This window comes from Tenrec ecaudatus, chromosome 5 (assembly GCF_050624435.1).
Source record: "Tenrec ecaudatus isolate mTenEca1 chromosome 5, mTenEca1.hap1, whole genome shotgun sequence".
NCBI classification, from domain to species: Eukaryota; Metazoa; Chordata; class Mammalia; order Afrosoricida; family Tenrecidae; genus Tenrec; species Tenrec ecaudatus.
In genome coordinates, this window is record NC_134534.1 from 65,669,603 (window position 1) to 66,823,035 (window position 1,153,433).

Here is a 1,153,433-nt window from a genome sequence, read left to right on the forward strand (position 1 = left end):
GGAGCACTGCCCCTGTGGATTTCTGAGACGCCTATCACTCTGGGACTCGAATGCCTGGTCTCTCTCCCTGGAGCAGCTGGTGGTTTCACAGAGTGGATCTTGTGATCTGCAGCCCCACGTTGAAAGCACTGTGCCATCAAGGTCTTAATATACGGGAGCTCCCTACAAATAAGAGACTCTTTGGAGGCTTAGCGTGCAAAGAACATGTTTTCTCTAAAGAAACGCCAGGAGCAAGGTCAAAGTCATAATGTGCAGCTTTCACACCCACTCAGGGCTGCCGGCACGTCTGGGAGCTCCCCTCCCACTTCCTTCTTAGCCCTAAAAGGAGCGCGAACATTCCTCTCCATTGAAGGGGCACATTTCTATGGGATGGAAACGGCAGGCACTTTCTTAGGGCTCCGTGCCCTTGATTCTCCTGGGGACATTTCCCTGCCGTCGTGGGAGGTTTGCACGTGGGATGAGAGAAGAGTTTGCTCTAGAGATTCCTGCTGTCGCCGGAGAAGGTTATTTACCGTAAAAGGAGCACATTGCCTGCCTTCTTTAATGCCAGCCAGATGATTTTCCCCTTTTCATCTTTTCCCCGCTTTGCTTATAGAAATCCAATTGTTGATTAATTTTACCCAGGATTCCACTTGGCACCACTAGGAACTCTGATCAATGCAAACAATGTTTTCAAGGCATACGTTTTCTGGTTGTGCCTTGTCGAATGCCGATTTCTAGAGATCCCTCACATCGTTTATAGAGTGTTTGCGGTCTATCCCTTCACCGAATTTGAGAAGAGTCGACATTGACTAGGGCTTGCACACTAATGCTGTCCACATCCAGGCAGTAACTACGCTAGGCCGTGACGACCCGTATGTCTCTGGGCCGCAAAACATTCACCGCTGCCACTGCGCTCTGAAAGCAAGCGAGCGACAACTTAACTCACTGCCGCCGGCGACCCTGCCGGACAGGGTGGATCTGCCTCTGTGGGTTTCTGACCCTCTCACTGTTTCCAAGGGCAGCGAGCCTCATTTTGCTGCCACCGAGTGGCTGGTGGATTCCAAGTACAGCCCAATGCAGACTATTATGTCACCAGGGCTCCGGAAACCAGACTAGATATAAGACAAATTGAATGGGTGTGTGCCAATAAAACTTTGTTGATGGTCAATGCCATTGAATTTCCTGTGATTCTTACCTGTCACAAAGTCATGTTCTTCTTTTGATTTTCCCCACATTATATAGGTACATTAATTTATTATATATACTTACATATGTGTAATATAAAATGTAAAACACATTACACTTTCTCAGCTCACAGGCTGTGCAAAAATAAGCTTAATTTGGCTACGCCAGACCTAGATGATTCTATTCATCGAATCAGTGTTGGATTGGCCAATTTACAGAGCATCTCAATGCGCTTCGTTTAATAACTGAGACTCTAGCACAGAGAATGTAAACACTTGCCTCATGAGTGTATAGCAAGTGATGTATGGAGCTAAAACGAAAATCTCCATCTCCTGATTCTTAAACCAGAACTTTTTCCTACATCACCATTGCTTCCGTGACCTCAGTGACTAACGGAAGGATGCACATACATAAACTTCAATGACCGGCTGGCACTTACTCTACAGGCACACATGTCTGCCTCCACGTGAGCTCTCTGACCTCAACTTGATTTGGTCTCTGTGTAGACTGATTCATTCAACTGTGTCACCTGCAGCTTCTCTCTCATTTTTTTGATTAATTGTGTTATTGACCTATAGTTCACATATCATACAATTCAATAGTTCAATCTTGTGCAATCCTCATTACAATCAGTTCTAGAACATTTTCTTCCTGCTTGTATTCATTGCTACTAGGTTTCCTAATTTCTCCCAACCTCTCCTGCCATACCTCCAATAAGCCATTAATCAAGTTACTCTTTCCATGGTATACCTAGTCTGGATTTCATATACAGAAAAAGATGCAAACAAAACAAAACAAAAAACCCAACATAATAACAAAATAAACCAGAGAAACGTCCCAATTGAAAAGAAAGCAGAAAATATTTTTTTTAAAAACTAGAATACATTTTAAATGAGCCAAGAGGGAGATCAAATGACAAGTTGTACATTTTTAACCTAACTGCATTTGCAATAATATCCTTCCCAATGCACTCTGCACACTAGGAAGGCTCTTCATGTCCCTCGCCCATGGTCAGAGGGGATTCACCGAGGCTTAATCTGTGTGTATTTCTCCCTCACCTTTTTGACCCAACACTGAAACAACTTTAAAATATGCCAAAAGGGAAAGCACATGACACAGCATTACATTTTAACTTCTATACAACTGCATAATCAACTTTACAACTTTGTCGCGTGTTCTGTCTGTCAGCAAAGCTAACATCCATCTTCTTTGGATTTGGATCTTATTATTTATAATCCTGGAGCACACAGTCCGGGGTGCTGCTTCCAGGTGGATTTAGTTGATGCTGGACTTAGTTGGTTACTTGTTAAGACAAGCGTTTAAGATCCCAGCCATTCTTCTTCTTTTGTAGCCAGGCGTCACCTGGTTTCTTCACGACACTTAACTTCAGTCATCTTTTCAGGAGGCTAAGTATCGAGCAGGGCCCTGGCATCAAAACTAATTTCTCTTAGATTGGATGTCTCTCATAGCTTATTGTTTTTGTCAGGTGCCATCAAATTGGTTCTGACTCAGAGACTCTATCCAGACAGAAGGAAGCTCTGTGCAGCCTTACGCCATCGTCACAATCCTTGCTATGCTCGAATCCATTGTTGCAACCACGATGTCGATCCATCTTGGGGAGAGTGCTTCTTTTTCACCGACTCTATACTTTATTAAGCATCCAGGGACTGGTGCCTCCTGATAGCCTGTCCAAAGCCAATGAGACGAAGCACTGCCATCTTCACTTCTACAGAGCATTCTGGCTGTCTTTCTTAGTGCTACCAGAATTAAATATTAGAATTCGGAAGTTTAAAGGGTCCTTGCCTCATATTAACAACTTACATGGAGAAACTGAGACCCAGAAAGTCCAAGTGAATTTTACAAGATTACTTGGTGTCAGAGTCAGGAGCAGAAGTCAGGTCTCTGGCCTTCTAGAGCTCCTTCAATTGCACCTTATAGCCTGATACCACTCATTGCCATAAAGTCAAAGGTCAATTCTGACTCACTGTGACCCTATAGGACAGAGTAGAATTGCTCCTGGGAATTCCCTGGCTGTGCATTTTGGGGGGGGTGGGGTGGGGAGAGCAGAAGCCTCTTCTTTTTCCTGAGGAGCAGCTAAAGGGATTGAACCAATGACCAATGCATAATTGACTATGTCACCAATGCTCCTGTATAGCCTGGAATAGCAGTATGCTGAAGAGAATTTATTACCTATAACTAAAACATGTATGTTTTAATTACATCCCAGGACATAAATAATAAAATGTCCATTTGCCAACTCATTAAGTAGTAGACACTATTCTAGAAATGCACATATTCACCATAAATTAAGTGGATTCCTGCCCCTCCCCCGAAAAGAATTTGTTCCAAAGGACGACATTGACTCTGCAGCGCCGGGAGATGGCCATATCTGATCAGAGCACACGGGAGCAGACGAAGGGGCAGGAGGAAAGAGTGGAGCACAGCCTGGCCCACCAGGCCGTGATGATGATGTTCCTGAGTAGAGCAGCCAGTCCACAGAGAGAACAACATGGCTGGCCCCACTATGAGAAATGATGCCAATCAGTGACTAAGGGCGATACAGGGTTATGCACCGGAGACACAGTGTGGGATTTGCATCTGACCTGATCCCACCACACCGAGGCAAATCACTGGGGGAGTGCAGCAGAACAGCAAGGGAATGGAGTGGCAAGGTCCCCAGGGAATGCTGAAAGTGGACTTTGGGGCCAGGGCGTGGTGCCCCAACAGACTGGACTGGAAAACGCTCCTAAGGGCCAGCAAACGATCCCTGAACTAACTACAAGCTTTTCTCTTGTGAACTGTTTTGTTCTGTTCTTTGTCAGTGGTTTGTTTTTGTTGTTTTGTTGTCTGGTTGTATACTGTTGCTTTGTTTTCCTCTGTCTTGTTTTCGTGCATGTTAGTGACTCCACAGGTCTGTCTGAATAGGACAGGCTGGATGAACTATCTGGAGGAAAAACAACGGGACCGACAGTTCCGGGGGGACTTGGGGTGGGGGGGTAGGTGGGGGGTAAGGAAGTGGTGTTAACAAACCCAGGGACAAGGGAAAAACATGGGACCCCAAATGGTAGAGAAGGGGGAGTGGCAGGCATGGTGGGAAATGATCAAGGGTAAGGTTGCTTAGAGAAGAGGTATACTCTAGCCCAGGTGGCGATGAAGCATGGTAGTAGGGCAGGAGGAAGGTCAAGGGAGATGGAGGAAAGAGCTAGGAGTCAAAGGGCATTCATGGAGGTCTAGACAAAGACATATACATGCAAATATATATAGGAGGATGGGGAAATAGATCTATGTGTCTATATTTATAGGTCAAATATTAAGGTGGCGGAAGGACCTTGGGCCTCTACCCAAACACTCCCTCAATGCATGAATACCTTCTTTTATTAAATGGGAACTCTATGATGCTCACTCTCCCGACACAACGGCTGGAGCCAAAGTGGGTGAACAAGTAAATGTGGTGAAGAAAGCTGATGGTGCCCGGCTATCAAAAGAGATAGTGACTGGGGTCTTAAAGGCTTGAAGATAAACAAGCGGCCATCTAGCTCAGAAGCAACAAAGTCCACATGGAAGAACACACCAGCCTGTGTGATCGAGTGGTCCCAAAGGGATCAGTTACCAGGCATCCAAGAACAAAAAATCATATCATTGACAGCACACGTCCATGATAGGATTGCTGAAGACAAATGGGTGCATAAGCAAATGTGGTGAAGAAAGCTGATGGTGCCCGGCTATCAAAAGAGATAGTGTCTGGGGTCTTAAAGGCTTGAAGGTGAACAAGCGGCCATCAAGCTCAGAAGCAAAAAAGCCCACATGGAAGAAGCACACCGGCCAGTGCGATCACGAGGTGCCAAGGGACCAGGTATAAGGCATCATGCAAAAAAAACAACGATATAAATGTGTGTATGTATGTGTATATATGTGTATATGTATATATATACCATATTAAATGAAGGGGGAAGTGCAGAGTGGAGACCCAAGGCCCAAGTGACGGCCAATGGAGATCCCCTCATAGAAGGGTTTAGGAGAGGAGATGGGTTAATTAGGGTGCGAGGTAGTATCGATGAAGAACACAGCTTTCCCCCAGATCCTGGATGCTTCCTCCCACCAACTACCATGATCCGAATTCTACCTTGCAGGCCTGGATAGGACAGAGGCTGTACACTGGTACATATGAGGGCTGGAGGTACAGGGAATCCAGGGTGGATGATACCTTCAGGACCAAGGGTGTGAGGGACGATGCTGGGAGAGTGGAGGGTGAGTGGGTTGGAAAGGGGGAACTGATTACAAGGATCCACATGTGACCTCTTCCCTGGGAGAGGGACAGCAGAGAAGGGGGGAAGGGAGACTCTGGATACGGCAAGATATGACAAAATAACGAGGTATAAATTACCAAGGGCACATGATGGAGGGGGGAAAGGGGTGGGAGGGAAAAAAAACAAAAGAGGACCTGATGCAAGGGGCTTAAGTGGAGAGCAAATGCCTTGAGAATGATTGGGGCAGGGAATGTAGGGATGTGCTTTATACAATTGATGTATGTAAATGTATGGATGGTGATAAGAGTTGTATGAGTCCCTAATAAAATGTAAAAAAAGAGGAGAAAAAAATGATTAGGGCAAAGAATGTACAGATGTGCTTTATACAATTGATGTATGTATATGTATGAACTGTGATAAGAATTGTATGAGCCCCTAATAAATTGTTAAAATTAAATTAAAAAAAAGAAATGCACATATTATATAGTTTAATCCTTAGATTATTTCCATTGTATAGAGGAAGGAAACAGGGCCTTGAAGAGTTTATACTAATGTATTTCCTGGTACATAGCTAGTAAGTGGTAAAGCCAAAATTCAAATCCACTTTTATCTTTCAAACCCAAGATCTTTCCATTGTCCCGACTCCCTGGGTTGGGTGCTTTTGATGCAAATCAAAGAACTCACAACTGGAAGCATGAGAAGGGCTTATTGGGGCCAGGGACTGAAAAGCAAGAAGATCAACTTGAAATGTTTCCCTTGCAGCTCTGTGATCTCCTGACTTTACCTGCCCTGGTCTGTTGGCTGAGATCTCAGGCTGGTGGCACAGGAGCCAGTAGATGCAGCCTCGTTCACATTGAAAAGCCAAGCAAGCAGACAAACCCTTTGTGGCTGAGCCACTTCTGCCTTATGACCATCTCGTTTGTTATTTACAGAGAAGATTTGCTCCATAGGGGTTTCTGGGCTGTAATCTTTACCATGGCTAGAAGGTCCATAATAGGTAACTCACTGTACTGTGGGCCACTTTCTGCCTCTTTTAGCCATAGTCTTGTGATTCCCAAGCAAAGAGTGGGTGGGAATATGTAAATAAAATGCTTGTTACCCACCAAGGAGGTTGGATGCTAATGCAAATAAAGTATATGGGTGCCTTTGATGGTTAAGGTTATGCCAATTTGACTGTGCAATGCTTTTCTCACGCCATCTGTCAGTCACGTCTCCAATGTAGAACAGTGCTCTAGCAGCGCTCGCTCTCTTGATCCGGATCCTACATCTGCCTTATCATTGTCTAACCTTTATTCTTGGAACCTGAGTCAGCAGCCTGTAGTCTGACATGATTCAGCAACTTACACCATCTTGTGAGCCCATTGTCTGTCATCTGTCCTGTCAGTTTGGGTTGGTCAGCCCCTGCAATCAGGAATCAAAAAAACTTCCCTACTGACACCTGATCCCATAGATTTGGACCTTACCACTATAATCTACTGACAACTTGAGGAAGGGGTGGAGTCTAGCCTGTCAATCAGGTTATAACTTTATGACCTCGTTTGGAGGCACAAAGTAGATAAATAGCTCCCTGGGGTCCAGACACTCACTCTCTGCTTGTCTTCCTGCTGAGAAGCCACATGGAGTGATGCTGACTGTGCCAGAGCCCTGGAGCTAGAGGAGCCATGTGGAGATTTCTACTACCACTGCTGAGATGCTTCCACTACCACTGGATCAACAAGACTTTCCACCTGCATTCAGTGTCATTGCATGTGTTGTGTGAGTCTGAAGAGGAATTTATAGGCTGGTAATGGACATATAGGCTAATATCAGACTTATGGACTTGATCTGGTCTGGGCTGGGATGTTTTCTCAATATACAATGGCTCTTTTATATAAAGCTCCTTCTTATACACATGAGTGTCTTTGGATTTCTTTCTCTAGTCAACCCAGACTAACATACCAGCCAACACTATGGCATCATGTGACTTGTGTTAGGTGGTGTTTTCTAGAGAAGCAAAACCAATGCCAGTTTGTATGTGTATGTATATAGAAAGAAATTTGTATCAAGACATGGCTTACACAATTGTAGTAGTAGATAAGTCCACTCTGGTTCAAGACCTTTGGCCAGATGGAGACTGGCATTTTCTCTTGATTCATGTGGCTGCAGGGGCTTACAAATAAGAAGCAGGAAGTTAAAGCAAGAGGGCCACCAGGTGGTGTATGCAGAGCTGACTGAATGAGGTTGACAGTCCACTGTCATCTCCAAGGATTGACAGGGGATACAACAGGAGTTCAGCATGCCAGACAGGCTTCAGATCTTGCAGAAGGCAAAGGGACCAGAGGGAGCTCCGATCTGTCATTGGATAATCCTGGAACTGTTGCCCTGAGATGATCTTTAAACCTTAACCCCAAATATCCCCAGAAGTCATATTAACATTGTTCATTTAAGAACAAGGTGCAAGATTAGTTAGAAACCTGAGCGGGCAGTGAGATTAAGTGACCGAGGGAGGGACAACTCAGAGAAAGGTGTGAATGCCTGCCTAAGTTGAAGGATGATCAGTGGCACTAAATTATACATGAAAAAACTGTCGCATTGGTGTGTGTTTTGCTGTGTACATACTTAACAGCAGAGCAAGGAGGGGAAAAAAGAATGACTGTTAGCAAGAACCAAAATTTAAAAAATGTGTCAGTCCAGGTACACTAGAGCAAAAAATTCACAGCCACACATATGTGTATAAGAAAGAGGTTTATATATAAGAGCAGTTGAATATTGAGGAAACATCCCAGCCCAGTCCAGATCAAGTCTGTAAGTATGCTATCAGCCCATATGGTTGATGCTAATCTATAAAGTCCTCTTCTGACTCACAAAGCACATGCAATGATGCCGAATGCAGGAAGATCACAGGCCAGTGGGTGGGAAATCCTGTGGATCTAGTGGCGGTGGAAGCATCTCAGCGCTGGCAGGGGTCTCCACATGGTTTCTCCAGTACCCAGGGCTGCATCAAGGTCAGTCCAGGTAGTTTCTCCTCAGGGATGTCTCACAGGGAGTCAGCCTTGTCAGTAAAATCCCCAAGGGGGTGAGCCAAGAGAGTCTTCCACCTCCAAGGAGGAAATACAGGAGTTCCCAGAATTCTCCGGAGAAGGCTATGCCCACATAGAGGCCTCATTAGTTATATCTTGATTGACAGGCCAGACTCCACCCCTTCCCTTGTAGTCCTCTCAAACTGACACCAGATTATACAGCTACCACCATAAATGAGACGATAGTCAAGGAAAACACTCAGTGCCGTCGAATCCATTCTGACTCAAAGAGACCCAATCAGACAGGGTAGGTGTTAGAGACTGTCACTCTTTATGGGAGTAGAAAGCCTTGCCTTTCTCCCATGGAGTGGCTGTTGGTTTAGAACTGCTAACCTCACAGTTGACAACCCAAGGACTAACCCAGTATACCACCATGGCTCCAATGAATCGGATAGTCACTATTGTACGCAGGTTGATGCATAGACAAAATGAACAGGGGTGAGTATAGCGTTAAGAGGTGTATTGCGTTCAAACCCAGACTCAGCGCTGAGGGACCACCCTAGACTCTGTCAGGTACCGAGTGGGAATCCCAAGATTCGACCTGGGACAAGTTTTTATAGGCATAGCACACACAGGTGTCTTTTTTTTTTTAAAGGACAAGCTTTGCATTATCTTTAGTTTGCAAATTTTTCCAAAAAGCTGCTTGTACCAGCACGTGGTTCTTCTAAAAGCTACAGTGTAAAAAAGCAGAACAGTTTGCAGTGAGGCTGACATTTGCGCAAGCGTGGGCACATCCTGCCGTCTACTCTTATTTCAGACCCAGACTCAGTTTAACTTCCGTATCACATCCCCCACTGGTCTTGGGTCAATACTGAGTCTCCTGACTCAGTTGGACCTTGTTCTTCTAAAATTAACTCTGTATGGGAGCTGGAGGGAATCCAGGGTGGATGATACCTTCAGGACCAGGGGTGTGAGGGGCGATACTGGGAGAGTAGAGGGTGAGTGGGTTGGAAAGGGGGAACCAATTACAAGGATCTACATGTGACCTCCTCCCTGGGGGATGGACAACAGAAAAGGGGGTGAAGGGAGGGCAAGAGCAAGATATGACAAAATAACAATCTATAAATTATCATCAAGGGCTCATGAGGGAGGGGGGTGTGGGGAGGGAGGGGGAAAAAAAGAGGACCTGATACAAAGGGCTTAAGTGGAGAGCAAATGCTTCGAAAATGATTAGGGCAAAGAATGTACGGATGTGCTTTATACAATTGATGTACGTATATGTATGGATTGTGATAAGAGTTGTATGAACCCCTAATAAAATGTAAAAAAATAAAATTAAATTAACTCCGTGTCGTGTGTTGGTAATACCTCATAGTGTCACCTCAGGGCCATTCACTTCACTGCACTTACTCGTTCGTTCCTGCACGCACTTACAACACAAGGACCTAAATTAACAAGAGTTCAAGTGGCTGTTGGCCCTGCAAGGGCAGACAGGAGGACACATGACACCACTTTTCAAACCAGCTCTGCCCTTGTTCTCTCACTTCCTGTTTCTCCTCCCATTCTTTTCTGACCTCTGCCAACGTCCATCTCACAATCCCCATTTATTGGCATAAACCCAGCATTTTCCCCTCAGGGCAATACAAAGTCTTCCTTGGTTCAGGGGGACACTCTTCTTTGGACCATGAGCTCTGTTCCTGGTTCAGTGCCTGAAACATACGATATAAATCTCTAACTTTTTTCCCAAGTCCCACTCAGATACCTTTGAGGTTGGGTCATCCTTTTTGAGTTGAATGTGATATGGATTACATTGGGTTAATTTGCAGGCTTTAGTTACATTTGTCTCTCTGCTAAAAAAACATATATGGATCAGAGGGGAAACAGTCTACCCAGTGGCTTCTGTTACACAGCTCCGTGACACACAATGACAACTTCACTATGGAAGGAGTTGGGACCGGTGATGGGGCACACAGGCTTCAGTTCCCTGCTTAGACTTTTCATCTCTGAGATTGCTACACCCTCTATTGTGCTTCAAATACATTGTGTGCATTATTTTTCTGGCCCTCCCAGTGACAGCAGCCTATCCTGCAGCTAAAATCTCCATTTGTTGTCCGTGACCCATAGCTGGACCACAGCCGACACAAGTCAAACCTGGATCTGGGACATTGGCACCCCTCATAGGGAGAGATGACTCATACGCTCTTGGTATCAATTGGTGTCCACGAGGCCATCACTGGCTGGTGGCTGGTGGTGACTGGGAGTGGCTGCACCTGGATTCGGGAGATGGGGCTCATGACTGGAGGTGATGGTCGACTTTAGTGGGTCCTGACAGATGCTGCTGGACCCTCCAGCACTTGGAGGTGTCAAGAGGTGCTGGCTTTAAGGGGCTCCAGTGGATCTGAGGACAGAGTCATGCTACCTTAACAGCGGTAGGAAAGGACCGAACAACAGTGTAAGGGCCTGTCCAGTGGACCCAGGTCTTTTTACCAGAACCAGGTCTCCTCGGTTGTGTAACGGGAATGTGTCTGGAGGCTGCAGTTCTGGTACTCTGCCCTGACCTGCCTCTTATTTTCAGCGTGTACTAGGTGGAGCGTCTGCTGCAATTTCTGGATAAGAACTTGGTTAGACGACTTCGTTTGTGCAGCATCAGTTGGCAGGTGGACTTTGTCTAAGCACAATTTCAAATGGGGTTAACTGGGCTTTAAATGGCGGTGGGGGGCACAATGGACACGTAACGATGCTAAGGGTAGGAGAGCCACCCATCCAGTGCTGGTCTCTTTCAGGGTCTGATTCATCCTTTCAAGATTGCACTGAGCTCTCAGGGTGATAGGCACTGCGTAATTCCCAATTTGGGCCTAAAATTTTCTTTCCTGTTTGCATAGGAAAATCCAGGTCCATTGTCTGACCCAATGATGTCAGGCACTGCCCACCTAGGGTCTATCTCATCTAATAACGTCTTACCTACTACCTGACCAGTATCTTTCTTGGTGGGGAATGCCTCTACTTAACTTGAAAAAGTATCTTCAAAGACTAACAAATACCTGTAATTCCATGGCCCGGCTTAGTTTTTGTAAAATTGACTTCCCAGTGCTTCCCGACCTTGCATCCTGGCTCCCTAATTCCTGCAGGGTGTGGAGCACAAGCACGCAACTCGGGCAAGTAGCCACCACTTTTTTGCGCTGTCTAGGCGCGTTGGGGGTGGGGCGGATAGTCTAACCGGGCTAGTCCAGCCAGCTTATTGGAACCCAGATGTGTGTGAGTGTACGCTTGCCTTATGGCTCTTTTATTTTCACTTTCTGATAATACATAGCGGCCGGCAGCGGTGTTCCTGGGGAAATATAATTTTTTTTAGGGCTGTCAGTGAAGGAGGTTCAGGCGGGCTGATTGCGGCTGGTACCAGGTCCCTTCTGAAAGCGGTGGTTCTAGCTGCTTCATCTGACTTTTTGTTGTCTAGGGCCACTGTGTCTGTTCCCTCTTGGTGACCAGGGCAATGTATAACCGATACTTGGCTGGGTGTCCAGATGGCTTTTAACAGCTGTAAAATTCCCTTCTTGTTTTAGATATCAGTCCTTTTTGAGGGTAGCAGACCTCTTTTTTCCTATCTATTATCTCCTGTACATGAAGCACGGCAAACGCATATTGACTTATCAGTCCAAACATTTACCCTCTTACCTTCTGCCATCGGAAGAGCGTGTGGAAAGGCAATTCGTGCTGCCCGCTGCACTGGGGTCCCAGCCACTAGGGAGTCAGACCACCAAACAGGCTCGTCGCTGGTCACCTGCAGCTCCAGCCGTCTGGACTTGAGCTCCGGCTTCTTGAGCGGGTGTCGGTTAAGTCAGGCCGGGGACGCTGGGTCAGTTGGATTAGGTTGCTACACTCGTGGAAGCAGGGTGGCTGCATCGAACCGGAGTGCAGTTGAAAATGGCACTCCCGGGTGATTTAAAAACAGAGCAAGGTACTGAGTTAGGCAGCACTGGAGACCCACCGGCTGGAGGGGACCGCTGCAGGCTTTCTACCACAGGCGGAGTGCTGATACCCAGGTTTCAGCTGAACCACAACAGGAGGCACGTGGGCTGCAAGCCCGACGCTTCCGTCACCACCTGGGGAAGACTTCCCACATATGCTCAAGAGGAAGGCTCGGGGACTGTCAAAAGATAGCTGTCATTCAAGGGAAGAGTTACAGAGACCCGCCAGGGGGCTGCTTCTTCAGGCCCACCCAATGCTATTTGGGCCTGGTCTGGTTGAAAGCTGATCGCCCCCTGAAGGTTGTGCAGTGAATCTCTTCCTGGAAGAGGGTAGGGGCAATCTGGCATGAGGAGGAAAGAGTGTCAACCCCACTTTTTCCCAGGTATCTTTTCCTCCCTGCAGTCCAGAGACAGTTTCTAATGGGCCTGTTGCTTCTTGAACGGCAGTTTTCTGTTTGCTCATGGGGTCTGCTGCTTCCTTGGGCACTGAGTGGGCTGCTTCTATGTCTACAAGGAACATGACAGCCTTGTCCCCCACCTTCAGGGTTATCGTGAACTGGGGGTGGCACGGGACAGCAGTGCCCCAACCTCCCTATTCCAGTTCTAATACCAGATAATGGTGGGGTTTTTGTCCGGCAGGGCTGGCGTCCTCATTGAGGTAGCTTTGGGCAGTTGGATGTCCAATGTCTCTTTTTTGTTTTTCTGGAAATAGGCACATTGGTTTTTGCCCAGTGGTTTGCAGTTGAGCTCTGCTTTCCCGACCCTGGGAAGGGCCCTGCTCCCCCTGTGGTCTGCCAAGGACCCTGGCCGTTACTGTAGCCTGCCTCTCTTCGGGGGGGGGGGTCCCTATTATTATGTCTTTTTTGTTATTTTTAATAACTCACTAACATTTTTGCCTGCAAATCTTTCTCGTTTTCTAAACTTTTTTCCTGATGTCTGGAGCTGCCCGGGTTACAAAAGCTTGGATAACAGTTTTTGGTTATCTGGGGTCTCCGGGTCTGTTGAGGTATATAACCAGCAGGCTGCAAACAACCTTTCCAGCTAGACAGCCGGGCTCTCGTCCTTGCCCAGAACCACAAGTGACTTCTGACAGATTGGTAGGCGGTGTGCAGCCTCCCGGAGAACACTCATAGAGTCCGGCGTGCACATGGAGCCTCCCCCTACCTTCTGGGCGGTCCGGGTCCTAATCAAAACTGCGCAAAGGAAACACAATTTCCAATTCCTGGGGGTCTGTCTCCGGCGTCCATCTACCCCAGGACTTGCTTCAGGCTCTCCCTGCAGATTTGACTTTCACACCACAGTCATGGTTAGGGTTTTATGTTGTTTCCTTTTGAATCCACCCTCTATTTCATGTGGCTGCAAACCTTTCTGTAACGCGTTCGTGTTTTCATTTCCACACGCACTAGTTGCGGCGTGCGGCGCAGTCTTTAATGCTCTTGGTCTTCGCTCTATTTTGCATTCCCACGTCTCTTCTCCCTCAAGCATGAAGCAATGTGAAAACTTGGTAGCACTTCAGACGGCTTGTCCTCACCTGCATCATCACTGAAGTGGTTTGTATTTTTCAACATCTACAAGGCATGGGAAACAAAGCATCCAATTGTTACAACTACCTCCCGTTTCCAGTCAGGATGTGAACTTACTGCTATAAATGTCAGCTGTCGTCCTGACTCTGCCGTCCCTGCCGAAACGGCTTCCTGTGCGAGCGCCTGCTAGGGGAGGCTCATCTTGATGTTTTCAAGACACTGCAAGCTTGAACTTGCGCCCGGGAGTTTCTTCTAGTGTCGGTTACTCAGACACAAGCTCCCTTTTATGTTTGCTGCTAAAGTAGCCATCATTTATTAGTGGGTTTATTAGTGTTTTGAAACCGGGCACACACTACTTAAACAAAAACCAGTTGTCTTAAGTCAGTTCCAACTCAGGACTACTCTGTGCACTACAGAGTAACACTGCACTTCAGGGAATGTCATAGGCAGTGACTTTTGGGAAGCAGAATGCCATATCTGTCTTCCAAGGTACCTGTGTGTAGCTTCGAACCACCAACCTTTTGGTTTGTAGCCAAGCAGTTAACTTTATGCCATGCTATTAGATCGCCCAGGAGCCCTGGCTCAGTAGTGGTCACACACTGGGCCACTAACCACAAGGTCAGCCCTTCAAAACCACCTGCAGCTCCTCGGGCGAAGACGGGACTTTGTGCTCCAATGAAGAGTTACAGCCGTGGGCCCTCACAGGGGCATCTCTACCCCATCCGATAGGGTTACGAAGAGCCGGCGGTGAGTTTACCAGCTCTTTGGGAGAAAGATGAAACTCTCAGCTCCCAAGTATTTACTGCCTTGGAAACTCTCAAAACCGAAAACTCAAACCCACTGCTTTCAAATCCATTCTGACTCATGCTGGCCTTCCAGGGCACAGTAGAGTCACACTTGGGGGGTTTCTGAAATTTTTATGGGCGCAGAAAGCCTCATCTTTCTCCCTAGAAGTGTCGGGTGATTTTGAATCTTGTGATTGGTGCATTACACAACCAGGGCTTCTGTGCAGGGCCAGATGAGTCAGAATCAACAGGACAATAGTGCTTATTGAGGGTTTTTCTTTCCTTTTGTTAGACTCAACACTTTTAAATAGTCTGTTTTTCCTTTCAGTTGGATTTAGCTATAAAATATAGGCAGTACAACATTGATATGTATTTAGCACCCCGTTTTATGCTCAATGGGGGAGTGCTGGTGGCACAGTGGTTACGCATTGGGCTGCAAACCAAAAGGTCAGCAGTTTGACACCACCGGCTGCTCTGAGGGAGAAAGATGACGGGGCTGCCTGCTCCCATACACAGTTTCAGCCTCAGAAACTCACAGGGCCCTTCAGTCTTGTCCTATAAGGTCCCTATGGGTCAGAATTGACATGTGGCAGTGAGGTGCATGTGTGCTCACTTTAAAAGAGTCTTGGTGCACAGTGAGTCACATCCATCAAGTTCATGCTTAAAAGCTTACAATACATTGTATTACAAGTTAGGGGTCAGAATCTGCTTCAGGATACTAGGTTTTGTTCTCAGTTTACACCCATCATCTCCTATATGCGAATATCTTTAAGCAGTCTTAAAGCCTTAGTATTCTGTGTTTTCAGAGGAGGACACTGTGGCCTGTCTTGAGAGAGCAAGTGACTTCACAGAGATTGGGCAGCGTCAGAATTGGAACTAAGTTCTAAATCCAAAGCACAAATTTACCACGGCATAGACCCAAGCGTTTTCCTTGAGCTTTTGTTTTGTTCTGCTCTGAGGAAATTGAGTGTGATGGAAAGTGTGGTATAGATTGGAGACACAGAGTGGGAATTGCACCCATCTGACCCCATCACACAGAGGCGAAACACGAAGGGTGTGCAACAGAACAGCAAGGGCAACAGAGCAACCAAGTCCCAGGGAATACCAAAAATAGACTGTGCGGCCAGGGCATGGAGCCCCATCAGACTCGACTGGGAAACACTCCTAAAAGTCAACAATCAGTCCTTGAACTATTTACAGGCTTTTTATGGTCCTTGTTGTTTGTTTTATTGCTTTGTTTTGCTGGTTTTTGTGTGTGCATATTATTATTTCTGCAGGTCTACCTAGATAAGATAGGCTGGATAAACAATCTGGAGGATAAAACAACGGGACTGACAGTTGGGGGCCATGGGAAAGAGGGAGGCTGGGGAAAGGATGTTGACAAACCTAGGGATAAGGGAACAACAAGTGATCCAGAATCAATGGCAAGGAGGATGAGGAGGCCTTGCAGGGCTTGATCAAGGGCAATGTAACCTAGAGGAATTACTAAAACCCAAATGAAGGTTGAGCATGATAGTGAGACAAGAGGAAAATAAAAAGAAATAGAGGAAAGAACTAGGAGGCAAAGGGCATCTATAGAGGTCTAAATACAGGAATGTACATATGTAAATATATTTATATACGACAATGGGGAAATAGATCTATGTGCATGTATTTATAGGTTTAGTATTAGGGTCGTAGATGGACATTGGGCCTCTACACAAATACTCCCTCAATGCAAGAACACTTTGTTCTATGAAACTGGCATTCCATGATGCTCACCTTCCTGACACGACCGCTGAAGACAAATGTGTGCATAAGCAAATGTGGTGAAGAAAGCTGATGATGCCTGGCTATCAAAAGATATAGCATCTGGGGTCTTAAAGGCTTGAAGATAAGCAAGCAGCCATCTAGCTGAGAACCAAAAAAGCCCACATGGAAGAAGCACATCAGCCTGTGTCATCATGAAGTGTCGATGGGATCGGGTATCAGCCATTAAAGAACAAAAATTCATATCATTGTGAATGAGGGGGGAGTGTGGAGTAGAGACCAAAAGCCAATCTGTAGGCAACTGGACACCCCATACAGAAGGATTTAGAGGAAGAGATGAGTCAGTCAGGGTGCAGTGTAGCAACAACAAAACATACAACTTTCCTCTAGTTCTTTAATGCTTCCTCGACCCCCTCCCTCTTCCTCCCCTCCCCCACTATCATGATCCCATTTCTACATTACAAATCCTGCTAGACCAGAGGATGTACATTGGTACAGAGAAGAGCTGGAAACACAGGGAATCCAGGAAAGACAAACTTCTCAGACCAATAATGAGGGTAGCAATACCAGGAGGGTAAGGGGAAGGTAGGGTAGAAAGGGGGAACCAATCACAATGATCTACATACAACCCCTTCCCTGGGAGATGGACAACAGAAAAGTGGGTAAAAGGAGACATCGGACAGTGTAAGACATGACAAAATAATATTTTATAGATTATCAAGGGTTTGGGAAAATGAGGAGCTAATACCAAGGGCTCAAGTTAAAGAAAATGTTTTGAGAATGATGACAACAAATGTACAAATGTGCTTGACACAATGGATGGATGGATAGATGGATGGATCGTGATAAGAGTTATACGAGCTCCCAATAAAATAAAATAAAGACAAGCGTGGTGTAGGCGTAGGCATTTGAAGTAAGCTAGAATATCCAAGATATAGATATATTCTCTTCATTCCACAGCTCACCGTCTTTCATTTCCCTATCTCTTTGTGTTTCATTCCTGAAAATAAATTTGCCCGTGCATTTCCTTCCTTTACATCTTTCTGAAATCATTGAAGATTCCTACGGGGTTAGCAGACAGCTTTTGAGAAGGGCTGGAGGGGAACTTACATGGGTGACTTAGTACAAAGATGAAGCCTGCAACACGGGTAAGACGCAGAGTGTAATTTGCTGTCCAAAAAAAAAAAAAAGCTTTTAGTTGAATTACCAACTAAACATTAGTTTATTTAAACTTCCAAAGTAAAATGGAGGGAAAAAATTAACCCTGAGAATTTATTTTTGTAGGCTCACTGATGTATGAAAGAATTTCTTTTTTGGTGTTTAATGACTTTCCTTAAGTTATGAAATAAGAACATCACATTGGTCAAACTTCACTTCTCAAGAGAGTTTACAATATTTAAACTCAAAAAAATAAAATATATAAACTCAGATATAATTTTTATAATGTACTACATTTTTCATTTGAAAGCTTTTTGATCGTTTCTTTGTTATATTTGATTTTGTTTTGCTGTGTCTTTTCTTAGGACTTTATTTTTCTCTCTGAAGAATAAAGAAAATTCCTCTTGTATGAGAAGCAAACCAACCAAAAACTTAGTATCTGTAATTAATTCATGTTCCTAGCTTTCCATATGCAGAAAACATTCTACTCTTAGTTTCTCACACACCTGATTTATTTTTTGATTAACAAAAGGAGTTCTGTGCAGAGAATACACTTGGAAAGAGAAAGGGAAGGAAAAAAGTGGACATTTAGGCTTTTGCTTTGTGAACTCTAACTCACCGCCCCTGAATGAATGCCTCCCCACAGGGACCCTGTAGGGCAGGGTAGATCTGACTCGGTGAGTTTCTGAGACTGATTCTTTAGCAGTCTAGAAAGTATCCTCTTCCTCCTGTGGAGTGCCTTGTGGTTTCGAACTGCTGACCTTGAAAGTAAATGTTCTTTCTTTTTGTTTGGTTGTTTGTGTTTTGCAAATGTTATTTCTAAAACATCAGTTAGGCATTGGTTTTAACAGAAAGCAAAGAGCACCGTGTACATTTTAGTGACCCTTTCCTTCGCATTCAACCGCCTATTTAGCAAAGCAAAGCAGTATTTCCCTGAGCGGGAAAATCCCATTTTAAAAGGCGGCAGTTCTGGAGCTCACTCCTCTCCGCGAGGGCTCGGGGTCAGAGAGCTGATATGTGGAGAACCACCCTGGGTGGGTTCTCTGGGGCGAGTCAGGGCAAGCTTCAAGCGTCCGGTTCACGCCAAGGCCCCGCCCCTCCCCACATTTCAGCGTAGAAGTTCCATCCGCTTTCAAGGTCTGCAGTTCGAAATCACCAGCCGCTTCTCGGGAGAAAAACGAGGCTTCCTGGCCATATACCTTTTGGGGGCATGGCCAGCGCTGTCATCTCCTAGCTTGGCACGTGAAAAATGCCCTCGAGCTAACCTTCCCCCAGCCGGTGGGCGCCGTGGCCAGGCGCTGTCGCGGGGACCCAGCGCACCTGCTTTGTCCTCTCCCGGGGCGTTGCCCGCAGGGTGGCAGCCGGCAAGGGACTAGTGCCCGGAGGGCTGCCGGGTGCCAGGCGCGTCCGTGAGGAGGCCGTGCGTCCGGGGAGGGCCCCCCTCGCCGCCTCCACCCGGGGAGCCGCACCTACCACTCGGCGCCTGACGGGCGCGCCGCCAGGGCTCGGGAGGGGGCAGGCAGGCGGGGGCCGGAGGGCCGGGCTGAGCCTCGACCCCTCGGGCAGCTCCGGGCCGCTGCGATCTCAGCAGCCGAGCACTTTCCCGGGGGCCGTCGCGGGCGCGGGGGAGCGCTGGCCATGCGCGCCCTGTGGCTGACGCTGTGCGCGCTGGCGCGGCTGTGGCCCGAGACCCGGGCCGGCTGCACCGAGGCCGGCCGCTGCTGTCCCGGGAGGGACCCCGCCTGCTTCGCCCGCGGCTGGAGGCTGGACAGGGTCTACGGGACGTGCTTCTGCGACCAAGCCTGCCGTCTCACCGGGGACTGCTGCTTCGACTACGCCAGGGCGTGCCCAGGTGGGTGGCCGGGCCCAGGGCGGGGGTTGGGGGGGCTCAGGCCCTTCGCCTTCAGCCCAGCGGCACAGGGCCCCGCGCCCAGGTCCACCACAGTCCTCTCCATCCAGGGTTCTTCCAGGCCCAGCCGTGCCACAGGTCTTGCCATGGAAAAGCACCCCAGACCCTTCATCTGAAGGCTCTGCAGCCTCTTATCCAGGAGTCCCCAGCGCCCCCACTATCCAAGCACTCCCCAAGCCCTTTCCTGACAGTCCGGCAGACCCTCAGTTACTGAGATGGACTCCATATTCTCCTTCCAGACACTCCCAAGCTTCTGCTATGTGGGGTCTCCCAGCCCTCTTCATTCTGGCTACTGCTCCGAAGCACCCCTCCCCAAGGAAGGCATCTGTCCTTGTGGATGCGTTCTCTGATGGGATTGAAGAACACCGGCCTGGAAGACCACCCCCTGCCCAGGGGGATGGCACTGACAATCTAGGGACACCCTCCCCACCCCCCACCCCCCACCCCGCCCGGGGCCAGACACCACCAGTTTTGATGACATTAATCCTTGTGGGCCCTGCTCGTGGGTTGATGAGGGAAGGGTAAGCCTACTTGGTGTCTAGGGCTTGCTCTGGGAGGCCTCCAGGGACCAAGTTCTTTGAAGTGTGCAGTTGTCCTGGACTTTGCACCCCGGTATAGAGCAGAGCCCCTCGTCATATTACGTGTTTGATATGTTTACTGAATTCAATTTTATCTGTAAGGCACGAGTAGGATTTTTATCTCAGGCTTCCTACTACATTTTTATCGTTTTTCTTTCCCAAACTCAAACCCATTGCTAGGCAGTCACTTCCAAAGCAGAGCCAGCTGATGTTGTTGCTAGGTGCTGGCCAGTCAGTGCTGACGCACAGCGACCCTGGGGCCAAGCGCGAGAAGCACTGCCCAGTCCTGTCCAATCCACACCATCATTCCTGTGCTTCAGCCCATTGGTGCGGCCACGTGTCCCTTTTTCACTGAATCTCAATTTTACCAAGATGCCCTCCTCCACGGGAGCGGTCCCTCTTGATGACAAGTCTAAAATACAGGAGTCTCGCCATCTTCTCTTCTAGAGACTATTCTGGCTGTACTTCTTCTAAGACAGATTTGCTCCTTCTTTAGGCAGAGCATGGTATATTAATTTTCTCCTTTATCACCACAATTCAAGGACAACAGTTTTTTGGCCTTCCTTGTCCATCGTCTGGCTTTTGAGCGCATATTAGGGGATTGAAAATTCCCTGGCTTGGGCCAGGTGCACCTTAGCCTTCAAAGTAACATCTTTGATTTTTAACACTTCAGAGAGATCTTCAGCCACAGATTTGCCCAGTTCAATGCGTCATTGGATTTCCTTACTGCTGCCTCCTTGGACATTACCTTGACAACTTCATTCTTTCCTCCATTGCTTGTGATAGAACTTATTGGCCCAGCCATGAGGATGATTGTTTGCTTTATGGTGATGTGTAATCCATATGTTTTTCATCTTTAAACCTAGTTTAACCCTTAGCAAGGGCAAGAACCTGGCAGTTTAACCATCTGTAAACAATGATTAACCATAGTTCAGTCTCATGGTTCTTTGCCCCTAAGAAGGGTTCAGTAAATGTTTGCTGCATTAAATTGAAAAGTAAAGGAAGAAACGATGTGTCTAATCCTGAAGGGGAAGGTGAATCTGTGAGAAAGCAGCTCTAGAAATAAAAGTGGCCCACTCACTCATTCAGTTCCTCACTCACTGCCATCCAGTTGTTGCCGACGCAGAGTGACCCTGCAGGACCGGGAGAACTGTCCCTGTGAGTTTCTCTTTACGAGTAACACTTCATAAGAGTGGAAAGTCCACTTTTGCGAGGGAGCAGCTGGTGGCTTCAAACTGCCGACCTTGCGGCCTTAAAAGAAGCCTTGCTCCCTGTTAATCACATCATCCTCAAAGTCACACAAATGTCAGGGCCTGATCTCAAGGATCCCAGCCTATTGTCAGATTCTCAGCATCTTCCTGGAAATGTTCTCACAGGCCATTTCTTTAGCTGGGAACCTGATGCCCAGTAAAGAGTAATTCCTCTCTGCCTCCCGGGGGGCCTTGGGAATCACAAGATTGAAAGGGCACAGTTGAAAAACATCAGGATTCTCCCCCTCTTGGCCCAAAGCTAGTGATTTGCCTATGAATGTTGATAATATTTTTGATAAACTTCTATCCATATCCTGCTGCAACATCACGGCATTTTATTACTTGCTTTATTTTCCTATGGCTTACGTGACAAAATGCCCTAGTTGGGTGGCTTATAAGAGTAGAAATATATTGTTTCAGTTCTGCAAGCTTATAGTCTGAAATTGGGGCACTGACAGGGCCATGCTCCCTCTGATGGTCTCTCTTTGTCCTTTCTCTTTCGTAAGACCACCACACCAATTGGACTGGGACCCTCCCTATTCTAGTATGACCTCCGACGCACTAGCCATGTCTTCAAAGGCCCTATTTCCAAACCAGGCGAAGCTCACGGGCACCAGAGGACACGATTTTGACATGCATTCTTCAGGAGACACAATCTAACCTATAGCTCAACTAACCGGAGAGAGGAAGTATCGACTGCTTAGGAACTGCAGCAACCTGGAGTCCAGGGTCCTCAGCCCCTCCTCCCAGCTTCCTCAGTTCCTGCTTGGCTCAGTAACCTCATAACTACCCACAGTCCCTTTCCCTGGGGCAGAATCACTCTCTCTACGGGGGCTTTGCTTACATTTTAAAGATAACATCAAAAGTCATTTAGGCCAGGTCGGATGATTAAGACACAATCCGTTCACTCTAGGAGTTCAGAAACTGCCAGGCACACACTTACATGCAAACCCACTCGCTTCTTCTCTAATGACAGGCAAGGGGAGAAAAATTAAAAAGGAAACCTTCCCAGAGAAAGTCACCGCCTAGCCTCGTTCTGGGGAATGAATAAGAGGCCTCCAGATGGCATTTCCTCACAATGTGAAACATGAAATTATCATGTGATCCAACAATTCCACTACTCCTAGATACATACCCCAGAGGCTTAAACAGCAGAAGCTCAGAGACTTGGACACTGGCCTTCACTGCAGAGTCCGTAACCATGACCAAAAGGTAGAAATAATCTCGGTCTCTGGTCTCTACCAGCAGATCAGCAGAGGCGACACTGCAGCACAGGTGGGTACTTTAACAAGTGTGTGGACAATAGACTGAAGAGATAATGGAATGTTTCGAGGACATTTTTGAAGCTTTCTTATATACATAGTTATTCAGCTTTAGTGAGAAATCAACAGTCCCTGGGTATTGTAGGCAGTTCACTTGCTAGGCTGCTAAAAGTTTGGAAGTTCAAGTCCACCCGAGATCGAGTGGAAGAAAAGTCTGGTGATGCACTTAGGAAAAATCATCTGTTGAAAATGCTATGGAGCCTAGGTCTGCTGGAACTCACATGGGATGGCCGTGAGTCAGATGGATGTGACAGCAATGAGCCCTGGTACTTACTAACGGGAAATGACGTCCCGATGCGTGCTGCAACATGGATGGACCTGGTAACGTGATGAATGAATGGAATCAGATGCCAAAGGACACATATCAGATAATCCCACTTAAATGAAGTGTTCTGAATAGACAAATGCATAGAGACCAGAGTAGCCTAGATATATGTAACCATTGGCTGGGAGAAGAGAGGAATGGGGAATCATGACTTAAAGGGTACTGAGTTTCTTTTTGGGGTGATGGAAAAGTTTGAACCTAGACAGTGGTCTGGTTACACAATATTGTGAATATAATTAGTGTCGACAAGTAGCACATTTAAAAATGATAAAAATGACAATTTTATGTTACAATCATTTACCACAACACAGTTTTTAACTTCAAGCTTCAGCATCTCAAGGAGGAGAGAGGGATGCTAGGAGGGAGTCTATCACCCATTGTGGAGCACGTACCTAGGCGTCCAGCCTCTCCGCACTAGACTCTGCTCACTCCTGAGGCTCACGGGTGACCAAGTTGGATCGCTGGAGATGGAGAGACTCAGGGCACCCGAGAGGGACGGGGCAACCATTTGACAAAGGTCATCAGAGAAATGTGCCTTTTGCTTTCTAGCGGGAGCCAGAGCTAACAGTGCCCACCCTCTCCGGGTCTTTATTTGATCAAAACCTTTGGTAAGGTCTGGAAGGCCTTTCCTTTGGGCTGGGGGATTTCTCAGGTGGGTCAGAGAAGTGATGAGGGGGCTTGGCCATCTAGTGAAGAACTGGAAAAGAAACCACAGCGGCCACATGCCTGAGAGAAGAACTGCGCTAGTGGCGGCCAAAGCGCCATCGCCAGAAGGAAGTGGTGGTGGTGGTAATTGTTCAGATGACCACATTCAGGAGCCACTCCCCGGGGTCAGCAGAGGACCTGGCATGCCAACAGGGCATCAGGTTGCCAGGGTCGAAAGGCTCCCCGTGCTAGATTTTCAGCACCTCAGGCTTTCTGGGAAAAGGAGGAAGACAGTGGAAATCATTGGCCACGGGCCCACTCGGCAAGCCTGCACCTGTGCGTGCCGTCAGAGTGGGGGGTGAGGACAAGGGCACGGCCTAGCTGAGGTGCCCAGCCTCTTCCGCCCTCCACACACGTTACGACTTTTGGCTCAAGAGGAGATACCACAGCCTGCATCTGAGAGTCAAGTTTCTTGGGCTCCGAGCTAACTGGTTGGCGAGAAGCTCCTGGGACACAGCCTTCCCTCAACTCACAAAGTCTGCTTCCCTCCCCAATATTTATTCATTGGCATTTTTCTTTACAGAAATGGCGCATATGCCTCAGTGTTGCCCCTGAAGTCAGTCTGTCCTGACTCTGCCTTATGACTTCGGAGAATTTAACATTCAATTAGCCTCTTGAAGCCTAGGACGTCCCATTTCTGGAAGGGGGTTGATGAAAACACCACACAGACTGTTGAGGAGATACACTGAGGGAATGCCTGAAAAGGTCATTGCATGCCACCTACCATGTGGCAGCAGGCCTTTAGCAGGAAGCATACTATCATTGTGGACATTGGTGAATACTTTATATCTCTTTAATTAAATATTAACACAATAATTTTACAGCAGCACGGTGGTAGTTACACAATCTCATGTCAACTTGAGGATATTAAGAGTGAAGGAGTGGAGTCTAGCCTGTCAATCAGGTCACAGACTGATGATGCCTCCTCATGAGGGTTCTGGGAACTTCCTCTTTTTCCCCCTGGAGGAGGGCCACATTCTCTTTCACATTCCTGTTGACAAGCCACTTGGAGCCAGGCTGATGGCAGCCAGAGCCCTGGAGCTGGAGGAGCCATGTGGAGACTCACACCAGTATTGAGATGCTTCCATTGACACTGGATCCACAAGACTCACCACTCACTGGCCTGTGGTCTTCTTGCATTTGGTATCATTGCATGTGCTGCATGAGTCTAAAGAGGAATTATAGACGAGTATCAGACATTTGGGCTAATATTTGACTTATGGACTTGATCTGGACTGGGCTAGGCTGTTTCCTCAATATACAATTGCTCTTTGATATAAAGCTCTCTCTTACACACATACACACAAAGTCAACCCGGACTAACACAAACACATTTAAGTGTTTTGTTCTAGTAGACATTAAGTCATTGACCTTTTATATAACTTCTAATATGTGCCAGGTAGAAGGCCTGGTGATTTACTTCATAAAAATCAGCCACTGAAAACTCAATGGAATTCTATTCGATGCTCATGGGCTCACCATGAATTGCAATCGATTGATTCGGTGTCCACCAGTCTGAAGAGCCCAGCACGTTTGCACTTGATCTCATTTAATTCTCACATTTCTGTGAGAAAGGTACATAGGGTCCGCAATCCTTTATCTACAATCCCTCAATCCAGAAATGAACAAAAACATTTTCTGAGCTCATTGGGACTAAACTCACCTAAGCGAAACTGTTAAGTGCTGTCCAGTCGGTTCCAACTCACGGTGACCCTACGTGCAATAGGACAAAACACTGTCCGGTCCTGCGCCACCTTCACAATCGTCATTCTGTTCCAGCGCGTTGTTGTAGCCATGATTTCAATACCTCTTGCCAAGATATTCCTCTTACTTTTTGCTGCCCTTCTGCTTTACCAAGCATGCTGTCCTTTTCCAGGGACCAGTCTCTCTTGGTAACATGTCCAGCTACATGAGAAGTCTTGCCATCCTTGCTTCTAACAAGCATTCTGGCTGGACTTCTCCCAAGATAGATTGGGTTGTTCTTTTGGCGGCCCATGGTGTTTTTAATATTCTTCACCAGCACCATAATTCAAATGTATCGATTCTTCTTTGGTCATCCTTATTCAGTATCCATCTTCACATGTATATCAGGTAGTTGAAAATACCCTGGCTTGGGTCAGGCGTACCTTAGTCCTTGCTTTTCAACACTTTAAAGAGGTCTTGTGCAGCAAATTGATCCAATGCAGTGCGTCGTCTGATTGCTTGACTGCTGCTTCCATGAGCATGGACTGTGGATCGAGGCAAGACAAAATCCTTGACTTCAGTCTTCTCTCCCTTTATCGTGGTGCTATCTATTGATTCAGTTGTGAGGATCTGGGTCTTCTTTATGCTGAGTTGTAATCCACATAGAAGGCTGCAATCTTTGATCCTCATCAACAAGTGCCTCAAGTTCTCCTCACTTTCATCTGCATATCATCCAGGTTGTTAATAAGCCTCCCTTCAATACCATTGCTGTGCTTTTCCTGATACAACTCACCTTCTCTGATGATCTGCTCAGCGTACAGATTGAGTATGGTCAGAGGATCCAACCCTGACGCACACCGTTCCTGATCTTAACCCAGCGGCATTCCTGTGTTCTGTTTGCACAGTTAATTCTTGGTCCTTGTACAGCTACATTAGTAAGAGGTTATTGTCATCTCTGCTTATCTCATTTAGTGTGAGTATATTTTACTTAAAAAGCACTAAAGAGTTTTTCAAGACCCTGCTCCAGACCCTGCTGGAGGAGGGGATTCTGGCACCAGTAATGTATATTGGGCATTCCCCCTTTGTGAAATCTGAGCAGTTTTCAGTTCTGACACTCATCTTGCCCTAAAGGTTTAGGAGGCCTTGTTGACATATGTTAGTATTTTAAAGATAGAGAAACAGTTCTACTTTTCGCCAAACCCACATGGGGTTGTCATGGGTTGGAACCAACTACTCTAACAGTAGTCGCTGTCATGTGCCACTTAACAAGGTTTGCCAAAATAGAATTGGTTGACATGATATATCTTTTGCTGTGCATATTTTCACAATAAAATAAAATTTCAGCATTCAACCCAGCAGATGTTATCTGTAACATCCAAAGACACTCCCATTGGGGTGTATCCACATTTCCCATTTAAAATAATAGTTTCTTTTCCTTGGCTACAAAATATGGGGTGATGCAAAAGCTTTGGAAAATTCTACAAAGACACAGAGAAGAAAACACATCACCTAGAAACCTGCCCAGAAATGCGCACTGTTATGTGGCGGAAACCAGCCCCTCACAACTATGTCACGGGTCCGATAAGTGCAATTGTACGGTTAAAAAATATATAAAGCTTTTAGTAAAGTCATAGAGAATAATAGATGGGGCAGAGAGTAAAATGAAGGAGCCAGACACTTTTCCTGGTAGCATGCTCACCACCTGGACGGCCATGATCTCACCATCCAGGTCCATGCACAACACAGGCAGAGAGGGCAGGAGAGAGCTTTCATGAGGTTTTATTTCTAACCAAAGCTTATATCTTTAGGGGCATTCAAGCCCCCTGATCACAGATAACGACCTACATCACAGGAAGGGGTTGTAACGTAGGCAATGCAAGCAATAGGAAGGGGATAACCTAGGGGTGCACATGCAATAGGGAAGGGAGGGAATGGGGGTGTGAGATCTCTAGGGATAGATATACATACCTTGGTCCTCGGCTCCGCGTGAGAAAGGATTCACGCCGGGGCCTGGTTCGGGATCCAAGTGAGTTTTATGAGCGTTAGAAGCAGTCTCAGGTTTTCACAGGCACCCACAGGGCTCCTCCCGAACGTGCAGCCTGCCTGGAAGCTGCTCGCAGAGTCACGCAAAAGTCCTCGGCAATTCTCTTGGTCTACTCCGGGCTCCTGCCTTTTCAAGGATTCCGCGGGGAGGCATGGGAGACGACCCCTGGTTGACCCTGTTGGCTGAACTGAATTCACCTGGCCTAGGTGGGCCAATCTAGGTGCAACAGCCAGCCATGCGTTCCCGGCTGCAAACCTGAACCTCTGAGCATGTGCAGTGTGCCACTCCTTTGTTTCCGTAGCTCAGACCAATGAGCATGCATAAATGGACGTCCCAGCCCTGCACTAGCCTACCTACAGGGGTACATATGTGGTAAGATAGGAAGACCCCAGACTAAGTATAGTAGTGTTAGTCATCCTTGAGTGGTCCTGACCTTGCCTTCGGGCTCTCGTTCAAGGTAACAATCACGATCCTTGTTGGATGGGAGTGGCCCTACTTAGGGTGAGTCAGACTACAGTCTGGTTGCTCTAGATGACTGATAACCATTAGGAAGAATAGCCTTGGACTTACTTTCATTGGCCTCCTAGTGTACAGTCATTTACCATGTGTAGCGAGCAGCGTCTTGGGTTTGGCTTATATTTGGGGGAGACAACTTGGGAGAAAGCTTTCTGTATCCCACATTCTTAGCCTTTTGATTTCTACTTTTTTTTTCTTTTTCTGGGCTTAGGTAATGTATAAAATTCTATATTTCTAAAGAGGGAACCCATGGCATTGTCTTGCTATCATTTTATGAAATTATCCAATTAATAGCTCAAAAACAAACAAGCATAGGAACAACCAACCCACTATGGGCCAGAAAACATGATTTCTGTAAGAGGAAAAGGAAAAGAAAAAACAACACTTGACCATTTTATCAGTGTTTTTTTTCCTAAACACAGGGACCTGGCCAATGTATTCTTGTCCTTTAATTTTGACAACATATTCTTATTGGAATTTCATAAAGGTTTTTGACAATATTACGCAGAAAAGGATAACATATAAAAAGAGAAATGGGCAGGTGACATTTAAAATTGTGTCACCATGAGATGTGTGTGTGTGTGTGTGTGTGTTTCTGGGAAGGGAGGATGACTTTTATTTTCCTTCCATGGAAAGTTAAGAAACAGAGCTATACCTAAGTCGGTATTCCTGCAAATAAAACTCAAAAAGAATGAATTTATTGCACATGGCTGTTTGAACTGAACACTGAGGGAGAATGTACTTGGTTGTGGGTGGCCTTGAACTCAGAGGTGGCCAAGAGCCAGGCAGGCAGGACTAGATCACAAAGGAGAATCTGGCTTGGGTCTCGGAGATTAACCAAGGAGACACTGCTGCTTGTTTATAGGGACAAGGCAATCTATTTAAGAAGAAAATCTCCAAACTATATGGAAACAATGAAAGGACTCTACAAGACGGTGGAAGAGGTAGTCTTCTGGGTCAGTTGCTCCACCAAACCAACAATTAAACTGGGAAAGCAATTGGGATCAATGGTTCGGGAAGCCTGGAACGTCATCACACACGTGTGAAAGCTTGAGAGGTGGGAGTGTCTTGTGCACAGAGGCTGCTGATCTTTCCTAAGCAAAGACAGGTGCAGACCAGTGACCTTGTGGGAAAGGCAGCAGCAGCAGCAGCAGCAGCCAGACTTCCTGGCTGGCGCCAAAGTGAGCAGTGGGGATCCTGTCCTCCACGAATTTGAAGCTGCACATTTGGTTGTCCTGGCTATATCCTGAAGGACCGGTGCACACCCTTGCCTTGGGTCTGCCCCTCTCAACAACAAGACTTCTCCCACACCATCTCTTAAGGATGGAAAGGACCGGTGTTGCTGCTGTTCAGCGTGTCAAGTTGTTTTGGATTCATAGTGACCCTATGGTACATGGAACTGCTTCACAGGGTTTTCTTGTCTGGACTCTTCTTATTTTAATTGTTAGATACCTGTTTTACTGGTGATGTAGAGAGGGGGTGGTTTCCAGAGGAAAAAAACAAAACAGAAAACCTGCTAGACAAATTCTAAAAGAGCTGTAACTTGGCTGTACTCTCAAAAAAGACTTTTTATTGTGAGTTGGGTAAAGGTTTAAGAGTGGATCATTTGTTTTATATCCAACAATTTAAACACATTTTGTTTTATTTCACTCATTGAAATCCCCTCAATGTAACATTACACATCCCTCGACCTTCCTTGTTTCCAAATGCCCTTCTTTTCTAACCATTCTGACTTAGTTCTTGGGTAAATGCTGCCTTTTAACATCTTAACTGGTTGATTACTCTATGGTGTGCATACCTCAGTAGTGTCTTGTTTTCCTTATAGAGAAATGCAATGTTTGGCCAAAAATTGAGCCACAGGGATTCAGTTCCAGAACTGACTTACGATTAAGAGCCATAGTCTTGGAGGATTCATCATGGTCTCCTCGTTTGTGACTTTGAGTTGAGGTCCATATTTTCTGACCCACTTCATCCAGGATCTTTGAATGTGATCCCTTTCAGAGCATGTCAGCTGCATGCTGGAAAGCATCTAGTTCTTTTTTAAATGGTGAAATCTGTGTCAGGTCATGGAGTGACCATGGAGATTATGGAACAGAAATTTAGTGACCACACACAATTAAGAATTCACAATTAAAAAAAAGTCACTAAGCTAATGGACAAGTGCAGTTTCCATCAAGTAACAATATCAATGCTTAAGGAGTACACTAATCAGACTTCCAGGATGTCCAGTTTAGACTAAATTGTTATAAGTTTAAGATGTTGATTATAATCTCCAAGGTAATCCTAAAATAATAACTAAAAACCTAACAAAAGGAAAAAAGGTGATAAAAACAATACACTGTAGGAATTTCAACTGAAAATAATTAAAGTGGCAAAAATGTAACTGAGGGCCAGCAACGAAAAAAACATGTGATTGTGGTAGTTATATAATGTTGTTAATTTGAAAGGATTAGGAGAGAAGGGGTGGAGTCTAGCCTGTCAATCATTGTATAGCCAATGAGGCCTCTGTGTGAGTATGGCTTTCTCCTGAGGATTCTGGTAGTTCGTGTAATTCCTCCATGGAGGCAGGAGACACTTTCTCCATGTTCGCTCCCTGGAGGTGCCCTACTGATAAGCCACATGGACCTACCGTGATGCACCTCTGGGAGCTTGAGAAGCCACATGGAGACCCCTGTCAGCATTGAGATGCTGACAACGCCACTGGATCCACAAGTCTCCCTACCCACTGGCCTGTGACCTTCTTGCACTTGGCATTATTGCATGTGTTTTGTGAGTCTGAAGAGGACCTTATAGATTGGTATTGGACAAATGGCTTAATATCAGACTTATGCACTTGATCTGGACTGGGCTGGGATGTTTTCTCAATATTCAATTGCTCTTGAATATAAACCTTCTCATACACACGAGTGTCTCTCTGGATTTGTTTCTCCAGTTTACCAAGACCAACACAGTGACATACAGAAACTAAATAGGCAGATGACAGAAATAACTCCTTCTTCCCAGCAATCACTTTAAATGTTAATGGATTAAAGTGTCCTATTAAAATGCAGAACTTGGCAGATGGTTTATAAAACATGACCTATTGATGCATTGCTACAGTCAACTATCTTTATATACAAAGCCATAACGAGGCTGACAGGAAAAGAATCCTCTCTGCCATCAAGTACATTATGATTCACAGTGACTCTATGAGACAGGATAAAACTGCCCTGGTGGATTTCCAAGACTCTGTAGGAATAGAAAGCCTCCTCTTTCTCCTCAAAGGCAGGTGATGGTTTCTAATTGCTGACCTTGTGGTTTACAGCCCAACAAGTAACCCGCTATGCCACTAGGGCTCCTAAGTCAAGGAATGGAATAAGATATTCACTGCAAATAGGAACCAAAAGTGAGCTAGGGTGGGTATATTACTATCCAGCAAAATAGACAAAAACTGTTACAAGAGACAGAGGGCATTATCCCAACAAGAAGATATAACAATTAAAATACACACACAGAGCTATCAATATTGAGAGCCTCCAAACAAGTCTACATATGCTGTCATTTTCAATAGTCCGCATTCAATAATGGATCTAACAACCAATATGCAAAGAGGGAACACTATAAGAGAGTTAAACACATGTGCATAACACTCCATCCAACAATATTAGGACATATATTTTTCTTAAGTCTATATGGAACATTTTCCAAAATAGATCACATTTTAGGCCACAAAATAAGTTAATAAATAAAAAATTTCTCCTGTCTTTCTCTTTCTGAAGCCTCCTGTAGTACTTTGGTTTTTAATTAATTATGCGAACAGATGTGAGTCTGTTTCACTGTAGAAGATCACTAGGGAAGGAGAGGAAAGGGAGTTTACCTAATGTCATTTTTTGGTCCTTTAGTCATTTATTTAAGTGCAACCATCCAGGAGGGAGTTTAGATCTTGTTGAAAGCAGCCACGTCCATGGACTGCACATAGTCTTCAAAAGCAGTTATCTGTTCTTCCAGCATATCTGTACCAACTTTGTCCTCTTCAACTACACACTGTATTTGGAGTTTTTTAATTCCATACCCCACCAGAACGAGCTTGGATGAGCCCCAGACCAAGCCGTCTGCTTGAATGCTTCTGACGCACTCTTCCAATTTCGCCATATCGGTCTCATCGTCCCACGGCTTCACATCGAGTAAGATGGAGGACTTGGCAACAAGTGCAGGCTTCTTGGCTCTCTGTGACTCACACTGTGCAGGGCGGTCTTCTCTTAGCCTCCTTGCGTCCTCACTTGCCTCCTCCTCAGATCCAAAGAGATCGATGTCGTCATCATCCTTGCTGTCTGCAGCGCCACTTCCTGTGGTGTCTCCACATCAGCAGGGCCGCACTTGCCCACAGCTTTCTTGACTCCTGGCAAACTGGCCTTTTCCTTTTCGTACGACTTGATGTGATTATACCAACGTAGGGCATGATACAAGTCAGCGGTGGAGGGCCGGAGATTGCTTCAAACACTGCCGCATCTGCTTGCGATGGCACATACCCCTCGATGTAGCTCTTGCCGGCCAGGTAGGCATTGAGCACCTGAAGGCCGGCAGGGCTCTTCAAGTCTCCAAAACCCATGGCGCCAGCTGGACCAGGTGGGCGGCAGCAAAGCAAAAGTGGGTCGCAGACGGAAGGGCTACCTAATGCCATTTTACTCATTCACCCAACCAACATTTATTGGTCACCCACCATGTGTCAAGAACTACAAACTATCATAGTCCCTATGGGTGACACTCATAAACAAAACAGTAAATAAACTCACTACCCTCAAGTCAATACTGACTGATAGTGATCCTATAGGACAGGGTAGAATTTTTCCCCTTTGAGTTTCTGAGGCGATATATCTTATGGAATAGATAGCCTCAGCATTTCCCCTCTCTCTCTCTCTCTCTCTCTCTTTTTTAGTAGAATCTTTTTTTTTTTAATTCAGAAAAAAAAAACCCACAAAAAACAAAGTTTTCCAACCACACACAGGAGGAGGGATGGGTAGGGGGAGGTGCCTGTCCATCCAGCCCCAACCCCCACCCCATATGGTTTTGGCAGCAATAAGGAGTATGGGGTAATGGCCCCCAAAATAAAAATGGGTGTGTAGGGCGGGCGGGGGGATTGCAAAAACAGTAGGAAGTGGTGGGGGCGAAGGGGCAGACGAGGTCAGTACTGGGAACGCCACAGGTGGGAAGCCATTTCATAACATTTCTTGTTGATCAAAGCACCGTGGACCCCTTCTTTGGCCATCAGCAGGACTCGCGTCTTGGCAGCCATGGCGACGGTGAGGTTGAAGGTGGGGCTCCGCCAGCCCTCTTGGTGCAAAGATCCGTGGTGTATTCCCCGTCCAGCAGCAGTGAGCCCCGGTCACAGAACACTTCTGGCCCCCAAGTGTCAGCCCATTCACGAAAAAGCTTGACCAGTCTTTGCCAACAAGAACTCCAACCTCGGTTGGCGTGATGTTGGCGAAGGTTTTCCCGGGGACAGCGCCCAGACAGGGAGAGGGCGAGTCCTTACAGCCCACGATGGCCGCGTCCAGACAGGTCCTGTCCGCCATGAGGTTGTCGATGTAGGCGCTCCACCCGGCCATGGCGTTGCTACTGGGGCAGCTTCCCGGTGCTTCTGTGGGGGCACGGGCTGAGCTTGCACACGCTGCTGTCAGGACCGCGGCTCTGCTAGCTGTCAGCGTTTCCTCTCAAAAATAAATAAGCTACAACAAACTATGGAGGGGCGAGAAAGCTCCCGGCCACTGACCACAATGACAGTAGAAGGCAAGGAGCACTGAGCTCTGAGAGGAAGTAACTGAGTGGAGCAAGGGGCAAAGGACTGCTAGACCCCATAGTTACGCTGGCCATGGAATGGCCATCTGAAAAAAAACTGGCTCCAGTGGGAAGAGGTCCTCAGCAGAGGGACACATGCGCAAAGTTCTTAGGGGGTCAAGAGCTTGCTGTGTCCAAGGGTTAAAGAAGACAATGTCGATATCAGGGCGGTGGAAGGACAGGCAGCTCTGGTGGAAGTGGGGAGCAGCAGAGGCAGATCACACAGGACCTCTTAGGCCCCCACAGTGTTGGGGTTTTGTTCCTAATGCACTCATCAGTGGTACTACATCTTTCAAGGTCATGGTCTGTGGCTGTGATGGAATAGCCTTGTTCGCACACATTGTGCTATTCCATCATTCTGAAATAGATGACTTCCATCACCACCACCTCTACCACACCCGCTACCATTCTCCTGAGAGTTGTGGTAGGGTTCCCTGAGAATTACAAAGCTCTTGAGGAAGGGGGACTAGCTGGTAAACAGGAAGGGACTTGATTATTCCTTGAACTCTGGGTTTATTCCTTAGCCCACAGCCCCGTGAGCTAGAAGCCAGAAGTGCTTGCTAGACAGACAATAGGAACTTGGCTGTCTACTCACTGGAAGCGATTCTGAAAGGAAGAGACGGAGCCTTCTCTTGCCCAGGGGAAGCACCTGGAGCAGCGGGGCAGTGGTCCACACCACTGATAGCCTAACCGTGGCTGGGAGAAGCTGAGCGCCATGAAGGTGGGACTGGCTTTCATTAGACCATCGTTATCATTTGGTAAGCACAGAATAGCAGAGTTTGGGTACTCACGCACGTCGCCTGCTCCCTTACAGGGCAAAGGATTTCAGCTACAAGCACCATAACTCCGTCTGAAGCTCTTCTCTACCTAGCCGGGCAGGCTGGAATGCTTTGGTTGAAGACATGGGAGCAGCTCTCGAATACTGACAGTTCCCATGCTGCAAAGGAGCCCCAGTGGCATAGAGGGTTATGCGTTGGGTTGCAAGGCCAGCAGTTCAAACTCACAAGCATCTTCGTGGAACAAAGATGAGGCTTTTTACTCCCATAATGACTTACAGTCTTGAAACCCCACAGGAACAGTTCTATACGGTCCTATAGTGTCCCCATGAGTTAGAATCAACTCATTGGCAGTTTGGTTTGCATTTTGAGGGAGGGGCAACTCAAACGGGTTCCACAGTCCCCTCGCGCTCCTCAGTGGGATTGGTTCCATCACATACTCTTGATTGGCTTCCCTCACTCTGTCCCTGTTTTCCATTCCCTGTTGGTGCCAACAGGGATCACCTCTTAGATCGATTACCCAAAATCACATCTCAGAGTTTGCCTCTGGGAAAACCCCAGAGGAATATTACCCAAAGCCAACCCAGTTGCCTTGGAGTTGATTCTGATTCTGACTGCATGTTTCACAGTAGAACTGCTGCAGGGGGTTTTCAGTGATGGTGGCTGTTTGGAAGTTTATCACCAGGACTGTTTCCTTAGGCATCTCTAGGTGGGTTCAAACTTGCCACCTTTGGTGAGCAGCCAAGCACTTACCCATCTGCACCACCCAGACAGTGTGACTATAAGGTTGAGTTTAAACCAAAAAAAAGTAAAAAATATTTAAAAATATCATTTCGCATTTCCTGACTGCCATTCACTCTAGGCTTCATATCTTTAGGAGGTGTGTGTGTGTGTGTGTGTGTGTGTGTGTGATGTCATCAGATCCTTGTTACAAAGAAATTGGGAGGCTGTGACATGACTTGTCAATGAGATCATGCTGTTGACTTGATAGCAAACAGTTCACACGGCTCTATATTTCTCTCAAACTCACTGCCCTTGGGTCGATAACAGCCCACACAGACCCATAAAGACCCTACCAGACAGAGTAGAACTGCTCCTGTGGGTTTCTGAGGCGGTAAATCTTAATGGGATGGAGAGCAAATGCTTTGAGAATGATTGGGGCAGGGAATGTATGGATGTGATTTATACAATTGATGTATGTATATGTTTGGATTGTGATAAGAGTTGTATGAGTCCCTAATAAAATGTTAAAAAAAGAAAAGAGGAGAAAAAAAAGAAAATGATTAGGGCAAAGAATGTACAGATGTGCTTTATACAATTGATGTATGTATATGTATGGACAGTGATAAGAGCTGTATGAGCCCCTAATAAATTGTTTTAAAAAAAATCTTTATGGGAGTAGAAAGTCTCGCCTTTCTCCCTTGGAGCACTTGGTGGGGTTGAACTGCCAGCCTTGCAGTCAACAGTTCATTGTTTAATCCAGTAACTAGTGAAGCTGAAAAAATGACAAGTGAGGAAGTCAGATTGTAAGAAAGAATATTTGGATATGCTGCATACAGACTTAAATTAGATAGAGCAAAAAGAGTGTTAATGAGCTAATGGAATAGTTCAAAAGGAAATTTGTGTCCTGCGGCTGTAATATATGACGAGGTAATAAATCGGTCAGAAGTTGCCTGGACTTCCTGTAACCTCTATGACCAAAGACCTCTTGTGGTCTAAAATGAATTGCAATCTAAATCATCAAAAGTTCACAAGTGAGTCAAGAATAGAATCTTTTGTTCAGAGTAGGAACAAACACCTGATAAATCTCCCAGCTCAAAGATTTTGTGAAACACCTTTTTAGTCATAAAATTTCACAAACTTTCTTCCCTCCCTGTCCCATTTTACTTGCAGTTCAGTCATTGAAATGCTGTTATCCAGGGCTTGAGCTTTGAATGTCTTTGTGAAGATTTTAAAGTCATGGATTGGAAAAACAGAAAGTAGCTTTTAAAAAATAAAATAAATCTTCCCTCAAGAACCGCCTTCCCTTCTAGGAACAATGGCTCTGTCACTTGAGGGCTTTCATTATGGGACCAAACTAAACAGACAACAAGCAAACACTGGGTGTGACATCGCTATCCAGAGACACAGATGTTGAAGAAATACTGAGAACTCAATTTAGTTAGAAAACTAATCCCAAGGCCATCTTTGACCAGATGAAGAGAGTCTAACCCAAAGCCACGTCACTAAAGTGTGAATTAATGTCATGGCAAAATGTTACTTACAATGATGTACAAATGCTGATCTTTAAAAGAAGCGTATTTGAAAAACAAATCCATTGTTAAATATTGCTTGTTTTACTGACCAGGGAGGAGTCCCTAGATTGGTGGTGGTGGTGGCGGGGGTGACGGTGGTGGTGGTGGCGGGGGTGACAGTGGTGGTGGTGGTGGCGGGGGTGATGGTGGTGGTGGCGGGGGTGACGGTGGTGGTGGTGGTGGTGGTGGGGGGGTGACGGTGGTGGTGGTGGCGGCAGGGGTGACGGTGGTGGTGGCGGCGGTGGTGGGGGTGGCGGTGGTGGGGGTGACGGTGGTGGGGGTGACGGTGGTGGCCGGGGTGACGGTGGTGGTGGTGGTGGTGGCGGGGGTGACGGTGGTGGTGGTGGTGGTGGCAGCGGGGGTGACGGTGGTGGTGGTGGTGGTGGTGGTGGCAGCGGGGGTGACGGTGGTGGTGGCGGGGGTGACGGTGGTGGTGGCGGGGGTGACAGTGGTGGCGGTGGCGGGGGTGACGGTGGTGGTGGTGGTGGTGGTGGTGGGAAGGGGCGGCGGTGGCGGCGGCGGCGGCAGCGGTGGTGGGAGTGGGGGGTGGTTAGATGTCACAGAGTGGGCCTGACTCACTGTGACCTGACACACCACAAAACGAACACACTGTGGCAGCCTCACAACTGTCCTTCTGCGCGTGTCCATTGTTGCAGCCACTGTGTCAGCCCACCTTGCTGAGAGTCTTCCTCTCACTCACTGCCCCTCTGCATGACCAAGCACAATGTCCTGCAGGGCCTGGTCTCTCCTGACGGCATGGCCAACGTCCGTGGGAGGAAGTCTCGTCACCCTTGCCTCCAAGGAGCCCTCTGGCTCTACTTCTCTCAGACTGATTGCTTTCTTCTTTCCGAAGTCCGTGGAACGTTCAATATTCTTTGTCTTTTGTATCCTGGGTGGTACCAAAGGGGGATGTGTTCGGCGGCTAACCACCAGGGGAGGGGTTTGAGAAGGCCTGGCGTTGCCTGGAAAACGGTCTGGGTGACCTGTTCTGAAAACTCAGCCACTGAAAGGCTCTACTCTGACACGCACAGGGCTGGTCAAAAATCGGAATCAACTGGAGGGCAACTGGGTACCGGTAATGCAGCCAGGCAGAGCGAGCTGGATTCAGGCGCAGAGTCGTTGCAGGCAGAAGAGAGACTTCAAGAAAAAATACAGAGGACCTTCTCAACAGGTTCCCCAGCCAGGAGGGAGGATTGTGTGTGTGGTGTGCGTGTGTGTGCATGCGTGTTACTCTTTAAATGCTTGTAGTTCTACAGAACGGCTAGATCATGGAGTCATTAAAATAAAAGGGGGAGGGGTCAACAGGAGATGACAAGAACAAGAAATGACCTGTGACTGATTTTCCAGAGGTTATAGATACGTGGCGGATATTGGCAATGAACTCTGACGTGGCCTGTTCTTAGTTCTGTAGGTAATTGACATGGGATACCTGCAGGGTTTTAGATGATGGATGAAAGCATGCTTCAAAACAGTTATTACTTTTTGTGTGTGTGAATTACTGACAGATGTTTAAATTGTTTGCAACCCTTTCCACGTCCGGGGTAGTTATGAGCCGCCAAATGCCGCTTGTTCCCAAAGCCATGAACCCTAAACCGGAGCGTGCGGAGAGGCAAAGTGAGTTTTCAAATACAAGCTGTGGAGAGTGCAAATCAAGGCCTCGGGGAAGTCGGGGTGCTTTCTTGCCGAAACACTATAATTGGCAAAGATGAGGGCGACGGGGAAAGTGAGTCGCACTTTGTAAAAAGAAAACCCGAACGATTTGGGGCATCTACTCAGAGACTCGCTTTCTGCCACCTTCTTCTTCTCCTCCTTCTATCTTATCTCCATTCTCCAGGGCTGAAACGATTCCATTTAAAAAATGCATCCTAGTCTCATTAGGGTTTAAAGCCTCATTAGGGTTTGAAGCTGGAAAATTAAACACGAAACCACATTGATTTTACTGCCCTAGCCAGGAAATTGAGTTTTTGAATTCCATCTTTAGGTTTAGTCAGCAAACTTCACAATTACTGAGCCAGGCTTGACAAAGACAGCCATGCCCCGACTGGCTCCTGAGAGGCCAGCTGGGCTCAGATGCCTAGCTAACGTGCAGAGGAGCAAGAGCCATAGAAGGGGCTAGATGCTAGGGCCACTTTCCCACCCTGTCTCTGCCACATCATGCGTGACTCTGAGTCTCTTTACTTCTCTGTGCCCTGGAGGCTCATCTCTACAACCCACCTCTCAGGTTCAGCGTGTCTGTGAGCCACGGAATATTGGTAGAGACAACATAGGGCTGCAAGCCACAAAGCTACCTGTTCAAGGCCACCAAGCTCTCCGAAGGAGAAAGAGGAGGCTTTCTGCTTCTGTAAAGATTTATAATCCTACTCTGTCCTATTGACTCCATGCCAATGGGTTTGGTTTGCTAATGGTTAGGAGCCAGGAAGGAAGATAACTGAGCATCCAGAAGAAGCTCAAATTTGGAGGCTTCTTTGTGTTGCCCTAAGCCAACTCTCCTTAGGAAACACACTTGGTAACAAGATTTGACCTGGGAAGGTGGCCAGTGCCACTAGAATCACTGTCATTCAGTCCATTCTAGCTCACAGTGACCTTATAGGACAGAATGGAACTGCCCCTTTGGATTCCCAAGACTTTTTAATCTTCACCACCAGAGTTGTGACCGGAGTCGACAGCCATATTTGCCCCCCAAAGAGTGACTGATGAGTTTGAACCACTGACCTTGGGGTTAGCAGCCCCAAAAGCCCACTTCATCACCTTACAGGCTCCTTACAGTGCTCCTTAGGACCCTCAAGAGAGTAGCCTTAGCCCAGGGACAAAGCCCAGATGCCAGGATGGGACAGGAATGAAGGAAACATGGGAGCGGGAAACGCCTGGTACAATCAGTGTCAGGAAACAAAACATGCCCGCAGTGTTGCGTGGAAAACCAACTTGCTCCGGAAACTTTTACCGAAATCATGCTGAAAAGGTCTCTTTTGTTTGTTTGGTTTTTTCAATGACCTGGGTAGGTAATGGAATTATTGGTGCTTTTCAGACTTCCCTTTTTCCTTTACGTTTTCGGCAGCGAATGTGTGCTCTGTTCTAATACTAATAAACAGAGGCACGGGCAAGGCAGAATGAGGCTAACATCTGGAGAAAAACAAAAGCTAACTGGCCGTCCTTTGGCTCCTGGGACTATGTGCGGACGTGCCCTTGAAGGCCAGGATCTCACGACCCCGGTGGGACCCTGGCCCCTAACCACTTTCAGATCCCCTCCCTGCCTGGAGGAGAGGCGCCTGGTCAGCCAGCCATAAGCCTCCAGGGTGGCAGGAGCAGCCGGGCAGGGCAGGGCGGGCTGAGGCTTTGGTCCTCGGAATGTTTGTGGGGGTGGCCGCGCCTGCCCGGGGCTGCTGTGCTCAGGTCTCCCGTGCTGTTTTGCAGCTCGCCCGTGCCTCGTCGGGGAGTGGAGTCCCTGGAGCGGTTGTGCGGCCCAGTGCAGACCCGCGGCCCGCGTGCGGAGGCGCCCGGTGCAGCAGGAGCCGCAGAACGGCGGGGCCCCGTGCCCGCCGCTGGAGGAGCGAGCCGGCTGCCTGGAGTACTCCACGGCCCGGGGCCACGACTGCGGGCACGCCTTTGGTACTGCAGCTGCCCCCTCCCCTCGCTGTTCTCTCGGGTGCCTTTCCGCCCTGTCCCCCCCTAGGAGGCCACGGGGGTGGGGGGTGGGTGGAGGGAAAGTTCCAGGCGCTGCAGGGAGTGGGGTGGGCAAGGTCTGCCCAAAGGAGACAGGAAGCTGGGGAAACGCTGGCTGGGCTGTGTGCCTCCCTATTCCCGGCTGCGCCCCCCCTCCCCGCCATGGATCTCCCGAATGTGCACGGATGAGATAATGAGAGTGAGTGTATCGTGGTGCTAAGGGAACTCAGTCCATCGGTCTGTCAGTGCGGGACTTAGGGCCCTGATGTGGCGCACACGGTGGTTAAGGGTCCAGTCAGGCTCACTCTAAGGAGCCTTGCCACCCCACCCCCACCCTCACCCCAGGAGCTACTCCAGAGAACACCTAGAGGCCTGCTCGAACAGATATGAACAGATATTGCAGCCTAGAGAGCCCTGTGGCCCCAAGGGGTCACCCTGAGTTGACATTGACTCCAGAGCACCTAGCACCAAGGAGAGCTAGTTGATCTTCCACTGTAGTTCCTGTTAGGAGCCCTGGTGGCAGAGTGGCTGTGAGTGGAGCTGCTACCCCCAAGGTCAGCAGTTCGAAGCCACCAGCTGCCGAGGGAAGAGAAGGATGGGGCTTTCTACTCCCATAAAGAGTTACACCTGGGAAACTCACAGGGCGGTTCTACCCTGTCCCACAGGGGTGCTAGGAGGCCGCCTGGACTCGATGGCACTGAGTTTGCTGTTGGTGTTGGTCACGCTCATTAATTCCTGAGCTTGAGAGTTTGGGGCCCAAATGGCAGCCCTGTGGCAGGGGCCGGCGAGGTCTTCCGCTCTTGGCATTCCTTGGCTTGCAGACAGTTCCTCACATGGCCTCTTTTCCAGTGCGTGTCACTTTTCAAAGGACTCTGAAAGGATGAGGTTTAGGACCTGGTGCCTCAGGTTAGCCTCATTGGAATAACAAAGGAGACATCCTCATTTCCAAATGAGGGACCTACATAGGTGGGAGCAGGGGCTAGGATTCCAACACGTGTTTACCAGGGGAATGTTCATAACAGCTATGAAAATGAAGAGTCACTGCCAAGAAAGCCTGCTTTTTTGGGGGGGTGTGGGGGGAAGTGTGTGTGGAAGAGCTTATGCTGCGTGCTCATACCTCAGAAAGTTGGAGGTAGCTAATTACCCCAAAGGAGCCTGGGAGCATAGTAGTTACGTGGTGGGCTGCTACCCGTGAGGCCAGCAGTTCAAAACCACCGCCCAGCTCCATGAAAACTAGAGGAGACTGTCTACTCCCATAAAGAGTTAACAGTTTTGGAAACCCACAGGGGCAATCCTACTGTCCTCTGGGGTCTCTGTGAGTCAGAGAAACTTACAGCACAGACAAGCACTGATCAGTACTCAGAATTGACTTGATGGCAGTGAGTTTATAGCGGCTTACACAATCAAAGTCGTGTGCGTTGGAAGTTTGACACTGGTTTAAAATCAAGGCCTCAGCAGGGCTGTGTTCTCTTCCAGGGAGATAGAGGGGTCTAGGAGAGAATCACTTCCCTTACCTTGGTGGTGCTGTAGATTAGACACGGGCTTGCTAACAGCAATGTCATCGGTTCAAACCCAGCAGTCACTCCTGTGGAGAAAGGCAAGGCGTGTGGGCGCTCTCTAACCTCCAAACCAAACCTATGGCCATCAAGTCAATTCCAATTCTTAGCCACTGTACGTAGGGTTCTCGAGACTGTAAACCTTTATGAGAGCAGACAGTCTCAGCTTTCTCCTACTCCCTCCTCCATCTTCAAAACCTGCAACATTTCATCCCTCTGGTCAGAGTGCTCTCTGGTTGCTTTTTCAAAGGCCCCTCTGATTCCATTCTGGAGGCCTGGTGGTACTGTTGGGTAAAGCGCTAGACTTTTAACCGGAGGTCAGCAGTTCAAACCCACCACCCACTCCAAGAGAGAATGATGAGGCTTGGTCCTGTCTACATAATCCATCACGAATCTTCCTGTATTGTGGTCAGTTGAGTAGCAAGCTTTATTTAATCTCTGACCAGACGCCCCTTGACTATGTAAAGCAGGGGGAGTAGGACAGTCGCAGACACCATTGGAGGGTCATGGCTCTGGCTGCCACAGTATAGTAAACGGGGTTGTAGTTGAGGTCACTGGGGTTCACTGAAGGGCACTGGAACCTCCACCTGGATCTTTCAGTTCTTAAAAACAAAACAAAACAACCAATGAGGCTTCCCCCATGCCCCTTGACACCGCTTTGCTGCTAACCAGTCTCACTACCGCTAAAATTGCAATATGAAAGCAGAAAGCCCCACTGCCATACTGCCGTTGAGTGGATTCCAACTCATAGTGACCCTCCAAGGAACAGGGTAGAGCTGCCCAGGGGGGTTCGCAACTGTAGAAAGCCCTGTCGGCTCCCTCGGAGCCGCTGGTGGTTTCTAAGGTGGACCTGTGGCACGCAGCCCAACTCGTAACCAATACACCACCAGGGCTCCTAAAAAGATTTTTGCAGCAGATTTGGGGGATGGATGGAAAGAGAAAGACACTGCGAGGCCAGAAGGAGGCGGGGTGGTGCAGTGGTTAGATGCTTACCAGCTCACCCACCAGCCGCTCCATGGGGCGGGGAGGGGGGTAGGGGGGGAGTTTGCTTCTGCTAAGATACGCATTCTTAAAAATCCCAATGAATGAAACAAGACCAGTGAAGCTTTTTCACAGCTACTTTGTTGTTGTTTTTGTTTCATCTGTATCACAATATTTCATGATATCATGAGGACAATTTTTAAAAACCATATTATTGAATTGACTGCATTCTCACTGAGAATTGTTCATATGCACTGTCTGCCACAAAGGATATCAGTGCGCATTCATACTTTTTGCTTCCAAATGTGTTTCTTGTTCAGTTTTCACTTTATTCTCATCAGCATCTATCTACAGACCAAGAATCGGGGGATTCCACACCCGAGTTTGTGACACCCCTTGTGTCAGCAAGGAACCCTAGTGGTGCTGTGAGTTAGGCAGTGGGCTGCTAACCAAAAGGTCAGCAGTTCTAACCCACCTGTCGCTCCCAGGGAAAGAGATGAGGCCGGCAGCTTTTGGCAAGAGCCACTGTCTTGGAAACCCTGTAGAAGGCTGCTGTACATAGGAATCAACCCAATGGCAGGGGGCTTGGTTTGGTTCTTAATGTGTCAGAGGGCGTTAGGAAATTCTCAAAGGAAAACCAAAGTTTACTTTGATCTTCAAAGTAAGTACACGAGGTACCGTGTGGAAGTTCTTGTGAAACCGAACAATGGTGGCCTGAGAGGGCGCCAGGAGCCGGCACCCAGCCTGTCAGGGAAGCCCACAGTACGTGTGACTATAAGGGGGAAGGAAGGGAAAGGTACACTTACTAGGCCTCTATCCTGGGCACAGGCGGTGGGCTTCCAGCGTCTGATTAACCAAGAAGCAAGGGAAGTGCTGTTCTACAGGTGTTTATTTACTAATCTGTAACGAAACAGTTGTGACATCTAATCCAAAATGATTGTGAAACTGTTCACTACAGATTAGTGAGTAAACACAAATGATCCCGTGCTGAGCGGACAATCTGCCCCTGTGTGTGTCCACACAAAAGTAGACGCAGAACAGAGGAAGGCAACCTCTAAGTATAACTTAGAGATTGAAAACCATGGCCTTGTGGGGAATATTAAAAAGAAGTGCTGGTCTGATGACCTCAGGCAATCTGACGCCCAGTCTGATTTACCAAAGACCCTTGAAAGGGGCGGGAACCCTCTCCAGAGAGTGTGCTACCAACGCAAGCACCCTTCAGGGCCAGAGAGGGGTGGAGGAGACCAGGCCAGGTTGCTGGCTTGTTTTTATCATGCACTACAACCTCAGAGGCTTGAAACTGAGCACGATCCAACCCCGTTGCCATGAAGTTGGCTTGGAGTCAAGGCAACGCCATGCAGGTCCGAGTAGAGCCATAGTGTTCAATGGCTGCCGCCCCAAAGCAGATGGCCAGGCTTGTCTCTGGGTGCACTTGAACCTCCAACCTTCTGGTTAGCATCCAAGCTTGTTCATCATTTGCATCACCCAGGGACAGTGGGGCTTAAAAACCAAAGCTACCTTCTGTGTTGGAATTCTTGTTTAATTAAACACTTCCTATTTATCTCTTCTGTATTGAAGCTCTCTGTGTGTGTTTCGAGATGAGTACCATTGGGATAAGGAGTTGTGGGGGTGGCGTGTGGTGGGTTACACATGGGTCTGCTAACTAACTGCAAGGTGAACAGTTTGAAACCACCAGCTGCTCTGTGGGAGAAAGACGAGTCTTTCTACTTTCACAGAAAGTTCCAGTTCCAGAAGTTCTGCCCTGTCCTGGCCCTCATAGGGTCACTGTGAGTTGGAATCAATTTGATAGTAACTTTTCATTTTGGTTTTTGGAAGGTTAGAATAACACCCCATGGTGGCATAGTAGCCACTCACTGGCTGCTAAGAGCAAGGTCAGCAGTTCAAAACCACCAGCTGCTCTGTGGGAGAAAGATGAGGTTTTCTACCCCTATAAAGCACTACATCCTCAGAAACCCACAGGGGGTATGTCTGCCCTGTCCTAGGGCCCCTGGACAGCAGTGAGTTTGGTTTGGTTTATGCAGTGTTTGGGGAGATCAGTGATTTTTCTTTTTTTTTTGATCAGTGATTTTTCATATGAAAGCCCTTTGCTAACTCAGCAGGCTATAGACACACCAGTATAGCAATACTTGAAGCGGGAATCTCTGTGCCTACTGTTAGCAGAGGCGCCCCTTCCTGAGCAGCCTCTTCCACCTCTATCCCCCCCACCCCACCCTCCTGAGGGGACTCAGATGAGGTAGTTCCCTCCTTCCCTAAATTTGACTTCACACCAAAGGTTGTGATTAGGTAGAAAAGGAAAAATGAAACAGAATTTAAACATTCTCTGGGCAATACGTTGCATAAAATGGTGTAACTTTTTAAAAAGACTTTATTTTATTGTTATTCTTGCTGACAGTTTACAAAACAGAACACTCACCAATTCAAATTTCTACCTGTGTGATTCAGCGGCACCGATTACATGCTGCTTGTTGTGCTCTCGTTCTGACCCTCTGCTCCTGTAAAGACTTGGTGTTGGGAATTCTAGTCTGCCCTGTACGGTCACTGAGTCAGAATGGACTCTTTGACAGTGGGCATTGCGTGGGTAAACAGAATTCTCAAAACCAAACTCCCCAATTCCCCAGTCCATTGTAGTCATAATAACCCTAGAGAGCAAACCTTCTGAAACTGTAGGTTGTGAAGAAAAAGCGGGCAAAGTAAAAGGTTTCTGAATACACAAGGACCCAAAATTAATTCAAAATCAAATGCATAATGAACCCGAGGGGCTTGTGGCAGTGCTTGCATGTGCTGTACATTATTTCTCGGGCAAAAGGGGACCAGGCATGGACAAAGTGTAAGGAGCCTTGATGTCAGGGCTCTAACTCTTTATGGGAGCAGACAGCCTCATCTCTCATCCAAGGAGTGACCAGTGGGCTTGAACCATCGACCTTGAAGTTAGCAGTCCAACACTTACCCGACCCACCAGGATCTCACCAGGGCAGTAAGGTGTCAGATAAAAAGAAAGTGTGGGCACGAAGCGTCTACTTTGCCACTAGTATCCTTATACTGTTTACCATACTCTGTTGATGAATGACATCGGTGTCTCACCAGACAACAGCAGCTTGTAAAGGGCCCTTCCTGAGCTCGTTCTGTTTCTGAAACCAAGGGTGAGAGAGACTGTGGAGCTACCCCTGTTGCAGTATAGGAACAGAAGACCACAGGGGAATAGGGCCCGGGCACCTTGGAGGCATCTCCATAACTTCGTCCATTCCTGTATTGACCCATTCATCCACTGCCTACGATGCTGGCGTGTAGGCGTGAGAGGTGCAGTGATGGACAGACTGGTTTCCCAGAAACTTGAGGAATAGTTCACACTTCCCTCCTTTACTTCTCTCCTCTTTCTCATTTTTAATATTCTCTCTCTCTCAATTATATATATAATATATATATATATATATATGTGTGTGTGTGTATTTCCTTTTGATTTTTCTTCTGTCTCCCTGCCCTCTTTTTCACATAGTTTTCATCACTGCAGACAAATGTGCTTGTCAAAGGTCTGCCGGGCTCTTCTGTACCGGCGGCACGCACTCACATGGGGTCTTGCTGGACCCTGTCACTTAGCCCTTTCCCGTCTTGAATGCTCTGCCACAGACTCTGGACTTGGAAATGAGGGCTTTCTATAGGCATGTAGCCAAGTTTGGAAAATATTGTGTTGAGGACTTGAGTCTCCATGTGTTCTAAATGTTACTCTCCCCTCTCCAGCCCCTGCCTTCATAACTAGCTCTACATTCAACAAGGAGAGAACAAGACACAGCTCTTCACAGTGGTCGACAGACACAGAGGATCCTGGGTAACTTGGTCTTTTGGGGTTTTTTGACTTATGTATTTGGCCAGGTCAATACAAAAGAGTCCGTTTGGTTTGACAGTTGACTTTTCTCATTGATTTTAGATAAGACAGGACTCATCCTCACAGACTTGGGAAAGGATTTACCTCCTCCCTGTTTTGTGGTGGAAGACAGGTAGATTTATCTGTTTACGACAGTGGTTCTCAACCTGTGGGTCTTGACCCCTTTGGGCGTCAAACGACTCTTTCACAGGGGTCGCCTAAGACCATTGGGAAACACATAAATATTTCACAATATATAATTATGTATTGTTTTGTAATTACTAATCACTGTGCTTTAATTATGTTTAATTATGTTCTATTTATAACCATGAAAATACATCCTGCATTTCATATATTTACACTACGATTCATAACAGTAGCAAAATTATGAAGTAGCAACGAAAACAATTCTACGGTTGGGGTCACCACCACCACATGAGGAGCCGTATGAAAGGGTCGCAGCATGAGGAAGGTTGCGGACCACGGTCTCCGAGATCTGATTTCCAAAAAGGAGAGACGAACTCCTGAGCAATCACAGTTGGGATGCTCTCCGGGCAGTTTTCATAGGACTGGCCAGCATCGCCTCTGGTGACTTTAAAAGCGGTGCCCCCGTCGGCTCTGAGGATTTCCCGTGAAGAAAGACACAGTGGCACGGGCTGGTAGGAAGCCCTCACGCCCATCTCAAGTCCAATCTGACAGGCAGAACCAGATCCCCACGCTGCCCCGCCCTGACCATCATGTTTGGGTAACTGTCCCGCCTCCATGTTCTACCTTAAAAACCAACAACTAAGGACACTCTATCAAACACGTGGCGCTGTGGTCAGATTTGAATGAGGAAATGTCATCGAAGACATTGCTGAAGCTGGCTCAGGCTGCGCCGTAACATTTCCTGCCCCAAGACCTGAAAGCCCACTGCCATCCAGTGGGTCCCACCGCACAGCAATATGATGTCCACGGTGCACTCTATGTCACTGCCACTGAGTCCGTGCTGACTCCTAGCGAGCCCTGTGGGTTTCCCAGACGGTAACTGTTGATGGGAACAGGAAGCCCAGTCTTTCTCCCGAGGAGCTGCTGCTGGTTTCAAACTGCCAACCAGGTGGATCTCTGTCCTGTGTAGAACTCGTACACCACCAGGACTCCTTATATACTATCCATCGCACACTATACATTAGGCACCACATAGAGGAGGCCTGGAGGCACTGTGGTTACACACTGTGCTGTGATCTTAGCAGTTCAAAACCACCAGCCACTCAGAAGGAGAAAGAGGAGGCTTTCTACTGCCCATAAACAATCAGTCTCAGAAACTCACAGGGGCAGCTCTGTCCTGTCCTACTGGGGCCACTATGAGTCCGCATTGACTGGAGGACGGTGGGTGGACTATCACTGTCATTGAGTTGATGCCGACTCAGAGCGACCCTATAGGATAGGGCAGAACTGTCCCTGTGGATTTCTGAGCCTGTCACTGTTTATGGAAGTACAAAGTCCCATCTCTCTTCCCCAGAGAAGCTCCTTGGTTTCAAACCGTGGACCTTGCAGATCATAGCTCAATGTGTAACCACTCTGCCACCAGGCCTCCTGGGTGGAATATATTAATGATTGTATGCTACATTACTATATACCACATACCATATACGATATAGGACCTCCAAGGCAGACAGCCTCATCATTTTCCTGAGGAGTAGCTGGAGGGCCTGAACTGCTAATCTTATGGTTAACATTTAACCAGCCGCACCACCAGCGCTTCTTCCAATACCTAATTCACTCACTGCCATGCAACTGATCCCGACTCATAGCGACACTATAGGACAGGGTAGAATTGAGTTACTGAGACTGTAATTGTTTATGGGAATAAAGTGCCCCAACATTGTTCCTTCAATACCTAAAATTATCTACTACATAGAAGCCATTGTGTGGCTTGGCTACTAAGCAATAGGTTGATGGTTCAACTCTATCAACTGCTCCTTGGGAGAAAGATGTAGCTGCCTGCTTTCATTTCAACTATAACCTTAGAAACTCTGGGGAAAGTTCCACTCTGTGCTGTAGAGTTGCTATGAGTCAGAATCAACTCAGTGACAACAGCGTGTGTGTTTCTTTTCACCTAATGAATGTGACCTACCCGGTGGTGCTGCTGGCTAAGTGTTGGGCCACCAACTGCATGGTCAGTGGTTCAAATCCATCAGCTACTCTGAAAGGGAAATGAGAGGCTCTCTGCTCCCGTAATGTTTTGCAGCCTTGGAAACCTTATATAGGCTCACTGCGAGTCCGACTCAACTTGGTGGCAGTGAGTTTGGTTTTGGTTTTCTGGAGTCGTTATATAACGGGTTTGGGGTGTCTGGAGCAGTGATGTAACTACCCTAAGTGGTTGTTAGAGTGACATAATCTCCTGCCAACTTGAGTGAAGGGGTGGAGTCTAGCCTGTCAATCAGGTCACAATCATGCCTCTGTGTGGGCATGGCTTTCACCTGAGGATGCTGAGAACTCCTGTCTTCCTCCCTGGAGGTGGGACACACATTCTCTCTGCTTCACATTCCGGATGACAAGCCAGATGGAGCTGATGGAGCCAGAGCCCTGGAGCTGGAGGAGTCACGTGGAGAAGACCCACACCAGTGTTGAGATGCTTCCACTGCCACTGGATCCATAAGACTTTCCACCCACTGGCCAGTGATCTTCCTGAATTTGGCATCATTGCATGTGTTATGTGAGTCTGGAGAGGAATTTATAGATTGATATCGGACATATGGGCTAATATCAGACTTATGGACTTGCTCTGGATCTCTTCTTACTATACAATAATTATTCTTTGATACAAAGTTCTCTCTTATACAGATAATGAACATTGCTGGATTTGTTTCTCTATTCAATCCGGACTAACACAGTCATGTTTAAGATACTCAGCTTCTGGTCGAAAGGCTAGAGATTTGAAGCCACCCAGAGGTACTGGATGAAGGCCCGATGATCTGAAAACAACCAGCTGTTTGAAACACTAAGGACAACAAGTCTACTCTGACCCAAATGGGCCGCCGTCAATTAGAATCAACCCCATGGCAACTGGTACTGGTGTCATTGTGAAAGATATTCTTTGAAGCAGACCCTCCAGACACCTTCCACTTAACCTCCACGAACCCACTGCAGCGTTGTTAGACCCCCATGCACATCTCTCCTAGAACACGGGGCTTTTCCCTAGGCTGCTTTCCCGACGAATTGTTAACACTTGTGACTACAGTGATGACTCTAAACTGTCACCCAGGTCTGCCTGCTTGCCCGAGGCCTTCCGAGTTGAGCCACAGCCAGACTCTTACAGGCTTCTCATAGCTCTGCATCAGGTGACACTCCTTTCAGGATTAACGTGCGCCTGACCCAAGCCATAGTGTTTTCTGTTGCCTCAAATGCATGTGGAAAAGTTGGCCTAAAGAAGATGAAAGAATGATGCATTTGAATTACGGTGCTGGTGAAGAGTATTGAGAGTACCATGAACTGCCCAAAGAAGAAACAGATCCATCTTAGAAGAGGTGCAGCCAGAATGCTCCCTAGAGGCAACGATGGGGAGGCTTCCTCTCACGTCCTTCGGACAGGTTGTCAGCAGAGAGCAGTCCCCGGAGAAGGGCATCATGCTTGGTAAAGCCGAGGAGCAGGGTAAAAGAGGAAGACCTTCCACAAGATGGGTTGTCAGAGGGACGGCAACAATGAGCAACCGAGGAACCAGTGTGAGGTTGGCGCAGGACCGCCAGTGTTTCCCTCCATTGTATACTGTCAGGGGAGCCAGCCCCAACAAATGCTCACAGACCCGGCAGGCACAACTGTACAGCGATAATGATTATAGGAAAGTCATAGAGAATAAGAGAGATAGAGAGTAAAATGAAGAAGTCAGACACATTTCTTTTTTTGAAGTCAGACACATTATGGTAGCATGCTCACCTCAGCCCTGCTTGGTGGTCCACGTGAGGATGTGGAAGGTGGGAACTGTAGGAGAGAGAGAGAGCGGTCTATTACTAACCAAGGCTTATATATCTTTTGGGGGCGTGCAAGCCCCCTAATTACAGGTAAAGACATACATCACAGGGAGAGGTTGCAGTATAGGTAATGCAGTAACAAGAGGGGGAGATCTAAGGATATACACACAATAGGAAGGGGAGGGATTGGGGGCACACATGTGACAAGACGGGCAGATCCTAGATTCAGGAAGGCAGCCTCACTTTGGATGTCCCTGAGCAGGTTTGACCTGTTCTCTGGCTCTCCATGGAAACAATCACTATCCTTATCAGTAGGGTTCATACCTACAGTGGACCAGACAGCAGTCTGAATGCCTTCAGGGAGAATATCTCTAAGCATCTGACCTCTCACCACTGCTGGGAAACAGCCTCTTATGTTTGGCATATCTTTGGGGGAGACAAAGCTGGGGGAAAGTCTTTTTATACCCCACAGTACGTAGGGTCACAATGAGGGGACCCGACTTGATGGCATTTAACAATCAAAACAACCATTTCTGCCACAGACACTATGTCTCAGCTGCCCATTTCTGCTTGTATCTGTGATGCTCATGTGACTTTGGTGCTGGACTTCAGGGGGGAGCTCAGGGTCATTCCCACGTCCTGCAGGTTAGCCAGGTGGGAGTGTGGGGAAGGCCCTGGGGAGAGGGCAGTGGCCAGAGTGCCAAGGACCAGCCTTGTGTTGATTTCTTATTCAAGTTATCCAAGTCTTTAAAATGCAAGCAAGGGCAATCGGTTCCTGAAAACATGTTTTCACACCCCATCTAGTGGTGCGATTACAGGACAGAGGATAGGCAGGTTTCTGCCATGCATCATGTGGACTGGGTGATCCAATCAGGGGCTGAAGCACAGAGAAAAGAATCAGTGTCGTGGTCACTCCTAATCCAGGATGAGAGACTTTACAAGGTCTGCTGTGAAGAGGCATTCAATACCTTCTCCAGTCAGTCAGTCAGTCAGTCAGTCAGTCAGTCAGTCAGTCAGTCAGTCAGTCTTCAGACGGACAGGCTTTGCTCTAAATCAATAGCTAGAGAGCTGCCACCAAGTAAATTTCAACGGGGACTGTATGTACAACCGACAGAAATGTCGTTCAGTCCTACATCATTCTCATATCTGCCAGCGTGTTCGAGTCCATCACTGTAGCTACTGGGTCAGTCCGACTCACTGACCCTCACTGTCCTCCTGCACCAATCCCAATACCCTCTTCCAGCGACTGATCCGTCCTGATGGCATGTCCAAGTCAGGCAAGTCAGAATATGCTCTATTCTAATCCGTATGGTTTTTATCCGTTCACTGTCAGAACTAGACCCCTGGTCTACCATAAATGGCCCTGCTGGTGTTGGCATAGTACCCCCCCTCCCGCACAAACCACCATGGTGTACAACAGGATGGACGGACACAGTGCCGGCCACCCTGGGTTCAAACATAAGAACAATTGTGAGGTCGGTGCAGGCGGGGCAGTGTCTCGCTGTGTTACACATAGTCGCTATTGAGTCAGTGGCACCTAACAACAACAATAACAAAGTGGCAGGTGCACAGTGGACTAAAGGATTGGTCCTCAAATGACAGCAAGTTAAAATTACTTCTTTCTTCCCTCTAGATACTGTATGGAGTTCAAGACCGAGTCACTGACTCATCACTGTGCGATGGAGAACCGGCCCCTGACGCGATGGATGCAGTATCTCCGAGAGGGATACACCGTGTGTGTAGATTGTCAGCCTCCAGCTATGAACTCCATGAGCCTTCGTTGTTCTGGAGATGGACTGGACTCGGACGGGTAAGCGAGGGAAATTGGTTGAAGAGCTTTTCTTAGGACCCATTCTTGATGATCTGTCTTTCTCCAGGCCCAGTATGTACCGGGCCCAGGCATGGTTTGGGGGAGTTGGCTTTCTTTTAAGTAACCCTAGACTCCATGGCCCCTGGGCACACTACAGGACTCAGATACTTCACCTGCAGAGATGAATGGGTCCCTTTGGATTTCAGGTTACACCTGGTTCCCAAATGACCACCTCAAACTTGATTTTCCCAATGGCCACCTGAAATAGAATTTTTCCCAATTACAGTTCTGCAGGCGACTTGAATCCGAATGGCAGAGGGCAGTGGTTTAAAATCTGTAGATTCTTGGGCCTCAATTCAGGTTAATTGCATCAGAATCCTTGTCTTCAGGGTTAGATTTTTAACAATCTCTTTAGTCAAAGATCGGAGAACCTTTGCTGGAAAGGGCCTGATAGGAGTTGTTTCCACCTTTGCCAATGGTCCATCACAATGACCCACAGCTGCTAGCCTAGCAGGAAAGCATTCACAGATACTGCTTGTATGAAAAGAAAAAAAGAAACTGGCTTTGTTCCAATAATTATTTTTTTTGAACAACATATCATTTTCATGTACACGAAATACTCTCCTTAAAATTTTTTTCACCAACCATTTTATAATAAACAAACCTTTTCCAGCTCTCGGTCTGTACACAAGCAGATAGTGACTGTTTTTTTGGTCAGTGGGCTGTAGTTAGTACATACCTACCCAGGTGATTCACGCAGCAACATGGAAGACCCCCGGCTCAATAGAAAGGTCATAAACCTGTGAGGTCATCAACTTGGAAATCCGTAGGTACCCCGAAAGAATTGGCCCAGGAAACATTGTGCTTCTCTGCAAGGCGAGTCCAGGCCTGTTTCTGACTTTTCAGGTCAGGAGCACTGCTGATCACAAAGAGAAGAGTAGACGCCATGCTAGGAAGCTATTGGGCAGAGACCAATTTAGGTCATACATGAACTAATGTTTTAAATATGTCAGGTGGAACTGGTAAAATTCAGATTAAAAAGCCAAATAAGAACCTTTCCTGTTAATCATTCTCTTCTCCCCCAAGTTAATATGTTTTAATATTTAATATCTTGAATCTATGTTTATTAGTCTCTTGTGCCTAAAGGCCTCAAATACACGGTTTGAACAGTAAAAATGGGTAAGGAATTCCTATCAAAGCGAAACTTAATATTTAAATTTAATGTTTTTCTGAATACCTCATCCATATCTTGATTTTAAATGAATTTATAATTTAATTTGCACCCACTAAAGAACCAACTTCTGGCTTAGGTACCAGTGATCTTAACAATAACATTTTTAATAATTTGGCTTTTGTACTTCTTTAATTAGGTCCCCTCTCTCCGCCCCCCCCCCCCCACTATGTAATCAAAGAGTTGGAAAGGATTACAAGAGATCACTTAGGTCAAAAGCCTCTAATTTAACCATATGTGACTAATCAGCCCTTCCCGTTAACGTTTCCTTGTGGATCGGGTGAAGGTTTACAGGGCCGATCACCAGCCTCCCATTCAGCAATTCATACATCTTATTTACCCTCCCACTTCATGCTACTTTCTCTCAGCTTTGCTGCTCCAGTTCCTCTTCCTCCAAGGAGCAGAACTTACCGTTTGGGAACTTTCTGAAGTACCAAGTGATAGGCCAATGCTATGTAGTTTGTGTGTACTTTGAAGGGACAGAGGGAAAGCAGGGGGAGGAAGAGAGCTGACAAGTTCGTGAAAGGTCTAAACAAGCACCGCAGGGCAGAAACAGAAGAGTCACTTCAAGCAGTGTTTGAATACCAGCAGTTGAAAGATATGGGCAATAGCTGTTTCAAGAGAAAGAGGATCACCATCGCTTGATTCTCTGGTTCACATGTTCTCCCCAACCATGCTGACGTATGGTGACCCCACAAGACAGGGTAAAACTCCCCCGGGAGTCTCCAAGACTGTGATTCTTACAAGAGCAGAGCACCCTGTCTTTCTTCCATGGAGTGAATGATGGCTTCAAAATGCTGACTGTGCAGGTAGCAGCCTCTGCTAGTTTCGGTAGACTCCCATGTATATATGAGAGTTTTATATAACGGGTAAGTGTACATTCAGAAAGCATCCTGGGAGGGGAAAAATGGTGACCCGATAGGACTCACCGGAGCTCCTGCTGCCAGACCAGAAAATTGGGAGGTAAGGTGAAGGAAACGGGGAGGTGAAGTCCTGAAATTAGAACTAGGGTACCAGGGTCTCTCCTGAACCCCTTTTTGTGTGGGATTTCCACTCACAAAGCAAACCAAGAATGCTCTAAAGCACTCTGGCTTTGGCGAGCCCGTGGGCACCGGCTGTGCCCTTGCTGGTAACAGCGGTTTCTGCAAGTGGACGCCTGAGAGGGATCCCAGACACGAGGAGAACCCCACTCGGGAGCTCTCCACGTGGTTGGCTGCCTTGAGCTCATGGCCAGGAGAGTGGTGGCGGGTAGCCATAATTCAGAGTAGAAGAAAAAGTAGATTTTTACCTCAGGTAGATCACGGTGTGGGAGAAAATAGGCAGAAAGTCGGGAGTCCAGAGAGCGAATTCAGTTCCAATTGGCCAAGAAGGAAACAACCCCCTAATAAGCTGGGTCTCCCCCTCTGGGGTCAGCCTGACAGCCCCCAAATCAGAGCACATCACAAGCATAATACAAAAAAAAAAAGGGTGAAATATATATTATTGGTTTAAAACTGAAACCCAAGTCTGGTTGCTCCGCTCCAAGGAGCACGTAGGTGGGAGGCCCTTAACATAAATCAGCATAAGAAGAAACCAAGCTAAGGAGTGCCTGAACTCAGCTGCAGGGCCTGGCGCTTTTGGCATAACCAAGACCCGCTGTAGAAAGTGTCAGCTTTAAACAGCAAGCAGCTGCAGCCCAGACAATTTCAGTGATTTTATTCTAGCTGGCCAGGGAAGCATCTCAGCGCTGGCAGGGGTCTCCGCAGGGCTGCTCCAGCACCCAGGGCTGCATCGGGGTAGGTCCATGTGGCTTCTCCTCAGGGATGTCTTACAGGAAGTGAGCCTTGCCAGCTGAAGCAAGGAACTGCTAAGGCAGCTGCACCCTGGTCAGACCATCAGAGAGCAAGAAAACTGAGAACCAGAAAGGCAAGGTTCACCAAGCCATTTATCTCTCCGCCCTTCAGTTAATCCCACGTGTGTTTATCAGCCAGGTTGGCACAATAAACCTTAACTATCTTACACCCCAAAGCATAACCCCTCTGCCACCATGGCTCCTTCACATGCTCTACCTTCCACTTACCACTTGCTTTACATTCTACTTGATTCCCTTGATCTTTGAAGTCCCTGGGTGGTAGGTACAATGGTTAATGTGGTTAGCTGCTAACCCAGAGGCTGGAGGTTCAAGTCCACTTATAGATGCCTCAGAAAAGGGTTGGCTATTCCCTTTTATTTTATGGGAAATATAAAGAGCCATTGAAAAACCCTGTGTAGTTTTGGAAACGTTGGCAAGATATGGGCAAGTAAGCTTAATACAATTAAATGGTGGATTGTTGTAAGATTTGTAAAAGCCCCCAATAAAATGATTCATAAAAAAGGAAAATAGGAAAATCCTGCATAGCCCAGTTCTTCTCTGTACACGTGGAGGCCAGCAGTGTATAAGAGTTGATAGCGACCCGTGTGTAACAGTAGCTGGATGAACTTCTGTTCTTGTAACCCAAGAAGGAAACCTCAGCGTGCGATATCTTAAAGAACAAAGCAAAATAAAAACCACTTACATTTACAGTGCTTGAGATTCAAAGTTTCTTCCATTTGCTTTTTAACGCATCTTGTCAAAATATCGTTTCAGCAACCAGACGCTTCACTGGCAAGCTATTGGCAATCCTCGGTGCCAGGGAACTTGGAAGAAAGTTCGGCGAGTAGAGCAGTGTTCGTGTCCAGCTGTCCACAGCTTTATTTTTATATAGTCTGTGAAGTACGCATTTCCCAATAGGTTTGTAAACCTGTGAAAGATCACCAGGTAAAACCTAGCGCTTCCTAAGCTGGCAAAAAACTGACCACAGTCCTTGAACACATGGCATGGCTACACTAGCTCCAAAGTCGAGAAAGAACCCTTAGGGACCAGTTCTCAAGAAACAGTGTGTCTTGATTTTCACTGAGCTAGGGACTATCTTTCACCTTCCATCTGGAGCTCATTCACCAAGCGGTCCATCATACACAGAATACATGGTCTACGCTCATGCTCACACTGACCTTACCACACATGACGCATTTATAGGTAAGTTATCATTTAAAGGTGTCCACTCTTTGAATCTTGCATTCTTTCTTCAGTCTATAATCTTCTTGAAAGCTTTTCACTTAGTAAAAAGATATATATGTACTTTCACACATAATTTGTATATGTTAGTAGTCCATAATACTGAATAAATAATGCCAAGTAAAACTATCACAAGTAATTCTCCACAGGGAAGATTGCTTAAGATTTCAGTAAGCATTTTACAGTGAGAAATCAACAATTTTCCTAAAAATACTTTTTTGAGGGAAAAAAACACTTCTTTGATTAGTTGAAAAAAGCCAATCGTTCTTGGTCAGTAGGCATTCCTTCAAATATTATTTTCATGAAGAGTAATATTGGACTTAATGAATAACATAATAGCTTAATTTTGAAAATTCTACCATCTCAAGCATCTAAGATTATTTCTGAGGCCAATGCCAGATAGATGAGGGGACTTCAAATTTCTCCTGGAAAAATAGAATTAAAGAGATGATGTAATTTTCCTATGAATGCTTTGAAACCTCCTCATATTTTGTTCCATGCTATTGATTTGCTTGTGTTCGGCTCTAGTACCTGAGAGACAGGTAACTAAAGGGAGAGGGTATGGAATTTATGACATCTATTCTGATCTTTCTCAATGGCATTTTATTCTCCTTTGTTTTATGGCTGGAAAACCAATGAATGAAAGGCAATGTGGCTTGTTCTTAGGACTTAGGATAATGAGCCATTCTGCAAGTCAGCTGCAGACCCAGAGCTGCCGCTCATCCGGGACTCGGCTTCCATGAAGTGTCTTCCACACCAACAACTCTGTTGGGAACACGAAGCCCTGCTAATTTGGCAAACAGAGTTTACATTAGGAATATGTTCCTTGGAGAATTGAACCTCCACATTTAAACTAGGAAATTTTGTGTTAGTTGTAGAGGATATCATTCACTAACAAATTATGATAAAATTGCCTATTTCTTGGTACTTACCATGTAATCACGGGATGGCAACAACATGCTTAATTGTGATGGAGATGTTCCTGGTATTTCATGCTGACAGTTAACAGTGCATAGCCATTTAAATGTCAAAGTTGTTTTTGTACTTCCTCAGAAATTGATAATAAACCATGTTTGCATCTTATCAAGACTTACCAAGATTGGGAACTTTTACTTCAAATGTGGATCTAACATTTTAAGAATATTTGAAAGTTTGTAGATCTTTCTGAGTAAGTGAAAAAAAACCAAACCACTTTTTGTCATGAATTAGGTGGAGGGTTAGGAGCAGGTCATCAGTTGTCTATTCAACAATTCACACACTTTTTGTTTCAACCCATGTATTACAATCCGCTCAGCAAACCATCATTGATCCTTCCTCCTACCTGTGTTCCCTGTTTCCGTTCCTCCTCCTTTTCAAACCCTCTCTCTTTTCTTTGGCTGAGTGCTACCCTTTTAATCTTACAGGGTTGATTATTTCAATGCTGGAGTGAGTTCCGTCCCAGACCTGGAGACTCACTACCGCCTAGAACCTTTGTGGTCCCACCAGTCTGTTTGATTTGTGCTCCTGGTCTCTTAGGATTTTGAGTTCTAGTCCCCGTTTTTCCTCCCACTCTGTCCAGATGTTACTCATGCGATCCTTTTGAGAGCAGCTGGTAGTGGTAGCTGGGCACCATCTAGTTCTTCTGGTTTCAGGTTGTGCAGACTGATGTTCGCATGTTCAATTTCTTGATTGGGTTATTTCCACATTCTTCCTCCAGAGAAAGACTAATAGTTGCACCTGAGATGGATGCTTATGGGCTTTTTGCACAGCCACCACTCATCAAAGTAGGATGCAGGGCACTGCCTTTGTGAACTTTGTTATTCCAATTGAACTTGTCTATGGTCCTGATTCCCAGGTCCAGACACTCATTCCCTCAAGGTGTTTGGTTATGCCTGAGAAGTTTTCACGACTCTGTCCCCCTGTGCTCTTCCACACCCATGGACATATTTACAGCAGAGGTAAACAGGTATATGCAAATATCCTCTCTCATATCCATTGATGTTCTTCTGTATATTCCCACTCTCCCCCTCTCATATCTGTTCAACCTGAGTATCTACCCAAGCATTAACTCATGGGTTAGCACTATTACAGGAATATATATATATATATCTCCCTTTAATGCCCAAAATTTTAATTTTAGGGAAAATTTAATTTTTACCCTTTACTTTCATAGTTATCAATATATATTAATATATACATTTAATTAAATGTTATGAAAACATGCTCGGCATTATAGGGTTAAATAACAGCATTTGCCTGTTGCCATTCACTCACAAACCATCCAAATGTCTTCTGTCTCCATCTTTCTGTGCCAACCTCCCTCTTATTGTTTATTGCTTTCCCCTTTACCTCTTGGGTTACTTTAAATATTGCTTAAATAAAACTTCTGTTTATCTTTTTGAAATTGTTTTATTTGGTTGACAATAAAATAACTGAAATTTCCTGGACTTGTCAGAGAATGGACAGAATTTTATCAAGACAAAATAAAATGTTTTAGAATTGATATACAGAGGAACAATGACTAGCAGCGATGAAGCCACGGCGTATTGATGGTTCCAATATGTGATGTAACATGTTGCATATTTTAGCTGCAGAAACCCCATTTTTTTACCTTCTGCATTTGATCTTTGGTTCATGGCCATGAATTACTTTCATATTGAAGTTATATTTTTTGTTCTGGTCTTGAGGGGAATTTCATAGGCTAGAAGATTATTAAACGGTGTTTTTGAAAAGCTCTTTATTAATTCTAGCATAGCCCAAAGAAACAGTTTAGGGCTGAAACATGTAGTCCAAAATGATTAATGAGGAACCAAATGTTTTTTATTTTTAAAGTTAAAGATCAAAGTGTTTAAGACCTCCCAGGCATCCTTTTTTAATTAGTGCTTTAGTTAGGGTCCTTTCCGCAGGCACTTTCCCAAGGATTTACGGACTCTAGAATTATTGATAGCTTGATCGTCAAAAGTATCTGTGGTAGTTCCCGCTTTTTGGCTACCCTGATTGCTACAGGAGTCCTACCAAGTTTTCACTGACCTTGGATCCACTCGCCTTTGCACTTACTGGCCTGCAAACTTTCTGCATTCCGCATTGTTCATTGCGGCTGTTTGAGTTTGAACAGGGACTGATGGTCTAGTTCAAGGCTGATGGACGTGAGTTAAACTGGACTAGGATGTTTTCTTGATATATATACCATAATTACTTCTTGATATAAAGATCTTTCATATATATATTCATGTCAGTGGATTTGTTCCTCTGGCTAACCTAGCCTAACACAGTTACAAAACTAATAGGTGATAGAGTCATGACTTAAATGTAGGCTCTCTTCTAATTTAGAATTTCTTTCAGGACATTGTATCTTCCACAAGATTTTCCAATTAAATAAGGCAGCAAGTAAAAGAATTTTTTTAAAAAAAGTAACCGTGGTAAGCGATTTTTTTTGGGGTGGGAATCTACAAGAGATTTTAGGAAATACATATATGCTGAACACTATACATCAAGTTCTTCCATCATGAAAACACGTCCAAAGCTCTCTGGGAGTTTATGACAAAGCCAAGGCAGCGAGAGCCAGAGAAGTTCCACGAGTTGCTGTTGAGCCCATGATGACTCGTGTATGGCACGACTGCAGCACGGGGCTTCTCATGGGAGGAGGCTGCCAGGTCTTCTGTACGACGTAATTTGAACAACAGAAAATACACGAGCCAGGAGAGAAGGGGGCAACTATAGGGAACGTGACCATTAACAATTAAGGGGGGAAAACAGGGGATGGGTGGGGGAGGGAGAGTAGAAAAGGAGCAAGATGAAATATAATTGGCTGTTCAAAACCACCAGCCACTTTTCAGGAGGAAGATGAGGTTGTCTGCTCCTTTAAGGATTTACAGTCTCTTAAACCCTATGCCAGGCCATTATGAATCGAAACCCACTTCATGGCAGTGGGTTGGGGTATATTCTTCTTAGGGTCTTGCATGGGACATTTGTGTTAGAGAACGTTTTCATTAGGCATAAGAGGCAATTGGGATTTGTTGATCCACAGAGTGACAGGATCCTGGCCCTTTCAAAGTTGTAGAGAAGGTAGAATCAGAGATGAGAACCTTTCTTGCTGCATGAGGAGGTCCCACCAGTCAGCCAACAAGATGAATAGATAAGTTCCCACCCCTACAGGCAAATTGGCGAAAGTTCAAAGCGCTTAACTATTAGTCAACAGGCTGGCTATTCAAACCCAGTCAGAGGCACCTCAGAAGACAGGCCTGGTGATTCTCTTTGGAAAACTCTCTGGAGCCATTCTACTCAGCAGAAATGGGGCCCCTGAGTCGGAATCCATGGTGACCAAACAGCCACAATTTACATTGTATTCTGACTTAAAAACTCTTAACTAGCTACCTTTTCTGTTCATGCACACGCACAAAATGATTCCAAATATTAAAAATGTCTTCTGCTGTAAGAAGCTTCCAGCAAAGATTCCTGATGGCACTGTCCGGTAAGCATAGGACTGCTAACCAAAAGGTCAGCGGTTCAAACTCACCTACCCCTCTGGCAGAAGCCAGTTGAGGCTTATCTTCAGCTTCACAGCCTCAAACCCTGTAGAGGCTTGCTGTGAGGGTGACTCGATGTGATGGTCGTGAGTTATTTTTAGTGGAGCAAAAGGTTCATTACAAATCACTCTAAGAGCTGATTTAACGAGTAAAGCCCTGGACAGAATGACATCTATGCAATCAGATCTCTAGACGGAAACAGCATTCGCAGACTATTACCAATAGTCTGCTAAGTGCAGACTATTATTTTAAGCTGCTCGGCATCAGATTTACTGGGTTTGGGTTTTAAGATATGCTACTCAAAGGAATGTTTCTGGATGAGTCAAGTCAGGTAAGGTAAGGCATTCCTGGCCAGGGAGACACATTAAGAAGATAAGCGAAATTCTAGGTGGAGGTGGAAGGTCCATTTGTACCCTCCCTGCATCCCAGGATCCTGCAGAGGTGACCACTTCCTCTCAGAGGGAAGGGCTGCATCAGCACAGAGATTCTGAATCATTCTGAAGATTGACAGCAACTGGGATGTTTTGATCAGAGGAGTGTCGGGGCCCTGGCCCTTGCCAAGGTGGAAAGGTAGAGAAGGTGGAATCAGATGAGAGCCTCTCTTCCCGGGTGAGGAGGTTCCACTGAATAGCCAACAAGATGAATAGATTATGTTCCCTATCCTGACAGACAAATGGGTGAAATTTTAAAGCAAGGATTGAAAAAAACAACAAAACAACCCTTTGCCGAAGGAAAAACAAATGACCTAAAAAAGGAACAAGACTTTCTGGATGAAGGAGTGGATGTTTGAAGTCTGATACAGTAACGCCTTCATGCTCTACGTATAATTTTGAAACTAGTATTTCATGACTAATCAAGTGCGAGAGCAGAGGACAGACTTTCAGAGATGCCCAGATGGAGAAGGCTTATTCAACTAACAACCACAGCAAACAGCAAACAGCAAACCAAATGAACGCGAGTGGCCGCTGAGGTGGTTCTGACTCAGGCGTGTTAGAGTAGACCTGTGCTCCGGAGCATTCTCAGGGCTATGACCCTTTGGAACCAGATCAGGAGGCATGTCTTTCGAGGTGCCTGTAGGTGGGGTCAAACCACTAACCTATGAGTTAGTAGTAGAGTACAAATTTAACTATTTGTACCACTCTAAGACTTAAAGAAGTCATATGAAAAACAAACACAAATACCAAACCAGCTTTAGGGAGACGATTTTGATTGATGGAGATACTATCTCCCAAACCAAAAATCCACTGCCATCTAGTAATTCTGACTCATGGTGACCCCATATAATATCTCAGAAGCCGTAAATCTTTACATGAGCAAATCACATCTTTCTCCCAGAGTGACCGGTGGGTTTGAACTATCAACTTTCCAACTGACCTGACAAGATACCAGGCTCCTATAGTGCTGCTATAGAACTCACTACTGATTACATCTCATAGTGAGCCTATAGGTCAGAAGAGAACTGCCCCTGTGGGTTTCCAAGACTATAGCACTTTACAGCAGTAGAAAACCTCATCTTTCTCCCAAGGGGAAGTTAGTGGTTTTGAACTGCTGCCCTTGAGGTTAGCAGCCCAGTACGTAACCACTCCCCCTTCAGGACTCCTCAGTGATGCTGTATAGGACCTAGTAAGACTGCTCCTTAGGGTTTCTGAAACTGCAAATCTTTAGGGAAGCAGACAGCTTCATATTTCTCCCATAGAAATTTTATTCAGGAGCTCTAATAGTAACCAAAGTAGTTCAGGGGCTGACGCACTGGGCTGCTAAGTGCAAGGTCAGTAGTTGAAATCCCCTAGCTGCTCTGCTAGGAGAAAGATGAGGCTCTCTGCTCCCTCAAGGTTTGCTTTTAAATAAGACACTTATTGCAGTTTAATGGGATAGGCTGAATGCAGTTACCTCTTTTACTCCCCCCACCCCAGGGTTTTTAAAAGGCACACATATATAACCAAAAGGCGATCAGGAGAGTAAATGGCAGCAGAAAGTGAAGGCCACAAGATTCCAGGAGAAACGCGGAGGGCAGAAAGGTATGCCTTAGCTGAGACAAGACCAAACACAGAGGGGAAACTAGGTCACTGACTGATTCAAACCAAACCTGTGAAGTAACCATGGGGGATGAGAAGCCTATGTCTGGGTGGAACGGGTGTGTTTAGGGCGCTACAAACAGGAGACTTCAAACCTCATCCCACAGAGTGGGAGGTCAATCATGTCATAACACTCACATTGGAAAACGACCCACAGCAACATGAACATGTTGTTAATGAAGCAAAAAAAAAAAATCAGTACCCAAGAAAAGGGTAAAACAAGTTGAGAATGGTTGGTTGCCTTTGGCGGGGGGGGGGGGGGGGGGGGGGTGGAGGTCATGAAATGCTAGATGGGAATGATGTTTTCCATTAAAAACAAACAAAACCTTTTACCCTCGAGTCGGTTCCTACTCTGAGACCCCAAAGAACTGTTCCCTGGGGTGTCTGAGGCTATAAATTGTCCTGGGGCTGCTAAATGCAAGGTTGGTGGTTCAAACCCAACCAGGGGCTGGGAGGGGGAAAGAGGAGGCTCTCTGTGTTAGACAGGGTTCTCTGGAGAGACAAAACCAGACAGCTAATAATTATATATATATATATTTATAAAGATATGTAGATAACACGAGATGAACTGTTAAACTATATAATACAAGAAATGAACAGTTAAATGATAAAGCAGTACAAATGGCTCAGTACAACTCACTCCCGTGAGAGTTGTGAGACACTGGCAGTCCTTCAAGTCTTGAGGGCCGATCCACGCTATCCCAGCACAGGCAGCAAACAGCAAAGCAGGTCACCAATAGTCAGTCCCCAGCTCAAGAGATGTAAATTCCAATTGTGTGGCTTTAAAGGGACCTCAAATTACTATGACACAGCCACAGGCTAGGCGTCCCACAGGTAGTGTAGCTTGCAAGTTGAGGCACAGAACAAGCAAGGCAGCCGCACACTGGTCCGATGATCAGAGTGAGAGACAAGGCAAGGCTCACTGAGCCGTTCATCTCTCCGCCCTTCAATTAATCCCACATGTGTTTATTGGCCAGGCTGATACAATAAACTATTTCACTATCTAATCTTGTCCAGATTTACAATCTCAGAAATCCTTCACAGGTCACTATGAGTCGGAATTGTCTTGATGGCAGTTGGTTAAATCTTTACGGAAGCAAAAGCTTCATCTTTCCTCCCCCAAACTCACTGCCAGGTCACCTCTGACTCATAGGGACTCTATAGGACAAAGTAGAACTGCCCTTTCCGTTTCTATGACTGTAAATCTTCAAGGGAGCAGACAGTCTCATCTTCTCCCCAGAGCAGCTGATGGGTTTGAACTGCCAACCTTGAGGTTAGCAGTCTACTAACAGTTCCTTAATGGGGATTGCAGCCATGCAAAAATGCTAGTACACTCTCTGACTGAGACTTAGCAGCCTCTTTCATTAAGCATTCCCTTGGTGGCTTTACGGTGATTCAAATCCAGAGTAATGGGCAGGGTGGGGTGGGGGAATGCGTTCTCGCTCTCTGCCAGCTTAATGGATGCTTCCATGGAAGGACAAACCCTTGGCGTTCCCCATTCAACCATTTTTGGTAACGTCACTCTGTGTGATACTCTTGACAAAAGTTCAGAGGTGGCGGGCAGATCAGTAGCTCCCGGGAGGTTGGGAAGTAGCACAGGAGGGCAAAAAGGCAACACAAGGGATTTTTGTGGCATTGCAACTGTTCTATCGCTTGCTGTCAAGGTTAGGGCGTCCAGTCGGTTCCCAGAGACCCTACATACAACAGAGCAAAACACGGCCCAATCCTTCCTAGGTCTGAGCCATCACTGCAATCACTTTGTCAGTCCGTCACGTTGAGGGCCTTGCTCCTTTTGACTGCCCCTCTCCTTTACCTAGCCTGATGGCCTTCCCCAGGAAGTAGTCCCTCCTATTATGTCCAAAATAGGTGGTATGAAATCTAGCCATCCTCACTGTAAGGCACCTTATGGCTGGCTGCAACATGATTTTGGGTAGGTGGCAACATTGTTTAGTGTTTGGGTGCACACAGATGCATAAAACTTGTGGAAATCTGAATATATTGATGGATTGTATCGACACTAATATTTTATTTGGCAAAATTTTACCATTGGGGAAATCTGTGCATGATGTACACAGAATCTATCCATATTATTTCTTATTGGATGTGAATCTATAAATATCTCCATTGAAGTCAGTTAGGATGGTGCCCAGCTACCGTCACCATGTTTTAATCAAAGATTCTAAAAAGGAATTTCCTCTAAACCCAAACTCGCTGTCAACGTGCTCCCAAAGTTGATTTCATCTCAGTGATTCTGTAGTTTCCTTTGGACCAAATTATGGTTTATCTTTGTGGTAATACTTTTTATGCAAATTAATAGCAGACTAGTCCCAAGGAATTGGGGATCAATGATGTTCAAAATGTTCAACTCTTCCATGATGCTATTCTGCTCCCTTCTGCCCGCCACCACTCCTCCCTTGGTCACATTCCCTATTGAGCCGGGCTTTTGGGAATTGCTGCTGTGTCCCACAGAAACTCACCAGGCTTTTGAGGAATTGTCTCATGTCATGGTGGGTGCTGGTCAATCCAAACTCTGAATGTCTGGCTGGGGTCAAATGGAAGTCCAGAGCTGAAGCCCAAACGGGATACTAGTCACGGCAGGTCCTCTTGCTTCCACCATGGCTCACTCAGGAGTGGGAAGACTGGCTTCTCAGCTGAGGCAGTGAATGTGTGGAATTGTAGGGTGGCACTATTCATTGTATCTCTAAGGGAAACAAAGTGTGGCCTGCCTCACACAATCGACAGAAATCATTTTAACCTGCCCTATTAAGGCTCATTAGAGAAAGCCCTGCCAAATGGGGCTACAGCCACAGGCATATCAAAATCAGAATTCTATCACACAAGGAACTAGGGCTAGAAGGACCGTATGAATTGGATATAACTCAATCTTAGTAAGGTCTGCCTTGAGCATTGTGCCCCTTTAAGAACTATATATGGGATCAAATGGGTGACAGCAGCGCCAGTGATTCGATGAGAAATTTAGGGCCGTCTTACGTAATGGGAACACTTCAGGAAAGGAAGCTGATGGGTGCACAATTTGAAGAATGTAATTAGTGTCACTGACTTGTAATTGCAGACATTCTTGAATTGGTGTGTGCTTTGTGTATATTCTTAACAGCAAAATAAATTTTTAAAAAAAGTAATCAGAAGCATCAGACTGAAGAAACGAACATTTTAGGGACATGTTATCTCTTATCCATACTGCCCTTTTATCTACTTCTAAGCTATACATGATGTAGGAAACAGAACTGGGAAGAGAGTATGCAGGCAAACTCTCAATATCCATTAAGGGAGTAGTTCTCAATTCCTAATGCCATGACCCTATAATATAGTTCCGCATGTTGTGGTGACCCCCCAACTATAAAATTATTTTCATTGCTACTTAACTGTAATTTTGCTGGAATTGTCATGTAAATATCTGACATGCAGAACTTATTTTCATTGTTACAAATTGAACATAAAGCAGTGATGAATCACAAAAAATATATGTAATTATATACTGTGTAATATTTATTTCTAATGACAAATAAATGAAATTTTGTCTTGAAGCATGGTGTAGCATGGGTAGCAGTGTTCACACTGGGTACTCGTATCTGCATGTGGGCGGACCCGCCTGGAGACCATAGAGGAGCGGTGTCTTGGTTCCTAAAACCATCAGAAATGTGTTTTCCGATGGTCTTTCTAGAGCAGCAGTTTCAACCTTTGGGGGTCGAACATCCCTTTCACAGGGGTCACCCCATTCACAACAGTAGCAAAATTACAGTTAAGCAGCAATGAAAACAATTTTATGGTTGGGGTCACCACATGAGGAACTGTATGAAAGGGTTGTGGCCTGAGGAAGGTTGAGAACCACTGTTCTAGAGCATTTTGTTATGTATTTGCCTTCCTGTCACATGTATGCCTATTATACAACCCCTTTCTGTTACATGTGTGCTTACCGGGGCCTGCACACCCGAGATTACATATATTACGGTCTCTCTCTGCATGGACCTGGCTCCTGAAGTCATGATTAAGGTGAGCCCTTGCATGCTTGATCTTGTCTGATGTCTCTATAATTAACTCAATTACACAACGGCCCTGTTGGACCCACTCGGTTGTGACGGGCTGGTCCCTCACATATGACCAAAATCCAGGTTGAATAAATTTAAGATAGATCTTTTAATATGTAAAACAAAATTCGAAGAGAGTTAAAGTTGATGAATTTCTCATCTTTAGTGATATCTGAAAGGGCAGAGCATTGTACAATTAACAGCAACTTAATGTGGACTTTTAATACGTTTGCAATGAGGAGGGTGACGTGGGAGTTCACCTTGACTCAGGAAGCCAGCACTGTCACTAATCATCAAAACGCTGGTGATACAGTGACATCAGCTAATTGGGTCTAGGGTGGTGTCAGGGAACCATGGCAATTACCCATTTGTTTAGTACACATCTCAAGACCTTATACATTTAGAGACAATGGGAAAATAACATATAAAACTTTAAAAGAACAACCTACCATCTTTCGATTTTTAAGATTCTCAATAGTGCAAGAGTCTGAAGGGTAGGCTATTTATTCAGTTGCATATACAACTAGCAATGCTGAAATCATTCAAAAGCCCTATAAAATGTTGGTAAAAACTAAACAGAGGCCTATCATGGCCTTATCTAGCATTACTCTACAGGACACACAGGCGTGCCATAATGGCCCTCATTTCTAATGAACAGAACAGCTAATAATCAAAACGCATGCTTTAGGGAGAGATTGCCCTCTAAAAAAAGGAAGGGCTGTTCTTTGGTACCAGTAAATCTAGAATCTGTTGGGCAATAAATGTTTGCTGTGCACCACTTTCAATCTCCAGCTTGACTTTTGCTTGCCCCTTCTATTATCTGGCCATGCTATTTGGTTCATAGATATGGCTGCCTGGTTACTGTTTAAAGCAGGGGGAGAACTCAAGGCTATTTTCCCAAAATGTGACCGAGGTCTTGCTTGGATATGACCCAAGCCTGTGATGGAAGCGTGACTTCCCAGACTTGGTGCAATGACCACGAGGAGTCCCGTTCTTTCTGCTCATGCCTGTCCTGTTTGTTCTCTAATAAACGCCTGTGGGGCATTCTAGAATGAGCTTGTGCTCAGGTTGTCTTTCACTCAGAACTTATTGACATGAGAGTATTCCAGCTCATAAACTCACTGGTTTGCTCCAAATAATGAGTTTAAACATGTCTCTGCTATCAGTGGGTGGCTGCAGACAAGTTCTTTCAGTGATGGATTGGACTTATCCACTGAGGGTGCCTTCCAGAAAAGGACCCAGTTGGGACAAGTTTTCGAGGAGGGATCTGTTAAGCCCGCTAAATTCTATACAAAATGGTCACCTGTTTATGGAAAAACTGTTTTGGAGACTTCACAGGGATAATCTCGATCTTGAAGGATACAGGATGATCACAAGGGCTTAATATGAAATTGTTTTTATTAAAAATTATTTACAGAAAATGGAAAACTGCATTAGAAAAAAATTTCCCCATTCATTCTTTGAAAGGAGCATGGGGCTGTCCTGTGAACATTCCATTGGGAGGCCTTACCCCATGCACTCTATAGCTCTGATCTGGTCCCTTTAACCTGCCACCCTACCAAAAAAAAAAAAAAAAAGCCAAGCAAACTCACTGCCATTGAGTCGATAATGACTCATATTGACCTAGTAGGACAAGGTAGAACTGCCCAGTTTCCATCTCTCTACGGGGATTTTGGAACTGCTGACCTTCTGGGTCACAGCCCAGTGTGTAACCACTGTTCTGTGAGGGCTCACACTACCCTCCTCAGAGAGCATTTGAAAGGAGATTTGAGTCCCTCTTCCGAGATGCCAAAAATGCTATTTTGACATTGTGTAATTCAAAGTGTACAAAATTATTTTGGGGGAGTGTTGGAGAGACTGAAATAGTACATTCAGAAGTTTATAGACCTAGATGGAAGACTGTGAAATAATAGGTTTTTTAAAAAAACAAACAAAGGTTTCTATAATATTGTAACAATACTTTTTGGTTTATACTTGTACAGTGACATTGTGTCACCACAGATGTTAACATGATAGTGGTTAGTAACAATTCAAACATTTATAGATTACCAGATAGATAGGTCCAATATTACTGTATCAACTGAAAGTATCAGAGAACCTGATGTCTATGGGCCTGAGCCACAATGCAGCATTATTCAAAGTCGTTCTTGTTAAACTTTGAACACTGGAAGGAAAGCCAAATACAACAGAAGACTCATGTTCATCATACAATTTTTGTCTATGGTTATTTTCATATTTTTTCTTTGTAGGAAAATATAGGTACATTATAACTATTATTACCATGTATAGCATTCTATAAACAATTGTCTTGATCATTAAGTAGCATAAGGCCAAACAGCAAGTCATGACTTCTAAGTCAATGGTTTATTATTCAGTGACTATGAACATTCATTTTTTTGTGTATGGGGTTGAGGTCAGTTTATAGAAATAGAATACAGTAAATTTTTTTTCCTCACCTGGTTTTCCTTTTTTTTTAAAATTGGAACAGGTTTGGGAAATGGTTAAGGCAGTGCAGATCATTTTACATGTCATCCTAGTAAGCAGTTTTGTAAGAATACAATGGGAGCATGTAATTTTACTGCTATACCACAATTCTTAAATTAATTGAATGACTTTGTTTCACAGAAAAATACTATACTTTCAACAAAAATTTTAAGATGCATCAGTGACCAATGACGTTCAACAAGGAAACACAGTGATCAAAATCTTTTAACTGTCTGGCTTTTAACAAGCATTTAACAAACATATTCAGTCTTCACTGTCTGAGCAAATCAGCTTCAGTTTCTTCATAGTCCGCCACCTGTCTTTTAACATGACGCTTGTCCGGTTGTGGAATTTATAATGTAACAGTATTTTAGTCCAGTTTCCCTCTCCATATTTCCTCACACCAGATCTCAGATTCTTGTCTTCTTCCCAAAGCCATACCTTTTGATAAAGAGCAGAATTATTTATGATAGAACCAATTCTTTAAAAGTATCTCAATTGTAAAAGCAATTGTTTCATAATGACACTTAGCTTCTTATGAATGAATGGAATGGATTTCAAAATATGCTGTGACAGTCCATTTTCCATGTAAACACACTGTGACTGTTGCCACCAGCAACAGCTAGAGTTATGTGCCAATCCAATCTGATTTTCTACATTTGTAATTGATTGATATTATTCCGTAATTCTGTAACTCCTTGCACCTAATTGCAGATACTGGTCTGAGGGCTAGCTAGTCTTCAGTTTAGTACTTATCAAAACTAACAGTTCACAAGGGCTCTGAACCTATGATATCTCTAACATAGCATTCTATTCAAGGAATTGAACCTGAAAAATGAATGGGCACCAAACTTCAAACCCATTAGGCCATGATTCTCAATGTGAGATGTAGTCAACATGTCCCGTCTAGTTATAACCCCTTTTGTGATGTAAACTCTAGCCTTTATGCCAGTGGTTAGAATCTCATTTTGGAGGGAACTCTTTGTTATGGTAATGAACAGGCTTAGGGTGGGAGGTATTCTGAGTTTCCACCTTGAGGTGGTGGTTAAGTAACATTGAGTTGGTTCTGACTTACAGGGACCCTATGTACAACAGAACAAAACACTGCTTAGTCTTGTGCCATTATCACACTTGTCCCTGTGTCTGAGCCCAACGTTGCATCCACTGTGTCAATCCATCTCATTCTTACTAGAGGAGGTGAACCAGGCCAATCAAGGAATACAGCCAGCAGTGAAACACTATGGAGATCTCTGTCTGAAGTGGAGAACTAAGACTAGAAGTGCAAGGTGATCTTGAGACAGAACAGAGGAGCGGTGCCAAGACTATGAGACTGTGAAGAGGAGCAGAGGGCTGGTTTCCTGGCCCAGGGAACCATGCATGTAGCTGAGGACAGATGCTAAGGACCAATGACTTTATCTTTTACGTTTCTGGATCCTGACTTGTGGTAATCTGTTTACTTTCCTAATAAACCCGCTTATCATGAATATTGTGAGTTCTGTGCAGCACCTGCAATAGATGATTGAACCCAACAGAGATGTACTGAGCTTTAGGAGGAAAGGTTGGTGCCAGAATAATGTAAAAGAAGGATGGAGGCAGGTCTGTAGCCAGAAGTGATCAGATATGGCCTCTGTAACATTTCCTCATTGGAGTAAAATGTAACTGTCAATAGAGAAGATTATTTAATAGTTAATTAATAAGTAGTAAAAACCTTGCTCAGCTTATGCTGGAGGAGTCTCATACATGCACTTGCACCCCCCAAATCTAATCTAAAATAATTTTTCTAAACTATAACTAATTTAAAATAGTATTTGATTTTGGACAAAATCACCAGGAACTATAAACCAAGTTCATTGCGAATGATTGGAAATCAATTTAATACTGTAACATACATAGAGAAAAAAATTACTGATACACTGGAATTTGCTTCAGGTGATCAAAGACCAAAAAAATTATTTCTTCAACTGTCATACTAAGAGTGCTGAGCTGTACTTTGTGACTAGATTACTAACTCCCTGGCTTTTAAATTTTCTTCAAAAATTCAGTTTTGTGAAACAATGGGAAAAATCTCAAGGTGTCTTAGAGAAAATCAAGAAACGAGAACCATGTGGCTCAATTCCATAAGGCTAGCAGTGAGCACAAAAAGCTGTTTGTAGCAATTTGAGCGGCATCCTGCCCAACTCCCTTGCTATTGCCACTTCTCCTTAGGGACTCAAACCCGGCCTTTTCCCGACAGGTTTTTGATATGCTGTCTGTGAACACCTATCAGCTGATCCATTTCTAAACAGACAGAGCACCTCCCATGATCTTCCATTACCATGTTCCTCAGCTCATTTCCCTCAGCAGTCGCCTCTCCAGTAGAGGCCACACTGGCTGCTATGCACGGACCGAAACACAGGCACGTCAGCAGAGGGGTTACTAACGTTTGAGGTCCTATTACTCTGTGAGAATGTGATTAAAGTGATGAATTCACACCACAGAACAGCAGATATATCTAAAATTTTATTTATAGTTTTAAGAGGACCATAATTCACAAACCAAAATAAACACTGCTGTTGAGTTGATTCCAACTCAGAAAGAACTCTATAGACTAGAGTACAACTGCTCCATATGGCGGAACTGTCCCACGGCAACTGTTCTGAAGGAGAATGCCTATCTTTTGCCTGGATTCAATCTTTTGGACAAAAGCTGAGTCCTTTATTGAATCACCAGGACCTACCTATAATCCAAGCCAAACCAAGTTCACTGCCATTGAGTATTCCAACTCATACCGACTCTCCACCACTTGCCCACTCGTCTGTCAATTTGTTATACTGAGGCAACACCCGGCGTTGCTGTAGGCTATATTCACTGGCATTCCAAATGCCAGCAGGGTCATCCAAAGTAAGTAGGCATCAGTGGCGCTTCAAGACAAGAAAGAATTGGCTGCCCACTTCAGAGGAAGTCGCCACTGAAAATCTTATGCATAGCTTTGAAATGGTCAGATACTGAAGGCCTAATGACTCTCAGACATAATGCCAGAGGGTGGCCCGGTGGGTCAGGGGACACACCTCAGGTGTGACTGAGGAGGACCTGCGTTTACAGTGGAGTCGATCATGGATGTGAATGGAGTGGGGCCCGTGGGATCTTCATTTGCTGAAGGGGCATGACTCAAGGTGGGAAGAAACAAAACTAATGGTCGGAGATTGGATTATGTAAAGTATGAATCTAGGAAAATTGGAGGTCATCCAAAATGAAATGTAAAAAGATTGATATCCTAGGTATTAGTGAGCTGAAATGGATGGGCATTGGCCATTTTGAATCAGAAAATCCTATGATTTATTATGCTGGGAATGACACAATCAAGAGAAATGGCAACGCAATCACGGACTAAAATCAAAATCAATCTTGAAGTACAATGTCTATGACAGGGTTATAATATCTATCTGTCTTCAAGGAAATCCAATCAATACAACTATTATTCCAATTAATGCATTAACCACAAAAGTTAGTGATGAGGAAACTGAAGAATTCTACCAATGTCTTAAGTCAGAATTGACCAAGCATGCAATCAAGATGCATTGCTAATTACTGGCGTTTAAAAGGCAAAAGCTGGAATCAAAAACAGAAAAAAGAAAAAGAGAAACAGCCAGTAGTTGGAAAATATAGAGTTGGTAATAGAAACGAAGCTGCAGATAGCCTGATAGAATTTTGCTAAACCAATGACTTAATCACTTCAAATATTTCTTTTCAACAATGCAAACAGTGACCACACACATGGATTTCTACAGATGGAATACACAAAAATCAAATGGCCTACATCTGTGGGAAGAGAAGAGATGGGGAAGCTCAATATCAACAGCTAAAACCAGGCCAAGGCTGGTGGGGAACAGACCATCTATTTCTCCTATCTAAGTGAGGGTTAAGCCTGAAGAAAATGAAAACAAGTTCACAAGAGTCAAAAAACAACCTTGAGTCTACCGTCTACCCTACCTGAATTTCAAGAACATCTCAAAAACAGATTTGATGCACTGAACACCAATGACAGAAGACCTGATGAGCTGTGGGAAGACATCAAGGACATTAGAAAGACAGGAAATAAACCTAAGATCAAAGTAGATGTCAGGAAAGACTATGAAACTTGCTCTTTATCACAGAAAAGCTACATCAAATAGCAGAAAGGATGTCAAAGAGCTGAAAAGAAAATTTCAAAGGGTAGCTAGAGAAGACAAAGAAAAAGTAGAAGGGCAGCCAAAAGACAAGGTAAAATATTATAATGAAATATGCAAAGATTGAGAGTTAGAAAACCAAAAAGGAAGAATAATTCAGTATATTTTAAATGGAAAGAATTCAAGCCGCAATACTGAAAGATTCTATTGGCAAAATATTGAATGATGTAAGAAGTATCAAAGGAAGATTGAAAGAATAGTCACTATACCCAAAAGAACTAGTAGGCAGTCCACTATTTAATGAGATAGCATATAAGCAAGAACCAATGGTACTGCAGGAAGAAGTTCAAACTATACTAAAAGTATTAGCCAGAAACAATTCAGGAAATTGACTGAATAACAATTAAAATACTTCAACAAACTGATGAAGCACCAGAAGCATTTACTTATCTATGCCAGGAAATTTGGAAGACAGTTACATGGCCAAAAAGTGGAAGAGACACCCCCCCTTTTGTACCCAATCCAATGAAAAGTGACTAACAGAGCGTTCAAATGAAAAACAATCTCACTGATATCATGAGAGTAACATTTTGTTGAAGATCATCTAACCGTGTGCACAGCAGTACACAGAATGGGAGCTAGCTGCAAGTGACTCAGGGTGGATTCAGAAGAGGATGTGGAGTATGGAACATCAATGCTGATATAAGATGGCTCTTGGCTCAAAGCAGATTACCAGAAAGATGTTTACCTGTGCTGTATTGACTATGCCAAGGCATTTGATTATGTGGCTAACAAACTTGAGTCACTTTGAAAAGAATGGGAACTGCAGAATACTTTGTTGTGCTCATGTAGAACTTGTACAAGGATCAAGAGGTTGTTGCCCAGAAAGAACAAGGTACCCTCATATACGTAGAGTTGAATTGCCCACAGGGTCTTTCTTCATGGCTCTGACCTTCTGGAATTAGATCTCCAACTATGTCTTCTACAGTGCCTTTCGGTGGGTTCATACCACTAACTTACTGGCTAACAGTACAGCTCCTAATCAGTAGAGATAGTTTTATGAAAACTATCAGAAAGTATTCTTTCTTTCCTTTAAACTATAGAAGAATCTTATTTAATTGGACCACGTTAGAAAGATTTGAATATAAAAACATATGGCACTGTCCATTAAGCACTGGACTGCTAACCAAGAGATAGGGAGTTCAAACCCATCCGCCACTCCACAGGAGCAAGATAGGCTGGCTGCGCCTATGAAGATTTCACTTAAAATCAGAATCAACTCAACGGAGGTGGATTCAGTTTTGGGGTTTCAGTCAATGAAAAGACTTAATGATAGTTTCACAATAATTAAAAAAATACATTTTTAAAGTGGACATTAATACTAGACAAAGCGATTTTAAAAATAGAGGTAAAAAAATTAGAGGTAAAACATTTTCTTAGAGCTATGAATAGGCTTATTAGTCAATCAAAGATGGCAAAGAACATTTTTATATTATACTCAATTTTTTTCACTTAAAGTAATAGTTTTTAATAATATGTGTAAATCAATAATAATAAAATACCTGTTTTTTTCTAGATCGATTCTTTTCAGAAGGGGCTTGCACTTTATTTAAAAAAGATCTTGTTTCCATTTCACTGAATCTTCCATGGTCTGTTTTTCTTTGACCTAAGAGTAGAACAGTAACATCAAATATTACTTATTCATATTAAGGGACATAAAAAAAGGGGAGAAACTGTTTTTTTAAAGGTTATCATAACATTTCTATTTATTTTCTAGCTATTTCTAAAGAAAAATAACTCAACTTGTATAATTTTTGTGTTCTTCAAATCTGGAAGCAATTTAATATAGTGTAAATATCAAGCCTTTGAAAATCTGAAGGAATGTGTTTGAGCATTGATTCTCTTGAATTTCTTTCCAACAAATTCTCTCACTTCTCTGAACCTGCCTTTCATCATCTGCTAAAAAAGGAATAGTATTTCCTTTATAGGATCTTTGAAGATAATGTTAAAGAGAAGTTGGCAACAGATTAAGAGGCATACCACCACTTTCTTTCATTCCCTCGAATTCAGTAAGTTTCATATGATAATAAAAACAAACTGTAATTATTGAAAGATGATCTTTTAAAAAATATAACCCCCCTGAAGAACCTACTAATAGAATTAAGGATTTAGGGAACATGGCTGGATATGAGATCAATACACAAAATTAAATAATGAATTCTCCCCACAAATGTTCTAAAGACTGTGTATTTTGTTTGTCCAATATATGCATAGTTATGAGAAGTTTTCATTTAAAAGTTAGGCACAGTAAGAGATTTGACAACAATAACATTCTATAGCAAGTGATAGGTAAGTGAAGGGAACTAAACCGTGACAACAGTGTAACTGTTCTTTTGGGGGTGTGGGGAACAACTCATTTGCTACAGTGTTTTGCTGTTTACACAAAAAGTGCTAGGCCCTTTACCCTGGGGTCTTCAGCTACTGTAGTACTAGCACTCATCTGGGTGCATTGTATTGCCTCATGGGAGATGGACCAGGGGAATGCTCATGCTGCTTGCTATCCTGTAATAAACTATATTTGTCTAACCCAGTGTGTTAATCCGGGTAGACTAGAGAAACACAATCATAGGAATTTCTGGTAGTTACATAATCTGTTGGCAATTTGGGATTTGAGAAGATTAAGAGTGAAAGGGTGGAGTCTAGTCTGTCAATCAAATCATAGCCAATGGGGCCTCTGTGTAGGCATGGTCTTCTCCTGAGAATTCTGGGAAATTCTATTTTTCCTCCTTGTGAGGTGGAAGACAAGTTCTCTCTGCTCACTCCCTTGGAGATGCTCTACTGACAAGGCACATGGTGCTACGCCCTGGGAGTTGGAGAAGCCTCGTAGAGAACCTTGCCAGCACTGAGAGGCTAACAACACCTAGATCCACAAGACTTCCAACCCATTGGCTTGTGATCCTCCTGCATTCGATATCATTGCATTATTTTGTGAGTTTGAAAAAAAACTTTATAGATTAGTATCGGACATACGGACAAATATTGGACTTATGGTCTTGATGTGGACATTTTCTCAACATTCAATTGCTCTTATAAATAAACCTCTCTTATTTACATGAGTCTCTATGAATTTGTTTCTCTAGTATTCCTGGACTAACACAATACTCATATGTAAGAAAGAGCTTTATATAAAAGAGCAATTGTTTATTGAGAAAACATCCAAGCCCAGTCCAGATCAAGTCTGTAAGTCCGATATTAGCTCATATGTCCGATACCAATCTATAAATTCCTCTTCAGACTCATGCAACACATGCAATGCCACCATGCAGGAATATCACAGGCCAGTGGGTGGAACGTCTTGTGGATCAAGTGGCAGTGGAAGCATCTCAGAGCTGCTGGCAGGGGTCTCCACATGGCTCCTCCAGCTATAGGGTTCTAGCTCCATCAGCATAGCTCCATGTATCTTGTCAGCAGGAGAAGATGAAGCATAGAGAGACCCTGGGTCTTGCCTTCAGTGAGCTATTTATCTCTATAACACCTCCAAATGTGGTCCTCTAACTGCAACCTGATTCACAGGATAAAACTCACCCCATTCACTCTTAATAGTCTCAAATTGACACCAGATTATGTAACTACCACACTGAGTCTATTGGCACCCATGGAAAACTGGCAGGTTTACATCTTGGTGTTTCTCTTGAGGTTGGTTTTCTTCCTGACAATATGGATGTCTAAAACACCAAGAACATCCAAGATACTCTTGAAGAAGAGTAAGATGAAGGAAACTATTCTGAAGCATATTAAGTCATTATGAAACTACAAATCACCTAATTTGGTACTGTGCAGGACACAATTAAGGTATCACAGACTAAACACCTACAAAAAGTTTTTCTTGGTGTCTTGGTTTTTAGGCCTTTTCCTGTAGTTATTTGGGGAATTCAGAAAATTACATTGAAGAGTCCACATCAGCCCTAGTTTCTTAGATATGGCGTTCCACTGTATTTTCAGCTATTAAGCTATAATTTATTTATGATCCTAGTTATAAATATGAGAATTCAGACGGACAAATTACAGAAAAGGTAAGAAATGAAAAAAAGGTATTAAGGGACTTCTGAGGGAAGCTGTATTTGTATCCAGGGTGCCTGATGGTTACATACTGAGCTGCCAGAAGGTTTGGGAACCCAAAGGGGTTAGTAGTTTTTCTCTGTCCTATAGGAACACTATGAGTTAGCATCAATTAGATGGCAGTGTTTTTTTTGTGCACAGGTGGGTTTTGCCATATTTATAACAAGATTGGGGCATCTTGCTTTTAATAAAGAAGCTTGACCCATTTTGGGTATCAGAATACTGAAGTCACTATTTATTGAACCAAGCTCACTACAAGACAGTGATCTTTGAGGGCTGAATGGAATTTTCGAGTGGGTTTCTGAGGCTATTAATCTTTCTGAGAGCCGAAAGTCTCTTGTTTCCCTCGCAGAATGGCTGATAGCCTTGAATAGCTGCCCTTGCAGTTAGCAGTCAAACATATAACCCACTACACCATCAGAGCTCCTTATTATTTATTGTACAGGAACTCTTGCTTCTGGCCCCATATAAGATTTTTTTCCCACCAACTTTTTGAATTCCTCTAACGTAACACAAAAGAACATTATCTAATATAGTGCTGAAAGGAGTCTATCAGTTGGGAAGGCTCTGCAAATCCACTGGGAAAACAACGGCCTCCTTGATGCAAAGTCAATCTTAATTACAAAGATGGAGTAAAGCTTATGGGACCTTCATTTGCTAATGTTGCTCAACTCAACACAAAAAGCAACAGCTGGAAACATCCCTTAGTAATTAGAACATGGAATGTATGAAGTATGAATAAAGAAAAATCTAGAGCTTGTAAAAAATGAAATGAAGGACTGAAGATTGTCTAGGTGTTTGTGAGCGAAATGGAACTGGCATTGGCCATTCTGAATCTGGCACTCACACGGTCACCTCTACTAGAAACGGCAAGTTGAAGATGAATGGTGTTGCATTACTGTTATAAAAGTATTTTGAGATCTATATGAAGAACAATGGCGATCACTGGTAGGTTAATGTCAACACAACTAAGATAAGACCAGTTAATATGACTATTACTCAAATTTACGTAAGATCTACAAATGCCAAAGATGAATATATTAAAGATGTTTATGAACTGTTATAGTCTGAAATTGATCAAACATACAAACAGATTTTGCTAATTACTTGTAATTAGAAGGTAAAGGTTTGAAAAGATGACCTTGGTGAAAGAAATGCTGGAGAGTGCCTACTAGAATTCTGTAAGATAGTAAATTCATCAGAATACCCCCGGGGGGCGCCCCCCAAGAATACAACTGATGTACACAAAGTTCAGACCAATTACATAGGAATCAAATCAACAACATTTGTGGAACTTGACAAGGCCGTAGGCTCAATATCATCACTTAAGATACATTCAGGTGCTAAATGCAGAACTGAACATCAATTGTTGTACACAGTTCAATGTTTACCAATCAGTGCCTTCAAAAGCCAAAGGCCATTCAAAGATAGTGGAAAGCAAGAAAAGACCAAAATGAACATCAGAAGAGATTTTCAAACTTGCTTGAGTGGAACATAGCTAAAGGACTGAAATAAATGAAGCAAAATCTGACGAACCATTTTATCAAAGGACACATCGAGAGGTAATGTTGAAAAGTGAAACGATCTGGAGTTAGAAAATGTAAAGGAAAGAACATGATCAACATTTCTCAAGTTGAAAGAACTAACAAGAAAATTCAAGCCTTGAATTGCATTACTGAAGGACCCTAAGAGCAAAAAATTAAATGATGCCAGAATCAAACAACAGGAAACCAGCCACTGCAACGAGTCAATTGGTGCTCAGCCGCTTCAGAAGGAAGGAAAGGATTAAGAACTGCTGGTCTTGAAGGAAGACGTTTAAGTCCTTGGATGGAGCACAGCTACCTGACCAACAGATGAAAAGATCCATGTTTGTGTCCATTACAAGAAAAGTGATACCAAATGTGAAAATTATCGAGCACCATTACTGTTACATGTGAGCAAAATTTTGAAGATATTTCAAAATTGACTGCAACCATAGATCACCAAGAAACTGCCATAAGTTCAAGCCAGACTCAGAAGAGATAATAAAAGATATTGTTGATGTCTGAAGGATTTTAGCTAAAAACAGAAATTATCAGAAAAAGGCTTACCTGGTTTTATCAACTACACAAAACCTTTATAAATTGTAACACATTATGGATAATTTTACTGAGGATGGGAACTCCAAAACACTTCACTGTATTCACGGGGAATCTGTATAAGGGTCAAGAGGTAGTCAGTCATTTGAACAGAACACGGGAATACAGCAGTATGTGGCAGGGCTGGAGCCTTTTGCTTAATTATTCATTCCATATGCTATATAAATAATCCAAGAAGCTGCATTAAATATGTAAAAATAGCAACAGAACTAGAAGACTCATTTACAACCTGTGATATGCAGATGCTTACTGAAAATGAAGACAACTGGAAACACCCAAAGACTACTTATGAATTACACCTAAATGTGAAGAAAATGAACTAACCAACAAACAGTTTCATAAAAACAAAGAAGGAATTGAAGTTGTCAATGATCTCATTATATTGCATCAATAATCAAAGTCCATAAAAGCAGTAGTCAGGAAATCAAATGTCATAATGCATAGGACAAATATACTTCAAGACACTCTTTAGAGATGTAACAAGCAAAGATGTCACTTGATAACTAAAGTACATCACCTGACCCAAGCCATAGTCGTCTTGATCAATCTATGACTTTGGAAAAGCTTGACAATAAAAAAAGGAAGACAGAAAACAGATATGTTTGAACTGTGATGCTGGCCAAGCAAAAAACCAGAATGTTCCTTATACGGTCAGACTTTGTCACACTCACTTTGACTAGGTCATAAGAAAAGACCAATGACTACAAAAAGACTGCACAGATGGTGCAGTGCAGTGAATTATTTAATGTGGCTCTTCTAGCTATAGTTTATAATTGCCCCCAAAGGACCTAGGTAGGTAGGTAAGTTGGGTACAGATGGGTCTGGGTAAAAGAAGTGGGGGGAAGCTACTAATAGGATATAGTTGTCAGTGCTTGTGAATAGGATTCATTGTGATTGCCATGTGATTGGGTATAAGATAAGTTACTGCAGAAACAGGAGGGCAAGAGCTAGGTGTGGAGCTCATCCTCTGGACCCTTACATCCTTGTGCAGTTAGCCTCCCTGATCGAGCAGTCAGTTTTGACACCAGTGGAGTGACACAGGAGCAGCAACAGCAGAACCAAGAGTCAGAGTCGTGGCCTTTCTAGCCCACAGAGGAAGTAAAGTTGAATGCTTCTTGGCACGAGGCTGGTTTGTGGAGTGGGGTGCTTCTGGGCACTTAATTGGGGAGTAGGTTCATGGACCCAGGGAGCTTGAGCTGAATGCCTGTAGGTTAAGGCTTACAGTAGTGACTTGCCTCATGGTCATTTATTAGCAGCTCTGAAAACTGTAACATAATGAGAGAATAACTGTATCCTGAGTATTTTATTCCGCCCGAAGCATTTCTTACCTGAATTATCACCTGCTAACATACACAATATACTCATAATTATGAGCATTGCCTATTCAGTTGTATGGCCATTGCAATTAATTATAGAACCCTTCTGAAAAGTGTTGTGTGAGACAGAGCAGATGGCAGAGGTCAATGAAAATGAGGGAAACCCGTAGTAGGATCAGTTGACCCAGCAGTCTCAACAATGAACTCAAGCACCTCAATAATCATGCAGACGACAGAGGACGTGGCAGCACTTCATGTTGTTTCACACAGGGCGACATGAGCAGTGGCCAACTGATTAGCAACTAGCAATTCTTTTTATCTGAATCCAGAACATTTTAAAAATCCCTGCATTAGCATAATACTTGGAGCATTCCTTTGTTGAATGAATTCATATGTATTAGGAATTTATCAACAAATTATAATAGAAAATAACTCTAACTGGCTCTTAAGATTTTTTCATTGTTGCATGTTTTTAAAAAAAATCCAATGTTTTTCAAAGGAATAAATTATAACAATAAGGAAGGTAGAGAGAAAACATTAGTTTCAAAAGTTTATTGTTTGCAGTAGCTTTAAGGTAGTCAACAGTGTACTACAAAAGGAACTCTAAGCTACAGTCAAAATAATTATGTTTGTAATTTAAGCACCACTTCTAATTACACCTGTGCAGTCAATGCACTTAACCTCTTTGCACTTGAGTTTTCTGAAGTGTGAATTTGTGTGGACAGTGGAACTCTGCACTTCAAACATGGGACCAACAGTACTCACTTTGAGGAGACTCCATGCTCTCCGGCACACCAGGATTGTTCAGTTGGCCACTGTGGTTAAATTTAGACGAGAAGAGTTTCTGATGAGATCTACATAAAATGAAAAAGTCTAGAGTTAGAATTGGTCCCAGAATGACTAGTAGTTATAGAAAAAGTAGGACCTTCTTCTACTTTGGCCTGCTTCCTTTGGGCTCCCCTTTCTTAGAGCCTACCTTAACTTTTGGCCTTCTTAAATTTGTTGCCAGACTTCCCTCTTCCCCCCATCACAAATATATTCCTTCCAACCCACTTAGAAATCAATGTATTTAAAATTTCCATATAGAGTAAGAAAAAGGGTCCTCAGAGTATAAAATACTGAGTTCCACTCTCCCACTGGTTACATTTACTGTCAAAGAAAAATTCTAGAATTTCTCCAAAGGGCAGATATCATTTGGTTATCTTCACAGCTAAAAAAAAAAAGTTTGATAGAATTTTGGGGGGCGGGGGAGCATGATAAGGCTGTTTGAAAATATAGGTCATATACACTTGTTTACTTGTTTGATAACCAAGCAAAGTTGGGTTTTTTAAAATATCACAACCTTAAATATGGGCATGTATATATATCCCAGAAATGCTCTATGCCAGCAGTTCTCAACCTGTGGGTAGCGACCCCTTTGGGGGGGGGGGGTGTTGAACAACCCTTTCACAGGGGTCGCCCTAAGATCATCGGAGAACACAAATATTTCACAATATATAATTACATATTGTTTTGTGATTAATCATTATGCTTTAATTATGTTCAATTTGCAACAAGGAAAATACATCCTGCAATATCTACATATTTATCATATATCAAAATCTACATATTTGCATTATGATTCATAACAGTAGCAAAGTTACAATTATGAAGTAGCAACAAAAATAATTTAATGGTTGGGGGTTACCACAACCTGAGGAACTGTATCAAAGGGTCACAGCATTAGAAAGGTTGAGAACCATTGCTCTATGCCATCCACTAGCCCTTTCCCAACCTCTCCATTGGGTTCTCTAGAAGACCACCTTCAACCTCTTCACCAGTGCCTTTCTCTTAAAAATATCTCCCTTCCCCACCTCCAACACACAAGGAGGCTTCTCTCTTGGGTCCCTCTTAGTACAGGCTGATTTAATGTTTTACCCTACATGAACCACAGGATCAAAAAGGTGAGTTTGTGTGGTTTTTATTTCCCACCAAGTGCCACTTTCAGGAGCCTGCTTCCACAGAAGCTTCTGTTTCAGAAGATTTATGCTGCTTGAGGCATACTACCATCTACCATTCCATTCCACAGTCATTCACTAGCAGTTCACATCAGTCACAGACTGTTCTCTGCTCTCAAATGCCTGAAATTAAAATGAACTATTTCTGTGTTCCCATGGACAACCCATATAATATCCCAGCCTCTCAATCCTTCTTCTCCAATAACTTCCTTCACACCAAGTAAGTCAGTTCTTACCACAGTGTCAGAAATCCTGTATCCCTGCTGGAAGGATCTTTAAGTCCTCCATCCAGATATTCTAGTCTCTGAACATGCTAGGGCACAGTATTGCTAGATTAAATAGTTCTTCAGGTCATTTCAAAAAACTGGAATTGGGGGCTATTCGTCAGAAACTTTCTCCCATTCCAGTATCATACTCTATGATAGAAAACGAGTTTACTAAACATCTGCTTCCAAGGACTAACCTACACATATATTTCAAAAGTGGGGTTGAAGAAACATCGAACAACTTAAGATTCCAGATACAAGTCTCTGTAGGTAGGAGTTTCAGAATTAGCAGTAGATGTCACTCATCTATTATGACAGACAGGTCTGAGAGTCACCCAATCACACCATTTTTAAGGTAGTTATGAGAACATGTTTATATCTGCATGATTAATCAAAAGTTTTAAAAGCAAATAAGAAAAATGTTAATTTACTTCACCTCAATAAGGATACTGTACCCTCTAAGGATTCAGTTACTGCAAACTGTTTGTCACTAACACTTTAAAAGAAGAAAAACAATTGTGAGAAGTAAAAGAAAAAAAAAACCAACTTACTTTCCATAGTCAAGTCATATTCAATTTATAAAAAATATCTTTGGGAAAAAACTTTGGTAACATTAGGACATATACAGTCCATTACAAGGTTCACTTTTACCCAGATATGCTTACAAAAGGTAAATCAATCTTCTGCAACATAAATTAACTTTAGTGTTGTAATCCAGCATTTATAGTATCACTCTTTCAAAAAAATCTTGTATGGCTCTTTACTTCCATCAATTCAAATTCAATTTCTTGGCTTTTCCACCCTTCTTCAAAGGAACTATAAAATATAAGCCTCCTAATAATAAGTACATTATTAAAAAACAAAATGCTGTCGAAATGTTAGCCATACATACAACAGTATGGCAATGTAAACCGCCATGCATTCACTCTTCCTCTCTCCCGAAATGGTATACATTTCTGTACACCTGTAAAATACTTAGTTTCCTTGAAATCTATGTTCAATACCACTTACGCATTTAAGATGATCTCTAAGACCTTATAATAATAATGGGCTATATAACATTTGTTACTCTGGTTTGGGTTCCAAGGGAGTACAAACAGGCACTTTATGATCAGTTCAAAGTCTGGGGGTTTGAATCCATCTGGGAATGTCCAGACAGACAGGCCTGGTGATCTGCTTTAACAATGTCACACCCTTGAAAAAGTCAATGGAGCCATTCTACTCTGCACATGAAGTCACCATGAATTGGAAATGACTGACAGCAACTAATAACAATTCGTGTTTCACATCCATAACCCTTATCTCAAATAGATTATAAAGTTTCTCTGACTTGGGGGAACTGAATATAGGAGGTGATGGAGAACAGGATACAAAGATGCAGAAAAGAACATGAAGAGCACCATGTTAGATACAATGACTGAATCTAAGATACTTGTGTTGAGGAAAACATTTGAAATGAGTAGTAGTACAGATGAATGTGCGTAGTCACTAACAGAAGGAGGTCCGAGTTCACCCAGAGACACTTTAGAAGCCTGGTGATTTCCTCCCAAGCAACCAGTTATCACACACCCATGGAGCACACTTCTACTCTGACACAGATGGAGTTCCCATCAAGGGCAGCTGGTGGTACTGTATAAGAACAATATACACAAAATGTGTTCACCTGCCAAGAATCCTAAGGTTTTAATTTAACCTAATTTTCATTAAAGGAGTATTATATTGATCAGGAAGGCAAAACCAAAATGATGTACGTCTTAGTATTTATTAGTTTTATTTCCTAAATAAAATAATTAAGCCAATAAAAATGAAATGTCTTCTTTTAAGAAAGTTCTTAGGAAATAAGCATAAGAGAAATAAGACTTCAATATAGCCTTGGGAGGTGAACCCGGGAGGAACAAGCAGGTCACGTTCTGATAGAAACAACAGGAGGATAGATAAGATATTAAGTCTCAGCCCTAAGGTGCACATTTCAACTTGGATTCCAATCCTCACCCTCAATTATGTAACTAACATGAAGCCTCTTTAATTATCAAGTCACTTTCCCATATGAAAACAGTAACATATATTCATTGCCAAACAGACTCATCCAGAGAACACAGGGATTTGACTATTTGGACTTTGGATAAGGATGGAAAAATAGAGGGAATGAACCATGATCAATAGAAAAGAGAGTTTTTAATGGTAGAGTTGTATCTCCCACAGGAAGGTTACTTTGTAAAGTTGAGAGCAGGAGGTTAAAAAAAGAAATCACACCTGAAAATGCCCGAAAAATAAATCATTTGAGACTGAACGAGTGTCTCAAATTCATGCCTGACACAACCTGCTTTCTTCTAGCACTGGAGCAAAACACTATTCTTCAGTTCATACTGGAAGAAATGGTTAGTTTGTCTCTAGAAGACATGAAAAGATCTTCACAAAGTAGAATAGCTCTCACTACAGTGAGGAAATCACATAATCAGTATATGTGGGATCCAAGAACCACTGCAATACAGAGCTTACACACACACACACACACACATATATATATAAAATCTATATATAAAAAACACACACATACTCTAAGACAATTTAGTGAAGGGAGACATTGGACAGTGTAAGATATGACAAAATAATAACAATTTATAAATTATTAAGGGTTTATGAGGGAGAGAGGAGCGGGGAGGGCGGGGCAAAAATGAGGAGCTGATACCAGGGGCTCAGGTGGAAAGCAAATATTTTGAGAATGATGATGGCAACAAATGTACAAAAGTGCTTGACACAATGGATGTATGTATGGATTGTGATAAGAGTTGTACAAGCCCCCAATAAAATGATTTAAAAAAGAATTGCAAGTATGTTACTTAAATGGCACTTTCTTTTTTTTTCCAGTTGATTTATTCCTTTTTATTTATTTTATTTTAAATTTTTTTATTTTAACAATTTATTGGGGCTGATACAATTCTTTTCACAGTTCATACATATACATACATCAATTGTATAAAGCACATTTGTACAGTCTTTGCCCTAATCATTTTTTTCTCTTTTCTTCTTTTACATTTTATTAGGGACTCAAACAACTCTTACCACAATCCATACATATACATACATCAATTGTATAAAGCACATCCACACATTCCCCGCCCCAATCACTCTCAAAGCATTCGCCCTCCACTTAAGCCCCTTGCATCAGGTCCTCTTTTCCCCCCCCCTCCCTCCCCTAAATGGCACTTTCTATACTTTTGCTTCAGTTATGAAGTAACTCCATATATCCAAATGTACAAAAATTAGTGAGATTTATTCTTCAATAATCACGAGTATCACTTTTCTATAAACAAAGTACATTGATCACACACACACACACACACACACAACCATTTAGTGAATTTACTAACCTTTTGCTTATATCCAAATTAGGCGGAGTTTCCATTTCAGAATCACTACTATTAGATTTACCTGGAGAATTCAATGTTCTTGTTCTCTTACTTTCCACTACTTTTGCTGCGGCCTTAAAAAAAAGTGAGAGAAGGCAGAAAGGTAATAAAGCCATTTAAAATAAATAGCACAAATTAATTTGTTAACTTTTTAAGATATCTGGTCATAGGCCGATAAGGAGTAATGTTTTGCTATCTTAACAAATACCCAGGCACAATGGCACTGCCAGAAACTACCTTGCTATCTCGCTGGCTTTACAAGCATCCTGGAGGAGCTCTTTCCTGTCAAATGCATTTGACTTCTAAGGAACACTGACAAAAAATTTATACATTTTTACATGAAGCTGCCTCACATGAATCAAAATATTACACTATAATTACCTATGAACTTAAAACTTTTAGGTGAGAAAAAAATGTTATAACAGCTTTGATTAAAGATCCCTCAACTTTGACTTTCGTAAAATTTACTTAGTTTTCATTGATTTTTGTCATGCCTTCTAAGTAATTCTCCAGCACAATTTACTTTTTAAATCTCAATTTTTATTTTGAAAAGTTATAAAATTATAAACCAGACTCTGAATCTTAGATTTACTAATTGTAAAATTTTAGTGCATTCTTTTAAAAGACATATCAAAATAAAATTCTGATTAATTTGGTTCTAGAATATTTATATTTCAAATACTTTATTACAACTATTTTCCCCGAGCATTTTCAATGAAAATCATTTTTTATACCTTCATTAGAAAAGTTGATGATTTCTCAATAAGCACATAATTCACATAATTCTTAATTTTCTCCATCATGTGGTTGTAGCTCAAGTGTTGAAAGATGGAATGGAATGCATCTTTCTGAGAGATAATCGCAAGTAATTTTCTTTTTAAAGGCTAAAAGAAAAATCAACATAAAATAAATACATTACCACACAATGCACATAAAATTTAAATTATATTTATTGAAACTTTTTTTTACTAAAAATGTAATTCAGAGACCAATGAACTATTTTTAAAAGTTCTATATTTTAAATGGTCCGTTGACGTTTCCTTTTTTCCTGTGTACCATTCCCTATTTTTTAAAAATATGTACCTCACTATTTCAGGCACACATAAATGGATATTATGATCCTGAGTGTCCATTACCCATCTTAAGAACACAATATTAATAGCCATTTACTACCACAATCTGATTGCATCCTTTCCTCTATTCTAGGTAGTCATCATCCTGCATGTAGATTTCTCATTACACGCCATTTACACCAACATTTTATATATATGTATCCACAAATAATATGTAGTGTTGGTTAGCATTGTAACATCTTCTGTATAATGGTGTCAATATGTGCGTTCTTCTGAAACTTACTTTTAACTTACCTGTATGCTTATGAGATTATCCGTGATTTACTTATTGAAGTAGTGATTTGTTACTGAGTATTCCTTTGAACAAAAATATTATTGTTCTTCTAGCTTATTAAGGGCATGCAGCCTATTCTTTATTACTGCAATATTATCCTATACACTTTTCTACCTATTTCTCTGCACATAGTACATTTTCTTTGAACGTTACTACTTTCAATGCTTGCTGGACAGTAAGTTATAAGCATTTAAAGAAATTCTACCACTCAGGCTTCATTCCAGACCAATGAAAAAATCTCAGTGGATATTGTATCGTAGGGTTTTTTTTGGTTGTTGTTTATTTAGTTTTTCTTTAAGTTAGATGGCTTCAAAATGTGCAAAGTTTAAAGAGTTAATACAGGTTATTTAACTAAAAGAGGAATTGCTCAAGTGGGTTTCCCAAGCTGTAAATTTTTACAGGAGCAGAAACAGCTAAAGACTGAAGTTTGGCCACTAACATTTACCACAAAAGATATTACCAACGATCACTTAAGAACCCTCTTAAAAAATAAGTGTCATCACACCTTCTTCTGTAGATGTGCTGTCAAACAGGGTAGTCACTTAGTCACGTGTGGCTAAGGAGCCCTTGAAATATGGCTAGTTGAACTTATAGGGACTGTAAGTATTAAGCACTAGATTTTGAATAGTACAAAAAATTCACTGCCATTGACAAAAGTCTGATTCATGGCGACCCCATAGGACAAGGTAGAACTTTGCCCTTGCGGTTTTCCGAGACTGGAAAAATCTTTACAGGGGTGGGCAGCCTCATTCTCTTGCAGAGTGGTAGGTGTTTTTGAACCACTGACCTTGTCGTCAGTAGCCACCAGAGCTCCTTAGTACAAACAAAGGAAATGTAAAATACCTCAATTTTTATTTATTGCTAAAAATGATGGTTTGGGATCTCTGGTTAAAATATTATTAAAATTAACTTCAAACATTAATAAAATTAATTTCACCTGCTTCTTTTGCATCTTAAATGTGCTAGTAGAAAATGTAAAATCGCATGTGATTCATTATCTTTCTAAAGGACCACAATGTCTATTTGTTTAAGATTCTTTCCCCTCCCCCGCAATTTTATTTCAATTGTCCTCATTCAATATAAACAGTTCTTAGATTCTGATTCAAAACAATTACCGAATATGAATTCTGATCACTGAATATTCTTTCAAAGGTTTCTTCTGCTTCCTTAAAATCGCCATTTTCCATACATACAGCTATAGCCTGAAAGAAACACAGAGACAGACTTTAGCAGCTGGTTGAGGTGACGGATTACTGTTTGCTGATTCTGACCTGTAACCTATTACTGTCCCTAATACACCCCTTTAACCTTGAGTAGTGCCTGTGAATGCTGTGGCCGATGCAATGAATGATCCAATGCAGCAGAGATGTAACGTAGTTTGGGAGGAATGGTTGGTGTTAAATAAGTAATAGAAGGATGGAGCACGGAAGCTTGTCTTGACCTATGCCTTCTGCCAATAGAGAACCCAGGAGTTCAGATATGTCTCCTTCATTGCTTGTTTTTTTTTTTTTGCATTTATAATATTTAAAGAGAGGTTGGGGGAAGTACAAAATTCTGATTTTTAATGCTAGATGTATTTCCTAATGGTTGGTAACACTCGTAGCAATCATTAGTTTTATGTCAGGACTATAAACCAAAATTGTATTTCTGAAAGATTACATTTCTTTTACATGTTAGATATATATTTTTCCTACACATAGTTTGTAAGCTCAAATAATCATACCTGAACTTTTATTAGATTCTTTATTTCTTCATGAAGTTTGTCATGTTCCTTTTCAATTGAATCCCAAATATTCAGGGCTGATTCCAAGGGTGTAATCTGTTCATCACTTTCAAACTGTGCACCTTAAAAAGAATGAAATAACTAATAGAATAGAGCTTCCTTTTCATCATATTAAAAAGAAAAAAACACCCAAACAAAGCATTCATTTAAGTATTTATTAAATGCATAGTCTAGGTCAGGCACTTTATAGTCAATGCCAGTTTAGAGAAAAAAAAATTTCATTTTATAAATTAACATCCTTCCTCATTAACATTAGTTTTTAAAATAAATTAATGTGAAGAATAATACTACAAAACAATTGGAATTGTTTTTAGTTCAAGTATTGATCATAAGGACTAAAAAGTTAAAATGAAAAAGTTATTTACTACAAAGTGTCACAGAATTCTTAAACAGTTTAATTGCTTTGTAGTAAACACACTTATGGATGGAGTATAAACTAGTGCATTGATATTGAAATCTGGTATTTTACATATACTCTTTGGGATCTTTGTTATATATATATTACGGACAACTTTGAGGGTTTTTCTAGAAATTATTTCTTTGCCCAAACTCTACCAATAACTAAATTTGAGACACTCAAGAGTACTGCTTACTCCTTTTCTCACCACCTATCCCTCCAATTGCAATATAGTGTAAAAAGCCGTTTCTGTCTTCACACCCATAAAATCAGGAAACTACCTCATAGGATTTATGTGACTATTTAATTGTATTTTTTGCACTGTTCCACTTTCTTTTTTTTTCTTCAGCCAAGAAGATTTATTGTGCACATTACATAGAGCCACAACTTCAGGCAGAGCGAGTCCAGAATGTCTTAGGCCTGGGGCAAAGGCTCAAAGCCTGACCGGTTAGTGAGAGCAAGGTGGCGAGTCTTGAATGGCGACCGAGCGGAGCCGGTGGGTAGACGCGCAGTCAACAGCTTGTAGCAGTGTCCCGGCCTCAGGCACTCCCTAGTCCTGGCTTCGGAGGGGCGCCCGGTTGTTTACTTGGACCTCTGCCTCATCTTTCTTCTCTTGCGCTTCAGTCTGTGCATTCTCTTCATCCTCCACTTGGTTCTCATGGCTCAGAGGTTTCTAACAAGATGGCGCTAAAGCCCAGAGAGAGCCTGTTCCACTTTCTATAACACAATTTTAATCAGCTTGTTCTGATTAAAGATGAACACTGGCTCTGGACTCCTTACTAAAGAACACTCAAATCACAAAATTTAACACCCTTCTTTATGAATGCCTATTGTTTACTGAATGGATGTTTTAAGTGCAAGGACCTAATTCTGAACTTATAATGAACCACAACCAAAGCCAAACTCACTGGCAACATGTAAAATGTAATTCAAGGTGACCCTATAAGACAGGATAAAATTGCCTCTGGTTTTCCACGACTGTAGCTCTTTATGGGAGTAGAAAACCTTGTCTTTCTCCTTTGGAACAGCTGGTGGTTTCAAACTGCCGACCTTGTGGCTAGTAGCCAAACACATTGCCAATACATCGCCAAGGCTCCCTAATTTCCAGCACAAGGTAGGAGAAATATTCAGTAGATGTAGGACATTCAAATAAACACAACCTGTGGGGGAAGGTCAGATGCTTAGATAGCCTCCCTGGAGGCAGACTATCTCCCCATGCCACAGGGGTGAGGCTGCTCCCTGCTGCTGGAGACAATGGATTACTTCTCCCTAAGGCTTGGTTCCTATAGGTGGAGTTCACACCCTACTGATAATGGTCTCTATCAGTTTAGCCACAAGACAAGTCATACAGGCTCTGTGACATCTTGTCACATGTATACCCCCACTCCCTCCTCTTCCTATTGCATGGATCTGTATTCATCCTGCATCTAGGATCCGCTCATATTATCACATGTTACCTCCAATTCCTCCTCTTCCTATTGCGTGGATACCCCTAGATCACCCCCTCCCATTACTGAATTACCTATAGCACAACACCTTCCTCTGATGTATGCCTTCACCTGTAATTAGGGGGCTTACATGTCCCCAGAGAATATAAAAGCCTTGGTTAACATTAAAGATTCTCTCGCTCTCTCCATGTGGACCACCATGCAGGGCCGAGGTGAGCATGCTACCATGAAATGTGTCTGACTCCATTTATTTCAATATTTCTCTTCTATCTCTCAAGCTCTCTATAACTTTACTATAATCTTTACTTATTATTGCTGTACAATTGCACCACCTACCGGACTATAATGATGTGTTAGAGGCTGGCTTCCCCTGGCAACAACCTATTTGCAAACTTCCCAATTGCATCTTTGCTACACCTTGACTATCTCCCCATTCATTATGTATATGGCCTCAGTCTGACTGGAAGGAATCAAAAGATCCTGGCTATCAGTCATCTTTTTTCACTTGCCTGATATTTACCCAAAGCACTCCAATGCAGCTTCTCTCTTCCTTACAAGAGAACATCTCTGGGAGATGGGTCAGTTAGGGTGTGATGTAGTACCAATGAAGAATACAGCTTTCTCCCAGATCCTGGATGCTTCCTCCCCCCAACTACCATGATCCGAATTCTACCTTGCAAGACTGGATAGGGCAGAGGTTGTACACTGTACATATGGGAGCTGGAGGCACAGGGAATCCAGGGTGGATGATACCTTCAGGACCAGGGGTGTGAAGGGCGATACTGGGAGAGTAGACGGTGTGTTGGAAAGGGGTAACCGATTACAAGGATCCACATGTGACCTCCTCCCTGGTAGACGGACAGCAGCGAAGGGGGAGGGAGACTCCGGATAGGGCAAGATATGACAAAATAACAATCTATAAATTATCAAGGGCTCATGAGGGAGAGGGGAGCGGGAAGGGAGTGGAAAAAAAAAAACAAGAGAACCTGATACAAAGGGCTGAAGTGTAGAGTAAATGCTTTGAAAATGATTAGGGTAAAGAATGTACGGATGTGCTTTATACAATTGATGTATGTATATGAATTGTGATGAGTTGTATGAGCCCCTAATAAAATGTAAAAAAAAGAAAGAGGAACTATACAAATAACGCAATAAAAAATTCACACACACGCACACACACAAAAAGAGAACATCTCTGACAAAGAAAGTCTCCTACTTCCTTGAGTCTAGTGCAGTGGTTCTCAACCTTCCTAATGCTGAGACCCCTTCATACAGTTCATGTTGGTGTGACCCCCCCCACCATAAAATTATTTTCATTGTTACTACATAACTAATTTTGCTACCGTTATGAATCGGGCAACCCTGCGAAAGAGTTTTTCAACTCCCAAAAGGGTCGCGACCCACAGGTTGAGAACCACTGGTCTAAAGCCACAGCAAAGGATCCTCCTTCTGACATCCATTGCAAAAATGGCATGGTGGAATATAGTCCAAGTCAAAAAAGGTAGCAGGAAAAAAATAAATCTTCAAACAAAAAAGTGCACGCAAAAGGAGAAGGAGCAAAAATAAAACAGGCTGACAAAGCTAACCATGAAGCTAAAATTTATTTACCTGCCGAAAATGGAAAGACGAAAGTTGAGGCAAAACCAGCCTCTGATGAAGCAGGAGAAAAAGAATTCAAGTCTGATTGTCTACCATGTCTTATGAAGTGGGCCTGTTCTCTTCTTGTACAATCGAAAGGAATATTTTTTTAAACATTTTATTAGGGGCTCATACAACTCTTTTATCACAATCCATACATACATCAGTTGTATAAAGCACTCTGTACATTCTTTGCCCTAATCATTTTCAAAGCATTTGCTCTCCACTTAAGCCCTTTGCATCAGGTCCTCTTTTTTTCCCCCAACCTCCCCGCTCGCCCCTCCCTCATGAGCCCTTGATAATTTTAGATTATTATTTTGTCATATCTTGCCGTATCCGGCGTCTCCCTTCACCCCCTTCTCTGTTGTCCGTCCCCCAGGGAGGAGGTCACATGTAGATCCTTGTAATCGGTTCCCCCTTTCCAACTCACTCACCTTCTACTCTCTCAGTATCGCCCGTGACACCCCTGGTCCTGAAGGTATCCACCCTGGATTCCCTGTGCCTCCAGCTCCCATATGCACCAGTGTACAACCTCTGCTCTATCCAGTCTTGCAAGGTAGAATTCGATCATGGTAGTTGGGAGGAAGCATCCAGGATCTGGGGGAAAGCTGTATTCTTCATCGGTGCTACATCGCACCCTGACTGACTCATCTCCTCCCCTAAACCCCTCTGTGAGGGGATCTCCAGTGGCCGACAAATGGGCTTTGGGTCTCCACTCTGCACTTCCCCCTTCATTCACTATGGTTTTTTTTTTTTTTTTGGATGATGCCTTATACCTGATCCCTTTGGCTCCTCGTGATCGCACAGGCTGGTGGGCTTTGTTGCTTCTGAGCAAGATAGTCGCTTGTTCACCTTCAAACCTTTAAGACCCCAGACACTATCTCTTTTGACAGCCGAGCACCATCCGCTTTCGCCACATTTGCTTATGTACCCGTTTGTCCTCAGCGATTGTATCATGGAAGTGTGCAGCCAATGATATGATTTTTTGTTCTTTGATGCCTGATAACTGATTCCTTCAGGACCACGTGATCACACAGGCTGGTGTGTTCTTCCATGTGGGCTTTGTTGCTTCTGAGCTAGATGGCCGCTTGTTTATCTTCAAGCCTTTAAGATCCCAGACACTATCTCTTTTGTTAGGCGGGCACCATCAGCTTTCCAAAGGAATATTTTTATCAAATATTTTGTAAATACAAATTTTTAGCAGCTCTAGAAATATTTTTAGGAGGAAATCCCACTTCATTCCATTTTTAAAAAAGTGTAAATGCCTTCATTTTTTTTTTAAAGATGTGAAATAAATTACTGGTTGTTTCTTACTCCTCCAGTAAGCGTTAGCCCAAAGGCACTCAGTTCTCTTAAGGCTGACATGTATATTCTGCATGGCCTGAAATTCTTGCATTGTGTAACATCAATTCCTTTTGTTCCTAAGTATTAGGCCTCCCTCTTTCCTTATCTACTCTGGCTCTAGTCTGCTCCAGTTAGTCCTGGCACTATATCCAGACCTAGCTCCACCTACAACATAAGGCAGACTGTAAGAGCTATAGAGCTGGATTAGTGAAATGTCATGACTGGTGCTAATAAGCTGGAATTGTGTGTCTCGCTGCCATCAAGTCAATGCGATCCCCTATGTGCTTCTGAGACTGTTCACTGTTTACAGGAGTAGAAAGCCCAAGCTTTCTCCCGTGGTGTCCAATTGCCAACAGTACAGATCATAACCCAATGCTTAACCACTATACCACCAGAGTTCCTTGGGAATTTTGTGTACACATGTATAAAGAAGACTATCAGGCTAATCTTAGGAAAGTACTTTGCAAATGATAAAAACCCAACAAAATAAGTTATTTACATCAGTTATTGTTGGTATTTTTGTGTGCTGTCAAGTTAAATCCCAGCTCACAGTGACCCTATAGATTAGAGCTACCCCATGGAGATTACTAAATTGTCAGTATGTAGAGGAACAAGTTTCCAGTTGCTGACCTCTCAGCAGCCATTGTGCTATCAGGGCTTTTTCATCAATCAAACATCAAATTAAACCAGGCTTGTCCTTCAGAATCCTTTAGAATGAACTTTATAGTCACAGAAGAGATACAAATACAAATCACACTCTCTAAAACAGTAGTTCAAGTAAAATATTTTTATTATTATAGCTGCCAGTAAAAATGAAGTGTATATGATAGTAAGAGATACTACAAAGCCACCGTATCGTCAAATTTTAACTGACATAAAGTACGTTCCACAAGAGCCACATCATATTACCAGGTAGCTTACTGGAAATGTGAATTCCAGGCTGTACTCCCATCCTACTGAGTCAGAAATCTGAGTGTAAATAAAGCATTTCTGTGTTTTCAAAAGCCCTCTGGGTCACTCTGATGTAGGCTGGAATTTTAGGATGACTGCTCCCAAAAGACAGGGACTGTATTTATCTTACTTCTTTTAGCTATGCATTACACACACACACACATACACACACACACACACACACAGTATAATATGCAGCACAGAATGAAGCATATGATAAAAAAATATATTTACCAAGGTTTTTTCCCGCAGCAATTCTTGTTAAAAACTGGCATATGTATATTGTTCTCAATTGGTAAGCTGTTAGACTGGACAGTCCATGAATTATAGCTAAAAAAAGAAAAAAGGTAAATTTTATTAATGCAATAATAAAACAAATCAAAACATGATCCAGCAGTGTCACTGTGTAGTTTGTTGAGTAATAAGTTACAATCAACTTGTAACTTATAAAAACTAATTTACATTTAAGATAGTATGTTTTAAACATTTACAGATAGATTTTCAAAAAGCCCAACAATACTTACTTTTCTTGTAAACAATAAAAACATGTTACACTTGTAAAGTAGGAATGACTGGCAATTATTTTCAAAGGAAGTACTTTGGTACTGACTAAAAAAAAAAAGATTTTGATCCCAAACTGCAAAGCATGTCAAATCACTTGTTGGAAGTTTATTTTAAAATTATTATTTTAAGACATAGTTGACATTATTTCTAGTAACTTTTCAGTTGTGTTTTACTACCAAGTTTTATTTTCACTCAGATGCTATGTGAAGTAATGAGTACATACATACAGTGGTATCAAGACCTCAGAAAGTCCCAGTTCTCATTAACTTATTACCACATAGCAAGAAGACAAATAACTGAATAAAGTAAAAAATGTGGTAAAAAGATAAGAACAGATGGCTAGGGAAGTACCTAGAAAAAACATTTCATATTATGTTTAAGTTACCTTTTTGGAGGGAAGTGTCAAGAAAGGCTTCTGAAAGGCTTGAAGGTAAATGGGTGGACATCTAGCTCAGAAGCAACAAAGCCCACATGGAAGAAGCATAACAGCCTGTGTGATCACGAGGTGTTGAAGGGATCAGGTAGCAGGATCAAAGAGCAAAAAATCCTATCACTGTGTGTTTACCTTCCTGATACAATCACTGAAGACAAAAGAATGCATAGGCAAATGTGGCTAGGAAAGCTGATGGTGCCTGGCTATCCAAAGATATAGCCTCTGGGTTCTAAAAGGCTTGAAGGTAAACAAGTGGCCATCTAGCTCAGAAGCAACAAAGCCCACACAAAAGCATACCAGCCTGTGCAATCATGAGGTGTCCAAAGGATTAGGTATCAGGCATCAAACAACAAAAAATCATATCATTTTGAATGAAGCGGAGTGCAGATTGGGGACCCAAAGTCCATCTATGGGCAACTAGACATCCCCTTACAGAAGAGTCCCGGGGAGATGAGCCAGTCAGGGTGCAGGGTAGCAACAATGAAACATACAACTTTCCTCTAGTTCTTTAATGCTTCCTGCCCCTCACTATCATGACCCCAATTCTACTTTACAAATATGGCTAGACCACAGGATGTACACTGGTACAGATAGGAACTGGAAACACAGGGAATCCAGGGCAGATGATCCCCTCAGGACCAGTGGTGAGAGTGGTGATACCAAGAGGGTGGGGCAAAGGTGGGGAGGAAAGGGGTAAGCGATTACAAGGATCTACATATAACCCCCTCCCTGGGGGTGGACAACAGAAAAGTGGGTGAAGGGGACAGTGTAAGACATGACTAAATAATAATTTATAAATTATCAAGGGTTCATGAGGGAGGGGGGAGAGAGGGAAAAAGGTGAGGAGCTGATACCAAGGGCTCTAGTAGAAAGCAAATGTTTTGAGAATGATGATGGCAACAAATGTACAAATGTGCTTGACACAATGGATGGATGGTGATAAGAGTTGTATGAGCCCCCAATAAAATGATTTTAAAAAGAGGCTTCTGAGGAAATAAATAATGTTTAAGCTGACTGAAGGTCATTGTACTTTATCCAGGGCTTGGCTGGTGTATACATAAAAGCTACTTAAACAACTGAGTCCTGGCAGTGGTTCAACATTGGGCTGGGATCTGCAAGGTCAGCAGCAATCTGAAACTGAGGGAGCAAGATTTGGCTCTCTACTCCTGTTAACAGTATAATCAGAAACAGGGCAGTTCTGCCCTGTCCTCTAGGGTTGCTATGAGTTGGCATCAACTCAATGATAAAACAGTCCTTCAGCAACTTAGCTGATAAATGTAGGAAATAAATGGATTTATTCCATTTCTTCAAATCGTGAATTCTAAGACTCCATTAATTTTATGCTGTCTCAGAGATTATCCAAATATAGTTAAAATAGAATTCAAGAGCATTTTAAGAGCACAAAAATTGGCAATTTCTGGGGACATTTTTGACTGCCAATAATGAGAGGGATGTTACTAGTATTAGCCAAGGGTGCTCCTAAACAGCCTATATTACACAGGCAAACCCTCACAACAAAGAGGGATGTGGTCCCTCTCTGGCACCGAACGTTAAAGGGAGCCTGTGGGCAGGCTGAGATGCTTGCTAGGTGACCACCTGTATCTACTTATTGAGTGGAAATGGGAGAAATGCAGCAATAAAGAGACGGTGGAGTTTGGCCACTGATACCTGTGGATTTGGTTTACAGGAAGAAAATAAAAGAGAAGACGAGAATGGGTTGAATGGTCTAAAGTTCATGACCTAGCAGAGGGGGCTAGGCTTGTTGAGTATTGGTGAGAGCCCATGGGCTAAACGCTGTGACCAATCAGCAACCTGTGGAGGCTGAGCGAGGCAGCCCACATTGAGTTGACCACAACCTGATCAGTTGAAGAGATTTTTGAGCCTGTGAACTGGTGCATATTGTTGCTGACTTTATGGATGGCCTGTCCGGATTTGACTTTCTTATGGATGCAGACTTCACAAGGTTCCAACTGGAATGAAGATTCTTTATGTCAAAAAATATGACTGTCTCCTCAGAACACTGGATTGATGTAAGTGGGCAGTATATAAATTGGATACCCAAAATTGCGGGGGGGGGGGGGCGCGCAATAAAGGCATGAAGTGGCTGACTTACAGACTTTAATAGGTAGGGGGACATATTCACAGTATGTAAGATTAAGGTGTAAGTGTTACTTAATTGCAATTGTGAGGCTAAAGAATAATGTACTGGTGTCAAGTTGGCAAGGGGTACATTGAGGCAGTTAAAGATTATTGTGCCAACTGGGCCGATAAACACATATGGAGTTAATTGAAGGGTGGAGAGATAAATGTCTCAGTTAGCCTCACCTCTAGTTCTTGGGTCTCTTGCTTTCTGATGATCAGACCAGGGTACAGCTGCCTTAGCCAGTTCCCTGCTTCAGCTGGCAAGGCTCACTTCCTGCAAGACATTCCTGAGGAGAAGCCACATGGACCTAACCCGATGTAGCCCTGGATGGATGTTTGAGCAGTCGTGTGGAGACCCCTGCCAGCACTGAGATGTTTACACATTCACTGAATTGGCTTTCTTCCTGCAGTCGGCATCATTGTGTCTGTTTTGTGGGATGTTGGAGGACTTTGTGGATTGGTGTTTGACATATGGGCTACTGTTGGACTTGTGGGCTTGGGCAGCACTGGGGATATTTTCTTGATGTGCACCTACCCTTTAAATAAAACTCATATAAGAAGGAAGAAAAGCAAAATTTTTTGAAGTTGGAATTTTGAAGGGTGTGGGTTTGAGAGGAGTAGACGACAAGACCATGAAAATTAAAAAGGACAATGAATTGAGAGATCATATTCTGACCCGAGAAGGGTTCTCTATGCAGATGCTTAAGTCACTTAGGATAATGGCAAGTAGTGGAATGGATAAACTCTGAGTTAGCTATCCAAACATACAATTACAAGGGAGACTGTCTAAGACAGTAGTTCTCAATCTGTGGGTCTTGACTCCTTTGAGGGTTGAACGACCCTTTCACAGGGGTCACCTAAGATCATGGGAAAACAATTTCCCATGGTCTTAGGAACTGAGACACAGCTCCTCTATCTGTCTTTAGGCAGGTCCGCTCACATACAGATATATGCAGATATGCCCACATTCGAGTACCCGTCATGAAGACTGTTACCCATGCTACACCATGCTTCACAACAAATTTCATTTATTTGTAATTAGAAATAAATATGTTATAATACATAATTAGTTTTGTGATTAATCACTATGCTTTAATTATGTTCAATTATATCCTGCATACCAGATATTTACATTATGATTTATAACAGTAGCAAAATTAGTTATGAAGTAGCAACAAAAATAATTTTATAGTTGGGGGTCACCACAACATGAGGAGCTGTCTAAAAGAATCGTGGCATTAGGAAGGTTGAGAACCACTGGTCTAGGAGATCAGCAGAAGATGGCAGTCAAAGGAAGAGAAGCCAGAAGAGCCAGATGAGATGAGCACAAGAAGGTACATAAGAACAATTAGGAATAATATCTGGAAAAGGCACTACCCGAGGAAGGTAGGTCTGAGAACAATTCTCTATCTAAATGAAAGAGCTAAGACTTTTCTAGAGAGCACTGACATATATTTCTTTGGGTTAAAAATGCAACTAGAGATCACACTTTGGTCATAATTTGCATGTATCACTAATCAGCAGTACAACTTGCAAATTGGCTCACGATTCCTGGAAATGTGTTTTACTCTTGTCCTTACCATAGGATAAAACTTGTCTTTTTTAACAGGAAACTTGATTTTATGGACCAGTTTTAAATTTCAGGATGATTCTGAATAGAGGAGCATTCCATATACCCTGCACAGTTTCCCCTACTACTAACAATTTATAGTGACATGGTACCTTTGTCACAATTAATGAACCGATACTAATATACTTCATCAACTAAGGTCCATGTTTTATTCACCTTTCCTTATGTTTTCACAATGCATTTCGTCACCAGGTCTCCTCAGGCTCCTCTTGGCTGTGACCATTTCTTAGATGTTCCTGGTCTTTGATGGCCTTCACTGTTTGGAATAGTACTGGCTTAATATTTTGTATCAGGTCCCTCAACTGGGACTTGTTCATGTTTTTATTATTATTAGACTAGAGCTATGGGTTTTAAAACGGGAGGAAGACCAGAAGTAAAATTACATTCTCATCACATCCTATCCAGTATACACATCCTCACTAAGAAATTACTGCTGATGTTGACCTTGATCACCTAGTTGTGGTAATGTGTGTCAGGCTTCTCCACTTCAAAATTATTTTTGCCCCCTCTTTCCACTCTGTACTCTTTGGAAGTCTTAAGTACAGTCTACACTTAAGAGAATTAAAAAACAAAACCAAAGTCACTGCCATCAAGTTGACGCCGACTAAAACTCTATGAGATAGAACTGTTCCTCAGGGTTTCTGAGGCTGTAAGTCTTCATAAGAACAGAAAGTCTCATCTTTCTTAGAGCAGCTGGTGGTTGTGAACTTGAGACCACGTAGTCAGCAGCCCGACTGTAACCCAGTATGCCACCAGGGCTCCCAAGAGTAGAACAGTTACAAAAATTATTTGGAGTTCTTCTACTTACTTATTTACCCAATCATTCATGGACATTTATTTTATACTTTGGGGTATAACTTATTATTTATATAGTTTCTTTATAACTTTGGTTTGGGAGAGCTTTTTCAGTTGGCTCCTGTGTCCCTTTCATATATCCCAACTACTGTGAGGTTTTTTGTGGTTTAAAAAAAATTAAAACATCTTTACAATCTGGCCTAAGATGCTCCAGGTTTATCTTTCCTGCTTGAGTTCTATAATCAGTCATTCTCCATGGTTCCTTTTACCAGATGAATTGTATTAGAAACCAAAATCTGGGCTCAAGATGTGCTTATTGCTACTGGGATTTCATTGCTCCCATGCCTTCTCAGCTGGTAGAGCAAAGAAGTATGTGTACACTAACTCTTGTCTACACTCAAAATCCCACTACCATTTGTAGTGATTTGGACTCAGTGACCCTACAGGACAGACAAGGATGGCTCATAATTTCCAAAGTGGTAATCTCTCTAAAAGCGGACTGCCTCACCTGGAGAGACTAAATTTGCTGTTTAGTTAGCAGCCTACTAGCAAATCCAATGCCTCACCATGGCTGCAAAACATAAACAGGGCTTCAAAAAGTTCCTTGAAAAGTGGAACAGAAAGATAATGGCATTTCTCATGTAGTTTTTGAAGTCCAGTCATGCATTTCGATACAAAACCATCTATATTAGTATGAAATAAGTTAAACAGCAGTCCAGACTGATGCCTCACATTCACTGCCATATAGATCATGTTAGCTTCCTCCCCAGAAGTCTTTTAAAAAAATCATTGTAATTATAGGAATTCATCTAATTCTAAGATTTATTTTTCTAATCATTGGGAATTATTGAAGGCTCCAGTGCTATCTTGTGCTACAGAGGAAAGGTGCTTGAGTTAGAAGATAAGCTTTGGAGCACTCTTTTAACCAACCAGTAACTTAAGATACTGAACTAGTTTAGTCCTCTGAACTAAGAATTTTATTTGCATTATGAAAGAGATTAAATTTGTCCAGAAGGGCTTCCAAGAATTTTCTACTAAAAATGCTACGGGGCACAAGTGCATTTAATTTCCATTAAACATATGCCAACTGTAAAACAATACCAGAGCATCTTTCTTATCATCTTTTAAAAACACACACAAATCTTCTCCAGAGAGCCATAGCTTTGCCTATCAAATACATGCTGTCTAGGTAGATTTTAGAGAGCAACTTTTCCTCTGAGGATTATATGGAGCAAATACGTCAAATACGGTTTAAAAGCTCCCAAATCAAAGAAAGCACGGATGCCCGGATGTCCTGTCAGCCTGCGACTGCCGAATAACCACGACTAGAGAACTCTCTCTGCAGAACGAACCACCAAGAGGAGGCCAAATCAGAAAGTCTTGCGACAAGAGGTTTATTGCAAACGAAACCTGCTTCCCCGCCTCTGGGCGCAGACAAGCTCTCTGTCACACATCAGTTCCAACCGAAAGGAAGGCAGGCTTCCCGAGGCAACTGCGGCCCTTACATTGGGGCGGGAGGATGAGGTCGCGCGGGGCGGCCACTCTGGGCGGGAAAGGGTCCCCAGGCGAGCTGGCCTCAAAGGGCGGGGGACCCGGACGTTCTCAGACAACTGAAAACTGCCACCAGTGGGACAAGGGCCCGTGAGGAGTCTGCACCCAGGGACCTTGTTTCCCGTCACAGGGTTAGAGAGCGAAAGGCCGCCTTCGGACGCGTGTGGATGCAGAGGGAGCGTCGCTAAGTCGGGAAGCTAGCGTTACAGCTTAGACGCCTACGATTCTGTAGCATTACTTTTTGCGAGGGCGCCGATCTCTCCTCTCTCTCTCACACACACCCCGAGACGCTGCATTACATTAGATACACATTTCACGTCTTTAATTTACTGAGGCCTCGGTCCACTGTAAACAGGTATCATTACGCCCCTGTGGCTGAAGAGAAAAGTTGAGGGCACCCGCTGAAGGCGCGAGGAGCCCGGACCCCGCGGCTGTGCGCCTTCGCTTCAAACCCCACTGGGTCCGCGGGAAAGGGCGGGCTAACCCGCCGCCCCTCAGCCCTCCAGCGCCTCAGCGTCCCAGCCCCTCAGCGCTTCAGGCCCCCAGCGCCTCAGCGTCCCAGGCCCCCAGCCCCCCAGCGCCTCAGCCCCCCAGCGTCCCAGCCCCCCAGCCACTCAGAGTCCCAGCCCCCAGCTCCTCAGCCCCCCAGCCCTTCAGCTCCTCAGCCCCTTAGTCCCCCAGCGCCTCAGCCCCCCAGCCCTTCAGCGCCTCAGCCCCTTAGTCCCCCAGCGCCTCAGCCCCCCAGCCCTTCAGCCCCTCAGTCCCCCAGCGCCTCAGCCCCCCAGCCCTTCAGCGCCTCAGCCCCTCAGCGCCTCAGCCCCCCAGCGTCCCAGCCCCCCAGCCACTCAGAGTCCCAGCCCCCAGCTCCTCAGCCCCCCAGCCCTTCAGCTCCTCAGTCCCCCAGCGCCTCAGCCCCCCAGCCCTTCAGCCCCTTAGCCCCTCAGCGCCTCAGCCCCCCAGCCCTTCAGCCCCTCAGTCCCCCAGCGCCTCAGCCCCCCAGCCCTTCAGCGCCTCAGCCCCTTAGTCCCCCAGCGCCTCAGCCCCCCAGCCCTTCAGCGCCTCAGCCCCTCAGCGCCTTAGCCCCTCAGCGCCTCAGCCCCCCAGCCCTTCAGCCCCTCAGTCCCCCAGCGCCTCAGCCCCCCAGCCCTTCAGCGCCTCAGCCCCTCAGCGCCTTAGCCCCTCAGCGCCTCAGCCCCCAGCCCTTCAGCGCCTCAGCCCGTCAGCGCCTTAGCCCCTCAGCGCCTCAGCCCCCCAGCCCTTCAGCCCCTCAGTCCCCCAGCCCTTCAGCGCCTTAGCCCCTCAGCCCCCAGCCCTTCAGCGCCTTAGGCCCTGAGCGCCTCAGCGGCGCCTCGCGCCCAGCACTCACCCTCGGCGCTGTCGCGGGCGCGGTGGAAGTCTTCGAAGCGGCCGTCGCGGAAGGCCCGGCACAGAGAGAGGCACAGGAAATCCAGCATCCAGCCGGCGGCCACCGTCTCGGCCTCGGCCACCAGGCCCGCGTCCCCGTCCTCGGCAGGGCCCTCCTTCTGCCCCTGCCACGCCAGGAGCTCGTGACGCTCGAGCGGCTCCTCGTTGTCCCGGCCCAGCTCCTCCCCGCGCTGTTCGCTGGCTTCTGCATCCTTCCCGTCCGCACAGCCCCGGGGACTCAGAGCCCCTAAAACTGTATCTTCCGCCATGTTAAACCGCTCGCGCGGGCTTTCCTCCTTCAAGGGCCGAGCGCCGATTGGTCTGTGCAAAGGATGCGAAGTTTAGCGGGCGGGGCGGGGCTTTTGCGGGGATACGTGACCAATCATGTCGCTAGGACGGGCAAGCCGTTTCTATCTGGCTTTCTGATTGGCTGAGACCTACTCCCTTGTGGACGTGGAGACTTGCCCGCCTCCCGGGAAAGGTTGTTGCTGGGAGAGGTTGTGCTCACTGAGGAGAAAGTAACTGGGAACTATACTGACCTCGCTTTAAAAATGCGGCTTTGTGCCGGCCCCAAATCCAACTCCGTGAACTGGCGCCCCTCCCCCTAAAAAATTTACTTCCGAGGACAGCACTGAAGCTGCAGCTCTGGGCGAGGGACGTGTCTGATCCGAGCACACTGCAAGCAAATGAAGGGGGAGGAGGAGAGGGTGGAGTTCCTCCTGGCCCACCAAGCCCTCAGGACGATAGCCCTGCTCAGAGCAGCCAATGCACAGAGAGGATCTTAGGGTCCGCCCCACTATGAGATGCGACATCCCTCACTGACCCATAGCACTACTGGAGACAACACTGGAGACAGTGTGGGAATTGTGCCCAATCTGACCCCACCACAGGTGGCAAAGCACTAAGGGCGTGCTACAGAACAGCAAGGGGAGCAGAGTAAGGACGTCCCAAGGAATACCAAATATAGACTTTGGGGCCAAGTCTCCCCCATCAGACTCTACTGGAAAACACTCCTGAAGGTCAACAAATAGATCTTGAACTATTCATAGGCTTTTCTCTCTCTCTCTTTTTTGGGGGGTCATTTTTTGTTGTTTTGTTTTCTTTGGTTGCTTTGTTTTGCTCTGTCTTGTTTTTGTGCATATTATCTCTTCATGTCTATTTAGATAAGATAGGCAGGATAAACAATCCGAAGGAGAAAACAACCAAAGGGACCTACAGTTTGGGGGGAGAGTCATGGGAGAGGGAGCGGTGGGGGAAAGGAAGTGGTGTTAACAAACCCAGAGACAGGGAGCAACAAGTGCTCCAAAATCAGTGGTAAGGAGGATGTAAGAGACCTGGTAGGGCTTGATCAAGGGCAATGTAATCCAGAGGAATTACTGAAACCCAAATGAAGGCTGAACATGATAGTAGGACAAAAGGAAAGTAAAAGGAAATAGAGGAAAGAACTAGGAGGCAAAGGACATGTATCGAGGTCTAAATATAGGCATGTACATATGTAAATATATTTATATAGGATGATGGGGAAATAGATCTATGTGCATATATTTATAGGTTTAGTATTAAGGTAGCAGATGGACATTGGGTCTCCACTCAAGTACTCCCTCAATGCAAGAACAGTTTGTTCTATGAAACTGGCATTCCATGATGCTCACCTTCCCAACACAATCGCTCTTCAGCACAAATTTGTGCATAAACAAATGTGAAGAAAGCTGATGGTGCCCGGTTATCAAAAGATATAGTGTCTGGGGTCTTAAAGGCTTGGAGATAGACAAGCGGTCATCTAGCTCAGAGGCAACAAAGCCCACATGGAAGAAGCACACTAGCTTGTGTGATCATGCAGAATCGATGGGATCAGGTATCAGGCATCAAAGAACAAAAAATCATATCACTGTGAATGAGGGGGAGTGCAGAATGGGGACCCAACACCTATAAACAGGCAACTGAACATCCCCTTACAGCAGGGTCTCAGGGAGGAGATGAGCCAGTCAGGGTGCAGTGTAGCAACGACGAAACACAACTTTCCTCCAATTCTTTAGTGCTTCCCACCCTCTCCCCACCAACTATCATGATCCCAATTCTACCTTACAAATCTGGCTAGACCAGAGGATGTAGAGAAGTACAGACAGGAGAGATGATTCCTTCAGGACCAGTGGTGAGAGTGGCAATACCAGGAGGGTGGAGGGAAGGTGGGGGAGATAGTGGGAACTGATCCCAAGGATCTACATATAACCCTCTCCCTGGGGGACAGACAACAGAGAGTGGGTGAAGGTAGACGTTGGACAGTATAAAACATGACAAAATAATAATAATTTATAAATTATCAAGGGTTCATGAGGAAGGGGGGATTGGGAGGGAGGGGGAAAATGAGCTGATACCAAGGGTTCAAGTAGAAAGAAAATATTTTGAGAATGATGATGGCAACAAATGTACAAATGTGCTTGACACAATGTATGGATGTATGGATTGTGATAAGAGTTGTATGAGTCCCCAATAAAATGATTTTTTAAAAATGCATCATTGTACCAACAATGCAGTTTAAATAGGGAAGGCATTTCAATGGTAGCAAACTTTAAAAAGAGGCCATTAGAACTTGTCAGCAGTATTCTGATGTACACCATAGTATTCATAGAACATATAAACTATTCATAGACCTAAATTCTTTTCCAGTGGGCTAATTGCATGCTTCTCAAACTTGAACGCCTTCCCAAACTTAAAGGCACAGCAGCCATCAGTTCTGGGGCCTGTTACTACTCTGGCGTGCACCTCCAGAGTTTTGGTTCATTGGGTGTGGGCTGGGGTTTGGGGATTTGTATGTCGAACAAAGTTCAAGGTGATGGTAAGGACCACATTTTGAGAGCCACAACTCTGGATAGGGCACAGTACTATGGAAATGCATTTAAGTTCTACTCTGAAACTATAGAATACAACAACAAAGAATGCTTACTTTGAAATTTTGAAACTTATCTTAAAGTACCAGAAGGGATTCAGGGAGGCACCTTGGTCATGTTACTCTTTCACCGGTATGATGTGGGTGTAACAGGACAAGCACTTCATGAAAATTGACCATGATTTGTGCATTTTCTAGTATGTTATAATTGAATAAAAATTTCCTTTTATGACATTTATTACCTATTTGTAACACATCCAATTCTATCAAAGCCTTTATGTGTTTTAATTTCAGTTATACTTACCCGCTCTTTAAAGAATTATACATATGAATGAATACATGTACATCACTGTGAGGTTGATTTGGAGACAGAAAGAAAGAAAGCAAAGACAGGAATGAAAACAGTTTCAAAGGTTTATGTCAGAGCTCCCAGGTGAGGTTCCTGGGGCCCTAATTGGGCGTCAAAGAAGTTGTGCCACTGGGCAGGAAGGTGAGGAGTTTTATAGCTCAGATCTGGGGGGAGGGAGTAATAGCTGGGGACTTTTCCACTGCAACTTTGTTGTCTGCAGATCTGGAGCTAAGCAAGTGTTCAAAGTTATTTGTAACGGTTAGTCTTCTGCACCTGGGGCTGAAGGCCTGGCCTCTCCTAGCATCCTTGAAGTATTTTCCCCAGCTCTGGGTATCTCTTTGCCCGCCTGCTGTACCAACTCCCACTTCTGCCTGACAATCACCATCAGATTTATTATGTTATCAATATCCCTAATGGGAGTTTCTGAAGGAAAGGAGATTCTAGTAAAGAGATAACATTTAAGCAGAAGTACTTAATATTGACACAGAGGGAGAGGAGAGGTGAGAGACCTGGAGTGTGGACTGATTTTTTTTTAAGTAAGTTTTAGACACTGATTTTTATTGTTCTTACAAATGGCTCTCAATTTTGGTTGTATATGTGTGTATGGGGGGGGCATAGATGTCATGGCCACTAGATCAGAGTTTCTAGGGGCAAGACCTTATCATTTTTGTTTTTCAGAATTCCCCAATACATAACCAAGATTCCCCGATACTAAATGGCATAAATAAATGAACCCAATAAGTGCTAGATTGTCACCTGACTTTTAGATATTTATTATTGACTGCCACCAACTTGACCTCTGACTGCTAGGCCCACTTTTCTACTGTTCACCTGCACACTACCTTCCCTCTGTGCGATGTAGCTTATTTGGAGATAGGATCTTTGATGATATTATAAGTTTAATTATCATGAGGTCATATTGGAGTAGAACAAACTGAATCAAGACACTTCACTCCTATTTGCTCACTTGAATAATAATACCCACCTTTAAGGGTTTATGGAAGAATTACAAACTCAATACATGTTGGTGGTATCAGAATGCTCTCTTTCTATTGTACCAAGTAGAAACAGAATTTGTCACAAGAACATTTGCATACAATCTACGTCCTTCACTGAGAAGCTTGGTGGATATTGAATGAATTCATCTATGTAGTTTTCACTTTCATAGAATTGCTATGGGATGAAACGGCATGTAAGCCTGTGGATGTGCCCTACAGATCCTACCTACTATATCCCAAAGTGGAACTAGAGACAACAACAGATCACATCATTTGTGTTTTAAACACTAGTTGGAATTGTATTGATTATGTGCCCCTTTGTCAAAACCAGTAGAACTATATTTCTCAAGTTTGTTGTATGGAAACTATCCTCAATAAACCTGACTTTAAAAACCCATTTTGTTAATTCCTGGTAAAGTGGAAGTTACCACCAGGTTAGCAGAGTATAACATGCACTAAAGTGGATTATGAATGACTAAGAGTGAAATGTAACAGATGGCATGTCCCACAATGGGTCATAACACCTTTTTACTATTTTTTCACAGGATGTCTAGTATAAGTATTTTGCTAGCAAACACACTTCACTTCAGGGAAAACGCCTATAAACCGCTGTTCTTTCCCAACCTCCTTGTTTCAACTGAACTCTTCCTGACAACTTAAAAGTCATGATAAAAACAGTTGTGGGGAAAGCTTAAATAATTCAATAATAATGCCTCACCTACAAAATGAAGACACTGGAACTTAAAAAGCCAATGCAAGCCTCCTCTAAGTGAATGATACTAAGTGAATGACAGCCTGTCTTAGCTTCTCGGCGCTGCTGTAACGTACATGTGTCTCCTCAGGTTAGTCGGAGTCTACAGGTCTGTATCTAGGGCACCAACCCTAGGAGGAGGTCTTTCTTTCTCTCTCTGCTGACTCTCTCCCACCCCCTCCCAAGCGCTTGTCTCTTTTCATCTCTGTCCTCTGGTTAGCTCAAAGGTCATGGGCTTCAAACATGCTCTACACCAGGAGGCTATGGGAGGGCCTCACTGAGATGAGTGGACACGGTGGCTGCAACAACGGGCTCAAGCACAGTAATAATAGTGAGGGTGGCCCAGGATCAGGGAGTCTTTCATTTTGTAGAGCAGAGGGTTGCTATGGGTTGGTATTGACTTAGCATCCAACACAGGTGTTTCCCAAAGTGGGCAATACTGCCCCCTGGGGGCGCTGAAATGAAATCACCAAATTGACTACCATCAAGTCAGTTTTGACTCATGACAACCCTATAGGGCAGGGTAGAACCGATCATGTGGGTTTCTGAGACTGTAAGTATTTATGGAAGTAGAAAGCCTCATCTGTCTCCCTCATAGGGGCTATTGGTTTCAAACTGCTGACCTTACACATAACCACTACACCACCAGGGCTCCTGTAGAATGACCCAGGGGCCTACAAAAGCAGATATCTATACTTTATCTTGGATGATGAGTAATAGTACTATTTTTTTTTAATTGCCTGGGGTACCCTGAGTAATTTCCCCTCTACTCTGAAAAAGAGGCCATAAGACAAATACACTTGAGAAGTTATGCCCTACATTGCTAGGTCTCGTTAGCATAACACAATGTGCTCTTTCCAAGTGAGATTATATACACAGGTCTAGGGTTTTAGAATCACAACACTTTGTGGGGTGTCACAGTGCAATGCATTGTGCAGTCAGTCATTTTGAATTTCACTTTGGAGAGATCCTTTAATAGTCTGTACACTATGAAGGGACTCCAAAAGTACGTGGGAAAATGGGATTCATGGATTACACGATTTCCCCACAAACAGGTCAACCACCCTTATATAACACATTGACATGAAGTCAATTAAACTCACAGTGGCATGATAGAGAGGAGTAGAAAGAGTCCCTAGAGGTGCAGAGGCCTCAAATCTTTACCAGCGTGAAATTCTCATCTTTCTCCTGTCTATATATAAACAGATCAAAATTGTAAAGTGAGCTTTTCTCGCTGAGATTTGTTCCTTGCTCTCCAATGGCCCTTGTCACCTAATAAAACCTTTTAACAGTAACTGACTTGTTCCGATGTTTCTTTTAATACTGCTCTACAAATACCCTATATACTCGAATATAAGTCGACCCATGTATAAGCCGAGGTACCTAATTATTACCTGGGAAATGAGAAAAACTGATTGACTCAAGTATAAGCCTAGGGTGGAAAATGCAGAAGCTATTGGTGAGTTTCAATAATCACCACAAATGAAAATACAATTACTAAAATTTGAGACATCAGTGGGGTAATGTATTTTTAAATATTTATTTTAAATAAAAACATAAATAAAAGGACAAGTCATTTAACATTAGTAAACCAGCACAGTAAGTGGAAAATAGGTTCCACAAAAACAATAAGGTATCAACAATGATACCTTAAGAGTACTATTCCCTGAGCTCAATCAGCAACCAAGCTAAAATGTACAGAGTTAAAATCCTTCAAAACTGGATTCCTCATCATCATCCGTATCCCAATGCAGAGCTTCAGCTGCTATGAGGTCATCATAGACGCTGTCCTCACTGAGATCGCTGTCATCACCATCACTGCTGTCATTTTCATACAAAGCGCAGTCTTCACTGCCATCCATAGCATTACTAAACTATAGTTCTGGAAGACACGTCGCACCATGTCTTCTGGAATGTCTTCCCATGCATCTGGAACCCACTTTGCTATTAACTCTATGTCACCCTTCATGAGATTTCCTTCTTTTGCTAATCTGGCTGGATCAGATGACATCCATTCATGCCATATTGTTTGCACATGGTCTTTAAAAGGCTTATTCAAAGATACGTGTCATAGGACGGCTCTGATTGGTTAGATGTGAGTAAACAAACATTCAAAGCCCTGCAGTGTCAGCGGGGCTTTGAATGAACAGTGGAGAAACGGCAATCACCTGCGGGCGCTCATCCCATTACCTGGGGCGGAGGGTGGGTGGGGGTGGGTGGGGGTGGGTGGGGAGGGAAGCCCAGAGAGATGTTACACCTCGCTGGGTTACCACTGACCCGTGTATAAGCTGAACCCCAGTTTTTCAGCACATCAACTTATACACGAGTATACATGGGTAGGTGCAGAATCCAATGATTAAGATTATTTCAAGACTTCTAAGAATTACACATAGCCCTTGTGACACAAGGTGATACACGTTGGTTCAAGCAGAGAAAGAGGAGACTTCTGTAAAAATGTAGAACCTCAGAAATCCAATGGAGGGGTTCTACCCTGTTCTTTTTAAAAAAATTTTAATTTTTCTTTCCTGTTCTATAGCATTGCTATGAGTCAGAATTGGGCACTAGGTGTTAAGATGTGTGGAAAACTCAGCATCACTTAACACAATTGACCATGCCCTTCTCCATTTCTCCCTCTGATCTGCAGGATGTTTTCCTTTCTTGGTTGTTCTCACACCTTGATAGCCACAGCTCTGTTTTCCTTGCTAACTGTTCTTCCTGCTGCCAAACTCTAAATCATTGGAGTGTCCTAGACCATAGTATTTGAACCTCTTCTCTATGTCATTCCTTAATTGCTCTTCTCTATTTCAGTTGATTAAAGTCATTGTGTAGAATGTTATCTTAGAAATTTAAAACCAAGATACTTAGGTTTCACATGCGTACATTTGTTAACCTTATTGCAAAGTTGTTATGAAAGTTAAGACCTCATGATGTTCATTTAGTATCCAAAAAACAAAACAAAACAAAAAAACACCTCACTGCCAGCAAGTTGATTCTCACTGCCAGTAATCCTGTAGGCAAAGCAGACCTGCTCTGTGGGAAACAGAAGGATTTCTCCCAAGCTGTCTCTCCCAAATATATGCCAAACTTAGCTGCTTGCGAATGACTATACACTTGGAGGTCATCAGGAGCAGATCAGGGGTCATTCTCCCTAAGAGCTATCAGCCATCTAGACCAAGCAGACACCACTGTTTATCCACCAACAAGTAGGACCCACTTCCTTCTGATAAGGGTATTAGTTGTCTGTTTCCTTGTAGGAGACCCCAGAGAGGTCAAACCCGTCCAAGGATGACCAAGGCTAGGCTGCCATCCTAAATCTAGGATCCGCCCATCTTGTCACATGTTTACCCCCAATCCCTCCTCTTCCTATTGCCTGTATGTCCCTAGACCACCCCCTCTCATTACTGTATTACCTATCACACAGCTCCTTCCTGTGATGTATGTCCTCACCTGTAATTAGGGTGCTCGCATGTCCCTAGAGAATATAAAAGCCTGCGCCAGCATTAAAGATTCTCTCTCTCCACATGGACCACCAAGCAGGCCTGAGGTGAGCATGCTACCATGAATTGTGTGTGATCCATTTATTTCAATATTTCTCTTCTATCTCTTATGCTCTCTATAACTTTACTATGATCTTTACTTATTATCGCTGTACAATTGTGCCTACCGGACCCGTAATGATGTGTTAGGGGCTGGCTTCCCCTGACACTGCCCCTCTGAGGTTCTGAGGCTGTACACCTTTATGGGAGCAGACAGCTTCATTTTTCTCCCATGGAAGGAACAGCATGTGGGTTTGATCTGCTGACCTGGTGGTTAGCACCAGCCCAGCACATAACGGGCTACATCACCAGGGCTCCTTCATTTAGAACCAGAGGATCAGAATTTGATTATAATAATAGTATTAGTTCAAATGGTGAAAGTACCAAACTGTGAAGTTCAGGCTATTCACGTAACAGTAGGGCTGTGGAGGAAGGCATGGCCATGGCTTGAACTCAGTAGCAGGCCCCTCACAGCTGGGGTTGAGGCCTTTGGCACTGAGTAGCCTCTCAGACCCATTTCTGCCTTCTATCTGGAGGGAGTAGAAATTTGAGGTTTATATGTGAAATTGCCACTTTGGATCTACTCAGCAAAGGCCAGTGTCAATCAAAATGTAGTGTGTCAGGTTTTTCATTCCAGCTAAAGACCAGCTGAGTGACACAGCTTTTCTTTGAGAATTGGAGATTAGGAAAGTTATGCTTTCTTGTGTCCCACCATGCGACATCGAGGCTGACTTCTCCTGGCAGCCATTATTGATATAGAAAACGAACTTATTTCTAGCTGTTTGGCAAACCACCAACTAGAACCAGATCGGGCCCACAGTCACACACAAGTGTGACCAATGCATCCTCAGCCTGATGTTTTGAAACCTCAAGGCTGAGCACACACCTGCATCAATGCCCTGAACGTGAGCAAAATGCCATCTCTGTGACTCCCATGCCCATGAAGAGTGCACAGAAGGCGAGTTCTTGTCATGAGTTACCCTGTCATGAACGCCAGTCAGGTGCCAGTTAGCAGCACCGCAGGCCCTGATAAAAGACCCTAGCCCCAGAACGCAGAGACCCACCTTGAAGTTGTTGATGCACGTTCACTCCTTTGCTTTGCTACCAAATAAAGCTCCTTCTTTCACGTTCAGTCCTTTTGTGTCTCTTGTGGTGGCACCAAACGAGACTGGAGGGACCTCGGTCACATTCCTGGTGAGCTACTCAGGAGACGGCAATAACATGTACAGAGTGAGTGGAACGGTTTTAATGTCCTTTACATACTTCTGAGTCTCAGCTTAAGCATTCTAAATAATTTTCTTGTAACTAACAAGTTACTACTGACATAGAGCTCACATTAAAGAAACTCACAAAGGTGGGCATATTTCTATGTTTAAGTTCATATTATGAGTGGTGTTATATGCAAATTAAAGTCTGAAAGCACCATAGTGTCTTATACCTTACAGTGTTTGAGATCGTTATAGAAACATGTGGAGAGCAAATGATCTAGTATTAGATTCTAATCTAATTACATGTCCCATAATCAAGTTCACAGACAATAAACTGTTACAGACAATACTCTGTCTGTTAGCAAGGTCATTGCTTCTATATTCCTATATTAACCTAGTGGGTAGTATGCCCAAGCTGAGTCAACTGGCATGGCGGTCCAAAGAAGCATCTACAAATCAAGCGTTTCACTTCCCACAACCCTTTACTTCTTTCTCTTTCAAAACTCAATCTTCCATAAGTCTGGAACAATTTCAACAAATCCCACCCCTAGCACCGATGCGTAAACCACATAGAGGAAGCTATATCTGATTTCCTCTGTTTCCCCTGTTGCCATGAGACAGAGGTCACCCTCTATCCTACTTTACCCATCTGACACTAATCATTCCTCCCATGGCTCTGTACTTAACTGGGCTCGAATTGCTTGTAGTGGTCACCCAGAACTCGCAGACAAAACTCACAATTATGAAGGTTTATTAGATAATTTAACAGGTTACCACAAGTGAGGATCAATAAGCAGTATGAATACTTGCCAGTAACCAAGACTTCCTCTAGTCCTCAGCCTCCTAGGTGGTCCCTTAGTCTCTACCTCTGTGGGCCATGGTTCCAGCTCACTGCCTTGTCTCCTGGATTTATAGTCTTGATACTGCTCTTCTGCTCTGTCTCACATTCTCCTTGCCTCAGCCTCTGTTCTTGGCCTGGCTCCTTTGCTGTATGCCATGTCCCCTAATGACACAGTCTCTGGTGCCTCTGGCTGGGCCTCCATCACTTCAGACAGGAATCTTGAATATACTCTCCTCACCATCCTGGGGTTTGTCTCTAGTTCTGACATGGCTATGATACACAGAGGAATGGCTTTGATGAAGGTGTGGATTTTGTCTTTCACCAGATCATAGCTCCAAGAAACAAAAGGTAGTGCCCTGGTTCCTGGAGACTTAATCCCACCTTAATCCTGTCCATTGGCATAGCAGAAAACTCTCTCAAAAGTAGGATTATAGACACAGGAATAGAATCCAGAAATTATAATATAGCACATACAAGAAATTATAATACAGCACATAAAGGTCATATTAATTGAGGACACCATACCCTATATAGAAGTCATTATGAGTCAGAATTGACTAAGGCAATATGTTTTGCTTTCTTTCTTGTTATTTTATATATCACAAGTTTAAAATATCTCACTAGGGTCTTTTTAAATAATAAATATTTCATTTCATTGGATTGAACAATTCTAAAGAATAGATGTGTCCAGTGTTGCCTTTTTTAACGAATCACTTTCTTGACTAACACCACTCCATCCCCTTAAGCCCCTCCTCCCCAATCCATTGACATTGAGCTGGTTCTGACTCATAGTGACCCTGTAGTCAGAGCCCCTTTCAGTTTCTGAATCTGTAAACCTTTATGGAAGCAGACAAGATCTTCTTGCTCCTTGTCAGTGACGGGCTGGTTTGAACCACATTGAGTTGTGGTTCGCAACTGAATGCTTATCTTATATACCACGAGGAAAATGCACTATGTCATTTAACAGGAAGGATGGATATGAGGATCAATTCCAGAGTTGAGGGACACCATTCACCAACTCAGACAGAGTGTCTCTCAACATTACCCTGCTCTTGCTCTTTGAGAATGGCCCCCCTTATGCCTGGCTCCTGCATGGAACAAATGTTTAACATGCTTGGCTGCTCACTAAAAGATTGAGATTAGAGTCTACCCTGAGGTACCTCCAAGAAAACCTTGGTGATTTCCAAACAACAACAAATTGTTGTTGGTGGCGTTAAGCGTCATCGAGTTGGCTCCAACTTTTGGTGACTCTAGGATGTAACACTGCCCAGTCCTGTACCATCCTCACAACTGTTCTTATGTTTCAGCCACTGTGTCCAGCCATCTCGTGGAGGCGCTTCCTCTTTTTTGCTGCCCCTCCATTTTACCAAACAGGATATTCGTCTCCAGGAACTGGCTTTTCCTGACAACCTGTTTGTGTTAGGCCAGGTAGACTAGAGAAAGAAACAAATCCAGTGATGCCCATGTGTGACTGAGAAAGAACTTTATATCAAGAAGTAATTACATCGAGAACGTGTCCCAGCCCAGTCTAGCTCAAGTACATAAGTTAGATACGTGTCATTAAGTCCCTCTTCAGGGAGCAGAATCATGTGGATCCAAGGCTGGGAAAACATGGCAGCTCTCAGGGTGGATAGAAAGCAGGAAGGTTAAGGGGGAGGGACATTGAGGGTGGGCCCCTGCTTATAAGGCCACAGACCCAAGGAGACAGCATGAGGCTGTGAGCTGATTGACAGGGTTGACTCCACCCCTAGTCAGGAATATCTAGTTGACATAAAATCATCTTCCTACCACAATGTCCCAAATACATGAGACAAAGGCCCATCATCCTGGCCTCTAAGGAGCATGCTAGTTGCCCTTGTCATTTTGGCAGCCCATGGGACTCTCCGTGTTCTTTGACAGCACCGCCATTCAAATGCATCCATTCTCCTTCCGCCGTGTTTCTTATTCAATGTCTAACCTTCCATGCATACAAAGCAATTGAACATTCCCTGGCTTGGGTCAGGCGCTCCTTAGTCCTCAAAGTAGTCTCCTGTCTTTCCAACACTTTAAAGAGCGCTTGTGCAGCAGCTTTACCCAGTGCAATGCGTACTTGAGTGCTGGTTCCCGGTCAGTCTTTGAAACACCCACAGAGCACAGTTCTGCCCTGACACCCATAGGGTTGCCATGGATATGACTCTAGCAATTGGTTCCTGGTTGCAAGGTTGTTTACAATGGAGGGAGCAATTCACTTTTGCATCCCTTGAATGCCGTAAAGTGCAGAACCATATCTTTTTGGATGCTTTCATTTTCATTTTTGTGTGTGTCCCTTCCCCTCTTTGCCATCAAACACTTCACAGCAGTGGTTATTTTTAGAGAACTGCCTTGTCCTACTGGAGGTGAGCAAAAAGGAAGTGCTTGGGAACTGTCTGTCCTCTGGGAGGCCCTTGCTGACTGTACAAGAGTATCAAAACCCATTGTATTAGTCTGGGTACTGTAGGGAAACAAATCCATAGCAACTCATGTATAAGAGAGAGTTTTATATAAAGGTTAAGCGTGCATCAAGAAAACGTCCCAACCCAGTGCTGCCCAAGCCCACAAGTCCAACATTAACCCATATGTCCAACACCAGTCCACAAAGTCCTCCTCCATCTCACAAAACAGACGCAATGACGCCGACTTCAGGAGGAAAGCTGAGTCAGTGAACGTGTAAACATCTCAGCGCTGGCAGGGGTCTCCACATGGGTGCTCCAGCACCCAGGGCTGCATCGGGGTAGGTCCATGTGGCTTCTCTTCGGGGATGTCTTGCAGGAAGTGAGCTTTAGCAGCTAAAGCAGTTAACTGGCTAAGGCAGCTGCACCCTGGTCTGACCATCACAAAACAAGAGACCTGAGAACTTGAAAGGTGAGGCTTACCGAGCCATTTATCCCTCTGCTCTTCAATTAACCCCACGTGTGTTTATCGGCCAGGTTGGCACAATAAACTAACTACCTCACCCAGCATGCTTACTTGGGAAGAACAGCGCCGTGGTCAACCTTCAATTGTGGAGTTCTGCAGGCGCAGACTGAGCACTCTTGCTTGGTCTCTTCCCTGTCGTGTTTCCTCTGTTCTCGCACGGGTCACCCTCGGGAGCACTTCCCTGATAAGGCACTTGCTGAAGAGTTCCCATCTCAGTGTCTCTCCACGGTGCTCCTATGACAATTGGCTTTTTCTAATGAGAGAAAACTCTTGCCGAAGACCCTGTAATCCATAAGGTTGCATGGGAACTTGACAGGGCCAGAATTGTCCGTGGTTTGGCAGTTGAGACATCGTCATGCCCCCTCGTGTTAGGCTGACTTGTTTAGAGAAATGAAACCAGCGACACTCAGATGTGTACAAGAAAGTATTTTATATCAAGGAGTAATTTTACATCAAGCAGGCGTCTCAGTCTGTGGGAAACAGAATGGGAAGAGAGTCTGTGGGAAACAGAATCGAATGAATCGTTTATTCTCATTATTTTATGAAGCCTGGCAGGCTGAGTTTTTGAGGTGAAGGGAGGCCTTCACCCTTGTGAGTTGGAGATGAGTCCCAACCATATTCTCATAATTAACATTGTTCCTTACTATATACTGCAGTATATAGTGCTGCCTTAAAGTTACCTCTTATAAGCATATGGCTGATTGCTATCCAGCCAGCGGCTTTAACTATAGAAGCAGATATGTGCGATTGCTGCTAGGCTCTGAAGACAGTCATTCCCCTTATCTGCCCCCAGCACTAGTGCTACATTACTCCTCCAATGAACTCAGAGATCTTAAGGTTAGGGTACAACCCACTTTGTTACATATGTTGTTACCTATAATTAGGGGGGCTTGCACGCCCCCAAGAGTATATAAGCCTGTGTTAGAAATATAATCTCTTTCTCTGTGTGGTCCTGGTTCCTTTAGTCCTGACTTCACTGGTGAGCCCTTGCATGCATTATCTTGTCTGATGTCTCTTTAATTTACCCCTGAATTTCACAACCACTCCTTGGACCCATATGGTTGTGGGGGCTGGGACCCCAAACCAGCACAGTTCAATTCAGTGCCATGGGCTCATTGCTAGCCAGAACACTCTTCAGACTCAAATAGCTGCAGGCTGATGATGCAGAAAGGTGGGATGGGATGCAGGCAGATCATAGGCCAGTGGGTGCAGGTCTGTGTGGATCCAAGTTCAGCAGGAAAATGGCAAGTGACGGCTTCCAGGGTCCTGTGGTCCACCTGGTGCTGGCCATGGGGCAGATACAAAGTCCATGCAAGAAAGAAGGTGATGGGTCAGCGAGAGAAAGAGAATTTCCCAGTGTCTTTCTTATAGAAAGGGCCATTCCCCAAAGAGGCATCGTCAGTCTGGGACTTGATTGATAGGTTGGACTCCAGCCTTATACTTTCACCCAGGGTGAAGTTGACATAAAATCTAGTTGCCACACCCTATGGTGAGATGTGATATAATGTAATAATCTCTACAATGAGATCAGCTGTGAGCATTCAATCAATTTAAAGGGCATTTCCACGAGGGTCCGTCCTGCTTCTGATATATGTGGATGACCTGGAAACATTTACTTCCCCCCAACCCCTCTCCCACCCCCAGAAGTGGATCCTGTATCTGGCTCATCATCTGAACTATGGTTCTTTGGATTTGAGCCTACTATGTTTCCTGTCAATCCGAGGAGTTATCAGCAGTCTGCCATCTTCCCTACTGACTTTGGATTCACTCGTCTCTGCAGCCAGAGCCTGCTTGGACCTGACGGTATTGGGTTCTGCAGTCCCTACAGCTCCATGAGTCAGAAGGCTCCACCTTGACATATGACCCGTGGGTTTGGAATATGTCAGTGTCTGCAACTGTATGAACTCTGTCCTTGCAATAAAAATCTCTATGTTCATCTATATTATCTTCATTGGTTTTGCTTCTCTAGAGAAGCCAGACTACAACAGGCCTCCAGCACATCTTCCCTATGGGCTGTTACCCACAAGGTCAGTGGTTGAAACCCATCATCTGTTCCATGGGAGAACTATAAGGTTGTCTGCTTCCTAAAGATTTACAGTCTTAGAGACCCTATAAAGGGTTGTTATGAGTCAGAATTGACTTGATTGCAGTGTGTTTATTTTTGTTTTGTTTGTTTTCTCATTGGCCAAAGGAGTCACATATCTGTGTCTCAGCTAACTACCTCAAAAAGATAATGAGATTTCTGAGATTGGCGTAGTTGTCAATCATGACTTACCCCTAGATCTGAGGAGGTGTTCAGACCCCTTGCAGCGTATGCTGTGGATAGCTGAGGGAGGCAAGAATCATGTTTTAGGCTGCAAAAGGTTTAGGGAGGAAGAAAATAGCAAGCATGCTTTCTTCATTTGGGTTTGATTCACATCTGCATGAGTACTCTGTGATGGAAGGACCTTTGCTACTTTATGAATGAGAAAACAATTGCCATGGAGTTGATTCCAACTCATGGTGGCCCCATATGTGTCAGAGTAGAACTGTGCCCTGTACGGTTGATAATGCTTAGTTTTTCAGAAGTAAATCATCAGACCTTTCTCCTGAGGTGCCTCTTAATGGTCTTGAACTTCCAACCTTTTGATTAGCAAACAAGCATGTAAACCATTTGCCTCACCCAGGACCATATAATAGTTTCTCTCTAGTCAGGAAGGGAGTCTTGGTGGCATAATAAGTTACTTGTTGGACTACTAATGACAAGGTTAGCAGTTCAAAACCACCAGTCTCTCCTTAGGAGGAAGGTGAGGCTTTCTATTCTTTGGAAACTCACAGGACCAGTTCTACCCTGTCCTGTACAGTCACAATCGACTTGATGGCAGTGAGTTTGAGTCTAGTCAGGGGCCAATTTCCCAACGAGTAGGTGGTGCTAAGGCAGGACACTTTACTATAGTGAGGAGTGGGAGAAGAGAAAAGATGGCTCTTTTTCTAGTGACAAATTTTACCCAGAAATTTGAATGAGTTAATCTTAGTTAGACTAATTCAACTGCCAGAGAGAAGGAATACTATCTATCTATCTATCTATCTATCTATCTATCTATCTATCTATCTATCTATCAATCTATCATCTATCATGTCTGAAGCCCTGGTGGCACAGAGGCTATGAGTCAGACTGTTACCTGCAACATATGCAGTTTGAAACCACCAGCCACTCTGCCAGACAGATGAGGCTTTCTACTCCCATGAAGAGTTGCAGTCTCAGAAACCCAACAAGGCAGGCCTACCCTGACCTAGAGGGTCACTAGGAGTCAGAATTGACTGGAAGGCAGAGTTGGATTTTGGTTTTATCTAGCTGTCTATCAATCTATGCTTTTATACAATCTCACTACACACGGGATTTCAAGCAGACATGAGATAATTAGGTATTCTAAGAATGAGGCTAGAAAAAGATGATATTTTTTACAATGAAACAAAGATTCTAAAACATTAACCATGTGACATTCAGTGAATGGAGAAAATTAGTAATTGCAAGGAAGTATCTATTTTTTCACAACTAGACACCCCTGTCAAATAACACATGCACACACTGGCAGAAATGACTCAATTGAGTTAAAAAGTTCTGGTGCAGCATGCCTATGTATGTATGCACCACACATGCCTCGTGACATTTCTAGAATGAATTTAGGCCTTATTCACTCTCTTTGAGTAGTCTGACAGTGTCCCTCTTGATTGTGTGTATATATAATACCCACGACGTCATGGATCAAATTTAGGAGAACCCCAGTAATCAGAAAACCAACTACTGAAACAGCATGTGTGCACTGAGATGGTTGGAAGCCTGACTGGAGATTGGTAGAATTCTTTGTGGTCAGTTTGTTCCCAGGTATATCTTGGAGGAGACGGGCAAGAAGGTGGGGCAGAAGACTGTATATGGGACTGCCACCGCCCAAACTCAGGCTGGTCCCGAGATGGGCAGTTGTTGCCCACCTGTGTCCAGTTTCTGTGGTGCTGGCTGCGTGTGAAGCCCATGGCAGGATGGTGTGTGTTGGGACATGTATTGCTCTGACCCTGCACAGCCCCTAGATTGGTGGCAGGGTAATCCTCACCCAAGAGAGGCACAGCTACTCCACTGAGCCTGGAGCTCACACTAGTCCTGCAGCGCTCTGCTGGGCTGTCAAGAGATTAAAAGGGCCTATGAGTGGTGGCTGGCCAGCTGGACAACAGAGCCCACTATGAGTGGCTGTGGCATTCTCGCCTCACCCAGGGACTGCACTCTCTGGCCTGGGGTAGGCAGATGCAGGCACTATGTGGGCTGAGGCTGACCGCCCTGGTGTGGACTGTTTACAGGGTAGAAAAAGTGACATCTTCCTGCCTGCGAGATGCAACCCTGCTAGAAGAAGAACTGCTTTAGCAACCTGAAGGCTGGTTGCTGAGGGTCTGCTACTGTGAAACAAGCCTCTACGTCAACGGGCACCAAGAAAAAGACAATATTAAATTCATTGAACAGAAAGAAAAAAAAGGGCCAGCCGCACATAAAAAAAATAGTGCTTATGGAAAGAGTGCCTGGGAACTGTGTGGCATGCAAAAATGTACTCTGTGCACGTTATTTACTTTAAATTGCAGTATATGAAATTTAGAACCTAGTAATAAAAGGCGGTGATATCGACCAGAAACATCCCCCCAAATTCGAAGATACCAGCCAATGTAAAAACTATTCTAATGCCCATCACTGTTTTATTTAGTATGCCAACAATTTGGTGAAAGTTTCTTGGTATAAATTTTTGAGATGCTGTAATATAGAAATTCCAGGGTAGAAATAAAGGCCATTCTCTAAATTTCTTTCTTTTATTTCTCCCAGAGGCAAATTTATAGTGAAATTTTCCTCCTCTAAAGCATTAAAGCCACACAGTATGTGTATTGATTCCTTAAAAATAATATGGTTCCCTTGCAGATTGCATCTGAACCTTACATTTATTTCAGAAGTGTTATGACTGGATCAATAATTATCCTCTTGCTATACAATCTAGACTTTTTATTTATGTTTATTATGTTATTTCCACTGACGTGAGAACTAAAGGTGTTTTTAAAATATCAGACTCATAGGTGGCCACTAATACATTGGCACTAGAGGGCTTTCTGGTTTTGTTCTAGTTTCTAATTGAGAATGTTTAGAGAGCAGATCAGTTGTCCATTCAACAATGCATACACATTTTGCTTCATCTCATTGATTGCAATCCCTGCCAAGGCACATCACTCATCCCCCTTCCTCCCTTTGTTTCCTGTTTTCATTCCTCTTTCCTTCTCAGTCCTTATGGACTTTGCCCTTGTGTAAATACTACCCTGTTGAACTAAAGTGTCTCCTGTTTGGCTGAAAATTGAGCCATTGGGGTGAGTTACTTCCACACCTGAAGGATGACTGTCTGAGGGCTATCAGCCCAGGGTTTCCTCAGTCTCTATCTGACCAGTAAACCTGGTCTTATTTATGATTTTGAGGTTTGTTCCACATTTTTCTCCTTCCCTGTTCAGGACTTTTAAATGTGATCGTGTTTAAGGTCTAGTTCTCTATTAACTGTGTGACTTGGGAACAAATCTCAGCGTCTTTATCTGTAAAATGGGTAAGAAAGCTATATCTACCTACAAGAGTTGTGAAATTGTAATTACAACATATTTTTATTTCAATGTATGCCATGGTATAAATGTTGTTATTATTGTGTGACTTTGTGCTTCTTTTCTTATAGAGAATCGATGTTGGAAGGCCTAGAGGAGATGATCCTAATAGAACTGCTGTTAACAAGCAGCCAACGGTGGTCAATACAGTGTTTCTGGCCAAGCCATTTAGCCCCTGAAATTATATGAAAAAGTTCTAGTGGTCAATGATTTTAATTATAGTTCTTTTCCCACCTTGGATATGTGCACTAAACTCAACTAGAGCCCACCTCTCAGAGACTCTGATTCATTTAGCTTGGCATAGGGCCCAGGGGCAGGCCCATTTTAACAGCTCTCTAGGTGATTCTAATGTGCAGTCGGATTCTAAAATACTGAACAGTTATCAAAGGATTTTCTTGGACTGTCCCCATAGTCGTTGCTGGAATTTATTCTTGTGGTGACAACGAGGGCAGTAACAACTAGGGCTTGTCTCTTAAGAGAGGTATGCGGAGGTGGTTGAGGCAAATCCTGAGACGGTAGCATACCCACGCCTGTGGATTCAGTAGATTCATTTCTTCCTGTTCACGCAGCGGCTTGCATTCTTCGTTCTTCAACACGACCCTCTCACCTGGATTGTTCTCCTGGGGAGTTACACATGTTCAACTATTTCCAGTTTAGAAAACAAACAGCATGACAAAACAAGACCAAAAAAACCCACTTAGACCAGTGCTCTCAACCTGTGGGTTGTGACCCCTTTGGGGGTCTAATGACCCTTTCACAGGGGTCGCCCAATTCATCACAGTAGCAAAATTACAGTTATGAAGTAGCAATAAAAATAATTTTATGGTTGGGGGGATCACACCATATTAAAGGGTGATTGTGGCATTAGGAAGGTGGAGAACCTCTGACTTAGACTCTAGTTCCCTTTTCTGTGATTAGCCTACTTATTTCTCTCCTGACTCTATAGCTAGGAGTCCTGGTGTCACAATGGATTAAGCAATAGACGCTAACCACAAGGTTAGCTGTGCAAACCTACCAGCCACTCCCCAGGAGAACTATGAGGCTGTCTGCTTTGGTGTTCAGTCTTGGAAACCCTTAGGAACTCTATTCTATCCTATAGAGGTACTTTGAGTTAGAAGTGACTTAATGGTAAGTGGTTTGTTTGCTTTTTGGTGATCCCTATAGCCTGTTGGCACAGAGGTCAAAACACTGGTTGTTACCTGACAGATCAGCAGTTCAAACCTACCTGCCTGTTCATGGCACAAAGATATGGCAGTCTATGTCTGTGAAGACGTCTAGCGCCGGGAACCCTGTGAGGCAGCTCTCTATTGTCCTGTACAGTAACCACCATGTCTATTTTTCTTATATTTTTGCTTTTCAGATGATTTATTTATAGATCAAGTCTTTCTGCTGAAGCAACAATAGATGGACTTAAACTTCCAACCTTTCTGTTAGCATCCAAATACACAAAACTTTTAAAAAAATTTTTTTTAATTTAAATTAAAAAAAATTGGCAGTCTTGCTGTCAAATAATTCATGTGGCATACAATTCAGTGGCTGAAAAGTATTAAAAGGAGTTGTACACCCATCATCACAATCCTTTTTAGTGCCAGCACTTCTACGGCAGTGAGTAACCCTACGGCCAAGTCTCTAGAAGTCCCTTCTAACACACATTGCTCCCTTCATCGTCCCTTACTAAACTAGCTCCCACTAAACTCACTGGTAACTTGAAAAATTTCAAATACCCACTTAACAAGAAACTCAGAGGACAGACGAACGTGGGCAATGGTCATCAGCGTGGCTGTGGGGAATGCGAGGCAGCAACCAAAATGGCTTTACAAGGAAGACACAAACCCAAAGGAAAGAAGACAAACCTGTAGGCTCTGAAGAGAATCCAATGACATGTCAACAAATGGCCAGTTACAGGTCTTATCTGGATACCTGTAAGGCGCCTATCCTATCTGTGGTTATACAGGGTTACGAACATCTGATTAATTTTTAACAGTTTTATTAACATATAATTCACATGCTACACAATTCAAGGGTTTAAATATATTTTAAAAGAGTTGTGTAATCATTTCCACAATCAATTGTAGAAAATGCTTTTATTCTTGTACTCATTATTTATTATTAGCTCCCCATCTCCCTGCAGCCTCTTCTGTCATTAACCTAAGAAACTATTAATTTAGTTACTGTCTCGCTATATTTAACTATCCTGGAATTCATATAAGAAAAATCACACAACAAAACAAAACAGAAACCCCAACAATAGCAAAACAAAATGAAAACACAGAGAAAATTCTCAATCCAAAAGAAAATAATAAAAACCAAAATAAAATGAGTCAAAGGGTGAAGAAATGATAAATTAACCTAACTATATCTGTAATAATCCACTTTCCAATGCACTCTGTGTGATAAGAATGCTATTCATATCTCTTGCCTAGTATAAGAGAAGATTCACAAGAGGCTTAATCTATACGTGGACCCACCAAATGGATTTTGGGTTCCCAATGTCATCCATAGCCTTCTGCCAGCTGGGTACTCAGAATTTAAACGCTAATACAAATAAACGTCTGATTCATGGAAAAATCCTACTTGCCCTTTAATGATATGTAAATTTCCTCTCAGTTTGAAACAATTTAACTGTGGGAAACAGAAAGGTTTCTCTCAAGTGGTCTCCCCTAAATATATGTTAGACTTAGGACACTGCTTGCAACTAATGGTAAATGATTGTCAAGTTACCTCCCTGAAGGCAGTCAGTAGCCAGACTACTGTCTGGTCCCACCACAAGCAGTCCACTCCTTGCTGTTAAGAAAAATGGGCTACTTCTCCCTAAAGGCTTGCAGTCATTGGTTTGGTTCCTGTAGGTGGGGTTTACACCCTCCTGATAATGGTTTCTATAGAGAGCAGAGAACAGGTCAAGCAGGCTCAGTGACATCCAAAGTTAGGCTGCCATCCTGAATCTAGGATCTGCCCATCTTGTCACATGTATACCCCAATCCCTCCTCTTCCTATTGTGTGGATGCCCCTAGATCACCCCCTCCTGTTACTGTATTACCTATAGCACAACCCTTTCCTGTGATGTGTCTTCACCTGTAATTAGGGGGCTTGCACGTCCCCAGCGAATATAAAAGTCTTGGTTAGCAATAAATCTCTCTCTCTCTCTCTCCATGTGGACCACCAAGTGAGGCTGAGGTGAGCATGCTGCTATGAAATGTGTCTGACTCCGTTATTTCAATCTCTCCTCTATCTCTCATTCTCTCTGTGACTTTACTCTAATCTTTACGTACAATCGCGCCTCCTAGACCTACGATGATGTGTTAGGGGCTGGTCGACCCTGACATTTAACCACCTATAACTCAACACATTCTTTATCACAATCACCTTCACATACTGCACATACTGCACTGACCTTTATGACTATCTCCCCACCGGTCCTAGGGGGTTCTGGGAACTGCCCCTCCTAGCCTGAAGTCCATCTGGGGGGCTCCTCAGGGGTTTTGTGGCCTTGAATTGCTCCTGTTGCTGATCTGACAGGTTCCCTTCTTGGTTCACCCCACTCTTGGGTTGGTCAGACTGAACTCACTCCCCACTGTGTGTCCCCAGTATTGTCCTCTGTTGTGGTATTCTCCAGCAAGGGGACATCTATCTCGAGTTGCTGTCAGCCCTTCAGTCCTCTCTGTGCAGGACGTCATCCTAAGGACTTGGCGTGCTGGAATGGGGTCTAGCCCCTCGCTCTCTCTTTTTCCTTCTTGGCTTGTTTCTGAATGGGTGTGGCAGACTGGCCCCTCTCCCCAACCTGTAGGTTTAGTGGGTTTCCAAATCTATTATCTTTATGAAAGCTGACTGCCACATCTTTCTCTTGCTGAGCAGCTGGTGGGTTTGAACATTCAACCTTCTGATTAGCAGCTGATTTGATTTGGTTAACCACTGTGCCACCAGGGCTCCTTGCTGTGTATCAAAACCCAAACTCACTGCCGTCGAGTGGATGCTAACTCTCAATGACCCTAAAGGCCAAGGTGGAACGGTACCTTTGAGTTTATGAGACTGTAGCTCTTTATGAAAGTAGAGAGCCTCATCTTTCTCCCGAGGAGAGGATGGCAGCTGACCCTGCAGTTAGCAGCCCAACATGGAACCACTCATCCACACGCAAGTCATTTATTTCTTTATTCTGAATCAACACTTTCCAAAAGGAAGGCTCATTTCTATTCTACCCCAAATTAGTGCAATTCCAAGATGACACACTCCTGTGACAAGCAAAGGTGGTCCTGGCTGTTGGCTGGGAATACATCCAGAGCCATGCTTTCTCTCTATGTGACTCTCCCCACGCAGCCTGGGCTCCTCATTGCTTGGTGTTTGGATTCCAAAGATAAGGCTGCATGCAGAGCAAGAGTCCTAGGCGGAAACCATGTGGTCTTCCTCCTAGACTAGAAAGCACCAAAGCTTCCCTTTCCACACTCTAATACAGGGCTTCTCCATCTCAGCACTACTGACATTCTGGGCCAGACTATTCTTTGTTGTGGGAGGCAGTAGCATCACCCCCATGTTGTGACACCCATACGTATCTCTCGATGTTGCCAACACTCTAGGACAAATACTGTATCTAGGGACAGAATGCCCTTGGTGAGATCCACTGTTCTGTTAGCTGAGGCTGTCACAAAGCCCTCTCCAGGTAGAGACATAGCCTTCATCTCTTGGTGGGAGCAGACGCGGTTTTGAGAGGAGCATGGTGGACCATTTTTGAAAAATAAAAGCTGCCAGAGTAACCTTTTAAAGGGTACAAGTTTCTTTTCTTTGCATTTTTGGTGCTAATTATTAAAACGATTTCAGAGCTGTGGTCTCTGGCTCTAGAGACTTCCTGTCTTGCCTGATCTTATTAAAGAGAATGCTTCTCTTTGAATCCATTGTCTAGACAGCTTTGTTGGTATGTCACTTGTATGAAGCAGTACTGAAAGGGAAAGCCCCTAATCCAATTAAGAGAAATCATTTGCATTAGAGCCCAAGAAAATGACAGCATTTACCTTTATTATGACCAGGGTACATATTCGCAATGCATACATATATTTTGCCATCACATTCTCAATTTTGAATGCTTGCTTTCTCATTTTTAGAGCTTCCCTGGTGGTAGTACTGTGGGTCAGCAGTTTAAACCCACTTGCTGCTCAGCAGGAGAATGATGAGGCTGTCTCTTCTTGTAAAATTGATAACCTCATAACCCGATCCAGATGGTCACTATGAATTGGAATCAACTCAGTAGCAGGTAGCCGTTTCATTTCTGGAGTTCCTGGGCAGTACAAATGCTAAATCTGCTCAGAGCTTTGAGTCTACCCACAGGTGCCTCAGAAGAAAGATCTGGTTATTTACTTTTGAATTACCAAGAATTGAAATCCCTCTAGAGCATAGTCTACTCTATGAAAGGTGTACCGGTTAGATTTTGTGTCAATCTGATTGCGCCACAATTCTCAGTGGCTTGGCAGTTAAGGCCTCTGAATTGTCCATGATGTAACCCACCACAATGTAATCCACTCCATAATGAAACCTTCTATGAGCAGCCAAGCAGTTGTAAACAGATTTGGGTGAAGTACAACCCCTTACTCAGGCTCTTGCTGAGAAACAAAAGGGTCTGGGATTGCCTGCCACTGATTCAGCCAAAGACCGAGACCAGGTTGTTTTGAGAAATTCTAAATTTATTTCTGCAAGTGTTAGACAGCAGGTAACTGTGGGGCTTGCTACCTCCAAATGGCTTCAAATAATTCAGTTAGAACCAAACAAGTTATGTACCTTAAACTAGGTAACAGGTTCAGGGAAATAATTAACCAGTTTTTTAAATGATCAGAGAACCTCAAACAATGTGACACAGGAAGCAGGCTCCACAGGTAAACCGTCTCAGACACCCTGGCTTATCTAAATGGCCTTGCTTGTCTCCTTCCCGTATAAGAACATTCGAACTGATTAAGAAGAATTTTTACTGCAAAGGAGAGGGCTGTTAAATTTTGTATTTTTACCAAACTAAAATTTAAATTATTATATTTCTAGTATTTTGATTAACATTGGGATAACTCTTTCATCCCTTCAACCAAGGACACGATAGATCAGTGGTTCTGAACCTGTGGGTCATGACCACTTTGGGTCGACCCACCCTTTCACAGGGGTCTCCCAATTCATAACAGTAGCAAAATTACAGCTATGACGTAGCAACGAAAATAATTTTATGGTTGGGGAGTCACCATAACATGAGGAACTGTATTAAAGTGTCGCGGCATTAGGAAGGTTGAGAACCACTGTGTTAGATGGCCCTTGGCTGAAAAGAGAAACCAGAAAGATGTTTACTTGTGTTTTATTGATGATGCCAAAGCATTCAACTCTATGGATCATAACAGACAATGGATGACCTCGAGAAGAATGGTAATTCCAGAACACTTCATCGGCCTCATGTGGAATTCGTATATGGCTCAAGAGACATTTGTGTGAAGGGAACAAGGGAATATTGATTGCATGGATTACAATCAGGAAAGGTGTGTGTCAGGGTGTGTCCCCTCATCATACTTATTCAAATGCATGCTGAGCAAATAATCAGAGGAGCTGGCACGTATGAAGAAGAATGTGACATCAGGATTGGAGGAAGATTTATTAAGAAACTGTGATCTCTAAAGGCACTTAATGATGAAGATCAAGGATTGCAGCCTTCAGCATGGATTACAGCTCAAAAATCCTCACTACTGGACCAGTCGGTAACATCACGGTCAATGGGAAAACGTTTGAAGTTGTCAAGGATTTTGTCTTGCTTGGCTCCACAGTCAATGCTCATGGAATCGACAGTCAAGAGATCAAAAGATGAGCTGCATTAGGGAAATCTGCAGCACGAGGCCTCTTTAAAGTATTGAAAAGCAAGGGTTTTACTCTGAAGACTAAGGTGTAGCGACCCAAGCCATGGTATTTTCATTTTCCTCAAATGCATGCGAATGTTGGACATTGACTTGAGAAGAACGTAGAAGAACTGATGCACTTGAATGGTGTTTCTGAAGAAGGGATGGCTAAAAGGGCAAACTGATGTGTCGCAGAAGAAATATGGCCAGAGTGTTCCTTAGAGGCAAGGCTGGCGAGACGTCGTCTTACATACTTTGGACATGTTGTCAGGAGAGACTGTTCTTGGCGAAGGACGTCACGTGTGGTGAAATAGGGGGACGGTGAAAAAGAGGAAGACCCTCAAGGAAATGGATTGACACAGTGGCTCAGGCAGAGGAGCAACTGTGAGGGTGGCACAGGGCCATGCAGGGTCTTGCTCTGTTGTACATAAGATCGCTAACATGGAGGACATTGTCCTGATGGAATTGAAGGCAAGCTTCCTCGAAGTTGCGGTCTACTTATTTTATAAGGATGATGTGGGAAAGCTTGCTTGCTTTTTGTGGGTCTGGATCCTGCTTTCTGGCTCACCAAGCTCTGATTCTTTGGACTTGAGCCAATGGCCTGCCATATTGTCTGCTGATCCCAGGATGGCTTGCCATCTGACCCGCTGGCCTTGGATTCATTTGCTTCTACAGTCACAAGTCTGACTTGCTGACCTTCAATTCACCTACCTCTGCAGCCTGTGGTGTTCCTGCCAATCCTGGGTTCATGAGACCCCGGAGTTACATGAGCTAGGAGAAGCTTCCAGCTTAGCATCTTACCCACGAACTTGAAACCACACTGGATTCACCCACTCCTACAACTGTGAGTCACTTTCTTCATGTAAATCTCTCTCTTAGTATAAATACATGTAAGTGTCACTGGTTTGGCTTCTCTGGAGAACCCAGCCTAGTTTGTTGATGAAAATCATGCTTCAGCTCTGCAGCATCCAAATAAAAGTCTTATAGATGCCTATCTTCATAGTCACAAGAATGCTGAAGTTTAAAAAATCTAGTTTAAGAAGTAATTGCAAGTGGCATTTTTATTTTTTAAAGCAGAATTTAAAGCTTTGCCCAAAACTATTTTAAATGATCCTTTAAAAGTATTCCCTCCTACAGATGCATCCCATAGACATGCCCTATACCATTTCCTCTACTTTCTTCCAGTACTACCATGGCAACTCCCTACGGAAGGTTTGGAGGGCTAGGGAATGTGGGCTTTTCATTCTCAGTTTCACTTTATAAAAAGATTTGAAAAGAATGTGAGTTCATTTAAAAGCTTGTAAAGATGTTCCATAAAAACCTATCTCCTGCCTTTGGGGAAAAAAATAATAAAAGGCCGTGCCTCCTATACAGACTTCCTCATTGAATGTGCACAACCCAATGAGGTACTCATTATTATTATCCTTCGTTAACAAAGAGGAAAACTTCCCCTTGCCCATGAGTCCTAATTAGGGCTCCACACCACCGGTCCATTGCTGTGGCAAATGACTCTACCTCCTGGCAACTCCATGTGTGTCAAAGTAGATCTGGGCTCCAAAGGGTTTTCAGTGGTTGATTTTTCAGAAGGGGGTCTCCAGGCCCTTCTTGTGAAGTGCCCCTAGGTAGACCGAGCCTCCAATCTTGGGGTTAACAGAAAGCATGTTAACCATTTGTACTACCCAAGGACACCTAATGAACCACAAGCACATAACACCAGAGCCTGTGTACTTGACCGTTGCTCTATCCTCCAGCAACCTTAGCAGAGCCAGAAAACGTGTTACATTGTTAAGCTACATTGTGTGTGCCTGGATTGGTGGTTGGGTGAGAAACTGGGGAGCCAGATCAGACCATTCAGCCAGGTGGGTGAGGTATTTTTGTTTCTTAAATTATCCTTTATTAGGTACAATGCCACTTAAGATAGATTCAATTATGTTTTCTTCAAGGTATGTATCGAGGTTCCATCCTATGTACTTGTAAATATGACTTTGTTTGGAAATTGAGTTTTTGTTGTTGTTAATGAGTTTATACCAGTATAAGGTGGGTCCTAATTCAACCACTTCTCAGTTGTAAAAAGAGCAAATTCAAGTCAGATAGCCATCCGAATCATAGTGATCCTCTATAGGCTAAGCCTGAACACATGACGGCAGATAAACTCATCTTCCTCTGAGGTGTATTTGGTTGGTTCGAAACGCCAATCTTTCTGTCAGAAGTCCAAAGCCTACTTCACAGTACCACCAAGGCTTTATCTAAAAAGAGCATCATTAGAAAAATAGACGTGGAGAGCAAATGTTTTGAGAATGATGAGGGCAACGAATGTACTTTACACAGTCGATGTATGTGTGGATTCTGTTAAGAGTTGTATGAGCCCCAATAAAATGATGGGAAAAAAATAGACGTGGAAGCCCACACAAGGGAAGAGTGAGGCAGACTATGGAGACAGATGGCAGTGATTCGAAGCTGCAATAGACAAGGAAAGATCTCCCTCTTGAGCCTTGCCTTACAATGGGACTTCTAACCTGACCTGCGGAACAATACATTTCTGTACTTTAAAGCTACTAAATGATGGTGCGTTTTTTTTTTATTGTAGCAGCACTAACTAGCTCAAATACCATCCTAAATTTAGTGACTCGAACAGTAATTATTTCTGATGATTTTATTGGCAACCTCAGTTGTCTTGCCTGGAACTGACCGTTAGACTGTTGTGATCACTGGTGTAACAGAAGGTCCGAGACAGCTTCACTCACATGGTTGCAAGTGGAGGGGTCAGATTGTCTCCACGGGCCAGCTCATCCTTCACTCTTTAGGCTGGGCGTCTTTGCATCATGGTCGTCCCTGGGTTCCAAAAGTGAGAGTGGAAGCAGCGAGGCTCTCGTGGGCTAGGTTCTGGAACTTTCCTACTGCTTCTTCTGCCATGTTCTTTTGGTCAAAGCAAGTCACTGGCTTACGTCTCTTGATGGACACAGCAGCAGCATCACCATGCGAAATGGTAGAAGCAAAGGGAAGTCTGATCTTTGGAGTCACTATTGAAATCAGCTACTACACTATTCCTGCCTGCATCATAGATGACTGTATAACCATCCACACTGAAATTTAGAAACTTAAACCAATAGGCATTTTATTGCTTACAAATCTATAGATTGGGATCTCAGGACTGTTTTGCTAGGGACAACTTTTCTCCGTTCCACATGGATTGGTGGGGCTGCAGGATCCAAGATGGCCTCACTGCCAGATTTGGTGCCTTAGCGGGGATAGGTAAAAAGGCTGGGGCTGGCTTAAATGGGATGGGGCTGGCTTCCCCTTCTCATGGTGGCTATGCCTATGGGTCCTTCAATTTCCTCATGAATCTTCTCTTTCCGCAGGTCATCTCATGGTACTCTCCAGAGCCTCTCTGTCTTCAGTAACAAAGATTGGGCTTCTTGCCATGGAAGGAAGGCCATAAAAGAGCCACTGCTGTTGAATTTTGCCTGAACCCTGTGATCCTGGAAAGCAATGATGGTTAAAGATGCCCCCCCTCCTGCCCTTTGGAGTAAGGAAAATGCAAGGCTCAATGCCATTAAACTGATTCCAACTCATAGCAGTCCTATAGGACAGTGCAGAATGGACCCCTGTGGGTTTCTGAGACTGTGGATCTTTACAGCAGGAGAGAGCATCAATCTTCTCCCTTGGAGAGGCTGGTGGTTTCAAACTGCTGACCCTGGGGTTATCAGTCCAATGTGTAACCCGCCACACCATCTGGGCTCCTCAGCGAGCTGCAAATAAACATTGTCCTCACGCCACGTGGATAAGGCTCATGGCTGCTCTATGAACGTGAAGTAGTAACTGCCTCAGAAAGAAGTAACTGAATTGCTTGTTCCCACTGGTCAATCGATAACAAAGTACTTGTTAATCAAATGGAAGTTAAGCTTCTCTACTTCCCCCAAGTTCCTGATCTCTGACCTACCCTCAGTCTGAGCCCACACAATACCTCTTGTTGGCCCCCCACCCCCCACCCCCCGACATAGTGATAACCCAATAGATCTCAGAGTTAAACTGAACCAGAAGATTTCCAATGGCCGGTTTTGTAGGAGTTAATCGGCAGGCCTTTCTTCCAAGGCTCCCGAGGGCAGACTTGATCCTCCAGCATTTGGATAGCAGCCAAACATGTTACTTTTTGCAGCACCCAAAAAGCTTGTAAGGGAAAATAGAGTCCAGATGCAAGTAGACTTTATAGCAACTCCCATACAAATGGAAACTGTTTTGATTCCTCCGATGTGGACAGTCTGTCTCTTCATTGCAGTCTGTCTTTTGTCTGGAAGCTCTGCTGACACTTGTTCACTTTGGGTGACTCTGCTAGATTTGAAATACCAGAGACATAGCCTTCAGCACCCCAGCAACGCACAAGCCACCTCCATATGACAAATGGACGCACAAGTGGCGAGTGAGGAAGACCGAAGACAAATTGGTGCATTTAAACGACGGTGCTGGCCAAGAATATTGGAAGTCCCATGGACTGCCAAAAGAACAAAGAGATTGGTCTTGAAAGAAGTACAGCCAGAGTGCTACTTAGAGGCAAGGCTGGTGAGAATTTACCTCATGTACTTTGGACATGTTATCATTTATCAGGAGAGACCAGACCCTGGAGAAGGACATCATGCTTGGTAAAGTGGAGGGGCAGCGAAAAAGAGGAGGACATTGAACAAGACAGGACACAGTAGCTGAAACAATAGGTTCACCCATAAGAGCAATTGTGAAGGGTTTTGTTCTGTTTCACATAGGGTCGCTGTGGGTTAAATGCAATCCAATGACACCTCACAACAACCCACCAAAGACAAATCATCCAGATGATGGAGACCGTCGGCAAGATACCATAATGCTTTCCCCTGGATTCACAGCCACCTGGTTGATTCCATAGAACATGGAAGACAAAGGAAACTGTCACAGGGTCAGGATTGGTGGCATCGCAGGACTCCGGAAGTGGGACAGGGACCATGAATTGGATAGGTGCACGGATGCAGATTAGAGAAGTTTACAGGACTGGTTCTGGAGCACCATGACCACCTTGATCGAGGGACTTACTCATGACCAGGCAGCCCATGTGCCCCAATTCCCATTAAGAGCAAGGCTGCCACTCCCAGGGCTAGTTAGGGGGTTGGTCGTAATCCACTTTCAAACATACTCTGCCTGGGGACAAAGCTTTACACATGCTGGTCAATGGTCAGAAAGAATTCAGCGGAGGCTAAATGTGTATGGGCACTGAAAACGGATTTGGGGCTCCTAGTGTACATCATAGTTTCCTACTGCTCAGAATTTAATCTCTACCACAAGACTCAAAATGACACGCTAAAACGTAGCCCTCTGCAAACAACGTGCTTAGGATTTAAGTTCTAATACAGGAACTTCATGAAGGCAACTGCTGCCTTCTTCTCCATGCCTCAGAGTAGGCTGGTCTCAGTGCAAAACACTCGCATTTACTGTCCCAGGAAACCATCCCACGGTGAAGAGCCCACTCACCAACACCTACCTTCTCCCTACCTTGGTTACTCTTGACTTCTGCAAATGAAACCCCTGTCCTCAACAGCTCTGGAAGGCTTGCAGATATGATGGTTGCAATGTTCTCTCTCTTACAGTCTCCTCTCCATCGGTTATCACAATAGTCTTTTTTCTTCTCCTTCCTCCTTTCTTTTTGAATAAAGCTTTTTCCTCTCTGGGTCTGGATTTGCTGTTGGGTTTGACCGAACAAAACCAGAATCAGAACAGCACATGGTCACTTCCTCTGTGTCCTTTTGGTCCAGCCCCTTTAGACCACCTCACATTCAATGGTGGAGACAACTTCCCCTGTTGATAGGAGGGAGAATATGCTCCTGCAGGGATGAGAGGTGAGGATGGGGGTCATCTTGGCAGTGAAGCCCCAGTGCTTGATTCAATGTAGAAAGGGGAGAAGCCGGTTCAAAGGGTTCATCTAGGCTGGTGACCAACCAAATCTGGTTGTGCCTAATACCCCAAATGACTCAACCTGAGACAAGGTAGATGCATGTGAAGAAAACAACAAAGGTTTCCATCAAGCAACAAGTCTTGTAGACAAAGTAAGGGCAGTGGAGAATATGTTGTGTGCATGGAGTCCTTAGGTTACCTGCTGGTGAGGTAGCCAAACTGGAAAACTTGGAACTTGTACACCAGGGGGGTTGTGGGTGGGGTGGGGTGGAAGAGAGGGATGGATATTTAACTGTTACCAAGGGAACACCATGGGGGTCCGTGTTTCTTCTCTAAAGGCATTTGTCCCGATCCGACTACTGTGAACTTTATCCACCCACTGAAGGATGAGATCATAAAACACCCCTTCCATCACCACAACTTGGGCAGACCCCAGAAACAGATGGCCAGACAATATGGAGGCTCTAATTAGAGAGAGAAAGCTGCAGGGCCACCAAAATAGAAGGAGGCATCTTCCCTCCGTGGGAACGAAGCCGTGGTAGGCATTTTGCAGACTCTTGGGGAGGAAAAGAAAGTCTTGTTTTTGTGCTTCACAAAGTAAGTTATACAAGGCCCAGGTGGGCTCTCCTGCTCTTCTCTGGTTTTCTTAATCACACATTTCACATGGAAGTTATTTTTCTTTGTCAAGGTTTTAATCAACTGCTCATACTCCTGATCGTGGCAGAGCGGAAGGTGATAAAAAGCTTTCAATATTTGGCATTTAATATTCTGTAATCCATAAAGACTTGCTCTTCCTTCTAACAGCAGCAGCACTGGCAATACTAAACAACAGATATTTAAATAAAATATTTATCTTTTTCAAAGTGAAATTCATATTTTAAAAAAATTGGGGTGAAAACATACACCACAAAAAGTACACCAATTCAACATTTTCAACATGGACGATTCAGAGACACAGGTTCTGTTTTTGAAGTTGTGCAGCCGTTTTCAATTTAATTTTCCAATTTTTTTTCAATACTATTACCATAAACTCGCTGGCCTTCAGCAAAAACTCCTTGCTCTTTCCTTTCTACACCTGGCAACCACTAATTTTGGGTCGTGGTGCCAATTTCAGGGAAGGGTTGACTTGTTAACCTCAAAGGTACAGGTTCAAGCCCATTAGCCACACCTCAGCAGAAAGGTGAGGTGTCTGGTTCCGCAGAGCTTTACACAAAGCCTTAGAAACCCTGCTGACGTCTACTCATGACGATGCTGTCTGCACGGTGAGGTCCACCCTAAGACTTGGAATTGACTTGATAGCAGTGGGTTTGCTTTCATTTTTTGGTCGCATATATTTGCTTGTTTCGTATAAATGAAATCATATAATACTTCTTTTTAATAAAGTCTACTTTATTCAATAATGGCTTGTTAAATGTTGTTCTTTTTTAATATGCTAAAGGAGCCTTGGTAGCACTTGGGTTAAACACTGTGCTGCTCATCACAAGATTGGCTGTTCAAAATGCCAGGCTGCTCCACTGGAGAAAGGCGAGACTGTCTGCTCCAGTAAAGAGTTGCAATTTGTGACTGTGGGGATAATTGCACAACTCTTCTTGATATGTCTGGATTGCTGAATTTTATGCTATGTGAATGCAGTGCTGGTAAGACTATTAAAAACATTGCAATTTGGGGACCCTATGGGCCAAGTCCACTCTGTTCTACGGAGGGCAGTGGTGGGTTTTGTATATTTACTAAGGAGCCTGTGCACTGAGCGTCTAACCACAACGTTAGCAGTTCCAACCCACCAGTCACTCCAAGGGAGAAAGATGTGGGAACATGCTTCTGTAAAGGCTCACAGCCTTGCAAACCTGATGGGGCAGTTCTAGTTTGTTCTGTAGGATCACTATGAGTTGGAATCGATTTGATGGCAGTGGGGTTTTTTGGGTTGTTGTTGGGGTATATATGTGCTTGTTTCATATAAATGAGATCATATAATACTTCTTTTTAGTTGGCTGATTTTGCTCAACATAATGCTTTAAGATTCATCCATATTGTGGCATGCATCCGGGCTTCGCTTCTGTGAATGGCTAACAGCACTTCTACGTTCATTTTTATCTTTATCTAATTTTACCTCCCTGGTCAATCTGGGTCTCATATGACTCAGTTCACTCTGTGAATTAGGGGTAAGGAATATGAACCTGTGAAAACATAAAGAGAAGTACTTACCCTCCCATCAACTTCCTTTTAATTATTTGGGCATTTTATTATTTCTGACTCTAGTTTAAAAGTTCACTATGTATAATGAAAGCAAAAACATCATATTTGGAAGCCCAAATTTAATTAGAACCTGCAAATGCTAATTTTGTTCTTCCTCTAATGAGTCATTATTTGTAGATGTTCCAGTATGTGTCCATTAACACACAAAATGAAAAGTAGTGGCATTATTGGTTTAATTATGCTTAATATTTAAAACAATGTGTCCAAAGATTGGTAAGGTATATTAAGTGCTAATGAGTGTACTGCTCATTAGTAGATTTACTTATAAAGCAACTAAAAAGAGAGTTGGAGCTGGCCCTTCCTAAGTCTCTTCATCAGGAAGTGTGTTTGAAAAGACCCAAGGGTCCCTAGATTAAGGAACGTTTTGGGTTGGAGGTTCGAATCGGCCTAGAAGTGTGAGTCAAAAGCACAGAGGCCACATCTTACTTCTTTACCTTATTCTGACACCAATTGCCCCTCCTACAAAACTCAATTCCTTTGCTAGCTTTGATAATCTATTGAGTGGACACAGACAACATTCTCAATTATGGGTGGGGGTTATTAGGGAAGTTACCAGGTTACCACAATTCAGGAACAGTAAACAATAAGGCTACAGTCTTTTGTCCACAGCAACATCTCTCCTCAGCCAACAGCCAAGTCTCTCTCTCTAGTCTTGTGCCTCCCTCTCAATCATGTGGTCCCTTGGCTTCTCCCTCCTTGGGTCAGGTCCACCTGCTGGTCTACCTCATGGTCTCTGCATGCTTCTGCACTCTACCTCATGGTCTCCTACCTTTGACCTTTTTCTGGGCCCTCACCACTTCAAACAGAGATCTTGAATGTGCTCCATTGGTGACCCTTCTTCCTTGAGGGTGCTGGGATTTCTCTCTCTTCCTGTTCTGAGATGGCTCAGGTTTATGGTCAGGGGAATGGGCAACTTAAACTGACTAATCTTCTCTAGTAGTGTTACACATGGCCTAGGTGCACAGTTCCACCCAGTCATTTGATGGACATTATAATGAAATGGATTGAAGAACCATATTAAGAAATTCCACTTCAAAAAAAAAAGAAAGAAATTCCACTTCTCGGGGAACAAGGCACTAATCCACCAAAGGGGAGGGTATTGTTTATATCTCCACAGGGAAAGAGGGACCAGACTTACACCCTGTGCTCCAAGATGTGAATGCAATATGCCAGCATGGAGTAGGGAACCAGTAGAGAGGTCTGAGGGGGCAGGCCCCAATTCCAACTATGTGGACAGCTTCCCCTACCCCCACAAGAATTTATTTCAGAGGACAGCATTGAAGCTGCAGCTCAGGAAGAGGGACATGTCTGATCAGAGCACATGGGAGCAAAAAGGGGAGGAAGAGAGAGAGTGGAGCACATCCTGGCCCACCAAGCCTTGACAATGATATTCCTGCTTGGAGCAGTCAATCCACAGAGAAGACCATATGGCTGGCCCCAGTGTGAGACACAGCATCCCTCACTGACCCATTGCCCTACAGGGGACAACACTGGAGACACAGTGTGGGAATTGCACCCAATCTGATCCCACCACACCGAGGCAAAACACTAAGGGCGTGCAACAGAACATCAAAGGGAACAAAGCAACAAGGTCCCCAGGGAATACCAAAAATAAACATTGGGGTCAGGTCTTGGCACCCCATCAGACTTGACCAGAAAACACTCCTAAAGGCCAACAAACAGTTCTTGAACGAACTATAAGCTTTTCTTTGTTGTTGTTGTTGTATTTTTTTTCTTGTTTTGTCATTGGCTTTTTGTTGTCATTTTTTTGTTTTCTTTTGTTGCTTGGTTTTGCTCTATCTTATTTTTGTGCATGTTATTATCTCTGCAGGTCTGTCTAAATAAGCTAGGCTGGATGAACAATCTGGAGTAGAAAACAATGGGACTGACAGTTCTGGGGGGACGTGGGAGAAGGGGAGGTGGGTGGAAAGAAAGTGGTGTTAACAAACCCAGGGACAAGGGAACAACAAGTGATCCAAATCGGTGGTGAGGAGGCTATAGGAGGCCTGGTAGGGTGTGATCAAGGGTAATGTAACTGAGAGGAATTACTGTAACCCAAATGAAGGCTGAGCATGATAGTGGAACAAGAGGAAAGTCAAAGGAAATAGAGGAAAGAGCTGGGAGGCAAAGGGCATGTATAGGGGTCTAAATAAAGGCATGTACATATGAAAATATATTTATATATGAGGATGGGGAAATAGATTTATGTGCATAGATGTATAGGTTTAGTATTAAAGTAACACATGGACATTGGGCCTCCACTCAAGTACTCCCTCAATCCAAGAATACTTTGTTTTTATTAAACTGGCATTCCCTGATGCTCACCTTCAAAACATGATCACTGAAGACAAAGCGGGTGCATAAGCAAATGTGGTGAAGAAAGCTGATGGTGCCTGGCTATCAAGAGATATAGTATCTAGGGCAAGATATGACAAAATAACGATGTATAAATTACCAAGGGCACATGAGGGAGGGGGGAAAGGGGAGGGAGGGGGAAAAAATAAAAAAGAAGACCTGATGCAAGGGGCTTAAGTGGAGAGCAAATGCTTTGAGAATGATTGGGGCAGGGAATGTATGGATGTGCTTTATACAATTGATGTATGTATATGTATGGATTGTGATAAGAGTTGTATGAGTCCCTAATAAAATGTAAAAAAAGAAAAGAGGAGAAAAAAATGATTAGGGCAAAGACTGTACAGATGTGCTTTATACAATTGATGTATGTGTATGTATGAACTGTGATAAGAATTGTATGAGCCCCAACAAATTGTTAAAAAAAAAAAAGAGATATAGTATCTGGGGTAAGGGTACTCAAACTTTTTAAACAGGGGGCCAGTTCACTGTCCTTCAGACCCACTGGAGGGCCAGACTATAGTTTAAAAAAAACTATGAACAAATTCCTATGGACACTGAACATATTTTGAAGTAAAAAAACAAATGGGGCAAAAACACCCGGCGGACTGGATAAATGTCCTTTGCAGTCCGCGTGTGGTCTGCAGGTTGTAGTTCAAGGATACCTCGTCTGGGGTCTTAAAGGCTTGAAGGTGAACAAGTGGCCATCTAGCTGAGAAGCAACAAAGCCCAAATGGAAGAATCACACCAGCCTGTGTGATCCCAAGGTTTCGAAGGGATCAGTTATCAGGCATCAAAGAACGAAAAATCATATCATTGTGTGCTCATCTTCCAGATATGATCACTGAAGACAAATGGGTGCATAAGCAAATGTGGCGAAGAAAGCTGATAGTACCCGGCTATCAAAAGATCCTGGGCCCCTGGAGCAGCTCCTACACTCCATGGAGCCACAGCTGAGGGAGCTGGGTCTGCCCACTGCCCTCAAGAAAGGTGTGCAAGGAGAGCGGCATGCTGACATTGGAGCAGGCCTGCATCCAGAAGCTTTTTGGCTATGAGATGGCCGAGTTCAAAGTGACCATTAGGTACATGTGGGACGCACAGTCTGGAAGGTTTGCACAGATGGGCAACGACCTGCCAGAGAGTGCAGAAGAGTCAGCGGTAGAGTTGGCGGAAGTCAGCGACGATGACTGACCAGGTTGTCCACACGCACACCGGGCAGCCACAGGTCTCCCCTTGTTCCCGCAGCAGGATGTCCCCACCCCACCCCACCCGTGAGGGAGCAGCTATTTATTGTGCAACAGGATCGGGAAAGGACTGTGCTTTTATATAAGAATAAAACTTCATCCACAGGGTTCCTCCTGTGGGCATCAAAGGAAAAAAATAAAAAAGATATAGCATGTGGGGTCTTAAAGGTTTGAAGGTAAACAAGTGGCCATCTAGATTGGAAACAACAAAGCCCACATGGAAGAAGTACACCAATCTGTGTGATCACGAGGTGTTGAAGGGATGAAGTATCACGTATCAAAGAACAAAAAATCCTATCACTGTGACTGAAGGTGAGTGCGGGGTGGGGACCCAAAGCCCATGTGTAGGCACCTGGACATCCTCTTATGGAAAGGTCGCAGGGCGGAGATGAGCCAGTCAGGGTGCAGTGTAGCAAAGATGAAACATACAACTTTCCTCTAGTTCCTAAATGCTTCCTTCCCACCCACTAATATGATCCCAATTCTATCTTACAAATCTGGCTAGACCAGAGGATGTTCACTGGTACAGATAGGAACTGGAAACACAGGGAATCCAGGAAGGATGATCCCTTCAGGACCAATGGTGAGAGTGGCAATACCGGGTGGGTGGGGTAGAGAGGGGGAACCGATTATAAGGATCTATATATAACCTCCTCCCTAGGGAACAGACAACAGAGATGTCAGACAGTGTAAGATATGACAAAATAATAATTTATAAATGATCAAGGGTTCATGAGGGAGGGGGCGGGGATGGAGGGGGTAAAATGAGGAGCTGATGCCAGGGGTTTCCGTGGGGAGCAATGGGTTTTTTGAATTGATGAGGGTAACAAATGTACAAATGTGCTTTATACAATTGATGTATGTATGGATTGTGATAAGAGTTGTATGAACCCCCAATAAAATGATTTTAAAAAATTCCGCTTCTCACAAGGTGCCTTAGAAACAAGATCAACTCCCCCCTCAAAGCAGCAATTCAATATCCTGTGGACTACAGTTCTACTCTAAAACACATGGGATTGCCATCAATCTACGGCCAAGCAATAGAGGGTTTGTTTTTTTTTTTTTGCTTTTGAAATTCAGCAGTTGCTCTAGATTTGGGGTGCCAGTTTGTCCTGTGATCTTAATTCTGTGATGAGTCCAAGAAAAATCATTCATTCCTAGTTTGTTCAACTCTTTTTCTTGTTTCAAGAATGGGAACAATGACTTCCAAGCTCTTTACACATTGTAGCTGAAAAGGGAAGTTCTAGCTGTGACTGCCATGACCCTCAACTGACAGATGAGGAAAGTGAGATTGTGGGATATTGAGTCACCTACGCAAGATCACTCAGTTTACCTATGGCAGAACCAAGGTCTAGCTTAGGTCTTTCTGTTGCAAGTGTAGAGATCTTTCTCTCATCACCTTCATTGTGGCATAACACGCCGACTCTGCATTCCCAGGAGTTTACAACACAGCTTGGGAACAGACTTAGTTGATTTAGAAAATAAAATTACGAGACTTCTTTCTGGCTGGAGGGTAATAGAGTTGGCTCTAATTAGTATAAGATTTCAGATAACTAAAATTAGTTTTAGGTATCTTGGGGGTTTTTCTCTATTAAATGCTTTACTGCACTAACTTCTCTAAAAAAGACTATTTTAAATTTCAAGATGTTACTCCTTAGCATGGTTTGAATTAAATTAAGTTGGTCTCAAAAATATCTGAAAATATGAAAATCAATGAAATAGTATAGAAGCAACAGTTACATTTACTAAGGTTTTATATTATTTCACGAAACTTGGACTTATGAATCTGAATATAAGTATGCAAATGGAACATGACTCAAAATGAGAATAAATATCTGCAAACATCTATTAATAATCAGAATGTGAAGTATATAAAGTAAGAATATAGGAAAATTGGAAGTCATCAAATGAAAGGAACACAAAGCCCAATCTCTTAGTGTTTAGGAAACTGAAATGGACTGGGCTACTCTACAGATAGTCTTGTTGTCAAACAATTCAAATATAAAACGCAATCGTAACTACAATTCATATCAGACCATTTTCTTCTTTTTCACACTCGTTGTTAGCTCCCCCTTTCCCACCAACCTCCCCTGCTATCTTGTTGCTGTTTTTAGGTGTGTTGAGTTGATTCTGACTCATAGTGGCCCTCTGTGCAACAGAATGAACACCGTCTATTAACAGAACAAACCACTGTGCCATCCTCACAATTGTTTTTACGGTTGAGTCCATTGATGCGGCCACTGTGTTAATCCATCTCGCTGAAGGTCCCCCTCTTTTTTCTCTGTCCTAACTACGATGTCTTTCTCCAGGGACTGGATTCTCTTGATACCATGTCCAAATCCATGTTGAAGGCTGCAGTCCTTGATCTTCATCAGCAAATGCGTCATGTCCTCCCCGCTTTCACCAAGCAAGGTTGTTAATAAGCCTTCCTCCAATACTGACGCTGTATTCTTCATATGATCCAGCTTCTCTGATCATTTGCTTGGCATACAGAATGAATCAGTATGATAAGATTCAACCCTGACGCCCTTTCTGATTTTAAACTATGTATCATGCCCTTGATCTGTTCACACAACTGCCTCTTTATCTACGTACAGGTGAAATAAACACAATGATCAATACCTTAGCCTTTTGTGAACTGAAAGGGATGGTGTGAGCTGCTTTAAAAGTAGTCTTATGGTCATATAATTCAAATATAAAATGTAACGATGCATCACTTGAGTACAAAGATGTTCTGGGATTCCTATAGTTCTCAAAGACATCCACAGTTTGTTGGAGTCCACACAGTCAAATGTCTTCGCATAGTCAATAAAACACAAATAAATATCGTTCTGGTATTCTTTGCTTTCAGCCAAGACCCATCTGATATCAGTAATGATATCCTTTGTTCCATGACCTCTTTTGAATCCAATCGGAACCTCTGGCAGGTCCCTGTCAACGTATGTCTGCAACTGCTGTTGGAGAGTCATCAGCAGAAATGTACTTGCACGTGATGTTAATAATATTGTTCTATAACTTGTGCATTTCCTTTCTTTGGGCTGAGTACAAATACAGATCTCTTCTAGTCAGCTGGCCACATAGCTGTCTTCTAGTTTCCTGCCATAGATGAGCGAGAGCTTGCATGACTCCATCAGACAAGGGCGGTCCCCTCTCATGCCCCTAGGTATTTATTTATCCAGGTTACATATTTACCTATTATGTTGTTGCTGTTACATGCCATTGAGTAGGTTCTGACCCATAGTAATCCTATGCACAACAGAACAAAACCCTTTCTGATCCTCCCCCATCCTCACTATTGTTCTTCTGCCTGAGCCCATTGTTGCGGCCACTGTGTCCATCCATCTAGTTGAGGGCCTTCCTCTTTTTCCCCCACGACCCCTCCCCTATACCTTTGTCTTCTAGAGCTGCCCTTTGAAATGTTTTATTCAGCTCTTTGACTTCATCTTTTCTTTCATTTGCTTTAGCTACTCTACAATTAAGAGTAAGTTTCAGAGTCTTTTCTGACATTCACTCTGATCTTTTCTGCTTTCCCCATCTTTTCAATGACCTTTTGCTCTCTTCCTGAGTTATGGTCCTGATGTTCTCCCACAGCTCATCAAGTCTTCTGTAAGTAGTGTTCAACGCATCAAAGCTGTTCTTGAAACAGGTAAGAGAGACTCGAGGTTGTATTTTGGAACTTGCAGACTTGTTTTCATATTCTTCACCTTCAACCTGAACTTACACATGAGCGATTGGTGATCTGTTCCACAGTTAGTCCCTGGTCTCATTTTAACTGCTGATATTTAGCCTCTCCATCATCTTGTTCTAGAGATGCAGTAAACTTCATTTCTATGTAGTCCATCTAGAGAAGTCCACATATGTAAGACCCCTTCTCTGTTGTTGAAAAAAGGTGTTTGCTATGAATAAGTGCTTGAATTTCCAGCTTCATTTCTATCACCAAGGTAATATTTTCCAACTATGGTCCTTTTCTTTGTTTCTAGCTTTTGCATTCCAATGGCAAATAATTATGAATGCATTGTTTGATCCATTTTTGACTGAAGTCGTTGGTAGAATTCTTCAATTTCTTCATCACTTGCTTTTGTGGTTGGTGCATAAACTTGAATAATAATCAACAAACTGTGCAAGTATCATAGTCCTCCCATGGGTCGATCCACCATCACTGCGTTCTCAATAATTTCTGTCTGATAGGGCAAATGTTTGAGTCCCTTGCCTGTGGCTAGAGGGGATCTTCCAGGGGCTTAATCTGACTAGGTACTCTGCAATGAATTTTGGGGTCCCACTGTCCTCCATAACAAACAAATTGGGTGATAATTTATTGAAGGCAAATATCAGCAGGGTCATGTGATAACAATTAACATACTAACTGTTCTTGGACTGGGGCTGGAGTTAAATGGGAGCCTAGAATCCATCTGCTTATGAATGACTCTGGTTTACATCGGAGGTTACATTATGAGAAAACCACAAACCCACAGCAACAACAACAGCAACAGCCAAACAAACAAAAGACACAAAAGGCACAAAAACAAAAATCAAAGAAACAAAAAAAGAAAAACATTGTCAATCATCATCCCTCTGGGGTTTATAGGCAATTGCGTTGATAACATCAGTATTTTTTTCAATGACATAGAATTTAAGATACTGTTGATAGGAGGAATTTATGTGAGTATAATCCAATTGAGTCTAGCTACAAGCTATGAGTTTTTGCTTTGTACAGATTGATTTCTTAATTGATTGAGCTCTGCTTACACAGTATGGGGATTAATGCTAGGGGGAAACATCCTGAATCAAGTCTTACAAGTGCAGATCCTTGCCTAAAAGATTTAATCCTGTCATATTAATGCAAGGGGAGCGTATAAAATATATGGTGGCTCTGGGTCCCCTTTCATTGAGCACCCAATAAGAAGGGGTACCACCTAAGGTTCAATGACCACCATTTCCACAGTCTTGGGGTGGCCACCCTAAGGCCAAGGGCACAGAAGGCAAAACTTTCAATAACGCCCATTCATTCACAAAGGTAGAACCATGCCTGCCAGAATAATACACTGTCATTGAGTTAATGCTGAGTCAGTGTGTCTCCCCTATGGGTTTCTGAGACTGTAACTGTTTATGGCAGTAGAAAGCCCAGTCTTTCTCCCTCGGAGCTGCTGGTGGTTTGGAGAAGTTTAATGCGTAACCACTACGTCCCTGGGCTCCCATTACAAATCACACTTAAAATAGTGCATCTATTGTTGTCTGAGGCACCAATTCATTTGGCACCCTCAAAGTAAGAGAGCTAAAGCAAAGTGTAGCTACCACCAATTTCAAAACCTCGGGATGGCAGTAGTTGTGGGATTCAAATAACTTAATAACCGAGTTTGCTGCCCTAATGACCTTTTCACTATATACATAAAAAAGATCTACCAAAAGGTAGTTTACTATTTCACACAGCTAGTACTTAAATAGAAACAATAAGAGAACTACACAACGATAGATGATGTTATGAGTTTTAAAATATCAATGAAACATATTAAGTAATACCTGATCCCCAAACAATAAAACTATTATTTAAGGTATTTCCATACTGCTTCTCGATTGGGTCCTCACTTGCTATTTTCTTCACTTTTATCTAAGCCTCATCAGCTGTGCGATTTATCTCCGACAATCTTGTCACTGTAGGAGTTGGAGGTAGGCCCATTAGACCAATAATCACTGTGTTTGATATAATAGGGACAGGTGACTTCTCTTCTCTGAACATATTATATTCATCTTTGAAAAATCCCTTTCCTTGTCTACTGAACTTACTGCAATTACTCTGACTATATTTTTAGCTCTTTGAACATTTTCAGGAATTGCATAATTTGGGGAATTTTTTAGAAAGTTTCTCATGAAATTGCAATCATCATTAATATCAATTTGGTAATTTAAATGCCATTAAATACAAGTAACTGTTGTTTAGCTGCTTTCCATGAAACTAGTTCTCCATCTCCCACAAATTGAGAAATTATTTATTTTTATCTTGAAATTGGCTACAACCTGCTTTTATTTTTTTTTATTTAAAATCATTTTATTGGGGACTCATTCAGCTCTTATCACAATCCATACACACATTCATTGTGTCAAGCACATTTGTACATACATTTTCAAAACATTTTCTTTATACTTGAGCCCTTGCTATCAGCTTCTCATCCTGCCCTCCTCATAAACCCTTGATAATTTATAAATTATTATTATTTTTTCATGTCTTGCACTGACCGATGTCTTCCTTCACCCACTTTTCTATTGTCCATCACCCTGGGAGGGGTTATATGTAGATCATTGTGATTCAATCCTCCTTTCTCCTCCCCCTCTCCCCTTTCCCTCCTGGTATTGTTACTCTCATTGTTGGTCCTGAGAGGTTTATCTGTCCTGGATTCCCTGGGTTTTCTTATCTGTACCCCGTGTACATGCTTTGGTCTAGCCTGATTTGTAAGGTAGAACTGGGGTTATGATAGTGGGGGGGGGGAGTAGTGGGAGAAAGGAATCATTAAAGAACTAGAGGAAAGTTGTATGTTTCCTTGGTGCTACACTGCACACTGACTGGCTTGTCTCTCCCTTGTGACACTTCTGTGAGTGGATGTCCAATTGTCTGCAGATGGGCTTTGGGTCTCCACTCCACATCCCCCCTCATTCACATTGATATGATTTTTTGTTCTGGGTCTTTGATGTCTGATACCTGATCCCATCAACACCTCATAATCACACAGGCTGGTGTGCTCCTTCCCTGTGGGTTTTGTTGCTTCTCAGCTAGATGGCTGCTTGCTTACCTTCAAGCCTTTAAGACCCTAGATGCTATATCTTTTGCTAGCCAGGCACCATCAGCTTTCTTCACCACATTTACTTATGCACCTGCTTTGTCTTTAGCGATCATGTCAGAAAGGTGAGCATCATGGAATGTTAGTTTAATAGAACAAAGTACTCTTGCATTGAGGAAGTACTTGAGTAGAGACCCAATGTTCATCTTCTACCTTAATACTTAACATATATGTACATAGAGCTATTTACCTACAGTTATATATAAATATACTTACATATGTACATGTCTGTATTTAGACCTCTATAGATGTCCTTTGCCTTCTAGCTCTTCCCTCTATTTTCTTTTACTTTCCTCTTGTCCCACTATCGTGTTCTGCCTTCATTCGCGTTTCATTAATTCCTCTTGGTTATATTGCCCTTGATGAAGGCCTACCAGACATTCTAAGCCCTCCTTGCCATCGATTTTAGGTCACTTTTTCCATTGTCCCTGGGTTTGTTAACACCCGCTTACTTTCCCCTGCCTCCCCTTCTCCCATGGCCCAGCCCCCCACCCTGCCCCAACCATCATTCCCCTTGTTTTCTCCTCCGGATTGTTTATCCCACCTATCTTATCTAAACAGATATGCAGAGATAATAATAAGCACAAAAATAAGGCAGAGCAAAACAAAACAACAAAAGAAAACAACAACAGGGGGCAGCAGGGAGGGAGGGGAAAAAAAGAGGACCTGATGCAAAGGGCTTAAGTGAAGAGCAAATGCTTTGAAAATGATGAGGACAAAAAATGTACAGATGTGCTTTACACAACTGATGTATGTATGGATTGTGATAAGAGTTGTATGAATCCCTAATAAAATGTTTTTTAAAAAAGGAAGAAAAAAAAAAGAGTTGTAAGCGCCCCCATTGTAATGATCTTTTAATAAAATGTTAAGAAAGAATAAAGATTTCTAATAAAAAAAGAAAACAACAAAAACTAACTACCAAAAAAGAAAAGCCTATTGATAGTTCCAGGTCTGTTTGTTGACGATTAGTGGTGTTTTCTGGTTGAGTCTGATGGGGTGCCACGCCCTGGCCCCACAGTCTATTTTTGGTATTCTGCCGGGTCTTCGTTGCTTTGCTCCTCTTGTTGCTCTGTTGCACGTCCTTGGCGTTTTGACCGGTCTGGTAGGGTCAGATTAAACGTTAAAAAGGAGTAGGAATGTAAATTTGTGATCCCCATGTTTTGAGGCTGCCCAGCTGCTCACCTTAGAGAGAGCCCTGATTACAAGTGCTATTTTAACAACCAGTTCACTGAGCTCAACGAAAAATTAGTTATCAGTTCTGCCCAACTGGCGTGAACTGGTTGAATCCCACCACCGGGTAGCAATCATCTGCTTCTTCTCGTACTTGGACATTACAACTGTGAATCTAAGGGAGTAAGTCCGTTCTATAGGTGAAGTTTACTATAGGTGAGTTTGAGGTAAAGCCCAGTTTACTAGTTGGAGTTTTCACATAAGGTTCTTCTGACATGGCCTTCTGAAAGATGGTCTGAACTTTGAAAGTGCAGAGTCTAAAGTCTCAGCTTAGTACAAGCAGTCAGGGTCACCAAGGGCTGGAGGGAAACGAGGTCAAATGTGTCCAATTAGGAACATAACTAACATAGTCTCTTCTTGTGGTCTATATAAGTAATGTTCAGCATTTTCCCCATTGCTAGGTTGTCCACTCAGTTTACTCAGCATCAGAAGTGTAATCTTCTCCTCTGAGACAGACAGGTCTAGTCCCTGCCATTTCTGCATTTTTATTTCCAGTACGGTTCCCTTATCACTCTTGCAGGAGTATCTGTAGACGGGGGCGACCTCAAACAATGTTATATTGCAGTAACTGATTTGCTTTCTCTCTTTCCCCACATCTTGAGAAAAGGACCCCAGGTGAAACAAGGTCTCCTCTTTCTAAGTGGTTTTTAAGATGTACAAATAAAAGTGGGGGGGGATATATCATTAATGGACAATAGAAAGGACCACTGCCTAGTTGCTTGGGAGACCAAATTAGAAGATTACATGTCCTGAGAGAAGAAACCTACCTTCATCTTCGTGTTTTTCCTTATAGTAGTAGATTCACACAATACTTGTCCTTTTGTGATTGAGCAAATCTCTCAGTATAATGACTTTCAGGTCCATCCATTTCACGAGATGTTTCAGAGTTTCATCACAGTTTGTTTAAAGGAATGCATAGTCGTCTATTGTGTGTATTAACCAGTGTTTATCCACTCTTCTACCGATGGTAACTGGTGTTCTGTCTCTTACTTTTTGGGGATATATATCCAGCAGAGAGGTATTGCTGGGTCACATGGTATTTCTATTCTTAGTTGTGTTAGGTAGCGCCATATCACTTTCCACAATGATTGTACATTGTGGAAAGCCCAGCAGCAATGTATAATAGTTCCAATATATTTGCACCCTCTCCAGCACTTGTCATTTTCCTTTCTGAATTGTGCCATCATTGTGGGTATAAGGTGAGATCTCATCTTTGCTTTGCTTTGTCTCTTCGGGAGAGCTAGTGATCATGAGCATTTCCTCTTGTGTTTGGTAGCCATTTAAGCATTGGCCCTTGTGAATTATCTCCTCAGTCCTTCATCCACCTTTAATTTGATTATTTATTTCTTATTATGATGTTGCAGGAGTCTATAGATTTTAGTAATCAGGACCTTGTCCATTGTGTCACTGATAAAGATTATTTCCCATTCCGTAAGCTCTTCTTCTACTTTTTTTAAAGAAGTGTTTTGATGTGCATAAGTGTTTTATTTTTAATAGGTTCCAGTAGTCTATTTTGTCTTCCACTGTGTGTGCTTTCTTTAAAATATTTGGTAGTCTATAAATGCCCTGCAATGCAGTAGGGCCCTTAAGTTTGTCCCAATTTCTCATTAATGATCCTAATAGCTCTGGGGATTACATTTAGCCTTGAGCTCATTTTTGTGCATGGAGTAAGGTATGGGTCCTTTTTCTGCAGATGGAGATCCAATTTTTCTAGCACCAATTGAAGAGAGTGTCTATTTACCATGCAGCGTTCTTTGGTCCTTTGTTAAAAATCAGTTGCCTGTAGGTGGATGTTTTTTACTTTGGATCTTTCCATTCTGTTCCCTTGGCCTATGCATCTATTATTGCACCAATATCAGGCTGTTTTGACTACTCTGGTTGTGTAATAGCTTTTGAGGTTGGGAAACTCAAGGTCCCCTACTTTGTTCTTTTTGAGAGGAATTTTTTGCTTCTCTCGGGCTTCTTCCTTCTCCATATGAAGTTGGTAATTAGTTTTTCCATTTCTTCCTAGAATGAATTTGGGATTTGAATAGCAATTTTGTTGTATTTGTAGGCTGCTTTAAGTAATATTGACATTTTCACAATATTAAGTCTTCCTATTTGTGGACATGGGATATTTTCCATTTGTGGAGGTTTCTTGTAATAAAGTTCCGTAGCTTTCTTTGAACATGAAGTTTGCTTCTTTGGTTAGGTTTATTTCTAAGCATCTCATCTCTTGTGCAGCTTTCTCTATAAAATCATATCTTCTGCAAATAGCGAGAGTTTCACTTCTTTTTTGCCCAAATGTATTCCCTTGATATCTTTCTGTGGTCTAATGGTTCTGGCTAAGACTTCCAACATGATGTTGAATGAGAATGGTAATGGAGGCAATCCTTGTTTAGTTCCTGTTCTTAGGGGAAATATTTTCAGTGTCTCCACAATGAACTTGATGTTGGCCACTGGGTTTTCGTGGTATTGGCTTTTTTTAAAATATATTTTTAATTTATTTGGTATTGGCTATTTTGAATCAAACAACCATACAATTTATTATGGCAGGAATCATCAAAAAGAGCATTTTAAGATCTATCTTGAAGTACAATGTGGTCTGGAATAGGATAATATCTATTTGCATATAAGGAAATCCAGTGAATACAACTTTTACTCAAATTTGTGCACCAACCACTAAAGTTTGTGATGAAGAAATTGAAGAATTCTATCAACTTCTTCAATCTGAAATTGATCATGCAATAAAATTGGATTGCCAATGACTGGTGATTGGAATTTGAATGTTGGAAACAAAGAGAAGACCCTGGTGATAGAAATAAAGATGGAAATTGCATGATAGAATTTTGCAAGACTGATCACGTCTTTATTGTAAATACCTCCCCCACCCCCAACACCATAAACTGCAATTACACACATGGTCTTCTCCAGATGGAATACAGAGAAACAAAATTGACTACATCTGTGGGAAGAGACGATGGAGAAGTTTGATATCAGCAGCCACAACAATGGAAAGACTTGTTAAATATTACTTTGCTCATTGTAAAGTTTGAGTCACTTATCAGCGTATTTTATGAATATTTCAGGGCCAGCCTGAATGCTCTTCCTGGGAGCGTGCTGTGGAAGGAAACAGGAAGCAGGGAGGAGGACATCTGCTGACTTCCTGAGGCATGCTGACTTTTATAAATCTGCTCAGAATGAGCAGTAAACAGAAGACCAAAAAATGGAGGCTGGACGGCATCTTTGGCAAAAGCCTCTCCTTATGCCAAATGTGTTGTCTTAATCACTGTTCTCTCTTTTCCCTCTCTGGGGTCCAATATCCATTGCAATGGCTACACGGAACTCACAGGCAACATTTATGATGAAAGGGTTTATTACATAAGCTAACAAGTTGCAATGTCAGTGAGAAATGCTCAGAATTTATTTGTTGTTGATAAGATATGTCACAAAGTTCTTTCAGGTTCTTTCTGGGAATGAGTGCCCAAAGGGGCAGCCCCCTCTGTCGGAAGCCTCAGTCTGAAGACCCTCAGCTCCACTCTAGTGGGTTAGAAAGCCTAGAATCCCGAATTAAGTGCCTAGAGGCACCCCTCCTGCATAAAAACACTCAGCTCTACTTGGGTTAGAAGGTCCACAACTCTATTTCATGCTCTGACTCCCAGTTCCTCTATTACTCCTTTGATGTTATAGCGGTCTTATGGGTCCAAGAGATTTCTCAGGCAGGGATCTCAGGTCTATAGGAACCACTCCATCCCTGTCTCTTCTCTCTTGTTGGTGGTGAGATGCCCTTACAGCCACAAACAAAACATTCTTCCCAGATCTATGTAGGAAAAGATCATTTGGTAGGAGTTGTTGGCTAGATTTTGGGTACAAAAGCCATATTAAATAATCCACTCTCCCTAAACCAAGCAGCTAGTTCTTTGAGATCCTTCACAAAGGAGACTAACTCACACAAACTCTCACTGCCATTGAGTCAATTCTGATCATATGATTCTATAGGACAGAGATACTATAGCTGTGAGTTTCCGGGGTGGCGAATCTTTACAGGTGCAAGAAGATTCATTTCTCTCCCTTGGAGTGAACCTGCCAACCAGGTGGTTAGCAGCCCATTACGTACCTCGTTACACCACCACAAAGGAGACGAAAGAGCATTATTTGAGTCACTGGATTCAGCACTATCTAAAGCCAGCAATTCTTGGATTTTTGGATACTGAAGGTAGCATTTCCCCCACTCATCTATCAGTCTGTGGTACTGTGGTGACTTGCATGTTGCTCTGGTGCTAAAAGATTTGCCACCAGTATTTCAAATATCAACAAAGTCACCCATGATGAACAGGTTTCTGCAGAGCTTCCAGACCAGGAACAGAATAGGGAGATGGAAGAGGGAGTCTCCTTGGAGCAAGTATCCTCTGGAAACCTTACGAGTCGCATCACAACATTGCCTGATACAGGACTGCAAGCTGAGCCCCTCAGGCTGAAAGGAACTCAAAACATGGCTGGGGGAGAGCTCTCTCTTAAAAGGAATCTAAGTATGCCCACGGCCGTCAAGGGCACACCCAGCCAATTCCAGAAAGATAACCTTAGAAACCCTATCACTCACTCATTGCCATCAGGTGGATTCCCATGTATGGAGACCTCATAGGACAAGATGGAACTGCCCCTGTGGGTTTCTGAGACGGTAACTCTTTCTCCCTGGAAGCAGCTGGTAGTTTTGAACTACCAACACTCCTAGTCCGACTCAGGACCCCCTGCAGCACCACGACTCCTCTTCAAAGCCCGTCAGGCACTTCTACTTGGTCCATAGAGTTAGTATGGCTTGGAGTAGACTAAATGGCAATGTCGTTTTTTGTGTTTTTAGAATTCTTCATTTTAACTGTGTGCATCTAGGTTCATAGGAAAAATGAAAATTCTATGATCTTATTGAAGCAATATTTTTTCCTCATAAATTTAAATCAGCTTCAGTTTTTTGTTGATGGTGATTGTTAATACTTCAGGTTCTGGGATTTCTTGTCTAATCTTTAGGATAGTCAGGGGGAAAAAAGCAACGTAGGCCATTTTATCAAAGGGAAAGGAATTGTCCCACTATTGCCAGCCCCCTAATTTCCTGATTCACTATTTCCATCTTTAATGCTTTCCATGGCGGCTCATTTATAAAATGGTTTCCCTTATATGGACTCGGAAATAGGCTTCAGTGCTCACAAAGAGGAAATGGCTCTTTGGAGAATAACAGTTGATAATTTGTTCAGTGAGAGCAAAGTTTTCCATTTCTACAAAGAAAGATTTTTAGACTGCTTATGAAATTTCTTTCACTGCACCAATATGTGGGCGCTTACCAGAGCAATTACAAGCAGAGAAATTAAGAGAAAGTACAAGGCCCAAAGAAATATGCACAGCAGGAGTTCTTGGAAGCAAGCTTAGAATCAGGAAAGTCTCAATGGGCAGGCCAAGGGGAAGGAGGAAGTAGCAATTTTTTTCTTTTAAAAATAATTTTATTGGGGGTTCATACAAGTCTTATAACCATCCATCCATCCATGCATCCATGAATCCATGCATCCATCCATCCATCCATTGTGTGAAGCACATTTGTTGCCATCACCATTCTCAAAACATTGGAGAGGGAAAGGTTGGTGAAAGGAAGTGGTGTTAACCAACCCAGGGACAAGGGGACAATAAGTGATCCAAAGTCAGTGGGAAGGAGGGTGTAAGAGGCCTGGTAGGGATTGATCAAGGGCAATGTAACCCAGAGGAATTACTGAAACCCAAATAAAGGCTGAGAATGAAATAGAGGAGAAAACTAAGAGGCACAGGGTATTTATAGAGGTCAAAATACAGGCATGTCCATATTTAAGTATATTTGTATAGAATGATGGGGAAATAGATCTATGTGCCTCTATTTATAGGTTTAGTATTAAGGTAGCAGATGGACATTGGGCTTCCACTTAAGTACTCTCTCAATGTAAGAACAGTTTGTTCTATTAAACTGGCATTATACGATGCTCACCTTTCCGACATGATCGCTGAAGACAAATGTGTCCAAAAGCAAATGTGGTGAAGAAAGCTGATGGGGCCCTGCTATCAAAAGATATAGCGTCTGGGGTCTTAAAGACTTGAAGGTAAACAAGCAGCCATCTAGCTCAGAAGCAACAAAGCCCACATGGAGGAAGCACATCAGCCTATGCGATCACGAGGTGTCGAAGGGATCAGGTATCAGGCATCATCAGAACAAAAAATCTTACCGTAGTGAATGAGGAGGCGAGTGCAGAGTGGAGATCCAAAGCCCATTTGTTGGCCACTGGAGATCCCCTTGCAGAGGGGTCTAGGTGAGGAGAAGAGCCAGGCAAGGTGTGATGTAGCAACGATGAAAAATACAACTTTCCTCTAGTTCCTAAATGCTTCCTCCTCCCCTCCCCCCACTATCATGATCCCAATTCTACCTTGCAAGGCTGGCTAGACCAGAGGATGTACATTGGAACAGATAGCAACTGGAAACACAGGGAATCCAGGACAGATCACTCCTTCAGGGCCAGTGGTGAGAGTGGCGATACCTGGAGGGTGGAGGGAATGTGGGGTAGAAAGGGGGAACTGATTACAAGAATCTACATATAGCCTCCTCCCTGGGGGAGGGACAGCAGAGAGAGGGCGAGGGGAGATGTCGGACAGTGTAACATATAAAAAAATAATAATAATTTATGAATTATGAAGGGGTCATGAGGTAGGGGGAAGTGGGGAGGGAGCGGGGAAATGAGCAACTGATATTAAGGGCTCAAGTAGAAAGCAAATGTTTTGAGAATGATCATGGCAACAAATGTACATATGTGCTTGACACAATGGATGTATGTATGGATTGTGATAAGAATTGTTCGAGCCCCCAATAAAATGATTTAAAAAATAATAATTTATAAACTATCAAGGGCTCATGAGGGAGGGGCAGAGTGGGGAGGGAGGGGAAAAAATCAGGACCTGATGCCAGGGGCTTAAGTAGAGAGCAAATGTTTTGAGAATGATGAGGGCAATGAATGTACAGATGTGCTTTACACAACTGATATATGTATGGATTGTGATAAGAGTTGTATGTGCCCCTAATAAAACAATTAAAAAAAAAAAGAGAAATACAACTTTCCTCTAGTTCTTAAATGCTTCCCCCGCCCGCCACTATCATGACCCAATTCTACCTTGCAAGTCTGGCTAGACCAGAGGATGGACACTGGTACAGATAGGAGCTGGGAGTGCAGGGAGTCTGGGGCGGATAGTCTCTTCAGGACCAGTGGTGTGAGGGGTGATACTGGGAGGGTGGGTTGGAAAGGGGGAACTGATTACAAGGATCTACATGTGACCTCCTCCCTGGGTGATGGATAACAGGGATGTGGGTGAAGGGAGACATGGGATAGAGCAATGTAGGGTAAAATAATAATTTGTAAATTATCAAGGGTTCATGGGGGAGGGGGAGGGAGAAAATGAGGACCTGATGGGGCTTAAGTGGAGAGCAAATGTTTTGAGAATGATGAGGGCAATGAATGTACAGATGTGCTTTACACAATTGATGTATGTATGGATTGTGATAAGAGTTGTATGAGCCCCTAATAAAATGATTTAAAAAATTTTAAAAAGAAACCTATTTAATGATTCAACTTAAATGCCTCATTTACTATGGGCAGAAAATAGAATCTGTCCATTTCAACTTTGCCATAGTAAAAACAAAACTTCTCACATGGAGTGCTTATGGGGATCAGTTATTTAGTTAATTGATTTATTCAAACCTCATTTAGTTCCTGGAAAGACTTCAGGCAAGAAAAAGACTGCATATAAAATTTCCTTAATAAAGTGGAAGAAATAGTTAGAACTTTGGATTCCTACCCAAGAATCATAATACTGTTTTTTTCTCAATTAACCTGAAATGTGTATTTTGGCGTAGTTTAGCTAACTGAACAGGTGATAGCCTCAATACAAAAAATATCACATTTTGTTTAAATATCTTTGAAAGTCTTTCTGAAATATATTAAACCACTTTGCACATAAAAAGAGACATTTAATTTTTACTAAATAAAAGGAAGGTATAATGTAGATTTACTCTCACCATTTTGAATATTGCTTCTTTGGATCATAGTCTAGATAAGAATTTCTTAATAAGAAGGGATTTCCCTACGCCTCATCCTTCATGGATATTTGGCCATATCTGAATACATTTTTGATTGTTCCAACAGAAGGGATGCTACTAGCCTCTGATGGGTAGAAGCTAGGGATTCCATTAAATAACATAAATAAATAGGGAAATCCCAATTAATAAACAGTGATCTGTCCCCAAAGGTTGATGGTGTGATGGAGAAGAGATCTTGGTTCAGATTGAGAAAGATGGGGCTGAGTTGGTACCAACTATAGACTAGAGGTTGTGGTTACTGATAGGCGATGTCAAGTCAGCTCTGGCTCATACCCACCCCATGCACAAGAGAATCAAATACTGCCTGGTCCCTGACTACCCTCAACCATCTCTGCTCTGTTTGAGCCCATTGGTGCAGCCATCGCATCAATATATCTCACTAAGCATTTTCCTTTTGTCCATTGACCCTCTACTTTAACCAGCATGACGTCCTTCTGCAAAGACTGGTCCCTTCTCACGACAAGTTTAAAGGACATGAGATAAAGCCTTGCTATGCTATTTTCTAAGGAGTACTTCTTCTAACACAGATATTTTTGTTTTCTAGAAGTTCATGATATATTTAATATTTTCCCAATACTATCCTTCAAAGACTCCAATTCTTCACTCTTCTTTATTCATTGTCTATGAATAGAACAGAGGTACCCCCTCTGCCCCCACTGCCATTGAGTTGATTCTGACTCATAGTGACCCTATAGGTCAGAATACAGTGCTCCTTAGGGTTTCCAAGACTGTAAATTCTTATGGTAATCAGGTGCCTCACTTTTCTCCTGAGACGCAGCTGGTGGGTTTGAAACATGAACCTTGGGCTAGCAGCCCAGTGCTTAAAACACTGTGTCACCAAGGTTCCTTAGAACAGAGATAGGAGATGGTTGTTTCTGAGTTTAATGCATTCTGATTTGCTTTTTTTCCCTAAAATAATTGGGCAGAAATATTCCTTTCACTTGAGAATTCTAATTACTGGTAATTGAAATTTTATTGTATTATTAGCTCCATGACTCTGGTTGTTTGATCTGGCTATTAAGACTATTAAGTGTGACATTAGACTATTAAGACCATTCATCTTTTATTCTGGTTGGGGTGGTGATGGTGGGTGTGGGAAACAAGCAATAAATAAGTAGACAAATCAATGTGAAAAGAAATGAGACAATGAATCAGGATGATGCTTTATAGCGAAGCATTTCCGTTTGGATGGGCAGAAGTTCAGGGATGAGTGTGGCTCATGTTCTTAGCAGTGCCTTGCTTGTTCTATTGAGCTGCACACAAGTGACCTTGGATGATGGTTTCTTTGCATGGCCCAAGCCCTGGATCTCTTTATTGGCAAAGCAACTAGTGAGAAGACAACCATAGATGGGGATACACAAAGACTCGTCCTCTTGAACTGGAAACATCTCTCTGAAGTGGTTGGCACATGCCTAGGAGCTGGGTTGCATCTTTAAAGGGATAGAATATTCAAGACTCACAAAGTGCTAGATTTTATCTTCCCTTGAGGTTTATCCAAAATGCCATCCATAAAAAGAAATCTGGAAATAAAACCTTAAAATTCTATTGATTAAACACAGAAGTCTTTTTGTCGACTGCACTTCTGGATTTGATCATTTGAAAATTGCTTTCCCAGCTTCTACTTTTTCCTGTGTTCCATTTCTTCTTCAGCTTGGCATGTGCTTTGCTCCATTTACCTAATTTGCTAAATGGAAATGGGAATTCTAATTTATGTGGGAAGATTTATGTCAACCTTATTCTAAGTGCTGGTGGGGTTGGGAATAAGAACTAAATAAGTTGGACTCTGACCTCCAGACAGTGAATTTAATAATAATTAATGCTGATGGCCTATATCACTGTAAATAAATGCTGAGGAACCATTACTTAAAGCTGAAGAATATAAGGGGAATTTCTTATTTAAAGATTAAGGTTTTTTTTTGGGGGGGGGGCAATGACCACAGTAAGCATAATAAAACAATTCTTTGGCTCATGTCAGGTGCAAAATAAATTAGATGTGACTATTGATTTCTCCCTGTCAGAAGGAAAGAAGAGTGAAGAAAATCAAAGTCTCAAAGAAAACAATTAGTCCAAAGGACTAATGACCCATGTGAATCACAGCCTCCAGTACTTAGAGACCAGAAGAGGTAGATGGTGCCCAGCTACCATTACCTAACACTGTGGTTGAGACCAGAGAAGGTTGTGGACAGCCCGACAGAAAATTGCAGAACAAAATTTAAAATCATAACTATGAGCAGACAGACTGGTCTGCTAGAAATTGCTGGAAGCCCTGAGACTGTGGCCCCTTTATACACTTCCAACCTGGAACTGAGCCTGCCGCCAGAAACCTCCTTACAGCTGAGCAACAGACAGGTCTACACAGTGAAAAGTAACACTCTTGAGGGACATACTCCTTAGAATAAGTACCCATGCAAAACAGAAAGGGTAGCATTTGGTTCAAAAAGCTCAGAAGGCAGGGAGAGGGATGATCAAAATGGAGAACTCAGGAAGGAAGAGAGGAGTGTGGTTATAGTGAAGGAAATGCAATTAATGTTATGAAACAAAATGTGTATAAATTGTTTTGTGGAAAACTAAATTGCTGTACAAAATTTCATGCAACTCACAATGAACAAAAATGTCTTCCAGGACTTAGCCCCAAACAGCAACGCTGGAATTCCTAAAACAGGAAAGCATTGTCTATTGTTTTACAAGTATTTTTTGTTTGTTTTAATTTCACCACGTTTCTTTGGGATTTCAGAATCAGTTTGTTCCTACAAGTAATAAATGTTAATAAAATTATGCCCATTCTACAACAAGGCATTTCAGCACAAGTTAACTTATTCATCCAAGTTACAGGGATTTGAGAACTTGAGTTTCCAGGACTTAACTTTTGCCTCCTGCCCAGTGCTGGCTTGAAGCTAGATTTGAGAGGGCTTCGCTAATTTGGATTTGTGTGATAGCACAGAATGGAGATACGGAATTATTGGAAGCTAAAAAATATGCTTTTGCAAATTACTTGCCTCTCTCCCTCCCCCCTTTACTAATGTGTCATCTGTGCTAAGTGAATGTGGTGATGATTTAATGAATACAATTTACTACAGACTTTAGCAAAAAATAAATTTGACTCTGGAGCAGCACTAATGATAGCATCTCGGAAATGAAAAGGACACCGAAAGGTCATCTGATTTGTCCTTCTTCCTGCAGACAGGCTTTCGCTCCTCATTGCAGGTGGATGAGAATCAATCCTAATTCTGAAGTTATCCTGAGAAGGAGCTTTCACCAGCTCTCTCATTACAGCTAGTGCGAAACATCCATTGCTCATGGAAGATTCGTCTGAAGGACATCTAATTTCCCCCTACTGGAGTTCATTCCCATTTCCTCTAAATGAGTCTCCAGAGAGGACCACACAGGATTTCTGTTAACTGATCACTTTAGATAAATGGGATTGCATGAAGTTTTTAGAACACATCCCCCAATAACATATAGAGTAGATTTCACCTTAGATGCCATAATGATCATCATCATCATTATGACTAAAAGGGGCTAAATCATGGTGTTTTTCTATATGGTGAAATAGGAATATCAAGTGATTTGGGGATCATGAGTGCTGGCTGCCTGGTGGGGGCTGATTTGGTATTGCATCTTGAGGTTAAATTCTGGTGCAGTTGAAAGGAATGAATGCTTCATGGATGGCACAGGCAAGGCCAAGGGGCAGGGAGAGCATGACCACCTTTGTCTCAACTATGGCTGTAAGCTCTTGGAAGACCTCCTAGTACTCAACATACTACCTAGGGACAATCTATATTGAAGGAGTGACTGTAGCCTCTTAAAAAAAATCACCTAGCCAAATACAATCATGTACTACATAATGCCCATTTGGGCAATGTCTCATTGTATCTGTGGTCATATAAGGTTAGAATAGAGTTTGGCCACCTTGACTGAATAAGGGGTGCATAGCAGATATAACCATGCAATAAATGCAACCGCTTTCTGAATGCATCACAAATATCTCATGTCTCTTGTATGCAAAGCAAATGCACTGCCACCATATACTGGTAAAGTATATATACAACCTGTAACACATATGTCTTGATAATCATAATGATTTTTTGTATGAATGGCTCACATATGTATTGTGAACTTTCTATTACGGTTGTAACATGAAGTTTCCCTACTTACAAAAGAGCCCTCGTGATGCCATGGGTTTAATGCTGGGCACTAACTGCAAGGTCTGTGAGAGAAGATGAGGCAGTCTGCTTCTACAAAGATTCAAAGCCTTGGACATTTTAAGAAACTGGTCTCCTTTGTTCTATAGGGTTGCCATGAGTTGGGGTTGACTTGATGGACTTGGTTTGGTTTTGCTAAGCGTATAATATGGTAATTTTCCCAATATCTAACTAAAGTAATGTCCTTTTTCACAGGATATATGTTAGATGTTCTGTATCATAAAAGCATTGTTTTTGTCTTCCAGGATGGTGTTATAACTAAACTTTTTTAAACCTTGAACATGTCTTCATTTCTCAGGCCAATTTTCTTCTCTTCAACTTTCCCATTTAAATTAAAAACACTAAATTAACTTAAGAGGTCACTCTAACTTTCTTCTGATGGGGTTTTCAGTTCACACGGGCTATTTGTGAGTTATAAAAGCCAGAGTGAAATTCTGTGTCTGTGACCTTGAGCGTTGTGATGAGTTCTGATATTTCATACTCTGTATTTAGCATTCTAACACAAGGCTGCTTTGTCTTATGATGAAAGACAGAATCCAAAATCACGGGAGGTACCATAATGCTTCAACCAATCAGAGACCTCCATGCAAAATGCAGCTCCAATTAGGCTTGTTGATCACTTTGAAGTCTTCTTGCCAGAGGACTTTACAGACTGGCAGTGAAGTCATAAGGGTTGAGGAACGAAAGCTCTGGGGCTGAAATAAGGGACAAACTCAGGCTTGATCCAGCACCTCTGCTACACTGCAGCATCCGAGTCCCACTGACCCATCTGTTTGCCTAGAGTGAATTTAAAAGGTGAATTTAGAGACCAGAGGAAGAACTCTTTTCTTGCTTCTCTTCAAGTAGATCGCTTGCTATTAATCCTCTTTGCACTCCCATATATTTGTTGTGCCCTAACTCATGCCTTGTAGGATTTGTTTTTGAAGGGCTGAGGAAAGAGGGGGATAGGGTGGCCTGGAGCAGAAAGAGGAGACTGTAGGCATAGCTGAGAGTGTTGCATTCAGCCAGGTCAGTAACATGTGGAGACAGAGGCTGGCATTCCTCTGTTTCATCTAGATTGAATGGAATTCTAAGAAGGGGTGACTCCTCTCTTAATTTCTCCTTTGTACTTTTTCTCTTTGTTTTCTCTGAACCTTTAGAAAGAGAGGATTTGGAAGGGAGGATGGGTAGAATGAATAAGATTATATGGGAGAAGATTTATCCTTTCCTATGAGCCCTGGCTGTATATGAATTAAGCCTTGGCTGCTAACTGCCAGGGTAGCACTACCAAAGCCAGAGAGAGACAAGGAAGGAGCCCTGGTGGTATGGTGGTTAAATGACTGGCAATTAACAGAAAGATTGGTGGTTCAATTCCACCTGCCACTTTGATGGTTAAAAATTATGTCTGTCTGATTCTGTAGAGATTTACAGCCTTGGAAACCCAGTGGGGGCAGGTCTACTTCATCCTTCAGGATTGCTAAAAGTTGGAAATGACTAGAGAGGAATGGGTTTTATGTGAACGAATCACCGTTGCCTTGGGGGCTGTGGATCCTCTGGGAGGACTAAAGAATCCTATCAATGTTCGACAAATAGTTGCTCCTGGGTGGCACAGAGAAGTCTAGAAGTTGTGGGTGGAAATAGGTAGGCCCTTTGGGGTCCTTATCCCCTCATCTATGACTTTGAGCCTTGGATGCTGGCCCAGAGCAGAAGGGCTCTTCGAGACAGAATCAGCCATGAACAGGATGAAGCTCTTCTAATTCTCAGACTCTAGCATTGAACAACTCTACAAAACTAGCCCTAACCTCTTATGCCCCTAAAACGTTTCTTCCTCTTTTAAGTGAAATAACAACCGCAAGGTTGTGACAGGCTGTTTGTGTATCCTGGGTGCTCTTGTTCGACAGGTAGATGTGAGATGGTGTCTGGGCTAGGGAGGCAGAAGAAAGACTGGAAGAAACCTTTTAAGTGTCATTACCACCCAGCCATCTCCTCTGAGTGTCACTTCATTCCGGCTCTCCTCTGTGCATTTGATACTCCTATCTGTGTCTGGGTACAAACATTTTACTTATGAAATAATTGATGGCAATGGGTAGGGAAGAGTTTCACAAAGGTGATTTTCATACATTAAAGAAAAAAGGAGCCAAGTAAGGCACCTGTCTCTGTGGACTGTCTGTAAGGATTCATCCGCAAAGGAGATGCAGTCTTTCTTGATTTTGAATGATAATGGATATGGGTGTTTCATTCTACAACTCAACTCAGAGATACCTACCTAAAGGGTCAGGCATCATGGATTGTTGGGCGGTGGGCACGCATGCCATGCTTCATGTAGGGTGGTTTCATGCAGAGAACTGAAATTACACAGATGATTCATTTACATATTTATTGTCTATCTTAGTCTACCAGACTGAAATGGAGAACAGTACCAGCAATTTTATAGACATTTGGACACAGAATTAAACAAGTATTTTGATGCTGAACATTTGTACCGACTATTACATGCATATAAGTATGCTGATTGGTACAGAAATATAGAGCTGATCGGCAAAACTCTTATTATGAAATCACATTTTCTTTTCATGGAATTAAAATACAGCAGCGATGGGAACAATGGTAGGAACACCATCAAATGGGAGAGAAAGGCGCTACATCAATGGTGCCGGTGGACACCTGCACAAACATGAGTCTGCTAAGTTGTATCCCCTTTACAAAAATGAAGTCAAAGCATCTTGTTTGCAAATACAATGAAATAAAGCATGTTGCGGCAGATGAATGAGACTAGACAAGACTTATCACTATGCATTCACCCGCTATTGAGAGTTTGTACTGAAAGTATTTCAACAGACAATCTGATGGAAGTCTATTGCTATTATGTGTATGCACAGGACAGGGTAAACCTAACCAACCGAGAGAGCTGAAGAGAAGAATATGGGATTGTGCTTGTTTTGCCCTGCAGCATGTGGAGCATTCACAGACTAGTAGAAGAACCCCTACAACACCGAAGACTCTGAGAGTGATGGTGCATCGTGCAATGGTACCTACGTGCAATGGTACCTAGCAAGCTTGTACCACGTGTAACTTAGAAATAGGACACTGTCTGACTTCATATGCCCCGGAAATTTAAGAACTACTAATTTAACATTCAGTTTCTGATACTCTTATTTATTTAGTGTTTTTTTTAATCGTACTGAGTGGTTTTAATTTGGGGACTGTTTGGGACCATTAAAATGTCTGTGTCTTGAGAAAAAAGTAGGTTTTCAATCTGGTTTATAGGGAAATCACCCATGATTAGTCCCCAAATATATTTTATGTCATTGACCACTGATAAAACTGAACAATTTCAACATAAATTTCCTTACACTTATTTTGGAATCTTTAAAATTATGCCGAGTTTGGCAATAAGGTTTTAATTCTAGCATTAAAGACTGAGGCATGAGTTTAGGAGTTAGAGAATTGCTTGCAGCAGTAGTGTAATGGTAGTTCACAAAGAAGCGTGTAGATGTTAGGCTCCTCCTCATCTCCTCATGTGAATACATGTACACTCACGGGCACACACACAAACTACACACAAACACACACAACCTTCCCAAAGACCTGGTGTACTGAAATGCACACATACACACACACACACACACACACACACACACACACTCTCTATAAACTTCAGCTATGGTGTCACGCACATATACACTTGGTGACTTACCTTCTCTATTCCATTTTCTGACTCTCTCCCTTTTTCCTCTCTTCTTCTTCCTTTCTTACAAAAAATCTTGCCCTTTTAAAGTGTAAAGATGCTATTTTGTAGCTATCCAACTTTAATATTTGGATTCCATCATTAATTATACCTTTGAATACCAGGCATCACTAGATGGTTCCCTTCTGCAGAAGGTGCATCGTTGGAGCCATGAAAAGAGCTAACCTGCGCTAACCTCAGACAGAGAGGGAGGCCATTATTTACATATATAACCAGTGAAAGAAACCATTCTACATTAATAATGGTAAATAACACAAGCAATTATCAGAGAACATAGTAAATATTTTTCTTTAGTTTGCTAATAGGAGACACATCTAAAAGTAATTAGTTGGCCTATCTCAACTACATTGATCTCACAGATTTTCACTACAAATCTGAAAAAAGTGAAACATACTTTTTCAGTACTTATGGTAAAGAATTCACAGGTTGAAATGATTCAGTGCACCATTTGAAAACAAAGGCAATACTCAGCTCTGTTTTAGACTAGATGTTGAGTAGGTAGTTTACAGTCACTTTGTCCCATGGCCTCCATGCCTGACACCATAACATGAGGTGTTGGCATAGTAACATTAGACAGACATTCATTCTGGTAGCTTTTAAATGCTGTACCAATGACATCCAATGTTGAGTTTTTACATAAGCTATGGAGAGGTAGGTAATGAATACATTTAGTAAGCTGCTTTATCTGAAAACCTAATAAGCTAGGGACTTTAATTTTTTGAGGAAATAAAGAAGGAATGTAGTCCTTGTTAAGCTATAACTAAATATTAATGTGATCTTCCTTGTCATGCAATTATGCCTTAGAAAATGGATTTTTCAAGTGTTTTAAGTTGGAACTCCAAACTAAGAAGTATGTTAAAATTTTCATAAAATTACTAATTCAAAACAAACAAACAAACAAAAAAGAAAAATCCCCACATCGAATGAAACCTAATCCTCATTAAAATCAAAGTATTTTAAGCTTACCCATAGTGGTCACAGGACAGCCTGAAAGTGACAGTTCATTGTGACCTGGAGATTTCTTTGTAGGCTCAGTGATGAAGATATTACCAACAATCAGCGCTCTAGTATTAGTGTTAGCTACACCTTGTGGTCCCACAGTGACCACAGTGGTTTGCTCTAGAATCGTTGCAATAGGTGCAAGAGTTCTGGGTAGACAGGGCTGTACACTGTGGGACATCATCTGTAGCCTCTGGTCACCAGCCAGCTTGAAAGCTTTAGTAGGAATGGCAAGGACCACAGACACAGACAGACCCTCAGGTCAGGTTCTGAATTTGGACTTTCTAGCCTCTTGAATTGCAAGATGATACATTTCTGTTCTCTAAAGCCACCCACTTGTGGCATATTTTGTGATAGCAGCATTTGGGTACTAAGACTCATAGGGAATAAGAATTCTATATAAATTTTTATGACCCGGAATTTTAAATAAAATGAAATAAAAAATAAGTCTCCTCTTCCATTCTTATTCTTGGTTAATAAGATTTTAACATGAAAAGAAGAAGAAAAAAAGCCTTATCTGATGAAATCTGACTGCAAATCTAAATTTTTGCTCAAAACATAAAATTTAACAAAGAAATTCCCTTTAGCACTTATTCTTATAGCTTACTGTGGTAAATAGTAAATTAGGGTAAATGCTAAATTAGGGAGTGGAATGCTAAATTAGTTGTGAATTACTTTATAACATATGCCCTTAGGTTTACAAATATTTAGAACATAATGATGGGCCAACATGTGGAGTATTTAGATAATGAATGAGTATGCTTAATTTGGTGCTAATCAGAAGGTGGAAAAGACCTCTTGAAATATATATGTAAAGTCTTAGCAATTTTAGGAAACTGACTTTTCTATAGAAGAAACTGGCAATTTTCTATTAAAAAGTAAGGCATAAGGCAGCTAGGAATAAAAAAAAGACTACATTGCTTAATTTTCCTAGCTGATATTTGTCCAAATAATGTCCGTCCCAGTCTCTTTTGAAAGCGACACAGGGTAGATATGTAGCTGTGTAGCTGTAACTCTCTGTTGATCCCATGGACTTGAATGGAAAGTAAACGTTCAGAAAATAATGGTGATGACGCATGCACAAATATGCTGAATGCAAGTGATGTATGGACTGGTGATAAGAGTAAATAAATATAAATAAAAATAAAAACATCCGGAAAGTTATAATAAAATGTCCTCTATTTTAAGGTAACGATGATTGAAAACCTACTTATACTCACACGCACATATTTAAAAGCCTGACTCTTTAGGAAGCCACAAAGGAATTTAGAAGGCCAAGTAATTAGCATACAAATGTTATTGAATGATTTCTTCTGGAATATCTTTTTAAAGAAGAAAATACATACCCCCTATTAAAATGTCAAGCATTGTGCTCTGTGCTTTACTATTACCACATCATTCAATTGATAATAGTCTCGGACACTCTTATTTATAATAAAAGCACACACTGCCATCTAGTCATTATGATTCATTAAGACCTATAGGTTTCTGAGTCTGTAAAGCTTTAAGGGAGTGGATCGCCTCATCTTTTTCCCGTGGAGTGGCTGGAGGTCTCGAACTATCTACCTTCAGGTTGGAAGTCCTACACTTACCTGACAGCTCCATTAGGACTCCTTATAACAAAACCAGCAATCACCTGAAGATGCTTTTCCATAAAAGAGTTAAAAAAATTTTTTGTTCCAAGAACAAATGATTTGTAGTTGGGTATATGGTAAAGAATTTTTTTTAATGTGATTTTCTCTCTACCCCTAATATCTTTTGCTAAAGTTGTGATGAAATTACAGTTTTATCTCTAGTCATACAAAAATTATCAGAGTAACATCCATTTCCCTTATTGAACTGTGTGTTACAATTATACATAATTGAAGAGTACATGATTGGTATTCTTTGTAGGCGTCTTGCTCTGAAAACACACAGTTGTCAGTTATATACAAACACCTGGTACAGCATTTACTTTTCAAAGAAGCCTTCCTAACAAAGGACTCAACCAGATATCACCCCTTCCATCAGCCCAGCTATGTGCCTTTGAAGATGAAGAATTTAATCAAGATGAAAAGAAAACAAATTCTACATTGCTAACAGTGGGAGGGTTTCATTACACTGTTTTCTTGGCCATACCCAATTGTTCTGTTGTGTAGCGACAGTTTCTCTGTCCTGAAGTCTAAGTGTTCTGACCGACTGTATAGCCTCATGCCACTCTTGGCTTTGGACTTTAAGTTGCTATTGGTAAAAACAGCAGAAGACCTATTTGGTTTGTACTCTGATGGGCTCTTATTGGAGTCCTTGGATGGTGCAAGTGGTTCCTAGACCAGGCTGCTACCTGCAAGGTTGGAAGTTCAAGCCCACTCAGGTACCTGGTTAAAAAATCCTGGTGGTCTACTTCAGAAAAAGTGGCCATGGAGCATGGGTGTGCTGTGACATATCCAGGGTCACCATGAATCAGAATCAGCTAGATGACAATTAGTACTCTGGCCAGGCAACCCCCAAGAAGGGACTGATGTTGGGGTACTGCAGACAGGAGGGACGTGCACAATCCAAATGAGGATTTGAGATCTGAATTACCAACTAACCAACTAACCAACCAACCAACCAACCAACCAACCAACCAACCAACCAACCAACCAAACAACCAGTATCCAACCAGGTGCTGAAACTTCATAATGAGGTGGAAGGGAATGAGGGGTTAAATGATGTCCACTGTACCCCTGGACTCAGCATCCCAAACCAAACCCACTTCCATAAGCTGATTCTGACTCAGAGAAACCCTAAATAAGGTTTCTTAGACTATAAATCTTATGGAAGCAGACAGACTCATCTTTCTTCCCCGGGGCAGTTGGTGAGTTTGAACTGAGACCTTGTGGTTAGCAGTCCGATGCCTAATTTACAGCACCACCAGGGCTTATGTTGTAGAAGGAAAAAAATCTCCGTTAAATGTCTCTCCCACTTACCCCTACTTCTTCAAACAAAACAAGGAGGCCCGACATTAAACAAAGATTTTCAGATTGAAATTCAAGCACTAAGAACAGACATAGTTGTTATTTATGTAAATGTAAAGAATACTGAAAAGGTTTCAGGAGCCCTGATGGCATAGCGGATACTCATTGGGCTGCTACCTGCAAGGCTAGGTGTTTGAAACCACCAGCTTCTCCAAGGGAGAAAGATGAGGCTTCCTACTCCCTGAACGTTACTGCCTGAGAAACCCACAGGGGAAATTCTGCTTAGTCTTATAGGGTTGCTATGAGTCAGAAATGACTTGATGGCAGTGAGTTAAGTGGTATCTACTTAATAACTTTAAAATCATATTTCAGTCTGCATTTTTCATGGTTTGATATAATACCTCTTTAAAATTGTGTAAGTTTGAAACTGGGCAAGTGTATGACAAACATAGTGGTTTGCAAATTCTTGGTTTCTCTCTTTCCCTCTGGGCTTTGAATTAGATAGGAATTCTTGCCAACTCTTAAGTGATATTTTTATAGTCCATGTATACATTTTTGTTAATTGGGTAATATTAGTAGTACATGTTGCTTCCTGTGCATTTATTTTCCTTACAAAATGTCCTCTTACGTCCAATTAGATATTATGAGAACATAATTTTCAAGTTAAAAACATAGCCCACCCCATATGCTACAAATAAGAATGTTTAGCAATATCTTGGTTTAAAAATGGGCCAGAAATCTGGCTGTAATAGAATCTCTGGCCAGTACCCATAGATGCTTATTAAGAATTTAAAAACCACCTCTTTTTCGGGCCAGCATCAGTTCAGGAGTGTTTCAGGCTCTACGTGCAATCTTCCAGTCAAATGGAAACAAAACGTTTTGGAGTAAATCAGCCAAACAGATGTATCTTCACATGTGTGTGAGCCCCTCCCTCCACACCATGTTGGTGTCTCTTTTAGCATTCTACTCATGGCAGACAGAGGTCCCTGGCAAACAGTACTTATATTTGACTTGGTTGGCAACTGGAATCCACCTAGAGGCAATGCTTCTGTATAGCTCGCAGCCAAGAAAACCCCAAGGAGCTCAATTCCCCCCTGTGCCCCATGGGTCGTCAAGAGTTGGAATACACTTCTTGGCCACTGACGACGAGCGGCTTTTATTTTTCATGGCCGAGAGAGCCAAAGTGGCTTTTATTGTGTACCTAGAGAGTGCAGACTCCAAACCAAACTCACTGCCATCGAATGAATTCTGACTCTATAAGGCACCCTACAGGGCAGGGTAGCGCTGCCCTGTGGGCTTCTGTGACTGTCGTTCTTTATGAGGAGAAAAAGCCTCGTCTTTCTTCTGCTGAACGGCTGGTGGTTTTGAACACCTGACCTTGTGGTTAGCAGCCCAATGAGTAATCAATATGTCAGCAGGGCCCCTGAGTGCAGGCTAGGGCACTGCTAAATACTGAGCTAAGCCAGTGATTTTGAAGCAGTAGGTATGAATACTCATAATGTTCTGTGTGGAAGGGAGTAACAGTTTTACCGCATATTGTGGAAAAAGAGAAGAAAATTTGCACATACATAAGAGGAACAAGTGATCATGGGTGGGCGAGTGGGGGAATACCTGGGACACAGTTGTGATTTTTGGCTGTCTGCATGCATAAAGCAAGGTGGAAATGGTAGAACCTTTCTCTCACGTTCCAGTTACCTATCATACCCTTGTTTGGCAAGTAGAATCCCAAGGTCTTTCAGAGTGGCCACTAGAGGGCATTTGCCCCGGAGGTCAACGCATAAAGCAGTGGATGTAGCCTTTCTGAGAGCCTCCACTTAGCCACTGTTCTTACTCTTGTAGGTTTGGAACGTGTATTCATATTGCCTGGCATTCCAACATGTTAGATGGGAATGAGTCAAAAACGACTAAAAGGACACACACACACAAAATCCGATAATGTTTGCCAGCATTCCCTCTGTGGAGGGGAGGCAACAGGCACCCATCAGCAGATTGTCGAAGCTCCCGTCACAGAACGCAGGCTAGATTTTTTTCCCCTTCAACCACTTATGAGAGTACAAAAATAATGACTTTCAACATCAGTTTTGCTAGAACCATTTCTTGTTGGTGAAGTGGGCAATGTCTGTCTCATAGAAAGAAATAAGGCAGAATCTAAGCAATCTCATTAGGTCCTGGACCATGTTGTGTTTTAAGCACGGCTGTTTCAAAGGGTCTATGATGGTTATTTGGATTTAAGAGTAAAGAATGAACATATGCAACTCGAGTCTCAGTGAGAACAGAGCGAAGGCTATAGAAATTCTTGGACAACAAAAAATATCATTGTCCTTCTACTAGCTCGCCCAGAGGAATCACTTAGAAATACAATCTCTTTAAACATCCAACTTCTGGTAAACTTGAGGGCATGGGTTGTTAGCGTTGGGTACAGCGTTGCTGTTAGGTGCTGTCAAATGCACACTGAAGGGAATCATGCCCAGTCCCGTGCCAGCATCAACAGTCGCTGCTATGGTTGAGTCCATTGCTGGAGCCACCGTGTCAGTCCACCTCAGCCAAGCCTTTCCTCTTGTTTTCTCTAACCCGCTACCAAGCAAGATGCTCTTCTCTATGATGGATCCCCCCTGATAACGTGCCCAAAATACTGGACGAAGCCAAATCATCTTCTCTTTCAAGGAACATTCTGGCTGTTCTTCTTCCAAGGCAGATTTGCTTGTTCTTCTGGAAGTCCATTGTCCATTCAATATTCTTTGTCAAAACCACAATTCAAAAAGGCATGAACTGGTACATAGTAGACACTCCATGTTAATGAAATACAACTTTATGTTAAAAGTAATCTGGAGGGATGTTAGATGATTAAAAAGAATTTCTTCAGGAGAGAAAGTTGAAATGATGGCTTCGATTAAGAAATTTCATGGCAATAAGTATTTATGGTAGTTTCAGTTTTACACAAAGATTTACAATAAGCTGTGGTTAGGTGCTGGTTCTGACTCCTGAGGAGCCTCTGTCTAACACAGTGACGTACGGCCCAGTCCTGCCTGCACTCCACTGGACAATCGGTCATTGCTGCAGCCACCATGCCGATTTAGCTCAATGAAAGTCTTCCTCTTTTCAGCTGCCCATGTATTTTACCAAGCGTGATGTCCTTCTCCAGGGACTGGCTTCTCCCACAACATGTCCAAAGTACAGGAGATGTCTTAGCGTCTCCCCTTCTAAGGAGCGTTCTGTCTGTACATCTGGCACTCCGTGGTATATTCAATATTGTTGGCATCATGATTCCAAGACATCAAGTCTTTCCATGCCTTTCTTATTCATGGTCTAGCTTTCACATTGTATGAAACAATGGAAAGTAGTATGGTTTGGGTCAGGCATACCTAAGTCCTCAGGGGGACAGCTTTGCTTTCTAATACTTTAAAGCAGTGGTTCTCAACCTTCCTCATGCCGCGACCCTTTCATACAGTTCATGTTGTGGTGACCCCCCCCCACAATTATAAAATTATTTTCGTAGTTACTTCATAACTGTAATTCTGCTACAGCTATGAATTGTAATGTAAATATCTGATATGAAGGATGTATTTCCGTTGTTGCAAATTGAACATAATTAAAGCATGGTGATTAATCACAAAAACTATGTAATTCTATATTGTGAAATATTTATTTCTAATGACAAATAAATGAAATTTTGTCTCGAAGCATGGTGTAGCATGGGTAACAGTCGTCATAAAACAACAGTAAATGACATTGCTACATTTTGAAAGAGTATGCGTAAAAAGCCAACGTCACTGGGAAGGCTGAGATAGCTTCTTTCTCACCAGATCAGCAAATCTGCATGTGGGTGGACCCACCTGGAGACGACTGAGGAGCGGTGTCTTGGTTCCTATGACCATTAGAAATATGTGTTTCCTGATGGTCTTAGGACTTAGGTGAGCCCTGTGAGAGGGTCATTTGACCCCCAAAGTGGCCTTTTGCGCAGCTATGCCCCATTCTGAAGGATCCTTCGGGGCATAATGATTAACGTTCTCAGGGGCTGACTAAGAGGCTGGTGGTCTGAGCTCACCCAGTGCTCCATGGGGGATAGAAGTGACAACCCTCTGGGGGTAGTTTGCTCTGTTCTCTTGGAGAGCTAAGCGTCAGAACAGACCCAACAGCAATGGGTTTGATTTTGGTGTTGTAAACACGGTTTGATTTCTTGACCGCTGCTCCGTGGGTGTTAACTGCTGACCTAAGTAAAATGAAATCATTGACCACTTCAACACTTTCTCTATTCATCACGATATTGCTTACTAGCCCAGTTGTGAAGATTGTTTTCCTTTATGTTAAGATGTAATCCATATTGAGGGATATAATCTTTGATGTTCATCAGTAAAAGCTTCAAGTCCTCTTACCTTTCAGCAAGTATGTACATACATAACTTTCAGCAAGTAAATACAGACATCTAATATGAATTTCACTGTTATTTACTTTACTTACATTTTCTTAATTTTTCCTCCTTTCTCATCTGTACCTGTGTCTTTTGTTGGCCTTGTGTTGCCATATTATTAAAAAAATCATAACCCTATTACTATTTCTGTATATATTTATTGGTTAAAACCCTTTCATACTCAATAAGAAATTGGACATTGGTGGCAAAGATAAAAAGGGTTTATGTCATTAAGTCAGGAGCTTTCAAAAGGCACACAGAGGAAGCGGTCATTGAAAACACTGTAGAATAAGATTATATTACAATAATTGTTAAATTCAATATTAAAAGTTCACCAGGTGCCAGAGAAGGGCCAGCAGCCTGAGTACTGTGTAGTCGGCGCACCCAGCGGTGCCTCCTCCCTGAGACTCCTAGAACGTCTTCAGCTCACAGCAAGGGCCAACCTGACTTAAGCTCTCCCGAGATGGCCAAGCAGCCAAACTACAACCTGGAGAAAATTGAGAACAAAGCAGAACCCGCTGTAGACATGCTTCTCAATTACCTGCCAGCTTTCAAGAAGGCCCTGGCCCTGGTCATGCAGGTGTAAAAGCAGACCAACAAAGAAACCAGCAGCAAGAAAAAGCCCCAGTGATGACTCCAAACAAATCTGAAAATAGTGGAAGTTTCCCACAAACTTTTTGAAGCCCCCTTGTATCTATCTCACAACTTTTGCCTGTTCAGCTATTTACAGGTTTAAGCCTTATTGACAGCAATTATAAAAATCTGTTTGAAAGCTAACATTTCCCCCCCCCCCCCCCGAAAAAAAAGTTCACCAGGTTTTTGGTGTTGGGTCTTTTCCTTTCTTATTAGTGATGACCATTTCAAAATTTCCATTTTATATATTTTCTGTCTATCTACTTACTTGCAACCTCATAAAGGGTTTCCAAGGCTGTAAATCTTGATGGGAGCAGATAGACGCAACACGGCTGGTGGGTTTGAACTGCTGACCTTGCAATTAACAATCAGTCCAAAGCTGATCTAAGAGTGCCCACCTGGGCTTCAACCTACCTTTACGTCTTTATAAAATTTTACTTGAGAGAGGACAGTACCAGTGACAAAATAGCATCTATTATGACCATATTACTAAATAGTCTATTTTCACCAGTATATTTTCAAATCCACATAAGCCTAGAGAATAGATTCCTTGTGTCAAAAGATATCATTTTGGAGGCTTGCATTCTAAACATCTTCCATTTAGAAAGACCTTGTCTTACATACTGTGGACGTGTTGTCAGGAGAGACCAGTCCCTGGAGGAGGACGTCATCCTTGGCAAAGGGAGGGGCAGAGGAAGAGAAGAGGGCCTCAACGAGATGGGGTGACACAGTGACTGCCACACGGGCTGGGCGTGGGACGGGCCTACTGTGAGGATGGCTCAAGACTGTAGGGCAATGAACGTACAGATGTGCTGTACCCAACTGATGTATGTATGGATTGTGATAAGAGTTGTAGGAACCCCAGTAAAATGTTTAAAAAAAAAAAAGAAGCTAAGACAAAAAAATTAAAAAAGAAGCCAAGGGGAGAAAAAAAGAAAGCCTGTGCTGTGCTTCATTCCGATGGGAGGAGGGCTGTTATGGGTGGGGACCAACCGGATGGCACCCGACAGCCACGACTACAGAAAGGAGAATGGTGACATATGGCTCAAATGTTACAGACAGTCATTAGGAATTAAGAAAAATCATTCAAATGCTCTGCTTTAACCACCTAGCCATTGAACACAGTTGAAATATCTTTTAGATTTTTCCCCCCCTGGAGTTACATTTTGCTCCAGTTGTTTGTGATTGATAGCTAATTTGACAAGCAATATATCTCATTGAAAATGATTTTTCATTTTATCAGATAATAAGGAATGATAAGCATAACTTCAATCAATCAGGTTAAAAATTTATTTCAAGTATGAAATCTAAACTTTGACCCCAAAGTAATTACATATCAGACTTGCATTTTTGTTGTTTATCTACTAAGCATATAGGTCTTTGGAAAGTAATTTCACTTGCCCTCGATTTTTGTTATTTTTTTATGAACTCAGCGGAGACTTTTCAGTACCCCAAATCAAACTCCATCGGGCTTTCAATGGGCCGGGTTGTCCGTGAGGCCAAGGCTTGTACCTGAGTAGCAAGGGCTGTGCTTTGTGTAGATAACTAGGAACATTTTACTCGTATTTTCCAAGCGAATGGACAAGCAGTGAAATGACAATCAAATTTAATTAAAATGACAGTTTTAAACCTTGATGATAAGTATTTTTAAGTTCTACTGGTTTGTTTTTCAGTCAATCAAATGGCTTCTCACAGCCCTCTTCCTAACGATGCACTCTCAGATGCCAATGTTACACCACCAGTGATGACTTACTTCCTTTAACCCAGGAAAGTATATCTTATTGGCAAGATTGCAACTTGAAAAACGTGTGTGCAAAGGAAGTCAATGTCAATCAGCTTTCATCAACACCAAGTGGCATGATCTGCTGCTGCTTTACATACATTAAAAAAACCCAAACAGACCTCACTGCCGTGCAGCCACTGGCGACTCAGAGCGACCCCCCAGGACAGGGTGGAATTACCCCTGTGGGTTTCTAAAACTGTAATTCCGTATGGGGGTAGAAAGCCCCGTCCTTCTCCCTCAGAACGGTTGGTGGTTTTGAACTGCCGACCTTGCAATACCACGAGGGCTCCTGTAAATACACAGCACGACTATTAATGCACCTCTAACTTTATTTGCTTAATTTCAAATATTATTGGAGAAAAGAAAAAAACCCTTTAATGAAACATTCTTCTCTATGGTGTATTGGGATGTTGGACATGAATCCAGAGAGGTGGATGAGGTCAGTTCTATTTACTCACCAGTTACCTGTGTGAACTTTAGCAAAATACATAATCCCTCTGGTTCTTGATTGGTAGATAATACTTCATTTCGAGGCTTTTTTCAAAACTAAGATAAGAAAATATAAAGTACTCGGTATACATAAGGCCTTTCTGCTATGCAAATTTCAAGAGAGATTAGTTATATTGTTAATTTTTCTTGTAACAACTTGAGAGTGAATGAAAAGCAACATTTGGGGTTTATTCTCTTAGGGACCAAATCTAGTGCATCGGGAGAATCTTTGATAGAAACACTTGCTTCATAGCAATTGGCTGTGCTGAAACCCCAAATCCCAACGCCATGGAGTAGATTTTGACTCGTAACGACCCCCAGAGGGCAGAGTAGGCTACACATTTTCAAAAGAACATACTGCTTCGGTAGAATCGTTAGTGGGTTCAAACTACTGACCTTTTGATCAGCCTGTCACACACTCAGCCACTCACGCCATACTCACACACCTTTTTGTGTGGGAGAGTGGAGAAATTTCTAGTAAAAACATTCAGCGACAAATAACATCACTCTTGGAACCCACTTTTTTGGTCGCTCTTGATTACGTGGTCCAGGTCAAGACACCTGTTTGTCCTCCTATGATGGATTTCACTCTTTGGGCTAAAACAATCTTGTGGCCATTTCCCCTGGTTGTTGTTCCTGAAGCCAGAAGAATGAAAACAACAATTTCTGGGACGGTGTTATTTAGATTCATTCAAATAGTCCTTACTCGACATCTGTCCATGGTAACCGAGCTAGGTAATGATGAATGGACTCTCCTAGCAACATGCAGGTCTTAGGGAACAAGTCTATGTTCCTGCCACTCACTGCTTCACACACTGGGATGCCTTGTCATAGAGAACAAAGGTAATGTTTGAAATTATGGACGATTAGTTTTACTGGTTGATAAGTAACATTAAAACAAAAATTGTAAATATTAAAACATTATGGAATAAAATGTAGCATTTACATGAATTTTGAATGTAAAATGCTACACTTCCAAGGAACTGGGTGTTTAGTATGGCTTCAGATCATTCCAGACATATGTGGTCATTCTCTGCATTAGGTATAATTCATTAAAAAAGACTTAGCTCTGCACAAGTGCATGCTGGGAGACCTCAGTCCCCACATGGCCTGGCTAGGAAACACCAAAGTCAAAGGATTTTTTAAAGGGCCCTTTCCCCACTAGCTGAAGATTTTTAGCCAAGACAATCTAAGAAGAATTGAAAGATACGTTTCCAAGGAATCCTCTTGAACCTTTTTTCAAGACTAAAAAAAAAAAAATCCCATAGTTTGAAAAGGAACCTGCTTTAAGCAGAATGTTTCAGGGAAAAAGTTAGGGGAGGGCACGTTTTCTGATGTGAAGCATTCTAGAGCAGGGGTCTCAGTTGCTGACTGATAGACACGTGACAGGCAGGCATGAGTGAGCTGTCAGGGTAGTCAGGCAAGTTTGTCCACTCAGGAAGACAGATACATTTTAAAAAGTGAGGTTCATCAATACAGAGACACGAGAAAATAATTGCTTCATGAGATTATGTAAAGAAGATGATTTTCATATCTTATTTGCTATTTGTCTAACATCAGGTATTCCTATTTGACTTTGAAAAACTATATATATATATATACATACATACATACATAATATAGAAAATTCTAACACGCTAGATTTGCAAAACTGATTAACGTTTACTTATAGACATGGAAATAAATACAAGTAATGTCAATAGCAACAATGAAGGACCACAAGCTCTTAAAGGTTATGTTTTGAAACAAACATAAAAACCATTAAGAATTATAATAGCAGTGAAAGAAATGGTAAAACCTACTCTTAAAAAAAAAACAGAATTGCTTGGATTTCCACGAAAATAAACAGTCGTTTTCGTATCTGAGATATAATGACCAGATTTTGTCAGTAAAGAAGTGTTATTCCTTAAAGCCTTAAGTTAGATTCTAGCCCCCACCACCCCCGCCTTTAAAAAATAGAATAAGATTTGGAATTCTTTTTTCTTTAAACCAGAACTTGTGCGTGAAATTTGGCCCAGCATCCCCCTCCCCCAGCCTTTCCCTGAACTATATATACAGAGACATACAAAATGCATCGCTCCGAGGCAAAACCTGGACATTCCTGAGAGATGAAGGAATCATATTCATTTAAAATCTGGAGAGCTTCGAAATCACTTTGTCTCGGTTTTTGCAGGTGGCAAAACGGAGACTGAGAGAGGTTTCAGAGGCGCATTCAGGGCCACATGTCTGCGTACTGCTGCCTATCTGGAGATAGAGCCTTGATTTCCAGTGGGCTGAGGTGGTTGCTGACCTTGAGTTCTAGCACTAACTTCAACCAGGCAACCCTTCCGCAGAAAGACTGAACTCTTGAGAGTTTCTCTGTTCTCAGTGGAAAATACTGGAAGTGGTTTTCAACAAGGGTGATCAGATTTACTCCCTGGCCGGGAGGGGGCGGTGCGCTGTCGATTGGAAATGCATGAGGCTGTTTCTAGTTGTTGCAATTATTGGAAGATGCTGCTGGCATCTGGGGCTTGGATTCTGTAACGGGCAATTCTGCCAAAGAAACAACTCTCGAGAATTTGTCAAATGGCACATTCCACACCCCCCACCCCCACCCCGGCCTGTCAATGGAGAAGCACTGGGTGACCCACGGCCAGACCAGAGCTTTTTCTGGTACGTGATCTCCACTCTGCCAGTGAAGGGGCTGGGGATGCCATTTATGTGACTCAGCTCTTAGTTTGTCAAACATCACATTGTGGATCCCTCATTTTGGCAAATTTGAATTCTATTTTTAGACCTTTAGGTAGAAAAGGTCATGTTAGATTTCTGTGGAAAACACAGTTAGACTTAGATGGCCAAAGTGAACTAAACATCAAACAAAACAAAATAAATAAACAGAATTTTCAACTGTGGAGTGCCATTGAAAACGATAGCGGTTTAGCTGTACTATAGAGTCTTTAGTTATTTCCATAAAAACATTCATTTGTGCAATAGGCTGTGGCATACTAGGTAATCTATTGGCAAAACGTCACGATCAAATCCCCAATATTTTGATATCTGGCCATTAGATCTTGCCTGTTCTTATGATTTAGAAAAGAAGTCACAAGCGCCACCACTGAGCTGAAGCAAAAGTGCACCCTTATGAATTACATCACAATAAAGAAAAATACTGTATGCCTTGAAACAGATGCACATATAGGCTTTATGGCCGAAAGCAAAGCCAGTGAGATGGTTTTAGAAGAGGTTGCAATTTGGCAACCAGAAGTCTGTCCAATCCCTCCAGGCAGTAGCTGTGAAGGAAATCCCTGTTTCAGAAACTTGTTTCAACACGTTCTTGACACTTTTGCATCCCCGGCCCCATTATTTACAAAGTCAATGCATTTTGCAAGCTCAAAAGCACCTTGCTCCTCGTGGTCACGAATGCATGCAATGACATTTCACCCTTTCATGTGTACATTCTATAGTGACTCGGAACATGACGATTAAATGTTGGCCATCTGCCTATGATTTGAAATGAAAGGATGGAAAATGTCAGACATTGCAGAATACCGGTTCCTAATAGAGCTCTCTTTATTTGTTCACTGTTCTTCAGCCGTTTTGTTTGTTTGTTACAAAACGCAGTCTTGACTCTTTATTTAAACAGTACTTAAACTAAACTGTTCATGCCATGCAAAAATAACATTTTATGCATTTGTGTGTATGTGGGGGTGGGGTGGGGGGACTTGCCGTGTTTTAGTTCACAGGCAGCATTAACCGTGTTCTTAAGAAACGAGTTCGTTTTTATTGCTTTTGTAACTAGTCACATGCTGGTTTCCCGTGTGGAACAGTAACTCGTGTCTCCCGGGTTGGAGTGAATTTCTGGGGCAAACAAGTGGTTTTCCAGCTTGTACCCTTCTTGACTATTGTCCTGTTTCATTTCGCCCACAGCAAGGGCACTGTCTTGCTGGCAGGTGTGATCGGTGTTCTGAGGGGAGGGAGAGTCACCAGAGGCTTCTGCTCTTAAAGGGTCTCTCCCACTACTAGGCTTCTCAGCCAAGCAGTTTGGGCTGGCCCCTACCTGGATATCCTGCCTTGTCCCTTGGAGCTCCAAGAAGTCATCGTCTTCGCCCGTGTCTATTTCTGTAAAGCTCCTCCTCTCTCTGGGGAAAGGAAACTGTTTTTGCTTGGGAAACCGAGGAGACAACCCCCTGGCAGGCCCTTGACCCCGTGTGGCAACGTCTGCACCCAGCAGAGGTCTGTCCCCCTGGGGAGAGTTTTCTTCTAAGAGGATGGTGCTGATGTGCTGGGGGGCGGCGAGTGCAAATTCAGTCATTGTCACCGGCAGTGGCCTGGCTGTGCTGGGTGGGGTCTGGGGCGCACTGCCTCTGTTTTCCTTAAAGTTTACTTTGAGGGACCTGGACTTGAGGGGGTTTCTGCCCTTCAGGGAGCTCTTGGGGCTGTCGTTTGCGACGTCGGACTGCAGAGGACTGTGCAGTCCGCCTTGGGGGCCGCTGGGATCGAGGTTCACCGTGGCGTCGAGTGGAGCATATTCCATGGTGGCATCCCTGGCCACAGGCCCTTTCTCTCTGGTTAGGATCAGAAACGGGGGCCCCCTGGCTCTTGGGTGCTCCTCTGTGCCCGGAAGGTCGGTTGGGAACTTCATGTGCAGGTGGGAAGAAGCAGAGGGCGGCGGCAGGGGCGACCGCTCGGTCTCGGTGAAGTCCGTGGCGCAGCTGGTGAAGCTGTCGATGCTGGACGTGCTCTTCATGTCCATGATGCCCTCGCTCTGCGCCACGGCCAGCGGCTCCTGCGGACAGACCACCTCCTCCATCTCGATCTCTTCCTCATATGCGGAAGGCCTCTCGGGCTGCTCTTGGCCGTCTGCGTTGGGGTGAGGAGGGGGCGCTGTCTTGGTGATTTCGTTGTAAAGCATCTCCAGTTTCTGGGCGCTCAGGTGCTGAGGGCTGGACGAAGAAGCAGTGTTGTTCAGCTGCTCATGGGAGTCTTTCTGGCTCACCTCCTGGTACTTATTCTCGGAAGATTTGTTGGAGCTGGTTTCTGACAGAGCCTTCCTGGCCCACTTCCACCGGCTAGGGGACAGGTGCTTGTCGTCTGCGGACTCCTTGCTGTTGGCCGACTCTCCGGCTTTCTCCACGGCCACATCTATCAGCTCCATACTCCGGGCAAAGGCATCTTTTAGGTTCATCGACACGATGCTTCCGTTCCTTTTAGCCCGCTCCAGGGCCTCTCTCCTCTTAATGGCCTTCTCCTGGCGTTTCTGCTCCTTGTAAAACTCGGAGAAGTTGTTCACAATGATCGGGATGGGGAGGGCGATGACTAGCACCCCGGCGATGCAGCAGAGGCCGCCCACGATTTTCCCTAAAAGCGTCTTGGGGTAAATGTCGCCGTAGCCCACCGTGGTCATGGTGATGGTGGCCCACCAAAAGGAGGCCGGGATACTGGTGAACTTTGTAGCGTCCTCGTCTTTCTCAGCAAAAAAGACGAGGCTGGAAAATATCATGATGCCCATGGCCAGAAACAAGATCAACAAGCCCAGTTCGTTGTAACTCCGCCTGAGGGTGAAGCCCAGAGACTGCAGGCCCGTGGAGTGCCTGGCGAGCTTGAGGATCCGGAGGATCCGCATGATCCGGAAGATCTGCACCACGCGCCGGACGTTCTGGAACTGCAGCACGCTCTTGTTGGACTCCGTCAGGAAAATGGTGACGTAGTACGGCAGGATGGCCAGCAGGTCAATGACGTTTAAGGGGCCTTTGAAGAACTTCCACTTATTTGGCGAGGATAGGAACCGTAAGAGGTACTCCATGGTAAACCAAGCAATGCACACGGCCTCGACGTGCGCTAACTGGGGGTTGTCATTGAGTTGTCCGTATTTATCTTTCTCCTGCAGCTCCGGCAGGGTGTTGAGAGACAGCGCGATGGTGGAGAGGACGATGAACAGGATAGACATGATGGCCAAGATCTGGAAAAGAGAAGGAGGTCCAGGTTAGCCAATCTCCATAGTTGTTCGGGCAGCTAGGAGAGAGACAGCTTGGTGGATCTTTTTAAATGACATGGATGCTCAAAGAAGGCTTACCGACGAGAATTCTCTAATACAAACACATCCATCCTTTCGGAGTTCATTGCGTTTAGAAGACTCACGAATCATTGCTCGCTCGCTCACTTGCTCACTCACTGCCAAACAGTCCATGCCAACTGATAGCAACCCCACAGGATAGGGTAGAACTGCCACTGCGCGTTTCGGAGGCTGTAGCTGGTTACGAGAATGGCAAGGCCCACCTTTCTCCCTTGAAGCAGCTGGTGGTTTCAAACTGCCTACCTTGCAGAACCCAGCCCAAGGTGTAACCACCATGCTACCAGGGCTCCATTAGTATTTCACATTCTTCTTCTTCTTTTTTTTTGCCTTTTAAAATTTTATTTGTTTTTGTTTTAAACATTTTATTAGGGGCTCATACAACTCTTATCACAATCCATACATATACATACATCAATTGTATAAAGCACATCTGTACATTCTTTGCCCTAATCATTTTCAAAGCATTTGCTCTCCACTTAAGCCCTTTGCATCAGGTCCTCTTTTTTTCCCCCTCCCTCCCCGCTACCACCTCCCTGATGAGCCCTTGATAATTTATAGATTATTATTTTATCATATCTTGCCCTATTTGGCGTCTCCCTTCACCCCCTTCTCTGTTGTCTGTCCCCCAGGGGAGAGGTCACATGTAGATCCTTGTAATCGGTTCCCCCTTTCCAACCCACTCACCCTCTACTCTCGACTCATCTCCTCCCCTAGACCCCTCTGCAAGGGGATCTCCAGTGGCCAACAAATGGGCTTTGGGTCTCCACTCTGCACTTCCCCCTTCATTCACTATGTTTTTTTTTTTTTTTGGATGATGCCTTATACCTGATCCCTTTGGCACCTCGTGATCGCACAGGCTGGTGTGCTTCTTCCATGTGGGCTTTGTTGCTTCTGAGCTAGATGGCCACTTATTCATCTTCAAGCCTTTAAGACCCCAGACACTCTCTTTTGATAGCCAGGCACCATCAGCTTTCTTCGCCACATTTGCTGATGCACCTGTTAGTCCTCGGCGATCGTATCATGGAGGTGTGCAGCCAATGATATGATTTTTTGTTCTTTGATACCTGATAACTGATCCCTTCGGGACCACGTGATCACACAGGCTGGTGTGTTCTTCCATGTGGGCTTTGTTGCTTCTGAGTTAGATGGCCGCTTGTTTGTCTTCATGCCTTTAAGACCCCAGACACTATCTCTTTTGATAGCCGGGCATTCACTGCTTTAATCATATTAAAAAGGGTCGTGCCATCTGGTCCATTATCCTTAGATATGTGTGGAGTAACTTTGGGAAGTCATTATCATCGCCTCGCATATGTGTCTATGATTTTTCTTTCGTGTGTCTTTCAGTGACTCAGCCTGCATGCTACACAAGTTACCCAGAAACCACACTCTCTAAGTTTTATTCTGTGACCAGAAATATGGCTGCAAACCCCCACACAGAGAGAAAATATGACACCCAGTGTGAGGCTTCTCGTAAGAACAGAGGCTATTTATGTGGCAAGTATTGACCCCAGACCTATGGTGTGCACTCCCGTTCTGCACACGTGGGGGTGCTATGAGTCAGAGCGGACTACATGGCAACTGGTTTGGTTAAGTTTTGGATTCACAGCAGAGCTAAGTCAGGAGAGCCTTGAGGGTGGGGTGTGCGGACTTCTGACTAGCAACACGTGGGAAGATTCTGACCTAACTTCGAGCCCTGGTGGTGTGGTGGGTTAGGAATTGAGTTGCTAACGGCAAGGTCAGCAGTTCAGAGCCACCAACTGCTCCACAGGAGAAAGAGGAGGCTTTCTGCTTCAGTAAAGATTACAGTTTTGGAAACCCAAAGAGGCAGTTCTACTCTCTTCTAAGAAGTCGCTATGAGCCAGAATCCATTTAATGGCAGCAAATTTGGTTTTCAAGGAAAGTCGTGAAAGGTTTCATTAAAAAAGAGCTTGAAAAAGGTCAGTGGTGATGATCTGGGTGCAGGACAGACATTGTAGGCAGAGAAAGCGAAAGTTGAAGCACCAGGAGAGAAGACATGGAAGCAAAGAGGAAAAACTCATTAAGAAGCATGAAGAAGTAAGGACCGCACACCTTTTTGTGTCAGACAGCCTGAACTCCGTGTCTAGATATACTGCTTTCAGAGTGACATTGGCCAAGTTGTTGATCCTGTCTGTGCCTCGGTTTACAAATAATTGAATCATAGCAACAAGCAAAGCTACTCTCCAGGTTACCGTAAAGATTACAAGGCAGGCAAGCTCACTAAGTGAAGGGACGCTGCTAGTATTATTCGAAACTGAAATGACCAGGACTTCAGGCTGAGCCTTGGTGGCATTGTGGTTATGAGTTGGGCTGCTAACCAGAAGGTCAGCAGTTGGAACCTACCAGCCGCTCAGCAGGAGACAGACTTGGCTTTCTACTCCAGTAAAGAGTTACAGTCGCAGAAATCTACACGGGCAGTTCCACAAGTCAGAATAGAATCAATGGCAATGCGTTTGGTTTTGATTTTCAGTTTTAAATGGAATCCCAAGGTTAAAAATGGTTAATGTGCTCAATTGTTAATCGAGGCACCCCAGAAGAAAATCCTGGTGACCTATTTCTAAAAAATAAGCCATTAAAAACCCCGTGTCAGTTTTACTCTGACACATGTGGGGTGGCCATGAGGCAGAGTTGATCTGGCGGCAGGTCTTGAGTCTGGAAGGGCAAGGATGGCTGTATGGGAAATCTATAACCATCAAAGAGTAGACAGTCTAAGCCGGCTTTTCCTCACCACCACAATTGGGCAAACCATAAAGATTAAGGTTTGAGGGCAATGGAAGAAATTACTTCCTTGCTTAGTACATATTGTGGATCTGAACTGCAATAATCTAGATTGGGTATGGTTTGGTTTCCTTTGACCCAGCAACCTGGGGAGGTGACATGACATCAGTCTTAGAGATGATATATAACCCTGAGCCAAAATCCTTGACAATGAATGTTACACTTAGAGAGGACATTGTATCATTTCAAAGGACAATGTTAAAATAGCTTCAGGTCGCCCAGTACAGCAAACATCAGACTTGGAAAAGATTTTTTTATTTCTCACACACATTGGAGAAACTAATTTTTATTCCATTTGTTATTCTTTCTTATTCCATTTTCTTCATTTTGTCCCTTTACATTCCTGGTATGATAGCTAGGTTTTGAGTCAACTTGGCTGTGCCAGGAGCTCCAGTAGTTTGGCCATTGAAGCCTAACAATTTTCCATGTTGTGACCTAACAGAATGTAATCAACTCCATAATGGGCCCTGTTACAAGCAACCCGTTATAAAAACATTAGGGTGGACCGCACCATGGCTTACTTACATCACAGCCTGATGCAATTGAAAAGACCTTTCCTCAGGGGTTTGGTCAATTTCCTATAGAAGTGGATGTTATGGGAAAACTTGCTTGCCTTCCTGCTGAGTCTAGTTCCTGCATCTGGCTCATTGACTTCTGGATGATTTGACTTGCGCCAATGGCTTGTCATGCTGTCTGCCTGCCTTGGGAATCTTCAATAGCCTATCTGATCTGTTGAGCCTGGATTCATTCCCCTCTGTAGTCACCAAGCTGTCACTTTTCTGTTGTGCTTGGGTTCATCAGCCTCTGCAGTTATATGAAGCAGATGTCACCACCCTAACAACTGACCCAGAGACTTGACATATGCCTCAACGCAGATTTCACCACTTCTATAACCGTGTGAGCCATTTTCTTGGTATACATTTCTTCCACATACACATATAAAAGGTGACTGATTTTGCTTCTTTATAGAACTCAGCCTAACATGCCTCGGTTATTCTCCTCTTAGGCCCCCTTTATGTCTTTCATTTCCCCCTTCTCTTTCTTTCATTTCTCATCTCTCCTCTGTGATTGCTATAAAATATAACCATAGACTAATGTATTTCAAACATTAAAGTTTGACCACTCCTTACATGAAGACAGTGTATATGTATACACTTAAGTGCATTTTAGACTGTTCTTTAAAAATTGAATCGATGAATCACAACAGGAAAAAATAAGAGTTCTTCAAATATTTTGAAAAGGATGGCAACAAAAGGACAAATGTGCTTGATATAGTGAGTGGATGTGTGGGTTGTGATAAGAGTTGTATGAGCCCCCAATAAAAGATTAAAAAAAAGAAAAACAAAACAATAACAAAATAATAATAATAAAGTTCTTCTAATCTCTCAGAAATTGTGAAGGCTAAGAAGGACTTAGACTAAATTCATGGCTCATAGATACAGATAGTTTATTAAAGGAAAGTAAGAGACGATCCTTTCAAGTTTCTATCACCAGAGGACAATTACAGGGTGACATCTATAGTATTATTTTGTGGTAGTTATATAATCATTTGTCATTTTCAGAGGATTATGAGTGAAGGGGTGGAGTCTAGCCTGTCAATCAGGTCCTAGCCAATCAGGCCTTTGTGTGGGCATGGGCCTTCTCTATTCTAATAGGCCATTCTATTTTCTACTTATTGGCCTGTGATAGTCCTGCATTCGGTATCATTGCATGTGTTTTTTTGAATCTGAAGAAGAATTTATAGATTGGTTTCAGACATATGGGCTGACACTGTACTTGATGTGTACTGGGCTGGGATATTTTCTCAATATTCAGTTGCTCTTGTATATAAAGCTCTTTTATCTATCTATCTATCTATAAGTGTCCCTGGATTTGTTTCTCTAGTCTACCCAGACTAACGTGTATTTAATTAAAATATTTCTTAGGAAACACTGATTGGACTTCATTCATACATTCTCATCATAAAGACACAGGTCCTTCATTGGATTCGATACTTCCCCCAAATCAATGCAGTGGCAGTACTCTTGATTTCATTTATTTAAAATTTGGGGTGGGCGATGGGGTGCCTCACAGCCTTGAGCTTCCTGCCCTGGGCTGAATTGCCAGCCAGTGCCATCCCAAGCTGGGGCTCCTCAGTCGGCGGAAGATCTGCCGGGCCTGTGGCGATCCATGCACACAGACAAGTTAGAGAAGATTAGCGGGTAACACGTGTTATCTGGAACAGGCGTGGCATGAAGATTAAATGGATGAACATATTAAAAGTCTGCAACACTGGAAAGTATGAACTACCTCAACCAGATTCTGAACGCCAAAATGCAAAGTGTCCAGTTGGTGACTCAGAGGAAAATGGGGACTTTGGGCGACCTGAGCGTCTTAGATGAGACCACCTATGAGAGACTGTCCAGGACACCCTGGACTCCTTATGAGAGGTTTCTGAAGACCCTGCAGACAGACCCTACCCATTTGAGGACTATGGCATCTCATTTGGGAGTAATGCCTGAACAATTAAACTGAATGGAGACCTCAGCCCGTAATGATCAACAAGTGAACCCCCAACAAGCAGATCTGGCTGTCTTCTCCTTCCAGTGGGCCCAAGCGTTACAACTGGACTGGGAAGACCTCGGTGTACTCCCATGATGGCGAATCCCCCACCAACCTCTGGTCACCGAGCTTTCTAAAGCTTTAAAAACCAACCTTCCTTGGCCTATTTTGGAAACGGCTCTTGATGCCTTTTAAAGAGATTCAATGCTATAAAAAACAAAAACGAAACTTGGTGTATTTTACAAGAGGTCACACTGTTGCTTATGTGTTCGGAAGCATTTGAACTCTTAGAGCTGCTGTCACCAGTCTTATACTGACAGTCCGTAGCCTTTATTTCTCCTCTTTTATTTAGTTACCTGCCCATTTTGGGCACATCCTAGTGAGGTCAGCACCCCAAAGAACGAAGAGAAAAGTAGAAATCCTAACAAGCTCATTCTATTATCTTCCAAACTTCAAGTAAAGGAGAAAGCACATGCCCAAGGTGGACAATCTATAGGTTTTTTGTTCACAACCAGAATTAGATTATAGCTCCTTTTATATTCCGTGGCTAATTTTGGGAGGAGAAAATGGTACACTGGATAGCAGTACAGAGCTAGTGCTTTCTATAGTCCTGTTAACTGCAATTTAACCAATTTGGCAATCTTTTGTGTGTGAAGTACATTCCTGAAGAAAAAAAAATTACTACAGAAAAAAGATGGAACATTCAAATCCTTCACAACCTCACATTCCTATTAAGAAAACCATTATGTAGTGAAGTCGGTTTTTTTCTGTTCAAATTTGATCTCAGTCAAAACCTATTTGCTATCAACTTAGGAAATGCCTTAGCTAACTCATGGAGCTTGGCATTCTCCCAGAAAGACAACGTTTCAGACAAATTACTCCATTCGTGCTAAAGATGATGTGTGGTGCAATAAGGCAAGGGTTAGTTTATTGTCTTCTTGTCGAGATTCTTTTTTTAATTAAAAAATCACAGTAAGTATAATAAATGTAAAATGTTTCTCCAAGCTATATGTTATACTTTGAAACATGAACATGCATTGAAGTATAGAAAACTCATGGCACTTAAGTATTGATTTCTTTATCTAACTATGGACAAGGGTAGGAATTTGACTGATTCACATATTCAATTTCTGTCACCTTCAGGAATTGTGTTCTGGACGGGGGAAGAATTCAGATTTTCTCCTCCCTTAGCCCTAGTAAACAGACTTATGTTTGTTCATGTCAAGTGAGGTGGGCGTTTTGAGCATTTACTTGTGCAATGTTGGCCAACCTCTCTTTGGAGATTTGGATCAGGCCATCTTTAGCATTTGATGATTCTCTGCCAAAAACAGTTTGCCAATTCTAGTCATGGCTGCAAAAGAGAACAAAGACAAGGCACAACTGAACTTGTCCTTGGGGTTGAGTGGCCAAATAAAATTTTGTTGCTTCAGAAACAAAATTTTGAATGGGAAGACTTTGAAAAATATTGCAGTGAGTATGTCTCAAGCATTTCCTTCCTGGGAATGGCAAGTCTATCTGAATAAAGTTATTTTTCCCTCCAGAATCTCTGTGATAATTATGTGATTTTTTCACATAGACACGACAGTCTATGACTTCACAGTTTCCAAGCCTTGCTGTTCATGGGCTCTCAATAAAAGTTGATTGAATTGATTTCTGTTTGTGAGAGGAACCAAGATAGGTAGGAGTTTGCCTCAATTGTAACAACTGCTGGGTTGTGGGGGAAAGAACACAGAACAAGGAATTAAGATTCATGGCTCCACTCTTGTTGGCCAGTGTCAGGTTCTTCATCTGTAAAATAAGATGCCTCGGAGGATTGTTAAGGTTCAAACTAGAGCATGCACATGAAAGCAAATGATAAAATATGACATGTAGTACCAGGAAGAAATGTTGGAGATATGTCTGGAGTATGCCTTTGACCAGTCATGAGAAGGAATTAAAAACACTTAAAATGATGTATACCACACTTAGTACAACTCCAGATCCATTTACTGGCGCTATTTTTAAAATGTCTAAACACGTGTTTTTTTTTTTCGTCACCCTCAGCTCATTCCCCAGGCCCTTTAATTTTGTTTTTATTGTTGAGAATGAACAAAGCAAAACATAACACCAACTTGACGATGCGGCTATGCAATTTAGGGATATTGGTGGATGACACTCTTCAAGTGTGGCACCGTTCTCTGGGTCGGTCCTCCCACGTTCACATAAACTCATTGCCTTCTAAGGTTCTAAGCTAATCTCTCCAGTTTGACCCCCTGGAGATTGTTCTTAGAAGACCACAGTGAGCAGTCCTCGGCATAAGTGGAAGAGGGGGCAGACTAGCCCACTTGACCTCTGGGGAGTTTTTCCTGTTGCTTCTAGAGGCAAGAGCTATGGGGTGCATGTGAGGCAGGCAGAGTGCTGACTATGGGAGCCGACCCCACTCAAGCACAGTCTTTGACCTTAGTTAGAAGTGATATGTAAGACAACTCCAGACACCTGGAGCTTATTATCCTGCAGATTGAACCATCTAGGCGGCCAATATTTATCAAAAAGTTGAACAAATGTTGATTTATGTGAACTTGACCATCCTCATGTTGGTAAATATGAAGAGGGTCTTCCAATCTGGGTTCAAATGGAGGGGTTAAAGAATTGAATTTTACCCAAAGAATTTGGTCTTTGTTTTGGGTTCTTGAGAGACGATCCTCTAAAATCTTGGCATTTCTCCAGTGATGGAAGCTTGGTGACCACACTTAAGGGTTTGTGACTTCTTCTGAGCAGGGGCTGCCATTTCTGGATGAACCCCCACATGATAATAACTGCATGAGGTTTACTGAGTGATGTCAGCTGACCTCAGATGATGGGCTGGGTGGTGGCTGAATTCAATGTATGAGATATACTCTAGTCCTTGTTAACAAAGCAATCTCCAATAAAAGCTCTGGACGCTGCCTCTCCACTTAGCTTCCTGGTTGGTGAAAAAGCAGGCAGGTGGTGTGCCCTTTTCAGGGCATGGAATCTTGACATTGCCACTATCCCTGACCTTGCTTTATGCATCCCTTTTTTATGTTGGTCCTGATTTGTATCCTTTATAATAAAACTGTAATCATAAACCGCACTTTGCTGAAATCTGTGAGTCATTTTAGTAATTTATTAAATCTGAAAGAGTGGGGGGATCAAGTCAAAAGAGAGCGTGCTTAAGATTTCCTAGCTTGTGGTTGGCCACTGAAGTCTTGTTAATTTAGAGACCTGAGCCTTTAGTGAGGTGTGGACAGCATTCTCATCAGATGTGAATCATATCCAGAGAACCTTATAATCCTCTTGAATAGCCGGTTGAGAGTTTCACATGAGAGAAGTTTGATTCTCAACCTATACTTAAAAATGATGTCTAATTCCTATAGTACACAGAAGATATTTAGTATCATTTTGAATAAGTGAAATCATCAAAGAAGGGAGACATTCACAGGACTACAGAAGATGAAACAGAATCTTGGAAAAAATCAAGCGTTTTCTAATTACCCAGGTAGGGCAGTCTTTTGTTATTTTCAGTTACTTCCATGTAGTCCCAAAGTCAACCTAAAAGCTTTAACCAGTGATAGAATTTTAATAATAGAAATTAATATTACAAATAGCCCATTTGCGATAACAGGCCCACTTTACAAGTTATTCTGCACAGTCTCTTTCCAGTTTTATTAATCTTTGTCTTTTTAATTATATTGCCTTATGAAAATGTTAACCTTATTATTTGACAAATCTGCTTTTGACTATATTGACTTTGTATTTCATGTTCACATGAAATAAGAGATACATTAAGAGATACATTTTCTTAACGGATGTATTCATCTTGCACTGATTTTTTGGGGATGTTTGGGTAGGCTAAGTATAATTTGGAGTTTGTAGCCAGCCCAACCAGTTAGTAAAGTGATGGCTCAATGGATAACTCTGGGTAGATTCAGGCCTGTGTTATAAAATTTTAGGTGACTAAAAAGAGAAGAATTAATAATACAGGTTATCCACTAACTATATATGACTATAGGTTTATAAACAATAGAGTTATTTTATATATATCACTGACATGGATATATACATTCATGTGAATACATATATCCATGTGAATATATATATCCATGTGAATATATATATCCATGTGAGTATATATATATACTTATATATATATTCACTATTCCATATAATCAAAAGTAAAACCCCAGAGTCTAGTAGTAATAAATTATAAATTCAATAGCTAAACTATAAACATTGTCATACAAGTATAAATTAAGAATTCTTCATGTCATTTAGTATGACTGAAAAGAACCTCAGAATTACATGAGACATTTAATATACGTAGGGAACCGTGTCCCAGGCTTGATGACAAACTGTATTTTCAAAATGCAGAGTACTCTCCTGTGCTTAACTTTTATCATCCTTAAAAAATACCCTACAGAAAATATTTTTCCCCATGGTTAAACAAAAGCAGGAAGTCATGGCCTGTTCTCGAAGATATTGACACGCAGCATTATTAAAATTTTCCTTCACAACAGACCCCCAGAAAAGTCACAGTTTTGACTTGAGAGAGCAAGCAGTTTTATTAGGTCTCCAGACCAGCATGTCCTGCTTTGTCCTGTGATTAACATGTCCTTCCCATACCTGCATGTACTACTGCAAGCTAAGTTGGTAATCACAGACGCCCACCTCCATGTGACGCCCAAGCAGCCATCACATAGTCGCCCCCATCCGTTGGCTAGGTCCTAAAGATGAGTGGATGTGATTTTTGTGCCTTGGGCCTTGTGGTTTTATTTTTGCAGGCCATGTGGTCTCTGGTTCAACTGTACTGAACTTGTAATGAGCATGTTTATGTGTGTTTATGTTTTCTCTACTGCAAATACAAGTGTATTTACAAGATTTATGTGCTACAATACCATGTGTATGTAAATAAAATATCTTAGATTTTGGTGGAACCATAAACAAATGAGAAAAAGTCTCCATATTTTTTTGCCTTGGAAGTTTTCTAATAATTTCTTTCTTATTAGTTTTCTTGCATTTGAATTGTGACGCTGAAAATACCACGGACTGCTAAAAGGACAAGTCGATCTGTATCGGAAGAAGGATGGTCAGAGTGCTCCTTACAGGCAAGGATGGCAAGAGTTCATCTCATGTACTTTGGACCTGTTGTCAGGGGACCTGTTGACCTGCAGAAGGACATCAAGTTTGGTAAGGTGGAAGGGCAGGGAAAGAGAGGAAGGCCCTCAGTGAGAGAGATTGACACAGAGGCTGCATCAACAGGCTCCGGCACAGGGTGAGGCAGTGGTTTGCTCTGTTGTGCACTGGGTCTCTAAGGGTTGAAGCCGATTCGATGGCACCTAACAACAACAACAACATCAGTTTTCTAGTTCGTTGGAATTGTAATTCATGAACACCTGAGGGAGAAAATCAGATTTTGAACACAGGACATTTACAGTTATATCTGGATTCTATTACATTTCTTCTTTTTGTATCACAAAAATGTTTTCACTGCCTTGAATAATTCCAATAATATCCCCCCCTCCTTTTTTTTGGAGAAGGAAGGCTTACAATAAAAGTAGAAATTTTCCAGAAGAAAAGGGGATAAAAAGCATTATGGGCCAAGAAGGCAGAGTAGGCAAAGGCTTTGAAGACCTCAAGATCATGGTATGCTCGAAAAGTCCAATTAATTTTGCATGGGTGGGGATACTCCAGAAGGGGGTGTAGTCCTGGGGTGGTTAGGTGATGATTTCAGGTAGGATTGCTACATTACAGATTTAACTTGTTTGTATACTAGTGAAGTCTAGAGGAACAAATCACAAAGTTACAATTAATGTCAACGATGTTTCCATGGTTTGTGCAGTGCACAACCTGTACAATCAATCGCAGAAGCCTTGATTGTTAGAGGACTGAGTAGAATGGCATGACTGGATACTCCTAGGGGTGTGGAGAGGGGTGAGAGTCAGATACGTCTGGGAGGTGAAGCAGTAAACAGAGTCTTCAAAGTGGGGTCCCTGGAGCAGGAACACCAGCAGCATTATGTGACAATAATTATGTGGCCCGATTATCCTACTACACTCATTGGATCCACAATCAATGCTCATGGAAGCAGTAGTCAAGAGATCAAAAGAGCAACAAAGCCCACATGGAAGAAGCACACCAGCCTGAGTGATCATGAGGTGTTCAACATATCAGGCATCAAAGAACAAAAAATCATATCATTGTGTGCTCACATCCCTGAGACAATCGCTGAAGACAAATGGGTGCGTAAGCAAATGTGGTGAAGAAGGCTGATGGTGCCCAGCTATCAAAATATATAGCATCTGGGGTCTTAAAGACTTGAAGGTAAACAAGCAGCCACGTAGCTGAGAAGCAACAAAGCCCACATGGAAGAAGCACACCAGTCTATGCGATCACAAGGTGTTGAAGGGATCAGGTATCAGGCATCAAGGAACAAAAAATCATATTGTAGTGAATGAGGGGGAGTATAGATTGGGGAGCCAAAACCCATCTGTAGGCAACTGGATATCCCTTTACAGATGGGTCATAGGGAGGAGATGAGCCAGTCAGGGTGCAGTGCAGCAACGATGAAACATACAACTTTTCTCTAGTTCTTAAATGCTTCCTCATCCTTACTATCATGATACCAATTCTACCTTACAAATCTGACTACAACAGAGGATGTACACTGGTACAGATAAGAATTATCAACAGAGAGAATCCAGGATAGATGATCCCTTCAGGACCAGTGGTGAGAGTAGCGATACCAGGAGGGTGGAGGGAAGGTGGGGTAGAAAGGGGAAACCGATTACGAGGATCTATATATAACTTCATCTCTGGGGGATGGACAACAGAAAAGTGGGTGAAGGGAGACGTTGGACAGTGTAAGATATGACAAAATAATAATAATTTATAAATGATCAAGGGTTCATGAGGGAGGGAGAAGGGGAAGAAGGGGAAAATGAGGAGCTGATGCCAAGGGCTCAAGTGGAAAGCAAATGTTTTGAGAATGATGATGGCAACAAATGTACAAATGTGATTGATACAATGGATGTATGTATGGATTGTGATAAGCATTGTACAAACCCCCAATAAAATGATTAAAGAGAGAGAGATCAAAAGATGAGTTGCATTAGGTAAATCTGCTGCACAAAGACCTCTAGAGTATTGGAAAGCAAGGATGTTCTTTTGAGGGCTAAGAGGTGCCAGACCCAAACCATGGTGTCTTCAATTGCCTCATAGGCATGTGAAGGATGACATTGGATAAGGAAGACCAGAGAAGAAGTGATGCGTTTGAATTGTGCTATGAAGAATATTGAAGGTTCCATGGCCTGCTAAAAAGACAAACAGTCCCTGGAGAAGGACATTGTGCTTGGACTGCTACAAGGACAAAGTCATCTGTTTCGGAAGAAGTACCGCCAGAGTGCTCCTTGGAGGCAAGGAGAGTAAGACTTCAACTTACATACTTTGGACATGGTATCAGGAGAGACCAGTTCCTGAAGAAGGACATCTTGAAAGGCAGGGGAAAAGAGGAAGGTGCTTAAGGTGATGGGTTGACACACTGGTGGCAATGATTGTGCTCAAGCATAAGAATAGTTGTAAAGACGGCACATGACTGGTAGTGTTTCCTTCTGTCGTGCATAAGGTCGCTAGGGGTTGGAACCTACACCTAACAACAACAACACTGCACACCAACTAAAGGAGAAACTCTGGGGAGGGGTGGAGGAGGGTCAGCCACCTTTGTTTTCACAAGTTTTCTGGGGACACTAGTGCTTCCTAAAATTGGAGAACCACTGCTGTCAAGAGGCAAAGTCATAGAAGAATTTCAAGCAAGATGAGGACCTGCTCAGGTTGTATTTTAGAGAGAACATGGGGATGGACTGAGAGAGGAGTGTGACTGGGGACAAGAAGATCAGGGACTGGCAATGGCAGGAGAAACAAAGAAGAAGGAAATGGATGATAAAAGTCCTTACGAGGCAGACTCTCAACTGGGGCAGCCATAGAAAATGAAGAGCCTGGGCTTCTCCAACATTCATCGTTTAATTTACCAAGAGAATGGAACCACTCTGGCCAGCTTCCATTATTATTGCATGTAGAAAACCTCAAGCGTCCTCACTTAAGTCATCAATTATCTTTGAAACGAATATTTCCTCATGTTAAATAAAACCTCTAACATAAACTTTAGATTTTGAAATAGGAAAAATTCCCTTAGAGTTAAGTATAGTTTATTGGCCCATGGACACATTATGAGACACACACTGCATGATTTACCATCACTATTTTTTGGGGCAGTAAAATTTTACCTAAAGTATATATCCTTAAGTCACCCAGGTCAAGAAATCGTTCAAGAACCCATTTATATTAGTTGTTCCCTGAAAGCACGTTCATTTGTTAAATTATTTCTCACCCACTCACTCCAACTTCCAATTTCTGCAAAGAAGTCTTCTAAATTTCCAGAATTAAAGTGCCATTAAACACTGGCGTTGTGCCTTGGACACCTCATCGGCCTCACCCTTCATCAATCACCATTAACAGAGAATTGCAAGGATTCACTCCCACCAGCATCTGCCTATCTGAAGACCGCACCCCAGCAGCTTCAAAGAAAGAAAGAAAGAACACGTAGCTTTAACGCTATTTTTCCTTTCAGTGAGTCGCTGCAGTCACCCTCTTCTGAGAAGCACTTCCGGGGCTGACGGCTCACTAAGCCCACATTAGAGAATGCCACAAGTGGAAGACACACTCGGATCTCAGTAGCATGCAGCCGCTCTGCCCTGGGAGGAGAGACAGGAGTCAATCCAGCCACGACTGCACACAACTTGACTGGTTCATTTTACAGCTGCGATGAGATGACGGCATGATGCTGTCCAAGGACCTGGGGGCCACAGAATCGCTCACGGATACTACAGTGGCTTTGAGGACAGGTTTTCATCATGGGAGATGCTAGCCATCCGAAACAAGGGCTTTTAATGAGTCCCACCTGGCTGGTTTGGGTAGCCACCATCGGGACCAGGAACATTCCAACAGGCTCGAGCACTTCTGCACATACCAGCGATCAGACCCCCAAACCCCACTGCCATTGAGTTGAGTTGATTCCAATTCACAGTTGCCCTTCAGGGATGGAGGAGATACTGACTGGCCAGATGGGTCTCACTTTTCATCACTGTTTGATATGGGCCTTTTCTGCCATCACTACAGTATATTCTATTGTCCGCATGGAGTTCGTTCCTAGGGGCAAGTGAAGGTCTTACCAAACAAAATATGGTCCTCCTATTAGCAGCAGCACTTGGGAGCTCAGAGAACAGCAGAGCCCCCGCACCCCAATTCCAGGAATCAGGGCTTGCATTCTAACAAAGTGCACATTTCAGTTCAAGAAACACTGATCCAGGACACAGACACATGTCAATTAAAACAAATATCCCATGAGGTTTGGTTTTCCGTCAAACAACAGACTGGTCAATAAGGAAAACAATCCTACCCAACTTAGAATAATCAATCCTTCAAGATGCAAAGGACAACGTTCAGAGAAGGGCGAGGCAAGAAGGAGGAGTTCAAACAGGAAGCACGGGAGGATGTGGGAGAAGTGATGTTGCACTGACGGGACTGCAGTGAATGCGGAATTGTTGAATGTAAACCTGATGATCCAAAAAATCATATCATTGTGAATGAGGGGGAGTGCAGATGGGAGACCCAAAGCCCATCTATAGGAAACTTGACATCCCCTTGCAGAAGGGTCACAGGGAGGAGATGAGCCACTCAGGGTACATTGGAGCAATGATGAAACATACAATTTTCCTCTAGTTCTTAAATGCTTCCTACACCCCCACTATCACGATCCCAATTCTACCTTACAAATCTGGCTAGACCAGAGGATGTACACGGCTACAGATAGGAACTGGAAACACAGGGAATCCAGGACAGATGATCCCTTTAGACCAGTGGTGACAGTGGCAATACCAGGAGGGTGGTGGGAAGGTGGGGTAGAAAGGGGACACCGATCACAAGGATCTACATATCACCTTTTCCCTGGGGGACAAGCAATAGAAAAGTGGGTGAAGGGAGATGTCAGAAGTGTGAAATATGACATAATAATGATAATTTATAAATTATTACGGGCTCACTGGACATCCCTTTACAGAAGGGTCTTGGGGAGGAGACAAGCCACTTGGGGTGCAATGTACCAACGATGAAAAATACAACTTTCCTCTAGTTCCTAAATGCTTCCTCTCTCTCCCCCTCCCCCCCACTATCATGATCCCAGTTCTACCTTACAAATCAGGCTGGACCAGAGGATGTACACTGGTACAGATAGGAACTGGAAACACAGGGAATCCAGGACTTATGATCCCCTCAGGACCAGTGGTATGAGTGGCGATACTGGGAGGGAAGGGGGAGGGTGGGTTTGAAAGGGGGAACCGATTACAAGGATCTACATGTGACCTCCTCCCTGGGGGACGGACAACAGAAAAATGGGTGAAGAGAGACGTAGTACAGGGCAAGATATCACAAAATAATTTATAAATTATCAAGGGTTCATGAGGGAGGGAGGAGGGGGGTGAGAGGGGAAAAAGTGAGGAACTGATGCCAGGGGCTTAGGTGGAGAGGAAATGTTTTGAGAATGATGAGGCCAATGAATATACAAATGTGCTTTACACAATTGATGTATGTACAGACTGTGATAAGAGTTGTATGAGCCCCTAATAAAACGATTAAAAAGAAAAAAATTATCATGAGAGGGGGGGGCAAGGAGGGAGGGGAAATGAGGAGCCGATACCAAGGGCCCAGGTAGAAAGCAAATGTTTTGAGAGAGATGAGGGTAACAAATGTACAAATGGACTTGACACAATGGACGTATGTAATGGATTGTGATAAGCGTTGTTTGAGCCCCCAATAAAATGATTTATTAAAAACAACACCTGATGATCTGCTCTGTAAAGCCTCAACCAATTCACAATAAAAAGTTTTAGGAAATAAACAAAGGAAAATCATTTGAACCAATCACATGGTTCTAGGGGTGGGATGGACCAGGAGCGGTAGATCAGCTTTACTGTTCAGAGTTTTTGGGGTTGGTGGGTATAGTTAGGTAGAAAAAAGCCGAAGAGTCAACTGAAATGATCTTTACCCTTTGTAAGGTAGGACTGGGATCATGATAGTGGGGGGTGGGGAGGTGGGAGGGAGGAAGCATTTAGGAACTAGAGGAAAGTGTTTCCGCCCCCCTGTAGTGCAGATCTGTTGCTTTAGACGGTTCATTATAAAATTTAGCTGGTCATGAGAACAAATGCTAAACAAGGAGCTAGATGACCGGCTCTAGTCCTGGTCTGTGTTCCTGGATTAGCTGCACCTCCTTATCGAAGACAGGGAGCCTCTGTTTCTTCATCTATAAACCAAAAGACCAAGCAAGTTGCTGGCAAGTGGGTTTCCCCTCATGGTGACCCCATGCATGTCAGAGGAGAACTGTGGCCTATAAGGTTTTCTTTCTTTAAAAAAAGTCATTCTATTGGGGGCTCGTACAGCTCTTATCACGATCTATCCATCCATCCATCCATTGTGTCAAGCACATTTGTATATATGCTGCCATCATCAGTTCCAAACATGTTCTTTCTACTTGAGCCCTTGGGATCAGCTCATTTCCCCCCTCCCCCACCCTTCCTCATGAACCCTTGATAATTTATATATATTTTTTCATGTCTTATACCAACTGCTGTCTCCCTTGACCCACTTTTCTGTTGTCCGACCCTCTGGGAGGGGGTTATATGTAGATCATTGTGATAGGTTCCCCCTTTGTCCCTCAAACTTCCCCCTACCCTCCTGGTATCCCTACTTTCATTATTGGTCTTGAGGGGTTTATCTGTCCTGGATTCCCTGTGTTGCAAGCTCTTACCTGTATCAGTGTACATGCTCTGGTCTAGCTGGATTTATAAGGTAGAATTTGGGTCATGATAGTGGGGTGGGGGTGGGGAGGAAGCAATAAAGAAGTAGAGGAAAGTTGTATGTTTCATCGGTGCTATGCTGCATCCTGACTGGCTCATCTCTTCTTTGTGACCCTTCTCTAATGCCCAATTGTCTACAGATGGGCTTTAATTCTAAAGCCACCCCCTCATTCACATTGATATGATTTTTTTGTTCTGGGTCTTTGATGCCTGATACCTGATCCCATTGACACCTCCTGATCCCTCGGCTGGTGTGCTTCTTCCGTGTGGGCTTTGTTGCTACCCTGTAGGGTTTTCCATGACTGTTAGAAAGCCCTGGGGCATAGTCGGTGTGCATTGGGCTGCAACTCAAAAGGTCAGCAGTGCGAAACCACTAGTGGGTCTTAGGGAGAAAGACGAGACTTTCTACTCCTCTGAAGAGTTACTGGCTCGTATCCCCATGGGGCTATCCTGTCCTATAGGCTGCTGGGTAGTGTCACAATTGACTCAATGGCAGTGAGCGAGAGAGCGAGAGCGAGAGAACCTCTAGGTAGCTGATTGCCAGCCTTTTTTCCGAGGCACCCTTGGTGGACTCCAGGGCTCTCGTCCAGTCTGGGAAACCTCCAGCTGCAGTTTCTACTGGGCTCTGTAGGGTCGCGATGAGTTGGCATCACTTGCTGGCGGTGAGCTGAGTGAGAATCACTTGGGCAGTAGGCAAGTTCTTAACCATTTGTAGCCCGCAATGCTTCTTTGTCTGTAACCTGGGACTAATCATGACAATTTCATTTACATTACTAGTGCTGATGAAATTCTATAATGTGAGTGAAAGTGCTTTGGAAATGATATCATTCTATATCAATGTCAATTGATATAGAATAATAATAGAATTGATATTAGATAGTATATATTATATAGAATAAAAATAAACATTTATTTTTATGATAATAAAGTACTTCCATCCTCCTCATCCCCATATGAATGATGTCTGTTTGGGAAGAATTTTAAACTATTTGAAACTTCAGGGAGAAGAACTTTATTCTTATACCTTCCTGTTTGGAGCTTGCCTACCCTGCCTTTGCAGGCCATTTAACCCACTTGGGGGGGGGGGATGCCCTGGCTGATTTCTAAGAGGTTGGTGGAGACAAATGCCTGGTTCCATCGAAAGGCAGGCTAATTTATTCTTTCTGGGTATCAGAGCTAAGTATACTCAAGGAGGAATTGTGTTCCTTTCCAAAGCACATTTAAAGTTATTTGTAGGTTTGGAACTCCAGTCAGCAAGAAAAACAGTTTAATTGGAGAAACCAAGTTGTATTTACTGTTGGATGTAAATAGCTGCGCTATGTTAAGTAGGTAATTAACACCTGCATTGTATAGCAGTTGAGTGCAAGTTAGAACCAGTGGGTCCAGCCCTCTCAAAGTCACTTGTACCAGCAGGGTGGTCTTAGTTATCTGGTGCTTCTAGGGCAGAAATACCACACGTAGGTAGCATTCACAAACAAATTTGTTGTCTCAGTTTAGGAGGCAAGAAGCCTGAATCCGGGCACGGGTTCCACGGGGAGCCTGTCTCTCTTGTCAGCTCCGGGAGAAGTTTCTTGAAGTTGGTTTCTTGGAAACCTCCAAGTGGCATATGTATTACCACCTCCCGCTTGCCTCCCTCCCCCCCTACCACTGACTTTCAAGTTATAGCTCTTTCATATCTCAAAAAAGATGGACTCCAGACAACTTATGCCAAGCCTACTTTGTCAGCATGACAAAGGCAAATCATAAGCCTACAGAAAGGTTAGAACTGAAAATATGGATTATAGGGTGCATAAGTCAATCCTTAACAAGGATGTAGGGAAAGAAGCTAGAAGATTCCAGCATTCCTTGTGTTATGACTGATTGATGCTATGAACCAAGCCCTGTAAAGCTTATTATATCAGAAACGTGAAGCACAGATAATGGTTAGTAATAACAAATGGATGCTACTTTGCTGTGTCTCAAAATATTATTGTTGTTATTATGTTACAGATGTTTTAATGTATCAGAACATGTTTCTTTAATTTTTTTTTTTTGCTCAGGGATTGTTTATTTTATTGCTCATCTTTGCCAGTACGGACACATTTCAGGGACTTGAGAGGATCAAATGGTGAAGGTGCTGCCCATTGATTCCAGGAGAGAGACCTCCCACAATCAGGTCTTCTAAAGATGGGGACGGAAACGAGGCTCCTGAACGTGGATGCTGAGGGCCATCTCATGACTTCTCATGACAACTGGACATAAATAAAGGTCTGTCTCATGAAATCCTGCAGCGTCTGGATGCTGAGGGCCATCTCATGACTTCTCATGACAACTGGACATAAATAAAGAAGGTCTGTCTCAGGAAATCCTGCAGCATCTGGACACCGTGCACTTGGAACTCCATGACTGGTGGTTCCATCCACAGGGCCAAGCCTCGCAGCCACCGCCTTCCACGACTGGGCCCCACGACAGTGACTCGCGTCTGTCCAGAGGCGGTGAAGCCCCGCTCCAGCTGGATGAGGCTGCTGCTGTGTTCCTCTAGACGGCGAAGGTCAGCATCTGAGGAGCCAAAGATAAGCTCCTCCACCTCCTCGTCCACGTAAAACACCAGCAGATTCAGAAAGTTTTCTGGCACCATCCGCCACGGCTGCTGCGTCTCGGCGCTGGTCCTGCTGGTACTCATGATCCTGTTGAGTTCTGACCCGGTCCACAAGAGAGCAAGTTCAAATCTGGCTCGTTTCTTTAATTTTTAATGCATATAAATGGACACATTATATACTATATACTAACCCAAAGACCCTATATAGCAACCCAAAGTCACTGCCAACCAAGAAGCCTTGTGGTGTAGTGGTTACTTGTTGGCAGTTTGAAACCCCCAGCAGTAGAGAGACTGGTCTTTCTACTCCCATGAACAGTTAAAGTCTTGGAAACTCACAGAGACCACCATGAGTCAGCATTGACTCCAAGGCAGAGAGTTGGGTTTGTTTTTTGCTGCCAACTTGGCAGCTGTGGATGATCTCTAGGGGGCGGAAAGGTTTGGGCCTGGGAGAGACTGAATACTGGGTTTCTCACAGTATTGGAGTCATGTTTTATGGTTCTCGATTACTCATTTAACTTATTATGCTTATTTTATTGTGTATATATGCCAACTAGATCAGAATTCTTTAAAAAGGAGTTTCTAGGATATTTCCAAATCTGAAGACTCGATTCAAAGAAGGTCTATCGAATACATGTGATTTCTCACCGAATCTCATTTATGCAAATGCACGTCCCAGAAATACCACACAGAGTATAGAAATCCGTAGGCGATTTCCTCATAGGTTAAGCTTAAGAACTTGCATTCTAAGCCTCCATGTAAACCATCTCCCATTTGCTAGTTGGTCCGACTGCCGTGACTTATGTGAAGCTATGCCTCCAGTATTTCAAGTGCACCATGGTGGGCAGGGCTTAGTGGTGCCTCTAGGCTCAGAAAGACTAGAAAGAGAGGCCTGGGGATCTACTACTGAAAATCAAACAATGAAAATCCTATAAATCACAACCAAAAGCTATCCAATATAGTGCAAAAAACTCAAAACTCACTGCCACCAAGTCAATGCCAACACACAGCAACCCTCCAGGACAGGGTAAACGGCCTGTGCGTTTCTGAGACTATGACTTTACAGGGGCCGACGGTCCCATCTTTCTGCCATGTAGCAGCTGGTGGCTTCGGACTGCCAAGCTTGCAGATCACAGGCCTGTGTGTAACCACTACACCACCAGGGCTTCTGAGCTGGAAGATCAACCCCCTAAATTTGAAGGTACTGGAAATATACAGTGGCCTCAACAATTAACTTGAGCCTACCAGTGATTATGAAGAGGGTGCAAGCCTGGGGAGCATTTGTTCTACTGTAGATGGGGTTGCAACTAACCATGTCAACAAGTTAAGCTTTACACAGAAATGATCGCTTTATTCCTATAGCCTCATTGCATAAATATGAGGGGGTTTCAAAGTGGAATGACGACATGGTAGTTACCTAATCTGGTGTCAATTTGGGCCTTAAAAGGATTAAGAGTGAAGGGGTGGAGTCTAGTCTGTCAATCAGATCATAGCCAACGAGATTTCTATGTGGGTAAGGCTTTCTCCTGAGAATTCTGGGAAATCCGGTATTTTCCTCTTGGGAGGCAGGAGAACACCTCTTTCTCTCTGCTCACACCCTGGGAAACACTGCAGCCGACAAGACACATGGAACTATGTCAGTGCCCTGAGCTGGAGAAGCCACATGAACCTACCCTGATGCAAGCAGACCTCTGAAGCCAGAGAAACCATGTAGAGACTCCTGCCAGCACTGAGATGCTTACAATGGATCCAAAAATTTTCTACCCACTGGCCTGTGATCCTCATGCATTTGGCATCACTGCATGTATTTTGTGAGTCTGAAGAGGACTTTATCCTGCTCCCCTTTCCCCAGGCAAGTGTTTGCTTCTGAGGCTGTAGGTAGACCAGAGCACAAAGCAGTGGCAGACTGACTTAGCACTCCTGGGAGAGACACAACTTTTATGCTGCTTGACCTTTTGGCTTTAAGTTCTTAGCTGAATGATATGGTTGGGAGATTGTCATGTACCATATATTTGGCAGAAAAACAGAGAATAGCAAAATCCACAATAGACACAGGCCCAAAAGAACAAATTTGCTTTTTGCAAAAACCATGACTAGGTAGCTTGGCAATGAGGATATCAATTGTCCACCTGCATATTGGCATTGCAGGCCAGTCTCCGGGACACCATGGACAAGTTTCAGTTATTGTGGGTGCTCTTCATCCTGCACCCCCTTTCCCCTCTGTATCTTTCACATCCTTTCATATCTTGTGGGGCAAGGTTATCAGGCCTTTTGGGGGGCTGCTCAGTTTTCTCCAATGCAGCATATTCTGTTGTCACCTTCCTTTCTCTTTCCCATTGAAACACCTGCCAGAAAGCCTTTGCTTTGACCCCTGTTCCACCAGCCTGGCTTATCTATGGCCAAAGGCATATGTCCTGGCTTAGCTATGGCCAAAGGCGTATGTCCTGGCTAACATGAATACATCCACATAAGTTGCATTCTAGGTTACTAAGGAAGATACTTGGTTGTAGGACTTTTACATTATTTCACAAAACATTCACTAATATGCTTATTATGTATATCCACTGCCACAGAGTCGGTGCCAATTCACAGTGACAAGGCAGGGTAGAGCTCTCTTGTGATTTTCAAGACTTTAACTGTTTACGGAGGTAGAAAGGCCAGTCTTTCTTTCATGGAGTGGCTGGTGGTTTCATACTGCCGAACTTGAGGACTACAGTCCTACGTATAAATAGTACTCCAGCAGGGCTCCTTAATGTGCCTCCAGGACTGGGAATACATGTTTGGAACCATCATTTAAAAAAATTATTACTAAATGGATGGCATGCAATAATCTCATCTTTTTCCAATCTCAATTCCATGGACAGAATAAAAATTCTGTTGGAATAAAGTTTAAATACTTGGCTTCATTCATATAGCATACACCTATCGTCAAGAAGGCATTCTAGAGAGTTGATTTATTGACTATGTCTCAGGCTTTGAATCCTGGAATTTGCTCTTATTTTCAGTAGAACGACTGCTAAATGCCCATTTCGGGATAGCGTTAAAAAAGTTCCCATTGGCTTTCTTTGTTTTTGGCTTTGCTTTTCATCTGAACATTATAGTAAGGTTGATATCGCACATCCTAATGACTGCTGTTAGCCAACTGATTATAGTATTTACTCTCTTTCATTCCACTCAAAGGAAATTTGGTGCTAAATTCAACCCTTGGATTCTTGGTTTCTCTTAGCCATCAATAGGTTTATTTTATTTTGATTTATGTACTCTCTGAGCTGGTAAATCATTTCTTAACATCTTTGTTATAGTTAGTTGCCATTGAGTTGGCCCTGACTGACAGTGACCGTATGTGTAACAGAACCATGTTTCTGTCTCATCATGTGGCTATGCTGGGGATGCTTGAATCCATTGTTGTGCCAATAAATGTTGCTGATGGTTTCCCTAGATTTCTTGGCTTTGGGAAACCTACCAAATATGCTACCCCTTCCTAGGGACTGGTGCCCAAGGCAATCAAACTGATGCGTCATCACTTCTCAGGAGCATTCTTATTATGTTCCCTCTGAGACTGGTTTGTTGATTTCTTGACGTTCCACAGTGGTTTCTGTATTCTTCCCAACACCATAGTTCAAAGATATGCATGCTTCTTCTGACTTCCTGGTATCACAGTCCCAAGCAGATGAGGTGATTGAAAAGACTCTGGCTTGGAGCCCTTGCACCTCAGTCATCAAAGAGACATCTTTGTTTTTTAAAAACATTTCAGAGGTCTTCTCCAGCAGATTTGCCTGACACACTTGGTTTCTTGTCTGCCGTTTCTATGAATGTTTGCAGTTGATTCATTATTGACTTCATTTTCTTCTGCATTGATCACGATATGGTTTATTGGTCCAGTTGGGAGATTTTCATTTTCTTTATGTTCCAGTGTTGTCTACACTCAAGCTGGTAGTACTTGACCTTAGTGAATTCTTCCTTCTTCATATTATTTTTATTTTTGGAAAGCAAGGTCATAACATGTGCAAATTGCAAGCATATTAATAAATCTTCCTCCAATCCTGATGTCATGATGTTCTCCAGATAGCGCAGTGTCTTGGATTATATTCTGATTGAATATGTACGTATTCAAGTACAAACAGTTTGAATACGTAAGATGAAGGGATATAACTTTGTCATGCCCCTTTATTCTGTCCTCTTCATAAGCACTCATAGAGAGGTTTACCAAGAAATACTCTCCTTCTTAGTATAATAATGTTCAGTTCTTGAGCTATAGGTGAGGCATGGTACTTCCAACTGTAAGGCCAATGGTTCAAATCTCCCAGCTGCTCTGTGGGAGAAAAGTGAGGCTATCTGCTCCTGTGAATCACAGAGAGTTTGAGTCAAAACTGACCTCGTGGCAGTGGGTTTGGTTTTGCTGTGGCTTATTAAAGTCCTTTATATGACCTTGATCAATATCACGTGAGCGTGATTTCAAATGACCCCCTTAATATAAACAAATACTTCATGTGTATTTCCCAGCACTGAATGGCTTTCTAAGTTCCCTTTCAAGCTTTAAATGGTCATCCTATCCTATTCATTTGTGGGCTGCAGTTGCCTCTTTGTAGACAGACTCTACTCAATATACTACATGCATTTATTTAAGTAAGGCTCCTTAAAAGTTTTGATGGGTTGTATTTAAAGATTGTCATTTAGAACCCAAGTATTTTATATTCATAAAATGACAGGCCACGTGTGATTAAGGGTTGATCTAAATTTTTAGCAAAAAGGGGCTTGCAGAGGCTCTGAAATTTTCTTGGAGGGGTATGTCCCATGTTGTATTGTTGGTATCCCACCTCATTCCCTCAACTGGGTTGGTGTACATAAATCACAGGTGCTTTGAGGGTTGGTTGCTCACAGGCACATGCTCTCACCCATATCTAATGACTAACTGATGAATGCCTATGGGAGGTACTTCCCCTGTCCTGGCCTTAAGGTGGGACTTACTTATTATGCAGCTCTAGACCTTAAGGTAGACTCCAACTGAACAACATGCTTAGTGAGGCCCTTTCCCTTCCCTACCTGCTTCCTTATTTTGTTATACCCTCCTCCTCACTTATGCTCTCAAAAGACAGTAGTTCAATCCCCATTGTAGCCTTTGCTGCTGAGAAAGTCAACCTGAGATAGAGTAGAACCTTCTCAGAAATACATGCTAAAGGACATGCCTTCAAGTTGCATTTGCACAGTCAGTACTATTTATATTATATTGAACCATATCAAAAAAGTAATATTTAACCTATTTTAGCATATAAAAAAGAAATTTCATTTGATATAACATATCGCATAGATTGTTTCTAGGGAAACTTTGGGAGTGCTGGAAGGGATGGCGTTATAGTTCAGCTTTAATTTGAATCTATTCCCACTGATGGAGTCTTGTTTTGAATTTTTCTGCTCAAGAAATATTGGTTTGTTTTCAGAGCTAGCAGAACACCTTACATGAAAGCGTCTGTCTGGGGAATATAGGAAGTTCTTCTAGGACCAGATACGCTACTGTTCCCCACTCCTCACCCCCACCCTCACCTGCCAGCAACCCTCTGGCCTGACAGGAACTCTTTCTGGGAACAGGTGCCCTGAACCCTATGATTTTTTCTATAAGGATGGTCCAATATTATAAACAAAAAATAAAACAAAACAGTGCAATCTAACAAAATTCATGCTACACACAACTTTGCTGATAAAAACACTTGACTAAATATTAGTAGAAGGGAAATTATTCAACATAATTGGGTATGCATGTAAAAGCCACCTCCAACATCACTTTGTGGGTGAAGACAGAAAGTTTCCTAGTGAGTGGGAGCCAGACAAGGATACTTTTTACCACCAGTTCTATCCAGTATTGCACTCAAAGCCCAAACCAGAAAGGTAATTGAAGGTGTCAAATCTGGCAAATAAGAAACAAAACCATCTCTTTTTGCGGATCTCATGGTCCTATACGTACAAATCTCAAAGACTTAACAAGAATATTACTGTAATTAATCGAAAGATTCTGCAAAATGGCAGAGTGCAAGATCAATGTACGAAAATCACTTGGACTACTTATGCTAACTAAAAAAGTTCTGAAAACAAAATCAGGAAAATATTACCATTTACAATAATCACCCAAAAGATGAGATGCATAAAAATCATGTGACTGTTAGATCCCTCGGCTGGGAAATACCTTGATTCTCGGCTTCGCACACAAAGAAATTCATGCTGAAGCCTGGTTTGAGATCCAAGTGAGTTTTTAATAAAGGATAGAAGAAGTTTCAGGTTTTACAGTTAACAACACAGAAATGCACCCCCATCCCACACGTGGGTGGAGAGAGAGAGAGAGAGAGAGAGAGAGAGAGAGAGAGAGAGAGAGAGAGAGAGAGAGAGAGAGGGAGGGGGTGGGGTACAGCTGAGTGGAAGGCTGATGAGCAGCTGGAAAAAGAGGGCGGTGGTCTCCAGTTTCTGGCTTTTTAGCACTTTCCACTGGGAAGCATGGTTGATGGTACTGGTTGACCTGATTGGCTGAATTAATCCCACCTGGCTCAAGGGGCTGAATTGGCGCATGCCCTTTAGCCTTTGTCAGCTTCCAACTTCCTGTAGGGGCCCCTGGCATGGAGAGGAACAACCTCCTATCTTGCTACCTAACATAACCAAAGAAAACCATAAAGCACTGCTATAGGAAACCTAAAGAGATCTCTATAAATGGAAGACTATATCATGATTGTGGATAGGAAGATTTAACATTATGAAAATGTCAATGTGATCTTCAGATATAATGCAGTTCTGATCCAGATGCCACTATTATTTTTTATTTTTTAAGGGATTTGATTAATATAAACTTTGTGTATGGCCAACATCATTCTTTAAAGAGATGGAAAAAGATAGTTATAACTTATATGGAAAGGAAAGAGCCCCAGATAAGCAAAGTGCTGCTACAAAACAACAAAGTAAGAGACTTCACACTTCCTGATCTCAGAGCTTACTACCCAGTCACAGTAGGCAAAGCAGCCTAGATGTATGACAGCATATAGACTAACAGAACAGAATAGAGAACCCAGAAATAAATCCATCCACACATGAACAATTAACAAAAAGCTGTACCACATTAAATGGGGGAAAGATAGTCCTTTAAATAACCAAACCAAACTCCACTTACTGCCATCGATTCATTGCTAACTCTTAGTGAATACATGGGGGTTTCTGAGACTAGTTGCAGTTATTAGTTATGTTTATGGGAATAGAAAGCCCAGTCTTTCTCCCTTGGAGCTTCTGGCACTTTGGAATTGCCCACCATGTGGATCTTAGCCCAATGCACAACCACAACATCACCAGAGCTCCTTTTAAATGAACAGTGCTGGCATTAAAAAAAAAAAATCTCCCAAAGTAAAAAGATAACATATAGACAAAAAAAATCTTTTTTAGCAAAGACATATGGGACAAGGGATTAACCTCAAGAATTTATAGAAATGTCAATACCTCAAAAATAAATAGTCAAATGATCCAATTAAAAAAATAGAAGGAAAAACTACAAGATTCTGGATAGAGGGGGAGAACACTGTGGACACAAACTCACAATCATAAAGAGATCAGGCTTACCATGTGGATAATCTGGTGGAACCCCTGAGGTTATGGCCCTAGTCATCTATCAGGTCTAGAATTGATCTCAGCCCTGTGGCTCAATTTTCAGCCAAACAACAGACAGGTCTATAAGGAGAACAATAACACTATAGTGGTACTCACTCCTTAGAACAATCAACCATTTGAGACCCACAGGGCAGCATTTGTGCAACAACAAAGTGCAGAAGGTAGGAGGGGCTAGGCAAGAAGGAGGAAAGGAACCCGGGGGTCACAGGGTAGAAGTGGGATGAGGGATGCTACCTTGTGGGGACTGCAATCAATGATTGTTGCAAAAGATGTGCACTGATTGAACAGAAAACTGATTTTCTCTGCACATCTTCACCAGAGTCACAATAAAAAGTTAATAAAAGACAAAGTTTAGTAGTTAAAAAAAACCAACTACCCCTGTTAGTTTGGGTAGATTAGAAAAATAAATTCATAGACATTCATATGTGCCTAAGAAAGTGTTTTATATACAAGAGCAATTGAATATTGAGAAAGCATCCCAGCCCAGTGCAGATCAGTCCATATGTCTGATAACAATCTATAAATTCCTCTTCAGAGCCACACAACGCATGCAATGATGCCGTATGCAGTAAGATCACAGCTCAGTGGGTGGAAAGTCTTGTGGATCCAGTGGCAGTGGAAGCACCTCAGCACTGGCAGTGGTCTTCACATGGCTCTTCCAGCTCCAGTGTAGCTTCATGTGTCTTGTCCGCAAGAAGACAAGCAGAGAGCCTGTGTGTATCTGGCCTCCAGTGAGTTATTTATCTCTGCAGCACTTCCAAATGAGGTCCTCAAACTCCACCTGTCCACAAGTTGACACCAGATTATGTAACTACCCCACCCTCCAAACGCAAAGTTCTACTGTGACACACATGGAGTCCTGTGTACTCTGCTCACAGGCCCCATTCCTTTTAATTTGACATGCTGTTCTCAGCCCCCTGCAGCTTCCCCATCGCTATTGGTCGACATTTTATGATCATGAAGGGTCCTTAAAGGTTCCTTGGACACTGGGTTTCCACGTTTGTAAATGCAAATATGCTACTACGCATCCCACAGCAGGTGAAGTGGCATGTTGGGCATCAATACCAAAAGATTAAAGGAACTAAAGTCCTGGATAACATGGTTGAGTTGTCAAATCAACCAAATAACGCATACTTTCTGTTTTTTAAATTAAGATATTTCCTTAGCTTAATTTAGATTTTCTGCTTCTATTTTTAAATGCCAGAGTGGCGGATTTATTTTAAATCCCCAAGAAATGATTGTTTTTCTGAAGTATTGCTCAACAAGGGTTGTAAAGCACTTTCTAGTAAAATGAAATCAGCACCCTAAAAGAAAAACTTGGTTTGTTTAGAACTTTTTAAAAAATGAATTTGAAAAGATTACTTTCCTGTTACAAACTTAATTGAATGATAACTTCTAGGACAGTCTCTAAATAACAGACATCAACTATTGAAAACAAATCTTTTTAGCAGCTGGCTCAGTGTCAGCAAAATAGTCTATACTGAGAGGCCAGAATTATGTGGCGGAAGCTTGAAACGTAAGCAATCTAATTATTTGTCACATTCTAAAACGAGCGCCAAAGCTGCCTTTACTTTTAAATTGGCACCCTCCTTGGGAAATCTTAACTTATTTGGTCTGTTTATTTCCTAATTCCAACCTTATCAGCTTTTAAAGCTTCAGATACATACATCCAACCTTAATTTATTCATTTATTTGACCAACCAGGGTTTAGATTTTTGAAGCGCAGGTGCTAAATCAATGAAGTAGCTAAATGAGGTCCTTGCCTTCAAGGAGCTTAATTCTAGGGTCTGGGCTGATTGAGGGAGAAAGGGGTCCTAATAATAAAATAATGTTTTGTTGGTGAGTCTGTTGCCTCTTGCCCTTGGAGGCAGTTGTTCAGTCAATTCCTATTGACTCAAAATGAGGAAGAATGGCTTCGGGAGCCTTCTACCAAGCCCAGGGTTTGCTTTACCCAACACGAACTTGTTGATGCAGGATATGGAAAAGTTGCGATGGGAGCGGGGATCCTGAGTTCCTGTTGTCAAATAGTTGGATGCGATTTTGTCCTTTTAATATGTAATCTCCCAAAGGGATAATTTCATATCTGGATCAGCAATTAACATACTGCACATAACCAATGGTTAATGATAACACACCTTTACCCGATGATGGTAACAATGAGAACCACCATCTTTCTTAAAATGATCGATGCTGGAACTCGTTGAAGTGTGGCTTGCTCTCTCTCACCAGTAGGTGTCTCTGTTCCTTCATGCTCGGCCCCAGACCTGCCTGCCTAGGTTTCTGCTGGAAATATAGTTGTTACATAAAATGCACCTTTTCTTTGGAGTTGTTGTACTTTAAAGAGAAGACATAAAACGACTTCTCATTATATTTATATTCCCTTCAAATCTGAATTTGGTTCTGTTTTGCCGCACTGGCTGTTGATAACGTTAGGTATTTTCAAGGTAACTCTCCCTCCTCCACATTTTTTACTTTTTGGTACTTAAGTTAGCTTTGTTCCCAGACTTTCCTCAAATCAATGGTGCAGTTTGGTGCAAAAGAGCAACAACTAGCTTTCTGGGCATGTGAGGCTGTTGAAGATGAAATCTTTCTCCTACACGTTGCTTCCTCTGTCCCCAGTATAACCCTCTGAGTTGCCCATCCTCCCGGACAAAGCCTATCGGGCATTAGTTACTGAGAGATGATAACAGCATGGTGTTGAATAGGTAGCCTTTGGATGTAGACTGGGGTTCTGTTAGGTGTTATTAGGTTGGTTCTGACTCACAGTGACTGTAGGCACCAAGAACAAGCACTGCCTGCTGCTTCGTCATCTTCACAATCATTCCAGTGTTTGAGTCCAGGGGGCAGCTGTGTCAGTCCCTTCCACTAAGGGTATTCCTCTTGTTCACTGAGGAACAACTGGGTACTTTAGAGAAACAAATCCACAGAAACTCATGTTATATAAAGGGTAAGTGCGCATCACGAAAACATCCCAACCCAGTGCTAACCAAGCCCACAAGTCCAACATTAACCCATATGTCCAACACCAATCTACAAAGTTCTCACAAAACACACACTTTGATGCCGACTGCAGGAGGAAAGCCAAATCAGTGAATGTGGAAGCATCCCAGCACTGGCAGGGGTCTCCACACAGCTGCTCCAGCACCCGGGGCTACATTGGGTTAGGTCCATGCAGCTTCTCTTTGGGGATGTCTTGCAGGAAGTGAGCCTTGCCAGCTGAAGCAGGAACTGGCTAAGGCAGCTGCACCCTGGTCCGACCACCACAAAGCAAGAGAATTGAGAACTAGAAAGGCGAGGCTCACCGAGCCATTTATCTCTCTGCCCTTCAATTAACCCCACATGTGTTTATCGGTCAGGTTGGCACAATAAATTAACTACCTCACTCTACATTACCAAGCACGATGACCTTCTCTAGGAACGGGTCCCCTCCTGAAGACATGTCCAAAACCTGTGGCAAGAAATCGTGCCATCCCATCCTCACTTCTAAGGGATACTCTGACCATACATCTTCCAACACAGATTTGTTAGTTCGTCAGGCACACTATAATATAGTCAATATTCTTCACCAACATCATAATTCAAAGGCATCCATTAATCTTCATGTTTCCTATTCATTGTCCAGCTTTCCTGTGTATATGAGGTGCTTCAAAATACTATGGCCTGGGGCAGGCTCACCTTAGTCTTCAAAGTGACATCTTTGCTTAACAAACAAACCAGCAAAAACCCCCAAACATTTTAAAGATGTCTTTTGTGGCACAATGCAATATGTCATTTTATTTCCTGACTGCTGCTCCCCGGGCGTGATTATGGGAGTAAGTTAAAATGAAGTCCTTGACAACTTCAATCCCTTTTTCCTTAACTGTGATGTTAATAAGGCATCCTTGTGGCTTAGTGACATACCTGTTAGGCTGCTGACTGCAAAGTCAGTGGTTCCAAACCATCAGCCACTCCATGGGAGAAAGACGAGGCTTTCTACTCCCTTAAAGATTTTTAGTCTTGGAAACCCACAAGGGCAGTTCTACCCTGTCCTATAAGGTTGTTATGAGTTGGAATTGACCCAATGGCAGGGGAGTTGTGATGTTGATTTCTGGTCTAGTTGTGAGGATTTTTGTTTTCTTTACATTGAAGTGTAATCCATGTCAAAGACGCATCTCTGACCTTCATCGCCCAGGGCTTCAAATCCTCTTCGTTTTGAGCAAGCAAGTCATGTCAGGAATGTGTGGCTGGTTGTTTATGAGTCTCCCCCCCCAATCCTGATGCCTTGTTTGTCTTCATAAAGTCCAGTTTTTTGGATTATTTGCTCAGTATGTAGACTGGCTTTATGTGGTGAAAGGGAGAGAGACGAGGCTGTCTATTCCAGTAAAGATTTAAAGTCATGGGCACCCAAAGGGGCAGCTCTACTCTATCCTGTAGGGGCACCATGAGGCGGAATCTACCGCGTTTTTGTTTTTTTGGAGTTTATGTGCAAAGGCATACCTTGGAAAAAGTGTGAGTTCAGTTCCAGACCACTGAAATTAAGTGAGTCATGCATTTATTTTTATTTTTTCAGGGCAGATAGAAGTTATTGTTTACACTACACTGTATGAAACCCCTGTTAGCAGGAGCCCTGGTGGCATAGTGGCTGCGTGTTGGCTGCTAACTGCAAGGTCAACTGTTTGAAACCACCAGCTGCTCTGTGCGAGAACAAGGAGGTTTCTACTCCAGTGAACAGTTACAGTCTTGGAACCCCACAGAGGCAGCCCCACCCTGCCCTATGGGTCGCTATGAGTTGGCATTGACTGGACAGCAGTGAGTTTGACTTTGGTTTGGGGTAGCCTATTATGTGTTCAATAGTATTAAGAAAAGTCCAAAGTATCAAGAGAATTACCAAAATGTGACATGGAGGCATGAAGCTAACATGCTGTGGACCAAGGACGCCAATAGACTGCTTCCTGAAGGGTTCTCACCAGCCCCCAGAGAGGAAACCATGCGGTATTTGTGGGGTCTGAGAAAGGGAAACACAAGTCAAGGTCTGCGTGAGCTTCAAAGCAGGTTCATGAACAATAGTATTAGATCATGGAAGGTTTCCTGTGGATGTTTGAAAGCACTCTCGTATATGTTATATACATACACAAAGGCAAGTCAGAGAGTATTGCTATAAAATAAACAGAAAACTGTATTAAACAAAACCACACAATGAAGCTATTGTTTCTAGACGTAGCCACCACCTAGTGCTACACATTTTTGAAGATGATGTTTCAGTCTCTCACCCCCTTCTCTGAAGAAGGCTTCACTCTTTAATTCATACCATGTCAATGGGAAGTTTCGACATCTTTGAGAGACTCAAGTCGTGCCCTTTAAATTTTGGGAACAATGACAACAAAAAAGGCGGAGAGGGCAAGATCAAGGCTAGAGGGCAGATGGAGTAAGGCTCCCAGCAAAATTCTTGTAGGACAGCCCTGCTCCCTTTGAAGCATCAGTTGTATTGTCATGATGGAAAACAATTCAGTGACACCGCTTTTCTGGTTCCTTTTCCACCATGTAGTTTTTAATTAAAAATAATAAAACAAACAAAACTTCTTCCAAATAAGTCTCCCTGATAGTACTTCGTCCCTTGAGAAAAATCTATCAACATGATTTCTCTGCAATTCCACAATACAGCTGCCATGCCATTCTGAGCTGATGGCAGTGTTTTGAATTCAACTGGCACAGCTGTGCTTGGGCTGGACGTGTGTGTGCACGCCTGCACACGCATGAGTGTATACCCTAATGAGATTAAGACAAGTGTGTTACTGAGAAAACTTGTCTGCAGCCATTCTCTGACTGCAGAGATATGTTTAAGCACATTTTGTTTGGGGCAAACGATGTAGAAATGTAGAATAAACTTGAACCATCGTAGTAATAATTTTTTATTTACCCTTCTACGTAAGTCTAAGCATGCACATATTTAAATACAAGGGTAACTTTTCTCTCCCTGCTATTTATTATTTTTCTAAAATGTGGTCCTGCCATTTTCCTGAAAGTCTCAAAGATGAACGTCCATACGGAGCTCGGATAGAGAAAGATAATGGCAGAACTGCCCAGCTGTGTGGCACATTTAATTGTTACCCATTTAATCAGCTACCCATTCGCAAGTTATTGTGAGTAGGAAAATTTTGTGTTTATTTATTTTTGTACATTATAATTGCAAAATATTTTAAATGCATCGACTAAGGCACAATGGATCAAAAAACAAAACAAACACATAACAAAAAAATACCCCCAAAGTTGTGTTTTTATGTCTTTCTATACTTTAGTATAAGCTATTGTCATTTGCCAAGTGCAAGTCCACTCCTTTCACATACCTGTTATAATTCACTACGCACGTAAGTTTTATTTATTTTAAAATTTTAAAACATGTTTTATTGTGAATTCGGTGGAGTTCACATTTCAGATCAACAATTTAGTTTATTTCTTTATTTTCAACAGTTTATCTATATATATTTTTTACCAGTTTGTTTTTAATAACCATAGCTAAGCACACACAATTCAGCTCGCAGTGTCTTATCAGACACTCTTTAAGGTAGATACTGTCATCCCCAGTTCATAGAGTGGGAAGCAGAAAGGTCGAAGGTCTAAAGTGCTAAATATTAGACATATGTTAATATATGCTACCCTCACCGCTATTGTCACCCTCTGTACACAGTGAGAAACGGAGGCACACCATACCTAAGCAATTTGCCCATACTGACGAGTGGCAGGACAAGGATTTACACAGAGCCACTGGGCTCTGTTTAAGCCCTGTTAATCCAGGAATTAGTGTGGCAGTTCTCAGACTTGAGTCTGTGTCCTAAGAACCACTGGCTACAAGTCACCGTAGAATGCCACCGAAAACCGGAGGCTATTGTGATCTCTTGGAAGTGCTCGTTAAATGGCAGTTTTCATGATAAAAGTAACACTTCAATTATCGTACTATAAAGCTAAAGAAAGTGACAAGAAAAACTGAAGGACAAATGACCAAAATAATAAAATAACAACAAATGTATCGGACAAACCTAAGAGAAAGTGTTCAGGTTTCAACACATTCATTTTTAAAAATGAAAACATTTAAAAATAAATGATTCCATAAAAAGGTGGCGATGGCTAAGGTAAAGCATATTCAGCTTGAGAGTTGGCTCTAGTCTGGTCAGTGATCCCCCAGGACACTCTTGCCTATGGACTAATCATTTGGTATCTCCGTTACCTTGGCTGTGAAATGCTATTTCCAGGGGAAAAACTTTGAAGGATGTGTGTGTGTTTTGTACTTGGAAGGGAGAAATTTTGTTTGATGTGAAGGTAAAGACCCTTCCGGAGATCATGTGAAATGTCTGCATAAGAATGAATAAATTCCAAGTGCCAATTTGAAGATCTATATTTCTTGCTGTTAGCATCACTGGAAAGGCAAGGCTGGGTTTTAATCCATAAAAGTCACTGAGAAGACCCTGAAATGGGGCCTGGGATGCAAGCTGTCATCAGTTTCTGCACAGTAGAGACCTTATAATTCATTACATGGGAAAATGAACTCTTCAAGTGAATACACGCATGATGCAGAAAATCGCTACTGAGGCTATATAGAGTTTGACTCCTTTTCACCAAAGGCCTTGAGAACAAAATAAACACATTGTGCTTGAGTGGGGTAGTCAAGAGTCTCCACTACAGGGGAGGCTTTAGAAGGACTATTTTCCCTTTTCCTTGCCGGTGCCTGACAGTGCACGGTAAAGACCTTGAATGGGGCATCCCAGCCTATCCCTGAAGGTCTTTTTGTTCCAACTTGCAGCAGAGCGTGAAGAGAAACCAAATTTCTATAGTTAGAAAACATGGTAACTTTGCTCTTATGCCCCTGCCCTGCACGGTCATTAATAAGACGTGTTTGCCTATCAAATAGCAACCCTTATCTGGAAACTTTCCCCAACTTAGCTTTGTCCTTTACTTTCCACGGAAACACTTGTCTTAAGGGCTACTGACCTTGACCCTCCTTACCTTTCTTGACCCTTAGCCCATGGACTAGCTCATTCCCTTGAATAAACTGCTGCAGCAGTCTCTGGATTTTCTTCTTACCCTCCTGGCTACCCTCCTGGCTACTCAGTGTGCCTTGTTGATCTCCTTTATCTCGCTATGCTGGCGTTTTGTCATGCGGAATTTCCTTCTCATCATTTCTTCCAATGGCTCCACGCTCTATGTGTCTATACACTGATGAGTTCCTGATCTACAATGCCAGATTAGATGGCACTATCGCTACCAACCGTGCCGGCACCACTAAGAACAATAATGTCCTCTGGAACATTAATTCATTGATTTCTCCTGATTCATTCATTTTATTTCTCCTAATTTTAGTATCTTCATTATCTTTAATATTACTATCTTCTAATATTATTGCCCCATTTTATGACAAGGAGAGTCAATGTCAGGAAAGTCTAGTAATATAACTTGCCCCAGTCCACACAACACACCACTGACTGGAACCTGTTGGTATTACTGGCTGCTGTCAAAATGGCCCGATTCCTCCTGCCCCACTACCATTTTCCGACCCCACCTGGGCTACAGCTATATCTCTTCTCTACGCAACCTTACCCTTGATCATTCCCCACCAGGAGCATGGTAGTGGGGCAGGAGGAAAGTCAAGGGAGATGTAGGAAGGAGCTGGGAGTCAACGGGCATTTATGGAGGTCTAGACAAAGATATGTACATGCAAATATATATATGAGGATGGGGAAATAGATCTATGTGTATATATTTATAGGTTTAGTATTAAGGTGGCGGAAAGACCTTGGGCCTCTACTCAAGCACTCCCTCAATGCATGAATACTTTATTTTATTAAATTTGCACTCTATGATGCTCACTCTCCCGACACAACTGCTGAAGCCAAAGTGGGTGAACAAGTAAATGTGGTGAAGAAAGCTGATGGTGCCCGGCTATCAAAAGAGATAGCGACTGGGGTCTTAAAGGCTTGAAGATAAACAAGTGGCCATCTAGCTCAGAAGCAACAAAGCCCACATGGAAGAACACACCAACCTGTGTGATCGCGTGGTCCCAAAGGGATCAGTTAACAGGCATCAAAGAACAAAAAATCATATCATTGGCTGCACACCTCCATGATACGATCGCCGAAGACCAACAGGTGCATAAGTAAATGTGGCAAAGAAAGCTGATGGTGCCCGGCTATCGAAAGAGATAGTGTCTGGGGTCTTAAAGGCTTGAAGGTGAACAAGCGGCCATCTAGCTCAGAAGCAAAAAAAGCCCATATGGAAGAAGCACATCAGCCTGTGCAATCATGAGGTGCCAAAGGGACCAGGTATAAGGCATCATGCAAAAAAAAAGAATATATATGTGTGTGTGTGTGTGTGTGTGTGTGTGTGTGTGTGTATACCATAGTGAATGAAGGGGGAAGTGCAGAGTGGAGACCCGAGGCCCAAGTGTCGACCACTGGAGATCCCCTCACAGAGGGGTTTAGGAGAGGAGATGGGTCAGTCAGGGTGCAATGTAGTACCAATGAAGAATACAGCTTCCCCCCAGATCCTGAATGCTTCCTCCCCCCAACTACCATGATCCGAATTCTACCTTGCAGGACTGGATATGGCAGAGGTTGTACACTGGTGCATATGGGAGCTGGAGGCACAGGGAATCCAGGGTGGACGATACCTTCAGGACCAGGGGTGTGAGGGGCGAGACTGGGAGAGTGGAGGGTGAGTGGGTTGGAAAGGGGGAACTGATTAAAAGGATCCACATGTGACCTCCTCCCTGGGAGATGGACGGCAGAGAAGGGGGGGAAGGGAGTCTCCGGATAGGGCAAGATATGACAAAATAACAATCTATGGATTATCAAGGGCTCATGAGGGAGGGGGGAATGGGGAGGGAGGGGAAAAAAAAGAGGACCTGATACAGAGGGCTTAAGTGGAGAGCAAATGCTTTGAGAGTGATCAGGGCAAAGAATGTACGGATGTGCTTTAGACAATTGATATATGTATATGTATGGATTGTGATAAGAGTTGTATGAGCCCCTAATAAAATGTAAAAAAAGAAGAAAAAAGAAAATGATTAGGGCAAAGAATGTACAGATGTGCTTTATACAATTGATGTATGTATATGCATGGATTGTGTAAGAGTTGTATGAGCCCCTAATAAAATGTTTTAAAAAAATGGCCCGATTCATGGCAATCCCATGCATAATGAGGTAAGATTACTGTGGTCTGTAGAATTTCCACTGCCTGCGTTTTTCCCCCAGAAGTAGATTGTCAGGTTTTTCTTTCTTGTCTGTCGTAACCTGGAAGTTCCACTGAAACCTTCCAGCATTTAGTGACACCCAAGTCTCTCCTGTCAGGCAGGTGGTAGCTACACATGAGGAATATTGGCTGGGAATCACACCTGGTATTTTGCATGGAAGGTGAGAATTCCACCACTGAATCACAACTGCCCCTATGATTGGAACCTAGATATTCCTAAAGGCGAAAACCATATATTTATTATTATGACATATGACATATGCTGACATTTAAGAGATTGTCAAGAGTAATAGCAAAGAGGGTTACTTTTCTCTCCTTCCACCAACTGCCACCTGAGTATTTCCACTGGATGACTCATGGGTACATTTAACTCAGACAAACCCAGAACTGAAGTCACTGTCTCTCATGTGTCACTGAGATCTCTTCTCTTTAGTGTGTCACGACACAGTGAAAGTCACCGCATTCCCACCACGATATGAGCCCGGGATCCTTCTTCTCGTCTCATCCAGCCAATCCTCAACGGCTGACACATCCACCTCTTAAATATCTGACATATCCCTCGTTATTAGGCTTTCCTCGCCAAGATTAATGCCTCAGCTTTGGACCGTCTTTCCTCTCTGTCCTGTCCTTGAAGGTCTCTTTCACACTGAAATCCACAGCTTTCTCAAATGCATAGCATGTCCTCCCATGGCCCTCACCATGAAGCCCAGGTTCCTAATGACAAGTTGCAAGGCATTACATGACGGTGTCCTGACCCCACTCGGTAGCTTGCCCTCTCCTCTTGCCCCCTTTTGCCTCCTCTCTCCCATGTCATGCTTCTACAGGTCCTGTCATGGCCTCACATATCATGTTCTTGGTCTGAGTCTTTATACATACTCTTCCCTTTGCCTGGTATGTTCTTTCTCCTGTTCTCTCCCAATTAACTCCTCTCCTTAACTGCTTTACAGCTTTGGCTACATGTCTTTTGGGACAACATGTGCCCTGGAACTGAGATGGGGGCATGGCTCTCTACTGCCCAAAGCTCTCTAGGTCTTTTTCTATTAGACTACTTCCCATACTGGGCTGTACTGTTTGAATGCGTCTATTCTCAGTGCTTGGCAAATGACTGGTATTAATAAACTTCGGTAGACTGTCTATCTGTCTAAACCCGAGTTTTTATCTTCATGCAGCAATCTGAAAAACAGCCAGAAAGAAAAATACTAAATTGTCATTCTACTGATGAAACATTTGGACGAACCTCTGGCTTAAGGAAATCCTTGCGTTGTGAGTCCCTGGGTCAAGGAGATTTTGCAAGGCAGGTCCCACTGTCTGCAGGGGGATTCTCCTTTAGAGACGATTCCTTACAATCCTTATTAATCAGAACAAGGGTAAGAATTTCTGAGCTACCCTAACCCAGTCCCTCCTCTACTGATGTTTTTCAGCTGTTGCCTTTGTGTAACTCTCATCACCTGAGACCTGGGCCTACTGCTCTCCCTGCCTACGAACTCTCCCTTTCTCAGGCTACCTTCCAGGTTGATGCTGTAGTGAGCTTTCTGAAATCTTAAACCGACCATTGTTGCTTCAGTGTCTGTATTAGTTTCTCATTACTTAGAAGATAATGGCTCACCAAGGCCGCTATAATTTTACCCCAAACTTATCTTTCCATTTTCATTGCTTTCCATGCTCAGCAATGCTTAGTTTCCTATAATATGCCATCAGCTCGTGGAGAATGGAAGCTATTTCATACAGCAGTCCATTCATTCATTATCCATCAATGAAGCGAGTTAGAAGGGGGAACCGATCACAAGGATCTACATATAACCCCCTCCCTGGGGGACAGACAACAGAAAAGTGGGTGAAGGGAGACATTGGACAGTGTAAGATATGCAATAATAATAATTTATAAATTATAAAGGGTTCGTGAGGGAGGGAGGGGGAAGGGAGGGGAAAATGAAGAGCTGATACCAAGGGCCCAAGTAGATAGAAAATGTTTTAAGAATGATGGGTGGCAACAAATGTACAAATGTGCTTGACACAATGAATGTATGTCTGGATTGTGATAAGAGTAATATGAGCCCCCAATAAAATGATTTATATAAAAAACTTAAAAAAATATAAACAATAAATCATGGCTATAAAAATTGTTAAAAAATAAAAAGAAAGATCTTTACATAAAGAGAAATTATATATTAAGAAAACATCCCAGTCCAGTCCAGATCAATTCCATAAGTCCTATATTAGCCCATATGTCTGGTACCAGTCTGTAAATTCTTCTTCAGTTCAGACTCATGCAACATGTGCAATGAAGCTGAGTACAGGCCAGTCGGTCAAAAGTCTTGTGGATGCAGTGGTGGTGGAAGCATCTCAGCGCTGGTGTGGGTCTCCACGTGGCTCATCTAGCTCCAGGGTTCTGGCTCCATCAGCGTAGCTTCAAGTGGCTTGTCAACAGGGAGAGCCTGTATTTGACCTCCAGTAAGCTAGTTATCTCCACTGAGCCTCGAAATGAGGTCATCAAACTGTGGCCTGGCTGACAGGCTAGACTCACCCCTTCCTCAAGTTGACAGTAGATTATGTACCTGCCACAGGGACCAAGGATAGAATGGGATGGGGGAAGGAGTGAGGAGTCAGGTTTGTTTTTCTGCGGAAGTGGTGCCTGGGGTGAAGGATGAGTTAAGGTGGAGGAGTTACATTAGAAGATGAGTTAAGAAGATGAGGTGCAGAATGGGGAGTTATTGTTCCCTCATTGTCCAAAGGTCTCTCTTAGAACCTGGCACAAAGAAACATTCAATAATTTGCAGAATGAATCAGGAATGAAGTAAAAAAAATCCTCCAAAACTGATGTAAAACATATGGTAGAAAAACCATTAACCAGGTTACGTGGGTAATGGGATTCAAAGTCTTTGTGTTTTTGGAGTCTGTTAGAGACGAACTTAACATCGTCTTTGTTCAAGTGGAGGATGATAGTTCCTGTCGACAAATGTACAAGTACCAGTGGCTTAGGAGCCGAGGAAAAATATTCTTTAACTCAACTCAATCAATTAAAAAGATACAAAGGATCTGGGAGTTAAGTATAAGAACTTATTAATCCAAGTGGTGAACTTCACCATATATCATTCCCAGCATAACCGAAAAGTCTGAAATGGTTTTCAATGGCTGACTTTTCAGAACTAACTTGACAGGCTGTCTTCTAACTCCCTATGGGTGGATTCAAACCACCCATCTTTTGGTTAGGTGCTCCATTCTGAAGATAACAAAGTTAGACTGTCCAGTATGCCCATTTGGTTCTCAGACAATGGAAGACCCCAGCCACCTACTCCCCACCCAGCAAGGTGACTGTGAATCTAAATGACTAACTGTAGAATCATATAGACAGAGGCTTTTAGGCATCACCTTGGCTTAGTCTGATCCTGAAACGTTTTAAACACATGTAATGTTTTAAACAGATTTAATTTTCTATTTGCAAACATTTGGGGGCTCTAAGAATCCCAATGTACCTCTTGTTCGTGAGGTCAAATTCGTTTAGGTTTGCATGAGGTATATGGGTATATCCTGTGCTTTGGACCCACCTGATCAATCCATCGCCCACATCCTCAGTATCAAGTACAGTTTTATTTAAAAATATTTCACGAAGATTACAAGTTTGTTTTATTTATCAAGGAGACTTCACGGTTGGTTAAGTCTTTGTAAATAAAAGTATCAAGGGGCACGTACTTATCAGGAAGTACTTATTTTTACTTCCAAGCAAACAAACATTGATTTGCTTCTCTGCTAATAATGGAAACATTCTGCTGGAGGTACTGATTGTACCGCATTTGGGGACAGAATATGAAGAGGCACATCTTTGTAATTACAGACACCCGTGGTCATAATTGACTGAGACACTTTTCAAGGGTAGGTAATATGAGGTCACAACTGGCAGCTCTGGTGACAAAAGTGTGATATTTATAATGGAGAGCTTAACATTAATTAGAAAGCAATCAAGTGACAAGGCAGCCTTTGCTGTAGGGAGAGATGTATTTTCAAAAGTCAAAACATTGTCAGACTCTCTCTTACAATGCAATTCTCCACGCTGGCTCCACACCTCGCTAATTTGCAAACCAACTTCTACTCTGAAATGGTTTTCTTACACAAACCACCAAAGCAGTTTTCTTTCCCTATTCAGTTTGAATTCTACAGGCTCTTTAAAGGACCCTTTAAAACAATTGACTGTTTTGGTTGTGACCCGGACTGAAATAAATAGGTTTCTTAATGACAAATGATCTAATTTACTTTGGCTTAACTCCAGGACGGATGAAAGTGACCCAAGCATCCTCCCGGAATTGTGTTAGAAGCTGGTTAGAGTCATAAATTCTGCAAGGGAAGACAGAGTTAAAGATTCCTAGGGCTTCGCAGAATAGAAAGCCTCGAATGAAAAGAACATTATAAGCGGTTTGAGAAAATAATGTTTTTAGTGGGAAAGAAAGAGCAAAGGGCACAGGGCCAAGTTTTCAGTTTGCTTTGTAAGGTTCTCCTCCCCTAAAGCCTCCTTAAACGCAGTGACTAGTTTAGTGATGCGCAGCCACAGGCCTAAGGTGCCCACAGAAGAGGAAAAGGGCCCCTCCCGGGCTGCTTGACAACAGAAGAGAGTCTCCCAGGAAGGCACCGAGAGAATAGTGACTTGCTTCAGATGAGAGGATGCCTCTGCGTGGGGCCAATGGCTACTGCATTCATTGGCTAATAGAGGCTGGAAATCTCCCCAGAAGCACCTGGGAAGAAAGGCTTGGCAGTCCACTTTGACACCTGGCCCGTCGGCCACTCGTTGGAGCACCTTCTACGCAGACACGCTGGCATTCACACAAGTTTCAATGGACTGGATGCAATGGGAACAGGTCAAGGAGCTGGTCCAGGAGAATGGTCTTAGACTTGCCATAGATTGTCCCCTTCTGGGGGTGGTGACCTTGAGAGATGCTACACTGCCCAGGGTCACCCTTGATCTTCATCCCACAGATGCCATCTCACTAGAAAGTTTCCGTGGCTCTTGGTAAGCATGAAGTACTACATGAGTTCTGGGCTAAGCTGAACAACCAGTCTTGTCCAGACTCTTGGTGGAAGCAAGGTTCAAATGGGGCTCTTTGAAAAGACTTTGGTATCGGACAGAAAGCCTTTTTGCTAAGCAGGCACGTCTCCCCCACATGACAGTTCCGATGCTCTGTTTCCTGACGCCAACAGCAGTGCCTTGCAATCTCAGTGCGCTTTGGCCGTCAGAAGCAAAGGCAATTGCACTGAGTAGGTCCTCCGCCTGGAGTGGTGGCACCATGACTCTATTTCATTTTTTTTGCTGACAGGCTTCATCTTTCTATTCATACCTCTCATCATTAAAATTCAATTACCTTGCTAGCCTCCTTATAAATGGAGCATGCAGATAGTTCCCTAAAGTTCTGGCTCTTCCTCTTCTTTTCTGGGGCGCCACTGGCGAGTGCCTTTCCTGTGTGCCCAGAGTGAAGTAGAGAACTAGCTCTGGCGAAGCGAGGGACACGCTTGGTGGCCAGCCTGGAAGGTGAAGAGGGAGAGGAGTGAGTCTTTGATAAGGTCGTGCTAATGCGGCCTAAGAGTGCATGTCATCGCTTTGCAATGAACTTTTAAAACAATTCTCTTCGTGGCAGAAACCAAGATTACATGAGTTCTTGAGAAATTTTAAAGTTCTTGAGAAATTTTAAAGAAATTTTAAAGATAACCGTTACCCAGGCACCTTACTGGAATTTGGATTGGGGGTTGCTTCAATAAACCAGTGAATAGAAAATACAGTTGGAAGCCCATTGAGAGTGAGGTCAATATTTGGTTGGTGTTGCAGGGTGAAAGGCAGTTTTTCGTGCCAAGAGTACACAAGTAAGCAAATAAGGTCTGGTCTCCTGGATGTTGTCTCCCAATGGAAGAGAGGAAAGAGGAAAGAAAGCACGCCCAAAAGGAAGGCAGCAGGAGCCCAGGGAGACAGAAGGTGAAGTGATTTGAGCGAACGATTAGAATACAGTGTGATATTGTTTAAATATAAGTTTCCCTAAAGTGCATATGCCAGACCCAACTCCCGGCCACCCCGTCCATGCCACATGGGAACACCAATAAAAATCCATTTTTCTCCCACCAAACTTACTTCTCTCTCACTGTCACCAAGTCCCTGCAGACTTTTTGTGACCCTCTAGGACAGGCTGGAACTGCCCCTGGGAGTCTGAGTGCCTGAAGCCCAAAGCCCCATCTTTCTTCACCGGAGAAGCTGGTGGCTTGGAACTATAGACCTTGAGGTTAGCAGCCAGATTCCTAACCATCTTGTCACCAGAGCTCCTATCAAACTAGGGGAATTCAATTTTCTTTATCTCTTTCTCTTGTTGACTGGTTAAAGAACTTTGAATTACCCAGGATTGTTTCAAGATGCAGAACAAAAATGAGGAAATGTTAAGAATGTCTTATAGAAAGCAGACAATCTAGTTTGGATAACTGTCATAGAGTCGTCTCCATTTCTAAAACTGTCTCTGCATACTTAAAAATAGCAATGTAGTCATACATCTCAGAACTGCTTCACTTACCTGTAAGCACATCAGTGCTGAGTAAAAATAATTGGCAATACAGCCAACTTCAGTAGACAAAAACAAACCATTTAGGTAAAAAAAGAAAGCTGAAAATGGATAAGAAGATGATACAAAAATAATAAAATGAAAGATGAAACTGTCTCAATTACTCTCTACTTTTCACCACATTTCAAAAATAACACTGGGGTCTATTTTTACTTATACTACTCATGGGATTTAGCCTCTTTTGGATTCTGGTAACTTGTTTATATTTACACATGGCTTTATCTCCCATATTGGCATGTGGGCTTCTCACGGGCAAAGAGCTATGTCTTATGCATTTAAGTGCATTGTTTTTTTTCTGAATAATAATAATAATAATAAAGATTTAAAATACACACACACCAAACACATCCACAGACATTGAGTTGATTTCAATTATAGCAACCCTGAATAGTGTTTCTGAGACTGTCAATCTTTATGGAACCAGACATCCTAATCATTCTCCTGAGCAATGACTGGTTGGGATTGAAATGCTATCCTTTTGGGTAGCAGTCAAGTGCTTAACCCACTGTGCCACTAGGGACCCTTAGTTTCCCTTGAGTAGTTTTAAAAGGTCTGCTCAAGAATTCTCAGATTTACTTTTAAAACAATTTAAAACCAAAGGAATGAATAAATGAACCAAGTCCTATAGACTTATTAAAAAAATGTAGACTATGGAGAGGGGGAGGGGGGGGAGGAAAGGAAGTAGTGTTAACAAACCCAGGGTCAAGGGAACAACAAGTGATGCAAATCGGTGGTGAGGAGGGTGTAGGAGGCCTGGTAGGGATTGATCTAGGGTAATGTAACCAAGAGGAATTACTGAAATCTGAATGAAGGCTGAGCATGAGGACAAGAGGAAAGTAAAAGGACATAGAGGAGCGAGCTAGGAGGCAAAGGACATTTATAGAGATCTAAATAAAGGCATGTACATATGTAAATGTATTTATATATGAGGATGGGAAAATAGATTTATGTGCATATATTTATAGGTTTAGTATTAAGGTAGCAGATGGACATTGGGCCTCCACTCAAGTACTCCCTCAATGCAAGAATACTTTTTTCTATTAAACTGGCATTCCATGATGCTCACTTTCCCAAATGTGGTGAAGAAAGCTGATGGAGGCTGGCTATCAAAAGATATAGCCTCTAAGGTCTTAAAGACTTGCAGGTAAACAAGCAGCCATCTAGCTCAGAAGCAACAAAGCCTACAGAAGAAGCACACCAGCCTATGTGATCACGAGGTGCCAAGGGGATCAGGTATCAGGCATCAAAGAACAAAAAATTATCATTGTGAATGAGGGGGAGTGTGGAGTAGGGACATGAAGCCCATCTGTAGGCAAGTGGACATCCCTTTATGGAAAGGTGATGGGGAGGAGATGAGCCAGTCAGGGTACAGTGTAGCAACGATGAAGCATACAACTTTCCTTCTAGTTCCTCGTCACCCCCCATCCCCCACTATCATGATCCCAATTTTATTTGACAAGTCTGGCTAGACCAGAGGATGTACACTGGTACAGATAGGAACTGGAAACACAGGGAATTCAGGACGGATGATCCCTTCAGGACCAGTGGCGAGAGTGGTGATACTGGGAGGGTGGGTTGGAAAGGGGGAACCGATTACAGTGATCTACATATAACCTCCTCCCTGGGGGACGGACAACAGAAAAGTGGGTGAAGGGAGATGTTGGACAGTGTAAGATATGACAAAACAATAATTTATAGATTATCAAGGGTTGATGAGGGAGGGGGGAGGAAAAATGAGGAGCTGATGCCAGGGACTTATGCGGAGAGCAAATGTTTTGAGACTGATGAGGGTAATCCTAATTTTAGGGGGCTTCAATGTTCATGCACTATATTCCACTAGTATCTCAGCTTCTCAGCTTTCTTTGCTTCAATTTCCTTCTAATTGATCTTTTTACTTCCCACTAGGACCTTGCACTTGGCATTGCTACCTCTGTGAAACATCAAACATTAAAATTCTACTCTCTGAAGACTACCTTTTCTTATCCAGCCGTTCCATCACTCTGCTTCTACAATGACAATCTTTGACTGCACCACAGTCTTCTCTCTTAACCCCTTCCTGGTCAGGCCCTGCTTAGCTTCATTTCCTTCCCCATCCAGCCTAGGTTCCATTCCCTTGACAGGACTTCCAACTCCAATCTCTCCTTGTCCATCTGTGGACCTCCCTTCTAGCCCAGCCACGGATCTAACATCTGTATTAATCTGAGTACATTAGAGAAACAAGTCCACAGAAACTCATGTATAAGAGAGGGTTTTATATAAAAGGTAAGTGCACATCAAGAAAACATCCCAACCCAGTGCTGCCCAAGCCCACAAGTCCAACATTAACCCATATGTCTGACACCAACCCGCAAAGTCCTCCTTCATCTCACAAAACACACACTATGACACTGACTGTAGGAGGAAAACCAAATCAGTGAACGTGTAAGCATCTCAGCGCTGGCAGGGGTCTCCACACTCCAGCACCCACGGCTGCATCGGGGTAGGTCCATGTGCTTCTCTTCAGGGATATCTTGTAGGAAGTGAACCTTGCCAGCTGAAGCAGGGAATTGGCTAAGGCAGCTGCACCCTGGTCTGACCATCACAAAGCAAGAGACCTGAGAACTAGAAAGGCAAGGCTCACTGAGCCATTTATCCCTCCACCCTTCAATTAACCCCACACGTGTTATAGGCCAGGTTGGCACAATAAACTAACTACCTCACCATCTGTCTTTTTAAAGCCCTGAACATGGTCCTAGGGTCACTGCTGAGCAAATGAATTTTACTATGCTGGCTGATGTTAGGAGACACTCGTAGGTTCATGCCTTCAACATAGGCTCTCAACACGGCTAAATGTCGTCCTTCCTTGTGACTCCGATCCCTCTGCAGCCCATCTAAAATGTCTCTGCTTTCCTCAAGTCCCCAGCTCTGCCCCCACCCCTACTCTATTTACTGATGACCTTGTTTTCTACCTTAGCTGAACGCAGAAGCAGCAGGCTGGCAGCCTCTTAAATTCCTGTCACCTGATTTTTATTCCTGGTGGGAATGCAGTGTGGCACCAGCTCAAGGGAAAGACATTTGGCAGCACCCAGCCAAACGACATGCACCTGGACTCAACAAATTCACTTCTAGGTATCTCTCCCAAAGGCAAAATGGTGAAACCACCAGGTGACCTGTGCGTAGGGTGAAGAATCCTAGCAGGTGCTTGTAAGGAGGCTGGAAGAGACGCAAATGTCTTCAGCATCATAAGCTATGGTACAACAGTACAACCCCGTGCAGCTGTTTAAAAAAGAGAGAGTACCGCCTGTTCTAAGTGCACGAAGAACTCATACTACACTCAACACTAAGAAAACAAACCATCCAACCGAGAATGGGCAAAGCATGTGAACAGAGACCTCACCAAAGAAAAGATAGAGATGAAAAATGGGCCCAGGGAAACATGCTCAGTATCATATGCAATCTGTTGCTGGGGGGCTTCGAGTTGATTCTGAGTCATAGCCCCCTTATAAGACTGAGAATCCCCTTCTGGGGTTCCCTAGGCTGTCATTTTTATGGGAGCAAAACAAGTCTTTCTTCTCACAAGTAACGGGTTGGTTGTCATGACAGACCTCTTGTGTAGCAACAGAATGCATACCCATTGCACTCTCAGGCTCCTTCCGAAACCAGCAGGGAATTGCAACTCCAAAGAACAAGACACTAACTAGCATTTGTCTACTGGAAGGGGTAACATCCCAAACGCTGACAGCAGCCTGTGCTAACAGCCACAGGGCTGCAGGAACACTGGGGAGAATGCAGCATGGCGCAGGCACTTTGGAAGCCATCCGCCCGCTCTCACAAAGTGAAGGATGGCTTGTCCATTTGGGCCAGCAGCTGCACTCCTGGAGATTTACCGCAGCATTTCAAAACCTGAGCTTGCAGAAACCTGCACCTGGATGTTTACCACAGCTTTATGCATAACAGCCAAAGGCTGGAAGCCGGTTGAAGATGTCTTCAATAGAGAATAAATTGTAGTACAGCCATACAATGGAAACTTCTTCAACTATACAAAGAAGGTGAACTGTTATGCAGTGAAAAGACATGGAGGAGCCTCATAGGCACATATTGTTTAAGCAAAAACTCTAATCTGAAAGGCTCCCTTCGGCATGTGTCTCTGATGAAAAAGCACAACTAGAGAACCCCATTGGCTCATCACAATGCTGGGTCGATAGTTAATATTCATAAAAGTTATTGAATATATGTTGAATTAAACAGTTTTTGAAAACATAATATGTTCACAAGCCCATGAAGAAGCAACCGTTAAAAAATAAATTTCTAGGAAGCTCAGAAAAATTGGAAAGGAATATGAAAAAGCAACGGAAACTTCTGGTTTGGCTAGATAAGAGCCCTGACTTTATGTCAATGCATTTGCTAGGTATAGTTTCGGCTAATCTTGCTCTGGTTTCAGAAACACAGAATGAGGAGTAACTGTTCCCCAGGAAAGACATGGTCAGCTTTTCAATGTCAATAGCGTTTATTCTTTTTTGCCAATAGTTGCTACCTGTCAGATAGCACGTGGTTACAAAGGCATTGTATTCAATTTCCTCCAAATAATTGTTAGTCCTTGGGAGACATGCAAATCCTTTTGAAATCCAAAGAGACACAAATCCCTATTTTGAAATCGACTTTGAAGTTTGAAAAGAAAGACAGATAAGCCAGTTCACAGGGACCAGGGGCTGCTCTGGGAAATCCCAGGGAATCTTTAAAAGGTTACAATGTTAGAGAGTCTTTGTAACTACCTAGGGAGCCTCTCCCGCTGCCATCAAGTTGATTCCAACTCACAGTAAAGCTCTAAGGGTATTTAAGGCTGTACATTTTCCCCAGAGCACATAGCCTCGGCTTTCTTCTGCGGTGTGGCTGGTGGGTTTGAACCTCTGACTTTTGGCTGGTAGTCCAACACTTACATGGCAGGGCCATCAGGATGTTGGTGGTCCACCCAGAAGTACCTCTGAAGAAAGACCTAGCAATCTACCTCTCAAAATAAATAAGTAAATAATCAGCCACTGAAATCCCTGTGGAGTACATCTCTACTCTGAGTCACACGAGGAGATGTGGGGCTCATTCTCCTCCCCAGCATCTGGTGGGTGGGGGGGCTAGGCAGGAAACGCATGCTCCTCCCTCCAGCCGGTCTCCTCACCACCATCTGTAGCAGTTTCCTTTAAGACACACAGAATCCTCCTCATACCTGACACGTGCATGCATCCAAGAAGGAAATTAGCAAATGAAGAATAAAGTAGTTTGAAAATGAGAATTGCTCTTCCTGATAGGATTTTTAGTGAACTCCTCATATCTAGAATCCAGTTAAAATAGTCATCCTTCATCACCAAGGAATCGTGTTCTCAAGGGTGACATCAAGGCAGCCAAAAACAGGGGTGTGTGATAAGGATGAGTTATGAATTAATGAATTTAGGACAAGTAGACAATCAATCTGCATAATTAGGATCAGGCCCCAAGCTTTGGTTTTGCATGGTTGTGCAGTTCTGATCACGGAGCTAATTTTAAACGATTAGCTGCTACTGTCTACTAAATAGGCTCCTAAATAAAACACTTAATCTTGATCTATCATCACTCACACAAAACAAGGAGAAGGGATTGGAATATTCTGTGGGAATTCAAGTCGAAGTTGCCGCATATTGCAAATACTTGACGATTTTGCTAGGTGTCGGCCAGTCAGTTCTGACTTAGAGCGTCCCTCTTGTAACGCCGCCTGGACCTCGTGCCCTGCTCACCATCCTTGCCGTGTCCTCCAGGGTAGAACTTTCCCTGGAGGGGGGTGAAAACTGTAACCCCTTACAGGACTAGAACACCCTGGCTTTCTCTCGAGAAGTGGCTGGTGGTTTTGAACTGCTGACATCGCAGGGAGCAGCGCAACGCTTAACCACCACACCAACCATGGAGAATGACAGGGTTAAGTCTGCAGAGGAAAACCGGGCTTGGCCTGACTTGTCAACCTAATCAAGCACATTAACTATCAATAGCTACTCCGAAGAACTTCCTGAGCTAACTCTCTGTCATCCAGAACATTCAGCACAATTTCCAGGGTATAGGTTATGCTCCATCAGCACTCCTCCCAAAGATCCAAAGACGTTTACAAAGGCTTATTTTAGAAATTTGAGATAAATAAATGAAAGCTCAAGGATATCATGCCCTGCTAGTTTTATGAGCTGTAAATGACAACTTAAATGGTTATGAAATGAGGAGTTTTACAATTAGGAACGAAAGTCTATCTCTAATCAGGAGTAATATTAATTAGCCCCAATATTTTAAAATTTATACAGAAATCAGTCCAAAACATTCTGGTGCCCTGTATTAATGAGTTAATTTGGGCAGACTGCTTGTAATGAATGTTGGCCTCAAAGCTCGGGTTGGTTAAAAAAAGCTTTTGTTTGCTAAAAGCTTTGTTTGGTTTTGTCTTTATAGAGGTTTTATACAGCAGGGTTTTTTCCCCCTCCCCTCAGAAATCCTTAGTCTATGACGCTTGTGTAAGTTCATTCACTTTAACTTATCTCTATCACTTCTACTTCCTAACGTACTTCATGATGTGAACTGTCCTCCTTCCTGTATTGACATTTTATTGTTGATATAACAAGGCACCACCGATTACCTAGTGGCTTAAAACTGTGTGGATGCGGGAATGTTGTCTGTTATAATCCTAGAGGAAGATGGGGAAGGACCTGAACCTGGCAATGCTTTGCTCTGTTCTGTCACAAGAGTGGGAGCTGACTCTGTTCACCCGCCTCCCCCCCCGCCCCCGCTAGTGGCTTCTGGAACACAGATTTATTTTCTTATAGTTCTGTCATCCACAAGGCTGACATAGTTTCATTTGGCTAAATAAAATCCACTTGTTCGCTGTAGGGTAGCATCTCTTTCTTTTTTCCTTCTCCTGGAGGTCACCCACATTCCCTGGCTCACGGTCTCCTCCCTCCATCTTCAGATCCAGCCATGCAGCATGGATCTATACCTTTCTTCTGTAGTCACGCCTTCCTTTGTGTCTCTTCTGCTTCCTTTTTCCACTTCATAGGATGCTTGTAAGTATAGTGGATTCACCTAGATCATTCAGGGTAATCTTGCTGCTTTAAGTTAGCCGATTAGTAACCTTGATTGCCCTCTGCCATGCAATGTGATGCATCCAGAGCTTCCAGGGATGAAAGCACCGGCTGCTTTGCAGGGGATCTCATGCTGCCCGCCACATCCATCATAACAGAAGGCTGATGAGCATCACTCTGTTGTCTTCACTGATTGTTTCATGGCTGATGGTCCCTTTTTTTCCCACTGCTTTTTGAGGGCCTTGGAAGCAGGAGTCAAAAGTTTATTAGCTGAATACCCGATGTTAAGAATCAAGGGGGAATAAAAGAGAAAATGTTCAGCTGAATACTTAAAAAAATAAGACTCTTCTCAGATCTCCCCCCTTTAGAATCTGTCCCCCCCATAATATTGTGTCCTCACTGAATTTCCTGATGATCTAGAATATGCAAGGCAAACTGTTGTAAAGGGACATTAAAGTTCCCGAGAAAGGAAACATTTTCATGAACCTACAGAAAATGATGAAGAACTACTTGACAAATAGAGTTTATACCAGTCACCATCTACATCAAATATTTGACAGGAGCGATGCTGCCATGATACCTTCAAAAACAAGGCCTTGGGGATGCTGATGAAGCTGTCAAGGACGGCCTTTTTATGGCCTCACTGGAAGGGAGAGAGAGGTAAGCGCAGAGGTGATGTGACGTCATCCAAGTTGCTACAGCATACATGTCACTTATTCTCTCTTCCAAGAAGTCGTACATACACGCATACTCCAGAGGTGTTGTGGGCAGGATGATGGTTCGACATGTCAAGCACATGGTGAAACTCAGGTGAAAGTATTCACTATAGGTGAGAAAGTATGTAACGTCTGTGGTAGCAAACGCCCAATGGCTCATTATAAATTAGTAAGTAAGCACAAGTAAGTCTGTGTTTATCTGCTTCCTGGGTAACCCACCCCGAGTGAGTTTTCTTTAGTAGCCTAGCCCAGGCGCTTATTTTAATTCTTGGCATAGCATTTATTCCTCCTGTTTTTTCTTGTTAACAACCTCAGTAATGGACTCACTGAGAGTGAATTCCCTGTGAATGAACAAGGACAGGGTGGTTTGGCTTATGACCGTCCTTGGTGCCTGGAAGAGGATAACCCTAAACCCCAACAAAACCCAAACCCAAGCCCAAAGCCACTGAAGAGCCTCGGAATCATGGCAAGCTCGTGAGTTACAGAGCAGAGCTACTCCGTGGAGCTTCCCTGGCTGTCATCTTTGTGGAAGCAGATCGACAGGATTCTCCTCCATCACGTGGCCAGTAGGTCCAAGCCACCAACCTTGAGGTTAGCAGTGGAGTGAAAACCATTCGCAACACCCAAGGACCTTAGAAGAAGGTTGAGGCTAGATAAGTATGACTTGCATGAGAGAATTAATAATTGGGCCTATATATGACTTTATTATACCATTTGGTTGGCATGCCTTTGGGTTCAAAAGTGATTTTACAGTGTTTTATGATGTGCCATGTACTCTGTTTTCTTTGACTATTTCACTCTAATTCTTGGGGGGGGGGGAAAGATTTACAGAATAGATGATCAGTTTTACGTTCAAAAGTTGATATGTATTTTATCTCAACTCACCTACTGCAGTCCTCGCAATGTACCATTGCTTATCCTTCTTCCTTGCAGAGTTTCCTATTTCCATGAGTAAATGCCGCCTTTTGATTTCAAATGGTGGATTATTCTAACATGGGGCTGAATTCAGTTCTAGACCTGCAGGGCAGGTAGAGGTCACTGTCTTGGGGATTCTACCAGTCTCTAGCTGACCAATAAGCCTGATTTCCTTTATTATTTTGAGTTCTGGCTCCTGCTTTCCTCTGACTCTATGGAGGGCTTGCTAATGGGATCCTGGGAAGAGAGGGGAGAAGTGGAAGCTGGACACCAGCTGGTTCCGCTGGTTTTAGGGCTGCACAGCGGATGCTTGCATGGTTTCTTGAACTATTTGTGTTCAGTTTCCTCATAGTAAAGCAATCCAGTCAAATCATTTAACCTTTTAGTTAATATAACACCAATATCTAGACTCAAAAGAGAAATCGAGTAGGCATTTTGGTATTGTGTAGATATTTGAGCCTCGAGATAGTTTCCATGTATCATTTGCTAGGAGCAAAAAAAAAGAAGCTCGCATAACAGTATGATGAGTTGCTTTAATTCTAGTTGTTTCAACTACTTTTGGTAAGCAAGATTTGCAAAGATTGAATAAAACACTTATTTATAGAAAACACTTTGCGTAGCTCATTTAATGCTGTTATTATTTTGTGAGAAGTATGATGATTCAAGTTAAGACCTGAATTGTTATAATAAATGTTGTGAATTTTCTGTTAAAGTAGGCAGAAGTCCCCCCAATGCATGTTAGACATCTTAATGCATGAAATCTAGGTGATAAAACACTCAGCAGTGTTGGAAAGAATAAATCAAAGACCTATTTTCTGCCCTATCTTGGAAGAGAAAATAAATTCAGCAGACTAGTACTTGAGACATGAAATGTATTTATCATGCCCAGAAAGTGAGCTGATGAGTGTGAATTTTTTTTTTAATAAGCAGAATAAATGTCAGGTCAGATAAATCTATCACCAAAGCAAACAGAATCCCCCCTCAACAGTTAGTCACACTGAGCCACGGCTGTCTTGTTTTTGTCAACTTGCACAAATATCTTTCTTTCTATCACTCCTCCGATCTAATTCATCGAATTCATCATCAGGTCCAATAAAAATTTCCGGCTGTGCAGTAGCCCAGGGCAAAATTATTAAATAGTCCTCAGGGTTGATTGGCTGGCACTGCAAAGCCTATAGTTCCAGAAGTGAAATGTGATCATCGCCATTTCCCTGAGCATATTTGTTGCTTTTTAAAGATTATTTTGCATTCTTGTTTGGGTAGTAAGTTAATGGCTCTTTCTCATTAGAAGAGTAATTTAAAGGCCTTATTTCTGGAACAATGTGATGGTAGAAAAATTTCCACATAAAATAATTTTTTATAGGGGATTTAGAACAAAAAGATCTGAGTGAGATCTAAAATTAGGACAAGAGATAGGATAGAAAGGGGCCTAGGACTCGGGCCTGGGGGTCTTGTAGATGAGTTTGATCCTGTGTCTGCCACTTTCCAGCTATGTAACTGATGCAGGTTGTCTCCAGGAGCTTCAGTTTCCACCAACCTTTCAGGCCATTGGGGTTATAACAGTGTGAGGTCTATAAAACCCCTGACATGTATGGGGTGTCTGAGGGGCTGAGAAGAACCTGTGTCCCCAGGCTGACCGGGGAAAGGACAGACGGAGGTGTTTCCAGCAAGCGCTTTTCATTTGCTGCGCAGGTCACTGCGTACCTTCCGTGGATCGTGGGCCACGGGGAAGCTTCTTCCTCGTGTTGCCACTATGTGGGCTTCGAGCCCAGTCCTGTGGGCACCACTTTGAGAACTCCCTTCCACACCCACCCACTGCGCTCGCTCTCTCCTTCATGAGAAGTAACCGGGGGTGCCCTGAAACTGGTGCATTTACTTCTTGCAGAACCAAGGAACGAGAGTCCACTCGTGAGTAACTAGCTATTTTGACTAATTTCTTTGTAAGGATTTTAAAGTGGACAGCCTATATAAACTCCGGGAGCAACTGCCGATTCCTTCTCCTACCGCTCTTTTCAAATGACACTGGTCATGGAAGAGCAAAACTGAGGACATCGAAATGATGCCGCTGGGTTTCCCCAATGTCTCAAAACCCAAACTCACTGCCGTCACGATTCCAACTCCTAGAGGTCCAAACTCCGCACGCCTCTCCTTCCCCAAAGCAGCTCTGGCTTCGCAGACCAATGATCACACCTTCAAACTCTTTTGCCAGGCACCCAAATTTGAATTTCCCACTCAACACTTTCAGAACTTCTCAAAACTCTAATTGTTCCAACATCCATCAGTAGGCAGGCCGTTTAATGGAAGCATTCACATTACAGAATAAATACTCCATTGCCATCGAGTAGATTCCGATGCCCAGTGACCCTACAGGACCGAGGAGAACTGCTTCCTAAGGTTTGCAGGGCTATAGTTTGTTATGGTAGAAGACGGCCTTATCTCTCGCCCACAAAGGGCCTGGTGGGTCCAAATGGCTGACCTTTTGATTAGCAGCCCAATGCTTAACCCACTGCACCACCAGGGTTGCTACTAAAGGTGATGTGTTAATGGTGAAAGTCATACTTTTCTTGAAAAGGAAGGAATCTCCGGGTACTTTCAGGTAAGGCATCTCATTGCTTCTTTTGCTGAACCGGGGCCACAGCCTAATTAAGATGTTCCATGATACAAAGATTTGTGAACCAGAGAGAGATGGCGATGCGGATGGTTACCCTGGTGAAAGGAGACCATAGAATTGCTGTGACAGGACCCCAAGGGGCCACCTCACAAGCTTTGGGCTCTATGCATGCCAAGAGTGTGGCGGAGGAAGAGGAGCCAGCTCAAGAATCTTTCTATTAAATCCTAAAGCAAAGCAGAAGCGAACGAAGGCGATTTGCGGGAACAAATAAAATCATAGCTTGCGCCAGTCTTGAATTGACTAATATGCCAGAGAGCAAGATCCTATTGAAACAGCAGCTTCTGCAGGGGTCTTTCCTGGTCAATCCAGAAGGCCAGATGGTGGTTATTTTCAGAGGCTACCAGGAGTAATCGTAATAGATTTTCTTGAAGGATACAGGATGATCCTGGGGGTTTATTAGGAAGATGTTGTAAGAAATTGAACAATCGCATTGATGTGAAAAAGGCCAGGACAGTTGCCCGGGAGGCTATCTTTTTTTCATTGGGACAGCACAGCTGCTCATTCTCTGATGGGAGCAAGGGCCGTCTTCTGAGAATTTCTGGGAAATGCTGCCCCATCCATCCTACAATCCTGGTCTTGGTCTTTTAGACTTCTTTCTGCTCCCCCAAATCAAAGACTACTGAAAAGGCACACCGCCACTGCAACGCAGCCTTCGCTGGGGAAGGAGGGGTCAGAGAGACAGAAGTACTGCTTTCAGAAGTGGACAGACCCCGATGAAGGATAGGCTGAGACTCAATAGCTTCACAACCGGGATTTTGTTTCATAAAGGATTCTATAATTTGGGGGCAATACTTTTTGATTTATCCTCGCGTGCAACAAAATGTTTGCCATTTCAACACTTTTGACATATACAGTTCAGTGATCTTAATCTCTATGCTAGCATGTTGTTGAATATCATGCTTGCCCTTTGGTGGCAGAACTATATGCAAGACATGGTCCACACCCTAGCATCCATTCTGAATTACCTACAGCTATCCTGCCAATTAAATGGTAAACAAAATTACTTCCAGATTACATCTGTATGTCTTCAATCTGCTTCAGTCTTTCCTGCCTCATGCTGACATATGGTCATAATCTTTACAGTTGCCAAGAAAATAAATTTATTTTACATTAAAAATGTGTAAGAAGCATGTGGTTACATAACCAGTATGCTTTTTACATCGATGCCAGAACATGGTGCTTCCTCTCAATTGCCTTTACACATGACCTGCTAGACAGAAGGAAATAAGGGGGACTATGATCTTGGTCATTTCTGAACCATGCGTTGAACTATGTGCCACATGGGTTCAGTCTCTCCTACATAGTTGTATTGGCTTTGAAGATGAGGGGGCTTGTGAAAAGGGTCTCACAGTTGGAGGGCCACACTCGTGTTTCTTGAGGACACTCCAGCGCAATCCTAGCATGCGTGTCATGAGCCACTGCTGTTTAAAATTCATTTTCTGTCACTGATTGCTATCTACACAAAAAGTTTACACTTGAGCACACAAGAAATGAAAGAGTCCCTCCATCATGGTTGCTTACAAGAGTTATTTACTGGAAAAAAGCACAGGCAGGAACAGTGACACATGGTGGAAGGAACATGACCTTTGAGGTCTAAGGGACTCCCTTCCTACCGTTGGATAGTGGTGTTTCTCACCACCTCAGGCTTCAATTTTATCAGCTGGAAAATTAGATTCTGATTGGGTGAAATAAAACAGTCCCTCCTGGACTCCCACCAAGAGCGATTGTCTTAGAAACCCACAGGGGCAGTTCTACTCTGTCCCATAGGGTCGCTCTGAGTTGGAATCCACTCAACGGCAGTGACTACTGAATACATACTCTAAGCTTGTGCAGACTCACTTTTCCTCTGCAAGTTCAGAGTTGCCATTTCCTCTGGGGACTGGTGGGAACTGTTGGGTGCCGTGATGGGACTGGTGAGGGAACCAAGCTTCACAGATATAAAGACCCCTGGACTACTGGGTTGAGACTAACTCATCTTTTTTTCTTTCTTGGAATAGTGAAGTTCTGCCTCTGCCTGGCCATACTCTAGACCTTCCTCCACTGGAGCCTGGTTGTGGTCCACTGTGGCTGGTGGTATGTTTTGGTCTCCTCACTAGACCCCAGCGTCCTTCAAACCCCTATTCCCAACCAGTTGCTGTCCAGTTAACTGTGCCGCATGGTGACCCCATAAAATGTCAGGGTCAAGTGGCTATTTCTCAGAAGCAGATCCTCAGACCTGTCTGCGGAGCCACCTCCAGGTGGATTTGGGTTTCCAGCCTTTGGGTTAGCAGCTCAGTGTATAAAGCTTGCACCCCATTCCTCAGGGACAGAGAGCTGTATTTCTATCTCTGTAGTCCCAAAGTCTGCTCACATTGGAAACATGAATGGAATAGTGTTTGGGGCACTGGGTATTAAGGCAGATTGACTTTCTGGGGTCACTTTACTCAGGAGAATGCTTCGGAACTTTAGAATCTGACTCTGACCTTTTGGCAGATGATTAGAGTATGTGTTCTCTATTACTCTCCCAATGTCATTCCTAAGCCTAGAAATTAAAAAAAATTAAAATTGTGTATATAATATATTGTTGTTAGGTGCTGTCAAGTTCATTTACTCGTAGTGAGTCCACACGACAGAATATAACTGTCCCATCATGCTTTCCAGGCTGTAATCTTTATGGAAGCAGATTGGCAAGTCTTTCTCCCGAGGAGTAACCAGGTGGGTTTGAACAATCAACCTTTTGGTTAGCAGCTGAGAGGTTAACCATGGGGGCACCAGGCTCCTCGGCAGATATTGCCCCATTTGATTATTTTGCTCTTTTTTCTCTTTTTAATGTGGGGGCAGGCTATGTGAAAATGCACTCCTAGTTTACATTCCTACCTTAGCCCTGGGGGTGCTGGGATCCTAAGTTATTCAGCCTCAGTGAGTGGGTCTCCGTCGCTGTAAAGCGGAGGTAGCCCCACTCTGTGCTGCAGGGACTAGGAATGGGGAAGAGTGACGACGGATTTTCCAAATATAACATGTGGCTTCCTACCCAGGACTACGCAGCCACCAGCCTCGCTCCCCTCGGGACGCATCTGCTACTGCCTGTCAGCTGTTAGGGAAGCCCTACCGAGAGAATGTTCTACATTATGCTAAGGAGCTTTCAGAAGTAATCCAGAACATTCCCCCAGGTTACAGATCTGGCAGCAGATTTCCCAAGTCCCAGAGTTAGTGTTATGCAAACTGCAATTTGTGAATCCCAAATTTCATAAGAGCAGTAGCAGCAACAGATGGTGAAATGCATTTCTAATTCGTTTAAAATCCGCTCCAAGGAGTCAGTTCCCCCTGTTCCCTTTACACTGTTGTTTTTCTATAGGACTCTTGGACGCCTTCTAAATAAAATAATTATGAAGGGGAGAGAGACTGGTGGATGCTCTCCTCTGCTGAGAGGCGGCAGCGGTCGATGTTCTATCGTCTTATGGGGGAATCATTATACGAGCCTCTATTGCTGAGGAACAAGGAGCTTAATTTGGTTGTTTTTCAAATCTGAGGCTTTGGCAGTGGCGAGGTGCTAGGCATAATTTACCTTTACGTTTGTGGAATGGCATCTTAATTTAAAATGTGCAGCTGTGTCCAAATCAAGAGTCAGCAGGAGTCAAAAGGCCTAAGGAACTTACCTCAGCCTTAGCTCTCCAAGAATTTTATGTTATCCACAGCAAAATTTAGAAATTGCTTTTTTTGGACTGGGTTTTAAAAAAAAGCATATTAGTGGCCATTTAAGGGACAACTATTGTCCTCTCCCTTTCTGAAGCAAGGAAGACTGAAGGAAATCAGAGATGCTTGGAAACAATTTGTCCAAAGGCCTTCATGGGCCCAGCCAATGTCAACGTCCGTGGCGCAGAGGTGAGAAGAGCTGGAGGATGCCCGGCTACCACCTCCAATGACTACAAAAGGCATCACCACAGAGGGTCTTGGGCAGAATGGGAGAAAAAGGTGCAACAAAATCAGGGCGGATGAGCTCCAGGGCGGATGAGCCCTTCAGGACCAGGGGTGTGAGGGGCGATACTGGCAGGGGAGAGGGTGAGTGGGTTGGAAAGAGGGAACCGATTACAAGGATCTACGTGTGACCTCCTCCCTGGGGGACGGACAACAGAAAAGGGGTGAAGGGAGACGTCGGATAGGGCAAGATATGACAAAATAATAATTTATAAATTATCAAGGGCTCATGAGGGAGGGGGAGCAGGGAGGGAGGGGAAAAAAGAGGACTTGATGCAAAGGGCTTAAGTGGAGAGGAAATGTTTTGAGAATGATGAGGGCAAAGAATGTACAGATGTGCTTTATACAATTGATGTATGGATGGACTTTGATAAGAGTTGTATGAGCCCCTAATAAAATGTTTAAAAAAATCATAACTAAGGCCAGGGACTGTGGTCCTTACTCACCCTTCAAGCCTGGAACTGAACTCACCCCAAGTCTCAACTGTCTGCTCCCCAAATAGTCACTCCTATCAGTTGGTCAATAACACTAGGGAGGCTCTTGTCCTTGGAACCAACAACCACACAAGATTAAAAGAGCGCCGTTTGATGAGGATAAAGTCCAGAAGGCATGAGGGGAAAACAAACAGAGGAACTTGGAGGAGTGCTGGCACCTTAAGGAAATGTCTCTGAATGGTTGAATGGAATTATTTTGCTCTGTAAGCTTTCTTAAAAAGTTGTACAAAATGTGCTTTTTCTTTTCTCCCCCCCCCCCCCGCAAGCATTTAAAAATATTATCTTAACCTTGACACTATGAATCCAGGTTGATTAGAAAATTAGCTGACTGGAAATCAGTCAAGAAATCCTTATTAGGAGTTTCCTATGTATAAAATACCTGATTAAAATGTGTCAGGGCTCTTCTCTGAAGGAACTTAAAATCGTGGGGAGATAAAGTATAGTCGCAGGCAGATTGCTTATTTCGTTGGCATAGTGGTTATGAGTTAGGCTGCGAACTGCAAAGTCAGAAGTTCCAAACCACCAGCAGCATCATGTGAGAAAGACAGGGCTTTCTACTCAGAGAGAATTACAGTGTAGGCAACTCACCCAGAGACCACTCCACCCTGCCCTAGACCGTTACTGTGAGTAGGCATCCACTGAATGGCAGTGAGTGTTTTTCTTTTCTTTCTTTGTCTAAATAGGAGTTGTCTAGAAAGTTCTGGCTGATGTACCTCATATGTAGTCACCACCTGTTTTGTGACTGGAGGCTTGAGTGCTGTTTTGATGCTGAACAAGTTTCAGTAGAGCTTTCCGACTAAGCCAGACTAGGAAGAAAGACCTGCCAATCTGCTGCAGGAAGCCAATGAAAACCCCACAGATCTAATCCACAACCGATCATGGAGACGGTAGAGGACTGGACAATGCCATGCTTCATTGCACATGGGATTACCAGGAGTTGGAAGCTCACTCTACGCTAGCTAGCTAGCAACAATAACAGCAACGGTCTTCTGAATAGAGCACGTTGGGGAGCCTGGTAGCAGGATGCAGAGCGATTGTGATGGGGTGCTTCCTACTTTGAGCCAGTTCACATTCAAGCTTCTGTTATGGGGCAGAGAAGGTCTGGGGCTAGGCTGGCGGTGAAGTGAGAGAAAGGAAGTGCCGTCTGTCTATCACGATGGAACAGGGTGAAAGCAAACTCTTACCGTAGGTGCCCTTAGTCAGGTCCGAGAAACAAGGCGTTTTAGGAAATAGAGCCTTGACATGCCCTGGACGACAACAGTCAGTGCAGAAGGAAGTCTATCACCAGGAGCCTGCAGATCTGCCAGGCTGCGTCCACTGAGCCAGTACAGTGGGCAAGCTGAACCGGGCTACCAGGAGAATCGGGAACCTTGTCAGGCCTCACTTAAGTACTAAGTGCAGTATGTATTTGCCAAAGACCCTTCTTTCTGTACATTGAAATAATATTTTCTAACTTGCTTTTGGAAGTTCGTTCACTAGGTATTCAATATTTGTTGTTAGCAATAGCAACCTAAGATAAAAACAAACAACAAAAAGCAACCCAAATTCACTGCTATCAAGTCAACTTTGATTCATGAGGACCCTATAGGACAGAATAGATCCACTTCTGTGGGTTTCTGAGACTGCAAATATTTACAGGAGTAGAAGGCCTCATCTTTCTCCCTCAGAGCAGCTGGTGGTTTTGAACTGTTGACCTTCTGTTTAGAAGCCCAACATGTAACTATAAAGCCTGTTCTAATGGATTCTACTGCGTTACACAAACAGACTGCTCTAGGATGGATGGAAGAAGCTCTAGTGGCCCAGCGGCTACGTGCTGGGAGTTCACTGGAAGGTCAGTGATTGAAATATAGTACCCAATGACTCTACAGAGACCGGAAATCCGCTTCCATTAAACTGAGAGCCAAGAAAATGCTGTACGGTAGTTCCAGTCTCTCCCTGGTGTTACAGTGAGTCAGAACCGGCATTAGGGCCTCCCACAGCATGGGAGTGCAATGAGGCATTGGCTAAGGCTGTTTCATTTTGAGGCCACTGTCCGGATCCAATAACTCAGCTTCCTCGGATCACTTAAGAACAAACAAGAAGCCATAAGAAGTTCTAATGAGGCTGGCTTAAAACTCATCCCCCGCCCCCTCACCCAAGGAAACCCACTGCTATTGAGTCAACTTGGATTTGCGGCAATTCCATGTGTGTCAGAATAGAACTGTGTGCTTCATAGACTTTTCAATGATGGGGTTTTTCAGAAATAGATGCCAGACCTTTCTTTCTGGGCACCTCCCAGTGGAGTCAAACAACCCATCTTCCTGCTGGCAGTCTGTCACATTAATTACTTGTACCATCCAGGGATTCTGAGGTTGGCTTAGGAGGGCATCCACATAATCTCCTTTCACTAATACAGATCGACCAGAAACAGCACATGTCCTCGGGTGTCTTGGAGAGCCTGCACCAGGAAACAAATTGCTTTTGACATTGGGCAGATTCTCTTGGCCGCCGTTGTAGCTGTAGCTGTTGGAACATGCGCCGTGCTTCCTTGAAAATGAGCCCCCAGCGTCTGCTTAGTGTGACCTTGGTTAAGCCATCCGATTGTCCTGTTGTCTCTCTTCAGTGCGACTGCCTGGCTATTGATTAATATTTACTGAATGCTCACAATATGCCAGCTGCCACTCGATGAAAGTCGCTGGTTATCTATTTAATGGCTGTTATTCTGCTCAACAGAAGAGTTTGAGCTACTTGAAACTTTCTCAGGCAGGTTGCGGGTGTCACTGCCCAGAGTAGCATCCAGGGGGATGACTGGCCAGGCTTGAGGGCAGTTCACGGCACGTGGGATGCTGCTCAGTGAGCCCAGCTCAGCTCGCTCTCCTGTAAGGAACTTGACTGAGTGGTTTCCCGTTCTTTCTGGCTAGAGAAAATTAGATTGTGAGGATTGACACTTCTTTAAGTTGTTCTGTGTCTCACTCTTTAGGGGAGACAGGCAGACAAGGGAAAAGAGAGATCTTTTGAAGTAGAACTTCCTGTCTGCAGCCAGAAGACTGACACACACGAAGTGGCACGCTCCACCCACCCCTGAAGCTTTTTTATAATTGGAGAAGAGTCAGGTGTTCTGAGAAAGCAGCAATATGCCCATTCTACAAGGTGATTATGCTGTGCTGGTGGAATGGGAGTGGGGGGGGGGTGGTGAGCGCAGCTTCGGGACCCAGCTTTGGATGGAGTGAAGACGCTCACATGCTTTCTCTGAAGCTCAGTGCAGCAATGAAGTTGTAAGTTTCATCGTTGCTACCCTGCACCCTGACTGACTCATTTCCTCCCTGCGACCCTTCAGTAAGGGGGTGTCCAGTTGCCTACAGATGGGCTTTGGGTCTCCACTCTGCACTCACCCTCATTCACAATAAAATGATATTTTCTTCTTTGATACTTGATACCTGATCCCTTCGACACCTCATGGTCACTCAGGCTGGTGTGCTACCTTCATGTGGGCTTTGTTGCTCTGAGCTAGATGGCCACTTGTTTATCTTCAAGCTTTTAAGACCCCAGATGCTATATCTTTTGATAGCTGGGCACCATCAGCTTTTTTCACCACATTTGCTTATGCCCACATTTGTCTTCAGTGATCATATTGGGAAGGTGGGCACCCACTGATACATTTTGTTCTTTGATGTCTGAAACATGGTCCCTTCTACACATCGTGGTCACACAGGCTGGTGTGTTTCTTCCATGTGAGCTTTGATGCTTCTGAGCTAGATGGCTGCTTGTTTACCTGCAAGCCTGTAAGACCCCAGATGCTATATCTTTTGATAGATGGCATCATCAGCTTTCTTTACCACATTTGCTTATGCCCACATTTTTCTTCAGTGATTTTGTTGGGAAGGTGTGCATCATGGAATGCCAATTTAATAGAACAAAGTGTTCTTGCATCGAGGAAGTACTTGAATGGAGGTCCAATGTCCATTTGCTATCTGCTGCCGTAGTATTAAACCTATAAATGTATGCATGTAGATCTATTTTGGGGAAGGTCTTTGTACCCCAAATTGCAACATTGATATTTTACTCAGAGATAGCAAAATAACCTAGGGAATAGAGGAGATTAGATTCCTGGGAATTTAGGATTTGGTCTCTTACTATCCCAGTAATCAGTTGTAATTTTCATTGTAGAAGTTAGAAAATATCAGAAGAAGTTAACTTCAGAACCTCATGATGATATGGGTGCATGAAAAAGGAGAAAGTAAAGATGGAAGAGCTATGTGGGAAAGTAGAAACAATTACGAAAAAGTAAAAACAATATAGAAATTTGAACATGGATATGAACACAGATACTGTAGATATTTCTTTAAATTATAAGATTCTGTGTGGACAACTTGATGCCAATAACTTTGATTACTAAGCAAAAATGAAGGAATCCTGGTGGCACAGTGTTTGGCTGCTAACTGGAAGGTAGGTAATTGGAATTCACCAGCACTTTCACCGTTGAATTATGTGATGATCGTTTCTGTAAATATTACAACCCAGGGAAAAGCCCTATGGGCTCTGCCTGATATATTTGCTGAATCATAATCGACTTGATGGCAAAGGATTTTTAAAAGATTAAATGGATAGGTTGCAACTTCAAAGTCAAAGACGAAGGAAACAATGAGCCCAAAGGGCGATAGGTCAGGTGAACCACAACCTCCACTAGTTGGAGATGGAAAGAGCTACCTGGTGCCCAGCGACCACTGGTCTAGTCAGGAAGACAATGGAAGGTCTGCTTTGAGCAGGTTCACACTGCTCTGACCAGGATCCCAATAGAAGGTTCTGAACAGAAAGGGAAAAAAAGGTAGCAAATAATAATAAATCATAAGAAAGGTCTGATAGAGACTGGCTGAACCCTTCAGACTCTGCCCCTTAAATCATCATTCAAAGTAGGACTGGAAGCTACTCCTAGCCAAACAATGGACAGGTTTATCAAGTGAATAACAGCACCATAAAGAACATGCTCTTCCGAATGAGCAACCAAATGATTCTCAAAAACAAAGCTCTGAAGACTAGAAGAGGTAGAAGGATAAAGGGATACAAGACACAGGGGAAAATGTGGGAAGAGTGTTGTTACATGAGGAGGTGAACCCTGTGATGAAACAAAACGTATTTAATGTGTTGAATGGAAAACGAATTTAATTTGCAAACCTTTACCCACCCATGATAAAAAAATGAAATAGATAATTTTCTACCAAGAAAGAGAAAGAAGAATGATCAAAACGACTCAAGGAAAATGTGGAGTCTGAGAAAACCAGCAACCAGTAAAGCAACGGAGTGCATCGTCCAGTCTGACCTGGCCGCCAAGACACAAGGCTTAAATCATCGCACCGGCACTTTTTCTTTTCTTAAAAAAAATAAGGCGTGAATAACCTTGTGAGTGATGTTCAACAAATCTACAAGAGCAAGCACCTCCATTATTACATAAACTAGTCTAGAGAATAGGGAAAAAGAAGGCTACCCAATTCAATTGGCTGATAACCAAACGTGAATTTTGAAAAAGGTCTGAGAAAATCATAGATTAATTGTACTAATAAGTATGAATGAAAAATTCCTGAAGTATTAGCAAATTGAGTTCAGTAGTATATTTCACCAATGAGGGTTTAGTCAAATAACGCAAACATGGTTTAATATTTTAAAGTCTATTAACAAGCATGCCATTTAAAACAGATTTGAGGTGATTATGCCATAATAATCATATCACTAGAAGCAGAAAAAAATACTTGATAAAATTCAACACTCATTTAGGACTAAGGAGTCTTGAATTAGAAAAAGAAAGTTACTTAACCCAATAAAGTTAAGTAAACTATGAACCAATCTACAACAATATACTTTAAAGTTAGACTACGAACCAATCTACAACACACTTCCAATCAAGATCTCATTAGAGTTTCTCATGGTATTTGCCATTCTCAGCTTAAAATTCACACCGAAAGAGCCCAGTGTTAACCAATGTCTGTGTGAACTGCAACAGACAACGGGACTTGCCATCAGACTTTGTAATTCAGATATGTGATGTCAGTATGGTCACAAATTAAAAAAAAAAAAAAGGGAACGAAAATAGAGAGCCCAGAGACAGTCTCAAAAATATATGGAATTACATGCGAGAGATTGAAGCAATAGTGCTGAGTAGTGAAGACAGTTTTGAATGATGCTGGTAAATTAGTAGATCAGCATTCATGAAAACAATAGCCCCCAACATACACAAATTCCAGAGGATGAACAATTTAAATGTGAAAAGAAAAACTTTCAAATTTTTAGAAGAAGAGACATATACACACAAAAGTATTTATAGACTTAAGACAGGGAAACATTTCTTAAGCCAGACATAAAAAAGCCTAACCCTTAAAAGAAAATACTGGCAAATTGTACTACATTAAAATTTTACACTTCTGTAAAACAAAAACTCCCACATTAACAAACACACACTGCAAGGAGATATTTATGATGCGCAGAACCTTCAAAAGAATTGTTACAAGAATTAAAACTCGTGGCTTCCAATCAGAGGAGAAAAAAAAGGGGTGGTGGTAAGACAAGTTAATAGGCAAGTTGTCCCTTGGGAATCCACATGGTCCCCCAGTGGGAGGAGAGGTTAAGGCTGACTGTTTTTGTTAAGTTAGTTGCCATTGAATAGAGTCAACACGTTACAGAGTAGAACTGTTTCGTAAGGTTTTCTTGGCTGTCATGTTCATGCAAGGAGGTCACGTGACCTTTCCTTCCACATCCCCAGAGGTGCACTTGAACCACCAACTTTTAGGTTAGCAGTGAAGTCAGACTGTTTGTGCCACCTAGGGGGAACTTGGAGGAAGCGATAGGGAAACGGAACAGAAAGAATGGGCTGGCATCTCACCCTCAGCGCTTTGGCTCAAATGAAGAGCTTTGCCAATGTCAATTGCATGCAAGGTAGCACTCATACATTGCTACCAGGAGAGCTACAGCAAACCAGTCATTTCAGAGAAAACTTTGGCAATAAAATAAGGGGACCTTGTGTGTGACTCACAACTCCCTTTTCAGGTGTTTAAAGAAGCGCTTGGACATGTGTGTGACTCACAACTCCCTTTTCAGGTGTTTAAAGAAGCGCTTGGACATGTGTGTGACTCACAACTCCCTTTTCAGGTGTTTAAAGAAGCGCTTGGACATGCGTGTGAGGAGGCGAACAGAAGAACATTAACGACAATCTTGATACGACAATAAAGAACACAAATAATTTATTCTGTCTGGCATGAAAAGAAGATATTAAAACAAATCATGGTATAGATTGCAGTGGAATCCTACATGGCAATTGGAAGAACCGAACAAATGATTCTTAAATCTAAGAATAATAATTTAAATCATGCAACTCACTCACTGTCATCGAGTCAATGCCCATGCTGACTCATAGCAACCCTGTACGACAGGATAGAATGCCCAGGTGGGTTTCCAAGACTGTAACTCTTTACTGGAGTAGAAAACCCCATCTTTCTCCCATGGAGTAGCCAGTGGTTTTGAACCCCTGACCTTTAAGTTAGCAGCTCATTTCGTAACCACTACACAACCAGGGCTCCGTAAATAACACAAGGGAAAGCTAATTTAGGGTGGTATTCAATGGGAAGTTAGGGAGGTTAGGGAAAGAAGCTTCATCTACACTTGTATTATTTTATTCCATAGCATGAACAGTTCAGAAGCATTATGGTAAAGTACTAGATTTCAATAAAGCCAGGAAGCAGATGGGCTAGGTTGTTCTCTGCTAAGGAGCTGAAAGCATTCATAGAAAAGTTAAGGCACAGGAATAGCAACGATTGAATTGCCTCTATACAGTTAAAGTGAATGCTGAAACAAGGAGGTTTCCAGTCATCCGAGAGACAGAGAGCATCGTCGGAGACAGCAGTGAGGCCTGGCAGGGGTTCTTTCCATCGTGGAATGTTGAAGCTGAATGTTCCCGAGGGGGGCAGGAGCCCGAGGGATGCTCTAATGTAGGACCCACAGTCCATCAACCTGCGGAGAGATGAACTTTGAAACTTGTTTTCCTTTCAGTGCCTTCCTTTCTCTCTATTTTGAATCTGAAGTTCTGAGATAGAGTCATTTTCGTGCTTTGTGAACCAAGTGAAAGGGGACCTTCCTCGGACCATGCCCTTGATCACTTGGTAGTGCAGGGACAAGCTCCGACTGGTGACCCAGTTTTGCATCAGATTTTACAAAGGCATTGAAAACGTGCACCCCTTCCAGGGTCAGACAGGTAACAGTCAGAGGAGAAGCAGGGGTAGCACTTTACGGGGTTGGAGGCAGAAGAGCTAATGGAGAACAGGAGGGGGCACCTAGTGAGGGAAGGGCTACAACCTCAGCTGGGCATTGCCTTGTGGTAGCGAGGGCCTGGATTTTGAGAAGATGTCTCATTTCCTGATTTTTAAATGTTTCAAGAATCTCAAACACTTGTTAAAATACTGCGCCAAAATACCGGGCAAAACACAAACCACATACTCAAGCTATGCCTCGGGACCGCTGCCAGTGGACGGTCACCTTGCTTGAAATGGACACAGAACTCACGGGGGCGGGGGTGGGTGTGGGGGTCATACTCCTGCTCACAGGTGCAGTGGAACTTCAAGTGTAAGGTAGTAATGACAAACAAACAAAAACAAACAAAACCCCTCAAGATTTGGCCTGATCAAAATTTTCTAAAAAGCAAAATAAAATGACGACATGGTTTGTCCACTTTGGGACATCCAAATGAAAAAGAAAAAAACTAGACCAAGCCACGCCTCATAAAGTCAACTCTGACTCATGGGGTCCCTTCGGTGTCAGAGCAGCCCCATGCGCTGCAGGGTTTTCCATGCTCATTTTTCATGAGGTGATAGGCCTTTCTTCTGAGGAGCCACTGGGTGGACTTGAACTGCCAACCTGTGTGTTACTAGCCAAGTTAACTGCTTGAGCCACCTAGGGACTCCAACGAACGAACTGGAAGGAGCTGTAGAAATCAACTCCACAGTTCATCCAAACTATGACCTCATTTTGTGTTCTCCCTTTTCTGTATAGTCCCTTCTCCATACCCCAACCCCAGCCCACTCCTACCTCCTTCACTTGCATCATATGCGTCTGAGTTTTTTTCAAATGCAATTGAACAGCTTATTTGCAAAAGGAAACTGAGGACCGGAGACGCAGAAGGGACCCAGTGAGTCATGCACGACATTGCTGTGTGACATCTGGGGCCCTGTAACCCGTTAGAAGTATGACTGCTTTGTCAGGCACAAAACCAAACAAGCACACTCACTGGCGACGAGTTGATTCAAACTCAGTGATCCTGCAGGCAGATTAGAACTATGCCTGTGGGTTTCTGAGACTAACTGTGGGAGTAAAAACAAAAGTCCTCACTTTCATTCAGCAAGGATGCCTGATGGTTTCAAACTGCTAACCTTGTGGTTAGCAACTCAACTCGTAACCCACGACACCAGCCAACAGGAGTCCCTTAGCCAGGCACAGGTGTGCAGTAAAGGTATAAATAACACTGGAGAGCTTTATTTTTTTCCCTTATTTTCTTTGCTGAGCAGAGAAAATTGTAGATTCAGAAGGGGAAATTTAGAACTGTTATCGCGCGGCTCCTATTCGAAGTACTAAAATGGAACTCTGCATTTCCCGGTCTACTGAAATGATAACTGTAGGTTTATTTTTGGAAAAGTACTTTTCAACTTGTAAAAATTTAATGGCCTTTGAGTGACAGGGAAGTTCCGAGCGGTTTCACGGGCTCTTTGCAGGCTGCAGCAGAGGTGGGGGTGCTGGCCAGGGCCTCCCTGCTTAGTTCGAGATGGGTGGAGCCCCTCCCCCAGCAGTCCCAGGAAGCAAACCCCCACACCCCAACCCCCGGCCCCGGGCTGCTCAGTTGACAGGCAGTGGACACAGGCCTTTTCTCTGCTCCCTCTCCGAGCTGCGGGCAGGGCAAAGGGCCTGTAGTTGACTTGCTAATATGAGCGACACACTTCCGGGCAGAGCTGTGCAGGTTCCAGATCTTTGGGGGTCCCTCCATTGCGTTCTCTCTTCGGATCTGGAATGGGCAGAGCCTTCCTTCCGGGGTGGGGGAGGGTGTTAATGTAAAACGATCTTATATTAGAACATGAGACCTAGAGCGGGGCTCCTCCAACCTGAACATGCCTGGGAATTGGGGGAGGGCTCTTGGCAAAACGCACATTCGGATTCGGTGGCCTGGTGAGTGGGTCTGTGTGTCTGCACCAAACAGCTGTCCAGCTTCTGGGAGATGCTGATGTTGGTGCTCTGCGGGGAGGGCCTCGGGGCTGTGCTCTGAGGACCTGGGCGGGTTTAAGGATCAGAGAAGGGGAGGAGATGGGAAGGAGGAGGGCAGGGCTGGCCTTCCCACAGAGGCCCTGCCTGCTCTCTTTGTGCAGGATGAGAATGCAGGCTGTATGGGGGTCGGGTGGGAGGTGGACTGAGGGTGTGTAGGGGGGCCCTAGCCCCACTGCAGCTGATGCCGCAGAGAGAGCTCAGGAGAAGGTCCGGGAGACCCTTTTGTGAGAGCAGATAACAGCGCCGGCAGCCATTGTCCTCAGATGACAGCCCTGGCTTTTTGCTTTCCGGGTCTTCCAGAGCAGCACCTGCCAGAGGTTGGAGGAGGTGAGCCTAAGATCAGGAAGTGTGGCAGCCCCCTAGATGCGTCAAGAGCAGCCCCCTTCTCAGTTGCGGGTTTGCTTTGAGGCCATGGCAGGTCGGCCAAGCCAATGAGGATGTAAATGGGACTACTCTATTCCAGAATTTCTTCTCAGTGTAAGCTAGACAAAATAAAATGTAGCCCCCAAGTCCCAGGCCTTTTGGCCAGAGTCCCTGGCACACAGATGGTGACACAATCAGGACCCCATCCTCTGCTTCAGACACAGGTGATGAAGGCCTTGGCCCCATGAGATGGCAACACATGTTTGGTCCCGGTGGCTCAGGAAGAGCATCGTCTACACTAAACATTTCATCTGCGTGGCTGTTTCTCTTGCTGCTTTGGCTTCAAACAGGCATCTGTCTGTGGTCTTTGCATCACCTCTCCATGATTTAGATTCAGCCTCTGGAAGACATAGGCCATGGTGAACCCCCAAAGCTTGCCCATGCCTGTTCTTTATGCATAGCTGGAGAAGAGTTTAGACACTGGATAAGTGTGAACCAGACTCTCTGACATCCAGTCTTCCAGTTCCACACCAGAACATCAGGACCCCTCACAGACATGCTAGGAGAAGGCGTTTGTGGATTAATGTCCGTCAGTGGTTGGAATGGAATGGAATGTTCAGGCCTCATTTTAAAATACCTTCCCTAATTTGGGAGCGCCTCCATCGAATTGTGAGCAGGAGTCAGGATAGAGCTGCGTTACTAAGATTCTTCCTGCAAAAGATTGAGGGCTGGTAGAGGTCGTTTTAAAATGAAATTTGGGTCCTTTGCCACTTAAGACAAAAAATAACAATATGGGAAATGAATACTCTCCAAGTGACCAAGGAGCACAACTCCCTAACTTGTGTTACATTAAATACAGGAACGATCAGGACTGGACACGTCCATACTTGCATCTTGTTGCTGCTTCTAGAAACAAGAAAGAGATTGAACTGCAGGTATTCAGTGCATGGAACTATTTTTTTTTAAACTGTAAGAAACACTTGGTCTCCCAGCAAAAAGCCAGTGTTTCTGGAGATGTTTTTTTCTAGGTGCTGAGGAGATGCCTCAGTCTGTAGGAGGGAAGGCTCTAGAAGACCAGGCAGACGAGGTAGTGGATCTCACCCTGCGTGGAGAGTGGATACTGCTGACGGGCCATGACTTAGAGCAGTGACGTGGTTCCCCCTTCTTCCAAATGGAAGAGCCTTTTGGGGGCTGGATCCTGAGGGGATTGTGCCAACCAGGGGTCTGTGTCATCATTTCCTGGTGACCTCAAGTGTGTCTGTACTCTGTTGTGCTTTCCAAGGCTGACTTTTTGGAAGAGAGCCCCAGGTCTTTCTTCTGAGACACTTGTGGAGGGCCCTTGAACCTTCAGTCAAGGTAGCAGATGAGTTAACTATTTAAACTGTCCCAGGATTCTAGAGGATCCTTCATTTTTTTTTAACAAGAACTCAAAAAAACAAACCCCAAAACAAAAACCCATAAACAACCTCTGAAGGATACATATACAAGGAAGACAACCTTACCACCTACAATTGTCGGTTCTTATTTTTCTGGTGGTCAGCTTGGCCCTGCCAGAGATTCTTTTGGCAGTGAGCCCCATGGTGTGATAGCTCAGGAGGATGCCCCGGGCACCCTCAGGAATATCATGATACCGAATCCCCACTCCACTGGTGGTGGGGATGGGAGTGGTGTGGTTTTTATTATTCCAATTACGAGAAAACAAAACCTTGGAGAGGCCAAGGTATCACAATCATGTTGACCCGAAGACTGGTGTCCTTTCAAATGACCTCTGTCTACATAGGGGGTGGTGGTGGTGATGGTCTGCTGCATGTGTGTGCTGCCTTGCGGTCCATGAACACAGGAAGCAGCCTTCATTTGCACTGCCCTTCCATGTATACCAATAAGAAAGCATCCACTACATTGAAGTGTGGGTCATTCTGACTTACCTTTCAATTTTTGATTTTAATGAGTGAGGGATTTAAAGACAAAAGTGACCACCGAGTCCTCCTACTATGACATGAAGTGTGTGGTAGGGGTGGCGGGTGGATAATGTAGATCTTGACTATTCTGGACCCAGAGTGGGTATTCTTACGTCACTACACACAACTGAGCTCCTGTGATTCACCCTTTATTGAGCTCCTGCTCTGTGTCCTGGTGGGGTAATGGTTACACATTGGGCTGCCACACCCAAGGTTAGCAGTTTGAAACCACCAGCCACTCTTTGGACGAAAGATCGGGGTTTCTAATCCTGTAAAGAGTTACAGTCTCGGAAATGCACAAGGACAGTTCTACCATGTCCTACAAGTTGGCATTGGTTCCAGGGGAGTGAGCTTTTATTTGGGTGGGTGGTGGGGGGTTACTGGGTGCCAGACAGGCCTAGGCATTGGGGATTCTAGAAGAACTGTACAGAACGCAATCTTTACAGTGGGGGGGACATGACCCTTCAGACAAACTCCGCAAAGCTGGCCTGCACATCGCAATGGAAAAGTTGTGCTGGACGGAGCAGCTGGGTTTCCAGGGTGTTTGCGGTGATGTAGTGCTTGGGCTTTCTTCTTGAGTGCTGTACTGCTTTGTGTTAGTTAAGATAAGACCAGGGCACAGCGGAAGACCATATATCTGGCTTTTATGGCTTTTCTTCATACAAAGCCTAAGATTCTGTTTTGAAAATGTGTTTTTTCTTCCTCGTAGCAGATCTTGTGATCACTAACCCTACCACACCACTCCACAGCTTCCCAGCGACAGCCATTTCTAGTACAGAGATACGGATCACACCAACCTCTACAAATTGCGAGTTGATGCCAAAGCATTCCTTTCAGCTCCCCCCTCTCCTGCCCCAGAACTGAAGCTGATTAGCATCCAGACAGCCCCTCCGGGCTCTCCCACCTCACGCACAGCCTCGGAAAGGCTGAGTGGGAGACAGGGTTTCTCTGACAGAGAAGCTTTCTTTGCCAGAGAAGGCCGGCCGGTGCCCTTTCTACTGAGAACTTCAGTCAATTATTCTCACAGCTGCATGGCTGGGATGCCAATTTATACTCACAGGCTGCCAAAAGGGGCAATTAAAAAAATGCACTACAAACCATTCTCCAAAGACGCCCTCTATTGTAACAGGCAAGCGGTCAGAGTGTTAGGGATTCTGCAGGCTGCGCGAGGCTGACAGTGGGCATGAGATCTCTGTGCGAGGCTGACAGTGGGCATGAGATCTCTTTCTGTGCTGGCACTCTGCAGGGGAGTATGTGGCCACCCTCCAGAGCCGAGCAAAGAACGTGCAGGGCTGGCCCATCCATCAGGACCCCCCGGAGTTGGTCTTGATTCTCCCTCGAGGCGCAGTGGGCCAGTAGGATGGAGACTACTCATTATGTGGAATTCTGGTCTGACCAGATTGAGCTTCAACCTCTGTCTCGCTTATCATACATTTGTATATTTGCTCAAGCACCTGCTACTTGGATGCCTCAAAACTCAGTCTCACCGCCATCGAGTAGAGTCCAGTTCACAGCCGCTCGGTAGGCCAGGGCTGCCTGCTCCTGTGGGTTTCAGAGACGAAGTTCTCAGGAGCAGAAGAACCTGTCTTTCTCCCACAGTGGCTGGTAGGTTCAGAGCGCTGACCTTGTAGTTAGCAGCATCACCTGTAATCCAGCAGGTCTTCTGCTATGGCGAGCACGCATATTTTAAATAAATGTACAGTGGATAATGGTTTCATTTAAATAGTATATACTCGGAGTTCCTTTTTAAGACAGAAAAATAGTATGCATCAGCAGTTTTCAAATAGTACACAACAGGGCTTCAAAAAGCTTGCCGAAAGGTAAAATGAAAAAAATAAGGGAATTTTTTGGATATGCCCTTTGAAGTCTCTTGCATAGTAGTAGTTTGTGTTAGTCTAAGACACAGATAATGAGGGAAGAGTCTTGGGGAAAACAATGGCAACAGCAAAGTTTCCGTGGGAAGAGACATTAAGATTGATGCCAAGAGAAAGTCATATGGGATCAATTAAGTCAAATTCAATCTCCAAGCATTTGCTGAGAGCCTGTTGTGCACCTAGCCTGGGAGGGGCAAGGCTGGGGATACAAAAATAACAAGCGGGGGTGCCCTTCAGGGACTCGCAGTCTCAGACATGCAACATGTCAGTGAAATTTATGGTCCCGAATGCATACTTCTCATAGTGAACATTTGCTACTTTTGTCCTGGGATGCTTTATTTTAAAGTTAAATGAAAATCTTAAAACTTTAAGTGCATTACTGATATATAATTCACATATCATACTATTCAGTGGTTTAAATATGTTAAAATGAGTTGTGTAATCATTTTAGAATATTTTCTCTCACTCTTATGCTCATTATTATTAGCTCCCCATTTGCCCAACCATAGTAATAATAATAATTTCTGCTACATAATATTTTTAATGATCATAGACATGCTTCTACATATCCATTAACTCCTGCTAATTTAACAATCCTGTGAGATTGGGAGGGCAGATATAATCACAGATAAACTAAGACTCAATAAAGTTAAGTACCTAACTCAAGGCCACATTGTGTGTTAAAAACAAACAAACAAAATCCATTAATATAACTATGGTGTATATATGTCTTTGGATGTTTTTTTTTAGTTCTTACTTGATTGTAGCCCTTATATAAGACCAATTAGTTCTTGGGACATGGCTCTTGTCTGGTACTCACCCTCATGAAATCCCTGAAGATAAGAGTCTCATAGCAAAGTGTGGTGAAGAAAATTAGATGGTGCTCAGCTATCACGAAAAATAACATGTGTGGATTTAAAAGTTTCTTAATAAAAAAAACCCAGCCATCTACTTAAGGGGTCAGCTAAGTGTACACACAATCATCACACCAGCATGTGTGATCCAAGAATGGTTAAGAAAAAGAGGAATGGTGCTAGTGCCTAGGAACGGTAGGGAGGAATGGTGCTAGTGCCTAGGAACGGTAGGGAGGAATGGTGCTAGTGCCTAGGAACGGTAGGGAGGAATGGTGCTAGTGCTGCCTACATCCTCAACACCTGATTTGTGGAATGCTATGGACAGTAGAAGTCCAAACTGCATTTGCAGGGTCCCTAAGTATGTTGGATTCCCAGTGAATCCCCACCACACACAGACTAGAAATGTGAATAGTCCCAGTATTAGACAAAAATATCATAAAGAGATTTTTTGCAACTGTACTTAGACTGGAATGTAAAAACGTAACACCTTGTCATTAGCTCTTCCTTTGGGCCCACTTCCAATTTATCCTAGAACTCTCACATTGCTTACTTTTGCTTAGATTGAGATCTATCACTGTTTTATATGATCATTGTTGCTGGCTACCCCCACAGCCCCTTCTTTATCCTTGTTTCATATGTTTTCTGAATAAGAAGGCCAGGATTTCTTAAGACAGGAATTGAAATAGTCATTATCTGGGGCACGTGGGGGCAATGGGGATTCACCACCAATGGGTCCCAGAAGGAAGGTAATGTTCTGCAGTGGATGGTGGTGATGATTGCACAATGCTCCTCAATTTGATTAAACTCTTCAATTGTATGATAAATTAATTACAGCTCAATAAAACAAATTAAAATAACAACACCCAGCAAACAAAATAACCCCTTGGATTGGAAGCCATCTCTTTTGATTCCTTTTCAAGCATTTTTCTATATATCATAAAATTTTGTTCTAATAAGAGCTAAGGAGACCTGCTGGCACAGGAGGTCATGTGTTGGGTTGGTAAACACAGGCCCACAGCTTGAAACCACCAGGTGCTCTGTAGGATAAAGCTGAGGTTTCCTACATCTGTAAAGATTTGCAGTCTTGGAATCCCACAGGTGGAGTTCTACTCTGTTCATTAGGGTTGCTTTGAGTTGGAATCAACTCTGGGGCAGATTAAGTTTACTATGGCGGTTACATAATTTCATGTCAACTTGTTAAATAAAGGTAGGGGTGGAGTCTAGCCTGCCAATCAGGTCACAGTCTGATGCTGCCTCCTTGTGAATATAGCCTTCTCCTGAGGATTCTGGGGACTTCCTCTCTTTGTCTCTGGAGGCAGGCCACACTCTCTCTGCTTACCGTCCTGTTGGCAAACCACGTGGAACCACACTGAGACTTGCGAGAGCCCTGGAGCTGCTTCTGCCACCACTGGATCCACAAGACCTTGCATCCACTGGCCTGTGATCTTTCTGCATTTTACATCATTGCATGTGCTGCATGAGTCTGAAGAGGGATTTATAGGCTAGTATCGGACTTATGGGCTAAGTATCAGACTGATGAAGTTGATATGAACTGGACTGGGATGTTTTCTTAATATACAATTGCTGTTTGATATAAAGCTCTTTCTTATATAGATATGAGTGTCAATGAATTTGTTTATCTCATCAAGCCAGCCTAACACAACAACCATTGATTTAGTGCTGTGAAAACAGGTAGTAGGCAAAGCATTTTGTAAACATTAGCTCATTTCATTAAATGCAATGACCACTTACAAGGAAACCAAGACCACGGAAAGTTAATGTGCTCAGTCGCATAGCGCATAAGGGAAGAACAGAGATTTGAACCAGTCCTCGCTACTGCTTCCCCTCATGGGACACCATGTTTCCTTTTAGATGATGAGGTAGTTCGTTTATTGTGCTAATCTGACCAATACACACATGTGGGGTTAATGGAAGGATGGAGGAAGAAATGGTTCGGTGAGCCTCGCCTTTCTAGTTTTCGGGTCTTTTGCTTTGTGATGGTTGGACCAGGGTGCAGCTGTCTTAGCCAGTTCCTTCCTTTAACTGGCAGGGCTCACTTCCTGCAAGACATCCCTAAGGAGAAGCCGCATGGACCAATCCCAATGCAGCCCTGGGTGCTGGAGCAGCTGTTTGGAGAACTGGCAGCACTGAGATTCTTATACATTCACTGATTCTGCTTTCCTCCTGCAGTCAGCATCATTGCATCTGTTTTGTGAGATTGGGGAGGACTTTGTGGATTGGTGTTGGACATATGGGTTAATGTTGGACTTGAGGGCTTGGGCAGCACTGGGTTGGGATGTTTTCTTGATGCCCACTTAATCTTTATACAAGACTCTCCTGAGTTTCTGTGGATTTGTTTCTCTAAAGTACCCAGACTATCACAGACAACAATATAGGATGAAAACGATTGCAGTTCGCCCTGTGTGTTAGTCTCGGTAGACTAGAGAAACACATCCATTGACACTCATATGTGTATATGACAGTTTTATATAAAGGGTAATTGTACATTAAGAAAGCATCCCAACCAGTCCAGTCCAAGCCCGTAAGTCTGATATTAGCCTGTATATCTGATGACAATCTATAAAGTCCTCTTCAGACTCATGAAACACATGCAATGACACCGAATGCAGTATGATCACAGGCCAGTGGGTAGAAAGTCTTTGGATCCAGTGGCGTTGTAAACATCTCAGTGATGGCTGGGGCCTCCACATGGCTTCTCCAACACCCAGGGCTGCATCAGGGTAGGTTCAAGTGGCTTATCCTCAGGGATGTCTCGCAGGGAGTCAGCCTTGTATCTTGTCTGGGGAGTGTCTCCAAGGAAGTGGTCAGAGAGAGACTCTCTCCTACCTCCAATGAGGAAAAAACAGATTTCCCAGAATTCTCAAAAGGCCATGCCCACACAGAGGCCTCATTGGCTATGATCTGATTGACAGACTAGACTCCACCCCTACACTCTTAATCCTCATAATGACAGATGATTATATAACTGCCACACCCTGGCAGGGCAGACTTGTCCATTAGGCCCTATGTCCATTGTATCCAGGGTCCATGATATTTTAGGGGGCAATTGAAATGCTTTAATTTTAAATTCCTTTAAAATCAGAATAAAAAAATGGAAATGAACAAATATAATAATGAATCCAGTCTGGTTTATATTTGCATTTATACCAATGCAATTATAAAATAACCATTTGAATCTTATTTTCTTTTTATTGGCGGAAGAGGCTCCTAAAGGCACCAGAGTCAGGGCCCATGAAAGTTAAAAAAATTGCTCAGTTCCCTTGCCCCTCTCTTAATATAGCTCAGCTCTCAAAGAACTCTCCTTGTATCTATTTCTCCCCTCAGCTGGTCTGGAGGCACACTACCTTCCTCCCAATGCCACTTCAACACGATGCTGCCGTCGCTCGCGTGTGGGATGACCGAACTCCACTCCATTCTGACCTCACAATGCTGCCTCTTAGCTGACGGCTTTCTCCTGTGTGGTGGGGAGAGAACTAGTGTTGGCTGGGGCTGGAGGATCATCTACCCGGGTAATGGCACCGACCCTGCTACCCTCTACCGGCCAGTTCTGACCATCTGATTGGTTGATGAGTGAGAATTTGGAGACAGAGACATTGGCCAATTGGAGTGTTATTTGGTTAGTGATGGGTGGGGGTAATCTTGGGATCTACGTTCAGCCCTATTCCATTCTTTTATGAGGTGGATGGATACTGATGTGCACTTTTGACCCAAACATTGCTCTTCTCCTGACATTCCATCACGTGCTCTACTCTGAGTACTTCCATTTGCCAGACAAAATCAGTTCAGAACAATTGACTTTGTATCTTCAGTGCTGGGATGGAACTCAGGTAGTTAAGGTAGGATTTTAAAAATGTGCCCTTAAAATAGACAGGCTTCAAAGGGTTATTTTACATAATAAGGATCATTATTAGAATTAGAAACTATCCATGTGATGTAACTTAAAACACAACACTTAAACCCAACTGCACTGCCTTGAGACTATTATTTTAGTGAACAATTACATGGCTATTGGCCACGCTTACACACAGACATTCTCCCGTGAGTGCTGGGGAGGTAAAGGGAGCAAAGAAGGTAACCGCCAAGGGCTGTTGAAATGTATCTCGAGCAAGAGGCCACTCTTCTACTGTTCGCATCTGGCAAACACCCGTGGTGACGACATCTTCGTATGACGCAACAGAAAAGGAGTTTTTGGCTGGGGGACACTCACTAGATGAGTGGTTCAGGACACACTATGTATGTGGTGGGAAAAGAAGACACTTGAGAATTTATAGGGCCTGACTCACCAAAGCCTCAAAAAGCCGAAGCAAAGTTCTGTCCTGACTCATTATCTAGTCATGAAATGTAGTCAGTGACCTGTGCCACTGTGAGCTATTATTACAAAGGTTTCTTTCTGGAAAACAGGCTCATTCAAATAATTTAAGTCTAACAAGTGTACTGATGTTTTATCAATAAGAAAATCTCTGACCTCTAACCCAGATCTTTAAGACTTGCTCAACTCAGTGTTGCACAGGAGAAAGCTGCGAATGCTTTCAAGACAGCGTTTACATTTGGGGATAACTGACTTCTCAGGACAAGCCATGTAAATACATGCATTTATATGTAAATACACAATATTGTATTTACAAACAAACCAAAACACAGAAACTCGCTATCACTGAGCTGATTCTGACTCATAGTGACCCTGTAAGGACAAGGTGTAACTGCCTCTGTGGGTTTCTGAGACAGTACCTCTTTACGGGAGTCAAGAAGCCTCATCTTTCTCCCACAGAGTGGCTGGTAGTTTCAAACTGCTGACCTTGTGGTTAGCAGTCGAACTCAGAATCCTTACACTACCAGGGCTTCTAATGTGTGGTATTTCATGATATAATAATTAGATGTGACTTGTGTAGACAGAATGATACCTCACATAGCAAACAATTCAGAAGGTTATAAATGGCTAAGCAATTGACTAGCATCTTGAAGCAATCCACCACTCATTCATTATTATGGATTAACTTCTTACTAAATGCCAGGCAAACTACTAGGCATAGTCATATACTTAAACTCACAAACCCCAATCTACTCTTATTGAGTCAGTGCAAATCTTCATGAAGGCTGACAGACTTAGCTTTCCCCCATGGAGCAGCAAGCAGCTTTGAATCACCCACCGTGGGATTAGCAGCCTAAACCTTATCCCACAATGTCACCCAGGCTACTTCTATCTAGGGTTTCTGAGACGCTACATCTTCATAGGTGCAGACCATGTCTAGTATCTCCCACAGAATGGACGGTTGGTTTGGACTGCTAACCAGGAGGCTAACAGACCGGCTCTTATCCCACAGGGCCACCAGGGCTCATTAGTGACCTTAGGTAGCATTTCCAAGATAGGAACTACTGTGATTTCCTTCTTTCTCCAGCCTCGTCTTTCTCCCCCAGAGTGGCTGATGGGTTTAAACCACCAGCCTGGCAGCTAGCAACCCAACACATATAAATTCCTTGGGACTCAGAGGTGAAGGACAGAGGATTTTGGAGTAGTGTGGGCTGGGGTTCCTTCTGGCAAAGGTGCCGCTGGCTCCACATTGTTTTCTGAGGAGGCAATTACTTTAATTGGAACCCCTCTTTGAAACGATGCTTTTCTTCTCTGCTTTACCGCATTACAATAAATGAGATGAGAAAGATGCTTTGCTTTCAAAAGGTAATTCATAAAGTAGGAGGTGCCAGTAACAGCAGCAAAGGTTGCTTGCAAGAAGCAGACCCGTTTCTCTGAATATCCCCGTAAGTGAACCCTGAGTGGTCCAAAATGCTTATCTTCACATAAGTAGATTACAAAAAGAGTGGTTCTCTGTGTAATGTGTTCAAGCAGGCTAAGTGTCAGGAAAGCATATTCTGCGAGCCTTCTGTGCAAGCTTTTAAATTCTTGAGTCAAGTGCTTCTGGGATAATAAGCATGATAGAGTTTGAGGGTGCTGTGGAGCCCTCGGGGGGTAGTGGATTACACATTTGCTGCTAACCACAAGGTCAACGATTCAAAACCACCAGGCCCTCTGGGCGAGAAAGACAACGCTCTCTATTCCCAAAACGAATTCTACTCTCTGAAAAGCACGGGGCAGCTCTACTCTGTCCTATAGGCTTGTCTGAAGTCGGAGTCAACTTGATGGCAGGGAGTTCGGTTTTGGTTTGGTGGAGGCCCTACTGTAAGGGTGTTGGTTTAAACTGCTCAGCTGCTCCTTAGGAGAAAGACGAGGCTGTCTCTTCCTGTGAAGATTTCTAGTGTCAGAAACTCTAGGAAGCAGTTTTACCCTGCGCATCAGGTGACCAGAAGTCAGAATCCACAAGCACAGGGCATCAGCGAGGGTTTATGTTGTAAGTGTTACACAAAGATCTTAGTAGGATTTCGATTGGCTCATTGTGTCTGAGGTAGAATGAATTCTCATTTCCACGACCTGAAGGTCAATGGGCCCCAGGTTGACAGAGATAAAAAAATCAATGGATATTCCTCAAGAGGGCATGAAGTGGCAAGTCTTGTGCAGGAGCTGGGCTGTGGTGGTGAACACAGAACATGGTGGCCCTGCCTTCCTTCATGGACCTGAGAGTCTGGCATGAGAGGGATCCGCTAACACAACTCCCCACAGATTATTATGGCTAGCACTGTGGACCGTGAAGAAAAGAGATAAGGTCAGATTCGGATAAAAGGGGGACTGAGCCCTAATAAAATGTAAAAAAAGAAAAGAGGAGAAAAAAAGAGAAAATGATTAGGGCAAAGAATGTACAGATGTGCTTTATACAATTGATGTATGTATATGTATGGACTGTGATAAGAGTTGTATGAGCCCCTAATAAATTGTTTTTTAAAAAAAGAAAGTAAAAAAGAAAATTAAAAAGGGGGGACTGAGTTGGGATGGGAAGGATGACCTTCCCTGAGGAGGGGAGGAGAGGGCTTAAGAAAGAGGCAGCTGGTTGAAGAGTTAAAAGACAAGTAGTCCACAAAAATGGAATCAAATATACAGGAAGCATGAAAGGGTTCACTGTTCTGATTTTGGGAGTCAAAAGTTTTTAAGAAGGAAAGCTCTTTATCATTGTGGGACCCTGAGAAAGGGAGAAAACTGACCTTTATTTGGAAATTTTTATGTGCCAGGGACTATAGTCTAAGTGAACCAATGATAATAACAATATATAATTATTATGTATCAATTCTGTAAAAAGAGATATTTACTCTTTTTTTCCCTCATGAAATATGCACAAGTAACAATCCCCTTGTCGTTCAAGGGGGAACTCCAGTTCTGAAGGAGAACGGAAAACAAACTCTTACTACCACTGGAATCAACTCATAGCAACCCTCTAGGATAGAGTGATCTTTCTCCAGTGGAAGGACTGGTGAGTTCAAACTGCGGACCTTGCCACGTTTCGTGCGCCACCTGGGCTTCTCCAACAGCAAGGCAGAGAGTGACTGTGCCTGGCCTGTGGTTAGCAGAGGGGTGCCCAGAGGAAGGCACAGAATCTGAGTCCTCAGGGGTCAAGAGATGAGTAACTGTTGGCAGCAGAGATGGGAATGCGAGCTGGTGTGGTGCAGGGCCTTCAGGCATTTCTGAGCAAGGGCCAGAGACACTTACATCGTTTTGTGGTAATAACTCAGCCAACAGTAGGACGAATTAAAGGGAATGGTTGGGCCAAAGTGGTCCACAGAGGTCAGCCAGGACCTGCTATAAAATCTCTGGAAAGAAATTGGGGAAGCCTTTGCCAGAAGAATGACAATGAATGGGAGAGAGGGGGGGAGGCAGGGAAGAGGCACTGGGGACGAACTTGGCCAGGGATCAGAAGGTTTGGAAGGAAGATGATGACATAGATCAGCGTCATAGAATTTGAATTGGAGGCATCAGCAGAACAAATACATTTCATAAGTATTTAAAGCCAGTACTGAACCCTCCTCACACCCATGTCATTACACCAAACAGAATTCCTCCTGTGAGATTTCATTAAGCAGTGCTCTCCTAGAGCCCGGACGGCAGGCAAGTCTTACTGCAATCCAAACGCTCTGAAAGAAACATCCGCTGGCTAGTCAAGGTGTGCAATGGAGGGGGGTATGAGCTGGGAATAGCTCCGCATCACATGCTACATAGAGAATCTCGTTACAGTTGTGTATCTGTATTGATCAATTACATGTCAGGACACATCTGCATTCACAGACAGACAGCCATGCAAATCTCCCTTATCTGATCCTTGATCATGAGCTCATCGCTCACACTTCTCTGACACAGGCGCACTGTAGGTAATACAGACTCTGGTTGACCCTAATGGAGACTCAATCAATTATTTATACCTTCTCTATAGCAGGCGGAAGGGTTTCTACTCAAAAGGAACTTACACGTTTTTTTTTTTTTTTGCTTTGCCTTTTTGTGTTCTGTTTCTAATAAGGAAAATATAAAAGTCTGAAATTATTTTCAGAATAAATGACCCTCTCTAAAGGTATAAAAGATGGACTTTCTAACTAAGTAGTTCATCCATTCATATTTCCACCAGAGCCTGATTTTTTTGGTAAGTCGGGTCAAAGGTCAACATTGGCCTTTGTGCACAACGGCACTCTTCACCATGATGGTCATTACTCACCTAATGAATTCCACCTCGTGTAAATCCTGTTCCCACAGTCTCACCCACAACACAGCCATTCTACCTCTGAATGAAAATGTGTCAGATCGGATCAGTTGAAGTCACTGTGCCAGAGGGTGAAATTCTGTTTTCTCTACTTTGCCACCCGGATCACTGCGTGAGAGACTGCAGGCTACACAGAGAACCGTGGCTCCTCCCAGGAAAGGAAGTGTTTTCAGTGTGCAGATCTTGGAGACCTACAGAGCTGTGGCCGCTAATGATGGCCTGGTGGTCATCAGCAATATGGGTGGACAGGGAAACTGATACCAAACATTAATCAACTTGTTTCTTGGGGGAAGGAATCTGATATGAATTTCCTAATCCATGAAGAGATGCAAAATCCTAATAAAAATTCCACTAATGCAAAATTTATTATAATTTTGACAGGCCCAAGCTGGGTTGGCTTATTTTTGCTTGGTAAACTCTTCCTTAATAGTGTAAAATTAATAGTGCAAACCAGATTGCAAAGGGAATGTTTAAAAGACTTAAAGGACAAATTGTTTTCAGCATTGACAAACCCTGTAGGAGTGCTGTTTACATAGAAACAAATGACATGCTGCTTATTAACCATTGAAATTTATTAATTAAATCCCAGCTTCCCTACTAGGCAATATTGGGTTGGCTGAATTTGAGTTATTGTATGCTTCTTTTTCTAAAGAGGAAAACATATTGCACTTCTTAACATTCTATTGTAATTAAAAACTAAAACCAACTCTTTGGAATAGTACAAAAAGCACGAACTTTGGAATCAGAGAAATCTGCATCTGCTTTCCCCTGATTCATCTTTGTGAAGACGGACCAATGGCGTAATCTCTCTGAATTTATGTTTTCTCATAAGGAAAGCAGATTTACTTTTTTGGATAATGTTGTAAAAGAGCAATTTATAAAGTCCCCTCCCCCTTGTTTTTATTTTTTTTAAATCAAAAGTGAGTGGGTAAATTTAACTCATTTCTTACTAAGTAGTCCACTCTTTTTATTCAGTTAGAAGGAGCCCTGGTGGTGCAGTGGTTATGTGTTGGGATGTGATCCACAAGGTCTGATGTTTGAAGCCACCAGCCACACCTCAGGAGAAAGACAGGGATTTTTACTCTGGTAAATAGGTACAGTCTTGGAAACTCAGAGGAAGTTCTACCCTGAGCCACAGTCACTATGAATTGACATTGACTTGATACTAGTGAGTTTTATTTTTTAATTCACCGAGGAGCTCTGGTGGCATAGTGTGTTACAAATTGGGCTGCTAAATTTGAGGTCAGCAGTTCAAAACCAGTCCCCACTCTGAGGAAGAGAGATGAGACTTTGTGCTCCTGAAAGTATTTCTTGCCTTGGAAAGCTCACGGAGCCGTTCTGCGGCGTATGAAATGTGCCATATGAGCGAGAGTAGACTCAACAGCAGTGCGTTTGTGTCTGACTTTGCTTTTTACATGTCTGCTTGTTCCCTTGACAAGTTCCTATTCTCTGACCATGCTAACTGCTAGAAGCAGCAAATAACTAAGGTACTATTTCTCTATGGTCAAACCTAGATATGAAAGAAATACACCACCAAGAAGGCAGTTTCAACACAGCTACAGTGATGTAAAATGACTTTAAGAAATAGTCCTTTCATGACAATGATATAGATACAAGATCTCAAGGGAAAAAATATCATAGACCTCTGGCTCCTAGCTAAATTGCTCCAGCAGTTTCTACAGAAAGAGCTTTCCCTGGTCTATTAAGTCTTGTTACCAGTTCTAGCCCCAAATAATGTTTATACCAACTGAGACATTTTATAATCTGTTCTATAAAGTATACTTTATACATGCATTTTGTGATTAGGATAATCAATTTTCTAACCTACCCATGTATAGACACAAACCCATTGCCACAAAGTTGATTCTGACCCATAGTGACCATATAGACAGGATTTCTGAGGCTATAAATCTTTGTCAGAGCAAAGAGCCTCATCTTTCTCCCTTGGAGCATCTCCCTGGGTTTGAACAGACATGGCCGTTAGGAGTTGAATACTTACTCAACAGCTCTGCCAGGGTGCCTGCCTAAACTTACAGTGGGCTTTTTAAATTCCATGATCTTTTAATTCAATTTTCCACAAAAATTTTGCAGCTCACTTATATTTAAGCATTTGTATCATGAGACGCCACCCCTTCCTTTACTGTGATCTCAAAAAAACTAAGCAATCAACGATCACATTCCTTTATCCTCTTTGTTACTTGCTCTATAGCTGCCCCTGCCCAGGAACCACTTTGTGGATTCGCCATGTCTTCACCAACAGAAGCTGGTGGTTTTCCACTCCGATGTCTCTTTATGCTGAATAAGTTGTCTGCATTCAATTACGGTCTGGCTATTTGACCCCCTGTGGCATGTGTGAAGCCACCCGATAAGGCCACTAGGAGGGTGCCCAGCACACAAGGATTCACTAATGTTTTCATCAAGGGCTCCTGGTGGCGCAGTGGTTAAGTGGTCAGCGGCTTATCTAAAAGCAGATGGCTCAAACCCACCAGCGGCTCCATGGGCGAAAAGACCTGGAGACATGTGCCAGTCAATGATACAGCCTAGGAAACTCGGGCAATTCTAGTCTGTCATGTAGAGTCACTGTGAGCTAGAATTCATAGACCTAGAATTCACTGTGAGCTAGAATTCATAGACCTAGAATTCACTGTGAGCTAGAATTTGTAGCATACAGTGAAGACACAACAACAACAACAAAAGCATTCCAATTGAGGTACACTTTTGACTGGAGAGGTAACAATATAACACCCACAGAAATATGACACCCAAACACCGGCTGCTATTTAGCGGATTCTGACTCAGACTGCCGTCGGAAAGTAAGCGAGCCTACAGTCCTAGTCAATGATTGGTTTGCTTGTTTGTTTGTTAGGTGCCATCCAGTCAGTTCTGTTTCATATCCACTCTGTGCACAGCAGACTGAAACACTGCCCTGCCCTGTGTCACCCTCACGATTGCTATCTTGGAGTCCATTGATGCAGCCACCGCGCCAATCCATCTCATCAACAGCCGTCTTCTTTTTCACTGCCCTTCGACTTTACCAAGTACGATGCCACGTTGAGAGACGGGTCTCTCCTGGTAACATGCCCAACGTACGAGAGACAGTCTTGCCATCTTGCTGCCAAGGAACATTTTGCTATATTTCTTTGAAGGCCGATTTATTTGAGAACAAACACATCCGGCCTTCCACCATACAGTCAATGTTCTTCGCCAGCACCATAATTCAGCTGCATCAGTTCTTCTTCTGTCTTCCTTAATCAATATCCAACTTCAATAAGCATTTGATTGAAGACACCATGGCTTACTCCTCAAAGTGACATCCTTGCTCGTCAGTGCATTAAAGAGGGCTTGTCTGTCATTTTGTCATATTGTGGTGGCTTACATGTTGCTGAGATGCTGGAAACTATGTCACCAGTATTTCAGTCAATGATGATGATGATGATGATCATCATCATCATCAACATCATCATCATCATCATCATCATCAAATAATGGCTTTAATTTACTGGGTTCCAGCTATTAAGACGGAAGCACCTGTCCTTTTTCACATTAGCACTACATCCAGCAACTTATATTTAGAAAAAAAAAGGACCCTTCATGAAAACATTATCTCAAAAACATTAACATCTATGTGATGCAAACATTTTGCAAATGGCCATACGTTTTAAATAGTTACAAACAATTATATTTTACAGGTCGCATGCTTCATATAGAATATGATGAAAGGGATTCAGTGTGTAGCTACTGGCCACGTTTAACTTATGGCCACCGCTAGCAAAATGGTGGCAGGTTGATGGCTTGTATATCCAATTAAATAACCAACCAACCAATCTTTGATTTAACTAGTTAGACATAAAAATGAATTTTGTATTAGTTTTTATACTTTCAGAAATTTAAAAAAACAGGTTATTTTTCATTTTACAGAGCACTCAGTGGGCATTAGAAGTCACTGTATGAACAGTAGGCAAACTTTATCATGCTGTTAGGAACCTTTAAATTAGTTCTGACTCATAGCCACTGTGGTAGTTATATAATCTGGTGTCAATTTGGGACTTGAGAGGATTAAGAGTGAAGGGGTGGAGTCCAGTCTGTCAATAGGGTCATAGCCAATTGAGGCCTCTGTGTGGGCATGGCCTTCCCCTAAGGATTCTGGGATTTCCCATTTTTCTTCTTTGGAGAAGACACATTCTCTCTCTGCTCACTCCCTTGGACATGCTCTACTGATGAGACACATGGTGCTACGTCCTGGGAGCTGGAGAAGCCAGCTTCTCTGGATCTACTCTGATGCAACCAGACCTCTGGAGCTGGATAAGATGCGTAGAGACACTCCTGCCAGCACTGAGCTGCTTACAACGCCACTGGATCCACAGATTTCCAACCCACTGGCCTATAATCCTCCTGCATTTGTCACTATTGCAAGTATTTGGTGAGTCTGAAGAGGTTTTATAGTTTGGTATCAGACATATGGGCTAATATTGGGCTTATGGACTTGATCTGGACTGGGCTGGGATGTTTTCTCAATATTCAATTGCTCTCGTATATAAACCTCTTTCCTCTACACATATGAGTCTCCCTGGATTTGTTTCTCTCGTCTACCCAGACTAACACAGCTACCCTATTACAACAGAATGAAACACTGGCCAGTCCTGCGCCATCCTCACAACTGTTAAGTTTGAGCCAGTGGTTGGATTCAAGCAAGTTAACAACCAGTTTTCTGCCCTCGTGACTGTTATAAGTATATAAAAAAAATATACTGTAAGGAAGGTTATTATTTACCTTTGCATAGTCAAGAAAATACAAACAGCTTTCTGGTATTTTCTGCTTGCAGCCCAAACCCATTGACACCAGCAATGATATTCCTGGTTCCATGTCCTCTTCTGAATCCAGCTGCAGTTTCTGGTAGCTTCCTGTCAGTGTACCGTTGCAACTGTTGTTAAATGATCTCCAAAAAGGGTTTACTTGAATGTGGTATTAATGATATCGTTAGAGAACTTCTGCCTTCTGTGGGGTTACCTTTCTTTGGAGTGGGGACACATACGAATCTATTCCAGTCGGTTGACTAAGCAGTTCTCTTCCAGGCATCTCGGTCGGTATAGGGGTATGAGCGCTTCCAGTGCTTCATAAGCTGGCTGACGCACTTCAGTTGGCTTTCTGCAGACTCCTGGAGTCTTCTTGCTTTTGGCTCATGCCTTTAGGGCTGCTTGGCCTTTTTCCTTCAGTATCCTTGGTTCTTGATCATCTGCCTCTTGAAACGGCTACATGTCAACCAGTTCTTTTTTAAGCTTTAAACATGACATTTATTTCCATGAGGTTAATGATTAAAAAAATACTTTTATTGGGGGCTCTTACATTTCTTATAACAATCCATATATTCATCCAGTGTGTCAAGCACATTGCATATATGCCACCATCATCATTTTCAAAGCATTCTCTTCCCACTTGAGCCCCTGATATCAGCTCTCCATTTCTTCCCCCTCCCTCCCCCCACCTTCCTCATGGACCCTTGATAAGTTATAGATTATTATTTCCCTATGTTACATCATTCTCCATCACCCCTCACCCACTTTTCTGTTATTCGTCCCCCTAGGAGAGGGTTTTAGGTAGATCCTTGTAATCCACTCCCCCTTCCCCCACCCATCCCCTAATCCTACTGGTATCTCTACTCTCACTGTTGGCTCTGAGGGGTTTATCGATCCTTGATTCCCTGTGTTTAGGGCTCTTATCTGTAGCAGTGTGCATGCTCTGGTCTAATCCAATTTGTAAGGTAGAATTGAGGTCATGATAGTGGGGTAAAGGAAGCACCAAAGAACTAGAGGAAAGTTGTGTGTTTCATTGGTGCTATACTACACCCTGACTGGCTCATCTCTTCACTGTGACCTCTCTTGGGAGTGGATGTCCAATTGTCTACAAATGGGCATTGGGTCTCCACTCCATGCCCTCCCACTCCATTCACCTTGGGTATGATTTTATACTGGTCTTAGATGCCTGGTACCTGATCCCACTGACATCTCATGATCACACAGGCTGGTGTGCTTCTTCCATGTGGGCTTTGTTGCGTCTGAGCTAGATGTCCGCTTGTTTACCTTCAAGCATTTAAGACCCAGATGCTATATCTTTTGATAGCTGGGCACCATCAGCTTTCTTCACCACATTTGCTTATGCACCCATTTTGTCTTCAGCAATCATGTCAGGAAGGTAAGCATCACAGACGCTGGATTGTTAGAACAAAGTGTTCTTGTATTAAGGGAGTACTTGAGTTGAGGCCCAATGTCCATCTGCAGAGATTAATGAATTTTCATGACTTGATTTTTTTTTTTTTGGTTCAAGAGTTAGTAAATGGAGGTTTTCTGCTTGACAACAAACAGCCTAGTTCTATTGCAAGTTGAGTGAGATGTCAACAGAGGCCCTTTAGGAAGGCGCAAGGCCTAAATCTGATTGGACCCCTTCTACATTCTGCCATTCTAACACACCCTTGGCTCATAACAATCAAGGCCTAATGCTCTTCATGGCACGTTACAGCCAGTGCTGTACCCATCCTTCAGCTGCAAGGCTCCTTTGGTGGAGCTGTAACTACTTAGCGAGATTAGCAAGCAAGAGGAACTTGTAAGTCTTTCTTGGCTTTAAGTGGCATTGAATAGATCCAATATGTTTTTACCAAAATTTCATCACAATGAAATATCTCTAAAAATCACAACATTTTGTAAATTTGATCATTTTGATTTGTTTCTGTTGGGGAGCATTAGCAAATGCGTTGGAACTCAACATTTATAATGGGAAGTCTGTTTAGACAAGCACTTACAGCTGAGAGGCAAGCAAAGTCACTCTCTCATTGGTACCTTACTATTTTGAGGATGAGAGAGGGATAGCACATAGCAAAGAGCCCTCCTGTGCTCCCCAACTCCTGGAGATGTGTTAATGTGCGCATTCCTCTAAACCAGACAATTCATTTACTCAAATACTTTTTTATAAGTAGCTATTGAATGCTCAATCTTTAAAAAATATTTTTAAAAAGGAGACTTGATTCTTGATCTGTAGTAGTTTATGATACAGTATAAATAAACTTACATGTTTCCTGGGCACAGACAGTCTTATTTTTCTCCTGAGGAGTGACCGACTGGTGAGCTTGAACCACCAATCTTGCAGTGAGCAGCTTATTAGTCCACTATGCCATCAGCCCAAAACTCATTGCCATCGAGTAAATTTCAACTCAAAATGACATTATGTAGTGCTTCCAGGGCTTTGTAAATCTCCAAGGGAGCAAACAGCCTCAATTTACTCCCACGGAGCAGCTGGGTGGGGAGGTGTTTGAAGAAGCCAGACCTGGAGCTTCAGGTCAGTGGTCAACACAGAACATTATACTGCATGGGAGGCAGTTTGGTGCCGCAGTCAGGCAAGCTGGCTCTGTAACCAGCCTGCTTGTAAGCCCTGCCACTGCCACTTCCTTGTGGTGTGATCGGCCAGCATATTACCAAATGCATTTGTACCACGTAGGCTGCCTGCAGGATTAATGAGTTAATATGCGCAAAGAGCTCAGCACACAGCAAATGCGCCGCAAGTGTTTGCTATTACTACAATAATAGCATAATTAAAATTACAGATGAGGAGCATTTCACACACATTGGCAGAGACATCTTTGTGGTATGTGGGCCTGGTAGCATGCTGAGGACGACTTCAGGAGGGTGGCTGCTGACATCCTGTCTCTAGACATGTGTGACCTAACATAACAGAGGTAGTTAGTTTATTGTGCCAACCTGGCCGATAAACACATGGGTTAACTGAAGGGCAGAGGGATAAATGGCTTGGTGAGCCTTGCCTTTCTAGTTCTCAGTTCTTTTGCTTTGTGATGGTTGGACCAGGATGCAGCTCTAACTTAGCCAGTTCCTGCTTCAGCTGGCAAAGCTCACTTCCTGCAAGACATCCCCAAGAAGAAGCCACATGGACCTACCCTGAGGTAGCCCTGGGTGCTGGAGCAGCTGTGTGGAGACCCCTGCCAGCACTGAGATACTTATACATTCACTGATTCAGCTTTCCTCCTGCAGTCAGCATCATAGTGTGTGTTTTGTGAGATGGAGGAGGACTTTGTGGATTGGTGTTGGACATCTGGGTTAATGGGTTAACGTTGGACATCTGGGTCAATGGATTAATGTTGGACTTGTGGGCTTGGGCAGCACTGGGTTGGGATGTTTTCTTGATGCATACTTAACCTTCATATAAAACTCTCTTTTATACATGAGTTTCTGTGGATTTGTTTCTCTAAGGTACCCAGACTAATACAACACACACACACTCACACACTCACACTCACACACACACAGCATGATTCAGATCTGGGTGCAGTTTGGGAATCAGTGGCTTAGAGTGACTCTGTGTAGGTCACTGAGTGAAGTCCACTTCCTTGGCTGGCGTCACCCAGTGCATGGCTGGGCTTTCTGGCACACTTGATTTGTAGTGCATCTCCAGGAAGCCAGGCCTCCCACCTACTTTCCTAACACATGTAAAGGCATTTACAGGCAGAGATCTAGAAGCAGAAGGGAATCGGAGAGAAAGACAGACAGGAGACCGTCTGGTGGTGTGGAAAATACACTCCACTGGAGGAACTAACACGTGAGTGCTGGTTCCTTTTCTCTTCATGATCTTTCTGTTTCTTTTATTTTTTCATCATTTTCTTGGGGGCTGAGGCCAAGGGCTTAGGTGGAGAGAAAATGTTTTGAGAATGATAAGGGCAACGGATGTACAAATGTGCTTTACACAATTGTTGTATGGATGGATTGTGATAAGATTTGTATGATCTTCCCTGTGGAAGTCAACTCCTTTTAATGCTTCCTCATTTGTAAGATGGGAGTAACCCTGGCAAGGCCACTCTAAGCAGAGAGACTTAGTGGGACTATTTTTTTTTTGTTTTAAACGTTTTATTAGGGGCTCATACAACTCTTATCACAGTCCATACATATACATACATCAATTGTATGAAGCACATCTGTACATTCTTTGCCCTAATCATTTTCTTTTCTTTCTTTCTTTTCCCTTTTCTTTTTTTACATTTTATTAGGGACTCATACAACTCTTATCACAATCCATACATATACATACATCAATTGTATAAAGCACATCCATACATTCCCCGCCCCAATCATTCTGAAAGCATTTGCTCTCCACTTAAGCCCCTTTGCATCAGGTCCTCTTTTTTTTTTTCCCTCTCTCCCGCTCCCCACTCCCTCATGTGTCCTTTGTAATTTATACATCGTTATTTTGTCATATCTTGCTCTATCCGGAGTCTCCCTTCCCCCCCTTCTCTGTCGTCCCTCTCCCAGGGAGGAGGTCATATGTGGATCCCTGTAATCAGTTCCCCCTTTCCAACCCACTCACCCTACGCTCTCCCAGCATCGCCCCTCATACCCTTGGTCCTGAAGGTATCATCCACCCTGGGTTCCCTGTGCCTCCAGCCCTCATATGTACCAGTGTACAACCTCTGCCCTATCCAGCCCTGTAAGGTAGAATTCGGATCATGGTAGTTGGGGGGAGGAAGCATCCAGGATCTGGGGGAAAGCTGTGCTCTTCATCGGTACTACCTTGCACCCTGAGTGACCCATCTCCTCTCCTAAGACTGTTTTGATATCCCAGATTTACCCATTCATTCATTCATTCCGATAATCACAATTTGAGAATTCAAGAAATTCCATTGAGTGAGACAGACCAAAGAAGAATTGCACTGGGATTACAAAGGACCATGGACTGACAAAAGCGCAAACAAATCTCTCTTAGGGGAAGAACAGTTTGAATGTCACTTAGAAGTGAGGAGAGAATGACTTTTGTTTCACCTATTTTGGACAGGTTATTAGGAGAGAGCAGGCACTGGAAAAAGACATCGTGCTTAACAAGGCAGAGGGGCAGCAAAAGAGAGGAAGACCCTAGACAAGATGGATTGACACAGTGGCTGCAACTCTGGGCTCAAACATAACCATCGTCATGATGGTGCAGGATCAAGTAGTTTCCTGTTGGTTTACACAGTGCGGCTCTGAGTCAGACCTGACTCGATGGCACCTAACAACAACAACAGCAGCAGCAGCTTATGGGGCCAATGTGGTAGAACACTTTCCAGGAGCAATCACTTTAGCATTTAGCATGTGTAATCCTATATTTGTGATGGAGGAAAACAAGCTTAAGAGCTCCATTCTTGAAGCCAAGTCTAATTTGCATGAGGTAATGGGTGCAGAGAAGAGAGAACATTATTACCCCTGGAGAACTGCATTTATTCAGGGAAAGTTACCAGGGAGAGGAGCAAGTCTTCGTGATCTAAGACACAATGCACAGAGGAGAGGAAAAGCAACAATAAAAGCTAGGATTTGCAGGTGGTCTTATTCGGTAGACACTTTACAAGACCACTAGTAATTGGATCGCCGGTTCTAGTGGAGAAGCATACCGATTTCTACAGTTAAACATATCTTCAAACCTCACGTCCTCCCTACCTGGTTTCCAAGTCTTTTCTTGTTATGTTTCATTTTATTACAGGGCTGCGGAGAAACGTAAAACAGTGTGACGGTTTAGCTCTGCACCACAAGGAACTTCCTGCCTAGTTGCTGTTTCTTGGCATCTTAGAAATGTAGTTTGGGAAAAGGCCTATCTCCCACCAAACAGCCCATGAGTGCTGACCTTTCTGGTGCTTTAACCGCTGTGCCACCAGCCATCCCCAACCATTTTGTACACAAACCTACCGCTATCAGAGTTGATTTACAGTTTTCTCTATAGGGTTTCTGAGGCTGTAAATCATTAGAAGCAGACAACCTCGTTTCTCCTGTGGGGCAGCTGGTGTGTTTGAACCACTAATCTTGCAGTTCACAGTCCAAAGCTCACCCAATTGCTGCTTTGGTCATCTCATATGTTCCTCATAGGCACCTGCAATTTCAATAGTTTTGTTTTTGTGTAATGACCCCTGGCCTTCTTCTCCATCCCCACTAACTCGCCATCCTAGCTCTTCAGTTCCACCTTCCCTGCCTAATGGACTCGTTAAGCTTCAGGAACATCCAGTTCCAGACTACCAGACTCTCTTTCAAATTTGAGTCTTCTGCATGCTGTTGCCTCTGCTTGGAATATCGTGGCCCTTTAGAGTCCACTAGCCCATTCCTACACTTTCTTCAGTTCTTACCTGAATGGCCCTTCCTTGAGAAGTCCCCCTGTGACCTCTGGGCTACGTCCCATCCTACCAGGGCTCCTTACAGTGACTCCAGTGTCTTGTAAAAAATATTTTTATTGGATTGAGATGGCTCCTGGTTGAGTGTCCTTTCTACCTTCTTTCCCATTTCTGCTCATAGCTTCTCTGGGCTATAACTCTCAGCTTTGATGCCTCTTCATACTGTTGACCTTGTGACATGCTGGTTATATTTCCTCCTGACATGGCTTTGCACATGCTGGTCTCTCTTCTTGGAAAGCCCTACCTCCTTCTACTCTACTCTACCTTCCCATCACTGTCGGCTTAACAACCACTTCTTTGGCAAACCTTCCTTGAGGGGAATTGTGTAACTTCCACTTCATGCATCAATCACAGTCGCTTACTTAAATGATGCTCTGATAAAAGTCAATCTCACTATCTATGTGACTATTAGAGAGGGCAGATATAGCTTTATGCTTCCTGCTCACCACTGTACCCCACATTTCAGGCATAAAGTTTGGCAACTGTGGTAATTATATAATCTGGTGCCAATTTGAGGATTAAGAGTAGGGGTGGAGTCTAGTCTGTCAATCGGGGCATAGCCAATGAGGCTTCTGGGCGGGTATAGCCTTCTTCTGATGATTCTGGGAACTCCTATATTTCCTTCCTGGAGGCGGGAGACACCCTCTCTAGGCTCACTCCCTTATAGACTCTCTACTGACAAGGCTCACTCCCTGTGAGACATTTCTGAGAAGAAGTCACATGAAGCTACCCTGACGCAGGGTTTTGGAGCTGAAGGAACCATGTGGAGACCCCTGCCAGCACTGAGATGCTCACAACGCCATTGAATCCATAAGACTTCCAACCCACTGGCTTGTGATCTTCCTGCATTCAGCATCATTGCATGTGTTTCGTGAGTCTGAAGAGGGCTTAATAGATTGGTATCGGACATATAGGCTAATATAGAATTTATGGACTTGATCTGGATATAAACATTTTTCTTATTCACATATGGGTCTCCATGAATTTTTTTCTCTTGTCTATCCAGACAAACACAGCAACTCATTGGTACTTGACACCTGTTTATTAAATGACCAAATACATTTGCAATCTTGAAGGCATTGTGGAAATATTAAAAAAAATCACTGAGTCCAAGCCAGTCCTTATGAAACATCACAGCCCCAAAACTATAAAAACTAAATTTAAAATAATCCCCCTCTAACGTTAAAATATATATATAATTGACAGTTGCATATGATATCTCGGCTGCTTTCTTCCTTTTTGTGTAAGAACATGACATTTTAATTTTTCCTTTGTTAAATTGCTTTTAAAGTTAGTTGTATATATGTGTTAGTCTGGGTTGACTAGAGAAACAAATCCAGAGATACTCATATGTGGATAAGAAAGAGCTTTATATCAAATAGTAATTGTATATTAAGAAAACATCCCAGCCCAGATCTAGTCCATAAGTCCGATATTAGCCCATATGCCTGATATCAATCTATAAATTCCTCTTCAGACTCATGCAACACATGCAATGACACAACTGCTGAAAGATCACAGGCCAGTGGGTGGAAAGTCTAGTGGATCCAGTGGCAATGGAAGCATCTCAGTGCTGGCGAGGGTCTCCATGTAGCTCCTCCAGCTCAGAGCTCGGGCTTTATCTGTATAGCTCCACGTGGCTTATCAGCAGGAATGTGGAGCAGACAGAGTGTATGTGACCTCCAGTGAGCTATTTATCTCTGTTGTGCCTCCAAATGAGGTCATCAAGCAGCGACCTGATTGACAGGCCAGACTCCACCCCTTCACTTTTAACAGCCTCAAGTTGACACCAGATTATGTAACTCCCACAATATACATAATTGCAATCAGTTTTAGTGCTTCCTGTCCCTTCCCAGATTCCTTGTGTGCTCCCAAGTCCCCTCCCCCTCCATAGCTCTCACCCTCCCCCCACATACCTGATAAACCATTGCATTGGTTATTATCTCTATGCATCTGCTTCTCTGTGTTCACAAACTGGGAAACCCAGCAGTAACAACAAAACACAAAAACAAAATAAAATGGCAAGAAAAATAATAATAATTTAAAGATAAAAATACAAATAAAGAGTAAGACGGAAAAGACCAGCATTAACATTTTAAGAACCAGGGAAGGAATTTTTGTCATGGAACAAGGAAGAACTACTTGAGCCTAGATCAAATTCAGGTTCGATCAAGAGGGAGGTCAACTCATTTTAAAAGTGATTCAATCATGGAAGTGTATGATATGTAAATATTGTATCAAGAAAACCACTTAAAAAAGAAAGGAAACAATGTCGATATAATGTGAAAAATGTCGCCAATGTCACAGAACAATATGTATAGAAATTGTTTAATCAGAACCTAATTTTCTATGTAAACTCTCAGCAAGTAACAACAAAATAGATTTTTTTAAAATGAGCTGATACCAAGGGCTCAAGTAGAAAGAAAATGTTTTGAGAATGATGATGGCAACAAATGTACAAATGTGCTTGACACAATGGATGGATGTATGGATTGTGATAAGAGTTGTACGAGCCCCAGTAAATTAATTGAAAAAAAAAAAGAGATAGAAAGAAACCTGAACTTGACCAACAGTTTCCATGGGTAATAAAGAAGGAGTTGTTGCTTAGGGAGCATTGCATTTATGGTCATGGTGGTGGGATGATTTGAAAAGGGATTCAATAAAAGTTGGTTGTACAACCCAAAGAGTCTAATCAATGGCACTGGATTATACATGTAAAAGTTGTGGAATTGGAGAATGTTGTGTTGTGTATATTTTTGCCACAACTGGAAAAAAATTACATGGATAGCAATGAGTACAAGGAAGAAAAAATGTTATAGAATTGAACGTGGTGATAATTGTACAGTTCTTACTGATATGATCAAATGATTGAATTGTATGACTTGTGGATGAAGTGCTAATAAAACTACTTTTAAAAATTAAAAAATTACTTATTTTGATTTTATTTTATCTGTTTAATAATAATTACTCATATTTTTAAAAGTACCAGGATCCACTCTAGGGCATCTGTGATAACTTTCCTGATCAGGATGGACTGGTCCAGGAAACAATTAGATGCTTTAAATATATGAAGGCAGAATCATCCTAAATGGTTCCGATCTAATTGGGAGGAAATGTCCTAGACTTACAGATGAGTGGTTGCCAACTTTTAAATTTACACGCAGAGGAGAATAATATCCAGTGGACAGTGATGAGGGTGTGGTACAGGAAAGTGGAATATTGCAAATATAACTCTTCAGTTGCATGGAAAAACACTACTTAAAATGGAAATAAATAGACTTTGAGGAAACTGGGAATTTTCCATTCCAAGTCAGACTTATATGAAGGTGGGCAGAAAAGTTTGTCATCCTGAATGCACCAAAAATGCCATCTATGACCTACTTTTGGAAAGTAAGAACAGCAAGCCCCAGAGAATCACACACATTAGCTTATTATCATTAGTCTTAATAATAAGACTGAAGATGGAAATACATAACATTTCATTCCTTTCAAGTTACAAAACAACTTCTCCATACAAATCTATCACTTAAATATCACAACAATCCCATCGGTCAGTTGTGACTCTTGTTTTATAGATAAAGAAATGGAAACCCAAAGGTTAAGTGTGTCTGAAGTAGGTTCCTTCAAAAGCAGAGCCTGAGACAGGGATTCGTGTACAACAGTGGTATTGGAACAGTGGTTCTGGAGGAAGAGGAGGGAGGAGAGCAGGTTGGGTAAGGGAAAGAGCTCTGTGAGAAAGTGGTCGGAACCAAAGACCAGCTTTTGGTGATCCATGGAGAGTATGGAGCATGAGGTGCACCATAAGTTGGTCCCATCTTGAGGCAAGAAAGTGGCCTTTTACCTTCAGTGGCAGCTTAGTCAGTGGCTGCAGGCTGATGTCGGGGGGATGGAGTGGGATGTGTAACTTTCTAAGCAATTCAGCTCCTCTTTGACCTTCCATGAACAACTGTCTACAGAAGGGACTAGTCTGGTTCTGATAACCACGAACACGCAGAGAAGTTGAAGGATGAGTGTATCAACTTGGTATAGGAATTGTCTATGATAACACATGACAACACAGGTAAGTACCAAGTGTTGGTGCACCATCCCACAATTGGTGTGCACCAGGCCACTGTGATCCATAGGGTTTCTCTTGGCTGATTTTTAGAAGCAAATCACCAGGTCTTTCTTTCCACTCCATCTTAGTCTAGAAGCATCATCGAAACCTGTTCGACATCATAGCAACACACATAGCTTACAGATGTGTGGGTGATACTGCATATGAGAGACATAGTCTGGGAATTGAACCTAGGCCTCTCCTGCATGGAAGATGAGCTTTCTACCACTGGACCACCAATGTCTTCTTGATTTCAAGTCTAGGGCACTTTCACATACCATTAAATAGAAACCAGTGATTTTAGTTAAAAAAAATTTAATGAGCCTACTTCTGTGTCTCTCGTTCACTGCCATCGAGTCAATGCTGACTCACAGCGCCTCCCCGTGGGTTTTTGAGATTGTAACTGTTTACAGGAGGGAAAACCTGGTCTTTCTCCCTCGGAGATGCTGGTGCTTTCGAACTGCTGACCATGTGGATTGCTGCTCATTGCTATGTGTGGAGGTGACATTTATGAACCATGTGCTAGTACGAACACTCTCCAAATAGTCAGTGGTTTGATGCTATCAATTGCATTGCTCTCATAGGATAATTCTATGAGCATGGGCTTATTTTCTGAAGTGTATGTGAAACACAGAAGCAAATAATCCACATCACCTGAAGAGTTCTCTTATGTAATAAAAAGTTCTCTTTGATGAGTGATAAAGGACCAAACCTAAAAGATCAGTCTAATTACAAAAGACTAAACTAAGGTTTGCCTGACCCAAGCTATAGCATTTTCAATGACCTTTCAATATATGGGAAAGCTGGGCAGTGAATGTGGAAGATGAGAGAAGAATTCCTACATTTGAATCATGGTGCTGGCACAGAGTGCCGGTCGACTCTACTGTGGACCATCAGAAGAACAGACAAATCCACCTCGGAAGAGGTGCCGCCAGAATGCTCCTTAGAAGCAAGCATGGCGAAACAGTCTCACACCCCGCAGACATGTTCTCAGGAGTTACTAGTCCCGGGAAGGGGACTTCCTGCTTGGCAAACAGAGGATCAGGTAAAACGAGGAAGGCCCTCAAGAAAATGGATCGACACAATGGCTGCAACCCAGGGCTCAAACATAACAACTATCGGGAGGGCGTTGCAGGATCGAGTGGCTGTGTGTGGGAGTCAATGGTACTCAGCAACAACAAGCTTCTAATGTGACAGGTGACTAAAAACCTGGTTCATCCTTCTTCATGGTTGCTGTCAATCATGAGGGGACAGCCTATTAGCTTAATTACCCTTTTAAAAATCACTGTAAGTCAATTAATAATACTTTGAGTGTTTCATTAAGGATCTTCAAGAGAAACATACAAATGGCTCCTCCGTTCCGTTTTGAATGAGCAGATAGGAAGTTACTGTGAGAATAAGATTTTAAGATGCAAGGTAACCATTAAGGTTTGTAGATAGAATGAATGTCACCTGTTTTTTTGTTTTCTGAAAAAAAGTCTAAAAATAAAGAGATTTTGTGAAGCTGAAAACCTTCTGGAATAAATTTCTATACAGATTTACATGATCTAAAACATAACTATTTGCTTGAAATATAATGTGAGCTACAGATGTAGTTTTCAATGCTCTAGTAGTCACATTTAAAAATGAATAATAAATAGATCAAATTAATTTAAATAGTATACTTCACTTGACATCATGTTAAAAGTATTACCATTTAAACATGTAATCACTACAAATTTTATTAAAGAGATATTTTACATTCCTTCTTTTGAAAAAAAACTAAGACTTCAGAATGAGTCCAGTGTGCATTTTACATGTGTAGTACATCTCACATCAATGGGAATTAGCTGCATGTATGCACTTAGTAGTTATGCTGCTAGTGGGTACTATACTGCTTTCTCAGAACAGGCCTGTCTTAGGCTGGGCTCTTTAGATAAGTGAAACCAGCATACTTATATTCACACATATATCATGAAACCTTCAAAATGTGTATGAAAAATGAAATAAAAAGATAAGGGGATTTTCCCACAAACTTTTTGAAGTTTGTATGTATATACATACATAAGTCTTGTATATATCCTTATGCACATAGTGATCCTTGACTGTAAATCTTGACATAGTAGAAAGCCTCATTGTTCTCCCAAGGAATTGCTGGCGGTTTCAAACTGCTGACTTTGTGGTTAGCGGATGAACACATTGCCCATGTTGCTATGGGTCAGAATTGACTTACTGGCAGTGAGTCTGGGAGTTTTCTATGTGTATATATCCATAGAGGTATTGGAGTGATGGGTAATGTGTTGATGTTATGGGTAATGTGTTGATGTGATGGGTAATGTGTTGATGTGATGGGTATGTGTTGATATGATGGGTTATGTGTTGATGTGATGGGTAATGTGTTGATGTGATGGGTTATGTGTTGATGTGATGGGTAATGTGTTGATGTGATGGGTAATGTGTTGATGTGATGGGTTATGTGTTGGTGGGATGGGTAATGTGTTGATGTGATGGGTTATGTGTTGATGTGATGGGTAATGTGTTGATGTGATGGGTTATGTGTTGGTGGGATGGGTAATGTGTTGGGCTGCTAACTGCAAGGTCAGCAACTCAAACCCACCAGCCACTCCTAAGGAGAAAGACGAGACGTTCTGCTTCCATGAAGATTTAGAGTCTTGAAAACCCAAAGAGGCAGTTCTCTTCTGTCCTACAGTGTTGCAAAGAGTTGGAGTTGACTCTACGGCAGTGGGTATTTTTAATATATTATTTAGATCAAGTAAATGGCTCATATCACTGTGGAGGCTGACAAGTCCTAAATCCATGGGTCAAGCATCTAACAGGAGGCTTCTTCCGACTCACCCAATCAGCAGGTCAGATGGGAAGCTACTGGCTCACAAGGCTGCAGAAGTTAGAACTCTCCAAATTGGAGGTCAGAGGATAGGTTGCTAGCTCAAGTGCCAAGAACCAGAAGGTGATGTGCTGGATGCAGGATCCAGAGCAAAGGAGAGCTTCTCCAGAGCATCCATGTACACATCCTAAGTTGATTCTTAATTAGAAGGACAGTGCATTGATTTTTCTGAGACGTCACAGAAGCAGGGAGTCTCATCTTTCTCCTTTTGAGGAGGTAGTGGGTTTAGCTAGAGTGGCCCTTGTGGCTAGCAGCCCACGGCTCAGCCCACAATGTCCCCAGAGCCCTTTCCATACACACACGTGGGCTTGGAAAAGTTCATGGGGAAATTACATTATCTTTTATTCCAGTGCCTCCCATGAACTTTTTCATCCTTGGTACACTGGATGCAGTTCACACTCTCTTACATCAGAGGTGACTCGAGTAGATATGGGACTTGAGTGTGCCTTTTGTAAGGCTGTGACTCAAGAGACACCCCCACGAACCCTGCCTTATGTAGCGGTTAGGATGCACAGCGCATAAGGATGAAGGAAAATTCTAGAGTATCGCAAAATGGAGGATAATGCGAAATGCAGGACCACCGCACAGCACCGGGAACCACGGCCCAGCCAAGTTGACACACAGCATTAACCATCACCAGGTCTAAGCGAACAGGAGAATGACATGCCAGAAGTAACCTACAAGAGCTCTTGTCTTCCTTCCCACAAGAACACGCACTCACCATGCATTCTTTTACTTCAATGATCAGAAAGAAAGCGACTTCTTAACTTCCTATTGGCCCTTTACCTACACACCAGATTGTTTCTCTTATTTGGTCAGGGGTCTGGAAAGACAGTGGAGGAAACTCTGAAATTGAGCAGCGTGCTGCTTTCTACCAGTGTCTACATTTCAAAACAAAACAAAACCCCCTGTGTTCACATCCATTCTCTTCTCCAATGGTGCTGTGTAGCAAGTCTTGCCTGCTGAGCAAGTCGTGCAGTAGAAATGCGGACATCTCTTGTCTCCTCATGGAGAGCTGCCCGGCAGGGAAAGAGTTGTGGAAACTCAGTAGGTGGTGTTTAGTAGGGTAGGGACCCAGCTTGGGAGAGTGAACATGCCTGGCTTGAAAGGGTACACCTCACTGCCTAGAAAGTGATGGGAAATTCATCTGAAAGGTATGCTGGGCTTAGCTTTAGGAGGAAAGCTTTAATGCTGGTCTCTATGTCTACGTCTCCAACTTCACCACCGCAAAATTCATTTTGCACCTCAACTGATAAGAATAATTGCCAAGTGAATGAAAAGATGGACTTACATGTTAACTACTGTCATGTAAACACTTTATCGCTTATTGTCCTGTCAGCAAATTGCTTCAGATGGTAGAATGTGTCTACCTAACTAGAGGTCACTGCAACCCACATTGCATCCAGATCTCAGGGTGAAGCACACAAAGGAAGCCAGGGCGGCACTGGACGGTGTAAGCGAGTGGGGCAAAGATAGGGTGGAGATTAGACATGGTGGAACTAAATGAAAGCAGAATTTTCTGTATGACGTTCTATCTATCTCATGCCAGAGACAGAACCAGGACACGGCTTCCTTGATAGGCTTTGCTGCATTAGCTTCAGCCTCTAGGCGGATAATCAAATTTGGTGATCATCCGCTCTTTTTATAGCATGTACTTCGCTGCTTGTGTTTAGCTGCCACGTTTCAGGTATTGCCAGTCACAGAGGAGAGTAATTTATCGTAGACATCGATTGGAGGATGGTGTGCGAAGTACATAATTAGACACAGTCACACAAGCTGACTCCTAAAATGACTGTACCTATAGTAGAAGACAGTAAGAGAAGGGATCTTAAAGTTGACAATCAGAAAAGTGCTGTCCGGTAGTATAATTCATGATACAAGATATAGAATTATGGGAAGGGACAAAAAGGGAATTCAATAATTAGCTCTTCCAATTCCTGCCATGGGTTAACGCTGTGCATCTCCTTCAGCAAGGGCTGTACAGTCAGGCAGCTAAATTTCACCCTCTGGCACTAGCACGTTAACAGAAGGTTGGGGTTTATAGTATTTTGTGGGGATTATTGTCCACCATAAAGTTCCCCCTTAAATAATTCCACTTATAAAGCAGAATTCGAGTGTTGCACTGTAATTCCCCTTGTCCCCTAGATGTCAGAATGGTGCTAGAGGTGGGGTCACGAAGCAGACTATGTATGGCCCCGTCTCTCATGATATTTTGGATGGGTGTTGTGGATCCCAAGCCCTTGAGTGGACCTCTGATGGCATGGTGCTGATTACCCACGCACAGCAGTTTGGGCAGTGGGTTGAATCTGAGGGTTAGGGGAGGTTTCCCAGTCTTAAGATTCACGGCAGTGCTTATAGGTGTCTTGCCCTATTGAGGAACTATTGAGAAATGGTTATTGGCAGCACTCCTGTTTTTAAAGCACATTTTTGGCTAGCTTTTCACCAAAGCAATAAAGACACTTATGTTTTTCACTTAAAAAAAAGTAAGCGGAATACTGATTTATATTATCTGTTTTAAATGGTGACTAACAGACTCGGTAAGCGAGCTCGTGTTCAGGAAAAGTGGATTTTATTGTCACATAATTTGGGAGTTGAGCTTTAGAAAGAAGACTGGTGATCCCAATGTTTAAACTACAACGCAAAGAAGATGAAAGGGAAAGGCATTACGATTTATAAAAGATTAATTATACGACTAGCGAGGAAAACAGTCTTTCGGTAACTACAGAAATGAGAATTGACAGCGTTGTTAGCAGCCGCCCAGGTGGTTCTGGGTCATTGCGATTCTTCGTGAAATAGGACCAACCCTGCCTGGACCCTTGCCGGCCCCACGTGGGCCCTAGGTCTCTGCCCACTGTTGGAGCCTCTGTGTCCATCCGTCCTGCTGAGGCTTTCCTCTTTCGCACTCATTCGCCAACATGATGCCCGGAGGAAAGCAGTACTTCCCGGGCCTTGTTATCTACAAACATACGCATGCGCAGGCATACACATCAAAGGTGAGTACAGAACCAAAGACAAAGCGGTGACAGTTTAAAAGCAGGGTCTGATTTTATGATGCTTGGATTTTAACTGCCAAATTTTAGGGCATTTCCATAAAAGCATTTTTAGTTGGGTATAAGTTCCCTGAGAGTAATAAAAAGTGGGTGATTTTCACCACTGTATCTGCAGCATCTAGTGCCTGACTCTTGTCCTGACACTTGTTACGGAAATAAGTGGATTGATGAATGAATCACTGATCTGGATAATACATTTTGGGATAAAGAAAATGTACCTAGCCTTATTTAGACCTATTATGTGCTTTGCCTTCCCTTGTGTTAGGTGCTTTACATAGTAAGTCACGGATCAACCCTGGAAAGACAGCACGAATCAAAAATAGTGTTCACAGACCCGTGACCACCTGAGAATGGTGTGTCATTGATCTGTGACGAGTACAATTCACTATAAAAGGAATGCTCACAGCTGACCCTCAATTTCTGTTCAGGTCACAGAGCAATAGCATTGCTATAACAACCAAGAGCATGGTGGGCTCACATTGACTGGTGTTTTATTGTTGTTTACAAAATTATTGGTCCACAACAGATGAGAAACTAAAGGACAAAGAAATAAATAGAAATCTATAAAGGGAGCAAACATTTCCGGAGGCCCTGCATGGTGTGAGCAGTTATACCCTTGGCAGCTCATGGAAAGGTTGGGGGTTTCTGTTCACCCAGAGCTGCCTTGTGAGAAAAGGCTGGGGATCTACTTCTCAGTCATTGGTTATCCAAAACCCTATGGAGTGAGTCTCGAGAAAGTCTTGAAGATGTTGAATACAAAAGTGAGGCTTTGACATTGTAACCCCCCATCTAATTCGCAATTTGAAAAACCAAAGAAAACAAACTCTACCATTCTACTTTGCCATGCATGAATCGACCTGATGGGAACTGGTTTAACTGGCTTACAGAAGATGCTACAATCTATAAACTCACAGACATCAAATTGACTTTGTAATCAATTATGACTGACTCGTAGTGACCCTCGGGAACAGAGAAAGAACTGCCTGTGGATTTCTGAGGCTGGAAATCTTTCCAGGAGCCTAAAGCTTCATCTTTCTCCCAAGGAGTAGCTGGTGGGTTTGAACTGCTGACTTTGCGGTTAGTGGGACAATACGTCACACACTATGGCTCTGGGGCTCATTCTACAAGCTATGAGATCCACTTCCCCGAGGAGGGGAATGAGGTGAATAAGTCAAGCAGCTAGGCAGGACTCTGATGTGGAACCCTAGAGCCCCGAGCCCTTCCATGTTTGGAAAACAGATATATCTTCTAGCAGATGGCTGGGTTTTAGGACCTATTCCTATTCATAACATGAAATCATTGGAAAGCAGTGGGCTATGTTTCCATATTCTAAATGAAAAGGGTGCCTCCCTGGTGTAGACAAGAGCCCCCCGCAGCAGTGATACTTCGGATTCATGCCCAATGCAGGAAGGCACCCTCACGTGGAATCCACGGAGTGGGAGCTCCTGCAATGGGCACTGTGCTGGCTCGTGATGTACAGCAAGGAGAGGAGTGGCCAGGGAGAGGGAATTTAATATACTTCCCGCAGAGGCCTCCCTGCCACCCCAGCTTCCTGCTGAGGCAAATACCGCTCGGGGAGGGCTGGTCTATTTAAAATGAGATGAGAACTGAGCTGACTCGCTGGATTGTATGGAGAGAAAATTCAGCCCCTGCTCCCCTCTGCAAACGATTTACCTGGAATCTCTCAGAGATGGTGGTAAACCTGCTGTTTTGTGGCGATCACTTTTATTTTGCATTTTGATTCACTTTGAGCGGAGAGAAATCCTCCTCGCGTCTAAGGAAACGAGGGGCTCTTGTGTAGGTAGCAAGCAGAGGATTCTATCATTTGAAATGAAAACCCTTTACCTATTCAATGTGCTCTCCCAATACTGGCTGGTGAGCTAGACGCATCTGCAATACATGATCTCGTGGTAGGATACTTGCATTTTTTTGAACGTGTCAGTGAGTAGCCAGGAACCCAAACAGTGAAAGCACGAAGTGATGGCTGGACTCTATAATCCAAAGGGTTGGATCTCAGTAGGAGGAAGCACTGTCTGCGGTTAGACATTAAGATACAAAGACGCCTGGAAGGTTGGGACCAAGCAGGTCTTACACTCAAACACAGGCTGGAAAACCACTTGGGGACAATATTGTAAAGGGCGCTGGAGGCCATCCACCTCCTGCCCATCAAGCCAATCCACAACTCACAGTGACCCTATGCGATGGAGTGGGACTGCTTCTTCGGAGTAGTGGGGTTGCTTCCAGCCCCACAGTTGCCCTGGTGGCTCCTCGGTAAGCACTAGACAAATGCAAAGTTGGCAGGTCACACCCACCAGCCCTCTGTGGGAGAAAACGGAGCCTATTTACAGCTCACGAACCAATACGTGGGCCTCCACTGGATGGCATAAACATTTTATTGTTTCTAGCCACAAGGAGGAGCCCTGGTGGTGCAGTGTTTAACGCGCTTTGCTTCTAACCAACAGGCCAGAGATTTCCGCCCAGCAGCTGCTCCATGGGAGAGAGATGTGGTAGTCGCTTGTGCAAAGATTGACAGCCTTGGAAAGCCTATGAGGGCAGTTCTACTCTGTTCAATATGTAAGGAAAGCTATGCCTGTTGTGATAACGTTGTAAAGAACTCCAAAACACTTAATTTGACACATGTAGAATATGCATGTAGATCAAGAGGTTACTGTGTGGTTTATAAAAGGAAACGGTAGCAACATTTTAACTTATTCTATTTTTATGCTGAACCCAGAATCCATGAAACTGACTGCATGGTCTCAGGTTTGTGAGAAGACTCATAAATGCACCTGTGATCTGCAGATGACACAACTTTGCTTGTTGAAAGTGAATAGGACTCGAAGCACTTCCTGATGAAAGCCCAAAGACTATAGTCTTCCATGTGGATTATGGTTAATCATGAAGCAAAGGAAAATGTGCCTAACTGGATTGATAGGCAACATTGTGTTAAACAACAAAGAGAAGGAAATTGTCAAGGATTTCACTCTGCTTGGATTAACAATGAATGGCCATGGAGCAGCGGTCCAGAAATTAAACAGGTTATGCTTGCAAGTGGGCTCTGAAACATCTCTTTAAACTCTTGAAAAGCAAATATGGTAACTTGATGACTAAGGTGTACGCGACCCAATCATCTGTACACGACCCAATCATCTGATTGGAATACAAAAGATACAAAAGTTGCGGTGTGTTTAAATTATGGTATTGTCAAACAATACAGAGTATATGATGGACTATTTAAAAGGAACTCCGAAAGGGACCTTGGACTAAGCACTGGCTGTTAACCGAAAGGTGACTGGTTCAAAGCTACCAGCCACTTCATGGGAGAGAAATGAGTCTGCCCCTGTAAAGATGTACAGTTTGGGAAACCCTATAATATAGTTCTACTGTGTCCTACAGGGTCAATATGAGTTGCAATTTACTTAAGGGCAGTGGGTTTTGTCTAAAAGAAGGAACAAATCAGTCCTAGATAAAGTGCAACAAGAATATGCCTTGGACAATCTGTGATGTTCACCTTCCCAACACAATCGCTGAAGGCAAAATGGGCGCCAAAGCAGATGTGGTGAAGAAAGCTGATAGTGCCCAGCTATCAAAAGATAGAGTGTCTGGAGTTTTAAAGGCTTGAAGAAAAACAAGTGGCCATCTAGCTCAGAAGTAACAAAGCCCACATGGAAGAAGCACACCCGCCTGTGTGAGACAAGGTGTTGAAGGGATCAGTATCAGGCATCAAAGACCCAGAATAAAAAACCCATATTGATGTAAATTAAGGGGATGGTGGGGTAGAGTCTCAAAGCCCATTTGTAGATAATTGGACATCCCCTCACAGAAGGGTCACAAGGAAGAGAAGAACCAGCCATGGTGCAGTATAGCAATGATGAAACATACAACTTTCCTCTAGTTCTTTAATGCTGCCTACCCCCCACTATCATGATCCCAATTCTACTTTACAAATCTGGCTACACCAGAGCATGTACACTGGTACAGATAAGAGCTCGAAACACAGGGAATCCAGGATAGATAAATCCCTCAGGACCAATAACGAGAATGGCGATATCAGGAGAGTAGGTAGTGGGGAGAAAGCAGAACCTATCCCTTGGAGGGGATGAGCAACAGAAAAGTGGGTGAAGGGAGACATCAATCAGTATAAGACATGAAAAAAAAAAGATAAATTATCAAGGGTTCATGAGGGAGGGAAAGTTGGGGAGGGAGCAGAAGAAAGAATGAGGAGCTGATACCAAGGACTCAAGTATAAAGAAAATGTTTTGAGAATGATGATGGCAACAAATGTACAAATGTGCTTGACACAATGGATGTACGTATGAATTGTGATAAAGGCTGTAAGAGCCCCAATAGAATGGTTTGAAATAAAAAAATATATCCAAAAAAGAGAAAAGAATATGTCTTAGAAATGAGGATGGTGAGACTATGGCTAATTTATTTGGACATCATGTTTGGAAGAGGGCCATTGAATTTGAGGATGATGAGACTATGGCTAATTTATTTTGGACATCATGTTTTAGAGAGGGTCATTGAAATTGAGGATGATGAGATTATGGCTAATTTATTTTGGACATCATATTTTGGAGAGGGTCATTGAAATTGAGGATGGTGAGACTATGGCTAATTTATTTTGGACATCATGTTTGGGAGAAGGTCATTGAAAGTGAGGTGGACTGGCACAGGAGTTACCACAATGAACTCTAAACATATCAACAATCACGAAGATAGCCCAGGACCAGGCAATATTCAAATATATATATATGTTTGCCAAGAGCCTGTGGACCTTGTTTGGAAATAGAGTTTTCTTGTTCTGTTAATTAGATCTCATCTGAGTGCTGTGATTCCAGATCTAATCACTTTTGTTGTTTTTGTTGTTGTTAGGTGCCATTGAGTTCGTTCCAACTCTTAGGGACCCCTCTGTGCACAACAGAAGGAATCACTGCACGGTCCTGTGCTGTCCTTCCCATGGCGCCTGTGCCGGAGCCCATTATTGCAGCTACAGTGTCACTCCCTCTCCTTGAGAGCCTTCCTTGTTTTCACTGCCCTCCACTTTATGTGATGTTCTCCTCCAGGGACTGGGCTGCTGACAACATGCCCAAAGTATGTACGGCGAAGTCTTGCCGTCCTTGCTTTAAGGAGCGCTGTAGCTGTGCTTCTTCCAAAGCATATTGGTTTGTCCGTCTAGCAGTTCATGGTACTTTCAATATTCTTGCCCAGCACCACAATTCAAATGCATCTATCCTTCCTCTGTCTTCCTCATTCAATGGCCAACTTTCACATGCAATAGGAGGCCATGGAAATTCTCATGGCTTGGGTCAGACACACTTTAGTCTTCAAAGTAACATCCTTTTCTTTACACTGAGTTGTAATCCTTCCTACAAGCTGCAGTCCTTATCTCCATCAGCAAGTACTCCAAGTCCTCCTCACCGAGGAATCCTGGACCTACCCACTGGGAAGGAATCAAGACCCTGATTTGGGCTTTTATTCCCATTCACAGTGACCCCATGGAACAGGGAAGAAATGCCCCTTTGGATTCCCAAGATTTAAATATCTAGAGGAGTAGATAGCCTCATCTTTTTTCCTCAGGGTGGCTGGTGGATTTGAACCTTGGACCTTGTGGTTAGCATCTCAGTGTGTAGCCCATTATGCCACCAGAGCTCCTTTTTAGCTTCTAGAATTTAGAAAATAAATCCCTGTTCTTTAAAGCCACACACTCACGTTACGGTAGAGTTATACTAAACGACTAAGATAGGTTCTAACTTATTTTCATAGAATTAGAAACAATAGCTAGAGGAATTTCCAGTCGTTTTTAAGTTGAAGTGCTCACTGTGGAGAAATGTGCTATTGAAGTCTACTTTGAAGTAGAAGTACAAGTCCTGGTGATGTAGTGGGGTATAGATTGGGCTGCTAACCACAGGGTCAGCACTTCTATGGGAGAAAGATGAAACATTCTGCTCCCATTAAGATTTAAAGCCTTGGAGACGCAAAGAATGTCCTGTAGGGGTGCTATGAGTCAGAATCAACTCAATAGCAGTGAGTTTGGAGTTTTAGTGGCCAACAGGCGAAAGCAGCTGCTTATGTATTGAAAAGTGAGAGTGGAAATATGGTTACAGAGAGGCAACAGAGGAACATCCATATTCCTTTGCTTGTGTTAACTGTTTGGGAAAGGGATGTTTTGTCTGTAACATTTCTAAAGGACATGGAAAATTCCAAGAGGTTGGAGCCAACGTAAGCTGGCACCCCAATTTGCAACAAGGACCCGACTGTTGAGTGTCCCAGGAACAGACATGTCACAGCTATCATAAAAACACTTGAGATTAGTCATTGGAGGCGTTTTCTAAAGAAACAGCTGGTTTTTCATTGTCATTACTGTGCCATTTACCATAAGCTGATGAGAAAATAGACTTGCTTTAAAATAAACTTACTTTGCATGTTTTAGCCAGTATTTTTCCTTTTAGAAGCAAAGTTAGAGCAGCAATGTAAAAATGTTGGCACGATCTCTTGGGGTGAGTCTTTTCTGAGTGCGGGGTACAGGTACCCCTTTGTGCAAGTGCTTGAAAAAACAAAAGATGAGAAACAATGGCAGGAAAAGAGAAGAAGTGGAAAAGATGCGGTGTCAACACTTAAATTTTAAATGTAGAAAGCTCTGATCTCTCATTGACTGTCACTATACTCCTGAATTAGGAGTCCGGGCGGAGGAGTGGTTTATGTGTTGGCTTGCTAACTGCAAGGTCAGCAGTTTGAAACCACCAGGTGCTCCATGGGAAAAAGATGAGGCTTTCCGTTTCTGTAACCTGTTGTTGTTAGGTGTCACTGAGTTGGTTTGGATAGAAAGGCTAGGGACAACAGAATGACACACTGCCCAGTCTGCTCCACCCTCACAATTGTTCTTATGTGTGAACCCATTGGTGTAGCCAGTCCAGAAAACCCAGAAGGATATTTCTACTTCGTTTTGTTTTTTTCCCCAAACAGTGAGTTTGGTTTACATTATAAAATTCATAAAGGGCGGGACCTTAAATATGAGTTGTTGAGAAGAAAAAGAAAAGAGCAGCCACCTGCAGCAGACAAGCTGAGGAAAGGCATGTTTCCTCCAGGACTAGAATGCTGAAGGAATGAATGAATGAATTTTTGAATTCTTGAATGTTTTCTAGAAATGAATTTGCAATAGCTCCAATAGGTGGACTCACTGCTACCGAGTCCATTCTGACTCACAGCAACGCTACAGGGCAGGGTAGAACTGCCCCTGTGGGTTCTGAGACCTTTACCCTTTACCCCAGTCAGAGGTCTCCTCCTGAGTGGCTGGTGGTGTTGAACTGCTATTTTTGGGATAAGGCAGGCCAAAGATAGCCCCCTATACCCCCAGGGCCCAGTGTAAAAGGACTTCATGCTTAGTAAAGTAGAGGGGCAGTGAAAATGGAGAAGACCCTTGACAAGACAGTATAAGGGCAGTGAATTATTTAATGTAGCTCTTTTAGGGAAAGGCTCTAACTCCAACCAAATATTCTACCAAACAACTATTCCCTGCAAGGGCCTGGAAAGAAGGTGCAGAAGATAATGATATGATTCACCTGTGGGTCATTTTGAATAGGATTTCCTGCAGTGCCATCTTGCTGTGTATAAAATGAATCTTCTGAGAAGCAAGAGGGATCTCATTAACAGCAAGAGCCAAGAATGGTGTGAGTCCTCTGGACCCGAGATCCCTGTGTAGCGAACCTCCTGGATCCAGATGACATCAAAGAAGCCGAAGCAGGAGCTGGAATATGGAACACAGAGTGATGAACTTCCCAACACACGGAGCAAGAAAAGCAGGAAGCGGGCTTGTGGAGTGGGGTGCCTCTGGGCACTTAATCGGGGAAGTTGGACTTGCTGACCCATGAAAAGTAGAACTAAGTTCCTTCAGGCTGAGTTTTACTGGAATGGGTGACTATGGGCGCTTAATTCAAGGAACTAGGTTTTCTGACCCATGGACCTTAAACTGAATGCCTTTGGGTTGAGGTTTATTGTAGAGTGATATGCCCTTTGTTATATGTCCTGATAAACAACGCAAACCCTGAATATTTCTCATCGCCACCACAACCTGATAACTCCCTCCACACGCCCTTTAATCGTGAATGCTGTCTGCGAGTTCTGTATAGATACTGCAGTAGCTATAGAACCTACAGAAGTAAATCAGCAGACACCAATGACGCCAATACAGATGGACTGACACAGTGGCTGCAAGGAAGGGCTGGAACATGACAGTACGCGTGAGGATGGTGCAGGGACCAGGCAGTGTTTCCTTCTGTTGTCCATAAGGTTGGAACTGACTTGATGACACCTAATGACAGACTAGGAGGAAAGGTGCCCTCGTGATGCAGTTGGGTTAATTGCTCGGCTGGTAACTAAGCAGCCAGCAGCTCCAACTGCTCCGCTGCTCAGGTGAGTCTGCTTTCATAAATGTGTAGACTTGCAAACCCTACTGAGGAGTTCTACCGGGTTGCTCGACAACAGTGGGTTTTTGTTGTTGTTTGTTTGTTTAGATTAGGAAGTAGGTGGCAGGCTGGTTCCGTTGTTTTTGTTTTAACTTTTTTTGGGTGGAGAATATCTATGCCCCCTCCCCCCCAATTTTCTATTTCAACATTCTTCACACATCCAATCCAGTGACTGATTATATTCATCTTGTTGTCAAGCCACCATCACTATCCTTTCTGAACTTTCCATCATCCTTAAAGGAAAGTTAGAGAGCCCCTAAGCAACGAGCCCACCTCCCACCCCTCTCCGATAACTCTCAGTGCTAACCTTAAAAGACAGGTCATGATCATGAAGCCTTGGCAGGAAGGAGAAAGCAACGGAAGTCAGAAAGGTAGCGAGTCAAGCATCAGTTCCAAGCTGCTGAAAGAAAGATGACTAGGATGTGAGGCAGAGAGTTCTGGGAACTGTATTTTCTTTCTTACAACGCTGGCAGGATAACTTATAAACGAATCACCTCTGTCTTTTAAGGCTGGCTCTGAGAATTATTGGAACTGAACTTGATGGGACTTAGAGTACTTCCAAACAAAACCTGCACTTGTTCTAAAATTTCCTGTGCAAAGAGCTCCCAGGTGTATCATTCCCGAGGCCCTGAAGGTGTAAGCAAGGTCTAAAGTACAAATCATGACCGGAAGTACAGTGATGCAGGTTAACATTGCATAATTATCTAATGAGATCAATGGAGATAGCCACACTAGCTAAGTCAGATCAAATACCTGTGTCAAGAATCAGCTAGCCATAGGGATCAGAGATGGCTTAGTTGAGGGAGGATATTGGAAGGGAGAGTTTGCAGGGGTGGGGCTCATTGCTTAGGGGGACACTGAACTTCTGTTAAGGGTGACGGAAAAAGGAGAATGGTGATGGCTGAATTAGAGGATGAACATAATTAATGGCACACCGAATGGCACGTGTGAAAAATGTTGGCACAGCGATTGTTCTGTGGCATATATACTCACTACAAAAGCAAAATCAAGACAAAGACAACAGGATCAGTGTGCCACGTACCTCTGAACAAACAACAAGAAATACCACTGCCGTTGAGTAGATTCTGATGCCCACCCTGCAGGACGAACGCAACCCTGACATGACTGTAACAAACAAGGGTCCTTAGCACAGCATTTGGCCAGAGACAAAGTTCCAAAAGCAGGAGGGGGTCGGAAGGGACGACTGGAATGAGGGCTGTTACTGTGGGAATTGCAATCAAGAGCATGAAACAAAATAGGTATAAACTGTTCATTAGAAAAACTGATGTACTCTGTAAACTTTTACCCAAATCGCAATAAAAGTTTGTTTTTATTTAAAAAGTAAAGAAAACCACATATATAGATATATATGCTATATAATGAACACACATATACATACATATACATATTCCAATTCTACTCTGTAGCACATGGGGTAACCACGTGTGGGCATTGATTTCAAGATATAAATTCTCTTTGGATGGGCACATCATGCAGATCAAGACCTATGGGTGAGGTGCCTATTTCCACGTACGGAGCTAAGCTGTGTGGTGACCTTCTGGATCGAGTAGTCAACTTTCTCCTCCTCTTTTCTCTTTCGCCTTTCCTCCCTGCCTTCTTTACTTCCTCCCTGCCTCCTCCTGCTTTCCCTCCCTCTTTCCCTCCCGTCCTTCCTTCTTCTTGGCAATATCCACAAAGATATCTTTCAGCTGTAAGAATGCCTGTTACAGCAACATATGTGGGCGGATGTCATTTGAAGGAAGGGAGAATATGAGGAAGTGGGTTGAGTTACACCAGAAGCAGAAGAAAGAGCAAAGAGCCGAAGAAAGAGGATTTTGAAGAATGGGCAATATTTTCAGTTGACAAATAGTAGCAATTTTTAGCGACCAATTATGGAAGAATTCTTTCTTAGAGGCAGCAGTTTTCCACCCCTCCTTCCCTTTCTACTAGTCTCACCCCTACAGAGAGGAAGACTTTCTGACACAATTTCTCACTTTCCCCTAGTATTTATTTATTTAAGGATGCACATCTATGTGATAATGGCCAAGCACAGAAAAGGAATCATTTGGATATTTTAATTTAAAGCTGATACTTTTTGTTGTTGTTTATTTTAAATCATCAAGTACTGACACAGGCTTTACAAGACCAAATGGAACGATCTCTTAAAAGCGAATATTTGGAAATGTACTCTCATAGAAAGCAGTCCTGATGGCTCTTTTGTTGGCTTTAGCGGGTTACTCATTGGGCTGCCAACCAGGAGGTCAGTAATTCGATTCCACCAGGTGCTCTGCAGGAGACAGATGAGCTACCTGCTCCTGTTAAGACTTCCAGTCTCAGAAAGCCGTATAAGAAACAGCTGGGCACTGCCCTAAAGGGTCGCTATAAGTTGAAAGCAACATGATGACAGTGGGATTTGGGTTTTTGTGGTAGAAAGAATGTGCACTATAGAAGCACTAAAATTGGATATAATTCTGAATTTATTATTTGTTAATAATGGGAACTAAAACAAATCCTGGTGGTATAACGGTTAAGTGCTCAATTAACACTTACTATTTACAGTTAGAATTCATCTAGCAGGAGGGGCCGGCCCCAATCCCAACTACATGGACAGCTGCCCCGTCCCCAAGAAGAATTCATTTCCAAGGACAGCACTGAGGCTGCAGCTTAGGGAGAGGGATGTGTCTGATCAGAGCACATGAGAGTGGATGAAGGGGTAGGAAGAGAGAGTGGAGTACATTCTGGCCCACCAAGCCTTGATGACGAGATTCCAAATCAGGGCAGCCAATCCACAGAGAGGACCATGTGACCGGCCCCACTACGAGACACGACATTCCTCACTGACTTATATCTCTACAGGGAACAGCACTGGAGAGTCAGTGTGGGAATTGTGCCCAATCTGATCCCACCACACCGAGGCAAAACACCGAGGGCGTGCAACAGAACAGCAAGGGGGAACAGAGCAATGAAGTCCCCAGGGAATACCAAATATAGACTTTGGGGCCAGGGCTTGGCACCCCATCAGATTCAACCGTAAAACACTCCAAAAGGCCAACAAACAGTCCTTGAACTAATGAGAATCTTTTGTTGTTGTGTTGTGTTTTTGTTTTGGCTTTTTCAATGGCTTTTTGTTGTGGTTGTTGTTTGTTTTCTTTTGTTGCTTGGTTGTGCTCTGTCTTGTGCATGTTATTATCTCTGCAGGCCTGTCTAAATAAGACAGACTGGATGAACAACCTGTAGGAGCAAACAACAGGACTGACAGTTCCAGGGGGATTTGGGACCGGGGGAGGTGGGAGAAAAGGAAGTGGCGTTAACAAACCCAGGGACAAGGGAAAAACAAGTGATCCAAATCAGTGGTGAGGAGGGTGTAGGAGACCTGGTAGGGCATGATCACAGGTAATGTAACCAAGAGGAATAACTGAAACCCAAATGAAGGCTAAGCATGATAGTGGGACAAGAGGAAAGTCAAAGGAAATAGAGGAAAGAGCTAGGAAGCAAAGGGCATATACAGAGGTCTAAATAAATGAATGTACATATGTAAATATATTTATATATGAGGATGGGGAAATAGATTTATGTGCATATATTTATAGGTTTAGTATTAAGGTAGCAGATGGACATTGGGTCTCCACTCAAGTACTCCCTCAATGCAAGAACACTTTGTTCAATTAAACTGACATTCCATGATGCTCACCTTCCCCACACGATTGCTGAAGACAAAGCGTGTGGGGAAGAAAGCTGATGGTGCCTGGCTATGAAAAGCGTTTGAGGTCTTAAAGGCTTGAAGGTAAACAAGCGGCCATCTAGCTTGGAAGCAACAAAGCCCACATGGAAGAAGCACACCAGCCTGTGTGATCACGAGGTGTTAAAGGGATGAGATATCAGGCATCAAAGACAAAAAAAATCATAATAATAATAATGACAAAATAATAATTAATAAATTATCCAGGGATTATCAAGGGTTCATGAGGTAGGGGGGAGCAGGGAGGAAAGGGGGAAATGAGGAGCTGATGCCAGGGGCTAACATGGAGAGCAAATGTCTTGAGAATGATGAGGGTAACGAATGTACAAATGTGGTTTATATAATTTATGTATGTATGGATTGTGATAAGAGTTGTCTGAGCCCCCAATAAAATGATTTAAAAAAAGAATTCATCCAGCTGTTGCTGTCCGTGAAAGACCTGGGTGCCTGCTTCTATAGAGATTACAGCCAAGAAAACCCTATGGGGCAGTTTTACTGTGTTGCATAGTCACTAGGAATTTAAGTTGACTCACTGATACCTAATAATCCATAAAACAAACAACAAAATGGGACACAAAGCAAGTACCTCTTCTCTGCAATTGTCACTCCCCCTACCTACAAAGTGGTACTTACGAGAGCTTCTTTTGTAGACTTGTGGAGAGAAACTCAGAGTTGGGGCGGGGAGGACATTATTTGGAAACTGTGAAGCGTTGGGAAAATATTCTTTTGCCACCTCCCACTATTATTCCACATACTGTGCCCCCAAGACTGGTTTGGTTGCATCAAGGAACAACTTTCTGGTCATCTGAGTACTCTTCCAGTCGTCTGAAGAGTCCTAACTACAACGTGCTTGAATGAAATCATTTCAGGTTAGGCTGTCTTTCTTCTTTAGTCTAGGCTGTCTTTTTTTTCTCCCTTGGTTTGTTCTTTTGGCAGTCTGCAGAATGTTCAGTATTCCATGCACAGTTGGATATTAATTACTTAGTTCAGTTAGATGTGAAATCGAGTGAGCATCTATCATGATAGAGGAGGCTGGCAGGAAATGGAGAGCTGACAACAATGAGTACAAGGAACAAGTGTCCCGGAACTGATTGTGCTGATGGTTGTACAACCCTTATGGATGCGTTTGAACTAACGAAATGTATGGTCTGTGAGTGTATGTCTGTGTGTCCCCCCAGAACTGGAATGTGCATCAGACCCCACCATGACACACCAAACCAGGAGGGCAACGTAACGTGTGGAGGAATCTATGAAAAGACTGGACTATATGCCTGGCCCCCACCAGAATCAGCCTGATCCCCACCATGGAAGGGTATGCCACAGAGAATGACAATAGACCGTCTGGTGAGGGAAAGGAACCGACCTATCATACCCAGAAGGAAGGGGAATCAAATGAAGGTGGAGGAAGGGAGTGGAGCATACCAGGGCCCACCAAGCTCAGAGGACAATAGCACTGCTCGGAGTGGCCAGTGTACAGAGAGGACCATATGGCCGGCCCCATTGTGAGATGCAACATCCTGCACTGACCCATGGTTCGGCATGGGACAACATTGGAGACACAGTGTGGGATATGTGACTGAGCTGACCCTACACACTGAGGCAAAACACTAAAGGCATGCAATAGAAAGCAAGGGGAGCAGAACAAGGAAGTCCCAGGGGAGTATCAAAAATAGACTTTTGGGCCAGGACATGGCACCCCATCAGACTTGACCGGAAAATACTCCTAAAGGTCAACAAGCAGACCTTGAACTATTAACAGGCTTTTCTTTCTTTTAGACTTTGTATGTCATTGACTTTTTTTGTTTGTTTGTTGTTGCTGCCATTGCCACCTTGTTTATATGTGTCACTTTGTTTGACCCTGTCGAGATTTTATGTGTATATTATTATCTCTGGAGGTCTGTCTAGATAAGATAGGCTGGAAAAACAATGTGGAGATGAAAACCACGGGACCAATGATTCCAGGGGAACATAGGAAAGTGGGAGGTGGGGGAAGGGAAGAGGTGTTAACCAACCCAGGGACAAGGGAACAACCAGTTATTCAAAACCAGTGGCAAGAAGGGGTTGGGAGGAATAGTAGGGAATGATCAAGAGGAATGTGACAGAGAGGAATTACTGAAACCCAAATGATGGTTGAGCATGGTAGTAGGACAAGAGGAAAGCAAAAGGAAATAGAGGAAAGAATTAGGAGGCAAAGGGCATACATAGAGGCCTAAATACAGGTATGTGCATATGTAAATATATTTATAGGTTTAGTAGTAGGGTAGCAGATGGACATTGGGCCTCCACTCACATACTCCCTCAATACAAGAACACTTTGCTCGACTAAACGGACACTCCATGGTACCCACCTTCCCGACACGACTGCTGAAGACAAATGGGTGCATAAGCAAATGCGGTGAAGAAAGCTGATGGTGCCTGGCTATCAAAAGATGAAACATACAACTTTCCTCTAGTTCTTAAATGCTCCCCCCCTCCCACTATCATGATCCCAATTCTACCTTACAAACCTGGTTAGACCAGAGGATGTGCAGTGGTACAGATAGAACTAGAAACACACGGAATCCAGGATGGATGATCCCTTCAGGACCCATGGTGAGAGTGGCAATACCCAGAGAGTGGAGGGAAAGTGGGGTAGAAAGGGGGAACTGATTACAAGGATCTACATATAACCTCCTCCCTGGGGGATGGACAACAGAAAAGTAGGTGAAGGGAGACGTCGAGCAGTGTAAGATATGACAAAATAGTAATAATTTATAAATTATCAAGAGTTCATGAGGGAGGAGGGAATGGGGAGGGAGGGGAAAAAAAAGAAAACGGAAGAGCTGATTCCAAGAGCCAAAGCAGAAAGCAAATGTTTTGAGAATGATGAGGGCAACAAATGCACAAATGTGCTGTACACAATTGACATATGTATGGATTGTGATAAGAGTTGTATGGGCCCCCAATAAAATGATTAAAACCCCCCAAAAACTAAACAGACTAATTTTCATGGAATATTGCTACCAGGGTTCTAGTTCCCAAGCAAGGGTCTCTTAGAAGCGAACCATGTTTAACCATGTCTCCGTGATCCACGGAGGTGACAGACAAGTCCCCTCGGAACACATTTGTTTTAGTTCCACTAGGGTGCTTTCAAATACAAGTTCAATCACAACAGTTTCTAAATAGCTGCAGAAAAGTGTTACGAAGGTCTAAGCCAGTCATTTATTTTGGATTTTTTGACAGATGAAGTGGAATTGCAGTGACTTAGGAGAGAATGCTTACATGAAGGGGACACCATGTTAGAGCCAAACAAAGACACCCTAAAGTCAACCTGGAGATCATTACTGTGCATAGCTCTACCCCCGTGCCTTATGGTTAGTAATAGTTTACGGCAATGGACTGAGGAAAGCAGGAAGCTCTGACTGGTTTAAATGGCTAAAACGTCTGGTTGCTCACTAAAAGGCTGGCCACCCATAGACTCCAAGGAAGACAGAATAAGTCATGGCCAACTCAATGGAGCAGAGTTCTACCTGACACATGTGGGATCCTGTTGAGTCATAGTGAACTTGAGGACAACCCTTTGGAGCTTAGTTCCCCCTGACATACCTTGAGCCACAGTCAACTTGAGAGCAACTGGTGTTTGTTTTCAACACTAGGAAAAGGGAATCAGCAAGATGAATAGTTTATGTTTTACTGAGGGATTTGGGGTTAAGTCGTCTGAGGTACTTTCTAGGCTCTAAGTACTTCCGAATAGTGAATGTGGCGTCTTCATTCTTAGAGGGTTTGGATAATGAATGATCGTAGGCTGCCTTGGGAAACTATAGAATAGAATATATTTTTAGCATAATAAATCTTTTCAATCCTTTCAAAAACTAGATCCAAAGAAAGAGCAAACAGATGGGAGCCCACGTACTGTTGTGTAACATGTCCAGGGTTTGGAAATTGGATAAACACGGAAAGCCTGCAGCTGCAAAGCTGTCCTTTCTGAAACCAAATCCCACGAGATTAGCAGAGCTGCTCTAATCAAATAGAATCCACGAACCATTGTCGACCATGCCGCGGCAGCCATGTGATAAATGGCCTAGAGCATGGATTTTTTATTGATGAAAATATGCTAGTACCTCTAGAATGCTTATGGCTACCACAACTCACCCTTTCAGGTTATTAGACCACACAGAAAAATTGCTGCTGGAAAACTCTAACTACAAGGCCATGTTTCCACACATACTCATTCCATCATTTAACAAGACATTGCAATAATTTAAGGCCATGCGTATAATTGATTGTATTTCTCAACATAATAATTTTGAGCTAACACTAAAGCTAATACTTCAGGAGCAAATAGATAAGAAATATACTTGTCTTTCCCAGTCTTCTTCTCTCATGACACATCTCCTATTATTCCTTTATGCCTATATGGCTGTCGTGAAAAAGACACTTTGTTGAAGAAAAAGCGATATTAACTGGGGTGTGAGTTCTCAGAACATAGACTGAGCTTGCCGTGGGAAGGTGTGTATTCTTTCTCAGGCCGATGATACCTTCAACATTTGGCACTGAAATCTATTTACTTATAAGTACCAAACTAAATGACACCCATTACCATCAAGCTGATTCTAATTCACAGCGATCCTTCACAGAGTTTCCAAGGTTGTAAATCTTTTCGGGAGCAGACAGTCTCATATTTAGTCCCCGAGGCAGCCGGTGAGTTTGAGCCAATGAACTTGTGGTTAGCAACCCAATACCTCCCACAGAGCCACTGGGCTCCTCAGTTATAAGAAGGCACTCAAGGAAGGTTCGCTGAATGAATAAGATTTGTGAATGGATAAAAGGCAGAGGTTGGGATCTGTTTACCCTTCTTTATAACTCGAGTGCTGCTGTAGCCAATAAAGGCATTTTCCTGGTTGTTCTTGATTTATTTACTCCTTTTAAGGTCATGGTTAGGATTTTTCCTAATGTCTTTTCCTAACTATGGCACAGCATAAAGCTTTAAAACATGCCCGGTTGGTGCAAACAGTTGAAGTACTTGATTGCTAACAGAAAAGTTGAAATCCACCTGGAGGTGCTTGGAAGAGAGTCCTACTATTGAAACGCCAGCTGCTGAAAACCTTACTGTCTGCTCTGATCCATGTGGGGCCAAAGTGAGCTGGATTCACTTGATGGCAAATGGATGGTTATGATGCATTTTAATGGGTTGATTTGGTTTCCTTGTTTAAAAAAATATTGAACTATGAGTGCTTGTTAAACTCTTTTTAGAAATTCTGGAGAATATTAGGATAGCTATTTATTCAATGAATTGTTACCAATATTTCCATGCTAGATGCAGGGTCTGTTCTCAAGGATGAACAGCTCACGTGCTCTCAAGTGAGAAGCTCAGAAAGAGGGGGAAACACTGAGAAAGAAGGGAGAGAACAAATTAATGGTGAGGAGGGTACAGAAGGCCTGCTAGGGCTTGATCAAGGGCAATGTAACTGAAAGGAATTAAGAGTTGTACGAGCCCCCAATAAAATTATTTTAAAAAGAAAAAAAAACAAAAGAAGAAAGAGAAGAGGTCTCTCATTCTGCTAGGGGACAACAGGGCTTCCATGACTCCAGAAGGTAGCACCAAGCATTAAAGCATACAGGAACGGCCATGGGAGAGAGCGTGGCATAGTCAGGAAGAAGACGTGCAGTGTACTGTGGCTGGAGGAGACAATGCATGTCTGTGAAAGAGGATGTTGCTGAGACAGAGGGGAGACAAGGTCAGACAGACATGCAGAGATCTGGATTGGAGGTGAACTAGTGGGGTGGTGCCATTGAACTTGACACGATTTTGGAGGTTCAATTTCCACAGCAATGAAAAAGTCATTATACTGCAGTGATATAGTGTTTTTAGGATGTGAAGGTCAAACCCCCAAGGATAATCTGGGTGAACGGACCTTGACTTTTCTAGAAGAGGGATGGAATTCTTCTTGTTCTTAGGTCAGCTCATACACCACTCATCTACTTCATATATTTCCTGAGGGAAAATCTCCATGTCAACTGAGCTGTCCAGGATGCACCATCACCTCTCTCCCTTCGGTCCCCCATTGGCAGTTGGTGTATGCTCAGTGGCTGCAAACTAATTATACTAATATCTGTCTACCTCCATTCTCCACCATCAGAAGAAAGTCAGTCTCTCCCTGTTTAATCAAGTGACACAGTCTAAACCCAAACAAGTGATCTTGGATTATCTGAGATTATAAATATTCAAGCCACATGCTTTCATAGTAAAGTAAACAGCCAAAGGCCACAATAGCACAAAATATGTAATGCTATTTGGATCATTTCCCTACAGCCTCAAAATATAAAACAAATATGGCAGGGAACTAAAAAGCAAAAGTAATTCAAAGGTGCAACTTGGCTTTTATTGCTACTTATATTTAGCTACCATAAATAGTACAAAATTTGAGAACCTAACTTTTATTAAAAAAAAATAAATAAATAGAGACGTTTACCAGCCATTCTTGATAACCTTGAGCCACATTCTCAGGAAATATCTCAATCTCTCATGCTACAATTTCTTTTTAAAATAATTTTACTGGGGCTCATACAACTCTTATCACTATATATATATCTCCATTGTATCGAGCACATTTGTACATTTGTTGCCCTCATCATTCTCAAAACATTTGCTTTCTACTTGAGCCCTTGGTATCAGCTGCTCATTTTCCCCTCCCTCCCATCCCTTCCCTCATGAACCCTTGATAATTTATAAATTATTATAATTTTGTCATGTCTTACACTCTCCGACATCTCCCTTCATCCACTTTTCTGTTGTCCATTCCACAGAGAGGAGGTTATATGTAGATCCTTGTGATAGGTTCCCCCTTTCTACCCCATCTTCCCTCCAACCTCCTGGTACCACTACTCTCATTATTGGTCCTGAGGGGTTTATCTGTACTGGATTCCCTGTGTTTCCGGTTCTTATCTGTACCAGTGTACAACCTCTGGTCTAGCCAGATTTGGAAGGTAGAATTGGGATCATAATAGTGGGGGAGGGGGAAAGAAGCATTAAAGAACTAGAGGAAAGTTGTATGAGTCATGGTTGCTATACTGCACCCTGACTGGCTCATTTCCTCCCCACGACCCTTATGTAAGCGGATGTGCAGTTGCCTACAGATGGGCTTTGGGACTCCACTCCACATTTCCCCTCATTCTCAATAATATGATTTTTTGTTCTTTGATGACTGATACCTAATCCCATCGACACCTCGTGATCACACAGGCTGGTGTGCTTCTTCTATGTGGGTTTGTTGCTTCTCAGCTAGATTGTTGCTTATTTATCTTCAAGCCTTTAAGACCCCAGGTGCTATATCTTTTGATAGCCAGGCACCCTCAGCTTTCTTCACCACATTTGCTTATGCACCCGATTTGTCTTCAGTGATTGTGTTGGGAAGGTGAGCATCATGGAATGTAAGTTTAATAGGACAAAGTGTTCTTGCATTGAGGGAGTATTTGAGTAGAGGCCCAATATCCATCTGCTACCTTAATACTAAATTTACAAATATATGCACATAGAGCTATTTCCCCATCATCACATATAAATATATTTATATATGTACATGCCTATATTTAGACCTCTATAAATGCCCTTTGCCTCCTAGTTCTTTCCTCTATTTCATTTTACTTTCCTCTTGTCCCACTATCATGCTCAGCCATCATTTGGGTTTCTGTAATTCCTTTTGGTTACATTACCCTTGATCAAGCCCTCCCAGGCCTCCTATACCCTCCTCACCACCCATTTGGATAGTTGTTGTTCCCTTGTCCCTGGGTTTGTTAACACCTAGTTTCTTTTCCCCACTCCCCCCCTCCCATGTCTCCCCTCCCTCCAGAACCATCCATCCTGTTGTTTCCTCCTCCAGATTATTCATCCAGCCTATCTTATCTAGATAGACCTGCAGAGATAATAATATGCACAGAAAAACAAGACAGAGCAAAACAAAGCAATAAAACAAAACAACAAAAAACCAATGTCAAGAGAAAAGTCTGTAAATAGTTTAAGGTTTGTTTGTGACATTTTAGGAGTGTTTTCTGGTTAAAGTCTGATGGGATGCCACTCACTGGCCCCAAAGGATTGAGCACAATTCTCTCACTGTGTCTCCAGTGTTGTCCCCCGTAGGGCTATGGGTCAGTGAGGGATGTCGTGCCTCGGAGTGGGACCGGTCATATGGTCCTCTCTGTCATGCTACAATTTAAACCTATTTCCTTTTATTCTTTCCTGAGAAGTAAGGGAACAGTTGTCCACAACCCTAATCATATACTTGGGAACTATTCTTATCACTCCTGTTTTCTCTTCTTCAAGATGAACCCTCCACTTCCCTTTCCTTACTGTTCAAAGAGATTGTTATTAGGTGCCACCACGTTGGTTTGGAGTCATAGAAACTCTATGTAGCGCATGAAACAATGCCTGGTCCCACACATTCTCACGTTTGTTATGTTTGAGCCAACTGTTGAGCCACTGTATCAATCCCTCATTGAGAGTATTTTCTGTCCCTCTGTGTACAAGCATGGTGTCATTTTGATAAAGTAGTCTCTCCTGATAACATGTCCAAAGCACATGAGACAAAGTCTTAGCATTCTCACTTCTAAAGGTATTTTGGCTATGCTTCTTCCAGGAAATATTTGCTTGTTTGTCTAGTAGTCCATGGTACTTCAGCTATTATTTGATAGCACCAGTATTAAAAATTCTTCTTTGGTCCTCTTTTTCAATATCCAACTCACAGCACCATGCAAGTCCCTACAGTAAGAAAAAATGACAGACAGCTGGTAGATTGGTTGTTCTTAGCTATGAGTGTTTCATCCCCTTTGTTAGGTTGGAAAGCTCCAAACTATGGACTGCTTTCTCCAGTCGGGCTTGTGTGACATGGATCCAGGTGGAGAGAGTGTGCTATTTTTAGTTCCTATATTCTGTGTTCTTGCACAGACAGGTACTAGAATTGGCCATTTCCTGCCTCAGTTTTGGCTGAGGTGTCAATAGGTTAATTATTGGATTTGAAGTAAGACAAATTTGCTTACTTAAAAATTTACGAGATAGGATCCAAAGTAAAGCAGACTTTCAAAATGGACTTTTAGTGTGGAAATGAAGAAGCTCTCTAGAGAAAGCCTGTCAGGGGGATTCCCAACAACCTTCCTCCATTCCAAAGGCACTACCTTCCTCACTGCAGGTCTAGTGAAAAGAGGGAGCTATGGACCTCAGAGGGCTTTGATGTGAATGTCCCAGCAATTGGGTCCCCATATTGAACCAGTACATCTAGATATGGAGAGATGTACTGATTTGGGAGTATGACCAAACAACTTTTGCTTTGGGATGGCTTTCAGAGGTTTATGGGGCAAACCTCTGGTCCATGGAAAAGAGAGTGCTGTTGTCAGATTTTTTTTAGATCCTACCCAAGAGGCTTGTCTTAGGGACAAGAGGACCTCATGAAAATGGCCTAAAGGTACAGAGTGGATGGCCATGGAAATGAGGGAATTGTAGGACATGGCCACCTTGTCACTGTAAAAAGGGAAAGGAACTCTAAGAGGCGGCACACAGTAGGCCACCTCCAGTGAGCCCTTGGACAACGCTTCAAGAGGGTCAGCTTTATGTATAACCCTGGCCGTGGAGCATGTAACCGGTTTATAGAGATGCAGTTCAAGGAAGAACTGCCTTACTACTTTACCGTCCTCTCCACTCTTGTGGGACATAGGCCGGAAAGGGTTGGGGATATTGTGACGAAAAGCAGGCCAAGTCAAATGATAAAAGGAGAGATGTAGCACTCAATCAAATGCTGAGCTTTGATTAATACTTCTGAATCTAAACTTTAATGTATCAATTGGAATTTTTTTGCCCCATAAAGTGGCTACTTCAAATTAAACAAAAGAAGGGAAAAAAAAGTTATGGAGCCTATAGAGGAGAGGCAATTCCTTCAGGAGAAAATGAAGATGATTTATACAGTATAGACCTTAAAGGGACTGTAGGTTATAGAAAGGAGCTCTAGTGGTGTAGTGGTTATAGGTTGGGCTGCTAACTACAAGGTCAATAGTTCAAAACCACCAGCTACTCTGCAACATGAAGATGAGGCTTTCTACTTCCATGAAGAGTTACAGTTTCAGAAACCCACCGGGGCAGTTCTACTGTCCTATAGAGTCCTATAGAGTTGCTATAAAAAGTAATCAACTTAATGGCAATGGGTATAAGGTACAGAGTCACTATGATTCAAAACAGATTTGATGGCAAAAGGTTAGAGTGACCCTACCCAATGGTGGGTGACCCTCCCCCACTCCCCCAAAAATCTGCATTTTGATCACCATCCTATTGTCAAGTGAGTTGAATATTGCAGTCATAAGACGGGAATTCAACTGGGTTTTTGAAAAACTGGCTTTCAAGGAAAACCTCTAGAGATGTAAGCGTAGTGGGTAGCCCTGTTGGCTGCATCACACCTTGGCTGTGTTACCTGGGACCATTGACTTAAATTCCTTGAGTTTTGGGTCTTTATTTGTAAAATGGCACTAATAATAGTATGTACCACCAATAGAAGCAGAACCTCCTCAGAGATAATGCCAGATGATGAGCCCCACAGGTTGGAAGGCACTAACAATGTGACTGAGCAAGACCTGCCCTCTCAAAGGAAGGTCAGCCTTAGTGATGTGCGTGGAGGATAGCTTTTGAAAGTCAAGCTTTTGAGACCTTCATCGCTGAGAGGGCAGAACTGAAAACGAGAAGAAACCGCTGCAAGCATTAATAAGTAATCGGAACCTGGATGTATGAAGTATGAATCTAGGAAATTGGAAGTTGTAAAAATTGAAATAGAATGCATAAAGAACAGCATTCTTGGTGTTAGTGAGCTGAAATGGACTGGCACTGGCCATTTTGAATCAGAAAGTCAAATGGTTTACTATTCCAGGAAAGACACAATCTAGAGGAAAGGTGTTGCATTCAACATTATAAAGGATATTCCAAGATCTATCTTGAAGTACAACACTGTCTGTGATAGGATTATATTTAGCTAGCTTCAGGGAAATCCAATCACTATAACTGGTGCTCAAATGTATGCACCAACCACTAAAGGTAGTGATGCAGAGACTGAAGAATTCCACCAATGTCTTCAGTCTGAAATTGATCAAACATCCCATCAAGATGCACTGATAATTACTGGCAATTAGAATGCAAAAGTTGGGAACAAAGAGGAAAGAACAGTAGTTGTATAGTCTTGGTGATAGAAACAAAGCTGGAGATCTCAATTTTGTAAAACCGACTTGTTCATCACAAACACCTTTTTCCAACAACACAAAGGGAAACTCTACACATGGATTTTTCCAGATGAACTACCCAGAAATCAAATTGGCTACTTCTGTGAGAAAAGACCATGGAGAAGCTCACTATTAGCGGGTAATACCAGGCCAGGGTAATCGCTCAAGTGCAAGTTCAGGTTGAAGCTGAAGAAAATTAAAAGATGTCCCCGAGAGCCAAAAACAGAACAAAGGAATGATTTTAAATCAGGAACACTGCGTGCCAGGGATGTATCCTCTCACCATACTTATTCAAGCTGTATGCTGAATAAATAATCAGAAAAGCTGAAGAAGTGCGTGGCATCAGGGTTGGAGGAAAGTTTATTAACAACCTTCGATATGCAGATGACCCAATGTTCCTTGCTGACAATGAGGAGAACTTGAGGCCCTTACCGATGATGAGCAAGGATGGCAGCCTTCAGTATGGATTACCACTCAGTGTAAATAAAGTCCAAATCCTCACAATGGACCATGATGATAAATGGAGAATGACTGAAGTTGTCAAGGGTTTCATCTTGCTTGGATCCATAATCCGTGCCCTGAAAGCAGCAGTTAAGAGGTGAAAGGACACATCCCGTCAGGAAAATCTGCTGCAGAAGACCTTTTTAAAGTGCTGAAAAACAAGGCTATTACTCTGAGGACTAAGGTATGCTTGACCCAAGCCATGGTATTTTCAATTGCCTCATAAGCATGTGAAATTTGGACATTGAGTAAGAAAGACTGAAGAAAACTTGATGCATTTGAACTACGGGGTTGGTGAAGAACTGCCAAAAGAACAAACAAATCTGTCTTAGAAGTAGAGTCAGAGTGCTCCTTAGAGGCAAGGATGGTGAGCCTTCATCTCGTGTACTTTGGCTGTGTTACCCAGAGAGATGAGTCTCTGGACAATGACATCATGCTTGGCAAAGTGGCCCTTGACTAGATGGACTGACACAGTGGCTTAAGTATCAGAACAGTTAGGATGGTACAAGACTGGGCCATGTTTGGTTCTGTGGTACACAGGGTTGCTAAGGGTTGGAATCAACTCCATAGGACCTAACAGCAGCAACAATCCATCCTTGATGAGCGTAAACTAAAGGAGGCAATTAAAGTAAGTACTTGGTAAATGTGGGCGCTACTGATTATTATGGGGAGGGGAAAATGCCAGCGTTTGCCTCTTGAGAACTTGGTGCTCAACAAAGAGCACCGTGAATGTTCGAGATGAAGTCCTGGCAACTTGTACTGGATGAAGGGTTTGGAAGCCCAGTATTGCAGCTATGCAAGTTCGGACTGAGAAGTGGGAAGATCAACTTTCACTGAGAGCCCGTACATAGCAAAACCCTTATTCGGAGCCTGTTTGGGGGCTGGGGTCAGTGTGCAGACACCTCAGGTGGAGTGAATAAATAGCATCCTTTCTGCTGGCTTCGCTTCGCAAAGCCTTTGCCATGGCAACGGGGAAGCACTTGCAAAGAGCTGCAGCTGACACAGGGAAAACTATCACCTGCTCTCAAGGTACTCGGAGCGGCACGGCATGACTCATGGTGACTTTCTCTTTCGGGTTATCTGCTGGGTCACAAATGCTGAGCACACAGGCATCATGAGGGCCGAGATGCAAGATTCACAAAAGGAGATGGATGGGGGCCTCATTCCTTCATCAAACACTCCCACCTGCTTTATATGTGCCTGGTACTGATCGAGGCACCAGGGAACAAGGGTGAAGCAGATGGGCAAGACACTTCACTCTCAGTGAGCTTATGTGATAAGGGGTAGGGGGCAGGAGGAGCACAGACCACACAGGCGTCAAGACATAAAGTGGAAACTGACCATGTTGATAACAGCCCTAAAGGAGAGTCTTGCGGAGAGGGCCAAAGAGTGAGGCAGTGGCATTCAGCTGAGACGTGAAGGCCTGCAAGTGGCTAGGCCGTGGGAAGCTTTCCGTGAAACAGTCCAGTCTCACAGAAGAGCTAGAAGTCAGCGGACAAAGAGGGTGTCTGACTTGTAGGACACCGGCATCAGGTAAGTGAGGACTGCTAATAGCTTGGCACATGGTTCTAACTCACTGGCCATTCTGTGGGAGAACGAGGAGGCAGACCTGCTCTTGCACAGATTTACAGCTTCGGAATTGATTTGACGGCCGTGAGTGTAGTATTTTGGTTTGTATTTGCTGTGGAAGGGGTCCTGGTGGCGCTACTGGAGTAAGCGAATCACCCTTGCAGTTCTGAGGGAGAGAGATGAAGCTGTGCACACCAAGGAGCTTCTCGCTCATCTGTCGGGTCGGAATTGACTGGGTGGAAGTAGGTTTGGGTTATTGGTTGGTAACAGCGTCATTATGAATTGGAACGGAAGACAATGGGGTTGGCTTACATTTGTTGTTGTTATTAGGTGTGATTAGTCAATGCTGACTCCTACTGGCCCCACATGATAAAGTCGAACACCTTATAGGATTATAGGAATTTTTTTTAGGCTGTAATCTTTATGCGAGGGGATCTCCAGGCTTTTTCCCATCAGAGTTGTGGAGTGTCTTCATCAACAACTTCTTGGTTAGTAGCCAAGCGCTAACCAAGTACAAATGACTGTACTTTAAGAACTCCTTTCAGGGCGCTATACTTAGTTCTAAAAATCCAATGGATTAGTCTACGGCCATACCACCCTGAATGCACCTGATCTTGGAAAACCCAATAGGTTGTCAGTTCACGTTCATGCAGAGAAACTCTGGAAGAAAGGCATGGTGACTTACTTCTCAAAAGTCACATTGGAAACCCTACAGAGCACAGTTCCATACCGATACGTACCATGAGCTGGAGTCGACTTAATGGCAACTCTTTTTTCCCCCTGTTGTTTAACTAAGTTTGCCACCACCCTTCTGTCAGTTTTTTGTACTGTGGGGGCTTGTGTGGTACTATGGTGCCAGCCTCAGCTAAGCCATCAGCATTGCAAATACCAGCAGTGATGGCTATGGTGGATGGAGCTTCCAGACTAACACAGACTGGGAAGAAAGCCCAGTGATCGATTTACAACAATGAGCCAATGGAAACAGAGGATCAGCACAGGACACTGGGTGACTTGCTTGCTTTTCAAACATCATCAGGCAGGATCGATCTATCGCTGGACAAGGGCATCATGTTTGGTGAAACTGAGGGCCTATGAGCATGAGGAGACTCTTGGAAACATGGATTGACACAAGAGCTACAAGGACAGGTTCAAGTATGCTGGAGATTGTGCGTGTGATACAGGATCGAGCAGTGTTTTGTTATTTCCTGGTAACAGGGTCATTATGAATTGGAATTTAAGATTGCCATTAGTTAGAGTTGATTTGATGGCTGCTATCTATCTATACTAAGGTTGAATTTAGTTCTTCTTTTGACAGGAAATCATTAGAGGTTTTCAACAGGGGAGTTATGTCATCTGATTTATATTCATTTAACGAAGGTCATTGTGGCTTCGGTTGGGGAATGAATAGGGTAGGAGGCTGGTGGTAGGGTGAGAGGGTTGAACTGTCAAATGATAAATGATGGTAGCTTAGACTCAGGTGGTAGAGGAACAGAGAAGAAAAGTGAGAGTATGAAAATGATTCCACTTTCTTCTTTCTAAATAAAATAAGACTCCCATACTCAACTCTTAAAGCATATAATCACGAAGTGCTCTTCATTCTTCCATGTCTCTTCCCAATGGCTATAATACCATTCAATACTCAGATACCAAGAGCTTGTCATGTCTGTAGGATTGATCCTTCCCCTAAGGAACTTATCAGTAGGAAGGAAACACAAGGCAAATACACAATTAATCATCACGCCATACAGATTGTGACAGTTGATCAGATTTGAACAAACAACCAGAGTCAGGCAAAAATGGTATCAATGACCAGTTATTATGCTGGTGCAGAAGCATAGGATGGGAGCGATACTGGGGATGGAGGTGGAGAAAAGTGAAGGAATGTGCTAACACTTTAGGAGGTAGAAGACACTGGATTTAGTAATCAGCTGAAAGTGAGGGGAGTTGAAGAAGCAGCAGGAGGATGACTTGCAAGCTTTCTCCAGCCCCCTCCTGTCCTTCCTTCCTTCTCTCTTCCCGCCAGTCTCCCTTCCTTTTTCTCCCTTCTTTCCTTCTTCTCACTTGTGTTGTGAAAAACAAAAACCAAACAAACCAATTTCTTTATTATTTAGCAATGACTGCTTATAGAAGTCAAATTGAATGAAAATACATTCCATAAATCATTGTCTATGTTTTCTAATTCCACACACTGTGGGGGTTTGACGTGTATGCTGTATGTGTATTTTAACTGAGTCATCAGTTTAGTCAGATGTAGAAACCTACTTGAAGTAAGATTACCAGTAGGTCTAGATCAGTGGTTCTCAATCTGTGGGTCGTGACCCCTTTGGGGGCGGGTGTTGAATGACTCTTTCACAGGGGTTGCCCAAGACCATCAGAAAACATATTTCAGATGGTCTTAGGAACTGAGACACTGCTCCTACATTCGTCTCCAAGCAGATATGTCCATGTATGAGTACCCAGCATGAAGAGTGTTAACCCATGCTACACCATGCTTCAAGACATAATTTCATTTATGTTTTTGTAATTAGAAATAAATATTTCACAATATATAATTACATGTTGTTTTTGTGGTTAATCACTACGCTTTAATTATGTTCAATTTGCAACAATGAAAATACATCCTGCAAATCAGTTATTTACATTATGATTCCTAACCGTAGCAAAATTACAGTTAGGAAGTAACAATGAAAACTAGTTTATGGTTGGGGGTCACCACCACACGAGCAACTGTACTAAAGGATCAGAGTATTAGGAAGGTTGAGAACCATTGGTCTAGATCATAAGCTTCAATTCTTAAAAACACGTTTGAGTAATATTTCTCATTTATGTGAAACTTTATTACATAGAAATTCTTATCCCTGGTTTGCCATGAGAATTCAGGCTCAAAGCAATTACCTTTCCTACCTAAGTTCATCTCTGATGAGGAACTGGGACCACGTCTTGACCTTTGGTCTTCACATTCTGAATCAGTACCTTCCGCTGCCCCTTTCACCGAGGCCACACAGATCTTCTTCACTGGTATGTTAGGATATTAGCACTGGCCTAAGTATGAGCCTAACCACCAGTTGTCATCAAGTAGACTCTGATTTATGGCCACCCCGTGGATGTCATAGTAGAACTGTGCTCATAGGGTTTTCAATGACTGATTTCTTTGGAAAGTAGATCAACACAGAGTTCTTATGAGGTGCTCTTGGGTAGACTAAATTTTTCCATCCTTTCAGCGAGCTGCTGATCCAGTTAACAGTTTGTACCAGCCAGTTGTGACGGGAAGGTGCCTCCACTAGAAAACAGAATGGAAAGGAGCGGCGACTAAAAGAACTGAAAGGACTTGATGGTCAGTCTTCACACGAGGAAGGAAAAAGAAAAGTCACTGATGTACAATACATCTTGGTACACGACAGGTATACCAAGCAGTGTCTGAGGAGCTGTAGAAGAGGGAAGATTTTTTTTAGGCCGCTGAAGGGAAATGTAGGGGCTGAAGATTAGCATATGATAGGGAAAGGAAGGCTAATTAGATAGCTTCTAAAATATCATCATAAAATATATTCATTTCATATCAATTAATTTGAAGAGTTACATCATTATTACCTAAGAGAATTCCCACCCACCGTGAACGGCAATGAGTTGGTTCTCATGACTTTGTACTTAAAATAGCAATGTATAAAGGAGGTATGACTATGTCCTTTCTAGGTAAGCCCCATGGACTTAAAGTCACATTCTTAAGGTCACAGAGCAAATCAGGAGTAGAATGAACACTTGTTTTTTGCATAATTATTCTCAAACAAATTCTTCCCTGAGCTGCCACGAAGATTGGACTTGGTAAGAATCTTAATGCATTTTGTAGGAGTAATAGATTTAAATTTAACAAGTTGTTTGAATGTCAGAAAGAAAAATCTTGACATTACTAGAGTGATTATATAATATTTTTGCAACATACCAGGGCTGTAGGCTATATATATTTAAAGTTTAAAACAAATTTATAAATAATATAATTTACCATTAATAATAATACAAATAATATATTTCCATTGCCTACCAGTTAGAGTGATTGCAAGAATTTTTACCACTTCAAGTTTGAATGAGTGGCACATTTTATGAATGAAATCCAAAGGCTATGAATCTTAAATTAAATTATGGGTCATTAACTCCTGTGGATATCCATTAATACCTTCCTTTCTTATATTTCTTCATCTACAAAATAACTCTATTGATGGTCAATTCTTTTTTCCAAATCAAATTTCTTTTTGATGACAGAGGAGAGAGACTTCCATGAGGCTATCTCGGTAACATTTTGTCGGTACACAGTTCAGTACAACATTGTATTTCATATTTGCTATGAATTTGGCTTAAAGACAACAGAGAATGTGCATAAAATATATCCACTTTGTTTCTCTCTGATTTCAAACTAATATACAGGTACTACTTTCAGAAAATAGAAAGATTTCTGCTTTAAGAAAATTTCAAAGCATTCTAATTAACTTCACTTATGTTACTTACAGAGGACTCCCCAGGAAAACGGACTTATTGTTGCTAATAATAAATCTAGCCAGGCAGCTCACCGAGGAATAGTAGGTTTGGCAATTCATCCAGGAGCTCTAAGAGAAATGCTTTTCTTGAAAACATTACTGTACGAAAGGTTAAATGTTCTAGATCCTGACTGACTGCAGCAGAACATGATGAAAGTTGAAAAGCAATGGCCGTGGAAACCTGATCAACAGGTTATTTGGTTTCACAAGTCTAAACTTTTGGAAACTTGAAAAGTTATATTACCTCGTCATCAAAAAGATGCAACCAGATGTTCATTTAGTAGTGAGAATGATGAGACCTAACTGTGGGCACATCATCGGCAAAGACCAACCGTGAGAGGACATCATGTTTGGTCACGGGTCAGTGAGAAGGAGGGAATCCTCAAGGAGAGGGACTGACACAAATGCCTTGGATTCAAACATCACAGTGATCACAGAAATGGAACAGGACAAGGCGGCACTTCATTCTGTTACACACACAGTCACTCTGAGTCAGAGCCAGCAATGGCCATGTCATGGCAGTTGTACTTGGGGGCAAGAAAAGTTTTCCATGGACATGCAAAGCCCTGGACCTTCTCTGAGCCATCAGAGGCTGTTTTTCCCATGAGCCTTTGGAGGCTCCATAGCTGGAGGTCTTGGGGAATGAGTCAGAGTTTGTAGACCACACGGTTGAAGGTCCATCCTCCACCTGATTTCTTAAAACGGAGAAAGGAACAAGCAACATATTTAACTTCAATTCTCCTTTAGAAGCAGTTTCAAAAATAAAGATGCTCTTAAAATCCCTAATGGAAGAAGCCCATTAGTAGGGGCAGGAGTTGTGATTCTTAGGGTGAACTTGGTAGGGTGTCCCTTGAGGAAAAGACATTATTCACGAAATCAGACCATAAAAATATAAAAATGTTCAGCACATCTATACCGTCTGATTAAACAATTTCAGAGGCACATTTCCATTTAATTCATCTGCTGCCAGGCTACTTGAGAAATTGCTGTATTTTGTGCATATTTTGGACTAACTGCTTCAGAACCTCGACAATATGTTTAGTTTGCATAAATCAGGCAAAACATATTTTGTTTTGTTCAGCATGCTCTGAACTTTCACAGTTACTTCATTATCTGTTCAGATGGTCCCTCAGCCTTGCTTCAACTGAAAAGGAAATTGTAAATGTTGTTAAAATAAAACCCGGCTGATGTCTTGGCAGCCGTGCAGCTTGCAAAGGACCCAGGTTCAGGGATCTAGCTTAAATCTGGGAAGCGTCTCTTCACCAACTCCTTGTGGTGATGAGCATGACTTATCATCACAGTTCACAGAAATCTGTCCAATCTTCCCACTTCAAGGAAATCTATTTTCATTTTAGAAGGATGAACCTTATCCCAGTTTCACATCTCGATCTTGGGTGTTGCTGATTTTAAGTTGTTTCCCTTCTTTATAAAATATTCTAAAATATGCCCTACTTTCAGTGGTATAATTTTGAATCACTTAATTATGATGACTCTGTCTTTCTTATTTTTCCTCCTCTCCCATTACTGTCTTTTGCATTCACCTCTTTCCCTTATTCATATTATGCCAGGGTTACTCTGTAACTTCCCTGAGTTCTCCTGGACTTTTCATTCACAGGTTTCAATTTCAAGTTGGTTTTAAGGAGCCCCGGCTAAGGGCTCTGCTGCTGACTGAGACAGCAGCCTCTCCAAAGACCAAACACTTGACAATCTACTCCCATAAAGATTACGATTTGCTATAGGTTTTCCTGTTTTGTGGTATATGAACCAGGACTGATGACCCTACATGTACAGCAAATAGATAAGGACTCCTGGGGAGGAAAGGGGAGCTGGGCTCAAGGAGTTCAAGAAGGAAGAACATGCTTTGAAGCTGATTGCAGTAGCAATTGTACAATACTCCTTGATGTGATCGAACTGTGGAATGATTTCATATCTCTTAGCTCCCAATAAGATGGTTTTGAATAAAATTAAATGCATTAAAAAAAATTACAGTCTAGGGCATCCAATGGGAACCATTCTGCCCATCTTGTAAGATTCCTCTGAGTTTGCATCAGCTTGATGGCACACAAAAACAAAAGCTCCAAGTTTTAGGGAATTTCCCCAGGCCTCTCTTCTGACTTTCCTCAGTAATTTTTGTTCTATGGTTTTGTTCATAAGACATGGATAAACTTGGTCTTCTTCTCTCTTGAGTTCTGTAGAATTCTAGATTCTAACTTTTTCTCATGGACAAGACATTTAGTATTATAGGAATCGATTTCAATCCTTACCCTTTTTATTTAAAAGAAGAGATATAAGATTTTTAGAGTCATCAGTGAATGGCAAAGGTCTTAATCTATACACTCTTCTAATTATTCATTCATCCCTGCCCTAAAATATGTCCTTAGTGATTGAGGTGTCATCATAAGAAATGGAGATACAATGGAGAACACTGCTTTGTTTTTTTCAGCACAAGTCTATGGGGAAATAGAAACAATGAACAGGCAGTAATACACTGATAAGTGTTACTAAAGGTGAAATTACAAGCCACTCAATTACATTGAATGTGTTACCTAACAGAAGTAATAGGAAAGGATAAAATAAGGCTGTCATCTCTTTCTCTAAGTACATTCTGGGCAAAGCTTGCACTAAACATGAAAATTTCCATTGGAAACGATTGTGGAAAGTTCCAGTTCTTTTCTCGCTGTGCTTCCATTGGCATTTAATTTCTTGTTCTGTAAAAAGGAGGGGGTCCGAGCTGTTGTTTTCTTGTGTAGACTTAGAAATGTCACCACCCTCACTTTCGCATGGGGAGATTTCGTTCCGGAGCACTGTGGTGGAGGACAGCCTACTCTGTTTAACATGCCCAGTTTTACCACTTCTTCTTCCATGTCTTCAGCTCATCAGTTTACAAGAGGTTTTCCAACTTCAATCATAACCATAAAAGTGCATTTTTCTTTGCCTCATTCCTTTTCACCTATTATGGACCTTCTGATTGACTTCTTTAGTGCTTCAGTAGCTACTACAGCTCAACCCACTGTTTTCTCTGGGCTGCGTACATTGGTCTTCAAGTCATGATCTCGCATTATTTATGTGGAAAAATGATCATTTCATATACTTCGAGATGCCATTTATAACAAAGGAAGTTGTAGCCAAGTTAGAACTAGAAAGAGTGGGGAGATCGGGGAGAACATCATCTTAACATGAGGGCATTGTAGTCAATGAAAATGAGTGAGAGGTGTGATTTTCTTTAATCCTCTGAGTGAAATGTAATCTCCAGCTACCTCAAATTTCCTACTTTAAAAAACAGCATTAGTTTAAAATGAATTCTTTAATAAAAATTAGCCAAGTGCTCACTCAGCATGGCACCTACCTTTCTCATCTGGGCTGCACAGAAGCACTCAGCTGAGAAAGATGGGAATCGGCAAGTATTGGCAAGGAGAGAGAGCAAAGAGAACGCTCATTCACTGCTCTTGGGTGTGTAGATTAGGACAATTGATTTTGAAAACCTGTTTGACAGTAGTGACAAATGCTGGGTATATGTCTATTCTATGCTTAGCAATTCTACTTCTGTGGATATGCCCAACCCCCAAACTCAAATCTACTGCCAGCCAGTTATGACTCTTAAAAAAAAAAACATTTTATTAGGGGCTCATACAACTCTTATCACAATCCATACATATACATACATCAGTTGTATAAAGCACATCCATACATTCCCTGCCCCAATCATTCTCAAAGCATTTGCTCTCCACTTAAGCCCTCTGCACCAGGTCCTCTTCAGTTATGACTCTTAAGGACCCTGTAGGACAGAGAAGAACTGCTCCAAGAGTTTCTGAGCCGGTGACTCTTCTCCACAGTAGATGACGTCATCTCCCTCCCGCGGAGCGGCTGGTGGATTTGCACTGCTGACCCCAGCACTCAACCCACTGGAAAGCCGGGGCCCTTCATACACCCAACCGTATGGGACAAGTGTATATTCCATAGAAAAGCCTGGATACAATTGCTGATCACAGTAGAGAAATTCTTAAATCCCTACAGCAACTATCTAGACACTCACCAGGATTAGGATGGGGAGATAAACTGATGTTTTTATATAAAACGTACCAAAATGAAGAGCAATGTAACTAAAGTTCACTCATGAGGGGGGTTTCAAATTGTCCAAGGGAAAATTCCATGATCTTTTAAAAAAATCTGTAATATGAATTAGGGAAAGGTTTACAGAGTGAGTTCAGTTCCAGACCTGAAGGGTGACAAAGGGATTTAATTCACTTTTACCACACATTTTTTTGAAGCTTCTTCATATGTGACAGAAGTCAGAGGACTTGAAGAGGGCATTTCAGGGACTTGATAGCAGGCTAGTAACACACACACACACACACACACACACTCACACTGGTCCTGAGTATGTTTAATCTGTGAAAATGAATCACCCTCTTTATTTGTGCATGATTTTGGGTGAGAGGAAAAAGAGGGAGAGATTCATGAAGCTCCATGAGTGTACCTGTGTCCTGGGTGGACAGCAGCAAATCAATAAGTGAAGTCTCCTCTCATAGGAAATGACTGGTGAACACGTACCCCTGAAAGCAATTTTGAAACAGAAACTGAAAGAGTAACAATTGAGAGGTCCCTAAATCTGTGAACAAGGTGCTCATGCAGAGACTCTGGAAGGGAAAACCAGCGCTGTCCAAGGCAAGCCTGGTCAAGTTAACTCGGCAAGAAGTACACAGCAAGACAAAGAGGAGATCCATCTATGAATATTCATAATTAAGGGTTGTCACATGGAAAATCCAAGAGCTTCGATGGGGAAAGTATACACACAATGGAAAAACTCAGTAAAAATAGCATTAATTAATAGAAATCTATACTCTTCATACGCTTATATAAATGTGACTTAGAATACAAAATGGAAGACTCAATTTATTGTAGTACTAGCAGAGATGTGACTGAGCAAGAAATATGGAAACTTATAAGGAAGACTTTAAAATGTTTTTCAAGAGCACAACATAAGAATTGAACAAATGACAAGATAACTGAATCAGAAAGTTGTCAATTCTCCCTAAGTCAATATATGATGTGTCATCCAAGCAAAATCAATGAGATTTTAAAATAAATGACACCAGTTGATTCTAAAGTTCATGTGAGAAAATAAGCAAGAATAGACACAAAAATTCTGAGAAAGAAATGAAATAAAAGGAGACCAGCCCTACCAAGGAGTTCACACATGGCACTGATAATTAAATATTTGGATGCTAACTGAAAGAGGCGCCTCAGAAGACAGGCTTGGCAATTGGCCTCTGAAAGACCACAGCCTTGAAAACTCTAAAATGCAGCTCTCCTGTACATTTGAGCTGGTCATGCGTCAGGATGCGTCAGGCAACTAATACCAACAGCACAGTCCTTGTTGTTAGGTGGCACCGAGTGGGCTCTGGCACACAGCCACCTTGTTAGACTGAAAGAAACACTGCCTGGTCCTGTGCCGTCCGCACAATAGTCATTCTGCCTGAGCCCATTGTTGTAGCTATGGTGACAAAGCTGCTCAAAGATGCTAAAACATACTAGAAAGCCTTGATAGTTAAACCAATATGGTATAAGCACCTTGCTAGACAGGCAGACTAAGAAAAACAAAATAGATCCCCAACACTTACAAGTCATTTTATATGATAAGTTTGGCATCTTTGAGACAAAGATTATTTAATTAAAAAAACAACTCCCTAGAAATTCAAAAAGGATGAAAGATATAAATGTTAAATTAAATAAAACCATAAAAGGTCTAGAAATACTTTTACAACCTTGGAATGTAGATGCTCATTTCAAATTCAGAGTAAAAATGAGGAAGGTTAATAATATCTAGCATTGTGTTTGACTTGTTTTAGATACTTAAAGCTTATTTCGTGAAGCAAGATGTTCACTGGAAAGAGGAATGGTTAATCAGGTAAGTAATACATGCAGATAAAAACACAATGACTGTGGCAGATCTTTGTAATAAGATGACAATGTCTTTGTTACGTTCTAGCTTCATAGTTGTGTTCGTTAGAGAACAAAGGGATCTATGATTTCAGCATCATCATTTATAGAGCTGATGCCATGGACCTTCTAGTAAATACCAGTTCTTCTAGTAAATACAAAAAGTATTTAGAGATAATTATATTAAAAGATCTTGTTTAAAAACGTGGAAATTAAGAACAAAATTCCGTCATTTTCTAAAAGCCACATTATAATTCATACTGTAATTATATTTTAACAGAATATTACAATGAACACAGCTTATCTGATTTGGGCTATCCAGGGGGGTTTGTTTGAAGACACTGGATGGGATAGACAAAAGACTTACCCATATTAGAACATTCACTCAAAGCCATTAAAACTGTTGTGGTTAATACAATGGGGTACCATGAAAAAACTGGAATTTTTTCAAAGCTCTGTATTTACATTGTTTTACAAAACAATCTTATCCCCTTTAAAGTACTCTCCATTACACTTAAAACGTTTGTCAAATCTGTGATTCCATTCTTGGAAACATTTTTCAAACTCATCTTTTTGGATGGCTGACAGTCCCTGCCTCATTTTGCTTCTTCTACAAATTCAAATCACTGTTGTTTTTTTGTCCCTCTTAATTTGAAGAAACAAAAAAGAAGTCACATGGAACATGGTCAGTGAGTCAGGTGTGTGGGGGTCAAGAGAGACATGCTGTTTTTTTTGCCAATAACTGGTGAACTGAGATGGTAGCGTGAGCAGGTGCATTGTCATGGTAGCAAAACCAGTTCCCGTCTGCCACAAATCAGGCCTTTTCTGTTGTACACGGTTACACAATCTTTTCAGAATCTCTAAATAGAAAGCTTGATTAACAGTCTGACCTGGTGGAATGAACTCCAAATGCACTATCCCCCTCACATTAAAAAAAAAAAAAGAGCATCATCTTGATCTTTTATTTCACTTGATGAAATGTTTTTGGGTGAGGTGGCATCTTCCACTGGCTTAATTGATGTTTACTTTCAGGGTCATAAGAATAGCACCATGTCTTGTGACTAGTGATGACCTTGGAAAAAATGTCTGGGTCTCCTCAGAGCTGTTCTTTCAAAGCATGGCATGTTTCCACTCAACGCTTTTTCCTGCTCAGTCAGAACCTGAGGCATAAATTTCACAGCAACCTTCTCATTCCCAAATCTGTTCAAATTTGCTGAACCAAGCTCCAAGATAGTCCAGACCATTTCCCCGTCTCTTCAATGATATGTCATCAGGCTTTGCGCACAAGTGCATGGATTTTGTTGACATTTTTGTCTGTTCAGGAAGTTGATGGATGAACAGAACGAGATTTATTATCAATCGATGATAAATTTTTTTTTGAAACGAGACAAGCAGTCCTACACTCGAGTGTTCCCATAGCCCTGTCCTTGTAAGCTGTGTTCAACATCACAACAGTTGCTGCGGCATTTTCCTGAGCAGGAAATGAAAATTTCACAGCTGCACACTGCTCTCTTAAATCAGCCATCACAAAAAAATGAAGTTTGAGTAAACCTGCTTTTATGAAAAAATTCACTGTGACCAGAGAACCTTCCCAGGAGATGCACTGGGTGCACTTACTCAGAGCGAGTTGCTTGATACTCGCCTAGCGGGAAATATGCATACTATGAAAGCTCTGCCCAGCGGAGGCTTTTTCCATTTTGGGGGGAGTACCCCCCTCTGTTTTCTACTTTCAAACATCTCTGAAAAACGTTCCCCATTTCATAAAGGAAGCATTCTAGATCACACACTAAGTTAGCCCAGGCATTAGACTACAATATTTTTTTTAGAGATACAGGAGTTAAAGATTAGCTTCAACACTTTTCATTCACGTAGTCTTCATTGACTTGTTCATACTGAGTATTTTATTGAGCTGTGGTATGAAATTGATCACTTAGTCATTTAGTCTTTTGTTGTCATTTAAAGATTTTAACTAGGGGCATTATGACGCTCCAGAAAAGGATGATGAGATTATTGTTACATCGATTCAGATGTAGTTCTGATCCAAGCATGTATGCTAAAATATATCTTCCAGAAAATGGCTGGTTGAGCTCATCCTGTGAGATGGTATTGGAGTTCGTCTTAGAAGGCTCTGTTTTAGGACAGACCTGGTCCCCAGTCACCTAACATTTAGTGAAATCAAAGAGAAGGTTATATGAGGAAGTTTTTTAAAGTTTATGGAAAAAAGGAATTAAAAGAGAAATGAATTCAATACTATAGTTTATCAAAATTCCCTTAGATTGGGCCAGACAGCTATATTGCAATGGGAAGATGATTGGTCTCTACAGAATTTCCTTTGAAATTTTTGGGAAGATTAGCAGGAGGCAAATTCTCATGGTAGAAAATCTGAGCAACTTTTTCAGTCCTTTTAATAGTCCTCTGCTCTCTTAACTGGAGTTGCCTTTGGGGTTTGATTTCCTGCAAAGTTCTTTCTCCATAGAAGATTTAGAACCCCTGTCTTCTTCCCCCCGGCCCTTATTGATACCTAGGTTCCTTTCTTTTGTTCTTTTCTTCATTGGTTAGTTCCTGAAGAATTGTTCCAAGCAAACTGAAACACAGATTTATTCTTGTCTGCCATCTCTGTGACATGGAAGGACTGCTTTCCCCTTCTCCATCGACAAGAAGATGGTGCCTTTTCACCCTGGAAGCTGAGCAGTTTCCTGGACATAGGGAGCAAGGCAGATACAAATCTGGTTGTAGTCAGCCATTAAATGTCCCAGCTCACCTTTGTGACGCTCGGAGCAGGCTCCTAAGTGAGGTTAGCTTGCTCTGGGCAAAGGGAAGCAGAAACACAAACAAACTGTGCTGCAAAGTGCCAAGTCTTGAAGTCAAAGTGCTTCCGGAAGCCACCAGGGAAGTCTGTATTAGTGGGAACATAGCAATAACTCAACCCTGCAGGGCACTTCCTGTTTAGATGGGCTTAAATGCCTGTCATGGGACTCTCATGAACATTTTGGGTCCCAGAAAACAGCTTGCTCTTTGTGGCTTGCACAGTGTATGGTAGCACCTCATCTAAAGAGCTCTTTTGAGAACAGACATGTTTCGAGATAGAGGACATAAGCTACACGGTCCCCGTGCTGTGAAACCACATAACTGAAGCTTCCAGAAACAGCTATTCAGTATCCACTGCCGGCTAGTGTATGCATATTTAGGCTGGGTACCTGATGTTAAAAACCCCAAATATTTTCTTGCCTTGCGATTTTAGCAGTAGGATGCTTTCTTTCTTGGGAACTCTCTCTCTCTATATATATCTGTGTGTGTGTATGTGTGTGTGACTGATATGTACTAATCTCAGAGGAAAAAACCCACGACCACCTTCTTTAGCAGTGTGAGACCCCTTCTGATAGTCTCTTTTTTCACTTAGTTGTTTCCTTAATGGCAATTCTAACAACTTGGATTTACGTTGCTACTTTATTTGTTTAAAGTGTGTCTCTCCCATCAAAATGTATGTTCCATACATTTTGTCTACCACTGTATCCCTAGTTCCTAGCAATGTCCTTGGTACAGATCAAGCATTCGATAAATATTTGTTGAATGAATGGGTATAATACTAACATTACTATATTAAAGATTTGCATCAATTACATCTTAGATTAGGACGCTATCCTTAATTACAAGGAGCTGGGCGGTGTCAAGGTTAACCACAATGTCAGCAGTTTGAAATCAGCAGCCTTTCTGACAGAGAAAGGAGAGACTTCGGACTCCTGGAAAGAGTTACAGTTTCAAAAACCCACAGTGGCAGTTCTACCCTGCCCCACACGTGGCTAAGAGTCAGCACTGACTCAATGGTAGTGTGTGTGAGTGAGTGAATGATCGTTAATTGGGGATCTAAAATAAGTACGCATTAACGTAGTCTACACTTGCCACTTTGCAAATGAAGAAGATGAAGTCCACAAAGTTGTGGTTTTTTCCAAGGTCACAGCCAGGACTAAGGAAGGAACCAGAGCTGGAGCCAATATCCCCTTCCTTTCCAGTTCAGTGCACTTCCCATCACAGCGTGACTGTTAATAGGGAAGGACAATATTTGCAAAAGGTTGCAATGATCAGTTCTCTTTTGCACAAAGGTTACCTTGTGGCTCCTGTGAATACTGGCTGAATGGAAAGCACTCTGCTAAATGGTACAAAAGCTCAAAGGGACCTACTGATATGAGTAGGGCCACAAGCCTTGAAAGCAAATACAGACATTTTGGTTGGTCACAGTAGTTGAAGAACTAGAATGAACATGGGCTTGACATTGAGAAGAACATTAACGAAGGTGGTTGCTGAGGGCGTGTGGTCCTTGTGCCACAGGATGAAACAGTGCTCAGTCTCCCACCAGCCTCCTAATGGTTGCTGTGCTAATCCCACTGTTGTAGCCACGGTGCCAGTCTATCTCGTTGAGGGTCTTCCCCTTTTCGGCTGCCGCTCTGCTTTACCAAGCATGATGGCTCTGTCCAGAGACTGGCCTCTCCTGACAGCATGTCCAACGTGCGTGAGCAATCCCACTGTTTACCATGGGCGACCCTGCTGGGATCTGGCATCCCTGTGGCATAGCCCCCAGCACGTGAACAATCCGCAGGGCACCAGAGTAGGGCAAGGTTGAAAACAAACAACAACAATCCTGAGAGGCCAAAAGGATCATTTAAAATAGCATCAGGGGTCCATTAACTGGGCTAATTCTATATAACTCAGCTCCCCAAGATCTACTTGGACCAAGAAAAACTTAAAATACAGAAAGGCAGATTCATAGCCTAAGATAAAATTCTTACGCGGCATTCTGCAATTCCTTTAGGGGGTCCTACAACCCTCCAGCCCCCACATTTCTTAGTAGAATATAGAGTAGAATTCTGAGCTATTGGGGAAGCAAGGACAACACAAATCTCCCTCATAGTTTCCTGATTTTAGATATGATTACTCTGATTAGAATTATACCACAAAGGAGAAAGAAAGTTTATTTCTGTTGAAAGAAGTCACTCTGTGGAAGACATTTATCTTTTACACATGATATTTTTGGAGTCTATTTTATTTTTCCATTTTTCCCTTTTAACTAGTTTGGCTATTGATCTTCAGCATCATAGTAACTGTTATAAGCATAAATCATAGCAGTACTAATGGATAACACTTACGGAGCAGATACAATGTGCAGGGCACTTCCTTGAGAACTGTGCACATCATATTAATCCATGCAATCCTCAATATTACCCTTGTGAGGTGAGTACCTCACTGTCCCAATGAGGAAACCGAGCTGGTCCAGGTAGGCTGGCACCATTGCTGAGAGTCGTAAGCACGACACTATCTCATCTTCAACCTGGTGATACGAAATTGATAGTCTCCCAGCAACATTTATTCTAATGAGTAAAAGCTTCACTCTGTGGCGAATCCTCTAGGGCCCAGTACTTCTTTTTCAATATTTCCACTTAACCCGATCCTGGTTTCTCTTTCTAGAGCTCTGCCCAGAACCTAGGAGCAGGCAAGTGCTATCATTTCGACATTCCCAGTGGTTCACCTAGTAGCTGACGAAAACTGATGACAGGTGTTCAAAGAGCGCTTGCGAAATGAGTCAATGGGCTTTCAGATTCGATTGCCATCTCTTTCACTGTATTAATACCATAGCAAACTCTCATAAATCCCTTTTATATAGTCTGGTTTAATTCTTAGTTAGTTTGCACTAAGCCTAGGGAAGGGCTGGGCTGGAGAGCAAGGTACTATAAAAGGAGGATATTGATGGGAATCTTTGATTGGGGTGCAATCAGACACTAAACTAAGAAGACCTGTATGAACACCATACTGTTTGATAAAGTGCTAGAAATGAGCTGATTAAACTGCACAGACAGAATGTTCATAATAGTATCTGATGCAAGTGCTAGAAATGAGTTGGAAAGTAGGAATGGACTTGGGCTGTGTTTTGCTCTGTTGTATACTGGGTCTCCTTGAGTCGGAGCTGAGTCGATGACAACAACAACCACAATGAGAGTGGACTGAGTGTCCACCGCCAAGACTGTAGAGTGGGCTGGTCTGGGGTCATTCCAGCATAGACAGCAATGGCCTCCTCTGACTTTCCCATGGCAGATACTTGTTAATTTGGGCTGCCCTGGTTTGCCATATGGCCTGCAAAATGAATGAAGATGATTTAGCCCCATTTATGTCCACAGGTGGCCTTCACAGACACAAACCCCCTCTGTCAGCGGTAGAAGTGTGCCTCACGACAGTAGTTACATTGTTTTTTAAGGTCACATGGCTTTACAGAGGTTTGGGTGATCAATTTTAAGGACATTTGAATAGAAATGACTAATTTACTGGATATAAATTCTCTAGGAAAATATATCAGCTGGTTTACAACATTGATAAAAAGATCAGCAACAACAACACACTCTTGTGATGTGAAAAAGATGGAGAAGGAAGCTGTTCACATTTCTACTAATTAGGTCATAATTACTTACCCGGGCCTGAACTCAAAACCAGAAATGAAAAGCATAATAGGTGTCCGGGACTGCCAGTCCCCATCAGGAGTGTCAGATACAGCACTGAACGACAGCAGCAGCAGCAAGAACATGGCTCCCTGAGAGAGGGGCTGGATTCATTAGCTAGACTTCCGAGTAGCTGTTAGCTCCAGACTTTCCATCTTTGCCCTCCCCAGTCGGAATCCAACAAACACGGGACTGGAGGGAGAATGGCAGTGCAGCACATCGCCAGACACACCAGTGACCTCATAAACTTCCTCTAAGTTGATTACAAAACCATAGCACATCTGCTTTAATCTAACGCAGCATCTAGGTAATTAAGACCGGTGTGATCTCGGCAAAGGAGGGGAGAGAACGCCAACACCTGGAGCGTATGTCAACACGGAGGTGATATTGAAAAGACAAGAGGGACAGGGTTTTTCTTTCCAGAAATGACTTTGTAGAGCAAAGATAATGCATTGTGTTTCTCTAGAGCAGCGGCTCTATGGGTCGTAACCATTGCTATCAATAATTAAATGCCACAGAACTACACATTGGGGATCATATATCACCTCAGAGTCCTGGCAAATTACTTTATTGCCTTATAAGACTGATATCACTACATCTATTGGCGAAGCACATGCAGCTGAGAGGTAGCGCATGACAGCTGTTTAATAGCAAAAACAACAAAACAAAACAAAAAAACCACACTATAACAATTGGAGAAAAGTGAAGTTCAATTCTGAACCCAATTAAATCTAGTGGGATAAATTAAGTAGGAGGAGTGTAATTAGCCAAACTGAGACCTGGGCAAGGCAGCTGGATTAATAACAAGCTCATCTTTTATAGAGAGTCAATAAAGAAGTCAGTTACTTGATATTTCTCTTAAATGTTACGTTTCTCCCTCCTTAGAGTCTGGAGGAAGCATCTTGAATGGGTCTGCGTTTGCTTCAGCCAATGCGTAAAATGGAAAATAAGGCCATGCTGTTGCTTTCATGCCTTGCCCCTGAGCTGTCGCTTAGTCTAGAAAACTTCTACTGTTTCAAGCCTAAATCCAAGCCAACTCTTTTAAGACACCTTTGCTCTTATCGCATCCCGATCCTGCTTCTTAGGGTACTCGTCACAACTCAAACCAAACTCACTGCCATTGAGTTGATTCCAACTCAGCGCTCCTTGAAGTTTCCGAGGGTGTATATCTTCACCGAAGCAGACAGCTTCGCATTTCTCTTGCAGAGCATTGGTGCGTTTTCAGATCAATGCTTAATCTACCATACTACTAAGGCGCCTTAATGCTTAATACTAACTGAGGTTTCACTCAATGTGCTCTAAGGGAAAAGATTATTTCATTCATTTTTATATACTTACTGCCTCAATTCATGCTTAAAAAATATTTTCCAAAATAAATACATGCCCTAGAAAAGAATTAGGGATACTGGCAAATATTAAGCTAACATATGATAAAAAGGTAAGTTATTTTGCTATCTGAATTTCTAAGGACTCAGTTATAAAATCTAATTTATAGTTGGCACACTATCCAACTTCCCAAGAGGGCTCACCAAAATAGAGTTCAGGGGAGATCAGTTCGGGGGAGAATTTTCTGTTCTTCTAACAAAACCTAGCAAAAGGGATACATTGAGCAAGGGTATCTCAGGACTTTGGGGCAAGTATAGAAAAAAGAGCGCTTAAGGTGATCCAATGTGCTATATAATTCCATTTCAAAGAAGTAATGGCATCTTCTAGGGTGAAAGCAGCCTCGCAGTACTTGGTATTTTTCTCATTCTCTCCAGGGAACAATTTAGCTAACACTGGAAGCAGCAAAGACACGACTGGGGAAGGAGCTGCCTCCTCTGTGCTCAGTGGACCTTCATGAATTGAGTGGAGCGCAGTTTGCGGGACTTTTGTTTGCTGATGTTGCACACCACGAGAAGAAATAGCTGCCCCCCCACCCCACACTATTCATCATTGGCATGCGGAAAGACCAGTCCTGGGGGAAGGATGCTGTGCTTCTTAAAGTAGAAGATCAGCCAAAATGAGGAGGACCTTCCACAGGATGGACTAACATAAGATCTGTCACAGTAGGCTTGAGAACGGCGACAATTGTGAAGATGATGCACGATTGAGCAGTGTGTTTCCTTATGTTGTACCTGGCTGGGTTGCTACGAGTCGGAACCAACCTCATGGCAGCTAACAATAACAACAACAACAAAGGGATTGGGGTAAACATGAATCAGAGATTGAAGTCATGATATATCATGTTTTGCATCACTGGCGAACTATCTCAAATAGAAAAGGGAATGAATCAAATGTGGTGAAAATTTTACCAGGAGCTTTTTGGCATGAACCTAAGTTGGCATAAGATTTCCATTTTCCTAGGAAGGCCGAATCTTCAAAGAAGTTTAACTCCCTGGCATTCTTCTTATGCGAAGCCTGACAGGAGGGCCTTAGGAGTCATTTTTCATGATTATAACAGTTAAAGCAACACTACTCAACAAATCTAATTTCAAGAAGACACTCTGAAATGCAAGCCGTTATAATAATAAAAACACCACCAGGCATCTCCTCCTTGCCTCCAGGGGTAGAGTGGAGCCAAAAGAGATTTTCAAGGTGACTCCTAATAGACAAATTTGACTTGTTATGAAACTGTAGGGTGACAATCAAATTGTCTCAAATACAGTCCTAGGGAGCTAGGAGCACCGAAAGTTGGAGGCACGAGACAGAAATGTCTAGCTAGCTTTCCAAAGGTCTTTTCGGGTGATCCTCTTTAATCTACGAACATATATCAAAAGTAAATTAAAAAACATTCACACACAACAATAAGCATGTACACACATGCACATAAACACCCCACACAAATATCCCATAGACATTTAAATACATGCCGACTTCTATACCACTACCTGTCACTTTATCAGAATGTGGTGACTCGTGTTATGCTTTAAGACTAAATACCATACCACCAGCACTTCAAATATCAGCAGGTCCCTCAGGGTGGACTGCTTGCAGCAGCGCTTCCAGACTAAGACAGATAAAAAAAAGACCTGCTTATCTCTTTGCAAAAAGTAGCCCGTGAAAACTTTATGGTTCACAACAGAATATTGTCTGATATAGTATTGAAAGGTGAGCTCCCCAGATAAGAAATTACTCAAAAATGCCAACATTCATGGAGGTGGCAAGATTGTGTAACATTGTGTTCTGCAGGGTAACAACCATAATCTTAGCACCACACGAGTCAGCGTGGGGTTGACTGAAACACGGGAACAAGTGGAGGAAATGGAAATGTAATAAACTGTGTGTGCGCGCATGCGCGTGTAGCACGTGAAATCCGTCCATTGTTTACCACGACTCTTCTAGCCCTAGGCTTTCTTGCTCCACTAAATGCCCTTTGTCTTGGTGTTTGCTGTGGGTAAGGAAATGAGGAGGGATACTGATTGGATTATTTGAGTCCATTCTGAGCAAAATCCTGCTGGGTATAAAATGAGCCATCTCAGAAGCAGGAAGGGGGAATCTCACATCAGCAAGAGAGAAGGGCTGGGAGTGGAGTGAATCTTTCAGCCCCTGTGATCCCCGTCCATTGAACTTCCTTGATTCAGGAAGACAGCCTCGACACCAGAGGAACAGCGGCAAAAGAGCAGCAACACAGAGCCCTGGACTTCTCAGCACAGAGAACCAATAAGCTGAATGGTTGGGGGCACACAGTGGGGTGGTGGAGTGGGGTGCATCTGGCCACTTAATTAGAGGAGCTACATTTGCTGACCGTCCAAGCTGAAGCTGAGTACCTTCAGGCATGGTGGAGTGACATGCTCTTTGGGCACTTATTGGAAGTGCTAAAAGAACTTTGTAACATTGCTCAAGCAGGGCTGAGGGCAGGCCAAGAAGCTGAGGGAAGTGAGAGGCCTGTCTGAGGGCATGAAAGAAACTGTCCTCCTGACTGAGCCACTATATCTTAAGTATTTCTCACATGAATTGTATGTAACTTATTAACTTCCTCAATAAATCCCACGATTATGAGTGTCATCTGTGAGTTCTGTGCGGCCATCACAATGAATCATCGAACCCAGTCTCAGAAGCAGACTGCCATGAGAGGACAGCTGGTGTCAGAGTACTGTGAAAAGAGATGGGGGATGGAGACGTGTCTGATCTCTGCGTCACGGCAATCAGGCTGGGGAGCTGGGGGAAGTCAGATGTGGCTCCCACACTGCGGATAATTGAGAGTGAGCATAGAAAGAGGGAGAACTTGCCACGTTTTTATCACTAAAAACGTCAGGACTTTCATGCTTGGGCTATGGGATAATTCACATCCCTTTTGAGTTACCACGTCTTTGAGAGGCAGAGATGATGGAGAAATTCTTTCTTTGTAGGCTACTCTTCATACACAAGTTAAGGACATCCCCAGGGGTATAAAGCATCTAGGTAGAACACACAGAGTTACATGACTGAAGCTATTTTCTTCAAACATCTAAAAATGAAAAGGAATGCAGGTTGCCTCACAGGATCAAGGGCAAATCCATAATAGCTGTGCCTCTCCTTGTTTTATGACAATGGAAATCCTAATGAAAAACTTAGAAGGGAAGGTGCGATGCATGCATATCAGGAAGGCAAAGACGAGAAAAGGAAATATCACAAAGAACCATGTTTGTACATGAAGAGTGGGATAGAAAAGGAGTCTAGGAAATAGACATAAAGACGTAACACTGAAAAGGTGCGCCATAGGAACAATTCAAAACAACTGGAAGATAACTCTGTTTTGTGTCTTTCAGTTGTTTGTCCACTCATTCACTCCCATCTTTCAAAACAAACCAAAAACACCCCATGAGACATGAAACAGTGGCATTGTGGAAAACCAGGTGAGAGTTGTCGCATATCCTCAACAGCTGGCATAATTATAATCTAGTTTAGGCCATGGTACTGTGCACCACAGGGATAACTGGTTTCACAGCGCTCAGGTGTGTCACCATTGGCTATCCCTGATGGATGAGAAATACTCAACTAAGCAGGTGCTAGATGGTAAGTCCCACAAAACTCATTTCACTTTATTAAATTACTTGCCTTTACAGCCCATTTTCATGGCGATAAAGTTGTGATGGTTAAGATTATGTGCCACCAGTCAGAGTATAATTCACAGTGGTTTGGAAGATATTATGTAGTAGTCCTCTATTCTGATGTGATGTGAGAAGAAACTCATTTGAAAGGGGAGTTTTCCAAAAAGTCATATCATTGTGAATGAGGGGGAGTGTGGAGTGGGGACCCAAAGCCCATCTGTAGGCAACTGGACATCTCCTACAGAAGGGTCACCGGGAGACCAGCCAGTCAGGGTGCAGTGTAGCACTGATGAAACATATAACTTTGCTCTAGTTCTTTAATGCTTCCTTCCCCTCACTATCATGATCCCAATTCTACCTTACAAATCCGCTGGATGTGCACTGGTACAGATAGGAACTGGAAACACAGGGAATCCAGGACAGATGAACCCCTCAGGACCAGTGCTAGAGTGGCGATACTGGGAGGGTGGAGGGAAGGTGGGGGTAGAAATGAGGAATACATCACAAGGATCTACATATAACCTCCTCTCTGGGGGACGCACAACAGAAAAGTGGGTGAAGGGAGACGTCTAACAATGTAAGACATGGCAAAATAATAATAATTTATAAATTATCAAGGGTTCATGGGGGAGGGGGGAGCAGGGAGGGAGGGAAAATGTGTAGCTGATACCAAGGGCTCAAGCAGAAAGCAAATGTCTTGAGAATGATGATGGCAACAAATGTACAAATGTGCTTGACACAATGGATGGATGTATGGATTGTGATAAGAATTGTGTGAGCCCCCAATAAAATGATTGAAAGAAATAGAGAGGAGTTTTCTTGGGAGTGTGGCCGGCATCCAATATATATGGATGTTCTGGCAAAACTCAGGCTCTCTTAATCCTGCATCTGAATTGTCATCCTCTGATCCCTGGTTCTTGGGATGTGAGCCTTCAACCTGATACCTAACCCTGCTCCTCTCCCCAATTTGGGGACTTGCTAGCCTCCATTATTACTTCATGAGATATTTCCTTGAAATATGTCAATATCTATCTATCTATCTATCTATCTATCTATCTATCTATCTATCTATCTATCTATCTATCTATCATCATCATCTATCTATAAACCTACACTTCATACAGTTTTGCTCCTATAGCTGGTTGTATTTTTTTAATACACTTACAGCAACCTTAAGTAGAGAAGAGCACAGTATCAGAGTCCTCCGCTGTTTTCATGACCTTCGCTCTGTAGAAACCCCTTGTTTTGGCTATTATGCCAACCCACTAACTGAGGGTTTCTCTCAGTTTTATTGACCCTCACTTTAGCAGGCTTGGTGACCTCTACTAGGGATTGGCCTTTCTACAGACTTGGCCAAAGTAAATCAGATTAAGTGTCAACATCTTTGCATCTAAGGAACCATCCAATTCTATTTCCTCGAAGTCTCATTTGCTTGTTCTTTTGAAATTCTTGGTATATTTAACAGTCTTCACTAACACCACAATTCAAATGCATGAATTCTTCTTTTAAGGTTTCTCCATTAGCAACTATAAATATTCATCCTCACTGTCCACTTGAATCATTCATTGAAAATATCTGGAATTCTCATTATTATGCTATCACCATTATTAATCTAGAGATATCACGATTATCACAATAAGTATACATTTATTTGTAGTTTACAAAGCACTTTGATATATTTGATTCCATTTGATCTTAAAATTTTCTAAAATCATTTCCAAGACCATATAATTACAAGCTCATTGTTGAGAAATTCACAGAAAATAGTTTTTTGGAAATTGTAAATTATAACTGAAACCTCCATGCCATTGATTATCAATTTAGTGGTAAATTAAAGTTCTCATATAGTCATTTTAGCCACAATAAGATCTATAATATTTTTGTGTTTCTCTAATCTGCTTGTTACAACAGGTCAAAAATATTTTCCTGGTATTAATTTTCAGGGGAGTTAACTAGGGTATTTTGATTTTGTGATTTGAGATAGCAGAAGTAAAGCTGATTAAATTGAATGGGTATATTAACCCCAACCTCATTCTCTCAACACATGACCTACATACTTACAAATTTTCCTACAGCACCAGTGAGAATCTGAAAACTATAATTACTTTTAAGTTTTCATGAATCAATTTCCTGAAATTGTTTGGAGGTCACAGAATAGGGATGAAAGAACTGATTTTGTTGTCTCTCTATTGGGAAAGTTACCAAACGGCTAGGTGTACACATTAGTCAGCTGCCTGTGTTACTATAAAAAGGAACGGGCATGTTTATTTCTGTTTCCGTTTTATTGCTAAGGCCCGGTCTTTGCTTTAGCTCTCATGTAGCTGCGATGGGAACTCCGGCACATACGAGACATTCTGGTTTGGGCTGTAAGGAGCACATTGAATCAGCGACATTTAAACCTGATTTTCCTGACGGCTCCAAACAGGTGGCCACCTCATATCAAACCTGAACCAACATTTCCTTCAGTAAACATTGCCTGGTGATAGAAAAGAGCAGAGATCACAAATGGGGCTGGTGAACGTGAGGCACGCCAGATGGCGCCTTCACTGGTTGACTACTGTGATCTACTTCATTCTGCAAGAGGGAGTTTTACTTGGCTGGGGACACATTTTCCTGGGTGCTACACCCTAGATTGCAGGCCGAATAGGGCCACTTAGTCATGTTTCAGTCTTTGGAATCAAAGACACACCTTCTTTCATATTCATTAAAATTATACAACCAGATCTAATGTTTTCTTTTCATCATTTTATTGGGGCTCGTACAACTCTTATCACAATCCATCCATCCATTGTGTCAGGCACATTTTTACATTTGTTGCCATCATCATCCTCAAAACATTTTCTTTCTACTGGAGCCCTTGGGATCAGTTCTTTTTTTTTCTGCTCCCTTCCCCACCCTCCCTTACAAACCCTTGATAATTTATACATTATTGTTATTTTGTCATGTCTGACACTGTCCAATGTCTCCTTTCACCCACTTTTCTGTTGCCTGTCCCCCAGGAAGGGGTTATATGCAGATCATTGTCATCTGTTCCCCCTTTCTCTCCCACCTTCCCCTTCCCCTACAGGTGTCAATACTCTCATTATTGGTTCTAAGGGATTTATCTGTCCTGGATTCCCTCTGTTTCCAGCTCTTATCTGTACCAGTGTACATCCTCTCATCTATCCGGATTTGTGAGGTAGAATTGGGATCATGATAGTGGGGAGAGGAAGCATTAAAGGACTAGAGGAAAGTTGTATGTTTCATGGGTGCTATACTGCACCCTGACTGGCTCGTCTCCTTCCCGTGATCCTTCTGTAAAGGGATGTTTAGGTGCCTACAGATGGGCTTTGGGTCTCCACTCCGCACTCCCTTTCATTCCCAATGATAAGATTTCTTGTTCTTTGATGCCTGATACCTGATTCTCTCGACATCACATCTCATGAGCACACAGGCTGGTGTGCTTCTTCCACATGGGCTTTGTTTCTTCTCAGCTAGATGGCTGCTTGTTTATCTTCAAACCTTTAAGACCCCAGATGCTATGTCTTTTGATAGCTAGGCACTATCAGTTTTCTTCACAACATTTGCGTATGTACCCTCTTTGTCTTCATTGATCATGTCGGGAAGGTAAGCATCATGGAATGCAAGTTTAATAGAACAAAGTGTTCTTGCATTGAGGGAGTACTTGAGTGGAGGCCCAGTGTCCATCTGCTACTTTAATACTAAGCTTACAAACATATGCATGTAGATCTATTTCCCCATCGTCATATATAAATATGTTTACATATGTACATGCCTGTAGTTAGACCTTTATAAATGCTCTTGGTTTTCTAGCTCTTTCCTCTATTTCCGTTTACTTTCCTCTTGTCCCACTATCACGTTCAGCCTTCATTTGGGCTTTAGTAATTCCTCTTGGTTACATTCCCCTTGATCAAGCCCTAGTTTTTTATTTTTATATTCATCTCTGGAAGAGACTTGGTTGTTTTCTCTGTAAAGAGTAACATAGATTTGCCGTGCTCTGTCATTAAAAGGAAAAATGAGTGAGCAAATTATTTTGGCTTTGCTTGCTAGGCATTCCAAGAATTTTGCATTATCTTAATTTATTTCTCACTGGTCCACCGGTTCGTGGAACATGTTAGAGTACTTGAGGGATAAGATTTTAGTTCTAGCTTTTTGTTTCTTTGGGGAGAGGTAGTGGCAGTGGTGGTGGTGAAGAAATGAGTTCTCTGATGAATAAACTGTCAAATTCCAGGGAACTGCAATCTCTGTCTGATTTCTAGTAGTCTGTGGATTAGCTGTCCTATTGAGTGGTACGTGCATTGCATGGTCCTTGAAATGAATTAAAGCTATTTTGAAAATAAAGTATTCAGGTCACATGATACAATCATCAATGGAATTTGCAAACTGCTAGTAAAAAACATTCAGACAATTTATTTGAGAGGTTTTGTTCAGTGCAGTTGCTCTTGTGTCCCATGCTAGGTCATTTTACTGATTGAAATTTCTAGCTTCACCCATAGCTGCTGTTTCTTGAACAGCAAACTCTCCTAATCCCTACTGAATTGCTAAAGGGAAAGGGAGGTAGACGACATGTGAAGTTTATGGAGTTGCTATTTGCTTGCTTTGAAAAGCACCCACTGACTCTACTTTAGAAGGAAATGCTATCTGCAGGCCATTTCCTGTAGTGGTGTTGACGCCCAGCATCTTGCTTACTCCTGATGGCCTGGCGCCAGCCCTGCACACCATCCCAGGGCTGTCCACTCTCAGCAGCCTCACCTGTGTGCTTTCCGTCTGGGCCTATCTTGTCAAAGGCTCCAAAGGCCTCACTAACGAGTTTCCCTTCTATCCAAACCCCTGTCAGTGAGAAAGAGATGGGGAGACGGAGAGGCTTCAGCTTAGAACACGCTGGATCCTAACTGTAATGACCTCATATATTTTTGGTTTCTAAATAATATTCTTTTGGGTCACTAGGCCTTTGGCAAGGACCGTCTATCACTTTATGACAAAAACCTTAATGTCATTACCAGCGTTGTATTTGCACATTCTGTTGAGAGCGGGACAGGGACGTTAACTCCTCTGTCTGGATGTTGCAGTTGCACGAGAAGGCTGCCTGGGGCCGGATCCATGCCTCAGCTCTCAGGCCTACTTGTCATCCTCTGTTTCCTATTTTCTAAAGGAGCTCCGGTGTGGCTGTCTGGCAAGTGTTGGGCTGTTAACTGCAAGGTTGGTGGTTCAAAACCAGCAGCCTCTTGGCGGGTGAAAGATAACATTGTCTGTCCAAGCTGCAGAAATGCTATATGGGGCAGCTATGAGTCAGAACCAACTGATAACAGTGCTTTATTTATTTATTTTTCTATTTCTCCAACTCTGTGACTCTGAGTAAATTTCATTCACTGCTTCTGGAAAACAGTATGATAACACTTTCCCTACCAGATTGTTGCAGATGTGGCTCAACACATGTAAAATCCTGGGGAATCTCCCTTTCTTCTCACCCTCTGACTTATTTGTTTGTTTATATATTGCATTCAAATCATACAACTCCTATCACAATCCATATATACATCAATTGTACAGAGCACATTTGTACATTCTTTGCCCTCATCATTCTCAAAACATTTCCTCTCCACCTAAACCCCTGGCATCAGCTCCTCATTTTTTTTCTCTCCCTCCCCGCTCCCCACTCCCTCATGAACCCTTGACCATTTATAAATTATTATTTTGTCATATCTTACACTGTCCAACGTCTCCCTTCACCCCCTTTTCTGTTGTCTGCCCCCCAGGAAGGAGGTTATATGTAGATCCTTGTAATCGGTTCCTCCCTTTCCAACCCGCCCTCCCTCCACCCTCCCAGGCCTCTGACTTATAAGCATATCCATCAGTTGCTCGCTACCTGGCATTCAAGCCATAGTCACCCTACAGGACAGGGAAAATTGCCTCCATGGATTTCTGAGACTGTAAACCTTTCCAGAAGCAGAAAGGCTTACCTTTCTCCCTTGGAGCAGCGGGTGGTTTTGAATTTCTGACCGTGTGGTTAGTAGCACAGTGTGTAAGCCACAACACCACCAGGGATCCCTTGACCTGGCATGTAAACCACAAAACCAAGCAAGTGGCCGTCAATTTATTTCTATGTATTAGAGTAAAGTTGTGCTCCACTGGGCTTTCAATGGCTGATTCCCACCCTCCCCCCGTCCCCCATAAAGGAGATCACCCACCTTGCAGTTAGCAGCCAAATGAGCTAAGTAAGTGTCAGCAGGCATGTGCCTGGCACCGAAAACCAAAACACTCACACGCATTGCCATCGAGCCTCCTCCTCCTCACAGTGACCTGGAACATAAAAGAGCTGCCCCTGTGGGTTTCCAGGACAGTTCATCTTTACGGGTGTAGGAAGCCTCCTCTTTCTCCAGAAGAGTAGTGGGTGGGTTCAAATGCCGACCTGGCAGCTAGCAGCTAATCCAAAGCTCCTCAGTGCTGAACTGAGGATAACGTTTACCTCAAGCTCTAACAGGTGCTTCCTCAACATCTGACTTCAAATCTTTCCATGTCCTCACTTTGCAGTGGAGCATGAATAATTCTTCAGGATTCCAGGACACATAACCAAGCCAGAGAAGGAGGAGATGGAAAATTCACATATCTTCTGGTTGTTCTCAAATGATTATCAGTTGGCAATTCATAGAGAAGACGGTGGGTGGCATTTTCGATGTTACCTGCTGGAACTGTTTTCCTAAAGGGGACTCTGCCGTTCTGGAGATAACGGCGTTCTGGTGCAGTCATCATGGTGCTTTGTCTAGCCAGCGCTCAAAAGTCTCTTTACTTCTGAAGAAATCCTCAGGGGAGGGTCCCTATGTGTCACAAATGGTCATGCCACTAACAGAAAGTCTGTGGTAGGAGCCCATTCAGAAATGTATCAGAAAGCAAAAATGGCCTCGTTCTGAAAGGTCAAGCTCTATGGCCACATGCCTGTGTGGAGACGCATCTGGCTGCCATAAGTAGGAGTTGACCAGGGAGGGCTTGGGGGGGGGGGCTTGTGTTTCATGGACAGGTAACCATATACCTGGATAGGGCTCTGCCCTAGCTCTTCTCTTTTACCTCCAGAATCTTCCTGTCTGAAGTTTAGAACGCGGACCTAAGTCTCCAGTATCTTGCCTCTCATTGTTGTTACTGTGTGCTGCTGGAACAGATTCTGACTCCTGGTGACGGGCCACGACAGAGTAGAACTCCACACAGAGTTTTCTGGGCTGTGATCATGGGAGCAGGCTGCGAGATCTTTTCTCCCAAGGAGCTCCTGGTGGGCTCGAACTGCTGACCTTTTGGTTAGCAGCGGAGACTTAACCTTCACACCACCAGGGCTCTTTTGCCTCACACTAATTCTTCTGAAAACTTAAGTCAAATTTTGGAGTGTCTCAGTCTCGATGCCCCAAGCATGCAAATCGTTAGGGAGGGTCATTTGGTTACTCTTTCTTCCCCACTCCAGCCTTTGCTTATTCATGGAGATGCTCACAGAAGATGCACTCTCTTTATTCTGTTGATCTGGTAAAAATAAATCAAATAGTACCAACATCTATATTTTAATGGACAGTGTCAGAAAATAAAAAAGAGCTACAAAGGCATTCTGACACTCTTTAGGAAAGGTTTTCGTAGTCAGGCTGAGTAGCTGCTGGAAAGAGTAAGCACAGGGAAATCTCAGATACAACTTACAAGTACAAGCAAATTGTATTGTTGCAAATGAAGTAAAACGTAACAAGAATGCCCATAAGGTTTTATTCTGAAAAGGACTTAAAGTGAAGATCTAATGTTTGATGATCAACTCCCAGCCATCAAGTTGGTTCTGACTCAGAATGACTATGTAGGACAGGGTCAAACTGCCTCTGATAGTTAGGGGCTTGGGTACCAACATGGCTTCCATAGGGACATGTGGGTGCAGTTTAGCCTGTCAATCAGGTCACAGCTTGAGGGAGACCGAGATAGATGGTTTGCTGGAGGCTGGACCTTCTTTCTCTCTCCTTCACCGTCCTGTTGACAAGCCATGATGATGGCTGCCAGAGCCCTGATCCAATGTGTATCATTGGTTCTACAAGACGTTGCACCCATCAGCCTGTATTCTGTACCATTGCATGTGGCTGTGTGAGTCTGCAGAGGGATTTGTGGATTTGTAATGGACTTACCGACTAATATCAGACTTATGGACTTAAGCTGGACGGCGTTGGGATGCTTTCTTATTATACACTTACTCTTTGATATAAAGCTCTTCTTACCTACGTATGATGGTCCGTGAATGTGTTTCTCTCGTCTGCCCAGCCTGACACATGCCTCTTTGGGCTCGGAGACTGTGATTCTTCACAGGAGGGAAAAACCTTATCTTTATCCTGTAGAGCAGCTGGCGGTGTTGACCTGCTGCTTGTGGTTGGCAGCCCGACTCCTAGCCACTGTGCTGCAGGCCTCCTATTGTGTGATGGAAGAAATCAGAAGCCCTAGCTTTAACGGGGAGAGGCACTTATTTGTTCCTGGATCCTATCTCCATGCTGGCAAGTGTCACATAACAATTTTTTCCCTAGGGGACCAAAGTTTGTGAAAACATAGTCTTTATTCAAGACCTTCATTTCCTTATCTTCCGTTATCCACTACGATATACTACACTGGACTGTATACGCTAAGGTCATTAGTGATCTCTTAGTAATTATCAAATTCAAGAGATATTTAAGAGTACTCATTACTTAACCTTTGGACATTGAATCAGGAAGACGGAAGGAGAACCAATGTGTTTGAATTATGGTGCTGGCAAAGAATATTGAAAGTACTATGGACTGCCAAAAAGCAACAACAACAAAAAACAACCCCAAACCAAACAACTGTCTTGGAAGAAGTGCAGCCAGAATGTTCCTTAGAAGCAAAGATGGCAAGACTTCGTCTCCTGAACTTTGGACGTGTCAGGAGAAGTCCCCCAGGAAAGGGACATCATGCTTGACAAATTAGAGGGGGAGTGAAAAAGAGGAAGGCCCTCAGCAACATGGACGGACACAGTGGCTCAACAACGGGCTCAAGCAGAGAACAACTGTGAGGATGCGCAGGGACGGACAGCGTTTCCTTCTATTGCGCACACGGTCTCCATGAGTTGGCACCCAACCGCAACCTTTGCTGTTGATGGCACTTGATGGCACCTAAAAGCAACCTCGGTGGCACTGCGATACTTTCTCGTATCCTCTTGCTTTCCATTCTGATCCTCTCTCCTGCTTATCTTCCTACTTTTCTCACCTCCCTAGAATTATTCTTCCGTAGGTTCTTCTAGGGCCTGACTTTGGTAGAGTTCTCCGACCCTGATATTCTCTCCGCTATCCTTTAGTTTATCGCCTTGTCCTGACCTGTGAAGGAGATTACCACTTCCCATCATCACTTCCAGCCCCGACTCCTTCCTCTGAGGGCTCAGACTGCATTTCTAGTTGTTAGAGTTGACATTCTACAAGGAATTAAAAGGGAGGCACCCTAAGTGGGACTTGATGGCCACCCTGGATCTCTGCATTGGATCATTCTGCTCCTGTCTCTCTCTTGCCTTCCCTCTCACTGCCACTGAATTGACTTCTCGTGACCCTGTGGGATGGGGGTGTGTGTGTAGATCTTGCTCCCGTGGATTTCTAAGACTGTAACTTTTTACAGGAGTAGAAAGCGTCACGCTTTCCCAAGGAGCAGCTTGTAGTTTCAAGCTGTGCAGTTAGTAGTCCAATAAGTCACCCCATTGTGCTAGCAATCTATGAGCCAGTACGCCTTTTCACTTCTCTCTCATATTCAATTAATGAAAGTCCTACTCCTTTGATCTATCTTGCTCAACATGCTCTCCAGCTTGGCACTCGTGTCCTAGTTCAGGTCCATCTCTTGCTTGGACTCTTGGAGCAGTGCACCGGTCTCCTGTTCTCTAATGTTGCAGCTCTCTGATACATCACCCTCCCAACTCACATAAACACCTGTGCTGACCAGAACAGTGACTTAAACCAAAAAGATGCTTTTTCTCATTTGATATTACTTTCTAGTTGAAAACATAATTCCAGAACTTCTTGTCATTTGGGGCATACTAGTCACATTTCTAACTATAGCCCCCTTGAACCTCTGTCCTCAAAGTGGCCCCAAAGTGGCTGTTCTCTGGTGTGTATCCTACTCTCCCTTCTTGAGGAAGCTGGTCTCTTCTATGTTTCTCAGCATCACTTCATGCCTTCGCCTCTCTTTTTCTCCATCTGGATAACTTCCCCTCATCCTTAAGGGTCCAGTTCAGTAGAAACGACTTCTAGTAAGTCTTCTTTGGCTCTCTCACAGAGTCTTAAAATATTTCTTTGGGCTTCTCCAGCCAAGAAAAAGTATGGATTGTGATTATAAAAGTGCCCTCTGAAATCATAAACCCCTACCACCACAATCACACACACATTAGACTTAAAGATAGATTTAGGAAAAGAATGCGCTCCTAATTAAAGGACTGCCTGTGCTTTATTGGTGGGAGGTGTGTGTGTGTGTGTGTGTGTGTGTGTGTGTGTATGTGGTGGTAGGGGTTGAGAAGTAGGCCAAGACATTTATTTGATATGCGCATTTAGAAATCTATATGATCTTTCTTTCATGAGCAATACTCAGAAAAAACATAATTTAGAATGTCTAGTTTTCATTCCGTCAAAGTCGAATGAGTCCTTAAAGACCCTTGGTAAGCAATCTGTGTGCAGGCTTTGTCTGGAGTTTTAGAACCTTTTCCCCAGCCTCTCCAATTTGCATACCCACACCGAATTCAAAAGAAAACAGAAACTGAGCCGCTCACTCTTGGGAGTCCCTCACTTTATTTTTCATAGAAGCAGCATCCACTTTCCATTACACCTATATTTCTCAGGTTTATATAATATGAGGGGGGCTGTTAAAATGTTGGTGGGAAATGGAATAAACAATGAGGCAATTTTCCAAGAATTAAAAAAATTGACTTTAAAACTTAAATTGCGTAATTACAACAGCCACAGCTGGCCTGCCCAGGTGGGAGACAAATGGAGTAGAGTCCTGGTCATCAACCACCTGGAGAGGAGAGCGCTAAGTGTGTTTCCTCTTAGCCTGCGTGTTTCGTACACCCTGGGACCCGTCAACGTGCTTTAGGAAGGCCGTGGTTCATCCGGTCACTGGGTGAAACAGCAGATATGGAGAACCATCGCGGCTGTGTTCTGTCCCCAGAAAATTGAGACAAAATCAAAATCACACTCGTAGTTCTAATGCTAGTGCTTTCATGGAAGCGCCTTCCTGTCTTGAGCACAGAACTTAACCTTGCATGTCAATGGAAAGGTAGGTTTTTTGGTTTGTTTGTTTTACTACGAGTAGAGGCAAAAATGACGAGTACTTCGTAGATGGGATGGAAAAGTTTATAGTTAGCAGATGATTCGTGTGGAAAGTACTAGCACGGAGCAGTGGGGTATGAGCCTGCGACACCGATTTCCTAGCACGGACACTTGTGAGTTTATATCAAACACTACGGGTGCAGCTTGAGATGGTTCCCTGGATCCTAGAAGGGGAACTGTGCACGCACAGTGAAGTCAAATGGGAAATAAGGCGTCTGTTCCCTCCTTAAGAGTCTCGTTTTCAAATGATTGAATGTTATTCTCTTCCACTTTATTACAGTGCCCGAAAGTCTATTTTTATCTTAGGATTGGAATCACCCATTTAGGATATTCGGAATTGCGCAGATTGAGACACCCACAAGGCATTCTCAGGTGCCCCTGGCCCTCATCTCCTTGGCTTGTTTGACCGTATAAATCAATCAGTCCGGCGAGGGCAATGGATATCAGTAGCACCATTTGGGTGACGATTCTCAGCCAGCGAAGTGGACCCCAGCTGAGTTTACCTAGTTGTACAGTCAGAGGCAATAGGACCCGTGGAAAAATGCAGTCCCTGCAAACTCTCAGCTAGGGGCCAGTTTTGACTTAGATTGTGCCTTAAAGTGGTGTTGAACCAGGATGACACAGGTGAGGAGAGCAAAGACCATGTGTCTTCTCTGGGTATGTAAGGACTGAGGTGTTGGTTAAATTCTTGAACATCATATTCTTCTTGAGAGCATCTCAAACTCATTCCACAACCTGTGATACGACATATATTTAAAATTACTCATTTTAAAACTAGAGCTAATAATAGACTTGTCAGGGAATGCCTTCAGGATTAAAGGGACTCATAAGCAAAATGCCATGCTCTATGTGTCACTACGGGTGAGTGCATACATTTTACATACAGCGATGTCAAATTCTACTCTAATATTGTTCTTTGTGCGTGTATGAACAGCCACAAAAATCTAGCATATTTTATGATTACATATAAACAGTGAACCTACTATGACGGTGTGAGCTAAGCTGTTTCCATTTTAAAGGTTTTTTTTCCTTTCTTTCTCTCGTCACATTTAATGATGAACAACTTTATTTTTACAGAAAACTAGTGACCTTTTTGTGTCTTCAAGCCACATTTCAATATGGAAGTACTTATGAATTTTAAAAATGGAATTGCCCTTTTCAGTATGCTGGTTATGAGAAAAGGTCTCATTAAATATAAACCCCACGACAGTGTATCACACTCAACACCTAAAACAGTGGGCATGCGACAATTATTAAATGAATGAATCACATCTTATACGTAAAATTGTGGAAACTGGTGAAATCACTGCCAACGGATAACAGATTAATGGAGACAAACTTATTTTGCCAAAGGAGAAAATAAACCAGAGATCTTGGAAGGATGCTAACCAGAGACTTATTATTCATGGCAGGTATCGCCAGTGACAGAAAACAAAATGTCAGATAAATGCCCCATTACATGGTAGGATCTTTCCTTGGGGCAACGAAACAAAATATTTTTTAAGTAAAACACCCTGCTAAATTTGAGCCATTTTCATCATGGTTTTATTTGAACTGATATAACTTGATTACTTTTGTTTTATTTGCCAAATAATAAAGGAAAAGCACCTAATCACATTTATTTCCTCTGCGAGCCTGCTGACCCCTGGGATGGATTAGGCAGTTCTAAGGAAATGCAAGAAACGCCCAATGCAAATTTAGGACGTTCTCAAGTATTCCGGGGCACCTTATTCAGTATGTCAGCTGCTTATAATTCTGTATATATTTCCTTATTTATAGTTTTGTATGAAAAGTACAAGGTAATCAGACTCACAATAATATAGTTCCATATTGGTTAGCAGTTTTGATCAAATGCTTTGTAAAATTAATATCTAAAACAAGGTTTGAGAGTTATCTGTCAATTTAAATTAGCTGTAACAACCAGTCAGATTATAAATTCAAATAGAGACACTGAGTTATAAAGGTGTTGTGTGCGTGTGTGTGTATGTGTGTGTGTGTGCTTCAACTTGAAGGTCCAGCTAAATAATTATTGGTAATGAAATGCAAACTAAGATACTAATGTTTTCTTTCTGTAGAATGCATGATGTATTTTGGCAACAAAGTTCATCAAATCCAGCATCTTAGGGTTCTCGGTCCTTACATTCATTCAGCAAAGTTTTATTGTTCTTGCCCAGGCTCCACATTATGAGCTGAGAGAACAGAGATGAACTCACAAATTCTGCCCTCCAGAAAGTATCAAATTTTCCCAAGAGCTTGACAACCTAACAAGGTGATCAGTATAATGAGATCAACTTCAACAGCCTTAGGGTGGTAATAAAGTGCTTGAAATTGGTTACTTAACCCAATTCTGAGGTCAGGGAAATCATCCTCAATTAGGAGGCCCTTGGATTGGTTTTGGAGCCCTGGTGGTGTAGTGGTTATGAGTTGGGCTGCAGTTCGCATAGTCGTCAGTTCAAAACCACCAGCAGCTCCATGGGAGAAAGACTGGGTTTTCTACTCCTGTAAACAGTTACAGTTTCAGAAACCCACAGGGGGTCACTATGAGTCAGCATTGACTCAATGGCAGTGATTCTGTTGTTTTGGGGTTTGGGGGGCTGGTTTTAGAAGATAGTGGTTGTCCAGATGTTCTCTAGACCAAGAAGAGGGAAAGCTTTCCAGGTAAAAGCTAACATATGGGCAAGGTTATGAGATCAACAATATCATGGCATAGTCATAGAAACAGTTCTTTGTTCCAACTTATAGTGACTAGAAGCCAATGTTATAAAAATCCTGGGTCATAATTTCCCACTTATCCAAGCTATCATAGATGGCATACAACAATGTCAAGGGGCAGTCTCTGCTCTATAGAGCTCATGGCTAGTGGGGTGAGGGTGGGTGGGTGAAGAGGCAGCAAAGAAACAAGCAACAAACAAGTAACTTCAGATAGTTATATATTTTGTGAAGAAGATTAAACAACCAAGGAGAGTGAGAATGGTTAGCTGTGGGAGAGCAAGATATCTACCAGGAGCCTTTCTGAGGAGGTGATACTGTGCTGTGTCCTGGACCATGGAGAGTCTCAAGGGAAGAGATTTTCAAGCCAAGCAACCAGCAACAGAAAAGCCTTGGGGGGGTAGAGGTAAACCTGGATCCTCAAAGATCAGTTATGGAAGGCTTGTCTGGGGAACAGCGAGAAGTGATAAGGGGAGAGACTGAATAGGAGCAGAGGGAGACTCAAGGTTAGTCTTGCAGCCCAGAGTACAGTGCTGGATTTCATAGGAAGTCACTAGAAGCAGAAGAGCCGTATAATCTAATGTATGCTCTTCAAAGGTCGCCAGGACTAGGGGGGTGGAAAATAAGTGAAAGGGGGTGGGTAGAGAGTGGAAGCTGGAATCCTGTGAGAGGCTAACAACTATAGTGGCTTGAATATCGTGTATGGATGTCTATAAGATGTTTATGTTTTTAGAAATACAGCAGGGCAATATTATGTAAGGCACAATATTGGAAGTATCTGTATTGCAGACCAGATTCAAGCATCATATGGTGTCATGAAAGGTAAATTTTAAAGTTACATACAACCCTAATTAGTTCTGAAACTATGATCACTCTGCTAAATAGTAAAAATATTCTCTCATACATTATAATGGCAATTGCCTAGGGGAGTCTTAAACTAAAGCCCAAAGTAAAATTAAGTGCATAGCAGGAAAAAAAAAAAAGATACACAGGGAAAAAAGCTTAAAATTCTACTAGCTAAACACGGTTTTGAAATGTTTAGCCGAAATCAACAGAAAATTTTCAAAATTGAATCAGACTTTAACTGGAAGCTCACTGCCTACCAGCAAGATAAATATTGGGTAAATTATCTGAAGGACGCAGGTCTTACTCAATTAAGTGTCATCATGATAAATGTAAAAAAGGTTGAAGTTGTCAAAGATTTCATCTTCTTTGGTTCTGCAATCAATACTCATGGAAGCAGCAAAGAATCAAGTGATGCGTCGTATTGGACAAATCTGCTGCACAAAAACTCATTAGCGTGTGGAAACTCAGGCGGGTTACTTTAAGGACTAAGATGCGCTGATCTAAGTTATGGTATTTTTAGTGGCTTCATATATACGTGAAAGCTGAACCTCGAATAAGGAAGATTGAGGAAGAGCGGGCGTGTTTAAATTGTGGTGCTGGTGAAGAATATTGGCAGGACCCTGGGCTGTCGAGAGGACAAACACATCTGTGTGTCTTGCAACAAGTACAGCCAGAGTGCTCCCTAGAGGCAATGAGAGAGAGAGAGAGAGAGAGAGAGAGAGAGAGAGAGAGAGAGAGAGAGAGAGAGAGAGAGAGAGAGAGAGAGAGAGAGACTGTGTCTGATAGATGGTGGACACGTCAGGAGAGACCAGTCTCTGGAGAAGGACATCATGCTTAGTAAAGTAAAGGGCTGGAGACCAAGAGGAAGGCTCTCGAGAAGATGGATTGACACAGTGGCTGCAACAACGGGCTCACGCACATGATCAATTGTGAGGATGCTGTAGGACTGAGCAGTGTTTCGTTCTGTTGTACACAGAATCTCTATGGGTCAGAACTGACTGGGTGGCACCTAACAATACCACCACTTGGTACTTGATGGAAAAATGATTAAGTCACAGAAGCAGTGGATCATAAAGGCACAAAAGTCCTGGGCTTCTTGAAGGGCGTGAGATGCCCAAGATGAAACAATAAAGCGTTCCTTGCTTACTTCTCCATCTCTAAAGCAGCTCTCAGTGATTAAATGGGCTGCCCTGGAATTCTTCCTAATACTACATGAAGGGTAGGCAAAAGGGATAAAAAGTTTTCCACACCTTTCACCAGCACGCTGCTTGGAAAAGGCGGGACTTTCAGTGTGATTGATACACAATGCAAGTCCTAAAGGGCCTAGGCCTGAAGGAACAAAATTGGATTTTTTTCCCCTCTGATTTGAGCCACATAACAAATAATTCAAACATTGAAACCGGTTAAAATCCAATTCGGAATCTGGAAAGCTGTTTAGTGTTGAAGAATTAAAATTTGCAGCTTCTTTCTACTTGCAAATATTAACATGTTTCCCTCCACAGCTAGCTGATCTTTGCAGTGATTTCATAGGAGAAATAGGGAAAAAAAACCCCAAAAAACAGCTCTCAGGTGTGGAAAGTGAATATTAACCAAATAATTTGAAAATCAAATGATTTTCAGATATTTTGGTATCATTTCTCAAACTGCTGTCGGATTCCCAGTCCCCTCTGAGCTTAGTGAGAGGTGGAAGGCGTCTTGCAAAGCATCTACGTGTCTGGGCCGAGGAAGGAATACACAGTACTGGCTCCTACATCTGCGCTTCCACCACCGGATCCCATGTATAGCTTTTGAGCATTACTACATAACATTTCAGAAATAGATGCTTTGATTGATAGTGAAAAGGCAGCTTTACAGCACAGCTTTATCAAGGGCCCTGGCAAAAGTGACAGGCCTATCCTTTCACCCAAATAGTGTATGACAAAGTGATCGGAAGAGGAGCGCTAGATAAATCTTCATAATGGTATTTTCAAACTAAGCCAATGATCTCCCAAAGCAGTGAAGGCTATTGAAATACTGGGGTCAATAGGAAGGAGCAGTCTATTTTTACAGATCTTATGCTGAGTCCAGAAGACAGTAATGCTCAGCTTGACTTCACCTCCGTATCAGCCAGTTAATCACCGAAGCTTTATAGCTGCTAATCTGACAGCTTGTCTTTTGCCCATCTGTAATTTTATTTTCACAAATGAAAATAGCTTAAAAACAAACAAACAAACAAACAAACAAACAAACAAACACCTACCCATCTACCCAACCAATCAACAAAACGGTCTACATCTATGCTGTAAGATCCTCTAAGACAGGAGACTTGCAAATCAAACCTATGAACGGAACTCTGGAAAGGGGCAGATGGAAAGCAATAGGATCAGAATTGGCTAATGATGTCAAGTTTGACTGACCACTCAGCCCACAGAAGAAGCACATTCCATATGGAAAGTACCCTGGGTGCCAATCTGTGGGTGGCGGGGATCTTATCCTTGGTTCTGATGGCCAGTCGCTGCGGGCTGGGGGAGTTGAAAGGGTGCTCTCTCTCTCTCAAGCAGCGATCATGGCCTTCATTTGCTGGATGCAACAATTCGCCAACAAGAGCTAAAGGAGTCAGAAGTAAGGAAAATGATACCGAATTTGACTCTGCAGGCAGAGGAAGCAGAAGACCTCTCTCCTTTTAAGCCTGCACTCCCAAAGGCTTGGCCTGCATCTGTGCAGGAAGCAACAAGCTAAACCCTGACTCAGCCACAAGGTGGGTGGGTGTTGGAAGCTTTCCAGGAGTGTGTGTACTTGCTGACCGGGCTGGAGGGAATCTCCACAGTGCACAGCACTCTAACGATTACGATTGGCTAATGGGGACTACCTGGCTTCTCACCGTCACCTCCTCTGCCTGTATGCAGCTTTTGCAGCAATGTTTTAAAGAGAACATGCGTCCCACCCCACATCTGGCTTTCCAAGTGACCCAGTGAAAATGAGACCAGTGTTGGCATTAGAAAATACTGCTTTGTTACCCCGGACTTTGCTGAATCTGAATGATTTCTAGAGAAAACTAAGACAGGTATATTTCTGACCCCCACCCCTCCTTCAAGAGGTGAGGGGACATAGAGGAACCTAGAGGGTTGGCAGGAATACAGAAGCCAAGTGAAATCATTTTCTCTTCATAAATCTCAATTTTCCAGGGCAGGGAAAAAAACACACACATACACAATAATATCTCTGTGTGAAAACTCACTCTTTGTTTCTATAATTGGAAAACTAAGCTGTGTAAGTGTTGGCTACAAAGGAGAGAGTATTAATTATAAATATCACACAGCGAGTGATGGTAGATTTATCATATGGGCCACCCACAGGAGCTATTAACTCTCCCAGATGCTATTTCAGACAATTCATTTTTAGTCTCACACTGGTTTATAAGCACTGTGCAGGGGACAGCAGCACTGTTGATAGCTTGTGCTGAAGAAAAGGGAGTGGGGGCTGGGTGAGGGGAAGAGCAACTTCCTCACAAATGTCTGGAATAAATTGGAATTATTTAGGAGGAGACTTCAAATGAAGCTCAGCAGCACTAGCTTTCCCTTAGAAGTGACAAAGTGCCCGCACTGTCACAAATCAATGGGTTTACACATTTCAAAGGACTGTGCCAGTCAACTTTCTGACGAGTTGTTTGCATGTAACTTTGTGTCAGTCAGAATGTCATCGTGTATCACTGCTTCCTCTTTTCTACTCTGACAGCTGAGTCTGACTACCAGTCAATCAGATATTTTAGACAAGTGTACGTGCATGCACACACACACTCTCTCTTTAAAATTCACGATGCTGGATTTAATTAAAACTTTATTTTAAAGTTTTATTGGGACACAATCCACGTGTTCATACAATTCAATAGTGCAACAATCATATCAAGAAAACTATGCAATCATTACCACAATCGATGTTAGAACGTTTTTTCCTTCTTTCTTGGACTCATTATTCTTAGCTCCCCATGCCTCCAACGTCCCTTTCCATACCCCAGACACGCTCCTCCCGTGACCCTGTCTCTACAGATTCACCCGTCCTGGACTTCACATACCGGGACACACGCAGGAACAAAAAGCCAAAAGAGCTAACAGCTACTTTTACGAATGTTTGTAATAATATGACAACGTGGCACATTCATTTCTCACTTTGAATGTGGGCTTCTAGAAATTCTTACACAGGGTGGCAACAGTGAACAACAGGATGACACTTCTGGTGACATCCACTTTGTCAGTTCAAGATTTGGATTCTCCAAAGCGAGAGACTTTTCTTGGAAGACACGTGGGGAGCTGGGGCCTCTGTCTTCCTGCCCTCAGCTGACCCGGCTACTGAGTTATCACAGCCCGACAGTGTCACAATCTGTACCACGTCCAAATCCAAAGAGGTTCAAGAAAACATCACCCCTCCCAGATCTCTGAAACTTCACATGACACCGGTTCCACAAAGGCCCTAGTAACACTTTACAAACATGCCGTGCTAGAATGACGACCTACTCAGTGTTATCCACCAGTCTGTTGAGCGGTATGTTCATGCAACGCTCGCGTTCCCCCCTGGGCACGAGGTTGCTGGTGGGACACTGTACTGCCCAAAGAGAGCGAGAGGATGCCACTCAAATGAACCGACTCGAACATCCTTTAAGGTCCTGGGCCCACTTATAAGTAAATAAATAAACATCTTCTTTATGATTCTTCCATTTCCTCTGATTTTGCTGGGTCCTGGTGGCAGAACTGGTAACTTGTCAGGCTGCTAACTGCAAAGCCAACAGTTCAAGCCCACTGGCTGCTCCCAGGGAGAAGAGTTTGAGGCAATCTGCTTTCATCAAGATCTGTAGCCTCAGAAACCCAAAGAGGAAACTCGATTGTGCCCCTTTGGGCTGCAATAAATACTAAGTTAAAGTCCGACTTGATGCAAGTCTGGTTGTGTGTGTGTGTGTGTGTGTGTGTGTGTGTGTGAGTGTGTGTATGGTATTCCATTTAGATCACATACAGCATTGGGTCAAAGATGAATGAATCCTAGCATTATAATAAAAACTGAAAGGGATCTCCAAATCTATCCAAGCCTTTCTCATCTCACAAGTCCTGAGGAGTGCCCATTGGACCAGCCTGACTGGCAGGAGGTTCTCCTTGCGGCCTTTAGGACGTTGTAGAAGGCTCTGCAGCTCTTGATGCCGGGACAGGACCTAGCTTCATTCTGCTGTATCCAGACAGGGTCTCTGCAAGCCTGAGCACACTCAATGGCATTTAACAACAACAACAACAGCAACAAGGTCTGTAACTGCTTCATAAAACCCTGGACAAGCACACTTGATGTCTGTACCGCTGTCATCCCAGGACCCTCTTCCTGGCTTCCTGGTCACATTAGATTCACCCACCTCCCCCACCCATCCACTCCCAGCCCCCAAATCCTCACCCCACAGATGTTTGTAAAGGACACTTGTTAGCAGCAGTCACAGAAACACAAATAAGATGCTGTGAACAATGGGTCCCGCATTGAACATCCTAAAAATATCCCTCCAGTGGAGTTGATAGCATCCTCCTCAAGATCCCAGTGCCCACACAAACCAAACATATGTAAATAGGGACGGGAGGATGAATAAAGAGCACTGTGTTTTTGAAAACACAGGAAATAATTAAATGGTTTGTAAAGAGGCGTCCAGCCTGGGGTTTGGGAACCTAAATTATGACCTACCTGACTATTCCTGTCTTACGGTTATTTTGTAAAAAGCCCATTCTTAATCCCCCTCCCATTTATTAATAAAAAAACGGGGTAGGGGAGGGGTTGGGTGAGGAGGCAGGCAAAGTGCTTTTTTTTGCGTTTGCTTCTGCTCTAGGCTGAGGGGTGTTGCTATTGGATTGTTTACTGTGAGTCACAGAGCGAAGTCACGCATCTGTGTTTTTTAAATATATATTTGCTTAGGGGGAGAATAAAGAGCATGCTTTTAAAAATATATGCATATCTCTTGTTATTGAAGGGGCAGCCACGGTTCCTCTCAGGTCAAACTGTTCGAAATCTTGAAGAAACTCCTTCCACCTTCTGTTTTAGGGTACAAAAGAGACCCCCGTTTCAAATATAATTTGAGGAGAACACTTTTAGGTCTTACAAGGGACAGCGACAGCACAAAGACACAGACACGTCATCCGGCTGAGGGAGGCCATTAGCACAAGGTCATACTGGCAAAGCAAACAAGGTCATATTGGTGGCAGATCAAGACATCACAATTCCAGGTATGTCTACTTACGTAAGACAGAAGAACTTACAAGATTGGTTCAGGGCCTTCCTACCAAGGTGGTCAGGGTAAGACAAGGCATGACTTCATGACCATGAGACCCTTGTATTGTCCCCAGTAAGATGATCTCCATCAAAGACACACCCAGGCAAGCCACGAAGAGAGACTGCCCTTCCCTGGATGGACTGGAGAGGGTGGAAGTGATTCATTTCCAATGAACTCTGCCTGAGGGCAAGGTTATTGACACACTTGCTTGATGTTCTGAAGGAATGCAACAGAGGCTTAATCTAAACGGGGACTTTGCTTGGGTTTTGAGTTTTCACTGTCATTTATAGATTTCTGAATGAGGTGCTTAGACTTTAAGATCTAATACACTAGCTCATTAATCCAGTGAGTTAGAGTGTGTAAAACTTCTCAGTATGGGAGGTTCTAAGAAGGGCCAAATATTGGCAGCGTGCATCCATAGTCTGGCCTAACATTGAAATTTGAATCTCTTTTAACATTATCTAGTCCACCAGCACCTCCAGCTCCCGGCTGGGACCGGTCCTGCAGGATACACTCCCAGAAGCTTCCTTTAGAGAGAGGGAAGGAGGATTCCCTTCTCCTTCCTCAGACTCAGGTGGCATAGAAGTTTGTACTCAAAAACTAACCATCTGGTTGGTTGTTTGAACTCAAGTAAAAGTATCACCAATAGAATCATTAGGAAACATCGTGATAAATGGAGGAAAGACTGAAATTATAAAGGACTTCCTCTTGCTTGGATCCACAATCAATGCTCACAGAAGCAGCAGTCATCAGATCCAATGATGAATTGCATTGGGTGCGTCTGCTGCACAAGGCCTCTCGAAAATGCTGAAAAAACAAGGAGCCTGCTTTGGCCACTAAGGTATGCCTGATCCAAACCATGGCATCTTCAACCGCTTCAACCACATATGAAAGTTGGACACAGAATAAGGAATACAGAAGGGCAATTGAGCATCTGAACCATGGTGTTGGCAAAGAATATAGAAAGTCCCAAAGACTGCTAAAAAACAAACAAATCTTTCTTGGAAGAAATATGGAGAGTGCTCCTTGGAGGAAAGGATGGCGAGACTTGGTCTTACATACTACTATGGACACGATGTTGGGAGAGACCAGTCCCTGGAGAGGGACATCAGCCTTGGTGCAATGGAGGGGCAGAGAAAGAGAAGAAAGCTCTCAAGGAGACAGATCGATGCCCTGGCTGCAGCAATGGGCTCACGCACAGGAACAACTGTGAGGATGGTGCAGGGCTAAGTGAGGATGGTGCAGGGCTAAGTGAGGATGGTGCAGGGCTAAGTGAGGATGGTGCAGGCTAAGCAATGTTTCATTCTGCTGTCCCTTGAGTCCTTTTGAGTTGGAACCTTCTCGATGGCACCTAACCACAATAGAGAAATCATGGATGTATGGCCTTGAAATGGACTGCCTCTAAAGATTATGGGAACAGAAAACCCTGCAGAGCTCAGTTCTACTCTGTGACACACGAACTGCCAGAAGGCAGCATCCAACAGAGTTCCCCTTTTGCCTGTTTGCTGTTTCTCAGCCACAGAGCTCTAGAAAGAACGGAAGACTGCTGAAGAGCCCTGCCTTGCTTGCCTCTGTCCTCAGGGGGATTGGTTTCATTTCAATAGTTTTATTGACATATACTTCATACGTCATACAACTTAACATTCAATCATATTAAGAAGACTTGCACATGCATCATCACAATCAATTCCAGAATATTTTCTTCTTGTGTTCATTATTGTTAACTCCCCATTTCCCCCTAGGCCCCTCTGCCATGCCCCTAGGTAATTATTAACCCAGGTACTATCTCTATAGTTTTCATATACAGATAATCATAAAAAATACCCAAACAAAACAGGAAGCAAACAAAACAATAATGACTAGACAAAACGTAGAAAAACCTCAATCAAAAAAAGCATAAAGTGCTTAAAACTGAAACAACTTTAAAATGAGTTAAAAGTTCAATCAAATGGTAAGGCAGTACGTTTTAACCTACCTACATCTGCCACAATCGACCTGACAACGATCTCTGCCTGCTAGCAAAGTTAGCGGTATCCTCAGGGAGGCTTTACGGTTGCGCTGGGCCAGGAAGTGACGGCGTGTCAGTGCTGGGGATGACCTATGCCTTGGCTGTCCCCTTGATACCTCTCTTTCTGCTATCACTTCTGCTCCGGGCAGTGTGTAATGGGCTGTTTCCCTGTTCTCTTTCCAATGCAAAGTGGGCTTTGGCTGCCGTGTACTTCTCGGGTCCCACATTGAGTCAATTCCTGGAGCTACACCAATGAAGCATTTTAATTGTTCTCTAAATAGGAAGTCCTGGAATTAATAGATCCTCACATAACCTTATTCACAGTTTGTTGTTTACCTAAACATGCAGCAAAATATGACTCAGGGAAACACAAATTTAGACTAGGTCTATAAATACATCTCATTTAGGTGTTATGATTAAAGTAATTTATACAATTAAAACAGACGGTGACAGAACTGTAAAGAAAGGCAACTGGTAAAACTAGAGAAAAGATCTTTGGTTCCTGTACAAGAGAAGGGACAGACTAGTGTGACCATGGTGAATGGCCAGACTGTCTGGTGAAAAACTGCTGGTTTCCCTGCCCACTAATCCTGTGACTGACTTTAAACAAGTTACTTCATTTTTCTGTGCCTCAGTTTCTTCATCTATAAAAAAACAACCCATTGCCATTGAGTCGATTCTGACCATAATAATCCCACAGGACAGAGTAGAACTGCCCCATGAGGATGTCAAGGCTGTAATCTTGAAAGTAGGTTGCCTCTGAGTCCTTAACCGCTGCGCCACCAGGCCTCCTCCATTTATGAAATCAAACCAAACTCACTGCCCCCGAGTCGATTCTGACCTACAGCGACCCCATAGGGCCGAGTAGAACTGTCCCTGTAGGTTCCCGATACTTAACTCTCTATGGGAGTAGAAAGCCACCTCTTTCTGGAGGAGGTGGAATGGCTGCCCTGGTGCCCTAGAGCATCTGGTGGTTTTGAACTGCTGACCTTGTGATTAGCAGCCTAACTCCTAGCCCATTGCACCACCAGGGCTCCTCACCTATGAAAGAGGGAATAATAATAATAACAACTTCACAGGGTTATGTATGTTTAGTGAGAAATCTGTGTAAAAGCTGTTTACATATAAATAAGCACTTTTCCCCCTATTATAATTACTGCTACTATTTAGTATAACTAATGACTTGAATGACACATTTTAAAACAATTTCAGAGACTTTACAAGACTAGATTCTTCAATGTCTCACTAATTATATCCAATAAGGAAATCGATGAGCAACCTGGTTTAGATTTTATACAAATAATTTAGCATATATTCCATTAAATTAGGTCTTAGAGTTCTTAGGCACAAACTTAATTGTGAAGAAGAACAAACCCATGGGAAATAAAAGTGACAGCTGATCAGTTCGAAATGGCTGATACATTAAGAGATTGTATCAAACAACTCAAGCAATATGCTTATATTATGATTGGATACTGAGAAGAATCATTTGGGAAGGTTTTAGGTCCACCTTCCCCCTAACTTCTGGCAGCACCCTCAAAGCCATTCCAGCACAACTAAGTAAGTGCTCAATACTTCTCCTGTGGAAACATTCTGGAGACATCTTGATGCAATGTATGCTATTAAGAAAAGGATCTATTTGTGTCCCACAAGCCAGCATCCTACACATCCCAGACGACTGCTGTTTCTCAAGTCGGGGATGGCATAGTCTAGTGCTCTCCCCACACCCCTTTACCATCAAACCTTTAAACATTCAGCGTGCCACCCTTGTGAGTAATCCCCAACCAGGTCAGATGGGATGCAAGTGCTGCCTCCCGAGTCAGACGTCGATACTCAGGATACTTTGGAGACTCGGTGGCTTCACTCCTATCACTGGTCTGTTGTGTTGGATGGTGAAAGGGTGTATGCATTGTTAGGTCAGTGGGACCCTGGATATGCAGCTCTGGAAGAAAGTGGAACTGGACTGATAGTTTATAGCATGTCATTCTCTCTATTTAACAGAGAGATTCCTCTGCTCTATGTCAGGATCCTTGTTAGTTTTGTAACTATCTGTATGTTGCTTGGTTCATTAATGATTGATATTTTCTTTTTGGTGTTTATCTATACAAGATAGGCAGGTTAGGCAATCTTATGGAGACAGTGACTGGTTGATAGGAAAAGATGGGGGAGAGGGGATAGAGGACACAGCAATGATGAGTACAGGGGGACCGTAAGTGTTATAAAATTGATGGTGAGGAGAGTGTAGCTTTTCTGATCCAGTTTAATCAATCAAATTGTATCTGAGAGGAATTACTGAGAGGTAGATGATGGACAAACATAGTAGTGGGGTAGGAGGAAAGAAAAAAGAATATAAAAAAACATGTGTATTTGTTTATTTATGTATGTATATGCAAATGAAACAAGGAAGCAGATAGACTCTGGGCCTCTACTTAAATCTCACCTCAGTTCAAGAACTGTTTGTTTTAATAATGCAGCACTGTACATTATTTACTTTCCTGACACAATTGCTGGAGACAAAATGGTGCTGAAGGTGCCCTGCAGTGATCCTGATCCCTCGGCCGGGGTCCTGTTGTGACCTGCGGTGGGTTCTTCCTGCTGCCAACTAATTTATCCTGTAGACATTTGCTTCATTTTCTTTATTCCTAGACCTTCCTAGAGACTATTGTAATAACTGAACGAATATGGGGACTTTTCAAATGTCAAGGTCTTAGATTTCTTTTATAACCTCATATATGTGCTGCCTGGCTTCAGGATTTCATCATGACTAGACTTTCCTGATGCTAATTATCTGCTTGTCTCCTTGAACTTTTTTGGACCACCCTGTGCTTGCACATGCTCGGCTCTGCAGCTGTCTGGTTTCTGTCCCTGCTCTTTCTGACTGTGCTACCAGGTACCGAGCCATGGCTATTGTACAACCTAGCGTCTCCTATCTCAAGCTTATTCTTCCAACATATAAAATCATTTAGCTGACTTCCCAGAGGTAATGTTGCACTACACAAAGGGCAAAGTGGGCAAATCTTACCTTCGCTGCTAGGATCAGCATGAAGCAAATCCCCAGAGTGTGGAGATAGAACCAGTCCTCACCTTCTGATTTCTCCACCTTACAGCTAGCCATTCACTGGCATTCTCTTGCTCTCTGATCCTAGCCACACAGCTCTGGGACACATCCCATGAGTCAGATGGACCAAACCCACAAGTCAGATTTGAATCTACCAGGTGCTCTGATGGGAGAGAGGAGGCAGTCTGGGTCTGTAGAGATGTACAGCCTTGGAGTCCCCATGGGCCAGCTCTGCTCTGACCCACAGAGTCACTATGATGGGTAGGAATCGGCTTCCTGGCAGTGGGTATTTGTTTAATTTGTACCACGCCACAGACCCCTTCATGGACTATCCTATGTCATCCTCACAACAGCTCTAGCAGGTAGATGTTACAATGGCCCCGGTTTTCCTGATAAGATTAGCTGCCCAGGCATCATTTCTTGAAGTCTAGCTACCTGACCTTAGGCTCAAATTCACAAGTTAGAAGGACACCTTCTTACAGACAATCAAAGAGGCAGATGCCTCTCCTCCTGGCTCTCACTGCCCCCGTGGGCTCATTTAATTCACAAGAATAAGTGTCAGAATCTCATGGAAATTGTACAATATTTACAATTTTCTTACTACCCCAAAAAATACACACAAAATGACCTTGAACAGGGTAAAGTCTGGGAGGTATGACAGCGTGAAGCTTCCATGTCCCAAAGAGAGACATGCTATCCTCTCCAACCAGCTCCTTCGGAGCCTTAGGGTTTAGGTCGCTTATCAACGTCCCACATAGCCTTGAGACTTAATCAACACCTGACATGCAGGTAGTCTCTCTTGGTCTGATCAGCTCCTCCTCATTAGCCTCAGCTATCATCTGGTTTTCCTGAACCCAGAACAAAGGCCAAATGACATAGTGACACCTCACAAATATCTATCAGATTTTGGTTTGGGTAAGAGCTCCGATGCTGTGGTGGTTATGGGTTGGGCTGCTAAGCACAGGTGAGCAGTTAAAAACCACCAGCCACTCGATGGGAGAAATATGAGGCTTTTTACTCCCATAAAGTGTTATAGTCTGGGAAACTCAGGGGCAGTTCTACCCTGTCCTAGAGGGTATCGATGCTTCAGAATTGACTCAATGCAGTGAGTTTCTGTTTTTCGATTTAGAAACTCCAGAGAAAAATCAGTTTCCTTAGAAATCACTTTCTTTAGTGAGACACAATTTTGCATGGTGATACAGTGAATGCTGAATTCTATAGCTCAAAGGGAAAAAAAACAAACAAACCCAGAAATCACGTTATTTGCAGATGGGTAAATTAAATATTTAAGAAAATGCCACAGCAAAACTGGATGCTTCTCCAGTGAGCAGTTCTGTGAAAGAAGTTTAACTGATGGTAGCAATTGGAAAGGTTAATTACACGCCATAATTCCCCTTCTCACCATCATATCTTTTCGGTGATATATCCTTTCCTTAATTATACATATTTTAAGCAATAATTGCAACCTCAGATGATTGGTTTTTTCTTGGAGAAAACCTGGACTTTAGGTAAAGTGAGTTCCTGGTCAAATCTCTCAGTCAGTAGGCAGGTTTTTCCTCCAACAAGATACATAATGGCATATGCAAATGTAGCATCCGGAGATACTTTAAAAGTATCGCTTGGCTAGATATAAGTAGAGAACAATAGCCTCAAAAGCCATGCATGTTGCTTACTGTGAAGACACATAGCTATGTGGCTTGGGCAAGGACTCCATTCAGAAGTTTCCCCACACAATCACTGTTAATTTTAGTGTACTGCTTATGTACCGATTTCTTGAGATGACAGAAGCCCCTCTGGCCATAGTAACAATAACGGTGAACTCTTATTGAATCCTTAATGTGTGGCAAGTGGGTGCTGGTGCAGCGGTTAAGGTTTTTGGCCGCAGTACAAAAGTCAGTGACTCGAGCCCAGCAGGTGCGCTGGTGGGAGAGAGATGTGGCGATCTGCTTTTGTAGAGGGTGATAGCCTTGTTAACCTGTAAGGCAGTTCCACCCTGTCCTATGGAGTCTTGGTGAGTAGGAATTGACTCAAGGGCAGTAGGTTGTGTTTAACTGGTGATCAGCAACAAGACCTTGCCATGGATTGTCCCATTTATTCCTCACAGCCTCTCTAAGAGGAAGGTGATATAATGATTCTTGTTTTACTGATCAAGGAAATGAAGTGTCAGGGAGTAACCTGACGAAGATCATACACCTGGTAGTGATTGAAACAAGTTTTATACCTAGGTGGTCTTACTCCAAGCTCCATCCATAGTCAACCATGATACTAGTCCCTACATACTAAATGCTAAGATTCTGTTTCTCTTTTACAGTGAGTAGCAACATATTCCTGCTTTGTTTCACAAATAACAGGGTCAATGTGTCCTCCATAAAGCATCAGGTGAGCAGTATATATTGTTCCTCAATGAGACTCTCTCAATTAACATACACATATACCCACAACTCCCCTATTAACAATACTACCCACTGCCATTGCAGTTGCCTAAGAGCACACTATAGGTGATTTCTGAGGCTGTAAATATGTATGGGAGCAGGTGGCATCATCCTTTCCCCACAGCTGGTAGGTTCAAACTGCTGATCTTGTGGTAAACAGCTCAGTTCATAATCCATTAAGTCACCAGGGCTCCTTGTAAAGGAGGGATGTCTTTTAACTGTGAGGGTTATAGGACTAATCTATAGAGTTCTTGATCTCATATAGTCTTGAGGGTTGCTCCCCTTCTTCACGACTAACGTCAAAGGAGACTGATGCCCAGGCTGATGAGAGTTGATTGTTCTCTGATGCCACACTGCAAATCTTTAGGCAACTCATTATTTTATATTGATATTATATATTTATTTAAAAATATCTCACAGTTCAATAATAAGACAAATTAAACATTCCTCTAGTTCTTTAATGCTTCCTCCCCACCACTATCATAAACCCAATTCTACCTTACAAATCTGCCTAGACGAGAGCATGTACACTGACACAGATAAGAGCTTCTAACACAGGGAATCCAGAACAGATAACCCCTCAGGACAAATAATGAGCGTATTGATACCAGGAAGGGAAGGGGAAGGTGGGGGAGAAAAGGGAAACCGATCACAGTAATCTACATATAACTCCCTCCCAGGGGAATGGACAACAGAACAGTGGGTGAAGGGAGACAGCAGTCGGTGAAGATGTGAAAAAATATATAAATTATCAAAGATTCATGAGGAGTTAGGGAGGGTGGGGGAGGGCGGGGGAAAATGAGGAACTGATTCCAAGGGCTCAAGTAGAAAGAATGTTTTGAAAATGATTATGGCAACATATGTATAAATGTGCTTGACACAATGGATGTGTGTATGGTTCTGATAAGGGATGTAAGAGCCCCCAATACAATGATTATAAATAAATAAATAAATAAATAAACAAAATTTTAAGAAAATTTAAATAACCTGATTAAAAACTGGTTACTCATAATGACCCCATTCAAGATTCGAGAGGCTGTCAATCTTTTTAGGAGCAGACAGCCTCATGTGTCTCTCAAGGAGTGCCTGGTGCATTTGAACTTCTACCTTTGCGATTCACAGTTGATGCTTACCTCGCCAGAGCGCCTTGGCACTATTCATGTTAGCCTCAAAGGAGAAACAACCCCAAGTTCCCTCAGTGGACAGAGAGATAAATGGGGTCTATCTAAGCCCTGTTGGTGTAGGGTTACACAGTGGGTTGTTAACCACGAGGGAAGTTGTCGGAAACCACCAGCCACTCTGCAGGAGAAAGATGAAGCTTTCCACTCCCCTGAAGATGGATCGTCTCCAAAACCCACAGGGGCAGTTCTGCGTGGTCCTAGAGGGGCTCTGTGAGTTAGGATCCACTTGATGGTGGTGGATTTTGTTTTCGTTTGCCATCTCTAATGAAACTCTAGTTGGCAAGAGAAAGGAATGCAATACTCTTGTCTAGGACATGAACGAATCTTGAAAATATCATGCTGTGTGAAAGAAGTCGGTCACAAAAGGACCACCTACTGTAAAATTCCATTGAACTGACCTAGTGATGACCTAGTGCTGGAGAAGGGAGATAGCGAATGCTAAATGTGCATGGATTTTTTTTGGGGGGGGTTGGGCATGTAATAAAGATGTACAGTGTACATTGTAGTGAAGGTTGCAAACTCTCGGAATATACCAAGAGCTATTGGTGTGCGAATTTTAAGTTCCCTTCTCACACCAGCTGAGTGAAATCAATCAATTCATTGAATTATCCATTCAGGTCTTTTGTTCCAGGTCTGTTGTGAAGCGCATCTACCTCTGACCCAGACGACTTGCCCCTGGATCAGACTTTACATAGCAAAGGGCATAATACCTTTTTTTCTCTCTGAAGGTTGGCATTGAATTATTTTTTTTAAATCATTTTACTGGGGGCTCATACAACTCTTATCACAATCCATACATATATCAATTGTGTAAAGCACATTCATTGTCCTCATCATTCTCAAAACACTTGCTCTCCACTTATGCCCTTGGCATCAGCTCCAATCATTTCCAATCCCCTCCCTCCCCACTCCCTCCTCCCTCATGAACCCTTGATAATTTATAAATTATTATTATTTTCTCATATCTTACACTGTCTGAATTCTCCCATCACTCACTTTTCTGTTATCCATCCCCCAGGGAGGAGGTTATATGTAGATCTTTGTGATCAGTTCCCCCTTTCCACCCACCCTTCCTCTACCCTCCCGGTATTGCCACTCTCACCACTGGTCTTGAAGGGAACATCTGTCCTGGATTCCCTGTGTTTTCAGTTTCTATTTGTACCAGTGTACATGCTCTGGTCTAACCATATTTCTAAGGTAGAATTGGGATCATGATAATGGTGGGGGGTGAGGTGGGAGGAAGGAAGAATTTAGGAAGTAGAGGAAAGTTGTATGTTTCATTGTTGGTACACTGCACCCTGACTGGCTCGTCTCTTCTCCAAGACCCTTCCGTAAGGCAATGTCCAGTTTCCTGCATATGGGCTTTGGGTCCTCACTCCGCACTCCTCCTCATTCACAATGATATAACTTTTTGTTCTTTGATGCCTGGTACCTGATATCTTCAGCACCTCATGATCACACAGGCTGGTGTGCTTCTTCCATGTGGGCTTTGTTGCTTCTCAGCTAGATGACCACTTGTTTATCTTCAAGTCTTTAAGACCCCAGATGCTATATCTTTTGATAGCCAGGCACCATCAGCTTTCTTCACCACATTTGCTTATGCACCCATTTGTCTTCAGCGATCATACTGGGGAGGTGAGCACACCATAATCCTTTAAACTACCAAGTCTGCCTAACACCTCAGACACCAGCCATAATTCTGGCAGCCCCATGATATGATTACTTCTGACTTGATGGCTGCAAATTTACATTTTCCTTTGTCCTTTTAGGATGCTAGGTTTTGGCAAAACAACTACAACAATAAACCAGCATGCCACTCTCGCCTCACACACCTTACTCATCTGATCTCACTCATTGTGACATTTATTGTTTCCTCAAATGCAGATGGACATGAAAGGAAAAAAAAATGAGGGAGGTGCTGTCAGTCATACAAACGGATGAGTTTGAAAAATGTTTCCAATAATGGAATATCACACACACACACACATACAGAATGGAATTGCAGATTTGGCAAATGTATTAAGTGGATATGTTGAAGGTGATAGGTTGTTTCGTAACACTATTTAAATACATAGCTTTGGAAAAACATTCAGGATTTTTTTGGGGGGGTGCCCCCTGTAAAGACCAACTTATTTGAGTAAAGTTAATCTCCACACCGTTTAACTGTATGTCTTAAATGGGTACATTTCATGGTACACAGTTATAAATCAATAAAAATGTGAATACAAAGAGAATGAGAATTAGAAGTGCTCCTACAAAGGAATGCTGGTGGCGTGGTGGTTATGTGTTGGTCAGTAGTTCGAAACCACCAACCTCTCTGAGGAAGAAGATGGGACTTCTATTTCCGTCGAGTTGCAGCCACAGAAGCTCACAGAGGACAGTTGTACCCTGTCCTACAGAGTCACCATGAGTTGGCATCAACTCGATGGCGGGCACTGAGATGAAGGCAAAGGGGACATCCTGCTCCAGATTATAAATAAAAGGCTTTCTGTTTCCATTTCCTTTAAAGATTCCTTGGAGATCTTCTGACCAGACCGTAAAATAGCTGCGACACTCCAGGTGACTCTCTCTTAGCCCTTGATGGGTCATATTCAGAATTGGTTAAAAATAAGTCTTCTTTCCAAAAAACAAATAAGGTGTGTGTGAATACAGCCACACACAAACAGCTGCACAGTATCAAGAGATGTTCTGATATGCTGAAGCCCATTTCATAGTGTCCTTGGTCTCAAGTCGTTTGGGGAATTCTGTGTGGAAGAGCCATGATGTAGCTCACAGTGATGTGCATGACCCAGCTTGGTGTCAAGCAATGAGCCTTTTTGACCTGGACATGCCAGGTCAAAAACAAAGCAAAGCAAACTTATAACATTCAGCAGAGATCACAAGTTTTCCTGATAGAGTTTAAGAAATAAAAAATTGGGAAGGAGCAGAGATCCATTCAATTGTTCCTTGCATCCTAAGTGATTCTGATGTTGGTGGTCCACAGACAAACTTCAAGCTTTAAGAATGGTTGAAACATTGGCTAAATGGTTGAAAGCACAATTCCCGAACCAGGAGCGATCAGCCCCACCCTGGAACTTGTTACAATTTCAAGTTCTTGGCTTTCACTCAAACGCAACCCAACCCAACCCAACCCAAAACTAAACAAAACAAAACAATACAAGGTGCTGTGGAATTGTTAGATCTCTCTGGGAGACATATACCTCAGTCCTTGGCTTCCAGGGAGAAAGAATTCGCACAGAAGCCTGGTTTGTGATCCAAGTGAGTTGTGTGAAAGAATCAGTTTCATGTTTTAGTAAATCAAACACAGTGTGAAAGAATCAGTTTCATGTTTTACAGTAAATCAAACACAAGCCAGAGTCGCAGCACGGCTGCAGGACCTCAGCCTGGCCTTGCTGCACAGTGTAGCAGGCCGCTGGGAGAGAGAAAGCCAGACCAAACTTCTGGCTTTGCAGGCCTTTCCCGCCCCTCACCCTGTTGGGAGGCGTGGTTGATGATACTGGTCGACCCCATTGGTGGAATCAAATTCACCTGGCCTAGATAGGCCAATCCAGGTGTAAGGTCTACCTAGGTGTGCCACCGCTTCCTGGCCAGGCGCTGGAACCTGGCAGAATCAGCTCAGATTCGTGTGGCCCACGCATGCCAGCGTAGAACTGGGCTCCACAGGACTTCTGTGGTTTATCATTCCAAAGTGGATCAGTGAGTGGCTTCAAACCACTCACCTTTCAAAGGGTAACCAAGAGCTTCACTATTTGTGCCACCCGGGGAACCTGCGCCAGCCCAAACCTACTTACTGCACGAGCAGCTCTGGGCCTAGGGCCCAGCCCTCTGGGTGATTCCGGCAATACGACTACAGACCGGGAAGCACTGAATACAGTGTAGAGTTAACTTCCCAAACCAAACTCACTGCCCTCGAGTCAACTCAGCGACCCTATCCGACAGGATGGAACTGCCCCTGTGAGTCCCTGAGACTCCTGATGGGCGCAGAAAGCCCGTCTTTATCCATCGGAGGCTGGTGGTTTCAAACTGCTGACTTTGCAGATCGCAGTCCAGGCTCCTAGTGTTAATTACAGAGCTATTTAAATAAAAGAGTAAGTACTATTGATTATGTAATTGGTTTGTCTGTGCTTTTCTCAACTCTAAAGATAGAGAGTTTAGATTATCTTGAAAGTAACTCTTTGCTATTAAACTTATTCTGACCTTCAAATTTGCTCACACTATGCACAACTGAAACTGGTACTTTTGAGGAAGAACCAGGTTCAAACTATGTGGTCTCAGGGACCCCGATGTGCATATGACGCCACTTAATCCCATAGGAGCACTAAAACAGACCTGCTGAACCCAGCAGAGAATTTGCCATTAGATTTGGCTTTAATAAAGTGGTAGTGGAACTAACAGCATATCTATCCAGACAACATGCAAATGGCAACCAAATAATTCCAATGTAAGGCTTCACACGGTTAGGTGCTTTCTCCAGCAGGTATCTTCTCAGTAGAACAAAGTTGTCAACACAAGCCTGGGTGAAAGTCCACCCTGGCGGCAGGTGCTGGGCTCAGCTGTCAGAGACACTGAGGGACAAAGGATTAGAACACCACATCCTACAGTGTGGCTTGGGTATTCGAAACCCAAAAGTTGCTAAGAACTGGATACAACCCCCCCCCTACATTATACAGGGTTAAGGAATGCTCTCTGACAGTGTAGTGGGTTGTGTATTGGGCTGCTAACCACAAGGCCAGCAGTTCAAAATCACCAGGCTATCCAAGGGAGAATGACAAGGCTGCCTGTTCTTGGAAAGATTTAGTCTCAGAACCCACAGGGGCAGTTCCACACTCTCTAAAGGGTCGCCATGAGTCGGAATCAACTCGATGGCAGTGAGTTTCAGTTTCTGTAACACCCTTTTAGTGTATAGATTCTTAGAATACTATGCAATTGGAAACTACTAATTTTATAAACTTTAAAAATACCTGCTGAAGGGGGAGGAAAGAAACAAAGTCCCCAAGGAATACCAAAAATAGACTTTGGAGCCAGGGCGTGGCACCCAGCAGACTTGACTTGAAAACACTCATAAAAGTCAACAGACACACCTGGAACTATGTATAGGCTCTTCTTTTTGTGCTGTTAGTGTTTGGTATTTTTAGTTGTTTTGTTTTCTTTTGTAGCTATGTTTTGCTTTGCTTTTTTGTGCATATTATTGTCTCTGTGTGTCTATCTAGACAAGCTAGGCAGGATAAACAACCGGGAGGAGAAAACAACAATAGGAATAATGGTCTGGGGGACAAAGGAGAGGGGAGGTGGGGGGAAAAGAAGGGAGTGTCAACAAACTCAGGGATAAGGGAAGAAGAAGTGATCTAAAATCGATGGCAAGGAGGGCACAGGATGCCTGGGGAGTTAGATCCAGCCAAATATAGCCTAGGGGAATTTCCAAAACCCGAATGAAGGTCAAATATGATAGTGGGAAAAGAGGAAAGTAAAAGGAGATAGAGGAAAGAATTAGAAGGCAAAGGACATTTATAGAGATCTAAATACAGGCATGTATATATGTAAATAGATTTACTTATAATGATAGGGGAAAAGATCTATGTACATATATTTATTTGTAAAGTATTAAGGCAGAAATGAAAATTGGGCCTCCAATCAAGTACACACTTAACCCAAGAATACTTTGTTCTACTAATCCAGCACTCAGTGATGCTCACCTTCTCTGATAAGATCACTGAAGACAAAATGGGTACATAAGCAAATGTGATGAAGAAAGCTTATGGTGCCTGTCTATCAAAAGATAGCATCTGGGGGTCTTAAAGGCTTGAAGATAAACAAGTAGTCATATAGCTAAAGCAACAAAGCCTACATGGAAGAAGCGCACCAGCTTATGTGATCACAAGGTGTCGATGGATCAGGTATCAGGCTTCAAAGACCCAGAACAAAAAATGAAGGGGAATACATAGTGGAGACCTAAGGTCCTTCTGTAGATAATTGGACATCCCCTTACAGGAGGGTCACAAGGAAGAGATGGGCCAATCAGGGTGCAGTACAGCACTGATGAAACATACAACTTTCTTCTAGTTCTTTAATGCTTCCTCGCCCCACCATCATGATCCCAATTCTACCTTACAAATCTGGCTAGACCAGAGCGTGTACACAGGTACATATAAGAGCTGGAAACGCAGGGAATCCAGGACAGATGACTCCCTCAGGACCAATATTGAGAGTAGCCATATCAGGAGGGGGAGGGGAAGGTGTGGGGAGATAGGGGGAACTGTTTACAATGATCAACATATGACCCCCTCCCAAGGGGATGGAAAAACAGAAAAGTGGGCGAAGGGAGGCAGTGGTCAGTGCAAGACATGAAAAAAAATTATCAAGGGTTCCTGGGGGGTGGGGGGAGGGGGAGGAACTGATCCCAAGGGCCCAAGTAGAAAGAAAATGTTTTGGAAATAATGATGGCAACAATGTGCAAATGTCCTTGACACATTGGATGTATGTAAGGATTGTGATAAGAGTTGTTCCAGCCCCAATAAAATGATTTTTTAAAAGAGTAAAATGCCCGCTCCCCCAGTCCCGTTTGGGTAGTTGTCATAGTTAGTCAGACTCTATCCTGCAGGTGAGTGCAAGTGAGACAGGTTGTTCCTTGCTAGGGGATTTATCCTGGTGAATTCGAGAAACACATTTCCTTCCAAATAGAAACTAACTCTGGTCTGTTCTTTCTGGAGAGAAAGCCCGGAAAACAAATGAGTCAGTGCTCCTTCTCATTACTTTGATAAAATAATCTCAGCTCTCATCTTCTCTTGGCTAAATATTACAACACTCTTTTTTTAAAATAACAATTTTATTGTAAATTGGGGGGGGTTACATTTCAGATCATCAACTTTATATGAAACAGTTGAAATTGTCTTATATCACAGTGCATAAATAAACAGGATCTGGGTAGAGTCATTCTATGATGATTCCTCTTTCATAATTTCTAAACTATGAGAAAGCACAGGTAAATGAAATTTAGGAATGCATGTGTGTGTGTGTGTTTGTATGTGCGTAAATATGTATCCTGGTAGCATACATACTTGCAGTGCGCTGGTTATGCAATGAGCTGCAAACTGCCAGGTAAGTTGCTCAAATCTTCTCCACAGGAGAAGGACGAGGGTGTCTAGTCCTCTGAAGCAGTGGCTCAACCTTCCTAATGCAGCGACCCTTTAATACAGCTCCTCATGGTATGGGGACCCCCCAGCCATAAAATTATTTTCATTGCGGCTTTGTAACCGTAATTTTGCTACTGTTATATGAATCGGGGGACCCTCGTGAAAGGGTAGTTTGACACCCAAAGCGGTCGTGACCCACAGGTTGAGAACCACTGATCTAAAGATTTAATTTCAGAAATCCACAGGGGCAGTTCTACTGTCCTCTAGGGTTGCTAGATGGAATCAGTTTGATAGCAATGAATACGTGCTAGGGAGGTACCTTGTATATAATCATCTCACTTGCTTCTTTTAAAGCCTCATGCACACTATTAGTATCCCCCCATGTTACTGAGGTCAGCGTCTTTACCAGGCAGTCTAACACTCAGCAGAGTTTGAAGAAGCAGGGAACCTGGAGGGGGTGGGAAGCGGTGATGGAAATGTTGAAAAAGGGAATTCTGAGGAGTGAAATCTGAGCAAAACACCCTTAAAAACATTTTCCCTCACAATGTTGAATGAGTAAGAAAAATGGTCCAAATAGATCATGTTTATGCGATTTTAACATTTTATTTAGTACTGACTGGGTGACAGTTTTTAGAGTTGATCATCAGTTTTACATTCAACAATTCATACACATTTTGTTTCATCTCATTCAGTGCAAACATTCCTCAATGGATCATCCCTCATCCCACTTGCTCCCTGTGCTTTTGTTTCCCATCCTGCTTCTTTCCTAACCTTTCTGAGCTTTGTTCTTGGATAGATACTGCCCCTTTCACCTCAAATGGCGGATTATTCTAAGGTGTGCATGTCCTGACTAGTGTCATTGCCAGACCCTTATGGACTTGTCTGTTGTTTGACTGAAAACTGAACCGTGGGGCTGACATCAGTTCCTTACTCAGACAGGATGACCAAGGGACATAGCTGTGCGGGTGCCACCAGTCTTTACTTGACCAGCAAGCCTGGCCTTTCTTACAAGCATGTCACTCTCTGACTGTTGATGTGATATCTCCGGAGGAGATGTAGACCTCATATCATCTATGCCTTGAAAAATTAGAATTTTGTCGAAGAAACTTTCATGGCATTAAACCCACAGGGCCAATCCCTTGGCCTCAACGAGACATGATCAGAAAGTCACATCTGCTGTAACACAGGTAATAAAGTGAAATGGGTTCCAGGCATCCCTGGTGGCATGACAGCATGTTTGTTGAGGGCAGGGGTATGGCGTTACTCAGAAAAATTCATTGGTAGCACAATATATTTTATAAGGAGCTTCATGCCTCTCAAGTAATGCTAGCTGAAAAGAAGATTTCTAATTTAACTCTCACTGCTAATGATCCTAAACATTGGAGTGGGCTGGTAAGGAAGCTGTTGTTACCTGTGGTCCCCAACTGATGGGCAGTGACATACCCTGCTGCCTGAGCCTGCACTCTCCCCATCATTGCTTGCAGATCTGACCACTGTGATCCCTAGGGTGTTCACTGGCTGATTTTCAGAAGTGGAACACCAGGCTATTCTTCCTGGTCAGTCATAATAGCCTCTATTGTCAGACTATGTGATCAACCACATCAGTTTTGGGAAACATGCACAGAACCCAGATGGGTGGAGGCTGGGAAAGAAGTGTATTAGCTGGAAATTGAATTAACTGTCTTCCTATGTACCCTAGTCCCTCACATGAATCCAGATTGCTTGCATAGAAGACAAGAATTCTACTACTGAGTTACCGAGTGAACCACCACTGGCCCTGTGCTGATAGACTAAGACCATTTTTTGGTGTATTATGGAGGGATATATTTCTGCAGGTCGATCTCTCCTGAGGCTTTTACAGGCTGTCAGCATGGAGATACTAGAGTATGATTTCCTCCTTTTGTAACAGCATTTTATTCTAAAATCAATGCCCAAGTTTCATAGCTAATGGATTTTGTTGGTAGGCATCCATCTGCTGCAGAGAAAATCATCGCTTAAATCAGGTTGCTCCAAATGGGATTGACTAAAGCAAGCAAGATGGTGTTCTTTTTGTCAAAGCCACCTCATATTCCAATTGACATAATGTATTTTAGTTATGACAGTTGAAGGCTAGACTTCTGATGAATCCATTATAAACACAATCTTTCTCTTCCCCGAAGGTTCCAGCACTCACTCTAGCAAGCGCTGAACCTTGGCAGAACAATGCCTCTCCTTTGGTGTCCACTGTAAGTGCGAGAGAAAGAAAGCTGGTTTTGTTTCCTAAAGCTCCTGGAGTATTGTTGAAAGGGGCTCATTTGTGAATGCATGTGTTTCAATAGGCTCAAGGTTATCTTTTGCTTTTCTCTTCTCTGGAGGTAGGCAGCAAGAAAGAGGAAGCAGGTGTGCAGTTAGTCTAACTTATGCTGACACCTGCGTAGAGTCATTTCAAAGCTTCCAGAGAGGCATGCCTCAACACAGCTCTGCCTAACTGGGGAGCTGGAAAGAGAGGGGCGATGAGGCCACTAGGGCCCATCTCTGCTATCTAATTATAGAGTGGACTGGATCCCCCAGGTAACACTGAAGGTGAAGGGTTAAAAGACATTTGTAGCCTATTCTCTGGGCTGTTGGTGTTGATCATTGTCTTTGGTTTTCTGAGGTTCTGCAATTCTTAAAGGCATAATTACTCACTGGCCAGATTGATAGGCAGTCATCAAACAGCATTTGGGAACCAAGGAAACAAAGGAGCTGGAAAGCGCAAAGGCTTGGTTTTTATGCAACTAGGAGGTGAGGAGTCCTGCATTTGTTTCCCAAACCTGATTAGGACATGTGATGGATCACCTAGTCTGATAGCAAAAAGAATGATTGAAATGACTTTTATCCACCATGTTCGGTACTTCGGCATTGAAGCAATGTGGATCCCACCTATCTGCTAACCTTGTACAGCCTCTGTAAAGTATGGATTGCCACTATCAGGTGACTCTTGGTAGGTAATATAAATCTGAGGGTGTACTCAGCAAGGACTCTGAAACCTCTACCTGTCATATGCTGAGTTTGTAACCTTATTGATAGAAATAGGCTAGTTTAAAGATCTACGTGTCTGTCAGAACCAGCCAGGGGTCTTGTCAAAATTACATTTCTGGGCCTTACAGAATCTGGAGTTTCAGATTCAGTAGGTCTGGAGGGATCCAATTTCCCAGGTGATATTATTGCTGCTGGTCTAGGTACTACACTTTGATAACTATTGTCTTCAGGTCTTTATTTACCCCATTTGAAAAACAGGACCTTCAGTATAGGCCTCACCATCAACTTGTCTAACTGTTTACTCATGAAAGGAAGGAGAAATATTTATTGATGTTTCAATAAATGACCTAATTTAATCTTCATAACAATCTGATAGGGGATTCAAGTCAGTTCAATCCACAGCTAAGAATATGTATAAACTGTAGATTCTGATACAGCATGTCTGGGGTGGATGTGCAAATTCCCAGCCATGGGATAAACTGGAATAAATGAAGCCCCGATAACCTGCCTACATCATAGGACCTAACATAATGAAACACACTGTAATGATTGGCTTGCTGGTGTGAAGGTTTAGGAGCAAAGGCTTTTGGGTCAACTCAGTCAGTTGGCACACATAGTTCCTAAAGATACTGTTTGATACCTACATTTGGTGAACAGTGTCTGCGGTCTTAAAGGCTTGTAAGTGGCCATCTAAGATATGAAAGAACTTCAAAAGTTTATGGAAAAGTTCCATGATCTTTCCATCCATTTTTCACAACATTCTTAACTCTCTTCATAGAACTACCAGTTCCTTTTCATATGGAACAAAGGAGAATGAAGGATACCAAAGACTCTGTAGGACTAACAGCCCACATGAAACAAGGCTAAGAGCAGAAGAACCATATAGTGTTCTGTTCCCACTACCAACTGATCTGACCAGAAACAACAAGAAGGTCCTGGATAGAATAAGAGAAAAATGTAGAACAAAAAAGAAACTTTTTTTTCCTTAAAGGAAGATTCATTGGTGGAACTAGATAGGAAATAAACCTCCGGTGAACTTTGTTGATCCACAATTGAGGAAAAGAAGGAAGAAGATCACTCAATGGGAGTGCATTGGTAAGTTGAGTATAGGAAGCATATGCCTGATCTGAGCAGTTAAAACTTTTCAGCAGATTCCCCCTATGATGCATGCTGGACCCAGTCTGGTATCCAAAAATCTTATGCATTTTGGGGTTGTTTTGGGTTAAACATATGAGGAGGTATCTCAGGAGTGTTATGTCATTGGAGGTAACTTTCTTGAAGTGTGGTAACTCTTTTCGCTTTTTGTTGTATGAAACCAGGACTGATGAACATACAGTCAGAAAGTGGAATGAGGGTTTTGGGGGAGGGGGGATACAGAGGTGCTGGTGGGTTTAAGGGGTAATGATGTAAAGAAGTACATCTAGAAAAAGAATGTTTAGAAACCAACTGTGGTAGTAAATGTACAATTTGGCTGGATGTGATTAAACTATGAAAGGATTTGATAAATTGATTAATCTCAATTAAAAAAAAACCAGACTAACTGGACTAATAGAGACTAATGGCACTTCCAAGAACACTGCCATAAGAAAACCTCTGATCTTGTAACTGAAGCCACCATTTTATTCAAATAATAAATTGGCTTCTCCACAAGAGGATAAAGTGGTAGGCCAATCCCATAGTACAACTAGGTGTAGGCAGTTCGAAGAAGCATTTTGATGAGTCTCCCAGAGAGAGCCCAGTGCTCTTCAACTCTCTGGAAAATGGCATTGGTCTCCTCTTAAATTTCGCAGTGCTAACAGCAATCAGCCCAATGACCTCAACAACAACAACAACAAAACCCAGGAGAAACAAAAGGCAGTGTCATAAGATGTCCAGAACCTAACAACATTCATAGAAGAAGCAGGCATTGATCTGCCACAGAAAAAAAATTTCAGAATGCTGTTTGGATATGAGGGCAACAATACAGAAAAAGGATGAAATGATAGAGGAGATAAAGACCATACAATAAAAGGGAAATACAAGAGCTTAGAGACACGATAACAAAAACCAGTAGCAGCCTCACAGACTTCACCAACTGACTGGAGGAGGCAGAGAACCACACCAGTGACCTAGAGGACAGCCAAGCAGACTTTTACAAATGCGAACAAAAGTCTAATAAGATCATGAGAGAAGCTGAAGAAAACCTAAGAGCTATGTCTGATGCTCTGAAGAGGAACAACATCAGAATAATTGGATTACCGGAGGAAGACCCACAAAGAAGTCAACTGCAAAAAACAGTGAGAGAATTCTTGGAGGAAAGCTTCCTCATCTTAATGAATGAAAACCAGGCAACCATTCAGGAGGCCGAAAGAACACCAGCTAGACTGAATGCCAAGAAGAAGTCACCAAGGCACATAATAGTTAAAACTATCCAACTTTGAGGAAAAGGAGATAATCAGGAGAGCAGCTAGGGAAAAACAAGCAGTCACATATAAAGGTCCCCAAATAAAATATGCTGAGACCTATTAGTGGACACTATAGGAAGAAGAGGAGAGAGTGGAGTAACATTCCAAAAATTGAAAGAAAATAACACAAACCCAAAGATACTCTATCTAGCCAAATTATCTATCAAGATAGATGGAGAAGTAAGAGTCTTCCCAGACAAGGAAAAATTCAAAGAATACATCAAAGAAATTCAGCCCTTTAAAAGATCCTTGCTGAACCTGTATGGGCAGAAGCACAGCACTCACACAGCACATATGAGATCGCCACATAGAACAACCCCAACCAGAGTGCAACAAACAGAAAAGAGCCCTAAAAATAGCATTTGCTTAAAGGTGGAAAGAAGTCAAGAATGAAACACACACACACACACACACACACACACACACACAACACATTGATAAGAAGAGGGAGGTAGGAAAAACCCAACACAAAAGGTATAAGATGACCTCACAGAGTCCACAGATGAATGTAATAACCCTGAATATCAATAGACTGAACTCAGGCATTAAAAGTCGGAGGCTAGCAGACTGGCTTAGAAAACACAACCCATCAATCTGCTGCCAACAGGAGATACATCTCAAGATTACAAACAAAATAGGCTGAGAATCAAAGGCTGTGGAAAACCATACAAAGCAACCAGCACTTCAAAAAAAGCAGGGGTTGCAATCCTAATCTCGGATAAAATTGACCTCAATGTGCAAACCATAAAAAGAGATAAGGAGGGACACTATATAATGCTCAATGGAACTGTAGACAAAGAACCACTAAGTATTTTAAAAATCTATTCCCTGAACGAGACCCACTAAATACATCAAACACTCCAAAAGATGTAAAAAGAAATTACAGGCTCAACAATTATAGTAGGTGACTTCAGTACGCCACTCTCTGAGAAAGATATATCACAGGGGTATAAACTCAACAAGGAGGCTACAGATCTAAACACTACAATTAGACAATTTGACCTAATAGATATTTATAGAGCTCTCCACCCAAATACAAAAAAATTCACATTTTTTTCAAGTCCACATGGCACATATTCGAACATAGACCACATGCTGGGGCATAAGTTGAATCTGCATAAATTTAAGCACATTGATATACAAAATTCTCTCTCTGACCACTGTACCCTAACGCTAGAAAACAAACAGAAGACGAAGAAAACAAGGATAGACAACTAGAGGATAAATAACTCTCTATTGCAAAAGGAGTATATACTGGCCCAGATCAGAGATGAAATTAGGAAATTTCTATAAACCAATGAGAATGAGAACACGTCGTACCAAAACTTATGCGACACAGCAAAGGCAGTTATCAGAGGAAGTTTCGTAACAATACATGCACACGTGAAAATGGAAGATAGACTTATGATTGATGTGCTGGCACAAAATTTACAGCAACTAGAGCAGAGTCAACAGGACAGTCCTACTTATAGCAAAAGAAAATAAATAATCAAAATCAGGACAGATTCGGGAGAAGAAAAATAAGAAAACTATGGGAAAAATTAATGCTGCTAAAAGTTGGTTCTTTGAAAGGTTTAAACAGAATTGACAGACGGCTGGAAAACATAACCCAAGAAAGGAAGGAACAGATTTCTATAGTAAAGATGAGGGATGAAACAGGGAACATTACAACAAATCCTAACGAAATCAATAGTATAATTACACAGTACTTCAAAAGGCTGTACTCCAATGAATTCAACAACTTGGAAGAAATGGACAAATTCTTGGAAAAACAATCCCTCACATCCATCTATCCCCAATGGATGTCAAGAATCTCAACAGACCCCTAGCAATACAAGAAATAGACAAGGTTATCAAGGGATTACCAGCAAAAAAAATTCCCTGGATCAGATGGCTTATCAGGAGAATTGTACCAAGCATTCATGGAAGAACTAATACCAATCCTATATAAACTCTTTCAGAACATAGAAAAAGACAGCAAACTCCCGAACTCTTTCTATGAAGCTAGTATAACTCTGATACTGAAGCTGGGCAAGGATCCCACAATAATTGACAACTACAGACCAATATCTTTAATGAATATTGATGCAAGAATCCTTAAAAAAATGCTGGCCAATAGGATATAAATAAAACAAATAATTCACCACGATCAAGTATGATTCATACCAGGGATGCTGGGATGGTTCAACATATGCAAGAACATTAGTATCATTTGCCACATTGACATGAAAAACTATAAGAACCACATGATAATATTGATAGATGCAGAAAAAGCATTCAACAACATCCAAATCCAATTCCTATTTAAGACACTCAAGAAGATAGGAATAGAAGGAACATTCCTCAATATATATAAGCTATATATGAAAAAAACCCAACAGCTAATCTGGTAGTCAAAGGAGAAAGGATGAACACAATCCCATTAAAAAAGGGGACCAGACAAGGATGCCCCTTGTCCCCACTCTTATTAACATCACACTGGAGGTCGCAGCTAACAGCATAAGACAACGAAAAGACATCAAAGGTATTGATGCCAAAGAGGAAGGAAGAAGTGAAACTATCACTACTCGCAGATAGGATTTTACATATGTAAAATCCCAAAAGCTCCACAAGGGGAGTACTGGAAACACTAGAGGAATATGGCAGAGTGGCAGGATACAAGAACAACCATCAGAAGCCTATCGGACTGCTATACACATCAGACTAGACCACAGAAGAGGAGACAAAAAAGGTGGTACCCTTCACAATAGCCAAGCACAAATTGAAATAGCTAGGAATATACCTGACTAAAAATGTATGGGGAAAAGTTCAGAACACTATTATAAGAAACCAAGAGTGACCTCAACAAATGGAAGCATATCCCATGCTTGCAGATTGGAAGACTCAATATAGTAAAGAGGTCAGTTCCGCCAAAGACAGTATGCACATGGATGCAACCAGACCTGGAAACTGGAGAAGCCACAGAGAGACCCCTGCCAGCACTGAGATGCTTACAACGCCACTGGACCCAAAGACTTTCTACCCACTGGCTTGTGATCAACCTGTATTTGACTCCTTTGCATGTGCTTTGTGAGTCTGAAGAGGGCTTTAGAGATTGGTATGGGCAAATATCGAACTTATGGACTTGATCTGAACTGGGCTAGGATGTTTTCTCAATGCTCAATTGCTCTTGTATATAAAGCTCTTTCTTATACACATATGTGTGTTCATGGATTTGTTTCTCTAGTCTACCCAGACTGACACAGATGGGAAAAATGAGGAGCTGATACAAAGGGCTCAAGTAGAAAGAAAATGTTTTGAAAATGATGATGGCAACAAATGTACAAACGTGCTTGACACAATGGATGGATGGATGGATAGATGGATTGTGGTAAGAGTTGTATGAGACCCTTTGCATTGACTATATACATTACTGACTCATTTTTTTAGGCAGAGGCTGACCAAATTCCAAAGTAGCCACCATGCTGAATCTCCTTGTTTCTGCCTACAACACTTGTTATGGTATTTGAATTCTGATGGCTTTGCCTTTGTACCTTGACTTAATCTCACCTCACTCAGGAACCCAGTCATCATTCCCTGTTCACCCTGAGAAGGCTCCTGTTGAATCCTCCCAAGCATGAGGACAAAGGCCTCCTTGGTTACCTGGCCTTGATGATGTCACTCAGAACTCACTTAAGGGCAACACCGTAAACCCAACGACAGCCTCGCTCTGCTGCCTACCTCCCAAACTCTAGTAGTCAATTCTTAAAAAAAAAAAACAGCGATGGTGATTTCACCTCTTCCAAAGATCCTTGTGGCTCACAGCACTGCAGAGCCGCCAAGCTAGTTTGCTAATTCACTGCACACAGATACAGAACTACGCATGCTCTTTGTAAGGTCCTGCACATGGCGCTTGCACAGTTTTGGGCCACTATGGCAGGAGAGAGAAGGCAGCAGGGCTGGGATTGAGATCCAAACTCAAAATCTGGAGGACCCTTTTTAATATTTAGGGAGTGTCTATAGGAGGCATGATCCTTTGCTTGTTTCTTTCCAGAATATCCAGGTATGCCCCCCACAAGTTCTCAGTGAGGGGTTTTACACCTTAATTTTCAACAGACATAAGGAGGTGGCTTTCCATATTCTGCAGGGTGAGCATCATTGTCCATGTTTTATCAGTCAGAAAGTAGAACACCGGAGCCCAGCACACGCAAAACATTCTATTAAAACGAAAACGTTTCAGAACCTTTCTCTTTCTAGCCAGCTCCTTTATTTGATAAACAGGCTCATTTTACAACAAGAGGGAGAGAAACCTTCTCTCTGCTCGACCAAGTTCATTCATCACAAGAGGGAGGAGTCCCGCATGCTCTTCTGCTATGACACCCGGCACGGCTCTTGTCCTCATGCTCCAGCTGCCCTTTAATTCACACGCACTGTTGTGCATGCCATAAGACAATTCCAATAAAGAGCACTGCCATAGTTTAAGGAAATATCAAACGAGGTTAGTTTGTGGTGTTCTGCTTTTTCTCCAATTATGAAATGCCCATGGGAAATAGCCAATATTCCACCTTCCCAAAATACAGACGTGTGGGCCCTAGAGTTGTTCAGTGACTGCCAATTCAGTCGCTACACCAATAGTATGTTCTCCTTGCAAATGGTCCTCTAGAACTTCAGCTGCCTCTTCTGTCAATCTGATCAGTATGGGGCACTGAGAGAAGAGAGTGAAATAGTCTCCCTCTGAGAGAGAACGAGAAGCAGAGGGCTGTGTCATAAAAACAGGCACAGTGCTCTTCTCGAGGGAAAGAACCAGGAGATTTTACTCTCACCAAGGGGCAAGTGCCACCCCAAAGCAGGCTTTGATGAGCTATTTTCCCAATGGCGAATCATTCATCAGCTACAGAATTACAGTTTGTGGAGAAAGACTTCCAGCATGCTCCTTCGAAGTGAAGATGTGGGTTCCACATGTTGTTCACTCACGTGTCATTCGCAAAGAACATTCCAAGAAAAGGCCCTCATAGTTGGCAGAGTAGAGGGTCTGCGAGAACAAGGGAAATCCTTCACCAGCTAGCCTGACAGAAAAGCCACAATGGTGGGCTCGGACATACCCACAAAGCTGCCCCCTCAAGCTGGTGCAAGAAGGGCCACGTGCCGCTCTGCTATAGCTAAAGTCTTCAATGTCTTCATGCGCCAGAGCCAACGTGGCAGCAGCTAGCAACACTCACCTCCACGTTTATAAACATTTCTGTTGCACCCACTTGACTCCTTCTTTCGCCAGCCTCCTCCACTGTCTGCCTCCTGGACTCCTGCCACACCTGCGAGGCAGGTCAAGCTCACCACCTTGCTTGTTTGCTACTACACCTGAGCTGCAAATCACAAACGGAGACAGTATTTCAACCAGGAGAATGGACGCCACTGCACATTTCTACTCTTCCATTTCACCCAAACCACTTTTGCGCTTGCCCTTGATCAGCTTCCTTTCCTAGCCTTCTCACAGGCCATCCCAGAACTTTACTATTCGCCTCCAGCGTCCCTACCTCATCCTCTCCTTTTGTTCAACAAAGGAGCCCTGGTGGCTGGTGGGTTCCACACTTGACTGCTAATTCCTGGGCAGAAGTCTGAGCCCACAAGGCACTCCATGGGAGAAAGACGAGGCTTTCTGTTCCTGTAAAGATCTACAGTCTCAAGAACCACAGGGTCTGTTCCCCTCTGTCCTACAGGGTCTCTATGAATTGGAGTTGGCTCAATGGCAGTGAATGAGCTGGCACAACAGATCATCACAAGTCTTGCTGTGCCAGAGCAGGAAAAGGAGGCTCGAGGCAGTACGCTCCCAGCGTCCTGCTGCGGTGCTCTTCTTGAAGCTGGTTGGAGCAGCACAGGCGATGGCTACCAAAGCCTAAGCTCCCAAGATTCTCATCCGTTGCCTTTCTCTTCAATCCTTCCCAAAGGGCACCTGCTCTTGGCAAAGTATAGGAATGATTTTGGTTCCACTAGTAACGATGAAGATGATGACCATTCTTGACTTATTCAACTTCACAGCTTAGCATGCCTTAGGCATACTGGTTCCAATTCCCTCCGTGGCCCTTTTTTTATTTTCCCTCTGCTGCTAAAGTCCAGACGTCAGCATCAGTGCCCAATGGATGAGCCTTACCCTCCTACAAGAAAGGTTCAAATAAAATATTTTATAACACACACATCCTTTGTACTGTGTATCTTAAATATCCTTTATCTCTAGATACTAAGTCCCCGTCCAACCACCCTCATTCAAGGGCACAGAGTGTGCCAGTTATCCCACTCTCTCATAAAAATTCAAACTTTTCCTCAATAGTCACTGTAACTTATAACATGGTAGGTGCTCTCCAGTCCGTTCCAATTCATAATGGCCCTGTGTACATCAGAATGACACCCTATTTGGTTATGCACTGTCTTCACAATCTTGGCTATTTTTTGTTGTTGTTGCAGGCACTGTGCCCAATCAATCTCCTTGAGGGTTTTCCTCTCTTTAAATGATCCTCTACTTTACTCAGCATGGTGTCATTCTCCAGGGACAGGTCCCTCCTGATAACATGTCCAAAGTGTGTGAGGTGGTCTTGTTAAGCTCAGTTCTAGGGAGCATTTTGGCTATACATTCAAGACAGATTTATTCATTCTTCTTGTAGTCCATGGCACTTGCAAAATTCTTTGGCAAGATTATAATTCAAACGCATCAATTTTTCTTCATTCTTCCTTACGTATGGTTCCGCTTCCGTAGGCTAATGGTGCAATCGAAATACCCTAGTAGCTTGGATCAGGTGCACCTTAGGCCTCAGAGTGACCCTGCAAAGAACTGCTGCTTGCATGCGCTTTCGTTATGGATCCAAGTACAATAAAATTCGTGAGAGCTTCAATATTCTCTCCTTTTGTTACAAAGTTGCTTATTTACCCAGTAGTGGAAAATCATTTATTTTTTCTATATTGAGGTGTAAACCATATTGAAGGCTGTTGATTCTGATGCTCACCAGGAAGTGCTTCAAATTTGCTTTCAGCAAGCAGTGTTGGGTCATCTGCATATCGGAGCATTGTTAATAGCTTTCAACCCGGGAAGCTCATTTTCAGGTACCGTAACCGCAGTGTTCCACTGCTAGGCATACAGTTTTCACTTGCTATTTTTTATTGAAATCAGATTGCTGGTTCCCTCTCCCTAAGCTTTCTTAAGCTGGAAGCTCCACTGAAACCTCTCTGGGTGATCCTGCTGGTATTTGGGATATTGGTGGCGTACCTTGAAGCTTCGAACAACATTCAACCATGATAGTATGACCCGTTGGGAGATGAGTGGTGGAACTTATGAAATATTCTGCTTACCCCAATTCATCTTTTCCAGAATTTTACATTCTTCTCCAGCCACCACCAAGTACCTCTTTCCATTCATAAGCAATTAAAAAATAAATAATATGCATGTATTCTTGCCCCATGGCATGTATCCCCAAAACCACTCTGCTAAATGGTTCTGTTCTAATTCACCAGTGACCTTGACATTGCCAAGGTCAGTCAATCTTATACTTGCTGTTCAGTACTGTATATGTTCTCTCGGTTCTGTCTTTCCTAGCTTTTCAGCTCACTCCAGGGACACCATTTTCCTCTGCCCTCCCTTAAAGTACATTGGTGTTCTCCAGGACTCTACTCTCCCCATTCCTCCTCTTCTCCTAAGAAAATCTCACTGACTTGCAAGGTTTTAGGTACAACTTGATGCCAATGACTCTCCAACTACATCTCTGGTCCATGATAGCTCCCATGAGCCCCAGAAACATACAGTAGTCAACGCATCCAAGAGCAAAATCATAACCTCCCTTTTCTTGCCTTACTTACAATAGTTTAATGAAGTGGTTCTCAACCTATGGGTCACGACTCCTGGGTGGTGGTGGGGGGTTGAACGACCCTTTCAAAGGTGTTGTCCGATTCATGATAGTATCAAAATTAAAGTTTTGAAGTAGCAACAAAAATAATGTTATGGTTGGGGGAGTCACCACAACATGAGCCGTATTAAGGGGTTGTGGCATTAGGAAGGTTGAGAACCAATGGTTTAATGGAAGCTGAAATCAAAGAATCATCCAGACTCCTCTTCCATTAAGTCCCTATGCAATCTCCCCAAGCTCTGCTGACTCCCACCTTTCACTGATCTTTTGAATCTGCTGAAACTCGTCATCTCTACTGCTCTTATCCAGTCTTTCCTGATTTATGCTTAATAACGTTCTAACTTAATTACAGGAAGGGCTAGATATTCTAGCTGCACAAATGACTCAGGTCCGTTCATGTGCTTTCATTTGTACAACATCAGAATCACTCAGAGAGCCTGCAGAAACTCTGATGCTTAGATCCCATCCACAAACTTGGGTAGTCGGTTAGTGTGGGCCAGGCCTACGCAAGAGTTTTAAAATCACACAGTGGTTACACATGCAGCCAAGGTCAAGAACCATGCCTAGTCTAACCCTTTGTCCTTATGACTGCTGTGTCCTGTACAACCCCAACTAACACGCATGCAGGGTATCACAGAGGGAAGACTCCCATGCTATGGAGTCAGCGCTGACTCATGCCACCCGACTGGTCAGGGTAGAACTGCTGCTTGATAGGGTTTCTGAGGCGGAACATCTTTCACAGGGCCACAGCCCTTTCCCCCATCTGCCTCTGCTTCACTTCAGGCACGGGGCTGTCGCCTGCCATAAGGAAAGAGCTGTGCAGGTAGCGGAACAGTCTTCCTTCTCACCAAGCTCTCACAAATGCTACTTCTGTTGACTCAAAGAAAGAAGAAATCACACACACACACACACACACACACACACACACACACACAGAGTCTTCTCCTTGTAAGCACACTGGCACATTGGAAACAAAAGGGTAACCATATCATGATCCAACTTCAGAGTCTGAGGAACCTTCTGGAGATGAGTGTGTGCTATTTACTGTTTCTTTTATACAGGCCCCTTCCCTCCATTGGCTTCCTCTTCTCGGCAGACAGCAATGGCCCTCCCACCCCGCCTGTGGTCTCTGCTAATTCTCCTTCAGAAGTCTGTTCAGAGATTTACTAACTCTCTCGGCTGATTGGGACACTACCTTATAAACAGTCCTAGCTATTGTCTAAACCTAGCTGTCAAATTGCTGTACTATGGCTGTTTACATGTTGTTCTGATGCTTCATACCAATCCCACGCCAATGGCATTTAAACTCTCAGCAGGGTTACCAATGGAGAACTGGTTTCAGCAGAGTGTCTAGAGGAAGAAAGATTAAGAAGAAAGGCCTGCTGCTCTACTTCCAGAATTAGCCAATGCAAGCCTTTGGCTCATAACAGAATACTGTCCAATACAGTGCTGGAAGTTGAGCCGGCTAGGTTAGAAGGCATTCAAATGGACTCAAGCATTTGGAAAGTGACTATGATATACACGGGACCAGGCAACATTTTGGTACATTGCACACGAGTTGTCATGAGCCAGCACTGATTGGGCAGCATCTAACCATTACTGTGTGGCTTATATGCACTGAGCCTCATATATACTATTAACTTCAATCTTCACACCAATCCTATGCCATGAGTAATACTGCCCCCATTTTTAGGCATATCAAAACTGAAGTTCAGAAGTATTAATTACTTCACCAAGGCAAGACAGTGGCTAAGTGGACCTTGAATTCTAGCCCAAGGCAACTTGACTTCAAAGCCTGTACCAAGTTCACTGGGCACAGTAACTTCCTCCAGTCAGTAACCGTGCAGACCTTGCTATGGGGCAAGTCAATGAAACGCTTTGAGCTTGTTTTCTTAGGCTTAAAATAGAATGGAACATAACCAATCTCACAGAGCTGCTGCGAGGTTTGATTAAAGCTCTCTATGACGGACAAGCTTCTCAGTTGGTTAGACCCTCTGCTTATGGGTTCTCATAATTTTTTGTACTGCCCTGTTCAAAGCTCTCACCCCATGCGGAACTCCTTGTTCAGTGACTGGCATCTTGATAAGACTATAGCTCCATGCAACTGTGTCTAATTCATCAATGGAATCTTGGGTCTTAAAAAACCACACACACAAAACACACACGCATAGTGACCCTACAAAGAGTTTCTGAAATTGTAAATCATTACAGGAGCAGGCAGCTCATTTTTCTTCTGAAGAGGGGCTGGTGAATTTGAACCCCAGACCTTGCAGTTATCAGCCCAGCACCTAACCCACAGAGCCACCAGGGATACATATTTCAAGGGCTAGTGAATGCTAAGTAGAGATTTGTTCAATTGCACTCTTCTACAAATGATGTTACTAAAGTGACCATTATATAATTAGGATGGCCCTCACACCTTGTGACAGGTCCCTAGGCAGTGCAGACTGCTTTCTTTTGACGATTAACCTAAAGGCTGTCCATTTAACTTCACCAACAAGAGAATGGCCTGGTGATTTGCTTTTATAAAGATTGTAGCTAAGGGGGCTCTCTGGGACAGTCCTATTCTGTAATATAAGTGTGTGGAAACATAAAATTAAAAAGATATTAGGCTTTTCTCATGACCTTTTAAAGCCCCCTCAGACATAGGGGATCCCTCAGACATGGGGGGGGGGGCTTCTTCCTGGTAGTAGTGTGTAGTCATCCACCTAAACTCATGTTTAGTAAGCCGAAGCAAAGATAACTTTAGGTACAAGGAAATAATTGTGTGAAGTAATGGAAATGCATTTTCTGGGGTGGGGGAGAAATGGGTTTTGAACAGGACTTCTACCAACTCAAATCATTACTCTATCTACTGATGCAGATTGGCTGGCTAGTCACTCCTATGAGGGGAAGTGACAGCAACCTTTAGGAGATTGCCACCTTCCTCGGCTCATCGGCTTGATACATTCAAGACAGAATCTCCTCTTCAGCTCATCCTATTTCGACTCATCTTCTGAGATCTTGGAGTCTGAGTAAAGTGGGAGCAAGTCACCGGAGTGTCAGCCCTAATGTTGTGATCTTCTAGAAGGGAAGTGAGTGGGAACACAAGGGCCTCAGCTCTCCTGTCTGAGTCCAGAGCACAGTGCCTTGGAAGTCCTTGAGAAGAGTGGGTGTGTGGCATCTTGGAATGATACATAATTGAACCAACTCCACCCTCCTCGCCCCCACCCCCACCCCAAACAAACCTATTGTCACGGAGTCACTTCCAGTTGATAGCACCCTACAGAACAGAGTGCAGCTGCTCCTTGGGGTTTCAGAGACAGCTCATCTTTATGGGCACAAACCACCTCATCTGTCTCTTTGTGGTTAGCGGTCCATTGGTTAGCCCACAGTGGCACCACGGTTTCTCGATTCCAACTCTTAGTGACTGACCCCTGTGGGTTTCTGCAACTGTAACTATTTATCGGAGGAGAACGTCTCCTCTTTAACCCAGGTGTGGCTGGTGGTTTCCTCAATTCTCTTGCCTCTCCTTAATTTTTTTTAAAGCTCTATATCATGGTTATGCAAGGTCAGTGGTTCAAACCCACCAGCCACTCATCTGTAAAGATGAATACACTTGAAAATCCTATGGAGTAGTTAGTTCTACTCTGCTTTATAGGCCATGAAGAGTTGGATTCAACTAGATGACAGTGCATGTGGTTTGGGTGTTATGTTTCCACTCACTATGCTACACACAGGTTTATCTCCTTCTGAAATGTGTTAGCCTCCTACATATGTATGGATTGTGACAAGAGCTGTATGAGCTCCCAATAAAATGATTCAAAAAAGAGAAAAAGTAGTACAACCAAGAAAATGATATCAATTAAAACTGACCCACAGAAAATCACCATCATCAATTGGCTTTGTTTCTTTTGTTTTTTTTCAAATCCTTTTCTCTCAAGACCTTTCCCCAGATATTGGAAATAAATGTAGTATACAATGTGCAATGCATAACAACACTGTAAACCTAGTCAGTGATGAATCCTACTAATGAATTTTGGGTGCACATGGCCAGCACAGAGAAAGGCTGTCAGTGTCTGTTGAGCCTTATCTGGTAGGCAATGTCATCATGACACAGAGTCATCTTACAGGCTACCTTTACTTTACTAGTTTTCAGTAAAAGACAGAACAATATGTCCCTGTTGTAGGTTGATAAGACTTAAAGAGATGAGGAAATAAAACATCTAGGATGTTTAAACAATTATGAAAAAACTTTAATTTCATCATTTTTAAAGGTTGCCTTCAATTTTTAAAGATAGTTCATGCATTCTCTCTCTCTCTCTCTCTTTTTTTTTTTAGCATTTTTAAAAAACATTTTATTAGGGGCTCATACAACTCTCATCACAATCCATACATATACATACATCAATTGTATAAAGCACATCTGTACATTCTTTTCCCTAATCATTTTCTTTTTTTTCTCCTCTTTTCTTTTTTTACATTTCATTAGGGGCTCATACAACTCCCATCACAATCCATACATATACATACATCAATTGTATAAAGCACATCTGCATACTCCCCGCCCCAATCATTCTCAAAGCACCTGCTCTCCATGCATTCTCTTAATCAGTGTGTTTTTCCTTTTAATTCTCTTGTTTACGCCTGATTTGCCTTCTCTGATCCTACTATCTTGGGGTGCCATCCTGTTCTCTCCTTTCCATTGTAATTTCACATTTGACCAAAGAACAAGGGCAGGGAACAAAGCTGTTGATATGTAAATAACAGCATTGAAGTTGGAAGCACCAGATTGCTCCTAAACAAATAATAAAAAAAAAAGCACTTGCTTTATTTGTGGAAAAGAATGTCTCAATATATAATTCCAATCCCTTTCTAAAATACCAAGCGTATCATCTAGGTTTGAGCTTTATATTTAGCCAGAGAATATCACAGTGGGCTGACAATCATCCAGAACATTTTCTTTACTTTTAGAAATAGGCTGGCTCTATAGTCTTCCGGGAAGCTGTTTTAATTTTGTGTTGTGGTTTCGAAGACTTTGGATTTGCAAATTCAACGGCTTTTATTTATAAATCAGAACCGAAGTAAAATCTAATCCGGAAACTGAGGTCCTTTGGCAAGGCACGAAGGTAGCCATATTAATAATAACCGGGTAGTGTCCTTTAGCGGCTCAATCGACCTATGCGGTAGAGCCCTTTCTCCTGCCAGTGGCATTTGTAGGTGGTCTTCGAGTAGCAATGCGGAAGATCTTCACGTGGAGTCCAACCACGCTTTGCTACTTAACAGTGTGGTTCAAGGAACAGGCAGTCAGTCCCCAGGTTATGAAAGAGATCCGTTTCTACCTGTGTCTTGAAGTGGCATTTATAGGAGAATTAGAATTGGTGCAAAAACAAACATGCAGTCAATGCCGACTCATGGTGACCTTACAGGGCAAAGGAGAACTGTCCCTGTGAGTTTCTGAGACTATAACTCTTTACAGGAGTAGAAAGCCCCATCTTTCTTCCTCTAAGTAGCTGGTCATTTCACACAGCTGGCCTTGCAGTGCGGAGCCAAATGTGTAACCACTATCCGACCAGGAATCAGTGCAGAGGGTTCTCTTTCAGCTTTACCTCAGTGCAGGAAAAAGGAGTCCTGGTAGCCCAGCCTTGGGAAACTACCAGCCGCCCCATGGGAGAGATGAGGCCTTCTCCTCCCGTAAAGGACAGTCCTGGAAGCCCACAGGGGCAGCTCTCTCTGGCCCCGTGGGTTCGCTGTGAGTGTGGATAGACTTGATGGTATCGAGTCTGGATTTTGGTTAGTTAGCGTAAGATGGAAAAGCGGGCAAAGGTTTGAACTGTTACCCACAAGATCAGCGCTCGCACCCCCACCAGCAACTGCGGAGAAAGATGGTGCCGTCTCCTCGCTCATGCACATTTACACTATTGGACACCCCAGGAAGCAGCGCTCCTCCGCCTTATTGGGCCGCATGTGAGTCGGATTCAGCTCCCTGGTAATGGGCTGGATTTTGGCTTCTGGGCCAAGACAAGGAGCCCTCGTGGCACAGTGGATACGAACCCGCCAGTGGCTCGGCAGGATAGGTGTGTTGTAGGGGAGTGCCTGGAAAGACGGCAGCAACAGATTGCTCCGCTGCGGCTCCCGAACCTGACTCAGGACTTCTGAGAGGACGCCGGAAATCTCCATTTCTATGCAGGTTCCTCCCTGCCCCTGTTGCTGCTGGCATGCGATGGACCGACATGCTAATAAACATTACTACAGAGCACTCCTTCTCACACTCCATGGCAGTCATCTGGGCTCTGAAAATACTGCAGTCTAACCACAGAGAAAGGAGCACCATGAGTTCAGCGTTGGTCTGTTAACCTCAAGGTTGGCGGTTCAAACCCACCAGCTTCTCTACGAAGGAAAGAGGAGGCTGATCAGTGCAACGCGTCCTTTTCTCTCTTGACTGCTGCCTCTGTGAGCGTTGATTGTGGATCCAAGCAAGTAAAAAATCCTGAACAATTTCAATCCTTTCTCTGCTTGTCATGATGTTACTTATTGATCCAGTGGTGAGGAGTTTGGTATTTACACTGAATTGTAATCCATACGGAAGGATGCAATCCTTGCTGTTTGCCAGCAAGTGCTTCAAGACCTCCTCACTTTCACAAGCAATGTTGTGTCGTCTGAATGTTGCAGGTTGTCAATAAGCCTTCTCCAAGCCTGATGCCACATTCTTCTTCAAATAATTCAGCTTCACTGACTATTTGCTCAGCACACAGATTGAATAAGTATACTGAGGGGATACAACCCTCATGCACACCTTCCTGATTTAAAAAAAAACGTTTTATTAGGGGCTCATACAACTCTTATCACAGTCCATACATATACATACATCAATTGTGTAAAGCACATCTGTACATTCATTGCCCTCATCATTTTCAAAGCATTTGCTCTCCACTTAAGCCCTTGGCATCAGGTCCTCTTTTGTTCCCCCTCCCTCCCCGCTCCCCCCTCCCTCATGAACCCTTGATAAATTAATAAATTATTATTTTGTCATATCTTGCCCTGTCCAACGTCTCCCTTCACCCATTTTTCTGTTGTCTGTCCCCCAGGGAGGAGGTCACATGTAGATCCTGTAATCAGTTCCCTTTTTCCAACCCACCCTCCCAGTATTGCCACTCACCCCCCTGGTCCTGAAGGTATCATCTGTCCTGGATTCCCTGTGTCTCCAGCTCCTATCTGAACCAGTGTACATCCTCTGATCTAGCCAGACTTACAAGGTAGAATTAGGATCATGATAGTGGGGGAAGGGGGGGTTTAAGCATTTAGGAACTAGAGGAAAGCTGTGTTCTTCATCGGTGCTACATCGCACCCTGACTGACTGACCTTCTCCCCTAGACCCCTCTGTGAGGGGATCTCCAGTGGCCGACAAATGGGCTTTGTGTCTCCACTCTGCACTTCCCCCTTCATTCACTATGGCAAGATTTTTTTTGTTCTGATGATACCTGATCCCTTTGGCACCTCGTGATCGCACAGGCTGGTGTGCTTCTTCCATGTGGGCTTTGTTGCTTCTGAGATAGATGGCCGCTTGTTTACCTTTAAGCCTTTAAGACCCCAGACACTATCTCTTTTGATAGCTGGGCACCATCAGCTTCCTTCGCCACATTTGCTTATGTACCCGTTTGTCCTCAGTGATTGTATCATGGAGGCATGCACCCAAATGATATGATTTTTTGTTCTTTGATGCCTGATAACTGATCCCTTTGGAACCTCATGATCACACAGCAGTATTGTCTTGTTCTGGTCAAACAGCTGCCTTTTGAAATTTAGACACTCAGGTTCATTCTGTGGCTTTGCACAGCTCCATCAAGTATGCTCGTGCTATATTAAAATTTTCCAAAAAGAATTTTGACACTATAAAAGTCATAAGGATCTATGACCATGAGATGCCTTCTTAACCTAATCCATTAAGATAACAGGCTGTTTTCCCTGGAACTGTGATAAAATATACCCTCCCTTGGAATAGACAGGAATGGTGGGAAGTTTAGACCAGCTAAACTGAAGCCCTATAGCAACAAAATTGAGTTAGAAAAAAAATTCTGCCTTCTACCTATACTCCCAGGGATTTGAGTGACTCTGTTTTGTAGCTTTCTATCCAGAAGTTAGCTGGCATGCAGCACACTGTGTGACAGAGTTCTGAGATTAGTGCAGCCCAGCAGCCTTGGAAAGATCGCCTGCAGCCCCTTTCACGAGTGGCGCAGTCATGTCAAGGCTGCACCCCACAGGTCCCGCACATGTATTAAAGCTGCAGGTTTTCTGTGAACTGATCAAGGTTGGCTGGAAAACCAGAACTCAAGGGCACACATCTCGGGGTTCCTGCAGTTATACATGTCATTCTCTGTAGCAGTTTCCGTTGAGTCACCCAGGTTATTTATTTAAGTTTTCAGGTATATTTTTATTAGTAGACAAAGGAAGCGTTGACAGCAGCCTCTGATTCTCAATGTTAAGGACATGGAGCTTCTATTTATGACCACTCTCAATTGGACAAGAGGACACGCTAGGGTTGTTTTCCATAATATTGATGTCATTTGCCCAAGGGAACATTTGCCAGGCAGAGGCAGAGGGCCAACTTGTACTCGCTGGAGGAGTGAGGCAGATTCATGGCACGAATCAGCTAGGGAGAGGCATGGAGGCACGCTGCTGGGGCAGGGAGAGCAGGCTGTGCACGGGTACAAGGCCTGTGCCCGTGGCACCTTTACAAGGATGTTTGAAGGCCCACAGCTCTAGTCTGCCAAGAATTCAGGCAACCTCGAACCTTGCTTTTCCTTACTGGACTGGACTCAGGACCAGAACACACAATGAATAATTGGTTACAGATCTCGGCTGGAGGGATCCCTGGTGGCGCAAGAGTTAAGCGTTTAGCTGCTAACTGAACCCACCAGCAGTTCCCTAGGAGGGAAGACAATCTGCTTTTTCCCTCCTGATTTCAATGATTTATTTAATAGTTATTTAAGGGGGAATTGAGGAGGGAGGGGAAAAATGAGGAGCTGATACCAAGGGCTCAAGTAGGAAGCAAATGTTTTGCAAATGATGATAGCAACAAATGTACAAATGTGCTTTACACAATGGATGTATGTATGGATTGCGATAAGAGTTGTGTGAGCCCCTAATAAAATGATAAAATTTAAAAAAGAAACCAATTAGAGGCAAAAATAAGTAAATTCAGTGATACCAAGAATTAATATTGTGAGCATTAAGATGCTTTAGTTATACTTTTTTCCCTTTATAGCTATACCAATCTTTATTTATTCTCAACCCATCTCTTTTCTTTATTTAAAAAAAATACTTCTATTGGGGGCTCTCACGTCTCTTATCACAATCCATACATTGCTCCAGTGTGCCAAGCACATTTGTACATATGCCGTAATCATTTTCAGAGCATTCTCTTCCCACTTGAGCCCCTGATATCCACTCCCCAGTTCTTTCCCCTTTCCCCTGTCTGTCTTACCTCATGAACCCTTGATAAGTCATAGATTATTTTTTCCATATCTTACATCATCCTCTGTCACCTCACCCACCACCATTGAGTCAATTCCAATGCAGTGTGACATGATCTAGGGTTCTGAGACTGTAAACCTTTACAGGAGCAGACAGCCTCCTCTTTCTTAAGAGATATGGTTGCTGGGTTTAAAACACTGACCTGGAGCTTAACCATCCAATGCTTACCCAACAATCCCACCAGAGTTCTTTCGATTACATCCCAGAAGCCCTATGGTGCGACCGAGTGGCTATGAGTGGTCTGTGTTAATGGTTACCATGTTGCTAACAGGAAGGATGGAGATTCAAATTCACCCAGAGGTGCCTGGGTAGAAAAAAAAATCACCCAGTAAAAACACTAGAAATGCAATGGAGCGCAGTGTTCTCTGAAACACATGCGTTAGAATCAAGTGGACAACAAGTGGTGCTTTTATGAATACCAAAATAATAATAATAATCAACCAAACAACCAAACTCGCTGGCACCTAGTTGATTCCGAATCATAGTGACCCAATAGCAAAGAGTAGAACTGGCCCTGTAGGTTTCCAAGACTGTAGGTCTTTACGGGAGAAGAAAATCTCATCCTCCCTCAGAGAGACTGCTGGTTTGGAACTGCTGACTTTGCAGTTAGAAGTCCAACACTTTGGACACGACACCAAAACACTCATAATATTCACTCTCTCTCATTCCTTCTCTCTGTATGAACACTGCAAGTATTTTTAGAACCGAACATCCATTATTGTGCATTTGTTTAACTAGTCAGTGCAGTTTTCAGCCCCGTTCATTCCAATTTTGCTAAGGATTTGCTTCGTGTCTGTTCCAAGGAGGCGTAGGGAGTTGGTACCAGATCTCTCTTGGCAGGGTAGGTAGGGAGGGGATTGTTAAATGTCTATTAAATTCAGAAGGGCAAAAAGAAAGCTGGGGGGGGGCAGCTGAGAGTCGGGTTCTTTTCTGCTGCGTTCCAGGTCTTTCGAGACTCCAGCCAATAGGACCCAGGAGCTAGATGCTGCTGGCCGTGGCTACAGTAGAAGGACTAGACTAATTGGGTCAAGTGGGTCAGCCTACCAAGTTTATCACAAGAGGCCATGATGTAGCTGTACTATTTAAGACAGCATCCCAGCCCAGTGGTTGGTTAGTTGTCTCAAAAGCAAACAAAACAAACAAAAAAACAGAGAGCAAAGGGTTTCAAGTGAATGAACACTTATCCAATTTATAATCAAATAAAAATGCCCTGGGCCCTTAGCCAAGAAATATTCTTGACTTGGAACTGGCTCAACACCCTAAATTTAACCAGCCAAACTCCTTTTTTAAAAAGTGCCATCCAATACAACCTCTTGAAAGAGAGGATGTGCTTTTAAAGGGAAATTGGCATTCCATCTGAAAGATGAATCAAAACCTGTGTGGGCTATTTATTCTTTAGATAAACAAGTGCCATTTGGAAAATAGGTTCAGGGTATTAAAGAGAAGGTGTGGGTCAGTTAGGACAGGCATACAAAACAGTCAAGTCTATTCCCTCTGGACACAACTCCCTGTATCGATCACCCAGAATAATCCCACACCGATCTTTTGTGCTATGTACAGGCATCAAGCCTGATATTCTGTGAGGGAGTATGCCAGAATCAGAGCATGCTAGAGCTAGAAAAGACTTGTCAGAATGTCTATTTGCAATTCAAAACCTTTGTCTTCCTGTTGAACAGACCCAGGTCTTCATTTTAATAAAAGCTATTCAGGGACAGAGCCCAGGCCTTGCATGGAATCTCTGTCCTCTTTCCTTTCTTACCCAGAGAACCACGGGCTTGTTTTTGTTGACAGTCATACCTGGGTTGGCCTCTGATGCCTGGTAATCTCAGGTCCAACAAGATGGGGGCATTTTAACCCAGGATTTTCAACCTAATACACAGGATTTTCGGTGGTTGTTTTTCCAGAAGTGGATGACCAGGTGATCTTAGGCCTGCAGTCTGGGAAGATTTGCGGAAACCCGTCCAGCATCTGCGCAACATCCAAACCTCCACTGACATACGAGTATAAGCAGGGCTTGAAGTGCCACGAGTCAGGAAGAAGACACACAGCAGCCAGTACCATGTTACAATCTCGGGAACATCTGAATTGAGTCAGTGCAGGTTCCATTCCAAACTCACCAGTGGCAAACGTTTATGTGCTGTAAAATGTAAGCTTCTTTGTATGTGTGTGTTTTGTTTGTTTCTAAACACAGCCAAATTAGAAAAAAAGAGGTTTGCATCAGATTGATGAAAGTACTGACTACAGGCCCCCCTGAGTGTAGGCTTGGATCTTCCTACAAGGATAGAAGACATGAGACAGAGCTGGAGGGAAGAGTCCTCTTAAAGTCAGAACACTGGCAGTAATGCCCTCCCCTGGAAAGGACAAAAAAGGAAGCTTCCGTCTGAGACGATCTGTTTTGTGTGTCAACTTGGCTAAGCTATAATTCCTGGTTGATGGGCCAGGTTGCTGTTAGAAAAGTCGTCGCCTATGTTAGTTATATGCAAGGAAATCAGCTGGCGTGAGTAGAGCAGACTGCCTCCCACAAGTAATCTGCTATAATGCCCGGTGCATTCTACTCCTGTAAAGAGCTACCGTCTCAGAAACCAACAGGGGCGGCTCTACCCTGTCTGATGGGGTGCCTATGAGTTGGAATTGACTCGCAGGCAGTTAGCTTGGAGTTACCTGTTTGGAAGGTCATGAAGGAGTTCCTGGGTGGAGCAAAAGGTTAAGCTCCCAGCTACTCATGGAAAGACTGCTGGTTTTAATTCACACAGGGGAAGCTAGGAAGAAAGGTCTGGCTATCTACGTCTGAAAGGTCACAGTCCTGAAAATGCCTCAGAGCACAGTTCTCCTCTGCAGCACAATACATCTGTTGTATGCATTGGAATTGACTTGACAGATACTGGGTTTTTGCATTCATGTAGTGTAATGTAACCAACTTCCATAATGTAATTTGATACCATCTCTCTGCCCTCAAGTCAAGTTTGATGTATGTGACTTTATAAGACGGGGGGGGGGGAGTGCCCCTGTGGTTTTCTGAGACTAACTCTTTATGGGAGTAGAAAGCTTGAACTTTCTCCTGTGGAGTAACTGGTGGTTTCGAACTGCTAACCTTTAGTACTAAAGTAGCCATTAGTATCCCAATGTATACACCACTATGCTACCAATAATTGAGTTGTGGGCTTGAGGGTCTTGGGAGCAAAAGGGAAGCTTCCTGAAACTGTCCTCTGCCTCTGGAGTCTACATTGACATTTTGGTACAAACTATTATTTTCCTCAGCCTGTGCTTGACCTCTGGATCTGGGAACCCAAGGCAGCAGGGGTCAGCCAGTTGTCTGGTTTCTGGATGTGGACTTGCCAGTCCCCACAATCACGTGAGCCAATCCCTGCAAGTAGATCTCTCTATATCCAGCTACCTCGATTTCCCTGGCGCTTTTTCTCTGAGGAACTCTAAGACACTTCCCAGAGAAGAATCTAAGAGGGTGTATTGATTGCTCAGTTATTGGGGGGTGATGGAAAGTTAAAGGTCACCTGGTTATTTGGATGTGGCCTAGGCAGAATAGCCAATCAGAGAGGCAATGGGTTATCTTAATTCTACCTATGGCAAAGAAATGTAGGGCAGATTGGGAGTTGTTTTCTGTGATTGATTAAAACCTCTAAGGCTGAAGCAAACCTGGGTTAAAGACTTCATGCATGTCAACCTTATCATTCTAGGAATGCTAAGCCAAGACAACTAACATTTAGTTAGCCCAGCTAACATTTTTTTCTTCAAGTCTGAGTAAAATGAAAACATTTGTTTGCAGAAAAAAATCTGTAAGAATTATCATTATAAACCTACACTTGAAATAGTTATTGAAATTGAAGGGGGAAAATCTCTGAACTCAGAAGGAACTACGAACAATCCAAGAACCAAGGGTAAACAAATACAGTTTTAACCAGTGTCCAAATCTAAAAGATCCTTGATTGAAACCATACTAACAATAAAATATAATGAAAAAGCACCACAGTCAAACTCTGCACAACTTGCTACATACTCACAGTTAAAGGCAATCACAGACGCAGATTTGAGGACCAAGAAAGAGAAGCTTCCTAACACAGGGAAACAATTAGTCCAATAGACTACTGGAGCATGTAAACATCAGTCAACACAACCCCGAGACAAGAAGAACTAGATAGTGCCCAGCTTACACTCCCAACTATTCTGAAAGAGACAGCTCGTTCTGGGAATAGTGGGAGAAAATGAGGCACAAAACTCAATAGCATAACTGTAACCAGGCCTAGTGGTTGGGCAGAGATAACTGGAACCCCTGAGCACTAGGGCCTGTAGTCACCCTTCAGCGCGGGGAGGGAACTCACTCCCGTGGCACAGAGTTAAGCAGGTGTAGTGAAGAAAAGGAAGGAAGGAAACAGGAACATGGGGAGGAAGTAGGCTGAGTGACTCTACCTGGAGGGCCTTTGTCATGAGTGAGCCGAAAGAAAGTGTGTCTGAATTGTTGACTGTACAACTGATGACGTGCTTCGTCAATGGTGTCGTCATTCACATTAAAATGTTTAAAATCCATAAAGAGATGATCCGAAGGCAGATGGAGAAAGATGAGGCAAAGTGCTTCCACAAAGATTCACAGCCTTGGAAACCCTATGGGCCAGGTCTACTCTCTCCTCCCGGCTTTCAATGAGCAAGAATCAACCCAGTGGCTTCCGGTTCATCATAGGATGAGGAGGAAGTGAGCAAGCGACAAAGGGAAGATGGGGTTGGCAAAGGCGAGGCTCCTAAATATAAAGGTCTCAGGCAGGCTCTGGAAACCTCAGCGCCGCAGGTTACAGGCCAGGTGCTCACTGGGGAGTGAGACAAAAGTGTCTGGGAAGACAGGCACTAAATCAGGCCCCCGTCTCTCTAATCGATGTCAGAAGAGTCAGCTTGCTCGACAAATCAGATGATGACAGAAAAAACTCCTAGGGGGAAATAGAAGCCACCTGGAACACAAATGTAATGTTGAAGATAATACCAAATGTCATCGTTTTTGTGCTATTTTGGCCTAGATGAGATTAAATGGTTATTTCACCTTTTCAAAGGACCTCCACTCACTTCCTTTCCCTCCATCCTGTAAGGAATTATTCTCTCGGAGACTTTATCCAGCTGGAAGGAAAACTCTCATTTATGGGAGTAATGCATTCCATTTGGATAATCAACTGTATTGCAATTCACAGTCAGGAAATGGGCCTGAAAAGTGTACATGTCTTGAGAAAAAGAAGAAAAAAAGAACATTACTCAGAAGCCACGAGGGACCTAAGACATCAATTAAAATATCTAGAATTAAGTTATAGCACTTAGGATGTGATAGCCCACTACACAATGTAGAATCCACATCCCTCTTGCAAATGCTACCTGTCTCGATTAAAAAATAGTGACATAAATTCCAGAACACTTGGTTTAGTTTGGGGAAATAACAGATGCAAGGTCTTGTGAGAAAATCCAGATAGAAGCATTCAGAGGAGAATGCAGGGGTGGCCAAGTAGTCGGTGAAGAAGGTCATGTTCAGGCTTCTCCACAATACCCTTTCCTTTCAGCAGGCCTTTGCTCATGGTCGTCTTATGTTTTCCCTGTGAGAACTCATTATTGGTAAGGATTATTTTGATGGGGGTTTGTAAACATCCTCACGTGTGAGATGAACAGTTGCTGTAGCTTAATAGCCTTATTCCTGCCATATTCATTTTATAGTAGGACATAGTAGCCTGCACATCTTCTGGAAGAACTTGAGGCAATGGGTATATTGTAGGGTGAATCTTCCAAACCAAACTCACTGCCAGTGAGTCAATTATGACTTATACCAGCCCTATAGGACAGGGTAGAACAGTCCTTCTGGGTTTCCAAGACTAACTACTTATGGGCATAGAAAGCCTAATCTTTTTCCTGTGGAATGACTGGTGGTTTCAGCCACTATGCCACCAGGACTGCTATTCAATATCTAGATACTTTCTTATCACGCCTAGCCATAAATTTGGTTCTGAATCTGTTTCTAAAAAATCGTATGACCTATCTGCCCTTCTGGATCAGTGTCAATAAAAATAGTACCTATTTGGTGTGATATCATTTCAAGTATCTTATAAATATGTTGCTGTCACCTTGACCTTAATTTAACCACTATTTCCATATTCGCCAGCCTCAGAGCGTGTCAATGTCAAACAAATGTAGACAGAGATGATGAAACACACAAGGTGATAAGGAAGTATCTTGTTTAATAGACAGCCTGACACCCTCAGAAGACTCTTATTACTCTCTAGTCAGTTCTGACTCACAGTGACCTGATAGGACAGAATAGAGTTGCCCCTCTGGATTTCCAAGACTTTAAATCTTTACAAGAGTACACAGCCTCCTCCTCCTCCCTCAGAGCAACTGCTGGCTTCAAACCACATCTTGTGGTTAACAGCTCAGTGTACACCCAGCTACACCACCAGAGCTGCTTCTCAGAACACTAGTGCTTACAAAAGAATACTCACTGCATCACTTACCTGGACTTAAATATAGCTATCTAGAAGCAGCTTCACATTTCCAATCAATCAAGCAATCAGCCAATCAGATTTTATTAGTCAAATGTCTGGTTTTTGTACAGGATCGTACATGATATAATTTGATGTAGTTTCTCTCCTCCATTTAGCTGGAGAGGCAAAATGCATACGGAAAAAGCAGGGAAAAAATTAAGGAGTCAGCCTGTGATGATAGAATTCATCGAAGACTGTGCCTCCTATTCCTTCCATGACCCAACTCTTCCTTTCATCTTGACAAAGTCCACCTTACACACACACACACACACACACACACACACACACACACACACCCCACTTCCCAGGTTGTCAATTCTGTATAGAACTCTGCTTTTTTAGGGGTTTCAATGACTGCCACTTTCCACAGGCTCTTTTCCAGAAGAGCTTTTGGGTGGCTTCAGCTTCCAGCCGTCCAGGTAGCAGAACAGACCACTCACTGTTTGCATCACCCAGGGAATTCTCTTATGTCTTAATTAAAACCAAGCTCCCGGCCTTCAAGTCCAGCCACCTCTTACAAAGTAGAAGGATCACCGGGGTTCCCAAGGCTACAATCTTCACAGAAGCAGCCTGTCCCTAGGAGAGGCTCAAACTGTCAAGTGGTTTTGAAGACCATTTTTCATCTGGTGTTTGTTTATTTTTCCAACCTTCCCTTTTGTCACTTTCACCCATGAACTAAACCTCCCAGCCCCACCACATCATATGCAATTTTCCAGACTCACCCACATCCGCTTTGGGCTCTTCAGCCTGAAATAGTTTTCACTCTGTTTCTCATTTCTAAAAACATTGGGTCCCTCCTCCTTGTATGCTAGTAGCCTTTAACTGGATAGAACTTTCACATTAGATTGAATTTACTGATATACTTGTTTAATTTATCCATTGCTCTAGTATTTTTTTTTTAGTGCAGGAAGCTTCTATATTGCATTTACATGTGAGTTCCTATTGTCTAACGTAGAAGAATAGATGTATTTGAATTGTGGTTCTGGAGAAGAGTATTGGAAGTACTATGGACTATTGAAAGGACAAACCAATCGGTATTAGAAGAAATCAGGCTAGAGGGCACCTTAGAGGCAAGGATGTCAAGACCTCGGCTTACATATTTTGGACATATTGTCAGGAGAGACCAGTCCCTGGTGAAGGACATCATGTTTGGTAAAGAGGAAGGAAGATGTAAAAGAGGACAGCCCTTGATGAGATGGACGGACACAGTGTCGGACCCAATGGGCTCAGGCATAGGAACAATTATGAGGATGGCACAGGACTGCCCAGTGTTTCTGTCTGTTGTGCATAGGGTATCAATGGGTCAAAGATGACCTGATGGCACTTAACAACAACTGCAATAATGACAACATTGTCTAACATGACATCCGAACACACAATAGGTGCTCCAGAAATATTTACTGATTAACTACAAATAAGTAGGGACAGTTGGAAGGTAACTCTTCCAACTCAGATCCCTCCAGATGGATGAAAGCTGTGATCATAAATGCAGACATTATAAATGAGGGAACCATGTGATGGAGTGACTGTGAAGGGTATCATTGAAACCCTACAGGAGGGAAATAATAAATGTATCTCATGAATACTGCAATCTGTCTCAAGCCAGGACCAATCACTTAAAAAGCAAATTTAAAGGAAGGGAAAAATAATCCTATAACATCATCCTTTTATCCTAGTAAGTAGTAGATTAGCATATATAAGTAGCTCTTTAAAGACGACTTACGTTAGAGTTGATTGCCCATAAAGAGTAACTTAAGGTGATATCCTTGACTTTCTACACTTGGCAGCACAGAGAAAACTACGTCCTTATGCTGTAAAGTCCCCGGGTGCCTCACTGGAAGGAACACTCTTGGCTGAGCTAAAACATAGATCTAGTAAATTGTGAGAAACTATTTTTAGTTTATTTTTACTCCCCATGCCTGACTCTAAGTTACAGAAGGATGCTAGAGCAAACCGGTCAGATACACCAGAGAGTAAGTTCATCTCAGTGTCATATGCAGACGGTGTACACCAACAGTAAATCAGCAAAGGGTCATTGAGAGAGATTTGCTGTTCTTCCAGGGATATGTGGAGGGCATACAAGGGCTTGATATGACTCTTCAGCCATAATGCATCTGTGTGTCCAATGGCGAGGCACTGGCTCCAAAACAGAGAAGAAAACACTCGGGAGAACTAGAGAGGATGCAGGAGAATTGCAGCTTGCAGGTGATATCTTAGAAGACAACTATCCTTTAAGCAGCAGGAAGTAATATTAGAAGTCCCCTTTGATAGAATGAGCCATCAAGTCAGGATTTGATGGCCAACTCCAAAAGGGACTTCTTGGCCAAAGTTAGAGTTCAAGGTGCACTGTAAAGTTCTTGTAATAAAAGACCTTGTACGAACTTGTAATAAAATATCAAGGCAGATATTTGGAAGTAGTTACTTAAAGGGCTGTTACTCTATATGGCAATGAACTCTAGTGCTGTAGTGAGTTATGTATTAAAGTTCTAATGAGTATCTATTCAATTAGCAGTTCAAGCCCACTAACCACTGCATGGAAGAAAGGTAAGAAAGACTTTCTGGATCTGTAAAGATGGAAGAGTCCTGGAAACTGTATGGAGCAGTGTGACCCTGCCCTTAGGGTCACAATGGGGGAAATCGATGTATGGGTTTCGTTTGAGTTAATCAACGTGGAAAGAAAGAGTCACAGTAGGTTATGCATTGCGCTACTAACTTCAAGATCAGTGGTTCAAGCCCACCATGGTTGGATGCTCAAGCTACTGCAGGGGAGAAACATGAGGTTTCTTCCGACATAAAAATGCACATCTCAAGAAACCTAAGGAGCAGTTCTGTTCTACTCTATGGAATTAGAATTCTATCCTATAAGTTAGAATCAGTTCGATGGGAGTGCATTATTTATTTATTTATATTTCTAATCTATACTGAGGATGGTCATGAGGTCTTGTGATTGAATGGGCATCATGGATTCTATTCCACGAAAAATCTTTAATGCCTACATATATTGAACCTTAATAACCTGTTCCCTGCCCTACTCTTCAGAAAGCCACTGAGGTAAAACAAATCTTTGAAGGTTATTATTATTATTATTATTATTATTATTAGTGCTTGGCAACTTTAATAATGGGACATCATTTTTCAATAAATATTCTGAAAAAAATTAAATATACATGTATATTATGAGTCTGCAGTGGTTACAGGGATGCCATTTTTAAAGTCAGAAAATCCCATATTTCACTAAAAATTTTAGTGGTGTCTCATATCTGATTGCTTCTAAATTGTAGCAAAAATATAATCAGAAGTGGGAATCTGAGAAACTCATGCCATGAATAAACAACTATGTAACCACCACATCTGTATTTTCTGAGAATACGGAACTTGATTGTTGCTTGTATTGTATCTCAACTATAAATCCCACTCCCACCTTACCTGCCCCACACAGTCATGTCTGTGTCCAACCAAATTCTAAACCAAACCAACTGTCATCCAGTGATTGCAACTCATATCAACCCTGTATAGAGTTTCCAAGATTCTACATCTTTATGGGAGCCTCATTTCTCTCTTGCAGAGTAGCTGATGCATTTGAACAACTGACCTTGTGGTTATTCTAATGCTTACTCAGCAGTACCACCAGCAAGCACTAATGAATTTAATAATCTTTCCTGTTGAAGAGGGCCCAATACTAAGGTAACCACACTTTCTACACTGTCATGAAGCTGGCAACTATTATAGTTGAAATTCAACACTGGAAAATAGCACAGAAATGATCTACATTCTCTTCAAATACAATTATTGGGAAATTTATCTTCAACTAATTTGCATTAAAGAACACTGGCTAAATAGACATGTTTACAAGCTGTGATGGTGTAACCTCACCCCATAGTAACTGAATTGGAGCCAAGACGTTAAGCAGAACAAGCAATTGATTTTGTCCATAAGGAGCATTCATTGTTTAATATAGTTGGCACATCCAGATATTATCAATCACAACTAAGGGTCCTTATTTGGAAAACAATCTCCTAGTTGTGTGTTTGGTTGAGGAATTATTTGAAAACTCAGCTCTAGCCCAAATGTCTGCTAGGAATCAGTTGGAAGCATCAATAGATTCTTTCATAAAGCATATCCTTAGAAGGATTTTAAAAATTATTTAAAAGTATATTCCAAATAACTGTAACTTCTTAGATGTTTAATCATGCATACAAATAGTAGACAACAACAATAAAAAATATACACAACTACACTTCAAAATATTGCACAATTGTGAAGCTGTGTAGGCAAATATGCAACTTGTGTAACTAGATATAAGGATACACACAGAAAGACAGACACCTTTAACGTAATCTCTGATATTAATCAGAAAGAACTCATTACGGTTAGTATCTATTCACTTGGATCATTTTTTTACATCTCTATCTTTGGCTATTATATATCTTTGAATTTCAATCATGGAGTTGAATTTCATGTAGCAGTTAGGATTTCCCCAGTTAGAAAATGAAAAATGAAGGGAGCGTAAAAGAGTTGGTTAGAAGATAAGGATAGTAGAAAAAGATCCTGAGATAAACATAAAGTAAAACTTTTTTTGATGGTTTCAAGAAAGTGTTTTATCAAAGACACGAAAGAGAACTCAATATTCACTAGTGAGCATTCATTAACATTTGTGTTATATCATTGATAAGAAGAGTTAGTCATTCTAGGTTTCAATAAAGAAATATTAGAAATGAAATACTGTGTTTAGAGATGGCAACTCTTGGGTCTGGGCCAATCTAGAAAGCGGTTAAGTTCACAATTCTCCACTATCAATTGGGAATGATAGAATTCTCATCCACAATCTCATTTCCAAACATGTTGGGGCCAGATATATTCCAGAAGTCAGTTGCTTGTTTAATTATACAAGGGTAATAGGGTACCAAAACCAAAAGGTCAAAACCAACAAAAACCCAGTTCGTTGCCATCAAGTCGATTCCAACTCATCATGACCAGTAGGTCAGAGTAGAACTCGCCCTGTTGGGTTTGGGAGGTGGTAAATCTTTACAGGGGCAGAAAGCCCCATCTGTCTCCAGAGGAGCCACTGGGGATTTGAACTATTGGCTTTAGGGTTAGCAGCCCAATGAATACTTTACTACATCAACAGTTCTCCTTAGGAGGGTACAAACACTATATACTGCATGACACTGCAGAAAGTGACACTAATCTTTCTGCAGTGAAATGTTTCTAAATTCACACTAAACTGTGTACTTTTACAAGCAGGGATGACTATAAATAGGCTCCCATCCATCCGGTCCAAAGTTTGCTGTCAAGGGAGTTTCAATGCAAAACTTCAGAAATCTTTCTGTTTTCAGTTGGAAGCTGCAGCAGAAAGGGTTGAGGGCCTGTACGGACATGCGGACATGGTTTCCCTAAAATATTCTCTCAGTAGGTGTAATGATCAAACAATTTGTGTATCAGTCTGCATAATAACTTATTGGAAAACTATTAATTCCTGTGAAATTTAAATTGTAGTCAGCCCTGCACAATGTTCTGGAATAAGTCTGTAATACAGCTTAGTGACAGACATTAGCAACAATTTTTGTGGGGGTATCTACACAAACCAGGAGATTAAGAGATTGGCAACCTGTTTGGCAAATGACTACCATGCATACTGAGTATATTCCACACATTCGAATATGAACATCACGCCGACTGTCCCCACAAGACAGGCTGGAATTGTTCTTCATCTTATAAAACTAAAAAAATAAAATGATCCTGATTCTGATTTCCAGGTATGCCAGGAGAACTCATAAAGGATACGGAAGCCCTGGACATGGGAGGAGGCCTGATCTCTGAAACTTTTCTAAGATCCCAGATGACTCCAGTACATGGTGAGGTGTCATATCCACCGAGCTAGTTAACAACTCTTTATGCTCTAGAAGCATATCTGTGTTATGTCTGGAGACCTTTACTCAGGCCGTGTACAAAGTTGACATACAGATTTCTCCAGGGGAAATTACTGCCCTTTTGCTGTTGTTGTTGCAGGAGTAAGTTGGTGTAGTGGTAACGAGTTGGGCTGAGGTTCACAACATCAGCAGTTCAAAACCACCAAGAGCTACTTGGAAGACTGGACTTTCTTCTCCCGTAAACAGTTCCAGTCTTGGAAACCCACAGGGGGGCGCTATACATCAGCACTGACTCCACGGCAACAAGTTTGGATTTGGGAAGGTAGACAACGACTTTATATGAATAAAATAATAAGGCTTGCTGAGGTACTTGAAAAGCTTTCATCCTTATCTACAGCAAAGCATAAGAAGTCTCAAAAAGTCACCTCCTGGTGACAAATTCCTATTTGTACAAATTCAAAATATTATGTTGGAAAAAAATGGAGCTGCACTCTGGACTGCTATTTAAAGTTGTGAAGGGAGAGGATGGTGCGTCTGCGGTTTAAATAGCTGGGTGGTAGAAAGTGACTATAATTTGACTATGAATCATGGTGATGCTCACAGGAAGACTGTGACAAGAAGACAAAGGGGCCCTGCTGTCCATTAGAAACCACTGAATGGCCTTTAGATAAATGCATCTTGTCCTCTGAGTGGAAGGCACCTATCAAATGCCCCCCCACCCCCACCCCAGTCACAGGCTTTGTTCGTGATAATGAAAATGCACTTCCTTCTTATAGGACAAGCTGCCTCATTCACTAGCACATGCTTTCTTGGACCACCTGCCAGGTTCCGGTCAGGAAGACTAGGGAACACAAAGTAGATATTTTTTTCCAAAAATATCTGACCTTTATCAAAAACTTGAAAACCTTCATTGTGGCTGTGCGGTGCCTGGTGCACCACGATCCAGGAAGCAGGACTGAGCATGATTTCTGATTAAGGAGGTGATCATATTCAATCAGGTCTCTGAGTGGTGAGAGCAGTTTGCCTGCTCATCTAAAGATTGCTAGTTCGAATCCACCCAGTCGCAGCACAGAAGAAAGACCTGGTGGTGTGTTTCTGTAGATTACAGCCAAGAACGCCCTATGGGGTATTTCTCCTCTATCACACATGTTGGAATTGACTCAATGACCACAGGCTTGGGCTTCATTCAATCTAGATGTTTGGGACTGAAGTCTTCTAGGGGAGAAGGGAATAAGTCTTGCTCAGTTCCCCTTCTAGTGTCTATCTACTCACACCTGGAACCCTCACCTCCCAATCTGCACTGTGTCCTATGGTTCAGGTATGGGAATGGCAATTGTGACAACAAGACTCATAGAAGTAACTTGCTCATATTGGCAACATAGAGAGGAAACATTTAGACCATTTGTTACACACTATTTGCAAAGCACCATATGACACAGACGTCCTACTTTGATACCAGACGGCTTTAGAGGACGTTAAAGGAACTCATCTAAGTGAGCACCGGTGGGTTCTACTTGGAAATGGGCGAGGTCAAGGCTCCAGTCTAAGATTAAAGAGGGTGAACCGCTCTGATGTGCTGACATGGGCGCATATTTTCACCAAAGCTGCCTGTGCAGGTTGAGCCTAGGAAGATGATCTGAAACCCTTTTGAAATGGTAATACGTGTTTGCCATTTTCATGGAGAAAAATAGCCGCATGTGGAAGCCAGGCGAGAGTTGATCATGAGACCGGTTTTACATCTCCAAGGAATAGCTAATGATTAATACACGTGTTGTCTCTTCCAGATCGCAGCTGATAAATACTCCAGAAGCGATCTTCCCACCAGGTCTGCAGCCAGGCAAAGGAGGGGAGAGAGTCGCCTTTAAGAAAAAACAGCCGCTATAAAAAGAGATGGATCCAAAGTCGACGCCCGATCGCACACCCACTGTGGTTGGGCTGACAAAAATAGCCACTTGCACGGATTTAGTTCACTTCAATGTCAGGCTTCCCCTTCAACCACCCTACCTTCTTCCCGGCTCTTTAAACAAGGGCCATGGTGAAGTCGGAGCTCATAGCAGGTGCCTTGCAGGCACGGGCACTCAGTTCCCAGCTACAGCAGAAGCTGTGACAGGAGGTGGCTGGCTTGGAATACCCCTCTTCCCTGAGGTTCCAACACCCACCTTCCCGAGGAATGATGGGGCTTAGAGCTCACACACAGTGCCAGCTACTGTACCGAATGCTTTACAGACATCAATTTATCACATCCTCCAATAGCCTGATATGTCACAGGCAAGTTTATCCCCACCTTACCGATGAAGAAAGGATGGCTCAGATGAATTAAGTCACTTATTCAAGGGCACACATTCAATCAGTGGTAGAGACAGATTCTGAACTGATTTCGGATCACAGAACTAATGTGGCCAGCTGTTATGCCATGCTGCTGTCTGCTTGGCCAAGAACCATGACTGCTGAGTGTTCTCTTTGGGTGGGCGTGCCCAGCATCCAGGACTCCCACTCCACCTACAAACAACATTCTTGTTTCCAACTGACTTCCAGTTTTAAAAAGGCAATGTAATGGAGAAGTACATCAACAAAAGGAAATAACTTTGCTAAAGAGTTCATTTATTAAAAACCTGAACATGGCATGAGGAGAGCAAGGCTGAAAGGTGATAACGTTTTAGGTCTGAATAGAAAATCTTCCCAGGTCAGAATCCTCGCACCATTTGCAGAGCCTTTCTGAACCCATTTATCCTTCTTCCTTCGATCATTTTTCTTCTATGATCTTTTCTCGATCATTTTTGCTTCCTGCTCTTCAATGCTTTCATATTACTTCATTGGCTCATTCATTTATCTGATCTGTTTATTTTAAAGACCCTTGTATGTAAGCCTACAAAGCACAGTGTTAGGTGGTGGAGATATAACAGTAAGTGACTTCTCACAATGTTGATGATTCAGTTAGGGAGACCAAATAGTCATCAGGAGGCATAAAAGGGCGATACATCCTGTGATGGAGACAGGATACCGAGTGTCAGTCATCCTAGCACCTGAGATGAGCAGGCAGTCGAGTCTTCAAGAGGTACAAAATGCTTTCCATAGCTCCTTTTTTTATATTAAGTTTTATATTTCATAGTAGCCCCCAATAGGGTAGGGAATCATTTAGCAGGTAAAAGTTACTCATATGTAACATCCAAATCGCCTGGATTACCAGCCATGGCTTAAACATTTCTGTCACAGTCTATATGGGCCTGATACAACTGCTAAGTACTACTTTACCTACCTGGCAGACTTCGCAGCTCTACTAATCAGATGATTCTGTAATAGTTAAATGCCCACAGCGTGGAAAGGGATGGGAACAACACTGTCAATGTTTCCTAAGAGTCTGTGGTCTATTCTCAGCAGGGGAGCTTCCCCCAAGGTCAGAGGTTTAAAGTATAGCTACCTGACCACAGGGTGTCATGCAAGGTTGGTTCCACCTCAGGTTTCCTGGTAAATTATGGAGTTCCCGGTGGACAACAGGGAAACTGTGGTTAAAGATCAGTCAGTCAGTCAGTCAGTCAGTCAGTCAGTCAGCCAGCCAGCCAGCCAGTCAGCCAGTCAGCCAGTCAGCAGGTCAGTCACTGACTCACTCACTCACTGCCATTGGGCTGATTGTGGATAGTCCCTTCCAACTAAAGATCTACGGTTTGACATATCCTAAGGTATCTCTGACGAGATAATTGTAGAAGGCGCAAGTACAGCAGATATTATGACAGCTCAACTCCCAGGAGCAATAGAATAAAAGAAAACACCCTTGGGAAAGCAACAAGACACTGTGTACCAGGCAGAGTCCTCTGAAGGAGTGTGGTAGGTGGGACTTCCAACTGAGGCATCTCTTGGCATCTCAAGGGGAAGAAGTCTCAGCAGGGAATTCAAATGGAACTGTGTACAAACGTCTTCCATTCTGTGAAGACAATTAGCTAAGCTCATAGGCTCTGCAAGGTGCCGCTGTGACTTCAATAGATGCCATCTCTAGGCAGCTGCTTCCCAGTCAGCCTAAGTGGTCCCAGACTGATAGGATCACCATGGCAGAGATCCAGCTTACCAGGCATGACTTTAAAGAATCAGAGTTTCTGAAATCAATGATCTGTTTAAACATCGTATACTTCTAGTAGAATTTCTATGACATATATTGACTTGTAATGTATTTTTCTCCCCTCTTAGTTCCTTCCTCATTGTTGCCATGAGACCGATTGACCTTATCATCCCACTCTGCCCGAGGGTACCAGAGGCTGAGAGAAGCTAAATGATGTTTTCACACTCGCATTGAGCTCTGCTTCTCACTTGTGCATCACCACCACCTGGGCTCACAATATTTATCCTTGAGCTAGTGGCCTTGCGGTTTCAAGCCAGCTCCTTCAACACGGGCCTTGTACACACAGCTTTCTGTCTTTGTGAAGTAGTTTTAAGAGCATAGTAACACTTGGTTAATGGGAAAACTCTCTTGGCAGATAGTTCCATGTTTAACATACAAGGATGATTGATGCTCCAAATGAGGATGGCATAATTCTGAAATGCCTCTGAATCAGTAAAAAGAAATTAAATTAGACCTGATATGGTTTGAATATTCAGTGTATTTATCATATATGCTAATTCTAAAGCCAACAATAAACTATATATATATATATATGAGCCCTGGTAGCATAGTGGGTTATATGATGGGTAAGGTTAACAGTTTGAACTCCCCCCCCACCCCACCCTCAGTGCTCCCCAAGAAAAAGATGAGACTTTCTATACCTGTAAAGATTTACAGTCTCAGAAACCCACAGGGGCAATTGTGCTCTGTCCTATAGGGTTGCTATGAGCTAGAATTGACTCAATGGCAGTGAAGATTCGATAGCAAACCATGTATCATTGATACATATATGAAGGGGCTTAAAAAAGTTGGTGGAAAGCGAGCAGGCAAAGACCAGGGGAATTTCCCATGAAGGTTTTGATGCCCCTCATACAATAGCTTCCTTGTAGGAGAAATGTTTAAGCAGCAAAAACATTTCCTCCTCTGAGATTAGGGGGTACCTTATGCACAATACAAGATGTCTGTACGTCTTACCCTCTCCTTTCCATGCCGCCTACCCTTCCATCTAAGGAGTCTGCAGAGCAGTGTCCGTCAAAGTCTGAATTTCTAACCAGAGTCCTCCCAGAGTCCCATCTCACACCTGGTGGTCATCTTACAGCAGGAAATGGGTGGCACAGAAAGAAGGGAGGAAGCTGGGATGACTGGCTGGCCAGGAAAGCTGCCTTTGTCCAGAGAAATTTCTTTCACCTTTGGAAGATAACATCCTCTCTTTCAGTTAAAAAAAAATCTCACGCTTGACTTAGAGTTCAAAGTAGTTTTTGTTTTGTTAGTGTTATCTGAATAACTTCTTGATTCTAAGAATCTGATAAATTGTTTAACTTGGCTGGTTTGTAAGAGTTCAAGCTTGATTATACCTGGTGATTTTGATATTAAAAAGATTTCCACGTGCTATCTATTATATCTCCACATTATATCTATTATATCTCTATTGTATTTGCCATAGATGATTTAACTCTGGCAAGTTATTTTCTCTGAAGAGTCAACGTGGAAAGTAAAAATATCTAAAGGAGTTAATTGCTTTTTATCCCTGCAAATTCCACTGTTCATTGATAAGGAAAAATGGAAAAAAGTGACATTGATTGTAAAGAAACTGGGCCAAAGGAATGATTGCCTTATTATAGATTCAGTAAGACTTGGTTGGATTTTAAAAAGCCAATCACAATAGGTAAAAATTAATAAATCATTAAGATAAGCATTACAAAACCATTTCTTAAAAATATGACTTTAATATTCAATTCACATTTAACTTGGAATGAGAACAAAGTAATCTAGATTGATCAAAGGGTATTGTAGACTTCTGATTTAAAATCTACGGAAATAAGTTTGGGACGGTGGTTGACTGTTTCAGAATGAGGACAATCTGCTGCAGAGATGTGCCCAAAGCAAGCCCATGGGTGTCTTTGGCAGTCAGCTGGTATTGCATTCATAGAGGGGTCAACTCTGGCTCCTGGGAGCCCATATTCCCACAGTTAAATTGCTCCTCGGTGTTTTAAGGCTATCACCTTTCAGAAGCAGATGGCTAGGCCAGTCTCCCAAGGCACTCACGGTGCCTGTGGACTGCCAGTCGTTGGTTAGTATTCACGCACTTAACCATTGATTGGTACACACTTCCTCCTTCATGGTCTAGGCCAGGGGTCGGCAAACTGCAGCTCAAGAGCCATCTGTGGTTTTCAGTGTGTACACGGGGCTTTGAAGTTCAATTGAAAATAAAATTATCATAATTTCATGAATACAACTTTTAAAGGACATTATTCAGATAATGGCAATTTCGTTTGTCAATCTATATTAATGGCTTTCGATTTTTAAAAAAATTGTGAGAGGATGGATTAGCTCTTTCGTCTCAAAGTTTGCTGACTCCTGGTCTAGGGAATTCAGAACAAGTGGCAGAGGGTCCTCCTTAGGAGCAGGTGGAATTGGGAGATTTCCATGGGGGGTGCTCCTAGTGATTTCTGGGAAGAACTCTGGACTAGACAAGAATAGCAGCAGCCGAAGCAGCAACAATCGCCCTGTCCCCCTGGAGCTGCACACACAAGCTACACAATCCAAAGTCTAAAACCCAAATATTCATAGGAGACGCAAGTCCTGAGCATTATAAGTCATTTTTATACTCCGTGACAATGAATTTACCAGAATCTCCTTCATGAGAAGAGATTATATAAAGGTGGGGGGTATAGTAGGTTCCAAAACACCCCGGCATAAAGTAAAACAACCTAAGTTCAAAATCCACTGACAATTTATTCATCTCAGTGGAAAGAAACAGCGTATCCATTGGTTGATTAAAATAATGGTCTTCATATTAGTTTGTACTTAAGAGTGTGTGTGTTCCACTTTCCCTTTTCTCGTATACACAATCCCAGGGCTGAAACCTAAATATTTGAAAATTTAAAATGGAAAAATATTAGGGTAAGCCAAACACTATTCAGGTAAAATCAAAGAAATCTTTATGAAAGAAAAATGTCAACGTGTGAAGCTGCTGATTGTAGACATAGCCTCCATCTGGGTCTCTACTCTTCAGAAAGCAGAGTGCCCATCTGTCTACCCCTTCCATCTGTCCATCGATGCACTAGTATAAAAAATCAAATTGGCAAAGGTTATGTGATAGATATATTTACAACAATGACCCATAGACACACACACAGTAACTGCTAAGACTGCTGATGTGTAATCACAAAAGCCGTCGGGGGATTTGTCTCCTTGGTTTGGTTTGGACTAGTCATGGTTTCATGGAATTCTCTATTGGTTGGCCTAATGTGCTTCTGTTCTACTTTCTCCTTCTTTGTGCACTCCCCAGCATCTTAAGTTTGCAAAGAGCCACCCAAAGCACACTGTTTGGTCTGTATTCTTCTGGGCAACAAAGGAAGCAGGAGAGCCAGGAATAGAAGAAGATAGAGACTGTGTGGTTAATGGCTTCCATTAACAACTACCTACTTTGCCATAAGACTGACTACCATTACTGAACATTTTTATGAAAAATTTTGTAGAATAATCCACATCAAAAGAGAGAAAAGCCAGAGCAGAATTTCAATTTATCATGGACTCTAGATGTTCTGGAGCCATTGAGTCTGGGTGAATCTCACAAACCATTGCCCTAAAATCCTATTGAAACCTTAAACCAAAACTACCCACTGAAGTCTTTGAAAAGGTTAACAGTAGTATGGCATCACCAGGAAAGAATGTCTGCCTTGAGTCCTGAGCTCTTTTAAGATTAACAAATAGCCAAGGCCAACTTGAAAGATTAAACTGGAACATTAGGGGACAGCGAATGTAGATTATTGGAGGAGGAACAATTCAGAAAAGAAGGGTAAAAATCAAGTCAAAGGATGTACTCAATCATATTGAACTGTACATGTAGACACTTGAATTGGGTATATTTTTGCTGTGTATACACTCAACAACAACAACAATTAAATAGCATATTAAAAAATTTATAAATTTTGACCCAAATAGATTCACAAAATCTACTATTGGACTTCTAATAAAAAGTGTATGGTTTGAGCCTACCCATTGATTTGTGGCAGAAAGATAAGGCAGTCTACTTCCTTTAAGACTTAGAGTCTCAGAAACCCCAGGGACCAGTTCTACTCTGTCTTGTACAGTAGCTATGAATTAGAATCAATGCAATGGCAGTGGGCTTGGCTTTCAATTAGTCCTCCCTTCCAAATTAAAATGTTAGCGTAAGTGTGGGGAGACTAGGCTACAGCCAGTGCATTTCTAGAAGCCCTAAAATTGGAATTAGCTTTTTGTTCTTCTGCCCAGTTTCTCAATTATAATGTGACTCAGGTAAAGGGACAATTATGGTATCGCATGGTTGTTTTAATTTGCATCTCTCTGATAGCTAATGAGTGGGAGTACTCTTTCATATGTTCATTGGCCATATGGGTCTTCTCTCTAGTGAAACTTCTTTTAATTTCTTTTTCCCACTTCCTCAAGAGGTTAACTGTTTTCCTCTTTTTGCAGGCCATGAGAGTATTGTCGATTTTAGTAATAAGCCCTTTGTCTGTTGTGTCATTGCTAAAAATGTCTGTGGGTTGCCTTGTTACCCTCTCATTGAAGTCTTTCAATGCACACAGGTGTTTTATCCTTAGTAGTGCCCACTTGTCAATTTCAGGTTCTCTTGTGCGTGTATCTTTCCCTATTGCAGTTAACCTTGGGCCAGGGCTCTTAGGCTTGTTCTAATTCCTTCCTTGATGGTCTTGATAGTTTGGGGTTTTACTTCTAGGTCTGTGATACACCTTGAGTTTGTTCTTGTGATCGAGTGAGATAAACCTCTTGTTTCACTTTTCTACAGGTGGATATCCATTGTTTTCAGCACAATTTGTTAAATAGGGCATTTACCTCCCACTTGATGTTTTTGGGACCCTTGTCAAAGATCAGTTGTTTATTTGCGGATGGTTTTATTCTGGGTTTGCCATTCTTTTCCACTGGTCTGAGTATCTGTCGTTATGCCAATACCACACTGTTTTGACCACTGTGGCTGTATAATAGGTGTTAAAGTCGGGTAAGGGGAGACCTCCAACTTTGTCCTTCTTCTTGAGGAGTTCTCTGCAAATTCTGGGCTTCCTCCTCCATATGAAACTGGTGGTCAGGTTTTCCAATTCTTTGAAGAAGATTGTTGGTATTTGAATCAGGATAGTGTTAAACTTATAAAGTGCCTTGGGTAAGATTGACATCTTGACTATGTTGAGTCTTCCAACCCATGAGTATGGAATATTCTCCCATTTGTGGAGGTTGCTTTTGGTTTTCTGTAGTAGGGTGCTGTAATTTTCCTTGTATAGGTCTTTTGTCTTTTTAGTTAAATATATTCCTAGATATTTCTATTTGTTTTTGTCTATTGTAAAGGGTACTGCCTTCTTGATCTCCTCTTCCATGAGTTTGTCCGATGTATATTACAAACCAATAGACTTGTTTATTGATCTTGTATCCTGCCACTCTTTCATATTCCTTTAACACTATCAATGCCCCTGTTGTGGCGCTTTTGGGATTAAAAAAAAATTTGCTCCTCCCCCTCCCCCCAACCACTTTTGGGATTTTCAATGTACAGAATCAGGTTGAAACACACAATATTCCTCTGGTTTCTTGAAACTTCCTTTCCCCCTACCCCCCACCATGGCCCCAGTGATGCCTCTCACTTCGGACTAGACCGGAGCATGCACACAGGGGTAGATACAAGATAAGAGTTCAAGACCCACACAATCCTGGGGCAGGAATGGGAGTAGTGATGCCACATGGGTAGGGAGAATGGGAGGGAGGGGGATAGGAGGAAGAGGGAACTGATCATAAGGATGGATACACAATAATGGAAACCATGGGGGAAGGGAGACAGTTGTCAGTGCAAGATAGGAAAATAATAATAATTCATAATCTATCAAGAAATCATGGAAGGTAGGGAGGGGGGAATAGGAGCTGATACCAAGGGTCTAGAAAAGAATGATGGAAACATATTTACAATTATGCCCAAGACAATTGATGTATGGATTGTAATAAGAATTATATGAGCCCTTAATAAAATGATAAAAAAAAGGGACAATTATGATTTTCTCAAGAGAGTGGCTGTTTTTCCTTTCCTGAAATCTGAACTTGTTTTCATGTTCCCCAACTTAGGTTAGCTTTGCTTGAACTTTTGGGAAAATCATCCTGGAATTTAAATAAAGCCTAGAAATGGGCAAAAAAATGTATTGGTGAGGTCATGACCTGTTCTGATGGTGCAGAATTTATGAGTTGGGCCGTTCACCACAAGAGCAACAGTTCACAACCACCAGCTGCTCTCAGGGAGGAAGAGGAGACCTTTGGCTCTTCTCAGGATTTACAGTCTCTGGGCTCACAGAGGCCATTCTCCTCGCCACATAGGGTCCCCGCAAGTCAGAACCAGCTCGAATTGGCTCCACGATGGTGAGTCACCAAATGACTCCTTGCAAGTCAGCTTTCAAATAGCGAGTTAAAAAAAAAGAAAAGAAAATCCATCAATCACTTTCTAAACATAATAGCAAATTTATTTCCTTCTTAGTGATCCTTGCCCCTCTGCAATCTTTGATAGTATGGTTTTCCAGTTGGAGTGTATGACATCTTGCCTGCTCATCTTTGTGATTTAATCTGGTATGAACTGGTGTATGACCAGCCATCTCAAAGGGAGTCCATGTACCTCAGCCATTGTTACCTTGCTTACGATCACTCTGCACAGTCTGTGACAATGCAAGGGGAGCAAAGAGACGCGAACCATGCAAAACTGCAACCACAACCCTCAGAAGAAGGCTCAGAGTTTGCCAATATTTCAAAAACGATATATGGACAGAAGGACTTCAGCTCTGCCCTTGGTTGGAAGGTACCTAGCAACTGAATTGACTGGCACGTTTACCTGGCTTTTGAATGTAAGTTATAAAAAGACTCCCCTTTAAAACAGCTGTAGCACAACTAGCAGCTGCACTATTATAATTACCAGCAGGACAAAAAGCAGAAACAGAGGAAGTACGGAAGTCTTGGTTAATGAGCTTACCACAATAACCAAAGGGAGATAAGGCACACACCACTCTTTCTGAGCTCATGGTGTAATTGCTTAGTTATTTGCTAGCTAGACTCATTTTCCAAGTGAGCAGAGTTTCAGTACATGGGTGAGTACACTGGGGATTTGAAGCCAAGCCATATGCCTCTGAAAGAAATCATTTAAAAAATATTTCTTTTCATTTTATTTTGATTTCAAAAGGTCTCTGTAGCTCCTTAATTTTTTTTCTGATTCTACTTGTTAAAGATTTTCTTGTTCCCTTTTAGCGCACTAGCTTTTTCATCCAGTGAACAAAACTATCCGGAAAATTGGCGAGTGCATAACGATGAGATAAAAGCCGATGGGGAGGAAGGTAGAGAACTTTTCCTTTAGGTGGGGTTCATTTTGTGACTGTTCCTTTGAAATATGTCTCAGGGTTACAACAGGAGGGACCTAGCTATGGCTGGGAGCTCTCAGCTAACATATGGGAGACTACTGGGGCAGAGTGATGACCACTTAGTGTCTCTTCCTTTTTAGTGCCATGCCTTAGCGTGGGTGTCAGTTCCACAGTAACCAGACAAAAATATTTTAATAGATTTTTTTAAATTACAAAGTAAAATACATTCAATGGCCAAACTTGTCAAATATGGTAACCATACAAAGAAAATTTAAGAAAAATATTCTCTGATTTTACCATTAATAGACAACAATTTAATAAAACCTGATGACCTTCCACTTTTTTGTTTTAAATATATATATACATATATATATACATACATAAACACACATTGCAAGAAGAAACAATGGAAAAGGAATCACATTAGCTGTGTACAGTTAACTCTGACACATGTGGCAGGGTAGAATTGTGCTCCACAGGGTCTGCAGTGGCTGACTTTTGGGACATGGATCCCTTGGCCTTTCTTCTGAGAAATCAGGGAAATGGCTCACATGGCTGTAGAGACTGGCAAGTCCCATACCCAGGGGTCAGATGTCAAGCTGAAAGTTTCTTCAGACTTGAATAGCTACAGGGGCTGATGAGCTAAAGATGAGCAGGTTATAGAACAGGCTGCTGGCTCACTGGCTGAAGAAGTTAATGAATTCAAGATGGGCAAGTCACACAGCAAGCTGCAGGCTCAAATCCAAAGATCCAGTAGTCACAGTCATGCGATGAAGAGGCAGATGCAGGAGGGTCCAGATCAAGCAATATGGAGGAGAGTTTTACTAGAATAGCTTCCAGAAAAGTGGATATACGAGGATGCTTCAAAGAGTCCACGGAAAAAGGCAATTGGAAGACAATGGCATTTTTATATGAACTTTCTGAAACTCTCATACATTAAAAGCTGTTCACCCCTCAGAGGAAACTCTCAAGTGATTGGCTGCTGAAAGCAGATCTCATCATGGACGCAATTGCATTGTATCAGATCACGTCATGAAGATATCTGCATAACCATCAAACTACAGACAATCATGGCTCAGTCAAGTTGACACACAACTGTAATCATCAGTAACGTCATGCACCAACATGTTAATAAGTAGTTGTCTCTCAACAGTGGAAATACAGTTTAGTTTCCCTACAGTATGTTCTGCATTAATGAAGAAGAGGAGTGACTGGTATTTTAGAGATACTCTGAGGCCTAAAGCTTTACAATGATTTTGCAGAAGTGAGTGTGATGTCTCCAAGTTTAAAAACCAGAGTAAAGCAAAAACAAAACAAAACAAATAACAACCCTCCAAAAAAGCCCTCAATGCAAGAGGTTAATTGGGATTTTGCTGGATTGCATAAAGATTTGATTGGTCGACAATATGAATAATGATATCCTTTGAGAAAAATGTCTAAAATATTCATAGGACATTTTACTACCCCAGAAGAATCTATTTGTCCTAACCATTCAGGCATAGCTGCATAGGTCTAGCTATACCATCTCCAGAAATGTGCCAGCAAAGAGGAATTCTTCGATGTCTTGATGTAGGTGGCTTTGAACTTGTAGTTATTGGAATTGATTCTTCAACTTCAACAACTGAAGTTTCTAATTCATCTTCACTAGTACTATCATTACTAACTGTGGGGTCTTCTAATTCATCCAATCAGAATAATCTGGCATATATTCACTTCCTATCATGGGAAAAAGAAATATTGTTATCTAAATATCATATATACTCGAATATAAGCTGACCCAAGTATAAGCCAAGATACCAAATGATTACCTGGGAAACCAGAAAAACTGATTGACTCGAATATAATCCTAGGGTGGAAAAGGCAAAGCTATTGGTGAGTTTCAATAATCACCACAAATGAAAATAAAATTAATAAAAATTGAGACATCAGTGGGGTAATGTATTTAAATATTTATTTTAAATAAAAAACATTAATAAAAGGACGTCATTTAACATTAGTAAACCAGCACAGTAAGTGGAAAATAGGTTCAACAAAAACAATAAGGTATCAACAATGATACCTTAAGAGTACTATTCCCTGAGCTCAATCAGCAACCAAGCTAAAATGTAGAGTTAAAGTCCTTCAAAACTGGATTCCTCATCATCATCCGTATCCCAATGCAGAGTTTCAGCTGGTGTGAGGTCATCATAGACACTGTCCTCACTGAGATCACCATCATCACCATCACTGCTGTCATTTCATACAAAGCGCAGTCTTCACTGCCATCTACAGCATTACTAATACTACATTTCTGGAAGGCACGTTGCACCATGTCTTCTGGAATGTCTTCCCATGCATCTCGAACCCACTTTGCTATTAACTCTATGTCAGGCTTCATGAGATTTCCTCCTTTTGTTAGTTGGGCTTGACCATATGACATCCATTCATGCCACATCCTTTGCACACGGTCTTTAAAAGGCTTATTCAAAGATACACATCATAGGACGGCTCTGATTGGTTAGATGTGAGTAAACAAACATTCAAAGCCCTGCAATGTCAGCGGGGCATAGAATGAACAGTGGAGAGAAACCAGCCACCAGAGAGATAATGGGCGCTTATCCATTACCTCAGGGGGTTGGAGGGGAAGCCCAGCGAGATGTCACACCTCTCTGGGGTACCACTGACCCGTGTATAAGCCAAACCCCAGTTTTTCAGCTTGGCTTATACACGAGTATATACAGTAGCTTGAATAGCAATACAATTAAAATTTTATATTGTAAAATCAAAATTTTAAAATATAATACACATTTTATTTACCAGTTTTATCCATATTAGCATCTGGTCCCTTGTCTGAGTCTGTACCGTTTCTATCCAGGTCATAAATTTGCTGTTTTTTTATAAAACAAATCACAATCCATGCTATCGTAATTTTTGTCACTGTCGATTCAAAAGATGAACCTAACGAATTCGTTACGTTTAGAAAAAGTGGAAATATATAAAAATGTTTTTTATGAGTATTACACCTTTGACATAAATACTACAGTTTTATGAACATATACAAATATATCAACACTAAAACTTCACTAGATTGAAAATTATCGTAAAATGCACTGAGCGCCAATGACCACTTAACCTCAAACGCACAATCAATCGGTCAAAACATGTGCCACTATGCAAGCATTTTGCAGCTAAAATGCATGGCTAGCAGTCTGCATTTGTAGTAGTAACATGCGATGATTTCGTCGACATCTTCCTCGACTCCAAAAGCTTTATAATTCCGGTACCAGATACGTTTTAATTAAATGTTATGAAAACATCGCGCTTCGTGTTATAGGGTTAGATAGCAGGAAAAAAAAACTCTGTCAGATGATTACTGATAAATTCCTAGTCATGGGAAGGAAGTAACATACTTATCATGTGTTGGGCATTGTGCTATATCCTCTCATTTACACTTTCTTAGATATTGTCTCTATTTCTGGCAGTGTTGCCAAATTTAGTAAGTATAATTATTGTCTGTGTTGAAATCTGAATTTCAGATTATCAAGAAAAACCTTTTTTTAAAAGTTAAGTAGTCACAAATATTTCATGACCTCTACTTATGCTAAAAACTATTGTTTTTCTGAAATTAAAATGTAATGGCGCATTCTATATTTTGTAGTAACCTCAGATACGATAATCCACCTTTTAGTGGATTCTAATCACAAAGAACTGATTAGAAATGAAAGAAAATAGAAGTGCTACTATTTGTCTTAAAAGAGCTGAACCCCACAAATTAAGTCACTAGTTCCTTCCAATATTGTACCTAATAATCTTATGGCATTTTGGGTTTTCTTTCATGTTTTCCACTTTGATTTAAAATTCTTCCAAAATGATGCATTCACTGTTTTCCATCTTTAAGCCAAGACACACATTAAATGGAGAAATAGCTCTACAACTGACATTGAAATATTAATTTGCTTAAAGATTGATTTTCTTGGCCATAACCACTCACTCATATTTAATTTACAGAACTGCAGGTACACAATAAAAATATGAAGCAGACAGCAACACGTAATATCCTCAAGTAAGATGATTAAGTATGGCCATAACACCATGACAAGAGGACAGAGTAAATAAAATGATAAGAGGCAACCTTGACACAAACAAACAAACAAACAAATTCACTGCTATTGAGTCAATTCCAATTCACAGTGACCCTATAAGTCAGGGTAGAACTGCCCTTGTGGGTTTCTGAGACTGTAATTCTTTACAGGAATAGAAGCCTTATCTCTCTCCTGAAGAGCAACTGGTGGTTTTAAACTGCTGACCTTGCAGTTAGTTTCCCAATTTATGTAGCCACTATGCCACCAGGGCACCAACCATATATTGATGCAAACACTGTATTTTTATAGACTGCACAACCTCCTGAAATTAGTCTCTGATGCATGCTATATGCATTATATGCACATGTTCATTATTTACATGGCTGTTTTATGTTAAAAATATATATAGGAACTGGAAGCAGAAAAAAGGAAGCTCTAATTCACAAAAGAAAGTCTCTTAAGCCATGAATACAGGAAAGGACAACAGACAAAAGAATGCAAGCACTGTAATCAGACAGAGGCGAGGAATATTCCCCATCTGCCCCAGTGAATTAATGCAGGAAGTGATAATGGTATAAACACATGCACATGCAGGACTCTACCTAACAAGTCGCAGCTAAGTGCCAAGCCTTCTAGGCTCTTTAGATAATTAATTACCAGTGAAAGAAATCTGGTTCAGAATGTTCCATGATCAAATGTCCTAGGATGGGCTAGGGACATTCTCCAACAGCTCAGGGTAGGAAAACCTAATGGTGACACTGGGGCTTTGGTGTTTGGGAGCCTGGATTGTGATGAAAGGGGTAGCACTCACACCTACCATTTGGTCTAAGTGTAGGACAGATACCACTAGACTGAGGAAGGACTGACACATCACATGCAAACTCAGCTACCCAAGGAAGAGACCTACCCAAGAGAATCCTTGGAGTTCCCCAGGTCCTTGATGCGATGGGGCTTCAAGCTGCAAGGGGACCTCAGTTAAAATCCCCTCCTGATAGTAGAGCATTTCCCCAAGGGTTTGGAGAAGCCACAATACCTGAGGTTTATAAAGGATAGTTTGATAAAAAGCACTTAAGAGATCAAGATGATTAGAAAAAAATCAATTCATTCAGCCAGTGGGGTTTTGTTTTAATGATGACAAATATGGATGCAATGAAACATTTGCCATGTCAACATTAATTACGTTCATCATGTTGATTGACCATCACATTTAACTAATCCCCAAATGTTCCCATCATTCTCAAAGGAAGTTCTACGTCCTCTAAGTCTTGGGAGCTTGACTTTGGAATGAGGATCAAGGCGTTCAGCTTCTGCAGGTCTCGTGCTGCGCTACTAGAACTACGTCTCGGCTCCGGTCAACGCCGCCTGCAAAGTGCGCGCTCCGCATGCGCAAATGCCATCGTTCAGATGCTCCGCTACCAGCAGGTGGGGGGGGCGGGGGGTGAAGGATGGAAGGGAAGGTGCACTGCTGTGCATCTGCCTGTCCAATTGCCGATCTAATTGACTAATCATTTCATAATCAAACAGTATTGAAAGCAAACATTCCAAATGATTAGACAGTATTCAAATGCAATGTTTGTCAGGCCTCTCAGGCAAATGTGAACTCTCCATGTGAGGACGTGTGCTTTCTAATGTCACTGAAGTTAACAGGAGGAAATTAAGCTAGCTCTCCTAAAAGCAGTTTAATTTTGGAGCGACTGATGAGGACAGAGATGGAGTTCTTGCTAATCAAAGATTTCTAGACACTTGGGTTAGGAGGGTGTGAATATAACATTGATCGCATATGTGTAATATCTGGTCATCTCCACTGTACATATGCAATGAGCTAGTTGAGTTTGTTAATTAATAATGTTGTAATACGTTTAGCCTGAGTTGTCAACAGATATTCAGGCAGGCTTACTTTCATTGGACTTCTTGACTGTTTTTGCACTGCCGAGCCTGCAGATTACAGCCCAGTGCGTAGCTACGAGACCACCAGGGATCCCGACTTCTTCACTGTTTTTAAATAACAGAGAGTCTTGGTCCCGTAACCAGGTCTACTTCAAAGTGTGCATGTCAAGGAGAATTCAGCATCTACCGTCTCACAAGTACTATGTTGGGTTGGACACCAGAAAAGGATCGTGGGCTTTTAGCAGCTGTGGCCTAAAGCCGGGATAGATGCCAGGTTAGTAGGCTGCAACTGTGACAAGTGCAGAAGAGGAGAGGCACACTGTGGGGTGATAGGTCTTCGCTGGTCAAGAAAGTGGTAAGAGCATTCTAAGCGGAGGCCACCGCATGCGCAGAGACGCAGGGAAAGGAAGGAGCATTGATGGCCCCAGGAGAGGAGGATGGTCCCTAGCATGTGAAGAGAGGAACACTGGAAGGGGTATTGGGGGAAGGGGTAGATAGCAGGTCTTGAGACCTGCCCGGATGTCTCTTAATTGTTCAAGTACTAAGAAGCCAACAAGGCATTTTAAGAGTGAGATCTACAACTCTGAAAATCATCCTGCCTGCAGACTGAAAGAGGGCCCAAGTGGAAAAAGCGGGCTCATGAAGAAGTCTGTGCTATTGTGGTGACAGCCATGAGGCAGTGTGGATAGGTGATGGTGGTAGAGGAGATGTATAGTGAGGAGGCAAGTCAAAAGATATGATGCTTGATGACAAGACTAAGGGAGGGATGTTTCAGGGGCACATCGGGGTTTCTTGCTTACACACTTATGAAGACAAGGCTGCTCTTTACTAGAATAGCCAACAGCGGAAAAGAAGCAAGCATGGATGAGGAGAGTCATCTGGATATTCCTAGGTTAATCGGAACAACTCGCAGGAATTTCCTTAGTAGGCTGGTGTCCATATCAGTCTGAAGCCAGAGAAGGGCCATAGAAGCCATTGGTTCATGTTCTAACGTCTATGTGTGCCACAGAGAAAACTGCACATTTGCTCTATGAGGCAGGAGCTAGCAGAGCAGGGTTTCATGTCAGAGGAGTGGATTCCAACTCCTGTTCCGCTACATGCAGGTTCCATGTCTTCGCTGGTTCCATAACAATGAAACTGCAGGGGAGGTGGGCGTAGGATGATTTGTTGTATAATTACCTTCTATGCTGTAGGGTCCTGTACCAAAGTTGAAAGGCTCCACACCGACCATTAAGCCAACCTGGTCTGTCTGTTCCTCCAATCTCAGACAGGTGTTACTCCTTTTGCTTCTTTGATTGACCCTATCCACTTGTTGAGTCTCACTCCTTGTAGGAAGCAAGGAACTACTGAGAAGCAATTTTGTGCCGAATATTAGGTCCAGGGAGGACCTAGCCTGGAACCGAGAGATCTCATGGCGTTTCTCATTCAAAGGGAAAGAGCCCATATGCTACTCATCCCCACATATGAGCCATCAGCAAAGATGGCAACACCTAGATTATGTCCTGTAGCGGAGGTCTGACAGAGCCCAATGCAGACATTCTAAATGGGAGAGAGACGGGACACAGTTTTCACACAGAGATAGCCTAATCCAGGAATGGATTTAATAAAAACCTTTAAAGGTGAGTGATGGACCTTCTCTTTGTTCACTTCTTTCTTTTTATTTCCAGTGGAGGCATGGCTTCACTTGGGGATCATTTCCAAATTCAAATCCGGGACCTTTACAAATTTGTGGCCAAGTTCAAATGGAATTTCTTCACCTTTCTTTTTCTTTTCTTTTCTCCTTTCCTATGAGGGTCCATTCAACTACTGTATAATAACGCGTGGTATCTATCTGTTTAATCTGTATAATCTATCTGTATCTGTCTGTACAATAACGCATGGTACTGATGGAACAGAAACGGAAGAAGAGATATTTAGAAAATTCATAGCATAAAGGTGTAGACATTTATGAGACACCCACAATAAAAATCATGTAGATTAGCCTTGGGGGTGTATTGTTTACATATTCGGTTATTCACCTCAAGGTCATCAGTTCAAGACCACCAACCACTCCATGGGAGAAAGATGAGGATTTCTCTTCTGGTAAAGTGTCTCAGAAACCCATAGGGGCAGGTCTACCCTGTCCTATTGGGTTACTATTAGTTGAATTGACTTAATGGCAATGAGTTTGGTTGTTGTTGTTTTCATAATGGGTGAACATGAGATTTCCTTAGATAAAACTGGCCCTGTGGGTTTCAATCAAAAGATAAAAAGAGCGGGAAATAAGCAGAAATCAAAGAGACCTACTATCACCAAGAAAGAAGATTCTAGAGTGGAGTTCAGAAACAACTTTGGTTCTGTGGTCCATAAACAGCAAAACTACTAGATCCAGGAGAAGATTGCTGTCCAATGCCATGAAGAGATCTACGGAATGCTACACTGACAGATGCTGAGAGGCAACAAGGACCCTCCACCAGAGCTGACAGACAGAAAGCCTTCCCTCAGAGCCAGCACTGTGAATTTGGACTTCTAGCCTCCTACACCATGAGGCTGTGATGTCAAAGCACGATATCCTTCTCTGGGAACTGGTCTCTTTGGAGAACCGGTTCATGTATGAGAGATTAAATGTGAAGGAGGTACATGAGAAATATCTCCTGTCCTCTGACTCACCTCCCCACTGGGTCTCAATACCTTGAAGTATCAGAACTTAAGGTGGTTGGAAGTTCCATCAGTAATAGCTCAATTCTGAAGAAGATGACATAAATTTATTTAAAAACAGAAGATACAGCGTAGGATACAGTTTGCTAAGGTTGAACTGTGGAATATGCAGGAATAGGAAACGGACAATAGCTCAGCCACAGCCTTGACTAGTGTGGACACCACTATACTTAGACATCAAGGGCCGCCATCTTGAATGCTTCAGAGCTTAGGGATGGTTTCTACAGAATACAGACTAGAACGACGGTTGTCTTTTCAACTGTTTTTTTTAAACCACCCTCTCTAATTCTGTGATATTTTATAGTAAAATTCATTTTCCTATGGTTTTCCTTTTGTATTTTTGGCTCATTGTTTTGCAATTAGAATTGAATTTTCTTTCTCTTTCTTTTCTGTCAAGCCACTAAAGTACTACAAATACGAGCTGCCACCACCCACTCATGACTTCTTCCTGACAGAATGTGACTGAGCAGCAGCAAAGGCAGACGTGTTTCACCCGCATGTCCCAATGCTTCTTTCTACTTTTCAAAGAAAATGAAATCTGTAGGAGGGCATTTAGAATGACTTTAGGCAGATAGAAAATTAAGGGGCAATTTGCATTAAAAAACAACAACTATATTATGGTGGGAAAACCCCAGCTACTCTGCCAACCAAAGCAGTAAGCTTTGATTGTTCAATAAAGGAATGCATTTTAACAATACAGACAACATACTTTAACAGAAAAGAGCTGAAGTGAGAGCAACAGCATGATCCTCTGCGTTTTAAAGATTAGCACATGACGGGCTTTTACAGTCAGTGTCCCCAAGAAGGTGTAGTTTGAAGGATTCAGAGAGCAGGGGCCGCATCTTCTCTGTGTGTCTACAGTAGAATCAGGAATCTGGGGGAGCTAAATTCTTCCTGATGGAGGTGGCTGTGTTCTGAGGTCACCTAGAGCCTGGGTAAAATGAGACTCCGGAGCTGTGATGGGGAGGCTTGTCCGTTGATGCCCAATGCATGGCGTGCTTCCAGGAGGTACAGCAACACCGAAAATGAGTCCCGATGCTTGGAGTCATGTGTTTTATTATGACTATCTCCATAGCCTTAATTTTAATCCTTTAAACGGTATTTTTAAGAATTTACCCCAATTTATGAGCTTCTGATTTGCATTCACCCATGAGCTCCAAGAAAACAAATGAACAGGAAATAGCCCAATACTCATCACCTTACAGATTTATTGGAGAATAAAATAAATCATATGAATCATTTCCTGACTTAATGGTTATTAAACATTAGACTATGGAAGCAAATTTGCATGATGCATGTTAACCTTTTACTGCCGTCTCTTGCGTGTAATAGCATCCAATCAATGAGTGCAATCGTTATAGTGTTATCACACAACAGAACCACATCATCCAATTAAATGTTAATCCAGGTGGCAAATGGAGTCTATGGAGGATCTTAATCTTCTGTGTTAAGCCACTATGTCAGTTGTTCTGAAGAAAAACAAACAAACAAACAAACAAATGTATCCGAAGATAAAAGAGACTAAGAATATCTGCCATTGAAAAAGAAGCATGTGGGTAATGCCCTGATACCCATATTGTGAGCAAGACTAAGGTGGGTGCTACCATCCAATTTAGTCCTTGGCACACCTGTAAAAGCAGTCTTATTTTTCTTTTTCCTTGGCGTAGACTTTATTTTTAAAATATTTATTTTAAAAATTCTTTAGGTTTACATAAAGTCTTCAGAAATGACAGGATGTTCCATTTACTCCCTTGCACCCAGTTTCTCCTATTATTAGCATCTTGCCTTTGATACGACTAATGGACTAATGTTGATATTGATCATTAGTAATAACTAAAGTTCATAGCTTATATTAGGGTTTATCCTTTGTGTTGGGTTTGGCAAATGCGTGTCATGCGTCCACCACGATAGTATCATACAGATACAGTACCATGCCCCTTCTTTCTTCCTCCTTTTTTTTCTTTGTGAGATGACATCCCATGAGATTGAACTTGCTCGTGAGTTTATAGGTTGAAACATGCTATGTATGACTGACTTTCCCTTTCATGGGTAGTTAGAAAAAAAAAGTTGCCATGGGGTCACTTCCAACACATGACAGCCCCAGGTGTGTCAGAGGAGAGCTGTGCTCCACTGGGATTTCTCTGGCTAAGTTTTTGGAAGTAGATCAGTACGTCTTTCTTCTGAGGAGCCTCAACATGAACTAACCCACTGACCTTTTGGTTAGCAGAAGAGGTAGCTAGTTTATTGTGCCAACCTGGCCAATAAATACATGCGGGGTTAATTGAAGGGTGGAGGGATAAATGGTTCAGTGAGCCTCATCTTTCTAGTTCTCAGTTCTCTTGCTTTGTGATGGTCAGACCAGGGTGCAGCTGCCTTAGCCAGTTCCCTGCTTCTGCTGGCAAGGCTCACTTCCTGCAAGGCATCCCCAAGGAGAACCCGCATGGACCTACCCTGATGCAGCCCTGGGTGCTGGAGCACCTGTGTGGAGACCCCTGCCAGCGCTGAGATGCTTCCATGTTCACTGATTTGGCTTTCCTCCTGCAGTCAGTGTCATTGCATGTGTTTTGTGGGATGGAGGACTTTGTGGATTGGTGTTGGACATGTGGGTTAATGTTGGACTTGTGGGCTTGGGCAGCACTGGGTTGGGATGTTTTCTTCATGTGCACTTAACCTTTATATAAAACTCTCTTATACATGACTTTCTGTGGATTGTTTCTCTAAAGCACCCAGACTAACACAGCCAAGCATGTTAACTCTTTGCATCATCTTAAACAGGAAAACTCACTGCCACCAAAAGCTTTGTCTTTCTTCCTAGGAGCAGCCGATGGTTTAGAACCTTGCAGTTAGCAGCCCAATGAGTAACCATCACACTAACAGGGCTCCTTTATAGAGAGTAGAAGTAATTAAATAAATAAAGACAAATGAAAGCATATCTGGGCAGTGATGATATGAGTAAGACATTAAACAAATGATCTATTAGGACAAAAGATAGGTTAAGCAAATTCTCTGAGAAACCCCCCAAGAGCCCACTGCTGACCTTTGCATATGATGTTCCCTCTGCAACATACCACCTTTTTGCTAGGTTGACACATATCTCTTCTTCAGGTCACATCATAAGCATTACTTCCTCTAAGGCCTGCCTGAGAATCTTCAAGTCTTGAGTTAGGATTCCCTTCCGACATGCTTCATGCATCTTTGGTCATGGACCATAATAAATATTTTGAAAGTTACTAGTTTATGTATCTGTGTCTTTGGAGGGTACCTGTGGACCACCAACGGAGAGAGTGACCTTGACCTCATGGAGAGGTCGTTGAGCATTGACCTCATGAAGAGCATGGTCCATAAAGGCAGCATGGTTGCCAGCGATGCTGTAAACAAGCATCTCTGGCCCTCTGCCTGCAAGCCTCTGGGAGGTTGTATTTCCTGGCCGTCCTGTGGTGGTGTACGGAATACAATGCACATTAGCTGGGACTGCAGTGAAGTGTATCACATCTGGGCCAGAGCATTTAATTGCCATTCCAAACGCTACAGTTCCTCCTTCTGCTGTGAGCGTCCAGCAACTTTCCAGATAATGGTTGCTTCATCAGTCTGGATCCTGGAATAAGAATGTTACTAGTAGAACCCTTTGCTTACCCATAAAGGACACGTAGCTTGAGAGAAACAATTCATTGGCATTGCACACCACTGAGAATCAGGAGTTGCTTGCAATTAAAATAATTTAGCCCATCTTGATAAATGAAATCCATTAGGATTGCTAAATGAATGAATGAATGAATGAATGATGTTCTATCCTACGTACTTGAATAGCCTTGAGAGAGGCTCTCACCCAGGGGTCCTCAAACTATGGCCCGCCAGCCACATGTGGCCTGCCTAGGATATTTATCTGGCCTACTGGGTGTTTTTGCCCCGTTTGATTTTTTACTTCAAAATAAGATATGTGCATTATGCATAGGAATTAGTTCATATTTTTTTAAACTATAGTCCAGCCCTCCAACAGGTCTGAGGGACAGTGAACTGGCCCCTGTTTAAAACGTTTGAGGGCCCCTGCGTCTGTTTTCAGAGAAGATCATATTCTGAATTTTGCTCTTTTTCCTTAAAGTTTCTAAAGATGATCAGGGGCACATTTGGATGTCTAACCAGGTCTTTGTTAGGAAATCCTTTGTATCTAACAAAGAAGGTGATAGGCTGGAGTGTCCTCAGTAATACTGAAGGGCCCTCATTCATTCTTATCAGTCCTGATGCAGTGGGTGCAGGATGCAATGCTCCATGTGAAGCTGTCACCACTGCTAACGCAGATAGCTTAGTTCTTCAAGTAGGTTCTCTTCCTTTAGGCTCTGTTACACACACACACACACACACACATACCCTCCCTATAATTAAAAATAAACCAAACCTTCATAATGACAAAGGGCAGATTCCTCCTAGCTGTTCCTTATTGGTTCTAAGAATCTGTGTCTCTGTATAAAATATTTATCATTTTCAAGGATCAGTTTCCCATTTTGCAGGTCATTGTGAGACCTGCAAGCGACAATGTAGAGGGAATGAGAGGCAAAGTAGAATATCCAAGTTGTCAGCCATCGCCCGTGGCATGTGAGCTGAGGGCAACCAGAGTGCATAGTTGCCCTCAAAGTGCCAACATTTCTTCGTGTTAGTGTTTCTTAGAGGCCTTCACAAAATGTAAGTGTGTCATTGGACGGAAATGGACTGGCCTAATCCATGGTTGCTCTCAAATCCCAGTCAGCTAATCCAATCCCGAGAGTACTAAAATACAAAGTAAAAAAATGTATTGATGGGGTAGAGGGATACTGCAGTATGTTCTCTGAATAATGAAGGGCAGACTGAAGGTCACGGACATGTAGGCGTGGGTTGTTGAGAGGGAAGGGAGTGACAGCGCCAACAGCAACAACTTTACCTTAGCTCTGTCTGGGATCAGTACAGCTATTTCCCAATGGCTGAGCCACTGCAAGATAATAACCGAGCATCTTTGGAAAAAGTATTAGTCTATTCTGGGTACACAGGAGCTACAGAGAAGTAGTTCCATCGCCATCAAATAGAGCCATACATGGAGAAGAGCTGAGAGACAGAACGAATCGGATTCTTTATTTAAGAAGGTTAACCAAATTTCAAACAATTAAAAATGTTTTGAGAATCTCCTTTTGTCCCTACTCCATGCCAATTAGAAAACGTTTTCATATGTCACAGTGGGGAAAAAAATAGAGACCGGGAAGGAAGATTTCCGCCCCCCCCCCCATTTTTCTATCAGTAAGAAAAAGTCCTATTTTATTTCTCTGCTTCTAGATATATTTAACCAGAGAGGTTAAGTTCAACCAGGATATATAAAGGAGAGATAAATAATGTTTATGTATAGAGAGGGCACAGCTACCAAAAGAAAAACACGTGTCACTGTATCCAACACCTGCCATTTTTTATTAGCTGATCCTTAACAACTTGTAACCAGCCCAGTTACAAGTGAAGTCACTAATGTCCCACGGAAGAAAGGTGATCCTAGGAGCGGCCCTTGCACATCACCGAGTCTGTGGTGGATAAAAAGAGGAGAGTGAGAGGAAGAACCTTATGCCAGGTTCTCATTCTTTAAATGATGTCAGACTTTTGGAAACACATTGCTCTCATTATTATAAAAAAATTGAGGCAGAAAGACACTCATATGTGGTCCAAAGGTAGGGACCAGGAAAAACCAGTTGACCACGTGCCTCTGGTATCAAAGAAAGTTTTCTATCTCAGTGGAGGTGCTGGATGGTAAGGGCTGCTTCACGAAGAGAGAGAAATCAAAGACTGAAAAGTCCTCACCCCTTCCACTCTTAAAGGATAAAATGTCTGAATAATTAACACTGGTGCAACAAACTCTGCCAGGAGATTTGAGGCTCGTCCCAGCCCTTGACAGGAGAAGCATTAAGCCGGAGATAATGTACCAGAGGATGGCATTCCCCCCAATCAATGGCAACTTCCAGTCCGTACTCAACTATTGATTCTTCAGTGTGCCAGGATAAGTCATTTTAAGTGACCTCAGCAAATGAGAACAAAGTTGGAGATTCACCTCCAGGAACACTTAGCTCTTTCTACGCAGTCTCACTGCTGAAATACTGTACTTTCCAAACAAAGAAGTCACTAAGCTGTAGCCAAAAAACTCACTGTCACCGAGTCCATTTCTGACTCAGAGTAGAACTGTCCCTGGGGGTTTCCCGAGGCTGTGCATCTTTACAAGAGCACAAAGTGTGTCATCTTTTCACCATGGAATGACTGGTAGTTTCGAACCAGTAACCTCGTGATTGACAGCCCAACTAGTAACCCACTCCACCACTCAGCTGCATGGTAGTGTTGCTAAGTGCCATTGAGTTGGTTCCAACCCATAGGGATCCTATATACAAAAGACCCTATACACAACAGACCCTATATATAACAGAAGGAACCACAGCCTGGTCTTGTGCCATCCTTACAATTGTTCCTATGCTTGACCCCACTGTTGCAGTCATTGTGTCAATCCATCTTCCTCTTTTTCGCTGCGCTTCTACTTTACCAAGCATGATGTCCTTCTCCAGGGACAGGTCTCTTTTAACAACATGTCCAAAGCCATCTTTGCCCTCAAAGCAGCATTCTGGCTGTACCTGAAATTTCACTTCTTGTAAGGAGCCAATTATTTTTTCCCCATCCTATGCTAGGAATTGTGCCATTGTTCCTTTCCCCTTGGGTTCCACTCTCTACCTCTCCCCTTATTGCCTGGGCCTGGCTTCCTCTTGGGATTGGCCAACAGTGTAGACGCGGGCTGTGGAATCACACTTCCTCCCTCAGACATGGCCTCAGCTCCTGTCCTGGGGTTCTACCTATGTAGCCCTCTCAGTGTCCGGCTTCTGATTTCCCCAACTCTCTAGGCATGAGAGTGAGAAACAAAGCCAAATAAAACCCAATGCCATTATCATCATGGAACAGATTCTAATAGGCATCGTATAGGATTTTCCAGACTGTAAATCATTACAGCCTCAGCTTTCTCTCACGGAGCAGCTGGTGCATTGGAACCCGACCTTGTGGTCAGCAGTCCAACACCTAGGCCACAGCGTCACCAGGGCTGCCTCACATGACAGCATTCCCCTTGGTGCCCTTTGGTAAAAACGTCTCTTTGCTCATTGCTCCTCAAATGACATTCATTTGAGTCTGCTATATGGTCTGTTTCCTGCCACCTGCGGCCTTGACTGATACTTTATTTGAAGGTGAATGAGTGTATTTTCCAGGCCACCTCTTGGTGACACTGAAAATGGAAGAAAAATAAACTGGAACAGGAAAAACAAACAAAGGAAACCCTCGTATCTAGTTAGACGACAAGCTGCTCTGGGTTCCTGAGGTCTGGACGAACTCTTTGTGGGTTTGGCTGTTGATGGGACTTTGTACGTGGGAGGGCATGGGGTAGGGGAGTTCTTGCTCAGGTTTTGATAGACTCTAGTTCAGGGACATGCCTCCTCTGTGTTCCACCTGCATTATGAGACATGGAGATTAACTAACAAAAATCCAACCAACCCAACTTGACAAAAAACCAAAACTGTGCTGGAAGACAATTTGAAAACGAACCAGGTAGTTAAAATGGAAGAGAAATATGGGGGGGGGGAGGTGCATTGGGAGGTTCTTTGGGAATCTAAAGGTCAGGGATTCAAACCTATGAACTGCTACAGTGGAAAGAGATGAAAGTGCTTGTCCTTGTAAAGGTTCACAGTCTGGGAAACCCTATCTAGAGTTGCTATGGGTCAGAAAGATGGAGCGACACAGTGGCTGCAGCCAGCTCCAACGTAACAGCTCTGATGAGGATGGTGCAGGACCGGGCACTGTTTTGTTATGCTGTAAAAAGGCCACTGTAGGTCTGAACCAACTTGATAACACAACAATAACAACAACAATAGCAACATCAACAATAATGAGTCAGAGTAGACTCCCTGGCAGTGGGTTTGGTTTGGGGTTTATAGAATATGAAGAGACTCCACCAGCCATTTTTCATATCTCCTAGACTCCTAAAGAAGGCCCAGAGGTGTAGCGGGTTACTAACTGGACTGCAAACCATAGATCAGCAGTTCATATGCCCATCACCAGCCAATCAATGAGAGAAAGACGCGACGTTCTTCTCCGAGAGCGTTCCAGGCTCAGAACCCCCTGGGGACAGTTCTACTGCAGCCTTTAAGGTGGCTTTGAGTTGGAATCAGCTCAATGACACTGCGTTTGGGGCTTCTAACAATTTAAGCTGCAGCACAAGGAACCTCTTAGAAATGCAAGAGAGAGTCATTTTCTGTCTGTCAAAGTTATGATTTTTAAAGACATGGGTATTCATTAATAAGGAAATCTGTGAAATGGCCTTTTTTCTGGATGATTTGGAAAGTTAGGTCTTTCCCTGTCTGGGGTGGTTTATCTCTAGCTCTCTGAAGTCAAGGCTTGAGATGAAATAATCTCTTAAGGACCTTTCTTAATGCATAAAGTACTTACTAATTAGAAAGCTACTTACAAGGTACTGGGCAGAATGAGGTATTCCAGAAAGCCAAACTCACGGCCATTGGGTCAACTCTGCCTCAGAGTGACGCCGGAGGGCAGAGTAGAATCATCTAGGACTGTAACTCTTTACTGGAGGAGAAAACCTCATCTTTCTCCAGAGGAGCTGCTGATCGTTTGGGAACTGCTGGTTTCAAACTGCTGTCCTTGTGGTTATCACCAGGGCTCCCTGAATAGGGTATGAGGTTGGTCTTAAACAAAGCAGTCTGTGAAGGCAGTAACCAGGGGAGTGGCTTGGCAGCAGATCCCATGCACACGGAGTAGGTAGCCCACCCCCTATTCATACACAGATACTTGAATAGAGATCAGAGCTCTGGGCAACACAAGGGCAAAGCAGCTTAATGAGTTACATTTTCATTTTTTGAGATGTATTCATAAAGCAATGAAGCCCAATCATGATTCGAACAAGCCTCTGACACTTTTGCCTGTCCCCACTCCTTCGAACAAGGCTTTGTAGCACACTAAAATTATAAGCACAGATATATGTTTTCACTATGGCTGAGACAATGAAAAGACTGGCCAATGTTTATTTTCTTTACTCTTGAAATATCCAGCACAAGCCCGGGAAGAGATGGGAATAATGTGGATCAGGAGATGGTGAGAAAAACGATAGATCCTTGTGTCTCATGTGTGTGAGCAGAAACCAGGCGCCATGATACTGACTGGCCATGGACACCTCTGAGGAAAGGAGACAGTCGTCTGGATGGCTGAGAGGATCGGTCACCTCAACGGAAAAGCATTTCATTCAATGGGAGTCACTTGTGGACAGCAATTATTTAGTTTTTACTTTAATTCATTTTGAAATTGCCATCAGTGGTTTCAACCAACACTTGAGATCATGATGCACCTCAGCCCCCAGGTCCATAACCAAGTATCAGTATTCGGATCCACAGCACACTGGGTTTCGTTGTGGCAAGTCAGGGCATTTGCTCATGGAGGAGAGAAGACTCAGTCTTCAGTAAACATTTAGGCTCATTTCAGTTGTTCTCCCTCCATTTGTTGGCCAAACACAAGTCTCCTACCTCAGAGCAGAAGGCCTATGGGGACCCTCACTGGTCCCCTGCTGGACACTACAGAAACACAGACTCAGCTTTAAATACCTTCTCCTTAGCCAGCAGCGCGGAGTCTGCCCCTTCCTCTTCCCCTTTCCAACATGCTCAGTGTCCTGCTGTCTGTCCCATGTCCTCTCAGTCCCCAACTCCACCCACCCAGTTCTCCTCAGAGAAGTCTAGCAATCTTTCTGTTTTGACTGGGGACCAGGGAGGTCCCTCTATGGGAATCGATGTGAAACATCATTCCCTCACGAGCCAGGCTTTCTGCTGTCTCCTCTCAACCGGGGACCCCAAGTTCTACAAGAAGTCCATGTCGCATGTACTGCCCAAGCCTCCAGAGTATATCCTGATCAGAATCTGGATTCCTGATTTGCCTCTGTGAGTCTTAATCTGTCTGATAAACTATCTAAGCACTTTTAATGAGTGAGCCTCTTCTTTGCCCTTCTCTGTCTCCCAGACAGTGTTGCGGGGCTATCGTTCTCTGCTGCCACACATCCTGGGGACAAACATTCCATGTTCCACACACCAGTCAAACAACCCTGATCTCTTTTGAAGTTCTTTGTGTTGTTTGTTTGTGACCTGTGTTCTCCAGATGACCTGGTCTATTGGCCTGACTGCTTTTCTCTATCCTCAAGCTAAATTCCAGTTTAGAAGATTCTGACGTTCTGCAGAGCACGCTGCACTATGCCCAACGTTATTGCAGATAGAAGAGAGGTGTCCACCATTAGAGACAGTGCAATGACCTGCCAATAAGATTTATTGCTTCCAAGGGACACTGTGTCAGGAGGTCTTCCTTTTCTTCTTGAGTCTCTCCACCAGTGAGAATTGATTTTAAGGTGAAGTTTTCTAACATACTATATTAATGTGCTTATATTCTATCAGGAAAAAATGGATCTGGGCTCTCCATGGACATCTTTAACAGAGCTGATGCTTATAAAATGTAGCGGATAGTCAGTTGGGTCATAGACAACCTTGAAAAGCTCCATGGACCAGAGCGTGGCTCTCAGTAAATAGGCTCAAGGGATAGTAAATCTTCCTCTAAATCTCTTCACTGGCAAGCAGAGTGAATTTCAGTCTCTACAGGTGATTAGGTAAAGAACATATTAATAACCTGAGGGGGCAAAAATCAAAGGAATTCACTGGTGTGAAAAATAAGAGTCCGTCTGAGCTAAGGTTTGAACCACATTTAGCTTTGTTTAGAATGATAATGCCATTGATTAGCTGTTTAATTATTGATATTTACTTATTCTTCTGAACTTCATGCTCCTCATCTATAAAATGGGAAGAGCAATGTCACTTATTAAAAGAGAAAAATTATGATAAAGTATCCCTTTAGACAATGAAGAATGAGTCAAATGTTACCAGTCATTGTCTTTATTCACTCTGGTGGTGCCCTACAATGTTGGATAAAAGGTTCTTTGCTCAACAAATGTCGTTGACTAAATGACTGATTGGGTAATTTGGGCCTGGACGCTCTTGATCCGCTCTCTTAGCAAAGGTCTGTTTCTCATGGTCACTGACATTATCCAAGAATGGGTCTTGACGTGCACCCTGAGAATCCACATGCAGACATCTGCCTTTGACCTAGTCCTAGAAACTTTTTACTACGTTAAAATTTTAATCATAGAATCAGAGGCAATACAATGCTAAGAATGAGGATAATAGGATGGTATCTGAGAGTATTATTGGCTCTATATGAATGACACGCTGTATAACGGAGTCCTTTCTCTGATGCCGGTCGTTTTCAGAAAGGAGCTTTGGTGGCATACTGGTTACAGAGTGAGCAGCTAACTGCAAGGTCTGCTTGCAGTTGGAAACCACCAGCAGCTCTGTGGGAAAAAGACAGGGCTTTCTACTCCAGTAAAGAGTGACGGTCTCAGAAACTCCCAAGGGCAGTCCCCCCTGTCCTGTAGACTTGACACTGACTTGATGGCAGTCAGTTTTTTTTTTTTTAGTTTACTGATGAGGCACTAGGGGAGTAGTTATTCATTGGACTTGCTAATGGCAGGCTCAGCAGTTCAAAACACGAAACACTCACCCTGTTGGAGAAAGATGAGGCTTTCTGCGTCTCGGAAACTGGAAGGGGCAGATCTTCTCTGTCCTATAGGGCTGCCATGAGTTGAAATTGATCAATGGCAGCGAATTTGGAGTTTTAAATGATATCAATACTCCTCCCCTGCCATCCCTGCACACAAACAGACTAACCCCATAACTATTTTAAATTTGTGGTTTCAGTCAGAATTCATTTATTTGTTTATTTTTGTGGCTATTCTTCATGGCTAAGGGGGTATGGGTCATGCGCCCAGAAGCCAGAATGATCGGCAGCCCATAGTTCTGGGCTGATATCCTTTCTGAGCATTGTCTGAGGCAGAAGAGAGCAACTTGGCCCAAGAAGACATCTCTGTTCCCAGGACAGCCCACATACGAGCATCGGCCATCGCTGGTCCTGTCGCGCCAACTGGAGGCGAATCTCAAGGCAGAGCGGCTTACCGCAGAGGTCCTGCGAGGCTCTGTGTCACAGCCCACCTTCCTCTTCTGCTCAGTCCTGCTCACCTCTCCCCCATGGGCATTGAGTGCCAGGACTCCCTCTTATCTCCAGAAGGTTGCCAGGGGGCGGCAATGAGTCCGAATCCATCCCGTGGCAAAGAGGTTTTGCTCTTTCTGGGGTGGGGGGCATGTTAGGAGCTCGGACAACTCAGTAGCGACGAGCTTATCTACTAATCGGAAGGTTAGTCGGCCTCATGCACCCCAAGGTTCCTGCAAGAGATACACTTGGTGACATGCTCAGGTAAGTGTTACAACCTAGGACACCCTGTGTGGCCAGGGCTGCTCTGTCTCATGGCTCTCTGTGAGTTGACATCGACTTGTGGGGCCCTCACAACAACTGGCTCCTGCTCCCGGCTTGCCTTTTCAGGGTCTGTACCTGCGGGACCCCATTCCTAAAGCCTCGCATCAGCAGTGCTGTCTTTCCAGTGGCACCACAGCTGGTGTCAGAATTATGCCGACAATGACCAAGCCAGCAAAAGAAAAGGCCGTTCACTTCCATACCCACTCTTCCCTGCCCTTCTGATCACGTGTTGATTGATATTTATATAAGAGGTGCCCGATGCTGCAAACAGAAAATGCTTCCCTCACAGAACAGGGCCGAGGAAGTGGTTCCTTAATGCTCCCTGTCATCCTGAGAGACAGGGCCAGGTCACCGTGAGGAAGGGCAGTCCAAACACAGTGCACAGGAAGCCAAAGGGACTGCATGGATGCAGGAAATGGATCCCTGGAAACCTGTGCGAATCCCAACATCACCCACTAGCACCTAGTGACTGGGTCTTTCACAGCTCCCCTTGAGACCCTTCTACTGGTTAACACGACTCTTCCTGGCAACTTCCATCAACGGGTGAGTCCACCCGGCTCGCAGGACACATACAGACACAGAAGATAACATTTACCAGCTCCAGATATTTTTTTTCTAGCCGATTCCTGGCAGAAGCTGGCTTTTAATGAAACAAACAGTACATCATGATTCGGTGTATCCACATTATTTCTTTGCCTCCAAGAGTGGGAGCATGAGCCAGGGAGGGCCTGATAAGGTCAGCCCTCCCCTCCCCTCTGATGTGCAGGGAGCCCAGGGCTTCTGAGCGGCCACTAGCGAAGCAATCGACTGCATGTCCTATTTTCAAGTCTCTGGAGGAGAACACAGAAAATGGAAATGAAACCAGGCTTCTCACCAAGACAGAACTGCAGCCAGGCCACATGCAGGTCATGCCACCATTTAGGAGACGGACCATGGGCGCAGGTTCAGACTTCAACTGCGGGTCCAGTTTGTTTGTGCTATTTGAGGATGTGCCTTGTTGCCTGTACTCATAAACTCACATCCGCCTTGGTTTCCATTGGGAGCTCCCGTGCAGATGACCGATTTAGGGGGTGGGTGGGAGAAGAAAACCAGTTACACAGAAATGACTGCGGTGCTGAGTGACTTCCTCCACGCTTTAATCTGTGAACTCTGTGAGGGTATGTTTGAGGTGTGTGGCAATACGAAGACATCATGTATTTGCTTTTTGTTCTTTTTAATACTGTATTATTGTTATTGAGCATATATATAACATGGCTTACACCAATCCAACTGTATCTAAGTGAGCCATTTGGGGACACTGATTATGTTCTTGGACTTGCGTGGTCATTGTCACCGCTTTTTCTGAGTTGTGCCTCCCCATGAACACAAATTCACTCCTCGCTGGGGTCCTGGTGTCAGTTTGATCCCATGTAGGCCGTTCTTAGAGCGCAAGGCTCAAGGCAAAGATTTTTACTAATCAAACTGAATTATTAGTTGGTTTTTAAAAGACTTCAGGGGATTTAGTTTTGGTTTAAGGGTTACATATTAGATAGTATGAGAAATTCATCCAAACTTCCATGGTTTGAGGATGTCTGGAATCTATAAGAATTTAGAATTTGGTTTTACACTTTCCCCCTTTTGATTAGGATTCTTTCTAGGGATTGCTGATCAAAATGCTCTGGACTGGTAGTTGGGCAGCATGGAGTTCTAGTCTGATGGCGAAGGAGAAAGTAATTCATGGACACAATTAGACCCACATTCCATTCTTCCTCTTTTATTCCAGGCAAATAGAGACCATCAATGACATGGATTGAGACAGCGGTTCAAACAATGAGGATGGTGAAGATGGTGTAGGATTGGACTGTTTTTCATTCGGAACCAAGTTGGCACCTTAGAACTATAACGGATATTGCTGATCCAGGCACCACACTTTGGAAACCACTATTTAAGAAGAATTCATTCACAAGAGCTGGGTGGAGCACTATCAATGGAGCCATGATTCAGCTTGTGGCTCATACTTGGAAGGTCGGCCATTTAAACTCAGCAGCTGGGACATGGGAGAAAGATGTGAGAGTTGGCTTCTGGCCAGATTCTAGCCTTGGAAACTCTCTGGACACATTCTCCTATGTCCTGTGGGGTCACTTAGTTTGGCTTTGGGACAGTATTATTTTTACTTAAATGTTATCTTGTATTTAAAACTTATCTTTGTGTGAATCATTGCTCCTTAAATGACCTGTTTTGCAAGTATGAATTTTCCAAAATGGAGTTGATTTTACTTGGAGCCTTGATGGTGTAGTGGGTTACTGTTGAGCTGCTAACCATGAGGTCAGCAGTTTGAAACCACCTGCTGCATTGTAGGAGAATGATGAGGCTTTTTATTCCCGTGAAGAGTTATCATCTTGGAAATCCATGGGGGCCAATTCTACCTTGTTTTATAGGGTCACTAGGAGTTGGAACCAACTTGTTGGCAATGAGTTCAGTGAATGAGTATTTTTAATCCAAGGTCCCCAGGAGGGGAAAGTGGCATAGGCCAGTTCTGACTCAAGACAATTCCATTTGTTACACAGGAGAACTGATCCATAAGATTTCCTTGACTGTCCTCCTTACAGAGGCAAGTTGCCAGGATTTTCTTCTGTAGTACAACTGAGTGGGTTTGCCTTGTCAGCCTCATAGGTTAGTAAAACATATGGCTACTCAGGCACCGCTTCTCAACTGAGAAACTGAGGTACATTTCACATGCTATGCAAATGAGCAGTGTCTCTAGTGATCAGGTGTACTAGTCTATTCATCCTGAACATGGACCTCTAAACCCAACCAATCCACTATCACTTTGTCAATTCGGATGCCACAGTTGGGAGTCTTTAGGAGGCGATAGCTTCCTCTGGCTTCTGGGGAGCCATCGGTGGATTTGAACCACTGACCATGAAGTAAGCAGTCTAATGCTTACCCAACAGTCACCACTGGGGCTCCTTATGGACTTGTAAATATTTCAATCATGGTTAAAAAAATGGCAGCATCATAAGCTTTAGCCACAGGCAGCACTGGCATTTACACGGTTTCGGTTGTAATCAATACTTTTTAATCTTCCATATGAAAGACCAAGTGACTTTCAGAGTTTCTTGGGAAGGTAACCCAAATTAGGTGTCTGAAAAACCAAACTCACTGCCATTGAATCGATGCCTATTCAAAGCAACCCTATAGGGCAGGGTAGAACTGCCCTGCGGGTTTCGGAGACAGAAACTGTGTACAGAAATAGAAAGCTCCCTCTTTCTCCCAAGGAGCAGCTGGGGGTTTCAAATTGTGGGCTCTGCAGATCACAGCCCATTGTGTAGCTGCTACGTCATCAGGGTTCCAGATGCGTGTAGGAATGATTTTAAAACAGATTAATTGCACAAATCCATTATTTTTGTATTGCTGTCCCCACAAATGGCCCAATATAGATAGAAAATATAACACTTCATATTAGATGGACAAGATAATTGATGTAAGACAGAGGAGTTACCCAATCCTCCAGGGGTTCTGTAAATCTTCTGAAAATCTATACTTAAAAGGAGATGTATTTTTTTCTTGAGATCTATAGCTTTTATCAGCTATTCTGAGAGATTCATGTTTTATTTAATTCCACCAAGACCAAAACTAAATTCTCCTACTTCACACAACTTGCATGCCACTTAGCATAAGCATTCTAGTTATCCCTGCTCTACATCTCTGCTAGACTATAAACTCCTTCAGGGCAGGATCAGGTCTAATTCACTCCTGAACTTTTGCCAAAGTACTTGGCAGAGAGGAAGCCCTTAATAAATATTGAAGGAAGCAAAGTAAAAGAGAGAAGGCAGAGAGGGAAGCATCAGACGTGTCCCGTGTCTCCTGACAAGGTTACAATAAACTGCCTCCGACAGATGACTGCAAGCGCCAGCTCCTAAATCGCATCAGAATAATCACATGCTCAGTGCCTTGGCCACAGCTTAAGATCCAAATCTGATTCTGTCTATAGATTACCTCTGTCCCTAATTTGGTATGTCATCTGGTACAGTTAACATCCAGCTTTAGAGAGAAATTGAAAAAACAAAACAAAACCTAAAAAACAAAAAACAGGCACAGAAAGTAGTAAGTAATTGAGAAAATTTAAACATTGCTGGAAAGACTTGGACGTATTACACAATGGCTAGAATCTGTCCACGATTCCTTCTGGGTTTCTGAATACACTGCTGCCACAAAAATCCATTCTGGGAGATACTTTAGATGAGTTGAATTAGTCAAGAACAGAAAAATTACACCGGAAAAAGAAAAAAGAGTAAGTTTATAATGCTCCTATTAAATGTGCCCAGGGCTCTGTCCCTGTCCCTTAAAGGAACCTCTCTCTGCACACAGTATCATTGCATAAATGGGGCCAAGGAAATGCCAACCAGAGCAAGAGGCCCCCGTGTTTTAAAAATGCAAATTTGCTATAAAAAGTTTTAAAATTCATCATATTTGATAACATTTTCCATAGTCTTATCATCATGGGAACATGGGGAAATGTATTGTTCTCTAACTAACACAAATGCTGTGCTTATATGAGTACTCGGTCCCTGTTTTTTATTGACATAGATCTTTTATGGTGAAAATAGAAAGAGGGAATTATTGAGGTAAACAATTTTTGGGGCCAAGAAAGTGAAGTTTCTAGGTAGAAAAACACAATTAAGCATTCTTCTACTTCCATTAAAATATAAAATTATTTCTCTTTGGAAATTGGAAGAGAGGAAGGGAGAGGCAGTAGAAGACAGGTCAACAGATATTTATAACTAAATAATAAGCCCACCAACAACTAAGTAACAATATCAACTTATATACAATGAGAATTTCTTCTTCTTTTTTTTAAGTTGTCAATGACTGAAGTGTGCCTGATCCCAAGCCATGGTAGTTTCTTTAATTAAAAAAAAAAACCGTGTTAGTGAGCCTTTTAACACATCATACACTTTGATAGTTAAATCATACGAAGAAAGGTGGGTGCCACAATCAACATCGGAACATTTTCTTCCTTCTTGTGCCCATTGGTGATGACCTATCATCCCCCCCCCCTTTTGTGCCCGCAGGTAATTATTACTTCAATTACTGTCTTCATTAATCCTGGCTTTCGTATACAGAAAACCACATAAAACAAGGACAAAGAACAGAAAAAAACAAAACAAAAGACCCAACAACAATGACCATATTAAACAGGGAAAGACTTGACTTCAATATAAGAAAAAGCAAATGAGGTTAAAAAATTAGGATAAACTGAAAGTGTGTCCAAAGAGAGTTCTAATTAGCAAAGCATTATATTCCGTTATAACTATGTTTGCTAAGACCTCCTAACAGGGCTCTTTGGCTGTTTACTTCCTAGTCTGTGGGCGGCAAGGATTCACTCAGGACTCAATCCACCTAGGGACCCTGCAAATGGATTTAGGCTTCCACTAGCATCCCTAGCATTCTGCAAACTGGGTACTTAGAATTTAGGTACTGGTATATCATTCCCTCCTCTGGATTTGGGTCTTTTTGTTTATAATCCCTGGATCACACATGCTGATGTGTTTCTCTGTGGACTTAGGTGACTCTTCAATGAGATGTCTGCTTGTTTTAAGACAAGCCTGAAAGATCCCAGACACTATTTTTCCTGATAGCTGGGCACCATCTGATTTCTTCACCATACTTTGTTATGGCACTCATAGCTTCAGTGCTGGTCAGGGAATAAACATTTACTCCGTGTCCAGAAGAGTTCTATAGACTTAACATACTCACTCACTGTCATCAAGTCAATTCCACCTCATTGTGAGCCTATAGGATAGGGTAGAACTGCCCCTGTGGGTTTCTGAGACTGACATTTTTGAATGGAATAGAAAGTCACATCTTTAAGTAGCCCAATGTGTAACCCAGTATGCTTATTTAGATTGTTTAATTTATTCCTAAAAACTGTATTCTACCTTGGGCATTCCACTAATCAATTTTAAAGATTAAGATAATAAACCTGCTACTATTGAGTTGATTCCAACTCATTGCTACTCTACACAGGGTTTCTTAGGCTGTATATCTTTATAGGAACAGATAGCCTCACTTTTGTCTCCCTGAGCGGCTGATGGGTTCGAACCACCCACCTCAAGGGTTAGAAGTCCCATGGTTACCCAACAGTGCCACCAGAGCCCTTTAGGTAAGAAAATAAAGGCTTGTGAATTTAATTATTAAATTCAAAACGATTAAGTTAATGAATTAACTGGGACAAAAAATTCACTCAGTTACTACCATCAAGTCAATGCTGACCCCCTAATGACTCCATGGAACAGCAAAGAACTGTCCCTATGGGTTTCCAAGATTGTAACTATTTCTGGGATTAGAAAGCCTCATCTTTCTCCCATGTTGCTGCTGGTGTTTTTGAACTACTGGCTTTTCATTTAGCAGCCGAATATGTAACCACTATGTCATCAGTGCATCTGGACAAAAATTTAGGTGTCCTCTTTTCAAGGGGAAATAGAACTCAATTTAAGAGCCTGAAATAGGGAGCTCAACAAGTTGAAGAAATAAAATAGATATTGGTTCAGAATTCGTATTGCTGTACTTTCCTCTTTTAATGAAATATGGTTACAACTTTTCATTTAAAACAGTGACTTGTACTATTTGTTGCTTAGTCCAGATTGCTAATATCCATAATATACCAAGTGTTTAAAAAATACAATCTCCATAGTATATTGATGAATTAGTATATACAAACCCATTGTTATCAAGCCAATTCGATGCATACAGGACATAGTAGAACTCTGACCCTGTAGGAGCAGCCTCACCTTTTCCCAGGGAGTGGCTGGCAGATTTGAACAGCCTAACGCATAGCCTACTCTACCACCATGGCTCCTTGACTTGATATATTCAAAATTTTTAGATATGGCAAAAAAATCTGAATATATCATATATTGAGTAGAAGCTGACCCGAATATCAGCTGAGGCACCTAATTTTACCACTAAAACAGCATACAAATGTGCTGTAAAAAAACTCGGCTTATACATAAATATATATGGAAAAAATATAAAGAATATTCTGTATTTTGCACATCTAATGAAACTTTAAAACACTATTTAAAAAAAATATCTCTGGCTAGTCACCATCTAGCCTAAGTCACCATGTTCTAGAACATTTGGATCAGTTTTTTCCATCTATGTTTGTAATGTTATTGAAAAACCACTACTGCGTGATGGACAGCTGTCCTGGTCCAACAGGTCAGCAGTTCAGCAACACCAGCCACTCTATGGGAGAAAGATGGGGCTTTCTCCTCCCAATCACAGTCTCTGAAACCCACAGGGGCAGCTCTGTCCTGTCCTTGAGGGTCACTATGAGTTGGCATCGACTCAATGGCAGTGAGTTTGAGAATATCTTTGGGATGTTCACTTTAAGGCAAGTTTCAAGATACGAGAAGACATCAGCGTAGGATTTAAACCCCGGCACTTCTGAATACTGAAAAAGGTTTGCTTTGGAAAGTCAGAAGGAAGCAGCTCTGTGTGTGGATGATCACACGTGGATATTTCCCATGTGCAAACTCTGATTTGCTTATGAAAACCCGTCTCCTTCCCAACACCTTATGTAAAACAACGGGCTTTGCATGCCTGCAAGAGGATATTTTAAGAAATGACCTTTGCAGAGTAAACAAACAAAAATTAAATTATGCCCAAAGGACTTCCATATCCTTTAATAGTTCATCATTTAGTAATAATGTAATTAGTCTCTTCCTCTCATGAGGACAATAGCTCTAACAATACACAAATTTAATATCAATGTTTTCCCCCTTGCCAATGGACACATCTCATTTGATTCTCAAGATAACATTTCTGTATTACATGTGGAAAATGGTCTTCAAGAGAGAAAAACCCCGGATGCTGAACTGTAAGTGAGGGTAGTGTGGTAGAAGAACACAGAAGTCTGAGCTGATTTCCCGTGAGGGAAGCAGAGGTGGTATTTCTTGAGTAGGAGGATATAGACCAGGCAATTCTGATTCTCTCCCTTGCTCAGTTCTAGCTCTCTTTTTCTTCATCTCTTGGAGAGTCAAGCCCAAAACGGAGCCCCTAGCTATTCGGTTTCCTTAGGTAAGGCGACACTAGCTACATTTCAGATCGCCCCAGGAATATTTGTGGAAGAGTCTGAACCTCCCACGTATTTCTGAACCTTAGACCAATCCGAAGCAGAATGAGTGACATTTTGTTTGTGAGTTGTTGCTTTTTTTAGCGCATAGAGCTTGCCCTCCCTTTGGCTGTGGGGTGGACCTGTAGGTTGACAGACAGGAGGATTTAGGTTCTCTGTGTGATGCGGTCTCTCAAAAGGTCCCAGGAAACCTGGGACAAGGACACAGGAAGGACAGAGCTCCACATAAGCAGGCATATTCCCAGAGCAACAAGAAGTGTCACAGCAGGCTGTTGTGAAAGGACGAAGAGGTACCAAGAGAGTGGTCTATCTCTTCATGAACAAAATACGTGCACGTCAGAAAAGAGGTCAGAAAACAGCTGCCGGAAGCACATTCCCTCCAGTGCGTCCACCTTCCCCGGAAACACGGAGAGAGTCACCATCCACAGTCTGATGCAAACATCAGGAAGTAAAGCAGAGAGCCCTCGGTTGTTGCCTCCGTTTAGATGAGGCAAGGGAGCTACGAATAGTGACCAAGAGATAAGTATCAGAAGTATGTACGGTAATCATATGGTGGCGTAGTGGTTATGCACTGGACTGAGATCCACATGGTCTGCAGTTTGAAACCACCAGTAGCTGGGTGAGTAAAAGGCTGGGCTTTCTACTATTGTAGACAGTTACAGTCTCGGAAACGCACAGGGAGTCAATAAGAGTCAGCATTGACTCAATGGCAGTGAGCTATTCTTGGTGAGACCCATGGGACCATGCCCATTCCTGTCCCCAAGAGAGAATCTTAAATGATCTATGGGAAAATAATATACTCTCCACTCCCCACCCCCCTCCATCTGCCTAATCCTTCCAAGATGAACACTTTTATAAAATACAGAAAAATTATTAGAAAAACAAATAAATAATTTAAATATACAAAATATAAACACAAACCAAACCAAAGCCACTGCCATGGAGTCAATGCCAACTCAGAGTGACCTAAGAGACAGGGCAGAACTGTCTCAGTGAGTTTCTGAGATTGATGCTTTACAAAAGTAGAAAGCCTGTCTTTCTCCTGTAAAAAATATTGCTTTTATAATTAAATGAATTTTGAGGGGAAACTAATACAGCATAAAATGAACCATTTTAAAGTGAACAATTAAGTGGCATATAGTACATTCCAAATGTTGTACAAACACCATCTCTACTGAGTTCCAAACCATTTCTATCATTTCAAAGAAAATCTTTTATCCTCAAGCAGTTTTCTTCTCATATTTCTTTCCCCAAACCCTATACAAACACTAATCTTTTTGTGTTTACCCAGAGTTGAATCCCCCAATGAGCAAGGTAAGCACAGACTTAGTTGTGCTTATTAACTAATGTGTAGCGAAAAAGTCCACATTTCTTCTTCTACTCCCCCGGCCCCTCTTCCTCCTCCTCCTTCTTCTAGCACAGCGAGGATTCTGTGTCCAGGTACAGTGGGCACCTGTCTTTCTCCCAGGCCCAGTACCTACCTCCAGAATATAGCAGCTTCCGACAGATTCAGAGCCTCTTCAGATTGGCAATCCCTGACAGAGATGGAGTATCGAGTAGGCAAGGTAAGCAGGAGTGGATTATTATTGCAGCAAATAGATTAGCTCCTCATGCGTGAATAAAATTATCAGCCATGTTCACTAGAATAAGTCTAGGGCTTGCCACTTCTGCGGTTGTAAGACCTGTTACTGATGGTCCACAGGAAGGAGCTGCCCACTGTGCAGTAAGATGCCACGTGTGCCTGCAAGTACGAGTTTTCTTTTTACTCTAAACCCAGCATTGACTGTTAGGAGAGGATTTGAGTTCATAGGCCATTGGTCCAAAGTGATAAAATGTGCTCATCCCATTTCAAGACTTCATTTTTATTCTGTGGGCAGGTGAGGTGCTCAGGGAGGCCGAGTGATGTCTGATGCTGGGGCTCCAATTAGAATCCGGTATCAGAGAGAGTGACAGGCACGGGGGAGACAGAGCCTAGTTTTTAAAGTGCCAAGTTATAGAAACTCTTACTTCAAAAGGGAAATTTCTTAGCCCGGAGGAGCCAAACCTTCCACTGCATCAAAAAGGGCGCCAAGTGGATCTGACACATGGCTCCATCAATGTAGCAGGAAGAAGGCCAGGTTCTGCTAGGAGTCTTTCGAAGCCGACAGGGATTTCGACTACTCTCAAGAGTTCCACAGGATCAGCTGCCTTGTTATTTCCAAGAAGCTGGAAATGTGCAAGTCAGCCATCCTTTCTCGGATTTCACAGGGAATCGGTGAGGTTTGTCTTTTACCTGCGGCATTAAAAGGCACTTACAGTCAGATGGTGCATGCTGCACGGGCATCTAACTGGAGGAGAGAAATGATGATCCAGATGTAATTGTAATTGAAATAAATACAGAGATGCCTTTGCCCACTTCATGAGAGGGCATGGTCATATGCATTTTTTCAGGTCATTTATCAAAAGTCCTCTCAAAATCTGAACTTGGTTGCCCCCAGAGTTGATTGTCATAGCCAAGGAGGACTTGGTGGCTGGCCTCAAGTAGTTGGAGTCTAGGGGGTGTGAGATTGTTAAAGTTTATTGTGCCAACCTGGCCGATAAACACATGTGGGGTTAAATGAAGGGCGGAGAGATAAGTGGCTCCATGAGCCACACCTTTCTAGTTCTTGGGGCTCTTGCTCTCTGATGGTCGGTCCAGGGTGTAGCTGCCTTAGCCAGTTCCCTGCTTCAGCTGGCAAGGCTCACTTCTGTGAGACATCCCTTAGGAGAAGCCACCTGGACCTATCTTGATGCAGCCCTGGGTGCTGGAGCAGCCCTGCGGAGACCCTCGCCAGCACTGAGAAGCTTACACATTCACTCATTCAGCTTTCTTCCTGCAGTCGGCATCATTGTGTGTATTTTGTGAGTAAATCGGTGCTGGACACATGGATTAACGTTTGATTTATGGGCTTGGACAGCACTGGGTTGGGATGCTTTCTTAATGTATGCTTACCCTTTATATAAAACTATCTTATATATATGAGCTTCTGTGGATTTTATTCCTCCAGCTATACCCAAACTAATACAGGGTGACAGATAAACTAAGAATTACAGGAAGTACCATGTGCTATGACACGAGCATGTGTTCAACAGGAAGCCAAACAAAAGGCAGAAAAAACTTCCCAGGAAACGAGGCCACTTATTTTTGGCTCTATTCCCCTAACAGAGGGATTCTCAATTGGTCCACAGACACTAAGATGATAGTTGACTTCACTGATGAGAGTTGGTAAGGAAAACAAATTGTTTCTCAGGAAAGAAGAAACAATAATTATCAAATCGTGTGGTGGCTCTTATGGTCTATCATTTCATCAAGTCCACTTTATAGAATAAAGATGCTGCTGCCATCCAACCATTTCCACAGAGGAAGTGGTTCCTAAGAGCAAATGCCTCCAGGGAAGCCTCATCTTTCGGGGTCAAATGAATGAAGGAAAAATGGGACAGGGTGGATTTACAAAAATCTTTGGACATAGCCCCGTACTGTTGCTATATAACCTTAAATCATTAAGAAGTTGAACTCTTCCAATCTCCCACCCAGAAAACCAAAAACACTGCCAATTCTGACTCATAGAGATTCTGCCTCATACTGACCCTATCTCAAGTTCCCAAGGCTATAAATCTTTACAGGATCAGATAACCTCATCTTCCTCCAGCAGAGTGCCTGGTGGGTTTGAACTGATGATTTTGTGGTTAGTAGTCCAACACTTACGCAAAAGTATGCTAGAACTTGCTTGGTATCTTTAATTCAGGCTTGTTAAAAACACTGAAGATTGAGACTTTGTTCATGCCTGACTATGACACTTACCAAATGTAATTTGGTTGTTGCTTTAGCATGTATTTACTTCTACTAGAAGGATGAGCTTTAGGGGACAGGTATGTGTCTCAATTTCTTTCTTCATCTGGTGTCAAGTATAGTATGAGTTATCTAACAGTTATTCAATACATATTTAATAATAAACAATGGACACGAATGAAAAAACTTTTAAAGTAAGTCTATCTCTACATCTATCTATCTATCTATCTATCTATCTATCTATCTATCTACCATTTATCTATCTATCTGTCTGTCTGTCTATATGTCTATCTATCATCTATCTTTCTACTTTAAAATAATATACCAAAAGTTGTTGGATGTCACTTGGAGGACTAAGGTGCACCTATCCCAAGCCATTGTATTTTCAATAATCTTCAATGCATGTGAAAGTTGAACAATGAATCATGAAGTCTTCAGAAGAAGTGATGCCTTTGAATTATGGTGCTGGCAAAGAATATTGAAAATACAGTGAACTGCTATCACCACAAAGAAATCTGTGTTGGAAGAAGTATGACCAGGATGCTCCTTAGAATCAAGAATGGGGATACTTTTTACATATTTTAGACATGTCATCAGGGGAGGCCTGTCCCTTGAAAAGAACATCATGCTTTGTAAGGAGAGGTCAGAGAAAAAGAGGAACACTCTCAATGAGATGGATTGACACTGGGGATGCGACAATGGGTCCAAGTATAAGAGTAATTGTGAGGATAGTGTACGATGGGCAGCATCTCGTGTTGTCACTACGAATTGGAACCAACTCATTAGCACCTAAGAAAAAGATTCTAAAAGTTAGAGAATTGTATATACTCGTGTATGAGCCGACCCACATAATAGTACCACAGAAACTCCATAAAAATGTGCTGAAAAACTCAGCTTATACACGAGTGTATATAATTTAAAATTTCCCTCTCACTTCCTTCCTCCTTTTGGTAATTATATTCTTAAGTAGTTAATTCCTGAATTTATTCAATACTAATCCAAATACTAATTACTGCACTTTGCTAGGCACTACAATGTAAAACAGTGGCTCTCAACCTTCCTAATGCTGTGATCCTTTAATTTATTAATTAATGTATTAAATAGTTCTATTAATTAATTATTATCCAATTAATTAATTAATTAGCCAGTTCCTGATATTGTGGTGACCCCCAACCATGAAATTATTTTCATTGCTACTTCATAAGTGTAATTTTGCTACTGTTATGAATCAGGCGACCCCTGTGAAAGGGTTGCTCGACCCCCAGAGGGGTTGCGACCCACAAGTTGAGAATCGCTGATGTAAAATAAAACAAACCTTGATCTCTGGCCTCAAGAAGACTACAGTGCAGTGGGGGAACAGAAATATGAAAATTAATTAGAATATGATCATAGTCAATGTTTTGAACAATGCATTGATCAAATTATTGCACGGGGGATATGATCATGATAACTGAACCAAGCCAAACCAATAAGGTGAAGTAGGAACTAGTCAGAAGAAGACTCAAGACGGCTGTCCCCTGGCGCAAAAAGCACCACAAGGAGGTATGGACCAGGCTGTGTAGTTGGAGAAGTAAGAGGTTTTGTGTGCTGGAGATCCAAAGAAAGCCACTCAGCTAAGACCCTCAGTGCTAAGCTAAGGACCTCAAAAAGGGTCTTGGGTTTTAAGTTACAGGACCCATGAAGGCTTCCAAGGTGGAAAGTGACCACCAGACATTGAAAACCTAGTGGAGTACAATTCGACTCTGACATACAAGGGTAACATGAGTCAGTAGATGTGACAGCAGTTCGTTACCTAGAAAGACAGCCAGATTGGTACTTAGGAAAGCCATTTATGTTTAGATGGTAGTGTGGAGACAGACAGGACATCCATCAGTCTCACAGGTGTCCGGACTTCACCGGCCTCTCCAGTGACCAGAACTTCATTTGGCCTTGGGCTGTTCTCCACTTTCTCTCACACAGCCTGGCCAAGGACTGGCCTTGCCCTGCACACAAGAACTCTAGTCCTACCTTTGGCTTAGCCCAACCAACTGCTTCCAATAACAGCCTCTCAGATGGTGGACAAGGGTGGTGCTGGGCGTCTGACACGGAACATGGAGGAGTCAGATATTCTATGTTAAGGGATGTTCACATGAAAGCCGGTGGATCAATGTCCCCATTTCTAAGGTTGGTTTTTCTAGAATGTGATGTTACTGTAGAGTCATGTTTAAGGTGAAAATGAAATGGACAGGGTTGTAGTTTGAAAGATCAATGAACTTTGGAACAATCTGAGACAATAGGGCTTGTAGCGATAGGCTGCAAAGCACAATACTTAGTAGCTTATTTTTTGCATTTTGGGCCATGTTTTCATTGTTTATGAGTTCCGACCCACTACCCTTCAGCACACTTACTGGAAACAGTGAAGTATTAATCTCCCCTGACAGCTTTCTCATCACTCACTCGGCAAGAAAGATGGCGATCAAATTGAAAATAGGCTAAGTATCTTTTACATGAGAAATAAAATTTTGCTTTCTTGAGAATTTTCTATTACTGTCGCTGGGACTATGTAAACATCTCCATTGGTTAATGATAGTGCAGCTGACAGCAAAGCAGTCTCACCACTCCTGCTCTTCCAGACAATAACCAGCTATGAGATAATGCCATAGACACAACGGGGCAGGGACTGAACCGTTTATATAACGTATGCTCTTTCAGGGACTGAGAGTCTGGCACGATGCTCTCGGAGCTATCACCTCCAGGAGAAGAGTACGTTGAATCGTATTCATTCAATTCAAAGACTTACAAAGACATCAACTTTTCTGTCAGTGAGAGAGAATGCATTTTATTATTCCCAACAGCATTCCCAAGGGGATTCACACACACAGCTTCCTAGGTAATGGATGCTCCCAGGTGAGCTCCGGTGTGCATCAGAATTCTCAAGGGAATTCTGTAGGGATCTCATCGACTCTTACACTCATTCTTTTTGGCCAGTAAGCTTGGAAAAATACCATGCTCCTGGAAAGTTAAATAATTTGAAGATAGGTATTTAGGAAACAAATTTAATTCTAAGTATTGATCGGGGTAAACATGATCTGGGTCTAATCTCTGCATTCTTTGCCTCAGGGACTCTATTTATAAACAAAGTACTCAAGATGAGCAATTTTGCCCTGGGTTGAGGAAGCCTTAGAAAACTATTTGATCACTCAGTGACAAGAAAGTTTCTTAGAGGTCACTACATGACACAGACCGATGTATTGTTTGAGTTAAATTTGTTTGTAGGTCACCCAACATGCCGCCATGATAATTTGTTGATCGTTCTCTTTTCAATACCCACTTGCTGCCCTGTAGATTTTCTTCCCAATCTCTTTCAATTTTCTCAGATAAGACATCACCAGTGAGAACGATGATATCCTTCTGATTCAGAGAGGCCCACATACATCATAGGGTTCATACCAGTACATTCGTGGAAGAGGCCACTCTACCGCAGGCTTGCTGTTCACACAGTAAAATGTTCTCTCTCTGATCTGGAGCTTCCAGGGGGAAGTTGAGGAAGTTTGTGTTTCTAAGGGGAAAACATCTTCTGACTTTAGCAGTTACCAAAAAAATTGAAGAAGAGAAAGAAAATGAATTGACATCCAGAGAACTCTCCTTAGATGCTGCGCTCTGGGCATCATCTTGGACTTCTTGTTTCAACCATCACCCCAAGGTCCGTCCTCTGTGACATCTGGACTTTGTCACACGGTTGCTCCCTCCACCTTTCTTTCTCACCCTGCATTGCGTCCTCAGCCTTCATCTTCAGGTCTCAGTTTACACCCCTTCTCCTCAGATAAAGAGCCCTGGTGGTGTAGTGGTTATGTACCGGGCTAGTAACCGTAAGACCAGCAGTTTGAAAGTACCAGCCACTCCTTGGGAGAAAGACAAGGCTTTCTATTCCCACAAACACTTATAATCTCAGAAACCCCAGGGACAGCTCTACCCTGTCCTATAGGTTTGCTCTGAGTTGGCATCGACTCAATGGCAGTGAGTCTCCTCGGGTATAATCTCTTTCACGGAGATGTTGTTAGATTCTTTTGCATATTCTCCCATGACTCCCTGAGCTTCTGATATCAGCGCACACACATTGCTCATTTTTGGTATGATGCATCTCTCTTTCTGGCGAGAACTGCAATCCTAGATGGTGAGAGCCGTGTTGTCCTATTCAACAGGCACCTCCAGCTCCTAGGACAAGACGTGGTAAAATGGCAACTTAATCCCAACCAAATTCACCGCCATCTAGTCAACTGTGACTCAGAGTGGCCCTGTGAAACAGAGCAGAACCACCCCTTTGGGTTTCTAAGGCTGTAAATCTACAGGAACAGGAAGACTCTTCTTTCTCCCACATAATGGCTGGTGGTTTTGAACTGCTGACATTGAGGTTAGCAACCAACGGGCAATCCAGTATACAACCAGGCTCCTTTGCAGTATATGGCAGGCACCCAAATAAGTATTTGTTAATAAATTAAAGACAGACCCAATTTTAATGAACCTGTATTTTATTTTCAGTTTTTAAAATTTGGAAGGAGAAAATCGAGATTGTTAGAAACACTTAAAACAACAACAATAAAGAGGCAGCACCTATTAAAGTGAGGTCTTTCCAGCACCAAGCCACTTGTTTTGAAATATTAAATATCAATATGGCCTGGGGTACTTGGATCTATATCAGAAGTCACTGATTTGAAAAGAAGGTGTATTACCTAGTAAGTCTATCAGTTGTGCTTCAGAGTAGCAATGAAGTCCTGTGATACTTCGAGGAAATGTTTCTTGCTTTTCTTGACCTAACTGAAATTATAGTATTTTTTTCACTGCTTGAAGTTCTCCTAAATTTGTTTTGACATGGAGAAGAAATAATAGCACCAAGGAGAAAAGGCAAGTGTGTTTACTTAGAGAGTAGAGGAATAAGAAAGGTGATAGTTAAACTATGCTGGTGGACCTAAAACGATAGAATTGAATACATTTGCACGCATCTCTCACCAGAGAGGAACCGGAGTCAGAAACACACTCAGTTCTAATTCCCACACTCTGCACACGTTCTGCAGTCCAGTTCTTAACAAATTCTAGTCCTTCTAATGATGGCTTGTTCAACTTTTGGTGACTGATGAAATAGTCTCTTTCAAAATTCAACAGACTGAAGAGTTCCCCTTGGTTCCAGGATGTACCGTTCTAGGGACAGTGTATGTGTGTGTGTGTGTGTGTGTGTGTAGTTCTTTTGAACACAAAAGGTTTAATTGGCTCTCTACAGATTAATCAAATCTACTTAAGGTTTAAGGGTGGGTAGGGCGGCAGAGGCGGCAGAGAAGTTTCCTCATGTGTTCACATCCCTTCTTTTTCCTCTTGCCCCTTTCTTCATTCCCAAGAATTCTAATTTTGCTCCTCTTGCCCCTTTCTTTCTCTCCTGGGGCGATCTTGCCTGCATCCAAGGCTTTGGCTATGACCTATATGCACCGATGACGGATACATCTCCAGTCCTGACCTCTCGGCTGATCTTTAAATCCTTTTGCACAATTGTCACTGGGGCTAACGTCACCTGGATGTCCCAGGGGAACATCAAAGTCACTGTAGAAAGCACAACACCTTATAATGTGTTTCTGCCGTAGTGACCACACTCAAGCCCCAAAACACAAAACCTGGAGGCTGATGTGGAGTCCTAAATCGCCTTCATGTTTCATGGTCAATCACTCTAGACTCCAGTTTCTCTAGAATCTGCCCTGTCCAACTCCCCGGGTGCTTCTTCTATGTTAATCCTTGTTAGCTCTCAGAGTTTGTGTTCTAACACTTGGTCGATCCAGTGCCTTATCAGCAAAGCTATTTTTCTAAAATATATGTTTTCTTACTCAAGTTAATGCCATCAAGTTAATACCGACTCATAGTGGCCCTATAGGACAGGGTAGAACCGTGGGTTTCTGAGACAGTAACTGTTCACAGGAGTAGAAAGCCCCATCTTTTTCCTGAGGAGCAGCTGGAGCAGCTGGTAGTTTCTAACCTCTGATCTTGTCATTAGCAGCATAACTTGTAACCACTATACCACCAGGGCTCCCAAAATGTCTTGTTTACATTAGCCTTTTTCAGTACCTACCCATCACCAAGCACAAACCCACAAATTCAGCATATAAAGTTCACTACGATTTAGCCCTGCCGAACTTTTCAACCCCATATTCCTCTACATCCTAACAGGAGAATTCCCTAAGTACTTCACCCGTGTTCTCCCAGCACCCTGTCCACACTTCTAATAAAGTGTGTCTCATAGTGAGTCATGAATGGCTACCCCCCTGCACTACCCAGTGTGTGTGTGTGTGTGTGGGGGGGGCGCTTCAGGTCCTCTCTGTAGGAGGTATTTACTCTTTTTGCCTGTGTATTTTCTCTCTTCTTTTCATAGCAGAACACTGGAGTTAATCAGGCCCCAGGGGTGGACCTATCAATTAAGGTCTTCAATGGCCAAGGAGGGGGCTCCTGATTCAAGTCAATCCAATCAGAAGTTTTATTTGGGTAGAATGATAAAAAGTGGACAAGAGGTGGAGCTGATTCACTTCAACAATAGTGTCTTGGTGGGACTGCCCACTAATTCTGTGAGCTAGTCCTAGGATGTATCCTCATTCTTGGCATCCTCCAAAATTCCTTTATTTTTTTTCCTTTGAGTTGCTTGCATCTTGAAAAACAAAAACAAAACAAAGCAAACCAAACCAACAAATAAAACCAAGCTGGAAAAAAAATGAAGAACTACAACGATCCTATTTTTGCTTGTATTCTGGTCTGGTACAGTGCCTAGAACTCAATATACATTTATTGAGTGGATAAAGGAATGAAGTAATGAATGAATAAAACTCTGGAGGTGGGGCCTGAAGAAAAGCATCAGAAGCAATAAGAAAGGCTGACAGGCAGTGCCAGCATTGTGCAATCCTGACAGCTGTTTGCATCCCTTTCCATCCCTGATGCCTATTTCCTATCTTCTCCATTCCAAAGGAATGCATGAGAGGGCTCGTTCACTGTATCGGGATAAAGGTTACTCACAAAAATGTGCCTTAGTATTCCAACAGCACTTGTCCATGCAATTTCTGATTCACTCTCCATTAGTACATCATGAATACTCAATAAATAGGAAACAATCACTATTTTTTCTAATATATTAAGCAATCTTACCCCAATAGATGTATTGCGGATGAAATATGCCCAGATGACAATAGAATTCACAGTTAGGGCCAATTCTGACAACCTGGATAATGAATGTTAAGAAAGGTTCTGAGCCGGAGCCAGGAAACAGTGAGAAAAAGGCCACAATCCAGCACAGTTGCTGGGATTGACTAGACTGGACTTTAGACTTTAAACAAATTCCTGTGTGAACACAATGATATTCATATTGTAATTAGAAACTCCTTTCCAATGCCAGTCACAGTTTTTCTAAATTCCAGGGGCACAGTATATTATTCATTAATCTGTTTAATGTAGGAAAGGTGGAAGTACTCTGCTATCCTGGTCTGTAACTAGCCAGTAAGTCACCCAGAAGCTCTTTCAGGACCCCCTGCCTGCCTGGAGCAGCAAACGGGACCACCAACTCCAGAAGATATTGATTGTGGCCTAAATCTTAAAAATAAAGTGTTTTCTATTTCCTGGTAGCAATTCAGTATTTTAAAAAGTTAATTTTAATGCATTACCTCAGGAAAATTAAACATTAATGTTGACAAATGAAGAAAAGTAAAACCATTCTTGCTCCAGCCTGGGCAATTAAATACCTTGATTAATTGAGCAGAGCTAAAACTTAAGAATCAAATTTGATTGATTGTGGTAAATCTATATCTCTTGGTAACATTTTCTATTTAAACTTTTTCTACATATACAATTTAATGACATTAATTATGTTTATCATCTTGCTCAACCATCCCCCTAAGTTGTTCACATGAACAAATTCTTAAGTGGCCCTTAAGCATCAATTACCTTCTTCCCTTCCCTCCCAGGCCTGGTCACTCTTAGAAAATTCTGGTTCCTGTATACCTGCTCCTGCCTGAAGGCCTGGAGGCACAGTGGTTACTAGTTGGGCTGCTAACTGCAAGGTCAGAAGTTCAAAACCACTAGCTGCCCCTTGGGAGAAAGATGGGGCTTTCTACTCCTATAAAGACTTAGGGATGGGAGGAAAGTGGTCACTAAACAGGAAGCTTGGGAGAAAGGAGTATAAAAGACCAAAGGTATACATCTGTTCCGAACAGTTAAAACTTGGTCAGTAGATCCCCTATGATGCAGGCGGAACCTGATCTGGTTTCCAAACTTTTCTGTATTTTTGGTTTGTATGGGTTTTGTTTGTTCATATTAGAGTGTATCTCAGAGGTGTTATGTCCGTGGAGGTCACACTCTTGAAATTGTGTTATATGCTTTCCCATTTTTAGGTATATGAAACCTAGGATTGATGAACCTAGAGGGACAGCAAGTAGAGTACGGGTTTCAGGGGGAGTGGGGTACAGTGGTGGAGTGGGTAGCAATTGTACAATTCTACTTGATGTGACTGAACTATGGAATGATATGTATTAAAATCCATCTCAATAAAAAAGTTAGTCTCAGAAACTCACAGCGACAGTTCTCCTCTGTTATAGGGTTGCTATGAGTTGGCATCAATTTGATGGCGGTGAATTTACTTTTAGTTTTTTTAGTACACTTGCCTATTCTTAGATATTTCATAAAAGTAAGATAATAAAATATAGATTCAAGGAATTTTAAAAGAGCAATAAGTTAAGGATCTAGTAACCCCATGTCTCTGTACTCTCATTTCCATTTTCTCTTCAGCTAAAGGGTTAGGTTGACATGATAATAGTCTGTGAATGGTTTAATGGTGATGGTTGAACAACAGGAATGTGATTAATGGACTGTACATATGAAGACTGTAGAAATGATAAATGTTCTGTTAGCACTATATTTCACACACATGCACACACCAAGTTAATGCTGTCATGGTAAAAGGATCCTATTTTTCAGAATACTGACTTTTGGTCAAGGCTGCTAGAGCAGGAGAAAAAAGCTGCTACCCAGATCATATTGCATTTCTGAAGACGGTGCCTCCACTGCCATGGAGTGGCTTACCTGCCTTTTCAAGATCAGGGAGCGTCCTGTGGAAAGTGCCGAGAATGAATGAAAGGCAGCCGGATAACTGAGAATGCAGGAGAGGGACCCAAAGAAGGACTTCAGCTCCAGGGCTTGGGAAACAGCTTCTAAACCGCGAAGTCAGAGGTGTAGCACGTCCATTGCAGAATCACTGGAGACTCTTGGAGAACACAACAGACACTGGAAAAAGGGTTGCATCCATCGCTGTGTGGAGGGAACCCTGGCTTTTGGCTTCTTCCTTCAACACTGTGCTAACAGAGAGCAAAGGATCCTAACTTGTAGTCAGCAGGACAAAATGGCTCCCGGAAAACTCAGCCTAACTGATCCATTGCTGTTGTCATCGGGTGTCATCACACTGGTTTCAAGTCTACAGTTTGGACGCACAGCACGTCTATTTAAACAGAATGGAGCGCTGTCTAGATCTGCGCCGCCCTCACCATCTTCCTTGTGTTTGAGACCCTTGTTGCATTTACTGTGTCAATCCCGCTCACTGACGTTTTCCTCTTTTCGCGGACCTACTTTACCCAGAATGATGTTCTTCTCTAGGGACTGGTCGCACCTGATAGCATGCCTGAATGCACGAACAACGAATTCTTACCATCCTTGATTCTAGGCTGCATTCTCGTCATACTTCTCCCAAGACAGATTTGCTTGTTCTTCTGGTAACCATGGTACTTTTCAATTTTCTTGGCTAACCCAGTCAATCAAAGGCCTAGTTTGTCTCCATTTTTCTTATTCATTGTAAAACATGCTTATAAGTGGATTAAAAATATGGCTTGGGTCAGGTATACTTGTCTCAAAGTAAATCTTTGCTTAAAAAAAACACTTTAAAGAGGAGTTTTGCAGCAGATTTGTCCAATATACTATGTCGTTTGATTCCTTAACTGCTGCTTCCATGAGCCTTTATTAAGATATAGTAAAATTAAATCTTTGGCAACTTCAATGTTTTCTCACTTTAGCATAATGATACTGCTTGGTCCAGTTGTGAAGATATTTTTCTATGTTGAGGTTCCTGGAGGCTTCCTGATTTTCATCAGGAAGTACTTCAAATATTCTTTGATTTCAGCAAGCCCAAGGAAGTGCCATCTGCGTATTGCAGGTTGCTAACACGTCTTCCTTGAAACCCGATGCTATGTTCTTCTTCATACAGTCCAGCTTCCTGGGATCTTTGCTCAGCACACATATCGAGGAAGTGTGACAAAATGATACAACCCTGACACACACCTTTCTTGATTTAAAAACAGGCAGTATCCCCTTACTCTTAGTCAACGTAAAGTTTCCATGTTAGCACAGCTAGGCATTCGGAATTCCCATTCTTTACAATGGCATCCTTAATTTATTTTGATTCACACCTTCAAATGTCTTTGCATTGTGAATAATACAATAAAACACAGGTAAGCAACTTTCTGTTATTCCCTGCTTTTAGTCAAGCTCCGTCTGAGATCGGCAATGATGTCCCTTGTTTCAAACCAGAATCTGGTTTGAAATCCATTTACTGTAGTAATCATTTAAAATTCTCTTCAGCCAAATGCTCTGGGAGTGAGATATTAATGATATTGTTCATCATGTCCTCATTCTCGGGGTCATCTTTCTTTGGAATAAGTATAGAGATGGATTTCTTCCAGTTGGTTGGCCAGAGAGCTGTCTTCCAAACTTATTGGGACAGAGAGAGCGTCCAGTGTTGAACCTGTTTGCTGAAACATCTCAATTGGTATTCTGGCAATTCCTGGCCTATTGGTTCTCGCCAACGCCTTCCTTCACTACCACAGGTTCATAATCAGATGTTACCTCTTGAAATGGTTGAATATTGACAGATTCTTTATGGTGCTGTGACTCTGTATTATTTCAATCTTCTTTTGATCCTGAATTGTTCAATAATTTGCTTATAGAATCCTTAAATATTGTAACTCAAGGCTAAAAGGTTTTATTCATTTCTGGCCACTTGATTAGGACTGAATGTTTTTTCTCTTTTGTTTTCTAACTAGCTCGTCACAATTTACACTATTATATTTTGTATTCTCCAGTCATCTTTTGGGATCTTCTATTCAGTTCATTTCCTTCATCATTTTTTTTCTACTCACTTTAGCTACTTTTGGTTCAGATGCAAATCACTCTTGAACTAATCCTTTATCAGATTGCATTTAGCCAGCTGTTTAGCGACATGGATCATACCAAACTACGGACAGCATTGAGAAGAATGGGAATTCCTGAACACTTCACTGTGCTCAAGTGAAACTAGCACATGGATCAAGGGGGAGTTATGCAAACAGAACACAGAAAGTTTGGATCTTCGTACCATACTTATTCAATCTGTATGCTGAGCAAAAGATCAGAGAGGCTGGATTATATGAAAAATAATCCAATATCAGGAAAGCTTATTAACAACCTTTGGTATGCAGAAGAAACAACTTTGGTTGCTGAATGTGAGGAGGACCTGAAGTACTTACTGAAGGAAATCAAAGATTGTAGCCTTCAGTAGGAAATACAGCTCAATGTAAAGAAGATCAAAATCCTTACCATTGATATTTCACATGAGAATAAATGGAGAAAAGATTGAAGTTGTCAAAGATTTCATCTTGCTGGGATGAATCAATGTTCATGGAAACAGCAGTCAAGAGATCAAATAAGATGCATTCCGTTGGGTAAATCTGCTGCACAAGATGTCTTTAAAGGGTTGAAGAGCAAGGATGTTACTTTGAGGACTAAGGTATGCCTAAAGCAAACCATAGAATTTCCAATCATCTCACACGCATGTGAAAGTTGGACATTGAATAAAGAAAATCAAAGAAGAGTAAGGTATATTTGAATTGTGATAGCGAAGAATAGTAAAAGTAGCATGGACTGTAAAAAGAACTAACAAATCTGTCTTGAATAAATACAGCCAGAATACTCCTTATAGACAAGGATGGCTAGGTTTCATCTCAAGGACTTTAGGAAGGCCCCGAGTAGATGGAGTGACACAGTGGCTGCAACAATGGGCTCAGGCATAAGACCAACTGCGAGGATGGCGCAGCACTGGGCAGGGTTTTGTTCTGTGCACAGGGTTAGTATGGGTCAGAACCAACCTGATGGCACCTAACAATAACAACATGATGTGTAACCAAATCAACGAGACTTAGCCACATCAACAACTCAAATGCAATAAAGTGAATACGTGCAGGGTCAGGAATTAATAGTAGCAAGATGTCATACCAAGCAGGGAATTCCCAGAGACGTTAAGGAGTGCATATTCGGGCCAAAGGAGAATTTAAGCCCTGCAGTGAGTTCCAGATACCCATTGCAAAGTTCTGCTCCTAGCATCTTTGAAGAGTTGGGATGGCATTTTGCTTGCATGATGTTTTGGTTTATCTCAGTATATCTCAGTTTATCTCAGTATATCTCAGTATATCTCAGTTTATCTCAGTAGGCATATGCATTGGAACTGTGGTGGTGGTGTGGTGCATTCCAAATCAGGCTGCGACCGGAGGTTATATTGGAAAGACCACCAGCTGCCCTGCAGGAGAAGGATGATGCTCTCTATTGCGTTAAGGCGTTACCGTCTCCAAGCCCTGGTGCTTCTCCTCTGCCGTGCAGGGTTTCTGTGAGTCAGAATGGACTCGATGGCCCTGCGTCTGAGGAGTCAGCAGCCCTGGGCGCCAGGTCATCATCCTCACTCTGTCGGTGACGTCCCATCACTAGGAAGCGGCTTCCAAACCCCCAAACTACACCCACAGTGCTGCATAGCTCACGCCTGGATAATGACATAATCTCAGAATACTTCACTCTTGATTATTCGACAGTGCCCCAGATTAGCCCCAATAAATTCTAATAAGATGCTACTCTAATCGCGCCACTTTTTGGAGCAAAAGCTTCCAATAGTGTCACTGCCCCATAACTGCATTACTATTTTTACCTAACACGTTCCCAACTTTTTACTGTGGTGTTCAAGGCCAAACGAGAAAACAGCAGGCAGCCTCCCTCGTTCCCTGGTCTTTTTCACCTCTCTGACTTCACCCCACACTAATCCATCAAATGGTATTTCTTCACCCAACCCCACCCTGTTCATTCCTCCATCCCATGGTTCCCCATCCGTACGCTCTTCCTCTACAGTGCCTCTAAAGCAGCGCTGCTCAACCTGTGGGTTGTGACCCCTTTGGAGGTCGAACGACCCTTTCACAGAGGTCACCTAAGACCATCGGAAAGCACTTATTTCTGATGATCTTAGGAACTGAGACACTGCTCCTCTAGCCATCTCCAGGCAGGTTTGCTCACATGCAGATACGCCCACATGCAAGTACCCATCGTGAGGACTGTTACCCATGCTATACCATGCTTCCAGACAAAATTTCATTTATCTGTCATTAGAAATAAATATTTCACAACATATAATCACATATTGTTTTTGTGATGAATAACTATGCTTTATGTTCAATTTGAAACAATGAAAATATATCGTGCATAGCAGATATTTACATTAAAATTCCTAACAGTAGCAAAGTTACAGTTATGAAGTAGCAACGAAAATAATTTTATGGTTGGGGGTCACCACAACATGAGGAACTCTATTAAAGGATTGTGGCATTAGAAAGGTTGACAACCACTGCCTTAGAGGATGGGCCTGGGTTAAATCACTACATGATTTAGAGTTTTATCTGTTTTAGAGAACTCTAGACATTTCAATAATTAAAATCTTATTGGGTATTTTTACATGATTAAATTCAGTTTTGTGCTAAGGTAGGTGACACTATTGTGAAATGTGGGTATGATATCAGCTTTCAGGATGTTAGCTGCCTTATTGATCTTGGCTTAAGATAACAGGATGAATAAAACAGGACCCATATTACACAGTGATGCATCATTCCATTAGAAATGGGGATTGGAGTAGACAGGAAGTTATCAGCTGCCAAAGCAGCCATGCAATCTGAGCAGCATTCATAGGCAGTTAGGTTGGTTCAATAGTTGCCAGTGCCATTTCTAATAAAGATGGGAAATCCTACTATTAACTAGGTATCACGTGGTGAGTCCCAGATGTCTAGTCCCACTGATGTCTGGAACCAGGGGCTACTCAAAGTCACAAAATAAATATAGGCATCTTCAATGTACTTTGGTGGATGTAAGACAAAATGTAAATAATTTAATTGAACATACATCATATTATTCTTAATGTCATAACATAAAAACTCCAAGGACTTACTATAGAGTAGAATGGAAAATTCCACAATATTTTTTAACAGACATGAGTCACTATTGAATTGCTGCTGACCTCTTTGCTTTACATGGGCCAACCCTTAGGAGTGCACATTGCTCTCCTCTGATATTAGAAGTATTTCAGTGGAAAAGCTTGAGAAATGCTGATGTCATGTGCTAAGTGTTTGGATCAAGGCCCAGTGGAATCTAGTTATCATGTGTTGAAAGTTCTTGCCAGACATAAAGAACATGTCCTATGAAAAATATGAAAAAGGGTAATGCGCTTCTTTTACAAGCCTATGTACAAATAACAAGATGAATACTGCATATTCATTTTCCATACTCCTGTAGCATGTTTAACTGTAGTTTCACAACGTATACTGGAAATTCCCAAATATGGCCTTAAGTGCCTCCTTTTGAAAGATGTACAATCTAAGTCTCATTGAAGCAAGCCTGCCATAGATGGAGCTAACTGAATAATCAAATAAACTTGGATCAGAATTATAGTTTAAGAAATTAGTATACATTAAGCCATTAAAAAACCAGTTACGTAGGATGGGCACCAATGCCCACACCAAGAGCATACTGTGAGAAAGAGAACCAGTTCTCAAAGGACGTTGCTCTAAGAACCCACCAAGGGCCCTAAGACATGGTCCTGGGTGAACTGAAACGCAGTACAGGCTTACATCAGTGTGCGCAACCGGGCAGGATAGGGGCGTCATAACACCAGGATGCATTCAGCAGCCTCACCTAAGCAGCCTGATCCCGGGTCATTCAGTAACTCAGATATGTAGGCATCAGAAGCAGCTCTACTGGACCATGATACAAAGTCAAGTCTTTAGATGATGCTGTGTTTTATAAAAAAAAAAAAATTAAGAGCTAGAGGATGACGGATTTTGTCAGAGAAGTCTCTCTGCTAAAAAAATAAGGCAATTTCAGTTCCTATCTGTACCAATGTACATCCTCTGATCTAGCCAGACTTACAAGTGAGAATTTGGATCATGATAGTGGCGGTGGTGTGTGTGTGTGGGGGGGGGGGGGGAAACATTTAGGAACTAGAGGAAAGTTGTATTTTTCAACATTGCTACATCGCACCCTGACTGGCTTGTCTCCGCCCTGAGACCCCTCTGCCAGGGTATCTCGAGTGGCCTGATGACGCCTGATACCTGATTCCTTTGACAACTCGTGATCACACAGGCTGGTGTGCTTCTTCCATGTGGGCTTTGGTGCTTCTGAGCTAGATGGCCGCTTGTTTACTTTCAAGCTTTTAAGACTCAAGATGCTATATCTTTTGATAGCCGGGCACCATCAGCTTTCTTCACCACATTTGCTTATTCACCTGCTTTGTCTTCAGTGGCTGTGTCAGGAAGGTGAGCATCATAAAATGCCAATTTAGTAGAAGAAAGTATTCTTGCATTGAGGGAGTACTTGAGTGGAGGCCCAATATCCTTCTGCTATATTAATACTAAACCTATAAATATATGCACATAGCTCTATTTCCCCATCTCATACATACAGGGAATCCAGGGTGAATGATCCCTTCAGGACCAGTGGTGTGAGTGGCAATACTGGGAGGGTAGAGGGAAAGTGGTTTGGAAAGGGGGAACCTAATTACAAGGATCTACATATGACTTCCTCCCAGGGGGGACGGACAACAGAAAAGTGGGTGAAGGGAGACATCGGACGGGGCAAGATATGACAAAATAATAATTTATAAATTATCAAGGGTTCTTGAAGGAGGGGGGCATGGGGAGGGAGGGGAAAAATGAGGACCAGATGCTAGGGGTTTAGGTGGAGAGCAAATATTTTGAGAATGATGAGGGCAATGAATGTACAAATGTGCTTTACACAATTGATGTATGTATGGATTGTGATAAGAGTTGTATGAGCCCCTAATAAAATGATTGAAAAAAATAAGGTGATTTTGACCACCTAATAAAAGAGCCTAGGTAGTACAGTAGGTTACACATAACTACAAGGGAGGTAATTCAAACCCCCCAGCTTCTCCACAGGAGAAAGATGAGGATTTTTACCTCTGTAAATATTACAGCCTGTAAACCCGTAGGGGGGAATTTGTATCATCTTTAGCGTTGGGAGGAGATGGAATCAATAGGATGGAAGAAGGTCGTAAAGGAGCATGCAAATAGAGAGAACTGCAAGGTCAAAGGTCTTGAGGTAGGGCGTGGTTAGTATGCCTGGGGCAGGCAGCAGTGAGATCAGTGTAGCTTCCAAAGAATGAGCAAGGCGGTGGGATGGAGGAAATGGTACGGTTGTAGGCAAAATCACATAGAGCCTGGAAGACATAACAAGGCTTTCAGATTTTATCCTGGGTGAGAGAGAAACCACTGGATTTGGTGGCATTATGGGTACCAGTGCTGTCCAAAATGGACAATAACACTCCCTGGGGGCATTGGGATGCTGGGGGGTGGGGTGGCTCTATTGTATCCTTGATTATGAGTTATACTACAAAAGTTTTTAATTGACAAGGGCTGCTTTATATAATTTTTTTTCTGAAAAGGGGGCCATAGGTCAACTAAGCTTGGGAACCTATGATTTATGCCATGTAAATGTTGGACTGCTGACCACCAGGTCAGCTGGTCACATAGTCAGCTGTCCCTCAACAGCAAGATGAGGCTGACTGCTCCAGGAAAGATGTATCGCCTCAGCAAGCCCATGTAGGAGTTGCTATGAGTCAGAATTAACATGGCGCCAGTGGGTTTGGGTTTGACGGTGGTACGTTTTGAAAATATCACTCCACAAGCTATATGGAGAACAGTCTGTCAGGTAGTTTTACCCAATGGAACTTTAGTTGAGGGGCCCTTGCGATAATCCAGGTGGAGAGATGATGAAGACTTGAACGGACTTCGGACAAGGTAAAAAGTGGTTGAATTCTAAACGTGACAAAAGTAGCGATAAGAATTTTTCTTATAGAATAGGTATGAATAGGTATTTCTGTGATTTTGGGTTCCCCAAGCAGGAAGTCTTTTTAAATATCTTAAATATGTAATGCTATCTAGCAGTGATTGGACAGATAACTCTTATGTTTAGAGATAAGTTTGGACATCTCCACAAAGTTAAATTTAAAGCCAAGAGGCTGGATATAATCATCTGTGAATGGATATAGATGGAGAAGAGTCTAAATAGGTCTGGGGACTGAGATATGGGGCCTACCAATGTTTTGTTTTTCTTTTTTTTGGGGTGGGGGAAGGGGGAGTGCATGCAGTCAGTGTTTGGAAGAGTAGCTGCCGGTGGAGCTCAGACTGTGGGGCCGGAAGAGAAGTGGTGTCTGCTCTGCAAGGTGTGGGGAGCACAGGAAGGCAGAGGTGCCAGCCCATGGCGGGGGGCGGGGGGCGGCGGGAAGGAGGAATGCGTGCATCCGGTAGGGGCGCGGCAGGCAATGGGGGTGGTTCCCTTAGTTCCAGGAAGGGACCCTTGGTTCACCATTGGGAGATCCGTTGACGCGTGCTAGGTACACTTGCTAGGTGGAGAGACTGCTCGGGGCGGTGAGCCCAGGGCTCTGTTTGTTTATTTATAACAGCTTTGCTGAGATCTAATTCAAATGTCAATGTATAATGGCAATGAAATAGGAAAAAGCAAAGGACACAGAGAAGGTATGTGGGGAACAAAGGAGAATAGCATCCTCATGAACATAATGTTTCAAAAATCAGAGAAGGACCAACTGTAACAGGTGCGGCTGAAAGGTGGAGCAGAATGAGTCTCATCTGGAGGCAACTGGACATCGCTTTACAGAAAGGTCGCCGGGAGGAGACGAGCCAGTCAGGGTGCAGTGTAGCAACAATGAAACATATGATGTTCCTCTAGTTCCTAAATGCTTCCTCTCCACCCACTATCATGATCCCAGGTCTACTTTACAAATATGGCTAGACCAGAGGATGGACACTGGTGCAGATAGGAACTGGAAACACAGGGGATACAGGACTGATGATCCTCTCAGGACCAGTGATGAGAGTGTTAATACCAGGAGGGTGAAGGGAAGGTCAGATAGAAAGGGAGAACCGATCACAAGGATCTACATATAACCTCCTCCCTGGGGGATGTACAACAGAAAAAAGGGTGAAGGGAGACATCGAACAGCGTAAGACATGGCAAAATGATAATAATTTATAAATTATCAAGGGTTCATGGGGGCGGGAAGCATGGAGGGAGGGGGGAAATGAGGAGCTGATATCAAGGGCTCAAGTAGAAAGCAAATGTTTTGTGGAGGATGAGGGCAATGAATGTACAAATGTGCTCGATACAATGGATGGATGTCTGGATTGTGATGAGGCCCCAATAGAACATTGTACGAGGCCCCAATAGAATGATTTTTAAAAAAAGAAAGATGTCCACATTGGGGCTGGCGGTGAGGAAGACAGAAAGAATGTTGAGAAGAGCCTGGTTAGAGGTACTCTAGAGAAAACGAAGGAGCAGAAGAGGAGACAATCTCTTCAGTGATTTTGCTGTCAAAACTCTTAAAACTCACAACAATTTTGTAATTCCAACTCACAGAGCCCTGCAGGAGTAGAATTCTCCATAAGGGTTCCCAAGACTGTAAGTTCTTACAGGCCTAGAAAGCCTTGTGCATCTCCCGCACATTGGCTAGTGGTTTCAAACAGCCCACCTTAAAGTCAGCAGCCGGACACATAATCACACCACTAGGTAGGGCTCCTTTGTTGTTAAGGGAAAGGACGGACATTGAGGCATGGCTGGCGGGAGTTTGCAGTACGCACGCGTGCTAATGGGACTGGTCTGTATGGATAAGACATTTCAAGCTGGAGAAAGCAAGGACAACAGTTGTGTGTAAGGGGCTGTGGTCTGAAGTTGATGGACTAATGCTTTAAGAGGAGAGAAAACAACCAATTAATGTAATTCCCAATCAGATAGATGGTTAACTGTGGTGTTGAAGTTATCTTCGGATTGCCTTTAGGGTTTTATTGAAATAAAAAAGCAACCTCATCAGCAACATCATCATCAGGTTGACCTGTTTGTCCCACTGTTGTGAACCTTTACTGAATACCGGTAAACCAGATTACAATTGAGTTCTACTATCTGAGTATTTCAATTGGAACCCAGTAGCCAAAAATTGTGTTTAATTCAGCAAAACTGGAACTCAATGACTAGGGTTTAAATCACAGTATGCTGCTAGTTATCGTTGAGTGGATCCCAAGTTAGCGCGACCCTGTGTGACTCACGGTAGCGCTGTGCTGCCTGGTATCTTCATAGCCGTAATCTTAATGGACGCAGAGCGTGGGCCGTCCCTTTCTGCTGAGGGAAATGCCGGTGATTTCAAACTGCATCCAGTTAGTTAAAAGTTATGAGGACACTTATTCCACCTCGGGACCTCAAGTGAAGCTTAAACTAAGGCCAAGTTTTAAGTTTCTGCATCTTAAACGCCCTCACAGATGATAGAAATGTCTCTCTCCCATTTACTTGTTTACATTTTAAGTACTTCCTATGGCCATGTGCTGGCTGTACTGCATTACACATTGGGTGTCTAAGCATAAGGGCAGCTGCTAGAGACCCCCAGCTGCTCCTCTGGAGGCAATTACCTTTTCCTTCCACGCAAGGCTTTCTACATTTATAGTCTGCTGAGCCCCCACGAGCAGTTCTACTCTGTCCTGTAAGGGCCACTATGAGTCACGAATGTCTCAATGGAATGCAGAGTTGAGATGGCCTTGCCCTAAGAGAGATGGGGAATACCAATCTAAAACTCTTTAAGGAATTATGATCTAGTGGGACATGTTAAAGTTCTTAATATCCTCCAGAATGGCAAGTTAATGAGTACATGAACATTAAATTATAGAGATAATAAGAACGGGAATATAGAAACCAGAGAGAGCAGATGGGAAATAGGAACACTCTAAAAAAAGAGAAATATGGTAGTCTTCCCCACATTGCTATGGGAGGGAAGAAATATTGCCTGTGGATTTTAATAACCTCAGAACAACAACAAAAGGAAGTACAACAATATTATTATTTCAAGGGAACTGCAGGGAATGCCCATTGCTTACTGGCCTCAATTGCTTTATGATTTAATTTAGCTGGTTTCAAGCTCTCCGTGCTCAGCAATTACTGTACTTGATTTTGCAATGGATCCCTTGGCAGCAGGAATGTGGATTTCCTTGCAACGTGGACTTCTGCTGGTAAAGACGTCTCATGCCTATGTGAAGACGAGGTTGGGAGGTTTAGATGAGCAGATGCACAACTTAAACAAAATCAATGCCACCAGTTTGAAATGTTTCTTATTGTTTTACTAAAAACAATCTTCCCAGGTTACAATTTTACAAAGTCTTAAGTCTTCCCCAATGCACTCACAGAATTGCTGTTAGCATTTTTGGGTGTCTTGAATGGGTAGCAAGGGATAATGGAGCTCTTATACTACATAGAATGATCTCATTTCATATCTAAAATTAAGACTGGAGATGGCCTTATTCCTGCAATGAGTTTCCACTCTTGCCAGTGGAAAGGATGATAACCATCAAGACTTTTCACACAAGGAAACAGAGGAAAACATATTATTGGAGGGCGCTTCAGAAAGCTCATGGACTATTCATGGCAACACTGTTCCCAATAGTAAGAAGATGGAAACAACCTAAATGTCCATTAGTGGAAGAATGGATAAAGAAACATTGGTACATACACCCAATGAGTACTACACATCACTAAGGAAGACTGATGGAGCTGGGAAGCACCTCATAACAGGGATGAGTTTGGAGTACATTATGCTGAGTGTGGCAGTTACATAGTCTCCTGTCAACATGCGAAAGGCTGGATTCTAGCATAGCTCACTGGGGGCCAGATACGCTCTCTGCTTGTCTCCCTGTGAGACATTCCTGTTGACAAGCCACATGGTGCTCTGCTGAGGGTAGCCAGAGCTCTTGAGCTTCAGGAGCCGCGTGGACCCACACCAGGGCCAAGATGCTTCTACCACCACTGGATCCACAAGACTCCCCACCCACTGGCCTGTGATCTTCCTGCATTCAGCTTCTTTGCATGTGTTGTGTGAGTTTGAAGAGGAATTTATAGACTGGTATTGGACATATTGGCAAATATCGGACTTATGGACTTGATCTGGACTGGGCTGGGATGTTTCTTAATATACACTTAATCTTTATAGAAAGCTCTTTCTTATACATATGTGAGTGTCTATGAATTTGTTTCCCTATTCAACACAGACTAGAACACTGAGTGACACCAGTCAATCACAAAAGGCCAAATATTGTATGAAATCATTGTTATAAAAAGAAAAAAAAACAAGATTAAAGTTTTTATATCCAAAGAAACACGCTCCAGTGGTAACCAGGTGGGGGAGAAGAGAAATAAGGGCAAGCAGTAAGCTAGAGGGTAGTTAGCTAATGTGAAGAAGAAGATTACTCTAGAAGAGGGAGACATGATAAAGGGCGGGGAGGGAGGGGGGACAACACCTAGGGTAAGCTATTGCTTAAATTGTTGAATTAAAAAATAATCCGTAATGTAAATCCCTACCTAATTCACAGTCAAATTTTTTTTTGATAAGTTCATGGAAAAAGTACACTATATTTTAGTTCAAATTGTCCAAGAATTTTTTGAAGTTCTCTGTATAGTCAACTAGTTCATTGCCAGGAAGTCCAGTAGCACAGTGGTTAAGCATTTGCCTGGTGAAAGTTTGGCTGTGGGAATCTACCAACTGCCCCGTGGGAGAAAGATGCAGCAGTCTGCATCTGTGAAGATTCATGACCTGAGACACCTTATGGGGCAGTTCGACTCTGCCTATAGGATCTCTATGAGCCAGCCCCCACGAGAGAAAAATAGGGTTGAGTTTGTTGCTTTGTCCATATTCTGGGGACCGACATGGAATTTTTTCTTCAATATTTCTCTGAAAAAGAAAGCTTTCGTTGAAATTAAAAAAACAAACAAAATAACAATGTATAAATTACCGGGGGCACATGAGGGAGCGGGGAAGGAGGGGAAAAAAAAGAGGACCTGACGCAGGGGGCTTGGGTGGAGAGCAAATGCTGTGAGAATGATTGGGGCAGGGAATGTGTGGATGTGCTTTATACAATTGATGTATGTATATGTATGGATTGTGATAAAAGTTGTATGAGCCCCTAATAAAATGTTAAAAAAAAAGATATTACCTTACATCTTAGTCATTTCATTTTCAAACTATTTACCTAAAAATAATAAAATATATCTACACAAAGGAAAAAAACTCTTGGCAAAGATTATTAAAGATTTTTTGTGAGGTTTGCTCTGCCTATGTATCTAGATAGACTACCATGCCTCATGATAGGAACAATCTCTTTTTTCCATCATACTGTTTTGTTTCAATCTGCCTTGGCTGGCATACTGTCCTCCACTCCTCATTTCTACCATTAGTGTTATGTAAAATGGAACCCTGGTAGTGGAGTGGGGTCCAAGGTGGGCTATTAACTGTGAAGCTGTCAGTTCGAATCAGCCACCAGCTCCAGGGGGAAAGATGGGGCTTTCTGCACTGTAAAGATGTACAGTGCTGGAAACCCCACGGGAGCAGTTCCACTCTGTCCCATAGGTCGGATATGAGTCAGGACCCACTCCAGTTGGGTGAGTTGGTGCGCTGTGCGAATGACTGAAAGAACAAATAGGACTCGATCTTCCAGCAGAGCGAAACCTGCACTTATTCTGGGGCGATTTTTTTCTTTCATTATTTTCTTTGTTATTTCTTGGAGCCACATAATATCATTTTTTCTTTCACAAAAGAAAAAAATCCTTAATTTTAACTTGCTATAATTTCATGCAATGCTCAGTAGCCGCAAAGGAGCATTTTTAACCTAACCTTTCAAATACGCCATCTCATGTGCTTCTATGCTAGAGGCACAGCTCAACAGCGACATGCGTGTCATTCTCAACATGAAAGCGCCCTGCATTAAGAGGTAGGGTTTTGTCATGCCATCCCAAACATGCATTTAATACTCTGTTGCTCGTGCCACCGAGTCTATTTACACGCGTAGTGACCCTCGAACACAGAGTAGAATGGACCCATAGGGCCCATATGATTGCCAAAGCTGTATTCTTTATGAGAACAGATCAACCACCACCAGAACAGATCCTCACCACCACCACCACCCCTGCCCCACAGAGCCAATGGTGGATTTGAAATACCGACCTTTGAATTTGCAGGTAAACACTTAGCCATGGTGCAACCCAGGTTCTGATTTAATTCTTAATATGCGTCACCTGCTAGGAATACAAAGACTAATGGTATTCCTCCTAGAACCAGTGATTTGAGCATACACTGTCCATTGTTATTACCAATGAAAGAAAATTACAGCCTTTATGATGATGATAGTTAAGCATCCTTTTATTTCATTTGAAATTTTCATTGGTAAGCTATAAATGTTAAGGAATGAAATATATCAGTAAATGTCTAACCATTGAACTCTATCTCCTCATGGGCTTAAAGCTGGAAATTAGAAATAATTAGATTAAAGAAGCCATTATACTCTTTGATAACTTAATCAGACCTTGATATGTCCTTGATTTTGAATGAAATCTACAACTTAAGATGTTTCCAATGTAAGTTGCTGTCAAGAAACCCAATGAAGAAAAATCAGAAGTCTTATTGAAAAAGAAGTGACATTTTTGAACTCTAAGATGTCTAGTTCTCTAAAAACAACCCTTCTTGATTCATATTATCATCGCCAGTTAGAGAAGAGAAAATTATGTCTAGACAAAGGTTAATTCGCTTGCCCCACAGTCATTAAGAGTTGTCTTTGGGGGTTAGTTAGCCTCATGTGTCTGAATTTATAGCCAATGCCCTTGTCGTTCTGATACCATGCCATGCTAGTTCTTCAGGAGAAGCTGAAGAGCATCCAGAATTCACAGCCGTTGAGTCAGTTCTGACTCATAATCTCCCCGTATCAGCCAGCGTAGAACAGCCTCTGTGGGTTTCCACAGCTAAGGAAAAATTCCCACCAAATGAGCACAGACTATATCTGATGCTACCAATTATTTGTAAAATTATAATGCATTAATCACAGGAGGTATGCATAAGGGTCATCCGTATTTCTTAATGGCCACTCAAGATCTCCTGTGGCTGAGAAGCAGGAGAGTTGTATTTGAGACTGAGATTTGAGTCTCTAAAGTGCCAATACATTTATGCCAAAAATCATTAATCTCATCTCATAAACAGAAGACTTTAGAGACCTTGGAAATAATTGTCATTAAATAAAAAGAACACTTTTGCTAACTTCAAGAGGCACAGTGAGCTGATTTTTCTATAGAGATAGTAGCAGTGAGTGGTAATAAAAGCAATTATCACCAAAAAACACAACAATCTTAATTTATGACAATTTTCCAAAGCCTCGTGGTGCCCCCAGAATTTTCTCAAAGGGCAATGTGTCAGTGTCAAACTTTATTAAATCATCCATTATTCAGGATGTGTTAGCATGTTGATAATTGCCTGTGTGGGGAACCAGTCCATGTTAATTTGCTACAACAGTGGTGAAAATGTCTATGCTAATACGTTTGAGAGAAACAGGCAGTTGGATCTTACCCTTTTATGATTCTAAATGGTAAAATTCTGAGATTGTCCTTGATACGTTTCTAGTCGAAAAATGAATTTCCCAGAGCATCTTTGATTATTCAATGGGTATGGAGTACAGTCATAATAGACTGGACATAATACAACTACCATGGCCTCTTAGGTACTTCGACAAACAGGGAATCACTGTCCTTGAGATCCTTGTCACTTTCGTGCTATGAGATTTATGGAACTGAGGATTGTTCTCCACTCGTGGTATCATTTGTTTATTCCCAATGTAGTGCTGACAACCCACCACGAGGCCTCAGTAGAATGCACTAACTATCCATTTAGCTCAGGCTCTGCAGAGCTCGGCTGGGCTTGCTCGTGTATCTGCAGGCAGCTATGGGTTGCTTAGGTGGTTCAGCTGATCGTGGCATCGCTTGTTCACATGTGCATGAGTCAGCAGGTTATAGGCTGATGCTGCAGCCACAACTCAAAAGATAGAGGGGGTTCTGCCAATGGGAAGGCAGGAGGCATAAACAGACAAGTGCTTTCAATCCGTTGCCTGTGTCCCAGATGCTAAGAAGCTAATATTACAATGGCCCAAGTTAAGGTCCTTGACCAAACACGGAGCGGAGGAATAGGAAAATGTACTGCCCCTTTGGAAGGGAGTAACTATAGAGTAGGATTTGTAAAGGATTGAATAGAGAGGGGGAGGTGAAAAATGGAACCCTTACTGCAAATTGTCTAACATACTCATCTTCATATTCTTGTGCTGGCATGGAAATTTATGCACAGCAACTTTAGAGTAGGGTTCTTTTTGTCCTTGGTCCAATGAGAAGTTTCACAACAAGCATCAATAAATATCTCAGGTGAATGCTTGTATCTTACCATTGTGTCCCCAGAATCTCAATCCCTGTCTAACCCAAAGCTGCTGAAGAAACATCGGATAAATGTGTCAATGAGAGTTTTGGAGATTGTGTTGCTATGTTGTGGCAGAAACTTACAACTTCAACCCACATAAGAAGGAATTGTGCATTGAAAGTACTATAATGGATGAGTTGAAACAAAATGTGTATGAATTGTTGAATGTATAACTATGATGTGCTCTGTAAACCTTCACCTAGTGCACAATAAAAAAATTCTAAGAAAATTTTAGAGAGTCAGATTCAACTCAATGGTATGTGTCAACAACATGTAAAGACTGGCTGGTCTTTAAAGACTAATGGGGACAGATGGTCAAAGCACAAAGGGAAAAGCCTAAATTCATTTACAGCCTGGAAGTGATCCAGGTTTGCTGGAGCAAAAAGTCAATATGGAAAACTAGAACAAGATATATCTGGAAATTTAGGGGTTGAATTATATTGTTTATGGTCTTGGCTAAAGAGTCTAAGCTTGTTTCAGAAGACACCGTGCTTTAGTAAGATTAATCTGATGGCACTATATGGAACTGCCTTTTGAATGAAGAGGAGGTGGGCAAAGAAGTCAATAGGTTATTGAAATAGGCTAGGTGAGAGATAATGAGGATATCAATTAGGAAGACGGCAGTGAGAATGTAAAGGCTATGAAAAAGAGCAGGGTGAGGATAATAGAGGAACAACTCAGCACCTTGCCCATTAAATCTTTTTTTATGGGAAGGCAGTCGAATTAAATGCAATAAAATGTCATATATTCTACAGTAAATGGTGGTTCTCGAAAATTTCCCAAAACTTTCTGTTCGAAGAATTTGTTCCAAATTCAATCAATGAAAGACAGCAACCTCTTTCAGCTTATTCTGTAATTAGCCTTGATCGCATCGCCCACGTCACTAGGAGCTCACATTGTTTTATCACTAAAACCATGAGAAACAGTTCACTGGCTACTCCCTTTTAATAGAGTGAATTGTCTACTTGGGTAGCCGAGCACAGTCTCATCTCTGGTAACTCCTGAGGTTCTCAAGACTATCAAAACAAGGCAGATACAATTCCAGGGCTATAGAGCTGGAGTGACTTAGAGGTCATCTTGCTCACCAAGATTTTACCAGTAAATGATAACACCGAGGCTCGGGGAGCTGGAGTCAAGCCATCTAGCAAAGGGGGGACAAGGTGAGGATCAGAAGCTCCTCTCCTCATAGACAGCCTTTCCATGACACTAGTTAACCTTCAGGCGCATCCTTGGCTCTCAATCATGGCCTCTTCAGGCAAGCTAGTAGCTACTTTAAGAAAAGGAACAGAAGGTAGTAAAATAAAGCTGACCTAGAGTAGGGAGAGGGGAGGAGGAGAGTCTTTGGGGGGTACAAATGGGTAGTATGTTGATCTTGATCCACTTTCCTCCCCCTGAAGTTAGATGAGTCTGATACCGCATCACTTTGTTTTTTAATAATGAAGAGTCTGTGAATGTAGCCTGACTCCATATTTTTAGAAACTTGAATGACAAGCCAATGGATTATTAGTTATGTATACACAGAATATGCTCTATATGCTCAGACTTACAGATAGAGAAAATGTAAAAACACAGAAGGTTTTTATGACTGTACTGCATTTAAAAGTACTATATGATCTGGAATTCTTGTACAAAATTTGAATGAAATGTATGTCACACAGTTGCATTACAATGAAGGAAAACATTTGCTGAAGATTGCCATGGGCAATTAGATTTTTTTTCTTCGAAACTTCAAAACTGAGAGAAGTTTCTGTTTATTATGGTGACATTTCCAAAATTACACATATCACAGTGAATCAGAATCTTTTGGATGTATTTATCTCACTTTTCTGTCAGGCTTCCTTAAATTGAGAAACATAGTCATTCTTTTTATTCAGTGGTTTCTAAAAACGTTATTAGTTAAACATTTTATTTAAATTCAAAACAGATATTAGACACGCTTTAAAAATCTGAGTATACTGTAACACATTCATCCTACCAAACTCACTGAATAACATGATGCTCAGTTAAAATTTAAATACCATAGACATGCAATTCACAATGAAAATGGTCAAAGGACTATATTGGACAATAACGATGGGCTATTTTTATTGAGTAGCCAAGAAAAGCCTATCTAAACTAAAACCTAAAGGATAGTCAGGCACCTGAGGAAAATTAGTAGAATAAAAAGAAATTGGCCTATTTTATGAACTTCTATCTGGTCAGCATGCACTAAAATATTACATCAATGTTTCTGATTTGTCCAAATTCTGTGGATTTGAAAGAAAAGCCTGTCCCTTGACCACTACCCAGAGATGATCTCCACGCCCTGGGAATAAAATGCCATCTAAGAGTAACTTGGCTTACTTGGGTCCCGAGATGATATCAGATAATTTTTTAAAAATTTATTTTTTAAATGTTTTATTAGGGGCTCATACGACTCTTATCACAATCCATACATATACATACATCAATTGTATAAAGCACATCTGTACAATCTTTGCCCTAAACATTTTCAAAGCATTTGCTCTCCACTTAAGCCCTTTGCATCGTCTTATTTATTTATTTTACCCCAGACACTATTCTTTTTTTATGTAAAATTGTTGACATCAATGATGTCTCTCCATATTCTTATCTGGGCTTAAGAAATACATTCTGTATTTTTCCAGATTCTTTGTAGCCTTTGAAAGATTTTTACAGTACATATGTCTTGACTGAGCTGTCCTTTCTTAATACAAAAGCTTGTATACTTTTCTTAACTTGTACAGTTGGTCAATTTTTTTTTACATTTTATTTGGGGCTCATACAACTCTTACCACAATACATACATATACATACATCAATTGTATAAAGCACATCTGTACATTCTTTGCCCTAAACATTTTCAAAGCATTTGCTCTCCACTTAAGCCCTTTGCATCAGGTCCTCTTTTTTTTCCCTCCCTCCCCACTCCCCTTTCCCTCATGAGCCCTTGATAATTTATAGATTGTTATTTTGTCATATCTTGCCCTATCCGGAGTCTCCCTTTCCCCCCTTCTCTGCTGTCCCTCTCCCAGGGAGGAGGTCACATGTGGATCCTTGTAATCAGTTCCACCTTTCCAACCCACTCACTCTGCACTCTCCCAGCATCGCCCCTCACACCTCTGGTCCTGAAGGTATCGCCCACCCTGGATTCCCTGTGCCTCCAGCCCTCATATGCACCAGTGTACAACCTCTACCCTATCCAGTCTTGCAAGGTAGAATTCAGATCATGGTAGTTGGGGGGAGGAAGCATCCAGGATCTGGGGGAAAGCTGTGTTCTTCATCGGTACTACATCGCACCCTGACTGACCCATCTCCTCTCCTAAACCCCTCTGTGAGGGGATCTCCAGTGGCCGACAAATGGGCCTTGGGTCTCCACTCTGCACTTCCCCCTTCATTCACTATGGTGTATACACACACACACACACATACATATATATATTCTTTTTTTTTTTTGCATGATGCCTTATACCTGGTCCCTTTGGCACCTAGTGATCACACAGGCTGGTGTGCTTCTTCCATGTGGGCTTTATTGCTTCTGAGCTAGATGGCCGCGTATTCACCTTCAAGCCTTTAAGACCCCAGACACTATCTCTCTCGATAGCAGGGCACAATCAGCTTTCTTCGCCACATTTGCTTATGCACCCGTTTGTCTTAGGCGATCGTATCACGGAGGTGTGCAGCCAATGATATGACTTTTTGTTCTTTGATGCCTGATATCAGATAACTTATGGTAACAATATCATTTGTGATGGGGGCCTTAGGTCATAGTTTATCAGTTTCATCTTTGAAGATACTTGAGATTGCATAACTTAGGCCAGTCATTGTGGCCTTCCGTGTCCACATGACAAACTCCCAGTAGCTCTTGGACACCAAGATGCTCCCCCTGATTCGTAACACTCCACGTGCTGTCACACGGCATTCCTGGGAGAAGGAAGGGCTGCATCCTGGGGAAGGACAAACAGAAGCTCATGTTGTGTTTTCCCTGCTTATGTATGATTCTGCTTACTTTGATGATTTTAATCTGCATCCTTATGCTGCAACAAATCTGTAAATGTGAGTAGAACAACTTTTCTGAGTTCTGTGAGTCTTTCTAGCAAACCATTGTATTAAGGGAACCTGATACAATTAGGGGACCCAGAGAGTGGTGAATGAGGAAGAAATGGTCTTAGAAATATCTACTGTGAAAGATTTTAGACTTCGTTCACATATTTCTCTGACTGCGGGGAGGGGAAATAACTGGGCGGCGGTGGGAGATGTATGATGGAGGGCAGAAGGGAGAATGAGTAGCTGCCCAGAGTGGAGATGGTGGTGGCATTGACGAGGCTGGGGTCAAGGAAGTTAGTGGAGAAGGAGAGAAATAAGCAGACTTGAGATTTATACTAAAAGTGAAGGAATCAGAAAAACGGTCACCAGGTTATAATAGAAGGGAAGCGATGGACAAATCATAAGTAATCCCAATGTTTCTGTATGAAATAACCGGGTAAAATGGAGAAGACTACAGGAAGAAAAGGAGTCCTGGTGGTGTAGTGAGTTACTCATTGGACTGCTAACCCCAAAAGTCAGTTGTTCAAATCCAACAGCTGCTCGTCAGGAGAAGACGAGGCTTTCTGTTCCCCACAGTTTAACCGCCTTAGGATAACACAGCGGCAGTTCTACTCTGTCCTATTGGGGTGCTGTGACTCAGAATCGATGCCGTGGCAGTGTGTTTATCAGTTCTTGGAGGTAGAAAATATTTATTGAATAAATATAATCCCCACTATTCAGATTCAGACATGTTCAATTTGAGAAACCTGAAGGAAATCTGAACTGTGAGGCCCAAAGATCTTAATTTGAGAGATGAAAGAAGATTGGTAAATGGGAATTTAGTCAGAGTAATGGATGTGGTAACCTGAAGGGCGCATGTAGAGGTTTCGGAGAAAGACTCAGATCTCTTCTCAAAGAGCCTGTCAGAATCAGAGGCAGAGTCCGACTGGGATGAAAGGCCAGCGCATGAAGGGTCAGGCCCAGCCGGGGGATTTCAGCCGTCCTTGCACAGGTGTGGTCAGTGATCTAGTGCTGCTAGAGCAGAGATACCACAAACAGATGCATCATCAAACAGAAAGTAGTTTTCTCACAGTTTAGGAGGCTAGATGATTGAGTTCGGGGTGACAGCTCTCGAGAACACTTCTTCTCTGTCACCATTGGGGGAAGCTCCTTGTCTCTTCTGAATTTCTGCTCCTGAGCGGTCTTCATGTGGCTTCACATCTCGCTTTCCCCATCTCTGCTCCACTGGCTTGCTTGTTGAGTCTCCATTAAATCACAATTCAATCCATAACAAAGCCCTAGGAGGTCATTAATCCAAGTGCTCCAAGTTATTGTCTCTCTCTCTCTCTCTCTCTCTCTCTCTCTCTCTCTCTCTCTCTCTCTCTCTCTCTCTCTCTCTCTCTCTCTCTCTCACACACACACACACACACACACACACACACACACACAACTATGTAGAAAAACCAGAGTTTAAACATCTGGCTTCAAAACCTATGTTCTTTTTTTTGTTGTTGATACTATTTCAATATCAAAATAGAAAACACAAACCAAATAAGGAACAAAGGCAAAACCAAATAAAAATGTAAGAATTTCTTAAGATTTAGTGATAATGTCCAGGGTCAGAAAACCAGAAAAAGAAAATAAAATGACTATCACTGGCGGAAAAAAAACACACACCTCCATTTGTCATGTGAGCGTCATAATAGAAAAGTGTCCACATTGCAGACAGCGGTGCGTTTGTCAGGTGTTGGGTGGTTGAGCCGCACTTGCTGTGATGGCAGTTTGCTTTTGGTGTCAGCTCGGTGGGACTCTTAGTACAAAGGAAGGAAACCCTGTCAGGCCCGGTGCCATCCTCCCAGTTACTGCATGGATCGTCGCATTGGCTCCTCTTCTGTTTTGACGACTCTTTCACTTTACCAGGCACGATCTCTCGCAGGGCCTCGCTTCTCCTGATAGCATGTCGAAGATGTGAAAGGAAGCCTTGCCACCCTGACCTCTAAGGAGCACCAGGGCTGTACTCTGTCGAAGAGACATCTATTTGTAGTGCTACTAGCCCAGGGGACGTTCGAGCTTTTCTCCCCCCACTTTCCTTCAAATGCTCCAGTTCTTCTCCAGTGGTCCTTATTCATTGTCCAGATTTCACATGACGATGAGGGGGTTGAAAATGCCCTTGGTCAGGGACACCTTAGTCCTCAAGGACACACATTTTCTCTTGAGCCCACTAGACTTGCCCATTATGAGATGTCCTTTGGTTTCTTGACTGCTGTCTCCCTGAGTGTTGATTGTGGATACAAGTACAATGAAATCCTTGACAACTGCAATATTATCTCCAGAGCGGGTGGATGGAAGGTGGGTAGAAAGGGGGGAACTGATGACAAGGATCTATATATAACCTCCTCTCTGGAGGTTGGTCAACAGAAAAGTGGGTGAAGGGAGATGTTGGACAGTGTAAGGTATGACAAAATAATAATGACTTGTAAATTATCAAGGAATGAAGAGAAAGGGGGTAACGGGGAGGGAGGGGAAAAGTGAGGAGCTGATGCCAGGGGCTTAAGCAGAAAGCAGATGTTTTGAGAATGATGAAGGCAACAAATGTGCAAATGTGCTTGACAAAATGGAGGTATATATGGATTGTGATAAGCGTTATCGAGCCCCCAATAAAATGATTAAAAATATTATCTCAACTTACCATGATGTTGTCTTTTGGTCCAATTGTGATAGTTTTTGCTTTCTTTACATTGAGCTGTAAAATCCATACTAAAGGCGATATTGTTTGCTTTTCATCAGTGAGTGCTTTAAGCCTTCCTCACTTTCAACAAGCAAAGTTTTATCGGCGGCTACATACGGCAGATTGCTAACGAGCCTTTCTCCAGGCTCTCAGATTATGTGTGCAGTAACAGACTGAATGAGGACGCTAAAAGGACACAGCCCTGCCCTTTTTCTGGATTTTAAACTCTGGAGTAACCCTGTGTTCTCCTTGAATGACGTTCTCTTGCTCTATGTACAGGTGCCACACAAACACAATTCGTAGGCCACACGCTGCCTGAAAAAGAATACCACGACACATTGCTCCCTAGCTTTCATTTGGAACTCAGTCACCGTTTGCCACTTTCCCTCATCTATAAAATCACAGGACACTCAAGCACACTGCCACTGAGTCAATTCCCACTCGCAGCAACCGTGCAGGACAAGGATGAACCGTCCCCCGGGTTCCCGAGACTGTGCTGCTGCTTCCGTGAGTAGAAAGCCTCGCCTTTGTCCTGAGTGTGGGCTGATGGTTTGGAACCGCCAGCGTATGAAAATTCCCCTTGATCATCTACTCACAAGTGCTTTGTGAAGTGTGATGTATATTGGTAATTAGATTTAAGTTTTTAGATAATTGAAAACATAACAGTGTTTGTATGTTGAATAAAGCAGGAGGACGTTGTCTCTCTTTTTTCAGAGCAGACAGAACACAAAGAATGTAGCTAAAACAGAATTTTCCAAGGGTAGGCCGCGATATCAGGGGTGTGCTTCTGGAGATAAACTAAGCCTTCTACAAACAACACTATAATATTTCCCTGCAATTATTATTGGGTTGTTTATTGGTTCATCAATAAAAGAAAGTTCAAAATGCCCACACACTTTTTTAACTAATCTCGAAAGAAGCACCTATTTCTCATTCTACTGTGAGAAAGAAAACGAACAAGGGACACATTCATGGAAACGGCAGAGCGGCAGAGATGGACATGGATCTCAAAGCCCTCTCTGTGTGAACGCGGCGCGCTGCTTCCGCCTCACTCCAAGTGCACAGCCCCACCCTCTCCGCTGGCTGTAGGAACCAGTTCATTTTCACAGTATGTCAGCAGATTCGGAGGGCAAAGATTTACTGTGTTTAATGATTAGCTTGATGGGAGTCTGTTTTGGCTGGGCCGGCAGTTGCTTTTTTAGTTGAATAAAAACATAACTAATCATTTGGATAGAACTAAGTTTTTGACTAGGGCAAACTACACCTTCAAATTTGTAAATACTAATTAAAAAAAAACCCACAGGAATGATGGAAGCAAACATACACATATGTGTTAGTTTCTGCAATGGTGAATTTGATTGAATTCTGTAAAAACCCACTAAGTCCTTGCTCTGTGCCAGGCTCATCTTAGGCTTTGAGGAATAAAGATGAACAGCAGATTTCCTCTCAGAGTAATCTAGTGATCTGTTTCTATAATATTATTGATAAGGTTGGTAGAAAACTGTACTCGGTAGTTACATTTCCGTTTTTTTTCAGAGATACGTTGTATAAGGCTTTCTTTGCCATCTTGATGGTGCACAAAGGATAAACAGCAAATATTCTACAGACATCTCTGCCATCTTCTTCCAAGTCTGGTCCTACTGAGATGTCCCCTTTGAAGGTAATGGCAGCTCCAGCTCCAGCTCCAGGCCTTCAAAGGCATGCTGATCAGCTCTCTCTCAAGACCCACACTCAGTCCCTAAGCATGTTCTTTCAGCTGTTCTAGGTGATCCAGAATTCATTCCTTTCTGGATCCTCTTGTTTGAGCTATCATAATAGATTCATACAGCCTCTCTGCTTCTTCCTTGTACCTTCCTGTCTATTCTCAGCACAAGTGGCCATGGTTTTAATCATAGTGAAACATGTCCCCTTTGCTAACCCCTCTGAACGGCTTCCTAGTGAATGCCAGCCCTTAAGGGTCCCCAGAGACCACAGGTTCCCACGTGGGCATCTGTTCTGCTCTTTTCCCTCAGCGCTCTGCATCGCAGCCTCCCTGTCTCTTCCTGGTTACTGAAAACTAAAGGCCTTCTTCTGCTTTTGTCTTTGCTGCTGCTTCTGCCTGGTTTGCTTCTATAGTCGCCCTGGTTACCCTGCTTAAACCTGCAATCCTACAACCATTCTTATCTGATTCCCTGCATGATTGTCCTCCATTAGAGTGATCATTTCTAATGTGATGATGTATTTCATTTACTTATTTTTGTCTATTTCTTCTCCCGGAAAAGCAAGTTTCAGAAGGGAAGTGGTTTCAGCCTCTCTGATTTATTGCTGGCTCTCCACTACCTATCCCAGTGTCTGGTTCACAGTAGTATGCAAAATATTTGTTGAAGGAACAAATACATTATATCAGGAGAGAGGTGCTCCATATACCCCAATTCAGGAAAGGATGTCTGTCTTTTGAAATAAGAGATTCCAGAAGAGATGTCCCTGTGATATAAAGAAGGATGTGCATGGCCAGGAGCATTGTATGCTGACCTTCAACAAGACCATTAATCACATCAGGGATGATGGGAACTATTAGAGCGACGAGCGGAACAAGTGATGGGTACTTGTGGATGCCATCCCTGAATGTGTTCATGGCGCTCTGTCCTCCAGTGCAGAAACTAAGGAACACTTGTTCCACCTCAAATTCACCCTGCGTACAAAATGCAGAAGGCCTCTTCCTTTCTCAGGTGCTCCCACTTTGCCTCTACCGAGTCCCTGGGCCAGGACTCTGACTGACTTGCATTGAGTACCCAGGGCTCAGAGATTTCACCATGGACAGAGTTCACCTGGGCTGCAGCTGCAGAGTAACAGAGTCAGGAGGCAGAGCTGACTCGGAGCGGAACCTTTAGCCACTGGAAAGACAGAGGCTGGCAGCTCTCCTAGCTCCGGGAACCTTGCAGCTTTGAAAGCCCAGGCGAGTCACATAATCCCTGCAGTGAAACGAATTCCCCTCCTCACTTTCATCTAAAGAAGAAAACTAGAGCATACGGAAAAGGCTAAAATGACCCAACGTTCACATGCCCAAGAATTTCATTGAAGGCACGGCTCCATTTGAAGCACCAAGGAGCAGGCCCATATATTTATAGAAAGCCTAAGGAACAACAACACTGCTCTGCTAAACGGATTAATTGAAGTTGCTGTTTGGAGGTAGCAGCTAACAATTAACTTTAATAATAAGAATCAGAACCCCGTGAAGCTGGTGGCATCATTGGTTACTCGTTGGGCTGCTGACCGCAGTTTTCAGCAGTTTGAACCCCCCAGTCGCCCCTTGGGGGAAGAGAAGGCTATTTGTTCCCACAAAGATTTCCAAACTTAGAAAGCCTGTATAGGATCATTACGAGTTGGGCCACTGTTGACTCCAGTGTGGGTTTGGTTTACTATCAGTATAATAAGCATCGTACATGAATAGCTGACCCTCGCTACAGCTTATCACTGCTCAGGGTTTTCCTTTCTCAAATATCATTAGTGATTTTTCATCGTATAAAAGAGTGGGTACATTTTTTATATTTAAGCCATAGAACCCCTTCTTAAAAATAAGTGTTATGCTGAAAGAGAGTACAAAGAAAAGCGGGAACAGTTTGGGTTAATTAGGGTGTGAGAGGAGAGCCTCCACTCCCCCACCTCCCACCTACACCTGAAACCTCACACATCTCTATTAGGAAACATCAGCTCTGTGGGACAACCTGCAAAACAATGGTCTGAATGATTGACTCGCCTCCCCCCACTCCTCTTTTCTACACAGGGAACAAGGTCTTCCCAAAGTGATGACCTCAAATTACCTTCCTTGTCAATATTTTCTGCTGCTGTGGTCAACATATGTCACATTCAACCAACGCGTTCTACTCATCGTAATATTTGGAATACGAAAGTTTCATCCTTCTATGACTTATAGCATTAAAAAATGAAACAGAAATCACACACTACTAGTTCTGCAAACATTAGGCAGATTATGGAGCCATTGAAAGTCTTTGTTTATCCACGCACCACAGCTGAAATAAATAGTACTTTCCTTGCAGTGGTTGCAAGCTAATCTCAGTGAAGAAGCTGATACCCCACTTGGAGTGTCTGTGCTCCACAAAAGCTAGCTATTCTTAGTTTGTCAGGATCACATCATCCCTGTAGCCCAGTACAGGAGGGGGGCTGCTGATCCCTCTAAGATGATCATTCTGTACACAAAGCCTGAAAGCATGCTTTCCTTGTTCCTAGTCAGACAGCACTTTTTAAAAAATGTGAACGCTACAAAAATCTTAATGACTTCATCTTCCTTTGTTTTAAAAGGAGACATGAAGGAAGAGACCACAACTACTCAGCCCTCAGTATGGCCTTGTGCGCCCCTCCACAAAGTAGTCAAAGTTGGTCAACCTAGAGAGAGATTGCGCCTACATTTCCTTTAACCTCGGTAGTTAGACCGAGGTACACAGGGCCGCAGAGTAACACAGTTGCTCATGAAAATGAGGGCACTGGGCAAGAATTGAGGATCCCTGGTGATGCAGTGGATAAAGCGCTCAGCTACTAACTGAAAGGTTGGCAGTTCAGACCTGTTAGCTACTCCATGGGAGAAACAGTGGCAGTCTGCTTCCAGAGGATGTACAGCATTCGAAGCCCTATGGGACCAGTTCTGTCCTACCTGAGAATATCACAATGAGTGAGAATTGACTCAGGGGCACTGGGTTTGTTTGGTTGGTCTCGAGTGTTTATTGTTGAATATCTTTGAGTCAATTCTGACTCACAGTGAGTGACTTCATACGGTATGTGAATGCCCCATACAGTGTTGTAGGCTGTGATCTTTGTGGGAAGGCCTCACCAGTTCTTTCTCTCAGAAAGTTTCGGGTCAAATACACATGCCCACATTCAGGTGAAGAACAAAGGGCTCGGGACTTGCAAATCATCCTGTGCTGAGCAACACAACTGGCTAGGGCAGTCACCCAGGACCTGGGGAATGGGAGCCATCACCCCTATTTTCTAGCAGTCTTCACCCAACGGTCCCAGGGTCATGTGATACTTTCAGTGTTCCAGGGTTTCTGGGTGTATGAGGTGTTGAGTATCACTGTCTTCCTTCCCAAGCTTCTTGCTAGAACTCTGTTCTGGGCCAATCATTCACCCCTATTTTCTACAAGCTGTTGTGGTCCTCAGGGATCTGGCAAGCAGAGGCCTCTCAGGCATGACTTCAGCAGCAATGGAGGTCCCACAGATGGCTGTGATATTCCGCATTATGCTGATCCTGGAAATGTTGCCAGGGTCCTTAGATCAGGTCCAGAGTCTCATGAATTTTTGTGGGAGTAGTGGTATTACTAGTCATGATAGGATTTTTTAATTATTGAAAACCTGCTGTATGCAAACAGGGATCAAACATACAAATGCTGGGTGCCGGTAATGAAGTTCTGAAAGACTCCTGTTTGGTACTTGGGTTTAAAATAGACACTCTTAGGAAAGGTCTTTGGGCAGAGACATCTAAATGTTCCTAACAAGTTGAGCTGATGTCTGACATTACAGGAAATATTTAATCTTTAGGAAAGGCATAAAAACTTATCCAATTTCAAGTAGCTGCAACCAAAACAGCTTTCAAAACACATCAGAAGAATGAAGAACATCTTTAGAGAGCAGTAAAAAATGCAATAGGTGAAATTCCACTATCTGGGGGAGCATAAATTTGCTTTCACTGGAGAGAGACTGAGGAGCAGAAAGAAAGAGTGAGCAAAAGCATACGGAAGAGAATGAAATGTTAGAAAACCCTCCAAGTCTTAAATGACAAGGGATGTGGGATGAAGCCTTTGGGTAATCACATGCTAAAGGAGAGCGTGGGTTGTTTTCTTAAAGACAACAATGTGGACCCTGGAGCCTTGGTGGCATGGTGAGTTACACACTGGGCTGCTAACTACACAGTCAGCAGTTCAAATCCACCAACTGCTCTGTGGGAGAGAGATGAAATTAAAAAAAAAAAAAGAAAACAATGTGGATACTGGGAACTTGAACTTGCAGATATAACAAAGGCATCCAAAAAGAGAGACTCTTGAGAAGATGAGATGAAAGGAGCTTGATATGGCTGAGTTATGTGTAATTAGGGGGAAAATGGAAAGTAAATATAAATATAATATTTATATTATATAAATACACTAAATTAATTGAGGAAGGAAAGATGTCCTTAAAGATGATTGTAAGTCTCCATAAGGAGAAAGGGTCACTAAAGTTATTGAAAACACAGAGACACAAAAATTGCAGTGGAAACATTAGGTCCTTCCAAAGTGCATTAGTAAAGAATTGGAAATAAAATTAATTTCAAATAACCAAGTTAGCAAAACTAATTTATTCCATAAAAACAAAGGAGAATCTAAAGCTAAAGGAAATATTAGCCACACACACACCCTTTTAAAAAACCCTTTAATTGTGATTTGGGGCAAAATTTTACAAAGAAATTCGTTTTGATTTAACATATACATTTTGTTCCTAAACATTTTGCTACATGATGTTGACTGTCATACCCACAATGTAACAACACTCATCTCACCTCCTCCCTATGCTTACCTTAAAAAAATCATTTTATTGGGGGCTCATACAACTCTTATCACAATCCATACATATAATCTATGTGTCAAGCACATTTGTACATTTGTTGTCAACATCATTTTCAAAACATGTTCTTTCTACTTGAGCTCTTGGTATTAGCTCCTCATTTTCTCCTCCCTTCCCCTCTCCATTCTTGATAATTTATAAATTATTATTTTTTTATGTCTTACACTGACTGATGTCTCCCTTCACCCACTTTTCTGTTGCCCTTCCCCCTGGGAGGGATTTCTATGTAGATCATTGTGATTGGTTCCCCCTTCCCCCCTCCTTTCCCTCCTGGTATCACAACTCTCAATATTGACCCTGAGGGGTTTACTGGATTCCCCGTGTTTCCAGCACTTATCTGCACCCGGCTCTGGTCGAGCCAGATTTGTAAGATAGAATTGGGGTCATGACAGTGGGGGAGGGGTGGGAGAGGAAGCATTACAGGACCAGAGGAAAGTTGTATGTTTCATCGGTGCTATACTGCATCCTGACTGGCTCGTCTCTTCTTTGTGACCCTTCTGTAAGAGGATGGCCAATTGTCTTCAGATGGGGTTACTTGGGTCTCTACTCCGCACTCTCCCTCATTCACATCAATATGATTTTTTTGTTCTGTAGCCACACATCTTGTAATTGCCCAGCAGGGCAATTACATCGAAGGCTAAACACATTTAAAAAATCTAAAATTCAGAAAATTATTGCAAATCACTGGCCATTATCAGAATCAATTTACTTCTCATGAAAGAAAAGCTCCTGAGAACAGTTTGAGAATTCTACTGGCTTAGAGAAACCTCAATAACTTAAGAAATAGCATATATCAGACAAACTTTATTTACAGAGTATCCTTATATATTTGATATTAGGAATGAGTTGTTAGACAGAGGCTTGAGAAGACAAATAAGGAATCCTCTAGATACAAGATTTCCAAGAAAATAAGAAGTCTAGTGTGATGGTGCAGGGTCCCAGGTCCGCTCCCCACCCCCAACAGGTGTCCCCTCTGGGAACAGAATCCCCTATGAAGCCACATCTATTCTGAAGCAACAGACCCCCTTCCTGAAGGCAGAGCTTCTCCTGGTGTTCTGTGAACTGACAGACAGTTGTGCCTTTCTTTTGACTCAGTTTTCCACCTAATCAATCACTAATCCAACCATTAGTCCTCTACCACATCCGAGATGGGCAATTACCAAAATATGGCACTCATATAGTGTTCTACCTATTCTGGAATGCAAGGATTAATCTCCTGGAAATAATCTTCACCAAAGGACTTTCTAACCCAGCCCACCCTCCATTGGCACACACCCTCCATCGGCGCACACCCTCCATCGGCGCACACCCTCCATCGGCGCACACCCTCCATCGGCGCACACCCTCCATCGGCGCACACCCTCCATCGGCGCACACCCTCCATCGGCGCACACCCTCCATCGGCGCACACCCTCCATCGGCAACAATAAGCATCTATGCCAAAATCTGGGTTTGCTCTTCCATCTACACAACCGGAAAGCAGAGCAGAGTCACCCTGCGAGTTGATGCTCATTTAATAAGCCTCTTGTATAAATTTGTCATCTTGTGAGAGCTTAGTGTTGCCACTGGTATTTCAGCAAGGTTACCCAGGGAGGAAAAGTTTCATTTGAGCCTCCAGACTAAGACAAACGAGGAAGAAAGTCCCAGTGTGCTACTCCCATAAAATTACCTGATGAAAACCTTATGGATCACAACAGAAAATTGGTCAAGATAGTGCTGGAAGATGAGCCGCCTCCCAGCAAGGTGGAAAGACACTCAAACTACTCAATGGCAGCAACAATGAACTGCAACATACAAACAACCATGGAGCAGGCCGGAGCAACGACTTCATTCTCGTGTGCATCGGATCATCATGTTGCACACAAGAGCCAAGTTTATGGCAGTTAACACAAAAATGTCAAGGTCTAAACACAGCAGATGCTTTCTTCCTGCGACTAAAGTAATTTTTACACCTTGTCTGGAAAGACCCGTTCCCGGAGAAAGACACCGTCCTTGGTAAAGTAGAGGAACAGGGGAAAAGAGGAAAGCCCTTAATAGGATGGATTAGCACCGTACCTGCAAAGATGGGCTCAAACATAGGAACAATTGTGAGGATGGCGCACAGCTGGGTGCTGATTTGCTCTCTGGTACACAGGGACCTTATGTGTCAGGACTGATTCAGTAGCAACTAACAGCAAAGTAACTCTGATGTTCTCCTCTAGCTTTATGGCCACTGAGTGACTGTATGATGGTTCAGATAGGAGCCTGATGAAACTGTAATTCTTAGGATAATGTTTTCTATCTGTAGATTATTGAAATGTGAAGCTTGTGTATTAATTGCTTGGATTCAAATGTATTCATAGGTAGGGTAAATAGACGGGTAAGTAAAAAATATTGCTACAAAATCACTAAAATTTTATTAGACAAAAATGTTAACTGTGAAGTTAATTTTTTTGGCATGACCTCCATCTAAGTCTATACACTTCTGAGAGCAGTGTTTCCATCTCTCTAAACCTTCTTGAAGAATTCGGCACCCTTCAATTGATGCCAGAACAAAAGGGTCGTTTTGACATCTTTGAGAAACACAAACCCGGTTCCTTTTCAGGGGTCTTTGAGTTTTTTTTGGGGGGGTGGGGATTGAAAGCGTAAGATCAGGGCTGTATGGTAGATGGGCTAAGATCTCCCGGCGGACTTCCCCAAGGGAAGCCTTGACAACCCTGGAAAACAAGCAATGATGGAGAACCATTTCTTAGGGTAACTGTCCTGCCCCTTTCTCACCGGGGCAGTTTTCCATCGTCTGAGAACATCTTTCTACTAAAGCCTTGGTGGCCATCCTATATCCTTTTAGAAAATCTTCCTAGATTGCTCCTTCGGAATCCCCCTGAAACTTGCCATAACCTTCAGAGTTGATTCCTCTGCCTTGAATTTAAATGGCCTTGCCGATCTTCTGAGAAGCCATTGTTTTTATTGATTTGGACTTTTTTTTTTTTAGAATACCTTAAGGCCTAATGAGGCTAACATAATTATATTATTGAGAGAATTTGTCTATAGTTATCCACTGATCACAGACACATTTAAACATGTTTTGTTTGAAAGAAACCTGTGCATGTATTAACTAGAACCTTAGTGCTGCTTTTTTACTTACCCATTGATAGTGTTTTTGTTATTGTAAACAAGTCCACTAAAATCATTCAGAAACACAGCCAAAGCTTTTTCTTTCTTCCAAAATGTTTTAAAATTTGTTCTCTGTTGGTATTAATGCTATTACTTTGTGACCATACAATAGTTCAGAGAGAAACTTAAGCGGACTTTAACTAGAAGAATGTTTTATACATATGTCAGTGTGAAACTTAATAGAAAATGGTTTACATCCTATTTCAATTTATTTACAAAGCAAAATATTTGTTATAGCTACTTAATAAGTCTCTTCTATTATCTAGAAGGGGAAATATTTTTGTCTCTCTTCTAAAATCATTTGGAATTCCTCTCAGTTAGTTCCACTGTAGTAGTGCAATGATTATACAATTGCTCAAATAGACACTGGATATAATCATCATTCTTTGGATAGTATTTTATAGACGTAGTTTACCTAAAACTGAATTCCATAAGTAATGCTTCCTTTTCTTCTATTAGTAGATAGCACAAGGGTAGTATTTTAACTATTGCTGCTTAATAATGTCTGTACAACATGAGTTGTACTAAGCATTTTTTTTCTTTTTTTATTTTAACAATTTATTGGGGCTCATACAATTCTTTTCACAGTTCATACATATACATACATCAATTGTATAAAGCACATCTGTACAGTCTTTGCCCTAATCATTTTTTTCTCTTTTCTTCTTTTACATTTTATTAGGGACTCATACAACTCTTACCACAATCCATACATATACATACATCAATTGTATAAAGCACATCCATACATTCCCTGCCCCAATCATTCTCAAGGCATTTGCTCTCCACTTAAGCCCCTTGCATCAGGTCCTCTTTTTTTTTCCCCCTCCCTCCCCAGTCCCCCCTCCCTCATATGCCCTTGGTAATTTATACATCGTTATTTTGTCATATCTTGCCCTATCCGGAATCTCCCTTCCCCCCTTCTCTGCTGTCCCTCTCCCAGGGAAGAGGTCACATGTGGATCCTTGTAATCAGTTCCCCCTTTCCAACCCACTCACCCTCCACTCTCCCAGCATCGTCCCTCACACCCTTGGTCCTGAAGGTATCATCCACCCTGGATTCCCTGTACCTCCAACCCTCATATGCACCAGTGTACAGCCTCTGTCCTATCCAGCCCTGCAAGGTAGAATTCGGATCATGGTAGTTGGGGGGAGGAAGCATCCAGGATCTGGGGGAAAGCTGTGTTCTTCATCGATACTACCTCACACCCTAATTAACCCATCTCCTCTCCTAAACCCCTCTATGAGGGGATCTCCATTGGTCGGCACTTGGGCCTTGGGTCTCCACTCTGCACTTCCCCCTTCATTTAATATGATATATATATATATATACATACATACACATACATATATACATATACACATACATACACACACTTATATCTTTTTTTTTTTGCATGATGCCTTATACCTGGTCCCTTGGGCACCTCGTGATCGCACTGTCCGGTGTGCTTCTTCCATGTGGGCTTTATTGCTTCTGAGCTAGATGGCCGCTTGTTCACCTTCAAGCCTTTAAGACCCCAGACACTATCTCTTTTGATAGCCGGGCACCATCAGCTTTCTTCACCACATTTGCTTATGCACCCATTTGTCTTCAGCAATCTAGCTCAGAAGCAACAAAGTCCACATGGAAGAACACACCAGCCTGTGTGATCGAGTGGTCCCAAAGGGATCCGTTACCAGGCATCAAAGAACAAAAAATCATATCATTGACTGCACACCTCCATGATAGGATCGCTGTACTAAGCATTTTACATAAAAAAATCTCATGATTCAAGACATTTGAAACCAAGAGTTTATTTATGCATATGTGGAGCTTAAAGTACCCAAGATAAATATACTTAACTAAATAAGTGTTGGTATAAGAAACTTTATCCATCTTTAATTTTTTATGTAAAATGATATCTTTTCTAGGAACTTGTTTCTGATTATTTCTAGGGAATTTATCCTGCCATCCACTCCTTGGGAGCATGATAAAGTTTTCTACTCTGGTAAAGAGTTACAGCCTCAGAAACCCACAGGGGGCAGTTCCACGGTCTCATAAGGTCACAATGAGATGCTATCAAATTGATGGCATTGAGTTTGATTTAAGATTTACACCAACTTCTGCAATTTAAAATGACCAAACATGCAATAAATATGCAGTGATAATTACCAGTGCCAGAACGAACAGTTGGGCCATCAATCACTCACATGCAAGTTCAAGTTGGAGCTGAAGAAAATTAAATAAGTCTAGCAGGGCAAATGGAAAGTCTTGAGAATAGCCTACTTGGATTCCCAGATGATCTCAAGAATCGATTTGAAACACTAATGATTGAAGAAAACCAGAGGCATTGAGCGGTGATATCAAGGACAGTTTACAGAGAGAAAGCAAATTATTTTTAAAAATACAAAAAAAGACCAAAATGGATGTCAGAAAACTTAGCAACTTGCAGTTGCACATAGAGTAGCTAAAGAGAGTGGAAGAGATGATGAAGTAAGAGTCAAACTGAAGGTTTCTAAAAGTGGCTGGAAATAGGTGCAGACATAGAGTTAGGAAACCAAATAGAGAAGTGGGAAAAAAATTCAAGTCCAAAATTGTGAAATAGAGGGATTTTGTATGAAGATGCTCACATACGTTAGATATATTACAGGGGGTGGAGGACTAGTCCCTGGAAAAGGACATCTTTTTTGGGGAACAAGAACATCATTGAAAAAGAGGAAGACCCTTAGTGAGATGGATTGACACAGTGGCTACAAAAATGGCCTAAAACAAAAAAACACTGGCAGGATGGCACAGGGCGAGGCAGTGCGTTCTTACAGGTATCTATGCATTGAAAGTTACTTGATGGTAGTAATGAAAATAATAGAAAAAATACTGAATGACTCAGGACGCATCAAAAGCAGATGGAAGGAATGCACAGTCACTATATTACAAAGAACAGCCACTATAGGCACCTTTTGGGCAGAGCCAATGGTTCTGAACCAGTGGTACCGAAGATGGAGGTACAATCTGCATCGATGGCACTGGTGAAATACAAGCCTCCAGGAACTCACCAGTACCAACTACAATTTTTCAACCAATGGATGCAACACGGAAAGTGCCCACTTGTCTATTACAGAAATTGGGATGACAGCTACCTAGCCTACTGACTGGAAGAGACACATATTCTTTTTAATTGTTTTATTAGGGGCTCATACAACTCCTATCACAATCCATACATACATAAATTATGTAAAGCACATTTGTACATTCATTGCCCCCATTATTCTCCAGACATTTGCTCTCCACTTAAGCCCCTGGCATCAGGTCCTCATTTTCCCCTCCTTCCCCACTCCCCCCTCCCTCATGAACCCTTGATAATCTATAAATTATTGTTTTGTCATATCTTGACCTGTCTGATGTGTCCCTTTACTCACTTTTCTGTCGTCCATTCCCCACATGTAGATCCTTGTAATCGGTTCTGCCTTTCCAACCCAACCTCCCTCTACCCTCCCAGTCTCATCACCCACACCACTGGTCCTGAAGGGATCAGCCGCCTTGGATCCCCTGTGTTTCCAGTTCTTATCTGTACCTGTGTACATCCTCTGGTCTAGCCAGACTTGCAAGGTAGAATTCAGATCATGATAGTATGGGGGCAGGGGAGGGGGAGGGAAACATTTAGGAACTAGAGGAAAGTTGTATTTTTCATCATTGCTACATCGCATCCTGATTGGCTTGTCTCCTCCCCGAGAACCTTCTGTAAGGGGATATCCAGTGACCTACAAATGGGCTTTGGGTCTCCACTCCGCACTCACCCCCTCATTCACTGTGGTAAGATTTCTTTGTTCTGATGATGCCTGATACCTGATCCCTTCGACACCTCGTGATCACACTGGCTGGTGTGCTTCTTCCATGTGGGCTTTGTTTCTTCTGAGTTGGATGGCCGCTTGTTTACCTTCAAGCCTTTAAGACTCCAGACGCTATCTCTTTTGATAACTGGGCACCATCAGCTTTCTTCACCACAGTTGCTTATGCATGCATTTGTCTTCAGTGATTGTATCATGGAGATGCGCACACAGTGATATGACTTTTTGTTCTTTGATGCGTGATAACTGATCCCGTTGGCACCTTATAATCACACAGGCTGGTGTGCTTCTTCCATGTGGACTTTGTTGCTTCAGAGCTAGATGGCTGCTTGTTTGTGTTTAAGACCCCAGACATTTTATCTTTTGATTGCCGGGCACCATCAGCTTTCTGCACCACATTTGCTTATTCACCCGCTTTGTCTTAAGTGGTTAGCGATACATATTCATGGCCATTTCCAATTAAGGTGATCCAATAGATTGTAACTGCAATTAAACAATAAATAGTATCTATTTCACACTCAAGGGTAATTTTGCTGAAGATAATTCACAATTGATTGAAGCAGTGCATACATGGGGAGCTGCTGGATCCTGAAGTGATATTCAAACGAGGAAGCAGAATGCAATACATTTTTGCTTATGTCAAACATATGTTTGTTTTTTTTTAAATTTATTAGGGGCTCATAAAACTCTTATCACAGTCCATACATATACATACATCAATTGTATAAAGCACATCTGTACAGTCTTTGCCCTAATCATTTTTTTCTCCTCTTTTTTTATTTACATTTTATTAGGGACTCATACAACTCTTATCACAATCCATACATATACATACATCAATTGTATAAAGCACATCCATACATTCCCTGCCCCAATCATTCTCAAAGCATTTGCTCTCCACTTAAGCCCTTTGCATCAGGTCCTTTTTTTTTTTCCCCTCCCTCCCCTTTCCCCCCTCCCTCATGTGCCCTTGGTAATTTATACATCGTTATTTTGTCATATCTTGCCCTATCCGGAGTCTCCCCTCCCCCCCTTCTCTGCTGTCCCTCTCCCAGGGAAGAGGTCACATGTGGATCCTTGTAATCAGTTCCCCCTTTCCAACCCACTCACCCTCCACTCTCCCAGCATCGCCCCTCACACCCTTGGTCCTGAAGGTATCATCCACCCTGGATTCCCTGTGCCTCCAGCCCTCATATGCACCAGTGTACAATCTCTGCCCTATCCAGCCCTGCAAGGTAGAATTCGGATCATGGTAGTTGGGGGGAGGAAGCATCCAGGATCCGGGGGGAAAGCTGTGTTCTTCATCAGTACTACCTCACACCCTAATTAACCCATCTCCTCTCCTAAAGCCCTCTATGAGGGGATAAATATTCAAATATATGGATCATCACAAACTACGGGTAACAGTGTAATGAATGGAGATTTCCTGAGCATTTAATTACTGCTCTAGTGGAAAATGTACATAGACCAAGAGGCAATTGTTTGAACACAACAAGGGAATATAACATGGTGTACAATCAGAAACTTTGTGTTAGCATTATATCCCTTCACCTTACCAATCCAATCTGTATGCTGAACAAATATTCTGAGAAGCTGGACAACCTGAGAACGAGCATAATAGGAAGACTCCTTAACAACCTGCAATGTGCAGAAGACAAGACTTTGCTTGATGTAATAGAAGAGGACTTAGAACACTTCCTCATTACACAGATGGCAGCCTTCGTATGGGTTACAATTCAACATAAAGCAAACAAAGATCCTTCCAACCGGACCAATAAGGAACACCGTGATAAACAGACATGCAGTGAGGCTATCAAGGGTTTCGTTTTACTTGTATCCATAATCAACATCCATGGGAGCAGCCATCCAGAAATCACATAGCACATCTCACTGGGCACTTCTTCAGGAAAATACCTCTTAAAAATGTAAAATCACAAACATGTCCCTTTGAGAAGCAAAGTGTCCCTGAATCAAACCAGGGTATCTTAATTGCATCATATGCATGCAAAAGCTGGACCATGAGTAAGAAAGGTCAAGGAAAGAACTGATGCCTCACATTATGATGTTGGCTAAGAATAGATGATAAGGTCATGAACTTCAAGCTGATTGAATAAATATGTTTTGGAAGGACAGCTAACAGCCTCCATAGAAGCAAGGATGACAAGACTTGTTTCTTACACTTTGGACATGTCATCAGGAGGAATCGGTCCCTGGGAAATCACATCATGTTGGTTAAAGTAGGAGGTCAGTTAAAAGGGGGAGACCCCTCAATGAGATGGGCTGACCCAGTAGCTGCAACAATGGACTTAAACTTAGGCACGATCGTAAGGATGTCCTGGGAGAGGGTGCTGTTCTACACAGAGTTCCAGTGAATTCGAATCAACTGGAAAACATCTGACAATAACATGAGCCCCCAAAATATGTGGTGCCTCTTCCATTGTACTCTATCATGCCAAATTCCTCTCTAATCTATCACGATTCCAATAGGCTGCAATTTCCTGTATGTGGTTAAGTACTAGGTTTCAATCTTTGTATTTTGCACTATTCTCAGTGTATATTTTGATTATAGGAACATCAGAGGTGATCAAGAAATATTTATTTAAAGTAAATTAAAAGCACTGTAAAGCTATGTTAATTTGAAAACATACGGAGTGAATTTCCATCCCAAGTAGCATACAGTCTGTGGGTAATGATCACTTAGAGGATGGAGGTTCAATCCCACATGACTGCTTAGAGAAAGGCATCGTCAGAAGATTGCTACGAGCTTTTCTGTCTCAGGCAGCACACAACCCCTCCTCGTTTATGTTCCCTCCTGCAGTCGCAACTAAGATGCATCTCACAGGAAAGTATCAAGGCCTTCAAAGAAACCCATGAACTCTACAGGACAGCTTTCTTTGTCCAGGTCCTCCCGTCTCCATATCTCCAAGCACAAAGGGCAATCTGTTTTTATTCTTTAATATGAAACTGCCTGCTAATACAATGTGACCATTTTAAGCCCGAATGGTAATAAAAGGTTCAAATTGTGAAAATCTAACATTCTCATTATAATGGTAACTTCTTTCTATTGCACATTTTTCATATAATGAAACAATATTTGAAGGTTTATCTAGATATTGAGAGAGATTAGAAGGACACAATTTGGATGAGTTAGCATCACAATGAAAGCCTTAACTTTTGTATTCCTTGGCATTTGTATGCCATTATTATTAGTTATGATTTGAACATTGACAGCCGACTCAGCATTGCATCAGCCGTAGAAGTAAGCCTGGCTTCTGCCTTGGGGAATTCTGCATGAATTACACAGGCAAAATATGAAAACTTGCCATTCTGGAGATGGCTCTCTCGAAGTACAAGTTGCTTTGTCTTTAAGACATTTGTCCTTTACTTTCTGTATTATGAATTTTTGTTTCAATGGGCATTTCTTGATTTGGAAAATATCATTGAAAAAACATGAAGATGCTCATCTTCCTAGAAAAAGAATTGGCCCAGAGATTTCCAGGCGAAAATACTTGACAGTATAGGGATGGAGAAGTAGAAAAAGATCACAACTAAGAGAATTAAACAAAGTCTAACATCTCTTCTTCCTTGATCGCTACGTCAAACATTTTTTTCCAAGTAGAGGCCTTCAATGCCCATCATGAGCCATGTCTATTGAAGTTGTTTGTCATCCCATCTGCCTATACACTCTTGGAGAACGCATTCTTCATGGTGTATCATTCTTCAGTGGTGAGTGCTCAATAAGTATGGGTAGTGGATGAAGAAACTGAAACAAGAAAGATTTTCTCTCAGAGCTTCTAGAAGGAGCCAATGTACAGAAATCTAAATTTCTGCTTTTTTGGCCTCCACAATTCAAGGAGAATACAGTTCAGTTGTTTTAAGCATTTAGTTCATGCCAATTTGTTTACATCGTTCTAGAAAATTAATACAGATAGAATTAAGCCTGGCATGCTCCAGGAACTAAAAAATGCATATGGCTAGAGCTCAGTATGTAGAGCAAAAAAAAAAAAAAAAGGCAGGGTAGCTCATCAGGATATACAATGGCCAACATGGCAGGGACAGGCACCACCCATTGAAGACACCGGCCAGTAAGCCCTGCCAGTGCACACTGAGTTAAATGCTTAACAAGAGCATCTTAATCTTGAGTTTTGAAGGAATGTGTCAATCTACTTACTAAAGCAGCATAAATAAATGTGATTAGAAATAATGCATACATCATATGTTCATACATACATGTATTCATGCACACAGACACACATACAAACACACTGACATGTGAGGTTGGAGGAAAGAATCGATCGGATAGTGATCATAACAGATATAAGGGTTGGTAGGGGATGCAGGGTAGGGGATGGAGGATAGGGAGGAAAGGGGCATTTCAGGGGTGGGGAATGAAGACAGCAGGCAGTAGAGAGCACTAGAACTGACTGATTGCACAACTAATTTTAAAGGCAATTCCACCATGAGGGGTGGGGGGGTATTCTAAAATTGATGTGGTAATGATAGTACGATTCTCCTTGATATGATTAAATGACTAAACTATTGAAGTGTATGATATGTAAATTATGTACCAATTTTAAAAAGAAATTAAATGAAAGACTGGATAGATAGGCAGGGAACAGATCACATTGGGATTCTAAGTGTGGATTTTATTATGAGTGTAACTGGGAAGCCATTAGAGGAATTTGATGTAAGATTTTAAAAACAGATTATGGATGCTCTGTGAGAAGATGACTGCATCAAATGTCAAGAGAGGAAGGAGGCCACGTTAGCTCTCGCTGTGGTCTGGGTAGCAGGTGATGGTGGCTGAATTTGGGCTGCCCCACGCGACTCAGCAGGTGGGCTCAGCCCAGTCCTGGAGATGCAATTCACAAGGTGAGTATCACAGAGAGTGTCTGTATTTATTACAGTAACTTTCCAAGAGAGGGGTAGTAAAGTTACTTCTACAGAGAAGCATCATCAGCATATTATTGCAATATTCCAACAGATGGAAGAAAAGCAGCGAAAAAAGTACCTTTTGAAATTTTGCATAAATGCCCAGCCTGGGCTAATGATACTTGGACTTTGGACAAGGTGGTGAGAAGAAGTCATATTGAAAGCATAATTTGGAGGTGGACTCGGTTAATTTGGTGTGTTTTCTACCATGAGTAGGGAAACAGAAGATGAGGATGGTACAATAGTGTTTTGACACTTTTCTGGATGGTATAATTAACCAACATGAGAAAGGGTTCATTTGGTGGCGTCTGGGTTTGCAGAAGGCCTCAAAAGTTCCATTTTGCCCTAGTGCCTTTGAGATGCTTAACCATCCAAGCAGAGAGGTCAACTAGGCAGCTCTACATATTAAGGTATGGAGTTACTATCTGGTAAGCTTTTTTCCAGTCTTCTTGTATCTTGACACGCACAATAAGCTGAGGCTACATGATTTTTCTCCTAATGATCTAAGTTTGACTGAATGGATTAAATGTCGAACTGATTGCCAAAGACATAAAAAGAAAGCCTTTCTCGAAAGGTGCTTGCTTTGACTATGATGCTGTAGTAAAATTTATAGAGGATGAACCACATCTGGGCCTCCTGCCAAGTCACCTGTGAGTCTTTCATCACGGGTCTTGTGACTCAGAGAAACCTTCATTGACTTGGGCCGAAAGGCCCTGCAGATGGTAATGTTAAGTAATCTTTAACAGTAGGGGTTTAATGAGTTGTTTTAGTGTTGGATGTCAGGACTTCAGATCCATAATTCCACTTCACACTGCCTTTGTTATCCAACATGATCTTAATTGAAATGCAACCTTTGAAAGAATCCCCAAGAGAAAATTGTTTATTATTCCTTTGCACAAATAGCTTCCACTGCCCCTGACTGAAAAATTATTTACTTAGGGAAGTAATGACTTGAATCAATTGTAGGTCAAGCTGGATATTCATAGAAATGGAAATTTTTCAAGTAATTATTTTTGAAGGCTTGTAAGAAATGGAGTATAACACACAACTGTGTCTTAAGACACATTTAAGCGAGTTTATATTGAAAGAAGATTAGTTATTAGACTGACGCTGTGCCTTCTTCTCTTTCCCTATTTTCTCTTTAGCCAAGTGTTCTCAATGACTGCGGCAGAGCACTTGAAAAGGCATGTTTCCAATGCTTCTCACAGTCTCATGACATGGTAATTTGAGGGTTGGAAAATGAATGTCAATTCTGACATCAAAGACTGTCATGAAGTTCCCCAAATTATCAGTCTACTAAATATGTCTTGGCTGTCATATAGTAAATAGAAAACTATATGAGAAGATGAGAGTCATTTTTACTCTAGTTCTTTGTCTGATTACATCTGTATCTTTATACCTCTATGTTCTTCGGAGTGTAGAGATACTCAAATATAAATTCCTTAGAAAGCATGTCACATTTTGAATTTGCTTCTACAAATAAGCAACAAAAATGCCTTGTAGGTCCCCAGACCACCCCTTTAAAAGTGAACTATTTCAGTTTTAAATGTATAGGAAACTATACATTTCCTCACCAGGGAGTGAGTACGTAGGTGATAATAAGGTCATGGGATAGGGGATGTTCCTATTCTGTATAGAGCACCCACAGGTCCTGGCACCAGATGCCCCGACTCCGACAAATGCTATTAATGTGATCCTGAAAGTGACTTACCTTCTGAACTTTGGTTCCTTCATCAACAAAATAGAGATTCTTTAGAAAATTAAAAGGGAAAAATTATACCAAAAGTATATATAACCAAGCTAGAGCTCCCCAACATCTGTTCTCATCTCTTTTTTGTTTGTGGGTAAGAGCAAACAAGCGGGAGCACAGCTATTTCACAAGGGTGGTGTCCAAGTGGGAGGTGGAAGATGACAAAGACATCCATAAGATTGACAAACTCTGGTTTGGGATTTTACAGCAGCATGTGAGCAATGGTGATAAGAAACTTGGAAAAATGTTGACAGTCCTGGTGAATTTTGAGTATCAACTGGAGTTTCTGAGTGGCACAAAAGACTCACAAGCTTGGCTGTCAACAAAAAAGTTGAAGTTCAAGTTCACCAAGAGGAACCTTGGAAGGAAGGGCTTGGGATCTCCCATCTGAAAAATTAACCCGGGAAAGCCCAGTGAAACACAGTTCTACTCCGACAATTATGAGGTCGGCACATGAGTTGGAATCGACTCAAGGGCAACTGGCATATAGCAGCTACAGGAGCTATTACTTAACTATCCATCCGTCATTATGCTGCACCATGATGATCTGTGTGTTGCTGTGATGCTAGAAGCGATGTCACCAATTTATCAAATTCCAGTCTGATACAGTGCTGAAAGATGAGCCCCTTAGGTTGAAAGGTATTCAAAATGCAAATACAAAGTAGAGTGGACCTTATGGCGAGAGTGAGCTTTGGGGGCCTTCACCTGCAGGTGTGGCACCACTCAAGATGAAAGGAAAGAGCTGCAAAGAAAGGAAACAAAACCTCACTGTTATCAAATCAATTCTGACTCATAGTGACCGAGCAGGACAGGGCAGAACTGCTCTTGGGGGCTTCTGAGACTGTAACTCTTCTGGGGAGTAGAAAGCTTCACCTTTCTCTCAATGAGCAGCCTGCAGTTTCAAGCCACTATGCCACCAGGGCTGCACATATCCATTAATAAGCAGAACATGAAATGTGTGCCATATGCATGTAGAAAAATTGGAAGTCCTCAAAAATGCAATGGATTGCATAAAGATCAACATCCTAGGCATTGGTGAGCTGAAATGAACTGGAATTGGACACGTTGAATCAGAAAATAATATGGTTTGCTAAAGGGAGAATGATAAATTAAAAGTGAATGTTATCAAATTTATTATTAAAAAGAACACTTCAAGGTCTAGCCCTGCTGGCATCGGATTGGTCTTGGTTGAAAGCAGGAAGATGTTCACTTGTGTTTTATTGACTATGCCAAGGCATTCAACTGTGTGGGACATAGAAATTATGAACAACATTGCAAGGAACAAATTCCAAAGAACTTTGTTGTGCTCATGTAGAATTATGTGAGGATGACAAGATAGCAGTCAAACACAGAGCAGCAGGGATACTCTGTGGTTCTGAACCAGGAGAAGGGGGGTTCAGGTCTTGCAATAATTTTTTAATCTCTATGCTGGATAAATAGTCCGAGAAGATGGATGACGGGAAGAAGAACGCAGCATCAGAATTGGAGGAAGCCTTGTTAAAAATCTGTAATATGCAGATGACCCAAGTCATAGCCTTTTTGAAAATCTCATGTGTATGTGAAAGTTGGATAATGAATAAGGTAGAACTAAGAAGAATTGGTGCCTTTGGACCATTGTCTTGGCCAGGAATATTAAATATCCCATGTGGTCCGTAGGTTTATTGTGCCAACCTGGCCAATGACCACATGTAAGATTAATTGAAGGGTGGACAGATACATGGCTTGGTGAGCCTCACCTTTCTGGTCTCTTGCTCTTTGATCATCAGACCAGTGTGCAGCTGCCTTAGCTGGGTCTCTGCCCAACTTGTAAGTTATACTACCTGTGGGACACCCAACTCATGGACTGTGTCACTATAGTTTGAAGTTCCTTCAAGACCTGCTTCACCACGCTACTAGAGTATACATCGCTTGAGCTGGGGACTGTCAGACCCTGTCATCTGGTTGATTGTTGGTGACCTGCCTTGCTGTTTGCTGCCTGTGGCTGAATTTCCTGAATTGCGCTACAGAGGACTCAGCTGTCTGCTTCCATGACTTGCACCAGGCAGCCCTCAAGATTTGAAGGCAGCCAGTGTTTTAGCTGTCTCACAGAAGTGAGTTGCACTGAGTAACTTGTACTGCTCTATAGACTAATTAGCTATTTATTTTTTATGTTGTATATATCTAGCTATATCACTATATATAAAATCATAAGTGTCCTGGTTTTGTTTCTCTAGAGGACCCTGTCTAACATAATTGGTATGAGGAGTGGTTAGAAACAAAATCATAAATATGAGCATCTTAAATTGGCTCTCCAGCCTGATTAGGCTTAGCAGCACTGATAATACTATCTCTACACCTAAGGGCATGATTAGTCTGCCACTCTCACTAAGCCATGGTGTGAAGTAGCAACGCTAACATCCACAGTATCACCACCAATAGAAGAAGTGCTGGGTAGAGGAGAGGATCTGGGTGATCATATGTTTTATATTTTCCAGTAGTTTTGTCAGGATGACAAGTATAGGGAAGCTGGTTGCCTAGTCCTCCTACAATGGAAAGTGTGATTAAGGAGAGGGATGGTCTCGGAACCTCAGAAGCGTGTCTCAAATGCCAAATAACAGACCTAAAAGCTTCTGCATGTGCTACAAAGGAGAGCCTTCCCTCTTCTAGTAATAGGGCTGACATTACTGACAACCAGGCCCGGAGTCTCATCATGTAAGTGGATGAATTACAGTGTCAGCTGAATCGCAGGTCTAGAGCAGTGTCTGATACTAAAGTAAGGGTACTGATAGGAAAAAGTGGGGACCCTGAAACATGGGTTGGGAACATTGGTTGATGATCCAGAAGGAGAGGATATTGAGTCCCTGGAAATGATTATGTTATCCCAGTCAATAGATCCACCCCTCCCAGCAGAGGGGATTAATCCACTATCAGTAACAATCCACACCTCAGCAGATTAACTAAACTGTTCAAGCTGACATGCCAGGTGGACTGCATCTGTAGCATTGCCTTGGGGAAACGCCTAACAGGCTATTGCTGAGAGCACCCAGGAAACACCCCCACCACCCATTATTTCCTCTAGATCTGTAACTAAAATTAGAGCTCTGAAAGCTCCCAAAGGTGAGGTTGAGGTGATTTCTCCGGAAGAAGCACACTATCCTCATAAAGATCTGCTAATACATACAAAGGGAATATCCCTGGGAAAGGTTACTAAGGGTGTGGGATCCTGGTGCAAGGAATATAACATTGGACCAGTCTGAGTTTCTCGATGTGGAGCCCCTAAGCACAGGTTCTTCCTTCCGTGTCTCAGCAAGAGAGGCTAAGAGAGGATCTAATTCTTTATTTAGTTGATTCACTAAAGCATGGGCTGCCAGACGGCCTAGATCAGATCAAGTCAAGGTACTTGACCTACCTTGGTACACTGTAGAAGCAGACATCCAAAAGCTTAGGGAAACTGGTATGTTGGAATGGATCTATCAGAATATTCCCATAGACCAAAAACAAAGGGGTGTCCTGAAGACATACCCTTCACCACAACCACAAGGAACAAGTTTGTGAAGTGGGCCCCAGCCTCTCTGAAGACTCCTATGCTTGCTATTTTCTGTGCACCAGGATTAACGGTGGGCACTGCCCTAAGTGAACTCCGACATTTGCCCACAACGGGGCTGATTGGGTCTGCTGTGATAGAGGGCAGGAGTCAGCACTGAATCCACAGAGACAGGGTGGGTGTCATAATAGACAGCAAGGTTTCCATAGTAATAAAAAAACAACCTGTCTTATGTTGACTTATGGCATTGGCTACTTAGCCATGGTGTCCCAAGGAGTGAAATACATGATCTATACAGGTGGCAGAATAGACAGTCACGATCAATTAATTCCCAGACCTGAGCCAGTTTACAGACCCACAACCCCTTGCATCAGAGGAAGGCCAGGTTTCTTTGAAGGAGGACCCTGCTACATCAACAAAGGTTTATACTATTATTCTTTCTTCCGGCTGGAAGACCTGTGGTCTTTCACAAAAGTGACTATTCACTGGGGGAAAGGCAATAGTCAAACTTTTCAGGATTACTGGACACTGGCTCTGAACTGGCCCTAATTTCAGGAGACTCAAAGTGTGTCAAAGGCCCATCAGTCAGAGTAGGGGCTTATTGAGATCAAGTTATCAATGGAGTTTTAGCTCAGTTCACCTCATCTGGGATCCATTGGGTCCCCAAATCCATCCTGTCATTATTTCTCCAGTTCCAGAATGCATCATTGGAATAGACATACTTAGTAACTGGCAGAAACCCCATATTGGATCCCTGAAATGTGGAATAAGGGCTATCATGGTAGGAAAGGTCAAGTGGACACCATTAGAACTGCCATTGCCTAGGAAAATAGTAAACCAAAAGCAGTACCACATTTCTGGAGCGATTGCAGAGATTAGTGCCACCATCAAAGACTTGAAGGATGCAGGGGTGGTGATTCCTACCACATCCCCATTTAACTCACCTATTTGGCCTGTAAAGAAGACAGATGGATCATGAAGAATGACAGTGGTTTATCGTAAACTTAACCAGGTGATGACTCCAATTGCAGCTGCTGATCCAGATGTGATTTCATTGCTTGAGAAAATGAATAGTTCTTCGGGTACTTGGTATGCAGCTATTGATCTGACCAATGCTTTTTTCTCAACACCAGTCCCAAAGGACCACCAGAAGTTTGTCTTCAGCTGGCAGGGGCAACAATACACTTTCACAACTCTCCCCGAGGGGTACATCCACTCATCCACCCTGTGCCATAATTTACTCCGAAGGGAGCTTGATCACCTGTCTACTCCACAAAATGTCACACTAGTCCATTATATTGATGACATTATGATGATTGGACCCACTAAGAAGGATGTATCAAAGACTCTAGACTCATGAGTACAACATCTTCGTGCAAGAGGTTGTAAAATTAACGCAATGAAGATTTAGGCACCCTCCACGTCAGTAAAAGTTCTAGGGGCCCAGTGGTGTGGGGCATGTTGATACAATCATACTACAGTGAAAAATAAGGTATTGCACCTGCCCATCCCAGCAACAACTAAACAGGAGGCACAATGCCTAGTGGCCTCTTCGGATTTTGGAGACAACATATCCCTCATTTGGGTGTTCTACTTCAACCTATTTATCAAGTGACATGAAAGGCCTCCAATTTTGAGTGGGGTCTAGAACAAGAAAAGGCTCTGTAACAGGTTCAGGCTGCTGTGCAAACTGCTTTGCCACAGGGACCATATGATCCAGCTGACCCAATGGTGCTAGAGGTGTCAGTTGTAGATAGAGATGCAGTGTGGACTCTGGCAGACCCCTATTGGTGAATCACAGTGTAGACCATTGGGATTTTGGAATAAGTCCTGCCATCCTCCGCAGACAACTACTCCCCCTTTGAAAAAGCTGTTGGCCTGTTAATGGGCCATGGTGTAAACTGAACGCCTCACCATGGGCCACCAAGTCACCTTGAGGTCTGAGCTGCCTATCATGAATTGGGTATTGTCTGACTCACAGTGTCATAAAGTTAGATGTGCTCTGCAACACTCCATTGTTAAATGGAAGTGGTATATATGAGATCGGGCCAAAGCAGGACCTTACGGGACAATAAGTTCCACGAAGAAGTGAAGAAGTGACCCAAATGCCCACAGTCTCCACTCCTGTCACAGTACCCACTTTCTTCGAGTCTGCACCTATGGCCTCCTTCCTTACCATACTTTAACTGAAGAACAGAAAAGTCACGCTTGGTTTACGGATGGCTCTGCATGATATGCAGGTGCCACTCATAAGTGGACAGCAGCAGCACTACAGCCCCTTTCTGGGATCTCCCTAAAGGACAGTGGTGAAGGGAAATCCTCCCAATGGGCAGAACTTCGGGCAGTGTACCTGGCCGTTCAGTTTGCATATAAGGAAAAATGGTCAGATGTGAGACTGTATACTGATTCATGAGCTGTGGCTAATGGCTTGGCTGGATGGTCAGGGAACTGGAAGGACCATGATTGGAAAATTGGTGACAAGAAGGTGTGGGGAATAGGTATGTGGATAGACCTCTCTGAATGGGCCAAGAAAGTAAAGGTAATTGTATCTCATATGAATGCTCACCAAAGGATTACCTCTGAAGAGGAGGACTTTAATAATCAAGTGGATAAGATGACACGTGCTGTGGATACTGGCCCTCCTCTTTCCTCTGCCAATCCTGTTGTCGCCCAATGGGCACATGAACAAAGTACACACGGTGGCAGGGATGGAGGTTATGCATGGGAACAGCAACGTGTACTTCCACTCACCAAGGCTGACTTGCCACTGCCACTGCTAAGTGCCCCATCTGCCAGCAGCAGAAACCAACATTAAGTCCAAGATACGGGACCATTCCTCGGGGAGATCAACCAGCAACTTGGTAGCAGGTTGATTACATAGGACCGCTTCCATCATGGAGGGGGCAGCGTTTTGTTCTTACTGGAATAGAAACCTACTCTGGATATGGATTTGTCTCCTGCACACGATGCTTCTGCCAAAACTACTATTCGTGGACTTACAGAATGCCTCATCCACCGGCATGGCATCCCACATAGCATTGCTTCAGATCAAGGAACTCACTTCACAGCAAATACAGTGCGGCAATGGGCCCATTCCCATGGGATCCACTGGTCTTATCATGTTCCTCACCATCTTGAAGCTGCTGGCTTGGTAGAACGAAGGGATGGGCTCCTACAGACACAATTATGGTGCCAGCTTGGTGGCAATAACTTGCGGGGCTGGGGCAATGTTCTCCAGGAAGCTGTATATGCTCTAAACCAGCGGCCAATATATGGTGCTGTGTCACCAATAGCCAGAATTCATGGGTCCAGGAACCAAGGGGTGGAAGCTGGAGTGGCACCACTCACTATTACTCCTAGTGATCCACTTGCAGCATGTTTCTTCCTGTCCCAGCAACCCTGTGTTCCTCAGGCCTGGAGGTCCTGGTCCCGAAGGAAGGAACTCTCCCACCTGGAAACACAGCACAGATTCCACTGAACTGGCAGCTGAGAATGCCCCCTGGCCACTTTAGGCTTCTCATGCCTTTGGATCAGGAAGGGTGTCACTGTACTGAGTGGTGTGATTGATTCTGATTACCAAGGAGAAATTGGACTGGTGTTACATAATGGTGGTAAAGAAGAATATGTCTGGAATCCAGGAGATCCCATAGGCCGACTCTTAGTGCTACCATGCCCTGTGATTAAAGTAAATGAACTACAGCAAGTCAATCCTGACAGGACATCTAATGAACCAGACCCCTCATGAATGAAGGTCTGGGTCACCCCACCAGGAGAAAAACCACAGTCATCTCAGGTGCTTGACGAGGGCAAAGGTAATACAGAATGGGTAGTAGAAGATGGTAGTTCTACCTATCAGTTATGACCATGTGGTCAATTACAAAAGTGAGGCTTGTGATTGTCAGTTTATTTTCTTTATGAGTGCTTATTGAATATCTTTCCTTTGCTCATGTATGATGTATCAGATACAATTGGACTCAGTGTGCTTTCATTTATATGTATGATAGATGTTTGATGTTAAGTGTAGGTGTGATTTCATTAACGTCTGGAAATTACATATGGGTAAAGAATTGTGTACAGGTGTCAAGTTGACAAGGGGTGGATTGCCCGATTTGCCCTACAGATGACTCAGCTGTATGCTTCCATGACTTGCATCCGGTGATTCTCAAGACTGGAAGGACTGCCAGTGTATTTAGCTGTCTCCCAGAGTGAGGTGCACCGAGCCATTTGTATTGCTCTAAAGATTGATTCGCTGTTTATTTTATGCTATATATATATATATATATATATATGAAATCATAAGTGTCCTTGTTTTGTTTCTCTAGAGAACCTTCTCTTAACATACCCCATGACTTGCCAGAGGAGGGAACCAAATCTGTCCTGGAAGCAGTGTAGGGAGGGGGCTCCTTAGAAGCAAGGACAGAGAGATGGCAAGACTCTATCTCGTATGCTTTGGACACCTTTGGAGGAAGAACCAGTCCCCGCAGAATGGCACTGAGAAATGTCGAGGATCAGAAAACAGAGGCAGAATTTTAATGAACGTGGCATGTTGACCACAACAATGGACTGGAACATAGCAGCGATTATGAGGAGGGCACAGGATTGAGCAGTGCTTTTGTCTGTTGAAGACAGCGTCAGCACGAGGAAGAGCTGACTCAAAGCACCTAATAATAAGAGTAACAGGCATAGGCAGTGATTTTTCCTTGTAACGCTTCTTTACTTATCTATGACTCGGAATAGCATGGAGGGTGTTAGACCAATCATCCAGCTGTTCAGAAGCACCACAGATGTGACATGATGACATAAAGTGGCCCATAGGGTCACATGGCATACATCCATAGGATAGCTCCTTAAACTGCAAATGAAGGAATGACTTCCGCATCCCACTTTAGCAGTTCTGGATTTGGTTGCTTGGCAAAGAGAAGATGGTGACCTTGGTAGACCTGGAGAAGGAAGCACTATTTAAAGTGATCTAAGACTTTTCAAGGTGTAATTGGCCACAAGTAAAAAGATCACTGGGTTGAGGTTCCCTGAGATCCTAAAGGAATGTAGTACACAAAGAAGGTTTCGACAGCTTTTTATAATATGCTACTCTACACAGTTCAACATCGCACAGTCTAGTCTCATTGAGGATCCCTGGGCAATGCAGCTTTTAAAGGGCCATGACTCGTCTTCTACTATCACTCTAGCAGCCTGAATGACATCAAATCCTGTAAGTGAATAAGAGGTAGTGTTCCAAGTGGAACAAAGTAAACAATGAAGTATGACTTTAAAAGTAGAACTTTAAAGGAAAAAAACCCCATATCTAAAAATCTGAAGTGAAAGCCTTCTGGCAATTAGGAGACAGAATATGTCAAAAAGTACAGTGAGGAATAGGAGTAAATAAATGTGTTTTAGGATGATGGATATGATGAAAACATCTTATCTTAAAGGAAAGCTCACTGCCATCGAGTTGATTCAGAAACAAAATGATCCTCGAGGGCAAGGTAGAACTGCCCCTTTGGGTTTCCAAAATTGTAACTCTTCCCGGTCATAAGCAGCCGTGTCTTTCTCCCTTGGCACTGACCTTGTGGTCAGCAGTCCAATATGCGTCACCGCGATGCCACCAGCACTCCTCGATCTTAAAAGTCGGTAAGGAGATTTTCCTTCTTAGAAAAGTCATAGATAGAGTTTTTATTGTGTATGTATCTGCAATGGACTGCTGGTGGTACCGTAGCGCATGGGCTTGTCTGCTAACTGAAAGGCTGGCTCTTGGAAGCCCCCAGCTGCTTCCTGGATGAAAGAGGTGGTCGTCTGCTTTCTGAAAGATTCTCACCTTCAAAACCCTACGGAACCCGTTCTACTCTGTACTGGGAGTTGTAATCAATGAGAAGGCAAGGTAGACAATGCAGAGGGAAAATACAATAAAATATTTTAAAACATTGCACAATGTAAGACATTCCAGTAGAGATATCATCTCATATTAATTTAGTAGCTAACATACTCTATGAAATATTACTTTATCTAGAAGATATTTCATATTGGTTTTTAGATATCATGACTTGTCTAGTGAATATTATAGCCTCTTATCTAGTGAAAATATGGGCTCTTTACCTTTCTGATAAGTATCATTCCATATGGATTTTCTTAGATATACTAATAAGGATAATAAATCTTAAATACTTCTTAATCACAAAATGTCTAGCATGGGAACTGAATGTATTACTAAAAAGAAACAGGCAATTTGTTAATATTTTCTCCAAGGTATGAATTTACATTTATCTACACAACATAGCAAGAATTTTAAAAATCATTTTATTAGGGACTCATACAACTCTTATCACAATCCATATATCCATCCATTCTGTCAAGCATATTTGTACATTTGTTGACATCATCATTCTCAAAATATTTGCTTTCTACTTGAGCCCTGGGCTTCAGCACTTCATTTTTACCCTTCCCTCCCTCATGAACGCTTGATAATTTAGAAATTATTATTATTTTGTCATGTCTTACACTGTCCGATGTCTCCTTTCACCCACTTTTCTGTTGTCTGTCCCCAGGGAGGGGGTTGTAGGTAGATCACTGTGATCATTTCCTCCTTCCTCCCCCACCTTCCCCTTCCACTCTTGGTATCACTACTCTTATTGTTGGTCCTGAGGGGTTTATCTGTCTTGGATTCCCTGTGTTTCAAGTTCTTAGCTGCACCAGTGTACGTGTTCTGGTCTAGCCAGATTTGTGAGGTAGAATTGGGATCATGAGAGTGGGGGCAGGGTAGGAAGCATTAAAAAATTAGAGGAAGGGTGTATGCTTCATTGGTGTCACATAGCAGGACTTTATCGGTGTTTCTAATGCATTGGATGCAACAATATTGTTATATAGTTTAAAAGCTAAATTTCATTTCTTTCGTCCTAAAAATCCAGACAGGCTAGACAGTACTTTGTGATTCTCATATTTAATGTGACACAAAACTGAGGCGTAACTTAACATCCAACGTTTATTTGTACTTCAGGACCCAGTGCTGTATCCCCTCCCCGCCCCCCCCCCCATGGATACATGCCACCCACAGGTACCCTGGATCCCTTGCCATATCTACTTAATGCACATGATTTTTAAAAGAAATTGAGGGGTAAAGTTTACTGACATCAAATTGAATTTTAAATTTCTATTTTAAAAAGTTCCAGACAACTGGAGGGATAGTATTTTTTTTTGAGGGGGGGAAATAATGTTAAAAATTACCCAAACAATTCAGGTTCTAAAAAACAGGATTTAGCCAAGAAATGACAACCTGGCTATTCAGAGGAAAGCTATTTCCTCAAGTTCCTTCCTGTTCGCTGATAGCTGTGATGAGGAGTCGGCGTTTGTGACAGAGCTTGCTTTGCCACCAAGGTTTTTAGAACTCAAAACCTATTTTAAGACGTGGAAGGTTCTCCTGCTGCCACCCTCATGTTGCCTGCCAGCTGCACGGCTGCCGAGAAGGATGTGCGTGTGTAGATGGAGACTCCGTGAGAGTCAGGGAGCCTCCGCTTCCATTTTTAGCTCTTTGTTTACTGAGTGATCTTGAGGCGTCTTAACCTCTTTTTATTTCGCAGCTTCCGTCAAGAAAACAGAATCATTAAAACTTTCCTTGGAAGATTTCAGTTTTTCTTTTTTTAAAAAGCCACTTTCTTAGAAATATGTACTATTATTTTGCACCTCTGTGACCTTTCTTTCAATTGAGAAGTGCTGTGTTTCACACCCTCGTCCCAGCATTTTAAAAGTGAGATCAAGTGTATCCCTCAAACGACAGAGGACTGAATGAGAACTTGGTTTCATCATTTGACTCACTCCTCCAATCTGCAATTCCTCCAGGTCCTGGGGATGTGTTTTAATTTGAGGGAAACCATAGGAGAATGATGGTTGGGTCTAATCTTTGAGGACGCTAGCTCCTGTCTAAATCTGATCATTGTGATTTGCACCACACACCCAAACCACTCCAGTAGACTTATAAATGATTTCTCCAATTCTTTGAAATGGTTTAATTCTATGGGGCCATCACTATATTCATCCATCAAACTCAAAACTAGTCCACTGCTATCAGGGCAATTCAGACTCTAACCAACTCTCTAGAGTTACACATCTTCCTGGAAACAGATGGCGCCATCTTTCTTCCCCAGAGTGGCTTCTGGGTTTGAAACACTGACCTTCAGTTAGTTAGCAGTCCAATGCTGACCCAACAGTATTGGAGAGGAATTCCTTTATTCATCCATAAGGTATGTATAAGGATGTTAGGGGAAAAAACATGGATTAGTTATATTTCTTATATCTATTGCAAAACATTAAATGCTGAAATATCACGAAATCAATGTGCAAAAACAAACAGTATGTGAAGTAGAAATCCGAATGTGTATATATTTAGCATATATTTTATATTCGAATACAGGCAGTCCTTGCAACTAGTTCTGTTCCCAAGTCTATCTTGAAGAATAATTTGTATGCAAGTTGGAACAGTAAGGCATGGTTCATATCTAATTCAGTCAAATGTTTGTCTTCCTATCGAGTACACAGTTCCATGCATACAACATGAAGGAAACACTTCTAGATGCAGTAAAGCATTTTTAACATCATAAGACAGTCATAATAGCCATGTTTTGATGTGCTTTGCCAAGTGGCATCCATTTGTTACAGTGTTAGGCTGGGTTGTCTAGAGAAGCAAAACGAGTGGTACTCATATATGCATAAGAAAGAACTTCATATCAAGAAGTCATTTGAGGGGGGAGCGGGAAGGGAGGGGAAAAAATAGGACCTGGTGCAAAGGGCTTAAGTGGAGAGCAAATGCTTTGAAAATGATTAGGGCAAAGAATGTACAGATGTGATTTATATAATTGATGTATATATATGTATGGATTATGATAAGAGTTGTATGAGCCCCTAATAAAATGTTTAAAATATATGTATATATATATGTATATATATGTATATATATATATGTATATATATAAAGAAGTCATTTGATATCAAGAAGGCATCCGGGCCCAGTCAAAATCCATCCCACGGGTGCAATCCTAGCTGGCGTCCTCTTCAGACTCTGATTGATTATGTGGAAGGTGAAGCAGAGAGTAGGGAGGTCACAGACGGGTGGGTGCAGTCACATGGATCCCAGGTCAGTGGAAACGGGAGGGTGCTGGCCAACAGCCCACCTGGTGAGCAGCCCCCAGGCACATCCCCTGGAAGCAGACACAGAGTCCCAGCAAAGAGACAGGAAAAGAGCAGAGGGAGGGCGAAGTTCTCGGTGTTTCTGAGGGTTTAAGGAGGCTGCACTTAAAGGAGCCACCATCAGGGGTGAGCTGCTGGACAAGAGGGTCTCCACGTCTGCACTTTCACACGGGTTAATTGACATAAAACCTAACTGCCGCAGTAATATGAACCCTTTTTCCCTTCTGTACCTTGAATTTTTAATATAATAGAGATTAGTTTGAAATTATGGGTTGTAAATTAAGCTGGGCTTTTGTAATTGGAGACTGCCTCGGTATTTTACTACTAGAATTTAGCTGTGATGTCTCTACCTAGAATATGTGTATGTGTTTGTGAAACGTATATGTACTTTGGGAAACAGTTAAAGTACCGTAGTCACATCACAATACTTCCTACCTTCCCAGGTGAATCTTTCCCCCTTTTCCCCTCCAATTAGTTGGGCTTTAATGCATGGATCACATCATTCCATATTCCAATTACAACTGCCGCCATCACTAGCGAAAACGCTGAAGAAAAACAAAAGATAACAGACTGTATACACTCGTGGATAAGCTGAGTTTTCCAGCACATTTTTAGTGTTTTTTTGTGCTGAAATTAGGTGCCTCGGCTGATATTTAGGTCAGCTTATACTCAAGTATATACGGTAAATTGGTATTTCAGTGACAGGTAAACCAATGTGCCAATTTATAATGTGTGCTACATGATGTGTATTGACTATCAAGTTAGAAAGGTTAATCAATACTCTTTCATTTACTAATCAGAAGGTGAAAGTATGGATCAGTACAGGTAGTCCTTGATATCTGAGGATGCCATTCTTTAGATTTCATTACGATTGCCTTTTGTTTCCAGCATCTTTATAAATCGGGCATTTCAGCGTTGTGTGCGTGCATATGTGAGAATAGTAGCCCCGGCACACAGCAAGCTGCCACACCGCACACCCTATAGATGGCGAATGAGAGGATGCAAAGGTCAGAGGTGGGTCCTTGTCACTCAAATGAGTCATAAGTCACGATGATTTATATCTGCAATTAATAAAGGCAGGAGGGTTGGTGGTTTTTCGGGAGTTTCTCTTCAACCATGCAAAGTTCAATGGACGCATATGTAAAGCCAACAACTGGAAGAAGCAAAAGGACATATTCTGGCTCTATTGCAAGATCTGCAGACAGTCCAGTTGCTTGGATTTAGAGTAGCCTCATGCCCCTCAGAAGTGCCAGCAAGAACCCATAACACACAAGTTACGCTGAAGCCCTGGTATCATTAAAAGCTGAGTCATGTGAATCAAATGGAGCTATATAAAATTTGTTCTTTAGGGCCACCTTCAGCAGTACAGGAAGACAGAAACTTTGCTATGAGGCTTTGGCAAAGACAAAATTGATGTTGTGACATAAAAAATGTATGCACCGGAGAACATAAAACACACAGCTACCATCTGCTTATGGAAAGAGTCTAGGAGCAACCTGATGGGCAAACATTCCTACCACAGGACCTACAGTCTGTAACCAAGAACCTGAAAACCATCACGAGAGATGCACTGTTTACATCTGGTACCTGAAAAGCCAAGTCTTGGGGATGCCTTTCTACTTAGCTGGGAAATCATCCCTGAATAGGAGATGGGTTCTTGGATTATAGCATCAGTGCATGTTACAGTACAACGTTAGGATTCTTCTCAGCGCATGTTACAGTATAACGTTAGGATTCTTCTAAGTGTTCAAGGGCAAGAGAATCAGCAACAGATCTCATCAGAGGTCCATGACTCAATTATATTCCATATATATCACAAGTGTAATTTTTCTAATGTTCTAATGAGATGCATGTGTCGGAAACCCTGACGATGTTTTCTTAAAGAATTCTGGGGTATCCTATCGTACTTCTTCAGTGAGAACCCAGGGCTGCCTGCAGAGCCAGTGAAGCTCCCATTGCTAGACTTGGGGTCAGCTGACCTGGATATGAGTCTTGATTTTAATCAAGAGATTCTTAGTTTTTCAGACTTAACACAACAGAACTATTGTCTAGTTCCCAGAACGTCTGCAAGTACCATCGCAGATGACACCTATCACCAGGGCAGTAATTAGCTGGTACAGCGAAAGTCTTCAAGTGACCAAAATTGAACTGTGAGCCGGTAAAATTAAATAGCCAAGAAAACACTTGCCACATTTTGAAAATGGTGGGTGAAGTGATAGCTATCTACTGCACAGACCAGAGTTCTGCAGGGCCTATGACACTCCAAGGTTAAGTTGATGTTCTGTAGGTAAATATGTAGGGCTCCGAAGAAGGCTGCCCCGATTTGGTGAAGCGTAGCCTAGTATTGCAGAAGCAGTGGTCGGATTGCTTTCCATATGGGATGTCACCACCAGAGTATATGTACACTGGACACATTTTCAACCCTGCTTCTTTCCCTTGAGTTTATAATGAGATCCAACTTGTACCATCCAGACTAGCCAACCGATGAGTCAATGTCGTAGAACAGGAATCTAGACAATGAGGTCCCTGGGGCTGCTGTAATAAAATTCTACAACTTGGGAGTTTGATGAGAACATTGATGTAGTGTCTTGCAGTTCTAGAAGCTAGGAGCCCTGGGCCATGATGAGTCCTTCGAGGGCTCTCTCCCAACTCCGTGCAACTATCACATCACGAGAAATGCCTCCCGTGTGTTTTCTCTTTTACAAAACATCAGTTGTATAAAATTAGTATCTGCCCTCCTCCAGTGTGATGTTTACCTAAATGATCCAATCTTCAGAAATTCTGTTTCCAGGAAAAGATCACATTCCCAGGTCATATGTGACATCTAGCCAATTTACACCACCCCGTAGCACAATTCAGGGGGAATAAAGTAAAAAGCCAACACAGCATTAACAACACCACTTCATTCATCTGATGCAAAGGCATATGTGCGTTTTGCTTTTCTTTCAAATTAGGGGGTTCTAGTATTTAAAAAGTAAGATGAGATTAATGTGGTTGGCATAGTTACAGTGCACATGGGTAATTAGGTTTCTGGTATCAATTATTATGTTCAGAGTCTAAAAACAATTGGTTCATGTACAGCACAAAACCCACTTTCGATGAACATGGCATTGTATGTACAAATTTAGGCTGCGGATTATCAGGTCATCATTGTCCACTGTACCCACCGATCAGAGAATGGAAAGTCATTCTTTCACCAGATATTGGGAAGCAGGATGACCTATTGACAGGCAAAGGTCATTTATTTGGATTTGTCCTATTTAAGCCAATTTCCATCATGGCACACATAAGAAAAATGTCTATTTCGACTCCATCGCCTCATGCTTACGCAGGGGTGTCATTTCCTTTGAGCGCGGTCGCTGACAGGCCAGCAGACTTCCCTGTACGTCTCAGCTCAGAGCAAAAGGGCTATCAGATGCACGCCACGCTCCCTCACACCATATACCGTCGTTTTCAAAATCACAGCTGTGTGGGAGGCACTCAGGAACTGGCCTTACAAAGAGCATCTTGCAAAAGCCCAGGAATCAACCTCATGGGTACCAGTTCAGAAGTAAAAGGTATGCAATAAAAAATAAAACCCAAGCAAACCCAAATTCACAACCATCCAGTCAATTCAGACTCAGAACAATCCTAAAGAGGATTTCTGAAGACTGTAAATCTTTACTGGAGCAGGTAATCTCATCTTTCTTTCACAAAGCAGCTGGTGGGTTTAAACCACTGGTCTCTTGCTTAGCAGTCCACTGCTTATCTATCAGTGCCACCAGGGCTCCAGAAAGGTTTATAAAACCAAAGTCAAACACATGGCCGCCGAGATCAGGCCGGCTCCTAGCGACCTTGCAGGACAAGGCAGGGTTTCCAAGACTGTAACTCTTTATGGGAGTCGAAAACCTGATCTATCTCACAAAAAAGATGACTAGCCATCAAAAGTACATACTGCCTTCTAATCAAAAGGTGGTGGCTGTGATGGCTGTATGGCGACAAGTTCACTTAGATCCCCAAGGACTCCATGTCAAATTGTAGAATCACCCCCGGGGAATTTCTTAGGAGTTGATGGGCAGCTTTTCTCCACCCTGCATCTCTTCGCCTCCTAGTACAGCCCCTCTCAGCAGAGCCCAGCTCACTCTGCAAAGTGCTCTTCCTCTCTGTGGGTGCCAGGGATCTCAGACCACTGGCGGTGTCAGACAGGCATATCAGACAGAAAGAAACGTCAGGGTAAACCCCACGTAGTCTTGGTCTGGAGCCGCTCTGCAGGAGAAAGAGGAGGCTTTCTACTCTCATACAGAGTTACAGTCTGGGAAACTCACAGACCTACAGGATCACTGTGAGTCAGCATTGTCTTGATAGCACTGAGTTAGGTTTTTCAGGATTTTTTTTTTTTGTGTTTGTTTCCTTAGGTTTTGGTTTGGGATGGAGCCCATCACGAATCTAAACAACAAACTCACTGCTATTGTGTCAATTGTGACTCATAGAGACCCTTCAGGGCAGAGTAGAACTGCCCCTACTCTAAATTTCAGAGGCTGTAAATCTTTATGGAGCACAAAGCCTCATCTTTCTCCCTTAGGGTGGATGGTGGGTTTTGAACTGTTGATCTTGCAGTTAGCACCCAGACCTCCACAGCTCATCACACTCCTTTTCAATTAAACACAGTGTGCCTAGCACAGTGCCCAGCACTCAGAAGATCTTAAATCAAAGTCCAGCCCATCCTTTTCCCCTTCCCATCCTTCTTTCTGTTCAAAGAATTAAGGTACAAAGTGCTTTGTGCTGACTGAATTTGTCTGGGGAGTGCACACATTGTGCGGTGCTGGAAATACAGCAAAAAAGCAAGCTCTTTAAGGAGAAGACGGAGCAGCCACTTCAGAATTGGCATGCATGAATAGGAAAATCAAGTTCGGGTAGACTGACATTTTGTTTCCTTGCTTTGGTAGGCTCAAAAGCCACCTATCTGAATATCAAAATAGCTATTTCTTGACAAGGCTAAACACTCTGAAGCTTTAAAATGTGCCTTTCAAAAAATTCTGCTTTCAAGTTCTGGTATTCAGGCTTATTTCACATCTTATCATCCTTTGACAAAGTGCTCCGAGATATACCTCAACTCTTTTGGCCAAAATATTACACAGACCAATCTGAAAACATCCTTTTCTCTGAACAAAGGAATCCCGAAGACAGCAGGGCCAACAAGGAGCTAATTCCCCTCCCTTTTGCCGTTTGGATATCTGATTCTGCAGAAAAGGCAAGTGGTATGCCGTCAATTTCTCAAACTGGTTGGGAAAATCCCCCTGTCATTCAGAGGGGTTTTCAGGGGAGGGCAGCCATTGATATAACCTTCCCCCAACCTCGCTCTCTGAGTCCACAGGTGCAACCCCTCCAAAGCCAATGCTATTGAGCATGCTTCATAAACGTTGCTTTGTTCTGCTCCTCATGAATATTTTCGTTGTGAATTAGGTGGAGATTTTATGTTTCAGACCATCGATTTTATGGTCATCAGTTCAGACTATTTCTCAATTCCCCATGATACTCCCCCAAACTCACCTTGGATTTCTCCTCTCTCTCCTTTTCTCTTCTCTTCTCTTTCCCTTCCCCTGAGTTAAGACCTGTCAAGTTGGGTCAGCAATTTTTTGAGATGGAAGAGTCAATCCTGTCCCTCGCAGCAATTTAAAACTTGGTCTGGAGCCCTAACTATATTTCTATGAGCAAATTAAATCACCATGATCTGATTGATAGTCTGATTTCATTGTCAATGTTTCCTCAGAGCCACGTGTACATCCTGGAAGAGCCGCATGTGGTCCATGGGAGCAGTTTGCTGACCCCTGGTCTAGCCGGTTGCTTCTTCTGTCTTCCTTTGCCCTCCCTCCACCATCTATACCACAGGGGTCTCAATGGCTGGGATTTGTCAGAATTAGATCACCGGCCTTCTTTTCTGAGGCACCGTTAGGTAGATTCCAACGGCAAAGCTTGCTAACAGCTGAGTATGGACTATTTGTGTCACCAAGGACTCCTACAGAAGGTACAGGTGGCACAGAAGCTACCATGTAACACAAACAGTCATATAAGGTACCGGGGGCTTTGCTTTTCTTACGTATTGGGCTGCGAACCTCAAGATGAGCAGTTTGAAAGCAAGAGCCACTGAGAGAGAAAGACACGGCTTTCTACTCCTGCAAAGAGTTACAGTCTAAGAAACTCACAGGGGCAGTTCTGCCCTGTCCTGCAGGGTCGCTATGACTGCAGTGGAGTTGATAGCAGTGAGCTTGATTTACAAGGCTACACATTCATTCTTTACTCTGCTCTCTGCTTTCTAATTTCATAAATTTTAAGTCATTTCAAATATTAGGCATAAAGATAACATAATTTTAAAACATTATTTTATTGGGGGCTCTTACAGCTCTTATCACAATCCATCCATCCATTTTATCAAGCACATTTGTATATATGTTGGCATCATCATTTTCAAAACATTTTCTTTCTACTTGAGCCCTTGCTATCAGCTCCTCATTTTTCCCCTCCCTTCCCCATGCCCCTCTTTCATGGACCCTTGATAATATATACATTTTTATTATTTTTAATTTTATTTTTAATGTCTTACAATGACTGATGTCTTCTTCCCCACTTTTAAATTGTTTGTCCCCTGGGAGGGGGTTATATGTAGATCATTGTGATCGGTTCCCTCTTTCTCCTTTCTCTTAGTAGCTCTACTCTCATTACTGTTCCTGCGGGCTTTATCTGTCCTGGATTCCCTGTGTTTCCAGCTCTGATCTGGACCAGTGTACATGCTTGGTAACATATTTCAATGTTAATGGAAGTGTCTGTATGTGTAGGGGTAGAATTTGGTTTGAGAGATCTGATTTTACTTGGATATACAAATCATCCAAGAATATACATGGACGCAGCAATCAAGAAATCCAATGTCCTATTTGCACTTGAAAAATCTGCTACGGAAGACTTCTTTGGAGTGTTGCAAACAAAGATCTCCCTGTGAAGACTAAGAGGCACCTGACCAAGCCGTGGTGCCTTTAACTGCCTCACCTGTATGCCAAAGCTGCACAGTGAATAAGAAAGACCAAAGAAGAACGCATGATTTCGAATCATGGTGTTGGTGAAAAATATTAAATGCTTGCCAGAGAAGGATAAAGCTAGAAGAAGTACAATCACAATCCTCCTTAGAATCTGGCTCGGTGAGACTTTGGACAGGTTATCAGGTGGGAACAAATCCTGGCAAAGAGCTTCATGCATGGCAGCGGGTTAGTGAAGAAGAGAGATATTCTCAAGGAGATGAACTGACTCAGTAAATGCCCAATGGCCTCAAGCACAGCAACCATGTGAGGTTGCTGCAGGATCAGGTGTTATTTTGCTCTGTTGCACGGGTGGCGCTGAGTTGAAACTAACTCTCCAGCACCTACCAACAACATTTTAAATTTGCCTGCTCATCTCACTGTAGCCAGTCCACATTCTTAGTGCTCAATAGGTACACACAACTAGAGCCTACCAAATTGAATAGTGTAAATCATTCTTCGTCTCCAACTATACCCTACTTAAACTTCAAGGTTCCACTCAAATCATGGGTTTAACACAAGTATGAGCTCAGTGTATGCACAGGTTTAATAAATGCTTGTAGATTAAATTCACTGAATAAATATTTTGGCTTATAGAGGCACATGAACTTATTAGTTCACATAGAACACCTGGACTTACCAGTTGCCATACATTTCTACAGCTCACAGTGAACAGTAGAACTGGCCTCCAGAGGATTTTCAATGGCTGATTATTCAGAAATAGGCCATCAGACCTTTCTTTCAAGGAGCCTTCGAGGAAACTCAAACCTCCAACCATTCAGTTAGCAGCCAATGCATTAATCTTTGTGCCACCCAGTGACTCCATCTGGAGTTAGAGTCAGCTGTTAACATCTATAAAGTCCTTGATTTGCCCCAGATACAGGGTGAACTACTTCACATGTTATTAATGACTACTTTAGAACTACCTGGGAAGCAGGTTCCCTTACTATACTCATTTCACAGGTATGGAAACAACCTTACAGAAGTGAGGCAGCCTTGCCAAGACCATGCACTGGGAAGTGACTGTATTGAGATGCAAATCTAGGTAGTCACAGCTGTCTGGCACTTAGCCATCACACACTCAAGCATCCAGCTAACTCAAGGAGGGTGCCAAGGTCTCTGGCACCTAATGATGAAGTGATATAAAAATGAAAGATAAATTTACAGAGTCTGTGTGATAAGATTAACTAAGCCAGAAAAGAAGGTCTAGGTCAGCCCATCTAATATCTTTTGCCTGACATAGAAACACACAATACACATTTCCCCTGTCTGGAAAGTAGAGAATTAATTACATGGCATTGGCGTACATCACCCCAGGAGTTACAGAGGAAGCAAAATAAGTATATTGGAAGGTGCTTGGTACGAAGGGACTTTCGGGATATTAAAAAGAAGAATACAAGTAGGGAACAATGCAGTCTATTATCACTAGTAGAACCATTACTATCAAAATAATAACCACAAAACTAAAGCATATGGATATTAAAGCTGGTATTAAACAGGAAAAAAATGACTGGATTTATAAAGAGGGAATCCCATTTATTTCCTGACTGGCACCGTTATACAAGGCAAGCCCTTATGTACCTCCTGCTCTGTCCCTCCCATTCATATTATCTTTTCAATTCTCTTGTATCTCCACAAACTACACCTCTCCTTCAGTGTTTGCAATGGTGTTTTAAAAGTATGCATCGAATGATAGACACAGGTATGTGCCACTTCACATTCATAATTCCAAAAACCAAACCAAACCAAACTCACTGCCATCAAGTGGATGCTGACTCATGACAACCCTACAAGACAGGGTAGAACTGCCGTAGTGCGTGTCTAAGACTGTACCTCTTTTCAAGAGTGAAGGCCCCGCCTTCCTCCTGAACATCCATGACAATTTCTATGAACACTCTTTTATATACTTAGCAAACCAACCCCTCTCCTCCCCCTCTACCCCCCCCCCCCGCCTGAATCAAAGCCACTGCCATCAAGATGACACTCCAATTCATAGAAGACCAGCATAGGGTTTCTGAGGAGCTGTGAATCTCTACAAGAGCAAATTGTCTCACTGTACTTCTGCTACACATCGGGTGAGTTTGAACCGCTGACTTTGAAGTTAGCAGTACAAGCTTACCCAACAGCACTCGCAGGACTCCCTGCTTATACTTAGCAAACAGACACATCTAAATCCCATACAAGAGCATTCCAACAGTATACAACCAGACAACAACAACAACAAAAAAAAACCACTGACAAAGAATAGAACAAAACAGTTCACAAGAGAAAAGCTTGTAGTTAGTTCAGGGATCGTTTGCTGGCCCTTAGGAGCATTGCTTTGTTTTCCTCTGTCTTGTTTTCGTGCATGTTAGTGCCTCCACAGGTCTGTCTGAATAGGACAGGCTGGATGAACTATCTGGAGGAAAAACAACGGGACCGACAGTTCTGGGGGGACTTGGGGTTGGGGGGTAGGGGGGATAAGGAAGTGGTGTTAACAAACCCAGGGACAAGGGAAAAGCATGGGACCCCAAATGGTAGAGAAGGGGGAGTGGCAGGCCTGGTGGGAAATGATCAAGGGTAAGGTTGCTTAGAGAAGAGGTATACTCTAGCCCAGGTGGCGACAAAGCATGGTAGTAGGGCAGGAGGAAAGTCAAGGGAGATGGAGGAAAGAGCTAGGAGTCAAAGGGCATTCATGGAGGTCTAGACAAAGACATGTGCATGCAAATATATATAGGAGGATGGGGAAATAGATCTATGTGTCTATATTTATAGGTCAAGTATTAAGGTGGCGGAAGGACCTTGGGCCTCTACTCAAACACTCCCTCAATGCATGAATACCTTCTTTTATTAAATTGGAACTCTATGATGCTCACTCTCCCGACACAACGGCTGGAGCCAAAGTGGATGAACAAGTAAATGTGGTGAAGAAAGCTGATGGTGCCCGGCTATCAAAAGAGATAGTGACTGGGGTCATAAAGGCTTGAAGATAAGCAAATAAGCCCACATGGAAGAAGCACACCGGCCAGTGCGATCACGAGGTGCCAAGGGACCAGGTATAAGGCATCATGCAAAAAAAAACAAACAACGATATAAGTGTGTGTATGTATGTGTACATATGTGTATATGTATATATGTATATGTATATATGTATATATATATACCATATTAAATGATGGGGGAAGTGCAGAGTGGAGACCCAAGACCCAAGTGTCGGGCAATGGAGATCCCCTCATAGAGGGGTTTAGGAGAGGAGATGGGTTAATTAGGATGTGAGGTAGTACCAATGAAGAACACAGCTTTCCCCCAGATCCTGGATGCTTCCTCCCCCCAACTACCATGATCCGAATTCTACCTTGCAGGGCTGGATAGGACAGAGGCTGTACACTGGTACATATGAGGGCTGGAGGTACATGGAATCCAGGGTGGATGATACCTTCAGGACCAAGGGTGTGAGGGACGATGCTGGGAGAGTGGAGGGTGAGTGGGTTGGAAAGGGGGAACTGATTACAAGGATCCACATGTGACCTCTTCCCTGGGAGAGGGACAGCAGAGAAGGGGGGAAGGGAGACTCCGGATAGGGCAAGATATGACAAAATAACGATGTATAAATTACCAAGGGCACATGAGGGAGGGGGGAAAGGTGAGGGAGGGGAAAAAAATAGAGGACCTGATGCAAGGGGCTTAAGTGGAGAGCAAATGCCTTGAGAATGATTGGGGCAGGGAATGTATGGATGTGCTTTATACAATTGATGTATGTATATGTATGGATTGTGGTAAGAGTTGTATGAGTCCCATAAAATGTAAAAAAAGAAAAAAAAAAGAGCATTCCAACTTGATTTTCCACCTTGGTGCTATTTATTAATCTTTGGCCTCACTCTCCAATCTTTAATTCCTTGACTGTCCCTTCTGTTTTCACTAGCACTGGTCAGTGCTTCATTTGGGAGCCATTGGGGACTTCACGGTACAGGGTGTGAAAGAAATTGAAGCAGAGACATAAGCTACAATACTCAAGAGACACACAGTATATGCATTTGAATGATGATACCTATGAGTTGAAGCATACACAGTTTCAAGTAAACTTTATTTATTTGCAAGTAGGAAAGTTCACATTAAAATAATGATAAAAAGTTCAGCCCATACTCCACGACAGTAACAAGGGCATTGAATGTAACGCTTAAGGCATCTGGGCAATGGGTTATACCCACATATGTGCTCTTATATGTTCTTATATGCCCGGCAGTACAACTACTTCATATTCAAGAGACATGCAGAACACTTGTGTGTGCAAGAAGATGTTGCAATTGGGCTTTCTGAACTTTACGATAACCTACGTGAGCAGGAACGCACATGCTGTCAGGGGTTGCCCAGATAAACGCTACGTGATGAATGACTGTCCATATTGTGCCTCCATCACGGATACTGCCAAATGCTCCAGCACCATGACCAGAAACTTGCTACTTCCTCATAATGATACCCTTCTCCTCCTCTCGCTTTGCCTGGCAACCACTAATGAGCCTTGATGTCTGTATATTTGCCTGTTCTACATCGGTCACACAAATGAGAATATGCAATATTTGTCCTTTTGTGAGTCCTGGTTCCACTAAGCCTAATGTTTGCATTCATGAGTCATCCATCCTATAGTATATACCAGGACTTGAATTTTTTAATGGTTTTATTTTCAACATTGTTAAATTCTTATTGTCTCTTTGCAAACTTCTACCCTCTACACACACACGCGCGCGCATGCACACATGCACACACACTTCCTATGCTAGTACAGAAACTTACACGAATCTGAGTTTCAAATTATAGCTTAGTAGGTACTATCATTTACAGAATGAGCACTTACTATGTAGATTTATAAGATTACAGCTGGGGGCTGGGGAGGTGCACTAAGGATCAACTTCTTTTACTTCATACCTTTTCTCAGGACTGGCTGCACAATTTGTCACACACGATTTGGCTAAAGCGGTAGGTGACAATCACATCATTGAAAAGAGCCCAGGTTTGGAAGATTAAATTTTTCACCAAAATCATGAAGAGTCATTGGCCTAGATTGAAGTCAACCATAGGAGAATATTAACAGTTTATAAACTAGGTATAACCAAACTCCTTTTTCCTAATATGTTTTTTTTTCCTTTTTAAACATTTTCTTAGGGGCTCATACAACTCTTATCACAATCCATACATATACATACATCAATTGTATAAAGCACATCTGTACATTCTTTGCCCTAATCATTTTCTAATATGTTTTTATAATGTTATTTCATGGACATTTTCTTCACACTTTTCTGTTTCAGATCTGATTTTATAGCACTTAAAAAGGGGTTTAGAAAGAAGGAAAACCTTTCTCAAAATCAATATTCCTTAGTTGTCTTTTCCAGCAGCAGAGTATTGAATGCCGCATGCAGATAACCACTGACAATACTGTTTGCTCAAAGGCCCAGGCATCATTTGCTAAAGTCCTCGACTCCAGTACGGCAGGCCTTGAGGGACGTCATTTCATTCGTTCATCCCTTTCTGATTCATTTGTTCTGCATGCACATGTTCAGCACCCGCCGTGTGTGTCTAGGCGTGGAGAAAGGCAAATTCTTATACTTAAGAAACCGCTGCCTTCCCGAAAGAATGAAGTATAAATAATCTGAAGATCACAGCAGCAGGCCAAAAAGAAAAGAAAAGAATGAGTGTTTCTGCCCACCGTCTCTGGAACAAAGCACAGCTATTCCTGTCTCCACTTGTGTCTAAGAAGACCAAAGATCTCCTTCAACAGGGGTCAGGGCCACCTTCCGGCCACCTTGGGGATCTACCACCGGATATAAGCAGTGATTCATTTGGCCAACTACCATGGAAGAGACTTTAAAAACCACTGTGTTCTTAAGCAGTCTCAGAGCTCCTTCCTCTGCTCTCGGCTCGGCTGTACCTGACTTTGCTCATCGCTCCACCGCTGTGACTCGGCTTCCCCTTCCCGGAGTTTCCTGTTGTCCTTTTATTCTCCATCACAAGGACACCTGTTGGAGCAGTTCCCACCCTTGGCTGTGCATTAACTTCCGTGGGCAGCTTGACAAAGAGGGGCCAGGACCTCTCCCCAGAAAGTATATTTCAACATAACGCATATGCTGCCGCCTCGGGACCTGCATTAGGATGCTTTTCATGAATAGACTTAATTGTAAATCATTCTGAGGGGTGTGAATGTGTTTTATGTGCTGAAAGTACAGAGAATCCCTGTGAACCTCTCCCTCCAACACACCAGGCTCACTGCTGTTAGTGTCAGCTCCCACTCCTGGTGACCCAGGTGTCGCAGAGGGCACCTTCTCCAACGTACTTTCTTGTCTGTGGTCTTGACTCAAGTAGATTGCCAGGCCTTTCTTCTGTGGCACTGCAGGGTAGGTCCCAACTGCCAAACTTTAGGTTAGTAGTTGAGCCCAAACCTTTCCCCACACATAGTTTTCTCCTATCATCAACATCTTGTATAACCAAGGTGTATTTGTTTCTGTGAGTGAACTGATACGGATGCATGCTTATTAACTAAAGTTTTTATCTACAGGTTCCCTTGTAATGATGTACAACTGTATAGGTTTTGATAAATGCATAACATCATGTACCCACCATTATAATTCCAGACAGATAGTTTTCATAGCTAAATTTCTCTTCTGCTCCATCTGTTCAGCTCTCCCCTTTACCCCTCCTGAGTCAACATGTTCCAAAGCGCCCTTGGCGATCCTGGGAATGGTCAGAGTTGCAAATGACGTCTCCAATCAGTGATCATAAAGCCTGACAAACACAGGTTAGAGCGGTGGTTCTCTACCTTCCTAATGCCACGACCCCTTGATACAGTTTCTCAGGTTGTGGTGACCCCCCCAACCATAACATTATTTTTGTTGCTACTTCATAACTGTAATTTTGCCACTTCTGTGAATTGGGTGACTCCTGTGAAAGGATCATTCAACCCCAAAAGGGGTTGTGATCCACAGGTTGAGAACCACTGGGTTAGATGAATTCACAGATTTCTTTGGTATCCCTGCACAGCCCTACGTAGCAAAGCGGATGATTCAGCAGATCATTTGGGTGAGAGACAAAAAACGGGAGGGCCAGTTAAGGAGACGTTGTTGGTCACGTAATAACACAGGCACCTCTCACAGCCAGGGGTGGTGAAGCCTAAGAGTGGGAGAGACCAATGTGAAATATTAAAGACATTTTAGAACAAATGACTGCATGAGAACTAGAAGTGTATTTCTCTGCGTGAAGCTTGAGAAGCTGCTAATCAGTAATATAACTCATGGATGTCTAATCGATAAGTGTAGACCTGACATGTTATACCTCTGCGTTTCCACTGCCGGTGGTAGAGCAGGCTTGAGAACTGTCCTCCTGGGTCAGGGACCCAGCACAGGTTCTTCCGATACAAAAAGGACCAAGGCACAGAAGGACACGTCCATCAGCATCAAAGACCACACCCAGACTCTTGTTGACCCTACCTGCTCAGGTATCACACCGGATTTGTGCACCATGAAAACAATCCTCACATTTAAAGACTCATTTCTTGTTTGCAACCTGTGCCGGCATCACCAGCAGCAGACAGAGCGCCTCCTCCACATGCTTTGAGAGTGATGAGGGCAACGGATGCACAAATGTGCTTGACACAATGGATGGAGGTGTGGATTGTGATAAGAGTTCTATGAGTCCCCAAGAAAATGATTTTTAAAAAAGAAAGAGCCTCCTCGTGGATAATGTGCTAACCTTGACTAGGTCTGGAAGCCGATCATGAGCGCTCAAGAAGTCAGTTATCTACGTGGTTTGGGGTGATGGATTGAACATGGTAGCAAGTGGGTTTGGGAAGCACTTCTTTCAGAAACCATCTTTTAATGTGAGTGGGCTTTTTTAAAATGTGCATTTCCCCCCGTTCGCTTTGGGGACAGAAAACAATTCAAAGTTGTAGGATAAAGCCTAGCCGTTGCCAGAACTACATGCCCTCTCTTGTCACCTAACCTCTCCAACAGAATCCCTTGGACAACTGAGCAAATCATGACCATCAGAGAAAATATTGAAGTTTTCATGGATTTAATCTTACTTGGAAACAGCAGTCAAGACATCAAAGGATGCACTGCATTGGGCAAACCTGCTGCAAAAGACCGCTTTGAAGTGTTTAAAAGCAAAGCTGTGACTTTGAAAGCTCAATGTATGGTCCTTTTAATCACCTGATAAGCACTGGAAACTGGATAATGATTAAAAAGCAAAGGAGAATTGATGCCTTTGAATTATTGCCTTGGCCAAGAATACAAAATATCATAGACTTCCATAAAAATGAACAACCCAGTCTTAGAAGAAACACAGGCAGAATGCTCCTTAGAAGCAAGCATGATTAGGTTTTGTCTCACATGTTATCCGTAAGGGACTAGTCCCTAGAGATGGACACTATGGCTCTTGGTTGTACATTTCAGAGCATGATTCTTAGCCAGGAGAGAGGTGGCATAGAATAAGACTCATTCATTCAATATCCAACTCATTCAGCATCTGTTCATTGGATGCCTCTTGGAGTTCATAAGTTAGATAGTATCTCTGACCTTACAGAACTAATTGTCCATGGGAAACATGGACAAGTAATATTGTGTCGGGAGAACAGCAGGGCTCTGAAGATCTTCAGAGAGGAAATGAAGAGTTGTAAATTCCTTAGCAGATACAAAGTTAACTGATTTTGATTTTTTAAGCTTATTTTCCTGTCTTCTTAATTTTCAAATTACAGAATATTATTTCAAGTTTTAAAATGAGGTAAAGTAATAATTGGGCAACTTATTTGATAAATTTGAACTGAAACATTTTATTACCATAAATTTCCTGGCCAGCCCAAACAAAAACATTTTGGACATAAAAAAACTAAGCTGGTTTTTTTTAAACTCTAAAAAACTTTTTATTTTATACTTTATGAAGCTAGTATAGATATTCTTCCCAATAATTTTATTGGCATATAATTCACATATTATACAACTAAATAGTTCAATAGCATCATGGAGAGTTGTACAAGCACCACCATAATCTGTTTTAGAAAATTTTCTTCATTCTTGCGCTCACCATTCTTAGCTCCGCAGTTCCCCCAACCTCCCTGCTATACCATATCCCAGGTAACCATTCCTCTGATTGCTATCTCGGTAGATTTACCTGTCATGGATTTCATACACAGAAAACACTTAAAATATACACAGACACATACACAAAACATTAGATTAAAAAAACCCCTAAAATAACTAGAATAACAAAGTAAAACAGCGAAAATCCTCAGTGGAACCAGTAGCGATCTTTAAAAAAAGAAAAATTTCAGTAGCATTAGAAGTCTTACATGCAGGCAAAGAAAGGAACAAAATTGAGAAGACAAGGAAAGACAAATTAAAGAGGATTAGGAAAACTATGGTATTTCCCCGCCGCCGCCCTTTTTAGTGTCTTTCTACTGGTTGTCAGTTTGTATGCTGTCTGGTCAGTTCTAACTGTTAAGGCAAATTAAAACTGCCACATACGGTCTGCTACACTGTCATCTTCATGGAAGCTGGTCACCAGGGCTGGGCTTCTGTAAGAGGCTGGTAGGCCTGAATCACCTACCTTTGGTTAGCAGTTAACCTTTTCAGTCCCTGTGCCATGAGGGCCCCTCCTCTAGTCATTAATAGATATTATTTCTACAACTCTCTTTGCTTTCACTGCTGAGCACACCATTTCAGAATTCATACTATTAAACTCTAACAGAAGTTTAAGTGGTATCCTTCCTGTCTTACTACTTCCTTTCCTGTAAAATGGACATCTTAATATTCACCTCCCAAAGCTATTGTGAGGATTAGACTGTGGTGTGTGTGTGTGTGTGTGTGTGTGAGAGAGAGAAAGATTGATTCTGTATATCATAAGTATAATTTTATAAGTATAATCATAAGAACAAAAGGATGTAACTCTAAGCTAATATATTAATATTTTGTAAGTTCCAACATATCATAAAGGAAAACTTCATGGTGTTCACTCAAGTTTTAGTGCAATGAGAATGACAAAAGGTGGGGGACAAAGATGACCTGACAGAAGAACAGGTTTGACCCATTTCTAAACTCATTAAGATATCAAATGTTCCCTTAAAACCCAAGCCAAACCCACTGACACCAAGTCAATGCCAACTCAAAGCAACCCCATATATGATTTCCAAGACAATAAATCTTCACACAAGCAGACAGCCTCAACTTTCTCCTGCAGAGCAGCTGGTGGGTTTGAACCTCCAACCTAGCAGTTAGCAGCCCAACATGAGGCCCCCAACACCATCAGGGCTTCTCACAAAATGTGCTTAGAGAGTTCTATATGACTGAGGCAGGCATCTCTAATTACTGTTACGGGGATGAGTAGGGATTATTCTGATAGTAGTTCAAAAATCTCAGCAGTAACACGTGCTACATGATCTCCAATTTCTCACTCAATCTTTACAGCTATCTCAGATTAGTATTAGCACACTTCCATTTTGCAGATGAGACCATGAGGGCTGAGCTAGCCAGCGTCTCAAGTTTGATTAAAGGAGGAGCCTGCGCATGGCCCCTCCATGTATGCCATTTTCTCCCATCCAAGTACTAACCATGCCCTACCAGGTCTGGCTTCCGAGTTCAGATGAGCTGGGTGCGATCAGGGTGAGTGGCTGTAGACTCTGCCCTTTCCTAATTGCTCTTCAATCTGTCTGTCCTGTGCACACAGAAGATGGTACAATTCTTTAGAGGCTTGAGGATTAACCTTCTTTTCAAAGTCAAGTGTATAACAATGCAACTCCTCTGTTAGATAAAATTTATATGAAAAGAAAATGAGAGAAGAGGGACTCAAAATTTCCACTAAGCCTTCAAAGAATTAGCTATTAAAAAGGAGAGACACAGAGCGGGCGGGGGATGATTTAATAGTAGCAGTGGCCACGGAGGCATATCTTTGTCGCATTAGCGCTCACCAGCAATAATGTGCACACTTCCTCCTTGTATATCCTTCGCTGCTTCTTCCTCGCTCCCAGCCCACATACATGCTCTGTGATTAGCTAACAGGGATCATCTGATGCAAGAGTGGTGTGACTGTGTCACTTTGAGTGGATGGATCGCTCTAATTTCCTTACATAAAAGATCTCAGCAAGAGGAGGAAAATGCTGTTCAGAAAAGCAATGGCCCAAACTCAGAAATGCCATAGTAAAACCTGCTTAGCAAAAGCTGAGCCTCCCAGTGTTATATCGGATTCCAGGACTAGCAGGGGTTTTCCATGAGATGCAAGGACACTCCAGTAACAGAATGCTGTGCCAGGGAAGACTCTAAGCACTCAAACTCCAAAAGACAAAACTCACTGCCATAGAGTTGATGCCGACGCAAAGCAACCCTTCAGGACAGGGTAGAACTGCCCCTGTGATTTTCCAAGACTGTAACTGTTTATGGGAGTAGAAAGCCCCATCTGTCTCCAGAGGTACAGCTGCTGGTTTTGAACCGTTGACTGTATGGACTGCAGTCCACTGTGCAGATACTCTTATTTCAGCTGTATGAAAATCCAAGGCCAGGGAGCCAAATCCCAACTCACAGCAAGCATACAGGGCCTCATAGGGCTGCTCCACAGTGTTTGCAAAGCTGTGAATCTGCACAGAAGCAGAGCATCATAGTCTTTACCTGCATGGTGGGTTCAAACCTCGGATCTTTCTGTTAACAGCTAAATGCTGCACTGTTTGGGCCACCAGTGAGAAATGGAAGCTGGCACTGAACATTAGAAACATTTCCACTCACACCTGCTAAGGCCCCAGGACTGGAAGCCAGCTCACTTCTTCCAGTGTTCCGTCCTGCCCAGAGCAGCCCTTGGATTTCCTCTGGGGCCTCTCTGTCAGCTGAGTGACAGGAGAAAATGCCACCAGGAAGATAATTCTTTCTTTCTGATGGTAACTGAACCTAATCTTGATGATTCAGAAGCTCACATACATTGAATTCGATTGCTTTAGAGGCGCACTCAAGTCCTTTCAAGTTCCCTAGGTGAAAGGCAGAATAAGAGCCTCACAGGGGGGTTGCCTCAGTCTTACTTCATTTAGGATTTGCAGCTTCCCAGGAAGTGGGGCACGGAAGCTTACTGGGTTCCTGCCTTTGTAACCAACACAGGAGCGGGACTCCCAGTGGACAGGCGGCTCTCTCAAGACATCCCAACCGTCCCATGGAGCTTCCAGCACAGTGGAGCGTTACAGAGAACCAGCTTTCTGCAGCAGGGTGGAACGTAGACTCTTTGCTACACATCTAGACCACAGCTGGAAGCAGTTACACCAATGTGAAAAGTTCAGATGCACACTGTCTGGACTAACTCTCAATTCGGCCGAGGTCAGCATGCTTCTGGGGATACCCAAGGAAGTCCAGGCGGCTGAAAAGCTACGTGGAAGAGGGAGAGGGGAAAGGGAATATTTCAGTTCAGGCCTGAGCTGTTTCTCTGTCAACCTAACTTGTTAGATCATGTTATCTCATTCTCCAAATTATACCTAATCCCCCCGCCCCCTTACCCAGACTATGCTTCTTCCAACGGAACTGGCCATTCCGCTCTGGGTACTGAATAGCCAACAGACCGTAGGGAGACATGGCTCTTGGTATACTTTAACAATATTAAGGAATCATCTAGCTAAGGTAACTTGGCATCAAAACCTTGTTCAGATCAGAGTTTCAAGTGGTGGCATCCTCTTATAAATGTATTCTTCCTTTTATCAGATTCGCGTTGATTCCAACTGATGTAATATTTTGTAGTCATCCTTCTCCTGAAGGTGGGGGGGCGGGGGTGGGGGGGGACCCCATCAAAATGACATCTGAATTCCAAGACCAAGAGCAGCGAGCAAAACCCAGTTACTGGACTTGACTAGTAACCTGAAAATATTTAAGCTAGAAATCACAATGAATTAGGATAGGAGAGAAAATATCCCATGGAAAAAGACACCATTCTTTGGTTCCGAATCTGAAATCTTGCCAGTGTGGCTCAGGAACTTTCAGAATCTGTGTCGGCAGGGAGAGGCAGCATAGAGAGAGAGAGACGAAAAGGAGAAATTTATTCCAGGCTCTAGCGGTCTCGCCATCAACATAAATCATTAGCCCATTGTCTCATTCTCCAATTAGGCGCTAGTTTTGAAGGAATGATCTCTCTGTGCTAAGCTGGTATCAAAACCTTTTTCTGGTCAGAATTTTCATGGCAGGCTCCATTCCCAGAGAACCAGAATCTGCAGCATAAATAGGATCCTTAGGTGATGTGTGAGGGCATTATACTTGGGAAGTTCTAATCCACACCCTCCGCGAGTGCTTGCCTCAGATATTACCTAGTGCTGCCGTACAAACACTTACCACACTCACTGGCTCTACAGAATTACTTTCTCACACTTCAGGAAGGAAGAGGTCTGGATTCAGGGTGTGGTTCCCAGGGGAAGTCGTCCCTCATTTATTTCAGCGGTTAGTAGCTTCCACAGGAAAAACAAAACAAACTGATGGACGAGTGGCTAAAGCACTCAGCTGCAAACTCAAAACAGTTTGGAAGTTCAAACCCAGCAGCTGCCTCCATGAGAGCAGATTGGTTCTGTAAAGAATTGTCACCTCGGAAACCCGACGGGGCAGTTCTACTCTGTCCTGTAGCACTACTGTAGGTCAGCACGGACACGATGGCAGTGGTGTTGGTTTGGGGGTTTAGTAGCTGCTACCATTAAACCCTGGTCTTGTGAGAGGTATACATTAGATTGCTAACTGCAAAGTCAGCAGTTCAAAACCACTACCCACTCCTCGGATGAAAAACGAGACTTTCTACTCCCATAAATCATTACAATCTTGGAAAACCCCACAGTCTACATGACATCTGTGACAGTGAGTATGGCCATTTGGAGCTTCCAGAAATCCTTGGCATTCCTGGACTTGCAGATGGGTCTGTCCCCATGGTCTGTATTCCTTTTCTCCTGTATGCATCTTTAGGTCTACTCTGCTTTTTCTATAGCTCGGAAGTGATTGGGTCTAGGACTCACTCACATTGGAATACACAGCGTTAAAATAACAACAACAAAATAAAACCTCCCACGTCTAACAGGGTTATATTTACAGTTACAACAGATAGAATTCCAACACATCTGAGGGAGAGGCATCAAAAGGTTCATGGGAAAATCCCATTTTCTCTTGATTTCATGTTTCTATGAATTTTTGAAGTCCCCTCAAACGTGAGGAGTGAGGGAGGGAACACAATCCACTCCCTAGCAGCACTTCTGCACTGTGATCATAGCCGAGGCATTAAAATCTTGGTCACCCAATACTTTTGCCCTTCACCTCCTGGTAACAATCTCCTTTCGTTATCTAGCACTTCCAAAATACAACGATAAATTTGGGCCTGGATTCCAGAATGCTTCAAGTCTTCTCATATATGGCTCCAATCCAAGAACAACTCCAAAGCTGATGTCAACCCTATTTAGATGGCTAACCAGAAACACTGGAGCACACAGCAGGATGATAATTTACCTATAATTTGAGCAGTCATGAAGACATGGATACGTTCCAACCTTCAGAGAGTGCCAGTGTTTTCCAATCTGACTCCAGTCTGAATGTGGTCTTTAGGAGAGAGAGAGAGTGAGGAACCAGAATGGAAACAGATCTCTTGTTTGGACCAGGGCATCAGGATGAGCAGGATGGGCACGGCCCGACCCTAGGGGCCACACTGACATACCTTGCATGTAGGAGGACGTTGTGTCGGGGAGCGTTATGAGAGGACTACAGAGAAAGGGGCTGAGCTATTGTCATTTTGCTGTTTAATTGTGTTGCTTGGGACTGCTCGAGCGATGGTACAGATTGGGATTAACTTGAAACTCTGGATCTGCTGAAGGAGGAAGTGGTCCACTAACGGGGGCTCTGAGCCACCAGTGCCAAGTGCTACGTCTAGAAGAAGAAGATCTAAAGACAGCAAGCCCGCTGCCATGGAGTAGATTCCGACTCATCGCCACACCCTGCAGAGTTTCTGTGGCTGTGAATCTGAAGCAGGGAGCAGATCGCCTCCTCATCCCCTCACATCGATGTTGATGCATAGCGACAGGAACGATCTGGCCCTGTGGGTTTCCAAGACTGTAATTCTTTATGGCAGTACAAAGACCCATTTTTCTCTCTCAGAGCTGCTGGTGGTTTCGAACTGGTGACCTTGCTGTTAGCAGCCCAGTGCATCACCACTACTCCACAAGGGCTCCTAGCTAGATGCATAATGCTCGGGTGAGAAAGACCAAGTTTATAGAAAGTATGTTAGACAGAAGAGCTACCCAAAGATGTTCAAACCTTCATGTTTAGAACGGGTGAGTATGTTATGTTATAGGTCAAAGAGGACTTTGCATATGTTATAAAGGTCATGGGCCTTAAAAGCAGGAAACTATTCTGTACATAATAGGAACAGAGGATAGGCGCTCAGCTGCTAACCAAAACAGTTTGATCCCACCAGTCCCTCTTAGAAAGATGTGGCATTCAGCTTCTGTAACAATGCAGCCCTGGAGACCCTCTAAGATTTCCCTAAAGGGTTGCTACGAGGTACAATCAATTCTATGGCAACATAAAGTCCTTGCAAGCAGAGGACTATTTCTAGCAGGAGAGATGGAGCAGAAAGAGAAGGTAGAGAGACTTAAAGCAGGAGAAGGACTTAATGTGCTGTTGATGGTTTGAAGGTAAAGACTCACAACATAACAACACTGACCAAAATCACCGCCATCAAGCTGAATGCTTCGAGGGAAACAACTGGAACCATAAGAAGCCATCAAGAGCGAGCAGCAGCTGCCTCTGGCATCAGCACCAAGATGGGGCTCAAGCCCGGCACCCACGAGGAGTGAATTCAGTCAACCTCCGGAGGGAATTTGGAAGTAGAGTCTTCCCTCCAAAAAGAAATGCGGCCTAACATCTTGATTTCAGTCGTTTAAGGCCTGGCTCAGAGGAAACAGCAGAGCCCACCTTCAGAGGCATGAGATAATGCGTTTGTGTTGCTTTAAGCTATGAAAAACGAGTTCATTTGTTTTAAAGAGCAATGAAAACAACTAACACAGAAGGGCTTGAATAATAATTTTTCTAAACCCCACCAAATTTAATTGAATCAAATGACCTCAAGATGAAAATTATACGAGGAAGTTATGTTTAACAAATAGCTACAACATACTGCCATATTGTTGGGGAAGCTGTTTAGCAGTTAACTTTGTCAATGAGATATTAAACATGCCCATTAGCAGTGTTGATGCAGTTTTCTAATTAAAAGTGTGATAATGAACTGTATGATTCTTCTTCTAGTAACAGATTAGGACAAATCATGATGATGTTATTCCTCTCTCAAACCCACATTACGGACAATTTATTTATTCATTTATTTATTAACTCTGTACTGTGATCTGGGTGAAGGGTTAGGGAGCACATTAACTTCCCATTCAACATTCAACACTTTTTGTTTCAGAGTGTTGCTTGCAATTCCCGTACTGTAACAGACTCTCCCTGCTTTTGTCTTGGGTTCTTCTTTCCCATGTGTCTATCTTTCCTGCTTTCCGAGGTTTGTCTTTGGGTTGAATAATGCCCTTCTGGTCTTACATGATCAATGGCTCTGAGACGTATGTTCCTCCATGCTGTTTTACTCATGATGTAGGCCTGTCTCCTGTTTGACAAAAAAGTAGATCCCCAAGGGCCGACTCAGTTCAGCTCTTAAAGTGGGTCTCAGGGCCACAGTCTCAGAGGTCCCCCCAGCCAGTAAGTCTGGTCTTTCTGATGACTTTGAATTTCGCTTAACAGTTTTTCTCCCCGACTCTGACCAGGAATTTCGACTGAGATGCTACTTAGAGTGGTGATCAGCGGTAGGTGGATATCGACTCGTTTTTTTCTGGTGTCAGGGTAGCGGAGGCTGGGGTTTTATATCTTTGATTTTCTTCGCTCTTCTTTGCTCTGCATGGGAGAAGCCAATGTGTCTTAGCTGTCCACTTGAAAGCTTCAAAGACCCCAGTAGGTTTTCACCCAAGTAAGATGTAGAACATTGTCTCTGTGGACTATGTGACATCACTTAACGTCCAGAGCCTCTCCTGAGTCCCCTGGCCCAGTGACTCATTTCCTCGAGGTGTTTGTTTATGGCTAAGAAGTTTGCAGAATTTTCCTTCTGATTATTCTTGTTGAATGAAAGCATCCCGCTCTCTGCCTCGGTGGGGTGGCTGAGACATCAGTAACAACACCAGTGAGCTGCGAGTGAGTTGGATTTCACAAAGTCAGCAACAGGAACGAAGGAACAGCCAATGTCTTTCAGCAACGGCCGCCAGCTAGTAAACATGTGCGGCTCTGAGTGGCAAATGGTTTTTGGCAACACTTGAACTCTGCCATCGACGTGCAAAAGTAGACACAGATAATGTGCAAATAAGTGAGTGTGACTGCCTTCCAATACATCTTACCAACAACACGGAATTTTGAATTTCATAGAATTTTCAGATACCATGAAATCTTCTTTTGATTTTTTTCCCCAATCCTAGCCAGGGAGGACACGTTCCAGGCAAAACTGAAGCGGTGGCAGAAGTTGGTTAATCCCTGTCCTAAAAAAATTCAAGCTGAATTTGCACAAGGGAGGCACAAGCCCAGACTGAAGGTCAGGAAGAATCAACACCCACTGCAGGACATTCTGAATAATATGAGCGTGAACTCGGTAGGACGATCTGTTTTAGAAAAGAATGATGTATTTCCTTATAAGAGCTCTGACGTGGCAACGCACACTTGGTTGTCTATTACAATTTAGCTGCCACGTCTCTATTCACCTGAGAATAAGTTGGAAAGAAAAGTCTGTGTTTATCTCCTTTGCCCCTTCTCTCAAAATAACTGCATGTTAGTAGAGAGGCAATGGTAACAACTCTTAGAGTTAAAAACTCGACGTACAGGATACTGGGTACCCAATTGGGTAGCTGAAAACATATCAGTCTGCTTTGTTGTTGCTGTATTAAAGAAAGCAGTATTAGTAAGGTCAAACCGGCTAGAATACCTATACAAAGTTGCACAATGTTTGACAGCTGAGCATGTTTCACACGGCAGGCAGTTGTTGGAAGGGGTCGGCAAGAGCACATTACAGAATCATAGCATCTGGATTTGGGCAGGGACTTCAGACTTTCCAGACACCATGCTGCCTCTGCCTAGCTGTGTAAGAGTGGACAAGGTCTAATGTCCTCCTCTGTGTCATTATTTGATGAGTGACCACGGTCACTGTCCACTGCTCCCAGGTTCAGGCTGAGTTACAGGACAGTAACCTAGTACTCTGGCCTATTCAGGTCTTATTCCCTTTCTGGTGATGGCTTCCAATTTGCCTGGTAGCAGAGTGGGTTTTGCATAAGACTGCTGACCTCAAAGTTGGCTGTTCAAGTTCACCAGCCGCTGTTCTTCAGAAGGACGGTGAGATTTCTGCTCCCCTAAGGATTTACTAAAACTTCTTGAGGACATGAACTTTCTCCTTATAACAAACCAAAAAACCCAAACTAATGGGTATGGCGTCAATTCTGACTCCTAAGAGACCCTGCAAACCCATACTGCCCCTGTGGGTTTATAAGACTGTCAATTTTTATAAAACCGGAAACTTCATCTTTCTTCTGAGGAGTGGTTGGTGGGCTTGAACAGCCAACTTTGAGGTCAGCAGCCCAATGCGTAATCTACTTTTTCCTACTAGGGCTAGGTTACCAATATTACTTTCTTTCTTTTTTTAACTCTGGGAAAGTCATATTTATTTTCCACTGTGGCTGCTGAGAATATAGGATTGGATTTGAGAAGGAGAGACTCTGCCCAAGAACCAGATTATCAGTTAATTTGCTAAACCACTGAGAGAACAAGTGTTTTTGCATAAATAAGACTTCAGGCATCCTTTCAGTATGCAGTCACAGGTATTCCGTCAGGCGTGTCAACGTGTGGGAGGAGAAAGGCTCAGTGCTGTCTGGAACAGCAAACCGGCAGAGCCGGACATGGCTATATCCCAGAAGAAGAGGCTAGGCGCCAAGCTGAGACACTGTGCTCCCGGAAAGAGTCACAGTCTCGGAAACACACCGGGGCAGCTCTACTCTGCCCTTTATGGTCACTATGCGTTGGCATCGATGGCACTGAGTCTGGTTTCCTTTGGTTTCCAAGGATCAAATTAACATAGTTTGCTGGGGCTACCTTCTAGAAACTCACCTAGGAAGCATTGTTTTTATGCCTGGTTCATCGTGCGCTCCTGGGAGAAAGCTGACAATCTACACCACTGAGAAGAAAACTGCTTTGATTCGGGAGAGAGGCTCAACAAAGCATCTGCCAGCTTTGGAATCCACACACCCAGGGACGATACAGTACGCTCTGCTCTCGCACTGCATGCACTTTCCTAAAAAGCACTGTGCTGCGAACAATCGATCACTAAACCGGCCCAGGATTTATAGGAAAGATGGAGTTAGGGACACCAGACCCAAACATTCTGGCTGCAACAAGTTAGACACACGGAACACGTATTGTAGGAAACCACGTATGTATCAAGATTGGTGCGAGGGAGGCGGAAAGGAGGACTCCCTGCTTGGAGACTCCCGAGCTTCCGTTACGGGTGATGAGAAAGCTTGGAAATAGATAGTGGTGGTGGTTGAACGACACGAGAGATTCCAGCAGTGTCACTGGAGGAAAAACAAAACAGCTTTGGCAGTGCAGAAAGGTTTGGGGAAGATTGAAGTCTAATTCAAAATGGGAGCATTCCTTGACTCACATTTTACATAGTTCATAAATATATAAATGTCGTACAATGATAAATATTGTGTCTTGAAAGAGATCCGCGGTTTGCTTGTGGACACGAGGACATGGGTACAGGGAAGATTACCACTTGGGTTACCACGTGGTGGAGGAGGACTGTCTGAGAGTGGACAGAAGCCTGTAACAGCAAATGTAGATCTACGTGGCTCAAAATACATGGTGAAAACCATGGCAGCTGGTGATTGAGGTGTGAGTGTGCGTGTTTTTGTGTCTCCCTCCAGGACTCCCTGTGGGGGGGGGGGATGGAGTTCTTAGTGTGTGCACATACTGTTCCTTAGAGACGAAACCATGCATAAGCAAGTGAGAAAACCACGTTATGTTAATACTGTTCCTTAGTGTATCGATGGCCTCAGAACAAATTAGCATTTTCAAAATAAGTATTATAGCAGAACTGATTGTACCTTGCTTTTTTACTATATTCTTTCTACTGTTTCTACATTAGAAATAAGGTGGTCCATGAGAGAAAATATAATTCAGCACTCAAAACAAACAACTTCACATTTAAAAACTCCAGGAAAAATGTAACATATTTAGGATGGTCTTTATGCTCTTCTTCTTAACTCATTAGTAACCTCTTTCTCTAGACTTGGGATCTGTTTTCCTAATATTTTTATAGCTTGTTTTCCATTAAAAATATCTGCTTTCTTGGGCCTCTACTCAAGTACTCCCTCAACACAAGAACACTTTGTTCTACTAAGCGGGCACTCTGTGATGCTCACCTTCCCAGACACAATTGCTGAAGACAAAGCGGGTGCATAGCAAATGTGAAGAAAGCTGATGGTTCACAGCTATCAGAAGATATTGCATCTAGGGTCTTAAAATCTTGAAGATAAACAAGCTACCATCTAACTGAGAAGCAACAAAGCCCTTATGGAAGAAGCACACCAGTCTGTGTGATCATGAGGTGTCAATGGGATCAAATATTAGGCATCAAAGACCCAGAACAAACAAAAAATCATATTGATGTGAATGAGGGGGAGGGCAGAGTGGAGAACCAAAGCCCATCTGTGGTCAATTGGACATCCCCTTTCAGAAGGTTCACAAGGAAGAGAAGAGCCAGTCAAGGTGCAGTATAGCACCAATGAAACAAAATTTTCCTCTAGTTCTTTAATGCTTCCTCCCCGCTCTCCACTATCATGACCCCAATTCTACAACTCTGAGTAGACCAGAGCATGTATACTGGTACAGAGAAGAGCTGGAAATACAGGGAATCCAAGACAGATAAACCCCTCAAGACCAATAATGAGAGTAGTGATACCAGGAAGGTAAGGGAAGGTGGGGGGTGGGGTATGGGGGTTCCAGGTTTTGCCTCTGTCTACAATGAGAAGAGTAGCTGGAACACTAGATAAATTCAGGCAATATGTTGGAAATGTGAGCCTGATGGATTTGGAAGTTAGTGACAGACTCAGAAAATGCATATGGGTTGTCTAGAGACCGTTTGGTTAGCAGCGTCCGAAAGTAGTAGAAAGAGGCTTATCAGTGAAGATGGTAGACCAAGGGTTCATGAAGGAGGGACAGTGGGGGAGGGGGAAAATGAGGAGCCAATATCAAGGGCTCAAGTAGAAAGAAAACGTTTTGAGAATGATTATGGCAACATATGTACAAATGTGCTTGACATAATGGATAGATGTGTGGATTGTGAGAAGATCTGTAAGAAAATGATAAAAAATTCCGCTTTCATGAGCATATGAAATAAACGATTCTGACTAGGATCGATATGAATGATAGGGTTAGGGGACTGGGAACATTTTATTTTGGGGTCAAAGCTTCAGGTTAAAGAAATTCATACATGCCTTTAGGATGTCTGGGTAAACATTGGGCTGCTAAGTACAAGGTCCATGATTCAAACCCACCAGCTTCATATGAAACTGTCAGCTTCCCTGAAGCTTCCAAGGCTATAGGTCCCAAAAGTCACTAGGATTGGGAATCAAGTGGACGGCAGTGGCTTTGATGCCATTATGAACTTGATCAAGAAGCCATTGGGAGCTAAGAGGTCATCTAAATACCTCAGAAATGCCTGCACACAAATAGTTACCTACCCAGAACCACAGTCCCCTGGGTGTCATTGATACTGCTCGTGGAGGAATGAGCAGTGACATTATCATGAGATTCCTGTTTACATCTTGGCTCCACCTGAAATTCAATGTTTGGAAGAGTCTGTCAAGGCCCCCTTCCCGAACTCCCAATTTCCTTTCCCATAGCTGTTAGGAGAAGCAAAAAAAAGAATATCCACCCCTGTCGGGTACCATGCTCGTGGAATTAGTGGGCAGCAGTGTGCATGGTGGTCAAAGATGACAGCCCAGCAATCAGGCTGGTTAGACTAAAATCTTGACCCTACTCCTAGTTAGTTGAGCTTCGATGTGTCCCTTAACCTCATAGAAAATGAGGGTCATGCTTTTTTTTTAAGTAATAGACATAAACATATGCTCACCATAATGTCTAGACATATCTAGAGCTCCAGACATTAATATAATTAATAGGAATTTAATTCAGTTATTGTTCTATGGAGATGCTCTGTGTACCAAAACACCAATGTTAGGGCATGCACACACACAATGTACATCTAAGCTGCCCACTTGTGTTGTGATTCTGGTAGCTACATAAATTCCATAAAAATTTCAACAGCTTAAATCTATTTCATAGACTGCGGCCTCAACTTGCTGACCAAAGCACAGACTCTGGGTCTTTCAATTGACTAGTGTCATATACCTGCCAGAAAGCTGTCCTGGGGGTGGGCTGTGGACGGTGCTTGGACCTTCTGTTCCTGCACGTAAAGCCAGGTAGCTTAGATAGAGTTCACACCGATGGCCTTGTCCTTGTTAGCTTTCCGGCCCTGCTATCAGAATGGATGCACACAGGGTTAATAAATGTGACTTCCAGTCTCTGGAGATGCAGAATGAATTCTAAATTTTCTTTTAGACAATAGCCGCTATAGAAATGGATTTGCTAGGCTGATTTTGAAATTGCTTTTCTATTCCAACGATTTCTGACAATTGTGTATGGAAGCTTCTAAGAACCTTTTTTCTGAAGTGGTTGCACACATGGTGTAGCCACATCATCCGTGGCTGCACGGTTCTGCGTCTGAAGCTGGAGTCTACGCAGAACTTTCTCCACAGCTGACAACGCTGGCTCATGTTCCTGTCTTTGAATCCAGTCACCTCGTAGTTCACTGCTGGTATTTGTCCAGCATTTTCATCCTGTTCTTTGGACCAAAGATTCAATCTTCATACATGAACTATTTAACATAGCTGAAATAAAGACTTTACTTTGGATTTTCCTCTCAATATGATGGTGCCTTTTACTGTGAAATAACATTTTATTTGAATGAAAGGTTCACATGTATGTTAGACATCTATCAGAAGGCAAGATTCTCAGGGCAGGGGCCTGTTTTCCACCACTGTTTCATCTTCAATGTTTACAACTGTGTCTGGAACGCGGGAGGTGCTTGTATGACTCTCGCATATGATTAAGTGCTTGCTGGTTGGAGATGCTCTGTGCACAGGAACACAAGTGTTAGGCTCATCTTTTGTAGAAACTACTACAAAATCAGTGACATAAAACAACGGGCGCTCGGTGTCTCATACTTTCTGTAGGTCAGCGGTTTAGATATAGCTTGGCTGCTCCCTGTAATGGTCCCACAATCAAGGCGCTAGCTGAGGTCTCCTCCGTGTTGCCCCTGGAAAAGGATGGGCTACTGCTGGCAGAGTTCCGTTCCTCAAAGCTTAGGACCCAGAGTTTCACTTTGATATTGGCTGCCAGCAGGAGGCTGTCCTCAGTTCCTGGGCTCTACCACAGTCCCAACTCCCAGGCGCTACCCAGAGACCACTCCCAGTTCCAGAGACCCTCCCCTAGCTCCCTGGAGCCAACGCAGCCTGCTCCTAGAGGCTGGTCTATGTTTCCAGAAGCCACCCTCAGCCCCCAGAACTCATTCTCAGCTCTTTGCCCTGGAGCCTCTCAATTCCTTCAGGCTGTTTTTTATAATGGGGAGAGACTGTAAACATGCCACAGAACATACGAACGAAAGGGTTCAAGCAGGGTAAAATCAAAATCAGGAAAAGACACAGAAGGAATGCTTTCTCTTTTCGGCTGTTCTGCCAGTTTTCTGAGCGTACAGACAATTGCAAAAGCTTTTCCCTAGAAGAATCCAATTCCCCATGTTTTGATTGAGAGAATAGGACTAAATCCAAACAGCGAAGATATTGAATACCCACGTGTCTTTGTATAATAGCTCATCTTTACTACTATGAAGAAGGAAGACCAGAAAATAAATGGGTGCACTTGACCTATGGTGTCAGCGAAGAAGGGTGAAAGCCCATGACTGCCAGAAGACCAAGCGCATCCATCTCGGGGGAAGTACAGCCAGAATGCCCTTAGAAATGAGCATGACCATGAGCGACCATCTCATGTAATTTGAACACGTCATCCGGAGAGACCAGGCCCAGGAAAACGGCATCACACTCCATAGAGGGTCAGTGAAATGGAGTGACCTCCGTAGAGGGTCAGTGAAATGGAGTGACCTCCGTAGAGGGTCAGTGAAATGGAGTGACCTCCGTAGAGGGTCAGTGAAATGGAGTGACCTCCGTAGAGGGTCAGTGAAATGGAGTGACCATGGCTGCCACCGGGGGCTCAAACCTAGCAACCACTGTGACGGACCAGCCGTGTGTCGCTCTGTTGTACACAGGGTCGCTGTGAGTAGGAACCAACTTGATGGCACTGAACAACGTCAACTAGGAATGAATACAAAATACACAGGATTGATTTGCGGGGAAGAGTAGTGGGTTCAAACATGACGGAGTATGGCTTTTATTTTTTTAAAATAAATAACGATAGGCCCTTTGGTGTTGTTGTTTGCACTTAACAAAAAGTTGGCAATTCTAGGCCCCCTATCAGTATTTTGGAATTGTTTATGGTCCCATATAATTACAGCCAAGAAAGCCCTATTGGGATCAGTTCTCCTATGTAACTACAAGTCAGAATCAACTAGATAGCAGTGGAATGTTGCTGTTCTCCTACGGATGCCAGGCTGCTTTTTAGATTGTCTACTTTACAGTCTGAAGGAATGGATGCTAAGTTGTTGGTAGAGAAGCCCCAAAGTCCATGAAAGGAAGAAGTGATTATGATTCCAAGTGGCGGCAGGGGGCTGGAGAAGACACTCTGCATAAATGATGGAAACCTGGTTCTGGGGCCAACCTGGTGGGTCTGCCCTCATCATGGCTGAGAGGCTCCGGGCAGCTTCTCTATGAACCCTTCTTCTCATCTATAACACAGGGAGAGAAATACACCTACCTCCACTGTGAGAATCTAGGACCTAGTCTGGAAGATAAGTGTTATCTGTAAAATTGAGTATTAGTCAAATGTGCTTGACACAATGGATATTTGTCTGGATTGTGATAAGAGTTGTATGAGCCCCCAATAACATGATTTTTAAAAAAATTTAGTAGTAGTTGAAAAAACAAATGAAACAGATGGAAATTATACAGCTGTGAATATGATTCTGAATGAATGTCCTTGTTCGTGGGAACATGAAAAACAACCACTAAAGCTCTTTGTGGCTTCATTTGGATGTGCTTAGAAGAGGGCGTTTGATTAACCATCGTGCTTACCTGCCGTTGGGTCCAGCCTTGATCCATGGTGACCTCGTGAACAACAGACACAGATGCCTCATCCTGTGTCATCCCCAGGACTGGTTGCAGAGCTGCCTGTTATGAATCATAGGGTTTTCCCTAGTTGATGCTCAGAAATATATCACCAAGACTTCCTGTCTATTATGTAGTCTGATCGGCCCCATAATCACACACTGAGAGATGGGTAGAGGCATGATGGGACTCAGATAATCTAGCCATCAGTCCACGACCCTAATAACCCATTTTAGTGGAATATATATAGTGAAAAGCAGTTCATTATTTTATACAGTTGATACGTAAATAAGAATAAAAAGGTACACAAACTAGATTATAAGATTTTTAACTATTATGAAAAAATATTGAATGCCTGTTGAAAACAATAACACTGTTATTTAAGATATTTACATATTGCTTCGTGATTGGTGTCCTCACTTGCACTACTCATTACTTTTGTCCGAGCATCATCAGCTGGGAGATTTATCCTGAGCCATCTTTTCACTGGAGGAGGAGGAGGATCCCATCCTCTTAGAGGCGGCCAATTAGACAGGAGTCCTTGTGTTTGATAGATTAGAAACGGGCGGCTTCTCTTCTCTAAGCATATTAGGTTCATCTTTGGAAAACCCCCTTTCTGACGCTGTTAAATTTTCAGCAATTGTTCTGCTAATACTTTAGCTTTTTGAACACTTTCAGGAATTGTATCATTCACTCATAATATCTTGTGGGGATTTGGGGCATAACACAAAGCTGAAACGAATGACAGACTATCACCCTCTGGTTAGCATTTTTTCTCTTTACATTCTATGTTTTTTTATGGAAGTAACAAATGAAAAGGAATAAAAATGTAGTATTTCATCAAAAATATTACCAGTTTTATGAAATGAACAAATAAATATTACAAGCATCATTCTGTCTCACTTTTTATACCTATGGACAGACCGAACATTACTACAGGTGCTTAGAATTCACTGTGGCACAGTTGAACATTAAAAAGGAGTAAGAAATGTAAATTTGTGATTTTCACATTGGTGGCTGACAGCCTCCCACCTTCGAGAGAACCCTGACTACAAGTACCATTTTAATAACTGGTCCACCGAACTCAACAAAATATTAGGTACAGGTTCTGCTGAACCAGTGTGACCAGCTAAATCCCACCCCTGGATAGTGGCTCTGCATACCCATCACTGGCTTGGAATTGCACCTGGATTAGCCCTGTGGAAGTCAGGAGCTCCACTACTAAGCCAAAAACGTCCGTCACATGAAGCATTACCAAGAGCCACCTCTCTCTTCTCTCAGAACCCACACAGAAATGCATATTCCGTCTTGAAATGGTACAGATGGGCGGTCTTTATTTTCCGGTCTAAGAAATAATGACTGGAAGTCTAAGCCTCAAACTAGTTCAACTAGTTCACAAAGTAGCGAGTCATGTCTCTCCTCTGACAACCTAGAGACCTTCTTTCCATTGGGGGGGGGGGGGGTTGTCATTGCTCCTGTGATGTGTCCAAATGGTTTGGATCCAAACCAAACCAAACCAAACCAACTCCCTGCCATCGAGTTAATGCTGACTCAGAGCAACCTGCGTGGGTTTCTCAGACAATAACTGTTTATGGGAGTAGAAAGTTCAAGCTTTCTCCTGAGATGCTTCTGGTGGTTTTGAACTGCTAACTATGAAGGTTGCAGCCCAATGTGTAATCTCTACACTATCAGAACTCCTTTGGTTCCCAAAGTCCTCTATCAGGTCATAGCAGACATCTGTCTTCCATTTCCTGCCCATTCTGTCTCCACACTCTCGGTTTCTAGCAAATGGTGTTTCCTTCTCATCCCTGACTCCTTCTCTGCATGCTCCCTGAGGGGGAAAGGTTCCCCCTGGAAATCATCTCCAACCCTCCTTCTCCTTAACGCTAAGGTGGACTATCTGTTCTCCTGGAATCATGTTGTACTTCAGAAGGTCAGATGATGAGAAATTCCCCCGAAACTGTAAGAGACATTGCGATGATCTAAGTGGGTAGGAGGAATTCATTTCCTGCCTTCAGCTTTGGTGATAACTATGTCACCTGATCGATAAAGCCAGAGGAAGTTAACCTCGCCATCAATTGCCTCTGGCTGACTGGAGCAGAAGTCTTCACAGCAGACATGCTGCAACCAAACACCATCACGATAACTCGGTCAAAGAAGACGCACCCAAAATAACTTTCACAAATCTCCCGTTTCCTTCTCTTTACACTAAATTCCAATGTCTGAAAACTCACAATGTGGAGACCACCTGCTTATTCTTTAGATGTTGAAATCCAAGTTCAGGAGGATTACGTGTCTCACTAGAGTCCGTATGATAGGTTTAAAGTACACACTGGAACATATCTCAGGGAAAGAACTCCTGCTACGCTGGCAGTCACGCTGTGGGACAATCTTGCAAGTTGATGCAGTCTTCAAGAAAGACTCACTGAGTATTAAGTAGATGGGGGTCCACAGTGAATCCTCTCACGTGAAATTCTGCCGAAATCCACAAATTATATGTGCAGAACACAATGATTAAACAGCAGGGTCTCAAAACAGATTCTGATTTCATCTTTAAGGTAGAAACACAGACTTTCTTGTAACGAAAGCTGCACAATGAAGCTTTCAGTCTCAGGATCACTCATATTCCTCTTCATTAGATTTCAGTGGCTTTTCAGAGGCTTACCTGAAGTCGCTGGATAAATACGTTGAACACTTTTGGAGGACTGCACTAGAGAAAATGAATTTCATCCCCATTTCATTGTGTAGGATTATGTTTCTTCAACTATTTGTCATTGTGATGCTATTTACTCGTAGACTTTCCATCAGATCATGAAGTTAACATCGCATTGTTTCAGCCGTTAGCTACGATGGCAGTTTATGTTTTCGGCATGTCTGAATGTCTCTTGTCATTGGAGGGTCACGAGATGTTGCAATTGATTTTCAAAACTTTGGGGTCATACGAAATGCGTGGCAGTTAGAGTTTATGTCAACTTGAAGCTGTGTGGAGGTGCAGGGGTGGAGTTCAACTCGTCAATCAAATGGTAGCCTGGTGAGGCCTCCTGGGGGTGTAGCTTTTTTGATAAGCGATAGCGAGAGATTCTCCCATTCCTCTTGGTGGAGGCTATTTTTGAGGCCCCCTGTGGGCCACTGATCTGGAGAGCTGTGGGCACCGTGCCCTGCTTCCACCAACTTTGGATCCACTTGCCTCTGCAATGACCAGCCTGTGATCTCAGTGCTTCCCATCTCACCTTTCTGCAGCATCAGCCTGCAGTTACACTCGTCTGAAGAGGACTCTGGTTGGTACCGGGCCCCTAGAGGACTCCAGCTAGCATTGACTTGAACTTGGCTGGGGCCTTCATTTCTAATCTCAAGGTCTTTCTTCTGCATAGATAAACATCACTGGTTTCATTTCTCTAGACAACTGAGTCTGACTCAGCCATGGGATAACTCTGTAGAGATTGTACATACAATTCAATACAGAATTGTAGGGGTTTCTCCTCTGAAATTGTTAATAAACCATTTAAAATCATTATTCGTGGGTAAGTAAAAAAGCTTTGCTACAAAATCATAGCAAACCTTTGTAAAGCAAAAGATAAAATATCAAAATGTGAAGCAATTGTTTCTTGATATAGCCTTCATCTAGGTCTATACACGTCTAAAGTGGTGTTTCCACCTCTGTAATCTTTCACTCCAGAATTCTGTGCCCTTCCATTTCCCCTAGTGAAATCTGCAGCTTGGGCATCTTCAAGGAACTCAAAGTGTGCTCCTGTTAGAAATGTTCTTGGAGTTTGCAGAACAAAGGCAGTTTTCAGGGGCAAGCTCAGGGCTGCTCGGTGCATAGGGTAAGACTTCCAAATGAAACCTTTGTAGGATAGCACTTGCTAGCTTCAAAGAATGAGCAAGTGCATTGTCAAGATAGGGCCTTGCCCCACCACTGTAGTTTTTCCTGGTCTTAAACCTTTTTCCTAATACACCTATGTCATCTTCCTGTGTCCTTTGGAAAAATCCATCAAGGTCTCTCCTTGGGGACCCTACAATGTCAGTACCCATAACTTCTGAGCTGACAGTCTCTGCCTTGAATTTAACTGGCCCAGCAGCTCCCCTCTGAAGCCACTGTCTCGATGAGGCCTTTTTTCAAAGGTACTCTAATAAGATTAAGATAGTCTTCCTGAGAGAACTTGTCTGCACCCACTGATCGCAGAGACATATTTATGTGGTTTTGTCTGAAATAAACTCATGCATGTCTGAACTAGAACTAAAGTAACAGTACTTTACTCATCCTATGTTAAAATGGGGACACCATTTGATTCTTGTGTTTCAGAACAAAACAAAGTTATTAGAAGAGTCTGAAAAATTATATTCTGTGTGCATTTCATTAGGACTGGAATGATATCTTATTGGTTGATTTATTGCCAGCACTTTCCACAGGGTTTGGCCTATAACAGGGGACTACTAAATGTGCACTAAATAAGTAAAAAGGGTTTATTAGACTAGAGTGCAGATGATTAGTAAAACACATACTTTCAAAGTTAAAGTGTTGACAATCAATAATGTTTCTACAGTCACGTGTAGCAAAGGAAAGAAAGCGGAAGAGGAGCACTACCTTCATGCGCTTGCGTTTGCATGCATGCGCTCATCAGAGGTGTTCAAGCCAGTGCCACTATTGCAGCTGGAGCCAACGTTCAAAAGACAGTTATATAACAGACCGATGACCTGAAATGGGACTCGCCATCTGACACATAATAAATGGTTTTTATAAAAAAGACAATTTAAATAATGCTTCAGACTTGATCAGACTCATATTTTCTGCAATTCACTGTAGACTTTAATCAACATTTATAACTAAAAAAATATTAGGTCTTTAATGTTTTCTTGTTGATAATTGCTCCCATGGTCCAGTGAATTCTGATTCACAGTGACCCCATGTGTGTCAGAGTAGAACTCATGCTTCCATGGCTGATTTTTCATGTTTAGAAATAGATCACCAATCCTGGCATAATGGGTAATGCCTGAAGGTCAGCAATTCGAAACCACTAGCTGCTCCACAGGAGAAAGGCTTTCTATTCTCTAAAAGAACTACTGTCTTGGAAACTCACAGGGGCAGTTCTATGCTATCTCATAGGGTCACTATGAGTCAGAATCCACTCTAAGGCAGTGAATTTGAGTTTAATTTATATTCAATCAGAAAATTTTGACACCACATATGTTAGACAGGGTTCTCTAGAGAAACAAAACCAGGCCACTACTAATTTTATATATATATGTAGACACACACATATATATGTAGACATATATATTTATGTAGACACACATATATAACATAAGAAATAAACAGTTACATATTTATGTAGATACATATATATAACATAAGAAATAAACAGTTAATCTATAGAGCACTAGAAATGGCTCAGTGCAACTCACTTCCGTGAGACAGCTAATACACTGGTAGTCCTTCAAGTCTTGAGGGCCGCCAGGTAGTCCTCTGTAGAGCAATTCAGGCAATCTGGCCACAGGAAGCAAATAGCAAGGCAGGTCACCAACAGTCAGCCAGATGACAGGGTCCAACAGTCCCCAGCTCAAGTAAAGTATACTCCAGTAGCATGGTGAAGCAAGTCTTGAAGGAACCTCAAACTACAGCGACACAGTCCATGGGTTAGGTGTCCCACAGGTAGTGTAGCTCACAAATTGAGGCAAAGAACAAGCTAAGGCAGGTGCACACTGGTCTGATCATCAAAAAGCAAGAGACCAAAAAGGCAAGGCTCACTGAGCCATTTATTTCTCCAGCCTTCAATTCATCCCACATGAATTTGTTAGCCAGAATGGCACAATAAGCCTACCTATCACACCACATTTTAAAAATCAAATATGAACAAATGAAACTAATTTTGCCGATATATTTAGCATAATACTGACAGAATATGATTTAAGCATGCAATCAATATAAACATGTATAACTGTTTTATTTTTGTATTATTGCCTTCAAAGTCTGGTATGTGTTTACCCTTACAGGACATCTCAATGCAGATTCCGCATCTCAAGTGTTCAATAGCTTATTGCTAGTGGCTACTATACTGAATAGCACAACTGAAAAGTATCAAAAGATACAATGGGGGAATAATTAAATCCATTACTTTACCAACACACACACGCGCGCGCGCACACACACACACACACACACACCATGGATATGCAGTTCATTCCAACTCTGAGAGCCCATACAAAATGTGTCTGAGACTGCAAATCTGTATAGGAGCATACACTCACAGCTTTCTCCCAATTATTCAAAAGTTTGTTTGTATTTCAATTTTAAAGACTATTTTGTCACCTGAAACCATCATTACTATATACTCTGAAAATGTGAAGTAAGCCTATCCTAATTTTCATTTTTTTGGTTGCTAAGATTTTTGAACCTGCCATGAAGTGAATTCTGACTCACAGCGACCTTGTGAACTGTCTCTGTGGGTTTCTGGAGCTGTAAGTCTTGATGGGAGCAGAAAGCCTCATCTTTCTCCTGTGGAGCAACTGGTGGTTTTGAAGTGCAGACCTTGTGGTTAGTGACCCAATGTATAAGCCACTGTGCCCCTAGGGTTCCTTTGTTAACCTTGACAAGCTTTGATAAGTTGAAGAAGATAAAATCATCTTCTTGAAGTGCAAAAGGGGTAAAGAAATTCCTGTCCCTTCAACTCCATCCCAGCTATCAATGATAAATCATTAGATCTTTAGAAGCCCTATGCTAATTTTTATGAAAATTATATTTTGCTACATCAAGCTTTATCCGTGAGATGGACGTATAACAACATCCCTGTTCTTTGTTTGTGTGTGTTTTCCTAAAGGTGTAGGCAGTATGGCTTGGTCTGAAAAAAATAAAAAGAGTAGAGAGTCTCCACTTTTGAGAGCACGGTCTGGTGCTCTCTCAGGTCCTCCACAGCCTCAAGATTCCCTTGGGAATCTTTTTGTGACACACCGTGTGAGGCTCACAAGGGCGAGGAGATCACGTCAGTCTCCATTACCACATTGGCAGGTATTTTTAGCCTCGCTGTCATACAGATGCAGCAACACACGGGACTGTCGGAGAAACAGCAGTGTGTGTAGGTACCAGGGTGAGTGGGAGGCTGCACAGCACCAGCAACTGCATAATGAAAGACTCCAAATGCCATTGCTGATGCTCGCTACAGTGAGCCCCAAAGTCATTCCTACCACGCATTTATGGCCCTCGCTGAAGCGCCTGAGAAGCTTTGATAATATTATGGTGTGTGTTTTCTAAAAAAGGCTGCAGACAGCACTTGCCAAACATCTTTCTATTTTTAATTGGTTGTTTATTTTATTTTTTGGAGTGGTGTGGGGGGAATCAAATGTCTGGGGACGCAGCTAAATGAAGAGGTTCGAAATGCGGGGAAGCATGGGACCCCATGGCTGAGACACAAAGGGTGAGTCTGGACACACATATGTGTAAGGCCAGGGCCAATGGTCTGTGCCATCCTTTCCTTTAATCTTGGAGCTAGGCAGCGTCCTGAGGTCACCTCTTGCCTGTAACCTGATTATGCTATTTTGGACCAATCCTGCAGATCCCACTCGAATTCCCTACCGTTTCCAGCCCTTTCCTCTCCCTGCCTGATCAAGCCTTACCTTGAAGCTTCGTTCATTGCCAGAGAAGCTGGTAAGAGAGTCATCAAAGAATGCAGGGTTGTGATCACCCCCATCCCCAACCTTCACTCAAGGGTAGTTTCTCCGTGGGCATCTGAACAACAGTTCCAGAAGAAAGCACTGCTATCTCTAATTCCAAAGACAAAGATGTCTGTCCAGATATAGTAGTTTTAGATGAAAGAGGGATAGCCAATGGAGTTTGGGTGGGAACAGGGAAGCCTCCTTTTAGCAAGACAGGGCATTGGGGTCGCATCAGATGGTGCTGCCCCCTCATGCAATCATAGGGAGACCGGAAGGACCCCTCGCCTCTTTGAATGACAGAAGTCAGTTTCTTACCTAGAGCTTTCCAAACGTATCCTCACCTACTCAAGCCCCCAGCTTCCCCAAAGCAAAACCACTGCTGTTCAGTCTACTCCGAACCAGGGCCGCTCTCTAGGGGAGGTAGATGTGCTCCATGGTCACTCTTCACCCCATCGTCGTCTCTCAGAGAGCCGGGGGGGTTGAATTGCTGACCTTGTCGCCTGATGCTTAACCTTGTGCCACCAGGGCTCCTTCACCTCCTTCAAGTGGAGTTGAAAATCAGTGTATTAGATCGGTCTAGACAAGTGGCTCCTCTTGACTACTGGGCATATTTATAATCAATCTTTAACAACACAGTCACTCTTCTACAGTCTACTTGCAACCATCGGAAGGAATCACCTTAGAGGAACAAGCTGGCCCCCCAGTATGTGGACTCCCGGAGCTTTAAGGAAGGAATGGAGTCCATTTGGTTACATGGATTCATAAGGGTTAAGACATTCATTTGAGCCCATCCAAATCCCCTCCAAGAGATTACTTCAGATTTAGGGGAAGGTCAGGCTCAGAGCGCTGAAATAATACCTTTATAAACATCTCCTGTGCAGACGTTCAGTAAAAACCTAGACAAGCAGCTTTCCACTGCATGTCATCTAAGGCATTAGGATCTGTAAGAGTGGTGACTCAGACAGAAATCCCTGTTCCCATAAGCCTTAAATTCTAGAGAGAAGTAGAAGACAGTAAATGAATGCATACGTTGATTGGAAATTTTTAAACTGTTACAATAAAACTGAATGATGGGATAGAGGGGTGGGGTTGATCTAGCTGGGGTACAGTGAGATGCGCTCGGAGCAATATTTGATATCTAAACTAAGACTTGAACAGAAAAATAAATAAATAGATAGATAAAAAGAAGCTTACGTGTTGGAGAATTTGACACTAGGGAATATTGAAACTGACCTGAGTTTGGAGGTTTAAAAATTTCAACAAACAGTGTAAAAAAAGCATGATTCAAGGAGCTCTTGAGATTTGTAAGATGATATATGATGTTAGCTCTCTCTATCTCTCTCCATAAATATGCCTTTTCTATATTGCTTTAAAAAGCACAGCTACAATCTCCTACCCCCCGTCCCCCCAGATTGAATTGCGTAGCTAATTTTACAAATAGAAGCTTGACTGGCAAGACATAGTCTTGACAACTATTCAGAAAGGTCCTCCACCTAACTTTGACAAAATGTATATACCCAGGAGGAAGCTTTTAATGAAAAAGTTAAAGAAAAGACAAGGAAAAGGGTGGTAGGATGCTCCTTTGAGACCTTGAAAACACCAGAGTCTCTACAGACAAGTCAGAAAAGCTTCATTCCCTTGTCAATACAGGGTCTTGGGCTTCATGAGTCTTTAGCTGCTGTCCGATCTGTCGATCTGTTGGCAGCCCTACGTAGACCAGAATGAAAGCCTGCCTGGCCTGGGCACCCGCTTTATGGTCACTAGTAGGTTTGAGCTTATTGTTAGGGAGAGTGTGTCATCGCAAGATTCCCAAATTTATTTGGCCTACTGTCCTTTTTCAGAAAAAAAAATTACTCTGTGATTCCCCCCGGCATATTATATTTCAGACAATAGTTGATAATCCAGGAAAAAGTGGAGGTATCTGCTTTTTCAGACTCCCTGTATCATCACAACAACCCCCAGCCCCACCTGCCCACCACAAGGGATGGCACTGCCCACTCGGGGACACGCTAGGCAGTGCCTTCCCACGTGGGAGCTCATCTTCCAGCACCAGATGGGGCCACCACACTTGATCATGGACTAGGACAGTCAATGATTGGGACATTCCAGAGCATGACAGTTGGTATTTCAACTGCAATAAATTATTTTCAGCGTGGCCGAAACTTTTGTCCACAAACTTCATAAAAGAAAAACCTCATATCAGAGTGAATTAAAATATCAAAGACGTGACACACATACTTAAGCACTGGATAACTTCTCCAAAGGTGGGCACCTAGAAGCAACCCAGAGTCACCTTGGAAGATGGGCCAGGCAACCTGCTTTCAGAAGGCCACAGCCTTCCAAACCAAGTGGAGGAGCTTGACTGCGCACGATGCTCACTGAGTACGAATCACTCAAAGACAACCCCACTACACTAACCCCCCGCCACCCCCCAGTAAACATGAGCCTGCTGTCTCCCTTCCTTCCCTCATCCATTTTCTTCATTTAAAAAAGACATTTGTGCCTCCTGTGGATAACTCACGCCAGCGAGTCAGTGCTGACTCAGAGTGACCCCCTGTGGGTTTCTGAGGCTGTAACTGTTCACAGGAGTAGAAAGCCTTTCTTTCTTGAATCTGCTGGTGGTTAGGAACTGCAACCACATGGATCGCAGCCCCTAAAGGAACCACGCTGCCACCAGGGCTCTGCCATGTGGACAAGGATGAGCCAAATCATAAGGTTAGAGAGTTCTATTTCTTTGCTCCTTTTAAAAAATCTTATTTGATGCTTTATAGTCTTTCCAAGTTTTAGACTCTCTGATAGGTTGCAGAGTTTCTAGCCTATATGTTCATTTATCCTCTACCTCATTATTTCTCAGGAATTCCCACCCCCCGTGTCCAATGGTCTGCCCCATTAAGGCATGGATTAGCAGTGTGTAGAATTTAGCCAATGGTCCAGCTTTATCCAACCACTCACTGTCGTGTCTGTTAAAACACAGGTTCCATGCTCTTTCTTGGGCCAAAGAAATGAGAAGCTCTTGGGGGCCAGGTTCTGAGATGCACTTTAAACAAGTACCCTTGATAATTCTTATGCAAATGAGACCTCAAGCTCTAGCGGGGTGAGTTTTATGCTCCATCCTGAGCTTTATTTGCTTCTTGAATTATGATTCTGTGGCCGTATAGAGGCGATACCCAGTACCACCGAGTACCAAGTACACTCATGTACATCTTGTTTGAGTCTCCAGACCATCCCTTGATGAGAAGTCTGATGGGTTTCCTTTCATAGATTAGGAAACTGAGGTCCAGAGAGAAAAATCATGTGCTTACTGCATGTAAGTAATCCGACAGAGTAGAGGCTGGACTTCAGGTTTCAGAAGGAGGAGTTCACTTTTCCCTTGCTGTATGCTGGGTTGCCATGGGTCGCCACAGGGCTGGCTCTAGGGCAATGAACAAAGCCAACAAGGAGTTCAACACCTCTATTAGCCTTGGTGAGATGGAGTGACAGTGGCTGCAACAATGGGCTCAAACATAAGAACAATTGTGAGGGTGGCGCAGGGAAGGGCAGGGTCTTATTCTGCCGTAAGCAGGGTCACTGTGAGTCGGAACCGACGCACAGGCACCTCACGGCTGACAGTGATCTGGAGTGGTCATCTGGTCCGTCACCGCAAAAGAAGACAACCCAGGAAGAGTTCATCCAGCTAGTGGTCTGTGGAAAGCTGTTCGGCTCATGGTGGGAATGGTCGAGGCTTCCCTGGCACTTGTGTCACTCCGTCATGGAGACTTGTCAGTGATCATAAATAGTCCCTTCTTCTTTGAGCTTTCTGGTCCCTAAAAAAAGTATTTCAGCATCTTATCATCGGAGTGCCATGTGCCACTATGTGGTCATAAGTTAAGTAGTGACACGTCTCTGGGTCTCCATGGGAACCACATCTCCTCTGAACTTTTCTTTCAGGAGAGAGAAAAAGACAGGAAATTATTTCAGCAATGAAATATTCAAGAAAAAGAAAAGATGTTTTCAGAGAGGACAGGCCTGTGGAAGGGAAACAAAGGCTCCGAGTTTCCAGCACAAGATGGAAGGCTTAGAGCATCCTGAAGCAACTGTCCAGGGAAAAGCAGTGCAAGATCACGTTTTATAAACAAGCATGCTCCAACAAGGCCCCAGAATAACAATCAGAGACCATTGTTTAAAACCAGCATCGTTGGCAGACACTATATTTTATGGTGTGAGCTTCTAAGGGCAAGGCAGACAGGTGGGGAATGTTCATTCAGCAGCAGAAACAGTTGAGTTTTTAGCAAGAAGCTTACTGACATGGGGCTATGAGGGCAGAACAAGGCTCTGAGCCCAACCCTTTCTGGTTTTAGCCTTTCCAAGTGTCCGAATAAGAAAAATCAAAAAGCTTGTGACCACTTTCATTTTTTGGATATGTATTAAAACATCAATCCAAACCCACTGCCATCAAGACAATCCCCATTCATAGTGCCCCCATGATGGCATTTCAAGACTATAAACCTTCCATCCTGTGACTGGGCACTCAGAGTCTTCGCGTCCCTTCTATAGGCCTGTCCTCTTTAAATATTTTGTTTAAATGCTCGAACAATTTCCTGCCATTATTCTGAGAGAAAAGCTCAGATGTGGTTTCCATAGAGATATATGACAAACTTATGACCACATAATGGCACATGGACCTTCATGGGAGCAGACAGCCTCATCTTTCTCCTTCTGGGCTTCTGGTGTTCCTGACTCTCAGATCTTGGGGTCAGCAACCCAAGATTGCCCCTATAGGGCCACCGGGTTCTTTCTGCTATGTATATAAATATTTGTATATATGAGGGCTCTTCAAAATACCTGGGAAAAATTCTATTTTCATTTTTCCAGAAACTTTTCGAAGGGCACTTGAAGATACAGACATACCTATTTTATGATGCCCCACTTATCCACATGTTCAGGATCCAAAGGCCAAGTCACTATGCAAGAATCAGCATCAAGGGAAAATGGAGGAGAACTACCTAAGAGCACAAAAATGAGGTTGATTGCATCACTGCATAATTATCACGCCACAGCGGATCGTGGCCTTGCCACGTTGGTGCAGCCTTAATCATTAGGGCCAGCGTGACCCTTGCCTCATAGCTCAGCATTCACTGCTGTCAGATTTGCAATGTTAATCTACAAAAGAGTTTCTACTAGTGTTAAAAATGTGAAACAGCAATGAAATCATTGATGAGTGAGATGTGCGTATGTGTATATATATGTAGATATGTATAGATATGTATAGACATACTTCACAAAGTTTATGGGAAAACTACATTATCTTTTAATTCTGTTTTTCATTAATTTTAAGCCCCCTCATACAAATCAAACCAAATTCACTTCCACTGACTTGATGCAGACAGACTCTTAGCAACCCAGTAGGACAGGATAGAATTGTCCTTGTGGATTTTCCAGACTGTAACCCTTTCCAGGAGTAGAAAGCCCTATCTATTTCCAGAGACAGGGCTAGTGGTTTTGCATTGCCGTCCCTGTGGATTGCAGTCCAAAGCATAAACCACCAGGGTGCCTATAGCCCCCTCATATAGACACAGAATTAGAAATCAATTATACATATACTACAGACATTGTGTGAATGCATATAATTAGTGTAACTTTCCATGTGACATTCCATCAATATCCAACAAAACCATGCTCACCCAATAGTCAGCTTGGGAAGAAGTGTGATGCTGTCAGAAACAAGAGCTGCTTACGGCAGCTTGTACACTCCACACTTTTTAAAGTGCCACGGCTTGGCATCCACGGCCTGACTTGCTACCACTCCTGTCCTTCTCACGAAGAGGCAGGTAGCCTTTTGGCAGGAGGATTACTGCCGCCCAACTAAAACTAGATCGTCCCCATGTATGCTTTGAGTTGGTCTCATTATCTCAGCATCAGTGTGGGAGCTTAAACCCGGAATCTCTGTGTATTGAGGAAGGATGAGAACCACTCTGAATAATTGGGAAAGAGCTCTGGGTGAGCTGAAGAAATCCACTCATCTGCATGGCTTCATCTGGGGATGAATGTTAAGTGTGGATTGTCAAATTTTACCAGCATAGGAAAGGAACTCTGCCAATTCCATGCACAGTGTACTAAATGACAGCAATTCACAAGGCCACTGTTTACCTACACCGTGATTTTCGAATGAGATATTATGTTAGACATGTACACGTGGCTGTCTGACATTACCGAATGGTGAAGACTGGCCAAAGTGGGCTTAAGTTTAGTCCCAGCAACACAGCCTTGACTGAGGGCTGAGGCGCCACCAGGCAGGCACAGCATCCAGATGGTCAGACTTTAGTATATAACAAAACGTGGATTCGATGTAAGAGGGATTTTATTTGTATTAATTTTTTTACACCTGCATAGCACAAACCACTCAGTGACTCGGTGTATCTGGGCTAACAGTGTGGAAATTATTGAAAGCAGTGTTTTGTTCCGGGAACAAAAATGCACAGTTATCACTGCCACAGAAGCAGATTCCCAAAGGACTTGCAGGGGCCAACTGTGACAGCCTGGCTTTGCTGGCTTTGCCTGTTAGAAATCGACTGTTTCCATGTTCAGTTTCAGTTTACCACTGCACTTTCAGAGTCTATCTAGCTGTAGTATGGAACACACTTTAACTGGTTCTCAACCTTCCTAATGCCATGCCCCTTTCCTAGAGCTCCTCATGTTGTGGTGACCCCCCAACCATAAAATTATTTTCGTTGCTACTTCACAACTATAATTTTGCTACTGTTATGAATCATCATGTAAATATCTGATATGCAGGAATTTCATTGTTATATATTGAATATCTTTAAAGCATGGTAATTAATCACAAAACAATATGTAATTATATATTGTTCAATATTTATTTTTAATTACAAATAAATGAAAAGTTTGTCTTGAAGCACAGTGTAGCCTGGGTAACAGTCTTTAAGCTGGGGACTTGTAAGTGGGCATATCTGCATGTAGACGGATTTGCCTGGAGACGGATAGAGGAGCGGTGCCTCAGTTCCTAAGACCATCAGAAATATGTGTTTTAGACAACGCCTGTGAAAGGATCTGTCGACCCCCAAAATGGTCATGACCCACAGGCTGAGAACCGCTGCATTACAATGACATGATGGGACAGAAAGAAATTCGTCTTCTGTGCTAATTTTACAGCCCACTGTTTGGGAGCTTTATTTGTGCCCCAGTATGTATCTGTATGAATGTGTGTGCATGCGTGAGTCCACGCAGGTGAGAACAAATGAACCTTGTGACTAGAAGGCATTCCCTCAACAGGGGGTTGTATCTTTCAACAAAGCCCTGGCCTTCCCGTCAGTTCCAACACAAGGTCACTCCGTGCGTGCAGAGCAGAGCCGAGCTCCGCAGGGTCTTCGTGGCTGTGGTCTCTATCAAAGCAGACGGTCATGTCTTGGTCTCTATCAAAGCAGACGGTCATGTCTTGGTCTCTATCAAAGCAGACGGTCATGTCTTGGTCTCTATCAAAGCAGACGGTCATGTCTTTCTGCCATGGGGCCACTGGTTGGTTTGTACCAACAGCAGCTGAGCACAAACTACCTGTGCCAACCATCACAATCCCCAACCCCACCAAACCCATGGCTACACAGTGGATTTTGACTCATAGCTACTTATAGAAGAGAGAGGAATTGTTCCTCTGGGTTTCTGAAACTGTCTCCGCCCCCCCCCCCCGCCCCTACTCGCCTTTTCTTTTTTTTCCAATTTATTTTTAATTGTGAGTTAATACATCTATCATTCCATAGTTCAATCACATCGAGTTATATTGTACAACTGATACCGCAGTTTCCAAACATTATTTTCCTTGCTGGACTCTTTGACACCATCTCCCTTTCACCCCACCTCTCCCCTCCCCTACTGCACCTACCTGCCCCCAAACACTTAATCTACTTGCTGTCCCTATAGGTTCATCGATCTTGCCTTTCAGATACTGAAAAACAGAAAAAAAAACATAGGGCAATGGCCCCCCAATGACATAACACATCTGAGATAAATCCTAATAAGAACAAACAAAAACCAAAATAAAAAATACAGATCATGTTGAAAACCAGATCAGGTCCAGCATGCCTCAGAGGAGGGATAAACTGATAAATTTTTCAACTGTCCCAGTCAGGTTTATCCCTTTGATCGTCTGTATTCATCTCTCCAACGCTCTCTTCAGCAGCCACTTTCCTCCCATGCCTCCACTGTGGCTTGAGGGAGCTTGCAGGAGGCTGACCGTGTTTCCTATGTACTTCCCGCAAATGAATCTTGGGCTCCCAGAGCATCCACAGCCTTCTGCAAACTGAATGCTCACAATTTAGGCTCTGTTATTAATCCTGCCTTCGAGTTTGGATTGCATGATTTATAATCCTTCTGTGACTGGTGATGGTGTGCTTCTTCCACAAGGACTTATAATCCGTAAACAGCCCACCTGGATGGCTGCTTGCTTGGAAACAAGCCTTTAGGACCCCGGGTGTGATGCTGTAAATCTTTATGGAGCAAAAAGCTTCGTTTTCTTCCCAGGGAGGGGCTTGATGGGTTTGAACTACTGACCTTACAGTTAGCAGCCCAGTTCAGAAAGACACAATTGTGTTGTTTTTAAAAAAACAAAACACACAAAAAAATTAAAAAAATAAAACATACTAAAATCCAAAGAATTTATCTTTCAACTCTTTTGGGAAAACAAACAAGCTCATTCTGGTTTATTCTCTTGCATCACATTTAATATTAAAACAATAATTCTTAGAGAATTAAAACTTTAATAAGCTTATGTGAATTCTGATGCTTCAAATCATACTAACCTCAGGGAAAATCGAATCTTGTGTCCAGCAGCATCCCCAAGCCCATTCTCCCCTGACAAAACCCAGGGCAACTGCTTCTATTGATCTCGCTGGAGACTTCACCCAGAAGAGTCTATGTCAGTGTCAAATTTTACTAAGAAGATGTGAACCAAGACCAAGTTTCCGGAGACAGGTGTTTCTAACTTTTGGAGCGTCTTTTGTTACATAATTTGCTTAAAGAAATGGAATATTTCAGGAAAGAAGAGAGTGGGGCAAACACTTTCATTTCTATTTAATAATGACGGTAAAGTGAACTTGATTTCTTACTCCAGAAAACCACCAGCATCTTCAACTCAGCTTCACTTTCTTCTGTTCTTAAAATGTATGTCACGTATGTCTACATGAACCAAAAGCTTAGTATAATTGAAGTCTAGCCACTTGTGGGCAGGTTTCCTATGACACTTCACCGAGAACCCAGAATTACTGAATCTTTCAACTTTAGAACACACACATGCATAGCTACGCACTGAGAAAGGTCACAGAACTGATTGATTATGAGATTCAAGTACATTTCTGGGTTTACCAGAGGAGCCCTGGTGGCATAATGGGCACCACATTGGGTTGCTAACGTTATGGTCAGCAGTTCAAAACCACTGGCTACTTCTGCAGGAAAAAAGATGAGGCTTTCTACTCCTATAAAGAGTTTCAGTCTCAGAAACCCACAGAGGCAGTTCTACTCTGTTATTTAGGGTCAGTATGAATCAGCATGAGTCAACATTCACTCGATGGTTGTGAGTTTGTTTTGTGGGGAGAGGGGTTGGCATGACAATTGCATGGGACAGGTTATTTGAAAGTACCTGATACAGGAGTCTTAGTGGGGTTGTAGGTGAACATTGAACTGTTAACCACAAGGTCAACTGTTCAAACCCATTAGTTGCTCTGCAGGTGAGAGATGAGGGTTTCTGCTTCTATAAAAGATTTACATCCTTGCAAACACTATATAAGGTCACTATGAGTCAGAATCAACTCAACAACAATGATTTGTGCTTTGGGATTATATACATAGATATAGTGTTTTTAGCATTTAGGTACACTATTTCCCATAAGCCTAATCATAGGTGAGCTGATATTGTTTTTCCTACTTTAAATTACAGAAAACATATAGTGGGATTTTAGCATGTGGCCAGTCCATATATTAGTTAATTAATCCTCATTTAATCTTAACCCCAAGGCTGCAAGTGGGCCGTCTAGGCTTGGAAGCTAAATTGGAAGGACTGAGCACAGGATACTCAGGACACTCTCCTGTGTCAAGTATTACAAATGTAAAGCAAACATTACAATTGGAAGCATCATATTATGGTCTTCATGTGCTACATCTTGGCATGTACACTGCAGTCAAATGTATTCTACATCACAGCTTGGAATATACTTTACAATAATGTGTATTCTTCCACGGTTCATTGCAAAGGGTATCTATCGTGTGCTCCACAGCAGAGCAACCTTCTGCACACGTTGCCTCTGCCACCACATGACGCTGCTTATGAAAACCACCAGTAAGATGCAGTTGTTGCAATCTGTAAGATGAAGTTCACAAGGCCAGGGGGTCTTTCTCACCAAACACACTACAGAATACTGAAAGATCCTCTCGCACTATATAAACGTAATTTGCGAAGAATACGAGAAATGCTGACATATTCAGATTATGTGGCTTCAGTAGTCAAGATCACAGAAACCCAAGACTGGCTAGCTTAGAAGCAGTGAACCCAACTGTAATTACATGGGAACATCTGGAAATAGAGTGATTCCATCCACATTGAAAAAATCTACTCTCATTAACATAAGCCCTTTATTAATGGCATTGGCAAAACTAACATCCAAACTCAGAAAACACTACCATCGACTTGATTCCAACTCATAGTAACCCTATAAGACGGGGTAGAACCTGTGGGTTTCTGAGACTGTAACTCTTTGTTGGAGTAGAAAGCCTCATCTTTTCCCTGAAAAAATTAATGCAGATATTTATTTTAGAATAGAGCCTTGGGAGGGCAGGGGTTAAGTGTTTAAGCAGGTATTTAGAAATTCAGGTGCTAACAAGCAATTTAGTTAAGGGATCAGCTGCTAAACAGTAGACCACTATTTCTAACCCACCAGCGGTTCCCCGGGAAAAGATGAAGCAGTCCGTTTCCATAATGATTATGGCCCTGGAAACCCCATGGGTCAGCTCCACTCTATCCTCCAGGGTCACTCCAGGTCACAATCAACTCCAGTGACAATGACTTTGGATGTGCCCAGGTTGGCTAAAGAAGTCTGCTGCTAATGGAAAGATTGGTGCTTTGAAGGTTTGAAGCCAGCCAGGGGCACCACAGAAGAAAGACCTGGCAATGTCTTGCCTTAAGGATTTCAGTCCAGAAAAGCCTACAGAGCAGTTCTAGTCTGTGACATGTGGTTGCTATGAGTTGGAATCAACGCAAGTGCAACCATATTTTGTTGTTCACTTATTCTGGACTAGCAACCCCACAAGAAAACTTTAATGTTTTAAGATTACTCACAGACATAAGTAACTAGGGAGCCTCAGTGGCAGAGTGGTTACACAATGGGCTTCTAACTACAAGGTCAGAAGTTGAAAACCACAGGTCAAAACTGCCAGCCGCTCTGCTGTGCGGGGAAGATGAGGCTTTCTCCTCATCTGAAGTAAGAGTAAGAGTCTCAGAAACCCGCGGGGGAAGTTTAATTCTGTTTTTTTTTTTAATTTTAGGGTCACTATAAGTCAGAATTGACTGGATGACAGTGACTTTTTTGTTGTTGGTTTTCCTGTTGTTGTTTTTCAAATGGCTTTGTTAGGCAAGCATTGGAAGGTCACCAGTTCACATCTACCAGTGGAGTCTCAGGAGAAAGTTGAGGCTAGAAACCCTAGAGAAAGTTGCTAGGAGTTGGAATTGATCCAATGGCAGTGGGTTTGGTTCATTTCTTGATATGCATAATTACCAGGAATTTACAAGAAAATAGGTAAGTATTCTGAGAAATGAAATCTGGTCTATGTTTTCACATTCATACCCATTACTCATGGTAGCGGGGGCAATTCCAACTCATAATGGACCTGTGTGAGCAGAACTGTCCACTGGCGGTCCAAGGCTGTACCTCTGTATGGGCACCAACTACCCCATCTCTTTCTCCCACGGAGCAGCTGGGGGTTGGAATCACTTGCTTTCTGGTTAGAAGCTGAGCACGGTAGTCACTGTGCTGTCAGTCTCCTTACTCTTCATGAAACGGGGACATATATGACTTTAGAGCAGGGGTGGAAACATGTGACCCCTGTGTAAGGCTTGCAAAACTACTACTACATCACACACCTCACCAAGGAGAAGCCCTTCCTGCCATCAGTCTCCCTGCCATCGAGTCCTAGTGACCCTACAGGACAGGGTAGAACCGCCTTGTGGGTTCCCAAGACCGGAACTCCTTGCCGGAGTAGAAAGGCTAGTCTTCCTCCACAGGGTGGCTGGTGGTTTCAAATTGCTCACCTTTAAGTATCAGTCCATCGCATAACCACTGCGCCACCAGGGCATCACACCAGGGGTGAGTTAAAGGAGTGTTTAGCAAAATAAAGCAGGTGAATTTTTAAGTTGATAATTTTGTGTGGCCTGCAAATAATGTTATAAATGTCCAAATAGCCCTTGGTAGAGCATAGGTTCCCCAATTTATGTGGCCTATTGGCTATCTCTGGGGGGGGGGCAAAAATCCTCAGCACCCTAAACTAAACTCAGGAGCAGTTTAGTCTATGTAATGAGCACCTAAACTCATTGCTATTGAGTCAATGATGATTCATAGTGAACTCATAATACTCGTACAACTGCCTGCTGTGCGTTCCTGACACAGTAACTGTTTAAAGGAGTGGAAAACTCTTGTCTTTCTCCTTGAGTGGCTCATGGTTTGGAACCCCCCATCTGCAGTTAGCAGTCCAGTGCATGGCTGCTAGGCAACCAAGGCTCAGCCTAGCAATTCAAACTTTTCCAGCATAGCCCATAATCCAGGATAAAGTGTAGGTATCTGCTTCTGCATCCCCCCTCCATAATGTCAGCGTCTCCCCACCCCCAGGGGGCAGTATTGCTCACTTTAGAAAACACTGCATCAGAGTAAACTCAGCGTACTACCCACTTTGACTCCTTTATAGCCCTGGGGTCATGAAGTGGTTACAAACTGGGCTGTGATCGTATGGTCAGCGGTTTGAAACCACCAGCTCCTCTGTGGCAGAAAGACTGGGTTTTCTACTCACATAAACAGTTACAGTCTCAGAAACCAGAGGGGGGTCACTGTGAGTCAGCATTGGATCAGTGATAGCGAGCTTTGGGGTTGTTTACGGAGCATTGTTGTCTATCAGTATCACTGTTTATCTTGTTTATCAGTGTCAGAGATGAAGGCACTAATCTGAAGTACATTCATCAGCCCGAGATCGGGCAGCAAAGTCATCCCCAATTTGAAGCAAACACCATTCATCTTACAAATCTCACTGTGTCCCGAGTCACCTTGCGACTCTGCCATGAGAAAAACACCTGAGATTCTTGTGCTTTAATCCCAAGTGCTGTGTAAACCACTCACCTTTTGAACCTACAGTGGCTGAATAATTTACCTGAACTTTCCTTTGCGATGGTCCTCGTTTTCATGTAATGATGCCTTGTGCCTCATCCATAAGATGGGGATTACAGTAGAATTACCACCTGGCCTCCATGGTGAGGACCAATGAATTAATGTACTTGTACGGTGCTCAGAACAGTGCTTTGCATATGCTAAGCGCTGCATAATTCTTGTTTTATTACTAGTGTTATTAACACTGCATACATAATATGAAACTACCTCCTAACCCAGGGGTTAAGGTGAAGGATGATTTGTCCAGGATGTTTCCATAAAAGAAAATAAATGATGCATAGGTTTTTAAATATAGTGTTTGCTGAGCACAAAGAAAGAAAACACAAAAGAAAGAAAATCAGAGCCAGGGAGGGAGGGGAGGAGGCAGGGAGCCTAGTGATCTCCACATTGGGAAGTGACAGAAATCACGCTGATTTAAGGAGCAGGATTGGGTGTGAAGTCATCTCAATAAGGGGATTATATTTCAGTGCATCTCCTTTTCAAGGAACGTGATCTCAAGTGCTTCACGAGTCATTATCTTTTCTTCAGCTTCCAAGAAGTTCCAGCTCGAATCCCCTCTGTTCACTGATGTGTAGATTTTTCTCCATAGCTTTAGCATAGCACTGTTGTTGGAAGTCAACAAATTCTTTTCAAATACTATTAATCTATAGTATATATATATATATATATATGTGTGTGTGTGTGTGTACACACACAAGTATATATGGGTGTGTGTGTATATGTGTGTCTATGTATAGTTATTTATAAAAGCCAAATGTTATCGGGTCAATTCTGACTCTCAGCAGCCCCATAGGACAGAGCAGAACTGCTCCCTGGGACCTCCAAGACTGTAAATCTTTATTAGGAGAGAGAGTCCCATCTTTCTTCCATGGAGTGTCTGGTGGAGTCGAACTGCTGACCTTGCGGTGAGCAGACCAAGAGGAAGCCCACAGTACCAGCAGCACTTGTATTAGTTAAACAACAAGAACGAAAGCTCCAGTCTGTTGCAGTGAAGTCAATTCTGATTCATGGTTGAGTCCAGGGTTCCACGGAGAACTAAGCTCCGTAGAGGTAGATTTCCTGGCCGCAGTCTTTCCAGAAGCAGATGATCAGTTTTTCTGCGGGTGCACCACTGCCTTCTCCTCCCCTGGGTCTGCTGGTGGGTTCCGGCCGAGGACCTTTTGGTTAAGTCAAGACCTGATTATTAGGAGTGGAAGCTATTTTAGTTACGCGGGGTCCTTTTATGGGCAGAGGCGGATATCCAGAGTCACAGAGTTAGCGTCTCCTGGGAATTCCAGACGGCCTGGTAGCATAGTGGTTCTGCTCTGGGCTGATTCTCGCAAGGTCAGCAGTTTGAAACCATAAGCCTGTTCCGCAGGAGGAAGGTGAGGCTTTCTACTCCTGGTACTGTAGTCTCAGAAACCCACAGGGCAGCTCGATCTGTCCTACAGGATCACCGTGAGTCAGAATTGACTCAGTGGCAGTGAAGTGTTGTTGCTGTTTGCCTTTCAGGGAGACCCAGGAGCACGTGATAGGGGAATAGTAGCTTCCGGACCACACTGTGGTGCGTGGATGTGGCCACACTGGCGATGGGAGATGATAATGCTTTACTTAATTTAGGAAAACTGACCTAGATAAATGTGCACTTGAGCATAATGTGTGATGGCTTGAAATGTTTCAGATATTCCAAGAACCGCAAATAAGATGATACTAAGTTAAGCCTAATTGGCATTATAGCAAAAAATAAGGTTATTTATTCGATGCCCTTCTGCTCAGCTCTGAGAGTTTGCAGTCCATTCCACTTTGATGGAGTCTGTGTCTACTCAAATTGGAATGCGGGCTGGTGGCATAATGGCTCAGTAGTCGAGAGTGCCAGGCTGCTAAACCAAAGGCTGGCAGTTCCAACCCCTGACCTGCTCCTGCCCGCGCCCGCCCCGCGGAGACCCCGCAGAAGAAAGGCGATCTGGTGACCTAGGAAATGCTGGGGGCAGTTGGACTCGGTCAAACAGGGCCCCACACATTGACATCACCTCAGCAGCGCCTGAAACCAACAACAAACCCAAGTCGACACGACTATTGTGGAATACACTCTCCTCCCATGCAACAACAACGTATTTTTAAATTTCGAATGCAGTCATCTAGTATACAAGCCGTTCACAACCTGCGGGTCATGACCCATTTCACAGGGGTCACCCAATTCATGACAGTAGCAAAATTACTGTTATGAAGTAGCAACGACAACAATGTTATGGTTGGGGGTCACCACCACATGAGGAGCCATGTGAAAGGGTTGCGGCATTAGGAAGGTTGAGAATCACTTTACTATACTAATGCTTTTGATTTAGAAGGAATAAATTTTTTGTTTTCTCAGAAAGCAAATGTAAATCACTTCCAAAGAGACATTTTGGAAAAGAAGTGTTCACTGAAGTTTAAGGAGTCAATCTTTAAATGCTCCAGCAAACTCAGTTATTTTTTAGCATTACTCTTATAATTTTTAATATAGAGAGTTTTATTGCTACATAGTCAAAATGCCATATAATTCAATACTTTGATCATATCAAGAAGAGCTGTACAATCATTACCACAAACAATTGAGAACAGCCTCTTCTTTCTTGTGCTCTTTCTTATTGGCTCTCCCTTTCCCCTCCAACTCTCCCGCCGTTCCCACAATGAACCATTACCCCAGTTACTGTCTCCATAAATTCACCCATGCTGGATTTCATACACCGAAAAACATACAGAAACAAAAACAAAGAATCAAAAAGCTCATAAAAATAAAAAATGAAACAGTGAAAACCCGAGATGAAAAGAAAACAGAAACTATTGAAAACTAGAACAACTTTAAAGTGTGTCAAAGGGGAGACCAAATGATAAGGTGCTATATTTTAACTTTCTGTCACCTGCCATTGTCACCACCTTTCCAATGCACTCTGCATGACAACAGGGCCATTCACATCCCTGGTAGGTGTTCAGAGGGGACGCACCTGAGGCTTAATTCTCATGTATTTCACCTTCACTTTTAAAAAATATATTTAATCTGGCTTTAGCTCCTATAAGGCAGCCCTAGTGGCATGGTGGTTACCTGTTGGGGTGCTATCCTCAAGGCCAGCAGGCCAAAACCACCAGCCGCTCCACAGGAGAGACTGGGCCGTCTGCTCCCATAATCAGTCACAGCCATGGAACCCCGCAGGGGCAGCTGTCCCCTGTCCTATAGGGTTGCTGTGAGTTGACATTGACTCAGTAGTAGCAGTGAGTGAGTGAGTGAGTGAGTGAGTGAGTGAGTGAGTGAGTGAGTGAGATCTACTATAATCACCTCTACACTACTCCATCTGATAACAAGACCAGTCACCTCCCTGCACTCTGGTCAGAGGGAAATCATTGGAGGCTTAATCTATGTGTGGGCCCTGCAAATGGATTCTGGACTTCCATTGTGCTCTATAGCTTTCTGCAAACCTGGTGCTCACAATTTAAGCTCCGATGTTTCCTCCTTTAAATCATTTTTAGGAGAAAATAATTAACACCTACTGTCAAATGTTCATGGTGTTCATATATATATTTATGTGTGTCGAAACATATAAGAGTAAGTCAAAAAGTCTTGCAACAAAATTATAGAAACTTTCTCTAAACAAAAATATCTAAGTGTATATTATTTTTTTACCGAGATCTATACACTTCAGAAGATGGTGTTTTCTCCTCCCTAACCCTTCCTTGCCCTTTTCAATTGATACCAGATCAAAATGGTTGCTTTGCATTCTTGCATTCTTAAGGGACTCAAATCATGTTCCCATGAAATGTTCTCTGAATTTTGGAGACAGAAGAAGAAGATGAAGAAGAAGAAGACATAGAAGAACTGGGCTGCAGAGCAGAAGGGTAAGGTTTCCCAATGAAGTTCTTCTATGATATCCCATGCTACCCTCAAAGAATGAACGGGTACAATAATCTTTTAAACAGTTTTTTTTCTTTTCTTTCTTTTAAAAAATCATTTTATTGGGGAATCATACAACTCGTCACAATCTATACATCCATCCATTGTGTAAAGCACATTTGTACATTTGTTACCCACATCATTCTCAAAACATTTGCTCTCCACTTAAGCCCCTGGCATCGCTCTTCATTTTTGCCCTGCCCTCCCCGCTTCCCCCTCTCTCATTAACCCTTGATAATAAATTATTATTTTGTCATATCTTACACTGTTCAACATCTCCCTTCACCCACTTTTCTGTTGTCTGTCCCCCAGGGAGGAGGTTATATGTAGATCCCTGTAATGGGTTCCCCCTTTCCATCTACCCTCCCTTCACACTCCTGGTATTACCACTCTCACCAGTGGTCCTGAAGGGATCATCCATCCTAGATTCCCTGTGTTTCCAGTTCCTATCTGTACCAGTTTATGTCCTCTTGTCTATCCAGATTTGTAGGCTAGAATTGGGAAAAGATATAGCATCTGGGGTCTGAAAGACTTGAAGGTAAACAAGCAGCCATCTAGCTCAGAAGCAACAAAGCCCACATGGAAGAAACACACCAGCCTGTATGATAATAAAGGACAGAAAGGATCAGGCATCAAAGAAAAAAAATCATACCATTGTGAATGAGGGGAAGTGTTTTGTGGGGACCCAAAGCCTACCTGCAGGCAACTGGATATCCCCTAACAGAGGGGTTACCGGGAGGAGATGAGTCAGTGACGGTGCAGTGTAGCAACAATGAAACATACAACTTTTCTCTAGTTCCTAAATGCTTCCTCCTCGCCCGCCCCCCCCCACCTAGTGGGGTTTTATTTCATACAATCCACTTATACAGTTCAATGGCTAATATCAAGAAGAGTTTTGCAATCATTACCATAATTCATCTTAGAACATTTTTCGTTCTTGTATTCGCTGCTACTAGCTCTCTATTTCCCCCTAACATCCCTGCCATACTCCCGAGAAACCATGAATCCAGTTATCTTTTCTATAGATTCATGTCTCCTGGATTTCATATACAAAGAAACATTTCTACAAAAAGCGAAATAACCAACAACAGTAACAAAACAAAATAGAGAAAAATCTCTCTCGAAAAGAAAGTTGAAAATATTAAAAACTACAACTTTTGAAAAATAACTCCTTGACACACCCTACAGGGGCTTTTTCTCATTTGTGTAGTTTTATATTGTCTTCAAACTTCTTCCTAATAAGTGGTCATGATCATCCTATGTCCTTTGAGAAAATCCATTAAGAGGGGGAGTGGGAGGGAGGGAGAAAGGAGGAGCTGATGCCAAGGGCTCAAGAGAAAGCAAATGTTTTGAGAATGATGAGGGTAACAAATATGTAAGTGTGCTCGACACAATGGATGCATGTATGGATTGTGATAAGCATGTACGAGTCCCCAATAAAGTGATTAAAGAAAAAAAGATGACCACTTTGGAAACAAAATTCCTTCAGAAACCCATCAAAGCTCCTTGGAAACCCTTCAGGCCTGAGCTGACTTCTCTGTCCCGAGTTTCATGGGCTCAGTAGATCTCCCTTGGGAGTTAGTGTTTGGAAGGTGCACTAACAAGTCTGAGACAAGTGTATGACTGAGAGAACTTGTCTGCACCCATCCACTGATCGCAGAGACATGTTTCAGTACGTTTTGTTTGGATTAATCTGTGCGTGTGGGCATTGGAGCCCCAGTAGCATTATCCTGGTACTTATCCTAAGAGGGATAGACCAGTGGTTATAACATTAGCTGTTCTACAAACCAGCAGTGTGATTTTGGACAAATTCCCTTTAGTATACCGGACACAGTTTTCTATAAAATAAAAGGCGAGTTAGATTATAACCTCTCGACATCTCGTTTCTAATCCTCTGAGAAACAATTCTATTCTTCACCATATCACTCAGGCTCACAGTTCTACTTCTACTAGAAGATTATTTGTTACTTACAACTGCACCAATTATGTGTCGCTGGTAAAATGGTTTGTTTGTACATCTGGCTCCTTCTTAAGACATAAAGGTGTGCTCTACTTTAATGCCTGAGATCTGTGTGATAATCATAAACTGGGCTAAGTTGTGAGGGTAATTTGCACAGTGGTGTCCTAGTCTTGGTCCTTGCATTTATGTCCCAGGCCTTTAATCCCGAAACACATTTGTTTCTGGGAGACTACATGCTAATGGTCACTCCTGACACATTACCTTTGCCAGCTTCTCTCATCTACTTATCCTGTAGTTCCAGCTCACTTCCTCTCTATCTATGCACTCAGGCCACCAGACAGACACCAGCAGGCATCTCTCATGCACATCTTTCTTTTTTTTTAATCGTTTTATTAGGGGCTCATAAAACTTGTATCACAATCCATACGTACATCAGTTGTGTAAAGCACATTTGTACATTCATTGCCCTCATCATTCTCAAAACATTTGCTCTCCACTTAAGCCCCTGGCATCAGGTCCTCATTTTCCCCTTCCTCCCCACTCTCCCCTCCCTCATGAAGCCTTGATAATTTATAAATTATTATCTTGTCATATCTTGCTCTGTCCAATGTCTCCCTTCACCCACTTCCCTGTTGTCTGTCCCCCAGAGAGGAGGTCACATGTAGATCCTTGTAATCGGTTCCCCCTTTCCAACCCACCATCCCGCCACCCTCCCATTATCGCCACTCACACCACTGATCCTGATGGGACCATCCCTCCCTGGATTTCCTGCACTCCCAGCTCCTATCTGCACCAGTGTACATCCTCTGGTCTAGCAAGACTTGCAAGGTAGAATTCGGATCATGATAGTGCGGGGAGCAGGGTGGTGGTGGAAAGGAAGCATTTAGGAACTTGAGGAAAGTTGTATTTTTGTTGCTACATCGCACCCGGACTGGCTTGTCTCCTCCCTGAGATACTTCTGTAATGGGGTGTCCAGTGGCCTACAAATGGGCTTTGGGTCTCCACTCCACACTTCCCCCATCATTCACTATGGTAAGATTTTTGTTCTGATGATGCCTGATACCTGATCCCTTCGACACCTCATGATCACACAGGCTGGTGTGTTTCTTCCACGTGGGCTTTGTTGCTTCTAAGCTAGATGGCCACTTGTTTACCTTCAAGCCTTTAAGACCACAGATGCTGTATCTTTTGATAGCCGGACACCATCAGCTTTCTTCACTACATTTGCTTATTCGCCCGCTTTGTCTTCAGCGGTTGTGTCGGGAAAGTGAGCATCAAAGAATCATGCACATCTTTCTATTGCTCCATCTCAAATTCTACTCCTCATCTAAACCACCAGAATCTTTCCGTTATCCTGCTTCAATAGCTTCCCAACCCCTCTGTTTCACCTCAGCCATCTTAGAGGTTGCTTTCCTCATGAAAGCCAGAATGAATTTTTCTTTACAAATCTAAATCAGATTGCATCATACCAGGGTTTAAACTTTCCAGTATTTGCCCATTTATATCAAAGCAAAACCCAGACTCCGTTCCCTGCTGGACATTGCTCGCTGTTACCTGCCCTCTGCCCACCCCTCTGTTGCTCTGACCATCTTCTTGTTGCTGGAAGTTCTAGACTCATTTCTACCTCAAGGCCTTTCCACTGGTTTTTTCTCACTGAGAATGTCTTCCCCCAGCATACCATAAATGTGCCCATGGCTAGTTCTTTCTCTGCAGAAAGTTCATTAGCATCACAATTTAAAATAGCTGTGTAGAAGTCTCTGCCACATCCCTGTACTTTAAATCTTTGAGGGGTTCCTTGTGGTCTAAAAAAACGCTCAGATATTTTTGTCTCTCGACCCCATGAGAATGCCAGCTCCATGAGTGCCTCCTGTCTGCTTGGCTCACAAAGGAATGGCGACTCTGAACAGTGCTTGACACGTAGTAAATGCTCAACAAACACTTGTTAAATAAAGGATGAGTGAACAAATAAATGCATAAATTCTTATCTTTTAACTTATTAACTCCATTTAAGTAAGTCACTTTTCTTTCACGATTACAAATTCCGTTCTTAGAAATAAGTATGTGATGTTTGAAATAGTTTCGAAATATAACACACTGCAAAAAAAAACAAACAGCATCAAAACTCACTGCCACCGCGTCGCCTGATGCACAGCGGCCCTGCGGAGGGCTTCGGAGGCTGTTACAGGAGCAGACAGCCTCATCTTTCTCCCACAGAGGAGCAGCCGGGTTTTAAAAACCAACCTCGCAGTTATCAATCCAAAACTTACCTAACAGAAGACTTGATTTATTAATGATATATTTATTCATTATAAGCATTTCACTTAAACAAACGTAATGTTAATATTTTATTCCTTTACTTGGGGACATCTCATTCACGTTCTTATTGAAACTGGATCATCCCGACACAAACTGCAGCTATGCATCTCCTTCAGTTTATAATAAATACACTTTTTTTCCTAAGACTAGTTACCCACGTGGAAAGGATAAAAGTCTTAAAAGACTAGAGAAAGCAATTTTCTACAGCTATATCTGAAGGCTAAAAAAATACAAGTTTTTTTCTCATTTTCTAAGTAGATCACAAACTATAAATCACATAATCATATTTTCTTGTTCACTGGATTGCTGTTAAGCACGTTAAGTGTTTTATCCTCATTATTCTTCATAGATTTCAATATTTTGCTTTTCCCAGGACATGCCAGATTGAGAATGTGGTGATGAAGAATGAGTCACTATAACAGAAACATAATTAAATTCTCTAGCTCAACCTAATAAATGCATTGGTGAAATTGTAGCCTTTCATCTTTTTCTCCCAAATAACTTTATTTTGAAATAAGGGGTCCCAGAGTGTCTTATAATTTTTTTTGAAAAGAGGGTTCTTTCTTCTGTATGAAATTTACTTTTCTTCCTTCTAGATCTCATAGACTCCCCATTTGCCTCTGTTTCTGCACCCCAAGCTCTGCCCATGTCCCCACCAAGGGCTGCGACTCCTCTGGCTGCCTTTCACACTTGTCACTCTTTTTAGCATCACCGCTCTGATGACAAGACTTTGGCTCGTGGACTTTGGACACGTTGTCAGGAGAGACCAGTTCCTGGAGAAGGACATTGTGTTTGGTAAAGCAAAAGGGCGGCATAATTTTTTTCCCTTTATTAATATTTTTAATTAAAATTTATTTATTTTTAAAAGTCTGTCTATATAAGACAGGCAATATAAACAATCCCAAGGAGAAAGCAATGGGACCGATGGTTCCGGGGGAGGAATGGGAGAGGTGGAAATGGGAGAAAGTGAGTGGGAGGCCCACAAATTCAGGGACAAGGAACAACAAAGGATCTAAAATTGACAGTGAGGAGGGTGTAGAATGCATGGTGGGATTTGATCAATTATAATATAACTGAGAAGAATTACTGAGAGCCTAATGAACAGTGAATATGATAGTGGGGCAGGAGGAAAGAAAAATAAAATAGAGGAAATAAGTAGGAGGCAAAAGCTATACAGAGAGGTATAAATATAGGCATGTACATATGGAAATATATTCATATATGAGGATAGGGGTAATGGCTATGTACATGTATTTGTATATTAAAGTAGCAGACAGACATTGGGCCTCTACTCAAATCATCCCAATGCAAGAACACTTTGTTCTAATGAGCTGGAATTCTGTGGTGCTCACCTTCCCAACATGATCGCTGAAGACAAAATGGGTGCATAAGCAAATGCAGTGAAGAAAGCTGATGGTGCCTGACTATTAAAAGATATAGCTTCTGGGGTCTTGAAAGCTTGAAATTAAACAAGCAGCCATCTAGTTCGGAAGCAACAATGCCCACATGGAAGAAGCACACCAGCCTGTGTGATCACATCACAAGGTGTCAGTGGGATCAGGGATCAGGCATCAAAGACCCAGAACAAGAAATCATATTGATATGAATGAGAGGAAGGACAGAGTGGAGATCCAAAGGCCATCTGACAATTGGACATCCCCTCACAGAAGGGGCACAAGGAAGGGACAATTCAGCAAGGGGGCAGTATAGCACCCATGAAGCACACACATTCCTCTGGTTCTTTAATGCTTCTTCCCACCCCCACCCCCATCATGATCCTAGTTCTACCTGACAAATCCTGCTAGACTGAAGTATGTGCATTGGTACAGATAAGACCTTCTGACACACAGAATCCAGGACAGCTAAACCCCTTAGAAACAGTAAGGGTAACAGCGACAACGTGACGAGAGTTGGAGGGGGAGAAAGCAGAAACAGATAGCAATGATGGATGTTGTATAACTCCCAACCCCTCAAGAGGGACAAACAACAGAAATGTGAATGAAGGGATCAGCAGATGGTGTAAGATATGAAAGATTAAAATAATATATAATTTATCAAGGGTTCACTACAGTGGGTGGGGGGTAGGGAAGGGAAAAGTGTACCTGCTAATAGGCTCAAGTAGAAAGATAATATTTTGAAAGTGATGATGGTAACCTATGTACAAGTTTACTTGATATAATTAATTTATGAATTGTTTTTTTATGAATTGTTATAATATCTGTAAGAGCCCCCAATAAAATGGTTTAAATTTTTTTTTTAAGACTATTGGCAAGATGGACTGAAATGGTGGCTTCAACAATGGGCATAGGAAGGGCTGTGAGGATGGCACGGGATTGGGCAGTGTTGTTCTATTATATGTAAGGTCCTATGGGCTGGAACTGATGTGATGACATCTAACAATAATACTGTTTATCTGCCCCCAGTACTCCATGAGGGGTAACAGAGGAAACCAGCTAAGATCAGTCACTGGTTGACGCAGGTTCCCAGGCCCTTCAGCTTCTTCCTTATCCAAAGCAATAACTCTTCTTTCAAATCTTCACTCTTAGCTATGCAACCTTGAGCTCAGGTGCCAACATGGACGGTCCATGTCTGCTCTCAAAGACACTGGATCTCATCTCTCCTGTAGTATCTGGCATGTTAGGAGAAGTAAGCTCTCCTCTAAGATTATGTGGCCGTTACATAAGCTGTTGTCAATTTGAGGCTTATATGTGTGAATGGGGTGGTTAGGCTGTCAATCAGATTGCAGCTTGATGACCTCATTTGGAGGTGCTAAGGAGATAAATAGCTCGTTGAAGGCAGGACACATGCTCACTCCATGAGTGTCTTTCTACTGACAAGACGCATGGAGCTATGCTGATGGCAGCAAGAGCCCTGGACCTGGAGGAGCCACATGGAGAACCATGCCAGCGCTGAGATGCTTCCACCATCACTGGATCCACACGACTATCCACTGACTGGCCTGTGAGCTTCCTGTATTCAGCATCATTTCATGTGTTTCATGAGTCTGAAGAGGACTTTATAAATTGGTATCAAACATATGGGATAATATTGGACTTATGGACTTGATCTAGATTGGCTTGGGATGTTTTCTCAAAAGTCAATTGCTCTTGTATATAAAGCTCTTTCTTATACACATATGAGTGTCTCTCTGGATTTTTTTCTCTAGTAAAATCAGACTAACACAGATTACGTTTCTCTATTTAAACTTTTAAGTCAGCCTCAAGAGAAGGCTACTTCATCTGCTGGTTAGCAGTTGCAGCAAGTGCTTACTTGTAGCTATTAGTTGGTGTATAGCCATTGAGTGATCTGTTTCTGAAATCCCCTCCATGGTACATCACATAGATCTCCATGAGAGTCAGATACTGGCAAAGCTCACCAACCCACTATCTCATAAAGGACTGACCCTACAGGTGTTAGGAACCTGCAACCTCACTGATGCTACTAGATTGGGAAAAGTAATGCTCCATTTGGTTTTGATTATAAAATAATAATGTTCATTAATATTCTTCATAGAATAATAAGTATCATTATCCTGCCACCCAGAGATAACATTTTGATGCCTTTTCCTATTCTTTAAAATATTTTCTGCAACCACATCATTTTCCACTACAATTTGCAATCTTCTTTTACTTAGATCATGAGAATGTTCATACAGCATGAATGGTCCACCAAAAGTCTAGATCTCAATGACTCAATAAGATCCCACAGCTCATTACCATCACTTAGCCATTCTTTTTAAATGTTCATGGTTTCTCCTATTACGATAATTCTGTGAGAAACAATACTCATGCCTAATACTGAATGGATTTTATTCCTTAGCACTGATTCCTAGAAATTGCACTACTGAGTCAAAGGGCATGGACATGCTGCCAAATTGCTTTCCCAGAAAATGGTACCAATTTGAGCCATTCCAGAGTGCCTGCTTCATTGCACACTCAAGCGTTTTTATGTCATTTTTTTATCTTTGCCATCATGGCCACCCTACGATTTGAAAAGCAGATCGCTGTTCCAATTGACACTTGGGAACATTTGTGTTCACTGTAACTTGTCTTCGAACTCCATGTTCTTTTTGTCAACTGTGGGGATTGGGTGTCTCTTGTTTTGAAAAAATCAATGCTGTAACATTATTCTGGTTTCTATTGTAAAAATTGTCTAAAAGTAATGATTTCTCCATGAATTAAATAAATTTAAGTTAGCACTGGGTCTATAATGTTATGCTCACCTGCCATTGTTAGCATCTTCACTGAGTCACACATCTTCCCAGAGGCAAGGTCCAAACTGGAAAAAGATTCATTTGAAATGTTTCTTTGCAATGAAATTGGACCACAACTAAGTTATTTTGTGTGGGGGACAACAGCTTGCCCACAATCTTCTTGATGCAGTAAAATACGGCAGTAAAATACACCACTGAAACAACATGTGGACTATTTGTACATAGACTGTTATTTGTATGTAGCCTTTTTTTATGCAGACAAAGTCTAAGAGAGAAAGATTTTATTTTCTTTATTTAGGATTTCAACAGTTATATTTTTAAGACCACATTAAATTTTGGTTCTCTTAAAACCATGTTCTCTTTTCCCCTAAGAAAATCCATTAAAGGCTTACAGTGGTTTTTGCCAATAGTTTAAAATCTTCATTTTGCAGACCTGTAGTAATAATACAGATTAGCCCAAAGGACAAATTTCTTGTGCTAGCTGGGTTCCCTGGAGAGACAGAATCAGCACTGCTTATATGTATAGATCAAGAAAGAAACTTCTACCCAGGAAGAAGTTCACGCAATAGTAGAAGTGGGTACATCCAATCTGGTTCAAGTCTGTGGGTCAAACGCTAAGCAGGAAGTGTTTCTGGACCCTGTAGCTGCTTAGGCTGACAAACCAGGAAGTAGGAAGGCCACAGACTGATGAGGTAGAGGCAAATGAATGTGAATCCAAGGTAACCAAGCCAGGTTTGGATGCAGTGTCTAAGGAATTCAAAGTTGTCAGGCAGTATGGCAGGCCACTGATCATTCTTAGGGTCAGTAAGCAATATGGCGGGCCACTGACTCAAATCCAAAGAGCCAAAGGTAGATCAAACGGAAGCAGGATACAGATCAGCAAGAAGAGACAAGTGTTCCCACATGGTCTGCTTAAATAGGGGTAATCCACAATCGCAGGAAATGTCCCTGCGATTTCAGAAGGGTTATGTCCTGAATAAGGAAGCTGTACTCCTTGCAAATTCTCTTACAGCGGCTCGCTTGTTCGTAGTAGATCACGTCATGGAATTGTTTCCATCATGTTAGGTCACATCATGAGGGCAGCCTCAGCTGCTAGACTCAGAATCCTAGCCCAGTGAAATTGACACAAGACCTAACTATCACAATCCCTAATACCTAATACGGAACCTCTGCTGTAGCCTAGACCCTAACCAGGTGCCAACGAGCGGACAGTGTCTTGGGCACTCTTGTTAGCGAGTGTCCAGCAGCCATAGTGCGTTAGGTTTGATAACAAGGTCAATGCCAATGTTATAGGGTCTTTTCTTTCTCCAAAAATCTCCCCCCAGTGACGATTCACGGCCTACCTTTACTAATTCACGCCATCTCCTTTCTCTGTGCTGTACATCCCGCTCAATGCCTATTTGAACAACATAAGCATGGTGAGCCATACTTAGGTTGATTGGCTGTCCTGAAAGTGACAGCACTAGAGTTGCAAAATAAAATATTCTGAGCTGACAAACTTAGGAGAACAAGAGGGAACCAAGTGGGCATCAAGATGCAGTCAGTCACGGAAAGCTTGTCAAGACTGTTAAACTCCCTTCCTCCTCCTTCGCAAAGCACCGGAGAAGCCATGATTGATGGATAGCTCATAAAATAATGAAAGACACATTTTTAAAAAATCACGTGCTTCTACTCAGCATGCTAATCCTTGATCGGGATGACCTTTGGAGTTGATGGAAAGGACACACTATGTTAAAGCACTAAAACTTTAGGGGGTGGGGAAAATGCAAACAATCAATTGCCCAAAATGGTCACTTAAATAGGTAACTCGGATTGATGTGTACATTCATCTGAAAAGCAGGGTTTTGTTTAGCGATTATTATTGTCAAGGTTCTTTGTTGAGTGTTTTTTCCCCCTTCTGGAAATGAGAAGATGCTAGTCCGCTACCTCTTGTGATTTGAATACCTGCTACGTGTCAAATGCATACCTCCCATCTTCTCCACAGTTCTGCAAAGGTGTATTATTTGCTTCATCTTTTATAGATAAGGAGGCTGAAGCTCAAGATTAAGTGATTTTTATTCCAAAATTGCATAGCAACTCGACAACGCACTGCTTCAGAAAATAAAGCATGAAAACAAATAAGGGACCATCACTAAGCTAGTGTTGAACACATGCATATTGTTGCTGTTTCTGTTATTATTAGGTACCATCAAGGCGTTTCTGACTCATGTACAGCAGAACAAAGCATCGCCTGGTTCTGTCTTGAGCCTAGTGGTGGATACAAACATAAACAACTATATTAGCACTTGTCCACACAGCTGATTGGAGCACTTATTGTACGCAGGTGGTGTTCTAAGCATCTATTACATATTGACTCATTTAGCCATCACAGAATCTCTGTGAAGTAGGGTTGATTACTATGACCATTTGTCATATGAAAACACTGAAGTACACAGAATAAGTAATTTGTCCAAGGTTAAACAACTAATAAATTGTGAAATGGATTCGCTCTGAGGCAGTCTGGCTCCAGGGTGCATGCACTTGACCGTTGGGCACCAGCACCTCTTTAACACACAAGAAATGAGGAACAGCAAATGAGTGATCTGCTCGTGCACTGGCTATGCAAGGACAGTGTGACATTTGAATGAAACCTTGCACAGGCAGGTGGCATTTGAATGAATCCTTGAAAGATGACTGGGCCTTCCATTTTTAGTAATTATGTGTGAACAGAAATAATATTCAAGGAGAATGCAACTGATAAGTAAGGTATATAGTTAGGCAAAGGAGTACTACATGTGGGGCTTTCTGTGGCCAGGGCATCCTAGAACTGTGAGGATGGTACAGGGATTGGTGAGAGTCCAGAAGGGAATAGCGATACCATGGTTAGAACGGAGATCAGAACACAGTGAAAAGGGGGCCTGTGTACTGGGATATGCTTTGCTTTGTAGAATACAGGAGCCCTGTTGCCACAGTAGGTTCAGACTCATGGTGCTCCCTATAAGGTCAATGGTTCAAATATATCAGCTGCTCCCCAGTAGGAAAATGTCTGCTGTCTGCTTCCATAAAGATTTACTGGCTCAGAAACCCCATCTTGGGTCACTATGAGTCAGAATCAACTGGATGGTGATGAGAGTGCTTGTTTGTTTGTAGACCATACGAGTGTGGTGATGCAGTGGGTTAAGCATTGGGCTGCTGACCACAGGGTCAACAGTTCTAACCTATACTCTGCTTAGCAGAAGAAAGAAGAGACTGCCTGCTCCCATGAAGGTTTATACTCTCCCAAACCTCAAGGAGCAATTCTACTCTCACCTATAGGGTTCCTTTGAGTGGGGATCAACTCTATGACAAAGGATTTTATAGATGACTGGGAACTTTTAATGAGCAGGGACACAATCCCACATATGTTAGGACCCTAATTATGCTAGTAAACGAGATGATGTAGTAAAGCTAGGCATACTCGTTGTGAGGTTATGCATGAGATGTCCAGAGACTTCATTGAGGAGATAGCCTCAGGCTGGCGATTTGAATAGTTTTAAGGAAGAAAACCCACCTGAGAACTGTTTGTGTAGAGATTATATATAGTCAAGGAAACCCTATCTTGTTACACTTCCAAGTAGGGCCAGGAAAGACATACTTCCCCATTTGGGAAATGGCACAGTCAGAACACACTGGGACCTGGAAATGGGCATGCGATGAGTCAGAATGTATTCAGAGACGATGTTTTGGATTCTGTGTGCTCCAGGAAAGGATTCAGTTGGGTTTAAATGAGATGTGGCTCCATGAGCATGGGGAAAATGCTGGCTTTCTTTGGAGTGCACACCCTCAGAAGAATCGAGTTGACTAACGTATCTAGGGCACGTTATATGGAGATGGCTATGAACTCGTTGACACTCACTCTATTTAGAGAGAGGCAATGTCAGCGTCCCCCCCTTTGGTTCAAAGTCTACACCATGGGTAGTGAAAAACAAAAACAAAACAAAACAAAAAACCCAAAGTATACACCATGATATCATGGAACTTCAAAGGCGAGACAACTAGAAACTTCCACTTGGATCTCTTGGGATGCTCCTTCTGGAAACTGACCTGCCATATAAGAAACTGATGACCCAAATGGAGAGATCCTGAGGGAGGACTTTGAGACTACACGGCAAGACAGAGTGGTCCATCGGAGTCCTGCCTTCCGGCGGCTCTCAGGAAGGTACCCTGCTTATGAGTGAAGACAAGGCAGCTACCAGCTGATTGCTAACATGTGACTTCAGTCACTACCCCCTGGGAATTAAAGAGTTGCCACATCATCCTCTGCCAGAATTCCTGACTCACAAAACTGAGTTCTGGTAAAATGGTTATTGCGGAAGCACCGACAGTTTGGGATGGTTTGCTATAATGGAGTCCATTGACAGAATGAACTACCATGAGTTCTTTAATGCTTCACTTGTAAGTCTTTCAAAACAAAACGAACAGTAATGTGGGTGACAGAAATTAGTTTAAAATATACACATCCTTTTATTAAAATTCAGCAGGCAGCAAACATACTAGCAGTCATTCAGGGGTGGATAACAAAGAAAAGTCTCTGGTCATGCACTATGCAACTCAAAGGAAAAGGGAGTGGGCAGAGAAAAAATTGAGGCCATCTCCCCAAATTTGACCTTGTATATTCCCCACAGAACACCTAGTAGGTAAATCTAATATTTTCAAATTAAAGGTCAAGGTTCATTCTCTCTTATAGTTTTAAAATGGAATGGAACTGCATAATATCAGTTATTAGTACAAAGAATAGAGCTTCTTGGCTAAATAGAGCATCTTTCATTTTAGGAATGGTCCGCTAAATTTTCCCAGGGCTTCACACACACACACACACACACACCCATCTACAACTACCAGACTCTTGACCAAATTTTAATTGCAAGTCTAAGACTGTGAGCAAATTAAAATCACACGTACATATGTGTGTGCTTGCGCAGCTGTTGTCCACACTTCTCATCCTCACTCGTTGCTGCCAACGTCACTAAAAGTTGCTGAAGTACTTTGGAGATACTGTCAAAATTAAAACAAACCCTTTTTCTTGTGATTGGAGTGAAAGCGTACAGAGCAAATTGGCTGTCCATTCAACAATTCATGCACATGTTGTTTCAAGACATTGAATGCAAGGAATTCAACAATGTCACAGCACTCTTCCCAGTTCCTCCCTTGGTTTACCCTTGTCATGCGTCCTTCTTACCTATTCCTTTCAGCCTTCTTCTGAGCAGCAAAGGCTGCCCTTTGATATCCTAAGGTTGATTGTTCTAGGCAGTGCAAATCTCTCTGGTGTTAATTTTGACGTTATAAGTTTCTCTATTGTTTGACTGAGAGATGAGCCCCAGAGGTGAGTGTGTTAGTCTGGGTTGACTAGAAAAACAAATCGGGGGAGACTAAGAAAGAGCTTTATATGAAGAGTAATTGTATATTAGGAAAACATCCCACCCAGTACAGATCATAAGTCTGATATTAGCCCAATATGTCTGATTCCAGTCTATAAATTCCTCTTCAGACTCACACAATACATGCAATGACACCTAATACAGGAAGATCACAGGTCATTGGGTGGAACCTCTTTATCTCAGCACTGATGTGGGTCTTCACGTAGCTCCTCCAGCTCTCAGGCTCTGGCTCCATCAGCATGGCTCCAGTTGTCTTGTCAGCAGGAAAATGAAGCAGAGTATATCCTGCCTCCAGGAAGGAAGACAGGAGTTCCCAGAATCCGCAGGAAGAAGCCAAACCCACACAGAGACGTCCTTGGCTATGACCTGACTGACACACTAGACTCTACCCCTTTGCACGTTGGCAGGAGACTACGCAATTGCCACGGTGAGTTCAGTCTCAGCTCTGAAGATTAACTGAGGATCACGGTCTCAAGGATGCCACCAGTTTTTAGCAGATGGGGAAGCCTTGTCTTTTTGTAATGTTGAGGTTTGTTCCCATGTTTTCTCCCAATCAATCAGGACTATCTATTGTGATCCCTGCTGAGCGGTCAGCAGTGGTAGCCAGGCACCATCTAGTTGTTCCGGTCTCAGGGAGAATGAGATTCACTAGTTCTTTGGATTGATTTTTTTCCCATGGGTCTTTGATTTTCTTTACTCTTCTTTGTTCCAGAAGCGGGAGAACAATCATTGCAATGAGATGACTGCTCTCTAACTTTTAAGACCCAAGTCTCTATCACCAAAGAAGGTAGGATATTGTCTTTGTGGTCTGTGTCTACTATTGATTTTGATGCTCCCTGTGTCTATAGTGCCGTGTCCTGAAAATCAGCGACTCATTCCCTCATGGTGTTTGGTTGTGGTAAAGAAGTTTACACACCACATGAACTAGCATGTAAAAATATCATCTGTCAAATCTACTGCCTGTGAGTCTAGTTAATCTCTTCACCTGCTTATACCTGTGCAGCTTGCTTCTCTACCTATGTAGCTACGTGTAGATTCATGGCTGTTATGACTGACCATGTCGGATTGTTAGGTAATAGTGTTTACGCTTTTCTGTGACATTTGTGCACCTCCCCTCGTGCTCCATTTCGTTAGGAACATTGAGTTAATCAACACTTTCTTGTGTATTGCCTTTCCCGTCACACAGGGTGATACCTATCTCCCACCGAGTGGGTTTCCTTCCGCTCTCATTCCTGGTAACCATCAGATAATTGTTTCTGTGCGCCATCCTTTCCTTGCCTTTTTTATGGTGGATCCATACAATACCTGTCCCTTTTTCATTGTCTTATTTCACTGAGCATACTGTCTCCCAGGTTCACCCACATTACTGTTTTTACAGATTTTTCATTATTCTTTAACATTGCATAGCATTCCAGGTTGTGTATGTACTGTATCTACTAATCCATTCATGAATAGTGGGTTTATTTCCAACTTTTGCTATTATAAATAAGACTGGAATGAACCAGGGTGCACATATGTCTGCTCCTGCATCAACTTTTATCTCTTTAGGATCGATACCGAAAGTATAAAGCAGTAGGATTGCTAGATCAAGTAAAATGTCTATTTCTGACCTTTGCAGGAAGTGCCATATGGTTTTCCCAATGGCGGTGCCATTTTCTAGGCTCACCTACTGATGATTAAAGTGACAGTCTCTCCACGCCTTGCCAGGATTTTTTTTTCTGTTTTATTGAACTTTGTTATTGTTGTTGCTGTGAGAATGTACCTCGTGGTTTTGATTTGCAGCTCTCTAATGGCTAATGGTCACAAGCATGTATTCGTGTTTGCCAGCTACCTGAATGTCTCCTACTAGGATTGGGTCTATTTCAAGTCTCTCAGTTCAAGAAATGACATCACCATTCATTTCACAACTCAAAGTTTACCTTTCTAGGATAATAGACGCATTTGCAGGAACACAGGGAGGGCTCCTCTTGAATAAGTAGTTGCCCCACAAGCTCACAGTGGAGGTAACTCATGAAAACTCCTGCTATGCAATAGCATAAAGACAAAACCACAATTAAAATGTTTCAAAGAACTTGAAGACAAATCACCAGTGAAAATATACAGAAGGTCAATAAGCTTATAAAAAAAGTCTGATGCTCCATCGTAGTCACTAGGGAAACAAATAAAAAGTATGATATACCATTTCATATGAACTGGATGGATATTATTCATTTTTTTCAAAAAAGGAAAATAACAAGTGTTGACAAGGATATGGAGAAATCTGAAACTTTGCACATTGCATGTGGAAATGTGAAATAGAGTCCCAGCCATGGAAGACAGTTTTACAGTTCCTTGAAATGTTAAGGACAATTACCACAGGACATGGCAAGCAAGTTCGACCCTAGGAACGTACCCCAAAGACTAGAGAGCAGGGACTGTAACAGTTAGCACACCAAACACGGAATGTGCACCACAGTTGAATATACAAATAACCCCAAGGTAGAATGAATCCAAGAGTTCATTGACAGATGAATGAATAAACAAAATGTGGTATGTCCTGGAATATTCTTTACCTACAAAGAGAAAGTAAAGTTCTGGTACCTTTTATGATATGGATGATCCTTAAGAAGTTTATGCTAAGTGAGTGCACAGAATGAATATTTGTGCCCATTTCAAAGAATGTGATTCTCCAGAATTCAGAACTTGCTGAAATATCATTACCATTGTTCAATGCTCATGGAAACAGCAGTGAGAACATCAAAAGGCACATTACAATGGGCAAATCTGCTGCACAAGACCTCTTTAAAGTGCTAAAAAGCAAGGGGGTTACTTTGAGATTAAGGTACCCCTAGCCCAAGTGGGACACCCAATAAGGAAGACCAAAGGGGAATTGATACATTTGAAATATGATGCTTAAGAATAATATTGAGAGCAGCATGGAATAAAAAAGGACAAACACATTTGTCTTGGGAAAAATGCAGCCAGAATATTCCTTAAAGGCAGGGATGGTCAGACTTCATCCCGCCACATTGCCAGGAGGGACTGGCTCCTGGAGAAGGGCATCATGCTTGGTAAAGTAGAGGGGTGTGAAAAAGCGGAAGAGCCTCCCGGTGAATTGACACAGTGGCTGCAAAGGTGCAAACAAAAGACCAGCTGTGAGGTTGGGACCGGACTGAGTGGCGTTTGGTTCTGTTGGACACAGGTTTGCTAGGAATCGGAGCTGACTCACTGGCACTTACAGCAACCACAGGAACATCAGGGATCTCACACACAAGTAAGCTTTTGCTGACGATATGATTACAGCTGCGCACTGCCAGGACTTCACACTCGAGTCAGTGGAGAGATACCCTGGCTGAGGTCATATGGATCTGAGTGGAAAGCAAAGAATTTGGGAAAGATTTTTTACCTGGGTTTTAAAGACTAGGCTAAGCAATTCAACTCTGTGAATCACTACAAAGTCGGGCTACAATTAATTGCAGAACATGTCATGTGCTCATATGGATTCTGTACATAGACTAAGAGGCAGGCAGTAGTTTGGAAAGAAAAAGATACAGTATGGTTTAAAATCAGGAAAAATGTGTGTCAGACTTGTATCCTTTCACCACACGTATTCAATCTTGCTGAGCAAATAATCCAAGAACTTACACTATATGAAGAAGAACATGGCGCCATGGGTAAAGGCAGACTCATTAGCACCCTGTACTATGCAGATGGCATGACCATGCGTGCTGCAGGTGAAGAGGTTTTTAAACATTTACTAGACTACAGCTTTCACTTTGGATTATATCTCAACAAAAAGAAAACAAAAATCTTCACAAGTGGGCCAATAAACAGCCAAGATAAACAACAGAGAAGAGCCTGAAGTTGTGAGGATTTCACACTACTTGCATATACAATCAATACCCATGGAAGCAGCAGTCAAGAAATCAAACAGCACATGGCACTGTGAAAATCGGCTTCAAAACATCTCTTTGACATGTGAAAAAGCAAAGAGGTCCTTTCTAGGACTAAGGTGTGCCTGATCCAAGCCATGGTGTTTTCATTCACTTCATACGCGGTGGAAAGCTAGCCAACGACTATGGGAGATTGAAGAGGAATTGATGCGTTTGAAGTGTGAGGTTGGCGAAGCATATTAAAGACATCCTGACTGGCCAAAGTGTGAATGAATGTGTGTTGGCAGAAGTACAGCCAGAATGCTCCTTAGACGCGAGGATGACAGACTACATCTCACCTACTTCGGACATTTGCCAGGAGGCCACCATTCCTGGAGAAGACACCATGCTGGGTAAAGTGGCGAGTCCGTGAAAAAGACCACCTGCGATGAGACAGCTCGACGTGGCGGCTCGCATAACGGGCACAAAAGCAATGGCTATGAGGACGGCGCCGAACTGGGCAGGATTTTATTCTGTGGTGCATTGGGTCACAGTGGGTTGGAAATGACCAGATGACACTTAACCACAAATGAAATAGCATACACATAAGGACAAGCGTTTCATAATCCCGCTTAGGTGAACTCTCTAGAACAGGCCGATGCTCTAGTGTCTAGAATGGCTATATCGCCAGCAAAGCAAACGCACTGGAATAGAACACACATTAATCGCTACCAGGGGTGGGGAGAGGGGCATGGGGAGTCACTTCTTCAAAGTGCTGAGTTTCTATCGAGAGGGATGAAAACTTCTTGGAATAGATAGCGGTGAAGACTGCACAGCTTGGTGAATGTAATTAATGTCACTGAATTGTACACTTAAAATAGTTCGTATCGCAAACATATATCCATATATATATATATTACTGTAAGAAGTTGACATGTCATTGGTGAGACTCCAAAATTACTTTCAACGGAGGAGTTTTACTCTTACATTGCCTGCTATGCCAGGTAAGCAGAGAAAAATGAATCAATGAAGAACCAAACGCACTGCCCTGGAGTCGATTCAGACTCATAGTGACCCTGTAGATGTGGCCAAATTGCCCTCTGCAAGTTTTTGAAAGTATAGCTCTTACAGGAGTAGAAAGCCTCGTCTTTCCCACAGACGAGCTGTTGGTTTTGAATTACAGACCCTGCAGTTAGCAGTCCGGCACGTCATCACGAAGCCACCAGGGCTGATCAAGCCGACCAGAGGTGTTCCATTCATCACTAATGAATAGAAGTAAGTAAGACCATGCTCACCGGAGTGCAGCAATGCGTTCATATTAGCTGACATTAACATTCACTCGCGGTTACATGTTGGGCTGCAAGGCCATCAGTTTGAAACCAGCAGCAGCTCTGAGGGAGGAAAATGGGGCTTTGTACTCCTGTGAGTCTCAGAAACTCACGGGGGACAATTCTGTGCTGTCTTTTAGGGTCTCTACTCAATGGCAGTGAGAACATTCTACGCAGAGGTTGTCTCTTCAATTAAAATAAAAAATGCACAAGGCCGCATTGGCTTCCTATGAGGTCAATAAACACAGCAAAGCTATTTGGCAGCCTGTGGCTCATTCCATATTTGTGAAATTAACCATAGCCCAGCAGACTCCGTAATTTCAGAGGCCATAAGAGTAATCTTGACAATTGATCACCACATCATCAATTCCGCCATGGCAGCAGATCCTGGCGTCAGATCAGGGAGGTGGTACTGGTAATACACGAAGGTCCGGGAGTGGTCTCAAATCCTGAACAGACACCACTCACCCGGCACACGGAAGTTCAAGATATGAAGAAGTCAGAAATTAGTTCAAGTCTTTCACTTTTCCTCCAACCTTATTTCTCTGGAAATTTTCTAACTATGAATACAGACGTGGAAGAAAAAAATAGTCATACTCATTTTCTTACAATCCACCTGATAAGAGACACGTTCTTTAAAATCATGTCTTTTCTTCCTTGGAGTTGAATTCTTAACACCTTTTTGTTTAGTGGTTTCAAAATCTCAAAGACTGTTTATTTCGCCTCTCCCATAACCCAATAGAGGATTCCACATACCGTTCTGTGTTGCGAACAAAATTAAAGAATTTAGTGGAACGCTGTAAGTCCTTTTATTTAGTACATCCTTGTACCTTACAAGGAGCCCCGGTGTTGCTGCCAGGGACAGGAGCCAGCCGAACGCTCCGCTGCTTGAGAGCACGGCTACACATTAAATGTGTCACCTCAGAAACCCAGAGGGAAAGCTCTACTCCGTACAGTAAGGTTTCTATGAGTTGGAATCATCTCAGTGGCAATGGGTTTGGTTTGCTACACTTTACAGCACTTCTGTCCAGACAGATTTTAGGGTCAATATTTCTTTCTAAATGTGAATGTTGCGCAAACTTGAAAAGCTAGCTATCAACCACCATGAATACTAAGTAGAGTAGTTGTTTTCCAATTGAAATGACAGCCACTAGACAGCCAGCATGCCAAACACTCACTGCAATCAAGAGAAGCTTCCACTTACATGCTGTCTCCTGTTCTGACAACTCTACACAAGAGGCTTAAAAAGAAAAGCCTATAAATTTTAGAGAATCTCAAATTCAAGGGCTTCTGTTTATTTTTCCTGCCTCAAAATTTCTTCTAAATGCTTATACAAGATAGACATGAATTGTACCCTTGGGGACACAAGACAACAATGGTATGTGAGATTCTGCTGTGGTTCGACAGGGTAAGTTGGGAGATGCTGCTGTAACAAGCAACCTCACAAACCCAGCAGCTTAATATACAGGTTAAAACGTCTCAATCCCATTCTTTATTGCATGCGTCAAACACAGGTCTTCCAGGTACTTCGCTCAACATAGACAGTGAGAGACTCAGACTGACGGAAGAAGTCTCAGGTCGAGACCCATCTCCATGTTCCCTGAGACACAAAATCAAATGCTTTAAATTATACATCCAGTGATGGTGTCTGCCCAGAAGTGACACTCACTACAAGACTCGCTTTTCATTGTCCAATGGAAGTCACAGGGTCATGCCTCATGCCAAAGAAATATGTGTCCTTTGAAGTAGATTTTCTATCTAGAAATGCTCAGCTACTCGCGAACCTGCTTGATGATTATCCTCGTGAGGAGCTCACTAAAGATATCGGCGCGACAGTAAAATGTGGTGAAGAAACTAGATGGTAATTGGCCATCAGAAAGAATAATGCCTGGGGTCTTGAAGGCTTGCCTTCAAACAAGCAACCATTTAAAACTTGTTCTAGTTTTTAATACGTGCTGCTTTATTTTTCTATTGAGGTTTTTCTGTTTTACTTTGCTGTTGTTGTTTGTTGAATGAATTCTAGAGTGCTTTCCTGCGTATGAAATCGAGGATAGGTCCATCTGTAAGAGACAGGGACTGAACTCATGGTTCCTGGATATGGCAGGGAAGGTTGAGGTGGGGGGTGGGGGAATGTGGAGCCAATAACAATGTGTACAAGAAGGTAGAAAATGTCCTAAACTTTATGTTGTTGATAATTTTACAATTCTTCTTAAGAGGGCTAATCCATTGAATTGTTTGATATTTTAATTATATGCCAATAAAACTGTTAAATTAAATGTGAATAAAAAAGAAAGAGAGCAATGATCAGCTACTAAAGGGAAGGTTGCTTTCGGTCCTGTGCAGGAACCTTGGGAGAAAGTCCTGGTGACCCCCTTCTGAAATATCACTGCCACGGAAACCCTGTGGAACCCCTTTCTACTCTGAAACCCACAGTCATCATGAGTGGCATCAACCTGAAGGAAATGATTTTGTTTTGTTCTGTTTTTTTTTTCTTGAGAGAGTAAGCTAGGTAAGGCTGTATCCAGAAACTAACCACTAGCATTCCATTTCTTTAAAAATTTATAGTTAGTTCACCCCTATATCACTTTCTATCGCTTTCACTCCATGTTAAATACTTTCAGTCAACCCAACATATAAGTATACAATGACAAATGGAAATAAATAAGGTTTTCTAAACATAAAGTTTTTCTTAAATCCAGCATCTGTATAAGGGTTTGTCCAGCGCTACAGGCAGGGCCTGGGTTACAAACGAGTCAGTTCTTCATGGTGCCTTTAAGTTAGATTTCTAAGTCAGTCAGAATGGCTACATGGCTATCTGGTTCTTATTGGCCCTCCTTTAATACAAGGAAAAAGTTTTAAGGCTTTTCAGTTATTTAAAAAATTGCAGGTAAAGATGATATGACAAGGGCTGTTATTGTGCAGCGGTACAGATCAGAGCTGGAAACACAGGGAATCCAGGACAGCTAAACCCCTCAGGACCAGTAATGAGAGTAGTGATACCAGGAGAGTAATGGGAAGGCGGGGGAGAAAGGAGGCACCGATCACAATGATCTACCTATAACTCCCTCCCTGGGGACGGACAACAGAAAAGTGAGTGAAGGAAGACATCGGACAGTGTAAGACATGACAAAATAATAATCATTTATAAATTATTAAGGGTTCGTGAGGGAGGGGGGATGGAGGGGTAAAAATGAGGAGCTGATACCAAGGGCCCAAGTAGAAAGAAAATGTTTTGAGAATGATGATGGCAACAGATGTACAAATGTGCTTGACACAGTGGATGGATGGATGGTTTGTGATAAGAGCTGTGTGAGCTCCCAATAAAATGATTTAAATAAAACAAAAAATAGACTATGAGTGAGTGTGGGGTCAGTGTAGTCTTTTCCAAGGGAGGGACAATTTCCCGAGCATGAAAGTGTAACTTTGTTGCAGAAAGACGAGGCATTCTACTCCCATAAAGAGTTTCAGGTACAGAAACCCACAGCGGCGGTAGCGTTACCCTGTCCAGCACCGTCTCCATGAGTCCGCGTGGGCTTGACCACAGTGAGTTGAGTTGGGGTCCGGAAGTCAAGAATTCATCGCTCAAGGGTTCCCTGTAGCTAACATCATTCCCCACCCCCCTCATTTGAAGTGAAGAAGAATCACAAGGTCACCCTGAACTGATATTTATATTTCAAAATTTCCTTATCATGAAACTAAGGGAGATGATAACATTGGGGTGAAAGTTACAAATCAGGAGGTTTCTGCATATCAGAACATGAGGCAGATGAATAATCCACGGAATCTTTAATTCTTTGCTCAATATAGCCTGAATGTATCCTGTATGTGAGCAGATGGACATAGCATAATTCAATAATAATGTGAGTCTGTGCTTCCCAAGCCAAAATGTAAATTTCTTATGTGTTAAGATTTGAATGTATAGTTTGATGTAGCTAAATATTCATTTCCAGAGATTATCTAGTGCTTAGTTACATAAATTCATATAAGATTATTCTCAGTCATACTATTCTTAAAATTGAAAAGACTAACATTATAATAGGAAAAACTTTTCATAAAATGGAACCAAAATTATTTTAATTCACCATGTCAACTATTAAGCACCATGCTTCCACAAGGGATCCCGAGTTCAATGAGAGAAAGTCAATCCATATAGAGATGGGTCTGATTAGGTATCCTTCAGGAATATTTTTTCCATTCTGTATTAGGATATATTTAATCCTCTTGTTTAAATCTTGTGAATTCAGACATATGCAAACAGGAAAACTTGGGGAGGAGCCAAGGAATAGGCTTAAGAAATAGAAAAACATGAATGAAAAAAATCAGTCAATATAGTATGTTCCTTCCCACATGTCTGGAACATCTAGACCGGGAAAATACGTAGAGGCAAACATTTATTAATGGCTAACCCACACGGGGTAGAGTGGGGATTTCCATCTCTTTTAGAAATCACCAAATCAATTTCCATAGGCTGTACATACCTGCAGGTCCACCAGCCGTGGGTGAGAGTTCCTATCTGACCATGGTCCTTCTAACACTTGTTGCTTTCTGATTTTTTTTGAATTGGGCTATCTTTGAGGGTGCTAGGTGGTATCTCATAGTTGGTTTACTTTGCATTTCTCTTCTGGCCAACGATCGAGAACATTTTCTCCCATGTTTAGTGGCTTAAGGGGTACTGATTTTCTAGTTGGGTGATGAAAACTTTTATAAATATAAAATGATGACAATTACACAGCATGGTGAATGTCATTAATATCACTGAATAATGTACTTTAAAATGGTTACTGTGGAATCTCTTGCTTATATTTACTGTCATATTAAAAAATAGAAATATAGAGTTTTCTAGGAATTGATAATTACACATCTGAAGAGATTCCAAACTTTTGCCATTAGAATTCCAAAAATAACTAATTTCCACTTTCATGGTGGATAAATTTCTGTCGCTTATTCTAAACTGAGCCTTGATATACATCTACCTTGTGCTATGTACTCATCAACTTCCCATTCCATCACAGCTTATCAAGATAGTCCTAAAACAATCAAACAAACAAACAACACCCCTCACTGCCATTGAGTGGATTCTGACTCATAACAACCTCGTAAGACAGACTATAACTGCCTCTACGGTTTCTGAGACAGTAACCCTTAACAACAGAGTTCAAAAAAATAAAAACAAACTCACCGACATTGAATGGATGCCAACTGGCCCTCTGAGTTTCTAAGACCATAACTCTGTATAGCAGTTAAAACTCTGTCTTTCTCCAGAGGAGTGGCTGGTGACTGCCAACTGCTGGACCCGCAGCTAGCAGCTTAATGCACAACCACTAAGCCCCCAGGGCGCCAACAGAGCCCAGGCTGGCTAGTACACATGTGAAAGAGCTTGTTAGCATGAACCCCTTTTTGTTTCCCTGAAAAGCTTCCGTCAGTGGCTGACACAGGGGCAGAAATCTGACTGGCCAAAAAGCATATGAGAAAATGTTCCCGATCGTTAGCCAGAAGAGAAATGCAATTTAAGCCAACTATGAGATACCACCTAACACCCTCAAAGATAGCCCAATTAAAAAAAAATCAGAAAGCGACAAGTGTTGGAAGGGCTGTGGTGAGATAGGAACTCTCATCCATTGCTGGTGGACCTGTAGGTATATACAGCCACTACGGAAATTGATTTGGCGATTTCTAAAGCAGATGAAAATTGAACCACCATATGACCCAGCAATCCCCCTACTGGGTGTGTGTGTGTGTGTGTGTGTGTGTGTGTGTGTGTGTGTGTATGTATATATATATATATACATACATACATACATACATATATATATATATATATATATATATATATATATATATATATATATATCCAGAAGAGGCAAGAAACAAACCATGGCCAGACATCTGTGCTCCAATGTTCATCGTGGCACAATTCAAAATTGCAAGGAGTTGGAAACAACCCAAATTTCCATCGACAGACGACTGGATTAAAAACTGTGGTACATACTTACAATGAACTACTATGGATCGCTTAAAAGCAGTGATGAACGCATGAAGCACATCGCCGCATGGGAATAACTGGAGGGAATTATGCTAAGCGAAGGAAGCCAAGAGCAAAAGGGCAAGTACAACATGAGTCCACTGAGGTAAGCTTTAAAAAAATGCACAAGGGGCACAAGGGAAAAGCTACTGTATACAAACATTCCTGAGGTGAAGTCAGGTAGTATGGCAGGGGCCAGACCAAATCCAGTGGTACATATGGTAGCCAACTAAAAAGGAGGTGGAGGGAGATAGAAATGTGTAGTGGGGGAACAGGGCACTAATCCACCCAAAGGGAGGGTATTGTTCATATTTCTACAGGGAAAGAGGGACCAGACGTCAACCCGGTGTTCCGGGATGTGAATGCAGCGTGCCAGCAGGGGGCGGGGAGTCAGTGGAAGGGTCTGAGGGCCCAGCCCCAATCCCAACTATATGGACAGTCAGCCCTTCCCCCAGAAGAATTTACTTCAGAGGACAGCACTGAAGCTACAGCTTGGAGAAAGAGACATGTCTGATCAGAGCACACAGGGCAAATGAAGGGAGGGGAAGAGAGAGTGGAGAGCATCCTGGCCCACCAAGCCTTGAGGACAATATTCCGCTCAGAGCAGTCAATGCACAGAGAGGACCATACGGCTGTCACCACTATGAGACCCAATGTCCCTCGCTGACCCATGGTCTTACAGAGGACAACAGTGGAGACTGAGTGTCAGGACTGGCCCAGTCTGACCCCAGCACACCGAGGCGAAACACTAAGGGCGTGCGGCAGAGCAGTAGGGGGAGCAGAGCAGGGAGGTCCTGAGGGAGTGCCAAGGATAGACTTTAGGGCCAGAGTGTGGCACCCCATCAGAATTCACTGGAGGATACTCCTAGATATCAACAAACAGACCTTGAACTATATAAAGATTTTTATTTTTTATCTATTTCTTTATTTTTTGTCATTGGTTTTTTGTTGTTGTTGTCATCATTTTGCTTTCTTTTGTCGCTTTGTTTTGCTATGTCTTGATTTTTTGTGCATATTATTATCTCTGCAGGTCTATCTAGATAAGATAGGCTGGATGAACAGTCTGGAGGAGAAAACAACGGAACTGATGGTTCCAGGGAACAAGGGAGAGAGGAAGGTGGGGGAAAGGAGCTGGTGTTGACCAACCCAGGGACAAGGAAAAAACAAGTGATCCAAAATCAGTGGCAAGGACAGTATGAGAGGCTTGGGAGGGATTCAGCAAGGGCAATGTAACTGAGAGGAATGACTGAAACCCAAATGAAGGCTGAGCATGATGGTGGGACAAGAGGAAAGTGAAAGGAAATAGAGGAAAGAACTAGGAGGCAAAGGGCATTTATAGAGGTCTAAATATAGGCGTGTACATAAGTATATTTATATATGATGATGGAGAAATAGATCTACATGCATACATATGTATATGTGTGTATATGTATATGTTTTGTATTGAGGCAGCTGATGGACATTGGGCCTCCACTCAAGTACTTTCTCCATGCAAGAACACTTTGTTCTATTAAATTGGTATTCCATGATGCTCACCTTCACGACATGATCACTGAAGACAAAATGGGTGCATAAGCAAATGTGGTGATGAAAGCTGATGGCGCCCAGCTATCAAAAGGCATAGCATCTGGGGTATTAAAGGCTTGAAGGTAAACAAGTGGCCATCTACCTCAGAAGCAACAAAACCCAGATGGAAGAAGCACACCAGCCTTTATGACTATGAGGTGTCGAAGAGATCAGAGACCAGGCATCAAAGAACAAAAAAATCATATCATTGTAAATTAGGGGGAGTGCAGATTGGGGACCCAAAGCCCATCTGTAGGCAACTGAACATTCCCTTATGGAAGGTTCGTGGGGAGGAGATGAGGCAGTCAAGGTGCAGTGTAGCAATGATGAAACAATACAACTTTCCTCTAGTTCTTAAATGTTTCCTCCCCACCACTATCATAATCCCAATTCTACCTTACAAATCCGGCTAAACCAAAGGATGTACAGTGGTACAGTTAGGAACTGGAAACAGGAAATCCAGGACAGATTATCCCTTCAGGACCAATGGTGAGAGTGGTGATACCAGAGGGTGGAGAGAAGGTGGGGGAGAAAGGGGAACCAATTACAGGAATCTACATATAACTTCCTCCCTGGGGGACGGACAACAGGGAAGTGGGTGAAGGTAGACATCGGACAATGCAAGACATGACAAAATAATAGTAATTTATAAATTATCAAAGGTTAATGAGAGAGGCAATGCGGGGAGGGAGGAGAAAATGAGGAGCTGATACCAAGGGCTTAAGTAGAAAGCAAATGTTTTAAGAATGATGAAGACAAAAAATGTACAAATGTGCTTGACATGCAATGGATGGATGTATGGATTGTAATAAGAGTTGTATGAGCCCCCAATAAAATGATTTTAAAATTTTTAAATAAAAGAGAAGAAAAAAAGAGAAATCCTTACTTATGTGAGTCACCCTAAATGAAACTATGAGAGCCCGTGACTGTCTAAGAAACCGAATCAGGTGGTGAGGAAGAGTCCCAGCCCTGGGAAAGCACGCTTAGCAGGGACCACGACTGGGTGAGCTTCTCAAAGAGAAATGAAAAGAGCTAACTGAACAAAAGATGTTTCCAAGTGAAACAAGATATCATTACCTGTCCTGAGGTGTGCTGCACACGTATCCACAGGTTTCCTATGCTTTTCTTGTGTAAGCTCCTTTTTCCAGTGTTTTAAATATAAATAATCAGAACCAACCATAATTAAAAGAATGACACGTGGCGGAGGATTCATGGTACCCAGTTGTGATGTTTAACTTTTGTTCATGTTTCAAGTTGAGCATGAAGGCAACTACAAACACACATTCTGAGAAATAGAATGAATTCCTCCTCCTCTCCCCTCCTCCCCACCTGCTCTCTCCCCACCCCCTCCGATGTAGGAAAGCTCACAGGAAGCTGGGACGTGCCGTTTCTAGGACTCCGTAGAATGAGGTTATCTTGTGCTCGCAGCATATGGTCCACTTTCATTAAGCATTTTTTAAAATGAAATGCTAGTGTTATCTCTTACCAAACTGGGTCAACACGGGGCGACATCACCGGCATCAACTGACTCACATGAACCTCAAGCGTCACCTTATTCTAGCCCTTGCTACACCAGCGTGAACACTCATTCAGCTCGGATACAAATTTATTTCTGAAAGGATTCATATTTCACGGGCCATGTGGCATGCATGTCATATGAGATGCTGGTTACCATGGTGAAAAATGAGCTTTTCTTTTAAAAGAAGTAACTCTGCCCTTTTGCTCAATGGTATTAGCTCCTTTTGATTCCAATGTTCTTTCAAAGAAGAGCTAAAAATAAATAAATAAAAGTGGGGGTGAAAATAAGAATCAGCTAAGGAACCTACTTCCATTCTCGTGTTGCTTTTAGATTTAGTGAAACTCACGCAAATGACAAAATGGGTAGATGGCATATTGTTAATTGGACCACGTGCGACTTGGAGTGGAGTGTTAATTCTCATGTGATTAAATTACCTGCAGTTAAAATTGCCATGTAATTGTGAAGAGGAAAATTAATGACTGGATGTTTATGGCGCCAAATGAAATTTAACTAGGAGATTCTCAGTTCCCTCATTCATAACACCTCCTTTTAAAACTATCATTTGGTGTGGTCTTGTTTACTACACTAGATGAAATTCATGGATAAAAAACATACCTCTCCCCACACACACACACAGACGCTTTTAAAAACTCCTCTGTAAAGAAGGGGCTCTGGTAACAGAATGATGATAAATTGGGCTGCTAACTACAAAGTCCACAGTTCAAAACCACTAGTCACTCTGGAGGAGAAAGACAGGGCTTGGGGCTCTGGTAAAGAGTCCCAGTCCGTGAACCCCCCCCCCCCGCCCCAGGGGCAGTTCTCCCCTGTCCTACAGGGTCGCTATGAGGGGGCACCTATTCACTGGTAGTGAATTTGGTTCAGTGTTGGTATAAAGAAGTTAAAAAAAGAAATTCATTCCAATGAAGTGGTCTGTATTTCTTTCTTTTTTTTAAATCATTTGATTGGGGGCTCGTAGAACTCATCACAATCCGTACATCCATCCATTGTGTCCAGCACTTTTGTACATTTGTTTCCCTCATCATTCTCAAAACCTTTGCTTTCTACTTGAGCCCTTGGTATCAGCTCCTCATTTCCCCACCTCCCTCCCCACTCCCCATTCCCCATGAACCCTTGATAATTTATAAATTATTATTATTTTGTCATATCTTACACCATCCGATGTCTCCCTTCACCCACTTCTCCGCTGTCCATCCCCCAGGGAGGAGGTTATATGTGGATCCTTGTAATCTGCTCCCCCTTTCTACCCCACCTTCCCTCCACTCTCCTGGTATCACCACGCTCACCACTGGTCCCGAGGGGTTCATCTGTCCTGGATTCCCTGTATTTCCAATTGCTATCTGGGAGTTTTCTTGCACCCTGAACGCCACAAGAGAGGCCCGGCATCTCTACAGTTCACATCATGAAGTTTCTTGTTAGGTTTGCTAGTGAGCCAGCTTGAATATTTACAATATAGCAATACAGTTCCTACACTGGTAACAAGAAAGCTGCCTGCCTGCCTGCCTGCCCTGATTTGCACCTCACGGGAAACTAGCAGCAGCACCAGGCGCGGTTTCAGCCTCTCCGAGGGCTGTGAAGAGCGCCGCTCTTCATGATGTGGGTTGTAGAGATGCCGGGCATCTCCTGTGGAGCTCAGGGTGTACGACGACGACTCACGTATCTTTAGATCTACCTTTCCGTTTTAGCACAACAACTTCTGTGCTCATGAAGCTCAAGCTTTCAGATACAGTAGCAAACTTAGGGGCTAGGTTTAGACCATCAGAACCAGTTTTTCACTTCTCTGACTTTTTTTACTGTGTGCCTTGCACGACTCTTTGCCTACGTAGTTCCCGGAGTGTCCTAATCATTGAGACAACTGCTCACTATACACAAAATCTCCCCTTGGGTTCTCACTTCCATTGAGAACTGCCGTTTCAACTTAAGTACTAAACGCAAAGAAAACCACATATTTACAATGCAGATCCATTTTCAGCTTTCCCATGCCACAAGGTTTAACTTCAAACAGGGCGGGACAATCACATAGCCTGAAATTAGAAATAAAACCTTCCAAATGATTCCAATGAATTGATGGATTTGCCACCTTCCTTCCTCTGCAACCCACTCGCGTGCGTTCCAGGGTCTCCTGCTACGTTCCAGCCTGTAACTCAGGAGCTTGGTCCTAAGCTGACCGTTCTGGTTAGCTCCTCCTGCTGTGTGGTGCTTAGCAACCTCTCCTTGTTGGCTTGTGGGCAGCATACTTTCCACACGCTCCCTCGGAGCACAGCCATCATGGGTCAGGCCATCAAGTCTGGATTCCTGCCAGGAGTTGTTCATCGTTTACCGGGGGTGTGGCTGACTCAGAGCCATTTGCTAACTTGTTTGTGCCCCGGTGTTCTCAATTGTCAAGTGGGATCTTAAGAAAGACCAACTTCATAATTCTGTTGTGAACACTGGATGAGTTAATCTGCTCAGGAGGGTAGAACAGTACCTAGAGTGTAGTACACTCATTGCATGTTGCTACTATCACCGGCTCCCTGGGAACGACTGGATTGGAAAGCTGTGGCCACGGTTCATAGCTCTAGTTCTAATGCAAAGACCAGGGCTTTTCAGTCAAAGTGTTGGACCAAAGCAGCACACAGGGCCCCAACATTGACCGGCTTCTTGAATGTGGATGGGTACGTCCATTCTCTTCTGAGTTTTAGGATGCACCACCTTAACAAAGTTAGTCGTAGCTCTAGCTCATAATAGCACACCCCACAAGGCTATATCCAGTCCTGCTTTAACCACTTCAACTAATAGGAAAGTGACTGATTATTATAATGTCTCACCTGCTAAGGGGTTTATATTATTAATATATACCCTAAAAGGTAGCATAATGGTGTTTGGGTGTAATGAGTGCGTCCATCCAGTCCTTTATTCACTGGCTCGCTATTAGCACCTAGCTACCATGCTCTCACCGCTCACAGCAGGAATAATGAGCTTTTCAAGCTTCCATCCCTGACTTCAGGAAGCCCACAGGGTTTGGAGGCAGGCAGGCTGGAACACATGGGTTATTGCCAGTGTGATAATGAAAAGGCGTCTACCTTGGGTACCAGGAAGGCGATACACAAGAAGAAGGAGCGTGACAAACCTGATCGAGAGGGGCAGACCCGGGGAGGAGTGCCGAGTGAAAGGGCAGAGAGGTAGATGCTGTCATATATACGATCCTGCACCAGGGTTACCTCCAAATAGATGCATAGATATACATGCAGGCTGAATGAGTATGGGGGGGAGGGAAAGAGTAATCAACAATTATATGTAATATATAATCAATATGTATGGTTGACAAAGGATATTTATACATGGGTCTTTACCTCTGCTGAAAATATATCCATGAATAATGTGGAGGACACAAAGTTATGAAAAACTGCTTAGACATAGCCAAACATCATAAGAGGATGAATCATTGGGCCTTGGGGCAATTGGCAGAACATAGATCACAATAGCAGTGTTCTATATCTTACATTGCTGAGTACTCAGAGGGTCTTAGAAGCTCACGAGCAGCCAACTCAAGTGCCACGATTGATCTCATCCTATCGGAGGAAATAGGGCTGATGAAAATCTAAGACACGTGGAAATAATTTGACCAACGAAACAATGGACCAGGAGAATGGCATTCTCCCCATCCTAGAATGGAAGAACAGGATGGGAAGGGTCTACCACCAACTGCGTTGAAAGGGATCACATAAGAAGACCCTGGATTGAGTGGGAGAAAATGTGGAACTTAAGAGACCAGGCTTACTGGTGGGACAGACTGGTAGAACCCCCAAGACTATGTCTTGGACCACCCTTCAGAACTGGAACCAAGCATACCTCAACTTTCAGCCAAGAAACAGATAGATCTAGAAGGGAAGCAGTAACGCAAGTAAGGGGTGCATATCTTAAAATACTCAACCATTTGAGATTAAAAAGGCAGCATTTATCAAAGGACTAAATTCAGAGAAGTTAGGAGAGGAGGATTGGAGACCCGAAACAAAGGAAGTTGGATAAGTGATGGTCCATTGAGGGGATACACAGTGAATGTGAAGAAACAAAATGTGACTTTTTTTGGTTGAACTGTTGAGTGTAAAACAGGTGATCTTTCTGTAAACCTTCACCCAATTCACAATGGAAGATTAAACAAGAACAAAGTAGCGATGCACAATCTGGTCTGGACACGCTGAGTAAATTCCAGGGAAAAAAGAAAAGAAAAGCAAACATTTCTTTCTTGACAGTTATGCACTGTAGTACTCACAAAGAGAAAATCTAAGATTTTATCTTTGCCTTCTATTTCTTCTTATATTTTAACAAGAAACTCTGGAACGCTAACACCAGTACCTTGTTACCTTGGAGAGGAAAACCTACGTTACCCCTCCTGCAGACATTAAAGGTAGTATTTTCTGATGGTTAGGAAACTGGACATGGGACTAGTGGACATGATCAAGGCCCTTGGAGTCTCTGAGGCTCAAATGAATGTGATTGGACCACAGCTTTCTTACCCAAAGATCATTCACACAGCTTTGACAATGTGGCAATTGGAAGGACAAGGCCTTTGAGTCCCGGTATCAGGATTTAGAATTTGGAAATGTCAACCATTATGTTACTGAACACCAGTGAGTGAGCTTGATGTCTTGTGGTCCAGAGTAAGAATGAAAGCAGCCACCTCTTGGGATTACCGGGGGACTGGAATTAGATAGCATGAAAGGAAACACGGTAGACGAATCCTGCTGGTCTCTTTCCCAGACAGCTCATCTTTCCACATTAGCCTGCTGTAACTGTGCACCTCGGTTTGCTTAGCTTTGTTTTTGAAGTGTTTTGTTTGTTTCTCTTTCCCGTGACTAAGGGCAAAGAATATGCAAAAAAAATTCAATGTATTTGTTTCAAAAACACATTTTCGTTGTTCGTGGATCCCAAGTGGCACAGTGGTGAAGCGCTTGGTTGCTGATGGAAAGGTTGGCAGTTCAAACCCACAGCTGCTCTGTGGAGGAAAGAGTGGCAGCTGCTTCCATACATAGCAGAGGCTAGGAAGAAGGACTTTGTCTTCTTTTGGTAAACATTTCAATTATCTGAGTACTTTTGTATCAACTAAGAGTTCCTTTTTAGTAAACATTTCAATTATCTGAGTACCTTTGTATCAACTAAGAATTCCTAATATACGGACCACCTAGAACTCTATCAAAACTCCCCAAAATGTTACAAATGGAGCAGAGTGGAGACACAGTGAGGGCGACCATTGGGAATTAGTCCCCTGTATTTCCAAGCAGTTGATTTTGTAGAAGTTGTTCAGTTCTGCAGGAAAGGACAGAAATGTTGTTGGGAGTTCATTCCACTAAGCCTATGGCATCTGACAGGGAGCACATTTTTTCTGCTCCACGTGGTGAAGCATCCGTACAGGACTTTTCAGGAACGCTGGTGGTTTAATCAGAGTCTACTCACAGTAGAGAAGAACCTAAGAAATAGCAATTAATTTTTGGAAGAGATCTGACTACATAGAAATGCCACACCCTTTAAAATGTTTCAAATTACTGCCTTTTAAAACTGTCGTTTTCTTTTCTTTTTGAAAAATATAGAGTTAACAAATGACAAATTCAAACAAATGTCAGCTGCCGCTATTGGGCTGAAATGCAGCATCTTTCCAAACCTGCTCGGAAAATCCCACTAGATCACTGATACAGAAAACAATTTAGTCATAATTGTTCATGCACAAAGTTCTTAGCTTTATTGTCTTTTCACCATTGATATCGTTTCTACTTTTAAAAAAAGCATGAAAAATCTATGCATTTACCGAGCATATGTTTAACTCTTTGTGCCACATTGTCAGCTAAAATGATTATTTCAGAGAGATAAAGAGGGAGAGAGAGAGAACAACAATTTCAGCCCTTTAAGGAGTTGAAAACCCTACTGGAGAAATAAATACACAGACGCAGTAAACTCCATTAAGAAGAAGCAATTGATGTATGTATGGATTGTGATAAGAGTTGTATGATCCCCAATAAAATGATTTTTTAAAAGGAGCAGATAAATTCAGTATGGTGGCTTAGAGGAAATTTTTATCCACTTATATATTATGAATAATTCCTTGGGGAATACGTCCAACTTTTCTCCACATCAATTGAGAGTTATTTATAAAGTTTGATTTCACCTTTTGCCTCTGCTCTGTCGTGACCAGGGCCAGAGAAGACTGACAACAGCAATGAAGGAAACCTCAGTGTTTAGTGGCTATAACTTGCCACGTGCTCTCTTTAGCCACATGATATGTTAAATCCACAGCATGATTCTGTTAGACAGAGACTAACCCATGCTACCCATGAAAAGCACAAGGCTTAAAAAGATGACTCTGTAACTTGAATGAGCATCCAGCCTGCCTGAGCCCCAGAACACAACCCACAAGGATGAGCTTCTAGAGGGTGTCTTTTAACTGCCCTGTTCTTGAAATAATCCAGAGTGGCAGTGCTGAGGGACTGATTGATTTTTTCTCGCACTCACTCACTCACTCACTCACTCACTCACTCACTCACTCACTCACTCACTGCTATCAAATTGATCCTGACTCATAGTGACCTTGTAGGACAGGTTAGAATTGCCTCTGTGGGTTTCCAAGACTAACAAGACAAATCAAAAGCCTCATCTTTCCCAGCCAGAGTAACTGGTGGGTTCAAACTGCTGGCTTTCGGGTTAGCAGCCCATCATGTAACCAGTACACCACCAGGGCTCCTGAGGATGTCCCTGGACAGTACAAACTGTGAACAGGCTTGGATACTAACCAGGAGGGGGCATGTTTGCATCTACTCAGAGGCACCTCAAAGTCAAATCCTGCACTCTATTTCCAAAAGATCACAGCCATTGAAAATCCTGTGGAGCATGGTTCTACTTTTGATACACACTGGGTTGCCCAGAGTCAGAACTGATTTACTGGCTAAAGGATGAAGCTTTCACTGCCGTAAAGGTCCCCATTTTTGGAAACCTACCGGGGCAGTTCTACTCTGTCCTACTATCTCTACCACTGACAATGAACCCAGTGGCAGTGAGTGGGGATTTGCGTCGGGTTGAGTTAACTGGTTGGAAGAGAGGGAGGTTGAGAGAGAAGAGGATAAGGGGCAAAGAGTTTTGCATCTTCTATATCTCCACATCTGGGAGTGAAGAGGGTCATTTTTATCAATAACAAGTGAACCACAAAGCACCTAAACAGTCAAGCAATTCCCAGGATTCTAAACCTTATAGAGGCAGAAGGTTGCCTGTTCCATATGGTAGAAGTAGCCGGGGTTAAGTTAACCCCACAATGCATCCAGATTACCAAGACGTACTGGTGCTCCTGAAAGGCAGTGTCTGTTCCTGAACAGGGGCGGGGGGAGGGTAGTCCTGAAAACTGTCCGGAGGTGGATCTGGTCTAAGTATTTTTAAAATATTTTTCATTTCCTGTAAATCATTACTGCCATTTATAATCATGAGGTCAGAAGAACTTGGGGAAGAGTGAAGAAACCATCACAAAGCCAAAGAGTAATTTAAGAAAAAGGAGGGCATCTCCGTTAAATTCAAATCAGCCTGAGGAAGCGGAGTTGTGCAAAGGACTTCAGGGGAGCCAGCCCTAGTCTCCTGCAGAGCGGCCAGCCAGGCAGCAGAGCCAAACCAGGGGCACAGCCTTCCTGACTGCTGGTGCTCCTGCTTTCCTGGAGTTCCCGCCTGTGCAGTTGTGTCTGGCACTGCCACTGTTTGCTACCGGGATTGTCTTCACTGGTAGATTTTAATTTGTTTTATGGTTTTCAAAACAACCCTCTTTGGATGTTTTTTTTAATAGTTGCATTGCCTCTGTATTTGTGTATGACTGTTTTACTACATTTTCTTTTTCTAAATGTTTCTACTACTTTTGAAGGACAACCCTAAATAAGGTTAATTAATTAAAGGACAAATTGACCATCACTGGCATTCTTTCAAAAAAAGTCATAGTTTTTCTGATGTTGAGACCTTTATTGAAACCTACATTTTAACAGGTAGCAATTTCCCCCTCACAATTAAAAAAGGGGGGGTACATAGCGAGGCATTGAGTTGCTAACTGCAAGGTCAGCAGTTCTCAACTACCAACCTCACTTTGGGAGAAACACCGGCTTTCTACTTCTGTGATCAGCTACAATCTTGGAAACTCATAGGACTCTGTCCTATCCAGTCGCTATGAGTTGGCATCAACTCAATGGCAGTGAGTAAGACGACAATATAAACATAAGAAAGGCCCCATATAGAAATATTCTAGGTGATTTCTCATTGATAAATAAAATACTCACTCATTCATCCTCTGTAGTTGCCCCACGTCAAGTGAATCAGTCCCTCTCTAGTATTTTTATAAAACCTTCTAACCTTTGTCTCCCTTCACCCACTTTTCTGTTGACATTGAACAGTGTGAGACATGAAAAAATAATAATTTATAAATTATCAAGGGTTCATGAGGGAGGTCCCAGGGAGGGAGGGAAAATAAGGAGCTGATACCAAGGGTTCAAGTAGAAAGCAAATGTTTTGAGAATGATGATGGCAACAAATGTACAAATGTGCTTGACAACATAGATGGATGGATGGATTGTGATAAGAGTTGTACGAGCCCCCTATAAATGATTTTTTTTTTTAAAAAGCTTCTAACTTTCATCGTTCCTTCTTGGCTATTTTCACACTGGAGCAAGCATGAGCCTGCTACACGTGAGTCAAATCACTACCCTCTGGTGCTCAGAACATGCCCCTGGTGCCCATTATCACTCAGGAAAAGACAAATAATCTGAAAGTAGCTTACAAGGTCCTGCAGGATCTGGACGCCATTGGCCGTTGATCATTCCTCTCACAGAGCTCCCTCTGGTTCACGTCACTGCAGAAGCCAAACCACACCAGATGCTGTGGAGTCAACACAGATCCCCAAGGGCCAGGGCAGAACTAGGTTCCACAGTGTTTTTCAGAGACTGGTCTCCCTCACCCCCAATCCCACACCCCCCTCCCAGAGGAAGGGCATCAGGTCGTTTTCCCAAGGGGCCTCTGACCACCGTGCCTGGCAATGTTTCTGTTAGTAACCACGTTTGTGCTGCCAGGGACTCCCCTTTGTCGTCGGCCCTTTGGATCAAATCGAGTCTTTGCTGGAGGTGAAAGATAATCTTTTGAATTATAGGATGTTTATCAGCATCCTTGAAGTCTACCCCAAAGTTGACAACCAATCAATAGTGCCTTTCCAACACACACACACACCCCTCAATGCCATCGGGGGGGATTTGGACTCAGAGCAGAACTTCCCTTGTGGGTTTCCAGGACTGTAAATCTTTATAGGAGTAGAAAGCCTCACTTTTCTATCTTGAACGGCTCACCTCGCAGTTAGCAGTCCAAGGCAAAGCCCATTGCGCTGCCCAGGCCTTGTTACCTTTGATTGAGAATCACTGGCTCCAGTGTCAACCTCCTTTTACCTCGGCCAGAAGCTCCCGCAGATATCCACAGGGCCCCTTCACTTCTTCAGCTACTTCCTAAAACGAACCTTCCCAGTGAGACGTCCCTTCAAAAATCTCTGTCAAATGGAATCCAACGCACTCTGACTTTGCTGTGTGTTTTACTTCCGTCCAGCTCATTTATCACTTTTTCTTTCTAACTTCTTAAATTGTCCTCCTTTCTTTCGTTCAGCATCCACCTGCCTCCTCTAGATGAAATGTCTGGTGGTGTTGATTTTTATCTAACCTGGTAGAGGCTGCGTCTCCACCACTTAGAACATCCCCTGGTGCTTCAGTAAGTATTTGTTCAGTAAATGAGAAGTCACCTGAATCGCCAACCACACGCTTTCCAGAAGACCCTCTAAATCAGGGACATCTTTCTTGGACGATACAAATTTTATGTGATGCTGTTCCTTTCTATTTGTGTTTGCCTGTTTGCTGTGGCATAAAGACTACTCAAAGTCAAATGTTGTCCCCCTGCCAACTATAACAGGTATAGGAAATTGTTAAAGGCCAATCTCAATTTTCTTTTGATTTTCCTACTCTGTTCCTTTTGTCTCTTTTTCAATCTATCTATTCACCCATTCATTCAGTCATTTGTTATACTGACATTTCATGTATCATTGTAAGCAGCTTTAAGTAAGGTTGGGGAAATTAAACCCAGTAATGTATGTTCTTAATCAAAAAATGATTTATCAAATGAGAATCTTGATTTTAAAAATCAGGCCATTTACCTTTGAGGGACTATTTCATTTAAACCAATTTACACCTCAGAAAACAAATGCTGTGTCTAGCACCTGCCTCAATATTAGATTCAGAAAAAATGTAGCTCTTCATGAAAAAGTAGCAATAAAAATTGTTTATGATCTATAAAAAAAAAACCATGTCTGACCAGTCCGTATTTATTATAGAATTTTAGGACAAACTTTGAGTCTTTGATGTTCAACATGAAAAATTTATGGCCAAGACTACATTTATTTTGAATCCAATTCTTCCTAAGCCAAATAATTATTTGCAATCAGATAGATTACAGTTAATGAATCATAATAACAGGGATTTAGAAGGTCAATGATCTGTGTTCAATTTCATACCTCACTAACATACTTAGATATGAAATATGGGCCAATGTGCCCAACAGGAAAGTGTGAAATGACAGTCTCATCACTTCCCCTTTTGAAGGCAAAGGCACTGTTTGTGAACATGCATAGAGCTATTAATAGCTGCTCAATGCCATGCAGTTATATTAATATCAGTGATTAACAGGATGGCAGCCACCCGGGAAACAGCGCTGAGCAAAACTGCTCTGCTGTAACCACACCTAGGAATGGTCAGCTCCTTTGTTTCTTTCCTTTCCCCTTTCCCATTAATAGAATCCATTCACAGGGGGCGGGAGGCATCTCTTTAGGATTTAAATGCTCATTTGCATTCCACATACCATTTATCTAAAGTATTATTTTCATGAATCATTGAACAAATCAATAAGCATTAATGTAACTAGCTACTGTCAAGGGGTTGGTTCTTAAATTAGATGAAAATAGCTTGTTACCTACACGCAGATATTGTTCTTTACAGTCTAGTAAGATTACTCAAAGGGAAACAGAGCACTAAATATTGAAGCAAGTTCTTCCTTGTAGTAGTTTGTAAGAGATTACATTGAGTAATAATGGTAAAAATAATGATGTGTCACTAATACTTTAAGTGTTTTTGTATACCAGGAATTCAACTAACTAGCTCATTGAATCCTCCCAGTAACTTCATTGGATGCATGTTAGTATCTTCTCCACTTTCCAGCGGAGAATTTAAAGCTTAGCAAAGTCACCAATCTGTGCAAGTAGGAGAGCCAGTCCTGGGTCCCAAGTGTGTCCTACTCCTGAGTTAGTCTCCTCACCACCAGGAGGTCTCACCTGCTTTGAGGCGTCTCATCAGCAGTTAACAGGTACAAGGTCAACTTGATCCAGAGGGCTTTATGCACAACCAAAGCCATTGCGGGTACTCACAACGCATGCCTTCTGCTTCCCACTACTGGGTTTCCTAGTGCGCCAACATTAAAAACACATTTTTAAAGTTCTTTTTGTCTTTTTTTTTTTTTTAATTAAAAGATCATTCTATTGGGAACCCTTACAGCTCTTCTAACAATGCATATATCTATTTTATCAAGCACATTTGTACATATATTGCCATCATTATTTTCTAAACATTTACTTTCTATTGAGCTCTTGGTATCAGCTCCTCCACCCCCCTCATGACCCCTTGAAAAATTATAAATTATTATTATTTTCATATATATCTTATACCGACTGCTGTCGCCCTTCCTCCACGGTTTCTGTTGTTCGTTCTCTTGTGGGGAGGGGATGGGGGTAGTGGTGGTGGTAGTAATGTGGAGATCACTGCAATCAGTTCCCCCTTCCTCCCGTGCTCTCCACACCTTCCCCCCTACCCTCCTGATATCGCTACTCCCATTCCTGTTCCTGGATTCCATGTGTCGTGAGCTCTGTCTCTTATCTGTACCTGTGTACATGCTCTGGTCTAATCCCAGTGAAAGGCAGTTCTGGGGTCATGATAGTGGGGGTTGAGGAAGCCTCAAAGAACCAGAGAAATATTGTGCGTTTCCTTGGTGCTATACTGCTGTGCCAATATTTTAAGTAAGTCCATTCTCTTTTCCTTTATTTTTCATCTTTAATGATAATTTTTCAAGTTAAACTCAGTTCATTCTGCTCAACCCTGCTGAGACTTTCATTTCCATCCCAGATAAACTGAATTAGACTCTACATTTAAAAAAATCATTTTATTGGGGGCTCGTACAGCTCTTATCACAATCCATACGTCCATCCACTGTGTCAAGCACATTTGTGCATTTGTTGCCATTCCCATTCTCAAAACATTTTCTTTCTAATTGAGCCCTTGGTATCAGCTCCTCATTTTCCCCTCCCTCCCCGCCCCCTTCCCTCACGAACCCTTGATAATTTATAAATTATTATTATATTGTCATGTCTTACACTGCCCTTTGTCTCCTTGCACTCATTTTTCTGTTGTCTGTCCCCCAGGGAGAGGGTTATCTGCAGATCATTATAATCAGTGCCCCTTTCTCCCCCACCTTCCCCTTACCCCCCTGGTATCTCTATTCTCATTATTGGTCTTGAGGGATTTATCAATCCTGGATTCCCTGTGTTTCCAGCTCTGATGTGTATCAGTGTACATCCTCTGGTCTAGTCAGTTTTGTAAGGTAGGAATTGGATCATGATAGTCAGCGGGGAAGAAGCTTTAAAGAACTAGAGGAAAGTTGTGTTTCATTGTTGCTATAGTGCACCCTGACTGGCTCATCTCGTCCTCACAACCCTTCTGTAAGGGGATGTCCAGTTGCCTACAGATGGGCTTTGGGTCTTCACTCCGCACATCCCTCATTCATTTTTTGTTCTTTGATGCCTGATACCTGATCCCACTGTCACCTCATGATCACACAGGCTGATGTGCTTCTTCCATGTGGGCTTTGTTGTTTCCTAGCTAGATTGCAGCTTGTTTATCTTCAAGCCTTTAAGATCCCAGACACTATATCTTTTGATAGCTGGGCACCATCAACTTTCTTCACCATATTTTCTTATGCACCTGCTTTGTCTTCATTGATCGTGTCGGAAAGGTGAGCACCATGGAATTCCACTTTAATAGAACAAAGTATTCTTTCATTGAGGGTGTACTTGAATAGAGGCCCAATGTCCATCTACTATCTTAATACTAAATCTATAAATATATCCATATAGATCTATTTTCCCCATCATCATAAATATATTTACATATGTACATGCCTGTGTTTGACCTTTATAAGTGTCCTTTGCCTCCTAGTTCTTTCCTCTATTTCCCTTTACTTTCCTCTCATCCCACTATCATGTTCAGCCTTCATTTGGGTTTCAGTAATTCCTCTGGGTTACATTGCCCTTGATCAAGCCCTAACAGGCCTCCTATACCCTCCTTACCAACGATTTTGGATCACTTGTTGTTCCCTTTTCCCTGGGTTTGTTAACACTCACTTTCTTTCCCCTACCACCCCCTCTCCCATGTCCCCCCGCCCCAACCGTCAGTCCAGTTGTTTTCTGCTCCAGATTGTTTATCCTGCCTATATTATCTAGATAGACCTGCAGCGATAATAATAAGCACAAAAGCAAGACAGAACAAAACAAAGCAACAAAAGAAAACAAAACAACACGAAAACAAGGACAAAATAAAGAAAGGACTGTAAACAGTTCAAGGTCTGTTTGTTGACCTTTAGGACTGTTTTCTGGTCATCTGATGGGGTGCCATGCCCTGTCCCCTCATTCTATTTTTTGTATTCCTTGTAGACTTCATTGCTCTGTTCCCCTTGCTGTTCTGTTACACGCCCTTAGTGTTTCACCTCAGTGTTTGGGGGTCAGATTGAGCGCAATTCTCGCACTGCTTCTCTAGTGTTGTCCCTCATAGCGCTATGGGTCAGTGAGGGACATTGTGTCTCATAATGGGGCCAGCCCTATGGTCCACTGTGTGCTTTGGCAGCTTTGAGCGGGAATATTGCCCTCCGGGCTTGGTGGGCCAGGATGTGTTCCACTCTCTGTTCCTCCCCCTTCATTTGCTCCCGTGTGCTCTGATCAGACACGTCCCACTCCCTGAGCTGTAACGTCAGTGCTGTCCTCTGAAGTGAATTTTTCCGCAGCAAGGGGAAGCTTAGACTACAATTTAACACGCTCCCAAGTGATTCTAAGAGAGTGCCAGGTTCTTATAGATGTACATTCTGATAAGTTCTTATTCTGGTAGATATAAGAATTATTTATATCCTTAAAGATCTCCCAGTGATTCTTCTAGATTCCAGATTTTTACAGATTTTGTAGAGTTCACTTTTGTTGGGACTACTCCCCCCTCTTGTAGCCACAACCTGGGAAAACCATGTTTTATCTCCTGTCATAATTCTTCAAAGGACTGTTCATATTTCTATCACATTTGTCTAAAATTTCTATGGAAAGCTCTGCTCTTATCTTCAGCTGATGTGAACACAACAATTTTGGCACCTATTGAGCAGAAAGTTTGCTTTACTTTATTTTTTTAGTCAAAATTGTGTATCCTGATCCAACTGAGATGTCTATGTCGGTGTCTGCAGTTGCTACTGCTATCAGCTCTCTTAATTAAGTTACAGGTAAGGTTAACTTTTCTAAGAAATTGATGCACAGGTTCTGCCTTTATGGGAATCATCTTCAACATTCCTTAAAATGATGTATCCATTGTAAATTGATGACTTCCTTGGGGCATTATCTTCATAACCTTTTGTAAAGCATCGTTCTTCCACCAAAGCTTCACTCTAAATTAGATGCTTGTTCTTGCTTAATTTTTAACAGAATTTATGTTCCTCTGACATAGGTTCTTTCAAACTAAATATTATCTTTCTTAGTACCTCAAATCAGATACCATTTAGACATGTTATTAGAAAAACTTAAAGTTTTCTTATACACAAAGTAGTTTTTAAACTATAATTTTGTGAATTATTAAATTGAAACAAATCAAAATCACTTCCTAAGTGAATAAGAATTTTAATATGGGTTTACAAAGGTTCTTATTGAAAACTAATTTAGGAAATCTCATCAGTACTATCTGATGACCAGTGATACTAAAACTAAAATACCAACGACAAAAATACTAATAAGTATTTTGAGGTTAAAAAAGTCCTAATGTCCATAACATTTCCATCTAGATGTTTCCAGTGTTATCTTTATGGGGCACAATGAAAGTTCATTTCTCGAGTTTATACTACTGCAATTCTTTTAAACCTAAAAAAGATTCCTGATCTTTTTCACATTATGACATGAAATTTTTATTTGTCAAACTCTTTTTATAACCTCATAGATGATAGCATTAGAGATCTATGTTGATAAAAATACTGGTTTATTCATATTCCAGGAGCCCTAGTTGCATAATGGTTATGCATTGGGTTGCTAACCACAAGGTCAGCAGCCCAAACCCAGTGGCCAATCCGAGGCAGAAAGATGATGTTTCCTACTCCTATAAAGACTGACAATCTCAGGAACCCGTGGTGGCAGTTCCACTGTGTCTGTAACGTTGCACAAGTGGGAATCAGCTCCTTGGTAATGAATCTGGAGATGACTTTTCCCGAGTGGTGAGATAATCCCTTTTGGACCCAATGTTCTCCAAAAAGAGGGTGATTATAGAGTTGGAGGACAGTATGCAGAGTGATGTGAGTCAATCACAAAGCAGCAAATATGATGAGAGTGATATGAAAACAAATATCTTTTTAAATGTTTCACAGTATAAGAAGCAGACTTAAATGGTTATCAGGGGGTGGGGGCAGGGAAGTGACAGTTTAGAGAGTAGACAGACATTAACTTGAGTGAAAGGAAAGATGATATCACAAAAGAGTGATCTGGGGGAGAGGGTTGGGGTGAGAACAGGGCAAGCCATGGGGAGAGCTGGTGAGTTATTTAAGTAGTTGGAGGCAAAAATAATGAACTGATATATAAACTTCTACCTAATTTACATGCAGAGAAGGTTTTTGTTTTAAAAAAAGAAATGGTCACTAGAGGTCATGGAAGTACTGCCTAATCAATCACTTTGCCCCCCCCTCCCCCCATGCACACAAGAGCTGCTTTCTCTATATGACAATAGTTTCTATATGTGACAATAGTTCCTCCAAACTACAGCTCACTGAATATACTGAGCAATCCTAGCAAAGACCAGGGAGTCTGCCTTCAGCAAGCAGCAGCCTTCTTTGCAGAAACCCTGAAGCATGCAAAGCAGCCTACACTGCTCTCCTAGATGGAGCATTTATACAAGGTAAAAGTGAAAAACCCACATCTATGGCTTTCAGCCTATTTCAGAAAACCAAAGCCACTGAAAACGAATAAGATAGCCAGATTGTTTAAGCTGCCTACAGCAAAACCAGCATTACTCAAATCTAATCACTAGGGTGAGATATTCTGCCTCTATTTGTCTTGCTTAATTTTCAGAGAGAAATGGAAATATTGTGAAACATTTAGACTTGATGTTATCTCCATTCTTCAGTTCCTTTTGGCAACAGATTCAGTTATTTGTCGGATGTCACGATCCGTGTTTGGTATCAGAACCGTAGATGGAGAGATATGGTCTAAGCTTTAAAGGGCTACAAGGAGGCTGGGGAAATAAGCAGAACAACAGCAGACTCTTCGGCTAAAGGTATGAAGACTTAGGTAGGCACTAACAGAGGAGGGAGGAGTACGTAGAAACCATAGACAGTTGACAGAGGAGCTGTGATTTAAGGAAAGGTGAAGAAGGCACAACTGGCTTTCTAGGCCCAGAAAGCATCATGAAAGAGTAACCCAATGGAAGACATGTTTCAGAAACAGAATTCTGTTGGTAACACAGAGCATGGATTAGAACTGGGGCAGCGACGTGGATGAAGTTAAAAGTTTAGTTCATGAACTACTCCATGTAGGAAGCAACCTAGGCTTAGACCATGGAAGTGGGTCCAGTGGTACTGAGATGGCGCAGAAAACAAATGGTATAGTTCAAGGCAAAAGAATGGTCACTCAGAACAAAGCATCACACTAATAGGACTAAGCCTGTTACACCTGTGGACTTTCAGTGTGGCCCCCTTGTGAAGATCCCTCAACCTGTTCAGATGGGGTGCCAAGCACTACCCAAAAAGTCAACATTCTATAATCGGGATTCCTCAGGGACTTCGTGAATTTGCTCCCATTGCTGGTCTTACAGACTAGAAGTTAAACAAGCAGCCATCTAGCAGGGAAACAACAAAACCCACATGGAAGAAGCCCACCAGTCTGTGTGATCATGAGGTATTGACATGAATAGATATCAGAAGTTCAAAAATAAGCACTCAAATTGATGTGAAGGAGCATAGACATGGAGACCCAAAACCTACCTGTAAGGTAACTGGATAGTCTCTCACAGACGGGCCACATGGAACGGATAACATATCCAGGTTGCAGCATAGCATTGATGAAACAATAACTATCTTCCATTTCTTTAATATTTCCTCCCCGTATTATTATGGTCTTAGTTTCACCCCATTAATCTTGTTAAACCTGTGTATGTTCATTTGCATAATTAAGAGTATTCGATGCATGAAATCCAAGATAGATAAATCCTTCAGAAACAGTAACAGGAGTGATGATTCCCCGAGGCTATGGGAAGTGGGGGAGGAGGGGAACTTGGTAGCAATAAAGACTGCATAACTGCACTCGAGGGGACCGGATAACAGGATTGTAGGTGAATGGATACATTGGATGGTGTAAGATACAGCAAAAAATAAATAATATATGACCTACTAACAAGGTTTCCTGGGGGTTTGGGTGGAGAGTGAGGGGATAAAGGAGAGCTGATATCAAAGAGTTCAAGAAGAAAAAAAATATTTTAAACTGATGGTAGCAGCATTTGTAGAATTATGCTTGATCTAATTGAATTATGGATCGTTACGAGATCTGTAAGAGGTCCCCAGAAAATGATTTTTTTTAACATGGTTGTAGGTCAAAGGGGAAAGCAGAAGGCTGAGTGGAGCTCAGCTCTCCAAAGGCAGAGCAGTTCTCTCCATGTGCTCCTAGAGCTCAGGACGTGGGACCTTCAGGATGCAGAAACTGGATTTATGATGAGTGGTTGTCCTGTGCGACAGCAAAGGGAATGGAAGAAAGATGATTTCCAGCCAGGAGTCTTCAGAAAATACCAGAGTGACAATGGTGAGAAAGAAATGGCAAACATAACTAGGCAGGGGGAAAGAACTAAGAGAAAAAATAAGTAAAGACTGAATATGAACCTCGAACTGCCCTACAGTGCATGCCACCGGACACAAATATATTTCTGCATCTTAGCTCTCTAACCTATATACTGGGATTAATGTCATTTGACATGCCAATGTAAAGTAACAGCCACCACATCAATGGCCCATGAGTCCAATCCAGCCTGTGTCGAGGTTTCTTGGACATTCGCTACATTCATTTGTGTTTTGTCTGTGACTGCTTCCACACAACAGTGGCAGAGCTAAATAGTTTCAACAGAGACCTTCTGTTCCACAAAGCTCCAAATATTTACTACATGGTCCTTTACAGAAAAAGCTTCCTGACCCCTATAGTAAAGGGTCAGTACACAAAGTCCCCAAACTCAGTGCAAGACCTGCAGTAGAGTCTCAGTAGCAATGCTTTCTCTACACTTTCATGAAGGCCATATGTATTATTGAGGCAAGAGAGCATGGCCTTTACTTCATGACCATGGGCATCAAAGAACAAGGCTCATTTTTATAGACTGAGAAGAAAGCAGTATTGTTAGCGAAGACCTGATCTCAGAATAACCAAGTACTGCCAAGCAGTTCTGATAAAGTTAGAACTTTATAGCTATCCTCACAGACCCAACCACTGCCCCTGAGGGGACTTTGACCTACATCTAAACTAAAACCAAACTCACTGCCATCGAGTCAATTCACAGTGATACTATAGGACAGGGTAGACGTGCCCCTCTTTAGGTCCCTGATACTTAAATGTTTACAAAAGCAGATAACTTCATCTTTCTCCTTCAGAGTTGCCGGTGGGTTTGAACCCCTGATCTTAGGGTTAGAAGCTCAATGCATACTTCACTACACTGCAGGGCCCCTTATTCCAATCCATGCCGGCCCTGTATAGTGTCTCTGCGGCTGTAAATCTTTATAGGAGCAGATGATTTCATCTTACTCCAGCCGAACAGCCGATGGGCTTGAACTTCCACCGACTTGTACTTTTCACAGCTTAGCCCAGAGCCCCATCGGGACTCCTCATACCTCACCGACCGCTGTGGAAATATGCACAGAAAGCGAACAGCACCTGTGAAAAGCAGGTGCCAGGGTATCTCCCCCGGAGTTGCATGCCTGCTCAAAACCGAGGGCTTTGGGAAGACCATCGGGCATTGTTAGACGCCGGAAAGAAAAGCCAGCTTAACTAGAAGGGCCAGACCTTCCAGATTAAGAGCTTGCAAAGGGTAAGTGAAGAATCAGATTCCCTCAAACAGAGAGCAAAATTCACGCGGAGATGCGGATTTTAAAGAGTCTACCTATTTTCAAACTCTCATGCATTAGGAAAGGGAAAACACAAAGCTTTGTTTCAAAACTTTAAAGACAAAACGACTTTTGGTGGGGGAGTATTTCTCTAGCTTCTGAAATTTGAACTCTTTACTAAGTAGATATCATCAGATGCCGTGCCCTGGCGGCCGAGTGGTTAAAGAACTTGGCTGCTAACCCAAATGTCAATGGTTTGAACCTACCAGCTACTTCCAGAGAGGAAGATGTGGCAGTCTGCTTCTGTAAAGATTTGCAGCCTGGAAACACCAAACTCTGGGGTCAAAGTCACCTCAGTGGCAGTGGTTGGGTCTATGAGGTGGTTCTGTTCTATCCTAGGAAGTCACCAGGAATCAGAATCAATGTGAGTAGTGGGTTTGGCTTGATGGGTAAATCATCTTCTATATAGAGTTAGAATCAGGCTAAAAATAAATGAGACTCTAAATCTTTATAGGCGCAGACAGCCTCAGGTTTCTCCAGGAGTGGCTGGTAGATTTGAACCATGGACCTTGCAGTTAGCTACCCAACACTCAACCCACCACACACTAGGGTTCCTTGAGCCTCCTTGAGCCTCTCAAGAAGAGAGAAAACAAGAGTGTAAAGAAAAGCACAGAGACGTTTCCTCATAAGAAGGCAACTGCAGGGGTTATGTGCTGGCCTGCAACCGCATAGCTCACAGACGGAAACACTGGGCTTTTCAGTCTGGTAAACAGTCTCAGAAACCCACGGGGGCCACTCTCCATCAGCACTGACTCAATGGCAGTGGGTTTGCTTTCCTTCAGTCATTGGTCGTAATAGGAGACCTCCGTGTAGTCTTTTCTACACGAACAGATTACCATGAAGCTATCCCATAGCACCCAATAAGAAGAGCTGACAGGCAGCACAGTGCCATCCTGTTTTCAGGCTCCCTTGTTAGATGCATGTATCCAAGTGCACCAGGGAGAAAAGTGCATCAAGGTTTTGGCATTTTTTGAGTAACTTCATAAAGACAAATAAACACAATCCAAAGTGATTTTTTCCATGATCATTTTTTCCCTTTAAGCACATGCATGTACTTTGTACATTGTAAAATATGCCTTCAACTCTGTTTCTCCCATGTACCTCCCTAGGTGTGGTCTTCCCTCCCTCCAACTATCTATGCTTCCACCCGTTTATTGCGAGACAGGTGTTTATTCTTTTATTCCTGGCGTGCTGATTGTACTTACCTCAGGGGACTCATGTTATACCTGTCCTTTTGAGTTTGGCTTACCTCACTTAGCATGATTCCTTCCAGCTCTTCTCACGAAACAAAGTGTTTCATGTGATCGTCCATGCTTTTCAGTGCTGCATAGTACTCCATTGTGTGTATGTGCCAGAGTGTAATAATCCACTCATCTATCGGTGGAAAATTAGGATGTTTCCAAGTCTTTGCGATTGTGAATTGTGCTGCAATAAACATTGGAGCGCAGATGACTGGTCATGTTTTATTTGTTGCTTCCACCGGGTATATGCCCAATAGAGGGATGACTGGGTCATAAGGTAGGTAAATTTCCATTTTCTTTAAGCATCTTCAGATTGCTTTCCACAGTGGCTATACAAATCTACATGTCTGGGGTCTTAAAGGCTTGAAGGCAAACAAGCGGCTATCTAGCTCGGAAGCAACACAGCCCACAGAGAAGAAGCACACAAGCCTGTGTGAACACAAGGTGCTGAAGGGATTTAGTAGAAGGCACCAAAGGACAAAAACCATCAATGTGTGATCACCTTCCCTACATAAACGCTGAAGATGAATGTGTGCATAAGTAAGTGTGATGAAGAAGGCTGATGGTGCCTGGCTATTGAAAGATATAACATCTGGGGTCTTAAAGGCTTGAAAGTAAACACATGGCCATCTAGCCCAGAAGCAACAAAGCCCGCATGGAAGCAGCACACCAACATGTGCGATCATGAAGGGCTGAGGGGACCAGGTTTCAAGCACCAAAGGTGGGGAGGAAAAATCATATCACCGTGAATGAGGGGAGCACGTGATGGGCATTCAATGCCCATCTGTAGACAACTGGACATCCCTTGCAGAGGGGTAGTGGGGAGGAGATGAGTCACTCAGGGTTCAGTGTAGCAATAATGAAACTCACAACCTTCCTCTAGTTCTAAAATGCTTCCTCCCCACAACTATCATGATCCTAATTCTACCTTGCAAACCTAGTTAGACCAGAGGATGCACAGTGGTACAGATGGGAACTGGAAACACAGGGAATCCAGGACAGATGAACCCCTCAGGACCAGCTGTGAGAGTGGCGATACCAGGAGGGAAGGTGGGTAGAAAGGGGGAACCAATTACACGGATCTACCTATAAACTCCTCTCTGGGGGATGGGCAACAGAAAAGTGGGTGAAGGGAGATATTGGGCAGTGTAAGATGTGACAAAATAATAAAAATTTATAAGTTATCAAGGGTTCATGAGGGAAGGGGAGGGGGAGGGAGGGGGTTGGGGGAAAAGGAAAATCAGGAGCTGATTCCAGGAACCCAAGTGGAAAGCGAATTTTGAGAATGACGAGGACAACGAATGTATAAATGCGCTTTGCACAATTGATGTATGTAGGGATTGTCGTAAGAATTGTGAGTCCCAATGAAATGCTAGAGAAGCAAAAATAAATAAATAATAGATAAATAAATAAATAAATGGCCGAAACTGGGGGGGAAATATCAAAACAGTTTTGTACCATTTAAGTTACTTTATGCATAATGTCTGTTACCTACAACTTTTTAAAACGTGTTTGAACACATAGCGTTCAAAATCTTTATGATGGCTCACGAGTTACTGTGAGAGAAGGGAAGAGCAAGGACAGAAAGCAGTTTTGCACAGAATGCTGATATTACTTGACTTCAAGGACACAATATGTTTCACACCTGCTGGATCCTTTTAAGAAAGAAAAGGTGATCATTTTGTGTGTGTGTGGAGCCGTACATCCATGTTAACCTAAACTCCAGCCCATTGCTTAGTTCCTTCTCTTGTGGATCTAGCTCTTCTCCTCTGTAACACAGAGAAGTAACACCTTTTAACAAAACGGGGTCTCTAGACAATGTCTTTCCGCTGCGAAGGTAAAAGCTGCGCTAACGTGGAAACAGGTTGTGCACCCTGCGGATCTGATGTTGGGCTGCTCCTCGTTCCACAAAGCAAACATGCTCATTATATGCATGACATGCATCCCACTTAAATCACACTAATATGTTGGTTTACTTCATCATGGTGACTGGTTTATTTTCAATCCAACCCAATTCTGATTGCAAGCACATCTCTGACATCACTGCAGGAAGGAACTTCAAAATATTTGTGGAGAAATGAAAAGATAATGGCACTTCTCTGTCATCCTTTCTTAAGCCCCCTTCACAGGTGTTGAAGACGCCTAGTGGTTGGGCCGCTCAGAACAAGGTCAGAACCACCGCTTCCCCCAAACCAGGGTTTCAGCTTCTCTGTAAGGAGTTACAGTCTCAGAAGCCCAGAGCGGAAGTTCTCTCCTGTCCTACAGGATCAGGGAGATTGGAATGGATTCATTGGCAGTGGGGTTTGTGTAGATTTTACAGTCAGTGCTTGGGAATGGAAACATGAGGAGGCCTGATCCCTGACAGCAGGGGAGTCAAACAGGTGGCCTGCGGGCCACATGCGGCTTCCCAGATAATTTTTGTGACCCGCAATGCTCTGAAATAAAATGAAAATAGAAAAAAATTGCTATGAAGAAAATAGCGCTTAGGGGAGATCGAGGCAATACCATACACAATTCCCCGTTAACCCTTTAACTCCTGAAGACGAGTAGACACGTGGCCCCGTGCCTTTCCCGGGGGCCTGTGGACGTGTATAAACGCGCTGACTCGGTTCTGGCGATGTTTAGAAGCGATATGTCTGCCACTCTCAGTGGCCCGTAATGTAAACAGATCCCAAGAGTGAGAAGGCTAAAATGAGCACTCTGGGTTGTGTACTGTTATGAATCATACCCAGCGGCAGCGCTAGTTCACATTGTTTTTAGAGGGAAGCCATTACGATTGTGCATCATGTTTGTCAGCTGTGCAACATTTTGTGTTTTTATTAGTTACTTTGTTATATTTTCCAGTCACAACATAAGAGATAAGTGAAAACTAGTAGGAGGAAAGGGCTGGCAAGTTTCCGGTAAAAAAGAATAATTTTAGTTTTATAAATACATTAAATAAAATAAATGTTTAAATAAAGCAATGGTATAGTGTTTTAATTATCCTAGCCATATTCCTGAATCCTCACTTCAAAACATAAGTTTAACAAAATTTGTAAATGTGATGTGGCCCTCATGGATTTTGCGCCAAATGGCCAGCGCTTTAATTGAGTTTGACACCCCTGCTTTAAAGCATGGTGTGGGACCTTTGACTGCCAAGAGCCATTTGACTATTTATAACATTCTTCTTGGCCTATACGGGTCAAACATTTAATTAACTGACCTCTAATGTGGTGGCATAGTGGCTACACATTGGGTTGTGATCCCCAAGTCAGCAGTTCAAACCTACCGGGCCCTCCAATGGGGAAATGGGGTTTTCTACTCCTGTAAAGAGTTACAGCCTTGGCAACCCACAGAGGCAGTTCCATCCTCTCGTACAGGCACCGTGAGTTGACATCAACTCGATGGTAATGAGGATGTGATGGCTAGGAGCCCTGTTGGTGCAGCCATTAAGCGAAGTGCTGCTAATTGGGAAGTAGGAAGTTGAAACCATAAGCAATTCTGAAGGGACAAACATGAGGCTTTCTACTCCTGTACATAGTTACAGTTTCAGAAAATCCACAGGGACAGTTTTACTTTGTCCTAGAGGATCACTGAGTTGGCATCGACCCAGTGGCAATGAGGTTGGCTTTTGGTTATTTAACCTGTGGTCCAGATATTGCTCCCCAAATTATATATGGAATTGCCGTGAGCTGGAATTGACTTGATGGCCATGTATTTGTTTGGTTCTTAATTTTCTAGTATCCTACACAGCCTTATTCACGATGTTGCCAGACAGGTGGATCTCTAAGATACAGACTAAAAATTGATTTTAAAAAATCTATATTTAAGGAATACATTCAGGGGATTCCTTAACTTATATGACATCAGATAAGACAACTACAGTTTAATATCCCAGATTGCATGCTGGGTTTTATATTAATTAAAGCTCAAATAAAAGGCTAACCCAAATTAAGTCCATTTACCTACAATGTACTGTTGACTAAGCCCTGTGCTGTTTACACAGGAGTGGAAGTTGAATGAACCCTGATTGTGGCTTCCTACCCATTTAGAGTCAGAGAATATTTTGATTCATGTGCAAATATCCTGGGGTTCCTTGAATGCTAAAACCAAGAGTCCCCACCTGGAGCAGCACTGGGGTTACTGGTCTGCCCTTGAACTGCGATGACTCAGACTCCACGCAGCTATTTAAAGTGGCATTTAACACTTGCGGTTGCCTCCAGGAAAGTGAAATGTTCAATCCCAGGTGGCAATGACCTCAAGTGTCCTGTCACAAAATCCTGGGAGACTAATGAAAATACTGCTTCCTGCTATTCTTGCACCACTAAAGCACTTTCCATGGATTTTCATCCCTGATCAGGTTTGTCACAAATGTTTATATTCGGAATGAGTTGTTTTACTTGATGTTTATATTCGGAATGAGTTGTTTTACTTGAATGGCAAGGTTGCAGCTACTCTTGGTTACCAAATACCAGTAGTTCACTGCATTTGGAGCAGGTGGGTTCAGTGAAATATGCACAGGAGCCTTGTGGCATAGAGGCTCTGGGCAACTAATCAACAAGGTGAGTAGTTCAAAACCACCAGAAATTCTTATTATCCATAATTTGTTTTCATCCACACAAATGCCTTTGGATAGTCATCAAAACCAAACATCTTACATCCATTTACTTTAGGTACCTTGCTTTAGTCATATTCAAAGACCTTCTTTTACTTAAAACTCTATAAAAACAAACTATGAAAGGGATTGAACTAAGAACAAAACACAACTCATTCATAGTAAGAATTAATTATGGAGTCAAGCATAAGTACACAGCCCAAAATAATCATACACAGATACAATGTCTGGCATAATTCTGATGTTAGCTTGTGGAGCAACCTGGAAAGGCTTAAGGAAATAAAAGTAAATAGCGTTCTCTTCTGCCTTCTGTCTATGTGCCAGTCATCTAGCTGCTCTGAGATACATTGGCTATGTCTGCATGTCAAAGCTGTCTTAGGTTGGAGAAAAGTCTATATCCTTAATATTTTTATAGCTCTGATTGTAAACCATAAAGTCACTATCAGGAGATGCGGGGAACAATAAAAAGTATCCAGAGACCAAGTATGGGCATTGTCTTCAGGGCTCAGACACTGGGTAACTTTCCCTCCTCTGGGACGCTGCAGATGCAGGAAGGCCTTTCTTCAGTGAGCACCCACCAGACTTCTGGAGGGCAGTTCTGCTCTGTAGGACACGGAGTGGCCATGGGTGCAGATCAATTGCGCCACCTCAGCTCCTTGGTTCTTCTGCAATTTGCTTTATTTCATTGACTGTATTTTTGATAAATCCTTTCATGTTGACTTTTTGTTACTAACCAATTAATCTTCACTTCTAGTATGTCATTCAATTTTCTCAATTTGAAAGGTGAGTGACGGGATAGAGTCTGGCCTGTCAATCAAGATATAACCAATGAGGTCTCTGTGTGGGCGTGGTCATGTTCTGAGGATTGTAGGAACTCTATAGTTTTCCTTCTTGGAGGTAGAAGAATTCTCTTTCTCTGCTCACTTCCTGCGAGACATCCCTGAGAAGAAGTTACATGGACCTACGCTGATGCAGCACTGGGTGCTGGAGAAGCCATGTGGAGACCCCTGCCAGCACTGAGATGTTTGCACTGCCACTGGATCCAAAGACTTTCTACCCATTGGTTGACCTACATTTGGTGTCACTGCCTGTGTTTTGTGAGTTTGAAGAGGACTTTATGGATCAGTATTAGGCATCTGGGCTAATATGGTATTTATGGGCTTGGACTAGACTGGACTGGGTTGGGATGCTTTCTTAATGTACAATTACACTTTATATAAAGCTCTCTCTTATACACACATAAGTTTCTATGGATTTGTTTCTCTAGTCTACTGGGACTCACTATATATATATATATATAAATTGATCTATTCTCCCTCTGATGGGCATTGGTCTACCAAGACTCACTCTCTCTCTCTCTCTCTCTCTCTCTCTCTCTATATATATATATATATATATATATATATATATATATATATATATAAAACTCTTCTCTCTCTGATGGGTATTGCTGTATATGTAAATATAGTTAACATTTTATTATGGTGCAGATGGAAGTTTACAAGGCGAATTAGTTTCCCATTCAATAATGTATACCCATCTTGCCTCATGACATTAGTTGCCATCCCCTCAATGTAAAAACATTCTTCGTATTCCCTCCCTGTGTTTCCTGATTCCATTTGTGCCCCTTTTCTGCCCCTTCTTGCTTTTGTTTTGAGACAAATGCTGTCCTTTTGGTCTTGTATGGTTGGTTGTTCTAAGGAATACTTTCTTCTCAGGTGTTACTATTCATTTTATAATTCTGTCTCATTGACATATAAATTATTTTTTGCATTATAAACATGTGACTCTGACCAATTATACTTTTTTAATTGAGTGCTAAAAGCTTTTTATTTTCAGATGGCACAATTGATGTAATATTTACTATTCAATAAAACATTCAAGCCAGCAGTAATCAATTAAACCGGCTAACTCAACATTCTATAACAATCTTACATGATGAGGTTCATGAAGGAGAGGTTAATTTACATCTTTATGCTATACATGATGTTGTCTCAGGTGCCATTAGGTTGGGCCTGACTTAGAGTGGCCCATGCACAAGAGAACAAAACACGCCTAGTCTTATACCATCCTGTGTAGTCCAGGTAGACCAGAGAAACAAAATTTATAGACACGCATATGTGTATAAAAAAGAGCTTCATATAAAGAATAATTGTACATTAAGGAAACATCCTAGCCCAGTCCAGATCAATTCCATACATCTGATATTAGCCCACATGTCTGATATCAATCTATAAAATCCTCTTCAGACTCACGCAACACATGCAATGACTCCAAATACAGGAAAATCACAGGCCAGTGGGTGGGCAGTCTTGAGGATCCAGTGGCATTATAAGCATCTCAGCACTGGCAGGGGTCTCTAAGTGGCTCCTCTGGCTACTGAGGTCTGGCTCCATCAGCCTCTCTCCAAATCTTCTCCACAAAGATGTCTTGCTGGGAGTCAGCAGAAAGAGGGTGTGTCTCCCACCTCCAAGGAGGAATCTAAGAGTTCCCAAAATCCTCAGCAGAAGGCTATGCCCACACAGAGGTCTCATTGGCTATGAGGTGATTAACAGGCTAGCCTCCACCCCTTCACTCTTAGTCCTCTCAAATTGACAAGTGATTACTTAACTGCCACACATCCTCATAATTCTTGCTGTCTCAAAGCCTCTTGTTGCAGGATTGTTGCTGTATCAATCCAGCTCATTGAAGACCTTCTTTTATGCTGCCCCTCTGTTTTACCAAGCATCACCTTTTTTCCCCAGGGACTGAGCCCTCCTTATAACATGCCCAATTGCTTCTCGGCCTTTTGGCTAAGATCGAGTGTCGTATCTGTTCGTATCACATGCCCAAAGGACATGAGAAAGTCGCACCATCTTTCCTCCTAACAAGCATGCTGGCTGTGCTTCTTCCAAGGCAGATTTGTTTGTTCTTCTGGCACTGCGGGGTATATTCAATATTTTTCGCCAACACCATAATTCAAAGCCATCAAATCTTCCTTGTACTTTGTAGTTCCTTATGCATTATATATTATGCATTGCATATTTCTGTAAAAGATAAAAGTAGCTAGGAAAAAGGGAACTATCTGTGATATATTTAATGTAGCATCTTCTCAAGCTTAGTTTTCATGAAAACGAACTACTATCTCCTATGCATGCAAAACCTGGACAATAATGAAAATAGCCACAAAAGAATACATCTGGCTTACCGTGTTGGCAAAGACCAGTGAACAGGCTCTGCACTATCAGAAGAACAAACAAATGGGTCTTGGACAAAATACTCTTTAGAAGGGGGGACGGTGAGAGTTTTTCTCACGTCCTTTGGACATGTTATAAGAGAGGCCAGCCTCTTAAGAGGATACCATGATTGGTCCATGAAAAAGAGGAAGCCCTTCAAGGAGATGGACTGGTACAGCAACTGCAACAATGGCTCAACCTACAATGGTGGAGGATGGCATAGGACTGTGTGGTGTTTCCAGATGTTGTACCACGGTCACTGTGAGTCAAAGCTGACTCAACAGTCCGCAACCCCAAGACCCACAACTGCGATTGCTATCCCAAATGGGCATTTGATAAAAGAAGGATGTTAATAGACAGCGATAAGAACAGCTACTTGCAATGCTGAGGAAAAAGTTAAATGGTATCCTAGAAACAAATGTTGAGGAAACAATGAGTTGCCATCTTCTTGAGGAATTAAAATAGTGATGGCTGTATTCTCTGTGATCATTAAGTTTTCACAGCAACCTTTCTCTGGAGAAGAAAAAGACTTGAAAATAAAAAAGTACGGGGAAGCTCTCTGTGATGAAGACGTATGTACAGTGAGGCTTTTCCTTACAAGTTCTTAGCATAGAATTTTTCTTCTTTTCTAAAATGAGAGCTACAGCACAGATGAGAACACTTGATCAGAAAACATTATTCAAACCCTTCTAGATCGTTCCAAAGTGTAGAGTGCTAAATATTATGACCATTCTTTCATCATTCTTATGCTTAACTAAAATAGCTGCTTTACTTAACAATGTCTCTCACTTGAACTAAAGAAAACAAATCTGTTAATAACCAAAGAAGTGAACATGAAATTTTAAAAACCAGAATATTTAAACATCGCCCATGTGCTATGTTCTGTGATAACATTGAGTAATGTAGAAAGAAGCCCTTCTCTCTTTTCACTTTGAAAATAATAATTACTTGGTGAGTTTAAAAAATCAAGCTTGGAAGCACTCTGAAAGTCTCCCATTAATATTAATGCAAATCAATGATCATTTTAAAAAGATGGAAAAACTTCTTGAAAATTAAGACAAGCCCTCTTTAGATGCCATCGAGGAGCAAATAGAAAATGAAACATGCATGATTCTGAGTTCTTTTTGTCCCCAAGAATATTCCCCATATTATATGTTGCCCAAACTGGAACATGTGTAAGAGTGATAAGAGGTACTTTATTAATAAGGCTGGATGAAGATCATAAGTCAGGGCTATCACAGAGAAACTGTGGACCTAGGTAAGAAGAGTCAAGATGTACAAGTTTTATCAACTTTTTCCAGTAGAATCAAAAAATTGCATCTTTGGGACATTTCACTAAAAGAAACAATTGTTTTCCATCTTCTCTATTTTAATTTTGCTCGGCAAAGGGAGAGTCATTGAAAACGAGCAAGACTCTTGACGAGAAAGACGAAAAGCAGTGGCTGCCAGCAACGCGCTCAAGCATGACAAGAAGACGTGAAGATGGCGCCGAACGAAGTGTTTACGTCTGTTGTTCTATTTCATTTCGAGTCCGGGCCAGCTAGAGGACACCTAACCACACTGTTTGACTGAATGACCCCTCATTTCTTCCAGGCTTTCAACCCTGTTCGTCTGCAGGGGCAAAAATATTTTTCAAAGGAAAAGTAACTGGTAGGTTCAAACCTCTCACCTTGAGGTTCCGAGGGCACTGGTAGAACACACACACACACACACACACACACCACACACACACACACACACACACACACACACACCAGTTGCCATCGAGTCCACTCCGACTCCAGGCAGCACGGTGGCTGCTCGGGGTTTTCAATAACCGATCTTTGATCGTCAGGCCTTCCTTCTGAGGCCAGTGAGGGTTGATTCGAACTGAAAATGTTTTGGTTAGTAGCGAAGCACCTAATGATCTGCACTACCCAGGGACCGCACACAAGTGGTTCCTATGAACAAATGAGAAGAATGAAGCGAGGGAAGCAGCGGGTATGAGGCTGTGTCCCCCACTCCCCGGCCCCTCCACAGTTGCTGGGAGGTTCTCGCGGTATTGATTCAGAGTAACACACATGCCTTTCTGTGGATATTCCCTTTTGTTCTCACCAAACAGAGGTTGCTTGCCATCTGGCTTCCTGACCTGGCACCTGAGTCAGCATGGGGACAGGCACGGTCTTGGGGCCAAGTGTCATGTTCAAAGCTACGTTCAGAGCCTTCAGGCATGCCTACGTGGGTTTGCCTGAAGACTGAGCTTGACCTGCAGATATTCAGAGAGAGGGCGCTGTACTGTGCTGACGCCTGCAGTTCCTTTCAGCCCTCGAGTGGCCTTATGTACTTCCCGTTGTTGGTTTCAGCCGCACGGAGGTTAATATTACATACCTGGGACTGATCTCCCTTCAATGCTCTTAGGCCAAAGTACTATAGGCAATATTTAACGGAGGAGTTACGGAAGTCCCTTTGGGAAGAAACCAAAGAAAAGAGAGAGAAATATTTCCATTCCAGAAGAAGACTAAATTGCTTTGGCCTGGAAGACATGCAGGACCAAGTCTAACTCCAATCCACTGTCCAGGAAACCGGCAGGCAGTTAAGCCTGTCTCTTACCATTGCACGTTCCTATGAAAAGTATACCAGAGTCGGCAATTCCATGTCATGGTAACCCAGATATTTGCCCCAGCCATCCTCTGGGGCCATTTGGCTGGACCCCACCCTCACAGATAGACTCCAATTTCAATTTTGTACATTATCTCTACAAAAGTTTATACAGACCGTCACGAAGACTTACTGAAAGGATTGAAAAAGGCCATTACATAGAGTTGGCCCACACCATGCCCTGGACAACATGGAAATCCCAACTTTTAACAATCCTACCATTCAGTTGTGAAAAGTGCAGTTATTCACGGTCTTCTATGTATGTGTAAAACTATTCAATTTTAACATTTGAAATATATCACAAGTTTTAACCCTTGTTTTGTTTTTCCTTTCAGTTATGAATACATCAGAAGCATCAATAAATGGAAGTGGCTCTTTCTAAGACACCTAGGAGAACTTTCTGTTGCAGCCAAATAGATATAGTCAGGATCAAATCTGAAAGCAGGGTCTGGCGGGTCCGTTGGTCTAGCAGTAATTTTGTACGTTATGAGAACAGTTGTTTTCTAATTGACCAGTGACCGAGCTTTATTTGAATCTATTGTAAAACATTTCACTTCATTCTGTACGAAAGCTCCAGCAAGTGCTCTTATAACTTTTATATTTTTTGTTATAAAATAACAAAAATGATTAAATGATTAACTAGAGAACACTAAATGATTAAATATAGAAAATAAATGATTAAATATAAAAGGGAACAAAAATGATACTATCCCATCATCTAGAGGTAAACATAGCTATTATTTTGATATTCAAGTTTGCAGAGTTAATTTTTCTGTCTAACTATTTTAATGATACATGTTCATATACTCATATGATATCAGATAAGGTAACCAAATGTAAGAGGTCAGCAATCAGATGTTCATCTCCAAAGATGTCTTAAATCCTAAGCAAGTAATGGAAAGAGATTGCAAGTAAAGTATTCTTTGCAGGCCTTTCTTATCACACAATCTTTATTTACTCATACTATAAACAATGTAGTGAGGGCCAGAATGTTATTATACTGCAGTTTTAATAAAACTACTTGTTTCTAAGTTGTGAACATATTATCCACACATATGAAGTGTGTTACCACTCCTTCAAGAATTATCTGAGAAAGAATAAGTTACATGCCTTGTGGAGATGCTGGAAAAGGTAGTGGCTTATATAAGACATCATAGAGAGCTAATTTTAAAAGGTTCTAAACTTCACACAAATGAACAATCCTTTCACTAACCAGCCATATAACTCAAAGTTCGCAATCTTCTCCATAAGTTTTTGCTACTCAGAGAGAGTGTATAATCATTTAAATAAACATCTATGGACTTTTTGTGAAAATTGGATTTAGGATGTGTTTAGATGAACACAGATTCTCTAATTTTGACTAAAACTTTGAAAAAATGTATTACTTATAATTACATGGAATTTGTCAAAAACCATTGGCCTTAACTACTAAGAATAGTTTGTGGGTAAGTATTTGATCTATACTTAGATACTTTGGAGCAAACTTTAAAAGTCTGGGTGACACATCAGGTCACAGGATGAATGGTATATCGTAATAGGTTGTTATACTCATCACCTCTTCAGAGAACCAGGAATGACTGGCTATTTCTAGAATTAAGAAATTCAGTGATTTCCTCCATTGGTACACTGTTCCATCCATTCTAGAAATTCTTCAGAATCAATGTATATGATTTCCCTTTAATACCATTACCTTTAGAAATGTGTTTTAAATGTTGCTGTGAATAAATAAACAACATGAATTTTTCAAATTTTCTTTGATGAAGCTGCTTATTTTTACATACTTGGGTAACTATGTAATTTTACATCATGGGGAAAACAGTGATTTATTCCTCAGTTGCCTAGTTAATTTATCACCCCAAATACTCACTTCAATCCAGAGTCTATCTCATTTACTTTTGAAATCCCCCTCTTATTTTCAGTCATAGTACGGATATGTAAGTAAACATTCAGCAGTCCTTCTTAATGAAAACAGACAAGAATAGCACATTTCTTCTATGTTAGAGGTGTAACAAAAAGCAAACAAATTATTCATAAGCACACACACACACACACACACGCACTAGTCAAAATCCTCCATTGCCCAGCAGTCTCTTATTAGGTTCAACAGCAACAGACTTTATTTCAGGTAGTTCCCTGTTCAAGCTAGAAAATAAGACGTCTTCAGAAGGCAACAAGACCCTAACTAGACATATCAAACAACGCAAGAAGCTCTTCTTTGATGTCTGCATTCAGTGGATGACTTAAATTATTGATGTGATGTCGACTGTCAGATTGAATGTTAATTTCCAATAAAAAGGCACACATGACCTATTATAATTCTGTAGTTATTGCAATTTAGAATATGTAGTTATTGCAATTTAGATAATGCGAGGAGAGATGTAAGTTATTAAAAGAACTCCTGTAAGGACACACTCTACTCCCGTCTCCATTCTTCATTCCACTTTAATCAAATATGCACAAATCATCCATTCTCTGCTCCTCCGACTAAAGCTGACTCTCCTGACTTTCTTAAGTCTGACTGCAAGACAGAACTCAACATGCAGGAGGAGAACCTGTTTGCCTAACACTCCAAACTCCAAACTGGAAATAAGAGTAGATAAACAGAATGCTGCAATTGTATCCAAGTTGATGGCAACTTTTGGCTTTGAGGTTCTGATACACATTGGCACAATGGAAACACCTGAGTTTCTTTCATTCCAAGCCAACAATACATGACTACTGAGATATGACACTCTCTCGGCGGCGGGAAGGCTGGGCACCTTTATCAGGGGAGGGAAATATATGCATTCTGGACATTGAGTCATGCATCCCCAGCTTACTTCGACAGGCCTACTCACGATGCGGCTGTCTAGTCCTCTGAGCTTCATCGGGCCTTGCCCACCTCTCTTCGCTTAAACCACCACACAACCACGCCAGGAGGCAAGCGCCTCATCTATTGCCGGTGACAGGTGTTTCCTTTATTCCAGATGCAAGACTCCGAGCCCCTTGGTCCTGAGCCAATGGCGCCAACACCCCATAGCACCGAGCCAACCAGACCTCTCATTTCACTCCGTCATGCAGCCTCCTCCCGACGGCTGACGCTCTTTCTAAAAGACTAATGCCATCTTGTGCCACAGGCCCCAAGCAAGGGCACCTGGAAGGGCTTTGGCTGTGTGGCCACATTGGGAGGGGCGCACGATAAGCAAGCCGCGCCGTCTTACCTTTGCAGCCACCGACGAGTTGGGTTTCTCCAGCAAGTCCCACAGTTTCTTCCTTTTCTCGGGGCAACACGTGTTGTCAAACTCCTCCCCCTCTCGCTCCCTCATGGTCTCCGCCTCCCGCCTCAGTTCCTCGTTCATTTGCTCCTTCTTCTGATGGTATCTGGCCTGGCAGCAGGACTCCAGGTAGATCTCATCGATGCCCCAGTAGTCCAGCTCTTGGCCAAAGGAGAGCGCGCACATTTCTTCCATCATGTGGAGTTTGCCGGTGCGGTAGAAATTTAAAATGGACGTGAAGGCGCCCGGGTGCCGGTCGAAGAAGTACTCGTTCTCGGCCAGGCTGTAGTCGTCGCACACCTCCAGGAGGCCCTCGTGCGTGTTGCAGTCCCGCAGCTTGCCCAGGCGCGTGCGCGGCAGCCGGTCCAGCGTGCGCCACAGCACCTCGTGGTGCAGGCCCCCCACGTTGATTTTCACTCGCCGCGAGCACGATTTGCTCCAAAGGATGTCCACCGGTTCCGGCGGCAGGGACAGCGTGGACCTGGAAGCCTTCCTGTTTAAGCCAGGGGGCGCCTTTTCTGCCATGTTGAACCAGACCCGACCGCAGATCCAGAGGCAAGGTCAAGTGGAGGAATGGTCCCCGGAGGCAGGCATGTCCTGGAGCGCGGCTGGAAGAAAGCAAGAACACCCCGTCAGTGACTTGCACGGCTCGTAGGGAATTTCTTACTGTGTGCGAGCGCCGCATTGTTTATGTATAACCAGAAGGGAGAATACTAATGCCCGCACATTTATGGGGATATGCATCTTTGTCTGCATCCATAAGGAGGGGAGGCAAAGACAGCACAGGGAGGGTACAACCCTGGTGAGGTGTTGTGTTTACTTTTAAACTACCTGTAGGCTGACAAAGGTTCCCTGGTTGCACCGTGGTCAGGGGCCTCAGCTGCTGACGGAAAGATCAGCCGTTCAAACACGCCAGCTGTTCTTTGAGGGGGGGCTGGAGGGTGGCAGGGAGATGTGGCAGCTTGCTTCCATGAACATTCACAGGCTTGGAAACCCTATGAGGCACTTCTACCCTGTCTTTTGGGGTCTCTGTGGATCAGAACCAATTTGATGGCCGTGGGTTTGGCTTTCTGTATAGGCTGACAGAGATCTCTGGGAGACACGCGGGTGGAGGAACTCGCCCCCCCCCCCCCCCGCAGGCCTGGTGATCTGCTTTCCGAAGATGACAGTCAGGAAGCCCCTGGGCAGGGGCTCCACTCGGCAATGCAAAGCGCTGCTATGCGTTCGAAGCCACTTGATGGCAATAGATCTAGGTTGAGAGATTCCAAACTTGTCCATCACTCGTCTTTTTCCTAGCTCCAGACTAAAATATAAATGTGCACATCAAATGTACCTAGATAAAGCGCATTCACCTTAGACTTAACTGAGCACATTCCCAACAGGCTCAACCAGTCCGTATTCCTCCTCCATGCCAGCAGTTACCAACAGGCTCACAGTCAGTCACTCAAGCCCTAAGACATCCTGACCTCTCCCACCACATCCCATACGTACCAGGTCTTCTCAATCATGTTTCCTCAATGTTGCTTAAATCCTCCACAGCCCCTCACCGCCTATTCCCACGACTCTAGTTACTAACCTGAGCTCTCTCTTTATATTCCCATAAAACATTTTCAACTAGATCAAATCTCTAGTCTTATCTACACAAACATGTCCATTCAGTGACTAGAATGATCTGCGAACGCACATGTGTAACCCATGTGCTTCAAAGCCTAGGAGTTTGTACTTTTACATCTGGTTACTCCTTCATTCTCAACTGCCATCTGTCCCTCCTGCCCTTATTCTCACAACTGCAGACCACATACAACATTCTATTGAAAGCTCCTGGCCTCCCTTCATGCTGTATCTTATACCCTATCCTTTTGCCTATACCTGCTGCCTGCTCTTCAAGACATGACTTAGCCATCACCTCCTGCAGCGCTCCCTGCTGGGACCACAAATCTCTCTGGGGGTACTGCTTCCATTTCATTGACCCACTTCCATAATGCCCTCTACCAAAGCACGGTGACTTCCAAGAGGACAAAGACTAGCTCATTTACGACTCTAGATCCTTCATTGACCACTGTGCTTACACATTAGAGTGGTAGGGGGTTAATAAATGTTAGATAAAGAATGAATTCTCGGATTGCATCCTGCAAGACTACTGGCCAAAGGAAGGTATACAGCCTCAAAGGGGGCATAAACAGGAGCAGGTGGGGGCTTCAGAAACTCACAAAAATTGCCCATTGTTTGTATTACTTTGCACTACAGATCTTGTGGGCTGAGTACTAACTCTTTATGACTTGGAAGCTCTAGGATTTCCTCTTGTTGATACATTATTAGGATCTGTAGCAGTATCCTCTTAGTTGATCCTCCCATAAAATGTTTTTTCATTTTATTTTATTGGGGGCTCCTACAGCTCTCATCACAATCCATACATGTATCCATTTTGTCAAACACATCTTTACATATGTTGTCATCATCTTTTTCAAAACATTTTCTTTCTACTTAAGCCTCTGGCATCAGCTCCTCCTTTTTTTCCCTCCTTCCCTTCCCCTCCCTCCCCATGCCCTTTAATAACTTATATATATATATTTTCATGTTTTACACCGACTGCTGTCTCATTTCACCCACTTTTCTGCTGTCTATCCCCCTGGGATGGGGGCCATATGTGATTGGTTCCCCCTTACTCCCCATCTCTTCCCTTACCCTCCCAGTATCGCTGCTCCCCTTATCTGTCCTGGATCCCCAGTGTTTTGAGCTCTTATCTGTACCAGTATACATGTTCTGGTCTAGTCAGATTGGTAAGATAGAATTGGGGTCATGAGGGGGGCAGCATTACAGAACTAGAGGAAGGTTGTGTGTTTCATCTGTGCTCCACTGCACCCTGACTGGCTCTTCTCTTCCTTGTGGCCCTTCTGACAGGGGGTGTCCAATTGACTCCTGATGGTCTTTGGGGCTCCACTCTGCTCTCCTCATTCCCACTGATATGCTTTTTGTTTGTTTTGGTTTGGGGTCTTTGATGCCTGATACTTGATCCCATTGACACCTCAAGATCACACAGGGTGATGTGCTTCTTCCATGTGGGCTTTGTTGCTTCTCAGCTAGATGGTCGCTTGCTTATCTTCAAGCCTTTAAGACCCCAGGCCCCCTAAAATGTTTTTGTCAAGAACTGAGGACCTTCAAGCACTGTATGCAAGGCACCACATTGAATGCAAAACTGACTGTTTTCCACGGCCCATGGCTAGATAAAAGGACAAAGCTTTTAGATTAAAGAAAGTCTTTTAACTAGATTTCCTTTAAGATACACACCAATTTTTGCATGCCTCTGCTTTCTCACTCCTATATGTTAAGTTTATTTCTGCATCTGGCCGCCAACTATCCTCTCAAATAAAAAAAGCCTAACTTTATGGGAAAAAAATAGATGGACCATATAAAAGTGCAGACAGTCCATGTCTTACAAACATCCGATTTACCTACATACAACCTACAGTTACGAACCAACCCTCCTCTCCCCACACCCTACCTCCTTGCTCACCTCCACCAGTGAAGCCAATTATATTAAAATTTTGACGCATATACAATGGTTCATAATAACAAACAAGTACTTCTTTACAATGTACATCAAAACAATATGATTATGATTACTGTAATGTTCTGTTTGTTAAAGATACTCAGTATATCTGGAGATATCTAATTTTTGAATCTATAGAAAGGTGTACCATATATTATATAGTAGGACAAACGTTTGACTTACTGACATAGATATGAAGCATATCTAACTATAACAGAAGCCCTGCTGCCATGGTAGGTTCCTGGTTGGGCTGCTAAGTTCTGTAGTTTGCAGCCACCAGCTGCTCTTTAAGAGAAAGATGAGGCTTTCTACTTCCATCAAGAGTTTGAGTCTTGGAAACCCACAGGGACATTCTTACTCTGTCCTTACAGGGTTTTTCTGAGTAGAATCCACTTGACGACAATGAGATAGCTAATTATTCTGATTTTAGTATAAAAATTCAACTTAAAGGCAGATTTAGGAAGGGGACAGCCTATATATCAAATATGGTCAGTGAATGAATTAGAATTTCTCCAACTAGATATTGACAGAAATGTTGTAAGCATATGGGTACACATTTTCTCACCCCCCAAATCAAACCCATTGTCATCCAGTGAGTCCTGGCTCACAGAACACTAACACAGGGTGTCAACAACTCTGCAAACCCGTGGAGGAGCCCTCTGTTTCCCCTCCCCCAGCAGACTGGCTGACAGATTCGCATTTAGCTGTCCAGTGCGGAACCCACAGATGGCAAAGTTGTCTCTTTCAGCAAAATAAAGAGGTAGTGCAATGACTGGGGAAGTTCAATTCCGTGAGCCTCATTTTCCTAATATGGACTAGAATAAGAATATTCATATTTCGTCCTAAATTTGATTCCCAAGAATTGTGGGAAAAAATGAAGTCCACAGCCATACCATCTTAAAAACCCAACTCGCTGCCATGAAGTCAATTACCACTCATAGCAATCCTGTAGCACAAGGTAGAAGCACTCCTGTGGGCTTGAGACTCTCTTTAGGGGAGTAGAAAGCGTGTCCTTCTCCCACAGAGCAGCTAGTGCTTCCAGATGCTGAGCTCATGGTTAACGGCCCCACCAGTAACCACTACAGCACCAGGATGCCTCAAAGCCATACCAGTGTCTAGTACATGCATGCTAACATTTCATTTTATTTTCTTATGCATATATTCTGTCTTTCCAACTAGACTGCAATCTGACCATATCAAGAATCTGGGGTGTCATCTTTTTATCTACATGAAAATGTCCCTGCAGTTCAGAGCTTGTATTTCTGGCCATGATGTCGGAGTCCAAATGTCCTACCCAAGTGACAACTGGTTATGTGTACAAAGTACACAGCAGCAACCAGGCAGAGGCAGCAGAACCTACTCAGAAACAGGATGATTCCAGTGGAAACGCTCAGTGACCATTCCTCGAGGGAGATGCTGGCGGATGACTCAGCTCTCAGCAATCCATGCAGAGCACACATCTCACCCACCTGGATAATAGGTTGCAAGGTTAATACATTTGTAATTTGGCCACAAACATAAACTAAAGCTACTCTTTTTCGAATATGCCTCCCACTATAGGAAGAAGATAAATGTTATTTGAGCTGATTATAAAATCAGCTAAGAGGTTCTCTGGAAAGACAGTGAAATTAAATGTGATACACATTTCTCATGCTTGTGGTCAAGGGCGTAGAGTGACTTGCTACCTTGGGAAAGTCATTCCTAAATACATATGCTATGCCATAGTTGCAGGGATGCCACCATTTGCATAAGTAATGTCATATTTGAGATCTATAGTGACTTTTCCTTTTTTTCTAAGGATGTGCATCTCAATTGAAGAAAGGTCAGAAGTCGTCCTACGGTAAGAAATCCAGTGCTCATTACAGATCGTTCTATAAAGGACAGAGCAAAATGCTATGTCCTTTCTCCAAGGCAGGGATGGTGACCTGAGTGTGAGACCGTAGCCTGTTGATTTGATTTCGGGAGATATAAAGATAATCTACTCTGATGAGTGTTACCCAGGCCAACGTTCTTATTTTCCGTTGGTAGAATACTTGGTTTCTTATCTGACAGAGTGGGCAGACTCAGAGGTTCTCAAGCAGGTGGAGAGCCATGGATAATATTAGGAGAGTTCATCGAGCTTTTAAAGTAGCAGTGGACAACACAGAGAGGGTGACTGGAAACCCATGATTCAGACAAACTACAAAGCATATTGACTGACCAACAGGGGCCCGGAGCCATGATGAGACTTTCTTTGCCTACCTGCCTCCCTCTTTGTAACTGACAGTTTTGTGCATATTTTTATTACTTTTTTAATGAACCAAAAGAAATTTAATTTCAGAAGATTACTTGAATACAAAAGATAACACATACAGCATGTCTTTATAGTTATATAGGCATGTATATATGATATAGAGAAACAAACATTTTTTAAAGATTAAAGGGTAAGACACAAGCAACTTTGTTTCTCTTGTAGATTTAGCTCAGAGACAGTACAAATGAAAACCTTGCTATGAAGGACTCTGTCTTTACTACTTTTTAAATAACATGAATAAAAACGAAAATATAAAGAAATACAATTTTGATTTCCCTACCACTATCTTGCAAAAGCGAAACCCTCTGCTGCTAACCTAAAGATTGATGGCTCAAACACACCCCACTGGAAGAAGGGCATGGCGATCTACTGCTATGAACAACAGAGCCTAGATAGCACTATGGGGGCAGTTCAACTATGTCACATGGGATCACTCTGCATCAAGACTGACCTGTCTGCACCTCACCACAGCAACACCAGCATTCTGCATTCATGACTAATCTCCTGGTAGTCAGTGTATCGAACTTGTGCAGTAACTACAAAGAAAGTGGCTAAATACTGTGGTTATTGTGAGTTGCCTTGGGATTGCTCCTGACTCATGGAGACCTTCCATGTGCTCAACAGGGCGGCTCTCTCTGGCTTTCAAGGCTGTGGTCTTTCAGAGACAGTTCACGAGGCTTGTCTGTCAAGGTACCTCTGTGTGGGTATGCAGTCCCAAACTTTCTGCTAGTGACTGCGCACTCTCTTCAGCTGGCTTTCTCAAGAAGCAAAACCAACAAAGAATATATGGAAATGGCTCATGTAATCATAAAGGCTGCCAAGTACCAAGTCCATGGGTCAGAAGTCAGGTGTAGGCTTCTCCTAAGTCCTGTAGTTGCAGGGGTTGACAAACTCATGATTGGCAGGTCAGATGACAGGTTGGTGGATCACAATCTTGAGATTCCTCAAGATTGGCAGGCCATTGGTTCAAGTCCCGTGAACCAGAGGACAGAAAATGATCATCATATTTCATCCCCTTTCAACTTCCTACCTGTCCCTTTTCTCCTTTGTTCTGCTGCTGCGGTTTTCTCTCTCATAAGCTCTTGTATCTGTTGGCCCACAGAGTTGCTAATCTTCCATCTGTTTCTTTCCTTGTCTTCCTGGTCTGTTCCCCTGTGCTATATGCACAGCCTCCTAACTAGCCACAAAAACCAAACTACCATTGAACTAGTATATGCTGCATGAAATTATCTCTCATTGGTCTGAATCCTAAAGCCTACTGAGCTGAAAATAGTATCTCTCACCCGAGAAGAGGAAGAAGGAAAAAATACCAAAAACCCAGCCCCACGGCCATGGAGTCAATTCCAACTCATATTGGCCTCACAGGGTTCTGAAGGTATCAATCCTTAGGGAAGCAGATAGCCTCAGAGCATTCACAAAGAGCAGCTGGTAGGTTTGAACCACCAATCTTCCAGTTAGCAATTCAACACTTAACCAACTGCGTCACCAGGGCTGTGTATAGGTGGGTATTTGGGATCTTACGTGCGCTCTGCTCTGAGGTGCAGGGCACTTGGTCCCATCAAGGTGGTTTCCTGTACCAGCCCTCTGTCTGTCTGGTTGGATTGCAGGTCCTCCTCACTAAACGAGGGCATTTCTATGCCAAAAGAGATTGATTTCCATGACGCTTGGGTAAATTTCCCCCTCCTAAGAGGTTTCTGGGTGACCTTTACCAATACCACTTCCTTCACCACCCTTATATTATTAATAGAAACAAACGTGTCATACACAGTGTGAATTTAAAACATATTTTCATACCTAGTTTTCTTTTAAAAGAAAAAGAGGTTTTCATTTCCATTTTAAAAACTCTTTATTATTTATCATGGCTGGAAACAGATTACCTTCAAATAAAACATAGTATCATTTCATTCATTTTATTCATTATTTAGTTGATCGGATACACTTTAACGTGTCATTTTTAATTGATGTGCTTCTTTGCCTAATTAATTTACTTCTAATAATAAATCCATCAATTCTCTTTATGAGGTGCTAGATCTTCCTGCTCTACAGAGTTTGCAGAATTTATGCCTTTAATTTTAGTAATTAAAGTGGATACTTTGCGATGCTTTCTCCTAGATCGCTTAGAGAAGTAAAAACACGTCTGCGACAATCATTTCACCTCGGAAGGATGAATCAGGGTATCAATGCAATATACAGCAGACTCATTCACTCTGGAAGCTGTGTAGATGTTAGCAAGTTATGCCGACACAGCGTATAGACATCGGTGGTCAGTTATGAACGGAAGGCACCTTTTGACGTCGGGCACAAAGCCTCAGTGGGTATTTGCTATGGGCTGAGGATGTTTTTCCACCTCGCTTGATCAATTGAAAGTCAAGCTTGCAGCAAATCAGTGGACCAGTGCAAATGCACTAACCATCCTTTCATTAGTCTGTTAGAGAAAAAAGCAACTCTTTAAACAGTAAACATCAACAAACATTCAAGTTGCGCACAGCTGCACCGTGCTCCTTCCAGCAGCGTGGAATGATGCTGCCACCCATTCTGGGCCGGATCTGACACAACACACCGCTCCGCGCCCGGCACGCCAATTATAGCTTGGGACTCCAGGTGTGGGGGAAGGGGAAGCTTTTTTACTGTCCTCTCAAAAGTACTAGCATTATGTCCTACATTTGGCACTTCCTGAGTGTGGCAAGATGGGATAGGTCACAATGTGCAATCTTGTGAAGATAAAAAGCAACTCTTTCTAAAGATCTAAGTGATCTTTAACAGCTCGTCTCTTGTTGCTCGTATACTCTGTGCTGGCATTTGCAAACAAACAACTCTGAGACCTATATGTCTATATTATTCTGTTTAGATCTAATGGTTTTCTCAAACCTCCACGTGTGATGTTAAGTAATATGCACGTGTATATGTGTACACACACATATGCGTATGCACGTATATACATATATGTGTGTGCATACAGATACATAGATACACACAGACACAGTTTCGGGTATTCTGTTCCAGCAGGACCAGATTATTTGTGAGTTAGTGGTTGAAGAGAAAGGCCTCTATTAGATCAAAATGTAATCTTTCTCTTTACTCAGTAGCTGCAGAAAAATTTAAATAGCACCTCCAACATTTAGTAGTGAGAGCCAATCACATACTTATAACATGCTAAACAAACAGATACAATTAGTTGAGGAGGGCTTAACAGGCCCCAGAAGCTTGCTGCTGCACTAAGAACCTCAACAAAGCTGTGTTCCTTTACAAGCTGAGTGGATCATAAACGTCCCACTGTGGGTGTGGTTATTTATTTTTAATATGTCAAGTTCTAGTAATACTGAAATGCTTCCCTTGTCCTTGGAAAGACGGAAGGTGGAATTTCTTTTGTCCAGTCAAACGCCGCTTCTGTCAATACGCTCCTCAATTTTAGCACAAATATTTAGGCTTGAGTTTAAAAAAAGAAAGTCAGGCTTTCATCCTTGATATAACTGATGCTTTTTTTAGGTCCACTCAAACAAAACCCTAAAAGCTTTGCTTTCAGTGGTCAAAGAAGTATTGTATTTCAGCAGAGAAGGGGAAGTGACAAGTAATCAGAATATGTAATATGAGCACCTTTCAATATCATAGATGTTTTCTTATAATCCAGCTTATAAATAGCTAATACTGTTTTATTTGGATAGATAATTTTTCTTCATCAGAATAGGGAGTCATTTTAAATAATAGACTATAAGTACAATAGCTAGATGTGCTTGCTATCATCAGTTTCCTTTAGAAAAAATGGCCTTAAGCTACAGCTGACAATGAAAATATTTCTTTGCTCTAAAATACACATATACAATACTGATGTTTTAAGCATCTTGATGTTCTAATGCATCTTGGACCTTTTATAAACTACAGAGTATACCTGGCTTGAGATTAAAAGAAGAAAAAGAAGAAGGAGGAGAAGGAGGCGAGAAGAAGGGAGAAAAGGGGAATGAGGAGGAGGAGGAGGAGGAGGAGGAGAAGGAGGAGGAGGAGGAGGAGGAGAAGGAGGAGGAGAAGGAGGAGGAGGAGGAGGAGAAGGAGGAGAAGGAGGAGGAGAAGGAGGAGGAGGAGGAGGAGGAGAAGGAGAAGGAGGAGGAGGAGGAAGAGGAGGAGAAGGAGGAGGAGGAGGAGAAGGAGGAGGAGGAGGAGGAGGAGAAGGAGAAGGAGGAGGAGGAGGAAGAGGAGGAGAAGGAGGAGGAGGAGGAGAAGGAGGAGGAGGAGGAGAAGGAGGAGGAGGAGAAGGAGGAGAAGGAGAAGGAGGAGGAGGAGGAGGAGGAGGAGGAGGAGGAGGAGGAGGAGGAGGAGAAGGAGGAGGAGGAGGAGAAGGAGAAGGAGGAGGAGGAGGAGGAGGAGGAGGAGAAGGAGAAGGAGGAGGAGGAGGAGAAGGAGAAGGAGGAGGAGAAGGAGGAGGAGGAGGAGGAGGAGAAGGGGAAGATTAAAAGAAGACACAAATATTTCTGTGATCTTTCATTCAGCCATTTGGCTGGTGGATTTTCTATTATAACAGTTAAAGTGCCCTTTACGCCACTCTGTTCTTTTAAATGTCTCCTTTTGCAAACGTCTTCTTGGAGTCACAATGGAGCAAGAGGATAAATAAAGATTAAGGTTTCTGAGGAAGTAAATAAGTCAACCAACAGAGAAATTATGGGTGCCAAGGAAAGAGATGGGAAATGGGCTAAAATATCCCAATAGAAGTTTACACACTTCTGTCACTACCAGTGTTCTTTGTGGATCAAACAAACATCTGAGTAGCTGATTTAAATTTCATAGTCCATCTGGATGTTTGACATATGGCAGATCCACCATCTACAAAATCCAGTAAAAAATGGCTATGTATGGGTGAAGGGAGACAGCAGACAGTGTAAGATATGAAATAATAATTTCTAATTTTTCAGGGGCTCATAAGGTTGGGAGGGTAGAGGAGGAAGGGAAAAAATGAAGAGCTGATACCCAGGGCTCAAGTAGAAAGAAAATGTTTTGAAAAGGATGATGGCAATATGGACAAATGTGCTTGACACATGGATGTATAGATTGTTATAAGAACTGTAAGAGCCCCTGATAAAATAATTAATAAAGAAATGTTCATGAACTATGGATAGTACTTAAAACAAGCTGCTTGGGTTCTTCCAATAACATCAGCTTCTGGTCCCTGGAATGACAGGTCTGGAATAATCAGTACTAAGATTCTTGCGTAAGGTATGTTTCTCAGTTGGACTCCGATCATTAGTAAAAATACCCTTTCTTTTCCAGTTAGATACTAGCCCTTAGTTCTCCTTAATCAAGTACACAAGAGATAATGTAACTTTTATTACAACGTTCATATACTGACTGTGATTTGAGGTCAGTCTACGTGACTTAAACATCCTACATTGATTTACTGACCACCACCTCCTCCCTTGACTTAAAAAAAAATCATTTTATTGGGGGCTTGTACATCTCTTACCACAATCCATACATACATCCATCGTGCCAAGCACATTTGTACATTTGCTGCCATCATCATTCTCAAAACATTTGCTTTCTACTTGAGCCCTTGGTATCAGCTCCTCATTTCCCCCCTCCCTCCCTGCCCCCCCTCCCTCATGAACCCTTGATAATTTATAAATTATTAATATTTTGTCATTTCTTACACTGTCTGATGTCTCCCTTCATTCACTTTTCTGTTGTCTGTCCCCGAGAGGGGGTTATATGTAGATCCTTGTAATCAGTTCCCCTTTTCTACCCTATCTTCCCTCCAGCCTACCGATATCACCACTGGTCCTGAGGGGTTCATCTGTCCTGGATTCCCTGTGTTACCAGTTCCTATCTGTATCAGTGTACATCCTCTGGTCTACCTAGATTTGTAAAATAGATTTGGGATCATTATATTGGGGGGAAGCATTTAAGAACTAGAGGAAAGTTGTGTTTCATCGTTGCTACACTGCACCCTGGCTTGCTCATTATCCCCCACCCCCCAAACCCCGTGACTCTTCTGTAAGGGGATGTCCAGTTGCCTACATATGGGCTTTGGGTCTTCACCCCACACTCCCCCTCATTCACATTGATATGATTTTTTTGTTCTGGGTCTTTGATGCCTGATACCTGATCCTATCAGCACCTTGTGATCACACAGACTGGGGTGCTTCTTCCACGTAGGCTTTGTTGCTTCTCAGCTAGATGGCCACTTATTTATCTTCAAGCCTTTAAGACCCCAGATGCTATATCTTTGGATAGCTGGCACCATCAGTTTTCTTCACCATATTTGCGTATGCAACTGCTTTGTCTTCAGCAATCATGTCAGGAAGGTGAGCATAATGGAATGTCAGTTTAATAGAACTAAGTGTTCTTGCATTGAGGGAGTACTTGAGTAGAGGCCCAATGTCCATCTGCTACCTTAATAGTAAACCTATAAATACATGTACGTATATCTATTTCCCCATCATAATATATAAATATATTTACATATGTACAAGCCTGTATTTAGACCACTATAAATGCCCTTTGCCTCCTAGTTCTTTCCTCTATTTCCTTTGACTTTCCTCTTGTCCCACTATCATGCTCAGCCTTCATTTGAGTTTTAGTAATTCCTCTCCCTCAACTTTTGAGACCAGACAAAATAAGGCAGAAGGGAACTGGGATATGATTCAGTTCCAAGCTGTAATTTACAATGTTTACAACTGAGATCCAGTGAAGTCCTGTGATCTAGCAGACATGACTGGAAGTTGTAGAACCTGGTCTAGACCACAGGGCCATGGATGCCTAGATGAGTCTCTTTCCATTAGACCCCACCCCATTATACTTTGCTTCTCACCTTCAAAGTCAAAGTTTTAACAGACTTTTACTTCTTTGTCTCCCGCAAGTCAAAATATCATTTCAAAATATGTTCAGGTGAGATGTGTTATCTCCTACATGTTGTTCCTTTCAGCAAAGGGTGATGACTGCAGTCAGGCTTGTTCATCGAAAGAGCAGTGCCCATCACAGAATCTTTCATGCTGCCTCTGCTTCTTGAACGCTGATTTCTTTTTCAATAACTAACAAATCGACCTCCCTCCCCTTGAAATGTTTCTTTCTCATTCTCTGCACGGCAGCCCAAATACCATCTGCTCAGGCCCAATTTTTAGAGATGTCTCTAGGGTAGTGGTTCTCAACCTTCCTAATTCTGGGACACTTTAATACAGTTGGGGGTGACCCCCCAACCATAAAATTATTTTCTTCTTTTTAAAAAAATCATTTTATTGGGGGCTCATATAATTCTTATCACAATCCATACATACATCCATGTGTCAAGCACATATGTACATTTGTTGCCATCATCATTCACAAAACATTTGCCTCTTGAGCCCTTAATATCAGCTGCTTGATGAAGGGGGAGGAGGACAGAGTGGAGCACAGCCTGGCCCACCAGGCCATGAGGATGATGGTCCTGATTGGAACAGCCAGTCCACAGAGAGGACAACATGGCTGGCCCCTCTATGAGACATGATGCCCCTCACTGACCCATGGCGCTACAGGGGACAGCCCCGGAGACACAATGTGGGAATTGCACCTGATCTGATCCCACCACACCAAGGCAAAGCACTGGGAGAGTGCAGCGGAACAGCAGGGAACTGGGGTGGCAGGGTCCATAGGGAGTGCTGTGGGTGGACTTTGGGGCCAGGGAATGGTGCCCCAACAGACTGGACTGGGAAACACTCCTAAGGGCCAACGAACGATTCTTGAACTGACTACAAGCTTTTCTTTCTTGATGTATTCTTTTTTTGTTTTTTGTCAGTGGGTTGTTGTTGTTTTGTTGTATACTGTTGCTTTGTTTTCCTCTGTCTTGTTTTCGTGCATGTTATTAATGCCACAGGTTTGTTTAAATAAGACAGGGTGGATGAACTATCTGGAGGAAAAAGAACGAGACCGACAGTTCCGGAGAGACTTGGGATAGGGGGTGTTGGGGGAGGGGTAAGGAAGTGGTGTTAACAAACCCAGGGACAAGGGAACAACATGGGATCCAAATTGGTGGTGAGGGGGGAGTGGCAGGCCTGGTAGGAAATGATCAAGGGTAAGGTAACATAACAAAGCGGTATAGCTGTAACCCAGGTGGGGACGGAGCATGATAGTGGGGCAGGAGGAAGGACAAGGGAAATAGAGCACAGAGCTAGGAGTCAAAGGGCATTTATAGAGGCCTAGACAAAGACATGTACATGCAATATACATGAGGATGGGGAAATAGATCTATGTGTCTATATTTATAGGTTTAGTATTAAGGTGGGGAAGGACCTTGGGCCTCTATTCAAGCACTTCCTCAATGCATGAATACTTTCTTCTATTAAATTGGCATTCTATGATGCTCACCCTCCCGACACAACTGCTGAAGCCAAAGCGGGTGAACAAGCAAATGTGGTGAAGAAAGCTGATGGTGCCCAGCTATATCAAAAGAGATAGTGTCTGGGGTCTTAAAGGCTTGAAGATAAACAAGCAGCCATCTAGCTCAGAAGCAACAAAGCCCACATGGAAGAACACACCAGCCTGTGTGATCACGTGGTTCTGAAGGTATCAGTTATCAGGCATCAAAGAAAAAAATATCATATCATTGGGGTGCACACCTCCATGATGCGATCGCTGAAGACAAACAGGTGCATAAGCAAATGTGGTGAAGAAAGCTGATGGTGCCCGGCTATCAAGAGAGATAGTGTCTGGGGTCTAAAAGGCTTGAAGGTGAACAAGCGGCCATCTAGCTCAGAGCAACAAAGCCCACATGGAACAAGCACACCAGCCTGTGCGATCACGATGTGTTAAAGGGATCGGGGATAAGGCATCATCAAAAAAAAAAAATCTTGCCATAGTGAATGAAGGGGGAAGTGCAGAGTGGAGACCCAAAGCCCATTTGTCGGCCACTGGAGATCCCCTCACAGAGGGGTCTAGAGGAGGAGATGAGTCAGTCAGGGTGCGATGTAGCACCAGTGAAGAATAGAGCTTTCGTCCCATTTCTAAATGCTTCCTCTACCCCCCCCACCCCCCACTACCACCACTACCATGATCCGAATTCTACCTTGCAAGGCTGGATAGAGCAGAGGTGGTACACTGGTGCAGATAGGAGCTGGAGGCACAGGGAATCCAGGGTGGATGATACCTTCTGGACCAGGGGTGTGAGGGGTGATACTGGGAGGGTAGAGGGTGAGTGGTTTGTAAAAGGGGAACCGATTACAAGGATCTATATGTGACCTCCTCCCTGGGGGATGGAGAACAGAGAAGGGGGTGAAGGGAGACGCTGGATAGGACAAGATATGACAAAATAATAATTTAGAAATTACCAAGGGCTCATGAGGGAGGAGGGAGCAGGGAGGGAGAGGAAAGAAGAGGACTTGATGCAAAGGGCTTAAGTGGAGAGCAAATGCTTTGAAAATGATTAGGGCAAAGAATGTACAGATGTGCTTTATACAATTGATGTATGTATATGTATGGATTGTGATAAGAGTTGTATGAGTCCCTAATAAAATGTCCAAAAAAAGTTTAAAAAAATATCGTCCGCTCATTTTCCCCTTCCCTCTCCACTCCCCCCTCATAATTCATATATTATTATTATTTTGCCATATGTTACACTGTTCAACATCAGGAGGCTATACATAGATTCTTATAGTCAGTCCCCCCTTTCTAGGCCACATTCTCTCCACCCTCCAGGCATCACCACTCTCACCACTAGTCCTGAAGGAGTCATCTGTCCTGGATTCCCTGTGTTTCCAGTTGCTATCTGTATCAGTGTACATCCTCTGGTCAAGCCAGATTTTTAAGGTGGAATTGAGATCACAATAGTGGGGGGGTGGGGGTGGGAAGCATTTAAGAACTAGAGGAAAGTTATATGTTTCATCGTTGCTACCCTGCACCCTCACTGGCTCATCTCCCCACAAACCTTTAGTAAGGGCATAAAGTTATTTTCATTGCTACTTCATAACTGTAATTTTGCTACTGTTATGAATCGGGAGACCCCAATGAAGCAGTTGCTCGACACCCCAAGGGGTCGCGACCCACAGGTTGAGAACCACTGCTCTAGGGCTCCCCCACTCTTAGGACAAACCCACTGCCACAAAGTCCATTGTGGCTCAATCACCCTTGGGACACAGCGGAACCGCTCCCTAGGGTCTCCAAGCTATAAATCTTTACAGAAGCCGAATGCTTCATCATTTTCTTAAGGAGCAGCTGTTGGGTTCAAAACACTGCCCCTCTGGTTGGCAGCCCTTGCTTTTGGGATAAATCAAAACCAAACCGATTGCCATGAAGTCTCTTCCAACTCACAGCAACCCTTTAGAACTATTCCGTTGGGTTCTGGAAGCTGTAAATCTTCCAGGTAGTTACGTTTCTCTCGTAAGCCGCCCGTGGGCTTAAATAATAGACCTTGTGGTCAGCAGCCAAACCCAGGGCACCAGCAGGGCTCTCAGAGCAGAGGCTCATCAAAGGCTGGCTATGCGGTGCTCTACTTGTCTCTGCAGTTGTGTCAGGTCCCGTGCTCCCCCTGCCTCTCTCTGCTCCAGCTTCTCCTTCCAGTTCTGTAAAAGTACCATTCTCCCTCTCACAGGAGCTTGCTCTCCTCCCTTCACCTTCATGTGTCAAGTCAAGGACTCTCTCCCAGGTAGCTCTCCTTGACAGCCTAACTATACCAAATTTTTCCTATTTCAACAACTTAGAGAGCAATGTATCTTTCACCTGACACTTATCACAGCAGTAGCTTTATATTTGTTGGGCTAATAGTTTTGAGCATTTTATTCGTATCCATCCTTGCCACTATCTAAGTTCCTCCAGGGCAGGAATAAGGTCTGATCACACTCACCTTTGAACCTGGCATGAAGCAGACACTAGACATAGTCATCGAATGAAAAAGATAAATAACTGGATTTACATCCTGGTTATTATTTACCTATGTACACAATCATTTTCTTTTGATATCAGCTACATTTGGATTACTCCCCCACATCGATATGACTTTCAGGTATGACACACCATTTTCCACATTCTCTATCTGATGAGCCTGAACTCATTCTTCAAGGTCAGGAACAAACATCTTCTCTGGGGGTAAAACATTCCTCCTGCCACAGTGTTTACATGTCTGTGATTTTTTACAATGCTTTTCTCGTGGTCTCATGAATATTTGCTTTCTAGCCTTGCTGCCTCATTCATTCATCTAACAAATATTTATGAGCCTTTAGGATGGACAGTAAGCGGGGTCCTTTAGGATGCACAACGAGGGTCTGACGTCATAAAGCTTATGGATTAGTGGAGACAGAAAGACAATCCAAACTTAGACAAGCCACTACCTACATGTGGGATAAATGCTACAATGGAAATGAAGAGGATGGTGCCGGGTGAGCTTAAAATGCGGAAAACATCTCCTTGGCTATGAGTTTTTCTTCAAGGATGAGAGTCTCTCATCCATACCTGCTCTGGTACGGGGGAACAAAGTGAGTACTTTTCAAATATTCGTGGACTACTTGAAATAGCAATGAGATGTCTGGCTGGTAGAGAGGGTTAGCACACTGGGAGGTTAACTTAAAGGTTGGAAGTTCGCATCCACCCAGAAAGGGCTTAGAAGAAAGGCCAGGTGATCTACTTCCAAAATCATCAGCCAAGAAAATCCCATGGAGTCCAGTTCTACTCTGGCACATATGGAGACACCAGGGGCCAGAGCTGGACTGATGGCAACTTTAAGCATCGGCTTAAATGCGAGTTAAGCACTGGACGACGGTCTGGCAATGACAGACAGTGAGTGACTGCATGCATGATGAAACCACATCTCAAAGCACTGTATCCTCCTTGTCTTTCTTTTCGTCTTGTCAGACGTTAATGCCCATCTAACACCGGTTTGTGTATTGTGGTGACCTTCCAACTGTTTTAAAGTTCTATTGGAAACTCCTTGCCAATTTTTAATGAGGCCTGGGGTCTAAATAAAAACTCTACTTTCTGTCACTGGGCCTGGAATGGGAGGAAAATGGGACTTTCTACTCTCCTCAACAGTTCGAGCCTCAGAAACTCACAAGGCTGTTAGCTGTACCCTGTCCTACAAGGCCATTCTGAGTTGGCATGGAATTGATGGCAGAGAGCGTGGTTTGTTTTTCAGAGGTGGGAGAGGGCCTTGGAACAAATGATAATAAACAAGATTTTCTCCCAACTATTGCTGCCCAAGAATGGAGTAGGCTCTTTCCAAACATCTCCCAGGTCAGGCAGCGCTCCTGCAGACCCAGAGGATGAGCTGCCAGGCGCACACAGGAGAAGCAACACTCGTGTGAGGGAGCCGACAAGATGCCCTGCTCCAGCCCTTTCTCCCCCGAGACTGTTATGGTTAAGTGATTCCAGAGGGAAAATTTCTCATTGATATTTTCCACTGGGAAGATGGTGGGATAGTAAAAGGTTAATGCCTGTCCATTTTCTTTTGTCTGAAATCTTACAAGGTGAATTTCCCATTTCTCAGCTTACACAAATTACAAGATGGCATTATCTTTTCACTCCATTTTCCCCACCAACTCTAAAGCTCACTCATACTCACTATCTCCCAAGAACAGATATTAAGACCATGGCAGTCTGTATATCGACATCTTCATCATTAAAGTATAATGACATAAAAATGTCATAGTTAATGAATCCAAATATTTTTTTCACAGGCTCATAATTTTCCTCTACGTGACAAAAAGTGTTACTCTCCACATTGAGTAAATTCTCACTCCTATTGGCCCTGAAGGACAGAGTAGAACTGCTTCTGGGGCTTTCCGAGGCTGCAAATCTCTACAGGAACAGAAAGCCTCGTCTTTCCCCCTCCATTCTCCTGATAGATGCGAACTGATGATCTTGTGGTACGGGGCCTAGTGTGTAACCTGGTACATCACCAGGGTTCCTATCTATTACTCCGAATACCCAAAATTATCTATAAGTAATATAATGGATTGTCCTCAAAGGAGTGCAAAGTTCTACCAAAGGAATGGCCCAATAATAAATATAAGCACAACGATATTTGAATTTAGAAAGTAATTTAAGTTGAAAGGTAGAAATCTTTCCAAATATATTAAGATCACAGAAGACCTATGGGGGGCATCTTTGGGGGCTCAAAACAGACAGTTGCCAGGATCTTTGGACCCTGTTTACCCTGCCCACAGGTCCCTTCTCAGATTTATCTGATTCCAGTGTTCTAGCTTCTAGAATGGAGTGTGTATGTGTGTGTGGGGGGGGGGTAGGTCTTCAATAGGGAGCAACAGACACGCTTTTGGTTAGAGACAAATAGTGTCCTGGTGAAGCATTCAACCCAGTCACTCCACAGCCAAGACCTAAAAAAACTAGTGAAACCCATGTTCCCTAAAATCCTGGATTTCTAGAGCATAAAATGAAAGTGTGTGTGTGTGTGGGGGGGGGGTATGTCATGTGAGGAGCTGGCCAAGGGTTCAAGTAGAAAGAAAATGTTTCAAAAATGATGATGGAAAAATATGAACAAATGTGTGTGACACAATGGATGTGTGTATGGGTTGTGATAAGAGCTTTAAGAGCCCCTAATAAAATTATTTAGGGGGAAATGGAGTCAGACACCAATTGACAAGGGATTCGCACCCAAAAAAGTGACTGTGGAGAGGGACAAAGTGAGGCCCATGCTGCGGGTGACCATTTGGAGATGCAAAAAGCAATGCACAGGAGCAGGGAGAAGCCAACTTCACAAAGCCCCCCATGGGAAAGACACATTGTGATCCTGCATGAACCCAGCTGTGTATTATCTGAGCCAGATGGGAGAGAAGATAGTCCAGTGGCGCGGGCAGGTGACATCCTGGCACTGGGACCACAGAGCAAGGAGGGAGCCAGGGAAGGAGGTGGCACCTGGGACCACGAGCTGAGCTCCTGCCTCCACCCACAGGATCAAAGGACAGTTGACATACCTGCAACACTCCATATGTGCTTTGTTTGATCTGTTTTCCTTTCCCCACTCCCTTTGCTCCCTTTATTTCCACTCCTTTCCTTCCTCCCTCTCTCTTCGCTGGCCTGCCCACTCTTTTGAAAACACTCTCCCTCATTCAATGAGAAGAGAGCATGGGTTACACACTCGTCAGGCATCCCTTCCACACTTACCACCTACCCAGCGGGCGAGTGCCATCATTCTCTCTGCACCGATGGGTAAACAGCGGCTGGTGAACAACACCTGTTCTCCCCACCTGCAGCTGCACTTCTCAGCCAGTAAGAAGAGACTCAGGGCCACATGCCCGCTGGTTACTCCACCCACCAGAGACAGGAGAGGAGTAGACCAGATGGCCCCAACTAGTGGCCAAATTGGCACACCTGTCCTGTTAGCCTGGATATATCAAAACAAAAACCAAAAAATCAGGGTGTAACAAACCAACATATACCAACAAATGAATGCAACTCTGAAACATCTCAGACACCCCAGACAAGTGCAAATCATGTTAAGAAATGGGACGGGGTGGCACAAGCACGTGACCAAAATGAAAAATGAGGCAACGCTGCCTCTCCTGTGCCACCTGATAAGGAATTCAAGTGCAACATACAGAGAGCCTTCCAAGAGCTCAAGGAAACTGCTGGAAATTTAAAGAAAACAGAGAATAAGAGCCAAACCCAAGTTCACTGCTAGCAAGTCGATGCCGACTCCAGGCGACCCTATCGGACAGGGTAGAACTAGAACCGCCCCTGTGGGTTTCTGAGACTATAACTCTTTACATTATTTTAAAGGTACAAACAGCAGAAGATCAACTAGATTACTGAGAGTTTCTAAAAATTAAATACTTGCCTGCATCCAAAGACTTCTCCAAAAGAAGGACATGAGGGTAAGTCTCAAAAATGTAAAGAAAACGCCAACATCCCAACAACAATAAGACAAACAATGCACTTGGAAAATGGGCAAAGGATATGAATAGACACTTCACACTATAAGACATCCAGGCAGCCAGCAAACACATTAGAGAGATGCAAATCAACCGACAATGAGAGATCGCACCAGCAATAAGAGCAAAGTTTAAGAAGATAGAAAAAACAAATGTTGCTGAGAGTGTGGAGAGAATGGAACCTTTATACTCCATGGGGAGAATTCTAAAGTGGTGCAATGGAGACGCTGATACCTACGGCTCGAGTAGAAAGATGTTTTTAAAATGCTGGCAGCAATAAATGTACAAATGTGCTTGACACAATGGATGGATGGATGGATGGATGGATGATGATAAGAGCTGTATGAGCCCCCTATAAAATGAGTTTTTTAGGAAAGAAAAAAGAAAATGATATGGCACTTCCTTAAAAAGTTGGAAAAAGAAATGCCATTTGAACCAGAATTCCCACTACTAGGTCTATATATTAGGAAAACATCCTAAAGAGGCAGGACAGAAAAAGATATATGCGTATCCATTTTACTGACCCGAGGGTAGATTGGTTTAAGCCTTTTGCTGCTAACCACCAGTCAGTGGTTCAAGCCCACCTCCTGCTCCAAGAGAGAAAAGTGAGACTGCTCACGCTACAATTTAGTCTCATGAACCCAATGGAGCAATTCTATGCATCCTACCTGGTAGTTATGAGGCAGATGAGCCAGAACTGTTTACATGCCAGTGAGGCCAGTGAGGTTTACTGGTGTTGCTATTTCAGCATTATACACACACACACACACACACACACACACACACGAACCAACCTCAGTGTCCATTAGCGTATGAATCGCTGAATGGACAAATTACGGTGCAGACACACAGCGGAATACAGTAAAGAACAAATTCAGTCAAAGTGTGACTGAACCTGGAGGACACTAAGAGAAACAAGTCACTCACAAAAGGGCAAATACTGTATGAGCTCACGACTGTAAACCAGGTAAGGGACGGTGTACAAACAAGGAAGAGTGATACAAATCCAGAGACATGTGTGGAAACGAGTCGAGTGGACTACACAGACTTCAAGCTCCACAGCCCTAATCTCAGACGACCTTGCTGGTGCCCCGTTCCCACTACAGGCTGCTCTGAGGGATCACATCAGGTCTTGAACAGAGTGGGAGAAAATACGGAACAGAAGTCAAGATCGTAACAAGAGACTGGGCTTATTAGCTGGGACGACAAAGGTAGGGACCCTGAGAGTGTCGCCTTTGTCATTCTTCTTGGAATTGAACTCACTTCCATGGCTCTACTTTCAGTCACACAAGAAACCGAAACCAAACCAAACTCATGGCCATCTAGCCAATGCCGCCTTACGGCAAGCCCCTCGGGTTTCTTCAAATGTAACTGTCTGCGCAGTAGCAAGCCCAGTCTTTCTCCAGCAAAGCTCCTGGGGGTTTCAAACTGCCAACCACGCAGATCAGAGCCCAACGTGTAACCACTACGCAGGCGGCCTTCAAGTTTACCAGTCACACCGGGAAGTATGCCCTCCTTTGAGCAATCAGCCCTAGGAGATTAAAAGGAAAAACAAATCCGTCTAGAATGAAGTATAGCCAGAGGGCTTTTTTAAAGGCAAGAGTGGCAAGCCTTGGACATCTTGTCAGTAGACACGAGTCCCTGGAGATGGGGGTCGCGCTTGGTAAAGTGGAGGGCAGTGCAAAGGAGGGAGGCGCTCAAGAGCCAGACTGACACCGTGCTTGCAACAACGGGCTCCAGCACGGGACCAGCGTGAGCACGGTGTAGGACCAGGCAGCGTTTCCTTGTGTTGTCTGCTCCTTAGGGATGGGGACCGATAGGATGTCGCACAAGGTCAACAAGAGGAGACCAAAAGGACCGCATTTTCCCAAAGATAAAGCTCAGAAGACTGGAACGGAGAGGAAAGGAGATCGAAGGAAAACCGGAAACACAGGGAGGAAATAGAATAGGGCTGTTAAGCTGTGGGCATTGCAAGCAATGTCACAAAACGAAATGTGCGAGTTGTTGAAAGAGAGGCAATTGCCCCGTAAACTTTCATTCGGGTCACAGTAAGAAGTTTGAAGGAAAAAAAATGGTTTCTAAAATACCAATGGCATCCTTCATTAACGGAATGAATTAAATAAAATCAGAATGTGTCCCAAATAATTATATGCTTACTTTAGCTATGTCCATGTTAGGTTACGCAAGGGAAGAGCTTCTTTGTACCACAGATGCCACATCTCCACAACCCCCATGAATTATGATTCCCATCCACCCTTGTCATCAGTGAGGATCATTAAACAGCACTTATTAAGCATCCATCTGTGTATCACACTTTATAAATATTCCTCTCGGTGTCCCTGCCCCCTCCCTCAATCTACCATGTGTCTCTGTTGTGTAAAATGCTGGGAGGCTACAATGATAACACATAATTCATGATAAGAGTAGAAGGCAGATGGACCCCATGACCTATGAGCATCTATGAATCATAGGATATTAAATTCACTACGAATAGTATGGCTCACCACAACTGGGTCAGAAGCCACCAAAGCTTCCGATAAGGAAAATGAACTTGTCATTTTCTTTCAACATTATCTCAGGTAAAATTAAGCAAAATGTAGGGGCTGCAGATGGATTGACTGAAGCCCTGAGTTCATGCGACTTGTACCAGATGAGACACTCTTGAAATCGTTCACTTAAAAGCCAGCATGGAAAAGCCCAAGAATTACGATCGCTCCGGGATAACATTACTCTGGACACTGGAAGAAAACAGAAAGAAAAGATCTGTCTCCAAAAAGCAGCTGGACAACCAGTGGCGAAAGTGGAGATGTTTGTTCCCTTCCTTCCAATTCTTCCTTGACGCTGCTGAGTGATGCTGTTCGTTTTCCTTCTTCAGAGAAGAAACTAATGTCTCAGCACACAACACGCTTTTTAAATTATTATTATTAATCATTTTACTGGGGGCTCTTACAAATCTCATAACAATCCATCATTCAATTGTCCTCAGCACACATACCCATATGTTGCCATCAACATTTCCCAAATTTTTTCTTTCTACTTGAGTCCTTGATATGTCAGCTCCTCTCTTTCCCCTCCCCCACCCACGTGAATCCTTGATTAATTATATATTATTGTTGTTACTGCGTGTCTTACACTGTCCGTTGTCTCTCTTCACCCACCTTTTTATTATTCCTCTCCCTGGGGGGTGGGATAAAAATCCAACCTTGTGATGGATTCCCCCTCCTTCCTCCTTCCCCTCCACCCCTCGCCCCACCACACCCTTACCTTCGTGATATCGCTACTTCCACTACTGTTCCGGAGGGATTTATCTTTCCTGAATTCCATGTGTCAGAAGCGCTTCTCTGTACCAATGTGTGCACTCTGGTGTAGCTGGATTTGTGAGGTAGAACTGGGTGATGGTAGTGGGGGTTGGGGGAAAGCATTCAGGAACTAGAGGGGTGATGTGTGTTTCGTTGGTGCTATACTGCACCCTGTTTGTAACCCTTCTGTGGGAGGTGTCCAATTGTCTACAGATGGGCTTTGGGTCTACATTCCAATCCCCCTCTTTCACATCGATATAATACACTATTGTTAAAAGATACAGATTCACAACTTGGAGTTTATTTCCGTTTAAGTTACAGTGTGCATAATTTATTTGTTTCTAGTATATTTCCTAGAAAGTAAAAATATTCTAGTAGTGTGGTGAAGGGAAAGCCATGGTTATGATCTCATATGTTTCCTGAATTTTCTCAACAATTAACATCATCACTGCCCATCAATATTAAGAGATTCTTACATGCTTGCATGCAGTTCTTATTGTACTTAGCATGTTTGATTCTCAAGATGGTCTGAGGACTGGGTGGCTCTGATTTACACGTGAAGAAACTGAGGCTGGAGTGGGTTACGTTTCTTATTCAAGATGACATCACTGCAGGATGATCTTGAATCCAAAGGCTCTGTGACCAGCTTCATAGGAAGCAGAGGCCTTTCCGTGAATGGGAGAAATAGATTCTTCAACTAAGACCTAAGTGAAACTGTATGACCAACACTGAACCATCTTCCACTATTCCTCTACCAACACATAAGTATGAAATCTGTACAGTGCTACATTACAGATAGAAACAGAACAGACAGCTGTTTTCATAGCTGTGCATTTAAATAATTGAACATACATTTTACTACAGGACTTTCAGCTATTATCCAATTAGTCTTAGTATTTGAGATTCATGGTCAAAACAGATGAATGGAATGACATAAAATGCAAATATTAAGAAGGGGTGCTTCCTAAACTGAGAAGATAACATTGGAAAATTTAATGACTCTCCCACGGTGTGTTCAGCATCAGGTCTAGAAGCCAAGTTCTCTTGCTACCTCGGTTCACCCAAAATAAATAGAAAATTAGACTGATGGGAAGGGAAGTAAAAAAATCTGACTGCCTCACAGTTAAATCGTTATACATACTGGTAAGTAAAACCTAATTATTAATGATTCCTGACTACAATATAGGCCTGTAATTTCTGCTCTGACAATAGTTAAAGAAACAAGCCTGTAAACTCTAAATAGGAAATAATGATTTATATCTGTTATTCTTTCCTCGTGTTCTTAGACAATCAATATACTCCTCGGCTGCTCAGCAGAAAGATGAGGGACCCATGAAGATTGACAGCCTCAGAAACCCCCAAGGGAAGTTCTACAGGGTTACTAGGAGTGAAAATCATGTTGGATTATGTTTAGTGTAGCATCCCCCAAACAGTTAATGCTCACCTGCTAACTCAAAGGTTGCTAAATTCAAGTCCACTCAAGGTACTTTGGAAGACACGTCTGGCTATCAAAACTCAGCCACTGAAAACCCCTAGGGAGCACAGTTCTCTCCTGACCCGCATGAGGTAACCATAGTCTCAGTCAACCGACTGCAGCTGCTTTTCATTGCTGTTCTTTGCAGTGTTGAAAATAGCCGAATTCTACCTTGCAGGACTGGTGCATATGGGAGCTAGAGGCACAGGGAATCCAGGGTGGATGATACCTTCTGGACCAGGGGTATGAGGGGCGATACTGGGAGAGTGGAGGATGAGTGGGTTGGAAAGGGGGAACTGATTACAAGGATCCACATGTGACCTCCTCCCTGGGAGATGGACGGCAGAGAAGGGGGGGAAGGGAGACGCCAGATAGGGCAAGATATGACAAAATAATAATTTATAAATTATCAAGGGCTCATGAGGGAGGGGGGAGCGGGAGGGAGGGGAAAAAAAAGAGGACCTGATGCAAAGGGCTTAAATGGAGAGCAAATGCTTTGAAAATGATTAGGGCAAAGAATATACGGATGTGCTTTATACAATTGATGTATGTATATGTATGGATTGTGATAAGAGTTGTATGAGCCCCTAATAAAATATAAAAAAAGAAAGAAAATATTGTAAGTGATGGGAATACTGCCCAGAGCAACCTTTGCTCTCAAAGAAACTACCAAAACCAACACCAAACTCCTCACCACCGAGTTATGCCAAGTCAAGGCAACGCTGCAGTGTGGGAAGAAGTGCCCCTGTGAGTTTCTGAGATTGTAACTCTTGATAGGAGTAGACAGCATTATCTTCCTCTTGCAGGGCCGGCTGGTGGTTTTGAACTGCTGACCTCACAGGCATCTTTTGTTCTACTTTAGCAGCATATATCTGACTATAAACTATATTTGCGAGGCTAGCAACAAAGTATTTCACTGGACCTACATCAAACCTGAAGGCTAGTTTAAGGAGTTGCTTCTTAATAGCTTTAAGCTTTCTGTGTGCACTTTCCATAAAGCCTAATGAAAATGCTCTCCTTAGATTTAGAAAAAGCCAGGATTCCAAATTTAAAATGACGTTTGTCTCAAAAGTAAATCAATATTTAATGAGAATCTGATTAATAATTGTGCTTTTATGAACTGAAGACATTTAGCACGAAAGCTCCTAGACACATCTGTTCTAACTTATACAGGGTAAGGGGGGAAGGTGTAAAAATGAACCGTCTTTTTGAAATTGTTACTTTACTATTATATTCCACAATTTTGTCTGCTAAGCGCCACATTCTCTATCCGATGTTACTTCATTGGCAAGCTTTTTATTTGTGAACAACAGGACAACAAAGTCAAGTGCCTCAAATACAAGGGAACTTTCACAGGATGAAAAATAAATAAATAAAATGAACTCTGATGTTATCTAACTAATTATTTCCTTCCTATCATTAATACCAACATTACTACATCTGATAAGATTCTCAAAGTGAATTACTTGGCATGCCAAACTCTCTCCCCTCTGCTTTTGATAGAAGGTTGCTATTAATTATCTGAATTACCTGTTTTTGTTTACTGGTTTTGAGTTTGTTTGGTGGTTTTTTTGGATAATAATTGGTAATCTTTCACTCTCATTGCCACCGAGTTGATGCTGACTCATAGTGAGCCTATAGGACTGGATAGAACTACCGATGTGTTTATGAGATTGTTTACTGGAGTACAAAGCCCCATCTGTCTCTCCAGGACAGAGAATTGCCAACCTTGCAATTAGCAGCCCAATGCAGCAACACCACACTATCAGGGTGATTTTGTAAATAAACAACAACAAACTCGAAACTGGTATGCAAAAACAAGGGAGCTTGTTAAAGCACACAGGGGAGTGTTGGCAAGTGAGAGGTTAAAAAGGCAGTAAGAATAAAGAAGGTAGAGGAAGGTTGGCGGTTCAAAACCCCCAGCTGCTCCTCAGGAGAAAAACGAACTTGTCTGTTTTCATATAATCCAAAGGCTCTGTGATCAATTTTGTAGGATGCAGGGGATTTGCGTTGAATGGTAGAATGATAGATTCTTCGAATGATAAATAGAAGCATGAGGCCACTATTGAGCAATCTTTCTAGTATATTTGTAAGAGCAAACCCCAAATAGTCCTTATACCATTATTCCTGCACCACCCAAAGTACCTGGATTTAGAGATGAATGTGGTGGTACAATGGTTATGCATTGGGCTTCAATCTGCAAGGTCAGCAGTTCAAAACCACCAATGACTCCTTGGGAGAAAAATGGGCTTTCTGCTTCTATAGAGTTACAGTCTTAGAAATTCACAGGGCACTTCTACCCTACCCTAGAGGGCCACTATGAGTCAGAATTGATGGCAGTGAGTATGGGGTTTGGAGGTGACCATGTAGAACACGGGTGGTCTCCTGGGTCGAGGAGTTCTTACAAGGGGGTAGATGGTTTGAAAAGATATCGTTCTGTCCAGAGCAGTAGACTGTGATAGACACAGCTGTTTAGAAAAGCATGCACTTCACTGCCATGAAACAAAATTGTTCCCGGGAAGTGACATCTCAGCTGCAGGTTATATATTCCAGTCTTCCAAAATATATAAATAAACACATAGCTGGAGCAATGTGACTATCTCATCAAGGAAATATGAATCGATGTAAGACCATCACCTCATATAGGTTCATTTTCTTCCAATACTGACAGTTCAACACAGAAAACATCAAGGCTCTGGGGGTAGACAGAAAGTGTCCGATTCCCCAAACCACCGTACAAAACACTCACATTAGACTCTCAAATGTGCAATAATAACAACCACAAAATTCTACTCACTGGAAGCACTGCTCTGGTCCAAGGCAGAAGTCTCACCTACTGTGCAGAAACCCCGACTCCAGGCTTCATCACTGCACCTAATAGACAGCCATCACCCGTTGGGCCGTGGGGGTTTGCGTGTTGCTATGAGGCTGAATGGGTTCCACTGGAGCTGCTATAAGCTAAGATGAACCAGCCAATGAAAGCCACATGGATCATAAATGGTTTGAGCAACAACCGATCCTGGGCATGGCACAAGACTGGGCAACACCTTGTCCCAATGTGCATGGAGTCACCCAGGGTCTGTCAAGGAGTCAACTTGACAGCAGCGAACAAGACCGACTGGATCAATCTCTGAAATGTGGAGAGAGCTCAATGACCTCAACTAGCGTATGGTTCTCCAAGAAGAAAGTGTGAAGCTGAGCTCCACTAGTATTACTCCAGTGGGGAGCTGGAAGGCTTAAGGACACTTGGATGGTTAAATACTGCCTGTGGGGACTCCAAACTCGCATTTCCTTCACTGTCCCTGTTTAGGGGAAGTTTCTGACCATATCATCTCCATATTTCACTCCAGAATCTTGATCAGTCTCCCAGGCAACCACCTTTCCTTTCCCTTACAATTCATCTGCCTCATGCTAGCTCAGAGGCTGAGTCTCCAAAGAAAGCTTTAAATGACCGAGCCATCTAAAACTGCAGTGGACTCCCCACTTCCTGGCCTGCAAGATAAGATGCAAATATGTTTGCATGGCAAACAGTGCCCTTCATGTAACCCCTTTTCCCACCTCACTTCCTATCACCTTTCCTCCAGCTGGCAGTGCTGGGTCCCAACAGCCAGCCAATCCCTTTCCATGGTACGCCACTTTGCAAATGCCGCCCCTCTACCTAGGATGCTCTGACTTTCCATTTCCGTTTTAATTTGAAGAATGATTACTCATCTTTTAAAAATCCACCCTAGATTTCATTTCATCTGCTGAATCTTGTCTGACACACCCACGTAGAAAAGGAACGTCCGACAGCGATGTGATCAGCTTTACAAGGCACGTTCACCCACCGCGCTTTACTCCCCGGGTCTCCAGAATGCACAGCAGTCTTGGAGGGGGTGGCTTGGTTGGTATTTATTTTATTTTTATTAAATCAGCCTCTAAAGTGACCTCCTTTCTAGAAACAGACTTCTCCCCCACCCCAGCCAAATTGCGCAACCTCACATTAGAATTGAATTGCTTCCTTCCATGAGAGAATACAGTCTTAATCAAAACCCCAAACCCATTTCATCAGGTCAACCACAACTCTTTATAGGGTTCCTATAACCCTATAGGGGCTGGAGCAGGTCATCTCCACTTTCCCCCATGGAGCAGCTAGCGGGTTTGAACCACCAGCCTTGTGGTCAGCAGTCAAAGGCTGACCTGACTGTGCCACCAGGGCTCCTGTAGCTTTAATTAGGGAGGGTAAATGAGATTCATGCAGTCCTTTTTGAATGTGGTCTCTAAAATTCTGAGTAATTGGTGAAGTAAGCCCAGGAATGCTGAGAACCCTGCAATGTGTGGGAAATTCTCCCTAACTCGTGCACATCTCATCCAAACCAAACTCACTGCCAATGAGTCGATGCTAACACATAGCGACCCTGTAGGGCAGGGTAGACCTGCTTCTGTTTTCAAGACTGGGACTCTTCTTTTTTTTAAGACTTGAACTCTTGTTGGGCGTAGAAAGCTCCATCTTTGCCCCTAGAAATGGCTAATGGTTTCAATGCGAATCTTGCAGTTAGTTAGCAGTCTACACCACTATACCACTAGGGCTCCGCTCACATCTTATCTGACACACATCAAAGTCAGACAGCCTACCTGTGATGCGATCCTAACCCTGTTGCACAGGAAGTGCCTAGGAATTTCCTAGAAATATACCTATCATATTTGGAAGTTAATCCCAGTTTGCTTCACATTTTTGAACCCCACATCACTGGCAATGCTGCTGCTCACATTCACTGGTTCACAACACAGGACACCTGTGCCTGTTTGCAACTGTAGCGGTCACAGCTGGTGCCTATATTTATTTAGCTCTTATTTCCGAAAGTCACCAATATTCAGTTGAATATTATCTTTTCCTAGATCCCAAGTCACTCATGTTTAAGTAGCACATGTGCATTTTATGATGTGTTCTAGTGCAGTTATGTCTGCATATATACACAATACAAAACTTACTACTTTATCATCAGCTGCTTAATTGTTACTTCTCCTTTCTATTACAGATAAGCAAGTATATTGATTTTTAAAAGTTATTTTCATAAATATGCTATCTATAAGCATAACTTGAGGAAAGTAAAATGGACTATATAGAATATTGCTTAAATGGGGACAATGGGTCTGACTGGGGTCAGCAACATGCCTCTGCACACCCAGGAACCCAAAGCAACCACATTCTCCACTCCTGGAATGGTTCTGTTCCATAAAATCTCACATTGAATTGCTGCCCATCCCCCAAAACCATGTACAATATTATGTTATGATTTAAGTGTCTACACGTGTAGGCTGTGAGTACAGCATGTCTTATTTCGTGTAAGTCCCATAACACCGAGCTTGGAGCTTGGCTCAGAGGAAAAGCTCAGTCGATAAGTTCACAATGACAAAAACAGAGGCGATTCCTGAGGGGACAGGCAGTCCCTGGATCTCAGGATAGAACTGTGGATTAAGTAGTCGACCGTCCACCTGTACCACATTGCAGAGCTTTCTTTTCCTTCTGCCTCACGCCAGGGTAAACCAAACCTACTGTCATCAAGTCCAGAGCACACAACTGCTCTATGGGGTTTCCAAGACTGTGAGCACTAAGGAAGCAGATCACCTCACTTTATTCCCACACGGCGGCTTGAGGATGGGCAGTGAGGTTGGACTGCTGACCTCTCATTTAGAAACTCACTGCTTCCAATTTTTCTTTGATTACTGGGTTGAAGAGTTAATTTTCTATTTTGTGGAATATGCCTCAAGCCCCACTCTACAAAACCCACACTCAAAACTCACTGTCATCGAGTCAATGCTGACTCAGAGTACCCTCCTGTGGGTTTCCGAGACTGTAACTGCTTACTTTTCTCTGTGGACCTAGATAATACTGTGTTCACTTCTTACTCCTAACAGAGCTTCACCGCTAGAGCGTGTGTGTGTGTGTGTGTGTGTGTGTGTGTGTAATTTAAGTCAACCTACTGCCAAGGAACACTGCTGTACATAAGGGTTAAATTTTTGGTACCAATAGTTGTAAAGAGGACTAAGGTGTGCCTGACCCAAGTCATGGTGTTTTCAGTCACTCACGTGCACGTGAAAGTTGGACAACCAATAAGGAAGTCTGAGGAAGCATGGGTGCATTTGAATGATGCTGTTGGCAAAGACAACTGAAAGTCCCTCAGACTGGCAGGAGAACAAATCTGTCTTGGAAGAATTAGAAGCCAGGATGGTAAGACTTCCTCTCAAGTGCTTTGGACATGTGCTCAGGAGACACCAGCCCCTGGCAAGTTCAAGGGTAAGTGAAAAGCGATGGACTGACACAGTGGCTTTGGCAATGGATTCACACACAGCGACAATTGAGAGCATGACTCAGCACCTGTTTCGCTAAGAAGCAAAACTTACTCAACGGTATCGGACAACATCAACAGAACAGTGGTTCAGAGATATCGATTAGAGTGTGTGGTATTTAGGGATTATGTTAACTAAACACTCCTGGCTAGGAGTCAAGTCGCAGTTGCTAATCAAGTCACAGCCTGTCAATCAAGACACTTTCTTAATGGCAGAAGGCTTTTGTAGAAGAGTGAAGGACGCCGGGAACGGCTCTTTCTCTGCCATTTGACCTTCCTCTTCACTTGGACTTCACTGGACCTCTCCCTGCTTCAAGAGGTGAGCCCACAGGGGAACCCACCTTTGAGAGCAGTTAGTACCCTGCATTCTTCCACCCTGCCCCTCTGGTTCACCATTCTGTGTCTCCAGACAGAGAATGTGGTGATGGGAATCTAAAAAGGGACTTATGGACTAGCATTGGACTTAGGGATTTGAGTGGGCCTGGGCTGGCATACCTTCTCGACCTATAAGTACTTCTTGATATAAAACTCTTTCATATATATATATACATATATATGTATATGCGAATCCCTGGATTTGTTTCTCTAGACAACCTGGCCTAACACAGAGGAGGTCCTGTGGATTGGTCTGGGGATCTAATCATCACTGATAGGACTGTTTATATGGATGAAATGTGTTAAAACTTCTAATGAACAAACTTTAAAGTGAATTTTTAAGATAAAATTCAGTCTTAAATTATCTGTGCAATGTGACTGAGCCTGAGACTTAACCTCTGTGTGAAAAATTAAAATGGAATCAACAATGAAAGTGAATACAAATATTTGACTGCATGTCATCTTTTAGATAATATGTGATCATTTTATTTTTCAAACTTAGTCCAGATGGTATTTTGCAAGTAAACAGAAGCAATGACTATTTAGAAAGAAACTTTGCTTCAAATATCACACTAACTTTTTGGGTGAAAATCTCAATACTTTATGATTTGATTCATTCTTTCATTATAGTTCTGTCACTTAATGAACAAATTTGTTCTAAGGAATGTATTGGATAGCAAACCTGTCATGTGTGTACATTTGCAATTTTCATGATAAGAATGAGAGTGTATCTAATAGGGGAAATGGGGCAAAGGAGGGGGGGGATTATCTTGCAAAACCAGTCATTCTCTCATAACCCTCAAATTTACCAGATGGTTCATCAGCTTCAGTCAGACATATCTTGGTGCTCACATGGGGACTTAATTATTAATGTCTCAGCACTCTGACAAAATTGTTCCCACCTCTTAACAATCAAGTCTCTCTGAGCAGTGGCTGCAACAACGGGCTCCAAGCTCAGGGGACTTGTGGGGATGGCGCAGGACCAGGCAGTGATCCTTCGGTTGTCCACAAGGCTGCTGTGAGTCAACCAACTCCAGGGCCCCGTCCAACCACAACAACGACAACAGTGAGCTACTTTTTCATTTCAAACTCCCGGGATAGAAACACAACAGCTCCTACATTTGGCCTTTTTCCGGCATCAGCCATGGAGTAATAAGTACGTCATCCTTTAGCAGGAAGATAGAAGGACAAGTGACATTCTTTCCCATGTTGGCCGAGATAAACATCTGAACACTTCCTCGTATCACATGCGACGGTGGTGAGGTCAGACAAACACCACACTAGCTCACTGGAGCCCCCAAAGCTGGGTTCCTGCTGAACTGTAGTGTGTACTATGCAAGCGACACAGAGAAGTGAGAAAAAGTCCCTGTACTTGGGTTGTCATATATATGCAACACAGGTAGTCATGATATTTACCGAATAGGGCAGTTGTAAGAATCAAAAGCGTTCATATTGGTTAAATGCTTAAAAAGTGCACAGTTCAAGTGTAGGTTTATGATCACTGTTACCCAACATTTCCCAAAGGCACAGACAGTGAGGCCCTATAACCGGTTCTCTCCAGAAATGTATGCCTTGATTCATTTATTAAGTAAAAAGTGATTAAATGTATTTCTGCAATGCCAGAGAACCCTAATTTAAAATTATAAACATAATTCTTTGATGCATTATTCATGCTTTAGACTCTATACCAAAATTTCTTGAGGGTAAGAACTACCTTCTTCTTCTTATACCAGACCCCGGGGTGGGGGGCAGAACTTAACTGCTATGGCATCATTTCTGACACATAAGAGACCCTCCCGATAGGGCAGACTAGAACTGACCCCCTCCATTTCTGAGACTGTAAATCCTTACTGGAGAACAAAGCCACATCTTACTCCTGCAGAGCCGCAGACGACTAACCTTGAAGTGAAGCGCCCAATGCTCAACCTATGACTCCACCAGGGCTCCCTCCTCCTGCTACATATTTAATAAAGAGCACGTGATTTAATGAGTGCATTAGTGAGCAGATCAACAACAACAATTTGCTGCCTTCAAAACAGCACGGACTCACAGCGACCCCTGTGTGACTTTCCAAAGCTGTAACTGTTTCAGGCAGTACATCACCAGGAGCTGCTAGTGGTTTGAACTGCAGATGTTGAGGATTGCCGGCCAATGTATAAACAACCACAACACCACCAGTGCTCATGATCCTAAATCAGCTAGGAGAGATAAGCACAATCCAATCCACAGGAGCAAAAAAATAATACACAGGGGGGTGCCTTACACAAAGCCAGCGGCCCCTAGCTTCATGCACTCAACCTTGTGCCTGGCGACCTGTGCCAGCATTAAAGGGCTAGTGGAACTTTAAGTCGCACACAGAGGAAATGAGCAATGGATAAGAACGGGCTGTCTAGGTCTGGAGTTTGCAGACACGTGTAGCAGATGATTGAAATTTTAAGACTGCACTGCAGTTTTGTTTATCACTTTGGGAGTAACATGGCCATAAACTTTCACCTTAAAGGAATACTCTGAATTTTTAAAAGATCCCACATAATACACATGTACTGTATACTCCTTTCCAGTCTTCGGTGCTTAGCAGACATCAGCATTGTCTGCAAATTGCACTCAAAGAAAAGCAAGTCTCACTATTAAGTGATGTTACATTCTGCACTAAATAGAACATTCTCACCATATATATATATATATATATATATATATATATATATATATATATATGCCTTAAAATGTCGACAAGATACCCTATCAGCTCTAGTTAAGTTCCTTACAATCGTTCTCTAATGCATAGCAAGCAAATTTTAGGAACCATCTCTCCTTTATAATTTATCAAGAAAAAATGATAATGCATTAGGGCAGAATGAAACACATCTTGTTGTTTGCTTAGATTTTAGAAATCTAATCCCATCATTTGGAGTACTTACAGCATGTATGGAATGTCATTTCAAAACACCAGCTATAGGTCCGAGAAAGGATGTATTGTAAATGCCTGGCGAAGAGGTTCCACTGACTTGTCCATTGATAGACAGACAGACAGGCAGACAAAACACCTGGACACAGATGCTCTTACTTTGCCAAGAAATGTGACTGAAAGTAGGTCCTGTTATATGTATATTTGGTTTTTTCTACAGCAGCCTCACTTTGATTGCTAGTTCAGAGTGGTCCCATCCAGTCTAGGAGGAAACATGTTTGAAAGTCAAGGAGTCAGGACCGCAGATGTCCATCGTTTGCCACAACCCTGTGTTGGTGATTCCCAGTAAACCAGCGTATCGGGAAAGTTGCACTGTGAGACTTGGAGTAATGGGAAATCAGAAGCCCTTTTCCTGTGATGCTGGATTGGTTTCTCTTAGAAAATCAAAGGAAGAAATAGAGAAAAGAAAGTTGTGCGAATGAAGCCTCCCCGAGTGGCAAAGAACGGTGTGTGTGTGGTGTCAGTGCAGGAGCGGTTGTGGGTGAGGGGGACCGGGCACGAAGAGGGGAAGGCTTGGGAAGGAGCACAGCAAAGAGAACTGCTACGGGATGCTCTCCTCCCTGCAAAAGTCTGCGTGGTGCAAGGAAAGGGCCAAGAAGGCAGTAGACAGAGTTCTGTTCCCGACAAACAAGAAATCCAGTCTTAACCTGACAGCAAATGGGAGGGGCCCCTAATGTTTACTTTTTGAAGACATGTGAATTCATTTAGGTAAGGAGGATGCTTTCAATTCAGGGAGGTTTATATATGAACTCTCAATACTCCCAGAAAGCCTATGCAGACCCATGAGCACATTAAAAACACCATCTCAAACAGCAATGAGTGCACGTATGCACACCAGCAAAATGTGCTAAACTACGAACTGTGTATGTTTGGGTTAAGAAGCGAAGAACATCCTTGTCTAAGATGTAGGGTCAGTTTTTAACACGCACTAAAGTAAGCTCTGAATAACTTTTTTAATTGGCATGCCTACATGTACACACTGACAATGTGAAGGAGACAGAGCAAAACTTCATCATCTCTACAGACGTGCACACACATTGTACACATAATGCCACCACTGCCCTCTTCAGAAAGCTTTCCTCCAAGTAATTCAGTGCCGAGAGAAGACTTCGAATGTTTAGGTGAAATGTCTCTCTTCCTAGGAAATACAGCATCTCGATTGATATTCACTGGTATACAAACCAAAAAGACCCTTGCCTCACCTCACAGAGCAAATTTGAAAAACTCTGAAGAATAAGATGTTTACTCTCCCTTAGGACTGGTTTTAAAGAATCAGATGATCAATGAAAGCCGTGTAATGGAGAAACAAACAAATACAAAACGTTTTTTAAAAAATACTGACATTGTTGCATAACTTGATTTAAATCAGTGTTGAACCTAGATGAAATTACCTAGTACCCATCTGCGCACCTTTCCGCCCAGTTAACATATTTATTACTGTTGTTCTAACATTCGTCCTGGGATCAATGCTGTCTACAAGCGACCTCTGTGCACACTGCATACAGTGGTTTTTTCTTTATGAATGGTCATGCATGCTTACAATTTGAGAAGATGAATTGCAGCATACTATTTCCAAAAAAAAAAAAAAGGTGATTGAGCATTGGAAGGAAGCAAATGATGAGGCAAATAAATTGTCGGTGTCTTTTGATGCCATTTCGGGCTCTTGTATTCCCCAGTCCCCTAGCAGTGCATGTTGCAAACAGCCATGAAGCTTTCCTGAGAGACCTGTCCTCGCTCCCAGGAACCGGGCTGTGGAACGGACCTCACGCAGCTTGCAGCACAAAACGCGTGCTTGTTTGGTGTTCTGAGGGCGGTGCGTGCATCAGACACACCACACTCCCAAGCCCGGTCCCACAAGTGTGTGCCTGTGAGTGTGGCATTTACCAACAAATAACTGAAGGCAACCAGAGCGCATCTCCTAGAAATAATATTCCCCATCCCTTCCCAGGCCGGCTGCTGGGAAGCTTTTCTGGGGCTAACACTTGAGTGCCTTCCCCGCGGAGCCTGAGCCTCACATTAAGGAGCCTCTCGGGGTTAAGTCAGCTTTGTGTGGAAGTCCGCCAGGCGCCATAGGGCAGTTTCCAATGCCTTTGGCAACTCAACTGCCCTCGCTCATCCATTAGGAAGGGAAGACCCCTTCCTTCTCTCTTCCTTCCTTGGGGCGGCCATGCCCCCCGCCACTTACCCAGCTCCCACAGATCCGCTCGGCGGGCTCCACAAAGGGCGGTGGGATTCCCTGCTCCCTCCTGGGCTCCTCCAGTGGAGACCGTCCCCTTCACCAATGATGTGTCGCTGGAAATCCCCCTCCCCTCCGCGGGGAGGAGGGTCTCCCCGGCCGGCGGGAGCTCCCTCTCTTTACATCCCGGACTCCGCGCCCTGGTCCGGAGGAGGAAGGCTCGGCGGAGAGGCGGAGGGAGGCAGCACCCGCATCCTTGGAAAGAACAATGTTGCGCGATCTTCAGCCCCGGCCCCGCGTGGAGTCCCCCATCCTGCGGCCACCGCCGCTGGGGCGGACGGGGCTGGGATCCAAAAGGCGACGCAACCCAGCGGGCTGGAGCTCGCCGCGCATCCAGAGCCGGAGAGCGAGCGGGCGGGCGAGCAAGCAGCGCCCGCCCTGAGTTGTTGCTCGCCCGGCTACCCAAGGCGCGGGCGGGGGCGGCGCGGGGGGGGGGTGCCTGGGGGGTGTGTGTCTGAGGCTGGGCGCTGGAGGCCTGGCGGGGCGGCGCTCTCTCGGGGCGCGGGTCCCCCACCCGCAGCTCGCCGGCCCGGCGCGCCCTCTCGCCGGTGGCTTCCCTGGCCTCCCGCTCCGCCTCCTCCCGCGCGCCGCGCAACACCGGGCGGGATCGGCGGCCGCCGCTGCCTAGGTCCCCCACCCTCCACCCAGGACGGCGCTCCGGGCTCTCGAGGTGGAAGGCAGAGTGGCCGGGCTGCGTGGCGGGCGAGGGGCGCGGGGGCTCGGCCTTCGTTCGGGGGAGACCCCCCCTCCCAGGGAGCCCGGGGGCGCTGACGCGAGGACGGACCCCGCCCAACCCCTCCTTGGGCGCCTCCCTCTCTGGCTGCTCGCAGACCCCTCCAGCCCCTGGCTGGGACCCAGACCCACCTGAGTCCCTCCAAAGCTCCGACCCCCGAGGGGCGGGAGGGTCCAGTGCCCCAGAGGCACCGTGAAGAGGCAGGGGGGAAGCCCTGGGGCGCCCTGCCGAGATGATGCGAGCCCCTAGGCTCCTCGGGATTCCCCCAGTCTGTAGGTTTCCGTTCTGGAGACCTGCCCCTAGCCCTCTCCTTACCCAACACTGACCCGGTGCTCCAGGCTCCGCGCCCCACCCCAACCCCTTGGGAACTGGGCATGGGGAACCTGCTCCTGCCTGCAGGGGCCAGCGAATTCTCCAGGGAATGGAGCCCAGGGGATGGGGGTGACTGGGAGCTCAGACGGGATCTGACTTTGCTTTGGGCACTTCAGGGTTGAGGCCAGCCCTAAGAACCCCACTTCGCAGAATCCAGGGGAAAGCTGGGTTGGTGGCCGCCTTAACTCTACCGTCCCAAGGGGGCGCTCTGCCTACCGGACTTTCCTTCCAGTGCTTGCGCCCCTGCCATCTGCAGGACTGACAAGCTCCTAGGCAAGGCTGCTGGAGGGCCACCCAGACCCTTCTCCACCCTCTGGGTGCAGTTAGGACTGGCTAAACGTGGAGAAGTACAGCCCTTCAAAAGCCCCTGGCCCATGTGCTTTTCAACAGGCATCCAATCCAGACAGCAGGCATCTGTACAGGAGCAGACTTCAGGAAAACAATGTGGCCTGACACAGGACCCAAGTGCTAATGATATATTTAAAGCTGGGACTCTATACCAAGTTTCCTCAGACCAAAAAAAAAAATAAAATAAACAAAAAGGGGTGGAGGAGGCTGTTGAAGTAACTCCAAAGATAAACAGTGTCAAATATTTGTCATTTAATTGTTGTCCAGGTGTATACTGGCTGGCCTTGTGATCTGCCCGTAAGTTCACTTAGACTTTGCAGCTTTGCCCGGCAGGTGTTCGGTTGTGTTGGGTTTTTAGAAGCGGCAGGTGTTCTGTGGCATGTTTGGTACGGAAATGGGTTGGCCCTTTGAAGGATGTCCCTGGACCGCAGGGTCTGCCAGAGACTTCTGTGGAGCCCGGGACTGATATACTTTCATGATGAACCCTGATCAGGGCCCAAGCGCCAGATCCCTTTTCCACACTTAGGTTTAAGTGTATGTTCAGGAAGTTCATATTTGTGCTTCCCCTAATTCCACTCTCCAATATACTTGAACTCCTTTCTTCAAATGACTCTTTCCAAGCAGAACCCTGACCCTACCATTTCCCTGTTCACAAATGCCTTGACTGCCAGCTGTTGTCAGGTGCCATCCTATCCTTGCCTCTCCAAAGGGATCCTATTCCCAATGGAACAAAACACTGCCTGGCCCTGTGCCATCCTCACAATTGTTTCTATGCTGGAGCCCATTGGTGCAGCCGCTAGGTCAGTTCATCTCCTTAAAAGCCTTTCTCCAAAAGAGGGAACAGATCACAATGATCAACATTTAACACCCCCCAGGGGGATGAACAACAGAAAAGTGGGTGAAGGGAGACACTGGTTGGTCTAAGAAATGAAAAACATAATTTATAAATTAGCAAGGGTTCATGAGGGAGGAGAAAAATGAGTTGATACCAAAGGCTCAAGTAGAAAGAAAATGTTTTGAAAATGATGATGGCAACGCATGTACAAATGTGCTTCACACAATGGATGGATGGATTGTGATTAGTTATAGGAGCCCCCAACAAAATGATCTTTTTAAAAAAAAATCCTTTCTCCAAGAAAGATGAGGCTGCTTACTCTCAGAATTTAGGAATCGATTAAATGATAACGGTTCAGTTCGCTTTTTATTTGTGTACATATACATACCCAATCGTTTCACTCTGTTGCTTGCATCCTTTACATTTAACCCTGAACCAAGTGTGTAGTAGACACACCGGATGTATCTCTTTTCATGTATTTATCACAAGCACTTACTTTGGCACCCTTGACATTGCCTGTTGGCTAAATGAATTGACTTGATACAATATTTTAAGTTTAGAAAGATTTCATATTGATTCCGGCTTGCTTACATTTAAGCAACTATTGAGAAATTCTTTTTTAATGTTATATAAAGTGAATTCCCCTTACACTATTCCAAAATTACTGATTACCCCAGTTAAAAAATTATTTAGCAAGGTAAGACCTGATTTTAATCTGAAATTACAATTAGATTTCAAAAATCAGAATTAGTTTACGTATTTTGTAAGTGGTCATTAGTCAGTAGAGAAAATTATTTATGAGTAAACATATAGTTGCGATTTCCATTTCTGGCCAGCCAGGGACTAACAATGTTAGGTGGTAAGCCTGAGTCCTATCTGAGAGAAGAAATCAATGATCTTCAGAAATCAACAAAATACAGTTCTATTCACCAAAGTTTCATATCCCAAAGGCACTTGGCAGCCCAACACTTAACCCATCATGCTACCAGATGCCTACAGGGCCTCTGTGAGCCAGAATCGACTTGATGGCAGCGAGTTCTTGAGCTGCATAGTCAGATATGGCGCCTTTAACTCCTTGGTTATGCTGGGCGCTATGTCACCAATATTTTGAATACCAGCAAGGTCATCCAAAGTGAACCCAGAGTTTTGGCAGAGTTTTCAGAATAACAGCAGATTATGAAGAAGAAATAAGCTGTTAGGAGAAATTAACCACTGAAAACCCTCTGGACTCCATTGAAACATTGTCAGATACTGAAAGCCTAATGAAGAGAAGCAAAACATTGTCAGAGACAGTGCCAGAGATGAGCCCTAGTTTCTCGACAGTGAGGAGGACTTGAAGCACTTACTGATAAAGATAAAGGACCTTCAGCCTTCAGTATCGATTACGCCTCAATGTAAAGAGAACCCAAACCCTCACTACTAGATCAAAGCAGCCACATCATGCTAACCAGTGAAAAGCCTGAATTTGTCAAGGATGGTATCTTGCTTGGATCCACAGTCAATGCTCATGGAAGCAGCAGGTAAGAGATCCAAAGACACATTGCATCGGGTAGCTCTGCTGCGCAAGACCTCTCTAAAGTGTGGAAAAGTTAGGAGGTTGCCTTGAGGGCTAAGGTGCTTCTGGCTCAAGCTGCGGTATTTTCAATTGCCTCCCTGCAGGTGAACATTGGATTTGAATGAGGAAAGTCAAAGAAAACCCCTTTGCTTAAACTATGGTGCTCATAAAGAATTTTGAAGTTAACATGGATTGACAAAATAACAAACTGACTTCTTGCAAGAAGTACAGGCAGAATATTACTTAGAGGTAAACATGACGAGACTTCTTCATAAGTGCCTTGGGTATATTATCAGGAGAGGCCAGTCCCTGGAGAAGGACATCAAGCTTGCTATAGCAGAGGGGTACTGAAAAAGAAGAAGGTCTTCAACAAAATGGAGTGACACAGTGGCTTCAACAATGGGCTCAGGCATAAGAACAATTGTCAGGATGGGGCAGGACAGGGCAGTGTTTTATTCTGTTGGACACAGGGGTTGCTATGAGTCGGAACAGATAAACATAAATATTGCTAGATATTCACACCCCATCAAGCATGTTCGTTTCTCACTATTTTTATTATCGTTGTGTAAAGTACTTGGAAATATTGGACTATCATCTACGTAGCATCATCACTTGACAACTCTTGCCCATAATGAGTTAGGATTTTTGTTGTCACTCTGACCTGCAAGAGATCCTCTATAGACAAATATGAAGCAGAATAGTTGGGGGATAAACACGCTTTAAAGTACACAAAAATAGGAAGGTCAGAATGCACAAATTGTTGGATACTGAATACCGGAGTCTATTAAGGACAAGACCGTAGATGAATTGGCTTGACACCATGCCTGCAAAAATGGGCTCAAAGAGAACACTGTTGAGTTGGCACAGGAATGGGTTGCTGTGACTTGGAATGGATTTGGTACCTAACAATATCAACAAGAGTTTTATTTCTTTATTCATGGTCCAGATCAAATGGAAAAGAAGAGTATGGAGTGAAATCAACCAAACAAAAATCGAGTGTCAAAAGAGTATTTCAAAACGATACATACCCTGGTCTTAAAGGAGAAAAAGCATTAACATATATGTAAATGTGGTGTGTGCGTATTCAGGAAGAACATTAACAAGCTAAAGAAATTACCTCTAAGAGGTAGGAGATTGGTCCCTTTTTAAGAACTCATGGTATCAAAAGACTGGTGGCTATTAATCTTCTTCAAGCCTCAGTGTCAGGCAGAGGCTGTGGCACATTTTGTAGAGTAAGTTAAGTATGCACAGAGGTCAGGAGAAAGCGTTTTTGGTTAGGGGTCAATGCTACCATGGTGCTTGTCGTCATTTTAAAAAGGAGCTACTGAAGGGTGATTAGACTTTATACGCTTACACCTAGAGGGCATGCTTTCCCCTTTATGAAGAAAAATGTAGGAAGGATTGAGCAATTTAAGCAACTCGGAATCTCAGGAACCACTGACAGTATTGCACATCACACTGAAGGCTTGAACAAGGAGGAGCCATCTGTGTGTTTTCATTGAGGTAAGCGCTATCTCATTAATCCTCTTGAGTTTTAGTTGAGACTGAGTTGGCTGTCTTTGGAATAGTGAAAGTAAGAGATAAACTCCAGACTAAGTGTATTTGTTTTGCTTTTGGTTTTCCACCAGTTCTTTTCTGAATATGATTTTTTTTAATGTCAGAAGACTAAACAGCTTAAACAGCATATTTTCTGCCCTGTAGTGGCATGAATCTAAGTAGCATGTTTGGATCCATCCTAAGAGCTACTTCCAGAATTATTACTCTCCAAACAGCCTAGTTTATACTTAGGAATCCGTGTGGTATGGAGTGAGAGGTTTCTGGGTTCAGTGAACTGGGGAACTGAGGATCAAAAGTTAAACACTGCGACTCTGGGACCAAAGAAGTCCTGGTGGCATAAGGGGTTCCCTATGGGGCTGGCAGCCTAAGGGCTAGCATTTTGAACCCACCAGACACTTGGTGGGAGAAACGTGAGGCTTTCTGCTCCTGTCAAGAGTTACAGCCTTGACCAGTGGGGAGAGGGCGGGTCCCGGGAGGGTGGAGGGAAAGTGGGGTGGAAAGGGGGAACCGATGACAAGGATCTACATATAACCTCCTCCCTGGGGCATGGACAACAGAAAAGTGGGTGAAAGGAGACATCGGACAGTGTAAGATATGACAATATAGTAATTTATAAATTATCAAGGGCTCATGAGGGAGGGGAAATGGGGAGGGAGGGGGAAAAGAGGAGCTAATATCAAGGGCTCAAGTAGAAAGGAAATGTTTTGAGAATGATGATGGCAACAAATGTATAAATGTGGTTGACACAATGGATGCATGTATAGATTTTTGTTAAGAATTGTATGAGCCCCCCAATAAAATGATTTAAAAGAAAAGAGTTAAAGCTTTGAAAACCCAATTGATGGTGGTAGGAGAGGTGTTTCTACCTTGTCCTGTCAGAACACTGAGTCAGAATTGATTTAAGAGTCTTGAGTTTCTTATTCTGGGACATGATCACAATTCTGGGACATGATCACATGTTGAAACATGGGTTTGGTTCCTAGTCTGATCTATTTATTTGTGCTATCTCATATAATATAAAGGCCTTATGGTATAATGGGTTATGCATAGGTTGCTAACTGTCAGCAGTTCAAACCCACCAACCACTCCACAGAAGATAGATGAGGCTTTTTGCTCCTATAAAGATTTACAACCTCAAAAACCTGAGTGTTATTACTAAGAATCCACAGTGAGTCTTGTTGTTGTTTCTTAAACCAAACATTGGTATTAATTCTCTCCATGTTTTGGTTAATTTAATCCTAACAATAACTTTATGACTGATTCTCTTAGTATAATTTTTAACAATAAAGCAGTAAATTAATGAGAGAGAATTTAAAATAATTTTCCCATGATCACACTGTTTAATGGCAGAACTGGAACTTGACAGAAGACACTGTGACGATATGATTTTCAATGCCATTCTGCTCCCTCCGCCCACAGGGATGCCACCTTCCTATCCTCTGGGTTATCCATCGCAAGTTCAGGTTAGAAGGTAAACTATTATTTCCAAAACTTTTTCATTTTTTAAAAAGATAGTCATATTGGCAAAGAATTCACTTATCGTCCAATTGAATTACTCAATCATAATATTTGTGCAATCATCATTAATTTCAGAACATTTTCTTCTCCTACTCATGGTTATTAGCTGCCACTTCCCCCGAGCCTGCCCTGCCATGCCCCTAGCCAATTATCAATGCAGTACTATCTATAGAGATCTACCTCTCATGGATTTCATAGAAAGAAATATTTCTAGATTTTAAGGAGGTAAGCCTAGTTCAGCTATATAGAACAATGATCGGATTTGCCTAAAGAAAACAAAACAATTTTTTGGTATTAAAATGGAGAGAGAACAAGTTTCTTTTTGATTCTTTAACAGTCCTGGTGACTTAACGGTGGTCGATTTAAATGCTCACTAATTGTCTACTTGATATTCATCTATAGACACCATATGACAAGACTGGACACGGTGGATACCACCTGTTCCCACAAGATAACCCTAAGGGTCCTGAGTTAGACAGAGAGGGTGCCTGCATGGACTCTGATGTATTCAGATGTTTTGGCTCCAGATTGTGAGCACATCACTAGCTTGATGGGTCAGACAGCTTCTGGGTCTCTTAAAATATGCAAATTCAACGCACTTCCTGGGTTTGGGACAATAAGAAAATGGAATAATCATCAAAAGTAAAGAAACTGTAACAGGTGGCAAATGGGCATTAATCCTCAACATCATAGGCTTTGAATCATTATGAGATAAATGGTTATAAAGGTAAAACCAGATAAGAAATGTATTGATCAGAAGCCAAGATCACAGCCATGGCAAGCAAAATGTAATTAATTACCCACAGTCTTTCTGAGAAATTTCCGAGTGGGCAGTGTTCGGTGAAGCACTGGGGTTTTAATGGGGACTGACACTCTAAGAGCACCTGCGTTTCCTTCTGAGAATCAATCATGAGTTAACAACATATCCAACAGACTCATATTATCCAGGGCTCATAAATGCTAAGATGATGGGGGGGAAAACCAATTAACACCCTTGCACCCTCAAAACTTTCTTTTCAGTATTTAAGTAGAAACATTGATTATTCCTAGCATTCGTAGTCTGACATTTATTATTTCCCACTTTTAATAAGAGTTATGATTTAATGTTTTATTCCAAATAAAATAAATTTATAAATATAAAATCAGTTTATTATTTTCTTTTTAGTATATTAGCAGTGTTCATGGATAGTACACTGAAATTACATCAAGAACTTAACATAATGATTTCTGAAAAGAATTTAGAATTAAATATAGATAACGCAAAACTCAATCTCACTACCATAGAGTCGATGCCAACTAAAAGCCACCCTTAGGACAGGGTAGAACTTCCCCCATGGCTTTCTGAGACTGTAGCTTTTCATGGGAGTAGAAAGCCTCACTTTTCTCCCAAGGAGCCAATGGTGGTTTCAAACTGCAGACCTTGCAGTTAGCAGCCCAGAGCTTAACCTACTAAGCTACCAGAGCATTGAAGATAGGGAGTTGTGAATAACTGGTAACACTTAATAACTCCTTGTGAGAATACATACAGCCTTAAGCATGGTAAATTTAAATCATAGTTCAAAAATAAGAATCATGTCTTTTTCAGTATCACTGAACTACAAGTAGTCTCATTATTATCAGTGACTTTTCCATGCAAAGAAGCCTGAAGGTACAAGGTCAGGACTATAGAATTGTTGAGGGAAGTTTTCCCAATAAAATTCTCATAGGACAGCCCTTGCTATAGTAGTAGAGCTTTATTTTCTACAAACTAAGTTTTCAAAAGGCTGTGAGCTCCAGGGCACGTCCTAAGTCCACTGATGTACCTCCACATAAATTCAGCCTTCTTTGAATCCCTCTGACTACTAACGAGCAGTGTGGCTAGCTTTGCCTGCACATAAGATACATCAGAGAGGGGATTACTGTCACCCCTCTGTCCAAGGAGAGGTGACATAGCCCTCAGGAACTCCCCTGGGTGCGCACTTAATGGAAATTTAAATTCTACGGTCCAGTGATCATGAGCCAGTCATATCCTAACTGCCGAAGTCAATCTTGTAAGCACTTCTGTCAGAGACTGTACATGTCCCAGCCGTGGTCCTGTTCTTGCTTCTGTAGGCTTACTGTAACTGTGCTGTATTGCTCTGTGACAAAGGTCATGCTTTGGGGGCCATTCCCTTTGCTCTCTCATGTCCTTTTTAAGTCTCCCAATCGGTGCAAAACTTTGGATGACATAATGAACACGAACAAATGGTCTTCCTCATCTGGATGATGTATCTTTGCCTTCATCTTGTTTGTTCCTGTTTAGGATTTAATAAGCATTCACTTTGAATTACACATGAGGTTAGGAGTCTCCTCTGTACTAGAAAATGACAACCCTGGAAGAATTAGCAGGGGCGCTGCCATGATGGGGGTGGGTGGGTGGAGAATCCTCTTTATTACTTTCCTGACCTTTTTCTCATCAATGCAGTTTTCAGATTTCTTACAACTTCCTTCTAATAAATCTCCATAATTGTCCTGGATCCCTGGAGAAAATCTATCAAGATTGCCCCTTTGGAGTAATAATAATAAAATTCATAACTTTGTGAGCTGGTCTCTCTGCCTTGAATTTAACGGTCCCTGTAGATTCTGTTAGAAGTCATTGTTTTGATTGGACCCTTTTGTTGAAGGCACCCAAGTGAGACTGAGAGTAAGATAAGTATATTACAGTGAGATTCTTTCCGCAGCCACCCGAGACGTGCTGCCACCTCTTTGGTTTGGGATGAACCCATACATGTATGAACAGGAGCGCTGGCAGACATCCTTACCCTTTTACATGACAACAGAATAATGTACCTACTACATATGAGTATATTTAAAGTAAACACTAAATATGACAGTATGTACAAGTATATAATAATATGTATTATCTGGAGGATGGTCAATGTGAATTTCAGATGTTTGGCTCTATTTGATCATCTCAGCCTTTCCAATGAAAGTATAGAAGACAGGTTTCAGAGAACATAGGAAATGATTTTACAACAGAAGAGCAAAGTGATTTTAACTGGAATTTAAAAGACAGAAATTAAAAAATATAAAACAAGACCTGAGACATATATATATATATTTTACCTCTACTCTGTGCACAGGTAAACAAATCCCAACCACGGTCATAGAATTTTGATATTTGATCTGACTCATTACATTGTGAGAAGAGGAAAATCAAACATGGGAATGCAGCCTAAATGGTTCTGATGAGCCTGAAACAGTCTGACTTCACTTTCTCTGCCTCCTCTCAAAGCAGTGGCCAAACTGCCACAGCCGTGGGCATTATGTTGATAGGTACTGAGCCTCCTTAATGGAGAAATCTCCATGAGCCTGGACTTGGTCATAAATCATTCCTTCTATTTCCAAAGGCAATAGAAAGCAAACCTCTCCTGCAGACAACAACAGCACTAGAACAAGCAAACAAACAGACAAACAGATGCATCCCTGATGTGGCTCATGGGAACTATGCTATGAACTTTTTCTTACATTCAAGGATTTCTTTTCATCTGACTTTAGCTACTTATTTTAAGTGTTCAAAGCTAGAGCCTGATAGGATAGGTGAGGTTATTCACTGCTACTATCAGGTGAGATTAGTTAGCACACATATGAATGAGTGCAGCATTTTTCATATGAGGGCTTCATACAGACAGATTTGCATGATTTTTGGAATTCCCCTCTTATTGGTTTGAACTTACTGAATACTATCAATATGACAACTGTATTTTATAACAGTTGAAACAAAACAAATCTGATATAAGCCTCATCATATTCTCTGTTACAATTTGCATTCATTTAAAATATTTCTCATACATGTGTTCTTTTTCCCCCTTAAAAAAATAAATCATTCGATTGGGGGTTCTTACATATATTATTACAATACATAGGTCCATCATATCAGGAGGACCTATACAAATGTTTCATCACCAATTTTGAAATATTATCTTTCTTCTTGAGCCTTCTGTTATTAGTTCCTCTTTAGTCTCTCCCTCACCCACCCTGCCATCCTCGAGAACCCTTTATATATATGCAGTGATTATTATTTATACATATCTTACACTGCCCATTCTATCCCTACACCTACTATCCTGGTGTTTGTCCTCCTCAAGGGGGTTATTCCGCCATCATTGCTCTCTGTGCCCCCTTTTCCTTCTTCCCTCCCCTCCACCCCTTCCTGACCCTCTTGGAATTGTTATTCCCATTACTATTTTTGAGGGGTTTGTCTATCCTACATTCCTTATATTGAAAGCTCTTGTCTGTACCAATATATGTACACCAGTCTAGCAGGATTTGTGAAGCAGGATGGAGATCATAACAGTGGGGGGAGGAAGGATTAAAGAACAAGCCAGACAGGGTGCAGTGTAGCACTGCTGAAACATACAACTTTCCTCTAGTTCTTTAATGTTTCCTGCCCCCCACCATCATGATCCCAATTCTACCTTACAAATCTGGCTAGACCAGAGCATGCACAGTGGTACAGATAAGAGCTCGTTACACAGAGAATCCAGGACAGATAAACCCCTCAGGACCAATATGGGAGTAGAGACACCAGGAGGGTATGAGGAAGGTGAGTGAGGAAGGAGGAACCAATCACAATGATCTATATATAACCCCATCTCTGGGGGATGGACAATAGAAAAGTGGGTGAAGGGAGACATCAGTCAGTGTAAGACATGAAAAATAATAATTGATAAATTATCAAAGGTTTGTGTGGGAAGAAGGGTGAGAGAAGGAGGAGCTGATCCCAAGGGCTCCAGTAGAAAGAAAACGTTTTGAGAATGATGATGCAACAAATGTGCTTGACACAATGGATGGATGTGTGGATGGTGATAAGAGTTTTATGAGCCCCCAATAAAAATGATTAAAATAATTTTTTAAAAAAGAATTAGAGAAGTGTTGTGTATTTTGTCGTCACTACACTGCCCCCTGAATATATGTTCTCTTCTGTATGGTCCCTCTGTGCGGGAATGTCCAATTGTCCATGAATAGACTCTGAATCTCTACTTGGACCACTTTCCATCACCTTGATGAAGTTGTACTTTTGAACTTCTGATGCCTGTTCCCAGCGACACCTCATGATCTCCCACGCTAATGTACTTCTTCCATGTGGGATCTGTTGATTGCCTGCTAGATAGCCACTTGTTTGTCTCCAAATTTTGAAGGCTGCAGACACTATATCTTTTAATATCTGTGCATCATCTGCTTTCTTCACCACATTTGCCTAAGCACACAGTGTGTCTTCAGTGATTGTGATGGGATGGTGGGCATCTCCCCAAACCAGATTATTAGAACCAATGAGGGAAAACATAAGTAAAGGCCCAAAATCCATCCATGACCTCAATGTATTGTCATATAAACATATGTACATAGGCAGTACCTTGATTTTATATATTACTATATTTACATATGTGTATGTCTATGTTTTTACCTCTAGAAATAGCTTTGCTTTCTAGTTCTTTCCTCTATTTCCTTTGACCTTCCTCCTGTCCCACTATCATGCTCACCCCTCGTTTTCCTCTCCGTAATTACTTCCAGCTAGATTACAGCTGTTCCAACGCTACCAAGAACTCTCCACTTTCCTTACCACCAATTTCAGACCCCCCGTTATTCTTCTGTCCAAGACGTTATCTGCTCACCACTCCCTTAGTCCCACCTCCTCTTCCCCCAATTTCCCCTCATCGGCCACCCCAACTGTTGGTCCCATTACTTTCTCCTCAGGCGTGCTTCTCCTGCCTATCTTTTATCGATAGACAGAACAAAAACAACAAGACAAGACAAAACAAAACAAAACAAGAAATCAAAGAAGAAAAATCCCCCAAACAACTAACTATACCTAGTTCCAGGTCTGTCTGCTGACCTTGCTGACTGACTCCCTTCCCACCGGTCAGGCAGAGCTCCAGCTGCTGTCCCTCTAAGTCTGAATTCTATTTTCAGGTTTCCTCAGGGGCTTCCTGACTCTGCTCCCATTGCTGATCTGTAGACCAGACTCACTCGCACTGTGGCCCCAGTATTGTTCTCTGGAGCACTTTGCTCTAGTGAGGGGACATCATGTTTCAAGCTGTTGTCTGCCCTACAGTCCCCTTTGGGCCTTAGCCACTATGAGCAGGGACATCTTCCTCAGGGCTCTGGGCACCAGAATGGGGTCTAGTCCCTCATTCTGTCTCTTTCTTTCTTAGTTTGATCCCATGTAGGCGGGGTAGGCAGCCCCTCTCCGACTGTGGCTTCTGCCTTGTCCTCTGTAGCACATTCTCCCAGGGATTGGGGTAGGCCAGCATTCCTCTCTGGTAATGGGTGGCTCCCTGGGACTGCATTGTCCCCCCACTTGGCCTGCCTTGATGAGAGGTCTGCACTCACACTCTCTGTCCTGCAGAGACATAAACAATACCCTCCCCAGGGGCGGATTAATGCCAATACCATTGGTTTAGGGAGTTTTTCCTCTTCCCACCTTCTCCCCTTCTTTAAGTTGGGATGCCATGTGCATCCTTCGGTTTGGCCTGTCTCCCATCCGAGTGCCTGCACCTCTGCCCATAAATCATGTGTTCAGTGGCCTTTCCTCTGAACCACTGTGCTGAGCGGTCTCACCTCAGTGGCCTCATGTACATGTATTCCTATGAGAAATCTTTAAGGGCGAGCATTTTTAGATGAAGTTCTTTTGAAAATTTGAAGAGGATCATTTAGATTTTGTACAATTATTTCTTGGATAAGGGTGTGTTTTTATATAACCTATAAAATAAAGTGTATAAAGTTTCCCTGTTAATATCTACAAGCACAGGAGAGATCCCAGTCATGAGACTTTCAATACCATGTCAGGCAACTAGCTTATGTAATCTTCTATATCACCGATGGCAATTACCAGTAGTTATAACTGGAGACAAATGCAGCGACAACAAAAAAATGTTTCTCGAAAAAGCGGAGAAATTGAATTAGTTAAATAGCTGGTGCAGTGAAAGGAAGAACACTTTTGTTTCTTGATAAACTCGCCAGCCTATTCCCTGAAGCATGAGATATGAGTGGTCATAGACAATAATATTGTATGGCTTGCAGAACTATAAAATAGTCTTGGCATGCCCATTTGAAAAATGTGGCTGTTGACATTTAAATGAGTCTGTTAAGATTTGACCTGGAAAATTATAGTCAATTCTATGCACTTTATTACTAGAACAATGCAGCCAGAATAGAGGGAGTTTGGAAAAGAGTAACACAAATGATTAGAGTGGAAACTAAAAAGAGGAATTTTAAAGTGGTATTACTGGAGTGAACGATGAGGAAACAGAATAAAAGAAATACTGTGTTTGAAGAATAAGGATGTAAATGTGGTGATAAAATTGAACTTACATTCAAGGGTTTTAAATAAGTAGGACCAAATGTGGAGATTAAAGATGACCACAAATTTTATTTTTAAATACTTTGTTTTACTTGGTTTTAAGTATCACATACAGTGAACTCCCTTCTTTAAAGGTATCACTTTGTTTTACTTGGTTTTAAAAAGGGAGCCTTCTAGACATGATGTCTTGTTAACATCTCATGATTTAATATCAGACATCAGGTTGTATCCTCTCACCATACCTATTCAATCTGTACGTTGAAAAACTTATCAGAGAAACTGGGTTATGTGAAGAATCTGGCATCGGGAGTAGAGGAAGGCTTATGAACAACCTGTGATATGGTTCAAGCTGCAGCTTGTTTGCTGACAGGCAGGAGGACGTGAAGAGTTTGCTGGGAAGATCAAGGAGTGCAGACTTCAGTATGGCTTACAACTCTCCATAAAGAAAACCAGACAGCCTCGCTATTGGACCAGTAAGCACCATCATGATAAAGGGAGAAAGGATGAAGTTGCCAAGGATTTCATCGCGCTTGGACCCACAATCAAAGCTCATGGAAGCAGCAGTCAAGAGATCAAAGGACACATAGCTTTGGGTAAATCTGCTGCACAAGACCTCTTTCCAGTGCTGAAAAGTAAGGATGTTACATGGAGGACTAGGGAGGTCCTGACTCAAGCCCTGGTCTTTTCAATGGACTCGTGGGTATGTGAAAGTTGGATTGGAATGAGGAAGATCTAAGAAAACTCGATGCATTGGAACTATGGTGCTGACGAAGAATATTGAAAGTCCCATGGACTGGAAGAAGTATAACCACGATGCTCCTTAGAGGCCAGGTTGGCAAGACTGTCTCACAGGTACTTTGGACATGTTGTCAGGAGAGACCAGTCCCTGGAGAAGGGCATCGTGCTTGCTAAAGCAGAGGGGCGTTGAAGAAGAGGACGGTCTTCAATGAGAGAGACGGACACACTGACTGAAACAATGAGCTGAAACACCTTTGAGAATGGCGCAGCCGCGGGCGGAGCTTCGTTCTGTTAAACACAGGGTTGCTATGAGTCGGATGACACCTAACAGCAGCAGCAACAGCAACACAACTAGTAAAAATAACTTTAAAAATTGAAATGATTTTAAGCATTATTTCTAAATTAAAAATGACTTGACTTTAAAAAAAAAAAAGAAGTCTATACAGAGTACTCCACTTTCCCCCAGGAAGCGGTGGCTTTAGAAAAGTTTTCTGATTTCCGACTTGATATTCATTCACAACATTCCTCCCTCTTTCAGTCACAAGACCACACTTCACGCACAAGTTAGTATCTAGTACAGTTGGACTTGCAGATACTGCCACTAACAAAATATGTAATCACTTCCACCACAAGTTGCGTGGGCTCCTACGAAGCCGCATGGGAAAGAGACAGGTAGGAGAACCAGAGTCAGAGCTGACCTCCTCCTACTTGACACTCCTGTCTGTTTCGCTCAGAAGTTTCTCCTCTGGGGCCATCCCTTCCTTTAGCACACGTATCCATATGCAGATGAATTCCAGAGCTATCTTTTCTAACCCTTCATAATGATAGTGTTATATTTCCAACTGTCTGCGGATCCTTCCACTTGCATATTATACTCTGTCAGCATCTCAACATGAAATGAGGTCCCAATATATAAATAAGGTGCCTTATTTAGATGATCAAAGAAAGGATCTGGAAAGATCATTTGGAAAGTTGATTAAAATATAATATATATAAAGATATCAACTATAGAAAGCATTCAGTAATAAGGGTGCATTGTTTTCTCTATATGTGGACTCAAGTGGATTACCTATAGTGGGGATTTAATTAGAATTAATGGCTTACAATATCTTTGGCAGCAGTTTAGATTTTTAAAGACTTAGAAAAGAGGTTACTTGGTCTCACTAGAACAACAGGCTAATGATGTCAGCTGGTACAAGACTACTTTTGATTCTCAAACTGTAGATAAAATCCCCCCACTTTCTCTGAAGTAAGACACGCTGAAACATTGCACCCAAGAGCATGCAGACTGCTGTTCTCTTTTAAATATGCAAAGGTAACACACGGGGAACCGCCCGAAGAGAAGTAGAGTAGGTACTATATAGATTTACACGTGCACCCATAAAAATTTAGGGCCTCCGAAACCCACAGGGAGAATTCTGACCTATCGTATCATTAGCAGTTGGAATCAACCTAATGGCAGTGGATTTAGATCTAGATTTGATTATATACATCCTATGGTTTGTAAATCTATACATTAAGCACTAAGATACATGTATATGTTTGTGGTTGGAATGAGTGTTTAACACAGAAGCATGGGTGGGTTGATGTCCACATTGGAGAAGAACAGCAGGCAGGAAGGAAACAGCAGCATCAAAGGCAGCGGTCTCTCTAAGACAGGCTTGGGCTGAGAGCTATTTGCATTTTTCCTGGTCTCGGTGCTGCTAGATTTCAAAAACATGCCCAAATTCTCTAAAACAGAGCAATGAAATGTATCTGTTTACTAAACGTATCAGACAACATTAACTACTAGGAAAAAAAGTAATAGGATTATATCAAATTAAACTAAGTCCAGTGGGCAGAAAATTGAATAGAACGTTGCAAAGGAAAAGTGTGCTGTTACTTGAGCCCTGAAGACCAAATGGACATGGTAGAGCTAAAGTCCCCATGGGGAAGCGTTGCTTTGTGCTTCTGTATTCAGGAAGCAGAAAAGATGACTGCAGTCCCTAAGCTGACTATGCTACTGTGAAGTTGGATACCAAGATAACGAGGCCCCAATTTTTGTAAAGATAATTTGATTCAAATTCAGAAATTAGCAGTCTGAAATTACCCAAAAATTGCAAACAGAATTAACAAGGAACAACTAGTAACCAGTTATATACTTTGTATTTCTTTATATCATTTAGCTATACTCATTATTGGCTTTCTGGTTATGAAATAGAAAAACAGAGTTATTTTTTTCCTTGTTGACAATAAGTAGCTTGAAACATTGTGTACAAGGAATTTATGAATGTTGAGGTTTCCAGGTTTGTTATATAACTATAGTACAACTCAGTTAAGTTAATAGTATCACTCATTTTTTTACTGAAAATGGACTTGGATTAAAAGAACATGAAAAAATATACTTATTATGAGGGTAAGTCAAAAAGTTTTGCTGTGACTCATAGAAACATTTAATAATACAAATATCAAAATGCAAACCGAGTGTTTCCTGTCATAGCCTTCATCTAGGTCTCCACGCTTCTGGATGTGCTACTTGCTATCTTTCTAACCCTTCCCCCAAAGCACTCTGCACTCTACTGCCTACCTATGTCAAAACTGCAGTTTGGGCATTTCCAAAAGATGCAGATTGTGTTCCTTATCAAAGTTCTTTGAGTTTGGGGGAACAGCAAGATGTTTGAAGGGGCAAGATAGTGGCCATACACTGCATAAGGCAGGCTTCCCCAAGGAAATAGTTGTAGGACAGCCTTTACTACCCTGGGATAATGTGAGCAAGGTGCACTGTGATGGGGGGAGGGGTTAAGTACCTGCTGCAACTTTCCTTACTTTTTTTCTTCTACTGCAATTAAAAAAAAATTAAACTTTTTTATACTAAACCCCATGGTCATCCTCTGCTCTTCGAGAAAAATCTCTGAAGATTACCCTTTGTGGGTCCCAACAAACAGTTGCCAAATCCTTCTGAGTTGATCTACTTGCCTTGAACTTAATTGGTCTAGTATATCTGCTTGGAAGCCACTGTCTTGATTGGATTTTGTTTTCTGGGTCATACGGATAAGTTCAAGTTACATCTCTGGATCCAATTCATTCCATAAAGCAATCTTCATTTGCTTCCATCTTGCTTAAATGACTGCTGGGAAGATAAGCTCTTGAGTTAGTTCATCTTAGCATACCAATTTTATCATACATCTAGCTGGAAGCTTGATGATGCCAAGACATTCACTTAAGTTGAAAATGTCAAACCAGGAGAAATCCCAACGTCAATAGCTGTCACATCAATGGTAATTCCAAGTCTCTCACCATCTTCTGGATATCAGCCACAGTTCTTCATTCATCAAAGTTGCTGGTCTTTCCTCTCTTGGCTCAGTTTTGAAGCATTCCTTACCTGATTTGAAAGCTTCTGCCGTCTAATAACTGTTGCTTTATGTGAGGCAACATTCCCATCGACTAATTGCAACGCTTCAATCATTGGGGAATAGGTCCACTTGAGTTTTATTGAAAATTTGTTTGTTTTCACATCACAAAGAATCCTTCATTCAAAGGCAACCAGTGAGACTGAGGACACTATTGTCACGGTGGATAAATCTTTGGGCCCCTAACTGAATTGCTTAGTAGTTCAAACACGCCAGGTGCTCTGTGCGATAAAGATGAGGCAATCTGCCTCTGCACAGATTTGCAGCTTTGGGAGCCCTCTGAAGCAGTCCATTCTGTGCTGCAGTGTCTGTATGAGTGGGACTGGACTGGAGAGCAGTGAGCTTGCTTTCATGGGTTGATTGCTTTTCCAAGGACACTAAGACAAGTGGATTACTTAAAAGACTGCTCTGCAGTCATCCATAGATCAAAGAGACATGTGTAAACATATTTTGCCTGGAATATCCCTTATATGTGAACTGGAATCCTGTTAGCTGTACTTTTTGACACACACACACACCCTTCCCCTGCCCACACGTGTGCACGTGCATTTGTATATACTTTAATTATTTCTGGTTTATATTCAGACCTTCATTCCTGGCCCTCTTCTCATTTAAAGTTACAAAGTGAAAAATCAAAATGCATAACATTTTTAATTAAAATTTAGGATAAAAACATATTGAGCCTTTTTCCTGAGGGGGCTGAAATCAGTCTAAATTTAGTGCTTTTGTTTTACAATTAATAATTAGTTTCATGTTATTTTAATATTTGGATCTATAGTGCTTGATTAGGAGGAAGTATTTCTTTTTTTCTTTTTAAAAAATCATTTCATTGGGGGCTCGTACAACTCATCACAATCCATACATTCATCCATTGTGTCAAGCACATTTGTGAATTTGTTGCCCTCATAAATAATTCTCAAAACATTTCCTTTCCTCTTGAGCCCTTGATATCAGCTCATCATTTTCCCCTTCCCTCCCTGCTCCCCCTCCCTCATGAACCCTTGATCATTTATAAATTATTATTATTTTCACATATCTTACACTGACTGGCGTCTCCCTTCACCCACTTTTCTGTTGTCCGTCCCCCAGGGAGGAGGTCACATGCAGGTCCTTGTAATTGGTTCCCCCTCTCTATCCCACCCTCCTTCCACCCTCCCACTGTTGCCACTCTCACCACTGGTCCTGAAGGGATCATTTGTCCTGGATTCCCTGTGTTTCCAGATCCTATCTGTACCAGTGTACATGCTCTATTCTAGCCAGATTTGTAAGGTAAAATTGGGATCATGATAGTGAGGGAAGGAAACATATAAGAACTAGAGGAAAGTTGTATGTTTCATCATTGCTACCCTGCACCCTGGCTTGTCTCCTCCCCGCAGCCCTTCTGTAAGGGGATGTCCAAATGCCTACAGATGGACTTTGGGTCTCCACTCTTCACTCCCCCTCATTTAAAATGATATGACCTTTTTGTTCTTTGCTGCCTAAAACCTGATCCCTTCGACACTTTGTGGTCACCAGGCTGGCATAGGAGGAACTATTTCATTGTTCCTAAGCTATAGCACAAAAAGAAAAAGGGACCCTTATTGTGGTAGTTACATAATTTTGTGTCAACATGAAGTGGAGGGGGGGGGGGAGTCTAGCCTGTCAATCAAGTCACTGCCTGATGGTACCGCCTTATGGGTGTGACCTCCACATAAGGAGGCTCCTTGGAACCTGCTTTCTCTCTCTGCCTTCACCTTCCTACCAGCACAGCAAGCCATGCTGAGTCCTGAAGCGAGCCCTGGAGATGCATCCACTGCCATTAGATCCACAAAACTTAGCACCCACTGGCCTGCGATCTTCCTGCATCATTGCATGCGGCTTCAGAAGTCTGAAATGGGATTTGTGGACTAGAATTGGATTTAGGGACTAGTAACAGACTAATGGACTTGAGTTGGATGGAGTTGGGATGTTTGCCTTACTTCTTGATATCAAGCTCTTTCTTTGGCGTTTACGAGTGCCTCTGGATGCGTTTCTCTAGTCAACCTGAGCTAACACACTTATCAAAGTTCAAACTCCTTATTGTAATAGATCTTTAGAGCTTCTCTTAATAATTTGATACAAAGAGCCAAGTAGTTAATGGCTCTGTAGCTTACAGGAGTTATTTAATTTTATATTTTATTGTGATTTGACTAAAAGTTTCAAGTTCAAATTGGCTTTCCGTTCAACTATTCTTACACATTGTGTTTCATGACAGTGATTGCAAAGCATACTGTAACACAGCATAACAGAAGTCCTCACACGTCCTCCCTATACATTCCAAACATAGTAATCCTGCTTTCCTATTCCTTTCCTGCCATTTGAGCGTTCTCCCTGGGAAAATTCTGCCCCACTTGTAGCAAAGTATTGTTCTAAGAGGTGCAGACCTCCCTGGTGTTTTTGTTCACCTTTTACTAAGGCTGAAAGTTGAGGCATGGAGTGAGTTCAATTCCAGTGTCATAGTTGGCCAAGGGCCATGGTCTTGAGGGTTCCACCAGTCCTTATCCATTAGACCACTATATCTGGTCTTCTTTATGACAATTATTCTGTTTCACAATTTACTCCCCCCTCTAGCCAGGGCTTTCTATGGTGATTCCTTTCAGAGTGGTCAGCAGGGGTAGCTTGGCATCACCTATTTCTGGTCTCAGGGGCACGGAGGCCACATTTTGTGTAATCGTTTAGTCCTCCCTCCCTTCATTGGCATTTCCTTGTGTCTTTGCTTTGGATGGGGATAGACCAGTAGTTCTACGGTAAATAGCCTCCTGCAAACTTTTAAGATCCCAGTCAACACACACCAAAGTAGGATGTAAACACTGTCTTCTTGGTGGAAGTGGACCATTTTATGCCAATGGACCTTGATGTCTTTTGTGACTATGAACCTAAGCCCCCAGTTCTGATGGCTGTAATGGGTAATTTTTAAATACCAGAAACAATCTTCATATTTAGCAGATCAAATATCTATACATTCTGTTTGAAACTATGTTTGTAGTTGACAATATAAGAGGGAGTCCACTTTTAAATTTTGGAGTCTGTGGTTGTTAGATATTAGGTCAGTTTGACAACCCTGGCTAGGGAAGGTTAATCCTGTCACTCAAGCAAGAGTTTGGTGATACCTCCTTTTGTGTGAACAAACTCAGAGATCATTCCCTCTCTGCCACGTTGCCATTCTCCTCATTGGGACTTCCATAGGACTCTGTGACTATTGCCAGAGGTGTCAGCACCCTGCCTCAATCCCTCGACCTGGCAGCCAGGTGACTCTGCACTGACTGACCTGTGATCGCTTTGCTTCCCGCTTCACCTTTTGGTATCATCAGCCTGTAGTAGTGACTCTGAAAAAGGCCCAGGTAACATTAGACCTATGCCCTTGAGTTGAACTGTGTTGTGGTGCCTTCTTGATGTGTAATTTCTTCTTGATATAAAGTTCTTTCTTGTACATAGATTTGTGTTCTTGTTTGTGTCTCTAGACAACTCAGTCTGACATATCTTTAATAGGCATGTCTTAGTTTAAGAAAACCTGAATTCCTAAAAGCTTGAGTGAGAATGAAACCAGACTAATCATTGGCAGGGTCTTCAGTAAAAAACTATTTCAACCTGGATCTATGCTTTGATACTGTAATCAAGTCTCAGGGAAACTGAAGAGACATTAGACGTTCAAAGGCATAAAATCTGTTCGTTAGACTCACACTTTTTAAGAAGCTACTTAAAGAAGTGTTGCTGTTTTTGTGATAAAGAGGACAAGATAGGACTCAGGAGCAAGTAGTTCAAAACATAGAGAACAGTGATATGTAATCTCCAGATGATGGCTGGGCTGAGGCTCCAAGCGTAACCACTCATGACGGGAACAAAGGGTCAGGGGTATCTCAATGCGGGTCTTAGATATAAAAGGGAATTCAGTAGATTTACTAAAGCAGAGGAAAGGAGAATCCATTTTAGTTCAAATCTTGTAAAGCACAACAATTTCAACATTGGACACATAGAAAGGAATTGTAATCGCACTATACCATTTGGCACTAAATAAAAGAAAATGTACATATTTATGAAAACATGGTTCATTGGATTTTAAATATTTTTTAAAATTAGCCCAAATACAAGTCAGAGATTGAACTGAACCACAAGAAAGAAATCTCTGACTTAACAGTGGGATGATTTTTTAAAGTATAATATATAATACAAGTCAGATATTTAAATAAACTCAAGAAAGAACCACCATTGTCTGTTATTTTGTTGTAGTGTGGTGGCTTATGTGTTGCTGAATGTTAGGTCCCTGGTATTTTAAAACTAGCATGGTTACCCAAAGTGAATAGGTTTGGAGGCTTCTAGATTAAGGACAAACTACAAAGAAGGACTAGGCTGTCCACTTCAGAAGAATTAATCACTGAAAACCCCATGGATAGCATAAAAATATAGTCAGTTACTAAAATTCTAGGGAATATTGTCAGAGAATGTGGCAGAAGATGAGCCCCTATGGTTGGAAGGCACCCAAAATATGACTGAGAAAGAGCCTCCTTCCCAAAGAGTCAACCCTAATGATGCAGCCAGAATGAAGGTGTCAGCATCCACCATAATGATGTAGCCAGAATGGAGGTGTCAGTAGTGAATTCTTGGGTCTGTCCTTTGCTGATGGGGCACAACTCATAATGAGAAGAAACAGCTACAAACATGGAATGTACAAAGTATAAATCTATAGAAATTGTAAGTCATTAAAAATGAGATGGAACACATAAAAATTGATATTGTTGGTGTTAGTGAGAGGAAATTTATTGGGACTGGCCATTTTGATTCAGAAAATTGTATGGTTGACTATGCAGGAATGACTCAAGCAAGAGGACTGGCTTTGCATACATTTTCCAAAAGGATAGTTCAAGATCCATCAATACTGTCTGTGATAATACAATAAAATGCAATCAATGCAACCATTATTCAAGTTTATTATTCATCACTTATGCTAATGATGAAGGAAGCAACATCTTCAGGTTGAAATTGATCAAACATGCCATCAAGATGCATTGATAAATAATGGTGATTGGAATGTAAAAGTTGGAAATGAAGAGGAAGAAATAGTAGTTGGAAAATATGATCTTGGTGATAGAAATGAAGCTAGAGATAATATGATAACATTTTGCAAGACCCATGACTTATTCATGCAAATACATTTTTTGAGCAACATGAACAGCGACTACATACATGGACTTCTCCAGAAATCACACTGGCTACAAGTGAAAAGACACTATGAAGAAGCTCAATATTAGTACCTAAAACTAGGCCAGGGTCCAACTGTGGTACAGCACATAAGCACATACATAAACTCAGGTTGAAGTTGAAGAAAATTAAAACAAGCCCATGAAAGTCAAAATATGATCTTAGGTATATCCCACCCCAAGTTTTGAGAACATCACAAGAACAGATGTGCTGCGTCACACACTCGTGAGAGAAGACTCGATGGCCTGAGGATGACCAAAGGGACAGCATACGTGAGGAAAGCAGAAAGGTCATTAAAACGACAGCAAAACAAGAAAAGATCAGAGTGGTTGTCAGACGAGACTGTGAAACTTTTCCTTAGTTGTAGAGTAGCTAACACAAGTGGTCGAAATTATGAAGTCAAAAGCTGGTCAGGAAATGTCAAAGGGCAGTTTGAGTAGAAAAAGTACAGTATTATAATGAAATATGCAAACTTTTTTAGAGTTAGAAAACTGAAACGAAAGAACACACTAGGCCCACCTTAAACTGAAAGAACCCAAGGAAACATTCCTGCTTCAAGCTGTAATCTTGAAGAATTTTATGGACAAAATGTGGACGATGCAGGAAGCAGCTAAAGAAGATGGAAAGACCACGGCCACAGCACCACAAAGAGCTGGTCACCATTCCTCCATTTCAAGAGACAGCATAGGAGAAGGAGCCAATGGCACTGAAAGAAGAGCCTAAGCACCCCTGGGAGCGTTAGCAAAAACCACGGCTCCAGGAACTGATGGAATACCAACGGAAATGTCTCAACAAACGATGAAACACAAGAAACCTTCGTTTGTCTATGCCATTAAATTTAGAAGAAAACTACTTGGCCATCTTACTAGAAGAGATCCATATTTGTACCCATGCTAAAGAAAAGTGACTCAACAGAATCCTCAAATTATAGAACCATATCTTTACTTTCACATGCAAGCACAATTTGGCTGAAGACCATCCAACAGTAGTTGCAGCAGATATCATTGCTGGTAACAGGTGGACCTTGGCAGAAAGTGAAGAATACCAGAAAGATGTTTACTTGTGTTTTTCCGACTATACAAAGACACTGAACAGGGTAGATAATAACAACTACACATAGTCTTGAGAAGGACGGGCATTCTAGAACACATCATTGAGCGTATGCTGAACCTGGAGCTAGACCAGGAGGCAATCAAACAAGTCAATACAGTATAGTTTAACATCGTGAACGATTTTCATAAAATGATATGCTTTCACCATACTTTTTCAATCTGTGTGTTGAACAAATAATCAGAGAAGCTAGATTGTGAAGAAGAATGCTGCATCAGGATTAAAGGAAGGCTTATTAACAACCTGTGGTATGCAGATTTACTTGCTGAAAGTGAGAAGAACTTGAAGCAGTATCTGATGAAGATCAAGGATTTCTGCACCTAACAGATAACATGCTGAGTTACAGAGAAAAGATTGATGTGGTCAAGGCCTAACTTGGATACACAATCAGTGCTCATGGACTCAGCAGTCAAGAAGTCAAAGGATACACTTCATTTGGTCCACATATCTGTTACACAAGGCTCTTTAAAGTATGGAAATGCAAGTATATTACTTTGAGGACTAAAGTACCCCTGGCCCAATCCATGGTATTTTTAATCACCTCATATGCATGTGGAAGTTAGATTTGAATAAGAAAGATCACAAAGAAAAATCAATGCAGTTGAATTATGGTTTTGGTGAAGAATATTGCAAATTATATGGATTTCTAAAAGAACAAACAGATCTTGGAAGATGTATAGCCAGAATGCTCATTAGAGACAAGGATGCCGACACTTCATCTTATGTATTTTTGGACATGTTATCAGGAGAGACTAGTCCCTGGAGAAGAACGTCAAGCTTGGCAGAGTGGAGGGGCAGCAAAAAAAGGGGAAGGCTCTTGATATGATGAATGGATCCTGTGGCTAAAACCATTGTGAAGATGGTGCGGTACCAGGCAGTGTTTCATTCTGTTGAACATAGGGTTGCTATGAGTCGGAACCAACTTGATGGCTGCTAACAACCACAATAACACAATAGAGAACGGAAAGGCTATGCTGTCGATGATACAAAAGAATTTGGGGAGACCATGTGGGAATGAAAGAAAGGGAGGAACTGAAAGTGGTAGAGATGTCCTGACCTTTTAGAGTAAAGATCAGTAGACACTGATGGTGGCTGGCAAGTGTTGGTTTAGCCAAGCCATGTAAAGTTGCAGACATATCCCGGGAAAGAACTGATGAAAGATTGGCGATGAAACCACACAGGAGTACGGAAAAAGAGCAGGTGAAGTAGGGTTATAGAGTGAAAGATATCCTCGTGTGCCTTGGAAAGAAGTCAGCAGGCATTGTCTAAAAAGGTTACAAAGAGAGTCTGCACCAAACGGATGGTGGGTTCACTCCAAAGAACCAGAGACAGCCATTTGCGGAGTTGCCTCTAAAGGGAAACTAGGGGATCAGAAAAATGGCACAGCTTTTTCTTAGAAATTCTTTTGTTTGACCCTTCAACCACATGCGTGTCTGATTTTTATAGCATAATATATAATACAAAATGGATTGCCAGGTAAAAACAAAAGATAAGATCGGAATAAAACTCATAAACTAGGAGTCATTTAGGAGGAATCATCTGATTAAGAAATATTCTTCCGTGTACTGAGGATTCAGTGATTGGCCTCTTTAAGCAGCGAGGATGCCAACTACTTTTCATGGGTCACCTAGATCAGACAATGCTTGATCAAGTGACGTGATGGAAGGAGGGTTACTGATGACTGGCTTTAAAGCTGCTCTGAAATTAAAATGCCCATCATTGTGGCAAATGTTTTCTTTAAGAAAAAATCAATTTACAAACAGATTTTGGTAAAGGGAAGGTGGGTACAAAATGTGAGATTGTGTCTTGATTGTGGAAGCGGGAAATGTTCACTCATCCAGAACTCAAGTATCTGACATCTCAACATAATCTGGAAAATGTAGCAGAATCAGGATATAATTCTTAAAAGATATAAAACTTGTGGTGCCTTAGCATTTTTCCCAAAGAGTTTTTAACTCCCACCCTACTCCAAAACCACCACCGCTTATCTGTCAAGTTTGTCATACTGTCCTGACTTGTGTGTTGTTGTGATGCTGGAAGCTTTGTCATCGGTATTTCAAATGTCGCAGGGTCACCCAAAGGCAACAGGTTTCAGCAGACTTCCAGCCTAAAACAGACAACAAAGAAGGACTTGGCTTCCCATTCAGAGGAAGAAGTCCAGGAAAACCTCATGCAGAGCTTTGAAGTGTTATTGGATACTAAAAACTCCAACAAAGGGAGCAGAGCATAGTTGGCCACACTGCCCGAGGATCAGCTCCTCAGGTCCAAGGCACTCCACATGTGGCTACGGAGGAACAGGACCATAGCGACGGGAGTCCAGTAAAGCCCGTGAGGGTGGAGTTTTGAGATCTTCATTTGCTGCTAGGGCAGGACTCATGGTAAAGAGATGCAGCTGTAACCATCTTCTAATGGTCAGAACTTGGAAGGTGCAATGTGTGAATTTAGGAAAATTTGAAGTCATCAAAAATGAAATGGAATGCATAAAGATTGATATCCTGGGAATGAATGAGCTGAAATGGACTAGTATTGGCCATGATGAATCAGAAAATCGAGTGATTTACTAAGCCAGAAATGACACAGTCAAAAGGTATGGCAGTATTCATTGTCAAAGGGATCTTCCTGACATCATGAAGTACAATGCTGCCTGTGATAGACATATTTATCTGTGTTCGAGTTCATCCAATCATTACAACTGTTATTCAAGTTTATGCACCAACTATAAAAGCTAGTGATGAAGAAATTGAAGAACTCTACCAAGGACTTCAGTCAAAAATTGATCAAACGTGAAATCAAGATGTATTGATAATTGTTGGCAATTTGAATGCAAATGTTGGAAACAAAGAGGAAGGAAAAGTAATTGGAAAATATGTTCTTGGTGAAAGAAATGAAGCAGGAGATCACATGGCAGAATTTTGCAAAACCAATGACTTGTTCATAGCAAATGCCTTTTTGTTTTCCAACAAAACGAACAGACTCTCCCCAAATGGAATACACATAACCAAATTGACTACATTTGTGGGAAGCTTAATGTCAGCAGCTCAACCCAGACCAGGGATCAAATGTGTGGAAGAGACCCTCAATTAGTCATATGCCCGAAGACAATTAAAACAAGTCTGAGAGGCAAAATATAACCTTGAGTCTACCCCACCTGAATTTTTCAAGAACAGATTTGATGCACTGAACACTAATAAAGATAAGTTGAGCTGTGGGAGGACATCAAGATCAACATTCATGAAGAAAGCCAAAGGTCATATAAACAGCAGGAAAGAGAGAAAAGATCAAAGTGGATATCAGAAGTGACTCTGAAACTTGTTCTTAATTACAGAGTAGCTAAAGCAAATGAAAGAAAAGAAGTCAAAGAGCTGAATAGAAAATTTCAAAAGGCAGCTCAACAAGACAAAACCTAATATAAGGAAATTTGCAAAGACCTGGAGTTAGAAAACCAAAAGAGAAGAACACACTCAGCAGATCTGAAGCTGAAAGAACACAAGAAAAAAAATCAATCCTCAAGTTGCAATTCTGAAAGATTCTATGGGCACAATATTGAATGATGTTAAGAAGCATCAAGAGAACGGAAATAATACACAGTTCCTGTGCCAAAAATAACTCACCAACATCTCACCATTTCAGGAGGGAGCAGATGAGGAAGAACTAAGGGTGAAGGAAGGAGATCAAACTGCACTGAATGTATCAGCCACAGCAAAACTCAAGGAATTGATGGACTATGCATTGAATCTTTCAGCAAGCTGAAGAAGCACTGGAAATACTCATCCGTCTATGCCAGGAAATTTGGAAGACAGCGACTTGGCCAAGTGATTAGAAGAGAGCCATATTTGTGCCGATTCCAGAGAAAGGTGATGTGATGTTACAGAATGCTCAAACCATAGAACAATATAATTGATGTCACACACAAGTAAAATTTTGCTGAAGATCATCCAAAAATGATTGCAGAAGTACATTGACAGGAAACTGTCAGATGCTCAGGACAATTCAGAAGATGTGCATTGAGAGATATCATTCCTGATGCCAGAGGGATCTTGACTCAAAAGAGAAAATACCAGAAATATGTTTACCTATGTTTCATTGACTGTTCAAAGGCATTCAACTGCATGGACTATATTAAACTTCAGATGGCCTTGAGGAGAATGGGAATTCTGGAGCACTTCATTGGGCTCATTCAGAACTCGTACATGGGTCAAAAGACAGTTGTACAAACAGAACAAGGGAATGCGGTATACTTTAACATCAAGAAAGGTGTGAGTCAAGGCTGTATCCTCCCCATACTTACTTAACCTGTATGCTGAGCAAATCATCAAAGAGGCTGGATTATATGAAGAGGAGTGGGGCGTCAGGATTGGAGGAAGGCTTATTAACAACCTGTGGCATGCTGATGACACACCTTGCTTGCTGAAAGTGAGGAGGACTTGAAGTTCTTGCTGATGACACACCTTGCTTGCTGAAAGCGAGGAGGACTTGAAGTTCTTGCTGATGCCGATCAAGGAGTACAGCCTTCAGTATGGATGACACCTCGATGGATGTAAAAATGTCCCAAATCCTCACAAATGGACCAGTAGGCATTATCATGATAACTGGAGAAAAGATTGAAGTTCAAAGATTTTGTCTTACTTGGATTCACAATCTATGCTCATGGAAGCAGGAGCTGAGAAATCAAAACACATTGCATTAGGCAAATCTACTGCATAAGACCACTTTAAAGTAGTGAAAAGCAAGGACCTTGTTTTAAGGTCTAAGGTACACCTGACTCAAACCATGGGATACTCCATTGCATCATGTGCATGTGAAAGTTGGACACTGAGTAAAGAAGACAGCAGAAGAATCGATGCATTTGGCTCATGGTGCTGCGGAAGAGCTCTGAAAATACCAGGGGCTGCTGACAGGACAAGCTGGTCTGTGTTGGAGGCAAGGATGGCATGACTTTGTCCTACATACTTTGAACATGTTGCCAAGAGAGGCCAGACCTTGGAAAAGGATATTGTGTTTGGTAAAGTGGAAGGGCAGTGAAAAAGAGGAGGCAGTGAGACAGATGGACACAGTGGCTGCCTTTCGGGCTAAGGCATAAGAACAATTGTAAAGATGTCACAGGACCGGGCAGTGTTTTGTTCTGTTGCGTGTAGGGTCACTGTGTATTGAAGCTGACTCAATGGCACCCAACAATAACAACTCCAAAATCAGAGGCCCCATTTTTCTCCTTTCTCCTGAGGGCATAGAAAACCCTGTCTTAAAGACCCTTGTTGGCACAGTGGTCGTGCATTGGGCTGTGGTCTGAAAGGTCAGCATTCTAAACCACCAGCCCCCTCCTCCGGAGGGTTTTCTACTCCCCAAAGAGTTACAGTCGTGGAAACTAGCTGGATTAGTCCTCCCAGTTTCCAGGGTCTCTTGCATAGGTCTCACACTGTGGGAAATACCTACTCATCTTTAAGACCCAGAAACAGAGGCATCCTACACTGTGTTACGATGTGTCAGACCTTCGTGGGTTTCCAAAGGAAACTCATTGTGCTCTGTGCAGACAGACACACCTCACAGTGTATGTAACCATGTATTACTCAGATTTGCATGCCTCCTACTAGACAGTAAATTCCTTGAAGGTACGATCTGTACTGTAATTGCCAGTGAGGGCTGCAGCATGTCACACAGTCCCAGGCACACACGATCTGCTCCAGCAGTGTTTACCGAGCAAACGAGTGGGCTGTGCAGGAGACGTTAAATTGCGTCTTTTAACAAGAGCAAAATATACAAATAAGCCATTCTCTCGGGCAGAGGGGAAAGGTGCTGAAAGGAAAATAAAAACAATAATGAGCTAGCATGTTTCATCCGTTCCATTGGGCACAGATAAAAACAAGATTGCTCTAGCACGGACGAGGATGAATAGCACTGGTGTTTTCCCTCACAATGGTTAAGGCAATCAAACATTATATCTGTTGTTGTGAACAATCTGCTAAAATGTAAAATGGTCTTTGACCCGGAAACCTCACTTCTGAGAATTTATCCAACAGAAATATAATTGCAAGCTCTGAAGATAAATATACAAGGTTATTTATTTCTGCATGATTTTAGGAGCAAATTCTCAACAAGAAATGCACAAACAATACTACCCTTGGAAGCCTCATTCTCCTCTATAGGGGGATTCGTGGATAACTTTATGCTAGATATACACCCTGGAATCAGACAAAGAATGAAGAAAAATGTGTGCATTGACTTGAGGCAATTGTTTACAATATGAATTAAAAAGCCAGTTAAGAAAAGTATGTACACTATATGTGCATTTTAAAAAGATAGCTACATTTATTCATGTACAAGCAAGGAAAAATATTGAAAGATTTTCTTGTTGGAAGAGAGAACTGATTTTGCTTTCTCTACTCATAAATTATTTAAATTGCTTTCTAATATTTAATTAATTATTTAATATATGGAAAGATACAGAAAATAACAGCAGAAAGCTGTTTACCCACTACTTAGATAGATGAAATGTTAATATTTTGACATATTTGCTTCAAACTCATTTTTCTTAAAAAAAAAAAAGAATAAAAGGTCACAGATAGACCCCATGCCATCCTCTCACTTACCTGTTCCCACTTGCTCTCCACTTGACCTCAGTGAAGGTTTTGCCAAGCAAGAACAAGTATATCAAAAGCATAGCTAAATCAATAAGAAATAGACAGCAAAATAGGCAAAGGATAAGAACAGGCCTCCCATGGAACTAAAAACCTTAATGGTCAATAAACCAAACAGAAGCACCAGTGCCACTGAGTGGATTCTGACTAATAGCAACCCTATAGGAGAGAATGGCGCTGCTCTATTTTCTCTATATGGGGGTTGTCGGGCGACATTGAGTTGGTTCCAACCCACAGTGACCGTATGCACAACAGAATTAAATACTGCACGTGGTCTCAAACCATCCTCAAAATTATTCCTATGCCTGAGCCCATTTTTGCAGCTATCGTGTCAAACCATTCTGTGGAAGACGTCCCTCTTCACAGCCCCTTCACTTTACCAAGCATGGTGCCCTTCTCCAGGAAAGAATCGCTCATAACAGCATGTCCAAAGTTATGTACCATATATACTTGTGTGTAAGCTGAGTTTTTCAGCACATTTTAAAGGCAGTTTTGTGGTACAATTAGGTGCCTCGGCTGATAGTCGGGTTGGCTTATACTCGAGTATGTACGGTAAGATGAAGCCTTTCCATCTTTGCCTCTAAGGAACAATCTGACCGTACTTCTAAGTCAGTTTGGTTAGTCATTTTAGCCATCCATAGTATCTTCAATAATTTTTCTCCAGCACTTCAATTCAAATGCATTGATTCTTCTTTGGATTTCATTACTCAAGGTCCAACTCTAACATGCATATGAGGTCATTAAAACTACCATGGCTTAGGTCAGGTGCACCTTGGCCCTCAAAGTAACCTTTCAGCTTTTCACGACTCTAAAGAGACCTTTTGCAGCAGATTGCCTAATGAAATAAGTCTTTTGATCTCTTCACTGCAGCTTCCCTGGGACTGATTGTGGATCCAAGCTAAAAAATAATCCTTGACAACTTTAACCTGTTCTCCATTTTCTATATAGAAAATGGTTTTTCTCTAGGGCAAATGTTTATTTTATTAACAGATTAAGAAGTGATCAATGTCACATGATATAGGAAAAATACTGCAGAATTGGGTATAGCAATTAATAAATCACAATTTTATGCTATTTTCCCAGGCTTTTTAATGATTTGGTATTTTCAGATTTTTTAAGTTAGAATATATTGGGTTCTAAAAATTATTCTAAACTCTTAAAAATTAAATATTTTACTCTTTATTGGTGGCATCTCCTATAACCTGTAAACTCCATAAAAACTGTGTCTACCCCTGGCTAAGATTTTATGGGTGAATTTTTTTCCTTAATATGTGGTTGTTTATAACAGTTTCAAATTTAACATCCTGTTCTCAGATTTGAAGATTAAGGTCTGCATTTATTAATACCCAATCTAATCTTTTCAATGACCCTCTCCCTCTCCATTCTCATTAAATATTTAATGGTCTCTCTCAGTAGCTGAATTCCCAAGTCGTTGTTGGTGAATTGACTGTTCAGCATTTGAGCAAGACTTAACTTAAAAAAAAAAATTAAGACCAGAAACGGTTACAGGTTTGATTGATGCAGTCCATCATTTATTCTGGGCAAGTTATTTATTGGTTAGCTATTGCCACAATACTTCTGTGTTACCAACAGCCGCCAAAGCCAGCATCCTAAAACAGCAATAATTTGCTCAGACAACTCTGTGGTGTGGATAGTGTGGTTCTGTTAGATCTCTCATGGGAGAGCTATACCTGGTCCTTGGCTTCCACGCGAGAAAGAATTCACGCCGAAGCCTGGTTTGGGATCCCAGTGGGTTTCTAGAGAATAGTAGCAGTTTCAGGTTCTACAGTCAATGGAACCCAAGCCAGATGGAGTCTGTGGCACAATTGCCGCACTGCGGCCTGGCTGCTCCCGGCTGTGCTACATTGTGTAGCAGGCGCTGGGAGAGAGAGAGTGCACCAGAGCAAAACCTCTGGCCTTTTCAGGGGCCCCATTGGGAGGCGAGGCCAACAATACTGGTCAACCCCATTGGCTGAATCAAGTTTACCTGGCTTAGATGGGCCAATCCCAGGTGTAACGCCTACCTAGGTATACCGCCCCTTCCTGGCCGGAAGCTCAAACCTCTGAGTATAAGTACAGGCAGGTTTCGGCTTGCTTCTCTTCGGAGTTTCCTGGGTTAGGGTGAGATTGAGGTTTGACTTCCCTGAGCAGCTTTGCTATCAATTGTACGTCTGAGCACTGACCAGTCAAAGAAAGACTGTGATCTTTGAATCTTTCTGTATCCTTGACCCCATGGTCTGAACCAGATGGTCTTCTCAAACCGATGGCAAAGATATCAAAAATAATCCCGGCTGCACAGCATTTAACTGACCTTGATTATGTCATACACACCAGCTTCCAAGCTCATTGGCCAAGCTCAAAGCCAAGGAGGAAAGGGACTGCATGCAAATGGAGGTCGAGAGAGAATGAGTGACTATTACTGGATGCTGGTATCATCTACCACAAGTGGCAGAGTATTTTATTCTAGATTATTGTGGGATGTAGAAGGGTTTTTCCCCAGGTTGTCCCCAAATATATGCCAAATCAAAGACATTGCATGCAACACATGGTAAATAACAGTCCACTTGGAGGTCAACTTCAGCTGCTTAGAGTTTATCTCCCTGAGACTTATCAGCCATCTAGAGTAGTTCGACTCTATAGTCTGTCCCACCCTAAGTAGAGCTCACTCCCTTCTCATAAGGATCGCGAATAGTCTCCGTGAAGGAGAGGCCAAAGACAAGGTCGAGCTAACTCAAGGAGGACCAAGGTTAGGATGCCATCTTGAATCTAGGGTCCGCCCATCTTATCACATGTGTACACTTAGTACCACCCGTTCCAATTGTGTGTACACCACTAGCTTGTCCCCCTCTGATTGATATATGCTGATTGTACAACCCCTTCCTGCTATGATGTAATTGGGGGGGTTCACTTCCCTGAAAATGTATATGTGCCATGCTTGGGAATATACCTGCTTCCTCCCTCTCTGGCAAAAATTCTTCTCTCAACCTTGTCCCACTTCTTCCCGAACCCACAAGGACAAGCAGATTTAGATTTCTAACACCTTCCCTTTGCATCTTCCTTCTTCCTGAGGTAGCATTTTAATGTCATTTATCCAACTTTATACTGACAGAATGGTTACCAGGGAAAATGATCTACTTGAAGAGAGATAGTAATGCTATGGATTGGGTATTACACAGCTAACCACAAAGTCACCAGTTCAAATTCACTCCATGAGAGAAGGATGAGGCTGTCTTATCCCATAAAGATCTATAGTCTCATAAATTATATATGGAGTTGCTATGAGGTATAATGAACTGGGTGGCAATGGGTTTGGGGTTAATTTAAGTATTTGCAAACTATTATGTTAGTCACATTGTATTTTCATAAACAAATTCCATAGTATCACTGCTGAAAGAAATAAAGGCTATGTGGGTGACATAAAATTACTTATAAATATTTCAAGGGCCATAATGTTGAAGAGGGAGTAAACTTGAGAGTAAACCTAAAGGGTTGAGAAAGGAGCCGTGGTGATACAATGGTAAAGTAATTGGCTATTAATTGCAAGGTGGGTGGTCTGAACCCATGGAGTGACTCCAGCGAAGACAAGATCTGGCAGTTTATTCCCATAAAGATTAAACCAAAAAGCCCAGACCCACCTCTGTTGAGTTTATTCTGACTCCTAGCCACGCTGTGCTGCAGATCGGAACTGCTCCATAGGGTTTCCGAGCCTATGACTCTTTATGGAAGCTCCGTCTTTCTCCCCCAGAGTTGCTGGGGGTTTTGAATAACTGAGCTCTGGGTTAACATTGCCATACTTAGCCCACTGCAACGCCAGGGCTCTATAGGGTTGCTGTGAGTTGGAATTAGCCTGTTAAGCACTCAAAGAGAAAAAGAACAAATGGTCCAACTGGAGTCAACAAGTAGAACTACTTGCCATCAAGTCAAGTCCAACTCGGTGCGACCCCAAGTATGTCAGGGTAGAACTGTGCCCTCTGTGGATTTCAATGGCCCATTAAAGACAATACTAAAAATGTAAGATCAAAATACAAATAGAGATTACGAAAGAAAAGACCACCATCAACATTTGAAAAGCCAGGGAAGACATCTTTGTCATGGAACAAGCAAGATAATACTTGAGCCTAGAACAAATTCAGGTTAGGTCAAGAGGGAGGTAAAGTGACCAAGTATCAAATTATACCACGTTCGGTCCACCAGAATCAAGTTTACAATAATCTCTGTCTGATAGTAAAGTTGTTTGAGTCCCTCTCCTGTGGCCAGAAGAGATCTGCCAGAGGCTTCATATTCAGCAGATGGATTTTGGGCTCCCACTGTCCTCCATAGCCTTCTACCAATTGGGTGTTCAAAATTTAAGCTTGACTCTTTCCCTTCATCATATTTGGATTTTGTTATTGTGGTCTTTGGATAGCGAAAGCTGGTGTGCTTCCTCCCTGTGGACTCAGTTGACTCCTCACTTAGACGACTGACTGGTTGAGTACAATCCTTTAAGACTCCAGACATTATTCCAATTAATAGCTGGGCACCATCTGCTTTCTTCACCACACTTTGCTGCAGCACTCTTATTTCCAGTGATTAAATCATGAAGGTGAGTACTAAGCAGAAATGGCTCCTTTTTATTTAAAAAGTAGTTCAAGGCTTTTCTCCTTGGACTCCTTTGGGTGAACTTAACGTAATCTTGCACTTAGAAGATGCACGCTTATCTGTTCTACCAGGGACACCAAATTGGAAACTAAGTGGCAGAATTTACTAAGAAGTTACTTGTAATGCAAAGTCATTTTGTGTGTGTTTTATTGACATGGGAAAACTTTATCCTAAAACATATTTTGCAATAGTTCAGTTCAATAATATTTTTGTTACAGTTCAAGAATATTTTAACGCATATAATTACATTATTTTAAGTGTGAATGTGATAGGCTTTTGTGCCAACTTAACTGGGTCAGAATTCTCAGTAGTTTGGCAGTTTAGACATAGCAGTACCCATGATGTTACCTAGCACAATATAATCAACTCCAGAATGGGATTTACTCTGAGCATCCAGTTAGTTGTAAGAAGATTAGGGTAGACTATAACCTGCTTACTCAGGTCACTGTTCAGATACATAGTCCAGTTTCCGCAGGTATGTAACCTAGTTCCTGTATCAGTGTACATTGTGGAAAAACTTGTTTACTTTTTGCTAGGTCTTAACCCTGTATCTGACTCATCAACCTGTAGTTCTTTAAATTAGAACCAACAGCCTGCCATACTGTCTACTGAACCTGGGAGTTATCAGTGGTGTGCCATCTGACCTTCAGACCTTGATTTCATTTATCTCTTCAGTCAAAACCCTGACCTTGGACTCACTAAGCCATCACTCTGCAAATATCAGCCTACCGTTATTTCTTCTAATCTTGACTTCATCAGCCCCTGAAGCTACATGAGTCAGGAGATGCCTCCAGCTTACCACCTGACCTATGGACTTGGAACCTACGTGGACTCGGACAGGATTTAGCTGCTTCTACAACTGTGTGAGCCATTTTCTTGATATAAATTTATACACACACATAATTGTCACTGGGTTTTGTTTCTCTAAAGAACTCAACCTAACATAATAGGATATCAAATCATGTAACAAAATTCCTATGGAATAGGATTATAATTAGATGGAAAAATGAAGAGAATTAAGGGCCTGGCTACCCAAGGATTCTCTTTCCCTATTCTTCCCAATACTTCCCATTCTCTTCCTCATCAGCTTTCCCACTTAAGCTTCACTCTGCTGTTAGCTCCTCCACAGATCTGATAGTGGTTGGGAGGGTTCAGACAGGAGCTCTGTGATGTTTATTCATCAGGAGGCTAACTGCAAGGTCTGCAGTTTGGAACCACCAGCCACTCAGCGGGGGAAAGATGAAGCTTTCTGCTCCTGTAAAAATGTACAGTCTTGGAAACAAACAGGGGCAGTTCTACCTTTCCCCATAGGGTTGCTATGAATCAGAATCAACTCCAAAGCAGTGAGTTTTGAGAGAGTGTTGAGTGTTGATAAAGATGTCAGTTCATGAAAGAGAGGCCATCTCAGGCTATGGCCCATTGGGACGGTCACTTGTCTTAGACCATCAAATCTATAAAATACCTTCTGTGACTGGCCCAGGCTAAAATGTGAGCAACAGGTGGTTTCCACTGGTCTGTGTAGTAAGGTCCTCAAGTGTCAATATGTAAAATTATGTGTGCATTTTCAGCCAGTGCCATCCAAAGCTAGAAAGATTGCCCTTTCCTCTAATAATCATGAATTTTAGCCTTGTACATTTTCTTTTCTCCTTCAAGTTTGCTTTTCTTTAAAAGATTGTTTTATTGTGGTAAACATACACATATAATTTACACATGCACTGTTTTTACCTGTCTAATTGAATGGTATTTATGACGCTCATTATACCTGACAAATATCATCACTACCCACTTCCAAATTATTCCACCACTGTTAACAGAAACTCAATGCCTTCTAGGTTGCTTCTGGTACTACCTTTAATAAAATATCTCTATAATGGTAATGTTGCAAGCGAGATGTCATGAGTTGTTCTAAGTCCTGAAGCTTGTGTATGAATGGCACCAGACCTCTGGTCTTGCTGTTCACGGCACAGTGTAAGGCTGGTGATTGTCTTTCCCTCCTTATAGATAAGCTACCCATACTACCTAATAAACCACCACCACCACCCCGCCCCCGCCTTAATTTGATTTGATTTTGAGTCATAGTGACTCTACGGAACAGAGTACAATTGCTCCATAGAGTTTTCAAAACGATAGGACTTTACAGGAGTCGATGGACTCATTTTTCTCCTTAGGCACGACAGGGGGGTTCAAACCGCTAAGGGCTGCTAGGGGTTAGAATTGGCTCAATGACAGCTGGCAGGGAATGATGCTAGAGTCCAGTGTTGCTAATTCTGTGAAAGCAGGTTCCCCTGATCAATGCAGCCACACTATCCCAGAGAACCAACCAACCTGCAAAGGGCTGGCCTCCACTGTGATTAAAAATAGCCTGAGTAAGATCAAGAACAACCTTAAGAACTTGACATACATTTTATCTCATGACTCTGCCATTGGTTAAAGAAGGCACTGCCCTTATTCCATCTCACATAGAATTCAGGGCTTAGAGAGCTTAATGTGCTCCCAAACTTCTAGAGCTAGGATTTGAAGTCAGTGTGTGTTAGAGTCTGAACATCCGAATAGCTGAAAGTACCAGAAGCAAACATCACCAACTTTGCTATCTTGCCTTGATTTTTGCTTAGCAGGCACATAATCCTTAGGTGTCCTCACCCCTCTTTCTGTGTAATAGGAGGAATAATTAATTTTTCTAAGTGCCTCTCTTCTCTCGAGTACTTCAAATTCAGTGGAGTCAAACTCTGGTTAAGCTTTCCTTGACCTCATTCTCAGTGTGGGAGTCTCTTGGGGATGCAAATGATCAATGCCTCAGCTGCTAACTGAAAGTGTGGAGGTTCAACTCTAGTCAGAAGCATCTTGGAAGCAAGACTTGGTAATATATTCCTGAAAAATGAGCCATCAGAAAGTATGCTCTGGCATGGAGGCCATCATGAGTCAGCTTCAAATTGATGGCATAGGTGTTATTTATCCCTCTGTTGGAATATTGGGAGTAGATATTGTCAGGGGTTATGGAAAGTAATACATCCAATATCTTTGTGAACTAGATGAATGGACATGTGATCAATTGTCACCAAACGTTAAGAGATACAATCAGTGGATACAATAGGTGGTTGTTTATTAAATTCAATAGTTTAGAATATTAATCACTGAGTTAGACAGAAATACCAAAGACCAATCATTCTATAGCCATTTACCACACTCTTTGCCTGTAGAAATAAGAGAGGGAGAATAAAAAGGAAAGATGCAAAGATTCTGAACATAAGATTCAATGGAAAGTGGCACAAAGGGCTTATCCTTAATGACTCTTTGAAAGGTTGGTAGTTCAAAACCACCCAGAAACATTGTAGAAGAAAGGTCTGGCTATGTGCTCTTCTAAAGAAAATACTATGGAGACCTTCCAGTCTACAATAAATGGGGCCACAATGAGTCAGTATCAAGCTAATGGTAATTAGTTTGGTTATGGACAGTTATACCCATTGCTGTCCAGACAGTTTGGTCTCATAGTGAATGTATTATTATTGTTAGGTGCCATCACGATGGTTCTGACTCATAGCAACCTCAGGAGCAGATTTTAACATTGGTAAAGCCGGACACGAGCAGAACACCATTGATAAAACTCATATCCTGGTAAAATAGCCACATGGCAGCCGAAAACTGGATACCCTAGTTTCTCGTGCATTCTTTCAAAAAACTGGGACTTTTTTAAAATGCCACGGGACTCGGGAAAAATTATTAGAAATCGGGACTGTCCCGCCAAAAGCGAGATGTCTGGTCACCTTACATAATGTGTCTAAAATACATGAGACGAAGTCTCTATGTCATAATGTGGTGGTTTGTATGTGGCTGTGATGCTGGAAGTTATGTCACTGGCATTTCAAACACCAACAGGGTCACCCAAAGGTGAATAAGTTTCAGCAGAGCTTCCAGAGTAAGAAGAGAGTAAGAAGAAAAAAATAGGTTGTCTCTTTTGAGGAATTAGTTACTGAAAAACTTATGAACGACAATGGACCGTTGTCAACTGTAACACCAGGACAAGAGCCCCTCACATTGGCAGGCACTCAGAGGATGACAAAGGAAGACCTGTCCCCTCAAAGTGAGTTGAGCTTCATGAGCCGGGAGGGGTAAGCTTTGAGGACTTTCATTCCCCACCACTCAAAAGGTGTAAAATCTTTGAGACAGCTATTAATAACTGTAACTGGGAATATATGAAGTATGAATCTGGGAAACATAGAAGGCATCAAAAATTGAAATTGACTGCATAAAGACCAATATCCTAAGGGTCAGGGAGGTGAAATGCACTGGTATTGGCCATTTGAATCAGACAATCATATAGCTTAAGATGTTGGGAGTGGTAAATTTAAAAGGAATGCTGTAATCAAAAAGGACATTTTAGGATTTATATTGAAGTATAATGTTGTGTATGATATTATTTATGAAAATATAAGGAAATCCAGTCAATTCAACTATTATTCATATTTACACACCAAAAGTTAAAGCCCGTGATGAAGAAATTGAAGAAGTCTACTGTTTTCCATCTGAAATTGCTCAAACATGCAATTGAGATTCATTGATCAGTACTGGTAATTGGAATGCAAAAGCTGGAAACATAGAATAAAGAAGGGTAGTTGGAAAATATGGTCTTGGTGTTAGAAGTGAACCTGGAGATCGCATGACAGAATTTTGTAAGCCCAACAGCCTTATTGCAAAATCATTTTTCAACAACCCCCCAAATGACTATACACAAGGACTTCTCCATATGGAATACAAAGAAATCCAGCTGGCTACATCCAAGGAATCATGTTCACACCTACTCACAGGTGAGTATTATCAGTATCTTGTGCCCCTCTTCTTACCAGACACGGGAAGGAAAAATGTTGTTTGGTGGGAGTTAGATTGGCCTTGCAGAGAGACAGTGAGAGAGAGAGAGAGAGAGAGAGAGAGAGAGAGAGAGAGAGAGAGAGAGAGAGAGAGAGAGAGAGAGAGAGAGAGAGAGAGAGAGAGAGAGAGAGAGAGAGAGAGAAAGACAGAATGAATTAGCAACAGTGACAAAAGTTCCCAGGAAGTGGTTGAATACCAATAGAAAATTTCAACCAGCTGATGAAACACTCACTTATTTATATCAGGAGATTTGGAAGACAGCTACCTGGCCAATTGACTGGAAGAGCTCTATATTTATACCCAATCCAAGGAAAGCTGACCCCACAGAAGGTGGAAATTAGAGGAAAATGTCATTAATATCACATGCCAGTAAAATTTTGCTGAAGCTCATCCAGCAATAGTTGTGGCAGTATATCAACAGGGAGCTGCCACAAATTCAAGCTGGATTCAGAAGAGGACTTGGAACATGGGATACCGTTGCCGACATCAGATGGCTCTTGCCTCAAAGTAGAGCTTCCAGAAAGATACTTGCTTATATTTAATTGACTACTCAAAGGCATTTGACCATGTGTATTGTAACAAACTATGGATAGCTTTGAGAAGAACAGGAACTCCAGAACACTCCATTGTGCTCCTTCAGAACATGTGTATGTGTGAAGAGGCAATTATGTGAATAGAGCAAGGGAATACTGCATGGTTACAAATTAAGAAAGGTGTGTCAGGGTTGTATCCTCCCCATATTTATTTAATCTGTATGTAGAGCAAATAATTAGAGAAGCTAGATTACATGAAGAAATGCAATATTAGGATTGGATGGATGCTTATGAACAAGTGTGATAGGCAGATGCTGTGACCTTACTTGCTGAAAGTGAGGAGGACCTGAAGCCCTTGCTGATGAAGGTCAAGCCTTCAGTAAGGATTATAACTCAAAGTAAAGAAGACCACAATCCTTACCACTAGACCAACAGATGACATCATGAGAAATGTTGTAAAGTTTGAGACTTTCAAGGATTTAACGTTGCTGTGCTTATGGGAGGAGCCATCTTGGGATTAAAGGACACATTACATTGACTACACGTGCTGCACAAGACCTTGAAAAAGTGTTGAAGAACAACAATGTTACTTTGAGGACTAAAGTGCTCATATTCATGTGAAAGTGAGACAGTGAATAAGGAAGACTGAGGAATAATGATTGCATTGGAACTGTGGTGTTGGTGGAGAATATTGTGAGTACCATGCAATGACAAAGGAACACATAATTTTGTCCTGGAAGAAGTACAACCGGAATGCTACGTAGAAGAGAGGGAATGGATATATTATCTAAGGTACTTTTGATATGTTTCCCTGGAACTAGCCCCTGGAAGATGCATTATTAGGTAGAATATGAAGAAAACGAAAAAGGGAAAGGTTCTGTGTGAGATGAATTGACACAGTGACTCCAACAATTGGCTCAAACATAACAACACATTTGAGGATTTCGCAGGACCGGGCAGTGTTTCATTCTGTTGTACATCGGGTCACCACATTGGAACTGACTCGATGGAGTCTAAGATTGATACATATTTGCTTGATCCTGTGAGCTATCAGGATCAACTGGACCACATAGGTTTACTTTCCTTTGGCGTATTTCTGTCTTTGTTATCCTTTGTTTATTTTAATATTTCCTTACTTTCTAAAAGTAATACAAATACTTCAGCTCATCTTGTATATTTTCTGCTCAAAACCTAGAATTAGTCACTTCTCCAAGAAGCTCTGGTTCTTTTTTATTGCAGGACTTTCTTCAAAACCAAGTTCTGGGCTCCTAGGTGTGTTTGTTGCTTTAGGAGTTCTCATTGCTGTTGCAGTTTTGTTGCTTCAGACCTTCTCCACTGACAGAGGAAGGAAATATGTGCACAACCATGTCCATGTCATCATATAGATTTTTTGTGTAACCATTTGTATCTGTATTAAGTGCTACCAGAGTTCACACTGATGTCTCCAACTCAAATCCATTACCATGTGCATCGCTCTAGCCTCGTCTCCTTGGTAATTTACAAGATCCCACTCCAACTGTAAGAAAACCTGGCTTCTGCAATCTGACATCCATTTACGGAAATTCCAGTCTGCATGTACAATAGTTTATAGTTTTCACTGAAAACAAAAGTCTTCCCGGAGTGCACTGTGAACTGCCAATGGCAATGGCAACAAACATCGACCCACTGTTACCAGTGCCATTAGTAGAGTGCTAAGAAAATTAAAATGAACTTTCAATATTTGTCTTACATGTATAAACATTCTGTTTGATTCAGCAAACATTTGCAAGGAGACATCCATGTGCCAGCCACTAATGAATGCATAGGAAGAGATCTTTCAGAAAAGAACAGCACATGGTGTTGACATTCATTAAGTGCCTACTGTGTGCCAAGTACCGTTCTGGGTACTGTGAAAATAAAGATGAGAGGGATCCATTTCCAGAATTTAAGGTACAATTGGGTAGGAGATAAGGAGCAGGTACAGAACTAGGGAGAGACATAGAGAGACACTAATACGTACTGAAATACTTGCTTAAGTGAAAGGGAGAGAACATGGGCACTGTTCTCAGAAAATCCTCACATCTATTACCATGGAGTGACATGTCTTGGTAGACCATAGATAAAAATGATTAATGGAAGACTGTGCTTTGGAAACACAGTGGGATTTATATCACCTGTACTATTTTCAGTGTGGAACAAACTGCAGAAGTGAGGGACTAATAGGGTCCTCAGAGAATTATCATCTTCATACAAAACGCACAGAGATTATGCCAGAGTAAGCAATGGAGTAACTCCATTTTATGGTATCTCTGGTTTAATGGAACAAATCACTTCATTTATCACTTGAGATTAGCCTAATGGGAGGTCTGTCACTGCAGAAAAGGGCCATTCACCAGGAGCTGTGGCTTTGGGCAGAGGAAAGCTATTATTCCCAAACCTTCACCAAGCATGGAATGAATCAGGACAAGCAATACCTTGGCTTATTTCATTTACTGTCTCTTTATCTACTGCAGATGCCTCCCATTGGCCAAGCTCGATTAAAAGTTAGAGACAGCAGGAGCCCAGTTGATGCATTTGAAGCATAAACAGGGCTGGAAAGTAAGTCTGAAGGGACAAAGAGTGAATAATATTCAATTCAGTGACTGATTTGGCAAAAGTTACACAAAATAAAGATTTTTTAAAGAAAAAATTGATAAATGTGTCTATAATTAAATCAGCAACTGTTGTACTATTGGGGAGGGATCGGACTGCTAACCAGGTGAGGTTCGTGGCTTCGATGAGGTGATACTGCTCATATAAAATTTACAGTCTTGGAAACTTTACACAAGGTCACTGTGAGTTGGAGTCAACTTGATAGCAGTGGGTTACAATATCTAATTTAAAAAGACAAATTTCAGGTGGAAACATATCTGCCATGCGAAGAAAAGAATTGATGGTAATATAAATGGGTGCAGCCATTGCATGGAGAGCAATTTGGCAATACTGTATTGGGATGTTAAAATTGTGCATACCTTATGATTCAGCAATTTCTCCTCTAAAAATAATGTCCAAATAAATTCTCACAAATGCACTCTAGGAAGTCAGATGCTTTAAAATATGCATTGCAGTGTGTTTTAGATATAAGAGAAAAATTGCAAATGACTAAATGCCATTTAGTCAGAATAAATACATTTTGGCATAGTTATATAATGGCATATCACATAACAATTGAAAATGTGAACAATAGATTTATTTTTGACAAGACAAATATATCAGAAATTAGTTAAAGGAAATTGATTTGATGAGTGCTTTAGTACATATAATATGCATTATATATAATATGCATTATGTTGGAAATATGAAATACAGTTTTCAGGATGTATGCTGCTTTTTGGAGCTCAGAGGAGTGAAGGAAATGGATTTGAAAGAGGGGAATTAAAAAGGACTTAAATTTTTAGCATTTTATTTATATTATGTAAAAATCCTAAGGGAACATTTTGAGAAAAGGTATGCCAAAATATTAATCATTTGTTAGAGTGTAGCATTTTAGGCAATATTATTCATAATTTTTATACTTTTCTCTTTTATTCAGATTTTCTAAAATGAATATGTATTTTCATTATTGCCCTTACCTTCCCAAATTTTAAAATTGTCTTCTGAGTTATGTCTACAAATGAAGCTTGTGACTCCTGTAAAGATTTACCATCTGGGAAACACACGGGGTAGTTCTACTCTGTCCTACAGCATCGCTCTGCATTCGAATTCCTCCGTGCCAGGGAGGTGCAACTAGGAACAATCAGGCAGCTTCAGTTTAGCAGGGAAAGCAGCATTCTTCTTGCGATATGAGGCAAGCTCTGTCATGTGCCTATACCGGATGTTCTTCTCTAGTTGAAAGAAAGACTCAGTGGAACGAAAGGAGATATACCTTAAGATGTTCAGATTCTAGCCATGCCAACAATCATCTCCACAATAAATACTGAACTAATTGAGAAAAGAGCATCTAAAATCATGGAGTCTACTAAAATTTTCTAAGGGTCACATCCAAGTTAATACAATCTATTGGTGAATCACAGATGTGTGTATATATGTTTAATATATGCCACCTATTTTTAAGCATGTTTAATAAAGATAAGTTTTATTTGTTTTCAAAAACCCAATGCATTGCCATCATGTCGATTCTGACCCTACAGGGCAGGGTAGAGCTGCACCTTTGGGGTTTTGATACTTTAAATCTTAATGGGCATAGACTCATTTTCCCTCCTGGAACTTCTGGTGGATTTGAACTGCTGACCTCATGTTTATCAGCTCAGTGCATACCCCTGGGCTCCTTTTTAAGTTTCTTCTTGTTGAGCTGTTGGTGCCTACTAGTTATTCCAACCCACAGAGCCCCTACGAACAACAGAATAGAAAACCATCTAGCCCATGCCATACATGCATGTAATTGTTGAGCACTCTTGCAGTCATCGCGTCAATCCATTTCATCAGGGTCTTCCTCTTTTTTCCTGCCCTTCTTACCAAACATGTGGTCCTTCTCCAGAGACTGGTCTGTCCTGGTACTAGGTCCAAAGTATAGGAGATGTAATCTCACCTTACTTGCCTCTAAGGAGCATTCTGGATGGACTTCTTCCAAGAAAGTTTGTTCTTTTGGAAGTCCATGGTAATTTCAATATTCTTTGCCAACCCATTGTTCAAATGTATTGATTTGTCTTTGGTCTTCATTATTCAATGTTCACATGATATAATTAGTTGGTTACTCTTCCTTGGTTTATTTTGTTCCTCCCCCCGCCGCTATATTCTCAAAGTCTTCTTATTCTTCTACAATTAGATCTCTTAAACTAGTGCCCCCATTTTCACACTGTCCTTCTCCTGCACCATTTTCTTCTGCCAAGTACTCATGTCCTGTGGATCTCTGGTGTTGCTGGCAGGGTCCTGTTGTCACTGTCTGCTGTGTGGGATCAAGATGACGCCATAAAGATTTACAACCTCTGAAAGCTCTGAGTGGGAACTGATTCAATGGCATTGGATTTGCTTTGGGGTTTTTGAATCATGTCCTAGGAAATAGCATTTCACGATGAAAAGAACACGGAACTTGAAATGGGAAACTCTGGATTTGAGTGTAGGCTCTAGGTTTGTATCGATTTTATGACACTGGGCAAAACGCTAGTGTTCTGAGCACCCGTCTAAATTCAAATTTTCACCACATGGACCTCAGGCAAATAACTTTATCAGAATAACCAGCTCCAAGTATCAATGATTTATGAACTCTTAATTTCCAAATTGATGGCTAACTAGCTCTCACAGACTAAGTGGGAAGCTTCAGGATATCAATGGAGTAACAGGGGGGAAGAGTTTAATCATATACTTGACAATCAAGGAGCTGAGAGATTTGTATCTAGACGTTCCTCTCATTTAAATACCAATCTGAGAGCACGCTTATAGAACGTGCTGCTACTCAGAAGATCACAGACCATGCACATCTCAGGCAGGACGACTGAAATCAGTGGCATTAGTATCTCATTGTTTGTTTCTTCTATGCTCTCCCTTCTTCAAACAGCTAATTTCTCTTCCATTCTTGGGCTTCTTGATACATGTCATGCATTTAATTGTAAACCGTCACATTTCCGATCCAATTGAAATGAAACAGAATTGATGGGCATTCAGGCATTCCATTTAAAAAATCATTTTATTATATTGTAGACAGTACTGTAGGTCCAGCAGTAAACACAAAGGGTGAAAACCCTTCCCTTGTTGAGAAGAAAAGGCAATACACAAAAGAAATAAATGATACAGAGTATTAGAAAGTGCTATGGGCTAAACAGAGTAATAAAGCTGGGAGAAGGCTAGAGAGTCAACAGTTGGGTTGTGATTTTTCTTAAGGTGGTGGAGAGGTCTGTGAGACATGCTATTTAGACTTGATGATAGACTCTGTATTAATTTCTATTGCTGCAATAACCCCACACGTCTTCGTGTAAAACAACACAAATATATTAGCTCAGTTTCTGCATCGGGCAAGAGATGATAGCCTTGGTCCGAGTGGAAGCGATGGATGTGTGAGCACAGACTAGAGTCTCAATACATTCTAAAGGGAAAACATCTACATTTCCTGAAGGGCTGGCACTGGCAGGCAAGCGGGAAAATGGAGACAAGATGAAGATTCCAATAAGGAAAAGAATAAGTGAACTGTTGTAGCAGTTTCGGGGAGGCGATCAGGAATTCTATTTTAGATATGCCAAGTTTGAGATGCTTATTCAACATGTGCATGGAGATAGATATCAAAGAAATGGTTGGGTGCAATTTAGGGAAGAGGTTAGGGAGGGAGACATAAATCTGGGCGCTGTCAGCAGTTAGATGGTGTTTAAAGTCATAAAGTTGGATGAGATCACCAAGAAATAAATGAGGCAGCAAGAACATCTAATAAAATTACCTATCAACCTGTTGTCACTGGCTCTGTTCTGACTCACCGTGACACTAAAGGTCATAGGACAAGTACCCAAGAGGGCATTCAAGGCTGTATCTTGTTGAAAGCATAATGCTACATATTTCTCCTGTGTTTTCCCTCTTGGTTGTTCCTTCTTCCTCCCTTTTGTTTTTTTCCCTCCCTCTCCCTTCTCCTTTTTGGAATCCTGTGCAGCAGACACCCCACCTCCTGTCACATTTCGCAGTGTCCATTGCTGTACCTCCATGGTTGGCAGTGTGCACATCACAGAACAGTCGTCATGGTGACTAGCTTTTATAAGGATATTACGCTGCTTCCTCTCTTCTCTTTATTATTTCTCACTTTTTAGTAATTTCCTATCCTTTAATTTTTAAAAAATGTATCCTCTCATCATTTAGTTGCCCCTCAGTCAGGTGCTAGTGACTGCCCAGCTATGCCCATTACACCTACTGTGGCAACCACTGGTCTAGTAACACCACTCACTGAAGCCTCATTAGGCTGATGACAGACCAGGTCCAGCAGATCTCTTCAACCACCCTGCATGATTAGTGGTTAGAGACTTGTATGCACATTCCCACTTACTACCAAATTCACCAAGGGAGCAGTAGTGACGATTAAATGCTGCCAATCTAGGTATTAGAGTAAAACACACGCCATTGCTCAGACATATAAAAAAAGGCAAAACAAAATCAGGGTGAACAATGAAATGTAGAACAAATTAATAGAATAACTCACCGATGTCTGGAGATCAGACTACTTCAATTCATACACAAACAAATAACAAGATGAATCTAGCAAGTGACCGAAATTCAAAGACAAAAATAATCATCTGAAGAAAGACATGGAACTGAAACTAACTAATAACCAAAGACAAAGAAAAATCCCTGAAAGTAGCTTGAGGAAAAAGAGAGTTATAAACAGAGGAGAACCAAGAAGACTGAGCACTGCTTCTTGGCAGAACACATGCAAGCAAGAAGGCAATGGGATGACATATATAAAACTTTGAAAGAAAGAAAGAAAGAAAACCCAACCAAGAATTATTTATCCAGGGAATTAAAATACAATGGTGTCAAGACCACTTCCAACCATGGGCCTTGACAAAGTCAGAGCATGGAGGAGGAGCATTTAAAGAAGGCTCCACCAAGGAAGTCTCTCCTGTGAACCCTTTGAAATTATTGACCTGATATCATTATTGACAATTGTAGCTGCTCTCTGGTTCCTGATAATTTTGATCACTTCCCCTTTTAGGAAACAACTGATGTCAACTGAGGAACATTCCTTAGAAGTTGAGGTTACTCCCCTTCCTATGACTTTGAAAGATCCATGTCCTGACTGCGTGCCAAGTGTATTGTATAATAAAACTAGAAACTGGAAGCCAGAAACCCCCCTTAAGGAATTCATGTTAGATCTTGAGCAGGCTGAGCTATTGCAACCGAAACTCACGGAAATTTCAGAGGTTTGTTTGGAAGCTTTTGTGCAAGACCCTAAAAAAGTTTATCATCCTCTTCCCACAGTCCCCCCCCAACTTTTTATTGGTAATCGCATAGAGGGTAGACTATGGTATCCCCTTCAGGATATAACCCAAAGAGAAATAGAGTTCCTGACCCTGACTTACCTTATACGATGGCTTATAATGAAAATGGCATAAGAATGGTTAACAAAGAAGGTGTACAAGTTACTTTTAGTAGTTTAAGTTTTATGGAAAGGTTAGCAAGAGGAGGGCCCCCGTGGTGTTTGAAGTCCACTGAAGCAAAGCTACCTATTGTGAGGCAACTCATGCCTTGGTACAGAAAGATTTTGGGGAGTTTAATTTATGGGAACTTAGTGGAAAAGAAAGAACAAGAAATGAAAACCCTAGAGGAACTGCCTAAGAAGGAACAGAAAGAACAGCCAAAGCCTTTCAAGTAATTTTTGTGATTGATAATTAAATGTATTAATGCTTTATTGATTTCATAGTTAGAACAATGCCCCCTAGTTGGATGAAGTGTGCTCAGCTATTGTTAGAAGGTTTATGTCTATCACCCTTCTGGTTAAGACAGTTTTAGTTTCAAGAGGTACTAATTTTTAACCAAGAATCATGATGTGATTATGTAACTTGTCATGGTCTTATGACCTGAGAATTTCCTGATGTATGACCTCAGGCCATAAGCTTTAAGTCAAGAAAAAGAATATATAAGTTGAAGCTTTGCATGAATAAAATTGGAACAATCACCTGCAACCTTTGAGTTGTGTGGTTTCTGTCTCACGCCGACGCCATGATCCACCTTGAGGGAGCCCTGGACTTTGCTGCAGCTGGCACAAGGGAAATAGGGTATTTCCAGGAAAAGAGAAATTAAGGAACTTTTTAATAACAAGATCAACTTACAAGAAATACTAAAGAACATCCTTTGAGCAGAGAACCAACAGTTAGACAACTTGAGAATAAGTTATATGACAACTTCCCCCAAATTAATCCAGATATAGAAGTATAAAATATCAAAATAAATCTACAAAATTAAAAATAGGGATTGATATATGTCAATTCTAAATAATCAAAACAATCTCACATAAATAAAATATTAGAAGAGAACTACGTGATGATATCAGTCAAGGCACAAACGCATTTTTATAAGAACTAACACAAAGTCCTAATAAAATTTTCAGCAAAATAAGAATAAAAAAAGTAAATTCCTCAACATAATTAAAGGCATATGCACAAAACCAATGGCCAACATTATTCTCAACTCAGAGAAAATTAAAACATTTCACAAGCAAACAGGAACCAGACAGATATGCCCCTAATTTCCACTGCTGTTCAACATTGTATTGGAAGTCCTAGCCAGGGGAGTAAGGCAAGAAAGTAAAATAAAAGCATCTAAATGATTAAATAAGATGCAAACTATCACCTCCTGCAGGTGTGATGTTTATATACACAGAAAGGCCCAGCAACTCAAAAAGAATACCATCGAAACTAATAGAAGGCATTAGAAGCAAAGTGGTAGGAGACATGAGCAACATAAAATCTGATAGATATTTCTACAACAACAAAGACAAGTCTGAAAAGGAAATCAGGGAAACAATATAACTCAAGATACCCACACCAGAAATGAAGTAGTTAGGAATATATCTAAGCCGAGATTAAAAAAAAGACCTATAAAAAGAAAACTACAAAACAGTACTGCAAGAAACCAAGAGACCTATAGAAATGGAAGAATACTTCAAGTTCATGGTCTGGAAGAATTACCATCACAAAAATGTCAATAATACCCAAAGCAATCTACAGATATACAATCACTATCTAGAATAGATTATACACTCATTCTTTAAAGACATGAAAACTTAATCAGCAGCATTATATAAAAAGGAAAGAGACTTTGGTCAAGCAAACACCACACTGAAGAAGAACCAAGCAGGATGCCTCACTGTCCAATCTCAAAGCCAACTATGCAGTCATGGTCGTCAGAACAGCAGGTAGCGGTACCACAGACAGACCAAAATAACAGTACTGAGAACCCAGAAGGAAACCCGTCTGCCTCTGAATAGCTGATCTTTGATAAAGGGTTGAAATCATTAAATGGGGAAGAGATGATCTCTTTGACAAATGGTGTCACCGACAAAACTGGAAATCCATTTGAAGAAAAATTAAGCAGGACCCTTATCTCTCACTATTTACAAGAATTAACTAAAAGTGGATCAAAGACCTAAGGAAGGTGTAAACTTAAACCCACGAAGCTTATCAAAGAGAAAATAGGGACAACCTCGGGGTCCTGATGCTCTTGTTGTTAGTTGCCCTCTAGTGGATTCCAATTCAAAGTGATTCTCTGTGCAGCAGACCAAGCTGCAGCTTGGACTTTGGCCATGCTCACAATCATTCCTATGGATGAGCCCATTATTCAGAGTTATTCCTCTGTTTTGGTTGACCATCTATTGTAGCAAACATGATGTGCTTTTCAGGGTCTCATGGGGTATGCGCATGCTGTGCAATCTCACTCTGGCTCTGCGTCTTCCAAGACATATTTGGATGTTGGTGAGAGAGTCTATGATGTAGTTAGTATTCTTTTATAAAATATTATTCCAAAGGCATCGATTCTTCTGATGTCTTCCTGATTCATCATAGCTTCCACACACACAGGGAGGCTCTTGAAAATACCATGGCTTTGGCAAGGCACCCCTGAATCTTCAAAGTGACATGCTTTCTTTCTGACACTTTAAAGAGGTCTTTACATTAGAATTGCCCAAGGCAATCCATCCCTTTGTTTTCTTACGGCTGCATCCATGATCATCTATTGTGGCTCCAAGTCAAATTAAATCCTCAAAAATTTTATTATTTTCTCCATTGATTATGAAGTTCCTTATTTGCCCTGTTGTGAGGAATTTTGTTACATTGTTTTAACCCATATTGAAGGCTGCAGTCTTTGATATTCATCAGTGAGTATTTTAAGTCCCCTTATCTTCCAGGGAGCCAGGTGATGTCATCTGCAGGTGTTCAGTGGGACTTCCTCCGATCCTGATGCTTCATTCTTCTTCAGATAGACGGGTTTCTTGGATTATTACTTACCATACAGATTGAACAATATGCGGAAAGTATACAATCCTGATCCACACTTTTCCTGATTTTAAGCTCTTCAATATCTACTTGTTCTGTTGGAATGGCTTCCTCTGGGGCCGTGAACAGTTTCTGCTTGAACAGAATTAAGTTTTCTAGAATTCTCACTGTTAACAATGTTATCCATGATATTTTTTGTTGGATATCTTTGCACAGTCAGGAAACTAACCATCTTTCTGGTAAGCTCTTCTTTAATCCAAGATCCAGCTGACATCAGCATTGACCTCCCTCATTCCATATTATCTTCTGAATGCACCTTGAATATTTTTTCTGTTCTCTGCCCATGTGCTGCAACACCCATTTTGGAATTATTGTTGGCAAAGTTCCCCTAGTATGTAACACTGATGATATTGTTTGATGTTTTGTGCATTCAGTTGGATTACATTTCTTTGAATGAGCACAAATGCAGGTATTTCCCAGTTGGTAGGTTATACCTTCAAATTTTCTTAGCCTAGACAAGTGGACATTTCTAATGTTGCATCTATTTGTGGAAACATCTCAATCGGTATTTGCTCAACTTCTGAAACCTCATTTTTTCCAATGCCTTCTGTGCTGTTTGTACATTTTGTTTTAATGCCTTTAATTCTCGCTCATATGCAACTTATTGAAATGGTTGGGCATCGACCAATTCCTTTTCATGTAGTAACGTCAACAAAGAAGATGTTATGCTGGCCAAAAATACACTTATGTTCATAGGCCATTCTAAAGATGTAAATTAAAACAACAATGAGAAAAAGTCCGACCGTAGTATTAGTAGAAAAGTTAAAAAACTAAAAAGTAACAAATGCTGATAAGTGTCTGAATAGACTAAAACTTACACACACTTATGTTGGGAATGTAAACTAGTGTAACCACTAAGGAAAATATTAAGGCATTTCTGTAAAATCTTGGAACTATTTATTAGCTAGATATCAATATCTATATATATTTTGTTGGAGAAACAAAAGCCAGGGTTACCCTTATTCATTGAAACATTATTCATAATAGCAAAAAAGTGGTCAAAAAACTTGAGAACTCATCAACTAATGAATGGAAAATCACTATTTTGTGCATGCATACAACGGAATACTGCCCACCATTAAAGAACAATAATAAACCTGCAAAACACAAATGAGCCTGGAGGACATTGTGCTGAGTGAAACCATTCAATCACAAAAGGACAAATATGACCACGAGTATAAGAAGTCAAGAGAATGTTCACACACAGAAAATGTTTAATGTGAGCAGGCATCGGGGGACAGGGAAGGAAGTGTAAATCACTAACTAGTACATACTTAAAAATGTACTTGCTTGGATGAAAGGAAAACATTATATATTAATGCAAATGATCAAGGCAAGGAAAGACACTGGTAGGAGCACAAAAGTTAAGGCCACAAAAAGTAAAGACCATTGCACCTCCAGTGCTTCAATTATAGTAATAGTAATAATAATCTAAAAGTAGATAAACAATAGATTTGCAAGCCAAACAGCTGTGAATGAGACTACACACTTGAATGACGTAGATTTGTCAGTAGATATTGCCAAAACTGTAGTTATAGGTGCTACAGATATATCCATGCACATGATAGAGCATACATGGGCAAAGTTATAAAAACTTCCAAATCAAAATCAAACCCCTTAAGTTGCTGAAGCTGGAGCTCAGAACCATGGACTCAGGGAACATCCAGGTCAGTTGACTCAATGTTTTTCATTGTATTATAATCAGTATTAACGGAGGGGAGTCTTAAAGCTTGTATATGGCCATTTAAAGTGTCCATCTGGCCAAAGCAAAGAATAGTGAAGAAAATGAAAGATGAGCGGAAACAATTAGTCGAAAGGGCGAATTGACCACATGAGCTCCCAGCTTCCAGGATTCTGGGATCAGAACCAGATGGCACCCTTTCCCGCTGCCAATTGTTCTGAAAGGGGTCACAAATAGGATTCCCTGATGGAGCAAGACACAAAGGTGGAACAAAACACATATCCTTCAAAAGACCAGACCTAATATTCTGATAAAGACTAGGAGAACCCTGGATATTATGACTCTTTGACATCTTTCAAGCCTGGACCCAAAGTTTCAGCCAAGAAATACAGAGAGCTGTATGGTGAATAATAACATTAGGAGGGATAGCTTCTCCACAGAATAATCAACCATTAGAGACCCAAAGGGAAGCATTTGACCAGGGATAAAGCTCAGAAGACAAGAAGAGAGAGGAAGGACAAATAGAAACAACAAAGTGAACCTAATGTTACGTGTGGGAAGGAACAACTGTGTCACAGAACAAATGTATATGAATTGTTGAATAGAAAAAAATTGCTCTGAAAACTTCTATCCGAATTGTAATTAAATGTTCAAAATAAAATCACCTATAAACATGTAAATGTATGCCACTCTCACTTGAATACAGATTCCCCCAGTATCCAAAAGTAGAGTGTTTTTATGAGACTGTGGGAAACCACAATGGCATAAAGCAAAGACACACCTAGAAATAACTTCTATATGATAGCAATGGTATAATACTGCTTGATGTGATTGAACTATGGAATGATATGATATCTATATCAACTCCCAATAAAATGGTTTTGGGGGAAAAAAACGAGAAGTAGCATAAAGTGGACTTTCAAAAAGTGAGGAATGCCTGTATCATTCGGAAAAAAAGTCCCAGAAATCTAACAATATCTGTATTTGAATTTCTGTGGTTCATGTTCTTTTTTTATTTTAATTTATTTAATCAGTTTATTGGGGCTCATACAATTCTTATCACAGTCCATACATGCATCCATTGTGTCAAGAACATATGTACATTTGTTGCCATCATCATTCTCAAAACATTTGCCTTCTACTTGAGCCCTTAATATCTGTTGCTCATTTTCCCCCTCCCTCCCCACTCCCCCATCTCATGAACCCTTCATCATTCATAAATTATTATTATTTTGTCATATATTACACTGCCTGACATCTCCCCCCACTTTCTTCTCTGCTGTCCCTCCCCATGGAGGAGGCTATATGTAGATTCCTGTAATCAGTTTCCCCTTTCTACCCCACATTCCCTCTACCCTCCAGGCATCGCCACTCTCACCACTGGTCCTGGAGGAGTTATCTGCCCTGGATTCCCTGTGCTTCCAGTTGCTATCTGTACCAATGTACATCCTCTGGTCTAGCCAGATTTGTAAGGTAGAATTCGGATCATAATAGTGGGGAAGCGAGATTTTATTTTCTAAGGCAGTATCAGGATTGGAGGCATACACAAGCTAGACTTAGCTCTCAAAGAGGAAGCCTACAATGAAGACTTTAGGACTCAGAAGTCGTTAAAGCACATAAAGGACAAGGGTTCAGGGAGGTTTACCTTCTGGAGTTTCAGCGGAGGTATATAATGGTGGTCAGTGGCCCCAAGAGTTTGTGTCATAAGAATGAAGCCTGGGTCACAACCTGCAGGGAAATAAATAAAAACAACAGCAATGAAAATAAGTCAGTCAACATGGGGAAGAAGACATTAAAAATAGAAATTTGTTTACATTTGTATCCCAAAGTTTCTTGGTATGCATGGCAAAAAGTTGTAAAGTACAAGGCATTGAGAAAAACAAAACAAAAAGCATATTACTATCTATGTCTAAGGTTAACCCAATGATCTCAACAATTCCTCAAAAGTTCCTCCAGGAATCTATGTATTTATGGAGATTGTATTTTGAAGCTGACTGAGGCAAGCACTTTAATAAAATATGCACTGTATCTCTTCATGTTTTCAGATGATTAATGTTATGCTGAACACCTTCATTAAATGCAATTTTTGTTTCTGCATATTGACAATAATGAATGATTATGTTATTTTCTGAAATTATCTTCTTCTCCTCGCCCATATTGATGACTTGTAGCACATGGTCTTCACTCCCTCTTTCCCTCCCCTTCCATGTCCTCCTTCATTCACCCTAGCTCAACCATCTTCATGATATTATAGCCCTTGCATCCTGGATTCTTCTTTCTCTTAAATCTGAAATCCCGAAAGCTCTCTTCTAAACACAACCTTCTACTTGTCTGTGCTCATTTGACTTACTGATTCTTTCCTAACAACTTTCCAAGCAATTCTGTCACTGATTTCTACTTTCATTTTCCTCTTTCCTCAACCAGACTTCATCATCAGACAGAGCGCAATTGCAATCACTCCCATTAATTCTTCCATTTTAACTTTACTTCCCTGGTGTCTCCAACCTTCCCTCCATACCTCCCTAGGATTCTTGTTAGCAAGCATCTCTGGGTAACTTCCACTGTCTGCTTTTCCTTCCGGTGTACTTTAGGTTTTCTACACTCTGTATTACAAAACTGTGAAACCAGACCGTAACTGCATCTTCAGGAGTTCTGGTGGCATACTGTCATTGAGTCCATTCTGATTCATAGTGAGCCTCAGCACAGAGTAGAACTGCCTCTGTTAGCTTCTGAGATTGTAACTCTAAGGGAGTAAAAAGCCTTGTCTTTCTCCAACAGAGAAGCTGGTGGTTTCAAACTGCTGACTTTGCAGTTAGCAGCCCAACACATAATCACTTCACCACCAACGCTCCTCTCTGGTGGCATAGCAGATGACTAAATAAGCTGATAACCACAAGGTCAGTGGTTCGAATCCACCAGTAACTCTGAGGGAGAAATATGAGACTGTGTCCTCTTGTAAAGATTTACAGTCTGAGAATCTCAAAGGGGCAGCTCTACTCTGCCCTATAGGGTCACCATGAGTAAGAATGGGCTCAATTTCAGCAAATCTTCTTTGGAAATCTGCCTTGGAAGAAATATATAGTTAGAATGTTCCTCAGAAGCAAGAAGGGTGAGACTTCATCTCATGTGTATCGGATATGTTTTCAACAGAGACTAGCCCCTAGAAAAAGATGCCATTCCAGGTTCCTTAGTAGAAGGGCAGTGACAAAAGGCAGATGGACAGATGGGTGGACGCAGTGACTACAATAGGGAGTCCAACACACCAGGCGTTGGCAGTGATTGCTTGTTACACACGGGATTACTATGGGTAAGAACCTACGCAAAGATATTTAACAACATATATGTATGAGTGCATGCATGGATACTTATATAGACATGCATACATGAAAACTTGAGAGACATCTTAATTTTTTTAGTTTTTATTCATTTTATTGAAGGCTCATACAGCTTTTATCATAATCCATACATATATCTATTTTGTCAAGCACATTTGTACATTTGTTGTCATCATTTTCAAAACATTTTCTTTCTATTTGAGCCCTTGGTATCAGCTCATTTCCCCCCTCCTTTCCTCACCCTCAAACCTTTGATAATTGATATATACATACTTTTTAATGCCTTAAACTGACTGATGTCTCCCTTCACCCACTTTTCTGTTGCCTGTGTCCCTGGGAAGGGGTTACATGTAGATCACTGTGATCGAGTCCCCTTTTCTTCTCCTACCTTCCCCTTCCCCTCCTGGTATCACTACTCTCTTTATTGGTCCTGAGGGGTTTATCTGTCCTGGATTCCCTGTGATTCCAGTGAGAAAGATATGTTTAAATCTTACTTCTCACTCTGAACAATGTCCACATTTTCCAAAACTATATTTACATTTTCCATATCTTGACTTCTCTGTACGCCCTCAGACAATGAAAACCAGCGATGCCGGCTATTATTTCAATCAGAGTTTCTGTTCTTCTACACTACCTTTCAGCCAATATGTACTTTTCTGAACTGCTCTAAACTGAGTGTTTTTATATAAAGTGTAGAATTTCCTCGACCTTGGTGTTTCTTTCTACTGTTTATCTTTTGATCAACCATTTGGCACATCATGGCTGATAAAAGGTATGCAATTGAGGGCAAAACGTTGTCAACTGAACAAAGAAGAAAGAGCATTATAGTTTTTCAAACCCAGGTTAATTTTTCTGGGCTTCTAAACATGTACAACCATTGTGGAAAGTGATATGGGACTACCTGAAAAACCGGGAAGAGAAAAATGACATGACCAGCAATATGTTTGCTGGGGGATATATCCCAGAGAAGAAGTGACATCATATGAAGAGATGTATGCTCTGCCATGTTCACAAAAACAAGAAGCCAGAAACAGTCCCAGTGCCCACCAGTAGACCAATGACTAAAGAAATTCTGGTACATCCACGCAATGCAATACTGCGCATCCCTAAAAACACAGCGTAAACACCTTCTGTCTGCCATGGATAGATTAGGTTGAGTGAAGCTAGTTAATCACAAAAGGACAAACACGGCTTAAGTACACTAATATAAGGATAAATATCAAGATAAAGGGAAGCTTCTGCTCTCGGCTCATGTACTTTAATCTGGTCTCCCAAGCAACCAGGTACTGAATCTGCCGTGTGCCCATGAACCTTATATCACCCCCTTCATTTGTTTACCTTAAACACCACTTCAACAGAGTAGGTTTTACCTCAACTGGGTTTCAGTTTCTCAAGATTCGGGCAGAGGGGAAAAAAACCAATCAGCTGCTGCCATATACCATTGTTCTAAAACTCATTTATTACCAAGTTTTTGCCGACTCATAGAAACCCTATTGCACAGGTTAGAACTGACCCTGTGGGCTTGATTTTTAACACTTCAAAGAAGTCTCCTGCAGCAGATTTACCTAATACAATGTGTCCTTTGATCTCTTGACTGCTGTTTCAATGAACATTGACGGTGGAGTTATGCCAGATAACATCCTTGAAAACTTAATCTTTTCTCCATTTATCATAATGTTATTTATGGGTCTGGTTGTGAGGATTTGTGTTTTCGTTGCATTGAATTGTCATTCACACTGAAGGCTGCAATCTTTGATCTTCACCAGAAGCATTTCTCGTCCTCCTTGCTTTCAGAAAGCACGATTATGTGATCTGCATATCCAAGGTTGCTAATAAACCTTCCTGGGATCCTCATACTGCGATCTCCTTCATGCAATGCAACTCTTTGGATGATTTTCTCAGCATGTAAACTGAAAAAAGTAGAGTGAGAGGGAACAACCGTGATCCACCTCCTCCCTGATTTTATTGCATGTAATATTCCTTTGTTCTGTTCACAGAACTGCTTCTTGTTCCATGTACAGTTTCATGTAAGCACAATGAAATGTTCGGGAATTCCTATTCTTCTCAAGACTACCCATAGTTTGTTATGATTCCGACGGTGGAATGCCTTTGCTTCATCAATAAGACAAGGAAACATCTTTCGGGTACTCTCTGCTTCCAGCCAACATCCATCTCACTTTAGCCACTTTACCCCGTTTACATGTCCTCTTCTGAATCCAGCCTGAACCTCTGGCTGCTCCTTGTCAATGTACTGCTGCAACAGTTGTTGGATGATCTTCAGTAATATTGTCCTTGCAGGTGTATCAATGACATTGTTTCTGTAACTTGATCATTCAATTGGGTCTCCTTTCTTTGGAAAAGGTACAAATATGGATCTCTTGCAGTCAGTTGGTCAAGTAGCCATCTTCCAAATTTCCTGGCACAGATAAGTAATTCCTTCCAGTGCTTTACATCTTGTTGGAACATTTCAATCAGTAGTTAATAAATTCCTGGGGTCTGGTTTTGGGCTAATGCTAACACTACAGCTTGAACTTCTTTCTGTAGTACCATTGGTCACTGGTTCTTCTCATACACTACCTCTTGAAACGGTGGAAAGTGGACGACTGCGTTCTTTCTACCTTCTTTTTTCCCCCTGTCTTGTTTTGTTTGAGATGAACTTGCATGTCACTAAAGACTCAAAATCCATTTTGGTTTTATTTTTTTGTTTTCAACCACTCAGGCCACTATTTAGGTTTGAGGGATAAGGAATCTGGAAGTTTTTTTTTTTAAAGAAACATACTGTATATATTGCACACAGCCCATCTCAAGAAATGAAATGACCAACAATATCTGTTTAAACCCTCCATATTTGTGGTTCTCTCCCCACCAACTTTCCTCCCTCCCTCTTCAGTAACCCTATCCCTCCCTTCTCCCTGTCACCACCCCCATTCCTGGCCTCCTTGTAGTCATCAGTCTTGTCTTTTGATATAAAACACGTTTTCTTTGTTTTTCCTTATAATAATGGTGTTATTAAGTATTGATCTTTGTAAGATTGACTAAGTTTGCTAAGCATAATATTCTCTAGCTGTGCCCAGGTCTTGAGGTGTTTAAGATAATTGTCATTGTTTTTTATTGATGCATAATATTGCATTGTATGAATGTACCAGAGTTCGTTTAACCATTCCTCTATAACTGGTGTTTAGGGTTGTTTCCATATTTTAGCTATTATGGAAATTGCTTCAATAAACATAGGTGTGCTTATGTCCGTTCATATTGTATTGTTTATTTCCTTGGAGTATAAGCAAACACTGTATTATTTTGATGCTTCCTGAATCATCAATATTTTGCCCACAGAATCTTTCAATGTTGCAACATAAGGCTTACATTTTTTCTTCAGTTATTTCAGCTAGACATATCTTGAGCATGTCCTTCCCTTTGGGTTTTCTAACTCTGTGTTGTTGCACATTTCAATACTTTACTGTTTCTTTTTGAGTTGTCCTCTGAAATTTTAAGTTCATCTCTTTGGCTTCATAATTTCCTCCATTTCCCGTGGCTGCTCTATGATTTAAAGCTGTTTCAGAGTCTTTTCTGACATTCACTTTGACCTTCCCTATTTCCCCTCCTTTTTTGAGGCATTTTAATGACTTCTTGCTTTCTTCATCTATGGTGTACTCGATGTCATTCCACAGCTCATAAAGTCTTCCGTCATCAGTGCCAGTACATCAAGTCTATTCTTGGATGTGTTCTAAATTTATGTGGTCTATTTCCTAGGTTGTATTTATGCTCTTATGGTTTTATTTCAATTTTCTTCAACTTCACCCTGAACTTACATATGAGCAATTGATGATCTATTCCACTGTCATTCCTGGTCTGGTTTTGGCTGCTGATATTGACCTTCTCCATTGTTTTTTTCTCACACATGTAGTCAATTTGATTTCTATGTGTTTATCTGGAGAAATCCATGTATATAGTCTTTTTTGTTTTTGTTGAAACAGGTTACTTGTGATGAAGTGGTTGGTGGTCTTGCAAAATTCTATTGTACAATCTCCAGATTCATTTTGATGATGAAGACCATACTTGCCAATTAGCCTTCCTTTATATTTCCAACTTTTGCATTAAAATTGCCAATAATCAGTGCATCTTTGATCAATGTCCAACTGAAGACTTTGGGAGAAATGCTCAATTTCATCACTAGATTTTGTGGCTGGTGTATAAATTTGAGTAATAGTTGTAGTGACTGGACTTCTTGTACATGGATAGACATGATCCTATCACAGACAGCTTTGTCCTTCCAGATGGATCGTGAGATGTCCTTTTCAAAAGTGAATGCAGTTACATTTCTCTTGATTGCATCCTTGCCAGCATAGTAAATCCTGTTTTTCTGTTTAAAAATGGGCAATACCAGTCCATTTCAGCTCACCAATTCCTAGAAAGTCAATCTTTCTGTGTTCCATTTCATTTTTAACAACGTCCAATCTCATACTTTGTGCATTCCAAGCTCTAATCATTAATTCGTGTTCTCAGCAGTTTTTTCTTGAGTTGTGGCTCATCAGCAAATGAACGTCCTGAAGGCTTTGCTCCAGCAGGCTTCTCTCCACCTTGTCACTATGGGCAACTGGTCTTTGTCGGTCATATTTTGAGTGTCCACCGACCTGAGGGGCTTATCTTCAGCCACAATCTCTGACAGTGTTTAGCTTCTACTCATTAGGTTTTCAGTATTGTATGTTGTTCTGTGCTGTTCATAAGGTTTTCATTGGTGAATTCTTCTGAGGTGGCCAGCCAATTCCTTCCTTGTAGTCCGATTTTTATCTGGAAGCTCTGCTGAAACCTGTCCCATTCGGACAACCCTGCTGGTATGTGGGATACCAGTGACCACTGTCAGCACCGCAGCAAAATGCACACCAGCAGACTACGACAAACTGCCAGACACATTATGGGGAAAACCGACCTATACAGGGATCATTTCCTTTTCTCAAAATTATTTTAAATTCTACATTCTTGGCTAAATTAAGGACACTAGTAATAGAATTACCTTATGCCCCAGAAGGATGCTTTGGAATGTTCCATATTATGAAATGATAGCGAAGTCTCTACGCTGTGGTTCTCAACCTTCTTAATGCCAATGCCCTTTAATACAGCTCCTCACATTGTGGTGACACTCACCCCACCATAACATTATTTTCGTTGCCACTTCATAACTGTAATTTTGCTACTGTTGTGAATCGGGCAACCCCTGTGAAAGGGTTGTTCAACCCCCAAAGGGGTCGCAACCCACAGGTTGAGAACCACTGCTTGAAAGGGAACCAGAGACATATATAAACCATAGATATATAAATGAAGTTGGGGCTAACACTTACTAGTAGCCTTGATTAATAACAATGAATTCTTATGACATGATTCTACTTATTATCCACTATTGCTGAATATATAGGTCCTATAGAAACATGAGGTGAAGAAAACATATTGTACCCAGCCAGCAGGAAGGAAAGTGTCTGAGGCCTTAAAGACTTGTCTTCAAACAAGCAGTCATCTAACCTTATAATGCCGAGTGCAACGTTTTTGTAATATTTAATTAAATTTATATATTAATATATAGAGATAATTTTGAAAGACGTAAAAATATTTTTCCTGATATTAAAAATTCAGGCATTATAGGGCTAAATGTGGTATCAACTGAGTCCGTCAGTCTTTGTGATACAAAGACTGTAAATAATAAAATGCAAATCTGAAGGAAGGGATGGTTTCAGAGCTTAAGTTCATAGACGCTGGCTTGCAGAAGGCCATATATGACAGTGGAATCCCCTAATGCATTTCCAGAGTCCCCATAGGGCTTCAGCGCTGTGGCATCCCTCTGACCATGTCATAGTGCAGGGACGTGAATAGCCTTGTCAATCAGACAGAGAGCTTTATAAAGTTGCTTATAGCTGGTGTACTTGGGTTAAAATGTAACCTTATCACTTTATATTCCTTATGACCCATTTTAAAGTTGTTTAAGCTTTTATTATTTTCTGTTTTCTTGTCAACATAGATTTTTCTATGTTCTGTTTTTCATTTTTTGGTTTGCTTCTTGTTTCTTTTTAATATAAAAATCAGGATAATTAAATCTATAGAGATGATAACTACATTAATAGGAGCCCAAGTGGCTAGTGGTTAGTCATTGGGCTGCTAACTAAAGTTCAGCAGTTCGAAACCACCAGCCACTCCTTGGAGAACGATGAGGCTTTCTAATCCTGTAAAGGGTTACAGTCTCAGGGGCATTTCTCCCCTATCCTATAGGGTTACTATGCGATGGCATTAAGCCAACTGCAGTGAGTCTGGGTTTTTGTTGTTGTTGTTGTTGTCACTTGGAAGAACATCAGGGGGAACTGAGGAGCTGATGAGCATGAGAAGGAATTGCTCTGAAATTGATTGTGGTGATGATTATGCTACTCTTCTTAATGAATGAACTATTAAATTGTGTGAATGTAAATTATATGCCAATAAAACTATTTTTAAAAATAAAGTTTTAAACTACCTTCAAGAAAGTTGTGCAGTAGTTGTGTTCTTTCTTTCAATGACAAAATATTTTGATGACAAGTTGCTTATGTAATAAATATAAAATGATTACTTAAGAGAAGAACAGTTTGAGAGTTTGGTACAGGAATTAATCAACACAAAGGAAGACCCTGTTTTCTTCAGGGTCTTTTTTTTGTTTGTTTGTTTTGTTTTAATTTTCCTCGATATTATCCTTTGCAAGCATTGCACTCAGACTATCTTGTTTCATGATTCGTGTTATGACTGAAACAGCTTCAGAGAAAATCAAGAAATAGCAATACTCAAATACATAAAAGGGCTGTCTATCTCAGGGCCCCTTCACTCTTGCTGACTCGTCACCACTTGATCTCCCGGCCACGACTGGCTGAGATTTGCTCAGATTTATCTTTGGAGTTGGAGATAGGGTTGGACATTTGAACTACTCCACAGGTAAATCTTCATTGGTCATTTGCATATTGCTTGCAACTATGATTGGTTCTAAGGTGTGAGGATTCTGGTTCTGGCGACCCTTCTTGCTACCTTTACAGTCATCATTGGTGCACAGGAATCAATCATGTGAAACTATCAAAGTCAATCTATCAATTCGCACTGGAATGGTTTATGGAAAGGTCCGTTGACATTCATTTGACTTGCAGGCCTAGGACGTCATCATCCTGATGGACGCTGTCTATGAGACAAGCCATGTATTCTTGATGGATGCTGTCTATGAGACAAGCCATGTATTCTTGATGGACGCTGTCTATGAGACAAGCCCATCTTGATCGACGCTGTCTATGAGACAAGCCATGTATTCACTTCTCTTCTTCTATTGCTCAAGTCAACTTCCCTCTCAGAAACTTCTCCACCCCTCGATCCTACAAAACTACCTGGATAGTGTGTGATAACTTGTCACCATCCACCCTTCCCTCATTCCAAATGGCACAGGGACCAACTAGTAGAGGCACTCCATATTTTCCTCTGAATTTGGTTTCCCACTCCTACTTTAGAAATCTTTATATAGCCTTAATGATCCTTGGGTTGATCATGGTATTATTTGCCCTGAATTCTTTCAATAATTAAACTTATGAAAATTAAAATTACAAATAAGTCTCTAGGAGCAGAAGTAGTTGACATTGAATTAATACAATCTTAGATAGCTCTATGGAGAGATTTTGAGAGACGCTTTAAAGGATAAGTAGGAATTTTGACTAAATGGAGGAAATATTAGAGGAGTACCCAAAAAGCTGGAATTTTTATAAAAGCTAGGTTTTTAAGTTTTTTCCTACAAAACAAACTTATCACCTTCAAAGCACTCTCCATTACACTTAATACATTTGTCAAATCTGAAATTCCATTCTTGGGAACATTTTTCCAACTCATCTGTTTGGATAGTACATCCCCTCCCCCTTTTTACACCTCTTTGAGTGGTCAAATCTCTGTCCTTTCATGTCCTTCTGCATTCGCTGAAGCAAAAAGAGGTTACACGGAGTGAGTTAGGTGTGTCAGGTATGTGGGGCAAGAGAAGCATGTTTTTTTTTTTTTTCCAAACAGTAGCACACTGAGATGACTGCGTGAGCAGGTGCATTGTTGTGGTAGCAAAACCAGTTCTCTGTCTGTCACACATCAGGCCTTTATTGTCATCCACCATCCCACAATCTTTTCAGGACCTCTAAATAGAAAGCTTGATTAATAGTCTGACTGGAGGGGAAAGGATTCCAAATGCACCATCCTCCTCGCATCAAAACAAAAAACAAAAAGAGCATTGTCTTGATCTTTGACTTCACTTGATGAGCTTTTTTGGGTGAGATGAAGATGGCGTCTTCTACTGGCTTGACTGATGTTTGCTCTCAGGGGTGTAAGAAGAGCACCATGTCTCCTCACCAGTAATGACCTGAGAAAAAATTCCGTGTTGTTCTTGAGCTGTTTTTTCAAAGCACTGCATGTTTCCACTTGAATCTCTTTCCTAGTCAGTCAGAATCTCAGGCACAAATTTCACAGCGACCTTGCTTACTCCCAAATCTTCCATTAAAATGCACTGAACTGAGCACCAAAGAGCCCAGATAACTTCCCCATCTCTTCAATGATCCGTCCTTGGTCTTCAAGCACAAGCGCATGAATTTTGTTGACATTTTCTTCTGTTCAGGAAGTTGACTGGTGGGCTGTCATCAACCGACATTTCATCCTTTTTGAGATAAGAAAAAACACTCGTACCCTTGAGTTTTTTCCCACAATGCTGTCCTTGTAAGCTGTATTCGACATCATAATAATTTCTGCGGCATTTCTTCCTGAGCAGGAAACAAAATTTCACAGTAGCACACTGGTCTCTTAAATCAGCCATCACACACACACACACACACACACACACACACACACACACGTTCCAGTGAAATTATTTTTATGAAAAAATTCACTGTGACCAGAGAGAACCTTCCAGGTGACACCACTGGGTGCACTATCTCAGAGTGAGCTGCCAGATGCTCACCTAGCAGGAAAATGCATACCATGAAAGCTCCACCCACAGAGCTTTTCTGCCTGTGTTTTTTTGGAGGGGGCGGTCAGCCCCTCGTAGGCCTAAAGAAAAGTTCCTGTGTGTGCAGGCATAAGGTTATGTAAGCGCATAGGTTTTCTGGAATTATTACTAATGAGAGCTGAGGCCAAACAAACTGGCAGAGATTTTGAGCATTTCAGTTTTATTGATGTGAGTATAATGAGAAATCACTGAAACACTCAGAACTTGACTCAAACTAGTACAAAATCTCTTCAGAAAGTCAGCTGGGGGATGACTGCGGGGGATGGGTAAAATTGAGTGACATAAGTCATCAGGAATCTATTATTATTATTAGTGTTATTTATTATTATTTTAAGGAAATGGAAAAGCCCCATACTTTGTTGGTGGTGGGAGAATAGAGAGATGAGAGTGATATAAGAGGAAGAATTCATGGAAATTGATGACTGATTTCAACATCCACCATCATTGCATCAATTCTGACTCAGCAATTCCATCGAGAGAGTTTATTTCATATATAAGAAAGAACAAATTTGGGGCAAGGCTGAAGTTTTTGCTTCAGTCAGTGGGTGATGGTGGTGCCTTTATAGATGTTCTTAGGGAGGAAGAGAAATACTTTATGGAGCATACTGACCAGAAGGCACTATCATTGGCCATATGGAGCAGGAGGAGCGGCAAGGCATTTGAGCTAGCTATAAATGTGGAAGCTATAAACAAGGTTATAATTAGAGCCTGTCGCACACATAATATTGTCCAGGAAGAATCGGGAGAGTGAGGAAAGGAGGGGTAGGGTGAAGAAAATGGAGAAGAAGAGGAATCTTGAAGACATCTACATAGGAGAATGAAAAGCCTACCAAGAATACTGAGAAGCAGCCAAGGAGACGAACCAGAGAGGGTCCTGCCGCATATTCCAGGGAAGAAGATAAAAAACTACAAGGCTAAAAATATTGATTTTTTTTAAAAGTTAAGAAGCTAATGGCGGTAACCTTAGTGATAGGAACTCGTTGAGAAGGGAAGGAAGAATGCAGTTTGAGTGGGTTCAGAAGGGAAGAGGAGGGGAGAGGCAGAGGCAGGAAATGAAGATTATTCTTTGAAGGCTCTTGTGCAAGAAGAACAAGCATGGAAGCCAGAGGGACATGCATAGCTGAAAGGAGGTCATTTTGTTTTCGTTTTTAAAGGGGAGAGACACTGGTCCTATTAAAGCGCAGGTAAGGAAGATTTACTGGAATCTTTAGATCATGTACAGATAATATACAGAAACCAGGTAATTCCATAGCAAGAGTTAAAATTTCACACCGTTGGATGATTAGTAGAGCCACATGACACCAGTACACACATTATACATACACATCCAGTTACATCTATAGAGTGTCTATGTGTATGTGCTATTAAACTTGAAATTGAAGAAAGAAAGCAAGGATAAAATATGCACATTTATATGCAAGGAGAAATCAAGGACTGCTTTTGTTAATGTCTAATTCAGAAAATGAAACGACTTGAATATTTAATATAGGGGAATTTTATTTTATTTATTTCCAAACCATTTTGGGGGAAATTAATACAAATATATTATTCCATCATTCAATCACATCAAGTAATATTGTATAATTGATACCGCAATCAGTTTCCAAACTTTCTTTTCCTTCCTGAACTCCTTGACATCAGCTCCCTTATATCCCCCCCCCCCGCTGCACCCCCAGAAACCATTATTCTTCTTGCTGTCCCTATAGGCCCATCATGGATTTCACAGACTGAAAACCATGGACAAAAATTCAAGAGAGTGACTTCCCATGACATAACACATCTGAGATAACCCTAATATGAACAAACAAGCCCCCCTCCAAAATGCAGAAAATGTTGAAAGCCAAATCAGGCCTAGCGTGTATCAGAGAAGGGATCAACTGACGGGCTTTTAACCATGTGAGTCAGCTTTACCATGCTATTCTTCTACAGTCATCTCTCCAATGCATGCTATTTGATAACCACTTCCCGCAACCCCTTGATTACGGACAGAGGGAAATCATCAGAGGCTTATTTTCTATGTGGATCCCACCAATGGATCACGGGCTCCCGCTGTCCTCCAGGGCCTTCTGCAAACCAGATGCTCAGGATGTAGGCTCTGATACTAGGCTCTCCTTCGATTTCAGATGATATGATTTACAATTCTTCAGTGACTGATGTAGGTGTGCTTCATCTAAGAGGACTTAGTTAACATCTCACTTAGATGGCTGCCTGTTTGGAAACATGCCTTTAAGACTACTATAGGGGGATTTTAGTGAAAGCAAATTTCTACACAGATGATGAACGAGTTAGAAAGTCAGGCAGAGAAAAGTAATTTCCCTCAGCGTAAGGCCAGCGGAACGTCACTATCACAAGAAGGGGACAGAGGAAGAAGACGGTGCCTCACTAGTTAGAGCTATTGAGTACAAGCTAGATCCACAACAGGATAAGATCACTCTCCGTGCAGAGGCCAATGTTCACCTAGAGAGTTCAAGACGCGTGTCCACTAGACGTGGAAGAGAAGCAGCTGTCTGAAGCAGAAGACACACACCCAGACTTTCTCTTTTCACTTTCCGTCTTTGACCAGTGGAATCCCTGCAATACAGTGAACAAATAGAGGAAAGAAATAAGCAGAGTGCAAAGGGGCCTCAGAGAGGAAGGGCTGTATTGCAACCTCAACCGAAGGACAATATTTGGAATGGTCTTTGAGGATGAAAGAAGGACAAGGGTATAGAGTCCGGGGCAGAAGCTGCTGTTACAGTCCTGAGGCATAATTTACAATATTCCACTTCCAGTTTCTCCTGGAAACATTTTTTGTTGCTGTCCTTCATTTTATCCAACATGATTTTGTGTAACACGTGTAAAATTCCCTGTAAGTGGTCCTTATTCTTTATTTTAAAACAGATTCAAAGAAGTTAAGGGTAAAAAGAAAACGATTGTATTGATCCACGCATTTATCATTTCCTGTGTATCTCATGCCTCCTCACTTTTCTCCCGGTTGTAGTTATACATTTCATGCTTCTTTGTACGTTTGGTCACTTTTGGATTGATTGCCAGGCCTTGTGACTTCTATCTTGTATTGAATATTTCTATTGAGTGGGTTTTCTTCTGAGATGCAACTATGTGACTCGGAACTGTTGAATCCTCTTACAGCTTGTCAGCCCTGTGAGAGGGGAGCTGGGCCACAATCTTTAGTCAGTCTTATTTTTCCTATTGGGGGGAAGATATGAGAAGCTCCAGTGGCCTGCTAACCACAGAGCCGGCAGTTCGAAACCAGCACTCTGAGGGAGGGAGATGAGGTGTTCGGCTCCCATGGAGATTTGCACTCTCAGAAATCCAAAGTGGCATTTCTACCCTGCCCTAAGGGTTGTTAGAGGTCAGAGTGGACTGGATAGCAGTGAGGTTTGATTTTAGGGACACAGCCTTCTGAGTGCTCGCACCACTGTATCGTGACCTAAGAGTTTCCCAAGCCGGCTCCGAGGACCATTGTCACTTCCCAGTCCTCAGTGAGTTTTGGGGGATTGTTAATTCTTATTCTTTCTGTTAGTTCCATACCTTGTGTTAAGCAGCTTCCTCACAGACATGCAGTGATCACTTCTCAACTGAAGTTGGGGAGCATTTGAAGATCAAGGGAGCTCACTCTGTATAAAGCTCTTTCTTCTCTGGTCCTTTGCCCTGAAACTCTGTGTTGATCTCTCTCAACTCCCAACGTAAGCTCCCCTTTCAGGTCATCCACCGGCCTTCTTCTGCTCTGCAGCCCTAAAGCGTTTCTCCAGGAGTCGGCTGAGGACACTGGACATCATCCCTTTTGCTCCCCATATCCCAGTGGTCACCATACTGGCCCACATTTAATGACTCAAAATCCATGGTTCTTGTATTTTGCCCAGTTTTTTCGTTGTCTGAGGGTAGGGAGTGAATATATTTTCTGTTAACCTCTCTAGGCTAGAAGTAAAATATGGTTCCTAATGGTTTGGGGTGCATATAATAACTGTGATGTCATCTATGTTTCACGCCATAAAACAAACCCAGCAAACAAAATAAACCGCACAGCGACCTTATAGGAAAGGTGGAACTGCCTCCGCTCAGTTTCCAAAACTGCAACTGTTCATGGGAGCAGAAAGCCCCGAGAGGGGTTGGTGGCTTCAAACTGCTGACCTTAGGATCACAGCCAAACTCATAAACACTGTGCCACCATGTTAGTATTTTTAGTACATAATGAAGGAATTAGTAGTGTTCCTTTTAATATTGGGAGCAGATAATACACTTTGAGTAAAAGAAAGAAAATCGCCAGAGTCTTTAGATTCTTAATAGCAGTATAGTTTTCCCTTTCTGATTAATGCATTAATTTGATGGAATATTTCTTCTCTGGTTTTTCTACAAAATAGCTGTACTTGAATTTTGCAATTTTAAAATATGTTACATAAATGATCACAACAATGTGAGTTCTAATAAACAATTTATAGGTATTGAGGATAATTTAAAACAACACTCATTAGTTATCACCATGGTGAGTATTCCTTAACAAGTCAGTTAATTATCATCAGATTTTAGTAATAAGGTAAGCTATGCTGAGGGATTGTAGAGTACTTTTACTTATCATATATGTATGTTTATGGCTTCAAACTATTGTATGGGAAGCTTACAATCATATGTCTACCTGGTCTGAGTTTCTGGGCAAAGAAGAAAGAAAAATATGCTGTCTTCTCTATAAGGTAAACATTTAACTGGGTTTACTCTGGTTTATTTGGATTCTTCTCTTATACATGATAGAAAACTCAAGAATACTAATTGAAGTTATTATACACTTTGGGGAATAGAAACAGAAAGAGTTCTTTCAATATTAATATTTCATATAAATGAATGGGAAGTTAATTTCATATATGACATGGGTTATAGGAATAAATCCTAAATAACCAAAACCCCAAACCAAACTCGGTGCCTTTGAGCAGATTCTGATTCCTAGAGACACTATGGAACAGCATAGAGGTGCCTTTTTGGATTTCTTAAACTTTAAATTTTAAGAGAGCAGAAAGCCTCAAATTTCTTTTGAGGAGTGACTGGTGGATTCGAACTGCTGCCATTGTGGTTAGCAGCTCAATGAGTAATTTATTAAGACATTAGGGCTCCAATAGCAAAAGGAAAGGAAAGAGTGAGTCATAGGGAGACCTGGTGGACATGGGTTTACGGGTTGGGCTGCGATGCACATGGTCGGCAGTTTGAAACCAGTAGAAGCTCTGGGAGAAGACCGGGCTTTCTACTCTGGCGAACTGTTATCAGTCTTGGAAACGCACAGAGGGTCACGACAAGTCAGCACTGTGTTGATGGCTGTGAGTTTGGTTTGGGTTTGAGTGAGTCATGGTTTAGACTAATATGGGCATTAAAACATGTTCACAAAATATAACCAGTGACCCGAGAAACAGAAAAAAAGCTTGAATGTTAAAAAAATGTTTCTGCTTTGGTGATTGCCGTGTGATTTGTAATGCTCTATAAAATACAGATACAACTGTTATTAATAGATACTGAAGTGGTTAAGAAATTTAAACAAAAAAAAAGAACAGAAAGAAATCTCAAAGTAATTACCTCTGACACCTACATTTAACAAACATTCTGCCACTTGCTTTTTGTCATGCTATGCAACACTGATATAGTATAGACAAGGGACAGAATTTTAACAAAAGAAACAGACCATTGTGGGTATTTACACACATATACAGTTGCTATTAAATTTCGGGCATAGATGAAAAATCTCTGACATGTAGAAAAATATGTGGCATGTATATATTTATTTCAGAAAAGGCTACTTGAGTTTTGTTAATTACTCTAGGAACTTACTGAAAATTTGTCAAGATTATTAAAGACTGAACTAAAGATGATTTACACTATAAATATTTGCACTGAATCTGTTAACAATTTCTTCAACCCTTTAAATACCTGTGAAAGGATATCAGTCTATAGGTAGATATCATTCTTTTTAACACAGAGGAACTAGAGAATAAATAAGAATTCCTCATACTATCTGGCATACTTAAAGTATTTCTTGGAAAATTACTTTAATAATTCACTGTGGTTTTATTTTGAATTTTTAATTTTTAAAAATCATTTTAATGGGGACTCATACAACTCTTATCACAATCCATACATACATCAATAGTGTAAAGCACATTTGTATATTCATGTCCTTCATCATTCCCAAAACATTTGCTCTCACTTTAAGCCTCTGGCATCAGCTCCTCATCCCCACCCCCCGCTCCCTCATGAACACTTGATAATTTATTATTTTGTCATATCTTACACTGTCTGACATCTCCCTTCACCCACTTTTCTGTTGTCCATCCCCCAGAGAGGAGGCTATATGTAGATCCCTGTAATTGGTTTCCCCTTTCTATCCCACCTTCCCTCCACCCTCAAGGTATCTTCACTCTCACCACTGGTCCTGAAGGGATCACCTGCCGGGATTCCCTGTGTTTCCAGTTCCAATCTGTACCAGTGTACATCCTTTGGTCTAGCCAGATTTGTAAGGTAGAATTGGGATCATGACAGTATTTGGAGGGGCGGGGAGCAGGAAGCATTAGGAACTAGAGGAAAGTTGAATGTTTCATCGTTGCTCCACTGCGCCCTGACTGGCTCATCTCCTCCCCGCAACTCTTCTGTAGGGGGATGTCCAGTTGCCTACAGATGGGCTTTGGGTACCCACTCGGTACTCCCCCTCATTCACAATATGATTTTTTTTGTTCTTTGATGCCTTATAACTGATCCATTCAGCACCTTATAATCATACAAGCTGGTGTGCTTCTTCCATGTGGGCTTTGTTTCTTCTGAGCTAGATGGCCGCTTGTTTATATTCAATCCTTTAAGTCCCCAGACACTATATCTTTTGATAGCCAGGCTCCATCAGCTTTCTTCACCACATTTGCTTATGCACCCACTTTGTCTTCAGCAATTGTGTCGGGAAGGTGAGCATCATGGAATGGCAGTTTAATAGAACAAAGTATTCTTGCATTGAGGGAGCAATTGAGTGGAGGCCCAGTGCTCATTTGCTACCTTAATACTAAACCTATAAATATACGTCCATAGATCTATTTCCCTATCCTCATATACATATTTACATATGTACATGCCTCTATTTAGACCTCTATAAATGCCCTTTGCCTCCTAGCTTTTTCTTTTTCCTTTGACTTTTCTCTTGTCCCACTATCATGCTCAGCCTTCATTTGGGTTTCAGTAATTCCTCTATGTTACATTACCCTTCATCACACCCTACCAGGTCTCCTACACCCTCCTCCCCACCGATTTGGATCACTTGTTCCCTTGTCCCTGGATTTGTTAACACCACTTCCTTTCCTCCCACCTCTCCTCCTCTCATGTTCAATTTTTAATTAAAAAATAATTTTATAGGGGGCTCTTATAGCTCTTATCACAATCCATACATCTATCCATTGTGTCAAGCACATTTGTACGTATGTTGTTATCTTTTTCAAAACATTGCCTTTCTACTTGAGCCCTTGTATCAGCTCCTCATTTTTTCCCTCCCTCTCTCACCCTCCTTTCTCATGAAACCTTAATAATTAGCACCCACAAATCATACAACTTACTTCTACTTCTTTAATGCTTTCTCCCCCTGCCGTAACTATTATGACCTCAATTCTACCTTACAAATCCAGCTAGACCAAAGCATGTAAAATTGGTACAGATAATAGCTCACAACACAGGGAATCCAGGACAGATAAAACCCTCAGAACTAATAATGAGAGTGGCGATACCAGGAGGGTATGTAAGGGGAAGGTGAAGGGATATAAGGGGAACCGTTCACAATGTTGGACATATTAATCACCCCCCTCCCGGTATAAACAACATAAAAGTGGGTGAAGGGAAACACCAAATGATGTAAGACATGAACAAAGTAACTATTTTATAAATTATTATGGGTTAAGGTGTTTTGTTTTTAAAAGGGTGCCACAAGGCTGTGGCTTAAAGTTATCCTTCTCACCCGTGATTAAGGCCCTTTCCAAAGACCATCTTTGAGCCAAAACATACAAAGGCCCATGAAACAAACAATAAAACCCAAGAATATCAATCAGTTTATGAAATAAAAAAGCAGACATTGCACAAAAGCAAATACTAACAGGGCAAGGAAGGGTAGAAAATCAGATAAAAGAAAATGGAGAACAGAGGGTGAAATGGAGAGACTGTAGGTGCCTTGTGGAAAATGCACCTATTTTTTGACATTCCCTAGAAATCATTGTTTTCTCTCAAAACTTTCACCTAAGCACACTAAAATATTTTAGAGCCTTCCCCAATAAAATTCATTGCAAAAGGAAATAAAGATATTGTAGAGGGAGTAAACAGAATAAAAAGTTGGTTCTTCAAAAATTTCAATGAAATGGAAACACCAGGGGTGAAATTTAGCTACAAAAGACACAAATCACATTGGACGAGAGTGTCTATACATACGGATTTAACAGAGATTAGAAAGATAATGAAATACCATAAAATGATTTTATTCTAGTAATTATGAAAAAGTACATTAAATGGATTTCTTTTTAGGGGAAAAAAGTCAGTTACCTAAAGAGATTGAGGAAGAAATAAAAAATCTGAAGACACAAAGGTAGGCATTAAAGAAATTGAATCAACTCCAAACTGTTAGGGACATCAATGAGGGAAATGGGACAAACCTGAGAACTTTTGCCTCAGGGAAGACAGAGAATATAAGAAATAGGGAAGGATATAAACACAGAGGAGGCACAAATGACAAGTGGAATATACTGAATATGAAACACTTGTCCACATCACAAGAATTTGCCAAGAGAGTAATAAGAGAGCTCACAGACTGGGAAAACATATTTAGCAATGACATATCAGACAAAGGCCTTATTACTAAAATCTACAATACTCTGATAACTTACAATAAGAAAAAAATCTAATTTCCCATTAAGGAGGTGGGCAAAAGACCTAAACAGAAGTTTTATAAGGGCAGAAATCCAAATGGTCAATAAATATATGAGAAAATGTTCATAATCATTAACCATAAGAGAAATGCAAATTAAAACAAATTTGAGATACCACCTAACACCCTCAAAGATAGCCCAATTAAAAAAAAATCAGAAAGTCACAAGTATTGGAGGAGCTGTGGTGAGACAGGAACTCTCGTCCACTGCTGGTAGACCTATAGGTATGTACAGCCATTATGGAAATGATTTTGGCAAAAGCTAAAACAGATGAAAATTGAGCTACCATACAACCCAGTAAACCCCCTCATGGGCATATAACCAGAAGAGGCAAGAAACAAACCAAGGCCAGACATTTGTGCTCCAATGTTCATTGTGGTGCAGTTCACAATCGCAAGGAGTTGGAAACAACCTAAATTTCTATCGACAGACAAATGGATTTAAAACTGTGGTACAGTCTGAGGGTCAGCCCCAATCCCAACTACATGGACAATCCCTCCTCCCCGCAGAGGAATTCACTTCAGAGGACTGCACTGAAGGAACAACTCAGAGAGAGGGACCTGTCTGATCAGGGCACATAGAAGCAAATGAAGGGGGAGGAAGAGAGTGGCACACTCAAACCCTGAGTATGACATTCCTGCTCAGAGCAGTCTATTCGCAGAGAGAATCATAGGGCAGCCCCACTATGAGACACGATGTCCCTCATAGACCCATAACACTATGGGGGACAACACTGGAGACACAGTGCAGGAATTGTACCCAATCTGACCACATCACACCGATGTGTAACATTCAGAATGCACAACAGAACAGCAAGGGGAGCAGAGCAACGAAGTCCCCAAGGAATACCAAAAATAAACTTTGGGGCCAGGGCATGGCACCCCATCAGACTCAACCTACCAGAAAACATCCCTAAAGGCCAACAAACATACTTTGAATTATTTATAGGCTTTTCTTTCTATGTCATTGTCTTTTTGTTGGTGGTGATGTTCTGTTTTCTTTGTTGCTTTGTTTTGCTCTGTCTTGTTTTTGTGAATATTATTATCTCTGCATGTCTATCTATATAGGCAGGATAAACGATCTGGAGGAGAAAACAACTGCACTGAGGGTTCTGGGGGGACATGGGAGGGGGGGAGTCAGGGGAAAGGAAGTGGGTGTTAACAAACCCAGGGACAAGGGAAAAACAAGCAATCTAAAACCGATGGCGAGGAGGGTGTTGGAGGCCTGGTAGGGCTTGATCAAGAGCAATGGAACTGAGAGGAATAACTGAAATCCAAAAGAAGGCTAAGCATGATAGTGGGACAAGAGGAAAGTACAAGGAAATAGAGGAAAGAACGAGGAGGTAAAGGACATTTATAGAGGTCTAAATACCTGCATGTATATATGGAATTATATTTATATATGATGATGAGGAAATAGATCTATGTACATATATGCATAGGTTTCATATTAAGATAGCAGGTGGGCATTGGGCCTCTACTAAAGTACTCTCTCAATGCAAGAACACTTCGTTCTACTCAATTGGCATTCCATGATGCTCACCTTTCTGACATGATTGTGGAAGACAAAATGGGTACATAAGCAAATGTGGTGAAGAAAGCTGATGATGCCCATCTATCAGAAGATATAGTGTGTAGGGTCTCAAAGGCTTGAAGATAAACAAGCGGCCATCTAGCTGAGAAGCAACAAAGTTCACATAGGAGAAGCACATCAGACTGTGTGATCACAAGATATTGACAGGATCAGGTGTCAGGCATCAAAGACCCAGAACGAAAAATCATATCAATGTGAATGAGGGATATCATGGAGTGGATACCCAAAGCCCATCTGTAGACAATTGGACATCCCCTTACAGAAGGTTCACAAGGAAGAGACAAGTCAGTTGGTGCAGTATAGCACCAATGAAATATACAACATTCCTCTAATTCTTTCATGCTCCCCTTTCCCCATCATGACCCCAATTCTACTTTACAAGCCTGGCTAGATCAGAGCATGTACAGTAGTATGGATAAGAGCTGGAAACACAGGGAATCCAGGACAAACCCCATCAGGACCAATAATGAGAGTATCGATATCAGATGGTTAAGGAGAAAGTGGGGCGATATGGGGGAACCCATCACAATGAGCAACATATAACACACACACACATACACACACACACACCCCTTACCAAGAGTGACAGACAACAGAAAAATGAGTGAAGGGAGACGGCAGTCATTGTAAGACATGAAAGAAAAACATTTATAAATTATCAAGGGTTCATGAGGGAGGGAGGGTGGGGGGGGGGAAATGAGTTGATACCAAGGTCTCAAGTAGAAAGAGAATGTTTTGAAAATGATCATGGTAACATATATATAAATGTGCTTGCTTGACACAATGGATGGATATGTAGATTGTGATAAGAGCTGTAGGAGCCCCCAATAAAATGATTTTTTAAAACAAATTGAATCAATAGTTAAAACTCTTTCCACAAACATTAGGTTAATATGTTTTTATGGATGAATACCATCATACTCTTGAGATACACATCTTTTAGAATCTCCTTCCAATGTTTACAAGGTCTTCCAAAAAAAAAAAAAACAAAACAAGAAAGGCGGATTTCAGTACTGTTGTTAACTTTCCCTCCCTAGCATACGATGTATCAGATAGCCGTAGTATCTAGTATAAGATGATAGAGCCTCATCCTGAAGCACTGTCAGGAAAGCATTGTCCGAACTTCGAGGTCTGGGGTTAAAACCCACCAGCGGATCCATCAGGGGAAGATGAGGCTGTCTGCTCCTGTGCTGATGTATAGACTTGGACACCCATATAAGGTCGCTATGAGTAGAAATCGACGGACGGCAGTGCTTTTGTTTTTAATATATATCCACTAGGCTTTCTGACTGACGTCAGAGTTGCCGGTGTGATGATCATATGCAATGAGTGACTGCTCTTTTGGCCTGGGTAGAGCGTAGCCTAACTTTGATGCAGCTGGCCGTCAGACCCATCATCAGATGTAAATATTTGCTGTTTGAGATCCTTAGATTTTGGTAATATTTGCTACCACAACAAACACTGACTACCATACTTTCCAACCAATTCTATGAGGTTTGAGCAAGTAGAATAGAAGAAAATCATTTTAAATGCATGTAGCAAAACTCCTAAGCAATTCAATAAGCCTGCAAAGGTTGGGATTTGCATAAGATAGAAACTGGCCACCAAAGGAAAACTCAAATATTTTCCACTAATAGAGAATGAAGAAAGGAGTCCTGGTGGCCTAGTGGCTACACGGTGGTCTGCTAACTGCAAGTCCAGCAGTTCGAAACCACCAGCCACTTGGCAAGAGAAAGAGGAAACTCTCTACTTCCTTAAGGAGTTAAAGTCTCAGAAACCAACAGGGTCAACTTACAATGGAATTGATGGCAGCAAGTGGGTTTAGAACACAAAGATCCCTGGTTACATAGTGGTTGCACCCTGAGCTGCGATCCAGAAGGTCAGCAGTTCAAAACTACCAGTAGCTCCTTGGGAGAAAAATGGGGCTTTCTATTTTCTCAAGAGTTAAATCACAGAAACCGGAAGGGGAAGTCCTACCCTGTCTTACTGGGTTGCTATGAGTTGGAACCAGTAGGTGAGAGAGCCACAGAAAAGTGGTAAAACTTTGCCCATTAAAGGCAGAACACTTGCTAGATCTGGAAAAACAAGGCGATCAGGCCGGTTTCTGCCTTCCCAGGTTTTACTGTGTGAGCACTCTGCAACGAGGTGAACGGTGGCCCTATATGAAAGTCTAGATGGAGCATGAGAACGTGCTTTTGTTTGGAAAATAAAAAAGTTCTTTGGAATTTATCCTATTGAAAATAATCATGCCCAATCTTACCACAAGTAAAAAGCTGAAGAAATTGAAAAACAGCAATTTTTAAAGATCCATCAGAGAATTACAACCAGAGAGCAAATTGACACCTTGAAGACTGCTGAAGAGGTGACTGTTGGGAACTACGGATCGCTGGGAACAAACGTTGCTGCAGCCAGGAGCTGGAAAACAGCTTACACCGTAAGTGATGCACTGCTGGAGCAGGACCGTGGACCAGCTGGGGAGTCCAGTTGACTGGCGTCCACACTTCTCAAGTGTCAGCCCCAGGACCCTCACCCGCTTCACACAGTGGAGACCAGAGAAACATCTCTTTGTGATTCCAGAAGGGAGGGTGTGTGTGGCAGGCAAAGTAACCTCTGTGAAATAATCTCAGAGTCGTCTCTCTGCTTCCTGCCTGCCCTCAGGGGAACTCCTTAGCAGAGCCCAGTCAGTGTGAGGGCAAGGACATGGACTGTGGTTTATGGACGGTAGCTAGTGAGGTATCCATATCAGTTCATCAGTTATAATCCACCTACCAGCCAAATGCAAAAAGCTAATCAGAGGTGAGGGTAAATCAAACTCTGCATTTAGCTCTTCTTCTTGAAACCTGAACCTGCTCAAAAATGAGAATTTTCTCTTACAAATTCGAAGGCAAATAAATTCAAAATAAATGAAAAAAATTACTTCTGAAAATTTGGGGATTGGAACATATGTAACTAGTTATTCAAAGTTACCTCTAATTAGGCAGCTTCTCTGAATGGGCCCCCTTCAGAGTTAACAGCAGCTCTGAAACAGCTCTCAGAGGTCCGTAAATAAACAATGGCATGACACAGTGGTGGGTTGTTTAATCTTTTCCAGAATCATACCGATCTGATCAGTAGATTGGGGACTTTCTCCATGGTAACATTACCTTGAATACAAGAACTCCCAGCTCTCTGAAAGCAGTCACTCAGGGATGCTATTCCTGCCAAATCCAAATCCTGATTGATTGGAGCCTTGAACCAAAAAGAGTGCCACAGAACAAGTGAGATCTTGTGTTCCATTTACTGATGAGATGAAAAGAAGGCGCAAACTGTGACCTGTGGATCTCTACGTTACAATTATTGGTATTAAAAACGGGTATATAAAGTCTGTTCTGAGAAAAAAAATCCCACATGTGGCAAACATAGTCTTTCTTTTTTAACTAATTAAGCATATTAGAACCAATTGATTCGTCAACCTGCTCAAAGATTCTGTGCAGTGGACTTGCTTAAGAATGTGCAATTTAAATGGATGATTATTATGACCACTACCTGTCTGTCAGCTTGTTGTACTAGAGCACCTTATAAATTCCTGATTCCCATGACACTGCTATTTCAAATATCAAAATGGTCACCTATGCTGGACAGATTTCAGCAGCGCTATCACTAAAACAGATTAGGAAGACATATTTAGAGATCTAATTCTGAAAATTAGCCAATGAAAACAGCCCCATGAATCCATAGCAGTGTACTGTCCCACACAATACTGGAAGATGAGCACCGTAGTTTGGAGGCAAGCCAACTAGTTTCTGTCCAGTAAGTTCCAACTCATTGTGACCCCATATGTTTTGGAGTATAACTAGGCTCCAGAAGGCCTTCCAATGATTTTTCAGAAGTATATTCCCAGTACACTGGTTGTCTGTCCATGTGTTGTGCTGCAGAAGCTTGCGTGTTGCTGTGGTGGTGAAGGTTATGTGACTAGTATTTCAAATCCCAGCAGGTTCCCCAGCGCAAACAGGTTTCAGCAGAACTTCCAGACTAAGAACAGGCAATGCAGAAGGCAACCTTATAGATAGCATCGCAACATTGTCAGTTAATGAAACTCTAATGAATAGAAGAACATTGTCAGAGATGATGCCAGAAGGAGAGCCCTTTTTGTCAGTGAACACTCAAAATATGGCTGAGAAAGAGCTGCTTTCTCAAAGTCAAGTTGATCAGAAGGATGTGGATGAATCTTCATTTGCTGGTGCAGCAAAATGTGAAAGGAGAAGAAATAGGAGCATTGATTAATCATTGGAATTTGGAATGTGGACAGTATAAATCTAAGAAAATTATAAGTCCTTAAAAAGTAAATAGAATGCTTAAAGATCTATATCTTAGGCAACAATGAGCTGAAATGACCTAATATTGGCCATTTTGAATCAGAAACTAATATGGCTCATTATATTGTGGGTGATGAAATCAAGACTGAATGCATTGTCAAAACAAACATTCCATGAAATATCTTGAAATGCAATACTGTATGTGAGGGGTATATCTATTTGTATCCAAGGAAATTCAGTCAATACAACTATGGATGAAATTTATTCATCAACCACTAAAGCTAGTGATGCAAGAAATGAAGAATTCTACCAAGATCTTCAATCTGCAATTGATCAAACATACACTCAAGATGCATTGATAATTATTGGCAATTGGAATTCAAAATTTATAAACAAGGAAGAAGGCATAATAGTTATAAAATATGATCTTGGTGATGGAAATGAAGATGGGATCTCATGATAGAACTTCGCAAGACTAATTACTTATTCACAGATAATGTTTCCCCCCCAATAACACAAATAGTACCTCTACACGTGGATTTCTCCAGATGGAGTACACAGAAATAAAACTGACAACATCTTTAGGAAGAGTTGATGGAAAAGCTCAATAACAGCACCTAAAACAAGGCCAGGAGCCAACTGTGGAACAATCCATAAATTGCTCATATGCAAGTTCAGTTCAAAGCTAAAGAAAATTGAAACATGATGAGAGCCAAAATATGACTTTGAGGATCCTTCCTGAATTTTGAGCGCATCTCAAGAACAAATTGGATGCATTTAACACTAATAATAGAAGACCTGACCAGCTGTGGGATGACATCTAGACCATCATTAAGAAAGCAAAAGGTCATTTAAAAATTCAAATGTAAGAAAAGAACAAAGTAGATATCAGAAGAGACCCTGAAACTTGTTTCTTCTTTCTTTTGAAACTTGCTTCTTATTGTAGATTAGCTAAAGCAAATGGAAGAAATGATGAAGTCAAAGAGCTGAAAATTTCAAAAAATTTCAAAGAGCGGCTTGAGAAGACAAAGTAAAATAACATCATGAAATGTGCAAAGACCTAGAGTTAGGAAATTAAAACAGAAGAATGTACTCAGCACATCTTAAACTGAGTGAAGTCAAGAAAAGAATTCAGGCTTTGAGTTGCAATATTGAGAGATTCTATGGACAGAATATTGAATGATTCAGGAAGCATCCAAAAGAGATGGAAAGAATACACAGAATCACTGTATCAAAAAGGACTAGTTGGCATTCAACTATTTAAAGAGGTAGCCTATTAGGCAGAACCAATGGTACCGAAGGAAGAATTTCAAGTTGTGCTAAAAGAATTAGCTAAAAACCAGGCTCCAGGAACTGACAGAATATCAACAGAAGTGTTTCAACAAGTTGATGAAACGCATGAAATACTTACTCATATATGCCAAAAAATTTGGAAGCCCACTACTTGGCTATCACTCTGGAAAAGATTCCAAAGAAAAGTGATCCAACAAAATATGCAAATTATAGAACAATATAATATATTAATATTACTTGCAAGTGAAATATTGCTGAAGATCATCCAAGAATGATCACAGCAGTACATTGACAGTGAGCGGCCAGAGGTTCAAGTTGGCTATAAAAGGGTGTGGAACAGGGATATCATTGATCCTGTCAGATGGATCTTGGTTCAGAAAGATTTTTACTTGTGTTTAATTGACTATACAAAGGCATTAAGCTACGTGGATCATAACAAACTGTGGACAGTCTTGAGAAGAATGAGAACTCCAGAACACTATATTGTGCTCATATGGAATGTGTACATGGATCAAGAGGCAGTTGTTTGAACAGAAAAGAGAACACTGTAGTTTAAACTCAGGAGAGGCGTATGTCAGCTTTGTATCATCTAACATACTTATTCATCTGTATGGGGAATGAATAGTCAGAGAAACTGGATTACATGAAGAAGAATGAGGTACAAGGATTGGAGGAAGACTTATTGACAACTTTCAAAATGTAGATGACACAACTTTACTTGCTGAAAGTGAGGAGGACTTGAAGTATTTGCTGATGAAGATCAAGGATTACAACCTTCAGTATGGATTGTAATTCAGTTTAAAGAAAATGAAAATCCTCACAATTTGACTATTAGGCAGCATCGTAATAAATAGAGAAAAGTTTGAAGGTGTCAAGGATTTCATCTTGTTTGGATCCACAATCAATGATCATAGTATAGTAGTAGGCCAGAGATCAAATTTCATAATACATTGGGTATACTTACTGCACAAAGCCCTTTTAACAACAAAGGTGGGGTGGTGGTGAGAATCACATCACTGTGAAAGAGGGTGAGTACATGATGGGGACCCAATGCCCATCTGTAGACAGCTGGATATCCCTTCCAGAGGGGTAGTGGGGAGGAGATGGGTCACTCAGGGTTCAGTGTAGCAACAATGAAACTCAAAACCTTCCTCTAGTTCCTGAACGCTTCCTCTCCTCCCAATCAAGACCCCATTTCTGCCTTGCGGACCTGGTTATACCAGAGGATGTACAGCGGTGCAGTGGGGATCTGGAGGCACAGGGAATCTAGGACAGACGAACCCCTCAACACCAGCAGTGAGAGTGGCGACATCAGGAGGGAAGGGGGTGTAGAAAGGGAGAACCGATCTCGGAGATCTATGTGTAACCTCCTCTCTGGGAGATGGGCAATGGGGAGGCGGGTTAGGGGAGACGCCGGGGAGTGTAAGATAAGATATAATAATTATTTACAAACTATCAAGGGACTGGGGGTGGGATCAGGGAGGGAGGGGGATGGGGGAAAAAAAGGGAAACCGAGCTGATTCCAGGAACCCAAGTGGAAGGTGAATTATGAGAATGACGAGTACAACGAATGTATAAGGGTGCTTTGCTCAATTGATGTATGTACAGACTGTGATAAGAGCCTTATGAGCCCCAATAAAAAGATTAAAAAAAAGAAAATAGAATAAAAAGATGAAAAAAAAAGTGTTGAAAAACAAGGATGCTACTTTGAGGACAAAGGTATATCTGACCCAGACCATGGTATTTTCAAATGACTCACACACGATAAGAGTAGCCATTGAGTAAGGGAGACCAAAGAAACATAGACGCAATTGAATTATGGTATTGGAAAACAATGTTGAAAGTATCATGGATTGCAAAGCAACAAACAGATCTACCTTGGAAGAAGTACAGCCAGTATGGTGAGACTTCAGCACACATTCTTTGGACAAATTATCAGGAGAGGACAGTTTCTGGAGAAGGACATTTTTCTTGACTGAGCAGTGCTTCCAGTTTGTTGTATACAAGGTCACTATGAATAGGGGCTGAGCTGAAGACAACCAAAGACAACAGCAGCAACATATTTCAAGTCCTTTTTTTCCAAGGCACCATTGAGTGATTCTGAACTATCAACCTCTTCATTAACAGCTGGGAACTCACCAGCTTGTGCAACCTAAAGGCTCTACCCAAACGGGAAGACATGCAAAGTACTCAGTGGCTACAGCAATGAGGATGGCACAGCACTTGGCAACACTTAGTCCTGTGAAAATCCCCAGGAGTAGATGTTGCTTGATGGCAACTCACAACAATATTGGCCACACAAATTCTTTAACACTCTTGGGAACATCCAGAACTACTGAGACATGCAAACACTTATTCAAGCATTCAAACTCAGAAAAATTCCAACTCATTGCCATCGTATGGATTCTGGCTCACAGCAACCCAACAGGAGGACAAAACTGCCCTTATGTGTTTCTGAGGCTGTATATCTTTATGAGAGCAGAAAGCTTCTTCTTTCTCTCATGGAGCTGCTGGTGGTTTCAAACTGCTGACCTTGTGGTTAGCAGCCCAGTGGGATATGCACAGAGAAGCAAAAATAGGTAGTCTCAGCATTAAGCTATTGCTAGCTTTAATGCTACAGCATTAAAGATGTAGGAAAAACACATGGCTAGTAATTAAAGTGAATCTACATAATTTAAAAATACTGACATTTTAATGTGGTGATCTTGTTGTAGTTTTTGTTGTTGTTACATGCTGTTGTGTTATCCTTAACATAGCAACCCTAACTCACTGCTATGTGTAGTAGAGCAAAGCACTGGCAGGTCCGACACCAACTTCACAGTTGTTAAATTTGAGCCCATTGCTACAATCCCTATGGTAATTTGAGACTTATTTAATTTAAATTCTCTTTTGAAAAATATGGATGCAAGCCAGGAGTAAAGTTATTGTGAAATAATAACTTTTATTTGGTAATAAGTAACAATAGGCAAGCTTATTGCGACCTTCTATCCATAATAAGTAATAAACAGCGATCATCAGAAACGTCCCTCAATCCCTTGTAGAGCTTACGTGGGGCAGGCAAACAATGAAAAGTAGGTCCACGGAATGAGAATAGCCTATGCAGTATAATTAAAAGTTGCTTATATCATGGCAAAAAAGAGTAGGTATGGGGGAGGGGGACTGCTCTTTGGAACAGACTGGTCCTGGAGGTGCCGGAGAAAATGAGCAGTGAGCAAGGAATGCAAGGAGGCAAAGGAGTTAGCCAGGCAGCCAATGGATGCAGAGGATTCTGGTGCAAGCTTAGTTTGTTCATGAAGCAGGAAGGAGACCGGAAGGACCCCACTGTAATTGGTTTATTAGTTAATGAAATTTGGGTATGCATCAGAAGGTTAAGGAAAGAGTTGGCAGTTCAAACCCAACACCCACTGCTCTGGAGAATCCCCCAAAACCAAACTCACTACCATTGAGTGATTTTATCTCACAGGAGCTCTGGTGGCACTGTCGCTGGGTAAGCATTGGATGGGTAAGCATTGGACTATTCGCTACACTGTCATTGGTTCCATCCCACCAGGGACTTACAGCCATGGATGACCTTCATAGCGTCAACAGGAGTTTGAATCGATGGGATGGCAGGGAGTTTGGGTCATATCTGCTCACGTGAAGTCCAATGGGAAGGAAGGCAGTAAGTGCTCCTTCAGTAGCCCAGGCTGCTGGCGGCTCTGTCATTTCAATAGGAGGCTTTCAAGGTCACAGTGGACCTTGATATCAGACAAACAAAAAAAATGATATGAGGCATTCTGAGAAGTTTTTATGGACCAGGGCCAGTGTGCTTAGGACTTTGGGGTTTGGATTCTATCTAGTGATAAAAGTGGGAAACCAGGAAATTGTCACCAAATGCCAGGCCTTTGGGTCATATTTCAAAGCCAAGAGCCAGTTATATTGCACAAAGGGCTTAAAAATGCAAGCCAGTTGGTAGAGAGAAGTAGGAAATTAAGTCAGACAAAAATGGAGAACAGTTAATGTGAGACAGTCCACAGGGAGGAGTTAGATGAGAAGAAATTAGAAGGTTTTAAGGAGAGGAGTAAAATTTTCATTATTGTACTTTTTTTAACTTAACCAGACACAATATTACTTTTTAATTTCAGGCCCTTTTGTAAGGATCTACTAATAGGCCGGTGTATGAATTCTCATGGCAACCTTGCCAAACAAGTGCTCTTAATTATCCTCCTTCGGCAGATGAGGAAACGGAGGCCCAGGATGACTTGGTGACAGTGGCTGGGGAGTCACTGAGCGATAAGTGAAGTTGGCATTCAAATCTAGGAAGTCTACCTCAGCCTTCCATGCTTTTTAATATCTGCAATTTCACTGAGGAGATAATTTCCAGGGTTTTGTAGACTCATCGGGAAAAAAGTCATAAAGTCGGTTTCTCTCTTAGTGACCCTTTAACTGCAGTAGCATCCTCACGCCACCATCATCTGGCCTGTCCCTCTCTGTGCAGTTTCTGCCTTCCCCGTTTGTGCATCTCTTCCAAGAAGAAGATGGCCAGAGGCAATCAGCCCAGAGAGCTTCTTCATGCTGGCTGGAACCACAGTGACAGCAAAGAATATTTTAATAACATTTTCAGAATCTCTTAGCAGTACCTGACTCCACATATCTTCTTCTTTTTCCTTCTTAGTTCAAAATGTCAGATTAAATTCCCTTGTTGATTAATGTGAGACATTTGCTTTATACTAATATAAATTTTGCTTTATTATTATTTCCTTAAATATAATCTAATGGTTAGGTTAATGCTTTTTATTTTGGTACCTTTTTAAAGCAATTCAGTCTAAACTTTGGCATTGGCTACCTGAGACCACTTCTTTGAAAAGAAAATGAAGTCAGCGTGTGACCAGGTTTGGGTCAAATTATACAATACATTGTATGTGTATATATATATGTGACCATGGTTCTCTCATATCTAAAAAGCAGCAAAGACATAAAGAGATAAATATGGCATGGAGTTTGCTTCCTTAGTAACCTCTGAGGATAACATTGGGAGCATGGGAGTCCCAGCACACTTCATGTGCTCATTTAGAGCCTGTGCACAGAGCAAGAGGCAGCCATTGAACACCACAAGCAGATCCTGCAGGGCTTTCAGTAGGAAAAGGTGTGTGTCAAGGTTGCATCCTTTCATAATCTGTACGCTGAGAAAATAATCTGAGACACGAAGAAGAACACATCAAAAAATTGGAGGAAGCCTCATTAGCATGTGCATTAACATATGCATAAGGCAACGTTGCTAACTGGCAGTGAAGAGGACTTGAAGGACCTGCGGAGGAAGATCAAAGTATGGATCAAACTTAATTCAAAGGAAAGAAACATTCTCACAACTGGACCAATCAATAAAGGAAGGAAAAATGACTTTTTCAGAGATTTTATTTTACTTGGAACCATAGTCAATGCTCTGGGAAGCAGTCATCGGGAAATCTCATGAAGCATCAACAGACAAACCTGCAGTAGGCCTCCTTAAAGTGCTAAACAGTAAAGACGTCGCTTGGAGGCCTAAGGTGCCCCTGCCCAATCACTGACCTCACGGGCACATGAAAACGAGGCAATGAGTAAGGAAGCGAGGAAAGAATTGATGCATTTGAATTATGATGTTGGTAACAAATATCAAGAGTCACGACTGCCGGAACAAACAAAAAAACCTGTTTTGGAGGAGGTCTGGCTGGAAACAAGGATGGTGAGACTTCATCGCACATATCTTGAACGTGTTGTCTATAGTGTTAATGAGAGACCAGTCTCTGGAGAAGGAATCATGTGCGGCAAAGTGGAGGAACAGCACAAAGGAAATGGCCCTCCCGAGATGGACTGACACACTGGCAGCAACAATGGGCTCAAGTTTAACGGTTGTGAGGACAGGTCTACACAGTGCTTTGTTTATTGTTCACAGGTTGCTATGAGTCAAACTGACTTGACAACACCTAACAATAGTAGACAAAATATGTTGATCCCAGGCCTACATACAATCAGGCAGAAAAAATAAAACAACACACGACTAAGACAAAGCCATCATAAAACTCAATATGAACAATGAAGGGAAATGTGTACTAATTTTGAAAACAAGGTCACGATAACAAGGAGGTGTCCCTAATTGTAATACGAGAGAAACGTTTGCATGTTGGTCTACAAACCATAAGTTCAGCAGTTCAAAATCACCAGCCTCTCCATAGGAGAAAGATGAGGCTTGTATGCCTATAGAGTTACAGTCTCAGAACCAGGCAGGGGAAGTTCCATTCCGTCCTGTAGGGTCAGTGTGAGTCAGAATTGACTTGTGGCAGTGAATTGAGTTGAATTGTAAGGTATAAAAGGACAAGTCAAGGTCAGATTATATGTTCTATCGAATCTCTATCGGGTAAATTTGGGTTTTTATAAGTCAACATCTTCCCCTAGAAACTTCCATGTATAAACACATTTTGTTTCATTTGGATAAATAAGATAACGTGAGATATGCTTCTATATGAAGAACAATGCATTTTAATTGCTCACATATTTTACTTCAGAAAAACATGGGAATTTACCTCTTTTAGCTTTATAGTGACTATTTCTAGCATGTGTCTAAAATGGATAAACTTTCTTCTGAGGTCTCACCATAGCATTTACTTACTTGCATATATTGACAATTTTTGTAAGGGTATAATTACTATACTTTCATTTCGTTCGTAGCTTACATGGAGAATGCCTTTTCAAACCTGGGCAGGGTAGACAGTAAATATAATAATTAATTTAAGCATATCTATTTTTAATCAGTGTATTATTCACAGGGACTAAATCAAACCAAGTAGCCTCACTGCTATCCAATGCATTTTGAATCCTAGCAGTCTTATGGAACAGCGGGTTTATGAGGCTGTAAAACTTTACAGGACCACATGTCTTCATCTTTCCCCCCAAGGAATGTCTGGCTAGTGGGTTCAAAATGCTGACCTTGTGGCTGGCAGCCCAACTGATAACCCATGACACCACTAGGGCTACAAAGGCAAAAAGCAATTAGGATATAAACTTGTACCTATATCGGTCCTCAACCTGTGGGTCACGACCCCTTTGGGGGTCGAGAGACTCTTTCAGAGGGGCTACCTGATTCATAACAGTAGCAAAATTACAGTTATGAAGTATCAACAAAAATAACTTTATGGTTGGGGGTCACCACAACATGAGGAACTGTATTAAAGGATCGCGGCATTTGGAAGGTTGAGAACCACTGGTTATTGAGCTTCATGAAAAGTGAAACTCATCAATAGCCTTTAGTAGTCAGGCACAAACACATTTTAAAGATGAATTAAACAGTGCAAGCTTAATTTTCTTATTTGAAGACTTGAATAAAGTTTTTAAATCTCAAAAACTCACTACCATCAAATCAGTTCTAACTCGTAATGACCCTGTAAGACAGGGTAGAACTGGCCTGTGAGTTTCCTCGGCTGTACTTCTTTATGGGAGTAGAAAGCCTCATCTTTCTCCTGTGGAGTGGTTGGTGCTTTCTAATTGCTGACCTTTCGGTTAGCACCCCACCTCGTAACCACTATGTCACCAAGGCTCTCTGTGCTAAAAACAACAACAAAATCCTACATATACCTATCAAATCTGTAGTTTCCAAAAAGGATTATGTCAGATGATATATTAAGCTTTGGGAAAAAATGATACAACTTTTATTTACATTTATTTTAACCTCAATACATTTCTTGTACACATCTTACATGACTTATGATAGGAAGAGGGAATTTGGAGTATTCTCTATCTTAACTAGAGGGCTGCAGTTCCGAGGGCTCTGGTCATGTGGCTGGAGCAAGTGGTTTGGGCTCATGCTCTAAGGGGAAGATTCTTCTCCTTGTAAAAGCCAAGCAGAGATTTCATCACAGGGACTAGAAATTGAAGTTTTGAGACCATTTGAATGTATAATGCTTGTCTATTTATGTTTTCACATAAAGCACCCCAGGTTAATGAAAACTTCCCAAGTTAGCAAGTAATGTACGGTCATGCACATCCCCCCTAGCCTTCTGGCAATGGATGGATGCTATGCAGGGTCTGACCATATCTACACAGCATGTGCTTATGGGGAACCTTCTTATGTAAATCTCTTTTGAAAAAGGAGTTATTTTGGGAAGGGGTGTGAGGCGTACCATGAAATTTGACTCTCCAACCACTTAAGACAATCTGGAACCTGTTGATTTGTCTTTTTCCCTTTTTGCTGATCATAAATTTAAAAGCTCTTTCTATGCACCCCATCAACAGCAAGGTATTGGCTCCTGTGCTGACAGACTGACATTTCCATGTGTTTATTAATTAGCAATTAATGCCAAAAGCGAGGAACAGACATTTGTAAAGAGGCCAATTAAAGACGGCATCATTGTCAAGGTGTCTAGATGCCAGAAACCCAGTAGGCAGGAGAATTGTGGCAAGCAATGCCCCATTGGGAGATTGTTCTTGTTCAAATCCTCTATTCATATCTTGTGAAAACTTGTCAATCTGCTTTGAAAATAGGTGTGGAGCTAATACAATATTAGTCAAGTCCATGAGGAAAAGAATTAAAAAGTAAAAAACGTGTAGATCGCATTTCTGTCTCAGACAAGGCTGATGATGATTTTCTTTTATTAAAACAGTTTGGCCCTGCTGGGTAAGCACTGAACTGCTTCTCATAAGGTGGGCAGTTGAACCTTACCCATCACTGATGGGAGAATATGAGGCTGTTTGCTCCCATAAAGACTTATAATCTCAGAAACTATATATAGGTTCACTCTAAGTCAGAATCTACTCAAAGGCAATCGGTGTGGGTATGTTAGTTTTTAACTAGGCATTTATTGTACCCAAATAGATTAGATACTTAATTAGATACCTCTATCATCGAGTGTATTTATTAAAAATACCATAAGTTTGCTTATACATTTTGTAGCTAGTCAGACCTAGAGCTATTTTCACTACATGTTAGTTAAAAAATACATGTGTGCCTTGGGTCTTTGAGCTTCAGTAGGATTTACCATTAGGATAAATATTTTAAGCTATTAAACTTTTTCTTTTTAAAAAATCATTCTTTCTTCTCTTATCTGTCGTGGGTATTAATTTGCTACCAGGAGGTGTAGGAGAGATGTGAATGGAAGGAGCATGTGATTCTATCTGGATTTTATTTTCTAGAAGCCTAAGTTCTTAGGATGACTTTAAAGTTTACAGAGGGAGGACAAGGAAGAAGATGAGTGTGTTGGAAAAGAAAGGAAATACAAATAGCCTAGTGCACTACTATTGAATCAATTCTGATTCATAGTGACCTTATAGAGGGTTCTGAAATGAAATCTTTAAGGGAACAAATAGTCTCGTCTGCTTTCCTGAAAAGCCACTGGTGGGCTTGAACCACCAACCTTGTGGTTGGAAGACCAATGCCTAACCCACAGGGTCACTGGGGCTCCTTTGGAAAGGGGAAGAACCTAGCAAAATATGAAGGGAGAAGGGTGTCCCTCCATATGCACCAACCGTCTGCGGCTGAGAGCTGAGCAGAGAGGTTTGTGTGTTCCGAAGCTTTTATTTCCCTTTCCTTGTGCTGTATTTCCTACCTGCTTTCCAAGGTAGCAATTAGTTAATCTGATAAATTAGTCATATTGTCCTTGCTAATAATAAACACTTGCATTGCAAATTGTCAAGATGTTGTCTCTTTGAAAACAGATCAATTAGCCACCTCCCAGGTTAGTGTTTGCTTAGATGAGCAGAGATACAGTCTCCTGTCCACGAGTTTCCCTGAGTCGTGCTACTGCTCCTTAAGGCTCGGAGTCCGGAGTTCCCACGAAAACTCACTGCCATTGCGCCGAGGCCAGCTCATAGCAACTTCATAGGGCAGACCTGATCGTGTGAGTTCCTAAATGTCTTACAATTAGTCCAACATTATGAAGCACTTGAGCTTCTAATTCCACACCCCCGCACTAAAAAAGAAAGAAAAAAAGGCTCTGATGGAAAAAAAATCACAATTGGACAGAATTGGTAGGCAGGTGTGACAGTTTTTTGCATGCCAACATGGCTCCCATAGGCACATGTGGGTAGAGTTTGGCCTGCCAAGCAGGTCACAGCTTGATTGGAGGGCTACTGAGATAAATGGCTCTCAGAAGCCTCTTTCTCTTTCTCCCTGGCAGCAAGCCACACACGCTCTTCCTGTTGGAGAGCCTGCAGCTGAGACCTGACAGAGCCGCTTGATGCGTCCACTGCCATTGGGGTCACAAGACCACACCCACCGGCTTGTGGTCTTCCTGCATTCTCCATCATTGTATGAGTTGTGAGTCTGAAGAGGGATTTATGGACTAGTACCAGATTTATGGACTTGATTTTGACCAGGCTGGGGTGCTTTCTTGATATCCAATTACTCTTTGATATTAAGCTCTTTTCTATACACATATGAGTATCAATGGGTTTGTTTCTCTAACACAGCAGGACAGGAGGTAAGACACAATAGCACCTTTAGAAAGCTGCCATAAGCTTGCTGGTAGGGCCGCAGCATTTAAGCCCAAAGCTTGGATCGTGGAGTTCCATTTTTTCCACCCCCAAGTCACAGAGCTGAGGGGTGGGGTGGGGAAGAATGATTTTCTCTCCGTTTCTTTCAATCTAAAAAAATCTTGGGTTTTTAAGTTCCCTCCGACGTGAAGCCTACAAGACCACTGACCATTCCTCAAAACTTCCTGGCAAATTGATTATGGGGGAAGTGGTAGATAACTAAGTGTAATTGTTAAGGGACTAGACTTCTGAGGGAAAGACTTGTTTCACCAGTTACTGCGTGATCCTGATCAATTTCCTTAAATTCTTTGAATCCACTTTCTCACTGAATGGTACACATTTTAAAACTTCTTGATCACAGGACTCAACACCGTAAAAATTAGTGACTATGCCAACTTCCTGGAGCCATTGGATCAATATGGCTAACCCTTGGGTGGCGACCCCATAACCATAGACAGTTGCAGTCTCAACAACTCACAGGGGCAGTTCTACCTTGTCCTAGGAGGACACTATGAGTAGGCATCCACTTGATGGCAATGAGTTTTTTGAGTAAATGCACAAGTCTTGTTTAATATCACAATCACATTTGTGTCATAGGCATATTTCAAGTTGCTTAGGAGCCTTTTTCCAATCCTGATGTTGAATCCTTGTCATCTAGTTCAGTTTCTCAGCATAAAGATTGAATAAGTATGGTGAAAGGATACAGCAGGGACATACATCTTTTCTTGTGTTAAACCAGTGCTTGTTGGCTGTGAATTAGGAGCACATTAAAGCATTCTAAGATTCCTATTCTTCAAAATGTTTTCCATAGTTTGTTATGATCCACACAGTCAGACAGTGCACTGCCAACGAAACAGAAGTCAATGTTTCCTGTAGTCTCTGCTGTTAACCAAGATCCACCTGATGTCAGCAATGATATCCCTTATCCTACATCCTCTTCGGATCTGTCCTGATTTTCATGTACTGGGGCAATCATTTAAAAAATTATCTTCAGTAAAATTTTACTTGTATGTGATATTAATTATTGTGTTCAATAATTTTCTAATTCAACTGAACCATTTTTCTTTGAAATGGGCAAAGGTATGGATCTCTTCCAGTTGATTGTCCCGATAGCTGTCTTCCACATTTCTTGGCGTAGACGAATATGTTCTACCAGCACGGCATCAGCTATTTGAAAAATCCCTTGTTGTATTAATCAGTTAGTCCCTGGAGCCTTGTTTTCACCAATGCCTTCAATGCAGCTTGGAATTCTTCCTTCAATATCATTGTTTCTTGATCTTATGCTTGAAATGGCTAAACATGTCAACCATAGGGTTGTGGTCAAGATTAAGTGAGAGAATATACATTGAGGACAATTGCACAGTGCATGATCAAACCTCAACACATGCTAACTATTACTCAATGCAGGAGCCCTGGTGGCATAGTGGTTATGGGTTGTACTGCTAACCTCAAGGTCAGAAGTTCAAAACCACCAGCTGCTTCTTGGGAGAAAGAGTGGGCTCTCTACTCCCACAGAGTTTTAGAAACTCATAGGGCAGTTCTACTGCATGCTGCAGGGTCACTGTAGCAGTGAATAATGAAGAACGATCGATGTAGCACTTCCTAGTTGCACATCAATCTGCTAGTGAAAAAGGGCAGCAATTTGGACCCACCAGTTGCTCCTTGTGGGAAAGATGTGGCACTCTGCTTCCATAAATATTTTCTTTAGAACCCTTTGAGTTCCATACCATACTATATGGTTGTTATGAGTTTTTGGTATTATTCATTTTAGATATTGTTAAAAACAAAATCTTTTGTAACATTCTAGTAAAAGTGCGTCCTTATGATACTGGGCAGAACTGATTATGATAATGATGATATTGTTACTCAGAAGTTCACCATCACGGCCGGTCAACTCGGTGTTCTATGTCATGTTCTTTAAAGTGGCCTTCAAAATAGGTAGAGGTTAAATTTCTAGGACTATCATTTTATTGTTTAATATTAGAAATTTCATAGTATAATTTATAGAATAAAAATATTTCCTCTTAAACATATGCTCATTGTAGAACATTGAGGAATTAGAAATGTAAAAAATGACATCACATCAGTCTCAATTACTGAAAGAAATCACAGTGAACATTGTGGTGTATGTATTTTCTTCTAATCTATTTTCCCATGAGCTGTGGATAGTATAACAGGATTGCTCATGAGGTTGAAAAATAATCTTGTTTCCATGGTTAATTTACATTTTTAAATTAGAAAAGTTTGAAACTAAAGATTGATTTGGGTCTATCAGCATCTAAAAGGAGCCCTAGTAGCAGAGTGGATTACATATTGGGCGTCTAACTTCAAGATCAGCAGTTCAAAACCACCGGGACTCCGTGGGAGAAAGATGAGGTTTGCTACTCCCATAAAGAGTCGCAGTCTCAGAAACCCACAGGGCAGTTCCACCCTGTAGTCCCACAGTACTGCTGAGTCTCACACTACTTGATGGCAGTAAGTATGGTTTGAAAATTTACCAATATCTGAAATCCTAACATTCATTTTAGAACTTGTTAGGATACCTGAGTGCACTTTATCTCAATTCCATATGAAAATTAAGTACTTTTCCCATATTCCCATGTATGTATATGAGTTGTTTCTATGGCTTCATTAGCATTATATAATTAGCAAAAAAATACCAATACAAATGCTGTACCTGTCTCAAACAAAATAAATGTTAACACAGAATATTAAAATTTTTATAATCAATTTTATATAATACATATGAGTCATGTACACAATGATATATTAAAATTTGTATAATACATTAATTTTATCAACTCGGAGTCAAATTATTTAGATAATATTCTCCTAAATGTGTTACAATATTTTAAATTGATCAGTCTTGTTTAGTAGCTGTATGTTCTGGGGAGCTTCTTAATGCTGTCCCTATTTATCAATGATCTATTAAACAGCTGTTCAGTGAATCTCCACATGTGCCACGAAGTATCCCAGGGCCCGTGGGTACAGTGATGAAAAGGAGTCTCAGTGCTTTCGTGGAGCTCATAGACCCATGACAAGCACAAACTAGGTAAGCAGGTACAGAAATAAGCGAACAAAAACACGCTAAAAACATGAAACATCTTTCAACGGAAAAAAGAATGAGAGTAAATCCAAATCACCCGGGAGACACTGCTGTAGAAAGGGGTCAGGAGAGTTCTGCCTGTTTTTCCATTGAGAAAAACGTAAGTGTGATTTGTCTAGTAAAAATCTGGGAAAGGCCTGCCCAAGAAGAGAACAGCAGTTTGGCTGCGGCCATGCTAGAAAACAACAACAATAATAATAGATGAAAAACAAACCAGACTGCGGGTGGGCCGGGTGCTCTGGGGGGAAGGCCAGAGCACTGCAAGGCACTAGCTAGCACACGGCGAGGGAGGAAGCCAATCATGTTGAGTCTTTCAGCCTGCTCTATGAAGCTGGAAAATTATTCTAGGTGCTATAGAAAGCCATTGGTGGAGTCTTCAGAAGAGAGTGGTAAAATCAGATATTTTACAATCCAGTTGGGGTAGAGAATGGATTAGAGAGGTGCAAATATAGGAGTCCAGACAGAAGTTAGGAGGATGCTGCTTCAGTCTTCCAGAGACTGGGACGAGCTTGGGTAGGCAAATGTGTGGAGAGAAATGGCTGCAGCTGACGTTGAAGACCGGTGTTGAAGACAGAATTGACAGAGTGTGAGATGGTCTGCGAATGTAGGAGAGGGCCAAGACTGGGACTTACATTTTGTGGTTGTGTAGCTGGTGTATGAAGGTCCATGTACGGAATGGGGGCCACTAGAGGAGGAAGTTGACTAAGGGTTCAGTTTTGGACAAACTATTCTCACTTTTCTTAGTCCAGGGAAGTCCCATCTCTTCAGAGAGTTGTCCTCAAGTAGGGCCCATGCCCTGGTCAGGCTCATTGCATAATGAGCTGTCTGTTGTGATACCTTGTTAGGTATTCCCAGGTAACTGAATGAATTTGCAGTGCAGTGCTATTGGCTAGTTGCCAGTAAAATGTTGGGAGACATGTGTATTCTTCATCAGGATTCTTTCTGCTGTGAGTGGCAGAAATCCAATTTAAATTGGCTTAATCAACAGAGGGGATTTATTGGCTTGTGTGCAGGGGAAGTTCGTCAGTGCCCCAGGTCTAGCTGGCTGGTTACTAAGGTGCTTAAATGATCTTCTTCTCTCACCCTCCTTTGCCTTTTTCTCAATTGCGGCATTTTCCCCCCAGGTGATGACTTTATTTATTTTTTTAACTATTATTAATTGGGAGTTGATATAAATATTGTATCATTCCATAGTTCAGTCACGCCAAGCATTATTGCACAATTGCTACCACAATCAGTTTCCAAGCATTCTTCCCCTTCTCAGACTCCTTGACAGCTGTCTTCCTTTCACCTAGCCGCCCCAACCACGGCAACCAGCCACCCAAACGCCTATCTACTTACTGATGCCCTAGGTTCATCAAGCGTGGGTTTCAATTGCTGCATTTTGGTCAGTTTTTCCACCTTGGGAGAAAGATGACTATTAGTTTCAAGTTCACAGTTGGAGCCCCAAATCCATCTCCTTACTCTAGTCAGACTACGCTGCCAGAGCAGTGGTCCTCAACCTCCCTAATGCCGTGACCCTTTAATACAGTGCCTCATGTTGTGTTCACCCCCAACCATAAAATTATTTTCATTGCGACTTCATAACTGTAATTTTGCTACTGTTATGAATTGGATGAAAGGGGCGTTCAACCCCCCAAAGGGGTCGTGACCGACCCCCAGGTTGAGAACCACTGATCTAAAAGTTCTGCTCTGGCCACAGGCAAAGGATTGGAACAGTTTTACTAACAGAGAGATCATTGTCAACTTGATTATAGTGGATGACCGACAATAGCATATGATATTTGGTCAGCTGACCTCCCTCTTAACCCAATCTGAATTTTCTCTAGGCTTAAAGATTTCTCGCTTGTTTCATGACAGAAATTTCTTCTCTGAGGTTGGGAGAGAAGGGGGAGAAAGGGGGAATAGATCACAAGGATTGACATATCACAGAACCCCCACCCCCGCCCCCCACCCACACACAAGGGGATGGGCAACAGAAACATGGGTGAAGGGAGACAGTGGACAGTGTCAGATATGAAACAATAACAATGTATAATTTACCAAGGGTTCGCGAGGGTGGGAGGGTGGGGAGGGAGGGAAAAGAAAGAAGCGATACCAGGGGCTCAAGTAGAAAGAATGTTTTGAAAATGATGGCAACGTAAGTACAAATGATGTATGCACTGTTATAAGAGCTCTGAAAGCCCCTAATAAAACAATTTATAAAAAGGAAAAAGAAAGAAATTTCTGCTCTCTCTTTCTCTAATATTGCTAGTGGTCTTTTCTTTCTTACCCTACTTTAATTTCTATCTTTCTATTATGATTGTTATTTCTTTCCATTTAATTTTGCTTTTTATTGTTTAGGGTGGGTTTTCCAGGTTTCCATGAAGCACAGAAGGTGACATAGACAATAATTAATGCCATGGTTTATTGGGGAAGGTAAGGGAAATTGGGGAGTAAACTATGACTGAGGGAGTGGGAGGGAGCGTTATAACTGATTGTGGTGAAGCATACATAACTTTTCTTAAAAGAGACAACCATGGAAGTGTATGACATGAATTTCATATCAATACAGCTATTTTAAAAAAGAACCCCAAAATGGGAGCTACTCTCCATCAGACGGATGAGCACAATCGTTGCAACAAACACCTCTACTAGTCACTGTGAGGGTGGCACAGGATCAGGCAGTGTTTGGGTCTGTTATCCAATAGGTCGCCATGCAATGTAGCAGACATCATGGAAACTCACAGCAGTACACAATGACAAACCACTATAATAGAAAAATCATGCATTAGGCTTGTCTCCTCCTTGCACAGCATAACAGCTCAGCAAGTTTAAGACAGACGGCTATTCAATGGAAGCTGTACATTTCTTTTTGTTGTTTGAAATGAACTTGTATATCACTAAAGAATCCAAGTCCACTTTAAATTTGCTTTTCCTCCATTTTTAGTGAGTCAGACCAATATTTAGATCTGAGGATTAAGGAATCTGGAGGTATTTTTGTTGTTTTGCTTTATGGATTTTTATTTTATTTAAATTAACTAATGTCCTGCTGAACTCTCTCTTTTTTGGGGTCCTTACCTCTGGTCCTCCCCCTCTCCCTTTTCTTACCCCTGCCCCTGTCCTCATAATCATCAAAGTCTTGCCTTTTTGTATATAAAGCACCTTTCTTCTTTGTTTTTGCTTATCACAATGGTGATAGTGAAAATTTACCTTTGTAAGACTGACTGAGTTTGCTAAGCAAAATGTTCTTTGGTTTTGCCCATGACTGTGGTGTTTAAGAGACTCATTACTGTTTTTATCGCCACATTGGAAACTCACAAAACTTTAAAGAAGTCTCTTGGGGTGGTAGGCTGGGTACTGTGCGATTCAGTACCAAATCTGATAGTCAGGCAGAGGCAGCACAAATGCAGGGTCCAGAGCTAGGAGCTGAACATGTTCAAAAGCCATAAGAAGTCTTCTTGCTCCTACCAAAGTTCAGTCAGGATATAGAAGTATGGCTTTCCAGATGATGATGTGTAAGAAATGTACAGTGGTACCTACATACACCCATCCATGGAAAACAGAGGACAGTATTGTAAGTCACATCCTCTAGTAAAGTGGTCTCTCTAGTAAAGTAGTGTTAAAGATGTCCCCAAGGAAACAAAGTGTGTGACTTGATTCCTGCCCTCCACTAAAGTCCAATCGTAGTCATTAGTATTGTAGTAGGATAGTGAAGCTCAGAATTATAATATATCACATAAGGAATTATGGCTATAAGGATCAAATTAATTGACTGCAACTCAATCATGTCTAAATATTGTGAAGATGATCTAAATAATTTGTAACAATTATAAATATTAAAGAAATATATATTAAACATATACACAAATATATGTAAAGATTTCAAAAGAAATATTTATTTGAATATGTACAAATGCTAGGTCCACTCCTGTCCCTTGGATAAGCTCATACCCCATGCTTATCAGTGGGCTCATTATATATGCAGCAGGATGGCATTGTGGGGAATCCTGTTCACAGTTACTCACAGACAAATCCTACCAGTATCTTCTACCCCCTTCTTCCCAGACCCATGCAGAGAAAAGTTGTTTGGTGGGAGTCTCATTGCGTACTAATGATGCAATCAGATTAACATATAATTATTCACCCAATTATAATAATCTATTCTCCACCCTGGACTGTATCTTATTTATGCACATATGACCTGGGACTTCTAAACATGTTTCCAATAGACATTGGCTTCCTATGAATTTTAGTCAGCCAGGCTTTTTATCCAAGCCACTTCAGGAGCAGCTTTTTCCCCCTCCCAGTGGTAGCATATCATTCCATACAGCCAATACAAGTAACAGTAACTAAGCTACCCCTTTAATAAAGAGTACGGCCTTGATCCACACTCTCTACTAAGGTCAGAGCTTAATCTCATCTTACTTCTGATCATTATCAGATAATGCCTTTCAATTGGGACTGTAGCCACACACATATGAAATTCAGAATTATATCACATAAAGGATTATGGCTGGAGGGTCATATTGTTTGAGAATAACTCAGCTAATTGACAGAAATGTTACCTTTACACGTAACGTAGAAACAGAAATCATGACTGAATAACACATGCATTTGCCACTGGCATAGTAAGGTTTCAGAGCTTGTATGTTGGGAAGTGTGCCTGCATTTGCAAATAGACCCGAGATGAATAGACTGACTCAATGTCCAGATTGTGTGGTCACCTTCTTAAAATTCATGATGCTTCAAGAATTCCAGAGTAGAAAGGCAACACGAACTCTGTAATACGGAGTTAGGGGGAACTTAAAACCATCAAAATTTAATTCCCTATAGAGAATGTATATATATATAATTTGTAAATACTAAGTATACATATAAATTATGTGTTTTTGGTCATGGATGTCCATTATAGTGTTAAAATAATTGTGGCAAAGAAAATTTATCAAAAATTATTTTTCAACATATTCCTTGCTGAGCAATGGAACAATGGCAGTCATCAGAGAAAGGATAACTTGGTATTAAGACTTGGTATATTGACCATTCTTTCAATGTTAATTTCGACATTGTAACAGTAATAATGAGAGAGGTCCGGAGTTTAAGGAAGACTAGGGAGAAAGATGAGGCTTTCTACTCCTAAGAATAGTGGCAGCCTTGGAGACCCACCGGTAAGTTTTAGGCTGCCCTTAGGGTCCCTAGCTGTGAGTTTGAATGAGCTCGATGGCAGAGTGACAGTGAGTCCCACTGGACGGTGAAGGCAGTGTTTGTCATATGTGTGTAAAGTATAGTAATAAATTCTCGGAAAATAAAATGTTAGAATTGAACTTTTAAGGTTCTCAAAATAAAATAATTACAAAAGCAAGTCTTTCTTTGTGAAAATCAACATTTTAAAAACTGCTTTTTTAAAGCAATCAAAAAGTAACTTATAAGATTGTTACCAAATTAAATGTACTAGTTTTAGTATTTCTGAGATTTTTCTAAGGTTCTTTGGAGGGAAAAGAAAATAAATGATCCCTTGGATATACACTGTTATAAAATAAAGAATCAATTTCTTGATCTCGTACAAGAGTCCCAGTGACACAGAGATTTGAGTGCTTGGCTGCTGACAAAAGGGCTGGCAGGTTGAACACACAAGCCACTCTGCAGGATAAGGAGCTGGCAGTCTGCTTCCATGAAGAATACAGACATTTTCTTTAATACAACTTTCCTCTAGTTCCTAAATGCTCCACCCACCCCGTCCCACTATCATGATCCGAATTCTACCTTGCAAGTCTGGCTAGACCAGAGGATGGACACTGGTACAGATAGGAACTGGAAACACAGGGAATCCAGGGTGGATGATCCCTTCCGACCAGTGGTGCGAGTGGTGATACTGGGAGGGTAAAGAAAGGGTGGACTGGAAAAGGGGAATTGATTACAAGGATCTACATGTGACCTCCTCCCTGGGAGATGGACAACAGAAAAGTGGGTGAAAGGAGACGTCGGACAGGGCAAGATATGACAAAATAATAATTTATAAATTATCAAGGGTTCATGAGGGAGGGGTAGCAGGGAGGGGTGAGAAAAATGAGGACCTGATGCCAGGGGCTTAAGTGGAGAGCAAATGCTTTGGGAATGATGAGGGCAATGAATGTACAAATGTGCTTTACATAATTGATGTCTGTATGGATTGTGATAAGAGTTGCATGAGCCCCTAAAAAAACGATTAAAAAAAAAAGAATACAGACTTGACATCCCTATGGTTCAGGTCTACTTTGCCTTAGCAGCAGTTCTCAACCTGTGGGTCGTGACCCCTTTGGAGGTCAAACGACCCTTTCACAAGGATCGCCCGATTCATAACAGTAGCAAAATTACAATTATGAAATAGCAAGGAAAATAATTTTATGAGCCCCTGGCTATGGGCAAAGAGACACCTGATTGGTGGTGGTGCTGTTATATTAGTCAGGGGCAGAGCAGACTGGCAGCCATTTGTTCATCCTTGCTTGATGCCTAGATCGTGGCCAGAGTGATTTCATGCCTAGGGCACATAAAATTGTGAAGAAAAAAAAAGAAGAAAATAATTCTATGTCACCACAGCATGAGGTACTGCATTGAAGGGTGGCAGCATTAGGAAGGTTGAGAACCACCGCTAGACACAGAGGGTCACTGTGAGACAAAATCAACTCGGCGGCAATGGGATTGGATTTGGGTCGTTACGGCACTCATAATGAAAAAGATTTTCAAAGGCAAAATTCACTCTGGTAAATTATGGTACACGTAAGCCCGGTTTTAAAAAAATATGATCGGTCAGAATGAAGATACTGTGTCCTGTTCAGAAATAATGAGCAGCAGGAAGTTTTACTGACCTTCGCTTCCTAGCAACCACCAATCCCGGTGGTAGCTATGCCTGATTCACTTGACAGATGCATTATTCCTCAGATATGATGGTGCTAGAGTAAATGAATAATTGGGTCCTTTTGGCATGGAAGAGAATTTCAAGTAAAAGAATGGAAATACAAAAAGATGAGATATTTTAAATCAGTTTTCCCTCCTCTTATCTCCAAATTTATTAAAAACAACCAACCAACCAGCCAAAGCTGAGAGTGGCTGGGACTCTGGGAGATGGCTAAAGAGCTGAATGTTCTAGAGCACGTTCTGCCCTGGCGCCAACATCAGCTTGTTTGCCTTCAGCTTTCTGCTGCAATTGGAAATCACACATTGAGTAAGCTTTGTTTCCTTTTGAAACCAGCCTTTTACCACATGATTTTAAATTAAAATGCTCATATCTTAGGCTACTTTTCATAGCAAAAAGTCACTAAAGCCCAAGGGACGAACTTTGCTCCTGTCAAGTCATACGCCCTCTCCCATGATCAAGTACCATGAGGTCATAAACAAAGCCAGTGCAGCTGAGGCTGGGAAAATGGTCTAAGAGGGAAAGATCTTTGATTTATATACAAATTCTCAGGCGAGTATCCCCAGTAATGACAAGCAAGGGGGCAGGGGAGCATGTGTTGCTCTAATGGACTTTTGTCAAACATATTTTTAAAGCTCATTTGAATTGACATTCGTGTTCCTTCTTGAAAACGGCAGGAACCGTGATAAATGGTGATCCTGATAAAGTTCACTCGTAGCCAGTTTTGAAATGATGATGTTGCTTATTTTATCGAACCACTGCCTGTATTTTTTTGTACAGTGCAGCTCTGCACATGGTCCAAGAAGAGAGACAAATGAAGGGGAAACAGGACAACATACCTTACCGACCACTGGCACATTCTAAATCATCCAGCCTCAGAATGCTTGAAATTGGAAATTAGAAACTTATGAAAGATTTGTAGCTATGCTTGGGAAATAGTGAATTTAAAACACATCTATATTCACAGTTGTATTACTCTTGAATGATAAGTAAAGAGAACAACCAGGTCCCACAACAGCTTTGTCATTTCAGGATTATAATAAAATTTCAAGTTCAATCAAAGCAATGAATAATAAAATGGTATTTTTAAAAGTCACACTATATTCCAATGAGTGTATTTTCAAAATCACAACTCCATTTTCAAGGGTACTGTTTCATTATTTATTCCGTCTATCATCATGTAATACTTGTAGCCTCGACCACACAGCAGGCCTTCGTGTTGATCCTAAACAACACAACAGTGGCACATGGGACATGAATCCAGCTACATGGAGCTTACATTCTGGTAAGGGAGGAAGTAACCAACCAACCAAACCAACCCTAAAAACACAATAACGGGAGGGAGGGGCACAGGGCATAGCGGTGGTTGGGCTTAATGAGTGTCATGAAAGGATTAAACAGAGATTAAGGAAAGAACTGTTTCTGAAACAGGAAGTGGGAAAGGAGAGCGGAGAAGCACTCCAGAGGGGAAGGGAGAGTCTGGACTGAAGAGAATCCGCCATGGAAAACTCTTGAAGTAGTTTCTCTGGACAGAGAGCAGTACTTCTCTCAGTAGCTGGAGGGGAAGGGGAAGTTTGCTCTTGTTCTAGAAGGGAGGTGCCAAAGCTCACAGCAAAGTAAGTTACAAAGTAATGCTCCTGGGGTTCCAGTTCAGTTATGCACAGGCTTACTTCACCCCAAAACATGCTTAAACAAGTCTCAGTGCTCACTGGTCGCTATGTGTCAGCATTGACTCCATGTCTGTGAGTTTGGTTTTGGTTTGGTAAATTCTTTCAGGAGCACACTTGTCTCAGTCTCATTAGGGGGCCTTCAGAGAAAGACTCCACTCAAAACAGTGGCTTCTAAGGGGGATCTACTGGGTCAGTTTCAGCCAAGGCAGAAAGATCAGCTCAGAAGGCTAGGGTGACCGTGTTTGGAAGTTCCAAAAAGATAATCTTGATAGATATTTTTGAAGGATTCTGGATAATCATGAGTACTCAATGAACAAAATTTTGGTAAATGAGTACTCAATGAACAAAATTTTGCATTAGTGAGAAATAGACCAAGAGTTATGCTGAGTTTTCTCCCCTGCCACCCCCCACCTCCACCCCCAACATCATGCCTATATACCTGCTCATTCTTCAAGGGTACCAGTATTGTCCTATGAGAATTTCACTGGAAAATCTTACTTGTGTACCCTACAGACCTCTTGTTCCTTCTGTTTTCTTTTTGTTTCCCAAACTCAGAGAATTTCCAAAAGGAACAGGATCCGTGTCCTTCAAGGATGCCCACGTTGGTACTTTGACATGGTGCAAATTAAAGTTCCCAGGATTCTTTGGGGGAAAGGTTAAAGAGATGAAACACTGGCTTCAGAAGTATACAGACTAGATGGAGGATGAGAAACAATATCTTCACATTTTTATCATTGTGTTTAATAAGTAATTTTGTGGCAATATGGTTTGAGTTATTCTTGCAAATATGCTGAGAAACATGTGCTTGTTATGGATTGAGTGGTTTTTCAAAAATGATATGTTGCTGTCTGATATCTGAACCTGTGAATGTGAACTTATTTGAAAATAGGATTTTGGCCAATGTTAATGTAAGGTTATAGGGTTCGTGTAAGTTAGTTAACATAAGGTCATATTGGATTGGGTGGACCGAATCCCTTTATTACTGATATAATTATGTAAATGGGCATGGCACACAGGGATGGAAATGCAGAATAAAGAGAGCTACTTGGTCAACTGACTGGAAGAGATCTATAGAAAGGCGACTCAACAGGATGTTCAAATTTAGAACAATGTCATTACTATTTCATGCAAGTAATATTTTGCTGAAGGTCACCCCAAACCGTTGCAACAGTACTGGACAAGGAGCTGCCAGATGTTCGAGCCAGATTCAGAAGAGGTTGTGGAACAAGTGGTAGTATTGCTGATGGAGGACGGATCTTGATTGAAAGCAGAGAATACTAGAAAAATGCTTCGTTGTGTTTTGTTGAGTACACAAAGGCATTATCAATTGCGTGAACCCTAACAAACTAGGGATGACCTTGAGAAGACTGGGAACTCCAGAGCACTCCATTGTGCTCACATGGAACCTGTACTGGATCAAGAGGTAGTTGGGCGAACAGAACAGGGGACACTGCATGGTTTAAAATTCAGGAAAGGTGTGTGCCAGGGTTGTGTCCTGTCGCCATGCTTTCTTAATCTGTATGCTGAGCAAATATCTGTTAGAGTAGCACTAGATAAGGACGTAACATTCAGTGTGCCTTTATCTAGAAACAGAACTCCCAAATGCTTAACACGAAAACCAGTAGAGGGGAAAGAGAATATTCCACAACAGCTTGGAGGCTTCACACTTTCTATCTCAGCGAGTCATAGTGAAGGAAAGCTTAAAAGAAAATGAGACAACAGCAGTGACAGAGGACAGCAATCACGGGAACGTTCTGAACGTCACTCAACCATCTAAACCCAATCGTCAACTTTGGCCTGCTCTGCTCCATAACACGAGCCACTTTCTTTGAAAGTTTCTCAGACATAAATAAAACCTCAGCAAATTAACATGATTGCATCTATACAAAATAATGCTTTCTGATTCCATGACACTATATCAGATTTTAATAACAGAAAGATAACTGGAAAAGTACACAAATATTTTAATTATATGGAAATTTACTAATAATTCATAAATAAAAGAAGCAATGATCATTAGAAATAAATTAAATAAAAATGAGGGAAGATCATATAAAATTTGTAGGGTGCATCCAATTTGTGTTTAAGGGGAAATTCATGACATCAAATGTTTATATTGGAAAATCAGAAATACCTCAAATGAGTAACTTTAGCATCTTCCTTAAAACCAGCAAAGGAGAAAGAATCAAATGCAAATCAAGAAGACTAAAGGATTTAAGGCTAGAGGAGAATTTGATTTAAAAAAATTAAAAACAATAGAGTAAAGGCAATTAAAAATTATGATTGAGATTAATACTATTCTTCACTTTTTGATGATCTCATTATCTGACATTTCACATTTATGGCAAGAGTGAAAAATCTACTCTCCAACTATTTGGGCCATTAATGATGGACATCTGGCAGTAATCGATACTGAGGCGTCAAGGAAGAATAAAATTCATACTTAATTTGTCAACTTGACTGCTCATGATTCTCAGGGTTTGGCAATTATATGATGATGTCATTTGAGATTTATGTCATGATATAATGTGGCAGTTATGTGTCGATGTAATTATTCTCCATTTTGTAATATGCTGTACTCTGATTTGAAGCGCCCTGATTTTCATATAAAGATCAGATCTCCAGAACCTAATAATGATGACAAATGGAAAATAAAAACCAAATTCATTACCATCAAGTCGATTCTGAATCAAACTGTTGGCATAGGTGATTCTGCATTGGGCCACTAACTACAAGATTGGCAATATTTAAATCTACTGTTCCTGTAAAGATTCACACCTTGAAAGCTCACAGGAGTAGTTTTACTATGTCCTATACAGTTTCTTTCAGTGATTGTCAACCGAGAAGTGCGCAAATTAATTTGCTAGGCTTCTATTAAAATTGGTCAAGAAAGAAAAGAAGAACAAATCATTATTAGCATAAGGATTGAAAGATAGTGCCCACAGGTGCAAAGACATTAAAGCATACAATGTTAATACATGATGATCAATTGTTATCTTATGGCTATTTCAACAGATTTGTGCCATGTGCTCCTAAACCCCTTAAATCAAATGATGACAAAGAAAACAGATACTACCAGGACTGATTTGAGTCAATCCTGGTATATCTCATAGGATTAAAGTTAGGGGTCTACTCACCTTAAGACCAAATAGCATCTTTGAGGTTCCCTGTTATCAAAAGATGTGCCAGAATTGTGGGTCGGCAACACTAGTACTCATCAGTAAAACAATAGAGAAAAAGGAATTAAAGAAGAAGCGGATTGTTTAAGATTACATCAAAAGGTTGTCATTTGGAACTCATCTGGAGACGCCTGGGGAAATAGGCTTGGCACTCTGCTTCTGAAAGGTCACAATCTTGAAAACCCTGTGGAGCAAGTTGACTGCACACGTAGGGTCACCACGAATCCAGACAGATTCGCCAACATTCTGTCTCAAGCAGAGTAAACAATTTGACCTCTGTACAGCAGGGACACTGGAGTTTTAATGTAGCTGCTTCACTCAAAGTAATTCCATTATCATGTTCATCCTCCTGGCTGTGTGCCCTCCCTGGATGACATGCTTTTCAAGAGCAAGGGCTGTCTCTACATTCTATTTGCATTCGTGGAGCCTAAAGTCACGCTTGGCACACGAAATGCCCAAAAAATGGGTTGATGAATAGAAAGTTGTATTTATGACGCTAGGAACAAAAATGGCTAGATTATTTCCAGCCACCTAAAGATAACAGCTGACACTGACATGGCAGTGACTGTGTGCAGACACCCCTAAGCACTTTAAATCCTAAAACAATCCCACAAGGGAGGTACTTGTATCACCTCCATGTTACCAACGAGAAACCCAGGACAGAGAGTAAATAGGTGGCTTGTTCAAGGTCTGACATTTTCTAAGCAGGGGACCGAATCTAGTTCTGGAGTTGATCTTCGGAACCACTCTGGTAGGATTTGCAGAAAACTCTTTAACTTCTCTGATGATGAAATGAGCTATGATCATGCAGACAGCCCTGGAATTTCTTACTTGAAGAACCCACAGAGTTTTAGCAATGCAGTATGCTTCTCATTTCTAACTCATGAGATCAGTCACTCAACCAACTAACCAACAAATATGTATTGAGTGCTGGCTCGATATTGAATACTGAGATAAATGATGGTGAGGAGAAAAAAGCTTTAGTGAAATCAATGGATATTAATCAATTTACAAATGCATAATGAAAAACTGTGACAATAGGAAAGGAAAATTGATGATGCATTGAGCATATATAATAGGAGTTCCTAGTGAGATGAATCTATATTATAAACTACCAGACCAATCACGATGAAATACGGGTAATGGTAATATTGAATAAATAATTAATGGTATACCAACAGGTCAGAACTGAACAATTTTCAGCCAAGTAATAACAGATTTATAAGAGGAATAATAGAACTATCGTGGTGCATAAACAGAATATTTGACTATTTGGGATCAAAGGGGAAGCATTTACCCAAGGACAAAGTTCAGAAGGGTTATGAATGAAGGAGGAATGGAGACAGGGTGCACAGGGTGGCAATGCGGTGGCTGATCTGACACTGAGGGAACTGCAATGAATGAGTTGAAACAGAGTATGTATGAATTGGTGACTATAAACCTGCTGATCTATTCTACAAACATTTCCCCAATTCACAAGAAAATATTTCAAAAATCAAGAAAAAAATTTAATGGTGTAATAATCATATTTTTAAAACACTTAATTCAAAAGAAGCTACAAAAGGTCACATGGGACAAATATAAAATAGATGGCAAAATAATACACCCAAACCAATCATATCAGTTATACCAGAAAATTTAAATGAAGTAAACACTCTAACATAAAGACCAATATTGTCCTATAGGATTTTTAAATGAAACAACTATACCTTCTCTTCAAGAAACATATTACATGTAAGGCTTTAGTTATGTTCAACATTAAAAGATAAGGTAAAAAATCATGTAACCACAAAACATAAGTTGAGTGTAAGCTATCATAGAGAATATTGCCTAAAATAGAGATTTTATAATATTTAAAAGAGTCAATTGATAAAGAAGACATCATTATTAAAAATATGTGAAGGCACCTAAAATTTTACCTAAACACGCTTAAGACAGCAAAAGCATATTAAATTAAAGGAACTCTGGGGAATTTAATGCACAAAGTTGCTTCCATCGAGGCTTTGAGCTAGCTTTTCACTTCTCTTTAGAGAGTTTGGATGATTTCAGTAACTCCACTTTATCCTACCCTCTGAGAGGTCTTGAATCTATTTAATTTTTTTATCTCTGCCCACAGAGTTTTTGATCCATCACTTCTTTTCTGGGCTCATTATTACAAAAATCCCCTCTTTATCATTAAAATATAATCATAAACTTCTATGCCCCTAGTCATTTCGTTGACATTCCATTGGGTTAAGATAGGGCCCCAGCTCCTTCACAACATTTCCTGGTTCCTGCTGGCTCCAACCCTGGACAACCACTCCTCTCTTCCCCCGATCATTCCTCACTTACACTCGTATTTAGCTACTTAAACTTCCTCTGACGCTCATGGAAGCATGAATCAAGAAATCGAAGATTGTATTGCCCAGGGCAATCTGCTGTACACTTTTAAAGAGTGTTTTAGAGCAGAAATGTCAATTTGAAGACTAAGATGCATCTATCCCAAACCATGGTATTTTCAATTACCTTGCATGTGTGCAAAAGTTGGACAATAAGGAAGACCACAGAATAATTGGTGCATTAGAATTATGGAGTTGGTTAAGAATATTGACAGTACCATTGATTAACAGAAGAACAAATAAAACTGTCTTGGAGGAAATAAAGCCAGAATGCTCCTTAGACAAACCTTAGGTTCACTTTTCAATCCTTTAGAAAAGTTATCAGATCAGGCTAGTCCCTGGAAAAGAACAACGTGCTGGTGAAGAAAGAAGACCTGCAAGGAGATGGATTGACACAGCGGCTTTCATGATGGACTCAAACATAGGAATGATGGAGGATGGTTCAGTACTGGGCCGAGCTTAGTTTGGTTATGCATTATGTCACTGTGTGTTAGAAGTGACTTAACTACACCTCTTGTTGCTAAGTGACGTGAGTTGGCCTAACCTCATGTTGACTGCACACAATGAGCTTGGATCTATCAGCTTTTCATTGGGTGACTGTTCACAAATAAATGGTCAGGTTCTCTCTTAGTCTGCTTTAGTAAGCTATGCTGAAACCTACTTAGCATCATAGCAATATTCAAGCCTCCATAGACAGATGCATTTCCTATAAAATGCCTTCCCTTGGCACCCTGTTTGTCTGATTAAGTTGTTCCTGCTGTGTTCTCCCATGATGTTGTTAGGCAGCATCTAATTGATTCCAATCCATAGCAACCCCATGTGACAGACCAGAGCTGATTCATTGGGGTTTATTGTCTGTAAACTTTACTAAAGTAGATCACCAGCAGATCTTTCTCTGTGAGAAAAATCATGGATGGTTTTGAACCATCAACCTTTCAGTGCCACCAGGGCTTGCTCTTTCATCTTCCATAAAAAAATCAAAACCAAATCCATTGCCATCATGTCAATTTTGACTCATTTTGACCCTATAGGGTGAATAGAATTGTCCCACAGGATTTCCACGGCTGTAGTCTTTTAAACCTACGGCTGTCTTTTTCCCATGTGAATGTCTACTGGCTTCCAATGACCAGTGTGTCAGTTACCAGCAGAGGGGTTAAACACTATTCCATGATGGCTCCTTTGTGCTTTCAGACACCCATCTGGTTGATTTTGATTCCTAGTGGCCCTACATAGGTTTCCCAGATGGTAAGTCTTCATGGGAGCATAAAGCCTCATTTCTTCCCTTAGAGGACTCATGAGTTTGAACATTTGACCTTGTGGTTAGCCTCCCAGTGCCTACACCACTAAACTACCAGAGCTCCTGTTCTCTCCCCGGAGCACCTTTCCCCTAGCTAATTGAGTGCCGTTTCCATTGGACTCCATAATTAATGAAGGCAGGGTTCACACCATTCTCGGAAAAATCTGAAAAGACAGAAGCCATAAATATCTCACTCTCCATTTTATCCTTGACACCTAGTAGGATTCTTTCTTCATTGTCTGTTTGTTCTTAGTCTGGAAGCTCTGCTGAAATCTGTTCACTTTGGGAGACCAGGGAGGGTTCTGTTCTACTGTGCATAGGGTTGCTCTGGATCAGAACCAACTCGATGGCACCTAACAATACCATGAGATTCCATAGATACCAAATAATACTCTGCCAAATAATTGCATACATTTCAATATTCATCAGCATCTGATGATAACAGACCATTATATCATTTTTATGCTTGCCAAGGAATTGGGTGATCTCTTTCTCATTGTCTTCTCTGGGTTTAGAGTCAAAAAGGATGGCTTTCAGGTTGCCCATTTCTATTTATTCACGTCAGATAAAATTTTCTCCACACTATTTTACATATGGTATTTACAGTGACTGTGATGAATTTATAGACAGGTTCATATTTTCATTTCTGGAACAAGAGAAATACTGCCTCCAAAGAATATTTTGAGTATCACTTGCTGCTATTATGCATTTTTTTCTGTACTTTAAATATTAGGCGTTCCTTGTTATCATCCCTGGCAGCAGACAAAGCTAAGGCAGGGACATTAGCATAAAGGTGGCACAGCTGAGTCCTATTATACTGAGGAAAGGAGGAGAACATTGAAAAGAAAAAGAATGGTTTGGTAAAAGAAATAATATACTGGAGGGGGATATAAATTATTTCTGAATCTGGGCCTTTATTAGTCATTTCCAAAGGCATCCTTGTATCTACATCCATGCCACTCAAACATAACCCTATCTTAACCACATGGCCTCCTAAGTAAACTTGTTTCACCTTGAAAAAAAGTTGTGTGATGTAACAGATTTTTTAAAAAATCCTCAAGATAAGTCAGTATAATTTCCCATGACACCCAAACATGGTGCTCCATCTTATTTGAAAATTACTATTTTCATTTCTCTCCAAGGCTGTTCTTAGGTTTCAGGGGGAGGTAGAAGAACTTGTTTATACTTGAAATTATCCTTTGAAAAACATTAAATTCTTTTGAAAGAAATTGCTGGAAATTTGAGCTCTAAAAATTAGAACATCCAGCATATCTGTGTTTGTCAGTTCTAACTGAAGTAACAAATAATTCAAAGTTCCAAGTGACATTTATTTCCTATCATATTGCAGCAAGACTATGGGTTGACATGTGTCTTCTCATTCCAAGATGTACCAAAGGAGTAGCCTTTATCTTGATATTCTGTCATTATGTCCGAGGACCAAAGTGTAGAGCAAATCATATTTGCTCTTAGAGTTTCTCCTAGGCAGAGATCATTAATTCCTTATATGCAAGTGCAGGCTGAAGTGGAAAGAAATGAAAACAAGGCCATGAAGACCAAAACACAGTCTTGAGTATATCCACTTGACTTTAGAAGCCACCTGGAGGCACTAAGGAGATAAATAGGTTGCTGGAGACAGGACACAAGCTAATCTCCCTTTGAGACATTTCTGCCAAGAAGCCACACGAAGCTATTCCCAGAGCTCTGGGCATTGGAGGAGCCACGTGGAGACTCCTGCCAGTGCTGAGATGCTTACAATGTCACTGGATCCACAAGACTTCCCACCCACCCTGTGGTCTTCCTGCATTTGGCATCATTGCATATGTTTCGTGAGTCTGAAGAGGTTTTTATAAATTAGTATCATAAATATGGGCATTGAACTTATGGACTTGATCTGGACTGGGCTGGGATGTTTTCTCAATATTCAGTTGCTCTTGTACTCTTGTATATAAAGCTCTTGCTTATACACACATGAGTGTCCATGAATTTTTTTCTCTAGTCCATCTGGACTAACACAAAATGTCATTAGAAAAACAGGAAAAAAGAACCAAGTGGATGTCATAAGAGACTCTTGCTTTTGAACATAGACTGGCTAAAAAGAGTGGGAGAAATGTTAAAGTAGAGGCATTAAACAGAAAATCCTAAAGGGAAGCTAGAATCTACATATCTAGACTGCCCCTGTGAGTTTCCAAAGCCGCACTTCATTACAAGGGCAGAAAGCCTCCTCTTTCTTCCAAGAAGTGGCCTGGTGGTTTGAACTGCTAATTTTGTGGTTGGCAGCCCAACTCATAACCACTACCAGGGCTCTTATGAGCATAGAAATAGAGTTACAAAATCAAAAGAAGACGGAAGGAACATACAAAATTACTGTATCAAAGACAGTTGGTCTACATTTGAACATTTTAAGAGGTAGCATAAAATTAGGACACTATGGTATTAAAGGAAGTAGTTCAAACTGCTCTGAAGGCCTTAGGGAAACACAAGGCCATAGGAATTGATGGGATACCAATAGAAATGGTTTAAAAACTGATGCACTCCTGGGAGCACTCACTAATCTATGCCAAGAAATTGAAAAGACAGCTACATGGCCTAACGACTGGAATAGATTCGTATTTCTGCCCATTGTGAAGGTGACCCAACAGAATGTGAAAGTGATTGGGCAATACCATTGATGTCTCATGCAAGGAAAAAGAAACTCCAACAGTGTTTCAGGGTTGAAACCCTTGTTTAAGTTGTTGAATGCAAAAATGATTATCTGGTATGTGTACTCCCACCTAATTCACAATAAAAAGTTTTGTTAAGAAAGTTTTCCAGCAGTATACTAACAGGGAACTTCCAGAAATTCAATCCAGACTCAGAAGAGGTCTTAGAATGAGGGATGTCATTACTGACATCAGATAGATCTTGGCTGAAAGGAGAGAACAAATATCATTCCTTGTTTGTCTCATTGACTATGCAAAGACATTGGATTGTTTGGGTCATAAATTATAAATATATGTGGGTATATGTATAAATGCATGATTATAGAGAGAGATTGATCATTGAGAAGAATTAGAATTCCAACCTATACATAAACCAAGATGCAGTCTTCAAAACAAACCAAACTGTGTGGTTTAATATCAAAAACGTGCTCTCATAGACTATCTCTTAAAACGTTTAATTGTTGACCCGTTCTTTTCGGTACAGTGACTGTGTATTCCTTCTAATTCTATGTATTTGCTCATTTCCTTATAATGCTTCACTTTGTGACTTCCAGTCTCCCTTTGGGAGAAACAATGAAAAAGAATAGAGCTAGGTTCAATATGAAAAAAAAATAAATGAAGATTAAAGTTGTTGAGTTCAATTTTACTTGGGTCCACAACCAACTGTCCTGAAAGACGAAGCTAAGAAATAAAATGAGGCATTGCATTCACCCAATTTGCTGGAAAAGACATCTTTAAAATGCTGAAGAAAAGAGATGTTAACTATGAGAACTGGAGTGTACCTGACTCAAGTCGTGGGATTTTCCATTGCCCTTTAGGCGTGCCTCAAAGATGACTGGGGAAGAATCCATGCATTTGAATCATGACTTCAGAAGAACAAACAATGCTGTCTTGGAGAAAGTCTGGCCAGAGTGTGTCTTAGGGGTAAGGATGGCGAGACTTCATCTCACACACGTCAGACATGTTTTTAGGGGACACCGCACTCAACTCGCTGCCATCGAGTTGCGGCTGGCTCAGGGTGGTCCTCTGGAATCCCATAGGATGGGCTGGAACTACCTCTGTGGGTTTCCAAGACTGCAACTCTCCATAGGTTGAACTTTCACAGGAGTGTAACTTCTCCGGGAAAGAAAGATGGTTTCCAACTGCCGGCCTTTCTATTGCAGTCCAACGTGCAAACACTACACCATCAGTGCTCCTTCAGGAGACACTAGTCTCCCGGAAGAAGACAGCAACCTTGGTAAATTAGAGGGTCCGTGACAAGGAGGAAGACCCTGAAGGAGATGGACACAGTAGCAGCAACAATGGGGTCAAAGTTCAGCAAGGTTGTGGGGGTGGTGCAGGGCAGGGCAGTGCTTCCTTCTGTTGTACAGAGAGTGATGCCGCCTAACCACCACCACCTGAACATCAGATTCGAACTTGTGCCCCACAGGGCTTTCAGGGACGGGGTGGTTGAAGTCGTTCGCCAGTTCCATTAAGGCACTTATGGGTGGGCTCAAACTTCACACCTATCCTTTAGCAGCTAGACTTATGAACTAGGTATTGGGACTTGTACCTGCTTACAGTTCTGAAAAAAGTCCATTAAGAACAATAAAACCATTACCACAACTTAGAAAAACCTCACTGCCATCAACTCAATACTGACTCACCCCTATGGGGTTCCGAGACTGTAACCGTTTATGGGAGTAGAAAGCCCAGTCTTTCTCCCTCGGAGCTGCTGGTGGTTTCCAACAGCTGACCATGCAGGATCGCAGCCTAACACGTCCCCTCTACCCCGCCAGGGTTCCAGTGACCACAATTACCCTTCTCAGACACCAGTTCTGCTAAAAATTTCACTCAGGGATAATTCTAGGTTTATGTTACTTATTAGATAATTTTCATTTTAGTGTATAAATAATTGTTCTGTTTCAAATTTTGTTCATCATAATTTACATGAAGCTATCTTTAATAACTACATATTTAATTAAATGAACCATATATTTTGGTAATTGGACCAATACAGTGTCTCTTAACCTTATGTTCCTATAATGATAGCCAGTGGTATTATAAAATTTGTCTATAAATTTATTTGGGTCATAAAATTCTTTGTTTTGACTGTACCAAGAAGAAGACAAATTACGTCAAAAAGTATGAATATTTTCAGGGTTCGTAAAATAACTTGACAAATTGCTTTTTAAAATGAGTAGTAATAATTTATATTCCCACTTTCAGTGCCTAGGACCTGTTTATACCAATTCCTTGCCATTAGTGATATTATTAATGATATAAAGTATTTCTGAAGCTATTTCCTGATCCAGGTGTATTTTGGCACCTCCTTTATTTTAAATTTTTGTACCAATTTTTCTACTGGAGCATTTCTCCTTCCAAAGATAAGACCTAACTGAAGCTTTGGAATCTGGGTTTCCGATCACTGAATCATCATCATCTTGAAAGTTCGTGTTCAGCATTGGCTTATTGAACTAATCAGCCAGTGGGATTACTACAAGGGGCACACCTTGCTGTCTATTTATTAAACACTTGCACAATCTCTTTTAAGAGCATTCTTGTCCTTTGCTCACTTGGATAGAGTCTGTTGCCCGACCAAGTACTGTTGTCTTTTCAATAACTGTTTGTTACATCTTCATATATGTAAATTAGTAATCTTTTCTGATATAACAATTTCCTCTGGTGGTGTGCACTATTTTTTATTTCTATTGCATTTTAACTTAGACATATTTAAACCTTTATTGTAGATAAATGTTTCAAGCTGTTTATTTTTAATTACCCCCCATTGCTTCTACACTTAAATATTTCTTTTCCTAAGTGTTTTTGATAAATATTTGCTCTAGTTTTTCCATTTAATTTTGTGTTTCATTCTTCAATCTCACACACTGTATTCCTGAACCAGGTTCATGGCCTGACTAATCTTTGTTGTTAAAAACAGGAGCAGTTGTATGGATGAGCACAAATCTAGCCCTGAAAATAGAAAGAAAGAAAACCTTTGAAAATGTCCACATTTCAAGGAGTCCGGAGAGCCACCTTTCTGTCTGAGGGCAATCTTGAGCTCAGAATTACATAATTTCAAGTTCACTCTAATTTAAAGTGTCAGGGTCATGGCCAGATCTCTCATAGGGCGGTAGCTGAAACTTAATGAGGTCACTGACAATTGTAGATGAAACATTGCTCCCAAGAGGCACTTAGGATCATGTGACTTCCACCCTTCCAAGCGTACTCCACTCTGAGATATCATACAGGATGATCTTGGAGTAACTGGCTCCTCTACAGACACTGCATTGAGCACTTTATGGCCAATGGGTCAATTTATGAACCCTGGTAGAAGAAAAAACCCATTACTTCTTGAAAATCCCCTTGCTAGTGTGTTGATTGTGATTTCAGATGAGGGGCCTCCCTCGCTAGGTGGTGCCAATGAGTTGCACTTGAGTACTACCTGTAAGGTCAGAGATTTGAACCCAGCCAAGGTAACTAAGAAGAAAGTGCTGGGTATCTGTTTCCCTAAAGGTTACTCTAAATCCGTGGTTCTCAACCTTCCTGATGCTGCGACCCATTCATACAGTTCCTCGTGTTGTGGTGTCCCCCAGTCATAAATTTGTTTTTGTTGCTACTTCATCACTTTTACTTCTGTGAAAGGGTTTGACCCCCCAAGGGGTAGCAACCCACAGATGGATAACCACTGCTCTAAGTAAATGAATACAAATCTGTTGGAGATTTTCTGTTGCACATGGGGTTACCACGACTCTGAGAAGCTCCCCAATAACCTCTGTGACAGAGGAGAAGCCGTTGGATGTTTTCAGAACTCCTGACACAGAAGATGGAAATAAGAGGTTTGAACTTTACTGACAGAATTCAATACTCAAACAAAAACCAAGGGAAGGAAAGTTCTCTGGGAAAATGGCACACGAATGGGAACTGAGTCCTTGTGAGTCTGCAGATTCCTCCTCCCAGAATGCACTCCAAAGAGGCTGATGGCCCCTACCAGGTACACTGAAGAGGAGAGGCCACCTGGGAGTGGAAAGTTGGATGACATTATTCGTAAGATCTTTCCATTCTACCATATTAATAACAATATATCTCTATTTAATTTTACCTCATATAAGAGTCCCAGTACCCCCACAAGATCATCAGAATTTGGTATTTTCCATTTTGTTTTGTTGTTGTTGTTCGTTTTAGGTCACTGTCATTCTTGCAGGGGTAATATGTGTTAACATTTACCAAAAATGAAAGATGGGGATAAAGAAGCTAGATCAATGGAAACTGAACAAACAGAATAGGAATAATGACAAGGTTAATGGATTGTAAAATTTATAATCAATATATGAAACAATTTGTATAAAAATATGAACAAGCAACCTAATTTGCTGTGTAAAACTTCACATGAGCACAATAAAATATTATTTTAAAAGATCAGAAAATATAATCATCTAGAATTAAATCTAATATAAGTAACTACACAAGATTGATGAGTCACCTTAGAGATAACCTATCTTGATAGATATTTTGCTGATGAGTTAAATGTATCTCCTAAATATCACCAAAGAAGAGAGCATTTAATTAATATCAAATTATTATAAAGTTAATTTGCTTCAAAAATCTTTGTTAGGTTTCCTATTTACAAAGTAGTACATGTTCACTGTCAAATCAAACCATGTTTTACAAAAAAGTACAATTAGGAAGTATCTCATGCTTTCAGTTCTTATAGATAACTTAGTACCTTAGCATACATTTAGTCAGATTTTTTCCTATGCACATACCAATATATCAAACTAATTTATTTAAAGTTATTCTTATAACAAAAGAGTATTATATTGCATAACATTTTAAGAATGTCAATACAGGAATAACATTTTTTTCCTCTGAGTCTTTACAGAGCAGAGGTCAGACTAATTATTAGGACAATTGCCAATTCAGGAGTGGATTAGAGAAGGACAAATTAGCAAGTCATGGAGATTTAGGCAATGGAGATTTTTCTGAAGTTATTAATATCTCTGATTTATATTGGGAACCTGTTCATATACTAGGATCTCATAAGGCCCTGGAAGTACAAATCAAATAAGGCATCTGTGGGAAACAACAATGCATAAGGCATTGTGCTTTGCATCAAGAAGCTAATATGGGAGAGGCATATTTTGCATATATATATTTTCATGAAGTATTTGCATTGTGTGACATTAAGTTAAACAGGGCTCAACTGTGTGAAGGGTAGCCTGAATGTAGGATTTTTATTATCTGAAACCAGAGAGAAGCTTTGATAGCTAATAGTGAAAGGGTGTTTTACGTTGAAGGAATTAGATAGTGTATTCGGCTGGGTTCTCTAGATAAATAAAACTAATGATGCATATATATATATGAGAGAAGTTTATATCAGGAAAAATTGCTCACACAGTTGTAGGAGTGGGTACGTCCAGTCTGGTTCAAGTATATGAGTCAAATGTTAGGCTAGAAGCCATTCCTAAATCATGCAACTGCCAAGACCAATGACCCAAACAGCAAGATGAAGCAGGACAACCATAGGCAGTGGATGTCCGCACATTAGGCTTGTGTCCATCAGAGTTTAAAGAATCCAGTGTCTGCTGGCTCTGACTCCTCCCAGGGTTGATAGACTATTGGCTTAGGAAACTGAGATTGATGCACAGGTTGGTTCTAGTCCAGTAAGAAGGGAAGCTCTCCACCTGGTCTACTTAAATATCAAGTAGACCACACCTTTGTGGAGATATCTTCAGGGTTATGACCTGAATAACTTCATGGCTCAGAGTTGGTCCCATCACAGAGTAGATTACATTATGTTAGATCATATTATAGGGGAGGTCTCAACCACGAAAGCAATGAGAATCCTGATTCAGCCAAGGTGACACAAAACCTAACTATCATAGATCACATACTAGAAGTTATAGAATTAAAAAAAATCCTCCAGCTTATTTCTTTCATCCCTTCCCTTTTAATTATTGAATTCAGTAGTTAGGTTACTGCACTGCTTATAATATTTATTTTTACTGGGTGGGTGAATTTATCTCATGACCATCTCAAAAAATCCTGGTTTCCTGATAGGAAATATCTTTATTCATACCATTCAATCAGAGTAAAACAGATTGATATTATGTTTGTTATACAAAAGATGCTGGGCCAAGTCTTTAATATTTGTAATCATATAACCCATTGAGGTATGTACCATAGCCCTGAATGGTACAAGAGAAGAATCTGAGCTTGGAGAGGCTCACATTATAGTAGCTAGGAGCATGAATCATGGATCACTCTCCTTGGATTGCTAATACCAGGTCTGTGATTGTTTGCCTCTGATCTTGAGTCAGTCACTTAGATCGGAATTTTCTGCATATACAAAAGAGAGATAAACATAGTACCTGTCCTTTAGGGTGAAAGTGATTGCTTTGTGAGTCTTCCCTCTTATTTGTATTAGCAGTAATCGACTTAGCGTAGGGCACAGTCATCATATGACTAAACTCAAACTTAATGTATAATGGATATGGTGGTATCTATTATAGAGCATGGATCCCCAGTAAGTTACTGCTGCAGAAATCATTATCTAGTCTCTGGTTTTCATCTACATCCTGTCCTTCTCTTTGATCTTTGGTATCTTCATCTGTGGTATAAAACCTTGAAACCAACGCTATTCTAACATGTCTGCATCTTTAACATTGTAAGACGTTTTTGTTCTAGGTGGAATTTATTTAGAGATTTAAGGCCATGGGAAGAGGAGAAGGAGAAGAGGGATCTTAATTTAGAAATGGTGTCACTCCTAGACTTAAAACGTACCAGCTCTAAGATTCCAGGCAAATTGTTTCAGTCTCTGAGTCCTGGTTTCCTGAACGCTGTTGTTAATTCGTAGTGACCCTATGTACAACGGGTTGTGTGTTTGAGCCCAGTGCTGCAGCCACTGTGTGAATCTCTTTCATTGAAGGTCTGTCTCTTTTTCACTGACCCTCTACTTTAATAAGCATGATACCCTTTACTGGTAATGCTCTCTCATGTTGACATGTACAAAGTACATGAGATGAAGTCTTACTATCCTCATTACTAGGAAATATTTAGGTTGTATTTCCTTTGAGATAAATTTGTTTGCTTTTCTGCAGACCATGGAAATTTCAATATTCTGTGCCAACACCATAACTCAAGCACATCAATTCTTCATGGTCTTCCTTATTCATTTTCCAAATTTTACATGCATATAAGGTAACTAAAAACACTATGGCTTGGGTCAGGTACATGTAAGTGCTCAAAGCGACATCCTTGCTCTTCAATGTTTTGCAAAGTTCTTGTACAGCAGAATTGCCCAATGTAATATACTGTTTGATTTATTGTGACTTGACTTCCTGAAAGCTAACTTTATGGTAATAACTCTTAGTGTATGATGATGTTTTAGGATCATTTAGGATGACGTCTACAGCAGTATTTTGTAAATGATGAATTTGTTTACAAATTACAAATTTAAAGAAGAACTTCCTCCTCCAAGGAAGCATTATTTTCCTGTCACAGAGATTCTGGCATCGTATCACTTGCTTTGGAAAAAGATTTCTGTTATCTCCTCAAGTTAAAAGGGCTTAAGGAAAAAATCTCAATACTTCTCCAGGGAAGGCTCCCTACTGATGGAGTCTTCCCTGAAATGGAACCTCTCAGTCCTTCCTGGTTGATTCCTTTAAGAGTCATGATAACCAGAGGATAGAGCCACGGTGTGGCATGGCACCAAGGAACCACATAGCTATCCTCTAGTTATTTAACATTCCCTCCCCTTACTGGTAAGGTATTTACGTGTTTTACTTCATTGATCATGCTAGGTCTACACATAGTTCAGGTGTAGATTTATGATTGCTGCATACATGAAAGTCCAGATGGTTGACCCGTTACAGACACTGACAGAAGCGGGGGTTACCTGAGGGTAAGGGTGGATGGAGGGGGCAGGGAAGAGGAGAAAGAGGAGCGACAGCACTGATGATTGTATAACCCCACTAGATGGGATTGAACAACAGAATTGCATGTGAATGTATATATTTGAATGGTAAGGCATGCCAATAAAACTATTATAAAAATAAAAGAACTATAAGAGTCTTAAAAAAAGAGTTGTGATTACTTTGAGAATAGTTACTGTAATTGTTCTTTTGAGCTGAAGTATATTTTAACAGGTTAGAGACAGAAGAAAGTTGTTCTGTTTTCATAGATCAGGTCGGAAAATGATTCTTGGAGTGTCCAATTCAAGATATTGATTTGGATCCAATGAAAAATAGCTCAAGAACATTTATTTACCACTTGCCACAGAACTTAATATCATAGACATAATATCAGGGGTTTTGAAACCAGATCAACCAGCCAGCCAGCCAACCAACCAACCAACCCACCCACCCACCAACCAATCAACCTACCAAAGAAACAAACAGACCCACTGTGATCAAGTCGATCTCAACTTCTCGCACCCACGTTGGACAGAATAGAACTGCTCCTTTGGGTCTTCAAAGCCAAATCATCAGGTGGGTAGATGGCCTTATCTTCCTTCCAAAGAGGGCAGTTGACAACTCATCGCATAACTCAAGGCTTTTCCTCGACACCAAGTAGATATGGTGAAATCAGCCCCATGAGGTCACAGACTGTTTTCTTAAATGCCCTGGCCCTTACTTTCCATAAATAATTATACGTGATTATTATGCATAATAGTTAATGTTATCAGGCAATTGCTATGGGCCAAGGTATTGTTTTATCTCATTTCATTTTTACAGAAAGTCTATAATTTGACCATTATTACTTTGCCTGTCCTACAGATGCACACATTGAGATGCAGATGCAGATGCACGCAGTGGGAAGTTGTTGAAGGCAACATGATGTGTGTGTCAGGATTTAACTCAAGCTGTCTGATGGCAGAGACTGTGAGCTTAGCCAATCTGCTCTACTTCTTCACAGGATCAGGCGACTATCAAAGGATAAAATGCCTCCAAACACTGTTCCTGGCAAAGACCTGAGTGACATTAGCCATTTCTGAGCCCTGTAACATCTGTCAAGTATCACATTCCTTGAGAATTCTTCTAAATGTGGTCTTTTAAGGTTACCTCAGGGCTTAAAGACCAATGCCTCAACAATACATTTTGGCAATTGAATTTTTTATGCATATCAACCACACAGGGTCCTCAATCCGAACTACTGTCAGTGCTTTTCCTGAAATTCATCCAGGCTTCTAATTCTGAACCAAGTGCACACTAGTATATATATATATATTGCGCACGTTATTCAGAATGCCCACCAAACTCTGTCCCCGGCATCTAAACCCACACAGAATGAACTACTGAAAGAGGGAAACAGTAGCTCCCACACGAAGACCTTGATGTGAATCGCTATCAGTCGATTTGGAAAGCTTGCGTGTTGACTGATCTGTGAAACTGTTGCTAGGGAAGAAAAGAAATGGGGTTGTGACTTGAAATGGTTATCTATATCTTAGGACAGTCCCTGAATGGCACAATTAACGAAATGCTTGACTACTAACAAAAACCCTATAGTGTACAATTCTACTCTGCACACATGAGGTTGCAATGAGTCAGCATCCACTGGGTAGCAAATTGCTTGTTGGTTTTTTTGAAATCTTGAGACACGTTTGAACACAGATTTCGCTTATGTCAGGAGTGGACTACGGAGTCAAGAAGAGAAGGAAGGCTTCACTGAGATTTGGGAGCTTAGAAGGAAAGTTCATGGGGAGCGGTTTGCTTGCCTTAAGAAAATGATGGTCCTTGGGATATAATTCTAAAGGTGAGATCATTTCTGTGTGCCTCAAAGAAGACCGTTCAAAGGCGCCACCTTCACAGGGTTCTACTGCAGTGTGCTCCAGCACTCACTTGTCCTTCCTAGACTGAGCTTCTTAATTTTGTAATCAGATTTAAGATTATCGTAGGGCTTGGCTGACAGCAAGTGAAAGGAAATATAATATGAATGGCAATGTTACCTAGGCCTGGATTCTATTTTTAAATCTGAACATCACAAATAGATGCCTTATCTGGCATTCAGACACAGGCTGAAGTGATACATTATAAAAAATCGCAGAATTCCGCTCTGCTGGTACTACTCAGTGGGACCACTTACCTGAGCACATGATTCCACCTGCTCTCTCTTCTATAAAGGATGTACTCTTTGCACAGGAATGGGACAATCCTCACTATCCCTTGGGTGCAGTTGCTGTCTGGGTAAGACTACCTTCTGTGTTACAAAAACGGCCAGTTTTCATTCACTTATTAGAGAGAGATTTCTAGAGATCTCCCTTTGTATGGAAAATAGCAGTCTCCTTCTGGATCTCCCGAACAGCTCAATATTTGCCTGACTCTCAACTGGGCCTTCACCTTGAAAAATGATGTAAATGTTTCTAGCAAATCTATGTCTGTGGTCACACAAATCACTTAGAACACAGCCGGGTGTATGCTTCATTTTCATGTTTCTCTAGGTCAGAGGTCACAGACTTGTGGCCATATCTTAACCACAGACAGGTTTGTCCAGCATTAAGTTTAAAATACTGAGAGTATTAAAAAAATTAGAAATATCCTATAAAACTCTATTTTTCTGGTTTCTTTAAAAAGTGTTTTGAATCACAGGCATCTCAGATGATTATTCTGCTAGCATTGCTTAGTTATTTCAGTTTGAAATATACTTCTTCCATTTTGTTCTTTTAATTCTAGGTCTTACATATTTCATTATAATATGTGGCTCGGTCTTCTCAAGGTGCCCTTTGAAATTTCTGCTCAGTTCTTTGACTTCGCCATTTCTTCCATGTATCTCAGCTGCTCTACAATTAAGAGCAAGTTTCAGTCTCTTCTGCCATCCAAATTAATTTTTTTCTTTCTCTCTTGTCTTTTTAATGATCTTTTGCTTTTTACATGAATGACGGTCTTAATGTCTTCCCCCAATTTGTCAGGTCTTCCTTCATTGGTGTTGAATGCATCAGATCTGCTCTGGAGAGGTTCCTGAAATTCAGGTGGGATAGACTGAAGGTCGTATTTTGGCTCTCTTGGACTTGTTTTAATTTTCCAGCTTGATCCTGAACTGACATAGGAGCAATTGGTGGTCTGTTCTACAGTCAGTCCCTGGCCTGCTTTTAGCTGCTGCTATTTGCGTCTCCACTGACTCTTCCCACGGATGTTGTCAGTTTGATTTCTGTGTATTCCATCTGGAGAAGTTCATGTGTTGTTGGAAAGAAGGTATTTGCTATGACAAGTCGTTTGTCTTGCAAAGTTCTATCTTTGCAATAAATAGCAGCTTTATTTCTATCACCAAGACCATATTTTCCCAACTACTGTTCCTTACTTTATGCTTCCAAGTTTTGCATTCCAATAATTATCAAGGCATCTTGATTGTATGTTTGAGCAATTTCAGATTGAAATCATTGGTAGAATTGTTCAATGTTTTCATTAATAGCTTTGTGGATGATGCATAAATTTAAATAGTATTTGTAGTTGAATGTCCTGGAAGGTGGATAGATATAATTCTATCAGATAGTTTTCTACTTCATGATTGATTTTGCAGTGCCCTTGCGATTCCTTTGGAGTCGTTATTCCCAGCATAGGAAATCACCCAATTTTCTGATTCAAAATGACCAGTGCCAGTCCATTCTGACTCAGTAATATCTGCGATATTGATCTTTATGTATTCCATTTCATTGTTTTTTTTTCACCGCTTTCAATTTTCCTGGACTCATTCATTGCACCTATCAAGGTCTGATCATTAGCCGATTTTTACAGCTGTTTCTTCTTACCTTGAGTTGTTTTCCCTCAGCAAATGAAGACTCTGAAGCCTTCACGCCCGCAGGCTGTACCCTGGTTCACTCCACTCCGAGAAACGAGCTCCTCCTCAATCACATTTTGAGTGCCCTCTGTCTCAAGGAACTCATTCTCCGGCACTATCTCTAATAATGTTCTGCTTCCCTTCCATTAGGCCTGTAGAATCTGACAATATTTCAAAGATATGCATAAGGTATTCAGTGGCTCTTTCCTCCCAAATGGGGAGCTGAGTTCTTTATCTGTTCTTAATCTGGAAGCTCTCCGGAAACCTATTCACTTTGGGCGACCCTGCTGGCATTGGAAATACCAGTGACAGCTTCCAACATCACAGCAACACACAAGCCAGCACAGTATGACAAACTGAAAGACAGTTGGCGGAGAGGACAGGGTAGAACTGCTCTGGTGAGTTTCTCAGACTCACTGCCGGGGAGTCAATGCTGACTCATGCAGTTTCTGGGACTATTTACAGTAGTAGAAAGCCCAAGGCTTACCTACTACATCATCAGAAATCCAACCTATTGAGTTTATGAGACTGTAATTATTTACAGAACTAGGAAGCCCTGTCTTTCTCCAGCTGAGCAACTGGTGGTTTTGAACTGCTGACCTTTCTGATTTCAGTCCAACATTAAACCAACATCTGTAAAATTCTGATATCAGGATATAGTTCATGAAAGGTAATACCTCTGTAGAAATAAAGACCATATTATCAAGTGTGCATCCTACAAAATGAAAACTTTCAAATACTGCTCCAAGAAATGTAACTTATCACAATGTTTTTGGAATACAATTTGGCAAGATCCATTAAAAATTTTAAGATTGTTTCTCTAGTTTTGTCACTATGAAGACACATTAATAATCCAATATAAAGGCTTAAATTATATTACAAAGATGTCTATACAAGCATTATTTTTGACAAGACAAATGATATAAACAGTCACTCTATAATTTTTAGACAGTTAGCATGTGATATATCCATTAGATGGAATATTATACAGTAACAGAAAATATTTTGATTCAATCATAATCACTTAGGACATGTTGAAATGCTTTGTAAAAAAAAGTAGGTTATACTAGGCTCAACAACCTTCCATTCGCAGGGAAGAGGGAATGCTTATTAATACTTACATAAAACCTGAGAACACCTTTGTTCCTAATTGGACAGTTTTGACAGTGTTTCTATCCAGCCCCTGGTGACTCAGTCCTTGTGCTTTATACTACTGGGAATTTAGACTCTGTCCTCTGGAAGCATACAACATCCTTCATAGGCCACACTTGAAGGATTTGATGTGGAAACATCATTAGGCCTGGCTTTCCCCATTAACTGGGCTTTCCCTCAAAATCACCTGGAGCAGATTTAAGGAACTGACATCCTCCATTGAATTTAAGGCTGAAATGTCCTGGTGTGAGAAGAAGCAGGTGGCGGCTATACCAAGGTTATGGAATTGATAGTCACCGGATTTTGATTGAGATCTCTTACTTTGAGGGTGCCTAATGACCGATGGCACAGGACTACCATATATTTACTATTTTAATGCTCTCTTTGCTTTCTTATGACATGTACAGTATTAGTCTGATAGGCACGTGTATTAGGCTGGGTTGTCTAGATAAACAAACCAGTAGCACTTATCTATGCACAAGGGAGAACTTTAGAAGAAGAAGAAACCTTACCTTCTTGATGAAGTACCCCCTCCAGTCCAAATCATGGCCATAGATTTAATGCTGGCTAGGCCCACTTCAGACACATGGAGCTCCAGGCCAGTAACACAAAAAAACAGGGACATCTTAGGCCATTCAGTGAAATCTCATGGATCCAAGGTCAGTGACAGAGTGCCAACCAGCTCTGAGTTGGGTTGCCCACATGGGGCCACTCCTGGAGGCAGATCCAGCGTCCTAGCAAGTTTGAGCAAGGAGGAAGGCAAACTGGAGGAGAGAGGCAATTCTCAGAGTCTCTCACTCTTATACAAAAGACCACACCCCTACTACTTGATTGACAGGTTTGACTCTACCCCTAGCCAGGGGTACCTAGTTGACATAAAATCATCCAACTACCAAACCTGCTTCTGTGATTGAGTGTTATAGAAAGCTTTGTCCTATTACTAACACCTATTGTTTATCTAAGTCACATCTAATCACTTAAGAATTTAATCTGTACAAGTCAACAATTCATGAATTGCTGTCTGAGAAGCTAGCCTACATATGTACACTGTCCTTTTCTCAACATAGTTTTAAATTCTATACCATTGGCCAAATCAAGTACACTATCAATAGAATTATCTTATGCTTCATGGGTATGACTTATAGTGTTATCTATAATGAAATGATATCACCAAAGTGAACAAAAGACATATACATACAGGGAAACATTTCAGGCTTGCACGTAATTCAATATAAGAACAATTAATTCTTATAACATGGCCTTACTGGATACTCCCTCCCATGAAGAGATCACTGAATATATGGGTGATTTAGTAAAGTGTACTGAAGAAACTAGATGGTGCCCCGTAATATCGAAAAGAATAATGTCCAGGGTCTTACAAACATGTCTTCAAACAAGCAGTCATTTAAGTGAGATGTCAACTAAGTCTAACTGGAAAAAGCACCCCAGCCTTTGTGATCCAAGGATTGTAAATAATAAAATCTAAATCAGAAGGAGGAAATGGTTTCAGAAAGCTTAAAATCTGGACCACGGGTTTGCAGAAGACAATGGATGACAGTGGAAGCCCCAAATCCATTGGCAGGTTCCCTGCATGGATGAAGCCTCCAGTGAATGTGCTGTGACCATAGTCAGGGATGTGAATAGGTTACTGCCAGACAGAGAGCATTGTGAAGTTGATTGTGGCAGGTGTAGTTAGGTTAAAATATAACACCTTATAATCTGATCTTCCTTTTTGACCCATTTTAAATGTTTCCATGTTAATGTTTTCTTCTTTCCTTTAGGTTGAGGTTTTTCTCTGGTTTTGTCATTATTATTGATTTTATTTGTGTTGTTTTTCTTTTTTGATGATTTTCTCTATGAAATTCAGGCTGGGTAAGTCAATAGAGACAATAACTGGATTATTAATTACTAAGAAGCATGGTAAGGGAGACTGGGGTTGGGGGGTGCTAACCACACTGAGCAGAAGAAGAAAATGTTCTGAAATTGATTGTGGTGATGACTGCATAAGTTTTCTTAATATGATTGAATGATTCAGTTACATGCTATAGGACCTATATGCCAATAAGACTATTTTTAAACATAGGTAATAACTTTCATATTCAAGATGATCTATCTCAATTATATGTATATCTTTTTGTAGATGTTTTATGTATCTGTAATAGTAGTAGTGGCAACAATAGGAGGCATTAATTTTAAGGGTATCTGTACACAGGACAGTGATTCTCTTTCTTTGAGAATTAACTCACTATGGAAGCCATGCTATCTAAAATGAGTGCTTCACAGTTGATTGGACAGAGTGGACTTTCGGAACAAGCTCAGAAGAATAGATGAATGCCCTAAGTTTTTCTCTCTCTCACACGCTCTTATTTTCCCCCTAAGTTTTTCTCTTTATGGATAATGGAGACGATGTAAAATTGGAATCTATACTATACAAGGTGCCATGTTTGATGACTGCAAACCAAAACTAGGTTCAAAGAGAGAATAGGATATATTCCCTGTTTCCTAAATTCCTGCTTGCCTTCCAGTTTCCTGTGCTATTCCTTTGTATGGCTGAGCTGCCATTGGAGTTCCCAGAAAACCCCAGTATATTTTACATAAATATTGAATTTTGCTTAAATCAAATTGAATTGGATTTTTATCATCAATAGCCGGTGCAATCTGTGATGAACAAATATCCACAAAAAGCAAAGTTGTTACCAACGGCTCAAGTAGAAATAAAATGTTCTGAAAATGATGATGGCAATATATGTACAAATGTGCTTGATACAATGGATATATGTATGGATTGTGATAAGAGCTGTATGAGCCCCCCAATAAAATGATTTTTTAAAAAAAATCAAAGTTGTTAGTTGCCATGACAAAAGAATCACAAGTGAGAGATCATAATGCTAACAGTGGTAATAAATCACAAGTGACTATTGTTTTCTTCTTTAAAGGTTTCTATGTACTTATAATTTTCTAAAGAGACCAATTTCCATAATAAAACTAGAGTCCATTATAAGAGAAGGAAATATTTATTTCTAAAGAAATGCCTGCTGATATTTTCTTTTTCCTCTTAGAAGAGAAAGAGCTTCACTATAAAATATGCTAATAAAATTTTCTCAAATATAAAATAATTTCTTGAAAAATGAACTTTACCTTTAAACAATCCAGCGTAGGTTTTTAGTCAAAGCAACCCTAAGGGACAGTGTAGAACAGCCCCTGTGGGTTTCTGAGGCTCTAACTGTATGGTAGAAAGACTCATCTTTCTTCCCAGGAGTAACTAGTAAGCTTGAACTGCTACCCTTGCAGTTAGAAGCCCAGCAAACCAGCCGCCCACTCGACCACCAGTGCTGCATCCATGTTGCCGCTGTTAGGCTCTGACTCAGACAGAGCGACCCTATGAACCACGGAGGGTAACTGCCTGATCCTGTGCATAGTCACAGTTTTCCGTTTGAGCCCGTTGTTGCAGCCACGGTGTGCGATAGCGTTTTCCGAGGATCTATGTATGTTTGAATGAAGGATTGAGCGTATGCACAGGGCAACTTTAAAGTAAATCAGAGAATCAGAGATGCATAGTCCTAAACTAAGAGCTGAAAACCAATCTTCTAAACACTTCTTGCCCTGGTTTTAAGGACAGTTTAAGCTACAAAGTGTTCTCCAAAATCATTTGCTTGGAGCTTAAACTTACATCACAGAATGTGTCCTATACACAATTATGAGTGATTCCTAGTCCAATATAAATACCTTTTAGTTGAGTCTAGGTTCAAATTTTTTTCATGTTTTACAAGGCAAAATTCTTCAACTGGGATTTATTCCGCTCCAGTCCACTTAAGGTCATGGCATGATGAAATGGTTCCAAAAGGCAGCATCTAGTATTTGTGAACTTGTATGTGAGCCCAAGGGGTGGGGTCAGTGCCAAGTTCTTTGAGGATTGGAACAGGAGTGAGGCACAGGGAAACCTGCACATTCAGACTTTCCTTATCATTACGAGCCAGACAATCCAGTGAGGAGAGTTCATATTGTATTGCTTTAAAGTTGTTCGTGGTTGGGGAATCTCTATGACACCCAGAAAAAATAATGTATACTGCCCATATTTTATACTGTTTATTATACTGCTTAACATTCTGTTGCTCACCGAACAATAAAATCAAACCTGAGAAGGGAAATGGTTGCTTATATGTTTACAATCACCCTTCGGTAGCATGGTGGTTAAGTTCTTGACTGCTAACAATGAGAAATGCTGATCATGATGGCTTCCGTCCCTGTCCACACTGAAGCACGGACACAGACTGCATTTCTACTTTGACTGAGTAACGTGTTTCAACGGGGCTAAGTTTTTACGTAGCACACAGCGGGGAATCAACTGAAACATAATACATCATGTCCAGATCTGCTGTTTATCTAGATCTATTTGACCATGCAGCTTAGTTTCTCAAGAGGCGGCAGGTGTGCTTTGCCTTTGGAAGACACGCCCCTACTGTTCTGGGAGGTCGTTTCGTTATCCTATCCTAGACAGTTTGGAAACAGAATCACTTGCTACCTTAACTTTCAGAAGTTAATTGGACAGAAAACTGGATATATTCTGTAGTTACTCATCCCCTCTGGGTATGTGTTGGCTTATCCAAACGCTGATAAAGGAACAAGTACATTTGCATAACATTAAATCAGCATTCTCTTGTGCTATAGATTCCAGGTTGAAGTGGAATAATCAGCATCAATGATGATGCTTCAGAGGAAATTTAGCTGTAAGAGCCCTTCGGAGACCTGATTTTACTGTGTCCCTGTAAATCAGTTCCACTTACATAAGAACTATTTATTCGAGGGCTTTAGATCAGCTTCACCTGTTAACCAGTTGAAAGGGGAAATGCAAATGGTAGAGATTCCACAGGAATACGTCGTGACATATTTTCCCAGAGGCAAGTGAAGGAACCATGTATCTTGGACCTTAACGCTCTACCCCAGTGATATACAAGGAAGAGTTTTGCACAATCGCAACTTCAGGTGCTTTCTCTATATGGTTTCTGATAAACTACACACACAACATGTTTTATTTAGAGAAACACATCCCCCACTTTGATACCTTTGAGTCACTATAATAAAAATCTACACTATTAGATGTTTCTGAGTTTTATGAGACAACTTGGTCATTGGCATGTCCAAGTCTAATTTAGTGAGTAGCATCTGGGGGTCTTAAAAGGCTTCAGCAGTCTTTTCTTTTCTGATACAGAGATTGGTCTCTGTTCATCTTGCACAGGAATTGCTAAACTGCAGGTCTTGAGCCTTGTGGCTCTTTCAGTATATAAAGGTGGCTCTGAAGTAAAATTGAAAAAAAAAAGTTACCGAATATTATTCAGATAGTGGTGCTTTCATCTGTTTGTAAAAATACATGTATGGCTCTCATATCATTTTTAAATTGTTGGACCTGCAATCAGAAGTATTTAATGTTTTGTCTCAACATCTGAAAATTCTTCATCTCTTTGGGCACAGGGCTCCTCAATTCATTTTGCATCGGGCGTATGAAATTATGGAATGAGTCCTGTCCCCAAGTCTAATTCTGCAGAACATGGGAAGGGGAAGGGAAATCTGAATTATATATGTATCCCACATGAAGGTGCTGCCGCTCCTCCACAAACTGTGACATGTCTTACCCACTAAAATCAGAATCCACACCTGCGGCCATCACATCTATTATGATTCACAGTAACATGATAGAAGAGAAGAGAATTGCCCAATAGGGTTTCAAAGGCTGTGATCCTCTTAAAAGCTTTATTGACACATAATCAACGTACCGTACAATTCCATTTTTGAATATATTAAAGAGTTGTGTAGTCACTACAATCGCTTTTAGAACATTTTATTCACTTTTGTACCTATTATTACTAGCTTCCCCTTCCCTCCAACTTCAATCGCCATAACATTAACAAACTATGAATCTAGTTACTCTCTATATAGGTTTAGATTTAAGTATCCTGGATTTTATATAAAGAAAATCATAATAAAAACAAAACAAACTCCAACAACAGTCAAACACGGGAAAAAAATAATCAAAACTAGAACAAATTAACAATGAGTCAAAAGGGAATAAAAGGACAAGATGTCAGAATTTAACCTGTTTCCGTATTAGTTCATTTCCGATGCACTGGGTCTCGGGCAAGGCTAGTCAGAGGCCTGAGATAACTGAGCGGGGCTTAATCTCGGGGGGCTCCGCAAGGGATTTTGAGCTTCCATTACCATCCAGAGCTTCTGCAAACTTGGTGCTTAGCATGTAAGCTCTACTTCAATTTCCTCTTCTGATCTTGGATTTTATTATTTACAATTCTTGAGTCAAATTGCAATCTTCGACTCAAATTGTAATCTTTCACCCACAGCACTGTGATAGATTTGAACTCCTCAACTTTCTTTCCTCAAATACCAAGACTCTTTGATTTACTATGTTTTGATTTTGTTTTCTTATTTGTGGTGACAGATTATGAGTAATTAATTCACCATGTTTTTTTTCTATACTTCATGATCACCTTCAAGATATTTTTATAAGATCCATTTTATGATTGTGGACAAGCTGGTACATTTTTAGGTTTAATAAGGAAATTGTGGACAAGCAGTAAATTTTAGGCTTACTCAACTCCCAGATATGTATTCTCTTCTCTAGTCAGTGATTAAGCAAAGCAAAATATGAAAAATCCAAAGCAAAAATAAACACAAATCGTGTCTTGCATTTTCTGTGGGAATAGTGTGAAGGGGCAAGACATTTGTGTCGCTCATTATCCTTTTATCTTTGCACGCATGCATCTATCCATCCACGCATCTATTCATACAGCCATCAAAATATCCCATCACTTATGCAACAGACATGATTAAACACCTAGTATGGAAGAACTGGGACAGATGATCAAGATGGGTTTCCTCACATGGTACGAGGCCCACAATATAATAGAGAGACTGATATATAATACAAGTAAAATATAAAGTATAAAGTGTTGTAAAGTATAAAGTGTTATAGAGTGTTAATTAATGGGATGTTAGAAGCACCTATCTCCTGAAAAGCCTTTAATAATTACCTTAAAGTTTATTCATTCATTACAGGGTCCACCAGCTATGACTACAGAGGTCTGTGAAAAAGGACAGAGGAGTAGCTGGGAAGTGGAAGAGTGAACATTCTCCCAGACCCCCACCTTTGACTCCCACCCCGACCCCCAACCCCCACCCCTGAGCCAGTGGAGATAGAAAAGCATATATTATAAGATAATTCTGAGCTGAATCTTACAAGATGAATGACAAGGAACTTTGCCTGAAACAGGGAGGTTGAGGCAGAGTTCAGGGAGAGGAGAAACATTTGCAAACATCTAGAAGAGAGAAGGAAGCTGATTCCACCTGTGTTAGTCATAGTGGGGTGAATCTTATTTTGGCAGGATTTTCCTGGGCAAGAAGAGTTATCTGGAAGGAAATAAATTTGGCTTCCTTAGTAGGGATTCAAATCATCTAAGCTATCCAATCCACCAAAACCACAATAATAAATACTTCTCAACATAAATGTGGTTTATAAAGTGAATTATCATTTTATCTGAAATAAACTCATAATGTAATCCTCATATTATTCTCTTTGGAATTCCCCAAAATTTTAAGAGTGTGAGTTACTATATTTTTCCAATTTTAAATGAAAATGTTTCAAGTTCTCTTCCACAGAAGGTGTGAACTGCAGCGTCTCCTGATATCTCACATACAGAAACATGCACCATCATAGAGATGCAAACAACCAAAACCGTGTCCAACTCCAGCGATGGGCGGGGGGAGGGGGCTTGCCTTTCTGGATTTGTTCTTGTTTTATTTTAGATTTGCTTTTAATTATCAATTTCATTTGTGTCGGTCTTGTCTCTATCCCAAGCTGTCCTAATTGTACACTACATAGTTCTTACTTTTATGTTCTCTAAAAAACCTGAAAGGAGCCCTGTTGGGATAGTGATTACCCATTAGACAGCTAACCATAAGATCAGTAGTTCGTGAGCACCAGCCTCTCCCCAGGAAAAAGGAGTCTTTCAATCCCTTAAAGAGTTAAATCTTGGAAACCCACAGGGGAAGTTCTACCCTGTTGTATATGGTCACTATGCTTCTGAATTGACTTGACTCGATGGCAGTGAATTTGTGTTTTTTTTTAAACCAAGGTATCTTTGTATAGCAGTGTGTGTGTGTGTGTGTGTGTGTGTGTGTGTTAGTTTGTTGGGCATCTCTGGCAGACATATTACTTCATAGCCACAGCACAGCCCAAACATTCAAAGTAGATAGTAATTGTCTCCCTGCTGTTTAAAATCCCCTACTGAAGCCATGGCTCTCTTCCTCTATAGGCCCTCCGACTATCACTCGTTGGATTTGTTCTTCTTCAATCTCACCTTTGTTGAACTCATCTCCTCTCCCAGAATTTGACATTTCAAATGTCTTTACTTGAATATGCAAAGATATGTAGAGCCACATTCCTAATTATGTACATTTGAAAATATGACCTTATTACAAAACATGGAACCTGATACGTAGTTTCATGTGCTACTTCAATTTCTTAAACATAAGAGATTTGAAAATAATTAACAATCTACAATCTATCAAGGGGCCATGAGGGGTGGGGACAGCGAGGAGGGAGGGATAAAAGGAGGAGCTGCTCACAAGGGCTCAATGGAAAGTAAATGTCTAGAAAAGAACGATGGAATATATGTATGAATGGGTCAGATGCAATTAATGTATGGTTTGTAACAAGAGTTGTAAGGGCCCCAATAAAATGATTATATATATTATATATAACGATTTTATATATATATTAGAACTCCGGACCTCACACACTCATCCATTCTAGAAGAAGCGTCGAGATGCGATGCAGTCAAGTTCCAAATCAATTTTTCCCATAAGATTCTTTAGAAATAACCAAAAGTGGATTAATCTCTTCTCAACCACCAAGTTTTTACCATAACCTTGCCTTTTTATACACAACATTACACAGACATTTCAAAGTAAATAAGTTCAGAGTTAAATAATATAATTTAAATAAGAAACACAACATTTAAAAAGTTTTTAACCACTTCCAGTAAGGTCCATACCTTGAGAGTGATGAGGATCTGGACCTGTGGCCACGGATGTGGAGAGGAGGGATGGAGAGAGAGAGTCGTCTTTTGGGAAGGGCAACCCCCTTTTCATAAAATCCACTGGAAGCTGCTTTTCAGGAGTTTTTCTCTTCTTTCCCTTTTTTTCACTAGGACCTGGCTAGCTTTCTCTCTCTAAAAAAAAAAAAAACCTTTCGAATGTGGTCTGCTGGTGGCGTTTCCTTAACTGGTTTCTAAAAGGCTTACTAAACTATCTTCATCAATATCAATAGCACGGTTAGCCGGTCCCTTATCATGATGATTCTTTTCCAAAAAACTCTTTCTTAGGACCCCTGTTTTTATCTAAAAACAGTACTAAAAGCCACACAACTAAGGAAATTACAGCAAAACACTTGGATCACAGCTGCGAAAGGTTTAAACAGTGAATCCTAACAACGCCAACTAATGCCAAGATCTGAAACACGAACTGCTTTTGTTTATGAAAATCACATGCGTCGGGTCAGATTCCAATGTGTTGTTTGAGCTCTCATGCAAAATTTTCTCCACATTTCATGTCGAAACCCAGTCATGCCAAGTCCTGATGTGGCCCAGTACCAGAGGGTAGTGTGGGTAGTGGGGGTGGGGCGGGGGTGGGGGTGGTGGGGTGGGTGGTGGGGTGGTGGTGTGGCAGGTGGTACGGTGGTGGGGGGGTGGGGGGGTGTGGTGGTGGTGGTGGTGGTGTGGTGGGGGGTGTGGTGGTGGTGGTGGTGGTGTGGTGGGGGGTGGTGGTGTGGTGGTGGTGGTGGTCGTGTATGTATTTGTCTCCGCTCTCTGTTTTCCATGGTAATATCAGGTCAGTGAAGAGAAATAGTGAAAATGCTTGCCTAACTTTTTTTGCAGCAAAAGGAGTTTTGATTTTTAACTCAGAAACTCTGGTGAGATTCTGTTTTTGAGGAGGTTTCTGTAGTGCAGTTACCATGAGTTGCTGAACATCCATAGTTCTTTAATAGATGCTCATCTCTTAACATGTACCTATGAGATCTGCAATATGAATATGACATTATCAATTAATCATTATTCATATCCTCCTATCCCAACACTTCTGATTAAAATATGACGTGTCTAAACCTGGAAAAGAGCATGAAAAATTGTAACCAATGAAGGAATTTTAATAGCATTTTAAGGAAGAAGGTTGCTGTGAATATGTATGTATATGTGTGTGTGTGTGTGTGTGTGTGTGTGTGTGTGTGCTGGGCTTCCTTTCAAGGAATTACATTGACAAAACCACTCAGGATATCTGTGGGCCCCAGACGTCTTATACAGGTATAGGATACAAAGAGAAAGATGAGCTTTGTCAGGGTGCAGTCAGTCGCCACCACTGCAGCAGAAGTTGTATGTCAGCCCCACCCAGGTGCAGACCTGGCTACCTCTGAGGGCCATAATAGAAACCCAGCCAACAACACTTTAATCATTGTCATCCTGACCTTGAACTAACTACAAGCTTTCCTTTCTTGTTGTGTTTTGTTTTGGGGGTTTTTTCGTCATGGATTTGTTGTTGTTTTTGTTTTGCTTGTTTTTGCTCTGTCTTGTTTTTGTGCATGTTATTATCTCCACAGTCTGTCTCAATAAGATAGACTGGAGGAACAAACTGGAGGAGAAAACAATGGGACCAACAATTCTAGGGGGGACACGGGAGAGGGGGAGGTCGGGGGGAAAGGTAGTGGTGTTAACAAGTGATCCAAATTGGTGGTGAGGAGGGTGTAGGGGGACTGGTAAGGTATGATCAAGGGTAATGTAACCGAGAGGAATTACTGAAACCCAAATGAAGACTGAGCATGATAGTGGGACAAGAGGAAATTCAAAGGAAATAGAGGAAAGAGCTAGGAAGCAATGGGCATTTATAGAGGTCTAAATAAAGGCATGTACATATGTAAATATATTTATATAGGAGGATGTGGTAATAGATCTATGTGCATATATTTATAGGCTTAGTATTAAGGTAGCAGATGGACATTGGGCCTCTACTCAAGTATTCCCTCAGTGAAAGAATACTTTGTTCTATTAAACTAGCATTCTATGATGCTCACTTTTCCAACACAATCACTGAAGACAAAGCGGGTGAAGAAGCAAAGGTGAAGAAAGCTTATGGTACATGGCTATCAAAACATATAGCTTCTGAGGTCTTAAAGGCTTGAAGGTAAACAAGTGGCCATCCAGCTCAGAGGCAACAAAGCCCACATGGAAGGAGCATACCAACCTGTGTGACCACGAGATGTCGAAGGGATCAAATAACAGGCATCATCAGAACAAAAGAAATCATATCATTGTGTGCTCACCTCCCCAATACAATCGCTGAAGACAAATGGGTGCATAAGCAAATGTGGCGAAGAAAGCTGATGGTGCCTGGCTATCAAAAAATATAGCTTCTGGGGTCTTAAAGGCTTGAAGGTAAACAAGCAGCCATCTAGCTCAGAAGCAACAAAGCCCACATGGAAGAAGCACACCAGCTTGTGCGATCACGAGGTGCCAAAGGGATCAGGTCTCAGGCATCATCAGAATAAAAAAATCATATCATTGTGAATGAGGTGGGGAGTGCAGAGTGGAGACCCAAAGTCCATTTGTAGGTCACTGGACATCCCCTTACAGAAGGGTCTCGGGGAGTTGATGAGCCAGTCAGTGTGCGATGTAGCGATGATGAAACATACAACTTTCCTCTAGTTCCTAAATGCTTCCTCCCCCGCCTCCCCACTTTTATGATCCCAAATTTACCTTACAAAATTGTCTAGACCAGAGGATGTACACCGTTACAGATAGGAACTGGAAACACAGGGAATCCAGAGTGGATGATGTCTTCAGGACCTGTGGTGAGAGTGGCGACACTGGGAGGGTGGATTGGAAAAGGGGAACCGATTACAAGGATCTACATATAAGCTCCTCTCTGGGGGACAGACAACAGAAAAGTGGGGGAAGGGAGACATTGGACAGGGCAAGATATGACAAAATTATAATTGATAAATTTTCAAGTGTTCATGAGCTGGAAGGGAGAGGAAAAATGAGGTGCTGATGCCAGGGCCTTAAGTGGAGAGTAAATGTTTTGAGAATGATGAGGGCAATGAATGTACAAATGTACTTTACACAATTGATGTATGTATGAATTGTGATAAGAATTGTATGAGCCCCTAATAAAATGATAAAAACATTCATCCTTTTTTAGAAATTATTTAATTTCCTCTAAATATGACTTGGTTAAGATAAGACACCTGTTATCATTAATTTAGAAAGAAAAAGAGATGTTGAAATAGCAATTATATGCAGTGAGACTTCCAGGTTTACACAGTGGCTCATCTTGCTAGTAACCTTGGGATAAGTTATGTAAACACTGAATCGCAGCATTCCCATCTGTTAAATGGAATGCCAGGATTAGCGTGTTTGTTTGTGAGAGGTTAAAAATTAGATCATATGCACATAGCACTTAGCACAGTGCCTAGTTCAGAATAAGCACTTGATAAATTTACACACACGCACACACGCACACACGCACCTGTGCATGCAGAAAGTGCTTCTGAAAGTTCATGGAGTGTGGCATTGGAAGATAATGAATTTTTTCCAAAATATTTTGAAATTCCCTTTTACCTAAGTTTACATAATTATTTTAAACTTTGGGATGACAAAACACAGATTAAAGATATGAATATTTTAAATCCCTGCCATCTTTAGTCATCATATTTGATGGTGCAGGATATATTTCTCCACCTCATAAAGCTGCAGCTAAGGTGCAACTTCAATAGAATATAAAGAAAGTCTGACACCTGGTTCTCCCATTCACTAATTTTGTGAAGATTTGGGTAATCTACTTACATCTTCTGATTTTCATTTCCCTTACTAATTAAATAAGTATTGTGATACCTCTATCACAACTTAGCTGGAGAAGTTAACTGATTAAATGATAAATTGGTCAGTGTTAAATGCATATAATGATTATAATAAATATTTATGAGTATGTCTTACATTTCATGCAAAATAGTTGGATGAAAATATGCACTTCTTTTAGCTTTCAAATAAATTTGTTGCAGCTTCAAAGACACACCTTTGATGACATTTGCCAAGAGAAATACCTTTCCAGGGCACAAAGAGGAAGCCTCTGGCTTCCTCCTCCATAAATCTTTAGAGAGCTGAGAATTTTCCAGATTGCTACATATATTAAGTCATCTAGCAAATATCTGTAACTACCTACTAGCCAGTGCCTGAGATTCTCCAATGAATGTTTTTCATGGAGTTCGCATTCTAACAGGGGGAGAGAAAGACCATGCTGTAAAACTCAAAAAACTCAATGCTAGCTCATCGTGACCCCCTGTGGATTTCAGAGACTGTAATTATTTACAGGAGTAGAAAGTTCAGTCATTCACCTGAGGAGCTGCTGGTGCTTTTGAACTGCCAACCACAAGAATCGCAGTCCAATGGGCAGCCACTACACCACCAGGACTCCATCAGCATAAGAAATTAATGAATTGCATTGTTTGGTTGTTAGCTGCTATCAAATCAGACCCACTGCTGTCAACCCATGGTGTTCCCATGGACAATGCAATAAAACATGGCCTGGTTCCATGTCATCCCCATGATCAGGTGCAGATTAGACCCTTGTGATCTCTACAGTTTTCATTGTCTGGTTATGGGAAATAAACAGATCATAAAATCCTCTTAGTCCTGAACATCTGCTGAGGTATGTTCAGCATCAGGAACACACAAACCTCCACTTAAAAATGGGTGACTGCAGCACATAACCTATATCAGCAAGGAGTTGAACCCGAGTCTCCTGCATAAATGAGCAGTAAAACATGAAATGGCATTGTCTCCAGTAGTGCATATTATAGAAAATGATTTAAAAATAGAACACAGGGTAAAGCTAGTCAATAATTGTAGAGAAATGGTTAAGTTTGGCCTCATAGAGAAAGTGAGCTATGAACATAAACTTGAAGGATATTAGGGAGTTGAATACTCCTATCTGGGCCCAAGTGTTCGGGGCAGTGGCAAAAACCACAGCAAAGTTCATATGGCAAGAATGTGCCTGAGGGCTCCAAAGAACACCAAGATGCTTAGAGAGGACTGCGTGCGGGACAGAGCAGGAAGAGAGGAGATTGTAGATATAATGTAGAACCGGGTTGCCTGGTAGGCCCTTGAATTCCATGGCAAGGATTGTAACTTTACTCAGAGAAAAGCAGTGCGCTATACAGAATTTGTAGAGCAGGGGTGTGTTAGTCTGGGTAGACTAGAGAAACAAATTCATAGACATTCATGGGTGCATAGGAAAAAACGTTATATAAAAAGTAATTGTTTTTGTTGTTTTGTTGTCTGGTTGTATACTGTTCCTTTGTTTTCCTCTGTCTAGTTTTCGTGCATGTTAGTGACTCCACAGGTCTGTCTGAATAGGACAGGCTTGATGAACTATCTGGAGGAAAAACAACGGGACCGACAGTTCCGGGGGGACTTGGGGTGGGGGGTAGGGGAGGGTAAGGAAGTGGTGTTAACAAACCCAGGGACAAGGGAAAAACATGGGACCCCAAATGGTAGAGAAGGGGGAGTGGCAGGCCTGGTGGGAAATGATCAAGGGTAAGGTTGCTTAGAGAAGAGGTATACTCTAGCCCAGGTGGCGGTGAAGCATGGTAGTAGGGCAGGAGGAAAGTCAAGGGAGATGGAGGAAAGAGCTAGGAGTCAAAGGGCATTCATGGAGGTCTAGACAAAGACATGTACATGCAAATATATATAGGAGGATGGGGAAATAGATCTATGTGTCTATAGGTCAAGTATTAAGGTGGCAGAAGGACCTTGGGCCTCTACTAACTCCCTCAATGCATGAATACCTTCTTTTATTAAATTGGAACTCTACGATGCTCACTCTCCCGACACAACGGCTGGAGCCAAAGTGGGTGAACAAGTAAATGTGGTGAAGAAAGCTGATGGTGCCCGGCTATCAAAAGAGATAGTGACTGGGGTCTTAAAGGCTTGAAGATAAACAAGCGGCCATCTAGCTCAGAAGCAACAAAGTCCACATGGAAGAACACACCAGCCTGTGTGATCGAGTGGTCCCAAAGGGATCAGTTACCAGGCATCAAAGAACAAAAAATCATATCATTGACTGCACACCTCCATGATAGGATCGCTGAAGACAAATGGGTGCATAAGCAAATGTGGTGAAGAAAGCTGATGGTGCCCGGCTATCAAAAGAGATAGTGTCTGGGGTCTTAAAGGCTTGAAGGTGAACAAGCGGCCATCTAGCTCAGAAGCAAATAAGCCCACATGGAAGAAGCACACCGGCCAGTGCGATCACGAGGTGCCCAAGGGACCAGGTATAAGGCATCATGCAAAAAATAAAAAGATGTAAGTGTGTGTATGTATGTGTATATATGTGTATATGTATATATGTATGTGTATATATGTATATATATATCATATCAAATGAAGGGGGAAGTGCAGAGTGGAGACCCAAGGCCCAAGTGTCGGCCAATGGAGATCCCCTCATAGAGGGGTTTAGGAGAGGAGATGGGTTAATTAGGGTGTGAGGTAGTATCGATGAAGAACACAGCTTTCCCCCAGATCCTGGATGCTTCCTCCCCCCAACTACCATGATCCGAATTCTACCTTGCAGGGCTGGATAGGACAGAGGCTGTACACTGGTACATATGAGGGCTGGAGGTACATGGAATCCAGGGTGGATGATACCTTCAGGACCAAGGGTGTGAGGGACGATGCTGGGAGAGTGGAGGGTGAGTGGGTTGGAAAGGGGGAACTGATTACAAGGATCCACATGTGACCTCTTCCCTGGGAGAGGGACAGCAGAGAAGGGGGGAAGGGAGACTCCGGATAGGGCAAGATATGACAAAATAACGATGTATAAATTACCAAGGGCATATGAGGGAGGGGGGAATGGGAAGGGAGGGGGGAAAAAAAGAGGACCTGATGCAAGGGGCTTAAGTGGAGAGCAAATGCCTTGAGAATGATTGGGGCAGGGAATGTATGGATGTGCTTTATACAATTGATGTATGTATATGTATGGATTGTGGTAAGAGTTGTATGAGTCCCTAATAAAATGTGAAAGAAGAAAAGAGAAAAAAAATGATTAGGGCAAAGACTGTACAGATGTGCTTTATACAATTGATGTATGTATATGTATGAACTGTGAAAAGAATTGTATCAGCCCCAATAAATTGTTAAAATAAATAAATTAATTAATTTAAAAAAAAATTGTACATTAAGAAAACATCCCAACCCAGTCCAGATCATGTCCATAAGTCTAATATTAGCCCATATCTCCAATACTAGTCAATAATTCCTCTTTAGACTCACTCAGCTATACAATAATGCTGAAAGCAGGAAGATCACAGGCCAGTGGGTGGAGAGTCTTGTGGATCCAGTGGCAGTAGAAACATCTCAGACTCTCAGGAGTCTCCAAGTGTCTCCTCCAGCTCCCAGAGCTCTGCCTCATCAGCATAGCTCCATCAGTCTCATCAGTAATGTCTCACAGGGAGTAAGTGTATGTCTTGCCTCCAGTGAGCTATTTATCTCAGTGCAGTGGTTTTCAACCTTCCTAAAGCCATGACCCTTTAATACAGTTCCTCATGTTGTGGTGACCCCCAACCATACAATTATTTTCGCTGCTACTTCATAACTATGATTTTGCTACTGTTATGACTCAGGTGACCCCTGTGAAAGGGTTGCTTGACACCCAAAGTGGTTGGGACTCACAGGTTGAGAACTGCTGCCTTAATTCCTCTAAACAAAATCATCAAGCTGTGACTGGATTGACTCCACCCCTTTAATCTTAATGCTCTCAAATTGACAACAGATTATGTAATTACCACAGGGGTGACCTGATTTGATTCATGTTTTTAAAATATCAGTGTAAATGTTCTGTTCAGAACAACTTATAGGAGAGGAAAGGTTAAGAAGCAAGGAGACAGGAGGGCAATGAATGTACAAATGTGCTTTACACAAATGATGTATGTATGGATTGTGATAAGAGTTGTATGAGCCCCTAATAAAACGATTAAAAAAAGAAACAAGGAGACTAAAGAAGAGCTAGTGTTGCCATTCAGACTACAAGAAGTGATAAAAATCTGTTTGGGCTGGTGGTAGTGGAGGTGACAAACTGAAGTCCTTTCTATAACTAGTTCTCCTGTGTACAGATTCTCTCTTCTTTTTATCCATACACATAGCTCTAGCAATTCTCATTTACTTCTCAATATCAACTATTCTTTACTAGACTATCATATAAACATGTTATTCTTCCATCTTGAAATATCATCTCTTGGCTCAGTTTAACACCTAGTTACCATACGTGATACTCAAGGTTTTGTGTCAACTTGGATTCTCAGTAATTTAACAAGATTTAGTGATCTCCAATGATGAGATTTGCATAGGGATATGGCCTGCTTCCTATATAAGTGGATGATTTGGGGAAGCTTATTTGCTTTTAAGGATCTGGATCCTGCTTCTGGCTCACTATGTAACCTCTGGCTCTTTTGACTTGATCCAGTGGCCTACGATATAGCCTGCTGATGTTGGGAGTTGTTGGCAGTCTGCCATTGTACATGCTGACCTTGGGTTCACTTATTTCTGAAACCAGAAGAATGTTGTCTGGCCTGATGATTTTTCACTCATCAACCTTTGCAACTACATGTGTTAAAAGATTACTCCAGCCTGACATCTGACCCATGGGTTGGAACTTGCCCATCTCTACAACTGAATGAGCCATTTATTTAATATAAACCACTCTGAACATACACATATATAAGCTTCAATGGTTCTGCTTCCTTAGGGAACTTGGCTTAAAACACCATATTTCATTGCTCTTTTCTGAAGAAATGTTCTCAAAATATTTCTTCTTCCTGATATTTTGTAACCTCTTCAATTATACGATTGCTCCAATCATGCTACCAGAATTGTTCTTGCCATGGTTACTATTGCTAGATCCAGTGAATAGCTTTATTCCTTATCTAAGATGACTATCATTTTGTGTGTGGGGGCTGGATTGTGCTATTGTCAACACACCCTACCCAATGCAAAATGCTCAGGGAGAATCACTGAGTCACTGTTTGCATCTCCCTGTGTCATCCTGAGCCAATAGATTCTCAGAAACACCTTCAAAGTCTGATTTAGGCCAGGAGTTTTTCCTGCCATAAGCAATGCCCTCAGGGGGAACAGAATGGATGCTCCACCAGCCCCTGAATTACTGACAGTGTCCCTTAGACATCAGCTTTCTAAACACCAGGAGTTCAAAGCTGAAAATTTGGCTTTCAGTCTCAACTCTCTCCTGAAACATCACACCTGCAATCTGCCTGCCCAATTTAAAGGAGTGAGTTGTCCAGAAAAGCACTTTGAGTATCCAAGAGAACAGTGCTCCATCTGTAAATTGAGAGAGCATAAAAAAGAAAGGTCTGAATTTCCATTAAGAATCCCCTGAGTCACCCATCTCCCTGCTTTCTGTTAGTCTGCACCATGCAACTTCAGCTCAGTGGGTTTTCTAAATCGTTCTGTTAATTTTAGCTGTTTCTAGATAGATAGCCATGTTCTAGGTGAATCATCGGGAAAATTGAGGCTAACAGCAAATAGCACACTGCTTTATGTGCACCACTTAATCAGCTCCTTAAAGAAAAAAAGAAAGACAGGCAGAATACCTTTTCATTACATGGGAGTGTCTGGATGATGCAGAATATGTGGGTATGCGGGTGTGTGTACGAGTGTATAGGCATACGTGTGTATACACACACATCTTACTGTGAATTGCCTTGACCCGATTTTGACTCACGGTGATCCCAGGTGTATGGAATCGCAGGGGTCCCTGAGGGTTTCAACGCTCTTCTCTTCTGAAAGCAGATTTCCACGGCTGTCTTGTAAGAGGGCATCTCTGTGTGAGTTTGAACCGCTGGTAGTTGAGTCCGTAACCATTTGTGCCACCTACTGAGTATCTACACACACAGCCAAGCCACTCAGAAGCCCCCTACAAGAAAGGCTTGTGATCTGCTTTGGGAAATGTGGTAGCCAAGAAGACCCCATGAACCAGTTAGTTACACTCTGTAGCCCACCGGGTTGCCATGAGTCAGAATTGACTCACTAGCTCAATGAAAGGAATTCATTTTTATGTATCTCTACATGCACGCGTGCACATGCATAGAAACAAATGTGAGGTGTGTGAGGAGTGATCAATGACGGCTCAGACAACTCCTTTGTTCACCTCTGACTCTGGAGTCTGCATTTTCTCAGTGAAGTACAGCCAAAAGAACATCCATACTCGTTCGTATCGGCATGCATCACAGAATTCGGTTGTTGTGTTTTTATTTTTTATTTGACTCATTGCCATTTCTGGTACAAATGAACAGGATCTTTGGAATGTCAAAGCGTGACTACTTAAGACAGAAAGGGTTACTTGTTCCATCTATCCCGGGTATCCACTGTGAATAAATATTGCCTTATTTGTTCATTATCTGACATATCAGCATGCTCCTATTCAGGAGAGTTTATCGGTTTAGATTAAGAATCTATTTTGTAACCTGTTATTAAGCCAAACATTTCCCCCACATTATGACTACAAAGGGTCGTATTTTCCTGTCCTTCTCACCCCCACACAGTTCTGCCTTTGAAGCAAATTGAACAATAGAACTGCAGTTTTCTGTTCCAAAGAATTCAAAACCAGACTGCTCTGGGGAAAAATAAAATGACTTCCACGTCAAGGTGAAAGGGAGCGGATGATGAGCAGGCTGCACAAAGATGTCCTGTCCTCATCCCCCAGAGGAAGGTTATAAATTAGCCACCTTCCTTCTCAGGAAACCGAATAATTCCCCAGTTAGATGTAAGCTACACTCCTGCTGTCAGATATAAATTAGTGACTGGATTTTATCTTTGTATTTTTTTATCTCCCACAATACCCTGGAATGTGTCTCAATGCTGCATTTGAACAAATGTAGGTAAATGGATGTGAGGCAATGGTAGAATTCTCGCCTCCCGCATAGGAGATACCGATTCAGTTCCAGCCAGTTCACCTTATGCACATCCATCACCCATTTATCAGTGGAGGCTTACATGCTTCTATGATACTGAACAGATTTCAGTAGAACTTTCAGACTAAGAGGGACTAGGAAGAAAGGCCTGGCCATCTACTTCTGAAACTCAGCCAGTGACTCATGCTCCCAATCCCCAACTAATTGTAGAGTTGGTACATGACTGGGCAGCATTTCATTTTGCTGTGATGAGGTCACTGTGAGTCACCCATTAGAAAGAGACTAACTTTTCAGCAGCTAACAGCAATAACAACAAAGCAAAGGAATGGTTGAGTAAACCAGCGGAGTTAAACTTTTAAAAGCTTGCTGTAGAGACAGAGGTGAGAACTATTCCACCCATTTTATGAATCACTGATCCAAGAGTTAATTTATTTTAATCACAGGAACTGGGAATCATCAGAGTCCTTTTAATACCAGTTTCCATGAGGCAGGGTATTTAGCATTTAGAGTAATTTTAAAAATACCCTATCATTATTATAAAATTTTGACTTCAACATAATCAGATGCATGTCAAATTGTAGAATCCAGATTGGATAATAGTCTATTGTTATCAAAGTCCGGTTATAGCTATATCTTAGTTAGATTTCTCTTACATGTCCTTCCAATTAAAGTCAGGTGTATGAACTAAACCATACCAAATTTAGGATATACCAAATTTAGGCTATACCGTCAACAATCATTTTGCAGACAGTTAGAAAGGTAATTGGAATGTTCTTGATGTCTCTAATGGCAATGTAGTTTGAATAATATGCGAAATCAGCATGAGTGGGGACTCCCCTCTCTTTTACATGAGTCTGAATCTATTGCATAGACAGTCAGATGTCAGGTACACGGTCAATAAGTGCTAACAGGATGAATAGATGACTATGATTTCTTTCTAAGAGTTCACTACAGCCAGTAAAACAAATGGGGTGCGGGGGTAGGTGCCATCAGAGAAAGATATTGATTTATTTTACAGAATTGGCTCAAGGCAATTGTGAAGCTAAACTGGCAAATCCAATGTCCGTAAGTCAGGTGTTGGGAAGAGAGAAGCAATCTGACAATGCTGTTTATAATCGGGAGGCTGAAGACACCTGAGATAAGGCCCCCTTTTTGTGAAGGCATTCAATTGGTTGTTTGAGTCCAATCCAAATATGAAAAGTAATCTACTTTATTTAAGATCAATCAAATTAATTTCATGAAACTATTTCATAAAAGCAACTAGACCAACGCTTGACCAAATGACTGGACACTGACTTGCAGTCACCCTGTAGTGCAGAGTAGAAGTGTCCTTATGGGTTTCCTACCATCAACCTCATCTTTCTCTATTAGAGTGGCTGGTGGTTACAAACTCTTGACCCTGTGTTCAACTCAGCCCAATGCATAGCCTCCGACATCATCAGGGCTCCTTCTGGGCACGCTGTAGCTGCTGTTGTTGTTAGGTGCTGTCGAGTTGGTTCAGCAGCCTTGGCACACCATTTTCACACTTGTTCTTATGTTTGAGCCCATAATTGCAGCCACTGTGTCAATCCACGTTGCTGAGGACCTACCTCTTTAATGCTGCCTCCCTACTTTCAAGGTCCCTCTCCTCCTGGGCACCGCAGCTTGGAAAAATTGATACATATCAATTAACCTCCATCAATTTGCTCTTCCGGGTTTACTGCTGAACTCTCTATTGAAAATTGACTGAAATCAAGTATCAACATTAGGAAACAAAGAAACAAATAAAGAAAAGCAAGCAAGGAGAACAGATCAGACAAGAGCAGATGTAAGCAAGAAAATAGCTAAGATCAAGTTTTTCTCCACAGCATGCTCAGCATCGCCAGTAACCTCTTCTCCAAGTTAGGGAAGAGTGACTGAGACGTCTAGAATTAACATGTGCTTGGAAGTAAATGTCCTCTTCTCCTTCCTAGCTACTTTCTGATTCTTTATACAGCAGCCATGCATGTAGCCTGTTCACATTTAGGGACTAAGCAATAAGTAGAAACATTAGGGAGAAATTGTACTGTATACTTTTATAATAAAATCTTTGACTTATACTATATCTTGAATGCTAGTGCCATGACGCATTTTTGTTTTTCTTTGATTCTGCTTTGTTTTTATCTGTAGGATTGTGTAAAATCTAAACAGAATTCTGTAAAAAGCCTATTATGATCTTAGGGGGAAAATGCTTGTGAGGGTAAAGATACTAGTAAAATTAACTAATTGAGGACTTACTGAGTAGGAGAATAATGTGATATTGATGTTGATTCTTTTTCCGTGTTAAATATATTTTCTCTTTGAATATATTTTCTAAGAAATTATTTACTTTCTACTTAGTCTTATGATTGACCAACAGTGTACTTACTTATAAGACAATAACCAGCCTTTTCGTCTCTGGCTGTCTGAGCGTTCTGTGCCATCATGAATGACACGGTAACCATCCAGACCAGGAAGTTCATGACCAACCAACTACTTCAGCGAAAACAAATGGTCATTGATGTCCTTCACCCTGGAAAAGCAACAGTGCCTAAGACAGAAATTCGTGAAAAACTAGCCAAAATGTACAAGACCACACCAGATGTCATTTTCTTATTTGGATTTAGAACCCATTTTGGTGGTGGCAAGACTACTGGCTTCAGCATGAATTACGATTCTTTGGATTATGCAAAGAAAAATGAGCCTAAACACAGACTTGCAAGAGATGGTCTGTATGAGAAGAAAAAGATCTCCAGGAAGCAACGCAAGGAGCGCAAGAGCAGAATGAAGAAAGTCCGGGGGACTGCAAAGGCCAGCGTGGGTGCTGGCAAAAAGAAAGAATAAAGCATCTACAGTGACTTGATCTGCACTGGTTATGTGGATTTTTCACCAGAGAATTAATAAACTATAAAATCTTTAAAAAAAGACAATAGCCAAATAAATCAAAACAATAAAAACAAAACAATGTCTACTATGTTATAGGACAGATAATTATAAACACCTTCTGTAAACATCAGGAACAAGGTATTATTAAATGGAAAAATCAATAAATCTGCATAGAGAAACATGCAAAAGTTTCCAAAGAAATCATGATTGCTCTCTAATTAAAATTTTGCTTTTACTGAAGTGATGGTCAATATGCTAATGGAGGTAACTGATCTCGCCGTTTTCCTAGTGGTGCTATATTGAACTCAATGAGCTTTAGTCTTGCTCATCCATTATTTACCTTCTAACTGGGAACCACCTAAAAATATTACTGAGGTTCATCAAAGACTTCACCAAATGAGTAAAAAGAGAACCTGCAGACTGCGGGGAAAATGGCCATGTCATTTCTGAGAAGGGTTTGATCTCCAAAATTTGTAGAAAACTTGAACACTTCAATACAGTCTAAAACTGGACCAAATACACTGACCAAGGAAGATATTTGGGAAGATGGCAAACACATGAAGAGATGAGCATTATTATTGCATTGCTCATGAGGGGTGCAAGTGGAAACTACAGTGAGATACTACATCACCCTGACAAATGAGACTCTGAAAAAAACAAACTAACCAGAAAGCAACCAATATTGACAAGACTGTGGGGAAATTAAAACTCTTATACACTGCTGCTCAGAATGCAATATAGTGCAATGACTATGGAAAACAGTAGGCTCTTTCCATAAAGAGCTATAAATAGAAATGCCACACAAGCCAGCAATACAACTCCTAGGTATCAGAGAAACAAGAGCTTCACATCACTAGACATCTGCACAACTTCATTCCAGCATTGTTCACAACAGCGACTAGCTGGAAGTGTCTACCAAGGGATGAATGGGTAAACAAATAGTGGTACACACATACAAGGGAATTTTACACACTGATAAAGAATAATGATGAATCTGTGAAACATCTAGCACCACGGAGGACCCTGGACGCTTAGATACTGCATGAAATCAGTCAAACACAAAAGGGAAAACATTGTATGAGACCACTATTATGTTTTTTAAAAAGCAACCATAGGTTTACACCAGAAATAAATATTCAATGATGATTACCAGGAATGGGGGTGGTGAAGAAAGGAGAATGACTAACTGCATACTAGATACAGGGGAATTTGGGGAAAAGTAAAGGCAATGCACAATAAGGGTGAAGTAGACACAATTTGCCCAAGGCAAAGAAAAACATGGAGAGGTATGCAAGAATAAATAGCAATTATTGACAATTCTACAGCATATATAATCCTGCCACGCAGTAATAATAATAAATGATTAATGATAAAAAGATAGATATGTTTACTAAGTAAATGTAGCAGATATACAGCCACATGAATATGTATGTATGTAAGTGCACACACATATATAGCTGTGGATATTTCTACATACTTATTTATAAGTGCTGCATGTATATTCACATATATGCACATATATGTAAATACATACTTTATATATATATATATATATACACATTACAGTTCATGGGTTCATTCTGAACAAAACATGTTTAAAATATCCCTGGAATTAGTTGGTTGCTGAGAAGTTCTGCAATACACTTGTCTTCTTCAAAAGTCTAAACTCACTATGCTCCAATCAATGCCAACTCAAAGTCACCCTACAGGGCAGGGAACTGCCCTGTGAATTTTCAATACTGTAACTCTGTAAGGCAGTAGAAAGGCCAGTCTGTTTCCATTGGATCAGCCGGTGGTTTCAAACCGCTAACCTTGTATTTAGCTGCCTAACACATAGCCACTATACCACTAGGGCTCCTTTTTTATTCTCATTAGGTGCCTTAAAACAAAGGTCCAGTCACAACAGTGGCTTCCAAGGAAACCCGAGGATATAGGTTTTTAAATATATATACATATTTCTAATCCCAAAGGCGTGCTCTTGATAAATTTTTTAGAAGGACACAGGACAATCACAAAGGTTTATCATGAAAAAAAATTAAGAAAAGTGAAAGTTCCATTGCTGAGAAAGTCAGGAAAGCTGTGCTGAGGCATTTTTCTTCCATAATAACAATGCAGTGGCTTTTTCTTCAAAGGTGGCTGCGTTGTCCTATGAGAATTTCATTGGAGAGCCTTAGCTCATCCAACTCAGATCACTGATCTTGCCTCTTTAGACTTCCTTTTGTTACCCACACTCAACGAACATGTAAAAGGAACATGATTTGATTCCTTTGAGGATGCCAAAACTGCTGTTTAACTGAGTATAAATTGAAGAGCAAAGAATTTGGGGTAAGTGTGAATCACCTGAGAACATATCTACAAATGTGCTTGATATAATTGATGTATGGACTGTCAAAAGAGCTGTAAGAGCCCGCAATAAAATGATTAACATAAAAAGAAAATTAATATTTTCATATTTTTGTTTATTAAAGATCTCTGTGAATTTTTATTTATCCTATTAATAGAGTACATAGACAATATCTTGTAATCAAACACAATATAGGGCTGAGCTACTGCATTTGAAGGCTAATGAACATTGTTTCTGGGGACATCTAGATCAAGTAGTATAGCATGATTCATAAAACCAATGTTCTACATCCTAATTTGATAAGTAGCATCCAGGTCTTCAAAGCTTGCAAGAGGTAATCTAAGATACTATTGCTTTCTTTGCATCTAGAGTAAAGAAGAATTTAAAAAAAAATCCTGAAGACTGAAGAAAGCAATTAGTTCAAAGGACCAATGGTCTACGTGGACCACAGACTCTTCTAACTGAGATCCGAATTAATTGGTTCTTGGTTCCCAATACCTACCCTTCGGACCTGGGACAAAATGGAAGTTCCCAGCTAAACAAAGAGCAAAGTTTAAATCCATAAAAAGTCTGCAGTCACAGGTCTGACAGAGACTGGAGGCACCCTCCTGACTAGTGTCTCAAGACCACCTCTACCTTAAAACTGAACACATTCTTAGAGACCACCTTTTAGCCAAATAATAGATTGGCCTATTAAGTCAATGTTCGAAATGAATGTGCTCCTTTGAAAAAATCGACTAATTATGAAAGACCAAAAGGTCAACAGTTGCCGAAAGCAAAGATGAGGAGCAGGGGGATGGGGAGAATGCTGACACACATGGAGGTCACTGCCAACGTCTTGGAATAATGTCTACATGCCCCATTGAATGGAAAACTAACTGGCTATGTAAACTTTCATCTAAAGCACAGTGCAATGTTAAAAAAGAAGAATCGGAGGGTGGCACTCAGTAATCTGTCTTTTTCCAAACCCGTCTGGTAGTTCTGATGCTTTGGAAATCACTGAGTTGGAAATACCTACCTCATAGGGACTTTTCTGTTTGTTTTACTTTCTCAAATTTAAGATCAAGAATGTGAATCTACCGATACTAGTTGAGGAGTGCATTGTTTTTCCCCTTTCCTTTGCATATTCTTAAAACATTTATAACAGATTTGCTTTTTAATATGGAAAACTACTGGAGCAAGTAATGGTCAGGATGGATCTGAGGGCAGTACGGGGCTTAAGTATGAACAGACAGAGGGCCGGCATGAGAGAAACTTTCTTTTCCCTAAATATACTGAATCAAGGGCCTCCATGAGGAGTATGCAAGATGATTTCCTGATGAATAAAAATGGAATGATTAGCATTTTATTTATTTATAGGCTCCTTCATCTAAAAATAAGTTGCAACTTATGTGTATATATTTTATATAATATTTAATAAATTATTATGTACATGCTGTGGATGTGGTCTGCTTTTCCTTGATGGGGATGCGATCCAAAAACTTAGAATTGATTACAAAAGACAGAAATTACATAAAAATATATAATATAATACAATATTATATACATAAATTGAAATACATTTTATAGATTGTATTTATATTTATATGTGGATATATCAAATAACCATATCTTTAAGAAGAAAAAATTACTTAAAACATATATATATGTATATACATCTGTGTATATATTAATGTATACATACTCACTGCCATTAAGTCAATGCTGATTCATACTGACCCCTCTGGGTTTCTGAGACTATAGCTGTTGATGAGATTAGAAACCCCATTTTTTTCTCCCACAGAGCTGCTGGTGGTTTAGAACTGCCAACCACGGAGATTGCAGCCCAATGTGCAACTACCACATCACCACTCCATATATATAGAGAGAGAATATGCATATACATGTGTATACATATATGATATGTGTTATATGTATGTGCATCTACCCATATTTTATCTATGTATCCATACATACACACATATTCCATTCTGTGGACGTTTCCACATCATTTTAGGTTTCCATTTAACAGAGTCTACACAAGTTGTTCAATGTCACTGGTTATTTTTCAATATTCATGAACATTCTCATATTTAGAAAGGTGACTTTTGAAGGTGAGCAATGAGAAAGCCACTATCTGGATAAAGTTACAGTAACACATCAGAATGTTGTTAATTATGAAAAAGGACACATTTGTATCTCAAAGTGAACCACTACTCGAGAGCTGATTCCAGAGAGCCTCCTCACCGGGGCAGTTACCTGTAATTGCTCATGACCCAGAAGCTGCTGCTCTTTCCCTTGAAATACAACCTCAAGTGCAAGGGAATATAGCCTGACACCTGCCTTTAGTACTGATGGCGTGCACTCTTTGAATATTTCCAAGTCCACATGGAAGAAGCACACCAACCTGCGTGATGATGAGCTGTCTATAGAAATAGATATCACAAGCTCAAAAACTAGCAACCAAATTGATGTAAAGGCACACTGACAAAGTGGAGACCAAAAGACCACCTGTAAGATACTGGGACAGTCCATCACGGATTTATCTCATTAATCCTGTTAGAGCTGCATATGTTCATGTGCATAATTCAGATAGTTCAATGCATGAAACACAAGATAGATAAATACTTTAGGACTTGTAGCAGGAGTAATGATTCCCTGAGGGTACAGAAAAAGCGGGGAGCAACGATGACTACAGAACCCCACTCTAGCGAAATGAGTAACAGACCGGCAGGGGAACAGATACATTGGATGGTGTAAGACATGGTGGAGGGAGGAGAACTAACAGTAATAATAATAATATTTAATATAATCACAGGGTTCTTGGAGGGGAGGGAAGGGCGGGAATAAAGAGGAGCTGATACCAAAGAGTGCAAGGAGAAAGAAAATGTTTTGAAAATGATGCTGGTAACAATTATACAATCATGCTTGATCTAATTCAGCATTTCTCAACCTGTGGATTGTGACCCCTGTGGGGGTCAAACAACCCTTTCAAAGGAATCACCTGATTCATAACAGTAGCAAAATTATAGTTATGAAGTAGCAATGAAAATAATTTTATAGTTGGGGGGGTCACCACAATACGAGCAACTATATTAAAGGGTCGCGGCATTAGGAAGGTTGAGAACCACTGATCTAATTGAACTATGGACTGTTAAAATATCTGTAGAGTTCCCTAATAAAATAGAAAAGGAAAATTGTGTATGAAAATTGATAGGGTAAGAACTATCAATGGCAAAAGTGTATGGACAGAGCATAAGCCACTGCTGGTTTTATTTGCCAAGATGGAATATATGACTCACAGTGGACAAGCAATTCGACAAGCAACAAACCACTGAGGTCACGTGCTACTTACATTCTGTATCTCCTATACGGGAAATATCAAGCACAAGAGCCTAAGATGTCAGGCCGCTTTCCAACACAGCACAGAGCTGTAATGCAATCGAAAGTGCTATGTTCAGCAACGCAAAAGGCATTTAATGTTTTTGTGTCTTGTTTCAAGTCATCCACAAATGGAAAACATTACATGCTTCAGTGTTTTTGGCTGACAATCTAATATGGTATTTCTGCACGTATGGTATATTGAGACCTGCAGAGAAATCTACTTCTGCTGCATAGTTCCAGTGAGAAGCCAATGAATACAACATATAATTAATTGTATCATTATATACTATGGTCCCACGGGTTGCTGGGGCTCGGTGGGAAAGATTTCACTCCTGGCTGGTAGTCGCTCGTGCACTTGCAGTGACATCATGGCCACACTAGAGCACTTTGAGAGTTTCTTCATGGACTTCTCTGACACCTGAGCCAGAATGCCTGAAACAAGGGAGTCTGGAGAGCTATCTCTCTCATACGCTTCACGATCTCTTTGCAGTGGCTAGCTTTTGCTTCTTTAGAGCAGAGTGATCTCAGAGAAGCTGACTTTCTTTAATGACCGCCGATCCTGTGAAAGTGAGACTTCCAAGAACACCAAGAGGAAGTTGGTATCACTGTGAAAGGTTTTGCCAAGACACCTACTGTATTCTTCTGATCAAGCAGTCATCGGTCTGCCCTGCAAAAAGCGTAGAAGAACTGACTCCATCTCTTGATGGAAGAATGGCATGCCCACATAGGCAGAGGCAGGTTTACTAGCAGTTACCTTGGATGAAAGCTACCACACAAGGAAACTGGTATAAGATTCAAGGAACTTTCATTTGAACAAGTCCTCCCAGAAATTCTCGACCTTGGTGGACAAATTTTGAGGATTACTCGCATGACTATTTTGCCGTGATTAGTCCTCTCATTTTCATGTTCCAATCATGTATTTGGAAAGGTTGGAGGGGCTTCCTTTGTGGAACAGTATCCCAGATGCTGTTGTAAAATGCGGTAGAGGTCAATGTTATTAGAGAGAAAGTGGTAACAAGGCTCAACTAAAATAACTGCCTTCTGGGCTTTTTAACAGTAACCTCATACTGATAGGACATCTGAAATCTGCCTCACATCTCCATTGCTAATATCAATTTAGAAGGCACAAGAAAGAAGGAAGCATATTCTTGTAGAACAGCAGGACAGAGTAGTCTTAGGGGAAACTTCTCTCCTATTGGGTGGGGGGGAGGGGGGGAGTAGGAGATATTGTGAGGTGGAGAGTCCAGTATTCAATTTCTATACAGAATGGGGACAGTCGCAGTGCCCATGTTCCTGTCATGTATCCTGACAGGTGACTGTAACTGCTGATCTCCTAAGGATGTTCCACAGAAGGTCAAGCTACATGTCTTCCCCAGAACTTAACTATAATCTCTAAGGAACAACCCCAGAAAAGGCATGAAAATGGAGAGACTTCTATTGCTCCCAAATGACAGAGCAAAGATACCCTGTGAAAGAGGGAAAACAGTCTTCAGGATTACAGTATCAATAGGTGAGTTCTTAAAAAAAAAAAAATACCTGGGCTCTAGGCTCAGTGACTTTCTCTAGCTCCTCAAAGAGCAAGCATTCCAGAAACCTCTCCTTAGAGAATTGGGAGAATAATATATTGTCAGATAGATTTCCTGGGTTCGCCTTATGGCCCTGACTCCAAGGTCCTTAGAGGCCAAGATAATTGTATAAATTAGCAAATAAAAATTAATCTTTGCATTTGGTACAATACAGCAGCAGTGTTTCACCAGAGCACAGGACGAAGTAGTTAACAAACTGCTCATAAAATGGAATTGAAAAAAACACAACATTATTTATATCTTCCATTATCTGGGCAGGATCCTGAAGGCCCAATCTATATAATGGTGAAAGTAAACAATTTTAAGTGATACAAATTAGAACATGACGTGAATTACAATGACCTACGCTTTTCTCCAAATTACAGAGCAGCCACAGAATTCAAACAAGGAGACATCTCTGGTGCTCTAAACAGAGTCTATGGCTCCACAAGCTGTAATGCATTATGTCTTACAACCGTGATGAAGTCTAGCATTTCTTTCTCAACGAAATGCTGCAGGAAAAATGCAAATCTGCAATGCCTGGAAGCAAAAATGTTGTTTTACCTTGCTACCACTGTTAATGTGGGGTCTGAAATGTGGATAATTTGGTACCAGGCAAGGATGTATCAATCTTACCTTGCAAGGCGACTTTCTGCTGCTCCTCATTTAGTGAGCAGTTGGTTTGTTACAAGAATTCCTGGAAGACAGGACATAGCTAGACAGTATTGTGAATTGATCACAAGTTCTTTCTCTGGTTAAGAAGGGTCATTCTTTTTTAACCTTTACATTTATCTTTCTAGTTCCAAAGCGTTTTCAATTCATCATTACATAATCTTCAGGATAGCTCTGTAAAGTTAGTCAATATTATTAAAATGAAATATATAACGATGAAATGATTTGCTCCAAGTTACATAGAAAATTAGTGGCTAAAGTCCTCATTAAAATGTTAAAAGCTAATCCATGGACCATAGTCCCTCTCTGGATACAGGTGACTTTGTGCATGTGTGGCTTTGTATGTAGTAGGCTCTTTGAGGATGTAGCAGCTTGGGAATAATATGTTGACACTGTCATTGCCTTCAAAAAGAGTAATGAAGGATTGATGTCAAATAGTGCAGAAAGCATTGTTTCCACAAAAGGAAAAGAAATGACAAAGGAGTGTCACAATGTAGGGTAGTGAGAGATGAGGCACAAAATTGTATCTTTCTCCTTTAGTGCTGATCTGGAAATTTCCAAAGATAATTAGCATTGAGGACAAGGGGGGGTGCCTATAATATGGTCAGAAATGGCTCATCGGAGCCATGTGAGGCTACAAGAAGATGGGACAGCAGTGTGTGGTGAAGCTAAGGTCTGGGGAGGGGAAGAAAATCTCTGGGCTAGGTTTTCATTGAAGATCTGTGATTTGAACTGATCTCATCAAAAGTGTTGGTCATTTATGCGATAGGATAATGAGGAGAGGACATTGGCTACAGAATTAGTTATTATCCTACTAGCTTATGGCGTTCTCTATCTTTTAATTCAGGAGATCACTGATAATTGCTGCTGGTCAGGAATGCTTTGAAGCGCTCATTTCTGCCTCCAGGAGATATCAACATATGTTTCCTCCTATTCCATTTACAGAGGAGCTAGTGAGTTCTTGGATAAAATAACTGATCTGCTTATGTAGAAATTGGTAAATGTTACATAACTGATCAGCACCTGAACTTTCTCTGGTTAAAATGAGCCATTCTTCCTTACTGCAGCATACCGAAGCACTGTCACCAGCATTAACCTCAATGTCCTCTTGTTTGTAGTTAGCCTAACTCATGCCACATTTGCTTGGTTTTTTACTTCAGCGCCTTTGAAATTTTTATAACTTCTTTACTGCTCAAAAACAGAATATATATAGAGAGATAGATATAGATGTAGATGTAGATATAGATAGATGATATAGATATAGATAGACATAGACATAGATATAGATATATAGTGTTTTGTCCTCTGGATGGTTTGGCCTGAAGGACCATCTCATAACTCTGCCTGGAGGGTAACTAAGATATCAAAAGAGATTACTTGTGCATTGAAATGGTACATCAAAAATGGTACATTGTTTTACCTGGTTTTTATAATCATCATTTCTTTATTCACTCTATCTTCTGACTTGACTAATGGAAGTATGGAGAAAAAGGATGGGACTCCCTAACTTGTATGTTTCAATGTAAAAGTATCTAGACCTTATGTGTTCGGAGTATGCGTGAGAGTCCATTGACAGCCGGAATACCTGTTGGACTAACCTCTGGGACGACATTCTAAAAAGTTTCTCTTTTTCTCTCAAATTCAGAGTTGTTAAATTTGCTCTCTTGCTCCAGGACAAGAATCCTTATTAGGGGTAACAAAATCAACCTCTCCATCACCAGTGTCTCCCCCCAGCTTGCATCCCAACAACTGTACATGAAGTTCAGGACCCCACTTCTGTGTGGAAGCCTTTATTGTAGGAAAATCACTAACATTCGTATGAAGAAAATATTATGAGAACAACTTAGTTTCAAATGTATGTAAAAGCCCGTTTGTGAAGAGAAGTTATGCTATTAAACAAATTATGCCAAATACAATTTATCTTACATAAATTTCATCAGTACATTAAAAGAGCTCCTCAAATGTAGGCAACGAGTACATGAGAGAAAAATTTGTATGGAAGATCATACTGTTTCAGTTTCAGTTCTTTTGCCTTTTCAAAAGTAGGGACTCACCAATTTAACATGTAAGTTCATTTGAAATATTAAAACATCTCTTTTTTCTCTCTTTCAGTTCACAGTAAACATTTGGTAACTTTCCAGGCACCTGCAGCCCTCTCTCGGACTGAGATGATAGAAGAAGATGGTTCTCAGGAAGTATAGAGAAGGAGAGCAGAGAGATTCATATTTTGAAGCACAATCTTATAATGGTTATCATATTGACAAATGCACACATGTTGAGATGCATTTTATAGTTCATATTTTAAGGATAAAATCTTCATTCCATACTTTTTATTTTGTGCTAGCTATGTAATATTTGCTAGATTCATATAAACCTAATCAAACTGCATCAACTGCCACCACGGAGACTGTGGCTCATGGCAACCCTCCAGAGCACAGCAGAACTCTTTCCTAGGGTCTCTGGGGCTTAACATCCTTACTGGAGCGGACAAACTTACCTTTCTTCTGAGGAACATTTGGTAGATATGAACTGCTAACCCGGCAATGGCAGTTAGTAACACAACTTGTAACCCACTACACAATTTGGCATAGACTCACATAGATTGTGGTTAAAATCCTGATTGGTTTTTGATAATCTACCTGGAGGACAAAGTTACATCTGAGCGAAGTCATATTATTTTGGATTGCTAATATATAGAGACATTAGTGGTGGAAGGCGTCTTAACAAGCTGTGCTGTGCAGATGACACAATCTTGCTTGCTGAAAGCGAGGAGGACTTGAAACGCTTGCTGGTGAAGATCAAGGATCGCCTCCTTCAATACAGATTACAACTCAATGTAAAGAAGTCCACAATTCATACAACTAGTCCAATAGAGAACATCGTAATAAATGGAAGAAAGATTAAAGCTGTCATGGGTTTTGTCTTGATTGTAGCCACAATTAGTGCTCATAGAAACAGCAGTGAAGAAATCAAATAATGTATGGCATTAGGTAAATCTGCTGCACAAGACCTCTTTCGATTATTGAAAAACAAGGAAGTTAAGGTGGGCCTGATCCAAATCATGGTATTTTTCATTGCCTCATATACATAGGAAAGCTGGACGTTGAATTAGGAAGACCAAAGAATGGATGCGTTTGAATTGTGGTGTTGGCAAAGAATATCGAAAGTGCCACAGACCGCCCAAAGGACAAACACGTCTGTCTTGGAAGTAGGGCTAGAGTGCTCCTTAGACGCAAGGCTGGCAAGACTCTGTCTCAGGGTGCTTTGGACAGGTTGTCAGGAGAGACCAGTCTCTGGGGAAGAACATGCTGGATAAAGTGGAGGAGCAGCCAAAATTTTTTAAAAAGGCCCTCACTGAGAAGGATTAGCACAGTGGCTGCAACCGTGGGCTCAACCACGGGAACAAGTGTGAGGATGCTCGACTGCGGAGTGCTTGGCTCTGCTGGGCACAGGGTGGCTATGGGATGATACCTTCATGGTGGCACCTAATAATGACGATATACATAGGAAGGCTGAGCGAGGAATAAGGGAAACCAAAGAAAAATGTATGCTTGGAATTACAGAGCTGACCAAGAATATTATTCCACAGGCTGACAGTTGTTAGCTGCCCTCAAGTGGTTCCCCCTCATAGAGCCCCCAACCCCCGCCCCCTGGACAGCACAAAGGAACACTGCCTGGTCCTGCCCCATCCTCACACTTATTTGAGACCATTCTTGCAGCCGCTGTGTTAATTCATCTTGTCAAGGGCCTTCCTCTTTTTCACCGCTCCCTACTTCACCAAGCATAATCTCCTTTCCCAGGGACTGGTCCCTCCTTAAAACAAGTCTGCGGAACGTGAGACAAAGTCTTGCCATATTTGCTTCAAAAGAGCATTCCGGCTGTCCTTTTTCTAAGACAGAGATGTTTGTTCATTTGACAGTCCACAGTACCTTCAATATCCTTTGCCAGCAACAAAATTCAAATTCATTGATTTTTTGTTTTCTTTATTCAGTTGCCAAAGTTCACATGCATATGAGGCAATTGAAAATAACATGGTTTGGATCATGTCCACCGTAGTCTTCGAGGTAACACCCTTGCTCTTCAACATCTTTGTTTAGACAGGGTTTTCTAAAGAAACAAAACCAGGACACTAATAATTTTATGTATTTTTAATAGGTAGATAGATAACATAAGAAATAAACAGTTAATTAATCTATAAAGCAGTACAAATGGTTCAGTGCAACTCATTTCCTTGAGACAGCTAGTACTCCGGCAGTCCTTCAAGTCTTGAGGGCCATGGGGTAGTCCGCCGTGGAGCAATGCAGGCTATCTTGCCACAGGTAGCAAACAGCAAGCAGGTCACCAACAGTCAGCCAGATGACAGGGTCTGACAGTTCCCAGCTCAAGAGATGTACCTTCTAGTAGTGTAGCGAAGCAGGTCTTGAAGGAACCTTAAGTTACAGCGACACAGTCCATTGATTAGGTGTCCCACAGTTAGTGTAGCTTGAAAATTGAGGCAGAGAACAAACAAGGCAGCTGCACACTAGTCCGATGATAGAAGAGCAAGAGAGAAAGAGGCAAGGCTCGCCGAACCATTTATCTCTCTGCCCTTCAATTAATCTCACATATGTTCATTGGCCATGTTGGCACACAAAAAAAAACTACCTATCACAAACTTTAAGAGGTCTTGTGCAGCAGATTCTTCCAATGCAATACATTATGTGATTTCTTGACTGCCGCTTGCATGAGCATTGATTGTGGATGCAAGCAAGTTGAAATCCTTGATAGCTTCACTCTTTTCTCCATTTATCATGATGGTAACTATTGGTGCAGTTGGGAGGCTTCTGGTTTTCTTTACATTAAATTGTAATCCGAAGGATACAATCCTTGATCTTCATCAGCGTTTTAAAGTCTCTTCAGTTTCAGCAATCAAGGTTGTGCCCTCTGCATATTACAGGTTAAGGCATCACAGTGAATTGTTTAATGTGGGTCTTCTACCCCAAATTTCTAACTCCCACCAAATGCCCTTTTCCTGCATGAATCTGGTAAGAAAGAGGGAGACAACATTAATAGGATTTGCCTCTGAGTGGTTAGGAACAGGATTCCCAGGAGCTTCATCCTGCTGTGTATATGAGCCATCTGAGAAGCAGGATTATCAGTAAGAGTCTGGAGTGGAGAACATCTCAGGATTTGAGTTTCCTGCCAAGAGAACTTCTCGGCCCAGATCACAGCTACAATATCAAAGGAGGAGCAGCAGACCTGTTCCGGAGCATGGAACTAGAGTAACGGACTTCTAACCCACAGAACAATGAAAGCTGAGTGTTTTTTATACAGATGGCTGGCTTGTAGAGTGGAGGCCTCTGGGAACTTAATTGGAGGGAGTGAGGCTTATTGACTATGGAAGTAGAGCTGAATGCCTTAGGGTGAGCCTACAAAAGTGGGGTGGCTCTAGACACTAAATACTGAGAGCTAGATTTGCTGACCCAGAGCTTATGGTGAATGCCTTCCAGTTGAGGCTAACAGGGTGGGGGTGGGAGGGTTTGGGTACTTATTATCAAACTCAGATAACTTTTTAACATGTCTTCATAAACAACTTCAGCCTAAGCATTTCTCACTGGCATTCCAACTTGTTAACCTCCTTAATAAACCCCCTAATCATGAATTTTGTGAGTTCTGTGTGGTCACTGCAATAGATATTTAGAACCCAGAGAGGTAAAATAGAGATAATTTATTGACAACATTAAATTGATAAGCCGTTCTCTAATCCTGATACTGTATCCTTCTTCATATAATCCAGCTTCTCTGATTATTCACTCAGCATACACATTGAATAAGTATGGTGAGAAAATGCGACCCTGACACAAACGGTTCCTGGTTTCAAACCACGCCGTATTCCCTCATTCTGTTCCCATTACTGCTTCTTGATCCACGCAGAGGTTCTGCATGAGCACAATGAAGTGTTCCGGAATTCCACTTCTTCTCCATGCTATCCATAGTTTGTTATGGTCTACAGAGTCGAGAATGCCATTACATAGTCAATTTGAAAACCTCTGTCTTCCTCTGCTTTCAGCCAAGATCTATCTGATATCAGCAATATCTCTTGTTCAACATCCCCTTCTTAATCTGGCCTGAACTTCTGGCAGCTTCCTGTTAATGTAGTGTGGCAACCACTGTTGTATGATCCTCAGCAAAAATTTATTTTCATACGATAATAATGATATTACACAATTTGAGCATTGTTTGGGTCTCTCTTCTTTGTAAAGGGTACACATAGGGATTTCTTCCAGTCAGCTTCCAATTAGGTGTCTTTCAAATTTCTTGACATAGATAAGTGAGTGCTTCCTGTGCTTCATCAGATATTGAAACATTTCGATTGGTATCCCATCACTTCCGAGAGCCCTGTGTAGGCTAACAACTCCAGTGAAGCCTGTGCTTTTTTGTTCCGTGCCATGGTCTTTTGATCATGTCCTACCTCTTGAAATAGTGAAATATCAACCAGCTCTTTTTGGTACAGTGAATGTGTAGTCTTCTCATCTTCTTCTGATGCTTCCTGCATCATTCAGTATTTTGCCCATGGAATCTTTCAATATTGAAACTTGAGGCTTGAATTTTTTTTCAGTTTAAGGTATCCTGAATGTGTTCTTCCTCTAAGTTTTTGCATATTCCATTATAACATTTTCTTTGTTTTCTTGAGCTGCCCTTTAAATTTTTCATTTTAGCTCATTAACCATCAATTTTCCCATTTGTTGTAATGTTATGTCACAGATCACCAGGTTTTCTATCATAAGTATTAAATGCAGTAAATGTGTCCTTGACAAGCTCTTGAAATTGGGGTGGACACATGGTCATATTTATGCTCTTGTGGGCTTGATTTCATTTTCTTCAGCTTCAACCTGAGCTTACATATGTGCAATTGATGGTCTGTTCCACAGGCTGGTTTTAGCTGCTGATACAGGACTTCTCCAACTTTTCTTCTCGCAGATATAGTTGATTTGACTTCCATGTGTCCCATCTGGAAAAGTTCGTGCATACAAACCAATTTTGTGTTGTTAAAAATATATATTTTCATTGAAGAAATCATTTGTTTGCAAATTTTTATCATGTCACCTTTAGATTTGTTTCTGTTACCTAGGTCATATTTTGCAACTACTTTGCTTCCCTATTTGTTTCCTACTTTTGCATTCCAATCACCCAACAGTTTCAATACATCTTGTTTGCATGCTTGATCAATTTCAGACTGAAGATATTGGCAAAGTTCTTCAATTTCTGCATCATTAGCTTTAGTGGCAGGTGCATATGTTTGAATAATAGTTGTGTTGAATGGATTTTTTTGTAATTAGACAGATATTATCATATCACAGACAGAATTGTACTAAAAACCCTTTTTGATGATGAATGTAATGTCAATCCTCTTGAATCTGTCATTCCTGGCATAGTAAACCACATGATTTTCTGATTCAAAATAGCCATTTCAGCTTACCTAGGATTTTTGTGCATTCCATTTACTTTTTGACAACTTTCAATATTCCTAGATTATTACTTCATATCTTCCATGTTCCAGTTATTAATAGATGTTCAAAGCAGTTTCCTCTCATTTTGAATTGTGCTTTATGAGCAAATGACGCTCTTGAAGGCTTTGCTCCCTCCCCCAGCGCTTACTCTATCGATGCCATCATGTGTGTCTCCACGTTGAGAAGGTAGCTCTTCTGGAGTTGTATTTGCGATGCATTCTGACCTGAGGGCACGCTGGCTCTGCCTCTGACGATGCTCTGTTGCTACGTTTCGTAAGGTTTTCAGCGTTTGACAGTATTCCAGTGCTATCCATACGGTTTTCAGTGGCTAATTCCTCTGAAGTCCATTTGTTCTTTGTAATCTGCTCTTAGTCTGGAAGCTCTGTTGGGTGACCCTGCTGTTATCTGAAAATACCAACATCACAGCAACACACAAGCCACCACAGTATGACAAACTGACCGACATGTGGTGGGTGGACTGCCATGGGAATGAAGAAACCAGTCTTGAAAGAAGTATAACTAGGATACTCCTTAGAAGTGAGAAGGATGAGACGTACTCTCACGCACTTTTGACATGTTATCCAAATTCCAAACCCACTGCCACTGAGTAGATGCTGACTCATAGCCACCCTGTATGACAGGGTAGCATTTCCTCATGAGTTTCTGAGACCCCACCTTTTTACAGGAGTAGAAAGCCCCCTCTTCCTCCAGAGTAGCGAGTGGTTTGGAAATGCTGACCTTGCAAATTGTAACCCCGTGCATAACTAGTACGTCATTATGACACGTTTTCAGAAGGGACCAATTGCTGGAGAAAACCATCAAGATTGGTCAAACAGATGGTCAATGAGAAATAGGAAGAACCTCAATGAGATGGATTGATGCATTCACTGCATCAATGGGGTTAAGCATAGCAATGCGTATGACAATGTTTGCTCAACTGTACATAAGTGCAAGAGTTGGAAAGAACTAGTGCCACAAACACTTCTGTGTTTATTTGGGGGATGGGATGAGTAGATATTCAAAATAAGAAATAGTAATGTTGCTGTCAAGGAAAATTACATGGTATTACTTCAGCTGGTCTCCTGCTGGAAATTTTAATTAATTGCTGAAAATAAATTAGATATGTCCAGTTTGCTTTAGGTCGAAGTCTTCATTAAAGTGAAACTTCTATTTAATAAGAAATAATGATGACTATGGCCTTATTTAAAATACACTGTGATCCATCTTAGAAAATATACTGATTTTTTTAAAAGCATAAACAAGCAATTTGGGAAAGAACAAAATGTAACAGAACCAGGAACAGTACTAATGGTGCTATTCTCACATTTTACACTATCTTTCATTCAAGCATTTAGCAATTAGAAACAAGAGACAGCTTATCCTAGGGAATCAGCATTATATAGTGGAAATTTTTATGAAGCTGCCTTCGGTGCCCAGCAACTTAGTTCTTAACCTTTGGTCACCTCTATTATCACTGTCTTCCCTGTTATTGACATTATCATCCTTTCAATCTTTATTTTTATAATTATCAATTAAGTCAAATGTCATCTCAACTGAGATGCTTTTAACCCTACTCTTTCTCTTTCTGTCTCTATGCCTTATCTTTTAATATGTTTATTCTTTTACATTGCTGCTACGCAAAAGGTCAGTGGTTTGAACCCATAAGCTGCTCTGTGAGAGAAAGATGAGGCTGTCAACTCCTGTAAAGATTTAGATTTTCAGAAATCATCACGTTTCTACCCTGACCAACATGGCTGCTGTGAGTCAGAATTGACTTGAAGGCAGTGACGTTGCATTTCTTTAGTTTTATTTAGCATTATGTTTCCTAACAGTGCCACCATTAACAATCCTATTTCACTTTAGTTTTGCAACACATGATGGCAGGGGCTTCATTTTGTTGGCTTCCTCCATATGACCTGAGTGTCTTAAATACTTGAATGAATGCATATTGTATTAACTATTCATTATACCACTTTTTAAAATTTATGTATTTAGCACATGATCTTGGAGTACTGATCATATGTCATGTATTTACTTGAACGGAGTATAGCAGAAACAAAAGAAGCAAATCCTATCCTCATGAAATACACATGATGGTGGAAGAGAAAGTTAGTGAATATGGCAAAAAAGTAAATTAGATAGTAGTATATTTCTAGTGAGGAATGCTAAGGAAAAAAACAAAAATAGGAAAGGGGGATAAGAAGTACTAGTAGAGGAGGGAAAATTTTAGAGTCTGTATTTGAGACAGAATTGTTGGGATGGAAGAGAAAATTACAAGAATTTAGTAGTAATCCAACCAGATGGAATCTAATGTTCAAATGAGTGAGGCAGGAGAAAATCCTGGAAGGGGTCAGTGTGGTAGGAACATAGTGAAGCTGGAAGAGAACAGCAAGAGATAAGGCAGGGATACGAGAAGATCCTTTCATTTTGAGTCTGATGGGAAGATATCTGAAGATCCTGAGCAGAGGAATGACAGGACACGATAAAGTTTTAAAAGAGTCACTTTGTTGTATTGAAAATATGTAATGTAGTAAGAAGTAGGAAACCAGATAGCTATTTTATTAGGAATCATACTTAGGAATCATACTTAGGAATCATACTTAGGAATCATACTTAGGAATCATACTTAGGTCACCGGGCTCTGCTTACTGACTCCACAGTCCTACATCAGAGGTTTGTCCTCTCTTTATCTACTTTTGCCCTCTTTTAATAAATTATATATATAATTTATTAAAGCATGCTATTTGATATTTTAGGATTTAAAATAAAAATAGAAGTAGAGATGATGCAATATCTGAAGTTGCTACAAAATAATTAAAATGCTCATTTCTCAATAAAACTTTAGGTACGCAAAAAGCAGGAAAGTATGACCATACACAGGAAAAGAGGAAGCACTAGAAATGAATTTTGAAGGGGGTTATATGTATTACTTAACAAAGACTTCAAATCACCCTTTATAAATATGGTCAAAAAATGAAAAAAAAACATGTCAAAGTATTCGAGGAAACTTTGATGACTATGGCTCATTAAATATAAGCTAAGGTACAAATAACATGAAAGAAATTATTTTTGAAAAGACAAATAGAAAATCAGGAGTTTGGAAACAGAAAAAAATGAAATGAAAAATTCACTAGACGTAAATGTTAACTGGCAGAAGAAATAGTCAGTGAAATTGAAGATAGAGCCATAGCGATTAAGTCATCTAATGGAAAAAGGTGAAATAAATGAGAAAACTAAGAGCAGAGCCTTGAAAAATTTTGGAATGCATTCAATCACGTCAACATACATATAATGGGAATCTTAAAAGGAGTAGGAAAATTTACTGAAAACTGTTCACATTTTTTAAAAGAAAAAAAATTAACTACACTTCCAAGAAACCAAGAATTTCCAAGTAGGAAAAACAAAATGAGAACCACACCCAGATGCTCCATAGGGACTATGTTGAAAGTTAAAGACAAAAAGAAAATCTTGAATCAGAATCTAAGAGAAAAACTCATGACACAAGGGAATTCCAATAAGCTGACCAAGAATATTACAGACAACAAAACCATCTTTCAAAAATGAAGGTGAAATGGGCATTGTCAGCTAAACAGAATCTCAGTGAATTTACTGCTAGCTGATCTGCCTTGTGGGAGACACTAAAGGAAGTTCTTTAGGCTGAAAGCAAGTGACATGGCAGTAACCAGAATCCATAAGAAAAAAACAAAAGAATTTTACAAAGATAGCTGTAAAAGAGAAAATAATTGCATATTTTGTTCATTTTTTTCTCTTAACTAATTTTTTTTAAAATTTAATAAAATCTAAATGTGTAATTGTATTGTTTGACTTATGATATATCTATATATGCACTATAGTGCACAATAGCATAAGGAAGGTGAATGGAAACAGAATTGTATTAGAATAAGGAAATGACATCTAATCGCAATTAAATCCAGGAAGCAATAAAGAGAATCAGAAATAGTAAATAAAAAGGTTAACATAAAATTTTACAAATATGTACTTACTCTCTTTTCTTCCATTTACTTATTTAAAAGAAAAACAGTAAAAATCATAACAGTATATTGTTGTGTTTGTAACATATGTAGATATAATATTGTAGTAGTAATAATAACATGAAAAATGGGGAGGGAATGGAGTTACACTGAAGAATAGTTTCAGTATTTCACCCAAAGCTAGGCAGAATAAAGCTTAAGTATACTAAAATAGTTAAGATAAACAAACCCCAGAGTAATTTTTAAGAAAACAACTCCCCAAATAGTTAAATATTACTCACTAAATTATGATTTTATTGTGATATCTATATATTTAGAAAATATTCATTTAATACAAAAGAAGGCACCAAAGTTGGGGGAAAGGGGTGGACAGGCAAAACCAAATAAACCAACAAAAAGCAAATGGTGCATGTAAATTCAAATATATCAATAAAACATTAACTGTGAATGGATTGAATAATCCAACCAAAATAGGTTGCTGTTGAGTCAACAAGAGAATCACACTGCCATCGAGTTCATTTCAGCTCCTCTCAGCCCAGGGGACAGAGTAGAACTGCCCCTTTAGATTTAGAGATGATTAAATTGAGAAAAAGGAGGAAGAAAGCATGATTCAATTTTATGCTGCCAATAAAAGGCATGATTTAGATAAAAAATGTATATCGGTTGAAAAAAAATAAAAGAACAGAAAAAGATATTCCATGTGACAGCAGCCATAAGATGGTGTTATGAGCACACCAAAGAGGCTCAAACAAAAAGTGGGAAGGTGTACTGGATAAGGAAGAAATATTTCTCCAATCAATCAAAAAGCAGTAAAGAATACAGAAGTGACACTCACTACTGTCAAGTTGATTCTCACTGGTAACAACCCTCTATAACAGAGTATTTCATATGATTTCTGAGATTGTAAAACTTCATGGGAGCAGACAGCGTTCTATTTCTTTTGTGGAGCAGCACAGGGGTTTGAACCTGCAACATTGATGTGAGCTGTCCAATGTTTAACCCATTGTGCCAACAGGGCTCCTTATAAAAAGGAGGAGGGGTGATACAGTAAAGTAGAGGACATAAGGTCTTGAAGAAGAAAGTAAGGTGAATTCTGAAAAGTGATCATTTGTGTTTACACCAAAAATGAAAAAAAACGAGAATTATTTTTGTCTTTGGTGCATTGTAGTTGTTCTTAATTTAGAGTGAGAGGAAGCCAGGAGAAAGAAAAAAAAGCAACTGAGACTTAACTGGTTTGAAAGAATGAGGGATTCATAAATAAAAAGTATAGATTATTATTCAAATACGTTTGGCCATAAAGCAAAATGTGAAAGAAGTTGGTAGCTACATGAGTGCTTGAACCTTTTAGAAAAAACAGCAAATATATATTCTTGGTTTTTTTCTGATCAAGGAAGATTTATTGAACATGTACATTTTAAAATTCAAAGAATTGAGGATGATGTTCCTGACTAGAGCAGTCAGTCCACAGAGAGAACAACATGGCTGGCCCCACTATGAGACATGATGCCCCTCAGTGACCAAGGGCGATACAGGGGACAGCACCGGAGACACAGTGTGGGAATTGCACCTGACCTGATGCCACCACACCGAGGCAAAGCACTGGGGGAGTGCAGTGGAACAGCAAGGGAATGGAGTGGCAAGGTCCCCAGGGAATGCTGAAAGTGGACTTTGGGGCCAGGGCATGGTGCCCCAACAGACTGAACTGGAAAATACTCTTAAGGGCCAACAAATGATCCTTGAACTAACCACAAGCTCTTCTTTCTTGAAAAAATAAATGAATAAAAAATAAAATTCAAAGAATACAAAAATATGTGCACAAAATGACATTTCTCCAAATTTTAAATACCATGAAAGTAACCATTAAGGATTCAGGTAGATTCCTCCAGCTGTACTATGCGTGTGAGTATAATCATATTAGTATAACTATGATAATCATTGAAAACACTGAAATGATCATGTAGGGGAAATGGCTGCTTCCACAACAGTCTAGATTCCTGACAAAGTGTGCTGTAATTCAAATATGCTGAAGACCAAAACCCATAGTCACAATACATGTGTGTTAGTCTGGACATTAGAGAAACAAATCCACAGAAATTCATGTATAAGAGAGAGTTTTATATAAAAGTTAAGTGCACATCAAGAAAACATCCCAACCCAGTGCTGCCCAAGCCCACAAGTCCAACATTAACCCATTAACCCATATGTCCAACACCGATCCACAAAGTCCTCCTCCATCTCACAAAACACATGCAATGACGCTGACTGAGGCAAGCCGAGTCAGTGAACTTGTAAGCATCTCAGCACTAGCAGGGGTCTCCACACAGGAACTCCAGCACCTGTGCTCAGTGAGTGCTGATCTTCTGCCCATACTGTGTCAGAAAGGATCTTTTTAGGGCTGGGTTTCTTTTTATGTACTCTTTGAGTTTTCCCTTTTCTGGGTGACCCTTACTTCTCCATCTGTCTTAATAAATAATTTGGCTGGATATAGTATTCTTGTATTTATGTTATTTTCCTTCAAATTTTGGAATATTTTATCCCACTGCCTCCTCTTCTTCATCGTGTCCATTGATAGGTCTGAACATATTCTTATTTGGGTACATTTATAAGTGACTATTTGATTTTCCCTAGGTGCTCTTATAGTTTTCTCCTTTTCCTCAGAGTTGGATAATTTAACTATTATGTCCCTTGGTTATTTCTGCTTGGTGACCAATTTGGCTGGTATTATTTTGGCCTCCTGAATGATTGCCTAATTTTCATTTATTAAGCTGGGGAAATTTTCCTCTATGAATTGCCTTGCTATTTTCACTGTTGACCTCTTTTTTATGTCTTGTTCTGGTAGTCCAATTATTCTAATATTGTTCCTATTCATAGCATCAGACATAGCCCTCAGGTTTTCTTCAGCTTCTCTGATTGTTTTACTTGACCACCTTTCCTGTTTGTTGAAGTCTGCCTGGTTATCCTCTAGGTCACTGGTGTGATTCTCTGCCTCCTCATGTCTGTTGACCAAGTCTGTTTATTTCCGCCTAGATTTTGTTATTTCATCCCTTAGATCTTGTATTTCCCTTTGGTGTGTTGCCTTCATCTCCTCTATCATTACATCCTTTTTCTGTATTGCTTCCCCCAAATTCTGTATGACTTCAACCAGCATTCTGAACATTTCTTTCTGTGGCAGGTCAATATCTGCTTCTTCTATGTATGTTGTTAGGCTCATAGCTTCTTCTGGCATTGTCTTCTGTTTCTCCTGATTTTTTGTTGAGACTGTTGGGGCTGGTTGCTGTTTATGGATTGTTGTAGAGCAGTGGTTCGCAACCTTCTTAATGCCATGGCCCTTTAATACAGCTCCTCATGTATTGGTGACCTCCCAACCATAAAATTATTTTCATTGCTACATCATAACTGTAATTTTTCTACTGTTATGAATCAGGCAACCTCCTGTGAATGGGTCATTCAACCCCCAAAGGGGTCTTGACCAAGAGGTTGAGAACTGCTATTTCTTTGAGTTACCTTCAGGTAGCTGCATAGGGGATGGTGGGGGAATGGGGGGGTCAGGCTACCGCTACCCTAGCCAACCAGTATTACATTATTTGGAATGCGACTTGGATAGTCCTCTCGTGGGATGCTGGTCAGGAGTTTGTGGGTTCATGAGGATGGCGTTTCACTGACTGATCTCCCAGGAAGCTGTAGTGATGTGTCCTCATGGGGCTTGGGGCACGTTGGATGACATGTGGTATTTCCCTCGACAAGTGCCATGGAGAGTGGGTGGGTATACCCTTCCTGGTTTAGAGCACTGTGGATGGCAGGTAGAATTACCCTAGTCAGAGAGATCACTGTATAGGTTGGGCAGATGTTCCTGCAGCAGTGTGGAGCAGCACAAATGGTGGGTAGGAGTTTCCCCAGGCACCTGTAGTGCCTTTGGGTATAGACAGGAGTTCCTTCAGACATTGGAAGGAGAGACCTCCCAGCCGTTTATGGTGTAGTGGAGGACAGGCATGGTTTCCCCAGCTGTGTGTAAAGAAAACGAGCACAGGTGGGAACTCCCCCAATTGGGAAGTCAGTTTCCCTAGACTAAGAGGAGTGACCTTGAGGCAGGTAGTGGCTTGTGAAAGGAACGAGAGGGGAAGAGAAGAAGAGAGAAAGGAGAAAAGAAAGACAAGAGCAAAAATTCTTTAAAACTGACATAAACACACAAAAGCAAAGACAAAACAAAAAGATAAAATATAAAACAATAAAAAAGAAAAACAGTCTGCTGAGACTGGTGGGAGACAACATGTAGAAGAGGAAAAAAGAAGAAAAATGGAAAGAGGAAGAAAAGAGAAACATCAGTACTATAGGAATGAAATTTTATTGCTGTTGCTAGTACCAAGTTCTGAGTTATAGGGGCCCTATGCACAGAAGAATGAAATACCACCCAGCCCTGCAACTTCACCACGATTTTTCTATATTTGGGTCCATTGATGCAGCCACTGTATCAACCCATCTTGTTGAGGGTCTTCCTCTGTTTTTGTTGTCCTTCTATTTTATCAAGCATGACTTCCTTTTCCGGAGTCGGGTCTCTCAGATTATATATCCAAAGAATGCTAGGTGAAAGAGAAGAGAAAACTAAGCAAATGTTTTTAAAGGAGTGTAGGGTTAGCTGACAGTATTATGGAATTTGATTTCTCCTACTTAGTGCTATAAAATAGATATTCACGTGTGATAGAAATGAATATTGGGGCTTATGATGACGGAGAGCTTTAAAGCTTGAATTTAGCCCATACTTGATTGAATTTGCTGAAAGGGGAATTAGAAATTGACCAGAAGAAACAGGGTTTTGTTTTAAGCCAATGTAAACCAAGAGAGGCCAGAAAAGCTGAGCCTGATCCAGAACCTTGAGTGTCAGGATATTTGCATTTGAAAAGAACTGAAGACTTTTAAAGGAAAGATCTGCAAGGGAGGCTAAAGTGCCTCTTTGGCTTTTTGAATTTTGAGCAAGTAGTTTACTTTTAGATGTGCCTAGGCTAAAAAATTCGGTAACCATCAGAGAATATCCTTTCTCAGAATGAAAGTGAAAGTGGGCCTGTGAGCAGCCTGGTATGCTTGCTAGATGGCCTGTTAGAGTCATGTGTTGAGTGTAAATGGAGGAAACACATCAAGGAAAAGACAGCTTGAATGTTGCCACTGGCACCATTGACTTGATCCACAGAAATTAGAGATGAAAGAAGAGGAAGCGTTAGCTGGGTTGAAGTTTAAGGGTTGAAGTTTAAAGAGTTATGCAGGTCCTAAGTAAGCCTATGGGTATGATCTAGCCTGAGGGGCTAGGATTGATGAGACTATTTAAAGAAGCCAGAGAGTCTGACTGTAAGGAGATGTGTGTGAACCCTCACTCTTGTTCCTTGTATCCATGTTGACCTACCTCGGTCGGCTCGACCGAATGAAGAGAGAAAGATATTGACTGTGGGTTGGTGTGGATTACTGCAGATTTGATAGAAGGGTTGTACAAGACAGGACTTTGCTTATTAACAGATACACTCAACGTTCCGGCTGCAATGAAGATTCTTAGGATCAGAAAACATGCCTGTCTCCTCGAGTACAGGGTTGAGAAGGAAAGGCAATTTAGAAATTTGATATAGAAAATGAGGGGGATACAAAAGCCTGTGGCTGGCTTACAAGTTTTCATGGGTGTCTCAAATGAGTGGAAACAAGGAGGATCCTCACTAAATCGTTTTCTCTTTCTGATGAATCTGGAGGAAGATGCTGATAGGATTATAGGTTTATGGGAGGCAATTGTTATCAAGATGGAAATTGTTAGCCATCATATTTTTCTGTTTTGTTACATAAATAGGGTTAGTGCATTTTCATTTGCCCATGTGTTGGTTGTATCATGTTAGAAAAAGTATTGTTTGATTATTGTCATTGGGGATTATGTATGGTTAAAAATATATGCACAGGTTCCAAGTTGAACAGGAGTGGACTGTGGTAGTTGTTTTCTATCACCTTGGTTGTACTTATAATAAGATGTAGGTGGATTCTAGCCTATCGATCAGGTATAGCCTGATAGTGTGTCCTTGGTGATATGGCCTATTTGATACTTATAAGAGATGCTGTGGATACTATGTGGCTGACTCTAGTAGCTATCTAGTGGCTGCCAGATTGCCTGTTAATCTCGGATCTTCTTAGCTCTGCCTCCTTCTTCCTGTAGCCTTCCTACCTCCTGGTTCATTGCTTCAGCTGCTGTCTGAATCAGAAAGGATCACTAACTAGTCTTTGGTCCATGGACTTGAATTGGATAAGGATTTTGCCTGCTCTGTAGCTGTGAGGGCCACTTTTTGGACATAAATTCCTTACTTGATATAAATTTTGTTTTTATACAAATGTGGGTTTCACTGGTTTTGTTTTCTCTAAAAATACCCAGCTTAATTCAAATGTTTGGGCACCAGGGAGCCATGGGTACCTGAAATGATTCAGTCCTCATTTGTTAGTCTCCTGTATCTCCATGATGTGCAGTGTTCTAGCCTACCCCATCCTGCCCCCTGTTGTCAAGTTGCACTCACTCCCTCAAAGTATACCACAGGAAGGGCACAATCAGCTGTGGGGTGTACAAGGTGGGGCTCAATTACTGCTCTGTTCACCCAAGGGATATAGGGAGCCAAGGGATTGCCTACTTTTCTCTTGTTGGCTCCACATTTTGAGGCAAGTTTTCTGTTTATAGTTGGTCAGTGATAATTTGTTGCTCTTTTTTCTGGTTGTCAGGCATCAGATATTGCCTGGTGCTGTAGACAGGGCAGTTCAGTTTTTCACCACTGGCCAAGTATTGTTGTATTTCTGTTGTAGCAACACTAAGAAATTAAGACAGGGCTCAAATAAATTATATTGGAATAAATGAATTACATCAAAAGTTGCTTCTTGAGCAAAGTAGGCCCAACCTATCAAAATGATTGAAGGTTTAAATGACCACAGCAAACTTTAATTTTGCATATGTATCATTTAAACTAACTTGAATGAAATCAATAAATGTGGATGAACTATGATAGAAGAATAGTGTGATAATTACATATTCTGTTGTCAATTTGGGACTTGAGAAAATTTAGAGTGAAGGGTGGAGTCTTGTCTGTCAATTAGATCATAGCCAATGAGGCCTGTGTGTGGGCATGACCTTTTCCTGAGAACAGTAGGAATTGTAGGAACTCCTGTATTTCCTCCTTAGAGGTAGAAGCCACACTCTCTCTGCTCATTCCCTGAGAGATGCTCTACTGACAAGATACATGGCACTACGCTGATAGACCCCGTGCTCTGGGAACTGGAGAAGCCAGGTGGAGACCCCTGTCAGTGCTTACACTGCTCGCACTGCAGATGCTTACACTGCCACTGGATCCAAAGACTTTCTACCCACTGACTTATGATTGTCCTGCATTCGACATCCTTACATGTGTTTCATGTGCCTGAAGATGACTTTATAGATTGGTATCAAACATATGGACTAATATTGGACATATGAACTTGATCTGACTGGGCTGGGATGTTTTCTCAATGTTCAATTGCTCTTGTATATGAAAGTCTTCTTTATACACATAGGTGTTTCTATCAATTTGTTTCTCTAGTCTACCCGGACTAACACAACAGCATTAGTATCCATAATACACATCTCTTGGTGGTCAGTAATGGATTATATATTAAAACAATAAATATTAAATTAAAGTACATTTCACTCTCTTTTAAATTCCAGTTCAATCAAATTACAAAATGCAAGTTTTGTATGAATAAAAAAGGCCACTGGAAAGGCTAATATAATTAAAATCCAATTAATAGCCTACATATCTTTTAGCCTACAACAAATGATCCATTGTGCATTGGTAATGAGTAATTTGCCATAAAAGTAGCCATTTTCCTTTCACTGTTCTCCATTTTCAAAATCAAGATGCCTAATTATATTCATATCTTTCTTGGTTGGACTAAATATATATATATATATATTACTTCATAGCTTTGAGAGATTTTCTGATTAATAAGTACTCAGGCTTTTGAATATTGAAAATTTATAGGTCAATTCCATTAGAAAGAAAATGATGTTCTTTGCCAACATCAGAACACAGTAAATGATTGCAAATCAGCCTTTTGAACAAATATAAATTAAGATAAGGTGTTTTTTATTATCAAAAATAAATTTGCATTTGTTTTTAGATTTCCCTGCTCACAAGAAAAATTATCTAATTTTGCTTAAACATCTTTTAGGGTCTCAAAGCAGACATTGAATATCCATTTGGTTTTACAATGATTTAAGTTAGAATATCAACATTTGGATGAATTATTCTCTCTAGAGCAACTTGGACAATAAAACAATGAATATTTTTACAATATATAAATATTCATCATATATTGCTTCAAACAAATGAAAACTAACAATTATAAATCAAATTCTGACTCATAGCAATGCTATCGGACAGAGTAGAACTACTCTGTAGAGATTCAGAGACTGTAAATCTTTATGAGAGCTGGTAGCCTCGTCTTACTCCCACACATATTGCTTATTCTGTACTAACTGTATATGTTTCCTCAGTTAATAATCATAATTATACTGGGTTGTTGTTGGGTGTTACTGAATTGGCCCTTACTCATAGTGACCCTATATACAACAGAATGAAATATTGCCCAAAGTTATCATATTCTCACCATTGTTATGTTTGAGCCCAATGTTACAGCCACATTGTCAATGCATCTCATCAGAGATTTCCTTTTTTCAGTTGATCCTTTACCATGTGTGATGTCCTTTTCCAGGGACTTGTCTCTCCTAAAAACATGTCCAACGTTTGTGAGGCAAAGTCTTGCAATTTAAGGAGCATGCTGGTGGTATGTCCTCTAAGACAGACTTGCTTATCCTTCTGGCAATCCATGGTACTCTTAATAGTCTTCAGTGTACACTGGAAGATATGTTAGAATTCGAATTTTTCAGATAAAGAAACCAAAGGTCAGCGGGAATTTTGGCAAGATGGCAAACTAAGCAGGCAAACTATGCAGATGTTTTACAACAAAGACATGTGATGAAATGAAATAGTGACAATAATCCTGGAACCCTGAGCTTCACAGGAAAGAACAGAATAATGGATTGAATACTAACTAGGAGAAAAAGTTGAACAAAATTGGCAAGTAAGGAGACAGACTGGGCAAATTTTGAGCTGCCAGGACACAAGGAAAACACTCTGAATTTTCACTAGAAACATTCAATTCAGAGAGCAACCTATAGGCACTTATGCCAGTGGCCAGTGATTCTCCCCTTACTCTCCACACTCTCTGGTGACTGGGAGTATAAGTTTGTTCTCTCTATGACTTGTAGCTGAGCCCTGGTAACATAGTGATTACATGTTGGGCTGCTTAACCACCAAGCAAAAGTTTGAAACCACCAGAAGTCCCTCAGGAGAAATGTGAAGCTTCCTAGTCCCATAATGGTTTATGGGAACCCACAAAGCCCTCAAAACCAACAGGGGCAATCGACCCTGTCTAACAGGGTCGCGATGAGTTGGCATAGACTTGATGGCAATGAGTTTGGTTTGGGGTTATGTTTTACAGCCACCCTGATTTTTTGCCTTATTTTTTCTTTGCTTTTTATTTCTTTCTTAAGGAAAGAAGATGGAAAGCAACTTAGAAAAATCTAACTACAAAGGAAAATCAGTAAAACAAAAGTCTGATTTATTGGCAGAAATAATGAAAACAAGAAGGCAATGCAATATACAACTCTGAAAGAAAGCAACCAAGAATAATCTACTCAGCAAAAAGGTCCTTGAAATGCAATTGTGAAAATAGGACATTTTCAGATTTGTAAATATCCAAACCATTTTACAAATAAAAATACAAAGGGGCGTTTTTTTGGTTTTTTTTTTTGGTATAGAGACTTAACAATAGTAGACAACAACCTGGGGCTAACACAAATGACAACAGCCCCCAGGGGTCAAGCCACATAGAGACATGTCCAACGTAAAACAAACTTAAAAGACTGGAAATAGAGACGCAGAGAGATCAACTTGGAATTGAAGACAACTACAAAGATCAAGAGTGAGAATAAACACTGTAGTCACAGAAATTGCAATTGGAGAGGGAGTCAAGCTGATTCCAAAGTAAAGCAGACTGTTTTAAAATTGGAGAGAAATGAACAAATTACAAGGTAACCTCAAAAAAGTCGCATTCAAATAAAAAACAAGAAAACGCATACTTAACATTCAAAGAAAACAATGAAGAAAGTTATAAGAAAACCCACTCAGCACAGAAAATTACGTGGAAAAGAGAAACACCAACATTACCCTCCAAAACACACACAAAATGCATAAATCACACTCTAAGGGAATTGAAGAAAGTGACTACTCTACAATACTAGATGGAAAAATCATATTTGATAAAAGAAGAGAATAACTAGGATAAAACTCAGCAAATAGGAAAGAACTAATTAACAGTATACAGAACTCTCCCCACCAGACAGCTTTCTTTTCCAGCACATCTGGAACATTCTTCAGACAGACTGTATGTTACGCCACAAAGGAAGTATCAATACATTTAGAAACACTGACATACTATAACACATCTTCTCCCACCACAAAGTTATAAAGGAGAAATTAGGAATAGTAAGGTTGAAAAGGTAAATGCATGGAAACTTACTAACAGTCTACTTAAAACTACTCAGTAGTAAAAGAACATTTAAAAATGAAATAAAAAAATTCTTGAATACAATCCAAATGAAATCACAAATACCCAAACTCTCGATACACAAAGAAGGCAGTGTCCATAGAGCAATTTTTAGCAATCAAAGCACCCATCAAAAAGAAAAACCCAAACCAGCACCATCACCAAACCTCAGCAAGAATTAAGAAGAAAAAAAAAAGCAAAATAAACTTACAGTCATATGGAGCAAAGAAATAATAACGATGAAAGAAAAGAAGTTATGGTTCATAGAGGCTAAGCCCCCATCTAAGGTTATAACAATATTCTTCTCTGCAGGAACATACATAAGAGTTATAAAATTGCATACTCATCCTCTGTTGAGTGCTTTAAAACAATACACAATTATCCAAGTTATAATAGGTTGAGTAATCCTTAAAAAAGACACAAAATAAAACAAAACTAAAATCACAGATGTGAACTCAAGGTTAGGTCATTTGTTTCAACAGTAGACATTGATCTGATCATGTCTGTCTTCTCTTAGCATTTTAGGAGTTCTCATGGTGCAGTGGATGAGCACTGGGCTGCTAGCACCAAGGTCTGCAGTTTAAAACCAACGGCTGCAGCCGTGGAAAAGATTAGGTTTTCTACTTCCTTAAAGAGCTAGTCTCAGAAACGTTCAGGGCCAGTTTTATGCTATCCTATACGGTTAATATGAGTTGGCATTGATGCTTTGTCTTAGTGTGCCAGTCTAGGTTGACAAGAGAAGCAAATTCGTAGACACTCATATGCATATAAGAAAGAAGTTTATATACAAGAGCAATTGAATATTGAGAAAACATCCCAGTCCAGTCCAGATCAAGTCCATATATCCCATATTAGCCTATATGTCTGATACCAATCAGTAAAATCCTCTTCAGACTCACGAAACGCAAATGACACTGAATGCAGGAAGATCACAGGGCAGTGGGCAGGAAGTCTTGTGGATCCAGTGGTGGTGGAAGCTTCTCAGTGCTCGCAGGGGTCCTTCAGCTTCAAAACTCTGACTGACTCAGGGTAGTTTCATGTGGCTTCTGCTCCGAAATGTCTCACAGGACATGAGCCTGTGTCCCCCCCTCCAGTGAGCTATTTATCTCTCTGTCTTCCAACCAAAATGTGACCTTATTGACAGGTTTCTTAAGTTTCTCTCAAATTGACAGCAGGTTATGTAACTACCACACTTAGTAATAATTTTAAATTTAATTATATGGACTAACTTTTGGTTATAGTTCCCCCTAAGATACATGTGGGCACATGTGTGAAAGCATGAATGTGTGGTTCTTAGGGTAGAAAATATTCTGGGATAACTTTTTCATTAGTAGTCTTGCAAAGAATAGCACATTTTTCCTAGCTCAATTAATTCAAGTCCTTTGAGTCCATTCAGGATTCTGGAATGCAATCTAGTACCCATGCCACCTGAGTGTTCGGTATTTTTTCACCAACTGATAGCATGTATGAATATTTTTTAATAACTATACTCATAATCGTTAACCTCCACCACTTGACTGTCCATTTGCTTCAGGGTGGTGGTTTGTAGGCTGCGTGCTGCCAGGAGCTACACTACAGGAATGTGAAATAACAGCAAGGTCACCCATGGTGAAAGGGTTTCAGCAGAGCTTTCCAGATTAAGACGAACTATTGAGAAGGAATCACCTGCTCACTTGTGAAATAAAAACCACTTAGAACCTAAGGAATCCCCACGTATCACTGTCAGATAGAGGGCCAGAAGAGGGGCCTCTGAAGTTAAAACATAACCTAAATATAACCAGGAAGAGCTACCTGCTCAAAGTGGAGTTGAAGCTAATTATGGGGCTGGAGTAACATTTCTGGGACCGTCATTTACTGATGGGGGACAACTAGAAACGGGACCAAACTGGAAGCATTCATTAATAATTTCAACAGGAAATATATGTAGTATAAATCTAAGAAAACCGGAAATTATCAGAAATGAAACAGAATGCATGAAGAACAATCTTCTAGACTAGACCTTAGTGAGCTGAAATAGACTGATTTTGACCACTTTGAATTGGAAGCTTACATAGTTTAATATGCTAGGAATAAGAAATTCTAGAAGGATTGGGTCACATTCCATGTCGCGAAGACCATTTCAAGACCTATCTCAGAATACAGTACTGCTGTGTTCGGGTCTGTCTGCATGCTGTCCAGGAGAGCAGTTGGTGCAGCTATTATTCACCTGTCACAACCAGCACGAAAGCCAGCCATGAGAGATCGAGGAGTTCTATTCGCTTGAGTATAAAATTGATCAAACATGCATCAAGATGCATGAATGATTATTGATGATTGGAATGTGAATTACTGGCGATTGGCATTTGAAAGCTTCAAACAAAGAGGAAGAGCCCTTTTGCTTGCACTGTTGAAGTTGGGCTGATGCCTTGATGCAGTGCAGAGTAACTTCAAACAAAACTGTGACAGGGAGCAAATGCACAGGAGCGTCTCTTTTACACCGGACAGTGTTCATTCTGTGTTACAGTCATTTTGAGTCAACATAGACTCAACAGCACCCAACAACAGCACGAACAACAAGCTGATTCTAGGAGCCATGACTCTGTTACAGCTGTTATACACAATGGGCAGGCTTCAGAGAGCTTCCAGATGGGAGACAGACTAGGGAGACTGGTCTGAAAATCTACTTCTGAAAACTGGGCAGTGAGAACCTTATGTATCAGCAAAAGGTTTGACTCACTTGCTTTGGAGACATCATTAGGAGAAATCAATCCCCTAATCAGGGGATCATGACTAGGGAAGCAGAGGACCAGAGGGGATAGGAGGACCTCTGTGTGAGATGAACTGACAAGTAGCTGAAGCCACATACTCACACATGCCAGAACGAAACAGGACTAAACAACGTTGTGTTATGTTGTACAAAATGTCACCACAAATTGTATTGGCATATTGACAGCTAAGATCAGTAACAGCAGTGGAAGTAAAAAAGTATGCTGCACAAGTTAGTATTTATAGTCTAAATACTTATTCCTTCCTATTGATGTTACTGAATTTTGAGTCTCAATAACACACACAAAAATACACATGTACATTCCACATTTTAATCATATGTTGACATGATATTGTGTACCTAAGTTCATGTAAAAAGTTAAAAAATTAATCATTTCCTTCAAAATCAGTGCTAGATTCTACTACTTCCTACGTATGTCAAGGGCAGATTAAAATCCACAAATCTAGAAATTGAGTCTCACATTAACCATGGCTCAAATTTTAGCATGGATACTTCTCTAGTTTGATGATTCATGAAATAGTATGCTTCCTAAATAGGTTTGTTATTGTATCTGAAGGAAGGAATGTGTGGAAATTGCTTATCAGACAGTCAGTATCATAACAGAAACAAAATAAATGTCAGTTCATATCCCAACTTTCCTAAAAAGGAATTGTACTAGAGAGAGGAAAATCATTGAGGAGTGAGAGAATCTTGTTGGCCAATGAAAATGTGTTTTTCATTAGATGAATTCGCGTTTAGAATAAAGTATGGACCAACCATTCCAAGGAAAGTTTATGATGATGGAAGTACAAGATGTTAGAACATTTTTGCTTGGATAAGGATGCTAACTACAGATCTTAAAACATAACACTATTTTTAGATTGATTATACATAACCATTTGCAGAACAACGGCCTGGACCTTATTTCTTGAATTCTTAAGCTAAAGGAAGAGAGATTGTATTTAAATGTTAGGATTGTAATACCGGAGAGAGCTACCTGTACTTTTATCACCTAGTAGTTGAGAGCTCCAGCTCTGGGGAATAACTATAAAAGTGTAAACTCTGGTATTTACCAACAGAACTAAGTAAACAAACTGATAGAAAGTGGTATTTACAGAAGTCAAGTCACTGAAATTTAGTATTAGAAGCTGAATTAGCTGGAAGATAGGCAATGGTACATCTCCTTTGCATTTAATTCTGAGTAAACACTACCAGAGGGAATTTTGAAGATGGCAGGGATGCTGGTTTCCTGTGGTGGCTCTTCAGTGGCTCCAGAGGGGAATGGAGAATGACTTAGAAACAGCAGAGGAACAACTTGGGCAAAGACTCAGGGAGCACTTTGTATTGACCTTTGGGGATAAGGGCCAACCCATTTTGTTCCACTCTTGACCAAGATTTAGACAGGTGTGGGAAAGCAGAAACTCGTGCCTCTCCTGATCCAAACCTGTTCCATTATTTAGATGAGTCAATAGATAATGCCTTCCAGAGACTTAGCTTCTGATCTCTAAAACTCACTTGTGTTAGTCCCTAGGAGACTCGGTCAGTTACGTTGCTTGGCTTCTGACTGAAAAGAGAGAGGCTGGAGTCCACTTAGAGATGACTCCGAAGAAAGGCTTCCAGGCGCCCACTCCCTGGAACTTGACCCGAGAAACCGCCTGGAACAGAATCACCATGCTTTCAGCTGGTTCAATACTTCTCATTCAGGATTTTCTCTCATAAACACCAGGGCTTTGCTAATCCATGTGCCTAAATAATTTAAGATTCACAGATCTTGACTGTTAGTTACACAGGTTACAAAACACCTCATAATATCTTTTTTTAACACTCTTAAAAATATATCTCTCACTGTTATTTATTGACCCTCATCTCTTCTCCCCCAGCATTTTGTATCTGTCTAAATCTACAAGCTTTTCCAGAATCTTCTAAAGTGATTTGTTCATAAGTATCTTTGCTCTATTAAAATGTAAAGCATAAGCAAATGTGGTGAAGAAAGCTGATGGTGCCCAGCTATCAAAAGATACAGAGTCTGGGGTCCTAAGGTTTTGAAGATAAACAAGGGACCATCTAGCTCAGAAGCAACAAAGCCCACATGAATGAAGCATACCAGCCCGTGTGATCATGAGGTGTCAATGGGATCAGGTATCAGGCATCTAAGACCCAGAACAAAATCATACCCAATGTGAATGGAGTGGAGACCCAATGGCCATCTATAGACAATTGGACAGCCCCTCACAGAGGGGTCACAGGAAAGAGATGAGCCAGTCAGTGTGCAATATAGAGTCGATGAAACACACAACTTTCCTGTAGTTCTTTGGTGCTTCCTTCCCCCCACTATCATGACCTCAATTTTGCCTTACAAATAGGATTATACCAGAACATACACACTGCTAAAGATAAGCGCCCCAAACACAGGGAATCTCAGGGCCAACAATGGGAGTAGAAATACCAGAAGGATTAGGGGAGGGTGAGAGAAGAAAGGGGAAATCGATCAAAAGGTTCAATCAAGAACCCCTTCCCAGTGGGACGAATAACGGAAAAGTGCCTTAGGGGTGATAGAGGATTATGTAAGATATGAAATTAATAATCTACAACTTATCGAGGGTTTGTGAGGCAGGGCAGGCTGGGGAGGGAGGGGGAAGAAATGGGGAGCTGATATCAGGGGCTAAAGTGGGAAGAGAATGTTTTGAAAATGATGATGGTGGCATATGTGCGAATATGCCTGACACACTGGATGAATGTATGGATTGTGATAAGAGATGTAAGAGCCCCCAATAAAAGTAAGGGGGAAAAAAAGTAAATCTCTCAATTCTGATGAGTGAATAAATAATACTGACTTTAACTTACAATTGAAAAGATGAGATATGGCTTCCATTAGTTTATAGTCAAGAGATGTTTATTGAGGAAATATATGTGCCAGTCACCCTTTTGGGTATAGAGGATGATTAACAAATTATTCCTACTTCAGTTTTTTCAAGGTATCTATTAAATTTAAAATGTGATCTTTAGAAAAGAAGATGCCTCGCTATCTCTTTGTAGTTTACATGAATGCCTGATGATAATCTATTTGTGAGTTTCAAACAGTTTAAACCAGGTTTCTTTACTCCAACTTAAAAACTATAATCCATATTCTAAGAAAACATATTTCCTTTTAAATGACTAATTTCTACACATTTTGCATTTTCATAAAATCTCACACTTCGTACCACGGTTTACACAGATGAATGAAGTGTAGGTTAGAGATATTTATGCATATGCTGTGCATTTGTTCCTTGTTCAGGTGAGACCAGCAACACTGTAATGCACTGAGCAAAACTCCTTTGCTTTATGAACCACTGTTGCCATCATGTGGGTGAAAATGGCATTTCCTGAGCTGTCCATTCCCTCAAATAACTTGCAGAATAGAAAACTGCGCCAAAAAACAATCCTTTATAGCATTATGTTAAAATCAAAGGAATAAACAATTAATTATTTTAAAACGTGATTCTAAAAGATCCTCATCAGTATGTACAAATATGGTAATTTTATTATACTTCAAGCTTCTATTACTGGGCCCATGCTGCTGTTGTTAGTTAGCATGAAGTAAACTCTGATTCATTGAAACCTCATGTAAAACAGAACAAAATGTTGTCCAGCCTGTATCATTTTCATATCTGCCAGCATATTTGCTACCTATCGTGCTAATCAACCCTATCAAGGATCAGTGGTTCTCTATTTTACCAAACAGGATGTTTTCCTCCAGCAATAGATTCTTCCAAAGCAAGGGAATAAGAAAATGTTTTTGTGTTGGTCCATGTGTTAGGCCAGGTTGACTAGAGAAGCAAATCTAGTGACATTCAAGTATGTGTAAAAGAGAGATTTATATCAAGAAGTAATTATGTATTAGGAAAACATCCCAGCCAAGCCCAACTCAAGTCCATAAGCCTGATACTAGTCCATCAGTTGGATATTAGTCCACAAGTCCCTCTTCAGACTCATGAAGCCACATGCAATGATGCAGGATGCAGGAAGATCACAGGCCGGTGTGTACAGAGATGTGTGGATCCAATGATGGTGGTGGCATCACAGGGTTCTGGCAGCTCCCAGCGTGGCTCTTCAACAGAAAGATGAAGGCAGAGAGAGAGAGGAAGTTCACAGGAACCTCTTTAGAAGTCCACGGCCCCAAAGGAGGCACCAACAGGTTGTGACCTGATTGACAGGATAGACTCTACCTATAGCTTAGGGGTGCCAACTTGGCAGAAAAAAACTATCACAATCCATAAGGTTTGCATGCCTAATGTGCCAAAGAGGGTCCAACATCTTTCTTCTTGGTCTGTCTGGAAACTCCTCTTGGCATTTGAAATAATCGTGGATTGTCTTCCAGCATCATGCTGCTGTTGGTAGGTTAAATTGACATCACTTCCGACTCACAGAAACCCGATGTACAACTGAGGGAAACATGGGCCCTCGCCGTGCTCACAATGGTTGCTTTTGAGCCCACTGTTGCAGCCACTGGGTCAATCCATCTCCTTCAAGGTCTTCCTGTTTTTCACCGTCCTTTCACTTCACCAAACCTGCCCAGGGACCAGTCTCTCTTCACAATATGTCCAACAGGCAGCAAAGGACATTTCACCCTTTTCACTTCTAAGGAATATCCAGGCTGTATTTCTTCCAAGAGAGACATGTTTGTTCTGTCAGTCCATGGTATTTTCAACATTCTTCACCAACACCATAATGTCAAAGCACCAAGTCTTCTGTGGTCTTCCTCATTCATTGTCCAACTTTACCCTGAGTCTGCTGTTCTGCTGTTAGGTGTCGGTTCCAACCAATAGTGATCCTCTGCACAGCAGAATGAAACATTGCATGGTCCTTCGCCATCTTCAACATTCTTCCTCTGCTTGAGCCTATTGTTGCAGCCACTGTATCATTTTACCAAGCATGATGTCCCTCTCTGGTGACTGGTATTTCCTGATAAGATATCCACAGTATTTAAGATAAAGTCTTGCCATCCTTGCCTCCAAGGAGCAAACTATTGATACTCTTCCAAGAGTATGAGGATGAGTATGAGGTGCTTGAAAATTCCTGGCTTGGGTCAGGCTCATCTTAGTCTTCAAGAAGATAGCCTTGGTTTTCAATACTTTAAAGAGGCCTTATGTGACATATTAACCCAATACAATACATCCTTTATTTTCTCATGCTGCTTCTACCAGCATGATTGTGGATCCAAGTTAGACAAAATGCCTTTAATACAGCCTTGACAATTTCAATCTTTTCTCCGTTTATTTTGATGTTATCTATTGGCCCAGTTGTAAAGATTTTGGTTTTCTTTACATTGAATTGCAATCCATACTGAAAGCTTCAGTCCTTGATCTTCATCAGCAAGTGCTTCATGCAACTGTGTTTCAGCAAGCAAGGTTTTGTTGTCATCTATAGATCATATGCTTCTAATGCGTCTCACTCCAATCCTGATGCTGTGTTCTTCTTCATATAGCCCAGCTCCTCTAATTATTTGTTCAGCATACTAATTGAAGAAATGTGGTGAAAGAATACAACCCTGACATATATCTGCCCTAATTTTAAACCATGCAATAGTCCCTTGTTTATTAGCAAGACTACCTCTTGGTCCATGTACCTGATCCACATGAGCAAAATGAAGAGCTTTGGAATTCCCATTCTTCTCAGTTTTGCTCAAAGTTTATTATGAGGTAGAGTTGATTTCCTTTGCAGAGTCAGCAAAACAGAAGTCAATATCTGTCTGGTATTCTCTGCTTTTAAGGAAGATCCATCTGACATCAGCAATGATATCCCTTGTTCCACTTTTGTCAGGGGAGCCAGCCCCTAACAAATTATCACAGGGCCGGCAGGCGCGACTGTACAGTGATAACATAAAAAGATTACACTAAGTCAGAGAGAATAAGAGAGATGAGAGAGAGTAAAATGAAGGAGTCAGGCACATTTCATGGTAGCATGCTGACCTCAGCCCCGCTTGGTGGTCCACGTGGGGACGTGGAAGGTGGGAATGGCAGGAGAGAGAGAATGATTTATTTCTAACCAAGGCTTATGTATCTTTGGGGGCATGCAAACTCCCTGATTACAGGTAAAGACATACATCACAGGAAGGGGTTGTACTATGGGTAATACAGTAATGAGAGCGGGAGATCTGAGGGTATATATGAAATAGGAAGGGGAGGGATTGGGGGCATCCATGTGACAAGACGGGTGGATCCTAGATTCGGATGGCAGCCTAACTTTGTATGTCACTGAGCAGGTTTGACCTGTTCTAAACTCTGCAGGAAAATAATCTCTATCCTATCAATAGGGTGTGAGCCCCATCTTACAGGAGTCTCAGCAGACAGTAGTCTGATTGCTTTGGATGGCTGAATGCCAATAGCCTCTTAGGTTTGTCATATCTTTGGGGGAGACAAAGCTGGGGAAAAGTCTTTTTACATCCCACACACCTTGCATTTCTGACCTCCATTTTGATATACTGCTATAAATGTTCAACAATGTTCAGCAACATTTTATTTGATTGCTTGATAATTTCTGCATTCTGCTGGGTCACCTTTCTTTGGAATAGGCACAGGTATAGGTCTCTTCCGGTCAGTTGTCTAGGTGTCTGTCTTCCAAATTTCTTGACATAGACTACTGAGTGCTTTCTGTGCTTCATCAGTGGGTTGTAATATTTTAATGGATATTCTGTCCATTTCTGGAGGCTTGATTTTGTTTTGTTTTTTCCTGAATGCATTCAGTGTAGCTTGTCCCTTCCGTGGCATTGATTTTTAATTATGTGTTACCTCCTCAAATATCTGAATGTCAAGTAGTTCTTTTTGGTACAGTGTCATAGCTTCATATAACCATCTAATAAGAACAAACTGATATTTATTTTAGTGAGATGATAACTCTTACCCAGTAATTCTATATTAGATTTTTTCCTGTTTCTTCAGTTTTATTTCTCACTGTTTACGTTGGTCTTGTCCATTCAATGTCTCTTAATATTTAATATTTCATTCATGAACAGAGCCCTGGTGTGCTAGCAGGTTAGCCTTGGACTCACCTCGCAACATGGACATTTCAAACCCACCACTTCTACTGAGGGAGATGAGGCTGACTGTTTTCATAAAACTTTAAAGCCTCAGAAACTCTAAATGAGTCATAGTTGACTCAATGACAGTGGGATTAATATTCCCTCTACGTGTTCCCAAAATTATAATCCAAAATTCAATTAAGTATATACTTCTAAAAACTCTGCTTTGATAAATAAATGCTTCCATATTTGAGTAATTCTGTCTTTCACTCTATTTCCCACTGCTTTTGAACTTAAGGTGCTGTGTTCTGGAAATTGGAAATTCAAAGTTGACTTTTTAAAAGATTAAATACGTAAATAAGTGTTAATATATGAATATAATTCCTATATCTAGTCATTGAATATCTGGTACTCAAGAGGTTCGAGATCTCTGAATGAATAGATGTAATATTCATCTAATGAATACACACCCGTGAGAATGTTGATTGATAGGACAGCAAGCATAGCTCATCATTTGCGGAGAGGGTCATTGCTCTAATCTCTGATCAGGGACACTTAGCTCTCCTTCCATGCAATCCTCAAATCACTGCCTAACTTAGATGACTCTCTCCAGACAGCCACACACGTCTCCTACTTTCGAAGCCCTGGTGCCTCTGAGGGCAGTATATCTGAGAGAGCCCCTCACAATCAAAAGAAGTGAAAAGTATAACCAGTCTGTCACTGTCACTTCTTTTAAAGGCCCACGCTCAGATGCTTCTCCATCAGTCCTGACTCATAGCAACCTTAAAGAACAGAGAACATGTCCCCAGGATGTCCAAGGCTACAGTCATTATGGAAACGCCTAGCCCAAGAGGAATGCTTGCAAGTGGTCAAGAAAATTTCAAAAGCTGAAGCTTGCTCCAGTACCTGGTAGTCTCAAAACAGAACCATTTGCTTTTTTATTTTTCTGCTGGGGAGTCATGTGGTGAGCCCACACGCTGGCAAGTAAACTTGATACCTCCAAATGAGTTAGGGTCATTAGTGTAAATGCACAAGTGTAAGGTAACCGTGGAAATCAGGAGGGGGAGGGCGTGTGCCTTCCCCACAAACACACACAAAGTTAATACCCACCCAAACCCAAAGCACAGAGTGAGGAACACTGCAAAAAGGCTAGACTCTGGCAGGTAAGCCAAGCCCATTCCGAAGACCGACTTTGTTGTCTGACATCGGCAGACCGCGGTCATCCACAGGGGTTTTGCTGGCTGGCCTTTCCCCCTGGTCTGCAAGCCCTACTGAAACCTGCTCATAGCAGCTTCATCCCCCCCTCCCACTACACACACACACACGGACTAGAAGGTGAATCTGCATGGGTGGCGAGAATTACAGGAGTGACCAGCAATGTCAGTAATAATTGATACTGCCCCAAACCATTGTTGAGCACCTGTCATGTGCCAGCAGACACGGAAAGTATAAAGGAGGCAGGCATCTTTAAACTACACAATACTCGCATGCATGCACAAATAGGGATAAAAGGAGAGTAGCAAAGGCTGGGCAAAAGTCACTGAATTTGGCATAAAGCTCAAGAAGTCTTCGTCAGATTTCACTCTCTAATTTTTGTATTCTGATTTAAAGGCAACAGAATCATGTAAACAAAATGTAACGTAAATTCAAGGGACTGAGTTATAGCTTATTACCTCCTCTTAGGTAAACAAGGCTACCATAAAATTGATTCTTACAGCTCTAGGGTTGGAGTACTTGGAAGGTGCAAATTGCTCAGTGCTAGTGTCATGGACAGCCCCAAACAAAACATAACAAAATCTGTCTTGGAAGAAGTACAGCCAGAATTCTGTTTAGAAGCAAGAATGGTGAGGCTTCATCTAACATACTTCAGACAAGTTTTTAGAAGAGACAAAGACCTGGAGAAGGGCAACATGCTTGGAAAAGTAAAGGAAGTCCCTCGGCAAGACCGACTCAATGGCCGCTAGGATGGGCTCAACAGAGCAAAACTTGGGAGGATGGCGGAGGTTTGAGCAGTGTCTGCATCTGTTCCACAAAGGGTCTCTATGAGTCAGCATCAACTCCATGGCACCTAAAAACAACAGCAGACAACGAACTGAAGGATTGATAGTCCAAGGTCCTCCAGAGGCTACGAGGAGGATAGGTCAAGTGGTCTGTTCCAGAAGACAGGTCTTTAAATGCCTGTGGAACAGTTCTGCTCTACACCATGGGGCCACCATGGGCTGACATTGATCCAATGGCAACCAACAGTAGCTGTTCACGTGTGCATCTAACTTAGTCTCAGGATCATCAAGAATATTGCAAATACCACTGACTGTCAGAAGAACAAATAAATCGGTCTTGAAAGTACAATCAGAATGACATGTACTTTAGACATATTATCAGGAAAGACCAGTCCCTGGAAAAGGACTTCATACTTGGTAAAGCAGGGGGGCCTCAAAAACAGATGAAGATCATCAAGGAGATGCATCGACACAGTGCCTGCAGCAATGGGTTTGAATATAACAGCAATTATGAAGGGAGCCCAGGGCCGGGCAGTTCTACTGTGCATACATTTGCTATCAATTGGAACCAACTTGAAGACACTTAGCAACAGAGTCATGCAAGCTCTCACTTCATGGAAGAAAAAATAAATGAAAAAATGTGCATCTACTTATTTTTGGTGAAAACAAGAAGCACAGGAAGAGTAAATACAAAAACGTAGTGAGTCTGAGTACCCAGAGTGGAGGTAAGAATGGTGTGGAAATGATATAAAGATACTAATCTTGTAGAGTTTTGCCTTTTGGAACTAAGTTAATATGTTCCATACTAAAATAAAATCATTAAAAGGGGGCACAGAATGTCATATAAGTAGGTGAAAATTACCAGCTGCATTTCAAATAAATAGTATAGCCATACTGAAAAGGGGATGGGGAGGGGAGGTAATTTTGAGCACAGTATTTTGATTATATATCTTTATAGTAAAGACAAAGCTATAAATAAAAATAATCTAATAGGCGTGTTTTCCCATGTGGTGTGGGCTAGCAATTTTGAAACTGGTTTTAGTGTTATCTGGTATTAAGCAAATAAGTAAATATATTGATTAAAATAGCATGCACATTTCTCATTATTGAACAAGGGTGAAAAATAAAGAGAAGAGGAAGACAAGAGCTTGTGTTACTTCATTGTGATTGATAGCACCAGCGCAAGTTTGTTATTGCAAAATCCGGATTCTCTACCTTCTGCCAAAGTATGTAGAAAAAGCATCCAGAGACAAACTTTTGAGAGGAAGAACCCCAAAAGTGAATTCACTTCCATGGATTTGATTCAAATTCACGGTGACCCTATAGGTCAGAGTAGACCTGCCCTTGTGGGTTTCTGAGATGGCAACTATTTACAGAAATATCTACTTGGTTATCCACTTGGTTTCAAACTGCTGACCTTACACTTCACAGTCCAACTTGCAACCACTATGCCACCAGGGATCAATTTGGGAAGGAAGAGAGATAGTATATTTTGCTCAGTTGATTAGGTAAAGGAGATGTGGATTCAGTAGTTTTTCTGAAACTATCTGTGGTAGTTACATAATCTAGTGTCAATTTGGGACTCCAGAGGATTAAGAGTGAAGGGGTCTAGTCAGTAAATCGGGTAATAGCCAATGAGACCTCTGTGTGGGCATAGCCTTCTCCTGAGAATCCTGGGAACTCCAGGATTTCCTCCTTGGAAGCAGGAGAGATTCTCTCTCTGTTCACTCCTTGCTAGACATCCCTGAGGAGAAGTCACATAAACATTCCCTGATGCAGCTCTGGGTGCTGAAGAAGCCATGTGGAGACCCCTGCCAGCACGGAGATGCTTCTAACCACCACTCACTTTGCACCCACTGGCCTGTGATCTTCCTGCATTCAGCATCACTGTATGTGTTTCATGAGTCTGAAGAGGAATTGACAGATTAGTATCGGGCATATGGGCTAATATCAGACTTATGGACTTGATCTGTACTGGACTGGGATGTTTTCTCACTAGTCAACTGCTCTTGTACATAAAACTCTTTCTTATACACATATGCGGCATGTCTATGAATTTGATTCTCTAGTCTATCCAGACTAACACACCATCTCCCAGAACAAAGGAAAAATAAAGCTTTTTATACAGAGATTAAAAAAAAAGAGGCTTGGTAAAGGCATGTTAACAATAACTACATATCCTTGTCAAAAAGCATCAGGTAATAAACGTTATGTCTTCTGAAAGCACAGCTGAGGGATTTAAGTTCATCCTTTCTCAGGACTCAGAAGAATAAGTCTCAGTCTCTCCCTGCAGTAGCGAGATTTCATACTCTTAATTTCTTATGAGTGACTATGGGCAGAGTTTTTCCCCTATAGTTTCTCTAAACGGCACAGGGATGTGCTCTGTATCCTGCAGAGTAGAGGCCCTGGGTTCTGGTTTATAGTTAAAAAAACTATTTATGAAACTTAATTATTTTGTCTTTTCTTTTCATTTTTTTTTGTTTTTAAAATTGTGATTAGGTGGATTTATGGAGCAGATCTTCCAGTGCCAGTTCAACACTCATACACATTTAGTTTCAGTGTGTTCATTCCAATCCCCATGATAATAACATCACGTGTCCCACCTCCTCCATGCTAACCCTCTTGAATTTTGTCCTTGGTGATTGCTTCCCCTGTGGCCTCAATTGGTCATTTTAAGATGTGTTTACATCACTAGTGTATTGCTCCCGGTACAGGCCTCAAAGAAAATTGAACCATGGGAACATCAGTTCCAGACCTGAAGGGTGACTAAGGGCCAGAGTTTCAGGGATTCCTCTGAGATCAGACCAACAAAACAGATGTTATTAAGGATTTTGAGTGTTATTCCACATTTTTCTCCCACTCTATTAAGGACTTTCTAAAATGGTCCCATCTGTATGAGCACCATTTATAGTTCCTGGTCTCAGGATCAAATTAATGTTCTTGTGTCCATTACTAGTCCATTAGACCAGCTGTTTTTTTGTTTTGTTTTGTTTTTTTGCTTTTCATCACTTTTATTTCCACTGGATAAGGTCAGACCAAGAGCTACACTTTGGATGGCTCCTCACAAGCTTTTAAGATCCTGATCCCTACTCACCAAAGCAGGATATAGACGATTGTCTTAGTGGGTTATTATGTCACTTGATCTAGATGACCTTGCTACAAATTGTTCTCTGGTTCCCTATTTGCAGTCTTGTAGACTTGTTTTACCTTGGATCCTTCTACATCCAGGTTATCTCTGAGTGTTGTGGTGTACATTATTTTCAGGTTGTTGTTAGTTATTTGTCTGAAAAATTCCAGTCAGTATTTCTTGTAAACTTGGTCTGTTTAGTATCTGTCTATCTGGAAATAACATAGCATTGTCATCATATCTAAGGAACAATTTTGCTGGGCATATCATTCTTGGCTACAATTTTTTTCTTTCAGACTTTTATATATATTGTGATTTTATTTATTCTTTTAAAAGTAATTTTATTGGGGGCTTGTACAACTCTTATCATAATCCATACAAACATTCATGGTATCAAGCACATTTGTACATTTGTTGCCTTCATCATTCTCAAAACATTTGCTTTCTACTTAAGCCCTTGGTATCAGCTCCTCATTTTCCCCCTTCCTCTCCATCCCCCCTCACAAACCCTTGATAATTTATAAATTATTATTATTTTGTCATATCTTACACCATCCAATGTCTCCTCTCACCCACTTTTCTATTGTCCATCCCCCAGGGAGGGGGCTATATGTAGATCCTTGTGATCAGTTCCCCCTTTCTATCCCACCTTCTCCTTACCTTTCTGGTAAGAATAAATAAATAAATAAAATCACAATATATATAATTTGCTACTCTAATTATTGGTCCTGAGGGGTTTATCCATCCTGGATTCCTTGTGTTTCCAGTTCTTTTCTGTACCAGGGTACATCCTCTGGTCTAGCCGATTTGAAAGGTAGAGTAGGGCTCATGATAGAGGGGGTAAGGAAGTATTAAAGAACTAGAAGAAAGTTGTATGTTTCGTGGGTGCTATGCTGCACCAACTGGCTTGTCTCCTCCCCGCGATCTTTCTGTAAGGGGATGTCCAGTTGCCTACATATGGGCTTTGGGTCTCCAATCTTCACTCCCTCTCATTTACAATGATATGATTTTCTGTTCTTTAATGCCTGATGCCCGATCTCATTGACACCTCATGATCACACAGGGTGGTGTGCTTCTTCCATGTGGTCTTTGTTGCTTCTCAGCTAGATGGCCGCTTGCTTATCATCAAGCCTTTAAGACCCCAGACACTATATGTTTTGAGAGCAGGGTACCATCAGCTTTCTTCACCACATTTGCTTATGCATCGCTTTGTCTTTGGCAATCACATCAGGAAGGTGATCATCATGGAATGCCAGTTTAATAGAACCAAGTATTCTTGCATTGAGGGAGTACTTGACTGGAGGCCTAATGTCCATCTGCTACCTTAATACTAAACCTATAAATATATGCACATAGACCTATTTCCCCATCATCATATATAAATATATTTACATGCCTGTATTTGAACCTCTATAAATGTCCTTTGCCTCCTAGTTCTTTCCTCCATTTCCTTCTACTTTCCTATTGTTCCACTATCATGCTTAGCCTTCATTTGGGTTTCAGTAAGTCCTCTAAGTTATATTGCCCTTGATCAAGCTCTACCAGGCCTCCAACACCCTCCTTGCCATCAGTTTGGATCACTTGTTTTTTTCCCTTGTCCCTGGTTTGTTAACACCCACTTTCTTTCTCCCACTTCCTGCTCTCTCATGTCCCCCTGGAACCATGGATCCCATTGTTTTCTCCTCCAGATTGTTTACCCTGCTGATCTTATCTAGATAGACCCACAGAGATAATAACATGCACACAAAAAACAAGACAGAACAACAAAACAAAACAACAAAGAACACCAACGAAAAAATCAGTGACAAAAAAGTAGAAGAAGAGCCTGTAAATAGTTCAAGGTTTGTTTGTTGACCTTTAGGAGTGTTTTCTGGTTGAATCTGATGGGGTGCCACACCCTGGCCCCAAAATCTATTCCTGGTACTCCCTCAGGATTTCCTTGCTCTGCTCCCTTTGCTGTTCTGTTGCACGCCCTTAGTGTTTTGCCTCGGTGTGGTGGGGTCAGACTGAACGCAATTCCCACACTGTGTCTGCAGTGTTGTCCCTGTAGCACTATGGGTCAGTGAGGGACATAGTATCTCCTAGTGGGGCCGGCCCTGTGGTCCTCTCTGTGCATTGGCTGCTCTGAGCAGGGATATTGTCCTCAGGGCTTGGCGGACCAGGATGTGCTCCTCTCTGTCTTCCTCCCCTTCCATTTGTGCCCATGCATTCTGATCAGACAAATCCCTCTCCCTGAGTTGTAGCTTCAGTGCTGTCCTCCGAAGTAAATTCTTCTGGGGGTAGGGGAGCTGTCCACATAGTTGGGGTTAGGGGATATCATGGTTTTAGTTGAGAAATCAGATGTTAATCTTATTAGTTCTGTTTTGTTTATCCCAAACTGCTGTTAGGAGTCATCCATTGTCTTTGGTTTTGGAAAGTTCGAATGTGATATATTGTGGTGAGTTTCTCTGGGGATCCAGACCCCTTGGGGTTCATGTAGTTTCTTGAATGTCTAGCTGCTCATCATTTGCAATATTAGGGAAGTTCTCTTGCAAGAACTCTGTGACCATCTTGTGCTTTTTAAAATCATCTTTGTGCTGGTCTTGGTCTTTTCATTCGACTGTTACTCCCTTCCATCGCCTCCCTCATAATTCTTAGACTGTCCCCAGATTGTCCCCTCCTTTGTCGGACTGTCCCGCTACCAGGTTAGCAATGAGAGATGTGTCTTCATGATCTCCAATTTGGTTTTCCAGTGACTCAATTCTCCTCTTTTGCTTCTTCATTATTTCTTCCTTTTCCAAAATCATGGTCTTTAGCTTCTGAACGTCCGTTTGCTGTTTTTGGTTGGTTTTTGGTGTAATCTTCTATTCTTTTGAGCATGCTGCCAACCATGCCCTCACATTGTCGAGTGTTCCTAATTAGCAATTAGCAGAAATCCTCATCAAGGCAGTTTCTCATTGCCACGCTCTTCTTCTGAAAGGTTTGTTGGCTCGTATTTTGGTTTGAGCCACTTTGTCTTGTTCCACGCTACCTGAAGTGGCTTCTCCCAGAGGCATTGCGGTGCTGTATTTGAGTTTAATTCAGGATTGTTATGTTGGCATGTTTTTAGTCACTCATCACCTGTTTCCTGGAGGATGGGAAGGTGCAGTTCCCTGTTCAAGCAGCACAGGTGAGTGCAGGTTTGGCTGGTTTAGCCAATGGCTGGTGCTGGCCATTGTCTATCAAGCATCAGGTGGCCCTGCTGGTGAGGGTGCAGGAGATGCAGATGCAGTTGTCTCTCCTTTCTTGTAGTCAGCAAACATAAGGCAGGCTGTGTCTTCATAGAAAGCAGCTGGTAAAAATTCAAGATGGTGCTACTGCGACAACCCACCTGCCTGTCTCCTCGGTCACCACTTTCATTTCGTTTCTTCCCTTCTCTGCCCTTCTTCCACAGCGCAGGCTCCCAGGGTTATTGTCTGCTTCTGTTTTATCAGTTCTCTCCCATCTTTGCAATTAGCTAGTCTGGGTAGCATCTCTGCCTAGTCCACCATCATGCCCGAGTTGACAGCCGCAGAACTCCTGTTTGCTTTGCTCCTACCACCGCACACATCAGTCCCTGCTGCCTCCAGGTTCCTCTGAGACCATGAATGTCTTGTCCTACTTAAATTGTCATTGAAAGAGTGAACCATATTGAAACAATTGCATAAATTCCTAACCTTTGAAAGGAAGCAACAAAGACTAGTCCGAGTTCAGTGAGACTGAAAACTAGTAAATCACAAATTAAATCCTAGAGACAAGCAAGCACGAGACTCCAACTGATCCTTGAGGCCTGATACAACTTCAAGGTTATGACCATTGATATATATATATTCACCATTCACTTTTCAGTTTGTCATTCTCTGGTGGCTTTTACGTTACTGTCATACTGGAAGCTAGCTATCTCCAATACCAGCAGAGTGAATATATATATAATTTTATTGGGGGCTCATACAACTCTTATCACGATGCATACATACATCAATTGTATAAAGAACATTTGTACATTTGTTACCCTCATCATTCTCATAACACTTGCTCTCCACGTAAGCCACTGGCATCAGTTCATTTTTCCTCCTCCTTCCGCACTACACCCTCCATCATGAGCCCTTGATAATTTATAAATTATTATTTTGTCATATCTTAAACTGTCCAATGTCTCCCGTCACCCACTTTTCTGTTGTCTGTCACCAAGGGAGGTTATATGTAGATCCCTATAATAGGTTCCCCCTTTCTCCCCAAGCATCCGTCCACCTTCCCTGTATCGCTACTCTCACCACTGGTCCTAAAGGGATCATCCATCCTGGATTCTCTGTGTTTCCAGTTCCTATCTGTTTCAGTGTACATCCTCTGGTCTAGCCAGATTTATAAGGTGGAATTGTGATCATGATAGGAGGCAGAGGGGAGGAAGCATTTAGGAACTAGAGGAAAGTTGTATGTTTCATTGTTGCTACATTGCACCCTGACTGGCTTGTCTCCTCCCTGAGACCCTTCTGTAAGGGGATGTCCAGTTGGCTACAGATGGGCTTGGGTCCCTACTCTGCACTCCTCCTCATTCATAATGATATAAATTTTATTCTTTGATTCCTGATACTTGATCCCTTTGACATCTCATGATCACACAAGCTGGTGTGCTTCTTCCATGTGGGCTTTGTTGCTTCTGGGCTAGATGGCCGCTTGTTTACCTTCAGGCCTTTAATACCCCAGACACTATATCTTTTCATAGCTGAGCACCATCAGCTTTCTTCACCACATTTGCTTATGAACTCATTTGTCTTCAGCAATCATATCAGGGAGGTGAGCACACAATGATATAAATTTTTGTTCTTTGATGCCTAATAACTGATTCCCTTCGGCACCTCGTAATCACACAGGATGGTGTACTTCTTCTGTGTGGGCTTTGTTGCTTCTCAGCTAGATGGCTGCTTGTTTACCTTCAAACCTTTAAGACCAGGCACCATCAGTTTTCTTCACCACATTTGCTTATGCACCTGCTTAGTCTTCAGCGATTGTGTCAGAAAGGTGAGCATCATGAAATGCCAGTTTAATAAAACAAAATATTCTTGCATTGAGGGAGTACTTGAGTGGAGGCCCAATGTTCATCTGCTGCCTTAATACTAAACCTATACATATATGTACATAGATCTATATTCCAACCCTCAAATGTAAATATATTTACATACGTACATGCCTTTATTTAGACCTCTATAAATGCCCTTTGCCTCCTAGTTCTTTCCTCTATTTCCTTTGATTTTCCTCTTGTTCCACTATCATGCCAAGCCTTCATTTGGGTTTCAGTAATTCCTCTCTGTTACATTACCCTTGATCATGCCCTACCTGGCCTCCTACACCCTCCTCACCACCGCTTTGGATCACTTATTGTTCCCTTGTGAATGAACAGTTTTCAATAGAGCGTCTAAACTGAAACATACTAGCAAGGAAGGGAAAACCATCTGTGTTTGAAAATTAGCTAATAGCAACCTTATGGATCACATCAGAACATTACCTGACTCCTTTGCTTTGGACATGTGAACAAAAGAGATCAATCACTGGAGAAGGACATCATGTTTGGTGACATAGAAGGCCAACAAAGCTTTCAGTAAGCTACACTGGTATAAAGGTGACAATGATGGCAAATTGTGAGGACAACCCAGGATGGGCAGCATTTGATTCTGTTGTATATGGGGTCATCACAAGTTCGTCATAATTAACTTGGCAGGAATTAACAATATATATAGAGATATTAAAAATGTATATTGACTTCTTAGCTTTTTCTGCTAAGAGATCCAGAAGCAATACAAATCCAGTAACACTGACACACATACAGTCCAATCTTGGGTTTTCAAAACCATTCATCACATAAAAAGAAACAGGAACTCTTAGAGAAATGACTGATTTTAGGGCTGGAGCGGAAACTATACATGCTGTGCCTGGAACTTCCGTTCAACATAAAGTTAAGACATTTCTCCAAGAATGATGGAGTCACCAAGAGGTTTCCATTGCCCAAATCTAGGTATTATAAGCATCAAAACCTACAGAGATAGTAAAGGATTATTATTAGTCCAGAAGACCCACAATGATCCTCAACTCCTAACAGTCACACCCCAATGTGCAGTCCCCACACCCATGGATCCAGGAATGGACTGGGTACCCAAAAGAACACAGTGGAAACAACACTCTGTGACTTACCCAGTGGGGTCACCAAGGTACCGAGCTCCACCTTAGTCTCTGGGATTGCTCACTCTGAGGCAGAATTCATGCTGGAAGAACACTTGAATGGAAAGTCCCATGTGGAGAGATCTTCCACCCGCATGGTACCAAGTAGCTTGTTTAGAAACGGACCTCCCTGATGCAGCCAAATGTTCAGAGGAGGGCAGCCTAAACAGCAGCTGACTGGAACCCCTAGAGACTTGAGTCAGAAAGTACGAGTCACCAGCAGAATTCATGAGCCACTAGAAATCATAAAAAACAATCCATGGCAATGGTTTTAAGCCACATCTTTGGGTGATTTGCTATGAAATATTGGTTTGTTTGTAGTTACACTCATATATATATGAGAGAGTTTTATGTCCAGAAGTAATTATATAAAGAAAACATCTAGCCCAGTGAAACTCAAGTCCTTAAGATTGATACTTGTCCATAAGTCCCTCTCCAGATTCACAAAGCCCCCAAGCAATGATGCAGAGTACAGGAAGATCGCAGGCTGGTGTGAGCAGTCACATGGATCTGAGGTCAGTGGAAACAGGACAGGACTCAGGCAGCTCTCAGGGGGTTCAGCTAAGAGGAAGTCAATAGTAGAGAGAGGGGGAGGTTCCCAGGATCCTCCTTATGAGAAGGCCACACCCACAAGTAGGCACCATAAACCTGTGACCTGATTGATAGGTTGGACACCACCCCTATACTTTTATATATCTTCAAGTGTACACATAGTTACATAAAATTATTTAACTTAAAAAAACTTATTTAACTAACACAATTGGTTAACAGATTTACCAGAGAATAAATAAGAATACACAAGTCCCTAAGAACATATAAATAGACATAAATAAAGGAAAATAAAAGTGTAAACTTACCTTCTTGAAGCAGATTTTAACAATATGGCTAAATTCTTATTGAAGGTCATTTAAAATCCCAAAACCCCATCACATATGCGAAGATATTTAGGTAGAAAAGAAGAAAACGATTCTTAACATGTGATTCCTCTTTAAAAATGGATGCTTTAAAAAATTGGATGCTTTAACAGGATTGCTAAGTACCTTTTCAAGTCAGGACACATAGATTTGAAGCAGAACTTAGGACAAATAAATTTCTTTACACTATAACATAGGTAAACATTGCAACGGGGCAAACAAAAAAATGCAAAGCTGTCTTGGACTGAAGCAAGGATGGGCTGAGCTATACAAGGAATGCATTCACATAAAATAAATATAGGGACTTTGGGGAGAGAGAAACGCTAAGAGGAATTTGAGGGTAACATGTCCTATAATGTGACCCCAAAAGTCTCATCAGATGCTTGGTGTGCTTACAATTTTGGTAGAAATTGACAAAGAGGTAGAGTTTGCTTTTGATTAACAAGAAGCTGAAATCATCAGCCCTTGTGGATGAGAGAATCTCAGACAACTACTGAGTTATATAAGAATACTTGTTAACATCACAAAGGGCTATCCGTATATGTAGCTTTGCAGGTATGTGTTTTCAGTTTAGTGGGTATATGTTTCTTTCTATTATAAAGAGTGATCATTTATGCAGCCAGGAATTAAAAAAAACTAGACATCATAATAAATTTAACAGGTTTCATAGACTAATCCACAGGCAAACAAATTCATAAGGGGATGGGTAACAGTCTGTTCACTGGCTTTCTCTTAATACATGTGGTGAGTCATCTCTTCCCCTTAGTTTGCCATCTGTCATGGTTTAAAAATCAGACCCAATTTAAAGAATTTACTTTTCTCCTTTTTATCTCTTTTTTATACTTTTGCATGAGAAAAATTGATCTAGTTCTCACACATTGATTGTTTGTAAATGATAAAACATATTTTTCTAAAAGTCATTCTCTCTTGTTGTAAATCAGGCAACTTAGGTGACCTGCATGAGCTCATTAGATTGAAAGCGTGAGCCCTAGAATACCTAATTTTTATTAGACTGGATGAAGGTTTTGTTTGAGTTCTATGAGCAAGCAAGTGACATTTCAATTATGAACAGCCATGAAATAGCATGTATTTTTTGCTCTAGCAAAACAGGAAGCAATTCTAATCGGTCCTAGAAATCCATCGGTGTCCTTCCACATAGAAACCCATTGGGTTCTAGTTGGGGGTAACACTAAGTATCAAAGCCACATCCATAGCATTCTGTTCCAATGACTTCCTTCTAAATACAGTGCAGACAGCCTATACTGGTCATTTAAAGGTTGGAAGTTCATCCAGAGGCGTCTTGAGAGAAAAACCTGGAGATCTCCTTCAGAAAAGTTGCCGTTGAAAACTTCTGCTCAAGGCAACACAGCCCTTCTCCGACACACACAGGTGACCACAAGCCGCAGTCAACTCAAAAGTGGTATAAATATGTAGCAGATAATTGAACACTTTTGCCATCAGTACCTCCGGCCATCTTGAGAATAACTTCTTTTGTTGTTGTTGTTGTTTTAATTAATAAATCTTTTTATTGGGGCTCATACAACTCTTATCACAATCCATACATATACATACATCAATTGTATAAAGCACATCTGTACATTCTTTGCCCTAATCATTTTCAAAGCATTTGCTCTCCACGAGAATAACTTCTTAACTACCAAATCAAGAGGTCTCTTAAGATGGGAAGTGGACCAAATGTACATGTGTGTGAGTCTGGGTCAACTAGAGAAAACAATCCACAGAAATTTATATATACAAATTTTATTTGATTTGAGAGTTTTACATAAAGGGTAAGTGTACATTAAGAAAGCATCCCTGCTCAGTGCTGTCCAAGCCCATAAGTCAAACATTAGCACATATATCAGACACAAAGTCCTCCTTCATCTCACAAAACACATGCCATGATGCTGACTGCAGGAGCAAAGCCAGTCAGTGAATGTGTAAGCATCTCAGCACAGGCAGGGGTCTCCACACGGCTGCTCCAGCAACCAGGGCTGCATCAGGGTAGGTCCATGTGACTTCTCTCCAGGGACGTCTTGCAGGAAGTGAGCTTTGCCAGCTGAAGTACAACTGGCTAAGCAGCTGCACCCTGGTCTGACCACCAGAGAGCAAAAGACCGGAAAACCAGAGAGACGAGGCGCACAGAGCCATTTGGCTCTCTTCCCTTCGATTAACCCCACATGTGTTTATTGGCCAGGTTGGCACAATGAACCTTAACTATCTCAACATGGATTTCTAAAAAGTCTGTTGCTGCTGACTGAAAAAAATTTATTTACATTCAAAGCCATAATCTCTGTGCCAGATTTCTTCTGAAAAAGTGATCTCTTTGTGATTGAAAAAACTAATTTTCCTATTGGGTGTGTCTAATGGTGGTACAGATGTTTAGAGAGCATTGCCCAGTGGTTTAAAAGGTACTGAGCCAAGAGCTTCCATTTCTCATATTGACATCTATTGGATTGCCATGTTGTCATCTTGTAGGAGAACTTTGAGCCCCAAAAAGTAATTCAAACATTCCATCAAGAAGCTGCTCACTCTCAGCTCAAAGATAAAGCCAAACCCACTCTCTTTGAGCAGCTAGTAACTTAAACCTCCCTATCATCCGGACAGAGCAGAACTACTCCATAGAGTTTCTGAGGCTGGAATTGTTATAGAAGTCAGCTGCTTCCACTTTCTCCCATGGAGCAGCTGGTGGATTTGAATCATGGACCTTTCAGTCAGCAGCCTGTTGCTTAACTCACTGTGCCACCAAGGCTCCTCAAAGAAAGATTTTTTTTTAAAGAGAGTATAAATCCTGTCCTTTCATGGATTCATTTGGAAAAACATATAAGCTGCTATCATGAAATATGGGCATCATAATGATGATGTAACATTTGAAATGACACCGTAAGTTATGGATTCAATGTGCACGCCACAAAGAAATCGGGCCTTTGATGATGTTGCCAATCATCATAAAGCCATATTATAGTAGAGGGGGCTGTAATCTCATCTGAGGGATATGAAAGAGGAGAATGGATACAAGTGCAGCTAGAGGAAAGACGTGGGTGTGGTGACACATCTGCAGTCTAAGGAGAGAGGGACAAGAAGATATTCCTCTGGATCCAGCAGAGAAGGGAACTGCCTGGCCACCATGGTGATTTAAGCTCATAGCATCCAGAACAGTGAGACAATAAATTTTTGTTCTTATAAGCCTCCCACTTTGTGGTACTAAAGCCAAAGAAGATCATTCATCTCCTTAGCCAAATAGATGTTCACTCTGGGCTCAAAGAAAAATGGAGAGATATAAATCCTGTTCTTCTGTTTATTCATGTGGAAAAGTATATAACCTGCTGATTTGAAACCAGGGGTCCATCATGATGAAGATGCAGAACTGGAAATGGTCTGGTCTTTCATGAGAAGGTATCTAGCAGCTTTATTTATTGGGGTGCTCTGGTGACTTTTTGTACGAAGCTTGGCTCCCTAGGTATTTCAAGAGAAGGAATCTCAGTAAATCTTATTGCACAAGGGGAAAGGGATAAAAGACACAGGGCAGGAATGAACTAAACTTACTCAACTTTCCCAAGTGTTGGTCTCCTCACTTATGCAATGAGGGCGACAGCACTAACCCCTGCAAGCAGGATCTCCTTGAAATGGTCACCTCAAGTCCACGAGGTTAGAACCCTCAGCGTCATTTTATTAGTGAGATGTCAAGCAGCAAAAGGGTGTTGATAGAACCAGTCCTGGGATCTATATTTGTATGCCTGAAGATTGCATTGTCTTTACCTCTATGCCCAAGTAAACTCAACCCACAGCTCTGATGAGAGCCCAGCTGTACTGCTAAGATCAGTCTCCCAGAGCTCAGCATGGTTTTGTAGATGAGAGTGCATCGCGCCATGCAAGGCACATTAAAATGCTCAATGTGTATTGCTTTTCTCTCCCCTTCAATCCATCTGGCACACTGACAACTGATGACACATCCTAAAACATTACTTCTCACATGCTATTCCCTGCTAAAAAGAAATCTGTCAAACAATGGCAAAATTGCAGAACAGCAAGTGGATAAAATAAAAGATGGGATAATTGCACGGTGATATAATAAAGGAGTAAAAGTAAAAATTATTGAACTAGAGCTACATGCAACCTCTTGAATAAATGTTGTGGTGATGTTAAATAGAAATAAATGATTCTTGAAAAGTAAAAGTAGAAGTTATTTTTAAAAATTCACAAACTGTGAAAATAAACTCACTTTCTTAAGAATGCTAATGCAGATTAGCATAGATTGAAATAAAAGCATGCACATTGTTACCATGAACGTGACCTTAGCAGTTTCATGAGAGATAGTGAGAAGAGGCTGTGTCCTGAGGAGGTATACCAGGGAGTGCTGAGATCCTAATAACATTCGTTTTCTGGACCCGAATGGTGGTTCACCAGAGGTTATGTTTGTTGGGCTAAATCACAGCCCACACCTACTGTCGTGGTGTCAGTAGTTAGAGCAGCACAATTCTCTTTCAGTGTTCTGACTTGGGTGATAATTTACATGGTCGTGTTAATGAAAACCTACCTAGGGGTATTCCTAGGCACTTTTCTCACTGTATATCATAGTGTTTACAGTAAAATTAATAAATTGATATAAAGGTCATGTGAAGTCTTATTGTCGAAATGAAGCCGTGCTTGAAGCACTTACAAGATCAGAAACACATGTTCAAATATTAACATTGAAGACTATCTATGTAACAGGTCCTATTCTAAGTACACATGCTAAATTATTTGATCTTCCTCACATTAGGAACACATACTATTTTTATCCATATTACAGATAAGGAAATTGGGACATGGAAATTTAGCAACTGAAAGTTAGTTAGCTGGTATGTGGACGAACCAGGATTCAAATTCATAAAGTATGACTCTAGCAATCCTCAAAAGGCCCTTATGTAAAGTTTAAATTGCCTATTCAGTCCTGTTGGTCCATCATGGAACAGAAGGAATAGTGCTTGGACTTTCTGGTGTCAAAAGGTACAGCGCACCATCTCCGCAGGGCAGATTTCATTGTAGAGCAGTACTGTTAAGTGGGTAAATGTATCAAGTTCCTGGTGGTGAAAACTATTAACCAAAAGGCTGGTGGTTCCAATCTGCCCTGAAGCACTTGGAAGAAAGGTTTGGGGATCTACTTTCCAGTGAAACCCTACGGAGCACAGGTCTACTCTGACATACGTGGGCGCCAAGAGGCAGTCAAATCAATGGCAGCCAGCACTGGAAAATACATCAGTTCTTTGTTGACCATAGCCAAGATCACCAGTGAAAATACTGGGAGAGGCCTTGGCATAAGCTCCTCTTGTTTCCCCTCCCTCCACCATCCTCCCACCGTGGTGCATCCTTGATCAATTATATATTATTATTATTTTATACCTTACACTGTCTGTTGTTCCCCTTCATCCACATTAGGCAACGTATGTACAACTATGCTTGATACAGTTGATGTATGGAATGTTATAAGAGCTGTAAGAACCCCCAATAAAATGATTTTTTAAAAGGAAGGCAGGAAATGAGTACCGCTTTTGAACAATAGGCAATAAAGAATTTGCACCTCAAAAAAAAAAAAGGAAAGAAAATACTGGGAGAGACTGGTCTGTGGGAGTGAGTCAAAACTGGGATCCAAGTGCTATGCTAGGTTCCAGATTTCACCTCTGTGTACAAGGAGAAGACTAGCTGGGACACTGGACAAATGCAGGCAATATGCTGGAAATGTGAGCCTGATGAATTAGGAAGCTAGTGACAGACACAGAGAATGCATATGGGTTGTCTAGAGACCATTTGGTTAGCAGGGTCGAAAAGCAGTGGACAGAGGCTTATCGGTGAAAATGGCAGACTAACAGCAAGAAAGACCTTGAAATGGAACTGGCCCGTCCCCAAACTGGCCAAAGCCTATGCATAACTTGGATCTTTGTAGGTGCTAGTTAATGGTGAAACCAGTTAGGGAGGAAAAATGTGGAAAGATGATGGAGAGATATAAGCAGATTCCTGGCACCAAGAGGTCCCATGCTCCTTTGAAAATTGGTATGTGATACCTTGCAAATGTCATTTTATCTGGCTAAGTCTGTTTCCACAGCTCAAGTGTAAAGTTTTAAAGGGCAAACATCATCTGAGGCCTGTCTACCTCTACTTCTGGCAATTCTGTACCTAACTCTGTCCTCCACTGAGATTACCAAGTAAGAGAGGATTGCCACCATTGGTAACAGTAGTAAACACCAACTGTACCATTTAAAAAGTCAACATGATCTAATAAGACAAGCGTATGTAAACTGGAAAGCCAGAACTGAAATCCAGAGCCGCTTAACCTTGCTCCTAGGAACAGCCTTTCATTTCTCATTTCTTTGTGTTTCCATTCTTCCTGCTTCACCTATCAAGTATTAGAATCTCAATAAAGGTCCCCCAAAGCATATTTTATCCCAGCTTCAGATTTGAGTACACTGAAAATTAAACATGATAATTCATGTTTTTATTTAATCTTTTTATTGGGGGCTCATAAAACTCTTATAACAATCCATCCATCCATCCATCGTATCAAGGACAACTCACGCTTAATTGGAAGGGATAGCCTGGTCTGGTGGCCACTGCAAAGTCACTGTGGAGCTGAGAGGAGACTTGGAATCTGAGCTTATGGCTGGGCCAAGAGCACCCATTAAACCTCCTGAGATAACCTCTTCTCAGGTTGATCCTTGGTATCAGTGAAAGAGCCTTCTCCTTGCCTGGAGAATGAATGAAAAAAGGGGCAACAGAAGACTTTAAGTTGTAGTAATTGAGCCTTATTTTTTACACATGCAAGGAACCATCAGGATTGGTCTTCTCTTAGAAGGAATAGCAAGACATTTTTCCCCTTGAGGACAGGGTATAGTGTTTACTTTGTAAGCAATTCAGAATTTATATACTTTGATGTAGCTGTTGAAGATTATTTTTTCCATAAACAGGTTGTTTTAATAATGTGCATGATTTCTTATTGTTGGATCCATTTGAATATGCTTTTAAATGTTATGTGCAGACAGAGAGGACCACAGGGCTGGTCCCACTATGAGACACAACGTCCCTCACTGACCCACAGTGCTACAGGGGACAACGCTGGAGACACAGTGCAGGAACTGTGCCCGGTCTGACCCCACCACTCGGGGCGAAACACTGAGGGCGTGCATCAGAGCAGCAAGGGGAGCAGAGCAGTGAAATCCCCGAGGAATATAAAAAGTAGACTTTGGGGCCAGGGTGTGGCATCCCATCAGACTCGACCAGAAAACACACCTAAAGGTCAACAAACAGATAAGATAGGCAGAATAAACAATCCTGAGGAGACAACGGGATGGCAGTTCCGGTGTAACACAGGAGAGGGGGAAGGTGGGGAAAAGGAGTGGGGTGTCAACAAACCCAGGGACAAGGGAACACGTGATTTAAATCAATGCGAAAAGGGTGTAGAATGCTGATGGGGCTTGATCAAGGGTAATGTAGTGGAGAGGAATTACTGAAACCTGAATGAAGGCCAGAAATGACAGCAGGACAAGAGGAAAGTCAAAGGATATGGAGGAAAGAACTAGGAGGCAAAGGACATTTATAGAAGTCTAAATATAGGCATGCACATATATAAATAACAATAGGGAAATAGATCTATTACATATATTTATATGTCAAGTATTAAGGTAGTAGATGGACATTGGACCTCTACTCAAGTACTCCCTCAATGCAAGAACACTTTGTTCTAATAACCTGGCATTCTGTGGTGCTCACCTTTCCAACATGATTGCTGAAGAAAATGTGTGCATAAGCAAATGTGGTGAAGAAAGCTGATGGTGTCTGGCTACCAAAAGATATAGCATCTGGAATCTTAAAGGCTTGAAGATAAACAAGCAGCCATCTAGTTGAGAAGCAATAAAGCCCACATGGAAGAAGCACACCAGCCTGTGTGAGCATGAGGTGACAGGAATCAAAGACCCAGAACAAAAAAATTATATTGCTGTGAATGAGGGGGAGTGAGGAGTGGAGACCCAACACCCATCTAAAGGCAATTAGACGTCCCCTCACAGAAGGGTCACAAGGAAGAAACGAGCCAGTCAGGGTGCAGTATAGCATTGATGAAACATACAACTTTCCTCTAGTTCTTTAATGCTTTCCCTCTGCCCCACTATCATAACCCCAATTCTATCTTATAAATCAGGCTAGATAAGAGAATGTACACTAATCTAGGTAAGAGCTCACAACACAGGGAATCCAGGACAGATAAAACTCTCAGGACCAATAATGAGAGTAGTGATACCAGGAGGGGAAGGGGAAGGTAGGGGAAGAAAGGATGAACTGATCACAATGATTGACGTATAACTCCTTCCCAGGGGGACGGACAACAGGAAAGTGGGTGAAGGGAGAGAGTGATCAGTGTAAGACATGAAATAATTTTTTAGAAATTATCAAGGGTTCATGAGGGATGGTGGGGTGGGGTAGGGCGAATGAGTTGATACCAAGGGCTCAGGTAGAAAGAAAATGTTTTGAAAACAATGATGGCAACATATGTACAATTGTGCTTGACATAATGGGTGTATGTATGGAATGTGATAAGAGCAGAAAGAACCCCCAAAAATGATTTTTTAAAAGATTACATGCAGAATTAAAAAGCATAATACAATTAGTGATGGTTAAGTTGAGTCACTAAATAGTACACGTGGGAAACATTGAATTGGTGAATGCAAAAAATAAGCCCATGCTCATTTGGGGATTTTTTGAAGCGAGGGGAATAGTGCATTTGGAGTTGGTTCCACCAAGTCAGACTATTACTAAAGCTTTCTATTTGAAGTTCTGAAAAGGTTGCATAACTGTGTGTGACCAAAAGGCCTGATTTGTGGCAGAGAGGGCACTGGCTTGCCACCCTCCATGCACCTGCTCATGCAGCCACCTCACTGTGCCAGTTTGGGGCAAAAAACAGCATGCCTTTCTTGCCCTGTGTGCCTTACTCACTTGACCTAACTCTGTGCAACTTCTTTTGTTTCCACGAATGCAGAAAGACATAAAGGACAGTGATTTGATGATGTTGAGGAGGTGAAGAGAAAACAAGTAGGTGCTGTCAGCCATCCAAACAGATGAGTTCAAAATATGTTTCCAAGAATGGAATCACAGATTTGACAAATGTATTAAGTGTAATGGAAGATACTTTGAAGGTGATGAGGTGGTTTTGTAAAAAAAAAAAAAAAAATTAAATACAGAGCCTTGGGAAAAAATTCCATTTGGGGGAAGGTACCCCCTCATATATTTCTACAACAAGAATAAAAGGAACAAAAATAACTATTGTTAAGAAATAAGAGCTTTTTGAGCAACCATTTAGAACAAGCAAGTTTCTATAAGTCCCCAGACATGTACAGATTTAAACAAGCAATGCAGCATAGGCCGGAAGAGCTAACAAGTCAGCCTCAGGCATTTCAAAGGGTCTGACTGAAATGAGGAGTGGAAGAGGCCCTTCAGGAGAAAGGAATTCCTTTCTTCTTGCTAAAATACAAAAGGGGAGGGAGAGAACACTCGTGAAGCTTTGGATTCTGGACTGAGCTCCTCTCTCTTTCACAGCCAGGAGGAGCAAAAAGGCACTGGAGCCCAGGCTAGTCTCTCCTGACAAAGTGAAGCTTTCTTTAATATTTATTTTCAGTACTTTTTAATATAGATTAAGGTTGCAAATCCAGCAACTTTAACAAATCTTCCTTAAATATATATTAAAAAGGATGACTAATGATTATTATGCCCTGTGGCATTTCAATCCTGTAGACGTATTCCAATTAGTCGTAGTTAATGACCAGGGTACACTTCGCCCAAGCAAGGACTTTTCAGTCAATTCAGAGGCCTAAGAAAGCAGGACAATCTGAAAGGAAGGCAGAGAGCTGATGCACTTCAATTTTATCAGTGAATTAATTGTCAGTCCACTGCAAAATGTCACAAGGAAAACACAGGGAACAATGCTAGCTATCTGGAAAAAGCCACAGATGGGAAACGGACGGCAGGATTCTGGCTTTTGTGAGCTCTAAGCATTCATTCTACATAGCGAGACAGAGTCTAAAAGAGAAGAAAATTACCCTCTGCGTATTCTTCCATGCTATTTTTTCCCCAAATCTCCTTTTCTCATCTTATTAGTATAACATAGTAATTAAGATGAAATGTTCTAAAGAAGAACTTTTAATATCCAGGTTTTTCATATATGTTATCTCTTTGGAAGGTTGTTTAAGTTATATATTGCTGGGGGTGTGTGCAGAGTTGAATTTATTTCCTTTATATATTTGGTAAGTACAAGCCAATAAAATTTAAATAAACTGCCATCATTTGGTGGGTTGGGGCAATTGAGCTGGCTCTAAGCATTAAAAATTTGTATTACTGGCCTCAAATCTACCAAATGACATAAAGCATCAGCATCTAACTCATGGATAGTGGGATACTTATATTTTAATAAAAACAACAAAAACTGCCTCTAATTCAAACCAATGGATGTAGCGCCTTATAAAATGAGAGGCCAGATGAATCCAAAATATTGTTTCACGGGGGAGGGGGTGTCTGTGGAGGGACTAAGCTGAATAGTCAAATTATCTTTTTAAATTTGTGTTTCCTTAGAAACGATTCATCAAATCTTCAAATGACTCTACTGTTGTTTGGGTGATTCTGATTTACTGTGGCTCTCTATCAGAGTTTCCGAGGCTGTAAATCATCATGGGAACAGATTGCCCAGTTTTCTCCCTCCGAGTGGTTGGTGAGTTTGAACCACGGACCTCACAGTTAGCAGTCTAATGCTTTCCTGAGAGCACCATCAATGCTAGCTGCCACTGATAAACCAATTTTACGAAGAATAAAACACTATTGTGACATTAATATACATCATGGCCAGGATTTAGAAGATGACATTTGAAGCTGCGTCCATTTGGGTTGGTGCCCTGGTGGCATAGTGGTGACAAGTTGGGCTGCAGTCTATAAGCTCAGCAGTTCAAATCTGAAGTCAGCTCTGCCAGAGAAAGATGGGCCTCTCTACTCTCATACAGGGGCAGTTTTACCCTGTCCTATAGGGTCACTATGAGTCAGAATCAACTCGATGCCAGAGAGATGTTTGCAGTTGCTATGGTAACTGATGATGCTTTTAATAGTCAAGTCATGGTTTTATGAGAAATGCTGGCAAAGTGTAGGATGTTGGAGGCGACTGGTCTCCCATTATAACAGGTCCAAAGTTAAGTTCGTCTTACCTCTAAGGAGCATCTGGCTATACTTCCTACAAGACAGATGTGTTTGTTGTTTTGGCAGTCCCTGGTACTTTCAATATTCTTTGCAGGAACCGTAATTCAAATACTTTGATTCTTCATCAGTTTACCCTATTCAAATTTCACATGCCTATAAGATAATTGAAAATATGTGGCTTGGGTCAGGCATACCTTAGTCCTCAAGTGGCATGCTTGCTCTTCAACATTTTAAAGATCTCATGCAACAGATTTACCTAATGCAGCTCATCTGCTCATTTCTTCACTGCTGCTTCCATGAGCCTTGATTGTGGAGCCAAGCAATATGAAATCCCTGACAGCTTTAATTTTTTCTCCTGTTATCATGATGCTACCTATTGATCTAGACATGAGAATTTTGGTTTTCTTCACACTGAGTTGTAACCCATATTGAAAACTGCAACCCTCGAGCTGCATCAGCAAGTGCTTCAAGTCCTCCTCACTTTCAGTTAGCAGGTTGTTAATAAACCTTCCTCTAATCCTGATGCTGCTTTATTCTTATTATAGTTTATATTCTCAGATTATTTGATCAAAGTATTGATTAAATAAGGATGGTAAAAGGATATAAGCCAGATACACATCTTCCCTGGATTTTAAACCATGGGGTATTCCCTTGTTCTGCTTGAATGTCTGTTCTTGATCCATGTACAGGTTCCACATGAGTACAGTGTAGTGTTCTCGAATTCCCATTTTATCAATGGTACCTGTAGTTTGTTAGGGTCCACACAGGTGAATGCCTTTGCATGGTCAATAATACACAAAATAGACATCTTTCTCGCATTCTCTGCTTTCAGCCAAGATTCAGCTGATGTCAGCTTTTTTTTTTTTCCCGCTGTCAGCTATTATAGTCCCTGATTTGCCTCCTCCGCAGTCGCGCCTGACTTGCTGAGTTCCCTGTTGAAGCACTGCTTCAACAGTTGCTGGACTATATTCAGCAAAATTTTACTTGAATGTGAACATAATGACATTGTTTGACAGCTGATGCAATCTGCGGGGTCACTTCTCCGTGTAATGAGCACAAACATGTATCTGTCCCAATGGGTTGTCTGTCTGTCACAGACAAATACGTGCTTCCAGGGCTTCATCAACTTCTTGAATATTCCAGTCAGTGTAACACTGGAATTTTGTTTTTCACTAATGCTTTCAGTGCAGCGTGGACTTGTTTTCTCGTGAAACGGTGTCTCTTGAAATGGCTGGATGTCGACTAGCTAGTTCTCACAGACTCAAGTAAGTCTGTGTATTTCTTGCATCTTTTTTTTCCATTTGAAAGCAGTCACTGTTTTATTAAGAGACCAGATTACAAAAATAATCATGGCAGGCAGATACCTTAGTTCATCCTTCTAATAAGCCTGTTGATCTGGTCTTCCCTGTTGCCTGCGTCTCCACCTTCTACAAAATGGGTGCTCTTTTTCTTCATCCCACCTTGTGGAGAAGATAGTTTGAAGGGCCACAGGAAGTTATTTGCTTCTTTGAAACGTTTCCCAACAGTATAGATCTCATGAACCAGATCCTCCATGCAAATGATGCCATATTTACCAAGACACCGTGCAATCAGCGTGTTATCTGTCAGGGCAATACGCTTCTTATTGATTTTGCCATAGCCACACTTGTAGATGAGTTCATTCACTGACTTCAGGTTTGGGTACCTGAAGTAGATAATCAGCAGACACAAATGATCATGAAGTTAGATGAGCACTGCTTAAACGGCTAAAATCCATCATCTTTTAGCCAACTGAGTTTGGTACATTATCAAAGCAAAGGATAAGACTCACCCCCATGCAATGTATGGTTCCACAATCCTCAGCATGTTAATTGAAGCCTTGTTAAGCTTAACAAAGGTGCCATTGAAAATCTGGCGAAGGCGAAGAAGCTGCAACACTTTTGGAACCTTCAGGCTCACACCACTGACACCTCTGATCCTGATAACAAACGCCAGCTTGGGCTCTCCAGGCACATAGAAGTTGCCAGCTTTCCTTGCCATGCGAGCCATTCGGATTTCGGTTCTGTACATCTGCCTGTATTCCTTGTGATAGTGCTTAGCTTTCTTGTAGATCAGCTTCCTCCTTGCCTTTTGAAGCATCTTTTGGGCAAACTTCTTTCTTAGGTGTTTGATCTTTAGTTCTGCGAAATTCTTTCGCTTTTTCTTAAGGGTCTCTGGAACAGCAGGCGCCTTCTTCTTCTTCTCCGCGACAGCCTCCATGGTTCCTGCCGGTTAAAAAAAAAAGGTCTTGCGTCTTTTTTTTATGCTTCCTGCATTGTTCAATATTTGTCTCTAGGATCTTTTAATATTTCATCTTAAGGCTTTCTTTTTCTATTCCTCAGTTGTTTCAGTTTAAGACTATGCTGAATGTGTTCTTCCTTTGTGGCTTTCTAACTTCAGTTCCGTGAACTTTTCAACATCATACTTTACTTCTCTTCTGATAACCACTTTGGTCTTTCCTTTCTTTCCTGTCGTTTTAATGACCTGTTTGCTTTCTTCTTGTTTACTGTTCTTTTTTTAGAGGGGGTCTTCTTTTTTGTTTTTAATCATTTTATTGGGGGCTCGTACATCTCTTATCACAATCCATACATCCATCCAGTGTGTCAAGCACATTTGTACATTTGTTGCCATCATTTTCAAAACATTTTCTTTCTACTTGAGTCCTTGGTATCAGCTTCTCATTTTATCCCTCCCTCTTTCACCCTCCCTTCCTCATGAACCCTTGATAATTTATAAATTATTATTTCTTCATGTATTATACTGTCCAATGTCTCCCTTCACCCACTTTTTCTGTTGTACAACCCCCTGGGAGGGGTTATATGTAGATCATTGTGATCAATCCCTCCTCTCTTCCCCCTACCTTCTCCTTACCTCCTGGTATAGCTATTCTCAATACTGGTCCTGAGGGGTTTATCTATTCTGGATTCACTGTGTTGCGAGTCCTTACACATTTGTGTATGCGCTCTGGTCTAGCCATATTTGTAAGGTAGAATTGGTGTCAGGATAGTGTGTGGGAGAAGGAAGCATTAAAGAACTAGAGGAAAGTTATAGTGTGTGGGAGAAGGAAGCATTAAAGAACTAGAGGAAGGTTGTATATTTCATTGGTGCTATACTGCACCCTGACTGGCTCATTTCTTCCTTGTGATCTTTCAGTAAGGGGATGTCTAATTGCCTACAGATGGGTGTTAGGTCTCTACTCCACACTCCCTCTCATATGCAATGATATGATTTTTTTGTTCTGGGTGTTTGGTGCCCGATACCTGATCCTATCAACACCTCGTGATCACATAGGCTGGTGTGCTTCTTCCATGTGGGCTTTGTTGCATCTCAGCTAGATGGCCGCTTGTTTATCTTCAAGCCTGTAAGACCCCAGATGCTATATCTTATAGCTGGGCACCATCAGTTTTCTTCACTACATTTGCTTATGCACCCACTTTCTCTTCAGCGATTCTGTGGGGAAGGTAAGCATTATGGAATGCCATGTTAATAGCACAAAGTGTTCTTGCATTGCGGGAGTACTTGAGGAGAGACCCAATATCCATCTGCTACCTTAATACTAAACTTATAAATATATGTACATAGATCTATTTCCTCATCTTCATTTATAAATATATTTACATATGTACATGCCTGGATTTAGACGTCTACCAATGCTCTTTGTCTCCTACTTCTCTATTATATTTCATTTTACTTTCCTCTTGTCCACTATCATGTTCAACCTTCACTTGGGTTTCAGCAATTCGTCTCAGTTACACTGGTCTTGATCAAACCCTTCTTGATACCAAGAAATACGAAAGGAAAATAAGAGGAAGAGGGCAAAAAGAAAATCTTCTACATGTCCTGTAGGTGGCAGCAACACCACAGCTCATGAGTATATGCTGTTTATGAAAAAGGAAAAAAAAACCCGAAAAACCTACAACAGAAAGTCTTGTGATCAACTTTCACTAACCATGCCTTTTCATGAAACAAAACCAGAAACATAATTCCAGTATATATGTGCTCAGAATAAATTTCCTCTTATCTGAGAAGACGGATTTTAAACATCATTTAGAAAAGTTTACACACGGCAATTGCTTTAAAGGAAGAGGTGAAATGGGGTCAGGCAGGGAAGAACAATCCAAACATAAGATAAGTGCACTGAGCTCTCTCTCTAGTGGAGGCTCTTCTGGGAAAGAACCGCTCTCTGTTTTCTGTCGCTTTATTTAATAAAGCACATGGGCTTCTCTAATGCGTGGGAACTGACACCGGGGAACGACGTGGATGATGCTGTGGACTCTAGGGGAAGGAACAAAGCAGTTGTAGAACAAATACACATAGAATGCTCTGTAGATGCAAAGAGAATTAAACTTTAGCTCTCTTAAGATTAATCATCAGGAAAGACTGGTCACTACAAAAGGGTATCCTGGTTTGTAGAATGTCTACTTTCATCTTATCCTCTACTCATCCATCCTCAACTGAGATACACTTTATCAACTGCTATCTTCTGAGGAGGCCCAGTGCCATCGACTTTATAGAGTGTTTATGATTTATCGGAGGAGGTTCTGCCCCTGCTCCTCCAGGTGCAGCAAAGGGCGCCTATTCAGAGAGCACTGATTGAGTAGGGGACACAGACTGGACTGCTACCCCCATGGCTGGAGGTTCAAAGCCCACAGCCAGTGCATAAGAGAAAGATGAAGCTGTCTGTTCTCGTCATCTCAGAAACCCTCTACAGGCTCCACGAGTTGAGATGGACTAGATGGCAGTGGGCCTCATAATCCAAACTTCTTGAGAGCATGATTTCTTTTCTTTAGAAATATTTTCTCCAAAGTATTTTTTTACCTCTCCCTTCTCATCTCTTATTGACGCTTTTAAAGATGTGGTGTGAGCGGAAGTGAACAGAGCAAATGAGCTTTCCTTTCAACAATTTACACACTTTTGTTTTGTCATAATCCTTGCAGTGCCCGCAGGGTGACTCCCCCGCTTGCTTCACTCCTGCTCTTCCCATATCCATTTGTCTTTCTTTTCTTCCCCTTCCACCACGTGAGCTTCCTTTTGGGACAAGTTTGCTCTGTTGGTCTCTTAGGGTTCAAGCTTTGAGGAAGAGATGCGTCCGGGATGTCATTATTCGCACTTTCAACGTACCTGTTGCAGGGCTGCGAGTGCGCCCCAGGCTGTGTTCAAGTCCAGGCCAAGAGAGTCTAAGATCCAACTCAATGGAAGTGGGGTTGGTTTTAGTTAAGGGCCATCATTCCAGGGGTTCCATAAGTCTACTCATAAGTCTAGCCCTTTTCAGACATTTGAATTTTGTTCTACCCATTTCTCCCATTCTGTTCAAGACCTTTCGTGGCTCTGATCAAAGTTGATCGTAGTGATAGCCAGGTACCATCTAGTTCTTGTAGTTCCCAGGTAGTGGAGGCTGTGGCTCATGTGGTCTATTCATGCTTTGGGACAATTGCTTCTTTGGGTCTTTGACGGTTTCCACTTTTTATTCCATATGGGGAGAGATCAATAGTTGCATCTTACATCACCACTCACTAGTTTTGAAGTCTAGTCACAATTCACCACAGTAGGATGCAGAACATAGTCCGTGTGAACCCTGCAATGCCAATTGACCAAGATCCTTCCTCAGCCTGTGGCCCTACACCACCAAATCCAGAGAAACCTTCATGGTAGGCCTTCATATGGCTAAGAAGTTGTCATGTCTTTGCCTCTTGCTTGTTGGAAACATGGATGCTCTTGCAGTACATACACATATGGATGTAGAAACATTCTTTGCCCAGGCTACGTGTACTCATGGGGTAGTCCTATTTGTCTCCCGATACCTGTAGAGCTTACGTTTCTTCCTATACATTCACTCATATGTAATCGCATTTGCTCTTGTCTGTAATTATGCACACCTCTCAGTGTCTTCCTTTGCTACAAAGATATGCTAATCTACTGCATATTGCATACCGCCTTTGCCTTCTCCCAAGTTAATGTCTGTCTACCATCCAGCTGTCTATCTTCCCTCTCCTATCTTCTGAACCTGGTAACATCAATAGATGTTTTTCTTTCAATCACTCTTCCACCCATCTTATTCTCCTCTTTTTTATGTCTCTCAAATATATCCTCCATATATTCAAAATGCATATTATCAGGTCACCTAATATATTTACAGTATCTGACCATCTCTTCTATACTTAAATTCCTTTGTCACTTAGTATAGAGTTCAGCTGACAATGACATATGAGGCTATGTCAACCTCTCTAACCTTTGCCCTGATACAATTTGGTTGACATCATTTTTTTAAGAGCAGAAAAATTAAATCTTAATATAATGATGGATGTGGTAGTCACCTAATCTGGTGTCAATTTAAGGATAGAGAGTGTAGGGGTGGAGTCTAGGCTGTCAATCTGAGATAGCCAATGAGACTTCTGTGGGCGTGGCCTTCTCCTTAGAATTCTGGGAAATTTGGTACTTCATCCTTGGAGGCGGAAGACACCTCTCTCTCCGCCACTCCCTGGAGACATTGCAGAAGACAAGTCACATGGATACAACCAGACCTCAGAAGCCAGAGGAGCAACACAGAGACCCCTGCCAGCACTGAGATGTTTCTAATGACATTGGATCCAAAAACTTTCTACCCACTGGCCTGGCCTGTGATCTCCTGCATTTGGTGTCACTGCATGTGTTTCGTGAGTCTGAAGAGGACTTTATGGATTGGTATTGGACATATGGGCTAATATCAGACTTATGGCCTTGGGCTGGACTGGGATGTTTTCTCAATGTTCAATTGCTCTTGTATATAAATCTCTTGCTTATACACATATGTGAGTCCATAGATTTGTTTCTCTAGTCTACCCAGACTAACACAATGGAGTAGAGTTTATCTAAAATAATTATAAATAAGAATATTAATTTGTAGATTATCTGTTAGGAGTAACCCAAGAGTGTTGACTTTACCTCGCTGCCTCAGAAAAATAAGATGGGCATCCCCTTAGCATCTTCAACCCAAACCAAACTCCCTGCCATCACACTGATGCTGACTCAGAGCAACCCTACAGAGCAGGGTAGAACTTCCCCGTGAGTTTCCAAGATGACTCTTTCTGGGAATAAAACAGCCCCATCTTTCTCCCAAGAATTGGCTGGTGGCTTTGAACTGTTGACTTTGTGATAGCAACTGGAAGTAAAACCATTGCTCCCCAGGGCTCCTTCTTTTGCCTTTTAGTGACCACTATTTTTGGAACTTGAGGGTGATATTAGCCACCCTTCTATATACCCCAGACTTCCCACCTCCATTAAAAGCAATTAAGAATTAGACTAAACAAATGGAAATGAACAACATTACTGATTGATAAAATCAAAAAGGAGATAACAGGGCATATTAGGTTGGCCAAAACTTCTGTACACAAGTAATATTTCCTACTAAGACCATAGGCTTTTCTTGCTGTGGATAGAGCCAGCCAAGGTAAACAGAACTCTTGTGCACAGCTTACCCTGAAAGAGAGACTTCAAAGAGACCTCTGAGCATATCAGAGCCTTTTCTTAAATTCTTGAATAAAATCAGCTATATCTCTTCCCATGCAAAAAAGTGAATCATTACACTTCCCAATAGTAGAAAAAAATGGTAGAAAAGGATCAACTATGGATTCACAGTATAGTTACTCCTAGCAATTATGATACCCCCTCCCAAAAATAAACCCTTTGTCATATAGTTGATACCAACTTATAGCTACCCTATGCTGGGTTTCTGATAATGCAAATCTATATGGAAGCAGACAGCCTTATTTTTTCCCCAGAAACAACTAGTATATTTGAATTCCCAATATATTCCTAAGTCTGCTGCTTATCCAACATTGCCACTTGGGGGAACATGCAATTTTGCTATGGTCAGTGATTCTTAGGGAAGATCCATAGAGCAAATCATCCTGGATCGCAAAATGATGACATAGTATAAGATTTGATTGATTTCATGTAACACAAAATAATAATGGTTTAAGCAAGATAAATTATGCACACCTCTCAGTGTCTTCATTTGCCAGGAAGATATGCTAATCTACTGCATATTGCATACCGCCTTTGCCTTCTCCCAAGTTAATGTCTACCATCTAGCTGTCTGTCTTCCCTCTCCTATCTTCTGAACCTGGAAGATCAATTCAGAGGCTTGCTGTTGAGGCTAGTTTAGTAGCTACTCCATGATCCCAGGCCCAGGTCTTTCCTGCCACCCTGCTCCTGGAGTTGCAGATATCACATGAAAGCCATACTACATGTAGCAGCAAGGAGGAGAGAGAAGGAGCGGAGGAGCGTGTACTCCCTATGATTCAAAAATCATCCTGCAAATGGTACGTGACACTTCCTTCCACTCACCCAAACTTGAAATATGGCCACGCCTTTGCTCACAGGGAGGCTGGGGAAGAAGGTCCTTTGTCGGTGTGCAAATCATATTGGAGCCTTATCATAAAGCAAGGAGCGTAGGAGGTATTTGGCAACCAGCAAACCTGCACATGGACTCAGTAACCCTGGCAGGAATGTAGTAGGCAGCTACCCAGCTGTGCTCCCAAACTGGAAGTTTTTATGCTGCTCAGCCTTTGAAAAAAGAAATCCTTACTTGCAATTATGGGATGTCTTCAGGTTGTGAAATCAAACTCTCCATAGGACAAGACCTCAACATTGCATTCAGACAACACTTCTGTCAATACCTTACTTCACATCTTGATGTCTACGGGGAAGACAAAGTGAAAGAAAGGATGGATTCTTTTTGTAAAGGAAAACTTTCTGGCCTGGCTATAAATGTATCACCTTCTTAGAAACGTTTTCTTCCTTGCAACCAAATCTCCCTCCCTCTAGTTCTCACTCTCACTCCCCTCTCCCTCATGTCCTCACTCAAGTCACTTCTCACATTCCTTCCTCTCTCCTCCCAACCTTCTCCTCTCCTCTCCCCCTCCTGCTCTTCCTCCATTCTTTCAGTTATTATTACTATTATTTTTTAAAATCATTTTATTGGGGGCTCATACAGCTCCTATCACAATTCATCCATCCATCCATTGTGTCAAGCACATTTGTACATTTACTGCCATCATCATTTTCAAAACATTTTCTTTCTACTTGAGCCCTTGGTATCAGCTCCTCCATTTCAACTTCATGTATTAGAGAAAAATAACTCTTGAACCTGAACCTGCCCATATATCACTAGGGTTAAATTGGGGTTTTATTCAATCCTGGGAATGCAAATTCTAACCAATCTGCTCTATTCAAATGGAATTGATCCTAGAATTTAACATGAATGAACTTCCCAAGTTCCTTCTCCTTCAAGGGTCTTCAGAGCTGCATATTTTGGTTCGATTAGATATACATCAAGTTCAGAAGATATTGTGGCAAATCCACAGATGTTAGGGAATTTCCGGAATCCATGGATCTATAAAGTGACAAGCCAGGGCATTCCATGATGCTCACCTTCCCGACACGATTGCTGAAGGCAAAGTGGGTGCATAAGCAAATGTGGTGAAGAAAGCTGATGGTGCCTGGCTATCAAAAGATATAGAGTCTGGGGTCTTAAAGGCTTGAAGGTAAACAAGGGGCCATCTGACTCAGAAGCAATAAAGCCCACATGGAAGAAGCACACCAGCCTGTGTGATCATGAGGTGTCGAAGGGATCAGGTATCAGGCATCAAAGAACAAAAAAATCAAATCATTGTGAATGAGGGGGAGTGCAGAGTAGGGACCCAAGGCCCATCTGTAGGTGACAGGACATCCCCTTACAGAAGGGTCACGGGGAGGAGATGGGCCAGTCAGGGTGCAGTGTAGCAACAATGAAACATACAACTTTCCTCTAGTTCCTAAATGCTTCCTCCCCCACTACTATCATGATCCTAAATTTACCTTACAAATATGGCTAACCAGAGGATGTACACTGGTACAGATAGGAACTGGAAACACAGGGAATCCAGGACAGATGATCCCTTCAGGACCAGTGCTGAGAGTGGCAATACCAGTAGGGCAGAGGGAAGGTGGCATGGGAAGGGAGAACTAATTATAAGGATCTACATATAACCTCCTCCCTGGGGGATGGACAACAGAAAAGTGGATGAAGGGAGACATCAGACAGGACAAGATATGACAAAATAATAATTTATAAATTATCAAGGGTTCATGAAGGAGTGGGGAGCAGGGAGGGAGGGGGGAAAATGAGGAGTTGATGCCAGGGGTTCAAGCCGGAAGCAAATGTTTTGAAAATGATGATGGCAACAAATGTACAAATGTGCTTGACACAATGGATGGATATATGGATTATTGTACGAGCCCCCAATAAAATGATTTAAACAAACAAAAAGAAAAACCAACAAACATCAAAAAAAGACAGAACATAATACAAAAAAAATTAAAAAGCGAGAGAGAGAGCCAAGCCAGGGACAAATTTTTTCAAATGCTGTCTCACTACCTTAGGTCACACCTCAGCAAAGCTGGCTGACTCATGTCATTTCTGTGAAAAAGTTCATTTATCGGCAAACATTATAGTCTTGCTCCCATATGAATTCCATTTGAACCACCAAAATTTAGTGTCCTGTTCCATACTCGATAAAGCCAACTCTTCCTCCAAATACTGTGGCAATTTTTGATTCCTTGCCATCTTGAGAGACCAGTTAAATACCAACATCAGTTGGCAGCAAATCAGAATTCTCAGAGAGTTGTACCAATTCCCTTATAAATATGGAGAAGGTTACGTTTCCTTTTTTGATGGCTGGTTAATATTCATATAATCGGGCCTAACCACTATGAGGCACTCAGCATGGTGATAATTCTTATGAGTGGTTACCCCCCCCCCAAATTCAAATTTTTTTCAAAGCTATGTATTGAAAAATTTTAAATGAAACAACCTTATCAACTTCAGAGTACTCTCCATCACATTTAATGTATTTGTCAAATCTGTGATTCCCTTCCTGGAAACACTTTTCAAACTTACCTTTTGGATGGCTTACAGCAGCTCCCTTGTTTTTTATTTCACCTCTTCTACGTCATCAAGTCGCTGTCCTTCCATGTCCTTTTTCATTCATGGAAAAAGAAGTCACAAAGAGTAAAGTCAGGTGAGTACAGTGCCTAGGGAGAGAGAGGCATGTCAAACCTTTTTGCCAGCACTGAGAGGGCTACGTGAGCAGGTGCATTGTTTTTAGTGGTGGCAAGATCAATGCCCCGTCTGCCACAAACCAGGCCCCTCCTTTTTCACATATTGCTATTCAATCTTTTAAAACCTTTAAATAGAAAGCTTGGTTAACAGCACACCTGGTGGAACAAACTCCAAATGCACTACAAGTTGACATTTTTGTCCGTTCGGGAAGTTGACCCGTGTCCAGAGCAAGGTTTGTCAACAATTAACATTTCACCTTTTTTTTAAATCAAGGAAACCACTCATACACTTGGGTTTTTCCCAAAGTTTCTATGCTGTATTCAATATCACAACAGTTTCTGTGGCATTTTTCCTGAGCAGGAAACAACATTTCACAGCCACAAGCTGTTCTCTTAAATTGGCCCTCACAAAAAAGAAGTTCACATGACTGCTTTCACAAAAAAATTTCACTGTGCTCTGAGAGAACCTTCCCAGGTGAAGCCACTGGGTGTACTAACTCAGAGTGAATTGCTTGATGCTCACTTAGCAGGAAAAATGTGTACTATGAAAAGTCAGCTCTACCTAGCACAATCCCGTTTTGCGGGGGTTTCCCCCCATGCTTCCCCAGGAAAAGTGAAATTCAATATTAAACTTGGGCAGGAATGTTAACTTGGGTTTCTATGAGTGTAGACTGTAATCCTGGTCTTACTGCTGACTGCAATACACTGTGAGTAAGTTTCCTTCAATTTACTTAAATCTGTTTCTTATTCTAAAAACACTGACGGCAGGATTAGTTGACCTGTACCCTCATCCTCAGTTCACAAATATTTTATTTTGAAATACTTTTGGTACACAAAGTGGCTAATATCTAAGAGGAATGTGTTTTGAGCATTTCCACAATTAGGAAAGTTAATTTATACTTTAAAAGAAACAGAGTTTTGTTCACCCTACTTGCAAATCTCTAAGTAAGGACTAATGTGTGCTGATTCCGAAAGTAGTAACACATTTTTCATTGTGACCAACTGCATAAGATTATAGATCCTTAAGCAAAAAAATTGGTGAAAGGTTTCTTTCTTTTTTTCCCCCATGTGTATGTCCCTAAAGACTAAATCCACCTCAACTTTACTTTTTTTCTATGTTTATTCTTTCTTTAGCCACTCAAACCAATATTTACAAATCTGGAGGATTTTTAAAAGCTGTAAGCCTGAACATCTTTCTGTACCTTTCTTTCTTTCAATCTTTCTATCTAGTTTTTTAAGAAAATTTATTCTATATAGTTGCACATTTTAACAAATGAAATCAGTAATAATATTCCATTAAACATCCCATAAATGTGTTTCTTTCTTGTTTCCCTCCCTTCCTGCCTCCTTATAACCAATCCTCTTCCCTCCTGCTCAGTGTCCTTCCCCCACCAGTCATCTCCTCCCATTCCTTCCTCTCCCAACCACCCACCCCCACCCCAGGCCCCTCCTCTCCTTGCCTGTAATGTATCCCCTTTTCTTATTCCTCTTCTTGCCCTGTCCCTGCGCTCTTCCCTGGCATCTTCATAGTCTTCAAAGTCTTTTTCTTTTGGTGTAAAACCACAATTGTCAAGTAGAAAGAAAATGTTTTGAAAAGGATGATGACAAAGAAGGTACACATGTGCTTGATATAATCGATGCATGGACTGTAATAAGAGCCTTAAGAACTCCAAACTAAATTATTTATTAAAACAAAGTTTAAAAAACAAAACAAAAATTTTGTTTTTCCTTATTATACTGGTATCATTAAACATTTGTCTTATGAGTAACTAACTTTCCTAAGCATAACTTTCTCTAATATTGTCCATATCTTGTGCTGTTTAAGATGGTTGTCATCATTTTTTGTTCATGTGTAATATTCCATTGCATGAATGTACCACAGTTTGTTTATCCATTCCTCTATAATCAGAGTTTTTGGTTACTTCCATCATTTTGTTATTGTGGAAATTGCTGCAATAAATATAAATGTTCATATGTCTCTTCATGCTGTCTTCTTTATTTCCTTGGGGTACACACCCAGTAAAAATATTGCTGAATCATACATAAGGTAATCATATTTTCATTTTTTACGGAAGAACCACACTTATTTTCATAGTGTGTGCCTAAGTCTACAGGCCCACCAACAATGTGTAAGCATCCAATCTCTCCGCATATTCTCCAGCATTTATTAATTTATGATTTGTTTAACTTTGTAACAGTGTCAGTGGGGTACGGATGCGCTTTACACAATTGATGTATGTATATGTATGGATTGTGATAAGAGTTGTATGAGCCCCTAATAAAATGTAAAAAAAAGAAAAAATGATTAGGGCAAAGAATGTACGGATGTGCTTTATACAATTCATGTATGTATATGTATGGATTGTGATAAGAGTTGTATGAGTCCCTAATAAAATGTAAAAAAAGAAAAGAGGAGAAAAAAAAAGAAAATGATTAAGGCAAAGAATGTACAGATGTGCTTTATACAATTGATGTATGTATATGTATGGGTTGTGATAAGAGTTGTATGAGCCCCTAATAAAATGTTGTTTGTTTTTTTTAAAGTGTCAGTGGGAAGTGGTATTTTATTGTTGTTTAAATTTGTATTTCTCTTATTACTAATGAACAGGAACATTTCTTTATCTGATTTTTGGCTGCCCGGATGTTGTCTTCAGTAAATTGTCTGTTCATGTCTTGTGCCCAGTTTATGATTGGGTTATATGTATTTGTCTTGCTAAGATGTAGTTTTCTAAAGATTTTATGGATGAGTCCTTTGGTGTATCATGATTAAATATTATTTTTTCCTTATCAGTGTGTTCTCTCTAAACTTTTTCGATGAAGTCCTTTGATGTGCATGAATGTCATATTTGGGAAGGCTTTAGTCTGTTATTTTGTCTTCTATAGTGCGGATATATTTCATTATGTTTAGTAGTGTGTTTATGCTTTGTATGAGCGCCACTAGGTTTGTCTCTATTTTTTTAAATTGATGGTCTTTATGGTTGTGTGGTTGGTATTTAAGTCTTTGATTCATCAACAGTCCATTTTTGTACAGGGTGTGAGATATGAGTCCTATTTCCCAACCTTCATAGTCAGCTCCCCCAGCCCCCACCTCTCCAGCCCCTGGGAGCCCCGTGTGGACGGCAGACTCTAGAGAAAGACTGGCATAGACTCCCTCATAGGAGAGGTCGACCAAGGCCCTCAAGAACAAAGTCCCATCCACATTCAAGTTCATAGAGCAACAGACTTCCTTAACCACATCCAACGTGTCTGCGAGGTGGTCCCCAACCAATCCACAGGTCTATTTATTGTTCTCAGGGTTTTGGATTCTACTTTTATTTTATTTGAAACTAATACACATCATTATATGGCTCTCAAGGCCTCTCCACTCAGCCCCATCCCCTCACCACTATGTGCACCTCCTAGGCAGACACAGGCAAACGGCACTGACCCAAAGCAGATTCTTTACTTTCAAGTTGGAGTTCATTAGTATTGCCTGTCCCCAGCCCTGGTCAGTATTCCTAGCTGCTTCAGACAACATACCTTCCCCAACAAGAACACTACTGTCCCAAACCCCATCCAAACTCGCATACATCCAAAGACTTCACCTCATTGCCCACACAGAATACTGTGGGGAAAACCAGATCCTCAGGAAAGCTGACACAGACATTCTCGTAGCCCAAGCATAGACTTGCTCTCCAAACAAGCAGTCATTAAAGCAAGGAGTCAACTAAATCCACAAGGAAGAAACACACCAGCTGGTGCGATCCAACGATTGCAAATAACAAGAGTCAAACCTAGAGGAGGGCATAGATTCAGTGCCTAAATTCTAAACACTGGTTTGTCGAGAGCTATGAATGATGACGGTAGCCCCCAGTCGATTTGCAGGGTCTCTACATGGATTAAAAGTCCTGGTGGCATAGTGATTGTGTGCTGGGCTATTGATCACAGGGTTGGAAGTTTGAAACCACTGGTGGCTCTGCCAGAGAAAGATTGGGTTTTCTATTCCTGAAAAGAGTTATAGTCTTAGAAACTCCTGTCCTATAAGATCGCAATGAGTAGGAAGTGATTCCATGGCAGTGGGTTAATTTACATTGCTGTGGTCCACATGAAACCCAATGCACATAGACTAAGAATATTAACAGTCCTGATACCAGATAAAATGCATTGTAACCCGGGTTTCAGCAGCGGTACTTAGACTGGAATGTAACACCTTATAATTTAGTCTCACTCTGTATTCAATGTAAATTTATTCTAAAATTTTAATATTCTTTGCTCTCTCTTAGATTTATAACATCATTGTTTCTGGGTCCTTATTTCTTGTTTTCCCTGTTTTTTATGTTTATGTGAAAGGGAATAATGGAATTTTGAAACTATAGCTCAATTGATGACAGCCTGGGGTAGGCAGGGATTGTGAGGGAGATGGAGTCACCATCAGTAAGGACAAGAAGACAGAAAATGTTCCAGAGTTGATTGTGGTGATGACTGCACCCCCAGATGACCAAATGATTGAATTGGATGATATGTTAGTGGAGCTCAATAAAATGAAATCAAATGGTTGAGAGAGACTAAGACTGAGAGATTAAAATGAAAGGCTTTGTATTCAAATACTAATGTTCATAAACTTTTCACATGTGGTGCCTAGTCAGAATCCATTTCCTCTTACTTTGAATAGAGATCTAATATTGAGTAGCTGGTCTCCACAATATATTAGACTCAGCAAGCAAGTTAATATAACTAGTACACAATGAGAGGATTGATATAATTACGTACAGAGACCCAACATGTAAGGAAAGAGAGGAAAAAGTAGAGACGGATATGAGATTTCAAAAGAGAAATTTGGGGTAATTTATTACAGGGATAAACAAAATATATTATTATTCTATTATTTCTTGGTTAATTACCATATTAAACTTAATATAATAATCAATGAACATATTTTCAAAAGAAGTTAATGATAAGTAGCTTTAAAGCTAAATAGGAAAACATAGAATTTAGTCATAAAAATGATACTCAAATGCTTGTTTTTTGTAATTTACTTACTTGCTTATGGTTTGGGTTGGAAACAGTAACATTCACTCCATCAAGTCAATGCTGACTCACGTCGATGCCCTGTGGCTTTCCAAGGCTGTCATTATTTACCGGAGTAGAAAGCCCAGTCTTTCCCCTGAAGAGTTTCTGGTGGTTTTGAACTGCCTACCATGCTGATTGCAGTCCATCGGTTAACCACTACACCACCAGAGCTTCAACCAGTAACACTGAGTGGCAGTAGCATTCAGACACACAAAATTCAACTTTCTAGACTAAGCTATCCCAGAAGGATTCCAGATAATTGAAATTCTGCCGTCTGGTGATTAACAGTATGAGCTTAATAAATGTTATTGGCTATCAGTTTAATGACTGACATAAAATAAACTTCCATAATATCAATCTAGTCTAACCTTTGGGGAAAGATTTGATATGTGAAAACTTTTATTATTTTTGTTTATTTTGTTTTGTGACAGCATCATAGGTTACCTAGATGGTACTTAATCTGAGTTTTGTAAAATTTCCAATATTGTTTCTTTCTTCTTGTATTCTCCATGGAAAGCTGGAAATTATGGTGTCTATGTGAGGTGAATGAATAGCGTTTCATTAAATGTCTTATCCAATGGGTAGTGCACAATAGGGAGTTTTACTGAATTGTATCCTTTTAAGCAGGTGGCTGTGGGTGTAATGATATGAAATGATAAAGTCCAAGCAAGTAGATCAAGGATATCATAGGTAGGGCATCAATCAAAGTTTGTTTCTGGAATGTGAGAGAGCCCTTTAGTTTGGCCCCTCTGCTGGCCTGGACCACCAGCTAGCAAAACATTATGACTAAAAATTGCAGCAGGCAGTGGGAAGAGCTCTCAATGGTACCATCACCCATTTTCTAGTAACATGTCAGTGGTGGTAGACACTCCAGATATCATGCTCCCCGACATAGAGCTGATGAAGATTGCTCTTAAAAACTAGGCTTGGCCAAACCCATGGATTACCATCTGCAGGCAAGTCTCTGATAAAAGGCAGCAAATGTCCCAGGGTGCGTTGACACAAGACAAACACAATATGTGGCAGAGAAAGATTTATGTCATTTGCGCAGTAGTAGTACTCAGTCACCTTCCTTAGAAACACTGAGTAATAAGTTTGACCAGTTCCCGAGTCAGAAAGTATTATATAAGAACCATCAGAGCTCCATTGTACAGCATGCATGGTTTGTACTTAAATGGTTGGATGGGTACATAGATGGAGCGTAAGTATCAGAAAAATGGGTAGATGGGTCTTTATTAATTTGAATAGTTTTATGTCTGCCTGCTTTCTCACCGTCATTAACTACATAGAAAACTCTCATGGCCATTCCATGCAATAGTCATTCTGAACTTTTTCTTATTCTTTCTGTTGCTGTTGTGTAGTCTAAGAATTATTACACATGGATGTACTCAAATTTCTGCTGATCAGAAGGCCCAGATCAGTTATCTGGCTACTCTAGAGTGCAGCCTCAGCCACATAGCCGCTGGGAGGGCCATCGAGGAGATCCAGTGCATTCCTATGTTCAAAGATGCTAATATGCCTTAGGTTCAGTGCAGACAATATATCCATTAAGGATTAATTAATGAGCAGGACATTCATAGGAAAACATATTTAATTGTTAAAGCTTTTGCCATTAATATCTTGGTAGACAGGATTATAAGGCCAAGTTACTGGTTGCCTCTAAATTTAACACAGATTTTATACTAACTACCAAATTTCCTTTCTTTTCATGAAACTGTCCATTTTCTAGAGGACCCGAACTTCCTGTGAAGGGAAGTCCTGTCACTTGGCAACAAGGATCAATAAAATCAGAGATGATTTGCTGTTGTATGATTCAATAGGTCGCCTCTCTTCCTCCGCTCATGAGGGACACTGCTCTCCGTGTCTCTAAAACTGTATTCCACTGATGCCCTTCATGCCCAAGGTGGAGTGTATTCAGTAATGGACATCGGGAGTTGTGCTGTGGTTCACCCACTGTGCTGTCAAACACAAGGTCAGTGGTCCAAACCCAGCCATGCTGCAGGAGAAAGACGTGGCTATCTGCTGCCTTAGAGTTTTACAGTCTTGGAAACACTAGAAGGGGTCGTTTTGAGTCAGAATTAACTTGTTAATATATGTGGGTTTTAAGAAAATAGTATATAATCTATTTTCTTATGTATTTATTTCTATTTTTCCTGTGACTGTCTTGAAGATAATTTACGAGCAATCTTAGTACCGTGTCTACTTCCCACTGTTCCAGAAGTGTATGGGTAATAAACGCGACCCACTCCGGCTTGTTTGGCCTTCTGATGGCACTCGGCTTGTTTGGCCTTCTGGAATATGAGGAACCTTCTGCTTCAGGATGGCCCTCTGAAGACTGGCTTTTTACCAGCAGCCTTTAACTACAATTAGTAGGGACTTCCTGGCACATAGGGCAATCAAGCTACTTTAGGAAATGATTTTCTTCATTAGTGGTTAGTGGAGATGCCAAATAGCAATCAAGGAGCAATCAAGGAGCAAATTCAGATACAGGAAAAAAATATTTTAAGTCTAATTCCTGTCATTGGAATCCTGTATTATAAATGAATTATCATGGCATGTTTTTAAATAAGTGGGAGATTCCTCACTTTGGATATATGTGAAATTCACTTTATGAGAACTCCAAAAACATAACTCAAGTAACAGTCCTGCATTCAACAGGATTGACCTAGCTTATGATGGATTTATAACATGCACTGGAGAGGCATTTGCCGTGCCCCAGATGAAGAGAGTGCTAGTTTGGTCTTGGGGGGAAATATAGAGAATTATTCAGAGACACTTAAAGTACTGAAAATTAATGACTCTAGCTTAGGAAATAATAATTACAATTTAAAAAATATTTCACCCCCCCCCAAAGACCTTTGTTTCCCATAAAATGTATTCTTTCCTTTTTGAAAAACATTTTCTTTCTGATAGTTATCCAATTCTGTAAATGTCTTCTTTCATTTAGAAAACTTTCACTGCTCGATTGACAGGGACGTAAGGTCAAATGACCCGAGAAATTGGACAATCCACCGGCTACACCTATACAAGCATCGTGGCAATTGGCAGTAAGTGGTGGGGAGTGGGGACGCTTTCTACAATGGCCTCGGCTCCAAGGGGTGGCTCCCATGCAACAAAGTGTCCAGATAGTAAGTCAGGAAGACGTGAACTCTCCCCAAACACTATGTTATATGTGTACGTATGTATGTACGTTATATGTAAAAATATGTTAAGTGGCTCAGCATACAATGGGTGTCTCTGTGTGTGTGATGTCATCATCACTTATAGGCACGTTGGAAGAAAGGACTGGTAATCTACTTCTGAAGAGTTGGCCATGGAGAACTCTGTGGAATAATTCTACTCTGACACACTTGAGGTTGCCGTGAGTTGGCACTGAATCAATAGCAGTGGCTGATCCTGTTATTATTTTAGATGCACTGTGTACGGTGATGGGTGACTTCTAATCAAGGGCTGCTGCTTGTGTTATAAAATGATGAAAGTTCCTTCCAGACCCTTCAGGAGGTTCCAGTGATAGAGTTAAGTGTGATAAAGGAGGCCGATGAGTGGACATAATAACAGTATCAGTGCTTTAGGAAGTGATGTAAAGCCGAAAGTGCTCACTCTTCAATGCCATGACAGCACCGATCTGGACATCCGTGGTGAAGAGATCAGTATTTGTGTCCATTCCAATCAAAGGTGGTGCATCTCAATGCAGAAATTATCAGACACTATCATTAATATCACGTGCATGGAAAACTTTGCTGACGAGTATACAAAATGGTTGCAGCAGTACCATGACAAAGAACTGAAAAGAATTCCAGATGGATTCAGAAGAGGATGTGGAAAGGGAGAGACCGCTGTGGCTCTCAGAATACTGAAAAGAGAGATCAGCAGAAGGAGGGTTAGTGTGGTTTTAGCCTTCACTAAAAAGGGCAGTTCCTGGGTGAATCGTAACCAACTATGGACAACATGGGAATGGGAATTCCAGATTACATAATTTTACTCTTGTGGATCCTACCCACAGCCCAAGCGGCAGTGGTCTAAAAGAATAGGGGGATTTGTGTAGTCTGAAACCAGGAAATATGTGGGTGAGGTTTTTCGATCATCGTTATGCTGAGCAAATAGTCTATGGAAATGGGCAATATGAAGAGCACGGCAGCGTCAGGGGTGGAGCTAGACTCCCTAGCAGCCTGCAGCACGCAGAGAGCACAACCTTGCTTGTTCTCATCCAGGAGGGTTGGGCACGCTCACTGATGATGATCGAAGACTACGGCCTTCGGTGCGGATTAAACTGCACCAAAATGTAAAAATAATAAAATAAGCAGCATGCCTAATGGAAAAATATGGGCATTGTCATGTATTTGAGTTCATGATCAATATCCATAGAAGCAGCAGTAAAATTTTGAAGCAACGTATTGCATTGATCAAATCTACTTCAAAGGATCTTTTTCAAGCAGTTCTCCTCGGTGGAATCAGACACTGATCGGTGGAAGGGCGGTTTATAGCTCTAGTTGGTTTTAGTCCCTCTGACTTCAGAGGTCTGGAGGGGCTTTCATGCTCCCCTCAGCACGGCTTTCTAAACATTGGGCTAGTAAGAGATTTTGCTCGGGGATTTCTGGGAGTTCAGTCTCACTCCCAGTGACCAAGATTTACTGGTTATATCCAAGAAAAGTCCTGTAGGAGAGAATTATGGGGAGGAGAGGATTAGGTTTGAATTCTGGCACCCTCCAGTTTCTAATCCACTACATAATTTATACATAGTTCTTAGAAATTTTGTTTATTTCTCCTTGCCTTATTAAATTCCTCTGCTTGGGACAGGCTTGTTCCTTTGGTCCAGATTGGGGATTTTACCTTAGTGACCAAAAATCAGTTCCCATTCTGTGCTCAGAGGCTTTCTCTCTTGAATCTAGCACTTTTACTCGTTTCTACCTCTGTAGCTCTTAAGTTGCTCATAATCGGGCTTCCTCATTCATCCAGTAGTTTCTCCTTGCCCCAGTGGGGCAAGGATCTTTTGAAGAACCTTTATATCTTCACTGGACCATCAGTCGACTGTCAGATTGTGATTGCTGTACTGTGGTGGCTTGTGTGTTGTGGTGCCTGAGGCCATGGCACTGGTCTGTCAAGTACTAGTTGGTTCACTAATGTTGGAGAGGTTTTAGTACACTTTCCAGATTTAGATAGAAAGAAGGCTAGAGCCTTCTCATAATAATAATTAAAATTATTTGTCAATGAGAACATTATGATGGCCGCAGAACTGTGACTGATGTAGTGTCAGAATGTAGACCCTCAGGGTGGAAGGCACTCAACATAAGACTGGGAAAGGCTGCTTACTAAAAGTAGAGTCGCATTTGAGGATGTGGAAAGACCTTCCTTTGCTGGTATGGTTCCATGAAGAAAGAAAAACACCTGCAAATATCCATTATTAGTCAGATTTGTTGTGCACAGTATGAATCCAGGAAGACTGAAAGATGTAAGAAATGAATGCAATACAGAAAGACTGGTAATTTTAGACATCAGTTATCTTAAAAGGGCTGCTGACCCTTTTAAATTGGGCAAACATATGGTATACCGTAAGATAATGTAGTCACTGGCTGTTGTCTTACAAATGGAATGGGCTTGAGGGGGCATAATCTGCAAGGAGAAAAGTTATATACAAAAGGGATAGCTGAAAATGGAGGCACAGGGCTATCCTGCGGTATAGACACCCCCGAGCCTCTAACTTTATGATAGGCAGGCTTGTATGCAGCATGCCATGCGTGACAGGTTTTGCACACAGGGGCAGTTCACAATTCTCGGAGAGTGTATAAGGGAGCGTTAACACTTCACCCAGCTTGTTCACAGCAGGAGGGAAGGATGAGGCTGGGAACATGAAGTAACGGAGAAGTTAGCAGACTGCTGCCTTCTGCAGCCTTAGTCAGGGGACAGGAGACAAGTGTCTGTAGATCTCAGGGGAGAGACAGGCCAGCCTTGTTCCATCAGCTCCCTTGGCTGGGCCATCAGCAGTCCTCCAAGGGCCATGAACTGTGGAAGATTGTGGTCCTGTCCTGTTTGTTTAAGTGACAAACAACTCCCCTCCTCCCCGCACCAGTCTACTATGCTGAGAATGAATAGTAAAGAAGAATGACATTGCATCTATTGCTCAAAGAACATTTCAAAATCTATCCTGAAGGAAACACTGTCAGTGACCTGCTAATGTCCATATGTCTGAAAGGCTTATTACAATTAATACTCCTATTATTCATATTTACACCTGGGTCATTAATGCCAATGATGAAGGACAGGAACTGAAGCTTTATACCAGCTACTGCAATATAAAGTTGATCAAATATCCAGTCCAAGTGCATTGATAAATCCTGGAGATTGGGATATTAAAAGCTGTATCAGCAGTTCGGAAATCTGGCTTTGGTGATGGCAATGGCACTGTAGATCTCATGAGAGAACTTTGCAAGACCAAGAACTGATTCACAATCCCTTTGCAAAATCATAAATGGTGACTCTACCCCAAATTTACTCAATCTGTATGCTGAGCAAATGATCAAAGAAGGTGGACTATGTGTAAAAGAATGCAGTATTCAGATCGGGAAGACATTGACAGCCTGTTACAGGCAGATGGCATAACGTTGCTTGCTGAAAGCGAGGAGGACTTGAAGTGCTTGCTGATGGAGAACAAGGATTGCAGCCTTCAGTGTGGGTTACACCTCGATGCAAAGAAAACCAAAACCTTCACAACTGCTAACATCATGTTAAGTGGAGAAAAGATCAAAATGGTTAAGGATTTAATCTTGCTTGGATCCTCAATCAATGTTCATGGAAGTAGCAGTCAAGGGATCCCATGATGCACTTGGCAATGGGCAAATGTGCCACAAGAGCAAGGACGTCCAATTGATGACTAAAGTGGGTATAACCCAAGTCACCATAGTTCATGTATACATGTGAAAGTGAGACATTGCATTAGGAAAACCAAAGAAGATTCAAAACGTGTGACATATGGTTCGAGTGAAGAACATTGAAAAAACCAGGGTTCAAGGAGCAGGAATGGGAAATGATACCAGATGGGAAGGGTGACAGAGGAAGGGAAGGAGGGGAAGAAGGGAGAACTGATCGACACACAACCACACATACTCCTCCAGGGGAAATAACAATGGAACCATAGGGAAGGGAGACATTGGTCAGTGTGAGACGTGGAAATAATACTTTATAATCTATCAAGGGGTCATGACGGTGTGGGGAGAGGAGGGTGGAGGAAGAGGAGGTGATATCAAGGGCTCAATAGAAAGTAACTGTCTAGAAAAGAATGATAGCAGTATATATACAAATATGCCTGATACAATTGGTGTATGGATTGTAATAAGCATTGTTAAGAGCTCTCAACAAAATGATTTTTTTAAAAAAAGGACATACAGGCACCAAAATTTAAATTTCATTTTTGCAGCCATCAAAAAAAAAGGTACTTCCAAAGTATAGGAGATAAAGCTTCTCATCACCTGTACTTCCAAGGACAATTGTGGCTATACTTCTTCCAAGGTTGTTATTTTCCTAGTCCATGGTTTTTTCCTTCATCTCCTGTGCTTTGGAAGTGCTATCAGTGGACACTAGTCTCCAGAAAAGGATAGCATGCTTGGTAAAGTCGAAGGACAGCAAGGAAGAGGGAGACCTTCCACTAGACAGACGGACACAGTCGCTACAAGCATGGACTCAAACGCAACAGTTGTGAGGACAGTGCAGGCCTGAGCAGTCCTCTTCTGCTGCACCCAGGGTCACTCTGAGTCAGGGGCAAGTCAACGACGCCTAACAACATACCCGATAGACTGTGCCGGCTGGAATAAAGAAGAATCCAAAGGACTACATCTGTGGAAAGAGACAATGAAGAAGCTGAATATCATCAGTCAGAAGCAAGCTCAGGGCTGATTGGGCAAGAGGCCGTCATGTGCTGTTGATGCAAGTTCAAGATGAAAGTAAATAAAATTTAAACAACTCCACAAAAGCCAAAATGTGACCTTGAGGATAAATCACACATGAATTTCAGACCACCTCAAGAATGATTTCCAACATGGAACATTGTGATGGAAAACCAGATGAATTGTTTAATGATATCAAGGACCCCAAAAATTACAAGAGGAAAAGGTCATTTAAAAGACAGGGAAGAAAGAAATTTCCAAAATGGATGTCAGCAGATACTCTGAAACTTGCGCTTCACAAAGAGGAGCTAAAGCAAAAAGGGAAAAAATTCATGATTGAACAGAGGTTAACATATAATGTCAAAGGATGACTCAAATGGACAGAGTAAAATGCATTATGTTAAATGCATGTAAAATGAAATGTTAAAAAGAAAAAAAACTTGAATTATAAAATCAAAAGAAAAACATGCCAACCATTTATCAAGATGAAAGAACTGAAGAAAATCATTCAAGTCTTGAGTTTGGTTATTGAAGGATCCTATGGGCTAATTATAGAATGACGCAGAGACCATCAAAAGAAGCTGGAGAAATGCACATGATCCATAGACTAAAGCGCGGCCAACATTCCACAAGAACCTTGCTCATTAAGAAGCTTGATGGCATAGTGGGTTAGATGTTTGGCTGCTAACTGCAAAGTCAGCAGTTTGAACTCATCCGTGGTTCTGTCGGAGAAAGAAGAGGCTTTCTACTCCGATAAAGATCGACAGCCTCACAAACCCAAAGTAGTTTTACTCCGTCCTATGGAATAACTACGAGCCATACTCGAGCAATGGCAGTGAGATTTTTAGTTTATATGATCAGCCACTGAGGGTACTGACGGAAGTCCAAAGTGCACTGAAGTCATTGGCAAAAACAAGGCTCCAGGAATTGATGTACCGCTAATGGAGCTGTTTCAATAAACAGATGTTGTTTTGTATATGACTGAAAGATCAAAGTTAATTTCATGCATGTATTTTTAAGTTCTATTGGCACATATCCAAAAATCATGCAATTCAATAGTTTAATCATATCAACAGTTGTACAATCATTAACACAACCAATTTTAGAATATTTTCTTCTTTCTTGTGCTCATTATTATTAGCTTCCCCTATCCCTCCTCCCCCTGCCCCCCCAGGAACCCTCCAGAAACCATCAATCCAGTTACTGTCTCTATCCTGGATTTCATATAAAGAAAAACACACTAAAACAAAAACAAAACAAAAAATTAATAACAATAAAGTAAAATAGAAAAATTTCACTTGGAAGGAAAGGAAATATTAAAAACTAGGACAAATTTTAAATGGATAAAAGGGGAGATCAAAGGGTAGCTGTTCAATTTTAATCTAACTACATCTGCAAAAATCCACTTTCCAATGAACTCTTCATGATAGCAAATCTTCATGAAGCACATCCCTCACCTATGGTCAGAGGGGTTTGCCATAGGCTTAATCCTCATGTATTTCTTCTTACTATTTTTTATACTAAAACAGCTTTTAAATGGGTCAAAATGTGAGTCATATGACCACCTTGTTGTCAGAAAGCATTGTAGTTGATTAGGGTAAATATTGTTACGTTAAAATGTAATATCACATGTTTTTTTATTTTGACATTTCTAAGTATATTAGCTTACTTCAACAGTTTAATGTCATAGTAATATTACTTTAATAACACAGATAAAAGGAAAATAAATAAGAAGAAAAGAAATATAAAGAGGAAAAGGAGGATGAAGATTTAAAAAAAATAAAAACCAATTAATATAAGATGTATTTTCAATTTCTTCTTTCTAGGTTCATAAACCTCAACTCATTGATAAGTGTCTCCCTCAAATGATGCCAACGGTACACATAAAAACTCTCACAGGCATATGACAAAAGTTATTAAAGAATATGACTAATTCCTTAGTGATAATATTAATTAGATACTCATTATGGCAATTTATGCACGGTAATATCTTTGTGTTTCCACATTTATCCAATATATTCATAGAAGACAACATATGTCAAAGCAAAATCACCAATTGTCTAACCCGGTTGAAGAAATTCATGTTAGTGACCCGCATATGGATCATCTAGAATGCCCTGGTTATTCCTCCCCTTCCTCCGAGAGGTAGGCAGGACATCCTCGTGTGATCATCATATATATAATTATGCTAAGAACATAAGTAACCAATATGTGTACCACTATGTGTACTTTATTAGTTGTTTGCTTAGTGCTGTCTTTTGTAACTTTAAGCAGCACTCAGAATTAAGTACCATCATTCTCATTGTGCAGATGAGAAAACTGAGCATCAATGAGGTTTACCAAATGATAGATGTCAAGGTCAGGATTAAGAGATTAGTCTAATCTGACACCAAAGTTTCAGGCTTTTCCTTTGGTTTTAAAGATGTGGAACCATCTTCTAATTTGATATGAAGGGCTAAGAGCAGGGATGGTACTAGAAGTGTGTCTGGGACCAGAAGTTTGAATAAAGGAGGATTAAGTAGTAGCTAAGTTATGGGAGGGAGCCGTGTGCTAGAGAAGAACAATTGAAAAGTATCAATCCATCATGGCCTTCACATCTGCCTCTATACAGTCACACACCTGGAACTGTGTGTGAGCTGTTGGCCACTGCGCAGATCATGGCTGAACTAACTTGGCCAGTCTGGGTAGACTAGACATAGCTTTCCCCTGTTGAAGCACAAGGCTGGCCCCGGCTCATAGCCAAACACCCCTGTTGTGTTCCTTCTGCCACAACCACATCTGGCTGCTGTAACCAGACCAGGTTTCACTTGTGGATGGTGTTAGATATATTTATTATGAAAATCAACCCAATGAACATCCTGGTTGAAAGAGGAACAAAGCATAGAGATTTGGAGTCTAGGTAACCATGATGAACACTAAAGTTGATCATAAGAAATTTGAGCTGTGCTGTCATTTGGAACTGAACCTGTGTTCCCAAATTCTGGCATAATGCGATTGCTTTTTTGTGTGTAAAGAACTCCTAAATTCATGAAATGGAAAGTAAACTTAGATTTTAGTCTTGATTTTACACAAAACAAAACTAAAAACAAACAAATGACAAAACACCCCATTGCCATTAAGTCGGACTCATAGCAACTCTATAAGACAGGGTAGAACTACCCCCGTGAGATTCTAGGACTGTAATCCTTTACCAGAGTAGAAAGTCTCAATCTTGACTTGACTTTGAACTAATTCTGACTTCAGGCCAACACTTGGACAGAAGTTTCTGGAACACAACTCTTTGGGGACATTGACTCTTTCAAGCCAAAACCTTTTTTGTAAGAAACTGCGTTGGTCAGAAGAGTTCACAGTCCTTGGTCTCTAAGTTTGAGATACACGTTAACTGATGAAACATAGTAGTCATAGAACATTAGGAATAAGAGAGCATCTTTGGGCACCAGTGTGTATTTAAAATACAAATGCTGTGGTTCGTTTTACATGAGTTGTTTCAAAGGGCATGTTGTATGGCATGCTCCAGACCTGGCTTCCAACGATGTTGTTGGTTGATATGAAAAAATTCAAAACCAAACTAACAGCCATCAAGTCGATTCCTACTTGTGGCGACCCGACAGGCCCACCCCCTGTGGGTTCCTAGACGGTAAATCTTCACGGGAGCAGACAGCGTCATCCTTCTTCCTCGGAGTGGCCGATGGTTTCAAATTGCCTGCCATGCATTTAGCAGCCCAACATGGAACCCGCGACCCCGCCAGCGCTTGTGTGCTGGTATTAGCTGCCACAGCTCACAGCGACTCTATGTGTGACAAAATGAAATGTTCAGTGGCGATAGATTTGAACTTTATGAATCCTAGGGTTCTCACTGGATGATTTTTGGAAGTTGATCACCAAGTGTTGTTTCCCCCCCCCCTAAAATGTCTTTAAGTAAAAGCTCTACTGAAATATACTCAGCATCATAGCAACATGCAAGCCTCCACTGAGCGACCGGTGGTGAGGGTAACTGAGAAGCACTGGTGGAAATAGAATGCCTAGGTCTTCAGTATAAAAGGTGAGAATGCTACCACTGAATTACCACAGCCCCTACCCATACCTACTCTTCCCGGCTGCTCTGCCCTTCAAAAGCAGAGTGATAGCCCGATGGAAGAACCAACGCTCCGGAATGGTGTAAATGCAGCAGGAGATGCAGCAAACTCTTGCTGATGCCCCTCCTCTGAGCCTTTGACTAAATGTCTGTCCTGGTCTGGTGGCATAAAAATGACTGGATTTTTTGAGGACCTGAAATAGTTGGGAAAAGTCTACTTCCTCATATCCACCCCTACACCCTTCTCCTCAATGGAGATGCACTCACAGGGGCTTAAATGAATTACTTCCCCTTCCGCTTGAGATTCCCCCTGGCTTTTACTTAGGTCTTGAGAGACCAAGCAGTAGAATTAAAATCTGCTTTGGGTTTTATACATACTTTGTAAATTGTCTCTATAGCAAAGACCAACTGTCTAGAGAAAACGGTGTTGTTTAAAATATATATATACATATCTTTCATCAAATTAAAGTAAGTAAATTAGTTGATTATTTTGGATTTTAGGATCTTCCATAAGGGTTTTAGAGAAGCAGTCTCCCCGACTCCTTCTAGAGTGAAAACCTCTCTATTTGAAAACGTCAATGTGCAGAGGCAGACAGAATCACTGCGCCTAGCTCCGGTCTCCAGAGCGGCTTCCTCACTGGTCCCGCCCCCTTTCTATATAACAGAAACACTTGACAGGGAACTCAGACAATGGTGGGTGTGTTGATTGGATTTTAGCTATTTATCAGGAAGTAATCAGTGATGTATGATCTTGGGTATTTAGCTTTCCCAGGGAATTTCATTTGGTACTGCGCTATTAACATTACTATATATGCATGCAGGTTATTATATTATGCATAACTCAAATTCTCCAAGCTTGTCTTCTTACATGAAGGAAATCTGCCGTGAGGAGAGGCAGGAGATAGAAGCCAACTGGGTGACAAGTATCTACTGCTTTGTTTCTTTTTCAAGTCGGAATATTTCAATGTCTTCCAATTTTCTTTTGCTCTTTCATTTTGTTAACTCATTTTATCTTTCTTGTCTTTCCTCTAATCTCTGTAAGATTTTTCCAACTTTATTTTATAGTCTTTCCATGTAATATTTTGATCTAACTCATAGTGACTTTACTAGCACAGGGTAGAACTGTCCCTATGAATTTCCGAAGCTGTCCTCTTTGGGGCGTAGAAAGCCATGTCTTTCTCCTTGGAAGTCTCTAGTAGTTTCAAACTGCTGACCTTGTGGATAGCAGCCCAATGGGCAACCATGATACCACCAGGGATCCCAATTAAAGCAAATTTTCAATTTCTCTGTATAGTCATGTTTGGTTGATGCAATCTCTTCATTTTCCTCTTGAATGGTATTAATGCTTACTTTTATAATTTCAACGTTGCTTCCCCATACAATGTCTCTATGTCACACCCTGTTTTACCTGCAAATGTTGGTTTCTTCAATAAGGGGGCTATTTAGGAGGAACAACAAAAGTCATTATGCTTAATTTTTTCACTTTGAGCTAGTCAGATTTCCCCAGGGGGAAAATTATCCAGGATATTATGATGCGTTCTCTTTTTTTCAAGTCAATGTGCCTACCCTCAGTGTGCCCACTCAACAGAGATATCTGGGTGTAACAGCCACGGAGAGTCCAGAGCCTCATCACTGAATGGAATTGCCCATGGCCACCAGGAACGACCTCATTTAAAGACACAGGGACCTGTTTTAACCTAGGAAGAAGAGCTTGGCCAAAACCTGGCTGATGCATGCACCTAAAGGTCTTGCCCCTTTGCCTTATTGTGGGGGCAATTCTAAAGGGCCATCTCAGCAACAGAATTAACTTCTCCTAAATTTGGTAGTGGTTTCAGCAACAATGCATTCAAGGTGAACATTTCTGCTTGTCCAATCCTGTTTCCCTCGCATTCCTCTAGCGTATGTACTGATAAATAAGTTGTTGCATTGACTGTGGTTCATGATTGTCCCAGAGGTGTCAGAGAAGAAGTGTGCGACTCTGATGTTTCAGACGTAGATTTCTAGGCTCTTCGGTAGCACTGCCATTAGTCTTGTGCATGTAAATCTCTGCTCAGGATCTCTTCCCAGAGACTTCAATCTAAACGAAGCATCTTTAAATCTTTAGAGATGGAGGGAATAATCTTAGCTGCCAGGATCTTAGTAGGTCACTAGGGAAGAAATCTGATATGTACTTGATCAACGACTTCTTTTCCCTTCAGCTGCACCTGTGCTTTATTTTTTCCCTTTTTTGTCTGACCCACAACTCTCTGTTTTTTCCTCTTCAGAGAGTAAATCTCCCATGTTTTTTACCTACGAATTTTAACTTCTTCAATAAAGAGGCATATAACTAGGCTGTTTGGAGGAACAATAAAAGTCAATATGTTTAATTTTTTCACTTTAAGCTAGTCATATTTTTACTGTGTTTTATGATCTATTTCATGGGCTTTCAAAGGGCCCTGTGCTCTAGGGTTTGAGTATTTTCTGTAAACTGTCCTATTCCATTGTGTTTACTAAAACTGGCCTGAAAGACTTAAGGAGTAAATACCACCAAGATAAGTTAACTGTTTATACACTTCCTCTAGACTCATCTGCACAGAAGTGCTGAGTAACTTTGCTTGCTTCTTGCTGTTTGTTGCTACATTTATTTCTAGAACTCCAGTGTAGCTATATTGTAAAATGAGAAAACAAAACTATTGCCCTTCCTAGATTCTTCCTCAGAGGTGTTCTCCATTTTTTGTTGACATTATCTCTTTCCGGTTCACTCACTGAGCTCTAGGGGTGCGGTGGATTGCAGTTGGGGCTACCATCCACAAGGCCAGCATTGCAACCAGTTGCTCCTGGATGATGAAGCTCTTCACGCCCCTAAAGATGGACAGTCTCGTAAACTTATAAGGATAGTTCTACCCTGCCCTCTGTGGTCCCTATGAGTCAGCATCAACATAGTAACAAAATAATGTGGAAAATGAATTGAATCGACACGAGGCTGCAGTTAAAACTCGCAAGCATTTTAAAGCAAAACTTAAGCACTAAATATGAGGAGAAATTTTGTGCTTTAAATCTTAAGGATGTAAGCATTATCATCCCTGTTGGCTTTTTGAGGAAATCTGGACTTAGGTAGATTACATAATCTGCCAACATCACACAGGTGTTCAGTATGAAAACCAATATTGTTCCACTGTAACTTTGACGCTCTAATCACTTGGCGTACTTGCAGAACACTTGCAGAAAAATTCCAGGTGAACAGAAGACAGGAGTTTTGAAATTATAGGATAGAGAAAGCACTCCTTTATTAAATGTTATGTGTAGAGAAAAATTTATGTTGTTAACATTTATTTATAAGCCATCAATATAATATGCTGTATTCTAACCTTTCTCGTGAAATTAATGTAAAAAATTTTACTTCAAAAAGATTCTTAGCTGAATAAACATCAGTATAAGGATACATAAACCAATGGAAAAGTATTAAAATAGAGAAATATATAAAACAATAATATTTGAATATTATACAATATATGATATATTTTCTGTGACTATAAACATATATCTGCAGTCAACTGATTTTTACATGCCAAGTTCACTCAGTGGAGAAAGAATAGTCCCTTACAAAATGATGCTATACTACTGGATCTCTATATGGAAAAAAAATTAAGTTAGCCTTTTAAGTCGCATCGTTTTTTAAAATGAATTCAAAGTGGTATAGTAAATTACATATAAGAACTACAATCATAAAATTCTTGGGAGAAAATGTAGGAGTAAAATTTCCAGGCCTTGCTTGTTTTGTTACTTAATGTTTTCTCAATTTTGATTCTTAGACATGACCTCCAGAGCACACACAACAAAATACACAACAAGGTAAAAACCTCATGCATAAAGGGCCGTCACCAAGAAAGTAAACAGATCGTCAGTAGAATGGCACAAAAGATTTGGAAAACATGTATGAGGTAAAGGTTTAATACCTAAAACACATACCTTACAATTCAACAGTAAAGAGACCAAAACAAAATTTTAGAACAAGGACTTGTATGGACATCTCTTCTGTCCCCCGTCCCCCACAAAAAGTATGTAAATGGCCAATAAAAACATGCAAAGATGCCCGGCATCACTATCAGTCTTTCCACTAACCCCACAGCCACTCAGTAGAAACTCTAACCCATAATGAAGCAATATAGGATTTCCGAAGCTGTAAATATTTATGGAAGAAGATAGCCTCATCTTTCTCTCACAGAACATCTGGTATGTTTGAGCCACTGACTGAGCGGTTAGTTGTGTAATACTTGTCTGACTGCATCACCAGGGTGAGATACTAACTCTCTCCCAGTCGTTGGTCAGTATTAACAAAACAACAGCAAAAGGAAAATCAAAAGGGTTTGGAGGAAGGGCACAGAGAAATGAGAACACGTGTGTGTTGCTGATGACAATATAAAATGGTACTGCTGCTGTGAAAAATACTTTGAAAATTCCTCCAAGAATGAAATATATCATTCCCATAGGCTCCAGCAATCCATCCCAGGGCATTATATCCAAAAGACATGAAGGCGGAAATTCAGTGGGATGTGTGTACACAATGTCCATTGCACCACTGTTCACAATAGTCAGAAGGTGGGAATGGTCCAAGTGTCCATCAACAGATGCATGGATACACAACAATTTCCTCCTAGACTTTTATGAAGTTTAGAAAATAAGAATCTCAAAACTACCTGGAGTAAAGTGGCGAGGACATGTGTTAGGTCTTCATTTTCCAAGGGCATGAGAGCAGCCCCTGTCTGCTTAATATACACTACATCACTCTTTCATTACATGAGGATGTCTTCTCAATACAAGTAAGAACATAATATATGCATAGGCAAAACAATGTGGTCACATGAAAAGATGCATATTTAATCACGACATTGGGGAGAGCTTCTGTTACAATCTCTTAAACGTCATTATGATGATGAGTTTCATGCTCTGAAAACAGTTTTAGCTTCTTCTGTAAAACAAAGCAAATACTAAGCTTTTTACTCTCAGCGCCTTCTACTAGAACCTAATGTCGGTGACTGCACATCTATAGAAAGCGTCTAACAAAATATGCATAGGAACTGTGTCTGACTGTGTAAAACTTAAATTGAGATTTCTGTAAAGAGCTGGGCCCGAACTTAAGGTGAACTTAGAGAAGAATCTTTCTAATGGCTTCATTTCAGGAACTCCATTAGGAGCTGATATTTTTGTTCCCGGGGCCACTTGCAGAAGAAAACAGTGTGAAAATGATCTGAATGTAAGGCATAAGGGGAAAGCTTTCGGAAAGCTAATGGGCTTTCACAGCAACATCATTTCATCTGGTGCAAATCCTTATGGGCAGCTTTAAGCAACTGGAAGATGAAAAAGACTCGCTGAGCGCGTGGGTTTAAATATTCTTAAGCTTCTCTTGTTCAGATAAAGTGCTGAGGAATACCTCAGCCCACGAGCTGTGGAGCAGAACGAACACCTAGAAAAATAAAACACAACCATACTTGGAACACGATACAGGTTTGAAATAGAAAGGCGTCACCTTAGTGTCCCACAGCGGTCAGAAAGGAAGGAAAAGAGGTTTCTCAAAGTCAGTTGATACAAGGGCCCTAACCCACTGCCATCAAGTCATCCTGCAAAAAGTTTCTGAGATGAGCTCTTTACAGGCGCGGACAGCTTCCTCTTTCTCTGACAAGGCAGCTGGTAGGATAGAACAACTGACCTCGAAGTTAGCTGTCCACTATGTAACCCCCGGTGCTGGGATTGGCTTGATTGATCTCCACAGCAGTCATTGTGCCACAGTGAAGCATGTGGGTACGGCACTTTGTCCTCTAGAACAAACCAAGTCTCCCAGGACATCAGAACCAAGTCTCTTCTCAGCCTATTAAATTATATGCCAATGCTGTAGAAAACAGGGTTCTTCAAAACCCCTGTGAGGGTTTTAATATCAAGGGGTGAGATGTTCCTAAATCAGAACATGTGCAGTGATTTTTTTGGGTTTGTATAGGTCAGCATTCTAGAAAGATCTTCTGCGCAGAATGGTCTCTGCCTCCGCAAACCAAACTCATGGCCATCGAGTTGATCCCGACTCATGGATCCTATAGGACAGAGTAGAACTGCCCATTTGGGTTTCTGGGACTTTAACTCTTTTTGAGAGAAGACAGCCTCATCTCTCTCCCTCAGAGCACCTGATAGGTTCGAACTGCTGACCTTATGGTTAGCAGCTGAGTGCATATTCCACTAGGCTATTTGACCCCCAAATATTCCTTTGTTAAATTTCCGTGTTCCTTCTACATCAGCTGGCAAAGATTCTTTGCTCATTTAAAAAATCTCTAGCCCCAGAACATCAAATCCTACAAAGCTTACAAACTTGATATTTATTTTTTAAATTACCAATTAATCAAAATCAAGAATTTTAAATAATGGAAACCCTAAGAATATTACTATAGAGAGATATTCTATATGCATTGTGAATGAAACTCTTCCTTTTATAACAGTAAACACTGAATTGTTTTTAGAGTAAAAAAGGTAATCCAAAGTCCTTAGGAGATAGTTACATGTGGTACAGAATTGAAAAAACCTAAATAAATTACTTATTCCTGATATTGTACATTCTGAGCAGTTATTTTCCCATGCATCCATGTGTCAGATATCAGAAACATGGGAGCTGCTTAAGCAGTAGGTATGATATATATATATATATACCCTAGAAGAATAGTACATCATTTCCATCAGATTCTCAAGGGCGTCCCCACCACAGTGAAATGAAAAGGACTACCCTTAGTAACTAAACTATGCAAAGAAGTCTATATACATATATTTATAATGTAACAACTTGAAGGTGACAGCATCACATTCATTATATAAAAGCACATGTCGAGGCTGACCCTTAAGTACAATGCCATCAGTGATAATACGCACACGTTTTAAGGTGGACGTTTGTGATTAGTCTTCCTATCATGCATCTTCTTCGTGTATAGGGACAGTGCTAACTTTTATTTAGAACACACATTTCTCTCGTCGTCATTCGTGCTTCCCACCACTCATCTGCTCGTTAGTCATACTGCAGTGGTTTGGGTGTTGCTGCGATGCTGGGATCTATATTGCCAGTATTTCAAATACCAGTAGGACATTAGTATTTTTTCAGCCGAGTTGCTGGACTAAGATAAGTGCACATCGTAACCGTTACGGCTACCAGCAGAATACTACCTGTGGCACTGCTAGAAGAGGCCTGGGGTTGGAACGCACTTAAAACGTGATGGGGAACCTCTGGTCGTGCCCATTTCGGTGGCAGTCTAGCTTCGTGGAGCAACACTTTTGCCTGTGCATGTGCTGCTGCCGTATGACTCGAACATCGTCGATCATTTCACCCTGTAATGTACGTAGTGTGGTTCCAGGAAAACTGAAACGTATCAAGAATGACATGGAATACATAAGACTCAATATCCCAGGCATTAGTGAGGGGAAGTAGACTAGTAGCAATCACTGTGGACCAGGCAGTCATGGTTTATTATGCCGAGAATAAAAAAATGCAGCTGAAGATATTTCATTCATTGTTAAAAAGAACATTTCAAGATCTACCCTAAGTTTGTTTCCAGGGATAGGATAATATCTACATGCTTATAAGGAGGACCAGTGAATATGACTATTATTCAAATTTGTATACCAACCTCTAATAGCTAAGATGAGAATATTGAAGATATTTATCAAATTCTGCAATCTAACATTAATCAAATATGTCACAAAACAGCCACAATGGAAAAACCCACTGCCCCGAGTTGATCCTGACTCATGGTGACGCTGCAAAGGGTAAAGACTGCTACCTGGGCATACAGCTGCATCATGCTCCAAGGAAACCACGAGTCGGTTTGAACTGCTGACTTACATGGAAGCTCAACCCCTAACCCACAGTACCACTTGGGCTTCTTCTTAATAACACACACTAGCAAAATTTTGCTGGGGATAATTAAAAAATGGTTGCTGCACTAGATCTATAGAAATTGCCAGAAATTCAGGCTGGATTCAGTAGTGGGCATAAATTAGGGACATCGTTATTGCTGTCAGATGGATCTTGGTTGAAAGCAGAGAATACCAGAAAGATGTTTATCTGTGTTTTACTCACTATGCAAAGGATCCTAATAAATTATTGTTTGCATTATAAAGAGTGAGTATTCCAGAACTCTTAAGGGTGCTCAGAAAGAACCTCTACACGACCACAGAAAATGATTACTGAGCTCTAGTTATGTACAGAGCTAAGCCCTGGTGGTGTAGTGGCTACTTGTTGGGCTGTGAGCCATATGGTCAGCAGTTCAAAACCACAGCTCCATGGGAGAAAGTCTGCGCTTTTTACTCTTGTAAAGAGCCACAGTCTCAGAAATTCACAGGGGCTTACTTTGAGTTAGTATTGACTTGATGGAGATGACTTTGGTTTGGAGTTATGTAGAGAAGGCAGAGGCACCATGGTGAATACATCGAAGAGGAAGAGTTAGATCCGGGTCGTTCCCTTGCCTAAAATATACAGCCAGCCTTCCATAAGATACTTACCAAATCGTAGGGCGGTGGGGTAAGGCTCTAAGATGAGGGAAATTTAAAATCTCTGAAGGAGAAAAAAAATTCCAAAGTATAGTGCTTTAGGAATAAAGAGGCAAAGTGTAGTAGTTACATAATCTGGTATCAATTTGAGAGGATTATTGAGTGAAAGGGTGGAGTCTAGTCTGTCAATCGGGTCATAGCCAAGGAGGCCTCTGTGTGACCATGGCCTTCTCCTGAGAATTCTGGGAACTCCTGTATTTTCCTCCTTGGTGGCAGGAGACACCTATCTCTCTCTGCTCACTTCCTGTGAGACATCCCTGAGGAGAAGCCGCATGGACCTACCCTGATGCAGTCCTGGATGCTGGAGAAGACATATGCAGGGCCCTGCCAGGGTTGAGATGCTTATAACACCACTGGACCCAAAGACTTTTTACCAATTGGCCTGTGATCGTCCTTCATTGGGCATCATTGTATGTGTTTAGTGAGTCTGAAGAGGACTTTATATATTGGTATCAGACATACAAGCTAATATTGGACTTATGGGCTTGATCTGGACTGGGCTGGGATGTTTCCTCAATATTCAATTACTCTTTCTTATACACATATGAGTTTCTATAGATTTGTTACTCTAGTCTATCTGGACTAACACAGACAGTCTAAAAGAATTTCAATTAAAGGCCCAGAAAGTTCGTGCTTTAAAAGTGTACATAAAATCAGACAGACTAAATCTTACTAAAACTGCAACCCAGACCTGACCCCAGTGCAGTTCTTTCCTGAATTGAGATGTCATTTATTTCTCCTTATCTAAGAAAAGAAATATGGAAACCTCTTTGTGGAAAATTATCTTATTGAGAGATTTTATGCTTCTTTTATATGAAATGCTTAATATAACCAATAATTACTTGTGTTAGTCTGGGTACTTTAGAGAAACAAATATACAGAAACCCATGTATAAGAGAGAGTTTTATATAAAGGTTAAGTGCACATCAAGAAAACATCCCAACCTAGTGCTGCCCAAGCCCACGGGTCCAACATTAAGCCTTATGTCCAGCACCAATCCATAAAGTCCTCCTCATATCACACAGCACACGCAATGATGCTGAATACAGGAGGAAAGCTGAACCCGTGAACATGTAAGCATCTCAGCACTGGCAGGGGTCTCCACATGGCTGTTCCAGCACCTGGGGCTGCATCGGGGTAGGTCCATGCATTCAGCTTCTCCTTGGAGATGTCTTGCAGGAAGTGAGCCTTGTCAGCTGAGGCAGGGAACTGGCTAAAGTAGCTTCACCCTGATTCAACTGTCACAAACAAGAGATCCGAGAACTAGAAAGGTGAGACTCACCGAGCCATTTATCTCTCCACCCTTCAATTAACCCCACATGTGTTTATTGGCCAGGTAGGCACAATAAACTTTAAGTGTCTCATTACTAGACAGCGAAGCTGATGCACACATGATCTAGATATTGAGATAGCAAACAAGCACACCAAAGTGTCATTAATAAAAGTTTTAAGGTTGAGTTTTACTGGTGAAAACTTAGATACCCAAACATGAAAACTAACCAGAGTCCATAAAGAGACCTACATATTTTCAGACATTGAATTAACAGCTAAACTGATGTAACAGTGCATTAGAAAATTAAAAAAAAACATTTATTTAAAATCCTGTGCTCAGGGTTTTGAAAAAACAGTGCTGGCTCAATTAAATTTTCCTATGTGGGAGGGAGGTGTACCTTGATTACTATATCACACATTATGTAAAAACCAATTCCATGCAGAGTATATATTTACAGGTAACATTAAAACATCAACATTTTAGAAAATTAGTGAACTTTATGACTTAAATGAGGTGCAGGTTTTTAATTAGTACCCCAAAAGCATGAAAGATAAAGGAGAACTTTATTAAATTGGAGTTGTGGTAGTCACCTAATCTGATATCAGTTTAAGGATTAAGAGTGTAGGGGTGGATTCTAGGCTGTCAACCTGGAGATAGTCAATGAGACTTCTGTGTGGGCATGGCCTTCTCCTGAGAATTCTGGGAAATCTGCTACTTTCTTCTTGGAGGCAGGAGACAACTCTCTCCCTTGGAGGCTCTCTACTAACAGAGCTGACTTCCTGCGAGGCATCCCTGAGGAGATGCCACATGGACCTAACCCTAAGGCAGCTATGGGGACTGGAATGGCCATGTGGAGACCTCTGCCAGTGCTGAGATGCTTCTACCGCCAAAGATTTTCTACCCCCTGGCCTGTGATTTTCTACATTCAGCATCATTACGTGTGTTTTGTGCATCCAAAGAGGACATTATAGATTGCTGTCAGACATATGGGCTATTATCGGACTTATGACCTTGGACTGGACTATGTTGGAATGTTTTCTCAATGTTCAATTGCTCTTGTATATAAATCTCTTTCTTATACACATATGTGTGTCCATGGATTTGTTTCTCTAGTTTACCCAGACTATCACAGTCTATTAAAATTTTCCTATATCAGATAGAGTATAAAGAAAACCCACAAGAATGGAATAATATATTGCCTGACATAATATTTAGAATATATAAAGTATTCATACCAATAATAAGAAAAAACAAAGAACCTCTGAATACTGATAAAATATTTTAAGATCCATATATATTTTTAAAAGGGGTATCCAAATAGCCAGTAAACCTGGAAAAAGGTGCTTAACTTCACTGCTTGGTAATTGTGAATTAAAAGCACAGAATGTGTGGTAGTTACACAGGTTCATGTCAGTCAGGTCACAGCCTGATGATCCCTCCTTGTGGAGATGGCCTTCTCATGAAAGCCTCTCTCTTGATTCTGCCATCCGGAGAGACCCGTCACTCCCTCTCTCTCTGTTTTACCTTCCTGTTGACAAGCCACATGGAATCATGCTGATGGCAGCCAGAACCCTGCAGATGTTTCCACCGCCACTGGATCCACAAGATTTTCCACCCACCAGAATGCGATCTTTCTGCATTTGACATCATTGCATGTGTTGTGTGAGTCTGAAGAGGTATTAATAGACTAGTGTCAGACATATGCACTAATATCAAACTTGATGGACTTGATCTGGAATGTTTTATTGACCCATAATTACTTCTTGATATAAAGTTCTCTCTTCCACACCATATGAATGTGTGTATCTGGATTTGTTTCTATAGTCAACCCAGCCTAACACAGCATGGTATCATAAATATTTCTGCCAAAATTCATAAACAATAAAAGATGAAAAATGCTGTGTTGGAAACAGGTGGAAAAACAGGTATGCATATATGATTCTAGTAGTAATGTAACTTGTCAGAATTCCACTTTGAAAAACAGTTTAATGATACCTACTCTAACTAACCACATACCTACTCTTTTGTTTGTGTGTTTAGGTGCCATTGAGTCAATTCTGACCCTAGCAACCCCATGCATGATAGAACCAAACCTGTCCTGTCCTGTCATCCTCACAATTGCTCCTATGTCTGAGCCCATTGCGGCAGCCACCTGTGTCAATATACTTCGCTGGGGGGGTCTTCCTCTTTTTCACCACCCCTCTTTTTCAAGCGTAACATCCTTCTCCAGTAACTGGTCCTGCTTGGCAACATGTCCAAAGATGAGGTCTTGTCATCCTTGCCTCGTAGGAGGAGCACTCTGGCTATACTTCTTCCAATAAACGTTTGTTTGCTCTTTTGGCAGTCCAATAATACAGGGCCACAGGCCAAACACATCGATTCTTTTTAAATCTTCCTTATGTAATGTTAAACTCTCACATACATATGAGGTAATTGAAAATACCATGGCTTTAGTCAGATCCACCTTAGTCCTCAAAGTAACCTCCTTGCTTTTCAGCACTTTAAAGAGGTCCTATGCAGCAGATTTACCCAAGCAACGCATCCTTTGATCTCTTCACAGCTGCTTCCATGAGCATTGATTGTGGATCCAAGCAAGACAAAATCCTTGACACCTTCAACCTTTTCGCCATTTGTCCTCTTATATGAACTGTTAACTCTTGGGTACATATATGACAAATACCATTAAATTATAATCACCAAAATATTTGAAATGGAATTTTCTTAAAAATCTATTTGTAACAGTAAAACAATTTGGAAATGTCAAATGTCAGTCAATAGTTGAATGGGTAAATTAAAAATAAGGATGTAAAAAATTAAATCTAAAAATCCTAATGTTGAAAGAAAAGGAAAGTTGCAAAAGAGTTTACACTTTGATTATATTGATGTAAAGTACATAAAAAGCAAAGATATGATGTCAGTTTTCATTGTTTGGAAAATGGGACTGTTAGGAAATGGAGCATAAATGGTTTTGACGTGTTGGTAAAGTTTTCTTTCTTCATTTTGTCTGTTAACATTTTGCGAATAATTGAGATTTTCCATGGCATATACATATATTGGTATGTATATAATACCTTAATGTATGCTGGAAGGGAAGAGAACTGGAAGCACTTACTGATGAACATCAAATAATAGAGCTTCCATATGGGATTAGAACTCAGAGTAATAAAATAAAAATCTTTCCAACTGCACCAATAGAAAATTTCATGACAAGCAGAGAGAATGTTTATGTCATCTAAGATCTTATTTTACTTAGCTCCACAATCAATGCTCAGGGAAGCATCCATCGAGACATCAAATATCACATTCATTTGGCAAATCTACTGCACTATACATCTTTAAAGTGTTAGAGAGCAAAGATGTCACTTTGAGGAATGAGCTGCATCTGAACTGTGGCATACGTTCCGTTACCTCATAGGCACGTGGAATCTGACACGGTAGGAAGAAGACTGCCGCAGAATGGATGCAGTTGGACTACGGTGTTAGCCGCGAAGAGTGAAAGTGCCGAGGACTTCCTGGAAAGCAAGCAAATCTACCTGAGAAAGAAAGTGCAGCCAGAATGCTTCTTAGAAATTAGGATGCCGAGACTTTGGATACGTTGTCAGAAAAGTCCAGTCCCTGAAAAGGGACCTCAGGTTTCGTAAAGTAGAGGTTAAACAGAAAAAAGACAGACAAGGAAGCACTACTATTATTAAAATTCATTCCTTGAATATTTTACATTTGTACAGGTTTAATTCCATGGTTAAAAATCCCCACTCCTATGGATATCATGAATAATATTTTCTGGTTTTATCAATTTTTGTTAACATTCTATTTTCAGAATGGTTAATAGTAGCAAGAACACTTGATATATCTTTTAAGAAAAAACACTTGCATTTTTCACAATTAATTATGGAAAGGCTAGTAAGATTATTCTAGTATTCTCCCCTCTGGGGGGAAAAAAGAAAGTTCTACTTTCTCTAGTAGATTGTAGCTTTGTGGATCCAAAATGCAAATTCATATACTACTACACTGGTCATGTTTATCACTGTGGTATGGCTATTTATATAAAGGAATTATGTTGCTTCTTGAGCACAGGATGTTTAAACAAATGACACTCTATTTTATGATGTCAAAAGGAATTCTACTGCCATACACGTATTTACTCAACATGTCCCAACATTAAAAGCTTGAGTCATCATTGAGGAAGTCAGTGTAAGTCCCTGAAATAGGATGGTGCTTTCCCAGGTAAGTTTTTAATTGGTAGATCGTGCTGACAAAAAGAAAGGAATCGATCAGCAATGCTATTGATAATAATTCTTTTGGTAACACGATAGGTCCCAACAGTAGGTAAGCAGGACATGGGAGAATGCCCTACTAGTTCAATCTCTTCTTAAACATGTGGACAACAAGGGCTCCCTCCCTATAAAAACAAATTAAACATTAGAGAGGAAATTCCTACATGATTTTTACCAGTTCTCCCTTCTTCTAGTATCTAAGAGACTTCTTACTTAAAAAAAAAAATGAGTTGCTAGTACTTTTCTTGAGTCACCATGAACATTTTGGTTAGAAATTGAGAGGCATTAAAATAAATGATTTTCATGTAATAAAAAATGAACAAAATGTACCAAGCAAAGCAATTCCAGGGTCGGTTTGCTCTTAATGTTAGTGCTACAGGGTTGGTTACCCTTTGCACAATGGACCGAACCCTGCACGGTCCTGCGCCATCCTCGCTATTGTTCCCATGCCAACGCCCATTATTGTAGGTGTGGTGCCAGCCCATCTCGTTGAGGGACTTCCTCCATATTGCTGCCCTTCCACTCTACCACGTCTGATGTGGTGCTCCAGGGACTGGTCTCTCCTGACAATATGTCCAAAGTATGCAAGATGAACTTCTGGCATCCTTGCCTGGAAGGAGCACTCTGACCTTGCTTCTTCCAAGATAGATGAGTTTGGTTTAGTAGCTCTAAAATCTAAAACCTGTTCATCCTCTATAATACACTTCTTAGAATACTAGATTCTACAATCAGGCTGTTTGCTTCATGGTTACAATATCGTTTCCACAAGGTCTTACCTTTAGTTAGTTAGAAAAAGAGTTCCAAAATCTCATTTGTGCCAAGCAACCTCCTTGTGTCTTGACATCCAGGCCTTCCCATACACATTAATCACTGACAAGGAGGTATGAGATTGCCATGGTTATTAGCTTAGACTGATTATGGTTTTCCTCCTGGGGTTCATCAAATGAAACTCATTATTATCAAAGTGAAGTAGTAAGTGGACCTTGTGGTAGTTAGATTTTATGTCAACATGAATTTCTATGAAAATGGATGGGTGGAACCAACCTATCAGCCAGGTCACAGTTTGATGATGCCTCCCTGTAGGTCTGGTCTTTTCTACAAGATAGACATTGGGAAGTTCTTCTCGCTTTCTTCCCCTTCATCCTCCCTCTGTGCTGGGACTCTGTGTTTGCCTCCTTGTTGTGGCGGCCCCAGGTGGGCTGCTGACCCTGAGAGCAGATCTGTGAGTTGTCTGAGCCTTGCCATGTTTCCACCAACATTGGATCCATGAGACCTTCCACCACCATCCCCACCCCTACCTCCTCGAACCCCACAGCCCCCACCAGAGATCGTGCATTCCTCTTTACCTTTCTGCATCACTGGCCTTCAGTTACAGTGGATCTGAAGAAGTCTCCAGCCAGCAGTAGGTGCATAGACTTGAGTTGGACTGGGCTTTTATGCTTTCTTGATATTAAGTTACTTCTTAATATAAAGTTCCTTCTAATACATATCTGAGTGCCACTGGTTTTGCATCTCTGGGTCCAACACAGGCTTCGTGACAGCATCTACTCAAATAGCATCTACTTCAGCCTGCACTGTGGCTGCTGGCTGTTAGACTATTTTGAATAAAAGTCCTTCCTTGAGATTTCCACTGTTACCTTCTCCAACATGAATGTACGCAGATGTTAGACGTACACAAAACAAAACAAAATGGGATACTCAAATAAGCCAAACTTATCATTTCACAGGGCAAAGACATGATGCTATGTTATGGATAAGATTAATAAATCCTCATTCAATTCATAAGTTCTCAGCCTGAGGTAAGGATTATATTTGAGCAGATACAAACCTCAAGTGCACATCTTATCAGATCACTGAAAGGTTGCAATAAGCTTATGGGACCGTTCCCTCACATAAGCAATAGTATTTTAGAAAGATCCAGTGTTTTAATGAAGATCAGGAAGGCCTCATAAATGAGTCAAGAGAGGGAAGGATCAAATTAAGAAATCATGGCTGAAGAACAGAAACTGGTGGAAGAAGGCCACAGAATTACCGTCGACGTGATAGCTACCAATTTTGGGGTTCTCACATGCAAGGGCATTTCCAGTTTTAAGACAGCATCTTCATGGCGTAGGCTTTTGGCTTCATGGGTACTAAACATGTTAGGTCAAAATCAGCTAGCCTAGACAGCTGATATTTCCATCAGTCTTTTAAGCAGGATTGAAGCAAATGAAGATGACCCGGTTATATTAACAATATAATTCACCCAGTAAAGTCCAATCAAAACAACTATATCTGAGGTAATCTGCCTGGGCAGGTTAAATTTGAGACAAAGAGATCTGCTCAGGAGGTTATGACAACTGCTTGGGGGAGGGTTCAGAGGCATCGTGGTGATAGATTTTCTTACAGGATGATGTTCATGGGGCTTATTAAGAATATGATGTCAGGAAATTGATAACTGCATCAGTGAGAAAAAGGTCAGGAGCATTTTTGTCAAGGAAATTTTTCTCATCAGGACAATGTACCTGCTCATTCTTTGAGGGAAGTCAGGGCTTTGCTAAGATAATTTCAATGGAAAACATTGCTCCAGTCACCTTAAAACCGTGATCTTTTTTTTTTCTCTGTAGGCTGCCAAAGGAGGGCCAAAGGAGAAGAGCAGTCCTTTCACCCAGGGACATCTCGGGCAGGCCATACGCTATTCAGAGCTGCTACTTTCCTGAGAGGGGCACCAGTTGGTCCCTTGGAAAACCGTGATGTTGCACTTTCTAATGCCTTTGGTTCCTAAAACTCAAAGGTATACTTCAAAGGAACATGATTTGAGTTCTCCAACGATGCCCACACTGCTGTGAAGAGAGCAGAATTCTTCAGGGAAGGTTCAGAGAGATTGAACTACTGCCTTCATAAGGATACAGACCTAGATGGAGTGCGTATTGAGAAACGACACCTGTGAATTTTGATGTTTTACTTAATACAGATTTCTATGATTTCGTATGAGTTTTTCTTTTTTTTACTTATCTTGATATTGGAGCATGGAAATGATAAAACAAAAAAATCTACTGTAAAAGGGAAAATCAACAAAGGAAAAAAGATTATATAATGGTTACTATTTCAGAACAAACGTCTGAGTTTATCTTTCCCCATATTTATTTCATTTGTTAAACTGTATTTCCTGATGTTTTAAAATTTCCACATGGTTAGACACACTGTGGCTAGGTAATAGCAGTATAAAACATTGATGAAGTAACTTTACCGTAAATAAGGCAACATCTGACTTACACAAACACCAGATGACCATAATAGAAGATTAACATCTGTGCAGAAAGATAACATGCTGTTTAAATAGTATGAGTCAAAGTCTGGGTGCAGGGCATCCTGTGACTCTCTCCCCATGGCTGGCCAGTATCTTGTGGGAGTAAGGTCAATAAGGAGGGAAGATTTTTATTTTTTGAACCCATGAGTGGAACTGGTTGATCATTATGATGAAAGGGCATCAAGACCTCATTAAAGATAATTCCACTCAAGAGAAAATACAGAAATCTGGAAGTGTAGGATATAATAGAACAGTGGGAGAAAGGTAGTCAGCACTTGGAAGCCAGAGGCCAATAATAAGCAGAGGAAACTAGAGAATGGCAGTTCCTACAAATGGAGGCTCTTGGCTGATTTCGTGGGATGCTTCTTGGTCTGAGCTACTCCCTTATACAGCCTTCTTTCTCCTACCACAGCCAGTCTTGAGATTAGTGGTCCAATGCTTACCTGGCAGGAGCGACAAGCCATAGATCAGGTAAATCCTGTCGTCATAAAAAGGAACCCTTCAATGATGGGTGTGGGATTAGCTGATGAGGGATTTGGTTGGTGGTTTCGACCATAGAGCACCAAGTCATAATCTGAAATGTAAGCCCCATCTAAGTTATAATATAAATAATTGAATAAAATGAGAAGAAAATCAGAGGACACTTGATAACACTGAGGTTTGGGTGCTCAACTGCTGACTGCAAGTCAGTGGTTCCAACCCATTAGCTGCTCCTTGGGAGAAAGATGAGGCTGTCTGCTTTCGTAAATTCTTAACAGTCTCAAAATCCCTATGCAGGGTCACCATGATTGGGAATTGACTGGTAGGCAGGGCGTTTGATTTTGTAAGTTATAAAGGCTCTGAGCTACTGCTGCTGTTCAGACCTCTCTGACACAGAGAGCTCACCTTATTATTGAGCAAACAGGTTCAAGAGGAGTAAGCCCTTCTAGCTGACCCCTCTCCTCCAGAAATCCCCTCTCCCCTATTACACTGATTGCCATTGGAGGGTTCCTGATGTGAACTAGCCCCCAGCCCCTTGCAAGGTGTGACTCTGTCTAGTGTTGATCCTAATAGTGGATTTTTGCATAACACTGACATCTCATCTTCATAGACTTGGACTTGAATAGGGGCGCCCAGAAAGCCCTTGATGCACTCCAAGTGCTCTGAAAAGAAAACTCCTCTTGGCTCCTTGAAGCTGATTTCCAGGTGGGCTTGGCTAACAGGAAGTGCCAGTAGTCAATGAGGTTCCAGCAAGAGAGTGGCGCCAGGGTGTCTCTGGGTTGCTTTCTTCCAGATTCCCTGTCTTGTTGCTGTTCAATAGTCAGACAGGAATGAGCCCCCCTCCAGCACCCCAGAGTCTACGGACTTTGAGAGCCTCTCTCCTTACCTTTCCTTTGATGTAAGCAGATGTAATGCTTCACCTTGTTATTTGTTGCTGGAAGCCTTACTGTCCCTCATTTGTTCTCTGACTTCTCTAACCAGCCTCTGCAAGAAAGCCTTTCACTTGTCTCTTCAGTTGAATGGTCTGAGGTTCATCTGTTTCTTCCAGGACCCTGATACATAGCTGTGAACTTCTAGACCTGGAAAATCAGTTCTAGAAGAATCAGGCCTGACAACAGCAGGCCGATATTCCCAGATGGAAACAATTCTCTAGAGCATAGTAATAATTGGTCCCATTGGACTATGTGCTTCCCAAGTTTCTGTGTAAGTGAAAATTAACTGGGATAGGACTAAAGTGAATATGAGACTCAGTAGTCCTGGCACTAGGCCTGAGCTTCTGCATTCCTGATGAGCTCTCAGATGATCTTAGAGTTGCTATTCCGTAAGGCTCACTTCAATCAGCTGGGCTTCCGATCAATAGGAGTTCACCAGTTGCCTACAGCCCTCATTGATATGACTTGTTTGGGTTTGAAAGGTGTATGTGTTCTCAATAGCCACATCTGACCTCCCCTGGCTTCCCTGTGGCCACGGGGTAGGGGTCATGCCTGCCTCCATGCTCCATCCTTCTTTACCTCTTTGGACACCAACCGTTCCTCCCATAACACTCTCCATCTACGCTGGGTTCAATTATTCATTACAATGGCCCCAAGAACGCACAGACAGCACTCATGAGTAAGGGGGTTATTGGAGGAATTCATAGGTTACTAAAAGATCGGATCAATAAACAATAACCTTTCCTCAGCAACACCTTTCCTTAGCACCCAATCAAGCTTCCCTCTGGTCCTAAGCCTCTCAGCCCCGTGGCCCCATGGCCCCTGCTTCCATGGGCCAGCAAGCTGCCTGTCATGGTCTCACGGTCCCGTGGTCCTCTTGCTCTGTCCTTCAGTTTCTCTGCCACTGTTTTTAAGGCCTCTGGTGTCAGCCTCTGGCACTTCAGACAGAGTTCTACAGTGGGTTCTGCTTAGGTGGGCTTAGGGTTTTGCATCCTGTCTGAGATGGTTCTTAAACACAGAGGAATAGCTTTGGCGGAGGTGTGGTTTTATCTTTTAGCATACCATGCTCCAGGGAAACAAAGGATGGTGACTTAAGTCACACTCTCTAGTGAAGTAGATTCTACAGCTGCAGCCTACCTTAATCCTGTAACAGAGACCACCCTCCAAATGGGAGTAAAGACACTGACACAAGTCCAGAACCATAAAACCACATCACATGTGGAATCATGCCAATAAAGGCCACCATATCAATCGGTTACAACTCAAGACATGCTTTCAACGTTTGTTCTACTTACGTTTGGTTGACTTCATTTATTCCAAAGCCCTCAGCTATGTCTCAAGCTTAGAAAATGCTCCTAATTTACAGATGAGTGACACCCCTCATCATGTTATCTCAGAAAATAGGAGTGTCCCTTTACCTGCCCATATTGGATTGCTTACAATCCCTGCTGTTTTGGCCTATAGAAATCTTTTCTGCCCACCAGGTTTTGTGATTCTCCCTTCTATATCCTAACTCAGGGCCTTATCTTCTCCTGCCATTAGAACTTTCTAATTTGCCTTTCTGTCTCTAATTTTTGTGTCTTTCAACCCTTTCCTCAGTTCTGCTCCAGACTGATTCTTCTAAGCAGCACAGGGCCTCTTGCCCCATGGTTGTGCTTTGTTTGTTTGGTGTCTCCCACAGCCTAATGACAAAGCTCTTGACAGGCCAGCTTCTACACACCTGTGCAGACACGCGCCTCTCCACTGGATGCTCCCAGTGCTCAAAGACTTAGATCACATTCTTTCGACCCCTGGGGTTTCGGTTGGTTTATGCCATTTCTTCTCCCTGGGATGTCTTTAGTACCATTTCTTCACTCCTATAAGCACACATCTAAGTGTTTCTCCATCTAGAAGAAGGTTTCTGAGGCAGGAAATCTTTCTCTCTTTCTTTCCATATCTTAGCATTGAGCACAAAAGGTTTTCAGTAAATGTTAGTTGAATGGCTGTATCATTTAGAATTATTAGTTTATATTAGTTTATGTATTCACCCTAACATTTCATTTCTACTTATATACGGAGACTTATTTTAAATGTTGTTAAGTGTAAAGTAAAATTGTTTTTCCAATATTGGATTTGGCAATAGATTCTTAGGGAAAATATCAAAAAGCACAAGCAACAAAAGGGAAAGTAAATACTATAAGCTTTATCAAAACTGAAAACTTTTGTGCAGCCAAGGACTTCAAAAGAAAATGTAAAAAGAGTCTACAAAATGGGAGAAAATATTTGCAAATCATATATATGATACCCACTGCCATTGAGTCAAATCTGATTCACAATGACTCTATTTAGGTTTTAAAGGCTTGTATATCTTTGTAGGCACACACAGCCTCATCTTTGTCCTGTAAAGTGGGTCCTGCATATGAACTGATAACCTTGCAGTTAGCAGACCAGTGCTCACTTGAAAGCACCACCAGGACTCCTTATATATAGAATAAGGGACCAGAACTTAAAATACAAAGAAGGCATACACACAAACATATTTACCTTGAGACCAGAAGAACTAGATGATGCTAGATTACTAGTACTGGTTGTTGTAATAAGGGTCACAATAGGTGATCCTGGATAGAGTGGGGTAGAAATGTAGAATAAAACCTACAACTTTTGAAAGTAAGTAAATAATAATACATAAACAAAAAGAGTCCTCGGGATTGGTTGAAACTGGAGAACTGTCAAGACTATTGACCAGAGATAATCTTCTGACATTGAATCTAAAGTAAACTCTGAGATCATTTTGTAACTAAAAAGTAAATTGGTTAAAAAATTTAAAAAAGAATAGTACTAGAAATGCTATATTGCTTAAGCTATTACTTATATGAGACAAGGTAGTTGATTAACAAACAGCAATGCCATCTCAAGTCATTTCTGACTCATAGCAGCCCTGTAGACAGGGTAGAACTGCCTCTGTAAGTTTTGAAGACTAGAACTCTTTATGGGGATAGAAAGCCTTATTTTTCCTCTTGAAGAGCCACTAGTGATTTTGAACTGCTGACCTTGTGGTGAGCAACCCAATGCATAACTGCTACACCACCAGAGGGTCCAGAAAGTCAATTATTTCTTTAAAACAAAGTTTAAAGTGTAAGATGATAAATAAAGTAGATTAATAAAAATGGTGCAACCAGACGAAAAAATGACTTTGTTCATACATCACATGGAGAAGAATTTAAACAATATCACCAAACAACTTGCACAGAAATTGTTGAGTGGGAATCTCCACTGCTATGTAAACCTTCAATGAATACACAAGAAGATGGTATTTTTTAAAAAGAAGAAAGGGAAAGAATTCTTATGTTTCTTTTTTTTTGAACTCTTATGTTTCAACAATGAAAAAACCCAACTCAATTAAAAAATGGTACAACTTGTAAAGACATTTCTCTATTGAACATAAACAAATGGCCAACAAGCACATGAGAACAGGCCCAACATGGAGAGAGAACTGTAGGAGATGATAAACCTGATTTAAATGGTCAAAACCTTGTCAGTGGAACCCCCTGTATATGTTGGGCCTGATCTAGTTTTCAACATTCTCTCTCTCTCTCTCTCTCTCTCTCTCTCTCTCTCTCTCTCTCTCTCTCTCTCTCTCTGTGTGTGTGTGTGTGTGTGTGTGTGTGTATGTGAGAGAGAGAGAGAGAAAGGGAGCTAAAATCAATGAGTTCAAAATGGAAGAGAAGGTTTTGAATCTGATTGTGATACCAATTGTACAATACTCCCTGATGTGATTGAACTATGGAATTATTTAGATATCTATTAGTTCCCAGTAAAATGGTTTTGGAAAAAGAGCAATTTAAAACCATAATGAGATACCATACCACACTCACTAAGATGGTTATTATTTTTTAAAACACAGAAATAAGTGTTGGCAAGGATATAGAAACATTAGACACCTCATGCATTTTTCAGAGGAATGTAAAACAGTATAGCTTCAGTGGAAAACCTTTTGGCACTCACTCCCTGTCATTGAGCTGATATCAACTCATAGCAATCCTGTAGGTTTCCAAGACTATAGCATTTTTTCTTTTGACAGTACACCATGACCACATGAAACACACGAGACGAGTGGAAAACTTCATCTTTCACCTGCTGAGTGGTGAGTGAACAGTTTGGCAGTTCTTCAAAAAGTTTAACATACAATTACCATATGACCCAGCAATTCCATTACGAGGTATGTACCCAAAAGAAATGAAAACTGCCAATCAAACAAAAATATGCATATGAATGTTCATAGAAGCACTGTTCACAATGGTTGAAAGCTCGAATGACCCAACTCTCCATCAACTGAGTAAAGAACCATACAATGGAATATTATTCAGCCTTAAAAAGAAGAAAGTATTCATGTATACTCGATTATGGATGCCCCTAAAGCTTCTGCTAAATGAAGGAGGTCAGACACAACAATTTACATATTATATTACTCATTTTATAAAATATGTGGAATATCATAAGGCTCCTTGGTGATGTAATGAGTTAGGCATTGAGTTACTAACTGCAAGATCAGCAGTTGAAAACCACCAGGCACTCTGGGGGTCTGCACCATTGTACAATGGAGTACATCGATGAAACTGAACTATGGAACGATATGACAAATGTATTAACCCCCAGGTAATAACAATTTAAAACAAATAGCAAATTAAAAGGAAATCACACACACAGATCCAGAATTGGGTTCTGGGCTCACACTAAATCCTTGCCCCGACTTAAGAACAATTAGTTCTTATGTCATGGACCTCAGGAAGAAATAAAGAAGACATGGGTGCCGTCACAAAATGTGGCAAAGAATGTAGATGGTGCCCAGCTAGCAGATAAAGTAGCCTCTGGTCAGGTCTTGAAGGCTTGCTTCAAAAAAAAGCATCCGTCTAAGTAAGATGTCAACTAAATAAAGGATGGTAAAGCATATAATCTGAAGTTGAAGGAAGGTCTAGCATCAGAGCCTAAATTGTGAGAACCTGGTGTACAGAAGACTAAGGTTGACAGAGGGAGTGCAGGATTCATTTGTGGAGCTATCTAGGAAATACGTTTCTGGAGAACTCCATCTCTCTACAATTGCAGGATGGGACGAAAGTGCTTACTACTCAGAGAGTTTGGGAGAGATGATGATAGAAGATCGAAGGTGCAAATCTGACTTGAACAGTTAACACTTTGTCACTAGATCCCCTATATGAGGCCTGCCAGACTAAATCCTACATTGTCTGAATAGTTGGTTTGCATTGTTCTATTTGGGTTTTGCTTGTCCATGAGGAGGTATCCCAGAGGTGTTATGTCACTGGAGGTCACGTCTTGAAGTTGTGTTGATATGTTTTTCAGTATATGAAGTCAGGGATTGATGAACCCATAGAGACAGCAGGAAGAATAAGGAGTTTGAAGGGACAGGTGTTCAGAGGTGGAGGAGGAGTGAACGGAAGATGATGTCAAGGAGTCTATGTTGAAAAAGAATGTTTGGAAACTGATTGTAGTAGCAATTATACAATACTGCTTGACGGGATTGACTATGGAAATATATGTATTTATAAAAAAAGATTTATCGTCTCCACAACTCAAGGGAACAGTTCTTCTGTGTCCAATAGGGTTACTGGGAGTTAGAGTCAACTCAATGGCAGTGAGCTTGGACTTGGGGGTGGAATGTCATGGCAACATAGAGCAGATTCGTGATTGTCAGGGAGAAGGTCAAACAGCTTAGTAGTTACCAGGTTTCCTATTGCCATAATGGAAATGTTTGGAACTAGATAGAGATGATGACTGCACAAGCTTGCGATGATACTAAATGCCACTGATCGAAGCATTTCATGTTGGCTGATTTTGTTATGTGAACTTTACTTCAATAATGAGAAATAGAAAAAACAATATGTTTGGGATAGTAGTAAAGTGATCTTTAAGACAAAGAAGGCAGTTATATGTACCCTGGCTCTCAATGTGTCCCAAGTTACATATTGATTGGTCATTTCCCAGGAGTCTGTCCTCAGACACGCCAATGTGGAAGATAAATGATTCATCACACAGTAACCATAATTTAGACACATTTTCTACTTCATGCGAGTGACTTGGATTTGTTTCATTTTCTCTAACCTCAACACAGGAAATTTATATTAGGAAGGATTTTCTTACAGGTGGGCGATTTGTCTGGAAATGTTTATTGAGAACAGTTGGGATAAACCACACTGCCAAGGCTTGGTGTTTACAAATGAAAATACTTGAGTAGAGCAATGGGGGAAGTAGGTGAGGTGATTTGTAGAACTGACAGCTCAAGACATGGTGGCATCACTTGCCCTAACGTTCTTAAATGTCAATTAGAGAGTGCACACGCCCCACACAAGACACCCACCCCCACCCCAGCTCAATTCAATCAGACTTCTTCAGGTGAAAATAGCAAAGGTCTTTGAGTAAGTCATTCCACTACTCTGAGTTCTTAGTTTTCCTTCTCTGAACACCAGGGACAATCAAGGATCTGACTCAGAGTTGCCGTTGAGAATTGAAAGGGATGATAAATGTAAAGCACTTAAAGGAGATTAATAAATATGAAATGTGACACATGATTATTCAATAAATGCTAGATATCAACATAGTGAAGAGTGTTCCGTCATTACTGTAACTTGGTCACTGTGGAACAAAGGGTTCTGAGGAAGTAGAGGCATTATTTTCCCTTTCTTTACAGCAATTCCATTTAAAAATTACTCTGGGATCATTTCCCCAAAGGTTTAGCTTCTTCTCGAAACCACAAGGCAGCACCTTTGACTTTAGCAGAGCCCAAGCCTTAATGTTTCTCTACCTGAGAGTTTAATAAATGCTCGGCCTAATGCTTTTCCTCTTACTGAAAGATGGCCATCCGCATGATAAATAGGCATTTTGGAATACTGCTCGTAACATCCAGATGAATACGCTTTAGGGCACTTGATTACTTGAGAAGTGTTTTCTCAGACTTGGTCTAATATGTTTCCTCCATCACCCTATGAAGCTGGTTTTACTCTTTCCATTTATGGCTAATGGATTCAAAATTCAAAGAAATTAAGTGACCAGACTAGGTTTCTAGAACTGCCTGGTGGCAGGGTTGAAACGTAGATTCTCTGACTTTATATGACGCTTTCTACTATAGGCCAGAGTTAGTGGACCTAAGGTGGGGCCCTCTGTCTGCAGCTTTGCTGGTTTCCTACTGAAGAGGTAGATTGCTTTTTAGAGCATCCTCTGTAGGTCCACATCAAAACCCCAAACCAAACTCATGCCATCAAGGTGATTCTGACACGTGTGACTCGTGTGTTTCACAGAAGAACTCGGGTCTACTTCTCAACAGGCTTTTCCATCTGTGATCCTTTGGAAGTAGACCATTCCGCTTTCCTTCTGAGGCATCTTGGAATCCTGTAGAGATTCAGGATTTGTTTTAATTTGTAATATTGCAATATTATATTTCTTTTCTACTTGGTGGGGCTATAGAAAAATGAAACCCAAGATTAACAAACATGAAAGATCCATTTAAAAATATTTTGTTTCTTTTTTCTGTCCACCATTTTATTAGTTTAATATAAATGTAGTTCATTCCCTAAGGTTTTGAGATGAATAAGGCACACCATTCCAATGTTTTAGGTGATTAATAATGATATATCCAAATATATTTCATTTTACTATTTAAAAAAAAAACCCAAACTCTCAGCGACCTACAAGACAGCATAGAGCTGCCCCTCTTGCTTTCTGAGACATGACTACTTTATGGCTATGGAAAGCCTCATCGTTCTCTTTCGGAGACACTGGTGTTTCCGAACTGCTGCTTTTGTGATTCGCAGCCTAACTTAACCACTAAGTAACCAGGTTTCATAGTAGGTCATTGAAATTCTGTTATTCCAGATTTGAAGTGCTATATTTCAATTTTGAGAAGGCATTTTCTTAGTCTAAACATAGTATTTCACTCCAACTCCAGTTTGCATTATTCTTTTTTTAAAATTAGCTTTCTGTTTTCTTTCAGATATTTTATAGCTCCAGCAAATATATATAGTATTTATACATATAAATATATGTTACTATTAAATAGTAGCCAGAGCTTATTACTTTTGAAAAAATCCTTACTGACTTAACACATTTTGAATTTTTTTGTAGTAATATCCAGCCATCACTTTTGTTTATAGCATGGTTCTCTGAATTGTTTTAACAATAACACTCATGCATATAACTATCACCAAATTTCCCAATGAGCTCAGGTGAAATGAAAATCTTACATATGGAGAAATAGTAGAGTTGGAGTTTCACAGTATTTTTATGTTTAGAATATCTTTCTATTCAGAGAAGACTCAGATTCATTTTAATCTTTGCCCCAAATCATTATGACAAACATCAAACCCCTTCTCATGTATAACTGAGTCATTTAATTTCCAGGGAAGTTATACAATCATGTATCATAACAAATTCTGGGCATGTCTGTGATGTCTAATTATGCCCGATGTGATGGAAATTATGACTTCATCAACAAACAAATCTATCTTGGAAGAAGTACAGCCAGAATGCTCCTTGGAATCAAAATTGGCAAGACTGTCTTACTCCCAGTACATTGGACATGTTATCAGGAGACCAGACTCTACTAAATGGTATCATGCTTAGTAAAGTAGAGAGTCAGCAGAAATAGAGAAAGACTAAACAAGATGGACCGGCACAGTGGCTGTAACAGTGAGCTAAAACATAATGACAATTTTATTTTTGTCTGTTATATGGTCACTATGAGCCAAAGCAGACTAGAGGGCAATGAATACCAACAATCAGTAAAGAAACAAATGAAGTGCATTGTTGCTGAGTTAAATTACAATGCAGCGCGCTCCTATGGGAAAGAATAGAACAGCCTATAGGGTTTCCAATGTTGCAAATTGAGGCAATGGCATGATTCCCTCCTCTGGCCACACAGGGAGAAAGGAGAATCTAAGATCACACAAGGCAGAGGTCAGACATGCCTCCGCCCTCCATGCTTCGTTCTGCCTAATGTGATACCAATCATTCCTCCCAGAGCACTCTGTTTCTCTGCTGGGTTCATCAATCCATTACAATGGCCGCACGCAGACCATACTCCTGATCATGGGTGTCTATTTGGGAATTTAGCAGGTTATCACAAGCCAGGATCAGAAAACATTCAGGATCCAGTCCTTGGTCCACAACAACACCTCTTCTCTCTCTGGTCCTGAGTCTCTCGGTCACGTGGTTCTGCAGCCTCTGTTTCTAAGGGCCAGGAAGCTCGCCTGGGGCTCTGCCTCACAGGCTCATAGTCTATAGTGTCAGTATTGTGCCGTCTGCCGCCTCTGTCGCTTCAGACGGCGGTCTCACACGTGGTCTTCTGTGGGTTGTTCTTTCTGGATGGTCCCAGGTTTCTGCTTCCACTCTTAGCTTATGAGATGGCTCCGGTACACTTAGTGGAATGACAAAACTCACCAATCCCTCTATCAGTGTTTCCCACACTACCTTACATAGTCTGACCCAATTATTTGGTGGGAGTTGAAGAGAAATGTATGGAAGGGCCATATTAACCAATTTCACTTCACATAGATGCTTCTAAGTGATTGCCACATCTTTCTCCTGCATAGTGTGCCGGAGAATAACCAGCCTTTTAATTAGGAGCAAAGGCATAACCACGGTGTCGCCACGAAGGATGCTTTATTAATGAACAGTCCACACAGCGGGAGATAGATGAGGTCTTCTGACCCTGTGAAGATTTAGAGTCTGGAAATTCAGAGAGACTGCTTTACTCTGGGCTATCGAGTAGGTATTGATCAGAGTTGACTTAAAGGCAGTTTTGTTTTGTTTTAATCAACTATCAAGCTTAGTTTGATAAACTAAGCAAGTTCATAATGAGATTCTAGTTTTTACCTTAAAATAATACATTGGGTCAGCATTTGCTCCATTTTTGCTGGAGATTTTACAAAGTTGATTTTTCCTCACCACGGTGATCAAGGGACCCTGGTGGCGATGTTGGTTAAGTGTTGGCCTAACTGCAAGGTTGTTGGTTCAAACCCATGAATGCTCCAAGGGAGAATGAGGGGACTGACTACCTGCTCCTGTAAAGACTTAAAGCCTCAGGACTAGGATCTTTATGAGTTGGAATCATGGCAGTGGGCACAGTTTGGGGTTGGGTCTCCTAATGTTCTGCATGACAGTCTCTTCTCCCTCTTTTCTGAACACACTGTTTTTCTCTTCCCTGCTGAAGGAGCCCTGGTGGAGCAGTGGTTAAGAGTTGGGCTGCTACTTGAAAGGTCACCAATCAGAAGCCACGGGAGCAGATGGGACTTTCTGCTCAAAGAACTGCAGGCTCAGAAATTCACCGGGCAGTTCTGTAGGGTCACTGTGAGTCAGCATCCCCTGGGGAAGTTCTGTAGGGTCACTGTGAGTCAGCATCCCTCAGGGCAGTTCTGTAGGGTCACTGTGAGTCAGCATCCCCTGAGGCAGTTCTGTAGGGTCACTGTGAGTCAGCATCCCCTGGGGCAGTTCTGTAGGGTCACTGTGAGTCAGCATCCCCTGGGGCAGTTCTGTAGGGTCACTGTGAGTCAGCATCCCCTGGGGCAGTTCTGTAGGGTCACTGTGAGTCAGCATTCCCTGGGGCAGTTCTGTAGGGTCACTGTGAGTCAGCATTCCCTGGGGCAGTTCTGTAGGTTCACTGTGAGTCAGCATCCCCTGGGGCAGTTCTGTAGGGTCACTGTGAGTCAGCATCCCTGGGGCAGTTCTGTAGGGTCACTGTGAGTCAGCATCCCCTGGGGCAGTTCTGTAGGGTCACTGTGAGTCAGCATTCCCTGGGGCAGTTCTGTAGGTTCACTGTGAGTCAGCATCCCCTGGGGCAGTTCTGTAGGTTCACTGTGAGTCAGCATCCCTGGGGCAGTTCTGTAGGGTCACTGTGAGTCAGCATCCCCTGGGGCAGTTCTGTAGGGTCACTGTGAGTCAGCATTCCCTGGGGCAGTTCTGTAGGTTCACTGTGAGTCAGCATCCCCTGGGGCAGTTCTGTAGGGTCACTGTGAGTCAGCATCCCCTGGGGCAGTTCTGTAGGGTCACTGTGAGTCAGCATCCCCTGGGGCAGTTCTGTAGGGTAGCTGTGAGTCAGCATCCCTGGGGCAGTTCTGTAGGGTCACTGTGAGTCAGCATCCCCTGGGGAAGTTCTGTAGGGTCGCTGTGAGTTAGCATCCCTGGGGCAGTTCTGTAGGGTCACTGTGAGTCAGCATCCCCTGGGGCAGTTCTGTAGGGTCACTGTGAGTCAGCATCCCTGGGGCAGTTCTGTAGGGTCACTGTGAGTCAGCATCCCCTCGAGAGCGATGAGTTTGGCTGGTCTGCTCTCTCCAGAATATCCGAACCATTTAAGTCATTCTGAACTCTTCTTTCAGTAGCCTCTCCCCTCACACTTCTGTAGTAAATATGTCCTAGAAGCTCAAAACTACCTCCTTCCTCATTATTTCCACCATTGTGACTTTATTCTTTTCCACCAGATGACTACAATATCCTCTGTATTGACTTAGCATATGATCAATGACATGGTACTGAAGGAAAATGTTCAAGCCTCACTGAAGAAGGCATTAGTGAAAAAGAAGGTCCTGGGAACTGGCAGGTTACCAACTGAAATAGCTCAACAAACCAGCTAGAAGCAGTGGCTAGTCTATGCTCAGAAATTTGGAAGTGAACTATTGGGGCAACCAGCTGCAAGAGATCAGTCTCTTGCGCCCATTCTAATGAAGGTGACTTAACAGAATGAGAATATTATTTAACAATATCTTTAATCTCACCTGTAAGTAAAATTAACTGGAAGAATATTCAAAATCAGTTGCAGGAGTACATACAAAAGTTGCTGCTAGATGTTCAAGCTGGATTTAGACAAGGATGTGGAATTGGGGATATTTTTGCTGATGTCAGATGACTGAAAGTAGAGAATCTAGAAAGATGTTTACTTATGTTGCTGTACAAAGGCATTTAACTGTGTGCATCAGTGGTTTTTTTCACTACAGCTCTTCGGTCTATACACTTAGAAAATAATCCAAGAATCTGGATAATATGAAGAGAATTTAGCATTGGGATTGGAGAAAAACTTATTAACAACCTGCAATGTGCCAATGACACAATCTTACTTGCTGAAAGTGAGGAGGACTTGAAACATTTGTTTATGAAATTCTAAGACTACAGTCTTCAGTATAGATGAAAGTTCAATGTAAAGAAAATTAAAGTTCTCATAATTAGGCAATGGACAAGTATTCAATTGTATCCTGATTACATTTTAATTGGATCTCCAATCAATGCTCATGGAAGTATCAGTCAAGAACTCCAATGATGTATTGCATTGGGCGAATCTGATCCATAAGGTCTTATCAAGTATTAAAGAGCAAAGATGATATTTTGAGGACTAAAGTTTGCCTGACCTAATCTGTTGTACTTTCAATGGCCTCATATGGATGTGAAAGTTGACTAACAATTAAGGAGTATGGTACAATATTTGATGCATTTGGATCAACTTACTTGCTTCATTTCCTACCACACTCCTAATGTGATAAACAAACAAACAACGCACCACTCTATTATAGAGAACATGGGCAGCCCCATCGTACAAGGCCATGGACAGTGCAGCACAGAAGCACCCACAACCCTCATGCTCTCCTCTTGCGCTTCTTCTACGAGCACCCAGGATGCACGCAGGGGGCACCACTTCCCGTCCCTTGGTTGCAATGCCCGCTCTCAGTTCCTGGTTTGTACATGTTATTGCTTCTGCTTAGAGAACCTGGGTGGTGCCAATCATATGCAGGGTTGGAAGGTTGATGGTTATAGTTATTGGCAAGAAAGGCCAGAGATCAATTCTGAAAGACGATCCTATAGAGGACAATTCTGCACCGATGCCCATGGGAGGATATCCCTGGGTCAGCCTTGATGACTATTCCTTTTGCCAACAACAGTCTGTCTTACAAGCCCCTTCTCCTCCTGCATTGTCTTTCCAATTGGTTAGCTGATCTTGTCAAAAAAGCCCAGCCTGGCTCAATCACTTACTTCAAAACCCTCTCCAGACTCGCTTTCACTCCCAGCTGTGGTCCCACTGAGGAGGGAACTATGGCAAGATAATGAGTTACTCTGCTCAGAGATTATTTTTCATCTCTGAATTATATCTCTCATGAAAATAGTGATATAGCAAGAGGCATTTGTCATAATTTTGTTTGTAATTTTGTCTTGGATAATTCTGTTGGACCTCTCATTTGGTGGTGTTGAATAGATTATAGCAAGTAAATGACAAATCTGCCATCATTTATTTCCTTCCCTTCTTCACCTAGGTCTTATTCAGTAGAATGGTAATTGGTTTTCTAGAAATGTTAGATCATTCGCTTAGGGTTGCCATGACTACTTTAATATGTAATATTGCATTATCAAAGATTCATGTTATGTCAAACAAATTTGCAGGCAAACATTAAATTGGATGATTGTTTTTGAGTAGCCTGTAATCAAATTTTAAAGCACAAATTCTACAAACCAGGAGCTCATCCACCAGTCATCTTTTGTGGCCGTGGTAGCTAGGTGCCACTGAGGCTGCTCCAACGCATATGGACCCACCAGAATGAAATACTGCCCTGTCCTGTGCCCTCCTCACGGGCTCCTTATTCTGGAAGAACACTGTCACAGCCACTTTGCCCATCTGTTTCACTGGTGACCCTCCACTTTACCAAGTGTGAAGCCCTTTAATGGAGTACCTACTGACACCATGTCGAAAGGACATGAAACCAAGTCTCATTCTCCTTAATTCTAAAGAGTCTCCTGGCTGTAATTCCTTTGAGACAGATTTGTGTGTTCTTCTGGCAGTCCATGCTAATCTCAGTATTCTTCATCAACACCACAATTCAAATGTAACCACTCTTTTTGGCCTTCTCTATTCACTGTCCACATCACTTATATAAGTAGTGATACGTGGTAGTCTAATAAAAAAGACATAATATTGACTCTTAGAATGCACCACCCCTTTTATAATCACACAGGACTATAAACGTGGGTGTAACTTAGTCCCTGTGAGAAAGGAAAAGTTCTCTACTGGGTTATTGAAACCTGTGTAATATCAGAGTCAGGATGTACATGAGTACAGGTAACAATATTTATTCGGTATCTTATAACTTGCCTGTCTTTTAAAGAATAATGTCCAGGTTTCAGATGTTAGATGAGTCGAATTTTTTGTTATTTAAAATATGTGTGTGTGTATAATACCAGCTATATAAGTTACATGTCACTTTGGGTTTCAACTCTCAAAATGTAGTTTCTAATTTTGTACTTCATAGGATTTCTTCTATCTGACATAGTCCTCACCATAAACTGGCTGAAGATTCATTTAAAACTTCATCATACAGTTAGTTCTATTCAAAATGTTTGAGTTATCATTCTTTAAAATTTACTGAGAGACATGGCTTGGGTACTTAAAAGTATTCTGGTTTTCTTTTCAGAGACTAGAATAGTTGATTATATTGAAACTAACAAACAGAAGTATCTCTAAATACCAGAGACAGGCCTTTAACCTCAGATATTATTCTGTTAGTTATGCAAGATACATTCAACGAAATGTATACACAGAGCTTCACAAAGTTAGTGAGGCAATGACCTTGAAAAAGGTAATGGAATTTCCTACAAACTTTGTGAAGCCCCTCCATACACTTAATAATTAAAAAGGCATCTGTGAAATGTCTCTGAAACTTTTATAATCTAATACAATTATTAAGGTATGTAACAGAGATGCTCAAAAAGAAAAGAACTCCCCTTTATATTCTCGCTATTGTGCTTTAAAACGGTGGGTCCGAGTTCGAAGCCCCCAGCTTCTCTGAGGGAGAAGATGAAGCTTTCTATTTTGATAACGAATTAAGGCCTCCAAACCCAAACGGGAAGTTCTACTCTGTGCTGTAGGGTCTGTGTCAGTCAGAATGGACTTGATGGCAGTGAGTTTACTTATTTATTTATATATTCATTTTTGTTTTGTTAGAGCAAGTAAAGATGCACCACCTGTAATTCCTAAAATCAATGAGTGAGCTCAACATTAATTTCATAGTAATATGGGTACTGAGAAATCAGGTGTATCTCTCATTCACTGTCAGATACAATTGAATCACATTTAAAGGTTTGCTTATGGTTTCAGGTTAGCATTAAAATATTTAAAAATAAAACATTCAAAACATAAAGTTGAATTGCAGCAGCTGATTCACTCAAACAATAATGTATCTGCTAGTTTATAATAGGCTATAAATAAGGTAAACACCTCTTGGATTTTATTGTAAAATTTAAATTACTGTTTGCCAATACACAATTCATTCTTAGCAAGGCTTTCCTTGTCTGAAGGCTAATTTAATTAGTTTTTTTGCTATCTCACATTTTAAATAATCTTATCAAATTCCCTTTCTTAGTAATTGCTCTAGTAATCATTTTAGTATGTGGTTGCCAAGGGACCAGGGACTTGTACTGGTATGGATTGTCTGTGTGTATGTAAGTTATTCTGGGAAACCAACAGGACAAGATCTTCTTCATGTTTCTTTATAGTAAAGTGCTCTGCATCTCCCCAATTCTCTGGTGGAAAAGGGCCACTATTCTGGGCTTACCACGATTTTTGGTGTGTGCTTATGTTATGTGTGTAATTAATCTTACATTTTAGCCATACTAAGTAGAGGCATCGATCTAAGATTAAATTTTAATGAAACCCTTTTAAACTGGCTGAAGATTCATTTAAAACTAATAGGGAGTTAGATCTCAAAGAATCCTGGTTTTCTGCCCTCCCCCTCCCAACCAAGTCTTTTTAGAAAAGAACTCACCTCAAGATAATTATGTGGTTTATTGTAAAAAAATAATAACAGAAACCTTTTTCTATGTAAATTGGAATAAAAACAAGAATAGGAATATTTTAAATTACATAGTAACTAAGAAAGAGATTATTTATGATGGCTGCCTATTTAGCGGAAATCTCACAAAATGGGAAGAAATCTTTTAACAATAAATAAATAAAAACAGGTGGTAAAACAAAAGTAATAATAATAATTCTACCAACAGAATAGAAATATGACATAATCCCTGATATAGTAGTAGATAGTATCATCTCTATAGAGAGATAAAAGGAATACTGAGATGGGAAGAATGGTCGGGAAGCTCCAGACACGGGATCGATAACCACAACTGTACAGAGGGATTCCTGGAGGTCTCATCACCACCATTCCTAACGGAGAAGTCACAATCAGAGCTGAGCCAGTGAACACCTCTGCCCTCTCGGATTTGGGCTAAGCATCAGGCCGCAGTACAGTTTGCCTGTTTGCTAAAGTATAATGGGTTCCAGAAAGAGGGAGAGGGATGCTGTGTCTAGAAAAGAAGATGAAGCACATTCTTCCCAGTGGCACCTTGGGCCCCTCCCACATAAACACAACAGAACCAATTTAATGTACAGAAGAGTGTAAGATGATGGGTGGCATCAGACCACCTCTAATTAGGAGGTGGGAGAATCACTGTTAGCATCACCCCAAAGCTAATTCCTGTGAGATGGAGGTCAGGTAGAAGACCTCTTCTCTCTTGTCTTTTTGCCATTTCTCATATCAGCTCTGCCTTCTATAACATTTACTATGCCTCTTTCAGGTTTCCTACTTTATTGCAATGGTCATATTCATAGATCATATTCACGTGTATGAGATTTTTAAAGAAATACCAAGTTACCACTCAGACTTCCTTTCTCAGCCTCCGCTCCATTTGAGCCTGGCCCCTACCCTGTTCGGGTAAGTTTTACAAAGCTTTTAACTCGGTTAAGAAACCCCTTTGCTCAAAGACCTCTCATTCAGGGGGGTGGCATACCCACTGTAGCCGCTCTCCTTCGTGGAGTGTTAAGCTCACCCCGGCTGTTCAGTGCCCCTCTCCTTGGTTTATTGCTACCATTTCTCTGTGCTGGATTCTGTTGTGCTTGCATGGCTCCTTGACCTCTCCAATGTTCCAGTCCTCCCCGTCTATTGAGACGAGTGGTCTCAACACAGAGGGATGGGCCCACGTGTCATGCTCCACTCCTGCCTCTTCTTGATGGCAGTGAGGTTCCCTGTACTAATCCTTGGGATTGATCTTTTTAAGCCTAATAGGATTGTGAAACTGACCAATCCCTTGTTTGGCAGTCCCTGCACTTCATTTGCATAGTCCTACCTGCAAAAGGATTCCAGACACCTTATTTGCATTAATAGTAATATTTGCAAAATGTGATTCAAAAAAACAACATTGAACTTTAGGAGTATGTAGAGATTTCCTTTCCACACAAACAGAAAGCTTAAAGAAAGAGTGGGAAAGAGTGTTCCAAAATACTTTTTGGATCTCTTGCAAGGACTCAAAGTAGCTAGCAAATGCGGAAGCGTTTTCTCTTGAAAACCTGTTAGAGCTTTAGGTAGGAAGTGGGAGTCCTCTGATTGGGAGTGTTTTAATATTCACCTCTCTTTACTGTCCTCCTAATAGATCAGCAAAAATGGTTCCTATAATAAGGTAGGGCTGGCCATCAACACCAGGAGCTTTGCTGCCAGAGAGAACCTATCTCTGTGGGGTCATGAGAGAACAAAGGGCGGAATAAAGGCCCCAACAATTATAAGTGGATATTATAACACTCCTCTCAGAGGTAGACTAGGCAGAGCATCAGTAAGAATATAAAATACTTGGACACGATTAACCAAGTTAGCCCACCAGTTTTAGAAACTCCACCAAAAGAAGCAGAACACATACTATTTTCTAGTGCATATGGAGCAATATCAAGGACAGGCCATATGTCAGTCCATAACACAAGTTTCAGTAAGCTCACATTTAAATTTCACCAATTGAAATCATATTAAGTATATTCTCTAACCACAATTGGTGTAAATTAAAGAAGAAGAAGAAGAAGAAGAAGAAGAAGAAGAAGAAGAAGAAGAAGAAGAAGAAGAAGAAGAAGAAGAAGAAGAAGAAGAAGAAGAAGAAGAAAACAAAAAATCAAAGAAAAAGACACTTAGGGATATCAAACATATTTAGAAGTCAGCCAGAACACTTTTTAAAAGAACTTTGATTCAATGAAGAAATCACAAGTGAGAATACAGCATAACAAAATTCATGGGATGCATCTACAGCAGTGTTTAGAAAGCACTTTATAAATTTAGTGGCGATATTAGAAGGAAGAAAGATCTAAGTTCACAAACCCAAGTTTCCACTTCAAGTTTGTAGGAAAAGAATGGAAAATCAGATAAATAGAAACAAAAACAAAATCCATTGATATCTAGTTGATTCAAACTAATAGCAGCCCTATATGACAGACAAAACTGCTCTGCAGGTTTTGCAAACTATAATTCTTTACAGAATTACACGGATGCATCTTTCTTCTGTAGAGTGAGTTAGTTTGAACCACTGACTTCTTTTAGCAGTCCAGAGGGGGAAACAGAAGGAGAAAACACTGGGGGGGGGGGCGGGAGAGGGAAGGAAAAACAGAAAGTAGAAATTATAAGAGAAATATCAAGAAAATCAAAACCTTGTTCAACAAAATTTATATCCAATAAGAAGGCCCAAATTACCAAAGAAGGTACATCATTATAGATGCTACAGGAATTAAAAAGGATTATAAAGAAATTTTATAATTATATAATTTTATAATTATAAAGAAATTTTACAAGCAATTTAGTGTACACAATAGATAAATTAGATTAAATGGGAAATTTTCTGTAAGGCATAACTTTCTAAAATTGACTCAAAAAATACATACAACAATAACAAAAAGATCTATGAAGAATTAAAGTAATTAGATTTGTAATTAAATATTGTTTTGGGTCAGTTTTGGAAGGTTTCACTGGTGAATTCTATCAAACATTTTTTCATTGATATTGAGTTGATTCCAACATCTTAGGAAGAAATAATATTGATCCTATACAAAATCTTTCATGTAATAAAATTAGTAATTTGTTTGGTGAAGTCACTATTTTGTACTGACATGAAACAAGACAAAGACACACCGAGAACTATGGACAAATATCTTATTAACAAACAAATATTTTAACAAAACTGTAGCAAACTGAAGCCAGCCACACTTGAGGTTGGTTTAATATTAGAAAATAATTAATAAAGATATAGAATGAGAAAGCCCAAAGGATGATCTCAGTAACTGCAGGAAACAAGGTTGCTAAGACAAACTACAAAACAGATGAATTTCAAATGCCTCCTGTTTAGCACAAGAAAACAGACATAAAGGCCTACTTACTATATAGAGTGTATATGTCCATGTTTCTGAAATTTTTAAATAAGGCAAAACTACAGAGACAAAAAATTTCAGTATTTTTTAGAGTTGAGGCACTGGGTAAGGTTGTAACCCTCACTGGTCAATGGGATTTTTGGATTATTTGTGCAAAACCAAACTCACTGCCACGGAGTAAATTCTGACTCATGGGGACCCTGTAGGACAGGGTGGAAGTGTCCCAGTATGTTTCTGAGACTAACTCTCTACCAGAGTCGAAAGCCTGCTTTTCCTCTGCACTGTGGCTGGTGGTTTCAAACTCCTGAGCTTACAGTTAGCAGCCCAATGCGTAGCTATTATGCTACCAGGACTCCTTCAGGATTATTACAAGTATTCTAAATTGGACTGTGGTGATTCTTGCGCAATTATATGAGTTTGCAAAGAGTCATCAAACAATGCACTACTTATGAGTGGAATATATATGTATGTATGTATCACATTTTCTCTATTGCGTAGTGGATTTATTAGGCTCTAAGGAAGGGACTTTCTACTCCCCTAAACAGTTACAGTCTCAAAACTCACAGGGACAGTTCTACCCAGTCCTAAAGGGACACCATTGACACAGTGGCAGTGAGTTTGATTTTTTTGGGTATTTGAGAGCCTCCTGAATTCGGAATCCACTCTAGAATCCTGAGTCTCTTGTTTGCTTTGATTGTGAAACCCTGCTGCATGGCGTCATGAACAAGGCCAGCATGCCCAGACTACCAGCCTCTCTAAGAGAGAAACACAAGTCTTTATACTCCCATAAGGATAACCCACTGGGGGAGTTCCATTCCATCCTACAGGGCTGTTGTGAGTCTGAATCTCACTGTTTATTCATCGTATTACTGCATTAAAGCGTTTGAGTTAGGATGACTTACTGTCAGTTTAAGTATTAATATTTTGATTAATACAAACTTTGTAAGTGACATTTTTGCTATGAATTGGTTAACGGAAAAAAAGTTTCTTAGACTTAATAAACAAAATACAAATAATTTTTGTTATATGTTTTTAAGATTTATTGTGTTCAATTATTCTTATTTTCTAGAGAATGAAAATAAAATTACATTCATCATTACTTTCCATTTTCTTGAATAAAGCTTTGTGTAGTGTCAAAAAGCAATTTGGTGATAAAAATCAGGTTCGAGAACTTTCTATTAAGAGTCACTTTCTTGAATAATTATCCCCACTTTGAGATGGCATTTTATTGCTATGCATCAATAATTAAACTTCAGAGACTAAGATACCAATTGATGTAAATGACTAGATACAATCTTGTTCCTGTCTGCATTAAGCAGCTTGAGACCATTTTGTAATCATTTTATAAATGAAGACCTGCCCATGAAAGAGAGGTTTTTAAGTATAGGGAATCACTTAATCATTAATAAGAAATAGTGATAATAAATCCTGAGAAGCCCTAGGTACAGAGTTTGAAAAGTACCTAAAAAAACCAGAAAAAGATAAGATGAAAAATTAATCTATAAAACCCAGAAAGCAGAAAACATTCACATGTATAAAAAAATAGTCATCTGTGTCTTTCAATATTAAAGCAGGAAGCTTAAAAGTACATACATTGTAGGAAATGTGGGTGGGATGCTGCTGGAAGAATGCAGAAGGTATCATTCTGCAAGATTCTGCCTTGATATTTCATACCAAGGAAAATCACAAAAGAAGGGTTATGACTTTGTGGGACCGCCCACCTCATTCTCTTATGACACTGCAGTTGCTGGGTCCTGGTACGCTCTGATGCTTGCTGTCATGACACGCCTCTCTCCCGGCTTCCAAAATGGCCCTTTGAGACTCCTCTGGAGTCCCTTTATATCTACTTCAGTGTCCTGGTTCGGTTAAGTGTTAGGACAAAAGCAGTTGGTTTTAGTCAACCACACTAACCCATACAAACATATTTTTCCAGCTTATTTATTTTTAGCAATTTAACAGACATAATTCACATATCATAAACTTCCATCACATTCATAAAAGTGCTGTGACCATCATCACAATCAATTCTATGACATTTCTTCTTCCTTATACTCCTTGTTGCTAGCTCCGCATGTCTCACTAGCCTCCCTGCCATGTCCCTTTAAATCGGTTGATCCAGTTATCGTCCCATAAGGTTTGTCCATCTGGGTCTCATATACATAAAATCATACAAAATAAATATGAATCCAAGCAAACTGCCCAACAACAATGACACAGTTAAACAAAGAAAAACTTTGAGCAATTACACAGAAGAAAATATTAAAATTTAGAGAGTAGTTCTCAACCTGTGGGTCACGGCCACCTTAGAGGTCAAATGACCCTTTCACAGGGGTTGTCCGAGTCATAACAGAAGCAAACTTATAGTTATGAAGTAGCAACAAAAATAATTTTATGTTTGGAGGGGTCACCACAACCTAAGGAACTGTATGAAAGGGTCATGGCATTAGGAAGGTTGAGAACCACTGATCTAGAGCAATTATGCACTGGGCCAAGAGGGAGATCAATGACATGGTGTCACATTTTGACCTAACTCCAAAAGCAGTAATTGACACTGAACAGCACTCTGTCTTATGACAAGGCCTTTCCCATCTCAGGTCCACAGACAGAGGGTGTTCACCAGGGGCTTAATCTGGATGGGGTTGAGGAGGGGTGACCTTGCAAATGGGTTTGGTGTTTTCATTGTCATCTGAATCCTTCTTGCAACTCGTTGCTCAGCATTGAAGTTATAATACCATTCCTTCCTCCAGGTTTGGATTTTATTGCTTACAATTCTTGGATCATACAAGCTGGTGTGCTTCTTCCATGTGTACTTAGTCAATGTTCCGTTTAGATGGCTGCTTGTTTTAAGACAAGCCTTTAAGACTCCGGCCACTATATTCTTTCTGATAGGTGGGTACCCTCTGCTATCTTCACCACACTCTGCTACAGCACCCATATCTTCAATGATCAAATTCATGGGGGGTAAGAATACACACAGACTTTTAATATACTTATAAGGCATTCCATTTTCAAATGAAGGCATAGTGTCAAGGATCCCTGGTAGTCCAGTGGGTCAAGTGTTGAGCTGCTAGCCACAAGGTGGGCAGTTCAAACCCACCAGGTACTCTGAGGGAGAAAGATGAGCCTTTCTGTTCTTGCAAAGATATCCTCTTTAGGAAACCCTGTGTAGCAGTTCTACTCTGTTCTATAGGATTACTGTGAGTCAGATGTTCATATCAAACACTAAGCAAAATAGTGGCTCAATTAAAGTTATTGTCTTTCCCACACTGCTAATTTTTTTCATTACTGGGTTTTCCAAGTCCTTTACCTACTTAAGTAATGACAGGGGCTGCAGCTAATCTCTGTTCTGTATCCCCGAAACAATGATGCTGATGGTGAAAATGTGTAAGTGGTGAAGTTGTACATCTGATCTGTATCCTTCACCTATCTTTCGGTAGATAGATGTGTGATAATGTCAATAGTATCCTTACAAAGAATTACATTCCATGGTGGGAATGAAGGCAATTTGCTATGGTGATTAGAAGATGTTTATGAGAGCTCCCCAGAGTTTTTGAATGTCATCATAAATAAGAACAAAAACAAACAATTTGCCTAGAAGTCAATTTCAACTCACAGCAACCCTATAGGACAGAGTAAAATTCCTCCATAGAGTTCCTCAGGCTGTATATATAGGAGCCTCATCTTTCTCCCTTGGAGTGGCTAGTGGATTCACACTGCTGATTCTTCCGTTAGCCTCTCAATGACCAAACCATTGTGCTACCAGTCTTCTCCATGACTACTCTATGTACCCTGGAATTCAGTCCTGTAGAGTCCAACACCTTTATTGACTGTTAATTGCTACAGATCATAAAGTGAACATGACCCAATTCAGGACTTTAAACCATCTGTTTGTTGTACGATGGTTGCTTGAGGGTTTTATGTAAGTTCTGCCAGTGATATCTCAAATGTGAGCAGAATCAGTCCTACTGGACAAGTTTCATCAAAGCTTCCAGACTAAGTTAGACTAGGAAGAAAGGTCTGGCAGTCTACTTTTGAAAACAATCAATGAAAGCCCTAGGGTCCACAATAGAATATTATCTGATATCATTCCAAACGATGGGTCCCTTGGTTGAAAGCATTGGACGGTGGCTGCCACATGCTAACTTAGTGTTATTGATATATTTCCTTTTATTGTAGGCAAAGTTCTACACCTTAATGGGCAAAGCTTTGGCCTGTGTGAAGTACAACCAGCCTTGAAAAGGTGTGGTTATGCATTGGGCTGATAACCACAAAGGCAGCTGCTTGGAACCATCAGCTGGCCCTTGGGAGAAAGATGGAATTTTCTACTCCCACAGTGTTACAGTTTCAGAAACTCACAAGGGCAGTTTCATCTTGTCCTATAGGGTTGCTGTGAGTCGGCATCGCTCAATGGCACGGAGTCTGGTTTGGGTTTCGCACAAAGCTTACATGTAGTACAACAGTCTGGGAGGCTCCTCTGCCTAGGTAAATGTCTGGAAGCTTAAAACTAGTGTCTCCAACTGAGGGGGGAGCTATCTTTTTTCGATTCTAAGTGAAGTAATAAACTCAGTGCCAGTCCATGAAGATAAGCCTTTCAACCGAAGCTGAATGTAAGCAAGCTAAGGTCAGTCAAAAATGGCTTGGACTTAACTATCCTTCCTAGCAGTCATTCTAAGACATAAGCAATAAGGAGGATTAATATTGTTAGCCACAGGAAATGGGTCCCCTGATTCAAAGGGCCTTAATCTAGCCCCTTAAATCAGGCGAGACTTGAGTACTTCTTTTAAAGACTTGGAAAACAAGCCAGCAAACTGAACACACTGCCACAAGTGCATTCCAACTTAAAGAAATCCTAAATTCTGGCTCATATAGAAAAGTATCAACAACAAAAAAGAAAAGTATCAACACCTAAAATTCCAAACAAAGAGTCTGTCTCTCTCTCTCTCTCTCTCACTCACACACACACAGTCAGGGTCTGCAGATTGGGGGTGGAGGATAAGGCAAAGGTGGAGAAGGAGGGATGTCTTTAGACACACACACACACACACACACACACAAACTTGAACTTGTCTACTGGACTTGAGGAGGAACCCTGCTGGAGTCAGGAAGCCTACAGGCAAGTGCTTTCTGCAAGGGTCAGCCCTTGGCAGATGCAGCAAGCAGCGGGGCCACCTCCTGACCCTGAGGACGTGGCCTCTGTCCCTGCCTTCTCCGGGCGCCCCCGCCTGGCGTTTTGTGCTATAAGAATCCCGAGGCTCCACTCTCTTCCCAAGTTCCCCCAGCCTCCTTCAGAGTAAGTTGTTCGCGGGCCCAGGACTCAGAGGTGCTGGGAAGCTCCGGGCTGGGACTCGGGGCGTGGTCCCGCAGAAGGCGGTCCCATCTCAGCTGCTTGGGCCACTGTGAGGCCAGGTGACAGCGGCTGGCTCACAGAGCCCTCTCCCTGCAGGTGACGGCGTCCACGGGGCGCAGCTGCACCAGGTGGCCTACAGGGTGGGGCCGATGAAGAGCAGCCTGAGGAAGATGCTGCGCTCTGGAGAGAAGCAGCCCCAGGGGGGCGTCTACGAGGGTGTGGAGGACGACATGGACGACAGCAAGGACTCCTTTAAGGTACTGGGACAATCTGCGATCATGATGGGGCACAGCCGGGTGGGGGCCAGTTCTCAACTGGGTCCTGGACTTTGATTTGAGCTTTCCTTGTTAGCAGTCCCTGGAGGGGACGGTGGGAAGCTCGGAGAGGCTGGGGGGAGGGGGGGCTGGCGCTTGTTTGGGGGGTGCTAATAGAACAGGGGATGACTTCAAAATGTGGGTATCCTGGGAGGCCAAAGACCGCACGGTATGCTTTGTCATTTTGTGTTTTCGTGGTCCTGTCTTACCTGGTTTGCTCTTGGGTGGGTGTCCACAATTGCAGGAAACCTGCCCCAAAGTAGCCCCCCCAAGTACCTTCAGGAGGTGGCAGAAGCGGGCAATTGCCTAAAATCAAGACACTTTTGCAGCGGGTGTTGTTTCACTTGGATGATTTTTTTATAGATTTTATTTAGAATGTACTAGTTCAAGGGTTGTGTCTGGAACTTTAGACGCATGAAACAGGTACACTGAAATACGCTCCTAGAAGCGATACACAGAAACAAACGTTTGCAATGAGATATTACAGGGAATGCTTTGAAAAGGACATCGCGCACACACACACACACACACCCACACACACACCCCACCTGCAAAAGAGACAGACAGACAGACAGACAGACAGACGGAGAGGGAGAGGGAGAGGGAGAGGGAGAGGGAGAGGGAGAGGGAGAGGGAGAGGGAGAGGGAGAGGGAGAGGGAGAGGGAGAGAGAGAGAGAGAGAGAGAGAGAGAGAGAGAGAGAGAGAGAGAGAGAGAGAGAGAGAGAGAGAGAGAGAGGAGATAAACACAGCAGCCCGAGCTTGAACACAGGCAGCACCTGCAAATTCCTCCACAGTGAGGGGTCAGGAAAGACTATGTGGAGGCCCTTTGAAGCCAGATAGGTGTCTTCAGGGAACTCCTTAGGGACAACCTGCATGCATCTATTTTGTGTGTGAGACCTGGGCCCCCCTGACCTAAAGGCAGCCCTAGCTACCAACAGGCTGCAGAGGGAGTGGACTGAGTGTTGGTATGCTCAGAACTCCACCACTGGCTCACCGGGTACTTGCAGACTGTCGGCAGGAAGACAGCTCTCTTGCTCTCTCTGATGGTCTCTCATACTGTGCTTTCAGAGACAGGTTACATAAGTTCCTATTCCCACTCAACTTCTATTCCTCTTCAACAATCCCTGTGCATCCGTTACCTTCTTCCCTCGCAGGGTAATATTTGCAATATGTCCAGGCTGGTTGTCCCTTTTAGGTCAGGAAACTTTGTCAACATCAAACCAACAAAGCAGCTGTGTTGAGTAGCTTCTGGTTCATGGCAGCCACATGTGTGTCAAACAGAGTGGTTCTGTTGCTGAGAAGTTAGTTCTCTTTCGCCGCAGTTAGTAAAGCCCACCTCGCTCAGCCTTTTGGATCAGTAAGTGCAGTGCTTAAGCATCTGGTCCCCTACTCACATGCCCCTCCAGAATCCAGGAACTCTTACAAGCATTAAAACATCTTTGAAGGGATTCCCCCTAACTCCTGGCCACAAATCTTTTTCCACAGTAGAAGTTTACATGCTTTGGCGGGTGCTTACATTAATACACAAATACACACACATCTAGGGTTTTTTTATTCACAAAAAATGTTAACATGCAAAAAAATTGTTAACATGTAAAGGAAAGGTCTTTTTCACTTTGATTTACACACAAAACATTCTTTCGAGTGCTTTTCAAAACAGTACCTGTGATTCACCTCCTTGTTTTTAGCAGTCTCCCACTGTGTGATCATATCACTATCATTTAGACAGGGATAGACACATTCCATGAGGGTCAAAGTGTTGTCTCTGCTTATCTGTATACTCTGGGCATATCTGTATGGTCAATTCCTAGCGAGATCAATTAATTTGATATTTTAATGTTGGTAGAAATCTCCAAATTTCCCTCTGCATGGAGCGAACTCCTTGGCCCTGTCACCAGTCATGTGTCTCAGTCAGTGGGTCTAGTAGGTCACACACACAAACGAGCCGCCCCTCCCAAGGCAAGGTCCTTCAAGTTGAACATCAACATTTTTCTCCATAATATAAACCTTTTAATGAAGACTTTTTGGCTTAATCTAAAGACGTAAGTCACGACTGGGTTTCATACATGAAGACAGTGTCCTTGTCACTATTTAAGAAAAATATAAACAAGAGTGTAACAGGAAGAGATATTGAACTTTCGAAACCAGACCATAGAAGTAGACACTGCTTTTCCTTACTGGCATGGTTTTGCTTCCCATAACACTTACTGAAGGAATATTGCAGCACAGGACCTCAAATTTTCTTTCAACATCTTTTTGTTTGTCATTAGTTTTATTGCCCAAGGCAAATACAGCTCTTTGTTATGTGGTGTTTTAAGCAGTTACAGCAGCGCTTTCAGATGGACATAATGATGTGTTTTATTAACTGCAATAATAATTCCAGGATGATCCTGTAGAAATCCCAATGGAGGGACTAATTACAAAGCAACATGTATAACATTGGAGAGTTCTGAACTCTTGGGATTTCTTTTGCATCCCCTACCTCCCCCACTATCTCAGGAATATTAGCAAAAGCAACTGAAAAGATGAGATATGTAGAAACAAAGAACCATCTAGTTCAAACATTCAAAATAATCTGAAGTGCCTCTGCAGCCCCGGGAATGTACCTGGAGTGGATATGTTAATCTGTCTAAAAGACTCCCTCAGGTTACTTTCAGAGCAGACAACATGGGACGCACGCTCAAAGTCTCTTCAGTCTGATTTGACATGGCAAGTACTGAATTCAGATAATTGAGACTTCTTTAACACATCGCTGAAGCTTAGAAAAAGCATCCAGTTGCGGCTTTTGTCACTGTGGATTCAGTAGTACACCTGTGGGCCTCAGAAGCCAGCACTTGCTCTGAGAGCATGTGTAATTGGGTTTGTGCTGACAGCATATTCCTGAACAGGTCTATAAATTGTTCTTTGTTGCACTCGGAGATGAACAGCATGATCCCTTTAGTATATCCCTAAGAACATATCAAATTCAAGTGCTAAAATGCTTTCAAACGCACTCAAATAAAAACACTTCCTTTGATAGGGTGAGACATTGAGAAAGAGACTATTTTTTGTCAGCAACTCATATCTCATTTATGACTGGATATGTAAGTTTGTTTATCATCATAGGCTGAATTCACGGAAGCTACTAGTTGTTCAGAAAATATAAGCCTGGTGCGCACAGAGAACCCAGCATGTGCTGCAAGAGCATGTCTTTTGGAATAGGCCATTTGGGTCCCATTTAGACCGTGCTGGAATTTGGTTTCAGCTTTAGTTTTGGACCAAAACTTCAATTATCCCATTGGCTTTGTCCTTATCTTTGGTAACCAAAGAGTGGAACCCCTTCTTCATTTCTGCCATGTCTAAATGGATGTGTGCTCTAAACCGTGTCTGAACAATGGAATCATGTTGGCAGTCGCATAAGGTCTGCCACTCACATTTATTGACCAGACCTAAATATTCACATGAAAATATAATCAGGAATTCTAGAAGTAACTTTAATAAAACCTTTATCTCCTAGTTTAAATATGAGTAAGTATTACTATAAGTGATCTTGAATGTTCTAAATTGTATGTATGCAACACATATTAAGACTTTTAAGCAACTGAGTAGGGAGTTACAATGCCAGTTATAAAGATATTAAAGAGGGTGCCTGAGCTAATTTCAGGAAGGGTATTCCATACTTTTTGAGCCAAAATATTTAGAGAAATTTAAATAATAATGCAAGGCAATATGAGAGGAGGCTTTATAACCTAAGCCATGAAGGCCTTTGTGGGTTTTGTTTGTTATGATAACCGATAACCTCACGCAAACTGATTTTTTAAAATTAATCTTTAACAAGTTAACTCCATTTAGGACATGAGTTTTTCAAGAGAGAGAGAGAGAGAGAGAAGTCTTATTTGGGAATTCCTCATTATCTTGTGAAAATAAGTTAAGAACAGAATGTGAACTTCTACCACCTCAACATTTCATAAGGAGGAAACTCGTGTCACCCATGACACATCCTCTTCAGGTATAATAAAGGAGAAGAGACGTGGCAGAAGCAGGTGAGCTCTCCAAAAATCTTCTATTCCTCCCTACCCCAGTAGACAGTGGGCATCTGTGTGGATGGTGAGTTTACTACATATTCCACATCCCCCCCCACCCCCGTTCTGACTGCTGCTCATTGTGTGCCTCTCCGGAATATGTAACTTTTCAGTGCTGCAGGGCTAATGTGCATATTCCCTGACTATAGGTACATTAATATGAAAGGTTGTGTACAGAGAGCCCTAGTGGCCTCATGTGTTACATATTGGTCTACTAACTACAAAGGAAGCCATTAGACCCCTCCGGCCACCCTCTGGGAAAAAGATGAAGCTTTCTGCTCCTGGGAAGATTCGCAATCTCAGAGACCTACTGGGCCAGTTAGGTATTCGGTGTCTTTTACAGCCACTGTGAGTTGAAATCCATCTGATGGCAGTGTGTTTCGTTTGTTAGTTGGCTGGATTTTAGCACGTACAAAGAGGAGGGAGGAGATGGTCCTGACCCCAGTGGTCAAGGAGAATCCTGTCAGGGGAGACAGCCTCTAACAAATCATCACAGGCCTGGCAGGCAAAGTTGTACAGTGATAATATGTAAAGATTACAGTAAAGTCATAGCGAGTAAGAGAGACAAGAGAGAAAGGAAAATGAAGGAGTCAGACACATTTCACAGTAGCATGCTCACCTCAGCCCCGCTTGGTGGGCCACGTGGGGATGTGGAAGTTGGGAATGGCAGGAGAGAGAGCAATTTATTTCTAACCAAGGCTCATGTATCTTTTTGGGGACATGCAAGCCCTCTGATTACAGGTAAAGACATACGTCACAGGAAGGGGTTGTACTATAAGTAATATAGTAATGAAAGGGGGGGATATAAGGGTATACATACAATAGGAAAGGGAGGGATTGGGGGTACGCCTGTGACAAGATGGGTGGATCCTAGATTCAGGATGGCAGCCTAACTTTGGGTGTCACTGAGCAGATTTGACCTGTTCTAAGCTCTGCAGGGAAACAATCTCTATCTTATCAATAGGGTGTGAGCCCCACCCTACAGTGGACCAGACAGTAGTCTGATTGCTTTGCATGGCTGAATGCCTTCAGGGATAATTTAAAAAAATAATTTTATTAGGGGTTCATACAACTCTTATCACAATCCATACATACATCAATTGTGTAAAGCACATTTGGACATTCATTGCCCTCATCATTCTCAAAACATTTGCTCTCCACTTAAGCCCTTGGCATCAGCTCCTCATTTCCCCCCTTCTCCCCACTCCTTCCTCCCACATGAACCCTTGATAATTTATAAATTATTTTGTCATATCTTACACTGTCAGACATCTCCCTTCACCCACTTTTCGGTTGTCTGTCCCCCAGGGAGGAGGTGATATGTAGATCCCTGTAATCGGCTCCCCCTTTCTACCCCACCCTCCCACCACACTCCTGGTCCTGAAGGACCTCCACTCAGCACTGGTCCTTAAGGGATCGTCTGTCCTGGATTCCCTGTGTTTCCACTTCTTATCTGTACCAGTGTACATCCTCTTGTCTAGCCGGATGTATAAGTTAGAATTGGGATCATGATAGTGAGGGGAAGTGGTGGGGGACGCATTTAAGCATCTGACCTCCCACCAATGTGCTGGAAAACAGCCTCTTGGGTTTGACATATCTTTGGAGGAGAAAAAGCTGGAAAAAAGTCTTTTTACATCCCACAGAATCCCAGGAGCCTGAGGAGGAGTAATTCCTTGGGGATTGGACAGTCATTTTAAACTACTGATAAAGCAAATAACATGTGGGTGTTTTGTAGTATGATATACAGTGGAATATGGGGTTAGATTGTAGGCTGGCAGGCCAAAGAGGACAGTTATTTAAATCCCTGTATTTAATCATTCTTGCAGTTACAAAGACCCTCCTTTTTATATAAATAATTTTATTGAGAGCTCATACAACTCTTATCACAATGTATCCATCCATCCATTGTGACAAGCATATTTGTACACATGTTGCCATCATCATTTTCAAAGTATTTTCTTTCTACTTGAGCCCTTGATATCAGCTCCTCATTTTTCCCCTTCCCTCCCCTTCCCTTCCTCATGAACCCTTGATAATTATAAATTATTGTTATTTTTTAATGTCTTACACTGCCAAAAGTCTCCCTTTACCCCCTTGTGCGTTGTCCATCCCCCTGTGAGGGGGTTATAGGTAGGTCATTGTGATCAGTTCCCTCTTCATCCCCCACCTTCACCTTCCCCTCCTAGTATGGCTACTCTCCATATTGGTCCCAACAAAGACTCTTTTATCTTACCTTAATTCCTCATCCCGAATTTAATGACTGTGTGAGGCCAGGTTGACGGAGAAACAAATCCAGTGACACCTATGTACAAGAAAGAGTTTTATATCAAGAAGTAATTTTATATTGAGAAAATATTCCAACCCAATCCAACTCAAGTCCATAAATCTGATATTAGTCCATAAGTTCCTCCCTAGACTCACGCAGCCACATGCACTGATGCAAACTGCAGGAAAATCGCAGGTTGGTGGGAGCAAAGTTGTGTGGCTCCAATGGCAGTGGAAGCAACAGGTCTCAGAGTGGTGTGCCAGCAGGAAGATGAAGGCAGAGTGAAGAGGGTGGGAGAGCCAGTGTTCCAGGCCCTCTTTCTGAGAAGGCCATGCCCACAAGGAGGCACCATCAGACTATCAGACTGTGACCTGATTGACAGGTTGAGCTTTCCCTGCCCCTCCTACACTTTTATATATCTTCAAGTTGACATGAAATTATTTAACTACCACAAGTACATTTTCTCTTGGCAAAGAAAATTCCTTTGTCTCTTCATTGCACTTCTTATATCTTAGATTACAACCCTTAAGTCCATGTGAAATCTTTCCCTAAGGCCTTTATTGTTACAGAAACTACAGGCATGGCATTAGAAAATGCACATTTACTGAATGGGCCTAACCAAGAATTTGCTGGTGCCAGCTTTCCGTCCATAAGCATTTAATGCTTTCCAAGAATATTATTGATCTTATTGTAACAATGATGAATCCTTTTGGATGAAGATAACTTGTTTGTTTGTTTACTGTGAAACCATTCCCTTTAAATGCTTACATAAGCTTGTTGGAGATAACGTTTTTTCATTTGTGTGTGCATCTAGGTGACTTTTGGTAAAAGTGCATGTAGATTACAGAGCTTCCTCAAAAAACGATGCAGATCCCGGGGATACGATGATATGAATGCCTCTCCATTGCATCATGCTGCAGAAGAAGGTGAACTAGAACTGATGGAGATGATCCTCAATGACTCCTGTTGTGAAGGTATCTGATTGTCCCAATGGATGCTCCATAGACCCACGATCCCTTTAGATTTATTGGAAAGAGTAGCCTGAGGTTGCTGAAGGGTAACCTTATGTAATTCTTAAGAGAATATCATTACCAGATTTTATGGGACCTGCATATCTCACTCAGGAGCCTGGGTTATGTGTTGGGTGTCTAACCACAGGATCAGCAGTTCAAATCCACCAGCTGCTCTGCAGGAGAAAGAGGAGACTTTGCACACCCATAAAACGTTCATCTCTGAAAGCCACAAGGGCAGTGATACTCTGTCCTATAGAGTCTTTATGAGTCAGAGTGGCTTAGCAATGGGTTTGGTTTTTTGGAGTGTTGCTCAGATTTTCATTCAACTCACTGCCATTATGTCAATTCTAACTCAGAGTGATGCTCTAGAAGCTATTGGGAGAGACTGGAGCCTAGAAATGTATACCATGCTCGGTAAAGCAGAGGAGCGGCAAAAAGGAGGGAACCCCTGACAAAATGCATTGATGCTACGGCTGCTGCCGTGCACTCAAATGTAAGACTGGTGGAGAAAGCGGTGCTTTGTTCTAGTCAACGTTCTCCGTTGCGACGACTTGACAGCACCTACCAATAGCCAGCATCTCCATGTGTGGAAATGGCTTTGGTCATACTGAATCTGAGAAGTCCAGGAGACATCTGTTAGGGAATATCCAGTAAACAAATAGAAACATAAAATGGATGTCCTCCCACCCACAGAGCCATTGTTACGCAAAGTAGATGAAGCATTGGAAATGTATGAAAACCCTTCAAGGAGACCTACAATGGGATGACAAAGGTATTTAAAGGTAGAGCACCAACATGAGAGGACACAAAATAGGGGAAAACAAGCAAGGATGGTGAAGACGCCACCAGTAAAGAGTGTGATAGATGAAAAGTTGAGCTTACAGGTATGAATGGAGAAGTCACTGAGCTATGAGCTAGAACGACCAATTGCCACGGAGATAATGTAGAATGAAGGTCACCATACTCATTGAACACCCGTGGCTGTTGAGTCAGTTGTGACTCATAGTAACTCTGTAAGACCAAGTAGGACTGCCCAATTGGATTTCCCAGGCTGCAATCTGTACCTAAGCAGACTTTCTGATCTTTCTCCAGCAGAGGGTTTGGTGGATTTGAGCAGTTGACCATTTATTAGCAGCCAAGAAGTTAACCTTCCCCTGCTACCAGAACCCCTGCTACCAGAACCGTAAAACTCACAACTGAAAGTTCTCAATGAACTTTGCATAACTGAGCCCAGAAAAGAGAGAACAGCCAATTCAAGTACTTTGATTGGTGAATAAGCTCTTATTTAATAAACTTTTCATGAAATACAATGTTGAAGAATCTTTGTCACAATCAGAGAGAATGGTCAAAGAATGTGTATATGTGTTGTTGGAAATGAGAAACTTGGATGAATGAAAAAGGTTAATGGATAAATAATAAAAGCAAGAGGAAAATGGAAAGCATTCAGATATCCTATGTGGTCCCTATGTTATATTTTGGGTATATAATTTTCCTCTTCCCCAGACACACATTAATTTATAAATATATAAATAATAATTTATATTGTACAATTTAGATATACATATAATTTATATTTAAATATATGAAATATATAGTTTATATTATAAAATATGATGAATTAAATGACATATATAAATATATAATCAGTAAAGTGGAGAGCAATATAAATTTTCCAATAGATAGAAGATGCGACAAAATGAAAAGGCATATTCTCCCATACAAGTACTAACCAGCCCGACCCTGCTTAGCTTCTGCGATCAGATGAGATTGGGCGCGGTTTGGTCGTAGACAAAAAGGCATTTTCTAAATGTTGAGCCCACAGGCTTGTAGAAATATGTGGGATCTATGCATGTTGTGAAGGGGCTCAACCTCAACTGTTAAACATATGCTTTGTTAGTTTCATGTCATTTTTTCATAATACTTTTTGAGCAATTGCCATGCGGTCATCATTCTGCTAAGGTGTCTAAAGACATTTTTATGTTAATTTACCAATGATCTCGCAAGGTTCGGAGGACTAGGAGAAATCTCGGAGTGCCGAAGTAACCTACACAACTCCTTACTAGCTGTGTCAACTTGGCAGGGTTCTTAACATCTATAAACCCCGACTTTTCATCGGGATTGCAGTAGTTCGGGCATTTTGCAAGCGTATTGGTTGGGTTGAGTAATTGTCTTAAGGAGCCTACTAAAGTGCCTGGCAAGTAGTTATTGCTTTTACTGTTGTAATTTCTCTCAATACCTTACAACGAACACAAGATTCATCTTGGAGATTAAAAACCTAGAGCAACAAGAGGTTCTATTTCTTACCACGTGATAGGGAGACAGCTCTTTTGATGAGGTAAGTGTCATAGGTCCATGTCTCCACCACAGGTGTTCAATGTAGGATTCCAAAGAACTCAGGATGTATTTTTCTTTTTAATAGAGAAGACACAGTCTATTACAAAGGCCCTTGAGTCTGAAGAGTGTGGTCAGGAGGTCTTGGATAAGAAGCTAAGTCATATTTTGGTATCTTTTGGTATCTTTTTCTAGAGGTGAATGTGATGGACAATTATGGAAATACTCCCTTGTACTGGGCTGCAAACAAAAACCAGATCAGAAGCGTCCAATTTCTTCTCAGCCGAGGAGCAAACCCCAACCTCCGGAACTACAACATGATGGCCCCTCTCCACATAGCTGTGCAGTATGGATACAATGAGTTGGTGAAGGTGAGGTTCCCAATGGCTCACGTGTGGTGGCTTGTAAGCTGTGACCCAAATTTGGCTCCGTGCCTGGGAAGAACGGCCAACCAAAGGTGCCAGAGCAAATGAAGTGTAGTGACTGCTGGTTTCCTTCACTCTTGACCAACTGGTGATGGGGGTGGTGATGAAAATAACAATAGCAATATTTTAGCCTTTATTGGATAGTTCTTGTGTATCAAACACTTACTTAATAGCTTTCTGTGTTTCAGCTTCTCCAGGCCTTATTTAATGACACAAACTATGAACTAAAATTGACACTGTCCCCATCTTATACCTGAGGAAACTGAGGCACATAGAAAATGACATAACTCACCTATATCACGTAAATGGCGAAAACAGGAGGCACCAGTTTTGAGTTTATCTTTGATTCTAAATGAAGACTTACATTTACCTGAACCGTTTAATGACTGGAAAGAGGAAGGTGATGAGTGTGACTCAGGAAACGGGAAACCGTAATTTATGATCTGACGTTTGGGTTGACGAATGGATGGCATGCCATAGTATTGGTAAAGCCCCCCACCCCCATAAGGTTAAGAATGACTGGGATCAAATATTTGATACTGAGAGAAGAAAAGTAAAATGAAAATCCAAACCAGTCGATGTTAAGTGGGTTCGGATTCACAGGGACCACGGGTGTGTCAGAGTAGAACTGTGTTCCATAAGGTGCCCCAGCGACTGATGCTTTTCAAAATAGTTCCACACCTTCTTCCCAGCCGCTCAGGGTAGATTCAAACCTCCAACCTTGCAGTTGGTAGCTGAGCACTTAGCCATTTGCACCACCCCGGGAGGAGGCCATCCTCCAAGCATACCAGGTAAGAGCTAGGCCGTAGTCTTTAACCTACACCTCCTGGTCCTCTGACTGTGTTTCCACACCTTAGAAAAGAGGTATGCATGCTGAAGTGGTATGCAATTTCAAATAGATTGTGTTCAAGGCGTTCATTTATAAGACAGGTGATTTGGGATGTGTGTTAGTCTGGGTAGATTAGAGAAACAAATCCATGGACACACATATGTGTATAAGAAAGAGATTTAGGGGGGAGTGGGGAGGGAGGGGGAAGGAGAAAAAGGAAAATGAGCTGATTCCAGGAACCCAATGGAAGGTGAATTTTGAGAATGATGAGGGCAACAAATATATAAGGGTGCTTTACTCAATTGATGTATGTATGGATTGTGATAAGAGTTGTATGAGCCCCAATAAAAAGATTAATTAAATTAAAAAGAGAGATTTATATACAAGAGCAACTGAACATTGAGAAAGCATCCCAGCCCAGTCCAGATCAAGTCCATAAGTCCAATATTAGCCCATATTTCCGATATCAATCTATGAAGTCCTCTTCAGACTCACAAAACACATGCGACACTGCCGAATGCAGACCACAGGCCAGTGGGTAGAAAGTCTTTGGATCTAGTGTCATTGGAAACATCTCAGCACTAGCAAGGGCCTGTCTCTCTGTGGCTTCTCTGGCTCCCGAGGTCTGGTTGTGTCCATGTGGCTTGTCTTCTGCAATGTCTCCCAGGGAGCAGCAGAGAGAGAGAGGGGGGTGTCTCCTGCCTCCAAGGAGGAAGTTCCAGATTTCCCAGAATTCTCATAAGGCCATGCCCACAGAAGTATCATTGGCTATCTCCAGATTGACAGTCTAGACTCTACCCCCACTCTTAACCCTTAAATTGACACCAGATTAGGTGACTAACACAGGATGTCTAACAATTTTTCCTATAGAAACAATATTATGAATAGTGATGTGGCTATTGTGCCAGAACATACCCCAACCTACTTTGTCTAAAATCAGGAAATAGATCCCAGAAGTATTCCTGAGTTTCTCCCTGGTGACAGAGACCTTGACTTCAGTTAGCTTGTAGAGGGGGTGAGATGGGAACCCTTTCCCACTTTCCTACTATATATATGTAGCTCTGTCATTATACCTAACACATACAGCATGGAATGAAGGTTCAAGTTCTTTTGTCATCCACCGACCAGTTGTGTCTGTGTAAAGGAAGGGACCGTGTCTCACCAAGTATCTCTAGTATCTTAGTAAGTATATCTAGTATTGTGTCTTACTTAGGTATCTCTAGTCTTCAGTGCAGTGCTAGTAAATGATGGGTGTTGACTGGAATCAACTGATTAAGGGGTTCATGGGGTACTGACTACAGAAGAACAAGCTGAGATGATAGCACACCAAAAAAAATGGGTAAGGCTTCTGCCAGCAGTTGTAGAGAGTGAGATGATATCTGATAAGATTGTTGTTATTAATAATAATCTGCACTCTTCCTGAGCCAGATGGTGCTTCAGTTTAATTTGGCTTGAGCCTCTAGTCACTGCAGGGCCCCACAGAGATGTCATTTGTGCCCCCATGGAGTTTCTTTTGAAGGCTCTTTTCGGAAACAAATAGTCATTGACTTAATTAATCTTGGCTATGAAACTATGATTTGGGAATTCAAAGGCAACTAGCAATGAAAATACTCTGGCTAATTGGAAATGAGAAATCTCTAGACCAACAAAGAATTGTAAGTATCACATAGGAATAGAGAAGAATGTTCATAAATAAGCAAATTCTGATTTATACATTAGATGTTGCACATAATGGAGCTTTTCCTGGGTGAGAAGGAAAATAGAGTTATAAGAGAATTGAAATTGTCTATCCGATTTGGGAGTACAGCTAGGAGTGCATCTAAAGCTATTTTCAAATCCCCTTGTTTTGCTAAAGATTAAGAAAAGAAGGAGAAACAATGTTAGGTGACTCCTTGCATACTTCCAAGCAATAGTATTGCTGGCCTGCCTCTTCCAGGTATGCCCATGGGCCAGAATTTCAGGGAGTCCCACCAGCCCTTGTCATTCTTGTCTGCTTCCCTACTGTCTGCTCTGTTAGCTTTTCCCCAAACCTTTCACAGTTGCCTACAGAGTTTAAAATTGAAAATAATCATTATCTTTATATCTCCTAGTAGTCTTTTTTTGATCATTTTATTGGGGGCTCTTACAACTCTTGTTATTCTGCATACATCAATTGTATCAGACATATTTGTACATATATTCCAGCGTTCTTTTCTAGACATTTACTTTCCACTGAGCCCTTGGGATCAGCTCCTCATCCCCAACCCCAACCCTTGTGGCCCCTTGATAGATTATAGATTGTTAATTATTTTCAAATCTCACACCAACCGTTGTCTCCCTTTCCCTGTTTTCTGTTCTTCCCCCTGGATGGGTGTGTGGTTATGTGCTATTCTTTGTGATCAGTAGCCCCCTCCCTCCCCACCTCTCCCCCCTCTTCCTCCTACCCTTTTGGTACCTCTATTCCCATTTCTGTTCCTGGGTTTCATGTGTTGTGAGTTTTATCTCTTGCCTATACCTATGTACATGCTCCTGTCTAGTCCAAAGTGAGAAGCAGCACTGGGATCATGATAGCAGGGGGTGACGAGGCCTAAAGGGATCAGAGGCATACTGCGTGACCCATTGGTGCTCTACTGCACCCTGATTGACTCATCCCCTCCTTGTGACCCCTCTGTGGGGGTTGTTCCATTGTCCATAGATGGGTTTTGAGTCTCCGCTCCAACCACCCTCCATTATCACCAATGAATTTTTGTTTGTTTACTGTTTGTTATGAATTTTCTGATGACCGTTACCCGGTCTCAACACCTCACGATCTCACCAGCTGGTGTGCTTCTTCCATGTGGGCTTGTTGCTTCACTGTTGAATGGCTGCTTGTTTAACTTCAAGCCTTTAAGACCCCAGCCACTATATCTTTTAATAGCATCATCCTCCGTCTTTGCCACATCTGCTTATGCACCCATTTGGTCTTCAGCGATCCTATGGGGGTCGGGGGTGAGCATCACAGAATGCAAAGTGTTCTTGTATTGAGGGAAGGTATGAGCCAAGGCCCAAGGTCCTTCTGCAGCCTCAATGTATTGCCTCATAAATATATGTACATAGGCCAATACCTCTATTGTTATGGATTAATGTATTTATATAAATGCACACTTCTGTTAATCTTCCTATCTATCACCTAGTATTCCTGAACAGCCAGCCAATGACAGTTACACACCTCCTTGGGCCACTGTTTGCCTCAAGATTAGAGAGTAGGTGCTTAGTTCTCAATGATATAGAGACTTTACATCTTGGGGGTGGATCTCCCAGTATTCAGTTGTATGGTCGTCCTGTGGCCCCTCTTAGCTCCTCATCTATGTGTCCCTTGCAAGGCTCCTTTGTTGAGTTTCCACACTTGCCAGGTAATGACTACATTAACTAAGACTCTGTGACATATAAATGGTCGCAGATCTTTAACAGAATGTGTCTGTGGTAGTGCATGTATAACACAGGAATATTAAAAATCTAATTATTTATGATTGCAAGAAGGAAAAATAACTAATAGCCATTTATTTGGTCGATGATGTGAGTCTGTCACTTATACAAAAGGAAAGTACTTAAGTCCATAGAATGACTTGCATTCCTACTTCCTTCATCCGTTAATACTTTTCTTATATACTCATATATAAAAGTATCGGTAATATTTCTGAGTACTAATTAGTAAGCCTAATTATTTTACTGATGCTACATTGGGCCACTCTATTAGCAAGGGGATTCTAGTAGGATCATGTATTTTTGTTTAGTTTTTTTAAGGAATAGCCTGTGTGAATTTTTTTTCTACAATTGTAATTATGTATTATGATGTTGTTATAGTCTGGTTGCAAAAAAACCAACAAAAAAGCCTCTACTGGGTTAATTCCTGGATTTTTCTCTTGGGAGAGACATTTATATGAAAGAATTATTGTTAGACTGAATAGAAAGTAACAATTGGCTAAAGATTTATAGATTCTTGCCCAATAACTGGCTGACAGTCAACCGTGTAAAAGAATAAGGGAGACCTAACTTTCCTTAGAAAAAATACTTAGACATTTTATCCAGAATGCTAATTACTTACATCTTAGCATGTAAGAAACAACTCCAGATAAAGTTTAAACCAACTGTGATAAGCTATGCAATGTAACAGGGATCTGTATTACTTCTACTGAAGAGAATGTTCAATTGGCAGTTTTCAGAATTCATGCCACATAGGTAGAATAAAATGATAAAGTATGGAGAGATGTACATTAATATCCTCAGCCCTTATGCTGCTTCCAATTCCTTAATTCAACATTGCCTTAATCAATGTGATAGAGTTATCAACATTTGTGTTTGAGAAATTTATTTAGTAGCTATTATATACAAGGTTTTTTCCAGGTGATTTTTAATTGTGTGAGGAGGTTAGAAATCGGAATAGAATGTGGGGTCGTGGAATCAGAAATCTTATTGCCCAGTGTGAGACATAATAACTTCTACATTTGTTTTAATTGTTATTACTATTTTTTATCTTTCTGGTTTCTTTATATATATAAATCATTTTATTGGGGGCTCTTAAAGATCTTATAATAATACATACATCAATTGTATGAAGTGCAATTTATACATATGTTGCCATCATTTTCAAAATTTTTTTCTACTTGAGCCCTTGATATCAGCTCCTCTTTTTCCACTTCCTCCCCTACCCTTATGAACCCTTGATATATCATAAATAATCGTTATGTACATATCTTACACTGTTTGCTGTTTCCCTTCATCTACATTTCTGTGTATGATTGATTTCCCCCTTCTCCCCTCACCTTTCCCCTATCGCTATTCCCATTCCTGTTTCTGAGGGTTTTATCTGTCCTGGATTCTGTGCATCAAGAGCTCTTATCTGTGCCAATGAACACACTCCGGGGTAGCAAGATTTGTAAAGTAAAACTGGCGTCGTGATAGTGGGGTTGGGTGGGGGCATTAAATAGCTAGAGGAATGTGTGTTTTGTTGGTGCTATACTGCAACCTGGCTGGGAGGGGATGTCCAATTGTCTATAGATGAGCTTTGCATCGATATGATTGTTTGGGGCCTAACTGATCCCATGGACACCTCATGATCACACAAGCTGGTGTGATTCTTCCATGTGGGATTTGTTGCTTCCCTATTAGATGGTTGCTTGTTTAAATTCAAACATTTAAAACCCCAAACACTATATCTTTTAATATCCAGCACCATCAACTTTCTTTATCACATTTGCTTATGCACCATTTTTTCTTCAGTGATCCTGTTAGGAAGGTGAGCATCTCAGAATGCCAGGTTAATAGCATACAGTGTTCTTGCATTGAGAGAATATTTGAATAGAGACTAAATGTCCATCTGCTACCTTAATACTTAACATTTCAACATATATACATAGACCTATAACCTTATCATTATATATTAATATATTTACTTATGTTTATACCTCTATAAATGTCTTTTGCCTCCTAGCTCTTTCCTCTATTTCCTTTTACTTTCCTCCTGTCCCACTCTCGTTTGACCTTCATTTGGGTTTCAGTAATTCCTCTTGGCTGCACTGCACTTGATCAAGCCTCACCAGGCATTCTACACCCTCGCCATCAATTTTAAACCTCTTCTTGTTCCCTTGTCCCTAGGTCTGTTGGCTCCCTTTCCCCCTCCTTCTCCTCTCTCATGTCCCCTGACCATTGGCTCACTTTTTTTCTCCAAAGCATTGTTTGACCTTCCTGTCTTATATGATAGACATGGGGGTTGGTGTGGGGCCTATAAATGGTTCCAGGTCTGTCTGCTTTCCAGTCAGGTCTGGTGAGGTGCTATGCCCTACCCATTGATTCTGAAGCCTATTTTCAGGATTCTTTGGGAACTTCCTTGCTTCACTCCCCTTGCTGCTCTGTTGCATTCACTTGTGTTTCACCCCAGTGTGTGGAGGGGAGGGATGGGGGAAGGTCGGGCAGACTGGACACAATTACACCATTCCCGCACTGTGTCTCCAGTGCTGTTCCCCGTAGCAGTGTTTGTCAGTGAGGGGATGCCGTGTCTCATGATGGCACTGCCCCTATGGTCTTCTCTGTGCATTGATTTCTCTGAGCAGGAATGTTGTCCTTGAGGTTTGGTGGGCCAGAATGCTGTCCACTCTCTCTCTTTCCCTCTTCGTTTGCTTTCGTGGGGTTTGGACAGACCCACCGCCTTCTCCAAGCTATATTTTTGTTGTGAATTGGTAGGGATTTACATTTCAGATAGTAACTTTTCTATTCAATAACTTAAACTAGTTATCAAACTCCCCAATAGGCTGCTCTACCTTAGCTTTGATTTCTCTTCTTTCTCTTCACCCACGTCAACACCTCCTGCCTATCGCTATATCTTCCCTTTTTTGCCCTTCCCATTTGGTAGCCATCAACATCTATTTGTTTGGGTATGAAATATTTTGTCTTGATATTTTTCTTTATAACAATGGTCTCACACACTATGTATCCTTTTGTGATCGACTAATTTCACTGAGCACAATGTCCTCCAGACCTATCTATGCCGTAAGTGGCTTCTAAATTTCATTATTTTTGTAGAGGCATGCCATTCCATTGTGTGTATGTAGCAACGTTTCCTTTTCAATTCTTCTACCAATGGACATTTCAGTCATCCCCATCTTCTTGCTATTGTTAACAGTGATGAATGTGAGTTTGCATATATCTGTCCCCATGTGGCTCTTATTTGGAAGACACTTTATCTTATTTAAAACCTGGGCTTCGCCCCTCTGACAGTTATTCTAACTTTTCATTTTGTCCCTGTAGGTCTTGGTTGAGCATGGAAGTACACATATCAACTTGGAAGGAGAAAATGGAAACACACCCGTGATGTTTGCGTGCTCCAAAGATAATAGTGAAGCACTACAACTTTTGGTTCATATATCAATTTCTTTTTTCCTTCTTTTCTTATCTGTATGGTACTATAGACTGAGTCACTGTTGATGTTTACAGCAGACCTTCCACTTTCCTCTTTAGGAAAATATAAAACGCATAAATGGCAGGAAAATGTTATTTTTGTTTGGGGAGTAGATAGATACATGGCCCTAATTTCTAAAACAGATCTGAGTGGATTTAAGAAGACTAACATAAAAGTATGGAAAAACTGTGAGAAAATCAAAGTAAATTACAATAGTAATTCTAAATATTGGCAAGTTACCCACCAAGAAAAATGTAGGTTAATTTCACATATAATTAAACATAGATGAAAAATCTTAAATAAAATACTAATAAATTAAGTCACCAAAAACAACCAAAAGAGTAATATGCCAAACTATGTTGACCTTGTCCAAGATTGTATACATAGTTCATTATTAGATAATGTATCAGTGATTGTTGTACATCAACCGGCCTAAGAAGATAAGATATGATTGTATCTACCTATTTCTCTAGCAAGTCTCCTGTAAATCTAGTGGAAAAATTGGCAAAAGGCACACAAAGCTTAATTTCTTTAATAACAAGAGAGATGAAACCATGTCATATATTTCACCTCTAATATATTTCCTCACCTCAGCTTTAAAAGGCAAAAAATCCTTAGTTGATTTACAGTGTTGAGAAATTCTGATAAGTCAGAATTTCATTCCCTGCTGATGGGAATACACTTTGACTCTTCATTTTCCATTCTTGGAATATAACATGAGGTGATAGATCCAGTTACAACAAAGTCTCATGATTAGGGATTTTTATTTCAGTTATAAATATCATAATTGGAAATAATTGGAAAAGCTACACTAATAAGGGTTGATAATATTTTCATGTATGCAAAAATATACTTTTGATAAACTGACATGCATGATAAGCCATTAAAATATATTTGAATATTAAAATAATATTCTTTACAATGAAGAATATTATTAAGTAAAAGCTTTTATGAAAAGTATGATGAAACTGTATATGGCAAGAAATAAGACTCATAAACAATAATTTCTTCCACAATGTAAATGCACACAATCTCTGGAAGGTGAGGGTACAGGTGGTACTTACTTGTTCACATTATCCTGCCCTTTCAACATCGTTTGTGACAATAAAAGGCACTTATAACAATACAGCAGCCAAATGATTTATAGAAAAGGGTAGCTGAAAATAATCAGCTCAAATACAAAGTTATTACAATATTCAGTCCATCTAGTCTTATTTTAGTAAACTTTCCTGAGTGAGAAGACCTACTTTCCTAGTTTAACAGGAATGTTAGTCTGATCACATACTAATTCTAAACCAACGACGCGCAAAGGAGCTGGAGAATGGTTTGTGTAGGACATGAAATAGGCACAGGCGAGCCAGGATAAGTCATGATGCTCTCACTCCCTTGGGTCCAAACACCTTACACCCAGATGACTGTGACCTTGACTTAGAGGAAGCTGTGTTCTCATTAATTCCATTGAAATGGTGTTCTTTTTTTTTTAATGGTGGGTATTCCTATTGATATTTTCTGTGTCATAGTTCATTTGGAAAGCATTTCTATAGTTTAAAAATTACTTTCCTTCCCAGATTTCATATTATATAAAGCCTATCCTAGGTATTTTAAAATAATTTGCCAAGCTCAAGAGTATACTAGGAGTCAGGCCTCAGGAGATGACCTGGCAGAGGTATCTGAGTTCTGGTTCACTCTCATGGCTTAGAGTTTAAGCCCTGTCATTTTATTTCACCTTCCAGTTAAACAAAGGAGCGAAGCCATGCATCCAAAATAAGTGGGGATGCTTCCCTATTCACCAGGCTGCATTTTCCGGGGCCAAAAAATGCATGGAAATAATTTTAAAGTTTGGTGAGTAGAAGTTTTCATATATTATAGAGTTTAAAGAAGCCTATTATTGGGAAGAGACTCTTCATTTGAAAATCAACTAATAGAATTTTCCATGGGCTTTTATGTAGCTCTAAATAATTTATTTTTCAAATTCAAATTTTTGACTTTAAATATTTAAGCTGTCTTGAAATGCATTTTCTTCTAAAGGGGACGATCATGGATACAGCAGACATAATCATATTAACTTTGTCAATAATGGGAAACATAGCCCTCTCCACATGGCAGTTCAGAGCGGCGACTTGGAAATGATCAAAATGTGCCTGGATAATGGTGCACAGATAGAGCTGATGGAGGTAATGATTCCTAACTCCAATGACACTTTGATTTTAGGACTGTCATATATTTTCAACTGTGCGTCTTTGCAACAATTTTCCAGTTCATTGTATTTAAAATGTACAAAAGAGAAAAGAAACATTCTTAATCCATTGCAGTTAGGTAGATTCTGACCCATAGTGACCCCAATAGGTCAAAGTAGAACTGCCCCATGGGATTCCCAACAGAGGGATCTTTATGGAAACAGACTGCCACACCTTGTTCTTATGGGTCTGTCCAAATCGCTGAACTTTGGGGCAGTAGCTGAGTACTTTAAGCCTGTATCTCTGGGGCTCCCAAAGCTAAAGACACCTGGAGGGAAGTAGATACTGAGAAGCCAAACACATAAACTCCTAAATATCAGACTAGGTAAAGAATTCTGGAGTCTCCTCCCACTCCCCAAACAGTTGCAGTCACAAATGCAGGGACAGTAAAGATTGTACATCCAATTTAACTCTCGTGAATGAAGTTGAGGCCAAGATGCAGATATTAATGCTGTCAGCCGGGATATCAAAGCCTGCTCTTGAATCATGTGTATTTTCAGTCCCATTCTGCAGAACTATCATATTTAAAGGTCAGTTTAACTAATGTGCAGAGATCTGTATGTGAAAATATAGGGTCATTGCTTCATGCCAGTCATCTCTGATTGAAGTATAGTGTGCTGGCTTCCCATTTCCCTGCATCTGGCTGGTGTCTAGCCCTTGGGGGCCTTTAGGTAAGAACCTGCCTTGAACCCAACCTTGCCTGAACATTTGCCAGCTACTCCATTCATTTTTAGTCTAAAAAGAGGCCTCAGAGATTATGAGCGGAGGGATTGCCTCTCCGCCCCTTCACTGTAGAAAGAGCCCGCCTCAGAGACCAGGCCGTGACAATAGCTACCTATGACATTTGTACGGATGACTTTCAGAAGATCAAACTGATCCCCTTTGATCCTGGTGACTTGCAAGGAAGCTCACGGCTGACCTTACGCTGTAGCCTTAAACTGAGACTCTAAACATTGACTCCGGTGTCACAACTGTTCACAGAATGGGAAGTGCACAGCCCTGCATTTTGCTGCCACGCAGGGAGCCACGGAGATTGTTAAACTGATGCTAGCCTCCTATTCCGGTGACAGCGATATTGTTAACGCAGTGGATGGAAACCAGGAGACGCTGCTTCACAGGCAAGTCTGCTACCGGGAGTCCCCTACACACCTTCAGGCTCTGCTGTTAAACTATCTCCCGGAAGTATAGGTCCCCATTTAACGCTAGCGGTGGTCTAGAGCTGCAAAGAGGTAAACTGAGATACCAACGATCCTGTGAGCCGACGGAAATCAAAGTACGATCTTAAGTAGGTTTTCACAGAATGGAATCTCCGCTGGCGGAGTCTGCACTAATTCTCAGTCCAGGGAATACAGACTCAAGATGAATTATCTAGAAGCTAAGGAGGTCAGCATAGAAGTTTTCCCAAGCTCTTTGGAGCCTGTTGCAATTCCTCATGCATGTTTTCCTTCTCCACAGCAATGCGGAACATCAGAGCTTTGGCAATGTTTGCCAAAGAGAAGCTCTCCTCCCTCCGTGGGCATTGGAGCCCCGTGGTGCATCTTGGGGCAGCTTGTCTGATGTTGTCCCCCTGTCCCCAGGGGTACTAAAGCCATTTCTTTGGTCTTGTATTTCAAGGCTTTGGGCCAGAAATTTCTATTTTAACTTCTCATCAATGGACATGAAGGTCTTACAAAGAGAAATAAGTCTACTAACATAAGAAAAACAATTGTGATGTATTTAAAATTTTTTCTATTACTTAGGAAATACAAAGGCTCAAAAAGTTCCTAATTGGGGGGGAAAAACATTGCTTTTTTTTTCCCCTTTGGTCTTAACCTAATAAGAATTAATCATAGGCTTTGAAAGATTATCAAGTCTCTAATATGTATGATATTATTAAATTGCAAATGAAATTTACTTTCGGATTATGGCAGCTTTACTTTATATATTCATATAAACAGCATCTTATCTTTGTAATTTTCCTTTTTCCAGAGCGTCACTGTTTGATCATCATGAACTTGCAGAATATCTCATTTCAGTGGTAAATATTTACTTGACAAGTTTATTTTCTTTATTAATATTTATTTGAAAAAGTATATACATAAAGTGGATTCTCAAAAATAAGTCACATTTTAATTTCCTGTTTTTTAGTAAAGAAAATTTACAGAAGGCCCATGTATGTCAATATCTTTGCTAATATCTAAGAGCTAACCTTCAAGGTTGACATACAAAAGAAAGTGTGCTCTTTGATAGCCTATTTTAGCTTGATATAATAGTAGTACGTGAGCTACAGGATCGTGCATTGTGAGTCAAGAGAATACGACCAGAAACATTTTTTTTAATGTTATGCTCAGAGTTTCTGGTGTTCATGGTATGAGTGGCAGGGGCCCCATAAGACAGCACATGGGCATTTACAAGTAAAGGTGGAGGGTAAGGGGCTGTGATCAAGCACCTTTCATTTGATTTTCTAGCAAACATTGTGCGGCAAGGTCAGACTATGCCGGGATTTCGTTGGTTAGCTATATTTGAAACTAAACTTGTATCTCAGGACTTGAGACTGTTTGCCAAATAGGAAACCAAGGGTATTTGTGATGCAGGTATGCCAGACATGAGGGGAGAAGAGTTCTTTGGGGTGGCTATTCAAATATCGATCATGGAAGCGAGAAAGAAGGTTCCTATGGAGCCATGCCAAGGCATCTGATGCTGGAAGTCGGAGCCCCTAGTGAGGGCAACCCATGTGAATTATAAGGAAATGTCCAGAAATACTCAAGTTTGGCATATGTTTGAATTCTAGTTCTATTTTCCCTATCCCAAGGAATTCCTTTTATGTAAAATTTCAATGGAAGCTGTTTTTTGTTGATCATATGCTCTGGATTGAATAATTTGCTTTGTTTTAGGGTGCAGACATCAATAGCATTGATGGTGAAGGACGTTCTCCACTTTTATTAGCAACTGCTTCTGCATCTTGGAATATTGTAAATTTGCTGCTCTCAAAAGGTACAAGAGCCTCGCCAGACCTTTAGAATCACTATTCTGTTTGTTAAGTAAACACATAGTAACCATTGATAGTGTGCCAGGCACTGGGCCAGGCAGTATGAATATGAAGGTAAACAGACACTTCCCATATCTAGAAAATTCTCCATCCAGTAAGGGAGTGTTCCATAAAACAATAGCTTCAGAACAATAATAGGTAATGTTTATGAATCAATTATTATTTCTCAGGCATTTGATTAACATTTTATCAATGTTTTATCAGTTATAACACTTTATAAACATTTTCTCAATGAAATATTCTTTCAATCAGTTCATTCTGTGTGGTATAGATACTATTACTATCCCTGTTTTAATTGTTGGCTGCATGTCATGAGAATACAGAAGAGAATGTTGTTTTCTTCTTCTCTTCTCTCCTTTATTTCCAATATCACCATCTTTATATTTTATGATAAGAGTTCATCTGAGGAGGCCTTTATATCTTCATGGAAACATTGCATTATCTTTTCATTCCTTTTTTCCATTGACTTTTTGAAGTCCCTTTGTGTATATAACAAAGTACATACCCTCCCCACTGCTCCATAGCTCCGTCTTAATATATGCTTAGTTCTCTCATCTAAATAAAATTTCATGCAAGTTAATTCAGGGATGAAGTAGGAAAATATTTATCTTATTTTCTCAAATTGAAAATTCACCCTAGGCCATACTTTAAGAAAATGAACAGAAGTTTATTTACAGTGTGATTGTTTTAGGTGCCCACGTAGACATAAAGGATTATCTTGGACGTAATTTTTTGCATTTGACTGTACAACAAAGTCATGGATTGAAAAATTTGCAACCTGAGTTTATGCAGGTAATTTATATGTATCTATGCGGCTAGGTACAACAGAAGAAAGTGAATTTGCATGTTATGATTTTCATTATTATAAAGATTAACTCTAATATGTATAACAATGCTTAAAATAAAGATGCCATATTTGAATATTTACAATGTAGTACCAATAATAATAATAATAAATTAGATAAGGATTTAATTTTCTAAGTTATAGAAAGTTTCCATATGGCCCCATCTATCATAAGGATATAAGCATAATCAATCAGTTTCATTTCAATGTTTAGCTATTACAAATTGCATGTCAGTGAAATAGCTATTCAAGTACATGAGTGAATTAATAATACTTAAAATCAATTAAGCAAAAATATGTTTATTGATCAATTAAGCTACTCATCTGCTCATAAATTATTTACTTGATATACATTGTAAAACAAAGTAAAACTAATTTTAACACCCTGTGGAGCACAATTGTATTCTTTTTTTTTTAATTTATTTTTTAAACAATTTATCACAATTGTATTCTCATACGCATTGGCTTGCCGTGAATTGGAATCAATTTAAGGGCGACTGGAGAATTGGTCATTTTACCATACCATCTCACTTTTTGTAACAGATTACATTAGTGCTAACTCCTAAATATTATTTATGGAAAACCAAAAGAGGAATAAGAGGGACCTTTGGTCAAGTTCATTTAGAAAATTCTTGTGTAAGAGTGAACAGCTGTGTTAAAAATATTAAAATATACTCCCAACTGGGACTTTCAGAGCCTGTAATATGATAATGTGCATTAGACAGAGACAGAATCTGCAACATTATCCGTACATTGGGGGATATATTTTTATTCTAGCACCTTCAGGCCATTTGCATTTTCCCATAAAGAAATTCATATCTGCCTTCACTGTAAAAGTGCGATACTAACTTGCAGTATAATTTGAAGACTGTTTATTAGCATAATAACACGGCTATAGGCAGACTAGACGATGGCATGAGTGAACATACATTTTCCCTCCCTACAGATGAAACATATTAAAGAGCTGGTCATGGATGAAGACAATAATGGCTGTACTCCTCTGCATTATGCATGCAGACAGGGGGTGCCTGTCTCTGTGAATAACCTGCTTCATTTTAATGTGTCCATTAATTCTAAAAGCAAAGATAAGAAATCACCGCTGCATTTTGCAGCCAGGTAAGGATCAGTATGTGCAGTGTATGTGCATGTCTTATTTCTGCTCAACGTTTGCTTTTTATAGACCCATCTTAATTTTTTCCCCTCAAGTTATGGGCGTATCAATACCTGTCAGAGACTTCTACAAGACATATCTGACATGAGACTTTTGAATGAAGGTGATCTCCATGGCATGACTCCGCTGCATTTGGCAGCAAAAAATGGACACGAGAAAGTTGTTCATCTTCTCCTGAAAAAAGGTGCATTATTTCTCAGGTGAGATTGTTTAGTTGACATAGTTACATACTTGGTTTTAAAAGAAATTAACTTGTTGCTGAGTGTTTTTCTATTTTAGTTTTACTTGGGATACCTAACTCTGCATCTCAGTAAGTACTCCTAATTATCTTACTCCTCAAAATATAGATGAGTTCTCATATATGGAGAAGGAAGTTTGTATTCACAATTGACAAAAGAAGACATTCTGTTTAGAGACTTGAAGACGTTGCCAAAGGATGTAGAAAAAGTGGTTTTGAGGAGAGTAGTTCTAAGGACTTTTGATACAGTTTCTCATATGAGGTGACCTCAAAACATTCATGAAAAATTCCATTATCCTTAAATTCCATTTTCCTACAAACTCTTTGAAGTCCCCACAAAAATCACCTCATAGAGTCACATTCGATGAATATACAAGATGTTTTGTGCATGTGTATATATGTATCTATAGACATACACACACATTCTAAAACCACTCTTCATTCATTCTGGTGAATGCTAACAAAAAGCTCCGTTAGGTATAAGAGAAGACACATTAAACATTGCTGATCTTTGATATACTTCAAGTAAGGGAAATAAAACAAATTAAAAATATGTAAGCATAATGAAAAAACCCAGCATAACTCCATGAATCTTTTATAAAGCAAAAATGACTAAAAAATGTTATAGAGACAAGTCTTCTCAAATCAGCTAGAATGTGGCCAAAGCTTACTAGGGCAAAGTCCCAAACACTCAATTAAAAAAAAGTTTTATTGGCATATACTTCATGTATCATGCAATTTAATCATTCAGTCATATTAAGAAGACCTGTGCGATCATTACAACCCACTTTAGACCATTTCTTCTCATACGCATTGTTGTTAGCTCCCCAGCTCTCCTCGTCCTCCCCTGTAAGCCTTAGCTACTTATCAACATATTGCCAGTGAAGCATTGCTGCAACTGAGAATGAAGGCTTAGCAGGGAACCCCAGGCAGCAGACTGCAGAGAACGCCCAAAGTGGACCAGGGAAAGAATTCCTGCTTAACTCAAAGAGCCAGGTGTGTCTGTACCTGCTCGCTAGAACTGAAGCTCAATGGTGTCAAGGCCTCACACATTGATTCTATGTCTAATTTCAGTAAATATATCTACTGTGACTGGCCTTTATTATGTTTACATCCTGAATTTTTTTTGGGGGGTGGAGAAGGACAAAGATTTTCTAGAGAGTTGAATACACAAATTAGGGAGTACAAAAAAGGGGAAATCTCTGAGACCTGAGTTCTGAGAAAGATTTGTAATACTAAGCTAAGTTTCTTAGAGTCAGGCATTATATTATACTTTTTATTATTGATATTGCTATTATTAACAGTAAATGTTGGCTAGCAAGACTAACACTATCATGGAGAAGCTTTTTATACAGTGCTTAATGAAAGCTTTAAACTTGTACATAAATACATCCCATGGCTTAAAATAAATCCAACACAAAAATGCTACTTCTACTATCTCCAATCCCCGGCTTTAGATAGCGTGCTGATATACTCTTACATTCTCTCTAATTAAAATTATGTGTGAATAACACCTCAAGTAGCTCATTTAAGAAAATTGGGCTTTAAATTAACCCCATTATGATAAATAGATAATACTACTTTGTTCCTAGATCTCAATTTTGCCTTTATCTTTTGGTCAATCAGACCCACCACTCAGATTAATGAGCCGAGCGGCATCACTTCTCCCCCTTCATCTGTAAAGTAAGTACATGTGTGCACACACCTTTTCTTAACTCTCCCTCAGTGACCACTATGGCTGGACTGCTTTGCACCATGCATCTATGGGTGGGTACACACAGACCATGAAGGTCATTCTGAATACCAATTTGAAGTGCACAGATCGGCTGGATGAAGAAGGGGTATGTACTGTGTTCCTCCCGTCGGCCCGTCATCTTGGTGAGAGCCTCTCTTCCCGTCCCTGCCTCACTCCCAACCATGAGTTAGGTTCTTTATATCCAGACTCCAGGAGTGGGAAATGAGTAGTCACAAAAGGAAATAGGAGACTGGCACTAAGGCCTCCTTTCCAGTCTCACGGAGGCCCATCCACGGGCCATGCAGTATGGCGATACCACTCCCACTGTCTCTGGTGAACTGAGAATGAGGAAAGGACAGGGTGAGTTTTCCATGACATGTGCTTGAAGCCCCGTGACCCATTCTACTCTCAGGCCCCGCTTTTCTAGGAGAATGAGTGTATTGTCCTTTCATGATGACAGAGATAGATTTTTATGATCTTATGTGTGAAAACTAAGCACTGGAAGCCTCATAACCATCAAGTGGCGCTGGCGGCTATGCATTGGCCTGCTAACCATAAGGTTGGTGGTTCAAACCCACCAGCTGCTACACTGCAGAAAGTTGAGAGAACTGTCCGCTCCCATGAAGACTTCTCATTTTGGAAACCCTACATCAGGTCACTAGGCCTTGAATCAACTCCTTGGCAGTGGGTGTTTGTTTCTTGAACACCAATCTTTACTTTAAAAAAATGTTCCAGACTCTGACACCTGCAACCTGCAACCATTTCTTTACCACAAGGCTGTATCTCCGAGGAGCTTTCTCTTGTGTGTGCTGGAGCACTCTTGCCCTCCAGGAGCACCCTGTCCTTGTGAAATCTTTCCTTTCCCACAACAAAGCCAACCCGAACATCGAATCCTGGTCTGCCCTCTACCCGACCATCTTTGAACTAGTCTGTTTATTATTTAAACATCAATCTCAGATTTTGTGTCTGTTGATCTAAGATCGTTCATTTTGCTCATACTTTCATTTAAACAATTCAAGAATGAAAGAAGCCAAGTGATGGTAAGTAAGCAAGTGTGAGCATTGCATTTCCCATGTCCTGTTTCCTCTCAAAGAACACCGCACTTCACTTCGCGGCCAGGGAAGGCCATGCCAAGGCCGTGGCACTCCTTCTGAGCTACGGTGCGGACATAGTCCTGAACAAGCAGGATGCCTCCTTTTTGCACGTGGCTATCCACAACAAGAGGAAGGACGTCGTTCTTACCGCAATCAGGAGCCAAAGGTACCCGGCTTGACTGTCCAGAATCATTAAGATTCTCTGTCTTGAGGGACGAGTCACAACTGCAGCAGGCATAAAAGAGAGAGAGAGAGAGAGAGAGAGAGAGAGAGAGAGAGAGAGAGAGAGAGAGAATGAGAATATGTTTAGCAGGTTATCATACATTTTAAAATGCCACCGGCTTACATAAATCTGTTAGCTTTCATGAACTGTTTGGGTGCCAATAGTCAAGTGACCATACCACCTGGTCTTTAAGTTACAGTTCATAGTCATGGTTATGAATTGGGCTGCGATCTGCATGGTTGCAGTTTCTAACGACCAGCAGCTTCTCGGGGGAAAGTCTGGGCTTTCTGAGTCTGTCACCAGTGACTGCCTTAGAAACCCACAAGGCCGGTGCTACGAGTCAGCATTGACTCCATGCCAGTGAATTTGGTCTGGGCATACATCAGAGGGAAACAATACTTTGATAACACTATTTGGTAGAGCTTTAGAACCTGGTTTTCTGGCACTTAGGAGCTCATGCATGTAAAATGTCTGCCATCATGGTAATCGAGAAGTAAACACTGCCCTTCCCCACCGGAAATTGCACTACTCTAGGCCAACAGAAGCCCCCCAACAGAGTGTTGGTGCCATCTAATGGAATGTTAACGCATGATCTGCAGTGGTTGGCCTTCCCCACATCCTCAGATATTTTAATAATGGAATTGGAGGGCAATTTCCCCCACTTCTTATATACAAACTTCTGTGTATAATCACCAATATCTATGTTCAAGGGCCCAGGGTCAGCCAATGAGTAGCCCCCACAGGAAAGGTGGGCGGGGCCTGTGATATTGAGCACTGGTGGCGATCGCATAAACCTCTGCTGAGGAGCACCTCAAAAACAGCAATTGGTGGAAACGTGCAGTTAGGAATTTTGTGGGGGTGGCATAGAGACTCTACGCGGGTTTTACCAATAAGGTGAATGCGAAGAAAAATCTGGCTGTTTTTAGAAGCAGTTCCCGATTAGACAGATGGGACCCTGGAGACAAATAGGTTTTTTCTTGCTTCCTGGTGCAAGTTTATCCCTCATTAATGTTGGAGGCTCATTTGAATTCCATCTAATTGGATAGAGACGACAGGAGGGGCAAAGTCTTTAGCGCACTGGCGGAGTCCATGCTCATTGGTGCACCTTGTCTTTTAATTGGTTGCATAACACACACATGGATCCCATGCTGAGTATTATGTGCACAGAATGCTGCTGAAATATGTATGCAAATATGGGTCTGTCTACCCAACACCGTCCGCTGTGGAAGTACTTAGCGTTTTATGGTTTCGGGAAGAAAAGAAGATGACAACCTCCCTCAATGGAAGGCATTGAGGGAAAGAGAATGGTGGTTTTCACAGCTCTCCTGCAATTGGCCTATATGCCCACTGACCCCCGGGGGACATGGCGTCCATTCATTCTTCACCTTGTTTGGAAGTCATGGGTAATCCCTACATTAGGAATGAGCGCAATCCCTACATGAATGTTCTTGAAACCCCAATTTTGAGTTTTCAATATTAGCTTTGTTGTCATGCAGAACAAATGAACATTTGTGCTTGTTTGTTTGTCTGTCTGTCTCAGGTGGGAAGAATGTTTTAAAGTATTTAGTCATCATTCTCAAAGCAATAAATGTCCTGTCATGGAAATGGTGGAATACCTCCCTGAATGCATGAAAGTAAGTTCCCCAAACAAGACCTCCCACTGCTGGCTACATGCCCCCTGGTATGTCACAGCGTGAGGATTGGAGCTGCTTCCTTAAAATGAACAAGCGGGAGCCCTGGCCACACGCTCCCTCTGCCTTTCACGTGCCTGCCCACTGTGAACAGCCGTGTGTTAGCATCTCGGTGCTATTCCTTTGCTTGGCTTATACATTTCTATAGTTGCCTCAATCAAAAGAGTATTGATAGAGAAATGAAGAATGAGTTCAAATGAGTTCATAACACAGATGAATGTGGAAGACATTGTGCTCCGCAACCTTAGTCAACTTCAAAAAGACAGATACTTAATGAGACCACCAAGGTAAAAGAAAGAATGAAAAGGAAATTACTTTCACCACAAAAGAAGCGGACTTTGATAGTTACACGGAGGCCTCATGTGGGGGCGGGGGGCTATAAATAAATACTTAATAGATAAGTGATAAATAAGAGAGACCACCACACAGTTACACATGGATAGCGTCACACATGGATACACATATAGGCAAATAAAATAAAGTAAACAGCACTTTGGAACTCAAGAAATGGACAAGATAAAGAAAAATAACAAAATAATTAAGCCTCATCTTTCTTCCACAGAGCAGCTGGTTGTTGTGAAGTGCTTTCCTTGTGGTTTAACCCAACACATGTGTATGCCTATATTCCTACCTCCAACTGCTTTGATGCTGCCTGCGATTACTGCTGTCACTGCTAGCACCACCACTACTGCCATTCCCCTCCTACGACTGCTGTCCCTGGCACCTTTTGGTGACCACTTATAACACGCTAAGTGTTTGGTGTGCTTGTTTTTCTCTGTGAGGTGTGGTGGAGATCAGGCCCCATCCAGTGCCAAGACAGCATACAGAGAGCCTTCTGGGTGCACACATCTTATCGAATGGCACATGAACATTCAAGGTTGAAAATGCTCTCAGATTCTCTTCTTTAGGCATTCCAGTTACTAGAATCCATCCTAATAAATAACCAGACAGACAGACAGACAGAGCTATATAGAGTGGTATTCCCTGTCGCTTTGTGTAATAGAAAAAAAAGTTAAAATATTCACATATGAAAAACATCAACAAGATTCGATGAAAGGATGTAAAAATATCAACAACATATCTCGGCTGTGGGATTGCAGTTGTCTTCCTTGTCTTTGTGCTAGGTTGCTTTAGTAATTCCTATCACTTTAATATTGTGGGGGTTGTTTGTTTTTCCAGGAAAAATAAAGGCACTTGAAGGCCTCCCAGTTCAGGTTCACATCACACACTTGAATTACACAATATTTCTGAAAATAAGTCAGTCAGTGAAACATCTTGAGGCAACCGATTCTTTTGCCTGGGTTAAAACTGTAGTCTTGGCTGCGCCTTGCAAAGCATTACTGCCTAGTTTTGCTCTATTTCCCATAAGAATCCTTCAAATATTTGATGATGCCTATTAATGCCATTAATCCTGTGGACCTGGCCACAGAGATTTCCACAGTATGTGTGAAGTCCTTACCCTGGTGCCTGCTGACCGGGGCTACAAAGCTTCTAGGAAGGGGTTGGTCCTTCTTTCTCCTTTGCAGGTTACTGTCTAACCTTCTACCCTGCATATTGCAAGTGAATTTCTGGAAGACTCTAGGAAACACTTATGAGATTATTTGAGGCCTTATACCCAATACTAATTCCTGGAGAACTAAATGGCAAAGGTGGTATTTATTTCTCAGGACTGTGAGTTTGGGGTATGAGAATAATGTGGATGAATATGCTGAATTATTTTCATAGACATGGTCTCTAACAAAATATTGGCCCAAGGCCTCATTTACCTTAGGGTTGGTGCTAATGGTCACATAAACCTCTTCCTGAATTATGCATTTATGAGTAAAGGACCTCAAATATTGCATATAACAACATCTCCTCCTACATCTCCTCCTATCATCTTGTTCACCCTCCTCTGGATATATGCTCAGCCCTTCTTAGTTTGTAAGTGTGGATGTGAAACCAAAAACAGTACTGCAGGTCCCAAGTCATTCTTAAGATGGGGCAGAGCCCACACAAAAGAACAACACGGGGCTGAAAACGCTCCATTAGAGGAAATAAGCTGCCACAACAGCATGTTCAGCCAAGGTATCCTTAATGAGCTATATGTTCTCTAAAAGCCCAGAAAGACATCAAATTGGAGGCAAAAAAAAACCCTAATAAACAAAATCAGTTATTCAACTTTTAGTCATACATGTTTATTCTTCAGCTCATGCAATTTTTTCCACATCACTTGCCGTTGCTGTGGCACGCATTGGTAGTTGTAACATTTCTTCTTTGATGCCTTGTTCATGTATTACAAGGATTACACTTTGTCTTTGGGGAGAAAGATACAAAGGAAAGGGGCTATTTTGTGTTCCTTTAGAAGTAGGATAGAATGTTGCTGTGTCACACTTCCTTTCCTGCCCCAGCATTGTAACTGCCCTGTGCTCTCCCAAAGGTCCTTCTAGATTTGTGCATGCTTCACTCCACAGAGGACAAGTCATGCCGAGACTACCACGTGAGTTTTTTTTATCTTATCACCGTTGAGAAATTAAAAAATATTATTGTAGCTTCCCGATCTCCAAACATGGTGCTTTCATTTGTCCTATGATGATAGTACCTAGTTGGGAGAGAAAAATTTCCCCTAGGTAATTTCCACTTTCCCCCAGTGTCTTAATTGCTCCTAACATTATTAATTAGTGTTATCTTTAGTTTTTCTGCAAGCCAAGTCCATGGCACCTAGCAACAAAATCAACAGATTTTATTGGATAGTTTCCTCTGAAGAATGACATGATAAAAGATTGAAGTCGAATATCAATTCATTTTCTCCCCAACCCAACCCCAACACTTGGCATGATTATCCATTATAAAGCTATGAAAAACAGCCACTAGGGTAATTTTTCAGCCAAAATATGTAATAATATATAATAATTCAATTCTTTTCTCCAGTTGAAATGACTCAACTTTGTTTAAATCATTTAATTTTCAGCAGAGGCGTAGGTATGCTTATTTTATTTCTGAAGAACAGCTTTGGGTGTCTTTACTAAATACAATTTTTTAAAACCATTTGTGTCTTCTACAGATTGAGTATAATTTCAAGTATCTTCAATGTCCACTAGAGTTCACCCAAAAAACAAGGCCTGAAAAGGATGTAACATATGAACCTCTGGCAACACTCAATGTAAGACCAGTGTTTTCATTATCTGTATATAATGTTTTGATGCCATAGTGGCATGAGGTGGTGGAAATGGAAGGGGTGGAGGAAATTCCAATTTTATACCGTTATATCTAGCTATGCCATGTGGCCCAACCCTTCATTTTTTCATTAAAAAAAAAAAAGCAAAGCCCATATTCTTTGTGAGGTCAGTTTTAATGGTTACATTAGAACTGCCTCCACTCAGAATTTGCATAACACCTGGGCAGTACAAGCTGAAGGTCTTCTTTAGAGCAGACACAGAACACATGGTGTGGATCAGGAGTTTCTAGGAGACTAGCTTCAAGCCAGCTCTTGTTCCGTATTCACCCAGCCTCTCAAACTCAAATAAGTACAAAAGTGGTAACAAGATAACATGGGCCACTCATCTAAAAACGTCCAGTTTTTTACTACGAGGAAAGGGGTAACTACTTGTACACAGAGTAGCAGCACATTAAAATTGTATGCACTCACAAAAGAGCATATTTGAGAATTGGATTTTCAAGTTTCAATCTAGAATTGGGGTGTTGACTATGGTGTCATAAAGGTCTACTTTTATTAGTAATTAGAAAGGAAATTTTAATTATAGTGCTTCAGTCTTAATAGGCACATTTCACACATTCAATAGTCCATGCGGCTGATTTGTTCCCATGTTGGACAGAAACGATAACAGCAAGCGTCACTGCCAGAGTCGGTGCTGACTCCCACGGCGTTGCTGAGGCTGAGGCAGGGGAGCACAGAGCTCTGTCTTCCTCCCAAGGAATGGCTGCTCTTGTGCACCACAGCGGCTCACTGTTGGATTCGGGGAAGGAAGGCCAGCTTACCTTGGGCGCACGGAAGAATACGACCAGTTGGGATGGAAAAGCGGCAAAAGGCATTTATTAGCTAGCTCTTTATTAGCTAGCTCGAGCTGCCCAGCGCCGGGAAGATTCAGCGGCCAAAAGGAAATTAGCCCTGAGTTCTTTGGTCTCTGGGTTTTTATAGGGCCAGGGGTCAGGGGCGGGACAAGGGGCAGTCCAGGCTTGCTGTTCTTTAAACTTATTGGAGAAAACTTCTGGCGCCAGCATTGTCCAGCAGTGATTGGTGAGTAGGTTCGCGCGTGCTTTTCTGATTGGTCGGTCCCTGGCGGGCTATCACTCGAACTCTATTGGCTAAGGCGTCATCAGGCGATGTGTCCCATTGGTTGGGTTGGATCAGGCGATGTCAGGCGATGTCCCATTGGTTAGGTGGATCAGGCCATGTGTTGCATCAGTGACCAGGAACCTGAAACTGAAACCAAACCGAGGACTACCTCAAACCCCGGCTTTCATGCAGCCTGTTTTAACTTTTACTCTGCTGATTCTAGCAGTTGCACACCCGTGCCCCACATCACCACTGTGCCTCCACTGTGCTCCTGACAGGACGAACGGCGTGTCCATAATTGCAGAAAGTCTTACTGGAAAGCCCTGGTCAAGACCAATAGGGAATTGGCATCCACTTTCCATGAAGCCATTCCCAGACAAAGTCTTTGGAAGGACTACCGTGAACACACACACAGAGCCAAAGGACACACACTTTATTGATTTGACAAAGCTAACTATGGGCAACAGACCCTCACGTTTACTTTATGCTAAGCATTTTAGCTTTGCTGGAGGGTTATATTTTGCAGTTGTTATTAACAGTTGAGAATTAAAGCCAGCTGAACTAGTAGTAACTACACCACAGTTATGCTTAGGAGAATACTTGTGTATGTTTTGTTTGTTTTTTTTTTAAATGGTGTGAAGATTACTACCAAAAAGAAAAATATATCTATTGTTTCCAACACTGGCATGAGGATAGGAAGAAATAAAATCTGTACGGGTTCTCAAAATTCTGCGTAGTGCACAATTACACTGTGCTCAGCTTAAAACTGAAAGGTTGGAGATTCAAACCCTCCCCCTAGCCACCCAGAAGCACCTTGGAAGAAAAATCTGGCATGCTACTTTAAAAAACTCAGCCATTGAAAATTGTATGGAGAACCAGTGTCTTCAGATAAGTATTGGGTCACTGTGAGTTTGATATTTTCACGTGTATTCCTACTTCATTGTGGTGCCATCTAAACACATGGAGCCCTGGTGGTAGTGGGTTATCCATTCTCCTGCTAAAGTGTCAGGTCAGCAGTTTGAAACCAGCATCCACCCTGAGGGAGGAAAAATGAGGCTTTCTACTCCTATAAAGAGTTACAGTCTGAAAAATGCACAGGAGTAGTTCTATCCTGTCCTATATGGTCTCTTTGAGATAGAATCACCTCATTGGCAGTAAGTTTGAGTTTGATGTGGACAATAAGCTTAACATGGTTGGTTTGCTCCCCTTGTCATTGATTTAAAGCAGATATATAAGATGTCCGAAACAATTAACTGTGGGAAGGAAATATCTGTCTTTGCCTCTAGTATAGTTATTGTAAATACTGATACATTATAACCAAGTTACTCTCACAAGTAATGCTTTTTTTATTTTACTTTTTAAAAACATAAATTTAATTTTAAAACCAACCCAAAACAATTGCTGTTGAACTGACTTTGATTCGAGTGGAACTGTGTTCGGTAGGGTTTCCCCTGGTTGGTGTTTCAGTAGATGGCGAGGCGCCGCTGGGTGAGCTTAAACTGCCAATACTTTAGTTAGAATCAGTCGAGCCTGTTAACCATTCGCAGCACCCAGGGACGCCCCCAAGAGGCGGGCTGTGTAAATGGTTCTAGCCATACAGTGGGCTCTGAGGTGGCAGTTTACAGCAATGTGTTTGGAAATTATGGATAGATTAGTAAAGTGTATTGTTTGAGTGAAAAATCAAGCATAGTGTATGGTTGCTAGTATGCCACATTCTGCAAAAGGCAAAACTACACAGACAGCAACGGATGTCAGGGAAGCCAAAGGCTCGAGGGGAGATGGAGAGAGATGGACAGGTGAGGCACGGGCATTTTAGGACCTCTCCCCCCAAAAAACTCTTCTGTATGATCTTGAAGAGCATGACAGTAGGCATTTGCCAAAACTTATAGAATTGTACACATCAAAGTGAACCCCAATGTAACTATGAACTTTAGTTAATAATGATGTATCCAGAATAGGTCATAGGTTGTAACAAATGTACCCACTAAATAATAAGAAAACAGCATATAGTTGGGAAAGAGGCTGTACTAATTCCTGAATAATTTTTTCTGTAAACCTAAAATTAATCTAACATGATTTTATTAGTTGAAAATAATTTGAAAAGCCAATTGGATGGAAAACATAAATAAAAATTATTGTGTATATTTTTATGGTTTATATTCATGTCAGTACATATGTGTTTGTATACAGAAGTCTAGAAAAAGAGAAAAATAATCATGGTAATACTTCTGGTGAATCGAGTGGGACTTAGGACCAGAGCTTGGGTATGGGAAGAACTGTGACCTTAGCCCAATGTTTTGATTTTGAAATATAATGCGCTCCATAAATAATTAAAATTAATTTTGAAATGAATATTTGTAATTACTAATAGCATTCATAAAAATAATAATCTTGATTGCAGATGCTACTTTTAAAAATCTTTCTAGAAAGATGGGCCTGAATTCCTTCAAGTGCAGGAGATTGTGACTCTTGATTATTTATCTTTAATGTCCTTTCCCTTTAGAATGTTGTGTAAGATTTTAAAATGTATGCTATCTAAACTAGCCAGACATTGAAAGAGACAATCTGATTAAGATAATTGTACCTGTATAAAGTCATTCTCCCTAGTTAATTTTTAAATTTATTTTATTGACATCATGTCTCAGTTTCTAATAGAAAATAAACAAATGTTACTTGGATAACAACATAAACATGAAATCATACTCCAGCAGAAAAAAATCTTCTCTTTGTTCATATTTTAATATGCTTGTGTTTTTTATGGCTTTCCCTCTTATTCAGGCAATGGTACAACACAATCGCATAGAGCTTCTCAATCATCCTGTCTGTAAGGAGTACTTATGTATGAAATGGTGCGTATTGAATAGTATTTCCTTGTGAACCAATGCTTGGCTCAATTGAAAAGTCTTCGTAATTACTATATTTTAATGATATGTTAATGTTTCTGACTTGGTTTTCATATCATTCTTTGAAAAGGAAACAGGCGTGGTGGGCAATTTGGGTATTAGAAATGGTGACATTGCTTATTTGGGGCATTGCATGAGATGTTTTGAGGGGGAGGATGTCATCATATAAGACATGAAGAAGCATTTTGAACCTGGCAGATCAGTGACAGTGAGGTGAGAGGTGTGTGCTGGTGTCAGAACGCCTGGGCTAAAGTCTCTGCATTTCCATTAATTGGTGAAAAACATCAGGCAAGTCATGGTTTACACTGAAGTTAAGATTTCTCTTCTGGAGAGGAAAGAATGAGAAGATCTTTCTGACTCTAACCTCCGGTGAATATAACAATTAGATTGCTGAGAATATAACGTCCAGTGAATATAACAATTAGATTTCTGAGAACAATTATAACTACTTGTTCCACAGGTATTATAAATAAGTATATCTGGTCAAAATGAGTCAATTATGATGTGGTTATTTTCTTCCTAGGCTAGCCTATGGATTTAAAGCCCATATCGTGAACCTGGGATCATACTGTCTTGGTCTCATGCCTATGACCTTTCTTGTGGTCAATGTAAAGCCAGGAATGGGTTTCAACTCAACTGGAATCATTAATGGAACAACAAGTGACCATTCAGAAATACTAGACACCCAGGTATTTCCTATTGGTTTGTATACTTCAACATTTTACAAATAGGATTAAGGAAAATGAAGGTTTTTATTAGAAATGTTAAACTCAGGATACATTTAAAATATAAGAACTCCAATGACTCCAAGTATCCTACCCGGCCCTGTCTGTCCACTTGTCATACCGCGGTGGCTTGCATATTGCTGTGAGGCTGGAAGCTACGCCATCAGTAATTCATGTAGCAGCAGGGTCACTCACGGTGAACAGGTTTCAGCTGAGCTTTCAACAAAGAGCGGACTAGGACAACTAAGCGCAGAGCAGGAAGATGCTGTCCACTTCTGGAAAATCAGCCTCTGAAAAGCTATGAATAGCGGTGGGGTGTTTTCTGATGGCGTGTCTGCAGAGGAGCCACTGGGGTTGGAAGGTGTTCCACAAAAGCTGCCTCCTCAAAGTAGAGTTGACCTTGATGATGCAGAGACAGAAAGGCATTCAAGACCTTCACTTGTGATGGGGCATGCCTCAACATGAAAAGAATCAGCTGCAGAACCCATTAATGATTGGCATAAATGGAATGCACAAAGTTACAATGGGTCCATGAGAGCTAAAATATAACTTTCAGGTAGCCCTACTGAATGTATAGGCCTTCTCAAAAAATAGATTTGATGGAGCACTAATGGTGACATACCAGATAGGTAGTGGTTCACATGTTTTGGACATAGTATCAGAAGAAACTAGCTAGTCCCTGGAAAAGGACATCGACCTTGATAAGGGAGGAAGATCCTCCACAAGATGGATCTACAGTGGCTGCAACAATGGGCTCGAATATAGCAGGTGTGAGGATGTTGCAGGACATTACAGGGTTCTTTCTGTTACGCATAGAGTTTTGGGGAGCCAGCACTATCTTCAGGGCATCTGACAATAAGTATCCTACAGAATTTGTGTATGGTACCTGGTGCCCCATCAAATTTGAGTATGAGATGAACTATCATTGAATAGCCTGTAAATGAATTCAATAAAAATTGCCATGTCCATAGACTGATCTAATAGAAAAGTCTAATTTGAATACAGAACTCTTAAATTGAAAATCGATTTATGGTCTCTGGGGACTGGTGGTATAGTGGTTATGTGTTGGGCTAGGATCTGCAAGGTCAGCAGTTCAAAACCACCAGCCAGCCCTGAAGGAGAAAGATGAGACTTTCTATTTCAGTAAGGAGTTACTGTCTCAGAAACACCCAGAGCTCTAGTCTGTTCCCACAGGGTCACTGTGAGTCAGAAGGGACTCCACGTCAGTGAGTTTGGTCTCGAGATTTGAGTGACTAGAGCAGAAGCTGAGCAGTGACTGCTCAGAAAGTAGTGATGACAGTGTTCTGTAGATGGAGGAAATGTCTGCACAACGGTGTCAACGCACTAAAGAGACTGCATTGAGCAATTACATCATTTAAAATGGTAAAAGTGTTGACTTTGGGGTTATATGCATTTTACCACAATAAAAAATTTAAAATAACCCCTCAGATTCACATTCTTTTAGAATTAAGTTGGCATATTTTTACCATCGTCTAAGAAAACATGATCATGAGTCTTGTCATGTCTACATTAGTATTATAGTAATTTTCTGCTTAAGTCAATTGTGAACAATACACAGAAAGAAATGAAACAAAAAAGTTTAATTGTGGAAATTGGAAGTTAAGTGTTTTATTTTATCTATCTAATAACTACTTGTCTCACACTATTTTATTTTTTCAGAATTCATATCCTATAAAAGTTTGTATGATATTAGTTTTCCTATCAAGTATACTTGGATATTGCAAAGAGGTTGCCCAGATCTTCCAACAGGTACTCAATACATTTTATATATCCAGATATTTTATTGGACAGTAGTGAGGTTAATTTATAGACTGCTAATTGAAGTATAACATCAGAATAAAGGCGCACATTTTGTTTAGTGCATAAACTAGAAATATCACACATAATCATTTTAGAACATAAATGTCATATTATTTTAGGTAAAGTTAATGCACATCTGAAGCATAAATGTTGCATTTTTACAACTTCCCAGTAGCTGTGTGCCTGATTAAAGTGTCAACTATGAAAAATTTTGGTACATTTTCTCTCATTTCAATTTTAGTTATTTGGTTAACACAATAGTTAGATTTGAATTTGATCATTTAAATATAAATGTTTACAAAAGATCCGCTTGGACCAAGAATGCATTTTGAAAGTATTTTCTCTTCAACTTATCTTTAAGCAATAAAGATTTTCTGTTTGAAAAAAAATATTCAAGTAGTAATAAAATTTGGGAACTTTTAATAGCATACGAGCCCTGCTGGCATAGTGAGTTATGCATTGGGCTGCTGACCTCAAGGTCAGTGTTTCAAACCCACCAGCCACTCCAGCCATGGGAGAAAGGTGAGACTCCCGTCTCTCACAAAGATTTCAAAGTCACTGAAAACCAAAGGCAAAATTCGACTCTGTTCTAATCTGTAGGGTCATGATGAATCCAAATCTTATAGTAGTTTCTTTATGCTGTAGATCTTAAATGGGTAAACCAAGTTCAGGTGAGACTCGAGGCTTATGAAAATCATGTGGCAGTCCTCACTATGGTGGATAAGGGCACCCAGTCTATAGCTTTCATGGTGGTTTAAATGATTTTCTTCTTCAGGGCCTAATATATGGAGACCTCGGAGCACATTGGGTTAATTCCTGGGCTACTAACTGCTAGGTCCATGGTTCAAACCCGTCATGTGTCCCCTGGAGAAAAGCACAGCTGTCTGGCCCTAACTATTTAGTCTCAGAAACCCTAAGGGACTATTCTACACTGTCCTTGCATATATAGACTGTTGATGACTTGTGACATATTCTTTCACCTCTTTTGATATTTTCATTACTTAAAACAGGAATTACAGAATACAGGCTAGATTGAAGTATTTCTTTTACATTTTGATCTCCACATAATTTTCTTATTGCTGTTCAAATGGTCTCCTGCACAGAAAATTTATGCTCACGACATGGGAATCTTTATGAATGTCATCATGACTTGCCATAAGTTCTTGCATGGTTCTCAATATTTGTCTCAAACCTCCTGAGCAGCAGGTTAACTGCCTAGGTCAGCTATCGAGGTTCCTCTGAATTACTAAACTAACGTGTAGTCTTACAATGTCTCCTTGAAATGGAATGGAGCTTTATAGGAAAAAATAGAATCTTGTGGGATCTCCTTAGACATCAGACTTCCACAGAACCAGGTCAAAGAAAATGATGGGCCATCACCAACATCTGAGCCACCCTGGAAGGGCTAAGTCAGCCCGAAGGCTAGGGCTGACCCCAGGACTTCTCTCAAGCTGGCTGCAATGTCAGACAGAAACTGGTGTCACTGCACATGAAGCGACTTGCGGGCAGTAATCCTCCATTTATTTCAACCACAGAAAATGAATTACTTCTGGGATCACAGCAATGGAGTGGAATGGATCATCTATACAACCAGCCTCATTTTTGTGCTGCCCTTGTTCACCAGTGTGCCAGCTTACATGCAGTGGCAGTGCGCCGCCATTGCTATATTCTTCTATTGGATGAACTTCTTACTGTATCTTCAGAGGTAAAGGCAGCTTGACTCATGTCTACAGCTGTTTCATGTTCTTTCAATATCAAAAGAAACACTACTACTACGAACATGGCATTCATTCATGTGTAACTAGCTAACCCATCTTTTCTTATTTGCTTTAAAATGTCAGGAAATATTTTATATCCTGTTAAGGAAGATGATGGTTCTGGAGTTCAGGTATAGACCAGCATTTCTAAACCTTGGCACCGTTGACATTTGGGGCTAAATAACTCTTTGTTGGGGGTCTTGTCCTGCACATTAGAGCATATTTCGTGACATGTACCAGTTGCCAGTAGCCTCCTCAGCCAGTTTTGACAAACAAACGTATCTCAAAACACTGCCAAATATTTCCTGGGTGGTGAACTTATCAATGATTAGTCAGTGATCTAAGCAAATCTATATTAAATGTGGGTAGTTCCTGGAAAGATAAAGGCTGGCTATTCGTGTAGGACCTGCCATAATATAATGAGGTCATTTTCATTGTTCATTTATGACCTTTGGGAAAACTACTTGAAAGGAAATGATGGGTGTAGAGAATAAAAGTGAGCCATGAGGGAAAAAATGTCAAAAGTATTTAATTCTAGAGGGAAGGAAGGCTAAGCTACCATACCTCCAACAATTACCACTTATGGTATTTCGCTTTATATTTGCAATAACAGGAGATAAAAGTTATCATTCACATTGTATGAAAGAAGACATTGAAGTTTTGAGTAAATAGCTTGCCCAGGATTCCGCTAGTAAGTGAAGATTCAGGCATGTCCTGTGCTCCCTGCCCCCCTGTCCCCTTCATATGTGTCCTTCTACCATGAGTACAACATAACAGCAAGGCCCTGGTGCTTGGCAGAGGGTGTAGCAAGGTCAGAAGAGCAGGGGCTGGAGGTCAAGAGGATTCCGGAGTGACCCTCGCATTGTCATGCCCTCAGATCAGCTTGTTCAATGGTCTTCGAGAATACTGGATTTCTGTCTGAATTTAGTTTCTGAGATTCTGAAATCCCTTTAATCTTTATAATCTTGTGAGTACTTTTCTAATATATAGAGCATTATTGGTATGTGCTTCACATACCATACAATGTAATCATTCATTCATATTAAGAAAATTTGTGCATAATCACCACAATCAATTTCAGAAAAATTTCTTCTCTTGTGCTCATTGCTAACAGCTTCCAGTTCTGCCTGTCCCCCTCATACCACACTCTCATCGAGTTACTGCCTCTGCAGACCTACCTATTCTGGATTGCTTATACAGAAAACCATGCAAAACAAAACTCGATCACACAAAGTCATACAGAGCAAACAACCAAAATCCCAACAACAATGACTAGACAAAACAGAAAAACTTATAAGAGAAAGCAGAAAATATCAAACACTGAGTACGTTGTCTTTGCCAAAGGAAATGACAACGCTCATGGCCGAGAACACACCAACATCTATTTCACAATCGCACAGGGTCGGATGCTGCAGAAAGAAAGGAAGTGGAAGGGGGCTGTGAGAGGGGGGAAGAGAAGTCGCTTGTGACCAGCTGCACTGTAATAGGGATCTTCAGAGCTTGAGTTCATGAAACCCATCCCAAAGGCACAGGCTCACACAGACTCCTGTAGACACCCAAAGACATGGACGAGCTCACACAAACCTATACTAGCTGATGCATGCAAACTCTTGTCCACTAGCACGGTTTCCACTCCAGTTTACGTCCAGTTCTGTTATTCTTTACCGAGCAGTAAGTTGCATTATTTTTCACTGAGAAGCACCATTGCTTTGAGTAGCACTATTATTTGTATTCATTGATTGCTTTATTTTAAATTACTTTCTATGTTATCTGGGTATTTATTATTTGGCTATGGGTAAGCTATGAGATTTCTCTTACTTGAGGTAAAGTGAGGTTCATTGGTCCCTTGAGAAATGCATTGAAGGTAAAGATAAAACCCAAAGGGGAAGAAAGGTAACCAAAATCACTTGATGAATGATCTGAAAAGAAAACATGACCACTCGTGAATTCTCATGTCTACTTATAAAAACCTCAATTATTTATTTAGTTGATGAAATCTCATGCCTGACATTATTCATAATAAGTGTTAACACTGAATCCCAAAATAGAATCGACCCTAAAGGAAGTAATCTTTTCATTTCCTCTCGCAGGTTTGAAAACTGTGGCATATTCATAGTTATGCTGCAAGTCATCATGAAAACCCTGCTGAGGTCCACCGTTGTTTTCACCTTCCTCCTCATGGCCTTCGGGCTCAGCTTTTACGTCCTCCTGAGCGTGCAGGTGAGGTGCTACTGTGGATACTGGAAATATGTATTCATGCTTAAATGCCGATGACCTAGAAAACTCAGAATGACGTAAAAACCATAGCCCCTGAGTACTTTCTTTTATTTGCTTCATCTGGTATAATAGCATTAGACTGATTTTCATTTCAGAGAAACTGAATAGTCATGAGAAAATGACATTTTCTATTGTCCGAATGTTAGGGGTTTATTATTGATAGCATGTGCATAAAAGGTCAAAAAAATAATTTATTGCATGTGCAGAAAAGCTCTTTCTGGTAACTACCACCATTTTATTTTTTAAAAAATGTAATCACTGTTTTTGAGTAGCGATGGTGTTGTGGGTCGGCTGTTGGGCAGCTAAGCACAAGTTCAACCCACCAGCTGCTCTGCAGATGAAAGACGATGCTGTTTGCTCTCCGAAAGAGAGACAGTCCCAGAAACTCTATGCAGGGTTGCTATGAGTTGCGATGTACTGGATGTCAGTGGGTTGGTTGGTTTTGGTTTTTAATAATGATTTTTATAATCCTGCAGGAACTATAAAACTTTTTTAAAATTTTGTGTTTCATTTTTACATTGTGGTCTTTTCTTAGGATGCCTTCAGCCATCCACTGCTTTCTATCATCCAGACCTTCAGCATGATGCTTGGAGATATCAATTATCGGGATTCCTTTCTAGAACCCTTCTTGAGGGACGAATTGGCATATCCACTTCTGTCCTTTATACAACTTATTACATTCACATTGTTTGTTCCAATTGTCCTCATGAATTTACTGGTAAGTAATCCTCCCTTGTATTTCCTTTGTGGTTGTTCCACGGGGGCATCTAATAATAATGACTCAGAGTTTCTTTAATCTCATCTCTTAGAGGGAAGGACAGCTCACTTCTATTCCGTTACCAGTGACAGTCTCAGAAACTCACAGGGACAGCTTGACTCCATCCTATGAGCCGGTCACTATGACTCATATGACTGAGTTGGGACTGACTGTATGGCTGTGAATTGTAGTGCTTGCAGCATGCCAGGCAATGTGTGAGGATCGGGGTACACAATGGCACATTCACTTGGCAAGTGCTTATCAAGCATCTTCTGAATAGCAGGCATTTTTCTAGGTGTGGAAACAGTGGTGAACAGAGCAGAACAATCCTCTGACTGGGAATCAACCATGAAGTTAGATAATAAACAAATACATGCATAGCACAATGCCCTGGTAACTGCTATGAACACCTGGTCTGCAGGTGAAGAGGATGAAGAGAGATGCTGTGTGGGTCTGTTGGGTCAAAGGATAGGCTGAGACCTTAGGAAGTTAGGATGAAGACCTTGTCTCTGCTCTTGAATTTCTCATTGATCAGAGATTCAAGTGGACAAGCACCTGTCATGCAGCTCTTCTCTGCAGCATTTGGGCATCTCTTGAAGAATCCATCCATCACGCTCTGTTCTAATGATCCTTATGCGTTGTCACTAGAGTGATGTCCTGACAATGAAAAGTTGAGCACAACTTGTTGCTCTTCAAAGTCCTTTTTAAATGATTCTTCAGGAGTTTCAATCCCAATGAAAGCCACCAGCATAGCATTCGTGGGCCACTATGATGCTGCTCAGTTCCCATGCAGGCCTCTTTTTGTGGACTAAAGTCAGGTCTGAGTTTAGGCACCGAGTAACAGGCTTTCTCCTTACCCTTGGCCTTTGTAAGGCTGTTCTTTGTCCTGGGACACCCCTCGGCCTTGAGTTCACTCTTTCTGAGCTTTCAAATCTCAGATTAAGCATCATGTCCTGTAGGCAGACCCCTTTTTGTGTTATCACAAATTGGGGGGTGGGCACAGTGATGATAATAATAAAATCTGCTTTATAGGCTGTGTGAAGATTAAACAAGCTAAGACAAAACACTTAAAGCAATGCTTGGCAGATCATAAGCATTCAATAAATGTTAGCTACTATTAGATATTAATTATTGATCAATTCTCTGACTCACAAACTCAGATGTTTTCAGAGCCCAGATAAGTATCTGAAATGTGTGGAGCAATTTTGTTGGAAGCTGTTGACAACAAGATAGACCCTCCATTGAAAGCATAGATTCCCATACTTATTGTGGCCTACAGCCCCCTTTTAAAATATATATTTATATATTACTCCATGCCACCAGGAAATTGAAAACTTTTGGACTGGCTCTTTCCTCTGTGGCTACAGTGCCCAAGAAGCTGGTTCAGCATTGGTGGATACAAAGTGGATCCCAAATAAATGACTGGATATAGTTAATTTCATCTTTGTCAGATGGTATTGAGTTCAAAGCTTTCTCTCACCTAATTCTGTCCAGTGTTAGATTTCTAGGTGGGGGGTTCGTAAGAGCCTCGTCCACCCCTAAAGTGCACCATTCCCTGCCTATCATGTGTGGGATACAAACTCATTGCTTCAGTTTGATGTAAATTGTGCATTTTTTAAAGGTGGTATTGTCTTCCTTAGACGGCATGCTCTTGGATTTTCCGACCATGTTGTGTGCCTACACCCGATTGCAATCTATGTTTAAATACTCCTCTCTCGAGTACAGCACACACTGTTACTTTACATTGAAATGAATTTCTGATTACTTTGATAGTGATTCAGATTACTGGACCAACCAGCGGGGATGCCCCCATTGCAAAGGGTTCTAGGCTTGGCAGCTCTCTGTAAAGTGGAGTAGTCATGCGATTCGAGTTCCTTATTGACACAATGCAAGTGTATCGCCTCCCTTACCTGTCGAAAGTTAACCACCGAGACCATTTATGTGTCTTTTTAGAGGAGCCATTAAATAGGTAATGATTAAGTGCTGTGCTGTCCTGCAGATTGGTCTGGCAGTTGGGGACATTGCCGAGGTACAGAAACATGCATCGCTGAAGAGGATCGCTATGCAGGTGAATATTCTCTTTAAGACTCACTTAAATCACCACTGTGAGGAACAGGTGACTTTCTGGGATTCGGTGATTCTATACAACTATGTACTCAATACCAGGAAGGACCATCAAACCATGATGCTTTCTCCACTGTGCCAAGTGTCAAAAAGGATAACATAAAAATTTTTAACATAAAATTTTAAAAGGTGACCCAGAACAATATAAGCAGAGACACTGAGAAACAACCTAGCCATGACTCCTTTTTACACTAGCATGTGACCATCCAGTGAGCCAGTGCTGGACCAAGTACATCTCAGGAACTGGGTGATCGGTCTTATCCACTGGCAAAATCCATGCTAGTCAACACTATGCTTCGTGACATAGCTGTATGGTGTAACACAGGATATCTTTGAAGATGTTGTTAGGGAAGAATATTGAATATGCCCTGGATGACCACCAGAAGAATAAACAAATCCATCTTAGAAGAAGTACAGCCAGAATGCTCTTTAGAAGCGAGGATGGTAAGATTTTGTACCATGTACTTGAGACTTCATATCAGGAGAGATCACTCCCTGGAGATAGGCAGCTGGCTGGCAAAAGTGGAGGGTCAGCAAACAAAAGGAAGATCCTCCAGGTGATGGAGAATCACAGTGGCTGCAAGAATCGACTCAAACAAAGCAAGAATTGTGAGGCCGACACGAGAATTGGGCAGTGTTTCATTTGGTTGTACACGGGATCCCTATACGTCAGGACCAACTCAACAGTACCCAACAACAATGGTCCAAAGAGCTTGAGACATTACAGAACGGGGGGGGGGGGGGTGAGGGGGCGGGGGGGACCATATGAATTAAAAGATGGAATTGTCAGGTACAAAAAACAAATGCAAACATAACAAAGGGAATGCTAGGTGGAAGAACAGGCATATGAGGTGGGCGTTGACAGATGGGTGGAATTTGGAAGGACAGAGAGACTTTTCCCACAAGGAGAAATCTAGGAGGCCCAATGGTCCAAAAGCTGCACTACGGGAACATGGCTGCAGAGAAGAGATGGTAAGATGACTCATGTTAGAGGGCAAAGAGTTTGTCCCAGATGATAGTTTTACTTAAACACAGGGTGAAAAACAAAAGAAAAGAACAAACTGAACTTTGAAAGAAAGGACAGCAGAAGATGAAGTGTTTCAAGTTATTCTGGTAGTTGGGGGACACAGTATCAGCAACAGAAGGAAAACAGTATTTAAGTGGATCTGTTATTATCTCTGTTTAGTGGGGAATGATTGGCGGAAAGAGCAAATGACAGGTTGTTATGGAAACAAAGGTGGAATTGTGAATTCCAAGGTGGTTGAGAAGGAAAGGAGGGGGTTTGTGATCTCATGGGCAGTGCCTCCTCATTATCCTGTTAACTCTTAAAAATACAAGGGAAAGAAATAAAATGACCCAAAAGAGCAGCAGAATTAGCTAAAATGTCTCAGTAGAAGACCCACTACCCTGCAGTGTTCATAGAATTGATTTGAAAACCATAATTCTGTTTTTGTTTACCCTGCTCCCTAAACAAACCAGTACACAGGTCTGGAAAAGAGGACGCCAAAGCAATTACCTTCATGCTATCTGCTTCCTGCTTTGAATCAGGACCAGCATTGCCTAGAAAACCAGGAATCCAGTTTTCTTTTTCCCTTGAGTTGGTTTAAGAAAAACAAAAAAAAAGTCTGCATCCATTCAAAGTCAATGTTTCAGGATGCAACACAAGCCGGGGCCTAAGGAAACATGCGGTACTCTGGTTCATGTAGGGACAGTTTGTCCTCTCACAGAGGAGCTCAAAGAGCAGTCAGGACAGAAAGACTCCCTTGGAACAGAATCACTACATAAACCACAAGAGATGGAAGTACTTTGAGTCTGGAAGCTCTGGATCCCCAATATCTAGCGCAGCTCTCTCTCTCTCTCTCTCTCTCTCTCTCTCTCTCTCTCTCTCTCTCTCTCTCTCTCTCTCTCTCTCTCTCTGTCACTCACACACACACACACACTCACACTCACACACACACACCCCCATTTGTCTATCTGGCTGTAACTGGGAAGGGAAGCCTATGGAGTACATCTGACTCTTTAAGGTGTAAAGCCCACTGCACGGAGGGGGTAAAGATGCTTCCTGAGGACAGTGCAAGCGCATGTAATGGATCCCACAAGACCCAGTTTGGACTATTTGAGAACCCATCAGCTCCTCTATAGCGTGCATGGAGTTAAGACGCACCCTGCACTTCATCTGCTGGCGAACACTGAGCCTGAATAGATCTTCCCTCAATAAGGGTGAGCTGGTCAATTATCAATCCATCAACTTCAGTTGGCAATGTGGAAGATGCGCTTAAGAATATTTAAGGGAAACCTTTGGGAAATATTAGGGATGAAAGTAAATTCTATAAAGACAAGGAGCATGTGATTAACATTTTAACTAATGAATTTTCTTAAATAATGCAAAAATGAAACTGTTAAATAGAAAACTAAGAGGAATTGGCAATTGAGACTACACACTATATGTCAGTTAAAATTAATGGAAAGAGACTAATTTTTCTAAGGACAGCTTCATGCCAGTTTTGATTTGTGAGGATTTAGGGGTTTGGGAATAACAGAAATTCTTAAGTGTAAAGCAATAGAGCAAATAACATGCTTGCTTCAAAAAAAGTTCTCCTCCAGAATACTCCAGTGATGTTGGAGGAAAAGGTGGAGTTTCACAGGTTGTTGCTCAAGGATTATATGCCACCAGGCTGTTATAATATGTGAAGACTGGTATACCATTTATAGACTCATTAAACTCAACTCAATGCCTTCGAGTCAATGCATTAGGTGTTCAAACATAATCTACTAAGGCCCCTGATAGCTAAATAAGGAATGAGTACAAGGTAAGTACTCTAGAGAATCATGATAAGAGTGACAGCGACAAACACTGAACCTGATCAAATGATCAACTGTTTGTGTATAATTATATATGTGGTTAATAAATTAAATGCAAACATTTCAAACATCAAGAAAAGCAAAATTTTATATATTAAAAATATTCCTTATTTAGGTAGAAAAGGGAGGAGGTAGAGGGAAAAAGAGCAAGACATTAAATATATTTTTTCACCTTTAATAATTTCTATGGACAAGAGTTAAAAGCTATTGGCTGTCTTTTGATTTGCTAAGTATACATTATTGATCTGAGGAAGACTTGCATCAGTTGATATGAGTTATTATTACTAAGTAATGTAATCAGCAAAAGGATGGTAGTCATTCAAATCAGAACAGCGAATAAAAGCAAACACTGTTTGTGTCTGTAGTGGCCCTGTGACACAGTGTGGCAGAGTAAAGAACAAGGAAATGAAACAAACCAAGCAAACTCAAAAAGGAGGACTGAAGTAGAATTAAGCTGGATATGAACAGCAATGTGTTCATTCAACAAATCTTTACTATTTCTTATTATGTGCCAGTCACTACACGCCATGATGATCACAATAACACCCCCGCATAGTAGACGCAACAGGCGTGAACCAGCCCGAGATTAATTTGACAAACACACACATACACACACACACACACACACAATTGGACAATATAAAATGAAACTAAATGCAAATGCATGCTTAAAATAGGAAACAAGATAAAGAATTTGCTGCTAACAATACCGCAAGTTTACTTAAGCGACAGCGTGGGGTAACTATCTGCAGCTACTGCGTGCTCTAGCACAGCATTAGAGATCTCGAATTCTCTGGGACGTGCTCTCTGTGTTCTCCCAGTCCCCTCTCGCCTGTTAAAGGACTCTATTCCAACCACTCCTATGTTCTAGTACAGTAACCACCCCGAGTGGACGAAATCCTTTTCTTCTTTAGAGTCACACCCTCTCTCCCATCCTCCTGTAAAGTAATTATCTGCTGGTGTAAATTGCACTTCTCCTTTAAACATCTTACCTCCCCACCTCCCCCAGCTACCAACTGTTGCCCTTGTGTGTCAGTGGAGGAAGTGAGAGAGCTAGTAGGGTCAAATGACTGCCACTAGGGGCTCAGGAGACCTGGCCTGACCAGCTGTTTGGATATAATTCAGGACACGGGAGTCAGGTTCCTTTTGTTGTATGAATTCATGATTACGCAGTGCTGTGTAAGAATCCCAGATACCACCTAATGTTGCCTGTCACTAAACCCACAATGAATTCTAGGTGAAACTTCATACCAGCTTAGAGAAGAAACTGCCACTGTGCTTCCTACAAAAAGTAGATCAAGAGAGGATCATCGTGTACCCCAACAGACCCAGATATGATGGGGGAGTGATCGTAAGTGCTATTGATGGGCATCCATTCACTTTGTGCTGTTGGTACGGGTGCCCTTTTGTAGCGGTTGAGTCTGCTCTGCTGAAGGGGAAGAAGAACTTGAAAAGAAGGTGACAGAAGGCAAGGAGGAAGCTACTTGCTCTCCTCTTCCAGGTGCCTCCTACGTAGTATGTAGCATCTGTGTTGAATATGCATTATGTAACTTGGGGACAGATAGGTGGGTGGTCCAGGTGTACTGTGTGTGTGTGTGTGTGTGTGTAGTATAAGTATACTTTGTTTTGTATTGTCAGCGATCACTGACGTGTGCGTGTGGGTGCATTAAAGGAAAGACAAAACCATCGGAGACTAAGCAGAGACAGTGAAAAAGAGTCCATAATGTCGCGTTGGCAGACCTGGGTGTCAATTCCAGCTGGGCCTGAATTTGCTCCTTACTTGTAAGAGTGCTTCTTCTGAATTTGTTGTAGGTTACTTTTCTTCTGTGTGGTCATAAAACGATAAAATCCATCTAAGTAACATGATAAGCTGTCATCCAATTCCACATACCACCATATCGGATTTCACTCATATCCATAGTTGAAATGACTACCCAACCACAAATACTCAGCAGTTAGCTCTCCTGAGTCCCCAATCCATAGATTCGCTGGCTCCTTGTATCTCCATGCATAGTCCTCAAAGGCAAATCAATTCAGCAAGTTTCAAACCAGACTCATGACCTCTACACCTGCTTTAGAAAGAGATGAGGAATCTGAGTCCTTCTTCAAGGTCATTCATCTCAATTAATATCAACACCCTTCATTTGCCTGCACCCCCAGCCACTGTAGAATCATTCTCAACAGTCCCTCTCAATGCCCAGGCTTTGCCCCCTTTGACCTCCAGGGTGACTTTCCCCCGCCTTCTTTGGCCTGTACTCCTAGAATTACCTGACTACAGGTCATTTCACATTGGAACTTCATTCTATCCGGTCTGTTCTTGGTTTTGAACCCAATTGCTATTGTGTCCTTTCTGACTCATCTTGACCATGCAAGGCAGAGTTTCCAAGGCTGGGGAAGCACACTGCCACATCTTTCCCCATTGGGGCAGCTGGTGGGTTAGAGCACCGGCCATTTGTCTCATGGCTGAGGGCTTTAACTAGTGCACAACCAGGGTTCCAATCCATGGTTTAAAAGACTCTCAATTAAAGCAGAAATTAGACAAGTTCTCAGAAACTTCCCCCCAAGAAATGTGGTTGGTTGATGATTCAGTGGTCTTGTATAAGTCAGAGCATTTTCAATAGCTAAACATCCCCTATGGGAGAGCGTCCTTTGTGAAACTATGAAGTGATTCAGTTAAGCTGTTTCCTCAATGACTTCTGACCCCAACCCACTCTTTCTTTGTTATCTCTAGACCCTGTGTCTGCTGCGAGAGTGCTGGGTAGGCCTTGGCTCTAGTGCTCTTTACATTCATCTCTCATAACAAGCTACGAGTTTCTTGAGAGTCAAGGTTATGTCTTATGAATATTTATCCTGGGGCAATGGTATAATGCCTCAATTATGGCACCTGATTTAAAAAAAAGTTTCCTGAGTGGAGTTTAACTTGAGAAACTATTGTGTTTTATCCCACAGTGTTTATTTCATTATATCTTCTCCATCAAAGAAGCAGGACAAGAAGCACCAAATGTTGATACATCTTTAGAAACAGAAGTATTGAAGCAAAAATACCGGTATGCATTTTTCCTTCTCCCTGTATTTGAGACCCTTGAAATTCTTACGAAATAATGCATGGTATGTTGTTCTATTGTATACTCTTGCTTACCTCCTATATCCAGTCATCTTGGGGCAGCAGTAGCTCAGTGATAGAATTCCACCATCCCCGAGTGATACTCAAGTTTGACATTTCATCAGTGTAGCTACCAAGCTACTTGTCAATGGAGATGTGCATGTGGCTATTTTGCTAAACAGGTCTCATCAGAGCTTCCAAGCTAGGACAGAGGAGGAATAAAGTTCTGACATTCTACTTTTGAAAACCAGCCAATGCAAACCCCATGGATCACCACAACCCAGTGGTGTATTGGGTGGGGAGTTACTTTAACCAAGGACTGATGCAACAGTAGCTTACCACAACCACATAGTAAGCCATGCTCTATGGAATGATGGTGCCAGTACATCTACAGGAGATGTGTTTCAGACCCCCAGCAATTTTTTTATTGTTGTGGATCAATCACTTTGCCTTCTGAGCAATAAGTAAATGCCAATAATGTCCTTAATACTGGGGCTAATAACCTAAAATGTATTTTTCAAGAACCGCCTGCACTTGTACCTCACACATGAAAGCATTGAAGGTGTTTGAGAATCTCTGGAGAAGCCATACGGTGTGCAGATGTTAAACATGAGGGCGTTAGGGTTCATTTCTTTGGGCTGAAAGCCATGTATAACTACTTACTGTGTGATCCTCAGCAAGTTGTTAACCTCTCTGTGCAGCAATTTCTTAACCTTTACAATGGAAACAAAAATAACCCATCCATGAATTACCAGGGTCATCTTGGACTTTGTGTTGCCTTGGGGAGTTTTAGGGAGCTACACCATTCTAGAAGTCTGTGATGATTTATTTTGGCAAACTTCAAAACCTACCTACCCCTAGGAAAGATGAAGTCCACCCCGAGGGTATAACCCAAGCACAATCAATCTGTTCCAGAATACTTCTAATTCATAGGCCCTCCGAGACTGTGAAGGACTAACAATATCATTGAGAATTCATTCATGAAATATGTGTTCTTTAGGCTGAAAGATCTCACTTCTCTCCTGGAAAAGCAGCATGAACTCATCAAACTCATCATTCAGAAGATGGAGATCATCTCTGAGACGGAGGACGAGGATGACCACAGTTCTTTTCAAGACAAGTTCAAAAAGGAGCAGTTAGAGCAAAGGAACAGCAAATGGAACTGTCTGCTGAAAGCCGTAAAGTCGCAGGGCTCTTAGCCTGGGTACCCCCCCCCAACACCCCGCCCCCGCCGCCGCCTGTTATGCAGCTTCCTGTGGGGAGTTTGCCTGTCTCCATGAGTCCCATTTCCAATTCACAAACAGCGAAAAAGAGGCAAAATTCTGACTCTTATTACACTACTCGTGAAATCATCATTCCTTCATTGTTAGAATAGTACAGATAATAATCATATTTGCTGCAGTGACTGGAGTGCTATCCTTGCTGAGATGTTCACCAAGACCTTTCCCACTTAGATTTTGAATGTAGAGGAAGATCACCTACTAGAACATACATTTTAAATGATAAGGAGGACTACATGTAACTATTAGACTAGAATGAAATGCCAATACCAATGCCTGCTTGAGAAGCAGCTTAGCTAACATGTAATGCTGGTGAGAATAGCCTTCGATATCGGCTTGGACTCTAACCTGTGAGGTGCTTTTCTGTGGTGGAAAAAATTACAGGCATGGTCCTTGTAGTCTGCCTACTCCAATGAGTAGCCGACTCTTCTTGCTGATCCAGGACTCCCATTAGAGCTAACGCCCCCACACATGGAATTTATGCTACGCACGAACATTACTATACATAACATATATTACTTCTGTATAGTTTGCTTTGCCAAGGGTAATAATAAAAGTAAAAGGAATATGCTTGCTCCTAGTGATTATTGTGTGAGTCTTTTGTTGCAATTAGTTATTTTGGGATTTATAAATGCCACATTATATGTCACCTCCCCAGTGTTTTTAAATGTCCAGTCAAGACACAAATAAATCCCACACCTTTACATTGATCTTTCTCAGGCCCTTCTTTTGTCTGATTTTGTCTTCTCTTTCACCCCAGTTCCCATTCTTCAGCCACAGTTCCTGGGTTTGTGGAGACCTAAAGTCTAATACACGTATCTTTATTGTGTTAGGTGAGGTTTTCCAGAGCAGCTACACCAGTGATTTTATCTATACATATATAATGTGTGCACGATACCACTGTGTTACTCTGTAGAAACATGTAGCGCAGACCACGGCTGGCAATTCCCTGCGTGCATTGACCACGTTGCATTTCTCTATCCTTCTAAAGATGGACATCTCGGCTTGCCTCTACCATAGGTATATCACCTAACACCACAAAGACGTATATGTTATACTGAAGGCCTCCATGAACCCATGAACCATGAGTTGAGAATAGGAATGGAGGTGAAGGAGAAGATAAAATGAAATAGTCAAAGAAGTACCCTAGAAAGAACAATGAAAAAGTTCAGAATTGATTCATATTTTCCTGTGTATATTTCATATACATATGAATTTATGAGAGTATGTATATTAATATGTTGACATTCAATTATTCATTTGAAAATGAATTATTTGTGAATATATTATCTATTTATATATGAAAAGTTGAATTTATGCTACATTATCTAGCACATAGTATATAATTATATTATATAATATAATATTAAATTATATAATTTATTGCTTATTTTATATTATATTATGTCACTATACTGGTATATTAATAATTATTTATAATCTAAAATAAATAATTATAGACAGAGAGGGTGAAGATACATATTTACATCAAGAAAATGGCTCATATAGTTCTAGATGCAAGCAAGTCCAGACCCAGGCCCTATAGGCTGGTGGCTACAAAGATGGTTGAATGAAAGGTCAGCAGGTAGGTCAGGCTTGTGATTGGGAAGATGAATAAACCCAAGATTGGCATGTTAAATGGGAAAAAGAAATGGCAGGCTGCTCAGGGCTAATGGGATCGGTAGGGAAGTAGCAGGTCACTGGTTCAACCTCTGGTTTTGCACCAGAGGTCAAGGAGCAGAGGCAGGATCTGGACCTAGCACAAAGCAAGCAAACTTTTTCACGTTGTCTTGAGGAGGAAGTAGGCCACACCCCCAAGGACACTTCCTTTCTATTGCATCTGGACTGAACTGAGACATGAGATTGTATTCCACCTTAATCTTACTTACAGCAGATCCCATTATGGAACTGATTACATTGTGTTAGGTCAAATCATGGGGGGTTGTTAGGCCTTAACCACCAAGCCACTGAGAATCCTGGCTCAGTGAAGTTGATCCTACTGATGTTATGCTGAACTGTGTTATTTAAGTGTATTTTTATTTGTATTGCGCGTAGTAGACTGTGGTTCTTGTTATATTTCTCACTTTTTCTATTGGACACTCTGTTTATAAGAGACCCCTATGCTACCCTAAGTCCATGTATAAAAGGCTGCCGACAGCTGTGTACCATTTCCTTGTGTCCACCCACCACATTGTACTTCTCTCTCTTCCTCGAGATGAACAGCTGGGTTGTTTCCGCTTCCCAGTTAGATATGCTCACATTGAGACAAAGATGTAGTGTTGAACGAGAGAACATGATTATGAAACCTGACCTTTTTGCATGTGTGGCCTAACTGTGCGTGTGGCAGAGAGAAGGTGCTGCTGTTTCTTAATCTCTTGATATAAAGACGAAGGTCTCTAATCTTTATTTTCCTTAAATCAGAAAGGCCAGACATTAACAATATAGTAGCAATCGCTAGGGTTCTCCAGATCACAAATCAAATATGACCTGTGAATGATTTGAATTTGGTGCCTAATATATATATATAAACTTTAAGATGTCAAAAAGCTGATTAGACACAGAGTGGGGAGGACAAATGAAGGGGAAGACTCAGGCGGAGAACGTCAAGGGACCCAGGAACCCAAGCTGAGAAAAGAGAAAGCCTTGCTCTAGAGCCCTTACCCTGAGCTCAGACTTCTACCCTGGACTACAAGAAAATACATTTCTGTTCAATAAAGCTGCCCACGTGTGGTATTTGTGTTTACAGTCTTCAAAATCATCAAGCACACTATATCGAATCGTTTTTCATGTTTATTAAACACCAAGAATGAGTGAAATACCCCGTCATCACTGGCGGGGAACGCGGACATGCGTAGGTGAGCATCCTTGCTCTGTTTCAGGAGGCGTCACTCCCGTCACGGCCCCGCCTCTCCGCACCAACACTTGGTTCCTGCGCCCCACCGCCATCTGTCTGAGGGCTCCCTCTCTGCTTCTCTGCCTTGCTCACTAGATGTCTGCATCCAGAGGTGTGCACTCAATCCTCTCCCTAGCTTCTCTTTGCAACCTCAGCGAGTGGATTCTACTCTGCCTCTTTTCCCCAAGTGCACAGCGTTCTTGAATTTCAAATTGAATTGAAAGAAACATGAATTCGTTTTGGGGGGTGGTGGTGTCAGGGACCACCAAGTACTCCTGATTTCCTGTTTTCCATAATTGATACCTTATTCTCCCAGACGCCCAGACTTGAACCTGACACGCCGTGGAGGTTCATCTCCCGAAGGCGCACCTCTCAGTCGTCACACGCACCTTAAAAAGCGTTAAAGGCTTTCTATTTCCATCCCAGGTGATCTAATCATTACCGGCCCCTCAGCGGGACCCAGTTAGGCTGGTTTCACAGTGCTATACATTAAGACCGAATCTGAAAGACCACCGATACACCGTGACCGTGAAAATGGTTTGCACTCAGATGGATAGCACGAGCCCATCCAGGCACTCCGTGAAAAACAAGGCTCCGTAATCTGCTTCTAAAGTTAACAGCCAAGGACCCCCTACAGAGAGCCCCACCATGTAAAACACGGCTCATCGTGAATTGGGGCCAGCTAGGCTAAGGGCAATACGACCTCAGCACACTTTGTTTCCTTCAGAAAGTCCTCTACCTGCCTCTTAAAGCCCAATTCAAATGGCATCTCCACGTGGGAGCCTTCCTTGATGCTCCCAAATGAATAGGCTGCCCGCTTCCTCTCAACTAGAGTCACTGGGTGCCTTGTTTGGCTACTAGCCAAAAGGTTGCAGGTCGGAGCAAGAGAGTGGAGATCATTGGCTCCCTGCACAGCCGGGCACTCTGAGAGAACCTGGGCAGGGGCACCTGTGGGGAGGGAAAGGCAGAGTGAACCCCTTACTATGACTACCAACACACTGAGGCCACCACCTACATCAGCATTTGAGACCAGCTGAATCACCCAGCAGGTTCCCTGGTGTCGCAGTGGGTTGTGCAAGGGCAGCAGTTCAGAACACCTGCAACTGCTCGGTAGAAAGAGGAGGCTTTCTACTCCTGTCAAGATTTACAGTCACGAAAACCCTCAGGGACAGTTCTACCCTGTCCTAAATAGGGTCATTATCAGTCGGCATCGACTCAATGGCAGCGAGCTTTTAAAACATCCAGCACAAATATATACCATTTCAGACAGTAAATATCCAGAACTCATGGCTATCTCAGTGCTGAAAACAAAATACAAACCAGAAAACAAAACAGAAATATGAGTGCCCTCTGGTGGCCATTAGAAGAAGATGCTAAACACAGGGCCTTCAGGTCTGTTTCCAGTCAGCAGGGGACTTTGGAGCCGCTGGTGGCTGCTGGCCCCTGACCTTTCTTGGCTCTGTGCCACCATTATGTTCAATTACAAATATTTTTTTATGACAATCAGAAAACAGAATTCAAAGTTTACAAAAACAAAATGATAACAAAACAAAATCACAAAAGAAGGCCCAATTAGAGAAGACACAAAACGAGAGAACTTCTCCTAACAGGAAAAAAAAATCAACTCCACACCATATCCTAATAAAATCTTTGTAAACCAAAGACAAACAATTCTGAAAGCTACAAGAGAAAAACACACTACAGCCGTTTATTACTGAATGTCCATGTCTGCGTCCTGTGAAATAGGATGATTCGAGATTTGGACCTTGTATCAGCATCATAGTCTACACGGGCAGTCTTGAGTAACAAATGTCTGGCTTACTTACAACTCATGGGTACTGTCCAATCCCCATGAAGCCTATTATATTAAGATGTTGCAGTATATAAAATCATATATAATAAAAATGGGCTACTATGTGACACAAAGTAAATTGTTATGAATGCATTATCATGTTAGAAGTGTTTTTGTACATCTGGAAGAGCTTTTTTAATGTTTGTATGCCTATGAAGTCCTTATGGAACATAGACATGCATGTATTTGGACACTGCCTGGATGGATGTGATGCACTGTGCAACTATGTAACCAACCGCAAGTCTCTCAGTGGGATGAGTGTGACTCATCCCTAGAACACTGGAGTCCGGAAAACAATGGAGCAACATAGGTAAACTACTAAACGAAAATAATTCCTAATCAGTAATTCTGTTTTTGTTGTTTCATTAATTAATTTACTTTACTTGTGTTTACGAATAGGGAACTATGTAACCAACAGTGTTGATCTAATTGTGTCTCATTTCCAGGTTCTACCCTGTCCTAAATGGGTCCTTCCCATCCCTCCTATAGAGACACGTAGAAGAGACAGAACAGTGCTGACTGGTAACCTTCTAGTATGTGGAGGAGGCAGTGAAGAGTAACCCGGTGGCAGTGGCAGAGAGAAACCTGTGTGAACATACTGCCCTTTAGATGTCTGGCGGCTAGCCAGGGCCCACTTCTTAAAGGCCTTCTGGGTTGCCTTCTTGTTGGTAGACTTGGCATTACAAACAGCAAGTGCACTGGCCTGAAAGGCCTGCCCATAGGAAAAGCTTAGTGTCCGGGGTTTGGGTAGACAGCAAAGGTTGATAGCACTGAGGCTGAAAAGTAGCATCCTATTCATAATGCCACCCGACAAGGAGCTTCCAAGAACAGAGGCAGGAACAGAGCTGTGATGGTGGCCACAGCCACTTGCTCTGGAGCATACTTCTTGGAGAAGGCATGTCCAACGGTCACCATGTTGGGCTTAAAAGGGGAGCTGCCCTCCAGGTGAGCGTGCTGGTCATATGTGGGAAACAAAGATTTCTCCCAAGTTGTCTCCCCCAAATGTATGTCAAACTTAGCTGCTTGTTACACGTGGTGAATGAATATGCACTTGCAGGTCAACAGAAGTAGGTCAGGGGTTATTCTCCTTAAGGGTTATCAGCCATCCAGAGCAAGCAGACACCACTGTTTATCCCACAACAAGTAGGACCCACTCCCTTCTGATAAGGATAGTAGTTGACTATTTCCTTGTAGGAGACCTCTGAGAGGTCAAGCCCTTAAAAGGGTGACCAAGGTTAGGTCCCCATCATGAATCTAGGCCCATCTTGTCACATGTATACCCGTAGTCCCTCCCCTTCCTATCATGTGCACACACCTAGCTCATCCCCTTCCTGTTACACCTATGCCCATTGTATATCCCTTTCCTATTGCTTGTATGCCTATTAGACTGCCCCTTCCTGTGAAGTGTGGTTACCTGAAATCACACTCCCCTAAACAGATATAACCCTTGATTAGCAATAAACGGGGTCTCCGGCCGGCTGCTGGACTCCGCCACACCTCACCTTGGCTCACGCTGTGCATGGACTTGGCGGGTAAGTCATGGCCTTCCAAGAGGTGAGCATGCTACTATGAATTGTGTCTGACTCCATTATTTCAAACTCTTCTATCTCTCATGCTCTCTATGACTTTACTATAATCTTTACTTATTATTGCCGTATAATTGTGCCTACTGGATCTGTGATGATTTGTTGGGGGCCCTCCTTTCCCCCGCAAGCATGCAAGGCCTTAGAGACACTCACTACTGTGCTGGCAGTACTTCTGGTCATGGTCTCCATCGAGAATGATCATTGGTTCCACAACAGGTACCAACCCGTTTGGTTCACAGATGCTGGCATTGGCGTTCTCATGGATCTTGAGATTGGATGGAAACTGGTCAGCGATCGTCAGCGCAGCACACCAGACCACACCATTCCCAAAGTCACCCCCATCCTTTCTAGCCTAAGCCCAGTATGCAGTGAGGGCATCAGTCCTTGAGCGACGGATTGTTTACTTGTCCCTGCCAGTGGATCAGTTCCTTGGTCTAACTTGATCCCCACCCCAAGCCCCTTTTCCTCAAGAGTGGTTTTGAACAACTTCCCCTGGCTGTCCTGCTAGAGCGTCTCATGGGATAGGACTGGGGCCCCAGTGCTCCAGTTGATGGGTTGTCGCCACTGAAGTGGATTTCTCAGGACTTCTGGAGGTTCTCCTTGGGGTTCGCCACACTGATCCTCTGCAGGGGGTTCCCATTGTCTCCATTTGCAACAGGGTGCTGGCGAGGTCAGAGAGTTCCCTCTTCTGTTGGACAGGGAGGACTGGAAATCGCTGGGTCATGGGGATGCATACAGTTTGGGAGAGAAGCGTCTTCTTGGATGTCAGCAGTTGGTGAGGCAGCAGCTGCCAAAAGGGCTCTTACCAATCATTCTTCACTCAGCAGAACTGTCAGTAAAAAATGAGGAGGGAAATCAAGCCGTTCCTAAGTAAGGAGCTGCTGTAGAAATTTGCCACTACCACCCCAGTGCTGCAAGTACTGTCTAAGAGAATGAATGCTCCACATGGAAAGGAAAATGTATTAACGAAATAGCTTTATCTATGCAGGGGGAAATCAAATGATAGGAGGCACAATCTCCAACAATGCAATGTAGAAAATCATAAGGACCGAGTATATGATATTTTCAGGAAATAAGCTCAGTCACAAACTAGACCTTGAAAACAATGCAACATCAAGTTAACTTACAAAGTAAATCTATCAACTATGAGCTATATGTTGATGCTGATGAAACTACATAAGCCAATATGAGGGAGTAAAAAGCATACCGGGAGTAGATTGAATGCACTATGAATGCTTGTCTGTTAATTGTTGCCATATGTTAAACATTGTTGTAATCATGTATTTTGTAATGAGGAATTTCTAGAAATATGCTACCTATCCAAACTAACAAGCAGAGGTAGAAAACCAGTGTGGTGACCACCAAGAAATCACCAAGAAAATGCTCCAAAGGAAAGAAAGAAGAAAAAGAATTCATCACAAGAAAATATACAAGTGCAAACAAAAATAAAAACATCAAAATTTTTAAAATTAAGAAGGCACAAACATGCAGAAAACATATAGGAAAATGAATAATATAGACATATTATTTCAGCAATAGCATTATATGTAAATGGTTTAAAGACTCCTTGCAAAAAAGCAGAGACCAGATGAATGGATTTTTTTAAAGGCCCAATCTGTTCTTTTGCTATCTACAAACAAAAAAACAAAAAAAACCCCAAACATCCCTGACATAAATGAAACCACTGACTGAATTAAAACTATGGAGAAATATATTCCATGCAATCAATAAGCACAAAGATTGGTGCCATCAAGCCAATATTAGTTAAAATAAGCTTTAAATCACAATCTATGATAACATTCAGGTTAGCACCCAAACACTTCAGCCACAGCTACTTTTGCAGGAAGGTGAGTCTCCATTAAAAGCTGGGTCATGGGGCTTAATTTCCTTCTAGTGGTTACACAATTCCCATCACCAACTTAGAAAACAGCATAAAATTATAGCCAGTGGGGAGCTCCTCAGCCATTCAGACTCACTTGTACTTTTAAAGAGCAATTCATATAGAAGAACGCTCACTATACAGCAAGATACGAGGTAACCCTTCAGGGGAAGGTCAGCTTTGCTGCTTGGATAAAATGTTTGTCAAGATTTGGATACTTAAGTGCTTGAGAAAGACTAGTGGAAAAAATGTGAATGAGTAATTTTTTTAAATAAATCACTTAGAATGGCAAATGCAAATATAAGTTAGATCTTTGAATGTTTTCACTCATTCATAACACCTACTTTAAATATTTTGGATAAAAATACTTAGGAAAACCATTACAATAGGGAAAAAAATTACATATATCCAGTATCAGTAACCAGTAATGAGTTGTAGAATTTAAGCTCACAATGCAAATGTCTTCAGATTCTGAAAAATAACATTCTAGGAAATATTTACAAATGAATATACTGAGAGGTATTAATGAAGATCATTTTCAAACTGTAAAAATCTGATTTAATCAGTTTATCAGTGTTATAGTGTTACAGCTTTCAGATGGGTATGAAATCAACCAGGACTATACTAGGAAAATAGACTACTACATGACACACATCAAATTATTATTAATGCATTATTGTGTTAAAAGTGCTTTAATTTTGATTAAGAAGTGCTAGATGCCTGAAGCAAGGAATTGATCATAGATAGTCACTGAGAAGCTATCATAATCTTCAAAGAAATATTAAGGCAATAAAACCAAAATATGTTCCCAACTTAACTTTATCATGTAAATATTCTGAAGAGACCGCTTTAGACAGTGGTTTCAACTCGCCATCACTAATTACACTTGTGACCCACCGAATCCCCAGCTGGCTTTAGCCTGTCTGCACTGAACTTTTTAAAAGTTAGAAAAAGGCAGGCTCCGGGTTCTCCTGGGGCCATGTGTATATATTTTGACTATTTCAGGATACAAGGTAATGGAAGAAAGCACCTTTTGTTCATTTTTCATCCTAATGAGTACCCCCATTGACATGGGTGACACCCCCTAGATAAGACCAAGCAATAAAACACAGGACGAAACTGTGGAGGAGTAAAACCTCCCCATGTTTTGGCTGGGCACTGAGTAGCTATTTCATGATGTTTTTAAAATGTACTTCAAACTAATAAATCTTGAACCCAGAATTCGGAACTGGAGATACCCCTAAATACCTAGTAAGCACCAGATATTACAAGAGAACAGGCTCTCCACTTAACTGTGTGTTATGAGACTGAGATGTGAAGGCAGATGTTTATGGGGAAAATGACAACCCATGCATCAATCAACCCGGTTCACATTTCAAAGACCAACCACACTTGTTTTCACCATAGATTATACCTTCACTATCGGTCACTAACAAGCATATAAAAAGTTAAACTGTTTGCATTTCACAGTTATGAAGGGTGACCAGGAGATGGTAAACATACTACACGACCCATTTTTCTCAGCAAGGAGTCAGTGCCATTCAAATCCATGTTAAAGACATTGTTCTATATCTGATGTTTAAAACTAAAATATATACAGGTGGAGAAATTTCCTTTAAGATTGTTGGGTGGTCAAGATTATAATTTTAATAGGCTGAATACGTATCTATACACCCAAAAGATGAGTGGATAAATACAGGGAAAACGGAGAAAGCCTTTGCAACAAGACGTCACCAAAGTGCAAACACACGAACAAGACTCCGCAAATCCCACTAAACATCAGTTCGGCCCCATTTGAGCTGTGGTGGGCACAAACCAGTCTCCATGTGGGTTAAGAAGCCCAATGATTAGAGAATAATATAAAGCAGCATTAGTAAAAGGTGACCAATGATCCATCAAGAAATGCAAGCAGCAGGAGAAACACAAATCTTAATGAGAAAACTTTGGGGGAGAAACAGAAAATTAAACAAGGATATTGCCTCCCCCTGACAGGGGTTTGGCTCATGAGTCACAGTAATCTTTTTGTTTCAAATAAATTATCAAAATATGTCAAACGATAACTGATAGAAATGAAAGGACACACCGATAGAAGCACTGTGGGAGAATCTTATCACAGCTCCATTAGCCTAATCCCGGTCCTACATTTATGAATTGTGTGACCCACGAAGGTTATTAAAACACCGTTGCCAAGGAACGCAGGCTGGAAGAGGCAGGTTGCTGGGCCATGGCAGCCAGCGGGGATTACCAGCTGCCGGAGACATGTAGGTGCCATAACTACGTTCCCAGACTGGAGTCAGGCCTGGTCAGAAAGTCTCCAGACCTCTGATCATGTTTTGTAGTGTTGCCGCCTCATCTGACCCAGGTTAATCTCTTTATTCTGCCCCACTTTCCACCTCTCCAATTTCATACAGTGTTAGCTCCTTTTGAGTAAGAAATTACTTTTTACATTCTATATCCAGGGGACTCAGAGCCACGGGGTAGGGAGAACTATTACTGACTAAATCTGAACCAGAGCTACACCTCGTTCCTTTCCCCGTTGGTGTCTTGGTTGAGTGTCTTCCCATCAGTTGAGACCCAAAGCTGCCCTACGCCCAACAGAATGAAACACTCCCTGGTCCTGCACCTTCCTCGTGTGTGTTGCTGTGTTTGAAACCAGATTTGTAGCCAGTGCCAATCCAACCCATTTGAGGGTATTTCCCCTCTTCATCCTACCAAATACGATGTCCTTCTCCTGTCTCAACAAAACCTCTTTGATTTGCTTCCAGGAAGTATTCTGTTTTTCTTTCAACGCAGACATGGTCTTTTATTTTGGCCATCCGGAATATATCTAATATTCCTTGCTAACACCGTAATTAAAAGGCACTAATTCTTTGGTTTTCTTTTTTCATCGTTCAGCTTTTATATCTATATATCTATATCTATATAAATTGAAGGTATCATCACCTGCATATTAGTATTCAGTGACCTCTTTGTTTTTGTTTCTTAGCATTTCATAGAAATCTTCTGCAGCAGCTTTGCTGAGCGCCAATGCGTTGTTTGATTTCCTGACTCCTGGTTTCATGGAACAGAATCCTTGACAGCTTCAACCTTTCCTTTGTTTATTGTGATGTTACTTATTACTCCAGTCATGAGGATTTTCTTTTTTTATTCTTCAGGTTGAAATCTAGTCCACACTGAAGGGCGTGGTCTTGTACCTTCAGCCATATAATTGCTTCAAGTCATCTTTGCGTTCAACAAGCAAGATTATGCCGTCTTCATCTTGAAGATTATTAATCATTCTTCCTCCAATCTTGATGTTGAACTTTTCTTCAAATCGTCCAGGTTCTTGGGTGATTTGCTCAACATACAGATGAAATAAATATGATAAAAAGACACAGTTCTGACATACACCAATAAATATGGAAGCTACCACAGACCATTGCCACCTCAGGGGTCATGTAAGCATTCCAATGCCCAGGACCTTGGAGCCCTGGTAGCGTAATGGTGACACATTGGTCTGCTAATTTCAAGGTCAATAGTTCCAGAACCACCTGGTGCTCTGTGGGAGAAAGATGAGGCTTTCTACTTTCATATAGAGTTACAGCCTTGCAAAAACACCAGGGAAGTGCTACCCTGTCTTACAGGGGTGCTACAAGTCAGGATCCACTCGATAACAGTAAGTATGTATGTATGTTCAGGGCCAAAGTAAGGCATGTGAAGTCTCTAGCCCAGATCATCGGTAGGGTTTCTCTATTTATTCATGAATTTGGGTGATAGATGTGACAAGGATAGGGAAGGCCACATGACTGGTCTAACAGATGAGTAACCACATACCAGAAATAAGGGAGCTATGAACCTGACCGCCTAGGACCCTACCAAAAAGGACATAGTTAGGTCACAACCAACCAGGGACCACTGCCAGTTTTTGAAAGATTGTCACTGAGCTCAAAGGTCCCTGTCAGACATATAAAAAGAGCCTTCCAGCCCTGAGCAGGGTCTCACTACTTTAGCCATTTTTGGTAGTGCTGATGCTCTGGGGGTCTGTCCCTAGTGCTTCCTGACTTTACTGCTGAATAAATCTGCTGTGCTGCCTCCTGTTTGTTCAGTCTCTGCTTATTCCCACACCACCCTTCCTTTTGAGAAGTCTGTGGTGCAGAGATCCACCCAGAAAAGGGTCACTGTACCCTAACGTCAGCTGAGTCTCCCATGGTAGGCAAATTTCAGTAGCGCTTCCAGATTAAAAACAGATTGGAAAGCAGGACTAGCTGCCCACTTCTGAGGGGACTAGTCACTGAAAGCCTTATGAATAGTAGCAGAACATTGTCAGGCATAGTGCCAGAGAATGAGGCCCTCAGGCTGAAAGGTACTCAAAACAGGACTGGGGAAGAGCTGCCTCCTCAAAGCAGCCATGGCCTTGATGAGATGAAAGGAGTAGAGCTCTGAGGTCCTCCCTTCACTGACGGGGCATGATTCAGAGTGAGAACGAGCTGATACATCCATCAATTATCAGAACATGGAATATACCAAGCCTGAATCAAGGAACATTGGAAGTCAGCAATAAGGAAACAACACGTAAAGATGAACATCTTAGCATTAGTCAGCTGAAATGGAGTGATATTGGCCATTTTGACACCGACAATCAAATGGCAAGAATGCTGCTGTGACCAATTTAAGAGGCATGACATTGCACTCACTGCCAAAAAGAACTTTCAAGATTCACCCAGAAGTACAACACTGTCAGTGATAGGATAATATCTTTATACCTACAAAGAAGTTCAGTGAAGGTAACTATTCTTCAAATTTGCACACTAATCCTTAAAGCGAATGATTAAGTAATTGAATATTCTACCAAATTCTTTAGTCTGAAATGGATTAGACATGCAATTAAGATACAATGATGATGATTGGCAATTGGAATGAGAAAATGGGAAACAAATAGGAAGGAGCAGTAGTTGGATGAGATGGTAGTGATGAAGAAATGAAACTGGAGATTGCATAATAGAATTTCCTAAGACTAATTTCTTCATTGTAAACACATTTTTAAAATATAAATAAATGGTGACTATGCATTTGGAAGTCATCAGATGAAATAATCGGGATACTCAGACAATAGAGAACTTCAGTAATATTAGCTGAAACAAGGCCGGGGCCAACAGTGGAATAGATCATCAATTACTCATATGTAAGTTCAAGTTGAAGGTAGAGGAAATTAAAACAGTCCAGGAGATTCAAAATACAACGGTAAGAATTCCCCCTACCCGTGAATTTAGAGACAATCTCAAGAACATACCTGATGATTTGGACACTACAGAAGACCTGAAGAACTGTGGACTGACACCAAGAAAATCACACAGGAAGAAACCAAAAGGTCAATAAAAATAAAAGCCAGAAAGAAGAGACAAAAGTGAACGTCAGAAGCAATTCTGAGGCATATTCTTGAATGTAGAGAAGCTAATGGAAGTGGTAGATGTGGTGAAGTGAAAGAGCTGGACCCTAAACTTCAAAGGATGGCCATGGAAGACAAACTATTACATTAAAGTAGGAAAAGACCTGGAATTAGGACGTCAAAAAAGGAAAATCATACTTAGCATATCTTAAGTGGAGAGAACTGAAGGGAAAAACTTCAAGCCACCTCAGCTTGCAATATGGAGTAATTTCATGGGGAAAATATTTAATGATATTTTTTCAAAATAACATGGGAGGAAAATAGAGTCTCTGGACCAAAAATAATGGCTCAATATTCAATTGCTATTTTTAAAGGTGTGCCCCCTAGAAATGGAGGTAAAAACTCCACTGGGGAGAGCTTTCATAATACACATTTGTCCTGCACCCAGAGACATCACCTGGGAACGTTCTCTCTGGTTACAGTGAATTTTTTCGTAAAAGCACTTTCACTTTAACCTTTTTTTTTGTTTGTTTGTTTGTGTGATGGCTGAGTTAAGAGAACAGCATGCAGCTATGAAATTTTGTTTCCTTCTAGGGGAAAATGCTGCAGAAACTGTTGTTATATTGAACACAGGTTACAAGGACTGCTCTATAGGAAAAACTCAAGTGTACAAATGGTTTTCTCATTTCAAAAAAGGTGAAATGTCAATTGATGACAAACCTCATTCTAGTTGTCTGTCAACTACCGGGATGGATGAAAATGTCAACAAAATCCGTGCACTTGTGCTAGAAGACCGACAATGGACCATTGAAAAGATGGAGAAGTTATCTGCACTGTCTGGATGGAGCTCGGGTCGGCGATTTTTAATGAAAGGTTTGGGAATGAGAAGAGTCACTGTGAAATGTGCACCTCAGGTTCTGGCTGACCTGCAAAAAGAACATCAATTGAAAACATGCCGTGCTATGGAAGAACAGCTCTCAAGCAACCCAGACTTTTTTCCCCCCAAAGGTCATTACTGATGAGGAGACACAGTGCCCTTCTTCTTCTTTTTAAATCACTTTATTTGGGGTTTCTTACATCACTTATAACGATCCATATATCCATTGAGTCAAACACCTTTGTACATACATTGCCATCATCCTTTTCAAAACATTTTCTTTCTACTTGAGCCCTTGGTATGAGCTCATCTTTTCCTCCTTCTCCCACCCTCATGAACCCGTGATAAATATCTTACACCTACCGCTGTCTCCCTTTATCCATGGTTCTGTTGTCCCTCACCTCACCCTGGGCAGGGGGCAGGGTAGAATATACATAGATGATTGCAATTGGTTCTCTCTTTCTCCCCTCTCCTTCCTCCTACCCTCATTGTATCAATAATCCCATTACTGTTTCTGGGGTGTTTATCTGTCCTGGATTCTGTGTGTTGAGAGCTCTTATTTCTACCAGTGTCCATGCTCTGGTCTGGCAGGATTTGTAAAGTAGATGTGGGGTCATCGTAATGGTGGGAAGGAAGCTATTCCTACAACCCTGAAAGCAAACATCAATTGAGCCAGTAGAAGATGTCATTGTCACCTCGCTCCCCAAAAGCTCAAGCAAAATCAAAGATCAAGATGATGCTCATTTGTGTTTTTTGCTTTATTTTATGTGAGGGGATAGTGCATTTGGAGTTTGTTCAACCAGGTCAGACAGTTAATCAAGCTTTCTATTTAGAGGTTCTGAAAAGAAAAGTGTGACACATAAAAGGCCTGATTTGAGGCAGATGGGGAACTTGTTTTGCCACCCTGACAATGCACCTGCTCACACATCCATCTCAGGGTGCCGGTCTGGGCAAAATCAGCATGCCTTTCTTGCCTCGTGCGCCTTCCTCAGCTGACCTGGCTCCAGGTAGCTTCTTTCTGTTTCAGCAAATCAAGAGGGTGATGTAAGGACAGAAATTTGATAACATAGAAGAGCTGAAGAAAAAAAAATGAAGGAGGTGCTATCAGCCATTCAAATAGATGAATTTGAAAAATGTTGCCAAGAGCAGAATCATAGATTTGAAAAAATGTATTGAGTGAAATGGAGAATACTTTGACGGTGGCAAGGTTGTTTTGTTAAAAATAAATAAATAGCTTTGAAAAAAAATTCCGGTTTGGGGGATTACCCCCTCATATGGTCAAGAATAAATGCAATGCCAGTCACTTTCCATGATGTTGAAAGAGGTCAAGCAGCAGTGAAGGAATTGCCCAAGAACCAGGCTCTAGAAATATATGTTCACCAACTGAAATGCAATTGAAGCAGTACTGGACGCAAGTGCTCATGTATGCCAAGAGATTTGGAAGACGACTGACTACCTGGCCAAGTATGAGAGAAATCCACATTTGTCCCCATTCCAAAGAAAGGTGGTCCAACAAAATACAGCGGTTATTAAACAATAGCATTAATACCATACACAAGTAAAATTTTGTTAAAGATAACTCAAAAACAGCTGTAGCTGCACATTGAGAGGCAGCTGCTGAAAATTCAAGCCAGAGTCAAAAGACGGCATGGAATGAGGGCTATCATTGCTGACGTCAGCTGGAACTTGGCTGAAGGCAGGGAATGCCACAAAGATCTTTACTTCTTTTACATTGACTAGGCAAAAAGCATTTGACAGTGCAGAACCTAACAAATTATGAGTAGCATTGAGAATGGGGATTTCAATACACACATTGCTCATGCAAAGCCCCTACCTAGACGAAGAAGCAGTCATTCACACAGAAGGGAAAACCTCCTGGTTTAAAATCAGAAAATATATGTCAGGATTGTATCTTTTGACCCTGTATTCAATCTGCAGGCAGAGCAAGTAATCTGCAAAGCTGGATGATATGAAGAAGCACAAGGCATCAGGAGATTGGAGAGAGACTTATTTACAATCTGTGATATGTAGGTGACACGTTTTGCTTGCTGCAGGGCAGGAGTTTGAAGGATTTACTGGTGAAAATCAAAGACTGCAACTGTGGTATCAATTACCACTTAATATAAAGAAAATAAAAAACCTCATAACCGAACTAATAGACAATATCATGATAAACAGAAAAGAGATCAAATTTGTCATGGATATTATTCTGCTAAATCCACAACCAATGCTCATGGAAGCAGTAGTCAGGAAATCAAAGTATATGCTGCATTGGGCAAATCTGCTGCACAAGAGCTAGTTAAAGTGTTGAATAACAAAGAGTTCACTTTAAGGAATAATCTGTGCCTGATCCAATCCATGGTACTGTCCATCGCCTAACATGAGTGTAAAAATTAGACAATGAATAAGGAAGACTGGGGAAGGGCCGGCACATTTGAATAGCAGCGTCCAAGACGAAGCGTGCCAGAAGAACGAACAGATTGACCTTGGAAGCTGTGCAACCAATACGATCCTTAAAACTGAGGGTCGCGTGACTACGTCTCCCACATTTGAACATGTTTATCAGGAGAGAGCAGTCCCTGGAAAATGACTTCACACGTGGCAAAGTACCAGGTCACTGACAAAGAAGAAGCCATCTAGAGGATGGATCGACGTAGTCGGAGCGGCAATGGGTTCAAATACAACAATAACTGAGAATGGTGAAGGATGAGGTGGTGTTTTATTCTCTTGTGCATGGAGACACCATGTGAGCTGCATACAGTTTAAAGGCACCTAACAACAACAGAACCTCATATACAGATAGGAAAAGCTAGATATTTTAACCACCAGCTCTCCCTGCCACTCTGCCTTGAGGGCTCACAATGAACTAGCCTTTAAGAAGGGCTCTCGTCAAACTTCTAGTAGATAAATAAGTTGATTTTTAAAACCAAATTACTTTTCATACATTTAAAAATATTTTACTGGGGACTCATACAGCTTTTATCACAATGCTTACATCCATCCATGGTGTCAAGCACATTTGTACATTTGTTGCCATCATCATTTTCAAAACATTTTCTTTCTACTTGAGTCCTTGGTATCAGCTCCTCATTTTTCTCCTTCCTCCCCCTCCCTCTCTCATGAACCCTTGATAATTTATAAATTATTATTCTTTTCGTGTCTTACACTGATCATCTCCCTTCACCCACTTTTCTGTTGTCCATCCCCCAGGGAGGGGGTTATATGTAGATCATTGTGATCAGTTCCCTCTTTTTTCCCCATACCCTCCTGGTATCACTCTTATTATTGGTACTGAGGGGTTTATCTGTCCTGGATTCCCTGTGTTTCAGCTCTTATCTGTATCCATGTACATCCTCTGGTCTAGCCAGTAGAACTGAGGTCAGGATAGTGGGGGTATGGGAGGGCGGCATTACAAAACTAGAGGAAAGTTGTATCATCGGTGCTGTACTGCACCCTGACTGGCTCATCTCTTCCTTGTGCCCCTTCTGTAGGAGCATGTCCAATTTTCTACAGGTGGGCTTTGGGTCTCCACTCTGCACTCCCCCTCATTCACATTGGTATGATATTTGACATGGGTTTACCTCACATAGAACTGTAACCATCCTTCAGGATTCAAACTGTACCGAATTCCTTTTGGAAAGTGTTGGCCTAATTGATGATATGATGAGAGGAAATAAATCACTAATTAGGCCCTTCTTTGGACTGCAGCTCCCTCAGCTCTGCAGTGTGAATGAAACAGGGCTTGCTCATGTCAAAAAGCAATAGGGAGGAAAAGATGGCAGAGAATGTAAGTGCTCATGAACTTTTCATTCATTTACTCTTTTACTAAATACATAATGGTGAGCACCTACTTTTCCTTAGACCTAGATTATTTACATTTGAATACTGTAAGTTATTTTCTTTTTATTCAAGTTTTTAGATACATTTTCGGTTTGATTTTGCTTTTGTAGTTCAACAAGGTCGTCAGGGTGAACAAGAGGCCTGGATGCCCTACGAGGTCAGGTTGACCTATCCTGAATTGCCTCACAGGATCCATTCTATTGGTTATATCAAAGACAATTAAAGGTCTGCATGACCCATCTCAAATGGCTTCATATCATCCATTCCAGATGTCATGTCCGGCTAACCTATTGACTAACACAGCCCCATATGAAAATGAGGTGCACAAGCCGTGGATTATGAGACTGACAGAACCAATCAGGTTGTAAGAATAAGGACCAATGGGAAAGCAGGATAGGGGATTAGGGGAGCCAATGGGCTACTGCTACCCAACCTTTATAAAATCCAACATCATACCCGTAGACGTGTCAGCTTCCTCACATTTCGAGATGACCTGCTTCGTGACTGAAGCATACTTTGCTTATTAAATCAGTGCCCAACTTACTGCCTTTTCATATTGTCTTGGCTTAGTGTCTGGTTTGTTCGGCACCCTCTGTTGTGGTGGAAAACCACTCAGGAGAAACTTCCTAACTTTTCTTCTAGGAAAAAAAGCCCTACAATATCGACTTTCGACACACAGCAAAGGCCATTAACACACCCCCATATGCTGCAGTTACGTGGCTTGAGTCAGTTCTGACTCAGAGTGAACCTCCATCTAACAAAACCAATGACCAATATGAGCAACCCAGTCATGGGAGATATTTGAACATGAGCACGTCAGTGATTGGAGATATTAGAAATAGAGAACAGGTCTGTATGGCCAGAGTTATATGCATGAGTACATGTAGCTGTGTGGCAAACATGAAAGTAAATGGATGTTTATTTGGTTTAAAAATATTCCAGCGCCTTTGGAACTCAAGCATTCATTTCTTGGACAAAAAGCGAGAGGCTTTTTGAATCTGTAGCTTAATTAAAGGGAAAGTTTAAGTTGATTTGCAAAATTGAAAAAAATGGAAGAAGCTTTCGTTCTTGTCATCTCCCTAACGTACTTGTGAGTTACAGACACCCTGTCTGCTTGGGACTTTTTTGCCCAGCATCTGGTGATGTAGGATGAGAGGGTCACAAGGGAAAAAATAAGGGGCAAGAGTTTGCTAACAAGTTTATTGCCAACAGAAGATGAAACAAGAATACACTGAAACTCTGAACCACAAATAAGTGCCGCTGGGTGTGCCCAAAAGATGGGCTTCAAAAGCAGATACCTACACTTTATCCTGGATAATTGGCTGGAACACAATGTTTTTAATTAGCAGGGGCTGGCTGGGCATACTATATTTTCTGAAAAGAGAGAGGTAGGCCAAATAAGTTTAGAAATCTATGTGTTCAATGCTTATAAGACAGAGGTTTGCAAAGGGATTTAGGGAAACAAAATCATTTGAAAGTAATCCATTCATTTGTTTAACACTAGATGGCAGTGAATGACAATAATTATTGGGAATTGAGCCTGGTAGATTAACAATTGCACTGTGGACATATATGAGATGTTCTGGGTCTTAATGTGGAAAATAAAATCATCTGATCCACTCTTGCCTCTTTTCCCTTTCATGCAAAAATCAAAAATGTAAATTGTGTTGCTATTGTGACAGTCAGATGGAGGGCGGTGAGAGAAGTGTGTGCTGAGGCCCCTTTCTGAGTTGAAGCACATCCCTTGAAAGGGGAGTGTACGCCCCTGAGGTCAATGCCTTTAAGAGCCAAGTGGTGTTCCCAAGCCTGACTTAAAGCAAGAGAACTGTTCCGCACTGGATCCATGACTCTGCACACAATTGAATCGATTACTACCAGTGTCTGGGAGCTGCTTGTGTCTGGGAAGATGGATGCACAACTGACCAGGAATATGGAACCCGTAGCAAGTGCCTGCAACTTTAGTGCAGAGTGTGGGCCACCCCCGCTGACCGCAGGACTCCTCCAGTGCTGTGCAAGTCCGGTGTTCCAGGTCTCAGCTGAAACCCAATCTCCTTCGAAGCTCAGAAGCCTACTCAGATGCCCTCACCACCACTCCCCAGTCCTTGCCCTGTGACCTCAGGCTGGATGCCAGCATCCCTCAGGGACAATTTGCCAGTGCTGAAATTTCTGGGGACCCAGAGGAAGGAAGCATGTATCATGATGGGTTTGCACTTACTGGTAAGTGTGATTAACTGTTGGAGACAGGAGCACTTGACCCAGAGAAACTGACTTGATCATTCTGCTGTACTGCTTCCTAGCTCCAGCTCAGGTTGACTTTACTGAAATATACCGTGTATACTCGTGTATAAGCCGAGTTTTTCAGAACAAAAAGTGTGCTGAAAAACTGGGCTTCAGCTTATACACGGGTCAGTGGCATGAATGGATGTCATCTGGTCAAGCCAGACTAGCAAAAGGAGGAAATCTCATGAAGCCTGACACAGAGTTAATAGCAAAGTGGGTTCAAGATGCATGGGAAGACATTCCAGAAGACATGGTGTGATGTGCCTTCCAGAAATGTTGTATTAGTAATGCTCTGGATGGCAGTGAAGACTGCGCTTTGTATGAAAATGACAGCAGTGATGGTGATGACGGCCATCTCAGTGAGGACAGCATCTATGATGACCTCACACCAGCTGAAGCTCTGCATTGGGATGCGGATGATGATGAGGAATCCAGTTTTGAAGGATTTTAACTCTTTACATTTTAGGTTGGTTGCTGATTGAGCTCAGGGAATAATACTCTTAAGGTATCATTGTTGATACCTTATTGTTTTTGTTGAACCTATTTTCCACTTACTGTGCTGGTTTACTAGTGTTAAATGACTTGTCCTTGTATTTATGTTTTTTATTTAAAATAAATATTTAAATACATTACACCACTGATGTCTCAAATTTTATTTTCATTTGTTTTGATTATTGAAACTCACCAATAGCTTCTGCATTTTCCACCCTAGGCTTATACTCAAGTCAATCAGCTTTTCTGGTTTCCCAGGTAATAATTAGGCATCTCGGCTTATACTTGAGCTGGCTTATATTCGAGTATATACGGTACTTTTGTTCTTTGAAATGGTGGAGTCACACTTTTTTGCTACTCAACAAACTAATCATTTTCAATAAGTAAATAAAACAAGAACCAAACTGTAATTAATTTTCCTAAATTTCACACAACCCTAAGATTTAAGAAACTCTTTGTGGAAGCTTTATGGAAACTCCATATTCACGTACTCAATTAAAAAGCAAAAACCGGCCATTGAATAGATGTCAACTCACAGCAACCCTATAGGACAGGGTAAAACTGGCCCTGTGTGTATGAGACTGTATCTCTTCATAGGAGTCGAAAGCCCTGTTTTTCTCCCAAGGAGCCACTGGTGGTTTCCAAAGGCTGACCTTGAGGTCAGTGACCCAGCACATAGCCCCGGCCACCAGGGCACCTTCATTCAATAGCAATGCATAGTCATGGGACATCTCCTAGGTGTCAGGACTGTCCTATGCACTGGAGTTGCACTAATGAACCAGATTTGAATGTTCTCTTCCTTCATGAAATGTGAAGTTTAGACGATACTAGAGACATGGTGGTGGCGGAGGGGGAGTTGGTGTCACGGTTATCTCATCAAATACAACAGAGAAAGCTTACAGAGGTGTGCTGAGTGTGTTAGTACTGGTTTACCAAAGGCAATTGCTAAAGTTTTGGGAATGTGGGGAGCACAGACGTGCTAGGGTAGGTCTACCTACACCACTGGAATGGGCGCAGGTAGGAACAAACTCTCCTGCCAGAGCATGCATTACGAACCATTTCTTCAGACTGCATTGTGGATGAGTAAGGTTCCAACTTGGCTGCCAATGCAGGATATAATGAGCATGTCCAGCTAACAACCGGCTTGGGGAAGCAGGGAAGGGAACCAAGGCATTTGGCACAAAGGTTATGTAGACATCACCGGTCGTTGCTTCTTCCTGTGTGCTTCCATTTGGGCAAGATTACTTCCTTTGTCACTTGTACCATTCAGAGACCGGGTAGTGGTGGTAGTGGCTAGAACATATGTGGCATCATCTTCCTACAGTAAAATCATTTTAAGCTTCAATGTGGGATCAAGTAAAACAGTTTCCCAGTGTGTAGACATTACTCTTCCACCATCAGGATTTTGCTTTACTGGCATTCCTCTTAAGGACACGGGTCTTTTAATGAAGAGGTTGGTGGTTCGAACCCACTGACTGCTCCATGGGAGAAGGATGAAGCAATCTTCATGCATAAAGTGTATATGTCCAGAAACCCCATGGGACAGTTCTACTCTGTCCAATGGGACCGCCAGAAGCAACTGGAGAGTAGTAAGCTACATACCTGCTATCTAAGCGATACCTTAGCATTTTCTTTGACTGACTTTATTCACATAAATAAATGTTAAGCGCTAGACTAGTGCAGTTGTAACCTGCCATTGGTATTCTCGGTGTCTAGAAGGCATCCAGAGAGCCCGCGTGATGCTTCTGAGGGCTGCTAACATTACTTGCTTGGGGTCTCTAATTACAGTCTTTTATGGGGGTATGTTTCTGCGGCTGGTGGCCTTTGCTTTTGCTTTCCTGTTTCCTATCTTCTGTATTCAAAATCACATGAACATTTGACTTTACAGCCTAGGTTGCCTTGTTCCTTCCAAGAGGATAGGAAACCCTCTTGGGAAGGTACATTCAGGGCTGGGCAGGTAAGAAGATATGGCTGTGAGATAGAAGCATGGCTATTTATTGGGACCAAAACTTTGACAACTATGCTGGTGGGGGGGGGCATAATTTACCCACAGCAGGATGTCTTCTAGATGCAAGAAACAAGAAGGCTACAGAAGAAGAGGGTATAAAAATGGTAGAAGAGTAGAAGGAAAGGAGGGCTTATATGTTCCTAGGTGTCCTCATGCCACCAGGTGGAGAGTCTCAGGACCAGAGAGCTCAGAAGGACAGCAGTATTTTTTAAAATAATTTTATTGGGGGCTCATACAACTCATCACAATCCATACATCCATCCACTGTGTCAAGCACATTTGTACATTTGTTGCCACCATCATTCTCAAAACATTTTCTTTCTACTTAAGCCCTTGGTATCAGCTCCTCATGTTTCACCCTCCCTCCCTCAAGAACCCTTGATAATGTAAAAGTTATGATTTTTTTCATGTCTCACACTGTCCAATGTCTCTCTTCACCCACTTTTCTGTGGTCCGTCCCCCAGGGAGGGGGTTATATGTAGATCCTTGTGATCGGTTAACCCCTTCTCCCCCACCTTCCCCTTCCCCTACAGGTGTTGGTATTCTCATTACCTGTCCTGGATTCCCTGTGTTTCCAGCTCTGATCTGTACCAGTGTACAGTGTACAGTGTAGAATTAGGATCATGATAGTGGGGGCTAGAGCGGGGGAAGAAGCATTAAAGAACTAGAGGAAAGTTGTATGTTTCATCCATGCTACATTATACCCTGACTGGCTCGTCTCTTCCCCATGACCCTTCCGTATGGGAAGGACAGTAGTATTTTCTGGTCCTGCTAACTCCAGGGGCATGCACTGGGCTGCTAATCAAGATGTTAGCACTTCAAAACCACTAGCCTCTCCACAGGGAAAGATGAGGCTTTCCACCCCATAAAGAGTTCTAGTCTCAGAAACCCACAGTGGTAAGTGTCCCCTGTCCACTAGGGTCACCATGTGTTAGGACTGACTCCGTCCTACCAGTGAGTCTAATGTCTAACAGATTTGCGGTGAAGTTTCATGGAGTATGTTCAGCAGGCAGGCTCTAAACGACTAAAAACTGCTTTATTTGTGCTATTTAAAAAAACAATCAGATATAGACAAAAGACATGTTTGGCTAGTAGGCCTCAGCTCACTAGGAACACATAAGCAACCTGAAGTCAATACCTCGAGGCCATTTTGGCTCATTTATATGAAAGAGGAGCCATTACAAGATTAGTAGTGGCCAACTCCCTTTTGCTACATCTACCTTAGGCCCATAAGAAGTATATGCCACTGACCAATATTGAAGGAGATGCATTAGGCTCAGTACTCTACCCTCGATGATTTTGGAAGCATAGGATTATAGGGGTAGAGGATGGGAGACAGGAATATTTTGGTTGTCAGATGGAGTCAGATGGGTGACCCTTCTATCTGATGAGTGGGGATGCTAAGCATCATGCATCCGAGGAGCTAAGGCTTCTACTGTATACAAAACTTCCTCCCATGGCGAAGTGCTCTCCAGCCCAAATGTCAAAAGTGGTTGAGAAATTCTGGGTTAAAGGATCAGTAAATTCCATGAGTAATAAATGGTTCATGCTCAGTTGGTAGCCAAACAGTTACTGGTTCAAACATACACTACCGTACTGTGGAAGAAAAGGCCAGGTATTTGCTTCTGTCAATATCAAAGCCAAGGAAAACCCATGAAGTAGTTCTACTAAAAAATATACGAGTGGCCATTAGTTGGAATTTATTCCACTGCATAAAACAACAATTCAGGACTCTAAAAATTTTGGTACTACCCTGCAACACATAAAAGCGAATCAAGACAGGGACAGAAGCTGAGAAGGGCCATCAGTAGAATGTCTGACCAATGCATCTCTAGTCGCTGCGTATGAGTTCACGTGTTGACTTAACTACAGCAGTGTTCTAGCTTCCAACGTAGATCGTTGACCCTAAAGCAATTAGCAAGTTCTCCCTAAAGGGCCTTGTCTAATTTTCAAACTGCCTCCTTGGTTTGCATTTCTGCAAGTCCACTCAGCATCGCATCTGAAAACAGGAAGATGAGTCAGCATCGAATCTGAAAATAGGAATATTAGTCAGAAACCCAAAATGAGCATTACTTGGTACTTTTGGTGAAGGCAAAAAGCTTAATTACCAATCATACTTGTATTCTGAAAGATCTCAGAGTAAGAACCCATTAGATATGACAGCCATTCATCTAGGGGCCCCCCTAACTGGGTTAAAAAGTATGGGTACAAAGAAAGGGTGAGGCTTGGCCAGTAGTCAAGTTGCTTACACTTGAGCTGGGGAGATTGATGTTTCTTTCAATCTAATTAAACACATGTGGTGGGGAGAAATCTCATTTCATGAACTTGGGAATGCAAATAATTATTTTATTCCTAGTCGTCAACTTTCCTTTTATTTCAGATGTTACTGGGTGAACAAAAACAGGAGGAAAACAGAACAGAGGGGCAATATTGTGTGGTAGTGCTTGCACTCCCCACGTGGGAAGGACACGGTGTCCCATTACGGTGGAAAGAAATCACAATGTGAGCAGCTGCAATCACAGGAGCAATGGGGAAGGAGAGTGTAAATAGGCCATGGGAGAATAAACAGATGAAACTAAACCTGGTAGAGGTGGAGTAAATACAGTTTGTTTCAGGAACCAAACATGGCTCTTGGAACTTCAGCTCGTGGGGGTGCAAACAGCTCATGTGTGATTCCAGTGTGGGAAGAAAGAATTCTTCTCTACCTTGAATAAACAGGAAATGACAAACAGAGAATCCAGGCTAATGCAGAATAACCCTGATCACATCAACTCCTCATTCTAAGGACTGCACTGGCCTCTGGTGTACATATAAATACTTCAGTGCTTTTAGCGGTAAAAAGTTTAGATCTGTTTATTTCAGCATCATGGGCATGGGCATTAAGACAAAACTGAGGCAATAACTCGCCCTGATAATAAAGACCCTAAGTGTAATGTTTATAATATAAAATTGCTTTCCTTGGGAAACGGGAACTATGTGGTGGGGAACTTTTATAATAACACAGAGATGTTCATTCTGTAGATGTAAAGCTTTGGAGACCTTGTGCTCCCTCCCACCAGGCGTTTGGTGCTTTGCTTCCATGCCAGTACACTGTACTGGAGATGAGAGCCTTCTTAATGCTCGTGCATTGTCCCTACCAGCCCAGTACGACAATCTTACCTTCATGTCTTATCTGAAAACCTAAAGAGGTTTTCTCTGTTGTGTCCAAGAGATCCTAACAGTGTGGAGTGGGTCCTAAACTTAATCTCTTCTGAGTGAGGAGGCGCATATGCACCGAGATGAGGAAGCACAAACTCCACACGGAGATCTCCAAGGAGGCAAGGAAAGCCAGGACTATAGAAATGGAGAACAAAAAACCACATCCTTGTGAATGAGGGGGCATGCGGAGTGGAGACCCCAAACCCATCTGTAATCAACTGGACTTCCCCTAAGAGTCACAAGGAAGAGATGAGCCAGTCAGGGTGCATTATAGCACAGATGAACATACGACTTTCCCCTAGCTCTTTAATGCTCCTCCCCCACCCCACTATCATGATCCCAATTCTACCTTACAAGTCTAGCTAGACCAGAGGCTGTACACTGGTACAGATCAGAGATGGAAACACAGGGCATCCAGCACAGATAAACCCCTCAGGACCAATAATGAGAGTAGTGATACCAGGAGGGTAAGGGGAAGGTAGGGGGAGAAAGAGGGAACCGATCACAGTGATCTACCTATAACTCCCTCCCTGGATGACAGACAATAGAAAAGTGGGTGAAGGGAGACATTGGACAGTGTAAGACATGAAAAAATAATAATAATTTATAAATTATCAAGGGTTCATGAAGGATGGAGGGTGGTGGGGGGTAGGGAGGGGAAAAATGAGGAGCTGATACCCAGGGCTCAAGCAGAAAGAAAATGTTTTGAGAACGATGATGGTAACAAATGTACAAATGTGCTTGACACAATGGATGGATGTGTGGATTGTGATGAGTTGTACGAGCCCCAATAAATTGATTTTAAAAGAAAGAAATGGAGACAAGCAACCTCCTCTAGAGGTGACAGAGAGCCCCCCCCCCCGTCCCCCAGCCTGATTCCAGCATCCTCAGCTATGAGAAAACAAACTTATGATCTGTAAGGACACTCAGTTGAGGCATTTCTGTTACCACTACACTAGCTAAGATACTCACCATGCCTGTAATGTCCCAGGATTTATTGTTTGTCCAAAATGGAGAATTTGCCTTTACGTAGGAAGGGAGTCATCAAATGCGTGTCCTGAGTCTCTTCTCTGAGTCTTTTACTTTGGAGAAGCTCTACCCGTCCATTTTGAAGACTGTCTGATTCTGGAGCAATAGGTTTCATAGTATCCCTGAGACTTCAGCACCAAAAGTTAGCAATAATAATCAAAGAAGTCTGGAGTTGTCCTCATCAGGGCCGTTGCTGGCTGGTGCCATTGTGTGGGTTTCGACTCACAGCAACCCGATGTACAACAGAATGAAGCTCTGCTCAGTCCTCACATTTGTTCCTATGCTTGAGCCCATTGTTGCAGTCACTGGGTCAATCCATCTTATTGGGGGGTTTCCTCTTTTGCCCTGCCCCTCTACTTTACCAAATATGACCCCTCCAGGTGTCAGTTCTCCACAGTACATGAAGTGAAGTCTTGCTATCCTAGTCTCTTAGGAAGATTCTGGCTGCACCTCTTCCAAGACAGATCCATTTGTTCTTCTGGCATCCCTGGTGCTTTCAATGTTCTTCCCCAAGCACTAGAATCCAGATGCATCTTCCAAGGCTTCCTTACCCCGTTGAATCCTTTCAATTCCATCAATTCCTACAGCCTTGTTTTTGGCTAATGCTTTCAGTGCAGCTTGAACATCTTCCATCAGTATCATTGGTTCTTGCTCATATGCAACCTCCTGAAATGGTAGACTGTCTATAGTTCTTTTTGGTACAGTGAAACTATGTATTTCTCTCTCTCTCTCTCTTTTTTTGATGCTTTCTGCACCATTTAATATTTTGCCCATAAAATCTTTCAATATGGCAACTTGAGGCTTGACCTGTTCCTGGAATTCGTTCAGTTTAAGATACGATGAGCATGTGTTTCTCTTTGGGTATTATAACTCTAGGTGTTTGCGTATGCCATTGCAATGTTTGGTTTTGCCTTCTCGAGCTGCCCTTTTGAAATGTTCTGTTCAGCTCTTTGATCATCCTTTCTTACATGTGCCTCAGCTTCTTCACGATGAGGAGCAAGTTTCAGAGTCTTCTCTGACATCCACTTAGATCTTTTCTTTCTTTCCTGTCTTTTTAATGACCTGGCGCTTTATTCATGAGTGATGTTCTTTATGTCTTCCAACAGCTCTTCACATCTTCCGTCATTAGTGTTTAATGCAGCAAATATGTTCTTGAGATGTTCTCAAAATTCAAGTGAGATATTGTGTTCCTCTGGGCAGACAAACAAATTCATAAACACTCATGTGTATGAGAGAGAGGTTTATATAAAGAGTAATTGTACATTAAGAAAACATCCCAGCCCAGTCCAAATCAAGTCCATAAGTCTGATATTAGCCCAGATACCAATCTAATACCAATCTATAAAGTTCTCTTCATACTCATGAAACAAATGCAATGATGTCAAATGCAGAAAGATCACAGGTCAGTGGGTGGGAAGTGGCAGTGTAAGCATCTAAGCACTGGCATGGGGTCTCCACATAGCTCCTCCGGATCCAAAGTTCTGGCTGCATCAGTGTTGCTCTCAGGCTCTTGGTCCATAATGTCTTGCAGGGAATGAGGCTGTGTTCTCCAGCGAGCTATTTATCTCCTTAGTGCCACCAAATGAGGTCACCAACCTGTAACCTGATTGACAGGTTAAACTCCACCCCTTCACTCGTAAGCCTCAAATTGGCAACAGATTATGTAACCAATATATACTCAAGGCTGTACTTTCATTCCTGTGGACTTTTTTTTTTTTTTGCAACTTCAGTCAAAACTTATATGTAAGCAATTGGTGATCTGTTCCACAGTTGGACCTTGGCCTAATTTTAGCTGCTGGTAGTGGGTTTCTCCATTGTCTCTTCTCAAGAACAGGTTTGAGCATAGGAGAAGTGATCAGGTCAGCCTGGTATATAGGCTTCTTATTCTAGGTCAAGGTTAGGTTCTCTACACTCAGATAGTTGAGGGCCCCAGACATCCATAGAGCCCTGCTCAAGATGCACACCAAACCAAGGTCTTCCTTCCAAGCCACCTAATAATTGAAACTTTCTTGCATATGAAAACTAAGACTAATGACATGAAAATCCAGATGTATTCATTTTCTCTTAAAACCTCAGAGATGTGGTCCAAATTTTCTGAATTCACTCTTCCATGCAGCCAAATACCACATTAGCTTTTAATATTTGAGTTTTTCATACAAAGAAAATATGTTGCTTATTAAATAAGCACAAACAGACCAACTATAGTTAGACACACACAGAGATATCCCTGTGTATGTGTTTAGCTGTTTCATTTACTATTAATAGAACTTCCAGCGGTTAATGAATCTTTTGGAGCCTCAGTTACCTAATTTGTGAAGTGAATGAAAATAACACCATGCTTGTCTGAGATGCAGATTCCTGGAGCCCACCTTCTGAGAGTTTCCTGTCTGGAGTGTGTACTGGAAGCTATAGGTTGGGCAAATTTCCCAGGTGATTCTTAATGCACAGTCAGAATTGAAAGCCACTAATTATGATAATCCCTAGGAACAAGATACTCTTACCTAGAGAAAATAAAATATATATTTCTGTTTAGCCATAAAACAAACCAGGCATCAGCCTAAGAAAATATTATTTTAATTCAAGGAAAATTTAGCTTCCACATTTGTAACCTTGGCTGAGATTAAGAGGAAAAACAAAAGCAACAAGCTCATTGCTGGTTGTGATAGTCCGGGTGGACTGGAGACACAAATTCATAGACACATATGTGTTTATAAAGAAGAGGTTTATATACAAGAGCAATTGTACATTAAGAAAACATCCCAGTCCAGATTAAATCCATAAGTCTGATATTAGCCCATATGTCTGATACCAATCCATAAAGTCCTCTTCAGACTCATGGAAACATGCAATGATGCCAAATGCAGGACGATCACAAGCCAGTGGGTAGAAAGTCTTTGGATCCAGTGGTGTTGTAAGTATCTCAGCGCTGGCAGGGACCTCTCTGTGGCTTCTCCAGCTTCAGAGGTCTGGTTGAATTCCTGTGGCTTATGTTTTGTGATGTCTCCCAGGGAGTGGGAGAGAGAGAGAGAGAGAGAGAGAGAGAGAGAGAGAGAGAGAGAGAGAGAGAGAGAGAGAGAGAGAGAAAATACCAGATTTCCTAGAATTCTCAGGAGAAGTCCATGCCCATAGAAGTCTCCTTGGCTATCTCCAGATTGAGAGCCTAGACTTCACCCCTACACTCTTAATCCTTAAACTGAATTGACACCAGATTAGGTGATTACCACACTGGTACATGAATGCACAATATGGGTGTTCACAATGAATTGGTATGTAAGGTGCTTAGAACAGTGCATGGTACAAAGTACCAAGTCAAACCAGCTTCCCTGGATACCGACACATAGTTATTCCATGTGAGACAGGACAGAACTGCTGCATAGGGTTTTCCTGGCTGCAATCTTTACAAAAACAGATCATGCATAGCATGGTGGCTGGGGTGGCTTAAATGCCTAATCTTTATGCTAGTAGTCAAGCTTAAACTATTTACATGTATTATTCTTCAGACTGAATACAAATGATATTGATTCACTGAAGAAAACTGTAAGTAATGTTCACCACGGAGGACTAATGAACTCGTGATGTGAGCGAACATTCGGAATTGCCACATATATCAAAGCATATTGAAGGTCCCCAACAGGACATTTGGAGTCATCCTCTTCCTTGCTGTCACCTTGATTTTTCCTCTTTGAAACTGGCACATAGATAATATTTTGTTTTCCTTTCTGAAAACCAACAGCACATCTTTTCTGGCAAAGGCACGTGTTTCATCAGTAAAAAAAAACTTATCTGGAGAAATCTTGTAGCTCATTGGTGCATCTCAGGACTAAATGTTAGTAGAGTATTTTGAAATGCACAGTAATAAAGCCCCTTCGCCTCTAATAAGGTCCATAAACAGTGCCTGTCTCACACATGTCTATGGCCACGATGTGTCTGAAGCATGCACAATGGTCCGAAGGTATAAAATATTGGGTTTTAATGGTTTCATTTCCTTAATTGCATAGCTCACTTTAGTGCTAGGGGAGTTTTTGGTCTTCCTTCACCAGATTTTGCACCTTGCAGCCATCTGTCCATCTCTTCTCAGCTCTGAGCTGGGACAGCGACACTTCTTCGCTGATGCAAAATGCTTAGAGAGCAGCTATTGTTGATAGTTGCTATTGAGTCTGCTCCAACTCACTCTCACATAAAGAGAATGGAATCTTGCCTCTTCCTGCACTATCTTCATGATGTTTGAATCTGTGGGTGGACCAACATGTCTTTTGAGTGTTTTCCATCCCAGGAGGCTCATCTGACATCATGTCAGACATTATTCTGTTGTGCTCCAGAAAGTTTCACTGACTACTTTCTGGAAGTAGATCACAAGGTTTTGTAGGAGGCACCATTGACACATGTCAACCATACATATTTGACTCTGGTGGTCTCTGAAATACTGATGGCCTACTTCCCCATATCAGAGCAACACACGTCACCACATATGCTGAGTCATTAATACAAGATCGCTCTGTGACCAGCTTGACTGCGTTCCTTCTTCTCTTTCCCCTAAATGTTAGAGCATCAGAGCCCAAACCAAACTCACTGCTATGGACTCAATTCTGACACCTCAGGGCCATATAAACAAAAGAACAGGACGTCCCCTGCAGATTTCTGAGGCTGTAAATCTTTGCAGGAGCTGAAAACCTCATCTTTCTTCTGGTGGGTTCGAACTGCTGACCTCATGGTAAGCAGCCCACTCATAACCCACAACGCCACTAGTACCAGGCACTATTCAGTGTGATTATTCATCATGGTCATTTGTCTACTAACCCCACTTACAACAACAACAAAAGAAGCTGTGAGCTCTGAGGGCTCGGGCCAAATTTAGACAGCACCGCTTTTTTTGATGAATCTTTATGGACGCCTTATCTTATATTTTTAACAGTAAAATTTGGACTCGGCTTTACTGGAGCTGTTTATATATCTAATCGGAGTAGATCAGGAAATGTGGTTGACAGCAGCGGGGCTGCCTGAGAAACATAATATTTTCCGGCCAGCATTACCACGACCTCTCAGCTCAGAGGCATGATCAATGAAGTGTGCCGGAGACTCTGTTTAGATTAGGGGGAGAGTGCACCGATGGGCACATTCATCGCGAGCAAATGGTTCTTCTGCACTCGCACAGGGCTACAGCGAAGAGCTTGCCAATAAAACTGATGACAGGATTAAACTCAGTCCACTCTTCATGTGCCCCTCCTGCCCCGCATGAGGGAGTTGGAGAAACTGAGGAATGAGCGCTCCAGCTTGACTAGAAGGACGACAACAGCAACAAAGAGTCACTTAGAGCTGGGCCCGGCCACTAATTAGCTGCGTGGCTTTGGGCATCTCTGAGCCTTAGTTTCATCATTTGTAAATCAGGGATGATAATAATGTTAAGTCAGTTTTTGAGCAACGAAATGCTCATGCCTGTAAACCACTTGGCAGAGCCCTGCAACTAAGGACTCAATGATGATTCAGTGGGAGACTGCCTTCCATGACTGAAATTCAATGCATCTCACACAATGTACAACCAACACTTATCTATCAATGGCAACTTACAAGTTATTGTGGTGCTGATCAGATTCCACTGGGACTTCCAGACTAAGACCAACCAGGAAGAGAGACCTAGGGATCTATTTCCAAAATCAGTCAATGAAAACACTATGGCCCAATCTACAAACTGCCGCGTGTATTGTGTGGAATCAAGTGGCAATTTGCTTTGTCCTGAAGTCACCAGGAGCTAGAGGCTAACTCGACCCCAGCCAACAGCAGCCACAATCTGACCTTCAGCCTTGAGAGGTACGTGGATTTCTTCCTACAATATCATATTAAATTTTCTATTTTTGAAAAGAAAAAATTTGCCACCATCATCTGTAATTTAGGGTTACCAATGACCAATTCTGCATTCGATCCCTTTAATGAACCTCCAGTGATAAGCCTTAGTGTCCCTGGAAATTGGAGACTGTACATTTGTATCAGAGGCATGGTTATCAGTCCATTGATTCTTAAAGAATTAACTGCTGCTCCTAAAAGAAAATAAAGAACCTTGTGGCTATGCTTAACCTTTTGTAGCTGTTTCCATACCATCTGTCTTCAGAAATTCGAAATGTGGAGGAGTTGAGGGCTCACTGAATGCTGTGGTGTGGCTGCATACCTCGGTGTTGGAAAAGGGTGCTTGAGGATGGAACCTCCATGTATGCCTTTCTCCCTGAGGTATGAAATATGGCCTCAAAGAACATTTTGTTGTTTTCCTTTCGAGGTCCTTTGGTGAGGAAAGAAACTAGGCCATCGGTGGAGGGATGCTACCTCCCCAGGATTTATTGGGAGTCTTGAATGGCTCACTACACTAGGAAGGTCACTGCTGTATCCTACAGCACTCAGCCTGATTTAATTTCATGTCACTCCCAGGACTGCAACCACAATATGAGCTGCAACTTTATAAATTGCTCCACGGAGTAGCTGCCCTTGCAGGTGGAAGAGCCAAAGGGAGTGGGAAACCAGAGGGAGCTGGAAGATTGAGAGTTGGCTTACTAAGCAGAGACATTTGGCCAAAGCACTAGAGTTCTCAGTTGTCCCCAATTTCACCCCCAAAGACTCTCCTCTCCTTATGCTTGTGTCCTGCCTACAATATTTATGTTTTTTCAGAAAGGTGTCTGGTGAAATAATGAGGGGGAAATTTAATGATGCTACCAGAGTGTGTAGGGTATTCTGAATCATCAAAGATAATTGCTACAAACCCTTCCCAGGAGAAACTCAGAGTAAGCTAAGTAAAGTCTAATTTATGTCACTTCTCATAATAGAATCCCAGATGAGAAAGTTTAAATAAACTGATGTCACTAAGCAAACAAAGCTAATACTCAGAAGCACTGAATTCTTACAGGAGCAAAAAACGTGATTGGATTTCATAGCACTGATTAAGTCATGCCTTGAAAGGAGCAAGCAGCAGACAATGTTACTGGATGGATCACAGGGCATGGAAATCGTGTACTGAGTATCAGGATGCATCTCTTGAAAGTGTACTAGTTCCATTAAAATGAAGAGTTGTCAATGGGGGTGGCGGAAGCTCATTCCCCCTTGTTACTTGAAATGATACTGGGCTAATTGTTTGTGGAAAAGTTAAGGGAAATCTTACTTCACTGAAATCATTCCATGACTTGTCATGTTTATCTGGGTCAATTCTTAAGAAAACAAAGCAAAGCAACAATTAAACCATTTTAGCATATTGTAAACAGAAAATAAATGTAAGAAAAAACAAAAGTCAGCAAAATAATATCAAATAGCACAGGTTATCAGTTTTCAGATTTGGTATCCACCATACTAATCTCTTAGACTCACTGTAATTCATTACCTAATCATCAATCCATAATCACCTGGCCACAACATTTTATATTTTGGATTATTTTAATTGTATTTCAAGGTACTTAGATTCGTGTTTCTCAATCTTTCTTAATTCCATGACCCTTTCATAGAGTTACTCATGTTGTGGTTACCCCCAACCATAAAATTATTTTCATTGCTACTTCATAACTGTAATTTTGTTACTGTTATGAATCCGGTGACCCTTGTGAAAGGATCATTTGATCCAAAGGGTCATGACCCACAGGTTGAGAATGGCTGGGATAGATGATTAGTAGATAAACTGTATGTTTGGTTTTGCCTACTTGGATTGCAAGGTACAATATACATTATTAATTTCTTATATAAATTCATTGTCACTTGATTCCATTGTATACTCTTGCCCATTGGGTGCCTGGGGTGTGTGTCAGTTTAATGGTGGGGTGCTTTCCTTCAGTAACGTTATTTTTATTATAAGACAGTAGCTTGTACTACTCTTGTCCTTTCGGTGTCCATTAGGTTTCATTCATTTTATATTCTGTTCAAGAACTCGTTTTTTTTATTCTGCTGTCTTAAATTTAACTATTATTTTCAGAAGTTATAAAGTTTAGTTTCCAAGGAGTCATTTTAACCATTTGGATTTGATTTGATTTTGTATGAGTTATGAAGTCGGGTCCAGCCTTAGTAGAAACTTGACAAGTGACTAAAGTCTATAGAATTCTGCAACACCTAAATAAAAAATAATAATAATCCAGTTAAAATGTGGGCAAAGGCCATGGACATCAAATTCAGAGAAGACACTTGAATGGCTAACAAACACACGAGGTAATGCTAATGCTCACTAGTCAGCCAGGTGATGTAAATCAAAGCAATGCTGAAATATCACCTGACACCCACAATGGTAGCCCTGCTCAAGAAAACAAATAAACAAACAAAATCAGGGGACAACAAATGCTGGAGAGGGCGTAGAGATATTGTAACTCTCAAACACCAGTAGTGGGTTTCAAAACATGTACAGTCATTGTGAAAGTGGTCTAGTACTCCCTGGAACAACTGGGAATAGAAATACCATACAGCCCAGCTGCTTATAGACCATGCTTCTGCTGGTTACACACCCCAAAGAAGTAAGAGACAGGACAGGTCAAATGCGCAAACCCCTATGGCCATGCCACTCTCTACTTGAAATCACCTCCAGCGAGGTGGGCTCACTCCAGATGGTGCCCACTTCCCATATTGTGGGGAGCGGGAGAAACAAAAATAATTCCTGCCATAGAGCAGTGTTCTAAAGTTATCATAATCCACACATACTGCTAGAGTAATTAGTGAACCATACTGGGAACTTGGACCCAGAGGAGGAGTAGGGAGGGCATACCTATATCAGAGAACGCCTTTACCATTCTGATGGTAGGTTAATCTGTGTTGGGCATGCTACCATTGAGAAAAATTGCTTAACATTACTTACACAGATGCCAAAGGAAAACATGGCTGGTATTGTGTTCCTAATTGCTGATCTTGTTTCTAGCCAGCCCCTGGTGACCTAGGCAATGTGTTATAGACAACTGGGACATCAGACTCTGTCCTTTCGAGGTACACAGCACCCTAATTAGAACACACTAGAAGGACCCAACTGGAAACCCCAGAAAGTGAACTAGACTTTATCTTAAAGTCACTTCTGAAAGAACTAAGAAACTGAAATACTGCCTTGAACTTAAAGATTAAATGCCCTAGTGGAAGACTAAAGAGATGGTCACTCCCCCAAGGTTAGGGTTTTTGTAGACTTTGGATTTTGGTGTGGTTCAGAACTCTTGCTTTAAGGGTGCCCAATGAATGGCTACCAGGAACAAGATATATTTACTATTTTCATACTGTGTGTGTGCTTGTGTGTGTGTGTGTGTGTGTGACACAGGTATTAGCCTACCAGGCACGGTTCTTCCTTTGTAAATGAGTGTTACCAAAAGTATTGCCATCTCTCAAACTCCCATGGCTCATGCAATTAGTGTATGGTCACTTAGATTTAAAACTGATACAAGTTAACAATTAATGCATAACAATAGGCCTACTCATGCACAAATTCCTTTTCTGAACAGTGTTTTAAATCCTACACAATTGACTAAAATAATGCTACTATAAATGTAACTGCCTTATGTCTCATAGAGATGATTTATGATGTACCCCAATAAAATTATGAGTCTCTAAAGTGAACCAAGGACATAGATGAACCAAAACTATATGGATTTTGAGCTCTCACTTTATCATAGTCCTAATATAAGAAAAATTGATTCTGTGACATGACCCTGTTCAGTACCTGCTCTAATGAGAAGACCACTGAATATATGGGCGCTACAGTAAAATGTGGTGAGAAAACTCAGATGATGCCAAAAGAAAAATGCCTGTGACTATAAAGACTTGTCTCGAAACAAGCAGTCGTCAAAGTTAGGAATCCACTAAATCTGCAGAGAAGCAGCACGCCAGCCTTGTGATTCGAGGACTATAAATTATAAAATCCAAACCTGGAAGACGGAATACTATTAGAGCCTAAATTACAAAGATCCAGTTTGTAGGATGCTATGCATGATAATGGAGGTCCGAAATCCACCCGTAGGGTCCCTACATGAGTGGAGTCTCTTGTGAACCCCCACTGACCATAGTTTAGAGATGTGAATAGCCATACTATCAGACAAAAGGCTTGGTAAAGTGGGATTTGGCAATAGTTATAATAGTACTTTTACTGGGAGCTTCCAGGGCCTCAGGCTGGATTCAGAAGAGGACTTGGAACAAAGGCTATCATCACTGTTGTTATATGGATCTTGACTAAAAGCAGAGAATCCCAGAAAGATGTATACTTGCCTCTTATTGACAATGCCACGCCATTCGACTGTGTGGATCATGACAAACTATGGATAGCATTGAGAAAAATGGGAATTTTGAATACTTCATTGTGTTCATGTGGGACTTGTGTATGACTCAAGAGACAGTTGTGCAAACAGAACAAGGGAATACTGTGTGGCATCAGGAAAGGTGTGCATCAGGTTGTATCCGCTCACCACACTTATTCAATGTATATATTGAGCAAATTTTTTCTTCTTAGTTTTCTACCTACCGTGTTTCTGGGAAAGTAAGATACTGTCTTACATTTACTTTTCCTCAAGAAGACACACTATGGCTTATTTTCAGGGGATATCTTATTTTTATTAAGTATGTACAACAATGTACACTTACTCAAACATAGTTAAGTGGGCTTCTTCCTGAAGGTTGACCCATGGTGCTGAGTCAAACGGCAGCCACAGCTTTATTCCTTCCCCCTTAGGACACACAACACTTAAAGCAGAGCGTCCTGCTCCTCACTTCACTTTCCATGTCTCCCTTTGTGCCTCCGCTTGCACAGCACGCATAGAAGGACCGAGACCAGACAGGGGGGAGATGGCCTTCCGGTCCCCTCTGAGACAGCAGCGGTCTCTACGGGCCTGAGGAAGGGCTACCGGGCTCCGTGATGGCTCTGTGCTGGTGCGCTGCAAAGCCACGCCTCTCACTGTCCTGTCTGTTTTGGGGGGCATGGCTTATACTGCTCAAATGCTTAGAAATCCTTCTCCGGCTTATGACTATGTCTTATTTTCGGGGAAACATGGTATATGCACCCCTCAGATACATCATTTAATTATTCTGTTCTTGAATTTTATATATCTTGAGCCCTGGTGGCTTAGTGGATACATGTTGAGCTGTTAACTCCAAGGTGGGCAGTTCAAAACCACCAGCCACTTGCAGTGTGAAAGATGAAGCTATCTGCTCTCATAAAGTGTTACAGTCTCAGAAACCTACAGGGACAAGTGTGCTCTCTTCTATAGGGTCAATTCAATGGCAGTGAGTATGTTGAAAATGTTGCTTTTCCAGAGGATGTACACTGGTGCAGATAGGAGCTGGAGGCACAGGGAATCCAGGGCGATTGATACCTTCAGGACGATACTGGGAGGGTAGAGGGTGAGTGGGTTGGAAAGGAGGAACCGATTGCAAGGATCTACATGTGACCAGAAAAGGGGGTGAAGGGAGACGTCGGCCAGGGCAAGTTATGACAAAATAATCATTTGTAAATTATCAAGAGCTCATGAGGGGGGCGGGGAAGGAGAGGGGTAAAAAGAGGACCTGATGCAAAGGGCTTAAGTGAAGAGCAAATGCTTTGAAAATGATGAGGGCAAAGAATGTACAGATGTGCTTTACACAATTGATGTATGTATGGATTGTGATAAGAGTTACATGGGTCCCTAATAAAACGTTTTTTAAAAAAAGAAAATATTGCTTTTCTCAATTTTATACAGTGAGATGAATCAATGTCCTTGCACATAGCTAGTTTCTTCATTCCATTATTGCAAATAGAGATTTTAATTCTCTATATGAGCATTCCCCTTGCTCCACTGGGCTGTCATTTTTACTCCTAGCAGTGTTTTTGTTTTTAATTAAAATCCTTTCTAAATATTGTTCTATGCCAATTCTCTTACATGTTTTGGATATAGTAAATATACCAATTTAAATTCTGGATTTGACTATCCTGCTTTCTGCCACTTTGTTGGCCTGAGGCTGTTGTTTATTATTTTTAAAATTCATTTATTTTTAACAGTTTCACCAACCTGCAATTCATATACCATATGTTTCAATAGTTCAATTACATTCATAAGAGTTGTGTAATAATCATCATTACAATCAAGGCTAGGACACTTCTGTGCACTCCTTGGGAGCTCACCATTTGCTGCCACCCTCCCCTGCCATGTATCTTTGAATCGATTACTAATCCGCTTATTGTCTCTATGGGTTTGCCTAATATGGGTTTCACATACAGGAAAACATACAAAATTAAGACAAAATGCATACAAATGACCCAACACCAACAGAATGAAACAAAGAAAAGCCTCAATTGAAAAAGAAAAAAAAGGCAGAAAATGTTAAAAGCTGGAACAATTAAACACTGAATCAAGAGGAAATCAGTGAAAAGGTGTCACATTTTGATCAAACTACAACTGCAGTAATCCTGCCCTGTAGTGTAGTCTGTCTTACAATGAGGCCTTTCCCATCTCTGGTCCACAGTCAGATGAGATTCACTAGAGGCTTAATCCGAATAGTGGACCCCGTTTTAGACTTTCGCGGTGATGTGCAGCCTTCCGCAAACTGAGTGTTCAGAATTTAGACCCTAATACAATTCCCTTCTCCATGTTTGCATGAACTATTTACAACTCTTGGATCACATAAGCTGGTGTGCTATTTCCTTGAGCATTTAGCCAGTGACTTACTTAGATGGCTGCTTGCTTTAAGACTGCAGAAGCTCTTCCTTTTGCTAGCTCCACACTGTATTCTTTCTTCACCACACTTTGTCAAAGCACCCATATCGTCAATGATAAGTTCATGGTGGTAGGTATTGAGCAGGACCCTATCAGAAGAACGAATTGCTCTTTGATTAGGGGTTATTAAATTTGAGCTCCAAAGCCATTCTCTCCAATTTAACTCTAAGTTTTAGAGTAACCATCTTTCTCTTGTCTTCTCGGTTTTTTTTAACAGTTTATTGGCATACAATTCACGTGCCATTGAATTCAATGGTCTAAATATATTTTTAAAAGAGTTGTGCCATCACGCTTGCTTGTCATATTTGCTCTCTCTTGGCGTGATTAAGCTTTCTTTACTCCTTTTATCTACCTCTTGCCTTCTATTTCTATTCTTTTAATATTGCCTCAAAATGTTACTAGGTGCCATCACATCACTTTCGAATCACACTGAGTCCGTGTACAACAGAATGAAACACCGCTCGGTCCTGTGCCTTTCTCACCATTGTTCTTATTTTGAACCCATCCATGCAGCCCTGGGGTCAGTCCACAATGTTAAAGGTTTTCTTCTTGTTCTCTGCCCCCCACTTTACCAAGCATGATGTCCTTCTCCAGGGACTGGCCTCTCCTGACAACATGTCCAATGCACATGAGATTAAGTCTCACCTCCTGGCCTCTAAGGAGCATTCTGCTGGAACTTCTTTCAGGACAGATTTGCTTGTTCTTTCAGCTGTAGTCTTCAGTAGGGCTTGTCAGCACCTAATTCAAATGCATCAATTCTTCTTTGGCCTTCCTAATTAAATGTCCAACTCTCAAATGCATATAAGGTCATTGAAAATACCATAGCTTGAGTCAAATGTACCTTAGTCCTTAAAGTAATATCATTGCTTTTCAACACTTTAAGAAGGTCTAACACAGCAGATTTACCCAATGCAATGTGTCTTTTGGATCTCTTGACTTCTGCTTCCATGGGCATTGATTGTGAATCCAAACAAGACAAAATCCTTATCAATTATAACCTTTTCTCCATTTACCTTGATGCTCTCTACTGCTGCAGGTATGAAGAGTTTGTTTTCTTTACACTGAGTTAAAATCCATACTGAAGGCTGCATTCTTTAATCTTCATTAGCAAGTACTTTAAGTCCTTCTCACTGTCAGCGAGCAAGGTTGTGTCATCGGCATATTACAGGCTGTTATATCTGTATGTTCAGGTTGTTATATCCAATCTTTACACCACATCCTTCTTCAGATAACCCTGCTTCTCTGATTCTTTGCTCAGCATACAAATTGAAGAATATAGTAAGAGGATGCAACCCTGACATCACTCTTCCTGGTTTGAGACCATACTCTCTCCCCTTGTATATTAGCATGACTGCCTTTCGATCCATGTACAAGTTCTGAATGAGCACAGTGAAGGGTTCTGGAATTCCCATTCTTTGCAACGTTAGCCGCAGTGTATGATGGTCCACACAGCCGAGTGCCTTTGCATCGTCCACGAAACACAAGTCGGCATCTTTGTAGTATTTGCTGCTCTGAGCCAAGATCCATTTGATATCAGCAATGATATTCCTTTTTCCATGTCCTCGTCTGAATCTTTCATGCACTTCTGGCAGCTTCCTATCAATGGCTACTATAACCGTTGTTGGATGATCTTAAGTAAAATTTTACTTATGTGTGAGATCAGTGATATCGTTCTTTAGTCTGAGTATTCCATTGGGTCACCTTTCTTTGGACTGGGTCAAAACGTGTGTCTCTTCCAGTCAGTTGGCCAAACAACTGCCTTGCAAATTTCCTGGCATAAACAAATAAGTGCATCCAGTGTTTCCTCATCTTGTTGAAACATTTCAATGGATATTTCTTCAATTCCTAGAGTTTTGTTTTTGGATAATACTTTCAGTGCACCTTGAACTTCTACCTTTGGTACCATTGGCTCTTGCTCATACACGATCTCCTGAGATTGCTGAATGTCCACTACTTCTTTTTGGAACTGTGACTCCATGCATTATTTCTCTGTGTATCTTTTGTTAATGCTCCCTGCATCATTCAGTATTTTGCCCATAGAATCTTTCAATCTCTCAACTCAACGCTTGAACTTTTCCTTAGTTCTTTCAGTTCATGATATGCTGAATGTGTTCTTCCTTTTGTTTTTCAATTTTAAATCATTTTCTCGGGGGCTCATTCAACTCTTATCACAATCCATACATAAGTTGAATCAGTCATGTTTGTATATATATTGCCTTCATTATTTTCTAGACATTTACTTACTATTGAGCCCTTGGTATCAGCTCCCCTCTCCCCCCACCCTCATGACCCCCTGATAGATTGTACATTGTTATTATTTTCATCTCTCACACTGCCCATTGTGTCCTTCCCCCAGGTTTTCTGTTGTTCTTCCCCCTGTAGAGGGGTGTGTGGTTATGTGTCTATCATTGTGATCTGGTCCCCCTTTGTCCCTTCCTCTCCTCCACTACCCTTCTGGTATCACTATTCCCACTCCTGTTTCTGGATTCTGTGTGTCCTGAGCTCCCATCCCTTTCTATACCTGTGTACATGTTCCGGTCTAGTCTGAATTGAGAAGCAGCACTGGGGTCATGGTAGTGGAGGGTGAGGAAGCCTTAAGGAACCAGAGGAATACAGTGTGTTTCATAGATGCTTTACTGCACCTTGGTGACTCATCCCTTCCCCGTGGCCTCTCTGTGGGGAGATTGTTCCACTTTCTTTTGGGTTTTCTAACTTTAAGTCTTTGCACATTTCATTATAATATTTTTGTCATATCTTCTTGAACTTCCCTTTGAAATTTTCTGCTTGACCTGTCTTTTGAAATTTTCTGCTTAGCTCATTGACGTCATCCTTTCTCTGATTTGCTTTAGCTCCTCTATGATTAAGAACAAGTTTCAGAGTCTCTTTTGACATCCGCTTTAATCTTGTCTTTCTTTCCTGTTTTCTTAATGATCATTTTAGCTTTCTTCATGTATGAAGTTCTTCATGCCCTCCCACAGTTCCTCCGTCTTCTCTTAGACTCAAGGCTGTGCTTTGGCTCTCTTGTTTGAATTTTCTTCAGCTTCAACCTCAACTTACAGATGAGAAATTGCTAGTCTATGCCACAGCCAGTCTTTGGCCTGGTTTTCTCTGCTAACATAAAGCTCCTCCACAGATGTAGTCAACTTTATTTCTGTGCATCTGGAGAAGTCCACATGTACAGCCACCTTTTGTGCTGTGTTGTGATCAGCTATGAACAAGTTCTTGGTCTTGTCAAATTCTACCATGCCCTCTCTGGACTCATTTCTACCACTATGATCATATTTTTCAACTTTTGTTCCTTCTTTTTTGCTTCCAACTTTTGCATTCCAGTTGCCAAAAACTATCAATGCATCTTGATTGCATATTTGGTCAATTTCAGATTGAAAGCATTGATAGAATTCTTCAATTTCTTCATCACTACTTTGGTAGTTGGTGAATAAATAGGAATAATTGTTGCATTGACTGGATTTCCTTTAATTCAGATTGACAAAGAAATCATATTAATTAACAAATCTTTACATTGATTAGTATATCTATGCTGTACTCAAGTGACACAAAATTTTTGACTGATTTAAATCCAAACACTCTTCCTTTCACCTTTACGATTATTGTTGCTTAGTATTTTTATTCCATCTGATTTTATTCATTCCTTCACATAAATGATAATTACTATTGACTCTGTAATCATGAGGTGGGGCAAAACTCATGAATTACTCATGTTGATTGAGTTAATTGCTTTCATTTCCACAATACTCAAATTTTCTAACTCCATTTTCTCTTTAATTCTTCTTTTATTAAAGAATTTTTTCCTAAATTAAACTTACCTCACCAGAATTTTGTCTGAAAATATTTTTGCTTTGTCATAATTGTTAAATGACATAAGTATAAATGACAGATATTCTCCTCAAAACTTTTGAAGTCTTGCTCATTATCTTCTGGTCTCTATGGTAATAATAAGTTGGCTATAATTCAAATTACCTACAATAAAAATAGATTCAATCCATTGAATTATAACTTATGAAGGTCCCATTAGTATCTGTATGGAACTGTGCTCTATAGTGTTCAGTGACTGCTTTTTGTAGGTAGACCACCTTTCTCCCAAGCTACCTCTAGATGGACTTAAATCTACAACTTTGTCAACAAAGTAGGGCACATTAACTGTTTGCTCCATTCAGGAAGTCTACAGATCTAACTTGCATTCCTTTATTGGGAATCTGCTTTCCTCTTAGCAGTATTTTAGAGTGCTCAAATGTTTGTCAAGGTTTGTCCCTTTGGAGATGTTATTTCTGCATGGTATTCAATGAAATTCTTCATTCAATTGAGTTAGGTCTTTCGGGAGACATGTCATGGAAAATTCTCAATCCTCATCTCTGAATACATCCCCTCCCCTACCCTGTATGCTAATTCATTAATTTTGGTAGATACAACTAACAAATTTTACCACATTGCACCACTTATAGTTGTCAAGAGAGAAAAATGCACGCTAACTGAAATCTTTAAGGTTATGTTGATTCATGTGTATGTATAAAAATGTTTGTTTTTGTTTTTTTTATGAATTGAAAAACCAGTAGGCATCATTTGACACCCCTAACCTTCTTTATACCTATTATGGAAAACCATATTTCCAAAAATATATTTTGTCCATATACCACAAGTGTAGGACATAAAGAAAATGGTTTAAAGAAAAAATAGTACAGCTTAAAGAAAACATGTAATGCTCTTTGAGGGGAGGGGGTTACCTGGCACAAACTCTGGGCCAAACACTGACCAGAGACCTAATATTTGCTGTGAATCTGATGGAATCTATTGTAACACTCAAGGTATCTTTAGTGTCAGTTAGGGACTTAATTGTCTTCCCTAAAATAAGTGTTGTAACCCTGACCCACAGCTCTCTGTGTGTAATGTAATGTTGTTGTTAGTAGGTTTCAGCAATAACAAACATTTTGGACTCATAATGTTTGATTAATTATTGTTAACTTAATTACACATCATCAGAAATCCAGTCTGGGTCCATAACCTAGAACAGCTCTTTGACATTTTCTTTGTGCTTTAGTTTGTGATGCATTTTTAGAAAGATTACACTTGTCAGAGGCTATAATATTTGCTCTCTATTTGCTAACTATTATTAAAATCTACTATACTTTTATTAAGTTCTTTACTTTCTTAAGCTTAATCTATGTGGGAACTAAAGAACGAATGAACCATTACCAGGTCCAGCACCATACAGGCAATGCTTAAACCCATTGTTGCAGACATCCTATCAATCCAATAATGTAACATAATGCTATCCCCTCGTATCGTGCATATAATATTATGTTAATGAGTCCACCCTGGTGTAGACTGTGTCCTGGATTTAATCACTTCTTCAGAGGAACAGATTAAACACAAAAGCAAACCCAAATTGGGGAGGCAGCTAGAGTGAAGCTAAACGAAGGTGGGTAAGGAACCCAGATGTCCAGGGTTGAAGAAGCTAAAAGAAAGTGAGCCTTCCCATGGACTCGGTGCCTGAAATCTGGACTTCTAGACTCTGACTCTCAGAAAATCCACTCCTGTTAATTAAAGCCACCTACTTGTGTTATATCTGTTACAGCAGCTCTAAGACCATATGAGGGGGCTATAAAATTTCACGAAAAAAATGAATCAAGATACTGGAAATTGTCCACAACCTCGTGAAAGCCCCCTTATATTTTTTATTGTTTATTCAGCAAGTAATTCAACAACATTTCTTTTACTTTAACTTTAATCATCAGAAAAACCTCACTAAATAATATTGGGATCTCTAAATAAGAATGCAATAATTTCATTGGTAAAGTCATTTTACCAGTACATTATTCCCGGTTTTCCTAAAAGAGTGACTTATAATAAAGTGATCATTAGAAATAAGTTAAGTTCAAATGTATCCTACTTCTAATAAAGAAATATGAGCGACCAGCCAAGTGTTATTTTTTCACTCATCAGCCATCCAAATCACAAAGGTCCGTGAGACCGAGTGTTGGCCAATGTTGGAAACAGATGTCTTTCCCCACTGGTGAGAAGGGAGGACACTGGTGAGACCTTTGCCATTTGCTTCCTTTGGGCTGTTCAGCATCCACTTGCGCTTGTATCATCTGTATCCCACACTAGAGTACAGCACACCAAAGTGTAGGCATAGCCTCACCATTCTTACTTCTAAGGAACACTCTAGCTCTGCCTCTTCCAAGATGGATTGGTTCATTCTCTGGTTGGCTCAAGATATATTTAATATGCTGAAAACATACAACCCTTACATGCTCCCTAATTTTAAACCACAAAGTTTATTGGAAGAACATAAGGCAATCAAAAGCTCTAAACTATCCTGCTATCCTTCATTTAATAGAAATTCCTTATCGTCACCTAGGCATTCACATTTTGCTCCTACCAAGAGCTGGCAAGTGTAAACTGTCTAGTACAAAGAATGGCCTGTGTAGTAATTTAAAACAAAAACCTCAAACCAAGTTGATTCTGACTCATAATGACCCTATAGGATATAATAGAACTGCCTCTTTGGGTGAAACCAAATTCACTGTCATCACCTCAGTTCAGACTCCTAGAAACCCTATAAAGAGACGGTGCATCTTACAGGAGCAGACAGCCTCCTCTTTCTCCTCAGGACTAGCTAGTGGGTTTGGACTATTGACATTGTTAAACCAAAGGATCACAAAGATTCCTTGAGTAGCAATTTATAAGATTAGCTTACAATCATACAATCAATGAGCCTAGATACCTACAAAAGGAGCCTTTGTGATAGAGCGGTTTACATATTGGAATGCTAACCGTAAGGTTGTTGGTTTGAACCCACCAGCTTCTTCATGGAAGAAAGACGAGGCAGTCTGCTTCCATAAGGATTTCCAAAAAAACTCCATGCCTTAGAGCCAATTCAGAGTCAGAGCCACTTCTAATTCTGAGACTGTAACTGTTTCCAGGAGTGGAAAGCTTCATCTTTCTCCCATGGAGGGGCTAGTGATTTTGAACTGCTGACCTTTCAATTAGCAGCCCAGTGTGTAACCCACCAGGCCACCAAAGCTCCTCTCCATAATGAAATTTCTGGAGTTCTACTCTGTCCTATAAGGTCTTGGTGAGTCAGAATTGACTCAATGGCAAGAGGTTTTTGGTTTTTAATTGGGGGGAGGGGGGTTGTTAGGATTTTGATACTTGAAAAATATAAATAAGAGCAAGAGATCATCATTTAACAAAATAACATAGACTAACTATAAGGGAAAATAGCATTCATCTACCGGAACACCCAAACAAAACCCCTCACAGCCATCAAGTCGATGCTAACTCATAGGGCAGCGTAGAACGGCCCCCGTGGGTTTCTGAAACAGGAACACTTCAGCTCATAGACATCCCTGACTTTCTCCCACGGCATGACGGGATGCTTTCCGACTTGCTGGCCTTGCAGTTAGCAGCCGATGCACGACAACTACGCCAACAGAGCTCCTCATGTACTAGACCAAAATGACATGGCTCATAATTGACCTGCTTGCTTGTTCACCCCAGTGATCTTATTCCTCAGAAAATACCCTAATCAGTTTCTGATGTCACCCAACTTTCCCCATGTTGTCTGTGGCATGTTCAAAGTTACTGCTAGCACTGAATTTCTTCCTCAGTGTTTGCTCCCTGAATGAATGTATAAACTCACTCCTTTATTCATGTTGTCTGACTCGTGATCTCTTTACCCACAAGAGAGGTCATTTAGCTCATCAGATTGCCACCTCTCAAAAAACAAAGCAAAAGCAAAAACATCTTGTTGCCTTTAAATTGGTGCCGACGCAGAGGGACTCACAGGGTCAGCAGTTCGAAACCACTAGCTTGCCCTGAAGCAGAAAGATGGGGCTTTCTACTCTCCTAAACAGGTACAATCTTGGGAACTCACAGGGGCAGTTCTAACCTGGCCTCTAGAGTCCCTATGACTACACATGTATAAACCACCTACAAAATGCAAAATGAAGGATCGTTGCTTTTTAAAATGTTCATGTCAGTTGAAACCCATTAAAGGATATAGTCACACTTCCTTCAATTCCATAAAGATGGCACAAAGTTTTAAAAACTTAGAAAATAATTTGTAAACGTGGATTTCTTAGCACAAGGTTTTCAAAAGGCAGGTCAGTCTTCATCCAGTTCTTTGCGAGTCTGGGTTCCCCCGTGTAATGGTATCCGAGCTGGTCTCACAAATGCTGACAGGAGAAGTCCTCATCCCATCCTTAGGAAGTGTGTCTGGCGACCTCAAACCCTTGTTATTACCCAGGACAGTGGGACAGGCAAGTGGACATTGTAGCAGGACCCAGGGCCGCTGGGTTGGGCGGTCATGCTTATGACTTTCAGTCTGTTGGAGTTCCATCTCAAAACTCGCGACTGCCACATCATTTCATGATTTCAAGATTAAAAACCCACATTTGTTCATAAAGCAAACAGGTAGAGGAGGAGCGTGGACAAAAAGCGTGGCTACAGGGGAACCTCAAAGAGACTCGACTGGGAAGTGCTCAATAGGTCAGCACGTGTCCTGCTGGTGCATTAGCTTTCTATGTGCCTTCAGGACACATCTGTTTCTCATGCGAGCCTTCCATTCACATGTACAAAAAGACATTTGTATATACGAATGAGATAAGGGCAACAAAATGTCCAACTCCCACATGTACACCCGTGTCGCTGTTTTAATGGAGAGTTAGTGAAGAGCTCATCTTAAGATGTCACATTTCATAAAATTTCCACCCACCCAAAGACGTAAAAACTTGGCTGCATTTATGTCTCAAACTGCAATGATTCGCAGAGCGGGTGAGTTCACCTTCCCGGGGCATCCTCCCCCAGTTTAGAATTTAAAGGGTAACACTTCAAAAATGAAGCATCGCAAGAATGCTGAAGGAACTGAGGATAACCTGATGAGTCTCATGCACATGAAAAAAGAAAGAAAGAAAGAAAGAAAGAAAGAAAGAAAGAAAGAAAGAAAGAAAGAAAGAAAGAAAGAAAAAAACAAGCTCGCTGCTGGGTGGTTGATTTCCTCTGCCAGTAACACTAGCAACAGAGTCCACCTGCCCCGCTCCCGGTGTCTTGACCAGAGCAGTCAGCCTCATTTTCCTCCCCCAGAACGTCTGCAGGGTTCAGATGGCTGACCTGAAGGTTAGCAGGCCAGCGTGTGAACCCCTCTCCCATTAGGGCTTCTGACAAGCCTCGGACGTGCATACAGTGTCTTCCTTAGCAGGTCTCTCATCAAAACCTCCCAATCACGGGTATATTCCAGAACGCACTTGTAATGCAAAGATGAACACTTCCTGTTTATGACCAAGTTGGAAAGATTTTCAGAACACCTAGTGGTCCTGGCGGCCTATTAGATGAAGCGCTGTATTGCTAATAGCAAGGTAGGGGGTTCAAACCCAACAGCCGGCCCTGGGGAAAGCAATAAGTTCCCAGACAGATTTTACAGGTTTGGAAACCCAATGATCAGAATGGATATGGTGGCAGCAGGGTTTTGGTTTACCTCGGGATATTTCTCGCTCTTCACCTTCAATGCTTGCAAATCAAGACATAGAGAGTAAGCAACATTCTTCACAGGGCGTCGCTCGCCCGACACCTTACTGGGTATAATCCTTTCCTCCTTGTCCATCTCACTTGGAGAAACTCTCAAAGGGCAAGTTCACCATTGCCTAGGAAACAACATCGCCGTGCAGGACACTGCCAGTGCCTGTCCTAGGTCGGGGCGGCTGCTCAGCAATCAGGAACACAGTCAAATCCATCCCCACCCCTTGGGTCGCCACTTGGCTTTCCCCGGTAATGCCTTCCTGAAGCGCCTGCCTTTAATGTTCTGACTTTGGGCAGAATAAAAGCGACGGGAGGTCCCCGCTCTGTACATTCTGAAACGAAAAGGAATCAATTAAAGCAGCCATACTTCCATCGGGGGGCTGCTGCCGCTCCCCAAACAGCTTAAGCTGTCTGCTCATAGTTTATGATGTCAGCAGGCTCTCCGGAGTGAAATACAGCGTTGGACCCTCCCCCCCTCCCTCCCCCCCCACCCCGCCACCCCAGCCTCCGTCCGCAGTATATATTATTCTTGTAGTTTGCAGAGACAGCTGTGTGAATTAATGAACTGATGTGAGACTCGGGGTTGGCCTCGAGCCCCATTTAAAAGTCATGCCGATGACTCATAAAAACAGCAAGGAATGCTTACGGCTCGCTTGTAAAATAAATCCATTTCTTCATAACTCGGAGGGGCCACATAATGCAGCACATATTTTAACCCCAACATGATTAGTTCATAAGAGAACGAAAATTTCCCATGAAAAAAAAGGCATTTCGCCAACCCGGGCCGCGATAAACTTTAATTGATATTTCACAGTATGTACTAGCTTGCCCTCTGGGGAGGGTAGAATATCATTCTTGCACCTGCATTTTAACTCCGGCGTTATAGTATTTCAACCATTAAACATTTCATTAAAGCACTTCATATAGAATTAGTCTAATCTGATTTTAGCCAAAGTATTTCATATTTCGTTTTTCACACTGTATTAGCACCAACGGCTAGAACCCGGAGTCACTGCTTTTGTCCGCTGGCAAAGCCAAAGGGTGGTCCATGCAGCCTCTCGCTTCAAAGAGGACCCTGTTTCTTTCGGGGCCCTTTGAAACGTGCACACAGCACTTACAAGTGAAGTCGTCCCGGGCAAAATGAACGCCCCAGAGAAACGGTGGCACCTGGCAGCTCAGTTGGTTTGCAGACACTGCGTCTTTCCCTCTGCGCAGTCACACAGGACATGGAGTCAAAGGAACTGAGAAAAACGTCTCAATGTTCCATCTGCCGGGTTGGCTCCCTACCTGTTATCTTGCTGGTAATTTTAGGTGAGGCGCTGTAGCACTTGTGCGTGACTGACAATCAGAGGAGCCTTCCCAAGGATCCAGCTAGCTCTGGAAAGGAGCTAACAGCAAACAGAGCTCTCTTGGAAACTGAGTTACGTTTGAAGAGCATTCCTCAGTTCCACAGGGGATAAAATGTTCTTGAAAGGTTCAGCGCCATTCTCTTGCAGTTAGAACATAGTTTTCTCCGTGTAGAAAACATCTCCTGAAGGAGTCCTGGTGGTGCAATGGTTTGGGCAATGGGCTGGTGACTGCAAGATGAGCAGTTCAAACTCACCTACCACGCAGAGAGAGAAAAGATAGGTATTCTGCCCCTGGCAGATGTGGCTAGCCTTGCTCTCTGACAGAGTGTATGGGTGCATGGATTAAGAATGAATGAAGTACTTAGGCTAAAATTTAGTACCTTATCATTTGTTCTCTTTTCATCCGACATTAAGTTTGTTCTGATTTTTTTTGTTGTTTTCTGCTCTCTTGGGTTGAGGTTTTTCTATGTTTTACTTTGTAATGTGTGTATTTTTTGGGGGGTGGTGGTGTCATTCTATGGTTTTCTTTATATGAAATCCAGGAAATATAAATCTATATTGATAGTAACTGGATTAATAGTTTCTTAGGGTTATGGCAGTAGAGGTGGAGGGAATGGGAAGCCAATAAGGAATATAAGAACGAAGAAAATGTTCTAAAATTTATTGTGGTGATGATTACACAACTCTTTAATATGCTTAAATCATTGAAATGTGTGGTATGTGAATTATATGACAATAAAACTAAAAAAATGACTTGAGGGCTTGGAAACCTTATATAAAGTACATATCAGTCAGAATTGATTCCATGGTTGTGGTGGTTATTTTAAATAAAGGAGTCTTGGGGAGTGTGGTAGTCTGGCTTAACTAGAGAAACAAATTCACAGACACTCACATGTGCATAAGAAAGAACTTTGCATAAAGAGCAATCGTATATTAAGAAACATCCCAGCCCAGTCCAGATCAAGTCCATAAGTCCGACATTAGCCCATATATCCAATACCAGTCTATAAATGCAGAGAGATCACAGGCCAGTGGATAGAAAGTCTCATGGATCCAGTGGCAGTGGAAACATCGCAGCACGGGCGTGGTCTCCATGTGGCCCCTCCAGCTCCAGGTCCCTGGATGCATTAGCATAGCACCATGTGGTTTGTCAGCAGGAATGTCTCACAGGGAGAGTGTGCGTATCCCCCCTCCAGTGAGCTATTTATCTCCGTAGGGCCTCCAAATGAGGTCATCAAGCTGTGACCTGATGCGCAGGTTAAACTCCACCCCTTCACTCTTTATAGTCTCAAGTAGACACCAGGTTATGTAACTGCCACAGGGAGAAAAAATGACGAATAAGCTCAGATGCTAACCAAAGGGTTAGAAGTTTGAACCCACCCAGAGTTACTTTGGTAAAAAGGCTTGGTGATCTACTTTCTGCTGAAAATCCCATGAAGCACAGTTCTTGTTTGACTCACGTGTGGTTACCATGAATCAGAATTAACTCAACAGCAACTGAAAATGTGAACAGGACTTTTTTTTTTACAATTATTATACATTATACACCATCTTAGATGAAGAACTTCATAAATACTTTCCATTACAGAAACACGTAAGCCTCCACTGACAGATGCTGGCTGTGCATGAGATGCACTGGTCGCTTGCAGAGAGGCAGGAATAAACACCAGATATTGCACCTGGTTCAGAGAAGGCACCCTTGTAGTGTTTATCAAGAAAGACCACCCCTGGAGGCAGACACCTGGTTGGTAAAGTGGTGGGCCAGCGGGAAAAAGGAAGGTCCTTGGTGAGAGGGACAGACCCAGCGGCAGCAACAATAGGGTTATGCTCAGCAAAGATGGCAACGGTGGAGAGGACGCTCCATTGTGTTGCACACGAGGTTGTGGTGAATTGGAATCCACTCGATGGCAAAAACAACCTCACTTTTATTCCTGACGACCTCAGCCAAGAGCAATTCCAAGCAGGTGCTTCAACCCAGAGGTTGGTGAAGAAGCTGTAGACAGCAGAGTGAAGCCCAAGACGCGGCACTCAGGCCAGTGTGGATGGCCCCGTGGAAGTCCCGTGTTCTTCTGAAATTGGCCACGGTAGCCCACTGCTAGCTTTAAAGGATTCTGAAGGAGCATTTCCCATTGGGACAAGCACTCGTTCCTTCTCTGATACTCCTATTGATTTGGTCATCTGACCTCCATTCTTGCTGTATTGAAGGGTGCCTGCCTAGAAGCACCTCTTTTCTCAAAAGAACTACATGATAAGACGAATTCAGTCCCCTCTGGCATAGGCAGAAAGGGCAGGTCATTTGTGCAGAGAAGTGCTGGGGATGGAAACCATCATCATCTGATTTTGACAGCTTCCTCCCCATTGTGAATCCCAAGCAAGGATACTAGCTTAATAAGCCATCTCAACTAACAGGAAGCTCACACAGGAAGCTGTTTTAAATTTCCAGGATCCACTGTGATCTTCCGAACTCTTCAGTCTGACTGGTTTCTGTTCTTTGTCAATGAAACCTGGCTGAGTCCCTCCTTCTAAACCCCTGTCTCTGGGCTGGGAGGAGAGAATGAAGGGCCCCCAAGAGCTGAGTTGAGTTGTTCCCGGGGAGTGGTCTTTGGCAAGTTTCACTCTCAAAGTGCTGCCTCTTTGTGTCATTTAAAAGTTGTGAAAAAGATGGGGGGGGAGGGAAGCACTACATGAAAGGAGGGAAGGAGAGAGAAAAGAAGAAGGGGTAGGATAGAAATTGAAGCAAGGGAAGTTGAAAACGAATAATTTCTTTGACAGGACGTTGGTGGCCTCACAGGTACACCGTGACATCATAAGACCAGTAGTTTGAAACCACCTGCTGCTCCGGGGGAGAAACATGAGGCTTTCTACTCCTGACATGAGTGACAGTCTTGGAACCCCACTCAGTCCTATAGGGTTGCTATCAGTTGAAATTCATTCGATGGCACTGTGCTTTGATTTTTGGTGATCTTACTGATAAATTCCCTTTCAAACAACTTATCCCAGAAGACAAGGAACAGACAGAGTAAGTGAGGTGAACTGACTATCACCCTATGAATCACTTACACATCTGGACAGTTAAGGTCTGACTGTCTCCTGTTGAGAGATGTCGAGTTGGCCCTGACTCATAGGGACTGTATGCACAACAAAGCGAAGCACTGCACGGTCCTGTCATCTTCACAATTGTTCCTATGCCTGAGCCCATTAATGCAGCCACTGTGTCAGCTCCTCTCCTTGAGAGTCTCTCTTTTCTCGCTGCCCTTCCACTTTACCACACATGCTGTCCTTCTCCAAGGACTGGTCTCTCCTTTGGACAATATGCCCAAAGTACCCAAGACGATGTCCAGCCATCCTTGCCTCTAAGGAACACCAACACAGATGAGTCTGTCCTTTCAGCAGTCCATGGTACTTTTAATATTCTTTTCCAGCACTACAATTCAAGTGCATCGATATTTCTTTGGGCTTTCTTATTCAATGCCCAACTCTCACCTGCTAGGAATAAAGAAACCCTAAGTCCAAACCCATTGCCATTGAGTCCACTCCAGCTCATGGTGATCTTTGATAGAGGGTTTCGCAGTCGCTAAACCAGTGGTTCTCAACCTGTGGGTCGTGACCCCTTTGGGGGTTGAACGACCTTTCACAGGGGTCGCCTAACTTATAACAATAGCAAAATTACAGTTATGAAGTAGCAATGAAAATAATTTTATGGTTGGGGGTCACTACAACATGAGGAACTGTATGAAAGGGTCATGGCATGAGGAAGGTTGAGAACCACTGCTCTAAATCTTTGTAGGAGCAGCTAGCCTCCATCTTCTCCCAAGGAGTGGCCGGTGAGTTTGAACCACTGACCTTGTCGCTGGCCGTCCAACATTTCTTCCACGGTTCCCACAGAGCTCCATGTCTGGTGCTCTAGCTGTCAAAATGGAAGGGAGAAGCATGGCATAGGTTGTGTGTTGCACTGAGTTTTCAGCGAGCTCTCACAAGGACACATCTGTTCCCTCCTTTCCTCTCTCTTCATAACTATTGACCACTTCATTAAGTCACATGCACAGCCTTTCCCCCCTAATAATATTGAATTAGTGAGCTGTTGCTAAGATAATGCTGCATATCAGTCAGCATTTCAGATAATGTGCAGGAAGGCAGGTTCTGCTGGGCTTGGCTCATGGGCTGGTCTCTGCTTCACTCAGGTTTCATCCTCCCCCTGGGACCCGCAGGCTAACTTAGACAAACTTCCCCGGAAAAGGACAGAGTCACAAGAGGAAAGGCAGTCCAGCCACGTTTCCATCTTTTCTTATAGCACACCCAAAACATTCCATTAACCAAAGCAAGTTACAGGATAGGAGCCAAAGATGGTGGGGTGGGGAAAATAGTCCACTTTTTTTTTAATTGGGAGAACTACAACATTTCTTTGTAACCGGCATGGAGACAGGGGGTAAGGACAATTTAGTGAAAATTAGGACAATCTGGAACAATCTGTAACTGAAATTGTGGGAAAGACAGAGAGGATAGCTAAGAAATTAAAAAAAAGTGATTACGTACTAATCACACCACCCACAAATAACCACTATTTAAAAATCAGTCTCTATAATTCCAAGAGCCCTGGTGACAAAGTGGTTAAAATACTTGACTGTTAACTGAGAAGTTGGTGGCTTGAAGCCACCAGTTGCTCCGAAGGAAGAAGTTGTGATAGTCTGCTTCTTGGAGACCCTATGGAGTCTTGGAGATGCTCTGGGGCATCCCTACTCTGCCCTGTATGAGAAGGGCCACTAGGAGTCAGAATCCACGTGACAACAGTGGGTTATGTACCCTTCCCTTTTTTACTGAGTACATACAATTTTATTTTCTTTTTTTAGAACTGGAGAACCTACTAAACATGTGCCTATGGTATTTTTTGCTTGTTTTAGCTCCTCCCTGCACATTGGAAACATGTTTCTATGTCATTAAATATTCACAACCAACTGATATTTGGTGTCTATATATTAGTTTCACATAAAGATGTGCTGTAGTTTAATTAGCCATTCCACAAGCATTTGGTTTGTGCATGCAACTTTCTTAACAAGTAGAGATCCTGGGACGGTGAAAATGATGCTGTTCTGAGCAGTAGAAACATCGAGGGAAACGCTGAATAAGGAAGCTCAGAGGAAGGTTAAAAAAAAAAAACCTTCCTTATAAGAAGTGTTTCTAAGAACCATCAGCTTCTTTAAACTTTTAGAAAGACATATTTTAAATGTAAAGTAACAGCAAAACGGTGGCATCCCATCAGAAATAACATACAACGTTAACATGCATCGACCTACTCACTCACTCTCCTGAGCAATAGAAAGGTAGAAAATAGCCAGCAATTTGCGTACCTGGTGACGTTCCTAAACGCTTTTCTATAGCTATGCCACCCAATGACAGGAAATCTGGTTCTGTCAGGCATTTTAGAGATGGGAGCTGTTTGCCTTTGATCATAAATGGCTACAAACATACTAACCCTGCAGCTCCTTCTACTGGCTTGCAGAATCTTGTCTTTCAAAACTTAAACATGACTCTTGGAGAACAAGTCATGCCAACTATAAGTCATTCACAACTCAATATGATTAACAACTCCTTTCAAGGTCCCAGAACTCAAAAAAAAAGCGGGGGTGGGGGGGTGTTGATGGTGGGGAAGGGAGTGTAGGTAACATGAAACCCTAAGAAATCACAAAAACGATATGGAGGTAAGACTTGAAACCACTGACAATTGGTCTTTGTTCACATTTGATCTGACTGTAACTGGTAGTAAGAAGGAGCACATGGGAGCCAACCCCTGTACCTGGTACCAGAACGGGCTCTGTCTTTTTCCCTGCCGTGACTTGTACGCGTGTAGTTATGCATTGCGCTCACTAGATGGCGCGACTGTGCCCAGTCGCACAAGACTTCGCAAGCTTTGTCCCTCCCCCCGGAATAGTAGTTTCTTGGGAATTCCATCTCCGTAACTAATCAGACAACTTTCTATTAACAAAATCATAACTTTAGTTCATAGGGGATGGATTATAAAATACTTTTATATGAAATATGTCAAAACAATCAGAAGAGTTTTGAAGTGTTAGCTACACACGTCTGTGACGGTTCCATACAAAGGTGGTGGTTGGATCCTGCCCAGCAGCGCTGTGAAAGAAAAGTCTGGGGATATACATCTCTAAAACTGAAAGCCCCACCGAGCACACAGCTCTATTCTGAAATAAGTGGGGTTGCGGTGATGTGAAGCCTGACTGAACAGGTTGTCAAAACAAAGTTAGCATCCGTCGTCACTAAGAAACCCCAGGAGTTTCAAGGTAGACTCATGATCTACCGGGTTTTCATGATCCACCAGTGGCTGACTTGTGGGAGACATGAGCAAGACTCTCTTTTCAACCATCGCTGGGTGGATTCACCTGCCAACCTTTCAGCCACAGCGCAGGGTCAAGGACTTCTCAGGAGCTCTGTGTGAGTGGGGGGTAGACTAGAGAAGCAAATCCAGGGAGACTCATATGTGTACAAGAAAGAGCTTTGTATACAAGAGCAGTTAAAATTGAGAAAAACATCCCATCCCAGTTCAGATCAAGTATATAAGTCCGATATTAGCCCACATGTCCGATACCAATCTAAAAAGTCCTCTTCAGACTCATGAAACACATGCAATGATGCCAAATACAGGAAGATCACAGGGCAGTGGGTGGGAAGTCTTGTGAATCCAGTGGCATTGTAAGCATCTCAGTGCTGGCAGGGACCTCCACATGGCTTCTTCAGCTCCCAGGGCCCTGGTTGCATCAGGGTAGGTCCATGTGGCTTCTCCTCAGGGATGTCTCACAGGAGTGAGGAGAAAAAGAGAGAGAGAGAGAGAGACCTCCAAGGAGGAAATACAGGAGTTCCCAGAATCCTCAGGAGAAGGTCATGCCCACACGAGAGGCCTCAAGGGCTATCTCCTGATTAACAGGCTAGACGCACCCTAATTGACACCAGATTTTCTAACTACCAAAAGCTCTTATCCAATCTATCTATACCTTGTCTAATAATGAAAGGTGAGTTCTTATCAATCCCTACTTCTCAAAACCACAGTCAAGTGTGGAGTCAAGTACAGATATTAACATTTTAATTGTTTATATGTAAATAAAGACTGATTGTTTTCTGCCTCCTAACACAATTTCTTAACAGAAATTTTGACTTATTAATGCTGCCTTTTCACATTCAAACTGGGGGTCCACATATTTTAGGAAATCAAGGCAGGTGTTAAGCATCTTGTGAGTCAGTCTTGGGCTGCTATCACAAGTGTGCTGTCTCTTTTTCAGGAACATTCACATCCCTGCTTTCACTGGCTGGGGACCCTGACTTGCTAGGCAGTCAGAGTCGGGCCTTAGCAGTGCTGATATTCAACTGTGATACATTACCATCAGCATCCACGCCTCCTTCTTCACGTGGGAGCAATCTCAATACTGTTCCAAGTGCGTAGATGAGATTGCACTCATGACAAAAAAGATATTCCAAAGATGGATAAATCTTTAAAGTTTTCAATAATTCACTAATTAAGTACCTCTTTTCAGTGGCAAGGAGCCCTAGTGATGTAATGTGTTAAGCACTGGACTGCTTACTACAAGTTAGGAAGTTCAAAATCACCAGTTGCTCCCTAGGGGAAAGCTAAGGCTGCCTGCTTCCACCAAGATCTACAGTCTCAGAAACCCTTTGGAGAAATCCTGCTCTGCCCATTAGGTCACTGTGAGTCTCAATTGACTCAAGGCCTTGGGTGTAGAAGGATAAATGATTATCTAAATTAGCTAAAATCTACAGGAGATTCAAAGACCTCAGGGGAAAAAAAAACCAAAACTCTGCTTCTGCCTTTTTCTTGGTGCTAAAAATCCAGGCATACATAAATAAACAAATTTCTGGATTTCTGTGGTAACTTTGTCGAATTCACTATCAAACTATTACATTTTGTAATCTGATTCCAACCATGTATAGTCATGACATCTGTTTTAAGCAAGCTGGCCCCTTATTCAAAGGCCCAGAAAAAACGATGAGCCACCAATCAGAAGGTGTTCTTTCTTTGAGAATAAGAAGGGCGCTACATGTCTGCGTGTTTTCCTGAGGATCTTGATGTCACTTTTCTTTGATGAGAATTTCCTGCTCCATCTCCGAGACGATATTCAATCGATGCACAGATGCCTAGTCACTCTTGGAAGAAGTATTAGATAGAAATGCTCCCTGTAAGAATATTCAGGAGGGCAACATTCTACTGTGTGCATTTTGATAGCGCAATCCTCGACAGACAATCCTCAAAGTCTTGCGTGATTGCTTTGGCTACCAAAGGAGTAAAGTGTTGCTGGTCCTTTGGGTCTCACTGTATCTCAAATGGGCTACAGCTTGTCAGGGGAAAGCGAGGATTCACTTTATGGGCTGGAAGCTGGACGAGATGACTGAAAGCCATGCAGTACATATTCCAGCCCAGCAACACGTGATGCTGAAAGTAATGCCGCCAATACGATGGGTTCTTGTTCATATGTTACCTCTTGACATGGTGGGAGGTTGACTCATTCTTTTTAGTACAGTGTGTGTTCTTCCCATCTTCTTTTGAGGCTGCCTGCCCATAGAATCTTTCAATGTGGCAACTCGATGTTTGAATTTTTTTCTTGAGTTCTTTCAGTTTAAGCTATGCGGAGCATGCTCTCCCCTTTTTGTTTTCTAACGCTGGGTCTCTGCACATCTCATTCTAATTTTGACTTTATCTTCTCGAGATGCCCTTTGAAATTTTCTGTTCAGCTCTTTGACATCATCATTTCTTCCTTAGCTACTCTCCGATTAAGAGCAAGCCTCAGCGCCTCTGCTGACATCCCCTTTGATCTCTTCCTGTCTTTTTAGTGACCTTTAGCTTTCTTCATGAGTGATGTTCTTGTTGGCTCCTCAGATCTTCCATCACGACTGCTCAGTGAAGCAAATCTGTTGTTGAGATAGTCTCAAAAGTCAGCTGTGCCATCTCAACGTTGTCTGTTGGCTCTCGTGGACACCACACTTGGTAAAGAAGAGGCGCAGTGAAACAAGCAAGGCCCTGCGCAAGCTGGAGTGACACGCAGCTGAAACAATGGGCTCAAATGTAGAAACGGTTGTGAGAATGGTGTGGGATGAGGGAGTGTTTCCTTCTATTTACATTGGGTGGCTGTCAGTCAGACCTGCCTCACGGGCACCCAACAAGAGCACTAAAAAGCAGTCGAGTTAGAAGAGGCACTCATGTTAGCGGGTGACCTTGTGGTGCAACAGGTAAAGCACTCTGCTGATCACCACGCCCCACAGCTGGTCCGTGGAAGAAAGATGCAGTCTGGGTGAGCCTGTCAAACACCTGAAGACATGGATTCACATAAGAGAACATGACGGCGGCAAAGTTAGTCCGTCTCAGAAAGATAAATGCTTTATGATATCAATATTATAAAGGAAAATAAAGACAAAAAGGAAAATGGTTTTCACACCAAAGGATAAGACTTGAAAGATTCGGCCGAGGCCAGAAGGCAGGGGAGGGATAGCAAACTAGGGAGGGGGAAGGTGGAGGAGGACAAAGGGGTCAGGGGAGAACCCCGTAGATGGGGCGTTTCGGCGGATAGCGGGGCTGATCCAATGAGACGATGTGCTGTGTAATGGCATCGTATTTCTATTCTTTTTCTGGTTTCATATTCCACAAATGGGGAAAATTATAAATACATACATAGATACATAAGTAAAGTTACATTTTAAACAACAGAGATCGCGAAGGGCTACAGCCTTTAAACAACAACAAACCTGCAGATTCCTTGCCCATCAGATCGAAACATCGGTGTGACTGAGTCTAGAAGGAGGAAAGCAGATTCTTGTGTGGCACAGAAATGTGATTCTGACAACACGACCGCCCCAGAAATGCAGTCTGGTTCTGCAGAGACCGCCACCTTAGAAACCCCCAGGGAGTCATTCTTCTGGGTCCTGCGGGTTCTGTGGTGGCGGCCAGCCGGGCCGGGGCCAGAATGGTCTCCGCGGGGAGGGGGTAGGGGGTTGGGGTTGATTTGGATGTGAGCAGCTGCGTTGGTCGTCAATGAAGTCAGCAGAGCATATTGGCAAGTTAGCAGCAAGAGATACTCCAAAGGGTTGAAACGGCTATCAATCCAATTATTGGGAGTGGAGAGAAATGAGGCGAGACTGTTCCAAGTCCTGCCGTCATGGATTCCATGAAGCGTTTCATGCACATAGCACACGAAAGCCCACCTTTAATTGAGCTTCCTGGTGTGCTGGTGTCTAATTTGCTTCCGCCCTGATGTACTGGTGTGGAGCAGGCTCATCTCTGTAGCCTGAGGGCAGACGTCCTCGTTGGACAGCCCAGCCTTAGCTTACATGGCTTGCTAATTCATTTATCTTTCTGATATCCACTCTACTTACAGAAACCAATTTGATCTCATTGCCAGAAGAACAATGCATTTACTATTTTGATCCTTATTGTAATACAAAGAAGATAAAGTGCTGCATAGTTATTGATGTTTAAGAAATTGTATATTTTTATACCTCTTCCAGGTAATACTATTCACGGGGGCAAAATTCTACCGTATGCATTTTGATTTTTTCGTGAATAATTGCCATTTTATTTCTTTTCAGGTTTGTTTTTCTTCAGCTTCTAATCTTTACAGAGGCTTTGGAGGAGGTGGTGGGACTGCACCTGCAGGTCTAAATCGAGGTGTGGGGGGCGGGGTCGGTCCTTTCGAGTTTCACGTGACGGGTTCCTGACCACCTTGCTGTGGATGGCGGAACTCACACAGGAATGCAGCTTCACGTACAGCCTGGGAAGCACGTAGGCGTCGAAGACACTCACTTCGGAAATGTCTCTGACGGCCACGGCCTCCACTATGTTTCTTACGATGAACCTCTCAATGGCCTTGTCTTTGGGCACACAGTTTGTTACGCCTTTTCTTTGTCATCTCCGAAGCGAGGATGCGTGGACGCATTTTGATTTTTAAAGATTGGAACTGTTGGTCTGAATTTCCTCACAATCATTCCATACGTCCCAGCCTGCTAGGGCTGAGTTTCTGCCTCCCTCCCCTCCGCTCTCCCTCTCCAGGAAGGCTCCTTCCTTCACAGACCCTATCCTTCCTGCTTTCTCCTGGACCAGGTCCATCCATCACTTATCTCCTCTCAGAGGGACATCTTTATCCTCTCTCTTTTTCACTTGTCTATTGTTTATTATTTCCAGATTTGGATATATAAGATCGGCATTCTCTACTCTTAAAAATAATAATCATGTTCTTTAGACGTGTACTCCTCTGTAGGTTCCGGTCCATCTGTGATCTATGCCTTCCCCTTCACAGTCAAGCTTCTGGAAATGACGGCATTCACTGTTATTTTCTTCATCTCACTCATTCTCCCAATGCACCGTAACCTGGCTCCCAGCCACACCACTCTGCTGCAATCATCCATGTCAAGACCAGCAATGACCTGCTCAGCAACAAGTTGGTGCAATTCTTTTCGGGGTCCTCATCGTGACCCTGGTTCTCTTCTTGAACTTCCATATCCTTTGCTTTACAGTCACCAGGCGGCTGGTACATCTCTTATAAAGGTGAGAGCATGGTTTGAAAGAATAGAAGGATGCAAAGTGTAATCTAATCGACACACTCACTCACAGTGCAAAGTTAATACCTATTAACACTGGGTCATATTTTCACTCAGATCCCCTTTTTTCCCTAAGCGCACACTTAGGAAAAGCATGTCAATAAAAAATCCCTTTATTTTCTCTAAAAACACATAACGGAGATAAAGCATTTCAGAGAAAGTTAAATCTATTTCATTTATTACTCTTATTCAACTCCTTTTCCTACCCTGACTCTTTCCTCAGGCAGAGATTGACCATGAGGTCAGTGTCTAACCTTCAAAGCTGTTTTTCACTGACTCAGATAGATTATCATGGTACCTGATTATGCACTTTCACATTTATAAGATTTCTTGCTCTAAATCTCACTTTTTAGGTTTTTTTTTTTGCACTCAACATTATGATTCAAAGATCAAGCTACATTGGGATGTAAAGATCAAGTCCATGCCACTTAATTGTGACAGTGCATGTGTCCCTGAGGTTATCAATTTTGAATATTCAATCCTTTAGTACTGAACATGTTTCTAATCCTTTACTACTGAAAACAATGAGCTGCAATTAATCTCTGTATACGTGTCTTTTCTGCAAGTGAGGGTTTTTCTCAGTTATAGATGCCATCTAAAGTGGCACCGCTACCCTCTCCCCACTGGCAATGTCACCACAGATACATGTCTCACTCCACCACCATAGTTATCCTTCACTAATGAACAGCAAGCCTTGAAACTTGCTGATTTAAACTGTTCAGATGGTTCCTCATTGACGTCTAAATAAAATCCATAGTCTTTGGGGTTCCTGGGTGGTGCAAATGGGTAATACCCTCAACTGATCCCTGAAAGGTGGGCGGTTTGAATCCATTAAGAGCCACCTGGGAAGAAAGATCAGGGGATCTACTTTCTTAAAAAAAAATCAGACCTTGTATCTTTCTGGGGGAGAATGATGGACTGTCTACTCCTATAAAGAGTGACAGCATCACAAAGCCATTTAAGGGGCAGTTCTCCCCTGCTCTGTAGGGTCGCTATGACCCAAAGTGTCCTCGATGGCAGTGAGCTTGATGGGAGAGTATATGGGATCCTATGGAGCACAGTTCTCTCACCCACACGGAGTCAGTCCCCGTGAGTCGGAGTCAACCCAGCTGCACCTGGTGGTGGGGGTATCTGAGAGCAGAACTCTCACTTCTGTGCACTTGCATGTGCTGAGCTCGAGACGTGCAGCCCCCGTGCTCCTTGCCTCCTGGCTCATTTGCACCCTTCCAAATTCAGCTCAGATGCCATCCCCTCAAGAAGCCTCTCTCTGATATCTTCCAGAAATTCAAAACAAAGACAGCTTGTGTATTGCCCAAGGCAGATCCAAAGACATATGGCCAGAGATCAACCAGATGGAAACGAGTGAATGGATGGATACAAGACCCTTAGAATGGCAAGATCGCATGGACAGAGAAGTCAGAATGACAGCCAGTGAGAAAGAAGAAGGAGTCTGAAGGGGGGTTTTAACCACAGGTCCACTCCCCACCAGTCTTGTCCTCATGAGTTTCCTTACAGATGGCAATCTGTCTGTAACTGGAGTTACACGACAAGCTATACAGGCTGCTGACACTGAATGGCGGACACCATCGATGAGAGAGAAGCTGATGCATTTGTTCAAGGAGCCTGTGCAGCACACAGCCCTGAGAATCTGGAAACGAGGAAGACCAGCTTTAGGACGTGGCCAGAGAAGAACCACATGCCCCAGGCTGCACAGGGAGAATGCCAAATGATGATGACCCTGCAGGGTGGGGCCTGGCTCTGACCCACCATCGGGCCACGGGAAGAACTTTAGTTCGAGTGAGATCCTTATTCCCGTGTTTAGGACCTTATTTAAAGACATTGTAGAACTTCCTAATAAAATGCACACAAAAAAAGTGAGTTCGATGATTGAAATAAGACTCCATTTTTTTTAACCTTCATAAAATAGTCTGCAATCCGAAGCAACAAAGGCCACATGGAAGAACCACACCAGCCTGTGTGATCACGAGATATCAAAGGGATCAGGTATCAGGCATCATCAGAACAAAAAATCATATCATTGTCAATGTGGGGGAGTACGGAGTGGAGACCCAAAGCCCATCTGTAGGCCATTGGACACCCCCTTACGGAAGGGTCACAGGGAGGAAAGAAGCCAGTCAAGGTGTGATGTAGCAACAATGAAACATACAACTTTCCTAAAGTTCCTAAATGCTTCCTTCTTCCCCACTATCATAGTCCCAATTCTACCTTGCAAGTCTGGCTAGACCAGTGGGTGTACACTGGTGCAGATGGGAGCTGGAGGCACAGGGAATTCAGGGCGGATGATCCCTTAAGGACCAGGGGTGTGAGTGGTGATACTGGGAGGTAGAGGGAGGGTGGGTTGGAAAGGGAGAACCGAATACAAGGATCTACATGTGACCTCCTCCCTGGGAGATGGACCACAGAAGAGTGGGTGAAGGAAGACATCGGACGGGGCGACATATGACAAAATAATAATTTATAAACTATCAAAGGTTCATGAGGGAGGGGAGAGAGGGGAGGGAAGGGAAAAACGAGGAGCCAGGGGGCTTAGGTGGAGAGCAAAGGTTTTGAGAATGATGAGGGCAATGAATGTACAAATGTGCTTTACACAACTGATGTATGTATGGATTGTGGTAAGAGTTGTATGAGCCCCTAATAAAACAATTAAAAAGAAAAGAAACTATAACTACATTAAGGGTCTGGAGGGAGCAGCATGGGAGGTGGGAGCCAGTGGAGAGTTGATATCAAGAAGTAAAAGAAGGAAGAAAATGTTTGAAGCTGATTATGACAGTCACATGACATGACTTAACTACTGAATGATAGGATGTCTGAATTATGTCCTAATAAAATAGTTTGAGGGGGAAACAGAAACTACTAAAGCTCCGGCCAGTGCACCTTAAGATCCTCAAGGTCACTTTTTTTCTTTTCAATACTTTCAAGAGGTCTCATGCAGCAGATTCCTCCAATCCAATGGTTCACTTGATTTCTTGATTTTTGCTTCTGTTTTGGGTTTAAATAAATGACAGCCACTATCATGTGAGAATTGTTTTAAAATAAATTAAAAAAACAAATAGTCTGCAATCCAAGCCCTTCATATTGTAGCACGTTAGAGGGTGTGTGTGTGTGTGTGTGTGTGTGTGTGAGACTTTTTTGTTGTTAGATGTGGATTATGAGAGCTATTTTCTTTGGGGAAAAGTGAACAAGGCAGCATCACATACAACACCACTGGCATGAGGACATCAGAATCGTAAGTCATTTTTATAATGAAAATATACTCACATTTTTTGTTTGGCAAGTAACACAAAATTGGAAAACATACAACATTCCTGACTCAAGATAACTTGTCCAGGTAAAATCACCGCCTTCCTAAGTCCCCTTTTTCTTACACTGCACTCACCACAGGCGCTGTTTTCTAAATGCTTATTTTTCTTTGATGCAATGAAGTGTTGTAATTGAAATATACCCTCTATGGTTGACACAGGTTTTGACTGTTATTAATAAAACCTTCCCACATCAGCCTGAAAGCAAAATCAACAGAACAAATACAACTTGCATCTTCTAATTATTAACTGCCCAGACACACTGGTGCTCATTGCCGGCTCTGCTTCCACCTTATCCAGTGCACAAGGTGGCTTGGGCCTGCTCGTGCCCCTCTAGTGAGCACACGGGTTTCATCGCGCACATTCACTCCACGTGAGGAAGAAGCACCCCACGCTTGCCTTGCGATGGAGTATTTCATCCCTGCCTTTGCCACTGAGTGGACGCGAACTCCGATTGGGGTGGTCAATTTGAAAAGCGGCTTTGAGTGCTTGGTGGTAGGGAGAGATGTGAAATTTCTCCCTAGAGATTAGTAAGCAAGCACAAGTAAGTCTGGGCTTGCTTTACTTATTGGGTAACCCTACACTGCATAAAAATTCTACACGATTTTCCACCACTTGTTCATGAGTTCCTTTCTCATTGAGAAAACTGTGCTTGGAAGGAAACTGCATCCAAGTGCTTACTCTGAGGCCAGTTAAACTCAACAGAGACAGAGAGATGTGCCCTAATATTTCAAGAGATGGGAATGTTCCCCCACTAAGTTTGCCACACCCTGTCCTTCCATGTCTCCTTTCTCACGTATGCACACAGGGATATGTAAGACTCCTTCTCAGCGGGGCTACACTTATTCTTGGAACATGTGTGCCTTATTTCACACAAGTTCCCCCAGCAAAGGACACAGGACTCACTTGAGCTAAAATGATTTCACATATAATGGACTTCTCTGTGTCTAACTTAGGAAGGAGTTCCCTCCTGCAGATGTGAGCTGCGCAAACTGTCATAGCTGATTGACTACTCTACATGTAAGCTCATTTCACACAGAATCAAGAAAAACCATCATTTGAAATATGGGAATAGAAATACAGTCTCAACCTACCATGAAGGTGGTGGAGTATACAGCTCCAGGGGGACTGCTCGGCCCACGCCTAGGCACAGGTTTCTGCAAGAAGATAAACAGGAAGGAAGAAGAACGTGTTTATTAATAACCACCCAGAAATTCCTGGGGGTAAAAAGTATTAGCTCCAATAAAATGGTTTTGAAAAAAGAATGAAAAAAGAAAAAATGTCAACATACTAATAATAATCAATCAAACTAATCCCTGACCCCGCCATCCCAATATTCCAACTTCTGGAACACTGAGAGGACAGAGTAGAAATGTTCCTTAGAGTTTCCAAGATTATAAATCTTCATGTGAACAGGCAGCTTCATCTTTCTCCTCCAGAGCAGCTCAAAGGTTTGAACTGCTGACCTTGAGGCCTGGGGATAGCATCTAACCACGTCTGACTTCACAAGGAGGATCAAATTCAGCAGCAGTCCATGTCCAGCATCAACCACAGAGCCAAAGTGCTCCTTTTTCTAGGTCGTGAGGAAGAGCCTGGAGGCATCCTACTCTAAAGGTGAACATCCTAATGGAAGACACTCAGCTTTACTCCAGGGCTGGGGAGCCGCCTGCTCCGTTGGGTCCTCTCGGTGCTGCCACCTCTGCTCCAGTGGTTTCTCTGCCATTTCTCTGGTGTTACAGCTTACTGTCTTCGTGACCAAGAAGTTTTGATGTGCAGGGATGTCAGGGGCCAAAGAATACCCTCTGCTCCTGGTTCTTCTTTCTTGAAGGTCTGTGGGGGAAAGGCCAGCCCCCACAACTAATCACAGGTTCGATAGCTGCAATCATGCAGTATGTATGTATGTATGTATGTATGTGAGCATGAGAGATAGAAGAGAGATTGAAATAGAGATCGAGAGCATGAGAGATAGCAGAGAGATTGAAATAATGGAGTCAGACATTTCATGGTAGCATGCTCACCTCAGCCCCGCTTGGTGGTCCATGGGGAGATGGGAGACTGGAGGGCAGGAGAGAGGGGGGAGGGGAAGGAGAACAAGAGGAAACGCAACAGGGGAATGAGGACATGGGGAGAGGAAGGGAAAAGCGCTGCTCCTTTATTGCTAATCAAAGTTTATATATCTTTGTGGGGCATGCAAGCCCACTAATTACAGGTAAAGACATATGTCACAGGAAGATACTGCACTAATAAGAGGGATGATCTAGGGGTAAGCACACAATAGGAATGGGTGGTATTGGGAGTACATAGGTGACAAGATGGCAGACCCTAGCTTCAGGATGGCAGCTTAACTTTGGATGTCACTGAGAGGGGTTGATCTGTTCTTTGGCTCACTATAGAAACCATTATCAGTAGGGTCCACCTACAGGGACCAGACTGATGGCCATAAGCCTTTAGGGAGAAGTAGCCCATTGTCCTTAACAGCAGGGAGTGGACCCCTCTTGTGGTGGGACCAGACAGTTGTCTGGGAACTGACTGCCTTCACGGAAGAGGTCTCTAAGCATCTGACCTACACCATTTGCTGGCAAATAGCCTCTAATGTTTAGCATATCTCTGGGGGAAACAAAACTGGGGTAAAACCCTCTTTATAATCCCACAATGGTCCTGATATCTATCCCCTGTCCCCACTTCTGAGCTGGCTCATTTAAAACTTGACAATCTTCTCATTAGGCCCCTGTACCTTATTTGCATGGTCCCACCCAGTTGCTTGGTGGAAGTGACAAAGATTCTGGCTAGTCGAGCCACATGAAGTAATTTGTTGCATGATAGCGCTGCAAATAAATCTATGAATACAGTGAACAAAGCTAATGAAAACTTGTTAAATAGAACCAAACACTGAGAGAAGGAGTCACTGAGCTTGGGGCCTTAGGGCCCCATCTGAGGTCAATTAGTGTAGCCTAGATCATGAAAACAATGTTCTACATCATTTGTGTGAGTTGGGATTGGGATCCTAAAAGTTAGCAAGTTGCCATCTAAGACACAACTATTGCTCTCATCCCATCCAATGAAAATAGAAAAGGGGGAGGTGGGAATTAATCTGAAACACTAATGGACCAGATGAACCACAGCCTTTACTGCATGCACAGAGACCAGATGAACTAGATGGTGCCTGGCTGCCACTACCAAGCTCTCTGTAGGTTGTAAAGAAAGAATAGACTTAGTGGTCTGATAGAGACTGGTGGAAATCTCAAGGCTGTGTGTTTAGACACCTTTAACTCAACACACCTACAGAGATAACCATCCAGCCAATCAATAAACAGTTAACAATAACACCTAAAAGGAAGATATGCCTTGAAACTATCAACCATATAAGACTCAAGGGCAGCCTCTAGTGTAAAACAAAGCTCAGAAGGCAGAAAGGAGTGAAAGAGAAGAATGACAAGAACTGGGAATCCCGCGAGAAAGTGGGAGAGTGCCATTACATTGAGGGGATTGCAACCCATGGATATCATGGCACAACATGTGTACAAATTACTGAATGAACAACTGATTTACTTTCAACTCTATTTAATGTGAACCTCGTGTATGTATGTCAGAGTAGAACTATACTCTATGGCAGTGTTGTTAGTAGTATTAATATTATTATTATTCGAGTAGATCACCAGGCCTTTAAGTCTCTGGTGGTTCTGAACTTCCAAACTTCTGCTTAGCAGCACAACACATTAACTGTTTGCACCACCCAGGCAATCCAAATATGTAAGTATTGCTTTATTTTTCTCACATAGTATTACTTTCCATGATTTTGATAAGGGCCAGGCATTGCCTCAAACACCACTAATGCAGAAATAAGGAGAAAATCTAAGGGAGGAGAAGAAGAACTAACCGTATTATTTAATAAAAGGCTGTGAAGTTGGCAAGTCAGGGTGCTTCCAATGAAACTTGCAAGCACGCAGAAAGGGTTCCCGTCATGCGTGATGCAACTTCATCTCACGTACTTTGGACATGTTATCAGGAAAGGCCAGTCCCTGGGCAGGATATGATGCTGGGTAAAGTAGAAGGTCAGAATAAAAAAGACACGCAACAAGATAAAGTGATACAGTGGCTGCAACCGTGCGTCTGAGCAAGCGGGGCCTGTGGGGATGGCCCCGGAACGGGCAGTGTCCTTGATGTTGTACCCAGGACTCTGAGTAGGAATCCACACAACAATGACATCGGGCCGTTTTCCAAAGGCCCGTCTTCCTTGATACAGCGCTGCTTTGTGTCTTACATGGGGACGCACCACGACACAAGGAGACACCTGCTGCAAAGGTGCATTCAGAGTTTTGAGGGCAAAGCAAAATCCTCAGTTGAGAACAAAAGTTCTTTGGGGGTTTACTGGCTTGAAGCTCATGTGTTAGATAACTGTTATTTAAAACAAAATAAAAGAACAAAGAAAAGTCCAGTTGGCATTGAGGGAACTCTGAATCATGACAAAATCGTGTGCTGTGTCAGAGTAAAAATTCCTACACAGGATTTTCTTGTTACTGTGATTTAGGTGAAAGTTTACAGAGCAAATAAGCTTTCCATTCCACGATTTACATACATTTTGATCGTGGCATCAGATGCAATCCTCTTAGTATAACAGATTCTTGCTCCGTCTCCCCTGGATTCCCCATCTCCATTTGTCTTTCTCTCCTGCCCCTTCCTGACTTCTCTGCCAGATGAGTAATTCTGGTCTTTTTGATGCTGTTGAACTTTAGTCTACATTCTTCTCCCACTCAGCCTAGGCCTCTATGGTGATTCCTCTCCCAACGGGTGGTGGGAGCAGCCAGGCACCGTCTAGTCTCAAGGTAGAGCAGCCTGTGGTTATCCTGATCCAGACGATCGGTCCTTCGGACTTTTTCCTTGATTCTTTTGTTTTCACTCTTCTTTGCTCCAGAAGTTGCATCGCAGATGGCCACTACTCGCTTTAGAACTCCCTTTGCTACACAGTATGACAAGAGGTAGAAGATTCACTTTGGAGACAATATTTTGCCAATTGACCTCGATATCTCCTGCGACTATGGTTCTAAACTCTCAAGTCTAGTGGCTGATTTTCTCCACGTGTTTAGTTAGGGCTAAGAAGTCTTCATAACGTGTTTCCTGCATGCTGTACTATATACGTGGGTATGTTTACAGTACATACTAAGCACACATAGAAATGACCTCTGCTAAACCTATCTATACTGGTAGTTGTACTCCCGTTTGCCTTCCTGATCACTTGCATGTCTGCCGGTATAGCCATTCAGAGGTTGTTATTGTGTATTGAAGGCTTGTGTACGTAAATGTATACATTGATACTGGCTCTTGCCTTCATACACCTCCCAGTATCTTCCTTTGCCGTGTTTTTTGCCTACTGACTTCACCTTTGCTGTACATCACCCTGGCCTTTACAAGACATAATGCATATCTAGTCGTTAATGTTTTTCTCTTCTCTCTCCCACATCCCTGGTAACCACTAGAAATGATCTTCTGTATATAAACCTCTTATTGACTCTTCATAATGAGGGATTGTATATTTGTCTTCCTGTGGTAGACTTATTTCACTCCGTGTAATGTCCTTCCAGTGCATTCATGTTACAAAATGGCTCACGGATTTGTCATTGTTCTTTAATGGTGTTTTGTGTTCCATTCATCGTGTGATGTGCGATAATTAGTTTATCTCTTCATCGATTGATGGGGACTGAGGTTTCTTCCACCTCCTTGCTATTGAGAATAATATGCACTGTAATGGATGCACGTATCTCTGTTTATGGCACAGAATTCGCTTCTCTCCCCCACAGTATTAGAGTCGGTAGGTCATACACTGTCTCCTTTTCGAGCTTTTAGATGAAGCACCATACCGCTTTCCAGAGTGGCTGCACCATCTTCGAGTGTCACCATTAGTGTTTAAGATGTTACAATATCACCAAAACACCGTCAACACTTGTTCCCTCCTTTTCTTTTATCATTAGTGTCATTATTTCGGGGGTGAGGTAACACACAGTAGTTCTGATTTGCTGCTCTCTAAAGCAGCGGTTCTCAACCTGTGGGGCAAGACCCCTTTGGGGGGTTTAATGACCCTTTCACAGGGGTTGCCTGATTCATAACAGTAGCAAAATTACCATTATGAAGTAGCAACAAAAATAATATGGTTGGGGTCACCATAACATGAGGAGCTGTAGGAAAGGGTGGTGGCATGAGGAAGGTGGAGAACCGCTGCTCTAAAGAGTCCTCGTGGGTTATGAGATGCACTGTTCAGGTCAAGATGCACAAGGTCAGCTGTTAGAAGCCACCAGCCTCAGGAGAAAGAGGAGGATTTCTGCTTCTCTAAAGATTGACGGGAGCAGGTCAACTCTATCCTATAGGGTCGCTATGAATCAGAATCCCCTCCATGGCAGTGAGTTTGGAGATTTGGTAAATGGCCCAAGATCACCCACATTTCTTTTTGGGTTGTGTGTATGTTCATAGCCTCTGCTCATTTTTCAATTGGATTTTTAAAAATCTCTTTGTTGCTGAGGTGTTGATATCTTCTGCGCATTTTAGAGATTAGTCATTTGTCAGATATGCCATTGCCAAACATCTTTCTTCCCAGTCTGGTTCCTGGTGACCGTATGCGTAATACAGTAAACTGCTGCTTGGTGGTGTGTTATCTTCATGACTTGGTATATTGGAGTCAATCACCGTATCTATTGTTAAGCGCTCCTTTCAATGTGAGTGCTTTTCCCATTTGGGCTGACCCTCCAAGGTAAGCAGGATGAAGTCTCACCATCTTCCCTTCTTTTTTTTGGGGGGGGGGGGGTGTAAAAATTTCGTTTGTAAAACAGGCGCTGGGGCTGGGTGGGGGCCCGGCTGCAGAAAGCAGACCCCTGCCCCCATCCCCTCCACAATAAACTATTTCTACAGGTCAGGGCCCTTGAGTTGGCTTCTTGGTGGGGCCGGGCAGCTGAGGGATCCCACGTGGCTTGATTGCTAGGAGCTGTATCCAGGGGTCAGTGGCTTCAGTCTGGTGGCTGGTCCTCAGTCTTCAGGCACAGGAGCATGAACTGCAGCTGCGAGGCTAGGCCAGGTCAAGGCCCCACGCACCTTGGCGTCAGGCCCGGGGATGGTCTCCAGACCCCACAGGTGGAAGCGGTCGAAACTGGCCGTGGCTCCCATACAGCGGCCGAAGCCCAGCGGCTCCGGCTCGGGGTGAGCCTGCTCCTCGCTGTCGTCCTCGCCCCTCGATTTGTGTTTCCTCCCCAAACATGTCAACACCTCTCCCTTCTCGTCCGCCTCCATCACGTAGCCCGCGAGGCCGGGCGGAACCACCACCTCTTCGCCCCACAAAGTGCGACCCCGAAACGACACCTCGAGCCCCTCGGCCCGCTGCTGGCGGATGGCAGGAGTGAAGAAACGCTCGACGGGGGCAGGCCGGCTGGCCAGGACCTCGCAGGGTAGGAGGTGCAGCGTGGCGGGGGCGGCGTCGCGCAGCGTTTCGGGGCGCAAGTGAAGGCGATGCCGCCCAGTTGCCTCCTCGCCGCTCTCCATCTTCCGGGCCTGCGCGAGGCGTCTCTAGCAGTTTGCTAAAGCCGGCGCGAACCACCATCTTCCCTTCTAATGAACATTTTGTCTAGATGTCCATGGAATCATCATCATTTTTTTCAGTATCCGTACCATAATTAAATTTAATTCCAAATATAATTCTGATATGTAGAGTCATTCACTGAGAATATCCATATATTCCCTCTTCCCTGGAAAACTGCTTCTAAATCCAGTATTTGGAATTCAGTGGATCTTGGCACATGCTCCATAACCATCTCCCCATCTCCTTCCCCTGACTTCTCTCCTCCACGTTCACGCTCTGTACTGCGGGCAAGCAGCAGCACCAGCACTTCCTTAAAGGGCCATACATTCCTTAACCCCCTTTCTTGGGGATTTCCACCATTCCCGGCCAGTTTGCCAACCTATTATGACTTGTGTGATGCTAGAAGCTATGTCACTGCTATTTCTTCTTTTTTTAAAAAATCATTTTATTGGGGCTCATACAGCTCTTCTCGCCATCCACACATCCATCCATTGTGTCAGGCACGTTTGTACATTTGCTGCCATCATCATGCTCAAAATGCTTTCTTTCTTCTTCAGCCTTTGGTATCAGCTCCTCATTTTGCCCCTCCCTCCCTCGCCCTCCCTCTTTCATGAACCCTTGATAATATATAAATTATTATTTTTTTCACATATTATTCTATCTTATGTCTCCCTTCACCCACTTTTCTGTGGTCTGTCCCCCAGGAAGGGGATTATATGTAGATCATTATGGTTGGTTCCCCCCTTCTCCCCCCCCTTCTCCTTCCCCTCTTGGTATCTCCACTCTCAATATTGGTCCTGAGGGGTTTATCTGTCCTGGATTCCCTGTGTTTCCACCTCTTATCTGTACCCATGCACATGCTCTGGTCTAGCCAGATTTGTAAGGTAGAATTGGGATCATGATAGTGGGTCGAGGAAGCATTAAAAAACTAGAGCAAAAGTGTAAGTTTCATCAGTGCTACACTGCACCCTGACTGGCTCATCTCCTCCCCACGACCCTACTGTAAGGGGATGTCCAGTTGCCGACAGATGGGCTTTAGGTCTCCACTCTGCACTTTCCCTCATTCACGATGATATGATTTTTTTGTTTTTTGATGCCTGATACCTGATCGTATCAACTCCTCGTGGTCACACAGGCTGGTGTGTGCTCCCATGTGGGCTTTGTTGCTTCTGAGTTAGATGGCCGCTTGTTTACCTTCAACCCTTTAAGACCCCAGACACTGAATCTTTTGATAGCCGGGCACCATTAACTACTGGTATCTCTAATGCTAGCAAGGTTGACGGATTTTTGTGGAGCTCCCAGACTAAGACAAACTAGGAGGAAAGGCCTGTAATACTACTTCTTATATAATTTTTAAAAATCATTTTATTGGGGGCTCACACCTCTTCTCACAATCCATACATATATCAATTGTGTCAAGCACATTTGTACATTTGTTGCCATCATCATTCTCAAAATATTTGCTTTTTACTTGAGCCCTTGGTATCAGCTCCTCATTTTCCCCTCCTTCCCTGCTCCCCTCTCCCACATGAACCCTTGATAATTTCTAAATTATTATTAGTTTGTCCGTCTTACACTGTCTGACATCCCCCTTCACCCACTTTTCAGTTGTCTATCCCCCAGGGAAGTGGTTATATGTAAATCCTTGTAATCGGTTCCCCCTTTCTACCCCCCCCCCCTCTACTCTCCCAGTATTGCCACTCTCACCACTGGTCCTGAAGGAGATCATCTGTCCTGGATTCCCTGTTTCCAGTTCTCTGCATATCACAATGGAACCGTGTCCAGTATGGTGCTGGAAGATGAGTCCTCTGCACCCCCAGATTGGACATGTTGTTACTGTTATGTGCTGTCAAACCGGAATGAAACACTCCCTTCCTCCTGTGCCCTACTCCCTGCCCCCAGGGTTGCCAAGCTCTTTTGCAGATGTCTTCTGATTTATCAACAGTTATAGTATCTATGAATCCCCCAACTCAAAATGTCTTTTGAATTTACTTATTTACGAGATTGTATCTTGCTTAAATGAAAGACATCTAGAGCCATTCACTGCAAGTATACATATAACAAAGGCAGTTGCTAATTTCAGTACATTTGGACTTACAGGCATTCAAGAAATTTAGCACAGGACTTGGAATAATATTAATTCCACACACTTTAACAACCTATTCTTTGCTACCACTCTTTCTCGCTGACACCGAGTTGATGCCGACTCAGAGTGACCTTGTAGGACAGGATAGAACTTCCCCTGCAGGTTTTGAAGACTGCAACTATTTATGGGAGTGAAAAGCCCCATCTGTCTCCCTGGGAGCTGGCTGGTGGTTTCAAACTGCTGACTTGGAGATCAAAGCTCAACAGTACATGGGGGTGGGTTGCTGCCAATAGGAGTATGGAAAACTGATTGAGAGCACACAGCTGGCCTGAAAATGCTAAGGCTGGTGAAGGAATCAGACACATGAATTAACAGTTCCATGGACTTGATGAATGCTTCATTAGAGTATAGGTTGATATTCATTAGCGAGCGAGAGAGAGAACTTACTTATGCTTAGAGGTGGAGCTGAAACTCAGGGAGCATGTGGTGGGATAAAGAGGATGTTGGAAGTGCATTAGGTGAAGGAGGGAAAGCCTCCTGGATAAGCCAAAGGCATAGAACCATGGAAAGCTGTGGGACCACCAGGAGCTGGGGGGGGGGGGGAAATGCCAGCCCCCCACAACTAATCATGCATTCAATAGGCACAATTGTATGGTTGAAATATATAAAGATTATAATAAAGTCCTAGAGCGCATGAGAGATAGAGGAGAGATTGAAATAATAGGGTCAGACACATTGCATAGTAGCATGCTCACCTCAGCCCCACTTGGTGGTCCACGTGGAGATAAGGGTGGGGGGGGGGGGATAAGGGGAAAGGGAACAGGGGAGCAAAGACGGGAGAGGAGAGGGAGGACCAATGAAAGGCCAAGAGGGGAGCCCAAGAGAACTCTTTATTGCTAACCCAAGCCTATACACCTTTGGGGAAAATGCAAGCCCACTAATTACAGGTAAAGACATACATCACAGGAATGAGTTGCACTATAGGTTATATAGCAATGAGAGGGGAACAATCTAGGGATGTATACACAATAGGAAGAGGAGGGATTGGGGGCAAACATGTGACAAGAAGGGAGGAGCCTAGATTCGGGATGGCAGCCTAACTTTGGATGTCACTGAGCTGGCTTGATCTGTTCTCTGGATCTCCATAGAAACCATTATCAGTAGGGTGTAACCCCCCCCAACCCTCCCACCTACACACACCCCCCTTACAGGGACCAGACTAATGGTCTCAAGCCTTTAGGGAGAAGTAGCCCATTCTCCTTAACAGCAGGGTGAAGGCCCTACCTGTGGTGGGACCAGACAGTTGTCTGGCAACTGACTGCCTTCAGGGAGGATGTCTCTAAGCATCTGACCTCCCACCATATACTGGCAAATAGCCTCAATGTTTGACATGTCTCTGGGGGAGACAAAGCTGGGGGAAGTCTCTCTATAATCCCACAAGAAGGGTTGGAGCACCTGGAGATAGGAAAATTATGACACAATTTCAGCAGGCAGGTGTCAGAGGGTAAAGGTGGTGTTAGTCATATTTAAAAAGTCTAAACTTAACACTGTAGGCAACTGTATCCCATTGAAATATTTTAAGAAAAAGAGAATCATGATAATATTTGTTCTGTTAAAGGAAAAAGTTGATAGTGATGGGGTTAGATGCGAGGAGTGTCACTGTCTGATAAGGGGACAAACTAAAGGACAAAGGACAAAGTGACTAACCATAGGCCACCATATCAGCCAAGGCAAGAGAGATGTTATCATGGCTACGACCTATTAGAATGAGTTTAACTGGAGAAACCAAATTATCTGAACAACAGGAAAGAATGTCCCCCACTCCCACCCCCACCCTCTGCAGACTGGCGTGTGATGGTCCGTCTAAGATAATTGGTGATAAGACTTCTCATGCATATTCCTACTACTAAGTTCAATGCATTTCTACAATGAACTGTTTCTGGGGCATAGTCATTATGAGATTTAATTAGATTGATATATTAGATGTCCTTTTTTAAAAATCATTTTATTGGGGGCTCATGCAACTCTTATCACAATCCATACATCCGTTAACGGTGTCAAGCACATTTGCATATTTGTTGCCATCATCATTCTCAAAACATTTGCTTTCTTCTTGAGCCCTTGGTATCAGCTCATTTTCCCCCTCCCTCCCTGCTCCCCCTCATCATGAACTCTTGATAATTTATAAATTATTATTTTGTCATGTCTTACTCTGTCCGTCGTCTCCCTTCACCCACTTTTCTGTTGTCCTCCCCCCCCCCAGGGAGGAGGTTATATGTAGATCCTTATAATCGGTTCTCCCTTGCTACCCCACTGTTCCTCCACCCTCCCAGTATCGCCACTCTCACCACTGGTCCTGAAGGGATCATCTGTTCTGGATTCCCTGTGTTTCCAGTTCCTATCTGTACCAGTGTACATCCTCTGGTCTAGCCATATTTGTAAGGGAGAATTGGGATCATGCTAGGTGGGGGTAGGAGGATTTGGGGGGCAGAACATTTAGGAGCTAGAGGGAAGTTGTATTTTTCATCATTGCTCACTGCATCCTGACTGACTCATCTCCTCCCCCATGACCCTTCTGTAAGGGGATATTTAGTGGACTACAAATGGGTCTTGGGTCTCCAATCTGCACTAACCCTCATTCACAATGGTTTTTTTTTTTTTTTGATGCCTGCTACCTGATCTGGTGTGTTTATTCCATGTGGGTTTTGTTGCTTCTGAGCTAGCTGGCCACTTGTTTACCTACAAGCCTTTAAGACCCCAGACGTTATATCTGTTGATAGCCAAGCACCATCAGCTTTCTTCATTTGCTTATGCACCCATTTGTCTTTAGCAAACATATAGGGGAAAAAAAGAAATGGGTAGTGGGAGAACAGGGTACTAACTCACCCAAGGGAAAGGTATTGTTTATATCTCCAAAGGGAAATAGGAACCAGACTTCAACCCAGTGCTCCAAGTTGTAAATACAACATACCAGCATGGAGTATGGAACCAGTGGAGAGGTCTGAGGGACCAGTCCCAATCCCAACTAAGTAGATACTTGCCCCTCCCCCCAGAAGAATTTGTTTCAGAAGATAGCACTGAACCTGCAGCTCAGGGAAAGGGACATGTCTCATCAGAGCACACAGGAGCAAATGAAGGGGAGGGAAAGAGGGTGGAGCACAGACTGCTCAGAGCAGCCAATCCACAATGAAAACCATATGGCTGGCCCCACTATGAGACACTACATCCCTCATTGATCTATAGCCCTACAGGGGACAACACTGGAGACACAGTGCAGGAAAATACTAAGGGTGTGCAATAGAACAGCAAGAGGAACAGAGCAACAAAGTCCCCAAGGGAATACCAAAAATAGAATTTGGGGCCAGAGCTTGGTGCCCCATCAAACTAGACCAGAAAACACTCCTAAATGCCAACAAACTGTCCTTGAACTAACTACAGGCCTTTCCTTTTTTGTTGTTGTTGGGGTATTTTTTGTCATTGGCTTTTTGTTGTTATTTTTGTTTTCTTTTGTTGCTTTGTTTTGCTCTTTCTTGTTTTTCATGCATGTTATTATCTTCGCAGGTCTGTCTAAATAAGATAGGCTGGATGAATAATCTGAAGGAGAAAACAATGGGACCGATGGTTCCAGAGGGACATGGGAGGGGGGAGGGGAAAGGAAGTGGTGTTAGGCGTTCTTACTTCCTGCTCCAACATTGTCATAACAGCTGCAGAGCCCAGGTTTCATTGACAAAGAAGATTCTTTACTGGCATGAATGGGCCAATAGTACAACCTCTTCGGCTGTGAGAATGGAAGGGGCATCACAGAGAGGTGGTGGCTTCTGTGTTTGTCTCCTTTAGCTACAGAGACAAAGCATGGCATGAGTGTACCTGTGACTCAGCCCCTCCTCTTCCCCTGACTGGCCACTTGCAGAAGTCATGTGAGCCCATTAACTTCCCAGTGGTGAAAGAGGGAGGAAGGCTACTAGCAGTAAATAATGAAGGGAAGTCAAAGGGTTGCTAAAAGTACTGAGTACATTTGAGTCGAATATTGTAATGTCTTCTCTTACTAGTAGATTCTCTGAATCTGTTAAGCCGAGTTGACTCTCATGCACTGCTGAATGGGGATGTCATATCCAGCTGGGGCCTGTCGTTCCTGGAATCTACCTCAGCAGGTCTCATGTAGGGTAGTCTGGCTTCGCCAGTCGAAGACCTTCACAGCCTCCTTCCTTTCTGAGCACTCTGGAGCATGTGCACAACTCTCACGGTTAGCCAAGGTCAGACCACCTCTGTTGAGCTGAGAAATTCTGGACAGGCTCTCTTCAACAGCATCACTATTCCAGTCTCCTTAACTGCTTTACGCCTGGGCCGCATGTCTTCTTTTTCTGCGTGCTTTGCCCCTCTTGGCGGAGAGGGTATGTGTTCATCTGGGATCCTCAAGGCCCACCAGCTGCTCCACGTGAAAGAGACAGGGCTTTCGACACCCATAGTTTCAGTCCTGAAACTCGCCAAGGCAGTTCTAGCCTGTCCTACAGGGTCACTATGAGTCAGCAACGACTCAATGGCAGTGTGTGGTTTGTTTGTTTTGCCACTGATCAGGGAGCCCTGTTGGTTTTCGATTGTGTTGGGCTGCTCATGACAAAATTGGCAGTTCAAGTCCACAAGCTGTTCCACGTGAGAAGGAAGAAGATATCAAATCTCCTAAAGAGATTTAGTCTCAGAAATCTATTGGGTTTCTAGGGGGTGGAATGTACTAAATGGCAGTGGGTTTGGGCAATATTCCCTTTAGTGTGTGAACCTCTTTCTCCAAAGTTTCCCATTGGCTCAGGAGAACACCTGGAAAAATCCTAAATTATCCTGAAAGGCACTAAACCAAGACATGTGACATAGTCTCTCTCTATATTAAAGGGTGGCTGACATTAAAGTTTATTTTGTGACTATAAGACTAATAAGTAATGACATCGAATGTGTCCCCACTACCAAAAAATCATCTTCTCTTTTGCACCTTTTGCCCTCATATTCTATATTCTACCCACCACCCCCAAAACAAACCAAAAAACAAACAAACCAGAAAACCTCTGCTAAGTTTGAGTATTTCTCTCTTCCAAGTCTTCTTTGCACATCCTGCTGGGAGGAATGTCAGCCAATTACAGAGGACTCATGAGCAAACCGCTCCACTTGGTGAAGAATGTAAACACAGGGGAACTGTGTGATCATGAGAATCCAGTGTGAAGAGGAGACAGTGAGATGAGAAAGGCACACCCTACCCCTCAAAGTGTTTTCAGGGCAGAAGTGAAGTCCTGAGTCCTCCCAAGACACACCTGCTCCCAAGCAATGGAAGCGCAGGATGTAAGTTAGTCAAAATGTCACCTCGTTCCTAAGATGTTCCTTGAACCACCAGAAATGGGAAGAAGATGTTAAAATAAAACCCAAACACGTCTTTATGAAAACCTGCCTGAAGGGCTTCCTTTGGCTTCTCTTCTACCCAGGAGACCACACGCATACACACTCACTCGCACTGACAAACAACAACAACAACTAAAAGTCCTCTTGTTTAAGCTTATGTATCCATGTTAGCCTAAGGAGAGGACCATACTGGGGGAGACTTAGAGATGAAAGGGACACACTCAATTAATATTTGTATTACAATAGAAAACACAAAGTAAAACCTTAAAGCCTCATAGTACATCATTAAAATCAAAACCTCCTAGATGCACTGACTTTCCTACAAGGTCTTGCTGAGAAGTCCCACCAGCTGGCTGGGTCCGAGTGTGTGAAACTGTCCTGTTCCGGGAGCCACCCCTGCCCGCCCAGACCATTTTCTCAGCATTGTGTGCCTCTGCTCCTGAGCACGCTGCCCAGCACCTGCGGGATCTCTCAGTTTGCAGAAGCAGCTTCCCAAGCCAATGACGTAGCCCCTTTCTGTTGTTCCCAAAGTCCAACATCTGTCAGAGATCAGCGTATGCATCCGCGTATTAAAGCTGCACTGTTCTAAGGCCCTGCACTTAATTTTCCCTTGGGTAAACAGAGCCAATAATGGATAAATACTGGAGGCTCAAATATCCCTAAGCTATCAGAGAGAGCCGGGAGTGCAGGCTCTAAGCCACATCAGAAGTGAGGCGGGGGGGGGGGACAAGAGAACAAAACAATATGACAGAGATTCTCCGACTCATGAGAGGAGGCTGAATTCTTGCCACTCACTGTGTGATGTCTTGGGAAGCATGTCGGTAAATTAAATAGTGGCTGGGAAGGGGCATGGAGCAATCGTATGACTAAGTGCATTTAAATGTTACATGCAGCACGATTCAACCCGAACTTGAACTTTGCTCTTGTCTGAAATAAGCAGTCTAAGGTCTTCTTGAGGTATAGATCCCCAATTCTCTGTAACCAGACATGGAAAGACTTCTACAAGGGTCCTAAGAATTCATTTTGATGCAGGTCCCAATAGGAAAATGAACTTTGGGCAAGTTGACAGACTTGCCCTTTGAGACCAAGGTTGGACTTCTAATGGCTCAGCCAGCCCTTCAGGGAAAACACACAGCTCTTGTTCATCTTTCAAGTACAAACTTCAGAGCACAAGCATTTCAGTATCTCAGGAATACCTTTTAACACAGGGACATGATGAAGTTCAGACAGTTCCACCCAACTGTTAGAATAGAAATACTCTAACCTTTGAGATAACTCTGCTCAAAATATGATTCTGCCCAAATTGTATTAAATCATTATTTACTCCCTTTCAAAAACAGAAATTTCAACCCTCAACCAAAGAGAAAATCCACATTTGATAATCTTTTCTTGCATCTGAAAAAAAGGGGGGGGGAATTAAAACAATGTTTTTGTTACTAAAAAAAGGATGCATATTGAAAAGTGTACACACATTATCAGGAACTGGTCCTCATCATAATGATGTGGCTTCCATACCTAAATCTTCTGTGTATTATTATCAAATAATCCATCTTCAGAAATCTCCAATAGAGGATAAGGCGTGTGGCTGATGGCTTTGGCGAAAATAGCCCATAGTTGCCGACACTGTCAGTTGTCATCAGATGTGTTTGGATTCGAGGACCCTCGTGGACAGAGTCGAGGACCCCATAGGGTTTTCAAGGCTGTGACTCTTTCAGAAAGTGCCTCTGGGTGGACTCAAACCATGCATCTTGTGTGTAGTTGCTCAGCATTTCACCTTTTATGCCACCAAACCTAAATTCACTGCCGTCCAGCCCATTCTGGTCCATGGCAACCCTGTTGGACAAGGTAGAATTGCCCCTGTGGGTTTCTGAGACTCCTAACTTTTTTTTGCCTTTTCAAGTTTTTATTTTTATACATTTTTTGTATTAAAAAGGAAAGCATAATTACCACAAATTACAAAGGACGAAAGCAGGACGAGAATAATGAAGGAATCACTTCAGCCTGGAAAGCAGATACTCTCAATGATGTTAATGTTATAATACAAGCTCATTCACGTATTTTACACATTTCTTTTTCTGTATTTTGTTGTCCTTTTCAATGTGATCTCCCAGCACATGGTAAAGAGAGCGTACTGAGCGGGAGGTGGGCCCTGCTCTGCGAAGCCAGATGAGCAGTGTGCCTCTGCAGTGATAACGGGCTGTCCGTTCCTCTCTCCTCTGCCTCTGCCATCCACACGGCTAAAGGAGCACGGGGCCGGGGCCCAGCCAGACCTTGCACACAGGAGACTCTGGGTTCCCTTCAGGATAGAGCCACATTGCTAACCAGGATTTTGGCAAGCCTTGCCCTGCGACCCTCCCCCAAGTCAACTTCCTTGCCCCTTTCTTTCCTTCCAGGGTCTTCTGAGCCGCTTATTTTTTCGTTCATAAACTTTAGAGGTGGGGGTGAGGGGGGTAGCTGCGATGGAACAAAACAAAATCTGACTTTGACCTTGGGGCTTAGCACGTCTGTCCCGGGCCGGGGCCCTTCTGCGCTGGTGCTGCATCTGCCCTCAGATTCCTGGCCAGGGTCGAGGCACACAGACCTGGTTGGTGTCTGGTGACCACAGGGTGTGTTGGCGTGGACCAACTTTGGAAGGGCTTGGGATGAGCTCAGGGACATGGGGCAGGGCGTTGCTGCTTCAGGTCTTGGAGCCCCCGAGGGAGGACTCCTGGTGGGTGTGAAGTGGCTAAGTCCACTCCTGACATGCTTGTCACAGATACGCCGGTCCTAGATTCAAGTGTCTTCAGAAAGTGAAGATGTAAACTACTCTTTGCAACAATAACTCCTAACAGAAAGGTGCCCCCCCACCACCTCAGTTGAGATGAAGTCCTCACCTTGCCACCCCAATGGGGCTTTTTCTTGGAGGGGGCGACTCCTAACTTTTTACAGCAGTAGAAAGACTGGTCTTTCTCCGGCAAAGCGGCGGGTAGTTCTGAAGTACTGACCTTGTGGTTAGCAGCCCAACTCAAAACCACCACACCACCAGGGCACCTTTTATGACCTTCAAGTGCTCCTAAATAACCCAACGGGAAAGCGGAAACAGACGTTTCAGGTAAGATGCACCCGAGCACCCAGGCTGATGCTCCCCGCAGGAGTGTCTACACTGAATTGGTCTCTAGAAGAAAAAGAAAAAAAACTTCTGCCATGTCAGCAGACTCAGGCCCCATTGGGCTTTCCAAGTAAATGCTAGAGCTCCTAGCTTCTGATATTGCCTTTCCAGAAAATCATCTCCATAAATGTCTCTGTGGGCAAAGCAAACGATCACTGCTCCTTCAAGATGGGATTCTGTGTAACACATCCACCCTGAGGGCAGTCGGAGGATCTATGACAAAGGTGGTCTCCAGCTGTCTCTTCCATAAGATGGAGTTGCTGTTAAAATGGTGGAAGGGCAGGAATAGAAACCAGGCATGATCGCAACGACTCCCTGTCGGCTATCCTCAAAACAATCAACGGGCTAGATATGTGCCTAATGATTGAAGCCCGTGTGAATGCAATCACCCACTTCCCAGAAGGCAGGGACAGAAACAAATCACCGAGAGGAAAACTTTTCATTCTTGTTGCTTGTGCATTTACAAATGAGTCATTTCCGTTTATGAAGTGAAGAAAAACAACCTGCTAGCATGCCTGTAATCGCTTTGGTGGACGGCACTGTAAGGTTTAAGCTCAGTGTATCTGTTGATGGCCTTCCTGACAAATTGATTTCTGGGCTTCAATTATCCTCAGACCCAAATACATTCAATTCTAGTTTTACATGTATTTTCTCATGTAACAGTGACAAATCAGCCTATAAGGTGAGGCATATCCTCATTATTTGAAAATGAACTAAGTTAAGGCTTTCAGAGGGGAGTGGACCAGCTCATGGACAGTATGGAAGGAGTTTGGCTTCTAACTTAGAGCTATCTCAGTTCCAGGTCTACTTTATTTCTTGTTTCTATTGTCCTCTTTTTCAACAGTTTTCTTGGCACCTAATCCACATATCATAGAACTGAATAGTTCCATTGTTCAAACATAGGAAGGAGGGATTGTACCATCATCCCCATCTCCATCCTAGAGCATTCCCTCCCCCCATAGCTGATTCGCCCCCAAAACGAGCCATGCAATCAAGGTCAGCACCAGTGCTCCCTCCCCCCTCAGACCTTCCTTATTTATCACCCCCTTGAGGCTGAGCTCCCTCTCCCCATCCTAGGACTCCTCCTCCCCTACATTCCCTGTCGCTCCTCCTATGAGTGATTGCCATTGTAGAGCCACCTTCTTCATACATGCGGTATCCCTTTCTAAGGAAAGACCATCTTCTGTGTTTTCATCAAAAGCTTCCTTTTTATTCTTCGTTTACCTTTCTCTCAGCCCACGTTTGGATAGAATTTTCACCAGCAAACAAATGGCTGAAAATTAAATAATGCCTGATGACCCATCAATATCTTTTAGAAAACGGGCTGTGGTGAACTAATAATGGAGTTGATATAATTTCTATCAAAGAGGTCTTAGGAATCCAAATTAAGAGATATAATTATGTTTAGATGAAAATATCTTTCATTAAAAAGATGGTCTCATTCGTCTACTCAACTTGCTGTGCAGGAATGGTTCGTGTGTACGCCTAGACTGTTGGAAATGCTGAAAACAGCCCTTTGGTGGTCCTCTGGCACTTCCAAGGTCTCTAACCTGTCCTAAATGGATCCCAGTTTTCCTATGCTTTTAAATTTCAGAAGCAGGAGATGACTGTGATGTTCATGAGAAAGCATTATCTTGAGCCTGAAATCCTTTCATGGGCCTGTCTAAATCCCTCCTCTCTGGTGTAAGCCCGTTTCCTCCTCTGGGCTCAGGAGCAAGGAGAACAGCTGCCAATTGTCTTTTGACTCTTCCTCTGTGACTGGTCTCTCTCATTATTGTCAGAGTTGCATTGTACACATTCCAAATTCCTCTAGGTTTGTTATCCCCACTCTCAGTTCCCCTTTTTGTTATGCAAGCAGGGCTTTAGATTCTGGAGACCAGGACACCAAAGAGCAGACACGACAAGAATCTCCCAGGGCTCTTGGTGTTCTTCCCGAAGCAGTAGGCCAGGGAAGAATGAAAATCTGATATCATGAGAGCTGAGACTAATATCTGTTGCTGCTATTCCCATTGCATTTAGAACTTGGGAAATTCTTGTTTCGGGTCACAGTCATATTACCAGCTGTGGTCAACATACACCATATGAAGGATTCATATTTCCATCCAATACATTATACTGATCGCTTCCTGAAGCATCTGGAAGGGGCAGACTTGGGGGGCGTGCGATTCAGAGAGAATCCTTTTGGAACAAAGATACAACCATTTCTATTAATCGATCAAATTCTGCCCTTTTATAAAATGACAATTTTCTGTTATTAATGTCACTTTAATGTGCCATGCACAAATGCAAAAATAAATTTACTCTAAACGTAGAGAATCCTAGAGAAATTGCATTCACCTCCCCCTCCCCCGCCCAGTGAACCCAAATCCACATTTGCCAGACAAAATCCGCTTCTTGTCATATTGCTCTGGATCCCCAAGCTTGGAAAATGAAATACTGGTTGTAGCAATATTTGAACTAAATTCTAATAACGAATGCAGCTACTTAATGGCTTCTATTTCCCAGACTATTTGCTTTTTCACTCAGGAAAGGAAAGCAAAGCAAACCAAGAGTTCCCAACATGTATGCATTCCGTTTGGGGGCACAAAGAAACACATCACTCAGAAGTGGCAGCAACGACATTGCCTTCATTACCCAGATTCTTTCCAAGTTACGTTTCCATAAGAGTCTCGGGCATCCAAGTCCTAACCACTCAGACATCAGTGGTTCACCGATAAAGCTCTTATTTTGAACCTTCCTCTACCACCCTAAGTGCGTATGATGATTTTCTTTTCTTTTGGGGTCACTCCTCATCTCTCTTGGGTTCTGAACCCCTGTAAATAATTTTGATAAGTAGTTTATTAGAGCAGACACTAGAGCAAATAATTTATTAAAGAAGACAAACAGTTTATTAGAGCAGAAAATAACTAAAAGAGATCTGCTAAAACGCTCTTGTTAGAAGTTGGCTTCCTTATTAAAAATAAAACATGGGGTCAACATGACCTTCCCAGAGACAGCCGAGACTTCCTATAGAGCAAAGCTGACTTTTTGTACACTCACACTGGCTCTCTCAAAGGGAGGGTAGCTTCAAGATATAGTTCAAGACTATTCACTTGTCACTGTCTGCTACAACCCCAAATAGTTCGTTGTGTCCTTAGTGGCATTTGAGATTTGGGCTTCCGATAAACTCAAATAAATTTATAGTTCAATTTATGATACAAGTTACCAGCACAAGTAAGTGGGAGAATTTGGTTACAGAAGTATCATTCCAAAACAAAATGAAGGATAATGTTGTACATGTATAACTGGGGTTCAGTTTGTGAGGGTTACATAAAAGAACACTCTAGTGAATAAGTCAAAAGTACACTGATGGATTAGCCCAAAACAAGGGTCCTGGAATTGATGGAATGTCAATTGGAATATCGCAGCAAACTGTTGAAAAGTCATTAGAACCAATCGCTCATCTATCCCAAGAAATTTGGAAGGTAACTACCTGACCAACTGACTGCAAGAGATCAATATCTGTGCCTATTCCAAAGAAAGGTGACAACAAAGCATAGAATTTATCAGACCATATTCTTAATACCACATACATGTTAAATGTTCCTGAAGACAATTCAAATGCTATTGCAGCATTACATCCGCAGAGAGCCGCCAGAAGTTCACACCAGATCCAGAAGAGAACTTGCAACAGCAAAAAAAAATCATTGCTGATGTCAGATGAATCTTGTCTCAAAGCAGAGCATCCCAGAAACATATTCCTTGTGCTTTGTTGACTAGGAATTTGACGGTGTGGATCATAATAAGCTACGGATAACGTTGGAAAGAAAAGAAAAGCCAGGCCACTTCACTCTGCTCATGTGGGTCCTGCACATGGACCAAAAGACAGTCTGATTAACAGGACAAGAAGATACTGCATGGTTTAAAATCAGGATAGGCGTGTGTGAGAAGAATGTCCTCTCATCCTACTGGCTTAGTCTCTGTGCTGAGCAAATAATCTAAGAAGCTGGTTTATGTGAAGAAGAACGGGGCAACTGGATTTGAGGAAGTCTTAGCAACAACCTTCGACATGTGGATGACTGATGAAAGTGAGGAGGATTCAAAACACTTGATGAAGATCAAGGACCGGAGTCTTCAGTATGGAATTCCATTAAATGTAAAGAAAGCAAAAATCCTCACAACTATACCAATAGATAACATCATGATAGATGAAGAGAAGATCGAAGTTGCCCAGGAATTCATTTTACTTAGATTCACAACAATGTTCAAGAAATCAAATAGCATATTGCTTTGAGCAAATCCGCTACACAAGACCTTTTTAAAGTGTTGACGAGAAAGAATGTGCTTTGTGGACTAAGATGCTCCTTCACCCAAGAAATGGATTCAAATGCACATGAAAGTTAGATAATGAATAAAGATGACTGAAGAAAAATTATGATGCTGGCAATGAATATTGAAATTACCATGGATTAAAAAAAAACAACAGTCCGTCTTGCTAGAAGTGCAGCCAGATGTTTTTTAGAATTGAGGATGGTGAGACTTCCTCTCACAAACTTTAGACACATATATTATCAGGAGAGACCAGTCCCTGGAAGAGAGCATCATGCGTGGTACAGTGGAGGGTCGGGGGAAAAGGAAGCAAGGTGATGAATCCACACAGCAGCTGCAGCTGTGGACTCAAACGCAGCAGCTGTGCATCTGGCCTAGAAGTGGGCGAGTTTCCATGTGTGCATAGGGTCGTTATCAGTTGGAGCTGACTTGATGGCCCCCAACAGTAACAGCAACAACAATATGCAAGAATGAACCCGCACTGCTGAGAACCATAAATCAGCCATAGTTTCACTATATGGTGCGCATGCGTGTCTCCTAAAGATGGAGTAGCAAGACCAGCGGGAGTCACTCAGCTGGCTTCTGAAATGAAAACGGAACTGGGTGTTCATCGCTTCATTGTATTAAAGGTGAACATTGGCCCCAAATATTATCATGATATCTGAGCTCTTTAGATTCATTTCTATTTCCAAATTAATTTCTATTTCTAAATAGTAGGATCCCATTCTTTTAGCTATAGGTGCCATGCCCTACCAAAGCATCTTCATGTTGGTTTCAAATTGCTAATGGAGTTTTAACAATTGTGTCACTACTAGAACATGATTTCAGTATAGGATCTGGGGGGTGGGGAATGAGACCACAATACTTTAAGACACATTTTATATGTTTATTCTATCTCCCTCACTCACATAGCCAAGAAAGCATCTGGGTGACTCCTACATATCTACTTTTAGAAGGCTATTGTTAACCCCCAAACATGTGAAACTGTTCACTACAGATTATTAAGTAAGTCTGATGCTGAAGAGGGAGTGAACTGAGGTGAGTCACCCTTTTCTGGCTCCCAATGTTCTGCCTCCTGCTGTAGGGCAGCCATAAAAACTAATACTCCTCTTTCACCTTCCTCTCTGGATGCCCAGAAAATGAGAGTCAGTCCTTCTTGCTACCATGCATCAGACAACTCTCTGGGGTACAGCTAGATGAGGCTCCCAGAACTGGTTGCATGCTGCTTCCAACTGGGAAAAAAAGATGAGGACAATATACAAATCCACTCTAGCTTGATACAAATTCTCTCTACGTACTAAGAAGCTCCACCCACATTAAGAGGTGGTCAGTGTACATCTGTGCTTTTATAAGGAGTGATCTTTTTTAAAGTAGATGGAATCATGGAGGGTGTCACAGAGAAGAAAAACGAGGGTCCTGCTATACCACGGACCCGTAAGGAAAAACAAAGGAATCACGCAGAACTAAAGATCAAGCACCTGAGAATGAAGTTTGCCCAAAAGATGCTTTAACCGGGAAAGAGGCTGGTCTACGAGAAAGCTAAGCGCTATCACAAGGAATACAGGCAGATGGACAGAACTGAAATCCGAATGACTCGCGTGGCCAGGAAAGCTGGCAACTTCTATGTGCCTGGAGAGCCCAAGCTGGCCTTTGTTATCAGGATCACAGGTGTCAGTGGTGTGAGCCCGAAGGTTTGAAAAGTGTTGCAGCTTCTTCGCCTTCGCCAGGTTTTCAATGGCACCTTTGTTAAGTTTAACAAGGCTTCAATTAACATGCTGAGGATTGTGGAACCATACATTGCATGCAAGTACCCAAGCCTGAAGTCAGTGAATGAACTAACTCATCAACCAGCATGGTTATGCCCAAATCAAAGGAGAAGATGACACTTTGGTTGCATGGTCTCTTAGTAAATACGGCAACATCTCCATGAAGGATGTGATTCATGAGATCTATCCTGTTGCGAAATGGTTCAAAGAAGTGAATAACTTCCTGTGGCCCTTCAAACTATCTTCTCCATGAGGAGGGATGAAGAAAAAGACCACCCATTTTGGGGACGGTGGAGATGCTGGCTGCAGGGAAGGCGGGAGCAACAGGCTTATTAAAAGGGTGAACTGAGGGGTCTGCCACGATTCTTTTTGTAACCAGTTGGTTCATAAACAGTCAGTAACAGCTTTCAGATGGGGCTGGGGGGTTGGAAGAGTGACCTTGAAAATGGTGCTTGTGCTTCCTCAAAGACGATAGGAGCCTTTTCCTAAGGACCTTTTCCTAAGGACACAGGACTCATTTTCCCATTACATTAAATCAACTTGCCTGGTCTGACTTAGGAGTCTGCAGGTGAAATTCATTGCCTCCCCAGTAAGTATAACACTGTTCACTTTTCAGAACTCTATTCATTCTACCATCACTTGCTTTAGAATTACCTTTTTTCAGACTTCCTTCTGAAACTAGAGTCATAGGCTTTCTCTCCATTAAGATAGCCTGCTATTTGTTTCTCATTTTCCTAAATCATTAAAAGTGTGTTACTTTCTTAATGGCTCAATGAAGCCCTTTAGTCTGAGGCATTCCTATAAATTTGGCATGTAACAAAACCCCACGGAATCGCCCTTGGTACAGTCTGATGCAATTATATATTTTAGATTGCCAATGATTTGAAAAGGAAGTCTATAACACGGAAAGATCTCAAGGCCAAGTTCTACATCAAATTAAAGGAAAGAATGTGTCAAGGGATTGCTCACCAAGGCATAATACAGGAAGAATAGAAGTCTACTCTAGTTCTGACAATCATGGGGCAGCCAAGCCAACTGGGGGCAAACTTCTCCCCCATGTGGAGTTGTAGGTACTCATTGATCCATGGTAGAAGATAACTGGGTATTGCTTCTAAATGTTAAAATATTGAAGCCCTTAAGCCTTCAGTAAAAGATAATAATACCTTAATATTTTACTTGCACAGTACATTGGTTAAATTAAATTCCTTTAACATGGCAAGACAACTTTAAAAATCGACTCCCAAATATAAACAGCTCAAAATCCCATTAGGAAAAGACAAAACAGACAAACATAATTCAGAGTTCTTAGCCCTTATTTAAAACCAGTCCCTCGCCTTGGCCTTTGCACTAGTAGAGATGAAGTTAGCAAACAAATCAACCCAAAATAGTTACAGCGGTGCCATGTGATTGGTCTTGGGTTTCCAGAGAGAGTTTCTCTGAATCAGAATTGGTAAGGAACACCTGGTCCGACTCTAGCAGCACATTAGTTAGAAACTGGAGGAAGAAGCACTTTGAGAACCACTAATGAGCCCCAGGTGAAAATGCTGTTAACTAGAAGGCTCTTTCCCTGGCCCTCCTCACCTCCCCCAACTTCAAAATGCCCAGTGCTTTCCATGAAGTGTAAATTGTTTCAGATTCCTAATTTTCCATTACATTAAAACATAATCTTTGTCATAGAGGGAATCAGTTAATACTCTTATGGACCAGAATTTCTTTAGGAAAGGGAATCAGGAGGGATTTAGTTTGTCAAAGTATAATCCTGAGGACTGTATGTGAAATTATCTGTGTTGCGATTGAATAAAATTTGCCCATTCCTTTTTTCTACCAAAAAAACGAACAAACCCATAATCTTTGTATTTCCTCTCAGTTAATTTTTTTTAATCTCAGGCTACCACAAAAACCTATTAGTTAATTAAAAAAATCAGCCTCCAATTTGGGAATCAGTTGGTGAGACACCTATAAGAAGCTTCAAAAGGTTCATGGGAAAATGGAATTAAAAGTTAATGGAACTGTTTCGTGAATTTTGCAAGCCCTGGCCCAAACACCCCCACCCCCCAATATATGTTGATGGTGGTTTGTGTCTGCAGAAGGTTTATAATCCAAACAGTAAAAGGAGAAATATTTTGGCCTTCAAAATGGCATATATTGTCATAATTTCTGACACTGGACTTTGTAATATCGGATGTGATTTAGGCTCGTTCAAGATTTTACCAGAAAATGGTTACTCAAATTTGTAAGTAAAATTTCAGTGACTGTTAAGGCACCGACCCTGAGAACCACTGGCTCTTTGGAAAAGAAGCAAAATGTGTCGTTAACTATTGTGCATACGAGTTGAATGGAGTTGACGATAGGGCGTTTGGTTTTTGAATCATCACTAATTCAGCCTACTTACCATGCACACTGTATATAATCTACTAGGAAGAATAAATGTACAAGTAAGGAATTCTGTTATGTCCTAAGATGTGATATACATATATGGCAAACATTTTGTGGCCTGTTCTTTATTTTGATCACTATTTTCAGAGCAACTTATTGAAAACCTTTCATGTTCATTCGGTAACACAGCAATAAATGAACAGTGCATTCATGGAGTTCCTAGTCTAGTGGTGTTGATAAACACTGAACAAATTGCCGTAACTATCAGGGATAAGCGACATAAAGAAAATACACAGGGTGCCATGAAAGTATCTGTAGCAGAGGGACCTTACCTTACATTGACTTAAAAATCAAGGAGAGGTTGTTATTTGAGAAAGTAACATTAAGTTAAAACATGAAAGTTAAAGAGAATTTAGCCAGGTAAAGAGACAGGAGAAAAAACCCTTATATAATAAATCATTAGATATCTGTCCTGATGTTTTGGAGAACTTTCTGACTCCTGTCTGTGGGTCCTTAGGACGTCATTGTAGTCTTGCCAAATCTGAACTTCCTTAAATAAAAGCAACCTTGGAGGATACACCCACTGCTTGTACCTGGAGCCCCAGGACCCCTCACCTCATTTAATCTGTCCTCCCTATCTTCCACTCTTCCCATATCCTTGACTACCGACACTAACGCCCAACTACTATTACAACAGGGGTAACAAGTAAACCTGAAAATGGTTGTATGCTTTCCAAAGGGTAGACACAGAAGACGAAGTTGAATATTATAATGAAATGGGAAAAAACCTAGATGTGGAAAATTACAAGGAAAGAACATGCTCAGTATATCTTAAGCTGAAAAAATTCAAGAAAAATTCAAGCCTTGAGTTGCAATATTGAAAGATTCTATGGGCAAAACAGAATGATGCAGGAAGCATCCAAAGAGGATGGAAAGAATCCACAGTCACTGAACCCAAAAGACTGCAGACATTCTACCATTCCAGGAGGTAGCATATGAGCAAGAATTGATGGTGATGAAAGAAGGCGTTCAATTTCACTGAAAACATTAGCCAAAAAACAAGGTTCCAGGAATTGATGGAATAATATTGAAATGTTTCAACAAGCTGAGAAAGCACTTTGGAGACACTCATTTGTCTATGCCAGGAAATTTGGAAGACAACTACTTGGCCAACTAAATCTAAGAGATACATATTTTTACCCATTCCAAAGAAAGGTGACCCAAAAGAATGCGCAAACTATAGAACAATATAATTGATTTCACATACAAGAAAAATTCTGCTAAAGATTATCCAACAACAGTTGCAGCAGTACATTGACAGGGAGCTTCCAAAAGTTCAGGTCAGATTCAGAAGATGAAGTGGAACAAGGGATATTATTGATATTAGATGGACTTTGGCTCAAAGCAGAGAATATCAGAAAGATGTTTACTTGTGTTTTATTGACTATGCCAAAGCACTCAACTGTGTAGGTTACAACAAACTATGGATAACCTGGAGAAAACGGGACTTGAAGAACACTTCTTTGTGTTCATGTGGAACTTGTACATGGATCAAGAGGCAGTTTTGCACACAGAACAAGGAAACACTGTATAGTTTAAAATCAGGAAAGGTGTGATCCCAGTTTTTTAACCCCCTCACCATACTTATTCAATCTGTATGCTGACCAAATAGAGAATCTAGATTTTATGAAGAAGATTGTGGCATCAAGATTGGAGGAAGGCTTATTAATAACCTTTGATATGCAGATATCACCTTGTTTGCTGAAAATGAAGAGGACTGAAAGCCCTTGCTGATGAAGACCAAGGTTTGCAGCGGTCAGTATGGATTTGAAGAACGTATAGAAGATAAAATCCTTACAGTTGAACTAATAGGTAGCAGCATAATAGATGAAGAAAAGGCTGAAGTTATCCAGGCATTTGTCTTGCTTGTATCCCTAATCAGTGCTCATGGAAGCAACAGTCAAGAGATCAAAAGATGAGTTGCATTAGGTAAATCTGTGTACAAGGCCTCTGTCGAGTACTGAAAAGCAATGATGTTACTTTGAGGATTACGGTATGCCTGTGAAAGTTGCACATTGAAGAAAGAAGACCGAAGAAGGATCAATGCATTTGAACTGTGGTGCTGGAGAAGAATATTGAGAATAGCATGGATGGACTGCTAAAAGGACAAACCGATCTATCTTGGAAGAAGTAAGGCGGGAGTGCTCCCTAGAGTCAAAGATGTTGTCACGAGAGAGCAGGCCCTGAAGAAGGACATCGTGTTTGGTAAAGTAGAGAAGCAGCAAAGGAGAGTAAGATCCTCACTAAGACGGACTGGCCCATGGCTGCCCCAGAGGGCTCAGGCATGGGCACAATTGTGAGGATGGTGCAGGACTGGGCAACGGTTTGTTCTAACGTGCATAAGGTTGCTATGGATCGCAACCAACTTGGTGGCACCTAACAGCAACATCATAGGGTTTCTGCTAGCCCTGCCAAGTGTTGCCAAGGTGGCCTTGCATGATCAGAGTATCTTATCTTCATTTTTTTAACGTGAAGTTCTCCAACTTATAAATGTGTCCAATTGATTTAATTTTGTTAATCTTATGTGAAAGCCAGTCACAATAGTTCTACAAACTGGGCTACCTTCAGTTTGAAAAACCTGCTGTCGTCCTCATTTCTTCCTTTCAACCTGATGTTCTTTCCAGAAATCACTTCCCCTCCAAGTATTGGTCTCTTGAAAAATGTTTAACAATGAGCTTTCCTTGTAATCCCCATAGCCCACACTTCAACCTACCCCACCCACCACAACCATGACAGTTTTAAGGTGTCAAAGTGATATCACTCAACTTAAGAGATGTGAAGTTGCACCTCACTGCACACCTACAATAGAAATCAACATTCTCAAGAACATCAAAGGGTGACAAAAGCACAGTAAAGTAATAAAGTAATGAATATTGAGAATGTGTGACTTTTGTTTTTCATATAGATTATTTACTTGTAAATCTATGTCCTATAACTGCTAAAAATGGCTGTGTTTAACTATTAGCTTGTAAAATTTCTGGAACTATCAGCTCTTATGAGCTGGCACCAGCCATCTGCAGCTCGCCAGTGCTGCCAAGACACGATTTCGCTTACATCCCTGCCCATTTTCAGGATGGTCATGCCTCACACTTCGTCTAGCCTCTCCTAACAAGTTGACTGGGCAGGCAGCCCTTTCACCTCTGGAGCCCAGGATTGGAGGCAGAACTCTGCTAATTGACTTGCTCTTGGTGTCTTGCCTGTAAATGACTTTGTTGAAAGTAAAAACAACTGATCTCTAGAAAAAAAGAGATGTTGTTAAAATGAAAATATACTGTTTCAAATTCCTTAAACCACTTTCATGCATGTTTGGGTAGGTAGTTGCAGTAGTATGCTGAAGACACACAGAGTCATAGGCTAACAGCTAACCAGATGTCTTCTGGATTGCTTATTGTGTTAGTCTGGGTAGACTAGAGGAACAAAATTTATAGACAGGCATAGGTATCTAAGAAAGACCTATATATACAAGAGCAAGTGAATATTAAGAAAATATCCCATCCCAGTCCAGATCAAGTCCATAGGTCTAATATTAGTGCATATGCCTGATACCAATCTATAAATTCCTCTTGAGACTCATTAAACACATGCAATGATGCCGAATGCAGGAAGATCACAGGCCAGTGGGCGGAAAGTCTTATGGATCCAGTGGCAATGTAAGCATCTGAGCACTGGCAGGGCTTTTCCAGCTCTGTCTCTGATGGTCATCAGCCTGTTTCCATGTGACTTGTCAATAAGAATGTCTGGCTGGGACTGAGCAAGTGTCCCACCTTCAGTGAGCTATTTATCTGCTTAGTGCCTCCACGTGAAGTCATCAAGCTGTGACCTGATTGACAGGTAAACTTCACCCCTTCACTCATAACTCTTAAATTAACAACAGATTATGTAACTACCCACGGATATTCCCAGAAGTTTGGGAGAAACATTTTTGAAGTCATTCCCTCTTAAAGCTTTTGTCATATACATATATAAAACATTTGAAAGCAAAATTAGGGAAACTCAGCTTTTTCATATCTCCCAATTTGGGGGTGAGGGATCGAGTAGAATTTGAGAGAGACATATCAGGAGCACTTTCATTTCCTCAAAGTTTGTGGCTTAAAACTGTGGTCAGAGTGGAGACCCCAAACCCATCTGTTGCTAATTGGACATTCCCTCACAGAATGGACACACAGAAGGGAGGACTCATCCAGGGTGCAGTCTAGCACCGGCAAAACACACAACATCCCATTAGTTCTTTAATGCTTCCTCCCCCAACTACAATGGCCACAGTTGGACCCCACAAATCCTGATAGACCGGTGTATATACATTGGTACAAATAAGAACTTGAGACACAGAATCCAGGATAGATAAACACTTCAAAAACAGTCATGGAAGTAAAATTTCATGAGGGTATGGGAAAGAAGGCAGGGTAGGTTTGGGAGGAATGGAAATTAATAGCAATAATAAATTCATAACCCCCCTCAAGGGGGATGAATAACAGAAATGTGGGTGAAGGGATACATCGGGCAGTTTAAAATATGAAAATAATAGTAGAATATAATTTATTAAGTGTTCACAAAGATGGTGTGGGGGGGGAGGGAGGGTATAAAGGGGAGCTGATATCAAAGGGCACAAGTAGAAAGAAAATGTTGTGAAAATGATGATGGCAACATCTCTACAAGTTTGCTTGATATAATTGATTTATGGATAGTTATAATATCTTTAAAGAGTCCCCAATAAAATGACCAAAAAAAGGAAACTAGTGATATTGAGCATAATGCTATTGAAACAAAAAACAGTATTGGATCTTTGATACATATGTAGATAGGAAAACACACAATATAATAATAGAGCAACTTCAAAAATAATTAATTAATTAATTAATTAGTGTATGTCGGAATAGTACCCAGCATCTATCTAGCATGTCAATGTTTGCTAATTTAAGTAACTTTACACACCACACGTTTTCCATACCGTCTTCCCTTTATCCCCTGTCAATTCTTTAGAAAATTCACACCTCAAAAATGTGGTAACTCTAGTAAATTTCCAGGATGAAGGTGTGGGGCAGAGTGGTCTCACTGAGGACAGCAGAAAAGAGTTCAAGAAATTAAATCACTGGTACTTAAACATCTGATTTGCAGAGAAGAGCGATGAAAGAGATCTCCAGAATTCTTTGTATCACTCGACAGCTTTGATGACTACATGCTAGTGTGCATGTGTTAAGAGTGAAATTTCATGAGGTTGGATGGAGAATAACAGGGAGTCAAGACACAGATCGATCCTTGAAGCTCACATAGAGTTTAAAGATATTCCAATTTTTAATAGAGTGCAGGTTTCTTAACACTCAATCCATTTAATAGAAACTACAAAGGTCACAACCCAATGTAAAAGCTACTCTATGTCACCTAAATCAACATATTGACCTACTCCATGGTTTCTCTTCCTGTCTCAGTCCCTTATTATCAATAAAGAACTTGGCTTAAACTTACTTGCCTCTGGGATATACCCATTATCTTAGTGTGGCATCCAGAGCCGCTCATCCTGCTCTCGCTCGCTTTCTCTCTTTCCTCCCCCTTCTCTCGTTCATTCTGTCTCTCTTATTCACACTGTTCTTCCCATTCCTCTTCCTTCTTTTAGCTCCCTTCACCCTCCTCCTGCTCCTCTTCCTCCTTCTCTCTCTCTTTAAACATAAAATGCACACACATACACATCTGCACATCCTCTTCTTTCTACTTGAAAGCCTTTCCTTCTCACACACAAACCCATGAATTACTAGCTACTTCATGTTTCTATTTCTAATTGCTCTATCTCCTCTGAAAGAGCTTAAAAGCAGCGACAACCCGTTAGGATGAGCACAGCTAGCTTGATGATCTTGGTTTTTAAATACTCTGCTCCACTAACAAGAACCAAGAATCCTTAGAAACAAAATTGATCCCTGGGCTAGATAAAGAATACTGTAAGAGGAGCCTACCACATCTTGTTACAAGGATAGGTCAGGGATTGCTCGAAACAACGATCAAGACACGGCATTTGGTCACAGGAGACAGCAAAAAAGGCCCTCACCAAATATATGACTATTGGAGAATCGAAATGAATACTGATAGTAATAGATTATAACTTGGACAATCAAAAGTACCAATGTGTCTATATTGATGTTTTTCTGTGTGAATGTGTGTATGTGTGAGAGAGAGAGAGAGAGAGAGAATGAATGAGTGCCTCTCCCTATGCGGGAAGGCCAAAGAGTACTGCTCCAGGGTTCCAGTTCATGGATGAACAGGTTTATCCCAAATAAGATGTGTTTGAGCAGATCTCTGTGGTTAGGACGCCTGTAGACAATTCTCTCAATAACAAACTTGTCATAGTCTGGTTCCAAAAGGAACCAGATCAAACTCACTTCCATTGAGTCGATTCTGATGCATAACAATGCTACAGGACAGGAGAGAGTAGTCTCCAGGGTTTCTCAGACTGTAAGTCTTCATGGGAGTAGAAAGCCTCAACTTTCTTCTTTGGCATACCTAGTAGTTTCCAACTACTGACATTGCAGTACGTAGCCCGACACATAATTAACTGCGACACCAGGATTCCCTTAGACTGGTTATGAAGTCTTTTAAGAAGGGAGTGGGTGGGTGTGTGTTTAGGTCAGTCCTATTACCAAAACTTTACCAAAACTCAAGTGACATCTCAAATGGGTGACGCACCAGGTTTTCAGAAACGCTGCCCCACATAAAACATTAGTTTTTAGGTGGGCCATATATTTGAAGTACAGTTCGGAACATCTCAAAGATGAGTCCAGACAAGGGACTCCATGAAAAAAGAAACTGGCTGAATCCCAGAAACTGTGGCAAGAAGACAGTGGCAGTGGTTACACTGTGAGCATCTAACGCCAGCGCCATCAGTGTGAAGGCGGCAGCTGCTTCATGGGAGGGCTGGGCCTCCTGCTCCTGTAAGAGCTGCCACCTCAGAAACCAACACGAGCAGCGCAGCCCGCTCCTACACAGTCCCTGGGAGTCAGCATGGACTCAAGGCAGAGAATTTGGTTCGGGTTTTGATTTGGTGAGAGCGATGGTGCTCAGTATCTCACATGGTTTGGCATTTTCAATTCTAACAGAACATCTTGGCTCCACAAGCTTTGGGTCATGAATGCCAAAAGCCTTACACAAAGATGAGCCAATTCAAATGACAGTTCTTTCCAATAACATTTTAATGAAGATTACTTTATGGAATGAATCATAACTGGAGGCTCGTCTTGAATTTACTAATATGATCCCAAGATCAAGATCCAATCAAAACCATTTTCACAGTTAAATTCAAGACAAAGAGGTCAACTGGGAAAATTCTGGTGAATGTGTCCAGGCTTTCCACAGGGGTAACCTTGGCAGCTTTTATCCAAAGACACAGAATGATCCCAGGGGAAGAAGTCTGAAGAAAATTCAGAGCTGTATTGATGAGGTAAAAGGCCAAAAAAAATTGCACTGAAGCTTTTTGTTTTGTTTTCTTTTGTTTCCATCTCAAAAAATGCACCTGACCTTTCTTTGAGGGCAGATGTCCTATGAGAATTTCACTGGGAAATCTTACCCCATCCAATGTACAGACCTGACCATGACTTTTCTGATTTCATTTCTCACAGTCAAATAATATTGAAAAGGAGCATGTTTTTTCATCCTATGAGAATTCCAAAATCTCCTCTTTTGAAGTGTGGTAATCAAGGAGCCCAGGATTCTTCAAGGATGAATTAGAGAGATGGGAATTCTGCCATAGAAGTTTATAGATCTAGAGATAGATGGAGGATATGTTGAGAAATAATAGGTTCACATTTTAATATTTTGTAGAGTAACATTTTCTATCATTTTACAAACTTCTATGATTTTAGGGATCCCTGGTGTGCTGAGGGGTAAACATCCATATAGTGAAGTGCCAAGGTAGGGAGTTCAAACCCCCCAGCTGCTTCTCTAGAGGAAAGATGAGGCTATCTGATCCTGTAAAGCAGCAGTTCTCAACCTGTGGGTCATGACCCCTTTGGGGGTCAAGCAGCCCTTTCACAGGGGTCACCTGATTCATAACAGTAGCAAACTTACTGTTATAAAGTAGCAATGAAAATAATTTTATGGGAGGGGGAGGGGGGTCACCACAACATGAGAAACTGTATAAGGAAGGTTGAGAACCACTGCAAAGACTTACACCCCCAGAACCCTATGCAAGTTGGCTATGAGTCAGACCATGATTTTTTAAACAGCATTTCTCTGCTAACCCTCTTTACGTGTTTGATGTTCATTACTTAATAAGGCTTCTCTGTCCTCTCTGCTTCTATTTTCTGGTTCCTGGGGCTTCATCCTTTCCTAAATGAGCATTTCTAGATCACTAGGAGAACATTGGGAAGGTACCTGGTAGTTCAGTATGTTTCAGTACCATTTCCTAATCTAGTCAAGAAAACCAAATGTTCACAGATGTGAGTAAATATACTAAACAACAAGCAAAGCAAACATCACCGGCATTTCGTTCACTTCTACCCGCAGTACGCCTACAGGGCTCAGTCCTCAGATTTCTGAGCTGGGAACCTTTACAGGAGCAGCTCAGAGAAGAGGCTGGCTCTAGCAGTTAGCCGCCCACTGCGTGCCATACTGCACACGTACAACTTGAAGTGACGGTCCTGGCACTTTCTAACTGGCTCAAGACTCTCTCATGAGGGGGACTTCACATTATTCAAGCCTATTCTCTTGATTTTCATAATGAATTTATGAGATTTTCCGGATAGGTTATTGTTCCATTTACAAACAGCGGGGCTCACAGAGCCAGGCAAATGCAAACATAGGCTTACAGACACGTGTCCTGACTCTTAGTTCATTGTTTCTAGGAAAGTGTTTGAGTCCAATAACATGCTCCAGGCCCAACTAGTAACCATGTGGTATGAGTTTTCTCATCCGTTTCACAATTCGAAGGATAAAATGTGGAGTCCCATAGACTTTTTTTTTCCAAAAAAGGTAAAATCAGAGAATGGCGAAGTTCTTTTGATTTCATGAACACATTGATAATTCTACACTAGGATTTGCACGTGTCCTTTTGAATCTTGTGGTCCACGTTATTTTCAATAAGACAAACACTGGCCTGACCAGTGAAGTTTACATTTGCTACAAAATATTCCTCTGAGAGGATTGAAACTGAACTATTATTTAACTTTCCATGTTTGGAAAAGGAACTGAAATAAGCACTTAAATCCTTTCCTCCCATTTTTGTAATATGAGTCAAACTTCAAGAAAAGTCTCCTCTTTCCATACACAAAGAAAATGTTCGTGTTACTATCTGGTGCAGGCCTATCTAGTAACCAAAGAAAATCCCAAGATGTTCTTGGAAAAGCCACTTGCTTTAATGGAACTGACAATCTGTCAGGGAGAACGCAACAAACTTAATTGGCAGTTCCACAGCAGATGTTCCCGGGGTCTGTCCGTGCACCGGAAAAGGGGAAAATGGTTTGGGAAGGCCAAGTGTGGTTTTAAAATAGCAGATAATGAAATAATATGGACACTTTCCTTCATTATTTGGGATACCATTTACTAGTTTCCAAATTTATTTCCTGAATGATTGTGTGAACCCTCAAAGAGGGCATCTCAGAGAAGAAGTGAAAATGGTCTATACCATAGTTTGTTCTGCACATGCAGGTTCTCAGTGGATCGTCAATTCACTTAACTTTAGAAAGCTAGGACGTCTCAAATGTGTGTTGTGTGCACAATGTCAGTGACTCATAAGGTAAAATGCTCTGCGCACAGTCAAATGTTTGCGTATTTGTTGTTCATTCACTTGACAAACAGTATGCATCCCCCCAATACAGGATATTTCCCTAAATTAGAGCTATTGGAACAATCTCTTCCCTTCTAGTTTAAAGTTAAGAACAGAGGTAACGCAAGCCTTTAATTTCTTTGTAAAACACAGATGTATGCAATGAGTGACAGAGGAGACGTAGCCAATGGCTTGGGGACACAGAGATGTATGAGCTTCAGGGAAGAGAATGAAGTTGAAGTGAACACTGTAAACCGCCAAGTTGTTGAGATGGCAAACCAGGAAACGCAACAGCAGAAGCAGTGCTACCCAGACCCAAAACATGCACCCAATACATCGGCAGTGAATCTAAACAACCTGATGGCGAGGACTGCATCCACTGTCACGTTCAAGTTACGCGACGTGATCACACAGAGACCCCAGTGTTCGCATCGCTTTGAGACGTGAATGTTCCTAAGCTATTCTGTTTGGAGCCCTGGTGGCGTGGGTGTTACGCCTTGGGCTGCGGGCTGTAAGGTCGCAACTTGAAAGCACCAGTCACTCTGTGGGAGAAAGAAGGAGCTTTCTACTGTCGTGACCACGTACGGCCTCACAACTCGCAGAAGCAATTCTACCCTGTCCTGCAGAATCGCTCTGAATGGACATTGACCCGCTGGCAGTAACTCTGTTGTTGTTGTTTTTTAATGAACGATGCAATGAATAATATAGTGATTTATGTTAACATTATAATAGCATTAAAAACAACTTTGTTGGGGTCAAAATTCAAGCATATAAATGTTGCCCTGACAGCAGGCATGCTCCACGACTTAAGATTTTCACAATTTGAATGGATTCACCTGATTTTCTAGGTTTGTTTCCTAATCTGCAAAGCAGAGACTCGGGTTACTTGATCCAAATAGGTCCCTCCAGCAGTGTGATTCTTTAAGCCCGTTTTATTCAGCAACACACAATTCAGTGGTAATCTAGAAAATATTTTAAGGTGATTTTTTTTAAAACTGGATGAAGTAATTTTCCCCATTTTTAATCTATTTAATCGCCATATTTTATTTTACCCGGAGAATCTATTCCGTGTGATACTTGTTAACTGAGTTAAAATGTTCTAGGATTTCTCGACCCACAAAGATGGTGTAAGTTGTCAGAAACCATGCCTTCTAATAATTCTTCACACCCCCAAACCTTCATAAAATCGTCTAAACAGAGTGTGCTGCTCTCAAGTGTCAGGACCTGACTCTGCCAGCCCTCTTTCACAAAAAACAAACAAATAAAAATCAACTAGTTTCTGTCAAGTCAAGCCCAGACCCTCCTGCTCCTGTATGCTGTGGGATGGAACTGGGTGCCACAGACTTTCCTTGGCTGTGCCCTGTCAGAAGCAAATCACCATCTCTTTCTTCCCACTCACTTCTGGATGGGCTTGAACCAACAAGTTGTTCATTTAGCCATTTTCACAATCTAGGGACTTAGACTCTACCACACAACTTAATATTACACACGAAAAATTAGAAGGCACAAAAGGCCAGACACACAAGACCGAAAAACAACAACTGAAATGTGTGCTGCAAGTGCATACCCAAACCCTCGGGGGGTCTGGGGGAAGAAGCTTAGAGGAGGGGAAGCAGCAGATGCGGTGCAGAGGGAAGTGCAATGACTGGGAATAGGAAATGCATTCTGTTCCCAGCGCTGCCCGGGAACTAACTGTGTGACTGCCCACAGGTGCTTTCGCTTTGCCATTTCTGGGCCTCGGTGTCCCCTCAAGAATCCATCCAGGGAGCATCTTAGATTGGATTAGGTTCAGAGAGATCCATCATTCTAGGTGAGCAGTGGGATTCCACAGCTTGGTGCTACCCCACAGAAGACGTGTTCAGATTCATGAAAAAGAAGATCATTACGTTAGACTACTGCACAGGCTCTTTGTACAATTCAGCAAGTCTTTCCTATCGCCTCTTTTGCTTCAGCCCAGTTTTCTGCTTTATCTTTTGCTTGTGCTAATCCCCTGAGTTTTTCTCTTCTGAACCTCCCAGGTGACCTGGCTGGACTGTTCCACTGGGTTATGGAGGAAATGAGACTCTCTTGAAGCCTCCCATTGCTAAAAAAGGAACGCGTTCTTCCCAGAGCGACAACTGATTAGCCTGAAGATAAGCAGAAAAATAATCGAAACCCTGAACAGCTGCAAACCCTGCTAGGTCCTTGAATTTCTAGTAATTAAGTACAAGAGGGAACTTAGCAAATGTGCATCTTTCCCTTGTTTGCAAAAGTCATGCAAACACTGCAAAGGAGGAAAAAAAATATGTCATGGTAGTTTCTAGAACACATATTATTTATGAAGCAATTATAGAGAGAAGGATGTTCTACTGTGACCAAAGGTAACTTTGATCCCTCTTTTACATCAATTATATTCTTGTGTTGAAAAAACAACAGAAACTGAAAATGGAATTCCTATTTTTCAAGAAAATTGAGCTTCATTTTTGGCTCGATGGCTCACATCGTGCAATGTAGAGATTTCTGCGTATGCACCATACTTTGGGCTAACCTGAACCAGCCTGATTGCTGTGGAGTCTCTTCTACCTTAGAATAACCCTACATGGGTTTTGTGAACCTAGAAATGTTTGTGAGAGCTGATAGCTCATCTTTCTGCCATGGCGTGGTTGATGTCCTCAGGTCTGCAGACCAATTGCTAACCCATCACACCGCCGAAATGTATATGTTTGCTATTTCACTCCTTCATTTAAAACATTGGAATCTAGTGTCAGGATCACTTCACGTAACTCTGTTTCACAGCGTTTATAGTACATTCATCAAACAATCCCACTTACAGGCGCTGACTGTTATTAGCAATAGATAGCCTCCGTCTGACTATGCATTTACTTGCTAATGACTGGGTGTTATCGTTGTTGCCTGGTGTCATTGAGTAGGCTCCTACTCATGGTCCCCCAAGTGGAACAGAACGAAACACGATCCGGTCCTGAACAATCCCCACAGTTGTTCTTACAGTTGAGCCCCGATTATTGCAGCCACTGTGCCAGGCCATCTTGTTGGGGATCTTCCTCTTCTCCATTGCCACTCTACTTTCCCAAGCACGATGTCCTTTTGCAGGGACTGATTTCTCCTGGCAGACAGTATGTCCAAGGTACATGAGATGAACCCTCGCCATGCTTCTTTCTAAGGAGCATTCTGGCTGTACTTCTTCCAAGAGATAGGTGTTGGTCCTTTTGGCAGCCTGTGGTATTTTTAATATCTTTGCCAGCATCATCGTTCAAATGCATTGATTCAATGTCCAAATTTCACATGTATATTAGGCAACTAAAAATACTTTGGGTCAGGCACACCTTAGTTCTCAAAATAAGCTCCTTAATTTTCAACCCTTTAGAGAAGTCTTGTGCAGTAGAGTTACCCAATACAAGTGTTGTTCGATCTCTTGATCTCTTCTATTCGCATTGACTGTGGACCCAAGCAAGATGCAATACTTTGCAACTTCAATCTCTTCCCTGCTGATTATGATGTGACCCATTGGTCTATTGTGAGTATTTGAACACTATAATCCATGATCTTGGTTAGCAAGTGTTTCCAGTCTTCCTCACTTTCAGCAAGCAAAGTTGTGTCATCCGCATGTTATATGCTGTTCATAGATTGCTCCCCAAGTGTGAAGCTTTGCTCTTCTTCATATAATCTAGCTCCTCTGATGATTTGCTCAGTATACAGACTGAACAACTATGGTGAGAGGATGCAACCTGGATGCACACCGTTCCTGATTTCAAACCACACAGGCTAATGATGTAAGATATATTAATAATCATCGTCTATCATCCTGCCCTCACAGGTATAATGGAAATAGACCAAACATAGCTTTAAAATGAATTTAGATATTTTCCTTTGTTATTTTACTTTTTTGTGAAAAAATGAAATTATTTCTATTTTATTTCTCACTTCATTTATTAGCTGGTTTAAATCGAATCCAGAATACATTCTCAGTTTCCTCTTGATCAAAGAAAGACACATAATATTGTACATGCATATTATTTGTAGATCTAAAGATGAATCACAAAATAAAAATTGAGTCCAGCAGTCTGTGAGGTGAACAGAAGTGTAGCATGTTCCAGATATGTTTCAGAGTGGGGAGGGATGCTGGTGGACTAAAGAAGAGGCTAATGAAGAAGGCCAACCCATGCCTGGGCTGAGAAGGTGATAGAAGGGCTTTGTTCCAAATGGAGCGCCTACACTGGCAGTTGTGTTTCCAAGACATCCTGGAGGGAAATCTGGCTCTCAAGGCAGGTGGGAGTGTATGGGCAGGGCAGAGGAGGTTTACTGGTTTACGCTCCTCAGATAGAGGCGCTACTCTCCCTAGAGTTTGCCTACATTGGGCCTCACTGTAATGTGGGGCAGCAGCACAACCCAATTCACTGCCATCTGGTCAATTCTGACCCACAGCAAACCTATAGGGCAGAGGAGACCTGCCCCCGTGGGCGTCTGAGACTGTAGCTCATTCCAGGAGTAGAAAGCCTCATCTTTCTCTGTAGAGCACCAAATGTTTCAAACTGCTGGCCTTTCAGTTAGCAGCCCAACCCATAGCGCACTACACTGCCAGAACTCCCAGAGGCAGCGAGTGTAGCTACAATTTAAAGCTAAACTTTAGGGCATTCAGTACATTGACAGAAGTCCCATTCTTGGCAGGAGTTGAGACAGTGTTCAAAGTCAGTACGACTTCAACATCAAAGGCTGAGTCTTAGCTAGGCAGCTCCCAGGGACACATAGTCACTTCTTCTCTGAGAGAGACTTTAAGCCCTTCATTCATGTCATTCTATGTTCTGCATTTACCTCTTCCACCAAGTTTTGTAATCTTTGTTCTGCTTAAATCACTGACCAATGAATGTAATCAAATCTGTCTTCAGTATCTTTGAAATATTGGAGTATCATCTATTTGATTTATAGCTTCCCTATATTTTTCCAGTTTTCAAATGGGTGCTTTCTCACAGCATGAAGATCAATATCTAAAGAGAACATGCGGAATTTTGAGTTTCCTGTAGGCTGCCTTTTTTCCCCCTTCACTCCTCCTGCCCCACAAATGTGGTAAGCTCCACCCTCATGTCTGAAAATGACAACTGCATCTGATGGAAGGAATATAAATGTGTGTATGTGTGTCTGAAAGAGAGAGCAGTAGTATGCGGCGTAAACTATAAAGTTCTAAAGCATTATAAATTATTTCATACTTATAAAAATGAATTCAATTACAATGTACTAAATGTCTTAATGTCCACCCTTCAGCTTAACAAAATACATCTTTTAAATACAATTGAATTCCTCTAATGTACTTCTCTTAAAAAAATATAACTCACTTTAAATGAATGAAATAGAAATGATAATAAATGCTTCGATTTTAAAAGACCTTTTGAAATCTTTATTCTATTAATAACAAAAAGCTTCAATGAGCTCCTATAACCCAATTATGCAATTATTGGGCTATCCTTCCATCACTTCACAATCAAATGGGCCAAACCAGAAACTGTCAACTTCCCCATTAAACTGGCTTCCCCCATGAGTTTCCTCATTTTGTAAGAGTATCACTATTTTCCCAGGTCACTCAGATTAGATAGATCAGGCTCATATGAAATTATTCACCCAGTCAAATGAGTCCCCAAAGGTTGCTATTTTGCTTCTTTGTATTGGGTTTTGGCCTCTCCATCTCCTCTGCTACCCTCCCAAGCTGTGGCTCTCAAATCATAGCACAGGGAGCCAAGAGGGGTTCAAAGAATCTTCCAGGTACCAAGGGAGTCAAGCTGGTGTCAGAATAATTTTCTTCTGTGCCATTGAGTTGATTTCAACCGATAGAGACCTTATGGGACAGAGAAGAACTCTAACAGATCCATCCCCTAGGCTGAACTCCTGATGGGAGCAGATACCTAGGTGTTTTCTTCACAGAGCGACTGATGGGCTCAGATCACAGACCTTTCAGTTAGCAGCCAAATGCTTAGCCATGGTGCCAAAGGGCTCCCTTTCATAATCATCCTGGCATTATTTCCCTTCTTTGCCATCTTCCTCTCACACAGGTACAGTGGAGCTTCCCAATGACCACATCATAGGGCATCACAACAGACTGAATGCAGAAGTGACTATGGGAAACCAGCTGGTTTCCGTCAAACTGGTGATTAAAGAAATTTTCAAAATAATATCATTTAATTATTTTTGTCTTAAGAGTTATTTTCTTGTCAATACGTTCATTTTATGATATAATGAGTTTCTAATAATTAATGTATATTAGTTCATTGAAAAAAAACTTTCTGGGGTCATCAGAGAGAGCTGAATCTTTGAGATTATTGCCTCAAAATAATCTTTTAAATTAAACTTTAAGACAAAGACGTCCCCTAAAGTCTTCTTGAAACCAAACAATAGTTTGGCTTATCTATTGAAGAGTCTGCCTTGAGAGCAATCTATATGGGGTCAAATTAACATCAGTTACATGAAAGATTAGGTAGGGCATTTAGGAGGCAATGAATTTAAGTTAATGAGTGAGAGAGGAATGATTTGGAAAATGAAGCATGGGAACGACTGTTTGACTTGAAGAATGTAATCAATGTCAGTGAATTGTACATGTAGAAATTGTTGAATGGTTGCTTGATTTGCTGTGTATATTCCCAGAACAATAAAAATAAAGTAATAAAAATGACATTTTAATCTCTCTGTTTTAATTTCAGATCCATTAAACAGTGAGAGATGCAACCCGTAAACAAAATTTCCCTGGAGTCCGCAATCATATTGAAGAGCATCCATGGTCCAAACTTTGAGAACTGAGACTCTGGTCCATGCTTTCATTGCTTCACGCTTTGACTTCTCCAAAAATGTCTCACTGGGTTCCCAGCCCCAGTCCTTCCTTCTACTTACTTACACACTCCTTTCCTGTTCACCTTTTTTTGTTGTTGTTTTTGTAGTTATTAAATATATTTTATTCTTTAATAAATATATATATATTTATTTATTTATTTATTTATTTTTAACAATTTATTGGGGCTCATACAATTCTTTTCACAGTTCATATATATACATACATCAATTGTATAAAGCACATCTGTACAGTCTTTGCCCTAATCATTTTTTTCTCTTTTCTTCTTTTACATTTTATTAGGGACTCATACAACTCTTACCACAATCCATACATATACATACATCAATTGTATAAAGGACATCCATACATTCCCTGCCCCAATCATTCTCAAGGCATTTGCTCTCCACTTAAGCCCCTTGCATCAGGTCCTCTTTTTTTTCCCCTCCTCCCTCCCCCTTCCCCCCTCCCTCATATGCCCTTGGTAATTTATACATCGTTGTTTTGTCATATCTTGCCCTATCCGGAGTCTCCCTTCCCCCCTTCTCTGCTGTCCCTCTCCCAGGGAAGAGGTCACATGTGGATCCTTGTAATCAGTTCCCCCTTTCCAACCCACTCACCCTCCACTCTCCCAGCATCGTCCCTCACACCCTTGGTCCTGAAGGTATCATCCACCCTGGATTCCCTGTACCTCCAACCCTCATATGCACCAGTGTACAGCCTCTGTCCTATCCAGCCCTGCAAGGTAGAATTCGGATCATGGTAGTTGGGGGGAGGAAGCATCCAGGATCCGGGGGAAAGCTGTGTTCTTCATCGATACTACCTCACACCCTAATTAACCCATCTCCTCTCCTAAACCCCTCTATGAGGGGATCTCCATTGGTCGACACTTGGGCCTTGGGTCTCCACTCTGCACTTCCCCCTTCATTTAATATGATATATATATACATACATATATACATATACACATATATACACATACATACACACACTTATATCTTTTTTTTTTTTTGCATGATGCCTTATACCTGGTCCCTTGGGCACCTCGTGATCGCACTGGCCGGTGTGCTTCTTCCATGTGGGCTTATTTGCTTCTGAGCTAGATGGCCGCTTGTTCTCCTTCAAGCCTTTAAGACCCCAGACACTATCTCTTTTGATAGCCGGGCACCATCAGCTTTCTTCACCACATTTGCTTATGCACCCATTTGTCTTCAGCGATCCTATCATGGAGGTGTGCAGTCAATGATATGATTTTTTGTTCTTTGATGCCTGGTAACTGATCCCTTTGGGACCACTCGCTCACTCAGGCTGGTGTGTTCTTCCATGTGGACTTTGTTGCTTCTGAGCTAGATGGCCGCTTGTTTATCTTCAAGCCTTTAAGACCCCATTCACTATCTCTTTTGATAGCCGGGCACCATCAGCTTTCTTCACCACATTTACTTGTTCACACACTTTGGCTCCAGCCGTTGTGTCGGGAGAGTGAGCATCATAGAGTTCCAATTTAATAAAAGAAGGTATTCATGCATTGAGGGAGTGTTTGAGTAGAGGCCCAAGGTCCTTCCGCCACCTTAATACTTGACCTATAAATATAGACACATAGATCTATTTCCCCATCCTCCTATATATATTTGCATGTACGTGTCTTTGTCTAGACCTCCATGAATGCCCTTTGACTCCTAGCTCTTTCCTCCATCTCCCTTGACTTTCCTCCTGCCCTACTACCATGCTTCATCGCCACCTGGGCTAGAGTATACCTCTTCTCTAAGCAACCTTACCCTTGATCATTTCCCAGCAGGCCTGCCACTCCCACTTCTCTACCATTTGGGGTCCCATGTTTTTCCCTTGTCCCTGGGTTTGTTAACACCACTTCCTTACCCCTCCCTACCCCCCCACCCCAAGTCCCCCCAAAACTGTCGGTCCCGTTGTTTTTCCTCCAGATAGTTCATCCAGCCTGTCCTATTCAGACAGACCTGTGGAGTCACTAACATGCACGAAAACTAGACAGAGGAAAACAAAGCAACAGTATACAACCAGACAACAAAACAACAAAAACAAACCACTGACAAAGAACAGAATAAAACAGTTCACAAGAGAAAAGCTTGTAGTTAGTTCAGGGATCGTTTGCTGGCCCCCAGGAGCGCCCTCCAGTCCAGTCCGCCGGGGCACCACGCCCTGGCCCTGAAGTCCACCCCCAGCACTCCCTGGGGACCCCGCCACTCCACCCCCCCGCCGCTCTGCCGCACCCCCCCAGTGATCCGCCCCGGTGTGGTGGGACCAGGCCAGGCGCAACTCCCACACTGCGTCTCCGGTGCTGTCCCCCGCACCGCCCTTAGTCACTGAGGGGCACCACGTCCCACAGTGGGGCCAGCCATGTTGTTCTCTCTGTGGACTGGCTGCTCTACTCAGGAACATCATCATCACGGCCTGGTGGGCCAGGCTGTGCTCCACTCTCTCCTCCTGCCCCTTCATCTGCTCCTGTGTGCTCTGATCAGACTTCAACCCAGTGTCGCAAGGTGTGAACGCAATATCCCGGTGTGGAGGAGGGAACCGGTGGAGAGGTCTGGGAGGCTGGCCCCAGCACCATAAATTAAGTGGATTCCTGCCCCTCCCCCGAAAAAATTTTTTTCCAAAGGACGACATTGACTCTGCAGCTCTGGGAGATGGACATATTTGATCAGAGCACACAGGACCTGTTCACCTTTTTAAATCAAAATATGTTTCCATATTACTTTCCTACTTTAAAATAGGAATCATTCATTTCCATAACACTTTTTGATCTAATCAACTGTCCCATCTTATCATATCCACCTTCCCCCCAAAAAGAAACCCTCCACTTTTAGCAGGCTCCTTGTAAAACACATTCCCCAAGCTTTGTTTCACCCGTTCTATTGCCTGTCTGTCTCCTGGAAAGTCTGTACATCTGTGTAGAGGAGGCAGCACAGAAAAGTAGTTAGCTAGAAGTTTGGACTTTAGAGTCTGGTGTGGAATTCCAGTTGTCACTTATTAGCTATGTCATGTGGGACAAGTTCTTTTCAGCAACTCTAAATAGAAATCAAAATACAATCCTGGCTTTACTATGTCCATGAAGACTTCTCAGTCTCCAGACAACCAGTACTACTTCATCCTCTTCTACTCACCTTCCTGCGGTACAATGCTTGGATTGAAATCTTGACTCCAGAAGTTTCATGTGAACTCACTCTCTTTCTTTCTATTTCATGTATGTGGGGTTTTTGTTTTGTTTTGTTTTCTTAGACCTGCCTGGTGCTGCTATACCTGATTAAATAAATTCAATATATGTGACAGTTCTGTTTTCTGTAAAATGAAACACGGAAATCAATTCTTAGCTGGCAGGGACCAAAACAATGCCTTTGATCTATAATCTTACTTTCTTCTTGCCCTGCTAGCAAGCACTAGTCCAAGCCTCCATGTAGGACACTAAATCTATTCATTTGAAAAAGGAAAGTCCTACAGGAAAATTTTTCTATAGTGGGGAAGATCTGGTAAAGGTCATGAAAATATACCAAAGTCTGGTTGGTGCTAGGTGCTGACTGATGCTATTCTGGAAGTATGTTGAGAATTCCCAGGCCTGGCAATCCTCTGTGAAGACTCTCTCAGTGAAGAACTGGCACAGGGGAGCAAAAGCTTCCAGTGACAAATCAATACCTTCTCTGAGCCCAGGGAGCCTGTTTTCAGGTGGGAAGTTAGTCTTTTATCTGGTCAAGATCAGCTTTCTTGTCTACTAACTGGCCCAAGTTTCTTGAGGGATCACATAAGATTGCTATATAGTGCTGAAACTATCCTGACATGAAAAATATCTCAGAGATTAAAATTTTGAAAGATTTTTGTTTATTTCCTGTGTTGGACAGGGTTCTCTAGAGAGACAAACCAGATTGCTAGTAATTATATATAAATATATTTATAAAGATAGATATATCATACAAGAAATGAACCATTAAATTATATACAGATAGATAATACAAGAAATTAACAGTTAAATTATAAAGCAGTGAGACACTAGCAGTCCTTTAAGGCTTGAGAGCTGCCAGTTGCCAGTCCCTTTCTGTAGAGAGAGCTGGGCTATATATCGCCAGGCAGCAAACAGCAAGGCAAGTCACCAACTGTCACCAACTGTCGGTCCCCAGCTCCAGAGACGAACATTCCAATCATGTGGGATTAAAGGGACCTCAACTTACAGTGACACAGTCCACAGGCTAAGCATCCCACAGGTAGTGTACCCTTTAAATTGAGGCACAAAACAAGCAGGCATCCGCACGCAGGTCAGATGATTAAAGAACGAGAGACAAGCAAGGTGAGGCCCTCTGCCCTCCAATTAATCCTACTTGTGTTTATCGGCTAGGCTGGCACAATAAACTATCGCATCTCCTAAAGGTCAACAAACAGACCTTGAACTATTTACTGGCCTTTCTATTTTTTTGGTCGTTGGCCTTTTGTTGTTTTGTTTTCTTTTGTTACTTTGTTTTGCTCTGTCTTGTCTTTTTGTTTTATTATTATTTTATTATTATCTCTGCAGGTCTGTCTAGATAAGATAAGCAGGATAAATAAGCTGGAGGAGAAAACAATGGGACTGACAGTTCTGGGGGGACATGGGAGAGGGGGAGTCGGGGGAAAGGAAGTGGGTATTAACAAACTCAGGGACAAGGGAACAATAAGTGATCCAAAATCGATAGCGAGGATGAAGTAGGAGGCCTGGTGGGACTTGATCAAGGGCAATGTAACCAAGAAGAATTACTGAAACTCAATGAAGGCTGAACATGATAGTGGGACAAGAGGAAGGTCAAAGGAAATGGAGGAAAGAAGTAGGAGGCAAAGGGCATTTATAGAGGTCTAAATACAGGCATGTGCATATGTGAATATATTTCTATATGACGATGGGGAAATAGACCTATATGCATATATTTATAGGTTTACTATTAAGGTAGTAAATGGACATTGGGGTTCTACTCAAATACTCCCTCAATGCAAGAACACTTTGATCTAATAACCTGGCATTCTGTGATGCTCACCTTCCTGACACGATCACTGAAGACAAAATGGGTGCATAAGCTTATCGTGCCCAGCTATCAAAAGATATAAAAAGATATAGCATCTAGGGTCTTAAAGGATTAAAGATAAACAAGTGGCCATCTAGCATGGAGGAAAAAAAACCCACAAAGAAGAAGCACACCAGCTTGTGTGAACATGAGGTGTTGATGGAATCAGTTATCAGGCCTCCGAAGACCCAGAACAAGCAATCATATTGATGTGAACGAGGTAGGGATGGGGGGCATGGGGCAGAATAGGAGCCAAAGGCCCATCTTTAGACAATTGGATATCTCCTCAAAGAAGGTGGAATGAAGGGAAGAGCTAGCCAGGATGTAATATAGCATCGATGAAATATACAACTTTCCTCTAGTTCTTTAATGCTTTCTCCCCAACCCTCCATTCATGATCCCAATTCTACCTTAAAAATATGGCTAGATCTGAAGATTACACTGGTACAGATAAGAGCTGGAAACACAGGGAATCCAGGACAGATAAACACTTCAGAACCAATAATGAGAGTAGCTATACCAGGAGGGGAAGGGGAAGGTGGGGGAGAGAGGGGGAACCAACCACAATGATCTACATATAACCCCCTCCCTGTGGGACAGACAATAGAAAAGTGGGTGAAGGGGGACATTGGACTGTGTAAGACATGAAAAAGAATTGTAAAGGGTTCATGAGGGAGGGAGAGTGGGAGAGGGAGGGGTAAATATGAGGAGCTGATACCAAGGGCTCAAGTAGAAAGAAAATGTTTTGAGAATGAAGATGGCAGCAAATGTACAAATATGCTGGACACAATGGACGGATGTATGGATTGTGATAAGAGTTGTACGAGTCCCCCATAAAATGATTAAAACCCAAAAAGACCTGTGTATGTTAGTTCTTAGATAATTCAATATTTAAAAATAAAGCCAAGAACCATATTTATCAAAAGAAATTTCTTTTTCAAAATATTAGAATGTTGTGGACAGTAACGGAGAATTTTTTTGTAATATGCAATATATAGGTTACTCAGAAATAGAATTTTCCTTATCAATCTATCTTAGAGCTCTCTGCTAAAGCTCAATAGCCAAAGAAATAGCAAGCTAACACATAGATAACACTTCAAGGTAGACTTTTCTATCAATATCAATTGTTTTGTTTTGTTTGTTTTCAGAGAGAGACAGTACAGCAGAGTGACCCTAGAGCTTCTTGAGATCAGATCTCTGCCATTTATGAGACATGTGATTGAACAACTTATTTAATGTCTCCGTGCTTACATACCTTACTGATAAAATAAGAGTCATATAATATTTACAGGTTTGGTTAAGCGTCAACAGAAAAGTGGAAGAGCCTCCACGGATGGACCGGCACAGTCAGGCGACCATGAGCCCAAAGACAACAATTGGGAGGACGGTGCCGGACCAATTGTGTTTCAGTCTGTCCCATATATTGTTGCTGTGAGCTCACACTGACTCGCTGGCACCTAACAACAGCGCCAAAATTGTTGCGAAGATTCCAGGATTCGTATTCTTATTCTTATCATCTCGTGTGGAACCTGACCTCGTTGCTAATGAAACAGCTAATGGGTCTCCGTGTCCTTGCCTAACGAATGCAAAGATAAAGAATGTACTCAGTGTTGTTAACCGTATGAGAAAGCAACTTTCAAGACAGAGTTGCATGGCCTCGCAGGTTCAAGTAAACCCTATTGTTACAGGTATGATATGGTGCAGTGTTTCTCAAATTATTTGTTATGAAGAACCAGGCTTCTAAATTTTGTTTCCAATTTATTGTGGACCAGCATTTTTGTCAAACACAACAAAAGCTTGGTTGTGATGTGAGAGAAATGGTTGGCAGTTTACTTTCATAAATGTCACAGTCATGGAATCCTTTAGATTTATAAAGTCGGAAACGACTGAACGACAACATGGCTTAATGTTTATGCTCGCTTTCTGTACTTCTCTCACCATGGATTGTCTTCGTCACCTAGTGCTGCGGTAACCAAAATGCAAGTGGATGGAGTTAAGGCGCAAGAGTTTATTGCCTCACGGTTTTTAAAATCAGAAGTCTAAATCAGGGAATTGGCTTTAGGGGAATGTCCTTCCTCAGCAGTAAGATGCCTCACGAGTCTCTTGAGATTCCTGGAATCCCTTGGCAGCCTTCATCATCTGTTTCCACCCTGTGTATCCTCCTGTCTCTTCTGCGTCTTTCACAAGACACCTCTAAAGAGTGATTAGATTTATGATCCACCCTATACTAGTGTTTGGCCTATTAACATAATAAAATAAAAACCCTATTTCCAAGCAATGTCATATGTGGAAACGGATTTCTGCACCTATTTTTGGAGGACACCCTTCAATTCAGACCATGGACCCAAAACAAAAAAAGCTCAGATTGGCAAGTACTCTGGCTCACCCTTAAACAAGCCTAGAATAGGAAACGCTGGGCCGTCCTGGCTTCCCCAGATATACACTGTCTTTCGAGATTATATGACAGACCGACCTCCAATTCTAGAGGTGACAATATCAGTGTCTTGCATTTCCAAGTCTCCTTTGAGTCTAGCATTAAGCACGTCACCAGGAAGGGCCTGAAGAAGTCGGGTCCCTGCTCAGAATGCAACCTGGTGAGGTTGTTTCCAGGCAGATGCACTTTCAGGAGCTGGAGTTCAGTAATTGTATTAGTTTTTTATTTTGTGTAACCTAAAACGTTAATGACAAAAATTTAATGATTTTGTTTTAGTTAGCTTTTATGTCAACTTGATTGGTCAGCATTATGTGTTTGGCAGTTAAGGCTAATAATCCTTTATGATGTAACCTAACCCAACATAATCAGCTCCATAATGGGATCTGCTTTGAGCACTAACACAACACCCTAACCCAGATCGCAGGCCTGATACAATTGAGAGGAAATTTCCTTGAGGGAGGGTTGGTTCTGGCTATTAGCATGTTCTTGTTTCCTCTCCAGAGGGCTCTGTATATGTCCTTCACATTGGCCACATGCTGTCACTTCCACCAAACTCTGTTTGTCCCACAAAGTGAGCTTGATTCACATAGCACAAGAGCATGAATACCAAGATGTGAGGCTTAATCAGGTTACCTTGGAGACTAGCCATCCAGGGCAGGCAGTGGGACCTATGCCCTGTGGAATTTACCCTGTAGAAAAATCAATTCTGAAATATGTTTTAAGATATTTTGCATGTCTGTGTTGTCCCAAGCCTTGTTCTTTAACCCAATTCCTTTCCATCAAATTTCTTTATAATGAAAGGACACATTACCTGACCTCACATACGTAAAATGACAAGGAAAGGCAAAGACACAGCGATCAAAGTTTAAGAGTGGTTCCCCGGGGTAGAAAGAGGGCATGATAGTGATGGGAAATCACATGAATAAAGAATGGAGTCAGGCAGTGGATTATTGCAATCGTTGTCATAAAGTTGTATTCCAACAGCAAAAAAATTGAATTGGAAAAAGTTATGTGGAAGATATAGTTACAACAATAACCACAATAATAATCATAACAATAAAGAAGAGTTGCTGAGACTGTTCATGACGCGCAACCAAAAATCTCATGGGCCTTAGTTCCTCAGTTTGGAAGCTTAGCAGCCATGGTTTCATGAGCCACCCTATTGAATTGGCCTAGTTGCATATTCAGTGCTTCTGTTCTACCTTGAGCTTATTCTGCAGTGTCAGGGAGCTTCAAAGGGCCATCCAGTTACAACCATTGGTCTCTATTCATCTGGAGGAACAAAGGAGGCAGAGGCAGAGACAGCAGTGAGAGAGACATGCATTGTGTGGTAAGGACACCCATTAACAACTGCTCTCCTGGCCAAATACCAGAACAACTGGATTGTGCCTGGCTACTCCGAATGATCTTTGGTTTTGTTTTCCTCTATCATTGATCATTTTGATAGAATATTCTGAAGAAGAATCTGGATCAAAATGGGAAAACTATAGAATTTCACCTTCTTGTGGACTCTAGCACTTCTGGAGCCATGGAGGCTGAAAGAACCCCTAAAACTAGCATGCTGAGATCATCGCTAAACCTTAAACGGATAATACAACCGCTAGTCACTTCAGAACTGAGCATTTTAGCTCACCAAGAGAAGAAAGGGTCTGCCTTGACCACGATGCTCTTTTAAGAACTCTCGATACGGTATGACACTTACACAGCAACCTGGAATATCAGAGAGGAGCCTGAGTGGACAGGGACGCTATGCTAATGAGGAAAAACAGCTCAGACAAGGTGGGCGAGATCAGTCGCACATAACTCAATGAATTTACTCAGTCACTAAATTGCATATGTATAAAATTCAGTTGGTGTAGGTTTCGCTGTGTGTGTTTTTAACAATGCCAGCAAATTAAATAAAAATTAGGGGAAAATATTTTCAACTCACTCAACTAGATTTGGCTTAGCTTGATTTCAAATATAATTAATGACTGATATATTTTGTGGGAAAGAGTTCGGAAAGTATTTGTACCTGATTTTCCCAGAATAAAGGTAGTGTTTTCCTCTTACTTGGAAAGTTTGTTGTATAAGATGAACACATACTCCCTATCTTCCTGTGGTAGCCTGCAGTCTTCCCTCACATTCATCTATTTCCATTGTAGAAGTTACAGTTTGGCCCTTTAGTGGACTTGTCCATGCCATTCGGAACAAATGTTTTCTTGAGCTATGATTCATGTCATGAATTATGGAAATAACTGTATCAGCAAAATTAATCTTTTAATATATCCAGTAGAAATTATTGTTTCAACATGATCTTTTTATTTTAAACAGGTACCCTGCGACAGATGAAATTAAAAACATCGAGCATAAGACTTGTGCCTGTTGCCATCCGGTTTATTCTGATTCATAGTCATCTTGTAGGACAGAGTAAACTGCCCATAGGGTTTCCAAGGCTGTGCTTGCTACAGAAATAGTCTGCCTCCTATAGAGTGGTTGCTGGGCGTGAACTGCTGATCTTGCAATCAGAAGCAGAGTGATGAACCATTGTTCTAAGAGGGCTCTTTCAAACATGGAAAGCCACTGGGCATTATCTACTACAATTACCAAGATTACCAGGTGACTAGGTGGCACAAGTGGCAAAAATCTTTGACTGTGATTGGAAAGGTTGGGCATTCAAATCCACCCAAAGGCCCCTCAGAAAAAAGACTTTGTGATCCGGTCCCAAGCTTGAAAACGCTCTGGGCTACAGCTCTGCTCTGCAGGATCTTGGGTTTCCGTGAGGCAGGGTTTACTCAACGGAGAGCATTGTCGGTGTTAGGTGCCGACTCCCAGTGAGCTTACGTACAGCCGAAACACTGCCAGTCTTGTGCCATATCATGGTTGCTGTTATGTTTGAACGCATGGCTGCAGCGTTGTGTCAATCCAGCACCTTGTGGGTCTTCCTCTTTGGGAATGGCCCTCTACTTAAGCAAGCACAATGTCTTTTTTCCAAGGGCCAGTCTTCCTGACAACATGTCCAAACTATGTGAGACAAAATGTCACCATCCTAGCTTGGAAAGAGTATTATGATTGTACATTTTTCTGAGAAAGATGGTGTTGTTGCTCTGGTGTTTGTGGCACTTTCAATATTCGTCATCGACAATGCATCCTTCTTTGATTCTCCTGGTCTGTGGTCCAACTTCCACATGCAGATGAGGCCATTGAATCAGTGCGCTTTAGTCACCACAGTGGCGAGTCTGCTCTCAACACTAAAGAGATCTTTTGCAGCAGATTTGCCCAATGCAATAGGTTGTTTAATTTTTGGACTACTGTTTTCATGAGGATTGATTTTTGATACAAGTAAAATGAAATCTTTGACCATCTCCATCTTGGCTCCATTTATTATGGTGTTGCATATTGGACACGTTTTAAGGATTTTCACTTGCTTCACATTAAATTGTAAACCTTACAGAAGGTGGCAATATTTTATTTCATCAGCAAAAGTGCCTCAAGTCCTCACTTCCAGGTGGCAAGGTTGTGTCCTTTGCTTATTTTATAACGTTAATGAGCATCCCTCCAACACAGATATTGCGTACTTCTTCCTATAGTCTTCTCAGATTATTTGTTCATACACTTGACTGTCAAAACCGTAATGCTGAGCACAAGAGTACATACTGTATATTTCACGTATGTGAAGTACCGAGATACGCAAAAGAAGTCTATGGTGTTAGAAGTCCAGGTAGTGGCTACTTTTAGAGGTAAGAAAATATATTCACTATTGGGTAGTAAAAAGAGAGATTCTGGGTAGCACTCTTGCAATTATCTAGCTCTTGATAAATCTTCAAGTTATATAGTATGAATTGGGTATGTTTTAAACTGTATATTACATCTCAGAGAAAAATTTACTTAGAAATCAGGATAGCTATATTGATTTGTGATTTATCCTCTCATTATCATGTTTTCATAATACCATAAAAGAAAAAAATCAGATTATTTTCTTATATGATGATGTTTTATAAAAAATTCCCTTAGAACAGGGGTGCTCAATACATCAATTGCGATCTACTAGTCGGTCATTGCAAATGTAGTATGGGTGCATCACTTGGCATTACAAAGAATAGACATAAGCTTATCCTCAATCTCATCACTTAATTGATATACAGCACAGCTAATCAGATGCAATCTTAGGTATCAAACGCATGCGCAAACAACTGCGCTAAGTGCAGCAAAACTGACCAGCTAAGTTATTGACAATTTTTAGACCTTGGTGTTTTTTTTCTCTTAAACGTAAGAAAGGGTATTAAAATGAGTGGGGAGCTGGACCAAGTAAGAAGACAAAAACGTATCACTTTCATGCGGAATGGGAGATTCTGACAGTACAAGCCGACATTCAGCTGAAGTCCAGAGCGCATGAACAGTTCTGGAACTTACTCGCAGGGGGGAAGTCCCCAAACATGAGAACATGGGCTGCCTCTTTGACTGCATTATTCGGCTCCACTTATTGATGGGAGTTAGCCTTCTCCCACAGAAAGATCATTAAGTCCAAATACCGTTCCACCAGGCCTGATGATCATTTGGAAGTGTGCTTGAGGCTGGCTGTCAGTAGCTACTGTCCGGACTATGCATCCCTGGCTCATTCCGTTCAATGCAAATCATCAAAGTAAACTCAGGTCATGACAAAAAATGTACAGAGTTAATGGTGTTGTGTTGTGCAATATGGGCTCATGCAGTTACGCAAGGTACATAAATATACATCATACTGTGCTTTATACAATTGATGTATGTATATGTATGGATGGTGATAAGAGTTGTATGGGTCCCTAATAAAATGTAAAAAAAGAAAAGAGGAGAAAAAAATGATTAGGGTAGGGACTGTACAGATGTGCTTTATACAATTGATGTATGTATATGTATGAACTGTGATAAGAATTGTATGAGCCCCTAATAAATTGTTAAAATTAAAAAAAAAATTTTTTAAAAGATTAAAAAAAAAGAAAATGATTAGGGCAAAGAATGTACAGATGTGTTTTATACAATTGATGTATGTATATGTATGGATTGTGATAAGAGTTGTATGAGCCCCTAATAAAATGTTTTTTAATTAAAAAAAAGAAAAAAATATATACATCATACATATGAAGAACTCTCAAAGCATTTATGAATAAATATAATAAATAAATAAATAGATGGATAAATTAAAATATATGTTTTGCATTTTTGTAGTTGGTAGATCATTTTGAATTGTTCATTTTTAAGTAGCTCGCATGCTGGAAAAATGTGACCACCCCTGACCTAGAAAGACAAAGATTGTATTGCTTTCGTCGTTGAGCTAATCATATACTTGTATTTGCAAGTTCATTTGCATATTCAGAGCTTCATTTTAAGGGGAGGGGACACGGGAGGCTGTTGGGGCGGGGGAATGATTTCCCTTCTCGACTCGAGAAGTTGCTTTTTATGTTACAGTTTAGAATCCATTACTTTTAAACTTGGCAGAGAATTAGCCCAAGAGGAATGTGCGGGGACAACCTGAGTAAGTGATGATGGAGTCGCTGTGAATGTTTGGACTTTGCGTGCTAAATGTAACCATAACCAATGCGTTTAAACCAACCCCAGCCGCACGGAGCGACACCTGTGCTGTGGGTCCCTTCGGATGAAAGTTGTGGCTAACTTGTTTACGTGATTGAATTTCCTGACCTTTATTTTTACACGAACCTTGAGAGAGAATTAAAAATGCTCTTTGCAAAGAACATTTTGTCTAAAATCCGGGGCTGGAAAATCTAAAGAATGCTTCAACCAGTTCTTGACACCATCACTTGCTGGTAGATGGTCATGCAGCATTTAAAATGACAAAACACTATGAATAAATCCTGATCTAGTAACCTAACACGAGTAGTGCCGACTGCGAGAGCAGCGATCTTTGATATAGGGAAGGTTTCCCATTGTGAGAAATCCTTGCTTGTGATTCTGTATTTTTATTTTGAGACAATGTTGAAGAGCATGCGCGGATCTTTCCAAAACAACAGCAGCTCAATGATTGGCATTAGAATGATACGTGACAGGGGCGCTCTGTGAATCACAGCCGCTAGAAAATGTGACTTTCCAAACTGTCATAACTGATTGACATCTTTTAAGATTATGCCTGATTTATATATTAGGGCATGAATGATCCAGGATCTCTCTAAATGGCCATAAGGAAGAGCTGGAATCTTCCTTAACGTCGGGCTAGGCCAAATGAAATATATCCAAGCTGAAAAGTGATTCTTTGCACCTGATTTTACTCCTCAATCGCTTTATCTGATATTAAGCACACCAAAACAAACAAGCAAAAAACCATTGTTGGGAAGTTGATTCTTACTGATAGTGACTCTGTGGGCCATAGCAGAGCTGCCCTAGAGGGATTCCAAAGGGAACCTTTACAGAAGCAGAGAGTCACCACCTTCTCCTGCAGGATGAGCTGGACCTCTGAACTGCCTGCATTTTGTTGGCAGCTGAGCGCTGAACTAGGCACTTCCAGAACTACTTTAGAAGGATGTGTTCCCATGTATTCAACATCTGCAATTTAGATCAGTTCCCTAATCCACTAAAATGCTCTTTAGAGAAGCATTTTTCTTTGAAGTCCTGGGAAGAATTCAGAAAGTCCCCTCAGTTATTTTCTAAGTTTCTCGCGCCCATTTCCAACATAATATTGCTCTGACTGGACTCTTTTTTCTTGCTTGTATTCCTAGCATCCAGCCAATTTCCCAGCACATGTGTTATTGTTGTTAAGAGCTATTGAGTCGGTTCCAATTCATCACAACCGCGAGTACACTAGAAGAAAATGCTGTCCAGCTCACACCATCCTCACAGTTGTTGCTATCTTTGAGCTCATTTTTTCAGCTACTGTGTCGGCTCATACTATTGAAGACATTCCTTTGTCTTTTATTGCTGTCCCTCTGTGTTACCAAAACACGATTTGGGAAGTATTATGGTAGCCAAAAAATAAATGACAAAATAATTTTTAATGATTTATCATGTTAGAATTTTTTATCCTATATGAATACATGATTCTTTAAATCAGTGTGTAGTTAACATAGAATTTTGTCTAAGAACGTAAGATCTTTAAATTTGACCCAATACAAAAAAAGGCTACAATCGCTGTCGTTTCTAACTTGTGAAACCTATTGTGTGGCCTGTTGAGTGGGTTTTTACAGGGAGCGGATTTTCAAGGACAGAGTAGAACTGCCCCATCGGTTTTCCTGGGCTGTAATTTTTAAGGGAGCGGCCAATCACCAAGCATTACTCTCCCGGAGCAGCTGGTAAGTTTGAGTGGCAGGCCTTGTAGTGAGAGGTTGAGCACTTAAGCATTGCACAGCCCAGGCACCTCCACCCACGGGCAAGTCAAAAATACTGCAACAAAGCCATGGAAATGCTTATTTTAAAACTGATATCTGAAGCCCGTGTTTGTTAACACATCCTCCATCTAGTTCCATGCACTTCTAAAAACAGAGTTTCCATACTGCTAACCCTTCCTTGAAGCATTCTGCTCCGTTCAATTGGCATCGTATTAAGATGGCAGATTTGGCATTCCCAAGGAACTCAAATTATATTCCTTTTCGATGTCCTTTGAACTTGCCATGTCAAAGATATGTCTGAAGCAGAGGCAAGATCAGGAGTTTGAATGGACGGAGTAAGTCATTCCTAATGAAATTCTCATAGGGCCAGCAATCGTGAGAAGTCTCTCAAGGAGATGGATGGATTCAGTGGCTGTAAGAATTTACTCAAACGTAAAAAGCAATTGTGAGACTGAAACAGGACCCAGCAATGCTTGGCTCCATGGTACACAGGCTTGCTGTAAGGCGGGGCCATCTCAGGAGCACCTAACAACAAGAGTCTGAACAGGAGGCCTAGTTACCAAACTTCTTGACCCATCCTCATAAAACTCTAGTGCTGACGGGTTATAGTTAGTCAGTGGGTTCATAGATGCTAAACACTCTCTGCTCTTCTAAGACCATCACTGTTTACTAAGGTATATCTATCTGTCATTATGGTAGCTAACACATTACTGATTATAAGATAAATGTGGGATATAAAAAGTCTTTTCTCCAGCTTTGTCTCCCCCAAAGATATGTCAAACATTAGAGGCTGTTTCCCAGCACATGGTGGGGTGGGGAGGGGGCGGTCAGATGCTTAGAGATATTCTCCATGAAGGCATTCAGACTGCTGTCTGGTCCACTGTAGGTGGAGTTCACACCCTACTGATAATGGTTTCCATGGAGAGCTAGAGGACAGGCCAAACCAGCTCAGTGACATCCAAAGTTAGGCTGCCATCCTGAACCTTGGATCCGCCCATCTTGTCACATGTACATCCCCAATCCCTACCCTTCCTATTGAGTGTATATCCCTAGATCATACCCCTCTCATTATTTACTGCATTACCTATAGTAAAACCCCTTCCTGTGACATATGTCTTTACCTGTAATTAGGGGTCTTGCATGTCCCCCCAAGATATATAAGCCTTGGTTAGCAATAAAGAGCTATCCCCTGTGCTCTCTTCCCTGGTTCCGAGTCCATCTCCCCCTGGCTCTCTCTGTCATCTCTCCCTGAAGGCCTCAGTCCCCTGTCCCCTCTCCCCTTGTCTTGCTTCCCCCCACCCCCCTCTCCTCTGCTTTCTCTTGATTTCTCTCTCCTGTCCTATACCACCAAGCAGGCCTGAGGTGAGCATGTTACTATGAAATGTGTCTGACTCCTTTATTTCAATCTGTCTTACATCCATGTTATTTTCGATGACTGGCCTTCCCCCACAGATAAAGGCTAGTGTTTACTAAAAGGGTCTGATACTTCACATGCAGGAATAGTTGGAATCAGTCTAAGGCCTCTCAACCCGAGATTACCTTCCCCTCAACTGAAAATATTAATGCTTCCTCACTGAGTCTTCAGATTATCAGTGGAATATTTGTATGTAAGGTGAAATAGGTACTGTTAGGGTCCCACCCATATGACTCATACTCTACTATTCAGTTTCTTTAGATGAATTCTAATGACCATGCTGGATAGAGGACTTTTGCCAGAACTGTGGAAGGACAAATTCCTTGGAATTAATACTTGCTAGACTTAGTGGCACAATGGCTTATAAATTGGGCTACCAACCACAGAGTCAGCACAGGTTCAAACCTACCAGCCACTACAGGGAAGATAAGTGGGGTTCTCCGCTGGCATAAAGATCAAAACCATGGAAACCTACAGGAGTCATTCTCCTGTGTTCTGTAGGCTTGTGACGAGTCTGAATCAACTTCCTGGTGGTGAATTTTCTTACTTGTATTTAGTTTGGGAGCCTGCCTTCAATCAATAATGATGAGAATTGGTGTATAAACATGCACATGCATCTTCAGTGGAGTTAGTCCACGAAATAGGTTTCTTTCTTAAGAGTTTCCAGCGGAAATAATCTGACAGTTCTCTACAGTGGTGGCTGCCTTCATAACTTGCCCTTTATTGACTCTTACCCTTCACTGGGTTACTTTTTTCAAGGTTTCAATAATGATTTCAACTTTAGAAGAAATTGTGGATGATCTATTTCTTCAGAGTGCATTCACCACACAAACCTAGCTTTCCTCACAGGCCTGAATTGTTTAAGAAACATTGCATTGGAAAGTGCCCGGCCTGGTGCTTGAAAGGAGGATGTGCGGCCTTATAAACACAGCAAAGAAAAGCACACCACTACATTCCTGCTCCCTGAATGTAGGCGCTCTCCTGAGGTCACAGTTGCCTGTCAGACCAGTGAATGCGGAGAAGGCAGCTGGAATCCACTAGCCCCTTTGTGAGAGAAAGATGGGGCTTTCTGTTAGTTACGGGCAGGGCAGGTCGACCCTGTCCTATAGGGTCACTATGAGTCAGCATGGACTCTGTGACAGTGTATTCAGGGTTTTTTGTTTTGCTTTGTTTTTAAGTTTATAGTGTACCAGTCACCTCTAGTATGAAGAGAAATCTAGATATGGAAAGCTCCCTTGTTCTCATACTTTTTTACCAAAGCGGTCCATTTTCCACCACATTCCCCTAGTCAATATCCCTTTAATAAAATCGGATATAAATGAAAAACAGTACATACTTGCATAATTGCATTAGCATACTTCTGTGTTTTTTAGTTCGCATACATAATGAGAAAAGCGGTCCTCATTTCCCCGACAGATAAAACAAAAATAAGCAAGGACCTGCTAAATAGAAGGAAGCATATTTGCAGACTCATTCATAAACTCAGAAAATTGAAGGTGATAATTAAAGGACCCAATATGGTTGATTGTATTGGAGGTAGCTAAGAAACAAGACTTCTGTGTGTCCCCCGGATGTGTTTCCCAGGGCAATTTTGAGCTCAGTTACAGGCAACATGAACAATTTCCACATATGTCCTGACACAGAAGGACAAAATGACTAAGAAATAGCAAAACTGAGTATCTGGGGGCACAGCTCTTATTTTCTTCCCAGATATCCCTGATCCGAAAGCATCCTTTCTATCCCTACCCCCACTCCACCAGCCAAACAGCCCCAAGGGAAGAGTCCACCTTGCGAGTAAAAGAGATGAGAGCAACTGTCTTTGGTGAAATGATCCCACCACCTTTCTCTCCTATCCATAAACTGTATATTTAGTCTTTCCTTTCTTTGGGATCTGCAGCATTACATTCAGTGATTATTTACACAAAATAAATTGATTGGTCAAAAGTCGTAGTTCATAAAATAGTTTCCATTCTTCAAGGTAAAGAGGCCCATGTTAATATTTCCCTTTGGAGATAGGAGCATTGTTTCTGCCTAGTCACTTTGGATAATACAGATGTTCAACAAGGTCAGTAACAAAAACCAACTAAACATAAACCTGCTGCCATAAAATCAGCTGTGATGCACCAGGACCCTGTAGGACAGAGCAGAACTTCCTAGGACTTCCTAGGTTGGAATTGGTACAGAAGCAGATTGAAACATCTTTCTCTCAGAGTGTCTAGTTGGCTCAAACCTGTGGACCTTACAGGTAGCGTTCAAATGTATAACCAATGTAACACAAGTGCAATTCAAACTTTGTGTAAGATAGTCAGATGCCCCAGAAACTGAATCAGTCGAACTTTTAGCAATCAGGCTTTGTTAGGGAAAAACCCTGCCTGGGCAAGTCCCCCAGTCTGCAGCTTCCTGGCTGAGGGAGTCCAGCCCCTGGCTATAGGAGTGACTTTTTTATTGTAGGGAGATATGTGGCTGGGCTGGCCTTGCGCCCATATCTTGTAAGGTGGTCAGGGATTAGAAGGCACAGGCACGTCAGGTTTCCGACCAGGCAGTGGCATCTGCCAGGGATTGGGGATTGGTGGAGCCGGCGCGCCTGAGTCCCTGGCCAGACAAAGGTGCCCGCCCAGGATTAGTGGGCACTGGCACATCCAAGTCCCTAGCCAGGTAGGGGAGGCTGTTGGTGATTGGTGGACTCAGCAGTCCTCGCCCCCAGCCAGGTGAGGAAGGCTGCTGGTGATTGGTGGATGCAGGCAAGCAAGGGAGCACTTCCCAGTTCCTGGTAGAGAGCACCTGTGGCTGAGTGCAAGGTCCAGAGAGAATTGCATCAGCCAACTCTGCTCAGCTCCCCATGGGGTGGGGGTTTATTGATTTGGCCAGAAACTTTGGAAGTAGCTAAACTTAGGTGTGCTTAAATATATACATACATGTGTGCTTGCGTACATAAAATCTTATATATATATAACATTATATAAAATGTTATTGGAGGATGGATCTTCAAATTACAATAGTTAATAAGCTGCTGTACTTTCCCCTTTTTCGGATCATGTGTTTGAAGAACCCTTTAGACACATACCAAAGCTCATAAAGATTCATCCACTTGATGAATCAGAAGTGGCTTCTAGTAAGCTTTGATCCATTTTATAAAAGACTACACCACACTAACAACATGAATTCATCCTCAGAATTCTCAACAGGCCTAAAAATTACCTTCCTGGTAAGAACTTTACAGAGCTAATAGGCATATACATTGAGTAATATATGAAAAAGCTTCAAAAATCATTTTATGGATATGAAAATTATTGTATTTGAAGTGTAAAGAGTTCTAAAGATTCAGGTGGTTTTACAGGGAAAAGCAAAATTATTTTAATTTGAGAAGACACTCCCAGTCAATTTCAGTAACTGAAACCTCAACTCTTATTTGGCTCCTGAAAAGTTTTCTACAAAATATACCACATAAAGGAGAAATCGGTTTCTCAGCTCTTGTCAAATCTGACAAAGAACCATTACAGTTAATCCAAATAAAAAACAAAAAACAAAAAACACACTTGGCAGATTTCAAAGACCTTCATTTGAAGTGCACCTGTCTTGTTCTGTTTTCATCATACTTAGCAAAAGGTATTTTTTTTTTTACCTTTTAAAGGATTCGGATAGACCAACTTTATCCCCAACTGCACTTGGAAATAAGAACTCAGCTCTTAAAGTTGGACATATTTTGGTCTACTTCCTGCTCATTCTGGATAGGAGTGAGTAAGGACACAGATGGTAGAAACTTCAAAAGAAAAGTTTTCCTTGGTAAGTTTGGGAGTTTGACCTGAAAATGAACTTAATAGATGTGCAATTAGTGTTCTTAAATTAATAGTGCTCTTTTATTGAAAATGTCCTAGAAATATTCATCAAGAAGGTATCTCAATCAATAAAATGTTTTCCTCTGAACCTCTTCTCCAACCCTATTGACTCTAACTTCAACTAAAGCTAAGTCTAACTCTGAATGACTCTAACTTTCTCTCATCTATAGAGTCTTTGTTTTTTTTTCTCCTTTTTAAAACATTTTATTAGGGACTCATACAACTCTTAGCACAATCCTTACATATACATACATCAATTGTATAAAGCACATCTGTACATTCTTTGCCCTAATCATTTTCTTTCTTTTTTTAAAAACATTTTATTAGGGGCTCACACAACTCTTATCACAATCCATACATATACATACATCAATTGTATAAAGCACATCCGTACATTCCCTGCCCCAATCATTCTCATAGCATTTGCTCTCCACTTAAGCCCTTTGCATCAGGTCCTCTTTTTTTCCCCCTCCCTCCCCGCTCTCCCCTCCCTCATGAGCCCTTGATAATTTAGAAATTAATATTTTGTCATATTTTGCCCTATCCGGCCTGTCCCTTCACCCCCTTTTCTGTTGTCTGTCCCCCAGGGAGGAGGTCACTTGCAGATTCTTGTAATTGGTTCCCCCTTTCCAACCCACTCACCCTCCACTCTCTCATCATTGCCTCTCACACCCCTGGTCCTGAAGGTATCATCCACCCTGGATTCCCTGTGCCTCCAGCTCCCATATGCACCAGTGTACAACCTCTGCTCTACCCAGTCCTGCAAGGTAGAATTCGGATCATGGTAGTTGGGGGGAGAGGAAGCATCCAGGATCTGGGGGAAAGCTGTATTCTTCATCGGTGCTACAGAGTCTTTGTTCTTTATACTCTTCTTCTGCACATTATTCCAAATGTCCCTCAAACAACCCAAACTAAACCTACTACCATCATATTGACTCAGACACCTGGCAGCACTATAGAGGGTTTCTGAGGTTATAAATCTTTACCGAGTCATATAGTCTCATCTGTTTCCCATGTAGAGGCTGTGGGCTGGAACTTGCTAACTTTGGGCTAGCTGTCCTAGCAGCCCAATACCTAACCCACAGCACCAGTAGGGCCCCTGAGTATTTCAATGGTGTATTTATGTAGAAGAATTCATTAGCTTCTTTAGCACTCATCTCACAGGATATCCCAAAATATGGGAATAGGAATGGTATTATAGTAACTAAATAAGATACATCGGTCAAGATCTTAGAAATATAATTCAGGGGGAAAAAGACAAGTCAAGTTAGTAACTTCATTTTTGGATTTAAAAAAACCCACATATAACCAAACAATATAGTTGTCACCGATTTAATTTTGACTCATGGCAACCCCATGTGTTTCAGTGTAGAATGTGCTTCAGAGGATTATCGATGGCTGTGCTCTTTCCAAAGAAAATCATCAGGTCTTTCTTCCAAGGTACCGCTGGGTGGATTCAAACCACCAATCTTTCCATTAGTAACTTAGTGCTTAGTCCTCTGTGCTGCTTAGGGACACCTCAGTTTTGGATGGTGTTCCATTACATATGAGATTGTTCACCCGTACAAGCTCTCTCTCACTAATTCCTCCGGGTAGTTCCATGGGATGCTACCAGGTATCCTAGGCTCCATCGTCTTCCCAATCCTCTCAGAAATCTCTGAATGTGGAGCAGCAATGTTTGTTGAAAGATTGAATGAAAATTTTTACTTAAGGAAATATTCATAAAATGGTCACACAATTTAATAATGAATATTCCAACTAAAAGTATCGAAACTATGCTTCAAGTAGGGTCTCACACTAGGTTTTTCTAGAGAAGGAAAGTAGGGAAGTCAATATGAGTCAGAATCGACTTGGTGACAGTAGGTTTGGTTTGGGGGGTGTGTCACAGGGGAAAAGTTGTGAAAATACTGCAAGTCGCTTCAGCATGTAGGAGTCTATCTTATAGATCAAGAGTTCTGGAGGTGGGCAAATGCTGGTTTTGGTCTAGTCGCTAAGCAGTGTCAGGGTCAGTGACTGATGATCCGTTGGTCTTTCTTGTTTACGAAATAATAGCCTCAGCTTATAGAGGCATGTCCACATTTTAGGAAGGACAAGAGAGAAACAAGAAGGGCAAAATAGGCCCACCTCTCCCTTTCTTAGAAAAGCAAAAGATTTCTCCAGACCCATCTCATGTCCAATGCGCCATCCCTCCTCATCTCACTCTCTGAGATAACCTTCTGCTTGTATCTCAAGACTCCCCTAAACCTCACAGGTGACTTTGAAATTAAGCATTCAACTCTGCTGGCTGCTATAGCAAAAGTAGGCAATTGCGTTAGCCAACTCCTGGTCTGCCATCTGTCCACTATGACAACCTGGGTGGCATCACCCTCGACCTTTTCTGTCTTCACCAAGGGTGGGTTTTTATTTTTCCCACTAGGTAAGAGAGACCTTGGAGTTAAACACTGTTCAGTTTCCCAGTTTCTGAAATATTGCTTTACCCACTCTATTCAACGTCTTGTCCTCAGGATTTGATTTTATATCTTTCCATCATCACATCGATCTTCTGGCAAGCTGAGAGTTCTAGCCAGCTAAACTATATTCTGTGTTGTCTAAATCAGAGGCACCCATGCTGTTAAAGCTTCTCTGTAGGAACATAAATTGCATTATTTGTTTTCATGGTAGCCAACCTTGCCCCCTACTCTTCTCCTTGTCTTTCTGCCCTCGCTTTGCCAGAGCGCATGTGCCCACTAGCAGCACCAGGAACATTGAAGGTGGAAGACTTGTAAATTTCTTCTCATGTGGTCTGTCAATATACAGAAGGCCATCTGTTTGTGGAAGACAGAGAGAGAGAGAGAGAGAGAACAAGCTAGCGTGCTTCTGCCATGGGTTGAAGAATTTACTATTAATGTATGTATAATTCTTCAGTGGACATCATTAGCTGATTTCTGTGCATTTCTGTTATTTTATCAGCTTCATAGGACTCAGGCCCAGGCTCCAGCTGTTCTGAATGTCTCCTGAGCAGATTTACGGATCACTCCCTTTAATAATTATTTATATTAAAAAGTTCAACTTATCACCCATTTGGGATTTTTAAAAATGTAATTTAAAATTTAAAATAGCCACAAAAACACCAGAAGTTTTGCAGCCATTGCAACGGGGGACATTACCCTAAGGAAATAGGAGTTTGATCGATTTTGAAAGCAACACGTAGGCTTTTGAGGGGGCTGAGGACAAGGTTACATCACAATGTTAATCCCAAAGTGACTAAGGGTAGGATGCTTTCTCAGGAATGTTGTAATTTTATGCAAATAATGCATACTTTATGTCATGTTTCTAAGTTACTTGACCTTTCCCTCTGAGTGAACATCCGTCCAATGTGCATTATGCACATTGTTATGTGACTGTATTCTTTACGTGGGCAAGCTACACACAAAAACATGGTGATGATGTCCAAGGTAACTTTAACAAGCTCGTGGAAAAATAATAATTTTATTCTGGCTTTCCACCAAGTTCTTTAAGTCTCCTCATGTTTTCTGGCTACCCGTCAGAGCAAGAATGTGGACAGGGCAGCTTTTCTTCATGTGAACAGCAGATAGGCGATCTAATATGATGGTGGAACAGTCAAAACAGAAGGAATCCAGTGGTGTGTGCTGCGTTGTTCACATGTGACCATGGGTGTAGCTGAGTCTGTTCCAAATCAGAGCAATCCTGTGCATCACAGAATGAGACACGCATCAGGCCCAGTGCTGTCCTCACAATTGGTGTTATGTGCACCCGTGGTGTGGCTGTGACCCCATGTCAATCCATCGCACCAGAGGGCTTCCTTTTCCCTTTTTCTTTTCTTTCTGTCTTTTTTTTAATTTGATTTGTTTTGTGTTTTGCCAAATATGAGGTCTATTTTTACCAAACATGAGGTCCTTTTCCAGAGGCTGGTCTCTCCCGATACAATATTTTTCACATGCATGAGTACTTTATTGGTGTTGGACCCAGCAGTAAACTCGTGATAATAGCTTTATTTTTACACTTCATTGTCTGCCAATATACTTTGCCGAATTAGACTTTGTTGTGCTGGGTGACATTCGTGTCAGACCAATACCTACGCTTGAAAGAAGGGTCAAGAGTAGCCATGAGTGACGGGCAGAACTTCTAGGGCGGCAGCTCTGCGTGTGGAATGCACAGTTCCTGGCTCTTTCTCCTGGGTGATGCTTTTGAGGGTTCTTAGAGGTCCCATTAGTGCAATAGGCTCCCTGCAGTTTCCTTTCACTTTAGGAAAAGCTGGTTGTATCAAAACCAGGTCCATGGTGATGGAAATAGCCTGGGTCTGGGATTCCCTTCCTCACCCGCGGACCTAGATTGTGTTACTTGGGTGCTATGCGAAAGGGCAGCATTTCCTGGCATGTTTCCAATCCCAGGTGTCAACACATGCAGGCATTCTCCTGCATGCCCTCCTACAGTATGAAGAGTATTTCTAGAGGGATGAGAATGTTAATATTTAATGATACATTGAATATGGGCCTTATCTGAGCCTTGTCATCCAAAGCACAGGGACTGGGACAGAAGAGCGGGAGGATGGAGAGGAGAGGATGAGGAGGAGATGCTGACTGCAAGTGAAAGGAGAAAACGTGTCCACCAAGTTCTCTGGGATAGTCTTTAAAAAAAAAATCAAGAACCATTTTATTGTGAGTCAATACTGATACCATATCATTTCATCATTCAATCCCATCAAGCAGTGTTATACACTTACTACCACAGTTTCAAAACACTCTTCCTTCTTGAACTCCTTAACATCAGCTCCCTTCTACCCTCCACCTGCCAACACCACCATCTACCCACCAGAAACTCTTATTCTGTTTCTTGTCCCTATAGGTTCATCAGTCCCGGGTTTCTTAGACTGAACAACAGAAAAACAGAACAAAAATTCAATAAAGTGGCTCCCAGTGACATAACACATCTGAGATAAGCCCCAATATTAGCGACAACAACAAAAACAAAAATACATACAGAAAACATTGTAAATCAGATCAGGCCTAACACGCATCTGAGGGGGATCAACTGGCAAGGTTTTAACTGGATCAGGTTTATCCTTTGATCCCCTGTGGCCATCTCTCCAAGGCATTCTAGTGGTCGCCCCTTTCCTCCATCCCTCTGTTATGGATGGAGGGAGATCACCCGAGATCCCACAGGTGTATCTTGAGTTCCCACTGTCATGCATAGCTTTCTACCATCAGCTGTCCTTTAGCTTAATTCCTTATTCATCACCCTCGCCCCCCAGCACTCAATACAGTCTATAGTTACTTCTGTTTTAGTTTATTTAACTATTGCCAGTCTTAAAAACTAGGATTAAAACTCCAGGGGAGGAGCCTTTATGTACATCCACGGCATCATGTGTTATAAACTAAAACCAAGCTCATTGCTGTTGAGTTGATTCTGACTAATAACAAACCTATTGGACACGGTAGAATCGACCCTCTCTGGGAGCAAATCCACACTTTTCTCCTGCAGAGCAGCTGGTGTATTGGAACCATTGACCTCACGGATGGTTTAACCACTCCCACACCAGAGCTCTTCCAAGTACAGTGTCTGCTGCTATCGAATAGGCATTCCGTAATATTGAACACATGCTAGTTCCTCTTCTTGTGCAAAGATGGCCTATGAAGCTCCTGCTACAGCAGTCTGTTTGCCAAGTCATTTTTCAATCCATTTTCCATTCGTCCCCATCTCTGAGGGCAATGCAGTGGTTGAGACACAGCGGTGGAAAACTTGGGTTCTCCTAGTCATCTGTCTTAGGCTCACAGGACTTCAAAGGCTTCATCCCTCAAACTGGATAATAGCACTCCCTATCTTATGGGGACGCTGTGAGACTTAAACGAGTTACTGTATGTGAAGCCCTTAATACCTGACACACTGTAAGCACTAAATAAATATTAGTTGTTGCAGTCATCTCCCCTTCCACTCACTAGTCCTGCTCCACGCCTCCCATCCACTCGTTTGAAATCAGTGAAAATTTAATTGGAAAATATAATTCAATATGACTTGGGTAAAGCATTCTCTTTGGGTTAAGGTTTTCACCCTCAGCAGGATTAACCTATAGGCCTAGTGATTTTTTTGGCCTGAGGGCCTGTAGTGAACATTTTAGGATGTTAGCAACCTCCCTGACCTCCACCAAGCACATGTATAGCATCTCTCCCCACCACCGTGTCACAATCACATCCTCTTCAGGCTTTGGCAAATGTTTTCAGGGTGATGAGTAAAATGACCCGTGATAAGAATCATCTCCACAGGGAAAGAGGAACCAGGCTTCAACCCAGTGCCGCAAAGTGTGACTGCAACATTCCAGTGTGGAGCAGGGAACCAGTGGAGAGGTCTGGGAGGATGGCCCCAGCACCAAAAATTAAGTGGATTCCTGCCCCTCCCCCCAGAAGAATTTGTTTCAAAGGATGACATTGATTTTGCAGCTCCAGGAGACGGACATATCTGATCAGAGTACACGGGAGCAGATGAAGGGGGAGGAGAAGAGAGTGGAGCACAGCCTGGCCCACCAGGGCCATGAGGATGATGTTCCTGAGTAGAGCAGCCAGTCCACAGAGAGGACAACATGGCTGGCCCCACTATGAGACATGATGCCCCTCACTGACCCATGGCACTACAGGGGACAGCACCAGAGACACAGTGTGGGAATCGCACCTGACCTGATCCCACCACACCGAGGCAAAACACTGGGGGAGTGCAGTGGAACAGCAAGGGAATAGAGTGGCAAGGTCCCCAGGGAATGCTGAAAGTAGACTTTGGGGCCAGGGAGTGGTGCCCCAACAGACTGGACCGGAAAACACTCCTAAATGCCAACAAACAATCCTTGGACTAACTACAAGCTTTTCTTTCTTGATGTGTTTTGTTTTGTTCTTTGTCAGTGGTTTGTTCTTGTTGTTTTGTTGTATACTGTTGCTTTGTTTTCCTCTGTCTTGTTTTTGTGCATGTTATTATCTCCACAGGTCTGTCTTAATAAGATAGACTGGATGAACAATCTGGAGGAATAACAACGGGACCGACAGTTCCGGGGGATTTGGGATTGGGGGAGGTGGGGGGTAAGGAAGTGGTGTTAACTAACCCAGGTACAAGGGAACAACATGGGATCCAAATTGGTGGTGAGGGGGGAGTGGTAGGCCTGGTAGGGAATGAGAGGCATAGCTATAAGCCAGGTGGGGATGGAGCATGATAGTGGGGCAGGAGGAAAGTCAAGGGAAATAGAGGAAAGAGCTAGGAGGCAAAGGGCATTTATAGAGGTCTTGACAGAGACATGTACATGCATATATATATATGAGGATGGGGAAATAGATCTATGTGTCTATATTTAAAGGTTTAGTATTAAGGTGGCAGAAGGATCTTGGGCCTCTACTCAAGCACTCCCTCAATGCATGAATACTTTCTTCTATTAAATTGGCATTGTATGGTGCTCACCCTCCTGAACACAACTGCTGAAGTCAAAACGGGTGAACAAGTAAATGTGGTGGAGAAAACTGATGGTGCCCGGCTATCAAAATAGATAGCGTCTGGGGTCTTAAAGGCTTGAAGATAAACAAGTGGCCATCTAGCTCAGAAGCAACAAAGCCCACATGGAAGAAGCACACCAGCCTGTGCAATCACGAGGTGTCAAAGGGATCAAGTATAAGGCATCATCAAAAAAAAATCTTACCATAGTGAATGAAGGGGGAAGTGCAGAGTGGAGACCCAAAGCCCATTTGTTGGCCACCGGAGATCCCCTCACAGAGGGGTCTAGAGGAGGAGATGAGTCAGTTAGGGTGCGACTTAGCACCGATGAAGAATACAGCTTTCCTCCAGTTCCTAAATGCTTCCTCCCCCTCCTCCCCCACTACCATGATCTGAATTCTCCCTTGCAAGTCTGGATAGAGCAGAGGTTGTACACTGGTGCATATGGGAGCTAGAGGCACAGGGAATCCAGGGTGGATGATACCTTCAGGACCAGGGCTGTGAGGGGTGATACTGGGAGGGTAGAGGGTGAGTGGGTTGGAAAGGGGGAACTGATTACAAGGATCTACATGTGACTTCCTTCCTGGGGGACGGACAACAGAAAAGGGGCTGAAGGGAGACACCAAATAGGGCAAGATATGACAAAATATTAATTTCTAAATTATCAAGGGCTCATGAGGGAGGGGGGAGCGGGGAGAGATGGGAAAAAAGAGGACCTGATGCAAAGGGCTTAAGTGGAGAGCAAATGCTTTGAGAATGATTGGGGCAGGGAATGTATGGATGTGCTTTATACAATTGATGTATGTATATGTATGGATTGTGATAAGAGTTGTATGAGTCCCTAATAAAATGTAAATAAAAAAAGAGGAGAAAAAAAGAAAATGATTAGGGCAAAGAATGTACAGATGTGCTTTATATAATTGATGTATGTATTTGTATGGACTGTGATAAGAGTTGTATGAGCCCCTAATAAAATGCTAAAAAAAAATCACTACTTTAGACCAACGCATTAAGCACTCTTGCCCTGCTTATACATTGAACTCCCCTGCCATCCCCCAAACTCCTGAACTGCTCCAGAAGCTTGGATTCCATGCCACAAGTCATGCCAAGTATCCCCCATAGCCTCTCCGTCCACATCTATGCCTTGGCTTAACCAGTCTGCAGGACCAAGAGTCTGTCTATGGTTCCACTTACTACCGAGTACCCTCTCTGGTATGCTGCTTAGTATTCTAATCTACTTTTCCCCTTCAGCTTGACACCCAAATTGTCTCTGAAACCATTCTGTCCCTTATCCCATGCTTACTTGGGGTTGTCACTTTGTTGTAACAGTAACTATGACCTGACTGGCTCACTCTGTGTGATGCGGTGGCCTGTGGATGTGGTTGTACATAGGGTATCATGAATTATAACCAAGGTCCCAATGCTTTTCTATTCCATTTTTTTTCTGCCCAGTTGTCCCTCAGAATAGCCTCTGAAGTGTCACCCTGGTGGGACATGCCTGCACCAGACAAGCAAAGGAAAAATTCTAGATGTGGATGAATTTATTGAGACTGTCAGATGTTCTGCTAGATTTCTGTGAAATATATGGCAATTCTTTGCAAAAAATAAAGCCTTTGTAAATGCAATCTATACAATACTTAATAAGTTAATATAGAAATGAATTAAAAATAAATTAGTGTCATTTATTATGACTGAAAGCTTACATCAATGTTTTGTTTCCATTTTACTTCTTCAGTGTGCATATTTGTATTGAAAGGAAACTATTTGTTTAATACATAAATATAGA

General features: G+C 42.0%; 5 protein-coding genes, 1 non-coding gene and 9 pseudogenes across 10 annotated transcripts; 6 read left to right on the plus strand and 9 right to left on the minus strand.

Moving 5' to 3' along the window:
* Positions 1-19,225: 19,225 nt before the first annotated feature.
* On the plus strand, positions 19,226-58,012 carry SBSPON (somatomedin B and thrombospondin type 1 domain containing). Its single transcript, XM_075550650.1, has 5 exons — positions 19,226-19,445; positions 40,221-40,415; positions 46,763-46,850; positions 52,470-52,646; positions 56,483-58,012. Exons 1-5 carry the CDS (start codon positions 19,232-19,234, stop codon positions 56,598-56,600), a joined length of 792 nt encoding a protein of 263 aa, XP_075406765.1. The 5' UTR covers positions 19,226-19,231; the 3' UTR covers positions 56,601-58,012.
* LOC142449564 (U7 small nuclear RNA) lies at positions 29,401-29,472 on the minus strand (annotated as a pseudogene).
* On the minus strand, positions 31,804-32,513 carry LOC142448764 (elongation factor 1-beta-like; annotated as a pseudogene).
* On the minus strand, positions 33,087-33,510 carry LOC142448765 (profilin-1 pseudogene; annotated as a pseudogene).
* A 9,654-nt stretch (positions 58,013-67,666) lies between the features above and the next one.
* On the minus strand, positions 67,667-105,405 carry TERF1 (telomeric repeat binding factor 1). Of its 3 annotated transcripts, XM_075549578.1 has the most exons (10): positions 104,901-105,379; positions 96,654-96,749; positions 90,582-90,703; positions 89,974-90,060; positions 88,186-88,335; positions 87,413-87,525; positions 84,478-84,537; positions 82,544-82,632; positions 75,768-75,871; positions 67,667-70,501 (listed from the first exon to the last, which is right to left on the minus strand). In XM_075549578.1, the coding sequence occupies exons 1-10, from the start codon at positions 105,205-105,207 to the stop codon at positions 70,325-70,327; spliced, it is 1,305 nt and encodes a 434-aa protein (XP_075405693.1). In that variant the 5' UTR covers positions 105,208-105,379; the 3' UTR covers positions 67,667-70,324. The 3 variants fall into 3 exon arrangements, with proteins under 3 accessions (XP_075405693.1, XP_075405695.1, XP_075405694.1); XM_075549580.1 differs by lacking the exon at positions 75,768-75,871 and having other exon boundaries at positions 104,901-105,405; XM_075549579.1 differs by lacking the exon at positions 84,478-84,537 and having other exon boundaries at positions 104,901-105,381.
* A 76,192-nt stretch (positions 105,406-181,597) lies between these two features.
* Positions 181,598-677,175, minus strand: KCNB2 (potassium voltage-gated channel subfamily B member 2). Of its 3 annotated transcripts, none has more exons than XM_075549582.1 (3): positions 677,026-677,175; positions 638,756-639,417; positions 181,598-184,004 (listed from the first exon to the last, which is right to left on the minus strand). In XM_075549582.1, the coding sequence occupies exons 2-3, from the start codon at positions 639,332-639,334 to the stop codon at positions 181,845-181,847; spliced, it is 2,739 nt and encodes a 912-aa protein (XP_075405697.1). In that variant the 5' UTR covers positions 639,335-639,417; positions 677,026-677,175; the 3' UTR covers positions 181,598-181,844. The 3 variants fall into 3 exon arrangements, with proteins under 3 accessions (XP_075405697.1, XP_075405696.1, XP_075405698.1); XM_075549581.1 differs by lacking the exon at positions 677,026-677,175 and adding an exon at positions 676,111-676,816; XM_075549583.1 differs by lacking the exon at positions 677,026-677,175 and adding an exon at positions 643,720-643,814.
* On the plus strand, positions 632,476-632,560 carry LOC142449420 (U2 spliceosomal RNA; annotated as a pseudogene).
* A 101,411-nt stretch (positions 677,176-778,586) lies between the features above and the next one.
* Positions 778,587-778,730, plus strand: LOC142449716 (small nucleolar RNA SNORA48). Its single transcript, XR_012784833.1, has one exon. It is a non-coding gene; the product is annotated as a small nucleolar RNA SNORA48 (small nucleolar RNA).
* Positions 778,731-825,682: 46,952 nt separating this feature from the next.
* Positions 825,683-826,160, plus strand: LOC142448767 (small ribosomal subunit protein eS24 pseudogene; annotated as a pseudogene).
* Positions 826,161-890,704: 64,544 nt separating this feature from the next.
* On the minus strand, positions 890,705-891,666 carry LOC142448768 (large ribosomal subunit protein uL30-like). Its single transcript, XM_075550651.1, has 2 exons — positions 891,219-891,666; positions 890,705-891,092 (listed from the first exon to the last, which is right to left on the minus strand). The coding sequence occupies exons 1-2, from the start codon at positions 891,644-891,646 to the stop codon at positions 890,774-890,776; spliced, it is 747 nt and encodes a 248-aa protein (XP_075406766.1). The 5' UTR covers positions 891,647-891,666; the 3' UTR covers positions 890,705-890,773.
* A 42,541-nt stretch (positions 891,667-934,207) lies between these two features.
* LOC142449608 (small nucleolar RNA SNORA67) lies at positions 934,208-934,343 on the minus strand (annotated as a pseudogene).
* A 26,652-nt stretch (positions 934,344-960,995) lies between these two features.
* Positions 960,996-1,015,064, plus strand: TRPA1 (transient receptor potential cation channel subfamily A member 1). The gene is made up of 27 exons (XM_075550837.1): positions 960,996-961,103; positions 968,303-968,462; positions 971,028-971,203; positions 978,849-978,956; positions 980,733-980,841; positions 981,028-981,173; positions 982,218-982,354; positions 983,205-983,253; positions 984,110-984,209; positions 984,956-985,056; positions 986,055-986,224; positions 986,315-986,479; positions 988,244-988,358; positions 989,346-989,512; positions 991,110-991,203; positions 993,680-993,739; positions 994,304-994,402; positions 998,315-998,385; positions 998,963-999,128; positions 1,000,845-1,000,934; positions 1,002,521-1,002,690; positions 1,004,833-1,004,962; positions 1,005,555-1,005,737; positions 1,007,776-1,007,844; positions 1,012,000-1,012,113; positions 1,013,712-1,013,809; positions 1,014,866-1,015,064. The coding sequence occupies exons 1-27, from the start codon at positions 960,996-960,998 to the stop codon at positions 1,015,062-1,015,064; spliced, it is 3,354 nt and encodes a 1,117-aa protein (XP_075406952.1).
* Positions 1,015,065-1,020,420: 5,356 nt separating this feature from the next.
* On the minus strand, positions 1,020,421-1,022,200 carry LOC142449106 (fructose-bisphosphate aldolase B pseudogene; annotated as a pseudogene).
* A 65,519-nt stretch (positions 1,022,201-1,087,719) lies between these two features.
* Positions 1,087,720-1,088,472, minus strand: LOC142448769 (ribonuclease H2 subunit C pseudogene; annotated as a pseudogene).
* Positions 1,088,473-1,104,783: 16,311 nt separating this feature from the next.
* LOC142448770 (large ribosomal subunit protein uL30 pseudogene) lies at positions 1,104,784-1,105,516 on the plus strand (annotated as a pseudogene).
* The last annotated feature ends 47,917 nt before the right edge of the window (positions 1,105,517-1,153,433 follow it).

Coding starts and splice junctions, on each gene's coding strand:
- SBSPON (XM_075550650.1), top strand. CDS start 19,232: ATGCGCGCCCTGTGGCTGACGCTGTGCGCGCTGGCGCGGCTGTGGCCC. Junction 19,446..40,220: donor CTACGCCAGGGCGTGCCCAG/GTGGGTGGCCGG, acceptor GCTGTTTTGCAG/CTCGCCCGTGCCTCGTCGGG. Junction 52,647..56,482: donor GATGGACTGGACTCGGACGG/GTAAGCGAGGGA, acceptor ATATCGTTTCAG/CAACCAGACGCTTCACTGGC.
- TERF1 (XM_075549578.1), bottom strand. CDS start 105,207: ATGGCGGAAGATACAGTTTTAGGGGCTCTGAGTCCCCGGGGCTGTGCG. Junction 96,750..104,900: donor CGCCCGCGACAGCGCCGAGG/GTGAGTGCTGGG, acceptor TTCTTTTTTTAG/CTATAATTCATGGACTGTCC. Junction 70,502..75,767: donor ATCGATCTAGAAAAAAACAG/GTATTTTATTAT, acceptor CTTTATCAAAAG/GTATGGCTTTGGGAAGAAGA.
- KCNB2 (XM_075549582.1), bottom strand. CDS start 639,334: ATGGCAGAAAAGGCGCCCCCTGGCTTAAACAGGAAGGCTTCCAGGTCC. Junction 184,005..638,755: donor ACTCGTCGGTGGCTGCAAAG/GTAAGACGGCGC, acceptor TCTCTTTTCCAG/ATCTTGGCCATCATGTCTAT.
- LOC142448768 (XM_075550651.1), bottom strand. CDS start 891,646: ATGGAGGCTGTCGCGGAGAAGAAGAAGAAGGCGCCTGCTGTTCCAGAG. Junction 891,093..891,218: donor GAACCATACATTGCATGGGG/GTGAGTCTTATC, acceptor TATCTACTTCAG/GTACCCAAACCTGAAGTCAG.
- TRPA1 (XM_075550837.1), top strand. CDS start 960,996: ATGAAGAGCAGCCTGAGGAAGATGCTGCGCTCTGGAGAGAAGCAGCCC. Junction 980,842..981,027: donor GGAAATAATTTTAAAGTTTG/GTGAGTAGAAGT, acceptor TTTCTTCTAAAG/GGGACGATCATGGATACAGC. Junction 986,225..986,314: donor CCGCTGCATTTTGCAGCCAG/GTAAGGATCAGT, acceptor TTTCCCCTCAAG/TTATGGGCGTATCAATACCT.